At 37.1% G+C, this 1,153,433-nt stretch overlaps 3 protein-coding genes, 1 non-coding gene and 1 pseudogene across 4 annotated transcripts; all 5 read right to left on the bottom strand.

The window, feature by feature from the left end:
- Window positions 1-57,086: 57,086 nt before the first annotated feature.
- LOC128070553 (zinc finger BED domain-containing protein 2-like) lies at window positions 57,087-57,740 on the bottom strand. Its single transcript, XM_052663844.1, is given in 1 exon segment — window positions 57,087-57,740. A coding segment is annotated over 1 exon segment (654 nt).
- Window positions 57,741-62,013: 4,273 nt separating this feature from the next.
- LOC128070423 (splicing factor U2AF 35 kDa subunit-like) lies at window positions 62,014-62,558 on the bottom strand (annotated as a pseudogene).
- A 129,168-nt stretch (window positions 62,559-191,726) lies between these two features.
- PCDH11X (protocadherin 11 X-linked) lies at window positions 191,727-1,116,205 on the bottom strand. The gene is made up of 7 exons (XM_052663288.1): window positions 1,115,666-1,116,205; window positions 1,072,565-1,075,051; window positions 749,770-749,850; window positions 676,525-676,554; window positions 507,512-507,710; window positions 390,967-390,990; window positions 191,727-192,403 (listed from the first exon to the last, which is right to left on the bottom strand). Exons 1-7 carry the CDS (start codon window positions 1,116,203-1,116,205, stop codon window positions 191,727-191,729), a joined length of 4,038 nt encoding a protein of 1,345 aa, XP_052519248.1.
- Window positions 592,274-592,345, bottom strand: TRNAS-GGA (transfer RNA serine (anticodon GGA)). The gene has a single exon. It is a non-coding gene; the product is annotated as a tRNA-Ser (tRNA).
- Window positions 974,360-975,259, bottom strand: LOC128069994 (developmental pluripotency-associated protein 4-like). The gene has a single exon (XM_052663289.1). The coding sequence runs from the start codon at window positions 975,257-975,259 to the stop codon at window positions 974,360-974,362; it is 900 nt and encodes a 299-aa protein (XP_052519249.1).
- Window positions 1,116,206-1,153,433: the final 37,228 nt, after the last annotated feature.

Below are 1,153,433 nucleotides of genomic sequence, written 5' to 3'. Positions count from 1 at the left end.
GGTGTTTCACTTTGGATTAATCCTGTTTGGGACTCTCTGGGTTTCTTGAACTTGGGTGGCTATTTCCTTCCCCATGTTAAGGAAGTTTTCAAATATTATCTCCTCAAGTATTTTCTCATGTTTTTTTTGTTTTGTCTTCTTCTTCTGGGACTCCTATGATTTGAATGTTGGGGCATTTAATATTGTGCTGGAGGTCTCTGAGATTGTCCTCATTTCTTTTAATTTGTTTTTTCCTCTCTGCTTCATTTATTTCCACCATTCTATCTTCTGCTTCACTTATCTTATCTTCTGCCTCAGTTATTCTACTGTTGGTTCCCTCCAGAGTGCTTTGATCGCAGTTATTGCATTATTCATTGTTGATTGACTCTTTTATATTTCTTCTAGGTCTTTGCTAAACATTTCTTGCATCTTCTCAATCTTGTATCCAGACTATTTAACTGTAGCTCCATTTTAATTTCAAGATCTTGCATCATTTTTACTATCATTATTCTGAATTCTTTTTCAGGTAGACTCCCTATCTCCTCTGCTTTTGTTTGGTTTGGTGGGCATTTATCATGTGTTTTACCTGCTGAATATTTCTCTGCCTTTTCATCTTGTTTAGATTGCTGTGTTTGCGGTGGCCTTTCTGTAGGCTGTAAGTTTGTGGTTCCTTTTTATTGTAGAGGTCCCTCCCTGTGGGTGGGGTTGAACGACTGGCTTTGCAAGGTTTCCTGGCTAGGGAAGCTTGTGTCGGTGTTCTGGTGGGTGGAGCTGGATCTCCTCTCTCTGGAGTGCAATGAAGTGTCCAGTAGTGAGTTTTGAGGTGTCTGTGGGTTTGGTGTGACTTTTGGCTGCCTGTATTTTAGTGCTCAGGGTTGTGTTCCCTCATTGTTGGAGAATTAGTTTGGTATGTCTTGCTCTCAATCCTGTTGGCTCTTGGGCGGAGCTTGCTTTCAGTGTAGGTTATGGAGGCTTTTGGATGAGTTCTTGTTAATTAATATTCACTGGAGTAAGTTCTCTGGTGTTCTCAAGTTTTGGATTTAAACCTCCTGCCTGTGGCTTTCAGTCTTATTCTTACAGTAGTCTCAATACTTCTCCATCCATACAGCACCGATGATAAAACATCTAGATTAATGGAGAAAAGATGCTCCACAGAGAGATACACCCAGAGAGGTTCACAGAGTTACATGGAGAAGAGAAGAGGGAGGAGGGATATAGACGCGACCAGGAGGAGAAGATGGGGAATCAAAAGTGGAGAGAGCAATCTAGCCAGTAATCAATTTTCTATGTCTTCTCCATATCGTGGAACACTCAGAGACTTTCACAGAGTTCCATAGAGAAGATAAGAGAGAGGAACCAGATAGAGGTGGCCAGGAGGAGAAGAAGGGGGTTCCAAAGGTGAGAGACAGATCTAGCCAGGAATCAATTCCTTATTGTTCTCCAGAGCCCAGAACATCCTAAATGATTTACAGTGCTGTGTAGAGAAGAGGGAGGGAGGAGATAGAGGTGCCCTGGGGGAGAAAAAGGAGACTCAAAAGGGGGAGGGGAGCAATCAAGCTAGTAATCACTATCCTAAGTAAAAATGGGTACTGAAGATTGGATTTAAAGGTACAAAATTGATAACAAAAAACAAAAAGCAAAGATTAAAAATCTAGAGTAGAGATTAGACTCTCAAAAATACAATATTTAAAAAAAACTCACAAAATTATAATTATATATATATATATATACATGAAATTTGCTTTAAAAATAAGGTCTTTTTTTGCAAGCAAATAGTAGGTTATAAGAGTGAAAATTAAAGGAGTGATAATGAACTTAAAAATAAAAAAATAAAAATTGCAAAATGATTATAGTAAAATATATCTAGAAATTTCTCTGGAGCTGTTGAGTGAGTGCAGTGTGGGGTCAGTTCAGTTTCAGATAGTTTCTTGTTCCAGCTTATACTTTTTCTCAAGGTCTATAGGCCCCTTCCAATGTAGTCAGTGCTAACTATGGGATGTTAATCTTTTGCACTTGCCACTTCCAGAGCAGTTTCCTCTTCTTTGTTTATTTTGGCTTCCTCTGTTTACAAGTCTCTTCAGTGTCTAACTTCCGCCCTGAGGCAAGGGGGTGAAAGTGGTCACTTATTTAGGCTAACTTCTTCTGTTGTGCTGTGGCGAGGGAGGAGCACTGCAAACAAATATCACTGGCATGTGTGGGGAGTGCTCGCAGTGTCAGGACCACACTGGGTTTGCCCCTGCTCACAGCATGTGTGCTTTCCCAGTCTACATTGCTCAGGCTCCAGGTTGCTCTGCAGGGGAAAAGTTTAAAGTGGGCCCTGGGTTTCACGTGCATTTCCCAGGACTAAGCCACTCAGGTTCAGGTTCTGGAGTACTCCGCAAAGGCACAGACTCAGTTGGGCCTGCGTTTTGTGCCCTTCCCAGGTCCCAGCAGCTCAGGCGACCACGTGCCTGGTGAGCACACTCTCTCAGCTGGGCGGTGCATCTTATCACCTCCTCAGTCCCAGCCCCTTGGTTTCCTGGGTGTGCCACAAGAGTGCTGTCTCAGGTATGCAGTGTGTCTCCTCTGGGGAGCTGATCTCTGACTGTGACCCTCCTGGCAGATGTCAACTGTCCAGGATCCCAGGAAAACTTTGCTAGTAACTGGGAGTCTGCTCACAGTTTGGTGGAAGGTGCCATCTCTGGGACCGAGATTGCCCCTAGTCTTCCTGCTCTGACTGTTGCCCGACTGCCTCTCTGCCCCCAGCAGGGTGAGGGACCTGTCCGCAACTAGCTAGCTCTCCTCTGTATTCACTCAATCTTTTGTTATGTGAGCAGGCGAGTCTGTGCATCACAGCTTTATGCAGGAAAGTTTTCTCTCTCTCTTTCTTTTGTCTCTCTAGATATCCCACACTTTGGGTTGCTATCTCATGTTAGCTCCCTCAGATTGTCCTCAGGGCATTCATGTCCAGTCCCCACCCCATGCATGCAGCCCTCACCTCCCTGTTCAGCTCCCGTTTGCTGGTGGCAGATGTGAGGGTCTGGGCTACCTCTCCACTGGGAGTCATGGCTAGACGCATAATCTGTATGTTTTTTTTTTTTTTTTTCCTTCAGATTATGTTGCCCTTCAAGATTCCAAACTGCACAGACCCACCGATGAGAGGATTTCCTTGTGTTTGGAAACCTCTCCTTCATGACTTCCTCCCCAGGATGGGTGTCCATCCCTAACTCTTTTGTCTCTCTTTTCATCTTTTATATTTTGCCCTATCTCCTTTTAAAGAGAATGGGCTGCCTTTCTGGTTGCCTGGTGTCCTCTGCCTGTGTTCAGAAGTTGTTTTGTGGACTTTGCTTAGCGTTCAAATGATCTTTCAATGAATTCATGGGGGAGAAAGTGGTCTCCCCATCCTATTCCTCCACCATCTTATGTTTCTCTAAGAGAAAACATCTATGTTTCTCTAAGAGATAAATTCATATTTTAAACTGCAATCATTGCTTATATGTGTCTACCCAAATTTCCCTCAGCAATAGCATATGTACTCATGTTCTGTATATACTGTTAAACATTTGGCCCTGAATAATTTACTAAGATAGATATTTACACTCACTCACCATATTTCATATTATCCTTCTGAATAGTTTGTCTTCTTGGTGGAATACTCTTTCCAAATATGCTTTCAAAGAGAATATTAATGTAAACATTCCAAGGCTGTGGATTTCTGAAACTATATTTTATTTATATGTTAACATTTAAATAATAATACACCTGGATGTAAAGTCCTAAAGTTAAAGTTTCTTTCCATCAGAACTTTTTAGTGTTCTTATATCATTGTTTCTATCAAGAACAAAAAGAACGTTAGTATGTGATCTCCTCTTTCTATGCAAATGCTCCCCACATTTCCCTTTGATGTTCTTAAATTTCACTAATAAATTATTCACGCAGATTTTTAAAAACTATTATGTTTGGTCTCTATTAACCTGTTAAGCTAATGACTTTATATCTGCCTATAACTTGGGAAAATTCTCAGGCATGATTTTTTAAGAACTTCATTGTTCCATTTATTTATCCTCTTCTAAGGTTAATACACATATGTTGATACTTGTACTCTTATTATTTTATTTCATATATCCTACATTTTCTTTTATATACATTTTTACTTTCCTGTTTCCTGGGAGAGTTCTTAAACTTTATTTTTAGTTCACTAATTCCTTTTTTGAGGATATCTTTGGTCAGTCAGCCAATTTCTTCAATACTGTTTTTTAAATTATTTTAACTTCATTTCCTATAACCTCCTTTATATTGCTGAGTATTTGTACTATATTTACAAATTATTTTTATAATGATCTATTATCCATATGTTTTGCTTACTCTGGAATAGTTTGTTTAGTTTCTTTCATTTCTTTGATTATGTTTTGATTTCTCAGATATCTTATTGTTTTTCTTGTTAGCACATATATTCTTGTACATATAAGGTGCATTGCCTGGTGATATGTATCTGAGAGATGAAGGAAATCCTTGACCCTGATTTTGACCATTTTTTTGCAATGCACTCAATATATTTTCCTCAGGAATATTGTCCCTAAGGAAGCAGCACCATGCCTTGACATCAACCACTGCTTTTTCTAAGGGCTACTTTCCTTGTTTGTTGCCATCTAACTTAAAGCTCAGTGAATAGAATGCTCAGAGGCCTAGTTGGCCTGAAATTAGTAGTAGTCGCCCTCATTCCAGCTGGGATCTAGCATTGCCCTGATAATATGCAGCCACTTTTGGTTGCTGCTGTGATGACACTGCTGTTTTTTTTTCCTCATGTTGGTGACAAGAAAGGCAATGATCCATCCACGTAAATGTAAACAAGAAAAAGTGTAAAAATGAAATGTTTTGGGTGATTTGTCCATCCAAATTCATATATTAAATTCTAATACCCAAAATAATGGTATTAGGAGGTAAGGGCTGTGGGACATGATTAGATCATGAAGACTGAGTCTTCATGAATAGCACTAATGCTTCTAATGGGACTTGTGTTCTTATAGAAGAGACTCTAATGAGCTCCCTCACCCTTCTGCCCAGTGAGGATACAATGAGAAGACTACCACCTATTAACCAGGAAGTGGGGTCTCAAACTAAATCTGCCATCACCTTGATCTTAGGCTTTCCAGGTTCCAGAACTATGAAAAATTAATTTCTGTTGTTTTTAAGCCACCCAGGGTATGTCATTCTCTTATAGCAGCCTGAATGAAAAAAAAAAAAAAAGAAAGAAAAAAAAGACTAGTACATGTCAGTCGCTCAGTCATATTCAACTCTTTGTGACACCGAGGACTGTAGCCTGCTAGGCTCCTCTGCCCATGGAATTCTCCTGGCAAGGATACTGGAGTGGGTTGCCAATCCCTTCTCCAGAGGATCTTCCTGACACAGGGATCAAACCCAAGTTTCCTGCATTTCAAGCAGATTCTTTACCATCTGAGTCACCAGGGAAGCTCTGAATGGACTGAGACAAACAAGAAGCTTTTTCTGACTTATCCCCTGACCATAGGGTTTGGCCTTCTTTGGAAACAGTTTATTTCTCCTCTCACATTTGGTCCCAACCAGATTTTGAATCTCCACGTGTTTCTTATTTTTATATTTGATCCTGGGATCCATCAAATTCTCTCTCATTTTTGTCACATCAACATGAATTTGGGTTCAATGGAGTGAGTTATTAGCTTCTGTTAGTTCATTCTCATAAACAAGGCAGTCGCAATATTTTTTTTTTTCATTTGTTAGTTGAAAAGATATAATTCTTTCAAGGTTTTTTGAATTAATTTACAGAGAAATGTCATACAATCCAATACATCTTTTAAAAAGAAAAAATGTATGCTGCCACTGCTAAGTTGCTTCAGTTGTGTCCAACTCTGTGCCACCCCATAGATGTCAGCCCACCAGGCTTCCTCCTCCCTGGGATTCTCTAGGCAAGAATAGATCAATGGAAAAATAAATCATGCAGAAACATATCTGCTTTAAGTTATAAAAAAAGAATATGTTAATCATCATATTAATTAGAAAAAGGCTGTGAAAATGGATACTTATAAATTGGAATAAGTAAAGTGTTCACTTTATTCCATTTCCTTCCCTCATGGCTCAGTTGGTAAAGAATCTGCCTGCAATGCAGGAGACCCAGGGTTGATTCCTGGGTTGGAAAGATTACTCTGGAGGAGGAAATGGAAACCAACTCCAGTATTCTTGTCTGAAGAATCCTATGGACAGAGGAGCCTGACAGGCTACAGTCCATGGGGTCACAAGAGTCAGACATTACTTAGTGACTAAACGACCACCACCACTGTAAAGAACAGTGTACAAATAGACTAAGTAGCTTAGTTCAAATTTTAGACTCATCATACTCATGGAAAAAGACAAGGATATCTCATCTTATTTTCTTTATTTATCCATTTCAGAGCCTAACTTTAGTATTACTGTGAAAGTGTATGTGTATGCATTTTGGCTTTTTCCAACAGAAAATTATAGTGACATTTCATAGTTTGCATGTCTGAAATTCCTTGCTTATATTACTTTGCTCTGTCAGTGAAAAGCATTATAAGAAATATCATAAATAAATAGGTGATATATGTATATATTACCATTTAGATTTGTTTTATAAATTAAAAATAAAATATTTAAAGGGGCTATTTAAAGCTGAGTATCATTAGATACAGTGAACACACCAAAAGTCAGTTCTTATATGTTTTAAATGTATATGGAATCCATACTCCTTTTCTGTTCCTATTTTATTGAGCCCCTGAAGGTTTCATGGTAAGAAAAATTCATGGTTGGGGGGAATATAAGCATAATCGTGCCAGTTTAATTCCACATAGCTTGGAAACTCTGAGTATTAATAAAAATGTCTCCCTGGGACCTACAATATTGATTTAAATCAATCACACTATATTATACTTCAGTTGTTGCAACACTTGGAAGTCTGGATCTAGTAGTAATATAAATCTCCCTTTTCCAGATATTTGTGATAATTGTATGAAAACTGTGCACTGAAGGCTAAAATATAAGAAATAAAATTTTATCATAGACATCTTTCAACAGAATTTTCAAAATGCAAGTTTTTAGAGCTAGAAAATTATTTTCTTAAAGTGAATTAATAATGATATTTTAACTGATTTATCTATGAAGGGGGATTATTAGTAACCATATAGTTTAGAATTTGCTTTACTTTATTGACTTCTTTCTAATTTCAGTGTAACTAGGTTGAAGATTTATTAATGAAATAGAGCCTATTTCATATAGATGTTTTATGAATAGAAAATAGGAAGTGTTTCAGGATGAATGTCCATTGTAAATATTACTTTAACAACTGCTGTCTTTTAAAATAATACATCCCCAGCTTCTAGTTCAAGATGGTGAAGTAGAAGGATGTGTGCTCATCTCCTCGTGCAAGAGCACCAAAATTGCAACTTGCTGTTGAACAACAATCAACAGGAGGATGCTGCAATCCACCAAAAAAGATACTCCATATCCTAAGGCAAAGAAGAAGCTGCAGCGAGACAATAGGAAGGACACAATCACGAAAATATCAAATTCCATACCCACTGGGTGGGGGACCCACAAACTGGAGAACGATAATACCAAAAATGTTATCTTACTGTTATGAAGGTTCTGAACCCCACGTCAGGCTTCCCAGCCTGGGGATCCAACAAAGGGACTGGGAATCCCCAGGGAATATTGCTTTGAAGGCCAGCAAGATTTTATTACAAGACTTCCACAGGGCTAGGAGAAACAGAGACATCAGTCTTGGAGGGCACAAACAAAATCTTGGTACACCAATACCAATAAAAGACTGGGTCAAAACTACCTGTTAGTGTTGAAGAACCTCCTGTGGAGGAGTGGGTCAGCGGGGGCTCACAGAGGGATGTGGGCACTGGCAACAGCATTCTGGGAATGTCCCCTTTGGTATAAATCTTCTTGGAGCTGGCTGTTAATCCAACTATAGAGCCCATAGACCCAAGTGCTAGGTCACCTGATGACAAAAACCTACCAGGGAGGATTCACAATCCCACCCACCAGCAACAATCAGAGAAAAGCTTTACTGAGCAAGGCCCTGCCAACCAGAGCAAGACCCAGGTTTTCCCACTGTCAGTCCTTCCCATCAGGAACCTTGAACAAACCTTTTAGACTCTCCCATCAGAGGACAGACAGAAGAAGCAAGAACCACAGTCCCACAGCAGCTAAAAGAAAAAAAAAAAAACAAAACACATTACAGAAAGTTAATCAGTATGAAAAAGCAGAAAGTTATTTTTCAGATGAAGGGACAAGACAAAACCCCAGAAAAACAACTAAATGAAGTGGTGATAGGCAAATTTCCAGAAAAAGAACTTTGAATAATGATAGTGAAGATGATCCCAGATCTTGGGAAAACAATGGAGAAGATGCAAGAAATGTTTCCCAAACACCTAACAGAGCTAAAGAACAAACAGAGATAATACATTAGAAGTAATCAATAGCTGAATAACTGAGGCAGAAGAATGGACAAATGACCTGGAGGACACAATTATGGAAATCATTGCCGCAGAACAGAATATAAAATACAAACAAACAAACAAGGAAAAGAGACCTCTGGGACAATATTAAATGCATTAACATTTGCATTATAGGGGTCCCAGAAGGAGAAGAGAGAGAGAAAGGACATGAGAAAATATTTGAAAAGATAATAGCTGAAAACTTCTGTAACATGGGAAAGGAAATAGTCAACCAAGTACAGGAAGCACAAAGAGTACCAGGCAAGATAAACCGAAGGAGCAACACATGATAATCACACTGACAAAAATTAAAGACAGAGATAAAATATTAAAAGCAACAAAGGAAAAATAAAAAATAACATACAAGGGAACTCTCCAGGCTATCAGCTGATTTCTCAACAGAAACTGTACAAGTCAGAAGCGAATGGCATGATATATTTAAAGGGATGAAAGGGAAGATCTTAAAACTAAGAATACTCAACCCAGCAAGACTCTCCTTCAGATTTGATGAAGAAATCTAAAGCTTTCTAGACAAGCAAAAGTTAAGAGAATTTAGCACCACCAAGTCATCTTTATAAGAGATTCTAAAGGAACTTCTCTAGGCAGGAAATATAAGAGAAGAAAAAGACTTACAGAAAATAAATCCCAAACAATGAAGAAAACAGCAATAGGATCATACATATTGATAATTAGCTTAAATGTAAATGGATTAAATGCACCAACCAAAAGACAGACCGGATGGCTAGATGAAAAGATGTGCATGCATGCACTTTCACTTACCACATCACTCTGCTTGACCTCCCCCAAAATATATGTATTTATTTTATATCATCAGGTTAATCATGTTCCCATTATGGCTTGCAATTTTAATTATCTTTTTGTGTGGCTATTGATTGTCAAAACTGATAAACATCTTCTATTGTTGTGATTGGTAGTAGTGATTTAGTCGCTAAGTTGTGTCTGATTCTTGTGATCCCATGGAGTGTAGCCTGCCAGGCTCCTCTGTCTGTGGGAATCGCCAGGCAAGAATACTGGAATTGGTTGCCATTTCTCTCTCCAAAGGATCTTCCAGGATCTTCCAGGAATAAAACTCAGGTCTCCAAAGAACTGCAGGCAGATTCTTTACCATCTGAGCTATGAGGGAAGCTATTGTGATTATGTAACTATTATTCACTTAATATTGTTGTATCATGATTGGTCAACAGAAAAATGATAGAATTCTATATCACCAAAGCTATGGTTGAATAGAAAAACCTGTAATCACTTTTCAAAATCCAGATGCATATCAGAATTATCTTGAATTTTTTTGAAAAAAAAACAAATGCCTAGGTATTGCTTTTTTCTCCTCCAGAGCTCCAGATATGTTTCTAATGAGCTGTCATATTTACAAACAACTGGATTATATGACGATCTTTTACTTTTATCTAGTTTTTTTTTTTTACTTTTTTTTTTTACTTCATATTCAGTGCTCCCATTTCATTCAGCTTATGTGTTCTAATTTCTCCATCTCTTCTTTATCTTTATTGATGTTCTTTTTTTTTTTTTTATTGGAGCTTCAGCTTCAGCATCAGTCCTTCCTAATGAATATTCAGGACTGTTTTTCTTTATTTTTATTTTTTAATTTTTTGAATGCTGGTGCTCTTTATTTTTATTTTTATTTTTATTTTTTTTTAGTTTTTTAATTTTAAAATCTTTAATTCTTACATGCGTTCCCAAACATGAACCCCCCTCCCACCTCCCTCCCCATAACTTTTTTTTTTTGATGTTCTTTCTCAAGCTTTTATCAAACATAGTAGAAAAGCTTTTGTATATATACATATATAAGAAAATTCATGAATTTTTGCCTTAATAAAAGATGTATGGCATTTTGATTCCACTAGTTTGACTTAGTATGAATAAAAATGCTTGATTTTTAATTTAAAAAATAGATATGCAAAAAGCAACAAAGTTTTCCTGTATAAAGCAGGGAACTATAGCCAATATTTTGTAATAAAATATTTGCAAAAAAAATTTCCAAAATAATGTATGTGTATGTGTATAACTAAATCACCTTGCTATGGACCTGAAACATTGTAAGTCAACTATACTTCAAAAAAATATAAATATTAAGAACAAAATATGCATCCCCAAATCTTGTCATAAAGCAACAAAAATAGACCATTTTAAAATGAGAAACATCCTGTAAAATAATTGACTTAGATTCTTCAAAAATATTATCATGAAAGACTTAAAAATAAGAGGCAGAATAACTAACTATATTGGTTATAAACAGACATAATTAAGTGTATTGTCAAATTATTTTTGATTCTTAAATTAAAAATAAAATAAAAAGGGAAACCTCATACACTTTTAGTGGGAATGTAAGTCAGTGAAGCCACTGTGCAAATAAGCATGTAGGTTTCTTGAAAAACTAAAAATAAAACTACCATATGACCCAGCAATTCCAATATCAAAAAAATATATATATTAATTTGAAACGATACATGCACCCCCATGTTCATAGCAGCATTATTTACAATTGCCAAGAAATGGAAGCAACATTAAGTATCCATCAACACATGAATGGATAAAGATGTGGTGTGTACACACACACATACACACACAAATTGGACTATTACTCAGCTCTAAAAAGAAAGGAAATTTTGCCATTTGAAACTACATGTATGGGTTTTAAAAGTATTTTCAACATTTTAATTGTAATAAAATATACAAATATAGTTATATATATTTAAAGTATACAACACAATAAGTTAATATACATATGCATTGTGGAATGGCTGCCATGATCAAGATAAATAAGATATTCATCACTTCATGTAGTTCAATTTTTAAGGAAATAAGGATGCTTAAGAGGAACTGTCAAAAAATTTCAAGTATACAATATTATATTATTTAACTACATTCATCATGTTTTACGGGCTTCCCTGGTGGCACAGAGGGTAAAGAAACCACCTGCAATGCAGGAGACCTGGGTTCAATCCCTGGGTTGGGAAGATCCTCTGGAGGAGGGCATGGTGACCCACTCCAGTATTCTTGCTTGGAGAATCCCCATGGACAGAAGAGCCTGCCAGGCTACAGTCCATGGGGTCACAGAGAGTCAGACATGACTGAGTGACTAATCACAGCACCATGTTGCACATTAGATCTTCAGAACTTACTTAACTGTAACTGTATCCTCAGACATATATAGAGCCATTTCCCCCTCTCCTCAGTCCCTAGCAACTACCATTCTATTCTTTTTTTACAGTCTTCATTCTTAATAAAATTTTTAAATAATTTATTTATTTTTAGTTGAAGGATAATTGCTTTACAGAATTTTGTTGTTTTCTGTCAAACCTCAACATGAATCAGCCATAGGTATACATATATCGCCTACCTTTTGAACCTCCCTCCCATCTCCCTCCCCGTTCCACTCTTCTAGGCTGATACACAACCCCTGTTTCAGTTTCCTGAGTCATGCAGCAAATTCCTGTTGACTATCTACTTTACATATGGATGTGAGAGTTGGACTGGGAAGAAGGCTGAGAGCTGAAGAATTGATGCGTTTGAAGTGTGGTGTTGGAGAAGACTCTTGAGAGTCCCTTGGACTGCAAGGAGATCCAACCAGTCCATTCTGAAGGAGATCAGCCCTGGGATTTCTTTGGAAGGAATGATGCTAAAGCTGAAACTCCAGTACTTTGGCCACCTCATGCGAAGAGTTGACTCATTGAAAAAGAGTCTGATGCTGGGAGGGATTGGAGGCAAGAGGAGAAGGGGACGACAGAATGAGACGGCTGGATGACATCACTGATTTGATGACCATGAGTCTGAGTGAACTCCGGGAGTTGGTGATGGACAGGGAGGCCTGGTGTGCTGCGATTCATGGGGTCGCAAAGAGTCAGACACGACTAAGCGACTGAAGTGAAGTGAAGTGAAATGAAGTGAAGTGAATGTAAGTTTGCATGTTACTCTTTCCATAAATATCACCCTCTCCTCCCCCTCCCCATGTTCATAGGTCTAGTTTCTATATCTGTTTCTCCACTACTGCCCTATAAATAAATTATTCCATATCATTTTTCTAGATTCTGTATATGTGTTAGAATACAATATTTATCTTTCTCTTTCTGACTTACTTCACTCTGTAAAGCATCTGCCTGCAATGCAAGAGTCCCGGGTTCAATCCCTGGGTTGGGAAGATCCCCTGGAGAAGGAAAAGGCAATCTACTCCAGTACTTTTGCCTGAAAAATCCCATGGATGGAGGAGCCTGGTAGGCTACAGTCCATGGGGTTGCAAAGAGTCAGAAATGACAAAGTGAGTTCATTTTCACTTTCAACCTGTATAATAGGCTCTAGGTTCATCCATCTCATTAGAACTGATTTAAATGTGTTCATTTTAATGGCTTAGTACTATTTCATTGTATATATGTACCACAAATTCTGTATCCATTCATCTGTGGATGGACATCTGAGTTGCTTCCATGTTCCAGCTATTGTAAATAGTGCTGCAATAAACAATGGGATACATGTGTCTTTTTCAATTTTGGTTTCCTTGGGGTATATACCTAGGGGTGAATTATAAGAGACTATTATGAACAACTATATGGCAACAAAATGGATAACCTGGAAGAAATGGACAGATTCTTAGAAAAGTTCAATCTTTCAAGAATAAAACAGAAAGAAATAGAAATTATGAACAACCCAATTGCAAGCACTGAAATTGAGACTGTGATAAAAAATCTCCTAAAAAAAAAAAAAAAAAAAAAAAAAAAAAAAGCCCAGGACCATATGGCTTCACAGGAGAATTCAATCAAATATTTCTATCTAACAGTGGCTCAGATGGTAAAGCATTTGCCTGCAATGCGGGAGACCAGGGTTCAATCCCTGGATTGGGAAGATCCCGTGGAGAAGGAAATGGCAATCCACTCCAGTACTCTTGCCTGGAAAATCACATGGATGGAGGAGCCCGGTAGGCTACAGTCCATGGGGTTGCCAAGAGTCAGACATGACTAAGCGAGTTCACTTTAATGCCTATCCTTCTAAAAGTCTTTCAAAGCAATTGCAGAGTAAGGAACACTTCCAAACTCATTCTATGAGTCTACCATTACCCTGTTACTAAAACCAGACAAAGACAATACACAAAAAAAGAAAACTACAGGCCAATATCACTGATGAACATAGATGCAAAAATCCTCAACAAAGTTTTACCAAACAGAATTTAGCAACACACCAAAAAGCTCATACACCATGATCAAGTTGGGTTTATTCCAGGGATGCAAGCATTCTTCAATATATGCAAATCAATAATTTTGATACACCATATTAACAAATTTAAATGTAAAAACCATATGATCATCTTAATAGATACAGAAAAAGCTTTTGATAAAATTCAGCACCCATTTATGATTAAAACTCTTCAAAAAAATGGGCATAGAAGGAATCTACCTCAACATAGTAAAGGCCATATATGATAAGCCTACAGAAACATTATTCTTGATGGTGAAAAACTGAAAGCATTCTCTCTAAGATCAGTAACAAAACAAGGGCGTTCACTTCCATCATTAGTATTCAACATAGTTTTGAAAGTCCTAGCTACAGCAATCAGAGAAGAAAAAAATAAAAATGAAAGGAATCCAGATCAGAAAAAAAAAGTAAACTCTCACTGCCGATGACATGATACTGTACATAGAAAACCCTAAAGATAGTATCAGAAAATTACTAGATCTAATCAGTGAACTTAGCAAAGTTGCAGGATACAAAATCAATACACAGAAATCACTTGAATTTCTATATACTAGCAATGAAAAATCAGAGAGAGAAATTAAGCAATCAATCCCATTCACCATTGCAACAAAAAAGAATAAAATATCTAGAAATATTCTATTCCTATGAATTGGTCTCTTTAAAAAAATTCAGATTTAAGTGATACCATACTGTACTTATATATGTCTGTGTGAATTTTTACTTAGCATGATGCCCTCCAGATTCATTCATGATTTTTCAAATGGCAGAATTTTTAAGCTAAATAACATTTCACTCTGTGTGCATGTGTGTGTATAATATATAAACAATGAACTATTATTTAGCCAAATAATGCATATATTTTACTTATCCATTCCTATATTGAAGGATGTCTAGGTTGTTTCCAAGTTTTTATAATTTTGAATATTGCTAAAATATCTCACATTTTCACAATGAATGTGAGACTCCAGATACATCTTGGAGGTACTGTACATGGATGAACTTGGAGAATATTTAGCAAGTGAAATATGTCAGACAGAGAAAGACATACTATATTTTATCACTTATATGTGGAATCTAAAATTAGAACAAACTAGTGAACATATTAAAAAGGAAACATATTCATAGAGAACAAACTAGCACTTACTAGTAGAGACAGGGAAGGGGGAGGGGCATAAGTAGGAGATTAAGAGGTACAAACTACTATGTTTATAAGCTTCATACATATATTGTACAACACAGAGAATATAACCAATATTTTATAATAACCAGTGGTATAGTATAACCTTTAAAAATTGTGAATTACTATGTTGTATAGTTGTAGGATATAATATAGTAAATTCCCTATATACAAACTTATAATTTGCAAACTTTCAAAGATACAACTGTGCATTCCACCAGCCTCAGGCGGGAGTGAAATTGCAGCTTTCCTTCCATCTTCTATTGCTGAAAATCCTTCAGCTCTACCATCTCCCAGCTCCTCTCCCTCCTCGAGTCAGTAACTCTTCTTGCTTACTCACTCCATGCCAACCTCTATATGCCAGCTATTGTGATGTAATACTGTACTTTTCAAGGTACTGTACTATAAGATTAAAAATGTTTTAATATTTTGTGTTTGTTTTTTAAATATTTTTTGTGTGAAATGTATTATAAACCTATTGCAGGACAGTACTATATAGCTGACTGTGTTAGTTGGGTAGCTAGGCTACCATTGTTGGACTTATGAACAAACTGGTCTTATGAACGTGCTCATGGAATGGAACTTGTTCATATGTAGGAAACTTTATTGTGTGTCAACTATATCAATTGTTAAAAGGCTGTATATCTGTCAAATCCACCTTACCTGGCCTCCAAACCACCAAAGTTATGAGTGAAGAGGGAGTCCTTGAACTCTCTTTGCTCCTGGTAACTTTGATCCCTCCCCCAGTTCCATCATGAGGAGGCACTAGCTCTAGGAACTCTTGACAAGATTTCTCTTCAATCCTTCCACATTCACACTATCATTGAAAGCCAGGCCAATCCCTATGTTATGGAGGATACAACAGAAGTATGTATGTCATATTTATATAAAGAAAATTTGCAGATGAGCTAACAAAAGGTTAAAAAAATAATATTTTCTCTCCTACCTTGAAGACTATACCTTTATATTGATAAAATCAAAACATTTTAACTATGGTTTTATATGCTGAAAACTGCTAAAAAGGCAAAAAAAAACCCACAAATAATTATTTTACATATATGACTTTCTGTTTAGTTTGGTGGTATTTGTATGAGTAATAAAATAAATAAATAATTCATAAGTTTTCTAGGCAAGAGTACTGGAGTGGGTTGCCATTACCTTCCCCAGGGAATCTTCCTGACCCAGGGATTGAACCCAGGTGTGTAGACGGACACTTTACCATCTGATCCACCAGGGATTATGTAATAAAATAAATACAGAATTCATAAATTAGTATATATTTGTTCCATTAACTTGATTTTTCTTGCTTTCATTGCAAAAATTTTAACTATTAGATTACTAGAATCAATATTTTCATACCCATAGAAAACTAGTCAAACTAATCACACTAGGATCACAGCGTTGTCTAACTCAATGAAACCAAGTCATAACCGTGGGGCAACCCAAGACAGGCAGGTCATGGTGGAGAGGTCTGACAAAATGTGGTCCACTGGAGAAGGGAATGGCAAACCACTTCAGTATTCTTGCCTTGAGAACACCATGAACAGTAGGAAAAGGCAAAATGATAGGATACTAAAAGAACTCCTCAGGTCAGTAGTGCCCAATATGCTACTGAAGACAGTGGAGAAATAACTTCAGAAAGAAGGAAGAGATGGAGCCAAAGCAAAAACAATACCCAGGTGTGGCTGTGACTGATGATAGAAGCAAGGTCTGATGTGGTAAAGAGCAATATTGCATAGGAACCTGGAATGTCAGGTCCATGAATCAAGGCAAATTGGAAATGGTCAAACAAGAGATGGCAAGAGTGAACATCGACATTCTCAGAATCAGCGAACTAAAATGGACTGGAATGGGTGAATTTAACTCAGATGACCATTACATCTACTACTGTGGGCAAGAATCCCTCAGAAGAAATGGAGTAGCCATCATGGTCAACAAAAGAGTCCAAAATGTAGTACTTGGATGCAATCTCAAAAACAACAGAATTATCTGGATTCATCTCCAAGGTAACCATTCAATATCACAGTTATCGAAGACTATACCCCAACCAGTAATGCTGAAGAAGCTGAAGTTGAACGGTTTTATGAAGACCTACAAGATCTTTTAAAACTAACACCCAAAAAAGATGTCCTTTTCATTATAGGGGACTGGAATGGAAAAGGAGAAAGTCAAGAAACAACTGGAGTAACAGGCAAATTTGGCCTTGGAAGGCGGAATGAAGCAGGGCAAAGACTAATAGAGTTTTGCCAAGAAAATGCACTGGTCATAGCAAACACCCTCTTCCAACAACACAAGAGAAGACTCTACACATGGATATCACCAGATAGCCAACACTGAAATCAGATTGACTATATTCTTTTCAGCCAAAGATGGAGAAGCTCTATACAGTCAACAAAAACAGGACCAGGAGCTAACTGTGGCTCAGATCATGAACTCTTTATGACCAAATTCAGACTCAAATTGAAGAAAGTAGGGAAAACCGCTAGACCATTCAGGTATGACCTAAATAAAATCCCTTATGATTATACAGTGGAAGTGAGAAATAGATTCAAGGGACTAGATCTGATAGAGTGCCTGATGAACCATGGAATGAGGTTCATGACATTGTCCAGGAGACAGGGATCAAGACCATCCCCATGGAAAAGCAATGCGAAAAAGCAAAATGGCTGTCTGGGGAGGCCTTAAAAATAGCTGTGAAAAGAGAGGCAAAAAGCAAAGGAGAAAAGGAAAGATATAAGCATCTGAATGCAGAGTTCCAAAGAATAGCAAGAAGAGAAGAAAGCCTTCTTCAGTAATCAATGCAAAGAAATAGAGGAAAAAAAACAGAATGGGAAAGAATAGAGATCTCTTCAAGAAAATTAGAGATACCAAGGGAATATTTCATGCAAAGATGGGCTCGATAAAGGACAGAAATGGTCTGGACCTAACAGAGGCAGAAGATATTAAAAAGAGGTGGCAAGAATACACGGAAGAACTGTACAAAAAAGATCTTGACGACCCAGATAATCACGATGGTGTGATCACTCATCTAGAGCCAGACATCCTGGAATGTGAAGTCAATTGGGCCTTAGAAAGCATCACTATGAACAAAGCTAGTGGAGGTGATGGAATTCCAGTTGAGCTGTTTCAAATCCTGAAAGATGATGCTGTGAAAGTGCTGCACTCAATATGCTAGCAAATTTGGAAAACTCAGCAGTGGTCACAGGACTGGAAAATATCAGTTTTCATTGCAATCCCAAAGAAAAGCAATGCCAAAGAATGCTCAGACTATCACACAATTGCACTCATCTCACATGCTAGTAAAGTAATGCTCCAAATTCTCCAAGCCAGGCTTCAGCAATACATGAACCATGAACTTCCAGATGTTCAAGCTTTTTTTAGAAAAGGCAGAGGAACCAGAGATCAAGTTGCCAGCATCCACTGGGTCATGGAAAAAGCAGGAGAGTTCCAGAAAATCATCTTCTTCTGATTTATTGACTATGTCAAAGCCTTTGACTGTGTGGATCACAATAAACTGTGAAAAATTCTGAAAGAGATGGGAATATCAGACCACCTGACCTGCCTGTTGAGAAATCTGTATGAAGGTCAGGAAGCAACAGTTAGAACTGGACATGGAACAACAGACTGGTTCCAAATAGGAAAAGGAGTATGTCAAGGCTGTATATTGTCACCCTGCTTATTTAACTTATATGCAGAGTACATCATGAGAAACGCTGGACTGGAAGAAACACAAGCTGGGATCAAGATTGCCGGGAGAAATATCAACAACCTCAGATATGCAGATGACACCACCCTTATGGCAGAAAGTGAAGAGGAGCCAAAAAGCCTGTTGATGAAAGTGAAAGAGGAGAGTGAAAAAGTTGGCTTAAAGCTCAACATTCAGAAAACGAAGATCATGGCATCCGGTCCCATCACTTCATGGGAAATAGATGAGGAAATAGTGGAAACAGTGTCAGACTGTATTTTCTGGGCTCCAAAATCACTGCAGATGTTAACTGCAGCAATATCATGGTGGTTTTTGCCATAAATAGACATGAATCAATCATAGACGCACATGTGTCCCCCCACATCCTGAACCCTCCCTCCCACCTCCCTCCCACTCCACCCCTCTGGGTTGTCCCAGAGCACCAGCTTTGAGTGCCCTGACTCATGCGTGGAACTGCACTGATTGTCTATTTTACATATGGCAGTATACATATTTCAATGCTATTCTCACAAATCATCCCATCCTTGCCTTCTCCCATTGAGTCCAAAAGTCTGCCCTTTACATCTGTGTCTCCTTTGCTGCCCTGCATGTAGGATTGTATTTTGTATTTTTTTTTTTTAAAGAAGCTTTGTCGAAGTATAATCTGCACACGAAAAAGCTCACTCATTTTAAGTGTGCAAGTGAACTTAGAGTTGTGCAGCTATCACTGCATTTCAGCTTTATAATGTTTCCATCACCACAATGAGATGGAAACCTATAAAATTTAATGACATCTATTATCTAGTGAGTCTCCAAGCTATGTCTCTGTACTTGATGTGCTGAATATGGTCTATTTTCTCCTCCCTCTAGGTTCTCCATTCTTTCCCACTTTACTCTCTGTCCTAAGGGTGTAATATATATGAGTTATGCCAACAAATAGGCTTACATTCACCCTAGCTTTCATTTACGTTGAGCCAATGGGAAAACACATCCAGAGATTGGATAAAAGAAGGAATGTAGAATTAGAGTTCTGGATTTCTTATCTGTGGAGTCCCATCTTTTTTTATGTGCTCCTCCACACTAGATCTGGGTACTTTCAAGGTGTTTTACCTTACTAGACTCTCTCCTTTCAGCTTCTGGCAGCCATTCCCTGCTTTTGTACCTTCAGTCCAAGGAACAGTGACAATTTCACTGTTGCTACCCTTTGTTCCAGCACAATCCCTGTTAATTCTATTTATCTCCCTCACATCTTTGTAATTTTTCTAGCATTAATATGACATTGATTTCTTTTTGGGACCCAGAAGATATGCTTAACTCTCCATACCCTCCTCAACCCAAACACAGACCAATATTCTAATTCGGGGGCATGTCAATTTCAAGAAGAGAGAGCAGTGGTGTTGGGCTCTAGCTCAGGTTCTTGTGATATAAAGTTCTTTATCATTGAGATAAAAAAAAAAAAAAAAAAAACCAGCACTGCTCTTTGTTCATGCTGACTGGTCTTTGCTACAATTTGATGAAGCTTAAAGAGATTTTCTTTTCACAATTTACTTTATTCAGCATTAGTGCTTTCTTTGTAGTTTTATTTTCCCACTGGTTTTCTCCTTTGGGCATTTTATTTCTGAATATTTTAGAAGTAAGTTTCTCTTATGTAAGCACTCAAAAGAGAAACATGAAAATTTTCATTTTATCCTAGGGTAGGCCTTTCTCTCAGTTGGATACTCATTTAACATTCTGCCTCCTGAAGTGTTAACACATTTTGACAATTGCTTTTGTTCCAATTTGTTGATAGGAAACAGCATTTTAGTATGACTGACAACAAAGGATTGTGGCTTTCATTTCCAAAGTGTAAGCGAATCTTTACAATGTACTTCACTTACATAAAAATGAGATTTTTGCTCATAAGCAGGGAAGTTTGTGTTTAGGATGTGCTTTGTATTCAAGCGGACTGCTTCAGTCAAGGAGACAATGGGAGTGAGGGTGGAGGGTCAGGAAATACCACTACTGGAACTATTACCAAAGACTGCTCTGACTGCAGCAGGAAGGCATTTGATTCACTGACTACAAGAGAGAGTTCAATGAATAATGAAGCTTCAGAGAGGATCACTTTTAACAGCAGCTATTGAATAATGGTTAATGAAGGACATAACTAGAAACTGAGAAATCTCAAGTATATTTAAGAGGCTTAATCATATATTAGGCTATGACATTCAAACAAGGTATAACATGTAAAAATAATATGCGACTTTTAAACTGATATTTGAACAGAACCAATATAATAATTAACTATGTAATCTGAATAATACAAAACAAGCAACATTGATTAATGTTGATTGGAAAGCAGTTTTCATTCAAGCCATTAGTGCATAGCTATTATACTCAATTTTTCAAAATCAACAAATATCATTGCACTCCTGAGTTTGAGGCACGTGAAACCTCATGAGTGTATCTTGTTGTTGCTGTTACTGTCACTAAGTCGTGTTTGATTCTCTGTGACCCCACAGACTGCAGCATGCCAGGCTTCCCTCTCCTTCACTATCTCCCAGAGTTTGCTAAAATTCATGTCCTTTGAATTTGTTATACTATCTAAAAATCTCATCCTGTGCCTCTTTCTTCTCTTCCTGACCTCAATCTTTCCCAGCACTTGTGTCTTTTCCAATGAATCAGCTTTTCACATCAAGTGGCCAGAGTATTGCAGCTTCAGCATCAGTTCTTCCAGTGAATATCCAAGGTTCTTTTCCTTTTGGCTTTTTCGATCACCTTGGAGTCCAAAGGACTCTCAAGAGTCTTTTGCAGCACCACAGTGTGAAAGCATCAATTCTTCGGCTTCCGTGCTTTTTTATGGTCCAATTCTCACATCTACATATAACTATTGGAAAAATCATAACTTTGACCTTTGTCAGCAAAGTGATGTCTCTGCTTTGTAATATGCTGTCTAGGTTTGTCATAGATTTCCTTCCAAGGAGCAAGAGTCTTTTAATTTCATGGCTGCAATCACCATCTTCAGTGATTTTGGAGCCCAGGAAAATAAAATCTGTCACTGCTTACAATTTTTCCCTTTCTATTTGCCAGGAAGTGATGGGACTAGATACCATGAACTTAGTTTTGTTGTTGTTGTTGTTGTTGTTAAATGTTGAGTTTTAAGCCAGCTTTTTCACTCTCCTCTTTCAATAGGCTCTTCAGTTCCTCTTCACTTTCTGCCATTAGAATAGTATCCTCTGAATATCTGATACTGTTGATATTTCTCCTGGAAATCATGAATCCAGCTTGTGATTCATCCAGCCTGGCATTTCACATGATGTACTCTGCGTATAAGTTAAATGAGCAGGGTGACAATATACAGCCTAGTGTACCCCTTTCCCAATTTTGAACAAGTCTATTGTTGTTCCATGTTTGGTTCTAACTGTTGCTTCTTGACCTGGGTTTCTCAGGAGACAGGTAAGGTGGTCTGATATTCCCATCTCTTTAAGAATTTTCCACTTTGTTGTGATCCACACAATTACTCTATGTTTAGCGCTCTTTTGCTTTAAAAGTTCATTTTTATCTAGAAATGCATATTTCCACAATGGATTTTTTAAAATTCATGCTTAAGTTTACCCATCCTTCCATTTAAAAATGTATTTGTTTTTACTATAGCAATGGATTTGAGTTTCATGTCTTGAAAAATTAAACTATAGGAAGTATTTTCTGTTTGTTTTTAGTTGTCAATTTATCTTTCTATTGAGAAAATTGTGTAGCACAGTAAGGTCTTTCTTGAGTTATAAAAATCAAAATAATATACACTTCTTTTTGCTGTAAGCTATGCTATAAATTTCACCAAGGAGCAAACCAGTAACCAGTTTAACCTATTAAACTGTCAGTTTTAAATAAGTTTTAAAAAGACGTCAAAGAATACTCAAAGGTTATAGTACAACCTTCATACAAAAACTAATTTAAAATACCATGAAACTGTTTGCTTTTTCATTATCACTTGGCCATTATTCCTTGGAATATATAATTTGGTGAAACTTTACCAGCCACTCTGGCTTGTGTGATAGTGGTCTGCCACATTTTCTGTGCAAGTGATGTGAACTGATTTGACCAGAAATGTATTTTTAATCTTATTCAGTAAAATGTCTCAAGTTTGAAGAATATATTTTTGATTATTAACAGCAGCTATCAATGGGAGGTAAGATTATAGGTAAATTTAGTTTTCTTCCTTACATTCATATATATTCTCCAGATTTTCTATCAGGACATGCATCACATAAGATATTCTTTTAAATGCACCCAATTGCAATAAATGTGTGTTGTTTTTTTTTTTTAAAGTCAAGCCCTCTAATGTAATCTGAAACTTACTTTCTCACTCAGCAGCAAATAACTCAGACAACTTTGCTATCCAAATGAGGATCTAATTATCTAGGTACCTGTTTTGTGTACCCCACCACTCTCTGCCTTGGAATATATTTCTGCAATAGCTGAAGCATTTGATGGAGATATTACTTCTACACTGGAAGAATAAAATATCACTTGGTGAAAGGTTCCTATGTGCCAGGCAAGCTGTTACCCAGATGTGTATGCAAGTTTACCTCCAATTTCATATCTAAAAGAATTTGCCAGTTAATGTTACCAAATGTCCTATTGAATAGATATATGCTATCTGTTGATGAAGCAATCTACTTTGATTTATTTGCTGGTTCAGAGCTTGCTTTGTAAAACTAGCTTTTAAAAGATGCAGTGACCCAATGATTTACAAGAAATTGTACAGTACATTAAATCAATCAATCCTATCAGCCCTTAATATTCATTGAAAGTACTGATGCTGAAGCTGAAGCTCCAATACTTTGGCCACCTGATGCAAAGAGCCAACTCATTAGAAAAGACCTTGATGCCGGAAAAGACTGAGGGTAGAAGAAGAAGGGGGAGACAGAAGGTGAGATGCATGGATGGCATCATTGACTCAATGGACATGAGTTTGATCAAACTCTGGGAGATAGTGAAGGACCAGGAAGTGTGGCATGCTACAGTCCATGGGTCAAAAAGAATCAGACATGACTGAGAGACTGAACTACAAAAACATGGCTGAATCCCTTTGTTGTTCACCTAAAACTATCACAACCTTGTTTGTTAATATCCAATACAAAATAAAAAGTTTTAAAAAATAGCTTACTGGTAACTCTTCAAAATTATAACTTGGTTTCTTTTCTCCAAATCATTTACCACAATCCTGTCTATTTATGTGATTGTTTATTTTTGTTCCTTCCACTCCTAGAATACAACTCCATGGAAATGATGAAATTAATTTCCTGTTTATTGATGTATTAATAATACTTATCACATATCTGGCACACCATAATTATTACCATGAACCTCTATATTTTAGAACTGTACTAATATATTTTTCTAATGAATAAATAGTGAGACAATTATATTTCTTCTCAATACCAAGGCATTCATTCTTTCAACTGCTAAGAATGCTGGCCATTGATGGTTTATATTGAATTTTTCCCCAGTAATTGCTCTCTGATAAGGGAAGTGAGAAATAGACTTAAGGGACTAGATCTGACAGACAGAGTGCCTGATGAACTATGGATGGAGGTTCATGACATTGTACAGGAGACAGGGATCAAGACCATCCCCATGGAAAAGAAATGTAAAAAAGCAAAATAGCTGTCTGAGGAGGCCTTACAAATAGCTGTGAAAAGAACAGTAGTACATTTGAATGAAGAGTTCCAAAGAATAGCAAGGAGAGAAAAGAAAGCCTTCCTCAGTTATCAGTGCAAAGAAATAGAGGAAAGTAATAGAATGGGAAAGAGTAGAGATCTCTTCAAGATAATCAGAGATACCACCGTAACATTTCAAGCAATGATGGGCTCAATAAAGGACAGAAATGTTATGAACCTAACAGAAGAAAGAGATATTAAGAAGAGGTGGCAAGAACATACAGAAGAACTGTACAAAAAAGATCTTCATGACCCAGATAATCATGATAGTCTGACCACTCACCTAGAGCCAGACATTCTGAAATGTGAAGTCAAGTGGGCCTTAGGAAGAATCACTACGAACAAAGCTAGTGGAGCTGATGGAATTCCAGTTGAGCTATTTCAAATCGTAAAAGATAGAGCTGTGAAAGTGCCGAACTGAATAGGCTAGTAAATTTGGAAAACTCAGCAGTGGCCACAGGACTGAAAAAGGTGAGTTTTCATTCCAATCTCAAAGAAAGGCAATGCCAAGAATGCTCAACTACCGCGCAATTGCATTCATCTCACACACTAGCAAAGTAATGCTCAAAATTCTCCAAGCCAGGCTTCAGCAATATGTGAACTGTGAACTCCCAGATGTTAAAGCTGCTTTTAGAAAAGGCAGAGGAACTAAAGATCAAATTGTCAACATGCAGTGGATCATCAATAAAGCAAGAGAGTTTTAGAAAAACAACTATTTTTGCTTTATTGACTATGCCAAAGCCTTTGACTGTGTGGATCACAATAAACTGTGGAAAATTCTGAAAGAGACGGGAATACCAGACCACCTGACCTGCCTCTTGAGAAATCTGTATGCAGGTCAGGAAGCAACAGTTAGAACTGGACATGGAACAACAGACTGGTTCCAAAAAGGAAAAGGAGGACATCAAGGCTATATATTGTCACCCAGCTTATTTAGCGTCTATGCAGAGTACATCATGAGAAACGCTGGGCTGGAAGAAGCACAGCTGGAATCAAGATTGTCAGGAGAAATATCAATAACCTCAGATATGCAGATGACACCACCCTTATGGCAGAAAGTGAGGAGGAACTAAAGAGCCTCTTGATGAAAGTGAAAGAGGAGAGTGAAAAAGTTGACTTAAAGCTCAATATTCGGAACCCTAAGATCATGGAATATGGTCCCAGCATCTTTCCCAGCATCAGGGTCTTTTCAAATGAGTCAGTTCTTTGCATCAGGTGGCCAAAGTATTGAAGTTTCAGCTTCTACATCAGTCCTTCCAATGAACACCCAGCACTGATCTCCGACTAGATCTCCTTGCAGTCCAAGGGACTATTCATGGCAAATAGATGGGGAAAGAGTAGAAACAGTGGTTGAGTTTATTTTGGGCGGCTCCAAAATCACTGCAGATGGTGACTGCAGCCATGAAATTAAACAACGCTTCACTCCTTGGAAGGAAAGTTATGACCAACCTAGACAGCATATTAAAAAGCAGAGACATTATTTTGCTACAAAGATCCATCCAGTCAAGGCTATGTTTTTTCCGGTACCCATGTATGGATGTGAGAGTTGGACTATAAAGAAAGCTGAGTGCTGAAGAATTGATGCTTTTGAATTGTGGTGTTGGAGAAGACTTTCGAGAGTCCCTTGGACTGCAAGGAAATCCAGTCAGTCCATCCTAAAGGAGATCAGTCCTGGGTGTTCATTGGGGGGATTGATGTTGAAGCTGAAACTCCAGTACTTTGGCCACCTCATGTGAAGAGCTGACTCATTTGAAAAAACCTTGAATATGAGAAAGACTGAAGGCGGGAGGAGAAGGGGACGACAGAGGATGAGATGTTTGAATGGCATCACCGACTCAATGGACATGAGTTTGGGCGGACTCTGGGAGTTGGTGATGGACAGCGACCCCTGGTGTGCTGCAGTCGCAGAGAGCTGGACAGGAGTGAGTGACTAATCTGAACTGAACTGAAGGGAAATGGACTCACCAAGGTCATGTCTCTTCCCTAACCATAGCCTGCATCTTCTCATGGGTCAATGGAGGATGAAAAAGACTGGGTCCCTTTACCTCCTAGCACATTTCTGAAAGGTCATACCAAGCTCAACATTCTTGCCAAGATTGGATGGGGCCTCTGTTGCTACTGTATTATGGTTTTATTCCTCCTTCTACTCAGTCTTGCTTCTTTCATTCTGTTAGAAGGTTATTTCCAAAAGCATTTCCAAATTAATCTCCTAAATACAATTCTCTGTCTCAGAGTCTTTTCATAGGGCACTTGACAGAAGACAGTTACTTCAGAAATAATTTTTTAAATCGTGCTTCTCCATCTCAACTTGCATCTAGTCTCAGCTTTATTACTTCACACTTGGCTAATTTCAACAAACTGTTCTTTTGTCCTATCTACCTTCTCTCCACCACTTTTAGAATTTTAGTTATGAACCTCTAACATAGTCCTTCTTAAACTTTATTGGGTCATGGAACTCTGTGTAAATATGATAATGTTTTTGTCTGGTCCTCTATCATGCCTCATCAAATAAATGTAACTTTGCATCTCTATATAAATTATTGCATACGATTTTCTTGGGCTAGTATCTCCTATATTTTATCTATAGAATTTAGGAACTTCTGTTCAAAAGGCTTAGTTAGAATAACTGAGTAAGCAAAATATGCAATTATTTAAACATCCATTTCTAAGAAAAATAAAACAGTAAAATTCTTCTGTATCTCTTTATTACTTTTTTTTTCTTGTTTATCTTTGGCTAGCGGAAAAATATCAGTGATGTTCTTTGGCTAAACAAACAAACACAATCACCTAGAAAAATATTTATTTTTTTAAAATTGATGTAGTTGACATATAATGTTATAATAGTTTCAGGTGTAAAACATAATCATTTGATATATGTATACATTGGAAAATGATCACCCCAAAAAGTTTAGTTACCATCCATCACCACAAATAATTATCTTTCTTGTGATGAGAAATTTTAAGATCTACTCTCAGTAATTTTCAAATATACAATGCAGTATTATAACTATAGTCATCATACTGTGTACATTACATCATCAGGACTTATTTTATAACTGGAAGTTTGTTCTCTTTGACTACTTTCACCCATTTTGCTCCCCCTGCAATAAACAATCTTTTCTCTATATCTATGAGTTAAGGTTTTTGCTTCTGTTTCTATTTTAAAGGTTCCATTATAAGTGAAGTTATTAAGTATTTGATATTTGTCTTTCTCTGTCTGACATATTTCATTACTGTAATATCTTGAAAATGCAACCATGCTGTCATATGGATTTAGTCTTACAACCCTTCCAGGCTTTTAAAAGAGGCTTTTCTGTCTGAAGGAGATTGGTGTTACAGTAGTAACCCTAATCTTTCTAAATCAGTAAATAATTTGTCTTCAATCAGTTATATATAGTGTAAAATCATGAGAACTCTGTGAATGCAGATGGGTTAATAAAGCACCATTATAAATGGTTAATCAAATTAGTTAAAATCAAAATAGTTACAGTAAACAAGCAGGCCAGGTTTGCTTAGCAAGAATGAGAAGGCAGAACAACTTACTTATTAAAGTTAACACAGTGATATATAAAGAACTGAAGTATGTGTCTGACTGATAGTCACTGACTCAAAATCAGTGAAAATCTTCAAATTATTGTATAATGATATTTAGGCCCCACTTTTTTCATTTTGAAGATGAACTGATTTGATTTCCTTGCTGTCCATGGGACTCTCAAGAGTCTTCTCCAGCACCACAATACAAGCTAACCACTGCTTTTAAATTGAAAACATTTCAAAACTTGGCGGCAGCTTTAAAAATAATTTATTTGTTCACAATTCTGTGGATCAGAGGTTTGGATTAGGCTCAGCCATGATAGCTCATCTCTGCTCTATGAGGTGTTGAGTGAGTGAGCTGCTTTCTCAGTCATGTCTGACTGTTTGCAACCCATGGACTGTAGCCTGCCAGGATCCTCTGTCCATGGGATTCTCCAGGCAAGACTACTGGAATGGGTGGGCACTTAATTCTCCAGGGAATCTTCCTGACACAGGGATAGAATGCACATCTCCTGTGTCTCCTACATAGACATGAAGATTCTTTACCACGAAGCCACCTGGTTTTAGAAAAGGCAGAGGAACCAGAGATCAAATTGCCAACATCCGCTGGATCATGCAAAAAGCAAGAGAGTTCCAGAAAAACATCTATTTCTGCTTTACTGACTATGCCAAAGCCTTTGACTGTGTGGATCACAATAAACTGTTGAAAATTCTGAAAAAGATGGGAATACCAGACCACCTGACCTGCCTCTTGAGAAATCTGTATGCAGGTCAGGAAGTAACTGTTAGAACTGGACATGGAACAACAGACTGGTTCCAAATAGGAAAAGGAATGCATCAAAGCTGTATATTGTCACCCTGCTTATATAACTTATATGCAGAGTACATCATGAGAAACGCTGGACTGGAAGAAACACAAGGTGGAATCAAGATTGCCGGGAGAAATATCAATAACCTCAGATATGCAGATGACACCACCCTTATGGCAGAAAGTGAAGAGGAGCTAAAAAGCCTCTTGATGAAAGTGAAAGAGGAGAGTGAAAAAGTTGGCTTAAAGCTCAAAATTCAGAAAACGAAGATCATGGCATCTGGTCCCATCACTTCATGGGAAATAGATGGGAAACAATGGAAACAGTGTCAGACTTTATTTTTTGGGGCTCCAAAATCTCTGCAGATGGTGATTGCAGCCATGAAATTAAAACACGCTTACTCCTTGGAAGGAAAGTTATGACCAACCTAGATAGTATATTCAAAAGCAGAGACATTACTTTGCCGACTAAGGTCCCTCTAGTCAAGGCTATGGTTTTTCCTGTGGTCATGTATGGATGTGAGAGTTGGACTGTGAAGAAGGCTGAGTGCCAAAGAATTGATGCTTTTGAACTGTGGTGTTGGAGAAGACTCTTGAGAGTTCCTTGGACTGCAAGGAGATCCAACCAGTCCATTCTGAAGGAGATCAACCCTGGGATTTTTTTGGAAGAATTAATGCTAAAGCTGAAGCTCCAGTACTTTGGCCACCTCATGCGAAGAGTTGACTCATTAGAAAAGACTCTGATGCTGGGAGGGATTGGGGGCAGGAGGAGAAGGGGACGACCCAGGATGAGATGGCTGGATGGCATCACGGACTTGATGGACGTGAGTCTGAGTGAGCTCTGGGAGATGGTGATGGACAGGGAGGCCTGGCGTGCTGTGATTCATGGGGTCACAAAGAGTCGGACACGACTGAGCAACTGAACTGAACTGAAGTGAAGCCACCTGGGAAGCCCCTATGAGGTGTTGAACACATTATTAAGTGTAGGACCACAGGTGGCATAATTGGAATATCTGATTTTACTGGCTCTCTCTTCCCAAATCATCTCTCATCTTCCAACAGACTAGCCTGGCCTTGTTCAAATGGAAATGGCATTCCTACTGCGAGAGAATGGCAGCTCTAAGGCCTTCTGAGGCCTAAGCTTAGAATGTGTACCACATCATTTCTGTTTCATTTGATTAATCAAAGCAAGTCATAAAGTCAAGAAAGATCCACAGGGTTTAGAACTAGATTCCCTTTTTTGATAGAAGGAGATGAACCTAATTTGTGATCATTTGTGATTTAATAATGTCCCATTAGTAGTAACAGTGAAAGCTTATTGAATAATGATTACTTGTAATTCACTGCAGTAATAAAAATAAAGATTCTTGAAATGATCAGGATGAAAAATATCTAAGAAATACTATTATTGGCAAGTTAATATGATAGACAGAAATGTAATTATTTTGCTCCAGAGAAGAAATAGAAGTTTATTTAGAATACACTGTCTAGCAGAGTACCTTTTTAATTTTAAAATCATATTTTTGAAGCAACTTACGAAAATACATCTTTTATGACTAGTTTCTAATATTTGAGAAAAAAGTCATAGGATTTCAAATTTATCACTGCTTTCTGAGAGAGATATAAATTATTTAAGAATTCTTTACCTTTGAAATACCCAATTGAATAAACTGAGGGTATACATTCAGGGAACATACGCAAAAAGTTTCAGCAACTGATGCAATTATCTTGCCAAGTTAGAGAAAAGCATAACTTTCTCTAAACACCTTAACCCTAGGAGATCCATTGCAGTAGGTCAAAAAAAGGTAGCTGAAAAAAAAAATCAGTGTTAAAAGAAATATAACTCATTTTCTTCACAGAATGTATGAAATGGTTAAAATGTTAATGTAGGGATATTATAAGTCTTTATTACCCTTTTAGAAATAGTTTTCTACTAAAAGAGATGAAAACATTTGGTGCTAACTAATTTAGCAGTTGTCAAGCCAATATTGCTTTGTTTTCTTTCCAGTAATTAAAACTAGGCATTCTGATGATTTCTATTAGAATTTTTCTTCTTAATGTTAAAAAAGAACCTTGTTTATAAGGTCAAATACTGAGCTTTCTTTTCAACCTGAATACTGACTTCCTTCCTCTGTTTAACAGAGAATAGTAATTTCTATATCACTGGAAAAATACCAAGCATAGGATAATCAAACTAATAAACTGCTATACTTTTTCTTTTCTTATTGACTATCAGAGTCTAGTGAAGATTCAATTAAAGCCCAAAATAAAAGAAGAGAAAAAAATAGCAATAGGTCAACAAATACACAAAACTTCTTGTGGAATCTAAATAAAGAGATTTGGCTGTGATATCTTGTGATTATCCATTTGTGAAAAATATATAGACTACCTTCTCACTGTACGTAATGAACAGGTTTACTGTGTAGAATGATTATATCTTAAACTCAATTAATGTTGGTAATTTCCAACTAAAATCATCCATGCCCATAATGCATGTCCTTTCTGGTGGCAAACACACTGGTTACTTACTTTGGATTTTGTTATCTAGAATAATCAGCACCAAGAACATAGAAAAACTAGTTGTACATTCTTGGTCAAAATTTTTATTTAATTTTTTTAAGAAACGTAGTTTACCAAAATCCATCTGACATTTTGAAAATTTAGCCTGCATAACAATCACATAGTAAGAATGACAAAATCAATACTTTTAGAACACCGGGCCCTATATTGGGAACTGAGAGCTGGGGGAAATATAACTATATCTATCTATATGTGTATATTATATAAGGGCTTCCCTCATAGCTCAGTTGTAAAGAATCCATCTGCAATGCTGGAGACTCTGGTTTGATTCCTGGGTCTGGAAGATCTGCTGGAGAATGAATAGGCTACCTACCCCAGTATTCTTGGGCTTCCCTTGTGGCTCAGGTGGTAAAGAATCCTCCTGCAATGAGGAAGACATGGGCTCGGTCCCTGGGTTGGGAAGATCCCCTGAAGAAAGGGAAAGTCTACCCACTTCGGTATTCTGGCCTGGAGAATTCTAGAGACCCTATAGTCCATGGGTTTGCAAAGAGTCAGACACAACTGAGAAAATTTTACTTTCTTTTACTTTCATATATATATAAATAATAACATTTCATTTTAATTTTCACAATCTTCTGTCATAGAAATTACTATTTCTATTCCCCAAGTAAGACAACTGGGTTCTGAAAATTCAGTAAGTTATGGTGCTAAGATTTAATTTATCTTTCAAAACTTAGAGTTTCTATGTGGCAAATTAGATGAAAGTCTAAAGGATCAGGATTCACATGGGGGCTTTATCCATGAAAAAGTTCATAAAGCATGCTATGGCTCTATGCATGTTTACTTAACACTTAAAAAAAGTAAGAAAAATCTGGACTCCATGCCCCACTGATTTCTCAAAACTGACCAGCACACCCTCTAATCTTTGAACATACATCCATATATATGTGTCATTGTGTGCATGTGTTGATCTTTTCTTAGGGAACAAAATAACTCATTAACTATGAGTGAAGCATTCATAGAGAAATGAAGTGATTGTGATAAGAGACAAATGCTACATCTAAAATTTTAATTTAATTAAAGATGTCATATCTTTATATTACTCAGATTCAATTCATGTATTGAATTCAAACAGTTGATGTGTGGCAAAACCAATACAATATTGTAAAGTACCATCTCTCTGGGTTGTCCCAGTGTACCAGCCCCAAGCATCCAGTATCATGTTTATAAATATATATATAGATATATAGATATATAGATATATATAGTAAAGTAATTAGCCTCCAATTAAAATAAAATTTATATTTTTAAAAGATGCTCAATATCACTCATTATCAGAGAAATGCAAATCAAAACCACAATGAGGTACCATTTCACGCTAGTCAGAATGTCTGCGATCCAAAAGTCTACAAGCAATAAATGCTGGAGAGGGTATGGAGAAAAGGGAACCCTCTTACACTGTTGGTGGGAATGCAAACTCGTACAGCCACTATGGAGAACACTGTGGAGATTCCTTAAAAAACTGAAAATAGAACTGCCTTATGACCCAACAGTCCCACTGCTGGGCATACACACTGAGGAAACCAGAATTGAAAGAGACACATGTACCCTAATGTTCATTGCAGCAATGTTTATAATAACCAGGACATGGAAGCAACCTAGATGTTCATCAGCAGATGAATGGATAAGAAAGCTGTGGTACATATGCACAATGAAATATTACTCAGCCATTAAAAAGAACACATTTGAATCAGTTCTAATGAGGTGGATGAAACTGGAGCCTATTATAGAGTGAAGTAAGCCAGAAAGTAAAACACCAATACAGTATACTAATGCATATATATGGAATTTAGAAAGACAGTAACAATAACCCTGTATGCGAGAGAGCAAAAGAGACACAGATATATAGAACAGTCTTTTAGACTCTGTGGAAGAGGGAGAGGGTGGGATGATTTGGGAGAATGGCATTGAAACATGTATAATATCATACATGAAACGAATCGCCAGTCCAAGTTCAATGCATGATACTGGATGCTTGGGGCTGGTGCACTGAGATGACCCAGAGTGATTGTAGGGGGAGGGAGAAGGGAGGGGTTTCAGGATGGGGAACATGTGTATACCTGTGGTGGATTCATGTTGATGTATGGCAAAACCAATACAATATTGCAAAGTAATTAACCTCCAATTAAAATAAATAAATTTATATTTAAAAAAAATAATTGAAAAATAAAATAAATAAATTTTTATTTTTAAAAAAATTTAAAAAAGAAGAAAAAAGGTATTTCCTTAAATATACATATAATAAAGTGGTAAAGGTCTTTTAAAAATTGTGATTAATTAAATAACTTTCTTTGTTCACTGTTATTTACACACATTAGAGCAAATTGTATTTTACCATATAATTCTACTTATAAATTATTTGTTTTATGGCTTTTCTCAAAGCACATATAATTCCAAATGCTAAGTATACATATTTAACCTGCTACAGTAGCACTTACACTTTGGTATTTTAAATGTCAGCAGACCATTTTTGATGAGCAGCTTAACAATTCTAAAACAGTGTGTACACTTATTTAAAAGAAAGGAAAAATCAGTATGCAAATTCATGTCAATATTTCATTTTACTGCATACAAAGTGGCTATTATTAAAAATGTTAAGTTGGAAAATGCTAGCCAGTTTCTTTCTAAACCTGTAATGTCCTAGTATATTTAACTATAATATATTTAAGCTACTGAAGACTCACTTATGCCCAAACATAAAAAAAAATATTAATGTTAGCACTAAAATGTTTAATATGAGCATCAGAATGATGCTCTTTTCCTGTAGACATTATATCATATGAACAGATGGCTCACATTTTGCAAAAGAGATTTTCTATTACCACATAAAATACTCATGGTATAACTGAAAATACATAGGATTGGGAGTGAGAAGGCCTGAGTTGTAGTTTAAGCTTTTTCATCATTCTATATGTGTGATCTGTGGTAAGTCAACATAGGAAACTGAAGAAATGTGGGACTATGGATAGTGCCACATTAAATGAATTAAATGGATCATAACATTTTTGAAGACATACATATGAATACAGCAAAGCAGAAAATATGTAAATGTCTCATGCATAATCAGTATACATACTGTGTGAAAATGCTATTTCAGTTATATAAATGTCTTTTGGCCTGCCAGAGTGTATGATCAATCTTTATCTAGGAAAAAAAAATGGTTCAAATGTTGAAACTCCAAGAGGATATGTGACAAGGCTTAATATTCACATAGAGAGGCTTTCCGGAGAAAGCAATGGCACCCCACTCCAGTACTCTTGCCTGGAAAATCCCATGGATGGGGAGCCTGGTAGGCTGCAGTTCATGGGGTCGTTAAGTCAGACATGACTGAGCGACTTCACTTTCACTTTTCACTTTTCACTTTCATGCATTGGGGAAGGAAATGGCAACCCACTCCAGTGTTCTTGCCTGGAGAATCCCAGGGATGGGGGAGCCTGGTGGGCTGCCATCTCTGGGGTCGCACAGAGTCGGACACGACCAAAGTGACTTAGCAGCAGCAGCAGCAGCAGCAGAGAGGCTTTCTGTGAAAAGTAGAGTGGGTACCCATGTGGACCAAATGGCTTGAGTGAAGGGAGGGGCAAGTAGCTTTGTTTCTTATTGTGATTTGCGGATGGGGCTAGAATGAGAGAAGTCTACACTTCTTTCCCGCACCAAAGGAGAGAATGTGCATGATTTTTTTATCCACCTTCTCAAGTTTGGTGAAAGAAAAATAGTGAGTGGTTGGGCTTTAAAGTTCTCACAGTCAAACATCAAAATGGTCAGAATCTTTACTGCATATGTATGTGTATACCTGGTCACTTCTTACTGAGAAGTAGTATAAAAAACATGTATATATAACTTCTATTTTTGAGCAGTTTTCACCATATTATATTTAGAACAGTGAACTCTGGAAGGGATATTGTGAGGATGGATTTCTAATGTCTGAGATTCCCACATACATCTTTTATCCCAGTGAAAGGGAACTTCTCCAAGTGGGAAGAGGCGCTCTGTACTAGTAGGCCTTGCTTACACAAAATGTATGGTGTGTCTTGGCCATTGCTTATATTAAATTATTAAAATTATTCTTCAGGAATAATTGTGTAGGCATGTGATTCCCTCTCAGCCATATGTTACTGAAATGTAGGAGTATCATGCCTCCAAATATCACAGGACCTCTGGGGGGGGCAGAAATTTATATATATATATATATATATATATATATATATATATATATATATATAATCAGGCAATATATCAAAACTTTCAGCCAGGGATGACACTCCCTTTAAGAAGTCATACTGTTAATCCTGATTGACATCATTTTCAGAAAATTCTTCGTAATTTGGAGCAGCTTCAATTGATTGTTCCAGATGTCCTTGCACATATACCTTGGAAAATTGGTATTTTGTGGCCTCTTCCTCCTTCAGTTCAGTCCAGTTCAGTAGCTCAGTCATTTCTGACTGTTTGTGACCTCTTGGATTGTATTATTCCAGGCCTCTCTGTCCATCACTAACTCCAAGGGTTTACTCAGACTCATGTTCATTGAGTCAGTGATGCCATCCAATAATCTCATCCACTGTCATCCCCTTCTCCTTCTGCATTCAATCTTTCCCAACATCACGATCTTTTCAAATGAGTCAGTTCTTCAGATTAGGGGGCCAAAGTATTGGAGTTTCAGCTTCAGCATCAGTCCTTCCAATGAATACCCAGGACTGATTGTCCCTGCCATTTCTGTCCTTTATTGAGCCCATCTTTGCTTGAAATGTTCCAGTGCTATCTCTAATTTTCTTCAAGAGATCTCTAGTCTTTCCCATTCTATTGTTTTCATCTATTTCTTTGCAGTGATCACTGAGGAAGGCTTTCTTATCTCTCCTTGCTATTCTTTGGAACTCTGCATTCAAAAGGGTATATCTTTCCTTTTCTCATTTGCCTTTCATTTCTCTTCTTTTCACAGTTATTTATAAGGCCTGCTCAGACAGCCATTTTACTTTTTTGCATTTCTTTTTCTTGGGGATGATCTTGATCCCTGTCCCCTGTACAGTGTCACGAACCTCCATCCATAGTTCATCAGGCACTCTGTCTGTCAGATCTAGTCCCTTAAGTCTATTTCTCACTTCTACTGTATAATTATAAAGGATTTCATTTAGGTCATATCTAAATGGTCTAGAGGTTTTCCTTACTTTCTTCAATTTCAGTCTGAATTTGGCAATAAGGTGTTCATGACCTGTGCTACAGTCAGCTCCCAGTCTTGTTTTTGCTGACCGTATAGAGCTTCTCCATCTTTGGCTGCAAAGAATATAATCAATCTGATTTCAGTGTTAGCAATCTGGTGAAGTCCATGTGTAGAGTCTTCTCATGTGCTATTGGAAGAGGGTGTTTGCTATGACCAGTGCGTTCTCCTGGCAAAACTGCATTAGCTTTTGCTCTGCTTCATTCTGTACTCCAAGGCCAGATTTGCCTATTACTCCAGGTGTTTCTTGACTAGCTACTTTTGCATTCCAGTCCCTTATAATGAAAAAGACATCTTTTTGGGTGTTAGTTCTAGAAGGCCTTGTAGGTCTTTCTCGTTAATATCCCTCAAAATAAGTGCCTGTTGGTACCAGATACATATAACATTTTAAATCATCTCCTTAAAATTCACAATAGCACTAATAAAAACAATCAATATCTCAGATTTTCAGAGTCATTGTTTAATATACCTTACTGTAAACATTTTAATTTTACTGATAAAATGATAATCTGCTCCTTTAAATCTATTTAATGAAAGGTATGAAAAATTCTTCCAAATATATATATATATTTTATATAATTCTTCCAAATATATATATATATATTAGTCTATTTTTAACTGAGGGATAATTGCTTTACAGTATTGTGCTGGTTTCTACCAAACATCAACATGAATCAGAGATTCATGGGTTGTTACCTAGAGGTTTTAGGTTGTTACAGAGGCCCGGATTGTGTTCCCTGAGTCATTGAGTAACTTCCTTTTAGCTATCTGTTTTACACATGGTAATATTTGTTTCCATACATCCTACCCTCTCCTTCCTCCTCCCTGGCCCCATGTCCATAAGTCTGTTCTCTATGTCTGTGTCTCCATTGCTGCCCTATGAATAATTTCATAAGTACCATCTTTCTAGATTCGATACACACACACACACACACACACACACATATATATATAAGTATATGATATTTGTTTTTCTTTTCTGACTTATTTCACTCTGTATAATATGCTCTAGGTTCATCCACTTCATTAGAACTGACTCAAATCCATTCCTTTTTATGACTGAGTAATATTCAATTGTATGTATGTATCACAGCTTCTTTATCCATTCATCTGTCAATGGATAGCTAGGTTGCTTCCATGACCTAACTATTGCAAACAGTGCTGCAATGAACACTGGGGTACATGTGCCTTTTTCTATTTCAGTTTCCATAATGTATGTGCCTAGTGGGCTTCCCTGGTGCCACAGATGGTAAACAACCTGCCTGTAATCTCTGGTTTAGAAAGATCCTGGGATTGCTGAGTCATATATTCTTATACCCTAACCAACTGTTACCCAAATATTGACTAAGTTCTCATTGTCCAGTAACAGCTAATTAGAACTGAATCCCTATCTACATCTTATGAAAGCCCAAAACTATCTCAGAGTTCAATTGAATTCCTAGAGGATCTAGGGTTCAAGAGCTACTATTAGCTCCATGATTCTACTTCTGCTGAAATACTTCCATTTATAAATTATCTCTTAAAGTGATATTCTTTCTATGTCTATTATGCATTGCTTTATATAGATACAGAAAAAACCCTTGTGAGAATAGTGAGTTTCAGTAATGGTTTTATGGAAAATTGTTTCTTGTGGTGGATTGCAATGTTTCAAATAACTTTTAATATTTATTAAACTTCATATTTTATTCTTATTCCTTTGAAATATTTTTTAATTTAGTCATTCTTATGTTAGGGTCCTATCCTGTACCACCTTTATTTATGTAGTTTTCATGTCTACTTAGACTCCTCTGGGCTGTGATAATTTTTAAAACTTTTCTTTTCTTTTTTTTTTTTTTTTGACAGTTTTGAGGAGTACTGACAGAATGTGGTCCACGGGAGAAGAGAATGGCAAACCACTTCAGAATTCTTGCCTTGAGAACCCCATGAACAGTATGAAAAGGCAGAATGATAGGATACTGAAAGAGGAACTCCCCAGGGCAGTAGAGACCCAATATGCTACTGGAGATCAGTGGAGAACTAACTCCAGAAAGAATGAAGGGATGGAGCCAAAGCAAAAACAATACCCAGGTGTGGATGTGACTGGTGATAGAAGCAAGGTCTGATGCTGTAAAGAGCAATATTTCACAGGAACCTGGAATGTCAGGTCCATGAATCAAGGTAAATTGGAAGTGGTCAAACAAAAGATGGCAAGAGTGAACGTCGACATTCCAGGAATCAGCGAACTAAAATGGACTGGAATGGGTGAATTTAACTCAGATGACCATTATATCTACTACTGCGGGGAAGAATCCCTCAGAAGAAATGGAGTAGCCATCATGGTCAACAAAAGACTCCAAAATGCAGTACCTGGATGCAATCTCAAAAACGACAGAATGATCTCTGTTCGTTTCCAAGGCAAACCATTCAGTATCACAGTTATCCAAGTCTATGCCCAACCAGTAATGTTGAAGAAGCTGAAGTTGAACGGATTTATGAAGACCTACAAGAACTTTTAGAACTAACACCCAAAAAAGATGTCCTATTCATTATAGGGGACGGGAATGCAAAAGGAGGAATTCAAGAAACACCTGAACTAACAGGCACATTTGGCCTTGGAATGCAGAATGAAGCAGGGCAAAGACTAATAGAGTTTTGCCAAGAAAATGCACTGGTCATAGCAAACACCCTCTTCCAACAACACAAGAGAAGACTCTACACATGGACATCACCAGATGGTCAACACTAAAATCAGATTGATTTTATTCTTTGCAGCCAAAGAAGGAGAAGCTCTATAGAATCAACAAAAGCAAGACCAGGAGCTGACTGTGGCTCAGATCATGAACTCCTTATTGCCAAATTCAGACTTAAATTGAAGAAAGTAGGGAAAACCGCTAGACCATTCAGGTAGGACCTAAATCAAATCCCTTATGATTATACAGTGGAAGTGAGAAATAGATTTAAGGGCCTAGATCTGATAGATAGAGTGCCTGATGAACTATGGAATGAGGTTCGTGACATTGTGCAGGAGACAGGGATCAAGACCATCCCGATGGAAAAGAAATGCAAAAAAGCAGAATGGCTGTCTGGAAAGGCCTTACAGATAGCTGTGCAAAGAAGAGAGGTGAAAAGCAAAGGAGAAAAGGAGAGCTATAAGCATCTGAATGCAGAGTTCCAAAGAATAGCAAGAAGAGATAAGAAAGCCTTCTTCAGTGATCAATGCAAAGAAATAGAGGAAAACAACAGAATGGGAAAGACTGGAGATCTCTTCAAGAAAATTAGAGATACCAAGGGAACATTTCATGCAAAGATGGTCTCGATAAAGGACAGAAATGGTCTGGACCTAACAGAAGCAGCAGATATTAAGAGGTGGCAATAATACACAGAAGAACTGTACAAAAAAGATCTTGATGACCCAGATAATCACGATGGTGTGATCACTCATCTAGAGCCAGACATCCTGGAATGTGAAGTCAAGTGGGCCTTAGGAAGCATCACTACGAACAAAGCTTGTGGAGGTGATGGAATTCCAGTAGAACTATTTCAAATCCTGAAAGATGATGCTGTGAAAGTGCTGCAGTCAATATGCCAGCAAATTTGGAAAGCTCAGCAGTGGCCACAGGACTGGAAAAGGTCAGTTTCCATTGCAATCCTAAAGAAAGGCAATGCCAAAGAATGCACAAACTACCACACAATTGCACTCATCTCACATGCTAGTAAAGTAATGCTCAAAATTCTCCAAGCCAAGCTTCAGCAATTCGTGAACCGTGAAATTTCTGATGTTCAAGCTGGTTTTAGAAAAGACAGAGGAACCAGAGATCAAATTGCCAACATCCGCTGGATCATGGAAAAAGCAAGAGAGTTCCAGAAAAACATCTATTTCTGCTTTGTTGACTATGCCAAAGCCTTTGACTGTGTGGATCACAATAATCTGTGGACAATTCCGAAAGAGATGGGAATACCAGACCACCTGACCTGCCTCTTGAGAAACCTGTATGCAGGTCAGGAAGCAACAGTTAGAACTGGACATGAAACAACAGACTGGTTCCAAATAGGAAAAGGAGTACGTCAAGGCTATATATTGCCACCCTGCTTACTTAACTTATATGCAGAGTACATCATGAGAAACGCTGGACTGGAAGAAACACAAGCTGGAATCAAGATTGCTGGGAGAAATATCAATAACTTCACATATGCAGATGACAACACCCTTATGGCAGAAAGTGAAGAGGAACTACAGAGACTCTTGATGTAAGTGAAAGAGGAGAGTGAAAAAGTTGGTTTAAAGCTCAACATTCAGAAAACAAAGATCATGGCATCGGGTCCCATAGCTTCATGGGAAATAGATGGGGAAACAGTGGAAACAGTGTCAGGCTTTATTTTTTGGGGTCTCCAAAATCTCTGCAGATGGTGTTGCAGCCATGAAATTAAAAGACACTTACTCCTTGGAAGAAAAGTTATGACCAACCTAGATAGCATATCCAAAAGCAGAGACATTCCTTTGCCGACTAAGGTCCATCTAGTCAAGGCTATGGTTTTTCCTTTGGTCATGTATGGAGGTGAGAGTTGGACTGTGAAGAAGGCTGCGTGCGGAAGAACTGATGCTCTTGAACTGTGGTGTTGGAGAAGACTCTTGAGAGTTCCTTGGACTGCAAGGAGATCCAACCAGTCCATTCTGAAGGAGATCAGCCCTGGGATTTCTTTGGAAGGAAGGATGCTAAAGCTGAAACTCCAGTACTTTGCCCACCTCATGTGAAGAGTTGACTCATTGGAAAAGACTCTGATGCTGGGAGGTATTGGGGGCAGGAGGAGAAGGGTACAACAGAGAATGAGATGGCTGGATGGCATCACTGACTCGATGGACATGAGTCTGAATGAACTCCGGGAGTTGGTGATGGACAGGAAGGCCTGGCGTGCTGTGATTCATGTGGTTGCAAAGAGTTGGACACGACTGAGTGACTGAACTGAAGTGATCAAATATTTTATAGAATACTCCTTAATTGGGACATATCAATTGTTTTCTTATGGTTAGACTGAGGTTATGGGATTTGGGAGGTAAACTGCCAGTCTTTTTTTTTTTTTTTTTTTTTAATTTAACCTATTTATCTTCCACCTATATTTATTTTTTTTTGAATTTTTATTTTTACTTTATTTTACTTTACAATACTGCCACTTTTAACACATTAATTTAAAATTACATGTTATCAAAATGACACCAATAATGGCTTCTAAGGTGGCTCTAGCAGTAAAGTACCTGCCTGCCAATGCAGGAAATGTAAGAGACAAGAGCTTAATCCCTGGGTCGGGAAGATTCCCTGGAAAGGGCATGACAACTCACTCCAGTATTCTTGCCTGGATAATCCCATGGACAGCGTAGCCTTATAAGCTAGAGTCCATGGGGTCACAGAGAGTTGAACACAACTGAAGTAATTTATCACGCACATAATGGTACTAACCTGGCTGGAGTCGATTTTGCCACTCTATTTTTGCTTCTCTTTCTTTCATTTTCCAATTAGAAAGCCGTGCCCACATTTTAAAGCTGAGAAGGAGGTCTGCTTCACCTTATTGAGGTGGCAGCATCTATATATGTTACCAAACTGAGGTTAGGTTCCTTCCCCACTCAAAAAGACAATAATCAAGGGGCAAGTGTCAGCAGAAAGGAAAGATATTTATTCAGCAAACTGAAATCTAGAGGGAAGGTGTACTCATGTCCCAAGACCAACTCCAAAGTTTCTGCTCAGCCATGAGAGTTTTTAAAGGGAAAAAGAGAAAGCAATCTCAGTTCTTCATAAGGTGGGAGATTCTTCATCCATCACTTTTCCATTGTTTGCAGAGCTTCTGACTGCTATTAATCTTCCTTTGGATGTTATCCTGAAAATTTGCTAAGAGGAAAGCTAGACATAGAGAGTCTGTTATTCTCTAACTGCTTAGTTCTTCATTCTCAGGTTTTCCAATCCAGGAAAGGAATAAACAGTTTAGGCAAGACATTGTGTGCATTCAGTAGAGCAAAAGTCAGGAGTTAGGTTAAAAGCTACCTAGTGATCTCATTTTTAATTAAGGTTTAAGGGGAAGAGAGATAGACAAACAGGAAAGGGCCAAAAGATTTGCTCACAAATCCCCACTTCTCAGACATTATTTCATTTCTGCGATATTAGGTACAAAGGTTCATCTTCTATAACTTCTTCATGCTGACACAGGGTGCTATATTCTCAGAGTGGGAGATGTCAACATGGGTCTGACAATTTGAATTGCTTGTTTATGTAAAGAGGCAGAGTAAGCTACAATTATTTTGATGCACACACACAAAAGATAGATTACTATGGACAATAATGTTAATCTCATTCTCTTGAGGTCAGTTTTTGAAATTGCACTAGCCATAGACTTAGTGTTGCTCAAGGTGGAACATGCAAGGACTTTCTTGTGGCTCAGACAGTAAAGAATCTGCCCACAATGCGGGAAGCATAGATTTGATCACTGTGTTGAGAAGATCCCCTGAAGAAGGGTATGGCAATCCATTCCAGTATCTTTCCCTGGAAAGTTCCATGGACAGAGGAGCTTGGTGGACACAAGCAAAGAGTAGGACACAACTGAGCAACTAACACAAGATGGAGCAACTATGTCATGGATATAGTCTGGTTATCAAATCAGTTGATCGTTTTTCTAAGCAAATACAGATCATGTCAGTTGTATATGTGCCTAGGTTTTGCTTACTAGATTGCATGATGACTATGCTTAGCTTTGTGAAAATTTCCCAGCTGTCTTCTAAAGTAGCTGTACTATTTTGCATTCATACCAGAAATGAGTAAGAGATCCTATTGCTCCACATCCTTGCCAACAATTGGTATTTTCAGATATTTTGTATTAAATGATTTTAATACGTGTGTATCAGTATCTACTTGCTTTATATTTTCCTAATGGAAAATGATGTTGAGCAACTTTTCATGTGTTTAATTGTCATCTATATATCTTCTTTTGTGAGCTGTTCAGGTATCTCACCATTTTGAACTGGGCTATTTGCTTTTTATTTTTACGTTCTAAGAGTTGTTTATATATTTTGCATATAAATTCATTATCAGACCTACGTTTTATAATTCACTTTTCTCAGGCTGTGGCTTTTCATTCTATAACAGATTCTTTCTAAAAGCAGAATTTTTAATTTTAGTAAAGTCTAATTTATTATTTTTTTCTTTTACATGTCATACTTGTGCTGTTATATGTAACCACTCATCACTAAATTCAAGGTCATGCAGATTTTCTCATATATTTTCATCTAGAAGCTCTATGGGTTTGCATTTTACATTTAGATCTATGAGAACTGCATGCTGCATGGTATTTCAACACTGCATAGATCTTTTTCATTAACTATTTAAAAAGTCTAAATATTTGACCAATCTATTACAAAGACTATTGTCTGCATACTTCACTCTGCATATATCATAACCTTGAACAATCTACCTACCTTCTGTCTCTCCTTTTCATGTTCATTTATAACATTTTATCATGTGACATTTGCCAATGTAAGCACTTTCCAGGTAACTCTTTTGATTCTTACCAATATCTATGAGTTAATTGCTATTGTTCTCACTTTTCAGAAATAGAAACTGAAGCACAAACTGTGTAAGCAGCTTTGTAATGGCCATATATCAAGTTAATGGCAGAGTTAGAATTGAAACCCTATTCCTTTTCTTAACTTCTTCAATATAGTAAAAAATTATACTACAATAATATAATAAAATAATATTTTAATATGGCTAATATAAAATAAGTATATAACTATTTAAAATATAATAATAAAATATATTTTTTTCAGTTAATGTGTCAACTATTAAATATATTTTTGCTGATTATACACAACATTTATACTAATTAACTATATTCCAAATCATAAAGCAAGTTTCAATAATTTTTAAAGATTCAAATATTATAGGAATGTTTCTGGACCATAATAAATTTAAGCTATAAATCTAAAACAAGAAGCTAAATGCAAAATTTCCATATGATTGGAAGGTAAATACTATATTCTAGATGGCCTTTATCACCAAAGTAATATCTTTGCTTTTTAATATACTGTCTATGTCGATCATTCAGTTTTCATTCCAATCCCAAAGTAAAGGATTGCCAAAGAATGCTCAAACAATTGCACTCATATCACAAGCTGGCAAATTAATGCTCAAAATTCTCCAAGCCAGACTTCAGCAATACATGAACCATGAACTTCCAGATGTTCAAACTGGATTTAGAAAAGGCAGAGGAACCAGAGATCAAATTACCAACATCTGCTGGATCATCAAAAAAGCAAGAGAATTCCATAACAACATTTATTTCTGCTTTATTGACTATGCCAAATCCTTTGACTGCATGGATCACAATAAACTGTGAAAAATTATGAAAGAGATGGGAATACAAGACCACTTAATCTGCCTCTTGAGAAACCTGTAAGCAGGTCAGGAAGCAACAGTTAGAAATGGGCATGGAACAGACTGGTATCAAATAGGAAAAGGAGTATGTCAAGGCTGTATATTGTCGCCTTGCTTATTTAATTTATATGCAGAGCACATCATGAGAAACACTGGGCTGGATGAAGCACGAGCTGGAATTAGGATTGCCAGGAGAAATATCAATAACCTCAGATATGCAAATGATACCACCCTTATGACAGAAAATGAAGAAGGACTAAAGAGCCTCTTGATGAAAGTAAAAGAAGTAAGTGGAAAAGTTAGCTTAAAGCTCAACATTCAGAAAACTAAGATCGTGGCATCTGGTCCCATCACTTCATGGAAAATAGATGGGAAAACAATGGAAACAGTGAGATACTGTTTTTTCTGGCTCCAAAATCGCTGCAGATGGTGACTACAGCCATGAAATTAAGAGACGCTTACTCCTTGGAAGGAAAGTTATGACCAACTTAGACAGCATATGAAAAAGCAGAGGCATTACTTTGCTGATAAAGGTCCATCTAGTCAAAACAATGGTTTTTCCAGAGGTCATGTATGGATGGAAGATTTGGACTATAAAGAAAGCTGAACTCCTAAGAATTGATGCTTTTGAACTGTGGTGTTGGAGGAGACTCTTGAGAGTCCCTTGGACTACAAGAAGAACCAACCGGTCAATCCTAAAGCAAATCAGTCCTGAATATTCATTCAAAGGACTGATGCTGAAGCTAAAATTCCAATACTTTGGCCACTTGATGTGAAGAATTGGCTCATTGGCAAAGACTCTGGTACTGCAAAAGTTTGAAGGCAGGAGGAGAAGGGGATGACGGAGGATGAGATGGTTGGATGGCATCACCGACTTGATGGACATGAGTTTGAGCAAGCTTCAGGAGCTGGTGATGGACGGGGAAACCTGGCTTGCTGCAGTCCATGGAGCCACAAATAGCAGGACACTACTGAGTGACTGAGCTGAATTGAGCTTATAGGTCATAAGAGAAATATCAATGCAAATTAGAAACATATATTGAATAAATATAAAAAAAAAATCCTGATGGAATGCAACTAATGCAGCATGTAAAAGAGTTAGTGTCTTCACATTTTTAGATTAAAAAAAGAAATAAAATTTGAAAATTAATGACTTAATCATCTGACTCAAGAAGTTAGAAATAGGACAATTGAGTAAACCTACAAAAATGGAAGAAAAAGAATATAATACAAGGGAATAAATTCACAAAACAAAACAATAAAATTATTGTCCCCAGACCCAAATAAGTGATTCAAATTTGAATTCCATACTACACATTTTTGATGTTTAGTCTCTAAGTCATATTCAACTCTTTTTGTGACTCCTTGAACTGTAGCCTACCAGACTTCTCTGTCCATAAGACTTTCCAGGCAGGAATACAGAGTGGGTTGCCATTTCCTTCTCCAGGGGATCTTCCTGATCCAGAGACTGAACCCACATCTCCTGCATTGGCAGGTAGGTTTTTTACCAATGAGCACCGAGAAGCCCATACTACATTTTATGATACAAAATTTAAAATGTCAGGATTTTAACTTGAAATAAAATAAAAATAACACCACACACAAAAATAAATTCAAAATGGATTAAAGATCTAAATGTAAGGCCAGAAACTATAAAACTCCTAGAGGAGAACATAGGCAAAACACTCTCAGACATAAATCACAGCAGGATCCTCTATGATCCACCTCCCAGAATTCTGGAAATAAAAGCAAAAATAAACAAATGGGATCTAATTAAAATTAAAAGCTTCTGCACAACAAAGGAAAATATCAGCAAGGTGAAAAGACAGCCTTCTGAATGGGAGAAAATAATAGCAAATGAAGCAACTGACAAACAACTAATCTCAAAAATATACAAGCAACTTATGCAGCTCAATTCCAGAAAAATAAACGACCCAATCAAAAAATGGGCCAAAGAACTAAATAGACATTTCTCCAAAGAAGACATACGGATGGCTAACAAACACATGAAAAGATGCTCAACATCACTCATTATCAGAGAAATGCAAATCAAAACCACAATGAGGTACCACTTCACACCAGTCAGAATGGCTGTGATCCAAAAATCTGCAAGCAATAAATGCTGGAGAGGGTGTGGAGAAAAGGGAACCCTCCTACACTGTTGGTGGGAATGCAAACTAGTACAGCCACTATGGAGAACAGTGTGGAGATTCCTTAAAAAATTGCAAATAGAACTCCCTTATGACCCAGCAATCCCACTGCTGGGCATATACACCGAGGAAACCAGAATTGAAAGAGACACATGTACCCCAATGTTCATCGCAGCACTGATTATAATAGCCAGGACATGGAAACAACCTAGATGTCCATCAGCAGATGAATGGATAAGAAAGCTGTGGTACATATACACAATGGAGTATTACTCAGCCATTAAAAAGAATTCATTTGAATCAGTTCTGATGAGATGGACGAAACTGGAGCCGATTATACAGAGTGAAGTAAGCCAGAAAGAAAAACACCAATACAGTATACTAACACATATATATGGAATTTAGAAAGATGGCAATGATGACCCTGTATGCAAGACAGGAAAAAAGACGCAGCTGTCTATAACGGACTTTTGGACTCAGAGGGAGAGGGAGAGGGTGGGATGATATGGGAGAATGGCATTCTATCATGTATACTATCATGTAAGAATTGAATCGCTAGTCTATGTCTGACGCAGGATACAGCATGCTTGGGGCTGGTGCATGGGGATGACCCACAGAGATGTTATGGGGAGGGAGGTGGGAGGGGGGTTCATGTTTGGGAACACATGTAAGAATTAAAGATTTTAAAATTAAAAAAATAAAAAAAAAATTCAAAAAAAAAAAATTAAATGTATTATGGGAAACACCAAAAAAAAAAATAAATAAAAAAATAAAAAAAATAAAAATTAGTTAATATTCTCACTTAAAGATGAATATGTCTTTAAACTTTTTAATCTTCAATATCAAACATGTTTGCGTTATTGAAATGGGAATTTGAATTCTCGTATATGGAGCTGAAGAATGAATTTCAAGAACACTCTTGGTAGCATATGAATGACTTTTACTATAAATAAGGAAAGTAGAAAGCTCTGAGGGGGTAAGTTAAGTTTAGTCGCTCAGTCGTGTCAGACTCTTTGCGACCCCATGGACTGTAGCTCACCAAGCTCCTCTGTCCATGGGATTCTCCAGGCAAGAATACTGGAGTGGGTTGCCATTTCCTATTCCAGGAGATCTTCCTGACCCAGGGATTGAACCCAGGTCTCCCGTATTAGAGGCAGACGCTTTAACTTCTGAGCCACCAGAGAAGCCCCTGAGGGGGTAAAGAGTGCCCCAAAGGCAGGACTCAATCCTTACCAGTATTAATCTGTATATTTTTGGTTGGCTCCTCTCCTTAAACTATGTCATTCCTAACCAATCCAGTTTAAAGGTCAAAATGTTTAATTTAACATCTTTATGGCTTCTCTTGATCCTTGGATTAAGTTGCCACCCTTTTTCATACTGCCTGGCCATTTCACAATGGACGACATGTATGGGTTTAAGATTAATAATCACCAGTTGTTTTTCGCTCAGGCATGTGGAACAGAAGTTAATTACTGTCCTTGCCTGGATTTGAGTACTGATAATTTATCAGACCAAGGACACATTCCAGGAATTCAGGACAAAGGATATAGTTTTAGGTTAATGGATCAATACGTTTATTGAAAACAAGACTGGGGTCTCAGAGTCCTACAGTTACTGCCTAGCAATTTCTATCTCATTATGATACCTGGTTAAGAAAGTTTCTGGCAGTTGATTAAAAAAGAAAATCTATCGCAGTTAGTGTATTTGTGAAACTTTTATTCTCTTTTCATTTAGAGTTTGAAATCATGAAAGCCCCTTTAGATTCAGTTCTTGGGCAAGTGAGATTTAAAGCGATTGATTTCAAATATAAAAGAAACTTGACTCTACTTTTTACTGTAGGAGTGTAAACAGAATCATATTGATCTGTTTTCTTACAATAATATTATATGAAAACAGATCTTCATATTCTCCAAATTCTGGAATAGACACTAAAAACAAAGAAAAAGCACCAAAACATACATTAAGGAAACATAATGTACATATGCACAGTATATTTACTTTAGATTGGGGCCTTTAAAGCACACCCTGAAATGCCAGATTATTTTCTTTTTTTTTCCTAAAGATTTCATGTGCAGGCTACCTTTAAGGTAGTGAGGTAAGCAGGATAAGGAAAGAAATGAGCTAAACGAAGATATCCTTTTAAATGAAGTTTAAGTCTGATGTGATGGGGTGATCTGGAATGAAATTTCACCTCAGTCATGCCACCCCTGCTTGACTCAAGGGAGTGAAGCTTTTGCAGGCCTGTGCTGTTAATTAAGGGCTGACCTGGGTGGAGAGTATAGACTCCTGTAGCTGATTCCAATCTTTCAAGGGCAATCTTCTGGTTAAGGTTTTAGGTTAGAGCTGTTAGCTCAGGCAACAGATGGTAATAGAGATTCCCAGACCATCAACAAAATCTGCTAAAAAAGCTAAAGATAATTCAATAAAGGGAAAATATACTAAAGTATGTTAAACTGTACAACAAAAGAGAAAAAAAAGGAATTGAAATGATAATGCAGTATCTCTTCTTTTTACCAATTATATTATCATACATTTAAAAAAGATGATTTGCATTATTGAAATGTGGCAAAGCAGGTGCAATCATGTATTACTGACATTATCATAAATTATTAGCAACATTTTAGAACAATATATATTGAGAACCTTAAAAATTTTAAACTTTCATCCTCATAATTTCACTTTTGGTATTATTGGTCTTAATCAATAATCTAAAATATAGAAAAGACAATGTGCATGTGATTGTTTATCACAGTATTGCTTATATATTCTAAAATGAAAAGCAGTTTGTTTTCAACCACAGCAGAATCACTAGATAAATGTTTTGTACATTTTCTGTGCAGACTGTTTTCAACCATTGAATAATGTAGTTGTGTAGATTAGATTGCAAAATGGGATGATGCTTATTGCTCAAAGTGAAGTGAAAAACATCAGCATATAAAATTACAAGTACACTCTGTTTTCCAGATATTGGTGGCTATGTGTATGTGAGTTATTATGAGTATTCTTCTCTTGTTTCTCAAATTCCTTTTAATGAAATTTTATTTCTATTACTCAGATATGTTTCTTTTAAATCAAAACAAGGAATTACCTTTTAAAAATAGAAAACAATTCTTAGATGTTAAATTCCCTGCATCATTCAGAGATAGATTCAATATTTGTTGTAAAACCTTCTCAAAATTTGTTATTTAAACCAGTTCTTTTGTAGGCATTGTGCTCAGTGATAATGAAGAGCAAGGTCCCTTCTAGGTCCAACCTAGCACTTAGGGAGTTCTCAATCTTCTGAATGCTCCCATTACTCTTTCAAAGTACTTTTATTCATTTAACCTTTCAAAAACACTTCTGCGTTTCTACTATGTGCAACATTTTATGATCACTGTTAGGAATATGAAGAAAAGTAAGAGGGATTTTGCCAGTGAGAAACTCATAGATCAGTGGAGGAGAAACAACTAAAATGAGTTGAATGCCAGAATAGAAATAGGACTAAGTATTACTGGAAAAAAAGGAAAAAGAGCAAGGATACTCACATAGCATGTTTCTGAATACATGTGATTCTGTTATTTAGTGTGTCTGTCATTGCATGTTTCTGGCAGAGAAATTATTTGGAATGTCTCTCATCTTAACAGTTCTGTGAGTGTATGAATCAATAAATGTGTTTTGTAACCTGAGATGATTCAAATTCACTTCATAATTTTCAAATTGAATTAATTCCTTGTTCTCCAATATTCTGTAACTACTATAGATGAATCTGACTCTCTATTTGGATTTATTAAAAATATTTATTTTCTTTCCACTAATATTTCCCATGAAATGGCACAAAGATACTGTTATACTAATACCAACCGAAAAACAGACACACAAAAAAAGACACTTTTATATCAAGTAAGAGATTTTTAAAAGTAACTCAATTGAGTTTATAAGAAACTCAATACAAAATGACTTAAAAAAGTAAATGATATATATGGGCCTGTTGTCAAATTCAAGTTCATGTGCCTGAAGTTCAACGAGGCTAAACAAATCAGAACGTTGGAATTTGGAGTAGAGAAAGATTTATTGAAGAACCATGCACAAAGAATGGGTGGCTTGAGGCCAAAAGAGAAGAACTCCCTGATGGGTTTCAAGGAAGAAGTTATTATAGGCAAAATTTGGGGGAAGAGTTGCAGGGTTTGTAACCCTCTTCTGATTTGTTGGTGGTGAAGTAACAAGGTGGATTTCCAGGAATCTGCATCATCAGCCTTCTGGTTCTAATCAGTCTGGGGTCAACTTACTTGTGTCAGCCTGAAGTTACTATCCTCCATCTGGATGGGGACTTTAGTGTTTTTTTAGAACTAAGATATGTATCATATTGTTATGCACATTTCCAAGGAGGAACTAGACCCAGGCCCCTTGATACACTACTGTTTCTTTCTGCATTCCCTTCCTTCCTGATTTAGAAACTGTTTGAATCTACCCTTTGGAACTCAGGTAAAGTCTCCAAGACTGAATTTTTTTTTTTCCTACAAACAAGAAATGGTGGGGTGGAGGGAGGGTGGGGGGAAGGGAACATGGAAAGGCTTTTGTGCCCAGGAGGGCCCAACAGGGCCCTGATTGCTTTCAGGTTTAGAGAGGGTGGATTGCATGGTTGGTTAGATTTAGAGATTTATGATACTGAAGCTTCCCAGGTGGCACTAGTGGCATCCCTGGGTTAATCCCTGGAAAGATCCCCTGGAGGAGGAAATGGCAACCCACTCCAGTATTTTTGTCTGGAGTATCCTATGGAATGAGGAGCTTGGCGTGCTACAGTCCATATGGTCGCAAAGAGTGAAACACAGCTGAGTAACTAACATTGTATTGGATGATGCTGAGGCAGGAAGCAGATAGGATTCTCCGGGAAAAGCAACTGTAGTTCATTCCCTATAGACAGAAAGCCCCAAAATATCAATAGAAGGACAACTGAGAGAGGAGAATGGGTCCTGCCCAAATGAAAAATAAGATACCATATATTTTTCATTCAAGAAGTCAAGAAAACCTTCCTGATAGAAAGCTTCTTGGAGACCAAAAAGGGAAGAGGTACCACCTCATAGTGGGCTTACCAGGTGGTGCAGTGGTTAAGAACTCTCCTGCCAATACAGGAGACACAAGAGATGTGAATTTAATCCCTGGGTCGAGAATAATCCCCTGGAGACGCAATGGCTATCCACTCCAGTAACATTGCCTGGAAAATTCTGTGACAGAGAAGCCTGGCAGGATACAGCCTATGCGGTTGCAAAGAGTCAGATAGGACTGAGCGACTTTACACACACACACACACATACCACCTTATAGTAAGTGATGTCAGCCTACCCATAAGCCTCTTCTCTGGAATACATCTTGGCGAAAAGATGCTTGTGCACACATGGGAGGATCCTGAAATATACTAAACATGGACTCAGAAAAAGGCAAATCAAAATTATTGACTAAATGAAACCTGGAATAGATGCCCCGAATAAGTGATTTAAACTACCATGAGGGTGTGAATTTCTCTTTCAGTCTGCTTGTGTGACTATCCACAAGTAATGTACTCTTTTTCTCCTAATAAAGACTTTATTGTTTCTCTTTCTGTCTTTGTGGGAATTCTTTTCCAGAAGGCCAGAGTCAGGGCCTTTGTCCCTGACTACTGGTCTAGTGACTAGGATTTGGTGCTATCATCACAATTCGCCAACCTCAATCTCTGCTTGGGAACCCAAGTCACACTTCAAGCCATTGCAGCCCAAGGCCACCTGAGATCAATGCCTGCAGATTGTAGTTGTGTTTTGCTAAAATTATCTTGGCTCTTCCCTTTTCACATGTTGGCTTTATTTTGGGGCTGACTACTCTCATAGCTGGATGGCTGACAGCAGTTCCCAGATTTACATACTTCCTTATTCTCATCAAGGGGAAAGAAAGGAGCATGTTTCTTCAAAATATTTAACAAAAGTCCTAGACTTCCCCCTGCTGAGACTTTCTCTGCCATGTACCAACATTGATCAAATATAGCAACTACTGCTGCTAAGTTGCTTCAGTCGTGTCCGACTCTGTGCGACCCCATAGACGGCAGCCCACCAGGCTCCCCCGTCACTGGGATTCTCCAGGCAAGAATGCTGGAGTGGGTTGCCATTTCCTTCTTGAATGCATTAAAGTGAAAAGTGAAAGTGAATTCGCTCAGTCGTGTCTGACTCTTAGCGACCCCATGGACTGTAGCCCACCAGGCTCCTCCATCCATGGGATTTTCCAGGCAAGAGTACTGGAGAGGGGTGCCATTGCCTTCTCTGAGGAGTAGTGTTAATCCTACCTAAATCAAAAAGTTGTGGCAGCTAACAAGCACATGAAAAGATGCTCAACATCACTTTATTAGAGAAATGCACATGAAAACTACAATGAAATATCACCTCAAACCAGTCAGAATGGCCATCATTAAAAAAAAAAAAAAAAAAAAAAAACAAAGAATAAATGTCAGAGAGGGTGTGGAAAAAAAATGAGCCCTCTTGCATTGTTGGTGGGAATGTAAATTCATACAGTCACTATGGAAGAGGTATGGAGATTCCTTAAAAAAAAAAAATGGGAATAAAACCATAAGCAATGACCCAGCAGTCCCACCAGTAGGCATATACCTTGAGGAAACCAAACATGAAAAAGACACATGTACCCCAATGGTTTATTGCAGCACTATTTACAATAGATACAACATGGAAGCAAACTAGATGTCCATCAATAGATGAATGGATAAAGAAGTTGTGGTATATATATACAACAAAATAAAAAAGAACATATTTGAGTCAGTTCTAATGACGTGGACAAACCTAGAGCCTATTATAGAGTGAAGTAAGTCAGAAAGACAAAGATAAATAAGATATACTAACACATATATATGGAATCTAGAAAGATTAATTTATTAGCAGGGCAGCAATGGAGAAACAGACATAGAGAACAGACTTATGGACATGGCTGAGAGGGGAGGAAGGAGAAGGTGAGAGGTATGGAGAAAGTAACAATACATATATAACTTACAATACCATATATAAAATAGATAGCCAATGGAAATTTTCTGTATGACTCAGGGAACTCAAACAGGGGCTCTGTAACAATCTAGGGGGTGGGATGGGGAGGGAGATGGGAGGGAGGTTCAACAGGGAAGGGACATATGTATATCTATGGCTGATTCATGTTGATCCTTGACAGAAAGCAAGAAAATTCTGTAAAGCAATTATCCTTCAAAAAAGAAAAAAAGCTGTGACAAGATGAAAAGGGATAAAATCATGCTAAAGTGGTAACCAATCTGCTTAATACAAAGTGACATAGTATCTGATACATACTATGATAGTATTAGTCACTCAATCGTGTCTGACTCTTTGCAACCCCATGGACTGTAGCTCACCAGGCTCCTCCATCCATGGGATTCTCAAGGCAGTAATACTTGAATGGGTTGACATTCCCTTCTCCAGGGGATCTTCCTCACCCAGGGATTGAACTCGAATCTCCTGTATTGGCAGGTGAATTCTTTATCATTGAGCCACCAAGAAAGTATACATACTGATAGTGAAGTGAAGTGAAGTGAATTCGCTCAGTCGTGTCCAACTCTTTGCGACCCCGTGGACTGTAACCTATCAGGCTCCTCCGTCCATGGGATTATCCAGGCAAGAATGCTGGAGTGGATTGCCATTTCCTTCTCCAGGGGATCTTTCCAACCCAGGAATTGAACCCAGGTCTCCCACATTGCAGGCGGATGCTTTACCATCTGAGCTACCCAACAAATTTGTGTTACTTTATTTAATTTCCCTTACATATAAAATTATTTCAACACTAAGGAGAAAACTAAAACTCATTCATGGGTTTTCAAAGGGAATAAAATCCTTTATAACTATACAATCCTGAAAATTATCCGTTAAAATGTATGTGACTTGATTTATAAACCTAGTGTTCTCCTTGTGTTTTGATTCCAATGTATATAAAGTCTAGGAGAAAAATATTATAAAAACAGGTGGAAAAGGGAGGGTGGCATGGAATTTCCCAAATGAAACCTATTTTTAATCTCTGCTCTCCATCAGTTAAGAAAGTCTTTTTCTGAGTAGGCTTTTTTCAATGTCCTTTTCAATCTGTGCCCTTATTCAATACTTTTTCTCCTCACTACATCAAATTGAGGTTTGGCATCTCGAAAGTCCTGTGTTAAATATTTTATAATATTGAATCATGGCCAATAGAGTCAAGTGAACTCTAACACAACATACAAATGCCTGGCAACTCGATGTTATATGAGAGAATGTTTATAACACTGTATCGTTACTCAATATCCATTTCCCTGGAGTTTCCTGCTGATTTACTCTGAAATCATTAAGAAAGGAATAGTCATTAGTTAGCTTGTACTTTTATTTTCTTTATATAATTGCTTAAATGTGTCACTTATGATTTGCTTAAGGGTAAAATCAAATGAAGTATTTTTTTCCACTTTTCCTGACAATCCAAGCCTGAAAACTTCAAGTCTATGCAAATATAGTATTTATAACAAATTATTTTAGGCAAGCAACTTCTGAAGGAGATGCAATGAATTTCAGCCTTTAGGAATTTTGAGCTATTAGAAAGTCTGGTATTGCACTAATAAAATACAAACATTTATAGCCAGATCTTATTTCTGATACTGCTAAATGGGAACTTACAGCTTAACATAATAGGCAATTTAGCATATAAATGTTTCCCATAAAAGCAAGATGTTGGCAGTTCAAAACAATAAATGTTACCCTTCGGGCAGACTGTTACTGAGGTGTTAAAGGCCCCTGAAATTTTAATGAACTTGTTTATACTAAGAATTTCCTACACTAAATATCTTGCCTGAATTAATCCACTCCCAAGTTCATGCCAGACTACTGAAGGAGACTTTCAAAAAGTTAGACCTGGAGGAACTAACCTTTTAATTGATTTATTTTGGCAAAAGTTTTATTTCAATCTTTCCCCTTCAGTTTTATGTTTGCATCTGTCATCTATTCTGGTAACTCTCTAAGTGCATTCTAATGGCAATCTACTCCCAAGGACCAAGAGGAGGCATGGAATGTCTCTTAACTTGGAGAGCCATTTTCCATGCAAGTACATCACAACATGTTCTTATAATCTAAATAATGCAAGGGTAGCTTTATTTCTTTCTCATTTTTCTAAGCAAATACAGGTCATATCAGTTGCTCTTTCTAACCTGCAGTAGAGGAAAAAAAAAAAACTGTCTTCACAGTGGAATTCATTGAAAAGGGAATCCAATTTAAAATGATTGAATCAGGTCTCCAGAAGAGATTCTTGCACGTAGATAGAAACTCTTAAAACCTCCATAATATCAAGTAAAAAATGTCCAGACTCTTTGAAGCCATTCAAACTGTTGACCAATCATTTCCTGTCAAACTTTTGCCTTGTTTTTCTAAGTGTTCACCAACCTATTAGTTCTCTTACCAATCTTACTGATCTTTTCCTGTATCTTTAGCTGACTCCTCTTCCATGGTTCCCCACATCTTAAAGTGAGACATTTTCCCAATTTACCCTAGTTCCTCTTTACTTTTTTTTCTCCTTCTTTGTTTAGGTTTATTCCATTACCCCCAGAGAGTTTCAGTTATACCTATGAAATTGACCTCACAATCTGTGTATCAAGCCCTTCTTATCATTTGATTTTTTTTTTTTTGGAGATCTCAGGCCCACGTTTATTCTTTCTTCCACTGCTGGGTCCCACAGAATCAGCTTTACATCCAGTTCTTAAATCAACACCAGAATGTGTACAAACACCTCTGTCCCAGGAAGTCTGAGCTCTTTTTATTGTGGGGTCTCCAGAATGAGCTGGCCACATAGGCATATTCCAGCCACCCATCCCGTCTCAACCATCAAAACCTTCAGCTCCACCGAAACCAAGTGCTAGGCATAAAGCCCATTATTTTCACTCATTGAGGCTGACAGGCTGGTACATTCTGCCCCCAAATAACTCACAGACCCATAGTTAGTATATTTTAAAGTTTTGGTGAGTACTGTTCTAAGGAACCTAAGATAAGATAAGCATTTGGCCAATTCAGACCTGCTGAGATTAACCCATACTATTCTTTCTCTTAAAAACAAAATCCTACCAAGCTACTTTGCTGTATATGTAAGCTGGAACTAAAAGAACTTTTTTGCTATGGGTCTAAAGTCAGTGTTTTCAGAATAAATTTCTCCCAAGCCCCCGTTTAAACAAAATGAAAGGGGTGAGCTGCCCTGGGCTGATCTTTCTCTCTCTGGCAGGCCTCCTTCTCAGCCCTCACCTTCCGCCTCATCTCCAGGATGGCCCTTTCCACCTCCTCCAGGGCTCGTTCTCGCCTCTCCACAGCCCGCTCCTGCCATTCCACCACCCTTTCCCTCCTCAGAAGTTCCTTTTCTCTTTGGCTGGCCCATAAAGCCAGGGACTCCACCTGCTCCAGGAGCCTGGCCCAGTCACCCTCAATACCCGTGGGGAGCTGCGACCCCTGAGGCCTGGGGTCCTGACGCTGCCCAGCTTGACTGTGGCCGCTCCTCTCCAGCTCATCTTTGTGCATGCTTTTCAGATGCTTCCATAGGGCTGTGGTGCCCACGTTAACCCCAGGGCCCCGGCTCACCTGCCTGCCACACAGCCGGCAGGTGGCCTATTGGTTGGGGTGGTGCCCGGCACGGGCAGGGGCCAAGTGGAAATATTCCCAGGCCTCAGAAAACCGAGTCCCCTTGTTGTGGGGCATCGCGGTGGGCATGGCACCGGCAAAAGGGGCTGCCGGTTCTCGCGTCTCACTGATCTCCTCCCCCTCCTTCACTTCCAAGGGCCCTTTTGCCTTCATCCTGTTTCCGTCCTCTTCCTCCTCTTCCCGCCTCATCCTGTCTCTTCTTTACAGCTTTCCTTGAGCCAGAAGTCTCTAAAGCTAAAAGTGTACTTGGGAAGGGACTGGGCGACTCTCAGGGATTTGCAATAGTGGTCCAAGGCTGGCCACACCTGGGTGGTGTGAGGTTTCCTCCTTTCTGCTTCACTGGAGAGTCAGGATGAGTCAGAGCCAAGCAAAATGGCCTTTGAGGCTCTCCTGTACCTTCCCTCCATGACCCGGATACGTGCTGATCCCTCCTTGGCTGGGCCAGAAGACAGGATAACTCGGTGAAGCAATTATTAATACAAAGCTTTCCAGTGAGCTCGGTGATCAGTACCTCAACCAGCACCACATGTGTTTTTGAATACTGAGAATTTCAGGTATTCTCTTGATTCTTTTCCTGGCTGCTTTCACTGCTTCGGTGCTCCCGGAGACCTGTGTGATGCACTTTGGAGGCAGGAGGAGCAGCCTCAGGGTTCAGGCTGTCCAGGATGGCAGAGCGAGGGCCTCACTGGGTCTCCCTCAGTGTGGGTAGAAGCGAACAGAGACTGATGCTAATGTAGGAGAGACTTGCTGTTCCTCTGAACAGATGCAGAAGTCAGTCCAGAAGCTACAAAGCCTGCCAGGGCCTGGGAAATACAGTTCCCAGTGTAAAGTCAGCTTGCCCCTAGAGAGGTTCCTTGGGGGCTTGGATTCTAAGAACTCCAAAGAGCAGGCTTAGCTGTTTTCAGCAGGAGGAGCTGGCATACCTGGAGGAGAAAGCAGGGGAGTTCCTCTCCACAGCCTGGTTGTGTCGGGGTGACCTCAGCAAGCAGCTCACCACACTCCACCTTCCCCAGCACCATCACCTACAAAGTATGTCATAGTATAAGGCCAGCTATTGAATGTTGAAGAGGATTTGCCATGTTGTGAGTGCAAACATAACCTTAACTGGAGGTCTTCTGAGATCTGAGACTGGGCCGCGTGGGCTTTCCACTGTCCCGGTTTCCGGCACGATGGGCCTTCCCTTGCGCTGGATTTTCTTCGCGTTCTGCCTCTACCACGGGAGCTTCGCTGAGTTGGGCTCCGGCTGTGCTTGGCCTCTTCCACAGGGAGGTTGTTTCAGCCAGTTTATATCCAAGTCATGGCACCATAGATGGCACGCGAGTGTGTGTTTTTTGATTCTTTGTCTCATCACAACAAAGATTTGGAGTGACGGACGTTAAAACCCCCTCGGCGTGTCACAGCTCTCAGGTCTTGGATAGACTGTGTTATACCTCTCAGGTCTCGAATGGACCATGTTACAGCTCTTAGACAAATCAGTGTTACAGCTCAGTGTAACAGCTCTATTTTATTTAGAAGATAGCAGGAAAATCCATCTTTGAGGCATGAGGGCACATCGATCTTAAGACACGAGGAGAAGAAGCCCTTCTTATCATTTGAGTGTCAGAGGTAATTTTTACTTTCCACTGCTTCTCAATATTTGAAAGTGAAAGTGAAAGTCACTCATTTGTGTCCAACTTTTTGTGACCCCATGAACTATACAGTCCATGGAATTCTCCAGGCCAGAATACTGGAGTGGGTAGCCTATCCCTTCACCAGCAGATCTTCCCAACCAAAGAATTGAACTGGGGTCCCCTGCATTTGAGGCAGATTCTTTACCAGTTGAGCTACTAGGGAAGTCCTCTCAATACTTAGATAGATTATTAATAAACTTAAAAAATCCAGAACTTAACATATCTTTTTTTTAAAATATAGTGTTATAAGAAAACCACAGGCCTCCAATGGCATCACATGTGCTAAAGCCCATGATGCCAAAACTAGATTTAATACTTGATCTAATTGCAAATTAAATGCAATCTTAATGAGCTAGTATGGAATTTTCTGTCATGAATTAGTAAGGTCATTTGTCTTGTGTCTCTCCACCCCACAGAGGAAGAAGTATTTTGCATGGTAAATCCCTTGCTTTCCTTTCTCTCACTAAAAGATGTCTTAGCCAAAAAGTACACTTTTTTAAAATTTTTGTTAATAGCTTTTCCTTCTGCCTATAAAAATTTCCCATTTTGTTCTCAGAACTCTTTTATAGTTCCTAGAAAAGAAGCTTCTGAATGCATGAATCACTGAATAAAGCCAATTAGATCTTCAAATTTACTTAATTGAATTTTATGTTTTTTTTTTAACTAGTTCAGTTCAGTTCAGTTCAGTTCAATTGTGTATCCGACTCTTTGCGACCCCATGAACTGCAGCACGCCAGGCCTCCCTGTCCATCACCAAGAGTTCACCCAAACCCATGTCCATAGAGTTGGTGATGCCATCGAGCCATATCATCCTCTGTCGTCCCCTTCTCCTCCTGCCCCCAATCCCTCCCAGCATCAGAGTCCTTTCCAATGAGTCAACTCTTCGCATGAGGTGGCCAAAGTACTGGAGTTTCAGCTTTAGCATCATTCCTTCCAAAGAACACCCAGGATTGATCTCCTTTAGAATGGATTGGTTGGATCTCCTTGCAGTCCAAGGGACTCTCAAGAGTCTTCTCCAACACCACAGTTCAAAAGCATCAATTCTTTGGCGCTCAGCTTTCTTCACAGTCCAACGCTCACATCCATACATGACTACTGGGAAAACCATAGCCTTGACTAGACAGACCTTTGTTGGCAATGTCTCTGCTTTTGAATATGCTATCTAGGTTGGTCATAATTTTCCTTCCAAAGAGTAAGTCTCTTTTAATTTCATGGCTGCAATCACCATCTGCAGTGATTTTGGAGCCCAGAAAAATAAGTCTGACACTGTTTCCACTGTTTCTCCATCTATTTCCCATGAAGTGATGGGACCAGATGCCATGATCTTCGTTTTCTGAATGTTGAGCTTTAAGCCAACTTTTTCACTCTCCTCTTTCACTTTCATCAAGAGGCTTCTTAGTTCCTCTTAACTTTCTGCCATAAGGGTGTTGTCATCTGCATATCTGAGGTTATTGATATTTCTCCCAGCAATCTTGAGTAAATAATGATAAATTTTCAGGGATTGTTCTAAGAGCTTTCTATAAAATAAAGCATTAAATTCTGAGAACAACGTTTTGAAGTAGGTACTATTTTTAACATCATTCCCATTTTATAGATAAGTAAACTGAGGTACAGAAAGTTTCAGTGAATGCCAATGGTCATACAGCTGGTAAATAGTAGAGAAAGGATTTGAACATGAAAATCTAGCACTAGGGTCTTTGTTCTTAACTACTTTGTTTTGCTGCATGTTTTCAGTTAAAATTAATAATATATTCTATTGACTTCACCTCTATTCCTCTCACATCAACCTTTATAATCTTTTTTTTTTTTCACATTTTCTTGTTACTCCCCTTCCCCTTCCCACATCAGATCAGTTGCTGAATTAACAAGCCTTGTATTTCTACCATTTCAGGTTTGTTTTTACTTTTTGTGAGCAAGTAGATTCAATTTGCTTTCCTGACTGCAGCATCTTTCTTTACTAACTCAGGAGTGGGGAGATTAATTTTACTATAGCACAACACTAATGGAGTTTCTAACAAGTTTCTTTCTACTTACAGAGAAACAAAAACAAAACAGACTCTGCAAACTGAAATCCATGTTTCTTCACAATATATGGATCCAACATACTTTTCTAAGCTTATTTATTACATTTCTAATGCATCAGATTGATTCCTCAGTCATTTTTAACTGCTTGTTACTGTCTTTTATAATTTCCTCATGTAATTCTATCCCTAATTTCATAGTTATTCATTTTATAGTCTTCATGCACTACAAATATAAACTGTTAGTCTCTTCCTTTCCTACTTACAACTCAGCAGATAGCGCTATTCATCTCCAATATATAGGCTCAATCCTTTCCATTTCAGGGGCCAGAACCAATCTTACTGATATATTGAAAATGTTATTTTGTGGTTAAAAATATTAGCAAACAATAAATAAATAGTAAAAGAAACATAAATGTCATTAATAGAATTTCAATATTGTTTTAAACTTTAAAAATCAATATTAAAATGATAGCCAACATTATGTGAGATGGTCAGCTTCAAAACTTGTGATGAGAATTATTTATTTTTTTTACTATACCACTAAAAATTTTATTCAGAAACCCATCTTTAATGGTTTTGCTGTTGCTGTTTAAAAAATTACCATTATGAACCCGTTTGTTTAATCAACTACACTTTCTAGCAGACATAGAGTAAAAATGGTATGGCTTAGACTTTCCCACATCTTTCATGGTCTCTTCACCACCTTCTGTAGGCAGTCTAGCCCCCACACATAGACCTTGACCTCCATCTATGTTTCTTGTGATGGTGTCAGTATAATTCTCACCACAATTCTCTAGAAATGGGCTTCAAATGCATGAAGTTGCAAAAGCCTTCTCCTGCACTACACACTCCTTTTTCATACTGGTGGTAGCAGGCTTCTCTGTCCCAGGGGAAAGCTCAGTATGCATGCACTGTATGTTAAGCCAATAGTTATTCAAGTTAATCACAGCCATTTCTGTATATTCTTCTGGATGAAATTTGACATACACAGTTACAATTGGTGATCTCCAAGTTTATCACGGATATTCTTCACTTCAACTTAGTTTTAATTTTCTGTTTCTGTAAAAACCTCCTCAAAAAATTCATCATAATGTACTTACCTTTTGACACACTCATAGCACAACACAAACTGTCAGCAGGCAATGAAGAGCTTTGAAGGTTATGGTACACGTTCAAGCAGAGTGTGGTCTAGTAAATTTATTGCATGACTGAGTGCATCTCTTTCCATGAGGATGTACTTTAATTTTGAAATAAAATGAACAGTTGACTTTGTCTTTCTTGGTGCCAAAGATGGAGACCAAGTAGCCTTTCATTTCCCACCTGCCACTGCCAACACTGTTGCCTGCACAGCTGACCTTCTTTGAAGGAAATTTAAATTGGGATTACCTTTGGGGAAAGTAATTGATGAATTTAAAACAACAGTCTATAATAGAAAACAAATTAAATATTAAATATTAATAATAATAATATCTAAGTTAAATATGGAGTATCTACTCTATTGAATTATTCATATTTATTTGCACTGAGATTAGAAGGGTCTTTAAGGGATATTGCCAATTGTAAAGGAAAGGTTGCAGAATGATGAGCACTATATTTGTATAAACATATACAGATAAAGTACCTAGTACTCTGTATTGCTATGATGATATTTTGTTGTTCAGTCACCCACTCATGTCTGATTCTTTGCAACCCCATGGATTGCAGCATGCCAGGCCTCCCTGTCCCTCCTCATCTCCCAAAGTTTGCCCAAGTTCATGTCCATTACATCAGTGATGCCATCAACAATCTCATACTCTGATGCCCTCATGATTATATTTATTGTCAAATAACTATATCAAAAACCTCTGGTAATATTAAAACTTTATGTTTTAAAATGTTTATATCCTTTGTTGTGGTTTATCTTATTCTAGAAAAATGTTTTGGTAGATAATCAGAAAAAAACACAAAAATGAATACAAATTTATATTTGAATTATAATGTAATTATAATTTGAAGGTTCAATATTAGTGTAATATTAAATAAATTTTGGTATGCCAATATTGTGCTTTGAAAACCATACCTAAATATTTATAATATAATATAAATAAAGTTATAGTTTATATCTCCAATGTCAAACATGGGGCCTGATACTAACAAATCAATTTTTAAGGAATGCATGTGCATATATTATAGTATGAATTGGAAAAATAAAAGATAGCATACATGTTCAGAGCTTAGAGGTAAGTTGACTAAAACAATTATTGATGGATTATGAGCATAAGAATATTTTAAGTATAATCCATACACATATTTCTTCCACAAATGATGATTTGTTGTAGTAAAAAGAATAAGAGTCCCCCAAAAAAGCCATTCCAAACTTATTAAAAAGCAGAGAAATCACTTTGTCAACAAAGGTCCATCTAGTCAAAGCTTTGATTTTTCCAGTAGTCATGTATGGATGTGAAAGTTGGACCATAAAGAAGGCTGAGTGCCAAAGAACTGATACTTTTGAAGTGTTTGAGAAGACTTTTGAGAGTCCCTTGGACAGCAAGGAGATCAAACCAGTCAATGCTAAAGGAAATCAGTCCTGAATATTCATTGGAAGGACTGATGCAGAAGCTGAAGCTCCAATACTTTGACCACCTGATTCAAAGAGCTGACTCACTGGAAAAGATCCTGATGCTGGGAAAGATTGAGGGGACGAGGAAAAGGGGACAACAGGGTATGACATGGTAGGAAGTCATCACCAACTCAATGGACATGAATTTGAGCAAACTCCAGGAGATAGTGAAGGCAGGGAAGCCTAGTGTGCTTCAGTCCATGGGGTTGCAAAGAGTCAGACATGACTGAGGGACTGAACAACAACAAATATGTCCATGTCTTAATTCCCAGAACTTGTTAATATGCCACCTGGCTAATAAAAGGGACTATACAAGTATGATTAAGATTAAGGACATTGAGGAAAGGAGATTATTCCAGGTTATGGAGGTGGGCCCACCTTATCAAAAGAGTCTAAAAACAAAAGAATATTTCCCAGCTGTGGTCAAAGAGAGATTTGTATCAATGTGTCAGAGAAATTTGACATTAATGGTTTAAAAATGGAGGAAAGAAGACACAAGCCAAAGGATGTGGGTGATCTTTAGAAGCTGAAAGTGAATTCTGTCCTAGAACCTCCAAGAAAGGAATTTAACCTTGCTGACAGCTTGATTTTAGTTCAGTGAGACCCATGTTAGATTTGTGAATCCACAGAAGTATAAGGTAATAATTTGTGTTCTTTTAAGCCAGTACATTAGTGGCAATTTGTTATGGCTTCAATAGAAAACAAGTATATTTGTTGAATACAAGTTCAAAGTATAGACACGCACACAAAAAATCATCTTTAACCCCATATTCAGATATAACTACCATAACATTATATATACTATAGCATTTTCCTTTATACATGTAACATGTCTCAGAAAAAGGCAACTTCATTCTTCCAGTTTCTCAGGTCAAAACGCTTGGGGTCAGTATTTCCTTTTTTTTTTTTTTTTTTTTTCGTCTGTCTTATATACAACATTCCATTAATCCGCTCTATATTTGCAATAATCTAACCATTCTCACCATCTCCAAATACTACCTGGTTCAAGCCACCATTAGCTCTCACTTAAATTTTACAGGAACGTCGCTCAGTCATGTCCGACTCTTTGCGGACCCATGGACTGTAGCCTACCAGGCTCCTCTGTCCATGGGATTTTCCAGGCAATAGTACTGGAGTGGATTGCCATTTCCTTCTCCAGCGGATCTTCCTGACCCAGGGATCGAACCCGGGTCTCCCCCATTGTAGACAGAGCTTTACCGTCTGAGCCACCAGGGAAGTCCCACTTAAATTTTAATAGCCTCTAAATCTTTTCCCTGCATCCATACTTGCCCATTCACCATAAAACAGACAGAATTATCCTTTATAAATATATATCAGTCACCTTCTAAAGCTATTCTTTCTTTCAGAATAAAAGGTAATTCCTCACACTTGCTTACGAGTCCCTAGAAAGATGTGGCTTTCAGCTGCTTCTCTGATCTCATTTCCTATTGCTTTTCAGTCTCAGTCACTCCACTCCAGCCATTAACCCTGAATGCTTTTTCCTCCAATTACCAATCATGTTCAAAAAACAGGACCTTTATGCTCACTGATTTTTTTGCCTATAACGTTTTTCCCAGAGACATCTATATGGCTCAATTTCATTTCACTTAAGTTCATGCTCAAATATCATATAACCCAATGGATTTCTGTGACCTCCCTCTATCAAATAACACTATTTTGCCTATGTTCTCTATCTCTTTACTTTACTTTACTTTTCCTCATAAAACTCACCACTATCTGAAATAAATTATATGTATTTCAGATATTGTATATGAAATTGTATGTTTATATGCATTTATTTTTTATGTATTTTATAAGAATTTGTTTTTCTTATTTTTCAGGATATATAAATAACATAAATGTTTTTCGCTTATGTTTTTGGAAGCACATGTTTATGAAATGATCTCTTCCTAATTACTTTGTTAGTGTATGCCTTTGACTTTGAGGCTGTTATGCATATTGTCACTGTGAAAGCTGTTGTTGGTTTGCCTCAGTGTAGGATTTTGAGGTTTTCTTTTGGTATTTATCTTTCTTGCTGGTCTCTGAGATTTCTGTATCTGTGGTATTGTGTCTGACATTAATTTAAATTCTTAGTCATTATTTCTCAACTATTTTTCTGTTTCTCTTTTTCTCCTCCTTGTATTCCCATTATGTGTACCACAGACCTTGGATATTCTCTTCTGGTTATTTCAGTGTTTGTTCTCTTTGCTTTTCAGTTTTGAAGGTTTCTTTGAGATATTCTCAATCTCAGAGATTCTTTCCTCACTCATATTCAATATATTAATAAGCCAAGCAGAGATAATTCTTCATTTCTGTAACAGTGTTTTAATCATTAGAATTTATTTTGGTTGTTTCCTAGAATTTTCATCTTTCTGCCTGCATTACCATATGTTCTTGCATGCTGTCTGCCTTATTCATTAGAGCTGTTACCATGTTAATTATAATTGTTTTAAATACCTAGTTTGACAGTCCAACATCCCTGCCATATCTGGTTCTGATGCTTGCTCTGTCTGTTCATGTTATGTTTTTTGCCTTGTCTGCATTTATGTGTTTTAATTTTTTCTTAGTGACTGGAAATGATGAATTGGGTAAGAGGAACTGCTATAAATAGGACTTCAGAAGTGTGGCAGTAATGTGTGTGTGGTGGTTGGGGGGCTAACATACTATAGTACTATGATTAAGTAACAGTCTTTTAATGAGTTTCTGCCTGTGGACTATGAACTTCATAATCTTTCTGTGTTTTTCTCCCCACTTAGGTGGGACAGGATGGTTAGAGTGTGCTGAAATTGCAATTCATCAATTACTGTACAGTTTTTACTATTCCAACACTGGTTCCCTGATTGACATCTGCTCATGAGTCTCTTCTCTGGAAAGCTCTGACTCCTTGACACTTGACTGTTTCTTCAACTTAGGAGGAAGCAGTTTGTCCTGTGTCCTTCCTAGTCTTCTAGATCTAATAAGAGTCGTTCATTTTTCAATCTGTTCAATGTTTTACTTGTTAGTGTGGAGTGTCAACTTCCAAGTTCCTTACATGTAGGACTAGAGATTGGAAGTCTCTAGAATTTTTTTTTTTTTTAAATTCACTCCAATTGCTTTATATTCAAATATCCTCATATGTGAGTTTTTTTAATTGCTTTTCAATAAGATAAAAATGTCAAGAATATATTTTTTCACAAAGAGTACATGGGATAAACAATCTTTGTATTTTCAATAAAACATTTTGGATATCTTCACACATGAATGAAAACTTAATAGGGTATAAAATAGATGGATGACAACTTTCACTTTCTGTAAACCTTGTTTGACATATCACATACCTTTATTATATTTAAATAAGCTATTTGTCTATTTTTAAAACAATACATACCATTTTGATGATAGTGGCTTTATGGTACATTCTAATAGCTGGTGAAGTTTGTCCTCATTATTTGCATTTTTTGTTATTGTTTTAAATATTTTTGTTCAGTTGCTAAGTCATATCTGACTCACTGTGACCACATGATCTGCAGCATGCCATGCTTCCCTGTCCTTCACTATCTCTCAGAGTTTTCTGAAACTCTTATTCATTAAGTCTGTGATATCATCCAACCATCTCATCCTCTGTCGCCCCATTCTCCTCATGCCCTCAATATTTACCAGCATCAGGGTCTTTTCCAACAGCTCTTCACATCAGGTGGACAAAGTTTTGGAGCTTCAGATTCAGCAACAGTCCATCAAATGAATATTCAGGTTTTACTTCCTTTCAGCTCAGTTCAGTCACTCAGTAGTGTCCAACTCTTTGCAACCCCATGAACCACAGCACACCAGGCCTCCCTGTCCATCATCAACTCCTGGAGTTTACTCAAAGTCATGTCCATTGAGTTGGTGATGCCATCCAACCATCTCATCCTCTGTCGTCCCCTTCTCCTCCTGCCCTCAATGCCTCGCAGCATCAGAGTCTTTTCCAATGAGTCAACTCTTCACGTGAGGTGGCCAAAATATTGGAGTTTCAGCTTCAGCATCAGTCCTCCAATGAACACATAGAACTGAACTTCTTTAGGATGAACTGGTTGGATCTCCTTGCAGTCCAAGGGACTCTCAAGAGTCTTTTCCAACACCACAGTTCAAAAGCGTCAATTCTTCTGCACTCAGCTTTTTTTATAGTCCAACTCTCACATCCATACATGACTATTGGAAAAACCATAGCCTTGACTAGACGGACATTTGTTGACAAAGTAATGTTTTTACTTCCTTTAGGATCGACTGGTTTAATCTCCTTACAGTCCGAAGGACTCTCAAAAGTCTTCTTCAGTACCATAGTTCAAAATCATCAATTCTCCTTCTTTATGGTCCAGTGCTCACATCTGCATGCTTAGTCACTCAGTCATGTCCAACTCTCTGTGACCATATGCACTGTAGCACACCAGGCTCCTCTGTCCATGGGGATTCTCCAGGCAACAATATTGGAGTGGGTTGCCATGCCCTCCTCCAAGGGATCATCCCAACCTGGGATTGAACACAGGTCTCCCACATTGCAGGTGAATTCTTCACTGTCTGAGGCACAAGGGAAGCCCATGAATACCACAGTGTGTATCCTATCCCTTCTCCAGGAGATCTTCCCAGCACAGGAATCAAACCAGGGTCCTACATTGCAGGCAGATGTAGTCTGCCAGGCTCCTCTGTTCATGGAATTCTCCAGGCAAGAATACTGGAGTGGGATGCCATTTCCTTTTCCAGGGGATTTTCCTGACCCAGGGATGGAATACTGGTCTCCTTCATTGGAGGCAAATTCTTTACCATCTGAGCCATCAGGGAAGCCGAATGAGTATGTACATGACTACTGGAAAAATCTTAGCTTTGACTAAACATACCTTTGATGCTCACACATTTATTATTTTATATAATCATTTAAATTATTTTAAGTCAATTTAAAAAATTCCAGCCCCAAACATTTGCCTTCTAAGTGAAACTGCATTAAATTAATAAATTAATTTTGTCAGAATATTTTCATAGTATTTACTTCTTTTCTAAAAATATGACACTTTTTGACTTTTTCTGATATGATTTTATGTTCTTCAATTTGATGTTTTGGTAACAGTTTTATCAAGATAGAATTCACACATAACACAACTTACCCATTTAAGTGTATGATTTAATGACTTTTAGTATATTCACAGAGTTGTGCAACAATCATTACAATCAATTTTAGAATATTTTCATTATCCCTCAAAGAACACTGTAAACTTAAACTATCTTCCTACAATCATCCCCACTTACCCTAGCCTAAGGGACCCATTAATGCCCTCTGTCTCTATGGATTTGCCGATTGTAGATTCAATATGAATGGAATAATTACGTGTGGACTTTTGTGGCTGGCTTCATCCCCTTAATATAATGTTTTTAATTAAGGTTCATATGAGTTGTAGCATGTATAAGTATTCCATTGATTTTTATTGCTGAATAATATTTCATTTATGGACATCAGTTCACTTCAATCTCTGAGTCATGTCAGACTCTTTGCAACCCTATGGACTTCAGCACACCAGGCTTTCCTGTCAATCACCAACTCCCAGAGCTTTCTCATACTCATGTCCATCATGTCGGTGATGCCATCCAATCATCTCATCCTCTGTCATCCCCTTCTCATCCTGCCTTTAATCTTTCCCAGCATCAGGATCTTTTCCAATGAGTCAGTTCTTAACATCAGGTGGTCAAAGTATTGGAGCTTCAGCTTCAGCATCAGTCCTTCCAATGAATATTCAGGACTGATTTCCTTTAGGATTCACTGGTTTGAGTTCCTTGCAGTCCAAGGAACTATCAAGAGTCTTCTCCAACACCACAGTTCAAAAGCATCAATTCTTCAGTGCTCAGTATTCTTTATAGTCCAACTTTCACATCCATACATGACTCCTGGGAAAACCATAGCTTTGACTAGATGGACCTTTGTCAGTAAAGTAATGTTTCTGCTTTTTAATGTGCTGTCTAGGTTTGTCATAACTTTTCTTCCAAGAAGCAAGTGTCTTTTAATTTCATGACTGAAATCAGCATCTGCAGTGATTTTGGAGCCCAAGAAAATAAAGTCTGTCACTGTTTCCATTGTTTCCCCCTCTATTTGCCATGAAGTGATGGGACCAAATGCCATGATCTTCGTTTTTTTGAATGGTGACTTTTTTTTTTCTTTTTTTTTTTAAATTTTTTAAATTTATTTATTTATATATATATTTTTTTAATTTTAAAATCTTTAATTCTTACATGTGTTCCCAAACATGAACCCCCCTCCCACCTCCCTCCCCATAACATCTCTCTGGGTCATCCCCATGCACCAGCCCCAAGCATGCTGTATCCTGCGTCAGACATAGACTGGCGATTCAATTCTTACATGATAGTATACATGATAGAATGACATTCTCCCAAATCATCCCACCCTCTCCCTCTCCCTTTGAGTCCAAAAGTCCGTTATACACAGCTGTGTCTTTTTTCCTGTCTTGCATACAGGGTCGTCATTGCCATCTTTCTAAATTCCATATATATGTGTTAGTATACTGTATTGGTGTTTTTCTTTCTGGCTTACTTCACTCTGTATAATCGGCTCCAGTTTCATCCATCTCATCAGAACTGAATCAAATGAATTCTTTTTAACGGCTGAGTAATACTCCATTGTGTATATGTACCACAGCTTTCTTATCCATTCATCTGCTGATGGACATCTAGGTTGTTTCCATGTCCTGGCTATTATAAACAGTGCTGCGATGAGCATTGGGGTACATGTGTCTCTTTCAATTCTGGTTTCCTCAGTGTGTATGCCCAGCAGTGGGATTGCTGGGTCATAAGGTAGTTCTATTTGCAATTTTTTAAGGAATCTCCACACTGTTCTCCATAGTGGCTGTACTAGCTTGCATTCCCACCAACAGTGTAAGAGGGTTCCCTTTTCTCCACACCCTCTCCAGCATTTATTGGTTGCAGATTTTTGGATCGCAGCCATTCTGACTGGTGTGAAGTGGTACCTCATTATGGTTTTGATTTGCATTTCTCTAATAATGAGTGATGTTGAGCATCTTTTTAAGCCAGCTTTTTCACTCTCCTCTTTGACTTTCAAGGGCTTCCCTCATAGCTCAGTTAGTAAAGAATCCTCCTGCAATGCAGGAGACCCTGGCTTGTTTCCTGGGTCGGGAAGATCCCCTGGAGAAGGGATAGGCTACCCACTCCAGTTTCTTGGGCTTCCCTTATGGCTTAGACAAAGAATCTGCCTGTAATGTGGGAGACCTGGGATCGATCCCTGGATTGGGAAGATTCCCTGGAGAAGGGAAAAGCTACCCACACCAGTATTCTGGCCTGAGGAATTACATGGACTGTATAGTTCATGGGGTCTCAAAGAGTTGAACACAACTGAGTGATTTTCACTCTTTTGTAAATGAAACGTTCACTTTTTTCACTTTCATTAAGAGGTTCTTTAGTTCCTCTTCACTTTCTACCATAAGGGTGGTGCTATCTGCATATCTGAGGTTATTGATATTTCTCCCTGAAATCTTGATTCCAGCTTGTGCTTCATCCAGTCCAGCATTTCACATGATGTGCTCTGCATATAAGTTAAATAATCAGAGTGACAATATACAAACTCGACATACTTCTTTCCCAGTTTGGAACCACATTTGATTATTCATTTATTAGTTGATAGATATTTGGGTTGTTTTCATTTTTTGGCTATTATTAATATAATGAACATTCATGTACAAGTTTTCATGTGGACATATGCTTTCATCTCTCACGTATATAACTTCTAGTAGAATCGTTATTGTTGTTGAGTCTCTAAGTTGTGTCTGACTCTTTTGCAACCCCATGGACTGTAACCCACCAGGTTCTTCTCTCCTTGATATTTCCCATCAAGAGTACTGGAGTGAGTTGCCATTTGTTTCTCCAGAGGATCTCCCCCACTCATGGATTGAACCTGTGGCTCCTGCGTTGGCAGGCAGATTCTTTATCACTGAGCCCCAATATTATTGCTAGGCATATGATGAATCTATGCTTAAGCTTTTGAAAAACTGCCAAAATGTTTTCCAAAGTGTCTGCACCATTTTATATTCCCTCCAGCAGTGTGTAAAAGTTCCTATTTTTTCCACTTCATCGTCAACAATTGTTTTCTTTGTTCAGATCAGTTCAGTTCAGTTGCTCAGTCATGTCCGACTCTTTTCAACCCCATGAACCTCAGCACGCCAGGCCTCCCTGTCCATCAACAACTCCCGGAGTACACCCATAGCCATGTCTGTCGAGTCAGTGATGCCATCCAACCATCTCATCCCCTGTCGTCTCCTTCTTCTCCTGCCCTCAATATTTTCCAGCCTCAGGGTCTTTTCCAGTGAGTCAGCTCTTCCCATCAGGTGGCCAAAGTATTGGAGTTTCAGCTTCAACATCTTCTTTGTTACAGCAATTCCATTGGTTGTGAAGTGGAATCTCAATGTGGTTTTGATTTGCATTATCCAAATGATTACTGATGCTGAGCATCCTTTCTCATATCTATTGATCATTTGTATGTATTCTTTCAAGGAATGCCAACTCATATTCTTTGCCAATTTTACAATTCTATTCAGTTCAGTTCAGTCGCTCAGTCATATCTGACTCTTTGTGACCCCATGGACCCACGTCAGGCCTCCGTGTCCATCACCAACTCTCAGAGTTTACTCAAACTCCTATTATTTATCTTTTATTAGGTTATAAGAGATATGATTTGCAAATATCTTCTCCCATATTATCTCCCATTCTATGAGTTGTATTTTCACTTTCTTGATGGAATCATTTGAAGCACATTTAATTTTTTGTTTAATAGATTGTAATGAAGTCCAACCTATTTTTTCCACCTGGGCTAATTCACAGTAAATACAGAAGAGTCTCCATTAGTAAAACAGGGCATGACCCATTCTGTGAATACTTTTAAAACCTCTGCTTGTATAATATTTAATAATGTTTTATTGGCCAAAGCAATTCACATGATCAAGGTGAAACTCAAAGTTAGAAAGATATCTTTAATGGGAGGAATGGAAATTTCCCTGGTGATCCAGTTCTGAGATTCTGCACTCCCAATGCAGGGATCCTGAGTTTAGTTCTTCACCAAGGAACTAGATCCCACATGCCATAACCAAGACTTTGCATGGTGCAGCTAAAAGATCCTGAATATCGCAATGAAGACTGGAGATCCTACATGCTGCAACTAAGACCTAGCACAGCAAAGTAAATAAACAAAAATAAATATTTACTTAATGAGAGAAAATAAAAAGTAGGGTGGCTTATTTTAGAAAAATATATTACATCCTTATTTAAGTGATGCTTCAACTGTGATGTTTCATTCCACATTTAAAATAGAACTCTGAAAATTGTCTAATGTCAGTTCACAGTACTTTTTTGAACACTGATTATTTTTTCTGAGTCAACTATACAATTTTCATCTATATCTTGCTTATCCTATTATCTACTACAAAAAAAATCCAGAATGTTTTCAGACTGAGCCATCCCAGATATAACACTTTCTTATTACCATAATTTTTAAGGACACCTAACATGCTGTGGTTTACCTTGCATTTATTTATATATTTGTATTTGCTACTAGATCATAAATAACCTGGAAGGAAGGAGCATATATTACTTTTCTATCTCTGACAGTCTTGCACAAGACCCTGTGTCTCTATATTTGGAGAAACCACTGAACCAGAGCCCAAATTCTCATTGTTTTTTGATTCTTTTGTTTTGTTTGTCTGTTTGTTTAATTAGCTTGCCGCACTTCCAGGTAAAAGATTTGGCTATATAGATGGTCCATAAGTTATTCACCAAAATTACAGTTTAGATTGGTCTATGGTTGTTTTGGGGCTTCCCAAGTGGGATGCTAAAGCTGAAACTCCAGTACTTTGGCCACCTCATGCAAAGAGTTGACTCATTGGAAAAGACTCTGATGCTGGGAGGGATTGGGGGCAGGAGGAAAAGAGGATGACAGAGGATGAGATGGCTGGATGGCATCACCGACTTGATGGACGTGAGTTTGAGTGAACTCCGGAGTTGGTGATGGACAGGGAGGCCTGGCATGCTATGATTCATGAGGTCGCAAAGAGTCGGACACGACTGAGTGATTGAACTGAACTGAAGTGAAGTGGCTCAGTGGTAAAGAATTCACCTGCCAAGCAGGAGATATGAGTTAGATCCCTGAGTTGGGAGGATCCCCTGGAGAAGGAAATAGCAACCCACTCCCATATTCTTGCCTGGGAAATCCCATGAACAAAGGATTCTGGCAGGCTGCAGTCCATAGGGTTGCAAAGTTATATACAATTTGGCGAATAAACAGCAACAGCAACATGGTTGTTATAGATTTCCCATAATTATGGCAACTTCATTTAACAAAATGATACAGTAAGAACATCTGATCACTGCATCACTGAACTTTATACACTGTTGTTCTGTATATTTATCTGTAATAATCATCTCATTGTAGCTTATTCAGGTGAAGGGCATATGGAAAAGCTTTAATGAATGGGTTTCTAATCCCATTTTTCTTAAGGGAATTTCTTCATTATTGGTTGTTGACTATTCTTACTCTAATTGTTATTATCCTTTTTAATAAACAAATTATCCTAGTTTTAGCTAGCGTGAGCCCCTTCAAATTGACTTTTGTGGGGTTTTTTTTTTTATCATGATCTTAATAGTATTTTTTTTTTTTTACAGCTTACTAGCTTTCAGACATGACAAGATATTCTAAACTTATGCTGTACATTTCTTAATTTATATTGGAATTGGCTATTTCTCTAAGGATTCCTTCTTTTAGTAGAATATGGTATTTATAGACCACTCTGGATCCTAGAAATGCCCTTTGAAACTGAGTTGGCTGTTGCTCCTATTTTATTATCTGACACCTTTATACAGTATTAAATAAGAGGTCTGGAAATTTATGAACTTTATCTTGTCTCTAACTTTAATGACAATGTTTCTAAAATCATAGCATTAAGGATAAAGGCTGCTGCATATTTATAATAGGTTACTTTAATCAAATTAATGAAGTTTTCTTGTTTACATACATTGGTAGGTAACCTTTCTCAGGTTAGGTGAAGTCACTATGTTCTAAAAAAAGTTTTTTAACATGAATGTGTAGTGAAATTTAATTGAATGTTTACATCTATTATTATAATCATATAGGTTCTTCTGAAATCACTGTATATGATATATTGGATTAACATATTTTCTGGCCTAAAATGTTTTTGCTTTTTGGAAATAAACTTTAGCTGGTCATGATAAATGTGCATTTTAATATGATGGAAATTCTTTTGTATTTTTGTGTATTTTTTTTTCCCCTCTCTGGCAGTCCCGCAGTTTGGGTTGCTATCTCACATTAGTTCCCTCAGATTGTCTTAAGGGCATTCAGGCTGGGTCCTTATACAAAGGACCGATGATGCAGCCCTTACCTCCCTCTCCAGGCCCCACTCGCTGTTGGCAAATGCAAGCATCTGGGCTACTTCTCAAATGGCAGTTACAGTTTGGCGCATATTCTGTGTGTGTGTGTTTGTGTGTGTGTTTCCTTCCCAGTTATATTGCCCTCTGAGATTTAAAAACTCCCCACAGACCCTCCTGTGAGAGGGTTTCCTACTGTTTGGAAACTACTCCTTCATGACTCCCTTCCCAGAATGGGTCTCCATCCCTAACTCTTTTGTCTCTTTTTTCTTGTCTTTTATATTTTGTCCTACCTCCTACCTCCTTTTATGAGAATGGGCTGCCTTTCTGGGTGCATGGTGTTCTCCACCTATTTTGTTTTGTGGAAGTTGTTCAGCATTCAAATGATTTATGAATTTGTGGGGGACAAAGTGGTCTCCTTGTCCTATTCCTCTGCCATCTTGAGACTGACGCCTTTGTGGCATTTTTATATTTACATTCATAATTGATATTGGTCTCTAGTTGTCTTTCTTGTATTATTTTATTTCCTCTTGAATAAATTAAGGATATGTTTTTCTACCCTATGAAAAAGTTTATATTACTTTTTAGGTTAATTATTGGGATTTTTTTTTTTGTCTGTTTGGTAAAAAATAATGTGGACCTTTTATATGTGCTCTTTCAATTACTGATTAAATTTCACCGATTTTTTATTTCATTTTTGGCAAATTTTACTAATTTAGATTTTGAAGTATTTGTCTCATCTAGTTTCAAATATACCCACTCCAGTGTTCTTGCCGGGAGAATCCTTGGGGTGGTGGAGCCTAGTGGGCTGCCGTCTATGGCGTCACACAAAGTCAGACACGACTGAAGTGACTTAGCAGCAGCAGCAGCACTTTCAAATATTGAATAAATTTGTTCAGAGTAATCTTTCATGAAATTTTAATATCTGTATTATCTTGCTAATTACACTCCTATTTTGTCCTTTATTTATATATGCATATTTTTTCTAGTATTTATTTTTATGCCTCTTCAAAGAATAAGGTTTTGCTTTCTTTATTTTAAATTAATTATTTGTTTTTGTATTTATAATTTTTCCTTTTCTTTTATATTTAGGATTAGTTTCCATCTTTATGACTCTAAGTTTACTGTTTTAGTGATGCATTTTCAAAAATTCCTGAAGAAATTTGTCTATAAACTGAACTGTAAATAACAATTTAGCTACATCCCATAGATGTTTTGTAATGCTCATTAGCATTCAGATCTAAATATTGTGTAATTTCTAGTTTTAATATAATTTCCTCTTTAACTCATGATTTATTGAGGACATTTTAAAGTTTCTAAATATTTTCAATTATATTTGTATTGTGATATTTTATTTATTTGTATTTTTCTCTAAGAATGTTATTTGTATTATGTAAGTTTTGTGACTTTTGTACTTCCTTTTGACTACTATGTGTTTATTTTTATTCATATTCCCTGCATACTGTTCTTGCAATATTTATATATTCTGTATTTCAAATTTAAGTTTTATTCTATACATATATATTTATATTTATATACTCTTCAAGCCAAGCTTCAGCAGTACATGAAACAAGAACTTCCAGATATGCAATCTGAATTTAGAAAAAGCAGAGGAACAAATTAATTGCCAAATTCGTTGGATCACAGAGAAAGCAAAGGAATTCCAGAAAAATATCTACTTCTTCTTCATTGACTATACTAAAGCTTTTAACTGTGTGGATCACAACAAACTTCAAAAAAATTCCTAAAGAGATGAGAATACCAGACTACATTACCTGTCTCCTCAGAAAGCTGCATGTGAATCAAGAAGCAGCAGTTAGAACTGGACATGGAAAAATGAACTGGTTCCAAACTGGGAAAGGAGTATGACAAGGCTGTATATTATCACCCTGCTTATTTAACTTCTATTTCGAATACATCATGATAAAGGCTGAGCTGGATGAATCACCAGCTGGAATCAAGACTGCTGGGAGAAATAACCTCAGATACGCAGATGATACCACTCTAATGGCAGAAAGCGAAGAGGAGCTAAAGAGCCACTTGATGAAGGTGAAAGAGCTGCTTTAAAAATCAACATTCAAAAAAAATAAAATAAAATCATAGCAAACAATCACATCACTTCACGGCAAACAGATGGGGGAAAAGTGGAAATAGTGTCACATTTTGTTTTCGTGGGTTTCAAAATCACTGTAGACGGTGGCTGCAGACATGAAAATAAAAGACACTTTCTCCTTGGAAGGAAAGCTACGACAAACCCAGAAAGCAAATGAAAAAGCAGAGACATCACTTTTCCAACAAAGGCCCACATAGTTAAAGGTATGGATTTTCTGGTAGTCATATACAGATGTGAGAGATAGACCATAAAGAAGTCTGGGAACTAAAGAATTGAGATTTTTGAATTGTGGTGCTATAGAAGATTTTTGAGAGTCCCTTGGCCAGTAAGGAGATCAAACCAGTCAATCCTAAAGGAAATCAACCCTGAATATTCATTTTAAGGACTAATACTGAAGCTGGAGCTTCAATAAATACTTTAGCCACCTGATGCAAAGAGCCAAATCTTTGGAAAAGACTGTGATGCTGGAAAAGACTGAAGGCAAAAGAAGAAATAAGAGCCTGCTGTGCTGCAGTCCATGGGGTCGCAAAGAGTTGAATACTACTTAGACATTGAACAACAAAATACACATGTGCATATATATGTATATAAGAATCTATATACAGATATATTCATATGTGTGTATGATGTGCATGAGGCTTCTTCGGTGACTCAGTGGTATACATTCCGCCTTCAATGCAGGAGATACAGGAGACTTGAGGTCGATCCCTGGGTTAAAAATATCCCCTGGAGGAAGGCATGGCAATCTACTCCAGTATTCTTGCTTGAAAAATCCCATGGACAGAGGATACTGGCAGGCTATGGTCCATGGGATCGCAAAAAAAATTGGACATTATTGAAGGGACTGAGCATGCATATAAACATGATGTGTATGTATATGTATGTTTTAGATCAAGCTTAAGTTTTTTGTTCCAATCTTTCATATCTGTACTAATTTTGAAAGTTTGTTGTTTGACCTATCATATTAAAAGAAATTCCAGGTAGGAGTAATATTTCTGTCCCTAAAGAAAATAATACTAAAGGAGATTTACTTACTTAAGAAAAGTTCTTCAAAGATCAGGAAAGAAATAGATAATTGGTGAATATGATATACACTTCAAATTATTTTTGTCTAAAGCTTATACTAAGAATAGTTGGAGTATCAATCATTATTCTTATAACTGTTATCATAATCATTGACGTGATTACCATCATGACTATTGATATATTTTATTGAGTTTTGTTATGGTAGACATTGTACTGGAAACTTTATATACACTATTGATTCCATATGAAAGCCCTCTGAAAAAGCTACTAAGACAGCTGCCACTTGTAGATGAGGAAACTACACATAATGGGCTATATGCCATGCCGTGCTAAGTTGCTTCAGTCATGTCCAACTCTTTGTGACACTATGGACTGTAGCCCAGTAGGCTCCTCTGTCCATGGGATTCTCTAGGCAAGAATACTGGAGTGGGTTGCTGTGCCTTCCTCCACGGTATCTTCCCAACCCAGGGGTTGAACCCCCATCTCTTACATCTCCTACATTGGCAGGCAGGGTCTTTAACACTAGCGCCACCTGGGAAGCTCCAATGGGCTGGGTAACATATTCTAAATCAAATAGCTTAATGTACCAGAGCTGGTATTGTGAGCAATTGTGTCTCATTTTAAAGTCTTTGCTATTTGCTTCTATTCTTTATTAAGTGAAGTGAAGTCAAGTCACTCAGTCGTGTCTGACTCTTTGAGACCCCATGGACTGTAGCCTACCAGGTTCCTCCATCCATGGGATTTTCCAGGCAAGAGTACTGGAGTAGGTTCCCATTTCCTTTTCCAGGAGATCTTCCCAACCCAGGGATTGAACCTGGGTCTCCCGTATTATAGGCAGACACTCTATCGTCTTAGCCACTGGGGAAGTCCTCTATTCTCTACAATGTAATGCATAACAAACTTGGGTTTTCACATTTCCTCACAAAGATCATCGATCCATTTATAGCTATAGTGCTGTGTCTGTGTGTATGACTGTCTTTTCCAGCCACAGGCACCTTTCCTTTCTTCTATCCCAATACCTGAGTCTAATTCACACAAACCAGGCTAAATTGTTCAAGTTATGCTTTCCTTGTATGACTGGACACAGAGGTAAAACTGCAGAGAGTGCAGTTTTTCAAGTTCCTTCCCTCTGCCTATCTAGAAGTTTCCTTCAGGCCACAGGCACCTCATTGTTGTTTTTCAGTCCCTCAGTAATGTTCAACCCTTTGCAACCTCATGGACTGCAGCATGCCAGATTTCGCTGTCCTTCACTATCTCTAGAGATTGCTCAAACTCATGTCCATTGAGTCAGTAATGCCATGCAACCATCTCATCTTCTGTTGCCCCCTTCTCCTCCTTCCCTCAGTCTTTCTCAGCATCAGGGTCTTTTCCAATGAGTCAACTCTTTGCATCAGGTGGGCAAAGTGTTGGAATTTCAGCTTCAGCATTAGTCCTTCCAATGAATATTCAAGGTTGATTTCCTTTAGGATTGATTGATTTGATCTCCTTGCTGTCCAAGGGACTGTCAAGAGTCTTCCCCAACACCATGGTTCAAAAGCATCAATTCTTTGGCATTCAACCTTCTTTATGATCCAAGTCTCACATCCATACATGACTACTGGAAAAAAAAACAAAACATATATTTGACTATATGGACCTTTGTTGGCAAGTAATATCTCTGCTTTTTAATATGCTGTCTGGATTTTTCATAGTTTTTCTTCCAAGGAACAAGCATCTTTTAATTTAATGTCTGCAATCACTGTACAAATTGATCTTGGAACCCAAGAAAATAAAGTCTTTCACTCTTTCCATTGTTTCCCCATCTACTGGGTTCAAATGAAACTGAGGATGGTGGCCTGAAGTTACAACATACGCAGAAACACAAAGTTACAAGTAAAAAGTTTTTTTCAAAGTGTTTCTCTGTACTTCTGTAAGTAATCCCAAATAAGAAACTACTTTTCCCCCTTAGGATAGAAAAATAATTCCTCCACAATCTAGGCAAAAAGTAAGATCCCAATATATATCACTGTGGATAACCCTAAACTTAGATTGGGCCTCATCAAATAAGGGAGTAAAAAATCTTACCATAACATATCTGGATCATTAAAGCTCCATACAGTCAGCAAAAGAAGACCAAAATCTGACTGTTTCTCAGATCATGAACTCATTGAAAAATTCAGACTTAAAATTGAAGAGTGTAGGGAAAACCACTAGGCCGATCAGATATGACCTAAATCAAATCCCTCATGATTATACCTTGAAAGTGACAAATAGATTCAAGGGATTAAATCTGATATACAGAGTGCTTGAAAACCTATGGATGGATGCTTATAACATTGTACAGGAGGCAGTGATTAAAACTATCCCTAAGGAAAAGAAATGCAGAAAAGCAAAATGGTTGTCTGAGGATGCCTTAAAAACAGCTGAGAAAGGAAGAGAAGTGAATGGAAATGGAAAAAAGAAAAGATATAGCCATCTGAATGCAGAGTTCCAAAGAAAAGCAAGGAGAGGTAAAAAAAGCCTTCCTAAGTGAACAATGGAAAGAAATAGAGGAAAAGAATGGGAAAGAATAGAGATCTCCTCAAGAAAATCAGAGATACCAAGTGAACATTTCATGCAAAGATGGGCACAATAAAGGACAGAAACAGTATGGACCTAACAGAAGCATAAGATATTAAGAAGAGATGGCAAGCATACAGAGAAGAAATATACAAAAAAGACTCAATGATCCAGATAACCACAGTGGTGTGATCAGTGACCTAGAGCCAGACATCCTGGAGTGTGAAGTCAAGTGAGCCATAAGAAGCATCACTAAGAACAAAACTAGTGGAGGTGATGGAATTCCAGCTGACCTATTTCAAATCTTAAAAGATGATGCTATTAACAAAAACCCTGTATATGAGACAGCAAAAGAGACACAGATGTATAGAACAGTCTTTTGGACTCTGTGGGAGAGGGAGAGGGTGGGATGATTTGGGAGAATGGCATTGAAACATGTATAATATCATATATGAAATGAATCACCAGTCCAGGTTCGATGCAGGATACTTGATGCTTGGGGCTGGTCCACTGGGATGACCCAGAGGGATGGTACCGGGAGGGAGGAGGGAGGGGTGCTCAGGATGGGGAACCCGTGTATACCTGTGGTGGATTCATGCTGATGTATGGCAAAATTAATACAATATTGTAAAGTAATTAAGCTCCAATTAAAATAAATAAATTTATGTTTTTTAAAAAAGATGATGCTGTTAAAGTTCTGTACTCAATGTGCCAGCAAATTTGGAAAGCTCAGAAGTGGCCACAGGACTGGAAAAGTTCAATTTTCATTCCAATGTCAAAGAAGGGCAATGCCAAAGATTGTTCAAACTAAATCAAAATTGCACTCATTTCACATACTAGCAAGATAATGCTCAAAGCCCTTCAAGCAAAACTACAACAGTATGTGAGTCAAGAAATTCCAGATGTACAAGCTAGATTTAGCAAAGCCAGAAGAACCAGAGATCAAATTGCCAACATCCATTCCATCATAGAGAAAGCAAGAAAATTTCAGAAAAAATATCTTCTGCTTCATTGAATACACTAATGAGTTTGACTGTGTTGATCACAACAAACTGTTGAAAACTCTTCAAGATATGGGAGTACCAGACCACCTTAACTGTCTCCTGTGAAATCTGTATGTATGCAAGTCAAGAAGCAACTTTCAGAATCAGACACGGAACGAAGGACTGGTTTCAAATTGGGAAAGGAGTACTTCAAGGCTGCATATTGCCTCCATGATTATTTAACATATAAGCAGAGTACATCATGTGAAATGCCAGGCTGCATGAAGCACAAGCTGGAATAAAGGTTACCAGAAAAAATATCAATAACCTCAGATATGCAGATGATATCACCCTTGTGGCAGAAAGCCAAGAGGAACTAAAGAACCTCTTGATGAAGGTAAAAGAAGAGTGAAATAGCTGGCTTAAAACTCAACATTGAAAAAACTAAGATCATGGCATCCTGTCCCATCACTTCACAGCAAATAGATGGGGAAACAATGGAAACAGTGACGGAATTTAGTCTCTTGGGCTCCAAAATTATTGTGGACTGTGAGTGCAGCCATGAAATTAAAGGAAGCTTATTCCTTGGAAGAAAAGCTATGACAAACCTAGACAGCATATTAAAAAGCAGAGACATTACTTTGCCAACAAAGGCCCATCTAGTGAAAGCTATGGTTTTTCCAGTAGTCATGTATGGATGTTAGAGTTGGACCATAAAGAAGGTTGAGTGCCAAAGAATTGATACTTTTGAACCATGGTGTTGGAGACCACTCTTGAGAGTCCCTTGGACTGTAAGATCAAATAAATCAGTTCTAAAGGAAATCAGTCCTGAATATTCATTGGAAGGACTGAAGCTGAAGCTCTAGTACTTTGGCCACCTGATGTAAAGAACTGACTCGTTAGAAAAGACCCAAATGCTGGGAAAGATTGAAGGCCAGAGGAGAAGGGGACGACAGAGTATGAGATGGCTGGATGGCATTTCTGATTCAATGGGCATGCATTTGAGCAAACTCTGGGAGATTGTGAAGGACAGGGAAACCTTGTGTGTCGCAGTACATGGGGTTGCAAACAGTTGGACATGACTAAGTGACTGAATGATGACAACAAATAAGCTTTGTGTGAGAATTTTTCACACTGCATTTGACTTGTAGGTGTTTTCTTGAGTTTAAGAACCTATTTACCCATTAACATTGTACATGTTTTACCTATCACTATTATTCTTAAACAAGACCTCTGACCTTTGACAAATATGTTTTAGATTACATCTATTACACTAATATGAATATATCTATAACTTCTCAACATGTTACCAATTAAAGAATACTTGTATGGCAATAAAAATCAAAGCCCAGTATTTAGAGGAAAAATATGAAATTTCAAGCATTAGCCTCCCTATAATTATTGATCTTTTTCTTGACCCTTGAATTATATCATTCAAAGGCATCACTTACAAAGTTTCCTGGAAAGACCATCCCCTCAAAGTAGACATAGCATCTTAGGTTGCCTTTAAGTTTTGATGGTAACGATAACCCTGTATGCGAGACAGCAAAAGAGATACAGATGTATAGAACAGGCTTTTGGACTCTGTGGGAGAGGGCAAGGGTGGGATGATTTGGGAGAATGGCATTGAAACATGTATAATATCATATGTGAAACGAATCGCTAGTCCAGGTTCGATGCAGGATACAGAATGCTCAGGGCTGGCACTGGGATGACCCAGAAGGATGGTATGGGGAGTGTGGTAGGAAGGGGGTTCAGGATGGGGAACATGTGTACACCTGTGGCAGATTCATGTCAATGTAAGGCAAAATCAAGACAATACTGTAAAGTAATTAGCTTCCAATTAAAATAAATAAATGTATATTAAAAATAAATAAATAAAATTTTTCTTTCTGTACCTTGCTTATGGGCTTCCTGGGTGGCTAAGAAAATTAAGAATCTGCCTGCAGTGTAGAAGCCACGGGAGGCATGGATTTGATCCTTCTAACAGGAAGATACTCTAGGGAAGAGAATGGTTACCCACTCCAGTATTCTTGCCTAGAGAATCCCATGGACAGAGGACGCTGGTCCATCGGGTTACACAGAGTCCGACACGACTATAGTGACTAACACCACAGAAAAGACCTTGCGTATAGTGCTTCATATTTGATCACATTTGATGTTCCTTCCACTATCAGTTCCACACACAATCTCTCTCTTCTTGGAACTGTAACAAAGTAATAAACAGAAACACCAATTAAATCGAATCAGGCGCTGAAAAGGGGAGGATAGCAGAGCCCGACAGGAAGAAGAAAGACTCCTCTTCTTTCCTGACAATTCAACCAGTGAAGAACCATGGACATCTGTCTATTATAACTCTCTCTCAATTTCCTTTACCCTTATAACTTATTTTTTTAATCAAAATTCATTGGAATATAGTTGATTTATAAAGTTTTGTTAGTTTCAGGTGTACAACAAAGTGTATCCGTTATAGGTATATGTATGTATCTATTCTTTTTGAGATTCTTATCCCATATAGGTTATTACTGAATACTGAGTAGAGTTTTCTCTGTGCTATACAGTGGGCCCTTGTTGATTATCTATTTTATATATCATAGTGTGTATATATTTATCCCAATGTCCTAATTTATTACTTCCCCACATGTTTACCCTCTGATAACCTTACATTTGACTTCAAGGTCTATGAGTCTTTCTATCTTTTTTTTTTTTCACTAGATTTCACATATGCATGATATTATATGATATTTGTCTTTATCTGACTTACTTCACTTAGTATGATAATCTCTAGATCCATCTATGTTGCTCCAAATGACATTATTTCATTCTTTTTTATGGTTGAGTAGTAATATTCCATTGCCTACATCTTCTTTACCTATTTCTCTGTCAATGGACCTTTAGGTTGATAACCATTTATAGTTCTCCTCCCCTTGCTGTATGGGAACATGCACAAGACTCACCATGCTTACAGACCCTGAATTGCAATTCACAGCTAATCCCAAATAAGCCTATTTTTGTTGGAAAAATATCTGGCAGTCTATTAGTTTTAGGTCAGCAGAACTGAATAGCTTTGTTTTGGGATTAGTGGGTGAATATGTATTATACGTATTCACTATTGATGAGCCAATATTATTACTGTTTGCTCATGTAAGATGCAGAAAACTTTTGAGGAGACTTGGAATTTTAGATATAGTTTAAATTAGTGGGTACAGTCTTGGGTATTGAAATTAGATCCAGATGAAAAGTGCAAGCATATCTCAGAGGTATTGTATGTTCAGTTCCAAACTACTACTATAAAAGAAATATTGCAATAACATGAGTCTTACAATTTTTTTTGACTTTTCAGTACACACAAGATAAATGTTTACATTATACTGTAATCTAAGTGTGCAGTAACATTATATCTAAAAAATATATGGACAATAACTAAAAAATAATTTGTAGCTAAAATATGTTAATAATCACCTGAGCCTTTAGCAAACCATAATCTTTTTGCCTGTGAGGCATCTTGTCTCAGTGTTGATGGCTGTTGACTGAATAGGGAGGTGGTTGCTGAGGTTGGGGTGGCTGTGGCAATTTCTTAAAACAAAACAACACTGAAGTTTTCTGCCCTGATCAATAATTTCCTTTTGCAAATGATTTATCCATTTGTGAAATGCAATGCTGTTTGGTAAAATTTTAAATATAGTAGAACTTCTTTCAAAATTGGAGTCAATCCTCTCCAACCCTGCCACTACTTCCAACTAGGCTTATGTGATATTCTTTTTTTAAATTTAATTTATTTATTTATTTATTTTTTACTTTACAATACTGTATTGGTTTTGCCATACATTGACATGAATCCGTCACAGGTGTACATGAGTTCCCAACCCTGAACCCCCTCCCACCTCCCTCCCCGTACCATCTCTCTGGGTAATCCCAGTGCACGAGCCCCAAGCATCCTGTATCCTGTATCGAACCTAGACTGGCGATTCATTTCTTACATGATAGTATACTTGTTTCAGTGCCATTCTCCAAATCATCCCACCCTCTCCCGCTCCCACGGAGTCCAAAACTCTGTTCTATACCCTGTGTCTCTTTTGCTGTCTTGCATACAGGTTTGTCATTGCCATCTTTCTAAATTCCATATAGATGTGTTAGTATACTGTATTGGTGATTTTCTTTCTGGCTTGCTTCACTCTGTATAATAGGCTCCAGTTTCATCCACCTCATTAGAACTGACTCAAATGTATTCTTTTTACTGGCTGCATAATACTCCATTGTGTATATGTACCACAGCTTTCTTTTCCATTCATCTGCTGATGGACATCTAGGTTGCTTCCATGTCCTGGCTATTATAAACAGTGCTGCGATGAACATTGGGGTACATGTGTCTCTTTCAGTTCTGGTTTCCTCACTCTGTATGCCCAGCAGTGGGATTGCTGGGTCGTAAGGCAGTTCTATTTCCAGTTTTTAAAGGAATCTCCACACTCTTCTCCATAGTGGCTGTACTAGTTTGCATTCCCACCAACAGTGTAAGAGGGTTCCCTTTTCTCCACAGCCTCTCCAGCATTTATTGCTTGTAGACTTTTGGATCGCAGCCATTCTGACTGGTGTGAAATGGTACCTCATTATGGTCTTAATTTGCATTTCAACTAGGCTTATGTGATATTCTAAATCCTTTGCTGTCATTTCAACAATCTTCACGACAACTTCTCCAGTAGTAGATCCCATTTCCAGAAACCACTTTTTTTGCTCCATAAGAAGTATTTCCTCATCCATTAAAGTTTTATATTTACAAGAAATAAGAAAGTGAAACATTGTGAAAATTACCAAAATATGGCACATATCATGAAATGAGAAAATACTGTTGAAAAAAAAATGATGCCAATAGATTTGCTTGATGCAGGGTTGCCATAAACCTTCAATTTGTAAAAAAAAAAAAAAAAACCAATGGCCAGCATCTTTGAAGTGCAAGAAAGGGAGATACAAGAAAATGATGTCTGTCTGTATATTACTTGTCCTTAGAGGTATGATGCTCAACAAATCTTTTAACACACAATTTCACAGGAGAGCTAAATAAAATAATGTATATAAAGTGCTGGGCGAAGGACGCAGTAAGTGTTAACCAAACTAAAACAAAACAACCCCAATGGAATCTTGAGAATGCACCTGGATTTCATAGTCCTATTGGGTCATTAATCAATTGAACTTTACTTTCCATAGCTAAAAGTGTATTTATGAACTATTTAAACTTTATAAAATGAAGACTTTGGGTAACAACTACCACAACTCAGACCCTAAAGCAAAATTCCCTTAATTTTATGTATTTGAATTTTTCATATAAATTCTGTGTCAGAATTCTGCCAATGTTTAAGTCATCATGCTAGCCTTCTTGATTCAGTTTTACATTCTTGATCATCCGTTTGATAACAATTTATCTAATATCTACTCTGCCTCATGATTGCATCATTTGTGGCTAACATAAAATATTGTTAATGCTCTCAAGATAGGCACAGGTTTAGTAGATGAGGAAGATATGTAAACAGCTAATGATAACAAAGTTTGTGTGTAGCAATAACTTTTTATAGGAAGTGCAAGTGACAAATACATTAAAAAAGGTTGACCTGAATCATAGTAATATTTAGTGTGGAATAGTAAAATTGATGAACTTTATCTTATGTACAATACTAGGATCATAGAGTAAGACATAAGGAGAAGAGTACCAACTTGAACCTCTTACCTGCATTGGGACATAGCAGGGCCATAAAGTGTTTTGTCATTATAAACTGTGTGATTATGAGCCTTACTTTCCTGTTCTGTAAATTGGGGAAATAAAACTTTCATTTCAATATTTATTTTGAGGATTTGTTCTTTCACCCAACAAGTATTTATTAAATCTTTTTTCTGCCAGGCAGTGTGGTAGGTGGTAAGCAACATGAATAATGTACCTGATACATGGCAGACTGTCATTAAACACAATGATACAAGTGATAATAGTCAGCTAACAATAATAACAATGATAATTCATTGAATATATCCTATGTGATATGTATTATATATTTTATCTTTTTTTAATTAATTCAATTATTTAAATTGAAGGCTAATTACCTTACAATATTGTGGGGTTTTTTGTCATAAATTGACATGAATCAGCCACAGCTGTGAATGTGCTCTCCATCCTGAGCCCTCCTCCCATCTCCCTCCCCACCTCATCCCTCTGGGTTGTCACAGAGCACCAGCTCTGAGTGACCTACTTCATGCATTGAACTTGCACTGGTCATCTATTTTACATATGGTAACATACATGTTTCAATGTTATTCTCTCAAACTGTCCTACCCTCGCCTTGTCCCACATAGTCTAAAATTCTGTTCTTTACATCTGTGTCTCTTTTGCTGTCTTCCATGTAGGGTTATTGTTGCCATCTTTCTAAATTCCATATATATGCAAAGAACTGAACTGAACTGAACTGATGCTGTATTTGTGTTTCTCTTTCTGGCTTATTTCACTCTTTGTAATAGGCTCCAGTTTCATCCACCTGATTAGAACTGACTCTAATGTGTTCCTTTTCATAGCTGAGTAATATTCCATCATGTATGGATGTGAGAGTTGGACTGTGAAAAAAGCTGAGTGCCGAAGAATTGATGCTTTTGAACTGTGGTGTTGGAGAAGACTCTTGAGAGTCCCTTGGACTGCAAGGAGATCCAACCAGTCCATTCTGAAAAAGATCAGCCCTGGGATTTCTTTGGAGGGAATGATGCTGAAGCGGGCACTCCAGTACTTTGGCCACCTCATGCAAAGAGTTGACTCATTGGAAAAGACTCTGATGCTGGGAGGGAATGGGGGCAGGAGGAGAAGGGGACGACCCAGGATGAGATGGCTGGATGGCATCACTGACTCGATGGACGTGAGTCTGAGTGAACTCTGGGAGTTGGTGATGGACAGGGAGGCCTGGTGTGCTGCGATTCATAGGGTCACAAAGAGTCAGACACGACTGAGCAACTGAACTGAACTCAACTGACTGAATATTCCACTGTGTATATGTACCACAACTTCCTTATCCATTCATCTGCCGATAGACATATAGGTTGCTTCCATGTCCTAGTTGTACACAGTGCTGCAATGAACATCGGGGTACATGCATCTCTTCAAGTGCAGTCCTTACCCTAAGGACCAATGATGCAGTCCACATATCCCTGCCCAGCCCCCACTCACTGGTAGTGGATGCAAGAGTCTGAGTCCTTTATAGATTATTACATGACATTGAGTTTAGTTCCCTATGCTATGCAGTAGGATTTTGCTGCTTATCATTTCATATATAGCAGTTTTATCTTGGAGTAGGAAATGGGAGCCCACTCCAGTATTCTTGCCTGGAGAATCTCATGGACAGAGAAACCTGGCAGACTATAGTCCATGATTGCAAAGTCTGACATGACTGAGGTGACTTAGCACAGCACAGCTTGTATCTGCTGCTGCTGCTGCTGCTGCTGCTGCTGCTGCTGCTGCTGCTGGTAAGTCGCATCAGTCGTGTCCAACTCTGTGCTACCCAATAGGCAGCAGCCCACCAGGCTCCCCCGTCCCTGGGATTCTCCAGGCAAGAACACTGAAGTGGGTTGCCATTTCCTTCTCCAATGCATAAAAGTGAAATGTGGAAGTGAAGTCGCTCAAAAAGGGATGGACTCCTCCTTTTATACATCTGACTGCAAATATTAAGACACTAGGCAAAGGAAATTACTGGTTTCTAGCTTTCCCCAAGTCACTCTGGTCTGGAGGCAAAGAAGGTCTCTCCCCAGTAGGGGAGCAGGGCAATAAGGCATGTATAAGAAGGGGTGGATTCCTTGCCTACCTTACAATGGAGGGGCTTAGTAAAATTTCTACTTTGGGGTTTTCCATCTACCCCCATCACCATCTGGGATTCCCTGGTGGGTCAGAGGTTAAAGTGTCTGCCTCCAATGCAGGCGACCTGGGTTCAATCCCTGGGTTGGGAAGATCCCCTGGAGAAGGCAACGATAACCCACTCCTGTACTCTTGCCTGGCAAATCCCATGGACGGAGGAGCCTGGTAGGCTACAGTCCATGGGGTCGTTAAGAGTCGGGCAAGACTGACTGACTTCACTTTCACTTTTCACTTTCATGCATTGGAGAAGGAAACGGCAATCCACTCTAGTATTCTTGCCTGGAGAATCCCAGGGACAGAGGAGCCTAGTGGGCTGCCGTCTATGGGGTCGCACAGAGTCGGACACGACTGAAGCGACTTAGCAGCAGCAGCAGCAGCAGCAGCCTGTAGAGTATCATGTCATCTGCAAACAGTGACAGTTTTACTTCTTTTTTTCTATTCTGGATTCTTTTTATTTCTTTTTCTTCTCTGACTGCTGTGGCTGAAACTTCCAAAACTATGTTGAATAGTAGTGATGAGAGTGAGCACCCTTGTGTTTTTCCTGACTTTAGGGGAAATGCTTTCAATTTTTCACCGTTGAGGATAATGTTTGCTGTGGGTTTATTATATATGGCTTTTATTATGTTGAGGTAGATTCCTTCTATATCTGCTTTCTGGAGGGCTTTTATCATAGTGAATGTTGAATTTTGTCAGAGATTTTCTCTGCATCTATTGAGATAATCATATGATTTTTATCTTTCAATTTGTTAATGTGGTGTATCACATTGTTTGATTTACAAATATTGAAAAATCCTTGCATCACTGGATAAAGCCCACTTGGTCATGATGCATTATCTTTTTAATATGTTGGATTCTGTTTGTTAGAATTTTGTTAAGGATTTTTGAATCTATGTTTATTAGTGATATTGGCCTGTAGTTTTATTTTTTTGTGATATCTTTGTCTGCTTTTGGTATTAGAGTCATGTTAGCCTTATAGAATGAGTTTGGCAATTTACCTTCCTCCTCAATTTTCCAGAAGAGTTTGAGTAGGATATGTGTTAGGTCTTCTCTAAATTTTTGGAAAATTTCTGATGAGAGTTTCGATTTCTGTGCTTGTGTTGGGTCTATTAAAAGTTTCTGTTTCTTCCTGGTTCAGTTTTGGAAGGTTATACTTTTCTAAGAATTTGTCAATTTCTTCCAAGTTGTCCGTTTTATTGGCATGTAGTTGCTGATAGTAGTCTCTTATGATCCTTTGTATTTCTGTGTTGTCTGTTTTGATTTCTCCATTTTCATTTCTAATTTTGTTAATTTGATTTTTCTCCCTTTTTTCTTGATAAATCTGGATTATGGTTTGTCTATTTTATTTATCTTCTCTAAGAACCAGCTTTTAGCTTTGTTGATTTTTGCTATGGTCTCCTTTGTTTCTTTTTCATTTCTTTCTGCCCTAAGTTTTATGTTATCTTGCCTTCTACTAACCCTAGGATTCTTCATTTCCTTTTTTTCTTTTTTTTTTCCTAGCTTCTTTAGGTATAGAGTTAGGTTATTTTTTTTATTTTTCCCTTGTTTCTTGAGGTAAGTGTGTATTTCTATGAACCTTCCCCTTAGCACTGCTTTTACTGAATCCCATAGGGTTTGGGTTGTTGTGTTTTCATTTTCATTCATCTCTATGCATATTTTGATTTCTTTTTTGATTTCTTCTGTGATTTGCTGGTTATTCAGAAGCGTGTTATTTAGCCTCCATGTGTTTGCATTTTTAATAGCTCTTTTCCTCTAATTGACATCTAATCCTACCACATTGTGATCAGAAAAGAGACTTGAAATGTTTTCTTTTTTTTTTTTTTATTTACCAAGGCTAGATTTATGGCCCAGGATGTGATCTCTCCTGGAGAAGGTTCCGTGTGCACTTGAGAAAAAGGTGAATTTCATTGTTTTGGGGTGAAATGTCCTATAAATATCAGTTAGGTCTAACCAGTCCATTATATCATTTAAAGTTTCTGTTTCCTTGCTAATTTTGTTTAGTTGATCTAGCCACAAGTGTGAGTGGGGTATTAAAGTCTCCCACTATTATTGTGTTGCTGTTAATTTCCCCTTTCACACTTGTTAGCATTTGCCTTACATATTGTGGTGCTCCTATGTTGGGTGCATATATACTTATAATTGTTCTATCTTCTTCTTGCATTGACCCTTTGATCATTACATAGTGTCCTTCTTTGTCTCTTTTCAGGGCCTTTATTTCAAAGTCTATTTTGTTTGATATGAGTAATGCTACTCCTGCTTTCCTTTGGTCTCCACTTGCATGAAATATCTTTTTTAGCCCTTCACTTTCAGTCTGTACGTGTCCCTAGTATTGAGGTGGGTCTGTTTTAGATAGTATATGCAGGGGTCTTGTTTTTGTATCCATTCATCCAGTCTTTGTCTTTTGCTTAGAGCATTTAACCTATTTTCATTTAAGGCAATTATTGATACGTATGATCCCATTGCCATTTACTTTGTTGTTTTGGGTTCGAGTTTATCCACCCTTTCTGTGTTTCCTGTCTTGAGAAGATCCTTTAACATTTGTTGAAGAGCTGGTTTGGTGATGCTGAATTCTTTCAGCTTTTGCTTGTCTGTATAGCTTTTGATTTCTCCTTCATATTTGAATGAGATCCTTGCCGGGTACAGTAATCTGAGTTGTAGGCTTTTCTCTTGAATCACTTTAAGTATGCCTTGCCATTGCCTTCTGGCCTGAAGAGATTCTATTGAAAGATCAGCTGTTTTCCTTATGGGAATCCCCTTATGTGTTATTTGTTGTTTATCCCTTGCTGTTTTTAATATTTGTTCTTGTGTTTGATCTTCATTAATTTAATTAATATGTGTCTTGGGGTGTTTTGCCTTGGCTTTATCCTGTTTAGCACTTTCTCCTCAAGTATTTTCTCATGGCCTCTCTTTTTGTCTTCTTCTTCTGGGACTCCTATGATTCGAATGTTGGGGTGTTTAATATTGTCCCAGTGATCTCTGAGGTTCTGCTAATTTTTTTAAATTCTTTTTTCCTCTTTGCTTAATTTATTCCCACCATTCTATCTTCCACCTCACTAATCCTATCTTCTGCATCAGTTATTCTACTGTTACTTCCCTCCAGAGTGCTTTTTATTTCAGGTATTGCATTATTCTTTATTGATTGACTCCTTTTTGTTTCTTCTAGGTCCTTGGTAAAATTTCTTGCTTCTTCTCAATCCTTGTCTCCAGACTATTTATCTGTAACTACATTTTGTTTTAAATATTTTCGATCATTTTTACTATCACTATCCTGAATTATTTTTCAAGTAGACTCTTTATCTCCTCCTCTTTTGTTTGGTTTGGTGGACATTTATCATGTTCCTTTACGTTCTGAATATTTCTCTGCCTTCTCATCTTGTTTAGATTGCTGTGTTTGTGGTGGCCTTTCTATAGGCTGGAAGTTTCCTCTCTGTAGGTTGTGGTTGGACCAGTGACTTGTCGAGGTTCCCTGGTTAGGGAAGCCTGCATCAGTGTTCTGGTGGGTGGGGCTGCAGCTCTTCTCTCTGGAGTGCAATGAAGTGTCCAATAGTGCATTTAGAGGTGTCTATGTGTATTGTTTTTCTTTTGTCTGGCTTTATTTTAATGCTCAGTTTTATGTTCCTGCATTGTTGGAGAATTAGCTTGGTATGTCTTGCTCTGAAACTTGTTGGCCTTTGGGTGGAATTTAGTTTCAGCGTAAGGTATGGAAGCTTTTGGATGAGCTCTTGTCAATTAATGTTCCCTGGAGTCAGGAGTTTTTTGGTGTTCTCAAGTTTTGTAGTTAAGCCTCTTGCCTCTGGGTTTCAGTCTTATTCTTATAGTAGCCTCAAGACTTCTCCATCCATACAGCACTGATGATAAAGCATCTAGGTTAATGGTGAAAAGTTTCTCCACAGTGAGGGAAATCCAGAGAGGTTCACAGAGTTACATGGAGAAGAGAAGAGGGAGGAGGGAGACAGAGGTGACCAGGAGGAGAAGAGAGGGAAACAAAAGGGGAGAGAGCAATCTAGCCAGTAATCAATTCCCTATGTGCTCTCCACAGCCTGGAACACTCAAAGAGGCTCACAGAGTTACATAGAGAAGAGAATGGGAAGAAGGAGATAGAGGTGACCAGGAGGAGAAATTCAGTTCAGTTCAGTTGCTTAGTCATGTGCGACTGTTCGCCATCCCATGAACCACAGCACACGAGGCCTCTCTGTCCATTACCAACTCCCAGAGTTCACTCAGATTCACGTCCATCGAGTTGGTGATGCCATCCAGCCATCCCATCCTCTGTCATCCCCTTCTCCTCCTGCCCCCAATCCCTCCCAGCATCCGAGTCTTTTCCAATGAGTCAACTCTTCGCATGAGGTGGACAAAGTATTGGAGTTTCAGATTTAGCATCATTCCTTTCAAAGAACACCCAGGGCTGATCTCCTTTAGAATGGACTGGTTGGATCTACTTGCAGTCCCAGGGACTCTCAAGAATCTTTTCCAACACCGCAATTCAAAAGCATCAATTCTTCAGTGCTTAGCTTTCTTCACAGTCCAACTCTCACATCCATACATGACTACTGGTAAAATCATAGCCTTGACTAAATGGACCGTTGTTTGCAAAGTAATGTCTCTGCTTTTAAATGTGCTATCTAGGTTGGTCATAACTTTCCTTCCAAGGAGTGAGTGTCTTTTGATTTCTTGGCTGCAATCACCATCTGCAGTGATTTTGGAGCCCCTCAAAATAAAGTCAGACACTGTTTCCACTGTTTCCCCATATATTTCTCATGAATTGATGGGACCAGATGCCATGATCTTCATCTTCTGAATGTTGAGCTTTAAGCCAACATTTTCACTCTCCTCTTTCACTTTCATGAAGAGGCTTTTTAGTTCCTCTTCACTTTCTGCCAGAAGGATGGTGTCATCTGCATATCTGAGGTTACTGATATTTCTTCCGGTAATCTTGATTCCAGCTTGTGCTTCTTCCAGCCCAGCATTTCTCATGATGTACTCTGCATATAAGTTAAATAAGCAGGGTGACAATATACAGCCTTGATGTACTCCTTTTCCTATTTGGAACCAGTTGTTCCATTTCCAGTCTAAACGTTGCTTCCTTACCTGCATATAGGTTTCTCAAGAGTCGTGTCCTTATAGAATGAATTTAGACTAGTACTTTTGTCTGCAATATTTTGGAATAGTTTGAGAAGGATGGGTATTAGCTTTTCATTAAATGTTTAATAGCATATGCCTGTGAAGCTATCTGGTTCTGGACTTTTTTTGCTGGAAGATTTTTAGTCACAGTTTCAATTTCAGTCCTTGTGATTGGTCTTTTCATGTTTTTTTTTTTTTTTAAATTCTTCCTCTTTTAGCCTTGGACAGCTGCACCTTTCCAAAAGTTTGTCAATTTTTTCCAAGTCATCTATTTCATTGTCATATAATTGATTGTGATCAACTTATTATCCTTCATATTTCTGCAATGTCAGTTGTAAGTTCTGCTTTTTCATTTCTAATTTTACTGAGTCTTCTCCTTTTTTTTTTTTTTTTCCCTTGAGGAATCTGGCTAATGGTGTATCAATTTTGTTTATCTTCTCAAAAAGCCAACTTTTACTTTTATTGATCTTTGCTATTTCTTTCTTTGCTTTAATTTCATTTATTTCTTCTCTAATCTTTATTATTGCTTTCTTTCTACTAACTTCGCTTTTTGGTTGTTCTTTTTCTAGTTGCTTTATGTGTTAGATTAAGTTGGTTATTTGAGAATTTTCTTGTTCCTTGAGGTGAGATTGAATTGCTAAAACTTCCCTCTTAGAAATGCTTTTGCTGCATCCCATATGTTTGGGGTCATCATGTTTTCATCATCATTTGTTTTTAGGTATTTTTTAAAAATTTTCCTCTTTGATTTCTTTGGTTATCTCTTAGTTATTTAGCATCACAGTTTAGTCTCCTTTTGTTTGTGTTTTTAGTGTTTTTTTTTTCTTGGAATTGACTTCTAATCTCATAGTGTTCAAAAAAGATGCTTCATATAATTTTAATTTTCTTAAATTTTCCATGGCTTGATTTGTGACCCAAAATGTGGTGTGTTCTGGAGAATGTTCCATGCGCCCTTGAGAGGAAACTGTATTCTGATGGTAAAGAATCTGCCTGCAGTGCAGGAAACCTGGGTTCTATCCCTGGGTTGGGAAGACTCCCTGGAGAAGGGAATGGTTACCTACTCCAGTATTCTTGCCTGGAGAATTCCAGGGACAGAGGAGCCTGGCAGGCTACAGTCCATGGGATCACAAAGAGTCAGACATGACAGCAGAATAGCAAAGGGATATTAAAGCCCTTCACTAGTACTGTGTTACTGTTTAGGTACTACTATTTTGGGTACATAAATATTTATAATTTTTATATCTTCTTCTTGGATTGATCCCTTGATCATTATGTAGTGTCTTTCCTTATTGCTTGTAACCATCTTCATTTTAAAGTTTATTTTGTCTGATATGAATATTTCTACTACAGCTTTATTTTGATTTCTGTTTGCATGGATAATATCTTTTTCCATTCCCTCATTTTCAATGTGTATGTGTCCTTGGGTCTGAAGTGGGTCTTCCTTTTGTATCCATTCAGTCAGTCTGCTTTTTGATTGGGGCATTTAATCCATTTACATTTAAGGTAATGATCAATAAGTAAATTTCTATGACCATTTAAAAAATTGTTTTGGGTTTATGTTTGTGAGTTTTCTTTTGTGTTTCTTGCCTAGAGAAGTTCCTTTAGCATTTGTTGTAAGACTGTTTAGGTGATTCTCTTAGTTTTTTCCTTGCCAGTAAAGCTTTTGATTTATCTGTCTAATCTGAATGAGATCCTTTCTGAGTAGTGTAATCTTGATTATAGTTTTTTCCCTCTCATCATTGTAAATATATCCTGGCACTCCCTTCTGGCCTGAAGTGCTTCTGCTGAAAATTAAGCCTTATGGGGATTCTCTTTTATGTTATTTTTTTGCCTTTCCCTTGTTGATTTTCATATTTTTTCTCTGAATTTAATTGTTTTGGAATGCAATTCAAAAATCAGCATATTTATTATGTACTTAAGGAAAGAGAAATCAGAATTCAAAAAGTATCCAGATCATGTAAGATTTAACATGTATTTAATTTTTATTAGTTTGATTAATATATGTCTTGGTGTATTTCTCCTAGGGTTTAGCCTGTATAGGACTCTCTGCACTTTCTGGACTTGGGTGGCTATTTCCTTCACCATATTAGGGAAGTTTTTTTACTATAATCTTTTCAAATATATTCTCAGATATGTTCCTTTTATCATCTTCTTATGGGTCACTTTTATTCTAAGGTTAGTGTGTTTAGTGTCCCAGAAGTCTTTGAGACTGTCTTCAGGTTTCTTCATTCTTCTTTCTTCATTCTGCTCCTTTGCAATTATTTCCAGCATTCTCTCTTTCACCTCACTTATCCATTCTTCTGCCTTGGTTATTCTGCTATTGATTCCTTATAACATATTTTTCATTTCAGTTATTGTGTTGTTCACCTCTGTTGTTCTTCAGTTTGTCTAGGCCTTTTTTGAATATTTCTTGCATTTTCTCCATCTGTGCTTCGATTCTATTTCAGAGATTTTTGGATCATCTTTACTATCATTACACAAAATTATTTTTCAGGTTGCCTATTTCCTCTTCATTTATTTGGTATTGTAGATTTTTACCTTGCTACTTGGTCTGTAACATATTTTTCTCCTTTTTTTTTTTTTCTTTATGAGTGGAATTGTGTTTCTGTCTTTCTGATTGTTTGGCCTGAGGTATCTAACACTGGAGTTTGCAGTCAGTTGGGGAGAGCCAGATGTTGGTATTGAGATGTAAACCCCCAGGAGACCTCATTCTAATTAATATTTCCTAGGTCCTGAGGTTCTCTGTTAGTCCAGTAATTCAGACTCAGCACTCCCATCATAGGAGCGTATGCTTGATCTCTGGCCATGAACCAGGATCCTACAAGACATTGTTGTTTTTCAGTTGCTGAATCATGTCTAACTCTGTGACCTGATGGACTTCAGCACACCAGGTTTTTTTGTTCATTACCACTTCCCAGAGTTTGCTCTAACTTATGTCCATCGAGTTGATAATACCATCCAACCATCTCATCCTCTGTCGTCCCTTTATCCTCCTGCCTTCAATCTTTCCCATAATCTTGGTCTTTTCCCGTGAGTCAGATGGGCAAGTATTGGAGCTTCAGCTTCAGCATCGGTCATTCCAATGAGTATTCAGGACTGATTTCCTTTAGGATTGGCTGGTTTGATCTCCTTGCAGTCCAAGGGACTCTCAAGAGTCTTCTCCAACACCACAGTTCAAAAGCATCAATTCTTTGGTACTCTGCTTTCTTTATAGTCCAACTCTCACATCTGTACATGACTACTGGAAAAAACACAGCTTTGACTAGATGGACTTTTGTCAGCAAAGTAATGTCTCTGCTTTTGAATATGCTGTCTAGGTTGGTCATAGCTTTTCTTCCAAGCAGCAAGTGTCCTTTAATTTCATGGCTGCAGTCACCATCTGCAGTGATTTTGGAGTCCCCAAATATAATCTCTCATGGTTTCCATTATTTCCCTATCTATTTGCCATGAAGTAATGGAACTGGATGTTATGATCTTATCTTTTTGAATGTTGAATTTTAAGCCAACTTAAAGGCAACTTACAGCCAACTAAAGTTTAAGCCAACTTTAAGCCAACTTTTTCACTCTTCTCTTTCACTTTCATCAAGAGGCTTTTTTAGTTCTTCGCTTTCTTCCATAAGGGTGGTGTCATCTGTGTATCTGAAGTTATTGATATTTCTGCCTGTAATCTTGATTCCAGCTTGTCCTTCATCCAGTCTGGCATTTCACATGATGTACCCTGCATATAAGTTTAATAAGCAAGGTGACAATATACGGCGTTGATGTACTCCTTTCTCAGTTTTGAACCAGTTCATTGTTTCATGTCCAATTATACCTGTTGCTTCTTGACCTGCATACAGATTTCCCAGGAGGCAGGTCAGGTAGCCTGGTATTCCTGTCTCTTAAAGAATTTTCCAGTTTGCTATGAACCACACAGTCAAAAGTTTTAGCATAGTCAATGAAGCAGAAGTGGATGTTTTCTTGGAATTCCCTTGATTTTTCTATGATCCAACGGATGCTGGTAATTTGATCTCTGGTTCCTCTGCCTTTTCTAAATCCAAATTGTACATCTGGAGGTTCTCAATGCACTATTGAAGCCTGTTTAAACCCTGAGATTTCATATAAATCCAACTTAAAATGTTTGCAAATGTGGAATATTTATGAACTATATATGAATGTTTCTATGAATATGGAAGCAATAATTGCTTTAAAATATATTATCAATTCAGCAAAGAAGCACTGTAAGTTCCCTAAGAAGGATTGTGACTGTCTTGTTCCATACTGTATTCTCAAATGCTTTACACAATATATGTTCATTAAATATTTGTTGACTGGAGAATGATTTATTAGTGCAGGGATATTCAATTTTTTTTCAAAAGCAATACATGGCTCCAGGGTATAAGTCTTGGGAATTCAAATGGACATTAACATATTTGATAAAATGGATTAGATAAAAGGGGAGACTACTTAAATATTAGAAATATTGTAAACTATGTCATTTATTAGTTCCTTTACCAAATGGCAACATGTAATAGAATCAAGAAAAATTAAATTTAAAAAGTCAATACTTAAATCATTAGAAATCCTTGGGAACTCAGAGAGTGACTTGATACTATGGAAAGGGAATAGGTTTCAGACAGCTTTCAGTTACTTTTTTTTTTTTTTCATCATAGCATTGCCCTGAAATGATTCTCACAACCTTGACACCACAGAGCAGGAAAATATTAGCTAGGCCAATCAAAAGCTATTAAGATCCAGCCTGGGTGAGGAACAAATAACAACAAACTGAATTGGACCAACCTTCACACAAAACTTTTATCTTCCTGACCACTCATTTCCTTCCTAACACACCCTGTTTATGTAATGCTGCTGTGCTCTGCTTGGTCACTCAATCATATTTGACCCTTTGTGATTTCTTGGACTATAGCCCGCCAGACTCCTCTGTCCATGGGAATTCTCCAGACAAGAATACTGGAATGGCTTGTCATGCCCTCCTCTAGGGGATCTTCCTTACCCTGGGATCAAATGCAGGTCTCCCACATTGCAGGTGGGTTCTTTACCATCTGAGTCACCAGAGAAGCCCATGATTACTGTAGTTGGTAGCCTACCCCTTCTCCAGGGAATCTTTCCGACCCAGGAATTGAACCAGGGTCTCCTGCAATGCAAGTGGATTCTTTACCAGCTGAGCTACCAGGGAAGCCCCTCATTAGAGAATAGAGTACTGTAACCCAACAAGACAGTTTTTTTACAAGAGAATTCACCTAGTTCGTATGTAGTGGGAGATTATTTGAGGATTAATCAACAAATGAAGTATTCAGTAATCAAGCCCAGATTTTAATGACAGAGGTGTCTCATCCTGACTCTCATCCTGACTTTTGTTGACCTACACACACACACACACACACACTCACACTTACACTAAAAACATCACAATTTATGGCTTCTGCTTTCATATCTCTCTCTGGGTAAAGATATATGATAATGTTAAACATCTGAGGAATTAAAGTTCTGTAAAAAATGTAAAAGTTCAACAACACACAACCAAGCAACAGAATTAATAGACAAGTCCAAGCAATAATTTAAGCTAGCCATCGTAAATATCCTTAAAGGAATAAAGGATGATAATGGCAACTTTGAGCTGGAATAAGGCTCAGTAAAGAAAAACCAAGAAGAAAAGCTGGACATGAAAGTATAATAGTTAAAAAACATAACTCAGTGGGTGAGTTGAAGAGCAGAATAGATTCAGATAGAAGAAAAATTAGTGAGCTGGATCAAGCTGAAATATTTACCCAGGAAGTATCATGAAAAATTTCTAGAGGGAAATGAAAAAAAAAAAAGAAAGAAAAACTCTTACAAAAGAAACAAAGCCAGATAGACATGACTACTAAAGATAAATACTGCATGCAAGAAGGCAATGCAGAAAATTTTGTTTTTAAATTTCATAAAACTGAAACAATGCAAATTCAACAACAAAATTCCTTTAAAATTACCATTAAAATGACAGAGTGAAATAAAGATGTTTGCTTTTTTTGATAAATATCTCAACTATTGTAAATAATGTTGCAATGAACATGGGGGTGCATAGAACTTTTCAACTTGGTGCTTTCTTTTTCTTCAGATAAAAAACCCAGAAGTGAAGTTGCTGGATCACATGGTAACTCTACTTTTAATTTTTTGAACAACTTCTATACTGATTTTCACAGTGACTGCACCAAATTTTGCAGATGGCAATCATCCCTGTACACACAGGCTACTGAGTAAGTAGATTGTTTTCATTTTCTTTGAGTCTTGGCTGGTCCTATGATTGCTTTAACCAATAAAATACAGCAGAAAGGATATGTGGAAACAACTGAGCCTATACATAAATAGAATTGGCAGTTCCTATTTGTTTCCTTTGGCAAGTCTTGCCTTAGAGTTCCACTTAGAATCCAACCATCCTGCTATAATAAGTCCAAGCTTAATGGAGAGACCACACCAAGTAGAACAAAGGTGATCACCAGCCACAACATAGATTAGAGTCAGCAGCTACCCCCAACTACCAATCATACAAGTGAACAATCTTTAATTTTCAAGCATAGTAGAGCCTGCAAATATTTGCAACCCCATTTAATATCTGAGGGAATAGAGGAAACCCAAGCTGAGCATGGGTAACTAGTAAAATCATGAGATATAATAAAATGTTGCTTTAGGTCAGTAAGTCATGGGGTAATACATTACCCAACCATAGTTAAAACAGCTGGAAAGTTGGGCATTGGAATAATCTGGTGGTTCATTCATTCACATATCTGGAAGTCCATCCTGTCTCATATCTGAGGCCTTAGCTGAGGTTGTTCTACAGAATTACCACTTATAACTTTCCCATGTGGTGACCGGGTTCCAAAAGCAAGTGTCCTGGGAGAAAAAGAAAGAAATGGAATCAAGTGAAAGCTTTAACTTTTCTATGACCTGGTACAGAAGTCAAGTAAAATCACTTCTGCTATACTCTACTGGTTGGAGCAGTCACAAGCTCTCTAGGTTCCCAGTGGGTAGGAGAATAAATCCACCACGTTGTTGGGACTGGCAAAATTCTGGAAAATCATGCAAATCAGAACATACTCATGTGGCTATTTCTATAATGTCTACCACAAATATTTCTTAAAAGGAAATGTGTGATCACAAACTTAGTGAAACATATCAATTTTTTAAAAAAATCTTGATTCTCTATTAAAAATAAAAACAACTAAAATACCATGCCTTATGTTAAGTTGCATATTAACATTCTAAATATAAGGAGTATAGCACAAATTTAGTAAGAAAAGATTCTATATAAAAGAAATATGTTCAGTGCTTAGGTACCAGGAATATAGAAACTCATAGAAATGTTTGGCTTCAAAAACATGCATTTTATATTTTCTCTTTTGAAATTATTATTTCACTTAGAAATAAACTTATAGCATGAGTAAAATGAATTACAATTAATGGAATATTTTTTAAACAGCCTTCTGTTGACTTGCTGTATTGCTTTACAATAACTGACTAAAATGAGTAAGTAAATGTCATTTCAGAATTATTTTGGAATAATAATATGATTCAGGATAATATTAGAAAACCTATTTTAAAAGTTCAACAACGAATTTTATTAGCTTTAAAATATAATTTTGATAAGTTTCCAAAATACATTTACTTTAATCTGTACCATTCTATGAGATAGAACAGGACCATTTTGTGCTTAGAATATTTGTTTGAAATCCATTGCTTAAGACAAGACACTTTAATGTTTTGTGAAAATGCATTTTTTTACTCCATAATCTTATGATATTTACTGTCTAATCTTCTCAAGACTCCAGATGGCACTATCTTATCTCTTTATTTTGATGACAGAAAAGATGACACATTTCTGATACTATATTCTGTCTTATGTCAGATCACTTTTAAAGTCATTGGAAGAGCAAAAATATCTCAGTGACCTTGAGCTTATAAATGACTTTTTAGAAGAAACACCAAAAGCATGGTCCTTGAAATAAATAATTGATAAGAAAGACTTTATTAAACATATAATTTTTTGCTCTGCAAGTCACACTGTCAAGAAAATAAAATAAGTTACAGATGGAGAAAATGTTTGCAAAAGACATATGTGATAAAGGACTATGTGATAAAGAAATATCCAAAATATTCAAATAATACTTAAAATTCAACAATAAGAAAACAAACAACTTCATTATGAAATGAGCTAAATATCTTAATAGAAACCTCACAAAGAGGACATTCAAATGGCAAACAAGCATTATAAAATGCTCTGTATCATATGTAGTCAAAGAAATGCAAATTAAAATAATTAGATACTATTACACACTTATTAGAATGTTCAAAGTCCAGACCACTGACACCACCAAATGCAGATGACTGGTGGAAATGTGAAATGATAAGCAACTTTGGAAGAAAATTTGACAGGTTCTTACAAAAATAAGTATACTCTTACCATTTATTAATCACACTCCTTGGTATCCAACAAAGACTATGAAAACTTATCTATTCAAAATCATGCACACAGATATTTATAATAGTTTTATTTATCATTGTCAAAACTTGGAGGCAATCAAGATATACTTCAGTAAATAGATGTATAAATAAACTGTGGTAAATGCGCCACACTGATTTAATGAAAGGAACATTATCATTTTATATTTGGTAAAATTTGCCCGCCTGCCAACATTTTTTTTTTCTCTTTTCTCTTCTTCTAGGTATTCTAACTTGCTGGTTTTACCAAATGAATGCTAAACTCGAAGGTCATAAAAATGCCTAATAATGGTTTTATTGAGGCACTTTAATGAAAATAAGTCAAGGAAAATTGACATTTATGATACAGATACTTCCTATTTAAGAACACAGGACCCTACTAATTAAAAAAAAAAAAAAGGCCTAATACTAAAGCTATCAGAAATTAGCACGAAGAATATCTTTTTTTTTTTTAATTTAAACTTTGGAGCATCTATATCAGAAAGAAGACTGGAAATAACATATTTCCCTGCACTCACTTCAGATAGAACCAAGAAGGAAACTGAAAATTGAGAATATTCCAGAGTTTAGGGCCAGCACTATGGCAAATGATAGACAAAATAATAGAAGATGAACATAATCCAAGGAGGATTTTCCAACCCCAAGTCAGCTCTATCCCATTTCAGAATTTCTATGCAGCAATGACTGTTGTATGTATTTCATTAATTGCATTCTTATTCCATGGAAATATTTATTGCTATCAAAGTGTGCAACACTGTGCATTATGTCAAAAAAGCAATCAGTTCTGTTCAGTTGCTCAGTCATATCCGACTCTTTGTCACCCATAGACTTTAGCACTCCAGGCTTCCCTGTCCATCACCAACTCTTGGAGCTTGCCCAAACTCATGTGCATTGAGTCTGTGATACCATCCAACCATCTCATCCTCTGTCATCCCATTCTCCTCCTGCCTTCAACTTTTCCCATCATCAGGGTCTTTTCCATGAGTTAGTTCTTCACGTCAGGTGGCCAAAGTATTGGAGTTTCAGCTTCAGCATCAGTCCTTCCAATGAATACTCAGGACTGACTGACTTCTTTTAGGATTGACTGACTGGTTTGATCTCCTTGCAGTTCAAACAACATACATATCTTAATAAAACATTCCTTATTGCTAAAGAATGTTAGCCATCATCTGAGCCTTCAGTAAGTATAACAATAATAAAAAAAATTGAAATTGTATGGTAATTATAAAAATGTGACACAGAGATACAAAGAGAGCAAATGAGAGAGTAGCATTGAAACATATGGATTACCACGTGTAAAATTAGATGGCCAGTGGAGATTTTCTGTATGATTCAGGGAGCTCACATCTGATGCTCTGTGACCACCTAGAGGGGTGGGATGAGGTGGGAGATGAGAGGAAGGTTCAAGAGGGACGTGTGTATACCTATACCTGATTCACGTTAATATAAGGCAGAAACCAACATAACATCACAAAGCAATTATCCCCAACTAAAATTAAATAATATTTTTTTAAAAAAAGAATAATCAAAGATCATTTATCATGACAAATATAATAATAATGGAAAACTGAAATATTATGAGAATGGTCATTGGAAGGATTGATGCTGAAACTGATGCTCCAATACTTTGGCCACTCAATTCGAAGAGCCTAATCATTGAAAAAGACTCTTTTGCTGGGAAAGATTGAGAGCAAGTGGAGAAGAGGGTGACAGAAGATGAGACGGTTGGATGGCATCACCAACTCAATGCACATGATTATAAGCAAACTCCAGGAGATAGTGAAGGTAAGGGAAGACTCGAGTGCTGCAGTCCATGGGTTCACAGAGTCAGATACAATTGAGCAACTGAGCAACTTCTGAGTTACCTAGCTTCAGAAATCATCTGAAAAAATTTACATCTGAAAAACAGTTTGAGGCAACTGAATTGGGGTATTGCATTATAGCAAAGCTTTTCTAGAAGCTTTTTTTTTTTCCTAAGAGCAATAAAGAAATTGAAGTTGACAGCATGATTAAAAATGTATATATAATATTTATGCTAAGAAAATCACACACCAGACTGTCGATTACCTACAGTAATGGGGTCCAGGAAGAGCACAAAATTAAACTCCACAGATAATCATTTTAACTATGACTTTCAACCATCTAAACTATTGGGAAGTAGCCAATTTTTATTTCACCATTACTCTGGCTATCCTCCCCAGGATCATTAAAAGAGCTAGTCAATGTTACATAACAAGGGTGAGTTATTAACAACTCAATATTCAAAAACCTAAATTGATTTCCTGTACAATGTAGAATTTATCACGCCTCTCAGTTGAGAAACATGATTTATATATAGATCAAAAGAGATAAAAATTATTGAAAAGTCTTTGTTTGAGAGACAGAGAGGAACCCAAACAGAACTGGTCAGCACACTCAGTGGGCACATAGCTAAACATTTTTATAAATTTTACCCCAATGGAAGGATGCAAATTTTTATGAACACACTTGATGTATCCTTGATGTTTCTTTAGTCTATAAACACTTGAAATTATCATTGACCTCTGAGGGTTTGGAAATGAATAGATCACAAATTATGAATGGAAAGAAAATTTAAACTTTTCTTATTGTTGCAAAATGTATAATATTACTACCTCGGAAATCAGTTACTACTTGTCATACATTATTTTACACTTATTTAAGCTTCATATTGATTATTTTCCTGATAATTAGTTCACTTCCCAAATGATTTTAACTTGTCAATAGCATACTTTTACTTACTTATTCAAGGTAGTATGACAAAGGTAACTTAAAATCTTACCCTCAATAGTGGTGGATTCATGTCAATGTATGGCAAAACCAATACAGTATTGTAAAGTAAAACAAAGTAAAAATAAAATTAAAAAAAAAAAGAAATGCAAATAATTGTAAAGATTATGGTAAACTAAAGAGCACATTTCACCTTGACAATACAACATGACAACCATTCCCATTCAAACACTTAAGGCCAAGTTTGTCAGATCTCCCACTATTTCAAGAGAAGCCACTAACAGCATAATTATTTTTAATATAAATTTATTTTAATTGGAGGCTAATTACTTTCCAATATTGTATTGGTTTTGCCATATATCAACATGAATCCACCATGGGTGTACACATGTTCCCCATCCTGAACTCCCCTCCCACCTCCCTCCCCATTGGATTCTATGCATGATACAGGATGCTCGGGGCTGGTGTACTGGGATGACCCAGAGGGATGGTAACAGCACAATTATCAAGTTACACAGATTGATATTTTTATCAGTTTTGTGTTCTTTATACCTCAGGAACAAAGTTGCATAGTGTAAGGTTTCTGTCCCTTAAATTCTTAAGCAGATTTTGCATGTACCCTCATCATTTTTCATGTTATTTTATCATGTTTTATTAATTAACTGTACATTTTAGTTGCCCTTTCTTGTTGTTAATGTCATATCCTGACCACACAGACACTTGGCTACTAAGATTTTTTTAAGCACAATAATACTTTTTATCTTGCTCTGATATACAATTTCATATTGCTATGCTATACTCTCCTTTTTTCCTGGTACTCAGAAAACAAGAAACATTTAACAAAATGTGTTTCTAATTTTAAAAGGAAAATAATTAACATGCTGATATAAATCAAGGGATATAAATTATATTTCTATGGAACAACCTTAACAAACCACATCATGCTAAGAAGAGGAAATAAGCATAATATTAGTATGATCTTCGAAAAATATATCGATTCCCTCATAGCTCAGTGAGCACATATGATGACAGTTATAGCTACATGAAAAGTAGGAGTGAATTATTTGAATTGAATTTTTTGAGAATATCAAAGCATCCTTGCATCCCTGGAATAAATCCAACTTGATCATGATGCATGATCCTTTTCATGTATTACTGGATTTTGTTTGCTAACATTTTGTTGAGAATTTTTGCATCTATATTCAGCAATGTAATGATCCTGTATGTTTCTCTTTTTTGTAGTATCTTTATTTAATTTTGATATCAAAGTAATGGTGTCCTTGTAGAATGAGTTTCAGAGTGTTCCTCCTCTTCTTCTTTTTGGAGTAATTTGAAAAGGATATTTACTAGGTTGTTTTTTTTTTTTTCATTCTATGATTGGCATAATTCCTCTGTGAAGCATTGTCTTGTCCAGGACTTTTGTTTGCTAGAAGTTTTTAAATTAAAATTTCAATTTCACTATTAATAATTGGTTTTATCAAATTGCCTGTTTCTTCTTGATTCAGTCTTGGAATATTATTGTATTTTTCAAGAAATATGTTCATTTCTTCCAGGTTGTCCAATTTGTTGACATTCAGCTGTTTGTAATATTCAGATTGATCATAGTTGAGAATTATGATAAAATATGATCCACTAGAGGAGGGAATGGCAAGGCACCCCAGTATACTTGCTGTGAGAACTTCATGAACTGTATAAAAAGACACAAATATATAACACTGAAAGATGAGTCCTCCAGGTCAGAAGGGGTCCAATAATCCTACTGGGGAAGAGTGGAGGACAGTTACTAATAGTCCCAGAAAGAATGAAGCTAACTGGGCCAAAGCAGAAAAGACAATCAATTGTGGATGTGTATGGTGATGAAAGTAAAATCTGAAGCTGCACAGAAAATTATTACATTGCATAGGAACCTAGAATGCTTAGTACTCACTGAAAATGTCCCTGATGCTGGAAAAGACTGAGGGCAAAAGGAGAAGAGGGAATCAGAGGATGAGATAGCTGTGTGGCATCATTGATGCAATTGACATGAACTTGGGCAAGCTCTGAGAGATGGTGAGGGACGGGAGGCCTAGCATGCTGCAGTCCATGGGGTCGCAAAGAGTCAGACATGACTGGGTGACTTAACAATATTCTTTTATGATTTTTTTGTATCTCTGTGGTATCAGATGTTATTTCTCTTCTTTCATTTCTTATTTTGTTTATTTGAGATTTCTCTTTTCTTGATGAATCAGGCTAAATGTTTATCAACTTAGTTTCTCTTTTTCAAAGAATTAGCACTTGGTTTATAGATGTTTTCTATTGTCTTTTATCTCTATTCATTTCCTCACTGATATTTATTATTTCCTTCTCCTTGTTTACTTTGGGCTTTCTTTCTCTGTACTTCTTTTTCTAATTCCTATAGGTAAAATCCTAGAGTGTTTATTTGAGATTCATCTTGATTTTTGAAGAAGTCATATTGCTCTATATTTTTTCCATAGTACTGCTTTTGCTCTATTTTGTAGATTTTGGTTTATTTTTATTTTTCCTTTATTTTACTTTACAATACTGTATTGGTTTTGCCATACATTGACATGACTCCACCACGGGTGTACATGCGTTCCCAAACATGGAGTGTTGTTTTTCCATTGTCATTTGTCTCAAAGCATTTTCTGATTTCCTCTTTGTTTTCTGTACTGACCCATTGGATTTTTTGTAGTATGTTGTTTAGTCTCCACGTGTTTGTTGTTCTTTATTTAATGTAAATTATTTCTATTTTCATGCTCTTATGCTCAGGACAAAAATGATTGATATCTATCTAATCCTCTTAAATTTGTTGAGACTTGTTTTGTGGCCTAGTGTGTGATCTATCCTGGAGAACGTTCCATGTGTACTTGAAAAGGATGTGTATTCTGCTTCTTTGGAATATAAAGTTATGTTTAATCCCACATATTAATCCCATGCTTTGTGAAACACAAACTAGAATAAAGATTGCTCTGAGAAATATCAATAACCTCAGATATGCAGATGATACCATAATTATGGAAGAAAGCAATGAGGAACTAAAGAACATCTTGATGAAGGTGAAATAGGAGAGTGGAATAGCTGGCTTAAAGCTCAACATTTAGAAAACTAAGATCATGGTCCAATCATTTCAGGGAAAATAGATCGGGAAAAAAATGGAAGCAGTGACAGACTTCATTTTCTTGGGTTCCAAAATCACTATGGACCATGACTGCAGTCATGAAATTAAAAGATGCTTACTCCTTGGAAGAAGAGCTATGAGTAACCTATACAGCATATTAAAAAACAGAGACATCATTTTTCTGACAAGGGTCAGTATAGTCAAAGCTATGGTTGTGTACAGATGTGAGAATTGGACCATGAAGAAGGCTGAGCACAGAAGAATTAATACTTTCAAATTGCAGTGCTGGAGAAGACTCTTGCAAGTCCCTTAGACAGCAAAGAGATCAAACCAGTCAATCCTAAAGGAAATCAACTCTGAATATTCATTGGAAGGACTGATGCTGAAACTGAAACTCCAATACTTTGGCCACCTGATGTGAAGAGCTGACTCACTGGAAATGACCTGAATCTGGGGGAGATTGAGGGCATGAGGAGAAGAGGGCAACAGAGGATGAGATGCTTAGATGGTATCACCAACACAATGGATGTAAGTTTGAGCAAACTCTGGGAGATAGTGAAGGACAGGGAAGCCTGGCATGCTGAAGTCCATGGGGTCACAAAGAGTCAGAAATGACTGAGTGACCAAACAGCAAACAACAAATAAATTTTGTATTGTTTCTTTTTAATTCTTTTGTGTAATTATATTTTCTGATGTCCCTTTGGTTTCTTCTTTGATCCTTTGGTTGTTCAGGACTGTATTGTTTAATTTTGTCATACTTTTGGATTTTTCCAAGTTTCCTTCTGTTATTAATTTCTAATTTCATTCTATTTTGGCCCAAAAAAGTTCTTGCTATGCTTTTGTTATTAATATACTTATATAACAATTTTTTTTTCTGTTTTCCCTCTTTTAATCCCTTATTATGTAACTTAAGGCATATTGATTTTCTATAATAGTATTTAAGTACTTTTAATTTTACATGATAGCATTTTTGTTATAGGATATCAAGAAGAAGAATGAATATCACTCGAAGACTGTATTTCATCTTCTGGGGACAGCATTATTGCATTTTTATTATACATAGGACAGTTGTATCATGGTAGGTGGAATTATAAACTTGTTACTGTTTTCATTTGGAGATTGAACATGGTTTGAGAAGATGAATATGGGTACCAAGTTGAAAATGTATGGGCTTGTGATGGTTAATTTGATGTGTCAGCTGAACTGGGCCAAGAAGTGCCCAAATGAAACATCATTTATGGGTGTGATTGTGAGGACTTTTCCACATGAGATTAGCATTTGAATGGTGAACTGGATGAAGTAGAATGTCCTTCCATAATGTGGGTGGGCATCATTCAATTCATTGAGAGCCTGAATAAAACCAAAAGGTAAAAGAATAATTCATTCCATGTTCTTTCTGTCTGACTGCTCTAGCTAAGATACTGATTTTCTCATGTTCTTGGACTGGGATTTATACCATCAGCTCTCCTGGTTCTCAGAGCTTCAAACTCAGACTGGTATTACACCACTGGCTTTCCTGTTTCTCCAACTTGCAGACACCAGATAGTGGATCTTTTCATCCTTCATAATCATGTGACACAATTCTTAATATATATTATTGGTTCTGTTAGGCAACACTAACATAGGTGCATATATGCTAAGGGTTGTTATGTCTTCCTAGAAAATCCACCCCTTAAATAAGCTTTAATGCACTTTTTCCCTGATAACTTTCCTTGCTGTGAAATCTTCTCTGTCTGAAATTAATTTAGCTATTCCATTTTATTTTGATAGGGTTTAGTATCATATTTTTATCCATCCATTTATTAATACTTTTAATTTGTACATTTCCTTATATTTAAAGTGGATTTCTCTTATATACATGCTTACTGTTAATCTGAACTTTCTTTGTGGTTATAACTTGGGAAAGCTTTAATATAAACATTAGAATTTATGTAGGTTTCTGCCAGTAGCCAGTGGGAATCCTTTATCCTATGATATCTCAGTTACCTATAGTGGTTTTAGCTGAATGGAGAAATCCCAAACCAATAATTTGTCAGCCTGAGTAGACCATTTTATTTCCTTAAGCTCTCAAGTACAGTCAGAAATAGACATCCAACCCACAAACATTGTGTTCCTCATTCCAATAGTGTATCATAAAACCTTATGTTCTTCATTACAGTCACCAGTGAAAATTTAAGTAACTATTTGTCACTGCTTGCTATGAACTAACAGTGATACATTCTCCAATAGTAACAAGATCTGTACTACTTTTATACACAATCAGGTCAGATAACCTATCCCAGATTCCCAATCTTGAAGCTTTATTGCCTGAATTTCTTCTGGCTTCACTTTGTCAGGCCTTGATTTAGGAAATAGAAACTATTCCAAATATTTTAAGTAGAAAGGGAATTAATATAGTAAATTCAGTATTTAAAAGGTTATTGCAAGAGTTGTAGGATGAAGCTCAAGACTTTACTAGACCTCTAATACTGGCACCAGTATTAGTACTCCTCAGAACAGATATATTAAAAGTGCTAATATTTTCCATTAAAATTAGGAAGGTGGGGAATCAGAAGGTGATACTATAAGTTGTGTCCTTTAATATAAAGTCATTGCAGCCATAATCCATGGTTTAGGAAGACTGTTCAGGAAGCATGACTACTATTAAAAACACTGTGTTATTGGATGCTGAAATATGGAATCTAGAGACTAGCCATCATTTTTTTCAATACCAATAATGCTAGTAACTGGGTTCAGAAATGTTGAGCCTGGCCACTATTATTGCTGCAATTGTCACTTTCATGAAACTGGAAATTGAGCAATGATATCTCTACAGTCAATTTTTGCCATCCAGGAAACTGAAAAGCCATTTTAGAAGGCCTATGACTGACTTTTGCCTTCTAAGTCTTATGCAAGTACAACTCATTAGCAAAATTTAATTTGACTATGTAGGTTTTTTATATCACTGCATAACAAGTTATCACAAACTTAGTTCAAAACAACATCCTCTTTATCTAGTTATCTATTTCTGAAGTTTAAAGTGACACCACTGGGTTCTCTGCCCAGTATATCACAAGACCGGAAACAAAGTATCAGCCATGCTGAATTATAGTCTAGAAGGTCTAAGAAAATATCTGCTTCTAGTTCATTAAAGTTGTTTGCAAAATTTAGCTACATGGAGTTGTAGGACTGAGGTTCCCATTTCCTTAAAAGCTGTTATCCAGGGGTCATTCTTTATTCCTAGAAACCACTCTCTGTTCCTTGTACATGGTTCCTTTCGTCCTCTAAGCCAGCAACAGCAGACCCATTAAATCCTTCTTCTGCTTGAAAACTGTGACATCTCTTTCTGCCATCAGCCTCAGAAAATTTTCTGCCTTTAAAGGACTCAATTGAGTCAGTTCCACCCAGATAAATTCTGTTTATTAATATTAACTGACTTGGGACTTCAATTACATCCATAACATTCCTTCACAGAATGATATTTAATTGAATAACCAGAATGTGGGAATATTAGGGCTGAAGGGCTGAGTATGCATATGCTTGGGCTTTCCAGATGGCTCTAGTGGTAAAGAACCCACCTATCAATGCAAGAGACATAAGAAATGCATGTTCAGTCCCTGGGTCAGGAAGATCCTCTGGAGAAGGGCATGGCGATCTACTTCAGTATTCTTGCCTGGAGAATCTCATAGAAAGAGGAGCCTGGAATGCTGCAGTCCTTAGGGTCATAGAATCAGACAAAGTGACTTAGCATGCATTCATGCATATGCTTATGTATTAGTGGAATCAATGGAAGTTATGACAAAAGGAAAGTGAGAGAAAAATTAGGGTTATTTTATTATATCCTACTTGTATTACCTTGTACATACAAGTGTACATACATTACACTTGTATAAAGTGGTATAGTGTCACTTGAAAGTGGACTTAGATTAATTGTAAAGGTACATTGCAAACTTTAGGGCAATCACTATTAAAAGACAAGTAATAATAGAAGGAGTGTAGCTTATATGCTAAGAGAAGAAAGAAAATGAAATTACATAAAGTGTTCTAATGTTAATAAAACTACAAAAGACAGAAAAAAATGTAGAAGACAGAAATAAGACCAAAGAAGAAAGGAAACAATTAGAAAGGAGTAACAGAAAAGCGGATATTAATCCAATTATGTCAAAAATTATTTCAATGTCATTGATTTAATGTACCAATTAAAAACCAGATTGTCAGAGTGATAAGGAAATAAGACCCAACTATCTTAACCAGTCATGACTGATAAAACAGATTACCACTGACAGTTCAGGAAGCTGGAAAGTTTAATATCAAGATGTTGGCAGATCTTGTCTTTGCTGAAAACCTGCCTCCTGGTTTTCAGAGGGCCATATTCTCATTGTATTATCACGTGATAGGTAAGAGAGGAAGCAAGCTCTCTCAGGTCTCTTCCTTTATAATCACATTTATGAGAGCCCCATCCTCATGACTTCATCTAATCTTATTTATCTTCCAAAACATCCATTCGTAATACCATTACATTGGGGGTATGATTTCACCATGAAATTTAGGTGTACATAAGTATTCAGTCTATAACACCAACTATATGTTGTCTATAAGAAATCCTCTTTAAAATAAAAAGACATATATACATTTAAAGTAAATAGATTGAGAAAGGTATACCATGCTAATAACAATCAAAATAAAGCAGGAGTAACTACATTATATATATTTCAACATTTGGAAATCAATTAATGCCATCCATCATATCAAGAGGCTAAAGAAAAAAAAATCACATGATCACATCAGTGTATGCAGAAAAAGCTTTTGACACAATCCAATACTCATCCATGATCAAATCTTTCCGTTCACTAGGAATAGAAGGGAATCCCTCGATATGATACAGAATATTCACAAATCCTACAAATAATACAACATTTACTGGTGAGAAAATTTACAATTATTCTAAGAATAGAAGTAAGTCAGATTTCCCCTCTAAACACTGCTTTTCAATATCATACCAGAAGTTATAGGAATGTAATAAGACAAGAAAATAAAACAAAATATATACTGATAAGGAAGGAAGAAAAACATGTATTTTTTTTTTCATAAAACATGATTTTCTATGCAGAAAATCCCAAAGAATTGAGAAAATAACTCTTGGAATTAATAGTAATTATTGCAGGTTTTTAAGAAATAACATAAACACATAAAACTCAATTGCTTCACTATACACAAAAAAATGAATTATTAAAATGTAAAATTAAAAATACACATTTCCATTTTTATTAGCACCCAAGAAAAGATGAATATTTAGTATTATGAACTGAATTTATATCTGTGTAAAATTCATATCCTGAGGCCTTTAACCCCTGATAATACTATATGGAGATAGTTAAGGTTGCCTGATAGCTCAGTTGGTAAAGAATCCACCTGCAATGCAGGAGACCCTGGTTCAATTTCTGGGTCAGGAAGATCCGCTGGAGAAGGAATAGGCTACCCACTCCAGTATTCTTGGGCTTTCCTTGTGGCTCAGCTGGTAAGGAATCCGCCTGCCATGTGGGAGACCTGGGTTCGATCCCTGAGTTGGGAAGATCCCCTGGAGAAGGGAAAGGCTACCCACTCCAGTATTCTGGTCTCGAGAATTCCATGGACTGTATAGTCCACGAGGTCGCAAAGAGTTGGACTCAACTAAGCGACTTTCACTTTCTTTCACTTTCAAGGTTATATGAAGTCTTGTGAATATCATCCTCATTATGGGATTAGTGCTCTTAAGAGGAAACTAAAGAACTTTCTCTCTCTCTCTCTTTCTCTCAGCCATGTGATGGACACAGAAAAAGATGGCAATCTGCAAGCCAGACAGAAGATCCTAGCCAGAGACCAAGTCTGTGACTATTGATATTGCTGTGAAACCATTATTAAAGGTGATAATGGTGAGGACTCAGAAAGAAAAGAAAAAAGGTATAGAGAAAACATTCATCTTCTTAGAGAATACACAAATAATTACATAAAGAATAATGGAAATACAGACACTTAAGGGCATTCTAATGAAGGCTCCGATAAAAATTAGAAACGTGATTGAGCAATGAAGAAAAGGCAATTCTTATTGCAAATTAGCAAATAACTTGACTGAATCATCATCTTCATCAAAGGAAAAAACGGATAATCTTGTGCCTCCAGATTGTTGGAATGAAAAACAAATGGTTATGTTTACAGAACAGTACAAACAGCTTGAAATAAAAGAAGGCAAATTAGGATGCAAGGCTTACTCAACAGTTCATCATTTGGGATTAAAAGCAGAAGACAATGTCCACAAAAAGGAGTGGAGTGTATATTTGGTAACGCCTAATGGCACTTTCACTTTTCACTTTCATGCATTGGAGAAGGAAATGGCAACCCACTCCAGTGTTCTTGCCTGGAGAATCCCAGGGACTGGCGAGCCTAGTGGGCTGCCATCTATGCGGTCGCACAGAGTCGGACACGACTGGAGCGACTTAGCAGCAGTAGCAGCACCAGAATTGTTTCTCCTTGTGTTTTGTGGGAGGTAGAAGTTGAGAATAATTAAAATTGGATATTTAGCTGACAAGATTTATAAACAATGTGTTGAAGAAGTACCTTGGTTCTTCCTGACTGCTTATAGTAAACTATGAGAAGAAAGAAATGAAATAATTTTTAAACAAAAATGAGCTGAACTTAAAGATTTGGAAAACTGTCAGCCTATCCATATAGAAAAAAAAAATGGAAAAAGTGTTCAGAAAGAATAAGAATGGTGCTTGGCTTTTGATAAGTAGATTAATACAAGTGTGAATCATGGAGCTAAACAACCACTCAAGTAGGAACACTTTAAATTAAAGGTGATGTAAATGAGATAGAATGAAGACTTTTGAACTCAGATCACACAGGACAGGATGATAACTTTGGCTGTGAATTTGTGCTGTTCTTCAAAAACAAGAAAGGGTAGCCCCAAAGGCAATTCAGAGATCATCAAGACCATTGCCTCAATTTCAAAAGGCAATATATCATCCATTTGAAGCCATGGGAGCTGGGCTACACAGAGCCCTGGGAATGAGACTCCCAATTCTACAGAGTCTGCCTTGGCTCTCTTTGGGGACATTTTTCATACCACAGTTCTGCCATATAAAGGAGGAGATTCATTCTACCCAGGTATGGGAGTGACATTGACACCCCAGTGGGACTGGAAGGTAAAACATCGAAATAACAAGGTTTACTCACTTCTTAAGATCTAATGGAATTTGTCCTGCTCAGTTTCGAATTTTCAATCTTCTGTCTATTCTACCATTGTATTCTAGAAGCATGTAACTTGTTTTCTTTCAGAGGCTCACTGCTGTAGATAAATCTCAAGTCTCATCCATATCTCATGTAATTTATATGAGACTTTGAACTTTAGACTTTAGAGCTGATGCTGGAATGAATTTACCATTTTGAGACTATTGTGATGAAATGCATGCATTTTATATATGAGAAAGAAGTACATTTGAGAGACAAAGGGAGGAGTGCTATATACTAAATATGTACTGCTGAGATTCATATGTTGAGGATCCAAGTACCAATGTGATGGTTCTTAGAGGTTGAGTTTTGAAAGGTAATTAGGTTTTGATGCAGTCATGAGTCCTCATAATGGAATTAGCATCCTTATAAAAAAGGCCAGACAGTTTGATCTCTGTCTATTCACAATCTAAGAACACAGCAAATAAGATGGCCATCTCCAAGCCAGGAAGAACACTCTCACCAGACACTCAGTCTGCCAGTGCCTTTGTCTTGGACCTCTGTGTTTTCAGAACTTTGAGAAAGAACATTTGTTATTTAGGCCACTCAATATATGATGTTCTGTTCTAACAGCTCCAACTAATACACTGAAGTATAAATCTAACAAAATATTGGCAAGATTAATTTAATCTGAAGAAAACTACAAAATTCTGAAGGAAGAAATCAAAGAACTAAATAAATATAGAGATATTCCATATTCATGAATAGTAAGATCCAGTTTAGTCTAGTTGTCAGTTATCCTAAACTTGACTTATAGATCCAATTAAATCCCACTAAAATTTCATCAAGCCATTTTATGGATATCAACAAACAATTGCTAAAATTTTTAATAAAAGACAAAATACACAGAATAACCAACACAAAAAGTAGAAGAATGAAACTGGAAGACAAACACTACCAGACTTCAAGACTTACTCTAAAGGTACAGTAATCAGGAATGTGTAATATTAGCCAAAGACAAACAGATCAATAGAAGAAAACAAAAAGCCAAGCAATAGACCCACGTAAATAGTTAACTGATTTTGACAAAGGAGTAAAAGTAATACAAAGGGGAAAAGACAGTTTTTTAAAAAAATAGTTCTGGAACATGCATGACATCCTCATGCAAAGAAATGAATCTAGACACAGACTTCACAATTTTCACAAAAATAAACTAAACATGGATAACACATATGAATGTAACATGCAAAACTATGACTAGAAAATAAATTCTAGAAAACACCATAGGAGAAAATCTGCATGACCTTGGGTTTATTGATGACATTTTAGATACAGCGCCAAAGGCACAATCTGTAAACAAAAGCAATGATAAGTTGGACTTCATTAAAATATAAAAATTTTCTTCTCTGAAAAAGACACTGTCAACAGAATGAAAAGACAAACCACATACTGGGAGAAAATATTTAGAAAAGATTTTTATGTTATTCAGTTGCTCATCAGTGTCTGACTCTCTGTCACCCCATGGACTGTAGCACACCAGGCTTCCCTGTCCTTCACTATCTCCCAGAGTTTGCTCAAATTCATGTCCATTGAGTCAGTGATGCCATCCAACAATCTCGTCTTCTGTCATCCCTTCCTTAGCCTACCTTCAATCTTTCCCAGCATCAGGGTCTTTTCCAATGAGTTGGCTCTCTGCACCAAGAAGCCAAACTACTGGGGCTTTAGTTTCAGCATCAGTCCTTCCAACAAATATTCAGAGTTGATTTCCTTTAAGATTGACTGATTTGATCTCCTTGCTGTCCAAGGGACTCTGAAGAGTCTTCTCCAGCACCACAGTTTGAAGGCATCAATTCTTTGGAGCTCAGCCATTTTTATTGTCCAGCTCTCACATCCATACGTGAGTACTGGAGAAACCATAGCTTTGACTGTAAAGACCATTGTCAGCAAAGTAATGTCTCTGCTTTTTAATACACTCTCTGTGTTTGTCAATAGCTTTTCTTCCAAGGGGTGTCTTTTAATTTCCTGGCTGCAGTCACCATCCACAGTGATTTTGGAGCCCAAGAATGTAAAGTCTGTCACTCTTTCTATTGTTTCCAGGTCCCAAGTGATGGGACCAGATGCCATGATCTTTGTTTATTGAATGTTGAGTTTTAAGCCAGCTTTTCCACTCTCCTTTTTCACCTTCATTGAGAGGGCCATTAATTCATCTTTACTTTCTGCCATTAGGTTGGTGTCATCTGCATATCTGAAGTTATGGATATTTCTCCCAGCAAACTTGATTCCAGCTTGTGCTTCATCCAACCTGGAATTTCACATGAAAAGATATATCACATAAATTGTTGTTATCCAAACTTTCAAAGAACTATTAAAACAGATTTAAAAGGGAACAACTTAACAAATGGCCCAAGGTCTTAACAGGCTCCTCACCAAAGAAGACATATAGATGATAAAGAAGCATATTAAAAGGCACTTCACTTCATTTGTCATCAGGGAAATGAAAATTAAATTACAGTAAGATACCACTACACAATTATTAGTAAGGCCAAAATCCAGAACACTGAAAAATTCAAATATTGAAGAGAACGTTAAGTAACAAGTATTTTTATTTATTGCTGATGGAAATGAAAAATGCTAACAGCCACATGGAAAACAGTTTGGCTGTTTCTTAGAAACCAACACATACTCTTACCATATGACCCAATAATCATGCTCCTTGATACTTACACAAAGGGGTTGAAAGTTTATGTCCACATAATGCGGGAGACCAGGTTCAATCCCTGGGTCAGGAAGATCTGGAGAAGGAAATGGCAACCCACTCCAGTACTCTTGCCTAGAAAACTTCATGGATGGAAGAGCCTAGTATTCTGCAGTCCATGGGGTTGCAAAGAGTTGGACACGACTGAGTGACTTCATTTTCACTTTCACACAACTATTTGTAAGGCCAAAATCCAGAACACTTAAAAATTCAAATACGGAAGAGAATGTGAAGTAGCAAGTACTCTTATTCATTGCTAACGGAAATGCAAAATGCTAACAACCTCATTGGAATACGTTTGGCTATTTCTTAGAAAACAACACATACTCTTACCATATGACCCAATAATCATGCTCCTTGATACTTACACAAAGGTGCTGAAAACTTATGTCCACAGAAAAAACTGTACAGATCTTTATAGCACCTTTAGTCATGATTGTCAAAACTTGGAATAACCAAGATGTCCTTCAGTAGGTGAATAGATAAATACACTATGGTACCTGCAGACAATGGAGCTTATTATTTCGCTCTAAAAAGACATGGAGGACACAAATGCATAAGGAAGGAGATATTCTTAAAAGGCTTTATATTCTGTAACTCCAACTATAGGACATTCTGGGCAAAAAAATGAGATAGTAAAAAAATCTGTGGTTGCCAGGAGTTAGTTGGGAGGAAGGGATGAAAAAGCAGGGCATAGAGGATTTTTAGATCAGTGAAGTTATTCTGTATGATGAATTACTCTCAGATCAATGAAAGGAAATAGAAAACCAGGAAATAGACTGACATAAATATAATCAACTGATCTTTGACAAATAAGTAAAAGTAATACAAGTGTACAATAGGACCTTGCTGTTTATTCATTCTATATATATATATATATATATGTATGTGTATGTATGTATATATATATGCATATATAATCTATTTATAATAGTATGCATTTGCTAACCCCCAAACTCCCACTCCTTCCCTCTCCCACCCCTTTCCCTTTGGTAGATTTATGTCATTATGTGTGTGTGCATGCTAAGTTACTTCAGTTGTGTCTGACTCTTTGTGACCCTACGGACTATAGCTGCCAGGCTCCTCTGTCCATGGAATTCTCCAGGCGAGAATACTGGAGGGAGTTTCCATGCCTTCCTCCAGAGGATCTTCCCAACCCAGGGATCAAAACTGCATCTCTTATATCTCCTGCATTGGCAGGCAGGTTCTTTACCACTAGCACCGCCTGGGAAGCCCATATGTCATTATAAATTTGTCCTAACTCATTCAATGTACAGCAGGAATGAACATCAATGTAAAAAGTGGACCTTGTTTGATAATGATGTGTCACTTGATCATCAGTTGTAACAAGTGTACCACTCTGATTGGGGATGTTGATAAAGGAGGAAGGTATAAGTGTGTAGGGGCAGGGGTACATGGGAAGTTTCAGTACCTTCCTCTCAATTTTGCTGGGAACCTAAAACTGCTCTAAAAATAAAATTTATTTTAAAAAATGGAGGGAGATCACCAAACATCAAAGAATAAATCAATAGAAACAGCTAAACTAGAGACAAAACAGGATATCTGCCTTAGACCACTTAGAGTTTTCAGTGTTGCTTAAACTTTAGCCCTTCCAACTGAAATGAATAATGCTGTATATGTTAATAAACTTGGCATCTCTAAAATTTATTTTTCAAATAACACAAAAAAAGACATAAATAAATCAATATATTTTTTCCTACAGAGGACACAAATGCAATGTCAGTTCAGTTCAGTCGTTCAGTTGTGTCCGACTCTTTGCGACCCCATGAATCACAGCACACCAGACCTCCCTATCCATCACCAGCTCTCACAGCTTACCCAAACACATGTTCATCGAGTCAGTGATGGCATCCAGCCACCTCATCTTTTCTCGTCCTGTTCTCCTCCTGCCCTTGATCCCTCCCAGAATCAGGGTCTTTTTCAATGAGTCAACTCTTCGCATGAGGTGGCCAAAGTATTGGAGTTTCAGCTTCAGCATCAGTCCTTCCAATGAACACCCAGGACTGATCTCCTTTAGGATGGACTGGTTGGATTTCCCTGCCATCCAAGGGACTCTCAAGACTCTTCCCCAACACCACAGTTCAAAAGCATCAATTCTTCAGCACTCAGCTTTCTTCACAGTCCAACTCTCACATCCATACATGATCACTGGAAAAACCATAGCCTTGACTAGACAGACCTTTGTTGGCAAAGTAATGTCTCTGCTTTTTAATATGCTATCTAGGTTGGTCATAACTTTCCTTCCAAAGAGTGTCTTTTAATTTCACAGCTGCAATCACCATCTGCAGTGATTTTGGAGCCCCAAAAATAAAGTCAGCCAATGTGTCCACTATTTCCCCATGTAGTTGCCATGAAGTGATTGGACCAGATGCAATGATCTTAGTTTTCTGTATGCTAAGCTTTAAGCCAACTTTTTCACTCTCCCCTTTCAGTTTCATCAAGAAGCTTTTGAGTTCCTCTTCACTTTCTGCCATAAGGGTGGTGTCATCTGCATATCTGAGGTTATTGATATTTCCTATGCAATATTGCTCTTTACAGCTTTGGACCTTGCTTCTATCACCAGTCACATGCACAGCTGAGTATTGTTTTTGCTTTCGCTCCATCCCTTCATTCTTTCTGGAGTTATTTCTCCACTGATCTCTTGTAGCGTGTTGGACACCTACTGACCTGGCGCGTTCCTGCAATTATATCTCAGTAGTCTTAGATAAATGAAAAAAATATAAGACAACAAGTTTAAAAAATTGTTTTGACTTGTTTAAATAGTAATTTTATATGTTGTAGGTCAATGAACAAAGACAATAAAGTATATATGGATATAGATACAGATATTTAGATATATATTGAATAATTTTTAAATTTTCCTTTGCAATTAATCTTCTTAATGTTATTATGTAAATATCAATCAACATTATCAAGTGATATTTGATCTCTGATATTTCTAGAAATATAATCGCCACTGCCTTTCTCTTTTGCAAAGTAAAATAAGCTATGAAAGGTACATTTTTGCGGTTTATCACAGGTTAAGAAATTATCTGAATTAAAAAAATAAACTGTAGGAAATTTTTTTTCTGTGGTATGTGCCTGTGCAATGATGAAATTGCCAAGATCATCTTTGCAATTACACATGAAAATAAACATTTATGAATATATATACCCAATAAGTTTGTGACCAAAAGAAAGAATATGAAAATGGCTCTAATATAGATATTCATTGCAACTGAGACGAGGAAACACAGGAATGAAATGACATTTAGATTGTAACAGTATCTGAAATTCTTTACAGCTTGCTACTATAAAATTTTAACGCATTTTAAGAACATTTCCTTTCTTTTTTGTAAAAAATCACTTCCCTTTAACTTGATAAAAGCACTGTGCCTTTCTTTTGAAAGATAACTTTTTCTTCACTCTTTTTAAAATTGAAGTATAGTTGATCTACAATGCTGTGTTAATTTCTGTTGTACAGTAAAATGATTCATTTATATATATATATATATATATATATATATACACACACACATTTTCTTTTTCATAATCTTTTTCATTATGGTTTTTCACAGGATATTGAATATAGTTTCCTGTGCTATACAGTAGGATCTTGTTTATTCATTCTATATGTAATAGTTTGCATCTGCTAACCCCAAACTCCCACACCATCCCTCCTCTATCTCTTCCCCCTTAGCAGTTACAAATCTGTTCTAAAGAGCATTTCTTTTTTATCCCAGGTTTTATTGTTAATACCTGAAATTATATTTTGGGATGGTATGTTTTGTTTGTTTGTTTGTTTTGAGAGAGAACTGTTGAGTTAGAGAGAACTATGTCTAAATCCCTGGTTCACCACTTTCTAAGTCATTAAGAATGTTATCTAAACATTACCAAATAATTTGGGGAATGTGATTTAAACTTTTTAAGCTTTTTTTTCCTCACTGTGATTAATAGACTATACTTTGTAGAATTGTTGTGATGATGGAATTGAGTAAATAAGTTTTATTCACATGCTTAGATGTTACACAGTCATAAAAATGTACCATCAGTTGACTTAAGTTCCTTTTGGCTGAAACTCATATAAAAGATATTGAAGGAAATAGCTTCATTTAGAGTTTTTTTTTTCTTTCAAGATAATCTACATATCCTAGATAGTTATAATACTTGATCCTTTCTCAAAGATTTTTTTTTCACAGAATATGTAACATTTGAGAGGAAATTGAGAGTTTTAAAGAGTTTTAAAGCCTGTAGTCTCCAACACACCTAGCAATCTATAATTTCCAGGTTTGCCTTCATGAAGCACATGTTATTCATAGCACTTCCCTTTGGAACCTAGAGCAATAGATATATGCCTCCTGCAATGTCAAATTTAGGCCATGTTTCAGTAGATTTCAGCTGTATGTCAATCAGTATACAGTTCGTCATTTAAACAGGCATAAGAAAAAAAAGAACACAAACCACAAGCTCCAAAAAATAAGATAATAAATAAGAAAATAGAAATTAGTCCAAATATAACAATAACAACAGAATATTCACTTCCTGTATCAAGAGAAGATTGAGGTAAGTAACAAATCTAGCAATAGAGTGGGACTGGAAGTGCCACCACTTTTATAAAAATACAAGAAGAATAAAAGACAGGTTTGTAATATATTTTTAAATACCAAGGAAAACATAGATAAAAGTTATGATGCCTAAAGAGGGCTGTAAATAAAGAAACCTCATTCAAGAGCAGTAATTTAGTGGCACAAAGGTAAAATCCATAATAATTTTTTTTTAATTTGAGTATATATTTATGAAACAATTCAAACTATATACATGGTAATTTTGATAAAACTGCATGGAGAAAACAATGGAAGCAATATTTTAATCAAATATAGTTCCGTTCAGTTCAGTTCAGTCCCTCAGTCTTGTCCGACTCTTTGCGACCCCATGAATTGCAGCATGCCAGGCCTACTCCTGGAGTTCACTCAGACTCATGTCCATTGAGTCAGTGATGCCATCCAGCCATCTCATCCTCTATCACCCCCTTCTCCTCCTGCCTCCAATCCCTCCCAGCATCAGAGTCTTTTCCAGTGAGTCAACTCTTCGCATGAGGTGGCCAAAGTACTGGAGTTTCAGCTTTAGCATCATTCCTTCCAAAGAACACCCAGGACCGATCTCCTTCACAATGGACTGGTTGGATCTCCTTGCAGTCCAAGGGACTCTCAAGAGTCGCCTCCAACATCACAGTTCAAAAGCATCAATTCTTTGGTGCTCAGCTTTCTTCACAGTCCAACTCTCACATCCATACATGACCACTGAAAAAACCATTGCCTTGACTAGATGGACCTTTGTTGGCAAAGTAATGTCTCTGCTTTTTAATATGCTATCTAGACTGGTCATAACTTTTCTTCCAAGGAGTAAGCATCTTTCAATTTCATGGCTGCAATCACAATCTGCAGTGATTTTGGAGCCACAAAAAATAAAAGTCTGACACTCTTTCCACTGTTTCCCCATCTATTTCCCTTGAAGTAATGGGACCAGATGCCATGATCTTAGTTTTTTGAATGTTGAGCTTTAAGCCAACTTTTTCACTCTCCTCTTTCACTTTCATCAAGAGGCTTTTTAGTTGCTCTTCACTTTCTGCTACAAGGGTGGTGTCATCTGCATATCTGAGGTTATTGATATTTCTCCCGGCAATCTTGATTCCAGCTTATGCTTCTTCCAGGCCAGCATTTCTCATGATGTACTCTGCATATAGTACTAATTAGCTTAAAATTTACTAAGATAAAAGTGAAGTCACTTAGTCGTATCCAACTCTTTGTGACCTTATGGACTCTAGCTTGCCAGGCTCCTCCATCCATGGGATTTTCCAAGCAAGAATACTTGGATTATTCTGAGCAAGAATACCACTTTTGTCTCCAGCAGATTTTCCATACCCAGGGATCAAACTCACGTCTCCCACATTGTAGGGAGACTTTACTATCTGAGCCACCAGGGAATCCCATTCTAAGATTCAGAGGATAACTAATAAATAGGAAACACAGATTTGAGTTGTGTACTAAATAGAAAAATAACCTATATATCCTGTAAAACATATCTATGTATTTTAGTGAAATGATGCAGCAAGCTGACATTAGAGGCTGTCATTAGGCTTTTTTATTTTTTAAATGAGAGCTTTACACATAAACTTTTTACATTGAAAATAATTAAAAAATAATCAAATTATTTAAGTATGTTGGCTTTTTAGCCTCAGAAATTAAATCCTAATACACCAAAAAAACACATTTGTAAACAGAAAACTGAAAACAGGAGTTGTTTGATTAATCTGATACACATTTATTCACCATCCAGTTACTATACTCCCAAGCTTATTTTGTTGTATCTTAGAAATAGAGCAGTAATTGGGGTCCCTCTCACATCACCTCTCCTATCTAAATCTTATTCATACTGCAACTTCTACAATTTCCTGCTTAATTTTTTTTTAAGTTGGATCAATAATTTATATGCCCTTGTGAATCAATCTGAATATGAAAACTTTAAAATTGTCATTGTCAGGTCAGTTTAATTCTGTCCCTTGGTTCCTGTCTAGTCATATAAAGATTTGGAATGACAGACTAATTATGCTCAAGCAGGCAGGATTTCTCCGCTCCTATCTCATTGTAGCAATGATTCAAAACAACAGACCGGTCATAGCTCAGCTACAGATCAAGCAGACAGAACTTTTATTCAACAGACAGCAGACAGTACATCTCTGAGACGTGGGAACAGGCCGACCATAGAATGGCCACGATCCCGCTTGGCTTCCGTTTTTATATTCCTTGTCTTCTTCTTTTGGTTCTGCCCAGTGCAAAATAAGATACACGTAAGCTCAAGGCCAATCAGGGAAGGAGGCATGCCTGGGCACATTCAAAATAGGGCTTTTACATATTCATCTAAGTGGGCATAGACTGAGAATTTTGATCGACATTTGCAAGTTACATAACAACAGGCTTAATTGCACTTGTCTTTCCCAAAATTCAGCCTGTTATAATCAGACGTATGTATGTATAGAATATTTATGAACCCTTAATAAGCTCCTAGCTGCCTAAGGTTACTTGAGGACACAGCTGTGGATCAAGAGCACACGTGCTGGAGTTGAAGAAGCCCCTGTGGTTAGTTTGTATTCAGTCTGTGCCTAGGGTGCATGTTCAGGAGTTGAAAAGCCTCTGTAGTTAATTTTGTAGCATATATGTGAGCTCTTCTGGGGTGTCTAGGGAGGGATTTAGAGATCAGCTGGCATCCTTTTCAGATAGGCCACCCGTTGTTGTTCATGCTTAACTTCCTATCTAACTTTATGACTTGTTCTCCAGTCTTTTAAGGTTAAGTGCACTTAATTATATAGCAGTTATTTTTAGCATCTCTTTAGTATTAAGTCTTACCAAAGGATTCAACCTAGTTTTTATAGAAACACTTCTTGTTTTTCACTCATATTTCCCAAATTTACATGGTATTATTTATGTATATAACTTCATTAACAAATATAGGCAGTATAAGTAAGTTTGGCAATAAACTCAACTCTCTCTATATAAATATAATTAAATTGTCAATCTGCTCACAGCCACTTCTATAACACTTTAACAGGGAGCCATAACATCTTGGTTATTTATCCTATATCACAGGAAGAGCATTTGGGATTCCATTAGGTTGCTATTAGCTCCATCTATTCATACTCTCTCTCCTCACTCACTGTCAGTGACTCACCTTTGCCAGTTAAGAATTCACTTAGCTACAAACGACAGATAGCCACACTAATTGTGCCTCAAGTAAGAAGAGACTTTCTTATGTAACAAGAAGTCTTTAATTAGGCTGTATAGGACCTTTGCAATTCACAAAAAGTGTCATCAAGAGTGTAGTCTCTCTATTTTATTTTTTGCCATCTTCAGCATGTGGTTTTTGTCCTTGTGTTTTCAATATAACTAATGTGCCTCCAAAAAGGAAGAAAGGTGAAGAGCAAAAGGCAAAATATCAATGAAACAGCTGAGAGACTGAATATACAAGTTGAGAATGACCAGACCATATATAAAAATAGGACTCTGACCCCAAATCTTCAGCAACAGGCCTGGAAAGCCAACTCAATATCTATGGTAACCACTGCAGAAAGTCAGTCCACTATTTCTACCAAAGCAACAAATTCAAATTCAGGAAGCTAAACAATAACTCTTGAAACAATAGGTCCCAAATGGTCAGGACTTAGTTAATGACTGACAACTACTCTAATTTTTGCTCCCTTTTCCAGCAGAACGAAGTTAAATAAATACCCTTAACCAATCATATAGGACTCCCCACTTTTAGTTAGCCTGATTCCCCCTTGCTAATTAGAGCATACCTGAAGCTTTCTTTTTTTACCACTATGTGGTGCTAGTGGTAAAGAATCTACCTGCCACTGCAGGAGACACAAGAGACAGGGGTTTTATCCCTGGATCCAGAAGATCCCTGGAGGAGGGCATGGCAACTCACTCCAGTATTCTTGCCTGGAGAATTCCATGGACAGAGTAGTCCAGTAGGTTACAGTCCTTGGGGTCACAGAGTTGGACACAACTAAAGCGACTGAGCAACTCAACTCTCTTTGAGCTTCTGCTAAAAGCAAATGATGTTGCCTGACTTGCTATAACAAGCTCTGAGTAAATAGCCTTTCCTTGTTCTCATTTGGGTGGTTTTTGTTTATTTTCACATAGCCATTGATTTTGTCCTTTTTAAAAGAATTCCAAGAAACATTCCTAAGTTTCTTACTTTTACCTTCTATCAGCCACAACTAGGATATATGACCATTCTTATCTGCAAAGAAGAAATTTGAGAAGGTGAATATTTTAAGTTTCTAGTCAGTAAAGTAAAGTAAATGGGAGTTCTAAACGACTTTGAATAGTCATTCTTCAGTATCTGCCACACTACTCAATATTTAGAATCTATATGGAACACAGGACTATTTTATAAGGTTTGTGTTCTCTTGGATTACAACCAAAAATATTTAATTTTCTTGGGAAAAATTTTAACTAATTAATCTGAGGTTTCTGGCCAGGATATTTTTAAATATGGAAAGATCAGAACTCTTTTAAATTATAATCACAATAACACTGGCACATATAAAAACAAATAATACAAATTACTATCCTGGCAGTCCATATTCCCCCACTGATTTGTATCTTACAGATTATTCATATAAAAAAATCAAATAATTGTTACACATTTAAATCATATTTTATATGACTTACGTTTGTCTTTTAATTTATACTTTCTTCTTTCATTATTTTTTTCAGGATTATGCATATTAACTCTCTTTAAAGCATATTAACAACCTTGCAAAGGGCTCGCCCCACAGTGATCTGCTGATTCTCAAGGAGCAGGTAACCATCAATTAAAAATGTTTCCTATAAGGCGAGTGCAGAGAAAAAGAAAGCAAGCCGGGCAGTCAGGCAAGAAAAGGAAATTTATTAGGGGGAAAAGAGAGGGTGACTGGCTCTTAAGGAAAACCAGCGTTCTTCCTTTCTGATGGACTCCTTCTTATACCCCACCAATGAAAAGTTCTCTGAAGGGATGGTCACATAGTCGGAGGTCTGGAATCCAGTGGTCTTGCAGCTTTGAGAAGATAGGCGCCAGTGAGATAACAGGATGCCATTTGGGCAATTTGGTCAGTCTCACAGATCACGGTGATTTATTCTTTGTTTGAGAAGTCGACATAATGTGTCATCTTATCAATGGGACCCCATGTGGGCCCTATCATTTCTCTAGTCAATAAGGCCACCAAATGGCAAAAGGGGTTGTATATATAGTGCGGAAATAAACTTCTAGGCCCAGGATGGAGCCACTCCTGCCCCAGGTGTCATGTCAGCAAACCAAACTTTTGTATTTCTATAAATGCTCCACTTGACTGGAAATGCAGTTGATCAGAGATGTGGTACAGTTGACCCTTGAACAAGGTGGTTTTGAACTGTATGGATTCACTTATATGTGGTTTTTTTCAATAAATATATATTATAATTCTACATGATATGAGGTTGATTGGATGTGTGGACAGTAAATTTGTACTTGGATTGTGCCCTTAACACCTGCCATGTTCAGGAGTCAACTGTATGTCCTGTCAACCAATTGCAAAATGCCAAACCAACTCTGGGGCTCATACTTACTTCCTTGTTCCTTAATCTTTCTAAGTAAGTCAGATATGCAACCGAGGAAATCATGCCCTGGTTCCATGTTGCCATTTCTAATGCTGGCAGAAAATTTTGCCCAAAATCCCTCAGGAAGAGTGCACCACTGCTTGTGAAGCTGTACTCCCAGATTCGATGGACTTTTCCCCCTAGAATAAAGACATTAAGCTTGATATTAAATTGTTTTACATTTGTCATTTGACAGTTTGTTAAGTTTTCATTTTTCTTGATGTTATGAGAGATGTGAAAATCACAGCAATTTCAGTGGAGGACTAGCAGCCTGCCTGCTTCTAAATTGCCAACCCTAGGGGATACATCTTAGAATACTTTTTCCTTCCCTTTTTGTACAAAAGCCAGAGGTTAGAATACTCCAACAACCGTATCTAAATTACAATGAGCTGAGGAGTTAAATAATTCATTTAAAGCATCTAAACTGCCAAAATGAGAGGCATCAGTGAGAGTACATGATACATTCATAAGAAAGAACTTGCTGCAGGAGATAGATGGAAGACTGAAATAGAAAAAATAATAAAGGATTCTTGAGTAGCTCCAATCATAATTTCCCAAGTAAATAATTCAGTAAACCAATATAGGATGATGACCAGTGCTGAGACTCCAAAATTGGCATAATTATTTTAAAGATTAAATCAGCATTATTGAGATATAATTTACTTTACAAAAAAATTACAATTCTTAGGATTTCAATTTTTTTTTTTTTGGCAATTGTGTATAAAGCTGTGTACCCACTATTCAAAATAGGCTACATATTATTTGTTGATGTTCAGTAGCTAAGTCATGTCCGACTCTTTGCCACCTCATGTGCTGCTGCACACCAGACATCCCTGTCCTTTACCATCACCCAGAGCTTGCTCAAACTCATATCTATTGAGTTGGTGATGTCACCCAACCATCTCATCCTCTGCCATCCACTTCTCCTCCAGCTTTCAATCTTTCCCAGCATCAGTGACTTTTCCAATTAGTTGGGACTTTGCATCAGGTGGCCAAAGTATTGTAACTTCTGCTTCAGCATCAGTCCTTCCAATGAATATTCAGGACTGATTTTCTTTAGGATGGACAGGTTTAATCTCTTTTCAGTCCAAGGGACTCTCAAGAGTCTTCTCCAACACCACATTTCAAAACCATCAGTTCTTTGGTGCTCACCTTTCTTTATGGTCCAAATCTCACATCCATCCATGACTATTGGAAAAACCATAGTTTTGACTAGACAGACTTTTGTTGACAAAGTAATGTGTCTGCTTTTTAATACACTGTCTAGGTTTGTCATAGGTTTTCTTCCAAGGAGTAAACATCTTTTAATTTCCAATTATTTCTATCTAACTTAAATGGCAACCCACTCCAGTATTCTTGCCTGGAGAATCCCATGGACGGAGGAGCCTGGTGGGCTACAGTCCATGGGGTCGCAAAGAGTCGGACATGACTGAGTGACTTAACTTAACTAATTTAACTTAAAATGTTCAGCTGTGTCCTTTGCCATCAACTTTTGGTCCTAGCAACAAGTGATCTATCTTCTTTCAGTATAGATTTATTGTTGTTGTTCAGTCACTAAGCCGAGTGTGACTCTGCTACCCCATGGACTGCAACGTGCCAGGATTCCCTGTCCTTAGTTTTGCCCATTTTTAAATTTCATATAAATAGAATCATAAGTGTAGTTCACAATTTTTTGTGTCTGGTTCCTTTTTTTGTCTGCATACTCTTTCTGAGATTCATCCATGTTATTGCATGGATGAGCATTCCTTTTAATTTTCAAGTTTATTCAATTGAACAGATGTCTTGCAATTTGTTGATCTATTTTCCTATTTATTGATTTTTTTTAACATTTTTGTTGTTTGTTCTATAAATATAGCCACTATGAAATTTTTCCTACAGCTCTTTGAGTGGATGGATTTCCCCATTTCTCTTGTGTAAATACTAAAGAATGGAAAATGCTGGGTGGTACAGCTAGCATAGTCTTAGCTTTATAAGAAACTGATAAACTGTTTTCCAAGATGTCTGTATAATTTTGTGTCACTGTAACATGAGAATTCCAGTAATTCCACAACCTAACAAACACTTGATAAAATCAGCATTATTATTGGAGATAATGAGCTTTTTTACCTTGCTTCTATCCAAAACTGAAAATGACTCTGGTGTTTTATATTGATTAAGACATTTGTTTGAGAAACACACACACACAGACACACATATATGAATTACCATGCTTTAAAAAGTGTCCATTGATATTTTTATTAAGCATGTTCATCAGTAATCAATTTTAGAACTCAAGAATTCTGTTTCCATTGACAGCTGAGAAAAATGTAACTTATGATTTCAGTTTATCCAATAAAAATATACAGTAATTAAATTAAACAATGCTGTATAGCATTGGGCAATAAACAGTGCAGGGCAGTGATTACTGGGAGAAGACAAACAAATGAGATGAGCCTTATCACTGACCCAGTTTTTATGCTGAAGCAAATTGAGAGCAGCCCTAGAGACAGCACACTGGTTTCCCTGACTTGAAGAGACAAAGTTGAGAAAACAAGAAAAGCAACCATGTAGAAATAACAAAAAAATCTACCAAGAGAGCTTCACAGAAAAGGAGTTCTAAAGAGTTGCAGAAGATCTTCTTGAGTTTGCTGTTTATCATTTATTAGTGCAAAATGAATTTCTAAATTACTAGAGGACAGAGTGAACTATCAAGTAATTAGCAAAAAGAGCAACTACTGAAACACACATAGGACTGGGAATAGTTATTGCTCCTCAGAGGAAGGAGAAACTGTTTCATACACACAACGGATAGAGTTATCCAAAGAATATTGCATCAGCAATGATGTCAAACTAGCCCTAAATACAGTTCTGGCTTCATGTAACAAAGTTTACAAGACAGACTCAAAAAGATTAAACTATCTTCAAGTAACTTAACTTCATCTCAGAACAAACTCCAAAATTATTGAAATGAATTTTTAAAAAAGCATAATCACTCAACAATATAAAATTCACAATGCTTGGCATTCAGTAACAAAATTCCCAGGCATGGAAGAAGCAAGAAAATTGGATGCAAAACTTTGAAAAAAAATCAGTAATAGAAATAGACTAAAAAAATTATGATAAAATTAATATTGGAGAAGATTTAATAAATATTATAACATATTTCATATGTTTAGGAAATTAGAGGAAATAATAAGCATGAAAATAATTATGTGGAAGATATTTAAAAATATACAGGATGAACTTCTGCAAAAAAAAAGTTAAACTGTTGAAGTTGAAAAATACACTGTTTAAGATTAAAAATAGTTTAAACAATGCAAGAGGAGAGATTATTGAAGTTTAAGACATATCAATAAAGCTATCCAAAATGAGTACAGAGGGGAAAAAAAAAGTTTGAGTAATTTGGTTTAGAAAAACACTGAAAAAATTTAAAATTCACTCATAATAAAAAGTTTTCAAGAAGTTGAAATACCTGAAAAATCATCTTTACATGATAAAGTACAGTTACAAGAATCCTACAACTAACATCATAAAGAAGTTATTTGACAAATCCAGCACCTCTTCCTGATAACAGCTTTCAGAAAAATAGTAATAGAGGGATCTTGATAAAGGATATCTACAAGGAAAATACAACTATCTTTATATTTAAAGGTTAAATACTGTATACTCTTCCCTTAACATTGGGATATCCACTCTCATTCTTCATACTACAAGGATGTCTACAAGGAAAATACAACTATCTTTATACTTAATGTTAAATACTGTATATTCTTCCCTTAAGATTGGGATATCCACTCTTATTCTGCATGCTACAATTATTTCTTGCAATAGGAAATAAAATGAAACAAAGATTATACAGTTTGGAAGGAAAGAAATAAAACTGACAGCATTTCCTGATGACATAATATATTTAGAAAATTCCAAGCAATCTACTAAAATCTCCCCAAACTTAGTCAGTTTAGCCAGGCTGCAAAAGACAAAATTTAAAATAAATTACATTTCTGTATACTAACAATGAACATTTGGAAACTAATATTAAAACCAAAATATAGGTTACCCTGGTGGCTCTTTTTTAAAGAATCTGCCTGCCAGTGTGGGAGACACTGGTACAATCCCTGATCTGGGAAGATTCCACGTGCCAAGGAACTACTAAACCTGTGCTCCACAACTATTGGGCTTATGCTCTAAAGCCTGGGAGCTGCAACTACTGAGACCATGTACTGCAAATACTGAAGCCTGAGCACCCTAGAGTGGGTGCTCTGCAACAAGCAAAGCCACTGCAATGAGAAGCTCATGCACCACAACTAGAGAGTAGCATCTGCTTGCCATGACTAGGGAAAAGCCTGTGAAATGAAGGCCCAACACAACCAAAAACAAAATAATAAATGCTTAAAGAAATAAAATTATATAAAAAATAAAATATTATTTATAATCATTCCAAAGAAATCTGATGCTTAAGTATATACTGCAAAAAACAAATATTGGTTTTGAAAATTAAAAAAAAAAAAACAACACAACTTAAAGAAAGAAATCAAAGAAGGATTAAATAAATATGAAGACAAAATATATCCATAAATTGGAAGACTCACCATAGTCAAAGTGCAAATTCTCCCCAAATGGATCTGTAGGTTTAATGCAATCCCCTTATCAAAATCAGAGCAAGGATTTTTGAAGACATAAACAAGCTTATTTTAAAATATATAGAGAAAGGCACAGGACCTAGAAACTAGAATAATTTTGAAAAGAAAGATGAAGTGGGAGGTATTTTTCACTCTATATTAAAGCCTAGTATGTAGTTATAATAACCACGACAGTGTAAAATTGAAATGGAGGGATAGATATAAGATCAGTGGGACAGAAGAATAACTCAGATATTGACCTATGCAAATATACCAAATTGATGTTTCACAAGAATGAAAAAATGATTCACTGAGGAAAAATAACCTTTTCTACAAAAGGTCATGGAGCAATTAGACATCTAAACACATAAACAAAATTTTTAAAGAATTCAAAATGGATTACAGACTTAAATGCAAAACGTAAAACTACAAAATTTTAGGAAAACTGTAGGAGAAGACCTTCATGATTTAGACCTAGGCAAAAAGGCTTTAGATTTGCCAAGAAACATGTGATCCATAAAAAGATAAGTTGATTACTTAGATGTCATTAATTTACAAAAAACATATTAAGCATAGTTTATTAAAATACTTTTCCCTTGTGAAAGCCCATGTGAAGAGGATGAAAAGACAAATCACATGTTTGAGGAAAACATTTGCAATCTATATATTCTACAAAAGACTAATACTACTACACAAGAAAATTCTTGAAACTAATATTTATAAGAACTCTATTAAAAATGAGCAAAATATATGAAGAGACATTTCACTAAAAAGGATCAGTTCAGTTCAGTCACTCAGTCGTGTCCGACTCTTTGCAATCCCATAGACTGCAACACGCCAGGTTTCTCTGTCCATCACCAACTCCCGGAGCTTACTCAAACTCATGTCCATAGAGTCGGTGATGCCATCCAATCACCTCATCTGCTTTCGTTTCCTTCTCCTCTTTCCTTCAATCTTTCCCAACATCAGGGTCTTTTTCAGTAAGTCAGTTCTTCCCATCAGGTAGATACTGGAGTTTCAACTTCAGCATCAGTCCCTCCAATGAATATCCAGGACTAATTTCCTTTAGGATGGACTGGTTGGATCTCCTTGCAGTCCAAGGGACTCTCAAGAGTCTTCTCCAACACCACAATTCACAAGCATCAATTCTTTGGAGCTCAGTTTCTTTATAATCGAACTCTCACATCCATACATGACTACTGGACACACCACAGCTTTGACTAGATGGATCTTAGTTGACAATGCAATGTCTGTTTTTTTAATATGGTGTCTAACGTTGGTCATAACGTTTCTTCTAAGGAGCAAGTGTCTTTTAATTTTATGGCTGTAGTCACCAACTGCAGAGATTTTGGAGTCCCAAAAATAAACTATCTCACTGTTTCTATTGTTTCTCCATCTATTTGCCATGAAATGATGGTACCAGATGCCATGATCTTAGTTTTCTGAATGTTGAGTTTTACGCCAACTTTTTCACTCTCCTCTGTCACTTTCATCAATAAGCTCTTTAGTTCTTCTTCACTTTCTGCCATAAAGGTGGTGTCATCTGCATATCTGAGGTTATTGATATTTCTCCCAGCAATCTTGATTCTGGCTGTGCTTCATCCAGCCCAGCATCTTGCATGATGTACTCTGCATAAAAGTAAAAAAAGCAGGATGACAATATACAGCCTTGACATACTCCTTTCCGGATTTGGAACCAGTCTGTTGTTCCTAGTCCAGTTCTAACTGTTGCTTCTTGACCTGCATGCAGATTTCCCAGGAGGCAGGTCAGGTTGTCTGGTATTCCCATCTTTTGAAGAAATTTCCATAAGTAAATGTTTTTCTGGAACTCTCTTGCTTTTTTGCTGATCCAATGGATGTTGGCAATTTGATCTCTGGTTCCTCTGCTTTTGCTAAATCCAGCTTGAACTTCTGGAAGTTCACTGTTCACATACTATTGAAGCTTGGCTTAGAGAATTTTGAGCATTATTTTGCTATTGTGTGAGATGAGTGGAATTGTGTGGTAATTTGAGCATTATTTGGCATTGCCTTTCTTTGGGATTGAAATGAAAACAGACCTTTTCCAGTCCTGTGGCCACTTCTGAGTTTTCCAGATTTGCTGGCATACTGAGTGCAACACTTTCACAGCACAATCATTTAGGATTTGAAATAGCTCAACTGGAATTCCATCACCTCCACTAGCTTTGTTTATAGTGATGCTTCCTACATCACTATGAAGTCAAGGCCCACTGACTTTGCATTCCAGGATGTCTGGGTCTATGTGAGTGTTCACACCATTGTGATTATCTCGGTCATAAAGATTTTTTGTATACTTTTTCTGTGTATTCTTACCACCTCCTCTTAATATCTTCTGCTTCTGTAAGGCCCATACTATTTCTATTGTTTATTGTCCCCATGTTTTCATGAAATGTTCCCTTGGTATCTCTAATTATCTTGAAGAGATCTGTAGTATTTCCCATTCTATTGTTTTCCCCTATGTCTTTGCATTGATCAGAAAGGAAGGCTTTCTTATCTTTCCTTGCTATTCTTTTGAACTCTGTATTCAAATGGGTATATATTTCCTTTTTTCCCTTGCTTTTTGCACCTTTTCTTTTTTCAGCTATTTCTAAGGTCTCCTCAGTTCAGTACAGTCCCTCAGTCGTGTCTGACTCTTTGCGACCCCATGATTTGCAGCACGCCAGGCCTCCCTGTCCATCACCATCTCCCGGAGTCCACTCAGACTCATGTCCATCGAGTCAGTGATGCCATCCAGCCATCTCATCGTCTGTTGTCCCCTTCTCCTCCTGCACCCAATCCCTCCCAGCATCAGAGTCTTTTCCAATGAGTCAACTCTTCGCATGAGATGGCCAAAGTACCGGAGCTTCAGCTTTAGCATCATTCCTTCCAAAGAAATCCCAGAGTTGATCTCCTTCAGAATGGACTGGTTGGATCTCCTTGCAGTCCAAGGGACTCTCAAGAGTCTTCTCCAACACCACATTTCAAAAGCATCAATTCTTCAGCGCTCAGCCTTCTTCACAGTCCAAATCTCATATCCATACATGACCACAGGAAAAACCATAGCCTTGACTAGACGGACCTTAGTCAGCAAAGGAATGTCTCTGCTTTGAATATGCTATCTAGGTAGGTCATAACTTTTCTTCCAAGGAGTAAGAGTCCTTTAATTTCATGGCTGCAGTCACCATCTGCAGTGATTTTGGAGCCTAAAAAAGTAAAGTCTGACACTGTTTCCCCATCTGTTTCCCATGAAGTGATGGGACCGGATGCCATGATCTTCATTTTCTGAATGTTGAGCTTTAAGCCAACTTTTTCACTCTCCTCTTTCACTTTCTTCAAGAGGCTCTTCAGTTCCTCTTTGCTTTCTGCTATAAGGGTGATGTCATCAGTATATCTGAGGTTATTGATATTTCTCCTGGCAATCTTGATTCTAGCTTGTGTAGGTAGCCTAAAAACACTGACAATTTTAAAACTCATATTCTGCTAGCATGCCAGATACCTTGAGACCTAACTTAACCAAAACTCTCAGCTTCTTCATTTTGTTTGAGAAACTAATGATGTGGGCCCAGCTGCATCTAAGATGTGCTCCAAGATAACGTAACATTACAACAACAGTGGCTAGACACATCAATTCAGTGTGAGAATGGATTGGATAGATATGAACTTAGAATCCTTCCTGGGTTTGAAGGTGGGAGAAAAGGGGGCAGGTAATTTAGGCACACTGTTGTCTTTCTCTGTCTAAATTACATACATTACCTTAGTTTTTTGAGTCTGGCATGCATGCTTTTTTTTTTTTTTTTTCTTTTTGGTATCTCATTTAGTTGAGTTAAAAATGACTGATTACTTCTCCCCTTGGTACTTCTAAACAATAGTAAAGCCAACCTGAATGGTCAGTAATCAACATTATGCATAACCTCTCTTAGGGCAGGAATGATTCATATATGCATATACATATATCTGTTTTGCTTGAGGAGATAAATTGTCTTTGACTAAAATGTAATGAGTTTAGTACATCTACAAAGATAAACATACTAATGAGAGGGTAACAGGCAGGAAGGCCAGGGGTCTCCAAATGGAGGAAATAGCCTGCAAGTGTCAGACAATTTTATCTCTCTTAACCGGCAGGAGGAAACAAACTAGCGATATTTTTTCCTTCTCTGTACAAGTTTAAAAGGAGGTTTCTCTTAAAATTCTGTGTTGGTGGGAATGCAAACTAGTACAGCCACTATGGAGAACAGTGTGGAGATTCCTTAAAAAATTGCAAATAGAACTGCCTTATGACCCAGCAATCCCACTGCTGGGCATACACACTGAGGAAATCACAATTGAAAGAGACACATGTACCCCAATGTTCATCACAGCACTGTTTATAATAGCCAGGACATGGAAACAACCTAGATGTCCATCAGCAGATGAATGGATAAGAAACCTGTGGTACATATACACAATGGAGTATTACTCAGCCATTAAAAAGAATACATTTGAGTCAGTTCTAATGAGATGGATGAAACTGGAGCCAATTATACAGAGTGAAGTAAGCCAGAAAGAAAAACACCAATACAGTATACTAACACATATATATGGAATTTAGAAAGATGGTAATGATGACCCTGTATGCAAGACAGCAAAAGAGACACAGATGTATAGAACGGACTTTTGGACTCTGTGGGAGAAGGAGAGGGTGGGATGATTTGGGAGAATGGCACTGAAACATGTATACTATCATGTAAGAAACAGATCGTTAGTCTAGGTTCAATACAGGATACAGGATGCTTGGGGCTGGTGCATGGGGATGATCCAGAGAGATGATATGGGGTGGGAGGTGGGAGGGGGGTTCAGGATTGGGAACACATGTGCACCCGTGGTGGATTCATGTCAATGTATGGCAAAATTAATACAGTATTGTAAAGTAAAATAAAGTAAAAATAAAATTTTTAAAAAAAATTAAAAAATAAAATAAAATTCTGTGTTGTCATAATGGTACCTGGTTTCACCTGAAGTTAACCATTGCCTTTTTCTTATGGAAATGTTTATCTTAAGCTATGCTAATATATTATGCATTTACCCCAAACTCTGTCTTCAAGTTGGTTCCACCTTTTGGGCTCAGAACCTACTTGATAAACCAGTATGTTATACTCTGATATTGTTCCTCTAATCTATGTAAATAACACTATTTGTACGGTGCTCTGCCCTTCTTCATGATTCAAGTTAATCCTTTTATGGCCCAAGATGAACCATTTGGAGCCAAGATTATCCCAAAATGCATCTTATGGGTGAGGGGCCTGGTTCCATTCTAAGTTTTGAGACATTCCTTTCTTTCATTAACAGACTGCTGGTGACTATATAACATCCAGCTAAAGACTAGCAGGGGGGTACTCTTTCTGCCCCCTTCTGATGCCTATGTCAGAAGCTTTCTCTATCTCCTTTATACTTTAATAAAACTTTATTACACAAAAGCTCTGAGCGATCAAGCCTCATCTCTGGCCCCAGATTGAATTCTTCTCCTCCAGGGGCCAAGAATCCCGGCGTCGTGATTCAACAACCTTTCACTAATATAAGGTTACTTTGAAAAAAAGAAAAAAGAAAAAAAAAAGAAAACTCAGGTTTGGATGGATCAGATAATTCAAGAGGAATTTGAAATTCACAATTGTCCTGATATTTTGTTATTAACATACACTGTGTGTATGTTAGTCACTCAGTTGTGCCTGACTCTTTGCAACCCTATGGAGTATAACTCATCAGGCTCCTCTGTCCGTGGAATTCTCAAGGCAAGAATACTTGAGTGAGTTGCAATTCTCTTCTCCAGGGAATCTTCCCAATACAGGGTTAGAACTCGGGTCTCCTGTATTGCAGGTAGATTCTTTACCCTCTGAGCCACCAGGAAAGCTATGCATTGGATAGAATTTGTTTTATCATAGCAACTAATTTAAATTTTCACACTACCAAAAATTACCAGTTTGATGTATTAAACTAAGTTGATTATTTATATAGTCTTCCTTTTTTTCTTAAGGTAAATTTTGTTTTTGTGCAACAATTAAAGAATCATTAATGCCTTTAGATTTCCCCTTTCCATTTCCCTTATTCATACCAAACCCATCCCTCCCCCAGGATAATCCCTGTGTATGTCTATAACGTTAAGTTTTGAGACTCTTTGTACAAACAGGATAATGGGTGAAGAAAACACGTGAGTGAAGTGCAGAAGTACTACAATGGTGTATGAAATGATATATTGAAGTAGAATTAAGAGGAAGGGGAGTAGATTAGAAATATAACAATATATAATAATTCTTGTGAAAGTTGGAATGGTAGTGGATATAGAGGAGCTTGGAAAATGGCATTGTGAAGAGTTAGACATTGAGAAGAGAGATGAGTAACTTTAGCACATTTAGATGTGGGTTATGCACATTTATTCCTCTGAAATTATACACCAATTATTTAAATTATTTTTCAGCATTTTGTAGTCATTGACATTTGGTTTCTGTCTAAAGCCACATAATAGAATTGACCACAGTAACTCACACAAATTTTGATTATGTGTATTTTAATTTTGTTTTATATTTTAAAGTGTGGAAGTAATACTTGCTCATTCTACTAAATGAAAATAATACAGAAATGTAGAAAATCAAATTTGAAGGAATACATATTCTCATACAATTCTGATAGGAGTTGAAAATATTAAAATTCTGTTAGTCTCTTAACATGATGAAAATGATTACATGAACTGTACTATGCAATATTAAAATGATTAAATGATGTATTCACAAATCTACAAAGCATGATAATCAACACATGTTTCAGGAAAGTTTGTCTTTTATGGTAACTGGTGGTAGGCAGCCACTGAGAACACCTCTAACAATTTCCAACTCCTGCAATCTATGCCTTTGTGTAGTCCTCTCCTCATGAGTGTGGACTGAATCTGTTTCTGATGAACAGAAAAGACTCCAGTTTGATCTTTCTCTCTCTTGCTTTCTTCATTGGTAGCTCCAATAGAAATCAGCTTCTGTGTTTTGAGCTACCCTCTTAGGAAGCCCATGTGTCAGGAAACATAGGAGGGTGTGACAGTTAATTTTACATGCTAATATGAGTAAACTAAGAGTTGCTAAGATAGTTAATAAAATATTATTTCTGGATGTATTTGTCATTGTGTTTCTGTAAGAGATTACCATTTGAATCAGTAGACTGAGTAAAGAAGAGTGCCTTTACCAACTGTGGGTGGGTATCATCTAATCCCACAGGAGAGCTATTCAAAACCCTAAAAAATAATGCTATCAAAGTGTTGCTTTCAATATGTCAGCAAATCTGGGAGACCTGGCAGTGGCCACAAGACTGGAAAAGTTCAGTCCTCATCCTAATTCACAAGAAGTGTAGTAGTAAAGAATGTTCAAGCCATCGGACAATTGCACTCACCTTCTATGCTAGTAAGGTCATGCTTAAAATCTTGCATGCTAAACTTTAGCATTATGCAAACCAAGAACTTCCAGATGTCCAAGCTGGATGTAGAAAAGGCAGAGTAACCAGAGATCAAATTCCCAAAATTCACTGTATCATGGAGAAAGCAAGGGGATTCCAGAAAAGCATCTACCTCTGTTTCATCGACTATGCTAAAGCCTTTGACAGTGTGGATCATAACAAACTTTGGAAAGTTCTTAAAGAAATGGGAATACCAGACCATTTTATCTGTCTCCTGAGAAACCTGTATGCAGGACAAGAACAACAGCTAGAATCCTGTATGGAACAACTGATTGTTTCAAGATTGAGAAAGGAATACGACAGGGCTGTCTGCTGTCACCCGTCTGTATGGCATAAATCAAATCCTTTATGATTGTACAGTGCACTCAAGGGATTAGATCTGGTAGACAGGGTGCATGAAAAATTATGGAAAGAGGTTTGTGACATTGAATAGGAGTTGGTGACCAATACCATCCCCAAGAAAAAGAAATTAAAGAAGTCAAGTGTTTGAGGAGGCTTTACAAATTGCTGAGGAAAGCAGAGAAGCAAAAAAGAGAGGAAAAGTGAAAATATACCCAACTGAAGGCAGAGTTCAAAAGAATAGCAAGGAGAGATAAGAAGGGGTTCTTAAATGAACAATGCAAAGAAAGAGTGAAAAACAATAAAATGGGAGAGACTAGAGACCTCCCCAAGAAAATGGGAGATATCACGGGAACATTTCATGTAAGGATAGGCATAATAAAGGAGAGAAATGTTAAGGACCTAATAAAAGGAGAAGAGATTAAGAAAGCAGTGAAAGAATACATAGAACTATACAAAAAAGGTCCTAATCACGCAGATAACCATGATGGTGTGATCACTCACCTAGAGCTAGATATCCTGGAGTGAGAACTCAAGTGGGCCTTAGGAAGCATCACTAAGAACAAAGCTATTGGAGGAGATGGAATTAAGGCTGAGCTACTTCAAATCCTAAAAGACAATGCTGTTAAAGTGCTGCACTCAATATGTCAGCAAATTTGGAAAAGTCAGCAGTGGACATCAGACTGGAATATGTGTTTCCATTCCAATCCCAAAGAAGGGCAATGCCAAAGAATGTTCAAACTACCACACAATTGTGTTCATTTCACATGATACCAAGGTAATACTCAAAATTGTTCAAACTAGGCTTCAGCAGTATGTGAACCAAAATCTTTCCAATGTACAAGCTGGTTTTGGATAGGCAGAGAAACTAGAAATCAAATTGACAACATTCATCAGATCATAGAAAAATCAAGGGAATTCCAGAAAAACATCTACTTCTCCTTCATTTGCTATACTAAAACCTTTGACTGTGTGAATCATAAAAAATTGTGAAAAATTCTTAAAAAGATGGGAATACCAGACCACCTTACCTGTCTCCTGAGAAACCTGTATGCAGGTCAAAAAGTATCAGTTAGAACTGGACATGGAAGAATGGACTGGTTCAATATTGGGAAAGGAATACATTAAGGTTGTATATTGTAACCCTGATTATTTAACTTCTGTACAGAATATATCATGTGAAAAGCCAGGCTAAAAGGATTGCAAGCTAGAATCAAGATTGCCAGGAGAAATATCAATAACCTCAGATATGCATATGATACCATTCTAAATGGCAGAAATTGAAGAGCAACTAAAGAACCTCTTGGTGATGGTAAAGGAGAAGAGTGCAAAGCTGGCTTAAAACTCAACTTTCCAAATACTAAGATCATGACATCCAGTCCCATCATTTCATGGAAAATGGGTAAAAATTGGAAGACATGACAAATTTTATTTTTGTGGGCTCCAAAATCACTGTGAAAAGTGCCCATAGCCATGAAATTAAAATATGTTTGTTCCTTAGAAGGAAAACTATGACAAACCTAGTCTGTGTGTACTTAGTCACTTAGTCATGTTGGATTCTTTGTGACCCTTTGACTGCAGCCCACCAAGCTCCTCTGTCCATGGGATTTTTCAGGCAAGAATACTGGAATGGGTTGCCATTTCCTTCTCCAAGTGATCCTCTCAACCCAAGGACCAAAACCACGTCACCTGTGTCTCATCTTCTGCATTGTAGGCAGATTTTTTAACCAGTGACTCAAACAGCATATTAAAAAGCAGAGAGGTCACCTTGACTACAAAAGTCTATGCAGTCAAAACTACATTTTTTAAAAAAAAATTTAATTGGAGGCTACTTACTTTACAACATTGTGATGGGTTTTGCCATACATTCACATGAATCGGCCATGGGTGTACATGTGTTCCCCCATCCTACCCTCCCTCCCACCTCCCTCCACATCCCATCCCTCAGGGTTATCCCAGTGCACCAGCCCTGAGCACCCTGCCTCATACCTCAAACCTGGACTGACAATCTATTTCACATATGATAATATACATGTTTCAATGCTATTCTTTAAAATCATCCCACTCTCGCCTTCTCCCACAGAGTCCAGCAGTCTGTTCTATACATCTGTGTCTCTTTTTCTGTCCCGCATAAATGGTCACCCTTACCATATTTCTAAATTCCATCAGTTCAGTTCAGTTCGGTCGCTCAGTCATGTCCAACTATTTGCGACCCCGTGAATCACAGCACGCCAGGCCTCCCTGTCCATCACCAACTCCCAGAGTTCACTCAGATTCATGTCCATCGAGTCAGTGATGCCATCCAACCATCTCATCCTCTGTCGTCCCCTTCTCCTCCTGCCCCCAATCCCTCCCAGCTTCAGATGCTTTTCTAATGTGTCAACTCTTTGCATGAGGTGGCCATAGTACTGGAGCTTCACCTTTAGCATCATTCCTTCCAAAGAAATCCCAGGGCTGATCTCCTTCAGAATGGACTGGTTGGATCTCCTTGCAGTCCAAGGGACTCTCAAGAGTCTTCTCCAACACCACAGTTCAAATGCATCAATTCTTCAGGGACTCTCAAGAGTCTTCTCCAACACCACAGTTCAAAAGCATCAATTCTTCAGCGCTCAGCCTTCTTCACAGTCCAACTCTCACATCCATACATGACTACTGGAAAAACCATAGCCTTGACTAGACGGACCTTAGTCGGCAAAGTAATGTCCCTGCTCTTGAATATGCTGTCTAGGTTGGTCATAACTTTTCTTCCAAGGAGTAAGTGTCTTTTAATTTCATGGCTGCAATCAATACCTGCAGTGATTTTGGAGCAAAAAAATTAATAAATAAATAAATCTGACGCTGTTTCCACTGTTTCCCCACCTATTTCCCATGAAGTGATGGGACCGGATGCCATGATCTTCATTTTCTGAATGTTGAGCTTTAAGCCAACTTTGTCACTCTCCTCTTTCACTTTCATCAAGAGGCTTTTTAGTTGCTCTTCAATTTCTGCCATAAGGGTGGTGTCATCTGCATATCTGAGGTAATTGATATTTCTCCCAGAAATCTTGATTCCAGCTTGTGTTTCTTCCAGTCCAGTGTTTCTTCCAGTCCAGTGTTTCTCATGATGTACTCTGCATGTAAGTTAAATAAGCTGGGTGACAGTATACAGCCTTGACATATTCCTTTTCATATTTGGGACCAGTCTGTTGTTCCATGTCCAGTTCTAACTGTTGCTTCCTGACCTGCATACAGATTTCTCAAGATGCAGGTCAAGTAGTCTAGTATTCCCATCTCTTTCAGAATTTTCCACAGTTTATTGTGATCCACACAGTCAAAGGCTTTGCATAGTCAATAAAGCAGAAATAGATGTTTTTCTGGAACTCTCGTGCTTTTTCCATGATCCAGCAGATGCTGACAATTTGATCTCTGGTTCCTCTGCCTTTTTTAAAACCAGCTTGAACATCAGGAAGTTCACGATTCATGTATTGCTGAAGCCTGGCTTGGAGAATTTTGAGCATTACTTTACTAGCCTGTGAGATGAGTGCAATTGTGCAGTAGTTTGAGCATTTTTGGCATTGCCTTTACTTGGGATTGGAATGAAAACTGACCTTTTCCAGTCCTGGGGCCATTGCTGAGTTTTCCAAATTTGCTGGCATATTGAGTGTAGCACTTTCATAGCATCATCTTTCAGCATTTGAAACAGCTCAACTGGAATTCCATCACCTCCACTAGCTTTGTTCGTAGTGATGCTTTCTAAGGCCCGCTTGACTTCACATTCCAGGATGTCTGGCTCTAGATGAGTGATCACACCATCGTGATTATCCAGGCCGTGATCTTTTTTGTACAGTTCTTCTGTGTATTCTTGCCATCTCTTCTTAATATCTGCTGCTTCTGTTAGGTCCATATCATTTCTGTCCTTTATCGAGCCCATCTTTGCATGAAATGTTCCCTTGGTATCTCTAATTTTCTTGAAGAGATCTCTAGTCTTTCCCATTCTGTTGTTTTCCTCTATTTTTTTGCATTGATCGCTGAAGAAGGCTTCCTTATCTCTTTTTGCTATTTTTTGGAATTCTGCAATCAGATGCTTATATCTTTCCTTTTCTCCTTTGCTTTCCACTTCTCTTCTTTTCACAGCTATTTGTAAGGGCTCCCCAGACAGCCATTTTGCTTTTTTGCATTTCTTTTCTAAATTCCATATATATGCATTAATATACTGTATTGGTGTTTTTCTTTCTGACTTACTTCACTCTGTATAATAGGCTCCAGTTTCATCCTGCTCTTTTGAACTGATTCAAATTCATTCCTTTTAATAGCTGAGTAATATTCCATTGTGTATATTTACCACAACTTTCTTATCCATTCATCTGCCAATGGGCATCTATGTTGCTTCTGTGTCCTGGTTATTGTAAACAGTGCTGCAATGAACATTGGGGTATGCACATCTCTTCCAATTCTGGTTTTGTCAGTGTGTATGCCCCACAGTGGGATTGCTGGGTTGTTTTTTAAGGAATATCCACACTGTTCTCCATAGTGGCTATACTAGTTTGCATTCCCACCAACATGGTAAGAGGATTTATTTTTCTCTGCACCCTCTCCAGCATTTATTTTTTATAGATTTTTTGATAGCAGCCATTCTGACAGGTGTGAGACGGTACCTCTTTGTGGTTTGATTTGCATTTCTCTGATAATGAGTGATGTTGAGAACTTTTTCATGTGTTTGTTAGCCATCTGTACGTCTTCTTTGGAGAAATGTCTTTTTGGTTCTTTGGCCCATTTTTTGATTTGGTCATTTATTTTTATGGAATTGAACTTCAGGAGATGCTTGTATATTCTTGAGATTAATTCATTGTCAGTTGCTTCATTTGCTATTATTTTCTCCCATTCGGAAGGCTGTCTTTTCACATTGCTTATAGTTTCCTTCATTATGCAAAAGTTTTAAAGTTTAATTAGGTCCCATTTGTTTATTTTTACTTTTATTTCCATTACTCTGGGAGTTGGGTCATAGAGGATCCTGCTATGATTTACATGAGAGAGTGTTTTGCCTATGTTTTCCTTTAAGAGTTTTATATTTTCTGACCTTACATTTGGATCTTTAATCCATTTTGAGTTTATGTTTGTGTATGGTATTAGAAAGTGTTCCAGTTTCATTGTTTTACAAGTGGTTGACCAGTTTTCCCAGAACCACTTGTTAAAGAGATTGTCTTTTCTCCATTATATATTCTTGCCTTCTTTGTCAAAGATAAGTTGTCCATAGGTGCTTGAATTTATCTCCGGGCTTTCTATTTTGTTCCATTGATCTATGTTTCTGTCTTTGTGCCATTACCATACTGTCTTGATGACTATAGCTTTGTAGTATAGCCTGAAGTCAGGCAGGTTGATTCCTCCAGTTCCATTATTCTTTCTCAAGATTACTTTTGATATTCAAGGCTTTTTGTAATTCCATACAAATCATGAAATTATTGTTCTAATTCTCTGAGAAATACCGTTGGTAGCTTAATAGGGATGGCATTGAATCTATAGATTACTTTGGGGAGTATATTCTTTTTCACTATATTATAGAGTCTTCTGATCCATGAACATGGTATATTTCTTGGTTTTGTGTGTCATCTTTGACTTCTTTCATCAGTATTTTTTTTTTTTTATATATAGATCTTTTTTTGTTTCTTTCGGTAGATTTATTCCTAAGTATTTTATTCTTTTCGTTGCAATGGTGGATGGAATTGTTTCCTTAATTTCTTTCTGTTTTCTCATTGTTTGTGTGTAGGAATGCAAGGGATTTCTGTGTGCTAATTTTATATCCTGCAACTTTACTATATTCGTTGATTAGCTCTAGTAATTTTCTGGTGGTGTATTTAGGGTTTCCTATGTAGAGGATCATGTAAGCTTCAAACAGTGAGAGTTTTATTTCTTCTTTTCCAATCTCGATTCCTTTTATGTCTTTTTATTCTCTGATTGCTGTGGCCAAAACTTCCAAAACTATGTTGAATAGCAGTGGTGAGAGTGGGCATCCTAGTCTTGTTCATGACTTTAATGGAAATGCTTTCAATTTTTCACCATTGAGGATAATGTTTGCTGTGGGTTTATCATATATGGCTTTTATTATGTTGAGGTATGTTCCTTCAATGCCTGCTTCCTGGAAGGTTTTTATTAGGGAATCTTCCCGACCCAAGGATCGAACCCAGGTCTCCCACATTGTAGACAGAGGCTTTACCATCTGAGCCACAAGGGTTAGAGATTAAATGGATGCTAGATTTTGTCAAAGGCTTTCTCTGCATCTGTTGAGAGAATCATATGGTTTTTATTTTTTAATTTGTTAATACAGTGTATCACTTGATTGATTTGCAAATATTGAAGAATATTTGCAGCCCTGGGTTAAAGCCCACTTGGTCATGATGTATGATATTTTTAATATGTTGGTGGATTCTGTTTGCTAGATTTATGTTGAGGATTTTTGCATCTACGTTCATCAATAATACTGGCCTGTAGTTTTCTTTTTTTGTGGCATTTTTGTCTGGTTTTGGTATAAGTGTGATGGTGGCCTCATAGAATGTTTACCTTCCTCCACAATTTTCTGGAAGATTTTGAGTAGGTTAGGTGTTAGCTCTTTTCTAAATTTTTGGTAGAATTCAGCTTGGATGCCATCTTGTCTTGGGCTTTTATTTGTTGGAAGAATTCTGATTACAGTTTTGATTTCTGTGCTTGTGATAGGTCTGTTAGGTTTTTCTATTTCTTCCTGGTTCACTTTTGGAAAGTTGTACTTTTCTAAGAATTTGTCCATTTCTTCCAAATTGTCCATTTTATTGGCATATAGTTGCTGATAGTAGGCTCTTATGATCCTTTGTATTTCTGTGTTGTCTGTTGTGATTTTCCATTTTCATTTCTAATTTTGTTGATTTGACTCTTCTCCCTTTGTTTCTTGGTGAGTGTGGCTAACGGTTGGTCTATTGTATTTATCTTCTTGAAGAAACAGCTTTTAGCTCTGTTGATTTTTTCTATGGCGTCTTTTGTTTCTTTTCCATTTATTTCTGCCCTAATTTTGTGATTTCTTTCCTTCTACTAACCCTGGGGTTCTTCATTTCTTCCTTTCCTAGTTGCTTTAGATGAAGAGTTGGTTAATTATTTGATTTCTCTCCTGTTTCTTGAGGTAGGCTTGTATTGCTATGAACCTTCCCCTTAGCACTGCTTTTACTGAACCCCATAGGTTTTGGGTTGTTTCCTTTTCATTTTCATTCCTTTCTATGCATAGTTTTATTTCTTCTGTGATTTGCTGTTTAATCAGAAGCGTGTTATTTAGCTTCCATATGTTTGTATTTTTAATATAAATTATTTGTTTTAATTAGAGGTTAATTACTTTACAATATTGTATTGGTTTTGCCATACATCAACAGGTATACATGCGTTCCCCATCCTGAACCCCCCTCCAATAGTTTTCTCTCTCTTTTTTTTTTCTCTGTAGTTGACATCTAATCTTACTGCATTGTGATCAGAAAAGACGCTTGAGATGATTTTTTTTTTAATTTACCAAGGCTAGATTTATGGCCAGGAAGTGATCTATCCTGGAGAAGGTTCCATGTGCGCTTGATAAAAAGGTGAAATTCATTGTTTCAGGGTGAAATGTCCTACAGATATCAATTAGGTCTAACTGATCCATTGTATCATTTAAAGTTTGTGTTTCCTTGCTATTTTTCTGCTTAGTTGATTTATCCATAGGTGCAAGTGGGGTATTAAAGTCTCCTGCTATTATTGTGTTACTATTAATTTCCCCTTTCATATTTGTTAGCATTTGCCTTACATATTGCAGTGCTCCTATATTGTGTACATATATATTTATAATTGCTATATCTTCTTCTTGGATTGATCCTTTCATCATTATGCAGTGTCCTTCTTTGTCTCTTTTCACAGCCTTTGTTTCAACGTTTATTTTATCTGATATGAGTATTGCCACTCCTGCTTTCTTTTGGTCTCCATTTGCATGAAATATCTTTTTCCAGCCCTTCACTTTCAGTCTATATGTGTCCTTAGGTTTGAGGTGGGTCTCTTGTAGACAGCATATATAAGGGTCCTGTTTTTGTATCCATTCAGCCAGTCTTTGTCTTTTGGTTGGGGCATTCAACCCATTTACATTTAAGGTAATTATTGATAAGTATGATCCTGTTGCCATTTACTTTGTTATGTCAGATTCGAGTTTATAAACTTTTTCTGTGTTTCCTGTCTAGAAAAGATCCTTTAGCATTTGTTGGAGAGCTGGCTTGCTGGTGCTGAATTCTCTCAACTTTTGCTTGTCTGTAAAGCTTTTGATTTCTCCTTCATATTTGAATGAGATCCTTGCTGGGTACAGTAATCTGGTTGTAGGTTTTTCTCTTTCATCACTTTAAGTATGTCCTGCCCTTCCCTTCTGGCCTGAAAAGTTTGTGTTGAAAGATCAGCTGTTATCCTTATGGGGTCCCCTTCTGTAGTATTTGTTATTTTTCCCTTGATGCTTTTAATCTTTGCTCTTTGTGTTTGATTTTCATTAATATGATTAATATTTGTCTTGGGGTATTTTGTCTTGAGTTTATCCTGTTTGGGACTCTCTGGGTTTCTTGGACTTGGTGGCTATTTCCTTCCTCATTTTAGGGAAGTTATCAACTATTATCTCCTCAAGTATTTTCTCATGACCTTTCTTTCTGTCTTCCTCTTCTGGGACTGCTATGATTCAAATATTTGGAAACTTAACCTTGTCCCAGAGGTCTCTGAGATTGTTCTCATTTATTTTATTTTTTTCTTTTTTCTTCTCTGCTTCATTTATTTCTACCATTCTATCTTCCACCTCACTTATCCTACCTTCTGCCTCAGTTGTTCTACTGTTGGTTCCCTCAAGAGTGTTTCTGATCTCATTGACGGCATTATTCATTATTGATTGACTCTTTTTTATTTCTTCTAGGTCTTTGTTAAACTTTACTTGCATTTTCTGAATCCTTGTAACTCCATTTGTTTTCAAAATTTTATATCATTTTTACCATCATTATTCTGAATTCTTTTTCAGATAGACTCCCTATCTCCTCCTCTTTTGTTTTGTTTGTTGGGCTTTTATCGTGTCCTTTACCTGCTGAGTATTTGTCTGCCTTTTCATCTTTTTTTATATTGCTGTGTTTGGGGTGGCCTTTCTTCATTCTGGAAGTTTGTGGTTCCTCTTTATTTTGGAGGTTCCTCACTGTGGGTAGGGTTGGACGGGTGGCTTGTTAAGGTTTCCTGGTTAGGGAAGCTTGTGTTGGTGTTCTGGTGTGTGGAACTGGATCTCTTCTCTTTGGCATGCAATGAAGTGTCCAGTAGTGAGTTTTGAGGTGTCTGTGGGTTTTGTGTGTCTTTTGGCCACCTGTATTTTTGTGTTATGTCAGGGTTATGTTATGTGTTATGTCAGGGCTATGTCAGGGTTATGTTCCTGCTTTGTTGGAGAATTAGCTTGGTATGTCTTGCTCTGAAACTTGTTTGCTCTTGGGTGGAGCTTGGTTTCAGTTTAGGAATGCAGGCTTTTGAATGCGCTTTTGGAGCTGGTGACGGACAGGGAGGCTTGGCATGCTGTGGTTCATGGGGTTGCAAAGAGTTGTACATGACTGAGTGATTGAACTGAACTGAACTTTGCTGATTAATGTTCCCTGGAGTCAAGAGTTTTCTGGTGTTTTCAAGCTTTGCATTTAGTCCTCCTGCCTCTGGCTTTCAGTCTTATTCTTATAGTAGCCTTAAGACTTCTCCATCCATACAGCACCAGTGATAAAACATCTAGGTTAATGGTGAAAAGATTCTCCACAGTGAGGGACACCCAGAGAAGTTCACAGAGTTACATGAAGAAGGAAAGAGGAAGGAGGTAAATAGAGGTGATCAGGTGGAAAAGAGGGGGAATCAAAAGGGAAGAGAGCAGTGTAGCCAGTAACCAGTTCCCTATTTGCTCTCCACAGTCTGGAACACTCACAGAGGTTCACGGAGTTTCATAAAGAAGAGAAGAGGGAGGAAAGAGATGAAGTAAACAGGAGGAGAGGAGGGGGAGTCAAAAGGAGAGGGACGAATTTAGCCTGTGATCAGTTCCCTAAGTTTTCTAGACAGCCCAGAACACCTAAAGAGATTCACAGAGTTAAGTAGAGAAGAGAAGGTGGAGGGAGGAGATAGAGATTATCTGGGGTGAAAATAAGGGAGTCAAAAGGGGAGAGAGCAATCAAGCCAGTAATCACACTCTTAATTAAAAATGGGTACTGAAGATTGGAGTTTTAATGGTACAGAATTGATAACAAATACCAAAAAGAAAAGATTAAAAATCTAGAGGATAGACTCTCAAAAATGCAATACTAATAAAACAAAAAAAAATCGCAAAAGTTATATTAAAATATGGAATATGCCTTTAAAATAGAGTATTTTTTCAAGGTAATAGTAGGTTTTAAAAATGAAAATTAAAGGAATAATAAAGAACTTTTAAAATTAAAAAAATCATTATAGAAAAATATATCTAGCAATTTCTCTGGAGCTTTTGAGGACAGTGTGGGGTCAGTTCAGTTTCAGATATTTCTTTGTTCCACCTTATATTTCTTCTCAAGGTCTATAGGCCCCATCCAATGTAGCCAGTGCTAACTACAGGGTTTTAATTTGTTGTACCTGTCACTTCCAGAGCCTCTTCTTTGTTTATTTTGGCTTTCTCTGTTTACAAGTCTCTTCAGTATCTAACTTCCACCCTGACACAAGGGGGCAAAGGTGGTCATTTATTTAGGCTCACCTGTTCAATTGTGCTGTGGTGAGGGATGAACACTGCAAACAAATATCGTGTGTGTGGAGTGCTTGCAGCATCTGGGCCACACTGGGTTTGCTCATGGTGTGTGTGCTTTCGTGGTCTACACTGCTCAGGCTACAAGTTGCTCTGCAGGCAAACTGTCTAAGGCGGGTCCTACATTTCGTGCCCTTCCCAGATCTACCCCGCTCAGGTTCAGCTTCTTGGGTACTCCACAAAGGCACAGATTCAGTTGGACCTGTGTTTTGTACCTTTCCCAGGTCCAAGCAGCTCAGGTGACCAGGTGCTTGGTAAGCACACTCTCCACAGGTACATGGCATCTTATCACCTCCCTGGTCCCAGCCACACGGTTTCCTGGGTACACTGTGTGAGCACCGTCTCAGATGTGCCATGTGTCTTCTCTGGAGAGCTGATCTCTGGCTGTGGCCCTCCTGGGGGATGTCAAATGTCTAGGATCCCAGGAAGACTTGGTTAGCAAGTGGAAACCTGTTCGCAATTTGGTAGTTGATGCCATCTCTGCGGTTGAGTTTTCCCCTTTCTGGCACTGGCTGCAGTCAACCTGCCTTCCTGCCTCCAGCAGGGGATGGGCAGGTCCACAGCTGGCTAGCTCTCCTCTGGTATTCGCTCAGTTCTTTGTTCTGTGAGCAAGCCCAGCAGTGCCTTCAGTTCAATTCAGTTGCACAGTCGTGTCCGACTCTGCGACCCCATGGATCACAGCATGCCAGGCTTCCCTGTCCATAACCAACTCCCAGAGTTCACTCAGATTCACGTCCATCGAGTCCGTGATGCCATCCAGCCATCTCATCCTCTGTCGTCCCCTTCTCCTCCTGCCCCAAATCCCTCCCAGCATCAAAGTCTTTTCCAATGAGTCAACACTTAGCATGAGGTGGCCAAAGTACTGGAGATTCAGCTTTAGCATCAGTCCTTCCAAAGAAATCCTAGCATTGGTCTCCTTCAGAAAGGACTGGTTGGATCTCCTTGTAGAGTCCAAGGGACTCTCAAGAGTCTTCTCCAACACCACAGTTCAAAAGCATCAATTCTTCAGCGCTCAGCCCTCTTCACAGTCCAACGCTCACATCCATACACGAGTACTGAAAAAAACACAGCCTTGACTAGACAGACCTTAGTCGGCAAAGTAATGTCTCTGATTTTGAATATACTATCTAGGTTGGTCATAACTTTTCTTCCAAGGAGTAAGCGTCTTTTAATTTCATGGCTGCAGTCACCATCTGCAGTGATTTTGGAGCCCCCCAAAATAAAGTCTGACACTGTTTCCACTGTTTCCCCATCTATTTCCCATGAAGTGATGGGACCGGATGCCATGATCTTCGTTTTCTGAATGTTGAGCTTTAAGCCAGCTTTTACACTCTCCTCTTTCACTTTCATCAAGAGGCTTTTTAGCTCCTCTTCACTTTCTGCCATAAGGGTGGTGTCATCTGCATATCTGAGATTATTGATATTTCTCCTGGCAATCTTGATTCCAGCTTGTGTTTCTTCCAATCCACCGTTTCTCATGATGTACTCTGCATATAAATTAAATAATCAGGGTGACAATATACAGCCTTGACATACTCCTTTCTGTATTTGGAACCAGTCTGTTGTTCCATGTCCAGTTCTAAGTGTTTCTTCCTCACCTGGATACAGATTTCTCAAGAGGCAGGTCAGGTGGTCTGGTATTCCCATCTCTCTCACAATTTTCCACAGTTTATTGTGATCCACACAGTCAAAGGCTTTGGCATAGTCAATAAAGCAGAAATAGATGTTTTTCTGGAACTCTCTTGCTTTTTCCATGATCCAGCAGATGTTGGCATTTGATCTCTGGTTCCTCTGCCTTTTCTAAAACCAGCTTCAACATCAGGAAGTTCACGATTCACGTATTGCTGAAGCCTGGCTTGGAGAATTTTGAGCATTACTTTACTAGCATGTGAGATGAGTGCAATTGTGCAGTAGTTTGAGCATTCTTTGGCATTGCCTTTCTTTGAGATTGGAATGAAAACTGACCTTTTCCAGTCCTGTGGCCACTGCTGAGTTTTCCAAACTTGCTAGCATATTGAGTGCAGCACTTTGACAGCATCATCTTTGAGGATTTGAAATAGCTCAACTGGAATTCCATTGCCTCCACTAGCTTTGTTCGTTTAAGGCCCACTTGGCTTCACATTCTGCCAGGAGCCAGCATGGGGAATCCCACCCATGGCAAATATCATGAGGAAGGGGGCCTGACAAGACGCAAAGGTGGGATCAGACCTCAGGGGTCCCCCCTGGATTTTCTCGAGCATCTACCCCTAAAATCAGAGTCTGCCTTACTATATTATGCCTTTCACCAACTCCTCTGACATTAACAGGGGGCTATCCCCCACCACATTTTTCTGGAAAAAGTTAATTTAGAGCTTTTAGATAATAAATCTTCTGGGCATAATAAGAGTGTTTCAATCCAGAAACCTCTCTGATGGCTTTCTTGCCTGCCTGACAGGTTTGTCTGGACTCTTACAGCTGCGCATGTGATTGTTTGTGGCCTCCCAACTGTGAGAGGCACAGGAAGCTTAAAACACCCTAGGAATGTAGGGGCTTCCGAGGAGTCAAAATCATTAGAATAGGACTGATTAAGGGTTTCATTGTTGAGCCAATACTTGCTGCCAAGTTTTCATATCTTTTATTTGTTGATATAGTTGGTACGTAGAAAAACAGGTAGCAGCCCTGGTATTAGCAACATTAGATCTTTGAGTTAAGTACCTTCTTTGTTATAATCCAGTGCACCTTTGTTCTACAGGGATGTAACTTTATTTAGTGCTTTGAGAGTGATGCAGATTAAAGAAAAACACTTCAGGGAAAACAAGATTAACATTCATTAAGGAAGAGAACAATAAAGTGTTAACAGGCCTCTTGGCCAGAAGATAATGTAAATGACCTGAGACCTTTTGTATATGGAAAGATATGCAGAAAGAAAGCCTGGTATCGATAAGGGTCAGGACTGCTGCCCCTGCATGACTCTGCATCTTCCATTATGTAAAACTTAGGGTATATAAGCACCTTTTGAAAATAAACTTATGGGGGTTTTGCACAAGCTTGGCCTCCCCCATGTCGACTCTCTCTCTCTCTTTCTTCCTCCCCCTCCCTCTCTTTTTCAGGCTGATCCCTTGGAGCACAGAGGCTCTCTGCGTTCACTTTTCTGCCTGGGCTTCTAAGACCCATGCAACAGGGAGCCAAAGATGGGCCACACTCCGCTATTCAAGCGGGTGCCGGTGGCCTACGTGAACAGAGCAAGTCTCTTGTCTTGAGACTTTATTAGCTTCCCATGTAAACCAAGGAATATCAGCCTCTTTTCTCCTCTATTTTTTCACTATATTATTCTTCCCTAATCTCCCTTTAAATTTTTAATTAATCCCTCTTTAATCGCCGACTCTGTCCCCGCTTCAAATTCCCTGGATCCACTGGGGTTGGACTCTGAGAACATTCCAGGATGTCTGGGTCCAGATGAGTGATCACACCATCGTGATTATCCGGGTCATGAAGATCTTTTTTGTACAGTTCTTCTGTGTATTCTTGCCACCTCTTCTTAATATCTTCTGCTTCTGTTAGGTCCATACAATTTCTGTCCTTTATTGAGCCCATTTTTACATGAAATGTTCCCTTGGTATCTCTGATTTTCTTGAAGAGATCTCTAGCCTTTCCAATTCTTTTCTTTTCCTCTATTTCTTTGCATTGATCGCTGAAGGCTTTCTTAATTCTTCTTGCTATTCTTTGGAACTCTGCATTCAGATGCTTATATCTTTCCTTTTATCCTTTGCTTTTTGCTTCTCTTTTTTTTCACAGCTATTTGTAAGGCCTCCACAGACAGCCATTTTGCTTTTTTGCATTTTTTTTTCCATGGGGATGGTCTTGATCCCTGTCTTCTGTACAATGTCATGAACCTCATTCCATAGTTCATCAGGCACTCTGTCTATCAGATCTAGGCCCTTAAATCTATTTCTCACTTCCACGGTATAATCATAAGGGATTTGATTTAGGTCATACCTGAATGGTCTAGCGGTTTTCCCTACTTTCTTCAATTTATGTCTGAATATGGCAATAAGGAGTTCATGATCTGAGCCACAGCCAGCTCCTGGTCTTGTTTTTGTTGACTGTATAGAGCTTGTCCATCTTTGGCTGCAGAGAATATAATCAGTCTGATTTCGGTGTTGACCATCTGGTGTGTCTATGTGTAGAGTCTTCTCTTATGTTGTTGCAAGAGGGTGTTTGCTATGACCAGTGCATTTTCTTGGCAAAACTCTATTAGTCTTTGGACTGCTTCATTCCGCATTGCAAGGCCAAATTTGCTTGTTACTCCAGGTGTTTCTTGACTTCCTACTTTTGCATTCCAGTCCCCTATAATGGAAAGGACATCTTTTTTGGGAGTTACTTCTAAAAGGTCTTGTAGGTCTTCATAGAACCGTTCAACTTCAGCTTCTTCAGCATTACTGGTTGGTGCATAGACTTGGATTACCATGATGCTGAATGGTTTGCCTTGGAATCAAACAGAGATCATTGTGTTGTTTTTGAGATTGCATCCAAGTACTGCATTTTGGAGTCTTTTGTTGACCATGATGGCTACTCCATTTCTTCTGACAGATTCCTGCCCACAGTAGTAGATATAATTGTCATCTGTGTTAAATTCACCCATTCCAGTCCATTTTAGTTCGCTGATTCCTAGAATGTCGACATTCACCCTAGCCATCTCTTGTTTGCCTAAGCAGTGCCTTAGGTTAGAGCTTTTTTGGGGAAAATTCTCTCTCTCTGTCTCTTTCCTCTCCCCCCACCCCCTGCTCTGGCTATCCCAAGGTTTGGGTTGTTATCCCAAGTTAGCTCCCTCAGATTGCCCTCAGGGCATTCAGGCCCCTTCTCAGTGTAGCCTGTGCCTCCCTGTTCAGCCCCCACTTGCTGGTGCCAGAGGCAAGCGTCTGGGCTATTCCTCTGCTGGAAATTTCCGTTAGGTGCATAATCTTTGAGTTTTATTTATTTTTTTCCTACTATTTATGTTGCCTTCTGAGATTCCAAAACTCCCCAGAGACCTGCAGGTAAGATGGTTTCCTGGTGTTTGAAAACTTCTCTTTTAAGACTCCCTCCCCAGGATGGGTATCCTTTCCTAACTCTTTTGTCTGTCTTTTTATCTTTTATCTTTTGTCCTACCTCCTTTTGAAGACAATGGGCTGCCTTTCTGGGTGCCTGGTATCCTCTACCAGTGTTCAGAAGTTGTTTTGTATTTGCTCAGTGTTCAAATTATCTTTCAATGAATTTGTGGGAGAGAAAGTGGTCTCCCCGTCCTATTCCTCCACCATCTTAGGACCACCCTAAGCATACAATTTTTCCAGTCATCATGTACTGATGTGAGAGTTGGACTACAAAGGAAGCTGAGTGCCAAGCAATTGATGTTTTCAAATTGTGGTGCCGTAGAAAACTTTTGAGAGTCCCTTGGACTGCATGGAAATCAACCCAGTAAATCCTAGTGGAAATCAAGCCTGAATATTTATTGTAAGGACTGTTACTCAAGCTGAAGCTCTAATACTTTGGTCACTTGATGTGGAGAATTGACTCAATGGAAAAGACCCTGATGCTGGGAGAGATTGAGGGCAGGAGGAGAAGGGGTGACAGAGGATGAGGTGGTTAGATAGCATCACTGACTCAATGGACATGAGTTTGAGCAAACTAAAGGAGAAAGTGAAGAACAGGAGAAACTGGCTGCTGTAGTACATGGGGCAGCAAAGAGTCAGACACAACTTAGCCACTGAACAACAACAGCAAAAAGTTAATTTTCATTTGTTCCTAGCATAGGGCCTTGCACATTGAATAAAGAAGGAACTTTTTTTTTTTTTTAAGCTAAATGAGCCTATTAGCTTTTTAATAAATTTATCATATTTTATTATCAGCATTTGCCTAGATTTGCATACAAATTTAGGTAGTTTCCTCTTCTGTCTGTGCACTGTTTATGCAGTGCCTATGCACAGGTTTAAATAAAATATATACTATTTTTTCTTGAAAGCTTGATAGAATTTATATTCACTTTAATCTAGCCCTACAATTCTGGTTTGGGGGAATAGGTCTTTGAAAATTTTTCAAATGTTTAATTGCTTGGGCAAAGTTCATAACCAGCTCTACTATTTATTAGCTCTGTGATCTTGGGAAAGTATTTATCCATTATCTCTAAAATACAGAGAATGATAATATCAAATTTACAGGGTTTTTTGAGGATTAAATATGTGAAAAACACTTAGCAAGTGTTTAGAAAGAAAGTAATTTCCTTTGTGATTTATACAGATGATTACTATTTAAAATTTGCCATAATCTTTGGAACACAGTGTATATTTTCAGTTTAAAAAGTACCAAATAGATAGATAGGGCTAGATAGCTTTTTCTAGGGTCAGTTTTGCAACTGAATGCATCTCTCCAACATAATTTGTGGCAATTAAAAATCCTAGAAGACTGAGAAATTATCCTTTTTATGTGGAAGTCTGCACTTGATTTTGTGTGTTTCAAAAAATACATCTGCACCTAATTTTTCAGTGTATTTCTAAAGAATTTTTTTCAAAGCTTTATGTTTTTTTTTTCTATGAGACTTCTTAATAACTTGACCTATTTGACCTGATTTGACAATTTGAATTCTCTCTTTTGAGCTACTAATATACTGATATATCCAGTGATTTTAATTCTGTATTGTTTTCCAGATCTAGAAGTCATAAACTGGGGGCTTATAGTTTTGCAGAATGAATTTACTTTCACATTCACCAGAGTCCCCATAATCATTTAATATTTTCCACTTAAAGGGCTTCACATATTTACATTTCCCATTTCCTATCTGATGAGTTTCCTATACTTGGCCTAAGTGAACAAGCACTGTTAGTGGGTATAAGTTCCTTCCAAATGTATATAACATTATTTTTCACATTTTTCCCTAAAATATATGATCACTTGGAAATAAATGGAAAGGAGCTGACTAGAGCAGGTAGAAGCTTCAAGCATATCTCCTTCAGTTAGTTGGTGATGGGAGTACATATTATTCCTTGCAAGCCTGGAGGCTTTTCTACAAACATAAATGGCTGAAGATGGCTAACTAAATAAGAGGTCAGGAGGAGTCAGTTTTCAGCAAGTATGTAATTGCTTTGGTGTGAAGTGTCACATGTCTGCTCTGGGAGGAATAAGGGTCAGAAGTGGACAGGCCTCCTCTTGCTACATGACTGGGATTAAAGTTCCTCAAATGAGACATTTTTGAGAAGTCTTATCATCCAGTTTCTGTGGCTTTCTTATTTAGAAGGCTGCTACTGCCAGCCTGAGAGATGGGACTCTTTCAATCTCTCTAAGTGACTTCTTCACATAATTATTCTGATTCATTCCCAGGATAAAGCTAAGTGTACAGAAATATTTTCACATACTTTACTGTTAGCTACAGGAGGAAAACTTTTTACAGCTTCTGTTCACAGTGAAAAGTAGACTCTGAGGCCTACAGATAAGAAACTAAATGTATTACTACAGCCTGAAAAACAAAAGTTTTGTCTATTGAGATATTAACCTTAAACCTTACAAAGCTGCAGCAAATTTGAATTTATGGTTATTCTCAATATACCCAATTCAAATTCTTAGATAAAACTCCCTGCTTATAATAAATATATTTGCTTTTATTTACCTTGTTCAGAGAATATCTCAGGCATAATGAATGTTTTCCCAGTTTTATATGTAAATAAAGACAAATGAAAAAATACATGTAGATATAGAAATAAACACCTAGGGTCACCTCTGTCAGCTTTTGTAACCTACAAAATCAGAAGTATGTTTAAATGGTTCAAAATATTTATTTGCTTAGCATTTGTTATTGTCTGTTATTGTCTACTAAACAATCTTGAAAATATGGAAGAAGTCGATGGTGAATGCTTGCTTGCTCCTTAAGCCACAGTGAATAAAATACACCAGGAAAAAAAAAATAAAATCTGTAAATGTAGCTCCAGGGTCCTCTATCCTGTTAGCTCCTGATTTCTCGCCCTTCCTTTATGCTTTATGTTGAATATTAGTGAGAACAACATTTATATGTCTTCTTTCTGAGAACAATGGAAATTAGTATTTCATTATTATTTAAGTCTTTTAGTTTTATTATAAAATGTATTTACCATATTTTGTAGTTGCCTTTAGTTTCTACTTACTTACATTTTTATTTGGGCTGGATGTTTAATTTCAGCATGTATTGATACAAACACATATTTTCACATTTAATTTATTGTTAGAGTGAATTCTGTTGATAGTTTCTAAAGGACACCAATTTTACATACATGGAGTAAAAATACTCTGCCATCATGATCTATTGTTCTCTTCATTTATTGTTTAATTTGAATGACTAAATATTTTTTAGATTTTTTTTTTTCATTTATGTATAATTGAGAGGGTAACAGGCAGGACGACCAGGGATATCCAAACAGAGGAAATAGCATGCAAGTGTCAGACATTTTTATCTCTCTTAAGCAGCAAGAGGAAACAAACTAGCGATATTTTTTCCTTCTCTATACAAATTTAAAAGGAGGTTTCTCTTAAAATACTGTGTTGCCATAATGATACCTGGTTTCACCTGAAGTTAAGTATCCTCAAACCTAGAGATAACAAATGCCTTTTTCTTATGGAAATGTTTGTCTTAAGCTATGCTAATGCACTATTCATTTACCTCAAACTCTGTCTTCAAGTGGTTCCACCTTTTGGCTCAGAACCTACTTGACAAACCAGTATGTTATACTCAGATATTGTTCCTCCAATCTATGTAAATGAAACTGTATGGTGATCTGCCCTTCTTCAAGAATCAAGTTAATCATTTTATGGCCCAGAATGAACCATTTGGTGCCAAGGTTATCCCAAAATGCACCTTATGGGTGAGGGGCCTGGTGCCATTCTGAGTTTTAAGACATTCCTTTCTTTCATTAACAGACTGCTAGTGACTATATAACATCCGGCTGAAGACTAGCAGGGGTACTCTTTCTGCCCCCTTCTGATGCCTATGTCAGAAACTTTCTCTATCTCCTTTATACTTTAATAAAACTTTATTACACAAAAGCTCTGAGTGATCAAGCTTCGTCTCTTGTCCCGGATTGAATTCTTCTCCTCCAGGGGCAAAGAATCCCGGCATCTTTGAGTGATTCAACAACAATCTTTCATAATTTAAATTTGTTTAAGGTTTTCTTTTGTGCTACTTTTGAGGTTTAATATTTAAGTAGTACATTTTTGTTGGTTTCATAAACTGAATTATGGTTGTTGTTTTTTTTAATGGGATGGTGTAGGGGAGCAATATTTTCCACCCCAAATGTGTTTCTTTGGCATGAGGATTCATTTAGGCTTATTATTTATAAGGTGAAAAAGACTCAGGAAGAAACTTCAACATTCTCCGTAACTGCTTAAAAGAATGTAGATAGAAGACTTGTTCGAGGTAGGCAACTTTACATAGAAATGGAGAAACCTAGAAAAGACTGTTTGTTAAAATTCCTCTCTGTGTCTACCCTCTCTGCTTGGCCCAGCAAACATTTGTTAACCAAGCATCTGCTTTTACATCTCCATGTGAATTGCCTTCCTCAGCTTTGAAGTATCAAGCAACTTTCTTTGAGGATGATATTTAAGGTGAGAGTTTCAACCATTTTGGTGAGTTACCTAGTTTTCCTGGGTTTCTTTCATGTATTCATGTTATTAAGATTTTGCTTGACTTTGTTTCTGTTAATCTGTCTCAAGTCAATTTAATTATTAGACCAGCCAGAAGACCCTAGAAAGATAGAGGAAATTTTCTTTCTCCCTGACAATGGAATGAGTTTGAAACACATAGGAGTTATAAACGTCTTAAAAGTTATGTGTGGTTAAACAGGAAAACAGATAAGTCTGGTCTCCTTTTAAATAGGTCAGGATTTAATTGCCCCTCTTCTGTTCTCTAGGATTACTTTTGTGTCTAGGTATTTAACCATTTTGGTGAATTTTGGTGATTATATTTGCGATGAAATAGTTTATTTCTTTCAGATTTTAAAATTATTTGAGCAGCATTCCACATTAAAACATGGCTTCCCTGGTGGCTCAGAGGATAAAGCGTCTGCCTGCAATGCAGGAGACCTGGGTTTGATCCCTGGGTTGGGAAGATTGCCTGGAGAAGAAAATGGCAACCCACTCCAGTATTCTTGCCTGGAGAATCCCATGGACAGAGGAGCCTGGCGATCTATAGTCTACAGGATCACAGAGTGGGACACGACTGAGCAACTTCACACATAGCACATTAATACACTTTAACATGCATGCTCACTCATGTCTGACTTTTTGAGACCCCATGTAATGTAGCCCTGCAAGATCCTCTGTCCATGGAATTATCTAGGCAAGAATACTGCAGTGGGCTGTCATTTTCTCATCCAGGGGATCTTCCTGACCCAGGGACCAAACTTGCATTTCTTGTGACTCATGTATTGGCAGGTGGTTTTTTTTTTTTTTTTTTTTTAACCACCAAATCACCTGGGAAGCCCATAAAATATTTTTTTATAACTTTCATATCTATGATTATACATTTTCTCATTTCTTATATGACATATTTGTAAATTATTATCATTGCTAAGTTTAGACAGAGGGTTACATACTTTATTTGTAATAAGAATTAACTTTTAGTTTTATTTACCATCTCTTCAATTTTTAAAACTAAAGTTTAGGGAAATGGATCCCTGAATAAGAGTGTGAAGGGCTTACTGCAATAAAAGAAACAGAACTTATAAAAGTTGTTGAAAGACAAAAATTAATAACCATTTTAATTATCTAGAAATTGTTCTAAGGGTATATAGTAAACTTTTTTTCAAGAAAATATAGTAAGAATAGAAAGAGTAGGTGGTATTTGAGGCAGAGCTCACTCCCTGTCTCCAGGATCATGAGAAATCTACTCATGGTGGGATCAGCTAAGAGCACAGGGTTCCCTCCCCACCACCACTCTCTAATATAGTGTTGCAATGTCTTCCAGAGATGAGAGAGCTACCAGTATATCTTACCCCTCCCAGTTCTGTGTTGCAGAAGCTCTATTACAGCCAAGATTGATTCTGGGACTCCCTGTTTCCACCCAACCCTCACTTATGGAGTACAAGCTCTGCTCTTGGTATGGTAGGCCAAGGATACTAGGATCTAGCTACCTTCACTTCAGATGACTAATAAGATGGAGTCATACTAAGGAGGCAAACTGAGAAAAACAGAAGCTACCACCCAACTTGGATGTGAAATAGGAATATCTGAGAGTAATGAACCACTATCTTGGTCACAAGGTCTGGAGCAATGGCAAAAATATTTTGAACAGTGATGGAGACAAATTGCAAGAAGAGAAGATCAGGAACACAACAAGGATGTCCACTCTCACTGCTCTTACTGAGCATAGTTTTGAAAGTCCTCATCATGGCACTCAGAGAAGAAAAATAATTAAGAGGAATACAAATTGGAAAATAAGTAAAACTGTCACTTTTTGGCAGATGACATAGAAAATCCTGATGGTTCCCCAAAAAATCTACTGGACCTAATCAATATATTTGGTGAAGTTGTATGATCCAAAATAATGAACAGAAATCTTAAATTTCTATACACTAACAACAAAAGAGCAGAAAGAGAAATTAAGGAAACAATCCCACTTATCAGCACAACAAAAAGAATAAATTATCTAGGAATAAATCTACCTAAGGAAGCAAATACCTGTACTTAGAAAACTATAAAGCACAGATGAAAGAAATAAAAGAGGACACAAACAGATGGGAAAATATACCATGTTCTTGGATTGGAATAATCAATACAGTGAAACGAATATGCAACTCAAAGCAATCTACAGATTCAATGCAATTCCTATCAAGTTATCATTGACATTCTTCACAGAATTAGAACAAAAATTTTACAGCTTGTATGGAAACACAAAAGACCCTGAATAGCTAAGGTATTCATGAGAAAGAAAAGTGGAGCAGGAGTAATCAAGTGCCATGATTTCAACAGTAATCAAAAAACAGAAATACAGACCAATGGTATACAATAGAAAGCCCAGAGATAAACCCATGCACCTACAGTCTCCTAAGATATGACAAAGGAGGCAAGAATATAAAAGGAGAAAGACAGCCTCTTCAAGAAGTGGTGCTAGAAAATCTGGACAGCTAATGTTAAAAAAAAAAAAAATAGAACACTACCCAACATCACTGTTGTTGTTGCTCAGTCACCCAGTTATGTACAACTGTTTGTGACCCCAAGGACTCCAGCATGCCTCCAGCATGTCCTTTACCATCTGCTGAAGTTTACCCAAGTTCATGCCCATTGCATCAGTGATGCCAAACAGACATCTGATCCTCTGACACCCTCTTCTCCTTCTGCCTTCAATCCTTCCGAGCATCAGGGACTTTTCCAATGAGTTGGCTGTTTGCATCAGATGATGAAAATATTGGAGTTCCAGCTTCAGCATCAGTCATTCCAACGAGGATTCAGAGTTAATTTCCCTTAAGATTGACTGGTTTGATCTCCTTGCTGTCCAAGGGACTCTCAAGAGTCTTTTCCAGCAACACAGTTCAAAGGAATCAATTCTTCAGTGCACCACCTTCTTTATGGTCCAGCTCTCAGAAGTGTATGTGACCACTGGGAAAACAATAGTCTTGACTATATGCACCTTTGTCAGCAGAGTAATATCTCTGTTTTTCAACAAGCCGTCTAGATTTGTCATAGATTTCCTGCCAAGAAGAAAATGTCTTCTGCTTTCATGGCTGCAGTCACCATCTGCAGTGATTTTAGAGTGCAAGAAGAGGAAATCTGTTACTACTTCAACTTTTTCCCCTCTATTTGCTATGAGGTAATGGGGCTGGATGCCATGATCTTAGTTTTGTTTTGTTTTGTTTTGTTTGTTTGTTTTTCTTACTATTTAGTTTTAAGCTGACTCTTTCACCCTCCTCCTTCTTCCTCAACAAAAAGGCTTTTCAGTTCCTCTTGGCTTTCTGCCCTTAGAGTGGTATCATGCACATATTTGAGCTTGTTGATGTTTCTCCCACCTATCTTGATTCCAGCTTGTAATTCCTCCAGCCCAGCATTTCTCATGATGTGCTCAGCATATAAATTAAATGAACAGGGTGACAGTAGACAGCCATATCATACTCCTTTCTCAATCTTGAACCAATCAATTGTCCCATACAGGGTTCTGAAAGTTGCTTCTTGATCCACCTACAGGTTTCTCAGGAGACAGGTAAGACATTCTAGTATTCTTATCTCTTTAAGAGCTTTCCACATTTTATTATGATGCACAAAGTCAAAGACTTTGGTGTAGTCAACAAAACAGAAGTAGACTTTGTTCTGGAATTTGCTATCTTTTTCTCTGGAGATATCAAAGGAACATTTTGCCCAAAGTTGGGCACAATAAAAGACATAAATGTAGAGACCTAGTTTATGAAGAGATCAAGAAGAGATGGAAAGACTACATGGAAGAACTGTAGAAAAAAGATCCAAATGAATTGGATTGCTACGATGGTGTAGTGAGCCACCCAGAGTCAGACATTCTGGAGAGCAAAGTCAAGTGGGCCTTAGGAAGCACTGCTGGTAATAAAGGTAGTGAGTTCGATAGAATTCCAGTGCAATTCTTCAAAACCCTAAAGGATTTTGCCATAAAGGTGTTGCATTCAATATGTCAGCAAATATAGAAAACCCATCAATGACCACAGGAGTAAAAAAGGTCAATCTTCATCCCAATTCCCAAGAAGGGTAGTACTAAAGAATGTGCCAACCATTGGACAATTGCACTTATCTCCCATGCTAGTAAAGTCATGCTTAAAAATCCTGCATGTTAGGCTTCAGCATTATGGGAACCAAGAACTTCCATATATCCAAGCTGGGTTTTGAAAAAGTAGAGGAACCAGAGATCAAATTGTCAACATTCACGGAATCACAGAGAAAGCTGGGGAATTCCAGAAAACCATCTATATGTTTCATTAACTACCTTATAGCATACACAAAATATACTCAAAATAGATTAAAAGTCTAAGTGCAAGACTGGACACTATAAACCTCTTTGAAGAAAACATAGGAAAAACATTTGACAACAATCACAGCAAGATCTTTTTTGACTCACCTCCTAAAACGATGAAAATAAAAACAAAAATTAACAATTGACACATAATTAAACATAAAAGCTTTTTTACAACAAAGGGAACCATAAACAAGATGAAAAGACAACACTTAGAATGGGAGAACATATTTGCAAATGAAGCAACAGACAGGATTAATCTCTAAAATATGCGGTTTATTGAGCTCAATAAATAAAAAGAAAAAAAAAATTGAGCTCAAATCCAATTAAAAAAAAAAAATGGGAAGAAGACCTAAATAGAAATCTCTATAAAGAAGACATACAAATGACCAAAAAAACACATGAAAAGATGGTCAACATCACTAATTATTATAGAAATGCAAATGAAAACTACAATTAGATATCGTCTCATACTGGTAAAAAGGATCATCATCAAAAAATCTACAAATGATAAATGCTAGAGAAGGTGTGAAGAAAAGGGCACCCTCTTACACTGTTGGTGGCAATGTAAATTGGTATGGTCATTGTAGAGCACAGTATGGAAGTTCTTTAAAATCTAATCATAGAACTACCATATGATCCAACAATCCCACTCCTGGGCATATACCCTGAAAAAAACCTGTAACTCAAAAAGACATATGTACCCCAGCAGTCATTGCAGCACTATTTACAATAGCCAGGACATGGAAGCAGCCAGGATGTCCATCTACAGCTTACTGGATAAAGAAGATGTGACACATATATACAATGGAATATTACTTAGACATAAAAAGGAATGGAATTGATTGAGTCAGTTGAAGTGATTTGGAAGAACGTAGAACCTGTCATACAGAGTGAAGTAAGTCAGAAAGAGAAAAACAAATATTGTGTATAATGCATATATATGGAATCTAGAAAAATGATACTGATGGACCTATTTGCAGTGCAGGAATAGAGGTGCAGAAGTAGAGAATGGATTAATGGACATGGAGGGAAGGAGAGTAGGGTAAGAATTGAGAGCACAGTGCTGGCATATATACACTAGTGGGAAGCTGTGTGAAATAGATAACTAGTGGGAAGATGCTATATGGTACAGAGAGCTCAGCTCAGTGTTCTGTGATGACCTAGAGGAGGGATGGGAGGGAGGCTCCAGAGAGAGTGGATATATGTATAGATACCCCTGATTCACAATGTTGTACAGCAGAAATGAATACAATATTGTATAGCAATTATATTCCAATTAAAACGAAGGAAAACTCTGAAGTTCACTCCAAGTTATTGGGCCATATTTAAAAGATTGAGGGAATGTTTAAGCCTAGGAAATCTGTTGAAAGTAATGCAGATTTTGGTGGTAAGCAATTAAGAAGACACTATTGCTTTATTGTTAGAACTTTGCCAAAGTCAGTTAGGAAAAGAGACAGCTAAGAAAATATCTCAGATGTTTTAACAAGAGAGAAACAAGACTATATGGTCACTGATGCAGGCAGTTGAAAATACGTAAGGGTGGTAGGACATAACTGAAGTTCTGTTTGAGTTGTTCCAATTTTTAAAATAAGAAGCAATAGTATTGGCCAAGGATGAGTGAGTTAATTATCTAGAAGAATAAGAGAAAAAAAAAAAACACTAATATGATATGGTTGTTAAGGCCACATGAAGTGAAAGAACAGTAACTTAAAGTTCTAACATTTAACAGAATCAAGCATTCATATTTTATTGATATCCTTTTCTCCTTTGACTTCTACAAAACTATACTTGCTGTTTTCTCCATCTTTATTATCTCTACCTCTCTGTCTCAATTCATCGTATTAATACATCTTTTATCATCCATATGTCATCTCACCTCAAATGTCTTCTCAAAGAGGCCTTCCCAGTTTGTTGAGAGTTTAGCTAAACCACTCTATGATATAGCAATATCAACACCCATTTTGCATAGCTAAGTAGCCTACAGGGGCCTTGAACTGACAGTAGCCTCATTCACAAGTGCACACCCTAGATAACAGCCTTTAGAGTCACAAGTAAGTGTTAAGTTCCTGATATGACTTCTCCAGCACCTCTGGCAATAAGAGAATCACTCCTGCCTCCCAATTCCTTTTCTCATGCACCCCTTAAGTAAGACGACTGTGGAACTTACCAAAACACTGTTGTTGTTGTTGTTGTTGTTTTTTTTTTGAATTGACCGGTCTAGCCTTAGTTCAGGAATCCCAAAAATATTCCACCCATGGTCCTTGATAAGGGCAAATGCTTCAGGTGCCGCTGCTTGCTCTCTGCCTGTACCCTGCCCTCCCCTTTCTGTGTGAACCCTCAAGATGCTCTCTATATCTTCCTGGGCCCTTGAGTAACAACCTTCTATATTTCATTTTCCCTTGTGATCTTCATTGAACTGATGGCCCACATTTGGCATCCCAAGGCTTTATCTAACAAATGTTAGTTTAACAAAGTTTACCACAGAACTGGTTCTAAGAAAAATCTATTCCATTTAGTTTAATTTATTTGTGTAAATTATGTGCCTTTTAACAGTGATTTTTTCATTAGGGACATGTGACCTCATTTTGGTCAATAAAATAGTCAGTTGAGAGGTTCCTGAGTAATATTTTTTTCTCCTTCTTGAAAAATGACATTCCTTCTTTCTCTAGATGTTGCTGTATCTAGATGTGTCAATGAAATTGCAGCTGCTTTTTTACTCCCAGCCTGGGGATGAAGCTCATAATAGCAGCTAAAATCAAGGGAATTAACAGAGAAGCAAAGTTAGAGCCTAGATGTGCCACATCTGAAACTTCCTTGCCTTAGGATAGATATTGTGTTAAGTCAAATAATAAAATTTTTCATTTTTAACTTATTTGAGTCAGGGTTTTCAATTAGATGAATCTAAAACCGTCTAAATACACATACCTTGTTTGATTTTTTTCTCTTATCACTACCAACATTCTCTAATGAATGTTTGATTTTTTTCTCTTATCACTACCAACATTCTCTAATGAATGTATGTGTATTCTTATGTATTGCCTATCCTGTATATCACTAGATCACCAGCTCCAGAAGAGAAGAAATCATTTTTCTTCTTATCATTGTATTTTCAGTGTCTATAGCAGTGCTTTCCACATCAGCAGTTCAGTTTAGTTATTCAGTCATGTCTGACTCTTTGGGACACCATGGACTGCAGGACACCAGGCTTCCCTGTCAATCACCAACTCCTGGAGGTTACTCAGATTCACATCCATCAATGACCTAAATCAAATCCCTTAGGGTTATACAGTGGAAGTCAGAAATAGATTTAAGGGCCTAGATCTGATAGACGGAGTGCCTGATGAACTATGGATGGAGGTTCATGACATTGTACAGGAGACAGGGATCAAGACCATCCCCAAGAAAAAGAAATGCAGAAAAGCAAAATGGCTGTCTGAGGAGGCCTTACAAACAGCTGTGAAAAGAAGAGAAGTGAAAATCAAAGGAGAAAAGGAAAGATACTCCCGTTTAAATGCAGAGTTCCAAAGAATAGCAAGGAGAGGTAAGAAAGCCTTCCTCAGTGATCAATGCAAAGAAATAGAGGAAAATAACAGAATGGGAAAGACTAGAAATCTCTTCAAGAGAATTAGAGATACCAAGGGAACATTTCATGCAAAGATGGGCTCGATAAAGGACAGAAACAGTATGGACCTAAAAGAAGCAGAAGATATTAAGAAGAGGTGACAAGAATACACAGTAGAACTGTACAAAAAGATCTTCATGACCAAGATAATCACGATGGTGTGGTCACTCACCTAGAGCCAGACATCCTGAAATGTGAAGTCAAGTGGGCCTTAGAAAGCATCACTACGAACAAAGCTAGTGGAGGTGATGGAATTCCAGTTGAGCTATCTAAGATCCTGAAAGATGATTCTGTGAAAGTGCTGCAATCAATATGCCAGCAAATTTGGAAAACTCAGCGGTGGCCAAAAGGCTGGAAAAAGCCAGTTTTCATTCCAATCTCAAAGAAAGGCAATGCCAAAGAATGCTCAAACTACCGCACAATTGCACTCATCTCACACGCTAGAAAAATAATGCTCAAAATTCTCCAAGCCAGGCTTCAGCAATACGTGAACCGTGAACTTCCAGATGTTCAAGCTGGATTTAGAAAAGGCAGAGGAACCAGAGATCAAATTGCCAACATCTCCTGGATTATCAAAAAAGCAGGAGCATTCCAGAAAAACATCAATTTCTTCTTTATTGAATATGCCAAAGCCTTTGACTGTGTGGATCATAATAAACTGTGGAAAATTCTTCAAGAGATGGGAATGCTACACCACTTGAACTGCCTCTTGAGAAATCTGTATGCAGGTTAGGAAGCAACAGTTAGATCTGGACATGGAACAACAGACTGGTTTCAAATAGGAAAAGGAGTATGTCAAGGCTGTATATTGTCACCCTGCTTATTTAACTTATATGCAGAGTACATCATGAGAAACGCTGGGCTGGAAGAAGCACAGGATGCAATCAAGATTGCTTGGAGAAATATCAATAACCTTAGATATGCAGATGACACCACCCTTATGGCGGAAAGTGAAGAGGAACTAAAAAGCCTCTCGATGAAAGTGAAAGAGGGGAGTGACAAAGTTGGCTTAAAGCTCAACATTCAGAAAACGAAGATCATGGCATCTGGTCCCATCACTTCATGGGAAATAGATGAGGAAACAGTGGAAACAGTATCAGACTTTATTTTGGGGGGCTCCAAAATCACTACAGATGGTGGCTGCTGCCATTAAATTAAAAGATGCTTACTTCTTGGAAGGAAAGTTATGACCAACCTAGATAGCATATTAACAACAGAGACATTACTTTGCCAACAAAGGTCCATCTAGTCAAGGCTATGGTTTTTCCAGTGGTCATGTATGGATGTGGGAGTTGGACTGTGAAGAAAGCTGATTGCCGAAGAACTGATGCTTTTGAATGTGGTGTTGGAGAAGACTCCTGAGAGTCCCTTGGATTGCAAGGAGATCCAACCAGTCCATCCTAAAGGAGATCAGTCCTGAGTGTTCATTGGAAGGACTGATGCTGAAGCTGAAACTCCAATACTTTGGCCACCTCATGAGAAGAGTTGACTCATTGGAAAAGGCCCTGATATTGGGAGGGATTGGGGGCAGGAGGAGAAGGGGATGACAGAAGATCAGATGGCTGGATGGCATCATCAACTCGATGGACATGAGTTAGAGTGAACTCCAGGAGTTGTTGATGGATAGGGAGGCCTGTTGTGCTGCGATTCATGGGGCTGCAAAGAGTCGAACACGACTGAGTGACTGAACTGAACTCAGCATCCATGAAGTCGGTAATGCCATCTGACCATCTCATCCTCTGTTGTCCCCTTTTCCTACTGCCTTCAATCTTTCCCAACATCAGGGTCTTTTCTAATGAGTCAGTTCTTCCCATCAGATGGCCAAAGTATTGGAGTTTCAGCTTCAGCATCATTTCTTCCAATGAATATTCAGGACTGATTTCCTTTAGGATTAACTACTTTGATTTCCTTTCATTCCAAGGGACTCTCAAGTGTCTTCTCCATAACCCAGTTCAAAAACATCAATTCTTCGGTGCTCAGATTTCTTTATAGTCCAACTTTCACATCCATACATAACTACTGGAAACACCATAGTGTTGACTAGATCGACCTTTGTTGGTAAAATAATGTCTCTGGTTTTTAATATGCTGTCTAGGTTGGTCATAATTTTTCTTCCAAGGAGCAAGTGTCTTTTAATTTCATGGCTGCAGTCACCGTCTGCAGTGATTTTGGAGCCCAAATAAAATAACGTTTGTCACTATTTTCATTTTTTCCCAATCTATTTGCCATGAAGTGATGGGACAGCATGCCATCATCTTAGTTTTTTGAACGTTGAATTTTAAGCTAGCTTTTTCATGCTTCTCTTTCACTTTCATAAAGATGCTCTTTAGTTCTTCTTCACTTTCTGCCATAACAGTGGTGTCATCTGCATGTCTGAGGTTATTGATACTTCTCCCAGCAATCTTGATTCCAGCTTGTGCTTCATCCAACCCAGTGTTTTGCATGATGTACTCTGCATTTAATTTAAATAAGCAGATTGACAATATACAACCTTGATGTACTCCATTCCCAGTCTGTTGTTCCATGTCTGGTTCTAACTGTTACCTCTTGATCTGCCTGCAGATTTCTCAAGAGGCAGGTGAGATGATCTGGTAAGGTGGCTTCCTCGTCATAAGCTCTCATAAATACCTACTGAATCATAAATTCTCTCTTTCAATTCTTTCTTATTTCCTTCCCTGCCTCACTAGTTTAAGTTATTTCCTTTTCTGCTTTCTTCCTCGCCAATAATGTCCTAAATATAAAAGTTTAGTTGCAATATAATGACCATGATCTACTTATGTGCTTGAAAATGCGTCAAGGTCAATGGAGTAAGAGGCCATTTTTTTCTTCGGGTGATTTACAACCTCATTTCATAAGGTGGTTAGATTTCAAATGTCTCAGGGCTGAGGCACCCTCTCTAAGGAGAGACTAATGTTGACTACCTCATTTCTCCGTATTTTACTTCACCATTGAGTGGAAAGAGGTAATAGCCTATTAAGGTGAATTATATATAGTTGTCATTCCAGAAGAAATTTTTTTTCACTTTTTAAAAAATAATTTAGTTGCTCCTTTCTTCATCTAAATTTCATAAATCACATATTGTCATGATTCCTTACAATATATCTATATTAACTCCATTTTACAAACAAGAAAAATGAGACTTAAAAATTACCCCTTGGAAATCTAGCTTCCAAGGGAAAGAACTGAGATTTGGGCCTAGATTTGTGTGATTTTAGAATTAAAACATATGCAATTGCTGGCGGCAGATTGAATTCTAGTTCAACCGACCTACATGTCGATAGAACATACTTCTCTCAGAAACTGAATATTGAATGGAACAGCACTTCATTGGGCCTGATCTTGTATGACAGATCTTAGTTAAGGCATTTTTTAAATTAAAGTATGTATTAATCAGGGTTCTCCAGAAAAAGCAGCATCAATAGAATACACACACACACATATCACTATGCCCAGAGTCCGAGTCCCCAAAACTGAGAGAATAAGACATCCACAGCAATGCAAAAGCATAAAGGGGTTTATTGCTAGCTCGAGTTAGGGCCCAGGTTTCATCCAGCACAGTGGAATCCGACAAGAGCCCTGATCTCTGAATCACATATACTTTTATATAGATGGTTCTTTGTTTCTGTAACAGCATAGCTGATTGGTTAAACTGTATGCATGCATGGGACTTTTTAACCTCGCATCCCTCTCTGGATTGGCTCGGGTCTGGTGCGGGCGGGGGGCTATGGGGATTTTTCTGATTGGTCTAGCTGCACTGCCTGCGGGAGTTCCCAGTGCCTCAGCTTTCCTAGAGACTAAACCTCAGGCCTAGCCTGCCCCTTAGAGCCTGTCCTGGCTTCAGTTTGGTCCTAACATTCCCCCCTGTCTTCAGCTACATAGAGGAATCTTCCTCTTTATTTTGGGGCAGGGCCTGATACTGTTGCCTCAGTACCATCAGTTGGACAGTATTGACGCTATCTTTTACAAAGGCAACAAGCTTAGTTATTATGCATGGACCAAAAGTAAGTATTAATAGTAGCACTATTAGAGGGCCCACCAGGGTGGAAATTAGCATTGTTAACCACAGGGACTGTTGGAACCAGGACTCAAATTAATTTTGAGAATTTTTTTTTTTTTTGATTTAGCCCTTTTTTTATTAATCTTGGCCAGGGACTCTCTGATTACCCCTGAGTGATTTACATAAAAACAACGTTTTTTCTCTAACACAGCACATAGGCCCCCTGAGAGACTTCATAGTCAAGATACTTTTTGGAAATTGGGCCGGAGGTCTCTTTCTTCTGTAACTTCTTCCTGCTGTGCATGGGCGTAGGCCTGCCTAATAGAGCAGAAGTCTCTCTCTACCTGATCTAAGTTGGGGTTTTTTAAATCTGAAACCAGCTTCTACCCTTGTAGTTGCAGCAATTTAGTTGGCCCCTCTCAGAGATGAAATAGACAAGGGCCAAACGGAGACCTAACAGGATGGTCATCTCTGGTCCCCGGAAACAGAAGGTAACATTTGGGGTGAGGGTTGCAGGCTTTGTGACCCCTTCTGATTGGTTGGTGGTGAGGCAACAGAGCTGTGCTCCAGGAATCTTGTGTTCAGTCTGAAGTTACCATCCTCCACCTGGGTGGGGGCTCAAAGACATTGCTATGCGTATTTTTTGAGTAGGAACCAGGACTCTGTCTGGAGGCTGTACCAACCTTTGATTGTTTCTGATTTTGTATCCCCTCCCTTCCCTGATTAGCAATTGTTTGAATCCATGCTTTGGAATTTAGGGAAGGCCAAGGAGGCTGAACAAAGTCTATATCTTACAGACAAGAAATGGAGAACACAGAACAGATCTGTACTCCAGAGCCCCACAGAGTCCCGCTCAGTTTTAATTTTAGGGAACTAGGCAACAATGACTATGATAACTTCCTGTCAAAATGGGGCATAGGACTGCCCCAGCTTGGAACAATACAAGCTCTAATCTGAAAGTACACCCATAGCATCACCTAGTTATTTTCCAGGATATCTGAACCGTAGCTACTCTATTTTGACTTTTAATTGTAAAATATTTTTTAATAGCCAAAGCAGATTTTGCCGTTAATGACAGTGTTTTTCTAGATATGAGAAGATGCAAGAATTGGGACTCATACAATCTTTTCCTGAAAAAATCTAACTATCTGATGGCCTGTTCTGCCAGTTTTTCCCAGAGCACAGAGTGCCTCATTCCTGATTTTTACCCTGAAATCTTTTCAGGGGGGTTGGAAGTCAGCAGTTGTAGCGGCCATGATTTAATCTTTGTAGATGCCCATGTTGCTGAGAGAGTCCATTCTCAGGTAAACAGGCCACTCAATGTGCTGTTACTGGACTAGGCCATAAAACAGTATCTAAAATTTTCTGGACCACCTGTCTTACTAGCTTTTTGGTCCAGGAAAATATTTTCTCTTGTTGCTTCTTGCCATATCTAGAGTTACACTGTTACCATCATCGATCTCATATGGGACTATATATTATTGTATTAGAGGCCTCACACACATAGTGTAAGAAACAGCAATTTTGTAAAACAGGTGAAATACAAATAACATAGCCAGCAGTATTAGTAAAGTCACAAGTAAGACTTATGTTAAGAACTTCTATTAGATGTAGCCCAGTATATATTCAGGTTATCTGACTTAGTCTGCCCTGTAGAATCTTTATCTTCCAGGGAAATTATATATTGGCACCATTTATAAGAAACAGCCCAGTTTTCTAGTGTCACTAGACTGATTATCTTTAGTATGATTTAATTTTTTAAGTAAATTTTTTCAGGGCCAACCATTTAGAGTCTGGTAATAGAGAAATTTACCAAGGTAACCCAGAACTAGACACAGGTTATTGGCCACAAACCCAACAATTGGATTGATTTTTAAAACTAGCATAGGATCAGGCCTATGATAGAAAAGCATTTGACTTATATGCAAAGGTCTAAGAAGTCAAGAAAACATAAATGATCATACGAATCAGGTCCCGCATCTCGGGGAAGCTCTCTACCTCTGATGTCGTCATCTTCTCATCCTGGTGTAGTGTAGTTTCTCCTGATAAAAAAGTCCTTCCATCCAGGTTGGAGACAGTCCCTTAAATTATGTCTTTTTCCAGTCCTGGTTGCAGGTCATGAGGCATCTGATCTTCATCCAAAGATAGATTACTGAGATAAGCTTCAGAAACAAACTTAGGGTGTTCTTCAAGAATTTAATTAAATTTTACATTAACATCACATAACAGCAAAGAACTATCTAAGAGATGAGACTTACTAGATGCAGACCTCCATTAACAAACTAGTATTTAACATTTTGAATTATCTTTTTCTCCTTAAAGTTACCCTTATTTTTATTAAATATTACCAAATTAAGGCTAGTTTGTTTGCAAAATAGGTCTGTTCTCACTGATTTTGGTCTGATGATTTTTATAACCATAATTTATTATAGGCTTTTTATTTTGCTGAAACATTTATAGAGTCTCAGACTGAACTTTTAAAATAAAACAGGGCTGGGAAACTCACACCAAAGGCTTATCACAGATTTTACCTAACAAATCTAGGTGAATTCTTCCCTTTTTAAGGTCTCAAAAATTTCTTGAGATTTTTGTATCCATGAGATAACCTTTCTAACTCATTTGATAAACTTACTGGAAACCTAAGAACTTCCAATTTTGGGAGGAGTCAGATAGGAAATATAATTATTTTGTTTATAACGTTTAATTTTACCAAAGTATTGTCATAATTAGTTTGAGAGGAAGATTTCCCCTACTCCCTGAAAACATAAGATTCAATCCCATAATTTTTCAGATAGAAACCATAAAAGTTATAAGCATATTTACTGGTTCATTCAATCCTTTTGCTAACTTTTGTGAAGTCATCAGGTTTTTCATTAAAATACCAGGACATATCAGAATGTTAAAAACTCCATATAATTTTTAAGATATCTGTATTAGTAATTTTACCATACATTATAACCTAAGCGGATTTATTACTCATCTGATAATCTTTTCTAAGTAATTTAACCAACCAAATAAGCACAGTTTAATATCTCTTTTGGATGTTCCAGGGGTCCTCTGAAACATCCCAAAGTTAGCTAGAGATCAAAAGAACTTCAAAAGAGTTCTATTTAGGAAGTTTTATCAAAGAGATCAATTAAAAGGGTTTAGAACATTTGGTCAGATTTTAAGTTACACCATTCTGGAGAGACTATTTTAGACGGATATTTTTAAAGAATAATTATTTTTAATAGAGTTTATATAAAAGCTTATATCTCATTTACATTTTTTAGAAGTTTTTTTTTTTACTTGAGGTAATTTTTTTGTTGACAAACTTGTAACAGATATAATATTTAACTCATATTAAACCTAGGTACAATGAAAATATTTTACTTAATGTTAAGTACTCTAAGACATGTCTATATTAAATACGTCAACAAACAAACATTAATATCAGGTATTTAACACTCAATATTTCCCAGTTCACATAAACCTGGAATTTATTGTTTAATTTAGAATTACTTGATTTGTAAGCACTTATCTTTTTTAAGCCAAATAAATAGATCTCATATACAAATTAACCTCAAAAATATTACCCAGAGACAGAGACATACCAAGACATATTTAGACAGACACAGTGCAAGATCTAGCTTCAAGTCTTTTTTTTTTTTCCTTATAAATATATTCATATCAGAGAAAACAAGGCACTTTGGGAGTGTTACGGCTCACTCTCTTACACATACATCATTTTAGACAGAAAGTAAAAACTGGTTAGTTTCTCAAATGAGTTAACTGAGTAAAGTTAATACAATAACAAAATTGCTCCCTAGCCCTTCCTGAGGCACGGGATGAGGTGCATCTCTGGGCAACACCTGGTATCCCAGGTCAGCTGGACCCCGGTAGAGCTCAAAGCCTGATGAGCCCAGGAAGCCTGACAACTCTCCTGAGCAAAAGCCCCTAGCCTTGGGGCACTGCCCTCCTCCCCAAGCAGGTGAGGGGGGGCCGAAGTGGGAGGCAGGCAGAGAGCAGAGCTGGGACACGGTGGGAATGCTTAAGCAGGGTCACCAAAGCCACAGAGACCTCAATCTGTCCGAGCTGGCACTGCAGAGCCGGAGGATCGGTGCCATAAGAAGAGATTTCACATTAGCCCTGAACACCGCCTCAGCTCTGCGGTGACATTGGCCAGCGTCGTTTCTGAGGGGCACGCGAGCTTCCATTGGAGGTGAGCTGGAGCTCAGGCCAGCTGCTCTGAGCCTCCAAGGGATCGCTGAGCCTTCCCCCTTCCCATGGCTGTTCCTTTGGAATGTACTCATCTCACAACCAAGGCAGAGCCACAAGTCACTTCTGACACTGCCGACTGGAAGCTGGGCCCCTGGGCCACAGAAATGGGGGCAGGTCCCCTGGGCTGGGCAGAACAGGGAAGGGAGGTGGCTCCTTGCCTTCAGCCCTCAGAGTCCTTAGGGGCCATTGCTCCACACCCTCACCAGCCTCAGCCCAGTTTAAATAATCACTAAACGGCATTCTACAATTACAGGATTCCAAAGACACATAATTACCTGCACAGGGTCCTATATCATCTTAAAGGGCTCTGGGTTTAAAGAAGCTTTTTTTTTTTTCCTCAGTGTCAGGAGTTAGAGATGGTCTAGATAAGTGTTTTTAAGAGCCCTGGTCTCAAGGCACAGGGAAAGAAAATCAAGTTCTAACAAATGGCAGCAGGTCTAAACCACATGGTGGCCAGACAAAGCAAAATGGCCATCAAAAATCACTACACAGATCACAGAGTTAAAACACACACATATAAACCCGGCAGTCCTCATCAAAGTGAAGGTGAAGTCACTCAGTCGTATCAGACTGTTTGCAACCTGTGGACTGTAGCCCACCAAGCCTTTCCGTAACATCAAAGATTTTAAGGGAAGAAAGGAAGCCAGGTTGAAAGAAGAAGGGGGAGGAGGCGGGAGAGGGGGCAAAAGGGGTGGCCTTACAGACGTCTCCTGCCACCTACAGATACCCAGGCGTTACGGGACTTTTCCCTGGGCTTCCAGAGAAGGGAGGACTGGAACTCGGCCCTACCAGAAATCAGAACCAGAATTTGAGTTCTCTGCCAAGAGGAGGTGATCAGTCTCCAATCCTCAGCTCAGGCTGAGGGCCCTTCGGCCAGATTTCTGTGTCCAGGACCAGGGGACTAGAAAAACAGGGAAGGATAGGAAGGGTTAAGGAGAGGAGACAGAGAGGGAAGGGGAGAGAGATCAATAAAGTCTCTTGTTTCTTACCAGTCGGGGCACTCTGGCCAGTTGTCCACGTCAGGAGGAGACCAGGGACAAAAGAGCCCCAGTTGCGGCTGCTGGGTCTGGTCCATTGGCAGGCAAGCTGGCCCCTGAGTACCCCGAGTGGTCAGGATGTCAGTCTCGGCTTTTTCACCAATAACAATAGATTTTGTGCCCGGCGGGACATCCACAGAGCCAGCGACCTCCCCAGCACAATGTTAGGCCTCGGCCTTACGCTGGACTTAACCAGAATTAACACCGGTGTTCAGAGATCTCTCCTCCTAGTGAGGAAACCCCTTCTGCCGGGACAGTGTTATTCTTCCCAGTTAAAGGGATCCCGGACGAGCCCCCAAATGTTATGCCCAGAGTCCGAGTCCCCAAAACTGAGAGAATAAGACGTCCACAGCAATGCAAAAGCATAAAGGGGTTTATTGCTAGCTCGAGTTAGGGCCCAGGTTTCATCCAGCACGGTGGAATCCAACAAGAGCCCCGAGCTCTGAATCACATATACTTTTATACAGATGGTTCTTTGTTTCTGTAACAGCATAGCTGATTGGTTAAACTGTATGCATGCATGGGACTTTTAAACCTCGCATCCCTATCTGGATTGGCTCGGGTCTGGTGCGGGCGGGGGGCTACGGGGATTTTTTTGATTGGTCTAGCTGCACTGCCTGCGGGAGTTCCCAGTGCCTCAGCTTTCCTAGAGACTACGTAGCCTGCCTCCTAGAGCCTGTCCTGGCTTCAGTTTGGTCCCAACAACATAAATATAAATATATTAAAATATATATATATGTAAGTATATATATAGAGAAAGACAGACAGAGACAGGAGCAAAGAGGTTGACTTTAAGAAATTAGCTCACACACTTCTTGAGGCTAACAAAATATGAAGGTATGCTGGCAGGCTGGAGACCCAGGGAAGCAATGATGTTAAACCTGAAGTCTGAAGGTGGTATGCTTACAGAATTCCTTCTTCCTCAGAGGGAGGTCAGGAGTTTTTCTGTTAAGGCTTTCAACTGTTTATATCAAGCCCACCCACAAAGTGGAGGATAATCTGTTTTAACAAAGTTTTCTTATTTAAAATTTAATCTCATTAAAAAAAAAAAGACCTGACAACAACATCTAGACAGCTCTTCGACCAAATATCTGGTACTGTGACCTACCCAAGTTAACACATAAAATTAAGCATCACAGAATCTCAGTACTCTGCCTTCATTACCTACCAAATCTAATTGCTGGAATCAACTTTGTTATAAAATCTAGTGCAAAATATTTTAACCAGAGACATAGACAATAAGATTTTCTAAATAAATAATCCATTTCCTAGATTTTTCCACTTGTTCAGCCGCACACTATAGGCAAGTATATTAGGATGATTGAATACTTTCTACAATTGGATGTCTGGCAAGACAAGTACTTTGTATATTTACTGTTTATATTTAAAGTTCAACTTCTTTCAATGCCATTTTTGGTAAAGAAACAGACTTGTGTGCAACAAAATCTTTCTTGATACCTTGCTAGACACAACTAGGTAAGACTAAACCTCTGAGGAGTTGATGGCTGATACTCTAAACAAATGCTCCCTTCAGGCACATAACTGAATTGCAATATGTAGGACAATGATGTTAAGTACTGGAAATGGGTAGTGTATGACTTAGGCTGTTAGTCTCATTGCATTTGACCACATGAATGCTTTCATGGAAAAATATACAGTGACATGCATTATCATTTTTGTGTTAAAAGGCACTCACATATATCATCCAAGATTTTTTTTCTTTCTATGAATAAAGAATGCAGTGGAAAAAAATTTACCTTGGGCTATTGGAGAGTTATTTGCTCTATAAATTTGAACTGTTCTTATAAAAGCATTCTAAACTGAAAGCTGCAATTTTTTTTCTTTTATTTTATGAAAAATCACTTCCTTCTCCCACACTGAGTGTACTGTTTAGTAACAAATTTTTGTAATTTCCATGTATATGGTGTCAAAGAGTCAATTCGTTTAGGTGTAAAATTAAAAAAAAAAAAAAAAAAACTTAAGAAAGAGGCCAGCAGTTTTCTCTCACTAGATAAATCTTCAGTAACATTTCTCCCTTGAGAATATCTAGTGAATATCCCATAGTAGACAAAATTGAGCTCCAAAGCACCAATTTATCAAGTAATAATAAACTTATCTACACTTCTTCACAAAGCCAAAACAAGTTAGAATCCGACAATTTTTGTTCCCAACCTCAGAAATGAGAGATATTCACCTATTGTATTGTACTTGCTCTCTGTGTGTCTAAGCACTCAATGTCTCTACTTGCCATTATAAAAGGTAAAACCTCAGTTTTCTACCTTCTTCTGTGTTTCTGTTTTCTGTATGTCTTCTTTACTGTTCACATGGAATACTTCACTTCTGGTACTTCTAGTCACAAAAGAAGGTATTTTTCTAGACCAAGCAATTCTTTATGTGAGACACCAGTTGGATATGCTACAATTCAGCTCAGTTCTGACACTAACTATCCAGGGATAGCATTAGATTTCTTAAGTCTTCAGTCTTACAAGACAATCTCCTATCCCCAAGTTTAGGCAGCAATAGTAAGCACAAGTTGTTACCTGTTCTTCTGAATGACCAGCTACAGATTGGAGGGTCTTCCTCCTCAGGCTCCAATAATTTGCTAGAGCAGCTCACAGAACTCTGTGACACACTTGCTTACCTTTACTAGTTTATTAAAGGATATGATAAAGGATCCTCTGAACATTCCATTGAAAGAGACACAAAGAACAAGATATGTGAGGAAGAGAACAAAGCTTCCATGCCCTTCCCAGGCACACCACTCTCCCAGCACTTCTGCATGTTCACCATCCTGATCACGTTTGAGTTTCTGTTGAGGCCTCATCGCATAAACATGACTGATTATTAACTCCATTTCCAATGCTTATCTTTTCTCAAGAAAATAGAGGTGGGAGTGAGGCTGAAAATTACAAGTTTCCAATCATAGCTTGGTCTTTCAGGTGACAAGATCTCACCCAAGAGCCATCCAGGAGCCCACTCAGAGTTACCTCATTAGGACGAAAGACAGTCTTACTACTCAAGAAATTAGAAGGCTTTCAGGAGCTCTGTGTCAGAAACCAAGGTCAGAGACCAAATATTGGCACAAACAAAAATATGTTTCTAGTGTTCTTATGTTTAGGAATTTGCAAGGGTTTTAGGATCTCTGTGCCAGGCTCCAGGGGTAGATTTGAATATATATATATTCAATATTCAATATATATTATATATATATATATATATATATATATATATTTCTTATTAAAAATCACAACATCACAACCATGATTCCTGAAATTTTCATCATTAGTGGAACACCACTATAACACTCACTATTTAGAAACCGTGAGAAGGGGAACGTGGTTACTTATTATTTTCTGTTAATATTTTACTCAAAATTCCCTTATTAGATGCTAAAATATTAAAATGAAATGTCATGGGGGTAATCTTGGTAAAAAGTGGGAATTTAGGAAAAAACATATCCTGAATTGTCCCATGGACTTCTAGAGCATGGAAGGAATATTGTGGGTGTATCTTGAGCCAGAGTGCACCAAACACTAGAAGAATTGTATGTCTTTGATTCAATGGTGAAGTGTAAAACCCAAGCAGAAAGTGAGATGATGCCAAACACATAGTGTACCATCATGTATAACTCATAAAATGTGATTATACAGGCACTTTGCCTCTATGACATTCCTCCCAAAAAACTATAACCTCAGTCTAATCATAAGAAAAACACCAGATAAATCTCAATTGAGGGGCACTCTATACAAAATATCACACCAGTATTCCTCAGAACTATCAAGGTCATCATTAACTAGGAGAGTCTGGGAAATTGTCAAAGTCTAGAGGAGCCTAAAGAGACATGACTACTAAATGTAATGTAGACTTTTTGATGGGATTCTGAAACAGAAAAAGAACATTAACAAAAAACTTAAGAAAACCAAATAAACTATGGGTTTTGTTGTTGTTGTTCACTTGCTCAGTCATGTCCAACTCCTTGTGAGCCCATGGACTGCAGCAAGACAGGCTTCTCCGTCCACTAACTCCTGGAGTTTGCTCAAACTCATATCCATTGAGTCGCCTTTAGTTGATAATAATGTTGGCACCAATATTGGCACATTAATTGCAACAAGTATATCATGTTAATAATAGGAGAAACTGGGGCATGAGTATTTGGGTACTGTTTTATCTCTGCAATTGTTCTGTAAATCTGAAACTCTTCAAAACTGTTTATGAAGAAAATGTACTACTAGCAGATGGCTGAGTTACGTATGCTGTTGACAGGGTTAAGCTTCCATTTATGGTTGTCTTTATTTTTTTTTACTTATGTTTTCCCCAATAAACTTTAGAATATTTTGATAGACAAGAATGGAATCAAGCATGTGTACAGGTTAAGTTTTTGTTGTGTTTATGCAGCTGTAGAATCTCAGATACTTGAAATGGCTATAGAGTTTGTAACGCAACTTACAGAAATTAAAATCTGTACCTACTTGGCCGTTTCATAGTTGTGTTTTGTTTTGGTTGAAGCCATTTCCATTACGCCATTAACAATTTATTTTGTAAATCAATGTGACTAATTCTGCCAATAAAAGCAACAAGTTCAATAGTGGTTTTAATCAAACTAAATATTAACTCACAATATTTTCATTTATTGAAATATACATTTTTAGTATTCTTTTTCCTTTAGAGCAGTTTTTCCCCCATTCACAGATTATGAATTCCCATATTCACCCTTTCAGGTTTTTAGAGTTCTTGCCAAGGTTATTATGATAATGTATATCTCTAACATGGTAATTTCTAATCTACATATTACTCACTACAGCTTGTGTTTTTTCCCCAAATGGCTGGAGTCAAGCTGAGAAATATCTCAAATTAACCTACACATATAGTATACTTCTAAAATTCCAATCTTCTTTTGCCAGAAATTAAAGTTTTACTAGAAATAAATGTTTGTTTTTAATTCCTTCATCAGCTAACCTTTAGTGCAGGTGTGCCTGCTAAGCTGCTGCAGTCCTATTTAACTCTTTGCAACCCATAAACTGTAGCCTGCCAGGCTCTTCTCTCCATGGGCTTTCCTAGTCAAGAATACTGAAGTTAAGTGCAAATAAAAACTACAGTGAGGTACCATCTAACAGTAGTCAGAACAGCTGCAATCAAAAAGTTTACAAACAAGAAATGCTAGAGAGATTGTGGAGAAAAGGGAACTCTCTTACACTGTTCGTGGGAATGCAAACTAGTATAGCCACTATGGAGAACAGTGTGGAGATTGCTTAAAAAAACTGGAAATAGAAATGCCATACCACCCAGAAATCCCACTGCTGGGCATACACACTGAGGAAACCAGAATTGAAAGAGACACATGTACACTAATATTCATCACAACACTGTTTACAATAGCTACGACATGGAAGCAACCTAGTTGTCCATCGATAGACATTTGGATAAGAAAGCTGTGGTACATATCCATAATGGAATATTACTCATTTTTTTAAAAAAATGCATTTGAATCAGTTCTAATGAGGTGGATGAAGCTGGAGCTTATTATACAGAGTGAAGTAAGTCAGAAAGAAAAACACCAATAGAGTATATTAACATATATATATGGAAATTAGGGAGAAGGCAATGGTACCCCACTCCAGCACTCTTGCCTGGAAAATCCCATAGACGGAGGAGCTTGGTGGGCTGCAGTCCATGGGGTCGCTAAGAGTCAGACACGACTGAGCAACTTCACTTTCACTTTTCGCTGTCATGCATTGGAGAAGGAAATGGCAACCCACTCCAGTGTTCTTGCCTGGAGAATCCCAGGGACAGGAGAGCCTCATGGGCTGCCATCTATGGGGTCGCACAGAGTTGGACATGACTGAAGCGACTTAGCAGCAGCAGCAGCATGGAATTTAGACAGATGGTAACGATGACGCTATATGCGAGATAGCAAAAGAAACTCTTGTTAGCCATCCGTATGTCTTCTTTGGAGAAATATCTATTTAGTTATTTGGCCCATTTTTTGATTGGGTCATTTATTTTTCTGGAATTGAGCTGCATAAGTTGCTTGTATATTTTTGAGATTAGTTGTTTGTCAGTTGCTCAACATCACTCATTATCAGAGAAATGCAAATCAAGACCACAATGAGGTTCCATTTCACACCAGTCAGAATGGCTGCAATCCAAAAGTCTACAAGCAATAAGTGTTGGAGAGGGTGTGGAGAAAAGCGAACACTCTTGCACTGTTGGTGGGAATACAAACTAGTACAGCCACTATGGAGAACACTGTGGAGATTCCTTAAAAAATTGCAAATAGAACTTCCTTAGGACCTAGCAATCCCACTGCTGGGCATACACACTGAGGAAACCAGAATTGAAAGAGACACGTGTACCCCAATGTTCAATGCAGAACTGTTTCTAATAGCCAGGACATGGAAGCAACCTAGATATCCATCAGCAGATGAATGGATACGAAAGCTGTGGTACATATACACAATGGAGTATTACTCAGCCATTAAAAAAAGTACATTCGAATCAGTTCTAATGAGGTGGATGAAACTGGAGCCTATTATACAGAGTGAAGTAAGCCAGAAAGAAAAACACTAATACAGTATACTAACACATATATATGGAATTTAGAAAGATGTTAATGATAACCCTCTGTGCGAGACAGAAAAAGAGACACAGATGTATAGAACAGACTTTTGGATTCTGTGGAAGAGGGAGAGGGTGGGATGATTTGGGAGAATGGCATTGAAACCTGTATACTATCATGTAAGAAAGGAATCACCAGTCTAGTTTCGATAAAGGATACAGGATGCTTGGGGCTGGTGCACTGGGATGACCCAGAGAGATGATATGGGGAGGGTGGTGGGAAAGGGGTTCTGGATTGGGAACCCATGTACACCGTGGTGGATTCATGTCAATGTATGGCAAAACCAATGCAGTATTGTAAAGTAAAAAAATAAAATAAATAAATAAAAGAAATTCTTGGACTCTGTGGAAGAAGGAAAGCATGGGATGATTTGAGGGAATAGCATGGAAACATGTATATTACCATATGTGAACTAGATCACCAGTCCACGTTCCATGCAAGAGACAGGGCGCTCAGGGCCAGGGTACTGGGATGATCATGAAGGATGGGATGGGGAGGGAGGTGGGAGGGGGATTCAGGATGGAGTCACGTGTACACCTGTGGCTGATTCATGTTGACATATGGTGAAAGCCACTACAATATTGTAAAGTAATAAGCCTCCAATTAAAATAAATTAATTATTAAAAAAAAAAATAAAAGAAAAAGAATACTGGAGTGGGTTGCCATTTCCTTCTCCAGGGAATCTTTCTGACCCAGAGATCAAACCCACATTTCCTGCATTGCAGGTGGAGTCTTTACCTCTAAGCCACCTAAACTTTTGTAGGAATAAGCAAATTAATATAGCAATTACAGGAAGATGGGTGAGAAAAGAAAGAAGACAAAAAGCACTAGATTATGTGATCTGTTCAAACTTAAGGACTAATAAAAATTCCAAGTGAAATCAAGTGTTTACTGATCTTGTGTAGCTTAAGAGGTTTCAAAGTACTGGGATTCTTTCCTTTTAGCCAGGTTGAAAGTAAAGCCAGGAGTGAAGTTATTTTGTTCCACAAATATTATCAGCATTCTCCAGAAGTTTCACTTGGATCCACAAGGGTCATGTACATAAATCCAGAGGTGGAATTTACATTAAATAAGACAATAGGCCTAATGAAATAAATAAATATATCTTAAGTTTGTCTTGAAAGATACAAAATAAATTTTCTAAAACACTACAATATCACTTACCAGCTTTGAAAAGTGAACGCAATGATGTTCATTTCAGAAAAACTAAATTGAAGGGACTCTCTGAGTAAAGAAAAATTAAGCTAACTCATTGAAACGTTCCACCTAAAGGTATATTTTACCCTAGATATATTTTAAGAACAGCTTAAAATACAATAAAACCTTTGGCTTTTAAATGAAAAAACACACATGATGAATATGCATTTTTATTTCTCATAGCTTTATTAATATCTATAATAATGAATAAGAAAGCATGCAATACAGAATCTGATATCGAACAATTAATACACATTTGCCACTGGACTACATACTGCCTTCCTACACCGTACAATATCCAACCTTCTCACTTCCAAAGCATGGATAGAGCTGCTTTGAGATACTCTTCACTTTCAGGTGCTGTATGATGTCACAGAGGAGGAATCTTCTCAAAATACAAACATAAATATATATTTCACAAAATTCCAAGTATTTTAAGCAGGGATAACATAAATTTCACATGTTTTATTTGAAAAAGTATCACATACAATCACTAAACAATTGCCTTCATGTTTTGTGTTTTGTTTTTTTTTTCTTTTCATTTGTGCACACACATTTTTCTGAGTGGCCTTCTCATTACTACTTCTATTGATGTCAACTTGCACTGCTTTTAAAAATCATATTTACTGAAAGAATATGGATGGTTAATGTAAGAAAGTGATTATGAGTTAATATTTTAAAGCCTCTGCATAAAATTCCTCTGGAGTGGTAATTGGCGTGTTAATGTAAAAAAGTTCCTGTTCATATATAGTTCAGCTTCTCTTGCTCCCATGCTTTCCAGGGCAATTGTGCCAGTTAGAAATAGTCGAAATAGTGTCTAATGATTGTGAGACAAGGTTATCTAAATATAACTATAATTTTGATTTGTAAACAAATGTGAAAATATGAAACCAAATAGGAAAGAACAAGAGATAATAACCATAGTGGAAAATATATATCAGAAGAGAATAAAAAGTTTAAACAAAAAGATATTCATATTTTTAGATGTGGATTAGGAGATATATGTTCATTCAGACAATATAAACAACAAAAAAATAATGTTGAAATATGCATGTGGGTAAAGCTTAATTTTCCCATGACTGAAAAGAATCTTTTTCTTGCTTGTGACAAGACTGCATTTTTAGGATTGCAGAATGTGTGATGTTTTGAGTTTATTTTTCTCCACTTCAATGAAAGTGTGTGGCAAATATTTAAGAAGGCAGAGGCTCTTCATAAACTGTCACCAATGCACAATAACACTAATCATTTTACAATGACCTTTTTCTAACCAAATTTACATTACCAAAAACAAAATGTTAAATAATTAAAGAAGACTACACAAAATGTACTCTAAATTTATCACATCATTTGTACCATATGTAAGTTTGTTTCTAATACATTGACACATTATTAGCTAAAACTTGAAGATAAGTTCAAAGAAAAAATGTGTAAGCACTTAGCATATAAGATACACGGTGTTTGAGTACATACTTACAAATGTGGTATATTAACATTATAGCTAGCAAATTAATGATCACATTGATTGTACATGGCAAAAAAAAAAAAGAACGTTTGATTGAACATATTATTGCCATCCTTGTCATTCAACTGTAAGTTCTTATAAGTAAATCAACTCTTATTTTTCAAGGGAAATATTTTTTTGATTTATAGTAAAATAAGCCTATTTGGAGTTCTGGGACTAAATTTGGTGAATTAAAAATATCTGTGAGCTTTGTCAATCTATAGCTCTGTCCATCCACCCAAAGAAAGAGTTTGCAACGTGATGAGAAATATCTCATTGAATCTGAAACCTTGGCAGTAACAGGTTGCCAAGGCCAGACCTAGTGGAAGCTTAGGAAGAGAATGCACAGGGGAGAAAAACTGAGCTCACACCCCTTGCTTCTTTGGCTGCTTTGAGCCTGCTTCCATTTAAAGTCTTTCTGGTACAAACCCAGAAGAGGGTGCCCAGTCATTTAATATTCTGAACACAATCTAAGTCTGATGGTATAATCAGAGATAGAAAGGGCAATAAAAGCATATTTGTTCATTCCTATATATCTAGGAAAGGTATCAACACTTCACAATTTTTATATGAGGATTTAAGAGCCACCCACATAACAAAGTAGATCACACTATAAGGAAAAAAACATCTGACTTTGGTTTTATTCTGATTTTCAACATAGCTAGTAACTATTCATACTACTGACATTATTTAATAGTCTCTTATTTTCTCCTTTTTAATCACTTTATTTATTTATTTGTGTGTGTAGATCTTAACTAAGAATGTAGAGAGGAAACTATAGGAATAACTAAAATAGAAGAGGAAACGCTCACGTTAACTTTACAAGTTTTTGAGACAAAAACATTCTAAAATCTGCTGGAAGCACTGATCTTGTCATAGTGGTTTTTTTCATATTCCCCAGATCTAAAATCTTCATCAACCATAACAACAATAATACCAACACATATATGTGGTCATATTTCAATAAATTTTCAAACATCATCAGTCCTTCAGGACTCACATGCTTCTAGAATACCAGAATGCTCCAAATCCCTTTGAATATTAACAAACACAAAGAAGGAAGAAAAATGAGTAATATTAATTAATTTGAAAATTCAGTATTTAAACTCTAGTAGTTAAAAGTTAAGACGTTCTACACATCAAATCAGACAAGATTTAAAGAGTTTCATAATGGGAATAATATAGTCTCAAAACGCTATATAGCCTGCTGGGCACATTAAGAGAAGCTTTCTCAACATTCACTGGAAACCTTCAACAATAAAACTATACACTTATCACAGTTTATAATACAACATTTACACACAGTTTAATCATAAATTATATCTTTAAGTTACACATTACGAAGTCTATATCTAATTTAATCAAGAAGAAATATTCACTCTCCCCATCCTAACTAAAACATCAATTGTCTCTTGATTTAGTGTAAAACTGAAACAAGACATTTTCTCAGTTTTGCTATGGAGGAAAATTAAGTTGATGGTGTTTCTGTAAATTGATGAAATGTGCACATAGAAGATCACGACCAGTTAAGAGGACAAAAAATAACATAAAGAATATACAACAAAAGGAAACTAATGTTCCCTAGGATTACTCATGTATTATTTGCTTAGAATGACATATTTTGTTTCATATATGAGATTTTGTTGGGGTTTTCTTTTGTGTGTGTGTGTGTGTGTGTGTGTGTTTGGGGCATATCTTCTCCACCCCAAGAAGCAGTCATGGACCTCTTTTCTCCCTCTGCACATCTCCCTAAACTTCTATACTGTAACACATTTGATGTACATTTGTAATTATGTCTCTTGAAAAGTTCCTTCCTGACTTTCATCTTGTTATCAGTGTTTTGCTTCAGTAGGATGAGCTAGAATGATAAAAATCCCTTAGTCTTAAAGGTTTAGTATGTGGTTTTATCTACAGTTATATTTATTTGGATTAAGTGTTCAGTACATCCACCTTCTTTGTGATTTTCTCGTCTGTTATATACAGATTTCAGAAGATAAGACCCAATTGATAATGAAATATAGGCTTAAGATGACAGATGCAACATGATTTCTGATGCACTTTACACTAAACTACAAAGATAAATTTAACAAAACAAAACAAAACAAAAAAAACATACAGGCCCTTTTTAGCAGTTAATTGCCTAATTTGGGCACAGTTATTGCACTTTAGTGTCTCGAACTCTACTAAAGAGTAGAGAAATAGGTTACTGACAGAAATCCATAGAGTTTTTATAAGTTTTTACTGAAAATGTATATAAAAAGTATATCAACAATATATTATTAAAATAAAACTAGAAAACACGAAAATAGAGACAAAAATATGAGATATTTACATTTCCTACTGTTCATTTTTGCAAAAAAATACTAGTAACAAAAAAGTGGAGACAACAACAAATATCAAGCAAAAAGGCAAAATGTTACATCTTCTAATGTTGTCTAAACAAAAGTTTAAATGGAATAAAGGTACTCTTGGAAAATCAGATATTTTCTAGTTTTCCATTGGCTATGTACTGAGTCCAGAAAAAACAGAATGGAAAACAATCAGTAATATTGAAGATGTTTGTGAAAAGAAAAATATATAGTGCATCAGAAGTAATATATGCTATCTTATTATCTGTCATGATAAGACTTTCTGTACAAAGGAATGTAACTTTTTTCAATTTTTTAAAAATACATTTTTTATTTATTTGTGCTATCTTTAATTTTTCATCAGTTTTCACTTTTCAGCATTCAGATTTTTTTATATATTCATAGTTAATAATTTCATTTTTGGAGATATTGTACATACTATTATTTTTTAATTTTGGTTTATAATTGTTCCAATTTCCAATTGGTGATATATAGAAATATAATTAATCAAATTGTAAATTTATTTTAACTTTTGACTAAGGGTCTAGCTCTAGACTTGATTCTATTATAAACTTCTATTTACATAGCTATTTACAAATCTAACAATTCAAAGTACTCACTGAAATTGGATTTCAAACTTTGATTATAAACATCTTGTTGGAAAATGTGAAATAGCTGTTTCAGCTTTATAAGGGATGTTCTTCCATAATGGGAGAATCACACCTAGAGGGTCTAGCCTGTTGGCCTGGAGTGAAGGTTGTCAAGGGAATGATTTTAATCGAATCATCACTAGGATGAAGTCTTTTAGACATGGCATAAAAATTAGATCTTGTACTACCTTGTGCTCCTTGGTCAAGAGAAAGTAGTCCTTCAGGGCCAGCACCTTGCCCCCAACCCTGCTGCAGACCCATTGGTGGTTGCGCAAGGCTGCGATGAAGGGCAGCAGGCTGTGGCAGAGGAGGACTGCAGTGGATTGCAGCAGCCTGTGCCAGGGGAGGGCTGTAGTAAAGGGCTGAGGCCTGTGCTGGTAGAGGGCTGTGGCAAAGAGCCTGTGCTAGAGGTGGGCTGTGGTGGAGAGCAGAGGTCTGTGCTGGTGGAGGGCTGTGGCATAGTGCTACAGCCTGAGCCATTGGAGGGCTGTGGCAGAGAGCAACTGTCTGTGTCACCAGAGGGTTGCGTCGGCGAAGCGTTGTCTGTGTTGGGGGAGGGCTGTGGCATATAGCAGAGGCCTGTGCCTGTGAAGGGTTGGAATGCATCAGAGAAGCTGGCATCCAGCAGGCATCAGAGTGGCCCAAGATGAGACATTCTTGAGTGCAGTTGTCAGAGGCCTCTTCCACAGTAGGTTGAATAGTTATTTCTGCAGCTGTTAAGGTGGGAAACAAATGATAAAATTTATGTTTCAAAATCATGTGTTTATTAGCTACTTAAATCATTTGCTACATGAATGCTTAATAATGTATATATAAATGCATCAGAGACTTCTAATATTTTCATAATTGGTACTCGATTTGTCACAAAGTAATTCCTATGGTAATATGAATAATCTGGAGTGGGTGGATGGCATTTCATTCTTATAAGTAGGATATTTTGGCTTAGTCTCCCAAATGTAGTTTAAATTGTGTTTATGACTGTGAATGGAAGCTGTGGTCATTGATCTATACACACAAATCCATTGAAATATGGTCCTGACTAACACAAAAGGTTGACATGAGTGAAATGGATGGAAAAACCAGTACAGAAACATGTAATGAACTAACCAATTATAGCTAACAGTTTGGCTAAGAATATAATTAATTACTCTGAGAATAGAGCTAAGAATAAATTAGGTTAATTTGGAAATAGTTTATTGAATTCTAAGATATGGCTTTCAGTTTAAGGAATGAAATATAGCTATACTTATCTCAAAGTCAATTGATTTCTGTATTCTTTATTTTCAGAAATTGTGGCAAATCAGAGTTCAGCAACATAAAGGATTACAGATCTAAAATACTTAGCTCTAAACTAAAAAACTTTTTAAAACTCCTTTATAAGCCTTCTGTAAAAATTTAAAATGCCAATAGGTATCAAATGTCAATAAGCATACTACACAAAGACTAGCAAAGGAAAGACAGAGTAGCTATATCAATATAAAAATTGACTTTAGAGCAGAGTGCTATTAGAAATAATGAAGAATATTATATTATAATTTTTTAAAAGGTCATTTATCTAAGAGATACAATCCTAAAAGTCAAAAATAGAAATTCATATTCCTGTAAATCCTCAACAGGATATAGAGCCCAGGTACTGTCATTATCCTATCATACTTAAAGCCAAGGAATAAAATACATCAGAAATGATTGTCACAGATAAGACTAATTTTCTCCATTAGATAACCATTTACTTTTCTTCACTTACAAGACACTTAAAAAATGTCCCTTTGAGATTAACATTTTTAAAAATCTATATTTTTGCACAGTTATATTTTAGAAATATTCGGGAAGGTAAAATTTTATGTATTTGGAATGATATTAAATCCTAAAAGCATGCAAGGAAATATACAAACATACACATAATTATGTTTTACTTCCTTGCCATCAGAAAAACAACTGATTTGGCAGCCTTAAGTTTTACAATAAAGGAATACATAATAGTTTCAGCATTGAGTTATTTGCTTCTTTATGATGAGGAAATAGATATCAAGTGATTTTCATTGAAATTTGTGATTTATAAAAATTCCTTTTTTAAGAGTTTTATTGAGATATAATTCATGTGTGTGCCATAAAATCCACTCATTTAAAGTGAATAATTCAATAATATTTAGTCACATAATTGTGCCACTGTCATCAAAATCAATTTTGAGACATCCTTATCACTGCAAAAAGAAACCTGGTATCCATTAGCATTCACTGGCCACTTCTCCACATACTCCACAGCCCTAAGCAACCATATCAAACTCCATAGACCTAAGCTACTATTAATCTACCTTTCTCTTCTATAGATTTTCCAATTCTAGACATGTAATATTAATGGGATCCTTTCAGTGAAGTATTTTGAGACTTGTTTGATTCATTTAGCATAATGTTTTGAAGGTTTCTCCATTTTGTAGCATGTGTCAGTACTTAATTTTTTTTTTCATTGCTCAAGATTATACTTCGTATGATTATGCCACATTTTATTTATCCATTCATCAATTGGTGTACATTTGAGTTGTTTTTGATGAGTAATGTTGTTATGAATATTGTTTAAAAGTTTTTGTGTAGACACAGTTATTCATTTCTTTTGGGAATATACCTATGTATGGAGTTGCTGGATCATATGGGGTCAATTCTATATTTAATGTGAAGAACTGCCAAATTCTTTTCCCAAATTGACTGCACAATTTTAAATTCCCACCAGAAATATATTAAGTTTCCAATTCCTCCACTCAATTTCTGCAAAAATTCTGTTTGGATTTTGCAGATTTTGATAGGATTGTATTGAATCTGAAAATCAGTTTGTGATTTTAACAATATTAAGACTTTAACAGTGTTAAATTTTCCTATCTTTGAATATTGAATGTCTTTCCACTTGTTTATATCTTTAATTTATTTCAGTATGTATGTATGCGTTAGTCGCCCAAAACTCTAAATAAAAAGTGGAAATCTAAATTGAATGTTTCAAATACTTTTACTATCCATTTGACCATATTAAACCAAACTCCTAACTGTCAATCCATTGTGCCCTGGGCTATGCTAAGTCACTCCAGTTGTATCTGACTCTTTGTGACCCTGTGGACTGTATCCCACCAGGCTCTCTGTCCATGGGATTTCCCAGGCAAGAATACTGGAGTGATTTCCAGTATACTGGAAGATTTCCTCCTCCAGGGGAATCTTCCTGACCCAGGGATTGAACCTGAGTCTCCCACACTGCAGGCAGATTCTTTAATTTCTTTCAGTAGTTATTTCAAGTTTTTCAGAGTAAAAACTTCACATTTCCTTTTTTGAATTTGCTCCTAAGTATTTTATTCCACTGTAAATGGAAGTGTTTCCTTAATTTCTTTTTTGGAATGTTTATTGCTTGAATATAGAAGTACACTTGATTTTTATATATTGCTCTTAAAGCCTGTAAACTCCCCAGCTTGATTATTAGTTTTAATAGGTTTTTAATGGATTTCTTAAGATTTTCTGTATACAAGATCTGCTCAATATTATGTGGCAGCCTGGATGGGTGGAGAGTTCAAGGGAGAATCAATACATATATATGTATAGCTGAGTCAATCTGCTGTGCACCTGAAACTATCACAACATTGTTAATAAGCTATATTCCAATATAAAATTAAAAGCTTATTTAAAAAAATACTAAAAGAACAAGGAGCAAAGTATAAATCTTCTTTCAAAAATGAAGCAAGAATACAAATGGATGCCTCTGCCCATTTGCTCTGGCATCAATCTGAGCAGTGCAAATCAGGGAACATGAGTGGAAATGAATAAATAAATACTCCATCAAGATTAAGGTAGAAGAAATAGTAATAGCTCATAAAGGGGGAAACCAAAGACTGCAGAGATTGAGTGCATTGTCCAACATCACAAAGCCAAGAAATTAGAGTTAAGATTCACCTCTGGTTCAGTTTAATTGCAAAGTCTCTCAATTCCTGCTAGTTTCAAAAATTGCTAGTTTCATTTCCCCTCCTATATTTATTTTACATACAAGGGAAACCTGATATGCTTAACAGGTGATCTTTCAGCAGAAACTCTGCAGGCCAGAAGGGAATGGCAGGAGATATATATATATATATATATATATATATATATATATATATATAAAGTATTGAAAAGGAAAAATCTACAACCAAGATTACTGTACCTGGCAAAGATCTCATTCAAAATTGAAGGAGAAATCAAAAGCTTTTCAGACAAGCAAAAGTTAAGAGAATTCAGTACCACCAAACCAGTTTTACAACGAATGTTAAAGGAACTTATATTGTCAAAAAATAAAAAAGAAGAAAAAAGATCTACAAAATCAGCCCCAAACATTTAAGAAAATGGCAAAAGTAACTATATCTATTTGTAATTACTTTAAATGCAAATGGACTAAATGCTCAACCAAAAGGCACAGACTGGCTTAATGAATACAAAAACAAGACCCATATACATGTTATCTACAAGATACCCAATTCAGCCCTAAGATATAGACTGAAAGGGCAAGGATGGAAAAATATATTCCATGAAAATGGAAAGCAAAGACAGCTTGAGTAGCAATCCTCATATCAGAAAAAATAGACCCTAAAATAAATAATATTACAAGAGATAAAGAAGGACACTAAATAATGATCAAGGGATCAATCCAAGAGGAAGACATAACAATTGTAAATACCTGGAAACCTATATTCAGGTCAGGAAACAAAAGTTAGAACTGGACATGGAAAAACAGACTGGTTCCAAATAAGAAAAGCAGTATGTCAAGGCTGTATATTGTCACGCTGCTTATTTAATTTATATGCAGAGTACATCATGAGAAGCCCTGGGCTGGAAGAAGCACAAGCTGGAATCAAGATTGCTGCAAGAAATATCAATAACCTCAGATATGCAGATGACACCACCCTTATGGCAGAAAGTGAAGAGGAACTCAAAAGCCTCTTGATGAAAGTGAAAGAGGAGAGTGAAACAGTTGGCTTAAAGCTCAACATTAAAAAAACTAAGATCATGGCATCTGGTCCAATCACTTCATGGCAAATAGATGGGGAAACAGTGGAAACAGTGTCAGACTTTATTTTTTGGGCTCCAAAATCACTGCAGATGGTGACTGCAGCCATGAAATTAAAAGACACTTACTCCTTGGAAGGAAAGTTATGACTAACCTAGATAGCATATTCAAAAGCAAAGACATTACTTGGCCAACAAAGGTCCGTCTAGTCAAGGCTATGGTTTTTCCAGTAGTCATGAATGGATGTGAGAGTTGGACTGTGAAGAAAGCTGAGCACTGAGGAATTGATGCTTTTGAACTGTGGTGTTGGAGAAGACTCTTGAGAGTCACTTGGACTGCAAGGAGTTCCAACCAGTCCATTCTGAAGGAGATCAGTCCTGGGTGTTCTTTGGAAGGAATGATGCTAAAGCTGAAACTCCAGTACTTTGGCCACCTCATGTGAAGATTTGACTCATTGGAAAAGACTCTGATGCTGGGAGGGATTGGGGGCAGGAGGAATAGGGGACGACATAGGATGAGATGGTTAGATGGCATCACCAACTCGATGGACATGGTTTTGGGTGAACTCTGGGAGTTGGTGATGGACAGGGAGGCCTTATTTGCTGCAATTCATGGGGTCACAAAGAGTCGGACATGACTGAGTGACTGAACTGATGCACTGGACATAATGGCAAACCACTGCAGTACTCTTGCCTAGAAAATCCCATGGAGAGAGGATCCGGGAGCAGGCTACTGTCCATGGGGTTGCAAAGAGTCAGACATGACTGAGCGACTTTACTTTCTTTCACTTATGCACTGGACATAGGAGCTCCTCAATACATAAGACAAACACTAACAGACATAAAAAGAGAAATTGACAGTAACACAATAATAGTAGGAGATTTTAACACCCAACTCAGAGAAATTCACAGATCATCAAAACGGAAAATTAATAAGGAACACCAGTCTTAAATGATACATTAGATGAGATAGATCTCATTGGTATCTTCAGGACACTCCATCCAAATGCAGAGGAATACACCTTCTCAGTACACATAGAGCATTCTCCAGGATAAACCACATCTTGGGTCACAAATCAAACTTCAGTGAATTTAAGAAAATTAAAATTATATCAATCATCTTCTCTGACCCCAACCCTATGGGACTAGATATCAATTATAAGAAAAAAAAATGTAAGAAACACAAACACATGTAGATTAAACAACACATTTCTAAATAACCAACAGGTTACTGAAGAAATCAAAAGGGATATCAAAAAATTTCTAGAAACAAATGACAATGAAAACACAACAACTCAAAACCTATGGGTTTTGATTCCTATTTGATTTCCATTTTAGTTCACTGATTTCTAAAATGTCGATATTCACTCTTGTTATCTCTTGTTTGACCACTTCCAATTTACCTTGATTCACGGACCTAATATTCTAAGTCCTATGCAATATTGTTCTTTACAGTATTGGACTTTACTTCCATCACCAGTCACATTCACAACTAGGTGTTGTTTTCCCTTTGGCTCAGCCTCTTCATTTCTTCTGGAGCTATTTCTCCATTTTTCTCCGTAGAATACCATATTGGGCTCCTACCGACCTGGGGAGTTCATTGTTCAGTGTCATATATTTTTGCTTTTTCATACTATTCATGGGGTTCTGAGGGCAAGAATATTAAAGTGATTTGTCATTCCCTTCTCCAGTGGATCACATTTTGTCAGAACTCTCCACCATGTTGTCTGTTTTGCGTAGCTCTACACAGCATGAACCATAGTTTCACTGAATTAGACAAGGCTGTGATTCATGTGATCAGTTTGATTTATTTTCTGTAATTGTGGCTTTCATTCTGTCTGCCTTCTGATGAATAAGGATGAAGATTGTGGAAGCTTCCTAATGGGAGCAACTGACTGTAGGGTATTCTGGGTTTTACTCTGGCCAGGGCCATGCTCACTAAATCTTTAATCCAATTTTCTGTTGATGAGTGGTGTTGTGTTCCCTCGCTGTACTTTGACCTGAGGCCAAACTATGGTAGGGGTAATGGCAGTAAAGGTGACCTCCTACAAATGGGTTTAGGCCAGCATGTCGGAACTCTCAGGACTGTAATTTTCAGTGCCCCTGACCCCATGGCAGGGCTCTGTCGACCCATGGCTCTGCCAGAGACTCCTGGACACTCACAGGCAAGTCTGGCTCAGTCTCTTGTGAGGCCACTGCTCCTTTCTCCTGGGTCCTGGTGCACACAAGGTTTTGTTTGTGCTCTCCAAGTGTCTGTTTCCCCAGTCCTGTGGAAGTTCTGTAATCATCTAATGGAGTAAATGGGTTATCATTTATAAATTACATACATATATTTTTATCACATACATTTTAAGAAATGTCATGTTTTCCTTGTATTTTCAACCATTTTGTAAGAAATATATGATTAATCTGTTGCATTAAAACAGTTTATTTATCCACATCATTAATTAAACTTTAATTTGCTGTGAAAAAAAAGTGTTGTTTCAATGAAGAATGTCTTTGTGATTATGTTTTTATAGCACATACAGTTGTCTTTGAAATCTTGTAATGAGTAATTCAAGTACAGGTTGCCTTTGATACAAACATTAAAATTATAGTTCATTAGGTTAACTTTGACTAATTGCTTGTCCATCAAATATCTGTACAAACATTCTAATGCTCCTCATTAAAAAACTTCAGGTAGTGTATTGAATCTTTAATATGCCTAATACAATGGGAGCACCAATCACTGTTCCTAAAAAAAAAAAATTGAAATAATTGTTTTTTTAATGCTAGCATGCCACAACTCCCAGGACTGTGGTATTCAGTACCCTGAATGTTACATGTCACATGTGTTCTTCATGTGACGTTTACTGTACAATTATAATGTCTACATTAATAAAAGCAAGCAATTAGGTTTATCTCTTGACCAATTAAAATGTACTTGCATTATTAGTGTAAGGTTATATAAAGGATTACTTGTTCAATAACTTATCTCTAGTGTATATGCAAATCAATATAAGCACCAGTAGAAAAGCAAGTACCACGTAATTTGTGCTTCAAAAAAGAAAAGCAACTTTTTCCTCTTGCTCAAAGGCAATCATTATTTTGATACTAGGAACATAATAAGTTTGATTAATTAAAATACAAAATACTGGGAGAAGTCCTAAGATGGTGGAGAAATAGGACAGGGATACCACTTTCTCCCCCACAAATTCATTGAAAGAACATTTGAAAGCTGAGAAAATTCCACAAAACAATTTCTGAATGCTGGCAGAGGGCATAAGGCACCCAGAAAGGCAGTCCCTAGTCTTTGAAAGGAGGTAGGACAAAATATAAAAGATAAAAAGAGAGACAAAAGAGGTAGGGACGGAGATCCTTCCTGGGAAGGGAGTCTTAAAAGAGGAGAAATTTCTAAACACCAGAAAACTCTCTCACTGGCGGGTCTGTGGGGAATCTTGGAATTTCAGAGGGCAACATAACTGGGATGAAAAATAAATAAATAAATAAATAAAATCCACAGATTACATGCCTAATGGCAACTCCCAGCACTTGCAGCTGTGACAGCAAGCGGGGGCTGAACAGGGAGGCCAGGGCTGCATTGCTTAGGGTAAGGACCAGGCCCAAATACTGTGAGGGCAATCTGAGGGAACTAAAGCAACCCAAACTGTGGAATAGCCAGAGAAAGAGAGAGAGAGACAAAAAAAAAGAGAGAGAGAGAGAACTATCCCATTAACAGCCCTAACCTGAGGCACTGCCAGGCCCGCTCACAGAACAAAGGACTGAGAGAATACCAGAGGAGAACTAGCAGGCTGTGGACTGGCCCATCCCCCTCTGGAGACAAGCAGACAGGGCTGGGTTGGGGCGGGGGGGGGGTGGCAGCCAGAGCCAGAAACGGGCAATTGCCGCCCCAGAGAGGTGCCCTCTACCAAACTGCAAGCAGGCTCCATTGCTAACCAAGAGTTCTTGGGATTCTGGATGGTTGACATCTGCCAGGAGGGTTGCAGCCAGAGATCAGCTCACCAGAAAAGACACATGGCACACCTGAGAAGGCACGCCCATTGTACACCCAGAAAATCAATGACTGGGATGGGGAAGGCAGTAAGGTACACTGCCCACCTGGAGGTGACTACACTCATAAAGCATCTGGTCATGTGAGCTGCTCAGACCTGGGAAGGGCACAGTACTCAGGCCAAATGGAGTCTTCACCTTTGTGGAGTACTCGAGAACCTGAACCTGAGAGGCTTAGACCTGGAAAGTGCATGTGACCCAGGGCCCGCCTCAGACAGTTCCTGGCAGAGCAACCTTGAGCCTGAGAAGTAGAGACCATGAAAGCACACACGCTGTTAGCGGGGGCAAACCCAGTGCGGCTGAAACACTGCGAGTATGCCCCACACGTACCAGTGATATTTGTTTGCAGTGTTCCTCCTTCTCCACATCACGACCAAACAAGTGAGCCTAAATAAGTAAACACCTTTGCCCCCTTGTGTCAGGGCAGAAATTAAACACTGAAGAGACCAGCAAACAGAAGAAGCTAAAATAAACAGAGGGAACCACTTTGGAAGTGACAGGTGCAACAGATTAAAACCCTGTAGTTAGCATCGACTACATTAGAAGGGGACTATAAATCTTGAGAAGTATAAGTCAGATTAAGGAACTATCTGAAACTTGACTGACCCCACACTGCCCTCAACAGCTCCAGAGAAATTCCTAGATATATTTTTATTATTACCATTTTTAATTTTTTATTTTTAAATCCTCTATCACTCCTTTAATTTTAATTTTTATAATCTACTGCTAAGCTAAGTCACTTCAGTCATGTCCAACACTGTGTGACCCCATAGACAGCAGCCCACCAAGCTCCCCCGTCCCTGAGATTCTTGAAGCAAGAACACCAGAGTGGGTTGCCATTTCCTTCTCCAATGCATGAAAGTGAAAAGTCAAAGTGAAGTCACTCAGTCGTGTCCGACTCTTAGCGACCCCATGGACTGCAGCCCACCAGGCTCCTCCATCCATGGGATTTTCCAGGCAAGAGTACTGGAGTGGGGCGCCATTGCCTTCTCCATTTATAATCTACTATCACCTTGCCAAAAAAAAGACCCTACTCTTAAAGCAAACCATATATGTATATTTTATAATTTTTGTGACTTTTTTTTAACATTGTATTTTTGAGAGTCTAGCCTCTACTGTAGATTTTTAATCTTTGCTTTTTGGTATTTGTTATCAATTTTGTACCTTTAAGAAACCAATCTTTAGTACCCATTTTTACTTGGGGGTGTGAATACTGGCTTGATTGCTCTCTCCCTCTTTTGACACTCCATTTTCTCCACTAGGTCGCCTCTATCTCCCTCCTCCCTCTTCTCTTCTCCATGTAACCCTGTGAACCTCTCCAGGTGTCCTTCACTGTGGATAAATTTTTCCTCATTAACCTAAATATTTTATCTTTGGTGCTGTATAGATGGAGAAGGCTTGAGGCTACTGTAAGAATAACATTGAAATCCAGAGGCAGGAGGCTTAAGTTCAAAACCTGAAAACACCAGAGAACTCCTGACTCCAGGTTACATTAATCTATAAGAGCTCATCCAAAAACCTCCATACCACAATGAAACCAAGCACCCTCCAAAGGCCAACAAGTTCCAGAGCAAGAAATACCACGCTAATTCTCCAGCAGTATAGGAACATAGCCCTGAACTTCAATATAGAGGTTTCCCAAAGTCAGACCAAACCCATTGACACGTCAAAACTCACTACTGGACATCTCATTGCATTCCAGAGAGAGGAAATCCAGCTCCACACACCAGAACACCGACACAAGCTTCCCTAACCAGGAAACCTTGGCAAGGCACACGTCCAACCCAACCCACAGTGGGGAGCCTCCACAATAAAGAGGAACCACAAACTGCCAGGATACAGAAAGGCCACACCAAACACAGCAATCTAAACAAGATGAAAAGGCAGAGAAATATGCAACAGGTAAAGGAACAAGATAAATGCCCACCAAACCAAAAAAAAAAAAAAAAAAAGATGAAGAGATAGGGAATCTATCTTAACAAGAATTCTGAAAAATGATAGTGAAAATGATCCAAAATCTTGAAAACAAAATGAAGTTACAGATAAATAGCCTGGAGACAAGGATATAGAAGATGCAAGAAATGTTTAACAAGGACCTAGAAGAAATAAAAAAAACAATCAATATATAATGAATAATGCAATAAATGAGACAAAAATCACTCTAGAGGGAACCAACCGTAGAATAATGAAGGCAGAAGATAGGATAAGTGAGGTAGAAGATAGAATAGTAGAAATAAATGAAGCAGAGAGTAAGAAAGAAAAAAGAATCAAAAGAAATGAGGACAAGCTGAGAGACCTCTGGGACAATGTTAAGCGACTCAACATTCGAATCATAGGAGTCCCAGAAGAAGAAGACAAAAAGAAAGACCATGAGAAAATACTTGAGATAATAGTTGAAAACTTCCCTAAAATGGGGAAAGAAACAGTCACCCAAGTCCAAGAAAAACAGGCAGTTCCAAACACGATAAACCCAAGGGGAAACACCACAAGACACATATTAATCATATTAACAAAGATCAAACACAAAGAACAGATATTAAAAGCAGCAAGGTAACAACAAAAAATAACACTCAAGGAGATTCCCATAATGATAACAGCTGATCTTTCAATAGAAACTCTTCAGGCCAGAAGGGAATGGCAACACATACTTAAAGTGATAAAAGAAAATAACCTGCAGCCCAGATTATTGTACCCAGCAAGGATCTCATTCAAATATGAAGGAGAAATCAAAAGCTTTACAGACAAGCCAAAGTTGAGAGAATTCAGCACCACAAAACCAGCTCTCCAACAAATGCTAAAGTATCTTTTCTAGACAGGAAACACAGAAAGGATGTATAAAGTTGAACCTAAAACAATAAAGTAAATGGCAATGGGATCATACTTATCAATAATTACCTTAAATGTAAATGGGTTGAATGCCCCAACTAAAAGACAAATATTGGCTGAATGGATACAAAAACAGGACCCCTATATATGTTCTCTACAAGAGACACACCTTGAAACAACGGACACGTATGGACTGAAAGCGAAGGGCTGGAAAAAGATATTCCACGCAAACAGAGACCAAAAGAAAGCAGGAGTAGCAATACTCATGTCAGATAAAATAGACTTTAAAACAAAGGCTGTGAAAAGAGACAAAGAAGGACACTACATAATGATCAAAGGATTAATCCAAGAAGAAGATATAACAATTATAAATATATATGCACCCAACATAGGAGCACCACAATATGTAAGACAAATGCTAACAACTATGAAAGGGGAAATTAACAATAACACAATAACATTGGGAGATTTTAATACCCCACTCAAACCTATGGACAGATCAACTAAACAGAAAATTAACAAGGAAACACAAACTTTAAATGATACAAAAGACCAGTTAGACCTAATGGATATCTATAGGACATTTCACCCTGAAACAATGAATTTCACTTTTTTCTCAAGTGCACACGGAACCTTCTCCAGAATAGATCTCATCCTGGGCCATAAATCTAGCCTTGGTAAACACAAAAAGACTGAAGTCATCTCAAGCATCTTTTCTAACCACAATGCAATAAGATTAGATGTCAATTACAGGAGAAAAACTATTAAAAATTCCAACTTATAGAGGCTGAACAACACGTTGGTGAATAACCAACAAATCACAGAAGAAATCAAAAAAGAAATCAAATATGCATAGAAATGAATGAAAAGGAAAACACAACAACCCAAACCTATGGGACACTGTAAAACCTAATGGGAAGGTTCATAGCAATACTGGCTTACCTCAAGAAACAAGAAAAAAGTCAAATAAAAAACCTAACTCTGACCTGGAGGGATGGTATGGAGAGGGAGGTGGAAGGAGGGTTAAGGATGGGGAACACGTGTACACCTGTGGTGGATTCATGTTGATGTATGGCAAAACCAATACAAATATTGCAAAGTAATTAGCCTCCAATTAAAATAAATAAATTTATATTTGAAAAAAATGACCCAACTCTACACCTAAAGCAACTAAAAAAGGAAGAAATGAAGAACCCCAGGGTGAGAAGAAGGAAGGAAATGTTAAAAATTAGGGCATAATTAAATGCAAAAGAAACAAAAGAGACCATAGCAAAAATAACAAAGCTAAAAGCTGGTTCTTTGAGAAGATAAATAAAATTAACAAACCATTAGCTAGACTCATCAATAAAAAAAGAGAAAAAAATCAAATCAACAAATTAGAAATGAAAATGGAGAAATCACAACAGACAACACAGAAATATAAAGGATCATAAGAGACTACTATCAGCAAATATATGCCAATAAAACAGACAACTTGGAAGAAATGGACAAATTCTTAGAAAAGTACAACTTTCCAAAACTGAACAAGGAATAAATAGAAAACCTTAACAGACCCATCACAAGCACAGAAACTGAAACTGTAATCACAAATCTTCCAAGAAACAATAGCCCAGGACCGCTCGGCTTCACAGCTGAATTCTACCAAAAAGTTAGAGAACAGCTAACACTTATCCTACTCAAACTCTTCCAGAACATTGCAGAGGAAGGTAAACTTCCAAACTAATTCTATAAGGCCACCATCTCTCTAATACCACAACCAGACAAAGACAACACAAAAAAGAAAACTACAGGCCAATATCACTGATGAACATAGATGCAAAGATCCTTAACAAAATTCTAGGAAAAATAATCCAACAGCATATTAAAAAGATCATATGTCATGACCAAGTGGGCTTTATCCCAGGGATTGCAAGGATTCTTCAATATCTGCAAATCATTCAATGCAATACACCACATTAACAAATTGAAAGAAAAAAAACATATGATTATCTCAATAGATGCAGAGAAAGCCTTTGAAAAAATTCAACATCCATTTATGACAAAAACCCTCCAGAAAGAAAGAATAGAGGGAACATACCTCAACATAATAAAAGTTATATATGACAAACCCACAGCAAACATCATCCTCAATGGTGAAAAACTGAAATCATTTCCCCTAAAGTCAGGAGCAAAGCAAGGGTGCCCACTCTCACCACTACTATTCAACATAGTTTTGGTCATAGCAATCAGAGCATAAAAAGAAATAAAAAGGAATCCAGATCAGAAAAGAAGAAGTAAAACTCTCACTGTTTGCAGATGACGTGATCCTCTACATAGAAAACCTTAGACTCCACCAGAAAATTACTAGAGCTAATCAATGAATATAGTAAAGTTGTAGGATATAAAATCAACATGCAGAAATCCCTTGCATTCCTATACACTAACTTGAGAAAACAAAAAGAGAAATTAAGGAAACAATTTCATTCACCATTGCAACAAAAAGAATAAAATACTTAGGAATAAATCTACCTAAAGAAACAAAAGATCTATATATAGAATACTATAAAACACTGATGAAAGAAATCAAAGTTGATACAAATAGATGGGGAAATATACCATGTTCGTGGATTGGAAGAATCAATATAGTGAAAATGAGTACACTACCCAAAGCAATCTATAGATTCAATTCAATCCCTATCAAGCTAGCAACAGTATTTTCCACAGAACTCGAACAAATAATTTCACAATTTGTACAGAAATACAAAACAAAACTCAAATAGCCCAAAGAAGCTTGAAAAAGAAGAATGGAACTGGAGGAATCAACCTACCTGACTTTGGGCTATACTATGGTCGTCAAGACAGTATGGTACTAGCACGAAGACAGAAACATAGATCAGTGGAACAAAATAGAAAGCCCAGAGATAAATCCACGCACATATGGACACCTTATCTTTGACAAAGGAGGCAAGAATATACAATGGATAAAAGACAATCTCTTTAACAAGTGGTGCTGGGAAAACTGGTCAACCACTTGTAAAAGAATGAAAGTAGAAGACTTTCTAACAACATACACAAAAATAAATTCAAAATGGACTGGTGATTCATTTCATATATGATATCATACATGTTTCAATGTCATTCTCCAAAATCATCCCACCCTCTCCCTCTCCCACAGAGTCCGAAAGACCGTTCTATACATCTGTGTCTCTTTTGCTGTCTCACATACAAGATTATCATTACCATCTTTCTAAATTCAATATATATGTGTTAGTATACTGTATTGGTGTTTTTCTTTCTGGCTTACTTCACTCTGTATAATAGGCTCCAGTTTCATCCACCTCATTAGAACTGATTCACATGTATTCTTTTTAATGCCTAAGTAATACTCCATTGTGTATATGTACCACACCTTTCTTATCCATTCCTCTGCTGATGGACATCTAGGTTGTATACCTGTGGTGGATTCATGTTGATGTATTGCAAAACCAATACAATATTATAAAGTAATTAACCTCCAATTAAAATAAATAAATGTATATATAAAAAAAGTTTGGTGGAAAAAAATGAATACAAAATGGATTAAAGATCTAAACCTAAGCTGATAAACTATAAAACTCCTACAGGAAAACATAGAGAAAACCCTCTCTGACAAAAATCACAGCAGGATTCTCTATGACCTACCTCCCAGAGTAATGGAAATACTTGTGGTGGATTCATGTTGATGTATGGCAAAACCAATACAGTATTGTAAAGTAATTCACCTCCAATTAAAGTAAATAAATTTATGTTAAAAAAGCAAAAATAAACAAATGGGACCTAATTAAACTTAAAAGCTTTTGCAAAAGGAAGGAAACTATAAGCAAGGTGAAAAGACTGCCTTCAGAATGGGAGGAAATAATAGAAAATGAAGCAACTGACAAAGAATTAATCTCAAAAATATACAAGCAACTCCTGCAGCTCAATTCCAGAAAAATAAAAGACCCAATCAAAAAATGGGCCAAAGAACTAAACAGACATTTCTCCAAAGAAGACATACAGATGGCTAACAAAGACATCAAAAGATGCTCAATATCACTCATTATCAGAGAAAAGCAACTCAAAACCACAATGAGGTACCATTTCACGCCAGTCAGAATTGCTGCTATCCAAATGTCTACAAGCGATAAATGCTGGAGAGGGTGTGGAGAAAAGGGAACCTTCTTACACTGTTGGAGGGAATGCAAACTAGTATAGCCACTATGGAAAAAATTGTGGAGATTCCTTAAAAAACTGGAAATAGAACTGCCATATGACCCAGCAATCCCAGTGCTGGGCATACTCACCAAAGAAACCAGAATTGAAAGAGACACGTGTACCCCAATGTTCATTGCAGCACTGTTTATAACAGCAGGTCATAGAAGCAACCTAGATGTCCATTGGCAGACGAATGTATAAGAAAGCTGTGGTACATATACACAATGGAATATTACTCAGCCATTAAAAAGAATACATTTGAATCAGTTCTAATGAGGTGGATGAAACTGGAGCCTAATATACAGAGTGAAGTAAGCCAGAAAGAAAAATATCAATACAGTATACTAACGCATAAAAATATCAATACAGTATACTAACGCATATATATGGAATTTAGAAAGATAATAACCATAGCTTTATATGTGAGACAGCAAATGAGATACCGATATATAGAACAGTGTTTTGAACTCTGTGGAAGAGGTCGATGGTGGGATGATTTGGGAGAATGGCATGGAAACATGTATATTATCTCCTGTGAAATGGATCACCAGTCCAGGTTTCATGCGTGAGACAGGGTGCTCGGGTCTCATGCACTGGGATGACCCAGAGGGATGGGATGGCAAGGGAGGTGGGAGGGGGCTTCAGGATGGGGAACACACGGCCGATTCATGTGAAAGTATGGCAAACCACTACAATATTTTAAAGTATTTATCCTCCAGTTAAAACGAATAAATTTATTAAAATTAAATTAATTTTTTAAAAATAAAATAAAATACAAAATACTGGATAAATGTTCACGTGCATAATGTTTGTCTGAGGTAAATCAGAATTCATTGAAAATTGTATTCAAATAACATGCAATACTTAATCCCAAATGCTTAATTTATAACTACCTATAATTTGGATAATAGTTCACAAATGTTGTAACAGGAGTAAGAATATTGCCACTAGAAGAAGTTTTCATGGTTTCTGTCACATTTGAATCAATTTATTCAAAGTTACTTTAGCATAAATGTTTTCACATTTGTTTCCTTATATACTTTGACATTTCCAAATCCTTGCCTAGAATAACCTATAAGTGATCCTAGGAGTGGGAATACCTGGTGCCACAAGTGTCCTTGCTCTTATTAGTGCCATATCATAGAGCATCATTATAGGAAGAAATCCTTTCTCTTCTTCAGGTCATAAACAGTTAGCAATGATAGAGTCATAGCTCACACTCTCCCCATTTTGTATGTTATATATACTCTCAGTAAAAAACTCAATTTTATAGAAACAATTATTTAAATGGAATGTCTAAAGTAATTCACATCTCTGAGTTTTCTTTCTAGATATAAGTTTTAAGAATGTTACATAATATTATATATGGCTGAGTTAGTATTTTTTGGTTTTTAATAAGCATGAAAGGATACTTTTTCGTATCTTTGAATATTTTGTTTGTACTTCCTACAGACACCAGTACTGTAATTGTGTTGAAAAGCATCTTTAAATAGCATATTTTAAAAGTCATCAATTACATTAAAAATATAAATTGTTCTTTACTCACTGTCATTAACTCTGTCTGTTAACACTGTCATTAACTCTTCACTTGGTCTTAGCCAAAGGCTGAGAAGCAAGAATATTAACTCTTGCTTTTGCAAAATACAGTTCTTGAATAAGTATCTAATAGTGAATTAATGCCAAATATTTCCCCAAATAATCCAAAAATATCACGAATGATTTTGTATTAATAGTGACTAGTCAGTTTTTGAAATGTGCATTAACATGTTTAACTCCAATAGCCTTTGCTTAACTAATACACTGGACAACATTTATTATTAATGATTCAATATATTTGAAAAACTCATTATTTGAAGAACCTAACACACTTGCAAGGGTATCCTAGAATTTATAACAGTGGAAGTTTATAGTGTTGAATTATAAATTTTCGAATGGATTGAGCAATTTCTATTTCTTATAAGATATATTCAAAAAATGTGTTAAAACTGAAGTGTGAAGATTTTGCCAAATGACTTCTTACACAAGGCAGCTGTGTCCCAGTTTCCCACTCTAAATAAACACAGGCTTCCTGCTTTATAGAACAGCATATTTATCACCAAATCCACTTCATTAGTACAAACAGGTCAAGATTTTAGGATGAAAGACGTTGACTACATTTATTGGTCATTAATTATTCTGTATGATCTTCATAATGTCTTTGGCATAGACCAAAAGACACTTTTTCCATCTTCCAAAAGGAGAATCTAAAAGTCTGATAGATTCTTCATTAAACTAAAGAAGTTAAAAGTCACATGAAGACAATGACCTTGCTCTGCTTTGGACTTCAGTAGATACTAAGTTCAGGCTATAAATCAAACTTTTAAGGAATAATAAAAATAGTCTCTCCTAACCCCCCAGAAGTTTTTTTCCCTTACTAATTTCAAAAGGCAAATACAAATAATGCTTTTTGAAGTATACTTTGCATCATAATACTGCTAGCATGATAATGCTTTTCACCAAAATTCTATTGCTTCTTCATCAAGTATGTATGCACTATCTCAAAAATATGATAAAACATAAAAGATTAAGTAGTTAAAAAATTGGCATTTATGTGCATCTGTCTTAGTTTCACAGAGATTTGACTGTGTAAAATATTTTACAATCACATGATGCAGAATATGTCAGAGTTTTTAAAGCAAAGACATTAAAATTAATTTTATTAAAGAATATCAGTTAATATTAACAAATAAGTTTTAATTCTTTCAAAGTATTGCTGATATACATGAAACAAAATATATTCAGTGATATGATCCATAGGATTATTTTGGGATACTGTGATAATTCCAAGGATTTTCTTCTTTTATTAGGTTTGAATTGCTCTTATCTTTCAAATACTACTTTTATTTTCATCAGATACTGCTTTTAAAGAAGAAAGAAAGACTCTTCTTAATGAGCATTGTTAACTGAACCAGTGTAATGTTGTCACCATTATTTTCCTGAGGTCCCACTAACCTGATAACATAAAAAAAACTGTTACACTTGTTGATTAATCAGAAATGCTGTAGCAATTGGAGGTCATTTCTCATTGTTTGTCGGTTGTTGGTATTGCAAGCTGTCAGCATGTATGTGCAGTGTTTTGAAATCTGAGAAATATCTGTGCAATTATAGACAGTTTCACTCTGTGAAAATTTTGCTTTAGTCATTTTAATCTAAATGCAGTCCTAGGTTGTTGATATTAAGAATTTGCTTAATTTAAAATTACTCTTTGTTAAATTTGATAACTGTTTCAATTTGCACTTTGATATATAAGAATAAAACTCTGTATACCCGTGGCGGATTCATGTTGATGTATGGCAAAACCAATACAATATTGTAAAGTAATTAGCCTCCAATTAAAATAAATAAATTTATATTAAAAATAAATAAAAATAATAAAACTATAAAAAAGAATACAACTCTTGCAAGTCTAAATTTAGATCTAATGTATGATTATGGAACTATGAATTTATCAAAGGACTTGTGTAGAGAAACAATTTATTAGTATAAAAAAGTATTGTTGTTGTTCAGTTGTCTTTGGACTTCCCTGGTGGCTCAGATGGTAAAGAGTCTGTCTATGATGCAGGAGACCCAGGTTCGATCTCTAGGTTAGGAAGATCCCCTGGAGAAGGAAATGGCAATCCACTGCAGTACTATTGCCAGGAAACTCCCATGGACAGAGGATCCTGGAAGGCTACAGTCCATGATGTCGCAGAGTTGGACACGACTGAGTGACTTCACATTCACGTTCACGTTGTTTAGTTGCTCAGTCATGTCTGACTCTTTGTGATCCCGTGGAGAGCAGCAAGCCAGGCTTCCCTGTTCTTCACTATCTCCTGGAGTTTGCTCAAACTCATGTGCACTGCGTCTGTGATGCCATCCAACCATCTCATTCTCTGTCACTCCTTTCTCCTTCTGCCTTCAATCTTTCCCAGCATCAGGGTCTTTTCCAGTGAGTCAGCTTTCTGCATCAGATGGCCAAATATTGGAGCTTCAACTTCAGCATCAGTCTTTCCAATAAATAGTCCAGGGCTAATTCCCTTTAGGATTAACTGGCTTGATCTCCTTGCTGGACAAGGGACTCTCATGATTCTTCAACACCACAGTTCGAAAATGTTAATTCTTCAGCATTTAGCCTTCTTTAGGGTTCAACTTTCATGACCATACGTGACTAGTGGAAAAACCATATACATACACACACACACACACACACACACACACACACACACACATGTATATATAAAGCATAGCTATATTTGTAGCTGTAAAGTAGCCAACTCTAGTATTTTCGCAGTAAGTCTTCCAACCCTACCAATCTCCAGATGCTTGCTTACTCATCTCATCACAAACTATTATCTTGGTGATGGTAAATTCACTCAATTTGTTCCCAACAAGTCTCAGTGGATATTAGAGAAGTGTCAGGTGAAAATAGGATCAGTTGTCTTATGATAGTTGCTTCTACTGTGTCCTTTTGGCACTCTGACTAATTCACTTCCATAAATAGATTGAAGGTGCCAATTTGTAACAGATTATTTTCAACAATATTAGTGGAACTTAAAAGCACACAAAACTCTAAATAAAAAGTGAAAATCTGAATTGAATGTTTCAAATACTTTTACTATGCGTTTGGACCGCATTAAACCAAACTCTGAACTGTCAACCCATTGTGTGTTCTGCCGTGCTAAGCCACTTCAGTTTCAGTTGTGTCCGACTCTTTGCGATCCTATGGATTGCAGCCCACCAGACTTCTCTGTCCATGGAATTATCCAAGCAATAATACTGGAGTGGGTTGCTGTGTCCTCTTCTAGGGGATCTTCCTGACCCAGGGATTGAACCCACACCTCTTGTGTCTCCTGTATTGGCAGCTGGGTTCTTCAGTACTAGTGCCACTTGGGAAGCACCATCAATCGATTAGGCATGTCATAAATTTCACATTTATTCATTGGGAAGACTAAATGATGAACTATTAAGGACAGTATTTTGTTGTTGTTGTTGTTAAAATAAATGTATTGATTACCACTTGATATTCTCCTAAAGCATGACACTGAAAATCTTCTTGGTACAATTGTGAGGCTAATGAAAGAGCAAGGAAAGCAAATTTATAACAATATTTCATCCTTTTTCATGAGAGTTCAGCTTTGAAACTAATCAAATGATTGGTATAAGAACTTTATTGTGTGCAAATTTCTATCAGAGATTAAGAGATACATTAAATGAAATGATTTGACAGGAGATATCTATATAATGAACAGTCAATTCAGTTTTTGAATAGCACTAAGGAAAATGTCTGTAAAATATGCATTTGTCTTCATATTGATAAAGCTTAGATAATAAGAAGAACCATCACTGGAGCACATTTAATCACATCTATGAAATTGTTATCTGAATTTTGAAAGGCTGGAATTTTTCCCTCTATTTCTTGAAACACATCTATCAGTCAATTAAATAATATGAGTTAGTAGATAGTTCTCAAAAGCAATTTAAAGGTCAAATAATTGTAAGCATTTAGAATGAAGGAAAATATTATCCAAGTGAATTTATTTAACCTGATAAGAGCACTTTTTTTCTCTCAGACAACACAGATGAACTGTACTCTGATAGTGATTTTAATTTCATTGTGCTAAAAATATATTTCAATATCCTGTCATTTTTCCTCACTCCTCAACCAATGCAGATGATAACAATTCTCTCATAACTGATTTCAAAAGAGAGATATTTGGTTAATCTTGTCTGCAATATATCACTTGCAGATATGTATTCTTATTACCCTGTTATAAATTCAATTTCCCCCGTATACTTCGTTCATCTGCATATAGGAAGAATTTGGGTCATCATTTAACTCATAAATTTAGGTCAAGTTGCCTTTTCAACATGATAAAATGATCAACAATATGACTACATCACATGTTCCCAAGAGAATACTACTGTAATATTCATAGAGTATTTTGTTAGTATGTGAAGATAATATATTTCCCAGGAAGGATATTTATTTGTTCAAAGTTAAATGCTATTAATGAGTTACAGAAGAACTCAGGGAATGTTAATTTAACTAATGAATTTGAACTCCACTAATACATAATGCATGTTATTTTGAAATTGCACTGAGTTAATCTGTGCCTGACTCACACTATCACTTTAGGGAAAAGTTTGCTAAGCTAATTCTATGGTGTCAATATTATTAAGGGAGAATGTATCAGTTCAGTACAGTTAAGTTCAGTTGCTCAGTTATGTCCGACTCTTTTCAACCCCATGAATCCCAGCATGCCAGGCCTCCCTGTCCCTCACCAAATCCCTGAGTTTACCCAAACTCATGGCCATCGAGTCAGTGATGACATCCAGACATTTTATCCTCTGTCATCCCCTTCTCCTCCTGCCCCAAATCCCTCTCAGCATCAGGGTCTTTTCCAATGAGTCAACTCTTTGCATGAGGCGGCCAAAGTATTGGAGTTTCAGCATCAACATCAGTCCTTCCAATGAACACTGAGGACTGATCTCTTTTAGGATGGACTGGTTGGATCTCCTTGCAGCCCAGGGGACTCTAAAGAGGCTTCTCCAACAACACAGTTCAAAAGCATCAATTCTTCAGCACTCAGCTTTCTTCACAGTCCAACTCTCACATACATACAAGACCACTGAAAAAACAATAGCCTTGACTAGATGGACATTTGTTGGCAAAGTAATGTCTCTGCTTTTCAATATGCTATCTAGGCTGGTCAGAACTTTCCTCCCAAGGAGTAGATGTCTTTTATTTTCATGGCTGCAATCACCATCTGCAGTGATTTTGGAGCCCTGAAAAATAAAGTCTGACACTGATTCCACTATTTCCCCATCTATTTCCCATGAAGTGATGGGACCAGATGCCATGTTCTTAGTTTTCTGAATGTTGAGCTTTAAGCCAACTTTTACACTCTCCTCTTTCACTTTCATCAAGAGGCTTTTTAATTCCTCTTCACTTTCTTCCATAAGGGTGGTGTAATCTGCATATCTGAGGTTACTTATATACTTCCTGGTAATCTTAATTCCAGCCTGTGCTTCTTCCAGCCCAGTGTTTCTCATGATGTACTCTGCATATAAGTTAAATAAGCAGGTGACAATATACAGCCTTGATGTACTCCTTTTCCTATTTGGAACCAGTCTGTTGTTCCATGTCCACTTCTAACCTGCGTATAGATTTCTCAAGAGGCAGGTCAGGTGGTCTGGTATTCCCATCTCTTTCAGAATTTTCCACAGTTTATTGTGATCCACACAGTCAAAGGCTTTGGCATAGTCAATAAAGCAGAAATAGATGTTTTTCTGGAACTCTCTTTCTTTTTCGATGATCCAGTGGATGCTGGCAATTTGATCTCTGGTTCCACTGCATTTTCTAAAGCCAGCTTGAACAACCGTGAAGTTCACGGTTCACGTATTGCTGAAGCCTAGCTTGGAGAATTTTGAGCATTACTTTACTAGCGTGTGAGATGAGTGCAATTGTGTGGTAGTTTGAGCATTATTTGGCATTGCCTTTCTTTGGGATTGCAATGAAAACTGACCTTTTCCAGTCCTGTGGCCACTGCTGAGTTCTCCAAATTTGCTGGCAGATTGAGTGCAGCACTTTCATAGCATCATCTTTCAGGATTTGAAATAGCTCAAGCGGAATTCCATCACATCCACTAGTTTTGTTCATAGTGATGGTTCCTAAGGTCCACTTCACTTCACATTCCAGGATGTCTGGCTCTAGGTGAGTGATCACACTTTCGTAATTATCTGGGTCATGAAGATCTTTTTTGTACAGTTCTTCTGTGTATTCTTGCCACCTCTTCTTAATATCTTCTGCTTCTGTTAGGTCCATACCATTTCTGTCCTTTATCGAGCCCATCTTTGCGTAAAATGTTCCCTTGGTATCTCTAATTTTCTTGAATCGATCTCTAGTATTTCCCATTCTCTTGTTTTCCTCTTTTTCTTTGCATTGATTGCTGAGGAAGGCTTTCTTATTTCTCCTTGCTATTCTTTGGAACTCTGCTTCAAATGCTTATATTTTCCCTTTTCTCCTCTGCTTTTCACTTCTCTTCTTATCACAGCTATTTGTAAGGCCTCCTCAGGCAGCCACTTTGCTTTTTCACATTTCTTTTCCATGGGGTTGATCTTGAGCCCTGTCTCCTGTACAATGTCACCAACCTCCGTCCATAGTTCTTCATGTACTCTGTCTATCAGATCTAGTCCCTTAAATCTATTTCTCACTTTCCCTGTATAATCATAAAGGACTTGATTTAGGTCATACATGAAAGGTTAAAAACACTATATTTAAAAGAATATCTTTTTCTTGCTTTTTTTTTGTAAATTAATTTATTTTAATTGGAGGCTAACTACTTTGCTATATTGTAGTGATTTTTGCTATACATTCACATGAATTAGCCATGGATGTACATGTGTCCCTGATCCTGAACCCCCTCCTACCTCTCTCCCCATTCTATCCCTCAGGATTGTCCCAGTACACCAGCCCTGAGCACCCTGTCTCATGCATCAAAACTGGACTGAATATTTTTAAATTATTTTTTTAATGAAGGATAATTGCTTTACAGAATTATGTTGTTTTCTGTCAAACCTCAACAAGAATCAGCCATAAGTATACATATATCCCCTTCCTTCTGAATCACTCTCCCATATCCCTCCCAATCCCACCCCCTAGGTTGATACAGTGCCTCCGTTTGAATTTCCTGACCCATACAGCAAATTCCCATTGGCTATCTATTTTACAAATGGTAATATAAGTTTTCATGTTACTCTTTCCATATATCTCACCCTCTCCTCTCTTATCCACATGTCATAAGTCTATTCTCTATGTCTGTTTCTCCATTGTTGCCTTGTAAATAAATTCTTCAGTACCATTTTTCTAGACTCCATATATATGTGATAAAAGATGATATTTATCTTTCTCTTTCGGACTTACTTCACTCTGTATAATAGGTTGTAGATTGACTCTAATGTAACTGACTCAAGAACTGACTAAAATGTATTCCTGTTATATGGCTGCCTAGAGGAGCCATCCCAGGCTGAAGGTCAGGAAGGGCAGCGGGAGGACATACCACTCATCCAAGGAAAGGAGCAGCGTCTGTGCTTTGTTGGAGCAGCCGTGAAGAGATACGTCATGCCCAAGGTAAGAGAAAACCAAGTAAAATGGTAGGTGTTGCAAGAGGGCATCAGATGGCAGACACACTGAAACCATACTCACAGAAATCTAGTCAATCTAATCACACTGGGACCACAGCCTTGTCTAACTCAATGAAACTAAGCCATGCCCGCAGGGCAACCCGAGATGGGAGAGTCATGGAGGAGAGGTCTGATAGAATGTGGTCCATTGGAGAAGGGAACGGCAAGCCACTTCAGTATTCTTGCCTTGAGAACCCCATGAACAGTATGAAAAGGCAAAATGATAGGATACTGAAAAAGGAACTCCCCAGGTCAGTAGGTGCCCGATATGCTACTGGAGGTCAGTGGAGAAATAACTCCAGAAAGAATGAAGGGATGGAGCCAAAGCAAAAACAATACCCAGTTGTGGATGTGATTGGTGATAGAAGCAAGGTCCAATGCTGTAAAGAGGAATAGGAACCTGGAATGTCAGGTCTATGAATCAAGGCAAATTGGAAGTGGTCAAACAGGAGATGGCAAGAGTGAATATCGACATTCTAGGAATCAGCGAAATAAAATGGACTGGAATGGGTGAATTTAACCCAGATGACCATTATATCTACTACTGCGGGCAGGAAACCCTCAGAAGAAATGGAGTAGCCATAATGGTTAACGGAAGAGTCTGAAATGCAGTACTTGGATGCAGTCTCAAAAATGACAGAATGATCTCTGTTCGTTTCCAAGGCAAACCATTACTATCACAGTAATCCAAGTCTATGCCCCAACCAGTAACACTGAAGAAGCTGAAGTTGAACGGTTCTATGAAGACCTACAAGACCTTTTAGAAGTAACTCCCAAAAAAGATGTCCTTTCCATTATAGGGGACTGGAATGCAAAAGTAGGAAGTCAAGAGACACCTGGAGTAACAGGCAAATTTGTCCTTGGAGTACAGAATGAAGCATGGCAAAGGCTAATAATGTTTTGCCAAGAGAACGCACCGGTAACAGCAAACACTCTCTTCTAACAACACAAGAGAAGACTCTACACATGGACGTCACCAGATGGTCAACACCGAAATCAGATTGATTATATTCTCTGCAGCCAAAGATGGAAAAGCTCTATACAGTCAACAAAAACAAGAACAGGAGCTGACTGTGGCTCAGACCATGAACTCCTTATTACCAAATTCAGACTTAAATTGAAGAAAGCAGGGAAAACCACTAGACCGTTCAGGTGTGACCTAAACCAAATCACTTATGATTATACAGTGGAAGTGAGAAATAAATTTAAGGGCCTAGATCTGATAGATAGAGTGCCTGATGAACTATGGAATGAGGTCGTGACATTGTACAGGATACAGGGATCAAGACCATCCCCATGGAAAATAAATGCAAAAAAGCAAAATGGCTATCTGGGGAAGCCTTACAAATAGCTGTAAAAAGAAGATAAGCAAGAAGCCAAGGAAAAAGGAAAGATATAAGGATCTGAATGCAAAGATCCAAAGAATAGCAAGAAGATATATGAAAGCCTTCCTCAGCGATCAATGCAAAGAAATAGAGGAAAACCACAGCATGGGAAAGACTAGAGATCTCTCCAAGAAAATTAGACATATCAAGGGTATATTTCATGCAAAGATGGGCTCGATAAAGGACAGAAATCATATGGACCTAACAGAAGCAGAAGATATTAAGAAGAGATGGCAAGAATACACAGAAGAACTGTATAAAAAGGATCTTCACGACCCAGATAATCACGATGGTGTGATCACTAATCTAGAGCCAGACATCTTGGAATGTGAAGTCAAGTGGGCCTTAAAAAACATCACTACGAACAAAGCTAGTGGAGGTGATGGAATTCCAGTAGAGCTATTTCAAATCCTGAAAGATGATGCTGTGAAAGTGCTGCACTCAATATGCCAGCAAATTTGGAAAACTCAGCAGTGGCCACAGGACTGGAAAAGGTCAGTTTTCATTGCAATCCCAAAGAAAGGCAATGCCAAATAATGCTCAAACTACCACACAATTGCACTCATCTCACACGCTAGTAAAGTAATGCTCAAAATTCTCCAAGCTAGGCTTCAGCAATACGTGAACCATGAACTTCCTGATATTCAAGCTGGTTTTAGAAAATGCAGTGGAACCAGAGATCAAATTGCCAACATCTGCTGGATCATGGAAAAAGCAAGAGAGTTCCCGAAAAACATTGATTTCTGCTTTATTGACTATGCCAAAGCCTTTGACTGTGTGGATCACAATAAACTGTGGAAAATTCTGAAAGAGATAGAAATACCAGACCACCTGTCCTGCCTCTTAAGAAATCTGTATGCAGGTCAGGAAGCAACAGTTAGAACTGGACATGGAACAACAGACTGGTTCCAAAGAGGAAAAATAGTACGTCAAGGCTGTATCTTGTCACCGTGCTTATTTAACTTATATGCAGAGTACATCATGAGAAACGCTGGACTGGAAGAAGCACAAGCTGGAATCAAGATTGCCGGGAGAAATATCAATAACCTCAGATATGCAGATGACACCACCCTTATGACAGAAAGTGAGGAGGAACTAAAAAGTCTCTTGATGAAAGTGAAAGAGGAGAGTGAAAAAGTTCGCTTGAAGCTCAACATTCAGAAAACGAAGATCATTGCATCCGGTCCCATCACTCCATGGGAAATAGATGGGGAAACAGTGGAAACAGTGTCAGACTTTATTTTTTGAAGCTCCAAAATCACTGCAGATGGTGACTGCAGCCATGAAATTTAAAGACGCTTATTCCTTGGAAGAAAATTATGACCAACCTAGATAGCATACTCAAAAGCAGAGACATTCTATTGTCGACTAAGGTCCGTCTAGTCAAGGCTATGGTTTTTCCTGTGGTCATGTATGGACGTGACAATTGGACTGTGAACAAGGCTGAGCACTGAAGAATTTATGCTTTTGAACCGTGGTGTTGGAGAAGACTCTTGAGAGTTCCTTGGACTGCAAGGAGATCCAACAAGTCCATTCTGAACTCCAGTACTTTGGCCACCTCATGCGAAGATTTAACTCATTGGAAAAGACTTTGATGCTGGGAGGGATTGGGGGCAGGAGGAGAAGGGGACGACAGAGGATGAGATGGCTGGATGGCATCACTGACTCAATGGACGCGAGTCTGAGTGAACTCCAGGAGTTGGTGATGGACAGGGAGGCCTGGCGTGCTGCGTTTCATGCGGTCGCAAAGGGTTGGACACGACTGAGCGAATGAACTGAACTGAACTGAATATTTCACTGTGTAACACTAACCACAATTTCTTTATCCATTCATCTTTCAATGGACATCTAGGTTTCTTCCATGTTCCAGCTATTGTAAATAGTGCTGTGTGAACAATGGGATACATGTGTCTTTTTCAACTTTAGTTTCCTCAATTTATATGCCTAGGAGTGGAATTGCTGCATCATATAATGGCTTTATTGCTAGTTTTTTTAAGAAATCTCCATACCATCTTCCCTGGTGGCTATATCAATTTGCATTCCCATCAACAGTGCAAGAGCGTTTCCTTTATCCATGCCTTCCCAACATTTATTGTTTGTAGACTTTTTGATGATGGCCATTCTGACTGGTGTGAGGTGATATCTCACTGCAGTTTTGATTTGCATAATTATTTGATTTCCTATGATCTGACCCTATAAGCAAGAGAGCAAAAGAGACACAGATGTAAAAAACAGAGTTTTGGACTCAGTGGGGAAAGGTGAAAGTGCAACGACTGAGAGACTAGCATTAAAACATCTATATTACCATATGTAAAGTAAGTGACCAGTTCAAGTTCGATACATGAAACAGGGGACTCAAAGCCAGAGGGATGTGGTTTGGAGGGAGGTGGGAGGAGTTTTCAGGATGAGAGGAACACATGTACTCCTGTGGCTGATTCATGTCAATATATGGAAAAAAAAAAAACCCACAATATTTTAAAGTAATTAGCCTCTAATTAAAATAAATTAATTTTTTAAAAAGGACTTTTGTGCTTAATTTATGAAGAACATTGTCTGTAGCTCTTGTATTCTTTTCTTTTTTCTTTCACAATATCTTTTTGTTTTGTTTTGTTTTAGGCATGAGACTAATGCTGGTCCCTATATGAGTTGTAACATATTCCTTATTTTTATATTTTTAATAGGTTTATATAGAATTGTTTTTAATTCTTCCTTAAATGTTTTTAAAAATTTGCCTTTGACTCCCCCTGGGCATGATGTTTTCTTCATGGGAAAATTTTCAACAGCAACCAATAAAATTAAATTTCTTTAATAGGTAGAGAACTGTTCAGATTATGTATTTTCTTCTTGAGAGAGTTTTGATAATCTGTGTCTTTCAAGGAATTTGTATATGTCTTTTAAGTTGTCCAGTTTGTTGGGAAAAAAATGTATTTTATTATTCTCTTATTGTATAGTGTCTGTATATCATTTTTTTTTTAAGTTTTCAAAGGACAAATTTTGACTTGTTAATTTTCCTAATGTTTTTTTTTTTCTATTTTATCAGATTTATTTTGTATTTATTTTCTAGCTTCTTAAGTTTTTATCTTGGGACATTAATTTTAGACTTTCCTTCTTTTCTAATATAAGCATTTAAACCTATAAGTTTTTCTCTAAGAACTCCTTTAGTTATTTGCATCTCATTTATTTTGATATACTGTATTTTCATTGCAATTCAGTTTGGAATAGTTTATTCAGCTTTTTTATTTATTTATGTATTTATCATAGAAGTATGCTGTTTAAATTCCAAATACTGTGAATTTTCCTAAGTATCTCATTGTTATTTATAGTTCAATTCCATTTAAGTTCAATAAATCCTGTGCACTTTCAGTCCTTTTAAATTTAATAAGATTTGTTTGTTTTATAGTGCAGCAAACGATCTACCTTGGTGAATTTACTTGGAAAATAACTAATTTCCTGCAGTTTTAGAATGTAGTTATCTGTATGTAACTATCAATGTGGCTGATTGTGTTGCTTTGATCCTCTATTTCTTACTGATATTTACAGTAAGAGTCTATCTGCAATGCAGGAGGCCCCAATATGATCCCTGGATTGTGAAAATCCCTTGGAGAAGAGAATGGCCACCCACTCCAGTATTCTTGCCTGGAGAATTTCATGAATAAAGAAGCCTGGCAGTCTACAGTCCATGAGGTGGCAAAGAGTCAGACATGGCTAAGTGACTAACACACTTGTTCTGTATTTGCAAAGAAGATGATAGTAAAAATACCCTACTATTTATGGGATTGCCTATTTGTCATTTTAATGCCATCATTTTTGCTTCTCATGTTTTGAAGAGACTAAATGCATAGACACTTAAAATTAATATATCTTCTTAATGAATAAGCACATTTGTAATTATGGAATAGTCTTTATTTTTGCTAACACTTTTTGTTTTGAAATCTGTTTTTCTAATATTAACATAGTCACTTGGGCTCCTTATGTTTACTATTCAATTGATACATCTTGCCCCATCCACTTATACTCAAACTATCTATATATTTTTTTATTTAAAATGCATCTATTCTAGACAGCATAAAGTTTGATTTTGCTTTTACTTTTACTTAGAGTGTTTACTTTGTTAATATTGAATGTAGCTATTGATTAGTTTAATTTGATTTCCCATTTTATTGTTAGTTTTCTGTTTGTCCTCTATTTTTTTTAAAAACATATGTTCTTTATCTGCCTCTTTTTGGATTATCTGAATTTTTTAGATTTCTGTTTTAGTTTATTGGATTTCTAGCTATATTTCTTTGCATTTTAGTGATTTCTCTAGGAATTAGAATATATTTTCTTAAATTTTCATAATCTACTTAAAATTAATGTTGTATTGTTAAAAAAAATATATTCTGACACTTGTTAAAACTCCAAGGAAGATTTTATTTAATACTCCTGACTGGTGTGAAGACGATTTCAATAAAGGAGAGAAGTGAAAGTCACTCAGCTGTGTCCGACTCTTTGCAACCTCATGGACTATATATTCTGTGGAATTTTCCAGGCCAGAATACTGGAGTGGGTAGCCTTTCTCTTCTCCAGGGGATCTCAAGGAGCACAGTGAGGGGAAGATGGTTAGGCAGATGGAAAATTACTAAGGAGACATCAAGCATAAGGGGATTCTTGATAAATGAACTCACCAGAACTCTTGCTGAAGGCAGGCCAAAATAATCAAATATTGAGGGTTTGGGATTCTTTCTAAACTAATTTGTAGGATTTGACAGTCCAGAGACAGTGTTTAAGAATAAGATATAGTCAAAAAAAGGGCTCAGAGAAGCCTATCTAAAATTTGGTGAAGGAGAGAGTCTTTGTCAATACGACTGCACATAAAATGTAATAATTTGCTGTGTTTACTATGGCATATTATTTGGATAATAAATACCAAGATAAAGAGTATTAAGCAAGAACTTTTTCACACAACAATGTTTTTCACCTACCCACTTGGTCAATCTTTTACAGACTTCTGGAAGACACTTAAAGTATATTATTTCTTTATTAAAAGAAGTAAAATTAATATTGGGGAAGAAGAAAAGTATTTAATAAAAACTGTTCTGGTAAAAATGGATAAGGAAACTCTAAAAGATATTAATTATATTTTACTTTAGATCAATTATTTAAAATGTCTGTGTTTTCTCTTTATCACTTTTCTAGACAGTCAGCCCTAAGGAAATCAATCCTGAATATTCATTGGAAAGACCATGGTCCTGAGTGTGTAAGAGCACCTAGGAGTATTTTGACTGTGATTATTCCAATTCTGACCTAGTTGGAATTTCTATTTGCTATCTTTTAAAACTTATACGTCCACCCTTGCCACCACCACAATATAGTAACAGTCTTTAGGGTTTTCTTTTCATTGATAACTATTTTTAAAATGAAAGAAATATAATTTATTGAAAATAAGGTGGTGTGCAATAGTGGACATCGTTTGCAGTCTTCATTTTCTTCTTTTACTTTAGGTTACTGTTGACTATAGAAGAGTATACTATCATAAGTTTATTATTAAAGGATGTATTACTATTCAAAAAAATGATGTCTATTATTATGTTTATGTAGAGTTGAATGAAATTAATAATAATATTGTACTTCGAGCTTAAACACAGTTTAAATTTTTACCATATTCACTCAATAACCCAACCTCCTCAACAAATTCCTAGAAATATATTTTCAGTACAGAATTAAGAAATAAGCATCCTCTGGGTGATTAATGAATATATCTCTGATAAAGAATCAAATAGCCCCCAGTTTTTAATCTTGACTCATCATTTTAACATACTGTACCTCTGTGACTACTAAGTATCATGCACTGACATACTCCAGTATTCTTGCCTGAAGAATCCCATGGACTGAAGAACCTGAAGGACTATATTCCTGGGATCACAAAGAGTCAGACATGACTGAGTGGCTAAGCGTGCATGTATGCAATGACATAAACTAATCTTTCTGGATGAAAATTTTGTAGACTGCCTGAGGAATCATACAGTAAATTTTGGCCAACTTCAGCCATTATATATGTAAGAAAAGTCTCTTTTTATGTATTGCAGAATGTCTAAAACATTTTTACCTTATGAATTTATTATTGCTATATATTTTGTTATATTTCAATGTATATTATTCACAAGTGCATGTAGTATTTTATACTCATAAGACTGAAGTTTTTATGCCCTTTATAACTGGCAAATTATTTGAGTGTTATGTAGTGACTACCTTATGAAAAGTTATTTTTATTCTTCAAAGTCTGAACATAAGGATGCAACCAACTAAAAATATACCCCAATCTACTTTGCTAATACAAAGCATTTCAGCTATTTTTCAGAAATGCTAGATGATATCCATCACTCAGAAACACACCTTTACACCATTGGATTTGATGGGAGTACAGTGAAATCTGGATTATACTATTTATTTTACACTTGAAAGAATTATCTTTATCACACAGGATCAAAATGACTAATTCAAGACACTTTTTCCTCAAATTGACGTAAAAATTGTAGTGCTCATATTATTTCTATTCGTCAGTTTGACTAGGCACTTCCCTGTGTTTGAAACACTAAATTGTTACTTCAAAGAATGTTTCACTTTATGTTTATACTTTCTGGTACAACTATCTAATAATCAAAACATGTCATTGTTTTTTACCCTTTTTATTGTATGTTATTACCATATATTTTAAAACATTTGTATCTACTTACAGTTTGGCCACCTTATGCGACAAGTTGACTCATTGGAAAAGACCCTCATGCTGGGAGGGATTGGGATTGGGGGCAGGAGGAGAAGAGGATGACAGAAGATGAGATGGCTGGATGGAATCAACAACTCAATGCATATGACTTTGGGTGAACCCCGAGAGTTGGTGATGGACAGGGAGGCCTGGCATGCTGCAATTCATGGGGTCGCAAAGAGTCAGACACGACTGAGCGACTCAACTGAACTGAACTGACTGACACCTGTTTATACCTACATTCTTGTGTAAATATATGCAATCTCCTATCACTTTAATGATTTTCACTTAATTTATATGAGAATGATCTAAATTTTCTGTGAGAAACAAAGTGCACTTGTTTTTAAATGAAAGGAAACAATTATTATATTAGATAAAATATGAAGCTACCATCTAAAATGTATATAAGAGAAACTTTTAAAAGCCCATGACAGTAAGATATTAACTACAAAATGTAAATTAATTGTGGGCACATATATGCATTATGCAAATGTACACATATAACATCTTTTCCATCATTATTTTCAATGGTATGAATGTTAGGCACTGGTGTTTTAAATGCTAATATGTTTGCTTGATATTAGTTTTGTTTATTCCAAAGGCTAACAAACACATCTGATAGTATAGAATTCATTTGCAATGCAGGAGACCTGGGTTCGATCCCTGAACTGGGAAAATCCCCTGGAGAAGGAAATGACAACCCACTCCAGTATTCTTGCTGGGATGATCTCATAAAGGAGTGTGGTGGGCTACAGTCCATGGGGTCTCAAAGAGTTGGACATGACTGAACAGCTTCACTTTCACTTTTCAGTTGTGTTTGTAGCATTTGGAACATGACTAATGGAATCTAATAAAATTTTCTAAATTATATGATATACAAAATGTACTCAGCTAAGGGACATAAAATAGATTTCAATTATATTTTACTAACTCTATTATATTATAAATAGTTGGCAAGACTGCTGGAAATAAACATAGTACTTGAGTAATGAAAACTGCATGCATTGTATTGTTCCTAGAGGTGTAATATTATTGTTAGAACAATTTATATTTTGAAAAAATATATATTTTTTGCCTAAGTAAATAACATTAATCATCACAGAGCTATAATAAAGTTTATAATATGTAATCATTAAGGTATAAAGCATATTTTCAAAAAACAGCACTATAATATTATATTGACTATGTCAATTGATATGATAAAATAGTCTAGTTTTCAAAGTAAGTTTCATTTTACAACTTATGAAATCACATAATATCATGAAATGTCTAATTAAAAAATCAATATTTCAATTATATAATGGTTGCTTTGTGAAATCAACAGATGATTAAAACCTTGGGAAAAATATATTTTTGAGCTGAAATTGCAGCACTTCAAGAAAAATAAAAAAAAAATCAACATAGTTCATACTTATTGACTTGTTTAGATGCAAATTTACTTTCAATAGTTTTGATAAAAATAAATATAGGTATATCCTATATTTAAACTTGTGTTTAAACACATGGCACAGTAGATCAAAAATCTTCCTGCACTTCATATGATAAAAATTTAACATGTGGTTTGTCTTTCTTACAAATATAGATCCTTTGTCATCAGCAGGGCCAAACAAGCGAGTGTGACTATCTCAGTATAAATCCATAACTGTCTTCAGCAAGACTCTCAAGTCTTCTCCCCTGATAACTTTGATTTAGTACAGTAATACTCATTTGCTGTTGTTGTTTAGTCACTAAATCCTGTCCAAATCTTTGCAACCCCATGGACGGCAGCATTCCAGGCTTCCCTGTCCTTCACTGTCTCCTGGAGTTTGCTCAAACTCATGTTCATTGAGTCAGTGATGCTATCCAACTATTTCATCCTCTGTAGCCCCCCCGTCTCTTCCTGCTCTGAATCTTTCCCAGTATCAGGGTCATTTCCAATGCTCTTCGCATCAGGTGGCCAAAGTATTGTAGCTTCAGATTCAGCATCAGTCCTTCTAATGAATATTTAGGGTTGATTTCCTTTAGAATGAACAGGTTTTATCTCCTTGCAGTCCAGGGAATTTTCAAGAGTGTTCTACAGCACCACAATTTGAAAGCATCTATTCTTTGGTGCTCAGCCATCGGCTCAGACGGTAGAGAGTGTGCATGCAGTGTGGGAGACTGGGGTTCAATCCCTGGGCCAGGAAGATCCCCTGGAGAAGGAAATGGCTACCCACTCCAGTATCCTTGCCTGGAAAATCCCATTAATGGAGGAGCTTGGCAGGCTACAGTTCATGGGGTCGCAAAGACTCAGACATGACTGAGCAACTTCCCTCTCACTTTTCACTTTCATAGCCGTCTTTAGAGTCCAAATCTCACATCCATATACGGCCACTGGAAAAATCGTAGCTTTGGCTATACATAACTTTGTTCACAAATTGATTTCTCTGTGTTTTAATATGATGCCTAGGTTTGTCATAGCTTTTCTTCCAAGGAGCAAGTGTCTTTTAATTTAAAGGCTGCAGTCACTGTCCACAGTAAGTTTGGAGCCCAAGAAAATAAAATCTATCACTGGTTCCACCTTTCCCCCTTCTATTTGCTATGAAGTGATGGGATCAGATACCATGATCTTAGCTTTTTGAATGTTGAGTTTTAAGCCAACTTTTTCACTCTTTGCTTTCATCTTCATCAATAGGCTTTTTGTTTCTTCTTCACTTTCTGCCATTAAGGTCTTCCTTACTTACTCAGAGGGTAAAGAATCTGCCTTCAGTGCAGGAGACTCGGATTCAATCCCTGGATTGGGAAGATCCCTTGGAGAAGTGAATAGCAACCTACTCCAGTATTCTTGCCTGGAGAATCCCATGGACAGAGGAGCTTGGACTGCTAAGTCTATGGGTTTGCAAAGAATTGGACATGACTGAGCAACTAATACTACTATTACTTCTGCATTGAAGTGTATCATTACCATATCTGAGGTTGTTGATATTTCTCCTGGTAATCTTTATTTCAACTTGCAATTCATCCAGCCTGTCATTTCACATGATGTACTCTGAACACAATTAATAAACATGGTGAAGATATACAGCCTTCCTATACTCCTTTCCCAATTTTGAACCAGTCCATTGTTCCATGTCTGCTTTAACTGTTGCTTCTTTACCTGCATACAGGTTTTTCAGGAGACAGGTAAGATAGTCTGGTATTTCCATTTCTCTAAGAATTTTCCACAGTTTTTTGTGATCCACACAGTCAAAAATGCTTAGTCAATGAAACAGAAATAGATGTTTTCCTGGAATTATGTTGCTATCTCTATGATCCAACGAATGTTGGTCATTTGATCTCTGCTCTCTCTTTCTAAATACAGCTTGTACATCTGGAAGTTCTCAGTTCAAGGACTGCTGAAACCTCATAAATGAATACTAATTTCTTAGTTAATATTAGATGACCAGAACAACTGAATGTACTTTGTTGCACCAGGAAATGAAAAGCAACAGATTTACCAAGTTTTTTTCTATATGGTCTAGCCTCCATCAATGGCAAAAATATGAGTAACAAATAAATATTAATTGCCTATATATATTTGCTAAGACAATAGAATATATTCCTTAAAAAAAGAAAGAAATTTTTGTATAATAGCAAATGAAACAACTGAAAAAGTATTAATTTCCAAAATATATAACAGCTCATACAACTCAGTACCAGAAAAACAAACAACCCAATCAAAAAGTGGGGAAAAGATCTAAACAGACATTTCTCCAAAGAAGGCATACAGATGGCTAACAAACACATGAAAAGATGATCAACATCATTCATTATTAGAGAAATGCAAATCAAAGCTATATCACCTCACTCCAATCAGAATGGCCATCATCAAAAGTCTGCAAACAATAAATGTTGTAGAGGGTGTAGACAAAAAGGAATTTTCTTGCATCACTGGTGGGAATGTAAAGTAATATAGCCACCATGGAAGACAGTATGGAGATTCCTTAAAAAACTAAGAATAAAGCCATCATATGATGGAGCAATCCTACTCCTCCACATATACTCTGAGGAAACCAAAATTGAAAAACATACATGTATCCCATTGCTCATTGCAGCACTATTTACAATAGCTAGAACATGGAAGAAACCAAATGTCCATCAACAGAAGAATGGATAAAGAAGTGGTTGTACATATACACAATGGAGTATTACTCAGCCAAAAAAAGGAACACATTTGAGTCAATTCTAATGAGGTGGATGAACCTAGAACCTATTATACGAGTGAAGTAAGTCGGAAAGAGAAAGATAAATATCATATTCTAATGCATATATACAGAATATAGAAAAATGGTACTGAAGATTTTATTTACAGGGTGGCAATGGAAAAACAGACATAGAGAATAAAATTATGAACATGGGAAAAAGAGAGGAGAGGGTGAGATATATGTAAAGAGTAACATGGAAATATGCATTACCATATGTAAAACACATAGCCAATGGGAATTTGCTGTATGGCTCAGGAAACTCAAACAGGGGCTCTATATCAACCTAGAGGAGTGGGCTGGGAACGGAGATGGGAGGGAGGTTCAAAAGGGAGAGGATATATGTATACCTACGGCTGATTTATGTTGAGGTTTGACAGAAAACAACAAAATTCTGAAAAGCAATCATCCTTCAATTAAAAAATGAATAAATTATTTTTTTTAGTGAAAGGAATTTTTCTTAGACTAGGGAGAAGAAGTGGTCCAATTCAACCAAGTTAAAACCAAAGAAGTGTAAAGACCTGGGATTTAAATTTAATATTAAGAAGGTAGTTCTTCTCTTGCCCCATAAAGTATATAGTTCAAAATGTTAGAACATGTATAAGAAATATGTCATAAGTTTACTCTTTAAAATGTTTACTTTCTATGCATGTGTGCATTTGTGTTCGTTGCTCAGAAGTGTCCAACTCTTTTGAGATCTCCATGGACTGTAACCCACAAGGGTCCTCCATCAATGGAATTCTCCAGGCAAGAATACTGGAATGTGTTGCCATTTCATTCTCCAGGGAATCTTCCCTGGCCCAGGGATTGAACCTGTGTCTCCCACATTGCAGGCATAATTTTTGCCAACTGAGCCACGAGGGAAGCCCCACGTACTATCCATATACAAAGGTTATTTAGGCTATTTTTTTAGCATGTGATTGAAAGCAAATAAATTATAATTGATGTTTTTTGTGGTTACAGTGTATTTACATGAAATTCATGGATGTATTAAAGCATCAAGTCAAGAATAAGACTGCCAGATAAAATACAAGATATCCAGATAAATTTGAATTTCAGGTAAGCAACATTTTTTTTTTTTTAGTATGCTGCTAAGTCGCTTCAGTCATGTCCGACTCTGTGCGACCCCATAGAAGGCAGCCCACCAGGCTCCCCCGTCCCTGGAATTCTCCAGGCAAGAACACCAGAGTGGGTTGCCATTTCCTTCTCCAATGCATGAAAGTGAAAAGCGAAAGTGAAGTCACTCAGTCGTGCCCGACCCTCAAAGACCCCATGGACTGCAGCCTACCAGGCTCCGCCGTCCATGGGATTTTCCAGGCAAGAGTACTGGAGTGGGGTGCCATTGCCTTCTCTGGCTTTTTTTTTAGTATAAGTACATCTAAATATTTCATGAGGCATACTTATATTAACAAATTACCTATAGTTTATATGACATTCAAATTTACTCAGCAATTAGTACTTTTATTTGTCAAATTTGGCAACACTAGTCAAGAAACACTCTTAAAATACTTTGGATTCAAAACAAAAATATGGTCTTGGAATATTATCTGTTAACTATTATATTTGTATTAACTACAATAAGATTACAGCGTCTTTCTTGTAATGTCCCTGTGGGATTTAATATTGTGATCATTACTGATATTGCTCAATCTGTCTTCTTGTTGTTCAGTTGCTCATTTGTGTCCAACTCTTTGCAGCACCATGGGCTGCAGCACGCCAGACATCCCTATCCTTTACCATCTCCAGGAGAATGCTCAAACTCATGTGCATTGAGTCAGTGATTCCATCCAATCATCTCGTCCTTTGTTGTCCCCTTCTTCTCCTGCCTTCAATATTCCCCAGCATCAGGGTCTTTTCCAATTACTTGGCTCTTTGCATCAGGTGGCCAAAGTATTGGAGCTTCAGCTTCAACACCAGACCTTTCAATGAATATTCAGGACTGATTTCTTTTAGGATTGACTTGTCTGATCTCCTTGCAGTCCAAGGGACTCTCAAGAGTGTCCTCCAGCACCTCACTTTGAAAGCATCAGTTCTTTGGTGCTCAGCCTTCTTTCTGATCCAACTCTCACGTCTGTACATGACTACTGGAAAAACCATAGCTTTGACTTTATGTACCTTTGTTGGCAAAGTAATGTTTCTGCTTTTTAATATGCTGTCTAGGTTTGTCATACCTTTTCTTTCAAGGAGCAAGCATCTTTTAATTTCATGGCTGCAGTCACCGTCCACAGGGATTTTGGAGCACAAGAACATAAAATCTGTCACTGCTTCCACTTTTTACCCTTCTATTTGATGAAACAATGGGAACAGATGCCATGATCTTGGTTTTATGAATGCTGACTTTGAAGCCAGCTTTTTTCCTTTTCTCTTTCACCCTCATCAGGAGGCTCTTTAGCTCCTCTTTCAGTTGCTCAGTCGTATCCAACTCTGCGACCCCATGGACTGCAGCATGCCAGGCCACCCTGTTTATCACCAACTCCCAGAGTTTACTCAAACTCATGTCCATTGAATCGGTGATACCATCCAGCCATCTCACCCTCTGTTGTCCCCTTCTCCTCCCACGTTCAATCTTTCCCAGCATCAGGTTCTTTTCAAATGAGTCGTTTCTTGGCACCAGGTGGCAAAAATATTGGAATTTCAGCTTCAGCATCCTCTTTACTTTCAGTCATTAGAGTGGTATCATCTGCATATATGAGGTTGTTGATATTTCTCCTGGCAATCTTAATTCCAGCTTGTGATTCATACCACCCAGCATGATGTTGCTTTGAACTTAAATAAACCAGGTGACAATATACAGCCTCAACATACTCCTTTACCAACTTTGAACCAGTCCATTGTTCCATGTCCAATTCTTACTGTTCCTTCTTGACCTGCATACAGATTTCTCAGGAGACAGGTAAGGTGTTTTGGTACTCCCATCTCTTGAAGAATTTTGCATATAGTCAAAGCCTTTAGCGTAGTCAATGAAGCAGAAGTAGATGTTTTTCTGGAAGTCTCTTGTTTTCTCCATTATTCAACAAATGTTGACAATTTGCTGTCTGGTTCTTCTGCCTCTTAGTACCCAGCTTGTAACATCTGGAAGTTCTTGGTTCACATACTGCTGAAGCTTAGCTTAAAGGATTTTGAGCATAACTTTGCTAGCGTATGAAATAAGTGCAATTGTATGTAGTGAGAACATACTTTGACATTGCTCTTCTTTGGGATTAGAATGAAAACTGATCTTTTCCAATGCTGTGACCACTGCTGAGTTTTCCAAATTTGCTAACATATTGACTGTAGCATTTTAACAACATCAACTTTTAGGATTTTAAATAGCTGGCTTGTTGCATGAGTGATAAGTCACCAGTATCTATATTCTTGATGTGAAATAAAGCAAAATTTATAACATATTGATCATTTTATATGACAATATAATAAGATTATTGAATAACTCTTAGAATTACATTTATTTTTTGGTGGTTTGTTTATTCTTCCTCTCATGTTTAGAAAATAATGAAAATGGAATATTTTGACCTTGCCCTCATGCTGAAAGAATCATTATACTAATAAAAATCACTCCTGTTCATTATTGACCCACAGTTTAAAAGAAAAGAAGTGATGAAATGTTACATAGCCCCAATACATATACTGAGTAATCACTGGGGAGGCATTGTGCTGTAATGGAAAGAGTACAAGGTTTTGATTCTTGAGCAATGTATCTTAAATTCTACTTCAGTCACTTAATTAGCTGTTTGGCCTTATACATGTATTTAACATCCTCATTTTCAGTTTCCTCATCTGTTACAATAAAAAAATTACCTACTCTATAAAGTTACAATAATAATTGAATAAAACATACAAGACAATGCATTGGCATGTAGTTGGTCTACGACAGCACACAAGTGCAGGCAGCTGCGATGGCACACAAGCACAGCTGAGAGGAGGTACCCCACGTCCTAGGTCAAGGGCAGAAGCCTGGAGGACCCCATGCCTGACAAGGGCGGCAGCTGGGAGGAGCTACCTCACGTCCGAGGTCAGGGGTGGCAGCCGAGAAGAGATACCATGCTTCCGAGCTCAGGGGCTGTGGCCGAGAGTGCCAGGCTGTGACAGCGCAAGAGTAGCTACCCCATGTCCGAGGTCAGGGGTGGTGGCTGGGAGGAACTACCTGATGCCTGAGGCCAGGGGCGCTGGCCAGGAGGAGGTACCCAACGCACGAGGTTAGGGGTGGCTGGTGAAAGGAGCAACCCCACCTCCAAGGAGTGGTGGCTTCATGGGCACAGGAGGGCCTAGAGGAGTTACTCCACATTCAAGGTTAGGAGGGGTGGTGGTGAGGAGATACCCTTCGTCCAAGGTAAGGAGCAGCGGCTGCGCTTTGCTGGAGCAGCCGTGAAGAGATACCCCATGTCCAAGATAAGAGAAACCCAAGTAAGACAGTAGATGTTGCAAGAGGGCGTCAGAGGGCAGACACACTGAAACCATACTCACAGGAAACTAGTCAATCTAATCACACTAGGACCACAGCCTTGTCTAACTCAATGAAACTAAGCCATGCCCAAGGGACAACCCAAGACAGGAGGGTCATGGTGCAGAGGTCTGACAGAATGTGGTCCACTGGAGAAGGGAATGGCAAACCACTTCAGTATTCTTGCCTTGAGAACCCCATGAACAGTATGAAAAGGCAAAATGATAGGATACTCAAAGAGGAACTCCCAGGGTCAGTAGGTGCCCAATATGCTACTGGAGATCAGTGGAGAAATAACTCCAGAAAGAATGAAGGGATGGAGCCAAAGCAAAAACAATACCCAGTTGTGGATATGACTGGTGATAGAAGCAAGGTCCAATGCTGTAAAGAGCAATATGGCATAGGAACCTGGAATGTCAGGTCCATGAATCAAGGCAAATTGGAAGTGGTCAAACAGGAGACGGCAAGAGTGAACATCAACATTCTAGGAATCAGCGAACTAAAATGGACTGGAATGGGTGAATTTAACTCAGATGACCATTATATCTACTAATGTGGGCAGGAATCTCTCAGAAGAAAGGGAGTAGCCTTTATGGTCAACAAAAGAGTCCATAATGCAATACTTGGATGCAATCTCAAAAACGACAGAATAATCTGTGTTTGTTTCCAAGACAAACCATTCAATATCACAGTAATGCAAGTCTGTGTCCCAACCACTAAGGCTGAAGAAGCTGTACTTGAATGGTTCTATAAAGACCTATAAGACCTTTTAGAAATAACACCCAAAAAAGATGTCCTTTTCATTAAAGGGTTCTGGAATGCAAAAGTAAGAAGTGAAGAAACACCTGGAGTAACAGGAAAGTTTGGCCTTGGAATGTCAAATGAAGCAGGGCAAAAGCTAATAGAGTTTTGCCAAGAAAATGCACTGGTCATAGCAAATACCCTCTTCCAACAACACAAGAGAAGACTCTACACATGGACATCACCAGATGGCAAACACCAAAATCAGACTGATAATATTCTTTGTAGCCAAAGATGGAGAAGCTCTATAGAGTCAGCAAAAACAAGACCAGGAGCTGACTGTGAGATGATGAGCTCCTTATTGCCAAATTCAGACTTAAATTGAAGAAAGTAGAGAAAACCCTAGACCATTCAGTTATGACCTAAATCAAATCCCTTATGATTATACAGTGGAAGTGAGAAATAGATTTAAGGGACTAGATCTGATAGATAGAGTGCCTGATGAACTATGGACTGAGGTTCATGCCATTGTACATGAGGCAAAGAAAGACCATCCCCCATGGAAAAGAAATGCAAAAAAAGCAAAATGGCTGTCTGTGGAGGCCTTACAAATAGCTGTGAAAAGAAGAGAAGTGAAAAACAAAGGAGCAAAGGAAAGATATAAGCATCTGAATGCAGAGTTCCAGAGAATAGCAAAAAGAGATAAGAAAGCCTTCCTCAGCAATCAATGCAAAGTAATAGAGGAAAAAAAAACAAAAACAGAATGGTAAAAACTAGAGATCTCTTCAAGAAAATTAGAGATACCATGGGAACATTTCATGCAAAGATGGGCTCGATAAAGGTCACAAATGGTATGGACCTAACAGAAGCAGAAGATATTAAGAAGAGGTAGCAAGAATACACAGAGGAACTATACAAAAAAGAGCTTCACGATCAAGATAATCACGATGATGTAATGACTCACCTAGAGCCAGACATCCTGGAATGTAAAGTCAAGTGGGCCTTAGAAAGCATCACTATGAACAAAGCTAGAGAAGCTGATGGAATTCCAATTGAGCTATTTCCGATCCTGAAAGATGATGTTGTGAAAGTGCTACACTCAATATGCCAGCAAATTTGGAAAACTCAGCAGTGGCCACAGGACTGGAAAAGGTCAGTTTTCATTCCAATCCCAAAGAAAGACAGTGCCAAAGAATGCTCAAACTACCACAGAATTGGACACATCTCACACACTAGTAAAGTAATGCTCAAAATTCTCCAAGCCAGGCTTCAGCAATACGTGAACCGTGACGTTCCTGATGTTCAAGCTGGTTTTAGAAAAGGCAGTGGAACCAGAGATCAAATTGCCAACATCCGCTGGATCATCGAAAAAGAAAGAGAGTTCCAGAAAAACATCTATTTCTGCTTTATTGACTATGCCAAAGCCTTTGACTGTATGGCTCACAATAAACTGTGGAAAATTCTTGAAGAGATGGGAATACCAGGCCACCTGACCTGCCTCTTGAGAAACCTATATGCAGGTCAGGGAGCAACAGTTAGAATTGGATATGGAACAACAGACTAGTTCCAAATAGACAAAGGAGCACTTCAAGGCTGTATACTGCCACCGTGCTTATTTAAATTATATGCAGAGTACATCATGAGAAACGCTGGGCTGGAAGAAGCACAAGATGGAATCAAGATCACTGGGAGAAATATCAATAACCTCAGATAAGCAGATGACACCATGCTTACGGCTGAAAGTGAAGAGGAAGTAAGAAGCCTCTTGATGAAAGTGAAAGAGGAGAGTGAAAAAGTTGGCTTAAAGCTCAACATTCAGAAAATGAAGATCATGCATCTGGTCCCATCACTTCATGGGAAATAGATGGGGAAATATTGGAAATAGTAGCAGACCTTTATCTTTTTGGGCTCCACAATCACTGCAGGTGGTGACTGAAGCCATGAAATTAAAAGACGCTTATTCCTTGGAAGGAAAGTTATGTCCAACTTAGATAGCATATTGAAAAGCAGAGACGATACTTTGCCAACAAAGGTCCATCTAGTCAAGACTATGGTTTTTCCAGTGGTCATGTATGTATGTGAGAGTTGGACTGTGAAGAAAGCTGAGGGCTGAAGAATTGATGCTTTTGAGCTGTGGTGTTGGAGAAGACTCTTGAGACTTCCTTGGACTTCAAGGAAATCCAACCAGTCCATTTTAAAGATCAGCCCTGGGTATTCTTTGGAAGGAATGATGCCAGGGGTGAAACTCCGTTACTTTGGCCACCTCATGCGAAGAGTTGACTCATTGGAAAATACTCTGATGCTGGGAGGGATTGGGGGCAGGAGGAAAAGGGGACGACAGAGGATGAGATGGCTGGATGGCACCACCGACTCAACGGACTTGAGTCTGAGTGAACTCCAGGAATTGGTGATGGATAGGGAGGCCTGGTGTGCTTCAATTCATCGGGTCACAAAGTTTTGGACACGACTGAGTGACTGACTGAACTGAATTGAACTGATTAATCTTTTACTGAAAATCAAACTTTAATACAGTACTATTTAAAAAAAAAGAACAAAAAATACAGGTGTATGTGCATTTAAATTGTATTTATTTTGTCTTGTATCATAAATGCTTGTAATTTTGTAGAAAATGCTGAACATATACAGAACACATTAAAACTTTAGAAATCAATGTGGTACCATCTCACACCAGTCAGAACAGCTGCTATCAAAAAATCTACAAACAAGAAATGCTGGAGAGGATGTGGAGAAGAGCAAACCCTCTTATACTGTTGGTGGGAATGAAAACATGCACAGGCACTGTGGAGTACAGTGTGGAGATTCCTTACAAAACTGAAAATAGAACTGCCATATGACCCAGCAATCCTATTGCTGGGTATACACACCGAGGAAACCAGAATTGAAAGAGACACGTGTACCCCAATGTTCATTGCATCACTGTTTGTAATAGCTACGATATGGAAGCAACCTAGATATCCATTGGCAGATGAATGGATAAGAAAGCTGTGGTATATATACACAATGGAATATTACTGAGCTATTAAAAAGAACACATTTGAATCAGTTCTAATGTGGTGGATGAAACTGGAGCCTATTATATAGAGTTAAGTAAGACTGAAAGAAAAAGACCAATACAGTATATTAGCACATACATATGGAATTTAGAAAGATGAAAATTTTGACCCCATATATGAGACAGCATAAGAGACACAGATATGAAGAACACACTTTTGGACTCTGTGGGAGAAGATGAGGGTGGGATGATTTGAGAGAATAGCATTGAAACATGTATATTACCATATGTGAGATAGATCACCAATCCAAGTTGAATGCATGTAAGTGGGCAATCAAAGCTGGTGCACTGGGACAACCCTAAGGGATGGGATAGGGAGGGAGGTGGGAGGGGAGGTTTGGATGGGGGACACATGCACGCTCTGTTGTTTTTAATTTATGCTGTTTAGATTTTACCTTAAGCAATAAAAATGTTTCTTCATTGACATTTATGTGTACATTCATATGTACATAGGTTACTAGAAAAAGTTATCATTGTCATATCTTAGAAATATATTAATTCATATTTTATGAAATGCAATTGTAAAAAGTATATCAAGAGAGAAACAGTGTATTGTCTAGTGCAAAGCATCTGACTTTGTCAGTCTATTGATTAACAACTTGTAATCGCCTTTGAATCAATTTCTGAAAAGCTATGTTGCTCCCTATAAATCAAAGAATTCCTTTGATGTGCCATTAAAAAAAAAATTGTGATTCTTCACTGTATGCAAAAGTAATTTAATGACTTTATTGATCATTGTTGTCTCACAGTAGCCAGGAGAGAGACATAAAATGTAATCAAAGTCAATTTTGGGAAATCTGTGTATCTTAACTTTATTTTTCTCCATTTTCTAATCATTCCTAACACAGAGTACTCTAACATTACGTTTTCATTCTCCAACTCAAAGAGTCCAGTTGGTGGGCCATGATAAATTATTCCCTATAAAAACCTACATCTATCTTTTCAAGTCTGACCATTTTTGATGAATATATTCTGCTAACATGAGTTTCAGTGAAAGCAGCGGGCTATAATAATTAACTATAGAATATAAATGGCATTTTCTTGGGAAACAGGTTAGAAATTAAATAAGAGAACAGAACAAATAATAGATAGGTAGATAGTTCCTACTCCTAACAAGATCTTTCTGTTTTAATTTGCATGAATTAATTGAATAGTAAAGATAATAAAGAAAATTTTGGCAGATTTTCAGAACTTACATGAATTCACTCACATTTTTCAAATTAATGGCAGAGTTAATTTCAACGTTTTATAAAACCAGAACTGACCTTTACTTTTATTCCCAGATAAAGGGTGTGAAGAAAGAGTGTGCTATATTAGCTCCTATTTACTCTCATGGCTGTTCTTTCTTGGAGGAGTTTGATTAGATGCTTTACAATTTCTGTTTATGTATTACAAGGAGAAAACTGTGGCTACTCTGTTTAGATTTATGGCCAGAATACATAAACCTAGTTATTATTCTCCATTAAATATTTAATGACTATTGAATTAATATTCTCCAGTGATTCACTGAAGAAGAGAATGGCAAACCACTTCAGTATCCTTGCCTTGAGAACCCAATGAACAGTAAGAAAAGGCAAAAAATGGGACACTGAAAGGTGAACTCCCCAGGTCAGTAAGTGCCCAATATGCTACTGGAAATCAGTGGAGAAATAATTCCAGAAAGAATGAAGGCACAGAGCCAAAGCAAAAACAACAACCAGTTGTGGATGTGACAAGTGATAGAAAAAATGTTTGATGCTGTAAAGGTCAATATTGTATAGGAACATGGAATGTTAGGTCCATGAATCAAGGCAAATTGGAAGTGGTCAAACAGGAGACGGCAAAAGTGAATGTCGACATTCTAGGAATCAGCGAACTAAAATGGACTGGAATGGGTGAATTTAACACAGATGACCATTGTATCTACTACTGTGAGCAGGAATCCCTGAGAAGAAATAGAGTAGCCATCATAGTCAACAAAAGAGTCTGAAATGGAGTACTTGGATACAATCTCAAAAACGACAGAATGATCTTTGTTTGTTTCCAAGGCAAACCACTCAATATCACTGTAATCCAAGTCTATGCTCTGGCCAGTAACACTGAAGAAGCTGAAGTTGAACAGCTCTATGAAGACCTACAAGACCTTTTAGAACTAACAACAACAACAACAACAACAAAATATCTTTTTCATTATAGGAGACTGGAATGCAAAACTGGGAAGTCAAGAGACACCTGAAGTAACAGGCAAATTTGTCCTTGGAGTACAGAATGAAGCATGGCAAAGGCTAATAATGTTTTGCCAAGAGAACGCACCGGTAACAGCAAACACTCTCTTCTAACAACACAAGAGAAGACTCCACACATGGACATCACCAGATGGCAAACACAGAAATCAGATTGATTATATTCTCTGCAGCCAAAGATGGAGAAGCTCTATAGAGTCAGGAAAAACAAAACCGGGAGCTGACTGTGGCTCAAATCATGAACTCCTTATTGCCAAATTCAGACTGAAATTGAAGAAAGTGGGGAAACCACTAACCCTTACAGGTATGATATATATAAATCAAACCCCTTATGATTATACAGTGGAAGTAACAAATAGATTGAAGGGCCTAGATCTGATAGAAAGAGTGCCTGATGAACTATGGACGGATGTTCATGACATTATACAGGAGACAGGGATCAAGACCAACCCTAAGAAAAATAAATGCAGAAAAGCAAAATGGGTGTCTGAAGAGGCCTTACAAATAGCTGTGAAAAGAAGAGAAACAGAAAGCAAAGGAGAGAAGGAAAATTATAGCCATTTGAATTCAGAGTTCCAAAGAATAGCAAGGAGAGATAAGAAAGCCTTCCTCAGTTATCAGTGCAAAGAAATAGAGGAAAACAATAGAATGGGAAAGACTAGAGATCTCTTCAAGATAATTAGAGATACCAAGCGTCATTTCATGCAAAGATGGGCTCGATAAAGGACAGAAATGGTATGGACCTAATAGCAGCAGAAGATATTAAGAAGAGGTGGCAAGAATACACAGAAGAACTGTACAAAAAAAGAGCTTCATGACCAGGATAATCATGATGGTGTGATGACTCACCTACAGCCAGACATCCTGGAATGTGAAGTTAACTGGGCCTTAGAAAGCATCACTATGAACAAAGCCAGTGGAGCTGATGGAATTCCAGTAGAGCTATTTCCAATCCTGAAAGATGATGCTATGAAAGTGCTGCACTCAATATGCCAGCAAATTTAGAAAACTCAACAGTGGCCACAGGACTGGAAAAGGTCAGTTTTCATTCCAATCCCAAAGAAAGGGAATTGCAAAGAATGCTCAAACCACCGAACAATTGCACTCATCTCACACGCTAGTAAAGTAACGCTCAAAATTCTGCAAGCCAGGCTTCAGGAATACGTGAATCAAGAACTTCCAGATGTTCAAGCTGATTTTAGAAAAGGCAGAGGAAGCAGAGATCAAATTGCCAACATCCACTGGATCATCAAAAAAGCAAGAGAGTTCCAAAACACACACACACACACACACACACACACACACACACACACACATCTATTTCTGCTTCATTGACTATTCCAAAGCCTTTGACTGTGTGGACTATAATAAACTGTGGAAAATTCTCCAAGAGATGGGAATACCAGACAACCTGACCTGCCTCTTGAGAAACCTATATGCAGGTCAGAAGCAACAGGTAGAACTGGACATGGAACAACACAGTTGTTCCAAATAGGAAAAGGAGTACGTGACAGCTGAATACTGTCACCCTGCTTATTTAACTTCTATGTGGAGTACATCATGAAAAACGCTGGGCTGGATGAAGCACCAGCGGGAATCAAGATTGCTGGGAGAAACATCAGTAACCTCAGATATGCAAATGACACCATCCTTATGGCAGAAAGTGAAGAAGACCTAAAGAGCCCCTTGATGAAAGTGAAAGAGGAGAGTGAAAAAGTTGGCTTAAAGCTCAACATTCTGAAAACAGAGATCATGGCATCTGGTCCCATCACTTCATGCAGATAGATGGGGAAACAGTGGAAACAGTGTCTCAGTTTCTTTTTGAAGGTTTCAAAATCACTGAAGATGGTGACTGCAGCCATGAAATTAAATGAGTTATTCATTGAAAGAAAAGTTATGACCAACCTAGACAGCATATAAAAACCAGAGATATTACTTTGCCAAAAAAATCTGTCTAGTCAAGGCTATGGTTTTACCAGTGGTCATGTATGGATGTGAGGGTTGCACTATAAAGAAACCTGAGCACCAAAGAATTGATTCTTTTGAACTGTGGTGTTGGAGAAGACTCTTGAGAGTCCCTGGGACTGCAAGGAGTTCCAACCAGTCCATCCTAAAGGATATCAGTCCTGAGTGTTCATTGGAGGGACTGATGTTGAAGCTGAAACTCCAATACGTTGGCCACCTGATGCGAAAAGCTGACTTATATGAAAAGACCCTGATGCTAGGAAAGATTGAGGGAGGAGGAGAAGGGGATGGCAGAAGATGAGATGGCTGGGTGGCATCACTGACTCGATAGACATGAGTTTGGGTAAACTCCATGAGCTGGTGATGGACAGGGACTCCTGGCGTGCTGTGGTCCATGAGTTTCCAGAGTAGACATGACTGAGTAACTGAACTGACTGAAATTAATATTTTAGTTAATTAAAACTGAATTCAAAATATCAAAATGAATGAAAACAAAAATAAAATGGTAATTAGCAATTTTATATTAAGTTAGTATTCAGTTCAGTTCATTTCAGTCGCTCAGTCATGTCCGACTCTGTGACCCCATGAATCGCAGCACGCCAGGCCTCCCTGTCCATCACCAACTCCTGGAGTTCACTCAGATTCATGTCCATCAAGTCAGTGATGCCATCCAGCCATCTCATCCTCGGTTGTCCCCTTCTCCTCCTGCCCCCAATCCCTCCCAGCATCAGAGTCTTTTCCAATGAGTCAACTCTTCGCATGAGGTGGCCACAGTACTGGAGTTTCAGCTTTAGCATCATTCCTTCCAAAGAAATCCCAGGGGTGATCTCCTTCAGAATGGACTGGTTGGATCTCGTTGCAGTCCAAGGGACTCTCAAGAGTCTTCTCCAACACCACAGTTCAAAAGCATCAATTCTTTGGTGCTCAGCTTTCTTCTTAGTCCAACACTCACATCCATATGTGACCACAGGAAAAACCATAGCCTTGACTAGACGGACCTTTGCTGGCAAAGTAATGTCTCTGTTTTTCAACATGCTATCTAGGTTGATCATAACTTTTCTTCCAAGGAGTAAGCGTCTTTTAATTGGAATGTTATTTAATGGAAAATTATAGAGTTGATATTTGGTATTATAATAAGATGCTGTAAAGTTGCCTATAGTCTTTTGGACTAAAACACAAAATCTTATGACAATAAAGCAATTTGTGTTCTCAATTAACTATATAGCATTATAAATATAGTTGACTTATGAAAGTCCCTAGATATAAGTATTTGCATGGTGGGTCATTGCAAGGTTATTCTAGAAGAAACCTAACACTATTTTGTATATAATCTGGTACTTTCATCTGATTTAAGCTAGGTTTTAATTGTAATCTCTACTGAGAAATTGTCTGTATTCCTTGAAGGCTTCAACTCTTATCCGCCACCACCACCACCTACTGTATCCTCTAAGTCTTTGTCTATCACTAGACTTAGCATAAAGGTAGGTGAAATGGCAAATGTGGGATTGAACTTACATTTGTAAATAGATTGTGTTAAAAAATAATTGGAAACAATGGTATCAAGCAAATTAACAATTGCAATAAAATTCTCAGTTAAGTGGTATTTGATACCATGTGAAAAAAAATTAAAATATGATAACTCTATATGCGAGACAGCCTAAGATATACAGATGTATAGAACAGTCTTTTGGACTGTGTGGGAGAAGGTGAGGATGGGATGATCTGAGAGAATAGCATTGAAACATGTATATGTGAAACAGATCGTGAGTCCAGGTTCAATGCATGAGACAGGGTGCTCAGGGCTGGTGCACTTTGATGACCCAGAGGGATGGGATGTGGAGGGAGGTGGGAGGGGGGGTTCAAGATGGGGAACACATGTAAACCAATGTCTGATTCATGTCAATGTATCGCAAAAACCACTACAATATTGTAAAAAAATTAGCCTCCAATTAAAATAAAAAATGTAAAAATAATTTTTAAAAAAGACTTCAACTTAATACTAATTATTTAAGTGCAGATATGCCATTGAGTATAAACTGGCTCTGCTTGCCACATGATAGGCCTATAAATCCAAGAGACAAGGTTTTGAGGCAAGGAATATAAGTTTATTCAGAAAGCTGGCTGACCGAGAAGGTGGCAGACTAACATCTCAAAGTAACTATCTTGTCAGGGCCTGGATGCCAGGTTCATTTATGGATCAGAGGTGGGGGGAGGTTAGGAAACAAAGTCAAAAGATAATTTAATTCTTCCAAATATCTCCTAGAATGGTAGGGAGATGTCCTGGTTTCACTTCCTTACAGCCATTTCACAGGTGGTGTGAAATGGAACATCTCCTGCCTTATCAGTAACAAAGATTTCACAGATATCTGTGATTCTGACCCTCCAAACATGAATTTCTGAGCCATGCTGACAAGTGTTGTCACTTCCCACACAAGGAACTCATGGAACTCACAATCATTCACAGGTAGGCAGGGGCAAGCTATCTTCCTGTGAGTTTAAAAAAGTCAGGCAGAGGTTGCAGGGTTCCCTGAGGCAGGCCATTACATATGCTTATAATAACAAAAGTGGCAAAACAAAAGTGAAAGCCAGAGAAAGATCCAGGATGGAGTCAAAATTAATCCTTCCCAATTACAGATAAAATTTAGAGTTGGTATGTAAATAAGTCTTTGAAATTTGACTTAAAAAGTTATCCTCAACATTCTAATGAGCTAAGTAGATCACCATTGCCATGTATTGGTAGTAGAAATGAAGCTTAAAAACTTATTCTGCTTATAGTTAAACTTCCTATTGCAAATTATATATCGGAAGTATGTTTGCCATATTCTTTTGTTTTATGAGAGTTGAGAGCAGTTCTTATTAAGCACCTGTTACATAATGAACACAGCAGCATAGAGCTATCAAATAGAACTGATAATTGGCTGATTGTGCCTTATGTTCTAAAGAGAGCAAAGAGAAAATGAAAGTGAAAGTTGCTCAGTCGTGTCTGACTCTTTGTGATCCCATGGACTGTATAGTCCATGGAATTCTCCAGGCCATAATACTAGAGTGGGTTGCCAGGCCCTCCTCCAGGGGATTTTCCCAACCCAGGAATCCGACCCAGGTCTCCTGCAGTGCAGGTGGATTCTTTACCAGCTGAGCTACAAGGGAAAACCAAAGGAGAGCAAAAGGAAGTGATAAACTGAATGACTCTCTATATTCTGATATACTCAAGACTGATATATTGAAGACTGATATACTCAAGATTGATATATTGAAGACTGATATACTCAAGACTTAACCTCAAGACTGGTTGAATTTTGTATGATTTTATCTCCAAGAAATAGGATTAATTCCTTTTTTTTTCAATGATTTATATTGCATTACTATTTGGTTTGTATCTTAGTTATACAATCTCTTATCAAAAAGTGAGAATTAAATCAACAAGGTAAAATGCAATTTTTAAAAAGGAAGTTCAAGAATTTAGAGAATGAATACACATTATTTTCCAGAGTAAGAATATAACCTGTGATGTACTTCTGAAACACTGCATTATAACACGAATCCTAATAATAATAATAATAACAATAATTCTACCTTTTAAATGTTAATTTTGAATAGAATATTGCTTTTGAATAGAATATTGCTCATTGCATGTTGAGCTCACTATATCACAAGGGCTAACAGTAATTATAAAAACAATGGGTTGGGACTAATCAGAATAAAGTTCTAGGTATGTCTCTGTCATTAACTAGCTCTGTGATTATTGGCAGTTCACTTAACTTTTCTTTGCTGTGGTTTCCTATTCCACAATTTGACTATACAATCTCTAAGGTATGTTTAATTTTTTACCAAAAAGAAAAAGAAAAAGCAATCATTTTTTTAAAGGGGATTGAGATTGGAAGGAAAGGGAATTGACCTGGAATTTGTTGAATGATCCATAGTTTTAATAACATAAAGTAATACAGAAAGAGAGTTATTATTCAGTTTCATCCCTTCTATAGGGTCTGCTAAAAATTGATATGATTATCCCAGAGCTCTGGAAGGGTATTCAATCAACATGCAATGAACCACTATCCAAATGAAAATGAACTGAAGATTTTATTCACATTTGTTAAGAAGCCAAGATATTTTCATCAAGATCCTTTAAGTAAATTCCATTACATAGATCCCACCACATGAGACATACCCATTTGATTTATAAATTTTGTCAATTCCTAGGAAATAATAACAACAAGTGTACTAAGAGAATAAGGTAAAGATATGTATGATTCTAATATAAATAAAATTAGGCAGGCTTTCCATTATTATAAATAAGTGCTTAAGAAGATAATAATAGAAAAAGTCACAAGAAAACAAATTAGTCCTCTTTTATGTAGATTATCTTTGGCAAAATTGAGTTTTCCATGTCAAAGGAAAAAGTACAATTTAATAAAGGTTCATGCAAAGTAAGGCAGTTTTTAATGTTGTTAAGTATGATTTGTGCATCTCATTTAAGACTTTGAATGTCTCTTCCTGGTATAATTATAGTATTTAGAATCCTTTCCCATACAGTAAATACAGTGCAATCCATATCAGCTTTGTAGGATAGTTGCTGCTGCTAAGTCGCTTCAGTCATGTCTGACTCTGTGCAACCCCATGGACTGCAGCCACTCAGGTTCCTCCGTCCATGGGATTTTCCAGGCAACAGTACTGGAGTGGGTTGCCATGTAGTAACTTCTAAATTATTTGCATCATAATATGAAGAGTCCAGGTAAATAGGTTTCTATTTTCTTGGGAAAGAAAACAGCACTTGTAAGTGCTAAAAGCATTCATGTCATGCCCTAAGAAGTAAATTTTCAATGCTATTAACTGTCCTGTTACGTTGAAAATGAAAATTTTTTTTCTTAAATTCAGTACTGAAAGTTTAAGTGAAATTAGTGAGTGGTGGTGATCTGAGTACTTCACTTTCAAGTTATTTTGAAGAGGAATAGTTACATTTTCTTTCAATAATGTAGAAGCTTTTCACTATGAATATTTATATGTAATTTATCAAGACCAATAAATGTGAAATGCCTTCATCATGATGTATTAACTCAGTCTGATGACACCTAAGTGCTGAGATAATTAAGGTAGGTACATAGGTTTTTATGGGGTAGGGATATGGAAATCCTTAACCAAACTTCAAATTACTCTTTTCAGATATATTCTCCTCAACTCATGAATAAAATATATAGAAGACAAGAAATTGTTAATTCATTTAATAATTAATCAATTTAATATAGTAAACCTTCCAGTTAATTTTCAATTATTGAAATTCCCTACAAGTCTTTAAATATCATCTGGTAAATTAATTGAGTTAACTGTTCTTTCTTCCCTATCAAGTGCATAGGCATGAAACAATTAGATTTACTAACCACTGAACTAATAGTTGTTTAAATTATTTCAGTGAATGTTTATACATTTACAGAAGTTTATACTTCTGACAGGGAGTCTTTTACTATTAGATGCCTGTATAGGCAGATTTGTATATTTTAAGGTTACTATAAAATTATCCAGTATTTAGTTTGATAGTTATATTCTTACCCCTTGAAAGTTTGGTGGAGCCAGCTAACATGAATATCTGCTTCAAAAGTGGAAAAATACTGTAGAAAATGTGTTCAAGCATATGGTGATGATTTTCATATAAGAGCAAAAGTCTATTTTTTTTTTGATATTTTAGATAACTTAAATATTACAGAATGCTTAAAATATAAGAAAGGTAGACAACAGTTTTTGATCAGTTCATTTTATTTAGCTTCCTGCATTATTCTATTTACAAATTATCAAACATTATATCTATCTATATTTCAAGTTGCTTAAATTTGGATATATGCATGTGAAAAATAATTTTATAAGAATTCAGTGAGATATGCTTGCATGTCAATAAATGAATGCATAACATGTAGATGTCATAACTAATTTAGTTAAGCTATCTATGCCAGTCTAATTAGTATTACAGGCTATGTATTTTTTCTATTTGTTATCTTTATTTAAAATTTATTTATTTTTAAATTTAAGGTTAATTGCTTTACAGATTTTGGCTGTTTTCTCTCAAACCACAACATGAATCAGCCATAGGTATACATATATCCCCTTCCTTTTGAACCTCCCTTCCATCTCCCTCTCCATCCCACTGCTCCAAGTTGATACAGAGCCCCTGTTTGGGTTTTCTGAGACATAGAGCAAATTCCCCTTGGCTATCTATTTTACATATGGTAATATAAGTTTCTATGTTATTCTCTCCATACATCTCACCCTCTCCCTATGTCCATAAGTCTGTTCTCTATGTCTGTTTCTCCTTTGCTGCCCTGTAAATAAATTTTTCAGTACCATTTTTTTCCTAGATTCTGTATATATGCATTAGAATACGCTATTTATCTTTCTCTTTCTGACTTACTTCACTCAGTATAACAGGCTCTAGGTTCATCTACCTCATTAGAACTGACTCAATTCTGTTCCTTTTTATGAGTAATATTTCATTGTGAGTAATATTTCATTGTGCATATGTACCACTACTTCTCTATCCATTAATTTGTCAATGGACATCTAGGTTGCCTCCGTGTTCTAGCTATTGTAAATAGTGCTTTAGTGAACAATGGGATACACGTGCATTTTTCAATTTTGGTTTCCTCAGGGCATATATCTAGGAGTGAGATTGCTGCATCATGTGGTGGTTTTATTCCTAGATTTATTTTATTTTATTTTTTTTATTTTTTTACTTTATTTTACTTTACAATACTGTATTGGTTTTGCCATACATTGACATGAACCCACCACGGGTGTACATGCGTTCCCTAACATGAACCCCCCTCCCACCTCCCTCCCCATAACATCTCTCTGGGTCATCACCGTGCACCAGCCCCAAGCATGCTGTATCTTGCGTCAGACATAGACTGGCGATTCGATTCTTACATGTTAGTATACATGTTACAATGCCATTCTCCCAAATCATCCCACCCTCTCCCTCTCCCTCTGAGTCCAAAAGTCCGTTATATACATCTGTGTCATTTTTGCTGTCTTGCATACAGGGTCATCATTGCTATCTTTCTAAATTCCATATATATGTGTTAATATACTGTATTGGTGTTTTTCTTTCTGGCTTACTTCACTCTGTATAATTGGCTCCAGTTTCATCCATCTCATCAGAACTGATTCAAATGTATTCTTTTTAATGGCTGAGTAATACTCCATTGTGTATATGTTCCACAGCTTTCTTATCCATTCATCTGCTGATGGACATCTAGGTTGTTTCCATGTCCTGGCTATTATAAACAGTGCTGCGATGAACATTATTTTTTAAGGAATCTCCATGCCATCTTCCATAGTGGCTGTATCAATTTACATTCAGACCAACAGTGCAAGCGCATTCACTTTTCTCCACACCCTCTCCAGCATTTATTGTTTGTAGACATTTTGATGATGGCCATTCTGACTGGTGTGGGGTGATATCTCATTGTAATTTTGATTTGCATTTCTCTGATAATGAGTGATGTTGAGCATCTTTTCATGTGTTTGTTAGCCATCTGTATGTCTTCTTTGGAGAAATGGCTGTTTAGGTCTTTTCCCCACTTTTTGATTAGATTGTTTGTTTGTCTGTTATTGAGTTGTATGAGCTGCTTGTATATTTTGGAAATTAATCCTTTGTCAGTTATTTCATTTACTATTATTTTCTCCCATTCTGAAGGTTGTCTTTTCACCTTGCTTATAGTTTCCTTTGCTGTGCAAAAACTTTTAAGTTTAGTCAGGTCCCACTTGTTTGCTTTTTTCTTTATTTCCATTACTGTAGGAGGTGGGTAATAGAAGACCTTGCTTTGATTTATGTCATCGAGTGTTCTGTCCATGTTTGCCTCTAAGAGTTTTATAGCATCTGGTCTTACATTTAGGCCCTTAATCCATTTTTAGTTTATCTTTGTGTATGTTGTTAGGAAGTGTTCTAATTTCATTCTCTTACATGTAGCTGTTGAGTTTTCCCAGCACCACTTATTGAAGAGGCTGTCTTTACTCCATTATATATTCTTCTCTCCTTTGTCAAAAATAAGGTGCCCATAGGTGTTGGGTTTATTTCTGGGCTTTCTAGCTTATTCCATTGGTCTGTATTTACATTTTGTGCCAGTGCCATACTGTCTTGATGACTGTCAGTTCAGTTCAGTTCAGTTCAGTCACTCAGTCGTGTCCAACCCTTTGTGACCCCATGAATCACAGCACGCCAGGCCTCCCTGTCCATCACAAACTCCTGGGGTTCTGAAGTCAGGACATTCCTCCAGCTCCATTCTTCCTTCTCAAGACTGCTTTTATTATTTGGGATCTTTTGTGTCTCCATATGAGTTGTGAAATTTTTGTTCTAGTTCTATGAAAAATACCATTGGTAATTTGATAGGGATCACATTGAATCTGAAGATTGCATTTGGTAGTATAGTCATTTTTAAAATACTAATTCTTCCTACATAGGAACATGGAATATCTATCCATCAGTTTGTGTCATCTTTGATTTCTTTCTTCAATGTCATAATTTTCTGTGTACAATATTTTGTCTCCTTAGGTAAGTTTATCCTTAGATATATTATTATTTTTATTGAAATGGTGAATGGGATTGATTTCTTAATTTCTCTTTCTGATTTTTCATTGTTAGTATATATGAATGCAAGTGATTTTTCCATATTGATTTTGTATCCTGCAACTTTGCTAAATTCACTGATTAGCTCTAGTAATTTTCTGATACTATCTTTAGGGTTTTCTATATAGAGTATCATATCATCTGCAAACAGTGAAAGCTTTGCTTCTTATTTTCCAATCTGGATTCCTTTCCTTATTTTTCTTCTCTGATTTCTGTAGCTAGGACTTCCAGAACTATGTTGAATAGTAGTGGTGAAAGTGGACTCCCTTGTCTTGTTCCTGATCTTAGGTGGAGTGCTTTTAGTTTTTTACCACTGAGAATAATGTTTGCTGTAGGCTTATCATATATGACCCTTACTATGTGTAGTAGGCTCCTTCTATGCCTATTTTTAAGAGTTTTTATCATAAATGGGGGCTGAATATCCCCAAAGGCTTTTAAGGTTTTTATCTTTCAATTTGTTAATATGGTGCATCACATTGGTTGAATTACATATATTGAAGAATCCTTGCATCCCTTGGATAAACCCCAAGTCATCATGGTGTTTGAGCTTTTTAATGTGTTGCTGAATTCTGTTTGCTAAAATTTTGTTTAGGATTTTTGCATCTATGCTCATCAGTGATATTGGCCTGTAGTTTTCTTTTTGTTGTCTTGTCTTTGTCTGATTTTGGTATCAGGTTGATCGCAGCCTTGTACAATAAGTTTGGGAGTGTTCCTTCCTCTGCAATTTTTCAAAGAATTTTAGAAGGATAGCAGTAGCTCTTCTCTAAATGTTTGACAGAATTCTCCTGTGAAGCCATCTGGTCCTGAGCTTTTGTTTTTTGGGAGATTGTTGATCACAGCTTCAATTTCGGTGCTTGTAATTGGGTTGTTTATAATTTCTATTTCTTCCTGGTTCAGTCTTAGAAGATTGCACTTTTCTAAGAATCTGGCCATTTCTTCCAGGTTAACCATTTTATTGACATATATTTGCTCATAATAGTCTCTTATCATCCTTTGTATTTCTGCATTGTCTGTTGTAACTTCTCTTTTTTAATTTCTAATTTTGTTGATTTCATTCTTCTCTATTTTTTTCTTGAATGAGTCTGGCTAAAGTTTTGTCAATTTTGTTTATCTTCTCAAAGAACCAGCTTTTAGTTTTATTAATCTTTACTATTATTTCTTTCATTTCTTTTTTTCTCTGAGCTTTATGATTTCTTTGCTTCTACTAATTTTGGGGGTTTTTGTTCTTCTTTTTTCAGTTGTTTTAGGTGTAATATTGGGTTGCCTATTCAATGGTTTCCTTGATTCTTGAAGTAGGATTGTATTGCTGTAAACTTCCCTCTTAGAACTGTTTTTGTTGTGTCCCTGGAATGGGTGAATTTAACTCAGGTGACCATTATACCTACTACTGTGGGTAGGAATCCCTCAGAAGTAATGGAGTAGCCATCATGGTCAAAAAAAAGTCCGAAATGCAGTACTTGGATGCTATCTCAAAAACAACAGAATGATCTCTGTTCATTTCCAAGGCAAACCATTCACTATCACAGTAATCCAAGTCTATGCCTCAACCAGTAACGCTGAAGAAGCAGAAGTTGAACGGATTTATGAAGACCTACAAGACCTTTAAGAACTAACACCCAAAAAAGGTGACCTTTTCATTATAGGGGACTGGAATACAAAAGTAGGAAGTCAAGAAACACCTGGAGTAACAGGCAAATTTGGCCTTGGAATGTGGAATGAAGCAGGGCAAAGACTAAGAGAGTTTTGCCAAGATAATGCACTGGTTATACCCTCTTCCAACAATACAAGAGAAGACTCTACACATGGACATCACCAGATAGTCAACACCAAAATCAGACTGATTATATTCTTTGCAGCCAAAGATGGAGAAGCTCTATACAGTCAACAAAAACAAGACCAGGAGCTGACTGTGGCTCAGACCATGAACTCCTTATTACCAAATTCAGACTTAAATTGAAGAAAGTAGGGTAAACTGCTAGACCATTAAGGTATAACCTAAATCAAATCGCTTATGATTATACAGTGGAAGTGAGAAATAGTTTTAAGGGCCTAGATCTGATAGATAGAGTGCCTGATGAACTATGGAATGAGGTTCGTGACATTATACAGAAGACAGGGATTAAGATCATCCCCATGGAAAAGAAATGCAAAAAAGCAAAATGGCTGTCAGGGGAGGTCTTACAAATAACTGTGAAAAGAAGAGAGGCAAAAAAACAAAGGAGAAATGGAAAGATATAAGCATCTGAATGCAGAGCTCCAAAGAATAGCAAGAAGAGATAAGAAAGCCTACTTCAGAGATCAATGCAAAGAAATAGAGGAAAACGACAGAATGGGAAAGACTTTAGATCTCTTCAAGAAAATTAGAGATACCAAGGGAACATTTCATGCAAAGATGGGCTCAATAAAGGACAGAAATGATATAGACCTAACAGAAGCAGCAGATATTAGAAGAGGTGGCAAGAATACACAGAACTGTACAAAAAAGATTTTCATGACCCAGATAATCACGATGGTGTGATGACTCACCTACAGCCAGACATCCTGGAATGTGAAGTCAACAGGCCTTAGAAAGCATCACTATGAACAAAGCTAGTGGACGTGATGGAATTCCAATTGAGCTATTTCCAATCCTGAGAGATGATGCTGTGAAAGTGCTGCACTCAATATGCCAGCAAATTTGGAAAACTCAGCAGTGACTACAGGACTGGAAAAGGTCAGTTTTCATTGCAATCCCAAAGAAAGGCAATACCAAAGAATGTTCAAACTACAGCACAATTGCACTCATCTCACATGCTAGTAAAGTAATGCTCAAAATTCTCCAAGCCAGGCTTCAGCAATATGTGAACCATGAACTTCCGCATGTTCAAGCTGGTTTAAGAAAAGGCAGAGAAACCAGAGATCAAATTGCCAACATCAGCTGGATCATCAAAAAAATAAAATAAAAAAGAGTTCCAGAAAAACATATATTTCTGTTTTATTGACTATGCCAAAGCCTTTGACTGTGTGGATCACAATAAACTGTGGAAAATTCTGAAAGAGATGGGAATACCAGACCACTTGACCTTCCTCTTTAGATATCTGTATGCACGTCAGGAACAACAGTTAGAACTAGACGTGGAAAAACAGACTGGTTCCAAATATGAAAATGAGTACGTCAAGGCTGTATATTGTCACCCTGCTTATTTAACTTATATGTAGAGTACATCATGAGAAACGCTGGACTGAAAGAAACACAAGCTGGAATCAAGATTGCCAGGAGAAATATAAATGACCTTAGATATGCAGATGACACCGCCTGTATGGTAGAAAGTGAAGAGGAACTAAAAACCCTCTTGATGAAAGTGAAAGTGGAGAGTGAAAAAGTTGTCTTAAAGGTCAACATTCTGAAAATGAAGATCATGGCATCCGGTTCCATCACTTCATGGGAAATAGATGGGGAAACAGTGGAAACAGTGTCAGACTTTATTTTTGGGGGCTCCAAAATCACTGCAGATGGTGACTGCAGCCATGAAATTAAAAGATGCTTACTCCTTGGAAGAAAATTATGACCAACCTAGATAGCATGTTCAAAAGCAGAGACATTACTTTGCCGACTTAGGTCCTTCTAGTCAAGGCTATGGTGTTTCAGTAGTCATGTATGGTTGTGAGAGTTGGGCTGTGAAGAAGGCTGAGCGCTGAGGAATTGATGCTTTTGAACTGTGGTGTTGGAGAAGACTCTTGAGAGTCCCTTGGACTGCAAGGAGATCCAACCAGTCCATTCTGAAGGAGATCAACCCTGGGATTTCTTTGGAAGGAATGGTGCTGAGGCTGAAACTTCAGTCCTTTGGCCACCTCATGCGAAGAGTTGACTCATTGGATAAGACTCTGATGGTGGGAGGGATTGGGGGCAGGAGGAGAAGGGGACGACCGAGGATGAGATGGCTGGATGGCATCACTGACTCCATGGACGTGAGTCTGAGTAAACTCCAGGAGTTGGTGATGGACAGGGAGGCCTGGCGTGCTGCGATTCACGGGGTCGCAAAGAGTTGGACACGATTGAGAGACTGAACTGAACTGAACTGATAGATTTTGAGCTGTTGTGTTTTCATTGTCATTTGTTTCTAGAATTTTTTTTTTTCATTTCCCTTTTGATTTCTTCAGTAACCTGTTGTTTATTTAGAAAAGTATTGTTTAGTCTCCATGTGTTTGTGTTTCTTACATTTTTTTCCTTGTAATTGATATCTAGACTCATAGTGTTGTTGTCGGAAAGATACTTGATATGATTCCAATTTTCTTAAATTTACTAAGGTTTGATTTGTGGCCCAACTTGTGGTCCATCCTAGAGAATGCCTAATGTGCACTTGAGAAGAAGGTGTATTCTTCTGCATTTGGAAAGAATGTCCTGAAGTCATCAATGAGATTCATCTCGTCTAATGTATCATTTAAGCTTTGTTTCTTTATTAACTTTCTGTTTTGATGTTCTTTCCATTTGTGTGAGCAGAGTGTTAAAATCTCCTACTATATGTTTGTTACTGTTTGTCTTATGTATTGAGGTGCTCCTATGTTGGGTGCATAGGTATTTGCAATTGTTATGTCTTCCTCTTGGATTAATCCCTGATCATTATTTAGTGTCATTCCTTATCTCTTGTAATATTCTTTATTTTAGGGTCTATTTTCTCTATTGTGAAGATTACTACTCCAGCATTATTTTGCTTTCTATTTGCATGGAATATATTTTTCCATCCTCTCACTTTCAAAATATATGTGTCTTTAGGTCTGAGTGGGTTTCTTGTAGAGAGCATATATATGGGTCTTACATTTATATCCATTCAACCAGCATGTGTCTTTTGGTTGGAGTATTTAATCCATTTACACTTAAAGTAATTATTGATATATACATTCCTATTACCATTTTCTTCATTGTTTGGGGTTTGATTTTGTGTTTCTTTTTGTTTTTCTTTTGTATTTCTTGGCTATATAAGTCCCTTTAACATTTGCTTTAAAGCTGATATGGTGGTACTGAATTCTCTAAACTTTTGCTCATCTGAAAAGCTTTTGATTTATCCATCAATTTTGAATGAGATCCTTGCTGGGTACAGTAATCTTGTTTGTAGATTTTTCCCTTTCAGTACTTTAAATGTATCCTGCCATTACCTTCTGGCCTGTAGAGTTTCTGCTGAAAGATCAGCTGTTAAATGTATGGGGTTTCCCTTGTGTGTTACTCTTTCCTTTTCCCTTGCTGCTTTTTAATATTGTTTCTTTGTGTTTATTCTTTTTTAGTTTGATTAGTGTGTGTTGGCATGTTTCTCCTTGGGTTTATCCTGTATGGGACTCTTTGTGCCTCTTGAACTTGATCGACTATTTCCTTTTCCATGTTGGGGGAATTTTCAACTATAACCTCTTCCAAAATTTTCTCATACCCTTTCTTTTTCTCTTCTTCTTCAAGGATCCCTGTAATTCGAATGTTGGTGCATTTGATATTTCCACAGAAGTCCCTGTGACTATCTTCAGTTCTTTTCATTCTTCTTACTTTATTCTGCTCTTCTAAGTTTATTTCCACCATTTTGTCTTCCAGCTCACTAATTCGTTCTTCTGCTTCAGATATTCTGCAATTGATTCCTTCTAGAGTATTTTAAATTTCAGTAATTGTGTTGTCTCTGTTTATTCTTTAATTCTTCTAGGTTTTTGTTAATTGATTCTTGCATTTTCTCCGTTCTCTTTTCAAGGTTTTTGATCATCTTTACTGTCATTATTCTGAATTCTTTTTTCAGGTAGTTTGCCTATTTCCTCTTCATTTATTTGGATTTCTCTGTTTCTAGTTTGTTCCTCCATTTATGCAGTATTCCTCTGCCTTTTCATTATTATTTTAAAACTTATTGTGTTTGACGTCTCTTTTTCCCAGTTGTCAAGGTTGAATTCCTTATTCCTCTTGGTTTCTGCCCTCCTAAGGTTGGTCCAGCGGTTTGTCTAAACTTCCTATAAGGTGAGATTTGTGCTGAGTTTTGTTTGTTTGTTTTGCTTTGCATTGCTTTCCTCTGATGGGCAAGGCTGAGTGAGGTGGTAATCCTGTCTGCTGATGATTGGTTTTGTATTTGTGTTTTGTTTGTTGTTTGGATGAGGCATCCTGCACAGAGTGCTACTGGTGATTGGGTGATGCTGGGTCTTGTATTCAAGTGGTTTCGTTTGTGTGAGTTCTCACTATTTTATTCTCCCTAGGGTAAGTTCTCTGGTATTCTAGGGTCTTGGAGTCAGTGCTCCCACTCCAAAGTCTCAGGGCTTGATCTCATATCTGAAAATGACCCAAACCTGGCAGGGATATCAAATTTATTGAAGAACAAACCTGAGATTCAAAATGTGCTGCAAAGGATTGGAATATTGGGCTCTTCCAGTGTCTTCATGGCCCAAGCAGAAGGGAACCCATGCTGAGGGTTCTGCCCTGCAGTGATGGTCATCAGGTGCTGGGGATGGGAGGAGGAGCAGGAACTGGGAGAGGAATGAGGACAAGAGGGGATGGGAGTCACAGCAGCTACGGTGGCAGCCATAGAAGGATGGGGGAGAGGAGGAGGTGGATGATGAAGAGGAGGAGGTGGAAGCTTCTGTGGCAGCTGCTTAGGATGCTCTGACAAGGGACAGGCCTGGGCACACGGGGTGTGGACTCATGTTCACCCCATGGCCTGGGGACATGCAAAGAAGGAATGGAAAGGCAAAAGTGGGTGGCAGAGGATGAGATGGTTAGATAGCTTTATAGACTCAAGGAACATGAATTTGAGCAAACTCTGAGAGATAGTGGAGGACAGAGGAACCTGGCATGCTGCAGTCCAGAGGACTGCAAATTTGGGCAGGACTTAGAGACTGAACAACCACAAACCAGCCAGCAATATATTTAAAAGACATAGGTAATTTCATTTTTTAATGTTTCTCACTTTTATTATATCAGTAAAATATTTTAAACAATTATAATGTTTTAGCTTGTATGTTCCATTCAGAATTCATAATAAAATGGTGCAGGTCATGATGAAATCTTATTTCAAGAATTTTTGTTTTTAAACTAGCTTTTAACTAGTTTCAGATATAAGTGTTAATATATCACTCATAAAAGACCCAGTTCTTCTTGAGACTGACCTATAATTTCTTATTCCTAATATATATTTTGTAGCCCTGGTGAAAATTGATTTCCAAGTCTCACTTCAGGATATCTTATTGTAATACCAGTAATTTAAAAACATCATTGGAATCTAAAACTACACAGCATTTTGAGTAACATCAAAAATCAATATTAATGGGGAATAAGAACTCAAAAAGAAAGTTGAAAACATTTTTAAGTGGTTTAAAAAAGAAACTACGTATTAATGTTAAATAGATATTAAATGCTCAATTACATTAAAATATTTACTTTAAAAATGTATGACAATGAAGCATTTTTATACAGTTGAAATGTGGCACATTATGGAAGGAGTAACTAATGTATCAGCAAGCATTAGTTTCACCACATTTCTCTGGGTAACAATGAATATTTTAAAGTGTAGAAAAATATTAATTCAGGTTATTCTTTAGAGTTTGTACTTCTAAATTTGAATTTAATTAATGCAAGTATTGGAGTTTCAGTTTCAGCATCAGTGCTTCCAATGAACACCCAGGACTGATCTCCTTTAGAATGGACTGGTTCGATCTCCTTGCAGTCCAAGAGACTCTCAAGAGTCTTCTCCAACAACACAGTTCAAAAGCATCAATTCTTCAGTGCTCAGCTTTCTTCACAATCCAATGCTCAAATCCATACATGACCACTGGAAAAACCATAGCCTTGACCAGAGGGACCTTTGTTGGCAAAGTAATGTCTCTGCCTTTCAATATGCTATCTAGGTTGGTCATAACTTTCCTTCCAAGCAGTAAGTGTCTTTTCATTTCATGGCTGCAATCACCATCTGCAGTGATTTTGGAGCCCAAAAAAATGAAGTCTGTCACTGTTTCCACTGTTTCCCCATCTATTTGCCATGAAGTGATGGGACCAGATGACATGATCTTAGTTTTCTGAATGTTGAGCTTTAAGGCAACTTTCTCACTCTCCTCTTTCACTTTCATCAAGAGTCTCTGTAGTTCCTCTTCACTTTCTGCCATAAGGGTGGTGTTATCTATATATCTGAGGTTATTGATATTTCTCCCAGCAATCTTGATTCCAGCTTGTGCTTCTTCCAGCCCAGCGTTTCTCATGATGTACTCTGCATATAAGTTAAATGAGCAGGGTGACAATATACAGCCTTGACATACTCCTTTTTCTATTTGGAACCAGTCTGTTGTTCCATGTCCAGTTCTAACTGTTGCTTCCTGACCTGCATATAAGTTTTTCAAGAGGCAGGTCAGGTGGTCTGGTATTCTTATCTCTTTCAGAATTTTCCACAGTTTATTGTGATCCACAGTCAAAGGCTTTGGTATAGTCAATAAAGCAGAAATAGATGTGTTTCTGGAACTCTCTTGCTTTTTCTGGTGGATATTGGCAATTTGATCTCTGGTTCCTGTGCCTTTTCTAAAACCAGCTTGAACATCTGGATGTTCATAGTTCTTGTATTGCTAGATCACATTATTATGTAGTATTTTAATTATTTTAATACTGCAAATAATTTTTCATAGATTTTATCACATTGCAATAAATATGAGTATAATTTTCAGACATTTAGTTGACATCTGTTTTTTTCATTCAAAACTTCTGAATTATTTGCAAATATCCAAATGTCACACATATTTCCAAATATCTGCTGATCACTTAGAATTAATGACAGATAAAATCAATTACACTCTGAGTGGAAAATTTGTCAAAGATGATACAATTTTCATTTTAGTTGTTGCCTTAAAAATTAAGTTATACATCAACATGAATCCAATACAATATTATAAAGTAATTAGCCTTCAATTAAAATAAATTTAAATTAAAAAATTGTTATAATGTGTTCACATAGCCTATATTTCTAAAAATTTAATTATATGACTCATAATTTCTCAAAAATCTAATACTGTAAATAAGCTTAAAAACCTAGTAAGGATAATTATATTTGACTGCTATTTTGCATGGCAATTAACTAAAAAGTATATGTGACTAACTAATCAAGAACTATTAGTCAAGTTGAAATACCATTAACTTCTGAAGCTATCTGTAATTCTTTAATCACTAAAACAAATATTAAAAATAAAACACAGGTCTGTAGGATGGCAAACATGTTTTGATAGGAAGGTAATACTTATCAATTCAGTTCAGTCATCCCTCAATTCAGTTCTCATCTTTTTTACATACTCTTTAAAATAGCACTTTTCTCATGAATGTCAGTATGGTTTCTGATATATAAAAAGTGATTTATCTTATCTTCTGAGTCCAATAAAGCATGTCCAAGTCACTTACAAGTTGAATACAATGGTAGATGGCATTAATCCATTTTCTTATTTCCATGCAGTATTTCAGGGCTTCCCTTGTGCCACAGGTGGTAAAGAATCCACCTGAAATGTGGGAGACCCAGGTTCGATCCCTGAGTTGGGAAGAGCTCCTGGAGAAGGAAATGGCAACCCACGACTGAGCAACTTTCACTTTCATTTTCTTTCAATGCATTACTTCAAGTACTTAAGCATTAATCTAATTTACCCTTAACTAGCCCCTTCTCCATGAACTCTATATTTCCAGATTGTTTGACAAATGCAACACATTATTTCAAATTATTGTGTTATTCATAGTATTATCTGGGCTTCCCAGGTGGCTCTAGTGGTAAAAAAACAAACAAACAAACAAACAAAACACCTCCTGATGCAGGAGACACAAGAGATGTAGGTTTAATCCCTGGGTCAGGAAGATCCCCTGGAGAAGGAAATGGTAACCCACTCCAGTATTCTTGCCTGGAGAATCTCATGGACAGTGAAGTCTGGTGGGCTACAGTTCATAGAGTCACAAGAAGCTGGATAAGACTGAAGCAACTTAGCACACACGCACTCAATAGTGTATTGACTCTTCTAAGAGCATGTGCACTTTTAAAAGATTCACTCATTCATCTCTTCATTCAGCAAGTTGATTTATTTTCTACAAAATGTCCGAGGAACAGAACACAGACCTCATAGGAAAATAGGCAGGTAAGAAAAGATAGAATGAGGATGTGATAGAAACATGCACTGAGTCGCCTGGGAAATACATACGTATTTAAGCAAAGGGACTTTTAGGAGGCTCTAATATGATAGATTATGAATTAAGACTTCTTATCAATAATTATTTTAAACATGACAGAGATAGAACTTTGCTAAAATTAACTAAAAGCTATGGCAATGCAGCAATGCAAATATTGTGCCAGAAAATGAGTAGAAGTTTTATAAGGGAAATTATGACTGGAAATACAGCAGTGCTACTTACCAAAGTATTAAGTTTTCTCCTAAGACTTCATACTTCTCCAAACCTCAAATATTTCTAAAGTGAATTTTAAAATATTCTATTGAGCTTTTTAATCTGTATAATTCATATGTTTCTGGTTTTATCAAACTCACAATACTATAACATACAAGAAAACATTAGGCATTTTTTTTCTGCTAAAATTTCAAGTCAATTGGGCAATTGGTTGTGTTAAAAATAATTTTATCATTATAAACCTAATGTTTTCATCTGCATGCCTAGATGCCATCAAGATAGATCCTTTGTAAATATCTAAAACAGATGCTAAAAGTCACATCTTAGACTTTCTACTTGAATTAAAGAATCTCTTCCATCCCAAACAAAACCCCAGACTTATAAACTTGGCCAATCCTTTCTACTGTTTGAGCCACAATTTTCTTTCTTTCTTTCTTTCTTTTTTTTTTTTTTTTTAATGTAGGGGACTTCCCTGGCGGTCCAGTGGTTGAGATTCTGCACTTCCACTACATGGGGCATGGGTTTGATCCTTGATTGGGAAATTAAGATCCCACATGCCGTGCAGCATGGCCAAAAAACAACAACAAAATTTTAAATGTAAATGTAGAACTAATCTTTAAATTCCTTTGTAATACCAATGCTATTTAACATGGTTCTCAAAAAGTTTTGAGGCTCCAATCTTGTGTCTGATTTCCCTGGTTGCTTAGAGGTAAAGAATCTGCCTTTAATGCAGAAGTGAGTTCCATCACTGGGTTGGGAAGATGCCCTGGAGTAAGAAGTGACAGCCCACTCCAGTATTCTTGCCTGGGAAATCCCATGGACAGAGGACACTGGCAGGCTACAGTCCATGGGGTTGCAAAGAGTCGGATATGACTGGACAACTAAACAGCTACAAATCTTGTGTCAGATACTGTGCTAAGCACTGCAGAAATGAAGATGAATGTCACAGGAATTCTACCATTAAGGCTCTGATATTTTAATGGAGAACACAAGTATATAAACAAATAATTACATTCAAAGGTGCTAGTTCAAGCATTGAAGTGATTTTGAGGGCTAAGGAAACAAAGGAAGGTCTAATACAGATTGGATGGTTTGGTACAAAGTGGGATGGATATTGGCAGTGAGTGGGAAGAGCTGGCCTGCTGCACAGGCATGAAAGTAAAGCTCCTTTTGTCAGAACATTCATAGTTCACAGTTGAAGGAGAAAACAGCACATAAGAAAAGACATGAAGAGATGACCAATACAATGATGGTGACAGATTATAAGAATTATACATGATTCTTATAATCTGTCACCATCAAAAAAAAAAAAAATTATACATGAAGGTATTTCAGTCATTTTTTGTAAGCATTAAGGAATTACTGAAAAATTAAAAGCAGATAAGTGATATTAAATTGAAAAATTAAAAGCAGAGAAGTGCTTTAGGATAAAGAAAGCTGATTTATCTGAAACTGAAGATTATTAAAGAGGTGATAGATGGACATATGTGTTTGAACTCTGTAATTGATACAGTCCCTTCTGATTCTAAATCTTTAGAGTTTTTTAACTAGGCTAAATTCAGATACTAGAGAGCCTTAAATTTGAGTCTTGACTGATTCGTTGAAGTACTGATTTACAATATAATCAGTATGTATTTTATATAATCAATATAATATTTACAATATGATATTAGCTTCAGGTGTACAATATGTTGATTCAATATTTTTATACATTAAAAAATGATCACCATGGTACATCTAGTTACCCTGTCTCCATGCAAAGTTATTACAATATTTTGACTCTATTTTCTCTGCTGTCCAGTATATCCCTGTAAAATTGTATCTATTTTATAAATGGAAGTTTGTAAGTCTTACTTTCCCTTACCAATTACACTCATCCTCCCCATGACCCTCCTCTCTGGTAACCACCAGTTTGTTCTCTGTATCTGTAAGTCTTTTTTTTTTTTTTTTTTAATGTTTATTTGTTTTCTGTGTCTTTTAGATTTCACATATAAGTGAAATCATATGATGTCTGTCTTTTCGGCTTAAAGTTGATTTTTTTTTAAATGTAGACAATACAATGACTTTAGCTGATTCTAATTTAGGGACAATAGCATAAATAAAATCTTACAGCATGAAAAATATTGTTTTTATTTTTCTTAATAAAAACATTGAGGACTAGAATGCAAAGTGTTCTTGAATTTCAACAATTAAAATATAATATTTAAAAGAAATATTATGCTTTGAGGAAGTCTCATATCATCAGAATGGTCCGTTCACTTTACTTTGCTGATGGGGGCCCTTTGATGGAATAAAGTGAGAAGAATCAGGATAGCTGATCAGGGTCTTCCCAGGTGGTGCAGTGGTAAAGAAATCACCTGCCCATGCAGGAGATGAAGGAAACATGGGTTCAATCAATGGGTTGGGAAGATCCACATGAGTAGGAAATAACAACCCACTTCAGTATTCTTACCTGGAAAATTATATGTACAGAAGATCTGGAGGGCTACAGTCCATGGGGTCGCAAAGTCAGTGGGGACTGAGCATGCATGCAAGATACATTCTACTTCTAAAATAGATTATTCTATGATTGCAGGACTTTCCTTGGTTGTCTAACAGTGGAGACCCAATACTCATCACACAGGGATAAAATTGATTCTGGAGGAAGAAGGAAACATTTTTAGTAATGATAGATTGAAATATTGGATTTATCAAGCTCATGCACTTTAATCTCTATCGCTACTATTACAACTCATCCATAGTCTCAGTTCTGAGAAGGTTGCTTTGGGAGTTTATCCAGAATTCCAAAAATGTATACATTTGTCAACTTATGTCTCTTTTTTTGTAACTATGTAAAACAGAAAAAAAAATTCTAGATATTCAAAAAATGTTTATTACAGGAAAAACGTTGATCTTTTATTTAATAGTACATTTAATTTGTTTAAAAATTATATGATGCCCTATTAGTAGTGTCCTTGGGTCTCTTTTCATTGATATTTCAGTACGACGATTTTGCTGTATTTATTCAAAAGCATAAAAGTTCTTTATGGCACAAATGGCATAAATGTTTCCATTATAAGAAGAATGTCAAGGAAAGATCAAATAAATCATTAAAGTTGGGTTCACAATAGATAAACCACAAAAAATGGGTGCTACTCAGTGTGAGAAATAAACTTTTTCTACAGCAGTATTTTATATAGGAACTTAAGGAATCTGAATTCAGATATCACAAGTTTGAAAATGTTCATCAATTTACATATCTTCTCATTTTATCTATCATTCTAAAACAGTTGCATACATTTAGAAATTGAGTTGAAGGGTCAAAATAAGCACTGGAGAGAAAGACTTAATTTCAGATTAAACAATATTTTATTACTTTGACACCAAATCACAATACTGCCTTGCTGCTGCTCCTGCTGCTGCTAAGTCGCTTCAGTCGTGTCTGACTCTGTGCCACCCCATAGACGGCAGCCCACCAGGCTCCCCCGTCCCCGGGATTCTCCAGGCAAGAACATTGGAGTGGGTTGCCATTTCCTTCTCCAATGCGTGAAAGTAGAAAGTGAAGTCGCTCAGTCGTCTCTGACCCTTCATGACCCCACGGACTGCAGCCTACCAGGCTCCTCTGTCCATGGGATTTTCCAGGCAAGAGTACTGGAGTGGGGGTGCCATTGCCTTCTCCCAATACTGTCTTACTAAGCAGCAAATAAACTAACATGAAAATCTACTTCATGTTCAAAATGATGTAAGTAATGTATAAGAAAGTCTTTATAAACTACAAAAGACTGCTCTAAAATAAGGTAATGTGACATGCTAACTTAAATTTTAAATTAGAAAAGCAAAGTCAAATTATAAATGTGTAATTTCTGAATTGAACATTAGTGTGAGATTTGGCAGTTACAACTTAGTATTCCTCATAATGTACTGTAGGCAAGATTTAGATCTCTTTATCACTGTATTTTGTGAGACTGTATGAGTTTTTAAATGTTTTATTGTATATTCTTCTGCTGCTGATGATGCTGCTAAGTCACTTCAGTAGTGTCCGACTCTGTGTGACCCCATAGATGGCAGCCCACCAGGCTCTGCCGTCCCTGGGATTCTCCAGGCTAGAACACTAGAGTGGGTTGCAATTTCCTCCTCCAAAGCATGAAAGTGAAAAGTGAAAGTGAAGTTGCTGAGTCCTGTCCAACTCTTCACGATCCCATGGACTGCAGCTTACCAGGCTCCTCTGTCCATGGGATTTTCCAGGCAAGAGTACCTGAGTGGGTTGCCATTGCCTACTCCAGTATATAGGTCTGTTGTGGTTTTATTGTATCTAATGCCTGTTTAAAATGTTAAGTGACAAAAAAAGGCATCCTACTTAATGGGAGAGGATATTTACAAATGATGTATCTGATAAGGGGTTAATATTAAAAATCAACAAATAACCCATACGATTCAACATCAAAAAAATCAATTAAAAATTAGTTGATAGTTTAAATACAGTTGAAAACTTCCCTGGTGGCTCAAACGGTAAAGCAGCTGCCTACAGTGTAGGAGACCCGGGTTTGATCCCTGGGTCGGGAAGATCCCCTGGAGAAGGAAATGGCAACCCACTCCAGTATTCTTGCCTGGAAAATCCCATGGATGGAGGATCTTGTTAGGCTACAGTCCACGGGGTCGCAAAGAGTCAGACACGACTGAGTGACTTCGCTTTAAGTACAGTTGGGCTTCCCTGATAACTCAATTGGTAAAGAATCTGCCTGCAATGCAGGAGGCCCCGGTTCAATTCATGAGTGAGGAAGATCCACTGGAGAAGAGATAGGCTACCCCCACTCCAGCATTCTTGGTCTTCCCTTGTGGCTCAGCTGGTAAAGAATTCGCTTGCAATGTGGGAGACCTGGGTTCGACTTGTGGGTTGGGAAGATTCCCTGGAGAAGGGAAAGGCTACCCACTCCAGTATTCTGGCCTAGAGAATTCCATGGACTGTATATAGGCCACAGGGTTGCAAAGAGTCAGACAGGACCAAGAGACTTTCCTTCACTTTCACTTTTAATCCTTTCTTGTTTTTTTCCAAAGAAAACATACAAATGGCCAGCAGACAAATGAAAGGATCTCAATATCACTAATCAGGGAAATGCAAATTAAAACCACAATGAGGTACCAAGCCACACCTATCAAAACAGTTATCATAGAAAAGACAACAAACAACACATGTTGGTCAGGATGTGGAGAAAAGGGAAGCCTCCCGTGTTGTTGGTGGGAGTGTAAATTGATGCAACCACTCAGGAAAAGAGTATGGAGGTTCTTCAAAAAATTAAAAATAGAACTACCATATGAAGAACAATTTTGTCTCTGAGTATTTGGCCAAAGAAAATGAAAACATTAATTCAGAAAGATATAGCACACCAATGTTGACTGTAGCATTTATCATGATAGCCAAGATATGAGATCAAACTCAGTATCCATCCTTAGATGAATGGATAAAGAAGATGTGATTTTATTATGTATGTGTATATAAATAAATATAAATATAAATATAAATATATATATATATATATGGACTTCCCTGGTGGCTCAGATGGTAAAGCGTCTGTCTACAATGCGAGAGATCCAGGTTCAATCCCTGGGTTGGGAAGATCCCCTGGAGAAGGAAATGGCAATCCACTCCAGTACTATTGCCTGGAAAATCCCATGGACAGAGGAGCCTGGTAGGCTACAGTCCATGGGGTCACAAAGAGTCGGACATGACTGAGCGACTTCACTCATATATATATATATATATAAAACGGAATATTGCTCAGTCATAATAAATGAAGTCTTGCTGACAGAGACAACATAGATATATATGTAGAGGGTATCATGCTAAGTGAAATAAGTCAGACAATGAAAGACAAATACTATATGATCTTACTGATAGGAATCTAAAAATCAAAACAAAGAAAAGCAAAACAGACTAATAGATACAGACAATAAATGTGTGGTTAAAAGAAGTTAGGAGTCTAGGCTGTTGAAATAAGTGAAGGGGATTAAGAGCTGCAAACCTAAATTACAAAATTCATAAGTCACGGGAATATACAGAATGTGGAATATGGTCAGTAAAACTCTAGTAACTTTGTTTGGGGACAGATGGCTACTATATTTATGGTGTTGATCATTTCATATTTTATGCAAATTCAAATCACTCTGTAGTACACTTGAAACTAATATAAAGTTGAAGATCAACTATATTTCAGTCAATCAAATATTGAGTGGTACACCTTAAACCTGATTTTAATAAATGACAATTACCCACTCCACACATTAGACATTTGAGATTTTCTGATCTTTTGGTTTATATTTTGATTTCATTTAATATTAATTTAATGACCATAGTAATGCTTGCAATATTCTCTAGTAACAGCTGAAACAGATCCCTGAAAAAATTTACTTTTTTCTGTGATGTTATGAACAAGCATTTCAAATAGACTATGGTTTTTGGAGTTAGCTCTGTCATCCTTTAAAAGGAATACTTCTGATAGCATTCTGAAAAATAAGGGAAAGATGACTGAAAGCAAAATTTGACATTGCAGTGTTAATTTTAGTTCACATTCCAGAAGACACTAGTTTTAAGATAAATTGATTTAGGGATGTTCATCATATTGTCACAGATTTGACAAGATCAGCAAGTGTCATTATTAATGCTGATGATAAGATGTCAGAAGCTAGATAAAAGAATAAAAAATAAATGAAAGTACATGAAGGAACTGAGCTCTTTTCTTTAAAGTTATTTTATAGATAGTGATGCACATTATTTCATTTAGCATAATACTCTCTAGGTTAATTGTGTTGGCAGAAGGAAACCAGATTGTTCTTTTCTGAAAAAAGGCATTTGGTTTTAATCACCATTTACATATATCGAACCTACTGGCACTAGATACAAATTAAGAGTTTTAATGTAATTTCTGTACTACCAACATGACATTTTAAAGAATGCTAAAAATCTTGCAAACAATTCACTGTATACAGTAGTGATGAAATATAATATTTTTGCAGAATGTAGTGTAATTTTTTTTCTCATTTAGAGATGGAACTGATAAAACTATGTAGCAATGAAAGAATCACTTTAATACCAAGAAAAAACTCATTTAGAATTAAAATGATCAGCTATTGTTTTTTCTAAAGGTAACTGTGTATCTTCTAAAAGCCTTGATAGGGAAAAAGGTAACACTGATATGTAAATTCTCATAATAATATATAGATAAATAACCAGAAACATCTAAATGATAAGGTGGGGAGGGGGGAAGAAATGAAGGAAAGTAGGGAGGGAGAGGGAGAGAAACAGAGAGAGGTTTGTATTCACATTTCTTGAAATTACAAATTAATCTTTGTTAGAGACCCTGAATGAGCAGTAGAATCTGTATTTAAAGTGTTTTTTTTTTTACAAACAATGAATATTGCCTTAACATTTAAAAAAAAAATATGTTACTATTTCACCATATTTTATTTTATAACCAATATGTTTTATGACTATTTTTTCACCCTTTATGTCACATTCTAAGTAGTTAATCAAAGAATTGACTGTTAAGTATAGAGACATCTACCATTAAATTTTAATGTGCTAGCCAAATCACCATGATGCTACTCTAATTCACAGACAGAAAGAGTTAACACGTCTTGATGGGAATTTATGTTGAATTTCTGGTAGCAATAGTGCTTGCTAACAGAACTATACAGAAACTAGTTTTTTTTTTTTCCCCCTAGGTTCTCCTAAAGGTACAATAAATATGTCCATCCTGAGGAGGGAAATTGTTTTCCCCCTTCAGTAGTGAGCAACATTAGTGCTCCAAGGAGGACAATAAGAAACTGTGCTTAAAAAAAAAAAAAAAAAAAAGACACTGTGCTGAGGCGCATTGTGAGGAGACAGGAAAGAGAGCAGCAGATCTACTTTTGCAATTCAGACAACATGCCCTTGTAATACAGCAGTTAAATGTTTATTAGATAAATGGGGTTTATGTGCTCCTGAAGCTGTAGATTGGATATTAAGGAAAATTAAGCTAAAGGTCACTTGTAGATATTCTTTATTTTTTAATAGAAAAGCAACATAACTTGTGTAAATGGAGGGTAGTGATAAGATAATTGTGGGACTTGAAATACTGCAAAGAAATATAAAATTCACTCAGATATCTGCACATTTTATACAGTTCATTAACTTGGCTTTTTTTGTACACGTAACTATAGGTTTTTACTGTATAATAACTTAATTTAGACTAACATAATATCTGTAATTTGGCAAAGAGGAAAATGAGGAATTGACATTACCTTACTTTTTTCCTTGAATGATATACTCTAACAATTGTTTCCTAATTGTCTGCTATCTACTGTAAAAATAAGAGTTGATAAGAAGGAAAATAAAACTAGTAGTGATTCATGTAGAATTTTTATTTAAAAAAAGGCTTTCATGCATATGTGGAGATCAGAATTTTCTAAGATTTCTCTTTCACATATATTGAGGGAAGAAAATACTTGGGCTTTAAAGCAATGCGGTCTTCTCTACTACTATATTGTTTCTCATTTTAGAGTTGTTCCAGTCAGATTCTGGTAGCCAGATATTAATTTGTTCAATAATTTTTATTTCAGGTTTTTCTTTCTTCCACAACCAAATAAATGTGTGATGTTAGGTATTTCACATCCTCAGTAGGACTCAGTTTTCTCATCTATAGAATAAGCTATGTGAACTCTTTGGTCCTCAATGATCTTTCAGAGAAAAAATTATTTTCCTTTTGTCATTTTTTAAAAAAAGGTAAGAAAGCTTTCCAATTGTTTAAGGCTCAGCCCACCACACCTTCCCAGGTGGCTCAGTGGTAAAGAATCTGCCTGTCACGCAGAAGATGCAGGAGACCCTGGTTCAATCCCTGAGTCAGGAAGATCTCCTGGAGGAGGGCATGGCAACCCATTCCAGTATTCTTGCCTGGAGAATCCCATGGACAGAGGAACCTGGTGGACTATAGTCCATGGGGTCAGATCAACAGGACTGAGCATGTATGCACACACACAACATACACATAATACCTTGACTAGATATTCAGCAGTTTGCTACTGGGTACATGCTTTTAATTTTTTTTTAATTAAATAGTTTATTTATGGGGTTCCCAGGTGGCAATAGTGGTAAAGAATCCGCTTGCCAAAGCAGGAGATGTAAGAGAATCAGGTTCAACTCCTGGGTCAGGAAGATTTCCTGGAAGAGGGTATGGTGACTCACTCCAGTATTCTTGCCTGGAGAATTCCATGAACGGAGGAACCTGGAGGGCTACAATTCATAGGAACGCAAAGAGTCAGACATGACTGAAGAGACTTAGCACACACACACACACACATTTATTTATGGCTGTGCTAGCTCTTCGTTGCTGTGCACAGGCTTTCTCTAGTTGCAACAACTGGGGGCTATTCTTTAATTGCAGTGTGCGGTGGCTTCTCTTGTTGCAGAGCATGGGCTCTAAGTCCCTGAGCTTCACTAGTTGTGGCTCCTGGCCTTCAGTAGTTGCGGCTCAAGGGGTCAGTTTTTGTGGCATGGGTTTAATTGCTTTGTTGCATATTGAATCTTCCAAGACTAGGGATAGAACCCATGTCGCCTACATTGACAGGCTGATTCTTAACCACAGGACCACCAGAGAAGTCTGGGCACATAATTTTAAAATAAAAGAGCATATCATTGTAAACAGTTCCTGAGGGTTAGTGATAATACGTCTTTTACTTCCCATCGCATCATTTTGGAGAAAGAGATTATAGAGAAATATTCTTGACTTAAAATGTCTGAGATGAGATGTCATCATACCTCTAAACTCATACTACTGATTAAAGTCAATGATTCTAAAAATTGCAATTTTACAAATCTCTTTATCTGATAGAGTAATTATCTCCTACTTGGAATGGTATTATTCATCTTTGGAACTAATTTTAAAAAGCCCCTAAATTATACATTGCTCTGGCAAAAGAAATTGAATATATGCTAAAACAGATCATCACATGCTCCCGTGGTGGTTACAATCCTCACATGCTTATCATTATGACTTTTCTCTGCACTCTATTCCGGGAAGTATATTAAAAGTTATTATGGCCTTTTTAGTCCAGCATGCTTTTGGACAATAAGATCTCTCCAATAATGTTTTTAAAAATATTATATTATGCACTATTGTTTCTGTCTACTTCTAGGAGTCATGCAATATGGGTGCAAGTATTAGGAAGAGATAGGTGCTAGTATACTTTGCCTGGATCTTGAGAAATATAAGTATGGAAAATAAATTGCAGGAGTCTGGGTTATTGGTAATACACACCATTTAAATTGATTTAAAGATTTTCATTTTACAAATTTTCCTTACTTTAAAAAAGCCCTTCCATTGTTAGTTTACACCAATACATTTTCTTCATTAAAGGAATTTCTAGAACTTGATGTTCAGGAGAGTTTTGATTAAATCAGGCCTTTAAATATGATTAGTCTAAGACAATCTAATTATTTTAGATAATGTGTCCAACTTTCTGAACTAAAATAAAATGGCATGATGGCATTAAATGTTAAGATGTTGCCAGTGGTAACTGTTCATATAAGATAAGGAACAAAGAAAGTAAGACAAAATAAAATAAAAGCAAAAAAAAGAAAGAAAAGAAAATAGCCTTGTGCCGAACTCTTAGTGTACTTCCATGGCTAACAATAGCTTCAACAGCTCTTCTAGTTCCACTATTTCAAGAAAACAAATCAAGGACAAAGTATTTTGCTGTATTCTTTGTTCAGTTCAGTTCAGTAACATCGCTCAGTCATGTCCGACTCTCTGGGACCCCATGAATTGCAGCACGCCAGGCCTCCCTGTCCATCACCAACTCCCGGAGTTCACTCAGACTCACATCCATGGAGTCGGTGATGCCATCCAGCCATCTAATCCTCTGTCGTCCCCTTCTCCTCCTGCCCTCAATCCCTCCCAGCATCAGGGTCTTTTTCAATGAGTCAACTCTTTGCATGAGGTGGCCAAAGTACTGGAGTTTCAGCTTTAGCATCACTCCTTCCAAAGAACACCCAGGACCGATCTCCTTCACAATGGACTGGTTGGATCTCCTTGCAGTCCAAGGGACTCTCAAGAGTCGCCTCCAACATCACAGTTCAAAAGCATCAATTCTTTGGTGCTCAGCTTTCTTCACAGTCCAACTCTCACATCCATACATGACCACTGAAAAAACCATTGCCTTGACTAGATGGACCTTTGTTGGCAAAGTAATGTCTCTGCTTTTGAATATGCTGTCTAGATTGGTCATAACTTTCCTTGTACTCTTTGTTAACCATAGGCAATAATCTTCTCTTTTATTTTTCAAGGGCTGTGTTCTTCATAAAGTTTATTTTGGAGGAGAAGATAGTTATATTTTCTCCAGTGGTAGCTTATGAAACCAAGAAAAAAGCTAAAATCCTAAAGTGATACATTCTTTTAAGGCATTTTGCTATCCTACTTAAATAGTATATGTGAAAATGTGAAATACACAGTGAATGTATATGTTTTCAGTTGCTCAGTAATGTCTGACACTTTGCAACCTATGGACTGCAGCCTACTAGGCTCCTCTGCCCAGGGGATTTCCCAGGTAAAAATACTGAAATGAGTTGCCACTTTCTTCTCCAGGGATTCTTCCCAAGCCAGGGATCAAATCTGCATCTCCTGCATTGGCAGATGGATTCTTTACCATTGAGCCCAATCATGCCCAATAAGAAAAATTCAAGAATGAAATTGTACCCACATAACACTGAAGTGTTTACTCCCATTATTCATGAAGTCCACAGTGAGGAAGGACTGTAACAACCGCCCTATGCTGACCCCTCAAACCCACCAGTTTTATCCAGGAGGGAAATGAAATTGATAGACACTGATATTTTTAACTTTTTCTTCCCTTATCTTATTTTCTTCTTTCTTTCTTTCATTCTATTGTCTATTCAGAATTGAATCTATGTTACTTACATTTTTTTTTAATCTTAGATATCCATGTTGTTTTTACTTTTCACATATTTGGAAAATAAGATTTGCTTTTGATGACTTTCTTAGATGACTTAAATACAGCAAAATCATCTGTTTAAGAGTATGCATATGGGCAAAACTTTTTTTTTTAATTTCCAAATAATGACCCTGATACTGATCTCATGAATTCATATGACAGCTCATAGCCTATTTGGAAAATTTTTTAAAAAGAATTCATTACTTTATCATTAGTAGGGATTATTGAGAAATTAAGGATTAAAAAAGCAGTCTATTACCATCTATATTCTTCGTATGTTTATACCCCTGGAATAGTTAGGCCAAAAATGATTTAAGTAACAATTTAATGCCGTGCTGATAACTATAAATCATCTTTATAGTATAAAAGTCATTTTTTAGTAATATTTACCTTTAACTAGAATTTTGAGAATTTGCATGTCTATAGAAAATCATGGCATGTTTAAAAATAAAGTTATTAAGGGCCAGTTTTTAAAAAAATTTCTATAATTAATATTATATGATCAAGAATTTCAGTGTCCTGATACTCAGACATTTAGAGTTCTTTAAAGAGAAACGTGACAGTGGGGAAATAAACAAGATGGCGCCAGTCAGGCTCTCTTGCCCCATGCTCTCATGACCTCTCACCCCATGTTCTGTAAACAATGACTTTCCACAGTTATGTAACAGCTGAAATCATTTATAGCACTGCACATACACTTCTCAAAGTACTTGCTTGAACATGGGCTAATTTTCTTACATAGGCTCCACCTGGAAAAGCCCTGAAGGTTGTGTGTGTGTACAGGAGCTACCACCATGAAAGCCCTGGCTGCTGCTGCATTCAGAGAAGGCAATGGCACCCCACTCCAGTACTCTTGCCTGGAAACTCCCATGGATGGAGGAGCCTGGAAGGCTGCAGTCTATGGGTACTGGGAGCCAGCACGAGGAGTCCTGCCCGTGGAAAAGGTCATGAGGTTAAGGGGCCTGACAGGCAAAGGCAAGTCAGGCCTTAAGGGAGCCTCGGTGGATCTGCTCGTGCATCTGCCCCAAAACCAGAGTCCGCCTACCTTACTGCACTATGCTTTCACCTACTCTTCTGACATTAACAGGGGCTATCCCTGACCACCTTTCTCTGGAAAATAAACTTAGAGCTCCAGATAATAGTCTCCTGCATATAAAAGAAGTGTCTCAGGTCAAACCTCTCTGCTGGCAGACTAGCTTGTGTGACCGGATTATCCACACTCTTGCTACTATGAACATGATTGTTTACAACCTCTCAACCATAAACAGCACAGAGAGTTTGGAGTATTTTGAAAGTCTTAGTTAGCATAGGGTTTTTCTAAAGATAAAAATCATGTTGGTGAAGAGTTTCATTGCTGAGTTAATGATTGCTGCCAGGCCTCCATATCCTTAGGCACCTGGGAGTATGTTAATCGATGTAATTAGAATATAGAAAAAGAAATATAGTAGTTTTGATGTTAGCAATACCAGACTTTTGAGTTAATGAATTTTCTCTTTTGTTATAGATCACTGTACTCCTCTTTCTTTGTTATAAATCATTGTGTCCTTGCTATGTAAAAATGTAACTTTATCACTATCTTAAGACTAAATAGATCTTAAGGGGAAACAAGTTTTCTGATTGATTAACCTTTATCTATAGAAAGAAATGTGGGGCCATAAAATGTTAATCGGTCTCCAGACCAGAAGATATTGTAAAACAAACGTAAGACCCTTGTAAGAACAAAGATATGCTGAGAACACATTTATCTCTATGTACAACTAAAAGTGTAAAAGTGAACCTGGAAAATAAAGAAACAGACCAGTTCCTGGAAAGACTGGTTTCCCCCATGTGGTTTTTTCTCATTCTCTTCTTTTCTGGCTGAATTCCCATCTGGAACACAGAGGCTTGCCAAGCCTACTAATTTTGCCTGGGCTTCTAAGATCTGAACAGGGGGATACTTTGTGTCCCCACTCCTTCGGGAGACTGGGAAGACGCCTGTGGCCTACGTAGGTAGTGCAAACTCCTTGTCTCGGAGTTTTATTGGTTCTTCGCATAAACCAAGTTATTCAGCCTCTTTTCTCCACTAATTTTCCTACTACACTATTCTTTCCTAATCTCTCTTTATATCTCTAATTGAATAGTTCTTTCATAAGACGCCGACTCTGTCCCTGCATCAAATTCCCTGGATCCACCGGGGCTGGACCCTGGCACATGGGGTCGCTGAGGGTCAGACACGACTGAGCAACTACACTTTCACTTTTCACTTTCATGCATTGGAGAAGGAAATGGCAACCGACTCCAGTGTTCTTGCCTGGAGAATCTCAGGGACGACAGAGCCTGGTGGGCTACCATCTATGGGGTCGCACATAGTCGGACACGACTGAAGTGACTTAGCAGCTGCTGCATTGGGGCCACGCTGGAGCAACATCATGGTTATGTTATATGAGGTTATGCTGTGGCTATGTTGTTACTACATTATGGTTATCTTATGGCTGATTCTACAGCCTCTGCATATGCCAGGAGAGAGGCTGTATTATGGCAGTTGTGCCAGCCAGGAGAGAAGAAAGGTGTCTGCAGTTCCTATGGCTCCTTGTGTCTTCTTTCAGCCTCTTAGCTCAAGTTTTGCCTACCCTGGGTTCAGCAAACAGTGTGGAGACTGTGAACAGGATCAGTGATGCAGTGATCCTTTCAAATGTTTGAAGAATCAGATACTGTCACTAGTTTCTCATATTCTAAGTGAAAAAATGGAAGTGAGTAGTTTTATGATCCAGACTTGAAGAATACTTTCTTGAAAGATGAAATAATGTACTGAGGAATTTTTAATCACATGATGAATAATCCTGTTCAGGATCATTAATAACAGAATTGCTTGAAACATTTCATTTTCTTCTGTACCATGGAGTATCTAGAAAGATGGCTCTCTAGAGAGTAAAATGATATTTTCATTACTACATTTTTAAAGAAGATAATGTATTATTTTTATTAGAACGGCATTGAATTTTGTAGATTTCTGCAACTTGAGAGGCTTTAAGTTTTACATAGAGAGTGCTAGTCATCAGAAAATAAATGATAATGTCATTTAATGATGAAAGGATTACATTTGTTGATGTTATTTTGCATATTTTCACAGAAAATATTTTATTCTTCATCTAAAAGGAGTATGTTATGCATCTCACATAAAAAAATGGCTTCAAATTATTTTTAGAAATATATGTTGAGTCACAAAATTTGGGCTCCTATTATGTACTTTAAGAAAAAAATTATTAAAATGTTATTTTATTAAAAGTTTATTAAATTAATGGAAAATTTAAAAGGTGCTAATAGTCCTTTTTTTTTTTTTTTTTTGCATTTATTTTCCTTTTCCATGGGGATGGTCATGATCCCTGTCTCCAATACAATGTCACGAACCTCATTCCATAGTTCATCAGGCACTCTATCTATCGGATCTAGGCCCTTAAATCTTTTTCTCACTTCCACTGTATAATTATAAGGGACTTGATTTAGGACATATCTAAATGGTCTAGTGGTTTTCCCTACTTTCTTCAATTAAAGTCTGAATTTGGTAATAAGGAGTTCATGATCTGAGCCACAGTCAGCTCCTGGTCTTATTTTTGTTGACTGTATAGAGCTTCTCCATCTTTGGCTGAAAAGAATATAGTCAATCTGATTTCAGTGTTGACCATCTTCTGATGTCCATGTGTAGAGTCTTCTCTTGTGTTATTGGAAGAGGGTGTTTGCTATGACCAGTGCATTTTCTTTGCAAAACTCTATTAGTCTTTGCCCTGCTTCATTCTGCATTCCAATGCCAAATTTGCCTGTTACTCCAGGTGTTTCTTGACTTCCTACTTTTGCATTCCAGTCCCCTATAATGAAAAGGACATCTTTTTTGAGTGTTACATCTAAAAGGTCTTTTAGGTCTTCATAGAACCACTCAACTTCAGCTTCTTCAACATTACTGGTTGGGGCAAAGATTTGGATTACTGTGATATTGAATGATTTGCCTTGAAAATGAAAAGGGATCATTCTGTCATTTTTGAGATTGCATTGAAGTACTGCATTTCGAACTCTTTTGTTGACCATGACGGCTATTCCATTTCTTCTGAGGGATTCCTGCTACAGTAGTAGATATAATGGTCATCTGAGTTAAATTCACCCATTCCAGTCCATTTTAGTTCACTGATTCCTAGAATGTTGACGTTCCCTCTTGCCATCTCCTGTTTGACCACTTCCAATTTGCCTTGATTCATAGACCTGACATTCCAGGTTCCTATGAAATATTGCTCTTTACAGCATTGGACCTTGCTTCTATCACCAATCACATGCACAGCTGGGATTTGTTTTTGCTTTGGTTCCATCCCTTCATTCTTTCTGGAGTTATTTCTCCACTCATCTCCAGTAGCATATTGGGTAGCTACTGACCTGGGGAGTTCCTCTTTGAGTATCCTATCATTTTGCCTTTTCCTTCTGTTCATGGGGTTCTCAAGGCAAGAATACTGAAGTGGTTTGCCATTCCCTTCTCCGGTGGACCACATTCTGTCAGACTTCTCCACCATGACCTACCCATCTTGGGTTGCCCCACGGGCATGACTTAGTTTGATTGAGTTAGAAAAGGCTGTGGCCTTGTGTGATTAGACTGACTAGTTTTCTGTGAGTATGGTTTCAGTGTGTCTGCCCTCTGATGCCCTCTTGCAACACCTACCATCTTACTTGGGTGGCTATCTGGGGAGGCCTTACAAATAGCTGTGAAAAGAAGAGAGGCGAAAAGCAAAGGAGAAAAGGAAAGATATAAGCATCTGAATGCAGAGTTCCAAAGAATAGCAAGAAGAAATAAGAAAGCCTTCTTCAGCCATCAATGCAAAGAAATGGAAGAAAACAACAGAATGGGAAAGACTAGAGATCTCTTCAAGAAAATTAGAGATACCAAGGGAACATTTCATGAAAAGATGGGCTTGATAAAGGACAGAAATGGTATGGATCTGAGAGAAGCAGAAGATATTAAGAAGAGGTGGCAAGAATACACAGAAGAACTGTACAAAAAAGATCTTCATGACCCAGATAATCACGATGGTATGGTCATTCATCTAGAGCCAGACACCTTGGAATGTGAAGTCAAGTGGGCCTTAGAAAGCATCACTACGAACAAAGCTAGTGGAAGTGTTGGAATTCCAGTTGAACTATTTCAAATCCTGAAAGATGATGCTGTGAAAGTGCTGCAGTCAATATGCCAGCAAATTTGGAAAACTCAGCAGTGGCCAGAGGACTGGAAAATGTCAGTTTTCATTCCAATCCCAAAGAAAGGCAATGCCAAAGAATGCGCAAACTACCACACAATTGCACTCATCTCACATGCTAGTAAAGTAATGCTCAAAATTCTCCAGGCCAGGGTTCAGCAATACGTGAACTGTGAACTCCCTGATGTTCAAGCTGGTTTTAGAAAAGGCAGAGGAACCAGAGATCAAATTGCAAACATCTGCTGGATCATGGAAAAAGCAAGAGAGTTCCAGAAAAACATCTATTTCTGCTTTATTGACTATGCCAAAGCCTTTGACTGTGTGGATCACAAGAAACTGTGGAAAATTCTGAAAGAGATGGGAATACCAGACGACCTGACCTGCCTCTTGAGAAATCTGTATGCAGGTCAGGAAGCAGCAGTTAGAACTGGACATGGAACAACAGACTGGTTCCAAATAGGAAAAGGAGTACGTCGAGGCTGTATATTGTCACCCTGCTTATTTAACTTATATGCAGAGTACATCATAAGAAATGCTAGACTGGAAGAAACACAAGCTGGAATCAAGATTGCCGGGAGAAATATCAATAACCTCAGATATGCAGATGACACCACCCTTATGGCAGAAAGTGAAGAGGAACTAAAAAGCCTCTTGATGAAAGTGAAAGAGGAGAGTGAAAAGTTGGCTTTAGTCTCAACATTCAGAAAACTAAGATCATGTCATCTCGTCCCATCACTTCATGGGAAATAGATGGGGAAACAGTGGAAACTGTGTCAGACTTTATTTTAGGGGGCTCCAAAATCACTGCAGATGGTGGCTGCAGCCATGAAATTAAAAGACGCTTACTCCTTGGAAGAAAAGTTATGACCAACCTAGATAGCATATTCAAAAGCAGAGACACTCCACTGTCGACTAAGTTCCGTCTAGTCAAGGCTATGGTTTTTCCTGTGGTCATGTATGGATGTGAGCGTTGGACTGTGAAGAGGGCTGAGCGCCAAAGAATTGATGCTTTTGAACTGTGGTGTTGGAGAAGACTCTTGAGAGTCCCTTGGGCTGCAAGGGGATCCAACCAGTCCATTCTGAAGGAGATCAGCCCTGGGATTTCTTTGGAAGAAATGATGAAAGCTGAAACTCCAGTACTTTGGCCACCTCATGCGAAGGGTTGACTCATTGGAAAAGACTCTGATGCTGGGAGGGATTGGGGGCAGGAGGAGAAGGGGACGACAGAGGATGAGATGGCTGGATGGCATCACTGACTTGATGGACGTGAGTCTGAGTGAACTCCGGGAGCTGGTGATGGACAGGGAGGCCTGGCGTGCTGCACTTCATGAGGTCGCAAAGAGTTGCACAGGACTGAGCGACTGAACTGTACTGAATAGTCCTTTAATTAAGCAATAAAAGGAAGAATAGACACATATCTCATTTTGCTGTATTTTATTTCATTTTTCACAAATTGCTGGTTTGTGTCAATCCTGCAGAGAGGAAGAACAAGTTTATGGGCACCGTTTTTTCAACAGTATTTGATCACGTCATGCCTTTGTATCACAGTTTGGTAATTATCCCAATAATTCAAACTTTCTCATTATTCTTATATTTGTTATGGTGATTTGTGATTAGTAATCTTTGATGTTACTGTTGTAATTGTTTTTGGGTACCATTAATCATGCTCATATAATATAACAGTTTTAATAAATGTTGGATAAATGTTACTTTTTTTTGCACTGCTCCAGGGGTCAGCTGTTCACTCACCTCCTCCTTTCTGAGCTTCCCTGTTTCCTGAGACAAAACTATATTGAAATTAGGCAATAATAAACCTGCAAAAGTCTCTTAGTGTTCAAGTGAAAAGAACAGTTACAGGTCTCTCTGTATAAATCAAAAGCTAGAAATGATTAAGCTTATGCATGTGAAAGTTTAGATAAGCCAAAAGCTAGTCCTCTTGTACAAAAAGTTTGCCATTGCAAAGGAAATGCAAAAGAAAAGTTTTTAAGGAAAGTTAAATTACTACTCTTATGAAGACACTAATGAAAAGAAAGCTAAACAGCCAAATTGCTGATATTGAGAAAGTTTTAGTTGTCTGGATAGATCAAATTAGTTACAACATCCACTTAAGCCAGAGACAAATCTAGAGCACAACCCTAACTCTTGTACATTCTATGGAGGCTTAGTGAGGTGAGAAAACTGAAGGAAAAATTTGAAGCTAACAAAGGTTGCTTCATGGGGTTAAGGCAAGAAACCATCTACGGAACATGAAAGTGTAAGGTGAAATAGCAAATCCTGATACAGAAGCTGTAGCAAGTTATCCAGAAGATCTAGCTAGTTAATTAAGGTAGATACACTAAACAATAGATTTTCAATGTAGAGAAAATAGCCTTCTACTGAAAGAAGACATTATTTAAGACTTTCATAGCTGGAAAGGAGCAGCCAATGTTTGGCTTCAAAGTTTCAGAGGACAGGCTCTCTTCTTAGAGGTTAATCCAGCTGATTACTAAGTTGAAGACAGTATTCATTTACCATTCTGAAAAACTTAGGAACTTTAATATTATGCTAAATCTATTCTGCCTGTGTTCTATAAATTGAAAAACAAAGCCTGGATGACAGCACATTTGTTTACAACATAGTTAGCTGATATTTGTGTGTGTGTGTGTGTGTGGTTTTTTTTTTGGCCAAGCCACATGGCATGTGGGATCTTAGTTCCCCAATCAGTGATAAACCCGTGCCCCCTGCAGTGGAAGCATGGTCTTAACCACTGACCGCCAGGGAAGTTTCTTTTTTAAGCCCATTGTTGAAATCTACTGCTCAGAAGAAGAAGAAGAAGAAGAAGAATTCCTTTCAAAATAATACTGCTGATTGACAATGCACATAGTCACCAAAGACTTCTGATAGAGATGAACAATGAGATTAATATTCTTTTTGATGCCTGCTAACACAATATTCATTTTGCAGCCCATGGGTAAAGGAATGATTTCAACTTCCAAGTAATTATTTAATAAATACATTTCGTAAGGCTATAGCTTCCATAAATAGTGATCCCTCTGATGGATCTGGGCAAAGTAGGTTGAAACTTTTCTGGGATGGATTTGCCATTTTAGATGCCATAAAAGAACATTCATACCTCGTGGGAAGAGGTCAAAATAATCAACATTCACAGGAGTTTGGAAGAAGGATTTTGAGTACTAAATAAATGTAGCTGACAGAGAGGAGACAGATTCTGAGAGGACTGATTCCAATTTTGAAATAAGTTATATTGTGTTCACTCAGTCATGTCTGATTCTTTGCAAATGCATGAATTGTAGCCTGCCAGTCTCTTCAGTCCACAAGATTTTCCAGGCAAGAATACTCGAGTGGGTTGCCATTTCCTTCTCCAAGTTCTACTATAGGTAAAATGTTATCAAACAACATTGCATATTTTATTTTCAATAGATTTATAAGGTTCATAAAATAATTTAGAAGTAAAAATTAAAGATCTAAATTAGATTAGATCATGTAATCACAATTGCCATTCAATTAGAAACTGAAGCAAAGATGGGAGTAAGATCCTGTATAGTATAAGTGGTAATATCCAACATAGCATCCATAAGGATATATATTTGAAAACATGACTTTATATAAAGTAATCTTAGGTTAGGTTAACAAAAATATCTTTTCATCTTTCCTGTAATATAACTGTTTTGCACAGAACTGACAAAAGCTTGTGCTTCCTCAAGGCTTCCTTGGTGGCTTAGATTGTAAAGAACCTTCCTGCAATATGGAAGACCTGAGTTTGATCCCTGGATCAGAAAGATTCTCTTAAGAAGTGAATGGCTACCCACTCCAATATTCTCACCTGGAGAATTCCGTGGGCAGAGGAGCCTGGCGGGCTACAGTCCACAGGTTCACAAAGAGTCAGACATGACTAAATGACTAACACTTTCACACACTTTGATTCTCAGAGGTATCATATTGGCTGGATGGATAAGAAACATTTTTGAGGTTCATCCTTTAAACTTGATATTCAATTATTATAAAGTGTTTTGTTTTATAGAGTTTGATATGCTGTTTCTCTAGTGAGTCTGTGTTTCCCATAATCTTTTTCATGTTAACATTTCAATCTTCCTGAAAAATCTTCATCTCTATGAATCTCACTGGTATTGAAATTAAGGTAGATGTTCCACACTTTTTAAAATATAGAAAAATAGAATATGGTGGCTTAGTACTTTCAACAAAGGACTTGTGTACCCCCATCTATTTCATCTCAATAAGAATGCTTTTTTTTAAATACATGAACAAATAAAAATATTCACATAACATTATTTAATAAAGATTCCTAATATGAATTGGTGTTAATATTAACAAATCACACTTCTCCCACAATCTATCTGGTATGTTGAAACCATGGCAACTATTATAATATAAATCGTTATCTTCGCAAAATAGCAAAGTCACCAGATTATTCACTAAAATTTCCAAATTTGTAATTATTTGACTTTGCTATACTGTATAGTAAGCAAAAGATTAATGTTTTTATCTGTGCTATAGTCTGTTGACTAAAGGTGCACAGTAGTAATTAATAAATTTCTTATACAGAAATATCTAGTTGTACTAGCTAAAATTTAATTCTTGAAATATTACTGCCTTAGAAAATACCCTCTAAGAAGCTTGTACAATTTTTATTCTTAAATTATGGAAAGTATTGCACTACATGTCTTAAGGAGTTTCTAAGAAGTTTAGGAAAGCTTAAGTATACAGAATGAATATCTTTGTTTAAAAATGGTTGTGTGTGTGTGTGTGAATGCTCAGTCGTGTCTGATTGTGTAACTGTATAGACTGTAGCCTGCCAGGCTTTTCTGTCCACGGAGTATTCCAGCCAAGAATAGTGGAGTGGGATGTTATTTCTACTCCAGGGGATCTTCCCAACCCTGGGAACTTGTGTCTCTTGCTTCTCCTGGATTCTTACCATTGTGTCACCAAAAGTTCTAAAGCCAGAGTCTGACAATTTAATATAATTTCAAAAGTCTTTTTTTTTAAATTTTTTATTTATTTATTTATTTATTTAATTTTAAAATCTTTAATTCTTACATGTGTTCCCAAACATGAACCCCCCTCCCACCTCCCTCCCCATAGCATCTCTGTGGGTCATCCCCATGCACCAGTCTTATACATGTAAGTGTAATTTTTCCTTTTCCCTATTATAGGCTATAAAAGTATTCACAGTAGATAATAAGCCTTAGGTTACATAGACTACATACATATCAAATTTATGTAATGTATTTAGTAAATATGGTCACCTGCTTCATGTCTTAAAAAATCACCTTTTAAAGATTTCTACCTAGACTCCTCCTGCTAAGTTGCTTCAGTCGTGTCTGACTCTGTGTGACCCCAGAGATGGCAGCCCACCAGGCTCCCCCGTCCCTGGGATTCTCCAGGCAAGAACACTGGAGTGGGTTGCCATTTCCTTCTCCAATGCATGAAAGTGAAAAGTGAAAGTGAAGTCGCTCAGTCGGGTCCGACTCTTAGCGACCCCATGGACTTCAGCCCACCAGGCTTCTCCGTCCATGGAATTTTCCAGGCAAGAGTACTGGAGTGGGTTGCCATAGCCTTCTCCGTCTACCTAGACAGGACTATTTAAAATATGATCTGGCCAGCTCCTAAAAATCAACTTGCAAATCTCCTACCTCTGCACTAAATTTTTCCATAGTGCTTGTCACCTTCTAACATATTACAAAATTATCCTCAGGTTGATTGTTATTTTTTCTCTTTCGCCACTAAAATATAAATTCAGAGAAGGCAGGACTTTTTTTTTCTCTGTTTTATCCTCTGATATAACAGAGCTACCTAGAACAGGACCTGTTATAGAGGATCCAATAAATATTTATTAAACAAAATTGTTTTATACATATAAAATTCTCATAACATCACAACCATTAGGGCTACATTTTAGTTATATATTTTATATATAATATAATATTATATTATATATATAAGTTTATATATAATTATATATAAATATATGTATATTTAGATATATATTTAGTTTAGAATATATTATATTCATCTTTTAAAATTTTTCTCTCTCAAAGATATATCAGTATTATCTCTTGACTCTTGTATCCTTCTCAAGGGTTCCAAACAAATGTCTTATTCTGTTCTAGTCTGCTTTTAATGTTTTAAATTTTAAAAAAGGAAACATTTCCTTACTAAATGCACTCAGTTCAGTTCAGTTCAGTCACTCAGTCATGTCTGACTCTTTGCAACCACATGAATCGCAGCAGCCAGGCCTCCCTATTCATCACCAACTTACAGAGTTCACCTAAACTCATGTGCATCAAGTCGGTGATGCCATCCAGCCATCTCATCCTCTGTCGTCCCCTTCTCCTCCTGCCCCCCCAATCCCTCCCAGAATCAGGGTCTTTTCCAATGACAACTGTTTGCATGAGGTGGCCAAAGTATTGGAAGTTCTTCCTCAGCATCAGTCCTTCAAATGAACACCCAGGACTGATCTCCTTTAGGATGGACTGGTTGGATCTCCTTTCAGTCCAAGGGACTCTCAAGAGTCTTCTCCAATACCACAGTTCAAAAGCATTACTCCTCAACTAATCCTGAGTTCTTTTTAATATATCCTTAAATCTCACTGCATCATAATGTGAACATCTTTTCAGTTTCTGTGCTGCATCTTTCTTTAATCTATATCTTTCTTTCATCCATACTATTTCCTAATTTATTCACCTCAATTTGAATAAACAAATCTTGTCTCTACTATTTACTCTTTATATGCTTAAATGCAGCATAGATTTACTTGATGATAATGATAGTACAGTATTTGTTAGTATACTTTATTTAGTAAAGAGTTTTTTTCTTTAAAAAGTGAAGGCAAGTTAGAGCTACTTCCTTTTTTTTTTTTTTTTTTTTTTTAGAAAGATGGTAACGATAACCCTGTATGCAAGATAGCAAAAGAGACACAGATATATAGAACAGTCTTTTGGACTCTGTGGAAGAGGGAGAGGGTGGGATGATTTGGGAGAATGGCATTGAAACATGTATAATATCATATAAGAAATGAATCACCAGTCTAGGTTCAATGCAGGATACAGGATGCTTGGGGCTAGAGCTATTTCTTATCTTTGAATATTAAAGGTAACATTAAGTCTACTTCTTAAGGAGAACACAAGTGCAACTGAATTTAGGTTAATTTAAACTCTGTCTGAAAAGAGTTTCTTATTGATGTCCTCACTTCTCTTTTATTGACTACTTTGGAAGAATGAACATTATATTTACCAATAGCTATTCTTTCTGGACAGTAATAATAGAAACTTGAAAGATAAAAGGACAGACCAAATACTCTCAGAATACTGTAGCATCTACCACAATTAAAATACATTTCTATTAATAAGTCTTTCTTTTGAGAAATTCCATATACTAGACCTTATTTTCTCCAGTGCCTACTTTGTCCTTGTACTAGGTTAGCATGATTATTGAGGTGCCTTTGTGGCATCACTTCTAATACATTACTGCAGCATGACAGAAAAATCTCATTTATCCTTAGGATACTGATGAAAAATAGGTATTATATTATTCACATTAATGAAATTAATGAACTCAAAGATCTTTTCATTTCCAGTCCTTCAGGAACAATAGTAGGCCATGATCATTCATGATTTTCTCTCTGAAAAATATTACTGACTTTATTATTTTGACAATATAAGACTCTTACTAAACTCAGGAAAGCTCACAGCTAAGAAAGTTTACATAAATGAGTCAATGGCTGAATATTATTACTTTTCAAGTCAAGTTCTAAGATACACCAAATATTGTCAAAATAAGATTTTTTTTCAGTTTTAGTATAAATATTTATCTGCTTGTTTTAGATATTCATAAAAAATTCAATTTTTCAAAACTGAACAAATTTCAAAAACTGAACAAATTTTCAGAGCATGGTATATAATATGTTAATAGCAAATAAGCTGGCTCAAACAAATAATGTGTAGGAACACATTTATGAATCAAACAAGTAAATTTACTAAGGGTATGCACACAGATGGTAAAGAATCTGCCTGCACTGCAGGAGACCTGAGTTCTATCTGTGGGTTGGGAAGATCCCCTGGAGAAGGAAATGGCAACCCACTCCAGTATCCTTGCCTGGAAAATCTCATGGAGAGAGGAGCCTGGTGGACTGCAGTCCATGGGGTTGCAAAGAGTCAGGCACGACTGACTGACTAACATTTACTTACTTACTTACTTACTTATGCACACAGAGTGCAGATATTCAGAAAACAACATATTTTTGTCAATGATTTATATTACAGAAAATTATATTCACTTACAGGGGAAATAACTTTGACATCTTCAGTTTAAAAATGAGAACACTGACATCCTGCTAAAGATGTAGCTTTGGCATTTTTGATAACACCTATGGATGTCTTACCCTTTGCTTTTGGTATACCAAAGATAGAGTTTTATTTACAGAGTTAATTTTAAGATACTACATTTAGTTCTAAATCCTTTAAAGAAACCTCAGAGGATTTGAATTAAGATTCCGTATGTGTCTCCACATTTTAAAATTGGCAGTTTATTCCTACTAAACTGACCTATCTCTCTATCTACAGGTATAGATTTTTTTTTTTTTTTTGGCTTAAGGAAATCTTTCCATTTTTACTGTTTTTCTCACATGTGGGAATGCCTCAGATGTGTTTCTTCCAATATAAGAGAGTTTGGGAGATAATACATTAATTTGAGAATTTAAAAAAAAAAATACATTCTACATCTACATTTGTTACCAATATATTTTAATATCAATTGAAATTGGCACCATCTATACTACTTTCCTGGAGAAGGCAATGGCACCCCATTCCAGTACTCTTGCCTGGAAAATCCCACGGACGGAGGAGCCTGGTAGGCTGCAGTCCATGGGGTCGCTCAGTCAAGCGACTTCACTTTGACTTTTCACTTTCATGCACTGGAGTAGGAAATGGCAACCCACTCCAGTATTCTTGCCTACAGAATCCCAGGGATGGGGAAGCCTGGTGGGCTGCCGTCTATGGGGTCGCACAGAGTCAGACACGACTGAAGTGACTTAGCAGCAGCAGCAGCAGCATACTACTTTCCTGGAGAAGGAAATGACAACCTACTCCAGCATTTTTGCATGGAGAATTACATAGACAGAGGAGCCTGGCCGGCTACTGTCCTTGGGGTTGCAAAGAATCGGACATGACTGAGCACTCGTACTACTTTCCATCCATGAACGGATAATTTTAAAAGCTTTACTTAGAATCTTGTGACCATCACGGTGACTATGTGACTAATACAATTGTTTCTACGGTAATCAGTTGTCAAGCAAGACCAAGAAAGAAAGAAAAGAAGGAAGAAAAAATGAGCTAAAAATTGTTGATTCAAAAATTGTTGATTCAGATAGTCATCACCTAAAAGATGAATCACATAATAGGATTCTATCTTTGGATTATTTGAGGCTGAGGCCTTCCTTGTACACCCTTTTAAAGTTTTGTAATCTTATTCTATAAACTGGGAACCACTGTGAAACATTATTGTAACTTATGTACTAAAGACCACATGCATGTGTGCTTAGTAGCTAAGTTGTGTCAGACTCTTTGGGACCCCATAGACTGAAGCCTGCCAGGCTCTGCTGTCCATGGCATTTTCCAGGCAAGAATACTGGAGTGGATTGCCATTTCCTTATCCAGGTGATCTTCCTGACTCAGGGATCGAACCCTGGGTTTCCTGTATCTTTTGCATTGGCAGGTGGATTCTTTAGCAATGAGCCACCTAGAAAGAGACCACAAGGACTTTGGAAAGGACATGCATGACAAAGTATTGGGAAAGCACCATTATCATCACCCATGTCTGGGATTTCTCCTTCTTGACAGCTATGGATTGCACTTGTTACTGGGGAAAGGCTTTATGTTCTTTTTAGTTTGTATCTTGAGGTTCTTTGATGTTCTTTGTATACCTCAACAGCAATAATGAAATTGAATTCGTTCCCCTAGCCTACTCAAGAAAGTTTGTGTTTCTACACATTTTACATAAAAGGTAAAGTCAAGCTAATTTTTCAAAATAGTCAATATTCAAATGATTTTGAATCTTATTGGGGCAACATCTACTCCACTTCCATCTCCCACAGTTCAGCTCAGTTCAATCTCTCAATCATGTCTGACTCTTTGTGACCCCATGAACTACAGCAATCCAAGCCTCTCTGTCCACCATCAACTCCTGGTGCTTGCTCAATCTCTTGTACATTGAGTCAGCGATGCCATCCAACCATCTCATGCCCTGTCATCCCCTTCCCCACCTGCCTTCAATCTTTCCAAGCATCAGAGTCTTTAGCCAGGAGTCAGTTCTTCATATCAGGTGGCCAAAATATTGGAACTTCAGCTTTAGCATTAGTCCTTTCAATGAATATTTAGGACTGATTTCCTTTAGAATGGAATAGTTTGATCTCCTTGCAGTCCAAGGGACTCTCAAGAGTCTTTGCCAACACCACAGTTCAAAAGCATCAATTCTTTGGAACTCAGCTTTCTTTATGATCCAACTCTCACATCCATACATGACTACTGGGAAAACCATAGCCTGGGTAGATGGACCTTTGTTGGCAAAGTAATGTCTCTGCTCTTTAATATGCTATCTAGGTTGGCCATAACTTCTCTTCCAAGGAACAAGTGTCTTTTAATTTCATGTCTGCAGTCAACATTTGCAGTGATTTTGGAGCCCAAGAAAATAAAATCTGTCACTGTTTCCCCATCTATTTTTCATGAAATGCTGGGACCTGATGCCATGATCTTCGTTTTTTAATGTTGACTTTCAAGCCAGCTTTTTCACTCTTCTCTTTCACTTTCATCAAGAGGCTCTTCAGTTCCTCTTCCCTTTCTGCCATAAGGGAGGTGTCATTTGCACATGTGAGATTATTGATATTTCTCCTGGTAATCTTGATTTCATCTTATGCTTCCTGCAGCCCAACATTTCGCATGATGTACTTTGCATATAAGTTAAATAAGTAGGGTGATGATATACAGCCTTGACGTACTCCTTTCCCAATTTGGAACCAGTCTGTTGGTCTATGTCCAATTCTAACTGTTCCTTCTTCACCCACATACAGATTCCTCAGGAGGCAAGTCATGTGGTCTGGTATTCCCATCTCTTTAAGAATTTTCCGGTTTGTTGGTATCCACACAGTCAAAGGCTTTGACGTAGTTAATAAAGCAGAAGTAGATGTTTTTCTGGAATTCTCTTGCTTTTTCAATGATCCAACAGATGTTGGCAATTTGTTCTCTGGTTCCTCTACTGCGGCTGCTAAGTCACTTCAGTCGTGTCCGACTCTGTGTGACCCCATAGATGGCAGCCCACCAGGCTCCCTTGTCCCTGGGATTCTCCAGGCAAGAACACTGGAGTGGGTTGCCATTTCCTTCTCCAGTGCACGAAAGTGAAAAGTGAAAGGGAAGTCGCTCAGTCGTGTCTGACTCTTTGCGACCCCATGGACCTCAGCCTACCAGCTTCCTCTGTCCATGGGATTTTCCAGGCAAGAGTACTGGAGTGGGGTGCCATTGCCTTCTCCACTTTTTCTAAATCCAAGTTGGAGGTCTGTACATTCTTGGTTCACGTTCTGTTGAAGCCTCACTTAGATAATTTGGAGAATTACCTAGCATGTGAGATTATACAGTTGTTTGAACATTCTTCGGCATTGTCTTTCTTTGGGATTGGAATGAAAACTGACCTTTTCCTTTGCTGTGGCCACTGCTAAGTTTTCTAAATTTGCTGGCATACTGAGAGCAGGATTTTAACAGCATCATCTTTTTAGGACTTGAAATAGTTCAGCTAGAATTTCATCACCTCCACTAGCTTTCTTCATAGTGATGTTTCCTGAGGCCCACCTAACTTTGGGCTCCAGGATGTCTGGTTGTAGTTGAGTGATCACACCATCACAGTTATCTGGGTCATGAAGATCTTTTTTGTATAATTCTTCAGTGTATTCTTGCCACCTATTCTTAGATGAAGACTAATTAGGAAATCTAATATGTACCTTGAATTTGAGGTTCAAAGAATAATAAGGAAAACGAAAATTTTGAACTTTTCTAAAAATATTTTTTCCTCTTTGAGGACTGCCTGCATTGAAAGCTAATTTTCAGGTTCAAAGGTTTCTTTTCCATTTTTTAAAAATTTTATTTTAGAGGTAAACATACTGTCAGAGTATTTCAAATCACTTGAAATACAATATGTCTATTACAAATATTTTATTTACAAAACCCTGTTTCACACACACACACACAAATCAGTCCTTGCTAAAATAAAGTATATTATAGAGAATTCTTTTGACTGTTTCTTCCCAATAAATCTTATATAATTTTCAATTATTATTTCTACCAAATCTAAAAGAGAGTTATCAAAAATAATGGGAAACTTTATTGGTTTGAGTTATAAGTTTTAAGTTCCAGTTTTCATTTTTTATTCACAAACAAATCACAGAACCTGTATTTATTTAGTTTTACTTTTTGAAAACATCTCTCTCTTTATTAGGATTTCATAGAACATACTTTATAAAATGCCAGTCTCTACTGGTAGGAATTTGAGTCAGCTAATTCTATTTTATTTTTCTTCAGCCACTTAAAGAAACCCAGAGAATGAATGTGTGATCTGCATTGGCTTCTCATATATAATCATTCATGATTTTACATTCATTAATTCTCTGCCTATTCATTGCCATCTCAATGCTACTCTGGACAAGAGCTTAAACTGAGAATTGCTCTTGTAGTTGCTCTTTCTCATTAGAGTACAAGGGCTCTACAACATTAATGAGATCCATGAAAACAAATAAACAACAGATAAGTAAAAATCTGGAAAGTTCTAAGAGTGGTAATGACACTAAATAATATTACATATAGATTCAGTGGACTGTGATTAACATTTATCTGAAAGGCATCAGAGCCTTTTTCTGCTGTTAGAACAACATTTGCAGCATGGAATAAATCTAAATTAACACTAGAAACCCTGACTAAAGCATTTAGTATGAATAACCCATCCAAAAACAAGCAATGGTGTTTTACTAGTTACATCAACACAAATTGCAACACTAATTACCGCCTATTCTGTAAACATCAATCCAAATGTATTCCTTACTCTTGATTTGCTTTAAAAATCATTCGTCCTATAAGCTCATAAAAAGGGAAAATTTCCAAAGTGTTAAGTATAATGCTTCAGGAAAAAAGGTGGTGTTTTAAGGAGCTCCACCCTTTAATCAAGTCAGCAATATAAATCTAACATAAGGTTGTTTATTTTTAAGGTGTATGGATCTGATTTTTATATTATTCAGTGATTCCCTCTATGACCTTTATCAATCCTGTACATAATTTCCTGTCTCACTGCTAATGTTTTTATTTCCTCACTTCAATTACATATAACTTTGTAGGTAGTGGGTAAAAGGATAAAGACCACTGACTATTCTTCCTTTGACTTTCAAAACTTTTGTACAAATATTACTTCTTCTTTTCTCAGAGATATTAACAATAATTCAAATTCTTATGAAAACATAAGTGATATAGACTTTTCAGAGATACATGAAAAGAGATAGACCTGGAAGTTCACTAAGAATTCCTGTCACAAACATTGTTGCTTTTCAATCACTCAGTCATGTCCAACTCTTTGTGCTCCCATGGACGGCAGCACGCCAGGCTTCCCTGTGCTTCACCATTTCTAGGAGGTTACTGAAACTAATGTCCATAGAGTAGGTGATGCCATCCAGCCATCTCATCCTCAGTAGTCCCCTTCTCCCCCTGCCCCCAATACCTCCCAGCATCAGAGTCTTTTCCAGTGAGTCAACTCTTGGCATGAGGTGGCCGAAGTACTGGAGCTTCAGCTTTAGCATCATTCCCTCCAAAGAAATCCCAGGGTTGATCTCCTTCAGAATGGACTGGTTGGATCTCCTTGCAGTCCAAGGGACTCTCAAGAGTCTTCGCCAACAGCACAGCTCAAAAGCATCCATTCTTCGGTGTCAGCTCTCTTTATAGTCCAACTCTCACATCCATACATGACCACTGGAAAACCATAGCTTTGACTAGCCAGACCCGTTGGCAAAGCAATGTCTCTGCTTTTTAATATGCTCTCTAGGTTTTTTCATAGCTTTCCTTCCGAGGAGTAAGTGTCTTTTAATTTCATGGCTGCAGTCACTATCTGCAGTGATTTTGAAGCCCCTCCCCCCCCCCAAAAAAAAAAGTTTGGCACTGTTTCCATTGTTTCCCCATCTGTTTGCCATGAGGTGATGGGGCCAGATACCATGATCTTCATTTTTTGAATGTTGAGTTTTAAGCCAACTTTTTCACTCCTCTCTTTCACTTTCATCAAGAGGTTCTTTAGTTCCTCTTCATTTTCTGCATATCTGAGGTTGTTATTTCTCCCACCAATCTTGATTCCAGCTTGTTCTTCATTTTGCATGACGTATTCGGCATATAAGTTACATAAGCAGGGTGACAATATACAGCTTTGATGTATTCCTTTCCCAATTTGGAAACAGTTCCTTGTTCCATGTCCAGTTCTAGCTGTCACAACCTAGAACACATTAAATACATGTGCATTGTGCATGTATGTGTATATCTGTGTCTCTCTGTGTGTAATGTTACTTGTCTTATGAGGAAATTTCTCTTTAATTTTCTTAGCTACATTACATGACTTCCTGTTCTTGGAAAAATAATCAAATCTCTTTAAACAAAGAGAGCTGGCTTTACCACTAGTTTCACAGTTACTAATCTCATTCCTCTTTTGATTAGTATTTAGAACTATGAGAACATTTAGAGGTTGTTCTCATGCTCTCCTTTCATTTTCATCTATTCATGTGGGAATGTGGAATGGTTTTCACACTCAATGAACTATCAGTAAATCTGTCAGATTATGGTCCATTTCACTCACTCATACATTCTTATATTCATTCATAATAAATCATGATTAGTTTTAAAATATGCTTAGCATTAATTGACGGAAAGAAGGGAAGCTAGTTTTATAACTGAAGTATAATTTAGACATTTGGGTTAAAAATTTACTAACGTCTTGAAGGAATGAAAGAATATGCCCTATCAAAGAAATATCAATTGTATTAGATAACTTATCTTGGACAGGATTTTTGAATAGATGAATACATTTAGGATATTTATCTTTTAAAAAGTGTTTTCTTTTTAAGGGTAGGTGCCGGGGTCCAGCCCCGGTGGATCCAGGGTGATTCGCAGGTGGGGATGAAATCAGCATCCTAGGAAAAATCTTAATTACAGATATATAGAGAGATTAGAAACGGATAGTGTAGTAGGAAAATTAGTGGAGAAAAAGAGGCTGAATAACTTGGTTTACGTGGAATAGCATCCATGCTCCAGATGGGAATTCAGCCAGAAAAACTGGGAGCAAGAAAGAAATGACATGGGGGAATCAGTCTTTCCAGAAACTGATCCTATTTCTTTATTTTTCAGGTTTGTTTATATACCTTTTTTTATACATAGGGATGAATACAGAGTCGCGCAGGGGTCAGCAGACCTGACCCTTGTCACAATCAGGTGCTTCATATAAAATTATACAAAGGTCTTATGTGTTTTGCATCATCTTCTGGCCATGAGGCCTGCTGACATTTTATGGCCCTTTCTGATACCGGTCAGTCAGCCAGAAAACTTATTTTTCCAGGGGTGATTTTTTCTTAAATCAGGTGCCACCTTCCAAATAAAGTTGCATTCCTATGGGGTGAGGGTGTAGTGAGTTATGACTAGGAAAGGAATTTACTTAGCCTAAGGTTTAACATGATTAATCTTAAAGGTTACTACTTATTTTTCCAATATGCTAGTTATATTCATTATAAGGGCAGGGAATATGGAGATTTAGCAACAAATATTGGCTCAACAAATGAAAACCCTTCACCAGTATTCCCCTTAAGATCTATTTAGTCTTAAGAGAGTGATAAAGTTACATTTTTATATAGCAAGGACACAGTGATTTATAACAAAGTACAGTGATCTATAACAAAAGAGAAAATTCATTAACTCAAAAAGTCGAGTATTGCTAACATCAAAAACTATTATATTTCCTTTTCTATATTCCAAATACATTGATTAATATATTTCCAGGTGCCTAAGGATATGGAGGCCTGGTGGCAATCACTGACTCAACAATGAGAAACCAATATAATTTCTAATCAACCCACTATACTATACTAATAATTTTCTAACTTCTCAAAAGAGTCTGTATTTAGAAAGTTTTAAAGCATCTCATGCCTCTCAAGATTGGGAGGCTGTAAACAATCACATGTGGCTGGACGAAACTGATCAGGGAAGCTAGAGGACCTCCAGAGGAATTTCTAAGTTGAAACACTCTTGTCACACCCAGGAATTTTTATTAACTGGAGCTGCAAGTTAACTCCTTCTCTGAGAGAAATGGTTATGGGGGAGAGCCCCCCGTAAAGTCAGAGGTGGAGATGAGAGCATAAAACAAACTCTGGTTTTGGGGTTGGATGCTCGGGAACAGGAGGTTTCCTGAGGCTTGATCATGCCTTTGTGTATGCCAAGCCTCCTTCCTCATGACCTTTGCCATGGGCAGAGTTCCTCACGCTGGCCCCCGGCAGGTAGGGTCTGATTTTTTTTTTTTTTTTTTAACAAATTAGCTTTAGGGATCCTTTCTTAACCTGTATTAAATAACCTGATTCTATTTGTCAAAATAGCTAGCATTTTGAAATAGGTTATAAGCTTTCTAAAAATATTGGAATCATGTGTTGTTTAGTCGCTAAGTCATGTCTGACTCTTTTTCATTCCCATGGACTATAACTGCCTAGGCTCCTCTGTCCATGAGATTCTCCAGGCAAAAATACTGAGGTGGTTAGCCATGTCCTTCTCCAGGGGATCTTACTGACCCAGGGATGGAACTCGCCTCTCTTGCATTGTCAGGCGGATTCTTTACCACTAAGCCACCAGGGAATCATAACATATGTAATTAGAAAAGAGGGAAAAAATGTGTTCAGTGATTCAAATACCCTTAATGGGAAATAATCCTATTATAACACTGTTAAATGAAGACACTGATTTCATTTTTATATATTACATTAATTAAAAAATATCTATTTATTCATGCAATCTGTTGGACATTTCTATAATTTTTGATACAAATACTTTAATCTTGTATTCTGGCTAATACGTGTTAGTTATTCAGTCATGCCTGACTCTTTGTGACCCCGCCCCCCCCCCACCCCCCCCCCCCCCGGACTGTAACCCACCAGGCTCCTCTGTCCATGGAATTCCCCAGGCAAAAATACTAGAGTGGGTTGCCATTCCCTCCTCTAGGATATCTTCCTGACCCAGAAAGTCAACTCTGGTCTCCTGCATTACAGGCAGATTCTTTACTGTCTCGGCCACCAGGGAAACCCTCTGTCTAATAAGGCAGTATATACACTTCTGTTCAAGCTTCATACTCATCAAAGACATTATATCAAATATTACACTGCTTATTTAGTTAAATATATGAAGATTTCAGTAATAATATTGTAAATATTTAAAAATTTTCATGTCAAGTTAGCCATAACTGAAAATCAAAAAAGTGCATTTCTTACAGCAGAATAGAATACATTCCTTTTACTTTGAATATAAACATACATGTGCATTAGCTATCTCTATGATTAAAATCTACTCAATATATAGTATTATTATTTTCCAGTAAAAATATCTTTCTCTTTCCAACCAATTCTATAGCATAAAAGCTTTAAATTTTAAGAAATGCAGTGTTTAGTTTAAAATGCGATACTATGTTTCTATGAAATTAAATAAAGGAGACCTAAACAACTTGCCCCATGTAAACATGAGCTATTTAATAGCTAAGCGAGCAGAGTTCATAAAAACTCAATTCATTTAGAGTTTCAGCTTCATGGAAAAATCATGAATTCCTTCTTTTCCTCGCTTGCCTCCCACCACCTTCCAGTACTCCAAAAGCTGCTAATGATCATAGACATGGAGCCATATATCAAATGTTGCAGGTGGTAAAAAAAAGAAAGGAAAGAAAGGTTAAAGTCAGTCTACAAGGACATAAACAGCCTGTGATGAATAAAGAATGACTTTTATTGCAAGGAAAGGTACTCTCTTTAAAGTTCAGATGCTGACATTATATTCAGACACCTGAGAAATATTTAGCTACAGGAAACGGAATCTGCAGCTGAAGTACCAAGGTCCATTTCTTTTTTTTTTGTATCTTAATTAATTCTTAGGTCATTTCCTACCACTTTGTTTTTTATCTTCTTGTTTAAAAAAATAAAACAAAAACTTGGAAAAGGACTTAGGTCTAATGAATGAATTCTATTCACTAGCTAAAACTGCATTATCATTGTAATATTTTTTATTTTAAATGGTTATCAGTTGAAATTTAACATATTGACTTCAAGAAAGGCTATGGTTAGGATTTTTTAGGATTTTTTTAAGGTTAGGTTGGTAGATACTATGTTAATTTTTCAATAAGCAATTGTGTATCCGATAAGCCAATGCCTGGTAAAATGATTCCATATTTAAAAAAAAATTTTTTATAATTTTATGCAGCACCGCTTTTGTTAATAGCTTAATTATTTTTATATTTTTCTTGACTCTATGACTGTGCTAAAGGACAAAGCAAGTAGTGTCTTACCAAGTTAAAGAAAACACAACTCAGGAGGAAACGTTAGTAGATATCACAAAGAGAATTTGAAGTGGATAAAAAGGATATGAAAATATTAATCACAACACCACATGGAAACTAAGTTTAAGCTTGAGTTTATGGGTTGAAGATGTAGTAGTTAGTGAAGATTCTACACAGTTTCCATTTAAGGACTCTTTTCTGGTAGTATTACTTACTAATTGAGTAAGCAAAAACTTTTCAAAGCTGTTTCTCATTGTCAGATTTACTTTTTTGGGTAGGTTGCAAGTCAGTTGTCAAAAGTCATGGAATTCCTTATAGCAGAAAAAACAAGGTCTTGGTCAAAGATATGAGCACAAACAGTGTACTAGACTTAGGTATTGCCAGTACACATTCTAAAGATGACATTCTGTTAACTATCTATCCTGCTATTAAGTTAACTTTTGTTCCATTATGAGATCTCAAGGTAATGGCAAGGCACAAAATGACGGTAGATTGAAACAAGTGTCTGTTACAGGAGCTAAATGCCAGGGTAAATTTAATCTATATATTTAGTTGTAGAAAGGAAAGGGTCAAGTTAACCCTGAAAATTACTGCTCCAATGAAAATTAAACACAGATCATTTTGTAGAGGTATAGAAGTAAGTATGAAATAACTGATAGGTGGGAATGGATATCCATATTGTCAGAAATCAGAGGATACAGCAGATGCATATCATTGCCTTAGTTTTGCTATAGTATGCATTCACAAAAGCTCCTTCTGGGACATGAATAGATAGAGAATTCAGATTTTGGATAAGAGACATAGAGCAAAAGTTGGACATCTGAGAGGTTTACGCCATTTAGGTAGTTAATCAATCTGAGTCTTCCTCTATTGACTCTACCTGATTTATGGCATGATTTGTTTGCTTCATATTATAAACTTGTTTTTTTTTTTGTTTTTTTTTTTTTTGCTACTACAGAGCAATTTAAAGAGAGAAGAAGGGAAAGATACCTTCCAAGAGGATCAGTGCTTAAACTCAATAGAGAGAAAGGTAGTATCTGGGTAGCAAGATGCCTTGGTATTAATATTTTCACTCTGTATAATACATAATAAATGAAAATAGAATTTTGATCCAACATATGCTTGCATTTGGGCTTCCCTGGTGGCTCAGATGGTAAAGAATCTACCTGCAATGCAGGACACCCAGGTTTGATCCCTGTGTCGGGAAGATACACTGAAGAAGAGAATGGCTACCCACTCTAGTATTCTCTCCTGGAGAATCTCATGGACAGAGGATCTGGTGGGCTACAGTCCATGCATTCACAAGAGTCAGACATAACTTAGCAACTAAGCCACCTACAACAACTGTTTACTACATGTGTTTTAGCCTCACTGTTGGAGTATACTGAAAAATATTTAGTTAAGTATCTGACCACCTGACCTGCCTCTTGAGAAATCTATATACAGGTCAGGAAGCAACAGTTAGAACTGGACATGGAACAAATATGGGGTTTATATATATATAAGATCTAATTTATTAAAAACACAAAGTGTTTTTAATACTTCATTTGTATGTTTAGTACTTCAGTGTGTTTCAGTCCAGTCCAAAAACATATTTGACATGTCAAATTAAGCACTCTCTTTATACAGTGTGTGCATGCTAAGTCACTTCAGTCGTGTCAGACTCTGAGATCCTGTTGACTGTAGCCCATTAGGATCCTCCATCCACGGGATTCTCCAGGCAAGAATACTGGCGTGGGTTACTGCATCCACCTCCAGGGAATCTTCCTGACCCAGAGATCGAACCCTTGTCTCTTATGTCTGCTGCATTGGCAGGCGAGTTCTTTACCACTAGCACCACCTGGGAAGCCCCTTTATACAGTAGGGTAATCCTACTGTATTGAAGCTGAAGTGTCAATACTTTGGCCACCTGATGTGAAGAGCCATCTCATTGGAAAAATCCTTGATGCTGGGAAAGACTGAGGACAGGAGGAGAAGATAGAGGATGAGATGGTTAGATGGCATCACAGACACAATGGACATGAGGTTGAGCCAACTCCGGGAGATAGTGGACAGGGAAGCCTGGGATTCTGCAATCCATGGGGCTGCAAAGAGTTAGACATGACTCAGAGGCTGAACAACAACAAGATTCTTAATGTTATATATTTGAGACTGGTATTCTGGAGTACTATACTGAATTTCCCTTGAAAGTTAGTTTACATTATTAATTTTCTTATCTTAAAGTTGCTTCCCACCCCACATGGAACATAAAGTAATTCATGTTTGAATTATCATAAAGGCTAAGGAAAGTTTATACCATTACTAGCTTTACAAAAAGGATGGTATTCTGATGCTATGAATAACTGTCAGCAGTTTTCTTAAGAGCCTGAGCCCCAAAGAGATCTCTGATGATGCTCCAATTCACTTTTGAGATCTGGCACACACATTTGTTTACACATATACACACACACTCAAAAATATTCTAACTTTAAAAAAATATATATATAAGGGCAATGGAATAAAAGTAGGGAGGAGAAAAGTTATGTGATAGAGAGTAGGAGGGTTTGAATCATTCAAATAGCTATATCGTTTCTCCAGTTTGGCCTCAGTAGGAAATATAGTTAATAGATCTTAGGTACTTTAACACATTGTTTAGTTAATTCACATCTTGGATGAATCCAGGCTTAGTCTCTCACAATCTTTCTACAAAAGGCCGTTCTCTTATTCAGCAAGAGTCATTGTCAGAAAACAAGCATTCAAGCTTAATCTGATCCTTATCTGTACTTGCTTCCCTGCTGGCTCAGAGGTTAAAGTGTCTGCCTCCAATGCAAGAGACCTGGGTTCGATCCCTGGGTTGGGAAGAACCCCTGGAGAAGGAAATGGCAACCCACTCCAGTATTCTTGCCTGGACAATCCCATGGACAGAGGAGCCTGGTGGGCTGCAGTCCACAGGGTCGCAAAGAGTCAGACAAGACTGAGTGACTTCACTTCACTATTTGTACTTAGATTGAAGAACCCATCCATTTTTTTCTCAATTTGTCCTGAAGATGGCAGATGACAAAGGTTAGAAAATTCCTATTTTCTGAAAGGAACCTTCATATTTAGACTGTCGTGTTTATGGTCCAAGTTGCTGTTGGGGAAAATACACAACTATATATATATATATATATATATAGTTGTGTATTTTCTTTTGTAATACAAAAGGAAAATGAGTGGAAAATATAAGTGCTTTTAGGACAGATGTGTTGTACTCAGTCACTCAGTCGTGCCTGAATTTTGTGGTCCTATAGACTGTAGCCTGCCAGGCTCTTCTGTCCATGGAATTTTCCAGGCAAGAATACTGGATGCGTGCCATTTCCTTCTCCAAGGAATCTGATCTTCCCAACCCAGGAATAGAATCCACATCTTTTGCATCTCCTGCATTGGCAGACAGATTCTATACCACTAGCACCACCTGGGAAGCCCTTAGGATAAATGTGCTGGGTGCTAAGTAAGACATTTCAGGTGTGTCAGACTTACTGTGACCCTATGGACCGCCAGGTTCCTCTGTCCAAGGGATTCTCCAGGCAAGAATACTGGAGTGGGTTGCTATGCCCTCCTCCATGGAATCTTCCCAACCCAGGGACTGAACCCTCATCTCTTAAGTTTCCTGCATTAGCAAGCAGGTTCTTTATCACTAATGCCACCATACTGATCCCTATTAAAATAATAGTTTCCTTAGTGGAAGTAAATTTTGACAGAGTGCAGAAGGTAATCCTTTCACACATAGATGAGAAGTGATAACTAAGTAGTTCTAACTGTCCCATGCAAGAAGTGATAACTAAGTAGTTCTAACTGTCCCATGCAAGGAGAAAGAGGGTGTCAAGGAGACAGAAACTGCTGTGTTGTGTAGGATAATATTCTTGTGATGACAAATAAAAAAGAATAAAATTGGGCAAAGACTGGAGGTAAATCCTCAGTTAATGTCTCTTAAAGGACCAATCAAGCAAATTTTAGAATAAGATCGAAAGGATACAGACAGGGAGAAAAACAAACAACAACCAGTGAGTTTCCCTGGTGGCTCAGACAGTAAAGAATCTGCCTGCAATACAGGAGACAAGTGTTCAATCCCTGTGTCAGAAAGATGCCCTGGAGAAGGGACTGCCGACCCACTCCATTATTTTTTGCCTGGAAAATTCGATAGACAGAGGCGCCCAGTGGGCTACAGTCCATGGAGTCGCAAAGAGTTGGACATGACTGACGGACTAACACTTTCACATTTTCACTTTAATAAGAAAGGTAGAAGAATATCTGTTTTTCCCCTCTTTATTATCTCTTCAATAGGGATTTGTTTTACTTAATTTTAAGTGCATAATGAAATATCTCAATAAACGTTAGTAAATAAGAAAGTTGAAAAAGTTCAGTGCAAATACATACTTTGTATAAGGAAACACTGGTAAAACTTGAAATTCTAAACTATTTGTAATAAATCTATATATAAACCATAGATTAATTACACGATTCAGTAATATCTTTCCTGTATCAGGAATTTTTTTAACCAACCTCAGCATTGTGTACAAAATTTTGTTGTTGTTGTTGTTGTTGTTAAGTTATGTGAACTATAAGAAATATGTAAACTTGCTTTTCTCCCTTAGAAGGTAAAATTTTCTCCTGCCATTCCACCTCTGTTAGTGAAATAAATAAATAATAAACCTCATAAATCAAGCTCTAATCAAGCTGAAAAAAATTCCAATTTTATTTCTTTATGTCCCCAGGGGATTCCAAGACATCTCACAGAATCATTCATTTTCTAAACGTGTGATATAAATATTTTTATTTAGTATTATTCCTGATATTTAGTACTATACCTGCAAGCAGTGCCGGCAGCTGCAACCGGCGCACTAAGCACGGCCAAGAAGCGCTACCCCACGTCCAAGGTCGGGGCAGAAGCTGGGAGGACCTCATGCTCGAAGGGCGGCAGCCAAGAGGAGTTACCCCACGTCCAAGGTCAGGGGCAGCGCCTGAGAGTGCCAGGCTGCCATGGCGCAGGAACAGCCGAGAGGAGCTACCCAAGTCCGAGGTCAGGAGCAGAGGCCAGGGGGAGCTACCCCGCATCTGAGGCCAGGGGCTGCCGGGAGGAGCCACCTCGCACCTGAGGCCAGGGGCGGTAGCCGGGAGGAGCAACCTGACATCCAAGAAGCAGTGGCTGCATGGGCACAAGAGGGCATAGAGGAGATATGCCATGTTGAAGGTCAGGAAGGGCGGCAGTAAGGAGATACCCTTAGCCAAGGTAGGGAGCAGTGGCTGCACTTTGTTGGAGCAGCCGTGAAGAGATACCCCATGGTCAAGATAAGAGAAACCCAAGTAAGATGGTAGGTGTTGCAAGAGGGCATCAGAGGGCAGACACACGGAAACCATACTCACAGAAAACTAGTCAATCTAATCATACTAGGACCAAAGCCTTGTCTAACTCAATGAAATTAAACCATGCCCAAGGGACAACCCAAGACAGGCAGGTCATGGTGGAGAGGTCTGACAGAATGTGGTCCCACTGGAGAAGGGAATGGCAAACCATTTTAATATTCTTGCCTTGAGAACCCCATGAACAGTATGAAAAGGCAAAATGATAGGATGCTGAAAGAGGAACTCCCAGGGTCAGTAGGTGCCCAATATGCTACTGGAGATCAGTGGAGAAATAACTCCAGAAAGAATGAAGGGATGGAGCCAAAGCAAAAACAATACCCAGTTGTGGATATGACTGGTGATAGAAGCAAGGTCCAATGCTGTAAAGAGCAATATTGCATAGGAACCTGGAATGTCAGGTCCATGAATCAAGGCAAATTGGAAGTGGTCAAACAGGAGACGGCAAGAGTGAACATCAACATTCTAGGAATCAGCGAACTAAAATGGACTTGAATGGGTGAGTTTAACTCAGATGACCATTATATCTACTACTGTGGGCAGGAATCCCTCAAAAGAAATGGAGTAGCAATCATGGGCAACAAAGAGTCCAAAATGCAGTACTTGGATGCAATCTCAAAAACGACAGAATGATCTCTGTTCGTTTCCAAGGCAAATCATTCAACATCACAGTAATCCAAGTCTATGCCCCAACCAGTAATGCTGAAGAAGCTGAAGTTGAATGGTTCTGTGAAGACAGACATGAAATTAAAAAATGCTTACTCTTTGGAAGAAAAGTTATGACCAACCTAGATAGCATATTCAAAAGCAGAGACATTACTTTGCCGACTAAAGTCCGTCTAGTCAAGGCTACGGTTTTTCCTGTGGCCATGTATGGATGTGAGAGTTGGACTGTGAAGAAGGCTGAGCACTGAAGAATTGATGCTTTTGAACTGTGGTGTTGGAGAAGACTCTTGAGAGTCTCTTGGACTGCAAGGAGATCCAACCAATCTATTCTGAAGGAGATCAGCCCTGGGATTTCTTTGGAAGGAATGATGCTAAAGCTGAGACTCCAGTACTTTGGCCACCTCATGCCAAGAGTTGACTCATTGGAAAAGACTCTGATGGTGGGAGGGATTGGGGGCAGGAGGAGAAGGGGACGATAGAGGATGATATGGCTGGGTGGCATCGCTGACTTGATGGACGTGAGTCTGAGTGAACACCAAGAGTTGTTGATGGACAGGGAGTCCTGGCGTGCTGCGATTCTTTGGGTCGCAGAGAGTCGGACACGACTGAGTGACTGAACTGAACTGAATGAAGACCTACAAGAACTTTTCGAACTAAGACCCATAAAAGATGTCCTTTTCGGTATAGGGGACTGCAATGCAAAAGTAGGAAACACCTGGAGTAACAGACAAATTTGGCCTTGGAATGTGGAATGAAGCAGGGCAAAGACTAATAGAGTTTTGCAAGAAAATGCACTGGTCATAGCAAACACCCTCTTCCAACAACACAAGAGAAGACTTTACACATGGACATCACCAGATGGTCAACACCAAAATCAGATTGATTATATTCTTTGCAGCCAAAGATGGACAATCTCTATACAGTCAACAAAAACAAGACCTGGAACTGACTGTGGCTCAGATCATGAACTCCTCATTACCAAATTCAGACTTAAATTGAAGAAAGTAGGGTAAACTGCTAGACCATTCAGGTATGACCTAAATCAAATCGCTTATGATTATACAGTGGAAGTGAGAAATAGATTTAAGGGCCTAGATCTAATAGATAGAGTGCCTGATAAACTATGGAATGAGGTTCATGAAATTGTGCAGGAGACAGGGATCAAGACCATCCCCATGGAAACGAAATGCAAAAAAGCAAAATGACTGTCTGGGGAGGCATTACAAATAGCTGTGAAAAGAAGAGAGGTGAAAAACAAAGGAGCAAAGGAAAGATATAAGCATCTGAATGCAGAGTTCCAAAGAATAGCAAGAAGAGATAAGAAAGCCTTCCTCAACAATCAATGCAAAGAGATAGAGGAAAAGAACAGAATGGGAAAGACTAGAGATTTCTTCAACAAAATTAGAGACACCAAGGGAACATTGCATGCAAAGATGGGCTCGATAAAGGACAGAAATAATATGGACCTAACCGAAGCAGAAAATATTAAGAAGAGGTGGCAAGAAAACACAGAAGAACTGTACAAAAAAGATCTTCATGAACCAGATAATCATGATGGTGTGATCACTCATCTAGAGCCAGACATCCTGGAATGTGAAGTCAAGTGGGCCTTAGAAAGCATCACTATGAACAAAGCTAGTGGAGGTGATGGAATTCCAGTTGAGCTGTTTCAAATCCTGAAAGATGATGCTGTGAAAGTGCTGCACTCAACATGCCAGCAAATTTGGAAAACTCAGCAGGGGCCACAGGACTGGAAAATGTCAGTTTTCATTCCAATCCCAAAGAAAGGCAATGCCAAAGAATGTTCAAACTACCGCACAATTGCACTCATCTCACACACTAGTAAAGTAACGCTCAAAATTCTCCAAGCCAGGCTTCAGCAATATGTAAACTGTGAACTTCCTGATGTTCAAGCTGGTTTTAGAAAAGGCAGAGGAACCAGAGATCAAATTGCCAACATTCATTGGATCATGGAAAAAGCAAGAGAGTCCCTGAAGAACATCTATTTCTGCTTTATTGGCTATGCCAATGCCTTTGACTGTGTGGATCACAATAAACTGTGGAAAATTCTGAAAGAGATGGGAGTACCAGACTATCTGACCTGCCTCTTGAGAAATCTGTATGCAGGTCAGGAAGCAACAGTTAGAACTGGACATGGAACAACAGACTTTTTCCTAATAGGAAAAGGAGTACGTCAAGGCTGTATATTGTCACCCTGCTTATTTAACATATGCATCATGAGAAACACTGGGCTGGAAGAAACAGAAGCTGGACAGAAGATTGCCGGGAGAAATATCAATAACCTCAGATATGCAGATGACACCACGCTTATGACAGGAAGTGAAGAGGAACTAAAAAACCTCTAAGTGAAAGTGAACGTGAGAGTGAAAAAGTTGGCTTAAAGCTCAACATTCAGAAAATGAAGATCATGGCATCTGGTCCCATCACTTCGTGGGAAATAGATAGGGAAACAGTGGAAATAGTGTCAGACTTTATTTTTGGGGACTCCAAAATCACTGCAGATGGTGATTGAAGCCATGAAATTAAAAGACGCTTACTCCTTGGAAGGAAAGTTATAACCAACCTCGACAGCATATTGAAAAACAGAGACATGACTTTGCCAACAAAGGTCCATCTAGTCAAGGCTATGGTTTTTCCAGTAGTCATGTATGGAAATGAGAGTTGGACTGTGAAGAAGGCTGAGCGCCGAAGAATTGATGCTTTTGAACTGTGGTGTTGAAGATGACTCCTGAGAGTCCCTTGAACTGCAAGGAGATTCAACCAGTCCATTCTAAAGGAAATTAGTCCTGGATGTTCTTTGGATGGAATGATGCTAAAGCTGAAATTGCAGCACTTTGGCCACCTCATGTGAAGTGTTGACTCATTGGAAAGACAGATCTGAACTGAAAGGCCTATGGGTCTCTCCTCTTTAGTAAACAAGTTATATACACATTTATTGAATGAAGATCCCTATAGCATAACAAGGAAAAAAAATTCTTTTTCTTGTGGTCTGGTGCTTTCCCAGACATATTTTCAATTGAAAAGAATTCTCCTGTAGAAAAAATCAGGCATATCACTCTTTGCTCTTTTAAGGAGATGCATATTATTTTTCTTTTTAAGTAAATGTGCAATATTTCCCTTGGCCAATGGCTTATTATTGTTATTTTACAGAAATTTGTGATGCCTTTCAATATGGTGAGCAACTTCCTCAGATAACGAGACTTCAATTTGACTACCTACCTTTTCTTTAAATTCACATTAGGGCACTGAACATTGAACTCCCAAGTTATTAATTTATGGTGGTACTAAACATCTTCATTATGAATTAGTGAGAAATACAGATTAAGCTAGTAAATAAATGAAAGATATGTTCATCGCATGTTTTCCTGAAAACAGTTGCCATAATGCCTAAATTCTCCATTAACTGATAAGATTGATTTGATAATGTCATTTGAAGATTTACTTTTTTCATATGAGATAAAATTATGACTGTATCAAAAATTGAAATCATTTTGAAGGATAAGAGTCATAAGTATCAATTTTGTTTATCACATTGAAAGTGTTAAGCTAAATGTTCTTTAATCATTATTACAAAAACTGATTTGATAGCACTAAATCTTATCTGACCTTATTCAGGCTCATTAATTGCAAAGTGCTAGGGGAAATGTTCTAGCACTTCAAAATTACTGAGGATGGTGACTTCAGCCACGAAATCAAAAGACTCTTGCTCCTTGGAAGAAAAGTTTTAACAAACCTAGACAGTGTGTTAAAAAGCAGACACATCATTTTGCAGACAAAGCTCCCTATAGTCAAAGCCATGGTTCTTCCAATAGTCATGTATGGGTGTGAGAGTTGGACCGTGGAGAAGGCTGAGTGCTGAAAATTTGATGCTTTCAAACTGTGGTGCTGGATAAGACTCTTGAGAGTCCCTTGGACAGCAAGGAGGTCAAATCACTCAACCCTAAAGGAAATCAACCCTGAATATTCATTGGAAGGACTGATGCTGAAGCTGAAGCTCCAATATTTTGCCACCTGATAGGAAGAGCCGACTCATTAGAAAAGACCCTGATGTTGGGAAAGATTGAGGGCAGAAGGAGAAGGGGATGACAAAGGATACAATGGTTGGGTGGTACATTGGCTCAATGGACATGAGTTTGATCAAACTCTGGGAGACAGTGAAGGACAAGGAAGCCTGGCATGCTGCAGTCCATGGGGTCATGAAGAGTCATACATGACTTAGTGACTGAACAACAATAACAAGGAGTTATGTAAAATGGTGCAACTGCTTAGAAAACAGTTGGGCAGTTCCTTGAAATGCTAACCAAAGAGTTACCATAGACCCAGCAATTCCACTCATAGGCATATACCCAATATAAATGAAAACATATATCTAGAAAAATGCATACATGAATGTTTATAACAGCTTGCTCATAATAGCCAAAAAGTGGAAACAACATAGGTACCTGCAACTGATCAGTGGATAAACACAAGATGGTATTTCCATACAATGGAATATTATTCAGCGATAAAATAAGTGGAGTATTGATACATGCTATAACATGGATAATCTTAAAAAACTCTATGCTAAGTGAAACAAGCCAGACCACATATTGTATGATTCCATTTATATTAAAAAAAGAAGAAGGACAATAGAGACAGAAAGTAGATCACAAAATTCAGCAGTCTGATTGCAGAACCATGGTCTTAACCACTTTATAATGCTGCCTTCCACTTTGTTAAATTTTCAAGCTCACATTTCAAAATATTCCAAAATCATTTGATTTAATAAATGCACTTAAAAAGTCACTCTTTCCATTGTGCTTTAGCACTCTGTGCACCCACTGTGAGATGATGGCTCAGTTTTATGGCCTGTAGTTACAAAGAAACTCACTGTGGCTTTAATTAAACATTCTCCTTTCTTTCATGTATCATCTTTTAAACATTCCTCTACTAATTTCATCTTAGTTAAATAACTTAGTTCTCAGGAGAAACTCATCTTAATTCCATATTTCAAAAATCTAGTCTCCCCAAGACATTTTAGTTGGTTCTTTAAAAATGTTTTAACATGAAGCATAGCATTTTGATGAATTAAATATAGTTACATGTAACCCCAAAATAGTTCCTAGTATTGTCATGATAACTACCATCTACTTATCTTGGAAGTATTGTAGTCATCAAAGGCTTTTGCACTTTCCAGTGATGTGTCTCTCTTTCTTTCATGAGAAGTCACTGATTCAACTCAGTGAAGCACAATGAAAGGCAATATTCTTTGCTTTCCAAAGCACTGGTAAATGGACAAGTATCTGCGTGAATGTGTTGATGATTCGGAGAAATAGAGAATTATGTTAGGATGGCTTCATCTAGCAGATGGTATGTGAAATCAGCTTCATAGATGATGAAAATTCTAAAGGTTCTGATTTGTAATCCATTGCTTTAACACCAAGTAATTTATACTCAGGGAAGAGGTTCCCCACAAAAAAAAATGTTATAATAATCCATATTTCAAGGGATACCCTTAAAGAGAAGGACAGACAAGCAATAGATATTACTAATGCAATGCCATAAATAAAGGCCTTATTGGATTTGTGCTAAATTTTCCATTAAGAAGCTGGACCGGTCATGGTCTTAGGCACCCCCTCATCTTTCAGGAGTGTGGAGGTTCCTTGAAAGTTTTTGACTCTACTATGTACACACTCAGAAATAAAGAACGAAATGTGGAGTTTCAGGGAATTTATTTTATGCTGCTTCAAGTTATTTCTTAGAAAATACAGGGAAATCTTATCCTGCCTCTGTAGTCTGTTACTAAGATGCTTCAAGGCAGAAATGCACTGAATTAAGACCAACTTTCAGACTCATTTCCTTCAGTTAACTTGTCTGTGCTTCGTTTTGTCCATCCATGGACTAATAATGCTACCAGCCAGCAATATCAACGACAGATAACATAAATTTGGAAAACACTATTCCAGGCACTGTGCTTAGTTGTTTGTTTAAAAACACATCTTTGCATCAAGGTAAGTATAATCACATCCATTTCACAGTTGAAATCTATTAGATTAATAACAATGAATACAATATTCAAACCAGAGCTCACTCTTCCAAAGCTGCACTTCCCTTTCCAACTTTGCATTTCCTATTTTAATGCTGCCTATTTGCCCCCCACCCCATCCCAGCTCCAGTGGTAGAGTGGTAAAGAATCCACCTGCCAATACATGAGACACAAGGACACAGGCTTGATGCCTGGGTCAGGAAGATGCCCTGGAGAAAGAAATGGCAACCCATTCCAGTATTCTTGCCTGGGAAACCCCATGGACAGACGAGCTTGGTGGGCTACAGTCCATAGGGTCTCAAAATCGAACACAACTGAGTGACTGAGCACACACACTCATTTGACCCCTTAACTTACAAAGAATGGGATTTTGAATTTTAAGAGTCTCCGTTGTCCCTTTTGATAATAGTAACTGCCAGCAACACATTCTAATGCTCTACAAATGTCTCTGCCTGGGGTCAGTATAGTTACTGGGATTCCTAGAATCACACAGTTGCCATAGGAATGCCTTTCAGGCCTGGATCACAGATGGTATCAACTTTCAGGTATGTTCATCTCTCTTGAAGAGGGTACAGGAATGTGTATTGGACACATGTAAAGACACAGCATCCATTTAGAAATTAGAATCGCTACAGGCCTGCCTTTTCTAGTGCTAAACTGCATCTGGGAAAACTGGCCTGCAGCACCTCCCAGCACATTCCGTGTTGCTGTCTGCAGTCTGAACATTCAGCAACTTTAAAAGGTATTGCTAAACGTGCACTTCTTAGAGATAAATACTTAAGACAACTGAAAGCCTAAGAATGGATTTCCATAATTTAAGAATATCTTTCATGCACAGGAATTGGAAAGCAGAGTGAATCTGATCTGTTTTGGGAAGCTGTACTTTAAAATCGAGAGATGAATTAGGACAATATGCACTGAATTTCTTAACAATATTATAAAAGCCATAAGAAGCAGAATTCTATTAAGAAATCTTGCACCTCCCAGAGCTGCCCAAGAGATAGTCTCTTAATCCAGGGAGGCATTGTTAAAAATACTTAGTCCGATTTACTGCAATCCCTAAATCACTACAAGGTGATAAGTTAGATTGCTGTCACAGCATAGTTATCTTTTCCAACCTCTTCAGGACAATTTAGTACCTTGAAAATTGGCTGCTGCTGCTGCTGCTAAATCACTTCAGCCGTGTCCCACTCTGTGCGACCCCAGAGATGGCAGCCCACCAGGCTCCCCTGTCCCTGGGATTCTTCAGGTAAGAACACTGGAGTGGGTTGCCATTTCCTTCTCCAATGCATGAAAGTGAAAAGTGAAAGTGAAGTCGCTCAGTCGTGTCGACTCTTAGCGACCCCATGGACTGCAGCTTACTAGGCTCCTCCATCCATGGGATTTTCCAGGCAAGAGTAATGGAGTGGGGTGCCATTGCAAATTGGCAGTAATGCACTAAATTCCCTCAGCTTGCATCTGCATGGTTAAGCAAAGTAGAGATTTGAGGCAATTATTCTATCAGGATAATTCAGAAAAAAATCCCTTTCCCAAAATTTATACTGAGAGTTTAATATGCTATTTAAAAGGTTCAGAAATTGTCATTTGCAAGATTCATATCTTTTTATTTAATTCTTTTAACCATGTTGATGCACCTCAAGTATTTATCTTATAGCCAAGTTTTTATTCAGGAACAGGAGAAAGCATGCTTGATTCGCTATCACTCAAAGAATGAAATAGTCAACTGAGAACATCTCTGTAGACAAGATGTTATAGCCTGGAGGTGGTTGTTATTAATTAAATATTTTAATGTTGTCCTCAATACACTGTAAATTCCAATTGCATCAACATTTAGCTTGCTTTGAAGCAAGAAATTATTTAGCCAACCCTCAAGTTCTATACTGCGTTTACTTTCACACAAGAACAATGACATTACAAATTGAAAAATCTGAAAAGAAAACCTACTGTTTCATTATTAAGTATCTTCTAATTTTTAAAGTGAGATTCTGGCTAAATCTCTGTTCACTCTTACATAGTGGGATATTTCATAGTGAGTCTCAAATAAAGGGGGAGCATTGTAAGGCTCGAATGAGAAAGTGACTTAAGAAAATTTACAGGTTTATCTCAAAGGTCAATAATTATTTTTTTTTCCTACCAGTGTTTCCATATGTTTCACAGAAAAGCTTTTATAAATTTGATATTTTTCTAGCCAAACAATTATTCACCCAGGAGTGAGGATGGAAACTAACAGCTATTAAGCATCACCTGTATTCTAGGATCTAGAATAGAAACCGGGTTATCTAACTTCCAACCCAGCCCCATGTTTTTTTCCCCATATGCCATTGTTGCCTTTTAAATGCAGAAGATATAAACAGGAAAAAATATTACTGAAGTAATATTGTTTTTATAATGAATGACTAGGAAACTGTCATAGATAGTAGGTAAACTGATCTCAAATAATTCTTGTCTAAAAGAAAAGGAGAAGGAAATGGCAACCCACGCCAGTACTCTTGCCTGGAAAATCCCATGGACAGAGGAGCGTGGTGGGCTACAGTCCACGGGGTCGCAAAGAGTCGGACACGAGTGAGCTACTTCACTTTAAAGAAAAGGAGAATCTGAAGCAGAAACTATTTTGCAGAATTATAATAAGAATATGTCTCAAAAAAGGAAAAGTAAATGTTTCTTGCCACTATTAATAGCATTTTCTTTTTATTTGACATTTTGGTCCTTAAGAATCACAATATTCGGATTCCCAAGTTATAATTTATTTGAAGAAGCTCTATGCCTAGTGTTAGACTGCCAATCACGGTAGGTCTTACATATGGGCAAATGTGATATACTCATTCTCCCCACCCCTACCCAACCCTCAATATACACAGCACAATTTCTTTCCCATCATTTCAGCTAAGAAGCAAATCTGACAATGTATTACAGCCCTCCTGCAGATAATGGTCCAATTGATGGTATGTGACAGAGGAGCTTAGCTTCAAGAGCTACTGCCACTTTCTATAACTGCTTTTACTTTCGCTTTCCTCAGCTTCACTTTAGTAAATGGTTTCCTTGCTGCTCTTTTAATTTTGATATGTCTTATTTTCCTGGGAAATTGCTCTGAAAGTAGTAAAAATAGGTGGTTGTGAAGCTTTTTTTCCAATATGTACATCAACTTTTGCTCAACATAATCATGGAAAGCAGAGCAGTGTCTAACACCAGACACATTTTTTTCTAATCAATTAGAATAAATGGGCACTGTCTCTTTTTGACAAAACTTTACTTTTTTTTGGTTTTATGATCTATTGAGTCAGAAGAAAAACACTTTAAAAGTTCATTGTTTTGATTTTTTTATTTAAATTCATTTATTTCAGTTGGAGTTTGATCTTAATGTTGAATAAAATCAGGTGTTGTTCAGTCAATTTAAAAATATGTTCTGTTTCAATTTATTTGTATATACAAAAACAATTTTTTTAAGGAACCTGTTAAAGTTCCAGCTAAATTGCTAAATTTCTGTCCCAAATGCCATTTTTAATTTTGCTATCATTTTAGTATTTTATTCTTATGTTGATTTATGATAATGAGCTTTATTCTAGTCTTAGCTTTACATCTGTTTGCAAAATATACATAAAATGTTATGCATTCTGAGAAGACTGTATGCATTGGAGGTCCTGTGATGCAATGTTAATATTCTTGTTTCTTTTGAAATGTCTCTTCCCCCTTTTGTATCTTTTGAATTGCCAGGCTTTGGAGATCATAATAACTCATAGCAGTGCTTTCCTCCAGTAAAGGCTGTTGTTGCAGCCCTGCCTCTTCTCTACTACTCCAACACCAGTAAAACATCAGTTTACACATGAAAGTTTTTCTTTTAGGTGAAAATCAAATATTTAATATCCATATGGAAACCTAGATGATTCAGAAGTTAGCATCACACATTTTGATTTCAAATGAATAAAAGGTCAATTTCTAAAGAAATTTGTCTCACTTAAAAAATCTGTATTTCTTATTGCAAGAAACTGAACTAGAGTCAGCTCTCACCAATCTGGCCCAACAGAGGACAGCAGCAAGGATAATCCATAAGGCATTTATATTTCATTTTGGAATGCATTTTTGACAAGGCATGTTTTGCAACTGAGTGTTTTCTGATTAGGAGCAGTCTATTCAAAGTGATTCAAAGACGTTATAAAAGTCCAACTCTGAAACAACTGAAAAGCTGCTCTGATTTGCACATTCAGAACTGTCCTCCATCCCACATCATATTCATAGTCTCGATTTTCTGCTGAAATCCTCCTTATATCTCTCGGGTTTCAACACTGTTACAAGTTTCTGTCACTACTTCTGACAGTTTGTAGGATCTCTTTAGCTCAGCCCTGATGGAAAACAAAGGCTTTTAGCTATTTTTCCTGAAGGGAAAATGAAGAGAAATATATTTACCCTCTCTATTATATTTTTTACCTTTACAGAGGAGGATGGAAATTGACATTGTAAAAAGGAAACCAAAAGGAAGAATAAATCACATGCTTTTTATAGATTAAGGTATTTTTTTTAAATTAAAGACTATTAATTAGAGAGATCTGCAAAAGGATTCTGATTCCTGGAATCGAAATCACTTGAATGATAAACTTGGGGGATAAGTATATAAAAAAGCAGAATGCAGCCACTTTAAGAATTTTACAACTTAGTTAGATTTTAAGTCTAATTTTCCTTCTAAATACCAGTTACAAGAAAAGTGTTTTAAGTCACAGAAATTTTCATAAATAAATAACCTCCATAAAAATTCAATAGCTGCATTAGAAATGTGTGACAAGGCAAATACAGTGAGTAGCTGGATTCACAACTGAAGAAAATTATACACGGTAAAGTGACCAGAACTACCATTATAAAAGCTAGAGGAAGATTGGAATTACTTCTTCTCTGATGGTATTTCTAAAATGCACTATTCAAAATGATAGCAGTAACTATCCACTGGTTTTCAAACACTATAGAGGGAGAGATCAGTTCAGTTCAGTTCAGTTCAGTCACTCAGTCGTGTCTGACTCTTTGCGACTCCACGAATCGCAGCACACCAGACCTCCCTGTTCATCACCATCTCCCGGAGTTCACTCAGACTCGGTCCATTGAGGCCGTGATGCCATCAGCCATCTCATCCTCGGTCGTCACCTTCTCCTCCTGCCCCCAATCCCTCCCAGCATCAGAGTCTTTTCCAGTGAGTCAACTCTTCTCATGAGGTGGCCAAAGTACTGGAGCTTCAGCTTTAGCATCGTTCCTTCCAAAGAAATCCAAGGGTTGATCTTCAGAATGGACTGGTTGGATCTCCTTGCAGTCCAAGGGACTCTCAAGAGTCTTCTCCAACACCACAGTTCAAAAGCATCAATTCTTCAGTGCTCAGCCTTCTTCACAGTCCAATTCTCACATCCATACATGACCACAGGAAAAACCATAACTTGACTAGACGGACCTTAGTTGGCAATGTAATGTCTCTGCTTTTGAATATACTATCTAGGTTGGTCATTACCTTTCTTCCAAGGAGTAAGCGTCTTTTAATTTCATGGCCGCAATCACCATCTGCAGTGATTTTGGAGCCCCCCAAAAATAAAATCTGACACTGTTTCCACCGTTTCCCCATCTAGTTCCCATTAAGGGATGGGACCAGACGCCATGATCTTCATTTTCTGAATGTTGAGCTTTTAGCCAACATTTTCACTCTCCTCATTCACTTTTATCAAGAGGCTTTTTAGTTCCTCTTCACTTTCTGCCATAAGGGTGGTGTCATCTGCATATCTGAGGTTATTGATATTTCTCCTGGCAATCTTGATTCCAGCTTGTGATTCTTCCAGTCCAGCATTTCTCATGATGTACTCTGCATATAAGTTAAATAAGCAGGGTGACAATATACAGCCTTGACGTACTCCTTTTCCTATTGGGAACCAGTCTGTTGTTCCATGTCCAGATCTAACTGTTGCTTCCTGACCTGCATACAGATTTCTCAAGAGGAAGGTCAGGTGGTCTGATATTTCTATCCCTTTCAGAATTTTCCACAGTTTATTGTGATCCACAAAGGCAAAGGCTTTGTCATAGTCAATAAGGCAGAAATAGATGTCTTTCTGGAACTCTCTTGCTTTTTCCATGATCCAGCGGATGTTGGCAATTTGATCTCTGGTTCCTCTGCCTTTTTGAAAACCAGCTTGAACATCAGGGAGTTCACGGTTCACATATTGCTGAACCCTGGCCTGGAGAATTTTGAGCATTACTTTACTAGCATGTGAGATGAGTGCAATTGTGCGGCAGCTTGAGCATTGTTTGGCATTACCTTTCTTTGGGATTGGAATGAAAACTGACCTTTTCCAGTCCTGTGGCCACTGCTGAGTTTTCCAAATTTGCTGAAATATTGAATGCAGCACTTCTGCAGCATCATCTTTCAGGATTTGAAACAGCTCAACTGGAATTCCATCACCTCCACTAGCTTTGTTCGTAGTGATGCTTTCTAAGGCCCACTTGACATCACTTTCCAAGATGTCTGGCTCTAGATTAGTGATCACATCATCATGATTATCTGGGTCGTGAAAATCTTTTTCATACAGTTCTTCCATGTATTCTTGCCACCTCTTCTTAATATCTTCTGCTTCTTTCAGGTCCATACCATTTCTGTCCTTTATCGAGCCCATCCTTGCATGAAATACTCCCTTGGTATCTCTAATTTTCTTGAAGAGATCTCTAGTCTTTCCCATTCTGTTGTTTTCCTCTATTTCTTTGAATTGATCGCTGAAGACGGCTTTCTTATCTCTTCTTGCTATTCTTTGGAACTCTGCATTCAGGCGCTTATATCTTTCCTTTTCTCCTTTGCTTTTTGCCTCTCTTCTTTTCACAGCTGTTTGTAAGGCCTCCCCAGACAGCCATACTGCTTTTTTGCATTTATTTTCCTTGGGGGTGGTCTTGATCCTTGTCTCTTGTACAATGTCACGAACCTCATTCCATAGTTCATCAGGCACTCTATCTATCAGATCTAGGCCCTTAAATCTATTTCTCACTTCCACTGTATAATCATAAGGGATTTGATTTAGGTCATACCTGAATGGTCTAGCGGTTTTCCCTACTTTCTTCAATTTAAGTCTGAATTTCTTAATAAGGAGTTCATGGTCTGAGCCACAGTCAGCTCCTAGTCTTGTTTTTGTTGACTGTATAGAGCTTCTCTATCTTTGGCTGCATAGAATATAATCAATCTGATTTTGGTGTTTACCATCTGGTGATGTCCATATGTAGAGTCTTCTCTTGTGTTGTTGGAAGAGGGTGTTTGCTATAACCAGTGTATTTTCTTGGCAAAACTCTATTAGTCTTTGGACTGCTTCATTCCACATTCCAAGGCCAAATTTGCCTGTTACTCCAGGTGTTTCTTGACTTCCTACTTTTTCATTCCAGTCCCCTATAATGAAAAGGATATCTTTTTTGTATATCTATCCCACGTTGAAGGTCAGGAATGGCGGCGGTAAGGAGATACCCCTCGTCCAAGGTAAGGAGCAGCAGCTGTGCTTTGCTGGAGCAGCCGTGAAGAGATACACCACGCCCAAGGTAAGAGAAACCCAAGTAAGATGGTAGGTGTTGCAAGAGGGCATCAGAGGGCAGACACACGGAAACCATACTCACAGAAAACTAGTCAATCTAATCACACTAGGACCACAGCCTTGTCTAACTCAATGAAACCAAGCCATGCCTGCGGGGAAATGAAAGATGGGCAGGTCATGGTGGAGAGGTCTGACAGAGTGTGGTCCACTGGAGAAGGGAATGGCAAGCCACTTCACTATTCTTGCCTCGAAAACCCCATGAACAGTATGAAAAGGCAAAATGATAGGATACCAAAAGACGAACTCCCCAGGTCATTAGGTGCCCAATATGCTACTGGAGATCAGTGGAGAAATAACTCCAGAAAGAATGAAGGGGTCGAGCCAAAGCAGAAACAATACCCAGTTGTGGATGTGACTGGTGATAGAAGCAAGATCAGATGCTGTAAGAGCAATATTGCATAGGAACCTGGAATGTCAGGTTAATGAATCAAGGCAAATTGGATTGGTCAAACAAGAGGTGGCAAGGGTGAACGTCGACATTCTAGGAATCAGCGAACTAAAATGGACTGGAATGGGTGAATTTAACTCAGATGACCATTATATCTACTACTGTGGGCAGCAATCCCTGAGACGAAATGGACTAGCCATCATGGTCAAAAAAAATGAGTCCAAAATGCAGTATTTGGATGCAGTCTCAAAAACGAGAGAATGATCTCTGTTTTTCTCCAAGGCAAACCATTCAATATCACAGTTATCCAAGTCTATGCCCCAACCATTAATGCTGAAGAAGCTGAAGTTGAACGGTTTTATGAAGATCTACAAGATCTTTTAGAATTAACACCGAAAAAAAAAAGAGGGAGAGATACATGAATTTATTTATTTTAATTAATTAATTGATTTTAATTGAAGACTAATTATTTTACAATATTGTGGTGGTTTTTGCCATACACTGACATGAATCAGCCACGGGTGCATATGTGTCCCCTGATACTGAACTTCCCTCCCACCTCCCTCCTCTCCCATTCCTCTGAGTTATCCCAGTGCAGTGGCTTTGAGTGCCCTGTTTCATCCATTTAGCTTGGACAGGTCATCTATTTCACGTATGGCAGTATACATGTTTCAATACTATTCTCTAAAATCATCCCACCCTCATTTTCTCCCGCAGAGTCCAAAAGTTTGTTCTTTATATCTGTGTCTCTTTTCCTATCTTGCACATAGGGTCATCGTTACCAACTTTCTAAATTCCATATGTATGTGTTAATATACTGTATTGGTGATTTTCTTTCTGTCTTACTTCACTCTGTATAATAGGCTCCACTTTTGTCTACCTCTTTAGAACTGACTTAAATGTGTTCTTTTAATAGCTGAGTAATAGTCCATTGTGTATATGTACCTCAACTTTCTTACCCACTTGTATGCCAATGGACATCTGATTGTCTTCCATGTCCTAGCTATTATACACAGTGCTGTGATGAATATTGGGGTACCCGTGTCTCTTTCAATTCTGGTTTCCTCAGTATGTATGCCCAACAGTGGGATTGCTGGTTCATATGATAGCTCTATTTTCAGGTTTTTAAGGAATCTCCACACTGTTCTCCATAGTGGCTGTGCTAGTTTGCATTCCCACCAACAGTGTAAGAGGGTTCCCTTTTCTCCACACCCTCTCCAGCATTTATTGTTTGTAGATTTTTTTTTTTTTTTATAACAGCCATTCTGACCCCCATAAGATGGTATGGCATTGTGGTTTTTATTTGCATTTCTCTGATAATGAGTGATGTTGAGCATCTTTTCATGTGTTTGTTAGGCATCTATATGTCTTCTTTGGAGAAATATTTCTTTATTTCTCCTTCCTCCCCCTCCTCTTGTCTACCTTCATTTATTTTATTCTTTTTCTAATCCAGAGCTTAGATCTGGGCAAAAATTACAACCAAAATTGTATAAATATAGAATCAGGTATTTGATTGCTTTATTATATTTATTTGTATACTCTAAAGAGTAATTTGCAGGTCAGGAAGCAACAGTTAGAACTGGACATGGAACAACAGACTGGTTTCAAATATGAAAAGGAGTACATCAAGGCTGTATATTGTCACCCTGCTTATTTAACTTATATGCAGAGTACATCATGAGAAACGCTGGGCTGGAAGAAGCACAAGCTGGAATCAAGTTTGCTGGGAGAAATATCAATAACCTCAGATATGCAGATGACACCACCCTTATGGCAGAAAGTGAAGAGGAACTAAAAAGCCTCTTGATGAAAGTGAAAGAGGAGAGGGAAAAAGTTGGCTTAAAGCTCAACATTCAGAAAACGAAGATCATGGCATCCGGTCCCATCACTTCATGGGAAATAGATGGGGAAACAGTGGAAACACTGTCAGACTTTGTATGGGCTCCAAAATCAGTGCAGATGGTGATTGCAGACATGAAATTAAAAGACACTCTTTGGAAGAAAAGTTATGACCAACCTAAATAACATATCAAAAAACAGAGCCATTACCTTGCTGACTAAGGTCCATCTAGTCAAGGCTATGGTTTTTCCTGTGGTCATGTATGGATCTGAAATTTGGAGTGTGAAGGTTGAGTGATGAAGAATTGATGCTTTTGAACTGTGGTGTTGGAGAAGACTCTTGAGAGTCCCTTGGACTGCAAGGAGATCCAACCAGTCCATTCTAAAGGAGATCAGTCCTGGATGTTCTTTGGAAGGAATGATGTTAAAGCTGAAACTCCAGTACTTTGGCCACCTCATGTCAAGAGTTGACTCATTGGAAAAGACTCTGATGCTGGGAGGGATTGGGGGCAGGAGGAGTAGGGGACGACAGAGGATGAGATGGCTGGATGGCATCACTGACTCGATGGACATGAGTCTGAGTGAACTCCGGGAGTTGGTGATGGACAGGGAGGCCTGGCATGCTGCGATTCATGAGGTCACAAAGAGTCGGACATGACTGAACGACTGGACTGAACTGAAAGAGCAACAAAGAGCAATAAATCTAAATTACTTGGTAATGACACTGAATAAATTTTTTCTCTATGTAAAGAACCATGAATACTGAGACAGACCTCTGTGAGAGATTCACAGAACCTCTAAATTCTGAATTTAAAAATAATTTTTCATTGTATTGGAGTGATTTAAACTTCTTGAATGGAGATAAGATATAGAAAAAGCTAGAAGGACACAGTATATATAGGGAGAATGTAGGGGACAGTAAAACAATCTAAGTGTTTGTGGACTTCTTTTCAGGAATATTAAAGAAGAATTACCCAGAAAAAATGCTGTCTTTTCCACTCCTCAAGTTACCTCTAGAATATAGCCAAGATATTTTCAATTTTGCTATAATATCTCATTTATTGCTGATGTACAATATACATGAAAGGATTACTCAGTTTTACAAAGACGCTACTTCTGTTCAAGTTAAAATCTTTGTCTTTTGCTGGGATTCACAATCACCACTTCATGTTTATATTTTTAATTTCATATTTGAAACTTGTATTTTATGTATATATGTAATATTTACTTTTATCCATTTTATGACTAAAATGCTATATATTGCATAAGTATACAATACACTTAAATTTTGCAACAGTCTCATATCACTATATTGCTTGATTGTTTTAGTACATTATAAGGCTAACTGTGTAACTAACAGGGTTGAAGTTTCATTCTTGTGTCATGGTATTTATTTTTAACAAACTGGGCAGCAGAATATTTGAGGAAGAAAACTCTATTGCAATAATGTAGCAGATTTGTTTTAAACTCTCATGTCTGTGTCTTTAGTGATAATCCACCACATTCTGTTAGTGAACCACAGGTGTCTCTAAAGAGTGGGTAATTTGTCATACCATATGTGATGCCATGCTGTCCCAATAGTATAAAATATTTGCTATAGAAACTTTGCACCTTAGCATAATGCTTTTGTTACTTTTGTAGGTGGGCTAATTTTACTCAGCTTAGAACAAACTAAGCTATCTATCTCAAAGAGCATACATTCATAAAAATAACTTTAAAAAAGAGGAGAAGAAAACTCTCAGGGCATGTCTAATTGTGGACATCTGAGATAATGGTCTAATTTATGGATGTACCATAATCCATAAAAATGCTTGGTATACTCTGTATTTTAAACCAACAAGAAATGTGTCTTTATACACTGACAAAATAATGAATTAAAAATTGAAAAAAAGACATTTTAATAACAAAACAAATTAGTCAGACTTTTGTCATCAAGTAGATATTGCTCTTAAGTGATCAATATCTGCATGGAACATCTATGTGCATAACAATATTTACAAAACATGTCAAATAAAATTTTGATAACTTGAAATATTAATATATTTTGCAAAAAAAAGACATTTGTCTAGCTCTAAGGATATATATTTATTCCTATCTATATATAGCTGTCTAATTCCAATATAAACAAGATCTTTCTCTATTATGATAAATAATGATCTGAAACTAGGCAATATCAAAAGTTTTAATGATTGATCAAATATTAATTATTTACCATTTTTATAATTACTAAATATACATGAACATTTCAATTAAAAGTTTGCGCTTTGACAGATTCATCTTTTGAGTGTTCAATCTGAGTGTCTAAATCCTAATGAATATGTGACACTAATGTATATTTTTTAAAAATGGTAGTTTAAATTTACCTGACAGGCGGGTCATGGTGGAGAGGTCTGACAGAATGTGGTCCACTGAAGAAGGGAATGGCAAACCACTTCAGTATTCTTGCCTTGAGAACCCCATGAACTGTATGAAAAGCCAAATGATAGGATACTGAAAGAGGACCTCCCCAGGTCAGTAGGTGCCCAATATGCTACTGGAGATCAGTGGAGAAATAACTCCAGAAAGAATGAAGGGATGGAGCCAAAGCAAAAACAATACCCACCTGTGGATGTGACTGGTGATAGAAGCAAGGTCCAATGCTGTAAAGAGCAATATTGAATAGGAACCTGGAATGTCAGGTCCATGAATCAAGGTAAATTGGAAGTGGTCAAACAAGAGATCGCAAGGGTGAACATCGACATTTAAGAATCAGCGAACTAAAATGGACTGGAATGGATGAATTTAACTAAGATGACCATTATATCTACTACTGTGGCAGGAATCCCTTAGAAGAAATGGAGTAGCCATCATGGTCAACAAAAGAGTCCAAAATGCAATACTTGACTGCAATTTCAAAAACAACCGAATTATCTCTGTGCATTTTGAAGGCAAACCGTTCAATATCACAGTAAGCTAATTATATGCCCCAACCAGTAACACTGAAGAAGCTGACGTGGAACGGTTCTATAAAGACCTACAAGAACTTTTAGAACTAACACCCAAAAAAGATACCCTTTTCATTATAGGGACTGGAATGCAAAAGTGGGAAGTCAAGAAACACCTGGAGTAACAGGCAAATGTGGCCTTGGAATAAGGAATGAAGCAGGACAAAGACGAATAGAGTTTTGCTAAGAAAGTGCACTGGTCATAGCAAACACCCTCTTCCAACAACACAAGAGAAGACTCTACACACGGACATCTCCAGATGGTCAACACCAAAATCAGATTGATGATATTCTTTGCAGCCAAAGATGGAAAAGCTTTATACAGTCAAAAAAAAAAAAAAAAAAAACCACAAACAAAACCAGGAGCTGACTGGGGCTCAGATCATTAACTCCTTGTGACCAAATTCAGACTCAAATTGAAGAAAGTAGGGAAAACCGCTAGACCATCGAGGTATGACCTAAATCAAATCCCTTATGATTATACAGTGTAGGTGAGAAATAGATTTAAGGGCCTAGATCTGATAGATAGAGTGCCTGATGAACTATGGAATGAGGTTCGTGACATTGTACAGGAGACAGGGATCAAGACCATCCCCATGGAAACGAAATGCAGCCTTACAAATAGCTGTGAAAAGAAGAGAGGCGAAAAGCAAAGGAGCAAAGGAAAGATATAAGCATCTGAATGCAGAGTTCCAAAGAAGAGCAAGAAGAGATAAGAAAGCCTTCTTCAGTGATCAATGCAAAGAAAGAGAGGGAAACAACAGAATGGAAAAGACTAGAGATCTCTTCAAGAAAATTAGAGATACCAAGGGAACATTTCATGCAACGATGGGCTCGATAAAGGACAGAAATGGTATGGATCTGAAAGAAGCAGAAGATATTAAGAAGAGGTGGCAAGAATACACAGAAGAACTGTACAAAAAAGATCTTCACGACACAGATAACCACGATGGTGTGATCACTCATCTAGAGCCAGACATCCTGGAATGTGAAGTCAAGTGGGCCTTAGAAAGCAATGCTATGAACAAAGCTAGTGGAGGTGATGGAATTCCAGTTGAGCTATTTCAGTACCTGAAAGATGATGCTGTGAAAGTGCTGCACTCAATATGCCAGCAAATTTGGAAAACCCAGCAGTGGCCACAGGACTGGAAAAGGTCAGTTTTCATTCCAATTCCAAAGAAAGGCAATGCCAAAGAAAGCTAAAACTACTGCACAATTGCACTCATCTCACATGCTAGTAAAGTAATGCTCAAAATTCTCCAAGCCAGGCTTCAGCAATATGTGAACTGTGAACTTCCTGATGCTTAAGCTGGTTTTCAAAAAGGCAGAGGAACCAGAGATCAAATTACCAACATCCGCTGGATCATGGAAAAAGCAAGAGATTTCCAGAAAACATCTATTTCTGCTTTATTGACTATGCCAAAGCCTTTGCCTGTGTGGATCACAATAAACTGTGGAAAATTCTGAAAGAGATGGGAATACCAGACCACTTGACCTGCCTCTTGAGAAATCTGTATGCAAGTCAGGAAGCAGCAGTTAGAACTGAACATGGAGCAACAGACTGGTTCCACATAGGAAAAGGAATACGTCAAGGCTGTATATTGTCACTCTGCTTATTTAACTTATATGCAGAGTACATCATGAGAAACGCTGGACTGGAAGAAACACAAGCTGGAATCAAGATTGCCGGGAGAAATATCAATAACCTCAGATATGTAGATGACACCACCCTTATGGTAGAAAGTGAAGAGGAACTAAAAAGCCTCTTGATGAAAGTGAAAGATAAGAGTGAAAAAGTCGGCTTAAAGCTCAACATTCAGAAAATGAAGATCATGGCATCTGGTCCCATCACTTCATGGGAAATAGATGGGGAAACAATGGAAACAGTGTTCAACTTTATTTTTTTGGGCTCCAAAATCACTGCAGATGGTGACTGAAGCCATGAAATTAAAAGATGCTTACTCCTTGGTAGAAAATTTATAAGCAACCTAGATAGTATATTCAAAAGCAGAGACTTAACTTTGCCGACTAAGGTCCATCTAGCCAAGGCTATGGTTTTTCCTGTGGTCATGTATGGATGTGAGATTTGGAAGTGAGGAAAGCTGAACACCGACAAATCGATGCATTTGAACTGTGGTGTTGGAGAAGACTCTTGAGAGTCCCTTGGACTGCAAGAAGATCCAACCAGTCCATTCTGAAGGAGATCAACCCTGGGATTTCTTTGGAAGGAATGATGCTAAAGCTGAAACTCCAGTACTTTGGCCACCTCATGCGAAGAGTTGACTCATTGGAGAAGACTCTGATGCTGGGAGTGATTGGGCGCAGGAGGAGAAGGGGACAACAGAGAATGAGATGGCTTGATTGCATCACTGACTAGATGGGTTTAGTCTGAGTGAACTCCAGGAGATGGTGATGGACAAGGAAGCCTGGCATGCTGCAATTCATGAGGTCACAAAAAGTTGGACACGACTGACCGACTGAACTGAATGGAACTGAACTATGCTCTGTACTTGAAAAGTTAGTATCAATTCAAGAAGCACTTTTTGATTGGCTACTACTCATGCAAAGCATTGGTCTATTTGTGAAGAATAAAACGTTAAATGCAGAATGATCCCTTTCTTTTGAAGCTTCCAGTCTAGTTAAGGATATGCAACAGTTTTAAAAAATGATATTTCAGTTGAGTGTGATAAATATTGTAATAGTAACAAAGACTCTCCTTAACCCAACTTTAGCCAGTTTCCTATAAACCCTTTTCTTAATTTGTCCTGATCCTTTGTGCTTTGTCCTCAGGTTTGCATAACTAAACTTTAGCAAGAATTTTCCAACCTCTAACCTGATCACCCTAATCCTTCTTCAGCAAGGAAGACAAACAATTCCTTCAAAATTAGAAAAACAGGCAAATACAGTGAATAGCAACTTATCAAAGCAGAAACTCACAAGCAAAAACACTTTGCCAACAAAAGTCCATCTAGTCAAAGGTTTTTCCAGTAGTCATGTATGGATGTGAGAGTTGGACCATAAAGAAAGCTGAGCGCTGGAGAATTGATGCTTTGAACTGTGCTGTTGGAGAAGACTCTTGAGGGTCCCTTGGACTGCAAGGAGATCCAACCAGTTAATCCTAAAGGAAATCCATTCTGAATATTCATTGAAAGGACTGATGCTGAAGCTGAAACTCCAATACTTTGGCCACCTCATGCAAAGATTTGACTCATTGGAAAAGACCTTGATGCTGGGAAAGTTTGAAGATGGGAGGAGAAGGGGATGACAGAGAATGAGATGGTTGGATAGTATCACTGACTTCATGGACATGAGTTTGAGTAAGCTCCAGGAGTTGGTGATGGACAGGGAAGCCTGGCATGCTGCCATACATGGGGTTGCAGAGTCAGACATGACTGAGTGACTGAACTGACTGACTGACTGACTGAAAGACTCTAATGAAGAAATTAGAGACAGCTTTCAAGAACAATGTAAGGAAAAAGACAGAAGGAATGAAAAAGAAACGCTAGAAATCAAAAACAATGAAACAGCAATAAAGAATGCTTTGAATGGGCTTGATAGTTGACTAGACATAGCTTAGGAAATAATATCTGAGTTTATTTTATCTGCTGTGAAAGGAGTCCATAGAGGGTATAGTGAGGTCACAGAGGAGAGAGTGTTTAATTTTATTGTGGAAGGGTCATGGAAAGCATTGTAAAAAGAATTGACTCTTGAGTTGTGGGTGGAAAAATAGGAAGTGTTTTGAACTGGACATCCCAACAAGGTTTATAAACCAATAAGAAAGCCAGATGAATTGTTTATTTAACTTTAAAATTATTTGGATTGTGTAAAGCATTGGGATTGAGGGTTAAGTGGAGAAATGAGCATGGAAAAATAGATAAGATTCATATCCTAGAAAAAGTGTTAGACTAAGCAATTTGTGCTAGTTGATTAAACAGAATAGTAACCAGAAAAAAGAGCTGCATTAATATATAAAATTTTTATACAAATATTACAAGAAGTGAAGTGTTAGTTGCTCAGTCATGTCTGACTCTTTTTGATCCCATGGACTGTAGCCCATCACGCTCCTCTCTCTGTGCAATTTTCCAGGCAAGAATACTGGAGTGGGTAGTCATTCCTTTCTTCAAGGGATATTCCCAGGGATCAAACCCAGATCTCCTGCATTGTAGGCAGATTCTTTGCCATCTGAGCCACCAGGGAAGGCAAAATATTACAAGAACCTCACTATTAAAATACAGTGTGATATAATAAGAAAAATACTAGGATAGAGTATGACAGATCAGAGTTTAAATATCAATCCTTCTATTTAATAACTATGTGACCACAGGTGAGTTATTTAACATCTTTGAATCTCAGTTTACACATGAACAACTTAAATTGCTTAAATCTTGTGAACATAACACCAGTGCAATGGTATTTTTGTATTTGGCAGAGTCATCAACTGTAGAATAACACCTTGTAGTTTATATATACAATTGTAAAATGAGAGCCCAGCAAGACAAATGATTATGTTCATTTTAATGACAATACAGGTGAACCATGCCCAAGTCTGATGCATTGACTGGTGCTTCAAGTTAGAGAAAAAAAGGTCCCACTATTATTCAGGGCCTGAGTATTCTTCCAAAAAGAGGGTATAGCTGTAGACTATCGTGTTTTCTTCAATATATTATGTAAATTCAGTCTTATCAATGAGAATGGACAGATTATGTGGTGCTGGCCTATAAAATTCACTAGAGAAAACAAGGCGAGTTAAAAAAAAATGTCAACCTCTCTTTACAGAAATGAAGTGAAAGGTGAACTGTTTATACATACGGCATGACAGTCACACTAACATATACTTCACGTTTCATGGGATAAACTGACAGTGACACTTAATACTCCTAACAGAGGATAGATGTTCTAATCTGTGAAACTGCTTGGCAGTTCATGTTGGCACTGATATCCTATTGAAAGGCCAGTACAAAATAACATCTCTTGAATCACAAATGACATGCAAAGGATTTAGAAGGACTATATTTACATGATCTTCAGGTTATTTTATGATAACAGGTTCTGGACAATTTGTAACTTTTTACTATTTCTTGTCCAATACTTTGACCCTCATTTTCTTTAAGGAAATTTTTGGGTTGTGTGAGTTTAAGGTGTGGTTTTCCAACTCCCTTTAGACTATATGAATGGGTAAAATAGCAAAAGGGATATTTTTATAGGATTGTGTTTCTTTTAAGCATGTTTCTCATTTTTTTTCCATTATATTTCTTACCTTTGTGAAAGGAAAGAAAATAATCTTTTTGTAAAATGTTATCAAACAGTGCTATAAAAATCTAGGGACAAACTTTATGTAGGTTTTATTGCTTTAGTTCACTAGGTGCTATGCAGAATCAAAGTACTGAATAGAAGTTTCTCATCTTTTTTTGTTGTAAAAATGGATTTTGTAAGGGACATGAACATACTACTGCCTTACTGACTTCTAATGAGACCAAAATAGACAGAAGTGTGAACTGCCCTATTTATTACCTTGGAATTTTAATGTTAACATTTATTTATGACAGTTTTGAAGTTCTTGCTGAAATAAGATTTTAGAGGTTTTTGTTTTTAAAGTAACCTTGCAATCAAAAATAGAATATCTCACTTAACTGTATTATACTGTATTTTACTCACATCACAATATATTTTATATAAATGCTTAGAAATGTATGTTTGTGTCACATGATTCTGATTTTAAAAGTAGAGAATATTGTAAATCAATTATTAGCTAATATTTAGAGGAATCACCCTATTTAATATCAAATGTTGGTCTATCATGTGTTTTGTAAAGATGTTTGAAAATTCTAGAACTTTTACTCAGCTCTAAATTATCACTTGGTAATGTGGTATATAAGTTAAAAAAAATACTAGTAACCTTTTGAGGAAGTAAAAGAAGAGAATATTATAAGAAACAGAAACAGAAAGATTAATAATTATTTTCTGATCCTATCTGGAAGATTAATTTCCATAATACTTGCCTCAAAAATTCAACTTATCATCAAGTATCTGCACTTTCAGAATTTTGACATGTACAGTTTAACAAATGACATACACATTGATAAACACATCTTCTATGACTCATACCCAAAAGCATATTACTGTCAGTGCCTTAACTGATGACATTCAATAGCCTCATATTCCAGATTAATCTCAGTAAGGTTAGGGACCTAACAGAAGAACACACAGGCATATTCTAGTGCCTGTGATTTAATATTTAAATGATTTGTCTAACTTACTAAGCCATGGTGGCTTCGTGGGAAACAACTCCTGGAAATGTATTAGTAGTTGTAAAGGGCCTCAAGGCTGATGTATGCAGATGATTTTCAGAGGGCATAGCTATATTATAAGAAAGTTAAAACATAGCCCTGTGGTTGGTCACTGTGTAAAAATAGCCTAAAAATCCCAAAACCTGAAGAGTTAGAAGAAGTCTGACTAATCTCACAACTGAGTCATTAAAAAATACAGCCTACTATGTTCATAGCACTTTCAACTTTGATAATGAGTCTTCTATCTCCCATCTGAGTCTCATGACAAGCCAAGCAGTAAAGGCAAGGGTTACCGATTCTTCCCATCTGACACTAGAACAGCTGAACTGTATACAATGGGCATGGTTTTTCTCAAAATAAATGGCAGAAAATGAGTTAGGACTAGAATGCAGATCTCTAGGCTTCCAGCTCTAGGCACATTGAAGTTTCTAAAAGCTGATGTTTTTGTTAAGGTTAAAAGAATAAATCAGCTTAAATTATATAACATATTTCCAATCATCAAAACGTATCTGTTTATGTTTGGCCAAACTTCAAAATGGGTGTTAAACAAAAACGAAGCTCACAGTAGCACTGAAGGACTGATTAATTAATCTGGTCTTATGTGTTTTCTGTGGGAAGGATGTAAAAGAAAGTGTGACATATCCATAATACTGTTAGCTTGTATACTTTACATGCATGATTTGAACAAAATGTTTTTTATGGGCAGATTTAGATCTGAAATACCCTTTTCCTCCAATTGTGTACAGATTTGGGGGAAATTTTTGCTACCTGAATTTCTAATCAAAGACACAACTCTAATCTAAGAGTTTGGATTCAGCTCACCAATACACAGAAAAAGCAGCTTATCTAAAGCAAATATATTTCACTCTGAAAAATCATGAGAGAGAGAGAGAGAGAAGTACTAAAATAATTAACTGAAGTGAAGAAATATCTGTAGAGTTATTTGTATATTTGGTACCTGTCTATTCTGTAGTGCAGATAATATCACAATAAAATGTTGCTATGATTGCAAAAGCAAATTCAAACTAAATGAATTGAAGCAACTTATTTGTGTAAACCACAATTTAGAAATGCTATTTTCTAATGATATAGATTACCTTAAAGTCTAAGTGGGCTATTATTTTATTGTAGAAGTAAGTATAAGTAGTATCTAATCCATTAAGTTGTAACCAGAAGCTCAGAAACAATTACCGGAAAAGTTAATAAATGCAAACAAATTTAAAAGTTAACATGTCACAGCTAATCTTAATTTTTACAACAGCAAAAATAAAGTAGGTTTGAGGATAAAGCCTAAGCTTAAAAAGAACATGGCTTGTGACCATTAAAGACTAAAATTTTTCCAATTAGTGCATATTTTGCTATACTAAATTCAAAGCTGAGGAGTTTCCTGCCATTTGGATATAGATATTGCCAACACATGCCACACGAATCATACTATTAATAGAGATTGAATATAAGACTTTGATAACTAAGTCTCTTGTGTTCAACCACTTGGAGTGTACAACTCAGTCCTGGAAATGCAACACTTGGAAGAATGCCCTTTTTTTTTTTTTATTTCATTTGTTGCTTATATTAAACTAGAGGAATTTTGGAATTTTTGAAGTGTAATTTATTATATATTTTGCATTCTCCCCCCCCCCCCTTCCTGTTTCCCTATTAAACTGTTTTTAATGAAATCTGAGTTAGGATTTTGGCAGTAACTTTATGTTATAATTTAAAATAAATTTGAGTAAAAAATGTATACTCAGTCATTGCTCAACTCTCTCTTATTTTTCAAACACCTGTTTCACTACCTACTAAAATAGATCACAGGAAGGGCGGTCCTAAGATGGTGGAGGAATAGGATGCGGAGACCACTTTCTCCCCCACAAATTCCTCAAAAGAACATTTGAATGCAGAATGAATTGTCGCCTGTGGAGAGTGTGCTCACCAAGCACCTGGTCCCCTGAGCTGCTCAGACTGGGGAAGAGCACTAAACGCAGGCCCAACCGCAGCTGCACCTTTGTGGGGTACCTGAGAACCTGAACCTGAGTGGCTTAGACCTGGGAAGTGCACACAACTCAGGGCCCACTCCCTGAAAAACAACCTGGAGCCTGAGCAGTGTAGACTGGGAAAGCACACACATTGTGAGTTGGGGCAAAACCAGTATGGCCAAGACACTGCAAGTGATATTTGTTTGCAGTGTTCCTCCCTCCCCACAGCACGACTGAACAAGTGAGTGTAAACAAGAGAATACCTTCGCCCCATTGTGTCAGGGTAGAAATTAGACACTGAAGAGACCTGCAAACAGAAGAATCCAAATAAACAGAGGGAACCACTTTGGAAGTGATAAGTGCAAATGATTAAAATCCCTATAGTTAACACTGACAACATTGGAAGGGGCCTATAGGCCTTGAGAAGTATAAGCTGGAACAAGGAACTATCTGAAACTGAACTGACCCCTCACTGCCTGCAACAACTCCAGAGAAATTCCTAGATATATTTTAACTATTATCATTTTTTAATGTTTTTTTCTTTTTTTTTTTTTAATCCTGTATTATTCCTTTAGTATTCATTTTTATAACCAACTATTGTCTTGGGGAAAAAAAACTTTTTTTAAAGAAAACTTCATATATATTTCTTATACTTTCTGTGATTTTTTTTAATATTGTTTTTTTTTAGAGTGTAACCTCTATTCTAGGTTTTTAATCTTTTCTTTATGATATTTGTTATTAATTTTGTACATTTAGGAATCCAATCTTCAGTACCCATTTTTAAAAAACAGTGGGATTACTGGCTTGGTTATTGTCTCTCCCTTTTGACTCTCCTTTTTCTCCCCCAGGTCTCCTCAATCTCCTCCCTCTCCTTTCTCTTCTTTACCCAACTCTGTGAATACCTCTGTGTGTTCTGGGCTGTGGAGAAAACTTAGGGAACAGAGTACTGTCTAGATCTATCTCTATCCTTTTGGCTCCCCCTTTTCTCCTCCTGCTCACCTCTATCTCCTTCCTCCCTATTCTCTTCTCTTCTCTATGTAACTCCCTGAAATTCTCTGAGGGTTCCAGACTCTGGAGAGCACAAAGGGAATTGTGTATTGGCTAGATTGTTCTCTCTTCTTTTGATTCCCCCTCTTCTGCTCCTGGTCACCTCTATCATCCTCCTCCCTGTTCTCTTCTCCATGTAACTCTGTGAACCTCTCTAGGTGTCCCTCACTGTGGAGAATCTTTTCACCATTAACCTAGAAGTTTTATTATTGGTGCTGTATGGATGGATAAGTCTTGAGGTTACTGAAATCCAGAGGCAGGAGGCTTAAGCCCAAAACCTGAGAACACCAAAGAACTCCTGACACCAGGGAACATTAATTGAGAGCTCATCCAAAAGCTTCCCTACCTACATTGAGACCAAGCACCACCCAAGAGCCAACAAGATCCAGAGTAAGACATACCAAGCAAAGTATCCAGCAACACAGGAACATAGCCCTGAGCTTCAATATATAGGCTGCCCAAAGTCACATCAAACCCATAGACATCTCAAAACTCACTACTGGACACTTCATTGCACTCCAGAGGGAAGCTATCCAGCCCCACCCACCAGAACATCAACACAAGCTTCCCTAACCAGGAAACCTTGAAAAGCCATTCGTCCAACCCCACTCACAGGGAGGAACCACCACAATTAAGAGTAACCACAAACTGCCAGAATACAGAAAGGCCACCTGAAACACAGCAACCTAAACCAGATGAAAAGACAGAGAAATATTCAGTAGGTAAAGGAACATGATAAAAGCCCACCAAACCAAACCAAGATAAGGAGACAAGGAGTCTACCTGAAAAATAATTCAGAATAATGATAGTAAAAATGATCCAAAACCTTGAAAACAAAATGGAGTTACAGATAGTCTGGAGCCAAGGATTGAGAAGTGCAAGAAATGTTTAACAAGGACCTAGAAGAAATACAAAAGAGTCAATCAATAATGAATAATGCAATAAATGAGAACAAAAACACTGTGGAGAGAACCAATAGTAGAATAACAGAGGATGAAGATAGGATAAGTAAAGTAGAAGACAGAATGGTAGAAATAAATGAAGCAGAGAGGACAAAATAAAAAAGAATTAAAAGAAATGAGGACAACTTCAGGGAACTCTGGGACAATGTGAAATGCCACAACATTTGAATCATAGGGGTCACAGAAGAAGAAGACAGAAAGGCCATGAGAAAATACTTGAGATAATACTTTAAAATTTCCCTAAAATGAGGAAGGAAATATAGTCACCCAAGTCCAAGAAACCCAGAGAACCCCAAACAGCATAAATCCAAGGTGAAACACCCCAAGACACATATAAATCTAATTAACAAAGATCAAACACAAAGAACAAATATTAAAACCAAAAAAGGAAAAACAAAATATAGCACACAATTGGATACCCATAAGGATAACAGCTGATCTTTCAATAGAAATTCTTCATGCCAGAAGAGAATGGCAGGACATCCTTAAAGTGAAGACAGAGAAAAACCTACAACCCAGATTAATGTACCCAGCAAGGATCTCATTCAAATATGAAGGAGAAATCAAAAGCTTTACAGAGAAACAAAAGCTGGGAAAATTCAGCACCACCAAACCAGCTCTTCAACAAATGCTAAAGGATCTTCTCTAGACAGGAAACACAGGAAGGGTGTATAAACTCAAACCCCAAACAGCAAAGTAAATGGCAACAAGACCATACTTATCAATAATTACCTTAAATGTAAATACATTGAATACCCTAACCAAAAGACAAAGAGTGGCTGAATGGATACAAAAATAAGACCTCTGTATATGTTGTCTACAAGAGACACACCTTGAAACAAGGGACACAAACAGACTGAAAGTGAAAGGCTGGAAAAAGATATTTCATGCAAATGGAGACCAAAAAAAAAAAAAAAAAAAAGCAGGAGTAACAATACTCATATCAGACAAAATAGACTTTAAATTAAAGGCTGTGAAAAGAGACAAAGAAGGTCAACACATAAAGATCACCACATAATGATCAAATGATCAATCCAAGAAGAAGATATAACAATTATAAATATATATTCACCCAACACAGGAGCAACACAATATGTAAGGCAAATGCTAACAAGTATGAAAGTGGAAATTAACAATAACACGATAACAGTGGGAGACCTTAATACCCCACTCACACCTATAAATAGAACAACTAAACAGAAAATTAACAAGGAAACACAAACTCTAAAGGACACAATGGACCAGTTAGACCTAATTGATATCTATAGGACATTTCACCCCAAAACAATGAATATCACCTTTTTCTCAAGTGCACATGGAACCTTCTCCAAGATACATCACATCCTGGGGCATAAATCTATCCTTGGTAAATTCAAAAAATTGAAATAATTTCAATCATCTTTTTCTGAAAACAATGCAGTAAGATTAGATGTCAATTACAAGAAAAAAAACTATTAAAAATTCCAACGTATGGAGGCTAAACAACACACTGATGAATAACCAGCAAATCACAGAAGAAATTAAAAAAGAAATAAAAAATGAATGAAAATGAAAATGCAACAACCCAAAACCTATTGGAAAGTGTAAAAGCAGTGCTAAGGGGAAGGTTCATAGCAATACAGGCTTACCTCAAGAAACAAGGAAAAAGTCAAATAAAAAACCTAACTCTACACCTATAAAAAAAAATTAGAAAAGGAAGAAATGAAGAACCACAGGGTTAGCAGAAGGAAATAAATCTTAAAAATTAGGGCAGAATTAAATGCAAATGAAACAAAAGAGACCTTAGCAAAAATCAACAAAGCTAAAAGCTGGTTCTTTGAGAAGATAAATAAAATCGACAAACCATTAGCCAGACCCATCAAGAAACAAAGGGAGAAGAATCAAATCAACAAAGTTAGAAATGAAAATGGAGAAATTACAACAGACAACACAGAAATTCAAAGGATCATATGAGACTACTATCAGCAACTATAAGCCAAAAAATGGACAACTTGGAAGAAATGGACAAATTCTTAAAAAAGTATAACTTTCCAAAACTGAACTGGGAAGAAACAGAAAATAGTAACAGACCCATCACAAGCACAGAAACTGAAACTGTAATCAGAAATCTTCCTGCAAACAAAAGCCCAGGACCAGGCGGCTTCACAGTTGAATTCTACCAAAAATTTAGAGAAGAGCTAACACCTATCCTACTCTAACTTTTTCAGGAAATTGCAGAGAAAGGTAAACTTTCAAACTAATTCTATGAAGCCACCATCACCATAATACCAAAACCAGATAAAGATGCCACAAATAAAGAAAAAATACAGGCCAATATCACTGATGAACATAGATGAAAATATCTTTAACAAAGTTCTAGCAAACAGAATCCAACAAAATTTTAAAAAGATCATGCATCATGACCAAGTGGACTTTATCCCAGGAATGCAAGGATTCTTTAATATCCACAAATCAAACAATGTAATACACCACATTAAAAAATCAAAAGATAAAACCAAACGATTACCTCAATAGACACAGAGAAAGCCTTTGACAAAATTCAACATCCATTTATGATTAAAACCCTCCAGAAAGCAGGCATAGAAGGAACATATGTCAACATAATAAAAGCTATAAATGAGAAAACCATAGCAAACATTATCTTCAATGGTGAAAAATTGAAAGCATTTCCCCTAAAGTCAGGAACAAGACAAGGATGCCCAATCTTACTACTACTACTATTCAACATAGTTTTGGAAGTTTTAGCCACAACAATCAAAGCATAAAAAGAAATAAAAGGAATCCAGATTGGAAAAGAAGTAAAACTTTCACTGTTTGCAGATGACATGATTCTCTTCATAGAAAACCCTAAAGACTCCACCAGAAATTTACTAGAGCTAATCAATGAATATATTAAAGTTGCAGGATATGGAATTAGCACACAGAAATCCCTTGCATTCCTATATATTATCAATGAGAAAACAGAAAGAGAAATTAAAGAAACAATTCCACTCACCATTGCAACAACAAAAAAATAAAATATTTAGGAGTAAATCTACCTAAAGAAACAAAAGACCTATATATTGAAAACTATAAAACATTGATGAAAGAAATCAAAGATGACACAAATAGATGGAAAAATATACCATGTTCATGGATCAGAAGAATCAGTATAGTGAAAATGAGTATACTACCCAAAGCAATCTATAGATTCAATGCAATCCCTATCTAGCTACCAACTTTATTTTTCACAGAACCAGAGCAAATAATGTCACAGTTTTTATGGAAATACAGAAAAATCTCGAATAGCCAAGGCAATCTTGAGAAAGAAGAATGGAACTGGAGGAATAAACCTGCCTTACTTCAGGCTATACTACAAAGCTATAGTCATCAAGACAGTATGGTACTGGCACAAAGACAGAAGCATAGATCAATAGAACAAAATAGAAAGCACAGAGATAAATCCACACACCTAGGGACACCTTATCTTCGACAAAGGAGGCAAGAATATACAATGGAGAAAAGACAATCTCTTTAACAAGTGGTGCTGGGAAATCTGGTCAACCACTTGTAAAAGAATGAAACTAGAACACTTTCTAATACCATACACAAACATAAACTCAAAATGGATTACAGATCCAAATGTAAGGCCAGAAACTATAAAACTCCTAGAGGAAAACATAGGCAAAACAGTCTCTGACGTAAATCACAGCAGGATCCTCTATGACCCACCTCCCAGAGTAATGGAAATAAAAGCAAAAATAAACAAATGGGACCTAATTAAACTTGAAAGCTTTTTCACAACGAAGGAAACTATAAACAAGGTGAAAAGACAGCCTTTAGAATGGGAGAAAATAATAGCAAAGGAAGCAAGTGACAAAGAATTAATCTCAAAAACATACAACCAGCTCATGAAGCTCAATTCCAGAAAAATAAGTGACCCAACCAAAAAATGGGCCAGAGAACGAAACAGGCATTTCTCCAAAGAAGACATACAGATGGCTAACAAATACGTGAAAAGAAGCTCAACATCACTCAATATCAGAGAAATGAAAATCAAAACCAGAATGAGGTACCATCTCACGCCAGTCAGAATGGCTGCTATCAAAATGTCTACAAAAAAATAACTGCGGGAGAGGATTATGGAGAAAAAGGAATCCTCTTACGCTGTTGGTGGGAATGTAAACTAGTATAGCCACTATGGAGAACAGTGTGAAGATTCCTTAAAAAACTGGAAATAGCACTGCCATATGACCCAGCAATCCCACTGCTGGGCATACACACCAAGGAAACCAGAATTGAAAGAGACACGTGTACCCAATGTTCATCACAGCAGTGTTTACAATAGCCAGGACATGGAATAAACCTCTATGTCCTTTGGCAGACAAATAGATAAGAAAGCTGTGGTACATATCCGCAATGGAATATTACTCAGCTACTAAAAAGAATGCATTTGAATCAGGTTTAATGAGGTGGATCAAACTGGAGCCTATTATACAGAGTGAAATAAGTCAGAAAGAAAAATACCATTACAGTATATTAACTCATATAAAAGGAATTTAGAAAGATGGTAATGATGACCCTATATGAGTAACAGCAAAAGAGACACAGATGTAAAGAACAGACTGTTGGACTCTGTGGGAGAAGGCAAGGATGGGATGATTTGAGAGAATAGCATTGAAACATGTATATTGTCATATGTGAAATAGATCACCAGTCCAGGTTCAATGCATGAGACAGGGTGCTCAAGGTTGGTGCACTAGGATGACCCTGAGGGATGCGATGGGGAGAATTGGGAGGGAGGTTCAGGATGGGGAACACATGTACACCCATGGCTGATTCATGTGAATGAATGTTAAAAAAAACTACAATATTGTAAAGTAATTAGCCTCCAATTAAAATAATTTTTTAAATTAAAAAAAAAAGAAAACCTATATATTAGTCATGTCACTGAAGTTTTCCTAAGCAAAGGTCTTTATTCACAATCATATGAAGTTTTGAAGCTTCACAATATAATACTTCAATTTAAAACTTATCATAGGATTATATGACAGTTGGAAAACTGCATTACAGTATCTCTAAGAGGTAATACTAAAATCCTTTTGGCAGTATGATAATATTACTACTGCTTAAAAGCACATGCTAAAAATGTTGTTCTCAATTTGTGTGCATAGTTATGTGAGCAATGACAAAGATTCAGAAATATTTTATAAGTTTATTTGCTCTATCAATATATCTGCAGAAGGAAATTAGTTCCCATGAAAAATTAAATGGGTAAGGCAGAGAAAATAAATGAATTATGAGAATGATGGTTTGGAGCATACTAGTTAAAATTAGTATATTTTCTTCTAAAGTATAATTTGAATGTAGGGATATACAGATATTTAAACTAACTTGGGATACATGAAATTCATTTTAGTTTTTAATAGTTTTGTGTTCTATGCCTATGAGTTTAGCTTCTATGAATCTGTATATGTATACTACAAGAAGTAATAACATTAACTGAACATTTATGACATGACAGGTGTTTTGCAGATGCTAGTTTCAGCATAGTATTGTCCCACATTTTCTGATGAAGATATCAAAGATATTAGAGATTCAAACTATAAAGATTAAAGAGGTAAAATTCATAAATTTCCTGCTATCATTTAATACATCTATGAAGTGAAAGTGAAGGAGTTAGTCTCTCGATCATGTCTGACTCTTTGTGATCCCGTGGACTGCGTAGCCTGTCAGCCTCCTCTGTCCATAGACTACTACAGGCAAGAATACTGGAGTGGGTAGCCATTTCCTTCTCCAGGGGATCTTCCTGACCCAGGTATTGAAGCTGGGTCTCCCGCATTGCGGGCAGATTCTTTATGGTCTGAGTCACCAGGGAAGCCCATCATTTTCACAAAATTCTTGAAGACTAGAGAAACTTATAAATACCAATTAATAAATTCTCAATGCTTGCTATGTTAAATGTAGTGCCTTCTGTATCAATTTAATCTTTGAATCTTGCTCACCTCTACAACCTAGCTAACAGGTAAAATAGCTAATTTATATTTTCTTATACTCTGAGCATTTGGGGGAATTAATGTCATGGACCACAGCCTTGTCTAACTCAGTGAAACTAAGCCATGCCATGTGGGGCCACCCAAGACAGGCAGGTCATGGTGGAGAGGTCTGACAGAATGTGGTCCACTTGAGAAGGGAATGGCAAACCATTTCAGTATTCTTGCCTTGAGAACCCCATGAACAGTATGAAAAGGCAAAATGATAGGATACTGAAAGAGGAACGATGGACAGGGAGGCCTGGTGTGCTGCGATTCATGGGGTTGCAAAGAGTTGGACATGACTGAGCAACTGATCTGAACTGAACTGAATGTCACTTTACTTAATAACAATTAGAACACATCGTTCTTCTTGCCATTAAACTGGGGACAATGCATCTTGATAGTAAACACTTGCTCGCATGCTTTGCTCTGCATTCTGAAACAGCACTTTTCAACCTAGTAATCTAGTACAAGGAAAAAGTCCCAGAAGGCAAGCTTTGACATTATTTTCTACTATATAAAGAATTAGCACTCAGCTTCTTTATCCAAACCAGTTTTGATAAAGCTGCCCAGATTCTCTTTGGGTGACTCTTTGCCAGGATGGTATCCATCAAAATAATTCTGTACTTGTTAATTCAATATGTAGCCTGAAAATGCTTTCAGCTCTATATTTAGTGGGAAAAATAAGGCTTTATCCATATTTTCAATTTTTGCTCTGTTGAGAGAAAAAAAAATGAGATTCTAGAACCCCAACAAGACTTTCTTCTCTCATAAGCATTTCTTCTAAGTTTAACATTACTGACTATTTCATCAATGTTTCTATTCTTATGCAAGTTTACATCTTATGTGAATATATTAACTTTATGATCACAACTAACTGAATCTTTATTATTAAAAATAATCAACTACTTGCAGGACTTCAAACAGCTTTATAATGTATTACCTTTATAGAAAAAGACTACATTATAATATACTAATTGTGTCATTTGGTTACATCATGGATGCTTTTCTTATTATTAAACATGGAATTATTATCCATTATAAATGTGCTTCTTATGGTATGTGAAAAAAACAGATGCATGCTTGACATAACAAGTGAAGACTTTGGGATATGTTCCTATATCATTATCATTAATCACAAAGTGCTCTAAATACAGTATTTATTATTTTTACTATTGTAATAATTATACAAAAATGTAAAAAAAATTATTTGATAAATCTGTCTTAATTTTACACATAAATATCTATTAGCCATTTTTAAGTTGAAAATTCATACTTTACTTTGGTGTAAATCAGGCAGTTTTAATAAAATTCAAATGTACTCATCTAACATAAGTCTTAAATTACACACCTTGATTATACAAAATCACCTCCATTTTATATGGAAATCTCTTTTTAAAGTACTAATCTATGAAAACTTATGGAATTTCTGCCACATATTATTTTTATTTGTATCAATATAACACACTCAAAGTTTCAATCTTTATTAATCTTAGAAATTTGGTTGTCCAAAATTATGCAATAGCATTGTTATTAAATTACTCTTTGAACTTGACTGTGACTACCAAGATATGAGAAAGCCAACTCCAGTTGGCTTAACTGGAGTTACTGACCTTATCACCTTATCTCCAGTTACTGATGGTTCAGTTCAGTTCAGTCGCTCAGCCGTGTCTGACTCTTTGCGACCCCTGAATTGCAGCACGCCAGGCCTCCCCGTCCATCACCGTCTCCTGGAGTTCACTCAGACTCACGTCCATCGAGTCAGTGATGCCATCCAGCCATCTCATCCTCGGTCGTCCCCTTCTCCTCCTGCCCCCAATCCCTCCCACCATCAGAGTCTTTTCCAATGAGTCAACTCTTCGCATGAGGTGGCCAAAGTACTGGAGCTTCAGCTTTAGCATCGTTCCTTCCAAAGAAATCCCAGGGTTGATCTCCTTCAGAATGGACTGGTTGGATCTCCTTGCAGTCCAAGAGACTCTCAAGAGTCTTCTCCAACACCACAGTACAAAAGCATCAATTCTTCGGCACTCAGCCTTCTTCACAGTCCAACTCTCACATCCATACATGACCACAGGAAAAACCATAGCCTTGACTAGATGGACCTTAGTCGGCAAAGTAATGTCTTTGCTTTTGAATATGCTATCTAGGTTGGTCATAACTTTTCTTCCAAGGAGTAAGCATCTTTTAATTTCGTGGTTGCAGTCACCATCTGCAGTGATTTTGGAGCCCAAAAGAATAAAGCCTGACACTGTTTCCACTGTTTCTCCATCTATTTCCCATGAAGTGATGGGACCAGATGCCATGATCTTCGTTTTCTGAATGTTGAACTTTAAGCCAACTTTTTCACTCTTCTCTTTCACTTTCATCAAGAGGTTTTTTAGTTCCTCTTCACTTTCTACCATAAGGGTGGTGTCATCTGCATATCTGAGGTTATTGATATTTCTCCTGGCAATCTTGTTTCTGGCTTGTGTTTCTTCCAGCCCAGCGTTTCTCATGATGTACTCTGCATATAAGTTAAATAAGTAGGGGGACAACATACAGCCTTGACATACTCCTTTTCCTATTTGGAACCAGTCTGTTGTTCCATGTCCAGTTCTAACTGTTGCTTCCTGACCTGCATACAGATTTCTCAAGAGGCAGGTTAGGTCGTCTGGTATTCCCATCTCTTTTAGAATTTTTCAGTTTATTGTGATCCACACAGTCAAAGGCTTTGGCATAGTCAATAAAGCAGAAATAGATGTTTTTCGGGAACTCTCTTGCTTTTTCCATGATCCAGCAGATGTTGGAAATTTGATATCTAAGTTCACAGTTCACGTATTGCTGAAGCCTGGCTTGGAGAATTTTGAGCATTACTTTCCTAGCATGTGAGATGAGTGCAATTTATACTGATGGTATAAAATAGTAATATAACATCATGTATTTTTCAAAAAATTTCAAGATAATGCCCAGATTTTTTTTTTTTCCTCCAGAGTTCCAAATATGTTTCTAATGAGAAGTCATGTTTAAGAAAACCTGGACTATATGATAATCTTTTACTTTTGTCCTGATTGTTTCACTTTTTCTGTTTCATATTCTATGCTTTCATTTCATTTAATTTATATTTTCCAATTTCTCCATCTCTTTTTTTTTTACGTTCTTTCTCAAGCCTCTATCAAGCATAGTAGAAAGTCTTTTGCATACATATATAAATAATATATATATAGTATATATTTTAGAAAACATGAATTTTTGCCTAAGAAATTTATATTTTGATTCCACTAGTTTTACTTAGTATGAATAGAATGCCAGATTTCTAAATTTATTTTTTTAATATAAATTTACTTATTTTAATTGGAGGTTAATTACTTTACAATATTTTATTGGTTTTGCCATACATCAACATGAATCTGCCACAGATATACAGGTGTTCCCCATCCTGAACTCCCCTCCCTCCTCCCTCCTCGTATCATCACTCTGGGTCATCTCAGTGCACCATCCCCAAGCATCCAGAATCATGCATCGAACCTGGACTGGCAATTTATTTCACATATGATATTATACATGTTTCAATGCCATTCTCCCAAATCATCCCACCCTTGCCCTCTCCCACAGAGTCCAAAAGACTGTTCTATACATCTGTATCTCTTTTGCTGTCTCACATACAGGGTTATCATTAGATTTCTAATTTAAAAAAATTGATATGCAACAAGCAACAAAAGTTTATTATATAGTACAGGGAATGATAGTCAATACCTTAGAGTAACCTATAATGGAAAATAATTTCAAAACTATGTGTGTATACATATAACTGAATCAACTTGCTGTGCACCTGAAACATTGTAAGTCAGCTATACTTCAATAAAATATATATTTTAAAAAAATATCATGTAGACAGAGCCTACATATGAATGAAGATAAAGTTCCCCAACATAGGCCATTTCCAAAGACCCAGTATTTCTCATCTTAAGTAAATTGATTATCACCATGCAGAGCATAGGGAAAAAAACAAAAACAAACAAAACAGAAATTAATATCAAGATACTCTTTGGTACCTGGGTACAATAGAAACTCGTCTAAAACATGGCTAATACTTTTAAATCAACCATCCTTAAATGTTTACATTTTAAAGGTGCTTTGTGGCTTCACATTACTTTTTACAATTAGAAAAACCAGTTCATCATTCATCACTTGAATGATAGTTCAAGTGCTTTCTTAATTTTGTGCATAGCTATGATCTCTGAACCCCACTCCAGTACACTTGCCTGGAAAATCCCATGGATGGAGGAGCCTAGTATGCTTCAGTCCATGGAGTCGCTAAGATTCAGACACGACTGAACAACTTCACTTTCACTTTTCACTTTCATGCATTGGAGAAGGAAATGGCAACCCACTCCAGTGTTCTTGCCTGGAGAATCCCACCAAAGGAGCCTGGTCGGCTACAGTCCAAAATTGCTGAAGAGGGTGTGGAGAAAAGGGAACCCTCCTACACTGTTGGTGGGAATGCAAACTAGTACAGCCACTATGGAGAACAGTGTGGAGATTCCTTAAAAAATTGCAAATAGAACTCCCTTATGACCCAGCAATCCCACTGCTGGGCATACACACTGAGGAAATCACAATTGAAAGAGACACATGTACCCCAATGCTCATTGCAGCACTGTTTATAATAGCCAGGACATGGAAACAACCTAGATGTCCATCAGCAGATGAATGGATAAGAAAGCTGTGGTACATATGCACAATGGAGTATTACTCAGCCGTTAAAAAGAATTCATTTGAATCAGTTCTGATGAGGTGGATGAAACTGGAGCCGATTATACAGAGTGAAGTAAGCCAGAAAGAAAAACACCAATACAGTATACTAACACATATATATGGAATTTAGAAAGATGGCAATGACGACCCTGTATGCAAGACAGGAAAAAAGACACAGCTGTGTATAACGGACTTTTGGACTCAGAGGGAGAGGGAGAGGGAGGGATGATTTGGGAGAATGGCATTCTATCATGTATACTGTCATGTAAGAATTGAATCGCCAGTCTATGTCTGACGCAGGATACAGCATGCTTGGGGCTGGTGCATGGGGATGACTCACAGAGATGTTATGGGGAGGGAGGTGGGAGGGGGGTTCATGTTTGGGAACACATGTAAGAATTAAAGATTTTAAAATTAAAAAAATAAAAAACTATACAAAAAAAAAGAATAAAAAAAAAAACCAAAGAGTTGCAAAGAATCAGACACAACTGAAGCAATTTAGCATGCACACATGATCTCTGAAATCTACTTTAGTGTTCTTTCTACTGAAGCGTGCTTCTTCCCTAAGTTAAGCAGTAGTGCTAAGAGAGGTAGTTACATATTGCACTGATGTGTCACTACTTTAGTAGCTCACATTCTCTGGCAGAACTGATATGAAATCAGGAAAAACCTCACTCTGGAATAGACTTTGATTTCTAGGCAATAAGTCAAATACAAAATATTGCTTAGTGTTTAATTAAGTATCTATAAAGAAGCTATTTCTCTTATAGAGTGGATTGTAAAAGAATAAAATAAAAGATAAGCTTGTTCCTTTTGAGGTTAGAGATTTAAACTTAACTGGTGCTTATATGCACATAAGGCCAAGAGTGTTAAGGGAGGAGTTTGAATTTCCAATCAATTAAATGTTTCCTTATAATCATATCTACTGACTTTTTATAAGCAAAAACAAATGAAGACAAAGCAATCAAGACCAATTTCATGAAAATAGCTAAATGTCAGTTTTCCTTACAGATCATACATATAAATGGAATGATTTCTAAATTGATTGTGACATATACCTGACTATAACTGAAAAGAGACATTATTAAGGACTGGTCATGTACATACTCAGCAGACTTTTAGCAATAGATTATTTTCCCAATAAGCAAAGATAAACTATAGATTGTTAGGCTCATTCATCCACTCTAAATGGCATTCTAAGACTTCATTTTACTCTGAAAAAGTAAAATAAGTAACAGTTAAATGATGAACAAAACCTACCTTTCTTCTAAACACTATATGAAATTAACATTATATAGAATGAAAATCTCTTAAGCTAAAAGCTCTGTTTCTCCATGTAAGTCAAATTTCAAAATAAATATTGAGTTTCAAAGGACAGTGTTTAAGATTTTTGTTACTGAGGGAAAACATAATGAAATGAATAAATGTATGTGTACAAATATGTATCAAATCATAGTTTGATAAAATAGTTGGGAAGAATCTAAATATTTTGTGATAAATTCTTGTGTGAAATATGCCATTATAAAATGTGAATAGCATTTAACATAAACAATTCTTAATTTTTATCTTCTAAATCATCTATCGATAGATGAGATTGTCATGTAATCACTAATATATTCATTTCTAAAACCATTAAATGCAAATTTTAATGTTAGGAATAACTTCTGAAGACCCCCCCCAAAAAAATAATTCTAACTATAACAGTTTTCTAACCATATGTCTTCACACCTTCCCTTCTCTCTACCAATTGCAGTTCCTGAAAGATACTTGTTTCAGATAATCTCATTATGTGGCCAAAGAACTGTAGTGCTACTTTAAGCTCAAAACATAGTCCAAGTGTGCAGTCATCTAAACTACCCTTCCAACTCTGACTCAGAATTTCCATAGATATGTGGCATATGAGTTTAAATTAAACTATAAAATAGAAACAGTAGAAATAGCTCAGTCTGTTGTTCCTTAAGCTATAGACAATCATAAAATACCAATATGAAACATATTTGGAACATTGAATGTTAATTACTATCTATTCAAAAGTACTTCTTATCCTGCATGATATGAAATGTAAATCAGAATGTCTTAATTTAAAAACAATTAAAATTATGTGAATTATTTTAAAACCATGCATCCATTTTGCTTTATTTCAGAAAACGGGATTACACATTTTTACATTATTTACATTCTATCATTTCTTGTGTCTTTTGGAGAGGGTTTAGTAGAATGGGGAGGGGATTCATAATAATGTTAACTGGGTTTAAACTGTGAGACTGCTACTTAAAGTCTGGAGGTATAGAGAAATTAAGCGACTTGTCCAAATGATAAACAGTAAGATTTGTAACATTTTTACTATTAAAATATGATTGATACAGTGAAAATTAATAGATAATATTACCAAGTTCTCTGCTAAATACTCTGTTTCTATTACTTTCAGTTCAGTTCAGTTCAGTGCAGTTCAGTCGCTCAGTCGTGTCTGACTCTTTGCGACTGCATGAATCACAGCACGCCAGGCCTCCCTGTCCTTCACCAACTCGTGGAGTTCACTCAGACTCACATCCATCGAGTCAGTGATGCCATCCAGCCGTCTCATCCTCAGTCGTCCCCTTCTCCTCCTGTCCCCAATCCCTCTCAGCACTTTCTGCCATAAGGGTGGTGTCTTCTGCGTATCTGAGGTTATTGATATTTCTCCCAGCAATCTTGATTCCAGCTTGTGTTTCTTCCAGTCCAGCGTTTCTCATGATGTACTCTGCATATAAGTTAAGTAAGCAGGGTGACAATATACAGCCTTGATGTACTCCTTTTCCTATTTGGAACCAGTGTGTTGTTCCATGTCCAGTTCCAACTGTTACTTCCTGACCTGCATACAGATTTCTCAAGAGGCAGGTCAGGCAATCTGGTATTCCCATCTCTTTTAGAATTTTCCACAGTTTATTGTGATCCATGTCAAGGGCTCTGGCATAGTCAACAAAGCAGAAATAGATGTTTTTCTGGAACTCTCTTGCTTTTTCCATGATCCAGCGGATGTTGGAAATTTGATCTCTGGTTCCTCTGCCTTTTCTAAAACCAACTTGAACATCAGGAAGTTCACGGTTCATGCATTTACTTTTTTAAAATATTATATTCATTCATTCAGAACATGCAATTATGCAAACCATAGAGCAAAGTCCCTGAAGACAGAAGCAGTTTATACATGTTAGTTATTGTAGTTCTGCACGGAAACTGGGAATATGTTACAGAGTTCTAGTTAAAAATGAAGCACAGAGCAAAAGGAAATGAATACAATTCCTGATTTTGAACATGGTTAGGCTGTGGGTTGTATTTCATTTCTCTTAGTGTCACTACAGATTACCAGATGAATATCTTACTGAAAATCACTGCGTCCTCTCCTTCATAATAGCACAGAGAACCAGATAGGATAATTGTTCAGTCTTGATCGCTTTTAGAGCAAGGCCTCCTCTTATTCACGTCTATATTTTTACATCTTTTTCCAACTCACTTGTCCTTCAAGTCCAGTATTGTAAGCTTCCAAACTGTACCAATGACCAATAACAAAAGTTGTAATAGAATTCAGGAAATATTAGAGGGATTTAATCTATTAATCTATTTTAAAGTATAGCGGTACTGTCATACAATTCAATGAGGGAAAGAAAAGCATTTTTTAAAAGTTATTTTCTGTATCTACATGGAAAGGATGCAAATGGACCCCTACCTGGAGCTATGTATTGATACAAAATTAACTCTAAGTACCTTATAGGCTTAACTATAAAATCTAAATGTATGTATCTCTTAGAAAAAAACAATGCAGCAAATTACAGTCTTGGGTTTGGCAATGGTTTTTTAGTTATGCCACCAAAATTACAAGCAACAACAACAAAATTACAAACAACAAGATTTCATCAAATTAAAAACCTTGGTCTTTCATAAAAGCTCTATTAAAAGTATGAAAAAGTAGGCTAAATAGTGAGACAAAATATTTGCAAATCACATATTTGATAGGCAAATGTATTTGAACACATAGATCAACTCTTACAGCTCAACAATAAGAAGCAAACACCCAATTAAAAATAGGCAAAGTATTTGAATAGACATTTATACAGAGAAAATATACAAGTGGTCAATGAGCACAAAAAAGACACTTAACATTAGCTATTAGGAAAATTCAAATCAAAATCAAGAGATATCATGCTGTACCCATTAAGATGGCTATAATAAAAAAGACAGAAAATAGGATGGGCTGGAGAAGATGTGGAGCAACTAGAAACTTCATGCAGTGCTGATGAGAATGTAAAATAATGCTTTAGAAAACAATTTGTAATTCCTCAAAAAGACAAGCATAGAGTTATCATATAACCCAGTAATTCCAACTATAGGTATGTACCAAAGAAAATTAAAAACATGTCCTCACAGATATGTATACACAATTGGTGATAGCAGCATTATTCATAATAGTCAAAAAGTGGGGAAAAAACACAAATATCCATCAAGTGATAACTGGCTAAACAATATGTAGAATATCCAAACTATGAGATATTATTCACCAACAAAAACATTACTGAACTGTACATTTTAAAATGCTTAAGATGGTATATTTTATGTCATGTGTTTTTATAGTACAATTAAACAAACAAACAGGAATTGAAGTACTAATATACATGCTACCAAAGGGATGAAACTTGAAAATAATTATGCTGTATGAAAGAAGAGAGACCTCAAAAAACTTATCATTTATGTTAAGTGTCCAGCAAAGGCAAATCAATAGGGACAGAAGGTAGATTAATGGTTGCTCTCTGGTGGCTCAGATGGTAAAGAACTTGCCTGCAATGCAGAAGACTTGGTTCAATCCCTGGGTTGGGAAGATCTTCTGGAGAAGGGAATGGCTACCCACTCCAGTATTCTTGTTGGGAAAATTGAACGGACAGAGGAGCCTAGTGGGCTACACTTCATGGAGTCTGGTGTCACAAAGAGTTCAACAGTACTGAGCAACTAAACAAGTAACTGGTAATTAGGGTTTCTTTCTGGGGTGACAGTCTAATCTAAGGTTAGATTGTGATGACGATTGCACAACTCTGATTAGATTTAAAACACATTGAATTGCATATTTTAAATTGGCAAATTTTATGGTATGTAAATCATATCCTGGTTTCCCAGGTGGCTCAGTGTTAAAGACTCTGACTGCAACACAGGAGACACAGGAAATGAGGGTTCGATTCCTGGGTTGGGAAGATCCTCTGGAGAAAGAAATGGCAACCCACACTAGTATTCTTGCCTGGGGAATCCTATGGACAGAGAAGGCTAGTGGGCCACAGTCCATGGGGTCACAAAGAGTTTGACATGACTGAGTGACAGAGCACATAGCACCTAAAGGAACTTAATGTCTAAGACATGGGGTCACAAAGAGTCATACACAACTTAGCAACTAAACAATGACAATAAATTATATCCCAATGGAGCTGCTAATATCTGTCATCTCTCTATCTTCTGTCAGACTTCAGTACTTACTTCTGAGGAATGGAGCATGGAAAGGAAAAAATAAAAATAAAAAGAACAAATTTACAGTGAAGAAGCCTGGCATATAATCACCTTAAACAAGTGTTCAGAGAAACAATTACCAGTGATTCCACAAGGATATTATATACTCCCAATATAAAGTGATGTGAAAGACGTTTCATTCCTCTGCTATTCTCCCTCAAATCCATAACCCCACTCTAATCATGAAACATACATCAGATAAATCCAAACTAAAGGACATTCTAGAAGATCAATACTCTTCAATAGTGTCAAGTTAAAGAGAAATTGTCACAGATCAGGTAAAAAAAAAAATAAAACATGAAGAATAAATGCATTATGGCATCCTTGATTGGATCACAGAATCAAGATAGAACATTATTTGAAACACCGGTTTAATCTGAATAAAGACTATAGTTGTATTTTAACAATGCTGATTTCTTCAGTTCAGTTCAGTTCAGTTGCTCAGTTGTGTCTGACTCTTTGCGACTCCATGAATCGCAGCACGCCAGGCCTCCCTGTCCATCACCGTCTCCCGGAGTTCACTCAGACTCATGTCCATTGAGTCAGTGATGCCATCCAGTCATCTCATCCTCTGTCATCCCCCTCTCCTCCTGCTCCCAATCCCTCCCAGCACCAGAGTCTTTTTCAATGAGTCAACTCTTCTCATGAGGTGGCCAATGTACTGGAGTTTCAGCTTTAGCATCATTCCTTCCAAAGAAATCCCAGGGTTGATCTCCTTCAGAATGGAAGGGTTGGATCTCCTTGCAGTCCAAGGGACCCTCAAGAGTCTTCTCCAATACCACAGTTCAAAAGCATCAATTCTTCAGTGCTCAGCCTTCTTCACAGTCCAACTCTCACATCCGTACATGACTACTGGAAAAACCATAGCCTTGACTAGATGGACCTTAGTCAGCAATGTAAATATACCACGATTATTTAAGATATTAACAACAGGGTAATCTGTGTTACAGACTTCCCAGGTGGCACTAATGGTTAAGATCTTCTCTGCCAATGCAGGAGACATAAGAGACACAAGTTCAATACCTGGGTTGGGAAGATCCCCTGTAGGAAATGGCAATCCACTCCAGTAATCTTTCTGGGATAGTCCCATGGACAGAGGAGCCTGGAGGGCCACAGTCCATGGGGTTACAAAGAACTGCACACGAGTGAAGTGACTACATGCACCATGCACCTGTGCAACAGCTCTAAGGGAACTCTCTGCATTATCTTTATATATATTCTTTAAATAAATTATTCCAAATTAATAAAATCCTCCTCCAGGGAATTTTCCTGACCCAGGGATTGAGCCTGCATCTCATATCTCCTACACTGGCAGGCCAACTATTAAACTTCCAATTTATGAACAATTTAATTAAACAAAACCAAATATAAAATGGTTATTTAGTGGCAAACATAAATAGCAGAATATGACTTTTGATATTAAAATGTATCTACAACAAAAACATTTCCTTATATTCTTCTCTTTCTGCAATAAAACATATTCATGCTAAATTAGTGATATCATTAATGTACAAAATCTAAACAAAAAGATATTATCACTTGTGTTAGATTTAGAGGTAACGAATTTTAGCTATATGATGAATAAAACATGTACAATATACAACACTGAAATAAATAATTATGTAAATTAAATGGAAGATTATATAATTGAAGATCATAGGACTTATTCAGCATGTGTTATTAACGTCTCTGAGTTTTGAGTCTTCATAGATCTACATATTATGGTCTTGATGAAAAACTCTTCTATTTATGTACTCTCATTCCTTCTTAAATGAAAAACAGTTTATATTCATCTGATCATTAAAAAGCAATATATGCATCACATGCAAAAAAATGAGACAAAAATATCTGGAGAAAACCATAATTTGAAAAGACACACACCCCGAAGTTCACTGCAATTTACAATAGCCAAGAAAAGGAAGCAACCTCAATGTCCATTAACCAACGATCAGATAAGGAAGATGCAGCACATACATACAATGGAATATTACTTAGCCATAAAAAAGAAAAAATGCCATTTGCAGTAACATGGATGGACCTAGAGATTTTCATACTGAGTGAAGTAAGACAAGGACATATATCAAATGACATTGTTTACATGTGGAACCTAAAAAAACTGCTACAAATTAACTTATTAAAAAATAAAGTATCAGATATAGGAAAAAAATCACAATTATCAGCAGGGAGAAGATGGGAGAGATACATTGGGAGACTGGGATTTACATATTGGCTCAGAGGTTAAAACGTTTGCCTGCAATGCAGGAGACCTGGGTTCGATCCCTGGGTGGGGAAGATGCCCTGGAGAAGGAAATGGCAACCCACTCCAGTATTCTTGCCTGGAGAATCCCATGGACGGAGGAGCATGGTGGGCTACAGTCCATGGGGTCGCAGAGTCGGACACGATTGAGCGACTTCACTTCACTACTATATATAAAATAGATAACTGATAAGGACCTACTGTATAGCCCAGGAAACTCTACTCAATTATCTATAATGACTTATATGGGAAAACAATCTGAAAAAGAGTGGATATATGTATATGTATAACTGATTCATTTTGCTGTACACTTGAAGCTAACATTGCAAATTATACTCTGATAAAATTTTTTATGATGAAGTTTAAAAATAGAGATAAGTGCCTTTGTAAATACATTGCAAATCTCTTACTACAATCCATAAATGGTTAAGAATAAAATATTAGAAATCATTCAACAGCATATGTAATTTTCTCTTGTTGTTCAGTTGTCCAGTAATGTCCGACTCATTACCACCCCATGGACTGCAACATGACAGGCCTCCCTGTCCCTCACCATCGCCCAGAGTTTGTCCAAGTTCATGTTCATTGCATTGGTAATGCTATCCAGCCATCTGACCCTCTGACACCCTCGTTTCCTTCGACCCTCAATCTTTCCCAGCATCAGGAATTTTTCTAATGAGGCATCTGTTCACACTAAATGAGCAAAATACTGGAACTTCAGCTTCATCATTAGTCCTTCCAGTGAATATTCAGGGTTCATCTCCCTCAAAATTGGCTAGTTTGATCTCCTTGCTGGTCAAGGGACTTTCAGGAGTCTTCTCCAGCACCACAGTTTGAAGGCATCAAATCTTTGGCATTCCATCTTCTTTAAAGTCCTGCTCTCACTACTGTACATGACCACTGGGAAGACCATGGCCTGACTCTACAGACCTTTGTCAGTAGAGTAATGTCTCTGGCTGTCAACACACTGTCTAAGTTTATCATTGTTTTCCTGCAAAGAAGCAACTGTCATCCCATTTCATGGCTTCAGTCACCATCCACAGTGATTTTAGAGCCAAAAAAGAGGAAATTTGTCACTACTTCCACCTTTCCCCTTCTACTTGCCATGAAGAAATGGGGCCAGATGCCATGATTTTAGTTTTCTTTTCTTTTCCTTTTTTAATATAGTCTTAAGTCAGTTCTTTCACTCTCCTCTTTCACCCTCATCAAGAGGCTCTTTAGTTCCACTTTGCTTTCTGCCATTAGTGTGGTATTGACAGGGTAACAGACAGGAAGGCTAGGGATCTCCAAATGAAGGAAATAGGCTGCAAGGGTCAGACTTTTTCTTTAATCTCTCTCTTAAGAGGCAGGAGGAAACAAACTAAACATGTCAGACTTTTTTTCCCTTCTCTATATAAAAGTAAAAGGAAATTTCTTTGAAAATTCTGTGTGGCCATGACCACCTAAACTTAACTTTTCTTGAACCTTGAGCTAACCAATGCATTTTTCTTATGAAAATGTTTTTCTTAAGCTATGTTAGTGACCTACATATTTACCTTAGGCTCTGTCATTATTCAAGTTGCTTCCTTCTAAGACTCAGAACTAATAATGGCTGAACAAACCATTATGTTTTACACATGGAAATGTTCTCTTAAACTATGTTAATGAGACTATGTATTTGCTTGAAAATTCACCTTTCTTCAAGATTCATGTCAATTGTTAGATGGCTTGGGATGACTCACCTTGTACCAATGTTATCTCAAAATGTGTGTTGTGGGTGAAAGGCCTGGTGCCCACTGTCTGAGTTTTGAGACATTTCCTTTCTCTAATTAGCTGACTGCTAATAGGTATATTAGAGGCAGTGGCACCCCACTACAGTACTCTTGCCTGGAAAAATCCCATGGACGGAGGAGCTTGGTAGGCTGCAGTCCATGGGGTCGCTGAGAGCTGGACACGATTGAGCGACTTCACTTTCATTTTCACTTTAATGCATTGGAGAAGGAAATGGCAACCCACTCCAGTGTTCTTGCCTGGAGAATCCCAGGGACGGGGGAGCCTGGTGGGCTGCCATCTATGGGGTCGCACAGAGTCGGACACGACTGAAGCAGCTTAGCAGCAATAGGTATAGAACTTCTTTTTAAAAACTAGCAAGGCGGCACTCTTTCTGTCCCTTTCTGATGTCTATGTCAAAAGCTTTCTCTATCTCTTTTATATTTTAACAAAACTTTATTACACAAATGCTCTGGGCAAATCAAGCCTTGTCACTGACCCCGGATCGAATTCCTCTCCTCCGGAGGCCAAGAATCTGGTGTCTTTCGCTGCTCATAGTGATAACCTTTCAGTATCATCCACATACCTCAGGTTGTTGAAGTTTCTCCCACCTATCTTGATTCCAACTTGTAACTCATCCAGCCCAGCATTTCTCATGATGTGATCAACATGTAGGTTAGACAAACAGGGTGACAGTAGACAGCCCTGTTGTTCGCCTTTCTCAAACTTGAACCAATCAGTTGTTTCATACAGGATTCTAACTGTTGCTTCTTGACCCAGACACAGGTTTCTCAGGAGATAGGTAAGAAGATCAGGTATTCCTATCACTCTAATACCTTTCCACAGTTTGTCATGATTTAAACAGTCAAAGACTTTAGCATAGTCCATGAAAGAGAGGTAGATGTTTTACTGAAATTCCCTTGCCTTTTTCAGTTCATTCATTCACTCAGTCATTTCTGACTCTTTGTGACCCCATGGACTGCAGCACCCAATGTTTCCCTGTTCATCAGTAACTCCTAGAGCTTGCTCAAACTTATGTCCATCGAGTCGGTGATACCATCCAACCATCTCATTCTCTGCCATCCCCTTCTCCTCCTGCCTTCAATCTTTCCCAGCAGAAGTATCTTCTCCAATGAATCAGTTTTTTGCACGAGTTGGCCAAATTATTGGAGTTTCAGCTTCAACATCAGTCCTTCCAATGAATATTCAGGACTGATTTCCTTTAGGATTGACTACTTGGATCTCTTTGCAGTCCAAGGGACTCTCAAGAGTCTTCTCCAACATCACAGTTCAAAAGCATTGATTCTTTGGTGCTCAGCTTTCTTTATAGTCCAACTCTCACATCCATACATGACTACTGGAGAAACCATAGCTTTGACTAGAAATACTTTTGTTGGCAAAGTAATGTCTCTACTTTTTAATATGCTGTCTAGGTTTTCTTCCAAGGAACAAGTGTTGTTGTTGTTGTTGTTGTTGTTGTTGTTTAATTTCTTGGCTGCAATCACCATCTGCAGTGATTTTGGAGCCCTCAAAAATAAAGTTGCTCACTGTTTCCATTGTTTCCCCAAATATTTGCCATGAAATGATGGGACCATATGCCATAATCTTAGTTTTCTGAATGTTGAGCTTTAAGCCAACTTTTCCACTCTCCTCTTTCACTTTCATCAAGAGGCTCTTTAGTTCTTCTTCACTTTCTGCCATAAGGGTGGTGTCATCTGCATAGCTGGGGTTATTAATATTTCTCTTGAAAATCTTGATACCAGCCTGTGCATCATCCAGCCCAGTGTTTCTCATTATGTACTCTGCATATAAGTTAAACAAGCAGGGTGACAATATGCAGCCTTGACATACTCCTTTCCCGACTTGGAACCAGTCTGTTGTTCCATGTCCAGTTCTAACTGTTACTTCTTGACTTGCATACAGATTTCTCATGAGGCAGGTCAGGTGGTCTGGTATTTCCATCTCTTGAAGAATTTCCCATAGTTTGTTGTGATCCACACATCCAAAGGCCTTGGCATAGTCAATAAAGTAAAAGTAGATGTATTTTTGAAATTCTTGTGCTTTTTCAATGATCCAACAGATGTTGGCAATTTGATCTCTGTTTCCTCTGCATTTTGTAAATCCTGGTTGAACATCTGGAACTTCATAGTTCATATACTATTTAAGCTTGGCTTGGAGAATTTTGAACATCTCTTTACTAGTGTATGAGATGAGTGCAATTGTGTGGTAGTTTGATGTTCTTTCTTATTGCCTTTCTTTGGGATTGGAATGAAAAGTGACCACTTCCAGTACTGTGGCCACTGATTTTTACAAAGTTGTTGGAATATTGAATGCAGCACTTTCACAGCATCATCTTCTAGGATTTGAAGTAGCTCAACTGGAATTCTATGGCCTCGACTAGCTTTTTTAATAGTGATGTTTCCTAAGACCCATTTGACATTGCATTGCAGGATGTCTGGCTCTGGTGAGTGATCACACTGTTGTGGTTATCTGGGTCAATAAGATACTTTTTTTCAATAATTCTTCTGTGTATTCTTGCCACCTCGTCTTAATATCTTCTGCTTCTGTTAGGTCCATACCATTTCTATCCCTTACTGTGCCCATCTTTGCATGTAATTTTGCCTTGGTATCTCCAATTTTCCTGAAGAGATCTTTATTTTTTAAAATATAAATTTATTTATTTTAATTGGAGGTTAATTACTTTACAATATTGTATTGGTTTTGCCATACATCAACATGAATCTGTTTCCCACCTATTGTTTTCCTCTGTTTCTTTGCACTGATCACTGGGGAAGGTTTTCTTAAGCCTCCTTGCTATTCTTTGGAATTCTGCATTCAGATGCATTTATCTTTCCTTTTCTCCTTTGCTTTTAGCTTCTCTTCTTTTCTCAGCTTCAGCTCCCAGTCTTGTTTTTGCTGACTGTATAGAGCTTCTCCATCTTTGCCTGCAAAGAATACAATCAATCTCATTTTGGTATATACCATCTTGTGATGCCCATGTGTAGAGTCTTCTCTTGTACTATTGGAAAAGGGTGTTTGCTATGACCAGTGCGTTCTCTTGATAAAACTGTTAGCCTTTCACCTGCTTTATTTTGTACTCCAAGGCCAAATTTTCCTGTTACTCCAGGTATCACTTGACTTCCTACATTTACATTCCAGTCCCCTATAATAAAAAGAATATATTTGGGGGGTGTTAGTTTGAGAATGTCTTGTAGGTCTTCATAAACCTTTCAACTTCAGCTTCCTCGGAATTACTAGTCGTGGCATAGACTTGGATTACTGTAATATTGATTGGTTTGCTTTGGAAATGAACAGAGATCATTCTATCAGAAAACAGAAAACTAATCAAATTGATCACTTGGACCACAGCCTTGTCCAACTCAGTGAAACGACAAGCCATGCCATGTGGCACCTCCCAAGATGGATGGGTCATGGTGGAAAGTTCTGACAAAAGGTGGTGCACTGGAGAAGGGAATGGAAAGCCACCTCAGTATTCTTGTCTTAAGAGTATGAAAAGGCAAAATGATAGGACACTGAAAGATGAACTCCCTAGGTCGGTATGTGCCCAATATGCTACTGGAGATCAGAGGAGAAATAATTCCAGAAAGAATGAAGAGATGGAGCCAAGGCAAAAACAACACCCAGTTGTGAATGTGACTGTTGATGGAAGTAAAGTCTGATGCTGTAAAGAACAATATTGCATAGGAACCTGGAATGTTAGGTGCATGAATCAAGGCAAATTTGAAGTGGTCAAACAGTAGATGGCAAGAGTGAACATCAACATTCTAAGAATCAGTGAACTAAGATGGACTGGAATGGGTGAATTTAACTCAGATGACCACTATATCTACTGTCTTTCTCCAGCAAATATTCGAAATTTTATCTCTAGTTTATTTTCCTTTTCTAAGCCCAGCTTGGAAATCTGTAAGTTCTTGGTTTAGATAATGGTGAACCCTAGCATGCAAAATTTAAGCATGACCTTACTAGCATGAGAAAGAAAGTGAAGCTGCTCAATCGTGTCCAATTCTTTGTGATCCCATGGACTGTAGCCTACCAGGTTCCTCCGTCCATGGGATTTTCCAGGCAAGAATACTGGAGTGGGTTGCCATTTCTTTCTCCAGGAGATCTTCCCAATCCAGGGATTGAACCCAGGTCTTCCACATTGTAGGCAGACACTTTACCGTCTGAAACACCAGGGAAGTCCACTAGCATGAGAGATGAGTGTAATTGTCCTATGTTTAATGCATTCTTTGGTATTACCCCTCTTGGGAATTGGGGTGAAGACTGACCTTTTCCAGTTCTGTGGCCACTGCTGGGTCTTCTAGATTTGCTGAGATAATGAATGCACAATCTTGCTGGCATCATCCTTTATGGATCTGAATAGTTCTGCTGGAATTTCATAGCATCCCTAGCTTTATTACCAGCAGTGCTTCTTAAGGCCTACTTGACTTTACACTCTAGAATGTCTGGCTCTGGGTGACTAGCCACATCATCATAGTAATCCGGTTCATTAAGATCATTTTCACACAGTTCTTCCACATATTCTTTCCATCTTTTGTTGATCTCTTCAGTATCTACTAGGTATTTACCATTTTTATCTTTTATTGTGCCCATTTTTGGGTGGAATGCTCCCTTGATGTTTCCAGTATTCGTGAAGAGATCTCTAGTTTTTCCTCTTTTGTTGTTTTCTTCTATTATTAAGCAGTGTTCATTGAAGGCCTTCTTGTCTCTCCCAGCTATTCTTTGCAACTCTGTGTTTATTTTATTTTCTTTTATTTTATTTTCCCTATCCTGAACCCCCCTTCCATCTCCCTCTCCACTCCATCTCTCCAGGTTATCCCAGTGCACCAGCCCTGAGCACCCTGTCTCATGCATCGAACCTGGGCTGACGATCTGTTCACATATGATAATATACATGTTTCCATGATACTCTGTTAGATCATCCCACCCTCACCTTCTCCCACAGAGTCCAAAAGACTGTTCTATACATGTGTCTCTTTTGCTGTCTCATATATAGGGTTATCATTACCATCTGTCTAAATTCCATATATATGTGCTAGTATACTATATTGGTGTTTTCCTTCCTGGCTTACTTCACTCTGTGTAATTAATTGGATGTATCTTTCCCTCTTTCCTTTGCTTTTCAATTCTATTCATTCTTCCAGTATTTGTAAAGCTTCCCCAGATAACCACTTTGCCTGCTTGCTTTTCTTTTTCACTGGAATTGTTCTCTATTACAGACCTCTCTCCATAGTTCTTCAGGCACACTGTTAACTAGATCTAGTCCCTTGAATCTATCCATTACTTCTACTGTGAATTCATATGGGATTTGATTTAACTCATACCTGACTGATCTAGTGTTATTCCTGGTTTTCTTTAGTTTAAGCCTGAAAGAGTTGGCTTAAAACTCAGTAGTCAGAAAACTAAGATCATGGAATTTGGTCTCATCATTTTATGGAAAATAGATGGCGAAACAATGGAAACAGTGACAGGCTTTATTTTGGGGGGCTCTAAAATCACAGCAGATGGTGACTGCTGCCATGAAATTAAAAGACGCTTGCTCCTTGAAAGATAAGTTATGAGCAACCTAGATAACATATTAAAAAAAAAAAAAAAAAAAACAGAGACATTACTTGGCCAACAAATGCCCATCTAGTCAAAGCTTTGGTTTTTCCAGTAATCATGTATGGATGTGAAAGTTGTACTATAAAGAAAGCTAAGTGCTGAAGAGTTAATGCTTTTCAACTGTGGTGTTGGAGAAGACTCTTGAGAGTCCCTTGGACAGCAAGGAGATTCAACCAGTCAATCCTAGAGGAAATCAGTCCTGAATACTCATTGAAAGGACTGATGCTGAAGCTGAAACTCCAATACTTTGATCACCTGATGTGAAGTGCTGACTCATTGGAAAAGACCTTGATGCTGGGAATGATTGAAGGTAGGAGGAGAAGGGGATAACAGAGGATGAGATGGTTGAATGGCATCGCCGACTCAATGGACATGAGTTTTAGTAAGCTCCAGGAGTTGGTGTTGGACAGGGAAGCCTGGTGTAATGCAGTCCATGGGGTCACAAAGTGTCGGACATGACTGAGTGATTGAACTGAAATGAACTTGCTATGAGAAGCTGATTGTCTCAGCTACAGTCATCTCCAGGTCTTGTTTTTGCTGTTGACCGATTCTCCATCTTTGGTTACAAAAAAAAATTTAAATAATTTGATTTCGATATTGACGATTTGGTGATGTCCACGTATAAAGTCATCTCTTGTGTTGTTGCAAAAGTGTATTCACTGTGACTAGTGTATTCTCTTCGCAGAAAACAGTCAGTCTGAATTCAGTATTTTTCTCTAAGCTTAGTGACATTCTTCACTGCAGGAACTGTACCTTTGAGGACTAATTTTAACTACAAAGGATTGAGAAAATTCCATTTTCTCAGCAATCCTTCACTACTTCTGACAATCAAGTGAAGTTCAAGTGAACTTTGCTCAGTCGTGTCTGAGTCTTTGTAAGCCCATGCACTGTATATACAGTCCATGAATTTATCCAGGCTGGAATACTGGAGTGGGTAGACTTTCTTTTCTCCAGGGGATCTTCCCAACCCAAGGATCAAACCCAGGTTTCCCGAATTGCAGGCGGATTATTTACCACTTGAGTGACAAGGGAAGCCCTCTGACAATAGTCTGTGTAAAAGGCAATAAATATTTAGTTGCAAGAAATGTTAAACAAGCCATGTGGTGCAGTTTAACAATCCTCTGTCTTCTTAAAATTATGTGAATTCATGTGTCTGTGTTAGTCTGTAAATTCACTTCTGTTCTATTTTTAAAAAATAGAACCTGGATTATTATTATTATACATAAAATCTATAAGAGGCAGATAATTTAGTTTGAGTTTAGCTGTGTACCATCTGACTTTAGGGAATTTAAAAAATATCCTCAGTATTATTGAAGGGTAAAAAAGGACAATTAATTTACATGTATCACATCTTTCCTTGAAACACCTCATACAGTAAAAGGTATCAAGGGATGAGATAAGAGAGGAAATGCTGCTTAATATTTACTGTCAGGTTATTCATTCAGGCACAATATAGAATTACCATGGATGTTAAAATGCAAATATTGCTGCTTGTTTCTTAAAAAGATATTTCTATTTATAACTAACAATCAAGTTGAGACTATTTATAAGGAGTTTACACACAAAAGTTAAGACTAAGAAAAGCAAGTAAAGGAAGTGAGAGAGTCATTTCCTAGGCAGGTTGATAAGAAGTCTGCTGCTGCTAAGTCTCTTCAATCGTGTCCGACTCTGTGCGACCCCATAGATGGCAGCCCACCAGGCTCTGCTGTCCCTGGGATTCTCCAGGCAAGAACACTGGAGTGGGTTGCCATTTCCTTCTCCAATGCATGAAAGTGAAACCTGAAAGTGAAGTCACTGAGTCGTGTCCAACTCTCAGCGACCCCATGGACTTCAGCCCACTAGGCTCCTTCGTCCATGGGATTTTCCAGGCAAGAGTACTGGAGTGGGGTGCCATTGCGGTCCCTAAGGAGAGAGGGGTCTGGAATTCTCAAGGAGGAAGAAAGGACAAACATTTTTTCCCTCTACATTCCTTAGGATTATATAACAATAATGTATCCTTCCTGAGGACCGTCCCTGGATTAAACCTTCTGGCTAATTCTGTTATCTTAAAATGTAAATTATGGGAGTAGGTCTGGTGAGGTCTTTACAACCTCCAGACAGTCTTTGGATTCATTGGAGCGTATATAACTCCATTGCTAACACTAGCAAGTGGGTACTCTTTCTACTCCCTTCTGATGTCAGTGTCAGAAGCTTTCTCTATCCCCTTTATACTTTAATAAAACTTTATTACACAAAAGCTCTGAGCGATCAAGCCTCATCTCTGGCCCCATATTGAATTCTTCTCCTCCAGAAGCCAAGAATCCCAGCATCTTTGCGTGGTTCAGCAACAACCTTTCTTCTTGGGGGCTCGTCCAGGATTCTTCAGGACAAGGTAAGGATGCTTGGAGCTCTAGTTCTTTGTTCTCCTAGCGAATACATTTTCTGCTGTACATTACTAACTCTATGCTGTGCTTGCATGAATGAATGAAATGGCCTGCATGAAGCTGGTGAGGAGCCCTGCTCTGCGGTTCTTCGGTGACCTCATACAGCTTATGGCAGAAACCTGTCAGGGGTTTATACCGACATGCCAAAGCCAAGAAACACCCAACGTCTCCTTCGGGAACTGACCACAAATGGGCAAAGCATATGAACTGAACTTTCCTTTCTTGGTCAAACTTTTTGGTCTCTTTAACCATTTCATAACTCCTTGGAAATTAGAAGTACTAACCTAATCTATTGCATCATAGACTTTCAAGGGACTTGTGACCTATGCTGTTATTGTGTACTATGACTTAGGTCCCAATCTTGGATTGGTAGTCAAGAAGCACCTAGCCTCGCTAGGAATCAAAAGTTCGGATGCTAGATGGAACTCTAGCTACAAGAGCATCTCTGAGGTTAAAGGTTACTCGGATTGGAACTGCAATGGTTTTTTTTTTTTTCCTTTGGTAGCACTGGCTCTTAGGGGACCAGAGTAGACTTTTATGCTGCTGTGGTGATGCTTGGAAGGAACATCTCAGTTTTATGTTCATATCGGCCTTATTGTGGTCAGGAATAGACTCAGGGTCATGCAGTGGCACTCAGGTGATGAACATTGCCCCAAGCGGTCTTAGCCTGGGAGGCATTCCAGAAGGTTACTCTGATTGCACCTCGGGTGGCATCAGAGGTAATGGTGAAGAGCTGGACGTCAGTTAGGGATGCCATCAGGTCTACCCCTGGTGCATCCCCACCCCGTCTTCCTGATAGAACTGGGAGGGACGAGTACAGCGCCTGCATCGGTAAGGGACAGATTAAGTCCAACCAGGAAAGAAAAGCTTTGGTGTAAACTCTGTCTACACCCTCGTCTAAAGCAGGGAGGGACGCCTCTGGTAGAAAGAGGGTACTGGTCACTTTTCTTCTCTCTTACAGATGGGAGCTAACAATGCCAGCCTCACTCCTTTGAACTGTATCCTGAAAAACTGGAATAGATTTGATCCCCAGGGCTCAAAGAAGACACACCTGGTCTTCCTATATGATACTGCATGGCCATGGTATCCATTGGAGGATGGTGAATGGTGGCCGGTTGGAGGGTCTCTTAAGTATAATACTGTTTTATAATTAGACCGGTTCTGTAGAAAACAAGGGAAATGGGTAGAAGTAGAATATGTGTTGCCCTTTTTCTCTCTGTGAAATATGCCAGACTTGTGTCCTAAAGGTATATATTTGGGTGTGACTCCTTCAGCTCCCTCCAGTCCTCCTACATTGCTAAATGAGATTGAGGACAGGGGACCTGAAACAAAGAAAAGCAGGTTTCTCCAATCTATCCCTGGGATCATATGTGCAGAGCAGCCAGAGAAACTGAGGAACAGCCACACAAGCTGTTGCCTCTTCATGAAGCACCCACCAGGAGAAATAATCAGTCTAAGAGAGTTAACAAGCCTTTTTCTTATCTAGAAATACAAAGAATCAAGGAGGATCTGGGAGACAATTTAGAGAACCCAGAAAAATATATTAGAGCTTATAAAGGTGTTACGCTGCTTTATGACCTTACTTGGAAGGATGTGATGTATATCTTGGGACAAATGTTGACTCCCAAATTAAAAACTCAAAAATTTCTGGAAAAGCGGTTGCTTATGGAGATGAATGGTTTGGTAATGAATCAGTAGGGAAGAGAGAGGCCAAGATAACCACCCTCCCCACTGGGAATCAGTTCAATTCAGTTCAGTTTAGTGGCTCAGTGGTGTCCGACTCTTTGAGACCCCATGAATTGCAGCACTTCAAGCCACCCTGTCCATCACCAACTCCCGGAGTTCACTCAAACTCATGTCCATAGAGTCGGTGATGCCATCCAGCTGTCTCATCCTCGGTCATCCCCTTCTCCACCTGCCCCCAATCCCTCCCAGCATCAGAGTATTTTCCAATGAGTCAACTCTTCTCATGAGGGGCCAAAGTACTGGAGCTTCAGCTTTAGCATCATTCCTTCCAAAGAAATCCCAGGGTTGATCTCCTTCAGAATGGACTGGTTGGATCTCCTTGCAGTCCAAGGGACTCTCAAGAGTCTCCTCCAACACCACAGTTCAAAAGCATCAATTCTTTGGCACTCAACTGTCTTCACAGTCCAACTCTCACATCCATACATGACCACAGGAAAAACCATAGCCTTGACTAGACGGACCTTAGTTGGCAAAGTAATGTCTCTGCTTTTGAATATACTATCTAGGTTGGTCATAACTTTTCTTCCAAGGAGTAAGCGTCTTTTAATTTCATGGCTGCAGTCACCATCTGCAGTGATTTTGGAGCCCAAAAAAATAAATTCTGACACTGTCTCTACTGTTTCCCCATCTATTTCCCATGAAGTGATGGGACCAGATGCCATGATCTTCGTTTTCTGAATGTTGAACTTTAAGCCAACTTTTTCACTCTCCTCTTTCACTTTCATCAAGAGGCTTTTTAGCTCCTCTTCACTTTCTGCCATAAGGGTGGTGTCATCTGCATATCTGAGGTTATTGATATTTCTCCCGGCAATCTTGATTCCAGCTTTTGTTTCTTCCAGTCCAGCGTTTCTCATGATGTACTCTGCATATAAGTTAAATAAGCAGGGTGACAATATACAGCCTTGACATACTCCTTTTCAATAAGTGTAATCATACATAAAATTGATTCAAGAACTGGTGTCAGTTAACACTGTGGAGTAAGAAATTCTCAGAATCCTCTTTTCCATGAAAGCAATGAAAACACTGGTCAAAATATCAGAATCAATTTTTTTCAGAACTCTTAAAGCTAACCAAAGTTTAAGCAATCCAGTGAAGGTTTATTCAAGGAAAAACACACACTCACATATACACAACTGAATCCCTAAGAGAACAGCAAGGTTTGTGTTGTTTTAACCTACACTAGACTCATTCTCAACCTTTTCACTTGAAAAATAGCAGCCCAGATTCAGAATGGAATTGAGGTTGTTCGAAAAGCTTCATTCCCAAAGTGTTGCCTTTGTATTACCTAGTTTTAGTCTGATATAGAGCTCACCCCGTGCTAAAAGTCTTCTCCCAGAGAGCTGTTGTTGAAAACAATTACAGGCAAGTGTTTTCACATTTCAGCTTCCTGAGGTGATAAATAACAGTTGGAGTAAACAATAAACTTACATAAACCTTAAAAGAAAATGTGGGGGATGAAATTTCAACAGGGCCTTGACAAGCCACAATATATTCTTGGGTAATTACAAACACACACAAGTGGGCTTGATTACATTTTCAGAAAAAAATCTGAAAAAGCCTTCAACTTTTGCCTCTGACTGATATTGACACTTGGAAAGAGTAGAAGTAAAGATTAAGGGCAGAGACATGAAGTATTTGGCTGAGTATTGAAGGCATGAATGCCAAGAGAGTTCGATGGTTAAGGAATTCTTTCCAACAAATGCTGCTAGAACAATTTGATTTCCACATACAAAACAAACAAACAAAAAAACAAAACGTGAATTTGGATTCTTACCTCACACTATGTACAAACATTAACTCAAAATTAATCAAAAGCCTAAATGTACGAGCTAAAACTGTATTTTTTTTTTTTTAGAAGAGAACAAGCGTGCAAATCTTGAAGACCTCGTGTAACACATTGGTTTCTTAATGCAATAACCTAAAGCATCAACAATCAAATAAAAAATAGATGAATGAGACTGTCACAATAACTTTTATACTTCAAAGAACACTATCAAGAAATTCAAAAGACAACTTACAGGATGAGAGGAATTATTTGCAGATATATGGGCTTCCCTGGTGCCTCAGATGGTAAAAAATCTGTCCACAAAGCAGGAGACCCTGGTTTGATCCCTGGGTTGGGAAGATCCCTTGGAGAAGGGAATGGCTACCCACTCAAGTATTCTTGCCTGGAGAATTCCATGGACAGAGGAGCTACAGTCCATGGGGTTGCAAAGAGACGGACATGACTGAGCAACTAACACATATATGTAAATAACATCCAGAGCATAAAAGAACTGTTACAATTCAGTAATTTTAAAAAAAAAATCCAAAAGAAAAATGAAAAGTATTCAAATAAACTTTTCTCCAAAGAAGACATACAAATGGCTAATAAACCCTTGTAAAGTTTCTTAGCATCATTAATCATTAGTGAAATGTAAATCAATGCCAAAAGTGAACTGTGTTTACTATTACAAAGACAGATATTGACAAGTGGTGGTAAGGATCTGGAGAAATTGAAACCCGCATAAGTGCTGATGAGATGTTAAATGCTATATTCACTTTGGAAAACATTTGACACTTCCTTAAAATAGCAAACAAAATATTACCACATGCCCCCCCTCCCCGCAGTTCTATTCTTTTAAATATACACTGAAACGACCTGAAAACATGACCCCACAAAAAGTTCTATACAAATATTCATAGCCACATTATTCAGAATAAACAAAAGACTATTTGGCTTATACCTCTGCCTCTGAATATTTTGAGAAAATGTTGGAAAATTTTACATAGTTTTATTTCTAACAACTCCATTTGAAATTTATTTTTATATTATCCTAAACCTTTATATTCTTCTAATATATTATCTTTATATTATCCTAAAGCAAGATCACAGTATATCAAGTCTTCATACAAAAATACCAAGAACACTAATATTAAAATCTTAATTTCATCTATTTATGAATAAACTACTCTACCTCTTCCGTCTTTCTAGGGCTTCCCAGATGCCCAGATGGCATTAGTGGTAAAGAACCTGTTTGCCAATGCAGGAGACATAAGAGATCCCTGGTTCCTGAAGATCCTCTGGAGAAGGAAATGGCCACCCATTCCAGTATTTTTGCCTGGAGAATCCCATGAACAGAGGAGCCTGGCGGGCTATGGTCCACAGGGTCACAAAGAATCAGACACGACTGAAGCAACTTAAGATGCACTTCCTCTAACTTCCATCTATAACTATAACTACACTACTACTTTTATCCCAGGTCATCCTTTTCCTATTGGAGAGACATTAGAGGATGAAAGAAGGGAATTAGTGTAGGGCCTGGCATGTACCAAGTACTCAGCAAAGATTGTTGAATAAAAGGAAGCAAAGGAAAAGAGCTGTCAAGAGGCCTGTGAAAGGCAGTGTTGGAAAAAAAAGCAGGCCTGCTTTGAAGAAACTCTTTACCCTCAAGGTACATTAGCAAGAATGGAACAGTAAGGCTACTATTGTTTTAAAATAACCCTTTGTTTGAAAGTGACATACTTCATCTGTTGCTGCTTTGAAATGTGAACAGTGAGTAATGTTTTACATCTGCTCATTAAAATTTGATGATTATTATTATCATTATCATCTAAATCAATATTTTAAGAAATAGAATCAATTCAGTTCAGTTCAGTTCAGTCACAGAGTCATGTCTGACTCTTTTTGACCCTACAGACTGCAGCATGCCAGGCTTCCCTGTCCATCACCAACTCCCAGAGCTTGCTCAAACTCACCTCCATAGAGTCGGTGATGCCATCCAACATCTCACCCTCTGTCATCCCCTTCTCCTCCTGCCTTCAGTCTTTCCCAGCATCAGAGTCTATCCTAAAGAGTCAGTTCTTTGCATCAGGTGGTCAAAATATTGGGGCTTCAGCTTCAACATCAGTCCTTCCAATGAATATTCAGGACTGATTTCCTTTAGGATTGACTGGTTGGATCTCCTTGCAGTCCAAGGGACTCTCAAGAGTCTTCTCCAACACCACAGTTCAAAAGCATCAATTCTTTGGCCCTCAGCTTTCTCTATGGTCTCTCTAACTCTCATATCCATACGTGACGACTGGAATAGAATAGCTATTACTTTAATGCCATATATTCTGCAATCATCCTTTCTTTCAAGAACTATGTCTAAATTAATGCCAACAAAATAACTCTAGAATTGAAGCTTTAGGTAAAGCTAACAAGAAGTAACTATAATTTCCATAGTGCACCATGAGAAACAATATTAGCATTTCAACTCAAGTAAATGTTTCTATCAGAAATGTTTGGAACTAGTTTTGCCACAAATTATACGAAAGGCCTATTGCTTTGATTAGTTAATATTCACATACTTTCTTCTGAAATGTATGGCTCCAGGTTTACAGTTATATCTTTGACCTATTTTAGTTTTCTTGGATCTGTATTTTAGTGTGATGATTTTTGTCCAAATATTTTGCTAAATTTTCCAGCACAATCTGATAATTCACACCTTTATCTATGGTTTTATTTTAAAGTCAAATATTAAATTCAGGTATACCTTATGGTCAGTTTATTTTTTTTATTTTACCACACTGATCTATCAGTTTTTATACATCTACCTTCTTGTTTTTGTTAAAGATTTATATATTCTGACAATTTGCTGATAAAAATCGTTCCTCTAACTTTTTAGTTTTTGCATTATTCTTTGCATTTTAAACACATTAGAAAAATCTTAAGGCTAGAGTCCATATATTTGGAGAAAATTTAATATGAGTTTTCTAAATTTCCCTATTTCTTTCCTTTTATGTTTTAAGATATTATTATATTTGGAGAACAGCAACAAATATAGACAGCAAAGGAAATACAATTTTTGTTAATCTGGTGTAAATTCAAACTGTGTAAAGCCTTCAAGACTCAATTTCCCCAAAACATAAACTGTTAAAATTTTATAAATCTCACTTGAATTCTAAATAATAGGTAAATATTGCAATCCATATATTTACCAATAAGCAAATATATAATTAGATACAATTATAGTTAAGAATATAAAACATTTATTGATTTACTTGAATGTTGTCTTACTAAAAGAGCATTGAATTTCATAATTTTATAAGGTGTTTTTTTTTTTTTTTAATTTTGGTTTGGTGATATTTTGGACCAATGATAAGTGATTATCAAGTAAAGAAATTAATGCTTTAAATTGTCTCTGACAAAAAGCACTATTTAGAATCATTTTTATATCTGGTGAGTTTAAGAAATACACTCTGTGAGCATGAGCACTATGAAAACCACATGCAGGCATCTATTATATAAATATTTTAGATTTAAGAGATTACAGGTAGAATGCCAGAGAATTGATGTTTTCAAACAGTGGTCCTGGAGAATACTCCTGAACGTCCCTTGGCCAGCAAGGAGGTCAAACCAGTCAATCTTAAGGGAGGTGAACCCTGAATATTTACTGGAAGGACTAATGCTGAAGCTGAAGCTCCAATATTTTGGTCATCTGATGAAAACAGATTACTCATTGTAAAAGTCCCTGATGCTGGGAAAGATTGAGGGCAGAAGGAGAAGAGGGCATCAGAAGATGAGATGGCCGGATGGCATCACCGATGCAATGAACATGAACTTGGACAAACTCTGGGAGATGGTGAGGGACAGGGTGGCCTATCATGCCACAGTCCATGGGGTTGCAAAGAATTGGACATGAATGGGTGACTGAACAAAAGCAACAAAATTTCTTATTTAATATTCTTAGAAATGAACATTAACACAGTAAATCATATCACTAATCTTTTAAAATTGAAGTGCCACATTTTATATGAACTGGAAGACAGAAACTTTCAGGCTTCTGGCTCCAGTTTTGGTAGTGATACATACTGATCATTATAAAACCCTATGCAATACATATTTTAAAGTCATCCTGCCTTTGGGGACTTCCCTGGCGATCCAGTGGTTAAGACTCAATGCTTCCCATGCAGGGGGCTCAGCTTCCATCCTTGGTCTGGGAACTAAGATACCGCAGCAGCACATAAAGTGGGGAAAAAAAAAAGAGACGAAGCTGCCTTGGCTCTGGGCCGGGGGTGCTACTGTTCCAGAGACTGAGCTTCCTCCCCCTGGCACTGCTGCCCATGCAGCCCTTGGTTATCCTCCCCTAGTGCTGCACTGCCAAGCCACATCCAGTAGGTGAAAAAAAAAAAAAAAAAAGCAGCATTTTGCTTTCAGCAACCTTCTAATTCCCGTGCATGTGCCAAGAAATGACAGAGCTAAACAGAAGCCATCTGGCAAGGAGCCTGAGAGATGAAGACTGCAGGCTGTAAGCCCCTGGCAGGACAGGAAGGAAGCTGGCTGGAAGGGCTGCATGAAGCTGCAAACCTGCAAGATTAACAAGGGCCAATCAGTGTTCTCTACCGAGGACTTCTCTTGTAAACTACTCAAGAATTTCAAAGAGAGCAAATTGCAATGAACTATGGTTCTTAAGAGCCTCGAACATATGGCACAAAGTCTACAACGGGAAGTAGTGACTTTGGTCTATGCAGTCCTTCACTGTTTCACATTCAACATTTTTTTCATCCCCATGGCATAAAAAAATCAACTAGAGTACCTTTCCCAAATGTTATCAGGTTTTTTTTTTTTTAACTTTGGCCAGACACAGGGAAAATGTTCTCAGATGAGCAAGCATAAATTCAAGGGTTTCAAGAGTGTCTTTGTTTGTTTTTGTTCTAGGTATAATATAAAACCAATGTATAACAAAGCCCATTTTTTTCTTTGCAGACCAATCCCGAATCCTTAGCCTCTGAAAGAGATCTAAAGCTCTTTTGATATAGTATCCATTAGCCACACACACCTACTGAGCACATAAAATGTGGCTAGTTAGAATTGAGATGTGCTGTACATGTAAAATGCATGTCAGATTTCAAGACTTACTGTGAAAAGAAATGTAAAGTATCTCATTGAAAATATTTTATTGATTACTTGTTGGAATAATGATAGCTTACATATATTAGGTTAGATAAAATGCATTGTTAAAATAAATTTCAGGGGGTGATCCTAAGATGGAGGAGGAATAGGACAGGGAGACCAATTTCTCTCCCACAAATTCCTCAAAATAACATTTGAACGCTGGCAGAGGACACCAGGAACCCAGAAAAGCAGTTCATTGTCTTTGCAGTTATGACAAAATGTAGAAGATAAAAAAAAGAGACAAAAGAATTAGGGAAGGAGATCCATCCCGGGGAGGGAGTCATGAAAGAGGAGAAATTTCCAAACACCAGGAAAGCCTCTCACCAGCGTGTCTGTGAGGAGGTTTCGATTCTCAGAGGGCAACATAACTGGGAGGAAAAATAAATAAATAAATAAATAAAACCCACAGATTACATGCCTAACAGCAATTCCCAGTGGAAAAATAGCCCAGACGCTTGCATCTGCCACTAGTAAAAGGGGAATGAACAGGGAGGCGCGGGCTGCATTGCTTAGGGTAAGGACCAGGCCTGAATGCCCAGAGGGCAATCTGAGGGAGCTAACGTGAGAGAGCAACACAAACTGTGGGATAGCCAGAGAGACAGAGAGAAAAAGAGAGAGAGAGAGAGAGAGAGAACTTTTTCGCAAAAAACCCTAACCTAAGGCACTGCTGGACCTGCTCACAGAACAAAGAACTGAACAAATGCCAGAGGAGAGCTAGCTGGCTGCGGAAGGCCCATCCCACACTGGAGGCAGGGAGGCAGGCAGGCAGCAGCCAGAGCTGGAAAGGGACAAACTCAGGCCCAGAGATGGCATTTTCCACCAAATTGTGAGCAGGCTCCCAGTCACCAACCAAGCCTTCTTGGGATCCTGGACAGATGACATCCACCGGGAACATTGCAGCCAGATATCAGCTCCTCAGAAGAGACACATGGCACACCTGAAATGGTACACCTGCAAAACCAAGCGGCTGGGACGAGGGAGGGGATAAGATGGACCATACCTAAGCCGAGTGTGCGCACCAAGCACCTGGTCACCTGAGCTGCTCAGAACTGGGAAGGGCAAAAATCACCTCCCTAACCAAGTCTGCACCTTTGTGGAGTACCCAAGAACCTGAAACTGAGTGGCTTAGACCTAGGAAGTTCATGGAACCCAAGGGCATTTTAGACAGTTTCCGTGCAGAGCAACCTGGAGCCTGAGCAGTACAGACTGGGAAAGCATACACAACGTGACCGGGGGCAAACTCAGTGTGCCCCAGGCGCTGTGAGCACTCCCCATACACACTAGTGATATTTGTTTGCAATGTTCCTCCCTCCCCACAGCACAACTGAAAAAGTGAGCCTAAACAAGTGACCACCTTTGCCCCTTGTGTCAGGGTGGAAATTAGACACTGAAGAGACTTGCAATCAGAAGAAGTCAAAATAAACAGAGGGAACCACTTTGGAAGTGACAGGTGCACAGATTAAAATCGTGTAGTTAACACAGATTACATTGGAAGGGGTCTATAGATCTTGAGAAGTATAAGCTGGAACAAGGCACTATCTGAAAATGAACTGACCCCACATTGCCTGCAACAACACCAGTGAAATTCCTATATATATATTTTACTGCTGCTGCTGCTAAGATGCTTCATTCCTGTCCGACTCTGTGCGACCCCATATGGCAGCCCACCAGGTTCCCCGTCCCTGGTATTCTCCAGGCAAGAACACTGGAGTGGGTTGCCATTTCCATCTTCAATGCATGAAAGTGAAAAGTGAGAGTGAAGTCCCTCAGTCGTGTCCAACTCTTCAGGACCCCATGAACTGCAGCCTACCAGGCTCTCCCATCCATGGGATTTTCCAGGCAAGAGTACTGGAGTGGGGTGCAATTGCCATTTTTTAATTTTTAATTAAAAAATATTTAAGTCCTCTATTACTCCTTTAAATTTCATTTTTATAATAAAATATTACCCCTCAAAAAAGACCCTTTTTTAAAAGAAAACTTCATATATATATATATTTTTTATAATTTTTGTGATTTTTTTTTCTTTTATATATTGTATTTTTGGGAGTCTAGCCTCTAATCTAGATTTTTAATCTTTGCTTTTTGATATTTGTTAACAATTTTGTACCTTTAAGAATCCAATCTTTAGTACCCATTTTTACTTATGAGTGTGATTACTGGCTTGATTACTCTCTCCAAATTTTGACTCTCCTCTTTCTCCCACAGGTCACCTCTATCTCCTCCTGCTCCCTTATCGTCTCTCCCCAATACTGTAAATCTCTATGTGTATTCCCAGCTGTGCAGAACACTTAGGGAACTGATTACCACCTAGATTTGTCTGTCTCCTTTTGATACCCCCTTTAGCTATCCCATGTTGAAGGTCAGGAAGGGCAGTGGTGAGGAGATACCCTTTGTTCAAGGTATGGAGGTGGGGCTGCGCTTTGGGGGAGTAGCCATGAAGAGATGCCTCACGCCCAAGGTAAGAGAAACCCAAGTAAGATAGTAGATGTTTCAAGAGAGCATCAGAGGGCAGATACACTGAAAGAATACTCACAGAAAACTAGTCAATCTAATCACACTAGGACCACAGCCTTGTCTAACTCAATGAAACTAAGCCATGCACGTGGGGCAACCCAAGATGGGCGGGTCATGGTGGAGAGCTCTGATAGAATGTGGTCCACTGGAGAAGGGGATGGCAAAACAATTCAGTATTCTTGCCTTGAGAACCCCATGAACAGTATGAAAAGGCAAAATGATAGGATACTGAAAGAGGAACTCCCCAGGTCATTAGGTGTCCAATATGCTACTGGAGGTCAGTGGAGAAATAACTCCAGAAAGAATGAAGGGATGGAGCCAAAGCAAAAACAATACCCAGCTGTGGATGTGACTGGTGATAGAAGCAAGGTCCAATGCTATAAAGAGCAATATTGCATAGGAAGCTAGAATGTTAGGTCCACGAATCAAGGCAAATTGGAAGTGGTCAAACAGAACATGGCAAGAGTGAACATCAATATTCTAGGAATCAGTGAACTAAAATGGACTGGAATGGGTGAATTTAATTCAGATGACCATTATATCTACTACTACAGGGAGGAATCCCTCGGAAGAAATGGACTTGCCATGATGGTCAACAAAAGAGTCTGTAATGGAGTATTGGATGCAATCTCAAAAACGGCAGAATGATCTCTGTTCGTCTCCAAGGCAAACCATTCAATATCACAGTAACACAAGTCTATGCCCTAACCACTAACACTGAAGAAGCTGAAGTTGAACGGTTCTATGAAGACCTACAAAGCCTTTTAGAACTAACACCCCCAAAAGATGTCCTTTTTATTATAGGTGACTGGAATGCAAAAGTAGGAAGTCAAGAAACAGCTGGAGGAACAGGCAAATTTGGCCTTAGTATACGGAAAGAAGCAGGGAAAAGACTAATAGGGTTTTGCCAAGAAAATGCACTGGTCATAATAAATACCCTCTTCCAACAACACAAGAGAAGACTCTACGCATGGACATCACCAGATGGTCAACACCAAAATCAGATTGATGATATTTGTTGCAGCCAAAGATGGAGAAGCTCTATACAGTCGACAAAAACAAGACAAGGAGCTGACTGTGGCTCAGATCATGAACAACTTATTGCCAAATTCACACTCAAATTGAAGAAAGTAGGGAAAACTGCTTGACCATTCAGGTATGACCTAAATCAAATCCCTTATGTTTATACAGTGGAAGTGAGAAATAGATTTAAGGGCCTAGATCTGATAGATAGAGTGCCTGATGAACTATGGAATGAGGTTCATGACATTGTACAGGAGACAGGGATCAAGACCATCTCCATGGAAAAGAAATGCAAAAATGAAAAAAAAAAAAAAAAGGTTGTCTGGGGAGGCCTTACAAACAGCTGTGAAAAGAAAAGAGGTGAAAAACGAAGGAGAAAAGGAAAGATATAAGCATCTGAATGCAGAGTTCCAAAGAATAGCAAGAAGAGATAAGAAAACCTTCTTCAGTGATCAATGCAAAGAAATAGAGGAAAAGAACAGAATGGGAAAGACTACAGATCTCTTTAAGAAAATTAGAGATACCAAGGGGACATTTCATGCAAAGATGGGCTCGATAAAGGATAGAAATGGTATGGACCAAACAGAAGCAGAAGATATTAAGAAGAGGTGGCAAGAATACACAGAACTGTACAAAAAAGATCTTCAGGACCAAGATAACCACGATGGTGTGATCACTCATCTAGAGCCAGACATCCTGGAATGTGAAGTCAAGTGGGCCTTAGAAAGCATCACTACGAACAAAGCTAGTGGAAGTGATGGAATTCAAGTTGAGCTATTTCCAATTCTGAAAGATGATGCTGTGAAAGTGCTGCACTCAATCTGCCAGCAAATTTGGAAAACTCAGCAGTGGCCAGAGGACTGGAAAAGGTCAGTTTTCTTTCCAATCCCAAAGAAATACAATGCCAAAGAATGCTGAAACTACTGCACAATTGCACTCATCTCACATGCTAGTAAAGTAATGCTCAAAATTCTCCAAGCCAGGCTTCAGCAATACATGAAAGGTGAACTTCCTGATGATCAAGCTGGTTTTAGAAAAGGCAGAGGAACCAGAGATCAAATTGCCAACATCCACTGGATCATGGAAAAAGCAAGAGAGTTCCAGAAAAACATCTCTTTCTGCTTTATTGACTATGCCAAAGCCTTTGACTGTGTGGATCACAATAAACTGTGGAAAATTCTGAAAGAAATGGGAGTACCAGACCACCTGACCTGCCTCTTGAGAAATCTGTATGTAGGTCAGGAAGCTACAGTTAGAACTGGACATGGGACAACAGACTGGTTCCACATAGGAAAAGGAGTGCATCAAGGCTGTATATTGTCCCCCTGCTTATTTAACTTATATGCAGAGTACGTCATGAGAAGCACTGGACTGGAAGAAACACAAGCTGGAATCAAGATTGCCGGGAGAAATATCAAGAACCTCAGATACGCAGATGACACCACCGTTATGCCAGAAAGGGAAGAGGAGCTAAAAAGCCTCTTGATGAAAGTGAAAATGGAGAGTAAAAAGTTGGCTTAAAGCTCAACATTCAGAAACAAAGATTATGGCATCCAGTCCTATCACTTCATGGGAAATAGATGGGCAATCAGTGGAAACAGTGTCAGACTTTATTTTTGGGGGCTCCAAAATCACTGCAGATGGTGAATGCATCCATGAAATTAAAAGATGCTTACTCCTTGGAAGAAAAGTTATGACCAACCTATATAGCATATTCAAAAGCAGAAACCTTTGCCGACTAAGTTTCATCTACTCAAGGCTATGGTTTTTCCTGTGGTCATGTATGGATGTGAGAGTTGGACTGTGAAGGAGGCTGAGTGCCAAAGAATTGATGCTTTTAAACTGGTGTTGGAAAAGACTCTTGAGAGTCCCTTGGACTGCAAGGAGATCCAACCAGTCCATTGTGAAGGAGATCAGCCTTGGGATTTCTTTGGAAGGATTGACGCTAAAGCTGAAACTCCAATGCTTTGGCCACCTCAAGCGAAGTGTTGACTCATTGGAAAAGACTCTGATGCTGGGAGGGATTGGGGGCAGGAGGAGAAGGGGACGACCAAGGATGAGATGAATGGATGGCATCACGGACTCAATGGATGTGAGTCTGAGTGAACTCTGGGAGTTGGTGATGGACAGGGAGGCCTGGTGTGCTGTGATTCATGGGGTCGCAAAGAGTTGAACACGACTGAGTGACTGAACTGAACTGAACTTTCTCCTCCTGTTCACCTCTATCTCCTTCCTCACTCTTCTCTTCTCTATGTAACTCCATGAATCTCTCTGATGGTTCTAGACTTTGGAGAGCACATAGGGAATTGATTAATGTCTAGATTGTTCTCTCCCCTTTGAATTCTCCCTCTTCTCCTCCTGGTCACCTCCATCTTCCTCCTCCCTCTTCTCCATGTAACTCTATGAACATCTCTGGATGTCCCTCACTGTGGACAATCTTTTCACCATTAAACAAGATGTTTTGTCATCGGTGTTGTATGGGTGGAGAAGTCTTGAGGCTAATGAAAGAATAAGACTGAAAACCAGTGGCAGGAGGCTTAAGCCCAAAACCTGAGAACACCAGAGAACTCCTGACTCCAGGGAACTTTAATCAATGAAAGCTCATCCAAATGCCTCCATACTTACACTGAAACCAAGCACCACCCGAGAGCCAACAAGTTCCAAAGCAAGACATACCATGCAAATTCTCCAGTAACACAGGGATATAGCCTGAAGCATCAATATACAGGCTGCCCAAAGTCACACCAAACCCATATACATCTCAAAACTCACTCCTGGACACTTCATTGCACTCCAGTGAGAAGAAATCCAACTCCAAACACTAGAAAACCAATGCAAGCTTCCCTAACCAGGAAACCTGGAAAAGCCACTCATGTAACTCCACTCAAAGGGAGAAACCTCCACAATAAACAGGAACCACAAACTGCCAGAATACAGGAAGACCACACAAACAAAGTAATCTAAACAAGAGGAAAAGGCAGAGAAATACTCAGCAGGTAAAGGAACATGTTAAATGCCCAACAAACCAAACAAAAGAGAAAGAGATAGGGGGTCTACCTGAAAAAGAATTCAGAATAATGATAGTAAAAATGATCCAAAATCTTGAACACAAAAATGGAGTTACAGATAAATAGCCTGGAGCCAAGGACTGAGAAGAGGCAAGAAATGTTTAACAAGGACATAGAAGAAATAAAAAAGAGTCAATCAATAATGAATAATGCAATAAAGGAAATAAAAAACACTCTGGAGGGAACCAACAGTAGAATAATGGAGGCAGAAGATAAGATAAGTGAGGTAGAAGAAAAAATGGCAGAAATAAGTGAAGCAGAGAGGAAAAAATAATTAAAAAAATGAGAACAACTTCAGGGACCTCTGGGGCAATGTGAAACGCTGCAACATTCGAATCATAGGAATCGCAGAAGAAGAAGAAAAAAAGAAAAGCAATGAAAAAATACTTGAGGAGATAATAGTTGAAAACTTCCCTAAAATGTGGAAGGAAATAGTCACCCAAGTCCAAGAAACCCAGAGAGTCCCAAACAGGATGAATCCAAGGCAAAATAACCCACGAAACATATTAATCAAATTAACAAAGATCGAAAACAAAGAAAAAATATTAAAAGAAGCAAGGGAAAAACAACAAATAACACACAAGAGGAGTCCCTTAAGGATAACAGCTGATCTTTCAATAGAAACTCTTCAGGCCAGAAGGGAATGGCAGGACATATTGAAAGTGATGAAAGAGAAAAACCTACAACCCAGATTACTGTATCCAGCAAGGAGCTCATTCAGATATGAAAGAGAAATCAAAAGCTTAACAGACAAGCAAAAGCTGAGAGAATTCAGCACCACCAAACCAGCTCTCCAACACATGCTAAAGGATCTTCTCTAGACAGGAAACACAGAAAGAGTGTATAAACTCGAACCCAAAACAATAAAGTAAATGGCAATGGGATCATATTTATCAATAATTACCTTAAATGTAAATGGATTGAATGCCTCAACCAAAAGACAAAGACTGGCTGAATGGATACAAAAACAAGGCCTCTATATATACTGTCTAAAAGAGACCAACCTCAGAGCAAAGGACATATACTGAAAGGACATATACCTTGAAACTGAAGGGCTGGAAAATGATATTTCAAGCAAATGGAGATCAAAAGAAAGCAGGAGTGGCAATATAAATATCATATAAAATTGACTTTAAAATAAAGGCTGTGAAAAGAGACAAAGAAAGACACTACATAGTGATCTAAGGATCAATCCAATAAGAAGATAATACAATTATAAATATAAACACACCCAACATAGGACCACCACAATATGTAAGGCATATGCTAACAAGTATGAAAGTGAAAATTAACAATAACACAATAATAGTGGGAGACTTTAATAACACACTCCCACCTATGTATAGATCAACTAACAGAGAATTAAGAACGAAACACAAACTTTATATGATACAATGGACCACTTAGACCTAGTTGAGGTCTATATACATTTCACCACAAAACAATGAATTTCATCTTTTTCTCAAGTGCACATGGAATATTCCCCAGGATAGATCACATTCTGGGCTATAAATCTAGCCTTGGTAAATTCAAAAAAAATTGAAATCATCCCAAGCATCTTTTCTAAAAACAATGCAGTAAGATTAGATGTCAATCACAGGAAAAAAGAAAAATCCAACATATGGAGGCTAAACAACACACTTCTGAATAACCAACAAATCACAGAAGAAATCAAAAAAGAAATCAAAATATGCATAGAAATGAATGAAAATTAAAACACAACAACCCGAAACCTGTTGGACACTATAAAAGCAGTGCGAAGGGGAAGGTTGACAGCATACAAGCTTACCACAAGAAGCAAGAAAAAAGTCAAATAAATAACCTAACTCTAGAGCTAAAGCAATTAGAAAAGGAAGAAATGAAGAACCCCAGGATTACTAGAAGGAAAGAAATCTTAAAAATTAGGACAAAAATAAATGCAAAAGAAATAAAAGAGACCAAAGCAAAAATCAACAAAACTAAAAGCTGGTTCTTTGAGAAGATAAATAAAATTGACAAACCATTAGCCAGACTCATCAAGAAAGAAAGGGAGAAGAATCAAATCCACAAAATTAGAAATGAAAATGGAGAAATCACAACAGACAACACAGAAATACAAAGGATCATAAAAGACTACTATTAGCAACTGTATGTCAATAAAATGGACAACTTGGAAGTAATGGACAAATTCTTAGAAAAGTACAACATTCCAAAACTGAACAAGAAAGAAATAGAAAATTTTAACAGACCCATCACAAGCACAGAAATTGAGACTGTAATCAGAAATCTTCCAGCAAACGAAAGTCCAGGACCAGATATCTTCATAGCTGAATTCTATCAAAAATTTAGAGAAGAGCTAACACCTATCTTACTCAAACTCTTGCAGAAAATTACAGAGGAAGGTAAACTTCCAAACACATTCTATGAGGCCACCACCACCTTAATATCAAATCCAAACAAAGATGACACAAATAAAGAAATGTATGGGCCAATATCCAGAGAAGGCAATGGCACCCACTCCAGTAGTCTTGCCTGGAAAATCCTATGGACGGAGGAGCCTGGAAGGCTGCAGTCCATGGGGTCGCTGAGGGTCAGACACGACTGAGCGACTTCACTTTCACTTTTCACTTTCCTGCATTGGAGAAGGAAATGGCAACCCACTCCAGTGTTCCTTCCTGGAGAATCCCAGGGACAGGGGAGCCTTCTAGGCTGCCGTCTATGGGGTTGCACAGAGTCAGACACGACTGAAGTGACTTAGCAACACGGGCCAATATCACTAATGAATGTAGGTGCAAAAATCCTTAACAAAATTCTAGTAAACACAATAAAACAACATATCAAAAAGGTCATTCATCATGACCAAGTGAGCATTATCCCAGAGATGCAAGGATTCTTTAATATCCACAAATCAATTAAATAAACCATTTTAACAAACTGAAAGATAAAAACCATATGATTATCTTAGAAAATATAGAGAAAATTTTTGACAAAATTCAACATCCATTTATGATAAAAAAAAAAAAAACCTTCCAGAAAGCAGGAATAAAAGGAACGTACCTCAACGTAATAAAAGCCATACAAGAAAAAGCCACAGGAAACATTATCCTCAATGGTGAAAAATTGAAAGCATTTCCCCTATAGTCAGGAACAATACAAGTGTGCCCACTTTCACCATTACTATTCAACATAGTTTTGGAAGTTTTAGCCACAGCAATCAGAGCAGAAAAAGAAATTGAAGGAATTCAGGTTGGAAAAGAAGAAGTAAAACTCTCACTGTTTGCAGATGACATAGAAAACACTGAAGACTCCACCAAAAAATTACTAGAACTAATAAATGAATACAGTAAATTTGCAGGATATAAAATTAACCTACAGAAACCCCCTGCATTCCTATACACTAACAGTGAGAAAACAGAAAGAGAAATTAAGGAAACAATTCCATTCACCATTGCAACAAAAGGAATAAAATACTTTGGAATGTATCTACCTGCTGGGAGCCAGCGTGAGGAATCCCACCCATGGCAAAGGTCATGAGGAAGGAAGCCTGGCAAAATGCAAAGGCATAATCTGGCTTCAGGGGTTCCCCCTGAATTTTCCTGAGCATCTACCCCCAAAACCAGAGTCTGTCTGCTTTATTGTACCGTGCTTTCCACTCTTCTGACATAACAGGGGACCATCAGAGGGATTTTATCACCTTCCTCTAAAAGGAATTAACTTAGGGCTCCAGTTAACAGTCTCCTGCAAAGGAAAGGAGTGTTTCAGCTCAAATCCCTCTGATGGCCCTCTAACTTGCCTTATCCGGACTTCTACAACTACGCATGTGATAATTTACAGCCCCCCAACTGTGAGAGGGACGGGAAGCCTAAAATATAAAGCCTTTCAAAGAGTTAAAAGTTATTAGAGTAGCGCTGGTGTAAGATTTCACTGTTGAGCCAATGCTTGTTGCTGAGTTCCCATATCTCTTATCCACTGTGCACCTGAGAGCACATTCCTTAACATAGTTAGAATGTAAGAAAAAACAAGTGTAGCCTTGAAACTGACCACATCGGACTTTTGAGCTAATTGGTTCTTTCTTTGCTGTAACTTACTGCACCTTTGCTTCCTGAAAATGTAACTCTGTTTGATACTTTCTGAGGCTGACATAGATTAGAAATATAAAGAAAAAACAGTTCAAGGGAAAATACGTTTTCTGGTTGAGCAGCCTTTATCAAAAGAGGGTCTTAAAATGTTTCACAGGCCTCCAAGGCCAGAAGATAATGTACACAACATCATTTATGGGAAAGGTATAAAAGTCCTTTTAAAAAATAAAGTTATTGGGGCCTCACTCACCAAAGCAGCTTGGTCTCTCCGTGTCTTCTTTATTTTCTGGCTGAATTCCCATCTGGGACGTGGAGGTTCGCCATGTCTACTTACTTGACATGGCTTCTAAGACCCACGCGAAAGGGAGCCCAAGGCAGGGCACCCTCCACTATTCAAACGGGCACTGGTGGCCTAACGTAGATGGTGCAAACCTCTTGTCTTGAGGTTTTATTAGTTCTCCACGTAAACCAAGTTATTCAGCCTCTTTTCCCCACTAATTTACCTACTACACTATTCTTTCCTAATCTAATCTTATATTTCTAATTAAATAAATCTCTCTTCGCCGACTCCATCCACCCTTCGAATTCCCTGGATCCACCGGGGCTGGACCCCAGCATCTACCTAAAGAAACAAAAGATCTATGTATGGAAAACCATAAAACACTGATGAGAAACAAAGAGGACAGCAATAGATGGAGAAATATACCATGGTCATGGATCAGAAGAGCTAATATAGTGAAAATGAGTATACTACCAAAAGCAATCTATAGATTCAATGCACTCCCTCTCAATCTACCAATGGTATTTTTCAGGGTACTAGAAAAAATAATTTCAAACTTTGTATGAAAATACAAAAAAACTCAAATAGCCAAAACAAACTTCAGAAAGAAAAATGGAACTGAGGGAATCAACTTGCCTGACTTCAGGCTCTACTACAAAGCCACCGTCATCAAGACAGTTTGGTACTGGCACAAAGACAGAAATATAGATGAATGGAACAAAATAGAAAGCCCAGAGATAAATCCATGCACCTATGGACACCTTATCTTCGACAAAGGAGGCAAGAATATACAATGGAGAAAAGACAATCTCTTTAACAAGTGGTGCTGGGAAACTGGTCAACCACTTGTAAAAGAATGAAACTAGAACACTTTGTAACACCTAACACAAAAATATAATCAGAATGGATTACAGATCTAAACATAAGACAGAAAATATAAAACTCTTAGATGAAAATATAGGCAAAACACTCTCTGACATAAATCACAGCAGGATCCTCTATGACCCACCTTGCATAATATTGGAAATAAAAGCAAAAATAAACAACTGAGACCTAATTAAACTTGAAAGCTTTTGCACAATGAATGGAACTATAAGCAAGGTGAAAAGACAGCCTTCAGAATGGGAGAAAATAATAGCAAATGAAGCAACTGACAAAGAATTAACCTCAAAAAATATACAAACAACTCCTGAAGCTCAATTCCAGGAAAATAACCCAATCAAAAAATGGGACAAAGAACTAAGCAGAAATTTCTCCAAAAGAGACATACAGATGGCTAACAAACACATGAAAAAATGCTCAACATCACTCATTATCAGAGAAATGGAACCAAAATGAGATACCATCTCACTGTGGTCAGAATGGCTGTTATCCAAAAATCTACAAACAATAAATGCTGGAGAAGGTGTGGAGAAAAGGAAACGCTCTTACACTGTTGGTGGGAATGCAAATTACTTTAGCCACTATGGAGAACAGTGTGGAGATTCCTTAAAAAACTGGAAATAAAACTGCCATAAGACCCAGCAATCCCACTGCTGCACATACACACCAAGGAAACCAGAACTGAAAGAGACAAGTGTACCCCAATGTTCATCGCAGCACTGTTTATAATTATAATAGCAAGGACATGGAAGCAACCTAGACGTCCATCAGCAGATGAAGGGATAAGAAAGCCATGGTACATATCCACAATGGAATATTACTCAGCCATTAAAAGGAATACATTTGAATCAGTTCTAATGAGGTGGATGTCACTGGAACCTATTATTAAAAGTGAAGTAAGTCAGAAAGGAAAACCTCAATACAGTATCAGTTCATTTCAGTCACTCAGTCGTGTCTGACTCTTTGCAACCCCATGAATCGCAGCACGCCAGGCTCTCTGTCCATCACCAACTCCCAGAGTTCACTCAGACTTGCGTCCATCAAGTCAGTGATGCCACCCAGCCATCTCATCCTCTATCATCCCCTTCTCCTGCCCTCATTCACTCCCAGCATCAGAGTCTTTTTCGATGAGTCAATGCTTCGCATGAGGTGGCGAAAGTATTGGAGTTTCACCTTTGGCATCATTCCTACCAAAGAAATCCCAAGGCTGATCTCCTTCAGAAGGGACTGGTTGGATCTCCTTGCAGTCCAAGAAACTCTCAAGAGTCTTCTCCAACAACACAGTTCAAAAGCATCATTTCTTCGGCTCTCAGCCTTCTTCACAGTCCAACTTTCACATCCATACATGACCACAGGAAAAACCATAGCCTTGACTAGACAGACCTTATTCGGCAAAGTAATGTCTCGGCTTTGGAATATACTATCTAGGTTGCTCATAAATTTTCTTCCAAGGAATAAGCGTCTTTTAATTTCATGGCTGGAAAAACCATCTGCAGTGATTCAGGAGCCCCCAAAAATAAATCTGACACTGTTTCCACTGTTTCCCCATCTATTTCCCATGAAGTGATGGGACCAGATGCCATGATCTTCGTTTTCTGAATGTTGAGCTTTAGGCCAACATTTTCACTCTCAACATTCACTTTCATCAAGAGGCTTCAATCTGAATCCCAGCTTGTGTTTCTTCCAGTCCAGCTTTTCTCATAATGTACTTTGCATATAAGTTAAATAAGCAGGATGACAATATACAGCCTTGACGTACTACTTTTCCTATGTGGAACCAGTCTGTTGTTCCATGTCCAGTTCTAACTGTTGCTTCCTGACCTGCATACAGATTTCTCAAGAGGCAGGTCAGGTGGTCTGGTATTCTTGTCTCTTTCCGAATTTTCCACAGTTTCTTGTGATCCACACAGTCAAAGGCTTTGGCATAGTCAATAAAGCAGAAATAGATGTTTTTCTGGAACTCTCTTGCTTTTTCCATGATTCAGCAGATGTTGGCAATTTGATCTCTGCTTCCTCTGCCTTTTCGAAAATCAGCTTGATCATCAGGAAGTTCATGTTTCACGTATTGCTGAAGCCTGGCTTGGAGAATTTTGAGCATTACTTTACTAGCATGTGAGATGAGTGCAATTGTGCGGCAGCTTGAGCATTCTTTGGCATTGCCTTTCTTTGGAATTGGAATGAAATCTGACCTCTTCCAGTCCTGTGGCCACTGCTGAGTTTTCCAAATTTGCTGACATATTGAGTGCAGCACTTTCACAGCATCATCTTTCAGGATTTGAAACAGCTTAAATGGAATTCCATCACCTCCACTAGCTTTGTTCGTAGCGATGCTTTTCAAGGCCCACTTGACTTCACATTCCAGGATATCTGGCTCTATTAGTGATCACATCATCATGATTATCTGGGTCGTGAAGATCTTTTTTGTACAGTTCTTCTGTGTTTTCTTACCACCTTTTCTTAATATCTTCTGCTTCTCTTAGGTCCATACCATTTCTGTCCTTTATCAAGCCCATCTTTGCATGAAATATTCCCTCGGTATCTGTAATTTTCTTGAAGAGATCTCTAGTCTTTCCCATTCTGTTCTTTTCCTCTATATCTTTGCATTGATCACTGAAGAAGGCTTTCTTATTTCTTCTTGCTATTCTCTGGAACTCTGCATTCAGATGCTTATATATTTCTTTTTCTCCTTGGCTTTTTGCCTCTCTTCTTTTCACAGCTATTTGTAAGGCCTCCCCAGACAGCCATTTTGCTTTTTTGCATTACTTTTCCATGGGGATGGTCTTGATCCCTGTCTCCTGCACAATTTCACGAACTTCATTCCATAGTTCATCAGGCACTCTATCTATCAGATCTAGGCCCTTAAATCTATTTCTCACCTACACTGTATAATCATAAGGGATTTGATTTAGGTCATACCTCGATGGTCTAGCGGTTTTCCCTACTTTCTTCAATTTGAGTCTGAATTTGGTAATAAGGAGTTCATGATCTGAGCCCCAGTCAGCTCCTGATTTTGTTTGTGGTTTTTTTTTTTTTTTTTTGACTGTATAAAGCTTTTCCATCTTTGGCTGCAAAGAATATCATCAATCTGATTTTGGTGTTGACCATCTGGTGATGTCCATGTGTAGAGTCTTCTCTTGTGTTGTTGGAGGAGGGTGTTTGCTATGGCCAGTGCATTTTCTTGGCAAAACTCTATTAGTCTTTGCCCTGCTTCATTCCACATTCCAAGGCCAAATTTGTCTGTTACTTCAGGTGTTTCTTGACTTCCTACTTTTGCATTCCATACCCCCATAATGAAAAGGACATCTTTTGGGGGTGTTAGTTCTAAAAGGTCTTGTAGGTCTTCATAGAGCCGTTCAACTTTAGCTTCTTCAACATTGCTGGTTGGGGCATAGACTTGGATAACTGTGATATTGAATGGTTTGCCTTGAAGACGAACAGAGATCATTCTGGGTTTTTTTGAGATTGCATCCAAGTACTGCATTTCGGACTCTTTTGTTGACCATGATGGCTACTCCATTTATTCTGAAGGATTCCTGCCCGCAGCAGTAGATATAATGGTCATATGAGTTAAATTCACCCATTCCAGTCCATTTGTTTGCTGATTCCTAGAATGTCGACGTTCCCTCTTGCTGTCTCCTGTTTGACCACTTCCAATTTGCCTTGATTCATGGACCTGACATTCCAGGTTACTGTGCAATATTGCTCTTTACAGCATCTGACTTTGCTTCTATCACCAGTCACATCCACAGCTGCATTTTGTTTTTGCTTTGGCTTCATCCCTTCATTCTTTCTGGAGTTATTTCTCCACTGATTTCCAGTAGCATATTGGGCACCTACTGACCTGGAGAGTTCCTCTTTCGGTATCCTATCATTTTGCCTTTTCATACTGTTCATGGGTTCTCAAGGCAAGAATACTGAAGTGGTTTGCCATTCCCTTCTCCAGTGGACCACATTCTGTCAGACCTCTCCACTCTGACCCGCCCGTCTTTGGGTTGCCCTGCGAGCATGGCTTAGTTTCATTGAGTTAGACAAGGATAACGCATATATATGGAATTTGGAAAGATGGTAATGATAACCCTATATGAGAGACAGCAAAAGAGACACAGATGTATAGCACAGTCTTTTCGACTCTGTGCAAGAAGGCCAGGGTGAGATGATCTGAGACAATAGCATTGAAACATGTACATTTTGATATGTGAAACAGATCAGCAGTCCAGGTTTGATGCATGAGACAGGGTGCTCAGTGTTGGTGCACTGGAATGACACAGGGATTGGATGCCTCGGGAGGTAGGATGGGGGTTCAGAATGGGGTACACATGTAAAACCATAGTTTATTCAAGTCAATGTATGGCAAAAACCACTACAATATTGTAAAGTAATTAGTCTCCAACTAAAATAAATATTTTTTAAAAGAATTTGCCTAATGAGAAATTTGGCTTTTCACCAATCTATTGTTGTGTATTTCAATAAAAATATTCTACCTTATAATATACCCAGTTTTTGATATAGCATCTGCAAAAGAAAGTAATATAATATTTCATCATTTTACTGTGTCAGTTCACTTCAGTTCAGTTCAGTGTATCAGTTGTGTCGACTCTTTGCGACCCCATGAATCGCAGCACGCCAGGCCTCCCTGTCCACCACCAACTCCCGGAGTTCACTCAGACTCGCGTCCATCGATTCAGTGATGCCATCCAGCCATCTCATCCTCTGTCGTCCCCTTCTCCTCCTGTCCCCAATCCCTCCCAGCATCAGAGGCAATTCCAATGAGTCAACTCTTTGCATGAGGTGGCCAAAGTACTGGAGTTTCAGCTTTAGCATCATTCCTTCCAAAGAAATCCCAGGGCTGATCTCCTTCAGAATGGACTGGTTGGATCTCCTTGCAGTCCAAGGGACTCTCAAGAGTCTTCTCCAACACCACAGCTCAAAAGCATCAATTCTTCGGCACTCAACCTTCTTCTCAGCCCAACTCTCACATCCATACATGACCACTGGAAAAACCATAGCCTTGACTAGGCGGACCTTTTTTGGCAAAGTATTGTCTCTGCTTTTCAACATGCTATCTAGGTTGGTCATAACTTTTCTTCCAAGGAGTAAGCGTCTTTTAATTTCATGGCTGCAGTCACCATCTGCAGTGATTTTGGAGCCCAAAAAAATAAAGTCTGACACTGTTTCCACTGTTTCTCCATCTATTTCCCATGGAGTAATGGGACCAGATGCCATGATCTTCATTTTCTGAATGTTGAGCTTTAAGCCAACTTTTTCACTCTTCTCTTTCACTTTCATCAATAGGCTCTTTAGTTCTTCTTCACTTTCTTGGTCATGAAGCTCTTTTTTGTCCAATTCTTCTGTGTATCTTGCCACCTCTTCTTAATATCTTCTGCTTCTGTTAGGCCCATACCATTTTTGTCCTTTATCAAGCCCATCTTTGCATGAAATGTTCCCTCGGTATCTGTAATTTTCTTGAAGAGATCTCTAGTCATTCTATTGTTTTCCTCTATTTCTTTGCACTGGTTGCTGAGGAATGCTTTCTTATCTCTCCTTGCCATTCTTTAGAACTCTGCTTTCAAATGGGTATATCTTTCCTTTTCTCCTTTGCTTTTTGCTTCCCTTTTCTCACAGCTATTTGTAAGGCCTCCCCAGACAGCCATTTTGCTTTTTTCCATTCTTTTTCTTTGGGATGGTCTTGTTTCCTATCTCCTGTACAATGTCACGAACCTCCGTCCATAATTCATCAGGCACTCTATCAGATCTAGTCCTTTAAATCTATTTCTCACTTCCACCGTATAGTCATAAGGGATTTGATTTTGGTCATACCTGAATGGTCTAGTGGTTTTCTCCACTTTTTTCATTTTCAGTCTGAATTTGGCAATAAGGAGCTCATGATCTCAGCCACAGTCGGGCCCAGCTTGTTTTTGTTGACTGTTTAGAGCCTCTCCTTCTTTGGCTACAAAGAATATAATCAATCTGATTTTGGTGTTGACCATCTGGTGATGTCCATGTATTGAGTCTTATCTTGTGTTTTTGGAAGAGGGTGTTTACTATCACCAGTGCAATCTCTTGGCAGAACTCTATTAGTCTTTGCCCTGCTTCATTCTATACTCCAAGGCCAAATCTGCCTGACAAATCTAGAAATCCCATTACAAAGAAGAAACATTAGTTTGCCGACAAAGGTCCATATAGTCAAAACTATGGTTTTGCCATTAGTCGTGTACAGAGAAAAGAGTTGGAACATAAAGAAGACTGAGCATCGAAGAATGGATGCTTTAGAACTGTGGTCTTTGAGAAGACTCTTGATAATTCCTTGGAATACTAGGAGATCTATCAATTCTAAAGAAAATCAACCCTGAATATTCAGTGGAAGGTCTGATGCTGAAGCTGGAGTTCTAATATTTTGGCTACCTGATGTGAAGAGCCAACTCATTGGAAAAGACCCTGATGCTGGGAAAGATGGAAGTCAAAAGGAGAAGGGGTTGGCAGAAAATGAGATGGTTAGATGGGATCACCAACTCAATGGACATGAATTTGATAAATTCCAGGGGATAGTGGAGGACAGAGGAGCCTGGTGTGCTGCAGTCCATTGGATTGCAATGAGTCAGACATGACTTAACTAAACAACCACAATAACAACAATGGTGGAGTTGGCTTGTTATACATGATCTAGAGAAGGCAATTTTAGATGGTAAAATATGCAAGTGTTTCTTTAATCTTAATTTTTTTCAAGAATATTGCTCTATGACATTCTAGAATCTACTATTAGTAATCTAAAACAAAACTAATGAAACTGCATGTTGATTTATCCTTTCATCTGAGAATTTAGGGAGATACCAAATTAACATGAGGTGCTTAATATTATGACCTGTGGCATAAATTTTTCATTTGGAAACTTACATGTGCATTTTCATTAACTCCTGGCCATGAAAAAAAGATACCTTATGAAAAGACATCAATGTTCTTAATAATTGACAGATGAAAAACTCCATAACTATCATGCATAAGGATGAATGATATGTTATGTTCACAGACTCTTATTAACTAAGTAGTTGGATAAATATAAGTGAGGTGATTCATTTGGCCAAGAGACAATTCGTTTTCTTAGTCTCTCTTATAAGTGTCCACCTCAAACCAGGTTTCCCACATGCACTCTCATCCCTAAATAGTTTCTCCTGAATCAAATCCAACATTCTAAGTCTAAAGTAATGAACTCCTAAATTACAGCTGACCCTTGGGTACTAACAATAAATATGGAAACCCAGATCAGGAAAGGATCCCTGAGAGTTATCTGAGGGTCAGAAGGTTAAAAGTAATGTAATAAAACACCAAAAAATATTCCAACAATCAGCTTGGATAACTGAACAAATGACTTCAGGGAGACAAATCAGTTGACACACTATTAATTAAACCCTAGTCCTCAGTGAAAACAGAAAATATAATTGATATAGCTGAAAGTCTCACTCTTACTTTAAGACATGTCCCTAAAGACAGAAAGTACACGTGTCTGCTAATTCAATTAAAGGTATTAATTTATATATTTATTAATGTTGCCTTTTCTCAGAAGTAGGTACAAAAGAATTTGCTCTCAATGGATTAATTAGTATATATTTGCAGTTTCTTCTTTGGGAACAAGTAAAGAACACCAGGGGCTTCCCTGGTGGCTCAGAGGTTGAAGCGTCTGCCTCCAATGCAGGAGACCTGAGTTTAATCCCTGGGTTGGGAAGATCCCTTGGAGAAGGAAATGGTAACCCACTCCAGTATTGTTGCCTGGAGAATCCCAAGGACGGAGAAGCCTAGTAGGCTACAGTCCAAACACCAGGAAGAAGTCAATGGCAACCCACTCCAGTACTCTTGCCTGGAAAACACCATGGACAGAGGAGCCTGGTAGGCTGCAGTCAATGGGGTCACTAGGAGTTGGACACGACTTCACTTTCACTTTCACTTTTCACTTTCATGAATTGGAGAAGGAAATGGCAACCCACTCTAGTGTTCTTGCCTGGAGAATCCCAGGGACGGGGGAGCCTGGTGGGCTGCTGTCTCTGGGGTCGCACAGAGTCGGACATGACTGAAGCGACTTAGCAACAGCAACAGCAGCAAAGAACACCAGATATCAATGTAATTCTCTTACTACTAAGAATCTGCATATATATATATATATATATATATATATATAATTTACTATGAGGTAAAAAGCTTATATATTTTTGTATTTAAGAAAAAAAAATCTCAGTGTTATCCCTGGTAATCAGTCAGCCTTCAATAGAAAAGTTAACTGAATGAAATAATCTTAGTTTTAGAAATTTATAATTAGAGTCACAGACGGCTATATTCTCATATGCTATTATAACATTTAATTACATATGCCAATAAATTTCATTATGTGAGTGAAATAATAGCAAGTTTACTCAAATGAGCTGATGATGGAAAGTGGACATACAAAATATGGTATGAAAATTATCATAAAACATAAGTGCAAAAGGCACTATAGTTTTTCGGTGTAGATTGTTGGCGGAGCCAATTTGCATTAAGAATATACCAAATAAATATCAGTCAATTAGAGCACAATTTAAAATATGAGTTTAATTGTAATGATAATTACTCTTTAGTGTATTGATGAAGATTTAACCATTTAAGTAATAGTAGTGTTTTATACAGGTAGAGTGCTTTTTAAAAATATCAAATGAATTTCCATATTATTTAACCTTTCTTTGTTCCAGTTTCTACCTCTGAAAAAAATTGATAAAATGATAGAACTTACACATTGAAGTGGTGTATTAAGATAGAAATTTTTGTAAATTATTAGGGACAATGTACAGAACTGTACACACTCAAATATTGTTTTATAAATTTATTATTATTATGTTTTTTGCTGTCATGTTTCAGCAGCATGACTTTTCATAAGGCTTAAGGATAATTATGATTACTACATTTTTTTTTTTTAATGAGGGAAAGAGGAAAATGAAGACTCTGAGTTTAAATTACTTGGCCGAGTGTATGCATCGAGTCAGGTACAGAACTATCATTAGAACTCAAGATGTACTGTCTCACATTCAAATGGTCTTTCTGCTATGCCTCTGTATAGTTATGGTCAAAACACCTTGACTTTACATCAGAACCACAAATGCATTTCCACGACTATTATATAGATGTAGATGCTAAAAAGTATATATCATAGGATATCTAGAAACTAATGAGACAGGATGAGAAAAAAAATGAAAAGTACATGCAATGCATCCACTTTCACTTGAATAACACATGTAAACGCTGAATACTCAAGACTTCCATGGGGAATAAAATATCTAGAATGAAATTATTCAAGCTAGATGATAGTCAAAAATGTATCATGGATATTAAAACTAATTATATATGGTTGGACAAAATGTTCATTTGAGTTTTTCTGTAATGTCATATGGAAAAGCCTAAATGAACTTTTTGGCAATCCAACATAAGTTCATGAGAACTACGCCAAAGTAACATTGAAAAAAAAAAAAAAAAACATTTAAAATACCAAAAAAATAATAACACACGCTGTTAATATTGATGATATTTGTTAAAATTAAAGAATAAGAGGGAAGCTCTTTACATTATAATTTGAATTTTTACAATGAATTTTAGAAAAATTTATTCTCTGAGTACTATTTCCACTTGGTCAAAATATCAATGGACTATAAACTATAATTTAAAATAAAAGTGCATGAAGTGAAATGAATTATCATCTTAAACAGTAAAATGAAACAATGTAATATACCCATCCTGAATTGTGAAGTACATAAAGAAATGAGTGCATATACACAGACAAAGCAAATATATTTGGACCATACAAAATACCTTTCAGCATTTAAAAATTTTATCAATATTGTATTGTAAAGTAATTAACCCCCAATTAAAATAAATAAATTTATATTTTTTAAAAAATCATCAGCATAATAAAATTATATATATTTTAACTGATTGCTTAAACTCCATATTTAAAGATATTTGTTTTCTGTTGACCATAGCTTAAAGCAGCATAAATTTGTGTGTTTAATTTGACAAAGAAAATGCATATTATTTACAAGCTCACAAAGACTCTTATCTTGGATTATTTTGTTAGGCATGTATATGGTATATATGGTTTACAGATCTTTTTAAATGAAAATATAGAAAAGTGGAATTATATGGTTAATATATCCTCAGACAACATCCTGAATATGCTTACATTGTTAGAGGAGAAAAATGAATAATTAAATTCATAGTTAATTTGAAAGTAACTACTTTAAGTCAAATAAATGTCTATAGGGTCACATTAATATCTAAAGGTTAATTATACACAACTTGGAAAAAGTATTCAGTGATATAAGACATACAACTGATTGAATACCTTTCCTAGATATCGTTTCACTTAAAAATACTAAAAATATGTTTGAAGCAAACAGTTGAAATTGCAATGTTTTATGAAAAATGAAAAAGCAGAAGTTCTTAAAATAAATTTGTTTTAAAATGAAACATGCACCATGGTTATGATTTGTCTTGATTTTTACTGTACCTTTCTTTAGTCCAGGAATGAAAGCTAAAAAGAGAGTTTAGCAAAGTTATATACAAATAAATATATTATTTTATTCCCAATACATTATATTAACTAAATATAAAATTGTAATATATTGCAATATATTTTCAGCTTCATTTTGCAGAGAATGTGATGACTGAAATATATAAGGGGGAATACTGTTAAATCATAAAGTATCTGTCTCCTGTAGTATGTTCTAAAATCTGACCAAGTATGTTTCTAAAATCTGACAAAGCCTATGCTATATGCTGGCCTCTTAGGAATTAATGACTGATTCTTCCCCTAGAGGCAATGTATTGTTGAACTTAACATTTTGCAAGAACTCAGTAGATTTTCTAGCTTCTTTGCCTATGATAACAAAGTATAGCCCTTTATTTAAATTTCATTTTTTTCTCATGGAAATTCCTACAGGAAAAGTATTGACTTTTTAAGGAAAACATTGACTTCACAGGTTGCTTTTCCTCCAAATCTGATGTGGAAAATATGACGAAAAAAAAAAAAAAATCAACAGACACTACCATTAGATGACCTGACAGAAGTATTTTTCTTGGTTAAGACACATTTTCTATAATATAGCTATTTTCTCTACTAAAATTTTATTTATTTCTCACAACTAGAAATGTGGAATTCAATATCATTTTATCAACACTTGTTATCCAGATAAATTCTAATTGTATTTTTAAGTGACTTCCTTCAAAACACTGTGAGATCATGCTTGATCAAGAACAAATAGCATAGTCTATTTTTAAACAAACTAATTATATATTTATAAATTCTTTGATATGTGTTGATTTGAACAAATAAATCTGATTTATTCTTTGTAAAATTTTAAAGATAATAGTAAAAATGATTTTCTAATGCATTCAATAACATGAATCTAAAACAAAATATTTAAACATTTTGAACTTGTTTAAAATTAAATTTTGAATAAAATTTGAATATTATAAAATAAAAGATATATGAAATAGAGAGAAGGAATATGTCAGAGACAGAAAAGTAGAAGTGAAAATAATGTTTCTATGTAATAATAGGGATTAGAGAGAATTGCACAACATTTTAAGTGTCATTGACATATATATGGCACATTTATTTTTCATCAGAAGTTATTTTATTTGTAAGCAATGTAATTTAATGGTGGTACAAAGTGAAACAGAAAAGAAAAAAATATAGCAGTGCTTTCACAGACACTTTAGGTAGGATTGATCTTCAAAATAATATCCCCCAACCCTGCACCATTCAAATAATAGTTCTAGTTCAATCATAAGTCTCTCTCTCTCCCTCTCTCTCTCACACACACAAAATATTTTCATTTATTATCCGAATTAATAATCAATTCCTGTAATATATATTTTTAATCCCTTTAATATTTAAATGTAAGGTTTTAAATGTACTGGAGAGATAAAGAAAGGCTGCCTTAAGTAGAGAAGTAATAATGTGCTTGTTTTCATTTTTAAGACTGCAACCAGAACTTAGCTATTAAAATCCGTTCCAATTTGGTAACTGAAAAGATCAGAAAAAAGTTAATGTGATGGGTCTAGACTTAGAATTTCTAAGGATAAGGAAGTACAAATAAAAGAAGCAAACAAGTGACATGACAACAATGAAAAAGAAAACAAACACATTTTTAAAACCTATGCCAGGAGACATTTAGCTCCCAAGCTGTGTGGATCACAATAAACTGTGGAAAACTCTGAAAGAGATGGGAATACCAAACCACCTACCCTGCCTCTTGAGGAATCTGTATGCAGGTCAGGAAGCAACAGTTAGAACTGGACATGGAACAACAGACTGGTTCCAAATAGGAAAAGGAGGACGTCAAGGCTGTACATTGCCCCCCTGCTTATTTAACTTATATGCAGAGTACATCATGAGAAACACTGGACTGGAAGAAGCACAAGCTGGAATCAAGATTGCCGGGAGAAATAGCAATAACCTCAGGTATGTAGATGACACCACCCTTATGGCAGAAAGTGAAGAGGAGCTAAAAAGCCTCTTGATGAAAGTGAAAGAGGAGAGCAAAAAAGTTGGCTTAAACCTCAACATTCAGAAAACAAAGATCATGTCATCTGGTCCCATCACTTCATGGGAAATAGATGGGGAAACAGTGGAAACAGTGTCAGACTTTATTTTTGTGTGCTCCAAAATCACTGCAGATGGTACTGCAGCCATAAAATTAAAAGACGCTTACTCCTTGGAAGAAAAGTTATGAGCAACCTAGATAGTATATTCAAAAGCAGAGACATTACTTTGCCGACTAAGGTCTGTCTAGTCAAGGCTATGGTTTTTCCAGTGGTCCTGTATGGATGTGAGAGTTGGACTGTGAAGAAGGCTGAGTGCTGAAGAGTTGATGCTTTTGAGCTGTGGTGTTGGAGAAGACTCTTGAGAGTCCCTTGGACTGCAAGGAGATCCAACCAGTCCATTCTGAAGGAGATCAGTCCTGGGATTTCTTTGGAGGGAATGATGCTGAAGCTGAAGCTCCAGTACTTTGGCCACCTCATGCGAAGAATTGACTCATTGGAAAAGACTCTGATGCTGGGAGGGATTGGGGGCAGGAGGAGAAGGGGGCGACAGAGGATGAGATGGCTGGATGGCATCACTGACTCGATGGATGCGAGTCTGAGTGAACTCCGGGAGTTGGTGATGGACAGGGAGGCCTGGTGTGCTGCGATTCATGGGGTCCAAAGAGTCGGACACGACTGAGCAACTTAACTGAACTGAACTGAACTGAAAAGTGAAAATTGATTTATAAACCTGGAAAATCAAATATAGATCAACTTTCCTTTAAATTCAGGACAATAAGCAGTTTCTGAATAAAATTTTCAGGACCAACTCTGAAGAGAGACTTTAATTCATCACACAAAACATAGTCATAAAAGGAAACACTTTCTCCCTCTAAAGCAATATAAGTACTCAGATGCTAACACAGAAATTAATAGATACATACATTATAATTCTGAAGATTCTTACAGAGAATAAAGTCCAACTCCAAATGTATCTTTAAAGTGCAATTACTTCTAAATGTTTAAAGGTTTATCATTGATATTTTTGAAGTATTCACATTAATTGAGATTTTTGAAAAATCGAAATATAAGCATCAGTTCAGTTCAGTCGCTCAGTCGTGTCCAACTCTTTGCGACCCCATGAATCGCAGCACGCCAGGCCTCCCTGTCCATCACCATCTCCCGGAGTTCATTCAGACTCACATCCATCAAGTCCGTGATGCCATCCAGCCATCTAATTTGAGACACTAGACTCAATGTGAATCACTATGACTGGAACAAATATTTTTGTTAATCCAACCAAAGTTATATTATGAATGTTTCTATCATTTGTATGTCACTTAAATTTTACTAATAAATAAAGTGAATGTATCTAACAAGCTAAATTTGCTTTCATCAAGAAAATTATTTTAGATTATGAAATATTCAGCAATGTATTTAATAAGTGAATCAATGTATTAATAAATGCATTAATTAGTCTGAATACATTTTAGGTATCATTATTTTTACTTACACAAATGCAATAATCACATAAAAATTTAAGGTTCTATATGTGCTTACTTTGAAATATAATTAAGTTTTAAATATATTTTTAAAATTATTACTAGAAGAAATATCATAATTAGTAAATAACATAAATAATTAATAAAAATATGAATTGCTAGGATTCTTGTACTACAAGGTTTAAATTAAGGAAACATGCAGTATATAGTAAAAATTGTAGCTCCTACTTGTCGCATAAAAATTACAAAAACGTATCATGAAAACAATACTAAAACATGTTCTTTACTCTATACAATCATATTCTATTAGTTCCTTCAAAATATAAACATAAATGCTTAAATACCCAATATGCACTAGACACGTCTAGCTAAATTTGAAAAAATTATTGATAAATAAATACTGCTTGAATAGCTTAAATGTCAACAGAGCTCACCACAAAATTGATGGTGTTGGTTTAATGTTTGTTGATCAAGTATCAAGCACCAATCTATAACTTTTATTTACTTCAACAAAGGAGTAGTACTTAGAGTTGTTTTATCATGTATAATTTTTTTAAAGTGACAAAATAAAGCTACTTTATTGAAATCTTAAAAGTTCATCATTTTGGATGTAAATAAGGTTTGAAAACTTGTTTAAAGACATTCATTTGGAGGTAATCAGATATCTTTGCAACTATAGTCAACTGAAGTATACTGTTTTCAATAAGTATCCAATATTGATACATCACTATCTCTCAGTACATCACAGTGTTTCTGAAAGAGATGGGAATACCACACCACCTGACCTGTTCCTTGAGAAACCCATATGCAGGTCAGGAAGCAACAGTGAGAACTGGACATGGAACAACAGACTGGTTCCAAATAGGAAAAGGAGTATGTCAAGGCTGTATATTGTCACCCTGTTTATTTAACTTTTATGCAGAGTACATCATGAGAAACGCTGGACTGGAAGAAGCAGAATCTGGAATCAAGATTGCCGGGAGAAATATCAATAACCTCAAATATGCAGATGACACCACCCTTATGGCAGAAAATGAAGAAGAACTAAAGAGCCTCTTGATGAAAGTGAAAGAGGAGAGTGAAAAAGTTGGCTTAAAGCTCAACATTCAGAAAACAAAGATCATGGCATCTGGTCCCATCACTTCATGGGAAATAGATGGGCAAACAGTGGAAACAGTGTCAGACTTTATTTTGGGTGACTCCAAAATCACTGTAGATGGTGATTGCAGCCATGAAATTAAAAGACTCTTACTCCTTGGAAGGAAACTTATGACCAACCTAGATAACATATTGAAACGTGTATACCTGTGGCCAATTATTGGTATGGCAAAACCAATACAATATTGTAAAGTAATTAACCTCCAATTAAAATAAATAAATTTATATTAAAAAAATAAAGCAGAGATATTACTTTGCCAACAAAGTTCTGTCTAGTCAAATCTATGGTTTTTCCAGTAGTCATGTATGGATGTGAGAGTTGGACTGTGAAGAAGGCTGAGCACCAAAGAATTGATGCTTTTGAACTGTGGTGTTGGAGAAGACTCTTGAGAGTCACATGGACTGCAAGGAGATCCAACCAGTCCATCTTAAAAGAGACCAGTCCTGGGTGTTCATTGGAAAGACTGATGCTGAGGCTGAAACGCCAATACTTTGGCCACCTCAAGCGAAAATTGACTCATTTAAAAAGACCCTGATGCTGGGAGCAATTGGGGGCAGGAGGAGAAAGGGATGACAGAGGATGAGATTGCTGGATGGCATCACCGACTTGATGAACATGAGTTTGGGTGAACTCTAGGAGTTGATGATGGATAGGAAGGCCTGGTGTGCTGCGATTCATGGGGTCACAAACAGTCGGACAAAACTGAGTGCCTGAATTGAACTGAATATAGAGAAAAATCTGATATATCAAGATTCAACTCACCTAAAACCTAATATATAATAGATATTCTAATGCCAAAGAATGCTCAAACTACCGCACAATTGCACTCATCTCACATGCTAGTAAAGTAATGCTCAAATTTCTCCAAGCCAGGCTTCAGCAATATATGAACCATGAACTCCCTGATGTTCAAGCTGGTTTTAGAAAAGGCAGAGGAACCAGAGATCAAATTGCCAACATCCACTGGATCATGGAAAAAGCAAGAGAGTTCCAGAAAATATCTCTTTCTGCTTTATTGACTATGCCAAAGCCTTTGACTGTGTGGATCACAAGAAACTGTGGAAAACTCTGAAAGAGATGGGAATACCAGACCACCTGACCTGCCTCTTGAGAAATCTGTATGTAGGTCAGGAAGCAACAGTTAGAACTGGACATGTAACAGACTGGTTCCAAATAGGAAAAGGAGTGCATCAAGGCTGTATATTGTCACTCTGCTGATTTAACTTATATGCAGAGTACATCATGAGAAACACTGGACTGCAAGAAGCACAAGCTGGAATCAAGATTGCCAGGAGAAATATCAGTAACCTCAGATATGTAGATGACACCACCCTTATGGCAGAAAGTGAAGAGGAGCTAAAAAGTCTCTTGATGAAAGTGAAAGAGTAGAGTGAAACAGTTGGCTTAAAGTTCAACATTCAGAAAACAAAGATCATGGCATCCGGTCCCATCACTTCATGGGAAATAGATGGGGAAACAGTGGAAACTGTCAGATTTATTTTTGGGGGCTCCTGAATCACTGAAGATGGTGACTGCAGCCATGAAATTCAAAGAAGCTTACTCCTTGGAAGAAAAGTTATGAGCAACCTAGGTAGTATATTCAAAAGCAGAGACATTACTTTGCCGACTAAGGTCCGTCTAGTCAAGGCTATGGTTTTCCCAGTGGTCATGTATGGATGTGAGAGTTGGACTGTGAAGAAGGCTGAATGCTGAAGAATTGATGCTTTTGAACTGTGTTGTTGGAGAAGACTCTTGAGAGTCCCTTGGACTGCAAGGAGATCCAACCAGTCCATTCTGAAGGACATCAGCCCTGGGATTTCTTTGGAAGGAACGATGCCAAAGCTGAAACTCCAGTACTTTGGCCACCTCATGTGAATAGTTTACTCATTGGAAAAGACTCTGATGCTGGGAGGGATTGGGGGCAGGAGGAGAAGGGGACAACAGAGGATGAGATGGCTGGATGGCATCACGGACTCGATGGACGTGAGTCTGAGTGAACTCTGGGAGATGGTGATGGACAGGGAGGCCTGGCCTGCTGCGATTCATGGGGTCACAAAGAGTTGGACACGACTGAGCGACTCATCTGAACTGAACTGAAGTTATTATGGACTAACTTTTGAGAACACGTTCCTCATATATTTTCTTATGCCAAGCCACACGTTCATGGAATATAGTGGAATCAGTATATATAGTGTACTTAAAGATTTTAATGCCACATTAATGGGCCAATATCTAGTTTTATTTGAATAATGTTAATTTTAAAGCATTCTACAAGATGTGCCAAAAAATTCCAATTCTTCTTGATGTATAATTCAAATCACCTCAGTGCATCTCCTCTTGATTGCAAAACTAATAATAAGCTACAGCATTATTGTACTTTTGTAGATTGCATAAATTCTGAACCACAAAATAGAACCTCAAGTCACATTTTCTGTTCATATCATGTGAAACATTAAGGCTACAGATACAAAAGCTTCAGGGTAATTAGTATAATGTGTATCTTACTTACAACAAAAGCACTGTTTCCAATATGCATTTCTCATCTCTGTATATTAAAATTTCTACCCATGTATCTTTTGGGCAAAGAAAAAAATTCATTGTAAATTTAAAAAAAAAAAATTGTACAATCTACTCCCAACCTCAAAAACATAAACAGACAAAACTCTCAAGAAAACTGAAACATGAAGAACTCTGAACTTTTCAAGAGATAAAAAGTGGAAATATAAATGATTTCATAGTTCATTGAAAGGTCCTATCAAGCCCCTAGTTACATTACTTTGAGAAAGGTATGAAGCAGTCTTGAAAATAATGCAAATGTAAATGATCTTGAGAAATTCCGAAAACAAAAGCCTGGGGCTGGATACATTATTTTTTCATCCAGCAAAGAAAATACAAAAAAATAAATATCTCTGAAATATGTCTCTAAGCTCTCCAAAATGTTTGAGACAATTGCAACTCTCAAACATTTCACACTTTTTAACACTCAATCCAGAGAACGCAATGGCACCCCATTCCAGTACACTTATCTGGAAAATCCCATGGACGGAGGAGCCTGATAGGCTGTGGTCAATGGGGTCGCTAAGAGTCAGACACGACTGAGTGACTTCACTTTCACTTTTCACTTTCATGCATTGGAGAAGGAAATGACAACCCACTCCAGTGTTCTTGCCTGGAGAATCCCAGGGATGGGGGAGCCTGGTGGGCTGCTGTCTCTGGGTTTGCACAGAGTCGGGCACGACTGAAGTGACTTAGCAGCAGCAGCAGCAACACTCAATCTGTTCTTGAGTGAAAGAATTCTAAATTAAGACCATTTTAAAATAAGACTTGATGGTGTATCTGGGTTTGGGGTCCATAGAGAAATTAATTTTTAAAGCATGTCCCTTTGCTTGATTTAATGCATACAAAATATATGCATCCAAGTTATAATAGTATAAAATTTGTACACTACTAGAGGATTTAATTTTTTAATCTTTTTTTTGTAAAATTTAATATGATTTGCTTTTAATCAGTTTATCCAATTTTAGAAGCTTTATGTGGCCTGTCAACAACCTATATGAGTTGCACACAGAAAAATAAGAGATAAACCTTAATTACATCTAGAGACATGTACTATAATATAATAAAATGTTTCTTTATAAAGAATTTACTTTTTTGATTAAAAAAACTTTTGAAACTTTTCTTTCATATTTTCACCAACTTATTTGTTTGATAACAAAGTAATTAAAAATTTGCTGTAGTAGGAAGAAAATAGTAGGTAATTAAAATCTCTATATAGCATAAGTGGACAAGATATCAGGGTTGCTAAAACACTTGAAGTTAATATTTCATTAGTGGAAATCAATTTTGTGAATTCTACAGAGTACTTTGTCATGGCATATATACATATATGCATTGCTAAAAATATTAGGCTCTGCATATCATTTAAGGTACAGGTTAAAGACAAAAATATTTCATGGAGAAATTTTTAAACTATATGAACATCTCTATTTATATTATAAATATATTATGGATATTTCTTATTACATATGCATATATATATATTTAATATATGAAATAGAAAACCAGAAAAGGGCATAGTTAATAAAGTAACTATTTCAAAAATATCTGCTTTAATTCTATTTTGGGCAGAAGTTGGTACAATTTTCATACACAGAAGCATGTTTTTTAAAAATCCATAAGAAATATGAACTAATTTCTATAAAATTCTACCTTTCACTATTAATAAATATTGTATAGTTGTCTAAAGCAATGTTCTATTAATTTCACTTTAAAATTCTCTGCAAAATGAGAAAGACAGTGAACATTATTAATTGATGGTATTATTTTTCCCAGTGCATCAATTTAAAGAGATGTATCTAGATGTACTACTTAGAAAATGTGAAATAAACTGGTTACTTTATAATGTATCTCAATATTTACATATCACATATTTTGCGACTCCCACGGACTGTAGCCCACCAGACTCTTCTGTCCACGGGATTCTTTAGACAGGAATACTGGAGTGGTTTTTCATTACCTTCTCCAGATCATATATTTAAGGCAAAAATGAAAGAAAAATATGGTATTCAAAGTGCCATCCGACTTGATGATTCTCTTTATGAATATGTTTTCATCTTCTCATATGCTATGTCAGCACTTAGGAAGTTGTGATTTGTTGTAATCACTGTGAATTAATATCAGTTTAATCATAGTATCAAGTTGATATTTTTTTAAATAATTGGAAACTTTTTGTTTATTTTCTATTTCTTTCTTTCTAATATATTATTTTACTGAGACTTCTGTGATGATAGTACAGAACACAAGCTTTGGCAGAAACTTTCATTCTTGGAAGTAACTGGCTATTAACATGTTGAATATTAATGTTTGCAGAAAGGAGTTAACCTTGAAACAATCGTCATTTCTGAAAAAAAATGCTTGGGGCTGGTGCACTGGGATGACCCAGAGAGATAGTATGGGGAGGGTGGTGGGAAGGGCGTTCAGGATTGGGAACTCATGTACACCCATGGCGGATTCATGATGATGTATGGCAAAACCAATACAGTGTTATAAAGTAAAATTTAAAAAAAAAAAAAAAAGGAGAAGAAGAAGAGGTCTGGATGTCAGAATCTACTGTGGTCTATTTGAAGAAAAAAGCCTTAACAAATGTTGTATATATTAACTATATTGCTTGGGGGTAGAATCTATGTCTTTGATTAACTGTGTTGGTCATGTTATTAAAGGACAGAAACAAATGAATAAATAATCTCATGGTAGTTTTATTTTTTAACTATTTGTGACATTATATTGAAAAAAAATGGAAAGTAAATGTATTATGTTGTGCTCAGTCATTCAGTTGTGTCCACCTGTTTGTGACCCCATGGACTGTAGCCCTCCAGGTTCCTCTGTCCAAGGGATTATTCTAGCAGGAATACATACTAGAGTGAGTTGCCATTTCCTTCTTCAGAGGATCTTCCTGACTCAGGGATCAAACTTGTATCTCCTGCATTGGCAGGAGAAATCTTTATCACTGAGACGCCTGGGAAGCCGTAAATGTATTGGAAGTCTTATATTTCCATTAGGACAGTTAAAAAAAGGAAATAAAATCCAAATTCATATTTGTTTAATATTAAAAGAAACATTTTAAAAATCCAAATCCTTTTAAAATTAAGTGTTTAATGGCAATATCCACACATAATTAATATCCATAAGTTTATTTAGTTTTATATTTCAAATGTCAAAGGATAAACCTGACATATGGAAATCTGGCTATAGATTTTAGGAGTAAGCAAGATATTTTCCATGTGATGAAACCCTGGGTAACTATTGTGGAGAACCAATCTTTTTTGATGATACAAATATTTTATGGCAACAAAGAACAAAAAGTAAAAGACAGTGCCACAAACATGAAAAGGAAATAATAAGTAGAAGTAAGTAATTTCAAACTGAATTTAATAAAAGTTTACATGCACAGGAAGAGGAGTATGAAGGATTTATGTTACCAGTCTGACAGATTAATTGACTGCATAAGACATGCTAAAATATTTTTTGAATAAACCAAATGTTATCTGCTTTAGAAATCATCTGCACTTCATGATTAGAAGGCACAGATTCAAAGTAATGACTTTTTGAATACTCAAATATGAATATTATGTTTTGGTATTTTCAAAATAAAAGCATGTCACCTAAGATTAAAATATTGCCTAAGATCTACTTTTTACATAATAAGAAAGGAAACATAAATCTTTCATATAGATATACATTTGATTCTGTATTTGCATGAGATACTAAGAATTAATCTCTCCCTTTACTTAGTTAAGTTTCTTCAGACATAAAATGATAATGTTTCTGCTAGTTAGAGTAGGGAACCAACATACAAATTGTGTCAAATACGTAAATTAGCATTACTAAGAAGCTGACTGAAATTTGGTCTAAAAGAAACTAAAGCATGACTAACCAAGCCATTTACTTAAAATGTATGCCAATCCTATAATCCTTTAATGCTCATTACACTCAGATGAACCATTATGACACAGAATGTGTAAGAAGGGACATTCTACAATATTCTTTCTAGCCCCTGATCCCTAAGTAGCAGTATTTTCCTGTTCTGTCTCTATGCTTGTACTGGATCATGCAGAGAAGTAACCAGTGTTCACTCATTTTGCACAGTTAAAACTCACTGAAAAAAAGTCTAAAAGTGATTCTACAGTATTTTCTTAAATAAAATAAAATTTGTATTTATATTTCTTTAAATTACATTCAGGTTTTACAAGTACTTTTGTTGGTAAAAATTAAAGGGAAATTTTGTAATTAAATTAAATATCCAAACCACAATGTATGTGTCTAATAACAGAACAATCTGATCTTTTCCCTGTAATTTGAAACATTATGCCTGAATTTCAAATGTGAAGAGAAAGATAAACATACTCATATTTTAAATAATAAATACTACTTGATCTAAATAAGGTCTAAGAGTAGAGTACTTTTCCTACTAAAAGTTGTTTTGTTTTTTTACAATACAGATTTTTCCTTCAGGTTAACTAAATGAAACAAGAATTTGATATGTGGTTTTGAACCAAATATGCATGCATTTCTATTTTTTTAACTTTATTTCCTATAAATAAAGCTAATGCATCATTCAGAGACCCAGGTTTGATCTTTTGGTGGGGAATATCCCCAGAGAAGGGAATGGCAACCCACTCCAGTATTCTTGCTTGGAGAATTCCATGGACAGAGGAACCTGGCAGGGCTACGGTCCATGGGGTCACACAGAGTTGGACACACTGAGCAACTCTCACACACACACCCACACATAGTTTCAACATTACACCATATATGGTTATCAATAAACTCCAAAAACCCATTATAAAACTCTTTTATTTTGAAAATTGGCACTTCCAAAAATGAACACAGGACATCCCCAGCTATCATTTCACTCTTTAGTTCAAATAATTTGAGATACATTAGAAAGAAGATATAATTCAAAATTAACTATATAATCTAAATCAATAACTTTAGGAGTCATAAACATATAATATAATGCAGCCCTAACACTAATAAATAAACAAGTGAAGTGAAGTCGCTCAGTCGCGTCCGACTCTTTGTGACCCCACGGACTGTAGCCCACCTGGCTCTTCCATGGAATTTTCTAGCCAAGAGTACTGGAGTGGGTTGCCATTTCCTTCTCCAGGGGATCTTCCAAACCCAGGGATTGAACCCGCGTCTCCTGCATTGCAGACAAACGCTTTACCATCTGAGCCACCAGGGAATCCCAAATAAATAAACATGGTGACATTAAACTTAAAATATTAATAATAAATATATATAAATTCTTGACCAAAAAAGTCTCAAAGAACAAATATTTTACATAAGTGAAACGATTTTCACGCCATGCCTAATCAAAATCCAAACATTCTGGGGTGAAAAATATACATTTATAAACATGTAGTAATTTATTAGTAAATTGTCTCACAATACTTTTGGTCAAAATTTTTTGTTTGTTTGTTTAAGGCTAACATGCAATGGTATATTTAGGAGAGGCTTACACAGAGAGTAACCTAAAATAGTGTCTGGCACGGTTAAATATTTGACAAATATTTGTCGAGTGAATGAAAACTTGTTGAAACATTTGAATGTCAGTATGCCACAATCACCCTGTGATGCTAAATCTAGCTAAGTGAAAATTAACAAAACAAAATCTAAGGATGAAAGATAAAATTCTGTAATATATGCTTGTATCTAACCCATTTCTCACATTTTTATGACAAATTTTCTAAATTGCTTTTTTATCAGACTTCTGTATAACGTATTCCTGTTGTAATGAACATCCTTCTGCATCACTGCTTTGGTTTAAAAAATCATGGGCACTTCTCCAATTAAAGCTTCTGGAACCTTACATCCTCTATGATTTTTAATCTTTAAGATTAAAGAAGAAAGAACACTTTTTTTCTGACTCTGTTTAGGCTGAATTCTCAAATCTAAAATACCAAATAAAACATCTCTGATATTCATTAGACCAAAAAGATGTATCATTTATTATGTTTCAGGTCTTGCTATGTGTTGAGAAAACTTTTGTTAAAAAAAAAAAAAAAAAAAAAAAAAGAAAGGAAAGAAATGTTCCCAGATCACCTGACACTTATATTCTATTGAAAAATATGTATGTAATGGAAGGCATGCTAATGTACAGGCCTCTATTTGGCACTGTTGAGCGTTTTATCCTTCTAGCATTGATTTGCTGTCTAAATGGCCTAACCACAGTGAGTTGCTTTAAAATGACCAAGCTAGGTGTCACTTTACTAAAGGTGATTGATGCAAATTATCTCTACAGATTATAGAAAATCAGCTCAGTGGAACTATTATTGGTACTTTAAATTTTAGAATATGATAAAACACCTAACTTGTTGTCTCCATACATATATCTATATCTATATAGCAAATAGGTTGTAATCATTTAAAATACTGATATTACAAAGGTCAAAAAATTAGAGTCCATGTAAATTTCACCTGAATTACTATACCTGAAATCACTTTACAAATCTTAAATTTTAGACTGTAAATATTTTAAATACTATTTCAAAAAAGAAATGCTTTCTTTGGTTTTCAAAGGACATCTAAACTCTAGATTGTATCAGAAATAATTTATGAGACAATAGGGAAATGTCTAAAAGATGCTATATGTAGTACCACAAAATAGAAAAAGAATTTCATTCTGTCAACTAAAAAGTTGGGATGATTCCATTTTATGATTTTTGAATTTGATGGCATTTTTAAAGTATCTAAATTTGACAACTGAGTAGAAAGATCATGGACTTAGTTTTCAAATATCTATAACAACACTCTATATAACCTCTATTGACAAAGTATTTTGTAAGGTCAATACATATTTATACTTTAAAAAACTGAGACAAGACTTCACCATCTTATATTTTCTTAAAGTAATGTTAATTAGGACCAAATTCAGAATAGACTTCATAGCTATATTTTCTATCACTTCTGTATACTGCATCTTTATGGCATGCAGGAGTACAAATCAAATGTTTATTACAAAGCAGGAAAATTAAGTCATTTCTCTAGTTTCCATTAACTTAGCAATCAAGGAAGTCACTTGGTCTTTATCATTAATGTATAATGTCCATTTTAATATTTAATACTGAATAAGATGTATCATTACCGGTCACATTTTTAAGATAGATCTAAAAGAGGAACTTTGTACCTCAAATACAGTTATAAATATTGACATCTCTATAAATATTCAACAATTATAATTCTATATGGGTCATTCCCTAAGTATGTCAAGGAACTTATAAAAGCAGGACAGAGATAATAACAAAAACAAGGATACAGAAGTAAAAGAAGGAAGACATATAAATGCCCAAAGTAATATATCATAATATTATCTGTATTTTGCTTTGCTTTTAGGTCATCTCAGTTTTGAACCATAGTGTTCAAATAGCATTTCTATACACTCTGTCAGGATGAATTCATCTTTGTTCCCACAGGAAGTTTCTACTGTGCATGTTAAAGAACTCACAAAATGAGTGGTTAAATCTACCCAAGCTTACAAAACTGCTAATTTCTGGACTCAGACAATCTGATCCTGATATTTATGTTCTTTGTTTTGTAAAATGTTTTGTTTAGCTAAATGTGTCTATACATGAATCAGACTGTAGTCCCCTAGGCTTCTCTGTCCATGAAATTTCTCAGGCAAGAATATTGGAGTGAGTTGCCATTTCCTTTTCCAGGGGATCTTCCTGATTCCGGGATCTAACTCACATCTCTTGCACTGGCAGAGATATTCTTTACCACTGAGCCACCAGGGAAGCCCATACATATAATACACAGATAATATTAACATATAATATAATTCACATATCCATGTGTGATAAAAATAATTTTACCTGTTCAGCTTTCATATCATTTCTATGAACGCTCTCAGATTCATAAAAATGTTACAATATAATTAGCAGATGAAACTTTAATACCCATTTAAATAAATGCTGATTGCCTCCCTGTTTCCTTTATTTTGAGAATTTTAAAATAATTGAATTTAGCCCAAGAATTTGACATGATTAAAAGGAAAATTTTGCTTTTCATCTGTCTTGTAGTTTGTGATCCTCAAAGAAATAATGTTAAATAAATGACCATAAACAAATCGGAAAGGCTACCCACTCCAGTATTCTGGCCTGAAGAATTCTATTGACTGTATAATCTGTGGGATCACAAAGAGTCTTACACAACTGAGTGACTCTCACTTTCACTTCACTTTCAAACAAATTACAATGCCAGAAATTTTTGGCTCTTAATCAAATTACTATTAATCAAGCTTCTTTGCTTTTCTTATCATGAAGGCTTTTCTGTTATATTTAGCTTAACAATGTTTTGAGAATGTGCCTCCTTAGTAAATACATTTTCTTACCTCATGACAAAACTGATGGAAACAAGATAAAAACTTTAGCTTCATTCTTGTGTGTGTGTGTATGTATGTGTGTGTGTTAGTTGCTTAGTTGTGTCTATTTGTGATCTCATGGACTGTAGCTCACCAGGATCCTCTGTCCATGGAATTCTCCAAGCAGGAATAATGGAGGAGGTAACCATGCTCTTCTCCAGGGGATTTTCTCGACCCAGGCATCTAACCTCGGTCTATTGTATTGCAGGCAGAATATTTTTTACAGCCGGTGCCACTAGGGAAGCATCTCCTTCACTCTTCAGTCTGTTTAGTTGCCCAGTCGTGTCCAACTATTTGCAACCCCATGGACTGCACCATCCAGTCCCTGTCTTTACCAATTCCCTGTCTTTTACTAACTCCTGGGTCTTGCTCAAACTCATGTCCATTGAGTTTGTGATGCCACCCCAAATCTCATTCTCTGTAGTACACTTCTCTCCTGCTTTCCGTCTTTCCCAGCATCAGGGTCTCTTCTAATAAGTCAGTTCTTCACATTATGTGGCCAAATTATTGGAGGTTCAGCTTCCCCATCAGTCTTTCAAATGACTATTCAGGACTGATTTCCTTTAGGATTGGCTGGTTTGACCTACTTGCAGTCCAAAGGAGTGTCGAGAGTCTTTTTCAACACCACAGTTCAAAGGCATCAATTCTTTGGCACTCAGCTTTTTTATGGTCAAACTCTCACATGCATACTTGGCTACTTGAAAAACTATAGCTTTGACTATATGGACATTCGTCGGGAAATTTAATGTCTCTGCTTTTTAATATGCTGTCTAGGTTGGCCTTAACTTTTCTTCCAAGGAGTAAGGGTCTTTTAGTTTCATGACCAGAGTCACCATCTGCAATAATTTTGCAGCCCAAGAAAATAAAGTGTGTCAATGTTTCCATTGTTTCCCCATCTATTTGCCATGAAGTGATGGGAACAGATGCCATGATCTTCGTTTTCTGAATGTTGAGTTTTAAGCCAGCTTTTACACTCTCCTCTTTCACTTTCATCAAGAGGCTTTTTAGTTCTTTGCTTTCTGCCATAAGGGTGGTGTCATCTGTATATCTGAGGTTACTGATATTTCTCCCAGAAATCTTGATTCCAGCTTGTGCTTCATCCAGCCTGGAATTTCACATGATGCATACTGCATATAAGTTAAATAAGCAGGGTGACAATATACAGCCTTGAAGTACTCCTTATCCAATTTGGAACCAGTCCCTTATTCCATGTTCTAACTATTGCTTCTTGACCTGCATACAGATTTCTCAGGAGGCAGGTAAAGTGCCTGGGTAACTTGAAGAATTTTCCACGGTTTGTTGTGATCTAAACAGTCAAAGGCTTTGGCATAGTCAATAAAGAAGTAGTTAATGTTTTTCTGGAATTTTTTTGCCTTTTCTATGATGCAACAGATGTTGGAAATTTAATCTCTGCTTCCTCTACATTCTCTAAAACCAGCTTGAATATCTGGAAGTTCTTGGTTCATGTACTATTGAAGCCTATCTTGGAGAATTTTGAGCATCACATTGTTAGCATGTGAGATGAGTGCAATTGCACAGTTGTTTGAACATTCTTTGGTGTTGCCTTTCTTTGGGATTGGAATGAAAACTGACCTTTTTCAGTCCCGTGGCCACTGTTGAGTTTTCCAAATTTGTTGGCATGTTGAGAGCAGCACTTTAATAGCATCATTTTTTAAGGCTTGGAATAGCTCAACTGGAATTCCATGATCTCCACTAGCTTTCTTCATAGCGATGCTACCTGAGGCCCACTTGACTTCACACTCCAGGATGCCTGTCTCTAGGTGAGTAATCACACCATCATGGTTATTTGAGTCATTATGATCTTTTTTGCATAGTTCTTCTGTGTATTCTTGCCACCTCTTCTTAACATCTTCTGCTTCTGTTAGGTCTATATCGTTTCTGTTTTTTATTGTGTTCTTCTATGAAGGAAAGTTATGACCAACCTAGACAGCATATTAAAATGCAGAAACATTACTTTGTCAACAAAGGTCTGTCTAGTCAAGGCTATGGTTTTTCCAGTAGTCATATATGGATGTGAGAGTTGGATTATAAAGAAAGGTCAGCGCTGAAGAATTGATGCTTTTGAACTGTGTTGTTGGAGAAGACTCTTGAGAGTCCCTTGGACTGCAAGGAGATCCAACCAGTCCATCCTGGAGGAGATCAGTCCTGGGTGTTCATTGGAGGGACTGATGTTGAAGCTGAAAATCCAATACTTTGGCCACCTGTTGCAGAGAGGTGACTCACTTGAAAAGACCCTGATGTTGGGAAAGATTGAGGGCAGGAGGATAAGGGGATGGCAGAGGATGAGATGGTTGGATGGCATCACTGACACAATGGACATGGGTTTGGGTGGACTCTGGGAGTTGGCGCTGGACAGGGAGGCCTGGCATGCTGCAGCTCATGGGCTTGCAAACAGTCAGATACAACTGAGCGACTGAACTGAACTGAACTGATGTATGAAATATTCCCTTAGTATCTTTAATTTTCTTGAAGTGATCACTAGTCTTTCCTGTTCTGCTGTTTTCCTCTATTTCTTAGCATTGATCATTGAGGAATGCTTTCTTATCTCTTCTCGCTATTCTTTGTAACACTGCATTCATATGGGTGTATCTTTCCTTTTCTCCTTTGCCTTTCATTTCTCTTCTTTTCTCAGCTATTTTTAAGGCCTTCTCAGACACCACTTTTGCCTTTTTGCATTTCTTTTTATTGGGGATGGTTTTGATCATCATCTCCTGTACAATGTCAGGAAGCTCTGTCCATAGTTCTTCAGGCACTCTGTCTGTGAGATCTAATCCCTTGAATCTCTTTGTCACTTCCATTGCATAGTCAATCTTAAGGAGATTTGATTGAGGTCACACCTGAATGGTCTAGTAGGTTTCCCTCCTTTCTTCAATTTAAGTCTGAATTTGGCGATAAGGAGTTCATGATCTGAATTACAGTCAAGTCCCAGTCTTAATTTTTCAGACTGTTTAGAGCTTCTCCATCTTTGGTTGCAAAGAATATAATCAGTCTGATTTCAGTATTAACCATCTGGTGATGTCCATGTGTAGAATTATCACTTGTATTGTTGGAAGAGGGTGTTTTCTATAACCAATGTGTTCTCTTGGCAAAACTCTGTTAGCCTTTACCCTGTTTCATTTTGTTCTCCAAGGTCAAACTTACCTGTTATTCCAGGTATCTCTTGACTTCCTACTTTTCTATTCCAGCCCCTTATGATGTAAAGAACCTCTTTATCTGGTGTTAGAAGGTCTTGTAGGTCTTGATAGAACCATTCAACCTAAGCTTCTTCAGCATTAGTGATTGGGGCATAGACCTGGGTTACTATGATATTGAATGTTTTGCCTTGGAAATGAACAGAAATCATTCTGTTGTTTTTGAGACTGCACCCCAAGTACTATATTTCAGACACTTATGTTGACTATGAGGGCTAATCCATTTCTTCTAAGGAATTCTTCAGTTCAGTTCAGTTGCTCAGTCATGTCCAACTCGTTGCGACCCCACGAATTGCAGCACACCAGGCCTCCCTCTCCATCACCAACTCCCAGAATTCACTCAAATGCATGTCCATCGAGGTAGTGATGCCATCCAGCCATCTCATCCTCTGCCATGCCTTTCTCCTTCTGCCTCCAATCCCTCCCAGAATCAGGGTCTTTTCCAATGAGTCAACTCTTCACATGAGGTGGCCAAAGTATTGGAGTTTCAGCTTCAGCATCAGTCCTTCCAATGAACACCCAGGACTGCTCTACTTTAGGATGGACTGGTTGGATCTCCTTGCAGTCCAAGGGACTCTAAAGAGTTTTCTCCAACACCACAGTTCAAAACCATCAATTCTTTGGCACTCAGCTTTCTTCACAGTCCAACTCTCACATCCAGACATGACCACTGGAAAAACCATAGCCTTGACTAGACAGAGCTTTTTTGGCAAAGTAATATCTCTGCTTTCCAATATACTATCTAGGTTGGTCATAACTTTGTTTCCAAGAAGTAAGTGTCTTTTAATTTCATGGCTGCAATCATCACCTGCAGTGATTTTGGAGCCAAAAAAATAAATAAATAAAATAAAGTCTGACACTGTTTCCACTGTTTCCCCATCTATCTGCCATGAAGTGATGGGACCAGATGCCATGATCTTCGTTTTCTGAATGCTGAGTTTTAAGACAACTTTTTCACTCTCCTCTTTCACTTTCATCAACAGGCTCTTTAGCTCCTCTTCACTTTCTGTCATAAGGGTGCTGTCATCTGCGTATCTGACGTTATTGATATTTCTCCCACCAATTTTGATTCCATCTTGTATTTCTTCCAGTCTAATGTTTCTCATGATGTACTCTGGATAGAAGTTAAATAAGCAGGGTGACAATATACAGCCTTGACATACTCCTTTTCCTATTTAGAAAACCAATCTATTGTTCCATGTCTAGTTCCAACTGTTGCTTCCTGACGTGCATATAGGTTTCACAAGAGGCAGGTCAGGTGGTCTGGTATTCCCATCTCTTTCAGAATTTTCCACACTTTATTGTGATCCACACAGTCAAAGGCTTTGACATAGTCAATAAAGCAGAAATAGATGTTTTTCTGGAACTCTCTTGGAATCCAAATGGTAAATGATTGGAAGGCATTTTTTAAGTTTTTCTGTTTAAATCCTACTTCTCCAATTAACCTACACATTTAATCCACTGGATAATATAGCAAAAATACCATTTTCAGGCTCTATTCCAAGAGTAAATGATAACATTGGCCTGGAGTGGTACCTGGTGTCAATATAATTTTTTGCCTTTTTTTTTTTTTAACTTTGGTGACATATATATATATGTGTGTGTGTGTGTTTGTGTGTGTGTGTGTATATATAAAATATGAAAATTTACTGAAAAAGAATCTCCATTAGTAACATCCCACAGGTGATCCATCTGCACATGAAAATTTGAGATGCATTCATTTTAACTACTCTAAAAATCATTCATATGTACTTTTTTTCATTTAAAGCCTTGTATCTATGATTAAAGTTTGGTGTAGCTGTTAGATAGCAGTCAAGTAGTTATGGTGGATATACACAAACTGCAAACAAACTTCTTTAGACATTAAAATGATGAAATGTATTGTAATGACTTTTCATCAAAATTTCAGTTTAGATATGTAAATATGGGGTTAAATTTGATTGATATTTGCCATAATCAGATGTCCTACTTTGATATAGCATGTATGCTAACATTAATAAATTAAACTCTTTTGACAGATCTCTGCTTAACCAGTTCATTGGTCAAACAAAGTTCATTTTTTGTTTCTGTTGAATAAAACATTGACTTTTGACCTCTGTAAGCTGTATCTACCTAATTAGGATGTTGCTACTTCCATTTACTTTTTGCTGCCAAAATGAGTTTTATGCTTAGGAAAAGTTAGATATGTGTTCAAAGACATGCTAATATCACTACACTTGCTTTTAAATTTATTTCATTTAATTAAAATCTTATGCTAACTAATACAATGTGAATATAAAGTAATTGCTTCAAAGAAGATCAAATTGAACTTTTCAGAATTATAAAGATCAACTGTCACTAAAATTCATCAGAGAATTATGTCTAAGTAACATAAGAGCAGAAGATTCAGAAAATGTACTATAAAATTTCATATTCATAAAGCTTTTCAAAGCTGCTAAATACACATTATATTTCATAGGATTCAAAACTGGAAGTTTCAGACTATGTATTATGGGTGTAGTTTGTGTAATAAAGATGATGCATGACTCTAACCAGTGTATGACTAACCAGAAAACATATATCTAAATAAAAGTCAAAAGCCCTACATCAAATAATGGAAGGTAAATGTGCACTTCTTTGTTTCAACTATTTATGCATCACGTATATTTAAGGTAGGGCTTCCCAGGTGGCACCATTGGTAAAGAATCTGTCGACCAATGCAGGAGATGCAAGAGACATGGGTTCGATTCTTGGGTCAGAAAAATCCCCTGGAGGAGGAAATAGCAACTCACTCCCTTATTCTTGCCTGGAGAATCCCATGGACAGACGAGCTTGAGGGCTACAGTTCATAGAACTGCAAAGAGTCATACACAACTGAAGCCACTTAAGCATGTACACACACACACACACACACACACACACACACACACACACACATTCTTATTAAAAAAAAACTTTTAAACAAAATTTGTTAATCTTATCAATAAAATTTAGCTCTAATTTCAGGTCTTTGTGGTTTAGTTCTCGGTGTGTACATGAATGTACATGTATGTGGGGAAAATTTTCCCAATGATCCGAGATGGACACCAATAAATTTATCTTCACCATTTCTGAAACTCAATAAGAAGTTATTTATTTCTATATTTACCTTTTAATCAATTTAATTATTTTAATTGGAAGGTAATTTCTTTATAATATTGTGATGGTTTTTGCCATATATTGACATGAATTACCCACGGGTGCACATATGTCTACCCATCCTAAACTGCCTTCCATCTCCCTCCCCAACCTCTCCCTCTAGGTTGTCCCAGAGCACAGGCTTTGAGTCCCCTGCTTCATGCATCAAATTTGCACTGGTCATTTATTTTACATATGGTAATATACATGTTTCAATGCTATTCTCTCAAATCATCCCACCCTCCCCTTCTCCCACAGAGTCCAAAAGTTGGTTCTTTCCATTTGTGTTTCTTTTGCTGCCTTGCATATAGGATCGTCATTACCATCATTCTAAATTCCATATATATGTGTTAATATACTGTATTGACGTTTCTCTTTCATGACTTACTTCACACTGCATGATAGTCTCCAGTTTCGTCCACCTCATTACAACTGACTCAAATGTGTTCTTTTTTTTATAGCTGAGTAATATAGACCAGTCTCTAACACCATAGGCAAAAAAACTCAAAATGGGTTAAAGATCTAAATGTAAGACCACATAAATTATTTATCCAATGTAAAATGAAGTAGTATTTTTTATTAAATTACACAACTATACATTTCCAATTAAAGAAACAACTACAATGCACTGTTGTTTGTTGCACGTATGTGAGAAGAAGGTTTTTCTTGCAGTCATTGTATTTCTTCAACAAATATCTAAGTTTGTAAGTATTATTTCATTCCTATTTAATAGATAAGAAAACTGACATTCAGATAAGATGGTAAGGAACAGATCTGAGATTCAAACAAAGAAAGTTTCTGATTCTTAGGATCTTTTAGGGCTTAATCACTGCATGTCAATATTCTTCCAGAATGTTCCCTGAAAGAATGGGCAGAACAAAAGGCAAGCTCTCATGCAAGATTCAGTTTTGAGACTGGTTTTTAGCCTAAGTGCACATTTGTATAACTTTGGGCAAATAACCTTTCTTTCAGCCTAAACTCCAGATCTGTGGAGTGCAGTGATTTGTATATTATTTTAAATATTAAATTTATAATTGAAAGATTTTTTATATTCTCATATCAGGGACAAATTGTTGAATTAGTCGGTTGATCAGAGACCCATTTTCTCCTTATTTTCTTGGCTGTTATCTCATCTTATTCTTCTAACTTACATGAGAATAACCCTCTAATAATGGTATGAAATCAAACAAAAACTTCAGTTGAACAGTTAATTGAAATTTGTGGTAGAAATGATTGAAGTTATTATATTAGAAGTTAATCATAAGTGTTTATGATTTTCAAATTTGCTCTGTCCTGGTTCTGTTTAGTTGACTATGCTTCTTGACTGTTTATACTCTCTGTACCTGAAATGTCTAAGTATGATACCTGGGCTACTTGCTAAGATTTTTCTTTAAAAGTAAAATTCTACAGCTTACTTGTAGAGTAATGATTGCAGTTCACCATGAATGAGCAAAACATTCAGAGTATGGCTATCCTGATCTTTCTGTTCTGAACCAATTTAGTTACCAGATGAAATGTCAAACATTTATTTGTTAAACTTGGCAAAAACAAGTAATGCATGTTTCATTTGAAGAGGAATTTAGAAACATCCTATATGCTATATCAGGAGAAGGAACTGGCAGCCCACTCCAGTATTCTTGCCTGGAAAACTCCATGGGCAGAGGAGCCTGGAAGGCTAGAGTCCATGGGTTCGCAAAGAGTAGGATATGACTGAGTGACTGGCACACATATTCTATATCAAGGTGCCTATATGAAGACTGTCAAAGGCAGATTTACTTATGTGACTCACTTCAAAATGATATGAGAATCAGTTGCTGTATTTTTTTATGTGCTCATATAGGCCTTGAATTTTTTTAAATTAATTTCTTTATTTGAATTGGAGGTTAATTACTTTACAATATTGTAGTGGTTTTTGCCAACATCAACATGAATCAGCCATGGACACACATGTGTTCCCAATCCAGAACACCCCTCCCACCTCCCTCCACATCCCATCCCCCAGGGTCATATCAGTGCACCAGGTGTGAGCACCCTGTCTCATGCATCAAACCTGGACCAGCGATCTGCTTCACATATGATAATAGATATATATCAATGCTACCCTCTCAAATCATCCCACCCTCGCCTTCTCCCACAGAGTCCAAAAGACTATTCTTTATATCTGTGTCTCTTTCTCTGTCTAGCATATAGGGTCACCGTTACCACCTTTCTAAATTCCATATATATGCGTTAGTATATTATACTGCTGCTTTTATTTCTAACTTACTTCACTCTGTATAATAGGCTCTGCTTTCATCCACCTCATTAGAACTGATTCAAATGCATTCTTTTTAATAGATGATTAATAATCCATTGTGTATATGTACCACAGCTTTCTTATCCATTTGTCTGGCAATGGATATCTAGGTTGCTTCTATATCCTAGCTATTGTGAATAGTGCTACAATGATCATTGAGGTACACGTGTCTCTTTCACTTCTGGTTTCCTCGGTGTGTATGCCCAGAAGTGGGATTGCAGGGTCATATGGCAGTTCTATTTCTGTTTTTTAAAGGAATCTCCACACTGTTCTCCATAGTAGCTGTATTAGTTTGAGTTGCCACCAACATTGTAGGAGGGTTCCTTTTTCTCCGTACCCTTTCCAGCATTTATTGTTTGTAGACTTTCAGATAGCAACCATTCTGACTGGCATGAGATGGTACCTCATTGTGGTTTTGATTGGCATTTCTCTGATAATAAGTGATGTTGAGCATTTTTTCATATGTTTCTTAGCCATCTGTATGTCTTCTTGGGGAAATGTCTGTTTAGGTCTTTGGCCCATTTTTTGATTTGGTCGCTTATTTTTCTGGAATTGAGCTGCAGTATTTGCTTGCATATTTTTGAGATTAATTCTTTGTCAGTTGCTTCATCTGCTACTATTTTCTCCCATTCTGAAGGCTGTCTTTTAAACTTGCTTATAGTTTCCTTCGTTGTGCAAAAGCTTTCAAGTTTAATTAGGTCCCATTTGTTTATTTTTGCTTTAATTTCCACTAATCTGGGAGGTGGGTCATAGAGGATCCTGCTGTGATTTATGTTGGTGACTGTTTTGCCTACGTTTTCCTCTCCGAGTTTTAAAGTTTCTGCTCTTATGGTTAGATCTTTAATCCATTTTGAGTTTATGTTTGTGTATGGTTTTAGAAAGTGTTCTAGTTTCATTCTTTTACAAGTGGTTGACCAGTTTTCCCAGCACCACTTGTTAAAGAGCTTGTCCCTTCACCATTGTGTATTCTTGCCTCCTTTGTCAAAGATAAGGTGTCCACAGATATGTGGATTAATCTCTGGGCTTTCTATTTTGTTCCATTGATCTATATTTATGTCTTTGTACCAGTACCATACTGTCTTGATGAATGTGGCTTTGTAGTATATTTTGGAATCAGACAGATCCTTCCAGTTCCATTCTTCTTTCTTAAGAATGCTTTTGGCTATTAGAGGTTTTTTGTATTTTCATAAAAATTGTGAAATTATTTGTTCTAGTTCTCTGAAAAATACCATTGGTAGCTTGATAGAGATTGCATTTAAGTTATAGATTTCTTTGGGTAGTATAATCATTTTCATAGATTTTATTCATGTCATCTTTGATATCTTTCATCAGTTTTTCATAGTTTTCTATATATAGGTCTTTTGTTTCATTAGGTAGATCTATTCCTAAGTATTTTATTCTTTTCACTGCAATGATGAGTGGAATTGTTTCCTTAATTTCTCCTTCTTTTTTCTCATTGTTAATATATAGGAATGCAAGGGATTTCTTGTGTTAATTTTATATCCTGCAACTTTACTATATTCATTGATTAGCTCTAGTAAATTTCTGGTGGAGTCTTTAGGGTTTTCTATGTAGAGAATCATGTCATCTGCAAACAGTGAGAGTTTTACTTCTTTTTTCCAATCTGGATTATTTTATTTCTTTTTCTTCTCTCATTGCTGTGGCTAAAACTTTCAAAACTATGTTGAATAGTAGTGGTGAAAGTGGGCACCCTTGTCTTGCTCCTGACTTTAGGGGAAATGCTTTCAATTTTTCACCATTGAGAATAATGTTTGATATGGGTTTATCATATATGGCTTTTATTATGTTGACATATGTTCCTTCTATTCCTGCTTTCTGGAGAGTTTTTATCATAAATGGATGTTGAATTTTTTCAAAAGCATTCTCTGCATCTATTGAGATTATCATATGGTTTTTATCTTTCAATTTGTTAATGTGGTGTACCACATTGATTGATTTGCAGATATTGAAGAATCCTTCTATCCCTGGGATTAAGCCCACTTGGTCATGATGTATGATCTTTTTAATATATTCTTGGATTCTGTTTGCTAGAATTTTGTTAAGGATTTTTGCATCTATGTTCACCAGTGATATTTGCCTGTAGTTTTCTTTTTTGTGGCATCATTGTCTGGTTTGGGTATTAGAGTGATGGCAGCCTCATAAATTAGTTTGGAAGTTCACCTTCCTCTTCAATTTTCTGGAAGAATTTGAGTAGGATCGCTGTAAGCTCTTCTCTGAATTTTTGGTACAATTCAGCTGTGAAGCAATCTGGTTCTGGACTATTTTTTGCTGGAATATCTGATTATAATTTCAATTTTCATGTTTGTGATGGATCTTAAGATTTTCTATTTCTTCCTGGTTCAGTTTTGGAAAGTTATACTTTTGTAAGAATTTGTCCATTTCTTCCAAGTTGTCCATCTTATTGAAGTATAGTTGCTGATAGTAGTCTCTTATGATCCTTTGTATTTCTGTGTTTTCTGTCCTGATATCCCCATTATCATTTGTAATTTTGTTGATTTGATTCTTCTCCCTTTTTTCTTGACGAGTCTGGCTAATGGTTTGTCTATTTTATTTATCTTCTCAAAAAACCAGCTTTTAAAATAGCCAGGACATGGAAACAACGTAGATGTCCATCAGCAGATGAATGGATAAGAAAGCTGTGGTACATAAACACAATGGAGTATTACTCAGCCGTGAAAAAGAATACATTTGAATCAGTTCTAATGAGATGGATGAAACTGGAGCAGATTATACAGAGTGAAGTAAGCCAGAAAGAAAAACACCAATACAGCATACTAACACATATATATAGAATTTAGAAAGATGGTAATGATGATCCTGTATGCAAGACAGCAAAAGAGACACAGACGTGTAGAGTGGACTTTTGGACTCTGAGGGAGAGGAAGAGGGTGGGGTGATTTGGCAGAATGGCATTGAAACATGTATACTATCATGTAAGAAATGAATCGCTAGTCTATGTTTGATGCAGGATACAGGATGCTTGGGGCTGGTGCACGGGGATGATCAGAGAGATGATATGGGCTGGGAGGTGGGAGGAGGGTTCATGTTTGGGAACTCATGTACACCCGTGGTGGATTCATGTCAATGTGTGGCAAAACCAATACAGTATTGTAAAGTAAAATAAAGTAAAAATAAAAATTAAAAAAAAGAGAGAGGATAAACAAAAGAAAAAAAAAACAGTTTTTAGCTTTGTTGACTTTTCCTATGGCCTCCTTTGTTTTTTTGCATTTATTTCTCCCTTAATTTTTATGATTTCTTTCCTTCTACCCTTGTGTTCCTCATTTGTTCCTTTACTAGTTGCTTTAGGTGTAGAGTTAGGTTATCTGATTTTTCTCTTGTTTCTTTAAGTAAGATTGTATTGTTATGAACTTTCTCCTTAGCACTGCATTTACTGAGTCCCATAGGTTTGGATTGTTGTGTTTTCATTTTCATTAGTTTCTATGTATATTTTGATTTCTTTTTTTATTTCATGTGTGATTTGTTGGTTATTCAGAGCGTGTTGTTTAGCCTCCATATGTTTGTATTTTTAATAGTTTTGCCCTGTAGTTGGCATCTAATCTTATTGCATTGTGATCAGAAAAGATACTTGGAATGATTTCAATTTTTTTTTTTGTTTTAATTTACCAAGACTAGGCTGTCAAACTGCTGCACTCAATACGTCAGGAAATTTGGAAAACTCAGCAGTGGCCACAGGACGGGGAAAGGTCAGTTTTCATTCCAATCCCAAAGAAAGGCAATGCCAAAGAATGCTCAAACTACTGCACAATTGCACTCATCTCACATGCTAGTAAAGTAATGCTCAAAATTCTCCAAATCAGGCTTCAACAGTATGAACCATGATCTTCCAGATGCTGAAGCTTGTTTTAGAAAAGACAGAGATCAAATTGCCAACATCCACTGGATGACCAAAAAAGCAAGAGAGTTCCAGAAAAACATATATTTCTGCTTTATTGACTCTGCCAAAGCATTTGACTGTGTGGATCACAATAAACTGTGGAAAATTCTGAAGTAGATGGGGATACCAGACCACCTGACCTGCCTCTTGAGAAACCTGTATGCAGGTCAGGAAGAAACAGTTAGAATTTGACATGAAACAACCAGACTGGTTCCAAATAGGACTAGGAGTATGTCAAGGCTGTATATTGTCACCCTGCTTGTTTAACTTATATTCAGAGTACGTTATGAGAAATGCTGGGCTGGAGGAAGCACAAGCTGGAATCAAGATTCTTGGGAGAAATATTAATAACCTCAGATATGCATATGACACCACCCTTATGGCAGAAAGTGAAGAAGAACTAAACAGCCTCTTGATGACAGTGAAATAGGAGAGTGAAAAAGTTGGCTTATAGCTCAACATTCAGAAAACTAAGATCATAGATATTGTCTCATTATTTCATAGCAAATAGATGGACAAAGAGTGGAAAGTGTGGCTGACTTTACTTTTCTGGGCTCCAAAATCACTGCAGATGGTGATTGCAGCCATGAAATTAAAAGACGCTTACTCCTTGGATGGAAAGTTTTGACCAACCTAGACAGCATATTAAAAAGCAGAGACATTACTTTGTCAACAAATGTCCTTCTAGTGAAGCCTATGGTTTTCCCAGTGGTCACATATGAATGTGATAGTTGAACTATAAAGAAAGCTCAGTGGTGAAGAATTGATGCTTTTGAACTGTGGTGTTGGAGAAGACTCTTGAGAGTCCCTTGGCCTGCAAGGAGATCCAACCAGTTCATCCTAAACGAGATCAGTCCTGGGTGTTCATTGGAAAAGCTGATGTTGAAGCTGAAACACCAATACTTTGGCCACCTGATGTGAAGAGCTGACTCATTTGAGAAGACCCTGATGCTGGGAAACATTGAGGGCTGGGGGAGAAGGGGATGACAGTGGACGAAATGGTTGGATGGCATCACTGACTCAATGCACATGGGTTTGGGTAGACCCAGCAGTTGGTGATGAATAGGGAGGCCTGGCATGCTGTGGTTCATGGGGTCAGAAAGAGTCCACATTTCTAGGCAACTGAACTGAACTGAACTGAACTGAAGGTGAGATTTATGGCTCAGGTTGTGAACTATCCTGGAGAAAGTTCTTTGTACACTTGAGAAAAAGGGGAAATTCATTGTTTTGGGGTGAAATGTCCTATAGAGATCTATTAGGTCTAACTGGTCCATTGTATCATTTAAAGTTTGTGCTTCCTTGCTATTTTTCTGCCTAGTTTATCTAACCAAAGATGTGAGTTGGGATATTAAAGTCTCCCAATATTATTATGTTATTGTTAATTTCCCCTTTCATACTTCTTAGCATTTTCCTTATATATTGTGGTGCTCCTATGTTGGGTGCATATGTATTTATAATTGTTACATCTTCTTGGATTGACCCTTTGATCATCATGTAATGTTCTGTTTGTCTCTTTTCACAGCCTTTATTTCAATGTCTATTACCTAATATGAGTATTGTCACTCTAGGTTTCTTTTGGTCTCAATTTACATAGAATATCTTTTTCCTGCCCTCACTTTCAGTCTGTATGTGACCCTTGTTTTGAGGTGGGTCTCTTGTAGACAGCATATTTGCTACTGCTGCTAAGTCACGTCAGTCGTGTCCGACTCTGTGTGACCCCATAGACAGCAGCCCACCAGGCTCCTCCATCCCTGGGATTCTACAGGCAAGAATACTGGAGTGGGGTGCCATTGCCTTCTCTGAGACAGCATATTTAGGGGTCTTTTTTTTGTATCTAGTCAGCCAGTCTTTGTCTTTTGGTTGGGGCATTCAACCCATTTATATTTAAGGTAATTCTTGATAAGTATGATCCTGTTGCCATTTACTTTGTTCTTTTTGGTTCATGTTTATACACCTTTTCTGTGTTTCCTGTCTAGAAAAAAAAAAATCCTTTAGCATTTGTTGGAGAGCTGGTTTGGTGGTGCTGAATTCTCTCAGCTTTTGCTTGTCTGTTAAGTTTTTGATTTCTCCTTCATATTTGAATGAGATCCTTGCTGGGTACATTAATCGGGTTGTAGGTTTTTCTTTTTCATTCTTTAAGTATGTCCTGCCATTCCCCTCTGGCCTGAAGAGTTTCTATTGAAAGATCAGCTGTTATCCTTAAGGGATTCCCTTTGTGTGTTATTTGTTGCTTTTCCCTTGCTGGTTTAATATTTATTCTTTGAGTTTGATCTTTGTTAATTTGATTAATATGTGACTTGAGGTGTTTCACTTTGGGTTCATCCTGTTTGGCACTCTCTGGGTTTCTTAGCTATTTCTGCCCCATTTTAGGGAAGTTTTCAACTATCATCTCCTCAAGCATTTCCTCATGGCCTTTCTTTTTGTCTTCTTCTTCTGTGACTCCTATGATTTGAATATTGTGGCATTTGACATTGTCCCAAAGGTCTCTGAGGTTGTCCTCATTTCTTTACAGTTAATTTTTTTTTTCTTTTTTCCTCTCTGCTTCATTTATTTCCATCATTCTATCTTCCACCTCACTTACTGCATCTTCTGCCTTATTTATTCTACTATATTGCATTATTCGATATTGATTGATTCCTTTTCATGTCTTCTAGGTCCTTGTTAAACATTTCTTGCATCTTCTCAATCCTTGGCTCCAGACTATTTATCTGTAACTTCACTTTGTTTCCAAGATTTTGGATCATTTTTACTATCATTATTCTCAATTCTATTTCAGGTAGACTCCATATCTCCTCCTCTTTGGTTTGCTGGGCATTTATCATGTTCCTTTATCTCCTGAGTATTTCTCAGTCTTTTCCTCTTGTTTAGGTTGCTGTGTTTGGGGTGGCATTTCTGTAGTTGGAAGTTTGTGGTTCCTCTTTATTGTGGAGGTTCCTCTCTATGGGTGGCGTTGGACAAGTGACTTGCCGAGGTTTCCTGATTAGGGAAGTTTGCATTGGTCTTCTGGTGGGTGGAGCTGGATCTCTTCTCTCTGGAGTTCAATGAAGTGTCCAGTAATGAGTTTTAGGTGTCTATGGGTTTGGTGTGACTTTGGCCAGCGTGTGTATTAATGCTCAGGGTTATGTTCTTGTGTTGCTGGAGAATTAGTGTGGTATAGAACTTGTTGGCTATTGAGTGGAGCTTGGTTTCAGTGTAGGTATGGAGACTTTTGGATGAGCTGTTGCCGATTAATCATCCCTGGAGTCGCGAGTTTTCTGCTGTTCTCAAGTTTTGGATTTAAGCCTCCTGCCTCTGGTTTTCAGTCTTATACTTATAGTAGCCTCAAGACTTCTCCATCCATACTGTACCAATGATAAAACATCTAGCTTCATGGTGAAAAGACTCTCCACAGTGAGAGACACCCAGAGAGGTTTGCAGAGTTACATGGAGAAGAGAAGTGGGAGGAGAGAGATAGAGGTTACCAGGAGTAGAAGAGGGGGAATAAAAAAGGGAGAGAGCAATCTAGCCAGTAATCAATTCCCTATGTGCTCTCTACAGCCTGGAACACACAGAGAGGTTCACAAAGTTACATAGAGAGGAGAAGAGGAAGGAAGGAGATAGAGGTGACCAGCAGGAGAAGAGGGAGAGTCAAAAAGAGAGAGAGAGATCTAGGCAGTAATCAGTTCCCTAAGTGTTCACCACAGCCCGGTATACACAGAGATTCACAGAGTTGGGTAGAGAAGAGAAGAGGGCAGGAGGAGACAGAGGTGACCTGGGGGAGAAAAAAGAGTGTCAAAATGGGGAGAGGGCAATCAAACCAGTAATCACACCCCTATGTAAAAATGGGTACGGAAGATTGGATTCTTAAAGGTACAAAATTGATAACAAATACCAAAAAGCAAAGATTAGAAATCTAGACTAGAAGTTAGACTCTCAAAAATACAATATGAAAAAAACAAAACAAAATCACAAAAATTATTTTTAAAATATATGAAATTTACTTTAATAATAGGGTCTTTTTTCCCCCAAGGTAATAGTAGGTTTTAAAATTGATAATTAAAGAAGTACTAAAGGACTTAAAATATAATTTTTTTTAATTTAAAGATTGATAATAGTAAAATATATCTAGGAATTTCTCTGGATCTGTTGAGGGCAGTGTGAAGTCAGTTCAGTTTCAGATAGTTTCTTGTTCCAGCTTGTACTTCTTCATGAGTCCTATAGGCCCCTTCCAATGTATTTGGTGCTAACTACAGGGTTTTGTACCTGTCACTTCCTGGCTTGGAGAATTTTTAGCATTACTTTACTAGTATGTGAGATGACTGCAATTGTGCGGCAGTTTGAGCATTCTTTTGCATTTCCTTTCTTTGGAATTGGAGTGAAAACAGACCTTTTCAAGACTTGTGGCCACTGCTGAGTTTTCCAAATTTGCTGGCATATTGAGTGTAGCACTTTCACAGCATCATCTTTCAGGATTTGAAACAGCTCAACTGGAATTCCATCACCTCCACTAGCTTTGTTCGTAGTGATGCTTTCTAAGGCCCACTTGACTTCACATTCCAAGATGTCTGGCTCTAGATTAGTGATCACATCATCATGATTATCTGGGTCGTGAATATCTTTTTTGTACAGATCTTCTGTGTATTCTTGCCACCTCTTCTTAATATCTTCTGCTTCTGGTAGGTCTATACCATTTCTGTCTTTTATCGAGCCCATCTTTGCATGAAATGTTCCCTTGGTGTCTCTAATTTTCTTGAAGAGATCTCTAGTCTTTCCCATTCTGTTCTTTTCCTCTATTTCTTTGCATTGATCACTTAAGAAGGCTTTCTTATCTCTTGCTATTCTTTGTAACTCTGCATTCAGGCGTTTATATCTTTCCTTTTCTCCTTTGCTTTTTGCCTCTCTTCTTTTCACAGCTATTTGTAAGGACTCCCCAGACAGCCATTTTGCTTTTTTACATTTCTTTTCCGTGGGGATGGTCTTCATCCCTGTCTCCTGTACAATGTCACGAACCTCATTGCATAGTTCAACAGGCACTCTATCTATCAGATCTGGGCCCTTAAATCTATTTCTCACTTTCACTGTATAATCATAAGGGATTTGATTTAGGTCATACTTCCACTGTATAATCATAAGGGATTTGATTTAGGTCATACCTGAATGGTCTAGTGGTTTTCCCTACTTTCTTCAATTTGAGTATGAATTTGGTAATAAGGAGTTAATGATCTGAGCCACAATCAGTTCCTGGTCTTGTTTTTGCTGACTGTATAGAGCTTTTCCATTTTTGTCTGCAAAGAATATAATCAATCTGATTTCGGTCTTGACCATCTGGTGATGTCCATGTGTAGAGTTTTCTCTTGTGTTGTTGGAAGAGAGTGTTTGCTATGACCAGTGCATTTTCTTGGCAAAACTCTTATAGTCTTTGCCCTGCTTCACTCCGCATTTCAAGGTCATCTCACATGCTAGTAATGTTCAAAATTCTCCAAGCTGGGCTTCAGCAATACGTGAACTGTGAACTTCCTGATGTTCAAGCTGGTTTTAGAAAATGCAGAGGAACAAGAGATCAAATTGGCAACATCCGCTGGATCATGGAAAAAGGAAGAGAGTTCCTGAAAAACATCTATTTCTGCTTTATTGACTATGCCAAAGCCTTTGACTGTGTGGATCACAATACACTGTGGAAAATTCTGAAAGAGATGGGAATACCAGACCACGTAACCTGCTTCTTGAGAAATTTGTATGCAGGTCAGGAATCAACAGTTAGAACTGGACATGGAACAACAGACTGGTTCCAAATAGGAAAAGGAGTACATCAAGGCTGTATATTGTCACCCTGCTTATTTAACTTATATGCAGAGTACATCATTAGAAACGCTAGACTGGAAGAAACACAATCTGGAATCAAGATTGCCATGAGAAATATCAATAACCTCAGATATGCAGATGACACCACCCTTATGGCAGAGAGTGAAGAGGAGCTAAAAAGCCTCTTGATGAAAGTGAAAGAGGAGAGCGAAAAAGTTGGCTTAAAGCTCAACATTCAGAAAACGAAGATCATGGCATCTGGTCCCATCACTTCATGGGAAATAGATGAGGAAACATTAGAAAGAGTGTCAGACTTTATTTTTTGGCGTTCCAAAATCACTGCAGATGGTGATTGCAGCCATGAAATTAAAAGACGCTTACTCCTTGGAAGAAAAGTTATGGCCAACCTAGATAGTATATTCAAAAGCAGAGACATTACTTTGCCAACTAAGGTCTGTCTAGTCGAGGCTATGGTTTTTCCTGTGGTCATGTATGGATGTGAGAGTTGGACTGTGAGGCAGGCTGAGAGCTGAAGAATTGATGCTTTTGAACTGTGTTGTTGGAGAAGACTCCTGAGAGCCCCTTGGACTGCAAGGAGATCCAACCAGTCCATTGTGAAGGAGATCAACCCTGGGATTTCTTTGGAAGGAATGATGCTAAAGCTGAAGCTCCAGTACTTTGGCCATCTCATGTGAAGAGTTGACTGATTGGAAAAGACTCTGATGCTGGGATGGATTTGGGGCAGGAAGAGAAGCGGACGACCGAGGATGTGATGGCTGGATGGCATCATGGACTCGATGGACGTGGGTCTGAGTAAACTCTGGGGGATGGTGATGGATAGGGAGGCCTGGCATGCTGCAATTCATGGGTTCGCAGAGAGTCGGACACGACTGAGCGACTGAACTGAACTGACCTGTTACTTCCAAATCAGTTCCTTCTCTTTATTTTTCCTTCTTCTGTGTGCAAGTCTCTTCAGTGTCTAATTTCCACCCTGCCTGACACAAGGGTCGGAGGTGGTCACTTATTTAGGTTCATTTGTGCTGTGGAGAGGGTGGGGCTCTACAAAAAATAGCACTGGTGTGTGTGGGGAGTGCTCACAGTGTCTGGGCCACATGGGTTTTCCCCTGCTCACGGCGTGTGTGTTTTCCCAGTCTACACTACTCAGGCTCCAGGTTGCTCTGCAGGAGAACTCTCTAAAGTGGGCCCTGGGTTGCATGAATTTCCCAGATCTAAGCCTCTCAGGTTCAGGTTCTCGGGGACTCCACAAAGACACAGACTCAGTTGGGCTTGCTTTTATTGCCCTTCCCAGGTCCGAGCAGCTCAGGTTACCAGGTGCTTGGCGAACACACTGTCCCCAGATTGAGTGGTACATCTTATCACCTCCCCCATCCCAGCTGCTAGGTTTCCTTGGTGTGCAGCAGGAATGCCGTCTCAGGTGTGTGGTGTGTCTCCTCTGGGGAGCTGATCCCTGGCTGCGACCCTCCTGGTGGATGTCAGGATGCCAGGAAGACTTGGTTAGCAACTGGGGGTCTGCTCACAGTTTGGTAGAGGGCGCTGTCTTTGGGGACAAGATTGTCCCTCTCCCTCGAGCTCTGGCTATTGCCCCCCTGCCTTTGCCTCCAGTGGGTTGTGGGCTGGTCTACAGCCAGCTAGTTCTCCTCTGGTATTGGCTCAGTAGTTTGTTTTGTGAATGGGACCGGCAGTGCATTAGGTTAGAGTTTTTCACGGGAAAGCTCTCTCTCTCTCTCTCTCTCTCTCTCTCTCTCTCTCTCTCTCTCTCTCTTTTTTTTCTCACTGGCTATCCCACAGTTTGTGTTGCTCTCTCATGTTAGCTCCCTCAGATTGTCTCAGGGCATTCAGGCCCGGTACTTACCCTAAGCAATGCAGCCCACGCCTCCTTGTTCAGCCCCCAGTTGCTGGTAGTAGACACGGGCATCTGGGCTACTTCCCTGCTGGGAGTTGCAGTTAGTGGATTTCATTTATTTATTTATTTTTCCTTCCAGTTATGTTACCCTCTGAGATTCTAAAACTTCCCACAGATCCGCTGGTGCGAAGGTTTCCTGCTGTTTGGAAACTTCTCTTCTTTCACGACTCCCTCCCTGGGATGGGTCTCCATCCCTAACTCTTTTGTCTCTCTTTTAATCTTTTATATTTTGTCCTACCTCCTTTTGAAGACAGTGGGCTGCCTTTCTGGGTGCCTGGTGTCCTCTACCAGCGTTCAGAATTTGTTCTGTGGAATTTTTTCAGTGTTCAAATGATCTTTCGATGAATTTTTGGGAGAGAAAGTGGTCTCCCCGTCCTATTCCTCTGCCATCTTAGGACTGCGCCCCCCCCCCCCCATTGCTATATGTTTTAAAATGTAATGCTTTTGCCAGTTAATGAACAATAAAATTCAGGCTATAAGAAATTACTGAAAATGAATTAACTATGTCATTACTTATATAAACTGTGCACAGAATTTTCCTTTCAAAATTCTTAAATGTGGAATGGTCAAACCCTGCTCCCTACCCCACATGCTTTTTCCCCTATGGGTTCATTCTCTTCAGTTCTCATTTTAAAACATAGTGGAAATTACATATGATCAATTCAGGACAATTTTATGTAATATTCTATTTTGCAGTGCTCTCTTTTGTGTTTCTTTAAATTGGAAAAAATACATTATTTGTACACTACATAGGAAAACAGAGGCTAAAAGTGATCTAGAATCAAATACGAGGTCACATTCAGGAACTAAAAAATATTCTTGTTTTTTTCTTTTGTTAATTCTGTTTCATGACCCATAGAAAATGACTTTCTAAGATTAAAAATTTAGGTGCTGTTAGATGCTGAAGGTGAAACTCCAGTACTTTGGCCACCTCATGCGAAGAGTTGACTCATTGGAAATGTCTCTGATGAAAAAAAAAAAAAAGAAAGAAAGAAATGTCTCTGATGTTGGGAGGGATTGGGGGCAGGAGGAGAAGGGGACGACAGAGGATGAGATGGCTGGATGGCATCACTGACTCTATGGACGTGAGTCTGAGTGAACTCTGGGAGTTGGTGATGGACAAGGAGGCCTGGCATGCTGTGATTAATGGGGTCGCAAAGAGTCGGACACGACTGAGCAACTGAACTGAACTGAACTGAACTGATGCGACAGGATGCCATGATCTGAACTGAAATAAGTATACAAAATTTAAAATCTGATCAGGCTTAGCTAAATGTTGAGCCATGACAAAAACAAATAGTATGAGGTTAAATTAAGAAACCTCATTGAAGTTGAAGGCATTTCATAGCATGTTTTAATCCTTTGGGATTATCAAGAAATCAAAGAGTAGGGACAAAATGATAATTTTCTTAATCCAGTCTGCTACCTCATTCCAACTAATTTTAGTTATCTGTGCTACTGTTAATTCTTCTCAAGAGAGATGACTCCACAATTTCTCAGAGACTATATACAATGGCTATCTTACTCTGAAGAAACAATTCCTCAGGGCTAGCACAATCTCTAAATTTAGTTCAAAATCCTTTTCCATACTTAATGAAAAAAAAGAAAAAAAAAGAACTCTCAATCTTCAAATACTCTTCTTTCATTACTTAAAATATATGAAAACAACTTTAAAATTACTTTTCAACCTTTCCTGCTCCCAATTTTTTTTTTTTGCTCTACTCTGAATACTTTTGTTGTTTTCAAACAAGCCTCATAGTTCTTGGTGCCCAAAACCTAACAGTCTCTCAGTGGTAAAGGAATTATATAAAAGTTATTTTGTTTCAGGTAGACTGTTACTTATAAGATTTATATTTTTCTAACTTGACCCAAATACGTGATCCTACTTTGTTGAAAATTTAACTTTAGGCATCATTAAAATCTGTGCTGTAATTTGATGATATTTAAATTATTTTACCTAAAAAATTGTTCATTTTATCACATAATAAATAAAAATAGATAAATAACTCATGACTAGTGAATCAGAAAATTACCTTAGCTTCTATACCTCATGCTGTGCACAAAAATCTAAACAAATAAAAATTACCCTTAATCCTATTAACTTCAATTTTTTTCTTCAGTTATCTAAGTTTTCCTGAATAGTCTTTAGATTAAGGTTAACCTAAATGATAAACACTTTGAGTAACTATAACCAAGATATCTGAATATGGCACCTTTCATCTTCAAATTCTCTAACATGCTAGTTAATGAATTTACCACTATAACATTGATTTCTTTAGGATGTATGTTATCCACTGTACAAAGTGACTTTCGAACAATTCTTTCGTTGATACATCTTAAAACTAAATCTCAATCTTATTTGGTATGAACTGTTGATATCTATGTTGCCATTAATTTGTATCTGTAGAATTTTTAAGTAATCTGTGATATTTAAAAATATGTAATCTCACAAATTATAAAACCATTGGAAGCATAGCTTATAAAAATATTAACATTTAACATTACTTAATTTTAAAATTGAGATTGTACTTGAGAATCTGAAGGAAAAATTACCACATTGTAATAAAAGTGGACAAAATTAAATTTAAAAACTAGCCTTCACAGCTTTAAAATAAGTATAATTATCAGTTAGAAATAATTTTAAGAGTACTATTTTATATTTTATACCCCATACTTTTAAATACTAAAATTTACAATACTTTTCTGCTTGTTGATATAAGAAGTCTTTAGTCTTCCAAAGGTTGTGAGTATAGTGATCTCTTTGAAATCATTTTGTTTTAAGTATTTCTAATGCATAAACTAAAGGCAAAGGAGAAAGGGAAGGTATACCCATTTGAATACAGAGTTCCAAAGAATAGCAAGGAGAGATAAGAAAGCCTTCCTCCGTGACCAATGCAAAGAAATAGAAGAAAACAATAGAATGGGAAAGACTAGAGATCTCTTCAAGAAAATTAGAGATACCAAGGGAACGTTTCATGCAAAGATGGGCACAGTAAAGGTTAGAAATGATATGGACCTAACAGAAGCAGAAGATATTAAGAAGAGGTGGCAAGAATACACAGAACTATACATAAAATATCTTAATGAACCAAATAACCACTATGGTGTGATCAGTCACATAGAGCCAGACAACCTGGAGTGCAAAGTCAAATGGGCCTTAGGAAGCATCATCAAGAACAAAGCTAGCAGAAGCAATGGAATTCCAGCTGAGCTATTTTAAATCCTAAAAGACGATGCTGTGAAAGTGCTGCACTCAATATGCCAGAAAATTTGGAAAACTCAGCAGTGGCCACAGGACTGGAAAACATCAGTTTCATTGCAATCCTAAAGAAAGACAATGAGAAAGATCTTCAAACTACTGCACTATTGCACTCATATTAACCATTAGCAAACTAATGGGCAAAATTCTCCAAGCCAGGCTTCAACAGTACACGAACTGAGAACATCCATATGTTTAAGCTGGACTTAGAAAAACCAGAGGAACCAGATAACAAATTTCCAAAATCCATTGGATCATCAAAAAAGCAAGAGAGTTTCAGAAAAAAAGAAAATCTACTTCTGATTTATTGACTATGCAAAAGTCTTTGGCTGTGTGGATCACAAAAAACAGTGGAAAAGTCTTCAAGAAATGGGAATACCAGACCACCTTACCTGTCTCCTGAGAAATCTGTATGCATGTCAAGAAGCAACAATTAGAATGGAATATGGAACAACAGACTAGTTTTAAATCAGGAACGGAGTACATCAAGGCTGTATATTGTCACCCTGCTTATTTAACCTATATGTAGTGTACCACATGTGAAATGCAAGGCTGGATGAAGCAAAAGCTGGAATCAAGACTGCCAGGAAAAAGTATCAATAACCATAGATATGCAGATGACACCACCTCTATGGCAGAAAGAGAAGAAGAACTAAAGAGCCTCTTGATGAAAGTGATGGGAGAGACTCTCCCATCAAGAAGCTTCCATAAGCCTCTTATCCTTACTGGACAGAGGCCAGACAGAATGAAAACCACAATCACAGAAAACTAATCAAACTGATCATGTGGAACAGTGCCCTGTCTAACTCAATGAAACTATGAGCCAAGCCGTGTAGGGTCACCCAGGATGGATAGGTCATGGTGGAGAGTTCTGAGAAAATGTGGTCCACTAGAGAAGGGAATGGCAAACCACTTCAGTATTCTTGTCTTGAGAATCTCATGAACAGTATGAAAAGGCAAAAAGATATGACTCTGAGAGATGAACTCAGAGAGATCGGTAGGTGCCCAATATGCTACTGGAGAAGAGTGGGGAAATAACTCCAGAAAGAATGAAAAGACAGAGGCAAAGCAAAAGCAATGCCCAGTTGTGGATGTAACTGTTGATAGAAGCAAGGTCCAATGCTTTAAAGAGCAATATTGTAAAGGAATCTGGAATATTAGGTCCATGAATCAAGGTAAATTGAAAGTGGTCAAACAAGAGAAGGCAAGAGTAAGCACTGAATTTTAGGAATCAGTGAACTAAAATGGACTGGAATGGGTGATTTTAACTCAGATGACTATTATATATACTATTGTGGGCAAGAAGCCCTGAGAAGATTTGGAGTTGCCCTCATAGTCAATGAAAGAGTCTGAAATGCAGTTGTGTACAATCTCAAAAACGACAGAAAGATCTCTCTCTGTTCATCTCCAAGGCAAACCATTCAATATCACAGTAATCCAAGTCTATGCACCAACCAGTAATGCTGAAGAAGCTGAAGTTAAATGGTTCTATGAAGACCTAGAAGACCTTCTAGAAGGAACACCCCAAAAGATGCCCTTTTCATCATAGGGGTTCAATTCAGTTCAGTCGCTCAGTCTTGTTCGACTCTTTGCAACCCCATGAACAGGCCTGCACATCACACCTCTGTGTCCATCACCACCTCCTGGAGATTACACTTCCATGTCCATTGAGTTGGTGATGCCATCCAACCATCTCATTCTCTGTCATCCCCTTCTCCTCCAGCCCTCAATCTTCCCCAGAATCAGAGTCTTTTAAAATGAGTCAGCACTTCGCATCAAGTGGCCAAAGAATTGGAGTTTCAGCTTCAACATCAGTCCTTCCAATGAACACCCAGGACCGATCTTTTTTAGGATAGACTGGTTGGATATCCTTGCAGTTCAAGGGACTCTCAAGAGACTTCTCCAACACCACAGTTCAAAAGGATCAATTCTTTGGTGCTTAGCTTTCTTTATAGTCCAACTCTCACATCAATACATGACTACTGGAAAAACCATACCCTTGATTAGACGGACCTTTGTTGGAAAGTTAATGCCTCTGCTTTTTAATATGCTGTTTAGGTTGCTCATAACTTTCCTTCCAAGGAGTAAGCATCTTTTAATTTCATGGCTGCAGTCAATCTGCAGTGATTTTGGAGCCCCTAAAGTAAAGTCTGCCCGTGTTTCCCCATCTATTTGCCATGAAGTGATGGGACCAGATTTCATGATCTTAGTTTTCTGAATGTTGAGCTTTAAGCTAACTTTTTCACTCTCCTCTTTCACTTTCATCAAGAGCCTCTGTAGTTCCTATTCACTTTCTGCCATAAGGGTGGTATCATCTGCATATCTGATTTACTGATATTTCTCCCAGCAATCTTGATTCCAGCTTGTGCCTCATCCAGCCCAGCATTTCTCATGATGTACTCTGCATATAAATTAAATAAGCAGGGTGACAATATACAGCTTTGACGTACTCTTTTCCCGGATTGGAACCAGTCTGTTATTCCATGCCCAGTTCTAGCTGTTGCTTCCTGACCTGCATACAGACTTCTCAAGAGGCAGATCAGGTGGTCAGGTATCCCCAATTCTTTCAGATTTTTCCAGTTTTTTTTTTTTTTTTTTTTTTTTTGTGATCCACACAGTCAAAGGCTTTGGCATAGTCAATAAGGCAGGAATAGATATTTTTTTCTGGAATTCTCGTGATTTTTCTATGATCCAGCAGATGTTGGCAATTTGACCTTTGTTTCCTCCACCTTCTCTAAAACCAGCTTGAACATCTGGAAGTTCGCGTTTCATGTATTGCTGAACTCTGGCTTGGAGAATTTTGAGCATTACTCTACTAGCATGTGAGATGAGTGCAATTGTGCGGTAGTTTGAGCATTCTTTGGCATTGCCTTTCTTTGGGACTGGAATGAAAACTGACATTTTCCAGTCCTTTGGCCACTGCCGAGTTTTCCAAATTTGCTGGCATATTGAATGCAGCACTTTCACAGTATCATCTTTCAGGATTTGAAATAGCTCAACTGGACTTCCATCACCTCTATTAACTGGATTCCATCACCCCCACTAGTCATAGAGGACTGAAATGCAAAAATAGGAAATCAAGAGATACCTGGAGTAAAAGGCAAATTTGGCCTTGGAGTACAAAATGAAGCAGGGCAAAGGCTAACAGATTTTGGCAAGAGAACACACTGGTCATAGAAACACCCTTTTCCTACAACACAAGAGAAGACTCTTCACATGGGCATCACCAGATGGCCAATACTGAAATCAGATTGATTATATTCTTTGCAGCCAAATATGGAGAAGCTCTATACAGTCAGCAAAAACAAGACTGGGAGGGGACTGTGGCTCAGATCATGAACTGCTTATTGCCAAATTAAGACTTAAATTGAAGAAAGGAGAGAAATCACTAGACCATCCAGGTATATCCTAAATCAAATCACTTATGATTCTATAGTGGAAGTTACAAACAGATTCAATGGATTAGATCTGATAGAGTGCCTGAAGAACTATGGACGGAGGTTCATGACATCATAAATGAGGAAGTGATCAAGATCATCCCCCAGTAAAAGAAATGCAAAAAGGCAAAATGGTTGTCTGAGGAGCTCTATAAATAGCTGAGCAAAGAAGAGAAGCTAAAGACAAAGGAGAAAAAGAAAGTTATACCCATTTGAATGCAGAGTTCAAATGAATAGCAAGGAGAGATAAAAAGAAACCTTCCTCAGTGTCAATGCAAAGAAATAGAGGAAAACAAATACAATGGGAAAAACTGGAGATCTCTTCAAGAAAATTAGAGATACCAAGGGAATATTTCATGCAAAGATGAGCACAGTGAAAGGTGAAAGGTGAAGTCGCTCAGTCGTGTCCAACTCTTTGCGACCCCGTGGACTATAGCCTACCAGGCAGGACAGAAATTGTATGGACCTAACAGAAACAGAAGATATTAAAAAGAAGTGGCAAGAATACACAGAAGAACAATAAAAAAAAAAAAAAGATATCAATGACCCAGATAACCATGATGATGTGATCACTGAACTAGAGCCAGGCATCTTGGAGTCCAAAGTCAGGTGGGCCTTAGGAAGCATCACTATGAACAAAGCTAATGGAGATCATGGAATCCAGCTGAACTATTTCAACTCTTAAATTATGATACTGTGAAAGTGCTGCACTCAATATGCCAATAAATTTGGAAAACTCAGCAGTGGCCACATGACTGCAAAAGTTCAGTTTTCATTCCAATACCAAAGAAAGGCAATGTCAAAGTATGTTCAAACTACCACATAACTGCACTCATCTCTCGTGCTAGCAAAGTAATGCTAAATATTCTACAAGCCAGACTGCAACAGTACATGCACCAAGAACTTCCACATGTTCAAGCTGGATATAGAAAAGACAGAGGAACCAGAAATCAAATTGCCAACATCTTTTGGATCATCAAAAGAGCAAGAATTCCAGAAAAACATCTACTTCTGCTTTATTGACTACGTTTAAACCTTTGACCTTATGGATTACAACAAATTGGAAAATTCTTCATGAGATGGAAATACCAGAGCACCTTACCTTCCTCCTGAGAAATCTGTATGCAGGTCAAGAAACAACAGTTAGAACTGAACTTGGAACAACAGAAAGGTTCCAAATTGGGAAAGGGGTACCTCAAGGCTGTATATTGCCATCCTGCTAATTTAACTTATATGCAGAGTACATCATGTGAAATGCTGGGCTGGATGAGGCACAAGCTGGAATCAAAATTTATGGGAGAAATATCAATAACCTCAGATATGCAGATGACACCACCCTTATGGCAGAAAGTAAAGAAGAAATTAAGAGCCTCTATTGAAAGTGAAAGAGAAGAGTGAAAATGTTGGCTTACAACTCCACATTCAGAAAACTAAGAGATGACATCTGGACCTATCACTTCATGGCAAATAGATGTGGAAATAATCAGAGATTTTAATTTTGGGGGTTCCAGAATCACTGCAGATGGTGAATGCAACCATGAAATTAAAAGATGCTTGCTCCTTTTAAGAAAAGCTATTACCAACCTGTCATATTAAAAAGCAGAGACGTTACTTTGCCAACAAATGTCTGTCTAGTCAAAGCTATGGTTTTTCCAGTAGTCATGTATAGAAATAAGAGTTGGACTATAAAGAAAGCTGAGTGCTGAAGAATTGATGCTCTTGAACTGTGGTGTTGGAGAAGTCTCTTGAGAGTCCCTTGGACTGCAAGGAGATCCAACTAGACAATTCTAAAGAAATCAGTCCTGAATATTCATTGGAAGGACTGATACTGAAGCTGAAACTCCAATACTTTGGCCACCTGATGTGAAGAACCGACTTACTGAAAAAGACTGTGATGCTGGGAAAAGCTGAAGGCAGGAGAAGGGGCTCAAAGGGTGAGAAGGTTTTATAGCATCACCGACTCAATGTACATGAGTTTGAGCAAGCTCTGGGAGTTGGTGATGGACACAGAAACCTGGCATGCCACAGTCCATGGGATCACAATGAGACAGACACGACTGAGTGACAGAACTGAACTGAACTGAATGCATAAGTATATGCAAAGAAGGAGTAAGAAAGGGTAGAAGGAAAGGGAAGAGAAATATGAAATTTTTATGCTGATATATTTTTACACACCTAAACTTACACTTTCAAGAAGTTTACAAAATGTCTGTTTAAAATGTTTCCAGCAATGATTACTTAAGTGGCATGTGTCTTTAAATGTAGATAGAAGACTCTTTTAGCAAGCTTTTCATCCTTAAATACATCCTCTTGTGAATATTAATATATCCTTCTAAATGATAATGTTTTTAGCACTAGGTGATTTGATCAACAGTCAATCAAAAAGGACTCTGTGGGAGAGGGAGAGGGTGGGGTGATTTGGGAGAATGACATTGAAACATGTATAATATCATATATGAAACGAGTCGCCAGCCCAGGTTCTATGGATGATACTGGATGCTTGGGGCTGGTGCACTGGGACAACCCAGAGGGATGGTACAGGGAGGGAGGAGGGAGGGGTGTACAGGATGGGGAACACGTGTATACCTGTGGCAGATACATATTGATGTATGGCAAAACCAATACAATATTGTAAAGTAATTAACCTCCAATTAAAATAAATAAATTTATTTTTTAAAAAGCTGCATTTTTAAAATATCATGTAGAGGAAGATCCTGTGGCTCTGATTCAGTTGTAGTCTGTCTATATTCTTCCAGATTTAAGTCACATATTGTCCTTTTAAGCTCTGTTCTCATTTCAATATGCTATAAAGTGTCACAATCCAAGGTGATTTCTAGCAGAACACAAGAGCTAAATTATTTTTATTATTGAAGCCCACTCAGTGCTATTACTAACTTCAGAGATGTGATCCTAGAGACACTCTTCTTTCCTTTTTCATTTTTATGACAGTATATAACCTCAGATTAATTGTGTAAATGCCATTAATCCACAATGACACCTAATTAGTCCAAATCGAATCTGAGTTATATATTTATGCACATTCTGATATTCATTGAAAGACCAGGTTTCTCCTGTGTGTTTTGTTAACAAAAAATACAAAATTAAAAAATTCCACATATTTCTACTTTCCACATCATGGCATATATGCTGAAGTACATCAGATTTCCCTCAATGAACGTTTGATCCATAAATTACTTTTTTAAATTAAATATGATAAAATATTGCACTGAGTAAACTCAACAGCACACAGGTAGCTTATTATTATTATTATTATTATATGTGTCATGTTTCCTAAAGGATGTACACATACAATTTTTAACACAATGTAAGGAATCCTTCAGGTTATGAATTGACTAGTGGAAAGGATGCTATGTGGAATAAGTTGTTTGAATAATGAGAAATAATATATGATGTCTAAATTTCCTTATAGGACTAAATTATTATAGATTTTAAAATATCTCTGTTTGCTTATGTCTATCTTACTACCTATCAGATTATGTTCAAACCATGCATTTTAGGTGGAACTCAACTTTCTGTTCAATCTTATCTCCCATTAATAATCAATGCTTCCCTTATTGTTTCCAGTACTCCTAATCATATTCCCATTCAACCTGTTCAGTTCAGTTCAGTCACTCAGTCATGGCTGACTCTTTGTGACCCCATGGACTGCTGCAGGCCAGGCTTCCCTGTCCATCATCAACTCTCGGAGCTTACTCAAACTCATGTCCATCAATCAGTGATGCCATCCAACCATTTCATCCTCTGTCGTCCCCTTATCCTCTGGCCTTCAATGTTTCCAGCAGCAGAGTCTTTTCAAATGAGTCAGTTCTTCACATTAGGTGGCCAAATATTGGAATTTCAGCTTCAGCTTCAGTCCTTCCAATGAATATTCAGGACTGAGTTCCTTTAGGATGGACTAGTTGGATCTCCTCACAGTCCAAAAGACCCTCAAGAGTCTTCTCTAACACCACAGTTCAAAAGCATTAATTCCTCAGTGCTCGGCTTTCTTTATAGTCCAACTCTCACATCTATACGTGACTACTGGAAAAACCATGACTTTTTTTTTTCCTTTTTTATGTATTTATTTTAATTGGAGGCTAATTACTTTATATTGTTGTGGTGGTATTTGCCATACATTCACATGAATCAGCCATGAGTGTACATGTGTTCCCCATCCTGAACCCTCCTCCCACCTCCCTCTCCATCCCATCTCTCAGGGTCATCCCAGTGCACCAGCCCTGAGCACCCTGCCTCATCCATCAATCGTAGACTGGCAATCTATTTCACATATGATAATATACATGTTTCAATGCTATTCTCTCAAATCATCCCACCCTCGCCTTCTCCCACAGAGTCCAACAATCTGTTCTTAACATCTGTGTCTCTCTTGCTGTCTTGCATATAGAGTCATCATTATCATCTTTCTAAATTGCATATATATGCATTAATATACTGTATTGGTGTTTTCTTTCTGACTTACTTCATTCTGTATAATAGGCTCCAGTTTCATCCACCTCATTAGAACTGATACAAATGCATTCTTTTTAATGGCTGAGTAATACTCCATTGTGTATATGTACCACTACTTTCTTATCTATTCATCTGCTGATGGACATCTAGGTTGCTTCCATGTCCTGGCTATTATAAACAGTGCTGCAATGAACATTGGGGTACTCATGTTTGTTTCAATTCTAGTTTCCTCAGTGTGTATGCCCAGCAGTGGGATTGCTGGGTCATAAGGCAATTTTATTTCCAGGTTTTTAAGGAATCTCCACACTCTTCTCCATAGTGGCTTTATTAGTTTGCATTCCTACCAACAGAGTAAGAGGGTTCCCTTTCTCCACACCCTCTCCAGCATTTATTGTTTATAGACTTTTTGATTGCAGCCATTCTGATTGGCATGAGATGGTACCTCATTGTGGTTTTGATTTGCATTTCTCTGATAATGACAGATATTGAGCATCTTTTCATGTGTTTGTTAGCCATCTGTATGTCTTCTGTGGAGAAATGTCTGTTTAGGTCTTTGGCCCATTTTCTGATTGTGTCATTTATTTTTCTGAAATTGAGCTGCATGAGCTGCTTGTATGTTTTTGAGATTAATTATTTGTCAGTTGCTTCCTTTGTTACTATTTTCTGCCATTCTGAAGGCTGTCTTTTCACCTTGCTTATAGTTTCCTTTGTTGTGCAGAAGCTTTTAAGTTTCATTAGGTCCCATTTGTTTATTTTTGCTTTTATTTCCACTACTCTGGAAGGTGGGTCATAGAGGATACTGCTGTGATTTATGTCAGAGTGTTTTGCCTATATTTTCCTTAGGAGCTTTTTTTCTTTTAAATTTTCTGGTCTTACATTTAGATCTTTAATCCATTTGGAGTTTATTTTTATGTATGGTATTATAAAGTGTTATAGTTTCATTCTTTTACACATAGTTGACCAGTATTCCCAGCACCACTTGTTAAAGAGATTGTCTTTTCTCCATTGTATATTTTTGCCTCCTTTGTCAAAGATAAGGTGTCCATAGGTGTGTGGGCTTTCTATTTTGTTCTATTGATCTATGTTTCTGTCTTTGTACCAGTACCATACCGTTTTGATGACTGTAGCCTTGTAGTATAGCTTGAATACATTTGATTAGATGGACTTTGTTGGCAAAGTAATGTCTCTGCTTTTTAATATGATGTCAAGATTGCTCATAAGTTTTCTTCCAAGGAGCAAGCATCTTTTAATATCATGCCTGCAGTCACCATCTGCAGTGATTTTGTAGCCCCCCAAAATAAAGTCTGTCACTGTTTCCATTGTTTCCCCATCTATTTGGCATTAAGTGATGGGACCAGATGCCATGATCTTAGTTTTCTGAATGTTGAGTTTTAAGCCATTTTTTGGCCCTCCTCTTTCACTTTCAATAAGAGGCTCTTTATTTCTTCTTCACATTCTGCCATAAGGGTGGTGTCATCTGCATATCTGAGGTTATTGATATTTCTCCTGGCAATCTTGATTCCAGCTTGTGCTTCATCCAGCCTGGCATTTCACATGATGTACTCTGCATATAAGTTAAATAAGCAGAGTGACAATATACAGTCTTGATACACTCCTTTCCTGATTAGAAACCAGTCTGTTGTTCCATGTCCAGTTCTAACTGTTCCTTCTTGACCTTCATACAAATTTCTCAGGAGACGGTTCAGGTAGTCAGGTATCCCCATCTCTTCACGAATTTTCCACAGTTTGTTGTGATCCACACAGTCAAAGGCTTTGATGAAGTCAGTCAAGCAGAAGTAGATATTTTTCTGGAAATCTCTTGCTTTTTCAATGATCCAATGCATGTTGGCAATTTGATCTTTAGTTCCTCTGCCTTTTTAAAATCCAATTTGAACATCTGGAAGTTCACAATTCAGGTACTATTGAAGCCTGGTTTGGAGAATATTGAACATTACTTTGCTAGTGTGTGAGATGAATGCAATTGTGCAGTAGTTTGAACATTCTTTGTCATTGCCTGTCTTTGAGATTAGAATGAAAACTGACCTTTTCCAGTCCTGTGGCCATTGCTGAGTTTTCCAAATTTGTTAGCATATTGAGTACATCACTTCAACAGCATCATCTTTTAGGATTTGAAATAGCTCAACTGGAATTCTATCATCTTCACTAGCTTTGTTCTTAGTGATGCTTACTAAGGCCCACTTCACTTTGCATTCCAGGATGTCTGGCTCTAGGTGGGTGATCACACCATCGTGGTTACTTGGGTCATGAAGATATTTTTTGTATAGTTATTCTGTGTACTCTTGCCACCTCTTCTTAATATCTTCTGTTTCTGTTAAGTCTGTTCCATTTCTGTCCTTTATTGTGCCCATCTTTGCATCAAATGTTCCCTTGGTATCAACCTATTACCTATAATTTTATTTACCTTCCCATCCATCTTTCTGCAAGCTGTATTTTAAAAGGCTCATGTCAGCATCATTTTCAACCTTTGAGTTCTTTCAGACTAATTCTAGGTTTCTTATAGGAACATTGCATGTGTACCAAATTATCTGTATTATATACTACCTAAAAAAAATTGTGCACCTGTTGCCGGATTTCTGTTTCCATTTAAAACTGTGGACCATTCCATGTGAGAAATCTCTTCTGCTTCTTTAAAAGCCTCAAAGGCAATAGTAGCACATTGTCAGAGCAAATGATATAATTAGCAAAGACAGTGAAGTTAATTAATGACCAGATGTTAAGTTTAAAGAGAAAATGGATGGCACACATGGTCAATCAGCAAAATATTTATATCCATAGTTATATCTCTGCTTTTTAAAGTCAGTTATGTATTTAAGTAAGGTGATTTACCCTTCTTTATCAGTATTTGACTTTCCAAACTTATATTTACCTTTCGAATTTATTGATTTTCTGGGTATTCACCCAAGAGATTCACTACAAAATTTCACCAACACTTGTATAAAAAATATGGAATTTTACCAAAATGATTATGTGATTATTCATGCTTGTATTCATATTTGTTAAGTGGTGCATTTCTAGGCCAATCAAATGTTAATACATTTTTTCAGAACATTTTTAATTTATATTAAAATATGTAAAATAAATCCAATTAATTACTAGGGTAATGCAATTTAATTGAAGAGTTAGAAGTAGTATTTCCTTTATAGTGTTTCTTTAAAGGAAAAACATTTTTCTTAATTATTTAGGATTGTAACCTTTTATAATTTTCAGAAGAGTGAAAACAGATGGATTCCTAAACATAACCTAATTAATTTTTATAAAGGTGATACAGAGTGAGATAATTAACTCATAAGCAACATGCAACTTCCCAAGTGACCAGCCTGAATCTATATTGTAAGTTGGTGATTTTCAGGCTGAAACAGATATAGGCAGACAGGATTTATTCTCACACAACTTCAAGACAATGTGATTAAGATTGCTGAGGCTTGAATTAATAAATACAGCACACATGATAGATAATAATAGCTTGATAATAATGCTTCCTGCTTATTATCCCTCACCTCCTAAAATATATGTCTTTAAGTTCTGTGGGTTTACAAATACTTTGGTTATTTGTAACTAGGTTTTTCCCCTTACCGTTTAAAGGTGTCAGTAAGCTTGCCAAAAATGGAGAATGAGTTCTGTCATAAGTCTTTCATTTGATGAAATTCTGCCAAATCCTAAATGTTTCCCTCTTATCATAGTGCTATTTCAATGATGGTATTGTCATCGAGGGGCAAAAATGTCCCTTTAAAATACAATTATCTAAAGGTTAGATCTCTTTGGTGGAAAGTACCTGTGTACAAACAAATTTTAGAAATGCACTATTTCTATCACACAAAACATCAACAAAGCATTTTCTTCACAAGTGTGGAGACTTAGAAGTATAGGTATGAGTGAAAAAATGGGGAAAAGTTAGTTTTCAGTTACTCAGGTGGAGTATTAAAAATCCTATAGTTTTCATTTTATTTCCAAAAAAAACAATATTCTTATATAATATAAGATGATGCCAGATATTTTACATCTTTATCTTTGAAAAATAAAAGAGCATCTTCTGCAGGTTAACCTATATTCTGTAAAATTAATAGAAGTCTAAGGACAATGGAATTCACTTTATTTTATTATTTTATTTTTTTTTAATTGGAGGCTAATTACTTTACAATATTGTATTGGTTTTGCCACACATCAACATGAATCCACCACAGGTGTACACGTGCTCCCAATCCTGAACACCACCCCCCCACCTCCCTCCCCATACCATCCCTCTGGGTCATCCCAGTGCACCAGCCCCAAGCATCCTGTATCCTGCATCAAACCTAGACTGGCGATTTGTTTCTTATATGATATTCTACATGTTTCAATGCAATTCGCCCCAATCATCCCACCCTCTCCCTCTCCCACAGAGTCCATGAGACTGTTCTATACATGTGTCTCTTTTGCTGTCTTGCATACAGGGTTATCATTACCATCTTTCTAAATTCCATATATATGCATTAATATACTGTATTGATGTTTTTCTTTCTGGCTTACTTCACTCTGCATAATCGGCTCCAGTTTCATCCACCTCATTAGAACTGATTCAAATGTATTTTTTTTAATGTATTCTTTTTAATGGCTGAGTAATACTCCATTGTTTATATGTACCACAGCTTTCTTATCCATTCGTCTGCTGATGGACAACTAGGTTGCTTCCATGTCCTGGCTATTATAAACTGTGCTGTGATGAACATTGGGGTACACTTGTCTCTTTCAATTTTGCTTTCCTTGGTGTGTATGCCCAGCAGGGGGAATTCACTATAGCTTTTAATTCCTAAGCATTAATTTATCATTGAAGAAATTTCAAAGTTGAGGTTTTGAGAATACAAAGATATATTATCTTAATAGTCAGTACTATAAAACACATCCTATCATGCATTACAGATGGATGCAAGCAGAGTTGTAAACCTGACTTATTTTATTTTATGTACTATGTATAGTGCTGCCTTTTACTAATGACAATTAACAACATATGACAAACTACAATTACAATAGGTTGTCCTTTCAGACTGTTTCTAACAAATATTTTAAACCAGTCTTCCACAACAAAAATAACACAATTTATTTCCTCTGATTTTTAGATATATTTTCTAACTTAATTAATGAATATGGATTTAAGATTGATGGCAATGGAGGTTGCAAATTGTTTTTAGAGCAGATATGTTGGAAATTTAACCACATAGCCAAGACAAAACAGCCACTGAGAGGACCACACTCCATGAAATTAAGCTAGTCTATGAGCAGGTTACTTCTTCCTTGGACAAATAATAAAAAATAAATAAAATAAAAGTCACTTGGTCTTGCCTGACTCTTCATAATCCCATAGACTGTAGCCTTCCAGGCTCCTCTTTCCATGGAGATTATCTAGGCAAGAATACTGTCGTGGGTAGCCGTTCCCTTCTCCAGGGCATCTTGCCAACCTAGGGATCAAACTCAGGTCTCCTGCATTTCAGGCAGATTCTTTACTCTGATCCACCAGGAAAGCCCCTCCTTAAACATAATTAGTTAAAAAAGGTTGAAATTATTATCACAAAAAATGAACACTCTAAAGTAAAATGGACAAACTCCTTAATTGATAGTGGAAATAAAAAGTTTAGTCAAACAACTGTACCAAACTACTGACTAAACATGCAATCGATTGCCATGGGAAATTAATTCTTAGCAGCTATTTTTCTCATTTAATATTTTTATTCTGAATCTTATTTAGCCTTATTTCCAATCTAAAATAAAAAATATAACACAGAAGTTCAAAATGGAAAAGTATGCATTTTAAGATGAAATGTCACAAATTGTGAACTTCCACAAGAAGCTCTAATATGTGGTAAGATGTCACATAGAGAATATTTTCACAATGGATAAAATTCTAAATATGGTCACAGTACACTGAGCTCAAGTCTATTAATTTTAACCCTGGAAAGAAATCACTGATAACTATTCTCTGAAGACATTAAGGCAGATGATAAGTCTCATATTCTCAGTTCAGTTCAGTTCATTTCAGTCGCTCAGTCGTGTCCGACTTTTTGTGACCCCATGAATCGCAGCACACCAGGCCTTCCTGTCCATCACCATCTCCAGGAGTTCACTCAGAATCACATCCATCGAGTGGGTAATGCCATCCAGCCATCTCATCCTCTGTCATCCCCTTTTACTCCTGTCCTCAAGCCCTCCCAACATCAGAGTCTTTTCTAATGAGTCAACTCTTCCTATGAGGTGGCCAAAGGACTGGAGTTTCAGCTTTATCATCATTCCTTCCAAAGAACACCCAGGGCTGATCTCCTTCAGAATGGATTGGTTGGATCTCCATGCAGTTCAAGGGACTCTCAAGAGTCTTCTCCAACACCACAGTTCAAAAGAATCAATTATTCGATGCTCAGCTTTCTTCACAGTCCAACTCTCGAATCCATACATGACCACAGGAAAAACCATAGCCTTGACTAGACGGACCGTTGTTGGCAAAGTAATGTCTCTGCTTTTGAATATGCTGTCTAGGTTGGTCAAAACTTTTCTTCCAAGGAGTAAGCGTCTTTTAATTTCATGGCTGCAGTCACCATCTGCAGTGATTTGGGAGCCCAAAAAGAGAAAGTCTGACACTGTTTCCACTGTTTCCCCGTCTATTTCCCATGAAGAGATGGGACCAGGTGCCATGATCTTCGTTTTCTGAATGTTGAGCTTTAAGCCAACTTTTTCACTCTCCTCTTTCGCCTTCATCAAGGGGCTTTTTAGCTCCTCTTCCCTTTCTGCCATAAGGGTGGTGTCATCTGCATATCTGAGGTTATTGATATTTCTCCCACCAATCTTGATTCCAGCTTGTGCTTCATCCAGCCCAGTGCTTCAAATGATGTAACTTCTCATATAAGTTAAATAAGCAGGGTGACAATATACAGCCCTGACGTACTCCTTTTCCTATTCAGAACCAGTCTGTTGTTCCATGTCCAGCTCTAACTGTTGCTTCCTGACCTGCATATAGGTTTCTCAAGAGGCAGGTCAGGTGGTCTGGTATTCCCATCACTTTCAGAATTTTCCACAGTTTATTGTGATCCACATAGTCAAAGGCTTTGGCATAGTCGATAAAGCAGAAATAGATGTTTTTATGGAACTCTCTTGATGATCCAGTGGATGTTGCCAATTTGACCTCTGGTTCCTCTGCCTTTTCTAAAACCAGCTTGAACATCAGGAAGTTCATGGTTCACATATCGCTGAAGCCTGGCTTGGAGAATTTGAGCATTACTTTACTAGTGTGTGAGATGAGTGCAATTGTGTCGTAGTTTGAGCATTCTTTGGCATTGCCTTTCCTTGGGATTGGAATGAAAACTGACCTTTTCCAGTCCTGTGGCCACTGCTGAATTTTCCAAGTTTGCTGGCATATCGAGTACACTTTCACAGCATCATCTTTCAGGATTTGAAATAGCTCACTTGGAATTCCATCACCTCCACTCGCTTTGTTCATAGTCATGCTTTCTTAAACCCAGTTGACTTCACATTCCAGGATGTCTTGGTCTAGGTGAGTAATCACACCATCGTGATTGTCTTGGTCATGAAGCTTTTTTTTAATACAGTTCTTCTGTGTATTCTTGCCACCTCTTCTTAATATCTTCTGCTTCTGTTAGTTCCATAACATTTCTTACCTTTATTGAGCCCATCTTTCTTTGAAATGTTCCCTTGGCATCTCTAATTTTCTTGAAGAAATCTCTAGTCTTTCCCATTCTGCTGTTTTGCTCTGTTTCTTTGCATCGATTGCTGAGGAAGAATTTCTTATCTCTTTTTGGTATTCTTTGGAACTCTGTATTCAGATGCTCATATCTTTCCTTTTCTCCTTTGCTTTTCACTTTTCTTCTTCTTACAGCTATTTGTAAGGACTCCCCACACAGCCATTTTGCTTTTTTTGCATTTATATTCCATGGGGATGGTCTTGATCCCTGTCTCCTGTACAATGTCATGAACCTCAGTCCATAGTTCATCAGTCACTCTTTCTAACAGATCTAGACCCTTAAATCTATTTCTCACTTTCACTGTATAATCATAAGGGATATGATTAGGTCATACCTGACTGGTCTAGTGGTTTTCTCCACTTTCTTCCATTAAGTCTGAATTTGGCAATAAGGAGCTCATGATCTGAGCCACAGTCAGCTCCCAGTCTTGTTTTTGCTGACTGTAAAGAGCTTCTCCATCTTTGGCTGCAAAGAATATAATCAATCTGATTTTGGTGTTGACCATCTGGTGAACCATAATTCGTGCCTCTGTACAGATAAAGATTACTAAAACTGAAAGATCCTTTCTCTTGCTTAACAATGTATTGGAAGTTTTTATTTATTTTATTTTTAATATAAATTTATTTATTTTAATTGTATTTGATTTGCCATATATCAACATGAATCTGCCACAGGTATACACGTTTTTAAGAAAACTTTATTATGGAAGAAGAAAAGCCATCACTTACCTTTCTTCTACATTGACACACTTGAGTGTCATATTATGTGTCAGTGAAGCTCACCAGGCAGTCACTCTCACAAGGATATGTCCCTCTAGGAGCCTTATCTAGTGGCTCAGTTGTAAAGAATCCACCTGCAATGCAGGAGCCACAGGAGAGGTGGGTTTGATCCCTGGGTTGGGAAAAGCCCTGAAGGAGGGAATAGCAACCCATTCCAGTATTCATGCTTGGAGAATCCCACGGACAGAGGAGCCTGGTGGGCTATAGTCCATAGGGTTGCAAAAAGTGGAACACGACTAACGTGACTGGCACACACACCTCTAGGATGTTCAGAGAATCTGGGTAGTGAGGAAGTGTAATTTGAAAAAGCCCATCGGTTATCATGATCTATGTCCCCTAGAGGTGTATTATCACTCACTCATGCTTTCTGAGGTTTTCCCTAGAGCTCAAACAGTGAAGAATCTTCCCAGAATGCAAGAGACCTGGGTTCGATCCCTGTGTGGGGGAAGATCCTCTGGAAAAGGGAATGGCAACCCACTCCAGTATTCTTTCCTGGAGAATCCCATGGACAGAGGAGCCTGGCATTCCTACAGTTCATGGGATTGCAAAGAGTCAGACACAACTTTGTGACTAGCATTACATGCTCTCTGAAAATCATAGATATCTCTTCCCCCACGAGGTACAGAATACTACAAACAAGGGCTTGTATATAAAAGCATCTAAAACTCAATCTATCTCAGTTTTTCCTTAACTAAGTGTGGATTATTCTTTTAAATTTTCACTAACTCCCTGACATTGGCTTTCCATGGCCTATTTAACTTCTGAAGGTGTGCATGGCAGATAATATTAACAGACAACAGAGTTATCTATGACTTTCATCATCAGGCTGCTAGCTGCCACCTGTGCTTTCTGGGCAGGATGATTCTGTAGGAGGGTCTCTATGCCTTCCTGGGATTGAGAAACTTCTTGAGCTGTTTCTTTTTTATATTCCAATTATCACTTTCAGGATTTATTTTGCTTCTTATGTCCCTGGGAGTTTATTTTCAGATACTATTGTATTTTCCATTGGTCAAGGTAATTGTCACATAGGTGAAAAGGGAAAGCCATTTAGCATTCTGTGCTATCTTCTGAATAAATGCAAAAGGCTAGTTCAAGTCATTGGCTACTAAGAAGAAAATTATCTGCTATTTTCTGTAGAAGCTAAGCTTTTTTATTTTAAAATTCAGCACCAAAAAGCTCAGCATTGTGACATCTAGAATGTATTCATCTGGACACAGGCACTGTCTGGTGCAGGATATAATCAATTCAGTACCTTTGATAGATTTGTGACTGGGCTTTATGCAGTGTTATCCCCTCTTGCCTTATTAAAAACCAGATTATATGAGCCCATCTGCTCCAGATTCACCCTGCCGTATGTGTTATGAAAGCTCTCCCGCCTCAGAAGAGAGGGTGAAACTATAAATACCCAGGTGCCTTGACAGCTGTGGCACAAGCTGGATTTATTTAGTTCATGTTAATTATGCCATCAAAGAAGCTAAAAGGCTAAATTTTCAGATGGCACAACAGTACCAGCATGATCACTGAACAGATAAATAAGTAAATGTATGAGAGCTGGCAACACTAAAAAAAAAAAAAAAAAAAGACAAGGCATTTTTATAAATATAGATGAATAAAGGCCATGATGTGTGAAGCATTCAATCACCTGTTCTATTTGGGTAGGTGGGAGAGGCTGTATCATGATATGTTATAGAGGGCTTTACTTAAAATATCAAAGGTAGAAAAGAAAATCAAGAGGGACACCAGAAAAGGGAGCCTATGACAACCAATACATTTGCTTACACATGCTCCTGCCTTCCTCCATTATCTCTAGATAATAAAGCCAAGAAGGGAAAACGTCAGTCTCACCTGGGTGGGCTGGATGAAAAAAACAAACAGCGAGGCAAACAGAAGTGAAAGCACAGGAATATGTACAAAGCAATCCAACATCACTTTATTCAGCCCATTATGAACACAGATGCACAATTCAGTTCATGCTAATAAGGGCCATCATTTCCCAGAGAAAAATCATTGTCTTTTCCTTTATGGTGCACACACATGTTCTGCAAGAGTTTTATTACAACATGGAAGGAAGCACTGCAAGATATGTTGCTGTACCATTTGTATACTTGTATAAAAAATTACAAAAACATCAGTAATTGATCATCTGAAGCTCACAAATAAAATTCTCCAGATCACTCTCAAACCCATTCAATAGAACAAACACTCTAATAACAAGTTCGATTTGATTATAATTATTAAAAGAATTGGATTTCTTAGGATGGTATATAGAAACATGCCAAACTCTTAAAGCAAACATAATACTTCTTTAGATTATGTATTTTTTTATGCCTCCACTTATTTATGATGTCACTAATTGAATTTTAAGTAGACCAACTCCATAATAGTTCACAGGTTCTACTATGTCTCTTCTTTGAAACAGTGACTATGAATGAGTTCATGAGTTTTCAGAAAGGCACTTCCTATTTGAGGAGAGCTGTTTATGATAATTATATTGATAATAATAAAAAATAACACATGAGTACTTATACTGCATCATGCATTACTTTTAAAACTAGCAATGGCATTATAAACTAAACATAATTATCCTTATTTTCTAGATTAACAAACTGAGGATCTGAGATAGTAAATCATTTGCAAATTTCAAAAGAAATAACTATGAAAAGTGAAATTCAATACTATGAGTATCTGCACACTTAAACCAGTAAATTTTAGGTATATTTGTCAATAGTCCCGAGAAAAGAGAAACCTTGAAACATGATTTATTTGAAGTTCATGAAATAAATCTCTAGGGTTACTGTTAGCTCTTTCTATCCCAGGATAGATGGGCTAGTTTTTTTCTCAGAAAGAGTAGAGATTATTATTTTTTTTTAACTACAAAGAATTAAGAACATTCGAGTTCTTTATATCTTCCAAATAGCTTTAGGTGTGTGTTTGTATGTGTAAGGAAAGAATTATAGGGGAAAATACTAGGATAATTCTTCTCTTTTAACCTTTTCCCATTTCATTAACATGTAAGTCTTCCTTTCTTAAAGGAGAAGAAGAAGCAAAAAGTTAAAAGGGAGTAGGGAGAAAAGAAAAAGAAAAAGTCAGGTAGTGAAGAGAAAGAAATGAAGAAAAGACATTTTCTTAATATGTTTAATTTTCTTCTCTAATATGATTCTGAAAAATAAAGTGGCAAGAGTACTGAAAATCATCAGATAGCAAACTTTTTTAAAATTAGTTCTATTACTTTGGGTGAGTCATTATATACACTGTATTTAAATTTCTACATTTATAAATACATAAACTTGGACCATATCATCTAAAGGGTCCCTTCCAAATAAAATTACATTATTCTGTCTAATATTTTCACCTTAACTTATAAGATAAAATACTATTTTAAAAGACTATACTAAAGATAAGCAATAAACTGTTTTCATTATTTCAACATTTTCAACTTCAAAAATATAGACATATGATGGTTAATAATTTCCTAAAATAACATAACTTATGTAACAATATGTAAGCATTGATATTATGCATGATATTATCAAAATTGAGCCTTTATATTATTCCTTCTAATAGTTTTCTGTGTACTTTCACAATATAGTTTGCTGTAAATTTTTCATTATTTTGAAGTATATGTCAGTCCTAAATATGTAATCACAAAATAATGTGGGCCAAACTGTTAATACAATATTCACAAAACTGATGAGAATACACTTCTTACTCATTTTACATTGCTCTCTTTCTCTAACTTGCATCACCCTTTGAAGACAGGACACTAATGTTCCAAATTGCTTACAGCAATGCCTGAAGTCTAGAACTATTGAAATGCCCTTCTAGCTCTATAAATATTATTTATGCTCTATTTACTAGGAGTAGAATTTTTTGGTTAGTTCCATTATACTTTGTGGTCAATAGATATCTATTGATTATTTAATAACTTAATGCTAACAACAGAAAAATATATACGACAGCTGAAAAAAGCAGCATATTAATAAAACCATAATCTTTTGTCAAAATACACTCAGTCTACTTTGTTGACTTCTTCTCAGCTTTTCCACCTCTAAAGGTTGGAATGTCCATGGAACAAGTTCTCAGAACTTTTCTCTTCTTCATCTACACTTACTCCCTAGGTGATGTCATCTATCTTCATGGCTTTAAATTCTGTCTATATACTCTAAAAATTCCAAGCCAAGACAAATTGCCTAAAATCCAGCCTGGTGTATCTAAGAACCTACTTAATATCTTAATCTAAATGTGAAAGAAGCCAATATGCCCCTCCCTCCCTTGGAAATTTCTTTTAACACCAAACTTACTTCTTCCACACTCTTTACCATTTCAATTGAAAAAACATAAACTTAGGTTTGTATTTCCTTAGATCAAAAAATTAGACTGCCATTGATTCCTCCATTTTTTTTAAAATTTCATATCTCACATTTTAGGAAATTTTGTTGGCTTTATCTTTAAATTACACCTACAATCTGATCACTATCCTCCACATATACTGCTACTATCCTTGTATAAATATTAGTTCACCTGAATTATTGTAATGTTTTATAACTAATCTGTTTGTTTTTGCTCTAATACCATTCAGTCTGATCTCCAAAGAGTAATCAGTGATCATCCTAAATCAAACATGAGATCATGCCACTTATTTGCTCAATATCCTCCTTTAGGAACTATCCTAGCCTATATTCATGCTGATAAAGACAGTTTGTCCTAGGAGCCACTGCTGAAACCAGCTTGCAGTTCTGTCAACACTTAAAGAAGCAATCAACTCACACCACCTTCTCTCTGATGCCTGTACCAGTTGGTCAGCATCACCGTCTCAAAGGTCGAAGTCTCAAGTCAAAAACCTCCTTCTGTGCTCATAGAAATAAGCACCAAGTGAAATTCACCAATAACCTAAGAGATCACTGATCACAGATCATCATTAAAAATATCATAATAATGAAAATGTTTAAAATATTACAAAACAAAAAACGTGACATAGAGATACAAAGTGAGCAAATGATATTGAAAAAAATAATGCCAGTGGACTTGCTTGAGGCAGGGTTGCCACAAACCATCAATTTATGCTAAAAAAAAAAAAAATCAGTATCTGAAACAAAATAAAGTAAAGCACAATAAAAAGAAGTACCTCTGCAAACTACAACCTAAGCCTCAACTAACTCTCGAGGCATACTGTACCGGATTAACCAAAGCATCTTAACAAAGCCGTTCAAAATTGTGATTTCTTTCTTTCTTTCTTTCTTTTTTTTTTAACAAACTAACATTCAATATCTTTCTGCTAAATAAACAAATGAAAAATCAACATTATTCAGACAATTGAAATAAGAGCCAAAATCTCTACCACATAAAACTGACATTAAAAAGACTTCAGAAAATATGGCCAATTCTAAAGATTTAGGGGATAAGAGGGGAGATCCCAATACTGAGATGAGGTAGGCACTGGAATTATCAAAGATTTAAAGCAGTTAATGCAACTATATACTAGTTTCATGACATAAATGAAAAGCTAGAGTTTCTATTTCTTTCGTAGAAGTAGAAACTAAAAAAAATATATATCCAAATGAAAATTATAGGACAGAAATGAAATATCTAAAATAAACAACAAACAATTCATTTAATGTGATCAATGATAGAATTGAGATGACAGAAGAGTCAATAGACTTGAAGATAAATCAATGGAAATCATCCATTCTTAAGAACAGAGAGAAAAATAATTATAAAAAGGATAAATAAAATCTCAGGCAACAATGGGACAGTCTCAAAGGTTATAAAATATATGCCATTGGAGTCTAAAAAGAAGATGATAAAAAGATAAATGCAGAAAAAATATTTTAAAAAATGAGGGCCAAAAACTTCCACATTTGATGAAGGACATAAAATTATAAATTCAAGGAGCTCTGCAGAACTTTAATCAAAATAAATTGAAAGACAACAATGCCCAAGCACATCATAATCAAAATACTAAAACAACAGACTAAACACTTGAAAACAACGAGAGTAAAACAATGCATTACAATCGGGGGAAAAATTATTCAAATTACCATTGATTTTTGACTGAAAGTCATGGAAACCAGAAGATAATAGGGCAGCATCTTAAAGGGATGAAAAAAAAATAACCATTAATTCAAAATTTTAAGTAACACGGAAAATCTCTTTCAGGATAAAGGATAAGCAAAGATATTATCAGAAAAAGGAAAATCCAGAGAAGCCGTTGCTGGTAGATCTGCTCTTTAAAAATGCTAAAATAAGACTTTCAGCTAAAAGAAAATGATATAAACTTTCTTGAATTTATTAAATCTATTGGAAGGATAGTTGTGTTTTTTTTAGTTTTTTTAAAATATTTATTTATTTTTAATTGTAATTGAAGGCTAATTACTTTACAATATTGTGGTGGTTTTGCCATACATGCACATGAATCAGCCATGGGTGTACATGTGTTTCTCATCCTGACCCTACCTCCCACCCCCCTCCCTATCCCATCTCTCAGGGTCATCCCAGTGCACCAGATTTTTAAATATTATGTTTCATTATAATTAAAGGCTTGTCTGAAGGCCAGTAGAGAGTATTTTCAGGAATGAAGGAAGAGCAAGAAAAATAGTGAATATACAGGTAAATAAAAAATTCTATTTTCTCTTATGCATGTTTACTGAAATCAACTTATATGGATTTAACCCATATGACAACTGTAATGAAAAGTTTAATGGCAGAGAATAAAAGGAACTTGTATGGTTGTAAAGCTACATTTTTAATGAAGTGGTAAAATATAACTGAGTATACTGTGAAAGTTTAGGTATGTATAATATAAAGCCTAGAGCAAACACTAAGAAATAATACAAAAGATATGGGCAAAAGTTAATAGGCAATTAAACTAGAATATGAGAAAAATACTGAAAGAATCCAAAGAAGGCAAAAAGGGGGAAAGAGGAACACAAAAGAGAAAGAAAAACTGAAATTAAGTAATATAATGGTAGAATAAAATACAACTCTATCAATACATCAAATGATGTATCAATAAATACATCAAAATAAATAGCTGTGACAGATTTATTAAGAAATTGTCAGGTTGGATAAAAAAAAAAAAGACTCACCTATATTCTGTCAACAAGAAACCTACTTTTACCATAAGGATATAGATAAGTTAAAAGTTGAAGGACAAGAAAATGATATGCCATGCAAACAACAATCAAGAGGAAATTGGAACAACCACATTAATATCAGAAAAGGCAGACTTTAGAACTAGGAATACAACCATTGATGAAGAGAGAAATTATATAATGATAAAAGGATCAGTTCACCAAGCAAACTGAACAAGCTCACAAGTATATGCTTCATGTTACAGAACTTTGAAGTACATGAAACAGAAAGAAATAGAACTGCAGAGATAAATTAAAAAGAAAAAAAAAAAAACACTTCTAAACAATACATGGGTCAAAAAGGAAGTTTCAAGGGAAATTAGAAAAATATCTGTTGAATGAAAATAAAACTACAACATGCTTCAATTTGTAAGATGTAGCTAAAGCAATGGTTATAGAAGATTACATTGAAGTGAAGTGAAGTGAAGTGAAGTGAAGTGAAGTGAAGTCGCTCAGTCGTGTCCAACTCTTTGCGACCCTGTGAAGTGAAGCACATTGGGCTCCTCTGTCCTTGGGATTCTCCAGGCAAGAATACGGGAGTGGGTTGCCATTTCCTTCTCCAGGGGAACTTCCCAACCCCGGGTTCGAACCCAGGTCTCCCGCATTTCAGGCAGACACTTTAACCTCTGAGCCACCAGGGAAGTTGATTACATTAAATGCCTCAATTTAGAAACTAAGACAGGTCTCAGAGATGACAAGATGGTGGAGTAATAGGTGGATATGGAGTACTTCTCTCTCCACAGATGCATCAGGAATACATCTTCAGATGAAGAGGATCTCACAGAGCACTAGCTGAGAGCTGGCAAGAGTCCTTGACCAGTGGAAAGGAATTTATGGATACATGCAAAACTTGGTAGGATGAAGGATGGAAAAGAAAAAAAGGAGGAGAGTGAGTGGGACTGGACCTGTACCTAGGGTATGGAGGAACTGAAGCAACTTTCCACATCAGAGCAATAGTATGGGACAGAGGAGAGGCATTTGAGGCTGTTGGAGAATAAAGCAGCTGATCTATGATGGTCTGAATGAAATGAGAACCACACAGACATTTCATACTTTGGCCCTATGTACTTAATACAGAAACATGAGTCCTCTGGTATGCATGGTAGCCAGAGACTGGAGAATAGGGATTGGAGAGAAATCTCAGGGCAAGGACTGCTGTTGACTGAGGGAGAAGCTCACAGCAGGGAATGTCCTTGGAGAAAGCCAGGTAGCCATGGAGGCAGTGATACTGCTGAGTCATGCACAAGGTGTGGAACCATTACTGTAGCCTCTCTCTTTCCCCACACACTGAGGATGGGCAGCTGACCAATAGGGAAAAACTCCAGAGATGGTGGCCCTCTGCATGACTGACAGGCTGAGCAATAGAGAAGGACCCCAGTCAGGGGGCCCTTTGAGTGCCTGTTGTGCCAAGCTGCAAAGAAGGAACAGACAGCGAAGCCTTTTGAATGTCAGCTACAAGAGGATAGAAAAAGACTAATAGCATCTTATCTCTTGTGCCCATGGCCAAAGGTTTCCCTATACACCTGGTGCCAGCAGGTTCCCCACAATCCAAACAGCCATGCCCCCTCAATCCCTGGTCCTCACTGAGGCAGACCTGCCAGAGGCTATTAGTAACAATATTTTAACTATATTTTAGTATAACTATATTTTCTGTGCCTGTGGCTGCTGGGTCCCCTGCGTACGTGGTGCTGCAAGGGTCCCCGTAATCCAAGCAGCTGTGCCACTTCCATATCTGGCCGTCACTGGGGCAGACCCAAGTCCTCCAAGGCAGCCTCAGGAGCAAACTTTTGTGGATAACCCAGATGCAGAGAGGGAATAAAACCACAATGGAGCTCCAGGGGCAAAGTGGCTAAGGAAGAGAATCAAAATCTTTCCATGAGCTGTACAATATGCAGATTAAATCCTCAAGATACACTAGGTTGGCTCTGTGTCTAGGGGATATATAAAAGGACAATGAGTGTTTACACAAAAGAAAAAGCCCTAGCTCTGGCACCCGTGGATGTTGCAGGCAAGTACATGCCAGAGTAGAGCCAGATTACAGTCTGAGCTCCCTGCAGCAGGTTCAGAGAATAGTTCAATATCAGAGGGCCTCCTAGGGAGGCAGAAGTGGAACCACCACTCTATATACCTTTTTTTCTCCTGTTGTTTCTTTTTTTTTTTTTTTTTAATCATTTTCCCCTTTTTTTCTGTTTTTCTTTTTTTTCCATATTGCTCTCATATCCTCAGTATGGGCATCATCAGAAAATCTACAAACAATAAATGAGTGTGTGGAGAAAAGGGAATCATCTTGCACTGTTGGTGGGAATGCAAATTGATAGAGTCACTACGGAGAACAGTATGGAGATTTCTTTAAAAACAAGAAATAAAATTATCATATGCCCCAACAATTCCACGACTGGGCATATACACTAAAAATATTATAATTTAAAAAGACACATGCACCCTAATATTCATCACAGGACTATTTATAATGGATAGAATATAGAAGCAAACTAGATGTTCATCAATAGATGAATGGATAAAGAAGTTGTAGTACATATACACAGTGGAATATTACTCAGCCATTAAAAGGAACACATTTGACTCAGTTCTAATAAGGTGGATGAATCTAGAGCCTATCATAGAAAGTGAAGTGAGACAGAAAGAGAAAGACAAATAGTGTATAGCAATGCATATATGTGGAATCTAGAAAGATGATACTGATGAACAAATCTGCAGGGCAGAAATGGACATGTAGACATAGAGAAGAGACTTGTGTACCTAGGAAGGGAAGGAGAGGGAGGGACAAAGTGGGACAGTAGCACTAAAATATATATATTCAGTTAGTTCAGTCACTCAGATGTGTCCGACATTTTGTGACCCCATGAATTGCAACACATCAGGCCTCCCTGTCCCACACCAAATCCCAGAGTTCACTCAAACTCATGTCCACCGAATTGGTAATGCAATCCAGCCATCTCATCCTCTGTCGTCCCCTTCTCCTCCTGCCCCCAATCACTCCCAGCATAAGAGTCCTTTCCAATGAGTCAATGCTTCCCATGAGGTGGCCAAAGTACTGGAGTTTCAGCTTTAGCATCATTCCTTCCAAAGAAATCCCAGGGCTGATCTCCTTCAGAATGGACTGGTTGGATCTCCATGCCGTCCAAGGGACTCTCAAGAGTCTTCTCCAACACCACGGTTCAAAAGCATCAATTCTTCGGTGCTCAGCTTTCTTCACAGTCCAACTTTCCATCCATATATGACCACGGGGAAAACCATAGCCTTGACTAGACAGAACATTGTTGGCAAAGTAATGTTTCTGCTTTTCAACATTCTATCTAGGTTGGTTATAAATTTTCTTCCAAGGAGTAAGCATCTTTTAATTTCATGGCTGCAGTCACCATCTGCAGTGATTTTGGAGCCCCCAAAAATAAAGTCTGACACCGTTTCCACTCTTTCCCCATCTATTTCCCATGAAGTGATGGGACCGGATGCCATGATCCTAGTTTTCTGAATGTAGAGCTTCCAGCCAACTTTTTCACTCTCATCTCACATGCTAGTAAACTAATGCTCAAAATTCTCCAAGCCAGACTTCAGCGATAAGTGAACCATGAACTTCCTGAGGTTCAAGCTGGTTTTCAAAAAGGAAGAGGAACCAGAGATCAAAATGCCAACATCCGCTGGATCATGGAAAAAACAAGAGAGTTCCAGAAAAGACATCTATTTCTGCTTTATTGACTATGCCAAAGCCTTTGACTGTGTGGATCACAATAAACTGTGGAAAATTCTGAAAGACATGGGAATACCAGACCACTTGACCTGCCTCTTGAGAAACCTGTATGCAGGCCAGGAAGCAACAGTTAGAACTGGACATGGAACAACAGTCTGGTTCCAAATAGAAAAAGGAGCACGTCAAGGCTGTATATTGTCACCCTGATTATTTAACTTACATGCAGAGTATATCATGAGAAACGCTGGGATGGAAGAAACACAAACTTGAAACAAGATTGCTGAGAGAAATATCAATAACCTCAGATATGCAGATGACACCACCCTTATGGCAGAACGTGACGAGGAACTACAAAGCCTCTTGATGAAAGTGAAAGAAGAGAGTGAAAAGTTGGCTTAAAGCTCAACATTCAGAAAACAAAGATCATGGCATCTGCTCAAATCACTCCATGGGAAATAGATGGGGAAACAGTAGAAACAGTGTCAGACTTTATTTTTTTGGGCTCCAAAATCACTGCAGATGGTGATTGCAGCCATGAAACTAAAAGACACCTACTCCTTGGAAGAAAAGTTATGATCAACCTAGATAGCATATTCAAAAGCAGAGACATTACTTTGCCGACTAAGGTCCGATTAGTCAAGACTATGGTTTTTCCTCTAGTCATGTATGGATGTGAGAGTTGGTCTGTAAAGAAGGCTGAGTGCCGCAGAATTGATGGTTTTGGACTGTGGTGTTGGAGAAGACTCTCGAGAGTCCCTTGGAATGCAAGGAGATCCAACCAGTCCATTCTGAAGGAGGTCAACCCTGGGATTTCTTTGGAAGGAATGATGCTGTAGCTGAAGCTCCATTATTTTGGCCACCTCATGCGAAGAGTTGACTCATTGGAAAGGACTCTGACGCTGGGAGGGATTGGGAGCAGGAGGAGAAGGGGACGACCGAGGATGAGTTGGCTGGATGGCATCTCTGACTCGATGGACGCAAGTCTGGATGAACTCCGGGAGTTGGTGATGAACAGGGAGGCCTGGTGTGCTTCGATTCATGGGGTCGCAAAGAGTCGGACACGACTGAGCGACTGAACTGAACTGAACTTTCACTTTTATCAAGAGGCTTTTTAGTTGCTCTTCACTGTCTGCCACAAGGGTGGTCCATATGTAAAATTAGATAGCCAGTGAAAATTTACTATATGTTGCAAGGAGCTCAAATCCAGTTATCTGTGATAACCTTAGGCATGGGATGGGATGCGAAGTGGGGGGGGGGGGGGCATATGTATACTTATGGCTGATTCATGTAGATATATGGCAAAAACCAACACAATAGTGTAAAGCAGTTCAGATCAGTTCAATCGCTCAGTCGTGTCCGACTCTGCGACCCCATGAATGGCAGCACGCCAGGCCTCCCGGTCCATCACCAATTCACGGAGTTCACTCAGACTCACATCCATCGAGTCAATGATGCTATCCAGCCATCTCATCCTCTGTCGTCCCCTTCTCCTCCTGCCCCCAATCCCTCCCAGCATCAGTCTTTTCCAATGAGTCAACTTTTCACATGAGGTGGCCAAAGTACTGGAGTTCCAGCTTTAGCATCATTCCTTCCAAAGTACACCCAGGGCTGATCTCCTTCAGAATGGCCTGGTTGGATCTCCTTGCAGTCCAAGGGACTCTCAAGAGTCTTCTCCAACACCACAGTTCAAAAGCGTCAATTCTTCAGCACTCAGCCTTCTTCACAATCCAACTCCCACATCCATACATGACCACAGGAAAAACCATAGCCTTGACTAGACGAACCTTAGTCATCACAGTAATGTCTCTGCTTTTGAATATACTATCTAGGTTGGTCATAACTTTTCTTCCAAGGAGTAAGCGTCTTTTAATTTCATGGCTGCAGTCACCATCTGCAGTGATTTTGGAGCCCAAAAAAATAAAGTCTGACACTCTTTCCACTGTTTCCCCATCTATTTCCCATGAAGGAATGGGATCTAATGCCATGATCTTCATTTTCTGAATGTTGAGCTTTAAGCCAGCTTTTTCACTCTCCACTTTCACTTTCATCAAGAGGCTTTTTAGTTCCTCTTCACTTTCTACCATAAGGGTAGTGTCATCTGCATATCTGAGGTTATTGATATTTCTCCTGGCAATCTTGATTTCAGCTTGAGTTTCTTCCAGTCCAGCGATTCTCATGATATATGTAAGTTAAATAGGCAGGGTGACAATATACAGCCTTGACATACTCCTTTTCCTATTTGGAACCAGTCTGTTGTTCCAGTTCTAAGGTTGCTTCCTGACCTGCATACAGATTTATCAAGAGGCATGTCAAGTGGTCTGGTATTCCCATCTCTTTCAGAATTTTCAACAATTTATTGTGATCCACATAGTCAAAGGCTTTGGCATAGTCAATAAAGCAGAAATAGATGTTTTTCTGAAAATCTTTTGCTTTTTCCATGATCCAGCAGATGTTGGCAATTTGGTCTCAGGCTCCTCTGCCTTTTCTAAAACCAGCTTGAGCATCAGGGAGTTCACGATTTACGTATTACTGAAGCATGGCTTGGAGAATTTTGAGCATTACTTTACTAGCATGTGAGATGAGTGCAACTGTGGGATAGTTTAAGCATTCTTTGGCATTGCATTCTTTGGAATTGGAATGAAAACTGACCTTTTCCAGTCCTGTGGCCACTGCTGAGTTTTCCAAACTTGCTGGCATATTGAGTGCAGCACTTTCACAGCATCATCTTTCAGGATTTGAAACAGCTCGACTGGAATTCCATCACCTCCACTAGCTTCGTTCATAGTGATGCTTTCTAAGGCCCACTTGACTTCACTTTCCAAGATGTCTGGCTCTAGATTAGTGATCACATCATCATGATTATCTGGGTCATAAAGATCTTTTTTGTACAGTTCTTCTGTGTATTTTTCCGCCTCTTCTTAATATCTTCTGCTTCTGTTAGATCCATACAATTTCTGTCCTTTATCAAGCCCATCTTTGCATGAAATGTTCCCTTGGTATCTCTAATTTTCTTGAAGAGATCTCTAGTCTTTCCCATTCTGTTCTTTTCCTCTATTTCTTTGCATTGATCACTGAAGAAGGCTTTCTTGTCTCTTCTTGCTATTCTTTGGAACTCTGCATTCAGAATCTTATATCTTTCCTTTGCTCCTTTGCTTTTCACCTCTCTTCTTTTCTCAGCTATTTGTAAGGACTCCCCAGACAGCCATTTTGCTCTTCACATTTCTTTTCCATGGGGATGATCTTGATCCCTGTCTCCTGTACAATGTCACGAACCTCATTGCATAGTTCATCAGGCACTCTGTCTATCAGATCTAGGCCCTTAAATCTATTTCTCACTTCCTCTGTATAATCATAAGGGATTTGATTTAGATCATACCTGAATGGTCTAGCAGTTTTCCCTACTTTCTGCAATTTGAGTCTGAATTTGGTAATAAGAAGTTCATGATCTTAGCCACAGTCAGCTCCTAGTCTTGTTTTTGTTGACTGTATAGAGCTTCTCCGTCTTTGGCTGCAAAGAATATAACAAATCTGATTTTGGTGATGACCATCTGGTGATGTCCATGTGTAGAGTCTTCTCTTGTGTTGTTGCAAGATGGTATTTGCTATGACCAGTGCGTTTTCTTGGCGAAACTCTATTAGTCTTTGCCCTGCTTCATTCTGCATTCAAAGGCCAAATTTGCCTGTTACTCCAGGTGTTTCTTGACTTCCACCTTTTGCATTCCAGTCCCCTATAATGAAAAAGACATCTTTTTTCAGTGTTAATTCTAAAAGGTCTTGTAGGTCTTCATAGAACCGTTCAACTTCAGCTTCTTTTGTGTTTCTGGTTGGGGCATAGACTTGGATGACTCTGATATTGAATGGTTTGCCTTGGAGACGAACAGATATCATTCTGTCGTTTTTGAGACTGCATCCAAGTACTGCATTTTGGAGTCTTTTGTTGACCATGATGGCTACTCCATTTCTTCTGAGGTATTCCTGCCCACAGTAGTAGATGTAATGGTCATCTGAGTTATATTCACCCATCCCAGTCCATTTTAGTTTTCTGATTCCTTAAATGTCGACTCTCACCCTTGCCATCTCTTGTTTGACCATTTCCAATTTGCCTTGATTCATGGACCTGACATTCCAGGTTCCTATGCAATATTGCTCATTACAGCATTGGATCATGCTTCTATCACCAGTCACATCCACTACTGGGTATTGTTTTTGCTTTGGCTTCATTCCTTCATTCTTTCTGGAGTTATTTCTCCACTGACCTCCAGTAGCATATTGGTCACCTAATGACCTGGGGAGTTCCTCTTTTTTATCCTATCATTTTGCCTTTTCATACTGTTCATGGGGTTCTCAAGGCAAGAATACTGAAGTGGCTTGCCATTCCCTTCTCCAGTGGACCACATTCTGTCAGACCTCTCCAGCATGACCCACCCATCTTGGGTTGGCTTGGTTTCATTGAGTGTAAAGCAATAATGCTCCAATTAAAATCAAATTTAAAAGAACAGTTCTCAGTTCCATGTTCTAATTTTCCACCTTAAGAAATGAGATCAAGTCACACCTGAAACAAACAAAAAGAAAGAAATAACAAAGAAAAGAACAAATAAACCAAAAGCTGATTATTTGCAAGGTCCAAAGCTAGTGGGGAGGGGGGGAAGCAATACACAGGATATAGTAAATGTTACATTATCTTGTAGGGATATTTCTGCTTCTGGTGAAGTAAATCTATGGAGAAGATGATCAAAATTTGAGCTATATTCAGTTTTCACCTGGATAGTTTGATTTCAGTCCATTCTGTTTCTGTAGAAATTATGAAAATCATTATATGCTTATATAAGTCAAGTGATAGATGAGGCATCATCATGGAAACTATTGGTTTTCAAAACTTTATGTCCTAGCACTATATAGAAGATAATTAGAAACAAAATTTGAAAACTATAGGATCTCATTTCATAAAATTTTTTTAAAAATATGTTAAACCATATTTGGTTAGGAAAATAAGTATTAGTATTGATTTCCTAATATGAAGATGGAGTTCTCAGAGGCCTAATATGAGCTCGTTGAAAAATTCAGATTGTGTTAAGGATAGAACTACACAGTCTACAAGTCTATATATACTACAGTCAGATGATATTTTTGATCTTCACTTTTTTCTAAATAATAGGGTAATATGTATATAATATTCACAAATGAATTATAGATCTGAAACTGTCAAAAATATCTGGAAAGTCATTGTAAATAATTATAATTTAAGATCGAATAAAGAGATGATAGCTGTGAAAGCCTTCATCATACATGGTTTGGTGACTTAAATGATGATTAAACTGTCTTGCTGCAACCATAATAGAATTATTTCACAAAAAGTCTCAAAAGTTAATGGGATAAAAGAATAATGTCATATATATTTCATCAGGGAAAAAATTTTATTTATTTAGAATATTTCGTTTGTTTTGTTCTTCTCAGCATTGCACTCTCTTTTCAATATGAACTTTCATCTAAAAATTGAATTAACTCTGGATAAGTCTGTAAATATTTACACTGCAATAATAGAACCCTTATTAAATTTATCAGGCTTTGTAGAAAGTTGGATGTTTGTAATGATTAGAATCAGGCTTGTTGCTCTAGGAACCACATCTATGAAAAGATATTTGTCTGCCAATTTTCCCCCTGGTAAACGAATTATTAAGTGAATTATGACAGTAAGTGAATGTAGAGAAACAATAGTGGGAATGCAAGTGGAAATCTATGAAACCCTCACTAAACAGATCATAAAATATTGTCCTCTGGTGCAATTTTCTCACTATTCGAAATATGTCACATTGTACTAAATAAATTAAATTTACATAGCTATCATTTCTGTTGAAGTCCCTTATGCTATGCTGACAGTACAAGGTAATTTGATGCCATTCTAGGTGGATAATATGAATAATTTATGATCAATCTCATGGGGACTAATCTTGTCTTATTCAAGGTTAAGAATTCTTTTCTCCCTTTCTTCCAGGTTTATTGGCTTGATTATCTAAAGAACCTTTTGATCTTACTGACTACTACAAAAATAGCAACATCTATCGTTATTTCAGAAATTGCTATTAAAAATATCAACAAAAGCCAGATCTTGTAAACATTCTATCACTTGAATACAAGTTGTATACTAGAAGAATTATTTCCTTTTCTGACAACACAGGTTTGTATTATGTTCTGAAAATGTGAATACAAGTTGTATACTAGAAGAATTATTTTCTTTTCTGACAACACTGGTTTGTATTATGTTCTGAAAATGCAAACAAGAAGTGAGGATAAAGTATTTTAGAATGCCTTAAATGTGCAAGAATGCTTGACAAATTCTTAAACGTTGCCTTACTTTACTAATTTTTTATTTCTAAATGAATAATTCATCATTATCAAAGGATAGGAGACAACTAAAGTTTGTTATTAAAGCCCCAAGATATGGATTACCTAACATTTATGTATCACAGCAAACCTCTAAAATAAAACATTGATTTAAAAAATCAGTATATTATATGTACCTTCACCTCTAGGGGAAAAAAATCATATAATACATTTGTAATGCATATACACTTCTGTGATTTTCTGTCCATTTTTACTTTATGAGTATCTGTCTTTATGGATAATCAAGAGTTTGCTCTATTTTGATACATTTGTCTTAGCAGGCAACACAATTTACTAGTAATTATTCCACACTTCTAAACTAGTTGAAAGTGCTAGCACTATCAAATGTGTTAAATCAGAATAACTAAAAAGAGAAAAAACAATGAAAAACTGGTAGGTAGGGAAGAGATCTGGCTTTGGATGATAGAATAATGTTGGAAGTGGTGGGAAGTTGTTCAGGTATATGCAAATATACCTCAGCAGAAGGATAGTTGAATTTTATTCAACATTATATTCAAAACATGAAAATTAATATTTAACTAGGTCAAAAGTTTATTATATTAAAAATGAGTAAACAGAACACATTTCACGTAGTAAACCAGTCTGTCAAAAGTGGGTTGTTCAAACCTTAGTTTTCTGGTATGAGAAAAAAGAACAAGCCTTTCATAAGAGGGGAAAGAAACCAAAACAAATAACAGAAGAAAAGAAGAAAGGAAAAGCATGTGACCAGGGACGTAAGTCAAAGTGATTTGGTGGTTTTTCAATACTAATTACGAAGAAGGCAATGGCACCCCACTCCAGTACTCTTGCCTGGAAAATCCCATGGACAGAGGAGCCTGGTAGGCTGCAGTCCATGGGGTCGCTAAGAGTCGGACACGACTGAGCAACTTCACTTTCACTTTTCACTTTCATGCATTGGAGAAGGAAATGGCAACCCACTCAAGTGTTCTTGCCTGGAGAATCCCAGAGATGGCAGAGCCTGGTGAGCTGACGTCTATGGGGTCACACAGTCGGACACGACTGAAGTGACTTAGCAGCAGCAGCAGCAGCAGCAGCAGCAATGATAATTAAACACATTAGGCAACGAGTTAAACCACTACAATATTCATAGCCTATAATAGTTTCATAGTCTCCTTAACCAGTCATTATTGTCTTTAAATTTAGTATGAGCAAGGAGCAGAAAAAAAGTTTAACAAAAATTACATGTATAGATTAGAATTCCCTAAACAATGAAATATATTTTCAAATTCATATTGAGTATTCCCTATATATCTTTCCTGAATGAAAGTTAGATGAACATTCTATTTCAATATGGTAAGGCAATTAATAAAAGGTCTGTTTGAAAGCTAGTATAGAAAATCCATAATTCAATACCGACACGTTTGGGAGCCAAGTCAACTGTGACCAATTTTTTGCTCTAACGCTGACTACATTTCTAAAAATCTAAAAGAATAATGTCAATTTGGCACCTATGTGCCTGGTATGACATTAGCAAGATAATAGAAAAAAAACAAACATACATAAAATGATTCAGTTCAGTTCAGTTCAGCCGCTCAGTCATGTCCGACTCTTTGCCATCCCATGAATGGCAGCGTGCCAGACCTCCCTGTCCATCACCATCTCCCAGGGTTCACTCAGACTCACATCCATCCAGTCAGTGATGCCATCCAGCCATCTCATCCTCGGTCGTCCCCTTCTCCTCCTGCCCCCAATCCCTTCCAGCATCGGAGTCTTTAACAATGAGTCAACACTTTGCATGAGGTGGCCAAAGTACTGGAGTTTCAGCTTTAGCATCATTCCTTCCAAAGTACACCCAGGGCTGATCTCCTTCAGAATGGCCTGGTTGGATCTCCTTGCAATCCAAGGGACTCTCAAGAGTCTTCTCCAACACCACAGTTCAAAAGCATCAATTCTTTGGCGCTCAGCCTTCTTTACAGTCCAACTCTCACATCCATACATGACCACAGGAAAAACCATAGCCTTGACTAGACGGACCTTAGTCGGCAAAGTAATGTCTCTGCTTTTGAATATACTATCTAGGTTGGTCAAAACTTTTCTGCCAAGGAGTAAGCGTCTTTTAATCTCATGGCTGCAGTCACCATCTGCAGTGATTTTGGAGCCTAAAAAAATAAAGTCTGACACTGTTTCTACTGTTTCCCCATCCATTTCCCATGAAGTGATGGGACCAGATGCCATGATCTTCGTTTTCTGAATGTTGAGCTTTAAGCCAACTTTTTCACGCTCCACTTTCACTTACATCAAGAGGCTTTTTAGTTCCTCTTCACTTTCTGCCATAAGGGTGGTGTCATCTGCATATCTGAGGTTATTGATATTTCTCCTGGCAATCTTGATTCCAGCTGTGCTTCCTCCAGCTCAGCGTTTCTCATCATGTACTCTGCATATAAGTTAAATAAGCAGGGTGACAATATACAGCCTTGATGTACTCCTTTTCCTATTTTGGAAACCGTCTGTTGTTCCATGTCCAATTCTGTTGCTTCCTGACCTGCATACAGATTTCTCAGGAGGCAGGTCAGGTGGTCTGGTATTCCCATCTCTTTCAGAATTTTCCACAGTTTATTGTGATCCACACAGTCAAAGGCTTTGGCATAGTCAATAAAGCAGAAATAGATGTGTTTCTGGAACTCTTTTGCTTTTTCCATGATCCAGTGGATATTGGCAATATGAGCTCTGGTTCCTCTGCCTTTTCTAAAACCAGCTTGAACATCAGGAAGTTCACGGTTCATGTATTGCTGAAGCCTGGCTTGGAGAATTTTGAGCATTACTTTAATAGCATGTGAGATGAGTGCAATTGTGCGGTAGTTTGAGCATTGTTTGGCATTGCCTTTCTTTGGGATTACCATGAAAACTGACCTTTTCTAGTCCTGTGGCCACTGCTGAGTTTTCCAAATTTGCTGGCATATTGAGTGCAGCACTTTCACAGCGTCATCTTTCAGGATTTGAAATAGCTCAACTGGAATTCCATCACCTCCACTAGCTTTGTTTGTAGTGATGCTTTTTAAGGCCCAACTGACTTCACATTCCAAGATATCTGGCTCTAGATTAGTGATCACACCATCATGATTATCTGAGTCATGAAGATCTTTTTTTTATAGTTCTTCCGTGTAGTCTTGCCACCTCTTCTTAATATCTTCTGCTTCTGTTAGGTCCATACCATTTCCGTCCTTTATCGAGCCCATCTTTGCATGAAATTATTAATACTTCAGAAATACTAACTTATACAAAATACAAAAACTAATATTTATTTACTTTTTACAATTCAACTAACCGTACTTTTTAAATTCTACTAGGAGATTGTTTATTGATACCTTTTTTCAACAAATTATTAATTTGTCTACAGATGTCATTTATCTCATGCATAATGGACAATACACCATTACTCAGAAAAACGCTATAACAGATAAAAACAAAATACCTCTGACTAACAGCCACCCATCTCTATCATTGCTAAAATCAATGAGATGCATTTATGTGAAGTGAAGCAATAGTCCAGTATACTAAAGCTGTAATTGTGAGATGATGGTAAATCTACACACACACACACAGACACACACACACACACACAAAAAGGCACTAAAGTGGTTTGGAGCCTGAAAACACAATAAATTATGTACAACATTTATTTATATTTAACAAATATTCAGTTACCAGAATAAATAGAGGCACCAGGCTTAATGTTCTCAAAGACAAATATGCACTTAAAAAAAAAAAAAGCGGAATCAACTTTCTACTTTCTATTCTCAATTAAGCCCAAATCTTTTTACACATATGCCTTCTTTTTCTTTTTAGTTGAATATACAGGAGTTTTATACATTAAATATTGATAAGTTTACTTGAGAAAACACAAACACAACAACAGCCTACCAGTGGCTTTTAATTGGTTAGAAAACATGAGATATATTTTCAATTCAAGTCACTTAGAAGCTTCATTATACATACACTCAATATAGCATAGTAAGAAATAAAAACTAAGACAATGTTTACTTTCCTATGAGCACATATTAAAGCAATTATTCCAATCACACAGAGTGAAAAATAACTATCAATACTTAGCCTTCCCTAATAATATAGAGCTTTGGAAATCTACTAGTAAGTAAATTGTAGAATATCAATAATTAATTGTGGAATTTAGAGTTTATGCCATTTCACCTACTAGTTAAAACACATATTCAGCATAAATTTTGTCCTATATTTCACATTTGCAAGATTTCTATTCAGTGAAGTGTTTAAATAAGCCAAACATACCTCTCATTGTATTCATAACACATTCTTTCTCTTTTCTAAAATTCCAGAAAATTCAGCTTTAAAGTCACTAAAATAGTTTCTATTGGAAATGTTTTCAAATTGTTTCCACTATATTTTCTTGATTATTTTAGTGCAAATAAATGTTGATTTATATTTTAGAATATCTCAAAAAAATGTCATGTTTTTTTAGTCAATAAAATATAATTCTTTCTTTTCATAAAATATATTTAATATTCAGATAAGAAAACTGATGCACTCGTATTTTTCATTCATGGACTAGTAGTCATATATATATATATTCATATATATATATAGTATATATATATACTATATAGTCATATATATATATACATAAAGAAGTAGAAATTCAGTTCTGCTAGTCAATGACATGTCTTTGTTGTTGTTTGGTATCTCACTCATGTCTAACTCATTAAACCCCTTTGATTGCAGCATGCCAGGCTTCCCTGTCCTTCACCGTCTCCCAGATTTTGCCCAAACTCATGTCCATTGAGTTGGTGATGCCATCAAACCATCTTGTCCTCTATCATCCCCTTCTCCTGCTTTCAATCTTTCCAAGCATCCAGATCTTTTCCAGTGAGTCAGATCTTTTCCAACAAGTGGCCAGAGTAAAGGAGCTTGAACTTCTGCATCAGTCCCTTCCAATGAAGATTCAGGATTGATTTCCTTTATGATTGAGTGATTTGACTTCCTTGCAGCCCAAGGGACTCTCAAGAGTCTTCGACAACACCACAGTTCAAAAGCATTAATTCTTTGGCATTCAGCCTTCTTTGTGGTCTGATTCTCACATTCATACATGACTTCAGGAAAAAAACCATGACATTGACTATACGGACCTTTGTTGGCAAAGTAATGTCTATGCTTTTTAACTTGCCGTCTAGGTTTGTCATAGTATGACTGCAGTCACCATTCACAGTGATTTTGGACCCAAGAAAACAAAGTCTGTAACTGTTTGCACTTTTTCCCCATCTATTTGCCATGAAGTGATGGGACTGGATGCCATAATCTTAGTTTTTGAATGTTAAGTTTTAAGCCAGCTTTTTCACTCTCCTCTTTCACTTTCATCAAGAGGCTCTTTAGTTACTCTTTGCTTTCTGCCATAAGCGTGGTGTCATCTGCATATCTGAGATTGTTGATATTTCTCCCAGCAATCTTGACTCCAGCTTGTGCTTCATCCACCCAGCATTTTGCATGATGTACTCCACATGTAAATTAAATAAGCAGTGTGACAAGATACAGCCTTGATGTTCTCCTTTCCCAATTTTGAAACAGTAGGTTGTTCCATGGCCGGTTCTAACTGTTGCTTCTGGACCTGCATACAGATTTCTCTGAAGAGAAACAGGTAAGATAGTCTAGTATTCCCAACTGAGTAGTCAGTGAAGCAGAAGTAGATGCTTTTTCTAGAATTTTCATGTTTTCCCTATGATTCAATGGGTGATGGCAATTTGATCTCTGGTTCCTCTGATATTTCTAAATGCAGCCTGCACCTCTGAAAGTTCCTGGTTCACGTATTGTTGAAGATTAGCTTGTAGGAGTTCGAGCATTACTTGACAAGCATGTGAGATAAGTGCAATTGTGCAGTAGTTGGAACAATCTTTGGCATCGCCTTTCCTTGTGATTGGAATGAAAACTGACTATTTCCAGTCCTGTGCCACTGATGAGCTTTCAAAACTTGCTGGTATATTGAGTGCAGCACTTTCACAGCATCATCTTTTAGCATTTGAAATAGCTTAACTGGAATTTTATCACCTCCACTAGCTTTGTTTGTAGTGATGCTTCCTAAGGCCCACTTTATTTCACACTCCAGGTTATCTGTCTTTAGGTGAGTGATCACACCATCGTGGTTATGAAGGTCTAAAATATTTTTTCAACACTGTAAAACACTAATCTGTGTACTCTTACCACGTCTTCTGAATATTTTCTGCATCTGTTCATTCTCTACCACTTTTGTCCTTTATTGTGCCCATCAATTCATGAAATGTCTCCTTGGTATCTCTGATTATTTTGAAGAGATCTCTCAGTCAGTCAGTTCAGTCGCTCGGTCCTGTCCCTCTATGCGACCCCATGAATCGCAGCACGCCAGGCCTCCCTGTCTATCACCAACTCCCGGAGTTCACTCAGACTCACGTCCATTGAGTCCGTGATGGCATCCAGCCATCTCATCCTCGGTCGTCCCCTTCTCCTCCTGCCCCCAACCCCTCCCAGCATCAAAGTATTTTCAAATGAGTCAACTCTTCGCATGAGGTGGCCAAAGGACTGGAGTTTCAGCTTTAGCAGCATTCCTTCCAAAGAAATCCCAGGGTTAATCTCCTTCAGAATGGACTGGTTGGATCTCCTTGCAGTCCAAGGGACCCTCAAGAGTCTTCTCCAACACCACAGTTCAAACTCATCAATTCTTCGGCACTCAGTCTTCTTCACAGTCCAACTCTAACATCCATACATGGCCACAGAAAAAACCATAGCCTTGACTAGACGGACCTTAGTCAGCACAGTAATGTCTCTGGTTTTGAATATACTATCTAGGTTGCTCATAACTTTTCTTCCAAGGAGTAAGCGTCTTTTAATTTCATGGCTGCAGTCACCATCTACAGTGATTTTGGAGCCCCCCAAAATAAAGTCTGACACTCTTTCTACTGTTTCCCCGTCTATTTCCCGTGGAGTGATGAGACCAGATGCCATGATCTTCGTTTTGTGAATGTTGAGCTTCAAGCCAACTTTTTCACTCTCCTCTTTCACTTTCATCAAGAGACTTTGTAGTTCCTCTTCACTTTCTGCCATAAGGGTGGTGTCATCTGCATATCTGAGGTTATTCATATGTCTCCCGGCAATCTTGATTCCAGCTTGTGTTTCTTCCAGTCTAGCGTTTCTCATGATGTACTCTGCATGTAAGTTAAATAAGCAGGGTGACAATATACAGTCTTGACATACTCCTATTCCTATTTGGATCCAGTCTGTTGTTCCATGTCTAGTTCTAACTGTTGCTTCCTGACCTGCATACAGATTTCTCAAGAGGCAGGTCAGGTGGTCTGGTATTCCCACCTCTTTCAGAATTTTCCACTGTTTATTGTGATCCACACCGTCAAAGGATTTGGCATAGTCAATAAAGCAGAAATAGATGTGTTTCTGGAGCTCTCTTGCTTTTTCCATGATCCAGCGGATATTGGCAATTTGATCTCTGGTTCCTCTGCCTTTTCTAAAACCAGCTTGAACATCAGGAAGTTCACAGTTCACGTATTGCTGAAGCCTGGCTTGGAGAATTTTGAGCATTACTTTAATAGCATGTGAGATGAGTGCAATTGTGTGGTAGTTTGAGCATTTTTTGGCATTGCCTTTCTTTGGGATTGCCATGAAAACTGACCTTTTCCAGTTCTGTGGCCACTGTTGAGTTTTCCAAACTTGCTGGCATATTGAGTGCAGCACTTTCACAGCATCATATTTCAGGATTTGAAACAGCTCAATTGGAATTCCATCACCTACACTAGCTTTGTTCGTAGTGATGCTTTCTAAGGCCCACTTGACTTCACATTCCAAGGTGTCTGGCTCTAGATTAGTAATCACATTATCATGATTTTCTGGCTCGTGAAGATCGTTTTTGTACAGTTCTTCCGTGTATTCTTGGCACCTCTTCTTAATATCTTCTGCTTCTGGTAGGTCCAGACCGTTTCAGTCCTTTATTGAGCCCATCTTTGCATGAAATGTTCCCTTGGTATCTCTAATTCTCTTGAAGAGATCTCTAGTCTTTCCCATTCTGTTCTTTTCCTCTATTTCTTTGCATTGATTGCTGAAGAAAGCTTTCTTATCTCTTCTTGCTATTCTTTGGAACTCTGCATTCAGATGCTTATATCTTTCTTTTTCTCCTTTGCTTTTCACCTCTTTTCTTTTTACAGCTATTTGTAAGGCCTCCCCAGACAGCCATTTTACTTTTTTGCATTTATTTTCCATGGGGATGGTCTTCATCCCTGTCTCCTGTGCAATGTCACGAACCTCATTCCATTGTTCATCAGGCACTCTATCTATCAGATCTAGACCCTTAAATCTATTTCTCACTTCCACTGTATAATCATAAGGGATTTGATTGAGGTCATACCTGAATGGTCTAGTGGTTTTCCCTAATTTCTTCAATTTAAGTCTGAATTTGGCAATAAGGAGCTCATGATCTGAGCCACAGTCAGCTCTTGGTCTTGTTTTTGTTGACTGTATAGAGCTTCTCCGTCTTTGGCTGCAAAGAATATCATCAATCTGATTTTGGTGTTGACCATCTGGTGATGTCCATGTGTAGAGTCTTCTCTTGTGTTGTTGGAAGAGGGTGTTTGCTATGACCAGTGCATTTTCTTTTTTCTTTTTTTTTTTTTTTTTACCAGTGCATTTTCTTGGCAAAACTCTATTAGCCTTTGCCCTGCTTCATTCTGCATTCCAAGGCCAAATTTGCCTGTTACTCCAGGTGTTTCTTGACTTCCTACTTTTGCATTCCAGTCCCCTTTAATGAAAAGGACAACTTTTTTGGGTGTTAGTTCTAAAACATCTTGTAGGTCTTCATAAAACCATTCAACTTCAGTTTCTTTAGTGTTACTGGTTGGGGCATAGACTTGGATAACTATGATACTGAATGGTTTGCCTTGGAGACGAACGGAGATCATTCTGTCGTTTTTGAGATTGCATCCAAGTACTGCAGTTCGGACTTCTTTGTTGACCATGATGGCTAGTCCATTTCTTCTGAGGGATTTCTGCCTGCAGTCGTAGATGTAAATATCATTTGAGTTAAATTCACCCATTCCAGTCCATTTTAGTTTGCTGATTCCTAGAGTGTCAACGTTCACCCTTGCCATCTCTTGTGAGATCTCTGGTCTTTCCTATTTTACTGTTCTCCTCTATTTCCTTACATTGCTCTCTCAGGAAGTTTTTCTTATCTCTCTTTGCAATTCTTTGTAACTCTGCATTCAGATGGTTATATCTTTCCTTTTTTTTCTTTGCCTTTGTTTCTCTTCTTTACTTATCTCTTTGTAAGTTCTCCTCAGACAATCATTTTGCCTTGTTGCATTTCTTTTTCTTGGGGATGGTTTTGATCACTGTCTCCTGTAAATTATGAAGCTCCATCCATAGTTCACCAGGCACTCTATCTATCTGATCTAATCCCTTGAATCTATTTTTCACTTCCACTGTATAATCATAAGGGATTTGATTGAGGTCATACCTGAATGGTCTAGTGGTTTTCCCTACTTTCTTCAATTTAAGTCTGAATTTTGCAATAAGGAGTTCATGATCTGAGCCACAGTCAGTTGTGGATTTTTTTTTTATTTTATTGACTGTATAGAGCTTTTCCATCTTTGGCTGCAAATAATATAATCAATTTTATTTCAGTATTGAGCATCTGGTTATGTCCATATGTAGAGTCATTTCTCTTGTTGGAAGAGGGTGTTTGCTATGACCAGTGTGTTCTCTTGGCAAAACTCTATTGACATACAAGTATATTAATGTAATGAAGTGAAGTCCATGTTCTCTTGGAAATTATTTAAAAAGGCAAAATGATAGACATATATATGTCCCCTCATATGTGGTAAATCATATCTTCTAGAAAGTTAAGTGGTCCTCCTGAAAGCAGTGTAGAGCACTCTCCTCTAATGAAGAAGCAGTGTGAATGGGTAGTTATTAGTGAGTTTCAGAACTTTCACTCAATGCCATCTGCTTCAGAGAACCATACAAAAGTAAAAATAATATAGCAAAGTTCTGAAGAGTATTAGATTTCATTTCAAAGCCCCATGCTTTGAATAAAATCTTTCCTCTTTAATCTAGCATTATTGATCAGAATTAAGAATTGATGCTAAAATAAATGATAATAAATTATACACTGTATTCAAAGATAAATGCTGAGAAATATAATATAATAGCTTTCTGGAAATCAGTTTTTCAATTTAGATGCCAATGGATTTGGCTGAGAATAAAAATTCCAGTATGATCTCTTATGTTATTCTTTGGAATAGTATTTCATGCTAGGACTTGGGACATGAGGAGACACTGGTGAAGCCATGTGACCCTTGTTGGTTAATAGTGGTTGATTGTCTTAGAAAGTGTAAACTTTTCAAATAATAAAATAATAATAATGATTCTGCAAAATAGTTGGCGATATCTTCTTGCTCAATTCATAATCAATGTTTATGTGAAGATATCATGAATCTATAAACAAGCGTTTGTGTCAGGTCCACTTAATAGTTAATGACAAAGATATGAAATCAAATGTATTACTGGTCCCTTCATATTGTAATGGTATAAACTGGCAACCTGTTTAACTTAGTTTTTAAATTTGAGATATAAACTTTATCCCATATGTTTGATTCTGAGAATAAAGTCTTAGTGCCTTGAACTCAGTAAACACATGATAAAAAGCATTGACATTAGTAATTAGTAGCAATATTTAAACAGTTTGTCATATTTCTAAATTTTCCACTGTTATTACCTCTTGATTCATTCTATAATGGTATAGTAGGAGAATATGAATTGAGAGACCATAAATAACAAAGCCCACCAGACTTATTTTGTAGTAAAACTTTCTTGGAAAAATATGTGCATCAGTGTTTGTTTTTTTCAAAGAGATAGCAATAGAATTTCTTTTGTTCTTGAGAAATGATAGATATATATAGATCCAAAGGTTACCAAGTTCTTCTTAATAGGTTCTGGGTTGTTTATGCTGTAGAAAATAATCAAAGACTATTTATTCTAACTTTTATGAATTTCTTTCTGAAACAATAATAAACTAACATGGGGACCTGAATAAGGAAAAATAAAATTTTATTCCAACACTAACAAAGCACCAATCCAGGGGTAAAAAGAATGATCAAATCGAATATATGATTACTTACAACTGGCAGTTTATATTGAACACCTCTTAACTAGGTCATCTATAAATAAGAAGGACAAATGAAAATGACATTGTTTGGTTAAACTCTTGTAGGCACAAAGACTATTTTTTAAAACATTGAAATTTAGATATAGATTTTTGGTCAATAACCCTAAATCTGTTTTAAGCTTTTCTCATCATATCTATTCCAAACAAAAAAACAATGATTTATTAAATGAGAAAAAGTAACTATATTGAATACGCAGTCATAGCTTAATTAAAAATTCATTTTAAAATATTGGTCTTTGGAATTTTTATAGGAGAGAAACTATTGTCCAAAATATGCTTTAAATTATTGTTGTTTGCAGGACAAACTGACTGACCAAAATCTGGAGAGATACACAAAATTAGTCACGGGTGACCCCTGCATATCTAGAACAGAAGCCTCTAGAGTCATAAACAAGTATCAATGCTTAAATTGTAACTCTGATGAAATACAGGAGGCTATGGACTATGCTGAGGGAAAAAAAAAAAAAAAAACTCTTGAAGACCCTCATTTCTGGAAAGGATCCTACAATTTCATGAGATTTACCACCATGAAGACTACCAGGTTCTCATGGTAAAGATCTAGGAAGATCTGGCTCTGGCTGGGGATAAAAGGAGTTACTTAACATTGTGAAATACATCAGATTCTTCTCCAGAACAAAGGTTTATTCTCAAAAGGAAAAGACTACCAAAGTCTTATTTTTGATGGAGGAAAAACATTTCTTCCACTCTAATCCCCTCTACAACCTTTCTGTTTTACTCAGGAGGTTAATGGAGAAGCTATATCACTTGAGAAACATTTGTGAAGTCACAGCCCTGAGATGCACACTCTCTAAGAGACTAAAATATAAACATAAGATTATGAAATGCTTCTACTCCCCCTTATCTTACCACTGCAACCAATAGTATTGGAAGTGTTCCAGTAAAATTGTATTGGATTATAGCCAAAGGAATTGCAAGATAGACTTTCTGAGGAGGAGTACTTCTGCAAGCCCAGTATCAAGAGGGTAGATAAAACCAAGGACAAAAATGAAATTAAAAACCTCTGAAGCCTACAGATGCAATGATATTAAACACAGTACAAAACTAGGCAGATTAATATAAATCCTTATGAAAGAGGCCTGTCGACATCACTTCCTATTACCCAATATAATATGTCCAACTTTAAGCAAAAAGTAAAAAGGCAAGCAAAAACAATCTGCAGAGACAAGAAAATCACCAGAACTAGACTCAGATATGATACAGATATTAAAATTATCAGGGAATTTAAAGTAACTATGGATAATATTTTAAGGAATCTTATAGGGAAAAAGTAGACAATATGCAAAAACAAATGGGTATATAAAACACGGAGATGCAAATTCAAAGAAAAATCAAAAGGGACTGACAGAAACCAAAAGCACTGTAACAGAAAAGAAGTATGTCTTTGATGGATTGATGAGTAACCTGATGTGGCTGAGGAAACTACTGGCAAAGATTTATCAGTGGAAACATCCATAACTTCAAAACACAAAGAAAAATACAGATTCTTGGAGCCTCTTTAGTGTCACAAAGAAATTTGTGGCTCAAAATAACAATGATAAATGTGTTGTAAAAAGGATGCAAAAGCATCCTGAATGAACTCCCAATACCCAAAGTTGGAATAATTTGAGCAGCAAAATAAAAGTTGTATTTATTTATAACCCAAAGTATAAAATAAATATCCATGGGTTCATACTGCTGTTAGTAAAGGATTCAATATAAATAAATAGAGGTGAATGAAAGAAATCTCTCATATAGAATTGCAAATAATTTATATAAACACTCTTGCCCTCAAGGAAGTAAAGTGTTAACTCCCCAAGCCTGAAGTGTGGGCTGTGCAGAGCATGGAAAGGGAGGAAAAAAAGGAGAAACTATGGTGGATAAACCTAAGGAACACTACCTCAGTCAAGTGATCAACATTAACGTTCTCAGTGATGTGTCATGTATAATGTATAATCTTGATAATGATGTGATGACAATGGTACTTCACCTCTGTTTATCTGATTAACCCTCTCTGAAATATCATGCTTGATTTTCCTTTCCTGTTAACTCTTAACTGTCTTGAAAAATAAGTGCAACCACATAATTTTGCCAATTTGTTCAACCTGAAGGTAAATATATGTCTAATGTGTCTTCATAGCTTTGAATTACTCAAACATTTTCTGGCAAAAAAAAATTCTTGCAATGTATTGGATTTTAAAATCTTTCTGCCTCATATTTTTATTAGTTTTTAAAACTTAGTGATACAAAACAGCCAGGAATAAAGAAAACACTGAGGCTATTTGAACTGTAGTCTGCTGATTTTATCACTTTCACAGATAATAATGAAATGTAAATGGTTTTCTTGAATTGTCTTTTTCTTCCTGACACCACATAGAACTACATTGCTTTTTAGAGTGTTTGCAGATACCTCTTTGTTACTCTCAAGGCATAGATTTCTTAACAGAAGACTAGCATCCTTACTCCTGGCTGGAGAATCCCATGGATGGAAGAGCCTGGTAGGCTACAGTCCATGGGGTTGCAAAGAGTCAGGCATGACTGAGCGACTTCACTTATCCTTTGATGTTATCAAATACTAGCTGACCCTTCTGAAGTCCCTCAAGAAAGTCACCCTTACCACTTATTCAGATTCCTTATCTTATTTCCATTGTCCCTTGTAATTTTTTGGCATTGCTGAGCCAAATATGACTTCTAAAATCTTAATATGCCCTACTATTTTTACAATAATGTATATTATGCTAGGGCTTCTGGATATACAGGCTATATTAAGTATTTTAAGCCAAACTGGTAAAAGTTAATGATAATCACGATATATTTTCCTTTATATCTTGAAGGAATCAACTATCTCTCTTCAAAGCTATCTTTTTGTCACCCTCTTTCTTATTCTCCTTTCCATTCAGGTGTAGCATTAAAATTCTCTTGGTACTGCAGGGGCAATTCTGCATGAAGGATACTACTCAAGTACGAATTTCACCTTGAAAATAAAAGAACATATGTTGCTGTGCAACCAATTATCAATATTGACAGTACATTGCCAAGCAAGTCACTCACCATATGTACCAAGAAAATGACTCACTCTATCTCTAGCTAAACACCTGGAGGGAGGCCTACCGGCAAGCAATGGGAGGAGAAGAGAAAATCATGCTTGGCAATTCCTAAGTGTGATTTTCCTTCCTTAATTACATTCCTTCGTACCAATTTTCCCAATCACAAAGATGTAGGGTGAGGGCAACCATGAAATGCATAAAGGATGGTTTCTTTAAAAATAAATTATATTGAGGTCACTGGAGGGAGGGAAGTCTTTATTCCCACATGGATACATCCTTCTGAATTCCTCGCAAAGTAATTAAACCTATTATTATGATCACATTTCTAGTTTAAATTCTTCTTCCACCAGTCCAATGTGTAAATGTTTGTTTATTTTAAAATGTTAAAAAGATAGGCCTTTAAAGTGCTGGGGAAAGATAAACATTTCGAACTTCAAGGCATAAGTCTTGAATAAGCAATTTCATGGCATTTATTTTCAGTAAATACAAATGTTGAGTCCACTAACTGAAATAGAATAAGCACAACCAACTGAGGTAGAGTAAACTAAGAGTAATGTGAATCAAAAATACTTAAGGACCAAATCTTCACTTGAGTTTAGCCATTGTTACTTTTTAACCCAATTTTTAACAAAGCATAATTTCAATATAACACTATTTTGTGATCACAGAGTTTGATTTTTTTTTTCTATTTCAGAGCTAGGGGAGAAAAACACTGCCTAGCTCTATCATTTCAGCCAAATAGAATTCTCTCTCATCACCATCTACTTGCTACTTGCTATATCTACATTATACTTTCACTAATATACATAATTTGGATGACATTCATCAATGTAGAATTTATTCATAGAATGAATTAGTCATAGCAACAAGAGAGTACTATATAATTTGTATACCTCTTGAACTCAAAACAATCAAGAGCAGGGCAAGTTTACCATTTTGATATGTTCTTTAAAAGAATGTCAAATCAAGCTCTAGCTTTTAAGTATTATGTGGTATGCTTGTATCTGTATGATAGCTACTATTTCAAATTGTCCTCTACTGAACTATGACAGCATTGGGAGTATTACTGGATGACACACTATTTAATTCTAAAATCGAATTTGGCATTGTAAAGAGCATCTCAAATTGGTCCTGCATGGTTAAAATAAGTATAATCACTTATAATCAAAGAAAGTCATGCTAGCAAAATAAATTCTACCAACGTACTTTAAAACATTTCAAATTAGCAAATGATGTTTTCTTCCCTAGCCCTCGGGAAGTATATAACATACAATATGTCAGTGTATTGTTGACATTTCCCAACTTAAATTGTATCACTTTAAGTATAATTAGCCAGGTAACTTTAAAAAAATATATTTTAACTTAAATTGTATCAATTTAACTATAATTAGCCAGGTAACTTAAAAATAATATTTTAATGCTAAACATGCTTTTATATAGATAGAATCTACATAAACTTATGTAATGCACAATCCTTTAAAGAATAGTGACAAAAAGGCATTTCTCATAATTACATGTATTCTAGTAAACTACAGCAAACACTGACATTCTGGGTGTTTCGAAGGCAATGGCAACCCACTCCAGTGTTCTTGCCTGGAGAATCCCAGGGACAGGGGAGCCTGGTGGGCTGCCATCTATGGGGTCACACAGAATCAGACACGACTGAAGCGACTTAGTAGTAGCATCTGCCTTCTGTATGAGTTAAACAATGCATATTAAGTTCTATGCATACAGCTTTTGTAACTGAGAAATTCGAGAATTTACTTTCAAAAAACTGCAGTAATTGACGAAAGTCCAATATGTTGCAAAGCAATAATGATAAATGGAAATTTTTATAGCTGGAATTAATATTCTGGTGAACACGTGCTCAAACATGCTAAGATGTTCTGTCTCACCCATAAGTATAGAAAATTATATACACACATCAACCAGACACATTTTTCATATATCATTTTGGCAAAATTCTAACAATATTCAGTGTCTGTAAGAGTGTAGGTGATAAGGAAAGAATAAGTTATACAGGTAGTTGTAGAAGTCCCAATAAGGGAGTATAGATAGAGAGGGAAAGATAAGGAATGATACCTCAAGAAAACTACCTGAATGTCATGGAACAAAGCAGGTTTGCTTAATTACAAAGCTACAAGTAAAAAGCATGAGATATGTCCCAGGCCACTGAGTAGAAGAAAAAAATGTTACCACCCTTTTGCTGATTTGAATAAGTGCTATGACAGTCCTGGTTTGGCCTCATAGAATCAGACACTCTCCAGCCTGATACAAAGAAAGAGCTAGTGATGTAAGCCTGATGTTTAGTAGAAGAATGAGAAAGAAGGTGGTGTTTTCCCCCTCCCCCACTTTCCTTTGATTATAAAATTGTAGCACACTTAATCCTTGGGGCAGAGCCCCCTCACTTGCTTGTGACTCTTACAAGTGTCCTATGTTAATAAAGCTACTACTTCTTTACCTCTTTGCCTCTCACTGAATTCCTCCTGCGCTAAGATGCAAAGAACCTGATCCTCAGTAAGTCCAGACACCAGGTGAATGATTCTAATTAAAAGACTGTAGGTTCAAGTCCCAATCAGAGTTTAGGTATGGTTAAAGTCTTGGCACGTGGATTCAAGTCCCAATCTGAGTTATATGGTTAACAGGGAAAAAGCGAACTCAAGCACATTTAGTTTGTAAATGTTTCCCACAGCTTATGTCATTTGATCCTGAAAACAATCCAGTAGGGTAGGTGTTAATATTATCCACATTAACACTAGCCATTATCCCCCCTTTCCATACAAAAGAGATAACTTGATGGAGAATAACCAAGTAACTTCCTCAAAGTCACAAGCAAACACCATCCAATAACGTGCACCTTTATTCTTCATAATAAGTGTTCGGGAAATAACAGAACATAGCATGCATGGAGAGTTCCTCTAACAAGCAAGTAATTTGTGTCCTTTTCAGTTCAGTTCAGTCACTCAGTCATGTCCAACTTTTTGCAACCCCATGGACTGCAGCACACCAGGCTTCCTTGTCCATCACCAACTCCTAGAGCTTCCTCAAACTCATGTCCTTTGAGTCAGTGATGCCATCCAACCATCTAATCCTATGTCATCCCCATCTCCTCCTGCCTTCAATATTGCCCAGAATCAGGGTCTTTTCTAATGAGTCAGGTCTTCACATCAGGTGGCCAAAGTATTGGATTTCAACTACAGCATCATTCCTTCCAATGAATATTCAGGACTGATTTCCATTAAGATTGGGTGGTTTGATCTCCTTGCAGTCCAAGGGATTCTCAAAAGTTTTCTGCAAGATCACATTCAAAAACATCATCTCTTCAGCACTCAGCTTTCTTTATAGCCCAACCCTCACATCCATACATGACTACTGGAAAAGCCATAGTTTTGACTAGATGAACCTTTGTCAGCAAAGTAATGTCTCTGCTTTTTAATATGCCATCTAGGTTGGTCATAGTTTTCCTTCCAAGGAGCAAATGTCTTTTAACTACATGGCTACAGCCACCATCTGCAGTTATTTTGAGGCTAAAGAAATAAAATTTGTAACTGTTTTCAGTGTTTCCACATCTATTTGCCATGAAGTGATGGGACCAGAAGCCATGGTCTTAATTTTTTTAATGTTGAGTTTCAAGCCTGCTTTTGCACTCTCCTCTTTCACTTTCATCAAGAGGTTTTTTAGTTTTTCTTTGTGTTCTGTCATAAGGGTGGTGTCATCTGTGTATCTGAGGTTATTGATATTTCTCCTAGCAATCTTGATTACAGCTTATGCTTCATCCAACCTGCCATTTCCCACAATGTACTCGGCATAAAACTTAAAAAAGCAGGGTGACAATATACAGACTTGATGTAATCCTTTTCCTAGTTGCAACCAGTCTGTTGTTCCAGTTCTAACTGTTGCTTCCTGACCTGCATACAGATTTCTCAAGAGGCAGGTCAGGTGGTCTGGTATTCCCATCTCTTTCAGAATTTTCCACAGTTTGTTGTGATTTGCACAGCCAAAGGCTTTGGTGTAATCCATAAAGCAGAAGTAGTTGTTTTTTTGGTATTCTCTTGATTTTTCAATCATCCAACACATGTTGGCATTTTGATCTCTGGCTCCTCTGCCTTTTCTAAATCCAGCTTGAACATCAGGAAGTTCACAGTTCACTTACTGTTGAAGTCTGGCTTGGAGAATTTTGAGCATTCCTTTGCTAGCATGTGAGATGAGTGCAATTGTGCAGTAGTTTGAACATTCTTTGCCATTATCTTTCTTTGGGATTGGGATGAAAACTGACCTTTTCCAGTCCTGTGGCCACTACTGAGTTTTCCAAATTTGCTGGCACATTGAGTGCAGCACTTTCACAACATCATCTTTTAGGACTGAAATAGCTCAACTGGAATTCCATCACTTCCATTAGCTTTGTTGGTAGTGATGCTTCCTAAAGCCCACATGACTTCGCATTTCCTAATTCTTCCATTTTGTGCTTGCTTAGACAAAATGACAGAGGCCAGATCTGGCTACATTATATGTAATTAAGTCCATTCTCCAATATCTACCTACCTCACCCATACACTGGATGGAGTGGTGGAATATAGTGATTAATCTTAAAGATCCACCTATGGCCTAGCCACTAACCATTCTACTTAAACTCTGGTAAAGAAATTTTTCCAAAGAAATGTAAGCAGGAAGATCAGAAGCTGTAATCCATTTGTAGCTCTGCCATTTATTTTTTCCCTTTTCTGTTTAGAAAAGATTAACGTTATGCCTATACCAAGCGCAAGGGGCTGCGAACCTGCTCACTAAGCGTGGGCAGCTGTGACCCGGCACACTAAGCGTGGCCTGGAGGAGTTACCCCACGTCCGAGGTCAGGGGCAGCAGCCGAGAGTGCCAGGCTGTGACGGCGCAGAAATGGCCGAGAGGAGCTACCCAAATCTGAGGTCAGGGGCAGCAGCCGAAAGGAGCTACCCCACGTCTGAGGTCGGGGCGGCGGCCGAGAGGAGCTACCTCGGGTCCGAGGCCAGGGGAGGCAGCCAGAAGAAGCCACCTTGTGCCTGAGGCCAGGGACAGAGGCCCTGAGGAGCAACCCTGCACCCAAGGCCAGGGGCAGCAGCCGGGAGGAGCACCCCACGCTGGAGGCCAGGGGCAGCGGCCGGGAGGAGCAACCCGAGGAGCTGTGGCTGCGCAGGCACAAGAGGGCATAGAGGAGCCATCCCATGTTGAAGTTCAGGAGGGGCAGGGGTAAGGAGATACCCCTAATCCAAGCAGCAGCTGTGCTTTGCTGGAGCAGCCGTGAAGAGATACCCCATACCCAAGGTAAGAGAAACCCAAGTAAGATGGTAGGTGTTGCAAGAGGGCATAAGAGGGCAGACACACTGAAACCATACCCACAGAAAACTAGTCAATCTAATCATACTAGGACCACAGCCTTGTCTAACTCAATGAAACTAAGCCATGCCATGTGGGGCCACCCAAGACGGGCCGGTCATGGTGGAGAGGTCTGACAGAATGTGGTCCACTGGAGAAGGGAAAGAAATAGAGGAAAACAACAGAATGGGAAAGACTAGAGATCTCTTCAAGAAAATTAGAGATATCAAGGGAATATTTCATGCAAAGATGGGCTCAATAAAGGACAGAAATGGTATGGGGCCAACACAAGCAGAAGATATTAAGAAGAGGTGGCAAGAATACATGGAAGAACTGTACAAAAAAGATCTTCACGACCCAGATAATCATGATGATGTGACCACTAATCTAGAGCCAGACATTTTGGAAAGTGAAGTCAAGTGGGCCTTAGAAAGCATCACTATGAACAAAGCTAGTGGAGGTGATGGAATTCCAGTCGAGCTGTTTCAAATCCTGAAAGATGATGCTGTGAAAGTGCTGCACTCAATATGCCAGGAAATTTGGGAAACTCAGCAGTGGCCACAGGACTGGAAAAGGTCAGTTTTCATTCCAATTCCAAAGAAAGGCAATGCCAAAGAATACTCAAACTATCACACAATTGCACTCATCTCACATGCTAGTAAAGTAATGCTCAAAATTCTCCAAGCTAGGCTTCAGCAATACTTGAACCGTGAACTTCCTGATGCTCAAGCTGGTTTTAGAAAAGCCAGAGGAACCAGAGATCAAATTGCCAATATCTGCTGGATCATGGAAAAAGCAAGAGAGTTCCAGAAAAACATCTATTTCTGCTTTATTGACTATGCCAAAGCCTTTGACTGTGTGGATCACAATAAACTGTGGAAAATTCTGAAAGAGATGGGAATATCAGACCACCTGACCTGCCTCCTGAGAAATCTGTATGCAGGTCAGGAATCAACAGTTAGAACTGGACATGGAACAACAGCCTGGTTCCAAATAGGAAAAGGAGTATGTCAAGGCTGTATATTGTCACCCTGCTTATTTAAAGTATATGCAGAGTACATCATGAGAAACACTGGACTGGAAGAAACACAAGCTGGAATCAAGATTGCCAGGAGAAATATCAATAACCTCAGATATGCAGATGACACCACCCTTATGGCAGAAAGTGAAGGGGAACTAAAAAGCCTCTTGATGAAAGTGAAAGAGGAGAGCGAAAAAGTTGGCTTAAAGCTCAACATTCAGAAAACGAAGATCATGGCATCTGGTCCCATCACTCCATGGGAAATAGATGGGGAAACAGTAGAACCAGTGTCAGACTTTATTTTTGGGGGCTCCAAAATCACTGCAAATGGTGACTGCAGCCATGAGATTAAAAGATGCTTACTCCTTGGATGAAAATTTATGACCAATCTAGATAGTATATTCAAAAGCAGAGACATTACTTTGCCGACTAAGGTCCGTCTAGTCAAGGCTATGGTTTTTCCTGTGGTCATGTATGGATGTGAGAGTTGGACTGTGAAGAAGGTTGAGCACTGAAGAATTGATGCTTTTGAACTGTGGTGTTGGTGAAGACTCTTGAGAGTCCCTTGGACTGCAAGGAGATCCAACCAGTCCATTCTGAAGGAGATCAGCCCTGGGATTTCTTTGGAAGGACTGATGCTAAAGCTGAAACTCCAGTCCTTTGGCCACCTCATGCGAAGAGTTGACTCATTGTTAAAGACTCTGATGCTGGAAGGGATTGGGGGCAGGAGGAGAAGGGTACCACAGAGGATGAGATGGTTGGATGGTATTCTGGACTCGATGGACTTGAGTCTAGTGAACTCCGGGAGATGGTGATGGACAGGGAGGCCTGGCGTGCTGCCGTTCATGGGGTCGCAAAGTGTCGGACACGACTGAGTGACTGAACTAAACTGATAATTATAAGATTAAAATGGTATTGTATTTTTACTATAGATTAGGTTTAGTAAGCCTAAATTTCATACATATATATGTTTATATTAGCTGTATATAGATTATATATGTATATATTAATTAGCTAGGAGAATGTATACAATTGACATTTTCATTCTACATTTCCACGTGATCTAGCTAAAGAGAAATTTTCTATATAGGTAATTTGAACATAAATGAGGGTAGTTTGAAAATCAATTCATTCACTCATTTATTTCTGAGGATAGATAGTAAAATATGTGTTTTAAAATCTGGTTCAATTTTCTTTCATAGCTTTGATTCCTCTGAGGTTAAAAATATAGGTTTGATAGGATTTTAATATAAGTAATAGTAAATTAGATCAGTTAGAAAGTGTAATATCATATGGCATTTGTAATTTTTTTATCAAAAAGAATATGCTTTTAATATTAAACTGTGAAACTTATTGAAACTTTCTTAGTTAAATTCTTCCAGTCTTTCTACTGTGAAGAATTAATTACTATCATCATGTTAAAGCTAAGCTTGTGATTGAAATCAAATGAATTATTCAGTACTATTTACCTTTTTTTAGAATTATGGCTCCAACCAGGAAAATTAAATCCTACAAAAGAGACGTGAAAATGTGTGTCCCTTTGTTTTTTGTTTTGAAGATTTTTATCTAAGAGATAAAGCTTTGCTTATCATCAAGTCTTCTATTTTCCTGATTGCAATCTCATTTCACTTGCCCTTGATAAAACATGTGTTCAGTGACCTCCAGCTTGTTAAATATTCAGCAGAAAGTTTATGGGCTTTCCCATAACCTTGATTAAAAGCCTCGGATTCATGTTGATGTGTGGCAGAACCACTATAATATTGTAAAGTAATTAACCTACAGTTAAAATAAATAAATTTAAATTTTAAAAAAGCCTTTTGGTAAAATAAATGCTGAAACAAGAACTTTATTTGAAAAACAACTGGAGTGCTCCATAGTGATTTTACTTTCCCTAATAGTACTTATAATCAGCAGTCACTGGCATACGATGAGGCCAGAGTTAAAATATGGAACAGAAACCTTTCTCTCCTTATGGGTTACTATAGTAGAAGACTAAATGAGGTATTTACAACTTGATTTAGCAAGCAGAAGACATTTATTTTTAAACTCAAGGGAAGAATGCATGAAGTGACTTACAAATTTACATTCTACAAAATAAATAGCAAGCATATATCCCACCCATATCTCTGAATGCACGTATAACAGGTACTCAGGTAGGTACTCAAATACACACAACTCATGATGCTTTAAACTAAAATAAATAGGAGGTCTGGAGATTTTAAATGTGAAGATCTAGATGTAGATTAATAATTCAGACTAATTTGAGTTTGTATGAAACCCAGGGAAATTTCTAAGGTATGAGGAATCATCATTATCTCAAGAGAGTAATCCTCTGCCTAAATATCTAAATCATCTTTATCTTAAATTGGATAAAAATGGACTTGTAATAATTTATTAGTGATTTATGGTTTATCATTTCTTCAATGTATTACTTTGCTTTTGAATCTATTATCAGTAACTCAAAGGCACTGCAGTAAGATGTCCTGGATTTAAATGCACTATTCACCTTTAATTATAATCTGCAAAAATCTAGTACATTTAGTTTTCAACCTGCTATTTTGTTTTGCTATTATATGTATAAAATAAAATCATTCACTATCATTATGTCACTGCCTTCAATAAATGCTTAAATTGGAAAAAAGAATCTAGAAACTCAGAAGGAAAATAGATTTTATACAATGTTCAAAAAATAGAAGTCAATACCATAGTTGTTTTTTTTTTTGTTTTTTGTTTTTTTTTTTGGTTATACCATGGGGCATGCAGGCTCTTAGTTACTAGACCGGGTATCAAACCCATGTGCCCTACAGTGGATGTACGGAGTCTTAACCACTGGCTCACCAGGGAAGTTCCTTGATCTGATTAAGGAGTATTTTAGCCATGATTTGTCTTTCCTTTATTTATCCTTCCATTTAAAAAGAATCTTCCTACCCAAGGTATCTATTGCTTACATTATTAATGAGTGATTTTTGTCAGGTAGGTTTTAATGCAAAATCTGCTGATAGTTTTTGATTGAGTCATTAAATAAACAGAAGAGAAATGAAATTTACAGACAATGACATTTAAGGCATTATTAATATTTTTTGAAAGTCATATGAAGCATCACTTAGTGATCATCCCTACGAATAATGATGACATTGGAAGTAAGCCATAATCTCAGAGAAAAAGTGACTTTCTTGTTTAATATTGAGTTATCAAGTGGCACTAGTGGTAAAGAACCGCCTGGAACACAGGAGACACAAGAGACTTGGGTTCGATCCCTGGGTCAGAAAGATCCTCTGGAGGAGAGTATGGCAACCCACTCCAGTATTCTTGCCTTGAGAATCCTATGGACAGAGGTGCCTCTCAGGCTACAGTCCATGGGGGTGCTAAGAGCTGAACCCAACTGAAGTGACTGAGCACTCACAATGATAGTCCAGCTATCATTCTTCAATGCAAATTTTAAAATGGACAATATAATATCAAACTAAAATTCCTTCACAGATTTAAAGAACCTACCATTGTTTCTATAGACAATTTCAGAGTGCCTTGTGTTTTAAACATGACAAATAGCTTAACTTGGATTAAAGTTCCAAGATTTCTAAGTACATAATTTACACATAATCCATAAAACCATAGTGACAACAATAGAGTATTAGTCTTAAGATGATAATTATTTTCGGAAATTGTGTTTAAAACTTTATCAAGAATTCACCATATCTTCATCATATTAATGGTCTGAGAACAAAACACAAGTACTTTGGAACATATTACATGTGTTACTTTTCTTAGAAATTGCATTTTGATGATTTTTAAGATATTTTAAAGTGATTTGGCTTCAGGGTTATATCAGATATATAAAACAAGTCTTTAATATAATATTTCCATGGGCTCTTAAGAACTTAATGAACTGATCTAAAAATAACACAAAATATACAACATAATTGAATATATGTGTGTATATGGCTTGCCCGATAGCTCAGTTGGTAAAGAATCTGCCTGCAATGAGGGAGACCTGGGTTTGATCCCTGGGTTGGGAAGATCTCCTGGAGAAGAAAAAAGCTACACACTCCAGTATTCTGGCCTGGAGAACTCCATGGTATGTATAGCCCATGGGGTTGTAAAGAGTCAGACAAAACTGAGCAACTTTCACCTTCACTTTCATATATGTATGTGTGTGTGTGTGTGTGTGTGTGTGTGTGTGTGTATTTGTAAAATTAGCTAATTGCTCCCAGTGAGAGACCATGTTCACATAAGGGTATTCTTTACTTTCTCTTACTTGTACTATATCCTCCAACAAAAATGTAATCATTAAACATTATTACTAGGCCTGTGCCTAATGAAGCAAGTCTTTTCATAGTATATTAAAAAAGAAAGCAGTGTGTAATTAACTTTGTCTTTAACTACATACATCCTCCCTTCCCACTCAAATGAAATAATAATCTCTATTCACCAACCCACAGGTGGGAGGTAAGGCTTATCATTAATCTATAAAAAGCATAAGCCCTCAGAAGGTTTACCTACTTTTCCATACAAATGAGTATTTCTCTTAAAAGTCATTTCTCTATTTGCTTAAGGATGTAGATTCAAAAAAGAGGAGAAAGAATATAAATGAGGCATCATCATTTGATCTACAGTAATTTGTCAAAACTGCAAATCATTGCTTCAAGAACTCTCATACATGCCTAACACTGTATTTATTAGATAATTACTTATTATAAATCAGCACAGACTGAAGTCTGATAGGGCATTCAGCATTCCAGATACATAGCAGTTTCTTTACTTATATCAAGATAAAATACTTTAAAAGAAATTTTATTATTTAATTAAAAGCATATTTTGTGTTCACCTATGACTTTTTTTTTAAGAAATAGCTTTTTATCATGTGTTTATTTGCAATAAATCACCTTAAATTATTCCAATAAAATGGTTTGGTCTTATATATAATAATATAGGCAATGTACAGAGCGTTTAAGAAATATAATTTATGCGAGACAGCAAAAGAGGCACCGATGTATAGAACAGTCTATTGGACTCTGTGGGACAAGGAGAGGGTGGGATGACTTGAGAGAATGGCATTGAAACATGTATAATATCATATATGAAACGAATCACCAGTCCAGGTCTGATGCATGATGCTGGATGTTTGGGGCTGGTGCACTGGGATGACTCAGAAGGATGGTATGGGGAGGGAGGAGAGAGGGGGCTTCAGGATGGAGAACACGTGTATACCTGTGGCGGATTTATGAGAGTTGGACTGTGAAGAAGGCTGAGCGCCAAAGAATTGATGCTTTTGAACTGTGGTGTTGGAGAAGACTCTTGAGAGTCCCTTGTACTGCAAGGAGATCCAACCAGTCCATTCTGAAGGAGATCAGCCCTGGGATTTCTTTGGAAGGAATGATGCTAGTACTCCAGTACTTTGGCCACCTCATGCGAAGAGTTGACTCATTGGAAAAGACTGATGCCGGGAAGGATTGGGGGCAGGAGGAGAAGGGGACGACAGAGGATGAGTTGGCTGGATGGCATCACTGACTCGATGGACGTGAGTCTGAGTGAACTCCGGGAGTTGGTGATGGACAGGGAAGCCTGGCGTGCTGCAATTCACGGGGTCACAAAGAGTCGGACACGACTGAGTGACTAAACTGAACTGACTGATGGCAAAACCAATACAATATTGTAAAGTACTTAACCTCCAATTAAAATAAATAAATTTATGTTAAAAATATAATTTACAATGAAATGTTTTTGTAATGCAACAAAAATATGGGGTTGCAATCCCATGAACTGCAGCGTGCCAAGCTTCCCTCTTCTTCACTATCTCGCAGAGTTTGCTCAAACTTGTATCCATTGAGTCAGTGATGCCATCCAACAATCTCATCCTATGTGGTGATTTCGGAGATTAAGAAAGTGAGATCTGACACTGTTTCTACATTTTCCCCATCTATTTGCCCTGAAGTGATAAAGCTGGATACCATGATTTTAGTTTTTTAAATGCTGAGTTTTAAGCCAGCTTTTTCACTCTCCTCTTTCACCTTCATCAAGAGGCTCTTTAGTTCCTCCTCACTTTCTGCCATTAAAGTGGTATCATCTGCATATCTGAGGTTGTTGATATGTCTCCTGTCAATCTTGATTCCCAGCTTGTGCTGCATCCAGTCTGGCATTTCTCTTGATGAACTCTGCATATAAGTAAAATAAACAGAGTGACAGTATACAGCCTTTATATACTCCTTTCTCAATTTTGAACCAGTCCGTTGTTCTAACTGTTGCTTCTTTGCCTGCATACAGGTTTCTCAGGAGGCAGATAATGTGGCCGGGTATTCCCATTTCTTTAAGAATTTTCAGTTGAAGGCTTTAGCATATTCAATGAAGCAGAAGTAGATTTTGGGCGGGGAATTGTTGGCAATTTGATCTCTGGTTCCTCTGCCTTATTAAAATCAGCTTGTACATCTGGAAGTTCTTGGTTCACTTACTGCTAAAGTCTAGTTTGAAGGATTTTGAGCTTAATTTTGCTGGTATGTGAAGTGAGTGCAATTGGGGCATTGCTTTTCTTTGGGATTGGAATGAAAACTGACTTTTCCAGCCCTATGGAGACTGCTGAGTTTTCCAAATTTGCTGACATAGTGAATGCAGCACTTTAACAGCATCATCTTTTAGGAATTGAAATAGCTTAGCTGGAATTCCATCACCTCCACTAGCTTAGTTCATAGTAATGCTTTCTATGGCTCACTTGACTTCAGAGTCCAGGATATGTTGCTCTAGGTGAGTGACCACACCATCATGATTTTCTGGGTCTTTCAGAGCTTTTTTGTTCAGTCTTCTGTGTATTCTTGCCACCTTTTCTCAATCTCTTCTGCTTATTTTAGGTCCTTGCCATTTTTCTCCAATATTGTGCCTATCTTTGGATGAACTGTTCCTTTGGTACCTCTAATTTTCTTAAAGAGAACTTTACTAGTCACAATGTGGTTCCCAGATTAGCATGATCACCATCACATGAGGGCTTGTTAGAAATGCAAAAGCTTAGTTTCCCACACCAGACTACTGTGTCTACATTTTAGCAAGATTTCTAGGTGGTGTGTGTACTCATGAACCTTGGAAAGTACTGTACGAGAAAATGCATTATCACAGGAAATAATCTTGTAAAATGTTTTAACTGTATATGTATATATACTCAGATACATGTACACACACTCTTTTAATGCAACAATACTGTGAGACAGCTGTTATCATTGCCATTTTAATGATGAGGGAAAATGAGGCATGGGGATCTTAAATGTCTTGCGGATGTTCTATCACTAGTGAGTGCAGGACTGAGAGTCTAACTAAGCAGTCTGGTCCCCTCCCATTAGAATGGTTCTCTTCATAATTTATTATTTAATCTTACATATTAGAACAGCAACTAGGCTCACTTATAGACATGAGACTAAAACAGAAATGGGAGAAGATAAAACATATCTGCACTTTATCTTAATGTATTTTTTAATGTTCTGAGAGTTAAAATTCTTCAATTTTGGAAAAAAAAAAACTAAACCTATTTGGGAGTGGGCAAACAAAGAAAATCAATGTCTTTTAAAATCAAGGTCTCTTAAGGTCTTAGCTTGAATATGCTCCAATATTTCTTTCTTTTTGCAAAAATAGTATTGCTGAAATGGCTCCGAAAATTCAGCTTAAAATGTATAATTAGTTTCACCTAAGCATTGGTCTTTCACACTCTGTTCTAAAAGCAATCTGCTCTTTTTCCTATATTGAGTGACATATTTACTTCATACTATTAGGTATTACAGAATCTTTCTAGATGAAAGTTTTATTTATTTATTTATTTTGTGTGTGTGTGTCTGTATGTGTTTTACTTAGTCACAGTTTATATCCTTTGAAACCCTGAGGGGATATTTTAAAGATTTACATAAGTATTGAATTGGGTTCACTGTGTTTAAGATCTTTCCTCAGATGAAAAGACAGCCTTCTGAATGGAAGAAAATAATAGCAAATGAAGCAACTTACAAACAACTAATCTCAAAAATATACAAGCAAATCCTGCAGCTAAATTCCAGAAAAATAAACGACCCAATCAAAAAATGGGCCAAAGAACTAAATAGACATTTCTCCAAATAAGACCTACGGATGGCTAACAAACACATGAAAAGATGCTCAACATCACTCATTATCAGAGAAATGCAAATCAAGACCACAATGAGGTACCATTTCAAACCAGTCAGAATGGCTGCCATCCAAAAGTCTGTAAGCAATACATGCTGGAGAGGGTGTGGAGAAATGGGAACCCTCTTACACTGTTGGTGGGAATGCAAACTAGTACAGCCACTATGGAGAACAGTGTGGAGATTCCTTAAAAAATTGCAAATAGAACTGCCTTGTGACCCAACTGCTGGGCATACACACTGAGGAAACCACAATTGAAAGAGACACATGTACCCCAATGTTCATTGCAGCACTGTTTATAATAGCCAGCACATGGAAACAACCTAGATGTCCATCAGCAGATGAATGGATAAGAAAGCTGTGGTACATATATACAATGGAGTGTTACTCAGCCATTAAAAAGAATACATTTGAATCAGTTCTAATGAGGTGGATGAAAATGGAGCCAACAGCAAAAAGAGATTGTCTTTACTCCGTTGTACATTCTTGCTTCCTTTGTCGAAGATAAGGTGTCCATAGGTGTGTGGATTTATCTCTGGGCTTTCTATTTTTTTTCCATTGATCTATATTTCTGTCTTTGTGCCAGTACTATACTGTCTTGATGACTGTGGCTTTGTAGTAGAGCCTGAAGTCAGAGTGAAGTAAGCCAGAAAGAAAAATACCAATACAGTATACTAACACATATATATGGAATTTAGAAAGATGGTAATGATGACCCTGTATGCGAGACAGCAAAAGAGATACAGATGTGTAGAACGGACTTTTGGATTCTGAGGGAGATGGAGAGGGTGGGATGATTTGGAAAAATGGCATTGAAACATGTATACTATCATGTAAAAAACTAATCGCCAGTGTAAGTTCGATACAGGATACAGGATGCTTGGGGCTGGTGCACGGGGATGATCCAGAGAGATGATATGGGGTGGGAGGTGGGAGGGGGGTTCAGGATTGGGAACTCATATACACCTGTGGTGGATTCATGTCAATGTATGACAAAACCAATACAGTATTGTAAAGTAAAATAAAGTAAAAATTAAAATTAAATAAAAAGTATTTATGCATTATGATGATACATATTTTGCTGAGATAAGTAGGGTGTAGTTAAATAGAGCTATCAATTAGGAAAGAATTGTTTAATTCAGTTCTGAATTAATTTATATACATAGATCTATAAGAAAGTCAATCTAATCTGATCTGACCCCAATCTTAGGAAATTAGGCCATTAAAACAAAAATGATAGTGTGCCTATGAGCCTTATACTACATCACTAATGAGCCAATATGCTACTGGAGATAAGTGGAGAAATAACCCCAGAAAGAATGAAGGGATGGAGCCAAAGCAAAAACAATACCCAGCTGTGGATGTGACTGGTGATAGAAGCAAGATCCGATGCTGTAAAGAGCAATATTGCATAGGAACCTGGAATGTCAGGTCCATGAATCAAGGCAAGCTGGAAATGGTCAAACAAGAGATGGCAAGAATGAACATCGACATTCTCAGAATCAGCGAACTAAAATGGACTGGAATGGGTGAATTTAACTCAGATGACCATTATATCTACTACTGTGGGCAGGAATCCCTCAGAAGAAATGGACTAGCCATCATGGTCAAAAAAGAGTCTGAAATGCAGTACTTGGATGCAGTCTCAAAAACGACAGATTGATCTCTGTTCATCTCCAAGGCAAACTATTCAATATCATGGTGATCCAAGTCTATGCCCCAACCAGTAACACTGAAGAAGCTGAAGCTGAATGGTTCTATGAAGACTTACAAGGCCTTTTAGAACTAACACCCAAAAACAGATGTCATTTTCATTATAGGGGACTGGAATGCAAAAGTAGGAAGTTAAGTAACACCTGGAGTAACAGGCAAATTTGGCCTTCAAATGCAGAATGAAGTAGGGCAAAGACTAATAGAGTTTTGCCAAGAAAATGCACTGGTCATAGCAAACACCCACTTCCAACAACACAAGAGAAGACTCTACACATGGACATCACCAGACGGTCAATACCAAAATCAAATTGATTATATTCTTTGCAGTCAAAGATGGAGAAGCTCTCTACAGTCAACAAAAACAAGACCAGGAGCTGACTGTGGCTCAGATCATGAACTCCTTATTACCAAATTCAGACTTAAATTCAAGAAAGTGGGGAAACCGCTAGACCATTCAGGTATGACCTAAATCAAATCACTTATGATTATACAGTGGAAGTGAGAAATAGATTTAAGGGCCTAGATCTGATAGAGTGCCTGATGAACTATGGAATGAGGTTCGTTACGTTGTACAGGAGACAGGGATCAAGACCATCTCCATGGAAAAGAAATGCAAAAAAGCAAAATGGCTGTCTGGGGAGGCCTTACAAATAGCTGTGAAAAGAAAAGAGGTGAAAAGCAAAGGAGAATAGGAAATATATAAGCATCTGAATGCAGAGTTCCAGAGAATAGCAAGAAGAGGTAACAAAACCTTCTTCAGGACGCAATGTAAAGAAATAGAGGAAAAGAACAGAATGGGAAAGACTAGAGATCTCTTCAAGAAAATTAGAGATACCAAGGGAACATCTCATGCAAAGATGGGCTCCATAAAGAACAGAAATGGTATGGACCTAACAGAAGCAGAAGATATTAAGAAGAGGTGCCAAGAATACACAGAAGAACTGTACAAAAAAGATCTTCATGACCCAGATAATCACAATGATGTGATCACTCATCTAGAGCCAGACATCCTGGAATGTGAAGTCAAGTGGGCCTTAGAAAGCATCACTATGAACGAAGCTTGCGGAAGTGATGCAATTCCAGTTGAGCTGTTTCAAATCCTGAAAGATGATGCTGTGAAAGTGCTGCACTCAATATGCCAGCAAGTTTGGAAAACTCAGCAGTGGCCACAGGACTGGAAAAGGTCAGTTTTCATTCCACTCCCAAAGAAAGGCAATGCCAAAGAATTCTCAACTGCCGCACAATTACACTCATCTCACATACTAGTAAAGAAATGCTCAAAATTCTCCAAGCCAGGCTTGAGCAATACATGAACCATGAACTTCCTGATGTTCAAGCTGGTTTTTGAAAAGGCAGAGGAACCAGGGATAAAATTGCCAACATTCGCTGGATCATGGAAAAAGCAAGAGAGTTCCAGAAACACATCTATTTCTGCTTTATTGACTATGCCAAAGCCTTTGACTGTGTGGATCACAAGAAACTGTGGAAAATTCTGAAAGAGATGGGAATACCAGACCACCTGACCTGCCTCTTGAGAAATCTGTATGCAGGTCAGGAAGCAACAGTTAGAACTGGACATGGAACAACAGACTGGTTCCAAATAGGAAAAGGAGTACGTCAGGGCTGTATATTGTCACCCTGCTTATTTAACTTATATGCAGAGTACATCATGAGAAACGCTGGGATTGGAAGAAGCACAAGTTGGAATCAAGACTGATGGGAGAAATATTAATAACCTCAGATATGCAGATGATACCACCCTTATGGCAGAAAGTGAAGAGGAACTACAAAGCCTCTTGATGAAAGTGAAAGAGGAGAGTGAAAAAGTTGGCTTAAAGCTCAACATTCAGGAAATGAAGATCATGGTATCCATTCCCAACACTTCATGGGAAATAGATCGGAAAACAGTGGACAGAGTGTCAGACTTTATTTTTTCGGTCCCCAAAATCACTGCAGATGGTGACTGCAGCCGTGAAATTAAAAGACGCTTACTCCTTGGAAGAAAAGTGATGACCAACCTAGATAGCATATTGAAAAGTAGAGACATTACTTTGCTGACTAAGGTTCATCTAGTCGACGCTATGGTTTTTCCTGTGGTCATGTATAGATGTGAGAGTTGGACAGTGAAGAAGGCAGAGCGCCAAAGAATTGATGCTTTTGAACTGTGGTGTTGGAGAAGACTCTTGAGAGTCCCTTGGACTGCAAGGAGATCCAACCAGTCCATTCTGAAGGAGATCAGCCCTGGGATTTCTTTGGAAGGAATGATGCTGAAGCTGAAGCTCCAGTACCTTGGCCACCTCATGCGAAGAGTTGACTCATTGGAAAACACTCTGATGCTGGGAGAGATTGGGGGCAGGAGGAGAAGGGGACGACAGAGGATGAGATGGCTGGATGGCATCATGGACTCGATGGGCATGAGTCTGAGTGAACTCCGGGAGTTGGTGAGGGACAGGGAGGCCTGGCGTGCTGGGATTAATGGGGTTGCAAGGAGTCGGACAGGACTGAGCGACTGAACTGACCTGAACTGAACAAGCGAAAGAATATAAGTAGAATCTTCAAAAAAAAACAAGTTAAATATTAGTTGTTTGTTTGTTTGTTTGTTTGTACATGCTTAGATAACTGCGGAGAAGGCAATGGCACCCCACTCCAGTATTCTTGCCTGGAAAGTCACATGGACAGAGGAGCCTGGTGGGCTGCAGTCCGTAGGGTCGCTAAGAGTCTGGCACGACTGAGCAACTTCATTTTCACTTTTCACTTTCATGCGTTGGAGAAGGAAATGGCAACCCACTCCATTGTTCTTTCCTGTAGAGTTCCAGGGACAGGGGAGCCTAGTTGTCTGACCTCTCTGAGGTCGCACAGAGTCGAACACGACTGAAGCAACTTAGCAGCAGCAGCAGCAGCAGCAAACACTCAGCTATGAAAACACTGCTATTTGTGAGACTAAAATGTATTTTTCTCAAAAAAAAATTTTTTTTTTAAATTTCAACATGACTTTCTCAATCCTGAGATTTAACTTCTATGTCATCAACCTGGTATAAACAAAAACAAAAACATTTCCTAGGTAAGACAAACTCCTTCACACAATTAAAAAGTTTGAGCAAAGTGCAGTTTTTTTTTACTTCCTAAAAGTTATTCTGCTTTATCTCTAGTTCAAGTTATCACCCATAAAAGACTTGTGATTTCTCCAAACATTTTTACTACATGGCACACTACTAACTCAACGGACTTGATTCTATCAAAATCACTTCCCTGTTAATTATAACTTCAGCATTCTGCTAGAAAATTGAAGTTCGATAGAATATCAGGAATTTCAGAATAGAGAAAGATTTGCTTCCAGCAGAAAGGAAGAATATGTTCTATATTCATCCTGTATTTTAATCCCTTGAGGTTCCTTTTATGTACTTTTCACTGTGTTCAGAGGAAATTAACCTTTAAAAATTCATTTTAATACAAACTTTCCCTATAAGCAGTACACACACATACACACATGCACACAATCAAAAATGTATGTATATTAGATATTCATAGTAAAGATTAGATAGCTTTTATTATACAGTAGTCATTAACATTCAGCATATTTACAATTTCCCCTTTGAAACTTTCACTGGTTAGCATCAATAGTACTTTTGGAAATTATCTATCTATATTGCTCAGTTGCCTTTAAGTTGTATAAAATGCTAAATGGGAACCTTTTAAAATTTTTAATACAGGGCCTTGTCACATATATAAAAAAAATTCCATATGGATATATTAAAACATTCCCCTTGATGAATGGTAAATATTTAAATTTTATACTTGTCTATTCTCAAAAAATTGCTTCATTTAAATTACAATGTAGCTGCTTACCAACATAAGGGACTCTTCTAGTTTAGAATTTGATAAACCTTAAATCTTGGTTTAGAACATTAAGCTATTGATCAAAAGGTTCAAATCTCAGTTCTCTCATTTGCATAATGAGGGAGTTGGACTAAATGGTCTTAAGGTCCCTTAGAGCTCTGAAATTCAAAGACTATATAAATGGCAACATCTGAACATGTACATTTTGAAGTTTTAATAGATACAAAATTATGACCCTAGAAGAGGCATTAAAGATCAGTATAATCCTCTGATTTTATAGCTAAAGAAAAAAAGACACAATAAGGTTAAAAAGCCTGTCCAAGGCCACATTGATAGTTAATTGCAGTGCCTGAGTTAGAACCCTGTAGTATGCAAAATGATGGCATAAATGAGATTATCTGCTGTGGTCTGTTGTAAAAGTATTTCATTATTAGTAATTACAAAATTAAGTATTATAATAGGACTATTAGTCAACACCCAAATTTTTAAAAAGTATGATTTATATAGAATACCTCAAGGTAATATTTCAAATCATCTCTTTTCTCATTGCGTCTGAGAGCTATACCCATAATAGGAGAAGTTTCTAAGAAAAAAAGAAACTTACAAAGGCTAATTTCATATATATTACTTAGAAGAACTTTTGAATGTGACCTATAAATTTTTCCAATGTAAGAAAGATAAAAATAAGCTGTCTGATGATCATGTGCTTTATTTTTATTTTAGTGGGACTGAGACAATAATTACTATGATTATTGATTAAAATAGGGAAAAAAAACTGATTCAGCAAACACTGTCACTTCTATTCTATCCTCTATTTGGAATCTTCAGTATTCAATAAAGATGCAAATTAACAAACTGCAGAAATCATGATAAGACAGATTGTCTATAATTATTCATTATTTACTGATTTCCTTGATATACTCGCTAGTTGTTGAGTGTTCTATTGACGCAATCAGTTATGAATGATAGTTGCAATTTACTGTACAATTTAAAAGTGTCATGGGGCAAAATATACTGCTATAATGCTTCTCATTTATTAAAATGTATAAATTAGTTTAAGACAAGATATTGGATTGTGCCTAAATTTAAATAGTTCGGGTCCCCTAAGAGTTTCATCCTGCATGACTGATTGTACTATTTTTCAAAAAAACTACAAAAAATACCAAATGGCATACATTCTTCTCTTACAGGCTAAGAAAAGTGAGAAGCGAGAGGTAAAGTAAGTAAAAGAAAGACAGAAGAAGGTCATGAAACGTACTGCCTCATGGCTCATAAATAGTAGAAATATAAATGTCAAATTAACTTTATTATATAGTATAGGTAGGCTAATAAAAATTTAGATGCAGAGGAAGGCTTATTGTGAAGAGAAGACCACCTATTCTCTGTCACTAAAGGCGGTTTTTCAAGCTTACTGACATTCCAGACCTTACAGCATTGGCTTTCAAATGGCAACTTGTGCCAAGCTCCTAGTGCTTGCCATTTTCAAACAGAAAAGACATGATAAGCAATTGCTTTACTTAGAATGGCCTGCTATTGATTGATAAACCTCCATCTAATCCATATTAGGTTTAAGATACTAACGATATACTCATCTTAGAGGCTGTTAGGCAAATGGAATCCTGTAAATGTCTTCAAGTTTCCAACTTTAGGATTTACTTTTCATTTTGATCCATGACGTGATTTTTTTTTTATTTTTGGATTATCTCTAGTATAAATCCTTCACTGCCATTATAAAGCCTAGATACTTCGATTGGTTTGTAAGGTGGTTGCATTTCCTGCATAGGAAAGTTGGGTATGATAGGAAGGTATAGTAAGATTTGTTTCACCCCCTTTCTTATTATGATATACATTTTAACTTTCCTAAGTTTGAATTAAAAAAAAAAATAATTGGCTTTTCAAAAGCATGTCAGTTTGAGTGATAAAAATTAATACAAATTACAGAGCATCTGCCACTAGATCATTGTTTATATCTGCCTAAACTCATTTAGTGTACAAACTGCTAGCAAGTAAACCTTATTCCTTCCCAAGCAATGGCAGATAGCTGAACTCTTGGGTGGAACCATTCTTTCTAATCTATTTCTATACACTGTTATTTATATAACACACAAGGGGCTAAAATAAGCTGGAAGATACAAAGAGTATTCATGACTGCAATCACTTTCTTGTAAGAATGCATAAAAGTGACTTTGATATTATCGTTAGCCTATAAAATTGTATTCTATATGAAGAATTTTTTTTAATAGATAGATAAAGCTAAAACTGTTGTCGATTGGCAACACAATGAAAATTATCAGGCATTTGTCTTTCTTATACTTTCAGAATCCAGGAGCATGGAGTTTTGTCCCTTTCTTCAAGTGGGACAAAACTAACAGAATTGATATTTGATAATGTACTCCTCAGAAACACTGATTGATTTACCTTTCAAAATCTGTAACTTCAGATTTGTTGAGCTAATTTGAATTATTTATTTATTATACTCTTCCCTCCCTGGACAGACACTACTATACAGGCTAAGAATGAACAGAGTTTTAGGAAACTCTTCATATACATAGCCAGCTGAGATAGAAATCGCCTAGGTGGATAATTAACCTTTAAAAAGAGCGTAACTTTGCTTTCTTAGTTTGAATGCATTTCCTATTTGTTCACATTACAATATTAACAAAATTTTTTCATTCACTTTTATTCTTGTTATGACATGGAAATTAATGCATGACTTTGTTCAAAAATGCATTTGAAAATATTGGAGACTTATGAAGTCAAATTTCCTGGGTATTTGGAAACAAGAAAAAGTACCTAATTAAAATTTATATGAGTAATATCTGCTAAATTGTAGATTTAGATGATTTTTTCTGACATCTTCTGGAAAAGTAATGGCTACTGTCCCCTTAAATATAAAAACCAGTTATTGTTCTTCTTTCTATTTATAACAAATTGAATTTTTCAGATGAGTAATTAACACAGTGCTAGTATATCAAATTTGCCTGAAAGAATATATGGATACTTTTATTTTCCCTTTAGCTGTCTGACTCCTAATGTTCTTAATTATGAAGGGCTCAGTTTTAATGATCCATTATTAAGTGAGCTTTTTAAAGTTACCATTTTTTTTTTACCAATTTCTACATTTAGAATTAGATATTCAACTAATCAAACATTCAGGTAATAATTACTGTGGTGTTATTCATGTCAACAGTCTCTTCAGAACAAGGCAAAATTTTGCATTCCTCTGAGTAGTATTCTATTCAATCAAATTCTTCTGTATCAATTAATTATATCACTTGTAGAGGATCAATCAAAATGTGTTCCAGGGAATGACTAATTACTTCAGTTTTTTGTGAACGAACTATTACCATGTTAAGAGTGCTAAGTAAACCTGATCTAGTGAAAGAAAAATGAAAGTCAGAGAGATGTGTCAACCTGAGATAAATATACTCTAGTAGGGAGATTTATCATTTTTTTTAATTAATGAAAAAATATATTCTTCTTTATTTTAATGTAGAATTTCTTTAGACCTAAATGTTCTTGGAATTATATATATTTTTTTTCTTTTGCATAACAGAAAGGAGAAAGGAGAGCAGTACAAACCACTTTCTTTTAACTGATGAAATTTTACACATATTTTGGTACTTTAAATCCAGATTTTTGACAATAGACCAAAATTTTCAGGTAGAGAGACTTCATGTGTGAAATGACCACCTAAAATAAGGCTTCAAACAATGCAGATGACATAACTTTGGCAATTGAAAATCATAAAAATGTGGAAATCTTTTTTCCCCTTTATTTAGGAGGATTTTTTTTTTTCTGAAAATGAACTGTTACAACTGGTAAACTGAAGACTGATGAATATCTTTAGTAAGATTTTTTTCACTATTTCTTCCAAAGAAACATGGATGTTTTCTCTGATCAGTTAAACTATAACATACTAGCAGATCATTAGAAATTTGGAAGTATTAATTGTTAATCTTTTCATTCTAGCTCACCCATAGTGAGAGAGTAGCAAAGCATCCTCTATTTAAGGGGAAAACACACACACACACACACACACACACACACACGTTGGCTACATGTGTATGAACTAATCAGAAATCTCTAAAGTTTAACGTGGTAGACCTTCACTAATATTTCCATGTGTCTCAGAACTCAGTCTGAATTATAATATCAAAACAATGTTTTACAAAAGAATGTCATAAAGTATTTTTAAGTCTTCTCTTCATAAATTATATTTTACCTGCTGCTGCTGCTGCTGCTGCTAAATCGCCTCAGTCGTGTCGAACTCTGCAACCCCATAGACAGCAGCCCACCAGGCTCCCCCATCCCTGGGATTCTCCAGGCAAGAATACTGCAGTGGGTTGCCATTTCCTTCTCCAATGCATGAAAGTGAAAAGGCAAAGTGAAGTCGCTCAGTCGTGTCCGACTCTTAGCGACCTCATGGACTGCAGCCTACCAGGATCATCCGTCCATGGGATTTTCCAGGCAAGAGTACTGCAGTGGGGTGCCATTGCCTTCTCCTACCTGATGCTACTTGCAAATAAATATATATTCAATATATGAACATAAAGTGACAATGAAAGTGTTACTTGCTCAGTCGTGTCTGGCTCTTTGTGACCACATAGACTGTAGCACAACAGGCTCCTCTGTCCATAGAATTTTCCAGGCAAGGATACTGGAGTGGTTAGTCATTTACTTCTCCAGGAGATCTTCCTGACCAAGGGATCAAATCCAGGTTTCCTGCATTGCAGGCAGATTCTCTACCATCTGAGCCACCAAGGAAACCATATGAAATAATGAAGTGAAAGTCGCTCCGTCATGTCCGACATTTTGCAACCCCATGGACTATACAGTCTATGGAATTCTCCAGGCCAGAATACTGGATTGGGTAGCCTTTCCCTTCTCCAGAGGATCTTCCCAACCCAGGGATTGAAGCCAGGTCTCCCACATTGCAGGCAGATTTTTTACCAGCTGAGCCACAAGGGAAGCCCTATGAACATAGGGCCATATGTAATCTAGTGTGTTTAGAGTAGTCCCAAGAAGATCACACTGTCCTCAAGTTTCTTAATGCTATATCTTGACATATACAATTCTCAGCAATATAGTCATATTCTGTTGTCTATTATGGCCATGGTCTTGTAAGCCTCCACAAGATTCTTTGAAAATGAAAAGATATAATCTGTTACAGCATTCACAGTAACCCAGAAGCAACTAATAATACTTTATATAGGCTGGATTTTTCTTTGCTTATATTTTTACTAATTTGCTAACTTCAAAGAGTAGGGTCTATTTGAAATGATACACATAATTTGATGGGGTTATGATGGGAGAAAAGTTCTGTGACATTGGCTGTCAGCCAAAGAAGAAAAACTTCATAGAGTGGCATTAAGCAACCCTAATACCAAAAGCTAAAGTCGGGAAATAGTAATTGTGAAATTTAAAAATTAAAAAACCTTCAAGTGGAATGAGACAGTGTTTTATTAAACTTGTCTCCTGAAAAAGAAATGATTGGACTGAGTCTTCTTGTTTTTTCTTTATCTTAAAAAGGGAAGTTAAGGGGGCAGTCTTAAGATGGCCGGCAAATAGGATGGGGAGACCACTTTCTCCACCACAAATTCACCAAAAGATCATTTGAATGCTGAGCAACTTCCACAAAACAACTTCTGAAAGCTGGTGGAGGATACTAGGCACCCAGAAAGGCAGCCCATTGTCTTTGAAAGGAGGTAGGACAAAATATAAAAGACGAAAAGAGAAACAAAGGAGTTAGGGATGGAGACCCGTCCGGGGCAGGGAGTCATGAAGGAGGAGAAGCTTCCAAACACCAGGAAACCCTCTCACCGGCGGGTCTGTGGGGAGTTTCGGAATCTCAGAGGGCAACATAACCAGGAGGGAAAAATAACACACACACACACACACACACACACACACACACACACACACACACACACACAGAATTCGTACCTAAGAGCAACTCCCAACAGAGAAATAGCCCAGACACTATTATGCACTATTTCAGAGCTATAGAGCTTCTTTTTGAAAGTACCTTGTCATCTGTATTAGCCTAAAGAGACGATTTTGCTATGACAAATTTTATCATCAGCTATTTTTTTTTTCCTTAAATCAAAGCAAAACATACATGTATATGCTAAAAATCTCACTAGTATGTTGGTGGCTGAGAGGTTAAAGCGTCTGCCTCCAATGTGGGAGACCTGGGTTCGATCCCTGGGTCAGGAAGATCCCCTGGAGAAGGAAATGGCAGTCCACTCCAGTATTCTTGCCTGGAGAATCCCATGGACGGAGAAGCCTAGTCGGTTACAGTCCATGGGGTCGCGGAGAGTCGGACACGACTGAGCGACTTCACCACCACGACCATGCCGTATTAAGATAATAGAGTTCATTTAAAGTGAAATATGCTTCTGCGCTTATATTATGGTCTTTTATTTTCCAAAATGGACAACATTCTCTTAGAACATGATTTAGAGGGAAGTTTCTGTTTCATTGGTAGACTAGGTAGCTAATATGACTCATAGTAAAAATAGATTTTAAACATTAAACCATAAATATTTTCACACTTATACAAAAAAGAGTATTCATTTTTAATTATCTATACCCATTACATAGTTTATTAAAATAATAAGTAGCAAAAATATATTTGTAGTATCATTCTTATTGCCTATAGCCATTGCAATTTTAAAATAAAGCATAATAAAGTACTTCCCTGACTTGAAATTTTCCATTGCTTCATCCTGTAGAGTAATTGTGAACAAAATATTTCGTAGTCAAAATTATTAGTGTCAATATGATCAAAGAAGAGAAATGTTTAATCCCTGGTAGAAACAAGATTTAAAAATAAAGCTCTCAAGTATGTCAGTTCATAAATTTTTACTAACACTTACACTCTTTTTTTTTTTTTTTAAGTATGGTTGAATTACAATATCATATATCAGTGTCAGGTATATACTTGTACTCTACTAATAAAATCAATCCCTGCGAAGAAGTCTTCATTGAAATGTTTTTAAACAACTGCCTATTAATATGTATAATTGAGATAAATAAAGCTGTGCTTAATTTTAAATGTCTTATAAAAAATTCTAACCCGTACCAATGTGGTATGCTCGCTTAACTTCAATAATATAACATCTTAGTCTTATTCAGCTTGAAAATATTTTTCAGAGTTAAGTCCACACTGTGGATGCTTCCTCTGAGCGTACTCTTTAATGATTGCTATACAGTTTTCTAAGAAAAAGTTTTAGTGATGTGTGTAATATGCAAAAGAATCAGTTCTACTTTATAAAAATGATGCTTATTTTGTCTATATACTTTTGTTACAAGGTAGTGGTAGGTCTACAGTTAAAACCACAGTCTACGAAGTAGTAAAGAACAGCATTTGCTTAATGCATATTCGTTACTTATGACTATATTCTTACTAGAAATTGACTCCGAGTTCATTATAGCAGAAGATACAGTCACAGCCATGTATTTCCTCCAGAAGTCATTATGTCATGTTACACATAAGTAAATGAAAGGTAGATTGGCATTGTATATTACAGAAGAATTTTTCATCCTTAGAATGAATGGTGATAAATTGTTTTAAGCATAAAGTTGAATATAGAGATAGATGTTTAGTACTTTCTGAATTTTGTGTCTAAAAAGTCTCTAAAATATGCATATTAAAAACATCTTTTATAGCCAGTGTCTACTTTTGTTGGAGCTTCCTTGGTGGCCCATACAGTAAAGAGTAAGCCTGCAATGCAGGAAACCAGGATTTAATCCCTGGGTCTGGAAGATCCCCTTGAGAAGGAAATGGCAACCCACTCAAGTATTCTTTCCTGGAAAATTCCATGGATGGAGGAGCCTGGTGAGCTACAGTCTACTTTTGTAGTGCAAAAAAGTTTGTTATGCTGTCACTGGTTCTTAGTATGTATGTTTAGTCTTAGATTATATCGTGATGTTTAACCAATAATTTCCTTTTTTTTTTTTTTAGTTTAGAAAATACAGATTAAAACACAATGATGGGGAGACCATTTTGTTCTCAAAACTAGAGGTTTACTTAAATTATATATCCATACAATCCATAATGTTCAAAATTGTAGGAGACAGGAAGAATAAAAGAAAAGCAGGCCCCAGCAAAGACAGCAAAAGAGATTTATAATTATGGATAAACTGGATGCTATAAGGTATGAGACGCTTGGAACAAGTCCAGAGGGAACAGTTCATAGTCTTGAAAACAAAATATGATCCTGGGGTCAGGAAACCGACACCAGACTGTTTCTCAACTGGAGTCTCAGAGTCACATGTTTTACGTATCTGGTGGAAATTCTATAGATAAAGAATATTAGTCTGAGTTACTGATTTGTTATTGATTACTGTTTCTTAGTTGCTCAATGGTTAATGATCACTTTGTTCTTTGGTCCTGAAGACCACATGAGTTATATCTTAACTCCCCTCATATTATTTTATTCATGGCTGAACGTATAATAAAGCTGGCTTGGATTCAGTTTTGGCACCTTCACCTTGGCGCGGTGTTGGTCCACTGATCCTCTCTTTTCACTGAATTCTTGTGTCTTGTTTCTCATTCTCTCGCCATATCATGCCTTTGGAAACCCTGCTTGTTGAGCGGGTCTCGAAAAAAAATATCCTTCAAAATTTTTATTTAATATTTATTTATCTTATATGTTACTTGGTCTCTTTTTTCTTCTTTCTCCATCACATATATGGTATACCTTTTTGGACCTATACAGCTTTATGTATATAAAACATGCTGAGGCAAATTATAATTCTTCAAATACAAGAATCTCCTGAGATATGTATAATCTTATAAAATTTTGTATTTCCCAAAATTGTGAAAACATAGGGATTTTCAAGATACATGTTCAAGATAATTTAATGAACTTCATGATCCTTTTTAAGAGTTCAACATTTCTGAACTGTGCAAAATGTAGCTTTTAATGCCTTCAATCTGAAGACCATATCTGAACATCTTTCTAAACAGTAACATGGCATAAGGCATGTGGTTTCAATACACTATTGAAAACCTCACACCAGTTTTTCTACCTTGGAGTCAGGATCACTCATTTCTCAAAAGAATTAATTGTCTATGATTATTATCATTATTAAAAATTAAATTTAGAAAATACTTTATGTGAATTATAAAATTATTTCTGTACACAAATAAATAAAAATAAACTGGTTGCTTATATATATATATATAAATATATATATACAGATATATGCATAAGTAAATAGAAAATTTTATCTATGCCTAGACAATATGACTATTAGATTTCATAGCAAATTTCAAAGTAGGTATGATCACATATTTCTAAAATTATAAACGGCTGCATATATTCTTTCCACCAAAGTTTGTATTGCTAGCTTTTAAAAATGTGTTACTAACACATTTAAATTGGCCAATGTTATTATGGTTACAATTGTTTTACTTGCAAACACAATAAGCCTTTTAACATCAGGACTCGGGAGGTATCAACTTACTGGATTCAGGATCAGAGTTGCCATCCCCTTCAGTGCGGTTGTTGTTTGCAGCATGGTCAAAGTACTCCTCCTGAGGATAGCCCAGGGGCAGGGCATGGGATGCGCTGGGAAGGCTGCCTGCATCATGGTCTCCCAGTCCACCATCACTGCTGCTTTCTTGAGAGCCTTCTGGTAGGTGAAATGTGACACGCCGCTGGGACTGAAAAGAAGACAGAAAATTACAGGGTTTCAGCTATGATCTGAATAATTCCTTAATGCATCCAATTTAGAAAATGTATTATTTTAGCTGTCTAGTGAAGTCACATTAACATTATATTGAGTTGTGAACAATTTCAGGCTTTTGTAAACAGTTCGCTCTGTGTTCAAACCTTTTTTACCTGGCAGCAGAATTGCTTTTATTCTATTTTTAAACAGGCACATCCAATTACAGGATGAAAGTCAACTTGTTCTAAAGTTAGAGGCTGTCACCCATGTAGACACTCAAGCACATTGGAAATTTTGATCATCATTTGAACATGGATTTATCTAGTTATAATTTGACAAGATTTTATTTTTTGATCTATAAGCCTAAATAAATATAACAAAATTTTATTGCTATTTCTGTAAGATTCTGTCTGGCTGAAACAGTAAATAATAATACAAATTTATTCAATCATGTAGACTTACAAATTAAAATTACAAACCATCTTTTCGAAGAGTCTTAGGGGAAATATTTTGATTTGGAATTTATTTAAATTGATTCTACACTCTAAAAATAAAAATAATTACATGGTATGGATAACAGGTGATAATTATAGAAGCAAACTCCAGGTGTCATTTCTGATGGTAAATATAGCAGAACATTAAAAACATACACATGCCAACATATAAAGATGAAGCATTTGGTTCATGACATCCAGTAGTGTGATAACTTCACCAGATGTAGCATTGATTTTGTTTGCAGCATTGCTATATGTAGTAGTTACACTCCAAAGATACCCCTGACAATAAACCTCACCTTTTAGCATTCAAATCCTTATGGAGTCCTCTACCACAATGAATATGGATAAGTCCTGTGTAACCAAACTTTGTAGCTTCTGCCTTACTCTCTCAGAATACTCATTCAGGAAAATCAGCTGAATTGAAAGAAGTCTGACTAATGGGAGACTGCCATACCATGAGGAAGTTCAAGCTGCCCATGTGGAAAGAAAGTTAGCAAATACAATACCCAGAGAGACAAAGCTGCTCCAGCCACTCAAGTTCAGGTGCCAAATATATATATGAAGAATCCATTCTGGACTTTTAGTTTATGGCTTCATTTGATCCATCCAACCCAGCCATCTCCAGATATTTCAGCCACATGTTTGAGATACCAGTCACTGTGAAGCAGAGATAGCAATCTCTGCTGTGTACCACCTAAATTCCTGACCTAAAAAATGTCAAGTGCAACTGGTTTTTGTTTTATGCTCCAAAGATCATGGACAATTTGTTATGTAACAATAGGTTAACCAAAACATTTAATTACTAGTAGCATGAAAGATGCAATTTAGAGATAATTATTTAAGAAATTTATGCATCTCAAAGGGTACATGTAATCAGGTACTAGGAATTTCCATAAAATAATGCATATACTTTCACAAGTTCAGGCTTGATAGTCAACCATTTCTTCAGATGCTGATATTGCTATAGACTATAGGCTCATGCCCTCTCAAAAGTCATATGTTAAAAACTAATTCCCAGCATAATGGCATCTGGAGGTGGGATCTTTGCAAAGTGATTAGGTTACGAGGATGAAGCCCTAATTAATGGGATTAGTGTACTTATAAAACCAGCCCTAGATACCTCCCTCTCCCCTTCTTCCATGTGAGAATACAGTGAGGTAATTTTGTCAGTCCAGCAAAGCTGCATTTGACTATTCTCTAAGAAGCCATAAGCTCATTTAGTTATAGATTAAACTTCATTTAATTCCAAAAATTATTTATAGTTGTTAACATATTTCAGTTACTTCAAGTAAAATATAAATATTTATGCTCATAAACTTTTTTTTAAAAGGCAAGACCTGGAAAAACAGGATTTTAAAAAGCTTGCAACTTTATATTGTAGACATTTATCTACAATTAGTTATTGTATATAATTGAATGTCAAAAAATAATACTTCAGTTCAGTTCAGTCGATCAGTCGTGTCCGACTCTTTGCAAGCCCATGAATCGCAGCATGCCAGGCCTCCCTGTCCATCATCAACTCCCAGAGTTCACTCAGATTCACATCCATCGAGTCAGTGATGCCATCCAGCCATCTCATCCTCTGTCGTCCCCTTCTCCTCCTGCCCCCAATCTCTCCCAGCATCAAAGTCTTTTCCAATGAGTCAACTCTTCTCATGAGGTGGCCAAAGGACTGGAGTTTCAGCTTTAGCATCATTCCTTCCAAAGAAATCCCAAGGTTGATCTCCTTCAGAATGGACTGGTTGGATCTCCTTACAGTCCAAGAGACTCTTAAGAGTCTTCTCCAACACCACAGTTCAAAAGCATCAATTCTTCGGTGCTCAGCCTTCTTCACAGTCCAACTCTCACATCCATACATGACCACAGGAAAAACCATAGCCTTGACTAGACGGACCTTTGTTGGCAAAGTAATGTCTCTGCTTTTGAATATACTATCTAGGTTGGTCATAACTTTTCTTCCAAGGAGTAAGCGTCTTTTAATTTCATGGCCACAGTCACCATCTGCAGTGATTCTGGAGCCCAAAAAAATAAAGTCTGACACTGTTTCCACTGTTTCTCCATCTATTTCCCATGAAGTGATGGGACCAGATGCCATGATCTTCATTTTCTGAATGTTGAGCTTTAAGCCTACTTTTTCACTCTCCTCTTTCACTTTCATCAAGAGGCTTTTTAGTTCTTCTTCACTTTCTGCCATAAGGGTGGTGTCATCTGCATATCTGAGGTTATTGATATTTCTCCCAGCAATCTTGATTCCAGCTTGTGCTTCCTCTAGCCCATCATTTCTCATGATGTACTCTGCATATAAGTTAAATAAGCAGGGTGACGATATAGAGCCTTTAAATACTTCTTTTCCTATTTGGAACCAATCTGTTGTTCTATGTCCAGTTCTAACTGTTGCTTCCTGGCCTGCATACAGATTTCTCAAGAGACAGGTTGGGTGGTCTGGTATTCCCATCTCTCTGAATTTTCCACAGTGTATTGTGATCCACACAGTCAAAGGCTTTGGCATAGTCAATAATAATTAAGACATAAATTAAAAAGTCACTGTATATAAAATAAGCCAGTTTAGCATGAGACTAATTTACAGCTTAGCAGTGCTAGTGACAAAGAACCCACCTCCCAATGCAGGAGATGAAAGAGACGTGGGTTCGATCTCTGGGTCAGGAACATCCCCTGGAAGAAGGCATGGCAACCCATTCCAGTGCTCTTGCCTGGAGAATCCAATGGACTGAGGAGTTTGGTGATGATTACAGTCCATAGGGTCTCAAAGAATCAGACACAACTGAATCAGTTAACATGCATACACCACCATTATTCATAATTGTTAAGAGATATTTCAATCTTCTATTAAGACTGAGCCATATATTTCAAGTATGTCTTATATTTCAAGTTTTTCAAAGCATTGGACCTATATAATAGAATCTATAAAGGAAAATAATTGCTGCTGACAAGAGTAAATGAATCAATGGAGTATTACTCAGCCATTAAAAAGAATACATTTGAATCCGTTCTAATGAGGTGAATGAAACTGGAGCGGATTATACAGAGTGAAGTAAGCCAGAAAGAAAAACACCAATACAGTATACTAATGCATATATATGGAATTTAGAAATATGGTAACGATAACTCTGTATGCAAGACAGCAAAAGAGACACAGATGTATAAAACAGTTTTTTGGACTCTGTGGGAGAGGGAGAGGGTTGGATGATTTGAGAGAATGACAGTGAAACATGTATAATATCATATAAGAAACGAATCACCAGTCTAGGTTCAATGCAGGGTGCAGGATGCTTGGGGCTGGTGCACTGGGATGACCCGGAGGGATGGTGTGGGGTGGGGGGAGGTGGGTGGGGTTTCAGGATTGGGAACATGCATACACCCGTGGCAGATTCATGTTGATGTATGGCAAAATCAATACAATATTGTATAGTAAAATAATAATAATAATAATAAATTTAAAAACAAAACAAACCAAAAAAACTAGAGTTTTAACACGTGCTAGTTAAGCATGGAGTCATATTGTTTAGTCACTAAGTCGTGTTCAACTCTTGTGAAACCAGTACTGTAGCCCACCAGATTTCTCTGGCCATGGAATTTACCAAGCAAGAATGGGTTGCCATTTCCTTCTCCAGGAGATCTTTCTGACCCAGGGAATGAACTCAAGTCTCCTTCATTGGTAGGTGGATTATTTGCCACTGAACCACCAGGGAAGCCCATGGAGTCATATATCCTAACATAATTAAAAATGTGTCAGCTACAAATTGGCACTTCCCTGTCAACTACAAATTGGCCCTTGTCAAGAGCATTTGTCAGAAAATAAACAACCACCACAAGGGCATTTGCCATCTACCTCTGTGGAGATTGAACCTGTGCTGCTTCAGCTGTGGATCTTCGAGGTGTAGAGTGAGGCACTCTGTGCTCCAGGGAATCTGGTGGAACAGGTCTTTAGGTAGTTAGATATTTTCAGGAATTGATTTTTTATGATTGGAATCCTTGTTGTTGTTGAGTCGTTCAGTCATGGCTGACTCTTTATAACCGCATGGACTCTAGCACGCCAGGGTTCCCTGTCCTTCAACATGTCCTGAAGCTTTCTCAAACTCATATCCATTGAGTTGGTGATGTCATCCAACCATGTCTTCCTCTGTCGTCCCTGTCTCCTCTGCCTTCAATCTTTGCCAGTATCAGGGTCTTTTCTAATGACTTAGCTCTTCTCATCAGATGGCCAAAGTATTGGAGCTTCATCTCAGCATCAGTCCTTCCATTGAATATTCATGACTGATTTCCTTTAGAATTGACTGATTTGATCTCTTTGCAGTCCAAGGGACTCTCAAGAGTCTCCTCCAACACCACAGTGCAAAAACATCAATTCTTCACTGCTCAGTCTTCTTAACGGTCCAACTCTCACATCCATACATGACTACTGGAAAAACCATAGCTTTGATTAGATGGACCTTTGTCCATAATATAATATGTCTGCTTTTTACTATGCTGTCTAGGTTTGTCATAGCTTTCCTTCCAAGGAGCAAGTATCTTCTAACTTCATGGCTGCAGTCACCATCTGCAGTGATTTTGGAGCCCAAGAAAATAAAGCCTGTCACTGTTTCTATTGTTTCCACATCTATTTGGCATGAAGTAATGGGATCAAATGCCACGATCTTCATTTGTTGAATGTTGAGATTTAAGCCAGCTTTTTCATTCTCCTGTTTCACCTTCATCAAGAGGATCTTTAGTTCCTCTTCACTTTCTACCATAAGGATGGTGCCATCTGCATATCTGAGGTTATTGATATTTCTCCCAGCAATCTTGATTCCAGCTTGTGCTTTGTCAAGCCCACCAGTTCTTATGATATACTCGGCATACAAGTTAAATAAGCAGAGTCACAATATACAACCTTGACGTAGCTTTGAACAAGTAGGTTGTTCCATGTCCGGTTCTAAGTGTTGCTTCTTGACCTGCATACAGGTTTCACAGTAGGCAGGTAAGGTGGTCTGGTTTTCCCATCACTATAAGAATTTTCCAGTTTGTTGTGATCCACATTGCGAGGTCAAGAAGCAACATATGCAGATGAAGAAGCAACAGTTAGAACTGGACATGGAATAACAGATTGATTCCAAATCGGGAAAGGAGTACATCAATGCTGCATATTGTCACCCTGCTTGTTTAACTTATATGCAGAGGACATCATGTGAAGTGCCAGACTGGATGAAGCACTATCTGGAATCAAAATTGCTGGGAGAAATATCAACAACCTCAGATATGCAGATGATACCACCCTTATGGCAGAAAGTGAAGAGGAACTAAAGAGCTTCTTGATGAATGTGAAAGAGGAGAATGAAAAAGCTGGCTTTAATCTCAACATTCAACAAATAAAATTCATGGCATCTGGTCCCATCACTTCATGGCAAATAGATAAGGAAACAATGGAAACAGTAACAGACTACTTTGGAGGGCTCCAAAATCACTGCAGATGGTGACTGCAGCCATGAAATTAAAAGATGCTTGCTCCTTGGATGGAAAGCTATGACAAACCTAGACAGCATATTCAAAAGCAGAGACATTACTTTGCCAACAAAGGTCCATCTAGTCAAAGCTATGGTTTTTCCAGTAGTCATGTATGGATGTGAGGGTTAGACTATAAAAAAAACTGAGCACTGAAGAATTGATGCTTTTTGCACTGTGGTATTGGAGAAGACTCTTGAGAGTTCCTTGGCCTGCAAGGAGATCCAAAGAGTCAATCCTAAAGGAAATCAGTCCTGATATTAATTGGAAGGTCTGATGCTGAAGCTGAAACTCCAATATTTTGGCAACTTGATGTGAATAACTGACTTACTAGAAAAGACCCTGGATGCTGGAAAAGATTGAAGGCAGGAGGAGAAGGGAAGGACAGAGGATAAGATTATTGGATGGCATCACTGACTCAATGGACGTGAGTTTGAGTATGCTTCAGGAGTTGGTGATGGACAGGGAAGCCTGGGTTGCTGCAGTCCATGGGGTCTCAAAGAGTCAGACATGACTGAGTGACAGAACTCCAACTCCAACATAGTAAAAAGATTTAGAGTAGTCAATGAAGCAGAAGTAGTTTTTTTTTTTTTTCCCCCAATCCTTGTATCTCTTCAGATCTAAAAATATCAGTAAATCCCTTCATGATGACATCAGCTCCTGGTGACTGCAGGAAAGCTTTTGTAAAGTAAGTGCTTGATTTCACTGAACCTCCCCTTCACCAAAATATTATATATTGACCTTCTCCTTCTCCCACTACCTCTTTGGAGCAGTCTCTCAGAGCTGTGAGGTGCTGTCTCCTGGGCTTCAGTACTCATTTGACCCAAATAAAACTTAATTCATAGTTCTCAGATTATGCGTCATCTTTTAGTCAAAATTGCCAGTGAGTAGAAGATAAATTTCTATCAAATGATAAAAGTAGAGTCTATATATTACCTCCTGATGTAAGAGAAATATAATTTTGTTTTCTCTTGCTTATCTACACACACACACACACACACACACCAAAAAAAAAAAAAAAAATTAAGTCAAAAAGATACCTCATCCTATGACACCTATAACCAATCACAACTAAAATCCCTCACAAAGGAATGCTCTAGAGTAAATCTGTAATTACCCGTGTCACATATTGATCTCTAATGCTCTTGATGCTCATAAATTGAATCCCTCTAAGGCTACAGTCCATAGGGTAGCAACGAGTCAGACACAACCGAACATCTGAGGACTGGAAAGGTAAATATAGGGGACTAAATGGGTTGGTATGGACTCCCTTTAGTGGATGCAACTGTTTTTTGCCCCTTCTTGAATGCTCATAAAATGCAAACAGTAGCATCCTGAAATGCAGTTTTTATATGTTACATTATTACACATACACCTTTGATATTTCAAACAATTATGTAAATAAACTCCCTTGTCTATATTAATTTTAACAAATATTGGAATGCCTCAAGTGGAGACCAAGGTATGCTGTTTTGTTCATTAATGGTACCATGTTATTTTAATAATAAATAGCTTTGATTAAATGTGCTAGTCTATTTCTTTATTTAGTAAATTCACAAGAGGCTCTTTATTGGCACATGTGTGATTAAGTTTTCCATCTTTGTATTAAATTTTCATGAAATATTTCCTTAAATGAAATTGTTAGAATTTAACTTTTAAGGAATTGTTTTCAAAAAGCTTCTGAAAATTTAGCTTTTAATGGGAAAAGAACAGTTACGTACTTTTTTTCTAGGGTTACTTTAATGATTTCTACCTAAGCTTGCATTTTGCAATTTGTGACACTTCTAGATAGAACTGAACATAAAATAATTATATAAATTTAGGACTTCCTTGTAGCTCAAATGGTAAAGAATCTACCTCTGATGCAGCAGACCAAGGTTCGATCCCTGGGTCAGGAAGATCCTCTGGGAAGGGAATGGCAATCCACCCCAGTATTCTTGCTTGGAGAATTCCATGGACAGAGAAGCCTGGTGGGCTACAGTTCATGGGGTCGCAAAGAGTCGGACACGACTGAGCAACTAACACACATGAAGAGCAATTTATGAACCCTTTGTAGTAAATTGTGGGAACTGGATTTAGCTCATTTGCCCTTTACTTTTTAATGGATGGATCCTTAATCTCTGATGGCACTTTTCTACTTAGATTTGTAATATAGATGTGTTTAAAATACAGAAGCATTTTTTTTCTTATTCAATGTATTTAGAAATATTAACTATTTCATGAAAATCATCCCTTAGGTCTGTCAAAGAAAAGAATAAATAATTCCCCTTTTTCAAGTGTTGATAATGATTGCTATGCAGTATAGAAGAGCTATTACATTAATGACCATGTCATAATTTGTCTCTCTGCCACCCTTCTAGGGAGCTGTGGCATTCAAATTAACACAATCTATTGACTGCAATCATGATTTTATGGGATGGAAATAAATCTTGCATTATTCACAAATAAATGTCTATAATGAAAGGCTAATTATTTTTCTGCCAGTAAGAGAAAAATCCAGAGTGACTCTCCATCTAATTTATAATCTACATGCCTTGATTTTAGCTCCAATCAATCAAAATTCCAGAATGTATGAAATAATACTGGTGTCACCTAGGTGAATCATTTACAGGCAAACTATCAAATTCCCAACATTCTTGTGCCCATTATACTTCACGAAGGCATAATTCCATATGAAACATCAGGTGAACATTGTTACATCTCCATAACATGATGTAAATGGCATTTTAGGAAAGTTAATCTGGCAGCAGAGAGACTGCATACAGATAGGCCACCTTGTGACTCTATCGTGTTCTAGAGGGCTCATTAGAATTACCTGTCAAAGTTTTCAAACTAATCATGCAACCTTGCATTCCCCCTGACTCCAATTCTAATATACCATGACCCACTCTACCTTAGATTTACTGCCATCACCAGAACTCTGATTAGAAAGGGTAATCATAGATAAGGTTATTATTTTTTAAGGATTACCATATGTAGGGGTGGTTTTGATTCACTTATAAAACATTCTTGATATCAAACTATTTAACATATTTTAAGCTTCGCGTTCCCATCTTCTATAATATTCCACAGGTTAATTCTGGATATCAGAGGTTGTCTGCATTTTCCCATGGGTCTTGTCTCTTTGCAAAAGAATTTATAATTACTCAATACATTATAAATTTAAATCTGAAAATGTTTTAGTTAGAAATTCAACTTGGAATTTTCATCAACATTACATGGTCAGCACACATATTCCACTTGTAGCTCAAAATTCTCAGTGTGAAAACCCCCAGAAGATGTAATTTATAGTAGACCCTTACTATTTGACCCTATAATTGTAGTCATAAACCTCCTACTTTTCCAACTCAAGTTGTCTTGCAGGATAGATCAGTTCATCTGATTGTATTTACACTGTTCCATTTCATAAAATTTGAAATGTCAGTCTCACTTCTAATCTTCTTTTTCATATTGTTTTCCTGAAATTATTACAAGACTTTTTTTTTTTTTCAATACCATAACGTTACTAGCATATAAAGAAAGTTCATGGTCTTTTCCAGAATCAGATCTTCTCTTAGCTCCGTTTTGTCATTTTTTATGACATTTTCTTTTTTTAATTTATTTTACTTATTTAATTTTTTGGTGAATTGGTCAGACATTCATTTGATGGTAAGAAGAAATCATGAGGGCATCTGTCCTTGAGTCATGATTCATTTCAGCTCAATCAAAATGGAAATGATCCATTTGTAGATAGATACCATGAAAAACTGTTAAATTGGCAATTGGCAGAGTTTTGTGAGTTTAAATTTACAAATGTTTCATAACTACAATTGTGTGGCTAACAATGAAAATATCGATGGAACACAACTGAAACCTAACATGCTTTGAAACTGTCATGTGTTTAAAAATTAAAACCAGATATTAAAGTTGAAATCTGATCACTGCAATGGTGTGCAATATCTCTAATTTATTTTTGGAGCTAACCTCATGTAGATTTAGCAACTTACACTTAAATATATAAATCAGTATAGAACATTCATTATCCAAAAGCTGCTCTCTGGTAACCTCAAACTATTCAAAAACCAGTCATGCCAGGAAGTAAGAAAGAAAACGAAAAGCATGTGCTAAAACATTTATCAATAAGTTACTGCTCAGAATCATATTTACTTTACTCTGTTTTCATATTTAACTTTAACATCTTTGACTATTTGATTCTTCAGCTCAGAATGTAATAGAATTCTTGGTAGTTGCCAGAAATAAAAATATTGACAAAAGGAGAAATTCCCAACAATTACTATATCTGTCTTCTGTACATATACAGAATAAGTGTGATTCATGTACATGACAAACCTTCCAGTGTTCTAAATATAGCTAAGCATCATGTACTAATATTCCTATTCCTGCTGCTAAGTCACTTCAGTCGTGTCCGACTCCGTGCAACCCCATAGATGGCAGCCCACCAGGCTCCCCCGTCCCTGGGATTCTCCAGGCAAGAACACTGGGGTGGGTTGCCATTTCCTTCTCCAATGCATGAAAGTGAAAAGGCAAAGTGAAGTCGTTCAGTCGTGTCCGACTCTTAGCGACCCCATGGACTGCAGCCTACCAGGCTCCACCGTCCATGGGATTTTCCAGGCAAGAGTACTGGAGTGGGGTTCCATTGCCTTCTCCATTGATATCTATAGAGAAGCAGAATTTATCTCCTTGGCAAACTAATTATTTTCAGCTGATCATTTTCTAAGAAACAGAAGACATGGGAAAAACTCTGAAAACGAAGTAGCAGTTACCCTTTTATAGGAAATATTTACATTTGTAGGGAAAACATCCGTTTGTAAGGGCATCTCCCTCCTGCACCTGGAAAAGAAAGATAACTAAATCTTTAGAAACTCTTACTAATGCAGGGTTCAAAGACTGAATGAGATGGGAACACAAGACCACCTTACTTCCCTCCAAGAAACCTGTATGCAGGTCAAGAAGCAAGAGCTGGAGAATCAGACACAGATAAACGGACTGATTCAAAATTGGGAAAGGGAAAAAAATTGGGAAAGGAGTATATCAGGTTGTATATTGTCACCTTGCTTATTTAACTTACATGCAGAGAGCGTCATTCGAAATGCCAGGCTGGATGAAGCACAAGGTGGAATCAAGATTGCCAGGAGAAACATCAATAACCTCAGATATGCAGATGATACAACTTTAATGGCAGAAAGCAAAGAGGAACTAAAAGAGCCCCTTGATGAGAGTGAAAGAGAAGAGTGAAAAAGCTGGCTTACACCTCAGCATTAAAAATCAAAGGTCATGGCATCTGGTTTCATCACTTCATGAAAAATAGATGAGGAAAAAGTAGAAACAGTGACAGATTTAATTTTCTTGGGCTCCAAAATCAATGTGGATGGTGACTTAGCCATGAAATTAAAAGACACTCACTTATTGGAAGAAAAACTGTGACAAATCTAGACAGAATATTAAAAAGCAGAGACATCACTTTACTGACAAATGTCCATATAGACAAAGCTATATTTAGAAACTTTCTTTTTTAAATCTCTTTTTACAAATTTTGTGATGCCGTGATTTTATTAAGAAATCACGTCTAACTTTTTTCCCAATGGTTTAATACTAACAGCAACAAAAACTATTATAATTACAAGATGGTTACTGATAATTTATTTTGATAGCCCTTTGGAAAATAGTGCTGCTGCTGCTGCTGCTAAGTCACTTCAGTCGTGTCCGACTCTGTGCGACCCCATAGATGGCAGCTCACAAGGCTCCCCTGTCCCTGGGATTCTCCAGGCAAGAATGCTAGAGTGGGTTGCCATTTACTTCTCCAATGCATGAAAGTGAAAAGTGAGAGTGAAGTTGCTCAGTCATGTACAACTCTTAGAGATTCCGTGAACTGCAGCCTACCAGTTTCCTCCATCCATGGGATTTTCCAGGCAAAAGTACTGGAGTGGGTTGCCATTAAATATGGATAAATAAGATCTGAATCACTGTGTATACATAGTGATATGAAGTATCATTGTAAACATCCCATTTAATTAAATTCCAAAAGCATTTGTTAAACGTCAACAATGTACTACATGCTGTGCTAAGTGCAAGGGACAGAAACATGAATAAAATATAGTTTCTAATCATCAAAGCTTTGTAGAAGTCCACACTTCATGGCAAAGTTGCTCAGAAACAGTTATTATATATGAAAAAAACTCATGTCCAGATGATAAATCATTGAACTTTCTCTTAGCTCAAATAAACCTGCAAAATGCTAATTTTCCCAGAAAATTATTCTTCAAAAAGTTAAATGAATTATCAAATAGGAAAGATAATGTAACATGAATTTTGCACACCTAATAGACATTGCTTAAAGTGGAAGAAAAAAAAACTTCTCACTTATACTCTAAAGTATTAGTTAGTTCAGTTCAGTTCAGTTTAGTCTCTCAGTCATGTCCCAATCTTTGTGACCCCATGAATCGCAACACGCCAGGCCTCCCTGTCTATCACCAAATCCCAGAGTTCACTGACTCATGTCCATCGACTCAGTGATGCCATCCAGCCATCTCATCCTCTGTCATTCCCTTCTCCTCCGGCCCCCAATCCCTCCCAGCATCAGAGTCTTTATCAATGAGTCAACTCAAGGTGGCCAAAGTACTGGAGTTTCAGCTTTAGCATCATTCCTTCCAAAGAAATCCCAGGGTTGATCTCCTTCAGAATGGACTGGTTGGATCTCCTTGCAGTCCAAGGGACTCTCAAGAGTCTTCTCCAACACCACAGTTCAAGAGCATCAATTCTTCAGTGCTCAGCCTTCTTCACAGTCCAACTCTCACATCCATACATGACCACAGGAAAAACCATAGCCTTGACTAGGCAGACCTTTGTTAGCAAAGTAATGTCTCTGCTTTGGAATATGCTAGGTTGAATATCTAGGTTGGTCATAACTTTTCTTCCAAGGAATAAGCGTCTTTTAATTTAATGGCTGCAGTCACCATCTGCAGTGATTTTGGAACCCAGAAAAATAAAGTCTGACACTGTTTCCACTGTTTCCCCATCTATTTCCCATGAAGTGATGGGACCGGATGCCATGATCTTCATTTTCTGAATGTTAAGCTTTAAGACAACATTTTCACTCTCCTCTTTCACTTTCATCAAGAGGCCTTTTAGTTCCTCTTCACTTTCTGCCATAAGGGTGGTGTCATCTGCATATCTGAGGTTATTGATATTTCTCCTGGCAATCTTGATTCCAGCTTGTGTTTCTTCCAGCCCAGAGTTTCTCATGATGTATTCTGCATAGAAGTTAAATAAGCAGGGTGACAACATACACCCTTTACGTACTTCTTTTCCTATTTGGAACCATTCTTTTGTCCATGTCCAGTTCTAACTGTTGCTTCCTGATCTGCATACAAATTTCTCAAGAGGCAAGTCAGGTGGTCTGGTATTCCCATTTCTTTCAGAATTTTCCACAGTTTATTATGATCCACACAGTCAAAGGCTTTGGCATAGTCAATAAAGCAGAAATAGATGTTTTCCTGGAACTCTCTTGCTTTTTCCATGATCCAGCGGATGTTGGCAATTTGATCTCTGGTTCCTCTGCCTTTTCTAAAACCAGCTTGAACATCAGGAAGTTCACAGTTCACAGATTGCTGAAGCCTGCCTTGGAGAATTTTGAGCATTTCTTTACTAGCATGTGAGATGAGTGCAATTGTGTGGTAGTTTGAGCATTCTTTGGCATTGCCTTTCTTTGGGATTGGAATGAAAACTGACCTTTTCCAGTCCTGTGGCCACTGCTGTTTTCCACATTTGCTGGCATATTGAGTGCAGCACTTTCACAGCATCATGTTTCAGGATTTGAAATAGCTCAACTGGAACTCCATCACCTCCACTAGCTTTGTTCATAGTGATGCTTTCTAAGGCCCACTTGACTTCACATTCCAGGATGTCTGGCTCTAGGTGAGTGATCACACCATCGTGATTATCTGGGTCATGAAGCTCTTTTTTATACAGTTCTTCTGTGTATTCTTGTCACCTCTTCTTAATATCTTCTGCTTCTGTTAGGTCCATACCATTTCTTTCCTTTATCGAGCCAATCTTTGCATGAAATGTGGTATTAGTATTAGTTAATGTCTTTCTAATTGTTAAAATGTTAGAATTAAATATCCAGACATAGTGAATGCTCTATGGGAGAAAAGGGATAAACAATCTTTGGACAAAAGAGAAAGATTAAGGTAAATATCCTGTGCTATGGAAATCTGATGCAGTAAATCTCAGGGTTTGTTTGGAGTAGGGGAAATGGATAATATATGACTTAGAAATAAATTGGTTGGTAATAATATTCATAAATCTAGAATTTGGTACATGTATTTTTTAATATAAATTTATTTATTTTACTTGGAGGTTAATTACTTTACAACATTGTATTGGTTAACAATTGAATTTATTGGATTTTTAAAATTTATACAATAAAAAGAGTGAAGAAAATGTACAGTCTGTTGAGGAAGAAATTGTTAGGCAGTCAGTGTAGGACTCTGAGACCTCGGTATTGTCTTCAATAAACATCTAACCCCATCAACCTAAAACTCTACCTTTTATCCCGAATTCCTGGAATGTGTCCTTGGTCTGATAAACTATCAGTGTTCAAATCCAGGAAAGGGCAGCAATTCGCTTCTTTTTCATATGCATGAGGGAAATACAAATGGTGAACATTAATCTTTAGCCCACACATTTGGTCTATTTTAAAATGACCAGGGTACGTGAAAAATTGTGGGGACTTAATCCGAGGATCAAGAGAAGCCATAAAATATTAAGTTAAACACTGTGACCTTTAGACTGATTGGTTAAAAATAATTAAGGACAGGATTCAACCAAAAATTTACAGATCAATACTAGTAAGGATATACACTGCTGTAAGTCCCACCATTTGGGGAACTCTCTACCCTCTCTCGGAGAAGGCAATGGCACCCCACTGCAGAACTCTTGCTTGGAAAATCCCATGGACTGAGGAGCCTGGTAGGCTGCAGTCCATGGCGCCTCTAAGAGTTGGACACGACTGAGCGACTTCACTTTCACTTTTCACTTTCATGCATTGGAGAAGGAAATGGCAACCCACTCCAGTGTTATTGCTTGGAGAATCCCAGGGGTGGGGGAACCTGGTGGGCTGCCATCTCTGGGGTCGCACAGAGTCAGACATGACTGAAGCAACTTAGCAGCAGCAGCAGCAGCAGCTACCCTCTCTCAGTGTCTATGCTGAGAGCTTTGTACTTTTCTTTCCTCTAAAATAAATCCCATTTGCTTGCTACCATAAGTATTTGCATGTTCGCGAAATCCATTCTTCGGATCTCCAAACAAGAACTCATATTCTCATTTCCTGTGATACATTTCCAAAGAAAAATATGCAAATATAAAATTGAGGCTTTGAAAATCCAATCGATGCAATAAATTTTCACATATTGAGGTATGGGGAACACATTCTGGCTTATTCATAACTTGAATTTTATGCTAACTAAAACTGCCTTCTTGTGGCCTATTACAAGTACATGACACATCTGCTTTAATCTTTAAAGAAAAGAATGCATTTAAAAATCATTATATGAATAAATTCAAACTGAGTCCCCCTCACCATAGTAGAATGAAGTTTGTGTAATTTAAATCAATATTTCTCTATACTTGGTCTAGGAATAGTGGCAAGGTAGTAGTGCTGGTGGTGAGTGACAAGATCATATAAATATTCAGAATCAATCTAAAGTGTCATGGTCTAGAAATGTGCCTTTTTACTTGAACCCTTCATGACTCTTTTGTTTACTAAATTTTGAGTGTCACTGGCTATGGATAAATTATTAAAAGTTATATTATTTTCAGCTAGTTGAAAAAAATATAAGGGAGAAAATGTCCCACATTTAGATGTGATTACAATGTTTAAACTTATATCATAACTAAATATTCATTAACTAGATGAATCAAAACAGTTATTGAATACTTAAACTTTATTTTGGTCACATTGAAAACGTATAATATAAATATATCAAGAAACATAAGTCCATACAAGCTAGAAGAATCAGAAGTCCATACAGTTGTATCTAATTCCCCCAATAATCTAGTCTCTTAAGATTAATTCAAATATCTCCTAGTGTATCTCACTTCTAAAGTAGTTGTGCCCTCTGAAACTTCTGACTTCATGAGATAGACACAAGATGCGCATTAGGGTAAACTGAAGAACAAATCTATATGTAATGTGCTTCTATTATATTAACAATAAGTGTAAATCATGATACCAGTAAGGTTCTACACCATTTCAAGAGTAGTTTCTTTTTTTTAAATATATATTTATTTTAATTGGAGGCTAATTACTTTACAATATCGTATTGGTTGTGCCATACATCAACATGAATCCTCCACCGGTGTACACGTCTTCCCCATCCTGAACCCCCCTCCCACCTCCTTCCCCATACCATCCCTCTGGGTCATCCCAGTGCACCAGGCCCTAGCATCCTTCTTCAAAACCCTTTCTATACTTATAGACTGTATATTGATTATTTATGTTGAAAGTTTAACCGGATAGATAAATATTACCTTGGTAAAGCTGATAGCAGGTAGAATTTATTTTTATAAATAAATGCAAGCAGCAACTGCTTCACCAAAAGGAAAAAAACTTTTATTTCAATGCACATACACACACATGTATGCACACATCATTAGGATTTGTATGTTTTATATAGATTTTTTTAGATTATCTTGCATCATAATAGAAACTAATGAAAATCCATTATCAAGTAACTGTTTGATTAATACTATGATATATGGTTTCTTTAAAAAGATTATCATGTTGAGAATTAAATTGAGATTCATGTTAATGTATGGCAGAAATCAGCACAATTTGTGAAGCAAGTATATTGATATAATTTTTTTAAAAATTTCCTTAACTACCCTAAACAGATATTCATAACATTCCTAGGATTTCAGAACACCAAAACAAAATCCAATAAACATTTGGGGTCCATACTTTTTCTTAAAGATTCTTAATTATCCATGGCCTTAATTATTAGTAATAATTGAATTTTACTCAGCCTTTAAAAAGAATACACTTGAATCAGTTCTAATGAGGTGGATGAAACTGGAGCCTATTATACAGAGTGAAGTAAGCCAGAAAGAAAAACACCAATACAGTATACTAATGCATATATATGGAATTTAGAAAGATGATAATGATAACCCTGTATGTGAGAGAGCAAAAGAAACACAGATGTATAGAACAGTCTTTTGAACTCTGTAGGAGAGGGAGCGGGTGGGATGATTTGGGAGAATGGCATTGAAACATGTAGAATATCATATAAGAAATGAATCGCCAGTTCAGGTTCGATGCAGGATACCAGATGCTTGGGGCTGGTGCATTGGGATGACCCAGAGGGATGGTACGGGGAGGGAGGTGTGAGTGGGTTTCAGAATGGGGAACACGTGTACACCCGTGGTGGATTCATGTTGACCCCTCGTCCAAGGTAAGGAGCAGCGGACGTGCCTTGCTGCAACAGCTGTGAAGAGATACCCCATGCCCAAGGTAAGAGAAACCCAAGTAAGATGATAGGTGTTGTAAGAGGGCATCAGAGGGCAGACACACTGAAACCATACTCAGAGAAAACTAGTCAATCTAATCACACTAGGACACAGCCTTGTCTATCTCAATGAAACCAAGCCATGCTTGCAGGGCAACCAAAGACTAGCGGGTCATGGTGGAGAGGCCTGACAGAATGTGGCCCATTGGAGAAGGGAATGGCAAGCCACTTCAGTATTCTTGCCTTGAGAACCCCATGAACAGTATGAAAAGGCAAAATGATAGGATACCAAAAGAGGAACTCCCCAGGTCATTAGGTGCCCAATATGCTACTGGAGATCAGTGGAGAAATAACTTCAGAAAGAATGAAGGGATGGAGCCAAAGCAAAAACAATACCCACTTGTGGATGTGACTGGTGAATGAAGCAAGATCCAATGCTATAAAGACCAATATTGCATAGGAACCTGGAATGTCAGGTCCATGAATCAAGGCAAATTGGAAGTGGTTAAACAAGAGATGGCAAGGGTGAACATCGGTATTCTAGGAATCAGCAAACTAACATGGACTGGAATGGGTGAATTTAACTCAGATGACCATTATATCTACTACTGCAGGGAGGAATCCCTCAGAAGAAATGGAGTAGCCATCATGGTCAACAAAAGAGTCCGAAATGCACTACTTGGATGCAATCTCAAAAACGACAGAATGATCTCTGTTCGTCTCCAAGGCAAACCATTCAATATCACAGATATCCAAGTCTATGCCCCAACCAGTAATGCTGAAGAAACTGAAGTTGAAAGGTTTTATGAAGACCTACAAGACCTTGTAGAACTAATATCCCAAAAAGATGTCCTTTTCATTATAGGGGACTGGAATGCAACAGTAGGAAGTCAACAAACACCTGGAGTAACAGGCAAATGTGGCCTTGGAATGTGGAATGAAGTAGGGCAAAGACTGATAGAGTTTTGCCAAGAAAATGCACAGGTCATAGCAAACACCCTCTTCCAACAACACAAGAGAAGACTCTACACTTGGACATCACCAGATGGTCAACACCGAAATCAGATTGATTATATTCTTTGCAGCCAAAGATGGAGAAGCTCTATACAGTCAACAAAAACAAGATCAGGAGCTGATTAACTCCTTATTGCCAAATTCAGACTTAAATTGAAGAAAGTAGGGAAAACCACTAGAACATTCAGGTATGACCTAAATCAAATCCCTTATGATTATACAGTGGATGTGAGAAATAGATTTAAGGACCTAGATCTGATAGATAGAGTGCCTGATGAACTATGGAATGAGGTTTGTGACATTGTACTGCAGACAGGGATCAAGACTATCCCCAAGAAAAAGAAATGCAGAAAAGCAAAATGGCTGTCTGGGGAGGCCTTACAAATAGCTGTGAAAAGAAGAGAGATGAAAAGCAAAGGAGAAAAGGAAAGATATAAGCATCTGAATGCAGAGTTCCAGAGAATTGCAAGAAGAGATAAGAAAGCCTTCTTCAGTGATCAGTGTAAAGAAATAGAGGAAAAGAACAGAATGGGAAAGACTAGAGATCTCTTCAAGAAAATTAGAGTTACCAAGGGAATATTTCATGCAAAGATGGGATTGATAAAGCACAGAAATGTTCTGGACGTAACAGAAGCAGAAGATATTAAGTAGAGGTGGCAAAAATACACAGAAGAACTATACAAAATAGAGCTTCACAACCAAGATAATCACGATGGTGTGATCACTCACCTAGAGCCAGACATCCTGGAATGTGAAGTTAAGTGGGCCTTAGAAAGCCTCACTACGAACAAAGCTAGTAGAACTGATGGAATTCCAGTTGACCAATTTCAAATTCTGAAAGATGATGCTGTAAAAGTGCTGCACTCAATATGCCAGCAAATTTGGAAAACTCAGCAGTGGCCACAGGACTGGAAAAGGTCCGTTTTCATTCCAATCCCAAAGAAAGGCAATGCCAAAGAATGCTCAAGCTACCACACAATTGCACTCATCTCACATGCTAGTAAAGAAATGCTCAAAATTCTCCAAGCCAGGCTTGAGCAATACATGAACTGTGAACTCCCAGATGTTCAAGCTGGTTTTAGAAAAGGCAGAGGAACCAGACATTAAATTGCCAACATCCGCTGGATCATGGAAAAAGCAAGAGAGTTCCAGAAAAAAAGATCTATTTCTGCTTTATTGACTATGCCAAAGCCTTTGACATTGTGGATCATAATAAACTGTGGAAAATTCTGAAAGGAAAAATTCAATGATATTCTGAAATGTAGAGGAGAAAACCTAAGTTAAATTATCTTAATCTCCTAAACAAGATAGCAACTGAGATAATATCTGGCAAACTGTTAAGTTGCATTGGATGGGGCTAAGGGTTGGAAAAGACTAAAAAAAATTGAATCAACTTCTGAGGATAATGTGATAAGAAACAATTCAGTTCAGTTCAGTTCAGTCGCTCAGTCATGTCTGACTCTTTGCAACCCCATGAACTGCAGCACGCTAGACCTCCCTGTCCATCACCAACTCCCGGAGTTCACCCACACTCACGTCCATCGAGTCAGTGATGCCATCCAGCCATCTCATCCTCGGTCGTCCCCTTCTCCGCCTGCCCCCAATCCCTTCCAGCATCAGAGTCTTTTCCAATGAGTCAACTCTTGTCATGAGGTGGCCAAAGTACTGGAGCTTCAGCTTCAGCATCATTCCTTCCGGAGAAATCCCAGGGCTGATCTCCTTCAGAATGGACTGGTTGGATCTCCTTGCAGTCCAAGGGACTCTCAAGAGTCTTCTCCAACACCACAGTTTAAAAGCATCAATTCTTCGGTGCTCAGCTTTCTTCACAGTTCAACTCTCGCATCCATACATGACTACTGGAGAAACCATAGCCTTGACTAGACGGACCTTTGTTGGCAAAGTAATGTCTCTGCTTTTGAATATGCTATCTAGGTTGCTCATAACTTTCCTTCCAAGGAGTAAGCGTCTTATAAATTCATGGCTGCAAACACCATCAGCAGTGAATTTGAGCCCCCCAAAATAAAGTCTGACACTGTTTCCACTGTTTTCCCACCTATTTCCCATGGAGGACTAATAAAAATACTGCCCAGAGGTGCCCGGAGCCCTGACTGAATAATGGTCCAAATTCTTTTTAAATATGTATGACATAGAAGACAAGAACAACAACAACAAAAACGAACAAAAAAAGCTAAACTAAGGCAGTTTTGCTTTTTTTTTTTTAAACTATGAGATGAAGTGGAAAAATTTAAACTTTAGTTTAGACCAGAAATACTGAAACAGCATTTTGATCTGAATGATGTCCAGTTTTCTTTTTTTTTTCTCAGCTATATTTAAAGTAACTTCTCCATCTTAGAGTTGCTTACCTGATTTATGGACATCATATTTAGATAAGCTCAATTCCAGAAAAGACTATTCTATTCATACATCTTAAGTGTAATATGAATAAATCCAAAATATTTTGAGTATTAAAATGTTCCAGTCTTTCAAACATTGTAGAAATACAAATGAAATTATGTTATTGCCCTAAAATTGTTTTTCAGTGTGAGAAGTAGCATCAGAAAAGAAAGGGATAAAGCTATGTTTCCCAAACTATTATAAGTAGTGTACAAGCACTTCAAAAAAGGGAGCAACTAGAACATATAGTTTTATTTGTACCATTGAACTTATTTACAAAACAGAAATAGAGTCACAGATGTAGAAAACAAACTTATGGTTATCAGGGGGGAAGTCAAGTGGGAGAGGAATAAATTGGCACACTGGGATTGACATATACAGATTACTATATATAATATAGGAGGAGATCACAGCAACCCACTCCAGTATTCTTGCCTGGAGAATCCCTTTGGACAGAGGAGTCTGGTTGGCTACAGTCTACGGGGTAACAAAAAGTCCGACACGACTAAGGAGACTTAGCATGCATGCATATATAAAATAGATAACTGATAAGGATCTATTGTATAGCAGACGGAACTCTTCCCAGTTCTCCTTCATGACCTATATGGAGAAAAGAATCTAAAAAGAGTAGGTATATGTATAAATGAAGTGCTTTGCTGTACAGCAGAAGCTAATGTAATATTGTAAATCAACTTTAATAAAAAATTTAATAATAAACTATATACACAAACTATAAAAAAAAAACTTTTGTATAGTTCTAAAATGAGGTAGACTTTAAGTTTTATAAAATTTGGAATTCAGATCTTTTGAATTCAGGTAATTTGTAAAAAAAAAAGATTCCCTGAGGAGTGAGAAAATGTGGACCCTAGCAATGAAATTTGATTCAAGGTTTTTTTTTTGTTTTTTTTTTTAATGCTTAGACAAATGGGTAGTTTGCTCTTACAGAAAACTCATTTATAAAGACATATTAAGTATGTGCTGGGTGCAAAACACTGAGGAGGCACAGAATGGCTTTTTTTTTTTAATGGAGCAATATTGTGTTTTAAGACTTGTATAAAATTAACAGATGATTTAAATAATTCTATGATAGAATATCCTGTATATAGTATTTATCTACAATAGAATAATCCCATTTATGATGCTATCAGGTAACACTTTTGTTTACTTGTTCCAATAAGATCTAGTTACCATACACATAGGCCAGAATATATTTCTTATACTTTCAGACACCAAATTATACATATTTTAGTTCATTTGCTGGCTCTGAATATCTTAAATGGCAGAGTCAGTCAAATCTCTTGTGTCATAAAAAGAATTCAATGTTAAGTCAGCTGGAAACATTTGGTTTTCTATCCACTTACTTTCATCATCTAGACATGAATTTTTCCTTAAGCTAAAGTTTAACTTCAATTACTTTGCTTTTATTGTACTGTAAAAGTAATTGAATACAACAAACTGTTTATTGTGTATATGTTCCAAGGAATATATTAACCCTTAATTGTTGTGAGAGATCTATTTAGATGTTTTAAGCTAATGTAGTAGCCTTTAGACTTTTAATTGCAGTTTATTCACAATGGTCCTTTCTCTTTCCTGGTGATCAGCAACTTAAAATAATGAGTTCTCAAATTTGGCTTTATATTAGTGGTGATTATAAATAATCAATCCCTTCTGAACAAACCAAAAGGTAGAGATAATCCATTCACACAAAATGTATGTTCATCCTCCTCCATTCCCAAGGTAATCATATGAATATATACTTTTTCTAACAAAGGGCAGTTAGTATCAAAGTACACAAAAGAGATGAGATGAAAAATAGCCATTCCTACCTCAGGCATGAGGCACCACCACTGAACAATATGCGACAATCAATTTCCAGGGAAAATGTACACTTCAGCTACTGCTTTCAGATGACAGCTTTTCATGGAAATCAGATTATAAGGCTGAAGAACTACAGGCTAGTGAGAATAGATGAAACCATGAATGCACTTGCTTTACTAAGACTCTACAGAATGAAGTATAAACTACCTGTAAGACTAACAGTGAGTCCCTTATGAGCAGAATTTGTAATAAATGAACAAAAGAAATTATAGATCTCAGATTCTAGATGTTAAAAGAAAAATAAGAGGAACTAATGGAGGGTAGTGGCTTCCCTGGTGGCTCGTCAGTAAAGAGTCAAGTAAAATGATATTCTGTTAGCCAAGATCACACTTTCATCTCTATCTATGAGCATGATAGATAGAGTATTTTCTCATGTCTGTGGGTCCTCAGACTGTGTTGCTTGTAACTTTACAGCTAGGAGAAATTCTGAGATTCTTTAAGTCACAGTATAAACTATGGGTGATTATGGAGAGATAAAGATCCAAATAATTAAATTCCTGTGTTAGAACAAAGTTCAGGGAAGCAAACAACCAAAAGTGTATTACAGAATATATGTATATATGTGTGTGTACATATTATACACAATTATAAGTATTACTACAATACTTATAAAAACACTTTCATAAAAGACTGAAAAATACAGATCTAGTGCCATAAAGAATCTGGCAATGGTCCAAAATATAGATCCTACTTTAAATTAATTCATACTTTCAGCATCATTGTGTTTTCCATAACATGAGTGTTATATCTCTCATCATTTTTGGGGTGGTACATAATCAACAGTCAAAATTGTTTGTTGAATACATGAATGAATTTGTATGTTGAGGCTCTAGAATCTTTCTAGATTTCACAATTTCAATTATTGCCTCTCTCCAATGACTTTCAAATATTTGCCTTCAGCATAGATAGATGTTACTTTTGAGATTTAAAAAAAAACATTGTTTTCCAACTACATACAGGAGGTATCCAACTGATTGCTTCTAGACATTTCAAAATAAACATATCCAAAAATATAATCTATATTGCCTTTGTCCCAGTCTTCTCTTTGTACTTCATGTTTTCTATTACTTGTGGTTTCTTAACCTTGGCCCCTTAATGCTGCTGCTGCTGCTAAGTCACTTTAGTCGTGTCCGACTCTGTGGGACCCCATAGACAGCAGCCCACCAGGCTCTGCCATCCCTGGGATTCTCCAAGCAAGAACACTGGAGTGGGTTCTCATTTCCTTCTCCAGTGCATGAAAGTGAAAAGTGAAAGTGAAGTCGATCAGTCGTGTCCGACTCTTAGAGACGCCACGGACTGCAGCCTACCAGGCTCTTCTATCCATGGGATTTTCCAGACAAGAGTACTGGAGTGGGGTGCCATTGCCTTCTCTGTGGCCCCTTAATAACACATCACAAATTCTTGTCCTTACTGCACTCTCTGTGCTGCTCTGGTTAGTTGCTCAGTTGTGTCTGGCTCTCTGAGATCCCATGAACTGCGGCCTACCAGACTCCTCTGTCCATGAGATTCTTCAGGCAGGAATTCTGGAGTGGGTTGCCATGCCCTCCTCCACGGGATCTTCCCAACGCAGGGCTCAAACTCAGGTCTCCTGCACTGCAGGTGGATTCTTTACCATCTGAACCACCAGCGAAATCCTACTACACTCTTTTTATGCCCCACATATCTCTCTTCACTTAACCCCTAAACCTCTTGCCTTGTTCCTACAGTTACTGCCTGTGACTAAAATTCTAATCTGCAAGTATAAATAAAATAAAAACAACATACATTCTTGAAAAGTAACTTTCAGGAAGTGAAAGTTGAAGAAAGTGAAGAAAACCAATGGACCATTCAGGTATGACCTAAATCAAATGCACTTTAAATATACAGTGGAAGTGAGAAATAGATTTAAGGGACTAGATCTGATACACAGAGTGCCTGATGAACTATGAACGGAGGTTCCTGACATTGTACAGGAGACAGGAATCAAGAAAAAGAAATGCAAAAAGCAAAATGGCTGTCTGAGGAGGCCTGACAAATAGCTGTGAAAAGAAGGGAAGTGAAAAGCAAAGGGGAAAAGGAAAGATATACCCATTTAAATGCAGAGTTCCAAAAAATAGCAAGGAGAGATAAGAAAGCCTTCCTCAGTGATCAGTGCAAAGAAATAGAGGAAAACAATAGAATAGGGAAGACTAGAGTTCTCTTCAACAAAATTAGAGATATCAAGGGAATATTTCATGCAAAGGTGGGCTCAATAAAGGACAGAAATGGCAGGGACTTAACAGAAGCAGAAGATATGAAGAAGAGGTGGCAAGAATACATGGAAGAACTGTACAAAAAAGATCTTCATAACCCAGATAATCACGATGGTGTGATCACTCACCTAGAGCCAGACATCATGGAATGTGAAGTCAGGTGGGCCTTAGGAAGCATCACTACTAACAAAGCTAGTGGAGGTGATGGAATTCCAGTTGAGCTATTTCAAATCCTGAAAGATGATGCTGTGAAAGTGCTGCACTCAATATGCCAGCAAAATTGGAAAACTCAGCAGTGGTCACAGGACTGGAAAAGGTCCGTTTTCATTCCAATCCCAAAGAAAGGCAATGCCAAAGAATGCTCAAACTGCCACACAATTGCACTCATCTCACATGCTAGTAAAATAATGCTCAAAATTCTCCAAGTCAGGCTTCAGCAACACATGAACCATGAACTCCCAGATGTTTAAGCTGGTTTTAGAAAAGGTAGAGGAACCAGAGATCAAATTGCCAACATCTGCTGGATCATGGAAAAAGCAAGAGCGTTCCAGAAAAAACATCTATTTCTGCTTTATTGACTATGCCAAAGCCTTTGACTGTGTGGATCACAATCAACTGTGGAAAATTCTGAAAGAGGTAGGAATACCAGACCACCTGACCTGCCTCTTGAGAAACCTATATGCAGGTCTGGAAGCAACAGTTAGAACTGGACATGTAACAACAGTCTGGTTCCAAATAGGAAAAGGAGTACATCAAGGCTGTATATTGTCACCCTGCTTATTTAAAGTATATGCAGGGTACATCATGAGAAACGCTGGACTGGAAGAAACACAAGCTGGAATCAAGATTGCCAGGAGAAATATCAATAACCTCAGATATGCAGATGACACCACCTTTATGGCAGAAAGTGAAGAACTAAAGAGCCTCTTGATGAAAGTGAAAGAGTAGAGTGAAAAAGTTGGCTTAAAGCTCAACATTCAGAAAACTAAGATCATATCATCCCATCCCATCACTTCATGTCAAATAGATGGGGAAACAGTGAACACAGTGGCTGACTTTATTTTTCTGGGCTCCAAAATCACTGCAGATGGTGATTGAAGCCATGAAATTAAAAGATGCTTACCCCTTGGCAGGGAAGTTATGATCAACCTCGATAGCATATTGAAAAGCAGAGACATTACTTTGTCAATAAAGTCCTTCTAGTCAAGACTATGGTTTTTCCTGTGGTCATGTATGAATGTGAGAGTTGGAATGTGAAGAAAGCTGAGCACTGAAGAACTGATGCTTTTCAACTGTGGTGTTGGAGAAGACTCTTGAGAGTCCCTTGGACTGCAAGGAAATCCAACCAGTCTATTCTAAAGGAGATCAGTCCTGGTTATTCATTGGAAGGATTGATGTTGAAGCTGAAATTCCAATACTTTGGCCACCTGATGCGAAGTGCTGATTCACTGGAAAAGACCCTGATGCTTGGCAAGATTGAGGGCACGTGTGAAGGGGATGACAGAGGATGAGATGGTTTGATGGCATCACTGACTCAATGGACATGGGTTTGGGTGGACTCCAGGAGTTGGTGATGGACAGGGAGGCCTGGCGTGCTGCGGTTCATGGTGTTGCATAGAGTCAGACACGACTGAGCGACTGAACTGAACTGAATCGAACTTTCAGCATCCTCAAGACTCAAGTTTAAAAACCAGCAGAAGACTGAAAAACTACAGATCAAAGAAAAGCATATGTATCATTAAGGAGATTAACATAGATAGTACATAGTAACATAAACACTGGATTAATTTTTTTTTTTTCAGGTTGGGTACCTGAGGTAAATTACATCCTCATTTATAAGAGGACATGTTAGGACATGAACATTCTTGCTTTTTAGATTCCTCTAGATCATAAGTTTTGGTAATCACGTTGGAATGTATATTTAGAATGAAGCAGAGGAACCACCAGGACTTCTAATTAATGGCCTACATTTTCTGTTTTCAGAGAAATCTAACCAATAACGCTTTTGATGATTGATTCAGGAAAACGTTGACTACTCTCTCTTGAGGTCCTTTGATGGACCAGAACCTGGTGGTCCGGAGTCGACTGATAAGAAAGCAAACGAGAGAGAAAGAGGCTGATATTCCTTGGTTTATGCAGAAAACCAATAAAGCCCCTGCACGGGGCGTGCTCTGTTCACGGAGGACTCAGGCGCCCTATCGATGGGGTGAAGGCACAGAGTGCCTTCTCAAGAGGGTCTTAGAAGCCCGGGCAGGAAAGTAAACACAGAGGACCTCTGTGCTCCAAAGAAATAGCCTGAGAGAGAGAGAGAGAGAGAGAGAGAGAAAGCAAGACAGGGGTACCAAAGCTCTGATGGAGCAAAGGTGTTGTAATCAACATGGTGTGGGCATATATACTGTAGTTATTCTCAGCAAAGATAAAGATTAAAATTCCAGACTTACAAAATATAGGCGATCCATATTAAAGAGAAAGAGTTATAAATAATCACTTTTACCATATGGTTCATAAAAAGGAAGAGGGTACTTATCACCATATAGAAAAACTAATGAAGGAAATGCCTGGATTCCTCAGCCCCCAGGAGAGGCTTGCCTCTCCTCTTAATTCCTGAATATTCAGAAATTAATAAGGAACAGAGAATTCCTGACAGATCCAAAACAGCACACAGGAAGCCTCTTGTTAAATGCTTCCTGACAATTCCACCTATTTTATTATATTTGTAAAAAAAAAAAAAAAAAAAAGTCCTGATCAAATGAGTTTGGTTAGTATTAACCAACCTTATAGAAAGGTGACGGTAAACAACAAATATAATTATCAAGACAATCACCAAAGTTGCAGTTTCAGACCTGATACTGTGGGTAATACTTTGAAACCATCCTCATGGGTCTAGCCTGGATAATTTGTTCAGCTAAAGTTTCCAAATTAGGGGAAGAGGGCAGATTTTTAGAACAAGTTTTAAACATTTCCTTTTGCAGTAAATTTACATTCAGAGAGGCATTATCATGTATATTTTGTAAATGAAATTTGTTTTGTTCCCAGTTGTAGGCACTATGATTGAATTGAACAGAAGTAACACAAAATTGAGTAGCTTAAAGAAACGGAGGAGTTAAGACAAGTATGTAGTTTGCAATTAATACAAGCAACAGAACATAAAGTCTTATTAAATTCTAAATTTCCTACGGCTATAACAAAAGGAAGTGGGACACAGGCCTGTATAAAATATGACTGATTATAGCAAAAGAAATAGTTACTACGACCACGACAAGTCTCTGTGAAATGTCCGGTCCAAGTTCCAAATTTTTTGTTCGCAGCAAGTTTCCAAATGTCCCATTGTTCAGGCCCAGTTTGTTTATGGAGGACAATTTGAGGAGGAGGGAGGGGTGCCATTCCACTGTCAAGCCAGCCAAGAAGTCCTTTGTCATGGTAATGTTCCATCAGAGTGTCAGTGACCTTCCATATCACACACAGTGTTGTTAATATCATCTGAGCAGTCAGATAACCACCTACCATGGGGTCCCCAATCAACAATTACATGATTAGCCACAAACATTAATTTTCTTGATTTGGTTTGACATTTGTCCCACCAAACAGGAGTATATGTAATGTTTTTATAAGTAAACCCTTTGCATAATGTTCTTTGTACTTTCCCTGATTCTTTCCCTAACTCTTTCCCTAAAGTTTCAGAAGTATAAACGTGGTTCACAGACAAAGAAAGGACAGTAAACAGTCCGAAAATCCTCTTTTGGAGGCAGGGTGAAAGCCCAAGTTTGTTGGCTGAAGTTTATTCTACGCACAAGGGAAGGACTTCACAGCCTAAAGAAATGTTAGGTTTTCTTCCTCCCCAGGGTGTGATGGCTCCTTCACGTTCTAGTGAGCGGGCATATGTATAGTCATTAGTTGAAACGATTGGTCCTCTCTATGTCCATTCGACCACCTGTAATAGAGGGGGGTTGGGTATTAGTCGAGCTCAAGCGGAGGAAGGTACGGGCCAAAAGACTGAGCATTGCCAGGAGAATGTATTCAGGACTCCGAGGCAATCCTTGTTGAGAGACCAAATTTTCAGCTCAGTTAGTAAGAGTTTTTATTTGTCCCCAAGTGGGGAGATCATAGGGATGAGGCCGCCAAGGGCGGTGCTTTCTGGAGATCTTTAGAGCGGATATAGCCCATATTGGAATTTCTTCTTCCTGGGGTTCTTGTTGTTTTATCTCCATTTTGAATGCTGGGGGCACCCTTGGGTTGAATCTTCTAAAGAGGTTAAAAAAAATTTAAACAAATAAAACTGTATTAACAATAGTTATAGGTTTAGAAAATATCTTATGTTGGAATCGAGTAAAGTCTGCTTTAGATAAGGAAGACAGTAGTGTACCTGTGTATACCCACTTTTTAATTTTTTTTTTTTTTACTATTCTATTATTTGTAACATTAGTGTGTGATGTGTTTGTTTGACTATGTCTTGTGCCTGTGGATTATAAGGAATACCTGTAATATGTTTAATAGAAAAAGATTGTAAAAATTGTTTAAAGTGTCTAGAAATATAGGTAGGGTATAACATGTTGTGTAGCTTCACCACAAAGAGGTGTGGCCCAGATAAAAGAGGAATTTGTGTCTATACAGACGTGTAGGAAAGAAAATGGAGAAAGTTCAGGGCAATGAGTTACATCCATTTGCCATAGTTCATTAGGTTGCAAATCAGAGGATTAATACCTTGTGTGATGGGTCGAAGATGTAGGGGTCTACAAGTAGGGCAATTACTAATAATTTCTTTAGCCTGGTAGTATGGGATTTTCCATAGCTGGTGTAGGGAGCCAGCATTGTTATGCAACAGAGCATGCTGTTCCTCTGGAGTAGAAAAGGAAACTGGTTTATCAGCTTCTTCATTATCATAAGACATCCAGCCCGGAAGACAAGAATGTGTTTGAATATGTGTAATATAAATGGAAGAATTGCAGTTTTTAACAACAGATTGTAGTTCGAAAAATAGTTGTTGAATAATAGGTTGATTGGAGTTTATGATGGAGGTTTTTATATTTTTTAACACAAAAACAGAATATATAGAGTCAGAGATATATTAATGGGGTAAGGATGTAGGCAAACAACTTAAATAAGAACATATAATTCATTTTGTTGAGCAGAATGAAATTTAGTATAAAATACTTTATATTCCTTAAGAAACCAGAGTGAAGCTTTGGCGTTTTTAGTCCCATCTATATAAAAAACCGGAGAAGGCAATGGCACCCCACTCCAGTACTCTTGCCTGGAAAATCCCATGGATGGAAGAGCCTCGTAGGCTGCAGTCCATGGCGTCTCTAAGAGTCGGACACAACTGAGCGACTTCACTTTCACTTTTCACTTTCATGCATTGGAGAAGGAAATGAGAACCCACTCCAGTGTTCTTGCCTGGAGAATCCCAGGGATCGAGGAGCCTGGTGGGCTGCCATCTATGGGGTCACACAGAGTCGGACACGACTGAAGTGACTTAGCATGTAAAAAACCTCAGCCTGTGGTATAGGCTGTGAGCTGATAATGTGAGAAATAACAAATTCAGTATTTTTGAAGAAATTCCACAGCTTACCGGAAGGATAATGAAATGAAACTTCTCCAAAATATTCCAGATATACCAATATTGAGGAATAGTGGTAGGTGATGGGATTCCTGGTTGTAATGTACCCATAGGTTTCATAGATGTATTAACTTTTCTAAGGTCTGTTAGGGGACGCCATTTGTTAGATTTCTTTGTTATAACAAAAATAGCAGAGTTCCAAGGACAACAAGATTTTTCAATATGCTTTAATTTTAGTTGTGTATCTATAAGTTTCTTAGCCTCCTGTAATTTCTCTTTTGTGAGGGGTCACTGCTCTGTCCAAATAGGCTCGTCACTCTTCCAGATTATTTTAACAATTGTATTGTTTGTTAAATGAGCAGTGGCCTCTAGGAAAAATGTGAAATGTATATCTGAGTTTGCAATATCTTATATCTTTTTATTAAAAGCATGTATCTTATTTTCCCTTAGCAATTATGAAGTGTCTTGCATATTAGCATTTTATAGATTGGTTAATATATTTATTATATCATATTATAATATATATTCATTATATATAAATACATATATTTATATTTTATATAAAATATATATTATATAATATATATATTAATAGTTTAAAATCTCTTCAGTTTTTCTGTAAGAAAAACTTTTTGCAAGAGGAAGTTAATGTTTAGTAATTAATGTTTTAAAATCTTATTTTATTTGGAAATGACCTAGTTATTTAATAAACTTTTATTATTTCGTTTAGTACAACTCTAGAAATTTAAGTTATCCGAACCCTGAGATTATTTTAGATTATAAAAATAGATTATAATAATAGATTATTCTATTAAAAATATAACTATTTTTAATAGAGTTCATCTAAAAGTTTTTTATCTCATTTATATATAAGTGTATATATATAAATGTATATATATAAATGAGATATATTTATATCTCACATATATATTTTACATATAAAATATATATAATATATATAATACATATATTTATCTCATATATATATAAAGAGTAACCTTTTTGTTGACAAATTTAGTTTACCTTAAACCTAGGCATAATAAAAGTATTATATAATGTTGATGACTTAAGGCATGTCTTAATCAGATTAGCAAACAGTTATATTTATATTTAAATAAACATTATATTTAATATAGTTTTTTTTTTAGTTCACCTGAGTTTGAATTTAAATAGAGCTCATTAACTTCATATTATCTAAAAACAAAGCTGGTATATTGAAGGCAGCACTGCCAGATGTTGAGGGTTTGAGAGAAAAGATAGAATTTGCCTCTGGTTTTTGTTGAAGGGGGCCTGGGGGGTCCCCTGCTTGGAGTTTCCTGGAATAGGTTTTCTTTCAATGTCAATTTTTGACTTACAATCTTTGGCCCAATGCATTCCTCTACAGTAGCGAGGGCAGATTTTTGGAGGTTTTTTATTTTATTTTTTTAATTTATTTTTAATTTTATTTTTTTTAGCTTTCTTAGGGTAGTCCCTTTTTAAATGGTTCTTATTTCCACATGTGAAGAATCCTTCATTTACCTTTCTTAAGGCAGCAACCATTGTTTCGACTAGTATTTGCATCTTTTGAGTTTTTAATCTTAAATTGCAACCGTTCAAATAATCAACAATAGTCCCTGTCTCATGAATTGGAGCTATAGCTTTTTGACATTCCTGATTTCCATTTTCATAAGCAAGTGATTTCTCTAGTTGCCCTTTGGCTTTTTCTCCAATTACAGTACGGGAAATAGCAGTTTCTAATCTAGCTAAAAAATCAACATACGTTTCTTAAAGTCCCTGAACTTTAAATAAGTGATGAAGTAAAGTAGAAAAGTGATGGGGCTTTCCAGCCATTTTACCCATGTCTTAGTACTTACAAGCCTCAATAGGCCCTGAGGTCACTCTGTCTGAATTTGCCTACGTGTACCAAGCTCCTGTTCTGGTCGCCACTTGTTGAGGTCCTTTAATGGACTGGAACCTGGTGGTCTGGAGTTGACCGATAAGAAAGTAAAGAAGAGAGAAAGAGGCTGATATTCCTTGGTTTAGGCAGAAAGCCAATAAAGCCCCTGCACGGGGCTTGCTTTGTTCAAGGAGGCCTCAGGCACCCTCTCAATGGGGTGAAGGCACAGAGTGCCTTCTTGAAAAGGTCCTAGAAGCCCGAGCAGGAAAGTGAACACAGAGGACCTCTGTGCTCCAAAGAAATAGCCTGAGAGAGAGAGAGAGAGAAAGAAAGCAAGACATGCGGACCAAAGCTCTGATGGAGCAAAGGTGTTTTAATCAACATGGTGTGGGCATATATACTGTAGTTATTCTCAGCAAAGATAAAGATTAAAATTCCAGACTTACAAAACATAGGTGATCCATATTAAAGAGAGAGAGAGAGAGTTGTAAATAATCACTTTTATCATATGGTTCATAAAAAGGAAGAGGGTACTTTTACCATATAGAAAAACTAACGAAGGAAATGCCTGGATTGCTCAGCCCCCGGGAGAGGCTTGCCTCTACTCTTATTATTAATTCCTGAATATTCAGGAATTAATAAGGAACGGAGAATTCCTGACAGATCCAAAACAGCACACAGGAAGCCTCCTGTTAAATGCTTCCTGACAACTCTCCAGTGAGAATCGAAATGAGTTTTTCCAACTTGGCCACATGCTGAGTCACCTGCATTAGATATTCAGTACCACCTGACTTGCTTCTTGAGAAACCTATATGCAGGTCAGGAAGCAACAATTACAACTAGACATGGAACAACAGACTGGTAACAAATAGGAAAAGGAGTACATCAAGGCTGTATATTGTCACCCTGCTTATTTAACTTCTATGTGGAGTACATTATGAGAAACACTGGGCTGGAAGAAGCACAAGCTGGAATCAAGACTGCCGGGAGGAATATCAATAACCTCAGATATGCAGATAACACCACCCTTATGGCAGAAAGTGAAGAGGAACTAAAAAGCCTCTTGATGAAAGTGAAAGAGGAGAGTGAAAAAGTTGGCTTAAAGCTCAACATTCAGAAAATGAAGATCATGGAATCTGGTCCCATCACTTCACGGGAAATATATGAGGAAACAGTGGAAACAGTGTCAGACTTTATTTTTGGGGGCTCCAAAATCACTGCAGATGGTGACTGCAGCCATGAAATTCAAAGAAGCTTACTCCTTGGAAGAAAAGTTATGACCAACCTAGATAGCATATTCAAAAGCAGAGACATTACATTACCAACAAAGGTCCATCTAGTCAAGGTTATGGTTTTTCCCGTGGTCATGTATGGATATGAGAGTTGAACTGTGAAGAAAGCTGAGCGCCGAAGAATTGATGCTTCTGAACTGTGGTGTTGGAGAAGACTCTTGAGAGTCCCTTGGACTGCAAGGAGATCAAACCAGTCCATTCTGAAGGATATCAGCCCTGGGTTTCTGTGGAAAGAATGATGCTAAAGCTGAAACTTTAGTACTTTGGCCACCTCATGTGAAGTGTTGACTCATTGGAAAAGACTCTGATGCTGGGAGGGATTAGAGGCAGAGGAGAAGGGGACAACAGAGGATGAGATGGCTGGATGGCATCACTGACTCGATGGACGTGAGTCTGAGTGAACTCCAGGAGTTGGTGATGGACAGGGAGGCCTGGTGTGCTGCGATTCATGGTGTCACAAAGAGTAGGACACGACTGAGCGACTGAACTGAACTGAACTTACTGCATTTGCACTATTCCATAGAAGCCACATTCCCTGCAAAAAGAAGCATTTCCTGCTATCTTTAACAATAATTATTGCCATTATGGTCTCTGAATCATCCATAGTGGGCATCTTTATGTAGACCAACTTTGGATAATAGTAATCACTATGTAAGTGACATTCACTTTAACTGGATAACTAGGGAAACTGAATAGCCAAAACCATACACTAAAGACTACAGAAATTCCCCAGTAAGATATCTTGTGGCATATTTGTTAACAGTTTTGCTTTATTTACTCTATTAGGCTTGAAAGATACATCATTTAAGTCATTTTATATTCTTGCTCAGTGATTATAGAAATAATACCGAAATGGTAATACAACAAAAAAATGTCATTATCTCCTGTATATCAGGCACTACCCAGATCAAACTTGCTCTCTACTTTCACTTAAGCTGTTGTATTCTTGCTGTATTTGTTGTTTCTTGTACCAAGAGGAGAGTACATTGATTTTAAATTTCATTATGACAATGTAATTCTACTTTAAACTATGTTGTAACTATAGGGAATATATTTTGAAGAGTGAATCACTTAATAATTGTAAGCTTAGGATAAATAGTTAACTTAATGGAATTTATATGACATATAGCCAAGCATATTAGTGCTAAGTTTGGTATTTTTGCTTCCTTAAATAATTCAGTATTAGGTTTTTTAGAGACATGAAACATTTTAGTGTTGTTAATGGATCCTTTTTATAAAGCAATATAAATTGTAGTTTCTCTGCTGGCATGGTAAAGCCCATCTATGAATACAGTAAATATATTCCTAGTGGATCAAAGAAGAAGAGAAAATGTTACAACTTTTAGTTTGCTCTCCAAATTATCTCCTAGGGTTCCCCCCAAGGAATAAAAGTTGAAGCATTTATCAGGAGCACTGACATCGAAGGAGCTCCTGGTTGACTAATCAGAAAATATGAACTATTCTTTCATTCTATATATGAATTGCTCAGCTGCCCAGCTGAAATACGAGGTACAGAAATAGCAACATTTGGGTGTCTACAGGGATTATATGGATATCTGTGATATTATATATTTGCACAGTCCCAAGATCACGTAGCACATTTCTTTGATGGCAGTGATCAGTTAACAATGGTCAAAAAATATTGGAATATGAATCTATATTATCTTCCTGTATCCTTCTAAATGGATCCTTAGACTGTTAACGCTTGGTCAGGACCAAACTAGATATATATGAGCCAGATATAGAACACAAAATATCTCTATTAGATCATATGGTATTTGCAAAAATTCCAAGGACTCTCAGAATTTTGCAAAGACAGTTTAAACTACAGTAAATACATGAAGAAACCATTCACGATGTCATGTTTCAATAATATATCATGGTTATAAAACTCAAAACTGCATCTTTTATTTGTTACCTTCAGATAGTAAAGTATTTTTTCATTATATTATTTCTTTTGATTTTGCATTATTTTAACATAGGATATTCTTCTTCAACAACTATTTTATTTTTCCTGCAAAATAATCAACCTAGATTTTATTGGATTCCAAGGGAGATAAAGATTACAAGAATAGCAGTTCCTTTTAGAAAGTGAAATCAATAAAAATTACTAAATAATTAGAACTTTAATTACAGACTAGCATAAATAAGGAAAATTTATTTCAATGATGCTGTTATGGTTCAGAACATCATGCTCTTTCCCTTTCAGATTGATCTTCAGTGCTAAATTATAAGCCACAAAACATCACTTTTATTATTTTACTGACTGACTCCACATTTATCAAGGTTTTAAAACTCTACCACACTGAACTTTTTTTTTTTTTTTTCTAGAGTGCCTATTTTTTTTTCTGATGCTTTTCCTTGGTGCCTTTATTATTAATTCAACCAATTTCAAGCATTTTATTTTCTCTTTGACTATGTATGTAAATGTCGATGTTACTATTGCCATGTCCTATTAGACCACTGAGTGAACATCAAGATTTTAGGAATCAGTAAACTAAAATGGACTGGAATGGGTGACTTTAACTCAGATGACCATTATATTTACAACTGTGGCAAGAATACCTTAGAAGAAATGGAGTAGCCAACATAATCAACAAAAGAGTCCAAAATGCAGTACTTGGATGCAATTTCTAAAATGACAGAAAGATCTCTGTTCATTTCCAAGGCAAACCATTCAATATTACAGCAATACAAGTCTATGACCCAAACAGTAACGCTGAAGAAGCTGAAGTTGAATGGTTCTATGAAGACCTACAAGACCTTCTAGAACTAACACCCAAAAAAGATATCCTTCATCTTCAGGCTTCAACAGTACATGAACCGTGAACTTCCAGATGGATTCAGAAAAGTCAGAGGAACCAGAGATCAAATTGCCAACATCTGCTGGATCATCGAAAAAGCAAGAGAGTTCCAGAAAAACATCTACTTCTGCTTTATTGACTATACCAAAGCCTTTGACTGTGTGGACCACAATAAACTGTGGAAAATTCTGAAAGAGATGGGAATATCAGACAACCTAACCTGCCTCTTGAGAAATCTGTATGCAGGTCGGGAAGCAACAGTTAGAACTGAACAACAGACTGGTTCCAACTAGGTAAAGGATTACATAAAATCTGTATATTGTCACCCTGCTTTTTTAAGTTATATGCCGAGTACATCATGAGAAATGCCAAGCTGTATGAAGCACAAGCTGGAATCAAGATTGCCGGGATAAATATCAATAACCACAGATATGCAGACAACACCATCCTTACGGCAGAAAGTAAAAAAGAATCAAAGAGCTTCTTGATGAAAGTGAAAGACGAGAGTGAAAAAGTTGGTTTAGAATCAACATTCAGTAAACAAAGATCGTGGTATCTTGTCCAAGCACTTCATGGCGAATAGATGGGGAAACAAGGGAAACAGTAAGAGACTTTTTTTTTTTTTTTGGCTTCAACATCATTGCAGATGGTGACTAAGTAAGGAAAGTGAAGTCGCTCAGTCCTGTCTGACTCATTGCGACCCCATGGACTGTAGCCTACCAGGCTCTTCTGTCCATTGTATTTTCCAGGCAAGAATACTGGAGTGGGTTGTCATTTCCTTCTCCTGGCAATCTTCCCAACCCAAGGATTGAACCCGGGTCTCCCACATTTTAGGCAGATACTTAACCGTCTGAGCCACCCCATGAAATTAAAAGATGCTTGCTCTTTGGAAGGAAAGCTGTGACCAACCTAGACAGCATATTAAAAAGCAGAGACATTGCTTTGCCAACAATGGTCCATTTAGGCAAAGCTATGGTTTTTGCAGTAGTCATGTATGGATGTGAGAGTTGGAATATAAAGAAAGCTGAACGCCAAAGAATTGATGCTTTTGAATTGTGGCGTTAGAGGAGACTCTTGAGAGTCCCTTGGCCTGCAAGGAGATCGAACCAGTCTATCCTAAGGGAAATTAGTCCTGAATATTCATTGGAAGGCCTGATGCTGAAGCTGAAACTCTAATACTTTGGCCACTTGATATGAAGAACTGACTCACTAGAAAAGACCCTGTTGCTGGGAAAGATTGGGAGAGGGAGAAGAAGGGGATGACAGAGTATGATATGGTTGGATGGCATCACTGACTCGATGGACATGAGTTTGAGTAAGCTCCGGGAGCTGGTGATGGACAGGGAAGCCTGGGGTGCTCTAGTCCATGGGATCGCAAAGGGTCAGACACGACTGAGTGACTGAAATGAACTGATATATGTCAATACTAACTCTTACTTTAGTGAGGAAAATAAACTCTTACAAAATAAAAGATCCAACATCTTTCATTTCTAATAAAATACGCAAGACATAGTCAATAAAAAGGAGAGTTTAATGGAGTAGAAAGAGCCCTAGGTTGTAAATTGAGAGAACAACATTTCAGTCCCAATTCTAGTTCATGTAAATCTGGGCAAATCAAAATACACCTGCCATCAGTTTTCTCTTCTGCCAAATGAGGGTTAGATCAGTCTCTAATTTTTAAAATCTCTTTCCTCTCTTAAATTTTATGGCTTTTGTAGAAATTGGTTAATTCTAGGCATGAGTTCTAATTAATTTAAAATGTAACGTCTACAGATGAGTATGAGAATAGCATATCACATCTTCAAAATTAGTATTTTTATTGTATAAAGTATAAAATCCTTATGATAATAATGAAAATTACTCTGTCCAATTTAAGGCAATTGGAAATAATTGACGGAGTGATCATCTTTCCTCTCCTCAGTTTCCCACTGTCTGAAAATAGAGATTTCTATACAAACACTTCACAGCTCTTCTACATAATCTATGTAATGCTTTATAGGCAACGTTCAGGTGTGGAATGATGATCTTAAGGAAACAAAATATTAGCAAAACAACAGTTGATGTGTCAGTAATTCAGGGTGAATGAACCTCTCTTAACCCCAACACCATGAAAGTTCCACTTTAGTCAGATGGGCCCATTTTAAGGGAGAAACCACAAAATCACAGTGGATAATTTTCAAGGCAGTTGAAGAAAAATGCATTTCATCTCAGATAACTGAATCAAATGATACTTGCAGGGACTGAGCATGCCGTGTTTGATCACAGTGTTAGAAATTTTGACATAAGCCCAGTGTGCACTATACAAATGCAGAAGTAATATCATTAGTATTACAGTACAAATAACATTGACAATTCTTAAGATGAAATTGTGTATAGCATAGTTGCAGGTCTTGGAAAATTACTCGAATTCTAATCATGCCTGAAAAAATAGAAGAAACACATACTATTAAATGCTCATTACACAGTTAGGTAAAACAAAATAAGTTTCAATAAAATTAAATATCATTAGTTTGCATGAAGTTAAATTAGATCACCATTAAGTTGACCTAAAAATGACCAGTTGACCTAAGAATGACCAGTCTGAGTCATTCTTGGACAGCTTATACTGAAGGCAAAGAAACTTGAAATTATTTACTTGTAAACCAATACAAAAGAGCTTCATGGGGGTAGAACTCAATTGAAAGGATGGTTCAAAGAAAGTGAGTCTTGTAAAATAGAGGTAATTTTAGTTCTTGAAACAGATGTACCTGATTAGGGATTGTCTCGTAGGACTGAAGAAAAATGGAACTGTGATCACGGTAAGTAAACATCTTGCCACACAAAGGTTAATCAGAAGTTTAAAATCAACTCACAAGTTCTTTCTTCCCCTTTGAATTGCAAAGTAGTCTATATAAGTTCAAAAGCTGCGAGCAGTGAAATGAAAAACCTAGAGAAACATGGCAATTTTCATTGTCTATCAGTGGACAACTATTTCCAGGCAAAAAAAGAGAATAATGCATGATATGGGTAAGACAGATATATTTTGAAGTATAGCAGTATGAAAATAAATGTAATACAGAATAACTGGCCAGATTTACAATTTTTACACACATACTGATAAACTATCCCACTTTATTTGTATTCAAGTTATAAATTTAGATCGATTGGAATTTTATCTGTGGTTCAGTTCAGTTCAGTCGCTCAGTTGTGTCCGACTCTTTGTGACCCCATGAACTGCAGCACGCCAGGCCTCCCTGTCCATCACCAACTCCCGGAGTTCACTCAGACTCACGTCCATCGAGTCAGTGATACCATCCAGCCATCTAATCCTCTGTCGTCCCCTTCTCCTCTTGCCCCCAATCCCTCCCAGCATCAGAGTCTTTTCCAATGAGTCAACTCTTCGCATGAGGTGGCCAAAGTTTCTGAGATTAAAAAAGAGCTAATGTTTTTAGCCATTAAGAACATCATTACATAGACACAAATGAAATTTCTTAGGAAGGGTAGAACATGGTTCTAGAGCCAGACATCCTGGAATGTGAAGTCAAGTGGGCCTTAGAAAGCATCACTACGAACAAAGCTAGTGGAGGTGATGGAATTCCAGTTGAGCTGTTTCAAATCCTGAAAGATGATGCTGTGAAAGTGCTGCACTCAATATGCCAGCAAATTTGGAAAACTCAGCAGTGGCCACAGAACTGGAAAAGGTCAGTTTTCATTCCAATCCCAAAGAAAAGCAATGCCAAAGAATGCTCAAACTACCACACAATTGCACTTATCTCACATGCTAGTAAAGTAATGCTCAAAATTCTCCAAGGCAGGCTTCAGCAATACGTGAACCATGAGCTTCTAGATTTTCAAGCTGATTTTAGAAAAGGCAGAGGAACCAGAGATCAAATTACCAAGATCCGCTGGATCATCATAAAAGCAAGAGAGTTCCATAAAAACATCTATTTCTGCTTTATTGATTATGCCAAAGCCTTTGACTGTGTGGATCATAATAAACTGTGGAAAATTCTGAAAGAGATGGGAATACCAGACCACCTGACCTGCCTCTTGAGAAATTTGTATGCAGATCAGGAAGCAACACTTAGAACTGGACATGGAACAATAGACTGGTTCCAAATAGGAAAAGGAGTACATCAAGGCTGTATATTGTCACCCTGCTTATTTAACTTATATGCAGAGTACATCATGAGAAACGCTGGCTTGGAAGAAGCACAAGCTGGAATCAAGATTGCCAGGAGAAATATCAATAACCTCAGATATGCAGATGACACTACCCTTATGGCAGAAAGTGAAGAGGAACTAAAAAGCCTCTTGATGAAAGTGAAAGAGGAGAGTGAAAAAGTTGGCTTAAAGCTCAACATTCAGAAAACGAAGATCATGGCATCTGGTCCCATCACTTCATGGTAAATAGATGGGGAAGCAGTGGAAACAGTGTCAGACTTTATTTTTTGGGCTCCAAAATCACTGCAGATGGTGACTGCAGCCATGAAATTCAAAGAAGCTTACTCCTTGGAAGAAAAGTTATGACCAACCTAGATAGTATATTCAAAAGCAGAGACATTACTTTGCCAACTAAGGTCCGGCTAGTCAAGGCTATGGTTTTTCCTGTGGTCATATATGGATGTGAGAGTTGGACTGTGAAGAAGGCTGAGCACCGAAGAATTGATGCTTTTCAGCTGTGGTGTTGGAGAAGACACTTGAGAGTCCCTTGGACTGCAAGGAGATCCAACCAGTCCATTTTGATGGAGATCAGCCCTGGAATTTCTTCGGAAGGAATGATTTTAAAGATGAAACTCCAGTACTTTGACCCCCTTATGCGAAGAGTTGACTTCTTGGAAAAGACTCTGATGCTGGGAGGGTTTGGGGGCAGGAGGAGAAGGGGACGACAGAGGGTGAGATGGCTGGATGGCATCACGGACTCGATGGATGTGAGTCTGAGTGAACTCTGGGATTTGGTGATAGACAGGGAGGCCTGGCGTGCTGCATTCATGGGGTTGCAAAGAGTCAGACACCTCTGAGCGACTGAACCAAGAACATGGTTCCAATTATTATACAATCTACTTTTGAATCAATTTTCAAATTTCTTTATATAATTAACTTAATTTTCAGCTAAAATCCATAAAGATTATCTCATCTTCAGTCAACAACTATTTATTCATCTACTATCTGCTAGAAACTGTTGTATGAAGTAAAGATACATCAATTAAAGCAAAACAAGAATCTTGGTCTCACAGAACTAATATTCTAATGTGGGCACCCAAATAAAGAATATTTAGCAATTATATGGGCCTCCTTGGAGAAGATGCGGGTTCGATCCCTGGGTCGGGAAGATGCCCTGGAGAAAGGAATGGTTACCCATTTCAGTATTCTTCCTTGGAGAATTTCATGGACAGAGGAGCCTGGCAGACTGCAGTCCATGGGGTTGCAAAAAGTCAGACACAACTGAGAAAATTTCATTTTTTTTCACTTTAGAACATTATATAGCATAAACAATCACAATTTTTGTTTGTATATTTACAGTTTAAAAACGGAAAAAATCTAATAGATATATAGAAGGGAATCTTCCCAACCCAGGGATCAAACCCAAGTCTCCTGCATTGCAGGCAAATTCTTTACCAGCTGAGCCACAAGGGAAGCTCATATTTATGTGTATAGAATGCCTTTAATCATCTAAATATATGTGTTAATGTACATTTCACAAAGATCTAAGCAGAAAGTTACCATGTTTAAGATCTTAGGGGCTCTACCAGCTGCAGGCACATGCACTAAGCTGCAATTATACACTAATCACCATATACTTAAGATGCTTAGAGTTCTTATTAGAATGAATGCTTCTCTTTAGGAGAGCATCTATGCATTAAATTTTGACTACTATCAAGAAGCCAGTGGTACTGACTATGATCAGTTTCCCATACTTTATTTGTCCCATATCGACAGTTGGATTTGATTTCCATGAATTAAAATATCTCATAGATGAATGGTCTTAATCCCTGAACTCTGATTTTTGAAGCCTACTGGGGCTTCCCTGGTGGCTCAGAGGTTAAAGCCTCTGCCTGGAATGTGGGAGACCCGGGTTCAATCCTTGGGTCAGGAAGATCCCCTGGAGAAGGAAATGGCAACCCACTCCAGTACTCTTGCCTGGAGAATCCTATGGAAGGAGGAGTCTGGTACGCCACAGTCCATAGGGTCACAAAGAGTCAGACACGACTGAGGGATTTCACTTTTACTTTCTTTCAAAGAGAATTGAAGATAATGGTGACCTCCCTCAGAAGATCCCATGCATGTACTGCTACACTCTGCCCACAATCCTGAAGCAGGCCACCACTGACCCACACCTCCACCAGAGATTCCTGGACACCCACAGGCAAGTCTGGGACAGTCTCCTGTGGTGTCACTGTTCCTTTCTCCTGGGTCCTGGTGCACAAGGTTCTGTTGTGCCCTCGAAGAGACTATTTCCCAGGTCCTGTGTAAGTTCTGGCAGCTCTATGGTGGAGTTAATGGTGACCTACTCCAAGAGGGCTTATGCCATACCCAAGTCTGCTGCACCCAGAGCCCTTGTCCCTGCACCAGACCACGGCCAACCCATACCTCCACAGGAGACACTCAAACACAGGTCTCTCTCAGTCTCTGTGGGGTCCCTGGGTTCTGGTGTGCACAAGGTTTGTTTGAGCCCTTTGAGCATCTCTGGCAGGAATGAAGTTTGATTCTAAATGTGAATTTGCCACTTCTACCATCTTGCTGGGGCTTCCCTTTGCTGTTGGATGTGAGATCTCTCCTCACAGCCACTCCAGCACCTACCGTCTTACTGGGGTTTCTCTGACCTTGGACGTGGGGTATTTCCTCTCAGCCATTCAATGCTGCAGTTCAGTGCTGCAGCCCCATGCAGCCACCGCTCGCTGCTCACCCATTAGAACAAGATGCAGTTTTCCCCTCACTCAGTCTATCCCATCAGGAAGCTTCCATAAACTTCTTATCATTAACCATCAAAGGGCAGAATGAAAACCACAATGATAGAAATTAACAAATCTAATCAGATGGAGCACAGCATTGTCTAACTCAATGAAACTATGAGCCATGCTGTGTAGGGCCATCCAAGACAGATGGGGCATGGTGGAGAGTTCTGACAAAATGTGGTCCACTGGAGAAGGGAATGGCAAACCACTTCAGTATTCTTGCCTTTAGAACCCAATGAACAGTATGAAAAGGCAAAAGATAAGACACTAAAAGATGAACTCTCCAGGTCAGTAGATGCCCAATATGCTACTGGATATGAGTGGAGAACAAAATCCAGAAAGAATGAAGAGACAGAGCCAAAGCAAAAACAACACTGAGTTGTGGATTTGACTGGTAATGGAAGCAAGGCCCAATGCTGTAAAGAGAAATATTGCATAGGAAACTGGAAAGTTAGGTCTATGGATCAAGGCAAATTGAAAGTGGTCAAACAGAAGATGGTAAGAGTGAATGTCAGCATTTTAGGAATCAGTGAACTAAAATGGACTGGAATGGGTGAATTTAACTCAGATGACAATTATATCTACTACTGTGGGCAAGAATCCCTTAGAAGAAATGGAATAGCCATCATACGCAACAAAAGAGTTCAAAATGCAGTACTTGGATGCAATCTCAAGAATGACAGAATGATCTCTGCTCATTTCCAAGTCAAACCATTCAATATCACAGTAATCGAAGTCTATGTCTCAACCAGTAATGCTGAAGAAGCTGAAATTGAATGGTTCTAGGAAGACCTACAAGACCTTCTAGAACTAACACCCCCCAAAATGCCTTTTTCGTTATAGGGGACTGGAATGCAAAAGTAGGAAGTCAAGAAACACCTGGAGTAACAGGCAAATTTGGGCTTGGAATGCGGAATGAAGAAGGGCAAAGACTAATAGAGTTTTGTCAAGAGAACACACTGGTCACACCCTCTTCCAAACACAAGAGAAGACTCTGCACATGGACATCACCAGATGGTCAACACTGAAATCAGATTGATTATATTCTTTGCAGCCAAAGATGGAGAAGCTCTCTCTCTATATATAGTGTGTGTGTGTATATATATATATATATATATATATATGTATATATCGTCAGTAAAAAAAAAGACTGGGAGCTGACTGTGGCCCAGATCATGAACTCGTTATTGCCGAATTCAAACTTAAATGAAGAAAGTAGGGAAAACCACTAGATCATTCAGGTATGACCTAAATCAAATCCCCTATGCTTATACAGTGGAAGTGACAAATAGATTCAAGGGACTAGACCTGATAGTCAGAGTGCCTGATGAACTATGGACAGAGGTTTGTGACACTGTACAGGAGATAGAGATTGAGACCATCCCCAAGAAAAAGAAATGCAAAAAAAAATAAACAGAATGACTGTCTGAGGAGACCTTACAAATAGCTGTGAAAAGAAGAGAAGTGAAAAAAAAAAAAAAAGGAGAAAAGGAAAGATATTTGCATGAAGAGTTCCAAAGTATAGCAAGGAGCGATAAGAAAACCTTCCTCAGTGATCCCTGCTAAGAAATAGAGGAAAACAATAGAATGGAAATGACTAGAGATCTCAAGAAAATTAGAGATACCAAGGGAACATTTAATGCAAATGTGGGCTCAATAAAAGACAAAAATGGTATAGACCTAACAGAAGCAGAAGATATTAAGAAGAGGTGGCAATAATACACAGAAGAACTGTACAAAAATGATCTTCATGACCGAGATAATTATGATGGTGTGCTCATCTAGAGCCAGACATCCTGGAATGAGAAGTCCAGTGGCCCTTAGGAAGAATCACTATAAACAAAGCTAATGGAGGTGATGGAATTCCAGTTGAGCTATTTCAAATCCTAAAACATGATGCTGTGAAAGTGCTGCACTCAATATGCCAGCAAATTTGGAAAACTCAGCGGTGGCCACAGGACTCGAAATGATCAGTTTTCATTCCAATCCTAAAGAAGGCAATGTCAAAGTATGCTCAAACTACTGCACAATTGCACTCATCTCACACGCTAGTAAAGTAATGTTCAAGATTCTCCAAGCCAGGCTTCAACAATACATGAACTGTGAAATTCCAGATGTTTCAGCTGGATTTAGAAAAGGCAGAGGAACCAGAGATCAAATTGTCAACATCCACTGGATCTTTAAAATACAAGAGAATTCCAGGAAAACATATATATCTGCTTTATTGACTAGCCAAACTTTTGACTGTGTGGATCACAATAAACTGTGGAAAATTGTGAAAGAGATGGGTATACCAGACCACCTGACCTGCCTCTTGAGAAATCTGTATGCAGGTCAGGATGCGTCAGTTAGAACTGGACATAGAAAAACAGACTGGTTCAAATCAGGAAAGGAGTATGTCAAGGCTGTATATTGTCACCCTACTTATTTAACTTATATGCAGTGCATCATGAAAAATGCTGGACTGGATGAAGCACAAGCTGGATTCAAGGTTGCCTGGGGAAATATTAATAACCGCAGATATGCAGATGATACCACTCTTGTGGCAGAAAATGAAGAAGAACTAAAGAGCCTCTTGATGAAAGTGAAAGAGGAGAGTGAAAAGTTGGCTTAAAGCTCAACATTCAGAAAACTAAGATCATGGCTTCCTGTCTCATAACTTCATAGCAAATAGATGGAGAAACAATGGAATCAGTGGCAAACTTTATTTTGGGGGGCGCCAAAATCAGTGTAGATGCCGATTTCAGGCATGAAATTAAAAGATGCTTACTCCTTGGAAGGAAAGTTATGACCAACCTAGACAGCATATTAAAAATCAGAGACATTACTTTGTTAGCAAAGATCCACCTAGTCAAGGCTATTGTTTTTCTAGTGGTCATATATGGATGTTAGAGTGGACTATAAAGAAAGCTGAGCATGAAAGAATTGATGCTTTTCAGCTGTGGTGTTGGAGAAGACTCTTGAGAGTCCCTTGGACTGCAAGGAGATACAACCAGCCCATCCTAAATGAGATTAGTCCTGGATATTCATTGGAAGGACTGATGTTGAAGCTGAAACTCCAATACTTAGGCCTCCTGATACGAAGGGCTGAGTCATTTGAAAAGACCCAGATTCTGGGCAAGATTGAGTGCAGGAGGAGAAAGGGACAGCAGAGGATGAGATGGTTGGATGGCATCACCAACTCAATGGACATGAGTTTGAGTGAACTGTGGGAGTTGGTGATTGACAGGGTGGCCTGCTATCCTGTGGTTCATGGGGTCACAAAGAGTCAGGAAGGACTAGCGACTGAACTGAACTGAGAGTTAGGAGCTTTACTTTGCATACAGATATACTGGGAAGAGGCTTGCCAGTTGGCTCATTGTTAAAGAATCTGACTACCAATGCAGGAGATACAGGAGACATGGGTTCCATCCCTGGGTTGGGAAGATCCCCTGGAGAATAAAATGGCAACCCACTCCAATATTCTTGCCTGGAGAATTCCATGGACAGAGGGGCCTGACAGGCTATGGTCTGTAGGGTCACACAGAGTTGGATATGACTGAGCACACACACAAAGAAAGAAAAATAATTACAAAATCCAATTGTATCCAAAAGCCTCTCAGATTTTAGACTATGATTTCAAGTGCCCTTTATTTTTTCCAGACTATTTTATTCTTTGATTTCTAACTGCCAGATTTTTTGTTGCATTAATTCAGTTCAGTTCAATCATTCAGTCGTGTCTGACTGTTTGCGACCCCATGAATCACAGCACGCCAGGACTCCCTGTCCATCACCATCTCCCGGAGTTCACTCAGACTCACGTCCATTGAGTCAGTGATGCCATCCAGCCATCTTATCCTCTGTTGGCCCCTTCTCCTCCTGCCCCCAATCCCTCCCAGCATCAGAGTCTTTTCCAATGAGTCAACTCTTCACATGAGGTGGCCAAAGTACTGGAGCTTCAGCTTTAGCATCATTCCCTCCAAAGAAATCCCAGGGTTGATCTTCAGAATGGCCTGGTTGGATCTCCTTGTAGTCCAAGGGACTCTCAAGAGTCTTCTCCAACACCACAGTTCAAAAGCATCAATTCTTTGGCGCTCAGCCTTCTTCACAGTCCAACTCTCACATCCATACATGACTACTGGAAAACCATAGCCTTGACTAGACGGACCTTAGTAGGCAAAGTAATGTCTCTGCTTTTGAATATGCTATCTAGGTTGGTCATAAGTTTTCTTCCAAGGAGTAAGCATCTTTTAATTTCATGGCTGCAGTCACCATTCAGTTCAGTTCAGGTCAGTCGCTCAGTGATGTCTGACTCTTTGCAACCCCATGAATCGCAGCACGCCAGGCCTCCCTGTCCATCATCAACTCCCGGAGTTCACTCAGACTCACATCCATCGAGTCAGTGATGCCATCCAGCCATCTCATCCTCTGTCATCCCCTTCTCCTCCTGCCCCCAATCCCTCCCAGCATCAGTCTTTTCCAATGAGTCAACTCTTTGCATCAGGTGGCCAAAGTGCTGAGTTTCATTAGAAGCCTGTAAAAACATCTGAAGGTAAAAAGCCAAAAATCTCTTTGTTAACTATTAATGTCATGTTTAACATCAAACATTTCATTGCATGACACTATGTGAATGCCCAATAACATCTAATTTTCTACAATTTATTAAATTACTTATGATTACTTATCTATCAATAAGTTGTTTATATGTTGTTGATTAATCTGACATTTATCATTAGCAATAACATGGTTTAAGGGTGAGCTTGGCCATGCATATTTAAATATGAACACATTGCAAATAACTAAAAAAGTCTGTTTTATAAAGCAAGGTACAGCTGTAATTCAATATATACTTAAGGATGTAAAAGTGAATTTTAAGTCTATCTAAAAATAGAAATGATTATTTTAGTACAAAAGACATAAGTATATACTTCAAATGAATAATGTGAAGCTGATTTAATCAAACCTAGTTCTTTTAACCTACACTGACATAAAATTAATCATCTCTGTTCAACTTCAAGGCAAACCATTCTTTATCACAGTAATCCAAGTCTATGTCCCCACCACTAATGCCAAAGAAGCTGAAGTTGACAGGTTCTATGAAGACCTATAAGACCTCCTCAAGCTAACTTCAATCAAGATGACCTTCACATCATAGAGGACTGGAGTGAAAAAGTAGGAAATCAAGAGATACCTGGAGTAACAAGCAAGTTTGACCTTGGAGTGCAAAATGAAGCAGGGCAAAGGCTAATAGAGTTCTGCCAAGAGAATGCACTTGTCATAGCAAACACCCTCTTCCAATGACACAAATAATGAATGACTACACATGGACATCACCATGGACATTCACATGGACATGACTCTACCTATGGGCATACACATGGACATGACTATTCAGATGTTCAATACTGAAATCAGACTGATTATATTCTTTTCCACTGAAGATAGAGAAGCTCTATGCAGTCAGCTAAAACAAAACTGAGAACTGACTGTGGCTCAGATAATGAACTCCTTATTGCCAAATTCAGATTTAAATTGAAGAAAGTAGGAAAAACCACTAGGCCATTCGTGTATGACCTAAGTCAAATCCCTTACAGTTATACAGTGGAAGTGACAAATAGATTTGAGGGACTAGATCTGATAGAGTTCCAGATTAACTATGGTTCATGACATTGTACAGAAGACAGTGATCAAGACCATCCCCAAGAAAAAGAAATGCACAAAGGCAAAATGGTTGTCTGAGGAGACTTTACAAATAGGAAGAAAAGAAGAGAAGCCAAAGGTAAGGGAAAAATGGAAAGATAACCCAACTGAATGCAGAGTTCCAAAGAGAAGCAAGGAGAGATAGCAAAGCCTTTCTAGTGAACAGTGCAAAGAAATAGAGGAAAACAATATAATGGGAAAGACTGGATATCTCTTAAAGAAGATAGAGATACCAACGGGACATTTCATGCAAAGATGGACACATTAAAGGACAGAAACAGTATGGACCTAACAGAAGCAGAAGATATGAAGATGTAGCAAGAATACACAGAAAGAACTGTACAGAAAAGGCCCTAATGACCTTGATAATCATGATGGTGTGATCACTCATTTAGAGCCAGATATCCTGGAAAGTGATTTCTAGTGGGCTTTAGGAAGCATCACCATGAACAAAACTAATGAGGTGATGGAATTCCAGTTGAGCTATTTCAAATCTTGAAAGATAATGCTGTGAAAGTGTTGAACTCAATATGCCAGCAATTTTGGAAAACTAAGCAGTGGCCATGGGATTGCAAAAGATCAGTTTTCATTCCAATCCCAAAAAGAAGGGCAATGCCAAAGAATGCTCAAACTATCACACAACTGCACTCATTTCACATGCTAGCAAAGTATGCTCAAAATTCTCCAAGTGAGGCTTCAACAGTATGTGAACAGTGAACTTCCAGATGTTCAAACTGGATTTAGAAAAAGTAGAGGAACCAAATTGTCAACATCAGCAGGATCATCAAAAAGGGAAGAGAGTTCCAGGAAAACATCTTCTTCTGCATTATTGACTATGCCAAAGCCTTTGACTGTGTGGATCACAGCAAACTGGAAAATTCTTCAAGAATGGGAATACCTGAAGACCCTACCTGTTTCCTTAGAAACCTCTATGCAGGTCAAGAAGCAACAGTGAGAGAGTCATTCCTAGGCAGGTTGATAAGAAGTCTAGGGGTCCCCAAGGAGAGAAGGGTCTGGAATTCTCAAAGAGGAAGAAAGGACAAACGTTTTTTTTTCCTTCTCTACATTCCTTAGGATTATATAACAACAATGTATTCTGCCTGAGGACAGTCTCTGGATTAAACTTCTGGCTAATTCTGTTATCTTAAAATGTAAATTATGGAAGTAGGTTTGGTGAGGTCTTTACAACCTCCAGACATTCTTTGGATTCATTGGAGAGTATATAACTTCATTGCTAATACTAACAAGCGGGTACTCTTTCTGCCCCCTTCTGATGCCTATGTCAGAAGCTTTCTCTATCTCCTTTATACTTTAATAAAACTTTATTACACAAAAGCTCTGAGCGATCAAGCCTCATCTCTGGCCCCTGATTGAATTCTTCTCCTTTGGGGGCCAAGAATCCCGGCATCATGATTCAACAACAACATTTCAACAGTTAGAACTAGACATGAAACAATTGACTTTTTTTTCAAATTGGGTAAGAAGTATGTGAAGGCTGTACATTGTTACCCTGCTTATTTAAATTCTGTGCAGAGTACATTATAAGAAATGCCAGGCTGGATGAAGTACAAGGTGGAATCAAGATTGCCAGGAGAAATACCAATAACCTCAGGTATGCAGATGACACCACCCTCATTACAGAAAGTGAAGAGGAACTAAAGAGGCTCTCGATGAATGTGAAAGAGAAGAGTGAACCTGGCTTAAATCTCAACGTTCAAATAACTAAGATCATAGCATCTGGTCCCATCACTTCATGGCAAATAGATGGGGAAATAATGGACACAGTGACAGACTTTATCTTCTTGTGTTCCAGAATCACTGTATATGGTGACTGCAGCCATAGAATTAAAAGACACTTGGTCCTTGGAAGAAAAGCCTTATAACAATCCTAGACAGCATATTAAAAAGCAGAGACATTACTTTCCTGACAAAACTCAATCTAGTCAAAGCTATGGATTTTCCAGTAGTCATGTATGGATGTGAGAGCTGGATCGTAAAGAAAGCTGAGAGCCAAAGAATTGATGTTTTTGAACTGTGGTGTTGGTGAAGACTCTTGAGAGTCCCTTCAACTGTGAGGAGATCATACCAGTCTATCCTAATGGAAATCAATCCTGAATATCCATTGGAAAGTCTGATGCTGAAACTGAAGGTCCAACACTTTGGCTGCCTGATACGAAGGGCTGACTCATTAGAAAAGACCCTTATGCTTCGAAAGATTGAAGGTGAGTGGAAAAGGGGACAGCAAAGGACGAGATGGTTGGATGGCATTACTGACTCAATGGACGTGAGTTTGAGCAAACTCTGGGAGATAGTGAAAGACAGGGAAGCCCTTGGGATCACAGAGTCAGATAGGCTTGAGTGACTGAATAACAAAAACATAAAGTACAAAGTCAATTAGAAAAAAAAATTATATCTTAGCGGGTGCTACACAAAACATTTTCTGTGGGAAAAATATACTCTAGGTCACATTCTTTAAGTTTTGAATCCATGTATAAAGATACCTGTTAAATCTGTGGTATAAAAGTGAATTAAATCATTATCTAGTGATGGTTATAACTACATGTCTATGGCTGCCATCATAAGTATGGACTAAGATAAGCCCCTTGACTAGAATGAATTATTGAACATCAAGAAAACAAACCTAATAGAATTTGGATGGAATATGTAAATGTTCTGCAGGAAATCAGCATACACAAGCATTTATATTTTAAATATATTAGTCAATTATAGATGCCTATATTTTCACTTGAACATACAATTCTATGCATCACAAGTAAATTTTTAAATACCAATTCTTACTTTCTCAGAAGATAGTCTGATAAACCTATTGGTTTTTTTACCTGTACAGATTTTATTGATGTTATGAGAGAAGGAGATTTGGAAGGTGGAAATAACTTCTCTCACACAGAGGATCCATCTAGTGATTGAGTATTCCATTATTGCAAAGTTTAAATAATTATAAGCCTTGGAGTGTAAAATGAGGTAAAGATACTTTGCTCCAACAAATAATCCATGAACCCCATTTGAGTTGTTCACTGACATTAAACAGACATTTCTATTTTACTGGACAATATGACTGACTGATAAGAATTCTGTGACATTTCCTTTTCCTCTTTCTTTCCTGCACAACTGCTGGGGGCCAGCATGAGGAACTCTGCCCATGGCAAAGGTCATGAGGAAGGAGGCTTGGCATATGCAAAGGCGTGATCAAGCCTCAGGAAACCCCCTGTTCCCGAGCATCTAACCCCAAAACCAGAGTCTGTTTTATGCTCTCACCTACACCTCTGACTTTACGGGGGGCTCTCCCCCATAACCGTTTCTCTCTGAGAAGGAGTTAACTTGCAGCTCTAAGGCAATAAAAATTCCTGGGTGTGACAAGAGTGTTTCAGCTTACGGACTCCTCTGAAGGTTATCTAGCCCACCTGTATAGGTTCCTCCGGCCACATGTGATTGTTTACAGCCTCCCAACCTGAGAGGCATGAGATGTTTTAGACTTACTAAAGGCAAATTCTTTTGGGGAGTTGGAAATTATTAGTATAGTGGGTTGGTTAGGAATTATATTGGTGAAGGGTTTTTCATTTGTTGTGTCAATAATTGCTGCTAATTCCCTGCTCTGGGTGGGACAAGGATGTCTCAGGTCAAACCTCTCTGCTGACAGACTAGCTTGTGTGACAGGATTATCCATACTGCTGCCACTAGCACATGGTTGTTTACTACCTCTCAACCATAAACAGCACAGAGAGTTTTGGAGTATTTTGAGAGTCTTAATTAGCATAGGGCTTTTTCTTCTTGTTGAGTCAATGATTGTCACCAGGCCTCCATATCCTTAGGCACCTGGGAATATATTAATCAATGTATTTGGAATATAGAAAAGGAAATATAGTAGTTTTTAAGGTTAGCAATACTAGACTTTTTGAGTTAATGAATTTTCTCTTTTGTAATAGATCACTGTACTTTGTTATCAATCAGTGTGTTCTTGCTATGTAAAAATGTAACTATCACTATCTTAAGACTAAATAGATCTTAAGGGGAGCATTGGTGAAAGGATTTTCATTTGTTGGGCTGATGTTTGCTGCTAAATCTCCATGTTCCCTGCCCTTATAATGAATATAACTAACATATAGGAGAAATAAGCATTAACCTTTAAGCATATAGGAGAAATAAGTATTAACCTTTAAGATTAATCATGTTAACCTTGGGTTAAATAAATTCCTTTCTTGATTGTAACTCACTACACCCTCACCCTATAGGAATGCAACTTTATTTGGAGGGTGGTGCCTGGTTTAAGAAAAAACACCCTTGGAAAAAATAAGTTTTTTGGTTATCAGAAAGAAAGGATCATAAAATCCCTAAGACCTTTTTTTGTAAACCACCTGATTTTGATAAAGGTCAGGACTGCTGACCCCCATGTGACTCTGTATTCATCCCTATATGTAACAAAAGGTGTATAAGCAAACCCAAAAATAAAGAAATCGGATCAGTTTCCGGAAAGACTGATTCCCCCATGTCGCTTCTTTCTTGCTCTCGTTTCTCTACCTGAATTCCCATCTGGATTCAGCCTCCTTTTCTCCACCACACTATCTCCTACTACACTATGCGTTTCTAATCTCTCTATATATCTGTAAATAAATATGTATTTTTCCAAAGACACCGACGCCGTCCCCACCTTCGAATTCCCTGGATCCACCGGGGCTGGACCCCGGCACACAACAAAAATGTTCTATATAAAAATGTCATGGAAGGTATAAGAACTTGATCTTGAATCTGTCATATGAGTTGATAGACTCATTGCCAATATAATATTGACAGTTTTTACTGTACATCTAAGAATTGTGTTAGTATCTGTTGCTTCAGTTAAATAAGGAAAAAAACTCTAGCATAGTTAGAAATACAAAAGAACATTTTTTAAAGATGGAGTTCTATGCATTTGCTCCTTAATATTTTAGGATTCTTTTGAAATAGTATTCACACGTTAGAAACTATTCATTTTATCAGAAAAGTTATGGATACTAACCCGTGATACTATTCTAATATATGTTCAGGAGTGACTAATCAGTTCTCAATACCACATCCACTGTGTTCATTTATTTTGGAAGATAATGAGTGAGTTTATTTTGATGAGTTGTACAGTAATTCCAAGGCAAAATGCAGATATCAGGAACAACTTTTTGAATTTGTACAATGTAAGAAAGATAATAAATAATTTTTTAAGACTATGACCTTAATTTATGAAGTATTTTGAGATTTCTCTTGCAATTATTATACTTCTTGAAATTAATATTTTAAAGGTCATAAATGAAAAGCTTTCTGAATTAAAAATAATTATTTTAAGCATTTGTTAAAAGATTTTTAAGACTTCTAATATTCTGATATTAAGTATTTGTGAATGTTTGCATTGTATACTTGAGGGTAGTGGGAAAAAAGGTATAAAGTTTCATATCCTAAATGAGTTTTCTCTATGGTTTTCTCCTTGTAATTCTTCCAATTTTTTTTTTTCGTTTCAAGCTAATAGAATATATTATGTGAAAGTACTGCACAACCACTTTACCTGCATCCAACTCAAAGTGACTTTTGATGATTTGTCTGTTTATAAGTCACAGCTGCCCACGCTTAGTGAGCCAGTCGCAGATGCCTGCACTTACTGCTGTGCGGGCGCAGGAGGGCCTAGAGGAGCTATCCGACGTTGAAGGTCAGGAAGGGTGGCAGTGAGGAGATAGCCTTCATCCAAGGTAAGGAGCAGGGGCTGTGCTTTGCTATAGCAGCCGTGAAGAGATACCCCACGCCCAAGGTAAAAGAAACCCAAGTAGGAAGAAACCCAAGTAGGTGTTGCAAGAGGGCATCAGAGGGCAGACACACTGAAACCAAACTCACAGAAAACTAGTCAATCTAATCATACTAAGACCACAGCCTTGTCTAACTCAATGAAACTAAGCCATGCCCACAGGGCAACCCAAGACGGGTGGGTCATGGTGGAGAGGTCTGACAGAATGTGGTCCACTGGAGAAGGGAATGGCAAACCACTTCAGTATTCTTGCCTTGAGAACCCCATGAAAAGTATGAAAAGGCAAAATGATAGGATACTGAAAGAGGAACTCCCCAGGTCAGTAGGTGACCAACACGCTACTAGAGATCAGTGGAGAAATAACACCAAAAAGAATGTTTTGCCACAGCAAAAACAATACCCAGCTGTGGGTGTGACTGGTGATAGAGCAAGATCTGATGCTGTAAAGAGCAATATTGCATAGGAACCTGGAATGTCAGGTCCATGAATGAAGGCACATTGGAAGTGGTCAAACAAGAGACAGCAAGAGTGAACGTCGACATTCTAGGAATCAGTGAACTAAAATGGACTGGAATGGGTGAATTTAACTCAGATGACCGTTATATCTACTACTGTGGGCAGGAATCCCTCAGAAGAAATGGAGTAGCCATCATGGTCAACAAAAGACTCCGAAATGCAGTACTTGGATGCAATCTCAAAAACGACAGAATGATCTCTGTTCGTCTCCAAGGCAAACCATTCAATATCACAGTTATCCAACTCTATGCCCCAACCAGTAATGATGAAGAAACTGAAACTGAACGGTTTTATGCAGACCTACAAGACCTTTTAGAACTAACACCCAAAAAAGATGTCCTCTTCATTATAGGGGACTGGAATGCAAAAGCAGGAAGTCAAGAAATATCTGGAGTAACAGGCAAATTTGGCCTTGGAATATGGAATGAAGCAGGGCAAAGACTAATAGAGTTTTGCCAAGAAAATACACTGGTCACAGCAAACACCCTCTTCCAACAACACAAGAGAAGACTCTACACATGGACATCACCAGATGGTCAACACCAAAATCATATTGATTATATTCTTTGCAGCCAAAGAGGGAGAAGTTCTATATAGTCAACAAAAACAAGACCAGGAGCTAACTGGGGCTCAGATCATGAACTCCTTATAATTAAATTCAGACTCAAATTGAAGAAAGTAGGGATAACCGCCAGACCATTCAGGTATGACCTAAAACAAATCCCTTCTGATTATACAGTGGAAGTGAGAAATAGATTTAAGGGCCCAAATCTGATAGATAAAGTGCCTGATGAACTATGGAATGAGGTTCGTGACATTGTACAGGAGACAGGGATCAAGATCATTCCCATAGAAAAGAAATGCAAAACAGCAAAATGGCTGTCTGGGGAGACTTTACAAATAGCTGTGAAAAGAAGAGAGGTGAAAAGCAAAGGAGAAAAGGAAATATATGAGCATCTGAATGCAGAGTTCCAAAGAATAGCAAGAAGAGATAAGAAAGCCTTCCTCAGTGATCAATGCAAAGAAATAGAGGAAAAGAACAGAATGGGAAAAACTAGAGATCTCTTCAAGAAAATTAGAGACACCAAGGGAACATTGCATGCAAAGATGGGCTCGTTAAAGGACAGAAATGGTATAGACCTAACAGAAGTAGAAGATGTTAAGAGGTGGCAAAAATACACAGAAGAGCTGTATAAAAAAGAGCTTCCTGACCAAGATAATCACGATGGTATGATCACTCACCTAGAGCCAGATCTCATGGAATGTGAAGTCAAGTGGGCTTTAGAAAGCATCACTATGAACAAAGCTAGTGGAGGTGATGGAATTCCAATTGAGCTGTTTCAAATCCTGAAAGATGATGCTGTAGTGCTGCACTCAATATGCCAGGAAATTTGGGAAACTCAGCAGTGGCCACAGGACTGGAAAAGGTCAGTTTTCATTCCAATCCCAAAGAAAGGCAATGCCAAAGAATGCTCAAACTACCCCACAATTGCACTCATCTCACATGCTAGTAAGGTAATGTTCAAAATTCTCCAAGCCAGGCCTCAGCAGTACATGAACCATGAACTTCCTGATGTTCAAGCTGGTTTTCGTAAAGGCCGAGGAACCGAAGATCAAATTGCCAACATCCGCTGGATCTTTGAAAATACAAGAGAGTTCCATAAAAACATCTATTTCTGCTTTATTGACTATGCCAAAGCCTTTGACTGTGTGGATCACAATAAACTGTGGAAAATTCTGAAAGAGATGGGACTACCAGACAACCTGACCTGCCTCTTGAGAAATCTGTATGCAAGTCAGGAAGCAACAATTACAACTGGACATGGAACGACAGACTGGTTCCAAATAGGAAAAGGAGTACTTCAAGGCTGTATATTGTCATCCTGCTTATTTAACTTATATGCAGAGTACATCATGAGAAACGCTGGCCTGGAAGAAGCACAAGCTGGAATCAAGATTGCTGGGAGAAATATCAATAACCTCAGATATGCAGATGACACCACCCTTATGGCAGAAAGTGAAGAAGAACTAAAAAGCCTCTTGATGAAAGTGAAAGTGAAGAGTGGAAAAGTTGGCTTAAAGCTCAACATTCAGAAAACGAAGATCATGTCATCTTGTCCCATCACTTCATGGAAAATAGATAAGGTAACAGTGGAAACAGTGTAAAAATTTTTTTTTTGGGGGGGGGCTCCAAAATCACTCCAGATGGTGATTGCAGCCATGAAATTAAAAAACGCTTACTCCTTGGAAGAAAACTTATGAGCAACTTAGATAGCATATTCAAAAGTAGAGACATTACTTGGCCAACAAAGGTCCATCTAGTAAAGGCTATGGTTTTTCCTGTGGTCATGTATGGATGTGAGAGTTGGACTGTGAAGAAAGCTGAGCACTGAAGAATTGATGCTTTTGAACTGTGGCATTGGAGAAGACTCTTGAGAGTCCCTTGGAGTGCAAGGCAATCCAACCAGTCCATTCTGAAGGAGATCAGCCCTGGGATTTCTTCGGAAGGAATGATGTTAATGCTGAAGCTCCAGTACCCTGGACACCTCATGCGAAGAGTTGACTGATTGGAAAAGACTGTGATGCTGGGAGGGATTGGGGGCAGGAGGAGAAGGGGACGACTGAGGATGAGATGGCTGGATGGCATCACTGACTTGATGGACGCGAGTCTGAGTGAACTCCGAGGGTTGGTGATGGACAGGGAGGCCTGGCGTGCTGTGATTCATGGGGTCGCAAAGAGTCAGACACGACTGAGCGACTGAACTGCACTGAACTGAAGGAATAGTAGTCGTTGTTGAATTCAGTCATGTTAGGAAAAAGCAGTAACTAAATGCAACAGAAAAATCAAGCACCAAACTGAACAGATCTGTTTATTTCTATTTTTTTCTCTCTTCCCAATAAATGTATGCTATTTGCTTATTTGTATCCTCTATTATTTGGTTAATAAGATTTAAAAATTGACTGTTGTCTTTCAAAGAGCTCAAAAATTGAACCAAGTGGAAAAGTGGAGTGACTAAACTTAGAAAGAAATATGGAAAAATCAAAGGAAAGAAATTGGAGAAGGAAATATAACAACAACAACAAAAAGGGAAAAATAAGGGGCAAGCATTTCTACCTTTCAATTGTATAAAATTAAGAACAATTTGTGGGAGGTATTTGTCTTACCCCTGTTTCTTGAAGAGATAGTAGACAGCATTCTGTTATGTTCCTGGATTATCTTCCCAGACTTACAAACATTGTTTTATTTTTAATTTCTATTTAACATTATTAATTCCAATTTATTTTTTGTTATTACTTCTACCATTTGCCCCTTTTCTCATTCCTGATTCAAAATTCAGCTTATTGTATAAATTAAATGTTGAGAGAGAATATAAGTGTAGCTTGCAATAAAAATGTTCTTGACAAATCTGTTTTATTTCCTTATCAAATGTCATTAGTTTTATTTGCCTTGGTGATATATTTATAAAATCCATGGACGTTATTATGATCAATAGTATTTCTAAAATAAAATTCTATAGTACAATTATGGAAAAATATAAGAATAAGATTTTCTTTTTATAAGTATTAAACATGTCATATAAATTTCTTTTAATATTTAAGATGACGGCAGCTTATTGTAAGGGAGACTTGAGACTAAGAATGAACATACAAATTATGTTTCTCTCTCTACTTTGACTTGCTACATGACTTTGATAAAATAAGTTAATAGCCATAAGGTTAATCAGTTTTCTCTTTATTCTTGCTGCCTCATCATTAATAATATGTTTAATTTCCCTCTAAGACATGAAGAAGAGACCAGATGGACACAATCCCCAGATATCATCATTCATTAGCTTCATGTTCTGTATATCATAAATTATTAATTTCTTGATTCTCTACTATGTACAGAAAATTGTGATAAAACTTCAGGAGCTAATGAACTTGTTGATCAGGAGCAAAACAGACAAAAAGCCCCAAATAGTCATGTAATCCATCATCAAGGAATTTGCAATCTGATGTAGAGGTGCATGCATGTGTGCTCATTCACTTTAATTGTGTCCAACTCTTTATGACCCTATGGACTATATTCCACCAGGCTCCACTGTCCATGGGATACTCCAGGCAAAAATACTGGAGTGGGTTGCCGTGCTCTCATTCAGGGGAATCTTCTGATCCAGCATATTCTTTAACCACTGAGCCACCTGGGATGCTAGATGTAGACATAGAATACACAAAGCTCCTGGATAACCATGATGGTGTGGGTATGAACCTAGAGCCAGACATCCTGGATTGTGAAGTCAACTGGGCCTTAGGAAGCATAACTACCAACTAAGCTAGTGGAGGTGATGGAATTCCAGCTGAGCTATTTCAAATCCTAAAAGATGATGCTGTTAAAGTGCTGTACTCAATATGCCAGCAAATTTGGAAAACTCAGCTGGGGCCGCAGGACTGAAAAAAGGCAGTTTTCATCCCAATCCCAAAGAAAGGTAATGCCAAAAAATGTTCAAACTACCATGCAATTGTGCTCATTTCCCATGCTAGCAAGGTAATGCTCAAGATCCTTCAAGCTTGGCTTCAACAGCATGTGAACCAAGAACTTCAGATGTACAAGCTGGGTTTAGAAAAAGCAGAGGATCTAGAGGTCAAATGGCCAACATTCACTGGATCATAGAGAAAGCAAGGTAATTCTAGAAAAGAATCTACTGCTATTTCATTGACTGAGCTAAAGCCTTTGACAGTGTGGGTCACAACAAACTGAAAAATTCTTAAAGAAATGGAAGTACCAGACCATCTTACCTATCTCCTGAGGAACCTGTATGCAGACCAAGAAGCAACACTTAGAACCGGATATGGAACAACGGACTGGTTCCTAATTGGGAAAGGAGTATGACAAGGCTGTATATTGTCACCTTGCTTATTTAACTTATATGCAGAATACATCATGAGAAACGCCACACTGGATGAGCTACAAGCTGGAATCAAGATTGCCAGGAGAAATATCAACAACCTCAGATGTGCAGATGATACCACTCTAATGGCAGAAAGTGAAGAGAAATTAAAGAGCCTCTTAATGAGGGTGAAAGAGGAGAGTGAAAAAGTTGGCTTAAAACTCAACATTCAAAAACCTACATCATGGCATCTGGTCCCATCACTTCATGCCAAACAGATGTGAAAAAGGTGGAAACAGTGACAGATTTTCTCTTTTTGATCTCTAAAATCACTGTGGACTGTGACTGCAGCCATGAAATTAAAAAATGCTTGCTCCTTGGAAGAAAAGTTATGACAAGCCTAGACAGCATATTAAAAAGCAGAGACATCATTTTGCTGAAAGGTCTTTTTAGTCAAAGCTACGGTCTTTCCAGTAATCATGTACAGTGTGAGAGTAGGACCATAAAGAAGACTGAGGCTGGAAGAATTGGTGCTTTAGAACTGTGTTGCTGGAGAATACGCTTGAGAGTCCCTTGGCCAGCAAGATTAAACCAGTCAATTCTAAAGGAAATCAGTCCTGAATATTCGTTGTAAGGACTGATACTGAAGCTGAAACGCCAATGTTTTGGCCACCTGATATGAAGAGCTAACTCACTGGAAAAGGCCCTAATGATAGGAATGATTGAAGGCAGGAGGAAAAGGGGGTGACAGAGGATGAGATGCTTGAATGGCATTACCAACTCAATGAATATGAGATTGAGCAAACTCCAGGAGATAGTGAAGCCAGGCAGGCTGCAGTTCATGGAGTCACAAAGAGTTGGACACTGCTTAGAGTGTGAAGAACAACAAAATTTTCTCATGTAGCTAAATTCTTAAACATTCAATTGTATTCTCATTTTCCAGACTCAACATGAATCAATTTAGTTTACATATAATGTGTGCTGCTGCTGCTAAGTCTCTTCAGTCGTGTCCAACTCTGTGCGACCCCATAGACGGCAGCCCACCAGGCTCCACCTTCCTTGGGATTCTCCAGGCAAGAACACTGGAATGGGTTACCATTTCCTTCTCCAATGGATGAAAGTCAAAAGTGAAAGGGAAGTTGCTCAGTCGTGTCTGACTCTTTGCGACCCCATGGACTGCAGGACACCAGGCTCCTCCGTCCATGGGACTTTCCAGGCAAGAGTACTGGAGTGGGGTGCCATTGCCTTCTCTGACACATAATGTATAATTGAATGTCAAAAAATAATATTGAATGTCATTGAGTTAGGTACAAAATTTGGTACCATTATTTTCCCAATTTTCTTGATTAAAACCATTTTAAAAAATCATGTTTAAAAAAAAATCACAAACTGTATTTTTAAAGCTATAGAGAAGATCCTTCAGATAATTCAAAACTAGTTTGATTACACTAAAAATATTGTCTAATGTGATATTTTTCCTCTAAAGATGAAGTCTTTTACATGAGAAATTATAAACCTGGAGATAGAGCCTTAGATAAAATATTTTGTGTATGTTTCCTTATTCAATATGAGTGACTCTGAAATAAAATTTAAGGTTTACAGTTTAAGGTCATTACAGTTTTAAGATTTACTGTTTCCTTTCCCCACCCTTCAGTGTAATCTGACCTATCTTATTGAAGTGTGAGGTGAAAACACATTCTGAAAATGAGTCTCAATATCTAAGTGCTTTTGGTTGATTTCTAAAATCATAGAAACATATAGGTTTATATCATTAATACTCAACTGATTTCTGCTAAATTCTATGCTATCTTTTATGCAAGAAGACAGAATTTCCAAAATGAATCCAGTCTTAAATGTTGGTCTTCAAACGGCTTTGATGCACAGCATCTTGAAAATTGATTTTGTCTGAACTCTGTCTACTACACATTTACAATGTCATTTGAATTACTTGAGTTGCAAAAAAAGATATTTAGCACCAAGCCAACTTAAGCAAATAATGATTCTGATTATACAAAATACTCAATTTCATTAGAAATATTCTTAATTAGCTGGTTGCTTGCTTGGAAAATGTTTCAGATTAGCTACTAAAGAGTATGAAATAGACATAATCCAATAATCAGAAAAGTTAAACAGAAGAATATAATTATCTTCAAATATTCTTATTGTTCATTTTGAACTTCTAAACAAGGTAAATAAATTTAAATCTGAGCTTTGATCAACCACTAGTAATTATGAATGGAGAAAAAACAAACCAAATACTTCAAAATCAGTCTTAATACCTGAGCTTCAAGATATCAACCAACATGGCCCAGCCAGTTATTGTAGAGGAATCAGTAGCAATACTGATTAACAATTTGATCTAATTGACTATGGGTTATTTATAGGCAGTTAACATGCTTGTTGTTTTTCTATATTTCTAAACCACTTGAAGACCTCTATAATGGAGTCTAAACCTAACAAATACGGCAGGAAAACAGTATAATATGTTAGAATGCTTCCAATATTTGGTAAAGAATTAATTTTATATATGTGTAATCTTACGAATTTGATTATAGGAGAGAAAATTAACTACAGGTTTTCTATTTAAATGTACTTATAGTTGTTTTACAATATATACACTTTTTTATGTTTCCATTTTCAAATTCAGTTAGTTCACTTCAGTCACTCAGTCACGTCCAACTCTTTGCAATCCCATGAACCGCAGCATGCCAGGCCTCCCTGTCCATCACCAACTCACGGAGTCCACCCAAACCCATGTCCATCGAGTCAGTGATGCCATCAAATCATCTCATCCTCTGCCGTCCCCTTCTCCTCCTGCCCCCAATCTTGCCCAGCATCAGGGTCTTTTCAAATGAGTCAGCTCTTCACATCAGGTGGCCAAAGTCCTGGAGTTTCAGCTGCAACATCAGTCCTTCCAATGAACACCCAGGACTGATCTCCTTTAGGATGGACTGGTTGGATCTCCAACACCGCAGTTCAAAAGCATCAATTCTTCGGCCCTGAGCTTTATTTAAGGTCCAACTCTCACATCCATACATGACTACTGGTAAAATCATAGCGTTGACTAGATGGAGCTTTGTTGGCAAAGTAAAGCCTCTGATTTTTAATATGCTGTCTAGGTTGGTCATAACTTTCCTTCCAAGGAGTAAGTGTCTTTCAATTTCATCGGTGCAATCACCATCTGCAATGATTTTGGAGCCCAGAAAAATAAAGTCAGCCACTGTGTTCACTGTTTCCCCATCTATTTGCCATGAAATGATGGGACTGGATGCCATGATCTTAGTTTATTGAATGTTGAGCTTTAAGCCAACTTTTTTACTCTCCTCTTTCACTTTCATCAAGAGGCTCTTTAGTTCTTCTTCACTTTCTGCCATAAGGGTGGTGTCATCTGCATATCTGTGGTTATTGATATTTCACCCAGCAATCTTGATTCCAGCTTGTGCTTCCTCCAGCCCAAGGTTTCTCATGATATACTCTGCATGTAAGTTAAATAAGCAGGGTGACAATATACAGCCTTGACGTACTCCTTTTCCTATTTGGAATCACTCTGTTGTTCCATGTCCAGTTCTAACTGTTCCTTCCTGACCTGCATACAGGTTTCTCAAGAGGTAGGTCAGGTGGTATGGTATGCCCATCTCTTTCAGAATTTTCCACAGTTTATTGTGATCCACACAATTAAAGGCTTTGGCATAGCCAATAAACCAGAAATAGATGTTTTTTTTCTGGAGCTCTCTTGCTTTATTGATGATAAAGCAGATGTTGGCAATTTGATCTCTGATTCCTCTGCCTTTTCTAAAACCAGCTTGAACATCTGGAACTTAACAGTACATGTATTGCTGGCGCCTTGCCTGGAGAATTTTGAGCATTAATTTACTAGCATGTGAGATGAGTGCAATTGTGGGGTAGTCTGAGCATTCTTTGACATTGCCTTTCTTTGGGGTTGCAATGAAAAATGACATTTTCCAGTCCTGTGGCCACTGCTGAGTTTTCCAAACTTGCTGGCATATTGAGTTCAGCGCTTTCACAGCATCATCTTTCAGGACTTGAAATAGCTCACCTGGAATTCAATCACCTCCACTAGCTTTGTCTGTAGTGATGCTTCCTAATGCCCACTTGAATTCACATTCCACGAGAGGTGAGTGATCACACCATCGTGATTATCTGAGTCATGAAGATCTTTTTTGTATGGTTATTCTGTGTATTCTTGCCACCTCTTCTTAATATCTTCTACTTCTGTTAGGTCCCTAACATTTCTGTTCTTTATGGAGCCCGTCTTTTCATGAAATCTTCCCTTGGTATCTCTAATTTTCTTGAAGACATCTCTAGTCTTTTCCATTCTATTGTTTTCCTCTATTTCTTTGTATTGTACACTGAGGAAGGCTCTCTCATCTCTCCTTGTTATTCTCTGGAACTCTGCATTCAAATGGGTATGTCTTTCCTTTTCTCCTTTGCTTTTCGTTTCCCTTCTTTACACAGCCATTTGTCAGGCTTCCTCAGACAGCCATTTTGCTTTTTTGCATTTCTTTTTCTTGGGTATGGTCTTGATTCCTGTCTCCTGTACATTGTCAGGAACCTCCGTCCATAGTTCATCAGGCACTCTGTCTATCAGATTTAGTCCATTAAATCTATTTCTCACATCCACTGTATAGTCACAAAGGATTTGATTTAGGTCACACATGAATGGTCTAGTGGTTTTCTCCACTTCTTTAATTTCATTCTGAATTTGGTAAAAAGTAGTTCGTGATCCGAGCCACAGTCATCTCCCAGTCTTGTTTTTGCTGACTGTATAGAGTTTCTCCACCTTTTGCTGCAATGAATATAATCAATCTGATTTTGGTGTTGACCATCTGGTGATGTCCATGTGTAGAGTCTTCTCTTGTGTTGTTGAAAGAGGGTGTTTGCTATGACCAGTGCTTTCTCTTGGCAGAACTCTGTTAGTCTTTGCCCTGCTTCATTCTGTACTCCAAGGCCAAATTTGCCTGTTACTCCTGGTGTTTCTTGACTTCCTACTTTTGCATTCCAGTCCCCTGTAAAGAAAAGGACATTTTTGGGGGGGTGTTAATTCCAAAAGATCTTTTAGGTCTTCATAGACCTTCAGCTTCAGCTTCTTCAGTGTTACTGGTTGGAGCATAGACTTGGATTACCGTAATGTTGAATGGTTTGCCTTGGAAATGAACAGAGATCATTCTGTCGTTTTTGAGATTGCATCCAAGTATTACATCTTTGTAATATGTGTAAATGATTTTTTTAAGGTGTAAAAGATTTCACATTGTATTCCATCTTTAAATTTCCAGGTCTCTTGAATGATTATGAACTTGACTCTAGCTGGAAATTTGCCTTATTCAACTCTATATCTCCAGGGCCAAGAACAATTAATGGATTGAGGACATTCATTGGTTGAATGAAAGACCTATGGATGTTAGCCTTTTTCCCAGAGATGTTACTGAGGATAATGTGTTTTCTTTATCTGAAAAACTAATGATTGAAACCATAAGGAGTCTGTTAACTTTCCAAAGAGAATGAGAATTCATAGTATTATCTACCATAAGCAAGGCACCAGGACAGAGTCTTCATAGAGAACTTACGGAATTCAACAATATGCCAGAAGTAGTGTAAGGCATCTTGGAGAGCAAGGTGAGAGCTTCCCAGTTAACAAATGTAAATTTCCTACCTTAAAAGATAAAGCACAGAAAATACATCACCCTACTCACAGATGAAACTTCAGTGTTCCAACTGTTTCCATTTGTCAGCCTTATGAAAAAGATCATAAATGATTCTACTATGAACTGCCAAACATTCATAGGTTAAATAGGATCAAACTCATTATTTGTGCATTGTCTGAAGAATACCTTCATACTGCCATTTAATTTTGGAGAAACCCTCTGTCACATAGAGTGAGATGTCAAGTATTTTTAGTCTATCATCCCCTTCTTACATAAATATAAAGCCCAGAGAACATTGTGAGGAGCTGAATCCAAAAGACTGTTTTACGAATTGTTTGGTAAAGTTGAGTTAATGAGATCTCAGCCTCTCTGAACTCTTTTCTTAAAACAACTTTGTTGAACAGATTGACCCAAAATCTTACTAGAAGAGACTCAGCTGCAAAGAAATAAATATGCTAATGAAGTTGTCCATGCATTGTATGTCTCATAAAAATGATGTTTGTAAATTTTGAGAAGTTTGAGTGAATTTGAAGTAAAGTAATTTTGTAGCATACAGTTTTCCCTACAGCACACATGGTGAAAGTCAAAGAATTGCTTAACCAAAAAGGAAAAAAAGAAAAGAATCCTTATGAAAATATATTGGAAATATACTGTTGACCTAAAAGAAAAATTTTTTGTATGTTGTCAGAAACTAGCTTTTGACATTTTCAAGTTCAAGATAATGTAGACAATCAACAATTAATTAAACATTATGAATACACTTGCCATATGTCTAAAATAAGCATTTCTACATATTTATTTTCAGAATTATGGAGTACCTATGGTTTTTTGTAGAAAATGCTAATGACTTCAGGATTGCAACTGAGTCTTTCAACTATCTCAAAATGTAATCTGATTTTGACCTTGAAGTCATCTTTGTTTTGAAATAAATTTGTGTGTACAAGTTCTTCACAGATTTACCTGGAAAAGAAGACTTTCCTGCATGATAGAAATAATCAAAGAATAAATTAGATGACTTTTAATGATAATCATCATTATATAATTGTAACATATTTAGATGACAGTTTCCTTGTAACTATAATGTAATGACCACAAACAAATCACTAAAGTTATATCTGTAATTGTTACCTTGTAGTTTGTGTCATTTATAAGCATTAAAACACAGCCCACTAGTTAATTTCCAAATCATAACACAGCTTTGCTAAATGACTAATACTGGCCTAATGAAAATGAAGATTCTAGTCTTATTTTTGTCACCCACTGTACAAAGTTAGGTCAATAAAAACAAAATGTAATGCTATTAAATAGTAAGAGAGATCAGATAATAACTCTCAAATAGTAATCACTATCATGTTTTACAAACACACTCCTACACTCAGTGTCTATCTATCTATATATATATACAAACATTTATATAATACTGGATGGAAATAAGTTATTTCATTATAGTGATGTTTCAGGCTAACCAGCAAAATACATTTAAAGAATCTTTTCTGTACAACATTCCTTGTAGATGCTTTCTGTTACTCATTTTAAGTGTGATTTTCACACAGTTTGGAAAACTCAAGAGTGTTAGCCTGCTCCATTAACAGATGGAGTGTTATTGATCTGATACTTGCAGATTAGAGTGGAGCTCATCTTCTCTCTTAAAATTTGTTATCATTTGGACATATCATTCTAGTCCAGCAATGTTTGAAAAACATGCCCATGCATGCAGAGCCCGTTTGAGATGAATCCATTTTGATTTCCTACAAATGCCTTGATTTTCACTTATTTTCAGGAATTAGAGCCTGGAGCACATTACTTTTAGATTTCTGATTATAGATGCAAGTATTATTTAAACATAAGAAGCTACTTACAAGTAAACCAAATAGAAAAGCAATCTCTCTTGTTGGATCAAGATTTACTTGAGATCTAAAGCTATGGACTTTTGTGTTCATCTGGAATTGAAAGTAGTTATTTTTATGCCTTGGGATTTTGAAAAATAATGATTTTTCATAAAATCAAAGTAGCTACATCCGTCCAATATTGGGGAAATAATTTATCTTTAAATTGGAAAAAGGAGGGAGATATAGCATATCAGGAACAGACAGTGAATATTGTTTTATCCTTAATGGAACTGATTGACCCTAAGCCCCCTAACTCTGAGAGACAGAACAAAATAGTCTGAAAACAAATGCTATATTCAGAGCCTAGAGTATAAACAGACACTTTCTGATATAGTTGAATTGCAAAAGCATTAAAATAGATTCCAGGTCCAATTTTCAACACTGATGATAATTTACAGGTTATTTTAAAGGTAAAAGATTGTAAGATGTTTTGGTCACTAAAGATGCTAATAAATATATCTTGCTTAATTGAACTTTCTAGAACTATCAAAGGTAATTTTTAATGTCAATTTAATATCAAAAGATTAAATGGAACAGAAAGTGTTTAGATCAAATAGGGAAAATTGCCAAGCTAAACTAGACAAGTGATCTATCCTATTAAACCTCTATTCAGTACATGAGACTTGTTCAATGCCCACCTTAGAAAGGTCTCAAAGTGAGTTCTTTCAATATCTTTATTCACATGGCTACATATGCACTTCAAGTGACTTTCTGAATAGTGAAAAAATATTTCCAAATCAATCTTCCAGAAATTGAATGCTTGATAAAATATTAGCTCTTCAGTGCAAAAGGTTTTCTCAAACAAGTAAGAATGATTTAATCACTTCATAACTCATATACAAACATTGATCATCTACTGTATAACATAAGCCACAAAAAAGGGGGCAAAAAGTAGTTTCAAGCAAAATTTTAGGATTTAAATATCTTAGAATTCAGACCCTTCATATATATTATTTTATCCTCACAAAATGCTATTGATCAGGTACTATAATCATCGTCCTCATTTTGCACTTATGGATTTATAACACAGAGGTTTAAAATAACAAGTTTTTATCACTAATTCATGGCGAAGCCGGGCTTGAAAACTTTAGCAACTTCAAACAAAATCAAGGGCACTAAACTAATAATCTATGCTGCCTCCTGTGTACATGTTGCATAGAATTTCTACATTTCACTGTTTCTTTCTTACTCTAGGACTTAGTATTCAATATCATAGCATTTTTTATTGGCTAAGACTCCCTTGAACGCATAGTCATAAACCTAAGTTGTTAAGTTTCACTTGGTCTAACCCAGTATTTACCTTTAACATGCAGCAGAATAAACTACAGCTTATTAAAACATCCAATTTTGGGGTCCGCCTCTGGAGTTTTTGATTCAGTCAGTCTGATGTGGGGCTTGAGAATGTGCATTTAGAATCAGTTCCCAAATGCTGCTGTTGGTCCAGGAACTACAGTTTGAGAACCATTGGTCTACTAACTCAATCCATTGGTTATTAATAAGCACAATATTTTGTGAAAGTATGTGATAAAGGTAAATCATGACATTTAGATCCAGAGCTTCTCAGGACATATTTGTAAATCAAAGCCAATAATTTTCATTACTGATTTCCATTTCTTCACTGAGGGACAGGTTCTACTGGGAAAGAGTGGTGATACTTCAAGAAACACATAGGAACTCAAAGTACCACCGATCTTATATCTTATGCTCTTATTATAACATTTGTAACCTTTACATACTAGAAACCTACAAACACATACACATGCACACACACAAAAACACACACACCAAAAATATAGGAAAATAAGACAAAGCCCAACCTGAATGTTCTTATTAAGAGTGAAGTTGCCCTGTGATATGAGTAAATAAATGCCTGTGTCAAAAGAAAAGAAATACTCATTTAAAAACTATTTGCTTGCTCTCTTAATTTCTCTTGTTTTTATGTCTCAATGTGTTGAATATTAGATGCTTCCCAGGTGGCACTAGTGGTAAAGAGCCCACCTGCCAGAGCAGGAGATGCAGGAGATATGGGTTTGATCCCTGGGTCAGGAATATCCCCTAGAGGAGGGCATGGCAACCCACTCCAGTATTCTTGCCTGGAGAATCCCATGGACAGAGGAGCCTGATGGGCTAACATCCAAAGAGTCAGTCACGAAGAGTCAGACACAACTGAAGCAAATTAGTACACATGCACACATGTTCCAAGAAATTTAGGTGACCCCAATTCTTAAATGTTTAGCAGATAGTTAGCAAATGGTAGTGATTTTATTTTTAAAAAACGGCCTATAATTGCAAGCTAGCACTCCAATAATTTGGCCACCTGATGCAAAGAGCTGACTCATTGGGAAAGACACTAGTGCTGGGAAAGATTGAAGAAAAAAGAGAAGGGAGATGCAGAGGATGAGATGGTTAGATAGCATCAACAACTCAATAGACATGAATTTTGGCAAACTCTGGGAGATAGTGAAGGACAGAGGAGCCTGATGTGCTGCAGCCCATGGGGTCACAAAGAGTCAGACACAGCTTAGCAAATGAACAATAACAACAAAAACTGTAAACTTCAAATTGGAAATAACAAAACCCTAGCTATGGTACATGTTATAATTAATAGTTACCTGATAATGCTACTAATCTGGATGCCACTTATTCATGGAATGCTGAAATTAACAAGGAGGCATACAAAAGAAATGAAAAATAAGGTTCCTCAATCACAATTGATTTAAGTTGGGCTTCTCTGGTGGCTCAGCTGGTAAAGAATCCACCTGTAAAGCCGGAAACCTGTATTCCATCCCTGGGTTGGGAAGATCCCCTGGAGAAGGGAATAGCTACCCACTCCAATATTCTGGCCTGGAGAATTCCATGGACTGTATAGTCCATGGGTCACAAAGAGTGGACACGATTGAGTGACTTTCACTTTCACTTTAAAGATGTAAATTGTAAACAAGCAGATTAACTTAGAAAAGCTGAGTTTAACAAGCTTGAGAGGATGTGTATTAAAGTGTGTGAATGAGTGAGAAGAGATTAAAGAAGTGTTTTTGAAATCAGGTTTTAAAGAAAGGCATAACCTGGTCAAGAAGGAAAAGGATCATTTAAATAAAATATGTGGTAACCCAACTTCATATATAAAATTTCCCCAGGTGTGTATATATATATATATATATATATATATGTAAATTTCCCAGGATGTGTGCAGACTTGTGCTAATTGACTGTACTAGCTATGAACTACATAAGTAGTACATAGAAAGAGAGAGTTTCATATCTAAAGGAAATGACTAAGGGTAGAAAGACTGGCTCATATAATGGAAATATGTTTAACTCTTTAATAAACTCAAACTGTTTTCCAACACATTTCTTCAATTTACATCCCCATCAACAATATATGATAGTTCCATATGCTTCACTTCATAAGAATTTTTAGTTTCAAATATTCAAATGTTGTTTTATTTTGCATTTCACTTATGAAAAGGGATGTGAATATTTTAAGGAAATATTTGTCACCCCTATATAATATTTACTTGAAGTGTCTGTTCACATTGTTATGATCATTTTTAATTTGATTGTTCTCTCACTACTGAGTTCTGAGGATTTCTAAAAGCATATGTCTGGATACAAGTCCTTTATCAAATATGAGATTTACAAATATATCTTCTTTTGTGGATTCTTTTCATTCCTTTTCTTTTCATTCTCTTAAGAATGTCTCCACAAATAACATAAGGCAAATAAAAATTTAACGTTCTTGGTGCATACATACACAGAAGAATATCTCTTTAAAAGTTGATATTTTTAATTTTGATGTGGTACAGTTAATATTTTTTTTGTATTCTATATTAGGAATTATGCTAAATTATTGTGTAACTCAAGGTCAGGAAGATCCCACATATTTTCTTCTTGAAAGCATTTTTACATTTAAGTTGATTCATTTTGAGTTAATTTTTGTTTACTAATATATGGTGTGATATATGAACCGAAATCCATCTTTTCACACATGGATAACCAAATATTGTAGCACCTTGAATTGGCAAGAACATAATTCCTCCACTCAATTTTTTAATGCCTTTTGGAATAAATCAGTTGTTCATATATGTGTGAATCTATTAGCGGACTCTCCATTCCATTACTTTGATCTATTTGTCTTTGACCCCCAAACCACACTGCGCTGATTACTTACTGTAGCATTAACAAGTCAGACAATGTAAGTCTTTCAACATTGTTCTTCTAAGTTTATTACACTGTTCTAGTTTTTTAACATTCCCACACGAATCTTAGCCTATAGAATTTTGATTGAGACATGGGAGAAACTATAAATCATTTGGAAGAAAAGCTATGACAAAACTAGACAGTGTATTAAGAAACAGAAACATTACTTTGCTGACAAATGTCCATATGGTTAAAGCTATGGTTTTTCTGGCAGTAGTGTATGGATGTGAGAGTTGGGGCATGAAGGCTGAACACCGAAGAATTGATGCTTTTGAACAGTGATGTTGGAGAAAACTCTTGAGAGTCCCTTGGCCTGCAAGGAGATCAAACCAGACCATCCTAAAGGAAATCAATCCTGAATAATTACTGGAAGAACTGATGCTGAAGTTCCAGTACTTTGGCCACCTGATGCAAAGAGTTGACTCATTAGAAAAGACCCTGATGCTGGGAAAGATTGAAGGCAGGAGGAGAAGGGGATGACAGAGGATGTGGTGGTTGCATGCCACCACTGATTCAATGGATATGAGTTTGAGCATACTCCGGGAGATTGTGAAGGACAGGAAAGCCTGGCATGCTGCAGTCCATGAGGCTGCAAAGAGTTGGACACAAATGAGCGACTGAACATCAATAAATCGTTTGGGGAAAATTAACATCTTAAGGAAAGTCCGCAGGGTCATAAAGAGTTGGACACGACTGAGAGACCAAACTGAACATCTGAACAATATTGAGATTTTCCATCCATAACTGATATTTTGCTTATTCTTTGTTAGTATGTAGAAATGCAATTAACATTTGTATATTGATCTTGTATCCTACAGCCTTGATGAAGTCACTTGTTAATTCTAGTAGTTTTTGTGTAACATTTTTTGACATCTTTGAAGAAAGTTTTACTTCATTTCCAATATTATTTCTTTTTCTTAAGCATTGCAAGTTAAATAGAAGTGGTGACAACAGATGTTCTTGCCCTGTTCTTGATCCTATATAGATATTATTTAGCATTTCATCATTCTGTATGTGGAGAAGGCAATGGCAACCCACTCCAGTACTCTTGCCTGGCAAATCCCATGGATGGAGGAGCCTGGCAGGCTGTAGTCCATGGGGTCGCTAAGAGTTGGACACGACTGAATGACTTCACTTTCACTCTTTACTTTCATGCATTGGAGAAGGAAATGACAACCCACTCCAGTGTTCTTGCCTGGAGACTCCTGGGATGGGGGAGCCTGGTGGGCTGCCATCTATGGCGTCTCACAGAGTTGGACATGACTGAAGCGATTTAGCAGCAGCATTCTGTATGATGTTAACCATATGTTTTCATAAATATCCATTATCAAGCTGAAACACTTCTCTTCTAGTTAGTCCTAGTCTATTGAAAATATTTTTATACTAGATCAATACTGGATTTTGTTGTATTATTTTTTATATTGATTGAGATGCTCATTTCGTTTTCCTTTCTCAATCTGTTAGTAATGTGAATTATACTACTTGATTCTGAGTGTTTAAGCCAATCTTGCATACCAGGGATAAGTCCCCCTTGTTCATGACATAGTATCTTTTACTACATTGTTGTATTTAATTCATTAAACTTTTGTTAAGAATTTCTGCACCTGTGTTCATGAAGGAACATATGTTCATCAAGGCTTCCCTGGTGGCTCAGATAGTGAAGAATCTGCCTGCAATGCAGGGAACCTTTTTCAATCCCTGGGTCTGGAAGATCTCATGGAGAAGGGAAGTGCAATCCACTCTAGTGTTCTTACCTGGAGAATTATATGACTAGAGAAGCCTGGCAGGCTACAGCTCATGGGGTCACAAAGAGTCAGATATGACTGAGAAACTAATACTACTGAAGGATATTGGTGTGCAAGTTTTCTTGTTGTCTAATATTTGTTTCTGGTATTGAGATAAGAGTAATTTCAGCCTCAAAGAATGATTTGGTATATGCTTTCTCCTCTTCAATTATCTCAGTATTTGTACAGAATTGAAATTTTATAGTTTAAAAATATTGGTAAAATTCCCTAGTGAAGCCATCCAAGCTTGGAAAATCCTTTCTCCAAAGAATATTTTCAACTACAAATTCAACTTATTTAATTGACACAGAGCTATTCAGGTTTTCTATTTCTTCCTGAGTGGGGTTTTGTATTTTTCCAAATATTTGCTATATTTCATCAAAGTTGCAAAATGTAGAGGTATAAATGTTCATATTTCCCCTTTATACTTGAAGTATCTAGAGAATCTGTAGTGATGTCATCTTTCAGAATCCTGATATTAGGAAGCTTTGTCTTCTGTGGGTTTTTTTTGTTTGTTTATTTTGTTTGTTTATTTGTTTTTATGATTAGTCTGGCTAAAGTTTTACCAATTTAATTTAACTTCCTTAAAGAAAAATTTTTTGCTCTTATTGATGTTTCCATTATTTTTCTTTTTAGAAATTTTTATTTTATATTGGAGTATAGTTGATTTATAATGTTGAATTAAAGTTTCAAGGTATATAGCAAAGTGTTTTACCTATACATACATATATATCTATTCTTTTTTCAGATTATTTTCCCATTTAGGTTATTATAGAATATTGAGTAGTATTCCCTTTGCTATGAAGTACTTCCTTGTTGATTATATATTTTATATATAGTAGTATGTGCATGTTAATCCCAAACTCCTAGTTTATCCCTCCATTACATTTTTCCCCTTTGGTAACCATAAATATTTTTTCTAAGTGTGACTGACTTGGTGTTTTTGCTGTGGCTTCCTTCCACTGCTACTACCAAGGTGAGGAGAAGGCCTATTTTTCTGTTTTTATTTCATTGATTTGCTAATTTTCAGTATCTCGTTTCTTCTCTTCTTCTCAATTCGTTTTTATTCTTGCTTTTCATTTGCTAATTTCTTAGTGTGGAGGCTTAGATAGTTAAGACCACCTTTCTTTTTTGATATATAATTATACACTATATATTTTCCACTTAACACTACTCTAGGAATCTAGCCACCTTGGCTTCCTTTCACTTAAAATTCCAGAAAAGTCAGCTTCAAGAGTCCACTGTGCTCTCCTGTGTTTCCTCTCCCTGTGTTTCAGCATAAAATGTTATCTGGGCAGTAAGCTAAAGCAATAGCAGAAATCACCTTATTTGTTTTCAATCTCTTAGTATCACTATCCTAGTAATTTATGTATAATATCTTGAGAATCATTGTTACGGGGTGCATGGTGGAGGATAAACCCTCTTTCTGTTACTCAATATTGGCCAGAGGCAGAAGCCAGAAAATATTTTATTCCTTGTTTTTATTTAAATAAAATTATTGCCTTAAGTATCTGTGTGTAAGTGCTAAATCGATTAAGTTGTGTCTGACTCTTTGTGACTCTATGGACTGTAGCCTGCCAAATTCCTCTGTCCATAGGATTCTCCAGACAAGAATACTGAAGTGGGATGCCATGCCCTTCTCCAGGTGATCTGCCTGATCTAGGGATTAAACCCATGTCTCATGTCTCCTGCATTGGCAGGAGGGTTCTTTACCACTAGCACCACTGGGAAGCCCCTAAGCATCTGGTTTTCTAAAAAATAAAAATAAAGTTAAAATAGGGCACTTTTAGTAATATATTACATGATTCAGAATCATTTGAGTTATGTCTCAGAGATTTTATATTTCTGAGGAAGAAATGTTTACAGGCTTGATCTTATTTACACCTTAAAAAAAGTTTTATTTTAATTAGAGGCTAATTACTTTACAACATTTTAGTGGATTTTGCCATAAATTCACATGAATCAGCCATGGGTGTACCTGCGTCACCCATCCTGAAGCCCCCTCCCACCTCCCTCCCCATCCCATCCCTCAAGGTTGTCCCAGTGCACTGCCCCTGAGTGCTCTGTCTCATGCATCAAACCTGGACTGGCAATCTATTTCACATATGGTAATATACATGTTTCAATGCTATTCTTTCAAATCATCCCACCCTCACCTCCTCCCACAGAGTCCAAAAGTCTGTTCTTTACATCTGTGTCTCTTCTGCTGTCTCACATGTAGGGTCATCGTTAACATCTTTCTATATTTCATATATATGCATTAATATACTGTATTGGTGTTTTTCTTTCTGACTTACTTCATTCTGTATAATAGGCTCCAGTTTCATCCACCTCATTAGAACTGATTCAAACACATTCTTTTTAATAGCTGAGCAATATTCTATTGTGTATATGTACCACAGCTTTCTTATCCATTCATCTGCTGATGGACATCTAGGTTGCTTCCTATTGTAAACAGTGCTGCGATGAACATTGGGGTACACATGTCTCTTTTAATTACCAATATCTTAGTTGCTCAAAAGAAATCTTTCTGTTGCAGAAATGTTCCTCAAGGAGGATCAAAATATACTTTGATGATGTATCCTAATTGAATAGAAACTTCAACATGTGTACTAATGTCAGGTGCATACTATATTAGCAATTTGAGATGATTTCAATAATTAATTTCTGTCAAAGCATGATCAAAAACTGTTAGGACTCAAAGTAAAATGATGAAATTAATTATTTCTTTTCAGAATGGCAATGATTAACTCTCAAACAATGGATGTTATTTTCTCAAGTAACAAAAAGTACATGGGAGCCTTGCAGGTAGTCTAAAGGAAACCTTTTATGTGTTCTTTCTAATAAACCCCAATAAAGCTTCAGAAAACAGCTTGATATACAGTTACCTGGACTGGAAGAAACACAAGCTGGAATCAAGATTGCCAGGAGAAATATCAATAACCTCAGATATGCAGATGACACCACCCTTATGGCAGAAAGTGAAGAAGAACTAAAAAGCCTATTGATGAAAATAAAAGAGGAGAGTGAAAAAATTGGCTTAAAGCTTCAACATTCAGGAAACGAAGATCATGGCATCTGGTCCCATCACTCCATGGGAAATAGATGGAGAAACGGTGGAAACAATGTCAGACTTTATTTTTTTGGGCTCCAAAATCGCTGCAGATGGTGACTGCAGCCATGAAATTCAAAGACGCTTACTCCTTGGAAGAAAAGTGATGACCAATCTAGGTAGCATATTAAAAAGCAGAGAGATTACTTTGCTGACTAAGGTCCGTCTAGTCAAGGCTATGGTTTTTCCAGTAGTCATGTATGGATGTGAGAGTTGGACTGTGAAGAAGGCTGAGCACCAAAGAATTGATGCTTTTGAACTGTGGTGTTGGAGAAGACTCTTGAGAGTCCCTTAGACTCCAAGGAGATGCAACCACTCCATACTGAAGGAGATCAGCCCTGGGATTTCTTTGGAAGGAATGATGCTACAGCTGAAACTCCAGTACTTTGGCCACCTCATGCAAAGAGTTGACTCACTGGGAAAGACTCTGATGCTGGGAGGGATTGGGGGCAGGAGGAGAAGGGGACGACCAAGGATGAGATGGCTGGATGGCATGACGGACTCGATGAACGTGAGTCTGAGTGAAGTCCGGGAGTTGGTGATGGACTGGGAGGCCTGGCATGCTGTGATTCATGGGGTCGCAAAGAGTCTAACACGACTAAGCGACTGAACTGAACTGAACTGAGACTGCCCAAGTGTAGGTGACAAATGAGAAATTTTGAGGGCAATTTCGCACTGCAAAACCTCACAATGGATTGACATAAGGTTATTTATTACAGTTGCTTTTGAAATGATATAATTCAAACATTCAAAGTGTTCAAGGGTTTCCAAGTTCATTATTTGACCCTCTAATGTAGGATTTTCAGGTCCAATGCTAATGTCTATTTCTACACTATAATGATTTCCTTCAGATATGGCCTTTGAATATATGTAGTTATGGGCTGAAGATATATGGGATATGTATGCTCTAGTCTTTCAGACCATTAAAACAAATATCTAAGAAGACTGATGAAAAACTTCAGATTAAAATATTTTATCATTCTTTACTGTATTGCATTTTCAAATTGTAAGGTGAAGGTTTGGTAATTATAATTTCCTTTTTTTTTTTTTTTTCAAGGAGAATGTGACTTTTCAAATACCAATATAGGTTAAAATACCTTCGTTAAATATGCAAAAGGTAAGTAAGAGTTTAAAAGTTTTGGGGTAGTCTTCCTTAGGGAAACATATAAAAAGAAAATAAAAATTCCTAAGTAGCATTCAATCAATTCTCCTATCATTTTCTTTTCCATTATATATTGATAAACATTTTTCAAAAATAAATATGTCATATTGTAGAATAAATATAATGAAGTCCACAAAATGTCCATATTACTCATTTTGGCAGATTATTGTCTTCCAAAGATGTCTACAAAACTATCTCCTATCCTATAATTTCCTCTAGAACCTTGCCACTCCACCATCAAATAGTGGAGTCTGTATTTCCTCTTCTTGAATCAGAGTGGGCCTTCATGACTACCTCCACTTACAGAGTGGAGCATAAATGATGCTATTTAACTCCAATGGTAGGACATAAAATGTAGTGTACTTTCACCTTTATCGCTGTTGGATCCATCATTCCCCCTGTAAGCAATCTGATTTCCCTGAGGCTGCCATACTGCAAGGGAGTCTGAACTACTACATGAGGAGAAACCTGGGATCTATCTGAAGAAAGAGCTGCCCACCAGTCTCCAACTCTTCCAGTCATCTGTTCCAGATCTATCCAACTTCTGACTGCAGCTATATGAGAGACCCCAAACCAGAACCACCCATTCCATCCCCTCCTGAATTCCTAACCTATAGATACTGTGAGACATAAAAACATATTTGATGTTGTTTTGAGCCACTGAATTTAGCAATGATTAGCTATGTAGAAATAGATAATAAAAAATCTCATTCCTTTGATTTATTTTAAAATATTGATTTTTTGCTGTCATCAATTATTAATACTGTGATGTTATTCTTTTCTGAACATCAGTTGACTATAAAGGGAAGTAATGGGGGAAGGCTAGCTTTGATATGAATGTGGAGCTCAGGAAAATTCCGGAGAAATTTATGAAAGTAATATAAGATGACTTTATGACATCCAGGGTACAACATGAGGACAAGTAATAGATTAAGGGATGTGTTGGAGGCAGAGATAAGCTTTGTCTCCTGAATTAAGGTGTTATTAAAGTTTATGTCAGGGTTCTACTGAATGACATTTGCCACAACTGTAAGGCTACCAGGGCACAGTTACGATTTGCTTTCTCTATAGCATGGGAAGAAACTGGAATAATGTAAGATAATTATGATTTTCCTCTCATTTAAGTGAAAAATATCATTTAAAATCAATTTTGTTCTTTAAATGGGAACTATGAATTTTATCAGTTAATTATTTTCTTGATGTTAGAATTATGTATGCAGAGACTATCTTAATGTAATTTTAGTTGCATTCATAGTTGCTGTTTTTTGAAATTGGGAAATTTTACATAATTTGGTGAGAAAAGTAAGAGTTGTTGGCTACTATCGCCTCTTTTCTTTTTTCATTTATTTGATTTAAGATCACAGAATATGTGGTCTGACCTGGTGAGTCATTTATTTCTCAAATTCTTAGCCATACAATGTTGCCAAGTTTGAGAGTAAACAATAACATCCCTAAAGATTTCTGTTGCTCAATTTCTATCCTTCACAACCAGATATAACATTGTCCCAAGGAGTTGTAGTGTGTTAATAACAGCACTCAAGGTGATAGTGATAAATAATAATATCATATACTACACTGTTATCATTTTTATACTAGAAGCTTAACTCACCTATAAATTGTATATAAACGTTACTCAAGATAGTCTATCTTCCTGTTTCCTCTTTCCAGTGAAAGAAAAATAGGAGAATGCCCCTGAGTTATTTCAATACTTCTTCAGAGTGCTGAGAAATTTTCAAGTTATAAATGAAGGTTATCTGACCTATGAAGTCAGATTGTTCACTCCATTGACACTGAAGAAAGGGATTGAAAAGTTGATTTATAAGTACTAGAGATACCACTTGGAGAAAGCAATGGCACCCCACTTCTGTACTCTTGCCTGGAAAATCGCATGGGCAGAGGAGCCTGGTAGTCTGCAGTCCATGGGGTGGCTAAGAGTTGGATATGACTGAGTGACTTCACTTTCACTTTCATGCATTGGAGAAGGAAATGGCAACCCACTCCAGTGTCCTTGCCTGGAGAATCTCAAGGACAGGGGAGCCTGGTGGGCTGCCGTCCATGGGGTCGTACAAAGTCGGACATGACTGAAGTGACTAGGCAGCATCAGGGATACCACAATATTAACTCTATATCTTCAAGCAACAGGTTGTCAGTTCAGTTCAGTCACTCAGTCATGTCCGACCTTTTGTGACCCCATGAATCGCAGCACGCCAGGCCTCCCTGTCCAACTCCCAGAGTTCACTCAGACTCACATCCATCGAGTCCGTGATGCCATCCAGCCATCTCATCCTGGGTCATCACCTTCTCCTCTTGCCCCCAACTCCTCCCAGCATCAGAGTCTTTTCCAATGAGTCAACTCTTCGCATGAGGTGGCCACAGTACTGGAGTTTCAGCTTTAGCATCAATCCTTCCAAAGAAATCCCAGGGTTGATCTCCATCAGAATGGACTGGTTGGATCTCTTTGCAGTCCAAGGGACTCTCAAGAGTCTTCTCCAACACCACAGTTCAAAAGCATCAACTTTTTGGCACTCAGCCTTCTTCACAGTCCAACTCTCACATCCATACATGACCACAGGAAAAACCATAGCCTTGACTAGACAGACCTTAGTCGGCAAAGTAATGTCTCTGCTTTTGAATATACTATCTAGGTTGGTCATCACTTTTCTTCCAAGGAGTAAGCGTCTTTAAATTTCATGGCTGCAGTCACCATCTGCAGTGATTTTGGAGCCCCCCAAAAAAAGTCTGACACTGTTTCTACTGTTTCCCCATCTGTTTCCCATGAGTAATGGGACTGGATGCCATGATCTTAGTTTTCTGAATGTTGAGCTTTAAGCCAACTTTTTTGCTCTCCTCTTTCACTTTCATCAAGAGGCTTTTTAGCTCCTCTTCACTTTCTGCCATAAGAGTGGTGTCATCTGCATATCTGAGGTTATTGATATTTCTCCTGGCAATCTTGGTTCCAGCTAGTGTTTCTTCCAGTCCAGAGTTTCTCATGATGTACTCTGCATAGAAGTTAAATAAGCAGGGTGACAATATATAGCCTTGACGTACTCCTTTTCCTATTTGGAATCACTCTGTTGTTCCATGTCCAGTTCTAACTGTTGCTTCCTGACCTGCATATAGGTTTCTCAAGAGGCAGGTCAGGTGGTCTGGTATTCCCATCTCTTTCAGAATTTTCTGCAGTTTATTGTGATCCACACAGTCAAAGGTTTTGGCATAGTCAGTAAAGCAGAAATAGATGTTTTTTGTGAACTCTCTTACTTTCTCCATGATCCAGCGGATGTCGGCGATTTGATCTCTGGTTCCTCTACCTTTTCTAAAACCAGCTTCAACATCAGTGAGTTCACAGTTCACGTATTGCTGAAGCTTGGCTTGGAGAATTTTGAGCATTACTTTACAAGCATGTGAGATGAGTGCAATTGTGTGGTAGTTTGAGCATTCTTTGGCATTGCCTTTCTTTGGAATTGGAATGAAAACTGACATTTTCCAGTCCTGTGACCACTGCTGAGTTTTCCATATTTGTTGGCACATTGAGTGCGGCACTTTCACAGCATCATCTTTCAGGATTTGAAACAGCTCAACTGGAATTCCATCACCTCCACTAGCTTTGTTCGTAGTGATGCTTTCTAAGGCCCACTTGACTTCACATTCCAAGATGTCTGACTCTAGATTAGTGATCACATCATCATGATTATCTGGGTCGTGAAGATCTTTTTTGTACAGTTCTTCTGTGTATTTTTCCACCTCTACTTAATTTCTTCTGCTTCTGTTAGATCCATACCATTTCTGTTCTTTATCAAGCCCATCTTTGCATGAAATGTTCCCTTGGTATCTCTAATTTTCTTGAAGAGATCTCTAGTCTTTCCCATTCTGTTGTTTTCCTCTATTTCTTTGCATTGATCACTGAAGAAGGCTTTCTTATCTCTTCTTGCTATTCTTTGGAACTCTGCATTCAGATGCTTATATCTTTCCTTTTCTCCTTTGCTTTTTGCCTCTCCTCTTTTCACAGCTATTTATAAGGCCTCCCCAGACAGCCATTTTGCTTTTTTGCATTTCTTTTCTTTGGGGATGGTCTTGATCCTTGTGTCCTGTGCAATGTCACGAACCTCATTCCATAGTTCATCAGGCACTCTATCAGATCTAGGCCCTTAAATCTATTTCTCACTTCCACTGTATAATCATAAGGGATTTGATTTAGGTCATACCTGAATGGTCTAGCCGTTTTCCATACTTTCTTCAATTTGAGTCTGAATTTGGTAATAAGGAGTTCATGATCTGAGCCACAGTCAGCTCCTGGTCTTGTTTTTGTTGACTGTATAGAGCTTCTCAAGGTTGTCAGGTTTACCCAAACACCCTGTGCACTAGGGTGGCCTCATGAGTGACCTGAGGGCTTTGGCTGACAGGACAGAGCAGGTGTGAGCGACTTTAACACATCTTGTTAAAAACCTAACTACTAGAAATATCACAGTCCTGTACATTTAAAAAAAAAAAAAGTGTATTAGCATTTCTTTTACTTTTGTACTTTTTATAAGCCATTTATTGTAACTTTTATAAAGGGGTAATAAGTTTGTACCTTTTCCCTCTCTATATTCAGTTCAGTTCAGTTCAGTCGCTCAGTCGTGTCCAACTCTTTGCGACCCCATGAATCACTGCACGCCAGGTCTCCCTGTCCATCACCATCTCCCGGAATTCACTCCGACTCACGTCCATCGAGTCGGTGATGCCATCCAGCCATCTCCTCCTCTGTCATCCCTTTTTCCTCCGGCCCCCAATCCCTCCCATCATCAGAGTCTTTTCCAATGAGTCAACTCTTCGCATGAGGTGGCCAAAGTACTGGAGTTTCAGCTTTAGCATCATTCCTTCCAAAGAACACCCAGGGCTGATCTCCTTTAGAATGGACTGGTTGGATCTCCTTGCAGTCCCACCCTAAACCACCAGCTTAAGCAGAAACACAGTAATCACTGTTATCAAGATAATTTTAAGTCAGACAGAGAAAAGCACATATCATATGATATTATATGTGAAATCTAAAACAATGATACAAATGCATTTACTTACAAAACAGATTCACAGTCATAGAAACCAAACTTATGACTATCAAGGGGGATGGGTGATGGAGCTATGTTAGGAGTGTGGAATTAATATATATACACTACTGTATAGCACAGGGAACTATACCCATTATCTTGTAATAGTCTATAAAGAAAAAAAAACTAAAAAAGTATATAGATATAAAACTTAATCATTTTACTATACACTTAAAACTAACACAACACTGTAAATTTACTATATTTCAATTAAAAAAGGATAATTTTCATAAAGAAATAAAAAATGTATGAACTAGAGTAGATTATGATCTAAAACTACTCTCTGGAATATTGATTGAATCTTATTTTAATGTAGCTAATTTTCCTGAAATGGCCTTAAGTATGTTATTAAGAGGTTTCCCAAGTGATGCTAGTGGTAAAGAACCTGCCCATCAATGCAGAAGATGTAAGAGTTGCAGGTTCGGTCCTGGGTCAGGAAGATTCCCTGGAGGAGGGTATGGCAGCCCACTCCAGGATTCTTGCCTGAAGAATCCCATGGACAGAGGAGCCTGGTGGGCTACCATCCATAGGGTCATGCAGAGTCAGACACAACTGAAGCAGCTTAGCACACATGCATGTTATGAAAGTCTGTAAAAATTGAAAAAGGTATAAAATAATCTCGTTTCACTGAAATGAGATGAAAATAAAGAGAAATTCACATATTTTAAAGAAATGGATTTGGCACTTTTAGAAGTGAGATGAATCTAATCAGAGAATGTTAGGGTGTGATAATGAACCTCCCTTCCCCAGAGGCACACATCTGTGTTTCTGAGAATATCACCATCTGAAAGTTGAGAAGAATGGGCTATTCTAAGATAAGCACAGAACATTCTCCCATACAGGGCTTACCAAGCCACTAGTAAAGATACATGTATGAAAGCCAGGTTTCAAGAATGAATCTGTGAATGTATTGCTTCTTTATTCATCTAATGGTGAGAGGTAAATGAGAAACCCTACAATTACTTCTTTTTCTGTTCCTGCAACAATTCGAATACCAGCCTATCTAAATAGTGTAACAGCAAGTGGAAAGAAATCATAGCCCAATAGCTTTTTAAATTAGTTTCTATGATGTATCATAGTTTTAATTGAAACTCTATGAGAAATGCCTTATTTCCCTTTTAAAACAAAAGTTTTAATATATTCTGTTCACATAAGCATGTGAAGTCACTCAGTCGTGCCCGACTCTTTGCAACCCCATGGACTGTAGCCTACCAGGCTCCTCCCTCCATGGGATTCTCCAAGCAAGAGTACTGGAGTGGGTTGCCATTTCTTTCTTCCTCCATGGGATTCTCCAGGCAAGAGTACTGGAGTGGGTTGCCATTTCCTTATCCAGGGGATCTTCCCAACCCAGGGATCGAACCCAGGTCTCCTGCATTCCAGGCAGACGCTTTAACCTCTGAGCCACCAGGGAAGCATAGTGATAGCATTAAATATAGAAATAGGCTTTTTCCCCTATGAAGCCTTTATGAAGTATTTGTTTATTGTAATGCACTTGCTTGTTAATTGTTTAGTTTCTTGCTTAAGCTAGCAAATAACCTAGAAAGGATAGTGTCATTACTCAGCCACTAAACGAAGTAGCTGTAAAGGTCAATTTCAAGTTAACAATCTTTCCCAGTGGTTCCAGTGAAAGAACAGTATGGAACTGAGAGAGGAAACAAACTATACAACATATCTGAAGGACACAACATCACTGAAAGATAGCTGAAATAAAATGGTGTTAATAGGCATGCTCTCCATTTCAGTTCTACTATAGTTCTTTGATTTCAAGCTGTTTTCCCCATCTCTGTCATTTTTTTGTCCTTAAAATGACAATATTTCCCTTGCAATAGGTTTTATTAGTGTTGTTACTATATTGGTATTACTAGCAATGTGGTAGCTATTGAAATAGTATTGTTAAGAAATGACTCCTGTAAATAAAAATTTTTTGGTCAAGAACTATTTTTAGAATTACCTATTTATATGACTGTCATACAGTTGGAACTCTGACCTGTGAGTTCTTGATTCATTAATTCAACCAACCATGAATAGATAATGGTTGAAAAAGAAATTCTAGAAAGTTCTAAAAAGCAAACTTAAATTTGTCTTAGGTAGCAAGTATTTACATAGCATTTACATTGTATCTACAACTATTTACACGGCATTTACATTGTATTTATAACTATTTGCATTGTATTAGGTAGTATAAGTAATCTAGAGATGATTTAGAGTATACAGAGGCTGTGTGTAGGTTATATGCAGATACTAAGGCATTTTATACAGGGCACTTGAGCATTTTTGGAACTTGATATATGTAAGGGCCCAGGAACCAAACCCCCATGGATACAGAGAGACTACTACATATATTCATGTTTGTACTTAGATGAGTGGAAACATGATAAGATTAAAACAAGACAAAGACTTCATACAGCTCTAAGTTCATACTCCTGTCTTCAAGATTACGCTCACTTTTTTCATTTATTTTTTGTATTGTACTTAACCCCATTCAGCCTCAGTTTTTCCACCTGTAAAATATTGATTAAAAATATCTTTCTTCTTCAGTTACTTTGAGTTATATATTGAGCAGAAAGTACATAGTAAATATGGACTAAATGTTTATTTTTGTTGTCATTCTTGTTAGTGTTCTTTCTCATGCATATTTGATTCAGCCACCTATGCATTTGGAGAATATTGCATATAATTTTGGAAAATGTCAGTAGGAATTACCTAGGGCCAAGTGGATTATATCTAAGGTAATACTGAATATTTAGTCCTTGTTTTCAGTTTGATTCAGTTCGGTCGCTCAATCGTGTCCAACTCTTTGTGACTCCATGGACTGCAGTATGCCAGGCTCCCCTGTCCATCACCAATTCCTCAGGCTCATGTCCATAAAATCAGAGATGCCATCCCACCATCTTATCCTCTGTCGGACCCTTCTCTTCCTGCTTTCAATCTTTCTAGGCATCAGGGTCTTTCCCAATGAGTCAGTTCTTTACATTAGGTGGCCAAAGTATTAGAGTTTCAGCTTTAACATCAGTCCCTCCAATGAATATTCAGTACTGATTTCCTTTAGGATTGACTTGTTTGATCTCTTTGCAATCCAAAGGACTTCAAGAGACTTCTCCAACCACAGTTCAAAAGCATCAACTCTTCCTTGCTCAGCTTTCTTTATAGTCCAACTCTCACATTCATACATGACTACTGGAAAAACCATAGCTTTGACTAGATGGACCTTTGTCAGAAAAGTAATGTCTCTGATTTTAAATATGCTGTCTAGGTTGGTCATAGCTTTTCTTCCAAGGAGCAAACATCTTTTAATTTCATGGCTGCAGTAACCATCTACAGTGATTTTGGGGCCCCCCAAAATAAAGTCTGTCACTGTTTCCAGTGTTTCCCCATCAATTTGCCAAGAAGTGATGAGACTGGATGCTATGATCTTAGTTTTTTCAATGTTGAGTTTTAAGCCAGCTTTTTCACTCTCCTCTTTCACTTTCTTCAAGAGACTCTAGCTCTTTTTCTCTTTCTGCCATAAGAGTGGTGTCATCTGCATATCTGAGGTTATTGATATATCTGCTGGCAATCTTGAATCCAGCTTGTGCTTCATCCACCTGGGCATTTCACATGATGTACTCTGCATATAAGTTAAATAAGCAGGGTGACAATATACAGCCTTGACGTACTCCTTTCCTTATTAGGAACCATTCTGTTGTTCCATGTCCAGTTCTAACTGTTGTTTCTTGACCTGCATACAGATTTCTCAAGAGGTAGGTCAGGTGGTCTGGTATTCCCATCTCTTTCAGAAGTTTCCCACAGTTTGTTGTGATCCACACAGTCAAAGGGTTTGGCATAGTCAATAAAGCAGAAATAGATGTTTTCCTGGAACTCTCTTGCTTTTTCTATGATCCTGCTGATGTTGATAATTTGATGTTTGGTTCCTCTGCCTTTTCTAAATCCAGCTTGAACATCTGGAAGTTCACTGTTCGCATACTGTTGAAGCCTGGCTTCGAGAATTTTGAGCATTACTTTACTAGTGTGTGAGATGAGTGCAATTGAGTGGTAGTTTAAACATTCTTTGGGATTGGAATGAATCCCAATTCCCTTCTTTTCACCTTCTGATAAATACTTGTATATGCACATAATTATTTAAGATCAAATTTCTGTAATATATAATTGACTAAATCCTCCTATCAACAAAGTTTATGTTACTGCTACAAAAGTTTAAAAATAGAAAACATTGTGTATGCCATGTGTGCAATTATGTGGAAGCTACATGTGAATATAGTAAAAAGCTGGAACATAAATAATCGTTGATATTTGAGTAATGGAGATAACAAGATTGAAATCAATTTCTCTTTTCATCCTAATACCTTCATATATTGCTAGAATTAACTATGTACAATTAATATAACAATGAGTTTAAAACCTATAACACCCTTTACTTGCTAGTGATATGAGCAAGCCTAGCGATTTATTCATCATATATTCTTTGTATTGTTGATTTGGTTGAACAAAATGTGTGTGTGTGAGAGAGAGAGAGACAGATCTTTGTCTTTGTTAGATTTGCCCACCTTCTCTTTCCATTGTAAGTTCTATAATAGGAGAAGTGGACAAGCAGAGCAACTTTCAGAAGGAGTATATAGTATATATATATAATATATATACTCAAAGGAGTATGAAAGATAACTTTTGTCTACCATGGTGATTGTTCTTCATATTTTATTTTTTTCACTAGCTAATTGCCATACACACATGTAGCATTTGTGTTACCATTCATAAAATTGAGCAATATGAGAAAGTAAAATGAAACCTGTTTGCTTGCTTAGATACATATAGAATGTCATATCACATAGTTTTTGGTACCAACCAAAACCCATTAACTGTGGTAACAATTCTGGGTACCGCATATTGGCTTTAACTAAATTGCTGAACATACATGAATATTGATTTGAATTACACCATGATGCTTACTTAGCAAAGTAAGAAAAAAAAAGGTGCCATATTTTAAGAAAGCACAGGGAAGGTTAGCAATAAATGGCAGCATTTCAAAATGTATTCTGTATTCACTAGACACAAATCAGAAAGTCTTGTTCTACTAATCAGTATTATTTTGCATTTATAAATTTTAATTTATCATTGATAATAACTAATCTATACAGCATGCATGATATGACAGGCCTGTGTTAAGGACTTTACATGTAAAACCTCATTTCGTTTTCTTGATAACCCTATCTGAGGTACATAAACATGGTTATCTGCCCTTAACATAGAAAATAACTGAGCTAAATAAATCTTAGCTCTGTGACCATGATCTCATTCTTAATACATAGAAAACCTGGATCTTAAAATGTAATCCAACTTATTTAATTCTATATTTCATAACCTATCGAATTTTTAAAGCCTCACAAAGTCCTCATGCACTATATATAATCTTGAACAATCAAAACTTAAGCTGACAGTTTTGCAGGATGATTTTAGGATATATATTGTAGACAGGCATATATGATAAATAACCAACTGACAGAGAAACATGGACTTACTCAAGATAAGTGGACACTCTCAAGATAACCAGGAGCCCCATGTAAAAGCTCTATAATATCAAGCATGGAGATAATAAGGGAAAATTCAAGTGGTTATCAAAGTTATCTAAACATTTCCACAAAGCACTTTTATGGTTAATAAAATCTTTTAGTTTAGCTTACATACAGCTCAGTGCAAAGAGCAATGAGACTGCTTTCAAAATGTGTGTAAAATGAGGCATTTTTAGAGAGAATTTGCATTCTTCTAACAAAGTGTTCTCTCTTAGACAGTGCCTACTTTATTCTGCAAGGAAAAATTGTTTAAAAAAATAATGATAGTTTCATTGACTAGGACTTTTCATGGTATAGAGTCTGTGAAGTCTTTATTTTATTTTATTTTTTTTAGGTTTGTGAAGTTTTTAAATGGCAATGAATTTCTTGGTCTTCAAAGATGTTAATAGTTTGTTTAACCTCTCACTGATCATTAAAGCTGATAAAAACATTTGACTATTACGGAATTTTTGCCTTTACCTTAGATGGTATTCTTTCCAATATTTTCTAAAGGAGTCTATTTTCCTCTAATTAGAAAAATAATGAAAGACTTACTGAAATTTTAGGTTATCATATATTAAATCAAACGTTTTAATGCCTAGGCATTTTGAAATAATAAAGATACTGACCTATACCCATAAAGAGGATGTTAAACATTAATCTCACACAAGTGCAAGAGTAAAAACTATCCACCAGGAAAAGCAAAAAGATTTATGCAAATAAACCTCAACTACCTAATCTTTGCATTTCAAAAGACAACTTTTGCTTCTACTGACTATTCTTATTTTCATCTTTGCATTTGCATGTGGTTTTTGATTGCTGGATTATCACAGGCAGGAAATTTCTGGTTGACAACTGTCACAAAGCATGGCAGAATCAAGTTTAGCTACAATATATAGAATTCCCAGTAATGTGGCAAATTTCAAGTCAAGGGACAGAAACATCAGTTTTGAAATGCAGATAGGTGATAAAAACATGAGGAAGATATTTTCATCTAGATGGTATATTCAGATAGAACAATTTTATTCAAAATGGGCATTGTGCTGCAAAATTGATTGCCCTAAATTTTTCTTAAGGCCAAATAAATAAGGTATCAGAAAGGTGATTTCACATTATGGGTTTTAGCATGAAATAAGCTAGAAAATGTCAAAAATAAGTTAATGGTAATCACATTTTCAGAGAAATTGTACTTCCATCGCTACTATTACTAATGTCACTATTTCTACTGAAACTACTACTACTAAGAATAACATTTAATTAGAAGTATTGTGTGTTGAGACTTTTTTATGTCTATTGATATATTTAATGCTAGCAGTAGTCAGAGCAGGTAGTTACCATTACCAGTTGGGTAAATTGAGTTTCAAAGAAGCTATGCAACTTGTTAATTTCAAATAGCTAGTAAATAGGGCATCCAGGATCTAACCTCATATATTTCTAAGCTAAATGTGTAAGCCTTTCTCCAATACTCTCATACACTTAAGTATGAGAAGAAAAAAAGATCTGATTGAACTGCTTAGGTTTGCTATGGATTATAAATCTTGTTTCAAAATAGTCTACAGAAGTTTACTCACTGTTTTTTTACCCAGACAATATTACAACTGGGGGAAATAATTAAGATATTTTACAAAACACTGAAAAATATTCTCAATAGTTACTTGCTGGGATCCAGCTCTGGTGGATCCAGGGAATTTGAAGCGGGGACGGTGTGGGTGAGGAAAAACTTATTTATCTATTAATATAAGATTAGTTTAGGAAGAAATACTGTAGTAGGAAAATTTAGTGGAGAAAAGAGTCTGAATAACTTGGTTTATGTGGAAAGCCAATAAAGTTCCAGACAAGGAGCTTGCATCATCTACGTTAGGCCACCAACGTCCTCTTGAATAACGGGGGGTGCCCCACCTTGGGTTCCCTCTCGCATGGATCTTAAAAGCCAGGGCAAGTAAGTATACATGGTGAGCTTCCACGCCCCAGATGGGAATTCAGCCAGAAATAAGAGTAAGAAAAGAAGACACGGGGGAAACCAGTCCAGCAACTGGCCCAGCCTCTATTGTCTAGAAAGGCCTTTTATACCTTTGTGATTGTACATAGAGATCAATGGGTAATATAAAGTTATGCAGTGTCAGCAGCCCTGACTCTTATCAAAACCAGGCTTTCTCTCTGCATACCTAATTGTATACACAAGTCTTAGGTGATTTACATCATCTTCTAGCCAGAGGGCCAATTAACATTTTACAGCCTTTTTTCTGATAAGGGTTTGTCAACCAGAAGACTTATTTGTGTTGTTCTTCCCAAAGTCTGGTGCCACTCTCAGAAAGCACTAAATAAAATTACATTCTTACATAGCAAAGATGCAACAATTTATAACAAGTAAAAGGAGTACAGTGATTTATAACAAAAAAAGTAATTAACTCAAAAGTCTAGTGTTGCTAACATCAAAAATACTATATTCATTTTTCTATATCCCAATTACATTGATTAATATCCTTCAGATGTTAAAAGATAAAGAATATGGAGGCCTGACAACAGTCATTGAGTCAACAGTGAAAACCCATCACCAATATGATTTTTAGCTCTTAGAAAAGGCTCTAAAAAAAAAAAAAAAGAAAAGGCTCTGTATCTTAAGATGCTTTAAGCTTTGTGCCTCTTGTGGTTGGGGAGCTGTAAACAATCCACAAATTGTAAAAGTCTATAATTGTCAGGCAAGTTAGAGAGCCATCAGAGGGGTTTGAACTGATGCAGGAGACTGAAGCCCTGAATTAACTTTTTCCAGAGAAAAGTGGTGGTGTGCAGGCAGACTCTGGTTTTTTGGGGGTAGATGTTCAGGAAAACTCAAGGGGAACCCCTGAAGCTAGATCACGTCTTTGCGTTTTGTCTGGCTTCCTTCCTCATGACCATTGCCATGGGTGGTATTCCTCACGCTGGCTCCCGGCAGTTACTGTCAGTTTATAACCATACTTGGTATATTGTGAACTGAAGGGCAGTATTAGAGAGAGAGACAAAGAGAGAGATGGAATTTTTAAAAAAGAACTATCCTTTTAACAAACAGAATTTTTCATATTTGTACAACCTAAAGTTTGGGACTCTTCAGACAAACTGGTAGAATGGTGAAGAAATCTGAGCCAAAAATGTAGAGATATACTTTATAGGCTAAAAAAGGATAAACAAGGAACATCTACATATCATATTATTTTTGTCTATCAGTATGTCCTCAATTAAGTGTTACTCCTGGAGCAACCTGTTCAGGGATAACTCCAAAACAAGTGATAACAGCATGTTCTTTCCAATTAACACTTCTTCACTCTTGTTCCTATTATATTTCCACTCTCTAATTCTAATATTTGGAATCTAAGTTTTACTGATGACTTTCTCCTTTTCCATCCTTGACTGCAATTGTTTCTTATAGTATGTATTTTCCTGTCTTTCAGACATAAACATTTTATTGTGTTTGTGGTACTGAAGAAACAAAATTGAACTTTTCAATGTAGAAGGACACAATGCCTATCAGAAATTGGTTCTTTAAGTAAATACAGGGACTTCATGAGATTAAAATTTCAGAAAAGCAGTTACTTGGTTTAGCAGACCTGGAAAGAGAGTTTCCAAAATCTACCAACTTTAAATTCTTTAAAACTTAAAATACAAAGTAATTTTATTTTTCTCACAGTTCTTTTTGATATTGGTCTCTGAACAGTTCTGACTGTATAGTAAACTACTTGTAAAGAGTCTCAAATGAAAGAAGCTAGTAATATTATGTCAATAACAGAAAAAACAAACAAATCTGACATCACTGTTTTCATAATTTCACAATGGTATCTTTCACAATGGCACTAAAAATCCCCAATAATGTCTAATTAAATTTTTAAACTGAATGAATTATTGGGTGCATAATCACAGACAATGTTGTTTTATGAAAAGAAGTTTCACATTTTAAGAAAAGAAAAACATTACATCATATTTTAAATTGCCTTGAATATAAAGAAGAAGCTAATTTGGGAACTCCTTTCGAAAAATAAATTTTTACTAACTGATTAACCAATCAAATCCAGCATTTACTGTTCCATTTAGAGAAACCTGTACATTTCTCTGCATCTTAAGCAATTTCCTGTTGGGATTATGGAAGCCAGTTTCTTTTCAATGTGTCAGCAGAGATAAAGGATGATAGATAATAACCATGTGTTTGATTTCTATGATGTTCCTTTAAAACAAAATCAGAGGACATTGATGGAAGTGAGGTAAGTCTTTAAAAATAAAGCCTAAGTCCACAAGTTCAAATTCAATTTCTACAAAGGAAGCTAGGTAGTGTAATTATTCAAAAGTAATTCAAATGATCATTCCTTAACTAAGAGTTTTTACATTCATGTATGTATGTGTGTATCACAATAAACTGTGGAAAATTCTGAAAGAGATGGGAATACCAGACCACCTGACCTGCCTCTTGAGAAACCTATATGCAGGTCAGGAAGCAACAGTTAGAACTGGACATGGAACAACAGACTGGTTCCAAATAGGAAAAGGAGTACGTCAAGGCTGTATATTGTCACCCTGCTTATTTAACTTATATGCAGAGTACATCATGAGAAACGCTGGGCTGGAAGAATCACAAGCTGGAATCAAGATTGCCGGGAGAAATATCAATAACCTCAGATATGTAGATGACACCACCCTTATGGCAGAACGTGAAGAGGAACTAAAAAGCCTCTTGAGCATCAGTTGAGGTCAGTTGCCTCTTGAAAGTGAAAGTGGAGAGTGAAAAGTTGGCTTAAAGCTCAACATTCAGAAAATGAAGATCATGGCATCTGGTCCCATCACTTCATGGGAAATAGATGGGGAAACAGTGGAAACAGTGTCAGACTTTATTTTTGGGGGGCTCCAAAATCACTGCAGATGGTGACTGCAGCCATGAAATTAAAAGACGCTTACTCCTTGGAAGAAAAGTTATGACTAACCTAGAGTGCATATTCAAAAGCAGAGACATTACTTTGCAAACAAAGGTCCGTCTAGTCAAGGCTATGGTTTTTCCAATGGTCATGTATGGATGTGAGAGTTGGACTGTGAAGAAAGCTGAGCACCAAATAATTGATGCTTTTGAACTGTGGTGTTGGAGAAGACTCTTGAGAGTCCCTTGGACTGCAAGGAGATCCAACCAGTCCATTCTGAATGAGATCAGCCCTGGGATTTCTTTGGAGGGAATGATACTGAAGCTGAAATTCCAGTCCTTTGGCCACCTCATGCAAAGAGTTGACTCATTGGAAAAGACTGTGATGCTGGGAGGGATTGAGGGCTGGAGGAGAAGGGGACGACAGAGGATGAGATTGCTGGATGGCATCACTGACTCGATGTACATGAGTTTGGGTGAACTCCGGGAGTTGGTGATGGACAGGGAGGCCTGGCATGCTGTGATTCATGGGGTTGCAAAGAGTCAGACACGACTGTGACTGAACTGAATAGAACTGATGTATGTATATGATATATGTGTGTGTGTAGAGAGAGAGAGAGAATGTGTGTCAGAGAGAGAGAAATTTTCCCTATCAACTGTTCCTACTCTCTAAATACATATCTACCAAATGAGCAAATCAAACCAAACACATTAATGCTTATTTGGCAAGAAAAAAAAAAAAGCTCTTAAGGAGCTTTTAGCACAACTATTCATCACCACCACTTTTTCACCCTCTATCAATTGATAGTATAATCCACTAGAGTAAAATCAAAGGGTATTATATACTTTTATCCTTATTATACTTTCTTTTCTTTTTCCTTATTATACTTTCTTCTGTCTATAATATCTGTATTTTTATGTACCCTGATTTCATCCCAGTGGTGTCTCAAAGAAAGGATATTACTCTGTTTCACATTTCCCTCATAATCCCTCATGTACATGAGTATATGACCTCAACTGATGCTAAAACAAAATTCTATTAAATCCCTATCATTTTTTTGTGTGTCTTCCTATTACTTCTGCCTATAATGCTGTCTTTTCTGCTTCTCTTCCTAGAAAAAGCTTAATCATTCTCCAAATTCAATTCAAATACATATCCTTCTATAATTTTCTTATATAGTCATTCTCACAGTATTCTTTGCCTAGCATTTGGTAATGCTTTTGGAGAAAATGTTAAATATATTGTTTTACAATTTATGGTTTCTTTTTTTTATTTTATTTTACTTTACAGTACTGTATTGGTTTATCTTCCTCTGATACGATCATGAGTTTGTCTAAAGGAAGCACTATGTTTAAAATCTTCAGATTTTAGCACAGTTCTAGGCACAAAATTTCCCTAGAAAATTTGATGATTAAATCATATGGGGTTCGGTACTTCCTCTGATATTAATAGGGCACCAATAATTTGTTCTGTTAATGAAGGTAACATTTACATTGCATTCACTTGCCAAGTCCATCCAGGTTAAAAAATAAATAAAAATAAAGTACAGTTTTGTTCTAGTTGTTACACTTTCATTGATTACCTAACTTGTTTTCTCAACTTTCCACTTGATTTTGGTTAAGAAAGTATAGCAACAATAAGTGAAAAGTAGTGTCCCTAAGTTAAAGGATTCTATTAATTCTAACAGGAATATTATGGTTCAAGGTCACTTCTCTGAAGCGAGTTCTGCATAACTGAAATTATTCAGATGATTCCAGTCGATAATTAAATAAGCAATCTAGCTAGCAAACAAAACAAAAAATGCAGTTGTTAAGTAAAAGGAGTTTGAAATATCTAAATTGCTCCTTGTTGATTAATATTTATCAAACAGATGCCAATATTTCTATACACTTTATGCTACATAGGTCTGACATGAGTAAGTTGTACATGTTAGAGAATATTTTAGTATGGCATAGAGTGTACAGTTAATATCTCTGTGCATCCATGTGCATCTATAAAAGATGTGCAGCAATTCAACTTGCTTCGAGCTCTCTGGGAGGTATACATATTGCTTGCACTCATCCTGTGGCATGTACTTCCCAAGAGCGTGGACAGAGATTCACAAAATTCACATTGATACTTGAAAGAAAAAGAAACTAAATGGGAACACAAGTCATGGTATATTATAAAGCATCCAAATTTAAATGTATTGAAATCTGCACCTATGGAGATTTTCATAGAAATACTGATTTATCCTGGTCTCCAAACATTGCCATTTTCATTCTTCATAGACTGAAAAAAATGGTCTACTATCCCTTAGTTTTTAATCTGATGCCCTATTTATATGATTGAGAATCTAAATATTTTAGCTATCATAAAAAGCACTCCAGTGTTCTTTGTTGGTTTATTTAATAATATTATGCAAAGAACTGTTTGAGGCTAGTATTAGTATCATTTAAATAAACTTATACAAGCATAATATGTTCAAGAAAACATTACATAGCAGATATTCTAATGTAAGGACAATTATAAATGAATCATATCTTTCCTTAGTACAATGGCAGTGTGTAATGATGGAAAGATTATAGCTTTTGCCCAGATAGATGTAGGTTTGTCTTCTCAGAACATCATTCACCAAATATATGATCTTGCCTGAGTCCCTCAGCCTAAGATTCTGTTTTCCATCTGCAAAGAGAGCTAAAAGCACCTACCTTTGTGTAAAGTGTTTTGTAATGTTCCTGTCACATCAGTTCAGTTAAGTCACTCAGTCGTGTCCAATTGTTTGTGACAAAATGGACTGCAGCATGCCAGGCCTCCCTGTTCATCACCAACTCCTGGAGTTAAATCAAACTCAAGTCCATTGAGTTGGTGATGCCATCCAACCATCTCATCCTCTGTCATCCCCCTCTCCTCCCACCTTCAATCTTTCCCATCATTGGGGTCTTTTCAAATGAGTCACCCCTTTGCATCAGATGCCACAGTATTGGAGTTTCAGCTTCAACATCAGTGCTTCCATGAATATTCAAGATTGATCTCTTTTAGGATAAACTGGTTGGACCTCCTTGCAGTACAAGGTACCTCAAGTCTTTTCCAACACCACAGTACAAAAGTATCAATTCTTTGGTACTCAGCCTTCTTTATAGTCCAACTCTCACATCCATACATGACTACGGGAAAAAAAAAAACAGAGCTTGACTAGATGGGCCTTTGTTGGCAAAGTAATGTCTCTGATTTTTAATATGCTGGCTAGTTTGGTCATAACTTTTCTTGCAAGGAGTAAGTGTCTTTTAATTTCATGGCTGCAGTCACCATCTGCACTGATTTTGAAGCGCCTAAAATAAAGTCAGCCACTGTTTCCCCATCTATTTGCCATGAAGTAATGGGACCAAATGCCATGATTTTAGTTTTCTGAATGAGGAGTTTTAAGACAACTTTTTCACTCTCCTCTTTCACTTTCATCAAGAGACTCTTTATTTCTTCTTCACCTTCTGCCATAAGGGTGGTGTCATCTCCATATTTGAAGCTATTGATATTTCTCCAGGCAATCTAGATTGCAAATTGTGCTTCATCTATTCTGGCGCTTCTCATGTTTTATTCTGCATAAACTTAAATAAGCAAGGTGATGATATACAACCTTGACGTACTCCTATTCCTATTTGGAACCAGTCTGTTTTTCCATATTCAGTTCTAACTGTTGCTTCCTGACCTGCATACAGATTTCTCAAGGGGCAGGTCAGGTGGTCTGGTATTCCCATCTCTTTCAGAATATTCCACAGTTTATTGTGGTCCACAAAGTCAAAGGCTTTGGCATAGTCAATAAAGCAGAAATAGATGTTTTTTTCCTGGAGCTCTCTTGTTTTTTTGATGATCCAGTGGATGTCAGCAATTTGATCTCTGGTTCCTCTGCCTTTTCTAAAACCAGCTTGAACATCTGGAAGTTCATGGTTCACATATTGCTGAAGCCTGGCTTGGAGAATTTTGAGCATTACTTTACTAGTGTGTGAGATGAGTGCATTTGTGGGGTAGTTTGAGCATTCTTTGGCATTGCCTTTCTTTGGAATTGGAATGAAAACTGACCTTTTCCAGTCCTGTGGCCACTGCTGAGTTTTCCAAATTTGCTGGCATATTGAGTGCAGCACTTTCACAGCATCATCTTTCAGGATTTGAAATAGCTCAACTGGAATTCCATCACCTCCACTAGCTTTGTTCGTAGTGATGCTTTCTAAGGCCTACTTGACTTCACATTCAAGGATGTCTGTCTCCAGGTGAGTGATCACACCATCGTGATTATCTGAGTCGTGAAGATCTTTTTTGTACAGTTCTTCTGTGTATTCTTGCCACTTCTTGGTATCTTCTGCTTCTATTAGGTCCATACCATTTCTGTCCTTTATCGAGCCCATCTTTGCATGAAATATTCCCTTGGCATCCCTAGTTTTCTTGAAGAGATCTCTAGTCTTTCCCATTCTATTGTTTTCCTCTATTTCTTTGCATTGGTCACTGAGGAAGGCTTTCTTATCTCTCCTTGCTACTCTTTGGAAATCTGCATTCAAATGGGTACATCTTTCATTTTCTCCTTTACTTTTTGCTGTTTTCATTCCACAGCTATTTGTAAGGCCTCCTCAGGCAGCCATTTTGCTCTTTTACATTTATTTTCTTGGGGATGGTCTTGATTCCTGTCTCCTGTACAATGTCATGAACTTCCATCCATAGTTCATCAGGCACTCTGTCTATCAGATCTAGTCCCTTGAATCTATTTGTCACTTCCACCGGATAATCGTAAGGGATTTGATTTACATCATACCCTCATGGTCTAGCGGTTTTCCCTACTTTCTTCAGTTTAAGTCTGAATTTGGCAATAAGGAGTTCATGGTCTGAGACAGTCATCTCCTGATCTTGTTTTTGCTGACTCTATATAGTTTCTCTATCTTTTGCTGCAAGTATAATCAATATGATTTTGGTGTTGACCCTCTGGTAATGTCCATGTGCAGAGTCTTCTCTTGTTTTGTTGGAAGAGGGTGTTTGCTATCACCAGTGCGTTCACTTGGCAAAACTCTATTAGCCTTTGACCAGCTTCATCTGTACTCCAAAGCCACATTTGCCTGTTACTTCAGGTGTTTCTTGACTTCTTACTTTTGCATTCCAGTCCCCTATAATTTGAACATCTTCTTTGGGTGTTAGTTCTAGAAGGTCTTGTAGGTCTTCATAGAACCATTTAACTTCAGCTTCTTCAGCATTACTGGTTGGGGCATAGACTTGGGTTACCATGATATTGAATGGTTTGCCTTGGGAACGAAGAGAGTTCATTCTGTCATTTTTGAGATTGCATCCAAATACTGCAATTCAGACTCTTTTGTTGACTACAGCTACTCCATTTCTTCTAAGGGATTCTTGCCCACAGTAGTAGATATAATGGTCATCTGAGGTATATCCACCCATTGTGGTCCATTTTAGTTAATAGTATGTAGTAAATAAATGTTAGTTCCCATCCTTCTTATCAAAGGAACCAAAAACAAAAGAAACAAACAAACAACAAAAAAAAAACCCTCATTCTGTGCAATTATAGACCACAAAAGGGCCGTCTTTGTCTCTCCTTTGCTACTGGTCACTGAAGTGCCTTCCCCTGAGTACTAATGAATAACTGTCATTGGGAAAACATGCACAATGATCAATAGTACAACAACCCAGCCATTAAGAAGAAACCACGATGTAGGGAAGAGTAACAGGAGGAAAATCAAGTAATCATCAGACTGACAGCTTTAGATATTTGATTAAAGAAGTCCAAGTCCCAGAAACTCACTGGAGGAAACCTCTATTACTGAACAAGTACTAGAAATTTCTGACCTTAGAGGTATCCTTGTTAATTCCTCTCATTTAGGATACATATTATATTTAGATATACACATAACTTGTGCTAGTAGGAAAATGATATAAAATGAAAGAGCAAGTTCAAACAGTGGAAAATGTTTTTCAAATGCTAAATAAAATCTACTTGTATATAAATGTTTAATGGTTATGATTATTTGTGGCATTGTCATTCTAATTTCTAAGGTTAGAAAGTGCTTATCATTCCTGCAAATAGGAAACTAAATGAGGCCAGAATCTGTCTTTTTTTTTTTTTTTTTAGTGTTTTTGTGTAGTAATTTATTTAAAAATAGTACATTTATGTCAGCTATGCTATTAACTGGGATTGTGGATTAGTTAAAACCTTTTCCCAGGGGACCTAATCTCTAGCTTTATCATATAAACTAAAATAAACATAGGATTCAATTTCAACAACTTTCATTTAAAGGAAACTTTCAGTGGAATAAAACTATTTTATTAAATATAAAACATCTATGCTAATGACTTTTTTCATACTATATACAAAATCCTCTTTGAAATTACTTGACAGTGATATTAGGTGTCACAATTTTCTTATTTTTCTCTGCAACTTTTCTACAGGGTACAATGATTTCATACCAAACATTCCTATATATCATAAAAGAAGGTAAACGACTATGTTTTGTGGGAGGCAAATAAAATAGAAAACTTAGCTTATCATGTAACAGTTTCATGACCACTAGCAGAAAAAGTCAGTGCATAGGTAAATCTGACCTTTTATCTCAAAGGACATCAAGCTATGCTTTTGCACTGCAAAGATGCCAAATTTATTAATAGATAATGTGAAGTAATTTAAAACCAACCATTTACTTGACAAAGCTTAGATTGTCTAATCTACTCAGTGAAGATGGGCTTCCCTGATAGCTCAGTTGGTAAAGAATCTGCCTGCAACACAGGAGATCCCGGCTCAATTCCTGGGTCAGAAGATCCCTTGGACAAGGGATAGGCTACCTACTCCAGTATTCTTGGGCTTTCCTTGTGGCTCAGCTGGTAAAGAATCTTCCCTGCAATGCAGGAGACCTGGGTTCGATCCCTGGGTTGGAAAGATCCACTGGAGAAGGGAAAGGATACCCACTCCAGTATTCTGGCCTGGAGAATTCCGTGGACTATATAGTCCATGGGGTTGCAAAGAATCTGATATCATTGAGCAATATTCACTTTCAATGTAGATACTTAATTCTCAAAAAAATGACCTTTTGCTGACTTATTTTCTCAATAATAGTAACTATTTTTTGTTCTACGCCATAAAGAAAATAATCTTGTCTTATGGAAAAACTGTTAATATTATCCCCCTATGTCTTAATCATAGAGTTCATATATCTTATCTATAGGTCATATACAATGAGGTAACAAGTACAATATCTTTTCTTTTCATTAAAAAAATAGTAAGTAGAGGACAGTCTTAAGATGGTGGAGGAATAGGATGGGGAGACCACTTTCTCCCCCACAAATTCATCAAAAGATCATTTGAATGCTGAGCAACTGCCACAAAACAACTTCTGAACACTGGCAGAGGACACCAGGCAGCCAGAAAGGCAACCCATTCTCTTCAAAAGGAAGTAGGACAAAATATAAAAGACAAAAAGAGAGACAAGAGTTAGGGATCGAGACCCGTCCCAGAGAGGTAGTCATGAAGGACGAGAAGTTTCCAAACACCAGTAAACCCTCTCACCAGCGGGTCTGTGGGGAGTTTTGGAATCTCAGAGGGCAACAAAACCGGGAGGGGAAAAAAAAAAATTTAAAAAAAACAGAATATATGCCTTAACCACAACTCCCAGCAGAGAAATAGCCCAGATGCTCGCATATGCCACCAGCGAGCGGGGAGGCACAGGTGTCATGCTTAGGGTAAGGATCAGGCCTGAATGCCCTGAGGACAATCTGAAGGAGCTACCAAACTGTTGGATAGCCAGGGAGACAAATAAAAAGAGAGAGGAAGAACTTTCCAGTGAAAAGCTCTATCCTAAGGCACAGCCTGGAGGGCTCACAGAACAAAGGAGAAAGCTAACTAGCTGCAGACTGGCCCATCCCCCCACCAGAGACAGAGAGGCAGGCGTAAGACAGCCAGAGCCAGAAGGCAAGAGGCAATCTTGGCCCCAGAGATGGCAACCTCCTGGCATCCTGCACCAAACTGTGAGAAACCGAGCAGCTGGTACTGGGGCAGTGATAAGAAGCACCGCACACGTGGGATGGTGCACTTGCCAAGCAGCTGGTCGCCTGAGCTCCTCAGACCTGGGAAGGGCACAAAACGCAGGCCCAACTGAGTCTGTGCCTTTGTGGAGTACCCAAGAACCTGAACATTAGCAGCTTAGACCTGGGAAGTGCATGCAATTCAGGGCCCACTTGGGATAGTTCCTGTTCAGAGCAACCTGAAGCCTGAGCATTGTAGACTGGGAAAGCACAGGCACCATGAGGGGGGACAAATCCAGTGTGGTCCATACCGTGCAAACACACTCCACACACACCAGTGATATTTGTTTTCAGTGTTCCTCCCTCCCCACAGCACAACTGATCAAGTGACCAAGTGAGCCTAAATAAATGACCCCCTCTGCTCCCTTGTGTCAGGGTGGAAATTAGACACTTAAGAGACTTGCACAGAGAGGAATCCAAAATAAACAAAGAAGAGGGAGCCACTCTGGAAGTGCAACAGAATAAAGCCCTGTAGTTAGCACTGACTAAGCATCGGAAGGACCCTATAGACTTTGAGAAGATGTATAAGTTGAAACAAGGAACTATCTGAAACTGAACTGATCCCGCACTACCCTCAACAGCTTCAGAGAAATTCCTAGATATATTTTTACTCTTATCATTTTTTAATTTTTAAGTTTCTTATTAATCCTTTAACGTTCATTTTTATAACCTACCATAACCTAGATAGCATATTCAAAAGCAGAGACATTACTTTGCCAACAAAAGTCCGTCTAGTCAAGGCTATGGTTTTTCCAGTAGTCATGTATGTATGTGACAGTTGGACTGTGAAGAAGGCTGAGAGCCGAAGAATTGATGCTTTTGAACTGTGTTGTTGGAGAAGACTCTTGAGAGTCCCTTGGACTGCAAGGAGATCCAACCAGTCCATTCTAAAGGAGATCATTCCTGGGTGTTCTTTGGAAGGAATGATGCTAAAACTGAAACTCCAGTACTTTGGCCACCTCATGCAAAGAGTTGACTCATTGGAAAAGACTCTGATGCTGCGAGGGATTGGGGGCAGGAGGAGAAGTGGATGACAGAGGGTGAGATGGCTGGATGGCATCACGGACTAGATGGACGTGAGTCTGAGTGAACTCCGGGAGTTGGTGATGGACAGGGAGGCCTGGCGTGCTGCGATTCATGGGGTCGCAAAGAGTCGGACACGACTGAGAGACTGAACTGAGCTGAAAATGAACAATATTCTTCCGTATAAACAATGTATCAAATATATAACAAAGTAAAGTAGAAATTATTTTGATATGAACCAAAATGGAGACATAATAAACTGAAACTTTAAGATTCTAAATAATACTTTTAGAAAGAAATTTACAGCTATGATTTTTATGTTAAAATTTAGAATTTTTTTTTAAATTAACGAACTGACATTGAATTTTAAGGAAATAGAAAAAAAGACTAAGCCAAACTAAGCAAAGGGAATGAAATAATAAAGAGATTGCTGCTGCTGCTGCTGCTAAGTCACTTCAGTCATGTCCAACTCTGTGTGACCCCATAGATGGCAGCCCACCAGGTTCCCCAGCCCATGGGATTCTCCAGGCAAGAACACTGGAGTGGGTTGCCATTTCCTTCTCCAATGCATGAAAGTGAAAAGTTAAAGTGAAGTCGCTCAGTTGTTTCCGACTCCTAGTGACCCCATGGACTGCAGCCCACTAGGCCCCTCCGTCCATGGAATTTTTCAGGCAAGAGTACTGGAGTGGGTTTCCATTGCCTTCTCCGAATAAAGACATTAGAATGGAAATAAATAATTAAGGATGAAACATGAGACATGAATAACAACCTTAGAGAAATTAAAAGGATTATAAGGGACTACTATGATCAGCACTATGTAAACAGATTATGATATTTAGAGGAAATAAATTCTCAGGAGCCACAAACTATGGAAAATGACAAAAAATAAAGAAAATTTGAATAGATCTATATTAAAATAAGAAGTTCCATTAGTAGTAGTAATAGTGCAGTGTTAGTTGCTCAATCGTGTCCAACTCTTTGTGACCCCATGGACTGTAGCCTGGTATGCTCTTCTGCTCATGTAATTCTCCCAGAAAGGATACTGGAGTGACTTGCCATTCCTTTCTTCAAGGGATTTTCCCGACCCAGGGATTGAATTCAGGTCTCCTGTGTTGCTGGCAGATTCTTTACTATCTAAACCACCAGGGAAGTCCAAGAAATTCCATTAGTAATTTTAAAACACTCCCCACAATTAATAAACAATGCCCAGATAGTTTCACTGATAAATTCTTCCAAACATTGAAATGGTAATTAATTCCATTTTGTTCATAAATTCTTCCAAAAAAATAGGGTGGTAGAAAACACTCTCCATCTCTTTCTACAGGGTCAATATTACCCTGATATCAAAATCAAATAAAAGATAAACAAGAAAAGGGAATTACAAGCTAGTGTATTTAATGAATACAGTTATAAGAAATCTCTATGAAATACTGCTAAATAAATCAAATCCAGCAACATATAAAGAGATAAAACAGTATGACCAAGTTATTTAGCCAAGAAGAAAGATTAATTTAACATTATAAAAAGTCAATGAGGGGGAGGTCCTAAGATGGCAGAGGAATAGGACGGGTAGACCACTTTCTCCCCCACAAATATATCAAAAGAACATTTGAAGGCTGAGAAAATTCCACAAAACAACTTCTGAATGCCAGCAGAGGACATCAAGAACCCAGAAAAACAGCCCATTGTCTTCAAAAGGAGGTAGGAAAAAATATAAAAGACAAAAAGAGAGACAAAAGAGGTAGGGACGGAGCTCCATCCCGGGAAGGGAGTCTTAAAAAAGAAAGAAGTTTCCAAATACCAGGAAACACTCTCACTGCTAAGTCTGTGGAGAGCCTTGGAACCACAGAAGGCAACATAACCCGGAGGAAAAATAAATAAAAAATTAAAATCCACAGATTATGTGCCCAACGGTAACTCCCCCAGCAGAGTAGCAGCGCAGACACCAGCATTCCACTAGCAAGCGGGGGCTGGGAAGGGAGGTGTGGGCTGCATTGCTTAGAGTAAGGACCAAGCCTGAATGCCCTGAGGGCAATCTGAGGGAACTAACTTGGGATAGCAAACCAGACTGTGGGGTAGCTACTACTTGAAAAGCCATAACCTAAGACACCATCAGGCCTGCTCACAGAACAAAGGACTGACGAGAGCTACATGAAAAGCCCTAACCTAAGACACCATTAGGCCCGCTCCGGCTGCAGACTGGCCCATCCCCTTCTGGAGACAGGCAGGCAAGGACAGCCAGAGCCAGAAGGGGCAATCGCGGCCCCAGAGAGGCATTATCTACCAAACTGCAAGCAGGCTTCTTTGCTAACCAAGACTTCTTGGGATTCTTGATGGTCAACATCTGCCTGAGAAGGTGCGCTGGTTGTACACCCAGAAAACCAATGGGCAGGGACAGGGAGGTGATAAATTGCAGCAACTGTGCTCATCAAACACCTGGTCACCTGAGCTGCTCGGATCTGGGAAGGGCACAAAATGCAGACCCAACTGAGTCTGTGCCTCTGAGGAGTACCCAAGTACCTGAACATGAGCAGCTTAGACCTGGGAGGTGCATACAACCCAGGGCCAGCCTCAGACAGTTCCCAGCAAAGGAACCTAGAGCTAAGCAGTATAGACAGGGAAAGCACACATGCCGTGAGTGGGGGCAAACCCAGTGTGGCCAAGACATTGAGAACACACGCCAGTGTTATTTGTTTGCAGTGTCCCTTCCTCCCCACAGCATGACTGAACAAGCGAGCCTAAAAAAGTGTCCACCACCGCCCCTTTGTGCCAGGGTGGAAATTAGACACTAAAGAGACCAGCAAACAGAAGAAGCTAAACCAGAGGGACCCTCCTTGGAAGTGACAGGTGCAATAGACTAAAATCCTGTAGTTAGTACCGACTACATAGGAAGGGGCCTATAGATCTTGAGAAATATAAGCTGGATCAAGGAATTGTCTGAAAATGACTGACCCCACAAAGCCCACAACACCACCAGAGAAAGTCCTTGATATATATTTGCTATTTTTACTATCTTTTTTTTTTATTTTTAAGTCCTCTATTACTCCTTTAATTTTCATTTTTATAACCTACTATTACTTTGCAAAAAAAAAGAGAGACCACATTTTTTAAAGCAAACTTGATATATATATATATATATATATATATATATATATATAATTTTTGTGATTTTTTTCTGTTAATATTGTATTTTTGAAAATCCAACTTCTACTTTAGACTTTTAATCTTTGCTTTGTGATATTTATTATCAATTTTGTACCTTTAAGAACCCAATCTTCAGCACCCATTTTTACTTGGGAGTGAGATTACTGGCTTGACTGCTCTCTCCCCCTTTGGACTCTCCTTTTTTTCCACCAGGTCGCCTCTATCTCCTCCCTCCTCCTTCTCTTCTCTACCCAACTCTGTGAATCTCTTTGTGTGTTCCAGATGCTGGGGAACACTTAAGGAACTGATTACTGGCTGGATCTGTCTCTCTCCTCTTCATTCCCCTCTTTATCTTCCTGGCCACCTCTGTTTCCTTCCTCCCTCTTCTCTTCTTTGTATAACTCTGTCATCATATCTGAGCAGTGCAGACTGTGGAACATACATAAGGAAGTGATTACTGGCTAGCTTGCTCTCTCCACTTTTGATTCCACCTCATCTCATCCTGGTCACCTCTATCTCCCTCCTCCCTCTCCTCTTCTCTCTGTAACTCCATGAACCTCTTTGGGTGTCCCTCACTTTGGAGAAACTTTTCATCCTTAACCTAGATGTTTTATCAATGGTGCTGTATAGATGGAGAAGTCTTGAGGCTACTGCAAAAATAAGACTGAAAACCAGAAGCAGGAGGCTTAAGTCCAAATCCTGAGAACACCAGAGAACTCCCGACTCCAGGGAACATTCATCAACAGGAGCTCGTCAAAGGCCTCCATACATATACTGAAACCAAGCACCACCCAAGGACCAAAAGTCCACAGCAAGACATACCACACAAATTATCCAGCAACACAGGAACACAGCCCTGAGCTTCAATATACAGGCTGCCCAAAGTCACTCCAAATCCATTGACATCTCATAACTCATTACTGGACAATTCATTGCACTCCAGAGAGAAAAAAACCAGCTCCACCCACCAGAACATCGCCACAAGCTTCCCTAACCAGGAAACCTTGACAAGCCACCAGTACAACACCATCCACAGTGAGGAAAATCCACAATAAAGAGAACTCAAAAAACTGCCAGAATACACAAAGGCTACCCCAAACACAGCAATATAAACAAGATGAAGAGACAGAGGAATACCCAGCAGGTAAAGGAACAAGAAAAACGCCCATCAAACCAAACAAAAGAAGGATAGGAATCTACCTGATAAAGAATTCTAAATAATGATAGTGAAAATGATCAAAAATCTTGAAATCAAAATGGAATCACAGATAAATAGCCTGGAGACTAGGATTCAGAAGACACAAGAAAGGTTTAACAAGGACCTGGAAGAAATAAAAAAGAGTCAATACATAATGAATAATGCAACAAATGAGATCAAAATCACTCTGGAGGGAACAAATAGTAGAATAATGGAGGGAGAAGATAGGATTAGTGAGGTAGAAGATAGAATGGTAGAAATAAATGAATCAGAGAGGAAAAAAGAAAAATGAATTAAAAGAAATTGGGACAATTTCAGAGACCTCTGGGACATATTAAATGCCCCAACATTCGAATCATAGGAGTCTCAGAAGAAGAAGACAAAAAGAAAGAACATGAGAAAATACTTGAGGAGATAATAGTTGAAAATTTCCCTAAAATGGGGAAGGAAATTATCACCCAAGTCCAAGGAACCCAGAGAGTCTGAAATAAGATCAACCCAAGGTGAAACACCCCAAGACACACAGTAATCAAACTAACAAAGATCAAACACAAAGAACAAATATTAAAAGCAGCAAGGGGGGAAAAAATAATAACACACAAGGGGATTCCCATAAGGATAACAGCTGATCTTTCAATCAAAACCCTTCAGAGCAAGAGGGAATGGCAGGACATACTTAAAGTGATGAAAGAAAATAACCTACAGCCAGCCCAGATTACTGTACCCAGCAAAATGAGTTGAATGCCCCAACCAAAAGACAAAGACTGGCTGAATGGATAAAAAACAAGACCCCTATATATGTTGTCTACAAGAGACCCACCTTGAAACAAGGGACACATACAGGCTGAAAGTGAAGGGCTGGAAAAAGATACTCCATGCAAATAGAGACCAAAAGGAAGCAGGAGTAGCAATACTCATATGAGATAGACTTTAAAACAAAGGCTGTGAAAAAAGACAAAGATGGACACTACATAATGATCAATGGATCAATCCAAGAAGAACATATAACAATCATAATTATATATGCACCCAACATGGGAGCACAGCAATATGTAAGACAAATCCTAACAAATATGAAAGAGGAAATTTACAATAATACAATAATAGTGGGAAACTTTAATACCCCACTCACACCTATGGATAGATCAACTAAACAGAAAATTAACAAGGAAAAACAAACTTTAAATGATACAATAGACCAGTTAGACCTAATTGATACCTATAGGGCATTTCACCCCCAAACAATCAACTTCACCTTTTTCTCAAGCACACATGGAACCTTCTCCAGGATAGATCACATCCTGGGCCATAAATCTAGCCTTGGTAAATTCAAAAATATTGAAATCATTCAAAGCATATTTTCTGACCAAAATGCAATAAGATTAGACCTCAATTCCAGGAGAAAAACTATTAAAAATTCCAACATATGGAGGTTGAACTACACGCTGCTGAATAACCAACGAATCACAGAAGAAATCAAAAAAGAAATCAAAATATGCATAGAAACAAATGAAAATGAAAACACAACAACCCAAAACCTGTGGGACACTGCAAAAGCAGTGCTAAGGTGAAGGTTCGTAGCAATACAGTCATACCTCAAAAAGAAAAAAGGGTCAACTAAATAACCCAACTCTACACCTAAAGCAACTAGAAAAGCAAGAAATGAAGAAGCCCAGGATTAGTAAAAGGAAAGAAATCTTAAAAATTAGGGCAGAAATAAATGCAAAAGAAACAAACGAAACCATGGCATAAATCAACAAAAGCAAAAGCTGATTCCTTGAGAAGACAAATAAAATTGACAAAACATTAGCCAGTCTCTTCAAGAAACAAAGGGAGAAAACTCAAATCAATGAAATTAGAAATGAAAATGGAGAGATCACAACAGACGACACAGAAATACAAAAGATCATAAGAGACTACTATCAGCAAGTATATGCCAATTTAATGGACAACTTGAAAGAAATGGACAAATTCTTAGAAAAGCACAACTTTCCAAAACTGAACCAGGAAGAAATCGAAAATCTTAACAGACCCATCACAAGCACAAAAATTGAAAAGGTAATCAGAAATCTTCCAGTAAACAATTTTCAGGACCAGACAGCTTAACAGCTGAATTATGCCAAAAATTTAGAGAAGAGCTAACACCTATCCTACTCAAACTCTTACAGAAAATTGCAGAGGAAGATAAACTTCCAAACTCATTCTATGAGGCCAACATCACCCTAATAGCAAAACCTGACAAAGATGCCACACAAAAAGAAAACTACAGGCCAATATCACTGATGAACATTGATGAAAAAATCGTTAACAAAATTCTAGGAATCAGAATCCAACAACATATTAAAACAGGTCATACATTATGACCATGAGGGCTTTATCCCAGGGATGCAAGGATTCTTCAATATCCGCAAATCAATCAATCTAATACACCACATCAACAAATTGAAAAATAAAAACCATATGATTATCTCAATAAATGCAGAGAAAGCCTTTGAAAAAATTCAATATCTATTTATGATTAAAAAAAAAAAAACTCCAAAAAGCAGGAATAGAAGGAATATACTTCAACATAATAAAAGCTATATATGACAAACCCACAGCAAACATTATGCTCAATGGTGAAAAAATTGAAAGCATTTTCCATAAAGTCAGGAACAAGACAAGCATGCCCACACTCATCACTACTATTCAACATAGTTTTGGAAGTTTTAGCCACAGCAATCAGAGCAAAAAGAGAAATAAAAGGAACCCAAATTTGAAAAGAAGAAGTAAAACTCTCAATGTTTGCAGATGACATGATTCTCTACATAGAAAACCCTAAAGACTCCACTAGAACATTACTAGAGCTAGTCAATAAATATAGTAAAGTTGCAGGATATAAAATTAACACACAGAAAGCCCTTGCATTCCTATACAACAATAATGAGAAAATAGAAAGAGAAATTAAGGAAACAATTTCATTCACAATTGCAACGAAAAGAAGAAAATACTTTGAAATATATCTACCTAAAGAAACTAAAGACCTATATATAGAAAAATATAAAACACTGGTGAAAGAAATGAAAGATGACACCAATAGATGGAGAAATATACCATGTTCAAGGATCAGAAGAATCAATATAGTGAAAATGAATACACTACCCAAAGCATTATATAGATTCAATGGAATATCTATCAAGATACCAATGGCATTTTTCACAGAGCTAGAACAAATAATTTCACAATTTGTATGGAAATACAAAAAACCTCGAATAGCCAAAGCAATCTTGAGAAAGAAGAATGGAACTGGAAGAATCAACTTGCCTGACTTCAGGCTCTACTACAAAGCCACAGTCATAAAGACAGTATGGTTCTGGCACAAAGACAGAAATATAGATCAATGGAACAAAAAAGAAAGTCCAGAGATAAATCCATGCACCTATGGACACCTTATCTTTGAAAAGTGAGGCAAGAATATACAATGGAGAAAAGACAATCTCTTTAACAAGTGGTGCCGGGAAAACTGGTCAACCACTTGTAAAAGAATGGAACTAGAACACTTTCTAACATCATACACAAAAATAAACTCAAAATGGATTAAGATCTAAACTTAAGACCAGAAACTATAAAGCTCTTAGAGGAGAACATAGGCAAAACACTCTCCAATATAAATCACAGCAAGAGTCTCTATGACCCACCTACCAGAATATTGGAAATAAAAGCAAAAATAAACAAATGGGACCTAATTAAATCTTCTTCACAACAAATAAAACTATAAACAAAGTGAAGAGACAGCCTTTAGAATGGGAGAAAATAATAGCAAACGAAGCAACTGACAAAGAATTCATCATAAAAATATACAAGCAATTCCTGCAGCTCAATCCCAGAAAGACAAACGACTCAATCAAAAAATGGGTCAAAGAACTAAACAGACATTTCTCCAAAGAAGACATACAGATGGCTAACAAACATAGGAAAAGATGCTCCACACCACTCATTATCAGAGAAATGCAAATCAGAATGATCTCACGCCAGTTAGAATTGTCAAAAAGTCTACAAACAATAAATGCTGGAGACGGTGTGGAGAAAAGGGAACCCTCTTACACTGTTGGTGGGAATGCAAACTAGTGTAGCCACTATGGAGAACAGCATGGAGATTCCTTACAAAACTGGAAATAGTCCTGCCATATAACCCAGCAATCCCACTGCTAAACATACACACTGAGGAAACCAGAATTGAAAGAGACATGTGTATCCCAATGTTCAGCACAGCACTGTTTACAATAGGTAGGACAGGGAAGGAATCTAGATGTCCACTGACACACCAATGGATAAGAAATCTGTAGTATATATATACAATGGCATATTACTTAGCCATTAAAAAGAATGCATTTGAGTCCATTTTAAAGAGGTGGATGATACTGGAGCCTATTATACAGAGTGAAGCAAGTCAGAAAGAAAAACACCAATACAGTATATTAATGCATATATTTGGAATTTAGAAAGATGGTAATGATAACCCTATATGCAAGATAGCAAAAGAAACACAGATGTAAAGAACAGACTTTTGGACTCTGTGGGAGAGGGTGAGGGTGGGATGATTTGAGAGAATAGCATTGAAATGTGTATATTACCATATGTGAAATAGATCACCAGTTCAAGTTTGATGCATGAAGCAGGGCACTCAGGGCCTGTGCACTGGGATGACCCTGATGGATGGATGGGGAGGGATGTGGGAAGGGGTTCAGGATGGGGGACACATGTACACCCATGGTTGATTCATGTCAATGTATGGCAAAAGCCACTGCAATATTGCAAAGTAATTAGCTTCTAATTAAATTACTTAAAAATTAGTAGTTAGAAACCTGCAATTCCCAATTTAAATTATAAAACTGAATGTTAGGGACAAAAATGTGTCCAGGCCACTATAAATGCTTCCTTTCTTGAATGCATGAAGCCAACACTAGTAGTGATGGGCTTGAGGCCTGAGAGCTTTTCTGAAAAAATTTGATTTTATTGCTTTTCTAAGGACTTCATTTTCAATTGCCAACTGTGGCAGCTCCATATTTTAACTGAACAATGTCAATATTTAAGTAATAAGGATTTGTTTTAATTTTTTCTTCTAATTTAAGAACTATGCATTTAAACAATAATTCCCCTGGCAGATAGCACATCAGATAAGATTACAAAATAATCAGAAAAAGAAAGACAAGAAGGAATAAATGCAAGCATTAGCCTCTACCTAGAAAACTAACAATTAGCTAATGTAGAACACTACTATTTTTAGAAGTTTGACTCTACCTTGGAATGGATTCAAGGTGAAAAATAGAACTAATTTGAAAGCAGAAAACAGCCTAGTGTAACCGAATGTTTACTAGGTTTCATGTAGGTTTTATGCATTATTTTATTTTAGCAAACGTTGAGAGATTGGCATCATCCCTATTTTACATTTCCTGTTTTCTTCGTTGTTTGACATATCTAAGTTTATTCTCCATCTACTACTCTTCTAATAGAAATTCGTCAAACTGGAAATTTGGTTGAGATAAAAGTCACTATAGATAAAATCATTTGGGTTTCAGAAAGAAAAAGAGATTTCAAATATAGTATACTAACGCATATATATGGAATTTAGAAAGATGGTAATGATAACCCTGTATGCGAGACAGCAAAAGAGACACAGATGTATAGAACAGTCTTTTGGACTCTGTAGGAGAGGGAGAGGGTGGGATGATTTGGGAGAATGGCATTGAAACATGTATAATATCATATATGAAAAGAGTCGACAGTGCGGGTTTGATGCATGATACTGGTTGCTTGGGGCTGGTGCCCTGAGACGACCCAGAGGGATGGTACAGGGAGGGAGAAGGGAGAGGGGTTCAGGATGGGGAACACGTGTATACCTGTGGCGGATTTCTGTTGATGTATGGCAAAACCAATACAATATTGTAAAGTAATTAACCTCCAATTAAAATAAATAAATTTATATTAAAAAAATTAAAAGCTCCGGTTTTCAAATTTAATTGAGTATAGCGTTCCCAATCCAACCTTCTTATTGTGCCATGTTTCAACCTCAACAGAAGAGCAAAACATGAGAGAATATTTAATATCAGAGAAAAGTATGCAAAGTTAGGTCATAAGGGAGAGTTGAATAGTTTATAGGGAACAGGGAGCACAAAAAAGAAAAGTTACTATAGTTACTTGCATGTTGAAAAACAGGGCAAGGATCCTTCATTTTCTTTGTGGAGAGAAAGCCCTATTTTGTTTCAGACAGGGTAGGAGTTACAGGTGTGCATTTGGTTTTGTTTTGTTTTAAATTTTTTTATCGTGATAAAATATGAATAACATAACATTTACCATTTTAAGTGTACAATTCAGTGGCATTAAGTACATTTGCATTGTTGTACAACCATCACAATAATTCATATCTAGAAATTTTTCATCTTCCCAAACCAGAACCCCATGCCAATCAAAAAATAACTTCTCATTCTTCTCCCTCCCCTCCACATGGTTCTTGGCAAACACCATTCCCCTTTCATCTCTATTAATTTCATTATTCTAGGTACCTCATGTAAGTAGAAGTGCTTTTATGAATTTGTTCTTTTATGAATGGCTTACTTCACTTAGCTAATATTTTCAAAATACCTCCATGTTGTACCATGTGTCAAAATTCCCTTCGTTTTTAAGGATGAAAATGCCAAACTGGATGAAGCACAAGCTGAAATCAAGATTGCTGGGAGAAATATCAATAACTTCACATATGCAGATGACACCACCCTTAAGGCAGAAAGTGAAGAGGAACTAAAGAGCCTGTTGATCAAAGTGAAAGAGGAGAGTGAAAAAGTTGGCTTAAAACTCAGCATTCAAAAAATGAAGATCATGGTATCCAGTCCATCACTTCATGGTAAATAGATGGGGAAACAATGGAAACAGTGACAGACTTTATTTTCTTGGGCTCCAAAATTACTAAAGATGGTGACTGCAGCCATGAATTAAAAGATACTTGCTCCTTGGAAGAAAATCTATGACTAACCTAGAGAGCATATTAAAAAGCAGAGACATTACTTTACTGACAAAGGTCAGTCTAGTAAAGCTATGGTTTTTCCAGTAGTCATGTATGGATGTGAGAGTTGGACCATAAAGAAAGCTGAACACAGAAGAGTTGATGCTTTTGAACTGCGGTGTTGGAGAAGACTCTTGAGTGTCCCTTGGACAGATAGGAGATCAAACCAGTCAATCCTAAAGGAAATCAGTACTGAATAGTCATTGGAGGGACTGATGTTGAAACTGATGCTCCAATACTTCGGCCACCTGATGCAAAGAGCTGAGTCATTCATTGGAAAAGGTCTGATGCTGGGAAAGATCGAAGGCAGGAGGAGAAGGAGACAACAGAGGATGATACTGTTGGATGGCATCACTGACTTGATGGACAAGAGTTTGTGCAAGCTCCTGGAGTTGGTGATGGACAGGGAAGCCTGGCATGCTACAGTCCATGGGGTGGCAAGGAGTCAGACACGACTGAGCCACTGAACTTACTGAACTGAATATTCCACTATATGCATATATCACATTTTGTTTCTCCATTCATCCACTGAAAGACAGGTGGGTTTCTTCCACCTTTGGACTATTATAAAAGTGCCACTATAAGCATAAACATGAGTGTACAAGTATGTATTCAGTCCTTGCTTTCAAATATATTGATTATATACCCAGAAGTGAAATTCATGGGTCATTAAGCAATTATGCTTTAATTTTTCCAGCCCTGAAATTTTCTCTGTTGAGAGGTTTATGATTATTGAATCAATTTCCTTATTAGCTGTAGAAGTATAAAAATTTTCTGTTTCTTTATGATACAGTTTGGAAGTCAGTGTATTTCTAGGCATTTGTCCGTTTTATTTAGGTTGTCCAATACATTAGTGTGATCAATTGTTAATGCTATTCTCTTATAATCCTTTTTAAAAATATCATTAATAATGTTCCATCTTTCACTTTTGATTTTAATTATTAGAAACTGTTTTTTTCCTAGTCAAACTGCCAAAGGTTTGTCAATTTTGTTGATATTTTTTAAAAACCAACTTTTGGTTTCATGGATATTCTCTGTTGTTTTTCTATTCTCTGTCTTATCTCTTCTCTGATCTTTATTGTATCCTTTATTTTAGTTTGTTCTCCTTTTTCTTCTTCTTGAAGGAGAAAGGTAGATTACTAACATGAGATTATTTTTCTCTTTTAATGCAAGTATTAATAGGCATAAATTTACTTTTTATACTGTTTGCACTGCATCCCATAAGTTTTGGTACATAATGTTTTCATTTCCATTTATCTCCATTTATATCAAGATTTCTTCTTTGACCCATTGGTTGTTTTAGAATTTTCTCTATATTGCAAATTTCCCTTCTGCTGTTGATTTGAGTTTCATTTCACTGTGATTGAAAAAGTTGCTTTGCATTATTTTAATCTTTTTTTTTTTTTAATAAGACTTGTCTTGTGCCCTGACATATCATCTTTCCTGGGAAATGTTACCTATGCTCCTGAGAAAATGTTTTCCACTTTTGTTGGGTGGAGTGTTCTGTACATTTCTCTTAGGTTCAGTTTTCTGTAGTGTTGTTCAAGTTCTCTGTTTCTATATTGGTCTGGTCATTTCAGGTTTGTGTTTATTTTTTAATTTCTTGCTCATATTAGCTAGTTTGTTAAGGTATATTTTTATATATCTTAACCCAGGGATACAGAGCATTACTAACAAAGTATTCACACCTTTAAAATGATCAATTTTCATTATTAGTTGTGCAGTTCTGAATTATCATCTAGTGTTAGTTTTCTATATTTATACAGTTTTCTCTTTAATAACATATTCAACCTAACCAGTACACTGTACATTGAACAAAATGCCACATTTGGTTTCTATATTGTCTCTCTCTCTGTCCAGAAAAGCTTCCTTCCAAACAGCAATAAAAGCTCTGCTTCTGCATCACTCAGACAACTCGATGCCTATGATCTTAGAAACTAGAATGCAAGCTTTCTTAATAATAGATGAGCTTATTGCTTTGTATTTAAATGAAATTGGTGTTCAAAGACAACATTTTACTGTTGTTTTCAAAGAGGGTTTTGGTATCAGGGTGTAGAAATATGTCTTTTCCCAACTGGGAGCACCTTTCATTCTACTGTGATCCAAATGATTGCTACATACAGAGCTTATGAAATATCGACAAAAAGTCAAAACTTATTTATATTAATTTTAGAAATTATTTTAAAGAGAAAACGACTACCATTGCTATCAACTTTCTTTTGGTTCATAATTTTTTTGAAAAAAGAAATTATTATTCATTTATGCTGGTTAAATGTTATCCTGGCTAAGTGCATCTAAAAAGCAAGAAATGTTTAGTGTGGTGTCTAGTTTGAAAGTACTATGTCATTCAATGGCTTTTCACTGTATTAGTAACCTGCAAGTATGGGTCAGCTCTTCCTCTAGGTAGGTTCCACTTTAAAAGTTTTTGAGTAGCAAAGGTGTGATAATAAGGTGAAAGAAAGTTAATATGTTTAAGAGGAGTTATGGAGTGGACTGTATCCCCTCAAAGTTCATGTATTGGAGCTATAACCCCTAACATGAGTGTATTTGCAGATTTATGAGATCATAAGGGTAAGGTCTTATTTCAATAGGACTTTTGTCCTATAAGAAGAGGAAGAGACACCAGAGATCTTTCTCTCCATGTATGCACAGAAAAGAGTATGTGAGGCTACAACAAGAAGACTGTCATCTACATATATCGTATATTACTTCTATGTAAAATATAAAAATTGGTAAAAATGAACTTAAGTAAGTTCATATAAAAGCAGAAATATAGTTACAGACATAGAAAAGAAACATGATTATCATGGCGAGAGTGGGGGAGGGATAAATTGAGAGGTTGGTATTGACATATACATACCACCATATATAAAATAGATAACTAATAAAGATCTACTGTGGGGCTTCCTAGGTGGCTCAGTGGGTAAAGAATCCACCTGAAATGCAGGAGACACAGGAAATGTGGGTTTGATCCCTGAGTCAGGAAGATCTCCTGGAGGAGGGCATGGCACTGCACTCCAGTTTTCTTGCTTGGAAAATCCCACAGACAGAGTAGCTTAGAAGGCTACAGTCCATAGGGTCTTAGTTGGACATGACTGAAGTGAATGAGCACAAGGACTTAGTGTAGGGGAGAGGGAAATCTATTTGATACTCTATTATGATCTATATGGAAAAAGAATCTTAAAAAGGGTAGATATATGTATATGTGTAACTGATTCACTTTGCTGTACAGAAAGTAGCATAATATAGTAAATCAACTATACTTCAATCATTTTTTTAATTAAAAATAAAAATAATACTCAGGGTTGTCATCTATGATCCAGAAAGAGATTTGTTGCCAGAAACCAACCCTGGGAAGTACCTTGATCTTGAACTTCTATCCTCCAGAACATTGAAAAAATAAATTCTTATTGTTTAAGCCACTTAGTCTGTGGTATTTTGTTGTGGCAACCCTAGCAGCAGGCTTTCTGCTGGCTATGTGTGGCACCATTATCAATAATTTGGGGATTTATTGAGGATTTTTTCCTGAGTATTTATGTAATCTGCTGTTCCTAACCCTAACCCTACCCGTACCCTTATTAAAATTACCAAATCAACAACAACAAAATAATATTATTCAGTTGGCTGACAATGGGCAGATGTGACTATAATAGATTACTTTCAAATGTTCCCATTTTCAGTATCATCTCTGGGGAAACATAAAAAAAAATAGTCTCACTGGATTATATTCATTGAAATCATGGGTAACTTAAGAGGGCTGAGAAACTGTCATTTTCCTAAGTTTATCTCAATTCTACATCATCTTATTTTCATCTCAAATTCACTAGAATGATTAGTCAATGTAACATTTTCATTTTATTGCTCTTTGATCAAAGATTATTATGACTTGTAGCATAAGGGCTATTCTAGTAAAGTGGAAGAAGATAGGGCAGATAGAGGTCATAACATAAGGATGGTTGTCCTGATCCTGACAGTAAGATGTTTTGTGAGCCAGGGAATATCATTTAATATTCCTAAACCTCATTTCATCATCTGAAAAATGGGGATTGATGAGTAAACAAGATAATCCCTAAGGATTTCCCCAGTTCTGACAATATTTTATCTGAAGATTAATATTTTTCTTACATAATATGCTCTCTTTATTTTGTCTGAAGTGAATTACAGCACTCATAAACACATCTAACATAGATATAGACATTGTAACATGTTTCTGCATTAGATGGTTTTTCTCTAGTATCATAAATGCATATCAATTGAAACAAATCATATATCTAATCAGCATTTGTCAACTTAATAAACTCCAGTGAATTTGAGTCAGTTTCTGTTTCTGCCTAATACTTTGGACTTAAAAGCTTTCAATGATAATAAGATTATCATTTTCATAGATTATTTTATAGATCACATTCTCTAAATGAATACAATGAAACCCTTCAGTAAACACAAGTTTTACTTAATTGTTTTAGTCAACATTGAGTCCAGAGTTAAGCTGGGAAACATAAAGAATCTTGCAAAATATCTGATTAATATTATCAGTTTAACTAGCCAACCAGCATGAATGATCCTGGGTTGATATAGTTTTGATAAAATACTGTTTTTGTGATTTGCCTTTAAACATTGTCCCTGTTTGTTTTCCTTAAACATCATTGCTGAGAAAATTTCTCATTCCACTGGGAATTGAGAGTTCTCATGCTCTTAACATAAAATATCTCTGTCTTTTAAAACTCATGTTGTATTGTAATAAATATCTGAATGCTTTTAAGCACTGTTTATCTTGTAAGGCATTATTTTAAAACAACACTAATTTTAATGGCAGTACAAGGGACCATCTTGGGTTGTAATTACAAACTTTAGTGTCAGTTGTTTTCATGGGAGGGCAAAGCAGGTTCTCCATATAATACTATGCAAAAATAATCTTCAAAAAATGAGAATGAAATTTTACTCTTTAAAAGGTTTGAAAGATCTCAGTTCTTAAACATTTGAGGGGCCTGAGAAACATTTAAACACATGTTTATAAGTGCCAAACCAATGCAAATATGTCCATAGTTAGAGGCAGAAAGTAGGACCTGTACACTAGACATACAGTCAATAACCACAGCATTTGCCAGATAGTGTTTCTTTAAATGAAATGGACATATATACTGTCAAGATTGTTCCTTTTGTTCAGATTTATATCACTTTAGGGTTCTATAGGATACTATATAAATGATCAACTTAGAAGAGGAGTTATAAAAATCCACTGAATTTTAGAATACTATATAGAAATGCTGAAATTCTATATAGATTTCCCCTTCCTGAAGTTATTGTCAAGCATTTGCTTTGCAACACTAATATCTTCCTCTGTTCCATTCTGTTAATCTATTATCTATTAGTGAAATTTGGGGGTTCATTTTCATCCATTGAAATTCATTGAAATTATGTTGTGCATAATTGTTATCTTCTTTATGTTTTCTTGGGTAATATCATCTATTCAAATGACACATCTCTACATCCAAGGTCCAATTCTCCCAGAACTCAAGACCACTATTTTAGTTGCCTTCAGAATATCTTCATTGTGAGGTCCTGCAGCTCCAACAGTTTAATGTCTCCGAAACCATACCCATCACCTCTGTCTCAATTTTTTTTTCTTCCCTCTATATATCTTACTTGTGTTGAAATCAGAATCTAGTTAGAAACTATCATTCCGTCATTAAATTTTTATTTGTCTTATATTCAATGTCCATATTCAATCAATTTTTCAACTTTATATCTCTTATATTTCTTTTAAATTTATTATCTCCCTGCTTTTATATTAGAGTTGTGGTATAGGCTCTTAAGAACGTTAATATGTAGATCTGTGCTTAGCTTACACCAATACTTGTCCATATGGAGGCTAAAATGGTTTTCTTTCTTTTTTTTTTTTTTAACCAAATCTGATCATATCACTCAGGATCTTAGAGGGTGCCAAAGTGCTACATTGCCAAAAGGATAATTTTTAATTCTGTGTGCCATACAAAGCCCCTCACCATCTATCTTATCATATCTTAAAGCTCTATCCTATGTAAAACAAAACAAAAAGTGTTCTTTCTAATAAACTCTGACTTTATCTTAAAATTATAGAGTGAAAAGAGACTTCTAACAGGACATCTGAGGAACTCCACAGAGTTGCTTCCCACGAAAACTGGTAAAAATTGTATAAGAATAGCCATTTAAAGTCTTTGGAAATAGACCTAAGTCATGCAAACAAGTTAAGAAATACTTATTCAAGAATATCTACTAAAATTCAGTCAAAAACAGCAAGGATCTATAGTATCTGAATAAAAACATATGTATATCCTTTCTCTCTCTCTTCCAAGTGATTTCAGCAGAGGGATATGGGCTCCCTGCTTCTATCTGGCATATGGGATGGAGGCTGAACTTGGGGCTAGACTCCTCGGAGAATATTGCTCAGTCACTTTAGTCCTGTCTGACCCCATGGACTGTAGTCTGCTAGGTTCCTCTGTTCATGGGATTCTCCAGGCAAGAATACTGGAATGGGTTGCCATAACCTTCTCCAGAAGATCTTCCCAACCCAGGGATCACACCTGCATTTCTTAAATCTCCTGCATTGGCAGGCCGGTTCTTTACTGCTAGCGCCACCTGGGGTCCAAATCTAACCTACCGTGGCTTGTGAAGTAATAAGTCTTCCATGCCCAGAGAGAAAGGCTGAGAAGATTCGAAACTACTGTGACTGTCCGTCTCTTCCTTTACCAAGCCCTCAGCAACTAAACCAAGAGTATCACTCAGAGAGAAGTACACCAATCCAGAATCAGATGACTTCACTGTTTAATTCTACTGAACATTTAAAAGAGGATCAGCATTAATTCTTCACAAATACGTCCTCCCAAAATGGAAGAACCAGTGAACACTCCTTAACTCTCTAACTCCCTAATCAGAGGGCAATATTTCTCTGATGCTCAAACTAGGTGAAAAATATCACTAGAAAACTACAGGCTTGTATTTCTTATGACTATGGACATGAAAATTCTAATATATATATATACTAGAAAATACAAAAATTCAGAAAAAATGCTAGACAATCTTATGTAATCCACTGAAAAATAATCAGATTCATAAAATTCAGAAGGTTTCAGGGTACAAGATCAATATGTAGAAATCAGTTGCATTCATCATTTATTTTATTTTTTGGTTTTAGATATGACAGATGTAAACAACACCATACATATATTTAACTTTTGGACTGATTATCATTTTTATTCTTTCTCAGTTCTATAATTGCTTGCAGTTCAGTGTTTATTTTACAATTTTACTCATAAAAATATTTTAATTTGTCCCTTGCAAAATCTAAGATATTATTCATGTTGATTTTCTCTATATTTTTGGTATCACTACAAGTTTTCTTAATCATTCATGAAATAGCAGTTGTCTATTTATTCCAATTAATTCATAAAACAAGAGATGACTTCCTTTTAGGTAGTTACCATTCTGGCTTGTAGAGACTAGTTTATGTTGATGTATGGCAAAACCAACACAATATTGTAAAGTAAAATAATAATAATAATAATAAAATAAAAAAGAGACTAGTTTAAAATAGCTGAATGAGAAATAGAAAACTTAAAACTTCTGTGACTCAATAAGCTTTTACAATGTGAGATGTTTCATCCTACACAACTCAAGACCAAAATAGCATTGTGCTTACTGAAAATGGCAGGCATATGTTTCTCTAGGGCTGTGAAATCTATCTTTATGTATTGTCACACAGTAGTTCTCTGACAGGATGCTCTTGTTCTACAACTGAAAACACCAAGGTATTCTGATGAGAACTAGCACATAACACTTGTAGAAAATTAGTTGATGAAAAATTTCTTGCAGTCATTGTGGGGCTTCAACAGTATGTAAACTGTGAAATTCCAGATGTTCAAGCTGGATGTAGAAAAAAACAGAGGAACCAGAGATCTAAATGTCAACATTCGTTGGGTCATTGAAAAAGCAAGAGAGTTCCAGAAAATATCTACTTCTGCTTTATTGACTATGCCAAGCCTTTGACTGTGCGGATCACAACAAACATGTGGAACATTCTTCAAGAGATGGAAATGCCAGACCACCTTACCTGCCTCCTGAGAAATCTGTATGCAGGTCAAGAAGCAACAGTTAGAACCAGACATGGAACAACAGACTGGTTCCAAATTGGGAAAGGAGTATGTCAAGGCTGTATATTGTTACCTTACTTATTTAGCTTGTATGCAGAATACATCACACAAAATGCCAAGTTGGATGAAGCACAAGCTGGAGTCAACATTGCTGGGAGATATATTAATAACCTCAGATATGCAGATGACACCACCCTTATGGCAGAAAGCCAAGAATAACTAAAGAGCCTCTTGATGAACGTGAGAGAGGAGAGCGAAAAAGTCAGCTTAAAATCCAACGTGGAAAAAACTAAGATCATAGAATCTGGTCCCATCACTTCATGGCAAATTGATGGGGAATCAATGGAAACAATGAGAAACTTTATTTTCTTGGGCTCCAAAATCACTGTAGATGGTGACTGCAGCCATGAAATTAAAAGATGCTTGCTTTTTGGAAGAAAATCTATGACCAACCTAGACAGCATATTAAAAATCAGAGACATTACTTTCCCAACAAAGGTCCATCTAGTCAAAGCTATGGTTTTTCCAGTATTCATGTATGGATGTGAGAGTTCAACCATATAGAAGGCTGAGGACTGAAGAATTGATGCTTTTGAACTGTGGTGTTGGAGAAGACTCTTGAAAGTCCCTTGGACTGCAAGGAGATCAAACCAGTCAATCCTAAAGGAAATAAGTTTTGAATATTCATTGGAAGAACTGATGCTGAAGCTGAAACTCCAATACTTTGGCCACCTGTTGCAAAGAACTGCCATGGGAAAAGACCCTGATGCTGGGAAAGACTGAAAGCAGGAAGAGAAGCGGCTGACAGAGGATGAGATGGTTGTATGATATCACCGACACAATGGACATGAGTTTTCACAAGCTCCGGGTGTTGGTGATGGACAGGGAAGCCTGGCATGCTGCAGTCCATGCAGTTGCAAAGATAAGACACGACTGGAACTGACTGACTGAATGAACCAATACACTATTATTAACTAAGCTATGCTTTACTTGAATTTACTTAGTTTTTACCTGATGTCTTTTTCTTTCCCAAGATCTCCTCCAGGATTTTGTACTGCATTTGGTCATCGTGTTTCCTTAGACTTCCCCTGCTATAACATTTTGTCAGACTTTGTTTTTGATGATGTTGATAATTTTGAGGATTACTGGTTAGGTATTTTGTAGAATGTCCTTCAATTTGGCAAAAACTTAGTGCTTTAAATTCATATTTCATAACAGAAGACACATAATGTGCTTCTACATGCCAGCATAGCCTTTGAGAACATGTTTTAGTTTTAAGTTCAAAGGAAACTAGATAAGTGATATAAAACTTCAATTTCCAATTTTAGTCCTAGATATGTCAACATTAACTGAATAGACACAGGTTCCTAAAGAAGTAAACCCTGGGCCTTTTATTTTTTAATTATATTTGATTTGCATGAGACTGCCATATCAAGTATCTTCTCATTAGGAGGTTGCATTCATTTCTTCTTTATCTGCTTTTTATTTGTCCCTTTTACAACATGTTTGAAAAATTGTTTTCTTGGCATAAAGGTATTAGAACTACATAAGAAAGTGAAAAATTCTGACCAAAATTCCCAACTTCTTAGAACTTATTTTCATACCCTTGACATTTTAAGAAAAATAGACAAATCACAATGAGAATAAACAAAAGCACTGATTTAGTCCCCAAATGACTTTCAAGTTATGTTCTTTAATCATAGTTGATTCATCTCAGTATCCTATACTTTGTATATGTAATCTACCACAGTGTACCCTGTTTTGTTTGGCCATGTTAACTCTGATACCAATACTATTTTAACATATTTAATAGCACTATTTTAATTCACTTACAATAAATATATATTATATTATATTCAATATATTTATAATGATTTTTAATGACTTAGCCTAATGCATCAACAAATGTAGTAGATGTTTATTTTTGTTTATTTTATGCAAGCATTTTTGTTGCTAAGTTGAATAATTCCAGTATTACTGATTTAGGCTTATTATATATAAAATGGTAGCCGGGGAATTGAGGTTAACCCCTTTTCATTCAATAATTGATTCAAAATATAAATATTCTAGAGCAAGTATGACCAAGGATGTTATCAATTAATTAAGAAGATGGAATTCTAAACATAGAAAAAAATGAGTTACTTTATTGTATTTTTATTTCAACATTTCCAAAATAAGCATCATATCTTCCTTTGTATATCTAGTAAAGGGAGTAAGAACAGGTGAATTGGAGGGTCTGAAATCTTTAGAACAAATGCATACTTAATACATATATATATAATGGAAACAAACTATTTATTGTATTACTTACTGTAACTAGAATATAAATAGAGTCGTTTACAAAGGTGATTGCATCCATTATTATTCCAAAGTGACTAATTAAGTTTTATTCAGTGTTGCATTAAAGTTTACTTTTAGTTACACTGAAATATTTTATTTAAATGAAAAAATGTGTTGTATGCCACTCATCACACACAGCTTTTCTTAAGTTCATTTCAGTTCAGTCACTCAGTTGTGTCCGACTCTTTGCGACCTTGTGAATCACAGCACACCAGGCCTCCCTGTCCATCACCAACTCCCGAAGTTCACTCAAACTCACATCCATCTAGTCAGTGATGCCATCCAGCCATCTCATCCTCGGTCGTCCTCTTCTCCTCCTGCCCCCAATCCCTCCCAGCATCACAGTCTTTTCCAAAGAGTCAACTCTTCGCATGAGGTGGCCAAAGTACTGGAGTTTCAGCTGTAGCATCATTCCTTCCAAAGAAATGCCAGGGCTGATCTCCTTCAGAATGGACTGGTTGGATCTCCTTGCAGTCCAAGGGGCCCTCAAGAGTCTTCAACACCACAGTTCAAACGCATCAATTCTTCAGTGTTCAGCCTTCTTCACAGTCCAACTCTCACATCCATACAAGACCACAGGAAAAACCATAGCCTTGACTAGATGGACCTTAGTCGGCACAGTAATGTCTCTGCTTTTGAATATACTATCTAGATTGGTCATAACTTTCCTTCCAAGGAGTAAGTGTCTTTTAATTTCATGGCTGCAGTCACCATCTGTAGTGATTTTGGAACCCCAAAAGATAAAGCCTGACACTGTTTCCACTGTTTCCCCATCTATTTCCCATGAAGTGATGGGACCAGATGCCATGATCTTTGTTTTCTGAATGTTGAGCTTTAAGCCAGCTTTTTCACTCTCCTCTTTCACTTTCATCAAGAGGCTTTTTAGTTCCTCTTCACTTTCTGCCATAAAGGTGGTGTTATCTGCATATCTGAGGTTATTGATATTTTTCCCGGCAATCTTGATTTCAGCTTGTGTTTCTTCCAGTCCAGGGTTTCTCATGGTGTACTCTGCATATAAGTTAAATAAGCAGGGTGACAATATACAGCCTTGATGTACTCCTTTTCCTATTTGGAACCAGTCTGTTGTTCCATGTCCAGTTCTAACTTTTGCTTCCTGACCTGCATATAGGTTTCTCAAGAGGCAGGTCAGGTGGTCTAGTATTCCTATCTCTTTCAGAATTTTCCACAGTTTATTGTGATTCACACAGTCAAAGGCTTTGGCATAGTCGATAAAGCAGAAATAGAGCTTTTCTTAAACTTGGCATCAAAAATGGCATTGTGATATCACTGAGATCTGCCTACCACTTTATCATTCTCTTCACTTTATTTTCCATAGAAAAAACTTTCATGTAATGAAATCTCAGCTGGTGTACTCTCATGGTTGATTACAGCTTGTGTGTGTGTCTGTGTGTTAGTCACTTAGTCATGCCTGATTCAATTACAGCTAGAGTCATTTTTAACCCACTTAAGAACACTGAGAAATCCAAAAAATGCTTTGAGAAATTCATAGACATATAGTACATATTTAATTTTTTTCTCCTGTCAGCTCAACTTTTCCTAGGCACAAAGACATGTAATTTTGTTCCTTCTTGAGAATTTTCAGCCATGAAACATGATAACCATGACAGGAAATCCTACAATTGTTCGCAGAACCTTAAAGGAAATGAACATTTTAATTTGATTAGCTTTCAAAGATTGTTTGGTAGTGGTTAATGAAGACACAGCAGAGAAATGCACTGGCTATAACTGTAGTATCAGACAGTTTAACCAATAAAGTCTCACATTCATCAACATTTAGCAGGCATTTTCTCTTTACTTTCAAGGGATACATTTAAAAATCTCTGCACAGATGCCCACATGTACACATGACAACTGTCTTTGGCAAAAGGCTCTTTGTTTTGCTGAATGGTTCCATTATTATTTTCTTTTTCTGGCTGTAGTTGATTCCTGAAATGAATATGATTCTTTCTTGGTATTAACAGGCAAACCTTTCCTTGTTAATTACTCTTAGTTCAAATAAGTTTGCATTTCATCGAGATCAACAAATTGAAGAAATTAAATAAATAATTCATGTTGGACTCTTAACAGTAGCTTTCTTTCCTTTACTTTGCAGTTCTTTGAATATTAATAAATACTAAAATGGTTTTCTTCCTTGCCTATTGTTCTCAATAGTGACTGTGCATAGTTATGTGTGTTGAGAGGGAGTGTGGTTTGGTGGTGCAGTACACCAATGTAAAGTGTTCATAGCAAGAGATAAGAAGACAACTTCTTTGAACATTTTTTTTTTTTTACTTTTCTTGCTTTCCTTCTCAGAAGATTGTAGCTCTATTAGGTTTTATTTGAATAGCTACAGATGTATTAAAAAAACAATACAAAACAAAACACGCACACATCCTTTATGTGCCAAACTCTAAGAGGTCTCCTGAACTGTTCTCAATTCAAATAGAATAAGAGGCAATCTGACTTAGAAAATAGTGCATAGAAATGACTTCCATGAAAAGATAGCACAAGGAGAAATACAATGAGAGTGAAAGCATTTAAAGGACAGTGTTCAAGTAAAGTGCTGAAGCAACATACAAATCCATTAAGGATCTTTCTAATTTGTAAAGTTTTCATTGTTTTCAGTAAAAACTTGTCTGTTGACTATTATGGCACATAAATATTTTTTCTAAAGGGAAATTATTTTGTCTGCAGCAGAATCTGAGAATTGTTGAACCATTGATCAAATAAGATCAGCCACTTCATTAGTTCTAAGATGCAAGTGACTATTTGCATCCATAATCCACAGATATAAGATTAAACTCTATGCTTTCTACATCTACTATCTTATTGTCAGGGAACATTTATCAGTAGGATTCCTGTGTGCTGTTTTCTGTCTCTCATGAGCCCTCTGTTCCTTATCAGTTCCTGGTAACAGGAATGAGTGGAGCAGCCTGCTGATCCCAGGACTGAGGTCATGGGAAGGAATGCATGCATGGATTTCCTTCATTAGTTTTTCCATACAGTGAAAGTGATTATTTACGACCTTCTTTATTTTGATATGATTGTCTTCTGGCTTTATGACCTCTATTACTCCTTGTTTCCTTGGTAACTTGTAAATCTGGTCTTTTGATCTTTATTTTTGCTGATAAAGCTACCTTGTAAAATAGTATATATAATCATACAAAGTTCAATAAAGCACCCTTTTTCCACTAGAGACTTGGGTCCGTGTATCATTTTCTTTCTCTCTCTCTCTCTCCCTCTGGCTAATTCTCTGGAGTGTGGAAACCTGCTGAGCTCACTTTCCTGCCCAGGCTTTCAAGACCTCCTTGAGAGGACGCCCTGTGCCTCTGTGAGTGATACAAACCCTGTTCTAGGGCTTTATTGGTTCTCTGCATAAACCAGGGAATATTAGCCCCTTTCTCTCTCTTGCTTTCTTATCCTCTACTCCAGACCACCAGGTCCCAGTCCATTAAAGGCCTACGACATGTTATAAATATTAAATATAAAGTCCAGTATTATATATAATTAGAGAAGGCAATGGCAACCCTCTCCAGTACTCTTGCTTGTAAAATCCCATGGGAGGAGGAGCCTGGTAGGCTGCAGTCCATGGGGTCATGAAGAGTAGGACACGGCTGAGCAACTCCACTTTCATTCATTGGAGAAGGAAATGGCAACCCACTCCAGTGTTCTTTCCTTGAGAATCCCAGGGATGGGGGAGCCTCGTGGGCTGTCGTCTATGGGGTCACACAGAGTCAGACTCGACTGAAGCAACTTAGCAGCAGCAGCAGCAGCAGCAGCAGCAGCAGCAGCAGCAGCATTATATATAATGACCACCTTTCCTTAGAATGTATATGCCCATCTACTAATATTTAACCAAATAATTATACTTGACTTTACATTCTTTCTATTCAGAGCTGATTTTCCAGAAAGTTTACAGGGTGGATAGTTAAAGAAAATGAATTATTCTTGTTTTCACTGGCGTTCATGTTCTCTATAATAATAATAAGTACAATGCCTGCATCAGTTCTTTTTGTTTGTTTGTTTTAAATGGAGAGGCAATGCCATTCTTCCCTCAAATGTAATTTCTCTTGAACTTGCAGGCCAAAGAGCTTGACTACATGAATACCTGGTTAAAATGAACTTGATTGGCAGTTCTAAAAACAAATTAGCCTTATAACCCTTAATATAATCACCAATATACTAACACTATCTTTTATGAATCTAAATCAGTTAATGCATTTTCCAATGAACTCACTCTTGAAGATGAGTATTTTAGACAAAATTGGAAAACAGACTCACAGGACAATTTTCAAATCTATTTTATAGTAGATACAAGCTCATATTTTCCTATGTACCCCCAATATCAATACATATCTAACAATCAGAAATATTCAAGACCGATAATAAGAGAACTTTCTATTTCTTAGGACTGAAGCAATGTAGTCCTAGAAATATATACCATATTTTCACCTATAAAACTCTCCAGATATGCAATTTTACTCAATTTCATTTGATTTTTTTTCTCTTGAACAACATCATCTTCATATTTCTGAGCACTTGATAAGTAAATATCAATAGCATTTATCACTTCCTTGTAACCACAGATAAATTGGATAAGAAGGATTAATGCTTTCAGACCTTCATTTGTGGCCTAGTTCTGCTGTTAACAAATCAGCTAATGATACTTTCTGTCCAGTTCCAATCACTAATGGACATGTCAGAAAGATATCCTCTACTTTCCTGATTTCCTTCTTTTATTCAAATGTTTTTCATAACCTTTCAGTAATTTCCCTTAGAAAAATCATCCTATGGCTAACAAACCCATGAAAAGATGCTCAACATCACTCATTATCAGAGAAATGCAAATCAAAACCACAATGAGGTACCATTTCACGCCAGTCAGAATGGCTGCAATCCAAAAGTCTACAAGCAATAAATGCTGGAGAGGGTGTGGAGAAAAGGGAGCCCTCTTACACTGTTGGTGGGAATGCAAACTAGTACAGCCACTATGGAGAACAGTGTGGAGATTCCTTAAAAAACTGGGAACAGAACTGCCTTATGACCCAGCAATCGCACTGCTGGGCATACTCACTGAGGAAACCTGAATTGAAAGAGACACGTGTATCCCAATGTTCATCGCAGCACTGTTTATAATAGCCAGGTAATGGAAGCAAACTAGATGTCCATCAGCAGATGAATGGATAAGAAAGCTGTGGTACATATACACAATGGAGTATTACTCAGCTATTAATTAAAAAGAATACATTTGAATCAATTCTAATGAGGTGGATGAAACTGGAGCCTATTATACAAGCCAGAAAGAAAAACACCAATACAGTATACTGATGCATATATATGGAATTTAGAAAGATGGTAAAGATAACCCTGTATGCAAGACAGCAAAAGAGACACAGATGTATAGAACAGTCTTTTGGACACTGTGGGAGAGGGAGAGGGTGGGATGATTTGGGATAATGGCTTTGAAACGTGTATAATATATAAAAAATGAATCACCAGTCCAGGTTTGATGCAGGATACAGGATGCTTGGGGCTGGTGCACTGGAATGACCCAGAGGATGGTACAGGGATGGAGGTGGGAGGGGGGTTCAGGATGGGGAACACGTGTATACCCGTGGCAGATTTATGTTGACATACAGCAAAACCAATACAATATTGTAAAGTTAAAAAAAAAAGAAAGAAAGAAAGAAAAAGAAAAACCATCGTAAGAATTCAAAGATGAGGTTGAAGGCATACTCTATGTTACTTGATGCCTGCTGTCAGGCAGTCTTAGTCACTTCTCTGAGCATAATGAGAATAAAATTTTTAATCAAAATTGGAAACTTCAATCAAGTGTCTGTTCAATATTCAGAGCTAGTTTATAGAAGGCAGTGGCTACGAACGTCATATACTGGAGGAAGGCAGGGGAAAAAGCCAACTTGTTAAATAATACCATTTCCATTTCATACCCACAGTGTCCCATGGCAATAACTAACTATAGTTATTATGACTAGTGATAGTTATTCCTTCTCTTCAGCCAGTGTGTTTAGTGTCTTCTTGAAGGAAATGCATTTTCACCTGAAGGGGGAAAAATTAAGCCAAAATACAAGGCATGGGATTATAAGAAAGAAAGCTTAAATGGTAGAATTCCATGAAATGCAGGGCATATGAGTGAGATAAAGTCCATAATAAAAAGAGGAGCTAGAGCAGAACTAAGACAAACTGGGTCTATTTCCAACTTTGTATCTTCCTGAGAGGAAATGCCATTGAGCTGCCAAGCAATAAATTTTGGTTCTAATCTTACCTATGATATAAATCAGTTGTTACCTCCTCTTTCTAAATTTTAAGTTCCTCATGTGTGAAATGGTATTGATGCAGCAGGTGATCTCTAAATTATCCACTAGCTTTAAGGTTTCAGACAAGACACCTCAAAAAACCTCTCTACTACATAATTGGGCTAAATATGTTTCACAGGAGATGAACACTCCTAAAAGCGAATAGGATTTGTCACAATTTATAATCTGCTTTTGTAACTATAGCTCTGTCTCTGCTGATGTTCAACACAGCAGGGAGATGAATTACATCAGATGTGCAATTGTCTACAATGACATATCATCCTTTTCTATAACAAGTGCTCCATGAAATACTCAAACAAAAGTGTTTTTTTTTTCTCCTTTTCCTTTGTGAAGAAAGGAAAATAGAAAGCTATTTTTAATTTGTCATTCTGATATTACTTACACTTTCCCCTTTGAGCTTTAAGACTTAATTACACTGGTAAACACGGTAGAGTAAAGGGATGTAGAACGAAGGATTGACTTTGAAGAAAAGTGCTAAATTTTTGGCTATGTAGTTAGTCCTCCATTGAAGACTGAGAAGATTACATATTTTTTCCTAAATTTAACTAACAAGTATAGTATATGGAATGTACTCAATATCTTATAATGGAATAGAACATAAATTACACACACATACACACACACACGCACACACAAACACACACGCACATATACATATATATATGTAAAAAACTGTATGGTCTGTCACGTCCAACTCTTTGCAACCCCAGGGACTGTAGCCCTCCAGGCTTCTCTATCCACGATATTTTTCAGGGAAGAATACTGGAGTGGAGTGCCATTTCCCCCTCCAGAGGATCTTCCTGATCCAGGATCAAATCCGCATCTCCTGTGTCTCCTGCAATGCATGTAGGTTCTATACCCACTAGCCATCAGAGATGTTGTATAAAACTGAGTGTGTATATATGTGTGTCTGTGTGCATGTGTGTATATATATAATTATTGAAATGTAATAGATTTTTTAAACTGTGTTAGCTTCAGATGTACAATAAAGTGATTCAGTTATATATATGTATATATACATATATATGCATGTATACATGTATACATATATATATGTATGTATGTATATGTAAGTATACATATACATACACATGTATACATATATATATGATTCAGTTATATATATATAACTGAATCACTTTGTTGTACATCTGAAGCTAACACAGTATAAAAAATCAATTATATTTCAATAAAAATTTTCTTAGAAAACATAAATTTTAATATTAGGTGCCATTTTTTAAAGTGCCTTTTTCTCTTGGGTAAATAATGTTAATCAAAGTATGTGGGAATTTTGTACTTTCCCTTTAAGAAATACATATAGACAGTCAATGAGAAATAATCTATTTCAAAATATTTATGACAGGGCTTGAAAGTTTATTGAAATGTGATTTGATCTCCTGTAGCTTTGGCTGCAACAAGCAGGCCACTCTTGATTACTTCTGCATGCCAATTAGAATTACAGCAATCATATTCTCATGTCTAAATTGCTGAAAATTGGTCATCTGTCTCCAGAAGCAGTCAGGGAAATGTACTGTATGTCTACCAACATGTAATCAAAGTTTTAGTTTAGAACTAAGAGTGACAACAGAGATAAAAATGGGATCAAATTCAATTTGTAGAAAGATAGGGGAGTGTATCTATCAAATTATTGACAAATTGAGAAATAACCAATTAGCAGAAATTTGTGTAGCAAAGACACACATTTTCTGAGATTTTTAAGGATCCATTTGTGAGGAAACAATTTGCCGTGACACTATAAGTACAATTTAAGGATATTCTTCCCTGATTGCTAATGTGTAAAGAATCTTCTTACCAATGCAGGAGATGAGAGTTCAATCCCTGGGTCAGGAAGATCCCCTGGAGAAGGAAATGGCAACTCACTCCAGTGTTCTTGCTTGGAAAACTCCATGAATAGAGGAGCCTGGCAGTCTACAGTCCATGGAGTCCAAAGAGTCAGACATGACTTAGCATCTCAACAACACCAGCAACAGACTAAATAGAGAGGTATTGCAAAACTTACTTGCTGTCATCTCTCTAGCTTGGCTTCAATTCCTAAAGTATCAGTCGCATATTTAATATTGATATCCCTAAATAGTATCATAAAGATTGCCAAGAGGTCAATATGCTGCGTGTTGCTAAATATTAAGGTAAGAAGACTCCATTTTTTTAACATTTTATTATAATTATCCGTTGTTCAGAGTAGAGAACTAGGACTGAGGATGGAGTACAGACAGGACAATGCTGATAAGAAGATGAGATCACAAAGAGACATGCCGTGGGTCCTGCCTGGCATAAGAAGGGATGATTCAAATCCACTTGGCATGGGTTGCATGAAAGCATGAGGCAGATTGAAGGGAGGCTACAGTAGAGACAAAAAGCCTACTGTGTTGAATTTTTCCCACATTGGGCCATAACCCATTGAGGGTACCAACAAACTGTTATTGTAAGTTTATTTTATGCACATTTCTAACTCATTATTGCGTGCAGTATAACAGTTTATTGGCTTTCCTGGTGGCTCAGTGAAAAAGAATCTGCCTGCCAGTGCAGAAGACACAGGTAGGATCTCTGAGTCAGGAAGATCTCCAGGAGAAGGAAGTGGCAACCCACTTCAGTATTCTTGCCTGGGAAATCCCATGAACAGAGGAGCCTTGCAGGCTACAGTGCATGGAGTTGCAAAGCAGTTGGACAGGACTTAGTGACTGAACAACAACAAATGAGTGTTCATAGTACTTAAGCAGCAAGTATAAAATTTCAGGTAGACTTTCAGCAACTTATTCTAAAGCTTTAAACTTCTTCTAAGATTTTCCTTTAACTCTTTGAAAAGTTACTACTGATTCTTGGATAGGAAGTGGTTCCCATAGTTTTTCTACTATTCCTAGAGTACAATTCCTTTTCTGTTCTCTTCCTTATTTTTTGTGTCTGTTAAGTCTTAGTCACTCAGTCATGTCAGAGTCTTTGCAATCCCATGGACTGTAGCCCACTAGGCTCCTCTGTCGATGGAATTCTCCAGGCAAAAATACTGGAGTGAGAAGCCACTCTCTTCTCCAGGGAATTTTCCAGACACAGGGATCAAAACTGGGTCTCCTGCGTTGCAGGCAGATTCTTTACCACTGTCTAAGTCCCACTAGATAATCATTACTTTTCTTCACAACCAATCCAGTATCTATTAATACAAAAGAAATTTAGGAAAAAATAAATTAGTAATGTGAATATTTATTTTCTTTTCTTGAGGCAAAAAGAGAGAAAAGAAGGGCAAATAAAGAAAGTATTGATACCTTTGAAGGGAAACCAGAAAAAGAAAGAAAAGGAACACAATTCAGGGAAAGAAGAAAATGAAAGAGAGGATAGGGTGTCAAACTGTTGTAGGCCCATTCCCACCCTGCATTTTATCTCACAATACTAAAAAAAAAAAAATTCCAGTTTATTCTGGCTGATCAGCTCACTACCTTTTGTCTCATTTGCAGTCCAAATCCAAACTTACAGTAGCTCTAGCAAAGAAACTGTGATTAAAAGAGATTTGCAGCAGGCAGAATTATAGGCAAATAGTATTTACTATGAATTTTTATACAGAAGTGCTGGCAAATGTCTCTTCCTTTGTTCCCTTTTTCAGTTCTAAAGGAGGAACCAGCAGCAAAACTTCATTATGGTAACTTAGGAGTCAGATAAAGGGCAGAGGTAGAAACTATCCATCTTTCCTTACGATTCTTTGAATCCAAAGAAGACGTTCAGTCGTGTCCGACTCTTTGAGACCCTATAGACTGTAGCCTACTAGGCTCCTCTGTCCGTGGGATTTTCCAGGCAATAGTACTGGAGTGGATTGTCATTTCCTTCTCCAGGGGATCTTCCCAACCCAGGGCTCGAATCTGGGTCTCCTGCATTTTAGACAGACGATTTACTGTCTGAGCCACCATAGAAGTCCAAAGAAGACATTACATTTACTTAATTGAAAAGATAACTTCTTTGTGAAAGAAAAATCTCTTCTTTCTCTTTCCGTTTTCATCTATCCATTCAACCCCATTCCTGCTACCCCTCTTTTCTAATGCCTTCCCTAGATTTCAAGTAGGGAAAGTGAGGAAAAAAAAAAAACTTTCCACCTTAGGGCTTTATATGACTCTAAAATGCTACTATCATTTCCCATGATAAAGTGTTGCTATGTTCTTTTCCCTCAGAACTAAGAAAAAATAGGTCTTGGGTAGAGACATTTGCCAACACTTCTAGAGGAAATTTATAATAAACACTGCTTGCCTATAATTCTCTCTATGACAAGTCTCTATTAACCAGAATTTATCCATTTTACTAGTAGAGGGATGATGGGCATTCATGATTCCTCTCAATTGGTGAAATTCACATGGACCTTCTGAATTATTAGGAAATAGTGTCAACTACTCTATATTGTATTGTAATGCTTTTAAAAATGATCATCAAATGATGAGATATACAACTATTAAATTCAACCAAGCAGAACTCCTTTCTTCCTGACTCTGATTTAAAAACTGTAACTTTACTGTACAATATCCTCACTCCCTAATGTAAGGAGTCAGTCTAAAACAGCAGGGGCGAAAAGCAGACAACCGCAACCATATCTTTCAAGAGCTGAGGGATAGCTCAATTGAATGCATGACTTTAGGTCTTTCTATTTTTCAAACTCTGCCCTATTCACAGAAATAAATGGTGCAGTGTAACTGTACTTTCAAAGAGTTGAATATGGATTCAGGAAAGGAGACTAAATTCATGTGAGTTCCACACTGCTTTTTACTTAGAAAGCTATCTTTTGTTGCTTCAAATAAAGTGTTGTTAATATCCTGCAAAGTCTCATATATACTATCTTCAGCAATTTACATTTTCATAATGCCACACAGTATACTAAGTTATGATTTAGAAGCATTTGCAAAATCATAAATCATGTCTCTGATGCTTTGATCCAAGATAGGATATTTCCACCTCTGAGCATTTAGGTACAAAAAGTACTATTTGATTTATTTCCAAAGATGAAAAAAATGAAGCATATGATTTTAATAATAGTCTATGGAATTTTTTCTAAAGGTGGAAACTCACAACAAAATTAATTATCTTTCTTATATTTTAAGGAACAGAGAGTAATTAGATAGTTCATTTGATAATTTAAGATCCCATAACCATTTTTATCCTATATTGGTTGGATACATAGGCTTTAAAAGGTTGAAATTGCGTTAGAGCAAATATGTGTTCTATTTTACTGAAAAATAAAAGTTACAAATGTGGTGTATCCATCTGCAAGTTCTCTCTATATTAAAAGATGGCGAATCTTCTGTGATTTCAAAAAAAGGAGAATTCCATTTCTTTTCTGAAATTATTTTTAATTATTTAAAACTACCAGACATGCATCTTGGACAAAGGATATATATCTTCACCCTAAACACACATACACAGAATTATTAATGACTTTATAAGCAAAAGTGTTTGGAAAAACAATGTTATATCAGTATCTTTAAACAAATGAAAATTTCTTTCTCAGTTCATCTTTCATCCACTAATTACATCCTTCATGTAAATTACTTTGGGATTCTAAAAACATAAATCATATAAATAATAAATACATGGCGGTACATGGTTATTATTACTATGTTAATGTAACTGCTATATAATAACTTTGCATACTGAAATAATGTGACTGATAAAATGAGTTCAATGGGGGTCTTCCCTGGTGGTTAAGACTTTGCCTTCCAATGCAGGGGATGCATGTTCAATTCCTGGTTGGGAAGCATTCCCACATGTCTTGTGGCCAAAAACCCCAAACATAAAACAGAAGCAGTATTCTAACAGGTGCAACAAAGACTATAAAAAAAAATGAGTTCAATGACTTCAATCAGATTTATTTCTTTGGAAAATATTTTCACACTTCTGCCACTGGTTAGACATCACAAAATATTAAACTTATTTCAGACAAACATGTCAATATAGGAGGACAATTTCCTTAAAACACTTTTCTGCATTTACAAAGAACAGTTTGAATCTCTCCACAGGTCAAAGAACAGTTTGAATCTCTCCACAGGTCAAATCTTTCTATATGTTTTCTATATAAGCATTGAAAGTATCTTTAATATTACTAAAGTAATCAGATGTGGGATCTGAATTAAGGTTAAAACACATGTTTGCAGAGCCAGATGTTAGAAGCCAACTATTCCTCATTGGTAATTTCATTGCATAGGTTTGACAATGCATTTTAACCACCCAGTGAATTTGTAGAAGTGGTATACTAACTATAACATCTTTCCAATCATTGTGGAAGAAATAACCACTGCTTTGTAATGCTTGTAAAAATTAGTATATTTTATATCTAATCATCTCCAATATACATATTGCAAATTGAAGGTAAATAAAATATGAAAGTGCAATTAACACTCACAAATTGGATTTATTAATGATTTTAGTAGATGTCAAACAAATGAGTACATTTACAGTGATCATAATCAAATAATTGTTAAAGAAAAGTAATCAAACTTCAGCTATACTTAATGACAATTTTAAATGTTATCTCTCATTGCTCTTACTACTCTTGTATCAAAGAAGTGTTTTAGACTAATGTCTTTCAGATTCATGACTATGACTCAATTCATTTAAAAATATGTTAGAACAAACTATGACTTAAGAAAGATTAAAAATTGATAAACTTCCCTAGGGAATCTTTATTAGATAAGATGATAGTTCAAAGAAATTTTCATATAAATTATTATAATATATATTGATTAGTTAAAAGAAAAAATATATTGGCTTCTGTGTATTAAATTATGATCTTTCACTAGATTGCTGCTCCAATTTCTGAGTCTACACATTGTAAAACATAACTGCATTTTTCAGCTGAATCTATCTGACCTCTTCATAACAATTTGTTATTTATATTTATGTGAACATCTTCACAAATTTACTTTTCTTCTCACTCAAGTACTCATCTCTTAATTTGCTAAAATCTATTAAAATAGTATTTACCATTTCCATTTTAAGTACATTTGTTTATATTCATCAGGACATAAGTACTTATTTACAAGTGAAAGCTGAAACAAATTAAACAGTACTTTAAAACATTAAAATACAATCGTTTAACTTCCAAATGATTCAGTAGTTATGTTTCAGCTTTTGTTATACTAAGCTGGAAAAACAGAGTCTGATTTCCAACAACATTAATAAGCATTTTTAAACAAATTTAATTGTGTCACATACTGCATTCATTGAGAAGACAACAAATATATGATTCAACTTGTGATTTTAAGTATATAGACTGAAATTCAGATTAAAAACTTCACTCTAATCATTAAAAATATAGTGAAAGTGAAAGTCGCTCAGTCGCCGTATCTGACTCCTAATTTTCCAGGACAGAATACTGGAGTGGGTAGCGTTTTCCTTCTCCAGGAGATCTTCCCAACCCAGGGATCAAAACCAGGTCTCCCTCATTGCAGGTGGATTCTTTACCAGCTGAGCCACAAGGGAAAAATATAGATGTAATAGTAACAATTTACATTTGAATACAAATTTTAATTACAGAAATTAAAAGCCAGTGGCTGATGGCAGGGGAGGAGCTGGGGTCCTTTGCCATGTTGAAGGGAAAACAACCAAAACAAGAAAAAAAAAAAAAAACGGATAATACATTTTGAAGGAACTTCAATAAATAGATTTGAGTTACAACTATAAAAATTGAACCAAGCTAAGATTAAGTGGTAACTGTTTTTTTCAGTACTAAATTTCCTAAAACAAAAAAATACATGCAGTCTAAATTAAAGGAAATATTATCATTATTTTAGTTGATGATTTACAGTTCTTAAATAAATAGAAATTATAGAGGAATCAAATGCAGAGGGATTATCTTTCAATATGTATCAATCAATTTCTCTTTTACATTATAGAAGCATTGTTCAACTAATAGCTTATAAAACTAAGAAAATATGCTTGCATTCATGATAGTTCTCTATAAAACATTTTGAAATACATGAATTCTGGAATTCTTTTCTTGGATAACATGAAACCTGGTACACGCTTTTGAAAAAAATAACATTAAGATTAAAAAGAATCAACTCAAAAAACAAGCCAAAGATTTATTTAGCATATTATTTATGATTCAATTTTCCACCCTGATGATAAAAGGCAGGGGAACCAGAGATCAAATTGCCAACATCCGCTGGATCATGGAAAAAGCAAGTAAATTGCAGGAAAAAAAAATTTATTTCTGCTTTATTGACTACGCCAAAGCCTTTGACTGTGTGGTTCACAATAAACTGTGGAAAATTCTGAAAGAGATAGGAAAACCAGACCACCTGACCTGCTTCTTGAGAAACCTGTATGCAGATCAGGAAGCAACAGTTAGAACTGGACATGGAACAACAGACTGGTTCCAAAGAGGAAAAGGTGTACATCAAGGCTGTATATTGTCACCCTGCTTATTTAACTTATATGCAGAGTACATCATGAGAGATGCCAGGATGGATGAAGCACAAGCTGGAATCAAGATTGCCGGGAGAAATATCAATAACCTCAGATATGCAGATGATACCACCCTTGTCGCAGAAAGTGAAGAAGAACTAAACAGCCTCTTGATGAAAGTGAAAGACAAGAGTGAAAAAGTTGGCTTAAAACTCAACATTCAGAAAACTAAGATCATGGCATCCTGTCCCATCACTTCACAGCAAATAGATGGAGAAACAATGGAATCAGTGGCAAACTTTATTTTGGGGGGGGGTCCCAAAATCACTGCAGATGGTGATTGCAGCCATGAAATTAAAAGACGATTACTCCTTGGAAGGAAAGTTATGACCAACCTAGACAACCAATACAATATTGTAAAGTAATTAACCTCCAATTAAAATGAATTTATATTAAAAAAATTAAAAAGCAGAGACATTACTTTGTCAAAATAGGTCTGTCTAGTCAAGTCTATGATTTTTCCAGTGGTCATGTATGGATGTGAGAGTTGGACTATGAAGAAGGCTGAGCACCAAAGAATTGATGCTTTTGAACTGTGGTGATGGAGAAGACTCTTGAGAGTCCCTTGGACTGCAAGGAGATCCAACCAGTCCATCCAAAAGGAGATCAGTCCTGGGTGTTCATTGGAAGGACTGCTACTGAAACTGAAACTCCAATACTTTGGCCACCTCATGCAAAGAGTTGACTGATTGGAAAAAAACCCTGATGCTGGGAGAGAATGGGGGCAGGAGGAGAAGGGGACAACAGAGCATGAGATGACTGGATGGCATCACCGACTCAATGGACATGAGTTTTGGTAAACTCCGAAGCTGGCGATGGACAGGGAGGCCTGGCGCGCTGTGGTTCATGGGGTCACAAAGAGTCGGACATGACTGAGCGACTGAAATGAACTGAAGTGAACTGATGATAAAATTTAACCAGTTTTAATGTCATAGTTTGTGTAAAGAAATGATAGCCTTCCTTGACTAATGGTAAAATAAGTAAATACTTAAGGCTAGATTTTATCTATACAGCTTTAGAGAAATAACTAACCCCAAATTTCTAGTATCTCACTAGCAGTGCCTGAACACATCCTTTCAGAATGTAGTATAAAAGCCCACTGACTACTATCCTAGACCTCTCACGACAGAGCTAAAATTCCTGTGTGTGTGTGTGTGATAAATAGCCATTGATTTTGACTTTAGAATCTCTTTGTAAAGGGAAAGTGCAATTCTAAGAGTGTGTGCTCAACCACTCAGTCATGTCCTAATCTTTGCCACCATGTGGACTGTAGCCTGTCAGGCTCCTCTGTCCATGGGATTTTCCAGGCAAGAGTACTAGAGTGAGTTGCCATTTCCTGCTCCTGGAGATTTTCCTGACCCAGGGATTGAACCTGTGTATTTTGTGTCTCTTGCTTTGGAGGCAGAGTCTTTACCACTGAGCCAACTGAGAAACCCAATTCTAAGAGTAGTAATGCCTTAAATCCAACAGCACTGATTTAATTTAGTAGAAATCGCTAGCTATCTGTTTGTTGTGTAGATAATAAAACCTGAAGAAAAAAAGATATTGGTAAGAACATGTTGATATAGGAAAATTAAAGGAAGAGGGTGGGTGGGGAGAACAATTCTACAATCTAGGACATTTTCTAAATAGTGTTAGGTCATTTGGGACATACAACACAAGTATCCTTGCTTCTGGTTTATTGAATGGAGACACTAGAGAGACAGAGAATCCAGATGGTAAAAACTGAAAGGGATATATGTTGGGACACGTAGGACAGAATCAGTATCTTAACATTCTGTTTCTTTTTACTGATAGTCAATTACAAAAACAAGCTGCTAGTTCGGTATCCATTGTTTTAAAGTCATGTAAATACAGTGCATTTAATCATGCTAACATTACCAATAATAATAAGGATACTGGCTAAATATTGCACAGCACTTCCATATGCCAGGCATTTGTTAAGATTAATTTTACATACATGAAGTTATTTAATAGACACTTATTTAATCCTTACAACAACTCACAGAAGTAAGGATAATTATTATCTTCATTTTACTACCATAAAAAAAGACCTTATTCAGTCACTTAAAATGAGTTCATGTTTGTAGATCTTTTAAAGGGATTTTATAAGATCTTTTGAAGACATATTATATCTGTCGATTATAACTCACTTTTTGCGATATTTTCCAATTTTCAGTCTTTGCTGTTCTTTCTTTTAAAATTCTTTAACTACCACTACAAAGTAAACTAAATTCTCTAATAGAGAATCTCAAGAATTGGAAACTAGTAAGATCACTTCAGCATTTTAAAAAGCAGAGACATTACTTTGCCAACAAGGGTCTGTGTAGTCAAGGCTACGTTTTTTTCCAGTAGTCGTATATGGACATGAGAATTGGAGTATAAAGAAAGCTGAGTGACAAACGATTGATGCTTTTGAACAGTGGTGTTAGAGAAGACTCTTGAGAGTCCCTTGGACTGCAAGGAGATCCAACCAGTCCATCCTAAAGGAGATCAGTCCTGAGTGTTCATTGGAAAGACTGATGTTGAAGTTGAAACTCCAATACTTTGGCCACCTGATGCAAAGAGTTGACTCATTTGAAAGACCCTGATTCTGGGAAAGTTTAAAGGCAAGAGGAGAAGGGGACGACAGAGGATGAGATAGTTAAATGGCATCACCGACTCAATAGGTATGAGTTAGGGTAAACTCTGGGAGTTGACAATGGACAGGGAGGCCTGGAGTGCTGCAGTCTATGGAGTTGCAAAGAGTTACGTGCTACTGTGCGACTGAACTGAACTGAACTGAAGATCATTTAGGAGAACAGACCTTTGTGTAAGCGTCAATTTGAAAGTTAAGAAGCACATTTAATTTAGAATAAGATAAATGGCTTCTTTTAAGGAGTTTATCCTCATGATATCCACTTGCTTTTCCTTTATTATTTATACTTTTGGCATTAAAGCAAATGTTTTTGGGTTAAAGCATTAAGAGGAACAATGCCTACTATTCCACTCTATTTTTCAAAATGTCAAGTGGTGTTTTGGCTAACCATCAGTATCCTCAATTCAGGGCTAATTCTGAATCTGCTGTGAATGCTGGAATATTTTATGGATCAACAATAAAGAATTTTTTCTAGGCTCATTAATAAAGCAAACCAGAAATCACCTACGTGTAACAAAGCAGTGTTGAAAACATTTTTTTTTCCTAATAAATATTCCATATATGTGAATAAGAAAATAGACAATTATGGTCAATATATTTCCTTGTTTTCAATTTTAGTTCTCTGACAAATCTCAAACTTAAAGCTTAAAGATACATTATTACATATATAGATTGACCTATTACTTTTATTAAAATATGCTACAGTCTGTCAGAAAATCCATGCTCTATAATAACATGTGACCATTACCATAGATTTAGCTAACATATCTGCATTATGTTGAGTTCTGATACCCTAATAATGATAATAAAACAACTAGGCACTGAATAATGTCATTTTTTATCAAAGTACAAAATATCTGTGCTTGTGTTTCCTTGCAATATCAGTATAGGTTGCTTGTATGCAAACTGCAGTTATTTTGAGTGAGACAGCAGAGGGAAAAGAGCAAATAAAAGTGATTTTTTTGTGTATGGGCCTCCAGATACCACATTTCACTAGCTACACAAATTGTTTTCAGGTGTTTTGACATATCTCTCAAGTCCTTCAGATTAAATTTGAACTGCAGTCCCAGATGTGAAAAGATAATATTTTGCACACTAGACCCCAGAGTTTCAGCTTGTTTTTACACAAATTTCTGCAAAAAGCCATTGAGACTTGACACCAGATTATCACCCCCCCAAAAAAATCTCTATATTGCATTAGAATATATCCTGCTCAAACATAAAAATAAATTGTATTTATTTTTTAGACAATAGAAGTATCCTTGTGCACAATTTCATCTTCCTTAAAACCATCTGAAACAAGTGGCCCTATCTCTCAGAAAATTGTTCTTATCCTGTGTTTGCTGGCAGCTCATTAAGTGTACCTATCAAGAAAAGAGTCAGTAATATCACTTTCTCCCATGCTTAGAATCAATCCTAAATCATGGACATTTGTGGTGGGTGAAGATATTTTTATTTGATGTCTTTTATTCTGGGGAGGTGTAAGAGAATAAACTGCAGTAAGTATCAGCATAAATTTTTAATTTTTGTGTTAAATTATAATCGTTTCAAGAGCACATAGTAATTTGCAATGTGTAACAGCTTGATTCAGTCTTACACATGTTCTGTTACATACATGGAGTTTTGTTTTTTTTCTTTCTAAAAATACAATTAAGAAGCACAACCTTAGACTTAGCAGGAATAAATATGAACCATTCTAATGTTTATCACTAATCTGACTTTCATCCAAATATAGTAAAAGATAAAATAATATTTTATATTGGCCACTAAAATTACATATTGACTTAATAAAATTGATTGACTTAAATAAAATTACTTATATAAGATGAAGATGTACAACTATTGAGAGGTGAATTAATAGAATAAATATGCTTAGAAACACTGGCTATATTACTTGGTAGATATAGCATTTTGTATAGGTGTATGCCAAATAGTTCATCAGATCATGGAAAGTGCCAAATTCTTTGCTTTAGAAATGAAGTTGATTTGTGGAAATAGAAGTGGAATCATGGAGAAGAATATTAGGCTTTAGAAACCTAAACATAGCTGTAAAAAGCAAAAGCAAAATGAAATAAAATCATATTAAATTGTTGTTTCATCAATGTTAGTCATGACATGAAAACTAGACTAAAAGAAAATATTCAATTCTGACCAGGAAAAGGTATTAATATGAAGTTCAGTGCATTTTGCTTTACTTAATCTAATTAAAATAATTAATCTGAAGTTTATTTCATACATGCTGCAGCAGTGTACTCTCATGATTAGGGGATGAAAATAATAATAATACATGTTTTGTGAAGCATACTCAATCGTGTCCAACTCTGCAAACCAATCAATTGTAGTCCATCAGGCTCCTCTGTACATGGGATTTTCCAAGCAAGAATACAGTAATGGATAGTCACTTTCTCCTCCAGGGGATCATCCCAAACCAGGGATCTAACCCACGTCTCCTGGATCTCCTGCATTGGCAGGTGGATTCTTTACCACTGAGCCATCTAGAAAGCCCAATAATAAAGGTAGATAATTTCAATAAAAATTATAATGAAATTCTTGGTTACACATTTTTTCTTGTCATTAGCAAGTCCAGGGATTTCCAAGTGGTTTTAGTGGTAAAGAACCCGCCTGCCAATGCTAGGGAGTGACGTAGGTTTGATCCCTGGGTTGGGAAGATCCCCTAGAGAAGGGCATGGCAACCCACTCCAGTATTCTTGCCTGGAGAATCTCATGCACAGAGAACAGGGACAAGAAAACTAGCAATCTCCTGATCAGATGATAAGAATCCGCCAGCAATGCAGGCAACCTAGGTTTGATTCCTGGGTTGGGAATATCCCCTGGAGGAGGGCATGGCGACCCACTTCAGTATTCTTGCCTTGAGAATCTCCATGGACAGAGGAGTCTGGCGGGCCCCAGTCCATGGAGTCACAAAGAGTCGGATACTACTGAGTGACTAAGCACAGCACACATACCTCCAAATGCAGCATCACTTGGTTAATCTATTCCGTTTTAAATATCTGCTTTTATATAGTGATAACTATTGATGGAAAAAGCAAGAGAGTTCCAGAAAAACATCTATTTCTGCATTATTGACTATGCCAAAGGCTTTGACTGTGTGAATCACAATAAACTGTGGAAAATTCTGAGAGAGATGGGAATACCAGACCACCTGACCTGCCTCTTGAGAAACCTATATGCAGGTCAGGAAGCAACAGTTAGAACTGGACATGGAACAACAGACTGGTTCCAAATAGGAAAAGGAGTACGTCAAGACTGGATACTGTCACCCTGCTTATTTAACTTCTATGCAGAGTACATCATGAGAAACGCTGGACTGGTAGAAACACAAGCTGGAATCAAGACTGCCGGGAGAAATATCAATAATCTCAGATATGCAGGTGACACTACCCTTATGGCAGAAAGTGAAGAGGAACTAAAAAGCCTCTTGATGAAAGTGAAAGAGGAGAGTCTTAAAGCTCAACATTCAGAAAACGAAGATCATAGCATCCCGTCCCATCACTTCATGGGAAGTAGATGGGGAAACAGTGGAAACAGTGTCAGACTTTATTTTGGGGGGCTCCAAAATCACTGCAGATGGTGATTGCAGCCATGAAATTACACTTACTCCTTGGAAGAAAAGTTATGACCAACCTAGATAACATATTCAAAAGCAGAGACATTACTGTGCCGACTAAGGTCCATCTGGTCAAGGCTATGGTTTTTTCAGTGATCACGTATGGATGTGAGAGTTGGACTGTGAAGAAGGCTGAGTGCCGAAGAATTGATGTTTTTGAACTGTGGTGTTGGAGAAGACTCTTGTGAGTCCCTTGGACTGCAAGGAGATCCAACCAGTCCATTCTGAAGGAGATCAGCCCTGGAATTTCTTTGGAAGGAATGATGCTGAAGCTGAAACTCCAGTACTTTGGCCACCTCATGCGAAGAGTTGACTCATTGGAAAGACTGTGATGCTGGGAGGGATTGGGGGCAGGAGGAGAAAGGGACGACCGAGGATGAGATGGCTGGATGGCATCACTGACTCGATGGACGTGAGTCTGAGTGAATTTCAGGAGATGGTGATGGACAGGGAGGCCTGGCGTGTTGCAATTCATGGGGTCGCAAAGAGTTGGACACGACTGAGCAACTGAACTAAACTGAAGTATTGCCATAAATGTTGCTAAAACAATTAATCTCAATTGGAATTGTCATGTAGTCCAGCTGGGAATGTTGTTGTTCTGTCCCTAAGTCATGTTGGAGTCTTTGAGGATATATGGTTGGCCAAAAAGTTCCTTTGGCTTTTAAGTACATATAAAGGACACATTTTTCATTTTCACCAAGAACTTTATTGAACAGTGTACCCACAATTTTGTTCCACTGCATTCTGCCATTTTTTTCAGGCAACTTCAAAATTTCATCTTCCCAAAACTTTTTTGGGGAGAGGCAAAGAACTGTTCCAGGGGCCTTTTATAACCTTCTAGGGAATTGGCTTTTTTTTTTTTTTTTTTTCCATTAAGAGAATTTTGTAAAGACTGAAATAAATGGACATCCAAAAGTGCAATGTCTGGTGAATATCGCAGATGAATCAAAACTTCCCAGCCAAACTGTAACAGTTTTTGCCTGGTCATCAAAAAAACATGTGGTCTTGTGTTATCCTAATGGAAGATTATGCATTTTCTGCTAATTTCAGATGCTTTTTGTTGAGTGTTACTTTCAGTTGGTCTAACTGAGAGAAGTACTTGTTGCAATCAATTGGTTTTCTTGAAGGAGCTTATAAAAGAGGACTCTCTTTCAATTCCACCACATACCCATCACCTTCTTTGGATGAAGGTCAGCTTTTGGTGTGGTTAGCTGTGGTTCCTTTAGCTTGTTCCATGGTTTCTTCCTTGCCATTTTATTATACAGTATCCACTTTTTATCACCCTCCACAATTTGTCTTAAAAATGGAATGTTTTCATGAAGTTTAAGTAAAGAATCATATGTGAAAATATGGTCAAGGTTTTTTTTTCACTTATGTAGAACCCAACATGAAAATGATGGAAATAACCAAGCTGGTGCAGATGATTTTCAGCACTTGATTTGGATATTTTGAGTATGCTGGCTATCTCCTGCATAGTATAACATTAATTGTTCTCAGTATCTCATTTTAACCACTATCAACTTCAACTGGTCTACCTGACTGTGGAGTGTTGTCCAGGAAGAAGTCTTTAGCAAGAAACTTGGCAATCACTTTTGACAAGTGTTTGATTACCTTCTCCATACACTGCACAAAACTTTGTATTTCAACTGCAAATATATCTGAATGTAAATGTTCCAATCTAACAACTAGCTCAGTTCCTGCCATATAGTTGGACTTCCATAAATTTTTGTTAACTGAATGAATGAATTTGAGTCCCCATAGCACACATGATAATGTGTATTTTAGATATAGCAGTCTCATTCATATCTACTACTGGCTAGGTTTAAGAAGAATATCAGGCTATGATACAGGGTCTAGATGAGTTGAAAATATGGGATAATTATTAGGTCAATATCTATAATTCAAATGTTCTTAATTTTGACTCTTGCTGTTTGAAGGAAAAGTCACGTTACAAGGGACTCAGAAAACCCAATCAACAGAGATTATAATTCTATGCCTCATAACTGTGGGCTTTCAGAGTAATTGATGTTCATTTTTCCTATAAATTGTGTATCACTCAATTCAGTTCAGTTCAGTTTAGTCGCTCAGTCGTGTCCAACTCTTTGCGACCCCATGAATCACAGCACGCCACGGCTCCCTGTCCATCACCAACTCCCAGAGTTCACTCAGACTCACATCCATCGAGTCCGTGATGCCATCCAGCCATCTCATCCTCTGTCGTCCCCTTCTCCTCCTGCCCCCAATCCCTCCCAGCATCAGAGTCTTTTCCAATGAGTCAAGTCTTCTTATGAGGTGGCCAAAGAACTGGAGCTTCAGCTTTAGCATCATTCCTTCCAAAGAAATCCAAGGGTTGATCTCCTTCAGAATGGACTGGTTGGATCTCCTTGCAGTCCAAGGGGCCCTCAAGAGTCTTCTCCAACACCACAGTTCAAAAGCATCAATTCTTTGGCTCTCAGGCTTCTTCACAGTCCAGCTCTCACATCCATACATGACCACAGGAAAAACCATAGCCTTGATAGACAGACTTTAGTTGGCACAGTAATGTCTCTGCTTTCAAATATGTTATCTAGGTTGGTCATAACTTTTCTTCCAAGGAGTAAGGGTCTTTTAATTTCATGGCTGCAGTCACCATCTGCAGTGATTCTGGAGCCCAGAAAAATAAAGTCTGACACTGTTTCCACTTTTTCCCCATCTATTTCCCATGAAGTGATGGGACCGGATGCCATGATCTTCGTTTTCTGAATGTTGAGCTTTAAGCCAACTTTTGCACTCTCCTCCTTCACTTTCATCAAGAGGCTTTTTAGTTCCTCTTCACTTTCTGCCATAAGGGTGGTGTCATTTACATATCTGAGGTTATTGAAATTTCTCCCGGCAATCTTGATTCCAGTTTGTGTTTCTTCCAGTCTAGTGTTTCTCATGATGTACTCTGCATATAAGCTAAATAAGCAGGGTGACAATATACAGCCTTGACATACTCCTTTTCCTATTTGGAACCAGTCTCTTGTTCCATGTTCAGTTCTAACTGTTGCTTCCTGACCTGCATACAGATTTCTCAAGAGGCAGGTCAGGTGGTCTGGTATTCCCATCTCTTTCAGAATTTTCCACAGTTTATTGTGATCCACACAGTCAAAGGCTTTGGCATAGTCAATAAAGCAGAAATAGATGTTTTTCTGGAACTTTCTTGCTTTTTCCATGATCCAGCAGATGTTGGCAATTTGATCTCTGGTTCCTCTGCCTTTTCGAAAACCAGCTTGAACATCAGGAAGTTCATGGTTCATGTATTGCTGAAGCCTGCCTTGGAGAATTTTGAGCTTTACTTTACTAGCATGTGAGATGAGTGCAATTGTGCGGTAGTTTGAGCATTCCTTGGCATTGCCTTTCTTTGGAATTGGAATGAAAACTGACCTTTTCCAGTACTGTGGCCACTGCTGAGTTTTCCAAATTTGCTGGCATATTGAGTACAGCACTTTCACAGCATCATCTTTCAGGTTTTGAAACATCTCAACTGGAATTTATTTTTATTAATCATCTTTCCAGATGGTTTTGCAACTTTTACTGTCAACTGCCTAAGTATGACGATTTTTTAACCACCAATTTTTTCCCCACAATGTGTATATACAAACACATGTAAAGTTGGATAGATTGAAATAGATACTTGACCATATGTAAGCAATCCTTGCTTCAGAAATATATGTAAAAGATCCAAATGCTTGACTTTATGTAAGTAATCCTTGATTCAGAAATGGAAAGCAGGTTCAGATGAGCAGTGGTATGGTCAATAGAAAAATCCAGTGAGACACTGAGAAGCAAGATTTGATGGTGCATCATCTTCTAGTTAGTTTAGACCAATGAGCTCAGTACACAAATGGCCTTTATCCATCACCACCACTGACACTTAAAATTCAGCTAATTAAAAAACAGATGCTCATATTTACAATGCTATAGAGGGAACTCATTCTGAACCTAAACATACATTTTGTCAATTCTTTGATTCGTTTGCTGAAAACAATTTTTATACTTCCCATCTGGTGGCTCAGATGGTAAAGTGTCTGCCTACAATGTGGAAGATCCGTGTTCAATCCCTGGGTCAGGAAGATCTCCTGGAGAAGGAAATGACAACTCACTCCAGTATTTTTATCTGGAAAATCCCACGCATGAGGGAGCCTGGTATGCTACTGTCCATGGGATATCAAAGAGTTGGACATGACTGAGTGACTTCACTTTCTTATATATTTATTTTTTGCAATAATATTAGAAAAGATCTCAAGTTTTTCCCACATTTGATACTACACCCAATAAATAAAGAGCTACTTTCCACTATAATGTCAGTATTTTTAAAAATCTATTAGGTTAAATAGCTTTATCTCTCAAAGGATTGTTTGTTCATAGTATATATATTCCTTAAAAAACTAAAACATAGAGCTATCATATGACTCTACAATCCCACTCCTGGGAATACATCCAGAGAACATGGCCCGAAAAATACTGGCACTCCAATGTTCACTGCAGCAATGTTTATAGTAGACAAGATATGGAGACAACCTAAATGTCCATCAACAGAAGATACTTCTAATTAAGAAGGAAAAAGTAAAAATGACTTGTATTTACATGATATTAAATGTGTGGAAGAAAAGTGAACTGATCAATTATTGAACAAAGTTTTTCCATATAGCCTCGATATTGAAATGTTTCTAAAGTTAACATCACAATTACTGGATAATTTTTCCAGAAAAAAAATATTTTGATATGATATAAGCATAGCCTTAAGGAAAAAGAATGAAAAGATGATAAGAGAGTGCATTAAGAAAAGTTGAAGCCTAATGAAAATCATCAGAGGCAAAAAGAGAAAATTAAAGTGACTGAATAACTGAAAAATTATTTCAGTTAATTCAGTTTAAGATAAGGTTAAATAGGAAATTATCAAATAACTAACAGTTGCTGGATTTTCTGATTTCCAAACTGGGCTATTCACAATATGTGTTGCTCACATAAACAATAAAAATGGTCAAACTACCTATGAATATAGATATGGCCATAGACCAAAAACTGAGATGTATTGTGTATTTAAAATTGTATTGAAATGTATTTACTATAATATGTAAACTGATATTACTTTCAATGATTGCAAATGTATCTTTTTCAGTCAGTTAAATTGTCTTTCAAAAATGTTAAAATTGCATTCAACTCATGTCTTAGTTTAGGTATTTCTAGCCAACAAACTTGCAAACCTAGGCTATTGTTAGTCTTAAAACTAGTATGAATATATATCTGTAGCTAACATCTAAAGTTACATTTGACCATAGTAAGTCATCTAAATGTGGGAATTTGGTATATGCTTTTAGAATTTTTTTAATTTAATTACTCTAAATCACTTTGGTGTCTTTTATCTCCACATTATTTGAAATGAAATAACTTATAAAAGACAATATATTCCAAAAGGTAAAAAGCTAAAAATCCAATATATTGAACTTAAAAAGGAAATTTTTAAAATTGATTTATTTTGATTGGAGACTAATTACTTTACAATATTGTGGTGGTTTTTGCATATATATCAACATGAAACAGCTACCAGTGTACATATGTCCCCCCATACTGGACCCCCTTCCCACCTCCATCCCCACCCCATCCCTCTGGGTTGTTTTAGAGTGCCAGCTTTGAGTGCCCTGCTTCATGTATCGAACTTGCACTGATCATAAGAAGAGAAGCGAAAAGCAAAGGAGAAAAGGAAATATATAAGCATCTGAATGCAGAGTTCCAAAGAATAGCAAGACGAGATAAGAAAGACTTCTTCAGCCATCAGTGCAAAGAAATAGAGGAAAAGAACAGAATGAGAAAGACTAGAAATCCCTTCAAGAAAATTAAAAATCCCAAGGGAACATTTCATGCAAAGACTGGCTCGATAAAGGACAGAAATGGTATGGACCTAAAAGAAGCAGAAAATATTAAGAAGAGGTGGCAAGAATACACAGAAGAAGTGTACAAAAAAGATCTTCACGACCCAGATAATCATGATGATATGATCACTCACCTAGAGCCTGACATCCTGGAATGTGAAGTCAAGTGGGCCTTAGAAAGCATCACTACGAATGAAGCTAGTGGAAGTGATGGCATTCCAGTTGAGCTAATTCAAATCCTGAAAGATGATGCTGTGAAAGTGCTGCACTCAATATGCCAGCAAATTTGGAAAACTCAGCAGTGGCCACAGGACTGGAAAAGGTCAGTTTTCATTCCAATTCCAAAGAAAGGCAATGCCAAAGAATGCTCAAACTACCGCACAATTGCACTCATCTCACATGCTAGTAAAGTAAAGCCCAAAATTCTCCAAGGCAGGCTTCAGCAATACATGAACCATGAACTTCCTGATGTTCAAGCTGGTTTTCGAAAAGGCAGAGGAACCAGAGATCAAATTGCCAAGATCCGCTTCATCATCGTAAAAGCAAGAGAGTTCCAGAAAAACATCTATTTCTGCTTTATTGACTATGCCAAAGCCTTTGACTGTGTGGATCACAACAAACTGTGGAATATTCTGAAAGAAATGGGAATAGCAGAACACCTGACCTGCCTCTTGAGAAATCTGTATGCAGGTCAGGAAGCAACAGTTAGAACTGGACATAGAACCAGACTGGTTTGAAATAGGAAAAGGAATATGTCAAGACTGTATATTGTCACCCTGCTTATTTAACTTATATGCAGAATACATCATGAGAAATGATGGGCTTGAAGGAGGACAAGCTGTAATCTAGATTGCCAGGAGAAATATCAATAACCTCAGATATGCAGATGACACCACCATTATGACAGAAAATTAAGAGGAACTAAAAAGCCTCTTAAAGTGAAAAAGGAGAGTGCAAAAGTTGGCTTAAAGCTCAACATTCAGAAAACTAAGATCATGGTATCTGGTCCCATCACTTCATGGGAAATAGATGGGGAAACAGTGGAAACTGTCAGACTTTATTTTGGGGGGCTCTAAAATCTCTGCAGATGATGATTGCAGCCATGAAATTAAAAGATACTCACTCTTTGGAAGGAAAGTTATGACCAACCTTCATAGCATATTCAAAAGCAGAGACATTAGTTTGTTAACAAAGGTCCATCTAGTCAAGGCTATGTTTTTTCCAGTAGTCATGTATGGATGTGAGAATTGGACTGTGAAGAAAGCTGAGGGCTGAAGAATTGATGCATTTGAACTGTGGTGTTGGAGAAGACTCTTGAGGGCCCCTTGGACTGCAAGGAGATCCAACCAGTCCATTCTGAAGGAGATCAACCCTGGAATTTCTTTGGAAGGAATGATGCTAAAGCTGAAGCTCCAGTACTTTGGCCACCTCATGCGAAGAGTTGACTCATTGGAAAAGACTCTGATGCTGGTAGGGATTGGGGGCAGGAGCAGAAGGGGAAGACAGAGGATGAGATGGCTGGTTGGCATCAGTAACTTGATGGACATGAGTTTGAGTGAACTCCAGGAGCTGGTGATAGACAGGGAGGCCTGGCGAGCTGCAATTTATGGGGTCACATAGAGTCGGACACGACTGAGAGACTGAACTGAACTGAATATACATATTTCAACGCTATTCTCTCATATCGTCCCACCATCACCTTCTCCCACATAGTCTATTCTTTACATCTGTCTCTTTTGCTACCTTGTATAAAAGGCCATCATTACCGTCTTTCTAAATTCCATATGCTGCTGCTAAGTCGCTTCAGTCGTGTCTGACTCTGTGAGATCCCTTCGACGGCAGCCCACCACACTCTTCCATCCCTGGGATTCTCCAGGCAAGAACACTGGAGTGGGTTGCCATTTCCTTCTCCAATGTATGAAAGCGAAAAGTGAAAGTGAAGTTGTTCAGTTGTGTCCAACTCTTAGTGACCCCATGGACTGCAGCCCACCAGACTCCTTCATCTATGGGATTTTCCAGGCAAGAATACTGGAGTGGGTTGCCATTGCCTTCTCCAAAATTACATATATGTGTGTGTGTGTGTGTGTGTGTTAATATACTTAAACAGGAAATTTTGTGTGTTATATAAGCTGAATTTTCTACTTAGGGAAAAAGACTTCTTAGGAAGAGAACTACATTTGCTTTAATAGATTAAAACATAACAAGGCAAAAACATTAAGATGGTGCATTCCCAGTGGATGAATAATTCCTGACTAATAAATTATTATATATCATATGAGTTTCCTTCCTTTTGAGTAGAAGAAGTATAGATTAATTTTTGTCCTGAAAGGTGTTCAATGAGCAAAGTTGTAATAGTTTTTCAATGGCCAATGTCTGAATTGTGATTTTGATGTAAGAAAACATTGAAAGTACTCTTGAGCCCTTTCTCAATATAGTTAAGATCTCCACTTGAAAAGTTGCAACGTCTGTGTCAAGTTACACACCTCCAAAGGAAAAAGTTAAAGTTGAAGCTGAATAACATTCAGATCTCAATAATAATATTCTTTCTTTCCAAATTTCTAATCTCCTAAGCCACAACTCCTCAAATTTCAGTGAAAGCTTAGTTTAAAAGCATATATTTTCTTTCTTTTATGATTTTGGCTGTGCTGGGTCTTCCTTGCGGTGCTCGGGCTTTCTCTCATCGCAGTACACAGGGACTTCTCTCTGGTTGCAGCGCTAGGGCTTCTCTAGTTGTAGAGCATGAGCTCTGGAGCACATGGGCTCAGTAGTTGTGACCCTCTGGCTTCTCAAATAGTGATGTGTGGGCCCAGGGCATGTGGGATCTTAGTTCCTCGATAAGGGATCAAAGCTACATCCCCGGCCTTGCAAGGCAGATTCTTAACAACTAGACCACCAGGGAAGTGTCGAGCATTTATTTTCTTAACAAAAGTTGCCACATATCTTAAACACAACATGCTGAAGTAATTCCAAGCAGTGACGGTAACAGAATGGAATGAGAAAGCAATGATAAGATGTTATTCCTATGACATTATAGATTCCCTCTATTGAGAATATTCTTATCTCTACTGAAAGCATATGGCGAAATAAACTTAACCAAAAGCACATAGAATATAAAAGAAAATGACATTGCTTGTTTTCTCTTGATAGTGCTGATGATAAAGATTTGCACTAAATATTAAGTATGGTTAATGCTTGGTATAAAGTGTTCCAGTGAGGATGAATTTCTGTTTTATATTAAAATATCAATAGGGATGCTGAAATAGCAATAATATTCTCTGCTACAAAAAGTATTAATAATAGAGTGTTGTAACACCTCAAAGCACAGTGAATATATCTCTCAGAAATATTATTATGTGTCGTGCAAACAAGTTTTATATATTGAATAGTATGTGCCAGGCAGGTAATGACACTTATTTTAAGAGGTTCTATATCTAAGAAATTTCTTTAATCCTACAAAACACTGCCAAGAATACATCAAGGATTTGTGGGGTGCCATTCATATTTAAACAGATGTCTTGATAACAGCCACTTGAATAATGAGTGCAGAGAGAGAGATCAAGGATTCACAGTTCACACTCTTGAGTAAAAGCAATATAATCTTGAGATTTTTTGCACATTTTGTAAATAGGTCAAAGAGTACTCTATATATCGTCAGTTTCCAGAGTTTATTTCATGAGCATCCAGTGTTTTCTTGCCATTCAGTTCTTATGCACTTCTCTCACTACCATTGTCTTTAATTCATCCTCAGGATTCATTTGAACTCCGCCTTTAGCTGGCTAACTCCTACTCTAATCATTTTCCAGCAATCTTTTCTGTTTGACAAAACTTTTACTTATCCAGTGGTGCTACGATATAATCACAGGAAAAATGGAAACGTTATTCAACTATTTTATGTTTATAGATTTCTAATGAGTACATTTAAGTCACTCAGTCATGTCTGACTCTCTGCGACCCCATGGACTGTAGCCTACAGGGCTCCTCTGTCCATTGATTTTCCCGGCAAGGGTACTGGAATGGAAAAGTCAGACACGACTGAGTGACTTCACTTTCACTTTTCATTTTCATGCATTGGAGAAGGAAATGTCAACCCACTCCAGTGTTCTTGCCTGAATCCCAGGGACAGGGGAGCCTGGTGGGCTGTGGTCTCTGGGATCGCACAGGGTCGGACATAACTGAAGCGACTTAACAGCAGCAGCAGCATATGGTTAACAATCACACGTGCATATATTTACTAGGCTTGATTAACCTCATTGACAAACATGTTATTGGTCATTGCTTGCCCTTTCTGTGATTACTGGTCCTACTTTGGCATGCAACCTATATTTTATGTCAATAAAATTAGGGCACTATTTTCATAACATTCATGAAAGGACCAATCAGTCCAATTTTTCCTCAAACTTAAGATTTTATATGGAGGCTTTGCCACAGAAACAAATAAAATTTGATAAATCTAATTTAAAGACAGTAAGAATTGAATAAAGTAGTTCTCAAAGTTGTCTTATATTTGAAAAATCTAGGGAGCTTAAGAGACTACCCATGCTTGGGTCCCACTCTAGAGATACTGATGTGCTTGCTTGGGATGCAAACTGGGCATTGCCAGGTTTCAAATTGTTCCTAGGTGAGTCTAACATACAGTCAGAGTTGAGAAGCACTACAAAAACTACCTCCCCACCTGAGAATCACTGTGCAGTGAGCCATGTTAGCTGACAATCGTAATAAGATTGGGAGAAGCAACTGGACTAATTGAGCGTTTGCTACCTACTTGCTTCACAAAACCCAACAAAAGCTAAAAGCTTTACCTACTAAGAACTTTTGTTTACTAAGTTTATTACTTTGGTTTCTGCTATGAAGTGTGATTTTTTTTTTTTCCTGCGACAGGTGCCTTCTTTCCTCAGTTGTTTAACAGGATTTCCTGTTTTGCAATAGTCACTGAAGTTTTTATGGCTAATCCAAAGCATAACGTTTTCAATCAGTTTAACACCCAGACAACTTTACATAGGCATTACAGAGATAGTATCTTCTCATCAATAAAAATGATACTTAACCTGTTCTGAGTTACACAGAAAATAATTCTCAACAATCACCTTTATTACAGAATATGAAACGGATCCCAGAGACAGTTCGTTTAATGCTAGAGATTTACAGCATTGCATTCACAACTGCTTACTATGAAAAACAACAACAACAACAACAACTAAAGGTCAGTATTTGAGATTTGCTCCGCTACACATCTTGTTTTAATGAAAATAAGGAGGAAAATCTGTCATGTTAGAAATGAGATGCACTGTTTGAAGCATTATGCACTTCAAGGAGAAAACTCAATTCATTCGACAATCAGTGTTTAAAGTATATTTGGATAACAGTAGCTCTCACTCATAAATATTAAAACAAGCTGTTAAAGGGTATCTGATAAATACTGTAGGCCAGGAGGAGTTAAATATAATAGGAAAGGGTATGCTAGTTGAACAGAATAAAAATGCAATGGTTTATGTGACTGATATAAGCTAAAAAGAGACCAAAATGTAGGTACTCAAAAACACAAACAAGAAGATATTGTATGTTAAAGAAAGGTTATGGAATATACGGAAGCTCTTACCTCTCAATGAGTAACCCTGATAGAAAACTTAAGTAAACATGAGTGGAATTTATCTTTATTCAAGAATAATAATATATATATTTATAATAATAGATTATTATAATAGTTAAATAAGATTGTTAAATAAGATTGAATTTTTAGTTTACATATATATTTTCCTTACTACACAAGGGGGTCCTTGAGGTCAAAGAAACTATCTGAACCCTTAGATATTTTCATCACAAAGCACAGTCTGACACACAGAAGCCATTCTGTTTATGCTTGTTAAATAAATGACAAATTTTCCTTAAATATTTATAAGGTTTCAAGTAGCATGATAGCCATAAACTAAGAAAGTTATAAGACATCTTGAATTATTAATTCTTTATACCTCAACATTATATTGTAAAATTTATCACTTTAGTGTCTCTAAAGCATAACCCTAGAAGCATCTTTTAGGGTATAAAGAAATAATTCAAGTAAATGAGGCAGACTAGTTTCACAGGAATCCTCAATAGATGGGCTAGGAAATTAACTAACATGTTCATAGTTTTTTGGTAACATAACATCTGATGATTAATTCTCAGAGGCTTCCCTTTGAGTTCCCTATGAGTTAAGTGGGATATTTGCCCACCTTAAAAATTAAATGCATGATGAGGGGCAAATATGTGAAAAATAAAAGAATACAAGGAAGTATGTCAAAGATAATGTATCTAACCTAATGATCACAAGATACAAGACTCTAAATTTTTTGTTTTTATTTATAAATGTCTCAATATCTGATTTAGCAACACTTGCTAACTATTTCTATTGGAGAAATGTATGTTCAGAAGAAAACTCCTGAATCTTCCAATATAAATGTTGCTTGACAAAAAAGAGATGACTGGCACTATTACTCCACTTATACTGCACTCTAATGGGACTTCCCTATAGCTCAGATGGTAAAGAACCTGCCTGCAATTCAGGAGGCCCAGATTTGATCCCTGGGTCAGAAAGATCCCATGAAGAAGGAAATGACAACCTACTCCAGTATTCTTGCCTGAAGAATCCCATGGACAGAGGAGCCTGGTGGGCTAGAGTCTATAGGATCCCAAAGAGTTGGACATAACTAAGAGACTAACACACTCACACTGTACTCTTAAATCTGGATATTTTGTCATAGAAGAAGATAAAATATTTGAATCAGTACTGTCATGCATTGCCAGACTTCATCTATCTTCATGGGTCCAGTCTACTTATAACATTTGTCATTAGTGTGTGCTTGTTCTAGTCCTCAAATCATGCTGCTTAAGGGACATAACACATACAATAAATATTTAAAATATGATAATAAAGGAGTTTTTGATGATTGAAAGACTCAATGAAAATTCTACATATCTTGTTACTATAAAGTTCACAGAATTATGGATATTAGAAAAATATGAAAAGTTAGCATCACTGCAAAAGAACATGGTATAACATATGTGAACGTGACTCATATATGCAGTATAAACTGAATAAGAATCTGTCCTCTACTGGTGGCAAAAAAGCAATAGATCATGGAGTAACTAAGCCTCAGCTCAGTCATGGAGAAAAATATACGATTGAATGAAATAAACATGATTTATCTAGTATTTCAAAAGAAAGTGGTCAGCAGATATCTCTATAGCAATGATATTGGCATAGTTTATTAGAAAACATTATCCAATAAATTGCCTAAGAAAGCTTCCTCTCCTAACTACTTTCAGAAATCAAAATATATGAAATAAGAAAGAGATATGCCTAAAGTGCAAGCAATATTGTAAATCAACTATACTTCGGTTAAAACAATAAAAACAATAGGAAAGTAAACTTAAAAAAAAAAAAAAACACCAACACTTTAAATGGATGAATTATATCTCCAATAAACTTATAAACCAAAAGAAGATGAAAGCAAAATAAATCTTTTTATAAACTAAAACAAGGGGAATTTTCCATTTCAAAAGTGTCATTAATTTAGCAGTGAAAACATCCATGTCACTGTTTCTGATATGAAAATCTAAATTTAGAATAGAATTGTAATAGTTTCAATTGTTTGGTTGAGATCAGAGGCATAAATCCCAATCTGAACAGTATAGTTTAGAGTATCAGTTTCAAAGTACCAGTGGTTGAGTTATTCATAGACAGTACCAAACAAGGCATCTAAATTATGTACTGACTCAGATGGCACTGACTGAACAGAAGCAAAGACTTTCAACAGTCACTAGAGAAAAAGGAATGGAAAACTGCCCAATCTAACCCTAACCCTAACCCAATACAGGATAGGCTGAATTTGCAACTACATCTAACAGTATTGTAAAGATAAAGGCATGGGAATAGTGCATTTAATACACATAAAAGTACTATTCAAATACACCTTGAAATTGCTTTCTCCTTTTCTACTTCTTTGAATAAAATATTTTTCAAAACCTTTTAAAACTCTGACTTATTTTACTTAAGATGTCACTGTCTATTGTTTCCCATACATTCTGAAATGCATATGTATGATTTTATTTCAGACTGTCCTCAGTACTATGCCACACACAGAGTGAAAACATCTGTTTCTCAGAGATATAATGGGTGAATTTTGATTCTGCAAGGTGAGACAATGGATAGGCAAAATACTTAGAACATTTTCAAAAGAGGCTTAGAGTTTTTCAATAAGGGACAAGGAAGAGGACACGGTACAGGCACCCCCTATCCCATTCACTTTTTTTGGCATAAGAGGAAAGAAAAATAACATTTTTAAAGAAATAGCCCAAAATGGACAGTTTAGTCAACTGGGACCTTACAGAAAAATACTTGAAAAAAAAATTTAAAGCATCAGAGTTTTAAAAAGAAGACTCTTCTCAGCATTGATTTTCCTAGATACCTCCATACACAGCAAAGAACAGGTTACAACTGCCTGAATTAGGGCTAAGGAGTAGCTCACTGTTTGTGATATCAATTTCCTTGTATTTTACATGTAGTCAGAGGACCTTAAAAAGATTTATAAATCCTTATATAATCAAGCATTTGCTACTACATTAGTTGAATATTCCACATTTTATTTTGGAAAAGTAGAAGTCAGTTTCCTTTGGATTAAGTCGATTCAGTTAAGCTCATTAAAATTTAGAAATTTAAAATAAGACAAATACAGCAAATATTTATAAAAAGTAAACAAGATAGGATAGTGTGCTAGTGATAAGCTCAGGGCAGGGCATCCCAAGACATACTGCTTCAGCATATTAATTATTTTGAATGAAAGTAACAAGAAACAGCAAGTACAAGGAAACTCTGACCTTCCTTTGTCCCTCTAACAACAGGAAATGAATCTCCAATGTGAAAGATATTTTTCTTGTTCCAGGAGAAAGATAGAGATTCTCATGACCAGATTCAGAGAAGTCGGGGATGAGAGGTTACACAGAAAAACCTTGTTACCTTACTTCTTTACTAAGCTTACTACCCCAAACCCAAATCCCTGCGTATTGTTAATCCTTCACAAATGTATTGTTTCTTTATCTGAAAGGTATAAAAGTTGCCTGCTTTGGTTACTTCTTCGAGCATTATGAGCCCCCATACATATGAAATTAAATTTGGTTTTCTCCTGTTAATCTGTCTTATATCAATTTAATTATTAGACCAGCCAAAGAATCTAACATGGAAAAGTTTTCATTTTCTACACTAGGAATTGAAAGGATGCAGAAGAAATATGTACTTTATTAACATGAACTCACAATCCAGCTGTAAACACTATGTTTATGTGTAGAAATGGATGGACAGATCACAGATGGCTTTATGGAAGAAAGGTTTCCAGAAATAATGAGAGAGGGACAGTTTTTAAAATGTCAAATGTAACAGAAATTCTGGAGATATTAAGCAGAAAATCTTGGGCAAATGATGAAAGGGTTATATTTGAACTGAAAAGAAAGATTATAGCAAGAAATGTGTAGTGGGAAAATGCAGTTAAAAGAGATGATTCCTTCAATTTAGTAGTGAATTGTAGCAATGGCTAAAGAGTATTCAGTCTACTTGGAAGGGTAGCTATTTCATATTTATTTTCCTTGACAAATGATATTTATGTATATTTAAAGGAAAAATGGAAGTGGAGTGTAGAAAGAGACTAAAGAGCTAGATACTTCAGCAATTAAAAGGGAACAAATGAGATACTAGAAAGAAAATCAGAGATATATTGATGTTACAAAGATGGTTTCCATCTTAGGACGTAGGACCTAAAGTAATTCAGGGTTGGAGGTTGTAAAAGAAATTTGAAGATAGTTGAAAAGGTTTGGGACAGTCATTCAAGCCCCAGGACATAAAGTTAATGAAAAGGAGCATAGAAAGACTAAATTTTCATTCACTACCCATTGAGTTAAATAATCAGTTCCAAAGCAAAATAAGAAGCTGTTAAGACACTACCAAAGGACTCAGAGTATACCTGCAGTACAATGTCCCTGGAAGAGCCTATCTATGGAACATATGTAGGAAAAAGGTAAATAGGTTTGCTTGTAGGTGGTGATGCTAAATTAGAGCACTTAGTGTGATTTAACTTTCTCATAGCATTATTAACATTCAATTGAATGCTTTATATTAAAAAAACTGTTTAATATAGAAGAAATGGCATTCACAATTGCTGCAGATTTAGCTTCATGTATTTGCTAGTTTATCATGCTGCAAAAAGTATTATAAAAATAATCTTTCATTAAAGCCAAGGCCTGTGGATATATCTCTTCATAAACATACCCTTAGAATTAGTTTCATTTAGAGATAACCTTTAAAAAATATCTCAATATGCTGTGTTGTATTCAAATTCTTAAATTATACAGTTAGAATAATTTATGACGAAGAAACTTCCCAATATTCTTGGATTATTGAATAGGATAAGGGAAGAAGTGCCTTGGAGACACCAGTAAAATGGTTAATATATATATATTCCTTTACATTCTCATTACCTCCCTCTTCTTCATGTAGCCTTGGAGCAAATGGCTACACAAGCGCCAGAGGTCTGGAAGAGGAGAGGTCAATGACAGACAATGTCTTTTATTTGCTTTTTGACTATAGTTACTCTTTCTGATACATGCCAGCCTAGTCTGAAAGAAGCCATTTTGTAAATTCACCTCAGGCAAATATAAATAAATAAGAAATATACTTATTTGAGGATCTCATTCAGTTCTATTTCTGTCATTTTCAGTTTCCCACTTTTATGAACATACTCTTAAACAAGCATGGCCATTTGGGCAAACCCTAAGGGCAATTTGGATTTAGTTTTAGCTAAAGGGGGAGGGATCTTGAAAAAAAAAGTCTAAGTGGAAATTTTTAGGTTAGTTCTAAGGGAACCACTTTGTGTTTGAGCAAGAAATATTACTTTGTTTTAATAATAACCAGGTTCAAGCAATTGTACTTCTCTCAAGTTGAAAATAAACATTGCTAAGGGACTCTATTGGAGAAGACTCTTGAGAGTCCCTTGGACTGCAAGGAGATCCAACCAGTCCATTCTGAAGGAGATCAGCCCTGGGTGTTCTTTGGAAGCAATGATGCTGAAGCTGAAACTCCAATACTTTGGCCACCTCATGCAAACAGTTGACTTATTGGAAAAGATTCTAATGCTGGGAGGGATTGAGGGCAGGAGGAGAAGGGGACGACAGAGGATGAGATGGCTGGATGGCATCACTGACTCGATGGACGTGAGTTTGAGTGAACTCCGGGAGTTGGTGATGGACAGGGAGGCCTGGCATGCTGCAATTCATGGGGTCACTAAGAGTCGGACACGACTGAGCGGCTGAACTGAACTGAACTGAAGGGACTCACAAGAGTCTTCTCCAAAACCACAGTTCAAAAGCATCAATTCTTCGGTGCTCAGCTGTCTTCACAGTCCAACTCTCACATCCATACATGACCACTGGAAAAATCATAGCCTTGGCTAGATGGACATTTGATGGCAAAGTAATGTCTCTGCTTTTCAATATGCTGTCTAGGTTGGTCATAATTTTCCTTCCAAGGAGAAAGTGTCTTTTAATTTCATGGCTGCAATCACCATTTGCAGTGATTTTGGAGCCCCAAAAAATAAAGTTTGACACTGTTTCTACTGTTTCCCTATCTATTTCCCATGAAATGATGTGACCAAATGCCATGATCTTCGTTTTCTGAATGTTGAGCTTTAAGCCAACTTTTGCACTCTCCTTTTTCACTTTAAGAGGCTTTTTAGTTCCTCTTTACTTTCTGTCATAAGAGGGATGTCATCTGCATATCTGAGGTTATTGATTTTTCTCCCAGCAGCCTTGATTTAAGCTTGTGCTTCCTCCAGCCCAGCATTTCTCATGATGTACTCTGCATATAAGTTAAATAAGCAGGATGACAATATACAGCCTTGACATAGTCCTTTTCCTATTTGGAGCCATTCTGTTGTTCCATGTTCAGTTCTAACCATTGCTTCCTGACCTGCTTATAAGTTTCTCAAGAGGCAGGTCAGGTGGTCTGGTATTCCCATCTCTTTCAGAATTTTCCACAGTTTGTTGTGACCCACACAGTCAAAGGCTTTGGCATAGTCAATAAAGCAGAAATAGATGTTTTTCTGGAACTCTCTTGCTTTTATGATGATCCAGCGGATCTTGGTAATTTGATCTCTGGTTCCTCTGCCTTTTCGAAAACCAGCTTGAACATCTGGAAGTTCATGGTTCATGTATTGCTGAAGCCTGGCTTGGAGAATTTTGAGCATTACTTTACTAGCATGTGAGAAGAGTGCAATTGTGCGGTAGTTTGAGCATTCTTTGGCATTGCCTTTCTTTGGGATTGGAATGAAAACTGACCTTTTCCAGTCCTGTGGCCACTGCTGAGTTTTCCAAATTTGCTGGCATATTGAGTGAAGCACTTTCATGGCATTATCTTTCAGGATTTGAAATAGCTCAACTGGAATTCCATCACCTCCAGTAGCTTTCTTCATAGTGATGTTTTTTAAGGCCCACTTGACATCACATTCCAGGATGTCTGACTCTAGGTGAGTGATCACACCATCGTGATTATCTTGTTCGTGTAGATCTTTTTTTGTGCAGTTCTTCTGTGTATTCTTTCCACCTCTTCTTGAGATCCAGCCAGTCCATTCTAAAGGAGATCAGTCCTGAGTGTTCATTGGAAGGACTGATGCTAAAGCTGAAACTCCAATATTTTGGCCACCTCATGCAAAGAGTTGACTCATTGGAAAAGACTCTAATGCTGGGAGGGATTGGGGGCAGGAGGAGAAGGGGACGACAGAGGATGAGATGGCTGGATGGCATCACCAACTCGATCGACGTGAGTCTGAGTGAACTCTGGGAAATGGTGATAGACAGACATAGCGTGCTGCGATTCATGGGGTCACAAAGAGTCGGACACGACTGAGCAATTGAACTGAACTGAACTGAACAGTAATTTATTCAATCACACGTGGTTATGTGTTGAAATGTGGTTTCCCCTTAATTAATTCTTAGCCCTCCCACACTAGAATGATGGCACTATGGACTATGGCATTTGTTTTTGTTTTTTTTTTTTTTTTCTCTTTGTATGTCACTAGCTTCTCTATGAAATGTAATCTTTTAAAAGGGAGGTAGAAAAACTTGTCTATCTCTGTATTTTAAACCTCTGATTTGGAATCTAAAACTAGTCTGTTTGGTGAGGCCTCTGAAGTCATTTAAATGTAAATAGCTGGGGCAGTCATTGAGCAACTCTAGGTCCTTTGATGTTTGAGTTTCTAGATCCTTTGATGTGTGAGACTCTAAGAAAAAGCATTCATTTAGATACTTCTTTCTTGGCTAATACGGGGCCCCCTTTTTTTTATTTTAAACAAATGCAGGAACCTTATATTTTTCACTTTGAATTAAACTGATAATAAAAGTCATATTTTATCATCTAAATTTAAAAGTCTACATAGGTGAAGTTCAAGAGTTCAAGAGATTATTGAACTTTTTATGGAAACATTTGCAATAAATCCAAAGTTAATGAACATTCTGACACCATATATTTAAGGTATATAGCTTCCTGAATTTAATATCCAACATCAAATGTATATATAAATGCAATGAACCAAAAACAAAGGGCATCACAGAACAGACCTAATCTCCATAGTATATATTAACCATATTACATCAATCTAGGCATGGAGTGAAAGGGTTTGATAAGGAGTCTGTAGCATCATCAGAGTTGTCAGAGGTAAAATTTTCAAAAAATATTATTCTTCCAGAAGCATTTTAAAACATGAAGCATATTCAGGGTAATTACTAAAACACACACATACATAAAAAACAATTTTGATATGAAAGAAGTATTTGTTTTACGATTTCAGTTTTGTTTTTTTTTTTCTTTGTTAGAAGGTATTCTGGACAAATTGTCTGGATTCAAACCATATCTCTTCTACTTGTGAGCTCTATACTCTGGCAAGTCACTTAGGTTCTCTGTACCATGATTTCTTCATCTGTAAAAGAGTTTATAGGACTCATGTTAGGACTAAATTTGTAGTAGGTATAGAGACACAGATGTGGGAATAGAAGTATAGATATATGCATATATGCATTTATATGTATGCACACATACACACACACAATGCTTTGAACAGAGTAAGCACAATATTAGTGAGTTAATTTTATTGTGTTTATTTTGGTATAGAATGGTGCTGGGAAAAAATGACCAATTGCTCACAGCTGTCCCTTTTTTATCCTCTGCTTTTGAGGCAGGAGAGAAGTAGGCAGGGCACAACCATGAAAAGAATGACACAGCTGTTGAGAAAGACAGGATGCCGCAAAAACTGGATAGAACCTTCTAGGTCCAAGATGGCGGAAGATTTCACTTCCAGGGGACCTCGAGCCTCATTGTATGTTCATTGTAATGCATTAGCATATGCTAAATGACATACCTACTGGCACCATGATAGCTTGGAGGCCAACAGTGAAAGACCCAAAAGTTGGTGATATCCCAATTCTTGGAAGTCTCTGCCCCTTCCCAGAAATAGTTGGAATAATCCACTTGTTAGCCTATGAAATTACCTAGCCCACAAAAATTAGCAAACTGTATCCCCCAGGGCCCTCTCACATTATGAGATGGAACAAATTTTGAGAATGTTGGAACACCTAAAATCTGTAGAGCTTCTCTCTTTCACTTTATAAAGCTAGTAACATTTCATTACCCTTGCTTCCTTCCTTTTAATTGTAGAACTCTTCTATGACCTTTTGACATCTGGGAGGAGTTAATTCTAAAAAGGTCATCATTCCAAGGTCACAGTGATAAGATAGTTCACAAAGGCATTTGGAAATTCAGAAAGTGAAAATTTTATAATGCTGATTATCTCTCAAACACTAATGAAAATACATTTTGACATTCTACTCAGGCACCATTTTCTGGTAATTCTCACACTTGATAAACCCATCCAGGGCTAACAGAGTACCTCGAGCATAGTCTAGACCATCCTTTGGTAAGTTATTTTTCAAAGACAAAATCTAGTCTTCCAAACTATAGGAGGATATTACAAAAAAAAAAAAAAAACTTACAAAAAAAAATCACATTTAACCTAGCATATGGTTACGGCAATGTTTGGTTCATAATATAAACAGCATTTAAGGCTTACTGATTTTAATTTCCAAAATGTCTTCCATCAGAAGCTTAAGGGAAACCTATTTCTTTCAATCTCAAAACATGGTGAAGAAACCAAGGCATAAATTTTAGGAAATAAATGTCAGTGAATTATTTTTATTTTTAGTGGTGGTGCAGTCTAATCAATGAGGTAATTAAAATTTAACAATATGTGTGGCCTAGTTTATTTTTTTAATAGTAAAAAACTTCAAATTTTTCTAGAAAGCTAGACTGTTCATATATACGTGAGCAGAACTTAAAATTTTCACATTGAAGGAGGCAAAAATATACATGTAAAGTCTCTTCAAAAAAAATGTTGGGAAAACTAGACAGCTACATGTAAAGGAATCAAACTGGACTACTTTCTCACACCATATAGAAAAATAAACTCAAAATAGATTAAAGACTTTAATGTAAGACCTGAAACCAGAAAACTCCTAGAAGAGAACATTGGCAGCATGCTGTTAACAATATTTGGGGGGGGGGGGGGTCTGTTTCTCAAGGAAGGGAAACAAAAGCAAAAATTAAGCAAATGGGACTACATCAAACTCAAAAGTTTTTGCATAGCAAAGGAAATCATCAATAAAATGAGAAGGCAACCTGTTGAAGGGGAGAACATATCTGCAAATGATATAACTGGTAAATGGTTAATATCTAAAATGCACAAAGAACACTTATAACTCAACACAAGAAGACAACTTGATTAAAATGGGCAGAAGAACAGAAGAGACATTTTTTCAAAGACGTACAAATGGTCAACAGACGCCTGAGAAGATGCTTAACATCACTAACCATCAGGGAACTTCAAATCACACCTGTCAGAATGGCTATCATAACAGAAAACAAATAACAAATGTTGCTGAGGATTTATGGAAAAGGGGACCCTTTTGTGTACTGTTGGTGGGAATGTAATTGGTATAGATATCTGTGGAAAACATTATGAAGTTTGCTCAAAAAATTAAAAATAGAACTGTCATATGATACAGCACTGCTGCTGCTGAGCCGTTTCAGTCATGTCCAACTCTGTGCGACCGCACAGCACAAAAGCACTAAATCAGAAGGATATATATACACTCCAACTCGCACTGCAGCATCATTCACAACAACCAAGATATGGAGGACACTTTAGTGTCCATCAGTAGATGAATGGGCAAAGAAAATGCGGTATGTATGTATATATGTAAAGAACATTATTCAATCATTAAAAATCATGTCATTTTTGACAACATGGATGCATCTAGAAAGTATTTTGCTAAGTTAAATAAATCAGACAAGACAACAACTGCAGGATCTTATATGCAGAATCTAAAAACCAAAGCAAAACAAAAACAGACTCATAGCTATGGAGAACAAAAAAGTGGTTGGCAGAGGAGAGGGAAGTGAATGAAAAAGGTAAAGAGGATCAAGAGATAGAAACCTCCACTTTTAAAACAGGTAAGTCATATGGATGTAATATACAGCATAAAGGATATAGTTAATAACATTGTGATAACTTATATGGTTGTATGTGGTTCCTGGAGTTATCATGGTTGTGATCATTTCATAATGTAAAAAATGTCAAATCACGATGTAATATATCTGAAACTAACATAATATTGTACATCAACTACATTTCAATTAGAAAAAAAATTCACATTGAAATATGACATTTTATTTTTATTGTTTTTTTTTGAAATATGACATTTTAAAGCCCAGTTTCTCAGAGAACATCAACCTACTGATTAACCATGTTTATAGTATTTTTCTCAGTGACCTTATCCAACATCATGATGCTTCATATTTACTAACTTTTGCTGTCACTGTTAATTGTGAACTGGCACCAACATGGTCCCTTCTATTGCTAAAATTTATCATAAAATAACTGTATAACCAGAACATTCACAAAGTGATGCTGTCATCAGTATGTTGTTTTGGCACATTGGGAGAAGAAAATGTTGGTGAAAAATAAAATAAAATAAGCCTTGAAAATTGCTTCCAGGACTGTGTAAGTAATACAACATGTAGAGACAGCTCAGCTTGAAGCTCCTTAAAGGCAGAACTACAACATATGTCATCTTAAATACTTACAGTTTTAATTGCACTTAATAGCTACTGTAGCTTCAGAAATTTAAAAAAAGATAGTGCAACGAATTTTGAAGTCAATTTTCTTCGAAATTGGCATCTTACCTTTATTGTCCTTTTCCCCTCGGATTTCCGCTGATTTAGGATAAAATGTAGGCAAAGGAAGCAAAGTAAAACAAAACAAAAACAAAAAATCAGTTTCAATTTGTTATTGCAAGTACATTTAAAAAATGTCAATATTTTCAGTGCAATAATACACAATTTTGGTTTTCTAGTGAAACTATTTTTATTTGTTGCATTCTTCAGTGGTTCCAGGAAAAGTATATAACAACATTGTAAATATCATGCAACAATATGTAGAACAATATAAAACCTTCGATTGGCATCATAAATTGTTATACGCTTAGCTCACATAAGCATTAGCCAAGAAAAGACATCTTTCCTGTAAGATATTCTCTCATTATATCATTTATTTTCCATTCATTTTAAAATGGGTGAGTTTTTATCTCGAGCATGAACACATTTCTTAAAAAAAAAAATCTAAGTTGGTTGGAGATTCATGATTTAGAAGTAAACATAAATATCTATACAGTTTTGGATACTATCCCTAAATACCTAAATGTTGATTTTTGTGGGTCTTAGGAACACTTTAATTCAATTCTATTCAACTAAATCCTTTTTGCAGCCATCCTGGTAAAATCATTCTTTTCGCTTTTATTTAAGACTTCAACCTCAGGAAATGGGCAGTAAACTGATTTTGAAGACTCTGTAAGCATTTAGGCCATTTATCCCTTGAATTCATTCTCCTTTGTATGGGATGAATACATCATATGATAAAGTATCATGTATCTAACATTTCTAGCTAATTATGTTCCCCAAAGTCCTTTCTCCTAATATTTTATTACAGTTTCCTATAATAGTTACAGTTGTGTAAACGTTTCTTTGAGCATCACAGAAAATTGGGGATGAGATAGGGTTGAATTTGAAATAAGGGTATGTACAAAAAGTAGTACAATAAGTATAGTAAGAGAATGAATGGTGTTGTACAGTGCTTTGATATGATTTCATATTTACTTGTTCATGACAAATATGAAGTTTTTTTGATCTAAGAACAAAGTTTTTAAAAGTAATATTGTTTTGATAAGAGAGTTGAAGTTGTTATGTCAAAGTGTCATCATCAACATTTGCAACTGTTGATAAGTACTCAGTAGTAGTTCAGATACTAAGGGGCACTGCTGGGGTCTTATCAATTAAGAACAAATGAAGATGCAACTATGGCAAAGAGATATTAAGAGTACAAATATCCAGAGTCTATGAGAACCATCTGAGAGTGTTCAGTCCAGACAAGGTGACTCTTGCTGATCTAAATAGCTCTCTGACTTTGGAGTATTAACTCCTGCCTAGGAAAGTGGATCTCTGCTTAGCAGTGGTGAAAATCATGCAGTGGCCTGGAAGAAGGAGATTATCATGCTGGCCAGCATTAATGCCTTCATTTTCTCGTGATATGCTCTAGTAACAAGGGACTTTCATCTTTGCACTAACAACTGAACATCAGTTCTCAGTTGGCTAAGCTCTCTCTCCCAAAACCATCTCACAGAAATGTTAAGGAACTGTTGAAGGAAACCCACTGCTTTGGCCAGATGCAATGATAACCTCTTGCCTGAGTTGTCTTGAAACAGGAGGTCCTGATAAAGAATGTGATGCTGCCACTGAAAACTAACTGGGAGAATTTGGGAGGGATCAAAGACAGGGACAGAAAATGATATGTCCTGCCAATCTCCCAGAAACCCTCACACTGGAATCTATCTTGGCTGAAAGATGCAAACATCACCAAGGAGGACCCTGAGTCAGATCAAATATGAGCCAAGAAAGGTGATTAATCAGCAACAACCCAAAAGCTAAGCACATTATCATAAAACCTGAGACTGCACACCATGTGGCAGAGCAGTCCTTCTGGCTTCTCTTACCCTCCTGCCCTCCACCCAAGAGCCCATTTACAATAAAGTCTTTTGCTTTGTCAGGACATGTGTCTCCTTGGACATTTTATTTCCAAATGTTAGACAGGAGTCCACTCTCAGGCCCTGGAAAGGGCCCCCCTTCCTGCAACAGAAAGGTACACCTCAGATAAATTTGGACCTTATTCCTTTCATCGTGCCCTTCGTCTGGAAAAATAGTATAATTAACCTATCATTGGTTTGGAGTATGTTATTTATTTATTGACTTATTAAGGGACATTATCTGTATGCTATTGGCTTGTGAAGTTATAATTCCCAGAGTAGACATGTGTTAAATAAAATATTAGCAAATATAATCTCATTCTCTGAGCATAATTTGCCTTGAAATGAAACAAAGGCTCTATATTTTGTTATTCAATGACTTATTCTCAGACCAAAAAAGGTATATCTATATCTATATCTATCTATCTATATATTTTTTCTGTCATTTTAATATAACTTAAGTTTGCAAAATTGACATTTGAGGCAGATATCCTGATGTGGCCACAATTCTATTATATAAGGAAATCAAAGTGTGCTTTTTTTTTTCTTTCCTCTTTAGATAGTTATTTTTAGCCTTAAATATTCATATTGTTCTTATGTGTTGATCAAATTCAGCCATCAGTGGCTCTGTGTTAGAATTTCATTTGTGTTTGAAGGCATAGCCTGAGCATAATGCTTTGAATAATCTCTTCGAAGAAAAAGTCCTTGGATTTTAATGTATTTATACAATTGGTATTTACATCTCCCTTTATATGAGTGATAATTCTTAAATAACAGGTTACAAATGTTAACTTTCCTACAGAAATAATACTATGTACAAAAAAACACTCAAAACTTTATCCATATCTAAGAATATGACATTCATGTCAATGTATGGCAAAACCACTACAATACTGTAAAGTAGTTAGCCTCCAGTTAAGATAAATAGATTTTAAAAAATAAAAATACCATTCATTCTTTCTTTTATAGAACAACAATAGATCTTTCTATATTTGCTCCATTAGAATTTACTTTCAAGAACACAGTAGATTTTAGTTAGATGTTTTACCACTTATTACTGAGCAACTCAAAATCCTTAGCAAGACAAGTGAAAATATGAAAACATTAGTTATATCTACCTCGGTAAATTAGTAAATTATTGAAAAATTAATGAGAATATTTAAGGCTAGTCAAATATTGAGGAGAACACTTCTTTATCACTGCAGTGAAAAAAAGACAACTCCAGAGTATGTGTTTATTTAATTAAATTATACATTTTAATTAAAAGGAATAGCCTATGCTGTGATACTTTTGCCCTTGTTTGAGAATTTCTATTGAGAAAAGCTCAAAATAGATCAAGTGGGAAATATTGAAACCATAGTTTTTGCATTTTTCTTACCAAATAGACGTAACACAATCTGTCACTATAAGTGGGCCATTCTCATGACAACTAGACAAGCATTAGAAATAAAAGAAAACACAGAAATATATTGGCATGCATGTGAGTAGATTCACAAGTTGATACCAGATTTGATGATAGAAACATTTAAAAAAAATCAATTCTGGAAGGGAAAACACATGCTGAATAGCAACTTCTATTTTGATGAGGACATGGATTTTTAATCATTTTATGTTTTTTAAAATAACCCCAAGAGATGAGTATTGAATCAACAAAATCACTGTCCAAACTAAATTAAATACAGTGAAGGAGGGACAAAAGTTCACCAGTCTGAACTTTATAAGCTCAGAAATTTTATAATATGCACTAGTCAAGTAGTTTGCACACACTCTTATCAACCTCTAGGTGTGAATAAATTCTCTTACTACCAATAAATAAGCATTTCTCCTATTTTATCTAATTTTCAAGATTGATAGAGCTGATTGACCCATTAAAAAGAGGAGCAAGATATAGAGCAGAAGAGAAGCAAGTTTGTTAATATCAATGGAATGATCCAACTAGGAGATCAACCTCAAATTTTAGTTAGCTCTCTTCTGTATCACATAGAATTAGTGTAGTAGAATATGGTGGCAAATAAGCCATCACAGTGAAGAGTTATTCAAGTATACACTGAGGCTGTAACTGTATTGGTACAATCGAAAGAAATAAGATCAAATGATTTTGGTATTCCTCAATATCTATGTGCTTTTGTATTTTAGCTTTATCTGTTTTCAGCCTGTGCATTCAGAAGAAACACAGCAAGAACAAAGTATGAGGTCAATACAAGAAATGATCTCTAACCCAAAAGAATATGGCCTCCCTGCAGGTTCTCTGAGAAATTCTAATTCCTTCTTTTACCCATCTCCAGGTTTATCACTTCTCTTCCTTTGCTTATATGTGTACAGTAGTTTTTTACCTTCATTCTGCCTTCATGTATTGCTGCTGCTTGCAGAGCATATGTCCTCTTGAGTATAACTGTTAAGAATTTCTGATCACTAAGGCTAATGGTAGATGAAGTGAAGTCGCTCAGTCCTGTCTGACTCTTTGCAACCCCATGGACTGTAGCCTACCAGGCTCTTCTGTCCATGGGATTCTCCAGGCAAAAATACTGGAGTGGACAGCCACTCCCTTCTCCAAGGGATCTTCCTGATCCAGGGATCAAACTTGGGTCTCCCGCATTGCAGGCAGATACTTTACCACCTGAACCACCAGAGAAGCCCCAGTGATAGAGTAAAAGGCAGAGGAAATAAAGTCAGAAGCCAAGGACACCACATCTCTGAACACAGGTAACAGAAAGAGGAAGAAATATGTTAGAGAACAAAGACACCAGAGCTTATCCTTAATTACTACCCTGCCTGCTGATTAAGAAAGAAATAGAACAATATGTGTTCAGAGACAATGCATTTAATAAGAAGATAGATTTTAAAAGTTTATTACAATGATCATTCAATAAATCATCAACCATCATTAACTTCTTTTAAACTGAATTATAGTCGGTTTACAATATTGTGTTAGTTTCTGGTGTACAGCAAAGTGATTCAGTCATGCATTCATATATATCTATTCTTTTCTTACTCTACCCTTATAAGTTATTACAAAACATTGAGTATAGTTCCCTGTGTTATACAGTAGGTTATCTATTTTACATATAGTGTTCTGTATATGATAATCCCAAATTCCTAATTTGTCTCTCCCCTTTTTCCCCTTTGGTAACTGTACATTTGCTTTATATGTCTATGTATCTATTTCTATTTTGTATATAAATTCATGGGCTTCCCTGGTGGTTCAGTTGATAAGGAATCTTCCTGCAATGCAGAAGACCTAGGTTCGATCCATAGGTCAGGAAGAGCCCCTGGAGAAGGAAATAGCAACTCATTCCAATATTATTCCCTGGGAACTCTCATGGACAGAGGAGCCTGGTGGGCTATAGTCCATGGGGTCGCAAGAGTCAGACATGACTTAGGGACTAAACCACCACCACCATATAAGTTCATTTGTATCATTTATTATTTTTTAGATTCTATATATAAGAAATATTGTATGATATTTGTCTTTCTCTCCCTGGCTTACATCACTTGGTATGATAATCTCTATGTCCATCCAACTGTGACTCAGTTTTTGTCAGATGGATCAGGTGCAATAGCAAATTGAGATGTTCACTGTGGTCAAAAATAACAAAAAAACACTTCTGATGACACGAGCAGGGCTGTGATTGTAACTTTTCTGAATTGCATAGTCAAAATGAAAGCATTTATGACTGTATACACAGAGTAGATATAGAATAAATATTTGTCTAACAAATGGCCAAAACTGGGTGAGAAGTTTAAAAAAAATCTTTATGGTGCATGTGCGTTTATAATATAACAAATTAGAAGCCTAAGGAATCAGGTGTAATATTAATACTATACCAGGTAAGCTTACCCCTCCCCCTAATATACTTTAAAAGTATCAGAATGTGGAGTATAATTTTTACTTGGTTTAAATCTCCATGTAACTACCAGGCCTAGTTTAAATTTTTTTGGTAGGCTGGTACATGTGACATTGTATTTCAGAAATTTATTCAATTATCAACTTAGAGTGTTGTTGGGTTCAGGAGAAAGATAATGGTGAATCTAATAAAAATAATAAACTTAAATGTACTCAACATGTTTACTATTTTCTTTCTAAAATATAAATCACCATTTCAAAAGAACACATTTATGAGAATGTATCTAGGTATTTTTATTGCCTTATTCTCTTTTTTTCTAAATTTGAGAATTGATATAAAAGTTGTATACATAGTGTCAACTCATCAGTAAAGAGATTATGAAATTTGAAATCAGAGGATGATTGGGTTTCAGCCCTAAGTTCACAAGTAGCTATATGAACTTATCCAAGCAAAACTTTAGAAGGCGGTATCTTCCTCCTACACTAAAACCAGGGCATTAGCTACATTTAATGATGATCATGATGGGCTTCTCTGGTGGCTCAGATGATAAATCTGCTTGCAGTGTGGGAGATCCAGGTTAAATCCCTGTGTCAGGATGATCCCCTGGAAAAGGAAATAGCAACCCACTCCAGTATTCTTGCTTGGAAAATTCCATGGACAGAGGAGCTTGGAGGGCTATAGTCCAAGGAGCCCCAAAGAGTTGGACACAACTCAGAGGCTACACTCAATGATGATGGTGATAATGATTGTGACAATGACAGGAATAATATTACTATAACTTTCACCGCCACTGGTATCATCACCTTTCATTTATTGAGTGTGAAGCATTTCAGTAAATACTTTACAATATCATCTCACTGAATTGATATAGTGACCCTTTGATGTGAGAAAACTATCAATCCTATTTTACAAAGAGGAATATGTGAATCAAAGAGGTGAAGAAACTTATTTAGTCACTCTCCTTGTAAGGTAGAGAAGTTTTCAACTCAGCTCTTCTGGATTCTAAAGTTCTGGAATGTAAGCTCCATGGCAGCACACATTTTGTCATTTTGAGTTTTGAAATTCTGCTATGTTCTTAACGCCTAAAAGAGCGCCTGGTACTAAGAAGACCTGCAATAAATATCTATAGATTGAATTAAATAACAAGATAGTCCTCCATTTTTTAATTGCATAGATAATTAGAGTTGTGGCATAATTGACTATGACTCTTCTTGGAAAGTACAAATTTTAGAGCTTCAGTGATTGGATTCAACTGTTGCCTCGATCACTTATTACCTATGTGACCCCAGGCATGCTTCTTCTTGTCATTTTGGCTTAGTTTAATCATCTATAGAATACAGAAATATGAGTTCCTACTTTTTACAGCATTTGTTACAAGGGTTAAAGTAAACTAGGAGCATTGAACAGTAGTTGGCAGTTTTAATAGTATATATATATATGTTAATTATTGCTGGTGATTCATATTAACACATTTATTGCTATATAACTTATATAATGTAGAATTCATCCATTTAAAGGATAAATTCAGTGTTCTTTTGTATATTCACAGGTACCTACAACCATTATTATAGTCAATTTTGGAGTATTTTGTCACCTCAAAAAGAAACCCCACACCCTTTAATTGTCACCCCCAACCTTTCATTCCTCCTAAGCTTTAAGCAACCACTAATCTCCTTTCTTTTTATATTTCTCTGTTCTGGACTAATGAATAAAATCATTAAATATGCAGCCTTTTGTGGCTGGTTTCTCTCACTTATCATAACGATTTCAAGATTTGTTGCATCATGTTTCAATAAGTCATTCCTTTTTATGTCCAAGTAATAGTTCACTCTATAGATATACCACATTTTGTTAAAACACTCATCAATTAATGGGGATTTGGGTTATCTACACCTTTGGGGTATTACGAATAATGTTACTTGTAAACACATACAGAGGTTTTTGCTTGGACATATGTTTTCATTTCCCTTGGTTATACTTGTATACCTGGGAGTGAAATGGCTGAAAACTATGCTAAATCATTTGAGGAAATGCTAGAAAGTTTTCCAAACCAGCTGCACTGTTTTACACTCCTGTCAGTAGTCTACAAGTGTTCCAATTTCTCCACACCTTTCCCAACAATATAATTTTATTTTTAACTTATTAACTTTAGAATTAAAGACCATCTAAATATTAGGATTAAGTATTAGAAAATTTATAATTAAATATCTGTCTAAATATTTTTAAACTATATGCTAGAGTTCAAAATTATTTTAATTAGGTCTGTAAAGCTATGGTACATGAACTATTCTACTATTAATATATGAACTTAAGGTACTATTCCTTGTTACTAAGATATCAGTGAACAGATTGCCAAACTCATCCATTCAAAGGGTTGAAAAATTACCTATGTCTTGATATAGGTCTTCCTTTGTGGCTCAGACAGTAAAGAATCTACCTGCAATGCAGGAGATCTGGGTTTGATCCTTGGATCAAGAAGAATCCCTGGAGAGGGGAATGACTACCCCCTCCATTAGTCCGGATATGAATTTACACATGATTTGAAATACGTTAAGGAAATTCTCTCTTAATGAAACTTTTTAAAATGGTTGCCAAATTATTATTTATTCAAGTCCACCTACTATCTAGTGTGCTTGCACGCTCAGTCATGTCTGACTCTTTGCAACCCCATGGACTGCCAGGTCCCTCTGTCCATGGGATTTTCCAGGTAAGAATACTGGAGTGGGTTGCCATTTCCTCCTCCAGGGGATATTCCTGACCCAGGGATCAAACACGCATCTCCTCTGTCTCCTGCATTCCAAGGATTCTTTGCCCCTTGAGCCATCAGGGAAGCCCATGGAACAAAGACATTGCATTTGCTGAATATGGGGGAAAGGGATTGAGAGTACTTGATTAAATCCAGTTGAAATGATTTTTTATGGGTCCTGAATCTTGGAACATGCAGAGATTATATGCAGTACCAGAATGAGAGCCAAACAAAAGGGGGAAAAAAAAACAGTGCTTTATTCAGAATTGATACTAGAATTGATCTAACAAAGCTAAACAAGAGTAAAATATTCTCAAAATGACCTAGAAGCAGAATATTATGGATGATACCAAATCCACAGTTTCTTATTGAAGATAGAGTTGGGCTAGAATACTATTGCACTTGCTCTCACATAATCATTCTGACTTATTTAAAACCTTACTCTTGCCCTGATACATACTTATACTGTGACAGTAACAAAAGCAATGTGACAAACACATCTGCTTTCTGAAAATATTGCATGTCAGTTGAAACAATGTCTCAGTTTTGTTTGAATTTTGCATAAAAATACCTCTGTTTGCTGCTAAAAAATGTATGCAGTTGTCTTTATCGTCATTTTAAATTACAGATCATCTTAACATGTCCTGCTCATGAAATGTAAAACTCTGACAATGCTGCATTGTGTCTATTAAACTTGTAGATGTTACAATATAAGCATCAAAGTAATAAAGTGATTATGAGAATAAACATCAGAATACGAATGATCTTTCCTTTTTTCTAGAAGGAAAACATTTTTTAAAGTGCAGTAGCTACCAGACTGCTTACCTCTGTGAAGGCCTTTTATATGTATATATATAATAGATGAAAGTGTAACTAGATCTACGATAAAATAAAAATTTAAAAGCAACCTATGTGTCTGCCTTTATATCAAACTCTAAGATAAACAAAGACTACTTGAAAGTAGTGTTATTAGTTCATTAGCATTGTTTCAAGTGAAAGTTAAATGTTAGCCTTATATAAATACTAGTTAAACGTGACTTTCTGATTGTGACTTGAAACTAAGATACTTAATTTATCCTTTGGCTTTATTTTTAAACTAATATTACCTAGCTTAGAGAAGAGTAAGTTATTACAACTGTCTGATATCAACTGTCATTTCTGGCTTATTTTCTAGATGGGAAAAATATTCCTTTTTAAGATTATCATTCAGTTTTCTTGAGCTTTTAGCTGATAACTGATATATTCTCCCCTATTTCAAACTCCTCTAGCAGTTCTATGCTGAATTTCTACTTTTGTGCATTTTCTGTGGAATTTCAGCTTTATTTCAAATCATTAAAAAAAAAAAAAACAGAAACTCGAATCCCTTCATTTTTCCCCCAGCTGAATGAATTGCTTTTAGGTTTGCAACATTCATTAAGCTTGTCTTAATAATGTCAATTCAAATAAAGCATAATAGCTTTAGTGGATAAAATAATGTACTCCAACAACTCATCTCCACTCCAAACTCAAAATTTGATCTTATTTGTAAAAAAAAATTTTTGAGATGTCAGTTAGATAAGGATCTTCAGTTGAAACCATCCTGGATTTAGAGATGCCCTAAATCCAATAACTGGTGTCCTTTTAAGAAGAAACTTGAAAGCATTTGTTGCTCAGCCATGTCTGACTCTTTGGGACCTGTGGACTGTAGCACATCAGGCTTCTTTGTCCATGGACTTCTCCAGGCAAGAATACTGGAGAGGGTTGCCATTCCCTTCTCCAGAGGATCTTCCCAGTGCAAGGATGGAATCTGGGTCTCCTGCATCGCAGGCAGATTCTTTACCAACTGAGAGGACACACATCAAAAGAAAGAAGGTAACCAAATAATGGCAGGACAAGATTGGCGGGGTGCAGCTACAAGCTAAGGAATGAAAAAATTGTCAAGTGCCCCCAGAAGCTGGAAAGAACAAAGAAGCATTCTTTTGGGGGCTCTCAGAGGCACTGAGGATACCTTGATTTCAGAATTTGAATCTGAAGAATTGTGAGAGTATAAATTTCTGCTGTTTTACCCAATTTTTTTTTTTTTTTTTTTTTTTGTAATTTGTTCTGGTGCAAACAAATAATGAAGGGACTATGCTCCTATTCCAACAAAAAGAAAACGCGAGGATATAAAATAGATTGTTTTATTTTCTGATTATCAAACAAAAATGCATTGAAAGATTATTGAACACCAATCACTGTATTTTATATAATATGTAAATTTATGGAGGACTGGCATAATCATAAGCAAGCATATCATACAATAGAAACAGAATATCCAGTTTTGAATAAATAGATACCAGGTTCCTGTTTCAGATCATTTACTCATCTGTGAAACATTTAGCGGAAGCCTCTTTGGTACTATGTACACATATTCTAAATTATAGCAAAATGAATGGAATAAGGCCCTTGCCCAAAAGGATCTCAGAGTTTAATAGGGAAGCCAGAGGTAGTAATCAATAAATACAATATTACATATTAAGTGTTACAATGGGCAGATGAATAAAATACTGTCATACCATAAGAGAGCAAATAGCTGTTTAATGCTGAGCAAGTCCTTTGAGATCTCTGAATATGTTTATTGATCTGTAAAATGGAGATAACAGTAACAATTCATAGCCTTCCTACCTCTGAAGATTATTTTGAAGATGAAATAAAATAAAATCCTCCTCCTCTGATCCCTCCTTCCTTCTATATTTTTCTTTCCCAACTGTTTTGAAAACCTAACATTGTAAGAGACCCATGAATCAGACTCTCTCTTAGGTATTTAATATGCATTATTTGAATTACCCTTAAAATAGTTCATCATGGTAAATGAAATTGTGTTAATATTACATATTCAGAAATCAAGGTGTGAGGATTTATACTATGTGCCAAAATTGCATAAATCAGGAAGGAAATATTCTTTTCATCTAAGCCTGTTGTAAGTGTTAGGTATAAATGCATAAAAAATAAATATTATACTACTAGAAGTTAATGTTCTATGTGCCTCGATATCTAATAATAAATTAGATGATGAACAATTCCAACTAGATAAATATTGTATATTCCCTATAGTACTTTATTAGCTCAGAAAGAACATTCTTCTGTGTTTCTATGAAGTAGTCATATGCATTGATTTTAATGGTAGGCAATTATATTAGTATTTACCTACTGGATTTCTCTAAGCTAATTTTCCCTTAAAATTTACAATTACATTTATATTAATTGTAAGAATATTCAGTGCTTTTACATATACAAGCAACATGGCCAGCTGTACAATGTGGAGCCTCCAGTACTAGTTTATTTTATATAATGTAGGCAAACTACTATTTTGTTGTTGTTCAGTCACTAAGTTATGACAACTCTTTGCCATCTCATGGATTATAGCATGCCAGGCTTCCCTGTTCTTCACTATCTCCCAGACTTTGCTCAAATTCATGTCCACTGAGTCAGTGATACTATTTAACCATCTCATCCTCTGATGTCCTCTTGTCTTCTTACCTTCAATCTTTCCCAGCGTCAGGGTCTCAGTCGCTTAGTTGTGTCTGATTCTTTATGGCTCCATGGACTGTAGCCTGCCAGGTTCCCCTGTCCATGTGATTCTCCAGGAAAGAATACTGGAGTGCGTTGCCATACTCTACTCCAGGGTATCTTCTAGACCCAGGAATCAAACCCACATCTCTTGCATCTCCTGCATTAACAGGCAGATTCTTTACCACTAGCACCACTTGGGAAGACAAGACTACTATTAATAAATAGTCTAATTGGGGATTTTCCAATTTAAGCATTTTAATTCTTTGTTCAGTTTCCATCTGGTTAATTCAGATGCATCATATATGTGAAGAGAGCATCTTATTTGTGGAGAAAAGACCAAGGATTCACAATCTAGTACCCCTTTAGGGTAAGAAGGACTATTCAGTGTGGCAATGCTGGGAAAATACAAGCTAGAATGAATTCTTGCTTCTTCAATCTCCTATAGCTTCTTTATCCATTCATTCACCAGGCTAGTTATTAAGATACAGTGATCGGCAAGATAGAAGCAATCATGCTTTTGCTTACAGAGATTATAGTATATAGATAATTACAATACTTATGATCTCAAAATAGTTTGGTAGCTTTTTACTCAATAACAGAAGTATCCTTTATAATTTTATTTCCCAGAGAATAATTTCTAATCATTTAGTTACAGCTTTGTTAGTGTTAGTAGTTCAGTCTTGTCCAAATCTTTGTAACAACAGAGTTATAAAGTGAACATTAATTAATAGTACAACTAAATATTTACTGTAGGTAAACTCCAATATCTATGATGCTGCCAGATTTCTATAATATGGAAATAAAAGAACTCCTCCTGATTGAATTATCAAAGACTTGCATCAAAACTGCATAACATGGGGTCTGAGCTTTATTTAAAAAGGTATTTCACTACCCTAGAGGTTTATCTGCCTCAGGTGTCTTCCCAGTATTTAGCTCTTCATCAAGTAGTTAGCATCTTCCATCTGTTGTGGGTTTTAGTCCTACTGAAGTATCTAAAATATTTTAAGCTTGTACATTTTTTACTGCTTTGTGAATCTACCATATAGATTTTCGTATTTTTTTCACAATTTATCACATTGATGCATTTACCACATTGGCATTGTTATTTTCAGCGTCCAGCTCAACATAAAACAGTGGATGGTTTCATTTATCTCTCTGGGTGCATTTATTCTCAGCAGAGCTCTGTATATAGGACATTTTTATTTTTATGATTGGTTATTTATCCTTATTTTTAGAAGAATGAGAGAGTTGTAATTCTGGGAGCTTTAACAATAGAATTTTATCAGTCAACAAATATTTATTGAGCATCTACTATGTGACAGGCATGGTACTTAGGATCGTGGGCTCTGGAAGTAAACTGCCTAGCTTAAAACTCAACTCTACCACTTATTAACTGTGTGACCTTGGGCCAGCTGCTTAACTTCTCTATTTCCTGCTTGAGCTTGTCTATCTGTAAAACACCAAGAATAAAAATAGCAGCTCTATAATAGGGTGTTTGTGAGGGCTAATTGAGTTAATACAGTTGAGCATTTAACACTATCATACAGTGAGCTCTCAACAAACACTGTCTGTTAATGTTAATATCTATATCATAATCATTATTTTAACTATGCACTGGGAAACCTTGAGTACACTATAACAGACAAGGAAGAATCTTACAATCCACTGACCAAATTAGCTACTAAAAAATACTTAGAGATTATCAGTGAATTAAATGCTGATATATAAGAAAGTGTCTTGAGTGGTAGTAAAAGACTGTGAGAAGGAAAACTTTTGCTTTGAGCTCCCAAGTGAATCACTATCTCATAAAAATGAATTATAGAAAACTGTATAATACTGATCTAGTTTGCCTGAAGCATATAATATAAAGTCCCAGTTTAAAAAAAAAAATCAAACATTTTATTCAGCTAGTGACTATGGTCCAAAAGTAAAAAGCTAAGTTTATTAAGGGCTTTAAACATTTATAAATCTCCAGAGTCACAAGATTTAATACATGGCCCTTAATGTTAAATCAAGTAGTGAAACAGAGGTTTCTATCTTGGGCTCATGGGATCAGAATCTTGGCCCAGATGATGAGCTCTTTATCATATTCATTCTAACTGTGGCTCATCTTGAAATGATTAAATCTATTGTTAGGAAGAGACCTTGTCAGCACTAAGGATGCAGTGATTAATAGAAAATTCAGTATAATTCCTTTGGATATATGTCTAAAATCTCAATTGAGAGAGACCTGGACCACATTATTAAGTGATTAAAGAAATTGTAATTGCCACCCTTTATTCATATTCAACAACTAAGTAGGAATTAATCATTGCAAGAAAAGAATAGCAGAAAGCAAAATATTTTATAACTAATATTTTAAAGATAGATAGCAAAATATTAAAATGGGCTACAGAAACAGTGCTTGATATCATAAGCCAGAAAAAACAAATCATCAGAAATGCCCTAATAAAATCTGGTTTAATTTCAGTGAAGGTCTGAATCTGGTTTAAATTTGAAGGTCAAATTTACCCTTGGGGCCACCATTTTTTTTTTTTTCTTTCACTATTATGGCAAACTTAGCTTTATTTTGTTTGTCTTTACTCCAAAAAAAGGTAGACAGTGATTTTCAGTCAGCTCTGTCTGATAATCTCCAGAAGTTTTACCTTAATAGCATGCTGTTTGAAGGTGAGTTAACAGTCTGACATGTTTGTTCAGCACGAAGACATGTTTCCAGGTTGTAGCATATCAATATTAAAAGATCAGGACTGTCTCAGTGTTTCCCTAAATAAGGTCCTGGATAAAATAAGCAGAATTTAATATAGGTACATTTACTCGGAATGAAGATATATCAAAACAAGTGTCAAGTGAAAGAAGAAAGTTATGTTAGCTGAAAAAGTACAGTGGTATGATTAGAATTGTAGAGAATTCTGTCAAATGTTTGAGGAAGAGTTGATTCCAAGTATTTTCCAAGAAAAGTAAGAGGAGACATGAGGCGTGGATCGACAGTGGTTCAGGGGCACTGGCAGCAGCAGTACTGGTGCAAACCCTCTTGGAGGAGAGTTTATTACCCTGACCATAGAGATTATAATCTATGATAGAAATACTATGGGACTGGGTGGCCTCAGGCCAACCTACAAAGAGGGAGCATAGCATCAGCAGAAAATTGGATTAAAGATTTACTGGCCATGCCTTGCCCAATAGGGCAAGACCCAGTTTTCCCCACAGCCAGTACCTCCCATTGATTTAGGTCATACCTGAATGGTCTAGTGGTTATCCCCACTTTCTTCAACTTAAGTCTGAATTTGGCAATAACGAGTTCATGATCTGAGCCACAGTCAGCTCCCTGTTTTGTTTTGCTGACTGTATAGAGCTTCTCCATCTTTGGCTGCAAAGAATATAACCAATCTCATTTCGGTGTTGACCATCTGGTGATGTCCATGTGTAGAGCCTTCTCTTGTGTTGTTGGAAGAGGGTATTTGCTATCACCAGTGCATTCTCTTGGCAGAACTCTATTAGCCTTTGCCCTGCTTTATTCTGTATTCCAAGGCTAAATTTGCCTGTTACTCAAGGTGTTTGTTGACTTCCTACTTTTGCATTCCAGTCCTTTGTAATGAAAAAGACATCTTCTGGGGTTGTTAGTTCTAGAAGGTCTTGTAGGTCTTCCTACAACCATTCAACTTCAGCTTCTTCAGCATTACTGGGCAGGGCATAGACTTGGATTACTGTGATACTGAATGGTTTGCCTTGGAAACGAAGAGAGATCATGCTGTCGATTTTGAGATTGCATCCAAGTACTGCATTTTGGACTCTTTTGTTGACTATGATGGCTACTCCAATTCTTCTAAAGGATTCCTGCCCACAGTAGTGGATATAATGGTCATCTGAGTTAAATTCACCCATTCCAGTCCATCTTACTTCACAGATTCCTAGAATGTCGATGTTCACTCTTGCCATCTCCTGTTTGACCACTTCCAACTTGCCTTGATTCATGGACATAACATTCCAGGCTCTTATGCAATATTGCTCTTTACAGAACCGCACCTTGCTTTTATCACCAGTCCCATCCACAAACGGGTGTTATTTCTGCTTTGGCTCCTTCCCTTCGTTCTTTCTGCAGTTATTTCTCCAGTGATCTCTAGTAGCATATTGGGCACCTACCGACCTGGGGAGTTTATCTTTCAGTGGCCTAACTTTCTGCTTTTTCATAGTTTCATGGGATTCTCAAGGTAAGAAGACTGAAGTGGTTTGCCATTCCCTTCTCCAGTGGACCACATTCTGTCTCTAGACCATTCAGGTATGACCTAGATAAAATCCCTTATGACATTACAGTGGAAGTGAGAAATAGATTTAAGGGACTGATATGATAGATAGAGTGCCTGACGAATTTTGGCCGGAGGTTTGTGACATTGTACAGGAGACAGGAATCAAGACTATCCTCAAGAAAATGAAATACAAAAAAGCAAAATGGCTGTCTAAGGAGACCTTACAAATAGCTGTGAAATGAAGAGAGCAAAAAGCAAAGATGAAAAGAAAAGGTATACCCATTTGAATGCAGAGTTCCAAAGAATAGCAAGGAGATATAAGAAAGCCTTCCTCACAGATCAATGCAATGAAATAGAGGAAAACAACAGAATGGGAAAGACTAGAGATCTCTTCAAGAAAATTAGAGATACCAAGGGAAAATTTCATGCAAAGATGGGCTCAACAAAGGACAGAAATGGGATGGACCTAATAGAAGCAGAAGATATTAAGAATAGGTGGCAAGAATACACAGAAGAACTGTATGAAAAAGATCTTCATGACTGAGATAATCATAATGGTGTGCTCACCTAGAGCCAGACATCTTGTAATGAGAAGTCAAGTGAGCCTTAGGAAGAATCACTATGAACAAAGCTAGTGGAGTTGATGGAATTCCAGTTGAACTATTGCAAATCCTAAAAGATGATGTTTTCAAAGTGTTGCACTCAATATGTCAGCAAATTTGGAAAACTCAGCAGTGGCCACAGGACTGGAAAAGGTCAGTTTTCATTCCAATTGCAAAGAAAGGCAATCCCAAAGAATCCTCAAACTACCACACAATTGGACTCATCTCACACGCTAACAAAGTAATGCTCAAAAATCTTCAAGCGAGGCTTCAGAAATATGTGAACCATGAACTTCCAGATATTCAAGCTGGTTTTAGAAAAGGCAGAGGAATCAGAGATCAAATTGCCACATCCGCTGAATCATCAAAAAAGCAAGTAAATACCAGAAAAACATCTATTAATGCTTTATTGACTATGCCAAAGCCTTTGACTGTGTGCATCACAATAAACTGTGGAAAATTCTGAAAGAGATGAGAATACTAGACCACCTGACCTGCCTCTTGAGAAACCTGTATGCAGGTCAGGAAACAACAGTTAGAACTGGACATGGAACAACAGACTGGTTCCAAATAGGAAAAGGAGTACGTCAAGGCTGTATATTGTCACCCTGCTTATTTAACTTATATGAATAGTACATCATGAGAAATGCTGGGCTGGAGGAAGCACAAGCTGGAATCAAGATTTCCGGGAAAAATATCAATAACCTCAGATATGCAGATGACACCACCCTTATGGCAGAAAGTGAAGAAGAACTAAAGAGCCTCTTGATGAAAGAGAAGAGTGAACAAGTTGGCTTAAAGCTCAACATTCAGAAAACTAAGATCATGGCATCCGGTCCCATCACTTCATGGGAAATAGATGGGGAAACAAAAGAAACAGTGGCTGACTTTATTTTTTGGGGCTCCAAAATCACTGTAGATGGTGATTGCAGCCATGAAATTAAAAGACACTTACTCCTTGGAAGGAAAGTTATGATCAACCTAGACAACATATTAAAAAACAAAGACATTACTTTGTCAACAAAGGCCCGTCTAGTCAAGGCTATAGTTTTTCCAGTAGTCATGTTAAGGATGTGAGGGTTGGACTATAAAGAAAGCTGAGTGCCAAAAAATTGATGCTTTTGAATTGTGGTATTGCAGATGACTGTTGAGAATCCCTTGGACTTCAAGGAGATCTAACCAGTCCATCCTAAATGAGATTAGTTGGGTGTTCATTGGAAGGACTGATGCTGAAGCTGAAACTCCAATACTTTGGCCACCTGATGCAAAGAGCTGACTCATTTGAAAAGACCCTGATGCTGGGAAAGAATGAGGGCAGGTAGAGATGGGGACTGAAGAGGATGAGATGGTTGGATGGCATCACCAACTCAATGGACATGGGTTTGGGTGGACTCCACGAGTTAGTGATGGACAGGGAGGCCTGGCATGCTGCAGTTCATGGGGTTCCAATGATTCGGACACAACTGAGCAACTGAACTGATACTGTTCCCTCCCATTAGGAAGCTTACACATGCTTCTCAGCCTCATCCATCAGAGGGCAGACAGAATAAAAACCACAATCACAGAAAACTAACCAAAATGATCACATGGATCACAGCCTTGTCTAATTCAATGAAATTCTGAGCCATGCCATGTAGGGCCCCCCAAGACACAAAAGTCATGGTGGAGAGTTCTGACAAAATGTGGTCCATTGGAGAAGGGAATGGCAAAACAAATTGGCATTCTTGCCTTGAGGACCCTATGAACAGTATGAAAAGACAGAAAGATATGACACTGAACCATAAACCTCCCAAGTTGGCAGGTGTCCAATATGCTACTGGATAAGATCAGAGAAATAGCTCCAGAAGGAGAAAAGAGACTGAGCCAAAGCAAAAATTATGCCCAGTTGTGGATGTTTCTGGTGGTGAATGTAAAGTCTAATGCTGTAAGGAACAATCCTGCATAGAAAATGGGTGAATGAATCAAGTTAAATTGGAAGTGGTCAAACAGGAGTTGGTAAGAGTGAACATTATAACCCTGACTGAACACTAACCAAAAGCAGTGTTAATAAAACAAAGCCATAATACTAACCAATATCTTTCATGTGTGTTGGCAAATCAAATTCAACAATCTATAAAAATAATCACACACCATGATAAAGAGTATTCCAGGTATGCAGGACTTGTTCAACTTTGGAAAAATAATGTCATCCACCATCAGAACAAGCCAAAGAAGAAAATTACATGGACCTATCAACTGACACAGAAAACACATTTTGAAATCAAGTTAGACCATGTGGGTTACTGGGCACAGAAACTTTCTGTGTATCCTGTTTCTTGTTTACGGGGAATAAGCTTCAGCCTCTATGACTTTCAGGGCCTCCCTAGTGGCTCAAATGGTAAAAAAAAAATCTGTCTGCAATGCAGGAGACTTGGGTTCAATCCCTGGGTTGGGAAGATCCCCTGGAGAAGGGAATGGCAGCCCACTCTAGTATTCTTGCCTAGAGAATTCCATGTACAGAGGAGCCTGGCAGGCTACAGTCCATGGGGTCACAAAGAGTCAGACACAACTGAGTGACTAACACTTTCACTTTCTATGACCTTCCCTCAGTTCCAAGGGGCAGTTCAAACAGTTGCTAATCAGGGAAGGGAAAACATGCAGAGGCAAGGGAGGAGCAGTCAAGAAACAATACTGCAGCCTTCGGGCAGGGTTCTGGTTTTGCCTCAAGATCTTTGAGCTTCAGTAGAACTAAAACCCACAACGAAGTGTTCTTCATTCCAGAGAGAAGGTCACAGTTTGATAACCTTGAGAACCACAGAAGCTCATCAGGAGACCACCTGAGGCTAGATTAAAAGAATGCAGACCCTGCACATAACCCTAATCCTTATCAGCAACCCCACAATTGAACTATTGCTATAAAACTCCTCACTTAATACCCCTGAGTTGGGACACACAGTTTTCAGGGCACAAGCCCACTGTGTCCCCCTTTGCCTGACAAAGCAATAAAGCTTTTTTTTTTTTTCCTACAACACCCAAAACTCTGTCTCTGAGATTCAATTCAGCACCAGTGCACAGAGGCCAAGTTTCAGCATCAAACTGGCTATTTTCAAAAAGACAACAAATAACGAGTATTGCAAGGATGTGGAGAAAAAGGAATCTTCGTGCACTGTTGGTGGGAGTGTAAATTGGTGCAGCCACTATGGAAAAAATATATAGAGACTCCTCAAAAATATTAAACATTAAACTACCAAAAGCACAATTCCTAAAAGTAAAATTAATCATGTTTCATCAAAATTTAAAATGTTTATGTGAGACCCTGTGAAGAGGATGAAAATACAAGCTGTGTTTTGGGGGAATATATTTGCAATTCGTATATCTGACAAAGGGATAGTATCTACAGTATAGTAAAGAACTCTTAAGTGCAACTTATAAAAACAAAACAAAAACAAACAAACAAACAAAAAAAAACCTCGGGTAATCTATTTAGAACATGAACTAAAGATATGAACAACCGTTTCCTTAAAAAGGATATACAGATAGCAAATGAAAAGATTGTCAGCATCATTAATATCTTAGTCTTTTTGGGTTGCAATAAATAGGTAACATAAACTAGGAAACTAGACACAAAAAAATATCTCTTTCCCACAGCTCTGGAGGCTGATAAGTCTAAGATTTGCTTGATTCGATGTTTGGTGAGGGACTAATTTCTGGTCTGTAGAAGGTCTTTCTGCTGTGTTCTCACATGGTGAAAGGGCAAGGGAGCTTTCTCAGACTTTTTTTATAAGGACATTAATTCCCCTTATGCCCTGGTCTCATGACCTAATTATCATCCAAAAGCCTCACCTCCTAATACTATCACCTTGAGGGGTAGAATTTCAGCATATGTATGGGGGGTGGGACACAAATATTCACACCGTGGCAATTAGCCATCAGGGGAATGCAAGTTTAAACCATAGTGAAATAGTGTTACACATCTATCAGAATGGCTAAAGTTAAAAAAGAAAAGTAACAACGCCAAATATCAGAGAGATTTCAAAGAAAATAGACCACTCATTCACTGTTTATGGGAATAAAAATTGTACATACACTGTGGAAATCAATTTGATGATTTCTTATGAAATTAAACATGTGACCCAACAATTACACTTTTGGACATTTATGTCAGAAAAATTAAAACTTACATCCACACCAAAACTTGAACACTAATGTTCATTGCACCTTATTTCGTAATAGTCAAAAATTAGAACCAAGTCAGATGCCCATCCACAAGTGAATGGTTAGGCAAATTATGGTGTCATGGTATTAATACCATGAAATGCTGCCGCTGCTGTTGCTTCAGTCGTGTCTGACGCTGCGCGCCCCATAGACGGTAGCCTTCCAGGCTCCCCCGTCCCTGGGATTCTCCAGGCACAAACACTGGAGTGGGCTGCCATTTCCTTCTCCAATGCATGAAAGTGAAAAGTGAAAGGGAAGTCTCTCAGTCGTGTCCGACTCTTAGCAACCCCATGGACTGCAGCCCACCAGGCTCCTCCATCCATGGGATTTTCCAAGCAAGAGTACTGGAGTGGAGTGCCATTGCCTTCTCCACCATGAAATGCTACTCAGCTATATAAAGGAACAACTGAAACATACAATAACTTGGGTGAACTTCCGAGGAATTATGCTGAGTGATTTATCCCTAGGGTTATAAACTGTATGATTTGATTTATTACATTCTTAAAAATCTCAAAATTATAAAATTTGAGAATAGATTAGTAGTTGCCAGAGAGTACACATGGGAAGGAATGGTGTGAAGGAGATGAGTATGCTAATAAAAAGGCAACAAGAGGAAAATTTTGGTGATGGAACTGTTTGATTTATTGACTGTGGTGGTGGGTACATAAATATACACATGTGATAAGGCTGGAAAGAGTTCATCATGGGAAGTATTGGATTTGGACACAACTGTAGCACATCTTTCATGTGTGCTGTAAGTGACAAGATACAGTAGGAAGAATATATTGTGTTTCATGTCACTGCACACCATTTCTTTGTTGATGCTTTCATTTATTTCTTTCTAATTTTATTTTAGCATTTGTTAAAGAAAAAAATAAGATGATACATATCTCCATTCTTTTTGTTTAGAGTTATTCTCATTTGTGTCATCCTCAGTAACATCACAGTCAATGGGTCTTTTTTTTTATTATTACTTTTTGCAAGGTGAACCTATTTTATAATAACTATTTATAAAATATGATGCAATTTATTTGGACCACTATTCTCACTTATATTTAAATGCATACTATTAAAATCAGTGCAACTTTATCATTAGTATTTCAATATCAGCTCCTTGTATCATCACATGAATATATACTAAGCAACATTTTTCTTGGGCAGAGTAACCTGCATTAAAAATGTATACACAAACTATCCTCTTGTTCATAATTTCAAAATTTTTGCTGAGATTAATAAAAGCTGAAAACTCCTAGAGCAGTATTAAACTGTGATTGTCTGACATGGAGACACTTTTTTAGCCTGTTTCTAGTCTAGTCAAATGGCAAGCCTCAAGCGATTGAGAAAAGTTAACTGTTTAAAAAAATACTAATTATATAGCAACTTTTGCAAAGACATGTACAATTTTTCATTAGCAGAGTCACATATTTGACCAACAGTATAATTGGGAAAATTGACCAAATGATTATTTAAAGTGCAAAATAAAATAAAATAAAATTTTAAAATGTAGTCTTTAAAATTTTAAAGGTAAAGGTGAATTTTATTGTATATTTAATTATACTTCAATGAAAGTGTAAAAATGCTAAGGACATTCTAGGTGATCAGTTCTGCTTGACAGAATTTGAAGCTGATCTTCACCTTTCTCTAAGTCCCTGTACTTTAATCGTAGGTAGAACCTATGAGATGTCACACTTATGATTATAGTATATGACAAAAGGGGAATTGTCCTGGTTGCGTCTCTTAATCACATGAGCCTTTTAAAAGCAGAGATTTCTCCAACTCGTCAAAGAAACAGAAGTCAAAGAGATGCAGAACAGTTTTTCTGGAAGAAAAAATATAATTCCTGTTGTGAATTGCCTATGTTGAATGTCACATATCAAGGAACTGGGAGTGAATTCTTGAGTTAAACTCAGCCAACAGCTAGCAGATAAATGAGGGCTACAGTCCTACAACCACAGATGAATTTTAGCAACAACTAGTATGCTGGTAAGAGGACTTTGAGCCCCAGATGAAAATCACAAGCCTGGTCCATGTTTTAATTTCAGGCCAGTGAGTCCCTGAGCAGAGAATCCACTCACTGTGACTGGACTTCCAACCCACAGAAACTATCAGGTTAAAAAAAAAATGGTGTGTTAGCTAGCAAGAGAAAGCAAGTTGATGCTTATATAAGTATTCACTGGAACATTATTTCAACTTTGTTATATATTTAAATATTCTCTTAATTAAATGTTGAGATAAGAAGAAAAAGGCTGAACAATATCAGGGAACTAGCTTGTTAATCTTCACAATAAACTTTGGTCTCATTAAAAAAAAAAAGGGTGCTGTTTACTAATTTCAAGCATAATTCACCTGAGCCTGTGCCAGAGGGTGCAGATAAGAAATACTACAGTGTATGGTGCATGATGAAGGAGAAAAAAAAGTGTCCTAAGTTGCATTACAATGTTCAATCAGACAGTTGGGTCAGTTAATGTATGAGCTAAAGGTTGGCATATCAATCTCCTTAGCTGTCTGGAAAGAGAATATGTCTATTGTCCATGATATGGAGCTGCATGATTCAGTGAAGATCATTTAAAATGTCTCATAGACAAATATATATATATATATATATATATCATTTCAATTGCAGTTCCTCTGTATTAGTACTTTTAAGTTAATTTTCATGATTAGGTATATTAAAGTTTATTGAAAGTAAAATTTACCATGCATATTATATTGCAAAACATAATGCTTTCCATTTGAAATCAGTTTATTTCTCTGCAGATGGATTTTAAACTTGGCATCTGCATAGCACTAATCATCTATGCTACTGCTAAATCTATGCCTGGTGGACTCCAAAACCACAAGCTATATGTGAAGTAACTAAACAAGAAAAAGAAATGGCCAAATATCAGTCCAGTGCTTCACAGAATGCTTTTCGATAGCAGATTTCAGAGTAAATGCAAAATACTGATTTCATATCCTTGCTTCTTGAATCAATATTTAAGGAGTGACCCATTCATTTCATAAACTCTTATTCCAAAACCCAATATATGGGACGTGGAACACGAATGAATGAGGAATGAATGGTGGCTGGAAATAAAGACAGATGATATCTGGTGAAATGAAGTAAAAGGACTATAAGCAAATTAAATAAAGCACGTATTTCAAAGACTTGCAGAGAGTTAACAAGTATATAACAATGGATAGAAAGGAATTATAAAAAGCAAACCAACTAATGAATTTTTCTAAAATAAATAAATGAATGTTTTGTCATAAGCATCTATGAGCCACCAGTCACAGACTGAACATATAAGTTTCTATTAAGAGCTTCTGAAAATTGTGGGTATGTAAGTATATGCAATATTTATAATTTTTAAAGTACAGTTTATTGACCACTTACTATTTACGAAGCACTGCACTTTACATGTATTTTATTTGCACTATTAATGTAATGGTAAGAGTTAGATATAACTGTTTTCACAGTCTAGCCTACTTAATCATATAGATGGAAAACACTGAGAACAATTATAAACAATAACAAAAGCTAGAATTTATGAGTACTTATTGAGAGTCAGATATTATTATGAGCCCTTGTGTTATTATTATCTGTATTATCTCATTTAATCTGTGCAATAACTCAAAGAGACGGTTATTTTGTTTTTAAACTTCCACTATATAGATGAAGAAAGTGTAGCTCCAAGTTGTTATATAACTCACCCCAAATTAGTCAGTGTATATCTGCTTGAATTTTATCATCATGCATATGCTAGTCTGCCTAGTGAGTATATTGTCCACAAGTAACTATATTATATAATATGATCATTGACAGTTAGATATCTATATAAAATACTCACAGTACACACATTAAAAGTATTTCAAAGCAAGATAAAAAGTCAACATTTTTCAAAATAATGAGGTATTGTTTTAAAATGTCTGTTTTCAAAAATTTCTAAAAATTGTGAGAACATCCTAATATGCTCAAAACATACAATTTGGGCTGAGGTTTGTTTTATTCCAAAGACATGCAAGTTTATCTTGTAAATAAGGCACTTGTTTAAGTCTATGAGCTTTCTGTGGATAAAATACTGGAATACACTTACTTTCATCATGACAGACAGGAACATGAAAACATGTAGATAGACTGCTCAACCACAGACTAATTTAATGCCCTCAATAGGTAAACTCATTACTGTTCTGAAGCTGCAAACAATTAGCCTTCTGTAATTCTGTACTAAGTTGCTGATTTGTTTTAACCATGCCTCAGTATAAATGATTTCATAGATGATGGACTTGTTTCACCATCTGTAATTAAGTATGGGCCCAGAAACCAAAGGAAAAAACAATAAATATGGAACTGAAAACTGAAAAAAGTCTTTGCTTTAGAACATAGAGCAAGATTAAGGAGGTACTCATTATAACTACTTACTGGGTATTGAAAAAGGAATTTATATATTCTTTTGAATTTGTATCCTGGTACTGACAGATGGATTACAACAATCATAGAAATAAATTTCATTTTAAATAGTAATAACTCTTTTATTGAGGACTTACATTGTGTCAGGCATTATTCTTTAATTGTACATGCATTATCTTATTAAACTCTCCAAATACACTTTTGCATTAAGAATTGTCACTATCCCACTTTACAGATGAATTAACTGAATCATACAGAATTTAGCCGATTGTATGTGTGTGTGTGTTAGTCACTCAGTCATGTCCAGCTCTTTGCTACCCGATGGACTGTAGCCTGTTAGGCTCCTCTGTCCATGGGACTCTCCAGGCAAGAATACTGGAGTGCATTGTCATGCCCTTCTTCAGGGGATCTTCCAGACCCAGGCTTCAAACCCAGGTCAACAGCATTGCAGGCAGATTCTTTACCATCTGAGCCACAAGGAAAAAACATATTTAACTGATTAAATGAAGTAAAAAAAAAAAAAACCTTGCTCATAATGACAAAGCTAAATTGAGCAGAGAGAGGATTCCAACACAAAACTATCTGATTCCAAAATTTGCTCTACTGACAGCATTAAAGTAATTGATAAAGTTATTGATTTTTATGGATTTCATTTTCCCAAATCTAAATCTAATTATAAATTTCAGGTAAATGGTAAAGAGTATTTCACTATTCAATTTTATAGGTGCATTTTTTTAAAAACCAAGTACCTCTTCCTACAGAAGACCATGTTTTCCTCTGTAAATGAAAAATGAAAATGAAAATGAATTCCACTTTTGAAATAAGTTTAAAGCATAAATAAATCAAGATAATACAAAATATAGGAGGAAACATTAAAAAACAAAAGGTGTATTTAATCTGGAAAAAAAGAAAAATGAGGAATGAACTATTACAATTTTTAAAAACAATGAATTCCTTACAGAATACCTCATTATTACATAGATGTAAGATAAAATGGGTGATTTAAACATAAATAGCACTCGTGTTTAAATTAAAATTTCATTAAATATCTACTAAAACATATGATTGCCTATAAAAGAGTTCTAACCTTGAAATTTACAATACTCATTTTGAGTGAATTTATTCCCAGTGTCAAATTAGAACAGTATGCTCTTTGTGAAAGTCACCATGTCACAACTGATAGAAGTGAAAAGGAACAATGGAATACTAGTTGATCTCTATATATAAAATTCAGATTTTAGGAATGACTTAAAAATGAAATTAGTCTCTTTTCACACAGATTACAACCTAATAGGTATATCCTGGGGGATGTCTTTTTATTTTTGTTCTTTGACAACTTTTAAGGATTTGAATGCACAGTTTCTAAGTTGGATCTAAAATTGTCATTTATTTAGCAAATGATTTTGCCATCCAAAATTATCTTTATTAGAGAAGAAAAAAACAAATTAATAGATCTCTTTATTGATAATGCCAGTGAGTATCAAGCTCCCTAAAACAGTATTTCACTTGGATATTGTGGACAGTACCTAATAAGGCCACTTAATAGAAATTTATTTTCTCTTTGTGAGCCTATTAAAAAGTACCAATATATTAACCAGATAAAAGATTTTACCTTAGCTATGATATTTCTGTAATAAAGTAAACACTCTTTTCTAGACTTTGTTGTGCATAGTAAAAAAGGCCAGTGTAGCTAGCATCACCCTATCAGGTTTCTCTTTTTACTGGCTTGATTCTTATTAACAATTTTGGGAAATTATTTTAGCTTTAAAACAATTATATCTTCTTTATCTTGTATACATTTTCCCAATCAATAACCCTTTGTTTGATTATTCTAGTGGGGTATTACAGCAGTCAGGTGAAATTTTAGAAACTCAGAAATGTCAGTGAGTCATGAGAGGAACTGGTTAGGAAAGTAACACAAGGACTACGGCTACTATTACAAATTTAAAAAAAAAAAAATTGTTAAAAATATATATAAAATAATTGATTTCACTTTTTGTTGCCCATTCATCGTCTAAAATGCAAATTAATATAGATCACTTCCAAAATTATGTTTCATTAAAAAAAGACCCCACTTTCCCATCTCTAAGTTTTAAATCCCATTCATCAACAATACTACTTAGTCAAGACTACAGTAGGGGATCTGGAATTATTCTCAGATCTCAGTTGACTGGGCCTTAACTTGATTAATCACCACAATATATGAGTTCTTTAATCTTCACATGTTTAAAATAGTTAATGTACTTAAATCTACTTAACATGTACTTAACAGAGCAAAAGTCTTAGATTTATTTGTTAACATTGTGAGAAATAGAATATACTTAATAGGAAGTTTTAGCTTCTTAGCATCTAAAAGGTAAAGAACTTTTTATTATGGAAATATCAGGATAAGGTAAAACAATAGAGGTTGGTTATGCCATCTAAGCTGATAGTATCTATTTTTCTTAGGAATACATCAATTGAAACTTGAGTTGACAAGTTTTTCAAGAAGAAAAACCAAAATCCTGCACATAGATGTACATAAGGGACAACAGCAAGTTCTGGGGTGCATTGCAAGCTATTGTTTGATCAACAATCTCTCAAAAACTTTGAGAGATTACACTAGCTACAAAAGCAAAATTAGAACTGCACTTGCAGTTCAAGCAAGTGCAAAGATGAATTCCTTTCAACATGATCCCACTATATGGGTTTCCAAACTGGCTCTTTAATAAGTTGACCACTTTTTCCTTTTTCTTTCCCTTATGGGAGAAGGAATATAAAGGCAGCTTTGAATGGTGGAGGGCTGCTCTGCTGGCTTTATCAAAGCTCTAGAGATATAAACCAACACTATAAGTTTCTAGTCATGATAATGAAATAACAAAGTCCATTTGCAGAAAACTTTGAGAGATTACACTAGCTACAAAAGCAAAATTAGAACTCTTGTATTACAAGGGAGAAAATACTTTCAAGTTGATTTTATTTATATTCTGTTTCATGTTATCATTTACACTGTACCACCCTTATCAGAAAACATGTTTATTAGGGTAAGGATCCTTATTTGTCAAAATTTTTACATAATTGGTCAAGAACTAACAATGTCACTGTGACAATATTACAATGTTACTGAAATCATAACCCGAACCTGACAGCTGGAATTCAGTGCAACACAAACATGCAAAGCCTCCGGGAGTCTCAGGATTATTTTTGAAAATCCAAGAATACAAACAAGAATCATCTATGTCAGCAAACTACTGCATTCCTAGACTGTAAGATAACTATAAAAAAAGAGAAAAGAATACATTTTGTGCTTGTATTTATTTTTATTTCTTATTGTATCAATGAGTATTTTCAATTAAAAAAAATCATGCTTCTGAGGTTTTGTTTCCTACTATGTTAATAGTTTGAAGGTATATAATTTATAAAGAATATATATATTATCCTTTGCAATACCTAGCTGAAGGAATTCTTTTTATTACCTTTTAATGCACCAATTCTTAAGGAAGACATGTTTAACCAATGATAAAAATTCTTCTTTCTGAGAACTTGAGTAAAATATATTGGCTCCTCCATGGTCCACTTACTAAAGTGACAGCTTTCCCCAGATGTAAATGCTCACAATAGGAAAAAGAAAAAGTGCTTTTGAAGCTATAAAAAGAATGATAATCCTTACATTATTCATTGTTCCATTTAGAACAAACAATGTGATATTCTACGTATTCTGTGAACTTTGTCATAAAATGGTACAATTCATACTCATCATGTATATGCACAAGTTCCTTGAGAAAGAAGGCTTAAAAATGAACAACTATGATGAGTTTGCTGAATGCCAATATGAAGATGCATGCTAAAACTACCTTATACATTAGATTTGATATTTTCTGGTTTTGAGTACTTTGTTTGAACTATCTGCATTGAGTACATGCTGTCATGCCTTAATAATGATAACTCTGCAGAGAATATTGTCCCCTGAATCTCCTCTGGTATGGTTAAGCAAGGCCCTTCTTTCTCCATTTTGGCAGCTGCTGTGGCAGATCAGCTTGTCAAATCTATGTAGTTATCACTTTCTCTGCATGCTCTGACTAGCCAGTCTTCCGTTTGTAGGTAACTTTTAACTCAGTACAACTATTGACACACCATTCATTTGTCTGTTTGTTCAGTTGCTCAGTTGTGTCCAACTCTTTGCAACCCCATGAACTGCAGCATGCCAGGCTTCCCTGTCCTTCACTATCTCCAGGAGTTTTCTCAAACTCATGTCCATGGAGTTGGTCATGCCACCCAACCATCTCATCCTCTGTCGTCCCCTTCTCCTCCTGCATTCAACCTTTCCCAGCATCAGGGTCTTTTCTGGGTCAGCTCTTTTTTATCAGGTGGCCAAAGTATTGCAGCTTCAGCTTCAGCATCAGTCCTTACAATGAATATTGAGGGTTGATTTCCTTTAGTATTGACTGGTTTGATCTCCTTGTAGTCCAAGGGGCTCTCAAGAGTCTTCTCCAGCACCACAGTTCAAAAGCACCAATTCTTCTGGCTTCAGCCTTGTTTATGGTCCAATTCTCACATCCGTACATGACTACTGGAAAAACCATAGCTTTGACTAGACGGACCTTTGTTGGCAAAGTAATGTCTCTGCTTTTTAATATGCTCTCTGGGATTTTCATGGCTTTTCTTCCATGGAGCAAGTGGTTTTAATTTCATGTCTCAGTCTCAGTCCACAGTGGTTTTGGAGCCCAAGAAATATAGACTGTGCTATTTAATGCTGTAGAGTTTATGCCAATCAAAAGCAAATGATGCATTTAAAAAGAACATATTTTTCCTAGAAAAGAAGTAAGTATATCTCCCATTTTAGACACTAATTATAACAATATTATTGAATTATCTGATTGTCTTGGCTCCTTGACCTCCTAGAACATGAGGTCTAAAAATATTGTATTATTCTATGAAAGTCAAGCTGTTAAACCAAGTGAGTACTGACATAGGAAATTGAAACCACTATGTTTTCATATAGTCATAAACTTGGAATTTCCTTTCATTTGGGAGCATGCCTTTCAATGAGTACTGCAAAAAGCATGAGGTATGTTGTAAAGAATGTAAAAAGGTATAATTGAAACAGCACTGCTCTTGCATCAATGACTCAGAGTAGTCTTTACTAGTTAAGACTCAAACACACTTGAAATATCTGTGGATAGTAGAGCTACTCTATAGAGTCAAAAGTACCCATAGTTTTAATGTATATTCTTCATTACATTGGTTTCAATTAAAAATATATATATATGTATATATCCAAAAATTTAGAAGTGAAAATAATTTCTCTTTGAGCTAAAGCACATACATAGATGACTAGCTCCAACAATGATTTGAATTAGCCTTATACCATAAAGCATAGGATAAAATAGAGAAACCATTAGCAAAAATGGAAAAATTATAATGTCAGGACATGAGAAATACATACTACCATAGCTCATAGGTGTTTTAATTTTATAGTCAATCAATGAAATTTGCTCTGACCTTGCATGACAAAGAAAGCACAAAAAATCATAAGTTACTATCAAGGCCTATGGCATGCAGTTCTAGGAACATATGAGTTGCATATTAAATTATGTAAAATGTTGTATAATAATTTCTATCTTATTAAACAAATGAGAAAATACTATGTGCTAATAGGTACTAAGTATGACAATAAAAAAAGAAATAAACATAATCAAAGAGGTCATAGGTTATTATGATAGTATACTACCAAATATAAGGAAGCAATCCACAGTGTGAGCTGTTTCTTAAGAAAGTGCATTTGTGTGAGGCTCTAGAAGGCATTAAGTGGGGCTTAGGGTGCAAAGAATTGGAAGAAGCAATGGATAAAAATAGGCAAGGAGTTCGGATGAAGTCAAATTTTACTGCTGACCTATATTTAGGCCATGCCTGAATGTCAGCATGAACAAGCTTTCTCTTTGTTGCGAGTCTCTAAATTACATTGTCAACCTTGCTTGTGTGCAACCTTGCTTGTCAACCTTGCTTGCAACTCTTTGTGACCCCATAAACTGTAGCCTGCCAGGCTCCTCTGTCCATGGGATTCTCCAGGCAAGAATACTAGAGTGGGTTGCCATGCCCTCCTCAAGGGGATCTTCCTGACCCAGGGCTCAAATCCATGTCTCTTACATTTCGTGCATTGGCAGGTGGGTTCTCTACTGCTAGTACCACCTGAGAAACTCCTTGTCAACCTTGGACTCATTGTATATAACTCTATGTCCTGGAAAAAAATAAAATAAGTGAATATATGCACTTACACATGGCCATGTGTAATTCCCCTATGGGCAACAAAATCATATTAATTGGCAAGTAGAGTTGTATGCACTAGCCTTTAGAGAGTTACAAGTAAAACAGATATTCCAATTTCTAAGAATTTCAGAAGGAATTCAAATATTTTATATGCACAGGGCATTTGGGGTATCTTTTAAAATTTTGGAGATGTAGCAAATGGCACCCCACTCCAGTATTTTTGCCTGGAAAATCCCATGGACAGAGGAGCCTGGTAGGCTGCAGTCCATGGGGTCGCTAAGAGTCAGACACGACTGAGAGACTTCCGTTTCACTTTTCACTTTCATGCATTGGAGAAGGAAATGGCAACCCACTCCAGCGTTCTTGCCTGGAGAATCCCAGGGACGGGGGAGCCTGGTGGGCTGCTGTCTATGGGGTCTGACAGAGTCGGATATGACTAAAGCGACTTAGCAGCAACAGCAGCAGCAAAGTTGCAGAGTGCACCATCTAGTGGTTCAGTGTAGCACATGACAATATTTTCTAGTGTTCGACTGCACCGAGTTCTTGTTTTGCAGTTGTTTCACAGCTGTGTTATCCCTTCTGTTTGCCTTTATTGCCATTCGCCATAGTGCTCCATTCTTTTGAAGAGAAATGAACACAGCTAGCATAGCGTTTATACTATCCCCTTCCATAAATCTGTTCTGTCATTGTTCATCTTAAACTATAGAAACTTCATCAGGGACACTGATTCATGCAATAATAATAGCTGTGATATAGATCATGGTCAAAGAATGGGTGAGTCCCAAATACAATCATCCATCTTCCCTCACAAAACTAATGTTACGTTTGGAGCAGTATATGGACATTTGCCTTCCTCATAGTTTCTCAAATCAACTGTCAAGCCTACATTGGAATTTTGTCTTCATAGTCACATTTGACTTGAAATATTTCTTTGTTTACTCAGCCCAAAGATGTACTCAAGAGTTTCATGATGGCTCCATGAGGCTTTGCAGAATAATATAGGATTATGAATTGGGACTTCCCATGACCAATTACATCCTGGGAGAGAAGTGTATCTTACTAGCCCATGTTCATAGAACTTAAAATTGACATGTGTCTAGTTATTTCTTATTTTGCATGCATTTTCACATGCCAGATGATGCTTTTCACAAATCTTAAGATTCACATTCAACTCCTGTTAATGTCTAAAGAACAGAAAACTGCATATTTAGCTGTAGAAGTATATAACTATATCTCTACACAGCTACAAAGAGCAAATATAAACATATTAAAGGCCTTGCAGGCCTCATACAAACAATAAGGCTCCTAGCACTTGGTTACCTTAATCCAGAATAGAATTTCCCCAGTTTACCAACTTAAACTCTGACTGATATTTTTATTGCTATTATTAGAACTGTTTGAAATAATGGGGGAAAAAGAGAAAGAGATTTTCAGGGATATTCATTCTTCAAGATAATTTGGATTTTTTTTCTTAGACCTTCAGCTATAGAATATGAAACATTACACAGAAGAGCTATAAATTATTTTAAATAAATAAAAAGTTTCCTCTATAGCATACTTTTTCAGTTAGTAAAAAATTAAATAGCTTATATCTAATTCTCTTCTAAAGAAATGGCAACCCACTCCAGTATCTTTGCTTGGAAAAATCTCATGAACAAAGGAGCCTGGTGGGCTGCAGTCCATGGGGTTGCAAAGAGTCGGGCACGACTGAGCGACTAATACTTATTTACTTACCTCAAAATGGGTATATTTGGGAAAACAAAAAGAAAAAAATAAAATGCTCTTCTCTACTAAGACAGAGTTAATGAAGAAAATTAGAATCCTCTTTCTATTTTTACTTTGGTCGAAGTTACCTGCTATACATAGACAGATTCTCTATTAGAAATGAAGCGTTTATTGAAAAATGTCTAAAGCTGCTATCTGTTCTCCATATTCTCAGATTTCAGTGAAGAACTGCAGTGATTTCACTGCTTATTCCCTGTTGCTACATTCTGTACTTTCAGACTCTATTCTATACTTGTGGCAGACTGAAAATAAGAAATCCCTGAAACAGTGACAAATGTACTTCATCGCCTTTCTGCACAGCCATTTTCTCTTGTGGTAAGACTAGCAACAGAGAATCAAATTGGAATGTCTTGCAGTGTATGATTTCTCCGGAATATTTGCTGACAGTGGCAGAATATTTGTCAACAGTTCTGCAAGTTGTATAGCAACTTCCTCCTGTTGTCTCTTTGTCACTGAAAAGTGAAGGAACAAGATCCCTGGACATCAACTCTATTGGTCACTCTAGCAACATTCATATTCACCAAATCAAGATAACTTTGGGTAGAGAAATGCCCCTGCCTTCCAACATGAGAGATATATTAATTCATATGCATAGACAGAAATGCTTTAGAATAAAATTGGGATATAAAAAAAAAAAAGACAATGGGAGAGCAATGTAAGGACCAAGGCATGCTCTGAGTATGCCTGTTCAAGTTATCTTAAGGTTATGTTTTACCTTATCTGGTGTCCAAATTGCAAAAAAATAAAAAAGCTAATTCTTTTTGTACATGGATATTGTTCTCATACAATTTTCCTTATACTTAAAATAGTTCTCAAATATTTTTATCATAAGTATACTTTCAGAATATGAATAAGATTTTTGCTTTACAAAGATGGGATATTTTCACTTTCAGATTATCCAAATTTTCTGTGATTGCCCTCCAATGACTTTAATTACCTAATGTGATCAATAGGACATTAGTTAAAGAAAAGTCATCAACAGTTCTGAGTTCTTCTACTTGAAAACAATGTTAATACTCTTTTATCGGTATTGTGAACCATGCCTAACTAGGCATTTTTTTTAGAAATCTTTTTAGGGTGGCCAGAAACTATTTTTCAATAAAGTAAGACTGTAAAACAAAAATCATATAACTTCGCTCACTGACTATTCCAGAGCCTAGGCTGCATAGCAACTGAGGTCATTCTCTAATAAATCAATATGTTAAATTACAACTTCTTTATTTTATTTCAATTTACCCAAAATAAACATTAAAATCTGATTTTTGACTTGTCAGTGGCCTGAATGGTTAATGAGTTATTATAAAATTGGAAATGCTAAGATATAATTATACCCAGAAAAAATTTATGTCAATGCTGCCACTTTTCTGATATTAGCTAACTATTTATTTCAGGTGCTGTCATGAAAGTTTAAAGTCTAGACTTTTTCTCCACTCTGGGCTGTTAGTGCATCTTGACAGTATTAATGGCTCCTTAATGGAATTGCACACTCAGCTGAAAGTACAGCTCTTTAAGCGTTAGCATTTATATTTCAGAATCACTTAGCAGGGAAGAAAACAAGTTTAAAATTCTTCTGTGCCAAGCAATCCTACCACTCAGTTATCTTCGGGAATTGTCTGGGAAGAAAAATGAGATGTTCGCAAAATGAGGAGGGCCCTAATGGCTACTGCATGTTGTCCTTATGATCTGATTGCTACTCTTACCACCACAGATGCCATTTTTGTTTCTCCTACTACAACTTTACTCATGCTGTTGACAATTTTCTCACTTTAGATCTCACTAGAATATTCTCCTTTTCTTTTTTCCTATCCAAATCTATTCATCTCCGAACTCCCAGCTCTAATCTCACCTGTTCTAAGAAGCTTTACTGGATACTATAGCAACTATCAGTGACATCAGTCTGTAACTCCTACACTACTTTGCCTCGGCAATGCAAAATTTTAGCACTTAATTAAAGCAGATTTGTGGCTTTTAATGTGATTTTTCTCCCTGTAACCTAGCAGGACCCTATGGGAACTTCCCAGGACAGACATCTTCCCCCATATCCTCATCTATAGCTCGTCTCTGAAGTATTCAGATAATAGTATCTCATGTATATTTCTGGAGTTTCCCAGATGCTAAAAACCACCACCAAAGGGAAGAAATTAACTACTTGATGGTCATGAACATTTAGTTCCCAGACTTTTTGGTGCCTAAGGATCAATTGCCATGAATGAATCAGAATTGTTCATGAGGTGATCACATACGCTGGGATGCCTCTCCCTCACATGGCCTTTAAAACTGCTCTGCTGAAATTCTTCGGGGAGTTCTGATTGTTGGAGAACAAGCCACTCATTCTTGCATGGCCCTGCAGGAAACTTTCTTTGCTCTGAAACTCTAGCTTTCTGGTTTCTTTGACCTCATTGTGCATTCAGGCACACAAACTTTTGCTTGGTAACACTGGGGCTTCCCAGGTGGCACGATGGTAAAGAATCTGCCTGCCAATGCAGGAGACACAAAACATGCAGGTTCAACCCCTGGATAGGGAAGATCCCCTGGGGGAGGAAATGACAACCTGCTCCAGCATTCTTGCCTGGAAAATTCCATGGACAGGGAAACCTGCTGGGCTACAGTGCATGAGGTCATAAAGAGTTGAACACAATTGACAAAGAGAGAGAGATCCCCATTCAAGGCATAGGTTTCTTGTAAGAAAGAATTAATTTTTGAACATCTGTATATCCCTTAGCCTATACAATGCACATCTGAAAATCTGATGAATTGCTTTGAGTGAGATGTTTATAGGAATTGATAAGGTCTCACATAGTGAAAGAGTTAATCATCATTTTTCAGGAAGGGGAAAAGGTCCATTACTTGTCCTTGGAGGTAAATAGAGCAAGCAGCCAGATAATATCCCTTTTTAATGTTGAATAAAAAGATTTAAGGAACAATAACAGCTGCAGTTTTAAGAGCTTTGGCTGTGTCCTATCACTGGCCCAATTGTTTGACATGTATTGTTAAATTTAATCCTTCCAACAGCCCTCTGCAGCAAGTATGGTATTACTATCTCCATTTTGCTGATGAGAAAACTGAGACTTAGGGAAATTAACTAGTTTGTCCATTGTTGTATAGTTAATAAACACCGAATTAAGATTCAAACTTCAGTTTCCCGATTTACAAAGCTCAAAGTTCTTAAGTATCAAGCATGTTCTGTTGCCTCCCCCAAATGAAATTGAATTCAATGGCTACTGCTGCTGCTGCTAAGGCGCTTCAGTAGTGGCTGACTCTGTGTAACCCCATAGACAGCAGCCCACCAGGCTCCTCTGTGCCTGGGATTCTCCAGGCAAGAATACTGGAGTGAGTTGCCATTTCCTTCTCTGTGAATTCAATGGAGAGGGAGTAAATGCAGAATTCCTGCTTTCAAATTTGAATGTAAATAGAATCAAAGGGGCAGACCTTAGAGATACCCTGAAGTCTCCCTGCCTGGATCTATTTTCTTTTGGCAGTTCAAAAGCAGTTTCTGAATTTCCCATTTGATTGTGACTTAAACAATTACCTTCTCATTTTGACACATTTATTAAAGGAGGAAAGAGAAACTGAGGGAAGTCCTCTCTGCTAAATCCTTGTTTCTTATTTAATCTTCAAAATTACTTGATCTGACTTATAAATTAACTGATTGTATGTACCAAAGCTGCTGAACTGAAGCCCCAAAGAAAAAAACAGGTTCTCAGATTTCTTAGGCATTGTGTAAGATGTCAGATGTTTGAATAGCAGTGCCAGTTATGGGTGTTTCCAAACATGGTCTAGACATAAAAGGAATTTGAACTCCTGTAGAATTTTTAAGATTCTGTGTCTGCTTCTATCACTTTTATATCATTGCCTTAAGTTCTATGCCTCAAGCAGAAAAGTGTAAGTTTATTCTTTTTATCTATTAAATAGCTTAATCATAATTAAAAAAAAAATAAAGGTAAGAGAGATCCACTAAAATAAGTCTATTCTTAGTCCGTCCTTTTGGGGCAATATAAATTATTCCTTCAATTAGTGTTCTGTTCTGAATACATCATTTATTTAGTTTATTACTGAGCCCATTTGGTACTATATGCTAGCCTCTCCTTTAAAAAGCAGTTCAACCTAAAGATTTTTAGATTGACTACAGGTTATGTAAATTCTCTTTACACAAGTTTGTACAAATTGTAGTATCTCTACAGTAAATTTCCTTAAATTCAGTATCTATTCACTCAACAAACTACTTTTACCTCTTCTGTAGCATGAATCACAGGAATTTATCAATATGTGAAAGAAGTATCAAAGGTGACAAAACATGTTTGTTGCCTATAACATGCCCCTATATTATTATAAAACTAGTACCAATAGTTCTTATACTATTTAATTATATGCTGTTAATAATACTTAAATTACTTGATGAAACAGTACTTCAAATAACTAATGAGCATTTCATCTTCTTGTTTACTATGTGAACCCCAAAATTTAAGCACCCATTTTCTCTCTCTTGCCAGCATTTTAAGCATTTTCTAAGTATCTGTTAGAGAACATGAAAAACATTGAGTGAGGAAACAAACAGAACAAGGTCCATCTTGAAAGCAGGGCTCCATCTTGAAAGCAGGACTCCATCTTGGGCCGGACTGTGGACTTTGAGCTATATGACCAGTATCTATGGAAACGACATACCAACTGGAAAACCAGACGCCTCGGATGGATGGAAGAGCCTCAGGGCTCGTACCTAGACTCTCCATCGCCTAAAAGAATACCTTAATTATCTCTATAACTGGATAGAATCATAAATTCTATTATGCTTATTGGGGTGTGATCACAAGCCTATTGATAATTGACCACTGTTTACTACCTAGGCTTAAGGCATAAGAATCATGGGTTAACTCTGAATGTATCTTTCTTTTCCTTTGTCCAGAGTAGTTTCAGAGAATTTGGGAAGGTGGGTTTGAACACATACACCTGGGGTACATAAGGTTTTTACAAAAACTGTTCGGGGTCCTTGGCTAAGAGGAAACTCTGCCTTGGGGCCACTGGTGTAATAAACTGCACTCCACTATCTGCATTGTCTTTCTGAATGAGTTTGTTTCTCGGAATGCGTGGCTACAACATTTGGTGCACTGGCCCAGAAACTCCTCACTTTGAGGAGATAAGTCCCATTTGGGACTACTCTGAGGCCTTGCAGCTTGAATCTTCTAGTGGGGAAAGGCACCTTGCCCTTCTGGAAGGATTCTGCTTCTCGATGCCCAGACTTTTCACGTTAGCAGGTAGTGGACAGAAGGAGGGGAACTGAGCACTCAGGTGAGGAGGAACCCACTCTGCAGGATGGAAGACGGGGCCTGATCACCCCCCTGGGAGGGACTAGAAGGGGCGTAGACCCAGAGGAGCCTGGAATAGGCAGGTGGCAGTGATTGCATAGTACACGGGTTGACAAGTGTGTTAGAGCTTAGGAAGGAAATTTGTGAAGGTCATTTAGGAGGTAGTGTCCATGCCATCTTAGGGGAAATTAATACCGAGCAATCGTCAGGGAATTGTTAGGAGAAGAAACTTGGTCTTTGTGTGCTTATATTCTGCCCTTCCCAAGGTGGTATCCAATCTGCTGTGAAATTCTTGAGGCTCTCAGAATCGTCAGGCTAGAAGGAGGAGGATACATAAGTGAGTACGAAATGGCTTTTCCAGAGATGGCTTGGGATGTGGGATATTTAATCCATCTGTGTTTTCATCCACACCCGATCAAGCCCACCAAGCCAGAGTGGACTTTAAAAGTTAAGGGAGAAACAGTCTTGGACCACGTGGTGTTCTGGTTAGGCCACGCTGACCGGCCGGTGAAGACACGCCGATCCCCCTCTCCCTCTGGGATCTGGCGGGTAAGGCTTTTCTCACCCCAATTAGGAAAGAGGCGGAATGGCAATTTAAGTTTCATTGAGTGGAAATATCAGAAGTACACAGGGTACGGAGAACTTCATAGACAGAACGAAAAGCAAAAGTAGAAGAAGGTTCGAGAAGGTAAGCAAGATGGGGGGAAGTGAATCTAAGGCAACTGTATTGGAGTGCATGATTAAAATTTTAAAGAAGGGATTTGGAGGAGATTATGGGGTGAAGATGACGCCTAACCACTTCCACATACTCTGTGAGGTCGAATGGTCCCCTATGGGAGTAGGATGGCCACCAAAGAACACCATGCACTTAAAAATATGCAAGCAGTCTATACAGTAGTCACAGGAAAGCCAGGACACCCAGATCAATATCCATTTATTGACTCATGGCTAGGGTTACCTCAAGACCCTCCTGCTTGGACAAGGTTCTGTATCCAGAAGGGAAAGGGAAAAATACTAATGGCGCAAAAATTGACTGATGATAAAAATGGAAATTCTACAGGATTTGGATGGGGATGGCCTGACCCCTCCACCATACTGGAGAATGACACACCTGCCTCCCAGTGTTCCATCAGGACCAGAGCCCGCCTTAATGCCTGATCCAGGGCCAGGCGAAGTTCATGCAGCAGCCGCTAATCTTCTACCAACTCTCCCAGATATCATAGAGCCATTTCGGCAGGCTCGATCCCAGCAATGGAGAACTCTGGTCAATGCCCCCAGAATTCCCTCAGCCGGATTGCCTAGATTGTATCCACCTCTCCCAGTGAGTACTGATGGAATGGGGGAAGAAAACACAGGAATTAGACAGATGCTACCCTCCGCCAAGCAACAGGGGGAATGAACCCCACTACAGATGCCCCTCAGAGAACTACAACATCCTCCGATTCAGGATGCATGTGGGCACTACCATCAGCCCCCTGTAGCTTATTATTACCAGCCATTTTCCTCTATGGATATATTAAACTAGCAGAGACACACTCCACCATACTCAGGAGAGCCGCAAGCCATGATTAGGCTAACGGAGGCTATTTTTCAAACCCACCGCCCTCCATGGGATGACATAATCCAACTACTAGTCTCCCTTTCCAGCACTGAGGAAAGACATAGGATCCTAACTGAGGACAGAAAATGGTTAAGAGAAATGGCACCTGAGGGTACTGCAAACCCCCAGCAGTGGGCAGAACTAGCCACCCTGGATGAAAGGCCCAACTGGGACTGTAACACAGAGGAAGGGAGGGGCCACCTGGAGAGATATCAGGTAGCTACTTTACAAGGCCTCAAGAGGGGGGCCCGAAAACCTATGAGTATGGCAAAACCCTCTGAAGTGATTCAAATGGAAAGTGAATTGCCCTCTGAGTTCTATGATACCTGTGGCAGATTCATGTTGATGTATGGCAAAACCAATACAATATTGTAAAGTAATTAACCTCCAATTAAAATAAATAAATTTATTAAAAAAAAAAAAAAAAAAGACTGTGCGAAGCCTGTAGACTTTATACACCAATAGATCCAGAGGCTGCTGGGTCTCAGATGGTGCTAAGTGCAACCTTATGTCTCAATCCTACCCTGAAAATGTCAGATGGGGGACACAACATGATTCATGAATTTTTATACATCCCTGAATTCCCAATACCTTTGTTGGGAAAAGACTCACTGTCTAAATTGGGGGCACAAGTGACCTTCCCCCCACCATGAAAGGTGCACTCTTTGAGTGTGCTCAACCACCCATTTACTCTTCCTCTCAGTAACCCCTCAAGTTGAATGGAGGTTGCACGATTTCCTAGAATGGCTAAACATTCGAGAGAGAGAAAGTTTACTCAACAATTCCCTGTGGTCTGGATGGAAGACAACCCCCTCCCCCAGGCTTGCAAAACAAGTCCCACTGGTAATAGAACTCAAACTCAATACAATTACGTCAGCACCCGCCTTGATCCTGCCAGTCCTTGTTAAGCTGTTTACTCTTTACATGAGTGAAAAGGACAAGGTGGCTATGGGAATGTTGTCCCAGACTATGGGGACATGGGACAGACCTGTGGCTTATCTCCCGAAACGACTGGACAGTGTTGTCACTGGCTGGCTAGGGATGCTTATGGGTAGTTGCTGCAGTTGCCTTACTTGTCTAGGAGGCAACCAAGCTGACTTTGGGCAAAGATTTGATCATAAAAGTCCTTCATGAGGTCAATTCTCTTCTGCGAGGGGATCCCCATAAATGGCTGACATCATCCCAGATTACTCAATATCAGGGACTGTTATGTGAGAACCCCCATGTTACTATTGAGCCGTGTCAGGCCCTGAGTCCAGCCACTCTCCTTCCTGTGGGAAAAGGTGGGCCCTCACATGATTGCAAGGAAATATGCCAGCAGACTTGACTTGAGAGACCAGCCAATCCTGGACCCAGATTTGGTCCTGTACACCAATGGCGCCAGCCTGGTGAAGCAAGGACAACGACTCGGGATATGCAGTAGTCATGGAAGAAACCACCGTTGAGGCTAGCTCTCTGCCATCACACTGGTCCACTCAATGGGCCAAACTATATGCTCTAATCAGGGCCCTCCAGCTGTCAAAAGGTAAGAAGACAAACATTTACACAGAGTTCAGGTATGCTTTTGCCACACTACATGTACACTGGGCTCTGTATAAGGAGAGAGGCCTTTTGACAGCTAGTGAAAAAGATATTAAAAATAAGGAAGAAATTAAGACCCTAATAGATGGTGCCTGGGAGCCAGAAAGGGTTGCAGTCATACACTGCGGAGGACATCAAAAAGAGGATAACCCCCGAGCTCGGGGAAACAGACTGGCAGATAAGACCGCCAAACAAGCAGCTGAGGGCTTGGGGGTGACAAGTGAAGCCCCTATTAAAGCTTTTATATTTGCAGAGCTATCTGAGCTAACACTGGACTCTCCAAAATGCAGTGAAGCCCAAAACCAACTAGCCAAAGTGTAAGGGGCCATCCAGACTGAAAAGGGACAGTGGGAATTGCCAAGTCGCAAATTATTCATACCAGAGGATCTGGCACCCACTCTGGTAAGACAAACACACCAAGCGACCCACCTAGGCCATGATAAACTGGAAGAGATAATTCAAAAATATTTCTTGGTCCCTCCCCCTCCCACCTTCCCTATGCAGGACAGAATCTCAGAACTGCACGGCATGCTCACCAGTCAAGGCTGCCTCTCAGCACAGAGAGAAACCTCTGGGGATTCAGCTAAAAGATACGTTGGCCTTTGACCACCTGAAAGTGGATTTCACTGAAATGAAGCCTCACTGATACTACTGTTATCTGCTGGTCATTGTATGTACGTTCTCGGGATGGGCAGGAGCTTTTCCTACCCAGACTGAAAGAGCATCAGAAGTAGTCTGGTACCTGCTTAGGGAGATAGTTCCTAGATTTGGATTTCCTGCCAGCATTGGATCAGACAATGGCCCAGCTTTCATAGCTAATTTAGTACAAAAAGTAAGCAAAACTTTAAAAATGAAATGGAAATTACATACAGCATATAGGCCGCAGAGTTCTGGGATGGTGGAAGGAAACAACCGGATACTTAAAGAGACACACTCCAAGTGGATCATAGAGACTGTGCTCCTGGGTGGACTTGTCTCCAACGACTCTTCTCAGACTCAGGATGACCCCATGGCCCCATGGCTATTCTCTGTATGAAATTGTGTATGGGAGGCCCCCCTCCCATAATAAAACAGATGTCAACAAATTTGCCTCATGTAAGGGAAGATGAGAGTTCACAGCAGAAGGAACAACTGGGTAAGGTAATAAATCAGGTAACTACCACATGCCCAAGGTCAGGGCGGCGGCCGTGAGGAGCTACCCCACACCTGATGTCAGGGGAGGCGGCTGAGAGGAGCAACCCCATGTCCAAGGAGTGGTGGCTGCGTGGGCAAAGGAGGGCCGAGAGGAGCTACTCCATGTTCAAGGTCAGGAGGGGCAGCTGTGAGGAGATACCCTTCGTCCAAGGTTAGAGAAAGCCAAGTAAGATGGTAGGTGTTGTGAAAGGGCATCAAAAGGCAGACACACTGAAATCATAATCACAGAAAACTAGCTAGTCTTATCATATGGACCATAGCCTTGTCTAACTCAATGAAACTAAGCCATGCCTGGTGGGGCCACCCGAGATGGGAGGGTCATGGTGGAGAGGTCTGACAGAATGTGGTCCACTGGAGTAGGGAATGGCAAAACACTTCAGTATTCTTGCCTTGAGAACCCCATGAACAGTATGAAAAGGCAAAATGACAGGATACTGAAAGGGGAACTCTCCGGGTCAGTAGGTGCCCAATATGCTACTGGAGAATAGTGGAGAAATAACTCCAGAAAGAATGAAAGGAAGGAGCCAAAGCAAAAACAATACCCAGTTGTGGATGTGACTGGTCTGATGTGGAAGCTTCCAAAGTGTCCAATGCCTCTGATGTGGAAGCAAGGCCTGATGCTGTAAAGAGCAATATTGTATAGGAAACTGGAATGTCAGGTCCATGAATCAAGGCAAATTGGAAGTGGTCAAAGAGGAGATGGCAAGAGTGAACATCAACATTCTAGGAATCAGCGAACTAAAATGGACTGGAATCAGTTCAGTTCAGTTTAGTTCAATCGCTCAGTCATGTCAGACTCTTTGCGACCCCATGAATTGCAGAATGCCAGGCCTCCCTGTCCATCACCAACTCCTGGAGTTCACTCAGATTCACATCCATCGAGTCAGTGATGCCATCCAGCCATCTCATCCTCGGTCATCCACTTCTCCTCCTGCCCCCAATCCCTCTGAGCATCAAAGTCTTTTCCAATGAGTCAACTTTTTGCATGAAGTGGCCAAAGTACTGGAGTTTCAGCTTTAGCATCATTCCTTCCAAAGAAATCCCAGGGCTGATCTCCTTTAGGATGGACTGGTTAAATCTCCTTGCAGTCCAAGGGACTCTCAAGAATCTCCTCCAACACCACAGTTCGAAAGCATCCATTCTTCGGTGCTCAGCTTTCTTCACAGTCTAACTCTCACATCAATACATGACCACTGGAAAAACCATAGCCTTGACTAGACGGACCTCTGTTGGCAAAGTAACGTCTCTGCTTTTGAATATGCTATCTAGGTTGGCCATAACTTTTCTTCTAAGAAGTAAGCGTCTTTTAATTTCATGGCTGCACTCACCATCTGCAGTGATTTTGGAGCCCAAAAAGATAAAGTCTGACACTGTTTCCACTGTTTCCCCATCTATTTCCCATGAAGTAATGGGACCGGATGCCATGATCTTCGTTTTCTGAATGTTGAGGTTTAAGACAACTTTTTCACTCTCCTCTTTCACTTTCATCAAGAGGCTTTTTAGTTCCTCTTCACTTTCTGCCATAACGGTGGTGTTATCTGCGTATCTGAGGTTATTGATATTTCTCCTGGCAATCTTGATTCCAGCTTGTGCTTCTTCCAGTCCAGCGTTTCTCATGATGTACTCTGCATAGAAGTTAAGTAAACAGGGTGACAATATACAGTCTTGACGTACTCCTTTTCCTATTTGGAACCAGTCTGTTGTTCCATATCCAGTTCTAACTGTTGCTTCCTGACCTGCATATAGGTTTCTCAAGAAGCAGGTCAGGTGGTCTGGTATTCCCATCTCTTTCAGAATTTTCCACAGTGTATTGTGATCCACACAGTCAAAGGCTTGGGTGAATTTAAGCTAGATGACCATTACATGTAAGACTGTGGACAGGAATCCCTTAGAAGAAATGGAGTAGCCATCATGTTAAAAAAAAAAAAAAAGAGTCCAAAATGCAGTACTTGGATGCAATCTCAAAAACGACAGAATGATCTCTGTTCCTCTTCAAGGCAAATCATTCAGTATTACAGTAATCAAAGCCTATGCCTCAACCAGTAATCCTGAAGAGGATGAAGTTGAACGGTTTTATGAAGACCTACAAGACCTTTTAGAACTAACACCCCCAAATAGATGTTCTTTTCATTATAGGGGATGGGAATGCAAAAATAGGAAGTCAAGAAACACCTAGAATAACAGGGAAATTTGGCCTTTGGAGCACAGAATGAAGCAGGGCAAAGGCTGATAGAGTTTTGCCAAGAGAACACACTGGTCATGGAAAACACCCTCTTCCAACAACACAAGAGAAGACTCTACAAATGGACATCACCAGATGGTCAACACCGACATCAGATTGATTATATTCTTTGCAGCCAGAGATGGAGAAGCTGTATACAGTCAACAAAAACAAGACCAGGAGCTGACTGTGGCTCAGATCATGAACACCTTATTGCCAAATTCAGGCTTAAATTGAAGAAAGTGGGGAAAACCACTAGACCATTCAGGTATGACCTAAATCAAATCCCTTATGATTATACAGTGGAAGTGAAAAATAGATTTAAGGGACTAGATCTGATAGATAGAGTGCCTGATGAACTATGGACGGAGGTTCGAGACATTGTACAGGAGACAGGGATGAAGACCATCCCCATGGAAAAGAAATGCAAAAAAGCAAAATGGCTGTCTGAGGAGGCCTTACAAATAGCTTGGAAAGAAGAGAAGTGAAAAGCCTAGAAGAAAAGGAAAGCTATAAGCATCTGAATGTAGCGTTCCAAAGAATAGCAGGGAGAGAAAAGAAAGCCTTCTTCACCAATCAATGCAAAGAAATAGAGGAAAACAACAGAATGGAAAGTACTAGAGATCTCTTTATGAAAATTAGAGATATCAAGGGAACATTTCATGGAAAGATGGACTCGATAAAGGACAGAAATGGTATGGACCTAACAGAAGCAGAAGATATTAAGAATAGGTGGGAATAAATTAGAAGATGGTGGAGGAATAGGACAGGGAGACCACTTTCTTCCCCACAAATTCAACAAAAGAACGTTTAAACGCTGAGTAAATTCCACAAAACAACTTCTGAATGCTGGCAGAGGATATCTGGCAACCAGAACAGCAGCCCATTGTCTTTGAAAGGCGGTAGGAAAAAATATAAAAGACAAAATAAGGAGACAAAGAGGTAGAGACGGAGCTCCGTCCTGGGAAGGGAGTCTTAAAAAGAGAGAAGTTTCTAAACACAGGGAAAAACTCTCACTGCTGAGTCTGTGGTGAGCCTTGGAAGCATGGAGGGCAACAGAACAGGGAGGAAAAATAAATAAATAATTAAACCCCACAGATTACGAGCCCAGTGGTAACTCCCCCAGCGGAGAAACAGCAGAGATGCCTGCACCCACCACTAGCAAGCGGGGGCTGGGCAGGGAGGCGTGGGCTGCATTGCTTAGAGTAAGGATCTGGCCTGAATGCCCTGAGCACCATCAGAGCGAACTAACTTGGGCTAGCACACCAGACTGTGGGATAACTAACATGCGAAAAGGCAGCCCTAACCTAGGACACTGCCAGGCCTGCGCACAGAACAAAGGACTGAACAGAGATAGCTGGCTGCTGACCATCCCCCTCCAGTGACAGGCAGCCAGAGCTGGAAGGGGGCGATCACAGCCCCAGAGAGACATTATCTATAAAACTGTAAGCAGGCTTCTTTGCTAACTAAGACTTCTTGGTGTTCTGGAAAGTCAACATCCGCCTGAGAAGGTGCGCCGGTTGTACACCCAGAAAACCGAGAGGCAGGGACAGGGGAGGCGATAAGTTGCAGCAACTGTGCTCGCCAAGCACCTCATCACCTGAGCTGCTTGGACCTGGGAAGGGCAAAAAACGCAGGCCCAACCGAGTCTGTGCCTCTGAGGACTACCCGAGTGCCTGAAACTGAGTGGCTTAGACCTGGGAGGTGCATGCAGCCCAGGGCCAGCCTCGGACTGTTCCCGGACTGTTCTAGGAGCAACCTAGAGCCTGAGCAGTGTGGGCAGGGAGGGTACACGCACTGTGAGTGGGGGCAGGCCCATTGTGGCTGAGGCACTGCGAGCACACACCAGTGTTATTTGTTTGGAGCGTCCCTCACTCTACACAGTGTGACTGAACAAGTGAGCCAAAAAAAAAGTGTCCACCACTGCCCCCTTTGTATCAGGGCATAAATCAGACACTGAAGAGACCAGCAAACAGAAGAAGCTAAAACAGAGGGAACTGCCTTGGAAGTGACAGGTGCAATAGATTAAAACCCTGTCATTAGTACTGACTACATAGGAAGGGGCCTGTAGATCTTGAGAAATATAAGCCGGATCAAGGAACTATCTGAAAACGAACTGACCCCATGATACCCACAACAACACTAGATAAAGTTCTAGATATATTTTTACTATTTTTACTATCATTCTTTTTTTTAATTTTTTTTAAAAAAATTTTAAGTCCCCTCTGACTCCATTAATTTTCACTTTTTTTTTAATTTTCACTTTTATAACTTACTATTACTTTGCAAAAAAAAAAGACCCTATTTTTTAAAAGCAAATTTCATATATATATATACATATAATAATTTTTGTGACTTTTATCTCTCTTTCTTTTTTTTCTTCTTTTCTTTAATATTGCATTTTTGAAATTCCAAACTCTACTCTAGATTTTTAATCTTTGCTTTTTGGTATTTGCTATCAATTTTGTACCTTTAAGAACCCAATCTTCAGTACCCATTTTGACTTGAGAGTGAGATCACTGGCTTGACTGCTCTCTCCCCCTTTATTTTGACTTGAGAGTGAGATCACTGGCTTGACTGCTCTCTCCCCCTTTGGACTCTCCTTTTTCTCCACCAGGTCGCCTGTGTCTCCTCCCTACCACTTCTCTTCTCTACCCAACTCTGTGAATTTCTGTGTGTTCCATAAGGTGGAGAACACTTAGGGAACTGATTACTGGCTGGATCTGTCTCTCTCCTTTTGATTCCCCCCTTTTATCCTCCTGGCCACCTCTGTCTCCTTCCTCCCTCTTCTCTTCTCTATATAACTCCATGAACACCTCTGAGCGGTCCAGTTGTGGACTTCTCATAAGGAAGTAATTACTGGCTAGCTTGCTCTCTCCTCTTTTGATTCCGCCTCATCTCATTCGGGTAACCTCTAACTCCCTCCTCCCTATTCTCTTCTCCATGTAACTCTGTGAAACTCTCTGGGTGTCCCTCACTGTGGAAAAACTTTTCATCTTTAACCTAGATATTTTATCAATGGTGCTGTGTAGAAGGAGAAGTCTTGAGACTACTGTAAAAATAAGACTGAAAACCAGAAGCAGGAGGCTTAAGTGCAAACCTTGAGAACACCAGAGAACTCCTGACTCCAGGAAATATTAACTGACAGGAGCTCATCAAATGCCTCCATACCTACATTGAAACCAAGCACCACCCAAGGGCCAACAAGTTCCAGAGCAAGACATACCATGCAAATTTTCCAGCAACACAGTAACACAGCCCTGAGCTCCAATATACAGGCTGCCCAGTTACTCCAAAACCATTGACATCTCATAACTCATTACTGGACACTTCATTGCACTCCAGAGAGAAGAAATACAGCTCCACCCATCAGAACACCGACACAAGCTTCCCTAACCAAGAAAATTTGACAAGCCACTGGTACAACCCCACCCATAGTGAGGAAACTCCACAATAAACAGAACTCCACAAACTGCCAGAATACAGAAAGGCCACCCCAAACTCAGCAATATAAATGAGATGAAGAGACAGAGGAATACCCAGCAGGTAAAGGCACAGGATAAATGCCCACAAAACCAAACAAAAGAGGAAGAGATAGGGAATCTACCTGATAAAGAATTCTGAATAATGATAGTGAAAATGATCCAAAATCTTGAAATCAAAATGGAATCACAGATAAATAGCCTGGAGACAAGGATTGAGAAGATGCAAGAAAGGTTTAACAAGGACCTAGAAGAAATAAAAAAAAGAGTCAATATATAATGTATAATGAAATAAATGAGATCAGAAACACTCTGGAGGCAACAAATAGTAGAATAACAGAGGCAGAAGATAGGATTAGTGAAGTAGAAGAGAGAATGGTAGAAATAAATGAATCAGAGAGGAAAAAAGAAAAACGAATTAAAAGAAATGAGGACAATCTCAGAGATCTCCAGGACAATATGAAGCGCTCCAACAGTCTAGTTATAGGAGTCCCAGAAGAAGAAGACAAAAAGAAAGACCATGAGAAAATACTTGAGGAGATAATAGTTGAAAACTTCCCTAAAATGGGGAAGGAAATAATCACCCAAGTCCAAGAAACCCAGAGAGTCCCAAACAGGATAAACCCAAGGCGAAACACTCCAAGACACATATTAATCAAATTAACAAAGATCAAACACAAAGAACAAATATTAAAAGCAGCAAGGGAAAAACAACAAACAACACACAAGGGGATTCCCATAAAGATGACAGCTGATCTTTCAATAGAAACTCTTCAGGCCAGGAGGGAATGGCAAGACATACTTAAATTGATGAAAGAAAATAACCTACAGCCCAGATTACTGTACCCAGCAAGGATCTCATTCAAATATGAAGGAGAGTTCATTAGCTTTACAGACATGCAAAAGCTGAGAGAATTCAGCACCACCAAACCAGCTCTCCAACAAATGCAAAAGGATCTTCTCTAGACAGGAAACACAGAAAGAGTGTATAAACTCGAACCCAAAACAATAAAGTAAATGGCAATGGGATTATACTTATCAACAATTACTTTAAACATAAATGGGTTGAATGCCCCAACCAAAGGACAAAGAGTGGCTGAATGGATACAAAAACAAGACCCCTATATATATTGTCTACAAGAGACCCACCTCAAAATATGGGACACATGCAGACTGAAAGTGAAGGGCTGGAAAAAGATTTTCCATGCAAATAGAGACCAAAAGAAACAGGAGTAGCAATACTCATATCCAATAAAATAGACTTTAAAACAAAGGATGTGAAAAGAGACAAAGAAGGCCACTACATAATGATCAAAGGATCAATTCAAGAAGAAGATATAACAATTACAAATATATATGCACCCAACATAGAAGCACCACAATATGTAAGGCAAATGCTAACAAGTATGAAAGGGGAAGTTAACAATAACACAATAATAGTGGGAGACTTTAATACCCCACTCACACCTATGGATAGATCAACTAAACAGAAAATTAACAAGGAAACACAAACTTTAAATGATATGATAGACCAGTTAGACCTAATTGATATGTATAGGACATTTCACCCCAAAACAATGGATTTCACCTTTTCTCAAGTGCACACGGAACCTTCTCCAGGATAGATCACATCCTGGGCCATAAATCTAGCCTTGGTAACTTCAGAAAACTTGAAATCATTCCAAGCAACTTTTCTGACCACAATGTGGTAAGATTAGATCTCAATTACAGGAGAAAAACTATTAAAAATTCCAACACATGGAGGCTGAACAACACACTGCTGAATAATCAGCAAATCACAGAAGAAATCAAAAAAGAAATCAAAATATACATAGAAACGAATGAAAATGAAAACACAACAACCCAAAACCTGTAGGACACTGTAAAAGTAGTGCTAAGGGGAAAGTTCATAGCAATACAGGCATACCTCAAGAAACAAGAAAAAAGTCAAATAAATAACCTAACTCTACACCTAAAGTAATTAGAAAAGGAAGAAATGGAGAACCCCAGGGTTAGTAGAAGGAAAGAAATCTTAAAAATTAGGGCAGAAATACATGCAAAAGAAACAAAAGAGACCATATCAAAAATCAACAAAGCCAAAAGCTGGTTCTTTGAAAGGATAAATAAAACTGACAAACCATTAGCCAGACTCATCAAGAAACAAAGGGAGAAAAGTCAAATCAATAAAATTAGAAATGAAAATGGAGAGATCACAACAGACAATACAGAAATACAAAGGGTCATAAGAGACTACTATCAGCAATTATATGCAAATAAAATGGACAACATGGAAGAAATGGACAAATTCTTAGAAAAGTACAACTTTCCAAAACTGAACCAGGAAGAAATAGAAAATCTTAACAAGCGGATCACAAGCACAGAAATTGAAACTGTAATCAGAAATCTTTCAGCATACAAAAGCCCAGGTCCAGATGGCTTCACAGCTGAATTCTACCAAAAAATTTTGAGAAGAGCTAACACCTATTCTACTCAAAACCTTCCAGAAAATTGCAGAGGAAGGTTAAATTCCAAACTCATTCTATGAGGCCACCATCATCCTAATACCAAAACCTGACAAAGATGCCACAAAAAAATAAAATTACAGGCCAATATCACTGATGAACATAGATGCAAAAATCCTTTTAACAAAATTCTAGCAATCAGAATCCAACAACACATTGAAAAAGTCATACACCATGACCAAGTGGGCTTTATCCCAGGGATGCAAGGATTCTTCAATATCCACAAATCAATCAATGTAATACACCACATTAACAAATTGAAAAATAAAAGCCATATGATTATCTCAATAGATGCAGAGAAAGCCTTTGACACAATTCAACATCCATTTATAATAAAAACTCTCCAGAAAGCTGGAACAGAAAGAACATACCTCAACATAATAAAAGCTATATATGACAAACCCACAACAAACATTATCCTCAATGGCGAAATATTGAAAGCATTTCCCCTAAAGTCAGGAACAAGAAAAGGAAGCCAACTTTCACCATTACTATTCAACATAGTTTGGAAGTTATGGCCACAGCAATCAGAGCAGAAAAAGAAATAAAGGGAATCCAGATAAGAAAAGAAGAAGTAAAACTGTTACTGTTTGCAGATGACATGATCCTCTACATAGAAAACCCTAAAGACTCCACAGAAAATTACTAGAGCTAATCAATGACTAAGTAAAGTTGCAGGGTATAAAATCAACACACAGAAATCCCTTGCAATCCTATAAACTAATACTGAGAAAATAGAGAAATTAAGGAAACAATTCCATTCACCATTGCAACGAAAAGAATAAAATATTTTGGAATATATACACCTAAAGAAACTAAAGACATATATATAGAAAACTATAAAACACTGGTGAAAGAAATCAAAGAGGACACTAATACATGGAGAAACATACTACGTTCATGGATTGGAAGAATCAATAAAGTGAAAATGAGTATACTATCCAAAGCAATGTATAGATTCAATGCAATCCCTATCAGGTTACAAACGGTATTTTTCACAGAGCTAGAACAAATAATTTCACAATTTTCAGTACAGTTCAGTCTCTCAGTCGTGCCCGACTCCTTGTGACCCCATGAATCAGCACGCCAGGCCTCCCTGTCCATGACCAACTCCCGGAGTTCACTCAGATTCACGTCCATCAAGTCAGTGATGCCATCCAGCCATCTCATCCTCTGTCGTCCCCTTCTCCTCCTGCCCCCAATCCCTCCCAGCATCAGAGTCTTTTCCAATGAGTCAACTCTTCTCATGAGGTGGCCAAAGTATTGGAGTTCCAGCTTTAGCATCATTCCTTCCAAAGACCACCAAGGGCTGATCTCCTTCAGAATGGACTGGTTGGATCTCCTTGCAGTCCAAGGGACTCTCAAGAGTCTTCTCCAACACCACACTTCAAAAGCATCAATTCTTCAGCACTCAGTCTTCTTCACAGTCCAATTCTCACATACATACATGACTACTGGAAAAACCATAGCCTGGACTAGACGGAACTTAGTTGACAAACTAATGTCTCTGCTTTTGAATATGCTATCTAGGTTTATCATAGCTTTCCATCCAAGGAGTAAGCGTCTTAATTTCATGGCTGCATGCACCATCAGCAGTGATATTGGAGCCCAAAAAAATAAAGCCTGACACTGTTTCCACTGTTTCCCCATCTATTTCCCATGAAGTGATGGGACAGGATGCCATGATCTTCGTTTTCTGAATGTTGAGCTTTGAGCCAACTTTTTCACTCTCCACTTTCACTTTCATCAAGAGGCTGTTTAGTTCCTCTTCACTTTCTGCCATAAGGGTGGTGTCATCTGCATATCTGAGGTTATTGATATTTCTCCCAGCAATCTTGATTCCAGCTTGTGCTTCTTCCAGTCCAGCGTTTCTCATGATGTACTCTGCATATAAGTTAAATAAGCTGGGTGACAATATACAGCCTTGATGTATTTCTTTTCCTATCTGGAACCAGTCTGTTGTTCCATGTCCAGTTCTAACTTCTGCTTCCTGATCTGCATACAGATTTCTCAAGAGGCAGGGTAGGTGGTCTGGTATTCCCATCTCTTTCAGAATTTTCCACAGTTTATTATGATCTATACAGTCAAAGGTTTTGGCATAGTCAATAAAGCAGAAATAGATGTGTTTCTGGAACTCTCTTGCTTTTTCCATGATCCAGCAGATGTTGGCAATTTGATCTCTGGTTCCTCTGCCTTTTCGAAAACCAGCTTGAACATCAGGAAGTTCATGGTTCACGTATTGCTGAAGCCTGGCTTGGAGAATTTTGAGCATTACTTTACTAGCATGTGAGATGACTGCAATTGTGCGGTAGTTTGAGCATTCTTTGGCATTGCCTTTCTTTGGGATTGGAATGAAAACTGACCTTTTCCAGTCCTGTGGCCACTGCTGAGTTTTCCAAACTTGCTGGCATATTGAGTGCAGCACTTTCACAGCATCAGCTTTCAGGATTTGAAATAGCTCAACTGGAATGCCATCACCTCCACTAGCTTTGTTCCTAGTGATGCTTTCTAAGGCCCACTTGACTTCACATTCCAGGATGTCTGGCTCTAGGTGAGTGATCACACTGTCATGATTATCCAGGTCGTGAAGATCTTTTTTGTACAGTTCTTCCGTGTATTCTTGCCACCTCTTCTTAATATCTTCTGCTTCTGTTAGATCTATACCATTTCTGTCCTTTATCGAGCCCATCTTTGCATGAAATGTTCCCTTGGTATCTCTAAATTTCTTGAAGAAATCTCTAGTCTTTCCCATTCTGTTGTTTTCCGCTATTTCTTTACATTGATCACTGAAGAAAGCTTTCTTATCTCTTCCTGCTATTCTTTGGAACTCTGCATTCAGATGCTTATAGCTTTCCTTTTCTCCTTTGCTTTTCACCTCTCTTCTTTCCACAGCTATTTGTAAGGCCTCCCCAGACAGCCATTTTGCTTTTCTGCATTTCTTTTCCATGGGGATGGTCTTCATCCCTGTCTCCTGTACAATGTCATGAACCTCATTCCATAGCTCATCAGGCACTCTATCTATCAGATCTAGACCCTTAAATCTATTTCTCACTTCCACTGTATAATCATAAGGGATTTGATTTAGGTCATACCTGAATGGTCTAGTGGCTTTCCCTACTTTCTTCAATTTAAGTCTGAATTTGGCAATAAGGTGTTCATGATCTGAGCCACAGTCAGCTCCTGGTCTTGATTTTGTTGACTGTATAGAGCTTCTCCATCTTTAGCTGCAAAGAATATAATCAATCTGATGTCGGTGTTGACCATCTGGTGATGTCCATGTGTAGAGTCTTCTCTTGTGTTGTTGGAAGAGGGTGTTTGCTGTGACCAGTGCATTTTCTTGGAAAAACTCTTAGTCTTTGCCCTGCTTCATTCCTCATTCCAAGGCCAAATTTGCCTGTTACTCCAGGTGTTTGTTGACTTCCTACTTTTGCATTCCAGTCCCCTATAATGAAAAGGATGACTTTTTTGGGTGTTAGTTCTAAAAGGTCTTGTAGGTCTTCATAGTAAGCGTTCAACTTCAGCTTCTTCAGCGTTACTGGTTGGGGCATAGACTTGGATTATTGTGATACTGAATGGTTTGCTTGGAAATGAACAGAAATCATACTGTCATTTTTGAGATTGCATCCAAGTACTGCATTTCAGACTCTTTTGTTGACCATGATGGCTACTCCATTTCTTCTGAGGGATTCCTGCCCGCAGTAGTAGATATAATGGTCATCTGAGTTAAATTCACCCATTCCAGTCCATTTTAGTTCACTGATTCCTAGAATGTCGACGTTCACTCTTGCCATCTCTTGTTTGACCACTTCCAATTTGCCTTGATTCACGGACCTGACATTCCAGATTCCTATGCAATATTGCTCTTTACAGCATCGAACCTTGCTTCTATCACCAGTCACATCCACAACTGGGTATTGTTTTTGCTTTGGCTCCATCCCTTCATTCTTTCTGGAGTTATTTCTCCACTGATCTCCAGTAGCATATTGGGCCTCTACTGCCCTGGGGAGTTCCTCTTTCAGTATCGTATCATTTTGCCTTTTCATACAGTTCATGGGGTTCCCAAGGCAAGAATACTGAAGTTGCTTGACATTCCCTTCTCCAGTGGACCACATTGTCAGACTTCTCCACCATGACCTGCCCATCTTGGGTTGCCCCATGGGCATGGCTTAGTTTCATTGAGTTAGACAAGTCTGTTGTCCTAGTGTGATTAGATTGACTAGTTTTCTGTTAGTATGGTTTCAGTGTGTCTGCCCTCTGATGCCCTCTTGCAACACCTACCGTCTTACTTGGGTTTCTCTTACCTTGGGTGTGGGGTATCTCTTCACAGCTGCTCCAGCAAAGCGCAGCCACTGCTCCTTACCTTGGATGAGGGGTATCTCCTCACTGCTGCCCTTCCTGACATTCAATGTGGGATGGCTCTTCTAGGCCCTCCTGAGCCCACACAGCCACCGCTCCTTGGACGTGAGGTTGCTCCTCCCGGTTGCTGCCCCTGGCCTCAGGCAGAGGGTTGCTCCTCTCGGCCTCTGCCCCTGGCCTCGGGCGCTGCCCCTGGCCTCGGACTCGGGGTGGCTCCTTTTGGCCGCCGTTCCTGACCTCAGATGCCAGGTAGCTCCTCTCGGCCATCGCCCCTGACCTCGGACATCAGGTAACTCCTCCCAGCCTCCGTCCCTGGCCTCAGACTTGGGGTAACTCCTCTCAGACGTTCCTACACCATCGCAGTCTGGCACTCTAAGCCACTGCCCCTGATCTCGGACTTGGGGTAACTCCTCTCAGCCACACTTAGTGCGCTGGCCGCAGCTGCCTGCACTTAGTGCGCTGGCTGCAGCCACCTGGAAATACAAAAAAACCTCGAATAGCCAAAGCAATTTTGAGAGAGAAGAATGAAACTGGAGGAATCAACCTGCCTGACTTTAGGCTCTACTACAAAGGCACAGTCATCAAGACAGTATGGTACTGGCACAAAGACAGAAATATAGATCAATGGAACAAAATAGAAAGCCCAGAGATAAATTCATGCACCTATGGACACCTTATCTTTGACAAAGGAGGCAAGAATATACAATGTGTTAAAGACAATCTCTTTAACAAGTGGTGCTGGGAAAACTGGTCAACCACTTGCAAAAGAATGAGTCTAGAACACTACCTAATACCATATACAAAAATAAACTCAAAATGGATTAAGATCTAAATGTAAGACCAGAAACTATAAAACTCCTAGAGGAGAACATAGGCAAAACACTCTCTGACATACATCACAGCAGGATCCTCTATGACCCACCTCCGAGAATATTGGAAATAAAAGCAAAAATAAACAAATGGGACCTAATTAAACTCAAAAGCTTCTGCAAAACAAAGGAAACTATAAGCAAGGTAAAAAGAAGACAGCCTTCAGATATCCCCATCTGAATGCAGAGTTCCAAAGAATAGCAAGGAGAGATAAGAAAGGCTTCTTCGGTGATCAGTGCAAAGAAATAGCGGAAAACAACAGAATGGGAAAGACTAGAGATCTCTTCAAGAAAATTAGAGATACCGAGGGAATATTTCATGCAAAGATGGGCTCGATAAAGGACAGAAATGTTATGGACTTAACAGAAGCAGAAGATATTAAGAAGACATGGCAAGAATACACAGAAGAATTGTACAAAAAAGACCCTCATGACCCAGATAATCACGATGGTGTGATCACTCACCTAGAGCCAGACATCCTGGAATGTGAAGTCAAGTGGGCCTTAGAAAGCATCACTACGAACAAAGCTAGTGGAGGTGATGAAATTCCAGTTGAGATATTTCAAATCCTGAAAGCTGATGCTGTGAAAGTGCTGCACTCAATATGCCAGCAAATTTGGAAAACTCAGCAGTGGCCACAGGACTGGAAAAGGTCAGTTTTCATTCCAGTTTCAAAGAAAGGCAATGCCAAAAAATGTTCAAACTACTGCACAATTGTACTCATCTCACACGCTAGTAAAGTAATGCTTAAAATTCTGCAATCCAGGCTTCAGCATTACATCAATCGTGAAATTCCAGATGTTCAAGCTGGTTTTAGAAAAGGCAGAGGAACCAGAGTTCAAATTGCCAACATCTGCTGGATCATGGAAAAAGCAAGAGAGTTCCAGAAAAACATCTATTTCTGCTTTATTGACTATGCCAAAGTCTTTGACTGTGTGGACCACAATAAACTGTGGAAAATTCTGAAAGAGATGGGAATACCAGAGCATCTGACCTGCCTCTTGAAAAACCTATCTGCAGGTCAGGAAGCAACAGTTAGAACTGGACATGGAACAACAGACTGGTTCCAAATAGGAAAAGGAGTACCTCAAGGCTGTATATTGTCACCCTCCTTATTCAAATATTTAGCACTTTTTTATTGTTATTTTATAATTAGTGGTTAGCATACCTTTTTCTTGCTAAGCTATAGACTACTGGAAGACAAGGGTTGCATTTTGTTGTTGTTGTTATCATTATTATATTACAAGTATTTGCCTCAGGAGTTCTCACAAACTAAACACTCAATAAATGCTGTTTTTGATTTATTATTGTGGGACATACTGCACATATTATTTATTTACCTTAATTTAGAGCAAAATGCATTTTTTACAAGTGTAAATTATATTGCCTCAGAAGAGGTAATTATCAAAGGTGTTTTTTATTAGAATATTAAAAAAATTGCATTTGATATGTTGTAAAACTCCTTTTCAAACTAACAACAAAGCTTTTAAGAGTTGTTGTAATGGAAAAAATATCAACAGAAGCTCAATATGTTTCCATGCTACATATTAACAATAATGCCTGACACTCAGAGGTGAGGCAAGGGAGAAGAGGAAAGGCAATTATATTGGTGGAGAACACCCACAGAATTCCCAAAGCACACCTGATTAGCCAAGACAAACATTTTAGGCAGAGCTAAGGTAAATGATACCTAAGGCATGTGTTCCATGATTAAGTGCCACTCTTAAGGAGTTGCTGGAGTTTTTCGTTTAATTATTTTCTTGTTGAAGTGCATGCATTAAATGCCTTCAAGGATCCAAAAAGTCTGCAATGTTTTTGTATCATCCTTTCCGTATAAACATTCTTTACTACCATCTCTTTAGGGCATCAGGGAGGAGACATGCTATGCTGGTTAAGTGACCTCAGTGTTGCCTTCAAGTATCAGAAGTCTTAGTAAGCACCACTGCCTCAAAAGAGTCAGCACAGATGTGTGACTGATTATTCATCTTGCTTGAACTCTCAACATACTTTGATTAGATACTTGTTCAGGTTTCCTTTGGTCAATGGGGAAGGGAGGCTGGAGGCTGGGATGCAGAGGTGTTGCCATTCTTATTCCTTGCATCAGAACACTTGAGACACTCCCTTACAACAGCTCATTTTCTCTATGCACGAAGCACACCTTAAATTTACACACAGTTACATGTCATTTGAGTTCAGTCGCTCAGTCCTGCCCAACTCTTTGCGACCCCATGGACTGTAGCCCACCAGGCTCCTCTTTCCATGGGATTCTCCAGGCAAGAATACTGGAGTGGGTTGCCATGTCCTCCTTCAGGGGATCTTCCTGACCCACAGATAGAACCCACATCTCTTGCATCTCCTGCAGGCAGATTCTTTACGGCTAGTGTCACTTGGGAAGACCACATGTCAGTTACATATATCTCAATAAAACTGAAAAACAATGGTCCAAGAGTCCCACAGTTATCTTTCATGGTCCAAATACATGCGTATTAAAGAGACAAGGCAGATCACTAAATCCACTATTTGTGTACCTTCAGTATTTATGCCCAGGAAGCAGGTTCCCATTTCTGTAAATCCACAGAGTACAAGAGTAGCTCACATATAAACAGATACTTTAGAAAGAATTCACCCTCAAAATGATTTTATGGAGTATATTAAGAGATCACTCGATAGCACTGAGCAAATTACTTATAGTTGATTTTTCAAATGTAGCTTTAATTAGGATGTCAATTATTGAAGCCGCCAAGCATCAGAGTTCATTTGATCCTGTTTCAGATTTAGCCTCACTACCAGGAACACTGATGGAATTTTCAAGAGCAGCAGTGATGATGAATAGAAAGTGAAAGACAGATTTGCTTCTTGGGTCTCTTGTTCTATTATGTCCTACTATTTGACCTCTTGCCAAAGAAGGGCAGAGTTTAATGAATTAGTTATTTTAGAGACTAGGTAAACATGTGAGAGTTGGACTGTGAAGAAAGCTGAGCACTGAAGAATTGATGCTTTTGAACTGTGGTGTTGGAGAAGACTCTTGAGAGTCCCTTGGACTGCAAGGAGATCCAATCAGTCCATTCTAAAGGAGGTCAGCCCTGGGTGTTCTTTGGAAGGAATGATGCTAAAGCTGAAACTCCAGTACTTTGGCCACCTCATGAGAAGAGTTGACTCTTTGGAAAAGACTCTGATGCTGGGAGGGATTGGGGGCAGGAGGAGAAGGGGACGACAGAGGATGAGATGGCTGGATGGCATCACTGACTCAATGGACATGAGTTTGAGTGAACTCTGGGAGTTGGTGATGGACAAGGTGGCCTGGTGTGCTGTGATTCATGGGGTCGTGAAGAGTCAGACAAGAATGAGTGACTGAACTGAACTGAACTGAACTGAATCTTCCACTTTGGAGACTTTGAAAGAAAAATGGAAACCACGTTGTGAGACAAAATAAGTTGAAAGACAGAGTAACATGGACTTCTTGAGAATAAATGGATTAAGAAATAAACAATGTTGCATTAAATCAGAAAACACTGATCTGTGGCCTGGAGTTCAAACAGTCAAACTGTGTACACACACACAAAGTCACACACATGTTCATATATAAAATTAACTTTTATTGAATATTTACAGTATGTCAGACATTGTACTAAGTAATTTGCATAGGTTATGCCTATAATTTACACCAATTTCTGATAAAAGAAATGTATTAGTATTGCCATGATAAACAATGAAAATAAAACTCAGAGCTATTAAACAGTTTGGCAAATATTACATAACTAGTCTGTGGCAATGCTGATATTCAAACCCAGACTTTTCTGACTCCAACGTGCAAACTCTAATCCAATATGATATATGACCTCATCTCCTTCATTAGCAGGTGGTTGTTTACCACTAGCGCCACTTAGGAAGCCTCTTCAAGAAAAGTGTAGGTGAATACCAGTCCTTAAGTGGGGGAGAATATTTTGCCTCTCATTGGAGAACTCTTACGGAATTCAAGTTACAGTACTAGATATGGAGTCATGAGTTGAAATCCATCCTTGCTCTCAAAGAGCTAACATTAAAGAGGGAGAATAAATGCGGGCACAAATATTTGAAATGTAAGCCTGTGTGTCATAAAAACCTTGATAGGTACATACACAGTGCTCTGGGAGCTCAGAAAAAGGAGAGGTAATAGTCAGCTGGGTAGACTGAAAAGCACTTCACATGGTACCTTAAAAGATGAATACTATGCCAGTGGTTCAGCACAGGAGGAGATAAGTGAGAAACATTGTTTGGAAGTGGAGAAATAGATACAAACAAATAAGTAGGGGGGGATAAGAAAACTGAAGGAAGAATAAAGAGTCTAGTTTGATTGGAACATATGGTAGGCATTGACCAATGAGCCAGAAAGAAAAGTGTAGAAAGACCAGAAAGAAAGTTTGGGTCAAAACATGGAAATATGGTTTCAATGTTATTCTCTCAAATCATTCCACCCTCGTCTTCTCCCATGGAGTCCAAAAATTTGTTCTTTATATCTGTGTCTCTTTTGCTGTCTGTATATAGGGTCCTCATAACCATCTTTCTAAATTCCATATATATGCATTAATATACTGTATTGGTGTTTTTCTTTCTGACTTACTTCACTCTATAGGGGAGAGGAGTGGGAGTTTTACAGCAGTATTCCAGGTGTGCTTTTGCAGCTTTATCAGAAAGAACATATAGATGAAATATATTTGGAAACTCACCTTAATAAATTCTAAGGTACATCAAATCTGACCAAAGATCTTTGGTAGAAACCTGGTGAGATTTTCAATATGAGTATAAAGCCCTCTGTTGCCATACTCATTTTTCAATAACTTTAGTTAACAAAAAAAGAGCTCTATATCACAGAGAAGGGCTGACAACTGCAGAGGGATCAAGATGCTCTACAATGTTTGCTAATAGGAATTAGCAGCTGGAAATAGGAGAAGGGGAGAAGGACTAGCTACTGCAAAGTCAAAGAAAACAGAAAACAAAAGAAAAAAGGAAAATCTTTACTGTCAGGGGCATGTAAACTGCTAAATTGCTCTAGTATTGCTTCTCTGACATTTGGGCACTAACATAGAATGGAGCGATTTGACATTGTTGCATGTGAAACAGAATATATTTTAAACAAATAAGGCTTGGAATGACAGATTTACTACTTAGATTTTCTGTCAAATTCATGAGGTGAAGTACTTTCACATCACATTAAGGAATGTGATGTTCTATATGTTTTATAGATTATAAACATTATATGTTCTATGTATGTATGTGTGTATGTGTATGTGTAAGCATGTGCATTAGTCACTTCATTCATGTTCAACTCTTTGTGACCCTATGGACTGTAGCCTGCCAGGCTCCTCTGTCTATTGGATTCACCAGGCAAGAATACTGGAATGGGTTCCCATGCCCTTCTCCAGAGGATCTTCCCCATCCAGGGATCGAACCTGCAGCTCTCAAATCTCCTGCATTAGCAGGTGAGTTTTTACCACTAGCACCGTCTGGAAAGCTCACATATATACCCAGGGATCGAACCTGGGTCTCCCGCACTGCAGGCAGATTCTTTACCATCTGAGCCACCAAGGAAGTGTGTGTGTGTGTGTGTGTGTGTGTGTGTGTGTGTGTGTGTGTGTGTAGCATAAGTGTGGCATAAACTGTTTCCAGTTTTTTTTCCACATTTATGGTAGAAATCAACAATTGGTCTAATGACTAGGTAATAAAATAGACCTAGAGATGAGATTTTGAAAAGTTTTTTTTTTAATTTTTTATTTTGTATTGGTGTATAGCCAATTGACAATGTTGTGATCATTTCAGACAAACAACGAAGAGACTCAGCCATACATATATGTGTATCCTTTATTTTTACTAATTTTTAACTTAGCTCTAGGTTATATCAGCAGGTGGATCAAAATAACTTAGAGACCATATGCACTTGTTACTATGAACCTGTGCAAACTCAGCAGTGCTTCTTCTAATAAGATTTCTTTAATTTGCTTATGATAGTTTTAGGTTAGCTAAAAGGAAATCTCTTAAGCATATAATCTCGTGCTAATCTGAGAAAATAATATATAAACTTGAATTAACTGGAATTTTTCCTTCAGTATATCAGCTATGAAAATAAAGAAGAATGAAAGTATGATGTCTCTGGCAATAATCTAGTTTTCCGTTATAAATACTTCTGAAGGTTGTTAGCCCACTGAACTGTAGGAGATGAAAACCAACTCTACATTGGCCCTGAAATTATCTGTGTCGTATGTGGGAGTATTTTAAGATGCTCAGTCATCTTACTACCTAAGGGCAGAGTGTTACATACTAGGGCAGGCCATGGGAACCTGAGTGTCCATGTTTGCTATTGCCAGTTTCACTCAGTCAACTCATATACCTGGAATTATCACTAACTTCTTGCTTTACTTTCCAATTTGTAGATGGCATTGTAGAAAAATGAAAAGGAATTGAATAGCTGGCTATTGAACATCTATTGTGTGCCTGCTTTAGAATCTACTGTGTTAACACTTATAGCAATTCTATAAGAATGATATAAACATCCTCATATTACAGGTGTGAAAACAAATTTAGATGCTTTATCACCGACCCCAAACTTCACATGTAGTAATGGAAGAGCCATTGGCTGGAGTCTTACAATAAAGAGAACCCAATTATATGGTTGCCTAACGATGAATTACCAGCATTGCTTAAATAATTTTTCTACAGAATCCTTCCCACTAGTTCAGGACACCTGGCTTCTGAAAGTTAGTCCAAGTTTATCATATTCTCCCTTGGGCATTCTAACTTGCTTGCTGACAGTTCACTTTTAAGGATCATACCTTCACCCTGAATGGTGTCCCCAACTCTACCCCACCTAATTTGATGTTTATTCCTTTCTTGTACAGTCAACATTTAATTCCCAACATACTTTATTCATGACCTCACATGATAGAGTGCACCAAGTGATGAGCTTTTAACACTGTGATCTCAGTGTCATCAAAAAGTTTCATCTGTGATTATAAATACAATTTATTTTGCTTGAGAGGTAGACATTGCTAGGGGACTCATGTGCAAGCTAAGTCATAATCCAGATTCTGTGTAAAGAAATGATTAATATGATAAAAAGTATATTCATCCTTGATTTCTTTCTTATATTTTGAAAATTGAGACTTTTTAATTCATAAAAATTACTATTACACCAAATGGTATTTTTGGTCCATATTCATATTCTACTTTAAAACTTCATAGCCAGTGGATATTAACATCATAGTTATCAATTTTTCAAAACTGGTTGTCAATATTTTGTAGTTTAAGAGTTCCAGAAGAATGGTTCCCATCTGTTGCAGTGTGTATTTATCTGCAATGGGTGTTTACAAGCCTTTTATCTGTGGACATGGCACAAATCTGCTATGCTGCTGAGATTCACTAATATGCCATGGGAATGAGTGGGATGTTAGGTCACATATGGGATGCATGTTTCACTGAAGAGACGTTCTCTATGAATATAAGAATGGGAGGCAGTGTATGGTTGGGGGAAAATCATGAACTTTAGAATCAGAACATTAGAGTCTGAATCCCTCTAACACTCAACCTGTGTAGCCTTACACACATTATTCAATCTCTCTGAGCCCCAGTTTCCTCATTAAGAAAAGCAGATATTATAGCTATACCTCAACAAAGCTGCTGTAGGGACTGAAGAAAAAGAAAAAAATTGCTGTGGAGCACCTAGCATGATGACTCTAGTAGTCACTTAAAAATAAAATCATTAATGATTAAAAGTAAAGTACTCACACCACTAAAGATCAAGGACAAAGGCTAAACTCCTAGGACTCTGGTCATAGAACAAAGCTGAATATTTTCCATATGTGTGAAAATAAGGCCTTATATATAATGTCACATCAAGGCATGTTGATTTCTTTTTTCTTTATTTTTTACCAAGCTTTTTATCATGTCAAGACTTAAATCAGAAGTTGGCTTGGCATTTTAAGGCTTTCCACAAAATAACCCTTGAGGATGAAAATAAACTTCAAAAGTTCCCAGATTAAGCTTTGGGAAAATTTTGATCTCAGATACTTGTATGATCATAATTAGCTTACATTCCAATAGGACATATACTTTACAACATAAAGGAATCATAACCAAAACAACAAAGAACATCCTGAATTTCGAGCCAAAAGATAAGTGCTTTGGGCTTTGAGGAAAATATGAATTATGAAGTGTGTGGTTCAAAAAAATTTTTTTAATTAGTGTACATCTTAAAAGCATCAAAAACATCATCTGATATGAAACCAAGGTTGGCAATTAAAGGAAATTAGTGGTATGTACACTTTGGAAATCGTTCTGAGGTTTCATGACCCCAGTGAATTTTTTTCAAGATACTTCTGCTGCTAATGAAGAAACATAAGTGGCCCCACTGAGTAGACACATATTGAAATCAATACAAAATGCTGCCTGAGTGTATTCTAACATTTCAGAATTCAATTATACACAGTCTAAGAAGGAAGTTTTCTTGAATATTTATTTATTTATTTTCCTTGCAAGGGAAGCAAAGACATCAGTATTGACCTGAGCACCTAAACTTTCCTTTGGTGTAATTTTATTTCAAAACAAAACAAAAAAAATCAGTATCATAAGCCATTTAAAATATGAAGGAATTGTAAGAGTTTATTTTGCTTTATGAAAACTGATTCATCAAAGCCCTGTGGATTTCCTAACCATGCTGTGGTAAAATATGAGATTAGTGTAGCAATTCCTCCATCAAATGGATTTACTTTTAACATATCGACTTAGTGATCCTGTTAGCCACTATTTCAAGATTACAAGGTAATTCTTTAAAACCATGGGAATTCTCACTTTCTATCATTGTTATTTAGCCTTTCTCTTCGTGAAGAAAGAATTTCATTAAAGATTATCATTGTAGATTTAATATTTCTAAAAATTGTCTTTTTCTGATTATTTTTAAAACCTCATATTCTTTACAATCCACGTCTTATTGTTCTTTTATTTTCATTCTAGCATCATAAAGGGGTCATCCTACTTTATCATATGCAAATACATGCAGGTGTTCTAGCTGAATAGAAAACTATGCTAGTTTAACACTAGAAAGAGACTCCTTTTAAAATATCTCTGGCCCTAGGGACTGCCTTCCATTATCACTGTTCATTCCTGGTGAGAAATTATTAAGCAGATGTTACAAAGATGAGCTTTAGAGCCAGACCCAGGATATCTGCAATCTGTCTTTGGTACTTTCCAGCATCTCAGTGCTGCAACTTCCTCATCTACAAAATAGAGTTAATGATAATAGGCTTCAGTTCAGTTCAATCGCTCAGTCGTGTCCGACTCTTTGTGACCCCATGAATCGCAGCACGCCAGGCCTCCCTGTCCATCACCAGCTCCCAGAGCTCACTCAGACTCACGTCCGTCCATTGAGTCACTGATGCCATCCAGCCATCTCATCCTCGGTCGTCTGCTGGAAGCCAGTGTGGGGAATCCTGCCCGTGACAAGGTCATGAGGAAGGAAGCTGACATACGCAAGGCGTGCTCAGACTTCAGGGGCCCCTCTGGAAATTCCTAAGCATGTACCCCAACAAAAAATCTGCTGGTTTTTGTGCTCTGCTTTTCCACTTTTCTGATATTCTCTGGAAAAAAAGTCAATTCAGGGCTTTAGCCTTCTGCATTTGAAAGGGATGTTTCAGTTAAACCCCCTCTGATAGCTCTCTAGCTTGCCTAACAGGTTCCCCAGACTTCTTACAGCCTGTGAATTGTTTACAGCCCCCCAACCTTGAGAAGCACAAAGCATGAAAGCATCTTAAAGATACAGAGCCTTTTCTAAAGAGTTAAAAATCATATTGGTGACGGGTTTTCACTGTTGACTCAAGGATTGCTGCCAGACCTCCATATTCTTTATCTTTTAGGCACCTGGAAGGATGTTACTCAATGTAACCAGGATGTAGAAAAAGATACATAGTAGTTTTGATGTTAGCAACACTAGACTTTTGAGTTAATTGCTTCGCTTTTGCTGTAAATCACTGTACTCCCTCTACTTGTTATAAGTTGCTGTATCTTTGCTGTGTAAGAATGCAACTTTATTTAGTGCTTTCTGAGAGTGGCACTAGACCTTGGGAAGATCAACACAAAAAAGTCTTCTGGTTGACAAACCCTTATCAGAAAAAAGACTGTAAAATGTTAATTGGCCCTTTTGGCTGGAAGATGCTGTAAATTACCTAAGACTTGTGTATACAATTAGGTATGCAGAGAGAAAAGCCTGGTTTCGATAAGAGTCTGGACTGCTAATGCTGCATAACTTTGTGTTACCCATTGATCTCCATGTTTTATCAAAAGTATAAAAGGCCTTCTGAACAATAGAGGACGGAGCTAGTTGCTGGACTGGTTTCCCCCGTGTCTCTCTCTCTTTCCTCTCCTCTTCACTCTAATTTCAGGCTGAATTCCCATCTGGGGCACGGAGGCTCGCCAAGTCTACTTACTTGCCCTGGCTGTTAAGACCCGCGTGAAAGGGAGCCTAAGGTGAGGCACCCTTAGATATTCAAGCGAGCGCCGGAGGCCCAACATAGATGGTGCAAATTCCTTGTCTGGAATTTTATTGGTCTTCCACGTAATCCAAGTTATTCAGCCCTCTTCCTCCACTTAATTTTCCTACTACACTATTGTTTCTTAATCGAATCTTGCATCAATCAATAAATTTTTCTCACGACAATGCCGTCCACCCTTCGAATTCCCTGGATCCACCGGGGCTGGACCCTGGCAGTCGTCCCCTTCTCCTCCTGCCCCCAATCCCTCCCAGCATCAGAGTCTTTTCCAATGAGTCAACTCTTCGCATGAGGTGTCCACGTACTGGAGTTTCAGCTTTAGCATCATTCCTTCCAAAGAAATCCCAGGGTTGATCTCCTTCAGAATGGACTGGTTGGATCTCCTTGCAGTCCAAGGGACTCTCAAGAGTCTTCTCCAACACCACAGTTCAAAAGCATCAATTCTTCAGTGCTCAGCCTTCTTCACAGTCCAACTCTCACATCCATACATGACTACTGGAAAAACCGTAGCCCTGACTAGATGGACTTTAGTCGGCAAAGTAATGTCTCTGTTTTTCAATATACTATCTAGGTTGGTCATAATTTTCTTCCAAGGAGTAAGCGTCTTTCAATTTCATGGCTGCAGTCACCATCTGCAGTGATTTTGAAGCCCAAAAAAATAAAGTCTGACACTGTTTCTACTGTTTCCCCATCTAGTTCCCATGAAGTGACGGGACCAGATGCCATGATCTTCGTTTTCTGAATGTTGAGCTTTAAGCCAACTTTTTCACTCTCCTCTTTCACTTTCATCAAGAGCCTTCTTAGCTCCTCTTCACTTACTGCCATAAGGGTGGTGTCATTTGCATATCTGAGGTTCTTGATATTTCTCCCAGCAATCTTGATTCCAGCTTGTGTTTCTTCCAGTCCAGCGTTTCTCATGATGTACTCTGCATAGAAGTTAATTAAGCAGGGTGGCAATATACAGCCTTGACGTACTCCTTTTCCTATTTGGAACCAGTCTGTTGTTCCATGTCCAGTTCTAACTGTTGTTTCCTGGCCTGCATACAGATTTCTCAAGAGGCAGGTTAGGTGGTCTGGTATTCCCATCTCTTTCAGAATTTTCCACAGTTTATTGTGATCCTACAGTCAAAGACTTTGGCATAGTCAATAAAGCAGAAATAGATGTTTTTCTGGAACTCTCTTGCTTTTTCCATGATCCAGCAGATGTTGGCAATTTGATCTCTGGTTCCTCTGCCTTTTCTAAAACCAGCTTGAACATCAGGGAGTTCACAGTTCACGTATTGCTGAAGTCTGGCATGGAGAATTTTGAGCATTACTTTACTAGCATGTGAGATGACTGCAATTGTGTGGTAGTTTGAGCATTCTTTGGCATTGCCTTTCTTTGGGATTGGAATGAAAACTGACCTTTTCCAGTCCTGTGGCCACTGCTGAGTTTTCCAAATTTGCTGGCTTATTGAGTGCAGCACTTTCACAGCATCATCTTTCAGAATTTGAAACAACTCAACTCGAATTCCATCACCTCCACTAGCTTTCTTCATAGTGATGCTTTCTAAGGCCCACTTGACTTCACATTCCAAGATGTCTGGCTCTAGATGAGTGATCACATCATTGTTATCTGGGTCGTGGCGATCTTTTTTGTACAATTCTTCCGTGTATTCTTGCCACCTCTTCTTAATATCTTCTGCTTCTGTTAGGTCCAGACCATTTCTGTCCTTTATCGAGCCCATCTTTGCATGAAATGTTTCCTTGGTATCTCTAATTTTCTTGAAGAGATCTCTAGTCTTTCTCATTCTGTTGTTTTCCTCTATTTGTTTGCATTGATCGCTGAAGAAAGCTTTCTTATCTCTTCTTGCTATTCTTTGGAACTCTCCATTCAGATGCTTATATCTTTCCTTTTCTCCTTTGCTTTTTGCCTCTCTTTTCCCAGCTATTTGTAAGGCCTCCCCAGACAGCCATTTTGATCTTTTGCATTTCTTTTCCATGGGGATGGTCTTGATCCCTAACACCAAAAAAGATATCCTTTTCATTATAGGGACTGGAATGCAAAAGTAGGAAGTCAAGAAACACCTGGCGTAACAGGCAAATTTGGCCTTGGAATGAGGAATGAAGCAGGGCAAAGATTAATAGAGTTTTGCCAAGAAAATGTGCTGGTCAGAGCAAACACCCTCTTCCAACAACACAAGAGAAAACTTTACACATGGACATCACCAGATGGTCAACACGAAAATCAGATTGATTATATTCTTTGCAGCCAAAGATGGAGAAGTTCTATACAGTCAACAAAAACAAGACCGGGAGCTGACTGTGGCTCAGATCATGAACTCCTTATTGCCAAATTCAGACTTAAATTGCAGAAAGTACGAAAAACCGCTAGACCATTCAGGTATGACCTAAATCAAATCCCTTATGATTATACAGTGGAAGTGAGAAATAGATTTAAGGGTCAAGATCTGGTAGATAATAGGCTTAGTAATAGCTATAAGTTTGTAATGAGAATTAAATGAGTCAATGTTGTAACTGCTTAAAATGCTACCTGCTATGGGGTAACTTTTATATAGATTTTGTGAAATAAAATAAACATATTCCATTGCTACATATGACTTTCTTCATTTTTCCCAAGGTAAAATGGGTACATAAGATGTTATGGAAAAACTCGAATGAACTTTTTGGCCATCCCAACACTTTTTCCTATTCCCCTGTACCACTTTACAGAGTTTGCACTATTTTATTTACTTTCTGTGTCAGAGGTCAGTTGTGTTCTTTGTGGGAGACTTGAGTCACTAGCTGTGGGTGTGAAGGTTTGGGGAGTTAATGGCAAGTAACTGCAAGGAGATCCAACTAGTCAGGAAATCAGTCCTGAATATTCATTGGAAGGACTGATGCTGAAGCTGAAACTCCAGTACCTTGGCCACATGATGTGAAGAACTGAATCATTGGAAAAGACCCTGATGCTGGGAAAGATTGAAAGCAGGAAGAAAAGGGGACAACAGAGGATGAGATGGTTGGATGGTATCACTGACTGGATGAATATGAGTTTGAGCAAAGTCTGGGAGTTGGTGATGGACAGGGAAGCCTGGCATGCTGCAGTCCATGGGGTCACAAAGAGTCAGACATGACTGAGTGACTGAACTGAACTGAACTGAATGGGTCCATTCCTCATTCACATATTCTATAGCAGTTACTTAATACTACTGATTTATTAATGAATATAAGTCATGATCACAATACATCTGGATTTAATGAAGTACAGTAGCAACCAAGTTAATGTCTATATCCATACTCAGACTATCCTTAGAATTTTTTCACAAGCAAGGCCATTGTTATTGAAAGTTATAGAAAACCATAAAAAGATTCCTCCCACATATACTAGTTTTCTTTTGTTTTAAGTTTTTGACAGAATATTATTCAGTTTTAGACTTGCTTCATGCTGAGCATTGTAATTACTAAGAATCAGGGGGCAGAAAAGGTGGTTAAGCTGGGAGAATTTATTATCCAAGGGGAAAAGATCAAGTTATTATAAAGTGCTGCATTACCAAAAATTAAGAATTCCACATGAACTGACATATGTAAACAGCTTGTGCAAAACTGGAAAATGACCATTTCTGAGTAGCTTTCTATTTCCCCCAGTACTACACAGATGCTAGGATGTTAGCTGCAGTGAATATTTATGATCCCATAGTTGTCCCCTACACACTAAAAAGCTACTGTAAATGATTTGCTTTATTTTTCAATATTTTTTAAAAATAATGTTAATTTTTAAAAATCCAACTTGGAACTTCAAGACTTGCACCCCAGTTGTATTAATAATTTTCTAAAGATTGTAATAAAAATCTAAAAATTTACTTATAAGGCTTTTTCTTATAAGGAAATGGACACTTATGTTTTGATTTTCATTATTAAAGAATAAGCTGAACTACTTCATGTTTCACAAGTTACTTTAATTAGTTGAGCTTTACAGATAAGAACAATTCTGCTTAATGGGACACCATTGCAGCATTTGCCCATTTAAAAGAAATAAACCCTCCAAGTCACTATCTGTATAATGAGTCTTAATTAATTGTCATCTGAATGGCAGAAGGAAGCATTATCAAAGAGTTTACAGATTTCAGTGGAGGAATAAACATAATTCAATTTTAAGGTTATGCTCTATTTCAGTAGTTTCTGTTTTCAGATCGTTGCTTTTAAAATCCCACAAATGAGTAGTGAATATCTTACTAAGTATAAGGAATTATAAAACTTATTTATAAAACACATATTTTCTTTAAACTTTTCAGAGGCAAGCACAGTGTTTACCAAAAACAAGGTTGGAAAGTCCCTATCTGTATCATATTCATAATAATAGTATGCAATGCAATCCACCACTCTTTGACACATCTTAAATTTCAATTGAAATCTCAGGCAGTAAGGACACTCAAAGCTGTCAGATACCTACAAGATTTACCTAATAAAAGAGTCTCTAGTAAAACGTAATGTATAAGAAACAATTGTGTGTCTAACAAGATTTAAACAGGAGAATCAGTAATCAGCAAGAAATTAGTACCGTTAATTATGTTGCACTCAATTTAGTAGAATACAATCAGGAGTAACTGGCTGAAAAAAGTATTGCTGATAGAGCAATGTCTTATTCATAGAGGAAGAGTCTTACTTAACAATGTCTAATTTCACTTGACATCTATTTACCATATCCCACTTCATGTTAGACTAGTATTTCAAATCTTTGGACCTTAAAGTACAGATTTTAAAATTGTGTACTTTTCCTCAAAACTGCTATTCGGAAGACTACATAGGTTCTTAATTAAGTATATAGATGTGGATTATATCACCATGTATTCTACATTCTCATCAGTTTTATTGAGACTGAATCAGAAGTACAAGAGTAGAAAGTCGGTTTGAAATTTGGCAGAACTTCATGAATTTGGATTCAAGTAATTTTGGACAGTTCCTGGGTTGCAATGAACTTTAATTAATCATTTCTACCCACAGTGCATGCATTAATTTTGCAACTCTTCCTAAAGAGGATAAATTAACTCTGTAAAATATTTTAGGATATTATTATTATAGAACACATAACTTCCATGAGTTTCAGAAGCACTCATCAAATAATAAACAATGTGATCCTCTCCTCACTCCTTTTGGGTTGTTTTTCTAATACTCTAGATATACATTTATGTATCTACCTTTTAAAAATTTACTTCCTTAGTAACATGTAAAAGACATTTGAAAATATCTGGGTAGAGGATAATTTATGGTTATTAATTTGGCACCCAAGGGGTCAGATGCAGGACCTCTCTGTTATTAGCAACATTAGGTAAACCAGCTACATAATAACAAATTGCAAACAAACGTTTAGATTGATCTCATTTCATTTTTAAAATCCCTTAAGGCCTCTACGAAGAAAACAAATGTGCTTGGCTTTGTCAGTCTCATTCTGAGCTGTCCTGATGGAGATGAGTAAAAGTGGATTCTTTAAAAATAACTTATAGCTTAATTTCTTTTTAAATTCACACTGGTTTGTTTCAAGGAGGTCATATTAAAATTTGCCAAATTAACATAAAATCAAATTGTTTTATACCTTAAATTTCCCAGGTTTCTCAGTGGTAAAGAATTCACCTGCCAACACAGAAGATGAAGGAGACCCAGATTCAATCCCTGGGTCTGGAAGATTCCCCTATAGGAGAAAATGGCAACCCACTCCAGTATTCTTGCCTGGAGAATCCCATGGACAGAGGAGACTGGCAAGTTACAGCTCATAGGGTCACAGAGTCTAACACAACTGAACATGCATGCATATATACCTTGAAGTTAAGTCATACTACAAAACAGTTGTTCTCAATTTCTGTTATTGTTGTTCTTCCACTACTTTGTGACTAGACTTAAACATCAGTGAAACAATCATTTAGAAGATACTTTTTGGGTGATGCTTGCATCTTATCTAACAAGTTAACTACCTCCACTATTATTATCCAACCACACTAGAAAGAAATAGGTATTTACAGTCATATTTTCACATGAGTCGAGGGCAAAGTCACCTAAAGAAATTTCAAAGAACATATATTGAGAAATATAACAAGATTTTTTTTATACATTCATAAAAATCAGTTAAAGGGAAACACTGTGTTTCCTTTCAAACCTGTGGTTGGGGATGAGTCCAGATCTCCACAGTAGTTGTTTCTTTCATGGGTGTTTGAGGTCGTACAACTTCCTTCATTGGCTTTAAAGACGGAAAAAACAGAAGTATTTGTTAAATGATTCGTTAAAAGTGAAAAACATAGTACATTGCACATGAGCATCAAACACAGGTAAGTAAAAGAGTGCCTGAGTAAATATCTCTTTCCAGATATTGCAGTTATTGAGGATTTACAATGTAACAGGCACAGTTCTAGGTAAAGGAATAAACAAGAGAAAAAAGAATTATTTTTCTCATAAAGCTTATATATCAGTGTTACATTTAAGAGTTCCACTAAACATATGAAAAGGATTGTGAAGGGCGATTTTTAAATATTTAAAGGGATGAAATTTAAGCTGCAGATACTTTCAATCCAATGCTTTTACAACTCAATGGCTTCAATAACTTGTGTTTGCAAATTTACAGTGTCTGAAATTAAAGTCTATCCTGGGAGTGCCACCACATCACAAATTTGCTATTTATCATAGGAAGATATTTAATAGTTGTCATAAATGCCAAGAAATTTATGAATTGGTACACAGATACTAGCATACCAACCCAGAATAATTATCACAATCTTGAAAAGACATTTTATATACATTTTATATTTCTCAAGACAGACCATATTCTCTGTTTTAATAATGATGAATATATTTAGAAAAGGCGGAGGAACCAGAGATCAAATTGCCAACATCCGCTGGATCATTGAAAAAGTGAGATGGTTCCAGAAAAACATCTACTTTTGCTTAATTGACTACGACAAAGCCTTTGACTGTATGGATGACAACAAACTGTGGAAAATTCTTAGAGAGGTGGGAATACCAAACCACCTGCCCTGCCGCCTGATAAATCTGTATGCCGGTCAAGAAGCAACAGTTAGAACTGGACATGGATCAACACACTGGTTCCAAATAGGGAAAGGAGTATGTCAAGGTTTAATATTGTCACCCTGTTTATTTGACTTATATGCAGAGCACATCATGAGAAATGCCTGGCAGGACAAGTCAGAATCAAGATTGCTGGGAGAAATATCAAGTAACCTCAGATATGCAGATGACACCACACTTATAGCAGAAAGCAAAGAACTAAAGAGCCTCTTGATGAAAGTGAAAGAGGAGAGTGAAAAATCTGGCTTATAACTCAACATTCAGAAAACTAAGATCATTGCATCTGTTCCCATCACTTCGTGGCAAATAGATGGGGAAACAATGGAAACAGTGAGAGTTTATTTTTGTAGGCTCCAAAATCCCTGCAGATGGTGACTGCAGCCATGAAATGAAAAGACACTTGCTCCTAGGAAGAAAAGCTGCGACCAACCTAGAGAGCATATTAAAAAGCAGAGGTATTACTTTGCCAGCAAAAGTCCATCTAGTCAAAGTTAGGGTTTTAACATGTATGGATGTAAGAGCTGGACTGCAAGCAATCCCACTGCTGGGCATACACACCAAGGAAACCAGAATTGAAGGAGACACGTGTACCTCAATGTTCATCGCAGCACTGTTTATAATAGCCAGGACATGGAAGCAACCTAGATGTCCATCAGCAGATGAATGGATAAGAAAGCAATGGTACATATACACAATGGAGTATTACTCAGCCATTAAAAAGAATACATTTGAATCAGTTCTAATGAGGTGGATGAAACTGGAGCCTATTATACAGAGTGAAGTAAGCCAGAAAGAAAAACACCAATACAGTATACTAACACATATATATGGAATTTAGAAAGATGATAACAATAACCCTGTGTGTGAGACAGCAAAAGAGACACAGATGTATAGAACAGTCTTTTGGACTCTGTGGGAGAGGGCAAGGGTGGGATGATTTGGGAGAATGGCATTGAAACATGTATAATACCATATATGAAATGAATTGTCAGTCCAGGTTTGATGCATGATACTGTATGTTTGGGGCTGGTGCACTGGGATGATCCAGAGGGATGGTACGGGGAGAGAGGAGCAAGGGTGGTTCAGGATGGGGAACACGTGTATACCTGTGGCAGATTCTTGTTGATATATGGCAAAACCAATACAATATTGTAATTCACCTCCAAATAAAATAAATAAATTTATATTTTTAAAAAAGAAAACTGAACATGATGCTTTTGAACTGTGGTGTTGGAGAAGACTCTTGACAGTCTCTTGGACTGCAAGGAGATCCAACCAGTCTCCTAAAGGAAATCAGTCCTGAAAATTCATTGGAAGGACTGTTGCTGAAGCTGAAACTCCAATACTTTGGCCACCTGATGTGAAGAACTAACTCATTTGAAAATAACCTGATGCTGGGAAATACTGAAGCTGGAGGAGAAGGGGAAGACAGAGGATAAGATGGTTGAATGTGCATTACCGACGTGGTGGAAATGAGTTTGAGTAGGCTCTGGAAGTTGGTGATGGATAGGGAAGCCTGGCCTGCTGCAGTCCACGGGGTCACAAAGATTCAGACACGATTGAGTGACGACTGAGTGACTGAACTGACTGACTGCCAGGAGCCAGCATGAGGAATCCCACCCGTGACAAGGTCATGTGGCAGAGGCCTTGATGGGCAAGGCGAATCAGGCCTCAGGTTTTCCCCCTGGTATTTCCTGAGCATGTACCCCCCCAAAATAAGAATCTGCCTGCCTTATTTTATTTTTCTACTTTTCTGACACTCTCTAGAAAAAGTTAATTCAGGGCTTCAGTCTCCTGCAAAAGAATGTCTCGGCTTAAAACCCCCTCTGATAACTCTCTGACTTGCCTAACAGGTTCCCCCAGACCTCTTACAGCTTGTGAATTGCTTGCAGCCCCCCAACCGTGAGAGGCACAAAGCTTAAAAACATCTTAAAGATACAGAGCCTTTTCTAAAGAGCCAAAAATCATATTGGTGACGGGTTTCACTGTTGACTCAATGATTGCTGCCAGATCTCCATATTCTTTATCTTTTAGGCACCTGGGAGGATGTTAATCAATGTAAACGGGATATGGTAAAAGATATATAATAGTTCTGATGTTAGCAACACTAGACTTTTGAGTTAATTACTTTCCTTTGTTATAAATCACTGTACTCCTTTTACTTGTTATAAATTGCTGTATCTTTGCTATGTAAGAATGTAACTTTATTTAGTGCTTTCTGAGAGTGGTACCAGACTTTGAGAAGAACAACACAAATAAGTCTTCTGGTTGACAAACCCTTATCAGAAAAAAGGCTGTAAAATGTTAATTGGCCCTTTGGGCCGGAAGATGATGTAAATTACCTAAGACTGGTATATACAATTAGGTATGCAGAGAGAAAAGCCTGGTTTTGATAAGAGTCTGGGCTGCTAACGCTGCATAATTTTGTATTACCCATTGATCTCTATGTACAATCTAAAAGGTATAAAAGGCCTTTCTAGACAATAGAGGCCAGGCTAGTCACTGGAAGGACTGGTTTCCCCCATGTCTTCTCTTTACTCTATTTTCTGGCTGAATTCCCATCTGGGGCGTGGAGGCTCGCCATGTCTACTTACTTGCCCTGGCTTCTAAGATCCACGAGAGGGGGAGCCCAAGGTGGGGCACCCCCCCCCCCCCCCCCCCGCTATTCAAGAGGATGCTGGTGGCCTAACATAGATGGTGCAAACTCCTTGTCTGGAACTTTATTGGCTTTGCACGTAAACCAAGTTATTCAGCATCTTTTTCTCCACTTAATTTTCCTACTACACTATTTCTTCCTAATCTAATCTTATATTTCTAATTAATTAAATAAATAAGTTTTCCTTGCCTATCCGTCTCCCCTTCGAATCACCCTGGATCCACCGGGGCTGGACCCCAGCAACTGACTATATTTTCTATATGTGTGAACTTAGTATGTGGGATAAAGGGTTCGGAAAATCCCGTTTTTAAGGTTCGGTTGAACAAAAATTATTATGCTTTCATTTAAATGCAAATTATGTTTATTCTGCAATGACACTATAGCTGTGACAAAAAGAATTCAATACGCACTGAGATTACCAGGCTAAGCACTCATCACAACATTCCAATTCACAGAAAAGCAACAGAAGAACTAGGAAATTAAAATGAAACATATCATCTTAGAATTTCATCACAAAAATAAATAAAAATGAGTGACAAAAGTCAGTTTCAGAAAGTTTCATTTATTAGCCAATCAGAGAGAACCACTTACTGATGTGAATTATTAAATCACGCTCGCTTAGATAACCAAAGAAACGGGTCTAGATAACATAAACTTAAGACTATTAGCATTTCACCACATTGAGAGTAACATCAATGGTGATTTTTTTTTTTTTTAAGGCAAATGATATTGGGTAATTTTCTTTGTCTTCTTCATGAGTTAACAGATGCTACCAACAACTTTTAATTATTGATACTTACTTGAGGAAGCAATAACAAGTTTGAAGTGACTGAAGAATGAATTGTGCTGAACAGAATAGACAAGAATATTTTCAAAGAATTTGACAAAACCTGATCTGGAATCTGCTAAGGTGTCTTACAATTAATGGTGGATAACATAAATGTGACACAGAAAATAAGTTTAACTGGACAAATATACAAGACTTGGGAAAATGTAAGGTGTTCAAAGCCTATGTTTATTGTACATCAGCAGATATTTTCTGCAAAATATTTGAGTGTATCATGTGTTATTGAACTAGGAGTGTCAAAAGTGAACTTTATTCACTACTGATAATGGAACCATATTCATTCTGTGAACTTTCATCTAAACAGCAAGCTGAATATTCTGACTTGCCCTACTGTATGAGTAGTTAGAATATAAATTGTCTTGTAAGTGGCAAAGGTTTATTTTTGAGCTCAAAGCCAAGACTGGAATTTTGCTGAATTGGAAGTTCCCTTGACCGCTATTATTGAATACTGACTCACTCTGGCTGTTAGTTTTTACTGCAAACTTGATAATGTCTCAATAAATCGGTCTAAAATTATAAGGTTAATGAGTGCTTATATGCAAAACTTACATTACAGTAAAGTCATTTTCACTCCAGTCCTCTAGAAGTTCAAATAAGCAAAATCTCCATCTGTGCACACACACAAATTTGCAATGTATTGCAGTAAATATGGAATTAAGGAGCCTTTACCTAACTGTCAATTATAAATGTTTAATCTTTGGGACTTCCCTTGTGGTCTAATGGTTGAGAATCCACCTTCCAGTGCAGGGGACTCAGGTTCAATCCCTGGTCGGTAAACTAGGATCGCATATGCCATGGAGCAACTAAGCCTGTGCACTGCAACTACTGCACTTGTGCACCACAACTAGAGACCTCATGTGCCACAACATAAGATCCTTTGTGGTGTAACTAAGACATAACACAGACAAATAAATAAATATTTTAAAAAAAGAAATGATTAATCTTCAATATAATCACACTAAGTGGCTGCTGCTGCTGCTGCTAAGTCGCTTCAATCGAGTCGGACTAAATGGCAGATATGAAGGACAAATCTAATAGAATTTTTCACATGTCTTCTAAGGACAGATATGTTGAGTTAAAACTATATGCTTCTGAACTGATATCAGTATTTGGCAGTACCTATCTGTGTGAAAAGACATTTTCCAAGATCAGATACAGAAGTCCATTAACTAGTAGTTCTCTGCTACATGAAACTTTGTACTCATTATTATTACACTTGACGATGTAAATATCATCAGTTGAAATTTTATGGAAATTTGGTTTCTCTTTTGTTATATATAAAACTTTCTGAAACTTGTGGGGCCTTGTGGGGCTCCTGGACACAAAAGACTTTCTATTTCCCCTGTTTCTTATTTGTAGGACATAGGCTTCACCCAGGCTCCATGACCATCCCTAGTTCCAAAGGGCATGTTCAAACAGTTGCTAATCAGGGAAAGGAAGGGATAGGAGAAAAAGGAGGAGAAACAATAATGCAACCTTGGGGCAGGGTCCTGGTTCCTCCTCAAGGGATATATATAACAATATTTTTGAATTCTTCTACTGGAACTAAGATCCCAACCAAATGGAAGATGTTAACTATTTGATGAAATATTCTTCATTCCAGAGAAAAAGTCAGAGTTTGATAACCTTGAGAACCACAGAATCCCCTCATAAGAACACACGATGCCAGGTGAGCTGTTTATTGAAGGAATGCAGGCCCTGCGTGCACCCTGATCCTTTTCAGCATCCTTGCTCCTTGAACCACTACTAAAAAACTCATCACAAGCTCCCTTGGAATGGGACACACAGTTTTGATGTCATTAGCCCACTGTGGCCTCCTTTGCCTGCAATGGCTTCCTTTGCCTGGCAAAGCAGTAAAGCTATTCTTCTCTACTTCACCCTTTACAGGAAAACTTTGCTGACCTCTGATCTAGAGGAAAAGAAAAGAAACACTAGTAACTATAATTGATGGACAAGTCTATGAAATAAATTTAGCACCTAGAAACAGAGGGTGAAGAGGAGAGTTTTTCTGGCAATTTAGTCTAAGTTAGGGAAATCCAAGATGTGTTTTATATGATGGAAGATGTAACTGAATGATGGGACAAATACATGAGAAAGTGAATTAAGCACATACTCCTGATGGACTTGTAAAGTCAACTGGTGATTTTATAGGGGCTTCCCTAGTGGCCCAGATGTAAACAATCTGTCTGCAATGCAGGAGACCTAAGGTTTGATCCCTGGGTTGGTCAGATCCCCCGGTGAAGGGAATGGCTACTCACTCTAGTATTCTTGCCTGGAGAATTCCATGGACAGAGGAGCCTGGTGGGTTACAGTCCATGGGGTTGCAAAGAATCAGACACAACCAAGTGACTTTCACTTTCATGTTTTCATTATACACTAAAAAAAGCAGAAATACTCAAATGTATTTGAGCAAAGTGTCCTGTGCCATAGGAGTTTCTAGGCAGATTTGTGTTCAGGTCTCAGATTAAGCTTTATTATTAAACCAAGTCTACTAGTGTTACATTTCCCATGCACATTTTAACCATTTGTTTTTAACATTTTCTGTCAATTGTAAGCAGTTTTATGTCTGTCTGTGGAGCTATCTGTTAAATGTATCATGCCACATTGTAGACGAGCAAAATGCCACCCTAACATATATTTTTTTGACATGAGGATTAATTTAGGCTGATTATTTTTAAGAAACAGAGGGCTCAGGAAGTTTTTCCTTTTCCTTCCCCCTTAAATTCCTAAAAGAACTTAGATAAAGGGCCTATTCCCAGAACAGAGCTATCACTAGAGATATTTGCAAAGAATATAAGCATGATGAGATGGGGGAAACTAAGCAGGGCCTCTGTGTCCCACCCTCTCTGAAGGGTCCAGGAAACATTTATTTACCAAAGATTTGCTTTTCCATCTCCATGTGAATTGCCTTCCTCAGCTTCGGAGTTTCAAATCACTACCCCTAAGATCCTTCTCTGTGTAGAGCTGAAGATGGTATTTAAGGTGAGACTGTCAGCCATTTTGGTGAGTTATTCAGTTTCCCTCAGTTCAGTTCAGTCACTCAGTCATGTCCAACTCTTTGCGACCCCATGAATCGCACCAACTCCCGGAGTTCACTCAAACTCACGTCCATCAAGTCGGTGATGCCATCCAGCCGTCTCATCCTCTGTCGTCCCCTTCTCCTCCTGCCCCCAATCCCTCCCAGCATCAGAGTCTTTTCCAATGAGTCAACTCTTCGCATGAGGTGGCCAAAGTATTGGAGTTTCAGCTTTAGCATCATTCCTTCCAAAGAACACCCAGGGCTGATCTCCTTCAGAATGGACTGGTTGGATCTCCTTGCAGTCCAAGGGACCCTTAAGAGTCTTCTAGGTCTCTCCTATGTATGCATGTTATTCAATTTTTGTTTAATTTTTGCCTGTTAATTTGTCTCATGTCAATTTAATTCTTAGACTAGCCAGAAGAACTTAGAAAGATAGAGTAAAATTTTTTCCTCTCTGTTCTGTGCTTAGTCGCTCAGTCATGTCCGACTCTTTGCAACTCCATGGACTGTAGCCCACCAGGCTCCTCTGTCCATGGGGATTCTTCAGGCAAGAATACTAGAGTGAGTTGTCATGCCCTCCTCCAGGGCATCTTCCCAACCCAGGGATTGAACCCAGGTCTCCAGTGTTGCAGGCAGATTCTTTACCATTTGACCCAACAGGGAAGTCCATTTCCTCTCTGACAACATTCAAATGTTCACTGAACTATATAAGAATGATATTTTAGGTGGTCAAATACTTAAAGCTATGTGAATGTATCTTTTCCACTTAAATCTGGCAATTACACATCTCTATTGTAAACTATGCTTCAATATTCAAACATTAAGAAAAATCTATTGAAATTTGTTTTGTACAAAAATAACAAATTAAAGTTAAAATAATACTCCCCCCAAAAAAATGTTCTTCCATTACCCCTTCCCCTTCTACCAAGCCCCACAGTTTTAATGCTAATAACTAGGAAATAGTCCAATAAAGTAGCTCTAACACACAGAACTGCTGAGCGTTAACTACAATGAAAGTAAGAGAAATGACAGTTCTAGGAATATTAGTGATGAAAAATATGTATTTTACTTTTTTAAAAAAATGAAATATGGTTCATCATTGACATCTGAAAATTAATATGCTGATCTACATTTCTGTCCCCTTACATGTACCACATACTGAACCAAACTGCATTTTCCCTTTTATGGAATCAGATGTCAAGTAAAGGGTAAGTGCTTTATAATAATCAGTATCTTTAAAGATTTAAGCCTCATTTTAATCCAGTTCATATTAAGACAGTGCTCAATAGTAAAAAGTGAGAAGTATGTCTTACTATTGAGCATAAAGAGTTTTGAGAAGTGTCACTGGCATTATTGCTAAAAGTAAAAAAATAATACTTTCAAGAGAATGATGGATAGATATTGGATCTCCTTATCATTCTTGAGTCAGATATTACTAGTTCATAGCTTAGACATTGGAAAGGAATTCAATGTTATTTTAAAATATATTAAATCCTTAAACACTAATATTTCACCCGTGATGTTCTGTTGGTCTAATAAAATAGTCATATGTGAAAGAAAAAAAAAAAGTTCATTTATCTTATTTCACCTTTCAGAATCCAGAAATTTTATAGCTTAAAAATGGGTCTATAGTCTGGTTGAATGATTTTACCTACAAATGTGGGAAGAGTCCAGCTAATAAAAAGTATTGATTCAGTGTAAATGACCAAAACTCTATTAAATCTCCCCCAATTTGGGGGGAGGGGGGCAGGTCTGAGGCAAGAAGTAAGGAAATTTCAGCCAAATTTCTATTCACAGAAATGTGAATTATAGCTCAAAATACATACAATGATATAGTTTCTGTGATTGTCAGGAACGTATTTTCAGTTGCCACAGGATTTAGTCTTTCAAAAAGTAATGGGAGACTGTTACAGGTGACCTACAAGAGTAAAATTCACTTCCCCAACTGAAGGGGACAACAGAGGTTGAGATGCTTGGATGGCATCACTGACTCGATGGACATCAGTTTAAGCAAGCCCTGGGAGTTGGTGATGGCCAGGGAGGCCTGGCGTGCTGCAGTCCATGGGGTCACAAAGAGTCAGACACAACTGAGAGACTGAACTGAACTCAACTTAACCTAAGTGCCTTGCCAAAAAAAGGCTTATGAAGCAACACGATTTGATTGAACCCTCTAAATACAGCAAGACCTTCTAACTCTTCTCAAATATTTTCCTGACAGTGTCACACAGAAGCTGAGCTTCAGGGGCTTAACACATTGACTGCATACCTTCCCCTGACTAATCCCCAAATTACTGGGCCAGGCAAACCCAGACTGATTTTGTGATCATTTTAAGGTAAAATGTGGAATGCATCCCTTATTCTCCCTGTTGAAAAATTTTATTGCCACTTAAATCTAATTGTTAGGGGAAGCACACTGATTGAAACCGCCCACCCTGGCCAGGCATCATAGTAACTATTTGCATGAGTTGTTTTATGACAGGAGATCCTGATAAGGAATACGGAACTAATAAGCCACCACCAAACGGAAGAGTTCGGGAAAGGTCGAAAGGAGACACCGTGTGTCCGTCCACTTCCCAGAATCCCTCTCACTAGCATCCATCTTGGCTGAGCGATGCGTGCACCACCAGGAAAGACTCTGAATTAGAATGATTGGCCAAAGACCACCCAGAAACTAATCCCATCACCATAAAACCTGAGACTGTGAGCCATGAGGCAGAGCAGTTCTCCTGGGTTCCCTTACCCTACTGCTCTCCACCTGGGTGCCCTTTCCCAATAAAATCTCTCGCTTTGTCAGCACATGTGTCTCCTCAGAAAATTCATTTCTGAGGGTTAGATAAAAGCCCAGTTCCGGGCCCTGGAAGGGGTCCCCCTTCTTGCAACATAAGATAAGAAAATCATAGTTAAAATAAGATCATGATATCTGTGACTAGAGTCTCAACATTATATCATTGTTTCAAAATCTAACAAAAAGAGAATCCAGAGGAGCTTCAATGATTCAGCAATTGCATTTCTTTCTCAAATATAGCTGGTTTCCCATTAGAAATGCAAGGATGTTTCCATTTTCTTGGTAATCATATGCACTCCAGGAATCTCAAATTTTGCAGAAATGTGACATTCTAAATTGTCAAAACCATCCCTTTATTTAACTACCAAAGACTACAAGTGAATTTAACTCATAGATTATTGCTATTTTATTGCCGTATATTTGACATATTGACAGATTAGGGGAAAAAAGTCTCCTCAAACTAGCATATGAGACAATTTTAAGAGAGTCTTATGTAATATCTACCACAAAGATATATACCTAAAGAAATGTACGTATGCAGGTGATGTTTCTAGAGATAATATTTACAAAAATTTTCCCTCATTCTCATTTACTTCTTTAAAAGAAATAATTTTCAATGATAGAGAATACACCCCAGAAAGTTCCTGAAATAGGAAAAATTCCTGAGTTAATTCCTACTTTCTTTAAAGTTTCTTATAAGGTCTTTCTGTGTGTTTTCCTGTCTCACAATTAGCAAAGTGGTTGGCAATGGGTAAGAAGGAAAAGATAGGTATTAAATATTTAAAAGGAATTAACATCTACTCAGCAACACAGTGTTATAATAGAAAATGCAGGGCTATTGGAATCTGCTTCTGGCTCTACCTCCTACTAGTTTTATGAACTCTGTCAAATTAAAGATGATTCTCAGTTCCATTATCTGTGAAATGAGTATAATATGAGCCCCTGAGTGCCTGACAATTTACAAGTATCCTATTCACTTGAACTTATGGATATATCTTCCTTAATCATATGAAGTGGAAACCATCTAAAGCCATCCATCATGTGGTTCTCTCTCTCCGCCTCCTTCTTCTCTCTTTTTAACTTCAACGTTTTTGAAACTACTAATTTCAATTACTTACAAAAGGTTCTTGCATATTTGAAAAATTATAAACCACTACAATAAATAGCACAGTAATCTGATGATTGAAGATAAAGGGCACAAGAAAGGCAGACATTATTCTCTACTTCTTCAAATTATTGCATAGCCTCTAATTGGGAGAAACTTGTTTTGATTATCCTCTTCAGTTCAGTTCAGACGCTCAGTCGTATCCGACTCTTTGCTACCCCATGAATCACAGCACGCCAGGCCTCCGTCTCCATCACCATCTCCCGGAGTTCACTCAGACTCACGTCCATCGAGTCCGTGATGCCATCCAGCCATCTCATCTTCGGTCGTCCCCTTCTTCTGCACCCAATCCCTCCCAGCATCAGAGTCTTTTCCAATGAGTCAACTCTTCGCACGAGGTGGCCAAAGTACTGGAGTTTCAGCTTTAGCATCATTCCTTCCAAAGAAATCCCAGGGTTGATCTCCTTCAGAATGGCCTGGTTGGATCTCCTTGCAGTCCAAGGGACTCTCAAGAATCTCCTCCAACACCACAGTTCGAAAGCATCAATTCTTTGGCACTCAGCCTTCCTCGCAGTCCAACTCTCACATCCATACATGACCACAGGAAAAACCATAGCCTTGACTAGACGGACCTTAGTCGGCAAAGTAATGTCTCTGCTTTTGAATATACTATCTAGGTTGATCATAACTTTTCTTCCAAGGAGTAAGCGTCTTTGAATTTCATGGCTGCACTCACCATCTGCAGTGATTTTGGAGCCCGGAAAAATAAAGTCTGACACTGTTTCCACTGTTTCCCCATCTATTTCCCATGAAGTGATGGGACCGGATGCCATGATCTTCATTTTCTGAATGTTGAGCTTTAAGCCAACTTTTTCACTCTCCTCTTTCACTTTCATCAAGAGGGTTTTTAGTTCCTCTTCACTTTCTGCCATAAGGGTGGTGTCATCTGCATATCTGAGGTTCTTGATATTTCTCCCAGCAATCTTGATTCCAGCTTGTGCTTCTTCCAGTCCAGCGTTTCTCATGATGTACTCTGCATGTAAGTTAAATAAGCAGGGTGACAATATACAGCCTTGACGTACTCCTTTTCCTATTTGGAACCAGTCTGTTGTTCCATGTCCAGTCTAACTGTTGCTTCCTGGCCTGCATACAGATTTCTAAAGAGGCAGGGTAGGTGGTCTGGTATTCCCATCTCTTTCAGAATTTTCCACAGTTTATTGTGATCCACACAGTCAAAGGCTTTGGCATAGTCAATAAAGCAGAAATAGATGTTTTTCTGGAACTCTCTTGCTTTTTCCATGATCCAACGGATGTTGGCAATTTGATCTCTGGTTCCTCTGCCTTTTCTAAAACCAGCTTCAACATCAGAAAGTTCCTCTTAGCAACATACAAATAAATTATTTGTGAATTTTGTTGGTGTTTCCAAAAATGTTGGTTTATAGAGCCCGAGATTTTGTGAAATCTTCAGAGTCTGAGAGACATTAATCATGTTTATGAATGTCTAAAGATAAATAAAGCCAAATTGACCATTTAAAATTTTTCAATAAATTGACTAATTAAAATGTTACAGAACGTGTGTAAATTTGCTGAAATTTCAATGAAAAAAATTTTTTTGGATTGAGGCACAAAAGATAGAGTTTAGATTCAAATTTAAAGATAGAGTTTGATACTTGGTATTCATTAAAATTTTTCAAGTTTCCTTAAAATATTGTCCCCAAAAGTACTGTATCAATTATACACTTGAAGAAATATGACAAATTTAATTTTAACTAATAAATTATACAGAGTAAAGCATTCCCATATAAACTCACAGACTAAATTTATACCACATTTTTGGGCAAGGAAGTAAGGCCATAAAATACACAATTTACTATGTTTCCTTTCTACATGGTAATTGGGACTCATTTGTCCTAGTTAAAAAGTTATGAAAACCTATGTTTATCCACATTCTGGTATACATAGCACACTGTGGTTCTGGAACACGTTATGCCCTATGATTAACTCTTCTTTATTGTTTGGATTTTTTTTTTTTTTTTTCCTCTCTTTTTCACTTGCAAGCTGGTGTTAAGAGTCATTGGTTTCTCAAAGAAAAGTGCACATTTGTTAGTGGTAGATGGAATGGTGTAGAAAGATTTACCATGTTCAGTTCATTTCAGTTCAGTCACTCAGTTGTGTATGACTCTTTGAGACCCCATGGACTGCAACACATCAGGCTTCCCTGTCCATCACCAACTCCCAGAGCTTGCTCAAACTCATGTTCATTGAGTTGGTGATGCCATCCAGCCATCTTATCCTCTGTCATCCCCTTCTCCTTCTGTCTTCAATCTGTCCCAGCATCAGGGTCTTTTCCAATGAGTCAGTTCTTCACATCAGGTGGCCAAAGTATTGGAGTTTCAGCTTCAGCATCAGTCCTTCCAATGAATATTCAGGACTGATTTCCTTTAGGATGGACTGGTTGGATCTCCTTGCAGTCCAAGGGGCTCTCAAGAGTCTTCTCCAACACCACAGTTCAATAACATCAATTCTTCTGCGCTCAGCTTTATTTAAGGTCCAACTCTCACATCAATGCTTGATTACTGGAAAAACCATAGCTTTTACTAGTGGGACATTTGTTGGCAAGGTAAAGTCTCTGATTTTTAATATGCTGTTTAGGTTGGTCACCTCTTTTCCTCCAAAGAGCAAGTGTCTTTTCATTTCATGGCTGCAGTCACCATCTGCAGTGATTTTGGAGCCCCAGAAAATAAAGTCTCACTGTTCCCATTGTTTCCCCATCTATTTGCCATGGAGTGATGGGAGTGGATGCCATTATCTTAGTTTTCTGAATGTTGAGTTTTAAGCCAACTTTTTCACTCTCCTCTTTCACTTTGCTATGGTGTTTCCAGTGGTCATATATGGATGTGATAGTTGAAATATAAAGAAAGCTGAGCACCGAATAATTGATGCTTTTAAACTGCTGTTTTGGAGAAGACCCTTGAGAGTCCCTTGGACTGCAAGGAGATCCAACCAGTCCATCCTAAAGGAGATCAGTCCTGGGTGTTCACTGAAAGGACTAATGTTGAAGCTAAAACTCCAATAGTTTGGCCACCTGATGTGAAGAGTTAACTCACTGGAAAAGACCCTGATGCTAAGTAAGATAGAGTGCAGGAGGAGAAGGGGACGACAGAGGATGAGATGGTTGGTTGGCATCACCAACTTGATGGACATGGGTTAGCATGGACTCCAGGAGTTGGTGATGGACAGGGAGGCCTGGCGTGCTGTGGTTCATGAGGTCACAAGGAATCAGACATGACTGAGCAACTGAACTGAACTGAACTTTCATCAAGAGACTTTTTAGTTCTTCTTCTCTTTCTGCCATAAGGGTGATGTCATATATGTATCTGAGGTAATTGGTAGTTCTCTTGGTAATCTTGATTCCAGTCTGTGCTTCATCCAGCCCAGCATTTCGCAAGATGTATTCTGCATATAAGTTAAATAAGCAGGGTGACAATATACAGCCTTGACATACTCCTTTCCCAATTTGGAACCAATCTGTTGTTTCATGTCCAGTTCTAACTATTGCTTCTTGACCTGCATACAGATTTCTCAGGATGCAGGTAAGGTGGTCTGGTATTCCCACCTCTAAGAATTTTCCACAGTTTGTTGTGATCCACACAGTCAAAGGCTTTGGTATAGTCAATAAGGCAGATGTTTGTTTGTTTGTTTGTTTGTTTTCAACTCTCTTGCTTTTTTGATGATCCAATGAATGCCGGCAATTTGTTCTCTGATTCTTCTGCCTTTTCTAAACGCATCACTATGAACAAAGCTAGTGGAGTTGATGGAATTTTAGTTGAGCTACTGCAAATCTTAAAAGCTGATGCTATGAAAGTGCTGCACTTAATATTCCAGCAAGTTGGGAGTGCTCAACAGTGGCCACAGGACTGGAAAAAGTCAGTTTTCATTCCAGTCCCAAAGAAAGGCGATGCCAGAGAACACCAGATTAATATAAACTTATTTCTTTTAAAGAATATATAGTTTTTCTATGATAACTGCTATCATCAAAGCTTAAAGGATGAAGACTTAGGGAAAACACTGTAGAATTATTCATTAGGCATATCCAGTGTTTTCCAGACTGGTCTGAGTCCCTCAGATGTATTTTGGCATTTCAAGAATATTCTGACCCTCCTTCTGGTTTTAGTTAGGCCTAAGAAAAATGTGACAAAAAGAAAGGAGTAGGCTTTGAGGAATATATTCACTGATCCATGAAGATACCAATGGTTCTGCCAAAAGCAAACAACTATTTTGAAATTGCCTTCAAGGGTAACAGATCACCAGGTGGAAAAATCAACAAGCTTGGAGCACTTAATTAGATCTTTTTTCTTAATCATCAATAAGTCAAGTGCATCCTGTATGTTTAGGGAAGGGGGGAAGTGTTATAGAAGGGGGATGAAGTAACACTTAGAAAGCTCAAAGGTTTAACAAAACCTGACATGAGATTTGCCAGATGGTTTTGGTACTGGATTGTAAAACTTGAAACTAATCATCATTTAATAGTTTTAATGATTGTATATCTTTTATGAAGCCTCTTGCTCTTCTGCTATGGTGATTCTGCAAAATTATAGATCAGCCTTTAAAGAACAGGTTCTATGAACAGAGTTTCCTTAAATTTCAGCTAAACTGAGCAAGAAGATTACATGTTATTATGAGGTAGCACAGCAGGATTTTTCCCCCAGCAAACATAATGATGTGAAAATGGATAAAGCTATCACTCTATGAAAAGAGGTCATCCATTGAAAAACAATGATTTTCACACAGATTATATGCACATGTTGAAATATTCACATTGCAAAATCTTTTTCTTAATGTTTCTTTGAAGAACTCTGATCCAGAGAAGCAATCAGATCTAGATAACAAGACCCAGTGACCTTATCACTAGGAGGTGGCTTGCCCCAGGGCACTTGAAAGACATTGTGTCTGTCACAGACATTTACTAGAAAAAAATAAAGTATAATATTTATTTACCAGGTAGTTTATATTTAGTCCCAGCTTACTGAATTTATTTGAAGGAGAAGACATTTTTTCTCAGTTTTACATAATTTAAGTTTACTGCACATTAAAAATACATATTCTTATTAGCACACAAAAGACCAAAAAGGTAATACACAGAACTATAATCCTGTATGTATTTTCGTATGATTAAGGTATGTGCCATAATAATGAACTTCAAATATGCAGTAGAAGAGTTATGCCATCATCAGGTTATTTAACACCAGATTGTTTAAACTTTCTTCTTTTAAATATCAACAGTTACAGAAAATGAAAATGAGTACTAAATGAAATATATAATGTATTCCATAATGTATGCCAATACATTATGTTTAACACCTTTAAAATATAATTGGTGGAGAGCCGGCGCACTAGGCTCAGAAGAAATGGAGTAGCCATCATGGTCAACAAAAGAGTCCAAAATGCAGTACTTGGATGCAATCTCAAAAATGACAGAATGATCTCTGTTCATCTCCAAGGCAAATCATTCAATATCATAGTTATCCAAGTCTATCCACCAACCAGTAACACTGAAGAAGCTGAAGTTGAACTGTTTTATGAAGACCTACAAGACCTTTTACAACTAACACCCCAAAAAGATGTCCTTTTCATTATAGGGGACAGGAATGCAAAAGTAGGAAGTCAAGAAACACCTGAAGTAACAGGCAAATTTGGCCTTGGAATATGGAATGAAGCAGGGCAAAGATTAATAGAGTTATGCCAAGAAAATGCACTGGTCATAGCAAACATTCTCTTCCAACAAAAGAGAAGACTCTACACATGGACAGAACCAGATGGTCAACACCGAAATCAGATTGATGATATTCTTTGCAGCCAAATATGGAGAAGCTCTATACAGTCAACAAAAACAAGACCAGGAACTGACTGTGTCTCAGATCATGAACTCCTTATTACCAAATTCAGACTTAAATTGAAGAAAGTAGGGAAAACCACTAGACCATTCAGGTATGACCTAAATCAAACACCTTATGATTATACAGTGGAAGTGAGAAATAGATTTAAGGGCCTAGATCTGATAGATAGAGTGCCTGATGAACTATGGAATGAGGTTCGTGACATTGTACAGGAGACAGGGATCAAGGCCATCCCCATGGAAAAGAAATGCAGAAAAGCAAAATGGCTGTCTGGGGATGCCTTACAAATAGCTATGAAAAGAAGAGAGGTGAAAAGCAAAGGAGAAAAGGAAAGCTATAAGCATCTGAATGCAGAGTTCCAAAGAAGAGAAAGAAGAGATAAGAAAGCCTTCTTCAGTGATCAATGCAGAGAAATAGCGGAAAACAACAGAATGGGAAAAACTAGAGATCTCTTCAAGAAAATTAGAGATACCAAGGGAACATTTCATGCAAAGATGGGCTCAATAAAAGACAGAAATGGTCTGGACCTAACAGAAGCAGAATATATTAAGAAGAGGTGGCAAGAATACACAGAAAGAACTGTACGAAAAAGATCTTCACGACCCAGATAATCATGATGATGTGATCACTAATCTAGAGCAAGACATCTTGGAATGTGAAGTCAAGTGGGCCTTAGAAAGCATCACTACAAACAAAGCTAGTGGAGGTGATGGAATTCCAGTTGAGCTATTTCAAATCCTGAAAGCTGATGCTGTGAAAGTGCTGCACTCAATATGCCAGCAAGCTTGGAAAACTCAGCAGTGGCCACAGGACTGGAAAAGGTCAGTTTTCATTCCAATCCCAAAGAAAGGCAATGCCAAAATATGCTCAAACTACCGCACAATTGCCAAAATATGCTCAAACTACCACACAATTGCACTCATCTCACATGCTAGTAAAGTAATGCTCAAAATTCTCCAAGCCAGGCTTTAGCAATATGTGAACTGTGAACTCCCTGCTGTTCAAGCTGGTTTTAGAAAAGGCAGAGGAACCAGAGATCAAATTGCCAACATCTGCTGGATCATGGAAAAAGCAAGAGAGTTCCAGAAAAACATCTATTTCTGCTTTATTGACTATGCCAAAGCCTTTGACTGTGTGGATCACAATAAACTGTTGAAAATTCTGAAAGAGATGGGAATACCAGACCACCTACCCTGCCTCTTGAGGAATCTGTATGCAGGTCAGGAAGCAAAAGTTAGAACTGGATATGGAACAACAGACTGGTTCCAGATAGGAAAAGGAGTACGTCAAGGCTGTATATTGTCACCCTGCTTATTTAACTTCTATGCAGAGTACATCATAAGAAACGCTGGACTGGAAGAAACACAAGCTGGAATCAAGATTGCCGGGAGAAATATCAATAACGTCAGATATGCAGATGACACCACCCTTATGGCAGAAAATGAAGAGGAGCTAAAAAGCCTCTTGATGAAACTGAAATGTGAGTGAAAAAGTTGGCTTAAAGCTCAACATTCAGAAAACGAAGATCATGGCATCTGGTCCCATCACTTCATGGGAAATAGATGGGGAAACAGTGGAAACAGTGTCAGACTTTATTTTTGGGGGCTCCAAAATCACTGCCGATATTGAGTGCAGCCATGAAATTCAAAGATGCTTACTCCTTTGAAAGAAAGTTATGACCAACCTAGATAGCATATTCAAAAGCAGAGACATTACTTTGCCGACTAAGGTCCATCTAGTCAAGGCTATGGTGTTTCAGTAGTCATGTATGGTTATGAGAGTTGGGCTGTGAAGAAGGCTGAGCGCTGAGGAATTGATGCTTTTGAACTGTGGTGTTCGAGAAGACTCTTGAGAGTCCCTTGGACTGCAAGGAGATCCAACCAGTCCATTCTGAAGGAGATCAGCCCTGGGATTTCTTTGGAAGGAATGATGCTAAAGCTGAAGCTGCAGTACTTTGGCCACCTCGTGCAAAGAGTTGACTCATTGGAAAAGACTCTGATGCTGGGAGGGATTGGGGGCAGGAGGAGAAGGGGACGACCGAGGATGAGATGGCTGGATGGCATCACAGACTCGATGGACATGAGTCTGAGTGAACTCTGGGAGATGGTGATGAACAGGGGGGCCTGGCGTGCTGCGATTCTTGGGGTCGCAAAGAGGTGGACACGACTGAGCAACTGAACTGAACTGAGGTTAATTCTTGCTTTCAACTCTCTGATAATGACTGGAAATTACTCCTCAAAGTAGACATGGATATTTCAAACAAATCATTGCTAACTTTTTTGCAAGAACTAGACCCAAATAAGACACAAGTATGTACATGCGTGGGTTTCCCAGGTTGTCAGTGGTACAAGAATCAGCCTGCCAATGCAGAGGACACAGGAGATTCAAATTCGATCCTTGGGTGGGTAAGACCCCTTGAGAAGGAAATGGAAACCCACTCCAGTATTCTGGCTGAGGAATTCCATGGACAAAGGAGCTTGGCTACACTCCATAGCGTCTCAAAGAGTCATACATGATTGAGCAAATGTACATGCACAAGCATACACATGCACACACACACACACGCACACACACACACACAATTATAAAATTCATTTAGTAATCATTTTCAAAGTAATTATTGTCATTGCAGTTACCATAAATTCCAGGAATACACCATGTAAGAAGAATCTGGGTTAATCTCTTAAATGATTTCAAATTCTTTAAAAGTGGCTATGAAAGCATTAAAAATATTCTAAGCTTACAATTCAGAAATAACAATTATACATTTTCAAAGATTTTATAAATTGTTAGGTAAAGGATGGGATTGGTAGTAAACCTTTGCTCTAAAATACTTCTTCTAATAGGAATTGAAAGAGCTCTAAAGAGTGAGATTAACTGATTATTTTGCAGCTTAATGTAGGGTAATTTTTATATAAACATTAATTTTTATAATTTTTCTAAGACATGTAGGAGCAGAAATAATTCATGCATTTATCGCACATTTTAAAACATGTGTCTTTCACTTGGAAACATTCCCCTACATAAATCTCTTTAATGGAGAAATATATGATAATTTAATACATGTTATAACAATGTTTCAGTTTAAATATAAATATTATTCTGCAATTGGAAAGAAAAATACAGCAAGTTTGGCCAAATGTATGCTAAAATACTAAATTTGATTGCAATTTATCAAGAACTGTAGTATTCCTATTATTCACAGAAATAAACACTGTATGCTGCTGCTGCTAAGTTATATCAGTCGTGTCTGACTCTGTGCGACCCCATAGACTGCAGCCCACCAGGCTCCTCTGTCCTTGGGATTCTCCAGGCAAGAACACTGGAGTGGGTTGTCATTTCCTTCTCCAATGCATGAAAGTGAAAAGTGAAAGTGAAGTCTCTCAGTCATGTCCAACTCTTAGCAATCCCATGGACTGCAACCTACCAGGCTCCTCCTTCCATGGGAGTTTCCAGGCAAGAGTACTGGAGTGGGTTGCCAGTGCCTTCTCTGAAACACAGTATGCTGCTAAATCACTTCAGTCATGTCCGACTCTGTGCAACCCCATAGATGGCAGCCCACCAGGCTCCCCTGTCCCTGGGATTCTCCAGGCACGAATACTGGAGTGGGTTGCCATTTCCTTCTCCAATGCATGAAAGTGAAAAGTGAAAGTGAAGATGCTCAGTCGTGTCCATCTCCAAGCAACCCCATGGACTGCAGCCCACGAGGCTCCTTAGTCCATGGGATTTTCCAGGCAAGAGTCCTGGAGTGGGTTGCCACTGCCTTCTCCAAAACACAGTATAGATGAAGCTAAACTCTTAAAGATTTAACTCTTTCCTACAATGAAAAACATGACACAATAAAAATTGTTTAAGTTATTGGCATCTTTTTTGTCTCCAATAAAGGAACTAGATCAGTATATAAACTAGATGCCATCATGAAGAGGATATGATGTATATCAGAAATACTAATATCCACATCCCCTGACAATCTCTGGTAAAGATAAATTAACCTTTCTTAAGAACACACACATAAAACAATGTCTTTATCACTACCACCAGTCTTTGTAATCTTGCTTACAGTAAGTTTTCCTAATGATTATGTCAAATGCAAAATCTCTCTTTCAGTTACATACTAAAATCTGAATTGGTAATTCCTGAATGTTAAACACGTTTGCCCTTAACTATAAGTGAATTATATTTGTATCATCTGTATCTATTCTAACTGGCCATCATTCAGACATGAAAATGATGACACCAGTTATTTAAATAGAGAATGAAATTGTGGACTTCTAATTTTTTCTTCTAATGTTTCCCCCATGAACACAAAATCTATGGGAAAAGGGCTGTTGGACAGCTGGTGGTCGCAGCAATTATGAATTAGCTTTCTTCTCCAAAAATCAAATTGCAAGTCAAAAATTACAAATTATATGCTTTTTTGTCTCCTAATATCAGGACATTAGATTCAAGTGTGGGACAGAGAGAGCAAATTGTCCTATTTCATTATGGAAATCATGATTTCCCTCAGGATTTGTATCATAAGGCATAAAAAGAGACTTCTTCCCAACCATGAAAATTTAGTGAAGGTATATTAAGAATTTAGAAAATATGTTTTCATTCCAAATAAAGAAACAAAGTCTTACTAGATTTCTTGTCCAAAAGAAAACTATCTCATGAGATTGCTGTCATGAAAGTCTTCTGAGTTTTTCAAAGGTGCTACTTATATTGAATTTTTTGGCAACATGTGTGTGTGCTTAGTCTCTTGGTCACGTTCAGCTCTTTGCAACCCCATGGCACGATCAAATAGGGATCCTCATTGCCACTATGAGAACTTGGCTTTGTAAGTATAAACTCAATATTAAAGAATTAAAGCAATCCATGTAGACCCTATTTAAGCTACTAATTAAAATTAGCTTTCAAGATTAGAAAACTTACTAATTAGCTACTTTAAAAGCATTCATCAGTATTGCTTGCTAAACATACATATCTCCAATTCCTAGGTTGATATTAATAAATCAGTAATGAAATAAGGTGATTTCTACAGTTAAAAAGTATGCTAGACTAAGGTATTGTTAAATCTAATCTCCTCTTGTAAGAACCTGCAGAATATTATATTAATATGATTATACTAAAGTCCTTCATAAAATAATGACATTTCTAACTCCTCAAGAGATCTTTCTGGAAATCTCAAGTGATATGCTAAGCAAATGTTTTGACCTGAATTTGTCTACAACCTACATCAATCAGCTAAAAACCGGAAACAAAGAGTAAATAAAGGAATGGAGAATAATACAAATAAATAAGAATGGAAAAATAATAAATATAATTAGTGAAGAAAGAAGTTAGCTGTCTTCAATATGACAGGAAATGCTGTAGGTGAAATAGAGACATAACCTATATAATTGGGCCCCTATCCTAAGCGATTACTGAATTTAGATGGATAGTAAGGCAAAGGGGAAATATCCCAATGTCAACAACAAAAGCTAAATAGAGTCCATATTAGCTTAATTAGAGCAAATTTACCTTGACCAAAACAAAAGGAATAACAAACAAATGTGAAAATGGAATGTTAAAATTGGAATTAATTTACAAAGAGTAGAAAGTTAGCACTGGTTATTTTTATATTAGGACTTTAGGGAAAATTTGCATATTATGAAATTATAATAAAAGTAATAAAAGCATTAGCAAAGTAACAACATCACAATTATGTCTCTTTATAAGAAATTTTCTAAACCTATGTTAGATTAAAATCTCAAGTTTATTTCACAGTAGATTTTATAGAAAGTGGTCTTTAAGGACTAGCTAAAAAGAGGGAAAACGTAAAAATAAATAATCTATATTTCTGAGAAAGCAAACATTTCATATATCAAGACATGTATGATCATGTATTATTATTATTATTTTCCCATCGAATGTATTGAGGAAACATCTATTTACTAGACTCATTGGAATCTTAAGAGAAATGAGCACTCATTATGTACATACATGGGAACAATATTTAGACTGATAAAGACAGGACTGTTGAAATCCTTTTGAAGTCAAGGGAAAATGCAATAGTTTGGCAGTGTTTAGTGGGTAAAGTGATTGCAGATATACACTAAATTAATAGCAAAGATCTTGAACTATTATTTTTTAAGATGCCTACTTTAACTCTAGCCTAACCTGATTAAATAATATACCAAATAGGGGTTTTCAAAGAAGATATGAACGTAATGATTCTTCTAGCTCAAGACCTATGTGGTGCATGCTTAGCTGCTCAGTTGTGTCTGACTGTGACATGGACTGTAGCTCACCAGGCTCCTCAGTTTATGGGGATTCTCCAGGCAAGAATACTGGAATGGGTTGCCATGCCCTCCTCCAGGGGATCTTCCCCACTCAGAGATTGAACTCATGTCTCCTGCATTGCAAAGGGAGACTTTACCATCTGAGCCACCAAGGAAAGCATATTATGTTTTAAATTTCAAGTATCTAATCAATTTGGCTATGGTGCAACAAAATATTTTGTATAAAAATAGTTTGAATTGATAGGTAAAAATAACAGAGTTTCAGAACACAGGGTTTAGAATCACACAGACCTGAACCAAATGACTTTTGTGCATGTTAACATATTCTAAAGACTTGTACAAGTTAGTTAATTTATTTGAATCTCTATTTCCTCATCTTTAAAAATGACTGGAATAAGGATTAAACAGATATATGTGCACAGCAATTAGAATAGTGTCTGGCATATATCATTAGTATTCAATAGATGCTGCCATCTATTTCATGTTAGTCCAAAGCAAATGTAATCACCTTGATCCATAATCAATGTTTGGGCATAAGAGGTCTACTTTAGTTTCTTATAGACTCCGAGAAGGAAGAAAATGATAGTCCAATACAGCACTTCAGTCATAACATATCACCTCTTTGAGAATGACTCTGTAACAATTTACATTTCATTCCACATAATATCACTTACAAGACATCCTATGAAACAGCCTTAGACTACATTACTAATTATATTTCTCTCTGCCTTCCTCATACTGGCCCACACTGTCTTCCTTGTTTCCCTTTTACTATATAACTATTTTCGGGCTCCTTGTTCTTGTGCATTTGGAAATGTCTTCCTCTAGATTTCCATATGTCTCAATCCCTGGAGAAGGAAATGGCAACCCACGCCAGTATTCTTGCCTGGAAAATCTCATGAAAGGAGGCTCCTGGCAGGCTATAGTCCAGCGGCCTGCAAAGAGTCAGACACAACTGAGTGGTTTCATTTCACTTCACTTACTGCTTTCAGATCTTTGATGACATAGGAAAGAAAGCTATGTCAAACCTAGACAGCGTTTTAAAAAGTAGAGACATCATTTTGCTGACAAAGGTCTGCAAAGTTAAAGCTATTGAGCTTCCCTGGTTGCTCAGATGGTAAAGAGTCTGCCTGTAATGCAAAAAACCCAAGTTTCATCCCTGGGTCAGGAAGATCTCCTGAAGAAGGAAATGGCAACCTGCTCAAGTATTCTTGCCTGGAGAATCCCATGGGCAGGAGAGCCTGGAGAGCAACAGTCCATGGGGTCACAAAGAGTCGAGCACGACTGGGAGACTAACACTTCACTTCACTTCATGGTTTTATTAGTAGTCATGTATGGATGTGAGAGTTGGGGCATAAAGAAGGCTGAGCACTGAAGAACTGATGCTTTTGAACAGTGGTGCTGGAGAAGACTCTTGGGAGTCCTTTGGAAAACAAGGAGATCAAACGAGTCAATCCTAAAGGAAATCAACTCTGAATATTCATTGGAAGGACTGATGCTGAAGCTGAAACTACAATATTTTGGCCACGTGACATAAAGAGCCAATGGACTGGAAAAGACCCTGATGCTGAGAAAGATTGAGGACAGGAGGAGAGGGGGGTGACACAGGATGAGATGGTTAGATGGCATCACTGACTCAATGGACATTAGTTTGACTCAACGCTGGGAGATAATGAAGGCCAGGGAAGTCTGGCCTGCTGCAGTTTCAGTTCCGTTCAGTTCAGTCGCTCAGTTGTGTCCGACTCTTCGCGACCCCATGAATCGCAGCACGCCAGGCCTCCCTGTCCATCACCAACTCCCGGAGTTCACTCAAAATCTGGTCCATCAAGTCGGTGATGCCATCCAGCCATCTCATCCTCTGTCATCCCCTTTTCTTCTTGCCCCCAATCCCTCCCAGCATCACAGTCTTTCCAATGAGTCAACTTTTCGCATGAGGTGGCCAAAGGACTGGAGTTTCAGCTTTAGCATCATTCCTTCCAAAGAAATCCCAGAGCTGATCTCCTTTAGAATGAACTGGTTGGATCTCCTTGCAGTCCAAGGGACTCTCAAGAGTCTTCTCCAATACCACAGTTCAAAAGCATCAATTCTTCGGCACTCAGCCTTCTTCATAGTCCAACTCTTGCGTCCATACATGACCACTGGAAAAACCATAGACTTGACTAGACGGACCTTAGTCGGCAAAGTAATGTCTCTGCTTTTGAATATGCTATCTAGGTTGGTCATAACTTTCCTTCAAAGGGGTAAGTGTCTTTTAATTTCATGGCTGCAGTCACCATCTGCAGTGATTTTGGAGCCCAAAACGATAAAATCTGACACTGTTTCCACTGTTTCCCCATCTATTTCCCATGAAGTGATGGGACCAGATGCCATGATCTTCATTTTCTGAATGTTAAGCTTTAAGCCAACTTTTTCACGCTTCCCTTTCACTTTCATCAAGAGGCTTTTTAGTTCCTCTTCACTTTCTGCCATAAGGGTGGTGTCATCTGCATATCTGAGGTTATTGATGTTTCTCCTGGCAATCTTGATTCCAGCTTGTGCTTCTTCTAGCCCAGCATTTCTCATGATGTACTCTGCACGTAAGTTAAATAAGCAGGGTGACAATATACAGCCTTGAAGTACTCCTTTTCCTATTTGGAACCAGTCTGTTCCATGTCCAGTTCTAACTGTTGCTTCCTGACCTGCATACAGATTTCTCAAGAGGCAGGTCAGGTGGTCTGGTATTCCAATCTCTTTCAGAATTTTCCACAGTCTATTGTGATCCACACAGTCACAGTTTAAGTGCTGCAGTTTATGGGGACACAAAGAGTCGGACATGACCTAGTGACTGAACAATAACACATATTTAAATTTGCAGTTTGTCAGTATGTTCTCACAATCTCTAACTTCCTTCTCTATTTTATTCAATAGTACTTAATATGTTGACTGTCTTCATTTTCTAAAGCTGCTATAACAAATTACCACAATCCTGACTGCTTGAAACAACCGAACGTAATTTCACAGTTTGGGAGGTCATAAGTCCAAAATTTTGGTGCTAGCATATTTGATCCCCTCTGGAGGCTCTGAGGGGAAATTTGTACCATGCCTTCTCTCTCCTGGCCTCTGGTGGCTACTGGTAACCTTTGGCATTCCTTACCTTAGGGCTGTATAACTCCTATCTCTGCCTCCTTCATATGGCCTTTTTTCTGTGTCTCTGTGTCTTCCCCTCTTCTTTTAAAGGACCTGTCAGTGAATCTAACTCACTCCCCACCCACAATACATGAGATTCTTAATTATATCTGCAAAGACTCTTTTTCCAAATAAGGTCATATTTATAGGTACTGGGGATTGGGACTTGGACATGTTTTTTGGAAGGATACATATTAATCCACTAGATTAATTTAGTGTAAATGTGTTTATCTATATTTATTTATTCATCTATTTTTTCATTCTCAGTGTCCCCCTACTAGAATGTTGTCCATGACAAAGGTTAAATTTTTTGTTGTTGTTTATATTTGTGCCTTGACCAATTTCTGGCACACACAGGAGCTTAATAAGTATGTGTTAAATAAATGAAAAAGAAGATGTGTATGAGACACAGAGGTTATCAAGATAATTGAAGCCAAAAATAGAAAGAAAGAAAAAAAAAAACAGGAAAAGAGAATTTGAAAATAAGGTCAGACTGTGTGAAGAAATACAGAAAAGAGTAAAGCCTTTGAAGCCAAAAGTATAGACATGTGAAAGAAAAGAAAGGAAAAAAAAATCATAGTCACTTCATTTCCTGGAGTAGTAAGTACTTTGAATAATTTATTTGTTACAAATGAGCAAGCTGATGTTAAGGCTATGGGTTAAGGAGAAATAGGATCATTTCCTTTAATTATTCAATCAACATTAACTGAGAAGCCACTATATGCCAAACAGAGTTGTAGGGTGTAGTCAAAGAACATAGCTGTCTGAGATTGTGTCATCACTACTATACAATGTTTGATGTGTTCCCGTTCAGTGTCATTGCCTCAAAGATTTAGAGACATCCGAAAAACTAACCTTTCTCCTCTATTTTCATTAAGATATTATTTTACAGATACTCCCAACACACTGTCAAGAATAAGAGCTGAATATTAATGTCTTAGCTTGATTACACTAAAATGCATATGATTACACTAAAAAGCATGCCAGATATAAAAACATCATATAAAATGTTAAATGAAATTATAAAATGATATACTAAGAAGAAAGCAAAATAATATGCTTAGCAGTATATGCTTTAAAATATGCTTGATATAAAAAATAACGTTGCATCTCTAAGAAATATTTTCTAGACCAAGAGGATGATCAACAGAGATTTGCTACAGTGCCAATATGCAAACTTTTAAAGAAAATTTCTGCAATGTGAATGCACACTATGTAATAGGCTGACAAAAATTTAACCATTGATAGTTTAGTATCTGTATAATGCTTGAGCAATAATAATTGCAAATCTATTGTTAAATTTAAACTTTAAATGTCCTTGCTTCCCATTATCATTCCTATAGAAACTTAAGATAGATCATATATATATTCAAAGTGCTAAAATAATTCAATATATAAAAACTACTTTTCAGACTGAGAATCTCAGTCATATTGCTATATTAAAATCACTTATATTTGGATTTCTGCTAACCAAACTTGACCATGAGAAATTATATTCCAGGTATGTATAGTCATGGTGAAAATCACACAGATATGTGATTATACTGAAAACATATTTTACCACAATGAAAGATTTTCCATTATTCAAGTTCTTCCCTTGTAAATGTCATAAAATCAATACCTTTGGCATCATCTTTGAGATCACTTTTGTATATAAACTTGTTAAATGTGGGTGTTGAAAAAGTAGAGACAAAGATGTTCATTTAATTTCCCTACTTAAGACCTTTGAGATTCTCCAGAGTACATTTCAGTCTCATTTCATCCATCATCTCTCATGGCCAAATATGAAAATATGAATAAAAAAAGAAAATATTAATGAAATAATAATAAAAATTAATAGGCAATGTCTTCCTCCCATGCAATATTCTCTAGCTATTTGCAATGATGCCAGTTTTTTCTAATCATAACAAAAAAGGTTTGAGTAGCTGCCCTAGGATTCCCTTTTTTATAAACCCCATTTAGACTTGTTTTCCCTCAGCAAGTATAAATTTCCTTTCTCTATTTTTCCGTCAGATAGATTTTAGAGTTTTGTTTTCTCAGAACCATCTGTAGTCAATCACAGGCTAATTTGATAAATATATCCTAAAGTATTCATCTCTTATTATGCTAATTCTTATTAGGCTGAATTCGTAGAGACCTAAAGTCTTAATCCAACTGAATAACTATAACAATGAGCTATGTAGAGGCTGGAAATGCCAATGAGGGAAGAACCTAGAGAGAAAAACAGAGAAGCAGGAAATTAGGGAGATAGGACCCCCCAGTTTTATCTCATCATTTTCCCAATCACGCCATTCATGATATCTAGTCACAGCTTTCTCATCCTCTGCCACATAGATTATAGGAATTCCTAACTCTCCTCATGGATATATATGAATATAAAACCCACCCATGGAATGAGGTGACAATTGTTTCAATCAGTTGTTTAGTATCCTGGACTTTTCAAGAACTTTATGTAATCAGTTTTCAAATATAAGTTTCACTCTCCTTGTATACTTCATCTAAGTCATCACCTTTTGCTTCTTATTTTCACTGACTGTAAAAGTCCATATAGGGGATTTTCACAACTTTGATAACACAGAGAAGAATAAGTACCCTCATGTTTATATCCAAGATTAGCCATGGGGATCCACGGGGTGTGGGTTTGATCCCTGGTTAGGAAACAAAGATCCTGTATGCAGTGCAGTCAAGAAAAAAAAAAAACACACACACACACACACACACAAGATTAACCATAGTTTAGAGCAAACAAAAATCACTTGAGCCTTCATCCCTCACTGGAAACAAATTATTCATGTTATTTAATAAAGATATGATAACATTTTAAATCACATATTCAGAAGTGTCTGCAATTTTTTTCTTTACTGAAATAAAAACCTAAACTCGCAGATTACTTCACAGGATCTATTCTTTCAACAGTACTGGCAGAATTATAAACAGCATAAAAATTCTACTTTTATAACTAATTTCTTAAAATATTAAGATATGCATTTTATCTTAGGAAAGATTTAATTATTTGCTTAGACGTTGGCAGTGTTTCCCATCACCACTTCAAATTAATTCCATTAAAAGTTCAACATTTTATAGGAGGTAGAATAATGACTCTGTCCTAACCTGTCCATATCCTAAACACTGAATTTGTAAAATGTTAACTTGCAGATTGGATTAAATTTAGGTACCTGCAGTTGGAGAGATTATCCTGGATTATCTAGGTGGATGCAATATAATCACAAGTGTCCTTAGGAAGGAAAAGAAGAAGGAGAGTCAGAGAAAAAGATGTGAAGAGAGAAGTAGAGGGCAAATTGATGCAGCCTCGGGCCAAGGAATGCAAGCAGTCTTTAGAAGCTGGAAAAGACAAGAAAACAGATTCACCCCAAGAGCCTCTGGAAGGAATATAGGCCTGTTGACACCTTGATTTCAGATGGTAATGATAACCGTGTATGCGAGACAGCAAAAGAGACACAGATGTATAGAACAGACTTTTGGACTCTGTGGGAGAGGGCGAGGGTGGGATGATTTGGGAGAATGGTGAAACATGTATAATATCATGTAAGAAACGAATCACCAGTCTACGTTCAATGCAGGATACAGGATGCTTGGGCCTGGTGCACTGGGATGACCCAGAGAAGATGGTATGGGGAGGGAGGTGGGAGAGGGGTTCAGGATTGAGAACTCATGTACACCCGTGGCAGATTCATGTTGATGTGTGGCAAAATCAATACAGTATTGTAAAGTAAAATAAAGTAAAAGAAAAAAAAAAAAACAAACATTTGGTATTTTTGATGTCCAGAAGTGTAAATTAATAATATTTTTTGTCTTAAGGCACTAGTTTTGTGGTATATGTTATAGTAACAATAGGAAGCCAATACACCTACCACATGGTGAGTTTAAACTATAGATATTCTGAAATATGTAAATATATAGGTTAGATACAAAACATTTTAAATGGCAACGACAGCCTTGAAAATCCTGACTAGTGCTGATTTGTTGGGATGTAAGGAAATTCAGTGGGTTTGGCAGCACAGTATCTACATTTCCACTAAAGCTCATAATAAAAAAAATCTCATGAATACAGGTCACCATGAACTGTGCAGGACACTTAAGGATCCTTCACATGAACATTCATTAACTCATTTATTCAGTATATATTTAATAAGCACCTAACAAGTACTATACACTGCTCCACATATGGACAGTTGTTAATAAGACCATCAAAATCTCTGCCTCATGGAGCTTATATTCTGTAGCGAGTGTGAAAGAAATAAAATCAACAAAATGCATAGTCTGTGTGCTTTTAGCAAGGAGATTAAAAAAAAAGCATTCCTAAGTGAACAATGCAAAGAAAAAGAGGTAAACAATAGAATGGGAAAGACTACAGATCTCTTCAAGAAAATTAGAGATACCAAGGGAACATTTTATGCAAAGATGGGCACAATAAAGGACAGAAAAGGTATGGATCTAAGAGAAGCAGAAGATACTAAGAAGAGGTGGCAAGAATACACAGAAGAACTATAGAAAAAAATACCCCAATTACACAGATAACCATGATGGTGTGATCACTCACCTAGAGCCAGACATCCTAGAGAGCGAAGTCAAGCGGGCCTTAGGAATCATCACTATAAACAAACCTAGTGGAGGTGATATAATTAAATGTTAAAAGATGATGTTGTTAAAGTGCTGCACTCAATATGCCAGTAAATTTGGAAAACTCAGCAGTGGCCATAGGGCTGGAAAAGTTCAGTTTTCATTCCAATCCCAAGGAAAGGCAATGCCAAAGGACGTTCAAACTACCACCAATTGCACTCATCTCACATACTTGCAAAGTAATGCTCAAAATTCTCCAAATTAGGCTTCAAGAGTAAGTGAACTGAGAATGTCCATATGTTCAAGTTGGATTTAGAAAAGCCAGAGGAACCAGAGATCAAATTGCCAACATCTGTTGGATTATTGAGAAAGTAAGAGAGTTCCATAAAAACATCTACTTCTGCCTTATTAACTATGCCAAAGCCTTTGACTGTGTTCAGTTCAGTTCAGTCGCTCAGTCGTGTCTGACTGTTTGCGACCCCATGAATCGCAGCAAGCCAGGCCTCCCTGTCCATCACCAACTCACGGATCACAGCAAACTGTGGAAAATTCTTCAAGAGATGGGAATACCAAACCACCTGACCTGCTGCCGGAGAAATCTGTATGCAGGTCAAGAAGCAACATTTAGAACTGGACATGCAGCAGTGGACTGGTTCCAAATAAGGAAAGTAGTACATCAAGGCTGCATGTTGTCACTCTGCTTATTTAACTTTATGCAGAATACATCATGTGAAATGCCCAGGTGGATGAAGCACAAGCTGGATTTAAGATTACCAGGAGAAATGTCAGTAACCTCAGATATGCAGATGAAACCACTCTTGTTTCAGAAAGTGAAGAGGAACTAAAGAGCCTCTTGATGAAAGTAAAAGAGGAGAGTGGAAAAGCTGGTTTAAAATTCATCATTCAAAAGACTAAGATCATGGCATCCAGTCCCATCACTTCATAGCAAACAGAGAAACAATAGAAACAGTGATAGACCTTATTTTCTTGGGCTGCAAAATCACTGCAGATGGTGACTACAGCCATGAAATTAAGACATTTGCTCCTTGGAAGAAAAGCTATCACCAACCTAGACAGCCTATTAAAGGCAGAGACATTACACTGCCGACAAAGGTCCGACAAAAGTCAAATCTATGGCTTTTCCAGTAGTCATATATGGATGTGAGAGTTGAACCACAAAGAAAGTTGAGAGCCGCAAAATTGATGCTGCTTAACTGTGGTGTTGGAGAAGATTCTGAGAGTCCCTGGGACTGCAAGGAGATCCAACCAGTCCATCCTAAAAGAAATCAGTCCTGACTATTCACTGGAAAGACTGAGGCTGAAGCTGAAACTCCAATACTTTGGCCACCTGATGCAAAACCCGACTCTTTAGACAAGACCCTTATGCTGGGCAAGATTGAAGGTGGGAGGAGAAGGGGATGACAGAGGATGAGATGGTTGGATGACATCAGCAACTCAATGGACATGAGTTTGAGGAAACTCCAGCAGTTGCTGCAGTCCATTGGTTCACAAAAAGTTGGGCACAACTGAGATGACTGAACTGAACTGACCAGCACTGAATGCTGTGGGACAAAATTTAATGCAAATCAGAGGGACAGAAATTTCTAGAGAGTATGGTTGCTATTCTACATAGAAAGATTAAGGAAAGTCTTATTGAAGATCTGATTTTTGAGAGACCTAAAGGAGCTTTTGTTGTTGTTGTTGTTGTTGTTGTTGTTGTTGTTGTTGTTTAAGCAAGCTATAGGGATATCTGGGTAAAGGGAATCCTAAGCAAATATAGCAGCAAGAATAATATTCCTAACACAAAAGAATAATATGCTAGATGTGTCTAATGAACAGTAAGGGAGCCCGTGTATATAGAGTATAATGATTAAGGAGGACAGAAATATATGAGGTTAGAGAAGAGACACAAGGCCTATAAAATCATGTAGTCTTTCAGACCATTGAGTACACTGACATTCTTTCTGAGTGAGTGATAAGGAAATGGAACATTTTGAACACAGGAGAGACATAATCTGACTTGAGTTCTGAAAGGATTTCTCTACATGCATGTAAATAGATTGGAAGGCAACAGGAAATGTAGGGACACCTGTTAGAAAACCATTTTGATAATCCAAGAGGGACATGATGATGGTTTGGACAAAGGGGTTATCAATAAGGTAGTCAAAACCAGTTGGCTTCTATATACCTTAAAGACAGAGCCCGCTGCTGCTGCTGCTAAGTCACTTCACTTGTGTCCGACTCTGTGCGACCCCAGAGACGGCAGCCCACCATGCTCCCCCATCCCTGGGATTCTCCAGGCAAGAACACTGGAGTGGTTGCCATTTCCTTCTCCAATGTATGAAAGTGAAAAGTGAAAGTGAAGTCGCTCAGTCTTGTCCGACTCTTAGTGATCCCATGGGCCACAGCCCACCAGGCTCCTCCATGCATGGGATTTTCCAGGCAAGAGTACTGGAGTGGGGTGCCATTGCCTTTTCCGGACAGAGCCCTCAGGAGTTGTTAAATGATTGGATATGTGATGCTACAGAAACAGAGGAGTAAAGATGGATCCCAAAGTTTCTACAGGACCAACTGAGACGGCAAAATCTCAGGAAGAGCAGATTTGGAGAGAGGAAATCAGGCATTGAATCTTGGGTGTATTGTTAGAAAAGCCTGAAACACATTCAGGTACAAACTTTGGAGTTTAGGGGAGACGGACAACTGGGGGATATACATTTGGAAATCATCAGTATGCAGATGTTATTTAAGCCATGAGGCAGTGTAAGCCCACTAAGAGAGGGAGAATTGATAGGAAAGAGAAGTTCAAGCCCGTTCCACTGCAATGGAGAGAGGCTGAGAAGATGACGATTCAGCAACAGACACCTGAGAATGAATGGCTTTGGGGTTAGAACAGTAAGGGACAGTAAGGTCCAGGAAACCAACGGAAGAAAGTCACTCAAGTAGGAGTGAGTGACCAATCTAACCAAATGCAAAAAACAGATCAAGTAAGATGGGAATTTTGAACTGTTCACTATATATAGCCACAGAGAGATAAGTATTGATCTTGCTATAGCTACTTCAGCCGAGTAGTAGGGGAAACTCCTGATTGGAAGTGATATAAGATGTCTTTCAGGCTATCCAAACATTTTTTCCGATTTTTACAACCGTATTATTTCTAACTGCTTTCCGAATAAGTTAAAAAAAAAAAAGATAACATGATACAAGCATGGAATTCACTTTTAATACTGCCTATTCAATTATGTCTCTAATTTTTTCCAACTGCCTCATTTTTAGGAGAGGAAGAAAACATGACCAACGATTATGATAAGAAATCACTAAATAACAAAACAGGTAGCAAGATCTTTCCAGGAATTTAACTAGTCAAAGTCATCTATCATTAAAAAGCAAGGAAATACCTATAACCATTTTCTATGATAAGAATTTTGTTTTCATCCTAAGGCAACATAGGAAATTAGTAGTTACAAAGAACATGAATAAAAAGCAGATTTTGGAAAATGAGATTCGATTTTGACTCTTTCAAGAACACAATTCCCTGAAATTAAATATCATTAGATGTCTTATAAAATAGACACCATATATTTTACTGAAATAAATTATTACTGTATTTCCATTTTCTACTGAAATATAAATAAATATTTCTCTTCATGATTCTATGGCTGAGTCTCTAGATTCCTTATTTTCTGATCTAGACTTAAAATTATTCATCTGCAGTGTTATTCAGTGTTTATTTTAAAACTTCAGAGAAGCTTCATTTTTAGCCATATAACTTCCAGTTTTTATAGTTTTTGGAGAATCCTTTTAATAAATGTTTTAATGTTTAATATGGCACTTCATATTGAGTGAGTAAAAAGAAACAAAAATTAGCAGGTAAAACTACAGTATACAATTGAGGTTAAGATGTTTCAGCAAAAAGAAATGGAGGTGCAGGTTTAAATGACAGGAAAGTGATCATTTTAATGTTCATAATAAGGAGAGTTGCCAACATGATAATGAATAGAGTCATCAATTTACAACCATTGGTGACATTTCCTGTTGTCATTCACCAAACTAATTGCCTCCTTTGTCAGATGAATTTCTTACAACGGAAATGTTGCAAGAAATTCCGTTTGGGCAAAAGTTCTGATATATAAAAATTTCTGCTTAGGCAATTTTTTTAATATATATAAGTAGTGTTCAGATGATTAAGGTGGCATTTATCAGCAAGAGCTCCATGTGAATTGTTATACAAAATATAGAATTGTGAAGTTTGTGGAAACCCATACTTTAAATAAAGAGTTTATAAAATTAGAAATTATTTTCTTTTATTAAAAAGCAGTCATATCTACTGAAAATAATTATGGATCAGAAGTAACATCAAATTAAAAGTAGAACATCATTTTGTAAAAATAAGATTGATATAAAAATTACATTAACTATATACAGTACAGTGTGTGCATTGTCTGAACACTTGATCTCATAAGTACTAATATATACCAATGATAGCTTTTTTTCCCCTTAAAGTATTGAAAATATATTTCATTATTATATAATGAAATAAAACAATGCAGTGGTTAGCTTCCGAGCTTTAATAAGAGAAACACATAGTATATAAAGGAATACTTGGAAATTCAATTTATATTTAAATATTAATATTACTGTATACTATATTTAGCTATACATTGTTTTTACACATATTTTCATAAGTTTACAGAACAGAAGTAATGTCATTCACACATACTATCCCCACTGTAACTAAAAGAATCAGGTAAACGTCCTTGAGCTAGTGTTGGGCATTCAAGTCTTTTTGCAATGCAAATGATATAACTTTATTAGTTTGTCTTTTTTGGCCAAATTCCCTTTGCAAATTCTGTGTGTCTAGTGATAGTCACATAATCCTTTTAGGAATTTCATGAAAATTATTTCCTGCTATTTAAGATGCATTTATAACAGGAAGTACTAGAAATGCAAAAGTGCAAACAATGATTCTTCATTAGCTGGAAAGCCATCCTTAAGCATTTAAATATAACACCAGACACATTACCAAAGAAATTACAAGGCACCTAACTACTCAAATCTGAGCATGGACCAGTTCTAAATTGCTTTAAAATCAATAATATACATCACTGGTCATAGTTATGGAACATCAGCGGCAATGTAGAGTTGTCTATAATTATGGTACCTCCATGGCACTTTACAACAAAGCCAATAGCCCCTTGGACTAAATCTCTTTCACTTGTGCTGCCTAATTCTGTTTAAGTCGGGCATTTCATACGTAATAGAGCAAGAAAAAAAGATAGTTGTTATGACAAATACCCTGTATAGACATCAAAATCCCATAGGCAAGATGACTTGAGAATACATTAAGGGTAGTACAGAGGCTGCTTTATTTGAGGAAGTCCATGTTCATTGTTAACAATATCAACCAAATACAATCTCAACTCATTTTCATCTTTCAAAATATGCATAAAGATTGGTGCTTATCAGAGCATATTTAAATTACAGAGATTTTACACTGGGTCTGCAATGCAACTCTTTTTGTGTTCTTATATATTTGGAACTCTTTATTACATCTAGTCATGACATTTTAAAATTATTTTTTCAAATCAATGACTCAATCTTAAAATGCTATAATGAGGATAGTTTCTCATACATCATACTATAAATCGAGTTCTTGCATCAAGAATGCTGTGTTTTTTAACTCAAGAATTCGTGGTCAGATGGATGTGTTAATATTTATTTGAAGCAACTGACTTTGTTGTTAGTCTTATTCACATTTTCATTGCTTTTTTATGTATGTTCATAGTTCACTTCAAAGCTTCCACTCAAATATATTCATAAATACGTCATTCACTCCTGGCATATCTCAGACTATTTCTAATGAGACAATACACAGCAAAATTTAACTACTTATAATTAGTAAGAAAAATAAAGAGAAATAATTATGGTACACTCCTCTCTAAAAATTTTTTTACTTTGTCCTCTTTATATGGGCTAAATGTTACTTTTCTAACATTCTGACTCAATAATAAGTCCTTCTAGTTAGTAAACCAAAATAAAACAAAACTAGAAAAAAAAAAGCAATGTAATGTAATGGATATATGTATATGTATGACTGAATCACTTCACTGTACACCTGAAACAGCACTACTTTGTGCAAATCAATTATGTGTTAAGTCACTTCAGTCATGTCCAACTCTTTGTGACCATATAGACTGTCTCCCACCAGGCTGGCCTGTCCATGGGGCTCTCCAGGCAAGAGTACTGCTTGTGTGGCAGTTTCCTCCTCCTGGGTATCTTGCTGCCCCAGGGATCAAACCGCAGTCACTTAGGTCTCCAGCATTGGCAGGCAGATTCTTTACCATTAGCAACACCGGGAAAGCCAGGTGGAACTAGTGGTATACTCTAATATAAAATAAAACTTAAAGTTAAAAAGCCCAGCAATCATACTTTTTATTTCAGTAACTGGAAGGTGGTGCTATAAATATTATTTCTAAGTTTCTGCAAGGTTCAGGATCCTTGAAAACTAGATAATAATACTAATTAAAAACTATTTTCCTCATAAAATTATTGATTTAAAATTGGAAAACAGGACTTATTACCTAATTTAAGAGGACTGTAAAGATAGTGGCCTCTCTCCCGTTCCCTCTCTCTTTCCTCTCCTTAATCCATCCTATCCTTCCCTGTTTTTCTAGTCCCCTGGTCCTGGACGCAGGAATCTGGTCGAAGGGCCCTCAGCCTGAGCTGAGGATTGGAGACTGATCACCTCCTCTTGGCAGAGAACTCGAATTCTGTTTCTGGTCTGGTCTGATTTCTGGTAGGGCCGAGTTCCAGTCCTCCCTTCTCTGGAGGCCCAGGGAAAAGTCCCATAATGCCTGGGCATCTGTAGGTGGCAGGAGATGTCTGTAAGGCCACCCCTTTTGCCCCTCTCCCTCTCCCGCCTCCTCCCCCTTCTTCTTTCAACATGGGTTCCTTTCCTCCCTTGAAATCTGTGATGTTAGTACTTGGATTTGAAGTTCTGTGTCTCTATAGGAGGTTTTCTGAGAGACTGTATTCTTGTATTTAAGGGCTTCCCTGGTGATGCAGAGGTTAAAGCGTCTGCCTGCAATGTGAGAGAACTGGGTTCGATCCCTGGGTCGGGAGGATCTCCTGGTGAATGAAATGGCAACCCACTCCAGTATTCTTGCCTGGAGAATCCCATGGATGGAGGAGATTGGTGGGCTACAGTCCACGGGTCGCAAAGAGTCAGACACGACTGAGCAACTTCACTTTCACTAAAGACAGTGGAGGTGACGGAATTCCAGTTGAGATATTTCAAATCCTGAAAGATGATGCTGTGAAAGTGCTGCACTCAATATGCAAGGAAATTTGGAAAACTCAGCAGTGGCCGCAGGACTGGAAAAGGTCAGTTTTCATTCCAATCTCAAAGAAAGGCAATGCCAAAGAATTCTCAAACTACTGCACAATTGCACTCATCTCACACGCTAGTAAAGTAATGCTCAAAATTCTCCAAGTCAGGCTTCAGCAGTATGTGAACCATGAACTTCCAGATGTTTAAGCTGGTTTTAGAAAAGGCAGAGGAACCAGAGATCAAATTGCCAACATCTGCTGGATCATAGAAAAAGCAAGAAAGTTCCAGAAAAAAACATCTGTTTCTGCTTTATTGACTATGCCAAAGCCTTTGACTGTGGATCACAATAAACTGTGGAAAATTCTGAGAGAGATGGGAATACCAGACCACCTACCCTGCCTCTTGAGAAATCTGTATGCAGGTCAAGAAGCAACAGTTAGAACTGGACATGGAACAACAGACTAGTTCCAAATAGGAAAAGGAGTACGTTAAGGCTGTATATTGTCACCCTGCTTATTTAACTTATATGCAGAGTACATCATGAGAAACGCTGGACTGGAAGAAGCACAGGCTGGAATGAAGATTGCTGGGAGAAATATCAATAATCTCAGATACGCAGATGACACCACCCTTATGGCAGAAAGTGAAGAGGAACAAAAAAGGCTCTTGATGAAAGTGAAAGAGGAGAGTGAAAAACTTAGCTTAAAGCTCAACATTCAGAAAACTAAGATCATGGCATCTGGTCCCAACATTTCACGGCAAATAGATAGGGAAACAGTGGAAACAGTGTCAGACTTTATTTTGGGGGGCTCCAAAATCACTGCAGATGGTGAGTGCAGCCATGAAATTAAAAGACACTTACTCCTTGGAAGGAAAGTTATGACCAACCTAGATAGCATATTGAAAAGCAGAGACATTACTTTGCCAACAAAAGTCCATCTAGTCAAGGCTATGGTTTTTCCAGTGGTAATGTATGGAAGTGCGAGTGGGACTGTGAAGGAAGCTGAGTGCCGAAGAATTGATGCTTTTGAACTGTGGTGTTGGAGAAGACTCTTGAGGGTCCCTTGGACTGCAAAGAGATCCAACCAGTCTATCCTAAAGGAGATCAGTCCTGGGTGTTCATTGGAAGGAGTGATGCTGAAGCTGAAACTCCATTACTTTGGCCACCTCATGGGAAGAGATGACTCATTGGAAAAGACTCTGATGCTGGGAGGGATTGGGGGCAGGAGGAGAAGGGAGGATGAGATGGCTGTGTGGCATCACCGACTTGATGGACATGAGTTTGAGTGAACTCTTGGGGTTGGTGCTGGACATGGAAGCCTGGTGTGCTGCGATTCATGGGGTCAGAAAGAGTTGGACACGACTGAGCAACTGAACTGAATGGATGAGTTAGTTAAATAAAGCACCTGTCTTATTTAACTTAGGTGAAGGTGAAGTCCCTCAGTTGTGTCCAACTCTTTGAGACCCCGTGGACTGTAACCTACTAGGCTTCTCCGTCCATGGGATTCTCCAGGCAAGAACACTGGAGTGGATTGCCATTTCCTTCTCCAGGGGATCTTCCCGACCCAGGGATCAAACCCGGGTCTCCTGCATTGGAGGCAGACGCTTTAACCTCTGAGCCACCAGGAGACCCTTTTTGAAACAAAGGAGCTTTTAAAGCATACACAAGTGAAATTTGCTCAGTCGTGTCTGACAGACTCATGGACTATACAATCCATGGAATTCTCTAGGTCAGAGTACTGGAGTGGGTAGCCTATCAATTCTCCAGGGGATCTTCCCAACCCAGGGATCAAACCCAGGTCTCCCACATTGCAGGTGGATTCTTACAGCTGAGCCACAAGTGAAGCCCAAGAATACTGGAGTGGGTAGCCTATCCCTTCTCCAGCAGGTCTTCTCAACCCAGGAATCAAACTGGGTCTCCTGCATTGCAGGTGGATTCTTTACGAGCTGAGCTATCAGGGAAGCACCTACTTCACCAAAAGTATTTTCAAAATCTGTTGTGCATGTCATGTAAAACCCATTCAAGAAGAAGTTAAATTCAAGTACCATTGCTATCTTTTGATTTCTTATGCAACAGGAAGTCAGGACATTAATTTCATGAGTGTGAACTTATTCTTTGTGTATGATTTTGAAGCAGTAAAGTTCACCTATGTACAAAGAAACAGAGTAACTTCTCAAGCCAAAGTTTTTGACTTGAGCAACTGAAAAGACAGTATTGACATTTGCTGATTACAAGATAACTGAAAGACCAGGTTTTATTTTAAAATGCTAACTTGGATTCACTTTAGAAATATTTTTCCTTGATTTAGCCTAGAGTTACAGCTTGAAATGGTAGACCTTTGTCTATGATGCATGGTGCTTCACTGAAATATTTTGTTCTGAGAAATTAATATATAAAGAGAACATATGATTGATCATTAAACCAGTAAACTCTTAAAAGTGAAAGGCAATGTAAATATATTATACTGCAGCAACAGACGTAAACTTCACCATCCCAGAAAAAGAAGCAAAAGTAGATTAAGACAAAGACTAACTACTTGGAATTTAATTTGTCATGTAGTAAATCGAATCCTTCTTCATGACATAGAAGAGATTTTGTATAGGAACTCCTTAAATATCTTTTCCTGAAGTATCTCCTGTAGTATCTTAAATCATTTAAACTATTGTAATACCATTATATAACAGAGTTAATCAATAATGGAACGAAACTTGAGAAAACTGGTGGTCAGATTTCCTACTTCCCAGTCAATAGATAAGCAGATGAATTTCCATCTACAAATACATGTCTAGTCACAGCAAATTTCATTCATTAAATCTGAATAACAAATTTATGGTATAGATCTTACATGTTTCTTTTTAACCTAAATATGCTGACGCTTTATTTGTAGTGATGCTGCTCATTTATGTCTTACTTTTTAAAAAATTTCCACAGCCATTAATTTTTGGTATTTTCCTCATTGTATAACTACCTTTCTTGTTTATTTTCATGGGGCTTTTATCCTCTTTTGTTATTGGTTTCATCAACAACAATAAATAAATCTGTAATAAATCAGGTTTATTTACAGACAAGAACATTTTGTTCTTATTACTTCTGTTATGTCTGCTGATTCTTGTAAAATTAGCGTTGATATTAAAAGTATATAGTCCTTATAAAAATCTTAGATTTATTTAGTGATAGAATTCTTTATAGTCCCTGCCATATTCACCACCCCGATACCTATGCGTCTTTTGTAAGCCTCTCACTTATAGTGAATGGGAAAAATCCTTTAACTAATAAAAAGTAATACAAATTTTAAATATATGTATAAACTGCCTACAAAAGAAGTGTCTGGAATTTCAATATACCCCTAATTGTTCTTAAATTTGCTCTTACATTATCCAAATTGTCAACCTGATCAAAATAAGCCACAACAAATCACTGGGAAAAAAAAAAAAAAAAGATTGTTTTCAAACTGCATACAAAGTCTAATGAGGCTCTGTTTCATAGGATTATGTTCTTTGTATAGGCACCATATAAGATGGCATCACAGTCTAAGATAGGAATGACATTTTATTCCAATTGGATTTGCTTCATAAAAATGAAAGAGAAAACTCCATATAAGGGAACTGTACAGATGCATCTTATTGTGTGTCAAATATCAGACTTTGTGATATAGATTTTAATGTGTCCCCCAAGTACACCTTCTGGCAGAAAATTGTATTTTCAAAAGATTTTCACTGTATCTCATTAGTAATAGTAATATGACTATTATCAAAAGGGATGAGGTGAATCTTTACATGTTTTTAGACTTTTGTTCACGAAGTTTGAAGAAAGCTTTGCTGTTCTGAGGTGGACTTCATAAAATTATCCATCACTGTTTTGTGGCTGTGTATATAGATAAACATATAAAAACATTCATCTATTTTAAATAAGCAAAGACTCTTGAAATAAAAGTTTAAAGTACAATTCTAAAGCACATTTTCTTTACGACTTCCTTTCCACCATTCTAAACATTTTAGTGTTCCAAGTACTCATAAAGTATTCGTGAAGTGTAACTGAAACTAAACAAGCGAATTCCAGTCTTCCAGTATATAAGCTTTTGGGAGTGTCCTATGTTGAATTACAACTGAAAAGGACATAAAATTAAAGTATTTTTACTAGATTATTTGACTAATGTTAAAAACAAACCAAAAAATAACTGATATCTTAAGCAGTTTCTGCTGTAATGTGATTTTGTATTGGATAGAACTATTCAAATATAAAAATGTGTTCACTGATGTTTGTAAAAGCAGCTCGACACTGCAGTGAAGTACTCTTAATCATCAGCACAAATTCTTTCCAGTTTTAAGCACATTCTGTTTCATTTACAGGTCTAAACAATTAACATATCTGTTAGCATGACATGATGCCATCCAAAAGTTGTAATGTCAAAGTGAAAATATGTAGGTGCAAAACCAACGTAGGTGAGGTGTTAAACCACATCTACCTCTGTTTTCGTCACCTTGTGCTTTTCTTACTAATTGTAATGCGTTTGTGGTATCTTACCTTATATGTTTATGCAATTTTTCTCCTGAAATTTTAGATCTAGAATGTTTAAACCACATAGCCATATGTAAACTGTCTCAAGTTTTCAGATATAGAGTTCTACAGAAATGAATTGGATTGATATAATATCTATTAATATTCATATATAAATGAACTCTATAAGATTGTCTCATAAAAGTGAAAAACCTTTTCACTAGTCATGTCTACAATTATGGTGAAATAAAACTAAATGTAATAATAATAAATAATAACTCTTCAGTTCATTTCAATCACTCAGTCGTGTCCAACTCCTTGTAACCCCATGAACTGCAGCACTCCAGGCCTCCCTGTCCCTCACCAATTCCCAGAGTCCACCCAAATCCATGTCCATTGAGTTGGTGATGCCATCCAGCCATCTCATCCTCTGTTGTCCCCTTCTCCTCCTGCCCTCAATCTTTCCCAGCAGATACTAAAATGAAGCTTTGTTCAGATTTTATCTCCAAAACAGAAGCAAAAGATTACAAATCAATAACTTGTTTCACAACCAAATTACACTAAAAAATAAATATAATATACCATGTTAACAAAATAAAGACTATTATTTCAGTAAATGCAGAAAAAGCATTTTAAAAATTCAAGATCCAATCACATTAATATTTGCATATATGTCAAATTATGCAAATTGAATTCCTGAAATTATTCTTGTAGATGACCTTATAAAAGAAAAAGTGTTTTAAGTGGCTGAAGAACATGTTTTTGAAATAAAATAATTTCCTAATGTATATTTTATGTAAATCTAGATGTGCTTGCAATAAGTGTGCTAAGTAAGTGGTTGTATTGTAGTCTATCATAAATGTTATTCCTGTACCCTAAGAAGAATTTCAGTAAGTGAGGCATATAGCTAAATAGAAGGAAAAAAGAAGAAAATTTTTAGATTTCTGTTAGGGCAACATATACCATTTTTGAAATAAATTTTGTAAGTAATTTTTGAACACAAACAATAACATACCATAGTCTATTCTGTACTAATGAAAAACTATGGTCTATTCTAAAGAGAATTAAATAGGTAAAGCTCCCAAACAAGTTGCTGTCTTCTGAAGCTAAAGAGAAAACAAGAGCATAAAATCTTGTTTATTTAATACATAAAGGAGTAAAAATAGGGTAAAGGTATAGTTTAAAATGTCAAATTCAAATTACATAATACTGTACATTTTATTACAATTTGGGTACTTAGGTGATCTTGTTGAACAGCTGTTAGATTTAAGATTGTATAATTTTAAGGTTAATTGAATTTCTTAGATTTATATTTCTAAAATTGCTTCTACATAAGTAACCTTCATGAGATGAATATTTTGTTCTGTCAGTAAGGATTGCCACCACCTCCAAGCTATTATCTGCTTCCTTTTTTGCTTGCTTATTTTCATTACCTCTTCCCTTCTCCTTGGACCTTGCCTGTGACTATTACGTTTCTAATTAACAAAGTACAAAAGAAGCTTCCCATACTCAAGATTGTCCTACTAACCTTCCCTTCATTAGAAGTTTTTCCACCTTAGAAAAGTAACTTTGCTTCTACCTTTTGACTAACGTTATTCAATGGAAATATAATGCAAATCTCAAATGAAAGAAATGTATTCAATTTTAAACTTTTTATTAGCCACGCTATAAAAAGTAAAAAGAAATGGGTGAAATTAATTTTTACAATATAGTTTATTGAACCAAGACACAAAAAATGATTTTAAAGTACCATCAATATGAAAATTATTCATGAGATTGTTTTTCACACTAAATCCTTACTATCTGATATATCTCAATTCAGACCATTGTCATTTCAAATCCTCAATAATCATATGTGGCTAGAAGTTTCAGTACTGCCAAGATTTCAAAGATTTTAGACAGTTTCCCTGGCCTAAAGACTGAGAGGGTAACAGGCAGGAAGGCCTGGGGTCTCCAAATGGAGGAAATAGCCTGCAAGTGTCAGACATTGTTATCTCTCTTAAGCAGCAGGAGGAAACAAAGTAGCGATATTTTTTCCTTCTCTATACAAATTTAAAAGGAGGTTTCTCTTAAAATTCTGTGTTGCCATGACACCTGGTTTCACCTGAAGTTAACCAATGTCTTTTTCTTATGGAAATGTTTATCTTAAGCTATGCTAATGTACTATGCATTTACCCCAAACTCTGTCTTCAAGTCAGTTCCGCCTTTTGGCTCAGTATGTTATACTCCGATATCTTCTTCTAATCTATGTAAACGACACTATTTGTATGGGGCTCTGCCCTTCTTCAAGATTCAAGCTAATCCTTTTATGGCCCAAGATGAACCATTTGGAGCCAAGATTATCCCAAAATACATCCTATGGGTGAGGGGCCTGGTGCCATTCTAAGTTTTGAGACATTCCTTTCTTTCATTAACAGACTGCTGGTGACTATATAACATCCAGCTAAAGACCAGCAGAGGGGTACTCTTTCTGCCCCCTTCTGATGCCTATGTCAGAAGCTTTCTCTATCTCCTTTATACTTTAATAAAACTTTGGTACACAAAAGCTCTGAGCGATCAAGCCTCGTCTCTGGCCCCGGATTGAATTCTTCTCCTCTGGGGACCAAGAATCCTGGCGTCGTAATTCAACAACAACCTTTCATCTTGGGGGCTCGTCCGGGATCCTTCAGGACACGGTAAGGATGCTTGGAGCTCTAGTTCTTTGTTCTCTTAGAGAACACATTCTCTGCTGTGCTTTACTAACTCTACGGTGTGCTTGTGTGAATGAATGACATGCCCTGTGTGAGGCAAGTGAGGAGCCCTGCTCTGCGGTTCCACGGTGATCTCATACGGCTTATGGCAGAAACCTGTCGGGGGTTTATACCGACCTGCCAAGGCCAAGAGGCACCCAATGACTCCTTTGGGAACCGACCAGAAATGGGCAAAGCGTGTGGACCGAACTCTCCTTTCTCGGTCAAACTTTTCGGTCTCTTTGACCATTTCATAACTCCTTGGGAATTAGAAGTACTAACATAATCTATCGGATCATAGACTTTCCAGGGACTTGTGATCTATACTGTTCCTGTGTACTGTGGCAAACTTGAATTGGTAGTCAAGAAAGCGCCTAGCCTCGCTAGGAATCGCAAGTTCAGAAGCTAGATGGAGCTCTGGCCCCAAGAACATTTCTGAGGTTAAAGGTTACTCAGATTGGGACTGCAATGGGGTTTCTTCCTTTGGTAACGCTGGCTCTTAGTGGACCAGAGGAGGCTCTCATACTGGTGTGGTGATGCTTGAAAAGAACATCCCAGCTTTATGTTCATATCGGTCTTATTGTGGTCAGGAGTATACTCAGGGTCGTGCACAGGCACTCAGGGGACGAATGTTTCCCCCAGTGGTCTTAGCTTGGGAGGCATTCCGGAAGGTTACTCTGATTGCACCCCGGGTGGCATCAGAGGCAAACAAGGTTAAAGGTGAAGAGCTGGACATCAGGTAGAGATGCTATGAGGTCTCCCCCTGGTACATCCCCACCCCGTCTCGGTGGTAGAACCGAGAGGGTCAAGACGGCACTGCATCGGTAAGGGACAGACTAAGTCTGACCAGGAAGGAAAAGCTTTTGGTGTAAAGTCTGTCTACACCCCCATCTAGAGCAGGGAGGGACGCCTCCAGTAGAAAAATGGCGCTGGTTGCTTTTTTCTCTCTTCCAGATGGGAGCTAACAATTCCAGCCTCACTCCTTTGAACTGTATCCTGAAAAACTGGGATAGATTCGATCCCCAGGCCTTAAAGAAGACACACCTGGTCTTCCTATGCGATACTGCATGGCCATGGTATTCATCGGAGGACGGTGAACGGTGGCCGGTTGGAGGGTCTCTTAAGTATAATGCTGTTTTACAATTAGACCGGTTCTGTAAGGAACAAAGGAAAAGTGATCTTAAAAGATAGATTTCTCACTCAGTTGGCTCCAGATCCGCCGTAAGCTACAAAAATGGGCGAATGGACCAAATCAGTCTTTAGATACTCTGTTACAACTGGCTTAGAGGGTCTATTACGGTAGGGAATATGAGGAAAAGAAAGAAAGGCAAAGAAAGGGCGGAAGCCTTCGCAATGGCTAGGAAAAACGCTCTTAAGCAGCTGGAGAAAAATGCCCAGAGGGACCCAGGTGAAAAGAGATGGGCTTGCTATTACTGTGGAAAGGAGGGGCACCTCAAGCGCGATTGCCCTCAGGCATCTAAGCCGGCCCCGGCTCCAAGTCCGGTCTGCAAAGGACCACACTGGAAGAGAGACTGCCCTCAGAGGTGTAGGTCTCCGGGGTCGGACTCTCAAGACAATCAGGACTGAAGGTGCCCCGGGGTCCCCACACAAGCTCCCGTCCTAATTACACCTGAGGAACCCTGGGTATTAATAATTGTGGGGGGCCAATCCGTCGATTTCCTTTTAGATACTGGGGCAACTTACTCTGTGCTTACTGAAGCCCCTGGCCCACTTTCTTCCCGATCCGCTTCCATAATGGGACTGTCTGGATGAGCCAAAAGGTATTATTTCAGTTATTCTTTATCTTGCAACTGGGATTCTGTGCTATTTTCACACAAGTTTCTGATAGTGCCAGAATCTCCCTCACCCCTTTTGGGGAGGGATATACTGAGCAAGGTCCATGCCTCTGTTTTTATGAATATGGAGCCCTCCCTTTCTCTCCCTCTAGTTGAACAAAATGTAAATCCTAGAGTGTGGGCTGATGGAAAATCTGTGGGTCGAGCACAAAATGCTATTCCTGTAGTTGTCAAGCTCAAAGACCCCCACTTATTTCCACATAAGAAGCAGTATCCTCTGAAACCTGAAGTTAAGGAAGGGTTAAAACCCATCATTGAAAATATAAAGGAACAGGGACTATTAATTCCCTGTAACAGTCCTTGCAACACTCCTATTTTGGGTATAAAGAAATCAAATGGTAAATGGAGACGAGTTCAAGATTTACGGATAAAAAATGAGGCTGGAGTTCCTTTACAGCCTGTGGTGCCTAATCCTCATACTCTATTGTCAGAAATTCCTGAACGAGCCAAATATTTCTCAGTAATTGATTTAAAAGATGTCTTCTATTCAGTGCCTTTGGCAGAGAAAAGTCAATTTCTATTTGCCTTTGAAGACCCTACGCAGCCAGCTTCTCAGTTAACCTGGACAGTTTTGCCCAGGGATTTCGTGACAGTCCTCACTTATTTGGACAAAGTTTGTCACGGGATCTACAAAACTTTAATAGCTCTGAAGCGGTGGTGTTACAATATGTAGATGATATTTTGCTCTGTGCTGAGACAGAGGAAGCTTATTCGCGAGCCTCAGAAGATTTCTTAAACTTTCTGGCAGGCTGTGGTTACAAGGCATCAAGGGAAAAGGCTCAGCTTTGTCAACAATCAGTTAGATATCTGGGCCTAATCATATCAGAAGGGACTAGGGCCATAGGCCCTGAGAGAATTAAGCCTATACTAAATCATCCCCTACCTATGACTTTAAGACAATTGAGAGGATTTTGGGGAATCACAGGTTACTGTCACATTTGGATTCCGGGTTGTGGGAAAGTTGCCCGGCCTTTATATAAACTTATAGCTGAAACTCAGCAGGCCCAAACTGACAAACTGGTTTGGTCACCAGAAATTCAAAAGGCTTTTAAGATTCTTCAGACTGCTCTCCTGCAAGCTCCTGCTCTGAGCTTGCCCACAGGGTCAGAACTTAATTTGTCACTGAAAAAAAAGGTGTGGCCTTGGGAGTTTTGACACAACCCCGAGGGCCTCACCAGCAACCTATTGCTTATCTAAGCAGAGAATTAGATGTAATTTCACCTGGGTGGCCCGACTGCCTAAGAGTAATTGGGGCAGCGGCTTTATTAGCACCTGAAGCTTTAAAAATAATTATTGGGTGAAACCTTACTGTACTGACCTCTCATGATGTGAGTAGAATCTTAAATTCTAAGGTTAATATTTGGATGACAGACAGTAGGCTTCTTAAATATCAGTCATTGTTGTTAAAAGGACCAGTAACTAAGCTTAAAGTTTGTGGAAATTTAAATCCAGCCACTTTCCTTCCTGAGAAGGAAAATAAAACACCTGATCACGATTGTTCTCAATTCCTAACTTTAAACTATGCAGCTCGGGAAGATCTAATGGATACCCCATTAGACAATCCTGACCTGGAAATATTTACAGGTGGCAGTTCTTTTGTTCAAGATGGAAAGTGTAAAGCAGGTTATGCCGTGGTGACTGCTGAACAGGTTTTGGAAGCAAAATCTCTCCCCCAGGGAACCAGTGCTCAGTTAGCAGAGCTTGTGGCTCTGACCCGAGCTCTAGAGTTAAGCAAAGGGCAGCGGGTAAATATCTACACAGATTCTAAATATGCTTATTTGACTTTACATGCTCATGCTGCAATATGAAAAGAAAGACAGTTTAAAACAGCAACAGGTGAACCTATTAAGCATTTCAGAGAGATCGATGCTATATATTGTCCTAAAGAAGTAGCTGTTATGCATTGCAAAGGGCACAGCAGGGATGGGAGTCAAGTAGCCAAAGGTAATCAGCTGGCTGACTCAAGCCAGAAAAGCGGCACTTTACGAAACCCCTTCACTGCAGATGCCTTTGATCAGGACAGGTCCTGTGGAACAGGAAAAATCACAATATACTGAGGAAGAATTAGAAAGATATGAAAAAAAGAGGAGCACAGATTACTGATAAAGGATGGTTACAGTCTGAGGATGGACGATTAATAATTCCTGAAAATGCTCAATGGAAAATTCTTAAGGGTTTACATCAGAGTTTTCATTTGGGTGCAGAGTACTTACCAAATGGCTTCTCGTTTGTTTGAAGGTAAAAATGTAATGAAAACTTTAAAGAATATAATCAAAAGGTGTGAGGTTTGTCAGAAAAATAACCCAAAGACTGAAAAGCTAGCAAAATCTGGATTACAAAGAAGTGGGAAGTATCCTGGAGAGGACTGGGAAATTGATTTTACTCATATGCCAAAAGCTAATGGATATTCTTGCTTATAAGTTTGGGTAGATACGTTTACTGGATGGATTGAAGCTTTTGCCTGTTGCAGTGAACAGGCTAAGGAGGTTATAAAGATCTTAATCCATGAAATTATCCCCAGGTTTGGGCTGCCACGGAGCCTTCAGAGTGACAATGGCTCTGCCTTTAAAGCTGCTGTAACTCAGGGGGTATCTAAAGCTCTAGGAATAGAATATCACTTACACTGTTCCTGGAGACCCCAATCCTCAGGAAAGGTTGAAAAAGCAAATGATACTATCAAAAGACATCTGCGCAAATTAACTCAAGAGACGCAGGACAGTTGGATTAAAGTCCTACCCATAGCTTTAATGAGGGCTCGAACTGCTCCCAGAAAGGAGGGACTGTCCCCCTTTGAATGTATTTATGGAAGGACTTTCTTACACACAGACATTGTTATAGACCCTGAAGCCTTGGAATTAACTAGTTAGGTAACTCAGCTCTCAGCTTTTCAACAGGCATTAACAGAACTCCTGGAGACAACTCCTGACCCCACCTCTGAGTCAAGCAAGCCTCTATTTGAGCCAGGAACTGAGGTCCTCATAAAAACATTGGGATCTAGGGGCCCATCCCTCTAGCCCCTCTGGGAAGGCCCTTACCAGGTTATTCTTTCTTCTCCCACAGCTGTCAAAGTGCCAGGAATTGATTCGTGGGTACATCACACTCGAGTAAAGAGGTGGCACCCTGACCAGAACTAAGTGACATCTTTTTATGTCTTTACTTTCTATGCTCTGACTTTGTACTTTTCAGATGGGCCTGATAACCTATGTGAGCTTACTTCTGCTGACTCCAAATATCCTGAGTCTGCCGTTTGATCCTCCAGACAATGCCTTCCTGTCCTGGGCTCACTCCTACGCTGCATTCCACAATCGGTCTAACTGCTGGGTCTGTGGAACACTCCCCTCTTCATCAGTGGAAGGCTTCCCGTGGTGGACATCTCCACTTCAAGGAAAAGACTTTCACCAAGTGTGTAAATACCTTCGACAACAATTACATGCGATGCCTCTTCTTCATCTGATGACATCTACCAATCCTAAAATGGACTGGTGCAGCACTTTGTACTTTAACTATGGACATAATGTGACTTTTAATTTTGATTATATATTGTCTCGGTTCAATGACTATTTTGCTACACATAAGGCAAATAGGTCTAGATCTAATGGTTTTTTACCTGACGTTTATCAAATATGGGATGAGGTTATGTGGCTAACTCCTGAAAAAGGATGTTTAATATCTACTGCCCCTATATGCTGGGAACAAACAGAGCCATCCCCAAAAGTTAGCCAACTACTTAATTACAATGATTGGAAACAATTGGGATTTTTGCCTCAGGACAGATGCAATGTAATCATTCCCATGTTTTCCGACCCCAGTTCAGGTTCTCTCTTTGTCTGGCCAGGCACTGATTGGGACTGGATATCTCAGTCATGCTGGCTTGCTCCAAATGGGACTTATAGGATATGTGGCTCTTACCTATGGGCATGGCTTCCCCCTGGTTGGATAGGGAGATGCACCCTGGGTCTAGCCTTTACTCTCGGCTTTATATTTTCAGAGCTCCCAGAAAAGCCTGCTAATTTACCCCACCTTAAAACTCGGTGGGCAAGGTCTGTATTTCACTGGTATGATTATTTGGCTGCAGTCTTTGTTCCCTCTTTGGGAACTACAGATGTTATGCTACAAGTGGATGCTTTGACTAATTTTACTCAACCGGCATTACAAGATTCTCAAAAGGCTATTTCAGCTCTTAATGCTAAATAAACACAAATTAAAAAGGTGGTTTTACAAAACATATTGGCTATAGATATTCTGACAGCTGTGCAAGGAGGAACGTGTGCTATTATTCATACCCAATGCTGTCCATATATACCTGATATGAGCACAAATGTTACTCATTTTACTAAACACATGAACAAGATGATTGAGGCCATGGATACTCCTGAAGCCTCAATTGCCTCACTTTGGGAGACATTAAGTAGTTCCCCATGGTGGACAACTATCTTAATTACAATAATTCTGATTGTTTTGTTTTTATTGTTTGCTCTCTGCATCTGTAACTGTATAACTGGATTTGTTTCTAGCCGCATGAAAGCTTTCAAGTTACAAATGGTTGCTCAAACTCCTGCTACTGTTGCAGCTCCCTCCAGCTACTATTTGGGGCCCCTGGATCAGATATCTTCAATATAAGGATTAGGAGAATATGTTGCCTCCCCAATTTAGGGACAACGCCCCTTCTCAGCTCCGAAGCAGTTATGGAACGAAAACGACGCCCATTTTCCCTAGGCAACATAATTCTCCTAAAAGAAAAGGGGGGAATGAGAGGGTAACAGGCAGGAAGGCCAGGGGTCTCCAAATGGAGGAAATAGCCTGCAAGTGTCAGACTTTTTTATCTCTCTTAAGCGGCAGGAGGAAACAAAGTAGCGATATTTTTTCCTTCTCTATACAAATTTAAAAGGAGGTTTCTCTTAAAATTCTGTGTTGCCATGACACCTGGTTTCACCTGAAGTTAACCAATGCCTTTTTCTTATGGAAATGTTTATCTTAAGCTATGCTAATATACTATGCATTTACCCCAAACTCTGTCTTCAAGTTGGTTCCGCCTTTTGGCTCAGTATGTTATACTCCGATATCATTCCTCTAATCTATGTAAACGACACTATTTGTATGGGGCTCTGCCCTTCTTCAAGATTCAAGCTAATCCTTTTATGGCCCAAGATGAACCATTTGGAGCCAAGATTATCCCAAAATACATCCTATGGGTGAGGGGCCTGGTGCCATTCTAAGTTTTGAGACATTCCTTTCTTTCATTAACAGACTGCTGGTGACTATATAACATCCAGCTAAAGACCAGCAGAGGGGTACTCTTTCTGCCCCCTTCTGATGCCTATGTCAGAAGCTTTCTCTATCTCCTTTATACTTTAATAAAACTTTGGTACACAAAAGCTCTGAGCGATCAAGCCTCGTCTCTGGCCCCGGATTGAATTCTCCTCCGGGGACCGAGAATCCTGGCGTCGTAATTCAACAACAACCTTTCAAGACCCTGAAATATATTAGAGCACTAACTATGTACAAGTATAGACAGAGTCTAAAATTTAATAGAAAATATTACAGAACTATATTATTCTACCACTAATTTATAAATACTTGTACTTGCTTGTATTTATCTCAAATCTATGCTGCACTGAATACAATGAAAATTTTAAAATTCAGTTATTTGTCCTGACAATAAGAATAGAAAATGAGTTACTGTCTTTTATCACAGCTCTGATACTTCTTCAGTGTTTTGCTCCAAAGTTGTCAACTTGTCTGGCAATTTTGGTAATTTCCCTCTTGATACATAGGTGTGTAGTAAATTAAGAAATTCAATTAACCTTAAGTAAATGTTTTATCACTAAAAGAAGTCAAAGTGTCATCAAGTTCTCTGTTGGATTTTAGAAAAACCTGTGAACATCTTGCCAATAGGTTAAACAAGCAAGCAAGATTTACAAGGGATGTTCTTCCTTTTTCCCCCACCCCTTAATTATTTGTCATTGTACAACCAAGCTTTGTTGGCCCAAAACCCAATCAATACCCACAGTCTTCTTTTCTAATACACATTAAAGTAGAATCTAAAAAGAAGTCCCCCAGAAATTAAATTTGAAAAGGTTTCCAAAATATCTGAAGATATAAAGTTATCCAGAAAACGTTGCAATTAGGGACTATGATCAAATAAGAGGATTAAATTTATCAGGTTTTATTGTCATTTAAAAAGATAATTCTTTTAGACCTAAAGTAGTTAAATAGTCCCATTCACACTTTTATTTCTGCTGATGATTTTAAAAAAATGTATCATCTCAAACTCCAATTTCTTTCTCCTCAAAATAATAGGCCCTCAAATAATAGTTATCTCTTTCCCATTTAAGAGAAATCAATATATACCCCTATATCATACACCCTTACAACTATTAGCTACATTCTATGAGTATATATTACTAAAGCTATAGTTTAACCTCCAAATTATCCACACTGCAAATTCTATGTGGCATTTATGCTATATTAACAGGTCTTCTACAATTTTAAGAGTGTACTTAGACTAAGAATTACCAGAAGAATTCTCCAATGTGGGCTTGCTCATCGATACCTCAAAAGTCCACCCCAAAATGCTTAATGAAGAGAAAGAAAAAAAAAAAGAAATAAGCATTTTGAGATAATAAAGATCTTAATTAATGGTGAAAAAGCCAGCATTGTCTATTGTTCCTTTCTGTGATGCATTTGGATTTTTAGCTACAACACAAACTGCTCATATATAAGGGCTCTACATTGTCCCTGCCATCTCCAAAAAGCAAGCAGTTGTACACAGCAACATTTTCCAGTTTAATAGACTCCCAGAGTGAAAGAAATATTGTTGTACCTTACTGGAATGTCTTTGGGGATTCTCAGTTGTCAAAATTAAATTTCAAAATAATAGTTCAGTTTTTATTGGCTTATTCTTCATCATAGGAAGGAAGAAAAGAAGAGTATACTAAAACAGCCACTAAATGTGATGTTTATGAAAAAACCTAGGTCTTAGGATTTTGATGATGAAAAAATATATATTCAGGAGTTGTCTGTTATGTGCAAAGCACATTTGCGAGGCACTAGACCAGAGGCAGTGGAATATTTTAATGCTTTTGCATTCTCCAAATAGATACATTATACATTTTTTAAAAAAGCAAAAACTTTGGAACAGTTTGACATTTTTATTTGAAAAATAGTTACTAAGCATGTGGAACTGAACCTTGGAAAAGAAGTAAAACTCTCACTGTTTGCAGATGACATGATCCTCTATATAGAAAACTCTAAAGACGCCACCAGAAAATTACTAGAGCTAATCAATGAATATAGTAAAGTTGCAGGATATAAAATCAACACAGTGCATTCTTATACACTAATAATGAGAAAATAGAGAAATTAAGGAAACAATTCCATTCACCATTGCAATGAAAAGAATAAAATACTTTGGAAAATATCTACCTAAAGAAACTAGTGGGAATGCAAACTAGTACAGCCACTATGGAGAACAGTGTGGAGATTCCTTAAAAACTGGAAATAGAACTGCCTTATGACCCAGCAATCCCACTGCTGGGCATACACATGGAGACAACCAGAACTGAAAGAGACACATGGACCCCAATGTTCATCGCAGCACTGTCTACCATAGCCAGGACATGGAAGCAACCTAGTTGTCCATCAGCAGATGAATGGATAAGAAAGCAGTGGTACATATACACAATGGAGTATTACTCAGCCATTAAAAAGAACACATTTGAATCAGTTCTAATGAGGTGGATGAAACTGGAGCCGATTATACAGAGTGAAGTAAGCCAGAAAGAAAAACACCAATACAGTATACTAACGCATATATATGTAATTTAGAAAGATGGTAACGATAACCCTGTATGCGAGACAGCAGAAGAGACACAGATGTATAGAACAGTCTTTTGGACTCTGTGGGAGAGGGAGAGAATGGGATGGTTTGGAAGAATGGCATTGAAACATGTAAAATATCATATATGAAATGAATCGCCAGTCCAGGTTCAATGCATGATACTGGATGCTTGGGGCTGGTGCACTGAGATGACCCAGAGGGATGGTACGGGGAGGGAGGAAGGAGGGGGGTTCAGGATGGGGAACACGTGTATACATGTGGTGGATTCATGTTGATGTATGGCAAAACCAATACAATATTGTGAAGTAATTAACCTCCAATCAAAATAAATAAATTTATATTTAAAAAATAAATAAATAAAAGTGAAATTATTCCAAAAATGAGAGATTGTAAAACTGCTAAAAAAAAAAGAAATATTAAGTCATCATGGAATGTATTCAAAAATCCAGTGGGGTAGGGGAATTCTGGAGCTATACAAAATTAAATCTGACTTTCAAGTCTCTATTTCCAAGGAAATTAGCAAAGTTTTATAATTATAGTTTAGTGTATAAGACCATTTCATTCATCTATTTATTCACAAATTTCAAGTACCTGCCTGTGTCAGGCACTGATAGAAGCTTGGTTCTGTGTTTTGGTTTTGTTTTAACTGAAAATATTGAATAGGAGTTCCAGTCTGCTACCTCTAATTAACATGCAGAATTTAAAAAAAATCTAGCCACAATTATTTATCTTTAAAATAAAATAACGGGCATTTTCTACATGTGCCATTTATAGAGCAAAAATACCTTATTTGATACAAAAGTCTTTTGCTAATATAGTTTTAAGTCTCTGGGAAATGTAGACTTTACTTGCAAAGTCAGATGATTTCCATAAAGTCTAAATTCTGTTCTACAGTTTCCTGCAAAATAGTTTCCTGTTTCTACAGTTTCATCACAAAAATCAAGATAAATTTTAAAAAATAAAACAAATAACAGCTGCAGATATTTGGATTAATAAATATTCATCAAGTGACTATAGCAACACTTCTCCAAAAGTTCCAATTCTTTTTCATCTGTTCAAGGGTTGTCTTCACACTTTCCTGATTCCCTTTGTTTATATTTAATGAATATAAAATTGGAGCCATTGCATATGTATTTGAATTAAATATAAGCAGTCATTTACTTTGCACAATCATCTCACTGTCAACAGGTTATGTTTATGTGAAAGCCAAGCTTATTGCCCAAACTGACACTATGGTGATTATGCAATGATTTTAAATAGATAAAGCAATCAAAATAGCCGAATAAGTGTGCGGTAGGATGGTAGCACTGTTTGGCAGTTCCTCAAAGATGTTATATATAATCAGTGGCATGATGTCACTTAGATTTTCTATATGCAGCAAGCAATACTGTAGCTCCAGTTCAAAGTTTAGAAGTTTAAATCAACTGGCCAAAATCAAGGTAGAAAATTATCAATACATATTTTTAACACATCAGTGGTATCATGTCATTCCTCTCCACTGATTTCACGAAAAATAAAGAAAAATTCAGAAGTAAAGACTGAAGTTCCATGAAAGCCTAGTAATACTGACATTAGGATGGCTGGTTATCCAGGATTATACAATAAGAGGAGAACAAAGCTGAAGGTGTTTGGGTGATACTGTCTGAAATTGTCAAAGTACAAAACTGCCAAATAACCAAGAGAAAACAGCCAAAGTTAACTAAATTTGTAATGGTATTTTAAAATATAGTATTTATTTACATGTAGAACTAATAGAACAACAGCATTTCTTGAGCTTTGTAAAGTGCATATTCCATCCTCCCCCCCCCCCCCCCCTTCAATTAACTGGACTTATTTGAATATGACTTACTCTCTATTACTCTCTCCGTGACTGGCTGAAAGTGAAAGTGAAAGTCGCTCAGTCGAGTCTGACTCTTTGCTACCCCATGGACTATACAGTCCTTGGCATTCTCCAGGCCAGAATACCAGAGTGGGTAACCTTTCCCTTCTCCAGGGGATCTTCCTGACCCAGGAATTGAACCAGTCTCCTGCATTGAAGGCAGATTCTTTACCAACTGAGCTATCAGGGAAACCCTACGACTGGCTGAAATAACCATGACTTTCAGGACTTTAGCATCCTTGACCATGAGAAACAGAACACTAATGCATGAGTTCTGTGTTGTCACATCAAAATGATGCTCAGGTTATGTTCTGGGAAAAAAAAAAAAGTTTCCTAAGTAGATTCAAATTTTATTATCTTGTGATAGAGAATGATAATTCTAGGAAATTTGTTTCTATCTCCTCTTATAGAAAGAAAGGGGCTTCCCTGGGGGTTCAGACGATAAAAGAATCTGCCTACAATGCAAGAGACGCAGGTTCAATTCCTGGGTCGGGAAGATCCCCTGGAGAAGGGAATGGCTACCTACTCCAGCATTCTTAGTTTCTTGGATGGTAAAAAGCAGAACAGAAACCTATGAGTTATGTGTTATCACATCAAAATGATGTTCAGGTTATGTTCTGGAAAATAAAAAATAAATGTTTTTGAAATAGATTTAAAATATTTTGTCTTCTGAAAGACAATGAAGATCCTAGGGAATTGGTTTCCATCTCCTACTATAGAAAAGAAAAAATTGACAATGGAAATGACCTCTCTGGAGTTTGCTCATGAATCTACAGGTATCACTGTTAAAACACTTACACCAGAGTAGAAATTTACTAACATAATAAGAATATTCAGGGCATTCACTCATTTGCATTTTCAGTATATATTTAGCATCTTGAGATCAGTGTGGAATCCACGCACACAGCAATCCTCTTTCTTGATTTTAAAATTTCTACAATACCAATGAAAACAATTTCTCCTTTGACCAGAATAATATCTTTTTAAAATTCTTATAATATTGAAAGGCATTTTTTGGATGAGGTTTTTAAAGAGATAAGTGACCTGGGCAGTCCTAAGATGTCAGAAGAATAGGACAGGGAGACCACTTTCTCCCCCACAAATTCATCGAAAGAACGTTTGAACGCTGAGCAAATTCCACAAAACAACTTCTGAGTGCTAGGAGAGGACATCAGGCTTCCAGAAAGGCAGCCCATTGTCTTCAAAAAGAGGTAGGACAAAATATAAAAGATAAAAAGAGAGACAAAAGAGGTAGGGATGGAGATCCATCCCGGGAAGGGAGTCTTGAAAAAGAGAGAAGTTTCCAAACACCAGGAAACACTCTCACCAACAGGTCTGTGGTGAGCCTTGGAATCTCAGAGGGCAACATAACTGGGAGGAAAAATAAATAATTAAAACCCACAGATTACGTGCCCAATGGCAACTCCCAGCGGAGAAGCAGCATAGAAGCTCGCCCGGCCAGTAGCAAGCAGGGATGGACAGGAAGGCATGGGCTGCATTGTTTAGGGTAAGGACCAGGTCTGAATGCCCTGAGGGCAATCTGAGAGAACTGCCTTGAGATAGCAACCCAGACTGTGCGGTAGCTATCCTGCGAAAACCCTAACCTAAGACACCCCCAGGCCCGCTCACAGAACAAAGGACTGAACAGAGCTAGGTGACTGCAGACCAGCCCATCTTCCAAAGGAGACAGGCAGGCAAGGGCAGCCAGAGCCAGAAGGGGGCAATCACAGCCCCAGGGAGGCATCCTCTACAAAACTGTAAGCAGGCTTTGTTGCTAACCAAGACTTCTAGGGATTCTGGACGATTGACATCTGCCAGGAGGGTTGCAGCCAGAGATCAGCTCCCCAGAAGAGACACACGGCACACTTAAGAAGGCATGACCATTATACACCCAGAAAACCTAGCTACTGGGATGGGAGAGGTGATAAGACGCAGCCTCGAACTGGGGGCAAATGTGCTCGCCAAGCACTTGGTAACCTGAGCTGCTTGGACCTGGGAAGGGCACAAAACGCAGGCCCAACCAAGTCTGTGCCTTTGTGGAGTACACAAGAACCTGAACCTGAGTGGCTTAGACTTGGGAAGTGTACACAACCCAGGGCCTGCCTCAGACAGTTCCCCTGCAGAACAACCTAGAGCCTGAGCAGTATAGACTGGGAAAGCACACATGCCGTGAGCAGGGGCAAACCCAGTGTAGATGAAACTCTGCGAGCACTCCCCACACACGCCACTGATGTTTGTTTGCAGTATTCCTCCCCAAAGCACGACTGAACGAATGAGCCTTAAAAAAGTGACCACCACCGACCCCTTGTGTCAGGGCGGGAATTCAACACTGAAGAGACCAGCAAACAGAAGAAGCTTTTAGCTTTTAGAAGAAGCTAAAATAAACAGAGGGAACCGCTTTGGAAGTGACATGTGCAATAGATTAAAACCCTGTAGTTAGCACCAACTACATAGGAAGGTGCCTATAGATCTTGAGAAGTATAAGCCAGATCAAGGAACTATCTGAAAATGAACTGACCCCACACTGTCCACAACAACATCAGAGAAAGTCCTAGATATATTTTTACTATTATCTTTTTTTAAGTCCTCTATTACTCCTTTAATTTTCATTTTTATAACCTACTATTACCTTGCAAAAAAGACCCTATTTTTAAAGCAAACTTCATATAAATAGATTTTATAATTTTTGTGACTTTGTTTTTTTTTTAATATTGTATTTTTGAGAATCCAACCTCACTCTAGATTTTTAATCTTTGCTTTTTGGTATTTGTTATCAATTTTGTACCTTTAAGAACCCAATCGTCAGTACCCATTTTTACTTGGGAGTGAGATTACTGGCTTGACTGCTCTCTCCCCCTTTTAACTCTTTTTCTCCACCAGGTCGCATCTCCTCCCTCCCCTTTCTCTTCTCTACCCAACACTGTGAATCTCCTTGTGTGTTCCAGGCTGTGGAGAACACTTAAGGAACTGACTACTGGCTGGATCTGTCTCTCTCCTTTTGATTCTCCCTTTTCTCCTCCTGGCCACCTCTGTCTCCTTCCTCCCTGTTCTCTTCTCTGTGTAACTCTGTGAACATCTCTGAGGGATCCAGACTGTGGAGAACACATAGGGAAGTGATTACTGGCTGGCTTGCTCTCTCCCCTCTTGATTCCCCCTCTTCTTCTCCTGGTCACCTCTATCTCCCCCCTACCTCTTCTCTTCTCCATGTAACTCTGTGTACCTCTCTGGGTGTCCCTCACTGTGGAGAAACCTTTCATCATTAACCTTGATGTTTTGTCATTGGTGTTGTAAAGATGAAGAAGCTTGAGGCTACTGTAAGAGTAAGACTAAAAACCAGAGGCAGGAGGTTTAAGTCCAAATTCTGAGAACACCAGAAAACTCCTGACTCCAGGAAACATTAGTCAACAGGTGTTCATTAAAAGCCTCCATACCTATACTGAAACCAAGCACCACCCAAGGGCCAACAAGTTCCAGACCAAGACATATCATGCAAATTCTCCAGCAACACAGGAACATAGACCTGAACGTCAATATACTGGCTGCCCAAAGTCATGCCAAACCCACTGACATCTCAAAACTCACTACTGGAGACCTCATTGCACTCCAAAGAGAATAAATCCAGTTCCAGCCACCAGAACTCCAAAACAACCTTCCCTAACGAGAAAACCTTACCAAGCCACCTGTCCAAACCCACCCACAGCGAGGAACCTCCATAATAAAGAGGAACCATAAACTGCCAGAATATGGAAAGGCCACCCCAAACACAGCAATATAAACAAGATGAAAAGGCAGAGAGATACTCAGCAGGTAAAGGAAAAGGATAAATTCCCACCAAACCAAACAAAAGAGGAAGAGATAGGGAATCTACCTGATAAAGAATTCCAAATAATGATAGTGAAATTGATCCAAAATCTTGAAAACAAAATGGAATTACAGATAAATAGCCTGGAGACAAGAATTGAAAAGATGCAAGAAATATTTAACAAGGACCTAGAAGAAATAAAAAAGAGTCAGTATATAATGAATAATGCAATAAATGAGATTTAAAAAAAAAAAAAACCTCTGGAGGGAACCAACAGTAGAATAATGGAGGCAGAAGGTAGGGTAAGTGGATAGAAGATAGAATGGTAGAAATAAATGAAGCAGAGAGGAAAAAAGAAAAAAAAAAAGAATTAAAAGAAATGAGGACAACCTGAGAGACCTCTGGAACAATGTGAAATGCCCCTACATTCGAATCATAGGAGTCCCAGAAGAAAAAGGCAAAAAGAAAGACCATGAGAAAATACTTGAGGAGATAATAGTTGAAAACTTCCCTAAAATGGGGAAGGAAATAGTCACCCAAGTTCAAGAAATGCAGAGAGTCCCAAACAGGATAAACCCAAGGTGAAACACCCCAAGACTCATATTAATCAAATTAACAAAGATCAAACACACACACACAAAAACAAGTATTAAAAGCAGCAAGGGAAAAGCAACAAATAACACACAAAGGGATTCCCATAAGGATAACAGCTGATCTTTCAATAGAAACTCTTCAGACCAGAAGGGAATGGCAGGACATACTTAAAATGATGAAAAAGAAAAAACTACAGCCCAGATTACTGTACCCACCAAGAATCTCATTCAAATATGAAGGAGAAATCAAAAGCTTTACAGACAAGCAAAAGCTGAGAGAATTCACATCACCAAACCAGCTCTCCAACAAATGCTAAAGGATCTTCTCTAGACAGGAAACACAGAAAGGGTGTATAAACTCAAACCCAAAACGACAAAGTAAATGGCAACAGGATCAAACTTATCAATAATTACCTTAAATGTAACTGTGTTGAATGTCCCAACCAAAAGAAAGTCTGGCTGAATGGATACAAAAGCAGGATCCCTATATATGTTGTCTGCAAGAGACCCACCTCAAAACAAGGGACATATACAGACTGAAAGTGAAGGGCTGGAAAAAGATATTCCACGCAAAAAGAGACCAAAAGAAAGCAGGAGTACCAATACTCTTATCAGATAAACTAGACTTTAAAGCAAAGGCTGTGAAAAGAGACAAAGAAGGCCACTGCATAATGATCAAAGGATCAATCCAAGAAGAAGATATAACAATTATAAATATATATGCACCCACCATAAGAGCTTCCCTGGTGGCTCAGAGGTTAAAGCGCCTGCCTGCAATGCAGGAGACATGGGTTCAATCCCTGGGTCGGGAAGATCCCCTGGAGAAGGAAATGGCAACCCACTCCAGTACTCTTGCCTGGAGAATCCCATGGACAGAGGAGCTTGGTGGGCTACAGTCCACAGGGTCACAAAGAGTCGGACACGACTGAGCAACTTCACTTTCACTTTCAACATAAGAGCACCACAATATGTAAGACAAATGCTAAAAAGTATGAAAGGGGAAATTAACAATAACACAATAATAGTGGGAGATTTTAATACCCCACTCACACCTATGGATAGATCAACTAAATAGAAAATTAACAAGGAAACACAAACTTTAGATGATACAATAGACTAGTTAGACCTAATTGATATCTATAGGACATTTCATCCCAAAACAATCAATTTCAACTTTTTCTCAAGTGCACATGGAACCTTCTCCAGGATAGATCACATCCTGGGCCATAAATCTAGCCTTGGTAAATTCAAAAAACTTGAAATCATTCCAAGCATCTTTTCTGACCACAATGCAGTAAGAATAGATCTCAATTACAGGAGAATAACTTAAAAATTTCAACATATGGAGGCTGCACAACACGCTGCTAAATAACCAACAAATCACTGAAGAAATCAAAATATGCATAGAAACGAATGAAAATGAAAACACAACCCAAAACTTATGGGACACTATAAAAGCAGTGCTAAGGGGAACATTTATAGCAATACAGACATACCTCAAGAAACAAGAAAAAAGTCAGATAAATAACCTAACTCTACACCTAAAGTAACTAGAAAAGGAAGAAATGAAGAACCCCAGGGTTAGCAGGAGGAAAGAAATCTTAAAAATCAAGGCAGAAATAAATGCAAAAGAAACAAAAGAGACTATAGCAAAAATCAACAAAGCCAAAAGCTAGTTCTTTGAGAGGATAAATAAAATTGACAAACCATTAGCCAGACTCATCAAGAAACAAAGGGAGAAGGATCACATGAACAAAATTAGAAATGAAAATGGAGAGGTCACAACAGGCAGCACAGAAATACAAAGGGTCATAAGTAACTACTATAAGCAACTATATGTCAACAAATGGACAACTTGGAAGAAATGGACCAATTCTTAGAAAAGTATAACTTTCCAAAACTGAACCAGGAAGAAATAGAAGATCTTAACAGACCCATCACAAGCATGGAAATCGAAACTGTAATCAGAAATCTTCCAACAAACAAAAACCCAGTACCAGACGGCTTCACAGCTGAATTCTACCAAAAATTTAGAGAAGAGCTAACAGCTATCTTACTCAAACTCTTCTAGAAAATTGTAGAGGAAAGTAAATTGCCAAACTCATTCTATGAGGCCACCACCCTAATACCAAAAATAATACCAGAGTGAAGTATGCCAGAAAGAAAAATACCAATACAGTGTACAAACGCCTATATGTGGAATTTAGAAAGATGGTAACGATAACCCTATATGTGAGGCAGCAAAAGAGACACAGATATATATAACAGTCTTTTGGTGTCTGTGGGAGAAGGTGAAGGTGCAATGATCTTAGAGAATAGGATTGAAACATGTATATTATCATATGTGAAACAGATTGCCAGTCCAGGTTCGATGCATGAGAGGTGTTCAGGGCTGGTGCACTGGGATGACCCAGAGGGATGGGATGGGGAGGGATGTGGGAGGGGCTTTCAGGATGGGGAGCACATGTAAACCCATGGTTAATTCATATCAATGTATGGCAAATCCATTAGAATATTGTAAAGTAATTAGCCTCTAATTAAAATAAACAAATTTATATTTATAAAAATAAATAAAAAGATAAGTGACTTCGCACATGTGAATAAAACAGAGACAACATATATCAATATAATTCTGAAACATCCTACGAAATACTAATGATCTTAATCTAAACTATAAAATTAATATAAAATGTATATTTAATAATTTATAAAAATATGTCATATTTTCTCAAACTTTTAAAATATGTCAAATGAAGGAAGAAAAAAATGGAAATTAGGAAAAGTAGAGTGGAGAAAGTAAGTTGCACAGAATTTTAAATTCATATATGTGTATGTATATGAAAAAGTTTAGGGAAACTTTTGAAATAAAGATTGGAAGCGTCCTATACAAGGCTGTCAAGATTTAAAAATTAAAGGACAGTAAGTAAGGATGTCACATGATCTAGTAAATTCACTGCAAAAAAAAATACAAGTTATTTGGCAAATGGATTAAGTATTTTAAATGTGTTGTATGTGGGCATGCCTTGTGTATCTGTGTGTGGGTGTGAAATTCACAGAACTTTTGCCCAGGTTCTTCAGTTAAATGCTAAAACTATGAAATACTTTAGTTGTCAGATTGTGCTCTAGTTATTTCAGTCATTATAATAGACTCATTTACTCCCTATCTCTGCACTTGACCTACAAAGAACTGAGCCACTTGATTTTCAGAAGCACTTTTATACATGGCCATAGTAAGACAGTGATGTTTTAGAGTTATCTGATGAGTTTGAGACAATCTCTAAAAAGTATTCAGCTAAATTTATACATTTAGTTATTATCATAACATTTTATAAACCATGTACATTTACCTTGTCTGATAAGATGTGCCCAAACAAGTCCACATATAGAACAACATTAGGCAATGATGCAGAACTTTATGTAGTGAATAGTCACATCTTAAAACTTACCCATAGTATTAGGACATGTGGAATATTCAAATTATAGGTGACTAGAAACATATTCTTAAATATATAGCTATTTTTCAATATTAACTTTGTTGAGTTTTGTTTGAATACCTATCTCTACTCTAACTTGGTTTCCCAGAATACTACTTAATCAATGCATTGTATCAATAAAATATTACAGTCAAAGTTATTTTTTTAAATGCTAATAGGTTTAACTAAAGCACATGGATTCATTTAAACTATAAAATGGTAATGCAATTGATGTGAGGAAGAAAATGGTATTTGAAAGCCAACATTGGACTTAAACGATCTTTTTGTTGCATCAACTATCTTACAAACAATATGAAATTTAAAATGTGAAGGGAAAAATTTCATTGTTAATATAGGCTATATCCTTATTTTTTTTAAATCAAAACTCTGTCTTTGCCTGGCTTAAATTAAGATGTGATCATCTCTTAACAGCATTCCCTTGTTTTGCTTTTATGTTTTCAATAAACTAAGTAATTTGTCACGTTCCACTTTATACCTACTGATCCAGCAATCCATCAAGATATGGTCCCATATTAACATGGCTTGCTAATTTGCAATGTTAACACTCTGGTAAATGGCATAAACAATGAAAAATTGAATCTCAAGTTAAAAATTCTATGCAGTATTCAATACCATTGTTTACCAGTAATATGCCCTGCCATTCATATCAAATTTCAATTAATTTAATTCACTCATGTGAGAAAAATGCTAAGGAAAAAAGTTAAATCAAGTTAAGGTATTTTTCTACTCTCCACCTGTTTCCCTTCCTTTAATAATAACTATAAGCATTCTATAGATGCATGGCATCTTATCCAGAAACAAATGAAACAGAATGATGATGTTTGATTTCTGCCCCCTCGAAAAAGGAAGACAGAGTGATAATGAATAAAACCTATATTACATACATGAGCTGTTCTTATTAGAGAAGGAAATGGCAACCCACTCCAATACTCTTGCCTGGGAAATACCATGGAGCCTGGTGGGTTACAGTCCTTAGGGTTGCAAAGAGTCAGACACAGTTAGCAACTGAGCACAGAAGCATAGGCGATTCTTACAGTTCTGTTTACATACTCACCTATCTTTTCTCTGTAACTATAGAAGAAAAATACACATTTAATAGCATATCTTCATTTTGAAACGCTGCTGCCATGAGCTGTGAACGACGCCTGAATTCTTGGAATTGGGAGGAGAGGAATTTGATCCGGGGCCAGTGATGGGGCTTGATTGCTCAGAGCTTGTGTGTAATAAACTTTTATTAAAGTATCAAAGAGATAGAGAAAGCTTCTGACATAGACATCAGAAGGAAACAGAAACAGTGCCCTGTTGCTAGTGTTTAGAAAAAAGTTATATGCCTATTCTGTTCAGCTCAGTCACTCAGTCATGTCCAACTCTTAGTGGACAATGGACTGCAGCACGCCAGGCCTCCCTGTCCATCACCAACTCCCGGAGTTTATTCAAACTCATGTCCATTGAGTCAGTGATGCCATCCAATCATCTCATCCTCTGTTGTCCCCTTCTCCTGGCACCTTCAATCTTTCCCAGTATTGGGGTCTTTTTCAAATGAGTCAGTTCTTCTCATGAGGTGGCCAAAGTATTGGAGTTTCACCTTCAACATCAGTCCATCCATGAATATTCAGGACTAATTTCCTTTAAGATGAACTGGTTGGATCTCCTTGCAGTCCAAGGGACTCTCAAGAGTCTTCTCCAATACTACAGTTCAAAAGCATCAATTCTTTGGTGTTCAGCTTTCTTTATAGTTCAACTCTCACATATATACATGACTACTGGAAAAACCAAAGCTTTGAATAGGTGGACCTTTGTTGGCAAAATAATGACTCTGCTTTTTAATATGCTATCTAGGTTGGTCATAGCTTCCCTTACAATGAGCAAGCGTTTTTTAATTTCGTAACTGCAATCACCATCTGCAGTGATTTTAGAGCCCACAAAAATAAAGCCCCTCACTGTTTCCACTGTTTCCCCATCTATTTGCCATGAAGTGATGGGACCAGATGCCATGATCTTCGTTTTCTGAATGTTCAGCTTTAAGCCAGCTTTTTCACTCTCCACTTTCACTTTTATCAAGAGGCTCTTTAGCTCTTCTTCACTTTATGTCATAAGGGTGGTGCCATCTGCATATCTGAGGTCATTGATATTTCTATCCCAGCAATCTTGATTCCAGCTTGTGCTTCATCCAGCCTCACATTTCACATGATATAATCTGCATGTAAGTTAAATAAGCAGGGTGACAATATGCATCATTGATGTACTCCATTTCCTATTTGAAACCAGCTCCATGTCCAGTTCTAACTGTTGCCTCCTGATCTGCATACAGATTTCAAAAGACTTAAGTCAGGTGGTCTGGTATTTCCATCTTCTTCAGAATTTTCCACAGTTTACTGTGATCCACACAGTCAAAGGCTTTGGCATATTCAATAAAGCAGAAGTAGATGTTTTTTTGGAACTCTCTTGCTTTTTCAATGATCCAACAGATATTGGCAATTTGATCTCTGGTTCATCTGACTTTTCTAAATCCATCATGAATATCTGGAAGTTCACAGTTGGCCTGGAGAATTTTGAGTGTTATTTTATTAGCATGTGAGATGAGTGCATTTGTGCAGTAGCTTGAGCATTCTTTGGCATTGCCCTTCTTTGGGATTGGAATGAAAACTGACCTCTTCCAGTCCTGTGGCCACTGCTAAGTTTTCCAAATTTGCTGGCATATTGAGTGCAGCACTTTCACAGCATCATCTATTAGGATTTGAAATAGCTCAACTGGAATTCCATCACCTCTACTAGCTTTGTTTGTAATGTTACTTCCTATGGCCCACTTGACTTCACATTCCAGGATGTCTGGCTCTAGGTGAGTGATCACACCGTCATGATTATCTGGTCATGAAGAGCTTTTTTGTACAGTTCTGTGTATTCTTGCCACCTCTTCTTAATATCTTTTGCTTCTGTTAGGTCCATACCACTTCTGTCCTTTATTCTGCCCATCTTTGCATGAAATGTTCCCTTGGTATCTCTAATTTTCTTGAAATGATCTCTAGTCTTTCCCATTCTATTGTTTTCCTCTATTTCTTTGCGCTGATCACTGAGGAAGGCTTTCTTATCTCTCCTTGCTATTTTTTGGAACTCTGCATTCAAATGGATATACCTTTCCTTTCTTCCTTTACCTTTTGCTTCTCTTCTATTCACAGTTAATTGTTAAGTCCTCCTCAGACAACCATTTTGCCTTTTTGCATTTCTTTTTCTTGGGGATGCTCTTGATCACTGCCTCAGGTACAATGTCATAAACCTCTGTCCATAGTTTTTCAGGTACTCTGTCTATCAGATCTAATCCCTTGAATCTATTTGTCAATTCCACTGTATAATCGTAAGGTATTTGATTTAGATCATACCTGAAAGGTCTAGTGGTTTTTCCTAGTTTCTTCAATTTAACTCTATATTTGGCAATAAAGAGTGCATGATATGAGCCACAGTCAGCTCCTGGTCTTGTTTTTGCTGACTATATAGAGCTTTTCCATCTTTGGCTGCAGAGAATATAATCAATCTGACTTCAGTATTGACCATCTTGTGATGTCCATGTGTAGAGTCTTCTCTTGTGCTATTGGAAGAGGATATTTGCTATGACCAGTGTGCTCTCTTGTTAAAACTCTATTAGCCTTTGCCCTGCTTCATTCCATACTCCAAGGCCAAATTTGCCTGTTACTCCAGATGTTTCTTGACTTCCTACTTTTGCATTCCAGTCCCCCATACTGAAGAGGACATCTTTTTTGGGTGTTAGTACTAAAAGGTCTTGTACATCTTCAAGAACCATTCAACTTCAGCTACTTCAGCATTACTGGTTGGGGCATAGACTTCATTACTATTGAATGGTTTGTCCTGTAAAGGAACAGAGATCATTCTGTCGTTTTTGAGATTGCATCCAAGTACTGCATTTCAGACTTTTTTTTTTATTATTAATATTAATAGTGTGCTGCTATTTAGAGAAAGGAAATATCTCAAAACTCAGAGAGTGACACCAGGCCCCTCACCCACAGCAGGCATTTTGAGATATCATTGGCACAAACTGAGTAATCCAGGGCCATAAAACAGCTGACATGAATCTTGAAGAAAGGCAGATTTCCAAGTAAATGCATAGTTCATTAATATAGCTTAAAAAAACATTTCCATAAGAAAAATGCATTGGTTATCTCAAGGTTTGAGAAAAGTTAAGTTTAGGTGGAGTCAGGTGTTGTCATGCCAACACAGAATTTTAGAAGAAATCTCCTTTTAATTTTGTATAGAGAAGGGGAAAAATAAAATTTAACAAAGTCTGACACTTTTGGTTTATTTCCTCCTGCCAATTAAGAGAGAGAGGGGAAAAAAAAAAGAAAAACAAAACTGATACTTGCAGCCTATTTCCTCTGCTTGGGGACCCCTAAAGTACCAATTGGGGACCCTGTGTTACAGGACCCCTGCCTGTTACCCTCTCAATTTCTTGTAAAATTTCTCGTGTACCTCTTTGATTGAATGCTAAGAGAGGAGATGAAACACAAGCTACGTATATATTAAAACTAATACTAAGCAAACATTTTTGGACAACCAGATGTTACAACACAGAGCTGATTGTGTTTATAAACTTTGTTCATGGGGGTTGAGGGGAGTATATATTCACAGGAAAACTAATTTGGGGGAAAAAAGGCCATTTGTTTTGTAAATTTAGTGTTAAGCTTTCTTTTATTTCTCAAGATGTTTGATTTTTCTTGACTGGGTGTTTCTTACACAAGAAAAAAGTTGTAAAAGGACCTTCACTTCAAGATTAGAAAAAAGTGTGGTAAAAGCAATCATTATTTTTGTTTTTATGTACTGTTTTATTTCATTTGCTGTTTTTGGGTGAACTATACAAGAGCTCAGAAAAACATATATTTTTTAGTGGGCTCCTCCTCAATAAAATCCATAACTAGTAAAGTCTCTTAGATATAACTTCAATTAAAAGTTGAAGACATGCTCAGTCGTGTCTGACTCTTTGCAGTCCCATGAAATGTAGCATGCCCAGCTTCCCTGTCTATCACCAACTCTCAGAACTTGCTCAGACTTCTGTAAATTGAGGCGGTGATGCCATCCAACCTACTCATCCTCTGTTGTTCCCTTGTCCTCCTGCCTTCAGTGGTTCCCAGCATCAGGGTCTTTTCCAATGGGTCCGCTCTTCACATCACGTAGCCAAAGTATTGGAGCTTCAGCTTCAGCTTCAGCATCAGTCCTTCCAATGAATATTCAGAACTGATCTCTGTTAGGATGGACTGGTTGGATTTTCTTGCAGTCCAAGGGACTCATAAGTCTTCTCCAGCACCATGGTTTGAAAGCATCGATTCTTTGACCTTCAGCCGTCTTTATGGCTCAACACTCACATCTGTACATGACTACTAGAAAAGCCATAGTTTTGACTATATGGACCTTTGTTGGCAAAGTGATGTCTCTGCTTTTTAGTATGCTGTCTATGTTGGTCATAAGTTTTCTTCCAAGGAGCAAGCGTCTTTTCATTTCATGGCTGCTGTCACCATCTGCAGTGATTTGGGAACCCAAGAAAATAAAATCTGTTACTGAAAAGTGAAAACACTTTTTCCCCTTCTATTTCCCATGAAATGATGGGACTGAATGCCAGGATCTTCGTTTTTTGAATGTTGAATTTTAAGCCAACTTTTTCACTTTTGTCTTTCATCTTCATCAAGCTGCTCCTCTTCACTTTCTGCCATTATAGTGGTATCATCTGCATATTTGAGGTTGTTGATATTTCTCCCAGAAATTTTTACTCCAGCTTGTAGTCTTCCAGCCTGGCATTTCACATGATGTACTCTGCATAAATGTTAAATAAGCAGGGTGACAGTATACAGCCTTGACATACTCCTTTTCCAATTTTGAACCAGTTCATTGTTCCATGTATGATTCTAACTGTTGCTTCTGCATAGAGGTTTCTTAAGAGACAGGTAAGGTGATCTGGCATTCCCATCTTTAAGAATTTTCCAGTTTGTTATGATTCACACAGTCAAAGGCTTTGACATAGTCAATGAAGTAGAAATTTTTTTAGAATTCTCTTGCTTTTCTTATGATCCAGTGGATGCTGACAATTTGAACTCTGGTTCCTGTATTTTCTAAATCCAGCTTGTAAATCTGAAAGTTCTCAGATCACATACTGCTGAAGTCAAACTTGAAGGATTTTGAATAAAATCTTGCTAGCATCTGTTTGAACATTCTTTGACATTGCCTTTCTTTGGGACTGGAATGAAAACTGACCTTTTCCAGTCTTGTGGTCACTGTTGAGTTTTCCAAATTTGTTGGCTTATTGAGTGCAACAATTTAACTGCATCATGTTTTAGAATTTGAAATAGCTCAACTGGAATTCCATCACCTCCCTTAGCTTTGTTTGTAGTGTCAGTCGAGTGTATACTCCTCGGTTCTGTCTTGTCACAACAAAGATTTGGAGTGATGGTAGCAATGCTTCCTAAGGCCCACTTGACTTCACACTATAGGATGTCTGGCTCTAAGTGAGTGACAACACCATTGTGGCTTTTTGGGTCATTAAGACCTTTTCTGTATAATTCTGTGTATTCTAGCCACCTTCTCTTAATCTCTTCTGCTTCTGTTAAGTTCTTGTCATTTCTGTCCTTTATTGTGCATATCTCTGCATGAAATGTTCCTTGGTATCACTTAAAGGTGAGCAAACTCTAACCATATGATATAGTGGTGGTAGTTTAGTTGCTAAGTCATATCTGACTCTTGCAACCCCATAGTGTATAGCCCACCAGGCTTCTCTGTCTATGAGATTTCCCAGGCAAAAATACTGGAGTAAGTTGCCATTTCCTTCTCCAGGGGATATTCCCAACCCAGGGATGGAACCTGCGTCTCCTGGCAGATTCTTTTACTGTTGAGCCACCAGGGAAGTTCAACATTATCTGTAGATAATCTTAATGTCAGGAGTTTTAAAAAGGGAAGAAAATGAGCTTAATTTTCATGAAAAATCATGATATTAATTCACATCTACATTACCAATCAAAGAGGCAAAGTGTAAATACATTTTCTCTGTGTAAATACTTTTTCAAGGACATGTGCCCTGCTACTGCTATTAACAATTAGCCAAACATTAGCATCCAAATTGAACGTTCTCCTTTGTCCAATCAAATTCAAATGTGTTGTGCATGTGTGAAAATCCTACAAAGAATGTTGGTGAAAAAATAAAGTTGATGGTTGTCCTCACCTTAAGATTTCTTGTTGCACACAATCAAAATTTGAATCTTGGTTGATTATTTTTGTATGTGAGTGATGTTTAATACATTATGCAATGATTGGAGAAACTAATTAAATAGATTAACATTAGACTAAATATTTGGATCTGAGTAAAATACAACAAATCATCAGCCATTGCATATTGCAATTACATTGTATTCCTTTAATTTCATGGTTCTGATACAATAGAGACTTCTTTAAGTCAAGTCTAGTATAAAAACTAGCAATTACAAATTGACAATCTAGGCTACTTCAAAATTCAGAGAGTATACTACATACCACATTTGATGCTGTATTTCCAATGCACATATTAAACGGTATTTCTGCCAAGTGCCTATGCTGCAACAATTTTATGAAGTTGAAAATAAATTCTGAGGCTAGAGTAAAACTGAAGGGGAGCAAGCCAGTTTTTATTATAGGACATGCCATTAAAAAAGTTTCACAAAATATTATGCTAAATGTAATAAGCTAGAGACAGAAGACCATGTATTGTCTGATTACATTTATATGCAGCACTCAGAACAAGTAAATCTATAGAGACAGAAATCAAATTAGTGGTGGTCCAAAGCTAGATGGCAGAGGGAGGGATGATTGCTAATAGGTGATTCTAAAGTTAATTGTGATGATGTTTGCACAACTGTGCAAATATAATAAAACATTGAATTGTACACCAAATCTGTAAATTGTATACCATGCGATTTATATCTCAACAAATATGTTACCAAAAAAAGGACTTCATATACCTAAGCACTTAGAGAAACATCTTATGAGATGTCTGTATACTTCATTGCCTGCTGGAACTAAGGGCAATATAATTTACAACCATTAAAGAAAATGAAGATCATGGCATCCAGTCCCATCACTTCATGACAAATAGATGGGGAAACAGTGGAAACGGTGTCAGACTTTATTGTTTGGGGCTCCAGAATCACTGCAGATGGTGACTGCAGCCATGAAATTAAAAGACGCTTACTCCTTGGAAGAAAAGTTATGACCAACCTAGATAGTATATTCAAAAGCAGAGACATTACTTTGCCGACTAAGGTCCGTCTAGTCAAGGTATGGTTTTTCCAGTGGTCATGTATGGATGGGAGAGTTGGACTGTGAAGAAGGCTGAGCGCCAAAGAACTGATGCTTTTGAACTGTGGTGTTGGAGAAGACTCTTGAGAGTCCCCTGGACTGCAAGGAGATCCAACCAGTCCATTCTGAAGGAGATCAGCCCTGGGTGTTCTTTGGAAGGAGTGATGCTAAAGCTGAAACTCCAGTCCTTTGGCCACCTCATGCGAAGAGTTGACTCATTGGAAAAGACTCTGATGCTGGGAGGGATTGGGGGCAGGAGGAGAAGGGGACAACCGAGGATGAGATGGCTGGATGGCATCACTGACTTCATGGACATGAGTCTGAGTGAACTCCGGGAGATGGTGATGGACAGGGAGGCCTGGCGTGCTGCGATTCATGGGGTCGCAGAGTCAGACACGACTGAGTGACTGAACTGAACTGAACTGAACTGAAAGTCACTTGAAGTTGAATCTTTGCTACTGTAGACGTTTTTCAGCTTGAATTGCAAGCTTGCCAAGGTGACGTTTTTAAAGGACAAATGAAAAGGCTTCCTTCATTCTACAGTTTAACAAAAATCAGTTTTTTCAATATACTTCATATTCATACACATATAAAAATATTGGTACACATATGTGTGTATACATAGCTGTCTGTGTATATATTTGCATATGGTATAAGAAGAATGTCTGGGAAATCCCATGGACAGAGAAGCCTGTCGAGCTACCATACATGGGGTCGCAAAAGAGTCAGACGTGATCTAGTGACAGAACAATGACAAGTATGTAAAATGACCAGCAGAGGGAAAGTTAGACCTATTACAAGATTTGTTTTCTTATTAGGAAGATAAACATGTTTAGGAAGAAAGAAAATAAAAACTACTCACCCTAGGCCTCCCACCAAGTTAGTAATACAGCAGATAACAAAGGGATCCTGATTTTATTTTTTTATTTTATTTTTTATCTTTTTAGGGATCCTGATTTTAAAAGGAGATAAGCTGATATCATTCCTCACTCAAAAACCACTGAAGTTTCTCATCTCATTCTTACTAAAACTCAAGGTCTTTAAAAATGGCCTGCAAGGCTCTACAATAGGGGTTTCAGTATGCAAACAGTTTTGTGAAGGGAAAGGTAGAAAATATTTCAGACTCTGACTCTACAGGGTGCTAAGCTGGTTTTAGAAAAGGTAAAGGAATCAGAGATCAAATTGTCACATCCCCTGGATCATCGAAAAAGCAAGAGAGTTCCAAGAAAACATCTATTTCTGCTTTATTGACTATGCCAGAGCCTTTGACTGTGTGGATCACAATAAACTGTGGAAAATTCTGAAAGAGTTGGGGATACCAGACCACCTGACCTACCACTTGAGGAACCTATATTCAGGTCAGGAAGCAACAGTTAGAACTGGACATAGAACAACAGACTGGTTCCAGATAGGAAAAGGAGTACATCAGGGCTGTATATTGTCACCCTGCTTATTTAACTTCTATCCAGAGTACATCATGAGAATCGCTGGACTGGAAGAAACACAAGCTGGAATCAAGATTGCCAGGAGAAATATAAACAACCTCAGATATGCAGATGACGCCACCGTTATGGCAGAAAGTGAAGAGGAACTAAAAAGTCTCTTGATGAAACTGAAAGAGGAGAGTGAAAAAGTTGACTTAAAGCTCCACATTCAGAAAACTAAGATCATGGCATCTGGTCCCATCACTTCATGGGAAATAGATGGGGAAACAGTGTCAGACTTTATTTTTTTAGGCTCCAAAATCACTGCAGATGGTGCTTGCAGCCATGAAATTAAAAGATGCTTACTCCTTGGAAGGAAAGTTATGACCATCCTAGACAGCATATTCAAAAGCAGAGACATTACTTTGCCAACAAAGGTCCCTCTAGTCAAGGCTATGATTTTTCCAGTGACCATGTATGGATGTGAGAGTTGGACTGTGAAGAAAGCTGAGCACTGAAGAATTGATGCTTTTGAACTGTGGGGTTGGAGAAGACTCTTGAGAGTCCCTTGGACTGGAAGGAGATCCAACCAGTCCATCCTAAAGGAAATCATCCCTGGGTGTTCGTTGGAAGGACTGATGCCGAAACTGAATGAAACTCAATACTTTGGCCACCTCATGCAAAGAGTTGACTCATTGGAAAAGACCCTGATGCTGACAGGGAATGAGAACAGGAGGAGAAGGGGATGACAGAGGATGAGATGACTGGATGGCATCACTGACTCGAAGGACATGAGTCTGAGTGAACTCCGGGAGTTGGTGTGGGACATGACTGAGCCTTTGAACTGAACTGAACTGAAGGTGCATTTTGCAACTGCTTATTTCTGCTATTGTGGGATGAAAGCAGCCATAGGCAGCACATAAAATAATGAGCATGACTGTTTCTCAATAAAACTTTATTTATGAAATTGAAATTTGAATTTCATACAATTTTTGCCTGGGAAGTAATATTATTTTTCTCGGATACTTTTTACCTTTTAAAAACGTAAAAATCATTCTAAACTCATAGGCTGTCCAAAACCAGGCATAGTTTGCTGACTCTTGCTGTCTCTCCTGCCCTGTCTCCACTTCCTCTTCTCCTAGCTAGTTCTGCTTCAGAGAAGCTGATCTTCTTTCATCTACCTCATGCCTTTGTGATTTTGTTCCTTCTGCAAGGAACCAGCTCACCCCAGACCGTCACATGGTTTACTCCCTCATCTCTTTCAAATCTTCGCTCAGTTGCAACATACAATATCCACAAGAAGTTTGACTCTTGTTTCTTTGCTTTGCTAATCAGTAGTTGTTAAAAGCTAATGTGGGACTATTTAGCACTCTAGTGTCTTAATTTGAACACATAAGAAGACTTCTTTGCCATGTGCTTGTAATTTGTAAATGAAAACCAATTACTGACTGAATAATAACAATGAGCAACCTATCACCCCCTCCCAAATATTTTTGTTTACAGCTAATGACATTTTTGCTACTGTCATCTTCAAATTACAGTATGTGTGTTCTTGGCTCTATTATTTCTTTCTCATTACCAAAGACTGAAAGCTCAGATTTTCTTCACCGAAATTATAATTTTCATTCCAATTACTGTACTCAGAAGGGAAATTCTCCAATTGATTTCATGCATTCCACCACACTGACACACACACACAAACGTGCGCGCATGCTCATACACGTATACACATCATAATCACAGAACTACAATCTGAGTTACTTGCAAAAAAAATTAAGGCTTTTCACACAGGACCTTTTACTGAACAAAAGCATCATTGCCCATTTAGTAAAAAGCACTGGGCTTCTCTGGTGGCTCAGAGGGTAAAGCATCTGCCTGCAATGTGGGAGACCCGGGTTCGATCCCTGGGTCGGGAAGATCCCCAGAGAAGCCAATGGCACCCCACTCCAGTACTCTTGCCTGGAGAATCCCATGGATGGAGGAGCCTGTTAGGCTACAGTCCACGGGGTCTCAAAGAGTTGGACATGACTGAGAGACTTCACTTTCAATTTCACTGTTATTATACTTGAAGAAATTTTTCATTCTTGGATAGGATATTCATTGAATGGAAATATCACACTTAATTTAAGCTATCATTGTGACAAATTGGATGTGATGAGACAATGATTGATTCTAATCTCCCTTTTAGTTAAGCTACATTGACGTGAGGGACAGACACAGGATAATAATAAACTCTGGACTCAGAGAAGACCAATAATAAAATTGCATTATAAAATACATTAAATATGCTGTCTTGTTAGTTCATAATAAAATGAAGAACAAAAATCCAAATAGACAACCATCTTTTGAAAGTATGGAAACACTCTCACATATCTTAGTTTTATTTTCAGATATTTGTTACTTTGTAACATTTCTTTGTAACATCTAAAACAAAGATATGTTTCTGAGAAAACATTTTTTTTTTTTGAGGGCTGTTTTTCTGAAACATAATGTCATAGCAATCAGTTTTATTATGAAGGATGTATAACCTGTTCCAGAATGTGTATTCTAATCCCCTCTGAAAGAGTCTGTCCATCTATCTGTATAGGTCATATACACTGTCCTTATATTCTAATGTATATGATTTTTAATAAAACTGTATTTATCAAAATAAACAGCCAAAAATATTACATCTTCCTATAATACAAGGTATCCATGAAACTTTCAAAATAAATTTTCAAAAGTATCTGAACTTTATTAAGATTAATGTGAACAAAACTTTTGGACGTGATAGTTGCAAAATACAATCATTCACAAACTGTAGAGAAAGTTGTAACTAGTCAATGTAATAGTATTAGACAACCTTGTAAGCTAATTACTATGATTTTAAAAATAAAAACATCTACTTAGTATGATTATATTCTCTTTATATATAAATTAGTGTACAGTGTCATTAATTGGGGGATAATTTTACATGGAAATGAAAAAAAGCAAAGTGCTTTCCTTTTAAGAAATCCTCAAAAAAACATAAATCAGGAACATTGAATTTGTATTGTTTTGCTTCTAAATATGAACTTGATGACATTTTTAAGTGTTAAGAAATGTCAGATTTTTAAATTATTAATTGAAAAACATGAATTCTTAATTCAAATGGTTTACTTTTCCTATTAATACTTTAGATTAGATCAAACTGTGAATAAAGTTGCACATGAAAAAAAATTAAAATTATTTCATGTCACAGTAGGTTTTTTCTCATCAGACTGAAGAGGAAGTTTCTAACTTTTGCTGTGTCTCATGTAAGTAAATCCCCTTAATCTTTATTTATTTATTTTTTTGTCTAGATTTAACATTCAAATCCATAAAAATTTTAGTCTGACCTTAAGACTTTGAAAGGTAAAATGAACACTGTACATATTTCTAAACCCAATATATATTAATCACAACTTAACACAATAGAATAAAACTATCCACTTTCCAAATGATGTGATATAAGACATCAGAAAATTATCTTGTCCAGACAATAACTCAGTAAGATCAAGTCAAGTGATTCATACATGTATTGTTTTCAGTATAATATTCTGCTAATTCATAATATATTTTGCACTCATAACTGAAATTTTCTCCAAGGATATTCATAAAAGCATAGAAAATATTTGAACTTGATATGAAAACACTATATTTTTATTGTTTTAGCTTTAAAAATCTAAGAATGACCTCAATTTCTTCAGCTCAGAAATTACTCCTAGGTTCATATATGCACAAATATAATGGAGGTGATAGAATCCCAGGTTAGCTATTTCATATCTTAAAAGATGATGCTGTTAAAGTGCTGCACTCAATATGACAGCAAATTTGGAAAACTCAGCAGTGGCCACAGGACTGGAAAAGGTCAGTTTTCATTTCAATCCCAAAGAAGAGCAATGCCAAAGAATATTCAAACTACCTCACAATTGCACTTATTTCACACGCTAGTAAAGTAATGCTCAAAAGTCTCCAAGCTAGGATTCAAAGATACATGAACTGTGAACTTCCAGATGTTCAAGCTGGTTTTAGAAAAGGCAGAGGAACCAGAGATCAAATTGCCAACATCTGCTGGATCATAGAAAAAGCAAGAGAGTTCCAGGAAAACATCTATTTCTGCTTTATTGACTATGCCAAAGCCTTTGACTATGTGGACGACAACAAACTCTGGAAAATTCTGAAAGAGATGGGAATACCAGACCACCTGACCTGCCTCTTGAGAAATCTGTATTCAGGTCAAGAAGCAACAGTTAGAGCTGGACATGGAAAAACAGTCTGGTTCCAGATAGGAAAAGGAGTACGTTAAGGTTGTATATTGTCACCCTGCTTATTTAACTTATATGCAGAGTATATCATGAGAAACACTGGGCTGAATGAAACACAAGCTGGAATCAAGATTGCCAGGAGAAATATCAATAACCTCAGATATGCAGATGACACCACCCTTCTGGCAGAAAGTGAAGAAGAGCTAAAGACCTTCTTGATGAAAATAAAGGAGGAGAGTGAAAAACTTAGCTTAAAGCTCAACATTCAGAAAACTAAGATCATGGCATCCTGTCCTATCACTTCTTGTTAAGTAGATGGGGAAACAATGGAAACAGTGAGAGGCTTTATTTTTGGGGGCTCCAAAATCACTGCAGATGGTGACTTCAGCCATGAAATGAAAAGACAGTTACTTTTTGGAAGGAAAGTTATGGCCAACCTACACAGCATATTAGAAAGCAGAGACATTACTTTGCCAATAAAGATCCATCTAGTCACGGCTATGGTTTTTCCAGTAGTCATGTATGGATGTGAGAATTGGACTATAAAGAAAGCTGAGCATCAAAGAATTGATGCTTTTGAAGTGTGGTGTTGGAGAAGACTCTTGACATTCCCTTGGACTGCAAGGAGATCCAACCAATCCATTCTGAAGATCAGTCCTGAGTATTCATTGGAAGGACTGATTGTTGAAGCTGAAACTCCAATAACTTGGCCACCTGACGTGAATAACTCACTCATTTGAAAATACCCTAATGCTGGGCAAGATTGAAGGTGGGAGGAGAAGGGGATGACAGAGGATGAGGTGGTTGGATGGCATCATCTACTCAATGGACATGAGTTTGGGTAAACTCCGGGTGTTGCCGGTAGACAGGGAGGCCTGGCAAGCTCCAGTCCATGGGGTTACAAAGAGTTGGACATGACTGAGCGACTGAACTGAACTGATATATGCAACATAAGATATTTTTGAAGCAATTATTTATTTCCCCAAACCTTCATGGAAACAATACGATCACTCGTTTTTGTTCAGCAAATCTTTAGTAATACCTATCACATACCAGGTATTCTGTTTGTTCCTAGAGATTTACAAGTAAACTAAGTAGATATTGTTACAGTCTTCATGAACTTTTTTAAAAGCAAGAATGTCTATTCACATTAGGGTAGAAGAAAGCATTCTAACTTTCAGTCCAAATAAACAGATGCATGTGTTTCTTCTATATGTTTCCTCAGATAATTATATTCTACAAGCTGTAGAAGGGCATCTGTGCACTAAATGAGTTAACATTATTTTTTCTAGGTCATTCTAGCTACTGAACTACAAAGAGAGTATTGAATATATCAAAGAGTAATGATGTAATATAGGTTTCATCAAAATAAAAATACATATTCTGATCACAAATAATCAGAAATATGAATCATAATTAATGTGAAACATATATAAAAGCTAAGTGAAAGAAAATTTCAATGTCTATTTTTTCTATAATAATAATAAAACTGAGTTAATAATAAAAGTTTCTTAAAGGAGATAGACTAATGTCATTTAGTCTACTGATATAGTAGGAAGACACTAAAATGTGGCTCAGCCTAGATGATTATCCAAAGGAGTCTTTTAAGATATAGGAACACAGGAATAAATATGTGAAACTGTTTGCAACAATAATACAGAGAAGAACTTTGCCAATATGTGCAACACTAATAGATTACCAATCTTCAAAAATTTTTATTGATTTTCCTAGTATTCTATAATGTGCATATTACATATGATATATATCCTGCTGCTGTTGCTGGTGGTGCTGCTAAGTCGCTTCAGTTGTGTCCAACTCTGTGCGACCCCATAGACGGCGACCCACTAGGCTCTTCTGTCCCTGGGATTCTCCAGGCAAGAATACTGGAGTAGGTTGCCATTTCCTTCTCCAATGCATGAAAGTGAAAAGTGAAAGGGAAGTCGCTCAGTCGTGCCCGACTATTAGCGACCCCATTGACTGGAGCCTACCAGGCTCCTCCGTCCATGGGATATTCCAGGCAAGATATTGTATTTGTTTTGCCATACATCCTCCTTTTTTATGTTAATCTCTATATAATAATTGGATAAAAATAAGAAAAATTCATTATTTTTATTAACTTATTTTCTGGATATATAGGGCAATATTAATTCCAACAATGAAAACTAGAATAGCTATTAATGTAATGTTTGGACTTTTAGGTGTGTTTGTTTGAACATTATGTTCTCTTATTACTGATGATATCATCTGTAAAGATATGTTTTTTTAATAGCAATCATTGTCTTAGAAAATGAATTTTGATGAATAATCTCTCCTCTCTTCAATTATTCAGTTAATTTGTGAAAAATATTTTCTGATGACTCAGGAATCATCTTAAAGAACTAATACTGAGAAATTTCAGATAAAAATTTTTTTTTAATTTATCTAGGTCTTCCTTCCCTGTCCAAGGCACACATAATTCCCAGAACACTATTTCTTCACCCAAGTATGTTGCTAACTGACTGAAATCCCAGGAGAATGAGTCCAGAGATGTCAGATCAATGATTTCTTTTATCTTTCTGTAAATACTGCTGAGCTCAGACTCCCACCAGAATGTTTTACATTCATATAGCATTTACTATTTTCTCAAGTTGCTTCCACATGCATTGTAATTAACTGCAATACCTTACTTGGAAACCCATTGGTGCTGGAGTCTGAAGAGTAGTATTTTGAGAAGCTACTTACAAATCTTCACATACAGCATAGAGAATGAGCCTAATTTGAATCAAAATATTCTCTACTGAGACCATGTAACTCTCTTGGCCATTTATTCTTTTCTAATAACCAGCTCCCCTCTTCTACTTTAATCTGATTCAATAATCACAATAGCAGTAACATATAACTAATAGCTCTGCATGGACAATATTTTACACTTGGATTGAGGTATACAATTTTTTAATATAAATTTATATTAATTGGAGGCTAATTACTTTATAATATTGTATTGGTTTTGCCATACATCAACATGAATCCACCATGGGTGTACACGTGTTCCCCATCCTGAACCACCCTCCCACCTCACTCCCCATACCATCCTTCTGGGTCATCCCAGTATATATGGAATTTAGAAGGATTGAGGTATACAGTTAAATGTGAAAAAAAAAAAAGTGAAGTGTAAGCATGTGGCTGCTCCTGATGCAATATTTAAATCCTTTTAAAGGACTTAAGACTAATATTTCAATTATCAAAATAAAATTTTAGCATAATTATAATCAAATACAATAAAGATAATTAGTCTAATTTAACAGTGGAGGAAAGAAATGAATCCAGCAATAGATATCAACTTCTATATTGAAGGAAAATGAGAACACTAATAAATTTTGCAAAACATTTTCATAAAATATTATAGATATTTATTAATATTTATAACAATTTAACAATAAATAGATTTAGTGGTTTGGCAATGAATACATCAAATAAAATATATGCACTTCCCAGAAACAGTAATTAATTAAGCTTACATAATTTATCATATTATACCGAAAAAGCTTTCATTCATCATGTGGAATCAGTTTTCAGACAATTATGAGCATTCTGTATCAGATATGCCCATAAGAAAGTTTAAAACGAAAAAGAAAAGACTTATCTAGGATTAGGACTGAATCAAACGTTGTACGTAATCAAAATCTTGCTACTTGACAACAAAATTCAGCTTTCCTGATTGAAATATTGACATCATTAGCAGTGAAACTTTTTGTGTACATAGTTCAAAAAAAACAAAAGGAGCATATTCCTCCTAAAACATATTTTTTAGAATATTAAAAATATGTGTGCGTTCTCTAACATTTTAAAGTTCTTTCCTTTAAAATCTAACATAAAAGATATACACATACACACACACAGATCTTCATTCTGGTGAAACTATTCCAAATCAAAAAAAAGGAATATTTACATTTTCAGCATTTAATTAAAAATTTGTGATTACCATGATATGTTCAATGAAATGTAAGGGTTCTGCTTAAACAATAGCAGAATAAAAATGCAGATGTGCTTAGGAAACAGCTTGTCCTCTTTTGTTTTTCAGTTATGATATCAACGTATTTTTAAAATCATTTTATGGAGGTATGACTGGCATATATATTATTCATTTTTAATTATTAAGAATTAGTTTGGTGCCTTCTTGAACTGATTCATAAAGGTCAGATTATAACTAAGCTTACATTTGGAAAAAATGAGCAAATGTCCTATAACTATTATTTTACTATAACATCTTTTGGGAAGATCAAACACTTATCATTAGGTTAGTAATAGTTTTGTTCATTAAAAAGATTTAATTTAAGATGTTTGCAATAACCACTGTTGCCTACTGCTTTATGCTATGTCTATAAAGCAATGAGATGGAATTTAATGAGGCATGAAAATCAATGCCATTACTTGCAGTTACACTTATGTAGCAGTGCTAAACAGGACTTTCCTTTGTGTTTGAATACAGAACAGTATGCTTGTGGCAATGTCACTTTTGAGATTTTTATACGAATATAAAACACATACAACCAACATAAATAACTTGCTTAGATGCATATACCATTGTAATTTTACTAACTCTACTGTTTTGACTGAAAGAACATGATGTTGCTATGTAGAAGATATAATTATGAGCATTAGCCTGTTAACATAACTTCATATATGATTGGGACAATTTATAGTGGATCATGAAGCTAAATGTTATCTGACTCTACTGTATTGTTTTTTTCAAAAAATTTAATACTAAATTATACTTTTATTCATGCACTCTGAAGAGTGCATGATTAAACAGTATGTACATAAAATTCAAATATGTACATCCATTCATGAAATAAATATTTACTGAGTTCACATTATGTGCCGGATACCTGTTAGGCACTGGAGATGCAGTTATGAGTAAGACAAACACATTTCCTAATGCACACTGAGTACATAATCTAGCAGGTAAGACAAACAACAAACAGGAAAACAAGTGGATGAATGAATTGAAGGTTACAAACCTAAGGCCCAGGGCCAGATATGGGCCACAGACATGTTTCATTTGGTCTATACATTGTTCCAAAAATATTGTTTTACCACATTAAAAAATATGGAACATTTATACAAACATTTAGAGTCCATTGTTTATTGAAGATCTTACACTATTTCAAACATTACAGTCCTGTTTACAAGTGGCCTGATACCAAATATTTCTTGCCCAATTTAGACCCAGAATGTCATATCCAATTGGCCAGAATCGTTGCCAAACTTCATAGAGCTTTATAAGCAGAGCTATTTAACCCATTTATTTTACTTGACTGGCTCCTGTGGCACTGGAGTTTATAATCTCTGAAGTACATCTTAATTACAATTTTGACACAGACAGTAAAAGAAAAAAAAAAAGAATGATGTATTAAGGTGAGGTCTACTTAATAGAATAGTAGGGCTCTGGACAATTTTTTTGAGGCTGTTGTAACCTGAATTTTGAGAAGAATGGAAGGTGCAGCAGTATCCTAGGAAAAAAACATAGCAAGGGCAAAGACACTGAAGCAGGACAAAGTTTTCCTTATTTCATAAAAATAAAGAAAGGAAGTCAGTGTGCCTGGAATACATTTTGAGCAAAGAGGAAAAGGGAATGAAATGACAAGAGTCAGTCAAATCATGTTGGTTGTTGTGTGTGTGTGTGTGTGTGTGTGTGTGTGTGTGTCTTCAGTTGCTCAGTCGTGTCTCACTTTTTGCAACCCCATGGACTATAGCCCACCAAACTCCTCTCTCCATGGAGTTTCCCAGGTAGGAATACTGAAGTGGGTAGCCATCCCCTTCTCCAGAGTCTTCCCAACCCAGGGATCAAACCCACATCTCCTGCATTGCAGGTGGATTCCTTACCAGCTGAGCTACCAGGGAAATCCATGCAGAGTGTTGTCGATCATAGTAAAGATCTGTTGCTTATTCTAAATGCATTGGAAAATCATGCTAATCTGAATTATATTTTTCACCATCACTCTAGCTGTTTTGAAAAGAAACGAGTTGTGAAGAGATGTGAGAATTTTAGTTGGGGATATTTTTAGTTGGGGATATTTTAGGAAACTAATACAATAGTGTGTACCAGATGGACAAAGGCCTGGCAGAAGCAGTGCAGATAATTAGAAGTTGATGAAAGACAGAATTTTGAGGCAGAATTAATAGGTTTTAGTGATGCACTGAATGGAGGCTGAGTAGTGGAAATAGAGATAAACTTAGCTGATATTTGTACTCTTTATTGAGAAAGGTGTAATGAAGGAGGAGCTAAGTTTGTACAGCAGAGAGGCAGTTAAGATGTAAAGTACCTGTGACTTATACCAGTGTGGATATAAAGTAGGCAGTTAATACATATCTTGAGAGATGAGAACCATCAGCATATAGATAGTACTTAATGCCTTAGAAAATAACACCAAGACAGATCACAGAGGAAAAGTAGATGGTGCCGCAGCACCAAGATCTGAGGAACAACAGTATTTACAGGTTGAGTAGATGCTGTGACTATGGTTCTTCCTCACCAAGAGATTACAGTCTAATTATACACACACACACACACACACACACACACACACACACACAGATATAAAATCATTGGATTATGATAGACTGGGGAACAGTAACAGTATAGTGTGGTAGATAAGAGAGAAGGGAAAAAATATTCGTCTAGGAGGGGGAAACCAAAGAAAAATTCTTGGTAGAGAAAGTCGATGTGGTATTAGAGAAAAAAGTCATGCAGGTCAACATGTAGAGGTGATGGCAACAAAAGGAAAGGATATGAGGTCAGGATAAATTTTCCCACAAAATAAGGATGCAGCACAAATGAGCTCACATTGCAGGAACCATAGGTCACCTAACTGGTGAAAGCATAGGGTGAATGAAGGGTGATACTTTGAGGTTATAGTTTTCTTAGATATAAACTTTAAGTACTCAAAGAGTATTGCTTGATCTTCATTCTCACTATACCACCACTTAGTGTGATATTTGTTGATTCCTTTTATCTCTTTTATTAGTTGAGTAATTTCTAGCCAGGTTTATAAATATAGTACCCATGGTAAATATAAAAGAAACAGCGAAGATTATGAACTAGAGGTTTCTTATCATAGAAATCACTTTGAAACTAGTTACATGTAGACCAAGCAAACAAGTAGTTCAAAATTCAGTACTTTCAAAAATTGTTTCTGAAATAGTCCCATTATGCTAATTTCAGATGTAGAAATAATAATGTGGTTGAAATTCTAATTGAATTTGGTTTTTCAAGAGGTAGCTGCTTCTTTATATTCATTTGTCCTTTGCAGATTGATGTCATAGATTGCCTTTCTACCTCCATTTTAAATTATTCATTTGTCTATTCACTTGGCATCGTTTTTTAATTTTTTTAAATTGCTTTATTTTATGGGGGAGAGTTAATGGATTACAAAAGTATATTCCACTGTAGAATTACCTTTTATATTTAAAAGTTAAAAGTATATCTATACTAATTATTTGGATAAAAAAATATATTGTTTCCTACTAATCATATAACCTCCACCCAAACCCAAAACTTACTATTTAACTTTCTTTAATTTCTAAATATTTAAAGATTGAATATTTAAATATTCAATCTTTAAATATATTTAAAGATTACATATTTAATTTCTAATTATTCAAATATGAGTGAAAAAGTAAAACCACTTAAAAAAGAAAAAAAAAATGCTATCTTTGTTTGAATAAAGGAATTATATTTTGTCCCAACTGTAAATTGTTCCTAAAGCACTCTAAGAGGTAAGAGAAGCATTGCTAGGAGCCAGCGTGAGGAACTCCACCCGTGGCAATGATCATGAGGAAGGAGGTGTGGCATACGCAAAGGCTGGATCGAGCCTCAGGAGACCCCCTGTTCCCGAGCATCTACCCCCAAAACCAGAGTCTGCCTACTTTACTGCTTTATGTTCTCACCTATACCTCTGACTTTACGGGGGGCTGTCCCCCACCACCTCTCTCGGAGAAGGAGTTAACCTACAGCTCCAGTTAATAAAAATTCCTGTGCGTGACAAGAGTGTTTCAACTTACAAACTCCTCTGAAGGTTATCTAGCCTACCTGAACAGGTTTGTCCAGAAACATGTGATTGTTCACAGCCTCCCAACAGTGAGAGGCATGAGATGTTTCAAACTTTCCAAAGACAGATTCTTTTGGGAAATTAGAAATTGTTAGTATAGTGGGTTAACTAGGGATTATATTGGTGGAGGGTTTTTCATTTATTGGGCCAATGTTTGCTACTAAATCCCTTGCCCTTATACACGTTAATGAATATATAACTAGCATATAGGAGAAATAAGTATTAACCTTTAAGATTAATCATGTTAAACCTTAGGCTAAGTAAATCCCTTTCTTAATTGTAACCCACTACACCTTCACCCTATAGGAATGCAACTTTATCTGGTACCTTCAGAGGGTGGCACCTGGTTTAAGAAAAATCACTCCTGGAAAATAAGTTTTCTGGTTGACTGACCATTATCAGAAAGAAAGGATTATAAAGTGTTAGCAGGCCCCCTGGCCAGAAGATGATGTAAAACCCCGAAGACCTTTTGTACACATTTATATGAAGCATCTGATTTTGATAAAGGTCAGGACTGCTGACCCTCGCGTGACTTTAAAATTTCCATTTGTCTCTATGTGTAACAAAAGATATATAAGCAAACCTGAAAATAAAGAAACCGGACCAGTTCCTGGAAAGAGTGGTTTCCCCCATGTGGTCTTTTCTCGTTCTCTTCTTTTCTGGCTGAATTCTCATCTGGAGCGTGGAGGCTCGCCATGTCTACTTACTTGCCCTGGCTTCTAAGACCCACGCGAGAGGGAGCCCAAGGCAGGGCACCCTCTGCTATTCAAGTGGGCACCAGTGGCCTACGTAGATGGTGCAAATTCCTTGTCTTGGAGTTTTATTGGTCTTCCACATAAACCAAGTTATTTGGCATATTTTTCTCCACTAAAATTTCCTACTACACTATTTTTTCCTAATCTCTCTTTTCTAATTAAATAGTTCTTTCTTAGGATGCTGACTCTGTCCCTGCTTCGAATTACCCTGGATCCACTGGGGCTGGACCCCGGCAAAGCATTGTGTAACAGATGACACACAGATTAGGAAAGACATGTATTGAGAGTACAGACACCCTAGTGACTTAACATAATGTTTATAAAGACCTAAATTATTTAGTTGAGTGTCAGAGTTATTTTCTTAAAAAATTAGAAGTATTCTCTGAAAGTAAGTATCATGTAACACGTAGAAGCTAATTATTACAAAATATTATCTAAGGTTGCTTATTGGACAATGTTCATAGTATCAATACAGTGAATATGATCAGAGAATTTCATAAATGACTGAAGTGAAAAAATACATGCATGTGTACTAGATCTCTGAAATACATTTTTTTTTTACATAAAGGCCACATGATTAAAAGGTGTCACAATCCAGTGTATATACTACAAATATTGAATGCTTATGGAGAATCCTATTTTTTTTATTTTGCTCAGACAAAACACTTATGTTTGAGAGAAGAAAGTTAAGTTCAAATAAATTTTATTTTCACCAATCATAGTCATGTTATAATTGTCACTTAATGAAAGACAAGTCATTTTCTGCAACAAGACTTTAGCTTCCAAATTCATATGGCCTATTTTCATTTATGGGTCTTAAAGGCATTACTCTTACAATGCAATATCACTAAACATATAATGCTTAAGTTCAAAGAGTATAAAATATGAATTTGGCAATTAGCATCTAAAATCACTTAATCAGAAATGAAATCCTATTTATTGTTAATCTCCATTTTAACTATACTTACTTTTTCACTTACCTGAACATCTAAGGAAAACTTAGAAAATGGTGCCATTCTACATGTGATTATTTTTACCTGAAAAAATATATTGTGGATCCCATAGGGATAACTTTGCATTATTAGAAAAATATCATAACATACTTTTCTGCCCCTTTTCATCTTACTCTATTCTGATGGTGTATTTTGAAGCAGTTTTATGATATATCATATTGATGTCCTTGACAATCAAGAACACATAATTATTTCTTCCCTCCAAAAATACAAGAAGACAAAAAGATCTTTATTGTATAAAAACCTCTAGTTCACTTTCGCAAAAAAATTAAAAATGTGTCTTCCCTCATAGATAAATGAAGAAATACATAAAATATTAAAATGCATACATATACTTTAGGTATTGACATACATTTAAGAGCACACAGAATTTGTTAAGCAAGGTGCTACCCATTCAGGCTAGCTTAAATGCATGTATTCTGCAAAGAATTTTATTTGGAAAGAATAGAAATATGGAAATAATAATGAAAAATAATGGGATCTACTATTAATAAGTTAACTTCAGTTTAGGAGATTATTGAATTTCTTTGGGCCTTCCACAATTCCTCCATTTTTTCTAATTTTCTATTTATTCTAATGAAGTGCTTTTGGTTTATGTGGAATATCTATACCAAATAGTATATTCCAAAAAGTTATGCCACATAAGATTTTGCTGCTGGTAAGGTCTGATTCTATCACATCACTTTGATTTTTTAAAAATTATTTATCAGCTTTTCTCAATACTGCTTACAACCAAACTAAAAACTGTGCAGGCCTAGTTTGCATATAAAATTTAATAAATTTTGAAATGTGATGAAACTGAAAGAATATGCTTCTAGAACTATTGATTTTTAAAGATATATTTTTAATTCATACTGTAAAGCACATGTGGAGGAAGGCTGTGAGACTGAAGGCTTATCAGGCAAGACTTCCCAGAAATGGAGATAGCAGCTAAGAAGTTGATATCATTGTTTTCTGGTTTTGAGGTCTTTTAAGCATGCTTAGAAATGAATGAATACGTGTGTATATTCCACCCTCTCCCTTTCTTGTGGGTGGGATTGGAGTTTTTAAATCACAGGCTGCTAGTAAACCAGAAAACCATATTGAAATTTCAACATTTACAGTCTTATTTAGGAAATGGCAACCCACTCCAGTGTTCTTGCCTGGAGAATCCCAGGGACGGGGCAGCCTGGTGGGCTGCTGTCAATGGCGTAGCACAGAGTTGGACACAACTGAAGAGACTTAGCAGCAGCATACTGGGCACCTACCAACCTGGGGCTTTCATCTTTCAGTGTCCTATCTTTTTGCCTTTTCATACTGTTCATGGAGAGGGAAATGGCAACCCACTCCAGTACTATTGCCTGGAGAATTCCATGGATGGGGGAGCTTGCTGGGCTGCGGTCTATGGGGTTGCAGGGAGTTGGACATGACTGAGTGATTTCACTTTCACTTTAGTTACATGTTAGCCAGATGTTTGTTTTTTTTTTTTTTCTGACATCTTGGCTTCTCCCCTTTAAATGAAAGATTTTTATGAAACATTAGGATAATGTACATTATTATAACAGGAAAACCCCAATTGCCTTGTTTATAAAAGGTATTTTTTTTTTCATAAAGCTGTTGGTGGTAGATCTGTGTTGTAGGTTGGAAATCTATAGTAAAAATAATCTGTGGCTCAAGAAATAAGTTAGGTGCCAAGTACCTGCATGTAAATGGGACATTTATGGCTGTTAAGAGACTACTGTTCTAAAACAGCAGCATTGCATGACCATAAATCCATTAGACATTTATATAGCCCAACTCTAATCTCAATGTTCCCTGCATGTGGAGCAGCAAGATCTATAAATGTTATTACACATTGCTCATTAATATGCAAAGTGAACCTGTATACTCATAAACTGCATATTGCCTTGACTTGTTAATGAGCATTTCATGGGCTGTGTAGCTGCTGAACTACATTTTGATAGAAACACTGAGTTCTTTCTTCAGGCCTAATGTTTCAGCATGCTTGTTCTCACTTTGATGTATAAATTAGAGCACTACATTGAAGGGACCCAAGGGTTATTGCTACTGCTAAGTCACTTCAGTCGTGTCCAGCTCTGAAACCCTATAGCCTGTAGCCCACCAGGCTCCTCTGTCCATGGGATTCTCCAGGCAAGAATACTGGAGTGAGTTGCCATTTCCTTCTCTGATAAATGGTACTGGAATTCAATGAATAGAGAGGTCACTTCCAGCTATTATAATTTAGAAGACTTCATGGGAGAAGTTTAACTTCAATAAAACATTGGAAGGGCAGATGACATTTGGATAGAAGTGTAGAGATTGGAGAGTAGTAAAGTAGAGCTTTCAAGAAGGAGTTTTGCAAATAGATTCAAAAGCAGAGAGCAAAATAACCCCACAAGGCATGTTTAGACAATGTCTAGGAAATAAGCTTAGATGAGACAAAGCGTTTGCATAGAGGAAGAAGTAGAAAAAGTAATGAGAATGTGGAGAATCTTGAATAACTTTGATCTTCATCCATTAGGCAAAGGGTTTTCAAAAATTGAAAAATTTAAACTTTGTAAAAGGTCTTCCCACGTTTTTAAAAAGAAACTTTGCAGAATCGAAGTCACAATATAGAAAATAGATAAAAGTGCCACTATTGTGTTGATGTAGAAGTAGTCCCTGCTCCCCTGTACCTACCCCACATAAACTCACTAACCTCCCTGAAATATTTAGGATGTGCAAATATTTTTTAAATGTCCATTTAAGCTAAAAAGTGTCATTATAGGTTCTTGTGCAGAAAAAATAAATATTTTTTATTGACCAATAAAATAAATGTCTCAGATGAAAGCAATCTACCTCCAGTGTTAATCCCTCACACTAAAAATGCAAAATATAAATTAATGTCTTTTTTGAAATTAAAAAAAAACTGCAGTGAAACAACTTGAGTATTTCTTCAAGAAATCTCCAAATGATCAGCTTCAAAAATTAATAAAACTCAAATGTCTTGACCCAATACTCCTCCCTAAAAAGGAGAAAAATGGCTGAACAAATTAATAGCAAAAATTTTCTTAACTCATGGTTAAAAGTTTAATAATAGTGAATTAATTGCCTAAATGAAGTATCCTGGTAGGATAAAAAAGAGAAGCAAATAATTTTTAGAGTAATATAAGGAAACAACATGATGATATAACAATGACATATGAAAACATCATAATGAATCTCTTTAAGTAGAAAATGAACATGCTTATTCAAATAATCCACACAAATGACAATAAGTAGCAATTATATCATCAAAATCATTAATGTTTTAATTCAGTTGTCTTTTTCATTGGGAGAAAAAGCAAAATACTAAATATTTCTTAAACTTTGAGGAAATTACTTATTTAAAAAATTTAAAACAATATGATATGATATGATAATTACTATAAAGTAATATTTCTCACCACAGTCTCATCTTACTCCCAGATACTACCCATTTGTCAAGCCTCCTGCAATACTACAAACCCACCATAATGTATATTATCTGGCTTCTGGACAAATAAAACATAGATTTCCTGTCCTGATCATTTGCAGTTTTTGTCTAATATATATTACTATCTCTCCTACTAAAGAATAAGTTTCATAAGATCAAAGATTATAACATATCATTTTTTGGTTTTGCATTTTTTACAATGATTAGTTGATTGACAGTCAGTGCAGTTTAGGGAAATGAGCATTTGGTTGAGGGCTGCAAGATAAAGGTTGGCCCCAGATCTGTCACTAAGTATGTGACTTGGAAAAATTATTTTCTCTTTCAGGATTTCAATTTTATCTTTTATAAAATGATGGCATTGAACTACATATTCTAGGGCTCTTTCAACTTAGTGACTGTGTGATTAAAGAAAACAATGAATATCTGATGATTATTTTCTTTCTTATGCATTTCCTCCTGAAATGCTATCTTATAGCTAAATAACTATATAGAATATTGATTATTATTTGAGGAAATTTACTTTCATCAAATGACATTATATTTTGGTTTGAGACTATTAGATAAAGTCTTTTTTAATATAAATGTATTTATTTTAATTGGAAGCTAATTACTTTACAATATTGTATTAGTTTTCCCATACATTGATATGAATCCACCACGGGTGTACATGTGTTCCCCATCCTGAACCCCCTCCCACCTCCCTCCCCATACCATCCCTCTGGGTCATCCCAGTGCACCAACTCCAAGCATCCTGTATCATGCATCAAACCTGGACTGGTGATTGGTTTCACATATGATAATATACATGTTTCAAAGCCATTCTCCCAAATCATCCCACCCTCGCCTTCTCCCACAGAGTCCAAAAGACTGTTCTATACATCTGTGTCTCTTTTGCTGTCTCACATACAGGGTTATCATATCATCTTTCTGAGACTATTAAATAAAGTCTTTTTGAACTGGTTTGTAATAGAGAGACAACCATATTTTCATGAAAAACTTTCTTACTGATAGCTAGGAGCATTCAGGTAAGATATGAAATTTTTAGGTAGATGCTTTTTAATTTTTTTTTTTTTTTTTTACTCTGAGTGTTCAACTGTTTTGGGAAAAGACATACTAACTTCCTAAGTAGTTAAAAAAAGGAGAAAAAAAATTATTTAATCTTAAGTGATTCAAATCCAGCTCAGAATGTTTAAGGCTAATACAGATTAACTTTTCATAGCCTCCAAACCTTTAGAGAGACTGTTAACATTAAAATACCACTGATGCAGATTAAACTAAATCAGACACATAGTAATCTTTCTTTTGCCAAGAAGTCTAAGGATAGAGACATTCTTTTCAGGTGAGAATATTTTTTTTGTGGAGTCACCAAACTTCCAGAAAACCCCAAATGCTCACTGGATTTATAGAATAACCTGCCTTAAGAAAGCTTATCTGTGGGCCCTGGTTTCACTAAGAAAATGAAGCAAAAACTGACAGAGATACTGACAGCTGTCAAATATATGATGTCTTCTGAAATTCAAAATTTTTTATTTGATATTTTAGATGTGTAATTTATAATGGCATTCATATTGTGAATTCTTGATCTTGAATTTTATCTTTCTCTTTCTTTGAAAAATCCAAGATTTCTTCTTCCACTTAAATTACTTAAACCACATGGACAACTCTCTTCATTTTTAAGAAGCTGGAATTTCTAATTAGTTTTATCTATAGGCATAAGTTTAAAATTAAAACCCTTTTAAACATATAATTGATTTATATTTAGGGACTAAACAAAGTGAATAAGAAGAGTGAAAAAGTTGGCTTCAAGCTCAACATTCAGAAAATGAAGATCATGGCATCCGGTCCCATCACTTCATGACAAATAGATGGGGAAACAGTGGAAACAGTGTCAGACTTTATTTATTTGGGCTCCAAAATCACTGCAGATGGTAACTGCAGCCATGAAATTAAAAGACGGTTACTCTTTGTAGGAAAGTTACGATCAACCTAGATAGCATATTGAAAAGCAGAGACATTACTTTGCCAACAAAGGTCCATCTAGTCAAGGCTATGGTTTTTCCAGTAGTCATGTATGGATGTGAGAGCTGGACTATAAAGAAAGTTGAGTGCCGAAGGATTGATGCTTTTGAACTGTGGTGTTGGAGAAGACTCTTGAGAGTCCCTTGGACTGCAAGGAGATCCAACCAGTCCATTCTGAAGGAGATCAACCCTGGGATTTCTTTGGAAGGAATGATGCTAAAGCTGACACTCCAGTACTTTGGCCACCTCATGCGAAGAGTTGACACATTGGAAAAGACTCTGATGCTGAGAGGGATTGGGGGCAGGAAGAGAAGGGGACGACAGAGGATGAGATGGCTGGATGGCATCACCGACTCAATGGACGTGAGTTTGGGTGAACTCTGGGAGTTGGTGATGGACAGGGAGGCCTGGTGTGCTGCAATTCATGGAATCGCAAAGATTCGGATACGACTGAGTGACTGAACTGAACTGAACTGAAGCAATTTGTTTAAAAATGGCCATTTGAATTACGAAGTAACTTTTTTTCGTGTTTTGAATTTTTATTAGAAGTGTAATTTTTTACCATGTCACAGAACAGACGTATGACTTCAATTTCACAACTTATAGAGTTGGTTTTACATACTTTTGACAGTCAATTCATATTTCTGACATTATCATTTCTTTTTCCATTGAGAAGTTGTATGTAGTTAGGTTATGTACTCTTTCCAAGATAAGTCATTGTAATCTTACCCTTCTGCAGGACAATTTTTTCTTGTTTCATTTTTTTAAATATATATTTTTAAATTTTAATTGGAGGTTAATTACTTTATTAACCTTTATTACTTTATTAACCAATATTGTATTGGTGTTGCCATACATCAACATGAATCCACCAGAGGTATACACAAGTTCCCCATCCTGAAACCCCCTCTCACTTCCTTCTCCATACCATCACTCTGGGAAGTCCCAGTGCATCAGCTCCAATCATCCAGTATCATGCATTGAACCTGGACTGATGATTTATTTCATATATGATATTATACGTGTTTCAATGCCATTCTCCCAAATCATCCCACCCTCTCCCTCAGCCACAGAGTCCAAAAGACTGTTCTATACTTCTGTGTCTCTTTTGCTGTCTCGCATACATGGTTATCATTGCCATCTTTCTAAATTTCATATATATGTGTTAGTATACTGTATTGCTGTTTTTCTTTCTGGCTTTTTCACTCTGTATAATCGGCTCCAGTTTCATCCACCTCATTGAACTGATTCAAATGTATTCTTTTTAATGGCTGAGTAATACTCCATTGTGTATATGTACCACTGCTTTCTTATCCATTCATCTGCTGATGGACATCTAGGTTGCTTCCATGTCCTGGCTATTATAAACAGTGCTGCGATGAACATTGGGGTACATGTGTCTCTTTCAGTTCTGGTTTCCTCGGTGTGTATGCCCAGCAGTGGGATTGCTGGGTCATAAGGCAGTTCTATTTGCAATTTTTTAAGGAATCTCCACACTGTTCTCCATAGTGGCTGTACTAGTTTGCATTCCCACCAACAGTGTAGGAGGGTTCCCTTTTCTCCACACCCTCTCCAGCATTTATTGCTTGTAGACTTTTGGATCGCAGCCATTCTGACTGGTGTGAAATGGTACCTCATTGTGGTTTTGATTTGCATTTCTCTGAGAATGAGTGATGTTGAGCATCTTCTCATGGGTTTGTTAGCCATCTGTATGTCTTCTTTGGAGAAATGTCTATTTAGTTCTTTGGCCCATTTTTTGATTGGGTCCTTTATTTTTCTGGAATTGAGCTGCAGAAGCTGCTTGTATATTTTTGAGATTAGTTGTTTGTCAGTTGCTTCATTTGCTATTATTTTCTCCCATTCTGAAGTCTGTCTTTTCACCTTGCTTAAAGCTTCCTTTCTTGTGCAGAAGCTTTTAATATTAATTAAGTCCCATTTGTTTATTTTTGCTTTTATTTCCAGTGTTCTGGGAGGCGGGTCATAGGGGATCCTGCTGTGATTTATGTCAGAGAGTGTTTTGCCTATGTTCTCCTCTAGGAACTTTATAGTTTCTGGTCTTATATTTAGATCTTTAACCATTTTGAGTTTATTTTTGTGTATGGTGTTAGAAAGTGTTCTAGTTTCATTCATTTACAAGTGGTTGACCAGTTTTCCCAGAATCACTTGTTAAAGAGATTGTTTTTTCTCCATTGTATATTTTTGTCTCCTTTGTCAAAGATAAGGTGTCCATAGGTGCGTGGATTTGTCTCTGGGCTTTCCATTTTGTTCCACTGATCTATATTTCTGTCTTTGTGCCAGTACCATACTGTCTTGATGACTGTATTTGTAGTAGAGCCTGAAGTCAGGCAAGTTGATTCCTCCAGTTCCATTCTTCTTTCTCACGATTGGTTTGGCTATTTGAGTTTTTTTGTATTTCCACGCAAATTGTGAAACTATTTGTTCTAGCTCTGTGAAAAATACCGTTGGTAGCTTGATAGGGATTGGATTGAATCTATAGATTGCTTTGGGTAGTATACTCATTTTAACTATACTGATTCTTCCGATTCATGAACATGGTATATTTCTCCATCTATGTGTGTCCTCTGATTTCTTTCACCAGTATTTTATAGTTTTCTATATATAGGTCTTTTGTTTCTTTAGGTAGAAAGATTTCTAAGCATTTTTATTCTTTTCATTGCAATGGTGAATGGAATTGTTTCCTTAATTTCTCTTTTTATTTTCTCATTATTAGTGTATAGGAATACAAGGGATTTCTGTGTGTTGATTTTATATCCTGCAACTTTACTATATTGATTGATTAGCTCTAGTAATTTTCTGGTGGAGTCTTTAGGGTTTTCTATGTAGAGGATCATGTCATCTGCAAACAGTGAGAGTTTTACTTCTTCTTTTCCAATTTGGATTCCTTTTATTTCTTTTTCTGCTCTGATAGCTGTGGCCAAAACTTCCAGAACTATGTTGAATAGTAGTGGTGAAAGTGGGCACCCTTGTCTTGTTCCTGACTTTAGGGGAAACGCTTTCAATTTTTCGCCATTGAGGATAATGTTTGCTGTGGTTTTGTCATATATAGCTTTTATTATGTTGAGGTATGTTCCTTCTATTCCTGCTTTCTGGAGAGTTTTTTTTTTATCGTAAATGGATGTTGAATTTTGTCAAAGGCTTTCTCTGCATCTATTGAGATAATCATATAGCTTTTATTTTTCAATTTGTTAATATGGTGTATTATGTTGATTGATTTGAGGATATTGAAGAATCCTTGCATCCCTGGGATAAAGCCCACTTGGTCAAACTGTATGATCTTTTTAATGTGTTGTTGGATTCTGATTGCTATAATTTTGTTAAGGATTTTTGCATCTATGTTCATCAGTGATATTGGCCTGTAGTTTTATTTTTTTGTGGCATCTTTGTCAGGTTTTGGTATTAGGGTGATGGTGGCCTCATAGAATGAGTTTGGAAGTTTACCTTCCTCTGCAATATTCTGGAAGTGTTTGAGTAGGATAGGTGTTAGCTCTTCTCTAAGATTTGGTAGAATTCAGCTGTGAAGCCATCTGGACTTGGGCTTTTGTTTGCTGGAAGATTTCTGATTACAGTTTCAATTACCATGCTTGTGATGGGTCTGTTAAGATTCTCTATTTCTTCCTGGTTCAGTTTTGGAAGGTTGTAATTTTCTAAGAATTTGTCCATTTCTTCCACTTTGTCCGTTTTATTGGCATATAATTTCTGATAGTAGTCTCCTGTGACCCTTTGTATTTCTGGGTTGTCTGTTGTGATCTCTTCATTTTCATTTCTAATTTTATTGATTTGATCCTTCTCCTTTTGTTTCTTGATGAGTGTGGCTAATGCTTTGTCAATTTTATTTATCCTTGCAAATAACCAGCTTTTGGCTTTGTTGATTTTTGCTATGGTCTCTTTTGTTTCTTTTGTATGTATTTCTGCCCTAATTTTTAAGATTTCTTTCCTTCTACTAACCCTGGGCTTCTTCATTTCTCCCTTTTCTAGTTGCTTTAGGTGTAGAGTTAGGTTATTCATTTGACTTTTTTCTTGTTTCTTGAGGTATGCCTGTATTGCTATGAACTTTTCCCTTAGCACTGCTTTTACAGTGTCTTACAGGTTTTGGGTTGTTGTGTTTTCATTTTCATTAGTTTCTATGCATATTTTGATTTCTTTTTTGATTTCTTCTGTGATTTGTTGATTATTCAGCAGCGTGTTGTTCAGCTTCCATGTGTTGGAATTTTTAATAGTTTTTCTCCTGTAATTGAGATCCAATCTTACTGCATTGTGGTCAGAAAAGATGCTTGGAATGATTTCAAGTTTTATGAAGTTACCAAGGCTAGATTTATAACCCAGGATGTGATCTATCCTGGAGAAGGTTCCACGTGAGATTGAGAAAAAAGGTGAAATTCATTGTTTTGGGGTGTAATGTCCTATAGATATCAATTAGGTTTAACTGGTCTATTTTATCATTTAAAATTTGTGTTTCCTTCTTAATTTTCTGTTAAGTTGATCTATCCATAGGTGTGAGTTGGGTATTAAAGTCTCCCACTATTATTGTGTTATTGTTAATTTCCCCTTTCATACTTGTTAGCACTCGTCTTACATATTGTGGTGCTCCTATGTTGGGTGCATATATATTTGTAATTGTTATATCTTCTTCTTGAATTGATCCTTTGATCATTATGTAGTGTCCTTCTTTGTCTCTTTTTACAGCCTTTGTTTTAAAGTCTAATATATTTGATATGAGTATTGCTACTCCTGCTTTCTTTTCGTCTCTATTTGCATGGAAAATCTTTTTCCAGCCCTTCACTTTCAGTCTGTATGTGTCCCCTTTTTTGAGGTGGGTCTCTTGCAGACAACATATATAGGGGTCTTGTTTTTGTATCCATTCAGCCAGTCTTTGTCTTTTGGTTGGGGCATTCAACCCATTTACATTTAAGATAATTATTGATAAGTATGATCCCATTGACATTTACTTTGTTTTGGGTTCGAGTTTATATACCATTTTTGTGTTTCCTGTCTAGAGAAGATCCTTTAGCATTTGTTGGAGAGCTGGTTTGGTGGTGATGAATTCTCTCAGCTTTTGCTTGTCTGTAAAGCTTTTGAATTCTCCTTCATATTTGAATGAGATCCTTGCTGGGTACAGTAATCTGGGCTGTAGGTTATTTTCTTTCATCACTGTAAGTATGTGTTGCCATTCCCTCCTGGCCTGAAGAGTTTCTATTGAAATATCAGCTGTTATCCTTATGGGAATCCCTTTGTGTGTTATTTGTTGTTTTTCCCTTGCTGCTTTTAATATTTGTTCTTTGTGTTTGATCTTTGTTACTTTGATTAATATGTGTCTTGGGGTATTTTGCCTTGGGTTTATCCTGTTTGGGACTCTCTGGGTTTCCTGGACTTGGGTGATGATTTCCTTCCCCATTTTAGGGAAGTTTTCAACTATTATCTCCTCAAGTATTTTCTCATGGTCTTTCTTTTTGTCTTCTTCTTCTGGGACTCCTATGATTTGAATGTTGGTGCATTTAACCCTGTCCTGGAGGTCTCTGAGATTGTCCTCATTTCCTTTAATTCGTTTTTTTTTTTCTCTCTGATTCATTTATTTCTACCATTCTATCTTCTACTTAACTAATCCTATCTTCTGCCTCTGTTATTTAACACTTTGTTGCCTCCAGAGTGTTTTTGATCTTATTCATTGCATTATTCATTACATACTGACTCTTTTTTATTTCCTCTAGATCCTTGTTAAACCTTTCTTGCATCTTCTCAATCCTTGTCTCCAGGTTATTTATCTGTGATTCCATTTTGATTTCAAGATTTTGGATCATTTTCACTATCATTATTCAGAATTCTTTCTCAGGTAGATTCCCTATCTCTTTCTCTTTGGTTTGGTTTGGTCGGCATTAATCTTGTTCTTTTACCTGCTGGGTATTTTTCTGTCTCTTCATCTTGTTTATATTGCTGAGTTTGGGGTGGCCTTTCTGTATTCTGGCAGTTTGTGGATTTCTCTTTATTGTGGAGTTTCCTTGCTGTGGGTGGGGTTGTACAGGTGGCTTGTCAAGGTTTCTTGGTTAGGGAAGCTTGTGTTGGTGTGCTGGTAGGTGGAGCTGTATTTCTTCTCTCTTGAATGCACTGAAGTGTCCAGTAATGAGTTATGAGATGTCAATGGTTTTGGAGTAACTTTGGGCAGCTTGTATATTGGAGCTCAGGGCTGTGTTCCCGTGTTGCTGGAGAATTTGTGTGGTATGTCTTGCTCTGGGACTTGTTGGCCCTTGGGTGGTGCTTGGTCTCAGTGTAGATATGGAGGAGTTTGAGGAGCTCCTGTCAATTAATGTTCCCTAGAGTCAGGAGTTCTCTGGTGTTCTCAAGGTTTGGACTTAAGCCTCCTGCTTCTGGTTTTCAGTCTTATTTTCACAGTAGTCTCCAGACTTCTCCTTCTACATAGCACTGTTGATAAAACATCTAGATTAAAGATGAAAAGTTTCTCCACAGTGAGGGACACCCAGAGAGGTTCATAGGGTTACATGGAGAAGAGAAAAGGGAGGGAGTTAGAGGTGACCCAATTGAGATGAGGTGGAATCAATAAAGGAGTGATTAATGGCTAGCTTGCTCTCTCCTTTATTGAAGTAACTTTTGGAAAAGAGAAACTGCTAAGAAGAATTGCAGCTCAATTGGCCAATAGCTGAATTATATAATGTCTTCTTCAAAAAAATGGGCCATCAAAGAAAAACCGAAAGTTGCTCATCTGTGTCTGACTCTTTGCAAACCTATGGACTACACAATCCATGAAATTCTCCAGGCCAGAAAACTGGAGTGGGTAGCTGTTCCCTTCTCAAGGGGATCTTCCCAACCCAGGGATCGAACCTAGGTCTCCCACATTGCAGGTGGATTTTTCACCAGCTGAGCCACAAGGGAAGCCCAAGAATACTGGAGTTGGAAGCCTATCCATTCTCCAGAGGATCTTCCTGATCCAGGAACTGAACTGAGGTCTCCTGAATTGCAGGCAGTTTCTTAACCAACTGAGCTATCAGGGAAGACCAATAAAGAAAAATTTAATCCTATTTTACAATTTGTAATGGCAATAAAATATTTTACATAACATTATTTAATGCTTAGAAATACACATTTTAGACAATATTTGATGATTCTAACCATAATCACCTTTGCATTTTAATTCTATGTCCTTACTCCTTACAGCTTATTCAAAACCTAAAGAAATAACATTTTTTATAGCAAGGTTAACATTTAGTAGTTCAAAGGATAGAGGTTATGTTTACAAATGCACTACTGAAATTCTATTTTTAAATATTTCCTCTCATAGTTTCAAAAGAAAAAAGAAAAAGAGTTTGGTTATAAATGTCAGAATGGGAAAAAGAACACTCTACATTTTTTCATACCACAGTGGTGAAACTTTATATTGATAGATTGCCAGACACTTCAGTTGTGTCCAACTCTGTGTGACCCCATAGATGGCAGCCCACCAAGCTCCCCCATCCCTGGGATTCTCCAAGCAAGAACACTGGAGTGGGTTTCCATTTCCTTCTCCAATGCATGAAAGTGAAAAGTGAAAGGGAAGTCGCCCAGTTGTGTCTGACTCTTAGCCACCCCATGGACTGCAGCATACCAGGCTCCCCCATCCATGGGATTTTCCAGGCAAGAATTGATAGATTGAGGGAAAGTTTTTTTAATCATATTGAAATGTGGAAAGTAAGACTCAATGCAGCAGAAAACTAACCACAGGATAATAGTGTTTTGCATTTTTCTAAGCCTCTGCTGAATATTTGCTTCAGTTCCTTTCTTAATATTCAAAATTGATGCATGCTGATTGAAAATACAGTGTTTTCCCAAGGCAGTCAGACTTGAAAATACTAAATTCCATTTCTTATCATATTGTTAAATTCTTCTGAGTGAATTCCAAGTCCAGCTTGATTGAATACACTCTCCAGTCTACTGTCATTGCAGCACTTTAATTAAAAAAAAAAGGAAAAACTAGAGAACTAAATTGTAATATATGTCCTTTCATACTTATGCAGACATTTTGAGAAAATCTGTGCTTTGTATCTGGTGTCTTTTCAGAGACACATCTTGGACTGTATGATGCTGACAAGGTTAAGCAACAGCCAAGACTTTATTATTAAATAATTTTTACTCATTTGACTTGTCAAAGAACTCTGCTTCCGAGTAATCACAATTATATTTTCTCTTTATCAGTTCATATTATTCACACACAAAAACACTTTGCAAACTATCAAATAATCTTGATAAATTAATCCAATTAGTGATTTTCTATGTATATTGTAAAGGTTACTATCTCAAAGAAGTTAAACTTTTAAAATCTGGTGATACAATATTCTATCTAAATATTACACTTGAGGTATTCCATATCTTAATTAAGCTTTGCCTTCATAGCTCTTCTTTGGGCTGCCATTCCTCACCCTTCTCCTAAAATGTTATACTAAAACTACCTGGCTTCCAATTTTTTTTGTGGAAAGCAGTTTGTTATGACCAACAACAAAAAATAGCTAAAATTGTAGTTTATCATATGAAACCACACACTTTAAAAAAATATTTTTAAATTTTGCAATACTATTCTAGAAACTGGGGTGAGCTTGAGTCATTATACAGCAGGAGCTGAGAAAGAAATAAAAGAAAGTGACCAGTTAAGCTCAGCAGATACAAGGATAGCCAGGCTAGCATGTGGGCTAGGTAGTTGAGATCAAGTAATGCTACTACCTGAAAAATTCTTGTGCTAGTTTTCTGCTTCACGTTTTTACTTCTGACTTAGTCTCTACCTACATCCAACAGCAGTGCAGTTCAAATAGCCACCTTTTCTTACAGTATTGTGAATTACTTGGTCTCAGTAATTTACTGTCCTTCTGTTAAAACAAAGATAAAATTATTTATTCTCTATTTAAAGGTGTTAGACTTAACAAGTTAGCAGTGATGAAAAGTGCTTAATATTGCTATTATGTATACACATATATGAAATGAAGTGAATAAAGACATCCATTAAAAATGCAGCAGCTATGACATTACTGCCTCAGAGACATGTTATATTTCCAAGCTGCTCATGGAGATTTAGGCACTGGATCCCATTAACTGGGTGTCACACAGCTAAATCCTAGTGAACAACTTGGAAAGTGTAAATGATGTTAACTATAGAATTAATTCATTATTTGAATCTATTTAAAGAGACAAATCACTAAACAATAATAAGGCTTTTTTTATTTTCTCCAATTTGAAAAGTTTTATGATAATATATTAATCAGCAAGTATTTGAAGAATTCCCAGGCCTTTACCACGGTAGCATAAACTTAGCAAGAGAAATAATTGTTCATTAAATATTAATGCATATAAAGTATTTGGATTAGCACATATTTGATAAAAATTATACTGTGTGCTACTACCAATTTTGCTCAATTATCCTTATATTTTTTACATTCACAGAAATTATTTTTCTAAGACTGCAAGGACATTTACAGTGCATGCATGCATGGTAAGTCACTTCAGTCGTGTTCAACTCTTTGCAACCCTATGGACTGTAACCTGCCAAGCTTCTATATTCATGGGACTCTACAGGCTAGAATACTGGAGTGGGTTGCTATGCCCTCCTCCAGGGGATCTTCCCCACCCAGGGATTAAACTTACATCTCTTATGTCTCCTGCATTGGCAGGCAGGTTCTTTATCACTAGAGCCACTTGGGACTCCCATTTACAGTAGGAACATATAAATACAACTGGAATTGTTTAGTGGTAATAAGAAAAAAACTTTAAAATACTTCAGTACAAAACTTTAAAATGGAACAAGGGAAAATACATGGCTGTAATCTTGTAAGAAGGCTCAAAATCATAAAGCTGATTATTCTCCTTATATTATTCCCCAAAACAATAGTAACACTTTTCTAGAACTAGATAAGTTGATTTTTAAACTTCACTTGACCCAATGATCTCACTTCTGGAAATATGTATGAATGATGTCTGTGCAATGTTATTTATTACCTCACTCTTTACCATTTAAAGATTGTAGTTAAATCCTTGTATCCATCTATTAGGGGCTGTATATAACAAATAGGATAGATACTATGAAACTGCTTATATCTACATAAAGAAACTTTGAAACACAAATAAGAAAACAAAGTGATTGCTTAGAGAGATAAGGATAAGCAGAATAAATGGGGACTGTTAATGGAAGTAAGGTTTTTAGGTGTGTACCTTGTTATATGGTTTTGATTTTTTGAACCATTCAAATACACTATTTATTTAAACACCAAGAAACTAAATTTTAAGACATTAAAAACCTGAAAAAAGAGAAAGTTGCAGAATATATAATCTACTAAATGCTATAAATGGTAGTCCTGACAATATGGTAGAAATGTTTCAAAAACATATTTGATTTAAACATAATTTGAATTAATCTGTTGAGTTCAGTCTTTCATTCTGTTGTTTTCCTCTATTTCTTTGCATTGATAGCTGAAGAAGGCTTTCTTATCTCTTCTTGCTATTCTTTGGAACTCTGCATTCAGATGCTTATATCTTTCCTTTTCTCCTTTGCTTTTCACCTCTCTTCTTTTCACAGCTATTTGTAAGGCCTCCCCAGACAGCCATTTTGCTTTTTTGCATTTCTTTTCCATGGGAATGGTCTTGATCCCTGTCTCCTGTACAATGTCACAAATCTCATTCCATAGTTCATCAGGCACTCTATCTATCAGATCTAGACCCTTAAATCTATTTCTCACTTCCACTGTATAATCATAAGGGATTTGATTTAGATCATACCTGAATGATCTAGTGGTTTTCCCTACTTTCTTCAATTTGAGTCTGAATTTGGTAATAAGGAGTTCATGATCTGAGCCACAGTCAGCTCCTGGTCTTGTGTTTGTTGACTGTATAGAGCTTCTCCATCTTTGGATGCAAAGAATATAATCAATCTGATTTCGAAGTTGACCATCTGGTGATGTCCATGTGTAGAGTCTTCTCTTCTGTTGTTGGAAGAGGGTGTTTGCTATGACCAGAGTATTTTCTTGGCAAAACTCTATTAGTCTTTGCCCTGCTTCATTCTGCATTCCAAGGCCAAATTTGCCTGTTACTCCAGGTGTTCTTGACTTCCTACTTTCGTGTTCCAGACGCCTATAATGAAAAGGACATCTTTTTTGGGTGTTACTTCTAAAAGATCTTGTAGGTCTTCATAAAACCGTTCAACTTCAGTTTCTTCAGCGTTACTGGTTGGGACAAAGACTTGGGTAACTTGGATAAAGAAATAGAGGAAAACAACAGAATGGGAAAGACTAGAGATCTCTTCAAGAAAATTAGAGATACCAAGGGAACATTTCATGCAAAGATGGGCTCGATAAAGGACAGAAATGGTCTGGACCTAACAGAAGCAGAAGATATTAAGAAGAGGTGCCAAGAATACATGGAAGAACTGTACAAAAAAGATCTTCATAACCCAGATAATCATGATGATGTGATCACTAATCTAGAGACAGACATCCTGGAATGTGAAGTCAAGTGGGCCTTAGAAAGCATCACTACGAACAAAGCTAGTGGAGGTGATGGAATTCCAGTTGAGCTGTTTCAAATTCTGAAAGATGATGCTATGAAAGTGCTGCACTCAATATGCCAGTAAATTTGGAAAACTCAGCAGTGGCCACAGGACTGGAAAAGGTCAGTTTTCATTCCAATCCCAAAGAAAGGCAATGCCAAAGAATGCTCAAACTCCTGCACAATTGCACTCATCTCACACACTAGTAAAGTAATGGTCAAAATTCTCCAAGCCAGGCTTCAGCAATACGTGAATCATGAACTCCCTGATGTTCAAGCTGGTTTTAGAAAAGGTAGAGGAACCAGAGATCAAATTGCCAACACCTGCTGGATCATGGTTCCAAATAGGAAAAGGAGTATGTCAAGGCTGTATATTGTCACCCTGCTTATTTAACTTAAATGCAGAGTACATCATGAGAAACGCTGGACTGGAAGAAACACAAGCTGGAATCAAGATTGCAGGGAGAAATATCAAGAACCTCAGATATGCAGATGACACCACCCTTATGGCAGAAAGTGAAGAGGAGCTAAAAAGCCTCTTGATGAAAGTGAAAGAGGAGAGTGAAAAAGTTGGCTTAAAGCTCAACATTCAGAAAACGAAGATCATGGCATCCGGTTCCATCACGTCATGGGAAATAGATGGGGAAACAGTTGAGACAGTGTTAGACTTTATTTTGGGGGGCTCCAAAATCACTGCAGATGGTGACTGCAGCCATGAAATTAAAAGACGCTTACTCCTTGGAAGAAAAGTTATGAGCAACTTAGACAGTATATTCAAAAGCAGAGACATTACTTTGCCAACTAAGTTCCGTCTAGTCAAGGCTAATGGTTTTCCCAGTGGTCACGTATGGATGTGAGCATTGGACTGTGAAGAAGGCTGAACACCAAAGAACTGATGCGTTTGAACGTGTGGTGTTGGAGAAGACACCTGAGGGTCCCTTGGACTGCAAGGAGATCCAACCAGTCCATTCTGAAGGAGATCAACCCTGGGATTTCTTTTGAAGGAATGATGCTAAAGCTGAAACTCCAGTCCTTTGGCCACCTCATGTGAAGAGTTGACTCATTGGAAAAGACTTTGATGCTGGGAGAGATTGAGGGCAGGAGGAGAAGGGGACGACCCAGGATGAGATGGCTGGATGGCATCACAGACTCGATGGACGTGTGTCTGAGTGAACTCCGGGAGATGGTGATGGACAAGGAGACCTGGTGTGCTGTGATTCATGGGGTCACAAAGAGTCGGACACAGCTGAGCAACTGCACTGAACTGAACTGTTGAGTTCGGTCATCATTCATTTTTGCTCCTTATATCTTGATTCTGGTTTTCAGAGAAATTACAGAGAAGACCTCTTCTTTCCACCTAAACAGCATACAATACCATAGTGCATATTGCAATTGGTTTTGATGACTATCAAAGATAATACAAAATGATGGAAAAATTTTTAGCATGTAGATATAAGCAGATCTTTACTGAGTGACAGTAAGAGACATAGCAATAGATTAAATGATCGAGTTTTGTATAAAAATGTCACTCTGGCTCCTATTCGCAAGGTGCTAACAGTCTCAATTTACTCAAAACACATATTGCCTTTCTTCTATAGGAAAAAAAAAAAAGCAACAACTTCCTTTTTTTTTTTCCTATGGTTATTGCAGGCTGAAAGTGTAACAGAATTCAGAAGGGAGAGAATAAAGAATTTAGCAACCATAGCTTTACTTATGTTAAGGTTACTCAATTTGTGGGAATTGTATTCAAAAGATTAAAATGATTAATCTAGCTCAGTATATGGCCTGCAGTTGAAGACACCTGGCTCACAGCTTGCTATAAGTTTGATACATGAGGTTCTTTGGCATTTACTGCCACAAAGTTTGAAGGGAACAGACTCAAAAGAAGACACAGCAATAAACTTTAGGCAATAATTTCTCTCACATTTTCTGCCAAGCTGGAAAGATATGTCATTCATATTTCTTAATTGGATTCATTTCCAAACAAATACAGACTTTCTGTAAAAGTTTCTAAACAGCTGTACACATGGAATTAATAACAATACAAAGTACTTATTGAACCAAGTTGTGAATGAACAACTCAAACAGAAATGAGAAAGAAATCCAAGAACAAAAAAGTGATTAAAGTATGAGAGCAGTTTTTAGATATGTTTCTCTAAAATAGATATGAATTACAAGGTAGTAGTTTCCTTGATGTGGCCAATATGGCTTGGTGTTAAGCTTTTAGGAGCACGCAGATCCTTATGTATTTGCAATGATTAAATACAAGAGGGCATTTGGAGCTTAATTGGACAAACACAGCCTGCTCAGTTGAATTTGGCATTCCTAAGAACATTTGCAGAATTGTGCTTGTGCTTTTAACATGGATAAGGTTCTAGCTAGTGCCCCAAAGGAAGAAAAATATGATGAGCAAATTCAAACATGATGTTTCAGCTTTGCTTTTTGGTTTAAATGGCCAACTACATGTTTATTTAAATAAGGGGTTTTAATATTTACTAAAAGCAAAATCAAAATAAAGATGCATGATATCACAATCATTTATCTTATTAGTTCTATGTGTCATACCTTAGAAACACACTTACTAAGAACTTAATTATATTTAGAATTAAGTCTAAATCCACCTAAATTTGTTCCTGTGCTCAATTTCGGATCACATAACTTCATAGCATAAAACGTAATTTTTCACTAGTTTCATTAGTATCACTCAGAAAATGCTAGTTCAACAAGGAAAAATAAATAAATCCTTAGGATCAATGAGACAGCATAAGTTTTATTAATTTTTTCTTAAACATCTGTGTTTTAGGACTGATATAATTGACTATAAATAAAACGTATTTAACTATGAATATATAATATAAAATATATGTTTAAATATGCATTCATATGCAAATATAAAACACATATATATAAAGAAAGAAGGAGAGCACAAGCAAAATAAAGATTCATGTCTAAAAATTCTGTGTAGTTCTACTTAACACTCTTTTAGCTAATAGAATCTTAATCTATAACTTGTATATTAACAGTGTCAATTCTGCTTAATAATAAATTTTTCTCACGAATATACACTATCATTATAGAATTAAAAAGCTTAGGAAGAAGTAAAAAGAAAATTTGTTAGTGTTGGGGGAACTGTTTAGTGAAATGTATTTCTTTACTTTTTCCCTGAGGACTTTTTAAATTTTGCTTTCTAATCTGAGAGGAGAAAATAAATAAAATTAAAGGCAGATTGAAATAACATTATCAATATTTTACACCTTCTTATTAATTAAAATATTATCACAAGATGAACATCCCTGTCTAATAGTGATTGGTTTGTGTTTGACAGATCTATTAAGTTTAATTCCCATGTTAATTCCAACTTCACTCAAATTTTCATCTAGACTACACACACACAGAGACACTGCCCTGGGCCCTCTCAACTATATGTAAGCGTAGTTGCTCATTCAATCTTCTCAGATAGTCTCTGTGAGATCAAGGAGATGTAATATCTTCAAAGTGCCTTGTTATCTTAGCTCAAAACAGTGAAAGCTTTCATATATATATATATATTATATATATTATTATATATATATATTATATATATTATTATATATATATATTATAATATATATATAATTCAGAATGGATCTCTACTTCTTCCATATGTGAATCAGGTAACGTTCCCCTGGTTATATTAAACTTGGATAAAGATTGATCTAGCAAGTGACCTCTATTGTTGAACATATGAAAAATTTAAATTCACCTTGTATATATAAGGAAAATTCCTTGTTCTTGATGCCCACTGTGATCAAGCAGTGACTTGTTGGTGACTATTTCTGTTATTTGTAAATTTATAAGTTTTAATTGTTGCATTGCTTTCAAGAATTTGCCAACAATGTAAAACACGTGAGCTTTTTTTTTTTTTCCCAACAAAAATATGCTTAATGGTTGCGTAAAATCATTCAATGATCCTCTTTGTCCAGGAAATTGAATAGTCAAAAGCAAATCTGAGTCAACACTGTTGCCATTTGAAGAAAATTTCCAAGATTTTCTAGGGAACAGGGAGATTTCCCAATGTAGAAATATCTGGCTTGTCAATATCCAAAAGCAATTTCACAATGTGTACAAATTTAATTACTAGGAAGCACAAAGTGACTACTGTTGAAGTGCAGGGCACAAGTTTTAAATGGCACAACTTTTAATATTATGGATCTTTTAATTTTCAAACTTCAATATGAGGAACTGACAAGTAATAACTCGATTAGGATTTCTCATGGTTTTAAACTTTGAATTGGACTTAATTTGACTCCCCTGGTGGCTCAGACAGTAAAGCATCTGCCTACAATGCGGGAGACCCGGGTTCAATCCCTGGGTTGGGAAGATCCCCTGGAGAAGGAAATGGCAATCCACTCCAGGACTATTGCCTGGAAAATCCCATGGACAGAGGAGCCTGGTAGGCTAGAGTCCATGGGGTCGCAAAGACTCAGACACGACTGAGCGACTTCACTTCAGGTCACTTCATAGAGACCACTACATGAAAAAGAAGTTACTTCTAGATGAGAAATACTGCAAACACTGCCACACTATTCCCAGAATGAAATCTTTTTTTTTTTTTTTTTAATCAAATACAAAGTAAAAGCATAACTTTAGGGGGGATATATACTTCTAGACAACAATCTAAAATATTCTGAAATAAATAAATTGTTATTGGAGAATAAAAGCATATCATGTATTAAGAACTGAATTCTGAAGACATAGTAAAACACTTCATAAAAGTAACCAGAGAACAAAAAGTCAATCAAAGAAGCAAAGATATAAAATACAGAGAAAACCTGACAAGTAGTGGATATTGGGGGAGCAAATGCATTAGCTTTTAACAAAACACTAATGGCAACCTAGGTATTTCTGTGGCAAAAATGCCATGGGGGTATGAGGATTGAAAAGATATCAATTGAATGACTTTCAAGTACAGAAATTTAGGATTTGACCTTGCATTTTCTTTAGAATGAGATCTCCCACAGAATTCTGTTGTTAATCTATGTTCACTAGGTGAAACAAAATGTTACCATATACATTGTAATGAAAATGTTTTCTTCTTGAAAAAAGTACTTTTAATGTATTTGTGTTGATAATAATGTATACGTGTTTTTGTGTGTATGTCATTGCAAGCAATCAAAACAAAGGAATTTTTAATTTTTAATCTCTTGATTTTAACAATTATTGTGATACTCTCTCCAGGCATATTTTTAAAAGCAGTAATTGCTTTTTTTTTTTTTCTTTCTAAAGTGAGGAAGTACTCATGAAGGCACAGCACATTGTCTTGATGAATTCTGTTGGCAAAATCAAACTGGTCTGAATTAGTGTAATGCTGAATTACTAGCGGCTAAGAAAATTGGAAAGTATGATCATCCAGTTTGCAGACAGCTGAGTAATGGAGATGATAGAGCAGTTGGAAGTTAGGCGTCTCAAATTGTCTCTGGGTATAAAATGAGAAAGACATAAGACTTATCTCTGGAGCAGGAGATAGATGGGCACCAGATTAGACACTTACAGCCAGCCTCCTCTTTACACCTCCTGATAGAAATAACAGCTCAGTTCAGTTCAGTTCAGTTCAGTCGCTCAGTCGTGTCCGACTCTTTGTGACCCCATGAATCGCAGCACACCAGGCCTCCCTGTTCATCACCAACTCCCGGAGTTCACTCAGACTCGCGTCCATCAAGTCCGTGATGCCATCCAGCCATCTCATCCTCGGTCGTCCCCTTCTCCTCCTGCCCCCAATCCCTCCCAGCATCAGAGTCTTTTCCAATGAGTCAACTCTTCACCTGAGGTGGCCAAAGGACTGGAGTTTCAGCTTCAGCATCAGTCCTTCCATAGAATGCCCAGGACTGATCTCTTTTAGAACAGACTGGTTGGAACTGCTTATAGTCCAAGGGACACTCAAGAGTCTTCACCAACACCACAGTTCAAAAGCATCAATTCTTCGGTGCTCAGATTTCTTCACAGTCCAACTCTCACATCCATACATGACCACAGGAAAAACCATAGCCTTGACTAGACAGACGTTAGTCGGCAAAGTAATGTCTCTGCTTTTGAACATGCTATCTAGGTTGGTCATAACTTTTCTTCCAAGGAATAAGTGTCTTTGAATTTCATGGCTGCAATCACCATCTGCAGTGATTTTGGAGCCCCCAAAAATAAAGTCTGACACTGTTTCTACTGTTTCCCCATCTATTTCCCATGAAGTGATGGACCCCATCTATTTCCCATGAAGTGATGGAACCGGATGCCATGATCTTCATTTTCTGAATGTTGAGCTTTAAGCCAACTTTTTCACTCTCCTCTTTCACTTTCATCAAGAGGCTTTTTAGTTCCTCTTCACTTTCTGCCATAAGGGTGGTGTCGTCTGCATATCTGAGAGGTTATTGATATTTCTCCCGGCAATCTTGATTCCAGCTTGTGTTTCTTCCAGTCCAGCGTTTCTCATGATATACTCTGCGTATAAGTTAAATAAGCAGGGTGACAATATACAGCCTTGACATACTCCTTTTCCTATTTGGAACCAGTCTGTTGTTCCATGTCCAGTTCTAACTGTTGCTTCCTGATCTGCATACAGGTTTCTCAAGTGGCAGGTCAGGTGGTCTGGTATTCCCATCTTTTTCAGAATCTTCCACAGTTTATTGTGATCCACACAGTCAAAGGCTTTGGCATAGTCAATAAAGCAGAAATAGATGTTTTTTTGGAACTCTCTTGCTTTTTTCATGATCCAGTGGATGTTGGCAATTTGATCTCTGGTTTCTCTGCCTTTTCTAAAACCAGCTTGAACATCTGGAAGTTCACGGTTCACGTATTGCTGAAGCCTGGCTTGGAGAATTTTGACCATTACTTTACTAGTGTGTGAGATGAGTGCAATTGTGCAGTAGTTTGAGCATTCTTTGGCATTGCCTTTCTTCGGGATTGGAATGAAAGCTGACCTTTTCCAGTCCTGTGGCCACTGCTGAGTTTTCCAAATTTACTGGCATATTGAGTGCAGCACTTTCACAGCTTCATCTCTCAGGATTTGAAATAGCTCAACCAGAATTCCATCACCTCCACTAGCTGTGTTTGTAGTGATGCTATCTAAGGCCCACTTGACTTCACATTCCAAGATGTCTGGCTCTAGATGAGTGATCACACCATTGTGATTATCCGGGTTGTGAAGATCTTTTTTGTACAGTTCTTCTGTATATTCTTACCATCTCTTCTTAATATCTTCTGCTTCTGTTAGGTCCAGACCATTTCTGTCCTTTCTCAAGCCCATCTTTGTATGAAATGTTCCCTTGGTGTCTCTAATTTTCTTGAAGAGATCTCTAGTCTTTCTCATTCTGTTCTTTTCGTCTATTTCTTTGCATTGATCACTGAAGAAGGCTTTCTTATCTCTTCTTGCTATTCTTTGGAACTCTACTTTCAGATGCTTATATATTTCCTTTTCTCTTTGGCTTTTTGCTTCTCTTCTTTTCACAGCTATTTGTAAGACTTCCCCAGACAGCCATTTTGCTTTTTTGCATTTCTTTTCCATGGGTAAAGAAATAACAAGAAGAAGCTAAATAGTTAGCCTTTGCCTCTGGTGGACACTTTAAGATAAGATAACAGCAATGGCAAAGGCCAAGAGAAGAGCTGAGCCCTGGGCAAATAAAGGATAAAGAGGCCACATATTTCTCATTCTCAAGGTCAAGGAGACCTTCCCAACTACACATGTGCAAAAAGGTCAAAAAGGGAGGGGGCTCCATTGCATAGAAGGTGATGTCGACCTACCCATAAGCCTCTTCACTAGACTCTATCTGGCTAAAAATTGCCCTTGCACACTGGGGAGGACCCTGAATAAAGCCAAATACAGACTCAGAGAAGGGAAAACAAAATGATTGGCCAGAGGAAACCAGAGGAAATTGTGCAATATAAATGCTTCAGACTACCATGAGCGTGTGACTCTGTGTGGTTGGGTCTGCTTGTGTCTATTCACATGTACTCTTTTTCTTTTTAATAAACACTTTACTTGTTTCACTATTTTCTGTCTCTGTAAAAATTCATTTCTACAAAGCTGATGGGCCAGGGCCTTGTCACTAGCCACTCCGTGGCTTGACTTCAGTCTCTGACCAGGGAACCAAAATTTTGTTTCAACCTCCTGCAGGCTGAGGCCATCTGAAATCACTTCCACAGTCTGAAAGTCTATTGCTTTAGAAGGAAAAGAGAAAAAAGGGAGCTACTATTCAAATGTACCTTGATACCCTCAAAGTTACATATAAGCAATTAAATTGAGTTACACATGCATATCATAGGGCCTCAGAAGATTTTTTAAACAAGGGATGATGGTTCAAATTGAAATTTTTATTTTAAATACCTACTTCCAATAGATTCAATAATGATTGCTAAATTTATCCCTGTTTATGTATTTATTACAAATATTTTTCAAACAAAAGGTTTGACAAAAAGTTTTTGTCCATTTTTTCAGTTATTTAAACCAGTATATGTGGGATGTTAACCAAAACACTACGATGAATATTTTGAAGAGCAAAATCTAAATAAGTGGAAAAGAATAAAGCTTCATGAATAAAAATTTCAAACGTAATTTATGTTTAACCAAAACAAGGATATTTAGGACAAAAATAAGGCATGAGTGTAAGCAAATGTGTATTAAATGACTTACCAATAATAGCCTAACTAAATGAGGAATGTGAACATTTTGATGTTTTGGACCAAAATGAGTTTTAAAATTTTTAGAGTTAATCACTTTTGTATCACCATATATTTGTCCTACAAATGCTGATGGACTTCCCAGGTACCTGAAATGGTAAAGAATCTGCCTGCAATGCAGGAGACCTGGGTTCACTCCCTGGGTATGGAAGGTTCCCTGGAGAAGGGCATGGCAACCCACTCCAGTATTCTTGCCTGTAGAATTCCATGGACAGAGGAGCCTGGTGGGCTACAGTCCATGGGGTTCACAAAGAGTCAGATACAGCTGAGCAACTCACACACACACACACACACACACACACACACGAATGCTGATACACTGGAAAATTGAGTTGCTTTCTCTGATAAATCGGAGGATATCCTATGCCTCCTTTTGGCATCACTAGACACAGCATGCTTGCTGGCAATCTGCAACTAATTTTCCAAGGCTACTGCTTTTCATACAGAAGTATCCCTAAAGATTTTACAGTTGAAGGGCTGGGTACACATTAATGAGCTTCTAGAAGGGACAGTGGTTAGGCACAAAATCATATGAAATGCCTGTGCCTATTTACTTTTCACAGTGGTGGGATGTCTTTGTCCCAAGCATACGTGCAGTTTCACTGAGGAAATTCTTACTACCACTGTGGGACCCATTTGTCTGAGTCTTAAATGATCTATTCAAACATGGCCCAATTCGTATTGATATGGTAATAACTTTCTTCTTTAGTTCAAACAGTATATAGCATCTCATAACTAAAATGTTTTCTTTTTGCTAAAATAGTTACCTGGTTTAAAATGTGCAAATTATGCTGAAAAAGAAAAACAGTGAAATGATACCTAGTCATTAAAGCACAATTTCAAATAGATTCTTCTTCTCACTCTTCAAAATGTGAAGATGAATACCTAGGCACTTGGCACACAAGAGTCGCATTTCTCCATATCTATAGAGATCACTACTATCTCCATTTGTACTCCTTAGAAAAAGACTGTGGAGAAGGCAATGGCACCCCACTCCAGTACTCTTGTCTGGAAAATCCCATGGATGGAGGAACCTGATGGGCTACAGTCCATGGAGTCGCTAAGAGTTGGACACAACTGAGCGACTTCCCTTTCACTTTTCACTTTCATGCATTGGAGAAGGAAATGGCAACCCACTATAGCATTCTTGCCTTGAGAATCCCAGGGATGGGGAAACTGGTGAGCTGTCGTCTATGGGGTCACACAGAGTTGGACACGACTGAAGCGACTTAGCAGTAGCAGCAGCAGCAGAGAAAGACCGATGTTTTCAGTGCATTACCTTGTCAGGTCCTGAAGGATATAAATTACATTTCCTTGCCTGCTGTCATATTGGGCAATTACATAACCACATCAACCTACCTAAATTCGGGAATAATCATGTATAGAGCTGAAAAATGCAAAGATAGACATATCTGACAACAGAGAAGACAAGAAGTCTGAGAACAAATCTATACCGGCAACCTAATCTGGGAGTTTAAATGAAATATGCAAACAGTTGTAGGGATGTACTTCACATGCTTCTGCTATCATTGCTGGATTCATAACTCTGCAGCATTCTAAACTGAATTCCTGTTTTAAGAACTAGAAATCCCTTAACCACTTAATCGACTGTAGAAAATAAAAAGCAAAAGCCTCACTAAAGCATTACAACTTGCATTATTATGATAGCAACTCAATTTATTCAAGTGCTGATCAAAGCTAAACAATCAGAGAGATTCATGAATTATGTACTTCAAAAAAACCTAGAGCTTTTTAGTGGAATGTCACAAGGTTAACCAACTGGTAGACATGGATTCCCTTGGGCACAATTTCACATGCAGTGCTTACTACTCCAGTCGATGGAAGAACAATAGCAAAATAGAGCTTTGTTTGAAATACATAATTAACTGCTCTCATAAACCTCAAACTTCAAAAATCATTATACATGAGAGTTTGATACTGTAGACAATTACCAGATCTCCATTTGTCTGAGAGTATCATCTCTTGTTGCTTTGTCTATTCCTTAACGATGTCTCAGTAATTATTGATAGCACAATTGTCACAGATTGCCCTGTTAATACACAGGCATTAGCAATTAAAACAACTTGTTATGTACTTCCTATTTCAGCGGTCTCTAGTTTATCTCAAGTATGTCTCCATTTCTCAGTAATGCTTACTTTTGAAAAACATGAAGGCCTAGACTCCACTTTCTTATGTCTGAGTCACTCATGCAACTATTTCCCCACTTTTTGCTTTTATTTGTATTCACATCAGTAAAGCTTTACTCTACCATTTTAAAATCAGGACAATTACCTTTGAAGCTAAAGTTAGAATATCAGTATCAGAACTGGCATTTTCTAGGTGTTTGTAAAGGCTACCAATTGATATGGTTGGAAATTTAAGTAATCTATTAGCTCTTAAGATTATTTGGAACCCATTCTTGCAAGAAGTTCCTTTCATGCCGCTCTTATTATTGGAAAATTTACCATTATTCAAAATTCTGAAAAATTGCAATGTCATGTCATGCTCTCAATAAAATGGTGGCAATGTATCTAAATCGTATCTGAAAGTGTTCATTTCTCTGTATAGCTCTTCATACACTCAATGGTAAATCTTGACATTTCTAATGTCTGCCACTCTTAGCCATGTGAAGTGAAGTGAAGTTGCTCAGTTGTGTCCGACTCTTTGTGACCCCATGGACTGCAGCCCACCAGGCTCCTCTGTCCATGGGATTTTCTAGGCAAGAGTACTGGAGTGGGTTGCCATTTCCTTCTCCAGGGGATCTTCCCGACACAGGGATCAAACCCAGGTCTCCCGCATTGTAGCCAGATGCTTTTACCATCTGAGCCACCAGGAAGTATAGCAATGCCATTCAATTAGTCTATTCTTTCCAAATGTTGTTCAAAATAGAGACTGTATAAAAAACGAGTGAAGTAGCTATGTGACTTCACCAACATTATAATGGAGATGCTGATCTTGAAGAAAACTGGGAGTAAATTGCAAAAGATTTATTGCAATAACAATAAGATGCTGAATCAGTCTCTGAGCAGTCTGTCAGTTCATTTAATCAAACTGCAAATCTCCTGCTGTCACATGTTTATGCTATATCCCCTTCTAAACAAGCAGGAAAAGGTTTCAAAAGACAAATTATTTATGATAGGTATGGCCCCACTAACCCCACAGGAATGTAGAATATAGGCTTTTATTTTATTTTAGATGTTCCTAATAAGCTAGGTTCAAGAGACCATGAAACATTAAAAAATGAAATGACTAATACCATATAGTTATACATAATCATATGATGCAAAAATAATTTAGCATCTACCCATATTAGACTATTCAGAAATCAAATGAGCATATAGAATTTAAATTGATAATTATTTAGGAAGAGTAAATGTTCTTCAGTTTAATGAATGTATACCATAATTCTATCTGCATTAAAGCATGTTATTACCTCCTATATTATATGCATAGTTATATCAAAGCTTGTATGTGCCTTGCAAATACTTTATATTCAAGGTATAGAATTGGAAAACCAGTATGTTTATGCTTGTTATGAACATTGCTTATAACATTTGTATGTATCTGAAAGGGTTGCTGCACATTGCCTAGTAACAAGAAATTGTCTTCAGATGCTCAGATGAGATGTCTCCTCATTCCAAAGGTTTCATTATCCACTTTTCTCTTTAGTAGAACAATCTGTCGTAAGTTTATTTTGTTTTAGTAATTTCTTCTTTTCTGGTATCTGAGCATAACAATGTGAAAATATTTGGGGGACACTAATATGTTGATATTTCTCCTGGCAAACTTGATTCCAGCTTGTGCTTCTTCAGGCCAGTGTTTCTCATGATATGCAGAGTACATCATGAGAAATGCTGGGCTGGAAGAAGTACAAGCTGGAATTAAGAATGCCGGGAGAAATATCAATAACCTCAGATATGCAGATGACACCACCCTTATGGCAGAAAGTGAAGAGGAACTAAAAAGCCTCTTGATGAAAGTGAAAGAGGAGAGGCAAAAAGTTGGCTTAAAGCTCAACATGCAGAAAATCAAGATCATGGCACCTGGTCCCATCACTTCATGGGAAATAGATGGGGAAACAGTGGAAACAGTGTCAGACTTTATTTTTGGGGCTCCAAAATCACTGCAGATGATGACTGCAGCCATGAAATTAAAAGACGTTCACTCCTTGGAAGAAAAGTTGTGACCAACCTAGATAGCATATTGAAAAGCAGAGACATTACTTTGCTGACTAAGGTCCATCTAGTCAAGGCTATGGTTTTTCCAGTGGTCATGTATGGATGTGAGAGTTGGACTGTGAAAAAAGCTGAGCACCGAAGAATTGATGCTTTTGAACTGTGGTGTTGGAGAAGACTCTTGAGAGTCCCTTGGACTGCAAGGAGATCCAACCAGTCCACCCTAAAGGAGATCAGTCCTGGGTGTTCATTGGAAAGACTGATGTTGAAGCTGAAACTCCAATACTTTGGCCACCTCATGCAAAGAGTTGACTCATTGGAAAAGACCCTGAAGCTGGGAAAGATTGGGGGCAGGAGGAGAAATGGATGACAGAGGATGAGATGCCTGGATGACATCACTGACTCAACGGACATGAGTTTGAGTGAACTCCAGGAGCTGGTGATGGACAGAAAGGCCTGGCATGCTGCAATTCATGGGGTCGCAAAGAGTCGGACACGACTGAGTGACTGGACTGAACTGAACTTAACTGAATATATGAAAACCTTTAAGATGGTGATATTTTGTGGGACACTACCTTTGGTGAATATGCCAAAAATAAATAAACCTAAAGATGTAATGGGAAGAAATCCCAATTCTGATAGAACTGGGGAAATAAAATAATATAAAAAGTTATTGGAGCTTTTCCCACTCAACTTGCAGAAAGAAACACACTTTGCACTAGGGAAATCCAGTTAGTTACTATCTCTGTTTTCTGGCATTTTGATTTGAATCTATATGATATTTCCCAGATGTACACTGGCTCCTGCAATCACATACTAGCTAATAAATTGAAAGTGTCTTTAAGCTTTAGAGCATAATTTTGGGGAATTGTAATAAGCAAAAGTAATTTCTCTTCTTATAGCCCATTTCTTACTTATTTAAAATGAGAATTGTCAGATAATTGTTGGACTAACCAAATGAGCAGACGTGCAGATGAGTTAACGATTTCCCAGGATTCGATCAAAATATCAAAAGATAATAATAATTCCTTAGAAGGAGGAATATTTAATACTTAATCTAAAATAATGACATAATCGTTATCATAGTTTTTTTTTAAAGTAATAACAAAAAAGGAAAAAAAACTGCTGCAACTATTAAGGCAATTGAAAATATTCAAAGGAAAAGATGTGTTCCTTAGAATTATATGGTCTACTGGTTCTATAACCATGAAAATTTATTAAATCCATTTAATCTCTTACTTTTAAAGCAGTTTTTATAATGATATATATATATGTAAAAATATATATATTATACATATATTTATAAGCATATCTCAATTTAGTCTTGCTATATTTCAAATGCTTAACAGTCACACATGACTACTAGCTACCATACTGACCACTACAGATGGAAAAGATCCTCTGCAACAGTATCTTACTTTGATTGCTATAAGTGAATTAAGCCTCTGAAGTTCTATCTCTGTGATATTTTTGTTTTGATTTCTTGCATTCGTGCTATTTGGAAAAAAAAGAAAGATGGTCTGACCATAACTTAGGATTCCTTCTTTAGTTTTCAATGTCTCAGTATGCCAGACAGTTGAAATTCTCTGGACTTTTTTTTTTTTTTTTTTTTGGTTTTTTGCTTTTGCTTCTACAATATGCGGGTGGGGGTTGTAAAAGATTTAACAAAGCTGAGCAGATACTGTTCAGTAATGGTAGAATTCCAGGGTAAAAGAACACAGGGAGCCATGGCATGTGGGTGGCTTTTTTTTTTTTTTTTTTTTTGCAACCAAGTTAAGAAGAGAATTTTAACAATAAATTTCTATCACAAGAGGAGTCAGATTGGAGGTGGTGGGGGAGACAGTTTTAACTTGAAGTTTCACAACCTAATGAAAGGTTAATTGTAATTCCAAACAAGTTATTTAGTTCAGTTCAGTTCAGTTGCTCAGTCGTGTCTGACTCTCAGCAACCCCATGGATTGCAGCACGCCAGGCCTTCCTGGCCATTGCGTACTCCTGGAGTTTACTCAAACTCATTTCCATTGAGTTGGTAATGCCATCCTATCATCTCATCCTCTGTTGCTTCCTTCTCCTGCCTTCAATCTTTCCCAGCATCGGGGTCTTTTCCAATGAGTAAGTTCTTTGCATCAGGTAGCCAAAGTATTGGAGTTTCAGCTTCACCATCAGTCCTTCCAATGAATATTCAGGACTGATTTCCTTTAGGATTGACTGGTTGGATCTTGTAGTCCGAGGAACTCTCAAGAGTCTTCTCCAACACCACAGTTCAAAAGCATCAGTTCTTCGGTGCTCAGCTTTCTTTTTAGTCCACCTCTCACATCCATACATGACTACTAGAAAAACCATAGTCTTCACTAGATGAGCCTTTGTTGGCAAAATAATGTCTCTGCTTTTAATATGCCGTCTAGGTTGGTAAATAATATTTAAGATATCAATTTAAAACTTATGGATAAATGAGTAATTGATTCAGATGGTGTTAATGAAAGTAAGCTAACTTCATTTATAATCAGAACTACAGCTTCAAGTAATCATGTAACTATATCCACCAATGTGCCATTATGTATTGGCTCTTTTAAAAACAATCTTATCTAAAAGAACCTCTTGGTGAAAGTGAAAGAGGAGCGTGAAAAGACTGGTTTAAAACTCAACATTCAGAAAACTAAAATCATTTCATTCAGTCCCATCACTTCATGGCAGATAGATGGTAAAACAATGAAAATATTGAGAGACTTTATTTTGGGGGCTCAGAATAACTGCAGATGATGACTGCAGCCATGAAATTAAAAGATGCTTACTCCTTGGAAGAAAAGCTATGACCAACCTAGACAGCATACTAAAAAGCAGAGACATTACTTTGTTGACAAAGGTCCGACTAGTCAAAGCTATGGTTTTATCAGTAGTCATGCGTGGATTTGAGAGTTGGACCATAAAGAAAGCCGAATCAAAGGATTGATGCTTTTGAACTGTAGTGTTGGAAAGACTCTTTAAAAAAAATGCATTTACTTATTTTAATTGGAGGCTAATTACTTCACAATATTGTATTGGTTTTGCCATACATTGACATGAATCCGCCATGGGTGTACATGTGTTCCCCATCCTCAACCCCCTTCCAACCTCCCTCCCCATCCCATCCTTTGGGGTCATCCCAGTGCACCAGCCCCAAGCATCCTGTATCATGCATCAAACATGGACTGGCGATTCATTTCACATATGATAATATACATGTTTCAATGCCATTCTCCCAGATCATCCCACCCTCGCCCTCTCCCACAGAGTCCAAAAGACTGTTCTATACATCTGTGTCTCTTTTGCTGCCTTGCATATAGGGTTATTGTTACCATCTTTCTAACTGAGGGTCCCTTGGACTGCAGTGAGATGCAGCCAGTCACTCCTAAAGGAAATCGGTCCTGAACACTCATTGGAAAGACTGATATTGTAGCTGAAGCTCCAATAATTTGTCCACCTGATGTGAAGAACTGACTCATTGGAAAAGACCCTGATACTGGGAAAGATTGAAGGCAGGAGGAGAGGCGATGACAGAGAATGACATGATTGAATGGCATCATCGACTCAATGGACATGAGTTTGAGTAAACTCCGGGGGTCGGTGATAGACAGGGAGACCCGGCGTGCTGCAGTCCATGGGGTCACAAAGAGTCGGACACAACTGAGTGACTGAATTGAATTGAATAAGTTATGATGAGTTCCAACTCTGGTAGTCCAATCAAGTGCCTGTAATTCTCAAGAGGTGCAATTACTGCATGCTACCTACATACACCCCTGAATTTTCTTATTAGTATAATCAAATCTTTTTAAATTTTATACATATAAATTATTAGTCAAAATTTTTTTATCTCTTGTTAATATTAGACTATTGCAGAGAAGCAAGATGTTCAGAAGTTAATTCAGTCATATTAACTGAACTCTTCTAAGTTCTCAAAAACACTAGACCACTTTGATTTAGAACGGGTGACCACAAAAAATATTCCAGTAAATAATATAAAGTAAGCTACTCAATATGGTTTTACTAAATGCTTCTTCCCTCTGTAAAATGCCTTTTGTAAAGTAGTGGTTATTACATATTCACATCTTCAAATCAAGTAAAATAAATTTAATTTGGGGTTCAGAAGTAGGCCTTATTTGTTTAAAAGTGAAAGTCTCTTAACAGTGTGTGACTCTTTGTGACCCCATGGAGCCCATGGAACTCTCTAGGCCAGAATACTGGAGTGGATAATCTATCCCTTCTCTAGGGGATCTTCTCAACCAAGGGATCAAACCCAGGTCTCTTGAATTGCAGGTGTGATCTTTACCAGCTGAGCCACAAGGGAAGCCCAATAATATTGGAGTGGGTAGCTTATCCCTTCTCCAGGGGATCTTCCTGACCCAGGAATGGAACCAGGTTCTCCTGCATTGCAGACGGATTCTTTACCAACTGAGCAACCAGGGAAGCCCACACACAACCCAAAATAATGGTTAGATAAACTTTTAGAGTTCTTTGACATTTGTTAATGTGGATATAAGAAATAGTGCTATGCAAGGGGAATGTATGCTTAAAATTTCTACATTTCCTAGTTTACAGTTTACATGACTATGTATTTAAAAATTCATCTTGTATTTAAAATAGACAGTTTTATATTTTTTTCTGGAGTCTAAAACTATGCAGAGTAAGTGTGATTTAGTTTAATTTTCAAAGTCAAATATTCCTTGTGGTTGGAATTTTGTAAGTCTGTTTCAGTTTATTTCTTGGGTTTATTCTATACTCTTCTTAAATGGGCACAAAGCTTAAATTAGGTGCAGTTTCAAGGCTGAAATACACTTTTCTTAACCAGTAGCTTAAGCCAAGATCTCATTACAGTAAGGTTTTCATGAGACACAGCGTCAGCACTTAGCACAATTTAAAAATAAATAATAGTAAATTAAAAATTGCATACTTCACAAAAAATTCTGGTGGCTCCTACCAGTTCTAACACAGTTCCATCTGACTATATATTTCCTAGATAAATGCATCATACATAACAAGATACCCATTTCAAATATTACAGTATTAGTATTAACTGTGATCATTCATAGTGTTAATATTATCCAGGCCTGCAACCATAACAGTGATCTTGTCATTTAAGCACTGTTGTGGTCCTGAAATATTTTAAATCTATATTCCACTAAAATTATTTTGTAATAAGAAGTGTTGTCATATAATAGCATCTAAAGATCCAATATTTTGAATTGCTAAACAATGTCACGTATTTTTCCTCATTAATCTTGAAATTATTAATTTGTAATTTCTATTAACATTAATAGAAAGGAAAGTATGATCTTTACCAACACAGAAGAAATAAATGTGTCCAATTTTACTTTTCAAATATAGCCAACTGAGTTTTATCTTTTTCTTGAGAATGTGGAATGCTTGACATAAGCCAATATCAACAAAATCAAAGGATCTTAGAATTTTAGGGCACGATATACCCTGGATAAAAATCTAATCAATCACCTCATTTGAAAGATGAAGAAATGAAGCTAGTAGACTTAAGAAGTTCATTTTCCAGGGTCATGCTAGGTAGAAGCTGTGCTGATATTAGGTGACAAGTGTTCTAATGCTGAAATTAAAACACAATACTGGTTGTTTAGATTATTCTAAAATTAGCATTAGTCTAATTTGTTTCAATTAGAAACAACACTTCCAACAACACAAGAGAAGACTCTACACATGGACATAATCAGATGGTCAACATCAAAATCAGGTTGATTATATTCTTTGCATCCAAAGATGGAGAAGCTCTATACAGTCAACAAAAACAAGACCAGGAGCTGACTGTGGCTCAGATCATGAACTCATTGCCAAATTGAGACTTAAACTGAAGAAAGTAGGGAAAATCACTAGACCATTTAGTTATGACCTAAATCAAATCCCTTATGATTATATAATTCAGTTCAGTTCAGTTCAGTTCAGTCACTCAGTCGTGTCCAACTCTTTGTGACCCCATGAATCGCAGAACGCCAGGCCTCCCTGTCCATCACCAGCTCCCAGAGTTCACTCAGACTCATGTCCATCGAGTCAGTGATGCCATCCAGCCATCTCATCCTCGGTCGTCCCCTTCTCCTCCTGCCCTCAATCCCTCCCAGCATCACAGTCTTTTCCAATGAGTCAGCTCTTCACATGAGGTGGCCAAAGTACTGGAGTTTCAGCTTTGGCATCATTTCTTCCAGAGAAATTCCAAGGCTGATCTCCTTTAGAATGGCCTGGTTGGATCTCCTTGCAGTCCAAGAGACTCTCGAGAGTCTTTTCCAACACCACAGTTCAAAAGCGTTAATTCTTCAGCACTCAGCTTTCTTCACAGTCCAACTCTCACATCCATACATGACCACAGGAAAAACCATGGCCTTGACTAGATGGACCTTAGTCGGCAAAGTAATGTCTCTGCTTTTGAATAAGCTCTCTAGGTTGCTCATAAGTTTTCTTCCAAGGAGTAATCATCTTTTAATTTCATGGTTGCAATCACCATCTGCAGTGATTTTGGAGCCCAAAAAAATAAAGTCTGGCACTGTTTCCACTCTTTCCTCATCTATTTCCCATGAAGTGATGGGACCGGATGCCATGATCTTTGTTTTCTGAATGTTGAGCTTTAAGCCAACTTTTTCACTCTCCTCTTTCACTTTCATCAAGAGGCTTTTTAGTTCCTCTTCACTTTCTGCCATAAGGGTGGTGTCATCTGCATATCTGAGGTTATTGATATTTCTCCCAGCAATCTTGATTCCAGCTTGTGTTTCTTCCAGTCCAGCGTTTCTCATGATGTACTCTGCATAGAAGTTAAATAAGCAGGGTGACAATATACAGCCTAGACCTACTTCTTTCCCAATTTTGAACCAGTCTGTTGTTCCATGTCCAGTTCTAACTGTTGCTTCTTGACGTGCATTCAGATTTCTGAGGAGGCAGTTAAGGTTGCCTGGTATTAATTTTCCACAGTTTATTGTGATCCACACAGTCAAAGGCTTTGGTATAGTCAATAAAGCAGAACCATATTTTTGTTTGGAACTCTCTTGCTTTTTTGATGATCCAGTGGATGTCGGCAATCTGATCTCTGGCTCCTCTGCCTTTTCTAAATTCAACTTGAACATCTGGAATTTCACAGTTCACATACTGTTGAAGCCTGGCTTGGAGAATTTTGAGCATTACTTTGCTAGTGTGTTAGATGAATGCAATTGTGCAGTACTGTGAACATTATTTGGCATTGCCTTTCTTTGAGATTGGAATGAAAACTGACCGTTTCAAGTCCAGTGGCCACTACTGAGTCTTCCAAATTTGCTGGCATATTGAGTGCAGCACTTTCACAGCATCATATATTAGGTTTGAAATAGCTCAACTGGAATTCCATCACCTTCACCAGCTTTGTTCGTAGTAATGCTTCCTAAGGCCCACATGATTTGGCATTTCAGGATGTCTGGCTGTAGGTGAGTAATCACGCCACGGTGGTTATCTGGGTCATGAAGATCTTTTTTGTACAGTGCTTCCGTGTATTCTTGGCACCTCTTCTTAATATCTTCTGCTTCTCTTAGGTCCATGCCATTTCTGTCCTTTATTGTGTCCATCTTTGCATGAAATGTTCCCTTGGTATCCCTAGTTTTCTTAAGGAGATTTCTAGTCTTTCCCATTCAATTGTTTTCCTCTATTTCTTTGCAAAGATCACTGAGGAAAGCTTTTTTATCTCTCTTTGCTATTCTTTGGAAATCTGCATTTAAATGGGTATATCTTTTTTTTTCCTTTAGATTCTCTTCTCAGCTGTTTGTAAGGCTTCCTCAAACAATAATTTTGCCTTTTTGCATTTCTTTTTTTTAGGGATGGTTTTGATCCCTGCCTCCTGTACAATGTCAGGAACCTCTGTCCATAGTTCTTCAGGCGCTCTGTCTATCAGATCTAGTCCCTTGAATCTATTTGTCATTTCCACTGTATAATCATATTGGATTTGATTTAGGTCATATCTGAGTGGTCTACTGGTTTTCCCTACTTTCTTCAATTTAAGTCTGAATTTTACCTTCATGGTTCATATCAAATACCTTACTAAACATAGTAACTGTACTTGTTTAATTTTAGTAATAAATATAGTGACTTAACAATAAGGACTTGTTTTTCCCAAATATCTTCCCATTGCAGGGAAATACATAATGAAAATTAACAGCAAGTTTCTTTTTTCATTTACACATAGCATTAGTGCTCTAAAAGATGAATGCAAACTCTTATATCCAATATACTTCATGCTTTTATGTATTTGATGAGATCTAATCCTTCACATATCAAACTTTACATATTCATAGTTTAAGTACATTACCATATTTATTGCATCTTCTTTAAATTCTGCAATAATTGTGCTATTGATATCTGCATATTTGTGAAGGTAATAGTTTTTTTCTGTTTGTTTGTTTAAGACAGTGAAGAAAAAGTTGGAAAGCCTAGAAAAGCTGCTAGTTATCAAAATACATTTTTCTTCCACTTCTCAACCTGAGATTAATAGTATATTCCATCATTTGTTAATGTCTCTATAATTATTGACAAACAATAAAATTTTGTACATTTTCTGAAGCACTTCATATTTAATCTTTAATAATTGGTATTTTTATAGGCTATTAGTCATGTACTAGCTTTCATATGCAGTGAAATTTCTCTAATTCAAGTCATCTACCCACTTGCTTTAAGGAACATTAATTGACATTTCTTTACTTCTTGAAAAAGCAATATCCCTAAGGACACTCATCTTTTTAATATGACTTATAAAGTTTTCAATTTAATCTCACTGTCCTATAATTTCATGTATTCCAAATTATTCACATACTCCATATTATCCTTGTGACAACAGTAAAGCTTATCACACCATTAACTTTATTTATATGACATTCAGACAAATGATGTTTTTTTTGTTTGTTTTTTAAATTAATTTATTTTAATTGGAGGCTAATTACTTTACAATATTGTAGCAGTTTTTGCCATATATTGACATGAATCAGCCATGGGTGTACATGTGTTCCCTATCCTGAACCCCCCTCTCCTCTCCCTCCCCATCCCATCTCTCAGGGTCATCCCAGTGCACGGTGAGCCCTGAGCACCCTGTCTCATGCATCACACCTGGACTGGCAATCTATTTCACATATGATAATATACAGGGTTCAATGCTATTCTCTCAAATCATCCCACCATCGCCTTCTCCCACAGAGACAAATGATTTTAGATGTTAATGTGTACTTCTGCAATTTACATAGTTATGTCAAAGAAATATAGAAGCCTCCTGGGTATTGCTAGATTAATCTATTGAAGAAATAATAATTCCTCAAAGGTTAGGTGTTCATACATGCAAAAATATGCCTTACTTGAAAGTATGCTTACCTACAAACTGAATGAAGGCTTTATTAAGTGTTTGAAACCTACCCAAACTTATTTCCTCTCTATATCCCAACTCCTCAAGTGTGTGAGAGTAGAATAATATCAGGGTGTCAGACAGACCTGAGTTTCAGCCCTGGCTATGTCACATAATAGATCCATGACCCTGAGAAAACTGTTAAAATAGTCTTGGTCTTGTTTCTCCATCAAGGAAACAGATAGTAAATAGTACCCACCCCAGAGGATTGTAACAAAGATACAATTAAATAAATAATGTAAGGAGCTCAGCCTGTCAGATATCTTGGCTTTTTCTAAAGCAAGCCATTCCTTATGGTATTGTTTTTCATCTATTGTTCTATTATTTGAATGGCTGCTGCAAATTAAATAGACATCACATCATAGTCATCTCTTAAGTCAAAGTCTGCATCTTACCTCTTCTATGATGCCAATATCCAATTCTGTGTGTGTGTGTGTGTGCTTTTGGTTAAGCTAAAGCTGAATCTTACTATGTTATTCTCTAATTTTCAGTTTCTTACATATTACTGCTTAATTATGTATTAGATCATACTAATGATGATATGTCTGTGTGCATTTTATCTTCCCAGTTAGACTGTAAGTTATTAGTGAAATTGGAGTGAGTCATAGATCTCTTTTGTGGCCACAATGATTAGCCACATAGTAAGTACTTAATTGATCAATACTAGATGAATTATGTATTTGGTTCCAGTTCCCCATCTCTATCTCACTCCTCATATATCATTGTCATATGAATCCTTCACAATAGAAAATTAATTTTGAGAGGAAAACATGCACAAGTGTACATGAGGCACAGGTGTTTCATTTTGCTGACATAGTTTTGGTCAGAGTCGATCCCCCACCCCTCTCTATATATATATATTTCCCAATCAGGTATTCAAGCAGGTTTGCATCCAGGTTTGGGGGGCCCTGAAAATTATGTGAGAGACACTTTCTAGTGTTTTAGTAATATTACTTTAATTATATTATATTTGTAATTTTGCAAAAATGTATGATCCATATCACACATTGATAGTAGAGCAACCTCCTCTGCGACTTGAAATGAGAGGTGTGTTTTTATTGGTGTCAGGGTAAATCATTATCTGTATCCAATAATTACTCCTGGTAAAGTTCCCAACTTGTGCTATCATCTTCAAACTTCTCTACTCCATGATAACAAATAATATTGAAAGTGAAATTGTTTTCAGCTAAAAGGTTCTTCTCATTTGACTCTTTTAATGCCAGTTAATTTTATCATTTTGACAAAAATGACATCAAAAAAGCCAAAAAAAAAAAAAAACTTATTATTTGAAGACATTTGTATTTATTGTGTTAGATAGTTAGAATAGGAAAAAGAAGTCCAAAATGGTGGTGGCTAAAAGACAAAGAAGGGAAAAAGCCCGTGAAAATAGAACAAAGGAAGGTCCAGAGACTGGAGTGAGAACCTGAGGTGAGGCAAACAGCCCTCCTGGCTAGCCCAATTTATATAGGGCAGGCTCAGGGGGGAGGAGAAAAAAAGATATTAAAAAAAAAAAAAAAAAGGAGACACAATTGAGCTGGAGGCTTCTCTTCTCTTCACATTTTTTGAGTTGGCATGCCTTCATGCCTCGAGGATGTATTTTCCCTTGCTTGTCAAATAAAATTGAGCTATAACATGGAGCTGTAACATTGGCCAGTCCATCCCTTCAAAGTTTTGATGTGGTGAGACAGAACTGAGGAAATTATAAACTTCCCTGACAATTTCCTATTACTATTGTAAATAATTTACTACAGACTTAACTGGAGAAGGCAATGGCAACCCACTCCAGTACTTACTTAGAAAATCCCATGGACGAAGGAGCCTGGTAGGCTGCAGTCCATGGGGTCACTAAGAGTCGGGCACGACTGAGCGACTTGACTTTCGCTTTTCACTTTCATGTATTGCAGAATGAAATGGCAACCCACTCCAGTGTTCTTGCCTGGAGAATCCCAGGGACAGGGGACCCTTGTGGGCTGCCGTCTATGGGGTCGCACAGAGTCAGACACGACTGAAGCCACTTAGCAGCAGCAGCAGTAATTTCATAGTCAGCAGGGTTAGGCTGAGTCTTTATCACACTGCCATCTTTTGTTCTCATTCTTCTGCCTCCTCTTCTACGTTTAATGATCCTTGTGATTACATTGGGTGCACCAAGATAATCCAAAATAACCTCCCCCCCCCCCTTTTTTTTTTTGGCCTCAGTGCACGACATGCAGGATCTTAATTCTCTGACTAAAGATTGTTTCCTTACACCTGCAATGCAAGCACAGAGTCTTAACACTGGAGTGCCAGGAAAGTTTCTAAACTTCCTATTTAAAGTCAGCTCAAGAGTAAGTTTAACTACATCTGCAACCATAAACCTCTTTTGCCATGTATCCTGACATATTCACATTTACCAGAGATTAAGATGGGGACATCCTTGGGAGGCCATTATTCTGCCTACCACAAGGTTCTTTGGAAAATCACTGAGCTATAATTAGAGCTCACTCATGTAAACTGATCATTAAATAAATAATATGAATTACAGTTTCTGGGTCAGTGATTCATTCCTTCATTCAGCGATTACAATTGTTTCTATTTGCAATAGTTCTATAAAGTTGCTGTGAACACTGAAATAGGCAGTATGAAGTGAAGTTGCTCGGTCATGTCCAACTCTTTGTTACCCCGTGGAGTATAGCTCACCAGGCTGTTTTGTCCACGGGATTTTCCAGGCAAGAATACTGGAGTGGGTTGCCATTTCCTTCTCCAGGGGATCTTCCCAACCCAGGGATCGAACCTAGGTCTCTTGCATTGCAGGCAGATGCTTTAACCTCTGAGCCACCAGGGAAGCCAAAATAGGGAATACTGAATCATACCTAGGGAAGATTCTGTGTGAGTGTGTGTGTGGGGGGGGGGGGGGGGGCGGGGAAAGATTGAAGGCAGAGGAGAAGAGGGTGTCAGAGGATGGGATGGCTGGATGGCATCATCAATTCACTGGACATGAACTTGGGCAAACTCTGGGAGATGGTGAGGGACAGAGAAGCCTGGTGTGCTGCAGTTCATGGGATTGCAAAGATTTGGACATGACTTGTGACTGAACAACAACAGGCCTGAAATTCCCTGTAGATTCTATTTATTTGACAAAAGAGAAAAGGACTTTCATACACATTAAATGATTTGCTTCAGGAGAACCATTAACAGGTACCACAGTTGAGATTAAATTCCATTCAACTGGCCCCAGTCAGTGCTTGTGTTACACTGCAGTGCCCCTCCACCACCCCCATCTTCTGGTCATTTCTTAGAGCTGAGACAAGGCAGAAAGGCATCTGGTGAATCTCAGCTGAGTGCACACACTAGCAACTCAAACATTTCCACTCTGCAGGTCCACAAATGATTGTGAAAATGCCACAATTGTTGCTTTGAGGAGTACAAATTAATTTTAATGAAGTATATTTGCAAATGTGGACTGCAAATAATGAAGATCAGCTCTATTTTCTAAGCACTTACTGTGCAGCAAGCATTGTTCTATGTTCTAGAGAGAGAGAGAGAGAAACAGATTTGATCTTACAACACAGAGGATAAGTTAAAGAATAAGAAAATAGGTAGATAGAGACATCCATGGAATTTCTATGTGGGTGGCACTAGTGGTAAAGAACCCACCTACCAATGAAGGAGATGCCTGAGACTTGGGTTCGATCCCTGGGTCAGAAAGATCCCCTGGAGGAGGGCATGGCAATCCACTCCAGTATTCGTGCCTGGGAAATTCATTGGACAGAGGAGCCGAGCTGGCTACACTCCATAGAATCACAAAAAACCAGACACAGCTGAGGCAAGATCATGGAAGAGCTGGACGGATATCTCCAGAAATGTAAATATGCAAGAATACACTGAATGACAATGCCAATGAAACAGCCATGTAATCTCATTTTCTCTAACCTTGAATAATTTAATTTTCTTTTGCTATTCCCAGAAAGTAGGCTTGGGGGGAAAAAAAATGAGTGAGGCTTAACACAACTCCGAAGAATTAGCATAGTCAGCTGCTCAGCTGAGCAAAAGATTTAATGTAAAGTACCATTAATCGGGAGAGTGGTACCATGATATACAGACAGTGTTGCTGTTCCTTTTTATAACTGTCCTCATTCTGCCAAAAATTCTAAGAATCACTCATTAGCAGCCTTTAAACAACTTGAAGCTGATACTCCTTGCAAATATTACAAGCAAATCTCAAGAAAACTTACTTAAAAACAACACTTGTAAACACATCTCTAACGCTGAATTTTAAAAAGTAAAGCAAATAGTGCCTAAAATGAGTATACTATCTATACAAGTGAAAAAGGAAAAGAGAAAGAATGGCTTTAAGCTTTCTATACTATTGAGATTCAGCTAAAACATTTTATAAATACTTTGCAATGTGAGCAAATCTTTGCAATGCTTAAACTAAAATATTGTAGGGATGCCAAATTTTCCAGCATCTCCATTTTAAAAGAAAAGTTCAATTTTCAGTAAGAGACAAATTTATTCATAACTATTATTATTACAAAAATTAAAATAAAAATGAAGCCTTAGCAATATATGTATTTCTGCTCAAAGTGTAGGTGAGAATATTAACTTTTTGAAAACATATAGGAAATAGTGAAAATAGTTTTGATAATCTGTTGAGTCCACAGGGAAATACTTCTCTACTTTATTTCCAGGAACAAGCCCAGTGCTAATGAGAACAGTAATATTAATAGCTATAAGGCAGTCATTTTCCTTACTGAGGCACTCAAAATATGACAGTTTAAATATGATTATAAATAAGAATTTAACCTTTTTATTACTATAATGAAAAATTGTGAAAATGTTTGATTAAGGTTTTGGAGGTCCAAAGTCTTAACAGAAATAAAGCTATTCCTGATTTTGCCTAATTGGAAATATCTAGCTCCAAGCTTTAGTTTAAATTCCTTTAAAAAAAATTAACAGTTATATCTTTCTGTGTTTCTTACTTTTTTGGAGTTTATGAACTATATTGGAGAAGGCAATGGCACCCCCACTCCAGTACTCTTGCCTGGGAAATCCCATGGACGGAGGAGCCTGGAGGGCTGCAGTCCATGGGGTCGCTAAGAGTCGGACACGACTGAGCGACTTCCCTTTCACTTTTCACTTTCATGCATTGGAGAAGGAAATGGCAACCCACTCCAGTGTTCTTGCCTGGAGAATCCCGGGATTCTCCATGGGATCGTCCACATGGGGTTGACATGACTGAAACAAGTTAGCGGAAGCAGCAGCATGAACTATATGCTAAGGTGGGATTTATGTGACCAGTTTGTTTACACTTGTTTCTTTACCCTTCTTTCCTTCTACCCTTCCTTCCTCATTGCTCTCGTCTTTTTGTTTTTGAAGTATTTATTATGTGGTCAATAAGGAAGAGAACTGCTGTGGAAACAACGAGAAATACTTTCTTTCAAATGACATTCTCAGTATTACATCATTCTATATTGGTGAAGGTGCTGCTGCTGCTAAGTCGCTTCAGTCATGTCCCCAGAGATGCGACCGCATAGACGGCAGCCCACCAGGCTCCCCCATCCCTGGGATCCTCCAGGCAAGAACACTGGAGTGGGTTGCCATTTTCTTCTCCAATGCATGAAAGTGAAAAGTGAAAGGGAAGTCGCTCAGTCGTGTCCGACTCTTAGCGACCCCATGGACTGCAGCCCACCAGGGTCCTCCGGCCATTGCCTTCTCCGATTGGTGAAGCTAGAAGGAAATAAATCCCATGAAGTTCACTCTCCTGATTTTACAGTTAAAGAAGTCGAAGACCATGAAGTGGAAACAATTTCACAAATATCACATGGCAATTCAGTAGTAGAATTAAAGCTAGAATGAGTATCTCCTTATTTCTACTCAGGTGTTCCTCCAATTGCATAACTGCATTATGCTGTCTTCTATTCACGCAACAAGGATGCTCTGACTGCTTACTAAGGTCCAAGAATCACGTGAAAGCTATGGAAAAAAATGCATGGATTTTCTACAAAATTTACTGTGATCTTGGGGCTGACTCATGTCAGTACTCAAAGTTTTGAGATTAAGGTTTTAAATGACAGTAATTAGTATTTAATTTTACACATGTGAAACAACTGCTAATGACTTAAGACATGTATAAACTCACCAAAGAAAGATGCATACTAGGGTAATTATTTTCTGACCGTAATACCAGCTATATGTTGTTGGTGTTCAGTCACTAAGTCATGTCTGACTCTTTGGGACCCCATGGACTGCAGCACATCAGTCACCAGCTATATGTGAGTAGCTTTTGTCACAACATGTACCATCAAGAAAAAGATGAGAGCAGTTAATGGCTGTGGAGAGTCCTGAAAAGCTGTCTGGGATACCTATGAGGAACTCTATGAGGGCTAGTTAACAATTTTGTCTTGCTCACCTTTATTTCCTTGTACAATTCTCAACCCATGGTAGTTCCTAAAGAGTTTTGTTGTTTGAATGATGTGTAAGAAAAGATTTACTAGCAAGATAAATGAAAGACAATGAGCCCGTTTCATTGAACATTACTGCTTTAGAAGATAGAGGGAGTTTATGAAATTATTTGTAATATTCCAAGTGAAAAGAGCTTTCTTTACCAAGTAAGTCTATTCCTCCCAAAAGATTTTCAGCCCATACCTCTAAAACACTAGATCTAACTTTGCATCTAGGAGATCACTGGAATGCACAGAGGAAGGTTTTTCTGTATTTTTAATGCCAGAAAATAAAAACTGAGGATCTAGAAATTTTGAGTAAATCCAGATGGGCAGATGTCAGTTTCATCATATTTATGAAATGGCAACCCACTCCAGTACTTGTGCTTGGAAAATCCCATGGACCAAGGGGCCTGGTAGGTTACAGTCCATGGAGTCACAAACACTCAGACATGAGTGAGTGACTTCACTTTCACTATGTATTCAGATAAGAATATTGTGTTAGCTGGCAGGAAACAAAATCACCAAATGCCAATAAAAATAAATGATTCATATTGGGTTTTACTGAAATAATGCCATTTGAAGATTTTACATGTTTGATAAGGGAAACTTCAGTCCCACAAACGCTATGGGGCTCCTGTTATATTTCCCTTTTGGTATAATTCTGATTTTATGATGCTGATCCTTTTCCAACACTTTTAATATGTCTGTTCCACATTGTGAGCATCAAAGTATGATCTCAGTAAAATCCAAAAGAGGAGCCACTTCACTGATCACAGACCTTACTGGAAAAATTCCTGAACAAATTATAACTGGGTCCTTTGCTTCCTTTTCTGGGTGATAAACATTGGCTTCTCACTACATTGCACTAGGAATGATTTCTAAGTTTGGCTCATCTTCATTTGATGATGACAATCATGAACAGTTGCTGTAGTCTTTCACTGGTTTTCTCTTGGAGACAGGCTAAATGTTAGAAAAAGGATTCAAGTAAAATGATGCATAACCGTTTTAGATACCATAAACCTGCTGCCATTGGAACCATATTTGAGCTAGAGGTAAACATATTTCCTTCCACAGACTTCCTTTCTCTTCATCTTTTACTAGCAAGTTTCTCTAATACCTCCTTGGTTCATTCAGAGAGATAGTTGTAGTTATAAGGATGGTGCCCCAAGTCTTCCAGCTGTATTGATTTCACTGAAGTCTTACTATTACTTCATTTCCACGATAAAGAATGGAATACCAGAAAGAGGGCACTCATACTTTCCAACAGCTTCTAATGTACTATCCACTATGTCTTTGTACACAGTGCTTAATACAGTGGAAAGAGTCATGGTCTACAGTGGATATACCTGAAACATGGACTTCTTTTTACTAAATGTTTGGCTTGGGAAAATTGATAATACTGAAGTTCTATTTACCCTTTTGTAAAATGAGAAGGTTGATAGTTACTCATGAATTTTTGTGAGGATTAAATCAGATTTTTAAAATTTCATTGAAATTTGTTCAATTCTTCCAAGTTTGTGTCATGGTTCTGTTTGAATTTGTTTCGAAGAACCAGAATGACCTTGGAATACATACTTTATTTAAGTTGGAGAAATTTAAAATATGCTTGAAGAAAGTAAGGTTTACTCAAAGGGGAAATAAAGAAATCTCTAAAACAATATATAGACTGAGTCAATTTCTGAAAGTTGCTTTTCTTCAAGACATTTTTTTTTCACACTATAGCATTGAGGTGCCATAGAGGGAGTATTATTTCTTTATTCAAATAGAAATCCCATACCAAATATTTGCCCAGGATCTTGCTTCTCAGAGATGAGTCCAAGAACCATCTGTTGTCAGGGATGCTGAGGTACCTTTTTACAATGCAGCTTTTTGTGTATGACCTCTGACCACCAAATCTATGTGTTATCAAGATTCTCAGGTGATTTTTCTGAACTCTAAAACTTTGAGACTACATATTCTAAGAAAATAAAATGGCTAGTTATTATATCATTTCAGTTTAGGCCTCTATGATGAGATTTAGGTAAAAAAAAAAAAAAAAAAAAAAAGCATTTCAAGGATCTTTGAATTTGGAGTCCAGCATTGGATGAGGGAGAAAATAATCCCACCTTATAGTTACTATAAGAATGAAAGTACATTTGAATCAGTTCTGATGAGGTGGATGAACCTGGAGCCTATTATTCAGAGTGAAGTAAGCCAGAAAGAAAAACACCAATACAGTATACTAATGCATATATATGGAATTTAGAAAGATGGTAACAATAACCCTGTATACGAGACAGCAAAAGAGACACAGATGTATAGAACAGACTTTTGGACTCTGTGGGAGGAGAGAGTGGGAGGATTTGGGAGAATGGCATTGAAACATGTAGAATATCATATATAAAACAAATCGCCAGTCCAGGTTCAATGCATGATACTGGATGCTTGGGGCTGGTGCACTGAGACGACCCAGAGAGATGGCAAGGGGAAGGAGGAGGGAGGGGGGTTCAGGATGAGGAACACATGTACACCCATGATGGATTCATGTCAATGTATGGCAAAATTAATACAATATTATAAAATAATTAACCTTCAATTAAAATAAATAAATCTATATTATAAAAAAAGAATGAAAGTATTCCCATGCATATATCATGCAATTTGGCTTTACCACATTTTTGGTATTGCTTTTTAACTTATAAGATCTATGTCCTTTGAGTACATAGATACAGAGACAGAATTGGGAAAGGCTGTTAACATGAACTAATTCAGTGGCTGTGATGTCACATTACACAATACCTTTTAACTTCAGAGTAAACTCCGGAAGTCATGTATGAATATGAGAGTAGGACCATAAAGAAGGCTGTTCAGTTCAGTTCAGTTCAGTCACTCAGTTGTGTCCAACTCTTTGCGACCCCGTGAATTTCAGCACGCCAGGCCTCCCTGTCCATCACCAACTCCCGGAGTTCACTCAAACTCATGTCCATTGAGTCGGTGATACCATCCAGCCATCTCATCCTTCGTTGTTCCCTTCTCCTCCAGCCCCCAATAAGGCTGAGTGCCAAAGAACTGATGCTTTTGAACTATGGTGTTGGAGAAGACTCTTGAGAGTCCCTTGGACTGAAAGGAGACCAAACCAGTCCATCCTAAAAGAAATCAATCTTGAATATTCATTAGAAGGACTGATGTTGAAGCTGAAGCTTCAATACTTTGGCCACCTGATGCAAATGGCTGACTCTTTAGAAAAGCCCCTGATGTTGGGAAAGATTGAAGGCAGGAGGAGAAGGGGATGATAGAGGACGAGATGATTGGATAGTATCCCTGACTCAATGGACATCAGTTTGAGCAAGCTCTGGGAGATGGCGAAGGACAGGGAAGCCTGACATGCCACAGTCCATGGGGTTGTAAAGAGTCAGACATGACTGAACAACAACAACAAACAGTAAATAGAATTAAGAATATTGCAATACTATTATGAAAGAAAACTAAAAAGGGGGAAATAAAAGCAATTTTTCTAAATACAGAAAATAAAACAATGATTTTAGTTGGAATTAACACCCTTCAAATAAATATATGAATTATTACTTGTGAAATGAATTATTGGGTAGAAAAAAATCTCAGAAGAGCATTATATGGAAGCACTATTGACTATTTAGCAATGGAATAGATGCTCTATCGCATTGTTTCCATCCCTGGTTTATGTCTCTATAACATCAGTTGCAAAAAGAGAGATGTTTTCCAATAAGCTAAACTGAGTGGACAATAGGTAAATAAGTAGAACGATTTCTACACAAAGACCTACAGGTAGTGGAAAATGAGGATTAAAACACACCAAGAAAGATAATTCTATTATAAGATACACTAATATATTTAAAAGTTTTTTTTTAACAAATCATTATGTACAGTAGGAAACATGGATTTTTGTTTTACTTCTTCAGTTTTAGACATATATAAGTTCAGTTAAATTTCCTAAAAATAGCAAAACTTTCCTAGCACAAGCTTTTCTTTATATCTGAAACTGAGCTATGTCTCTTCATTTGGCCTCATTATAACTTTATTGTATTGAAATACAGAATAACTCATCATTTCTGTATTTTTCCAATGTCTCAGTTTGGTTTTAAAATATCTTACATTACAAAAGTTTCACAATCAATTGCTAACAAGAGAAAAATTTTGATACAGAATAGCACTATGGCAGAAAGAAATCAAAGAGATAGACGTTTATTCTTGTGGATCCAGCAACCACCTGAATCAAAATTATGCTTTTATCATGTTCCCCAGAGAATTCTTCTTCAGATTTTTACAGATCATGCTTTGAGAAACATATCTAATGGAAATAAAGCTGCTTTCAATGAGCAAATCAGAATGACATCATAATAAATAAATGAACCTAGTGAGCATCAAGTTGTATTCTATTACATATGTAATGCACTTGGAAATAGCACCATAACATACACGTTTATAACTTTTGCTTCAGCTGGATTGATCTATGTTACTCTCACCTTCTACAGTTCCAAAATAGGTGCACTCTTCCAGTACTTTAGTCATCCAGCTGTTTTCCTATACAAAGCAAACAACTCCCACCATTCTTGAAACATCTTGATTAACACTCCCATCACCAGTGAGTCTACGTACCTCATCTGGGCTCATACTGTATCTAAAAGAAATGACCTTCCAGAAAATAACCAACAGATACTTACTGATCTCACAATCTGTCTTGCATTTGTTTACACAGACAAGTTTATTCCCCTCCATCACCTCAGGGTTCCTCTATGACTGCTCTGCAGACACTTGGAAAATAAAAAGTGGCTAAGGTAGATGAAACATGGTTATAATAGCCTACCTTATTATTACACTTTTGTCAGTTGGCTTTCTGTGTTCCACTCAATATTAGATAGGAAATGATCAATGTCTGCCTCATTTTCAGCATTGGTTTAAAGTAAAAGAATTAGGGTACACATTTTTCTTTATGAAGTACATTGCCACTTTTCCTGGTCACAATGGGCAGTGTATCTGGTCCTGTTTTACCACTCCTGTATGGCTTAAATTTTATTTCTGAAAAATTTCTGATAATTTGTTTTATATGAATGGCTATATTTTGAAGAGTCAATGCATATTTGAGCCCTGAAAATTTATAATAACTGGACTTTGCAAGTTTGATAAACTATTATTCATAGGCATGCCTGGCATATTATAAGACAATTCTTCACAACACTCTAACATCTCTAGATTGAATTTTCGTAGACACTATAAACTTATTTTTTAAACTATATGCATAAGAAATTGATTTTAGAGTAAGTATGGAGATTTAAATATCTGTCATCTTAATGTGCCTTTAGGGGCTTCATGACTGAACAGATAAATGGTGGTTAAAGTAACCAAAACTTTTGTAATGCTAAGAAAAGAAAACAAGTTTTATTCATAGCAGTGGCAGGTTTGTAGTAGCAACTGTATCAATTATCATCAGAAAAACAGCTCCTCTTCCATGGGGTAATGACTGATATAGATAATCACAGGGATAATGTTAAATGATATCGAGTCTAGCTTCCCCTGATGTCTCAGTGGTAAGGAATCACCTGCAATGAGGGAGGTGCAGGAGATATAGGTTTGGTCCATGGGCTGGGAAGATTCTCTGGAGGAGGACATGGCAACCAACTCCAGTATTCTTGCTTGGAGGATCTCATCGACAGAGGAGCTTGACGGGCTACAGTCCATAGAGTACAAAGAGTTGGAAATGACTGAGGTGACTTAAAGTGAGGAGGAACTAAAAAGCCTATAGATGATAGTGAAAGAAGAGAGTAAAAAAGCTGGCTTAAAACTCAACATTCAAAAAACTAAGATCGTGACACCTGGTCCCATCACTTCATGGTAAATAGATGGGAACAATGGAAACAGTGAAACACACTTGATTTTGGGGGGCTCCAAGTCACCGCAGATGGTGACTGCAGCCACGAAATTAAAAGATGCTTGCTCCTTGGAAGAAAAGCTATGACCAAACTTGACAGCATATTAAAAAACAAAGACATTCTTGCCAACAAAGGTCCATCTAGTCAAAGCTATGGTTTCTCCAGTAATCATGTATGGATGAGAGAGTTGGACCATAAAGAAGGCTGAGTGCCAAAGAATTGATGTTTTTGAACCGTGGTGATGGAGAAGACTCTTGAGAGTCCCTTTGACAGCAAGATCAAACCAGTCAATTCTAAAGGAAATCAGTCCTGAATATTCATTGGAAGGACTGATGCTGAACATGAAGCTCTAATACTTTGGCCACCTGATGTGAAGAACTTATTGATTGGAAAAGATCCTGATGCTGGGAAAGATTGAAGGCACGAGGAGAAGGAGACCACAGACGATGAGATGGTTGGATGTCATCAGTTTGAGTGGGCTCTGGGAGTTGGTGATGGACAGGAAAGCCTGGCTTGCTGCAATCCATGGGGTCAAACAGTTGGACACAACTGAGTGACTGAACTGACTGACTTTTTGTTCAAAAATAAAATTTTAAATTTACTGTCAATAGATGCTTCTTAAATTGGTCTTTTTCTAACAGACATAGTAATAAAATGGTCCTGCAATGAGTATACAAATATGTGTTAAGTGATAGTGTAAATCAAAGTTAAATAAAGAACCTAGCTCAAATTTTATTCAGGCATATTTATTCATTGCCAATATATCCCAGTAGGTCTATTTCCTCATTATAGAGATTCTCCTCTAGGAAAAGTTAAAGTTATGAGACTACTTTAAAACTTCCGTTTTACCTTTTCTGTAATAGGAAATGCAAGGCTTTGGGATACCAGTTAAGAGCTCTTGATATCTACATAATGGGTATTTTCTATCTTTACAATGCAAATTCTCTTATACTTTTACATTTTGAATTTCTCTTGAGCAACTCCTTTCCTTTAAACATTTTGTTTTGCTTTTCATTTCAAAGGCAAATAAATCACATTGAGCTTACTTTTTAATCCCAAGTTCTTTTCCCTTGAACTGGAGGAGTAACAATGACCACATTAAACTAAGGTAGAAATTTCTTACTGATGAGGCTTTGAATGATGAAGTAAAAATTTTCATAAGAAATATTTCACTGGAGTCCCACAAAATCCCGTGAGTTGGGCATATGCCATCCCCATAGGCCATTTTAACAGATGAATTGACTTTAAAAAGTTTGCACAGCCAGGATATGACAAGAACACTGATATTGTCCATTCCTTATAAAGTGCACTGTTTTACTTCTGGGTCCAAAATAAATATAAATAGATAAAGTTAAGCCAAATTTACAACTTGTAAATGATTTAGGAACTAATGAGGCATTTATATAAGCTCTTGACACACTTCAAATTATCCTCATAGTAATGTTAAGTGTTGAAAGGTTAGACATTTTTAATTAAGGAGCAAGTGTTTAGGTTCTACGAAGTATGAGTTCCATGACCTTGGCCAAGTTTCATACTATTTCTGAGCCTTCATTTTCTCATTTCGAAAATGGGAATAGCAGCATCAACCTCAACTATTCTGAAAATCTAAATGACGATTACTTAGTAAGCACAGATGAAAATGCTTAGCATGAAACTTAAAAGGTATCAAACTCTCATTTCAATGTTAGCTGGGCCTTCTGCCACCTATCTGAAAAATTATTGCCACAAAATGCGAGTTATTCAATCCTCTTAGGGTTTTGTCATTTTCAGAACATCCCTGATAATGCCATATTATGAAATTTTTAATAATTATAGAAGAATAGGTCACTAATTATGAATCACCATTAAGAAAAATACAAAATGCTATGAATCTGATATGAAGCCAATTTTATAGCTATTTTTATAAATAATAGGTTGACTCCTGGGGTTTATTATCATACCATTGCCTGTTGAGTTAACATAGTTCATGGCCCTATGCCTCCTCATGCACTTAAAGCATGTATTCAATATGCCAATAAAACATAAATTGTCTTCTGTTAACCTAATCAATTACACACTCAGAAGTTTTGAGAAACACCTGAAATGTATTAAAGCTGTTTCTAATAACTTTCAAAATTCAAATTACAACTCAAACATGATTGGTATTGTAATTAACATTAGCACACATGAAATAAAAAATTCTGTGAATAAAAATAGATTTACCACTCGATGAACATATATTAATAAAATGAATATTCACAGATCTTTCTTTTCACAGTAGAACAATATTTCTGCTTCTAACTTCAGCAGGAAAAATAAAATATATATTTTTTATTTTTTGACTTTAATTCAAAAACTTCATAGTAAATAAGAAAAAATTCTTACTTCATAAAGCTTTGACAGAGAGTACACTAGAGAGCTTAAACAGAGAGGAGAAAGCTAGAATTCCTTGGGAAATAATACTTTTAAAGAATCAAAATTATAGATATAATGGAGTTCAAATACATCACAGGTAGATATAATCTGCAAATTTATTTTTTAACATAGTGTTCGTGATGGTTTAGAAAGAAAAAACTAAACTCAGTAAAATATAGAAAAATCTATACTTATTAGGTTGACTGAAATTTTGAGGAATGTGTTTGGGAGTTTAATTTCTACTCTATTTCAGTAGCCTTAGTATAATTCTAGAACTGAATTGAGAGAGAGAATGAGAGAGAGAGAATGAATGATTCATAACTGGGCTATACATATAATACTCTTTTCTGCACAGTTCTTTTTCCCCTCAAAATTTAATATCTTCACCCATGATTTTTATTCTTCTGTGATTTATAGTATATTAAAGAAGGAAAATTAATCAATGAAGAGTTGAAAATCAGCACAAATTTATATATTTTTTATAAAACAAATCATTTTCATGACTAGTATTCCTCATTTTAACAAAACTCACATATAATTTAATAAACAGTCCCTTGTAAGAATATTTCCCATTTTTACTGCAATAATCACCAATTTTCAAAAATATTGTGACTACCAGTTATTATAATTATATGGAATCTAAATTCGAAATCATGAGTCAATCCATACTATCTAAACAAGCAGGTTTACCAAGGCAGGAGAAATGAGAGATGGGATATTCATTCTAAATGCTTTGTGCTACTTAGGGATTTAAAAATGATGTGAGGGACAAATTGGGAAGAATGAGAATAGGATTTTACTACTTTGTTACTTCTCAGTGTGTCAATGTTGGTTTTCACTGGAGCCAGAGGCAGAGACTAATGTAGAGTGCTTTATATGATAGCTGAATTGAAAGTGTTCAGATTACAGTTTATATTTTTTAAAGTGTTTGTATGAGTATCGTAACAGATTTATTGAGATATAATAAAAAGGCCATAAAGTTCACACTTTTATGTGTACAATTTGTTTGTTTTTTTTTTAATTTCAGCACTATCAAACATGGTCTTTTGGTTACTCTTTTGAAGGCTCAGTTATTAACCCAGACTCTAACTTCTCATCATGTTTTAATATCCTTTAGCTTTAAAAACTACCACCCTAACATCTACATGATGCTTTGGGGATTGATGAGACAAACAACAACAACAACAACAAAAACATTGTACACTCTTAAGAATGAAATCCCATACATCCTCACAGCTTCCATCAGTTCAGTTCAGTTCAGTTCAGTCGCTCAGTCGTGTCCGACTCTTTGCGACCCCATGAATCGCAGCACGCCAGGCCTCCCAGTCCATCACCAACTCCCGGAGTTCACTCAGACTCACATCCATCAAGTCAGTGATGCCATCCAGCCATCTCGTCCTCTGTCGTCCCCTTCTCCTCCTGCCCCCAATCCCTGCCAGCATCAGAGTCTTTCCCAGTGAGTCAACACTTCGCATGAGGTGGCCAAAGTACTGGAGTTTCAGCTGTAGCATCATTCCTTCCAAAGAAATCCCAGGGCTGATCTCCTTCAGTATGGAGTGGTTGGATCTCCTTGCAGTCCAAGGGACTCTCAAGAGTCTTCTCCAACACCACAGCTCAAAAGCATCAATTCTTCGGCGTTCAACCTTCTTCACAGTCCAACTCTCACATCCATACATGACCACAGGAAAAACCACACCTTGACTAGACAGACCTTAGTCGGCAAAGTAATGTCTCTGCTTTTCAATATGCTATCTAGGTTGATCATAACTTTTCTTCCAAGGAGTAAGCATCTTTTAATTTCATGGTTGCAATCACCATCTGCAGTGATTTTGGAGCCCCCAAAAATAAAGTCTGACACTGTTTCCACTGTTTCCCCATCTATTTCCCATGAAGTGATGGGACTGGATGCCATGGTCTTCGTTATCTGAATGTTGATCTTTAAGCCAACTTTTTCCCTCTCCTCTTTCATTTTCATCAAGAGGCTTTTTAGTTCCTCTTCACTTTCTGCCATAAGGGTGGTGTCATCTGCATATCTGAGGTTATTGATATTTCTCCCAGCAATCTTGATTCCAGCTTGTGTTTCTTCCAGTCCAGGGTTTCTCATGATGTACTCTGCATATAAGTTCAATAAGCAGGGTGACAATATACAGCCTTGACGTCCTCCTTTTCCTATTTGGAACCAGTCTGTTGTTCCATGTCCAGTTCTAACTGTTGCTTCCTGACCTCCATACAGATTTCTCAAGAGGCAGGTCAGGTGGTCTGGTAGTCCCATCTCTCTCAGAATTTCCACAGTCTATTGTGATCCACACAGTCAACGGCTTTGGCATAGTCAATAAAGCAGAAATAGATGTGTTTTTTTTTTTTCTGGAACTCTCTTGCTTTTTCTATGATCCAGCGGATGTTGGCAATTTGATCTCTAGTTCCTCTGCCTTTTCTAAAACCAGCTTGAACATCAGGAAGTTCAATAGATTTAAGGATCTAGATGTGATAGATAGAGTGCCTGATGAACTATGGACAGAGGTTCGTGACATTGTACAGGAGACAGGGATCAAGACCATCCCCAAGAAAAAGAAATGCAAAAAAGCAAAATGGCTGTCTGGGGAGGACTTAGAAATAGCTGTGAAAAGAAGAGAGGTGGAAAAACAAAGGAGAAAAGGAAAGATATAAACATCTGAATGCAGAGTATCAAAGAATAGCAAAACGAGATAAGAAAGCCTTCTTCAGTGATCAATGCAAAGAAATAGACGAAAATAACAGAACGGGAAAGACTAGAGATCTCTTCAAGAAAATCAGAGATACCAAGGGAACATTTCATGCAAAGATGGACTCAATAAAGGACAGAAATGGTCTGGACCTAACAGAAGCAGAAGATATTAAGAAGAGGTGCCAAGAATACACGGAAGCACTGTACAAAAAAGATCTTCATGACCCAGATAATCACGATGGTGTGATCACTCATTTAGAGCCAGACATCTTGGAATGTGAAGTCAAGTGGGCCTTAGAAAGCATCACTACGAACAAAGCTAGTGGAGCTGATGGAATTCCAGTTGAGCTATTTCAAATCCTGAAAGATGATGCTGTGGAAGTGCTGCACTCAATGTGCCAGCTAATTTGGAAAACTCAGCAGTGGCCACAGGACTGGAAAAGGTCAGTTTTCATTCCAATCCCAAAGAAAGGTAATGCCAAAGAATGTCCAAACTATCGCACAATTGCACTCATCTCACAGCTTCCATATTGTTAGAAAAAATAATGCATATTTTCATATTTTCATTGTATTGTTAATGACAATAGAAAAAAAGAATATCAACTACATGTATTCATGTGTCTCAACAATTGATATTTTGTTCCTAACCATATATCATAAACAATTGATTAACATATAGTGCATTTTCATCAGCTTGGAATTTAGAACATATTATGTTGGAAATCCTTTCTGGGTCATTTATCATAATATAATCATAAAAAATCATAACCAGAGAATGTGCTAACCATTGGACAATTGCACTCATCTTCCATGCTAAGTAAAAGTGAAAGTGAAGTTGTTCAGTTGTGTCCAACTCTTTGGACCCATGAACTGTACAGTCCATGGAACTCTCCAGACCAGAACATTGGAGTGGGTAGCCATTCCCTTCTTCAGGGGATCTTTCCAACCCAGGGATCAAACTCATATCTCTCATGTTGCAGGCAGATTCTTTACCAAGCGATCCACTAGGGAAGCTCAAGTATACTGAAGTGGGTAGCCTATCCCTTCCCCAGGGGATCGTCCCACCCGGGAATCATACCAGGGTCTCCTGCATTGCAGGTGGATTCTTTACCAGCTGAGTCACAAGGGAAGCCCTCCGTCTGACCTACTGTGACCCGATGCTAGTAAGGTCGTGCTTAAAATCTTGCATGCTAGGCTTCAACATTATACGAAAAAAGAGCTTCCAAATCTCCAAGCTGGATTTAGAAAAGGAAGAAGAACTAGAGATCAAATTGACAACATTCACTGGATTATAGAGAAAGCAAGGGAATTTCAGAAAAAATATCTGCCTCTGATTTATTAACTACACTAAAGTCTTTGTGTGGATCATGACAAACTGTGGAAAGCTCTTAGAGAGATGAGAACACCGGTCCATCTTACCTGTCTCCTGAGAAACCTGTATGCGGGTCAAGAAGCAACAGTTAGATGTATGGCAAAACCAATACAATATTGTAAAGTAATTAATCTCCAATTAAAATAAATTTATATTTAAAAAAAAAGAACCCAGTATGGAACAACCGATTGGTTCAAAATCGAGAAAGGAGTACCACAAGGCTGTCTGCTGTCACCCTATTTGTTTAATCTCTACACTGAACACGTCATGAGAAATGCCAGGCTGGGTGAGTTACAGGCTGGAATCAAGATAGGCAGGAGAAACAACAACCACAGATTTGCAGATGATATCACTCTAATGGCAGAAAATGAAGAGGAACTAAAGAACTTCTTGATTATGGTGAAGGAGGAGAGTGAAAGAGCTGACTTAGGATTAAGTATTTTAAAAAAAGAAAGAAAGAAAAACTAGATCAATGCTTCCAACCCCAATACTGCATGGCAAATAGAGGGGGAAAAGGTGTCAATAGTGACAGACTTCCTTTTCTTGGGCTCCAAAATCACTACGGAAGGTGACTGCAGCCACGAACTCAGATGATAATTTTTTGGCAGGAAAGTGATGACAAACCTAGACAGTGTGTTTAAAAGTAATTCTATATTTTGCATTTGGTTGTATGTCCTTGCATCCAACCATTTATCCCTCAATCCATCTATCCTTCAGCCTATGATTTGGTTCTATTGAATTGTGGAATACTAATTTCCATGTTATAGAAATTAGTATGAATAAATTTTTGAACATTTGTTGTGTAAAAAAGAAAAAGAATATCATCTAATGGTGTTGATACAAACAGAGGAAAGGGGTTCATCATGTTATGAAGTTCTTTAAAAAATATTTCTTGCATTGGATTAGAATGTAAACCAGCAAATGTGGTACAATATGGTGTTACATTGGGTTCCAGTGCAATTTGAGCCACAAATTACAAAGAAATTATAAGTAATTTCCAATATGCAATGGGACATTTATTTTCATTCAAAATATTTATTATTTGTTTATCATACTTAGTAGGTATGCTCCTAGGTACTGTATATATAAAGACAGTTATGTAAAAGCCTTACACTTGCAGGATCTATAACCTACTTTTCTGGTATTTAGGTTAAATACTCTTTTATGGAAAGCAAAGTACTATTATTAAAAACTCCATTTAAAAACATGAGGAAACTGATGCTCAGAACTGTCCATTGACTTGTCCCAGGTCACACAACTAGAAAGCCTCAAGGAGCAAGAATTCAGACTCAAACAGTCTAGCTCCAGAGTCCATACTTTTACAAAACTGGGCTCTGTACATAAAGTGTTTTCTATAGTGAATACTTAATAAGTAAAGAAAGCATTAGAACATAACTCCAGTAGACTATGGAATTTTATGCCTGGAAATCATTCAACCGTGTTTCGTATTTATGTCAATAAAATGATAAGCAGTATAAAAAAAGACAAAACTTCCATTCACATCAGTATCTTGCTATATGCTATGAAAATATATATTTTTGAAGTATGAATTCCAGCTTTCCTACAAAGTAAAAATAATTGCATTTCTCATAGCTATAAGACTTAATGGTGTCCGTGCATGTGTGTTTAGTTGTTCAGTTGTGTCTGATGCTTTGTGACTCCATGGACTGTAGCCTGTCAGGCTCCTTTGTCCATGGAATTTTGCAGGCAAGAATACTAGAGTAAATTGCCATTTCTTACTCAAGTAACTAAAAAAGAACAAATGAGTGAACTTGTCTTTCAGGTCATTGAAACTTTGGCATGTAAGTATCAATAAGAGCTCTAATTTGATGCCAAATATTTGTTAATTTTGAAATTTAAGTCATACCAATAATCATTAAGGTTAAACTTAATATAATGAACAAAATGTTTTTCAGTGTGCTGAAATCATTAATTTTATTTAATAAATTATGGAAAATACTATAATAAATATGAAAGGGAGCAATCATTTTAACAAATATAAAATGTTGGTGATATATTTATTTTTAATAAAAAATGCATTTTTCTCTACAGATGTCAGTCTTTTCCATATATAAATGCAATTCATATCTTTCAAAGGCTCAGTTCACTATTGCTATAAGAAGAATTTTAATTTTCTGAATCCCCTTAAATACCCTAGGAGATCCCTTAAAAATGCATTCAACATGAAAATATAACAGCTAATGCTATAAATTAATTTATTTTCTAATAGATATTTTCAGATGGTATTTTAACAAAAAAGTGTGATCTTTAACCAAAAAGTCAGAAACAAAAAGTGGCAGCCAAAAGTTGCCACATTTAGCTTCTCTGGGTAAGAAAATATGCAAAAAGTAAGTACATTCCATTTTAGTACTTACTAAAACAAAGCATTGAATTTTCTGGTAATAAATATGTGACACATAAATGTTCACTTCCGTTCAGTCACTCAGTCATGCCCGACTCTTTGCAACCCCATGGACTGCAGCACGCCAGGCCTCCCTGTCCATCACCAACTCCTGGAGTTTACTCAAACTCATGTCCATCGCGTCGGTGATGCCACCCAATCATCTCATCCTCTGTCATCCCCTTCTCCTCCTGCCTTCAATCTTGCCTAGCATCAGGGTCTTTTCCAGTGAGTCAGTTCTTTGCATCAGGGGCCCAACGGTTGGAGTTTCGGCTTCAACATTAGTCCTTCCAATGAATATTCAGGACTGATTTCCTTTAGGATGGACTGGTTGGATCTCCTTGCAGTCCAAGGGACTCTGAAAAGTCTTCTCCAACACCACAGTTCAAAAGCATCAATTCTTTGTCACTCAGCTTTCTTTATAGTCCAACTCTCACATCCATACATGACTACTGGAAAACACATAGCCTTGACTAGACGGACCTTTGTTGACAAAGTAATGTCTCTGCATTTTAATAAGCTGTCTAGGTTGGTCATAGCTTTTCTTCCAAGGAACAAGCATCTTTTAATTTCACGGCTGCAGTCACCATCTGCAGTGATTTTGAAGCCTCCGAAAAATAAAGTCTCTCACTGTTTCCACTGTCTCCCGTCTATTTGCCATGAAGTAATGGGACTGGATGCCATGATCTAAGTTTTCTGAATTTTGAGTTTTAAGTCAATTTTTCACTTTTTAAACCTGTTTCACTTTCATCAAGAGGTTGTTTAGTTTCTCTTTGCTTCTGCCATAAGGGTGATGTCATCTGCATATCTGAGGTTATTGATATTTCTCCTGACAATCTTGATTCCAGTTTGTGCTTCATCCAGCCCCACATTTCGCATGATGTAATATGCATGTAAGTTAAATAGGCAGAGTGACATTATACAGCCTTGACGTATTCCTTTTCCAGTTTAAAACCATTCTGTTATTCTATGTCCAGTTCTAACTGTTGCTTCTTGACCTGCATAAAGATTTCTCAAGCAGGTCAGGCGGTCTAGTTTTCCCATCTCTTTAAGAATTTTCCAGTTTGTTGTGATCCATACAGTCAAAGGCTTTGGCATAGTCAATAAAGCAGAAGTAGATGTTTTTCCGGAATTCTCCTGCTCTTTCAATGATCTAGCAAATGTTGGCAATTTGATCTCTGGTTCCTCTGCCTTTTTAAAAAAAAATTATTTATTTATTTTGAGTATCTTTCATTTCATTTTATTTTACTTTATAATATTTTATTGGTTTTGCCACACATCAACATGAATCCACCACGGGTATACACATGTTCCCAATCCCGAATCCCCCTCTCACCTCCACCCCCCCGCCCCGACACCATCCCTTCGGGTCATCCCAGTGAACCAGCCCCAAACATCCTGCACCCTGCATTGAACCTAGATTGGCAATTTGTTTCTTATATGATATTATACATGTTTCAATGCCATTTTCCCAAATCATCCCACCCTCTCCCTCTCCCACAGAGTCCAAAAGACTGTTCTATACATCTGTGTCTCTTTTGCTGTTTCACATACAGGGTTACCATTGCCATCTTTCTAAATTCCATATATATGCATTAGTATACTGTATTGGTGTTTTTCTTAAATTCAGCCTGAACATCTGGAAATTCACAGTTCATTTGCTGTTGAAGCCTGGATTGGAGAATTTTGAGCATTACTTTGCTAGTGTGTGAGATGAATGGAATTGTGCCATAGTTTGAGCATTCTTTGGCATTGCCTTTCTTTGTTATTGGAATGGAAACTGACCTTTTCCAGTCCTGTGGCCACTGCTGAGCTTTCCAGATTAAATGTTAAGTACTTTGAATTCACTCATTAAAACTGCATAGCTTGGTCACCAAGAGAGAGTTTTTGTTTGTTTGTTTGTTTCATTTATTTTGAGTTGTATCATATAAACTGGAAGTTCTGTAGTCTCAAAACTTTAAAAGAAATGAGTTTTTGAGAGAAAGAACATTTTTAACATGACCAAAGTGAGAAAGTAGCTGTAGAAGAGGAGATAAAATGTATTTTCTTGAAAACAAAAGTTTCACATCACTTTGTAAGCAATAATTAATAGTATTTTGGAAGGATATATTTTCAGATGGTCATACGACATCTCCAAACCTCAGTAAATTAGACTATCCATCATTTCTCCTGAAATATGGAAGTCCTGAACCTGAAGACATTCACAAGTTGGTATATAATTAACTAAGATTCAACATCTGATATTGAGATTAATATTACTTTAATCTGAAAAAAGTAGTCAGCAAATTCATCTTTCATTTAAGGTGCATCCACAAAAGGAGGACTGTGTAGCCCAAAGTGGCTCCTGTGCATATATCTGCTTTGATTTTGACAATTCATTGAGCTGGATAACGTCTGCTTTTTTCAAGGCTGTTAAAACCTTCTTTTCTAGCTGCTTGAAAATGCATTGTGTGAATGTTTCTAAATTTAACTTCCAAAAACCTGTCTCTGTATTCTTACCACCATGGGTTTCAAATTTCTCTCTTGAAGACTGATACGGGAAACTATTTACTACGACTTCTTAGAAACAACAACAACAACAAAAGAGAAAATATTATTCACCTTTCTATATGTTACCTGGGAATGCAAGCCATAAATATACCCTGTTTATGTTACCGTATGCCACATATCAGCTTTTAATATATAGTATGATCACACATGGGGATTTCCCAGGTGGTGCTAGTGGTAAAGATCCTGCCTGCCAATGCAGGAGATAGAAGAGACTTGGATTTCATCCCTGGGTAGAGAAGATTCCCTGTAGGAAGGCATGGCTACTCACTCCAATATTCTTGCCTAGAGAATCCCATGGACAGAGGAAACCAATGAGCTACAGTCCACAGGGTCACAAAGAGTCAGAAATGACTGAAGTAACTTAGCACACATGCATTGATCACACCACATCCCAGAACAAGTGAAAATACAACTAAGCAAAGGGACAATGCTAAAGTACATAAAAAACAGAATCATCTTGAATGTACTGATGATCAAAGAAGCTGGAAGCTAGATTGATCCAGAGGCCCAGTAGTGACTCAATCTATGTGTATAGAACAAGACTAAATAAGACAAAAAGAGAATGGCTGAAGTGGAATCCCAGCGTTTCCCAGGAAAACCTGAAACACAAATATATGATTTTAATGACCCTAAGGAATGCAGTGGTGTGGCTCGAGCTGACTAGTACCTGCTTGTGAGAGTAACAAGATATCTTTATAATGATATCTTATATTTTAATGTTTTTTGAAATGTTATCTTCTTTGCTTGATATATCATCTGTTACAATATGCAGTATAAGGCTATATAAAATATGCTACAGTGATTTCAGTAATGATAATACTACAATTTATATTTGGAAATGTAAGATTGTTATTGGTTCTTTCAAGATTTAATTTAAGTTTTTCTTTATTGGTTATTGCTAAATATGATGCCTAGGTATCCCTTCTGTAATTCAGTGAAAGATGAAATGGGCATGAGAGGGCTGAGAACATGTGACCATATAGATGCGGTTATATACCACACACATTATTTGATGCAAATAAAGGAGTCCCCAAATAACTCATTTTCCTGTCTAATGCTTTGACTCTTAGCACCATTATACTTAACATTAATCAGAAAACATTGTAGTGGTAACTGCACTAAATCACAGGACATTTCTTGAAACAACAAGAATTCACTCATTTGGTCCTGACCATAGGTTGATAAGAAACACACCAAATGCTTATGTATTATCCTCACAGCTACTGGCTATGAGCAGGTAGATAACCTACATGCAGAGAATAACAACCACCACAACAAATACAATAAACATCTGTGTAATCAAAAGTATAAGGTGGGAAAAAGCAAACTCAAAGTCAGATGCTAAAATTGTACAGATTTTTAACTGCCACATATTTACACTTTAAAAGTCTATGTTTATTTAGCATTATAATAAAGCCATGGAAACTGTCTTCCTCTTCTTACTTATATTATTAGTTATGTATTTACAAATTCAGGAATCCCTTTCTAAACTTTTTTTAAACTATATATATCCATTAAATATACAGATATATGATCACACTTTATCTAGAAAGGGAGGAGTTGGCAACATTATAAAGCATTTGCAACTAAATTTCTTTTTGGAAAATAAATCAAAACAAAAACAAATCCTCTGTACAACAATATACATATATTCATCTCAATTTGGCCTTCAGCTCCTGTCAGTGAAAACGTTAATAGACAACATAGTCATCAGAATTACTTTGTCACAGTTCTGCAGAGATTTTGTTGATTCTTTTCAAGTCTATTTCATTAGTTGGAAAAAATAAATATTTTGAAAAATTAAATCCTGATTTATAAGTGGGGGACTTGAATAAATTACATCCTTCCCATATTCAACGAACTTTAAAAGAATTTCACTACAACCCATTGCCAGATGAACTAGGCTCTATCCTTAGGAATATCAACAACATACTTATATTAAATTGACAAATTGAATAAATACTTTACCTAGTATTTCAGCCTTGTAAGATTTTAAATAAGTGGAATTTTTCTCATTAACTCTATCAATCATCTATACATACAAGATTATACATACCTAATACATTGATGTTGCTATTTTAGACCTCCAGAAAGTTATATCTATTATAGTATGGTTGTCAGTAAAGCTCAACCACTTAAAGGCAAATTAAATTTTTATATTGGATTTGTATATGACTGAACTTTTGTGAGGATTATATGTCATTTTGACTGATAAATTGACAACTTGCTATTTCTGTGAAGTTTTTTTTTTTTTTCCATAGTGAACATTTGCTTATAAATTATAGCAGCCAAGGGATTTTCATTCTGTGTGTATTAATTTTTTTTTTCTAACTCTAGGTTTTAGATTTATCACTGTGGGCCAATTGCCCATGAAAGCTTGAGAAGGAAAGATAATTTAGTGCTCTGATGAAGGACTCAGAGAATATCAGTATTTCTATTTTGGAAAAATGTTAATTCCTAAACACAATGTTTGAAATAGCTTCAAAATTATGGGCCTTATGGGAGAGCATGCCTAACAGTCTCCTAAAGATATTTTAGGCCCTCTGCTGTGCATACATTCAATGATTTACACTCCAGTCCTCTACATTTTATAAACCATTGCACAGGTGCACTGACAAGGAAACAAATAGAGCAATAACCACTAATTGCACTAATTGCAATGAAACTTTACTAAAAAAAAGTCAATAGAAGTAAAATGTGTTAAAGAAATTGTATATTTAAGCACTTTTGTTCTTAGTGTGCTAACATACCAGAGACAATAATTAATTTCTTAAAAAATAATATACTCTATTACTTTTTAACTACACATGTATCAACATTAATATACGAGGATCATCCCTTTCAAGAAGAAAGCTAGGGCATTTTTATTAAATAACAGCATGAAAGTATCTATCATCTGAAAAATGCATAATTATATGTAAGTCACCTACAATGGTACAATAAACTGAAAATCACTGAAAAGTGTTATTTAAAAAATTAACAATGGTACTGCTTCCTGAATTACAGGGTTTTTGGGTTTTTTTCAGAATTATTTGCATTTGGAAATAGCTACTCACTAGCAAAATGTAGTTCACTGATAGAAAATCATTGTATAGTATATATGTTACTATAAAAACTCATGTTAGATGTTCATTAGAAGAAAAAAAACAGATATATTTTCATCTGAGTCATGTATTTTACATAAAGAACTCTTGAGAAAGATACATTTAATAAAGATTAATTTTCCACTAACATCTATATATATGTTTTTTAAAAGTAAGCATAGATCATATTTATTCAAGACAAAATTCTGATCATTCAGTAAAGAACATGACAGCACCCCACTCCACAGTATATACTAATTTAGTAAGTGATTATTTTAAGATATTATAGGCTTTTTATAGACACTATTTCCTAATATTGAACATTAAACTTTAATGAATGCATGGGAATACATGGGAAATATTCAAGCTCATGTTCTTATCACATATATATTTTTGGCCAGTTTTAATATAAATTTATTTATTTTAATTGGAGGTTAATTACTTTACAATACTGGGAGAATGGTATCACATTTTTTTTTAATTTTTATTTTTACTTTATTTTACTTTAAAATACTGTATTGGTTTTGCTATACATTGACATGAATCCACCACGGGTGTACATGAGTTCCCAATCCTGAACCCCCCCTCCCACTTCCCACCCCCTATCATCTCTCTGGATCATCCCCATGCACCAGACGCAAGCATCCAAACATAGCCTGGCGATTTGTTTCTTACATGATAGTATACATGTTTCAATGCCATTCTCCCAAATCATCCCACCCTCTCCCTCTCCCTCAAAGTCAAAAAGTCCGCTCTACATATCTGTGTCTCTTTTGCTGTCTCGCATACAGGGTCATCATTACCATCTTTCTAAATTCCATATATATGTGTTAGTATACTGTATTGGTGTTTTTCTTTCTGGCTTGCTTCACTCTGTATAATCGGCTCCAGTTTCATCTATCTCATTAGAACTGATTCAAATGTAGTCTTTTTAATGGCTGAGTAATACTTCGTTGTGTATATGTACCACAGCTTTCTTATCCATTCATCTGCTGATGGATATCTAGGTTGCTTCCATGTCCTGGCTATTATAAACACTGCTGTGATGAACATTGGGGTACACATGTCTCTTTCAATTCTGGTTTCCTCGGTGTGTATGCCCTTCAGCGGTATTGCTGGGTCATAAGGCAGTTCTATTCGCAATTTTTTAAGGAATCTCCACACTGTTCTCCATAGTGGCTGTACTAGTTTGCATTCCCACCAACAGTGTAAGAGGGTCCCCTTTTCTCCATACCCTCTCCAGCATGTATTGCTTGCAGACTTTTGGATCGCAGCCATTCTGACTGGTGTGAAGTGGTACCTCATTGTGGTCTTGATTTGCATTTCTCTAATAATGAGTGATGTTGAACATCTTTTCATGTGTTTGTTAGCCATCCGCATGTCTTCTTTGGAGAAATGTCTATCTAGTTCTTTGGCCCATTTTTTGATTGGGTCGTTTATTTTTCTGGAATTGAGCTGCATAAATTGCTTGTATATTTTTGAGATTAGTTGTTTGTCAGTTGCTTCATTTGCTATTATTTTCTCCCATTCAGAAGGCTGAATTTACTATATTATTATTATATTATAATCTCAAAATCATGAACTATAATGCCAAAGTTTTGAAACTACTGAAAAAAGAATTGTTTTACTCCATTGTGTAGGTGGGAGGGGGGTTCAGGATTAGGAACACATGTACTCCTGTGGAGGATTCATGTTGATGTATGGCAAAACCAATACAGCATTGTAAAGTAAAATAAAGTAAAAACAAACAAACAAACAAACAAAAAAGAATTGTTTTTTATCATTTTCAAAATGCATTAATCTTTAGTGCAATCTTTGCTCCACCAGAAAATGTAAAAATGTAAAACATCTCAATTACTATTTAGAAATACAAAACCTTAAAATTTACTTATTGTAGCTTTTTATGTTTTTTGACATAATTTTTCAATATTAATCAATACCTCATTATAAAATGAGCAAACAAATCAGATAAGATTTCTTTTTGTGTAATAAGTGATAAAATAAGGTTTTACCATGAAAATTTATGAATTAAATATTTGATAACATTTTTGAAATTCAAAAGTTTTCTCTTGATTTTCAGAAACACTTAAAGCTACCTAACAGTTTCAAAATGCACTCCTTCTTCCTGATTTCTTTGCAAAGAAGATTCCTGAAATAGCATATGTTACAATAAGTCTAAAAAATAACTCTACTAATATCAGATTGAATTGGTAAACTAAACAAACTAGATGTGGTAATCCCAGAAATATGATGGATCTGGGAACATTATGACAAAAGAATCTAAATGATATGGCAGTCCCATAATCTCATATCCACTATAAATGCCTCATCTCCTCCAATTTCTGATGATGTCACATATTTTAGATTTTAACTACATAGAGGGAGAAATTTCATCCTCACTTGACTGACCAAAATGAGGCGGATATGAGTAGTAATACAGTGAACTGAGATGAAAAGGCAGTTAAAAAGGAATGTGGGGAGGATTTGTGCATTTAAGTATTACTGATTATGTTCACTTAATTACCTGTGGGAGGGATGATAAAAGGCACATTGGACTTTGAGTATAATCTTTAAGCACTTCATAATCAGTAAACTTGCTTTGCTAGTGCTCTCCTAAGGAGCAAAGTCACTGAAGTCTCCTTTAATCAGTAGTCATCCCTATCCTTTCTTGTAGAAGATGTGCATTTTACCAACAAACTAAGCCAGATTTTCCAGATACATAAGCTACTCCTGGGGAGTATAATAATCATTTCTGGAAACTACATTAATTCTTTCAGGCACTGAAGCAGTAATTTTCAATGGTATCCTCTGGCCCACCAAAAAGGAAAGAAAATGTCAAAATCAACAGTGTATGTAGGTTGCTCAAAATGGCTCATTGAGTCTCCATTCCAATCTGGCATAATTTGTAGTTTAAGCAAAAAATCTCAAAAGGAGAGAACAGACAACATGTTGTTGCTCTGCCTGCGTTTGGGGCCTCCTTTGTACAATTGTTTATACCTATTGAATCTTAAGGAAACTATTCAGAAGACCACAAAGCAGAAAGTAATTCGTGACTATTTCAGCTTCATGAGGTTCAAAACAAGGAAATATGCAAAAGAACTCATACACAATAATTCATAGAGAAGAGAACAGAGCCTAATTTGAATGAGGAAAAGGTAGAAGGAGATGAAGTTAAATAGAAATGACTCATACTGGTAATTTGAAGGAAGATGGTATAGGGCTAGTCTAGACTATTGTAAAGACCTTAGGTTTTGGTTTAAATGAGGAGAGTTATTAGAGATATCAACAGAAGGATTAGCTGCTTTCTTTTTGAGAGTCTTTCTATGGAGGTTCTTTTGAGAATAGAGTGTGGAAAGCAAGTGGGAAAATACAGAGATGATTATGAAACTGTTGAAATAATTCAGGTGAGAGATAGTAGTGGCTCAGGTTAGCCTACAAATAGTAAAAGTCCTACAAATAGTAAAAGTGATGAGAAATTGGTTGCTTAATAAATTCTAGGTCTGACTTAAAGTCACAAGTAGGAAGCTTTAAAATAAATCAGATTGTTAAGCTGGCCCTAATTTTTGCTATCACTGTCTAAAAGAATATGAAATATGTAATGGAACTCACAGAGAAGCTTTGGGGAAGTTTCAGCCAATGTTCAGAGACTTACTTAACTGTGATCTTAAAATAAATTTTAACATTTACTTTTGTTTATCTTAGTTAGTTAATAAGATTTTGATGGCACTTTCTGTGCAGGAAGCTTTACACTAGACACTTAGATAATTAAATAATAATATTTAGAAAACTCTGTACTCAGACTGGAAAGGGAAGGCTAGTTGATAGTAAAGCTGCCAGAAGAACTATTTTTTTTACACATATTTATTTATTTATTTAATTTATTTATTTTAATTGGAGCTTAATTACTTTACAATATTGTATTGGTTTTGCCATACATCAACTATTAAGGAATTTAATGAGAAAGAGACAGATCAGTCAGGATTTATCTATGACAAACTGTAAGAAAGAAAATGAAATTAAATGGTAAAGGCCTATAATTTTTAGCAAAAAACATTAACATTAAAATGCATAACTCAGATGGTAAGAAAATTATATAGCATATTTTCTTGCAATTCAGTGTCATTGAAATGGACACATACACATATAACAATAACTGAAGTTTCATATCCTAGCCGAAACATTGAATGTTAACTCACTTCTCTCTGGAATATTATAGTTTGGTTTATATAAGTGAGTGTGAGATACTTAACTATAGTTTGCAGCTATACTATAGGATTACATGGATTTTCTAATGCCTCTTTCATGCATGGACTAATCATTAAGCATAATTGATAAATCTAATATTCATGGATGAATGAAAAGAAAAGTGATATGGTATCACCTTCATGCTTCTTTTGCTATAACAGATACAAGATATAATAAACCTAATTTATGACTCACACTTCTGTCTTTCTTGGTGATAATACACACAGTCCCTAGGGCTATTTGGGGCTTCCCTGGTGGCTCAGAGGTTAAAGCGTCTGCCTTCAACGTGGGAGACCTGGGTTCAATCCCTGGGTCGGGAAGATCCCCTGGAGAAGGAAATGGCAACCCACTCCAGTATTCTTGCCTGGAGAATCCCATGGACGGAGGAGCCTGGTAGGCTACAGTCCATGGGGTCACAAAGAGTCGGACATGACTGAGCGACTTCACCTTCAGCTATTTAACTTGTTCTGCATATTTCCTATCCTTCAACTAAGAAGCAATCAATGAAAATTTATTTGGCTCCCCGTGCTCTATATTACTTGGCTTCTATACAGCTAGTAGATGGAAATTTAGCTACTGTGAGGGCATTTAGATACCAATTAGGAGTTTCGTTATACAGATCAACAAGACTCTTGGCTCTTGTATTCCAGTGAAATAAGAAAGCTAAATTTTATTAGATCATACCAATAATCACCATGTTGTTATGACAAGGATAGAATCATTGGGACACATACATGCATAAATATAATATCCAAATAATCCACATTATGTATATGAATACATTTATGTGTGTGCTGTGGGTATGCATGAATACACATGAATACACTCACACACACAGATTTTAGCACAAGATAGAAGTTAGAACATATTCCTCAAAAAAGATTAGACATGGTCACAAAAATGGCAGTAAATAATGCTGATGATTGTGAGAAATAAATATTAATCACAATCATATTTCCATGAAATAAAAGGCGAAGTGCCGGGAGCCAGCGTGAGGAATCCCGCCCATGGCAAAGGTCATGAGGAAGGAGGCCTGACATACGCAAAGGTGGGATCAGGCCTCAGGGTTACCCCTGGACATTCTTGAGCATCTACCCCCAAAACCAGAGTCTGCCTGCCTTACTACACTGCTGACATTACGGGGGGCTATCCTCCACCACCTCTCTCTAAAAAGGAGCTAACTAAGAGCTCCAGTTAATAAATATCCTGGATGTGACAAGAGTGTTTCAGTCCACAAGCTCCTCTGATGGCTGTCTAGACTGCCTGACAGATTTATCCGGCCACATGTGATTGTTCACAGCCTCCCAACTGTAAGAGGCATGTGTGTGTGTGTTAGTCGCTCAGTTGTGCCTGACTCTTTGCGACCCCATGGACTGCAATCCACCAGGTTCCTCTGTCCGTGAGATTTTCCAGGCAAGGATACTGGAGTGGGTTGCCATTTCCTTCTCCAGGGGATCTTCCCAACCCAGGGATCGAACCCGGGTCTCCTGCACTGCAGGCAAATTCTTTACCAACATAAACTTTCTAAATACAGATTCTTTGAGAAGTTAGAAAATTATTAGTATAGTATTAGTGAGTTAGTTATAAATTATACTGGTGGAGGGTTTCATTGTTGAGCCAATACTTGCTGCTAAGCCTCCATATCCCTTGCCCCTTATATACACTAATTGATATAACTAGCATATAGGAGAAATAAGTATTAACCCTGATATTAATCACGTTAGACCTTAGGCTAAGTAAATTCTTTTCTTGATTATAGCCCACTGCACCTTTGCCCTGTAGGAAAGCAACTTTATCTGGTGCCTTCGGAGGGTGGTTCCGGACTTAAGAAAAATCACCTTTGGAGAAAATAAGTTTCCTGGTTGACTAATCATCATCAGAAAGGGTCATAAAATGTTAGCAGGCCTCTTGGCCAGAAGACAATGTAAATCACCTGAGAACTTGGTATATCGGAAGGAATGCAGAAAGAAAGCGTGGTTTCAATAAGGGTCAGGAATGCTGACCCCGTGTGACTTTGTATTTTCCATTTATCTCTATGTATGACTTAAAGTATAAAAGTGGCCCTGGAATATAAAGAAACGGACCAGTTACCGGAAAGACTGGTTTCCCCGTGTCGTTGTTTCTCACTGTCCTTTTCTGGCTGAATTCCCATATGGAGCGTGGAGGCTCGCCGGGCCTACTAATTTTGCCTGGGCTTCTAAGATCTGAATGGGGAGGCGTTTTGTGTCTCTGCTCCTCCGGGAGACCGGGAAACACCCGTGGCCTACATAGGCGGTGCAAACCCCTTGTCTCGGGGTTTTATTGGTTTTCTACATAAACCAAGTTATTCAGCCTCTTTTCTCCACTAATTTTCCTACTACACTATTCTAATCTCTCTCCATATCTTTAATTAAACAATTTTCCTCTAGACACCAACACCATCCCCGCTTTGAATTACCCTGGATCCACTGGGGCTGGACCCCAGCAGCAGAGGTTCATCAAACAGGCTTAAGTGCAAGCAGATACAATTCTCCCCTTTGAGTCTAGAAGAATTTCTTTGCAGCTTCAGAGCAGCTACTTGCCTCCCAGTACCTGCATTCCAGTCAAGCAATAGGACCCCCAGGTAATAATAACCAAACTCATCTTGAAGCACATACAGCTTCTACCCTCATACATAGGAAGACGAAGAAATCAGAAAATAGGGTAGAATCACAAGCAGTCTTTTCGTCCTTCTACCCACACCTTACCCTATTTGATATAAGAACCACAGTACTCAGAAACACACAGTCATAGTGGTTTAATGCCTAAAATTGGGAAAGTATTTTTCCTTCAAGTCCCAAGGGAAATGCATGAAGTTACTACATTGTTTCATTCATCAGTTCAGTTCAGTCGCTCAGTCGTGTCCGACTCTTTGCAACCTCACGAATCACAGCATGCCAGGCCTCCCTGTCCATCACCAACTCCTGGAGTTCACTCAAACTCATGTCCAGCGAATCAGTGATGCCATCCAGCCATCTCATCCTCTGTCATCCCCTTCTCCTCCTGCCCCCAACCTTCCCAGCATCAGGGTCTTTTCCAGTGAGTCAACTCTTCCCATGAGGTGGCCAAAGTATTGGAGTTTCAGCTTTAGCATCAGTCCTTTCAATGAACACCCAGGACTGATCTCCTTTAGAATGGACTGGTTGGATCTCCTTGCAGTCCAAGGCACTCTCAAGAGTCTTCTCCAACACCACAGTTCAAAAGCTTCAATTCCTTGGTGCTCAGCTTTCTTCACAGTCCAGCTCTCACATTCATACATGACAACTGGAAAAACCATAGCCTTAACTAGACAGTCCTTTGTTGGCAAAGTAATGTCTCTGCTTTTCAATATGCTGTCTAGGTTGGTCATAATTTCCTTCCAAGCAGTAAGCGTTTTTTAATTTCATGGCTGCAGTCACCATCTGCGGTGATTTTAGAGCCCCCAAAAATAAAGTCTGACACTGTTTCTACTGTTTCCCCATCTATTTCCCATGAAGTGATGGAACCAGATGCCATGATCTTCGTTTTCTGAATGTTGAGCTTTAAGCCAACTTTTTCCCTCTCCTCTTTCACTTTCATCAAGAGATTTTTTAGTTCCTCTTCACTTTCTGCCATAAGGGTGATGTCATCTGCATATCTGAGGTTATTGATATTTCTCCTGGCAATCTTGATTCCAGCTTGTGATTCTTCCAGTACAGAGTTTCTCATGATGTACTCTGCATACAAGTTAAATAAGCAGGGTGACAATATACAGCCTTGACGTACTCCTTTTCCTATTTGGAACCAGACTGTTGTTCCATGTCCAGTTCTAACTGTTGCTTCCTGACCTGCATATAGGTTTCTCAAGAGTCAGGTCGGGTGGTCTGTAATTCCCATCCATCTCTTTCAGAATCTTCCACAGTGTATTGTGATCCACACAGTCAAAGGCTTTGGCATAGTCACTAAAGCAGAAATAGATGTTTTTCTGGAACTCTCGCTTTTTCAATGATCCAGTGGACGTCGGCAATTTGATCTCTGATTCCTCTGCCTTTTCTAAAACCAGCTTGAACATCTGGAAGTTCACGGTTCACGTATTGCTGAAGCCTGGATTGGAGAATTTTGAGCGTTACTTTCCTGCTATGTCAGATGAGTGCAATTTTGCAGTAGTTTGAGCATTCTTTGGCATTGCTTTTCTTTGGGATTGAAATGAAAACTGACCTTTTCCAGTCCTGTGGCCACTGCTGAGCTTTCCAAATTTACTGGCATATTGAGTGCAGCACTTTCACAGCATCATCTTTCAGGATTTGAAATAGCTCTACTGGAATTCCATCACCTCCACTAGCTTTGTTCATAGCAATGCTTTCTATGGCCCACTTGACTTCACATTCCAGGATGTCTGGCTCTAGGTGAGTGATCACACCACCGTGATTATCTGGGTCATGAAGATCTTTTTTGTATAGTTCTTCTGTGTATTCTTGCCACTTCTTTTTAATATCTTCTGCTTCTGTTAGGTCCATATCATTTCTGTGCTTTATCGAGCCCATCTTTGCATGAAATGTTCCTTTCATATCTCTAATTTTCTTGAAGAGATCTCTAGTCTTTCCCATTCTGTTGTTTTCCTGTATTTCTTTGCATTGATCACTGAGGAAGGCTTTCTTATCTCTCCTTGCTATTCTTTGGAACTCTGCATTCAGATGCTTGTATCTTCCTTTTCTCCTTTGCTTTTTGCTTCTCTTCTTTTCACAGCTCTTTGTAAGGCCTCCCCAGACAGCCATTTTGCTTTTTTGCATTTATTTTCCATGACAATGCTCTTGATCCCTGTCTCCTGTACAGTGTCATGAACCTCAGTCCATAGTTCATCAGGCACTCTGTCTATCAGATCTAGTCCCTTAAATCTATTTCTCACTCCCACTGTATAATCATAAGGGATTTGTTTTAGGTCATACCTGAATGGTCTAGTGGTTTTCCCTACTTTCTTCAGTGTATTCTGAATTTGGCAATAAGGAGTTCATGATCTGAGCCACAGTCAGCTCCTGGTCTTGTTTTTGCTGACTCTATAGTGCTTCTCCAACTTTGGCAGCAAATATAATCAATCTGATTTTGCTGTTGACCATCTGGTGATGTCCACGTGTAGAGTCTTCTCTTGTGTTGTTCGAAGAGAGTGTTTACTATATATCACTTGTTAAATCCATACAATTTTATCTCAAGCCTGGATATTAAGTGTTCCTTAAGTCTAGGGGAAAATATATTGCTTGTTACACTCACTTTATCTTTTTACTTCAGTGGATGACTTAAAAACTTGATAAGTATTCAGTAATGTTTTTTTTTTTTTTCTGTAAAGGAATAGATGATAAATAATTTATGCTTTGTAGACCATATTTTTGTTGCAACTACTCTAGTCTGGCATAGTATTGTGAAAGCAGCATGGACGACATATAAACAAATATGACTGTGTTCCAATAATACTTTACTTATAGACACTGAAATTTGAATTTCATATAACTTTAACAAATCACAAAGCATCTTCCTTCTTTTGAATTTTTTTCAACATTTTTAAAATGTAGAAACAATTCTTAAATGACAGGGAAACTGGATATAGCTCAGGAATCATAGTTTGCCAATGTTATATTTACCATCTGAGGTCCTCTCTCGCACATGTAAGATTCTGACTAAAAGCAGAGTGGGACTGGAAGACAGGCAATGAGGTGTATGCATACTTCTGCACAAACAATACTGTTAGATACTAAATGAGACATGGCTTTATGTTAATACAACTGGTGGTTAACAAACTTACCAGAACATTTGTATTTGAATAAATGCCATTTCCAAGTGATTATCCTGAGAAGTTGTAGTCATTACTCACAAGGAGGCTTCCATTGCTCACACCATTTTTGGAATGTTTAATTTGAGATTGTATTTCAAAGTAACTGCTATGAACCAATGGCATTTCAGACTCTGTACATTCTGGTATATTTGTTTAAACGCTATTAGAATTACCTTTATATAATTTCTTACTTGATAATGAAAGTGAAAGTGAAAAATTATCAGTCTCAGTCGTGTCCAGCTCTTCGCTACTCCATGGGCTGTAGCCCACTAGACTACTCCATGTAATTCTCCAGGCAAGAATACTGGAGTGGGTAGTCATTCCCTTCTGCAGGGTATCTTCCAGACCCAGGAACTGAACTCAGGTCTCTGCACTGAAGGCAGCTTCTCTGGTGGCTCAGATGGTAAAGCATCTGCCTGCAATGTGAGAGACCTGGGTCCGATCCCTGCATCAGGAAGATCCCCTGGAGAAGGAAATGGCAACCCATGCCAGTACTCTTGCCTGGAAAATTCCATGGATGGATGAGCCTCCTAGGCTACAATCCTTGGGATCACAAAGGCATGATTAAGCAATTTCACTGGTTCACCTACCATCTGTGCCAGATACATAACATTGTATTTCCATTTATAATTCCATCAAATGTAAACATTTATTTTTTCATTCTTTTAGCTAAATTCTGAATTATCATTAAAACTAAAAAAGATGTACACAATTTTATTGACATTTATTTAATATATACATAAAACAAACTTTAATATAATTTAAGGTTGAAACTCAACTGATAATGCATAAAGACTTCAGATAATCTTTCTCCAGTCATTTCTGTGGTAAATCCCTTTAAATATTCCCCATCAGCTCTGGCAGCAAACATTAATAGTAAAAATGAGACAAACAAATGCCAAGTACCTACTAAAGCCTCTAGGTAGTTGCCTCCGTTTAACCATTTGGCTAATTTTACGGTTGTTTGTATCCATACATTTCATAACCTGGTAAAGTAAATGTCTCCTATTTTGTATAAAATGTAAATATCTATTTACTATTAAGATGAGACAATGTAACATTTCTGTTAAATCTAGGGGATTTTTCCCAATGAGACTATGGACCCACACCAGGCTTAGCATTTTAAGCCCACAAGCAATTTTAAGCAGGAATTTTATGAAGTAAGACACACATTAATTTAATTACTCACCGTAAGATTGATTGTACCTAGCTCTATTCAAATACTGGTATACATTTATGCTTTCAAGAAGACCACACTTGCGAAAGTTGTTTTTAAAACCTTCCTTCAAATTATTTAAACACTTTTGGTACAAATTCAATTTTCTGTATTTTATTTTCAAGAAAAAAAAAAAGCTTCCTATTGAAGCCAAGAGAATATGGTTCCTAAAGTAGTATAGATGTGCAGAACAATTTTACATATGGGTTGACTTCTCTTTGCCCATTTAAGGAAGTATCATATATTCACAGCTGGAATTTATTTAGTAAGAGGTCTTCTAGGGTAAAACCAGCTGCCATTTTATTGTCTCCCAAGACAAGCCACTCAGCAGCACATCAAAACATTACAACTTTAAACACAAATAACATATGGTCTTCATGAACACACAGCTGTTCGATGCATTCACTACCAATTCATTATTTTCATGCAAAGCAAAGAATCAAGTTGTGTCTGAATTTTTTAGATTAAAAAAGATATATACTAGATGTACCTATTAGGTTGTAATAGCCATGAACATCAAAGTTACCTTTTTTAAGCTATCATAAAAATCAAGAATTAAATTTTAGATATTAGAAGATTCACTAAGGTGACTTTAAAATATATCAGAAATAGTGCTTATGGAAAAGACTTGACCAAGAGTTGAAAGAAAGGTCTAGATTCTAAAACTGACTCTACTTCTAACAAGATTTGGACTTTGGGTAAGCCACTGTTGTTCTTTGGGTTTTAGAGGCTTCATCTCTAAGAGGTATTGTTTTCTCTGTTTTTATCAATCAAATTTTCTCTATCACTTATGTAACAAAATTTTTTCTTTCTTTGTATCTATCATCTATCTATCTTTCTAATTTCCTGTGCTGTGCTTAGTCCTTCAGTTATGTCTGACTCTTTGTGACTCCATGCCCTCCAGGCTCCTCTGTCCATGGAGTCTCCAGGAAAGAATACTGGAGTGGGTTGTCATGCCCTCCTCCAGGGGATCTTCCTAATCCAGGGATCCAACCCAGGTCTCCCATACTTCAGGCGAATTCTTTACCATCTGAGACACAAGGGAAGCTCAGCTTATGCATTGTACAGTCACTCCAAGGGATATGAAAATAGGGAATGGCATCATCTAAATCTTTTCTCAGAAAAATTATTTTGAAGTGTAAAATTTACAGTTTCCTCAGTTTGTCAAATCCTTCAAGGCCATAAACTTTATTTTCTATATACTATTGTACACTTTGTGTATTGGATTGGTCTCTTAAGTAAGAAGGTTGGTCACACAAAGTAAATTAGAATTTTTTTTCAGAAATATTTGCCTTTTCCAGATGAACTCCAATTTATACTGTTAGTTAAATGATATACTATGATACAAGGCCCTGGATGAAAAAGTAACTGTTACTTTTTCACTAGCTTCTGACTTTTCAGTATTCATCTAAAAAAGAAGTAAGACCTGTATATACCAATCTTGTAGGATTTTTTAAAAATATTTGAACACATGGAACCAAACTTTTTCATACCCGTGGGGAAGAAAAAAATGGGAGGATTATTAACTAATGAGGTAATGAAACAATTCTTTGGGATAGTAAAGCAGTACTGATATACCAATCATTGTAATGAATTGATAACATATGTAGGGGTGAACCAGAAGGGAAGCCCGCCTTATACATTAAACAGTCATTCTAGGGGACATGAAAACAGGGAATGGTATCATCTAAATCTTTTGTCAGAAAAATTCTTTTGAAGTGTAAAATTTACACTTTCCTCAGTTTGTAATTTGGAAAACTCAGCAGTGGCCAAGGGACTGGAAAAAGTCACTTTTTATTCCAATCCCAAAGAAAGGAAATGCCAAAGAATGCTCAAACTACTGGACAATTGCATTCATCTCAACACTAGCAAAGTAATGCTCAAAATTCTCCAAGCCATCAGCAATACGTGAACCAAAAACTTGCAGATGTTCAAGCTGGATTTAGAAAACCAGAGATCAAATTGCCAACATCCACTGAATCATGGAAAAAGCAAGAGAGTTCCAGAAAGACATCTATTTCAGCTGTATTGACTATGCCAAAGCATTTGACTGTGTGGATCACAATAAACTGTGGAAAATTCTGAAAGAGATGGGAATACCAGACCACCCGACCTGCCTCTTGAGAAATCTATATGCAGGTCAGGAAGCAACAGTTAGAACTGGACATGGAACAACAGACTGGTTCCAAATAGGAAAAGGAGTACGTTAAGGCTGTATATTGTCACCCTGCTTATTTAACTTGTATGCAGAGTACATCATGAGAAACTCTGGGCAGGAAGAAGCACAAGCTGGAATCAAGATTGCCAGGAGAAATATCAATAACCTCAGATATGCAGATGACACTACCTTTATGGCAGAAAGCAAGAAGAGCTAAAGAGCCTTTAGATGAAAGTGAAAGAGGAGAGTGAAAAAGTTGGCTTTAAGCTCAACATTCAGAAAACTAAGATCATGGCATCCGGTCCCATCACTTCATGGGAAATAGATGGAGAGACAGTGGAAACAGTGTCAGACTTTATTTTTGGGAGCTCCAAAATCACTGCAGATGATGACTGTAGCTATGAAATTAAAAGACGCTTGCTCCTTGGAAGAAAAGTTATGACCAACCTAGACAGCATGTTAAAAAGCAGAGACATTGTCAACAAAGGTCTGTCTAGTCAAGGCTATGGTTTTTCCTTTGGTCATGTGTGGATGTGAGAGTTGGACTGTGAAGAAAGCTGAGTGCCGAAGAATTGATGCTTTTGAACTGTGGTGATGGAGAAGACTCTTGAGTGTCCCTTGGACTGCAAGGAGCTCCAATCAGTCAATCCTAAAGGAAATCAGTCTTGAATATTCATTGGAAAGACTGATGTTGAAGCTGAGACTCCAATACTTTGGCCACCTGATGCATAGAGCTGACTCATTTGAAAAGACCCTGACACTGGGAAAGATTGAAGGTGGGAGAAGAAGGGGATGACAGAAGATGAGATCTTTGGAAGGCATCATTGACTCAACGGGCATGAGTTTGAGTAAACTCAGAGAGTTGGTGATGGACAGGGAGGCCTGGTATGCTGCAGTCCATGGGGTCGCAAAGAATCAGACATGACTGAGTGACTGAACTGAATTGAACTGAACTGTAGGGGTGAGAGAATGTCATGTTATTGGATATGTCTGTAAGCACAGAATAAGCAAAACGAGAAATAGGAGATATAATCACTTTAGAAATTTTAATAATCACCAAAGATGGCATATTTGGGAGATAATCTCTGTAAATTGGTTCCAGTGTTAAAAATCTGAAGGCCAATTCATATTAGGAGAATAATGCAACTTATATTTTTTCCATTTTAAGTGAAAGTTGATAATTTGGGAAAGTACTTTTGCTCCACACAGTATTTTGTATTTATTATGATGAAGGAAATCATTATTTTTTCATTAGTTTAAAAACACACATTCCTATTTGAGTATTTTTTTGTGAGAAATTCCAAGGTAATGTTACATTTAAAATATTGAAATATTTGTAATTATGTTACAATTCTATTTTATTTCATAAAAGATCAATGGAAAAAATTCTAATAATTTAGTGTAATATAATCCCATCACAAAGTACAGTTTGTTCCATTTTAAGTATATATTGAAAAAAATTAATCTGAATACTATTGAATGGTATTAACATTTTTGGTAAAATTATAGCTTTCAGTAATTATTTATCTGTAAAAATGCTCCATAATATTACTTTCAAGAGAAAATAACTTGTTAAATAAGAAATTTCTTAATCTAAAATATATAATTAGTGTGGAGGGAGGTGGGAGGGGGGTTCATGTTTGGGAACGCATGTACACCCGTGGTGGATTCATGTCAATGTATGGCAAAACCAATACAGTATTGTAAAGTAAAATAACGTAAAAATAAAAATTAAAAAAAAATCCAGATGCTAAAAAAATATATATATATATAATTAATCATAAAAAGAATATAATCTAACTTTTGGGATAAACGTTTAAGTTTGTAGTAACTATATCAAAACTACATGAAAACAGAAGCAGAATAATTAGAACATATTGAGGCAAAGATAAATCAATGATAAAAAGTCTTCCATTTTATTTTTAATGTGATAATGACATTGCCTCAGTGTATGTAAAAAGACATATACTTTTAATTATTTCACAACTTCCTTAACAGTGGTTTTATTCTAAGCCATTTTGTTGCTTTTTATTGATAGTATATTTGAGCTTTAGGAGAGAATACCTTGCTAAAAAATTAAAGTCCAAAGTCATAAAATTATGATCTTAATTATTTTAGAACTGGATCATAAAATATCCTGCATAATTTTTCCAAACAGCAATTGTGTTTTAATATTTCCATTATTCTTACCTGGAAGCTAGGAGAATAGCACTAAAATACCTCTTTTTTCTTTTATACTTCTTTTGAAGGGAAATCCAATCATAACCATGTCCAATCTTAATCATGGGAATAAACTTAGAATTTTTAATATAGTTAGTAACAAGGAGATAGAGAATTTACTCCTTATCTACAAACACAGTTGTGTTTAGTGTATTCATATTTGGCTAAAATTATTATTTGTGTGAAATAAATTATTGATGGAAATACTCTATTTGAGAGTGTTTGTTCTCTTTATCAGTGCCTAAGCATCAGAGGCATACCCATAAAATCAACTAGTCAGAATTTTGCTCACATTCACCTGTTATCTAAAGATGATAAGTTGGTGTTGATTTATTTTTAAATATACTTTACTTTTGATCTGTACAACAATCTGTGCCATTCATGTTATAATGAATACTTAATCTGCTGAGAAATGTACAGAAAGGAAACCTGTTAATTAAAAAACAAGATACCTAGTTAAATATAACTTTAAATATGATAGAAATTGAATATGTAAAATATCATTTTACTTCATTGTTTGTGATAATACCTTAGTTACCTGGAACCCATTTCTCACAGATTTTTTTCAAGCTGCCGGTGGACTGAGTTCTAGATAACTAAAATATTCACATTAATTAAGGAGTGTAGCTTCAGAGTAGCCTGTATATAATGTTGCCCTCATCATACATAATGATTACTTTTTCACCTGGGAAGAATAGAATCTGTTTGCCTGCCAATTGTCTCATGTTTTTCAGTCATAATTTTAAGCTTTGTTCTCTAGAAAAGAGAACTAGGGCCAATACTAGAGTTGTTGTTTTGTTTTGCTTTTAGATTTGTATTTCAATGCTGTCATGTTCAATCTGCTTACTATGACTAATGGGAGCAAGCCAGCTACTCCTATAGCCTTAATCCAAGACTATGCAACTTTGGCAAGTTTGAAAAAAGCAAAAAAAAAAAAAAAAAAAAGAAAGAAATAATAAGAAAGAAAGATATGCCCTGCTATATTATTTTAAATCAACACCAGTAATTAAATCAGTTATCATAAATGGGTCACTCTTCTACCCATCTGATTCCATGAATACCTCCTAATCTCTCCATCCTCAAGCATGACTAGTGCTAACTTTATATTCTTCAAGTAAAAAATTTGAAGCTGTCATTTTTTCCCTGAAGATCCATTATCTCTGCTCTTCTAAGCCATGTGAATTTTGGAGGAAATATTTTACTTTTTTCTTCTAATTTCTTGCTATTTATGTATCATTTTTAGTAACAAAGTTGAGTATTTTTATATAGACTATTTCTAAGCATATTTCTCTGACTGAAGTTTTATGAGAAACATAGTTGTCTCCCCCCCCCCAAAAAAAGATAATTAAGAGTGCAAGCAAATATCAATACACAGATTTTAGTGTTTTGGTGGTTGATCCCAGTATTCTATTTGGGGGATAACCTATCTTAAATAAGTGTACTGCATCAAATGATGAAAATTATTAAATAAAAAACTAATATATCAAAATACCATAGTCACCAACATGCCAGTTAAGTGAAGTGTTGTTGTATTATTCTTTTATGAAAATGTGCTATTAATCAGGCAATAGACTTACTGATACCTAGTAAATGTTCATTACTGTATTAGACATGACGATAGAACAGAAAAAACTGAACTTATAAATCCTAACCTTCAAGAAGCTTATAATTTGGTTGGAGAGAAAATAATCATGTCAAAGGATGTGTGTGTGTGTATAGTTAAAAGAGGTTGTTCTTATTATTTAGTTGCTAAGTCATGTTTGACTCTTTGTGACCCCGTTGACTGTAGCCCATCAGGCTCGTCTGTCCATGGGATTTCTAGAGCAAGAATATTGGAGTGGGTTGCCATTTCCATCTCCAGAGGATTTTCCCAACTCAGGGATCAAATTTGGGTCTCCTGCATTGCATTCAAATTCTTTACCACTGAGACACCAGGGAATCCCCAGTCAAAGGATACACAAATAAAAATACACAGATATGCACAAGCACTCACACACACACACTCAAAATGTTTTGATACATACTGTAAAGAAAGGATTAGTCTGAATGGACCAAAACTACAGAGTATATAGTAAAATTATGTGAGATTAATATAAGCGAATTCTACAATAGCAATACAGAAACAATAATAGAGATGATAAAATACTCACAAAATCATTTAAATCATACATTATTCTTCAATTAAAGAAAGATTGGAATGCAATATGTCAATGACCTTTGCTCCTGATGAGCTTCCATTCTAAAGCAGGACAGTATACACAGTAAGTCTACAATATTCATATTGTGTATTTTCATTTTCTGGGAATACACATGACATAAAATTACCATTATAAAGTACACAATTCAGTGACAGTCAATACATTCGCAATGTTGTGCAGCCATCACCATTATCTAGCTTCAGAACTTTTTCCTCAACCTGAAAAGAAATCCCATATCTATTAAACAGTCACTCCCCATTCCTTCATCTCCCAAGCCCCTGGCAGCCACTAATCTGCTTCTCTTCTCCATGGATTTGACTATACTGAATGTTTCATTAAATGGTTTATAGATCCTTGTCATTGGTTTCATTCACTTAGCATAATGTTTTCATGGTTCATCCATTTTGTAGCATGTAAAATTACTTCATTTCTTTTTTATGACTGAATAAAATTCCATTGTATAGATAAATCACATTTTGCCTATCCATTCATCAGTTGAATGTGTGTTTTTAACTTTTGGCTACTGTTAGTAGAATATGTGATCAATGTATTGGATGTATATGATAAACAAAATCATACACACCAACATATATACATATATAATATATCACACCAACATATATACATACATATATATGTATATATCAGGCAAGAATACTCGAGTGGGTAGCCATTTTCTTCTCCAGAGGATCTTCCCAATCCAGGAATCGAAACCCAGTGTCCTGCATTGTAGGCATATTCTTTACTGACTGAGCTAAGAGGGAAGACTACGTAAACATAAGTATTCTATTTTTTCTGCTTATATTGTTAGTCTTTTATTTAGGCAACCCTGATGAAAAGGTAATGAGAAAGCTATGAAATGTTCTGGGAACAGCAACAGTGGCATGGGTTTAAATGGACAGTCTGAAGGCATATTAATTCAGTCTATCTGCTCACAATATAAACATTAAATTTAGATAAGACATCATCTCCTACATCAAGATATACCTACGGTATAAATATAGATCTTTATGCAAAATCTTTTTCTCCTACATTCTCCCCTTGTAGACATTACTTTTTTAATTATAGCATTTCAAATGCTTATCTGTTTGTAATTTTAATTTACTTCATATAAACTTGCAAGATACTCTGGGGATTTCGACAGCCTTAGTTCTTATTTTTCTATGTTTTATAAGGGTTAATATGCTTTTCCAGTAGTAAAAGAATAATTTTAAACTTCTTATATCCTAAATCAATTATAGACATTGAATACTATATTTACCTTCTGTTAGCCTCACTAATGGAGAAGGCAGTGGCACCCCACTCCAGTACTCTTGCTTGGAAAATCCCATGGATGGAGGAGCCTGGTGGACTACAGTCCATGGGGACTCGCCAAGAGTCGGCCACGACTGAGTGACTTCACTTTAAATTTTCACTTTCATGCATTGGAGAAGGGAAATGGCAACCCATTCCAGTGTTCTTGCCTGGAGAATCCCAGGGACGGGGGAGCCTGGTGGGCTGCCGTCTATGGGGTCACACAGAGTTGGACACGACTGAAGTGACTTAGCAGCAGCAGCAGCCTCACTAATAAAAACTAAAGCACTGTACAATAATTGGCCAAATGTTGCAGAAAACCAGTACACACTGAATAGGCACAGTAACAGAAAATTGTATTCTTGACATTAATAATAAATATAAGTATAAATGAAGTCAGATTAATTACCAGAAAGGAACATTACTCCTACAACCAAGGAGAAGAGAAGATGACCCCAACAGGCCTATTTCTTTATATTTCCCTGAAAGCAGCCTTGTTAAAACAGTTTTGTCAGCCATCCTGCAGATTTTCAGGTCCTGAGGAAAATTAGTTTTTTTCTAGTTCTGTCAGCTGTACATTTGTTACTTCACAGGAACACAACTTTAATACACTGGCACACCCCAACTCCACTCCTTTTTATTAAAGAAGGGGAGAGAAAAGCCAAGATTTTAATCTGAATTTTAACAGAATCCATCGCATAAAGTTTTTTAAAATATGTATATTATTCATTTAACCTGCAGCTTTCCATCTGTAAAAGGATAATTCAGAACAGCGGTAGTCATAGCAACTTTTCTTTAATCTTTGAAATAAATCACAGTCCTTATAGGTGAGGAAAAGTTAACAGAAGATACACTGTTCCAATTTCTGTTTGGCTGCTAAAAGCTTTAGGTAGTATTTGTTCAAAATTACTTTTCATACAATATAAGCCATTCTACTGTTAACATATCACATTGTGAAACTAATTAACAAGAACAGTCTTGGCAAACTTGATAATTCGAAAAGACTCTAAACTTCAACAAAATTCACCTGGGTGTACTCAGTATGTTCATCTTTGCAAGTAGATCTAAGCTGGTTTGCAAAACGTTTAGTTATTCCTGCAAATGAACATTGGTACAAATTTTATGTGGCCGATGTCATCTTTGATTTAATGGTATCTATTGCCTCTCTTGCTGCGATTCATGGGGTCGCAAAGAGTCGGACACGACTGAGTGACTAAACTGAACTGATTGCCTCTTGTTAACAAGGGCTCTGGCACTATTTTTCACTTTTACATTTCCAGGGCCAAGCCCAATATCTAGCATATGATGTATTCATTACATGTTTGATGTATGCATAAATTAACTGATGAGAAACATAAGTTATTGCTCCCAAGTTCTACCCACACTAGGTTGCGATTTACAGTAGTAGATAAGTAGTCTCTATTAAATTAAAAGCATGGGACTTCATGCTGACCTGGCCTGAGACAAGTCATTGCTCCACCATTTATTAGCTGTATGGTTTAAATCACTCAACCTCAATTACTTCATCTAAAATATGACGTGATAATAATACTTGCCCCATAAAGTTATTATGAAGCCAAAGCAAGAAAATATTTCTCCCCCGGTGAGCCCAGAGTAAGTATAATAGAGGATGAGTATGGGAAGATGGTGGTAGTTTTTGAAACTTCCAGAATCTGCATAGAAAAACAGACAGAGCACCTAGTTTGCAAAACCAAAAAATGGGAAAATATTTACAAGTGCATTAGGTGACAAAATATTCACATGATTCTCAAAATAAAAGTGAATGAGGAAAAAACACCAAAAATTATAAGGTCAGCATGTTATTACGGAAAAAGCAGAAGTGAAGGATGGCTGATGGACCTGAGAACAAAGTAATCCTGAAATAGTAAAGAAGCATTCACTGGTAAGGACAGTGAATAAAGTTGAGAGAGCAGCTGAAGTTGATAAGGGTTTAGCCCACTCCCAACATGAGTGAGTGTGAGAGGCCATCATTTGTAGCATAAGGGACTATAGCAGTGACCCCTGACTCACTTTTGAAAAATGACCAATCAAGGATCCCTTTCAGGACAAGACCCTACACTGAGACAAAACCTCTGGGTGTGGAATCAAAATTGAGCAGGATAGGGACAATAATGATGAAGGCAAGAGAAGATTCAGATAAAGTAGGGGAGAGAAAGAATATCATATTATCTCAGAAAGGAAGCCATCATTTTTCTTTTTTTAATTTACAATACTGTATTGGTTTTGCCATACATCAACAAGAATCCACCACGGGTGTACATAAGTTCCCACTCCTGAACCCCCCTCCCACCTCCCTCCCCATACCATCCTTCTGGGTCATCCCAGTGCACCAGCCCCAAGCATCCTGTATCCTGCATCAAACCTAGACTGGCGATTCATTTCTTATATGATATTATACATGTTTCAATGCCACTCTCCCAAATCATCCCACCCTCTCCCTCTCCCACAGAATCCAAAAGACTGTTCTATACATTTGTGTCTCTTTTGCTGTCTCGCATACAGGGTTATCGTTACTATCTTTCTAAATTCCATATGTATGTGTTATGTGTTAGTACACTGTATTTGTGTTTTTCTTTCTGGCTTACTTCACTCTGTTTAATCGGCTCCAGTTTCATCCACCTCATTAGAACGGATTCAAATGTATTCTTTTTGATGGCTGAGTAATACTCCATTGTGTATATGTACCACTGCTTTCTTATCCATTCATCTGCTGATGGACATCTAGGTTGCTTCCATGTCCTGGCTATTATAAACAGTGCTGCGATGAACATTGGGGTACATGTGTCTCTTTCAGTTCTGGTTTCCTCGGTGTGTATGCCCAGCAGTGGGACTGCTGGGTCATAAGGCAGTTCTATTTGCAGTTTTTTAAGGAATCTCCACACTGTTCTCCATAGTGGCTGTACTAGTTTGCATTCCCACCAACAGTGTAAGAGGGTTTCCTTTTCTCCACACCCTCTCCAGCATTTATTGCTCGTAGACTTTTGGATCGCAACCATTCTGACTGGCGTGAAATGGTACCTCACTGTGGTTTTGATTTGCATTTCCCTGATAATAAGTGATGTTGAGCATCTTTTCATGTGTTTGTTAGCCATCTGTATGTCTTCTTTGGAGAAATGTCTATTTAGCTCTTTGGCCCATTTTTTGATTGGGTCATTTATTTTTCTGGAATTGAGCTGCATAAGTTGCTTGTATATTTTTGAGATTAGTTGTTTGTCAGTTGCTTCATTTGCTATTATTCTCTCCCATTCTCAAGGCTGTCTTTTCACCTTGCTTATATTTTCCTTTGTTGTGCAGAAGCTTTTAATTTTAATTAGGTCCTATTTATTTATTTTTGCTTTGATTTCCAATATTCTGGAAGGTGGGTCATAGAGGATCATGCTGTGATTTATGTTGGAGAGTGTTTTGCCTATGTTCTCCTCTAGGAGTTTTATAGTTTCTGGTCTTACATTTAGATCTTTAATCCATTTTGAGTTTATTTTTGTGTATGGCGTTAGAAAGTGTTCTAGTTTCATTCTTTTACAAGTGGTTAACCAGTTTTCCCAGCACCATTTGTTAAAGAGACTGTCTTTAATCCATTGTATATTCTTGCCTCCTTTGTTGAAGATAAGGGAAAGCATTTCCCCTAAAGTCAGGAACAAGACAAGGGTGCCTACTTTCACCACTACTATTCAACATAGTTTTGGAAGTTTTGGCCACAGCAATCAGAGCAGAAAAAGAAATAAAAGGAATCCAAATTGGAAAAGAAGAAGTAAAACTCTCACTGTTTGCAGATGACATGATCCTCTACATAGAAAACCCTAAAGACTCCACCAGAAAATTACTTGAGCTAAGCAATGAATATAGTAAAGTTGCAGAATATAAAATCAACACACAGAAATCCCTTGCATTCCTATACACTAATAATGAAAAAGTGGAAGCCATCATTTTTAACACAATGATGAGAAAATGAGCTCTCTGAAGTAGGTAGCACCCATGAACTACCCTGTATACTGCTTCATCTAAAAGTTCAAAAAAAAATAATTTTACATAAGAACAGTAAAATATTATTGAGGTAAACTTATACAAAGTTATTATAAGACAAAAGAAAATAAGGAGAATAGTATTCTTACAGTTCATAAAAATGTACTAAAACTATATAACTTACTATTTTAAAATGAACTAAAAGACATTAAGAAAATTACACAAGGCATGAAAGAACAATATAAAACAGACTTATAAGTTGTTAAAAAAACATAAGGAGACAGAATTCAGGAAAAAATAGAAACAAATTAATCTCAAAATGTTCCTTTTAAACGTTAAAAAATAAATTGCAGTAAGTTAGAGAAAGAAAATATGATATTGTTTATATGTGAAATCTAAAAAACAAGAGTATAAATGAACCTATCTACAAAACAGAAATAGAGTCACAGATGTAGAAAACAAACTTATGGTTACTAAGGGATAAGCGGTAAGGGTGGGGAGACAGATAAACTGGGAGATTGGAAATGAAATATACACACTGCTGCTGCTGCTAAGTCGCTTCAGTCGTGTCCGACTCTGTGCGACCCCATAGACGGCAACCCTCCAGGCTCCCTTGTCCCTGGGATTCACCAAGCAAGAACAGTGAAGTGGGTTGCCATTTCCTTCTCCAGTGCATGAAGGTGAAAAGTGAAAGTGAAGTCACTCAGTCGTGTCTGACTCTTTGCGACCCCACGGACTGCAGCCTACCAGGATCCTCCGTCCATGGGATTTTCCAGGCAAGAATACTGGAGTGGGGTGCCATTGTCTTCTCCGATATACACACTACTATATATAAAAATAGATAACTGATAAGGACCTATTGTATAGCACAAGGAACATTACTCAACAGTCTGTAATGAGCTATATGAGAAAAGAATCTGAAAAAGAGTGGAGAATGTGTGTGTATATATATATATATATATATACATTAAGTGATATATATATATATACAGATAAGTGATTCACTTTGTTGCACACTTGAAGCTAACACAACATTATAAATCGACTATACTCTAATAAAATTTTATTTAGAAAAGAGATAAAGGTTAAATTGAAGAAAACTTTAGACACAATAAACAAATTTAAAGAAATGATAATGGTTTAATAGAAAGTGTCTGTTATTGAAAATAGGTAAAGAAGATTCAGTACACAAACAATAGGACTCATTGAAGAAGAAAGTCCAACCAAAGGAACAGAACAAATACAAACTGAATAAAAAAATTGAAACTACATATTGAAAGAAAATACCATGACACTATGGGCCTGAAAATATTAACCTAGAATGACCTACACCATTATATTTTCTTTAAAAAGTACCAGAATTAACAAAAGAAAAAGAGAAAAAACTCAGAACACCTAAGAGAGTGAATTAAAACATAATTTTTTAAAACATACCATCATAAGACTTTTCAGTAGGAATTATGACAGAAGGACATGGAGTATATAGTAATTTTATATCTAGTAAAACTGACTTACAGTTATAAAAATCATAAACTATGTTTATCAATATGAAAGAACTCAGGAACATTGTTTCCACAAGTAATCCAAGATTCCATTAGAGAATAAGCTTTAGACTGGAGAGGCTTAAAAATAGACACCAGTATTCAATACTAAGCATTAAACATATAGCTATTGTAGAAAGAAGAGTAAATTAAGACTAAAACAAAGAGAATGTAGCAAGTATATTTCTGTGCTATATAAACATAGATATACTAAAACTATTTTTAAAATAGTGCTCAGTGAGGGACTATAGACAAAAATATTTTAACTATTTTAATGATTATATTAGTCATGTTAGTATATGTATTATTATTCTGAAATAATTGAAGGTGCATGCAATATGGGATGAAGCAAATGATAATTAGAGACAATTGATTTTTTTCATAACTTATGTCCTTGAGAAATAGGATAATAGATCTGAAAGAAGGCATGGATAGAATACGGAAGATATTATATTAAAACAACAACAACAAAAAAACATATTGTAGTCTTGAATTTGAAGTATCAGTGTAAATCTGTGAAGTGTTTTCTGTTATATATATCAGTTCAGTTCAGTCGCTCAGTCGTGTCCGACTCTTTGCGACCCCATGAATCGCAGCACGCCAGGCCTCCCTGTCCATCACCATCTCCTGGAGTTCACTCAGACTCACGTCCATCGAGTCAGTGATGCCATCCAGCCATCTCATCCTCCGTCGTCCCCTTCTCCTCCTGCCCCCAATCCCTCCCAGCATCACAATCTTTTCCAGTGAGTCAACTCTTTGCATGAGGTGGCCAAAGTACTGGAGCTTCAGCTTTAGCATCATTCCTTCCAAAGAAATCCCAGGGTTGATCTCCTTCAGAATGAACTGGTTGGATCTCCTTGCAGTCCAAGGGACTCTCCAGAGTCTTCTCCAACACCACAGTTCAAAAGCATCAATTCTTTGGCACTCAGCCTTCTTCACAGTCCAACTCTCACATCCATACATGACCACAGGAAAAACCATAGCCTTGACTAGACGGACCTTAGATGGCAAAGCAATGTCTCTCGTTTTGAATATACTATCTAGGTTGGTCATAACTTTTCTTCCAAGGAGTAAGCGTCTTTTAATTTCATGGTTGCAGTCACCATCTGCAGTGATTTTGGAGCCCCCCAAAAATAAAGTCTGACACTGTTTCCACTGTTTCCCTATCTATTTCCCATGAAGTGATGGGACCGGATGCCATGATCTTCGTTTTCTGAATGCTGAGCTTTAAGCCAACTTTTTCGCTCTCCTCTTTCACTTTCACATATATTATACACATACACATTTTCATATCTCTGTCCAAGCAAAGACCTATAAGAATGACCCAAATAGTATCAATGAAGATCCCTAGTACCTAGAACTATGGTTTCAAAATACTACCCTCTAAAAGAAAAGAAGCCCTCTTGGAATACTGGCATATTTAAGATCTAAAGCAGGAAACATACAACTCTCTCAGCTGTGTCCAACTCTTTGCGATCCCATGGACTGTATAGTCCAGGCCATATTACTGGAGTGGGTAACCTTTCCCTTATCTAGGGCATCTTCCAAACCCAGGGATCAAACCCAGGTCTCCCGCATTGCAGGAGAATTCTTTACCAGCTGACCCACAAGGGAAGTCCAGGAATACTAGAGTGGGTAGCCTATCCCTTCTCCAGCAGATCTTTCCAACCCAAGAATCAATCCAGAGTGATCTCAGAGTGGTCTCCTGAATAACAGGCAGATTCTTTACCAACGGAACTATCAGGGAAGCCCAAATAAAGGAGAAGTAGCTCAGTCAGTAAAAGAATCTGCCTGCAGTGCAGGAGACCTGGGTTCGATCCCTGGGGTGGGAAGATTCCCTGGAGAAGGAAATGGCAACCCACTCCAGTATCCTTGCCTGGAAAATCTCATGGACAGAGGAGCCTGGTGGGCTGCAGTCCATGGGGTTGCAAAGAGTTGGGCATGACTGAGCAGCTAACACTAACACTAACACTAAAGTAAATTAAAGTGGAAGTTGCTCAGTCATGTTTGACTCTTTGCAACCCCATGGACTGTAGCCCATCAGGCTCCTCTGTCTATGGAATTCTCCAGGCAAGAATACTGGAGTGGCTTGCCATGCCCTTCTCCAAGGGATCTTTAGACCCATGGATTGAACCCTGGGTCTCTCGCATTGCAAGAAGATTCCTTACCATCTGAGCCACTGGGGAAGCCCATTCCACGAGTAAATGAGTAGCATTTCTTTTATAAAAGTGTTGCAGGAAATGAATTAAAAGAAATATAGAATAGTAATATCATCATTTAGCAACCACAGTGTATTAATGGATTTGGGGACTGAACATTTCTTACATCACAGCAAATATATAATCAAAAGATGAAAATATCAGTAGACATGTTTTTCTGTTCTTTTTGCTAACTACAGCCCCAATTACTGAACATGATATATAAAACTAACATAAGGAGTGTCTGAAAGTTGGAGAGAGGTCAGTCCAGGAACCTCAGAACCCAAAGAAAGACATGGTGGCGAAGCCCTGGGTTTTCTTTTTGCCTTGTGTATCCAGACTTTATACTGGATATGTCAGTAACCTGGAAACACCAACAGACATAGACCAGAAGTATCTCATCAAATGCCTGCTCTCAGTAACAAAAGTTTCTGGAAAGGGACAGCTGAGCAAAAAAGAAATTGTTAAACAGCAGCCTCTTGACTCAGTCCTACACCACAGAAAAGTATGTGTCTGCACCCCTAGTTTTCCACCTTTGGCAGACTGTTCTTAAACTCTTATGCCTCTCACCATTCTTCTTTACTATTACTATTATTCTTCCAGAGTGATCTCAGGGAAGACAATGTGGGGGCAGTAATGAGTCACTCCCACCCATCCTAGCCAGGGAGGGATCAGCAGATTAGAGGAGAGGGCAAAACTCCCACGCATCCTAGCAGTAATAAGGAATCACCCTTAGCAGCTCACTGCTCAAGGCAGAGTGGAAAACATAGACTTATTCCCTCCACACCAGGCAGTAACAAAATACCCCTCTCCCTCCCCATGGGGTAGATGGTGTCAGAGAAGACCTAGTGAAAAGCCTGGTCTCTCAGCACTGCACAACACTAAGGAGGCCGGCTTCCCTCAGCTTAGTGAGAGCCCCTTAGGGAGTATTAGTAAGGCAACTCTGCCTCTCTCAACCAGGGTGGTATTAGGAGAGGCCTCTTAGGGAAAAGGGACTTCTAACCCCACCTTATAACAAGCCCCAGCCCCCACAGTGTATCAGTGAAATTAGTGGGGAGCTGAGACTTCCATACAAGACCTTCTAGAACTAACACCCCAAAAAAGATGTCCTTTTCATTATAGGGGACTGGAATGCAAAAGTAGGGAGTCAGGAAATACCTGGAATAAGAGGCAAATTTGGCTTTGGACTACAGAATGAAGCAGGGCAAAGGCTAATAGCCTTTTGCCAAAAGAACACACTGGTCATAGCAAACAGTCTCTTGCAACAATGCAAGAGAAGACTCTACACATTGGACACCACCAGATGGTCAATACTGAAATCAGATTGACTATATTCTTTGCAGCCAAAGATGGAGAAGTTCTATATAGTCAGCAAAAATAAGACCAGGGGCTGACTGTGGCACAGAACCCAAACTCCTTATTGCCAAATTCAGACTTAAATTGAAGAAAGAAGGGAAAGTCACTAGACCATTCAGGTATGACCTAAATCAAATCCCTTATGATTATACAGTGGAAGTGACAAATAGATTCAAGGGATTAGATCTGATAGATAGAGTGCCTGAAGAACTATGGATGGACGTTCATAACATTGTACAGGAGACAGGGATCAAGACTATTCCCAAGGAAAAGAAATGCGAAAAGGCAAAATGGTTGTCTGAGGAGGCTTTACAAATAGCTGTGAATAGAAGAGAAGTGAAAAGCAAAGGAGAAAAAGAAAGGTATACCCATGTGAATGCAGAGTTTCAAAGGATAGCAAGGAGAGATAAGAAAAAGCCTTCCTCAGTGATCAGTGCAAAGAAATAGAGTAAAACAATGGAATGAGAAAGACTAGATATCTCTTCAAGAAAATTAGAGATACCAAGAAAACATGTAATGCAAAGATGGGCACAATAAAGGACAGAAATGGCATGGATCTAGCAGAAGCAGAAGATATTAAGAATAGGTGGCAAGTGAACACAGAAGAACTGTACAAGAAATATCTTCACAACCCAGATAATCGCGATGGTGTGATCACCAGCCTAGAGCCAGACATCCTGGAATGCAAAATCAAGTGGGCCTTAGGAAGCATCATTATGAACAAAGCTAGTGGAGGTGATGGAATTCCAGTTGAGCTATTTCAAATCCTAAAAGATGATGCTGTGAAAGTGCTGCACTCCATATGCCAGCAAACTTGGAAAACTCAGCAGTGGCCACAGGGCTGGAAAAGGCCAGTTTTCATTCTTATCCCAAAGGAAGGCAATACCAAAGAATGCTCAGACTACAGCATAATTGCACTCATCTCACACACTAGGAAAGTAATGCTCAAAATTCTCCAAGCCAGGCTTCAACAGTATGTGAACTGTGATCTTCCAGATGTTCAAGCTGGATTTAGAAAAGGCAGAGGATTCAGAGATCAAATTGACAACATCCTTTGGATCATAGTAAAAGCAACAGAGTTCCAGAAATATATATATTTTTGCTTTATTGGTTACTCCAAAGCCTTTGACTCTGTGGATCACAATAAAATGTGGAAAATTCTTAAAGAGATGGGAAGAGCAGACCGCCTTACCTGTCTCCTGAGAAATATGTATGCAGGTCAAGAAGCAATGGTTAGAACTGGGCATGGAACAATAGACTGGTTCCAAATCTGGAAAGGAGTACGACAAGGCTGTATATAGTCACCCTTCTTATTTAACTTATATGCAGAATACATCATTGAAATGGCAGGCTGGATGAAGCACAAGCTGGAATCAAGATTGCAGGGAGAAATATCAATAATCTCAGATATGCAGATTACACCACCTTTATGGCAGAAAGCAAAGAAGAGCTAAAGAGCCTCTTGATGAAAGTGAAAGAGGAGAGTAAAAATGCTGGCTTAAAGCTCAACATTCAAAACATGAAGATCACGGCATATGGCCCCATCATTTCACGGCAGATAAACAGGGGAAAAAATGGAAATATTGAGAGATTTTATTTTCTTGGACTCCAAAATCACTGCAGATGGTGACTGCAGCCATGAAATTAAAAGATACTTGCTTCTTGGAAGAAAAGCTATGACCAAACTAGATAGCATACTAAAAAGCAGAAACATTACATTGCTGACAGAGATCCTTCTAGTCAAAGCTATGGTTTTTCTGGTAGTTGTGTATGGATGTAAGAGTTGGACCGTAAAGAAAGCTGAGCGCTGAAGATTGATGCTTTTGAATTGTGGTGTTGGAGAAAACTCTTGAGAGTCCCTTGACCTGCAAGGAGATTCAACCAGTCCATCCTAAAGGAAATAAGTCCTGAGGATTCATTGGAAGGACTGATGCTGAAGCTGAAACTCCAATATGTTGGCAACCTGATAGGAAGAACTGACTCATTGGAAAAGACCCTGATGCTGGAAAGATTGAAGACGGGAGAAGAAGGGGATGACAGAGGATGAGATGGTTGGATGGCATCACCGACTTGATGGACATGAGTTTGAGTAAGCTCTGGGAGTTGGTGATGAACAGGAAAGCCTGGTGTATTGCAGTCCATGGGATCGCAAAGAGTCAGACACGACTGAGCCCTTAACTGACTTACTGACTGAATCCATCAAGTTTACCTCTTCTTACTCATTCTTGAATATGTTGTTGTATTTTACTTTAAAAATTAAAACCTACTCAAAGTATTATTTATTACTTTTAATTGTGTGACATTTTAATATTTCATTCTACTACTTCAAATCTAATGTATCAATGTTTCTATACCCCAAGATGCTGACAGATTTTTTTCCTAATGAATTCCTCTTATGCCTTCAGTACTTATTAAAGTGGTTTAAAAGACTATGGCAATGTGCTTAATTTTTAAAAAAGAATAAGTGAAAAAGTTATACAGACCGTTTTACTGAAATTAATATATTTCACATTTTTATTCTCTAATATTTGACATAGAGATATTAGGAGGTATGTGAACAATCAATATCAGATTAATTCTCTCAATAAATGAAAACAGAGCTGCAAGTACAAAATGATCATGATTTTAAATTTTAGATTTGTTATAAGTACCTTCTATTTTTCATATTAAAAGTAATTGCAAAATCTCCAAGCAGTTCATTTAATCAAATGCTGCCTAATCTCTGATCACTTGAACACATAATCAGCTTCACACTTTTGCCCACTTGAGAATTGTTGATTCTTCCTATTAAAACAAATACAGATTCAGGTGATACATATTATAATTATCACAGCTAATGTTATTACTGCATGCAAATTGATTACTATAATTAGGATATGGTTATCTGTATGAGAGAGAGAGAAGTAAAATTTTTATAAGGGTTTTGGAGAAAAGAAAGATTAAGACAATATAACCCTCAGCAACCAAATAAAGGGAAAAATAAGTTAGTGGTATATGTCACTATTACTTATGCTTGTTTTAATATGTATTAGCTAACTGTTTTTAGATAGCAAGGTTTTGAATGACTTCAGTATAAGAAGAGGGGAAGACTGTATGTAGGGAAAAGGGAGGAAGAAGAAATAAAGGAAGCCAAGAGATAAATGGGGAAATAAATGGAAAGTAAAGAAGAAAAATAAGTCAAAAGGAAGGAAATTAAAGGGAGGAAAAGGAAGATGAGAGAAAAGGGAAGAGAAAATAAATACAAGTTTCCATACAAAATATTATCTGTTGTGATAATCACGCTATCTATTGCAACATTGCTATTAAAAAGAAATGTGCTAATAAGTGGAATTCTATTCCAAGATTTCTTTCTCTGTGTTTTAAACTTTTAACTTGTAAAAACAATAGCTTTGATATATTCACAGCTCATAGATTAAATAACAACAAAATCATCACACCATGAGAGACACAAAGATGAATACTACTTGGTTTCACTCCAAAGGAATTTACTTTTCCATTGTGAGAGTTTTATTATAGACCACAGTGTGTTTCAAAATGTTTCAATTCTTAACCCTCAGTGAAATGCAAGCTACTTAATTCTTAAATGGTTTATTGTATAATGAACTTCACACAGAAGAAAAGCAAAAGGAATTGTTGACTAAGTACTATATTTTATTTCAGTATGTAATGTCTGGTTCTGAATAAAGAATGATTTACTAGATTAAGACAAAAATTGACTTTCATCACAAATTCTATGCATTTTTGAAATGCAAATAAAAGCCACTTTATGGTAATATTTGGGCTTCCCTGGTAGCTCAGTGGTAAAGAATCTGCCTGCCAATGCTAGTGATCTAGGTTGGGAAGATACCCTGGAGTAAGAAATGGCAACCCACTCCAGTATCCTTGCCCGGGAAATCCCATGAACAGAGGAGCCTGGTAGGCTACAGTTCATGGAATCACAAAAGAGTTGGACACAACTTAGCAACTAAACCACAACAACGTAATAAGGGAGAATGATGGTACCCAAAGGTGCTCATGCCCCATTCACAGAACCTAGGACTATGTTACCTCACATGGCAAAAGAACTTTGTAGATGTGATTAAATTCCTTGAAATGGAAGATTATTCTAGATAATGAAAATGGGTCTTATCTAATTACATAAGTTCTTGGAAGATGGAAACATCTGTATTTTCTTGGATACAGTCAAAGGGAGCTATCAGAAGAAGAGTGGGAGAGGACTCCCCTGGTAGTCCAGTTGTTAAGACTTCATCTTTCAATGCAGGTTCAGTCCCTGGTCAGAGAGTTAAGATCCCATATACCTTGCAGCCAAAAATAAGCACCAAAACATAAAACAGAAGCTATATTGTAACAAATTCAATAAAGACTTTAAAAATGGTTCACGTCAGAAAAAAAAAAAAAAGATTGAGAAAGATGCAAAGTTGTGGCTTTGAAAATGGAGAAGGGACCATGAGGCAAATGAGCCAAGAAATGTGAGCCAACTGTAAAAGCCAGTAAAACAAGGAAACAAATTTACCCATAGAACTTCCAGAAAGGAAAGTGGCCTCACTGCCATCCTTTTAGCCCACTGAGATCTGTGTTGGGCTTCTAATCTTCAAGAATGTAAGATAATATATGTCAGTTGTTTTGATCCACTAAATTTGTGATAATTTATTATGGCAGCAGTAGAAACTTAAAACATATACACATATTATTCAGTTCCTGCATACTGACATTGACATAGGATTAATGACATGTGTCCAACTTTTTCGGCCCATGAACTGTAGGCCTACCAGGCTACCCCATCCATGGCATTTTCCAGGCAAAGGTACTGGAGTGGGTTGTCATTTCCTTCTCCAGGGGATCTTCCCAATCCAGGGATCGAACCCAGGTCTACCCGCATTGTGGGCAGATGCTTTACTGTCTGAGCCATTAGGGAAACCTAGATAACATATTTCAGTTGTTTAAATCCACTAAATTTGTGATAATTTATTATGGCAGCAGTAGAAACTTAAAACACATACACATATTATTCAGTTCCTGCATACTGACATTGACATAGGATTAATGACATACACAGAGAATGTGTTATAAAATGGTTGATACATACATAATTTAACTTAGACTTAGAAAATTTATGATTCAATAATTTAAATCCATAATAACAATTTTCCTGAGAATTTGAGTTCTTTAGGGTTTTGTGGGTATAACTTAAAATGGTACCTCCAAAAAGATAGCAGTTGGAGCTGCCAGCATTTTTAGATGATCTTGTCTATTTCTTCCTTACCTTATTTCATAAAATCCACTTTCAAGAAAAAGCTGAAGTTTACTGTGCTGAAATAACTTATTTGAGCTAACCACTGAAAGAAATAGATTCCTGAGGAATGGAGCCAGATAAGTAAGTGGGAGAAGAGGCATCTGTTGCCCTCACCATGGTGGGATATATCCCTGTGGGAGGCTGAAAAACATCTGTGCTTCATGAAACCATTTCATGAAAGAATTATGCTTCTCCACCAGACATTTCAAGCTCTTAAAATGATACATTTTAAAAAGACTGTTTTTCATACCAGCATTTAACTTAGCATTTGGCTTATTTTTATTCTGGATTAATTTAAATGTTCCTATAAAATAGATTTCAAGTTAGACATGGCTTTTTTCTAGTTTTACGAAGACTACCCTTTCCTTCTGAAATGGTAGCTCTGTGAACTTAGAAAACAAGAAAGACAAGATTAGTGTATTTAAAAGTTAAGCCCAAATGTAAGGAAAACAAATAAAAAATCTCCATGAAATCCCCAAGTTCATGATTGAACATGGCAATTAGCTTCCAATTAAAATAAATAAATTGATATTAAAAATAATAAAAAAAGAAAGCATACACTACAAGGAAAATAGAGATTTTGAGTATTTTTCCCTGTATATCATAAATTAAACTTTTGAGTATGTAAACCTACTATGCTTCCATTTCTGATGTTATGGCAGAATGAGTTCAGTTAGTTGCTCAGTCATGTCTGACTCCTTAAGATCCCATGGACTGCAGCATGTCAGGCTTCCCTGTCCATCACCAACTCCCAGAGCTTGCTCAAACTCATGTCCATTGAATCGGTGATGCCATACAACCATCTCATCCTCTGTCATCCCCTTCTCTTTCTGCCTTCAATCTTTCCCAGCATCAGGGTCTTTTCCAATGAGTCAGTTTGTCACATCAGGTGGCCAAAGTTATTGGAGCTTCAGATTTAGCATCAGTCCTTCCAATGAATATTCAAGACTGATTTCCTTTAGGATGGACTGGTTGGATCTCCTTGCAGGTCAAGGAACTCTCAAGAGTCTTCTCCAGTACCACAGTTCAAAAGCATCAGTTCTTTGATGCTCAGCTTTCTCTATTGCCCAACTCTCACATTCATATACGACTACTGGAAACACCATAGATTTGACTAGATGGACAAAGTAACATCTCTGCTATTGTTACTTCCAAGGAATAAGCATCTTTTAGTTTCATGGCTGCAGTCACCATTCACAGTGATTTGGGGGCCCAAAAAATAGTCTGTCACTTTGTCCATTGTCTCCACATCTATTTACTGTAAAGTGATGGGACGGGAGGCCATGACCTTAGTTAGTTTCTTGAATGTTGTGTTTTAGGCCAACTTTTTCACTCTCCTCTTTCACTTTCAAGAGGCTCTTTAGTTCCTCTTCGCTTTCTGCATAAGGGTGGTGTCATCTGCATATCTGAGGTTATTGATATTTCTCCCTGCAAACTTGATTCCAGCCTTTGCTTCATTCAGTCTGGCATTTCACATGATGTACTCCGCATATATAAGTTAAATAAGCAAGGTGATAATATACAGCCTTGATGTACTCCTTTTCCAATTTGGAACTGTCTGTTGTTCCATGTCCAGGTCTAAATGTTGCTTCTTGACCTACATACAGATCCAGAGGCAGGTAAGATGGTCTGGTATTCCCATCTTTTGAAGAATTTCCCACATTTTCTTGTGATCCATAGTCAATGAAGCAGAAGTAGACATTTTTCTGGAATTCTCTTGCTTTTGCTATGGTCCAACAGATGTTGGCAATTTGATCTCTGGTTCCACTACATTTTCTAAATCCAGTTTGAACATCTGGAATTTCTCAGTTCTCTAATAGATCATCTGAAAATTCTCCTGTTAACAGAACTCACAGAATTATAACACTGAGAACACAAGAAAAAAGGAAAGCAATCCTCCAGGAGGGAAATAATAATAATAAAATAAAAAGAAGACTGGGACTTTCCTGGTGATCGTGTTGGAGGAGGAGGGATTTCCGCTGGTTGGGTCAGCCAGTGCACATGCAAGAACCGGCACAAAGGCCCAGGCTAGCAGTTCCAGGGGCAAGGGAAACAAAAGGGTTTGCAATTCCATTACAAAACCTTGCCTTAGTTTCATATGAGGTGAGACCTCTAAAGTGAAGTGAGTGGAAGTCACTCAGTTTTGTCCGACTCTTTGTGACCCCATGGAATTCTCCAGGCCAGAATACTGGAGTGGGTAGCCTTTCCCTTCTCCAGAGGATCTTCCCAACCCAGGGATCAAACCCAGGTCTCCCACATTGCAGGCAGATTTTTTACCAGCTGAGCTACAAGAGATCCCTTAATAAACCCAGGATCTTTAAGACCTATACATTGGGAATTTCCTGGTGGTCCAATGGTTAGCAATCTGTGCTTCCAATACAGGGGGCATGGATTTGATCCTTGGTTGGGAAACTAGGATCTTGCCTGCCTGCATGATATGGCAAAAAAAAAAAAAAAAAAAAAAAAAAAAAAAGTTAATTAAAGAACTATCCACAGGTTGGGTTTTTTGGTTTTTTTTTTTTTTTTTTTTTTTTTTTAGTTACTCATCACAAGAGTGAGATTCTAAGAATCCAAAATTTTCCTGGTTTGACCTCTGGGCGGGAAAAGGTCTCTTTTTAGAATTTATAAATACAGAACTGTATTTTAAGAAGTTGTAATCTAAATTTATATTACTCAAATAGTGTATGGATGCCCAAAGTGAAAAGTTAAACAGTGGTCCCAAATACATAATACTCCTGGGTTGCCTGGCAGTAGTAAACTCTAAACTTGTCTGGAAGGATGCATATTCAATCCAGGCAAAATATAATTCATGCAGACAAATCATCTATCTTTAAAGATTATTTCCAAGTTCAAAATTTACCATAGAGAAGAGTCAATAGCCACACAAATAGCCCTATTGTTGCCCCAAGGAATTTTGAGAATCATTAGATAGATGAAAATAATTATCTTTAATTAAATAAATAAAATAATTTTAAAAACAAAGAATAACGCTTTATCACAAAACACACATATTTCAAAAGAAATTAAACTAGCAAAAAGAATAAATATATAGCTACTAAAATCAAAATCTAGCAGAATATTTATTCAAAAAGGGAAAATCTCCAGAGTAATATGATTTTAAAGAGTAAAAATCAATTTAGAACATTTTTAATCAGGTAATGTAGTAAAGTTAAGACAATCATGCTACATGGAGTTCACCTTGTTTCAGATTTTATTCTGATTTTAAAATAATATAACAATCCCAAGATTAAAGGGCATCACTGATGTATAGGAAGTCTAGATGTATAATTGTAGTTCCAGAAAAAAAGAGAAAGAAAAGCAATTTTCCATATAAAGTATATAGTAATAAATTTGGATGATTTTCAGTATTCACTCAAATTAAGGACTTCAAATGAAACTCTAAATGTAAATAGAGCACGGTAAGAGCTGAATATTTTCCATAAATATATATTATGAGCAATTATTATGATACTCTTGTTTGCAGTTTATAACATATAGCATGTATCTTCCACATGCAAACGCATTTTTCATCTTATTAAATTGGGTTCATTGATGCTATAAATGGTTAAGTGGTAGATCATGAATACCTATAATTTTTGACTTGTATTTTTTTCTAATTAATTCCTCTTTCATACAACAACAACAGGCAGTGGAGGGCTCATCAGGTACCCACTCATGCTTTTCATCGGATCTTGCGTTGTTGTAGACTGTCAGACCACTTAGCAAACCACAACTATAAATCCCTATGAGTCATGTTTCTGTTGGATTAAAAAAAAAAGTTTTATCTGGGATAGTGATCAGTTTGAAGGAACTCAGTTCATTTTTTTTTCCTTATTCATCATTCAATGATTGAATGGTGAGGGAGGTATTACTAAAAAAAAAAAATAAAACAAGCAAACAAAAATACTGTCAGTTATAGTACTGTATAGTCCACTATTAAACATTTTTTTTAATTGTAAGATGTTTGCTGTACTATGAGCATCTTGGAGACATGGAGCAAATCTTCCCTACTATTTATATCCAGAGCCTAGCAGAAAATTTCAAAAATAGTAGCCACTCCATGATATTTACTGAATTAATAAAATAATTTCAGCTCTCCTTCCTTTCTGATATAAAATAAGTGGTAATGCACCTTCATCATTTTTACACATACCCTTCATTAAGGCGACACAAAATGCTCTATAAAATCTCTCATTCTTTGTAATTATGACTTGTTAAAATTGCTTTTTGTCCTTTTATACACTTTGGAAGGACTGGTGCTGAAACTGAACTCCAGTATTTTGGTCATCTGCTGCAAACAGACAACTCATTGGGAAAGTGCCTGATGCTGGGAAAGATTGAGGGCAGAAGGAAAAGAGGGCATCAGAGGATGAGATGACTGGATGGCATCACTGATGCAATGGACATAAACTTGGGCAAACTTTGGGGGATGGTGAGAGAGGCCTGAAGAGCTGCAGTCCATGAGGTCGCGAAGAGTTGGGCAGAATGTTGGACACTGAACAATAATAACAACAAAAATTGCTTTCCTAAGCTGTCCATCAAAAGATATCATTAAAGAGCTAGAGGAAACTTTGAGTGCTATTGAGAAACCATTCAAAAGGGATGTGGCTGGTCAAGGGTCGCCTTGACTCTGCTTTGGAAGAAATGTGGTATGTCATTGGTGGAGATGTATGTGGAGTGAAGTTCAGAAAAGAAGGAATGGCTTAATCCAGGATCCCAGAGCTATTATTAAAAGATTAATACTTCTAGTTCAGGTTAGAGTCGTCAGCTTCTTAAACATTTAATTTTCTACTCCACGTCTTGCTTTCATTCACTTCAATTTTGTCCTAGAGTAAACAACCACAGCTGTCTTTAGTTATTAGAAATTAGAGACCGAGCATATTCTTGCTAATTTTAAACCAGGGTAAGATATTAATATATCATTCTGTAAACTCCTCCATGCCTCCTCAGTTTCTGATGTACCCCTCTAACCATTGATTATTGAGAATTTCAATTCTTATTTGATGAATCAGAACTTGGAAAATTGTATTCACCTGAAATCATTGCTTTCAAAAAATGTTTGCTTTCAGGTAGGACATTTGACAATAGCTGCCATATGACTCTTTTGCTATTTAGTAATTGCCATTTGGTTATACTTCCATTGGTTATGAAGATAAGGCATTTCCAAAATTTTGTATTTCAATTTGTAGGAACAAGTATGATGACTATAGTTCCATGCAACTTATAATCGCTTTATAGAGAAATAAAAGCATCTTTCCTAAAATTTCACACACTCTGGGGAAAAAAATGTCAAATGAAGGGGAACAGCATGGAATAGTGTAAAGATTCCCAATGTAGGAGTAAAGAGACTTGGATTTTAGTCCAAGCCCTGTTATTAGCTACTTGTATGTCTTTGAGCAAGTCATTTAGATTCCCTGAGTTTCTGTTTCTTTATCTATAAAATTATGTGCTCTATTTTCATGGTAAAAATAATCTAATACAAATGTTGATAGGAAGAAAAACAGAAATGCATTAAAGAAGACAATATAAAAAGTAATAGCCTGTCATTATTCTTTCTTGTCTTGCACTGACACTTTAGCAAAAGTATTAAGGTGCGTTTAATAGGTTTAAGCAATACAAATTATACATTAATCTCAACCCTAGAAGATTAACTTTTCTCTATTCATATTCTATATGTTGCTAGAAAGCAGACTTGATGTTTTAGAATTTGTGTAATCTCACTGTCAAGAATAAATCTACTGATTTTACTGTGGTTATTTATTCAAAATTGATACCCTATTCATGTTTGTTACAGATATATAAACAAGATATCATTCGTACACTATGTTTTCAACCTAAATTTTATATGAATGCTGTTCAAACAGTTTCAAAATGCATTCAGATATATAGAAAATTCAATATCTTTGATTTGTTGTTAAATTTTTTTCTTTCTTTTTTTTTAATTTTTATTTTTACTTTATTTTACTTTATATTACTGTATTGATTTTGCCATACATTGACATGAATCCACCACGGTGTACATGCGATCCCAAACATGAATCCCCCTCCCACCTCCCTCCCCACAACATCCCTCTGGGTCATCCCTGTGCACCAGCCCCAAGCATGATGTATCCTGCATCGGACATAGACTGGTGATTCGATTCTTATATGATAGTATACATGTTTCAATGCCATTCTCCCAAATCATCCCACCCTCTCCCTCTCCCTCTGAGTCCAAAAGTCCGCTATACACATCTGTGTCTTTTTTGCTGTCTTGCATACAGGGTCGTCATTGCCATCTTTCTAAATTCCATATATATGTGTTAGTATACGGGATTTATATTTTTCTTTCTGGCTTACTTCACTCTGTATAATCGGCTCCAGTTTCATCCATCTCATCAGAACTGATTCAAATGTATTCTTTTTAACGGCTGAGTAATACTCCATCGTGTATATGTACCACTGCTTTCTTATCCATTCATCTGCTGATGGACATCTAGGTTGTTTCCATGTCCTGGTGATTATAAACAGTGCTGCGATGAACACTGGGGTACATGTGTCTCTTCCAATTCTGGTTTCCTCAGTGTGTATGCCCAGCAGTGGGATTGCTGGGTCATATGGCAGTTCTATTTGCAATTTTTTAAGGAATCTCCACACTGTTCTCCATAGTGGTTGTACTAGTTTGCATTCCCACCAACAGTGTGATAGGGTTCCCTTTTCTCCACACCCTCTCCAGCATTTATTGCTTACAGATTTTTGGATCACAGACATTCTGACTGGTGTGAAGTGGTACCTCATTGTGGTTTTGATTTGCATTTCTCTAATAATGAGTGATGTTGAGCATCTTTTCATGTGTTTGTTAGCCATCCATATGACTTCTTTGGAGAAATGTCTATTTAGTTCTTTGGCCCATTTTTTGATTGGGTCGTTTATTTTTCTGGAATTGAGCTGCATAAGTTGCTTGTATACTTTTGAGATTAGTTGTTTGTCAGTTGCTTCATTTGCTATTATTTTCTCCCATGCAGAAGGCTGTCTTTTCACCTTGCTTATATTTTCCTTTGTTGTGCAGAAGCTTTTACTTTTAATTAGATCACATTTGTTTATTTTTTCTTTTATTTCCAGTATTCTGGGAGGTGGATCATAGAGGATCCTGCAGTGATTTATGTTGGAGAGTGTTTTGCCTATGTTTTCCTCTAGGAGTTTTATAGTTTCTGGTCTTAGGTTTAGATCTTTAATCCATTTTGAGTTTATTTTTGTGTGTGGTGTTAGAAAGTGATTTAGTTTCATTCTTTTACAAGTGGGTGACCAGTTTTCCCAGCACCACTTGTTAAAGAGATTGTGTTTACTCCATTGCATATTCTTGCCTCCTTTGTCAAAGATAAGGTGTCCACATGTGTGTGGATTTATCTCTGGGCTTTCTATTTTGTTCCATTGATCTATATTTCTGTCTTTGTGCCAGTACCATACTGTCTTGATGACTGTGGCTTTGTAGTAGAGCCTGAAGTCAGGCAAGTTGATTCCTTCAATTCCATTCTTCTTTCTGAAGATTGCTTTGGCTATTCGAGGTGTTTCATATTTCCATACAACTCTTGAAATTATTTGTTCTAGTTCTGTGAAAAATATAGCTGGTAGCTTGATAGGGATTGCATTGAATTTGTAAATTGCTTTGGGTAGTGTACTCATTTTCACTATTTTGATTCTTCTGATCCATGAACATGGTATATTTCTCCATCTATTAGTGTCCTCTTTGATTTCTTTCACCAGTGTTTTATAGTTTTCGATATATAGGTCTTTAGTTTCTTTAGGTAGATATATTCCTAAGTATTTAATTCTTTTCATTGCAATGGTGAATGGAATTGTTTCCTTAATTTCTTTTTCTACTTTCTCATTATTAGTATATAGGAATGCAAGGGATTTCTGTGTGTTGATTTTATATTCTGCAACTTTACTATATTGATTGATTAGCTCTAGTAATTTTCTGGTGGAGTCTTTAGGGTTTTCTATGTAGAGGATCATGTCATCTGCAAACAGTGAGAGTTTTACTTCTTCTTTTCCAATTTGGATTCCTTTTATTTCTTTTTCTGCTCTGATTGCTGTGGCCAAAACTTCCAGAACTATGTTGAACAGTAGTGGTGAAAGTGGGCACCCTTGTCTTGTTCCTGACTTTAGGGGAAATGCTTTCAATTTTTCACCATTGAGGATAATGTTCGCTGTGGGTTTGTCATATATAGCTTTTATTATGTTGAGGTATGTTCCTTCTATTCCTGCTTTCTGGAGAGTTTTTATCGTAAATGGATGTTGAATTTTGTCAAAGGCCTTCTCTGCATCTATTGAGATAATCATATGGCTTTTATTTTTCAATTTGTTCCAAAACTGAACCAGGAAGAAATAGAAAATCTTAATAGACCCATCACAAGCACGGAAATTGAAACTGTTATCAGAAATCTTCCAGCAAACAAAAGCCCACGTCCAGACGGCTTCACAGCTGAATTCTACCAAAAATTTCGAGAAGAGCTAACACCTATCCTAGTCAAACTCTTCCAGAAAGTTGCAGAGGAAGGTAAACTTCCAAACTCATTCTATGAGGCCACCATCACCCTAATACCAAAACCTGACAAAGATACTACAAAAAAAGGAAACTACAGGCCAATATTTCACTGATGAACATAGATGCAAAAATCCTCAATAAAATTCTAGCAATCAGAATCCAACAACACATTAAAAAGATCATACACCATGATCAAGTGGGCTTTATCCCAGGGATGCAAGGATTCTTCAATATCCACAAATCAATCAATGTAATTCACCACATTAACAAATTGTTGTTAAATTTTAAACTGACAAAACTGCCCCTTTAAGACATATTGTGTAATAAATGCAGACATGAAATACTAAACTACACATACCATAAGCTTCAAATCATCAGAGATATCACTAGAATTTTACTATGCCCTAAGATATTGGACGGAAAAGGCAATGGCACCCCACTCCAGTACTCTTGCCTGGAAAATCCTATGGACGGAGGAGCCTGGAAGGCTGCAGTCCATGGGGTTGCTGAGGGTTGGACAGGACTGAGTGACTTCACTTCCACTTTTCACTTTTATGCATTGGAGGAGGAAATGGCAACGCACTCCAGTGTTCTTGCCTGGAGAATCCCAGGGACGGGGGAGCCTGGTGGGCTGCCGTCTTTGGGGTCGCTCAGAGTCAGACATGACTGAAGCAACTTAGCAGCAGCAGCAGCAAGATATTGGAAGAAGTCCTAGAAATTGAGAAAAAATGATGGCAGCTGCTGTCACTGATGCTGGAGCTAAACCAAACTGCAATTTCCACATGTAATCAATCACAGTGCCCTGGGCCTTGTCTTTATCACCATCTCCCAAACCAGAGGCCATGGGTATAAGATGAATAAGCATGATGTCATGAGGAAGTCTGAGCAGTGATGAGAGGGAAATATTGAGAATCAGGCAAAGAAGCAGTGGGATAGCAGCTGTCTGCAGAATATAAGTAGGGGTAAAACAGGAGATCACTATTTCACCTATTCAAGAATCAAGCCTTATGTACTTATTATGTACCAGACACTACTGGGTGCTAGTGATACAAAAATGAATTATACCCAACCTTGCTTATCAGAGAGTTCCTTGTATAGGAAGTGAAGCATAGACACATAAATATTAAATCACATTTAGTGGTGATAGGTGCTACAAAAAAAGCTATGTGCAAAATGCAATTGGTAGTCCAAAACAAGAATCAACTGCCCAGAAGACTCAGGAAACTGTCTGCATGGGACTAGGGGATCATCCGACGATTTGGTGTTTAGGAGGAAAATAGGAATTTTCCACTTGAAGGAGAGAGTCAAAAGGAGTATAGGCAGAAAAAAGCACAGGTGAAAGAAAGGGACATGAAAAAGTACTCAGGCTAAAGGGACTAGGTTTAGCATGCTCAGCTGGAGGTCTTGCTGTCTGTTGTGGAGACAGGAGGTTAAGAAAAAGTAGAAGTGAAGAGAATAGAATAGCAGACTGGAACTAGATGATGAAACATCTCATCCACCATGTTAGAGAGTCTTGATCTTACCCTACATTCAACAGGGAAGTCAACAGGATTTATAAATAAGTGCTTTTTAGAATGGTATATCTGAGGAAAGTGTAGAGGGGTAATTTGATAGGGAGGACTACAGGAATGAAGGGTGAAATATTAATTGGGAGACTGGGTTACAATAGTATAAACAAAGATTATAAATCCAAATGCTTTCAAGTGATAGTCTCTCAGTCGTGTCTGACTATTTGCAACCCATGGACTGCAGTTTGCCAGGCTCCTCTGTCCATGGGATTTTCCAGGCAAGAATACTGGAGTGAGAAGTTGTTCCCTTCTCCAGGGGATCTTCTTGACCTAGGTGTCGAACCTGTGTCTCCTGCATTACAGGCAGATTCTTTACTGTCTGAGCCACCAGGGAAGACCAAATGCTTTCAAAGGCCTGGCAAATAATGCAAATGTAAAGCTGTTTCCTGCCCCTGCCCCTAACCTCAGACATTAAATTAAAATAATTAAATAAATAAATATCTAGGCCAAATATCACTTAGGATAAAATTTGTTTTAGGGATGCCAGTTTTTTGTTTTTTTTTTTTTTTACCTAGGAAAAAGGAGGATAACATTTTAAATTATGTAATGAAGAAATTAGGAATACAAAAGAGATGGTGAATTCCAGATCTATTTGAGTGGTACATAGAACTGTTCCAGCTACTTCTGAATCCCTAGGAAATCAGTTATTGTTCAGTCAATAAGTCATGTCCAACTCTTTGCCACCCCCTGAACTGCAGCATGCCAAGCTTCCTTATCCTTCACTCATGCCCATTGAATTGGCGATGCCATCCAACCACCTCATTTTCTGTCACCCCACTTCTCCTCTTGCCCTCAGTCTTTCCCCACATTAAGTTCTTTTCTAACGAGTCAGCTCTTTGCATCGGGTAGCCAATATACACTGAAAATTCCATGTGTGCTGACCGACTCCATCCAATAACAGCTAAGGAGAAAGTAAGAGAGAAAACCCTGCTTCTCATGCACTGCCAGTGGGAAAGAACTCTGCAGATACTTAATTGCTAAATCATTTCAGTCGTGTCCGACTCTGTGGCGTTATGGACTGTAGCCTGCCAGGTTCCTCTATTCTTGGGGATTCTCCAGGCAAAAATACTGGAGTGGGTTGCCATTTCTTCCTCCAGGGTATCTTCCCAACCCATGGATTGAACCGGAGTCTCATGTCTCCTGCATTGGCTGGTTCTTTACCATTAGTGCCACCTGGGAAGCTCAGATACTAAATATATAAGTCAATGCCATTTAAAAAAGAATATTGAAATCGTAACTTGGCCTTAGCAATACAGAAAATTGACTAGCCTTAGTCAGAAGCTGTTTTATTTTTTATATTATGTATTTGTTTTAAGGTGGACAGTAACTAGATTAAACAACTGGGCAAAAACAAATGAACAAAAACTATGCTAAAGTAGTGAAAAAACCCAAAATGACTATACCATTAAAAGTTATTTTCAGTTGCAATTCTGCTGTAACTTTATACAAATAATCCTTTTACTCCTTCAATCTATATCTAAATATATATCTAAATATTATCTACAACCATGGTATGGCAGGAAAGATTGCAGACAGAGTCCATCTAGACTTGAAGTGAGAGAAACATAATTGAGGAAGTACAGAAACTTAATTCTAAGGGTTGAATAATTTCTGGACAAAAGGGCAATTCTAATGGATAATAAGAAGAACAGATTGAATACAGGTGGTTATCTCAAAATCAATATAGAATGTTAAAATGATTTCCCCCACTTAAACTAACCTGATCATAAATTATTACTGAGGTAATATGGATAAATATTATTTTAAAAACTACTATATGTGATTGTAAAAAGCAGCATATGCAATTCTGATACATTTAAGCATATAATTTAAAGGCATTTCCTGCTTTCAAAAATGACTGCAATTTACATTTCATTTACATAAATATAGTAAGTCTCATATATGTCAGGTGGTTAATGAATAGGTTAAGTGAACAGTGGTTAGTTAGCATAATAGAATGGCAAACTTTAATGTCAGAAGATTGATATGATATGCTTAAAAAATTTAAGAGCTCAATGAGAATTTAGGGCCTTGATCATATCACAGCTGGTTGCTGTGCAACCTTAAATAAGACACTTAATCTCTGTGTTCAAATTCTTTTGTGAAGAAGGATAATGGAAGGCCAAATTGCAAAGCAAGAGTTCCTTTTAACAAGCAGTCTAACATTCAGTGCCATTGTAAAATGAGAGAATATCTAGCTTTGAAATAAATTTGGATGAAAAATTTACTTACCCCAAACTAAAAATCAAGATATTTTATCTGTAAGAATGGAATAACTGTGCCTTCAAAATTACATCAATTAATTTCACTGCATGAAAGCAAAAGTACACTTAATATCTAGGGGTTACAAATTCAAAGCTTCCACGAGCCAAGCAAAAGTCGTAAAATACAAAATACAAAATAATATGAGATGATGGGTTCTATGAGCAATGGGAGAAAGCATATCTTACAATAACTGTCACATTCAGTTTTGTTTCTTTTTTCCCTAAACATTGCCTGTAAAAGCCCATCTTTTGCCAGATTCAGACAGTGTGCCATAAGATTGTGACCTCCAAACCTTACCATCTATTATTAGGCCCTAAACTGTCCCTTTTCACTTGGGAAGTCATACTGCTTCTTACAAGTCAGTAAACTATCTTATCAATGGCCAGTTTTTTCTTCATTTTATCTGATGCCATCAACACCATTTAACCTATTGGATCACCTCCTTCTCTTAGATAACTTCATTCATCTGGCTGCCCAGACACCATATACTCAGGTTTGCTTCTGAGCCAGTCCTCAGTCTCCTAGTTATTCTCCTAGATCTATAAATGTTGGATGACTCTAAGGTTTATTCCCCTGTTTCTACACATTCACTCCTTTTGTGAATTCCAGTCTCTCATCTTTAAATAACAGCAATATGCTGTCAATCACTAAATGTATATTTGCAGCCCAGAGTTTTCTCCGAAACTCCAGATTCCTATGACCCAGAGGGATGTTGTGGGGAGGGATGTTGTGGGGAGGGAGGTGGGAGGGGGGTTCATGTTTGGGATCGTATGTACACCCGTGGTGGATTCATGTCAATGTATGGCAAAACCAATACAGTATTGTAAAGTAAAATAAAGTAAAAATAAAAATTAAAAAACTATATTTCGATATGGATGTCTGACATTTCAAATTTAAGATGTCTCAAACTGAAATCCTGTTCTCTTCCAAAAATGTGCCTCATTTACATTCTTTCCAATCTCAGTTTATAGCAACTCTATTATTTCAGTTACTCAAGCCAAAAACATTGGTGTTATTTTGACATCTCTGTTTTTCTCACACCTTACATCTTAGTCTGTTGGGGCGTCATCCTAATTTTACTTTCAAATAAATATAGAATCTGGCTACTTTTCAGCACCTTCGCTGTTTACATCCTGTTTCAAAGCACTGTTCTCTCTCTCCTGGGAATCACCAAAGTTTCTACTTGCTCCATTAAGGCATAGACACTATTCTCAGCACAGCCGCCAAAGTGATCCTTTCAAAATTAAAGTAAAATTATTTCACTCTTTTGGATAACAGCCTGCCACAGCTCTCTGTTCTACTCTGAGTTAACCAATTACCCTCACAGTGGCTTCTTCAGTTCAGTTCAGTTCAGTTGCTCAGTCGTGTCTGACTCTTTGCGACCCCATGAATCACAGCACGCCAGGCCTCCCTGTCCATCACCAACTCCCGGAGTTCACTCAGACTCACGTCCATCGAATCAGTGATGCTATCCAGCCATCTCATCCTCTGTCATCCCCTTCTCCTCCTCTGTCATCCCCTTCTCCTCCTGCCCCCAATCCCTCCCAGCATCAGAGTCTTTTTCAATGAGTCAACTCTTCGCATGAGGTGGCCAAAGGACTGGAGTTTCAGCTTTAGCATCATTCCTTCCAAAGAAATCCCAGGGTTGATCTCCTTCAGAATGGACTGGCTGGATCTTCAATTCATCAGGGAATTTAAATTCAGTTTTTAGAGTCTGGGTGTTAGTTTTATGATTATCAATAAAAGGAACTAAAATAAATGATGTGTTAAGTGCCTACAATGAATTAGTCACTGTGCTAAGATATTTACATATATTATCCCATTTTATTCTCATGACAACCACGTCAAAATGGCATAATGTGTCCTGTTTTCCAATAACAAAGTCATATAACTTGTAAGTTACATAGTCAAGCTTTGCACCTATGGTTACTTAACACAAAATCTATGACACTCAAAAATAAGTTGTATGATGTATATTAAGATAATTAATACACAACTGTGAAATAAACCCTGGAAATGTAAGGATAACTGTCCATGAGATTGATGTACAATTAACCAAAGTCATCCATTTACAATTTAACATTTCTGTTAACGGTTTGCTCATATTATAGGAAAAGAATTTAGATTTGTAAAAAGCCTTCTACCACTGTAAAATTGAGAATAGAGAATTGATACAAGTGGGAAATACCCCCAAATATAGAAGCTTCACAAAATATCTGGTAATTTTATTTATTTATTTGTTTTAAACACAGATGTATAGAACAGGCTTTTGGACTCTGTGGGAGAGGAAGAGGGTGGGATGATTTGGGAGAATGGCATTGAAACATGTATAATACCATGAAGTGAAGTGAAGTGAAGTCACTCAGTCGTGTCTGACTCTGTGCAACCCCATGGACTGTAGCCTACCAGGCTTCTTCCTCCATGGGATTCTCCAGGCAAGAGTACTGGAATGGGTCGCCATTTCCTTCTCCAGGGGATCTTCCCGACCCAGGGATTGAACCCAGGTCTCCCACATTGCTGGCAGACGCTTTAACCTCTGCGCCACCACGGAAGCCCGTATAATATCATATATGCAATAAATAACCAGTCCAGGTTCGATGCATGACACTGGATGCTTGGGGCTGGTGCACTGGGACAGCCCAGAGGGATGGTATGGGTAAGAAGGAGGGAGAGGGGTTCAGAATGGGGAACACGTGTATACCTGTGGCAGATTCATGTTGATGTATGGCAAAACCAATACAATATTGTAAAGTAACTAACCTCCAATTAATATAAATAAATTTATATTTTAAAAAACTAAAAAAAAATTTTTTTTAAGTATAGCTTACATGTAGCTAACGTTGTTTAGGGTGATATTTTAAAAGTATGTAAAAAATTATACTAGATACAGTAAAACGGGTTTTCTTCCAGGTTCAGTTAAGCTTTCAATGCTTAGAATTGAACAGATCAGCTACTTGAAGAAATATCAAGGGCTTGTCTGAGAGCTTCTGTTCACTGTCAGAATTCTGCCAACTGGTTTCCAGAACAGGCCAAAAAATGTGTCACTTAGAAGGCTAATGCATTGTCTATAAGACAAATTGTTCACTAAGGATGAAGTAACTGTTTTCAAGAAGAAAGAGCTGTGTTATCATTAGAAGTAAAGCTCTCATGATCATACGGTCACTTATATCAGAAATTCAGCCACCTTAACTGCAATGTACAATTTTTCTTCCTGACTGGATTCATTGTCTATGTACCTGACAAAACTCCCTGGTTTAGAGCCTATTCACATGATGGAAATTAAGTAGTATGTTTGTACAGATATAAATTACTCTAAAGCCTTCCTTAAAAGCAGAAGTCAATGTCCTTTCCAACCTTGCTAAAACACCAAAACACACTAAATAAGCTTAATTGAATTCTTTTCTTTTACCAAAGTATGCAAAAGTGAAGTGAAGTGAAGTCACTCAGTCATGTCCGACTCTCTGAGACCCCATGGACTGTAGCCTACCAGGTTCCTCCGTCCCTGGGATTCTCCAGGCAGGAATACTGGAGTGGGTTGCCACTCCTTTTTATAACTGTGACCTCAGGCTCTCATAAATGAATTTGCTGCTCCCTTTTAAGAAAAAGATCAAGAAAAATTTCCCAAGTGCAAAATCAAAAAGAAAAGAAAGCTTTCTTTGCTTACTTGAATTATACATCTTGTCTTACTGTTACTTTAATGTTTTCTTAAGTAGTGAAAATTAGTACAGAACAGATAGCTATGCTTTTCTTCCTTACCCATTCTTCTAAAGAAACATATTTATGAAAATTTCTGTGATTTTTAAATTATGATAAGTACCTTTTGCATGACATGTGTGGATCACAATAAAATGTGGAAAATTCTGAGAGAGATGGGAATACCAGACCACCTGACCTGCCTCTTGAGAAATCTGTATGCAGGTCAGGAAGCAACAGTTAGAACTGGACATGGAAGAACATACTGGTTCCAAATAGGAAAAGGAGTATGTAAAGGCTGTATATTGTCACCCTGCTTATTTAACTTATATGCAGAGTACATCATGAAAAACGCTGGACTGGAAGAAACACAAACTGGAATCAAGATTGCCAGGAGAAATATCAATAACTTCAGATATGCAGATGACACCACCCTTATGGAAGAAAGTGAAGAGGAACTAAAAAGCCTCTTGATGAAAGTGAAAGAGGAGAGTGAAAAAGTTGGCTTAAAGCTCAACATTCAGAAACTGAAGATCGTGGCATCCGGTCCCATCACATCATGGGAAATAGATGGGGAAACAGTGGAAACAATGTCAGACTTTATTTTTCTGGGCTCCAAAATCACTGCAGATGGTGATTGCAGCCATGAAAATGAAAAGACGCTTACTCCTTGGAAGAAAAGTTATGACCAACCTAGATAGCATATTCAAAACTGAACTGAATACTGCAGTTTACAATGTGTTGCACCTTCACTATCATTTGGACTTCACAGTCCATTCAAAATTTGCAATTAACTAACAATGACAGACAACTGTCTTGGGCTCCAAAACCACTGTGGATGGTCACTGCAGCCATGAAATTAAAGAAGGTTTGCTCCTTTGGTTCAGTTCAGTTCAGTCGCTCCGTCATGTCCGAATCTTTGTGACCCCATGAATCTCAGCACGGCAGGCCTCCCTGTCCATCACCAACTCCCGGAGTCCACACAAACTCATGTCCATCGAGTCAGTGATGCCATCTAGCCATCTCATCCTCTGTCGTCCCCTTCTCCTCCTGCCCCCAATCCCTCCCAGCATCAGAGTCTTTTCCAGTGAGTCAAGTCTTCACATGAGGTGGCCAAAGGACTGGAGTTTCAGCTTCAGCTTCATTCCTTCCAAAGAAATCCCAGGGTTGATTTCCTTCACAATGGACTGGTTGGATCTCCTTGCAGTCCAAGGGACTCTCAAGAGTCGTCTCCAACACCACAGTTCTAAAGCATCAATTCTTCGGTGCTCAGCCTTCTTCACAGTCCAACCCTCACATCCATACATGACCACGGGAAAAACCATAGCCTTGACTAGACGGACCTTAGTCGGGAAAGTAATGTCTCTGCTTTTGAATATGCTATCTAGGTTGGTCATAACTTTTCTTCCAAGGAGTAAGCATCTTTTAGTTTCATGGCTGCAATCACCATCTGCAGTGATTTTGGAGCCCAGAAAAATAAAGTCTGACACTGTTTCCACTGTTTCCCCATCTGCTTCCCATGAAGTGATGGGACCGGATGCCATGATCTTCCTTTTCTGAATGTTGAGCTTTAAGCCAACTTTTTCACTCTCCTTTCACTTTCATTAAGAGGCTTTTTAGTTTCTCTTCACTTTCTGCCATAAGGGTGGTGTCATCTGCATATCTGAGGTTATTGATATTTCTCTCAGCAATCTTGATTACATCTTGTGTTTCTTCCAGTCCAGCGTTTCTCATGATGTACTCTGCATATAAGTTAAATAAACAGGGTGACAATATACAGCCTTGACGTACTCCTTTTCCTATTTGGAAACAGTGTTTTGTTCCATGTCCATTTCTCACTGTTGATTCTTGACCTGCATACAGATTTCTCAAGAGGCAGGTCAGGTGGTCTGGTATTCCCATCTCTTTCAGAATAAGGTTTACTCCTTAGAAAAAAGTAATGACAAACCTAGGCAGCATATTTGAAAACAGAGACATTACTTTGCCAACAAAGGTCCATACAGTCAAAGTTATGGTTTTTCCATTAGTCATGTATTAATGTGAGAGCTGGACAATAGAAAAGGCTGAGCGCTGAAGAACTGATGCCTTCAAACTGTGGTGCTGGAGAAGACTCTTGAGAGTCTCTTGGACTGAAAGAAGATCAAACCAGTCAGTCCTAAAGGAACTCAAACCTGAATATTCATTGGAAGGACTGATGCTGAAGCTGAAGCTCCAATATTTTGGCCACCTCATGCAAATAGCTGACTCTTTGGAAAAGACCCTGATGCTGGGAAAGATTGAATGCAGAAGAAGGGGATGACAGAGGATTAGCTGGTTAGATGGCATTACCGGCTCAATGAAGTTGAGTTTGAGAAAATCCCAGGAGATGGTGAAGGACAGAGAAGCCTGGTGTGGTGCAGTCCATGGGGTCACAAAGAGTCGGACACAATGGAGTGACTGAATAAAAACAGTCACTGAAAGTTTATGAGGCTAAACCCTGTATAATGTATACTTGCTGTATCATAGCATTTTACTCTCAATGAAATAGGTATCTTTATAGCCCAATTTTGAGATGCAGAAATTGAGTCACATAAAATCAAGGAAATCACATGTGAACACACAACTCATAAAACAAAGTAGAATTCATGCTGTCATAGGTCTATGACACTATTAAAAATTATTCTCAATTGCATTTATAAATTAGACACTCTCTCCCATTTTGTTGACCTATAATCCAAACCATTGTGGTGGGTTTTTGTTTGTTTGTTTGTTTTGTTTTGTTTTTTAAGCATCATGTTAAAAAAAAAAAAAAACTGTAAGAATCAGAACTGCCCTTATTGAGTGTCTGCTAAGTATTCACTATGAAATTTGCCTTACTGCTAACTTTGACTAGAACCATGCAAGATAGGTATTATTGTATTTATTTTATGAATGAGAAAACTGAGGCTCAATGCATTTAATTAAAATATCCCAGGTCACATAACAAGAACTGGAAGAATCAGGATTCCAGGTCATTGACTTTCCATTGACCATACGGCCAAAAGGATGACAGTCCTTTGACCATCCTTACTACTTGGTTGCTCAGTGAATTCTAAGCAATGTGTCTTTAACTTCCTAAGAGGACAGTATGTTTTAAAACAATCACAACTATTGTCTATATATTAAAAAAAAAAAAACCCTTTATTTTCTGTCTAACAAAACACTATTTTCTAAGACATTGCATGCAAAATGAACAAAGTCTTATTTGGATACTAATTTTATAGTGTAAATTGGTCAGGGAAAGCTGCTTCAACATGTGGATATATTTGTAAATGTTGCCTTTGGGCTTGCAAAGTATTCTTCTCTGGAGTCAACAAAATGCAAATATAATTAAGCTACCCTTTCTGAGGTGACCACTTTTTAACCAACTATATTTTTTTAATATCACCTGCATTCCTTTGGGTAATAATGGGATAGTTGGAATTATGCAATTATACTGTATAGTATTTTAATTAAAAGATGTATCACTGAATAATTAAACATTCTGTGTCTGCTAGAACCTACAATAATTATGCAAATGTGAGAGAGCAGGGGAAGAAAATACACATCTTTTCTGTTTATATTTCAATTAAATTGTGAAAATTCAATGCTGAAACTGAAAATTTCACATTTTCTAACAGATACAAAAAGTTCAGAAATGCTGTTTTTTAGTTCTAAGCTACATCAAATTCTACCAATATTAATTAAAATTTAGCAAATTAATATTTTATATGTATATGTTATAAATGAACCCACAAAGTACAACTGAACTAGGTGATTCATTTTTAGATTTATAACAATATAGGGTCAGAAATCATAGTGTTTTATTGTAATATTTCAATGTGGCATGGTGAACTAGATTCTTCTAAATTGATAAGTTCTTCTGGAGTTGAAAATAACACTTTTAAAACAATTTTTTCAGGTCATCAGTTTATTTCATAATAACATGGAGTGGTAAATTGTTAAGCATGGCTGAAGCACATTATGTTAAAGTCCTGTCAGCCTCAGAACTATTAAGCTAAGACTGAATAAGAGGAGATGTACAAGAGAAGTAAAAATATACTTTTGCTGTCAAAAGGGCTCTGGTCTAGAATCAGGAACATGAGTTTGGGAGATTTGTGCTGAACACAAACTAGCTGTGAAATCTTATGTACCATTCTTTACTCGCTCAGAACTCGGTTGCTTTAACTGTTAAATGGAAAAGAAAGGGAATGGGGATAGGAAAGGAAAGAGAAAAGTAGATGCATTTGTAGTATGAGAAGGGGAATACTATTGTGCATACAAATCTAAGGTATTTCTATTTTTATTTTACTGTTCATACTGAAGATAGATTGACTATTAATAGTTAATGGCATGGCCCTATTGGGAAAATATTAACATGGCTCAGAAAGGACTATAAAGAAAAGTGAACTCCCTATCCAAAATCCATTCTTCAGAAATCATCACTGCTAGCAATTTCTTCTCTTATCAGATTTAAAAACTCTCTGAGGGAGAGGGAGAGGGTGGGATGATTTGGGAGAAAGGCATTGAAACATGTATACTATCATGTAAGAAATGAATCGCCAGTCTATGTTCAATACAGGATACAGGATGCTTGGGGCTGGTGCATGGGGATGACCCAGAGAAATGATATGGGGAGGGAGGTGGAAGGGGGTTCAGGATTGGGAACTCATGTACACCCGTGGCTGATTCATGTCAATGTATGGCAAAACCAATACAGTATTGTAAAGCAAAATAAAGTAAAAATAAAAATTAAAAAAAAAATGCTAAGGCTTTCTATTTGAGTGAAAAGTTGTTTTTAAATCAGTTTATATTTGAAGACTTCCTTTTCCAACCCACTACACAGCTCTGATTTATTTTGTAGTACAGATGTGTGTGTGTATGTGTGTATGTAATGAGGGTGGAAGCAAATAGGCTGTAGTCAGAAGACCTTGTTCAAGTCCCAGCATTGTATCTTATAGCTGGGTTGCTGGGTAAAAAGTGAAAACTCTAAGTATACATTTCTTATCAGTAAAATCAGAATAGTAATATTCCCTCTCAGAGCTATTAATGAAATAAGAATATGAACATGCTTTTGAAACAAGCGAAATATTAAGTTGTCATTATGAGTATAGTTTTTAGAAAGCACAAATATTGATCTGTCTAGTAGGAACAATGGGATAAAGCACTCCCAAATTCAAGATGCCTACTCATATCATATTGTTAAGGTGTTCTGCCCTTGTTCTACTTTGTCAGCTCTCTGGGAATGTTGAAAGCTGACTATGAAATAAAGAAACATTTCTGCTTATCTCCTTTTCACACAGCAGTCTCACCTACAGAGATTGCGCACAACCTTCCAATAAGTATATACAGGTAACTGAAAAAACAAAGGAAGAGCAAGGAAAGAAAGTGACATAAAATCAGTTCCCTCCAACATCTCTCCCATAAATTTAATTTTCTTTCACCCAACAAACTGTCAAAAGCAATAGGAAAAAATATAGGATAAAATCTTCAGGTAAAAAACATTTTCTGTATATTCTAGGAAATAGTGTTCCAAATAAGTCAATTTACCTCGGAAAGCATCAAATATTCATGTGTTCAGCTCACAGAATTTTGCCTTCTGAAAAAGCTTAGAGAACCAAAAGTACCATTCATTCCTTTATAGGTCAATGTGTTTGACTTCAGAGCATGTAACTAACAGTCACTTAAAGAACTGTCTTAATTGAAGCTGGACTTATATTAAGAGATAGCTATAAAGAAACAGAGAATGGAAAACCAGTTCTTTCTAAACTGAAATAAGGAAATCAGGTTCCATGATTTGTGGAACTGACTTTGTGTTCTTTGTCAAGTCCCTTAATTGTTTGGTCCCTTTCTTACTCAACTATAAATTAAGTTTAACTCACAAGTGTCTCTAGAAGGCACTGAACTTAATGCCTGCTGTCAATAAAGACAAAGTTGAGAATTGCACACTTGACATACATGGACTTTAATTCTTCTTTTAGCCATGAATGCAGGGGAAAGAAGAGTATCAAAAACTGGGGCTGCAAGGGCCCATCACCATGCTTCACATATAAGAATGATAAATTGTGTTTGTGTGAATGACCTCTATTTCTACTCTTCTGTGCCCTCAAATGTAACTTAAGAATAGAATGCAATAAAGAACAACCTTCCTAGCCACTATAATTTTACTTATCATTCCATATTCTTCTCTCCCACTCACTGTCTTTCATTTTATGTATTTTCTACTCATTATAATTCATTAAATTAGAGGAATATCATAACTTTGTATCCTTGTTCATTCCTTCTCTTTGTGATAACTTTAAATGCATCCTCTGTTTTTCCTTTAAAAAGCAGAATGCACTTTCCACCACTGAAAACAAAAGTGAACAGTCTATTTTCCATTTTCATGCATCTTTAAAATGCTGACAACTTCAAATTCAGTATCTTTCATCGTTATGTAAAAAACATCTGCAAGAAAGATAGAAACTCAGTGACCCACAAATTGTAGCTAGATTTGGCACCATTTAAATTAAATGTAAGCAGTTTCCTTCAGCTCAGGCCTTATCTCTTTCTCCTGTTTTTCAAGAGCTATCTACTGTTGCTGAAGACCTAAGGGTCTAAGCTTGTACTCTCCTCATTACAGGCCATCTCACATTGCGCGTTGCTAGGCCACAGAGGCACAGATACGAGATGGCACATGACCTAGCACAATCTGTTAGTTCTCTAAACGAAATATACGTTAAGTGCTGCTGATAGAGGAAAGTCCAGAAGAGAAAACCACACTTTGGCAAGACCATTTTCAAATAGAAAAAAGGATGTAGAAACATTATTTAAGTTCAACGGGTATAAAACTTTATAGTATAACCATTAAAATTCTCTTTTAAGTGGCCTTCATGTAGCCACAGTAGCTAAGTTTTCAAACAAAAATGCTATTGTTTATTAATATAACATGGTTTAATCATATTAGCCTTGGCTTTTATTTCTTTCTAGCTAAAAATCTGGATGTAGCCTGCAATATAAAGTTTTAAGCAAGATTCAATGACTTTATAGTCAGGCAACTAATAAAAAGCATATAGTGTGAAAATTTTGCATTTTTAACAAAAATTAAGTTCAAATTCTCTGAATCACTTCAGGGAGAAAAAAATAAGCCTTATAAATTTGTTACTACTGCAATAGATGCTATCAATAAGATACTAATAAAAATATTATCTGTCTAGTGGGAACAGTGCCAATTTGTCTTGAGGGTCATCTTATTAGCATTTTGTCCAACATTATTAATTAATAACATCAATTCATATCTCAAAATTGAGACTTATACTAATGTTCCTAATATCACGAACTTTTCTATAATGCTGCTATTCATATGTATAATAAACATAAATCTTATATTCTTATAGATGTTAACATGATCATGTTATCAAACTACATAGTAAAACTTTATAAGAATCTGACTTCCAGACCCGACTCCCAAATAATAGTGATAGAGCAGATATATCTTCTCTGGTTCTCAGTCTAATTATAGACTATTAAGTAATATACTAAGATACATTGATACTTTGGTCCTAGGGTTTATAGAAAAAGGAAAACTATTGCTAAGATACTAACATGCATGTACGAACAAGATGCAAATTTGAAGGAGACAAAGCATTTTGTATTTGTGGCTAGACCTCTAATGAAAAATGAATAGCGGATGCTGACTTTCTGATTTTTTCCCTCCTGTGCCAACTTTCTCTGAAATTAAAATGGCAGAGCTATAACTAACACAGACACCCTGGTAATTATTTAGTGAACCAGATGTGTCAATTCATTTTACTTTTGTTACATTAGCCAATCTGATAGCTCTTCAAGGTCCTTCTGCATCACTTTGTTTAGATTGTGATTAGACTCTCTACTGGTTGATATGTCCCAAAGCAAATGTTGTTTTTTTTTTTTCCTTGCAATATAGTTACACAAACAAAATATCAAAAAAGCTGTTGCATCCTAGCTTTATTTGTCTATCTATCTGTCTATTTATTGGCAATTTTATCATTTTTCAAAGTTGAAAAGTGGTAACTTCTCAGCAAAAATGAGAAATCATTAAACTGATCAAAGAAAAATGATAAATAGAAAACTATTACTAGGTGCTGAACTTAGGTAGTCAAGAAAATGTCGTAAAATGTTTTTGTTCAATCTATTTCAAACTTTATGTGCCAAAACAGAACTCAAGTGTTAATATGTTTACATTAAAACAGAGGTTACTGATTAATAACTCATCCACTGTCAAATCAATTCTCATTTGCAACAAATTTACCTAATTCATCTGTTATGTGTATTCTTAAATGTAATTGTCATTCTAAAGTAATTTCAGTAAGTAGAATCTTTCGTATTGGGTAGATCTTCTAGAAAGTTTGCTATAAAATGAATTTCCGTGAAATCTATTTTCCAATAGAGAGGCATGGCAGAGAGGTAAGGAATGTTGTTGGGATACTTAAGGGAGTTTTGTTTTTGGCATCCAGCTCTGATAACTAACAACACTTTTTAGAGGTATTTTAGAAAGAACAAGGCATTAAGAGTTACAACACTCATGATAATGACATAATAGCTGCCATCCCAACCAGCAGGTCTAGGATTTGCTGCTAGCACTTCTACTGCAACTTTAGCAGGCAAGGGACCCTCAAAGAGCAATGGGAAGCGTTCCTTCCCACCGGTGCTGAGGGATAATCCTTCATCTATAATAATGAAAACGCCATAAATTTCCAAACCCTTAGCTGAGAATTAACAGAAAATGCAATTTTCTCCATGGCCTTATTAATTTGATGAGAGGAAAAGTCATGCATGTTGATTTGCTGTTTATCATGCGATTGTTGGATTGGGACAATTGTGAAAAACAAATATGAAGACGTCAGAAGTCACAGTAATATTTCCGAAAATTTTGTGTTGTTAAAAATTCATGTCAGTGTATTGCAAAAACCACTACAATATTGTAAAGTAATTAGCCTCAAATTAAAATAAATTAATTTACAAAATACACAGAATGTCAAAATTTAATAGTCTTCAATGATTCTAATTTGTGTCCTAAAAATATCTGCCCTGTTCTTAATATTGATAATAATGCAAATAATTTATAAATCTCTTATGTTTAAATATTAGGGTTATGACTTTAGAAATCACATAGTAAAATAGAAAGGCTATTCTTCAAGTCTGCAGAAAAATGAAGTCCACACAAATGCTGTACTATGAGTACATCTACTGTCGTGCTGTTTTAAATCGTTTCAAATAATATACTCACATAGTGTTCCATAGCAAACAGCAGTTGCAGTTGTACTGACTTTCAAATGGCTTTCACTCCAGTGACAGAGGCTGTTTTATAGTCCAGGTACACTCACATTTAATACAGTGCCCCAAGAGTAAAATAACAAACCATGGTTGACTATTTATCATTTCTACTTGAAAAATGAAGATCCATTATTTACTGATACTTAGGATGTAGTCATAAACGCCTTCAGCTGAAATACTATAAAAAGGTCTAGACCTCTTTTTTAAAAAGTAATAAGGCTTCTCATAGTAATTGTAACTTCCTTATATCTCTCTAAACATGGGAGTGATTTCACAAGACTCCTTTAAGGTACAATATCCCATTTTTCAAGATGTGAAAACGAATTCTGATTTTTTGAAAGCAAACTTTAACCTAGGTAAAATGTATATTATGCTAGGCACTATTCTAAATGTTATGAATAAAGAAGGAGCAAAGCTGACAATAGTCACATGGAGCTTACGCACGAATGGAGAGAGCAAAATACTCTACCCATAACTGTGTATTTTAAAATATTTTAGGTTTTGAAGTATATTTTGAAAGGTAGAAATATATTTTGGTCTTGTAATATGTTCTATGAAAACTTAATATGCTAGGATAAATTGCTAAGTCATGCAATTCTGTCTGATGTGTCATTTTCAACTCTCAGCTCCTATGAGGCTGTTCTCTTTAGTGGCTAACTTACAATCAACTGCCCTTCCTGTCAAATATGCCCTTACTTTTCCTCATCATTTACTTACTAGTACTGGCTTTTTGTTCTTCTTTTTCTCATTGCCTACAAAATTCCTGCCCAGCTTTTTAAGCAACCATGATGTATAAAGTTTAAATTCTACCTCATTTGTAATATCCTTCCAATCATTTCAGTCTTTATTTCCTCCTTCTCTGAACTTTTATAGTTCCAATTAATTAATTATTGTCCTTTTCTGATCAATTTTGCAAAGACTAAACTGTTACAATATATCTGGAATGGATTTTAAAGATCTTCAAATCTAATCTCATTTTATAGCAGAGAAAACTGGGTCTTAGGAGCTGAGTAATTTACTCAGTCATCCAGGTTACAAATGCAGAAGTAGGTTTGAAGCCTTAGCACTTGATTCCCAGTGAAGATTTTTCCACTCCACCAAACCTGTTTATACACAACTATTTTGCCTTTTTTTTTTCTTTTGGTCACTAATCTGTATTTTATAATAATAAAATCCAATCAAATTCCAAACTCTTTAGCCTACGATAATATCTCTCAGGTTAGTTCATTTATTTAGAAACAGAAGTACTTTCTATTGTATATATTTCTTCTTACATAGGCCTCTCTGAAAAATCCTTGGAAATTTTTATCTGAGTAACTAAAAAAGGACCGTTTAAGTCATTTCCTGTGCTTGTTTGGTTCCTATTGTTTCAACTCATTTTTGTAAGAATGTTCCTTGAGGTAATCAATTCCCAAAGATCATACATACCTTTTTACTGCCCCTTCCATGCAACTTAACCTTCAAGTGAGAGACCCACCACATTATTGCCAACTCCATGTTGTCCATGTAGTGGGTAAAACTTCAACTATCATTTAAATACAGCTTTTTCCTTTTGCTTGCTTTGCTTGCTGATTTATTGTGTCTTTATTTTACTAGTATTTCTTTTTAAAGGAGATAATATTGGGTTTGGGTGGGTTCCCTAGTGGCTTAGATGGTAAAATATCTGCCTGCAGTCCAGGAGAGACCTGGGTTCAATCCCTGGGTCAGGAAGATCCCCTGAAGAAGGGAATATCAAGCCACTCCAGTATTCTTGCCTGGAGAGTTCCATGAACAGAGGAGCCTGGCGGGCTACTGTCCATGGAGTCGCAAAGAGTCAAACATGACGGAGTGACTAACACAATACAATATTGGGTTTAAGCGTCCCTTCATAGGAAAATTAAAGATTTCATTTAAAAATAACTATTCTAATAGCAATTAAAAACTCTCAGTTAAAGCACAGCACTGGAAGCTTGAAATCCAAGAAGAGTAAGACTGTTTACATGTGAATAAAATATATGAATAGTGGAAGCATCTTAGGTTTGTTTCTAGGAAATTCTAAAAAGAAGATTGTCATATTGCAAAATTCAAAACATTTCAGGGGCTTCAGGCACCTAGATTAGAAAGGTGAAATGGATTGAGTGGAACAACTCAACAGAATGCCTTGAAGGCACTTCTATCTTAGTGGTTGGGTCTGATCTTAGAACTAGAAAGAGAATTTGCCCTCTGATTTTCAGAAATTTGAGTAATTGCTACCTGCTACCAGCAGGTTGTTCAAGTTACTGAATGTGTATATCTAGAGAGATTATAATTTAAGGTGGCCATATCCCACATACCAATCAGAGAACTGGAAACGACTAGATTCACTAATTTTGGTACAGTTTCCATGGAGAGGCCTAAGGCAAAATCACTCTATATGTTACCAGAAGAGTGGTAGAAAAAAAAAATTGCTAACACAGAACCCTGCTCTATAGCACTTTTGAGAAAAATCTTTGTAGGCATTTTTCCTCCCTAAAATTTCTTTTTCACCTTTTATACAGTTCATGAGGTTCTCATGGCAAGTATACTGGGATGTTTCGCCATTCCTTCCTCTAGTGGGTCATGTTTTGTCAGAACTTTCTGCTGTGACCTGTCCATCTTGGGTGGCCCTTAACAGCATGGCTCATAGCTTCATTGAGTTACACATACCCCTTCTCCACAAGGCAGTGATCCACCAAGTTAGGAGAGAAAAATATCAACAACTTCAAATATGCAGATGATACCACTCTAATGGAAGAAAGAGGCACTAAAGAGCCTCTTGAAGAGGGTGACGGAAGAGAGTGAAAGAGCCAGCATAAGACTAAATATTAAAAAAAAAAAAAAAAACTAAGATCATGGCATCTGATCCCATTACTATATGGCAAATAGAAGGGGAAAAGGTGAAAATAGTGACAGATTTCCTCTTCTTGGGCTCCAAAATCACTTCAGACAGTGACTGCAGCCATGAAATCAGATGATTGCTTCTTGGCAGGAAAGCAATGACAAACCTAGACAGTGTGTTGAAAAGCAGAGACATTACTCTGCCAACAAAAGGTCCATATAGTCAAAGCTATGGTCCTCCCAGTGGTTATGTATGGTTATGAGAGCTGGACCATAAAGAAGGTGAGCATTGAAGGATTGATGCCTTCAAATTATGGCGCTGGAGAAGACTCCTGAAAGCCCCTTGGCTAGCAAGGAAATCAAACCAGTCAATCTTAAGGGAGAGCAGTTCTGAATATTCACTGAAAGGACTGATGCTGAAGCTGAAGCTCCAGTACTTTGGTCATCTGAAGTGAACAAACGACTCATTGGAAAAGTCCCTGATGCTGGCAGAATTGAGGACAGGAGAAGAGGGCGTCAGAGGATGTGATGGCTGGATGGTATCACCAATGCAATGACATGAACTTGGGCAAACTCCGGGAGATGGTGAGGGACAGGAAGGTCTGTCGTGTTGCAGTCCATAGGGTCACAAATAGTAGGACATGACCGGGTGACTGAACAACAACAACAAAGATTCCTTTAAAGCCTCTAATGGCAAAATTATATTTAAATCTCTAACAAACTTATAGCCTAAATCTGTATCTCAAAAATTAGATCAATATCTAGTATCACATGAGTTTCAAACATAAATTTCCCTCCAGCTACTGTGTCAAAAAATAATAAATTTTTTTGTAGAAAGTATTTATGTAAAATATATCATGCAAGTGCACATATGTTCCCTAAGTGTGAAGAGACAGAAATGGATGACTCCTGTCCTCCCTATTCTTAAATTGCTTCTTACCTGTGAAATGGAGCAGGACTGTATGGCATCATTCCAGGTACAAATCCCCGGTTTCCTGTTTGTAGGTTTATTCAGCCTCCTTGAAGTTCTTTGAATTCCAAAGGACAAATTCAAACAGTTGCTAATCAGGGAAGGAAACAACTACAGAAACTAACGAGGAGCAGTCAAGAGGCACTAGTGCAGCCTTGGGACAGGGTCCTTGTTCCTCCTCAGTTCAGATCACTTCAAGAGCTCAGTCATGTCCGACTTTTTGAGATCCCATGTATTGCATCATGGCAGGCTTCCCTGTCCATCACTGACTCCTGGTGCTGGCTCAAACTCATGTCCATTGAGTCACTGATGCCATGTAACCATCTCATCTCTGTCATCCCCTTCTCCTCCTGTATTTCCCAGTATCAGGACCTTTTCAAATGAGTCAGTTCTTTGCATCAAGTGGCCAAAGTATTGGAATTTCAGCTTCAACATCAGTCCTTCCAATGAATATTCAGGACTGATTTCCTTTAGGATGGACTTGTTGGATCTCCTTGCTGTCCAAAGGACTCTCAAGAGTCTTCTCCAACATCACAGTTCAAAAGCATCCATTCTTCTGCACTCAGCCTTCTTTATGGTCCAACTCTCACATCCATACATGACTACTGGAAAAACCACGGCCTTGACTAGGCAGACCTTTGTCGACAAAGTAATGTCTCTGCTTTTTAATATGCTGTTGGTCATAGCTTTTCCTCAAAGCAAGAAGTAAGTGTCTTTTCATTTCATCACCATCTGCAGTGATTTTAGAGCCCAGGAAAATAAAGTCTGTCACTGTTTCCATTGTTTCCCCATCTATTTGCCATGAAGTGATGGAGTGGTACATAACAAAACACCTTTGAGTTCTTCTGCTGGAACTAAGGCCCACAGCCAGATGGAGAATGGTACCTTTAGGCTAAACACAACATTCCTGCAGCACTGCCCTGTCACTTCACCAAACACCAATCAGAAAAAGTCACACACCCTGCAACCCTGACTCCAAGTTTGGCTGTAAAATCCTCTTTGCAGAAACCATTGGGGAGTTCTGGGTTTTGAACACAAGTCACAAATTCTCTTTGCTCAGCCCAGAAATAAACATTTCTCTGATCCAAACTCTAATGTTTTGGTTTGTTTGGCCTCACGTTCATGGGGTACACAAACTTGTATTTGGTAACACCTACAGTCTCTTTGGGTTTCCTTGGTGGCTCAGATGGTAAAGAATCTGCTTGTAATGCAAGAGACCTGGGTTCAATCCCTAGGTCAGAAAGGTCTCCTGGAGAAGGGAATGGCAACCCATTCCAGTATTCTTGCCTGGAGAATCCCATGGACAGAGGAGCCTGCCAGGCTCAAGTCCATGGGGACCTGAGAGTTGGACATGACTGAGCTATCACAGTTTCTGTTATCTTATTAATATCAAGACTTTCACCTGGGTGAAGTTAAAACAACTGTTTCTGGAACCCCAATATCAAGGTGTTTCAGTCTGCTATACCCTGCTCCCAAAACACACATATTCCCCTAGTTTGCAAGCACAAGTGTACACTTTTAATGTCAAAATTTTTGTCACAGGTCTCAGAAGGAAAGTAAAATTCTTCCTGGGGAATAATTTGATAGCATGGTTTTTATGGTAAATGCACCCCTTGTTGACCACTACCCAAAATCTGCTCTGTGCATATAGGCACTTGGAATTAATTTTCATCATCTATAGATACAGTTGTATTAGGCACTTCAGAATTAAATTACATGCTCCCCAGCCCAAAAACTGATGTGTGTATTCAGGTAGAAAACATATGCAGAGTAAATAAAATGAAGATTGTATTAAGGTCCAACTTCAGTGATTTTAACTCAGCCTGCTTTATAAAACACCTAGAAGTATTGAACTATCTCTATAAATATGGATGAACTTTGAATAACTATAGTGGGTAGAAAAAAAGGAAAAAGTGGGAATTAGAGAGAGGTTCAGAGAATGAAATCTAGAATTAATGAAATGCAAATTATTGCTATATGTTTAAAATGTACGTTGCTTCAAACTGTGCTTTGCATAGTTTTGACAAGCTTTTCCTAATTGAATATTTTAAATACAAAAAAAGAAAAATAGAACAAGGAGATAGATTTGAATCCAAATACAAACTCCAGACATCAAGCATGGAAGACAGAAACACAGTTCCCTTATAATTTTTATGTTCATTCACAGTGTTGCTGTTGTTCAGTTGCCCAGTCATGTTCAACTCTATGCAATCACATGGAGTGCAGCTTCCCTGTCCCTCATCATCTCCCAAGTTCATGTCCATTACATCGATGAGGCCATCCAGCCATTCTCATCCTCTGATGCCCTCTTCTGCCTTCTATCCTTCCCAGCATCAGGGACTTTTCCAATCAGTCAGCTGTTTGCATCAGATGACCAAAATACTAGAGCTTCAGCTGCAGCATCAGTTCTTCCAATGAATATTCAGGGTTGATTTCCCTTAAGATTGACTGGTTTGTCTCCTTGCTGCCCAAGGGACTCTCAGGAGTCATCTCCAGCACCAAAGTTCAAAGGCATCAATTCTTTGGTACTCTGCCTTCTTCATGGTCCAGCTTTCATAACCCTATGTGACCACTGGGAAGACAATAGCCTTGACTAGGAGGACCTTTGTTGGCAAAGTGATGTTTCTGCTTTTCTACACACTGTCTAAATTTGTCATAGCTTTCCTGCCAAGAAGCAATCATCTTCTGGTTTCTTGGCTGCAGTCATCATCTGCAGTGATTTTAAAGCCCAAGAAAAGAAAATCTGTCACTGCTTCTACTGTTTCCCCTTCCATTTGTCATGAAGCAATGGGGCCAGATGCTATGATGATTCCTGGGTCAGGAAGATCCCCCAGAGAAGGATTAGGCTACCTGCTCCAGTATTCTTGGGCTTCCCTGGTGACTCAGATGGTAAGGAATCCACCTGCAATGTAGACCTGGTTTCGACCTCTGGGTAGGAGGAGGGCATGGCAACCTACTCCAGTATTCTTGCCTGGTAAATCCCATGGACAGAGGGGCCTGGCAGGTTACAGGCCATATGGTGGCACAGAGCTGGACATGACTGAAGTGACTTAGCACAGCACAAACAGCCATGATCTTAGTTCTTTTTTAATATTTAGTTTTAGCTGTTTTTTCCCTGCCCTCCTTCACCCTAATAAAGAAGTTCTTTAGTTCCTTTTCACTTTCTGCAGTGAGAGCAGTATCATCTACATATCTGAGGTTGTTGATGTTTCTCCTGCCTATCTTTCTTCCAGCGTGTACCTCATTCAACCCAGCGTTTCTCATGATGTGCTTAGCATATAATTTAAATTAAGAGGGTGACAGCAGACAATCCTCTTGTACTCATTTCTCAAGTTTGAACCAATCTCTTGTTCCATACAGTGTTCTAACTTATAATGTAGAAAGCTTCTTCAACATTTATACATTAATTGTATAATGTTTAAAGTATAAATTATAATATCCCCACAATAAGAGTATGAAGAAAAAATAAAATTTAATGTCTAGTTGAAGCAAAATAATGTGGATGGGCACTTCAAGAATGCTTCCTCTATATTTGATTCTGGGACTGTAACATAATCTATGTATTCTTTGTTTTTTATCAAATGAAGATAAAAATAACGCCTATAGCCGAAGGTGTATTGCAGGGATTGTGAATACTACAATCAATATAAAATACTCAAACACACTAGTGCACTAAATAAAATAGCTCAGAGTTGCAAGAAGGAGATTATTTTTTCATATGTGTGTATATGTGTGCACACATGTGCATGCAAAATATTCCTCATCCACTGTATTTTGTGTGTGCCTCATTTAAAATTATTATATAGGTACAACATCTACATACTAAAAATTGTTTTGCTACTACTGGAATAATTGATCATACAAAAAATGTATTACCACCTAAGTTATGAGGGAAGCTATTTTGAACACACTGCATTTTCAGAACACCAAAAGACATGCTTTCTTATTCATAAAATTTTCAGATTTATTATAAAGCACTTGTGTTCTGATTTTAAAAGATGTTTAAAATAATAGAGATTACATTTTTCAAGGTTAGTACGAGGACATTGTGCATCTAGCTCATCATGAACAACAAAACTGGTCTTTTGTTATTTTAGGGATTAAAGAGGCCTTTGAAAATTAGGAATTTCATTTAGGGTATGTTTCACTTTACTTGTAAAGGCCGGAGTTATTTATATTTCCTTCTAACCACCATGAAATCTTAGTGTTTCAGTTTTGACTGCTAGCATATGACAACAAAACAAATTTATGTGTCACTCTAGTATTGGAAGATTTACTTGTATATTTTAGGAGTGGGGTTTAAAGATTTACTTCTGAGCGATTATAAAGTAGAAATAAAATTAGTGACTTCATACAGAGTTTTTCACTTTATCATCTGAATGTAATTTCACTTTAATATAAACTTGACATTAGCTTTCCACAGGAACACTGTGTTTTTAAAAACCTGATAATTTCCAATATACATGAAAACACTGACATCATCTTGACATTATAAAAGATATACATAAGTTCTATGAAGACAGAGAAAAATAAGTGAAGCAGTTGCATTTATTATAAAGACTTTCAGCGAATAGAGATTTTAAGTATGACTTTATAGTCCTGTGTGCTAGGTGGTGTGTTTTTTTTTTTTTTTTCATCATTGAATAAACATTTATTGAGCACCGACTACGTGTTCGGCTATTCTAGGAGGTTGTTGTGATAGTCACACGCACAAATAAATTGACAAATATTTTTATACTGTTGGGGAAGACAAACAAATTCTAAATTAGAGGAGATAAGTATTATGGAAAAGGCGGCATGGGGTATAAGGCACTTTAGGAAGGCCTTGAAAGTCATTACAAGGATTTTGGTTTTCCCTCTGAATCAACAGGATCCAAGAGAGGGTTTTGAGCATTGTCATAATCCAACATATTTCAGAAGGATCATTTCACATACACAATGGAGTATTTTATTTTTCAGTGTCTATAATCAACTTTATTTTAATATAATCTAAACACATATCATTTAGAAAGTACCAAGAAAAATTTATGTACAAGTGTTGATGCTATTGCATTTGAAAAAAGCTGGCAAGTTCCTGCTACGAGCATATCCCGGGAGATACCACTGAGGACACCTGGTATATTGGCGTAGATGGTGTGGCATTTGGCCCAGTCTGACAGCCCTCAGGGTTAACCTGAAGTTGTCAGTGTTCGACACTAGATGTAGAACATCTCGTAAAACCACTCCATTGATTTGCAACAAAATCAAAACCGTGCAGTCATTAAGACTTCTTATACACACCTAAACTTTTAAGCAGACTGTCATATTTTAAGTCCAAGTTTCCCGGAATAGTCTGCAGTGCTAATCTTGCAAACAAAATATCAATCTCTATCCCATCAAACAGTTTGATAACGGGTACAAAGAAATGCCTCTTTAACAGTTCTTAAATGTTTTACTTCTCCCTGTAATTTCAACTTATCATAGAATGAGGTGAAAAAGTCACTTCAATCAACATGTCTTGCTGCAACACACAACGCATCAATATTGGCAGTTTTTTGTATATACTCCTAATCTGTAAGATCCAGGTGTAAACATTTTCCCATCAGCATGTTCAATTACAGATTGTGGAAGATTCTTGCTTTCACTGATTTCTCATATCCAGTCTTTCACCAGGTTAATTTTCCCAAAATTAAAATCCTGCACTGAAGTTCCTCTTTCTCTTCAAAAACCCCAAAGGGCTTCAGAGTCTCCACTAGTTTCTATGTAAGCAGGCAGTTAGTCTCCTTGGGGGCTGCTAAGCGGAAGGGAGAGGTAATGCCATAGTGCTTCTGCGGCGGGTGTGTTTGCTGCGATCCCTGCTTTGTACTGGAAACAGCTTTGTCTCGGCCCAGTCATACTCCGCCCCCTTCGCCTGCAACAGCAGCCAGCCATACTCTGGGCAGGATCCGCTGATATGGGAAGGAGGGGCCTTGGCTGCCTCAGCCCTGGTCCAACCTCACTCCTGCTCTGGCCTAGAGAATTTTATTTTAAAATAAAAGTTTTAAGTTTAAAATTTTCTAGCTGCCTTTTTACTAGAGGCACTATAATGTATCATTTAATCCGGAACACTTAAAAGATTACACATAAAATACACATAAAATATAGACATCTTAAGTGCATAGGTTGTGAATATTTACATATGGATGGGTGCATCTAAGTAACTGACACCCAGATGAAGGTAAGCTCACCTAATTACGCTGAGACAAGAGGCATAATCAGGACTGATTGCTTCCCTGTGAATAGATTCTTTGGGGCAAGAATATTGTCGGTGATACATTGTATCACCTCAGGAAACACATTTCTGCTTGTACCGTGCCTGGTGATGGTAAGGTGGAGCATCTGGTTAAGGTGTACATGACCAAATTTCAACTGTTGCCCATAAGATCCACCTTGTCCAATGTAGAGATTTACTTGAGGCATTTTCAAAGCAAATTAATTCCATTCAGTGACTTAGTATTTTTAAAATGTCCCAGTCTCATTTGTCCTCTGCTCCCTTAGGGCTGGGCATCTTTGGACAGACAGTCACTTCTGCTTCTGTTTCCCATCAGTTCACAGGCTTTCTTTTTTCATGTAACCTCGTAAGCAGGCTGTGCACCCTGGAAGCAGGAAGCATGGAGAGAGTGGAGCGGCCCAGAGTTCAGCTGTCTAGTCACCGTGGAGTTGACTGTAGTCACTTCTCTATCATTAATTATAATCAGAGCTGTACCCTTTTACTGGTATTATGATCTCACTGCAGGCTTTTTGTTAATACTTTATTCCTGTGTACACACTCAGGGCACAGCATCTTGTCCTCCAGGTGTGGGGGTGGAAAATCACCAGAAGGTATCAGGAAGAATGGGGACACCTTCCTTCCTTTTCCAGGCACCCATGCCTGCGCAGCATGAAACTGTAAACGAACCCAGCCTTCTGTGTCAGCTGGGAGACTTCTCCCGTGGACCACGCACCAGCGGACCTCACAGGTCTCTTGCGATCCTACTGACTCCGACTTCAAGGCCCTGGCTGTCATTCTGCTCCAGGAGGCAAACACAGCTTCTGAGTCGGGGGCAGAAGTTGATACAACTGCCTCAAGAGGCAGAGGAGCTCCCTCAAGGGCAGGTGGCCCCCGTGCAAGAGGAGCGGCCCCATCAGAAGATGTTTTCTCAACAGAGCATTCCAGTGGTAGTTCCCCCTTTTCTATCTTTATCCTTTTCGATAGTGACAGGATCCTGGCCTCCTGTGTTGTGGCAGGAATGTTTTTTTGATGAGGGTAAGCATATTCACAGAGTCGTTTATATCCATCTAGTTTCGGGCCTTTGGTGCTCAGTTTTAACTGCTGGCGCCAAGCACGAATGACATCCCTGTGGACCAGGTTGACAGGCGGCAGGACTTCAGGTAGAGGGGGGATGGGGATTCGCGTCGGCATCTTCGGAGGTTTCACACCGGCACAGCATTGTGATGTGTCTCCTGGGCCGCAAGCTGTGCTATTTTTTGTATCTCTTTTTCTTTTGGTCCCCTGTGCTGAGTTTTTTGCTTTCTCTGCTTCACCAGAAGTTCCCTGTCCCTCTTCAGCTTCTACTGATGTAAGTTTGCAACTCGTATGTTCTTCAGATTTCTCTTTGGAGTTGTTCTCCTTGTTTGTGCTCTCCATGCTCAGAAAGGTCAAGGTTGATAACATGAAGACGCTCCTGACTTCTCTAGGTGGTGGTTTTGACCTAATTATTCATGTGATTACTTAATAGATTGATGCATTTGATATGTGTTTTAAAGATTATTCATTTTAATAGTTTTAAATGTCCTTTTAATAGTTCTACAAAAGGATTATTTTCTGTCAACTAATGATATTAAAAACATTACACTAAATAATAAACACCTTAGTTTTATATTACATGGGTTGCTTAAATGTGTAAGTCCATTTCAAAAGTAAACACATACATAATTCTTTCACTATTACTGAGGGATTTTGAGGGATCAACTAAAATAAACTATTTCAATTTGCATTCTGTTAGAACATTTTCCTTCCAAGCTATTTTCCACAGATAGAGTTAGTGTATAAATATTCAAGAAAAATGAGGATTTGTTAAAGGATTTGATGTTATAAAATGCACTGCACAATTCATTTAAAAAATCATTTCATATATTTTAATATTTAAAAATTAGTATTGTATAGACTTTGAGGGTGAGTATTCCTATTGCCTGATCTGAAATACAAAAATGTTAGCAATTTTTGAGATGCTGTAGACCACTGCTTTTCACCACAGCAGTTTCAATATAGCTATGGTTCTCCTATTAGAATTTCATACTAAACTATTTCTGTGAGTACTTCATACCAATTTTACTCATTTCAACATTAGTTTCAATTTCCTCTTTTGTGTGTGGAATAGTTAACCCTAATTTTATCATGATGTGATCAAGGAAGTCCAACTGTTGTTCAGTCACTCAGTTGTGTTCAACTCTGAAACCCAGTTGACTGCAGCATGCTAGGCTTCCCTGTCCTTCACTGTCTCCCGGAGTTTGCTCAAACTCATGTGTACTGAATCAGTGATGCCATCCAACCATCTCATCCTCTGTCGTTCCCTTCTCTCCCTGCTTTCAATCTTCCCCAATTGTGTATTGAAAGTGGAAAGAGACCTCGTTGTAGGTCTGTTTATAGCATTGAAAAATAACAGCAAAAACAAAAATCCAGGAAGACATTTCATTTTGGACCAAGCAGTTCTAAAAGGAGAAAAACAGTTAATCAAGCTAAGGTGAAATCACAGATGGTTCTCACCATATATATCAACTATTTTAAAGATTATATCAAAAGCTGGAAATAAACCTTTAAGCTGTTACGGTTGCTTACATTCTAGTCCGAAATAGAGAACATCATGTTTAACATAGTTTATGTGCTCTCTTTTAAGTTTGTCAAATTTTTTTTCTGTTTTCAAATGTCAAATGTGATGTCCTGATCGATTAAAAATTACTTTGTTACCTTCTTAGTACTCTACCTGCAAAAATAATTTTAAGCAACTGTTTATGATTTATGTATGCATCAGATACAATTTTGACTCCAAAGGATAGAAATCTAAACTTGTTTTAACAATAGTTTCAAGTCATGAAACAAATGGAGGAAGGGAAATATGATAAAGAAAAATACGTTAAAAGCATCTAATAAAAATTGCTTCCTTAGTATGTTTTATGTTTCTTGGTATTAAAATTGTTAATGTATTGATTTTGGAAATATCCACATTTTCTGAACTCAAATATAAGCATTTTTAACAATTCCTGAGGTACTAGAGACCATTACGTTTTGCATTAGTTTCAATGTAGCTGTGCTTTTGAAACTATTGGAATTTCCATCTAAACTGCTTTTGTAAGTACTTCTTCAGTCAGTTCAGTCACTCAGTTGTGTCCAACTCTTTGTGACCCCATGAATCACAGCACACCAGGCCTCCCTGTTCATCACCAACTCCCGGAGTTCACTCAAACTCATGTCCATTAGTTGGAGATGCCATCCAGCCATCTCATCCTCAGTCATTCCCTTCTCTTCCTGCCCCCAATCCCTCCCAGCATCAGGGTCTTTTCCAATGAGTCAACTCTTCTCATCAGGTGGCTGAAATATTGGAGTTTCAGCTTCAGCATCAGTCCTTCCAATGAACACCCAAGACTGATCTCATTTAGGATGGACTGGTTGGCTCTCCTTGCAGTCTAAGGGACTCTCAAGAGTCTTCTCCAACACCACGGTTCAAAAGTGTCAATTCTTCGGCACTCAGCTTTCTTCACAGTCCAACTCTCACATCCATACATGACCACTGAAAAAACCATAGCCTTGACTAGACGGACCTTTGTTGGCAAAGTAATATCTCTGTTTTTCAATATGCTATCTAGGGTGGTCATAACTTTCCTTCCAAGGAGTAAGCGTCTTTTAATTTCATGGCTGCACTCACCATCTGCAGTAGTTTTGGAGCCCAAAAAATAAAGTCTGACACTGTTTCCACTGTTTCCCCATCTATCTGCCATGAAGTGATGGGACCAGATGCCATGATCTTAGTTTTCTGAATGTTGAGCTTTAAGCCAACTTTTTCACTCTCCTCTTACCAATAAATAAATAACATGACTTTTTAAAAGTTAAGTTTTTGGTTGTCTAACTTAAATATTTAATAGTATGATTTTGGTGAGCTGATTTAAATCGAATTTCTAAAATATGTTCAGTTCAGTCACTCAGCCATGTCCGACTCTTTGTGACCCCAGCAGGCCAGGCCTCGCTGTCCATCACCAACTCCTGGAGTTCACTCAAGCTCACATCCATTGAGTTGGTGATGCCATCCAGCTATCTCATAAAATATGTAACTGCAACAAATTTATTGAGATATAATTGTTATATAATAAATCATATACAAAGTGAACAATTTGGTCAGATTTGAAATATGTATATGCAGAGCATACCATGAGAAATGCTGGATTGGATGAAGCACAAGCTCGAATCAAGATTGCAGGGAGAAATATCAATAACCTCAGATGTATGCAGATGACACCACCCTTATGGCAGAAAGCAAAGAAGAACCAAAGAGCCTCTTGATGAAAGTGAAAGGGGAGAGTGAAAAAGTTGGCTTAAAACTCAACATTCAAAAAACTAATGTCATGGCATTGGGTCCCATCACTTCATGGGAAATAGATAGGGAAACAGTGGAAACAGTGACAGACCTTATTTTGGGGGGCTCCAAAATCACTGCAGATGGTGACTGCAGCCATGAAATTAAGACACTTTCTCCTTGGAAGAAAAGTTATGACCAACCTAGACAGCATATTAAAAATCAGACACATTACTTTGCCAACAAAGGTTTGTCTAGTCAAAGCTATGGTTTTTCCAGTAGTCATATATGGATATGAAAGTTGGACTATAAAGAAAGCTGAGCGCCGAAGAATTGATGCTTTTGAACTGTGGGGTTGGAGAGGACTATTGAGAGTCCCTTGGACAGCAAAGAGATCCGAACTGTCCATCTTTAATGAAATCATTCATGAATACTCATTGGAAGGACTGATGCTGAAACTGAAACTCCAATCCTTTGGTCACCTGATGGGAAGAACTGACTCATTCGAAAAAGCCCTGATGCTGGGAAAGATTGAGGGCGGGAGGAGAAGTGGACAACAGAGGATGAGATGGTTTGATGGCATCACTGTCTCAATGGACATGAGCCTGAGTAAACTCCGGGTGTTGGTGATGGACAGGGAGGCCTGGAATGCTGCACTCGCAAAGAGTTGGACACGACTGAGCAACTGAACTGAACTAAAGTGAACTGATATTCTTGAAACCGAGAGCACAAAATAATGAAAAATTTTATCAACCCAAACATCCCTGCTACTTCCCACTCTGCAGGTAATCACTGTTTTATGCTTTTTTATCATTATATATGTTTTCATTTTCTACAATTTTATGTAAATTGAATCAAACAGTATGTGCTATTTTTAAATCTAGACTCTTTCACTCAGCATAATTGAGATTTATCCATATTGTACATGTACCATTAATTCATTTTTTTTAATGCCAAGTAGTATTCTGTTGTATTGATATATCAATGTGTGTTTATCCATTCACTTATTGATAGATATTTTTGAGTTGTTTACCATTTTTGATTCGAAACAATAAAGTAGCTAGAAACATTGCTATACAAATATTTATAGAAACCTAAAGTTTCGTTTATTTGGGGTAATCATGAGTGGAATGCCTAGAACACATGACAGGTGTGCACTTATCATTTTAATTAACTTCCAAACTGTTTACCTAAGTGGTTGCACCATTTACAATTAGACTAGCAGTTAGATTTCCAGTTCCTCCACACCCTCATCAAACCTTGGTCAATAATTGGTCACTATGGTCTATTTTTCACATTTTAGCAGTTTTAACTGGTGTGTAACTGACTATCCTGGTGGCTCAGACGGTAAAAGCATCTGCCTACAATGGAGGAGGACCCAGGTTCGATCCCTGGATCAGGAAGATACCCTGGAGAAGAAAATGGCAACCCACTCCAGTACTCTTGCCTGGAAAATCTCATGGACGGAAGAGCCTGGTAGGCTACAGATCATGGGGTTACAAAAAGTCGGACACAACTGAGCGACTTCATTTTCACTTTAATGACTAATTATGGAGAAGGCAATGGCACCCCACTCCAGTACTCTTCCCTGGAAAATCCATGGACTGAGGAGCCTGGCAAGCTGCAGTCCATGGGATCGCTAAGAGTAGGACACGACTGAGCCACTTAACTTTCACATTTTTACTTTCATGCATTGGAGAAGGAAATGGCAATCCACTCTGGTATTCTTGCTGGAGAATCCCAGGGACAGGGAAGCCTGGTGGGCTGCCGTCTATGGGGTCACACAGAGTTGGACACGACTGAAAGGACTTAACAGCAGCAGCAATAACTAATGATACTAAGCATCTTCTCATGTCTTTCTTTGCCATCTACATACCATTTTTGGTGCATTGTTCAAATTTTTTGCCTATATTTTAATTTCATCCTTATTTTTGAGTTTTGAACGTTCTATAAATTCTGAATCTACAACCTTTATCAGTATATATGATTTGTAAATTTATTTATTAATCATTTGCTTTCATTTTCATCCTCATAAGTGTCCCTTGAAGAAATTTAAAATTTTGAAGTTAAATTGATCAATTTGTTCTTTTACAGATCATGATTTTTGATGTCATATTTAATAACACTACATGATGCAAATTCATAAATATATCCTTTTTTCCCCTAAAATTTTCATAGTATTAAATCTATGACCTATTTTGGGTTAATTTCTGTATATATTAAATTTATGAATTGATATTCATATTTTGCACCTTGATATCTAATTTTTTCAGCATAATTTAGTGAAAATACTATGCTTACTCCTTTACGTGACCTTTATACTTTTGTCAAAATTCAGCGGTTCATAAACAGGTAGATTTGTTTATGTAATCTCTTTTCTATACCACTGATCTATGTGCCTACTCTTCTATCAATACTACCTGTTCTGATGAGGTGGATGAAACTGGAGCCTATTATACAGAGTGAAGTAAGCCAGAGAGAAAAACACCAATACAGTATACTAACGCATACATATGGAATTTAGAAAGATGGTAACGATAACCCTGTATGCAAGACAGCAAAAGAGACACAGATGTATAGAACAGGCTTTTGGACTCTGTGGGAGAGAGAGAGGGTGGGATGATTTGGGAGAATGGCATTGAAACATGTATAATATCATATATGAAATGAATCGCCAGTCCAGGTTCGATGCATGATACTGGATGCTCGGGGCTGGTGCACTGGGATGACCGAGAGGGATGGTACGGGGAGGGAGGAGGGAGGGGGGTTCAGGATGGGGAACACGTGTATACCTGTGGTGGATTCATGTTGATGTATGGCAAAACCAATACAATATTGCAAAGTAATTAACCTCCAATTAAAATAAATAAATTTATATTAAAAAATACTACCTGCATTTCTTAACTATAACTTTACAAGTCTTGAAATTTGGATTGTTGTCAAATTTTGTTCTTCTTTTTCAATGTTGTTTGGGATGTTGTAGTTCTTGTTCATTTTCACAACAGTTTTAGAGTCAGCTCAATTTCAAAACAAATCTACAATTTTGAAAGAGGTTGTGTTAATCTATAGATAAACTTGTAAGATAATTAATATCTTAATAGCAATGGCTTTTACCCATGAACAAAGTATATTTCTATTTATTATATCTTCTTTGACTTCTGTTGGTAATATCTTGCATGTTTCTGTCAATTTTATCCCTACTTAGTATTTTTATTCTATAGTAAATTGCATTGTTTTATTTTTATTAATTTTGATTGAAGTATAATTTATGATTCTATATTAGTTTCTGCTCTGCAGCAGAGTGATAAGATATACATATTTCATTTTCCATTATAGATTATTACAGGATATTGAATATAGTTCCCTATACTCTACGGTAAGAACTTACTGTTTATCTATTTTATATATAGTAGTTTTTGTATCTGTTAATCCCAAATTCCTAATTTATCCCTCCATCGGTATAAAGAAAAACAATCAGTTTTGTAAATTAATCTTGTTTTTTGCAAAAGTACTAAATTCATTTGCCAAATAGTTCTTAGGTAGATTTAACTAGATTTTCTACATAGGCAACATGTTGTCCACAGGCAACAGGATTCATTTCCAATCTGAATAACTTTTATTACTTTCTGTTGCCTAAATGCACTGGCTAGAACCACTAGAGTCATGTTTGAATTACTACTGAGATATTTTTGTCCTTTTTAAAATTTTTTTAATATAAATTTGTTTATTTTAATTGGAGGTTAATTACTTTGCAATATTGTATTGGTTTTGCCATACATCAACATGAATTTGCCACAGGTATACACATGTTCCCCATCCTGAAGCCCCTCCCTCCTCCCTCCCTGTACCATCCCTCTGGGTCGTCTCAGTGCACCAGCCCCAAGCATCCAGTATCATGCATTGAACCTGGACTGGAGATACGTTTCATATATGATATTATACATGTTTCAATGCCTTCTCCCTTTTTTAAAAATATATTTTCAGGATTAAAGCAGAGAAGGCAATGGCACCCAACTCCAGTACTATTGCCTGGAAAATCCCATGGATGGAGGAGCCTGGTAGACTGTGGTCCATAGGTTCGCTAATAGTCGGACACGACTGAGGGACTTCATTTTCATGCATTGGAGAAGGAAATGGCAAGCCACTCCAGTGTTCTTGCCTAGAGAATCCCAGGGACAGGGGAGCCTGATGGGCTACCGTCTATGGGGTCGCACAGAGCTGGACACGAGTGAAGCGACTTAGCAACAGCAGCAGCAGCAGCAGCAGGATTAAAGCATTAAGTTTTTTACCATTATTGTGATGTTAGCTTTAAGTTTTTCATAGATGCTCTGTATCAGGTTGTAAAAGTTCCTTTCTATTCCTATCTTGCTTAGAATTTTTATGAGGATCAGATGATAAATTTTGTTAAATATCTTTTCAACAACGGTTATGATGACCATGTTTTATTTTCCTCCTTAAGTTTTTAATATGGTAAAATGCATTGATTAATTTTTAAGAGTTAAATCTATCTTCTATTCTGGGATAAATCCCACTTGATGATGATGTATGTTACATTGAGTTTGATATCATTTATATAATTTTGTTTATAATTGTGTGCCTATATTCATTAAGGTGTATGGCCTTTAGTTTTCTTTTGTTGCTTATATTTAATTTGATATAGGATGGTCTTGGCTTGATACAATGAAGTGGGAAATACTCTCTCTTCAGTTTTCTGGAATATTTTTTTGTGCAATTAGCATTATGTCTTTCTAAAACACTTGGTAGAAATCACAAGTGAAGAAATTTCATGTTGTTTCTTGTGTGTGAAGGCTTGAAACCATAATTATTTATCTTTAACAGATAGAGGACTTTTCCGTTTACCTATCCTTCAGTAAATATTAAAAATTAACTTTTGGTTTGATTGGTTCTTTGTTTGTTTGTTTGTTTTTCTAATTTCATTGGTTCTGACTTGGGTATTTATTATATTTTTTCTCTGATTACTTTGAGTTTAATTCTTTTTTTGTTGTTGTTGTTGTTGTTATTGTTGTTCCAGTTTCTCATAGTAGAGATTGAAGTTTCTGATTTTACACTTTGCTTCTTTACTACTAAAGACATTATAAATGTTCTCCTATTTCCTGGTTTAGCAGCATCCCACAAATCTGATAAATTGATGTTTTCAGTTTTATTCAGTTCAAAACATTTTCTTATTGGAAACATGATTTATTTATGTATGTTATTTAGTTTTCTCAATTATTTGGATACATTTTCTAGATGTCTTTCAATTATCAATGTATACTTTTGTGGTAACTGAACCTATTTTGTATGCCCTGAATTCTTTAAAATTATTGGAAAAAAAGAAAAGTATTATAGTGCAGAGTCTTAGTAAATTCTCTGGCAGTGCTTGAATAGAATGTATTCTGTTGAGTGGAATGCTGAATAAATGTCTTTTTTAATATAAATTTATTTATTTTAATTGGAGGTTAATTACCTTACAATATTGTATTGGTTTTGCCATACATCAGCATGAATCCGCCACAGGTACGTGTGACAGATTCATGTTGATGTATGAATAAATGTCTTAAGGTCAAGTTGTTTGATAGTGATGTTCATATATACTGCATCCTTCTTGATTCTCGTTATAATTGTTATATCAAATAATGAGAGAGGACTATTGAAATCTCTTATTAGAATTGTTGATTTGTCTTTTTTGGCAGTTCTATGCTTCATGTATTTTGTAATTAAATTATTGGATGCATAAACATATAGAATTACTATGTCTTTTGGATGAACTGACGTCTTTATTGTTATGAGATATCTTTCTTTGAGATAGTGAAGTACAGAGAAGGCTGGTGTGCTGTAGTCCATGGAGTTGCAAAGAATCAGACATGACTTAGCAACTGAACAACAACAACAAATACCTGTTAGCATTCTTTATTCTCATATCTGTTCTTCTAGTATAAATATGAAAATGAAACTCACTCAGTCATGTCTGACTCTTTGTGACCTCCTGGACTATACAGTCCATGGGATTCTCCAGGCCAGAATTCTGGAGTGGGTAGCCATTTCCTTCTCCAAGGGATCTTCCTGACTCAGGGATTGAACCCAGGTCTCCCGCATTTCAGGCAGATTCTTTACCAACTGAACCACCAGGGAAGATCTGGTGGTGTAAATATAGCCATTCTATGTTTTTGGCTATTTTTTGCATAGTAAATAATTTTCTATCATTTTAATTATTTGTATCTTTATATTTAAAATGTATTTTTTGTTAGCAGCATTATAGTAGTCGTGTTTTTTTTAATCAAATCTGACAGTTTCTTCATTTTAATTGTTTAGACCTATTCAGTTTAATTGGATTATTGATATATTTATATCTGTTAACAATTTTGCTATTTGTTTTCTGCTTGTTCTTTGTTCAAGTTTTCCTTTCACTGCCTTCTTTTAAATTGAACCTTTATGATTCAGTTTTGGGCTTCCCAGATGGTGCTAGTGGTAAAGAACCCTCCTGTCAATGCAGGAGATGTAAGAGACACAGGATTGATCCCTGGGTCTGGAAGATCCCTGGAGGAGGGGGGTTTGCTTTAGAATTAGAATTGCTTTAGAATTATTCTGTATGTCTTTTAACTTTTCACAAATTTGTTCAATTGGTATTATACTAATTCTTATGCAATATAAAATATTTACTATTGTATACTTCCATTTTTCCTCTCTCATTAGCCATTATTGAAATATACTTTACTTTTTACTTGTATGTGTTATAAACTCCACATTATATTCTTTTATTTTGTGTAGTCAAGTTACCTTAAAAGAGAGTTAAATAATATGGAAATATCTTATATAATTAACCTGTTGTTATTTCTAGTTCTCTACATTCCTTCATATATACCCACATTTTTATCTTAGGTTTTATCCTTCTTTGCTTCAAGAACTTCCTTTTACATTTCTTGTAATGTTTGTCTGCTGGTAATAAATTCTTTCAGCTTTTGTGTGTCAAGGATATCTTTATTTTTGCCTTCAGTTTTAAAAGATATCTTCAATGGCTATATGTATAATTTTTTCTTTTAGCACTTTAACAATCCTCCTTTTTTCATATTTTATTTTCAATAGTTTGTATCGTGATTTCTTCATATTAACCGATCTTTTATTCTTCCATGTCTAATCAGATGTTTATCCCATTCTGTGCATTTTTCCATCACAAAGATTGTAGCTTTTATCTCTAGAAGTTTGATTTGAGCCTCTTTAATATCTTTCATGGGGCTTTCCTGGTGGCTCAGACAGTAAACAATCTGCCTGGAATGCGGGAAACCCAGGTTCAATCCCTGGGTTGGGAAGATGCTCTAGAGAAGGGAATGGCATTCCAGTATTCTTACCTGGAGAATCTCTTGGACAGAGGAGCCTGGTGGGCTACAGTCCATGTGGCTGCAAAGAGTTGGGCACTAATATCTTTCATATCTAAACTTCAGTGTTGAACATACAGAATATGATTCTAATACATTTTAAAATGTCATTTTATGCTAATTCTCACATCTGTTTCAGTTCTGGGTCAATTTCTATTCATTCATTATTCACCTCATTATAATTTGTTTTCCTGCTTTTGTGTATACCTGGTCATCTTTATTTGGACGCCATCATTTTACATTCACATTTTTGGCTGTTGGATATTCCCATTTTATCTGAGATACATTTAACTTATTTAGAAATTGTGTGATCCTTTCAAGTCTCCCTTTTGTTATTTGTTAGACAAATTCAAAGTAATACTCCATCTAGGGCTATAGTCCCCACTGCTAAGCAAGATCTTCCTGAGTCTTTTACTCAATACCCCAGAAGTGTGAATTCTTTCAGTCTTACTAGTGGGAACAAGTACTATTCCCAGCTTTATGTAAGCAACTGACAGCATTTTCTAATACTACCGGCTGGCTTTTCACTGGCCTCGGATGGTTTCCTCGCACATACACTGATGAGTAAGCTGAAGAATACATGAAGGAGATCCTCTACTCATCCCCAGGGCTTTCTTTCTGTGTAGCCCTCTACTCTCCAACACTGTGTCCTGGAAACTCTAGCTATCTTGGTCTCTTTGGATTCCCATCTTTGTCTCCTCAACTCAGGGAGTTTTCAGGCTCCATCTAGATTGTCTCTCACTGTGTTTTGCCCTGGAAACTCCCTCAAGACTGTACAGTGTGGTAATCTTAGACTAAGTTTACCTCATCCCACTCCTGTCTCTAAGGGATCACTATCCTTCATTGCCTCAAATTCACAGTTTTGTTTTCTACATTATTTCTCTCCTTCTTTGCATTGTTTCAGATAGTATGGTAAAGTTGATCTCATTTACTCCATTTTGGGCTGAGGCAGAGTTTTTATGTAGTTTTAAAAGCCACAAGTGTGCTTCTGAGGATGTACTTTATGGAAACAGGTTTCAATTCAGAAATTCCAGGCTGGTTTGACTTCTCCAACCTTTGACTATAAAGGGAACTTGTCGTAATTTTGATTCAAGGCAATATTTATTTATGCATAGTATTATTCTTTTGAAAATTTGACCTGAAGACATATACATAATCAAAGCTAATGCATTTTTTGAAGGGATTGACACAGTTTCATTATGTCATGTCCTATTGTTAGTTTTATAAATATGGGAAGAATTGCATAACATTTAATGGCCAATTTAAAATTAATGGTGGCTTTATTGGCCTAACTAGACAAATAGACATATATAATGAATTTAATTCAATTACATGAGATATAAAGGTCTTATTTGCATGTGGAAATTGAGCTTAATTTTTTAAATTGATGAAGAAAAGAAAAATGGCATAAATTATATCATACATTAAAATTGCACTATGGATGAAAGAAAATTATGTACAGGCACTGAAGGCAAAGAGTAACATTGTAATGCTTTAAACTAATGAGAATAACTAATAAATGTAATCACTATTCTACACTTATAGTAAAAGCTATGTATATCAGAGTCAAAATTTTAAATCAGAAGATTATTGAAAGTAACACAGGACTATCAGATATATTTCCTCATATTATTTTTTAGATTCATGAAAATGTGGATAAAATAAAATGGAAAAACTGATAGCAGTAATTTCGCAAGCAGACAATATAAAAATCTCCTAAATGCTACTGCATTCATTTGAACTAAATGATATCTCACTTCCTTCATGAGGCATAAATTTTGGACTTTTAATATTTTTTCCTATGTATGATGCACTGAAACATTATTCTGACTTAAATCACCAGGCATGTTCATTTTACAAATTGCAGAAAATAATTGGACAGACAGTAGTTAAGAGGAAGGCAAAGAATTTCATATATTAAATAAGAAAAAACTTTCAATTGCACTATGCTTCTGAAAATATAACAGCACACTATTTGTGCATATTATTGTTTAAAAGGAAAAATAGTCATGTAAACTGAGTTATAGACATACAGAAGATGCCCATTCATTTGTTTTCCTTCTTATTCTGTATATGGATAAGTGAGTGAAAAAAGTCAGTGAGTTTAAACCCATCCTCTTTTATAAAATCAATATATAGTTTTAGGAATATGGATCATATTAAGTGGAATTTATATAATCAGTTATATAGCATTTCAATCTAGTCTCTTAAAAGCTATTATTTAACAAAAATATTTTTTGGCAAGTTGTGATTTTGAATTAAAGTATTTAGGTCATTATCTAAATAATTAAAATAACATATAACATATTTGCATACATGCATGCTAAGTCGCTTTAGTTATATCTAACTCTGTGCAACCCTATGGACTGTAACCTGCCAGACTCCTCTGTCTGTGGGACTCTCCAGGCAAGAATTCAGGATTGGGAACACATGTACACCTGTGGCGGATTCATGTTGATGTATGGCAAAACCAATACAATATTGTAAAGTAAAAAAATAAATAAATAATAAAAGAAAAAAAAGAGAAAAAAAAAGAATACTGGAGTGGGCTGTCATGCCCTCCTATAGGGGTTCTTCCTGTCTCATGCATCCAACACGCATTTCTTATATCTCCTGCATTGGCACAAGTGCTCTTTACCACCCAGGGCCACCTGGAAAGCCCATAACTATTGAAATAATAGTTAATACTAACAGTGAGAAATTAATAAGCATCCTCATTGAATATCTAAAAAAGAGATAAAATATTAAGTCCATTCAATTATCATTTTCTTAACAATACTTTGATACAGACAAGCAATGAACTTTACTCATTCAAGCCTTAATGCTATGATAATACAAAAACTTCACTTAAATCTGAACTTAAATCATAAATCAATCATAAATCTTTCTTTTCAAGATTCTCAAAGACCAAAACGAAGCAAATAACATAAAATCTTGCCTCCAAGTTAACAGCAAATGGCAAAAATCATAAGCAAGGAATCATTTCCAATATTATTAAAATTATACTCTCTACAGGGCAGGCTATATATTTCAAAGGGAATTTTAATTTCAAAATGATAAACAAGTCAGTAATTAAAATACAGTTGTAATTTGTAGGAGTTTGAGATAAGAGATAAAATATGTTCCTATATGAGTATGAACCAAGTAAGTGTGAAGAAAGTTCGCATTATTCAGGAAAATCTAATTTTCATCTTGGAAAGACTACCAAAAACTATTTATCTTCAATTTTTCCCAAATTTTTTAAACCCTGTTGATTTCAGAGTACTGAGGAGAAATATTACTCCAGTAGATCCCAATCAACTGAAACAACTCACCCACTCCTGGATCTTATATAACTTGATTGAAAAACATAAAGCTCCTGGATAGAACAAAGAAATTCATGCTTATCCCCAAAAGGAACAGTAATACACAAAAAAGTGACAGAGTCTGGTAGATATTTTCAGTACTAGGTCACTCTGTGTGTGTGTGTGTGTGTGTGTTAGTCGCTCAGTTGTGTCCAACTCTTTGTGATCCCATGGACTGTAGCCCACCAGGCTCCTATGTCAGTGGGATTCTCCAGGCAAGAATGCTGGAGCGGGCTGCCATTCACTTCTCCAGGGGATCTTTCCAACCCAAAGATCGAACCCATGTCTCCCACAACCCAGGAAAATTCTTTACCTGCTGAGCCAAAAGGAAAGACACTAGGTCACTCTGAAGGTTTAATTCTCTATCATTAAAATACTGAAACACTGATAATATAAAATAGAATATAAATTTAGGAATGAAGGATGCTTACAGAAAATATCTTTAGAATAAGTGACAACAGAGTGGGGAAATTTCAGTGTAAAGAATAGAAAATAGCTATTTGTGAAAACTGAAATATTTTCTTTTATCTGTTACTTATTTCATGGTATTCCTTTCACTATCCTTTTAGGAACTTTCCTTCACATCAGTTCAGTTCAGTTCAGTCGCTCTGTTGTGTTCGACTCTTTGAGACCCCATGAATCGCAGCACCCCAGGCCTCCCTGTCCATCCCCAACTCCCAGAGTCCACACAAACTCATGTCCATCGAGTCGGTGATGCCATCCAGCCATCTCATCCTCTGTCGTCTCCTTCTCCTCCTGCCCCCAATCCCTCTCAGCATCAGGGTCTTTTCAAATGAGACAAGTCTTCTCATGAGATGGCCAAAGTATTGGAGTTTTAGCCTCAACATCAGTCCTTCCAATGAACACTCAGGACAGGTCTCCTTTAGGATGAACTGGTTGGATCTCCTTGTAGTCTAAGGGATTCCTAAGAGTCTTCTCCAACACCACAGTTCAAAAGCATCAATTCTTCAGTGTTCAGCTTTCTTCACAGCCCAACTCTCACATCCATACACGATCACTGGAAAAAACATTGCCTTGAATAGACAAACCTTTGTTAGCAAAATAATGTCTCTGCTTTTGAATATGCTATCTAGGGTGGTCATAACTTTTCTTCCAAGGAGTAAGCGTCGTTTAATTTCATAGCTGAAATCACCATCTACTGTGATTTTGGGGGCCCAAAAAATTAAAGTCTGAAACTGTTTCCACTGTTTCCCCATCTATCTGCCATGAAGTGATGGTACCAGATGCCATGATCTTAGTTTTCTGAATGTTGAGCTTTAAGCCAACATTTTCACTCTCCTCTTTCACTTTCACCAAGAGGCTTTCTAGTTCTTCTTCACTTTCTGCCTTAAGGGTGGTGTCATCTGCATATCTGAGGTTCTTGATATTTCTCCCGGCAATCTTAATTCCAGCTTGTGCTTCTTCCAGCTCAGCGTTTCTCATGATGTACTCTGCATATAAGTTAAATAAGCAGTGAGACAATATACACCCTTGACATACTCCTTTTCCTATTTGGAACCAGTCTGTTGTTCCATGTCAAGTTCTAACTGTTGCTTTCTTTTTTTTTAATATAAATTTATTTATTTTAATTGGAGGTGAGTTACTTTACAGTATTGTATTGTTTTTGCCATACACCAACATGAATTGGCCACAGGTGTACACGTGTTCCCCATCCTGAACCCCCCTCCCATGTCCTTCCCCATACAATCCTGTTGCTTCCTAACCTGCATATAGGTTTCTCAAGAGGCAGGTCAGGTGGTCTTTGATTTCATCTCTTTCAGAAGTTTCCACAGTTTATTATGATCCACACAGTCAAAGGCTTTGGCATAGTCAATAAAGCAGAAATAGATGTTTTTCTGGAACTCTCTTGCTTTTTCCATGATCCAGCTGATGTTGGCCGTTTGATCTCTGGTTTCTCTGTCTTTCCTAAAACCAGCTTGAACATCTGGAAGTTCACAGTTCACATATGGCTGAAGGCTGACTTGGAGAATTTTAAGCATTACTTTCCCGACATGTGAGATGAGTGCAATTGTGCGGTAGTTTGAGCATTCTTTGGCAATGCCTTTCTTTGGGATTGGAATGAAAACTGACCTTTTCTAGTCCTGTGGCCACTGCTGAGTTTTCCAAACTTGCTGGCATATTGAGTGCAGCACTTTCACAGCATCATCTTTCAGGATTTGAAACAGCTCAACTGGAATTCCATCACTCCCACTAGCTTTGTTCGTTGTGATGCTTTCTAAGGCCCACTTGACTTCACATTCCAGGATGTCTGGCACCAGATTAGTGATCACACCATCGTGATTATCTGGGTCGTGAAGATCTTTTTTGTACAGTTCTTCTGTGTATTCTTGCCACCTCTTCTTAATATCTTCTGCTTCTGTTAGGTCCATACCATTTCTGTCCTTTATTGAGCTCATCTTTGCATGAAATGTTCCCTTGGTATCTCTAATTTTCTTGAAGAGATCTCTAGTCTTTCCCATTCCATTGTTTTCCTCTTTTTTTTTTTTTTTTTGTATTGATTTCCGAGGAAGGCTTTCTTATCTCTCCTTGCTATTCTTTGGAACTCTGCATCCAAATGGGAATATCTTTCCTTTTCTCCTTTGCTTTTCACTTCTCTTCTTTTTGCATCTATTTGAAGGCCTCCTTAGACAGCCATTTTTCTTTTTTACATTTCTTTTCCATGGCGATGTTCTTGATCCCTCTCTCCTGTACAATGTCACGAGCCTCCATCCATAGTTCATCAGGTTCTCTGTCTATCAGATCTAGTGGGCGAGAAGAGCAACCCCACGTCTAAGGATTGGCAGCTGGCCAGACACAGTAGGGCTGAGAGGAGCTACTCCACGTTCAATGTCAGGAGGGGTGACCTCATCCAAGGTAAAAAGCAGCAGAGATATGCCACGTTGAAGGTCAGGAAGGGCGGCAGTGAGGAGATACCCTTAGTCCAAGGCAAGGATCAGTGGCTGCGCTTTACTTGAGCAGCCGTGAAGAGATACCCCACGTCCAAGGTAAGAGAAATCCAAATGAGACAGTAGGTGTTGCCAGAGGGCATCAGAGGGCAGACACACTGAAACCATAATCACATAAAACTAGCCCATTTGATCACACGGACCACAGCCTTGTCTAACTCAATGAAACTAAGCCATGCCATGTGGGGCCACCCAAGACAGACAGGTCATGGTGGAGAGGTCTGACAGAAGACCACTGGAGAAGGGAATGGCAAACCACTTCAGTATTCTTGCCTTGAGAACCCCATGAACAGTATGAAAGAGCAAAATGATAGGATACTGAAAGAGGAACTCCGCATGTCGGTAGGTGCCCAATATGCTACAGGAGATCAATAGAGAAAAAACTCCAGAAAGAATGAAGGGAAGGAGCCAAAGCAAAAACAATACCCAGTTGTGGATGTGACTGGTGATAGAAGCAAAGTCCAATGCTGTAAAGAGCAATATTGCATAGGAACGTGGAATGTTAAGTCCATGAATCAAGGCAAATTGGAAGTGGTCAAACAGGAGATGGGAATTGTGAATGTCAGCATTCTAGGAATCAGCAAACTAAAATGGACTGGAATGGGTGAATTTAACTCAGATGACCATTATATCTACTACTGTGTGCAGGAATTCCTTAGAAGAAATGGAGTAGCCATTATGGTCAACAAAAGAGTCCGAAATGCAGTACTTGGATGCAATCTCAAAAACGACAGAATGATCTTTGTTCATTTCCAAGGCAAACCATTCAATATCACAGTAATCCAAGCCTATGTCCCAACCAGTAACACTGAAGAAGCTGAAGTTTAATGGTTCTATGAAGACGTACAAGACCTTCTAGAACTAACACCCCCCAAAAAGATGTCCCTTTCATTATAGGAGACTTTAATGCAAAAGTAGGAAGTCAAGAAACACCTGGAGTAACAGACAAAGTTGGCCTTGGAGTACAGAATGAAGCAGGGCAAAGGCTAATAGACTTTTGCCAAGAGAATGTACTGGTCATAGCAAACACCCTCTTCCAACAACACAAGAGAATACTCTACACATGAACATCACCAGATGGTCAATAGTGAAATCAGATTGATTATATTCTTTGCAGCCAAAGATGGAGAAGCTCTATATAGTCAGCAAAAACAAGACTGGGAGTTGACTGTGGCTCAGATCATGAACTCCTTATTGCCAAATTCAGACTTAAAATGAAGAAAGTAGGTAAAACCACTAGGCCATTCAGGTATGACCTAAATCAAATCCTTCACCTAATAACCCTTAAAACTTTTAGTAGTAGATCTCTAGTAACATGATATCTATAGCCATGATAAATTGAAAATGCATTCCAATATCTTTCTCATAAGCATAGTCTATGTTTTTATACAATGGCTCTTTTAAAATTTCCTTGATTTGATAAATAATTGCAATAACACAACTTGCTGAGATATTTTCTACCTGAATTAGCGAATATTGAAATATATTTGTTTCTCTTTCAAATTTCTTATCTTCATTAAGCTGTGTCTGTTAATTTCCTTGCTTTTTTTACTTTCTGAGTTGCATCTTATAAAATTAACTGTTCTCCCAACAGCCCAATAACTCTGTTCATTTTCCAACTTTAAGATAATTTGTTTTAGACACAGTGTTATTTCAGTTTAATTATACTAACAGATAGACAGTGAGATTTCAATATATCTTCATTTGTTTCTCTAAGACTCTCAGGTGGGAAAAAGCAAAACTCAAATTTCCTTTAATTCGTTAAAGGACAACCAGAACAAAAGTCCTCTATTGAAAAAAAATAAAAATAAATAGATGACCTCAGTGGGTTTGTGACATATCAGGCATATGAACACCCACAATTTGATGGACAGAACAAAGTTACCAGGACTTTGTGTAAAAGATTAATTGAATTAGTGTACTCCAAAGTGAGATTTTAAGATCATATATTGACCTAACATTTAACATAAACTGTTTTTAAAACGTTCTGAAGAACTGGATAGGATCTCCCCCAGCCTATTTTAGCATATCCCAGAGAGATACATAGACCATGTCCTAGAATTAATGTGTATGAACCTTATATCCATCAGAAATAATCTAGCTAATAGAGGAGTATTGTTCCAAGAATTTCCAATTTGAACAAGAAACAAAGGGTGACCTCTAAATCTCAGGGAACATAAAGCCATGCTCTCAGAAAGAGTAGATTATCTTTTTAAAATGTTAAAACTAGAGGCATAATAGCAGTTGACAGACATCTTTAATTATGGGTCTTAGTCTAACTCAAGCCTGGAGGAACTAAGTATTCCCCTGGTGTCAGTAAAATTTGAATGCCATTAATCAATGATTATCACTTGGACTGTGCAGCTCTACAGTAACATTCCAATGGTCAAGGACAACTAACAAAGGGAAGAGCAAAGAGTAAGATGAAGAAAAAGCCCATCTTAAAAGAAATAAAAATTAAATAGCCCAGAGAGACGCTATGGGGAGGGAGGTGGGTGGGGGGTTCATGTTTGGGAACGCATGTACACCCGTGGTTGATTCATGTCAATGTATGGCAAAACCAATACAGTATTGTAAATTAAAATAAAGGAAAAAAAAATTATTACAAAAAAAATTAAATAGCTAAGGTGAAATATTTAGCTATCTCAAGAAAAGAATAGTGTGCCTGCGATTTTAGGCCTGTTGTCCTAATTAACAGACTGAGAATATTTTCTTTCGGTGGAGACATGTCCTTAACCCCAACTTTGCTATCACTCTTTCTCAAAAGCACCCTTATCAAAAGGGCCATTAAAAATGTTTCTACTCAAAAAGCTGATTTTTTCATGTGATTTGTGTTTATTGCTCACATATTATGGTTGCTACTACTTTCTCACTAGAAATTTTTTAAGGGGAGAATTTAACACTGATTTCAAGCAATTTGCTTAAGCTTGTCTGACACCTAAAACATTCACTTATTCACACCAACTATCCCATTCAGCAATTCTTATTCACTGACAAATTTAGAAATAAGTGCTTACTACCTAAGCAGTTCATAAATATTCATTGATTTTATCAACAAACTAGGAAACTAGAATATATTTTAATAAAAAAATGCATCTAAACATATCAAAATTACCAGCTCACATTAATGTTGTCTTTCCTATATAGGCTGGATTCTTTTTTCCTAGATATATTTGTTTTAAAATAATCAAGGGTGGAATTATCTTCAAATATTTGCATAGAGAACTGTGCTTAATTGTGTTTGAAGGTTGAAATAATGTATTGTATGTATTTGAACTGACTCTATTGTAATAAAAATCCACTAACTGAAATAATATCATACATATGAAAAAGTGAAAGTGTGAAAATGTTAGTCATCCAGTTGTGTCCGACTCTTTGTGATCCCATGGACTGTGGAATTCTCCAGGCAAGAATTCTGGAGTGGCAAGAAGAAGGAATCTTCAAGCAAGAAGATTCCCTTCTCCAGGGAACTCTCCAACCTAGGTATCAAATCCCAGTTTTCCTGTATTGCAGGCAGATTCTTTACCATCTGAGTCACCCGGGAAGCCTTATTATACAACTAAATAATAATTTTAATGATAATTTTTTTCACAACATCTACAGAAAATGCATTGTTTCAATAATGATCACTAAAGGAGGATTTTCCACCAAAACATAAAGGAATCAAGGTTCAAAACAGGTGTGTAATTCCAGGAGTGTAATTCCAGGAGCCCTATACTTCTGTAAGAGTTGAGGAGAGAAAGTATTTTTGAGTGGATAATTTTTTTTTACTTTTCTTTTTTTTCATTTAAATTTATTTATTTTAAAATTTGACTTATTTCTAGGATTCAATTGCATTCATCAAAGATGGAAAAGTATTATTTTAGATATTATTTACTGAACTCAACCCTTGACAAAAGTCTGGTTAATGCATGTCTAAAATGCTTTATTTCTTTTGCAGTTAGGAATTATTAAATAAGTCATAAAATTCTAAAAACACAGTTAGGAGTAGCCTTAGAATTAATGCAGCACACACTATTATGAACTTCTTCAACAGAATCCTTTGTAAGTGGCCATCTATCCTTTGCTGTTTAAATTCCAGTATTGAGAATCTCACCACCTCATTAGATAGCTCATTCCATTTTATTAGAAAACCATGCCTTCTAATGAAATAAAATCTGCCTGTGTAAACTCCACTCATAGGTTAATACTAATTACTCCTATACATTAGTAGGCTGTTTCAACATAATTAATTTTGCCTTTCATAAGTTTTTCTGGCAGCTCAACATGCACATAATTTTACTACATCTTATTATATAAAAGTTAATTGGAACAAACTGAAAAAGTTTCCAAAAGGTTTTCTTTCCTGCAAATTTATGCTGACAGTTAATTTAAATTTAATGATCACACACACACACGTGCACACACACACACAAACACACACACCTTTGTGGGAAAGGGAAAAAAAAGTGAAAATATTTCCTATAATGAACCCGAAAGACTAAGTTCACCTAAGTTCTCTTTCCAGAACACTGTTTCTGAATATTTCTTCTAGAATTTCTTCAACTTTCAAATATTAAATATTTAGAGTCCTAAGTCTACTTAAGACTAACCATAGAATGGCCACACAGAAGTTGTCCATGTGCATATAAATTTTATGCTTAGATTTTGTGTCTGAACACCATAACCACAGTGATATTTACACTAACCATAGAATGGCCACACAGAAGTTGTCCATGTGCATATAAATTTTATGCTTAGATTTTGTGTCTGAACACCATAACCACAGTGATATTTACACTATAATGACTGACACTGGGAAGACATTAGGCCAGTTTCAGAGCTTACCCACCATGCCCTGTAGTGCCAGCATCAAGGGCCAAGTCATGGCATCAAACCAAGTTCCAAGTCAAAATGAATACTTCTCACTGTGTTGGGAATTTTGTAAAAAACTAAGCTCTAAATGGGCTGGAGGTTGTGAGAAGGACACCAGCTCTGTTGTATCTGGTATTTAAAGGCTACTGACTCCACTTTTCACTTTCAAGTTGTACCCCAAAGTTTCCTTCTCTTCTGATCAAGAAATAAAAAATGTCTCTCTGAATGCTACTGTTAAGTCACTTCAGTCGTGTCCGACTCTGTGCGACCCCACAGACGGCAGCCCACCAGGCTCCCCCATCCCTGGGATTCTCCAGGCAAGAACACTGGAGTGGGTTGACATTTCCTTCTCCAATGCATGAAAGTGAAAAGTGGAAGTGAAGTCGCTCAGTCGTGTCCGACCCTTAGCGACCCCATGGACTGCAGCCTTCCAGGCTCTTCTGTCCATGGGATTTTCCAGGCAAGAGTACTGGAGTGGGGTGCCATTGCCTTCTCCGGTCTCTCTGAATAGTCTCTGTCTGAATAGTCTCCTCTTTTTCCCAAATATTTTCCCTTTGTGCATTGTTTAATCTGTTATTGTTATAGAATTACATGACTGTATTTTCCCACAGGTCCTTAGGAGAAATTCTTTTCTTTTATTCTCTTACTAATCTCTCTCTCTCTCTCTCTCACACACACACATAAACACACACACACAAACACACAGTCACCACTACTATCAGATAAGCTTTGAAATTTGGTCTTTTTTTATATTTAAATGAGTTTATACCCATCTCTAACAAGTTTTTCCTATCATTTTAATGCACTAAATATCCTATATTTCAGAGCTATCTATAGGCTTTGGACTTATATAACATCTTTAAGAGTGTTTTGCCTTAAAAACTCCTCTTATTGGGTCTATTTTCTTCTATTTTCTTTCTAATTCCTGGATTTATTCTGAGATATTATTTATATGCATTAATAATAATCAGTTTTCCTACTATTGCATGAATTGCAACTTGCCTTCTGTCATTTCTAACATCTTCTTTTTAAATAGATCATCCACTCTTTTCCTCAATGGAAATTATTTGTAACTTGCCAAGTGTCTGAAGAACATCTAATCACCAACATATCATGAATTTGCATAACACTAATGGAAGAACAGCAGTGGTAAAACTAACAAATTTTCTGGGAATCAAAATTTACAGAGTCAACTAAATCTTTATCATGTATCTTTCAATATAGACTCCTGGAATCTGTTTAAATGACTGAAATTAGTAAATGTACTAATTTCTATTTCACTTCCTTTTCACTTTCTCTACTATAAAGTTTAATTTCATTAATTGTTCCAGATTTCTAGTTTTAAGAGCAAGTCTGAACGCTTTACAAGTGTACAGGTAAAAATGTTATGTGCTTTGGGGACCAATTAAACCAAGATAATCAATAAAGATCCCCTTCATGGATCACAGTTCTGTTGTATCAAAGGGCCTTGCAGTTATGAAGGTATGAGCCATGCTGAGCAGGGCCGCCCAAGATGACGGGTCATATGGAAGAGTTCTGACAAAATGTGGTCCACTGGAGGAGGAAATGGCAGTCCACTCCTGGATTTTTGCCTGGAGAACCCCATGGACACAATCAAAAGACAAAAATATATGACACAGGAAATAAGACTCCCAGATTGGAAGGTGTTCAATATGCTACTATGAAAAAGTGATGGGATGATTTGGGAGAATGGCATTGAAACATGTATACTATCATGTAAGAATTGAATCGCCAGTCTATGTCCGATGCAGGATACAGCATGCTTGGGGCTGGTGCACGGGGATGACCCAGAGGGATGTTGTGGGGAGGGAGGTGGGAGGGGGGTTCATGTTTGGGATCACATGTACACCCGTGGTGGATTCATGTCAACGTATGGCAAAACCAATACAGTATTGTAAAGTAAAAATAAAAATTAAAAAAAAAGTGGAGGGAAAATACTAATTGATGCAGAAAAAATGAAGTGGCCGGGTTAAAGCAGAATGACAGTCAGTTGTGGATGTATCTGGTGATGAAAGTAAAGCCCAATGCTGTAAAGAATAATATTGCATAGGAACTTGGGATGTTAATCCATGAACCAGGGTAAATTGAAAGTGGTCAAACAGGAGATGGCAAGAGTGAACAGCAACATTTTAGGAATCAGTGAACTAAAATGGATGGGAATGGATGAATTTAAATCAAATGACCATTATATCTACCAGTGTGGGCAAGAATCCCTTAGAAAAAAATGGAGTAGCCCTCATAGTCAAAAATGAGTATAAAATACAGTACTTGGTTGCAACCTCAAAAATGACAGAATGATCTTGTTTCATTTCCAGGCAAACCATTCAACGTAAAAGTAACCCAAGTCTATGCCCCAACCACTGATGCTGAAGAAAGTGAAGCTGACCAGGTCTATGAAATCTTACAAGACCTTCTAGAACTAACACACACACACACACACACACACACACACACACACACACACACACATATATATATATATGCTTTTCATCATAAAGGATTGGGATGCAAAAATAGGAAATTAAGAGATACCAGGAATAACAGGCAAGTTTGTCCTTGGAGTACAAAACAAAGCAGGGCAAAATCTAATGTATTTTTGTCAAAAAAACACACTGGTCATAGCAAACACTCTTTTCCAAATATTCAAGAGATGACTTTAACCATGGACATCACCAGATGGTCAATATCGAATTCAGATTGATTATGTTCTTTGTGGCTGAAATGGAGAAACTCTATAGAGTTAGCATAAACAAGACCTGGAGCTGATTGTGGCTCAGATCATGAGCTCCTTATTGAAAAATTCAGGCTTAAATTGAAAAAAGTAGAGGAAATAACTAGGCCATTCAGGTACGACCTAAATTAAATCTCTTTCGATTATACAGTGGAGGTGACAAATAGATCCAAGGGATTAGATATGATTGACAGAGTGCCTTAAGAGATGTGGACAGAGGCTCATAACACTGTACAGGAGACAGTGACCAAAACCATCACAAAGAAAAAGAAATGCAAGAAGGCAACATGGTTGTCTGAGGAGGCTTTACAAATAGCTGAGGAAAGAAGAGAAGCAAAAGGCAAGATAGAAAAGGAAACATATATCCAACTGAGTGCAGAGTTCCAGAGAATAGCAAGGAGAGATAAGAAGAACTTCTTAAAGGAATCATGCAAAGAAATACAGGAAAACAATAAAATGGGAAAGACTAGAGATTTCTTCAAGAAAATAGGAGGTATCAAGTGAACATTTTATGCAAGAATGAACATGATAAAGGATAGAAACGCTAAGGCCCTAAAAGAAGTATAAGAGATTAAGAAGAGGTGGCAAGAATACACAGCAGAACTATGCAAAAAAAAGATCTAAATGACCCAGTTAACCATGATGGTGTGATCACTCACCTAGAGCTGAACATCCTGGAGTGTGAGGTCAAATGAGCCTTTAGAAGCATTACTACAAACAAAGCTAGTGGTGGTAACAAAACTGCAGTTGAGTGATTTAAAATCCTAAAACATGATGCTGTTAAAGTGCTGCACTCAATATGCCAGCAAATTTGGAAAACCTAGCAGTGGCCACAGGACTGGAAAAGTTTGGTTTTTATTCCAACCTCAAAGAAGGGTGATGCCAAAGAATGTTCAAACTACCACACAATTATACACATTTCATATGCTATCAAGGTAATGTTCAAAATCCTTTAAGCTAGGCATCAGCAGTACATTAACTGCTGAAAACTCCAGGTGTACAACCTGGATTTAGAAAAGGCAGAGGAACCAGAGATCAAACTGACAACATTCATTGAATCATGGAGAAAGCAAGGGAGTTACAGAAAAACATCTACTTTTGCTTCATCGACTAGGCTAACGACTTTGACTTTGTGAATCACAACAAATTGTGGAAAATTCTTCAAGAGATAGGATTACCAGACCACCTTACCTGTCTCCTGAGAAACCTGTGTGCAGGTCAAGAAGCAACAGGTAAAAACGAACGTGGAAAAACTGACTGGTTCAAAACTGGGAAAAGAATAAGAAAAGATTGTATATTGCCACCCTGCTTATTTAACTTATATGCAAGCATCGTGTGAAATACCAGGCTGGATGAATCACAAGCTGGGATCAAGACAGTTAAGTTAAATATAAACAACCTCAGATATGCAAATAATACCACTCTAATAGCAGAAAATGAAGGGGAACTAAAGAGGCTCTTCATGAGGGTGAAAGAGAGTGAAAAAGCTCGCTTGAAGCTGAACATTAAAAAAAAAAAAAAAAACTAAGATCTAAGATCATGGCATCCTGTCCCATCACTTCATGGCGAATAGATTGGGAAAAAGAGGAAATAGTGCCAGCTTTTATTTTCTTAGGCTCCAAAATCACTGCAGATAGTAACTGCAGCCATGAAATACAAAGATGTTTGCTCCTTGGAAGGAAAGCTATGACAAACCTAGACAGTATATTAAAAAGTAAACACTTCACTTTGCAGACAAAGATCCATATAGTTAAAGCTATGGTTTTTCCAGTGGTCATTTACCGATGTGAGAGTTGGACCTTAAATAAGGCTGAACACTGAAGTATGATGCTTTTGAATTGTGGAACTGGAAAAGACTCTTGAGAGTCACCTGGATGGTGAGGAGATCAAATGAGTCAATTCTAAGCGAAAGCAACCCCGAACATTCATTGGAAGGACTGATGCTGAAGCTGAAACATTGGAAAAGATCCTGATGCTTAGAAAGATTGAAGGCAGGAGGAAAAGGGGCAACAGAGGATGAGATAGTTGGATGACATCACTGATTCAAACATGAATCTGAGCAAACTCTGGGAGATGGTAACAGGGAAGCCTGGTGTGCTGCAGTCCATGGGGTTGCAAAGAGTTGGCCAGGACTTAACGACTGAACAGCAACAACAATCAATAAAGAGAGTTAAAACTGAATTTCTCTAGTCAGACTTCTTGGGCTTGAATGCCAGCTCCATTACTTCCTAGGCTGGTGATCTGGAGCAATTTACCTGGTGTTTTGGGGCTTCAGTTTGTTTGTTTGTTTGTTTGTTTTTTTAATCCAGAAAGATAGGATTTACAGAAATGTATTTCATAGGGCTCTTATGTTACACACATTCAAGTGCTTAGATTAGTACTCGGTATATAGTAAGAACTTAATAAACCTTCTTATTACTCTTTTTACACCCTCTAAGTGTTTGACCATTAGATGGATTAAAGTGTAATACAGTAACTAAAATAAAATATAACCAAATAATTCACACCAACAATCATTCTCAAAATGATTATAATGATTTTATGAAATACATGAAAAACAGGTAATTTCAGTTTTCAGAAAAAAATGACTAAACAGAATTAATTGATTGTCAGAATTTGAATTTATTAATTCATCTTTACTAATTCAAAATTACTAAACAGTGTAGAAAATATAACATTCATTACCATTTAAACTAGGCACCACTTAATCAGATTAAAATATTTATGCATATATACTATACTTAAATATTTGATTCATTTGCTCCTATTTAACTTTTGTTCACAAGCTTATACAATTCATTCATTCCCTTAATCTACCATGGCATTTGATCAATTCCATAACATTCTAGAGCAGTGAATTCTGTAGGTTGAAATATAATATTTAATGCCAATTTCAAGGATATTGTATCAGATCACAATACTTGAAAAGTCAACAGCATTTTGTATCATTTTTGGAGCATGTATCATTCATTATGAACTCTTACACATGTTATTTACATTCTCAACTAGGATATGCCAGTCATTCAATTCCCGCTATAAAGACATTTCCACACACATCAAACAACTAATTGTTAAACTGCTATTTGAGAGTTTGAGAGTGTCTTAAAGTGTACTGTCTAGGCAAAGTCCTGTTAAATTTAAACTTCAGCGAGACAGCAAAAGAGACACAGATGTATAGAACAGTCTTTTGGACTCTGTGGGAGAGGGAGAAGGTGGGATGATTTGGGAGAATGGCATTGAAACATGTACAATATCATATAAGAAGAAAATCGCCATTCCAGGTTCGATGCAGGATACAGGATGCCAGGGGCTGATACACTGGGATGACCCAGAGGAATGGTATGGAGAGGGAGGAGGGAGGGGGGTTCAGGATGGGGAACATGTGTGTACCTGTGGCGGATTCATGTTGATGTATGGCAAAACCAATACAATATTGTACAGTAATTAGCCTCCAATTAAAATAAATAAATTTAACTTAAAAATATAAACTTCAGTAAGTGTAACAAAATCCTTATTTTCTTCCTCTCAGCCTAATATTTGCATTCGACTTAGGCTACAGTTTTGTTTTTTTTTTCTTGATTTACAGTAACTATATACTCCATCAAGTCTGATGAAATTAATCATAGTCCTTTTGGCATCTTCTCTATTCAAAGCAATCACTTCTTATATAATATATATGAATAAATGATGCTCCTTTGCATAATATAAGGCTATGTTTTTACTATAGGTGCCTGCAAAGAATTCAAACCACAAGAGTCAAGTTTCATTACGTTTTTCATTTTGTAAAACACCAGGGTAAATAGTGCAGTCTTTTATGTGCATAATGAGAGAAGTGTTACTCAGTGCAACAGTCAAGAACATATTCACAGCCTACTGTCAGTAGTGAGTACAGATAAGGGGAATCACTAAAATAAATCTTGAAACTTAATTTCCAGTCTAGGTGTCTATTTATCTCAACTTTTTTTATTTTTAACTGAAAAATAAGTGCAGAGAAATGTACGTACTTTTATCTGGCCATTTATTTTGACTATAAATTAGACTAAGTTTAACTTTTGATGGTGGACAAATTATTAATACTCTCCTAGTAAATATGGGCCCTTAATAAAATACTTCCCCCTTCAAAATCTTGTGAATTATGAAGCCTACTCAAGTCTAAGCCAATGCCTAATTAAGTAGTAGATCAGAACCTGAAAACAGATTCTGTAGGTGTTACACTGCCTCTCTCTGTATTCTCAGTATTTTTTTTTTCCCTCCATCTTCCCCATCAGCAATGAGGGAAATTCTCAGAAAGGTTATGACAGATATCAAAGATATGCTGCATGAGCTTCAGTTCAGTTCAGTTCAGTAGCTCAGTCGTATTCTACTCTTTGTGACCTCATGAACTACAGCACGCCAGGCCTCCCTGCCAATCACCAACTCCCGGAGTTTACCCAAACTCATGTCCACTGAGTCAATGATGCCACCCAACCATCTCATCCTCTGTTGTCCCCTTCTCCTCCTGCCCTCAGTCTTTCCCAGTATCAGGGTCTTTTCAAATGAGTCAGCTCTCCACATCAGGTGGCCAAAGTACTGGAGTTTCAGCTTCAACATCAGTCCTTCCAATGAACACCCAGGGCTGATCTCCTTTAGGATGGACTGGTTGGATCTCCTTGCAGTCCAAGGGACTCTCAAGAGTCTTCTCCAACACCGCAATTCAAAAGCATCAATTCTTTGGTGCTCAGCTTTCTTCACAGTCCAACTCTCACATCCACACATGACCACTGGAAAAACCATAGCCTTGACTAGATAGACCTTTGTTGACAAAGTAATGTCTCTGCTTTTGAATATGCTGTCTAGATTGATTATAGCTTTTCTTCCAAGGAGCAAGTGTTTTTAATTTCATGGCTGCAGTCACCATCTGCAGTGATTTTGGAGCCCCAAAACATAAAGTCAGCCACTGTTTCCACTGTTTCCTCATCTATTTCCCATGAAGTGATGGGAGCGGATGCCATGATCTTAGTTTTCTGAATGTTGAGCTGTAAGCCAACTTTTTCACTCTCCTCTTTCACTTTCATCAAGAGGCTCTTTAGTTCTTCACTTTCTGCCATAAGGGTGGTGTCATCTGCATATCTGAGGTTATTTGTATTCTCCCAGCAATCTTGATTCCAGCTTGTGCTTCTTCCAGCCCAACGTTTCTCATGATGTACTCTTCACATAAGCCAGTGCAGGAACAGTGGCTGTGTGGCGCAAGAGCGACAGAGAGGATCTACCCCATGTCCAAGGTCAGGAGCGGCGGCCGAGAGTAGATACCCTGTGTCCAAGATCAGGAGCCGCGGCCATGAGGAGATAACCCACGTCCAAGGTAAGGAGCAGTGGCTGTGCTTTGCTGGAGCAGCCGTGAAGAGATACCCCATGTCCAAGGTAAGAGAAACCCAAGTAAGGAGGTAGGCGCTGAGAAAGGACATCAGAGGGCCGACAGACTGAAACCACAAGCACAGACAACTAGCCAATCTGATCACATGGACCACAGCCTTGTCTAACTCAATAAAACTAAGCCATGCCATGCGGAGCCACCAAGACAGACAGGTCATGGTGGAGAGGTCTGACAGAATGGGGTCCACTGGAGAAGGGAATGGCAAACCACTTCAGTATTCTTGCCTGAGGTCAGAATGCCCAACTTCCCATCACCATGATCTCCTGATCTGTCCTTCTCTTCCACATTTAATTCCACTTTTGATTACATGGAATTCACCTGGATAATTCAGGCTACTATGCCTATCTTAATATCATCTGTTTAGCAACCTTTATTCCATCTGCAAATTTAATTAGCTTTTGTTACCTAAAGTTTCACATTCACTGATTCCAAGGATTACAACATGAATGTCTTTGGGAGGACATTATTCATCATAGCACAGCATTTATTTTTTACATTGAAGCCCACAAAATATGAGTTAGTTTTTTCATTTTTATTAATTCAAGAACATGTTTCTTTTGACTTAGAATTTCCAGGAAGTGTTCCTTCTTAGAGTCTATGTGAAATTGCAGATCCTCTGAATCTGGTTTAAGAATTAGTAAGACATAACCATTGCTTGCTTTTCCTAAATGTTATATGTAACAAGTGTTTTTAAGCTCTGAAAGATATTTGCAATAAAGATCTAAGGTTCTATCATCCAGAATATCTTAAGACTTTCTACTATAGTCTCAAAGTTAAGAGCATGGATTCTAGAGATAACTGACTGTGTTTACATCTGAGATTTATCACTTACTAATTGCTTTATCTTCACCTAACTATGCTATGCCTCAGTTTCCTAATCTGTAAAACAGAATTCAAAATATTTCATAAATAATATATGTTAATAGAACAGAGTCTGACACTCAGTTAAGTGGTATATACATGTTTACTATTATTACCAAGTTATAATGAATGTTGAAGTTATTTAAAATAAATTAGTAAAATAATAGTAATAGATCTTGACTGATTTTACAAGTACTAATTTAAGATCATGGCATCCGCTTCCATCACTTCTTGCAAATAGATGGGGAAACAGTGGAAACAGTGGCTGACTTTATTTTTCTGGGTTCAAAAATCACTACAGATGGTGACTGCAGCCATGAAATTAAAAGACACTTGCTCCTTGGAAGAAAAGCTATGATCAACCTAGACAGTATATTAAAAAGCAGAGACATTATTTTGTCAACAAAAGTCCATCTAGTCAAGGCTATGGTTTTTCCAGTGGTCATGTGTGGATGTGAGAGTTGGACTAAAAGGAAAGCTTAGTGCCGAAGAACTGATGCTTTTGAATTGCGGTGTTGGAGAAGACTCTTGAGAGTTCCTTGGACTGCAAGGAGATCCAACCAGTCCATCCTAAAGGTGATCAGTCCTGGGTGTTCATTGAAAGGACTGATGCTGAAGCGGAAACTCCAATACTTTGGCCACCTGACATGAAGAGCTGACTCACTTGAAAAGACCCTGACACAGGGAAAGACTGAGGGCAGGAGGAGAAGGGGACAACAGAGGATGAGATGGTTGAATGGCATCACTAACTCAATGGACATGAGTGGGTGGACTCCGGGAGTTGGTGATTGGCAGGGAGACCTGGTGTGCTGCGGTTCATGGGGTTGCAAAGAGTTGAACACAACTGAGTGACTGAACTGAACTAAATTATATTATAGAACACAGGCTCATTTAAAAATGTAAATTTTATATGTCCATGTGTAATGGAGAATATGGACTAAAATAAAGGCCACTTCTGTATGATAGAAAACATTGAGTCATAAAATGGTTGAGATATTATCTGCTGCCATATTCAAATGAAAGAGGATCAAATATTTCTAAGGAGAGAGATGTTCTCTTTTTTTTTTTTTTTTTTTGAGAGATCTTCTGACAGCAAGTTTGTAAATGAAAAATTTACCCACAGACCAATCATCACTGAAGGGGCTCTGTGGCAAATTTTATTAGTAACTTTCTGGGTGATATTTTGAGTCTGTCTGGAAATCTACATAGTTAAAGGCATTTGTAGATCCAAAATTTTTCAAGTGTGTGCTATTGGCAAACACCCATATTATTAAATTACAAATTAGGGTAACTGGCTACTTAAGTCTCAGTTGAGATTTACCTAAAATTGAAGGTCTGCTAATGAGCAGGTGAAAGAGAATTTACATGATCCCATGATTCCTGACATAATTTTTCAAATTATGTGCATTGTAACAATAAAATTATAGTTAATGGGAGAAAAAAAAACCCCTAAAAGATAAATACATTTTTCTCATTACTCTATTATGTTCATTCAAAAATGTAAATAATAAATATAGACTAAAATATCTCAATTGTCAAGAAAGAATCAGAAAGCAAATTTTAATAAGCATAAATGCCTACATATTTTTCATGTTGCCTGTTATTTCTGTTAATCTTACTCTTAGCAATTCAGTAGGCAATTTGGGATCATTTTACATATTGACTTTCCTTTTAAATTTAAAGACTTATACTGACTGAGCAAAATTCTTTTTAAAATTTCATTGCCTTTTCTTTGCAATTGTTTACTGAATACAAAATATACTTCTGAATTATTTAGCATAGAAGGGACTTACTGAGGGCTCTAGAGAAAATGCTTCTGGCACAATATAGTGCAACCCTATTTTATCCACCATTGCACAGAACATCTATAAATGGCCCCAGTGCTTGCCCAGTGCTATAGGGCTCATTACCATTATCCCTGAGCTGTGGTTTCTTCAAATGCTCTGCTAATCGTTCTGTGCTCTAACATGCTCTGGGGGAAAATCTAAATGTTCCCATAAAGTCAAAGAGGAGTCCTGCTAATGAAATTAAGTGAAAGGAATAAAATGTGTTTTTGTCAATGTAGACCCCTTAAGCTAAACTTTGGAAGGTAATGCACATGGATTATTCAGTAGAAAAGCTTTTAATTAGTGCTACTTTACACTTACTCCATAAAGGGCAAAAAGAATCAAAACAAGCCATCAGGCTTGTTGAATGTGTAACTAAGCAAATTTTCAACAAGCTGAGTTCACATTAGTTATCTGCTTGAAAAGTACCTAATTTAAAACAAATCACAAAGAGTGTCTAATCAAGTTATTTCAGAGGAAACATAATTTGTTCCTTTAATATTAATAATAATAAAAGTTATTTTTAACCAAAGTTAATTCTAGTTATTTCTATTGTTAATTTCTTGCTCTTCCTGAGTAGATTCTCTTTTTCTCATTACCTCACTCTTTAGTTCTGGTGGTGGAGTGTAAAGTGCATTGAAAACACTGATTTCTTAAAGATTCGGTAACGACATAGTGACAGAGAAAAAAATATGCAAATACTCAGCCTCTGCCTCAATTTTGATTTCTAACCAACCCAAAGTGTTAATACAATTGCTTTAATGGACAATTGTCTACAGCTTGTAAATCTGAATCAACCCATATCACTCTTAGAGTGCAGTGCCCCCAAAATTATTGATTCAAATATTGTCTCTAAAAATAAAGATAATCCTTTTTTGAGACTTCAAATTTAATTTAAAGACTGTATGTAAGTGACACTAGGTCAGTGCTGCCATCAGCTGAATGCCAACTGACCTTGACAGCTCTGACATTTAAACAGGCAGTTGGTAGTGATTGACTCACCAGAGAACAGCTCATTACTTATAGTGCTATCTCTTACTGAACTGAGTTGATTCTGACCTAAGTAGTTTTCATCTGCACCTGAGCAGTGTAGAATTACAGACCCTTATTGAATTGAAAAGTAATCTGTTCCTTTGTATTCTCTAATTTTAGGCTTTCATTTTTTTTCAGTCTCCCTGAAGGATTTATATCCTCTCCTAAGGGTGATATTCTATCAACAGTGTCCCAGGGGAAGTATCACTGGTTTGTGCACGTCTCTTAAGTTTGTATTGTCCTGAGTTTTATTCTGTGAATTAGACATTATCTTAATATTTCAGGAGAGAGAATCAGAATACCAGTCCTTTTTGGATGAAGTCATTTATCATGTTCAGTTCAGTTCAGTTGCTCAGTCGTGTCCGACTCTTTGCAACCCCATGAACTGCAGCACGCCAGGCCTCCCTGTCCATCACCAACTCCCGAAGTCCACCCAAACTCATGTCCATTGAGTTGGTGATGCCATCCAACCATCTTATCCTCTGTTGTCCCCTTCTCCTCCTGCCCTCAGTCTTTCCCAGCATTAGGGTCTTTTCAAGTGAGGCAGCTCTTCCGGTTAGTTGGCCAAAGCATTGGAGTTTCAGCTTCAAAATCAGTCCTTCCAATGAATGCCCAAGGCTGATCTCCTTTAGGATGGACTGGTTGGATCTCCTTGCAGTCCAAGGGACTCTCAAGAGTCTCCTCCAACACCACAGTTCAAAAGCATCAGTTCTTCAGCACTCAGCTTTCTTCATAGTCCAACTCTCACATCCATACATGACTACTGGAAAAACCATAGCCTTGACTAGACGGACCTTTGTTGGCAAAGTACTGTCTCTGCTTTCTAATGTGCTGTCTAGGTTGGTTATAAGTTTCCTTCCAAGTAGTAAACATCTTTAAATTACATGGCTGTAGTCACCATCTGCAGTGATTTTGGAGCCCAATAAAATAAAGTCAGCCACTGTTTCCCCATCTATCTGCCACAAAATGATGGGGTAGCCATGGTAAATTAAAAAAAAATCCCATACCTAAATCCATAAAACTCAGGTTTATTTTCCATGCAGTTTAATAAAGCAAAAATTCCATGAAGTAATTGAGCACTTTCCTTGATTAAAAGTGGAAAATCCGCCACTAGTACAAAATGTGAAAAAACATTTTTGCAGTAAATATCTCCATAGCAATATTCCCTGAACACATTTCAGACCTGGTAGAATGCCTCTTGATCAACTAAAGCTTGATTCACATCAAGCTCACAATTACCTACCATTATTAGATATCTTTTTCCTCTTATTTGCCAATGTTTAGATATCAAGTAAAGTTATATTCCTCTGATTAACATATATTTCTGTACTGGAAAAATTATGCTTAAAATAAGTATTTGAAATGAAATTTCAATAATAATATGACTCATTCCATTTGTGCTTTGTTGTTTTTGTTTGGTTGCCAAGTCTTGTCTGACTCTTCATGGAATTCTCCATGGAATTCTTACCCAGAAAATGTGAAATACCTTTATATGTGGTCTCAAGAAAAAAAAAAAAAAAATATATATATATATATATATATATATATATATATTGCCAAGAAAGGGTTTAAGAGACTGAAAGCAACAAAATTCACAGTGATATTAGTGGTAGAGTCACAACTAACTTCAATGCCATTTTTGTGTACAACCCACCAATGTAAGGGTAAGTATGGTGTCCTATCATTATAAGAATAGTAATTACAACACTTAACTCTCCTACCCCATCCCTCAGGCACATGCACACACAAACATATACACAGCATTGTAAGGAGACTTAAGATTGACTATTTACTAAGCAATAATTTTCTTGGAAGGCTTTCCTGGTGGCACAGTCAGCAGAGAAAATTCGCCTGCAGTGCAGGAGCCTGGGTTGGATCCCTGGCTCAGGAAGATCCCCTGGAGAAGGAAATGGCAACCCACTCCAATATTCTTGCCTAGGAAATCCCATGGACAGAAGAGACTGGTGGGCTATAGTCCATGATGTTGCAAGAGTTGGGCATTACTTAGCAACTAAACCACCGCCAGCACCAATTTCCTTGATGGAAAGACTAAAAAGCTGACTTAAATGAGATAATAATATAACACAATAAAAGAAATCAAGTAGGGACTTCCTTGGTGATTTAGTGGTTAAAACTCTGTACTTCCAACTGGGGAGGGGCATGAGTTTGATACTTGGTCAGGAAACTAAGATTCCACATGCTAAGTGGCATGGCCAAAAGATTAAATGAAATAATAATAAAAAAGAGGAGAAATTATTTTAAAAAGCAATCAGGTTATAAGGTAAGTGACAAGTAAATACTAAGAAAGAAATCTGAGCAGAGATTAAATGTTGATTAAATACAGCTATGAATGAATCAACAAATTTAGGTTCAAATGTGTTTAAGAATTAATTAATCAAATATCTCAAGTCACATTCTGTCTCTCTTCAAAGTACTTAATTCCATATATTAAAGGTAATACTCATTTTATTGGAAGGCCAATTCTGTAGGGCAAGGTTCTATGCTCAATAATAGTTCCTAGATACTCCTTTTCCCTACAAGATAAGTTTAGGGATAAACACTGTATTTTAATCTTTATGTTCCTTCACTTGCTAATATATCAAAGCATAATGAATGAAAAAATTAACAATAAAAGTAGGATATCAAGGCAAACAATTTTAATTCAATACCCTACTAACAAAAAGGAGCTTATAGTTAGGACTTCATTTTACTAGAATTTTCTGGATGGGAACCTGAGTTCTCCATGTGATTTACATTAAGAAACTAGCAAAAGTTTGTATGTTTGCTAACAGAAATATATTAACTTTAAGATTTTTAGAAAATATATTGGATGTCATACATAGAATATTCTCTTACTAATTATACACTACTTTTCAAAATTAATATGATTCTAATTTAATGTCTTATAAAATTACAGTGTAATGTATGTATTAAAATATACATACTACATAAGATTCTCATAAGTTTAAGTTAAATAATTTAGCTCCTTCATTGTACAGTGTATCAAAATTTTATGAATACAGAGTGCTATTACAAATGTGTTGCTTGCAATTATTTTATCATAAAGTTTAAAGATACCCTATGAATTTCTTAATATTTCTTCAGTTCAATCTATTATTGCAATCCTATAATCAAAATCTAAAACCTGTAACTTCTTTAGGATAAAACTCTGATAAATGATTTAATTATCTTTAGATAAACATAGTCTACAGATTGCATCTGTTACAGTTTGATAGTATTTATAAAAGGTGATTTGAGAAATAAATTGTGAATTTTAAGTTAGAGCCAGATCACAGATCTTAAACTCAAGACGGGGAAGTTTTAACACTCTTTATTAAGTGAGAAGTTTGAAGTAGAGGTTGACATTAGCAGAAAGTGACTATAGGAACTGTTAGTCATTCAGTAGTGCCCGACTCTTTATGACCCCATGGACTGCAGCCCACCAGGCTCCTCTGTCTATGGGATTTTCCAGGCAAGGATACTGGGGTGGGTTGCCACTTCCTTCTCCAGGGGATCTTCCTGACTCAAGGGTCGAACCCTGGTGTTCTGTACTGCAGGCAGGTTCTTTACTGACTGAGCTAAGACGGAAGGCTCTGACTATAGGAAAATGATTCTCATACCAATTGGTTCAATGGGCTGCAGAGGACACAGCTTGAAACCAGAAAATCATTTATAAAATAATCTTAATATTTAAGATGAAAGATAGTAAAACGTATGCTTTACTTCAATACAAAAAAAAAAAAATTACCAAAAAATAAGAAAATAAGATCTTAAATTTAGATGGTCACATTGTTAACAGAAACATATGAACTATTTCAGACTTGAAATGAAGAGAACTTGGAATCAGATAGATATGAAGGTGATAAAGAAAGATGTTTATCATCATAGCTTTGTTATTTTTGTATTACTTCAAAGTCTCAGAAACCTATTATTTGTGATTAATGTCCTATAAATGATGTAAAATTAAAGACATGAAAAACTCATCAAAAGTTATGCATAAATAGACATCCCAAATAAACTTTCTATATTTATACAACTGAATATATCTTAGCTGTATGACTGCTATGCTTTTGGACTCCTACATGTAAATAATTCAGATAATTTTAAAGGCTTGAATTAAAAACTATAGATGGCTTCTTATATTTAATTCAATGATGTTATAATTCAATGCTAATGTCAGAAATTTATGTTGCCATTTATTTTACTCAAAAGCAACTTCAATAATAACTGAAAGATAAAACAAGTTGAAGCAAACCAAAGTTAAAGGAATCTTATTACCTGATTATGTATATTTGATGATTTTATAGGAATCCATCATGTCAACAATCAGTGGTGAAGAAATTCTCTTTAGAGAACAAAGAAGATGGATGACTGCAGTTTGAGTTCAGATAATCATTTGCATAAGTTTATTTGCTTATACTATGTTTGGAGAGAAATATTTGAATATATTTGATACTTTACCAGTTGAAAATAAATCTCCTTAAAGGTCTATACACACACACACACAATGTTGTATTAGTTTTAGAAAAGTCTCAGGAAGAAAAACATACGAAAGGAAAGAGGATAGATTCACTTTTTTTAAAAAAAGAAATCAGTGATTATTCTCTTTCTTTTATGAGTTTGGTAAAGTTTGTGTTAGAAACAGAGGCCAAACTAAAAGTCTTGTGTTCCTTACAAACTTCAGGATCTTTCGATTTTATTTTATTTTTTGTTTTTGAATCCATTTTACTTGTATCTGTAATTTTAATGTTAGTCTCTAAAAGGAAGAAAGAGTGAATAAACACTCTATATGTTTAACTATTTCTAATGAGGTGGATGAAACTGGAGCCTATTATACATAGTGAAGTAAGTCAGAAAGAAAAACACCAGTATAGTATATTAATGTATATATATATATGAAATTTAGAAAGATGGTAATGGTGTCCCTATACGCAACACAGCAAAAGAGACACAGATATAAAAAACAGACTTTTGGACTCAGTGGGAGAAGGTGAAGATTGGGTGATTTGAGAGAATAACATTGAAACATACTTATTACCATAGGTGAAAAGGATCACCAGTCGAAGTTCAAAGCATGAAACAGGGCACTCAAAGCCAGGGACAACCCTGAAGGATGGGATGGGGAGGGAGGTTGGAGGGGTGTTCAGGATGGTGGACACATATACACCCATGGTCGATTCAATGTATAGCAAAAACCACTATAATATTGTAAAGCAATGAGCCTCCATTTAAAATAAATGAATTAATATTTTTTAAAAAACTGCTGCTTTGTTTACACAATTCCAAAAAGAGGACAATGATCTTAAAATATATACATATGAACTGAAGAGCCTCTTGATGAAAGTGAAAGAAGCAAGTGAAAAAGCTGGCTTAGTACTCAGCATTCAAAAAACAACAGTCATAGCATCCAGTCCCGTCATTACATGGCAAATAGATGGGCTTCCCTGTAGCTCAGTTGGTAAAGAATCTTCCTGCAACACAGGAGACCTGGGTTAGACCCCTGGGTCAGGAAGATCCCCTGGAGAAGGAAATGGCAACACACTCCAGTATTCTTGCCCAGAGAATCTCATGGACAGAGGAGCCTTGCAGGTTGCTGTCCCTGGGGTCGCAAGAGTTGGACATGACTAAGCAACTAAAACCAAAAACCAGATGGTAAACAATGGAGACAGTGATAACTTTACATTCTTGGGCTCCAAAATCACTGCAGATAGTGATTACAGCCATAAAATTAAGAGAATCTTACTGCTTGGAAGAAAAAATATGACCAACCTAGACAGCATATTAAAAAAAAAAACAAAAACAAAGATGTTACTTTGCCAACAAAGGTACGTATAGTCAAAGCTATGGTTTTTCCAGTAGTCATGTATGGATGTGAGAGTTGGACCATAAAGAAAGTTGAATGCCGAAGAATTGATGCTTTTGAATTGTGGTGTTGGAGAAGACTCTTGAGAGTTACTTGGACTTCAAGGAGATCAAACCAGTCAATTCTAAAATAAATCAATCCTGAATATTCACTGGAAGGACTGATGCTGAAGCTGAAGCTCCAATACTTTGGCCACCTGAGGTGAAGAACTGACTAATTGGAAAATACCCTGATGCTGGGAAAGATTGAAGGCAGGAGGAGAAGGGAACGACAGAGGATGAGATGGTTGGATGGCATCACTGACTCAATGGACAGTAGTTTGGGCAAACTCCAGGAGTTGGTGATAGACAGGGAGGCCTGGCGTGCTGCCATCCATGGGGTCGCAAAGAGTCAGAATCCACTGAGCAACTGAACTGAACTGAACTGAATACATATGTATGGACTCCCTAGTGGCTCAGATGGTAAAGAATCCACATGCAGTTCAGGAGACCCAGGTTCAAGCCCTGGATCGGAAAGATCCCTTGGAAAAGAGAATGGTTACCCACTCCAGTATTCTTGCCTGGAGAATTCCATGGACAGAGGAACATGACATGCTGCAGTTCATGGGGTCGCAAAGAGCTGAACATGTTTGAGTTACTAAAACACATATATGTATATCACACACACATATTAGAATGCCAAAATTCTAATATCTAATTATTTAACCTTAAATGAGTTTATTTTTACTTAATATTTCCTTAAAGTATTAATTTGCATTACTTGATTATAATTCTAGCATATATCAATTGCATTTACAGAGTTTTCATAGAATGTCTTCTATCAGTCTTTTGATTCAAAATTTTGAAATTCTAACCTATGGCATGGTTTTAGAGCTATATTCATAACAGTTGTGACCGCCAATCATTCTTGCTCTTTCTTTATGCACTCAAAATCAGCTAGACAGATTTTCAAAATAATTAGCCTCCTTAGATGAATATTAAAAGCTATCAAAATCTTTAAAGTTGCTATATATAAAAGGAGAAAGCCACAAAGCTAATTGATTTTGCAACTTATGATCGCTTATTGGACTGTCAACTCTTCTAGTGGGGACCACAATGCATATATATCTATGCATTACAACATTGTACCTGGTACAAAACAGACCCTCAGCACATACCTTTATTGTTTTTGACTCATTACAATCCAAGTAATTTTCAATCCAACAAAATATATATCATCAGACAGAAAATTTACTCTACTGTTTCTGTGGAGGTAGATTTATCTTTAGGAATTTACCAAACAATAGAGATATGGAAATTGTAAAGTGCCATAAATATCTTGTGGTTATTTTGAGAAGATTGACTTTAAACATTGAAAATTTCTAAATGATTTATTCGGAAGACTTAAAAGTCTGGTTACATGCTAAGTGAAATAATTCAAAAAATATATTGCATCATCCAAATCATTCTTCACATGAAGTAATTAGTCATGCGTGAGATGGCTCACAGAACTGGAACACATACCCAAAAAGTCATGATTCACAAGTCACTCTATGTTAAGTATAACCCCTTCTTTAAAATTACTGCTTTAGAACATTTAATTTCATTACTTAATTCATTATTTAATTTCATCACCTTAATTTATTTTTTCTTGGTAGGTTAACAAGTTTTATAAATATAGACGCTAAAATGATAAAAGTCTAAAGTATGTAAAATCAATTTCTGATAGTACTGTAATTTCCTTTTACTTATTCCATCATACTTAAATGTAACAAATTAAAAGATGTGAAGATTTATCAAAAACATTACAGTTAAGTGTTTCAATGGAAAAACGCATTAAATAGATTTTCTAACAGTAATGTCTTATAGCATTCCAGTTTCATAAATTGATATAAATATTACAAAGTTTGTGATAAAATCTGTTCATCTAAAACAGCTTAACGTAATTTATACTAAATAATGTAACCAGAAAAAGTCATAATTCCGTGTTACCAAGTATTTAAGAAAGTAGGGAAAACCACTAGACCATTCAGGTATAACCTAAGTCAAATCCCTTATGATTATACAGTGGAAGTGAGAAATAGATTCAAGATATTAGATCTGATAGACAGTGCATGAAGAACTATGGATGGAGGTTCATGACATTGTACAGGAGGCAGGGATCAAGACCATCCCCATGGAAAAGAAATGCAAAAAGACAAAATGGTTGTCTGAGGAGGCCTTACAAATAGCTGCGAATAGAAGAGAAGCTAAAGGCAAAGGAGAAAAGGAAAGATATATCTATTGAATGCAGAGTTCTAAAGAATGGCAAGGAGAGATAAGAAAGCATTCTTCAGTGATCAATGCAAAGAAATAGAGGAAAACAACGGAATGGGAATGACTAGAGATCTCTTCAAGAAAATTAGAGATACCAAGGGAACTTTTCATGCAAAGATGAACACAATAAAGGACAGAAATGGGATGGACCTAACAGAAGCAGAAGATATTAAGAAGAGATGGCAGCAACACAGAGAAGAAATATAAAAAAAAAATAATCTTCACAACCCATATAATCATGATGGTGTGATCACCAACCTAGAGCCAGACATGCTGGAATGTGAAGTCAAGTAGGCCTTAGGAAGCATCACTGTGAACAAAGCTAGTGGAAGTGATGGAATTCCAGTTGAGCTATTTCAAATCCTAAAAGATGATGCTGTGAAAGTGCTGCACTCAATATGCCAGCAAATTTGGAAAGCTCAGCAGTGCCACAGGACTGGAAAAGGTCAGTTTTCATTCTGAACCCTAAAAAAGGCAGTGCCAAAGAATGCTCAAACTACCACACAATTGCACTCATCTCACACGCTAGCAAAGTGGTGCTCAAAATTCTCCAAGCCAGGCTTCAACAGTACGTGAACCTTGAACTTCCAGATGTTCAAGCTGGATTTAGAAAAGGCAGAGGAACCACAGATCAAATTGCCAACATCCGTTGGATCATTGAAAAAGCAAGACAGTTCCGAAAATAACGTCTATTTCTGCTTTATTGACTATACCAAAGCCTTTGACTGTGTGGACCACAACAAACTCTGGAAAATTCTTAAAGAGATGGGAATAACAGACCACCTGACCTGCCTCTTGAGAAATCTGTATGCAGATCAGGAAGCAACAGTTAGAACTGGACATGGAACAACAGACTGGTTCCAAATAGGGAAAGGAGTATGTCAAGGCTGCATATTGTCACTATGCTTATTTAACATGGATACAGAATATATCATAAGAAACGCTGGGCTGGAAGAAGCACAAGCTGGAATCAAGATTGCCAAGAGAATGTCAGTAACCTCAGATATGCAGATGACACCAACCTTATGGCAGAAAATGGAGAGTTAAAGAGCCTCTTGATGAAAGTGAAAGTGGAGAGTGAAAAAGCTGGCTTAAAACTAAACTTTCAGAAAATGAGGATCACGGCATCCAGTCCCATCACTTCATGGCAAATAGATGGAGAAACAGTGGAAATAGGGACAGACTTTATTTTCGGCCCTCAAAAATTACTGCTGATGGTGACTGCAGCCATGAAATTAAAAGACGCTTACTCCTTGAAAAAAAAGTTATGACCATCCTAGACAGCATATAAAAAAGCAGAGACATTACTTTGTCAACAAAGGTCCATCTAGTTAATGCTGTGGTTTTTCCAGTAGTCATGTATGGATGTGAGAGTTGGACTATAAATAAAGCTGAGTGCCAAAGTATTGATGCTTTTGAACTGTGGTGTTGGAGAAGACTCTTGACTGTGGTTTTTCCAGTAGTCATGTATGGATGTGAGAGTTGGACTATAAAGAAAGCTGAGTACCAAAGTATTGATGCTTTTGAACTGTGGTGTTGGAGAAGACTCTTGAGAGTCCCTTGGCCTGCAACGAGATCCAACCTGTCCATCCTAAAGGAAATCAATCCTGAATGTTCATTGGAAGGACTGACGTTGAAGCTGAAACTCCAGTACTTTGGCCACCTGAGGCAAAGAACTGACTCATTGGAAAAGATCATGATGCTGGGAAAGATATAAGGTAGGAGGAGAAGGGGACAACAGAGGATGAAATAGTTGTATGGCATCACCAACTCGATGGACATGAGTTTGAGGAAACTCTGTCAGTTGACAATGGACAGGGAGGCCTGGCATGCTTCAGTCCATGGGGTGGCAAAGAGTCAGACACGAATGAACGATTGAACTGAACTAAACTGAAGTATCCCCAGTATCTCCAAAAATATTGAAATATACATGGTTCAATGCTCTGCCTAGGTAATTCTACAAAACATATTTATGTTCCCATAATATCAATAAAACCTAGATGCTTGGCATTATCAGGAAGTTTAGTATTCTACTGATAAAGCACTATTTTATTTAACTTAGATAATATATACTGAGGCTTTAGAAACATACAAGAAAAAATCAGCAGACCCCATAGTGTAGCTGACAGCATGCTTAATGCAAATAAGATGCTTCCTCTTTTCTTTCCTGAATATTTATTTTAGAGACTACATTTGTGAATAGTTAGACTTATTACCTTTTCAGTAAGACTGAAATTTCTGTTTATTAATAATGGAGGACAATACATACTGTTCCTACCTCTTCCAGACTTATCTGTTGAAGTCAATCTCACATTAATTTAGCCAGAGAATATGCAATGGTATATTTTGCTTAATCTTTCTTCACCTGAGGTAGAAGTAAAATGAAAAACCCCTGCAAAATTGATAATATGTATAATAAGTTATCCAGAGTCCACTTTACTTCCAGAGACTGGTTTGGTTAGAATAGGCGTATTTTGTGTGTGTGTGTGGGTAAATATTTTTAAAAATGTATTGTAAAAGATATTAATAGTAATGTCCTTTGGAATTTAAAATACAGTGAAAATTAAAATTCATGATAACAATAGTGCAAAAGGTCAGAGAAGAGTTAATGGAGGGTATATGTTCTATATTATTTAAAAAATATTAAAAGTAATAATATGTATTACATTTCAAAAGTCAATCATATATTTTATAATCTCTAAGATATCCATTGAAAGAACAATAAAGAATGTGTAATTAACATAAGTGTATTTAGAACTAAGTAGATCATTTTCATTCAACACCTTTGTGATAGGCAGAATACTAAAATTCCTCTCTCAAGGTGTACATCAGACTCTCTGGGACTTGGAATATGATGAGATGTCTATGATTGTGTTAAAATAATGTCAAGAGGAATTTGGCAGATGCAATTAAGGTTACTAATCAACTGGCTTAAAGTTCATAAAAAAGAAGATTAGTAGGCCTGATCTAATTATATAACCCCTTTAAAAATAGGCCATTTTCTCTAGCTTGTAGCAGAAGATGTCAGAGAGATTCGAAATGCTAGAGGGATTCAACACATGGGAGCTATTTCCTTTGTGGAGATGAAGTGGACCAAGGATTAAGGACCTAAGAGTGGCCTCTAGAAACTAAGAGTGGTCCCTGGCAGATAGTCAGCAAGAAAATGGGACCTCAGTCCAGGAACTAAAATTATCCACCACCTGAAAGAGCTTAGAAACAAATTCTTCCCCTGGGCTCCAGATAAAAAACGGCTTTGTGAGACCCTAGGCAAAGAACCCAGTCAAACTTGCCTGAACTTCTGACCTAAACAATTGTAAGATAATAAATGAGTAGTTTTAAGTTTCTAGGTGAGGAAAGACTAACGCAACATTCATTTTTTATAGATAAGAAGACTGACTCCCAGAGAAGTCTACAAATGTAAAATGATGTCCTTAATTTTCATTCTTCTTATCCAACTTACACTTGCTTTGTGTTCTTACATTGGCAACTGTCTGTGAATCCCACAAAACACAATATATAATTATTTTTAAATATTCAAATATTCATAAAATTCAAAAAGCTGATAAGGAAATAATAAATGAATTACTGAGTTATCAAATGTATTAATGTGGGAATTATTATTATATACCTCCATACTCTAATTATAACAATTTTCCTTTTTGCCTTGACAGTAGTAAACTGATTAAACTCCTTATTTTACTATGTCCAGAATATTTGGGTGTCCATAATAGCTTTTCTACATATATATTCAATTAATTATTTCAAAAAGCAACCTCTAGAGATAAGCTTAATTACTCTGATTTTGCTAGTTTCATAATTTCATAATAAATGAACATGCAAAAGTCCCTATGTGTTTGCAAATTTCAGAAATAAATATAAAATCAACTACTTTTGTGTAGACATAAATGGGCTTTAAAAATACATCATATCAAATTAATGGGGTTTCAGTAATCCTATTAAGGGAGAGAAACTGTTGATGTGACTTTGAAATCTGTCACTTGCTTGAGTTAGCATGTATTTGTTCTAAATAGCTTGTCAGCCATAAGAAAAACATCAGATTATGGCTATATTAGAGTTCTATAGAAAAATAAAAGGGACAAATTAAAGTAAGCCTTCAAAATGTGTCCAAATAGCAGTTTGACATTGTGTGTATGTGTATGTGTGTGTGTTTGTACGTGTATCTTTATGTATGCTTCTTGGCATTATTGCTGGTTAAATAAAGTTAAATGAAGTAATATGAATCGAGAAGGTAGGTTAGCGTCTTGGGAAAAAAAAAAATCAGTGAACTAAGTAGCAGTCAGGAGATTTGACTAGTCTGTCATAAATCCTGTTTCCCAGTCTTTGTTCCCTGTAAAGCCCCTTCCACTTCATGGATACAATTTATGAAGAAGTGAAGTCGCTCAGTCGTGTCTGACTCTTTGTGACCCCATGGACTGTAGCCTATAAGGTTCCTCCATTCATGGGATTTTCCAGGCAAGAGTGCTGGAGTGGATTGCCATTTCCCTCTCCAGGGGATCTTCCTGACCAGGAATCGAACCCCGGTCTCCCGCATTGTGGACAGACGCTTTACCGTCTGAGCTACCAGGGAAGATGCATAGGCTTAATTAAGCTAACTTGGGTCATATTTAAGATTTTTTTTCAGTTATATGTCCTATTTCTCCTCCAGAAATATAACTCTTATGATGATCACAGCATTATAATGCTGAAGATTACAAGAATGCACCTAGAATTTTTAATCAGTGTAACTTCAGTCTGACCTATCTTCCCTTTGGTTCTGTACTCCTTCAACACAAATTGCTTTACTTCACTCATATTATTCAGGCTCTCAGTTAATTATTAAGATTCACTTTTATGGACCATGACTCAGAGTGGCTTGATTTTTCTGGAGATAAATCATTACTTTTGAGAAAATGTTTTCTTACTGTTATGTACCTCTGTATTTTGGTACCTGGAAAACATGAAACATATTAATATGCTTTGTGCCAAGTGTACTGATGATATTAACTGAGGACAGTGATATAATATTTATTTTGTTGAGTCAAGAATGAATATTTGTTTCTGATAAGATTAAAATTAATTTTTAAGTTAAGCAACAAGATAATTTTCTACATGTTAGCTTCAACATTCCAGGGTCAGAATTACAGTGAGACAATGAGGTTTCCCTATCAGAGCACTTGAAGGGCCTTGAAAGTGAATGCCTTTTAATTTTGTGGACTAAGTGTCTCCTTCATTTCAACTTGGTCCCTGCCATGTAATATACATTAACTGGTTTATATTATTTAATTTTACATCTCTTCTTCTGTCCAGATGTTATATTCAGTCAGAATTGAAGGTATATAAAATTGCTATTTGCCTTTTTATTTTTTAATTTTTATTTTTACTTTCTTTTACTTTATGATACTGTATTGGCTTTGGCATACATTGACATGAATCTTCCACGGGTATACATGAGCTCCCAAACATGAATCCCCCTCCCCCCTCCCACCCCACATCATCCCTCTGGATCATCCCCGTGCACCAGCCCCAAGCATCCTGCATCCTGCATCGAACATAGACTGGCGATTCGTTTCTTACATGATAGTATACATGTTTCAATGCCATTCTCCCAAATCATCCCACTCTCTCCCTCTCCCACAGAGTCCAAAAGTCTGCTATACACATCTGTGTCTCTTTTTCTGTCTTGCAAACAGGGTTATCATTACTATCTTTCTAAATTGTATTGGTGTTTTTCTTTCTGGCTTACTTCACTCTGTTTAATCGGCTCCAGTTTCATCCATCTCATTAGAACTGATTCAAGTGTATTCTTTTTAATAGCTGAGTAATACTCCATTGTGTATATGTACCACTGCTTTCTTATCCATTCATCTCCTGATGGACATCTAGGTTGTTTCCATGTCCTGGCTATTATAAACAGTGCTGCGATGAACATTGGGGTACATGTGTCTCTTTCTATTCTGGTTTCCTCGGTGTGTATGCCCAGCAGTGGGATTGCTGGGTCATAAGGCAGTTCTATTTGAAATTTTAAAGAAATCTCCACACTGTTCTCCATAGTGGCGGTACTAGTTTGCATTCCCACCAACAGTGTAAGAGGGTTCCCTTTTCTCCACACCCTCTCCACCATGTATTGCTTGCAGACTTTTGGATCGCAGCCATTCTGACTAGTGTGAAGTGGTACCTCATCGTGGTCTTGATTTGCATTTCTCTGATAATGAGTGACGTTGAGCATCTTTTCATGTGTTTGTTAGCCATCCATATGTCTTCAATATCCACAGATCAATCAATGTAATTCACCACATTAACAAATTGAAAAATAAAAGTCATAAGATTATCTCAATAGATGCAGAGAAGGCCTTTGACAAAATTCAACATCCTTTTACGATAAAAAAACTCTCCAGAAAGCGGGACTAGAAGGAACATACCTCAACATAATAAAAGCTATATATGACAAACCCACAGCAAACATTATCCTCAATGGTGAAAAATTGAAAGCATTTCCCCTAAAGTCAGGAACAAGACAAGGGTGCCCACTTTCACTGCTACTATTCAACATAGTTCTGGAAGTTTTGGCCACAGCTATCAGAGCAGAAAAAGAAATAAAAGGAATCCAAATTGGAAAAGAAGAAGTAAAACTCTCACTGTTTGCAGATGACATGATCCTCTACATAGAAAACCCTAAAGACTCCACCAGAAAATTACTAGAGCTAATCAATCAATATAGTAAAGTTGCAGGATATAAAATCAACACACAGAAATCCCTTGCATGCCTATACACTAATAATGAGAAAGTAGAAAAAGAAATTAAGGAAACAATTCCATTCACCATTGCAATGAAAAGAATTAAATACTTAGGAATATATCTACCTAAAGAAACTAAAGACCTATATATCGAAAACTATAAGACACTGGTGAAAGAAATCAAAGAGGACACTAATAGATGGAGAAATATACCATGTTCATGGATCAGAAGAATCAATATAGTGAGTATGAGTATACTACCCAAAGCAATCTACAGATTCAATGCAATCCCTATCAAGCTACCAGCAGTATTTTTCACAGAACTAGAACAAATAATTTCAAGATTTGTATGGAAATACAAAAAACCTCGAATAGCCAAAGCAATCTTCAGAAAGAAGAATGGAACTGGAGGAATCATCTTGCCTGACTTCAGGCTCTACTGCAAAGCCACAGTCATCAAGACAGTATGGTATTGGCACAAAGACAGAAATATAGATCAATGGAACAGAATAGAAAGCCCAGAGATAAATCCACACACCTATGGACACCTTATCTTTGACAAAGGAGGCAAGAATATACAATGGATTAAAGACAATCTCTCTAACAAGTGGTGCTGGGAAAACTGGTCAACCACTTGTAAAAGAATGAAACTAGATCACTTTCTAGCACCACACACAAAAATAAACTCAAAATGGATTAAAGATCTAAACATAAGACCAGAAACTATAAAACTCCTAGAGAAGAACATAGGCAAAACACTCTCCGACATAAATCACAGCAGGATCCTCTATGATCCACCTCCCAGATTACTGGAAATAAAAGAAAAAATAAACAAATGGGACCTAATTAAAATTAAAAGCTTCTGCACAACAAAGGAAAATATAAGCAAGGTGAAAATACAGCCTTCTGCATGGGAGAAAATAATAGCAAATGAAGCAACTGACAAACAACTAATCTCAAAAATATACAAGCAACTTATGCAGCTCAATTCCAGAAAAATAAACGACCCAATCAAAAAATGGCCCAAAGAACTAAATAGACATTTCTCCAAAGTAGACATACAGATGGCTAATAAACACATGAAAAGATGCTATTTTCAATACTTGAGAATTAAGGACAAAAATGTGATATGTTTTACAAGTGGTGTTTAAAGGTACTAAAAAGGATGCTCACCAAATACTTTATTTCAAATGATGGGACATCTATTTGTAATATAAATTACAGGGTAACAGATTTATCCCTTGACATGAGAAGTAGACTTTGCTTAGTATAGTTATTAAAATAGTCATGCATATGTCAGTCAGTCAGTTTGGTTGCTCAGTAGGGTCCAACTCTTTGCAACCCCCTTAACTGCAGCACACCAGGCTTCCCTGTCCATCACCAACTCCCAGAGCTTGCTCAAACTCATGTCCATTGAGTCAGTGATGCCATCCCACCATCTCACACTCTGTCACCCCCTTCTCCTCCTACCTTCAATCTTTCCTAGCATCAGGGTGTTTTCCAATGAGTCAGTTCTCCACATCAGGTGGCTAAAGTATTGGAGTTTCAGCTTCAGCATCAGTCCTTCCAAAGAACACCCAGGACTGATCTCCTTTAGAATGGACTGGTTTGATATCCTTGTAGTTCAAGGGACTCTCAAGTCTTCTCCATCACCACAGTTAAAAAGCATCAATTCTTCAGTCCTCAGCTTTCTTTATGGTCCAACTTTCACATCCATACATGACTACTGGAAAAACCATAGCTTTGACTAGATGGATCTTTGTCAGCAAGGTAATATCTCTGATTTTTAATATGCTATCTATTTTGATCATAGTTTTACCTCCAAGGAGCAAGCATCTTTTAATTTCATGGCTGCAGTCACCATCTGCAGTGATTTTGGAGCCCAAGAAGATAAATCTGTTATGGTTTCTATTGTTTCCCCATCTATTTGCCATGAAGTGATGGGACCAGATACCATGATCTTAGTTTTTTGAATATTGAGTTTTAAGCCAGCATTTTCACTCTCTTCTTTGCATATGTAGTAACAATAAAGAAAGAGCTAATACTTACCAAATTAGATTAGCTGTATAGTTGTTTTCCAATTGATAAGTTGTTTCTGACTCTTTGGGACCCCATGGACTGCAGCACGCCAAGCTCCTTTGTCCTCCACTGTCTCTCGGAATTTGCTTAAATTCATATCCACTGAGTTGGTGATGCTATCGAACCATCTCATCCGCAGTCACCCTCTTCTCCTTTTGCTTTCAATCTTTCCTAGCATCAGGGTCTTTTCCAATGAGTCAGTTCTTCACATTAGGTGGCCAAAGCATTGGAGCTTCAGTTTCAGCATCAGTCTTTCCAATGAGTGAGTATTCAGGATTGATTTCCTTTAGGATTGACTGGTTTGATCTCCGTGCAGTCCAAGGGGCTCTCAAGAGTTTTTCCAACACCACACTTTGAAAGCATCATTTTTAGGTGCTTAGCTTTCTTTATGGTCCAACTCCCACATCCTTACATGACTAATATAAAAATCATAGCTTTGAATATACAGACCTTTGTTGGTAAAATGATGTCTCTGCTTTTTAATTCACTGTCTAAGTTTGTAATAGCTTTTCTTCCAAGGAGCAAGTGTTTTTAAATTTTATGGCTGCAGTCAGCATCCACAATGATTTTCGAGCCCAAGAAAATAAAACCTGCCACTGCTTTCATTTTTTTCCCCATCTATTTTCCATGAGGCGATAGGACTGGATGTCATGATCTTTGCTTTTTCCTTTGATTTTTAAAAATTTATTTTTAATAGGAAGATAACTGTTTTACAATATTGTTTTCATTTCTGCCATTGAGCAATGTGAATCAGCCATAAGCGTACATGTCCCCTCCCTTTTGAACCTTCCCCCTCAACCCTCCACCCCATTCACCCTTCTAGGTTGTCACAGATTACCACATTTAGCTCCTTGTGTTATATAACTTCTTATTAGCTATCTCATTTACATATGGTAATGTATATGTTTCAGTGCTACTCTCTCAGTACATCCCACTCTCTCCTTTCCCTGATATGTCCAAAGTCTGTTCCCTATGTCTGTATCTCTATTCCTGCCTTGCAAATAGGTTCATTAGTACTATTTTTCTAGATTCCATATATATGCATTAATATATGACACTTGCTTTTCTTTCTGACTAACTTCAGTCTGTTTAGCGGGCTCTAGGTTCATCCACCTCACTAGAACTGCCTCAAATTTGTTCCTTTTTATGGCTGAGGAGTATTGCCTTGTATATATGTACCACAACTTCTTTATCTATTAATCTGCTGATGTATATCTAGGTTGCTTCCATGGTCATCTATCGTAAATAAGTTTCAATGTTGAATTTCAAGACAGCTTTTTCACTCTCTTTCACTTTCATAAAGAGGCTCTTTACTTCCTCTTCACTTTCACTACCTTTTGCATTTTGTGATTTTACTTTCAAATAAATATCTTTAGAGGTTATAAAAGCTGTGTTTGAAATTCAGATAATAAACATTAAATTAGAAGTGATAGTTGTATGAGATTCATATTGAACTATTTTGATAGGGTTTATGAATTTTATCTCATGATATATTGTATATCTTAACTGAACCAAATAATTATGATTTAGGGAATAAGGTGAGAGTGATATTTTGAATAAAGGTCAGACACTTTCATAGAAAACAAAATATGCATTTGACATTGCTGAACTTTGCAAACTAGACAATGATACTGGTAAATGTGATCTGATATAAGAATATTTCCAATCTTTTCTTCTTGGATGTTTTTGCATTCTTGCAGATCATCATGTATGTCTTCTGTGAGGATTGCAAATGTCAGTATTAGGATATATCTTATTTAAGAAAGTCAAATGTTGTTTATCTAAAAGTTATTGAGAATGGTCTTTTTTGTTTGTTTTGATGAGTGTTTGTATGAACACTTAAGAACTTGCTTAAATCTGTGGCTGAATGTTTCTACAAAAGTCACCTAGAGCTCTCTTATGGTAACATTTCATTGTTTATGCAAATCACCAAGTTGCCAAAACAAGGTGTTTCAGCTAGGCGTATGAAAAGAATATATATCATAGTTGAATATTAGTATCAACCTTTTCCAACTTCTAATTTCATCTCTTCCTACCTTAGGTAGTACTTACTGGAAACTAATAAGACTCAACATGGGAAACATTAGCATTGTTATTTTCATTGCTTCACATAAAGTGAAACCTTATCACGGTGATATCCATAGACAAGCCAGAGATAGAAAGGCGAATTTGCTCATCAGCAGTCTTTTCAGATTAGTTTTAACATTTTGTTTCACTGACAGATGCTATAAATATATATATTTCAGAGATCAAAGCTTAATGAAACTGGCTTCATTGGCTAGGCACTATTGGGCAGTGACTCTCTCCAAGCCAAAAACAGGAAGTGTTATAAAGCAGATATTACTGAAGAGTGAAATTACCTTAAAACTGGAAATCTAATCATATAATGTGCCTTTTCAGACAAATTAAAAAATGGATGTGACATACCAGTTTCCAGGATCTCTCCTGAACTGGTTTTCTACTATTTATTAGGCAACACCAATTTAGATCTGAATCTAGTGAGGTATCAAAAAGATTACTAAATTTGATTTTTTTTTCTAGCTTGAATTAACTCCTTTGAAGTTAGCAAGCCATAATAAGTGCCTGCACTTTCTTTAATTATATCAATGAGCTTTTTTAAACCAGCAAAACACTGTAAGACTTTCAAAGGAATATATATGTTTAATGCATTTTCTTTTGGGTGCATTGTGTTTCTTATGACTGAATGTTTAGAAGGTGGGGTGTACTAACAACATATGAGCTATCCTATGTGACAGAAGCAGAGGATCAGAAAGATCAATATTTTTACAAAGTAGTTGTGAATAACAACATCAAAATAGTTGCTCAGAAAAGTTTTAATTTTTTCTTTAAATTTATCATTTTAAACGTACTCTTTCTAAAAATGTACTTCAGGTAATTGAGAGCAGCAAATTTCCATCAGCTTTAACTTCGATAAAAATCTTGAAGTAACTCATTTGGAATAGTTTGTTTTGAATAAGCTGTGTAAAACTGCCTCTTCTCAAATAAATATTTTTATAACATAATATTTTCAACTTCATTTTGAATGTTTTATACACTTATAGAATTACAGAGTTACGTATGATTATGTTTGAACCATTAGCAAAGAAATAACTAAAGTAATAAAGTTGTCATTTACATTGGCGATATATCAACTTTGATTTTTAAAAATAAAACTGAAAAACATTTGTACTAGTTGAGACCATACCAGATTGCAAATTTGATTAAATAAATGTATATCAATGTGTGTCTGGGCTGAGAGTGGTGTGCACTTGTATGTGTATCTGGGTACTAATGATTGCTCTTTGGAGAAGTAATAGAAATAGAGAACTTCAGAAGTCACTGAACAAATAAAAAATAAGAACACAATTCATCTTTATTTCAGTTCAGTTGCTCAGTCGGGTCCAACACTTTGTGACCCCATGAAGTGCAGCACGCCAGGCCTCCCTGTCCATCACCAACTCCCAGAGTCAACACAAACTCATGTCCATCGAGTTGGTGATGCCATCCAACCATTTCATCCTTTGTCGTCCCCTTCTCCTGTCCCAAGTCACTTTCAGCATCTGGATCTTTTCCAATGAGTCAACTCTTCACATGAGGTGGCCAAAGTATTGGAGTTTCAGCTTCAGCATCAGTCCTTCCAATGAACACCCGGGACTGATCTCCTTTAGGATGGAGTTGTTGGATCTCCTTGCAGTCCAAGGGAATCTGAAGAGTCTTCTCCAACACCACAGTTCAAAAGCATCAATTCTTCGGCGCTCAGCCTTCTTCACAGTCCAACTCTCACATCCATACATGACCACTGGAAAAACCATAGCCTTGAATAGATGGACCTTTGTTGGCAAAGTAATGTCTCTGCTTTTGAATATGCTATCTAGGGTGGTCATAACTTTCCTTCCAAGGAGTAAACATCTTTTAATTTCATGGCTACAGTCACCATCTGCGGTGATTTTGGCGCCCAAAAAAATAAAGTCTGACATTATTTCCATTGTTTCCCCATCTATTTCCCATGAACTGGTGGGACCAGATGCCATGATCTTCGTTTTCTGAATACTGAGCTTAAAGCCAACTTTTTCACTCTCTTCTTTCACTATCATCAAGAGGCTTTTTAGTTCCTCTTCACTTTCTACCAAAAGGGTGGTGTCATCTGCATATCTGAAGTTATTGATATTTCTCCCGGCAATCTTAATTCCAGCTTGTGTTTCTTCCAGTCCAGCGTTTCTCATGATGTACTCTGCGTATAAGTTAAATAAGCAGGGTGACAATATACAGCCTTGACGTACTCCTTTTCCTATTTGGAACCAGTCTGTTGTTCCATGTCCAGTTCTAACTGTTGCTTCCTGACCTGCATATAGGTTTCTCAAGAGGCAGGTCAGGTGGTCTGGTATTCCCATCTCTTTCAGAATTTTCCACAGTTTATTGTGATCCACACAGTCAAAGCCTTTGGTATAGTCAATAAAGCAGAAATAGCTGTTTTTCTGGAACTCTCTTGCTTTTTTGATGATCCAGCAGATGTTGCCAATTTGATCTCTGGTTCCTCTGCCTTTCCTAAACCCAGCATGATCATCTGGAAGTTCATGGTTCACCTATTGCTGAAGCCTGGCTGGAGAATTTTGAGCATTACTTTCCTAGCATGTGAGATGAGTGCAATTATGCAGTAGTTTGAGCATTCTTTTACATTGCCTTTCTTTGGAATTGGAATGAAAACTGACCTTTTCCAGTCCTGTGGCCACCGCTGAGCTTTCCAAATTTGCTGGCATATTGAGTGCAGCACTTTCACAGCATCATCTTTCAGGATTTGAAATAGCTCAACTGGAATTCCATCACTTCCACTAACTTTGTTCGTGGTGATGCTTCGTAAGGCCCACTTGACTTCACATTCCATGATGTCTGGCTCTAGGTGAGTGATAACACCATTGTGATTATCTGGGTTGTGAAGATCTTTTTTTTGTACAGATTTTCTGTGTATTCTTGCCACCACTTCTTAATATCTTCTGCTTCTGTTAGGTCCCTACCATTTCTGTTCTTTATCGAGCCTATCTTTGCATGAAATTCACCTTACCTGTATCTAGAGATCAGTTATTTACAAAACCACCAAAGTCAGTTTAATATGTGCTAATATTTAAAAATCTTACTAGTGAAAATAATTTCATAGTACACATGATTTTTATATTTACTTTCCATACGATTTTAATTAATTTTAAAGATAGAATTACACACTGTACATTGTCTGCATGTGATTAGAATAGCTCCCTAAAATTTATTTTTTAGTAATTATACAGTGTGTTCAATTAGCATCATAATGGTGAAATGTATTTTTAGACAAATTATTCTTGTTTCCTCAAGGAGGCTTATCTTTCTTAGCAAAAAGAACAATAAAAGAGCAATGACAATATTTGTTCCAAAAGTATTAATAATTTTGTGTTTTATTTTTAAATACTGATTTCATAAACATTTTATTTGTCACTTCCTATTGCTTGGAGAAATAACAATAACCTCAGATATGCAGATGACACCACCCTTATGGCAGAAAGTGAAGAGGAACTAAAAAGCCTCTTGATGAAAGTGAAAGAGGAGAGTGAAAAAGTTGGATTAAAGCTCCACATTCAAAAAATGAAGATCATGGCATCTGGTCCCATCACTTCATAGGAAATAGATGTGGAAACAGTGTCAGACTTTATTTTGAGGGGGCTCCAAAATCACTGCAGATGATGACTGCAGCCATGACATTAAAAGATGCTTACTCCTTGGAAGGAAAGTCATGAGCAACCTCGATAGCACATTAAAAACAGAGACATTACTTTGACAACAAAGGTCCGTCTAGTCAAGGCTATGGTTTTTCCAGTGGTCATGTGTGGATGTGAAATTTGGACCGTGAAGAAGGGTGAGCACTGAACGATTGATGCTTTTCAACTGTGATGTAGAAGACTCTTGAGAGTCCCTTGGACTGCAAGGAGATCCAACCAGTCCATTCTGAAGGAGATCAGTCCTGGGTGTTCTTTGGAAGGACTAATGCTGAAGCTGAAACTCCAATACTTTGGCCACCTCATGCGAAGAGTTGACTCATTGGAAAAGACCCTGATGCTGGGAGGGATTGGGGTCAGGAGGAGAAGGGGACGACAGAGGATGCGGTGGCTGAATAGCATCACTGACTTGATGGACATGAGTTTGTGTGGACTCTGGGAGTTGGTGATGGACAGGCAGGCCTGGCATGCTGCAATTCATGGGGTCACAAAGAGTTGGACACGACTGAGAGACTGAACTGAACTGATCCATCTAACCTGTGTCATGATTCTTCATTGATTTAATGATCTCTATTACTACTTTAAATAGACAAACACACAGTCAAAAGCATTTCCTAAGTGCCTATGTGATTAAAACTGCTCTGGTTACTGTGGGTAGAAATCTAATAAAGACATTATACCTGCCACTGAAAAGATCAGTCTAGTGACTAAGCTTATTAATGAGCAAAGTGTCAAACACATGGATGAGGATTCATTTAATGGAGGTATGTTTGTATTCAATGTTCATCATCTCTGTTTGCACATCCAAATCACCTGGTAAGCTAATAAAAAACAAAGATTGCTGGGTCAATTCAGATCTACTCTATCAGAATCTCACAGGAGAGATTCTGACCTCTAAATGCAATTTCAACACATAGCCAGTGTTGTGAATCACTGGTCTAGACAATGATCAAATGAAAGGTCATCTTTATCAAAATGGTTAATATAATGTGTCAGTCAGTGATGATTCAGCTTGTTTGTCTCATTCTGATAATAGGGGAGAATGAAGTTTGTTTTACTCTTAAGTAAAAACAAATTGAGAAAATTCTAAAGAATATTCAATATATTGTTGCTTATTAGGTATTTTAACCCTCTATGGCCAACACAAAAAACAAAGCCTTCAATATCCTGAATTTTATTAAAATAAGAATTAAAACTTATTTCTACTTATCTGTACATTATAGTGATGCAAATGTCAGCTTCTAGAGCTATTTGGAAGCTAAAAATGTCTTCTTTATTATGATATTAAATATATAGCATTGTACTTTTTTCTAGTGTGGAATATGCTAATTTTTATTTTAAATATGACCCAACAATTAAAAGATATTATGTGTACACTGAAAAACCACATCCTGAATTGTACTTTTTCTAAGTGAATGCTCTGAAGTGCAAGTTTTGAGTATAAGAGTAACAAGTGGTTGGTTTTATATATAAAAGATTAAGAATTAATGGGTTGACATGATCTTGGATAGGAAAAACTAATACTGTTGAAATGGCCACAGTACTCAAAGCAATCCACAGGTTTAATGTGGCCCCAATCAAACTACCCATTACATTTTCCACAAAATTAGAATAAGTAATACTAAATTTTGTACTGAACCACTAAAGACCTAGAATTTCCAAAGCAATCCTAAGGGAAAAGAATAAATCTGGAGGCATAACACTCCCAGACTTCAGATAATACTACAAAGCCACAGTAAGCTAAGCAGTATTGTGTCACAAAAACAAATATATAGATAAATGAAACAGAATAGAGTCCAGAATTAAAACCTGTAAAACTATGGTCAATTAATATTTGATAATAAAAGACAAAATGTACAATGGAGAAAATACAGTCTCCTCAGCAGGTGGTAATGGGAAAGCTGACAGCCTCATGTAAATCAATGAAACTAGAACATTTCCTCACACCATATACAAAAATAAACTTAAAAGGGTTTAAAAATCTAAATAAACTTCCAAAAGAACATAGGCAAAACATTTTCTGACATAAATTGTGGCAATGTTTTCTTAGATCAGTCTCCCAAAACAAAGAAATAAAAGCAAAAATAAAGAAATGAGACTAATAAAATTTCAGAGGTTTTGCACAGCAAAGGAAACCATCAATAAAACAAAAACACAATACTGAATGAGAGAAAGTATTTGCAAATAATCTGATTGATAAGGGGTTAATTTCCAAAATACACAAACAACTTATATAACTCAATATAAAAAAAGCAATCAAAAAAACAGAAAATCTAAATATATATTTTTCTAAAGCAGACATAAAGATAGACTCCTCTGTCCATGGAATTATCTAGGCAAGAATACTGGAGTGGTTACCTATTCCCTTCTCTAGGTGATCTTCCTGACACAGGGATGGAACCTGGGTCTCTTGCATTGGCAAGCAGATTCTCTACCTTGTGAATCACCAAAGAAGCCCAGATAACAAAGAAACACATGAAATGATGCTCAACATTGCTAATTATTAGAGAAGTGCACATCAAAACCATGATGAGGTGTCACTTCACACCAGTGAGACAGTCATCATCAAAAGCAAACATCCTCTTCCAACAACACAAGAGACGACTCTACACATGGACATCACCAGATGGTCAATACCGACATCAGATTGATTATACTCTTTGCAGCCGAAGATAGAGAAGCTCTACACTGTCAGCAAAAACAAGACTGAGAGTTGACTGTCTCAGATAATGAACTCCTTATTGTAAAATTCAGACTTAAGTTCAACTTCATTGACTATGCCAAAGTCTTTGACTGTGTGGATCACAACAAACTGTGGAACATTCTTAAAGAGATGGGAATATCAGACCACCTTACCTTCCTCCTGAGAAATCTGTATGCAGGTCAAGAAGCAACAGGTAGAACCAGACATGGAAAAATGGACTGGCTTCAAATTGGAAAAGAAGTACGTCAAAGCTGTATATTGTAACCCTATTTATTTAACTTACATGCAGAGTACATTAGGTGAAATGCTGGGCTGGATGAAGATTGCCAGGAGAAATATCAATAGCCACAGATATGCAGATGACACCACCCTTATGGAAGAAAGCAAAGAGGAACTGAAGAGCCTCTTGATGAAAGTGAAAGAAGAGAGTGAAAAAGCTGGCTTGAAACTCAACATTCAGGAAACTAAGATCATGGCATCTGGTCCCATCACTTCATGGCAAATAGATGGGGAAACAATGGAAACAGTGACAGACTTTATTTTCTTAGGCTCCAAAAGCACTGCACATGGTAATTGCAGCCATTATATTAAAAGACCCTTTCTCTTTTGAAGAAAAGTTATGACCAACATAGACAACAGAGACTATTAAAAAGCAAAGGCTTTACTTTGCTAACAAATGTCCATCTAGTCAAAGCTATGGTTTTTCCAATAGTCGTGTATGGATTTGAGAGTTGCACCATAAAGAAAGCTGAGTGCCAAAGAATTGATACTTTCGAACTGTGGTGTTGGAGAAGACTCTTGAGAGTCCCCTGGACGGAAAGGAGATCCAACCAGTCCATTCTAAAGGAGATCAGTCTTGGATGTTCTCTGGAAGGACTGATGCTGAAGCTGAAACTCCAATACTTTGGCCAGCTGATGTGGAGAACTGACTCATTGGAAAAGACCCTGATACTGGGAAAGATTGAAGGCAGGAGGAGAAGGGGGTGACAGAGGATGAGATGGTTGGATGGCATCACTGACTCAATGGACATGAGTTTGAGCAAGTTCTGGGAGTTGGTGATGGACAGGGAAGCCTGGTGTGCTGTAGTCCATGGGGTCACAAAGAGTCAGACGTGACTGAGTGACTGAACTGAAACTGTCAATAATAAAAGCTGGAGAAGTTGTGGAGAAAAGAGAATCCTTGTAAATTCTTGGTAAAAATGTAAGTTTGTGCAGTCTTTATGGAAAACTGTGGAGTTTTATAGTTTCTGGTCTTATGTTTAGATCTTTAATCCATTTTGAGTTTATTTTTGTGTGTGGTGTTAGAAAGTGATCTAGTTTCATTCTTTTACAAGTGGTTGACCAGTTTTCCCAGCACCACTTGTTAGAGAGATTGTCTTTAATCCATTGTATATTCTTGCCTCCTTTGTCAAAGATAAGGTGTCCATAGGTGTGTGGATTTATCTCTGGGCTTTCTATTTTGTTCCATTGATCTATATTTCTGTCTTTGTGCCAATACCATACTGTCTTGATGACTGTGGCTTTGTAGTAGAGCCTGTAGTCAGGGAAGTTGCTTCCTCCAGTTCCATTCTTCTTTCTGAAGATTGCTTTGGCTATTCGAGGTTTTTTGTATTTCCATACAAATCTTGAAATTATTTGTTCTAGCTCTGTGAAAAATACCACTGATATCTTGATAGGGATTGCATTGAATCTGTAGATTGCTTTGGGTAGTATACTCATACTCACTATATTGATTCTTCCGATCCATGAACATGGTATATTTCTCCATCTATTAGTGTCCTCTTTGATTTCTTTCACCAGTGTCTTATAGTTTTCGATATATAGGTCTTTAGTTTCTTTAGGTAGATATATTCCTAAGTATTTAATTCTTTTCATTGCAATGGTGAATGGAATTGTTTCCTTAATTTCTTTTTCTACTTTCTCATTATTAGTGTATAGGCATGCAAGGGATTTCTGTGTGTTGATTTTATATCCTGCAACTTTACTATATTGATTGATTAGCTCTAGTAATTTTCTGGTGGAGTCTTTAGGGTTTTCTATGTAGAGGATCATGTCATCTGCAAACAGTGAGAGTTTTACTTCTTCTTTTCCAATTTGGATTCCTTTTATTTCTTTTTCTGCTCTGATTGCTGTGGCCAAAACTTCCAGAACTATGTTGAATAGTAGCAGTGAAAGTGGGCACCCTTGTCTTGTTCCTGACTTTAGGGGAAATGCTTTCAATTTTTCACCATTGAGGATAATGTTTGCTGTGGGTTTGTCATATATAGCTTTTATTATGTTGAGGTATGTTCCTTCTATTCCTGCTTTCTGGAGAGTTTTTATCGTAAATGGATGTTGAATTTTGTCAAAGGCCTTCTCTGCATCTATTGAGATAATCTTATGACTTTTATTTTTCAATTTGTTAATGTGTTGTATTACATTGATTGATCTGCGGATATTGAAGAATCCTTACATCCCTGGGATAAAGCCCACTTGATCATGGTGTATGATCTTTTTAATGTGTTGTTGAATTCTCACTGCTAAAGTTTTGTTGAGGATTTTTGCATCTATGTTCATCAGTGATATTGGCCTGTAGTTTTCTTTTTGTGTGGCATCTTTGTCAGGTTTTGGTATTAGGGTGATGGTGGCCTCATAGAATGAGTTTGGAAGTTTACCTTCCTCTGCAATTTTCTGGAAGAGTTTGAGTAGGATAGGTGTTGGCTCTTCTCGAAATTTTTGGTAGAATTCAACTGTGAAGCCGTCTGGATCTGGGCTTTTGTTTGCTGGAAGATTTCTGATTACAGTTTCAATTTCCGTGCTTGTGATGGGTGTGTTAAAATTTTCTATTTCTTCCTGGTTCAGTTTTGGAAGGTTGTAATTTTCTAAGAATTTGTCTATTTCTTCCACGTTGTCCATTTTATTGGCATATAATTGCTGATAGTAGTCTCTTATGACCCTTTGTATTTCTGTGTTGTCTGTTGTGATCTCTCCATTTTCATTTCTAATTTTATTGATTTGATTTTTCTCTCTTGAGAACATAGGCAAAACACTCTCCGACTTACATCACAGCAGGATCCTCTATGATCCACCTCCAAGAATACTGGAAATAAAAGCAATAATAAACAAATGGGATCTAATTAAAATTAAAAGCTTCTGCACAACAAAGGAAGCTATAAGCAAGGTGAAAAGACAGCCTTCTGAATGGGAGAAAATAATAGCATATGAAGCAACTGACAAACAACTAATCTCGAAAATACACAAGCAACTCCTGCAGCTCAATTTCAGAAAAATAAATGACCCAATCAAAAAATGGGCCAAAGACCTAAATAGACACTTCTCCAAAGAAGACATTCGGATGGCTAACAAACACATGAAAAGATGCTCAATATCACTCATTATCAGAGAAATGCAAATCAAGACCACAATGAGGTACCATTTCACACCAGTCAGAATGGCTGTGATCCAAAATTCTGCAAGCAATAAATGCTGGAGAGGGTGTGGAGAAAAGGGAACCCTCTTACACTGTTGATGGGAATGCAACCTAGTACAGCCACTATGGAGAACAGTGTGGAGATTCCTTAAAAACTGGAAATAGAACTGCCTTATGACCCAGCAATCCCACTGCCGGGCATACACACCGAGGAAACCAGAATAGAGACACATGCACCCCAATGTTCATCACAGCACTGTTTATAATAGCCAGGACATGGAAACAACCTAGATGTCCATCAGGAGATGAATGGATAAGAAAGCAGTGGTACATATACACAATGGAGTATTACTCAGCCATTAAAAAGAATACATTTGAATCAGTTCTAATGAGATGGATGAAACTGGAGCCAATTATACAGAGTGAAGTAAGCCAGAAAAAAAAAAAAACAACACCAATACAGTATAATAACACATATATATGGAATTTAGAAAGATAGTAATGATGACCCTGTATGCAATACAGCAAAAGAGACACAGATGTATAGAACGGACTTTTGGACTCTGAGGGAGAGGTTGAGGGGGGTGATGATTTGGGAGAATGGCATTGAAACATGTATACTATCATGTAAGAAATGAGTCACCAGTCTATGTTCGATACAGGATACAGGATGCTTGGGGCTGGTGCACGGGGATGATCCGGAGGGATGATGTGGGGTGGGAGGGGGGAGGGGGATTCATGTTTGGGAGCTCATGTACACCCGTGGCGGATTCATGTCAATGTATGGCAAAACCAATACAGTATTGTAAAGTAAAATACAGTAAAAATAAAATTAAAAATAAATAAATAAAATGGTATTGGACAAAGAAATGATAAAACTTGAAAAAAAAAAAAACGGTGTGGAAGTTCCAAAATAAATTTATATTAAAAAACAAAAAATAGAGTTATCATATGGTTCTGCAATCTCACCCTTGGACATATACCTAGAGAAAACTCTAATTCAAAAAGGTACATGCACCCCAATGTTCATAGCACCACTCTTTATAATAGCCAACAATGGAAGTGACTTAAATGTCTATCAACAAATAAGTGGATAAAGATGTGTGATATATATACAATGGAATATTACTCAGCCATAAAAAATAATGACATTTGCCACAACATAGATGAACCTAGAGAAAGATGAACCTAGAGAAAGTCAGACAGAGAAAGACAACTATTATATAAGACAGATAATATACTAAATATTATATCATGTTTTCAACCATTAAATGAAAAATATGTACAATGGGTATAAAGGGGGAAAGATAACAAAAAAGAAAATGGAAATACCACTCACTCTCCAAAAATTGACTTTTTATTAATTATATAGTGTTTTGCAATTGGAAGTAAAAATATAATTTAACGGAAAAAAATTCCGTTAAATGAAACTTTGCAACATTTCTCTTTAAAAATTACTTTCTGTACAAATATCAGCTATTGTATATGAAACAAAAAAGTATCTAATAATGTATCTATTAGAGTAATTGATAATTGAGAGGATGAAATATAAAGATGTTTTAAAATTTAGTCACCTTAAATTTTTTTTTCATATTTATGCTTACAATAAATTTCTAAAACTGTAATTTCAGACTTTTGGCAAGCATTACCAAATTTACTTCTAAAAGCTGCTGCTTACATACTACCACAGTGTCTCTTGGCATGTCTCAGTAGATTATGACTATATACTAAAAGCATTGAATTTCATTTTAAGTATCGATTATTTCCCCAATAGAATTATTTTGAATAAAATATCTGGAACAATTTTAAACAAGTAATGGTTTAGTCACTAAGTCGTTTCCGACTCTTGCGACCCCATGGACTGTAGCCCACCAGGCTCCTCTGTACATGGGATTTTAGAGGCAAGAATACTGGAGTGGATTGCCATTTCCTTCTCCAGGGGGTCTTCCCAACCCAGGAATCAAATCCAGGTCTCCTGCATTGCAAGCAGATTCTTTACCGACTGAGCTATGAGGGAAGCCATATTATTACTCATTGCTTATTACAAACTTATTACTGATCTTAATGGAATATTCACTGGTATTTCTCTGTGAATTGTAACGTTGACTGTTGGATAAGTGCACAGGGTGATTTATGTTCAATAAGGTTCATTATAAGCTTGTTTACAATAGCATATAATTTAAGCATCTAACAATATATTAGATAATTTATGTATTATGGAATATCTATATAATACAATAGTATATGGTGATGGTGAAGTCGCTCAGTCGTGTCCAGCTCTTAGCGACCCCATGGACTGTAGCCCACCAGGCTCCTCCGTCCATGGGATTCTCCAGGCAAGCATACTGGAGTGGGTTGCCATTTCCTTCTCCAGGGAATCTTCTCGACCCAGGGATTGAATCCCAGGTCTCCCGCATTGGAGGCAGATGCTTTAACCTCTGAGCCACCCATCAAAAATTTTATTTTAGAAGAATATTTAATAAAATAATAAAATACCCCAATTTAGTAAAAAAAAGAAATCATTGGAGTATATACACAGAAAAAAACTGGAAAATACACACTAAAATAGCACACTGTTTTTGAGCTGGTGGGTTTGCAGGTAACTTATCTTTTCTTTATTTATCCATCTTATTTTTCAAACTTTCTACAATTATTACATGCTATTTTATAGTCCAAAAATTGTCAATTACTGACAAGTACAAGTTATTTTGGGAAAACTTAATGTCCAAACTTGATGGTAGTTGAAGAACTCTTTGCTCATTAATCAGTTAATCATTGTTGGATTATTTCCACTAAACTATATAATAAAGAAATATAAACACATAGTTGTACTAACTTGAATATATTCTCATCATGTAAAACTATGCTAAATATATTCATATGGGCCATATTCATTTTAAAATATTTAATCCCTGAACTCATCTTCTCGCCCTCCCCCCCCATGAATTAAAGAAATTAGAGCATCCCCAGCTTTACCTAGAAAACACAACACATTTTTTTCTCCATCTCCTCAACTTCCAATTCTTTACAGAACTTGCACTTCTAATTACCTTAGTTCAAAGTCTAAATACTAATCTCCAACTAAGTGCCTTAAATTTGGGAATTATGTTAGAAATGTTATTCACCGATCTCCCCATTTAATTTGTCAAGCCTGATTTTCAATTCTTACCTCTATCACACTAGTCCTAGCCTTTATCACTTATTTTATCTCAACATAACATTCTCCTAGCTAATTTCCCTACTTTAAACTTGTCTTCTGTCTTCTGATATGATCTTTAATTAGCTATCTCAGAAATAGTTTCCACCATAATATTTTCCCACTCGTTATATACGTTGCATACATTGTATATGTATTATATCTTAGAAATGTGCTTATGCTGGAAATGCAGGAATTATCTCAAACAACTAAAAGTCTAGTGGATTGCAAAAGATTTTATGTGACTGTGGTAAGAAAGAGGGCTTCCTGGCTAGCTCAGCTTGTAAAGAATCCGCTTGCAATGCAGGAGACCCCAGTTTGATTCCTGAGTCAGCCAGAAAGTTCCCCTGGAGAAGGGATAGACTACCCACTCCAGTATTCTTGGGCTTTCCTGGTATCTCAGACGGTAATCTGTCTGCAATGTGGGAGATCTGGGTTCGATCCCTGGGTTGGGAAGATCCCCTGGAGGAAGGCACGACAATCCACTCCAGTATTCTTGCCTGGAGAATTCCCATGGACAGAGGAGCCTTGCACAATGCAGTCCATGGGGTCACAAAGTGTCGGACGCGACTGAGCAACTAAGCACAACACACGCGCACACACACACACACACACACAGAGGTAAGAAAGAAGTTGGTTAGGGAAGGCTTCATAAAGATGCCTGATCTGAGTCATAAGGAATTCATGGAAGTTAATCACCGGAAAAAGAGGAGGCCTCCACTAGGAAAAACGGAAATGAATTTGCAGAGACTAAGAGCAGCATGTTGTTTAATAGAAAACGGAAAGCAATTTGACTTTCTTGAAGCATATATTATGACCCAGGGAAGGATGGGTGAAACCTAAGGCTGAAAAGTAAGCAGAGAGCTTTGTATGCTATGCTAGAAAGCTAGAGTACTTATCATGAAAATTATCAGAAGCCAGTTAAGGATTTCAAACACAGAAGTGGAATGATAAAATGTACAATTGAAATAGAGCATCCAGTTCTTTTTTTTTTTTTTTTCTTTTGGCCTCACTAAGTAGCTTTCAGAATCTTACTTCCCTGACCAGGGATCAAACCTGGGCCCTTGGCAGTGAAAGCATTGACTTAACCACTGGACTGCCAGGGAATTCACATCTCTTCAGAATAGTTATCATGATCTCAAGGCTTGTTTCAAAATTTGCAAATATCAAGTGTCAATCAAAACTGAAGATGAAACACTAATGAGTGTTGAATTCTTATGCTTTAGGTGTACTTCCTTTTTAGATTTTTTAATTTTCTTCTATTTTTGGTGTATTGTTTTATTTAAATTTCTTACATGCTAACTTTGTGTGACTAAAGAAAAAGCACAATATATACAAAAAATATTAATTGTTTGTGTAGAGACTGATTTCAGTGGAAAAAGTCTAGATAGAAAATGAATGGCATTCAAGCAGCTATTGCATTTGTTCATGTGAAAGATGAAGAGAATCTAAAACAGGACAATGTACTAGAGACAGAAAGCAACACAGGCTACCATTCTGAGTGTGGAATATGAAATTAAAATATTTGGAGTTTAAAGATCAGATTTACTGACTGTTACTGTGTAACATGTGGTAAATCACTCAACTTCCCTAAGCCCCATTTTCCCCATAAGTGAAAAATAAAAAATGATAACTGTACCATTTTTAAATGTAAATGAGATGTTCTTAAAGTTCTTGGCACATGCCTGGCCTGTAGTCAACTTTCAAAATACATTGTTAGTTATTATTTTCATTATTTTCATAATATTTCAAAGGTAAGATTAGAAAAAGTTGTTGAATTATTGCAATGGGGAGGGATCAGGAGAGAAGGAAGCATAGGATATTACCTAAGTTTTCTACTTCAGTGATTTGTGTGAATGTTGACTCTCTTAGTTGATAGTGGTAATGAGCCAGATTTGGGAAAAGGAATTCAGAGGGAATTGATCCCATTTGGAAAATGCTGAGTTTGAGGATCCATGGACCATTGATGGGAAGATGTCCATAGCAAAGTTTAACACATCTGCCAGAATTGCAGGGAGTGGGCAGAGCTATACATGGGGAATTAGAACTTGTCAGGATATAGGATGAATATGAAAAACAGGGGGAGTATAAAGTGATGAGAACAATAGATGCAAGATACAATTCTAAGAAAAATGAACACTGGTGCCACGGACAAATGATGAAGTACTGACACACATACAGAAAACAAAATTGTCAGAAAAATCAGAAAACAATATCATCATGGAAGCCAAGAAAGCAGAACTATAAAAGGAGGGAATGAATGAGACAAAGTGTCAAATGAAGGAGAAATGTACTCACATGAAAAGATGTCCTTTAAGTTTAGCAAACAGGAGGCCAGTGCTAAGAAGATGAGAGATGTGAATAGTGAGCAGATGTTGAAAAAGACTACATCACAATGTTTTGAGGAGTAAGTGGGAATTAAGGAAATATAGACAGTAAATATAATTTTCCTATTTGAGGATATACAAGAAACATCAAAATTCTTTTAGTCGGGTATCATTGCCTTCTCAAAGTTATCCAAAATATAGCCCTAAAACAGCTTCTTAAATGTATCTCAAAGATAGCTGAAAACTGTTCTAAAAATATATGTGCTTTAGCTCATTTAATTGCTACCAACATTGACTTCTTCATTCTCTCCATTTTCCCAAATCCTACCTTAAAAACTAAATTATGGTTCATTCTCTCCTCCATGAGCTTCTCTCATTCTACCCCAGCTCACAGTGACTTCCCTTTTCAAACTCGAAATGAAAATGATTCCTGTACTGCCCTGTATTTTAGAAATTTATTTTCAAGGTTGTGCAATGTATGTGCTGTACTTAGTCTCTCAGTCGTGTCCAACTTTTTGTGACCCCACGGACTGTAGCCCAACACGCTCCTCTGTTCTTGGGATTTTTCAGGCAAGAATACTGGAGTGGGTTGCCATTTCCTCCTCCAGGGGATCTTCTTGATCCAGGAATCAAACCTGCATCTCCTGTTTCTCCTGCATTGCGGGCAGATTCTTTACCCTCTGTGCCATCAAGGAAGCCCATACAATGTATAGGTCTAGATAATGCATTTTCAATTTTGAAACCAAACTTTGAATTACTCAGTTGTTAAATGAAGAAGTTTGCAGTCATGTATAAAGGCACAGTATGGTTAGAATTCTATCATTTTAAATAACATACATGTTTTAAATATACAAGCTTATGCTTAGAAAAAATTAGAAATTCATTTATCAAAATGCTAAAAAGGGTTAATTTTGAATAGGAGGAATATAAAGTGATTCCTATTTCCATCACTGTATTTTTCCTTATTTTCTATCAGAAAATTTTAAAATCAGAAAAATTAACTATAGTAGAAAGAAAATAATTATGCTACTGAGATGAAAATCTATAAATCCTCTATTTAAAATTTTATGCATGTGTAATTTGCTTTGCTAAACCAATATAAACAACTTAGCATTCCAGGTATGATGGAAATAGAAAACTTTAATTAAAAATTATTTAACAGATCTTAGATAATATATGATATAAGTTAAAGTTTCAAACAATTTTTATGCAATTTGATTTCCATACTGTATGGAATCTAATTATGCTGAATCTAGGCTCTATTAAAATTTTTGTCCTAATGTTTTATTTCTAGATACCTATTTTAATTAGAAATATCCTTTGGAAGATAGCCATTCATGTATACATAGATAATAGAGTAAAATGGCCATTAAAACCACATATGAAGTCAGATTCTTATCATTATATTATAAACTGTTCTCTCTTAAGTCATTTATTCACAGTTGAGAAAATAGTCTTATTCATATCTCCATATGCCTAAGGAAAATGAATGTGAAAAAGATAATTAAATACATGTTTAAGGTCATGCATAACAACTTGAGTTTTCTGAGTTTGCAAACTACTTCTGAACAAAGACATTTTGGATTTTATGCTAAAGACTCAACAGTGGACAAGAAATGGGCTTTGGACAGGAAAAGGACAGTGAACTTAAAACTGAGTTAGGCCAATCTTTGTAAAATTTCAGACAGGCTAATTACCAGTTGCTAGCTTGAGTAAATAACTGAATTCTTTGAGACTCCCAATTAGTTTGAATTAAATTGAGTCCCTCAATTTAGTTTGTAATGTGAGAATGACACTAATAATATCTTGTTCACCGGGTAACAGAGTGGATTAGTTGAAACAATTGATGAAGGGTGTTAGCACTTATTAAATGCCTGTTATTTGCCAGTCACCTTTTATAGGTTATCTCATTTCATTGTCAAAACAACCCTATAAGTTTGAAATTATTGTTAGATATTTTTATGGATGACTCTCCTAAGACTCAGAAATATCGGCAAGTTTTATGGAAGACCCAACAGTTAAAGTTCACAAAGTCAAGTTTAGAACCCAGACTGCCTGATTTGGAAGCCAATCACCTTCCTGCTGCTCCAGTGTGCCTATCACAGAGAAGGTAGACAGAAACAGTTTTCTCCTGCTTGTCTTTTTTTTTTTTTTCTGAGATGACTCACTATAGCTCTATCATTTCTAAAATGGCTCTTACTTGCCACTGAAAGCGGTCTCAGCTTCCTTAATTTAATGGCATGAAAACCCCATGGTTTTAAGGAATTTGATTCCATGTGCTTTCAACCTAGTCTAAGAAATACTTGACATAATTTAGTTAAAGAATAAGGAGTATATTTCAGAAACACAAGAGTCTCCCCATATAATCACAAGCTGGTCATATTTGTAACTTGCATGAAATATTAATAAGATATTTGTAATCAAGAACACATCAATTTCAGTATCCTGTGAGGGAAGAAATGTGATTGTAGAACAATTTTAAAGGCATTTTAGTTATAGTATATTGGTAATAATTATCATTTATGTAGATCTATCATTTTTCAAATGCTTTTTGCAAACTCATCTCATTTGAGGTTCTGCCCATCCTCTTCATTTTGCACATGAAGAGATTGAGTCTCAGAGAGGATAAGTGCCCTTTCAAGATCACAACAGATTTATAGAAAAGCTTTAACTTCAACTATGGTCTAATTCTTACAACAGTCTTATTTTTGTTAGTGTCAATTTTTTCATTATATTAATACTATTCAATACTACTTTATACTGTTGTTATTCAGGGCACAAAGTTCTCACAAAATAAATAGGTTGTATATTTAGTGGTAAGAATCCTTAACTGGAAGTCAGGAGACTAACACTCATCACTTGATTCTTTTAAAATTGAACTGTATGACATTGGGTAAACCACTTTCACATTCTGAATCTTATCTTCTTCTACTAACATTTTATGATTCTGACACTACGTTAAGCTTGTCAATAGTTTACACAATCCTTAGAATGCAAACTTTATTTCCACCAGCTATGTTTAAAAATTCATTCACCTACAACTGAAAGGATTTTAAAGTTAACATTATTGCCTTAAGCAATACTCATTACTTCTCCTCAAGCTACTGTAAAGAATACACAGGATAAGGTTCAAGAAGTAGGGCTGTTTTGTAGCTCGGCTTTAGTTAAGCAGTTAGTAAAAAATTATGTTTGCCTGCCATGCTAAGTCGTTTCAGTAGTGTCCAACTCTGTGTGACAGCATGGACTGTAGCCCACCAGGCTCCTCTGTCCATGGGATTCTCCAGGAAAGAATCCTGGAGTGGGTTGCCATTTCTTCCTCCAGGAGATCTTCCCAACCCAGGCGTCAAACCCACATCTCTTACATCTCCTGCATTGGCAGGCGAGTTCTTTACCACTTGCGCCACCTGGGAAGCTATCATTGCCTAGATTCTTGATTAGAAACAGTGATGTTTAGGGGAAAGAGTATTTAAATTGGTTAAATTGGGTTTGGGCAAAAATTTTGGAAGCCCGCAAGAATCCAGTTTGTCAGTTTGTTTGTTTTTAATCTATAAAATCAGTACAATATCAATAATTTCTAGCTTGTTGTATTGTTCAGATTAGATTAATTGATCAGTGTGGAACAGGACTTATTATCTACTTTATGCCAAACACTGTACAATGAACATTTTTATACACAATCTCTTTGAATCCTCACTTAAAATCGTGTTAGTTGGACATCTTGATATCACAAATGAAGATCCTGAGGTTCAAAAAGATTACAAGTATACAGCTAGTATCTAAAAATCCAGAGTTGAAAAAATAAAAATAAAAAATAAAAATCCAGATTTGGAAATCAAGTCTGACTCTAAAGTCTAATCATGTCACACTACATTTTCCTTTTCAGTGTGCCTAGCACTACTCCTGGTGCCTAGTAGGCACTCCCAAATTTTTTATTCTTGAACTATCATTTTATATTTTCCTTCTTTCTTTTCCTATCCTTATTTTCAGAACCTAATGTATCATGGGAATCTGATATATCCATTCCCTAAGTGGTCTTAAGGAGTTAATGAAGTAAGTGTTGGACCTTTCCCACTTGAAAAAATTATGTAATATTTTTTGTTATATATTGAACACCAAACTCTGGGAGATGGTGAAGGACAGGGAAGCATGGCATGCTGCAGTCCATGGGGTCTCTAAGAGTCAGACATGATTTAGCAACTGTACAACAACAAAAATTAATATTCCCTGATGGCTCAGATGATAAAGAATACACCTGCAATGCAGGAGATGTGAGTTTGATCCCTGGATTAGGAAGATCCCTTGGAGAACGGCATGGCAACCCACTCCAGTATTCTTTTCTGGAAAATTCAATGGACAGAGGAGTCTGGCAGGCTACAGATCATAGCGTTGCAAAGAGTCAGACATGACTAAGTGACTAATCAGCAGCACCAGCAGTGTAGCTATATATAAATTGGTTAAACTAGGAAGTATAATCAAGAAACAAAATATTTTTCAAATTCTCCATGTAATACAAAGTTAATTAACTGTACATGACTAAAGTAAAAATTCATATTGTACTTGAATTCATATTTTTAATACTTTTTATAGCTATTTGGTGGTCCATATTTGATATATATTTCTGTTTATCTCTAATATATCTCATCAGGTTAATTAGAAATTCATAATTACACTGAATGCATTATGTTCATTTTTATTATAAATTAATATAGAAATTAACTTATATTTGGTAACATACATTTATACCCTTCTCTTTCAAACTCATCTTGTAGCTTACCAAACTGCAGGACATTAGAATCATACTGTTTTAAAAACTGCAAAGGCAAAATAGAAAACGAACTATCTGTAGAAAGTTCAATTTGATTAAATACTTTTTGAATAGCCACTGTTTTCAAAGTTTATTTGGTGTTCATATACTGAGAGTGGAAGTAGATGAAAGAGAGGCTTCTTTGTCTATGCTGTTTGCATTTTCCAACTGACTGGTTCACAAAGGATTATACACCATAGTTTTCAGAATGAACATGGTACCTGCCAACCTAATGAAATCTAGCAACAAGAATCATCTAAAAGATCATCTATTTAAGCTTAATACATGAGCATGAGTCCAGAAAAGGGCAAAGAGAATTGGGAAAATCTACATTGGTTTACTGGGTGTTGACTGGGACAGCAGAGGAGAAATTTGATAAGAAGGCGATAAAAGTGAAGGAACTCTGAGCTTCAGATCAAGAGCTGTGGGGGCCATGGATATGCAAGATGTGATGAAGTAGAGAGCAAGGAAAACTTGAGAGTTAATCAGATCTAACCATAGATCCTATCTTGGCCACTTATTCTGAGATAATGAACTATCATATGTAAGGTGTCTAGTTCCTTGGAAAGAAAGTTATGACCAACCTAGACAGCATATTAAAAAGCAGAGACATTACTTTGCCAACGAAAGTCCATCTAGTCAAGGCTATGGTTTTTCCAGTGGTCATGTATGGATGTGAGAGTTGGACTATAAAGAAAGCTGAGCACCAAAGAATTGATGCTTTTGAGCTGTGGTGTTGGAGAAGACTCTTGAGAATCCCTTGGACTGCAAGGAGATCCAACCAGCCCATTCTAAAGGAGATCAGCCCTGGGTGTTCATTGGAGGGACTGATGTTGAAGCTGAAACTCCTGAAACTCCAACACTTTGGCCACCTGATGTGAAGAGCTGATTCACTTGAAAAGACCCTGATCCTGGGAAGGATTGAGGGCAGGAGGAGAAGGGGACAACAGAGGATGAGACAGTTGGATGGCATCACCGAGTTGATGGACATGGGTTTGGGTGAACTCCGGGAGTTGGTGATGGACAGGGAGGCCTGGCATGCTGCAGTTCATGGGGTTGCAAAAAGTTGGAAATGACTGAGCAACTGAACTGAACTGAACAGAGCACACTGCCTGACATAAAATAGGTGCTCAGTAAGTTCTCTCTCTGGCCCTTGGTTCCACCATCTTTCAAATAATAGAGGCAGACTTTAGGAAACTTTAGGAATGATCATTTCTAAAAGGATATTGTAGAATTGTATTGTAGCATATCACATTATATCTAAGATTCATTCTTTCTGAAATAGAAGCATATCTCAGATGTAACAATACAGCTCATAAAGGTTATAGGAAATACTACAGATCTGGGAATTAGATTGGTTGCTGCTGCTGCTGCCAAGTCGCTTCAGTTGTGTCCGACTCTGTGTGACCCCATAGACGGCTGCCCACCAGGCTCCCCCGTCCCTGGGATTCTCCAGGCAAGAACAGTGGAGTGGGCTGCCATTTCCTTCTCCAATGCGTGAAAGTGAAAAGTGAAAATGAAGTTGCTCAGTCGTGCCCAACTCTTAGCTATTAGCAGAATATAAAAAGAAGAGCAAGAAAGCATTTTCAATAATTCAAGTAAAATATTTATCCAAGTTCAAAACAAACATTTTATCATTAGAAGAAAATCTTTGTCTTCTTAGTTTTCCTTTTTAAATTAAGATTTAAATTTAAGTTATATTAACTCTATAACATTAGTGTTATATAGATCTATATCTCTCTGGAAATTGAACCCATATGGAGATCTTTCTGGACTATTAGATTCCTTTCGGCAAAAGGAAACTTTGGAAGAGAAAATGACTATTTGATGTTTCTGCCAAAGAAGAGAGAAAGAGTAAAAGCTTGGGGGGTGAATAGATGAAACTATAGAAATGATCATTTGTAGAAGGGCCAATTTTAGGCATATCAGAGAGAGGCAAATTAATGAATATATAAGTTGATGACATTGAAGAAATCTTAGCATGAAAGCCATAATTTTTTTTTTTTTTGTATCTATGGTCTACTTTGTTTAAATTGGGAAAGCATTTGGAAATGTAAAAAGAAAATAAAAACTAAGAAGCCAAATGGTGCCGGGAGCCAGCAAGGGAGATCCCACCCATGACAAGGTCATGTGGAGAGACCTGGCAGGCAAGGCGAGTCAGGTCTCAAGGGGTCCTCTGCCTGAGCATCTACCCCGAAACCAAAATCTGTCTGTTTACTGTCTGCTATACTACACTCTTCTGACACTAACAGGGGGCTATCCCCGACCGCCTTTCTCTGGAAAAAGTTAACTTAGAGCTCCAGTTAACAGTCTCCTGCATATAAAAGGAGTGTCTCAGCTCAAACCCCTCTGATGGCTCCCTAACTTGCCTGTCAGGTTTCCCTGGACTTTTACAGCTACACATGTGATTGTTTACAGCCTTCCAACCATGAGAGGCACGAGAAGCTTAAAACATCTTAAAGATATAGAGCCTTTTAAAGAGCTAAGAATTATATTGGTGAAGGGTTGCATTGTTGAGTCAATGATTGCCACCAGGCCTCCATATCCTCAGGCACCTGGGGGGATATTAATCAATGTAATTGGGATGCAGAAATAGGAATATAGTAGTTTTGATGTTAGCAATACTAGACTTTTGAGTTAATGAATTTTCTCTTTGTTATAAATCACTGTACTCCTCTTTCTTTGTCATAAATCATTGTATTCTTGCTATGTAAGAATGTAATTTTACTTAGTGCTTTCTGAGAGTGGCACCAGACTTTGGAAAGAACAACCCTTTTAGGGCAAATAAGTTTTCTGGTTGATGGACCCTTATCAGAAAAGGGCCATAAAATGCTAATAGGCCTCCTGGCCAGAAGATGATGTAAATCACCTAAGACCTGTATCTACAGATAGGTATGCAGAGAGAAAGCATGGTCTTGATAATGGTCAGGGCTGCTGACCCTGCATGACTTTGTATTTTCCATTATTCTCTATGTACAGCTTAAGGTATGTAAGCTCCCTGGAAAAAATAAAGTTTGGGGCCTTGTCTCATCATTGCTTGGCTCCCCATGTCAATTCTCTTTTTCTTTCTTTCTCTTTCTTACTCTCTTTTTCAGGCTGATCCCATGGAGCGCAGGAGCTCACTATGTTCACTTCTCTGCACGGGCTTCTAAGACCTACGCGAGAGGGAGCTCAAGGCGGGCCACCCTCCGCTATTCAAGCGGGCACCTGTGGCCTACGTGAATGGTATAAGTCCCTTGTCTTGGGACTTTACTGGCTTTCTCCATAAACCAAGGAATATCATCCTCTTTCTCTCTTCTATTTTCTTAACTGTTTTCTTATCTCTATACATATCTCTAAGTCTATAAATCTATATCTATATACCTCTCTCACCTCGCCGTCCATGCTTCAGATACCCTGGATCCAACCAGGGCTGGTTCCCGGTAAAATGGCACTAACCCATAATTTAAAAATGCTCAATTATCTATATAACTCAATACTTACTTCATATTGACAAGAACCAAATATCAAAATTTCAGATCTTACCAATAAAACAAATGGATAAAAAGAGAAAGTTTAAAAATCCATAAAAGTACTTTCTTCCGGAATGTGTTTGATGAAGAAATTTCTCATGATTAAATTAACCAGTTAGATTTAATTAGAGAAGTAGCTGTATCTATGGAGAAGGCAATGGCACCCCACTCCAGTACTCTTGCCTGGAAAATCCCATGGATCGAGGAGCCTGATAGGCTGCAGTCCATGGGGTCACTAACAGTCAGACACGACTGAAGAACTTCACTTTCACTTTCAAGCATTGGAGGAGGAAATGGCAACCCACTCGAGTGTTCTTGCTTGGAGAATCCCAGGGACGGGGGAGCCTGGTGGGCTGCCGTCTATGGGGCCGCACAGAGTTGGACACGACTGACGTGACTTAGCAGCAGCTGTATCTATACCTCAATCAATACTGAAAATACCAGTTAACACAAAGCTTACTGATATAAGAGTTATTTTGCTGAAAAAAAAAATCAGAAGTACTTTTAAAATTTATTACCACGTATAAGAGTACTGGTTTTGTGGTCCACTCGGTAACATGTCATTTGCATACATATCTTCTATTATTGGACTACTTTCCTTAGGGCTAAATACAGGCATTACCTATCCATGTAGTAAGGAGTTATGAAAAGTGTGTACTCAATAACTATCTAATGGCTGAATGAATGAGAGTGATCATTCATCCTCATTCTTGAAAGCCATGGTTTTAAGTTTTAACCCTCTCACTACAAGTGCCTCTTTTTCTTTTCCTGTTAGGCTTTTAGTTTTTTCAGCACTAGCACCCTCTCCTTGTGTCTCAATATCTGTTTAACAAGACTCAGGTACCTCATTGCTTTAGCTATGAAAACTATACTTCTTTCAGTGTGAAAAATGTAATTTTAAAACTGTAACTTGTGTGGGTAAATGAACTTCACTCTGTATACAGTGCATATTTACCTTACAACAATAAATGCAGTGATCACTGCTCAGGGAATAAGAGAGTTCAGGTGATTTGATTGAAGTACATCACAGAGTGGTTTTACTAAGTGTTATGAAGAGTATTATAAGGATAGGATGGTCAAAGACTTATTTTCCAGTGTAGAAAGGACCAACTAGTCCAGAATTTGTCTAAGCAACTGAGGCTTTTTCTCTTATTGGATTGACAGAGATAGATACGAGACAAGACACATGTTCTTATCTGAATATGGAGCCAGAAAATGGAGAGGATTGACCTATGGCATACTTCCAATGTATGTTAAAAAGACAAGTCTCTGTCAGCAAGTCAAACATCCCCCATGCTCATACATGATTGTCAACTTGGGGTTTCTTTTTTTTTTTTTGGATTTTTTTCTTTTTTCTTTTCTTTTCTTTTCTTTTTTTTCTAAAATTGGATGCTAATTACTTTACAATATTGTATTGGTTTTGCCATACATCAACATGATTCCACCACGGGTGTACATGTGTTTCCCATTCTGAACTCCCCTTCCACCTTCCTCCTCATACCATCCCTCTGGGTCATCCCAGGGCACCAGTGCAGAGCATCCTATATCATGCATTGAACATGGACTGGTGATTCATTTCACATATGATATTATACATATTTCAATGTCATTCTCTCAAATCATCCCACCCTCGCCCTCTCCCACAGAGTCAAAAGACTGTTCTATAAATCTCTGTCTCTTTTGCTGTCTCGCATGCAGGGTTATCACTACTATCTTTCTAAATTCCATATATATGTGTTAGTATACTGTATTGGTGTTTTTCTTTCTAGCTTACTTCATTCTGTATAATAGGCTCCAGTTTCATCCACCTCATTAGAACTGATTCAAAGGTATTCTTTTTAATAGCTGAGTAATACTCCATTGTGTATATGTACCACTGCTTTCTTATCCATTCATCTGCTGATGGACATCTGGGTTAATTCCATGTCCTGGCTATTATAAACAGTGCTGCAATGAACACGGGTACACATGTCTCTTTCAATTCTCATTTCCTCAGTGTGTATGCCCAGCAGTGGGATTTCTGGGTCATAAGGCAGATCTATTTCCAGTTTTTTAAGGAATGTCCACACTGTTCTCCATTGTGGCTGTACTAGTTTGCATCCCCACCAACAGTGTAAGAGGGTTCCCTTTTCTCCACACCTTCTCCAGCATTTATTGCTTGTAGACTTTTGGATCACAGCCATTCTGGCATGAAATGATACCTCATTGTGGTTTTGATTTGCGTTTCTCTGATAATGATTGATGTTGAGCAACTTTTCATGTGTTTGTTAGCCATGTGTATGTCTTCTTTGGAGAAATGTCTATTTAGTTCTTTGGCCCATTTTTTGATTGGGTCATTTATTTTTCTGGAATTCAGCTGCAGGAGTTGCTTGTATATGTTTGAGATTAATTTTTTTTGTCAATTGCTTCATTTGCTATTATTTTTTCCCATTCAGAAGGCTGTCTTTTCACCTTGCTTATAGTTTCCTTTGTTGTGCAGAAGCTTTTAATTTTAATTAGGTCCCATTTGTTTATTTTTTGCTTTTATTTCCAATATTCTGGGAGGCGGGTCATAGAGGATCCTGCTGTGATGTATGTCGGAGAGTTTTTTGCCTATGTTCTCCTCTAGGAGTTTTATAGTTTCTGGTCTTAGGTTTAGATCTTTAATCCATTTTGAGTTTATTTTTGTGTATGGTGTTAGAAAGTGTTCTAGTTTCATTCTCTTACAAGTGGTTAACTAGTTTTCCCAGCACCACTTGTTAAAGAGATTGTCTTTTCTCCATTGTATATTGTTGCCTCTTTTGTCAAAGATAAGGTGTCCATAGGTGTGTGGATTTATCTCTAGGCTTTCCATTTTGTTCCATTGATCTATATTTCTGTCTTTGTGCCAGTACCATACTGTTTTGATGACTGTGGCTTTGTAGTAGAGCCTGAAGTCAGGCAGGTTGATTCCTCCAGTTCCATTCTTCTTTCTCAAGATTGCTTTGGCTATTCAAGGTTTTTTGTTTTTCCATACAAATTGTGAAATTATTTGTTCTAGCTCTTTGAAAAATACCGTTGGTAGCTTGATAGGAATTGCATTGAATCCATAGATTGCTTTGGGTAGTATACTCATTTTCACTATATTGATTCTTCCAATCCATGAACACAGTATATTTCTCTATCTATTATTGTCCTCTTTGATTTCTTTCACCAGTGTTTTATAGTTTGGTGTGTATATATATATATATATATATATATATATATATATATATATATATAGGTCTTCTGTTTCTTTAGGTAGACATGTTCTTAAGTATTTAATTCTTTTCGTTGCAATGGTGAATGGAATTGTTTCCTTAATTTCTTTCTATATTATCTCATTATTAGTGTAGAAGAATGCAAGGGATTTCTGTGTATTCATTTTATATCCTGAAAATTCACTGTATTCATTGGTTAGCTCTAGTAATTTTCTGGTGGAGTCTTTAGGGTTTTCTATGTAGAGGATCATGTTATCTGCAAACAATGAGAGTTTTACTTCTTCTTTTCCAATTTTGATTCCTTTTATTTCTTTTCTGCTCTGATAGCTGCAGCCAAACTTCCAAAACTATGTTGAATAATAGTGGTGAAAGTGGGCACCTTTGTTTTGTTCCTGACTTTAGGGGAAATGCTTTCAATTTTTCACCATTGAGGATAATGTTTGCTGTGGGTTTGTCATATATAGCTTTCATTATGTTGAGGTATGTTCCTTTTATTCCTGCTTTCTGAAGTGTTTTTATCATAAATGGATGTTGAATTTTGTCAAAGGCTTTCTCTGCATCTATTCAGATAATCATATGGTTTTTATTTTTCAATTTGTTAATGTGGTGTATTACATTGATTGATTTGCAAATATTGAAGCATACTTGCATCCCTGGGATAAAGCCCACCTGGTCATGATGTATGATCTTTTTAATGTGTTGTTGGATTCTGATTGCTAGAATTTGGTTAAGGATATTTGCATCTATGTTCATCAGTGATATTGGCCTGTAGTTTATTTTGTGGCATCTTTGTCAGGTTTTGTTATTAGGGTGATTGTGGCCTCATAAAATCAGTTTGGAAGTTTACCTTCCTCTGCAATTTTCTGGAAGAGTTTGAGTAGGATAGATCTTCAGTTCAGTTCAGTTCAGTCGCTCAGTCGTGTCCGACTCTTTGCAACCCCAATGAATAGCAGCACACCAGGCCTCCCTGTCCATCACCAACTCCTGGAGTTCACTCAGACTCACGTCCATTGAGGATAGGTGTTAGCTCTTCTCTAAATTTTTGGTAGAATTCAGCTGTGAAGCCATCTGGTCCTGTGCTTTTGTTTGCTGGACGATTTCTGATTACAGTTTCAATTTCCGTGCTTGTGATGGGTCTGTTAAGATTTTCTGTTTCTTCCTGGTTCAGTTTTGGAAAGTTGTACTTTTCTAAGAATTTGTCCATTTCATCCAAATTGTCCATTTTATTGGAATATAATTACTGATAGTAGTCTCTTATGATCCTTTGTATTTCTGGGTTGTCTGTTATGATCTCTCCATTTTCATTTGCTATTTTATTGATTTGATTTTTCCCTTTGTTTCTTGATGAGTCTGGCTAATGGTTTGTCAGTTTTATTTATCCTCTCAAAGAACCAGCTTTTGGCTTTTCAACTTGGGGTTTCTAACATATTTTATAAGCTAGACCAATCTGAAGAAGAAAGAGAATTTTGACAACTCTATTAACAGGGTTAGGTTTTCATATGAGAGGGGATATGGTATTTCTCCATGAAAAGCAAAATGCACCATGAAATTTACAATTTCACACAAAGACACTGCCCAGTGGCAGTTGTGGTAGGATTATAGTTAAGGCAGATTTGGCATATAGCTGAGAGGGATTGGGGGCAGGAGGAAAAGGGGACGATAGAGGATGAGATGGCTGGATGGCATCACCATCTTGATGGACGTGAGTTTGAGTGAACTCCGGGAGTTGGTGATGGACTGGGAGGCCTGGCTTGTTGCAATTCATGGAGTTGCAAAGAGTCGGACATGACTGAGTGACTGAACTTAACTGAACTGATGGTAATTTTTGAGTTAGATTGATTTTAGATATGATTGTTCCCCCAAAATAAATCAGAGTATCAAATACATTTTGACTTTAGCAGATGAAAAAAGAGTAAGTGAGGGTGTATTTTATGAATGATAATGATTATCTTCCCAGGGCCATGTCATATTGAGAAGCTCCTTTTGGTAAAATACCTAAAAACAGTATGTGGTTCTCTGGTATATGGACCACATTAAGATCAACTTCAAAAATATGATGTTAAAAACCATACAAATATGAAGGAGAAGTTTGTTCACTAGAAATGTGGCAATGTATTACTCTTTCAACCTTTTCCTGTTATTGAGCCCTTAGCCTTATTTTTATATCCAATCTTCCACTTTACTACCCTATCCTATTATTGGCTCTACAGTCCCAAGGTGCATGTTCTGAAGAAAATAGCCACTGACTTTAAGATTGTTAGTGATTGTTTTTTGTTTTATCTGGAATAGCTGGAAAACGCTCAATAATTATAAATGAGCTGCTGCTGCTGCTACTGCTGCAACTGCTGCTAAGTCACATCAGTCGTGTCCAACTCTGTGTGACCCCATAGATGTAAGCCCACCAGGCTTTCCCATCCCTGGGATTCTCCAGGAAAGAACACTGTAACAAAACATTATTTCTCTACTCATGGTGATGTTCATTTCCTTTACACAAAAAGGTAAAATAATTAATGATTTTTTGTTAACAATCACCAACTAGTATGGAAATGTTTTATAGTAATTTTGGCATTCCAGCATCCTGACATAAGGCTGCTTAGCAACGATATGAAAGAAAACTAACCAAAACAAAACCGCAGTCTCCAAGGATGCTTCCTGCATGCAACTTAGATTTTTTTTTTCTGTCATAATAAGAACCAAAGAAAAAACATACCTATTCAAGAACTATCTGATTTATTTTCATCTATTTCTAGGAAGTAGGTGGTATATTTGCTTTCAGTGTGTGTGTCAAGAAGTGCATTCCTTAAAGACGTGTATGTGTTTATGTGTGTGCATGCTTGTGTAATACACTCTCAATTTTGGGAAGGGATATACAGTTTCTGAGTTTTCAGCATAGCTCTACCACATTATAATTTCGATGTTAGCTACATTTGATATCCCACAGCTTTCTCCATCTGTCCTCTTTTCACAATTTGATAGCTTTGACTTTTAGTATTGAGGAGAAAGTGATAAAATGAGTTCTATCTGTGATGACCATTTCATCTCAATACTTTGGTGACAGTTTTTATGAATATACAAGCACATTTTAAATAGAGTTCTCAATATCTGTTTGCTACAATTCACTATGGAAAACGTTTTTCTATTGAGGACAAGAATACATTTTTTTAAAAATCGTATTTATAAGAAATGTCACATTGAGATTCTCCTTTTGCTAAAATACCTAAAAGCAGAATGTGGTTCTCTGGTATATGGACACCATTAAGATCAATGGCTTAAAATTTCCCATTTATAATTTTAAGTGCAACTCATGGATGGAAAATGTAACAAGAATCAAAGTAACTGAGCTAAATACTCTAAATCTTTCTAAGTTTAATGAATAAAAATGATATAATATCATTTTTTTTGGAAATAGTTTCCAGAAGCTACTATTTGAAAGGTTATATGATCTAGTCATTTATTGAGACGTTGCATTTTACAAGGATTATGCTAGTTTAATATTAAGAAACAGGAAAGATATTGAAGAAAAGGGTACCATCTAGGCTTCTTTCATTTTTAATAAAATCACAGGTAACATTATTTCATTTTATCATATTCTCTCTGCTACTAAAAGTATGTTTTCTAACATTATCTCCACAATTACACTTCTACTTCACTGACAATGGGTTAATTACTTTTGTTGTTCTCACAGAAGTGTCTTAGCCAAAGGAAGTGCTCAATGTAACTCTGGTAAGTCGTTCAGTTTTATGGAAGTACCAAAGTGCAACATACAGTCAAGGAACAAGAAGTAGTAGGTATGACAAAAATGTGGGCTGCATGGAGTAGTAGGAGATAAGTATATCTGATTAAACATGTAAAATCTTTTAAAAATAGAGTAATTAAGCTTTTATCTGATATACATCTGCTTTATTGACTATGCCAAAGCCTTTGACTGTGTGGACTACAACAAACTCTGGAAAATTCTTAAGGAGGTAGGAATACCTGACCACCTGACCTGCCTCGAGATATCTGTATGCAGGCCAGGAAGCAACAGTTAAAACTGGACATGAAACAACAGATTGGTTCTAAATAGGAAAAGGAGTATGTCAAGGCTGTATATTGTCACCCTATTTATTTAACTTATATGCAGAATACATCATGAGAAATGCTGGGCTGGATGAAGCCCAAGCTGGAATTAAGATTGCTGGGAGAAATATCAATAACCTCAGATATGCAGATGACACCACCTTTATGGCAGAAAGTGAAGAAGAACTAAAGAGCCTTTTGATGAAAGTGAAAGAGGAGAGTGAAAAAGTTGGCTTAAAACTCAACATTCAGAAAACTAAGATCATGGCATTTGGTCCCATCACTTCATGTCAAATAGACTGGGAAACAGTGGAAAAGGGGCAGACCTTATGTTTTTGGGCTCCAAAATCACTGCAGATGGTGACTTCAGCCATGAAATTAAAAGATGGTTGCTTCTTGGAAGACAAATTATGACCAACCTAGACAGCATATTAAAAAGCAGAGACATTACTTTGCCAACAAAGGTCCGTCTAGTCAAGGGTGTGGTTTTTCCAGTAGTCATGTATGGATGTGAGAGTTGGACTATAAAGAAAACTGAGTGCCGAAGAACGGATGCTTTTGAAATGTGGTGTTGGAGACGACCCTTGAGAGTCGCTTGGACAGCAAGGAGATCCAACCAGTCCATCCTAAAGGAAATCAGTCCTGAATATTCACTGGAAGAACTGATGCTGAAGGTGAAGCTCCAATACTTTGGCCACCTGATGCGAAGAACTGACTCATTAGAAAAGACCCTGATGCTGGGAAAGATTGAAGGCAGGAGAAGAAGGGGAGGACAGAGGATGAGATTGTTGGATGGCATCACTGACTCAGTGGACATTAGTTTGAGTAAACTGCGGGTGTTGACGATGGACAGGGAGGCCTGGTGTGTTACAGTCTTTGGGGTCACAAAGGTTTGGACACGACTGAACGACTGAACTAAACTGAAAGGGGACTTTTTTCACTTCACTTGATCAAATCCGTGTTTTAGGAAAGTGTTTTGGGTACAGGGTAAAAAATAACTTGGACCAATGAAACTAGGAAGCAGGCCAAACTATTAGCAGTGGAACCAGTAACTCCTGATGAAAACCTGAATAAGTAAGTGGAAAGGTTTTAAAAATGTCCAAGGTATTTTAGAGGCAAGATCAACAGTATTTGGTTGCTATTGGGTGTGAATCTGAAAAGTGTTGATGGTTTTAAGATTCTTCCTGAAATGGGTTAAGTAAATATGCTTGCTCACTTCCAATTTCAAGGAATTTAGAATGAACAACTAATACATGTGAGATACTCTACTAGTGATACACACACACACACACACACACACACACACACACACACACACACACCCTTCTGATTATTACAATAAAACCTTTTAATTTTTTTTTCTTTTTAAAAGTCCTGTATATTCAGGGATTTTCTGCACCAGTAAAACTGAAAGTTTTTTTTTTTAATTTTTTTACTTTTTAAACATACTTTCCATTAAACTTGCTGGGTAAGAGACTTTTTACACTAATAAAAAACAAGAGATAACCTTGATTGTTCCACATATCTACCCCTTAAAACCCCATCCCTCACCCTAACAACTATCATTCTCTACATTTCTTTGCTCATAGTAGAAGCTTGAGAAATATCTAATTAATCTCATTTGAACTCATTTTAAATTCCATTATGTATAGCATGTTCTAAGAAAAACAGTAGTTAGTAAGTGGTACCATATTAACAATGTTCAAAAATTTGAGTAGAATAAAATGCACAAAACTAAAACTTCAGTTGAATATGAGTCACTTCAATCTACTTCATTGCTTTGGATCAGTTATCTCACAATATTAGTGACCAGGGATGTCAATATATAAAGTTCTAGTTAACACAACACAGTTATATAATCAAACTGCAAGATATTAATGTGCTAAAAATTATTTTAGGATCCCTGATGATGTTAATGAAATTGGTAGACCCTGCTGACAATAAGCACTTCAAAAAATATTAAAAGATATGTTATTGCAATGCAGAAACAACTTTATTTATAGGTATTTCACTTATACAGATTTACACATACTTTATGCACTGAAAAATACATCAAATACAACCAGTGTTAGTAATTACATGTATTCCAGTTTAAAGATGCTCTATAATAGTCATTCCAACATATTTACACAAAAACCTGTTTATTCCTTTTTGAAAACTTCAGCTACAAATAACAAAGCAAAAACAAAATTGTAAGAATGACTGTTTATGATGGCTCTTGTATTTTTAATCTTCACAATTTTAATGTTACTTTAAACAGCTTGTCTATAATGATAGTTCTTAATACTGCTGCTGCTGCTAAGTCACTTCAGTCATGTCTGACTCTGTGCGACCCCATAGACGGCAGCCCACCAGGCTCCCCTGTCCCTGGGATTCTCCAGGCAAGAACACTGGAGTGGGTTGCCATTTCCTCCTCCAATGCATGAAAGTGAAAAGCGAAAGTGAAAGTGAAGTCGCCACCCCATGGACTGCAGCCCACTAGGATCCTCTGTCCACGGGATTTTCCAGGCAAGAGTACTGGAGCGGGGTGCCATTGCCTTCTCCAGTTCTTGATACTAACTCCATTCAAAAGCAGAAATTATAATTATACACATTACCCAGCTTAAAAACTGAACCTATTCTCACAAATATTTCTAAAATTTATGTCAATTAATAGTCTGCACTGAGCTGTTTATAAAGTATATGTGTGTATACACATTCATAAATAATTATGTATGCATTTATATGATTATGGCAAATCCATATCTTAGCCTTTGATGGAAATATAAACCCATAAAGTGGAAGATTTATGAAACTGAAAATCTGACATTGTATAGAGCACTAAGAGTTACTTATGTCTTATTTTTTTGTCTCAGAGATATTAAAAGTAAATAAGGTATTAATTCAAATAAATGTCATTATTTTAATTAATTGTTTGGTATATATTTTAGTTATGCCAACCAAATAAAAGTTGACCATTACTGAAGGCAAATTTATCTTAGCTTTTTTTGTGTGCAAAAGATGTAGTATCTGCACAGGTACTGAGGAAAAAATTTAATTTTTCATGTATAATTTAATGTTACTGGATCTGTGATCCTTCAGAAAACAAGGAAACTTTATGAAGAGATGCACCACAGTTACATTAGAGGCAAAGCAATTTAGAAGTTAAAAAAACACACACACACACACATAAGCATGTATTTAAAATGCACTGGATATGACAGGAGTTTTGTTAAATAAAAGGTGCTGTGTAGGATGATATAAGGGATAAAGGATAATTAAAGTTTGGAAGTGAGACATGAGTTTAAAAGAAGAGAGAATAACATTGTCAATATAGATGCATGATCTTTGAACAAGTTGTCTTTATGCTTATATTACTTTTTTTCTGCTAAAAATTTGACAAACACATAAATGCAAACATGTGTGTACTTATTATACATACTGTAATCCATTTTATTCCCACTGTATTAGAATTACATAAACGTCAAAATAAAATGAACTTTCCTCTAGACTTACAATTAGGTCTCTCAATTTTAAGAGTTCGATATGACTGTCTTTCAAGTTCAAAACCTAAAAAGACTTCATTGTATGTACCTCATTATTTCTACAATTTCCATGCGTTTTGAAATAAATGTGTGTATAGTCTTGCAACCAACTAAAATTTATGTATGTAAAACAGAATTGTAGCACCATGTAGAATTTTGTTGTTAAATGTTATCAATTGCTCTAGATTTGGATAATGATAACTTCATATAGCATGTTAATTTTTGTCCTGTTTAAAATGAAAAAAAGTAATATTATTTTGTAGCACTAGATAAAGTCTGGATCTTATAGAGTCAAACAGTTTTATCAGATAGACAAAATATACCCGTGTTCAATGAAAAACTGCATTTTGGTTCCAGATATTTTGGCAACACATAGATAAAGCTATGATACCTATATGGAAGAGAAATCAGCACCTTCTCTTGAATAACTATATTTATGTGAAAAAAAAGGTAATTATTCAATCTGCACATCATAAATAATGTGTATAATTATCTACAAGAAAGGCACCCAATACATAGTTCTGAATGAGTGATCAAATAAAATTAATAAGAAGATAAATTAAAAAAAACAGTAAGATATAATCTCTCATTTAAAAGTTCATAAATCAGTTTTCCAGAATCCATGCAATTTCATTTTTGTGTGTTTTTTCTCAGCTTGAATATGAGACTAGGTCTGTGTTTACATATCAAATGAGCTGATCAAATTTGTTCGTGTGTGTGTGTGTGTGTGAGGTTGTGTTAAATTACTTTGAGGCTGTGATACTGAACAACTGTTTGAGCTGTATATTTGTACTACTAGAAACATTTTTGTTAAAGGTGATAGCATTTATGAGCAATTCTGTTTAGTTTTAAAGTATTATTGTAATAGAGATTTGCATTGGTTTTGAAACTGAGGTTAGAACTGACATGTAATAAGACAAGTAAATACATTTTAATGCTTATTATTGGATTTCTGAAGAAGTTTTTCACCAGTATTGTATATTCATTTACTTCTAACAACAACCAAATAGAGTAAAAGTGGTATCATTCAAATATTCTCTAAGTATCTAATGAAACCATTATTTTGCTGTCTAATGTGTTTTATCAAGTATTAAAAAAATGAAAATGCTTTGAAAGTGTATTTCAAACAGAACAACATTTTATGAAATAAATCAATGAATAATTAATATAAGGCTCCAGGACAAGGGAGAAAAGTGCAAATATTTCTAGAATATCCAGTGAAATACTTCATTTTCATTATTATGTCAATTTGACTATTTGAAACCAAATAGAATGTGACTTTTTTTTTACTTCACAAAAACACTTACTCCTAATTGGATAGTATAGTGTATGTGTAGATAATTAAATATAATTAATCACTTATAAAGGGACAGTTAATTTTAATTGAGAATATCTATAATATGAAAAAGGCAAGAGTTTGTTATGAGACTTTTTGGAAATAATTAAATAACTTGGTTGTTCATTCTAAGGGAACTTACGGCAGGTAATTAGATGGTATTCCTTTTATTGAAAAAGCTTTTTCATCGACTTGATATTCTCACTGAGGGGAGATTAGTCTCACAGTGGAGATATACAGCATGCCTCTTTATTATATCTTCAACTAGTCAGACTCTGCTATTTAATAAATAAGTCTAATCATAATAAAAAATATGCATAATAATTGAGTCAATTACCACTATGTATAAAAAATCCTGCATGTATAGTTTATCATAAAAAAAGGAGAGGATATTTCTTTAATTTTAAAGTGCACCACTTTTAAAGGTTAAACAGAATTACCAAGTGAATTATAAAGAAAAATTTACTGGAACAGCTTGAAATAAAAACAAATAGTTTAAAAATTCTTCATGCAAAATCTATCTAAGATTTACTAAATTTTTCTACATCAAATGTGTATTACATGTCCAATAAAAATAAAGGCATATGACTATGCTACAATTTTAAAAGTCTGCTCCTAATCAAATACCACATAAGGCCACAGGTGTTATAATATGAACATCCATGATGCATGAAAAAAACACATTGCACAGTAGTTCTTTTGAAAAATAATTATATACAACACATACAGCTTCATAATATCATAAGACCTTTGAGTATGCTAGAAATCTAAATATTTAAAGTAGACAAAACTAAGGAAAATCTAAGAAAAGTGTCTGTCACACAAAAGCACCTACAGGAAGCATTTACAGAGTACTGCCCAAGTTCATATAAGATTACTTAAGATCTGCTTGTCTTATAGCACTTCGGTTGAGATGAGGTTTCATATCACACCTAGCTAGAAGCACAATTACAAAATCTAATTAATTGTGACTAATGCAGGTGGTAAAATTGTAAAATGAGGCAGTATTATTTTGTGTTAAAATTAGATTAGCTAATATTTTACAAAATAATGATTGATTGAATCTAATTTCAACTGAAAAAATTATTCTAAACTGTACATTTTCTCATTGACAATGTCAACAGGATGTTCAGCAGAGAAAACAAAGTATACATAACAGATTAACTAATGGATAGAATGAAAATTGTTTGATAAGATTTTCAATTTAAGTCATCGAAAATAAAAGTAACTTAAGAAATGTAATGGCAAAACTATTCTACTTGTAAAAATAAACTTTTATATTTAATGCAAAATAAGGAAATACATTTAGCAATTTTATTTTTTGGTTTATGTACTGTGGATTTTAATCAAAAGAAAGTAATAGTCCTTTGAGTGCTTCCAGGGGTGAAATCATACAGCATATTCTAGTTAATCAATTAGATAGTCCCTAAAAGTTTATTTGATGACTAGTCTTAAGATTTGCTTTCCTTCTGTTTTCTCTATTCACTGGCTAGAGTATGAACCAAAGCAACCATCAAGGACACTTCATTGAGAATATTCTAGGAGTCCATTAATGGCAACACAAGAGATGGGAAAATATCTGAGATCTTGTAATAACACCAATGATTAAATTAAAAGTGTCAGCAAAGCAACTGACAAAGAAGGAATCAACTAGAAAAATGCATATTTTTGTTCTCTCTGGCTCTTGTGAAGAATGAGATTCAATGCTGTCCATACTGTGCTCAAAGGGTAATATTATTTCTTCAAGCATAATCAAAGGACAGATCAAGGGTAGTTAATAATCAAAAGCAGGATCCATTTTCATCAATGGCCGAATTTTAAATACTGTTAAATCTTGATCATTATTAGTTTATATGGGTAAATATTTAGCCTCAAAGAGCAGGAAAGAAATCAGTTCAGAAGTTCCTTTCTCACAGAAATAGTATTCTGTGAGATGGGATCACTAGCAGCTTTAAAAATAGTTTCTATTTTCATCTTTTACAAAGATGATACCCAAACAAATATTGAGGAATTTTTTAAGGGATTCTGAATAACTGTTTCAAGACTTTTTCATCTTCATATATACAAAGAAGTAATTAGGAGTTTTCCTTATTACAGTCATAAAGGAAAGGGTCACAGAAGTAGAAGAAAAAATGAAGTGTTCTCTAGTTCACAGAATGTGTCATGAAACAAATATTTAAAATGCTCTCATGCTGGGAGCCAGCGTGAGGAACTCCGCCCGTGGCAAAGGTCATGAGGAAGGAGGCTTGGCATTTCGCAAAGGCGGGATCAAGCCTCAGGAGACCCCCTGTTCCCAAGCATCTACCCCCAAAACCAGAGTCTGCCTACTTTACTGTTTTATGCTCTCACCTACACCTCTGACTTTATGGGGGGCTGTCCCCCACCACCTCTCTCGGTGAAGGAGTTAACTTGCAGCTCCAGTCAATAAAAATTCCTGGGCATGACAAGAGTGTTTCAACTTACAAACTCCTCTGAAGGTTCTCTAGCCTGCCTGAACAGGTTCATCCAGCCACATGTGATTGTTAACAGCCTCCCAACTGTGAGAGGCATGAGATGCTTTAAACTTTCTCTTTTGAGAAGTTAGAAAATTATTAGTATAGTATAGTGGGTTGATTAGGAATTATATTAGTGAAGGGTTTTTCATTTGTTGAGCCAATATTTGCCACTAAATCTCCATATTCCCTGCCCTTATAATGAATATAACTAGCATATAGGATACATAAGTATTAACCTATGATATGAATCATGTTAAACCTTAGGCTAAGTAAATTCCTTTTCTTGATTATAACCCCCTGCACCCTCACCCTATAGGAATGAAACTTTATCTGGTACCTTTGGAGGGTGGCGCCTAGTTTAAGAAAAAACCACCCCTGGAAAAAATAAGTTTTCTGGTTGACTGACCGTTATCAGAAAGGGCCATAAAATGTCAGCAGGCCTCATGGCCAGAAGATGATGTAAAACCCCTAAGACCTTTGTATACTTTTATATGAAGCACCTCATTTTGACAAGGGTCAGGTCTGCTGACCCCGCATGACTCTGTATTCTATCTCTATGTGTAACAAAAAGTATATAAGCAAACATGAAAATAAAGAAACGGATCAGTTTCTGGAAAGACTGATTCCCCCATGTTGTTCTTTCTTTCCCCTTTTGGCTGAATTCCCATCTGGAGTGTGGATGCTCACCAAGCCTGCTAATTTTGCCCTGGCTTCTAAGACCCACGTGAGAGGGAGCCCAAGGAGGGGCACCCTCCGCTATTCAAGTGGCCTATGTAGGTGGTGCAAACCTCTTGTCTAGAGGTTTTATTGGTACTCCATGTAAACCAAGTTATTAAGCCTCTTTTTCTCCACTAATTTTCCTACTACACCATTCTTTTCTAATCTCTCTTTATATTTCTAATTAAATGGCTTTTTCCTAGGACGCCAACTCCATCTCCTCTTCGAATTCCCTGGATCCACCGGGGCTGGACCCCGGCACTCTCATATAAGAATTATATGCACAAATGGTCATGAAGCCCCAGTAGTTGATCATGGGACATATGAAATATTAATTCATTTTCTTGGCCTTCATCACTTTGCTCACAATTAAACTGAGGCTATGGATTTTGGAAACTCCTACTCTTAGTACACCATCTTGGTAACTGCAAGGCATTGACTCTAAGGGTATAATGAGTTGGCTCAATTTTGACATTCCTTGAAATGATTTGAATTAAACTGAAATATTTAATTTAAGAAGTGGGAGAGGAATTATAAGGTTATTCTACATGAATAACTTTCACAAAGGTAAAATTTAATTTTAGGTATTTTTCTACAATAGTTGTTTATAAGTATTGCAATACAATATTGTAATTTATGTGACATTTTTCATTACCAGTAAAAGCTACAATCACAATCTTTATCATTAACTAAGTTATATTTAAAACACCAGATAGCAAGTATGTTCAAGGAATTTGATATTAATGGAGGTACCAGAGATTCTGTACTGAGTAAATGGAAATGCTAAATTTTAACAGAAATCTTCAAAAAATACTGCCTATATGTTAGATATACAAGAATTACACTAATTTTAAATGCTAAATAAAGCATAAACCACTTGTAAATGCCTGTACACCAATGAACACTTCAAATAATACACTAATTTAATGTACATACATAATAGACCAAATTCTATTCTCACTTTGCAAGGTAAGATGATACACAAAGAAGCATTTGAATGAGAAGCCAGGAAACATTTCTTATGTAATAATTTTAAGGGTTCTTTATACTCCCTTTTTGTCACACAAAATCATATGTTTCTTTAACTTTTATTAGTACTGTTAGTAAGTCATAAGCAGCTTAAAAATACAATATAAAATTGAGACACATCATTCCTTCCTCAATATATATGTACACCCAGTTTGAGGCATTCAGTCATTTGTATAGGAAATTGATTGATCAACATATTGTAGAGAATAAGTTAAAGGACAAATTACTCAAAGCAATGGAATGTATTCAGAAAATTAATGCCAGAGAAATAATGTAGATCTATTTAGCTGTGACTATAGTGTTGTATATTTTCCTTTGTAGTTTCAAAATTAAGATAAAATCTTTCAAAATATCCTATTTAAATCCTTGTCTCTACTCTCATATGACTGGAATTATGTTTCATTACATAAGAAATGTCAACATGTTTTTTCCAAAATGTCAGGGAGTATAAAGAACTGACATTCTTGAGAGGTAAAAATAGAAAAAAAAAAAAAAAACACCTTATTTTTCAGTATTTATAGAAAAAAGAAACATAATTACAGCAAAAATAAATTTTTAATGATTAAAGTAGTGAAACAACATGATTATAGTCAACATAAAAACCTATTAAAATTTGTTTATATTAATCTAACTTTAAAGCAGAGTGATGGATATTTATACTTATTTTCTCAACAACACTGTATTAGTGAATATTTTTCAAAAAATCAACTAGAGTGTTTGTGGTTGTTGCTGTTTGGAATATTAAAGAAAATCTCTTTCCCTGGATACCTTTCAGAGGGTAGCTTGGATAATTCAGTTTCACTTCCAAACTCCTGGAGATGATGTTTAAAATCTTCAGCAATTGAACAAGGCAAGTAATTCCATGTTTCATGATTGATATATTAATCATCAGTTTGTACATCAAGACATATTATAGTACATCACAATTGTTGACCTTCAGAGCAAGCAAATGGAGAAACAGCATGATAAAACTTTTTTTTAAATCACACTACACTATTTCTTCCACAAATTTAAAATTGTGATTGCAAATTACAGCCAAAGTAACATGAGGTTCAGTGGGACATAATTTTTAATGTGGTTTTTGTTTTGCTTGCCTTTATAGTGGGAAATCCAGACTACAAGATTAATGATCTTAGTCAAATTTTGAAATCACAAATCATTGAGTTTTTTGGAAGGGGAATGGAATTATGTTGTTCCTAGAAAGTTATATCTCACTGTAGATTTCAATAGTTGATGTCCTGGAATCAATCTAGGACAAGAAAATAACATGTTATCAAAATCAGGTGGCTGGGTTCTAGGAGTCTTAATTGCCAAGCATGCTATGTGGCTAAAATTCATATTGCTAAAATACAGATACACAAGATCAAGGTTATGGAATTTAACAGTGGTGAATACCAATCCTATTCCAAGCTAATTCAGACTCCTCTTACATTTCAAATCCATTTATAATACCTACATTCATGTAACCATGAATTGTTTCTTTTTGAAATGAAGTATCTTAAATACATGGCTAAGACACTGACTTGTACACAGAAGGCTTGTACACATTTCAAGATAATAAATTCATTTTTTCCTATTTTCCAAATATATTTTCTTCACAATATTTTAATGGGAGAACTGTGTTAAGCAAGGCTTCATTTTGGCATTGTATCTCTTTTATACAAATATCAAAATTGATTCTAAAATGATTATTCTTATTGTTTTCCCAGAGTCACACCAAGCAAACACTATCTGCTTACTCTGAAAGATGGAAATAAAAAGCAAACTGTAAGATCATCTTTCAGACTTCTTGTTTTTAATTTATACTACAATATATACAGAAATGCCATCCAGAATACTTGTAAAAATTTATCAAAGAGGAGTATCTTTGCTGGGTTTATACCATTAAACCTGGGTTTATAGGTATAAATCGTTTCATGCAATAGATACACTTCTATCTAATGAATATTCCATATTTTTCAAAACACAAATGTCAGGAAAAAAAAACTATGGAAAATATTTGATTCTCTTTTTAAAACATGAATTTTTTTAAATAAATCCACTTATATCTTACTGCCTCCTAGAACCAGTTAATTTCTTCACTCTCATATTTCTATTCAGATGAACAGTGAACTAAATGTAAATATCACCCTAAAACCTCCTTTGAAAAGTGTATTTCTCACTTTGTTTAAAGACAATTGAATTTAATTCTGCCTTCTGATAACACTAATATTTTATTCCACTGTCAGAATTTCCTTAAGGAACAATGAATTTTTATTTTATTGGATGACAGTTTTCCCCATTTTGTATGATGATTTTTTGAAAAGAAGACACCTACTGTATTTGAATTTTATAAATACATGAGTTCTTTTTCAGTGCTCAGTGAATTCAGCATTCTGCAACATCAGTGAATATAAGATGACTCTTCTTGGCATTAATCAGAAAATGAAGTGTATATAGAAAGGGTGAAGAACATTGCAAATGTTGCAAAAAATACAAGAATTCAAATTATTTTTAGTATCACATTAGTCTGCCTAAGTTAACCAATTCATACCAGAAGATATTTAGTAATTTATCTGAAACATCTGTCAACCTATGACGTAAAATATATAATTTACCTATTTCTTTAGATCTGAAAAAGTATAATTTCGTCTGAGAACACATTGATTCTAAGATAGTCCTTTTAGCTAATAAAAAACAAATGATAACTAATATTTTATTCTCATTAACATCTACTTTCCTTATTTTGCCTGTCCTGTGAAATTATTATCCTATGTTTAGGAAAATATTTATTTGCTAAATAAAATAAAATGTCTGAATAAAAGTTATTAATTGTATTGACTTTCTCAGGATTAGAAAATAGTTTAAAAGAAGCAGAAGATATTTGGAAAACACTTTCAATTTTTTGCTTCATCTATGGTTTGCTTACTGTATGTTCTTGTCTTCATGTAAAATAAGTCTAGCTCTTAAACATCTCCACGCTTTTGAAAACAGTTGAAACCAGAATTTTCTCTCTTAACAAACTTCACAAGCCAATCTATTAAAAATGATGCTCTATGAAAGTAATTCACAAACCCTACTCATTGTAGGTTTTTAAGTGAATCACAAATTTACCCCTGGGAAAAGTGCTATTAGGCTACACAACACACATAAAGTGCTAGTCATAAAAAATAGTTTTTTTTGTTGAGAAATGTTTCCAAAATCAGAATGATAACAATGAGAATTAGGAAATGAGATCACAATTTTTAATGTTTAAATATAAATAAAAACTCACCATGATGAGATGTTAGGCATCTGTTATGTTTGCCACCCATTTAAGATCCACCTTGGTAGAAAACATGGGGCTCATGTGGACTGTAGAAATAACCACTACCCTGTAAACTCATTCAAATCATATAAAATACTCTACAGAGAGTAGGGTTCTATTTTACCATTTGCAATATCATAATTATGAAATTATTGTAACAAAAATGAACACACAACAAAATTAGTTTCTTAAGTTTGCTCAGTGATTGAGAAAGGCTAACATTGTATTATTTAACTATGCATTGATCCTTGAGTGACCTCGATTCTTAAGACATTTCCTAATCATAAATTATTTTCATTGCTATTCGAAATCCTGATAGACTTCTTTAATATCTCTAACTTTGGTGAAAAGAAACTTATTCTGACTTTCATATTACTACATTTTATTAAGCCTAACTGTGTTTTTAGAAGCTTTTATCAATTGAAATTGAGATGAAGACCTTCTTAAGAGTAACACAAACAAAGTCAACATATGGCAAGATTTTGAGAGAAAAAAAAATGTAGATAAATTCTATCATATAACTTTATTAAGGAAATAATCATATTTAATTTATTTAATTTAGTTGTGGATTTCTAGAAACATTTTTATTGATTTCTCCATGAAATATAGGTAAGACTGTATAAGCTCTTGTTTTCATAATTCATTGGGTTTTAAATTATTGTATGCAGATGCCTTGGATCTCAATATGCTCATATTTTCCTTCAGGCCTATTAGAGAAAGCAATCATATTTCATTTTCCAAAAGTCATTATCTCTTAAGAATGTCTCTTGAAGGGCTCAATACCTTGTATGAATATGCAAATACTCAAATGAATATGTAGAGTAGAGATCTCACATATATTTCATTCTCTTGACTGAACATGAGAGTAGCATGACTTCATTTTCCTAATTTCATTCTTGCTACATTGTGTAAATACAGATGTATAAACCAAAATAATGGTGAGTTCCTAATCTGAACATTATACTTCCTTTTCATTGTGGGGGCTTGGGAGCATGGTGAGTGGGGGAGTATATCTTGATGCTATTCAACTATTTTGGGTAGACAGATTTTACCAACTGAAGCTGGAAGTCTCAGTACCATTAAGACCTGCTTATCAGATTCCAAAAGGTATTACTGTGATATATGCAGCCTGGGCAGTTCTGGTCCTCATGCTCACAACTGTACTGAGGACAGTGTCATGACCTCTGACATGACATGACCTCCAAAAATTTTGGAGTTTTTCCAGTATATTGGAGAAGGAAATGGAAACCCACTCCAGTACTCTTGCCAGGAAAATCCCATGAACTGAGAAACCTGGTAGGCTACAGTCCATGGGGTCGCAAAGAGCCAGACACGACTGAGTGACTTCACTTCACTTCACTTCTTCTCTAGCAGGAAGTGTCATAGTGCCATCTACAGACAACACCGCCCCTATTATAATCATCATTCCTCAGCCAATGTTCCTAGAATTAGGAGTCATTTTGTCCTGATTTTCCATCAAACTTAAATGAATCCATATACCTATTCAGATAATTCTGCAAAATATGATCGTTTTGATCCCCCATTGAGTCAGTAGATTCTGTAAAGCCCTACTTCAACTGAAAATAATTTTGAAAAATAAAGTTAGAAAGGTTAGTTAGAGACTTGGATTACCTACCAGTCTGGTGTGTACAGACACAGGGGTCTTGAAAGTTGTCACTGGAAAGCTGCACTCAGAAACACTGTAGGGATCAGAACTACTGGAAGAACACTTGGAGATGGAATCACAACCCACAAAGGTGTTATCGAGAGGCAGTTCCTGGATGATGTGGTGCTTTGAATTTAGGGGAGTTTCTGGCTGGATCTGGAAAGCAGGCTGTGGAGAGGCAGATTTGTAGTGCTGGGCCAAATCAGGGCTGTCAGGCTTGAAAGTAGTAGGTGTAGCACCCCAGTTGCACTTGCCCATGGCTTGCTCTTCCAGTTCAATGGGAAGGTCTAGTGTGACGGTGTTTGTATCATTGTCAGCATTGTCTGCCTTAGCTTCTTCAATAGTGACAAAGTTAAGCAGTAAGTTCTTAGGGGTATGCTTCTTCTTCTTTTTCTTCATTATTATCATCTGCCTGTTTTCAGGGTTTGGAGTAACCCATTCAGAATTCTGCTTGTTTTTCTGAGCAGCCTTAAAGTGTGGTGATTGGCGGCATCTTACTACAGCAGTGATGAAAATAACAAGAATGACAGTTATGGTGCCAGCAACAATGGCAACCACGATCTTGACATAGTCACTTGATGGTGAGGATGTATCAGTTGTCTCAACATTTTGGGTCACTGGTGTTTCAATGTTTCTGCGCACCAATTCATAAATTAATGTAGCATTGGTCATCGACTCATTCACAAATAGATTAACATTTATGACACTGAAGAGAGAATCAGGTTGCCCTAAATCCTTGGCTTTGACTATCAGTTTGTGTAAACCAAGATCTGCAAGGACACATTTCTCCTTCAGTGTAATGTTGCCTGTTGTTTGGTCAATCATAAACAGACCTTTTGTGTTTCCTCCTACAATGTTGTAACGAAGCTCTGCATTCATTCCAGTGTCATTGTCAATAGCAACTACTGTGAAGACCACTGTGCCTGGATTAGCAGATGGTGGAACCAATTCAAAGGAGTAGTTGGAAGGAGGGACAACAAAAACTGGTTTATTGTCATTGACATCAACCACGTTTATAGTGACTTTGGCAGTTGAAGAATGTGATACCCTACCACCATCCTGAGCCTTTACATTGAAAGTATAAGATTCTTGTTTTTCTCTATCAAATGAAATATTCGGTTGGATGACACCAGTCTGTGGATCAATTGTGAAGTCATCATTTGCATCTAAAATGGAGAGAGTTACTGCAGAATTTTCTCCATAATCAGGATCAGTTACAGTGATTAGTCCTACTGTGCCATGTCTTGGAAGGTTTTCTGGGACATAGAAGTTGTACTCATTGTGAGTGAAAATTGGACTGTTGTCATTCTGATCAAGAATGGTCACTAAGACTGTGGCATTGGTTATTAAAGATGGCATCCCATTATCTTTTGCCAGAACTGTGAATGAATATTTTTCCTGTTTTTCTCTATCCAATTTCTTCACTGCAGTCAGAATGCCTGTACGATGATCCAGGTTGAATTCAGATGGAGCATCAATGCCTAGCAGGTAATGTATCTCAGCATTACGCCCAGTGTCTGCATCTGTTGCACTTATTTTTGTCAACTGGGTACCAGGAGAGTTATTCTCAGGAACAGAAAGACTTATGAAAGGCTGAGTGAAAACTGGAGCATTGTCATTTTCATCTTTTAATTTGATGAGGAGCATGGATGATTGATTCAAAGGAGGTTTGCCAGCATCTGCGGCCAGTAATTTAATGGCATATTCTCTTGTGGACTCATAGTCAAGATATGCAGCAGTCTCTAGGAGGAACTGATTACTGAACACTGGCCTTAATCTGAAAGGGACTTCATGATCTGTAAAGCATGTCACCCTACCATTATGGTCAGCATCCTTATCTGTCACAGTTATGAGAGCAATTTTGGTGTTGAGAGGAGCATTTTCTGAAAGAACCACAGTGCCATTGATTGGATTGATGATGTATCTTATGTCAATCAATGGAACATTATCATTGACATCAGTAACATTTACTAGCACCATTGCTCTTGCTGGCATCAGTCCACCATCACTTGCCAAAACCAGTAACTTGTGGTTTGGAGATTCCTCCCTATCCAGTGGTTCTTTTACTGTGATAAGTCCAGTGGTAGAGTTGAGGTGAAATAGCCTCTTGGCCATGCTGGAGACAAGATTGCTGAAATAGAAATGAATCCTGGCATTTTCACCTATATCAGCATCTGTGGCATGGAGCTGTGTTACTGAAGAACCTACAGGAGCATTTTCTGGTATACTGACTTCAATCTCATCCTCCTTAAAAACTGGATGGTTGTCATTTGTATCAGCAACACTGACTTGCAAAATAGCAGTACTGGATCTTTGAGGGAAGCCACCATCTTCAACCTTTACTTTCATTACATATGTATCTTTCTCTTCCCTATCTAACTCCTTTTGAACTATTAGTTGTGGCATCTTTTCTCCTTCTGGCGTTTCAATGATATCAAGCCCAAAAATATTTTGACCCTGAAAGACAAAGAATGAAACATTTTAGCTTATGTTATTATTTAATGAGACTGGTTTTCAGTTTCTTGAAGCCACATGACATGGGATCAACTCAGAAATAAATGCTAGAGACTTGGGTTCTAAGTCCCAGATTTGTCTATAATAGTGTCAGCACAAACAAGGTGATTAACATCTCCAAACATTTGTGAAATTTGAATTGTTCTAGAAGATGTTCTCAGGTTATAGCATTTTACAGTGATAAGTGTAGCTAATTTTTGTGAATTATTAAAGATTTTAAAAAGAAGAATAATGTATAATTTAAAAAGAATTATCACCATTTCACATGGAAAATGAAATTATAAGTGAATTAACCATGGTTACCTCAAATGAATTAAAATGTCTTGTAGATTTCAGCTGTTTAGGGCACTTTTCACTAACAAAAGAAACAATTAAGTATAAAATAACCAACATAAAAGTGGATATATCACATCTAACAAATACAGCTAAAACCTTTGGCAAAGGGAGAAAATATGCAAACTCTGATAAGAATAAAACTTTGTGTAAAGAACACAAACTTTCCCTTTTTTCCCCCTATAGAAAAAGGTGCTAAAATGAATTTTTGGGAATTCCCTGGTGATCCAGTGGTTATGACATGGCACTTTTACTGCCAGGGCCCAGGTTCAATCCATGGTCAGGGAACTAAGATTCTGCAAATATGGGGTGGCCAAAAAAAAAAAAAAAAAGCATCTTAGAGATTAACAGCACAATGTTATTTAAGTTCTTATTTTATTATTATTATTTTTTAATTATCAGGCACAATAGACTGAACCTAATGTGCCAAAATGTCAAATTGGAAACTATAGCTTGGAATAGTACTTATGTTTTATTCATGACAAAAAAGTCAGATTTTAGAAATGTTTAAAATCAGTCTCTGCTGATTCTGACTTCCCTCGAAACCCTCAAGGAGGTGATTCAAGTAATATAAAATTGCAAAATACTTAAAGTGTTTGGGCTCTCTTAACTCCTATTGTTTATTAGCACACAGAGGGTCTCATACTCTTAAAGCTTTTTGTTGCTGTTCAGTTGCTAAGTCCTGTCCAACTCTTTGCAACCCCATGGACTGCAGCATGCCAGGCTTCCCTGTCCTTCACCATCTCTTTAAGTTTGTTCAGATTCATGTCCATTGAGTTGGTGATGCTATCTAACTATATCATCTTCTGCTGTCCCCTTCTCCTTTTGCTTCTCCTTAAGTCTTTAAAATGGCAACCGACTACAGTATTCTTGCCCAGAAAATTCCATGGACAGAAGAGCCTGGCAGGCTACAGTCCATGGGGTCGCAAAGAGTCGGACACCACTGAGTGACTAACACTTTTCTTTTTTCTTTTAAGCCTTTAAAATAGTCAAATATCTTAATTTTTTTAAAGTCCAATTTATGTAATTTTTTTTTAATCCCTTCTTTGAACTACAATAAGATGAGCTCTACACAGATAAATCTTGCTAGCTGATTGAAGAATAGTGTTCACTGGCTCTCAGAGGCAGTTCTAGCCAGTGTTTACTTGTAGCATTTTGACAGAAATGAGTAAGATAAAAAGCTACTGTTAGCAGTGAAGAAAAGATCAGAAGATCTTAAGATTCTTAGTACATGGGTGATTTATAAACGCTTTCATATACACACATACAACCACACATCACAATTTTAAATCTCCAATATATTTTTTAACATAAAAGTTGCTGACATGTGAAGATCAGTTATTGAAATCTCATTTACGTGCTCTGTCCTGAAAGAACAGGATAGCATCTGAGATCTTTTTCTCATAGTTTTGCCATACTAGTGTCTAAAATGAGATTCTAAATGTTATAAACCAACGAATGATATCAAGCTTTTAGGGATCACTAGACTTTATGCTGACATTATATAGTGATACTATCTTTTTTAACTTAACAAAATCTTATAATTGTTTTACATAAAATCTAGTACAATACTCAAGTACAACCACATTTTTCCTCATGAATTGCTTGAAGATAATTTTGCATTTTTGGGATTTTTTTGTGTGTGTTTAGATTCACTTATACTCTTATTCAAATTGAGACCATAATACATCTTGATGGAAGAATTAAATGTTTATTATGAAATTAAAGTTGGCATTTCAGAAATGTTAGTTAAAATCACCAGTTTGTTTCCATATAATTTAAAAAATTTTTCATGAGCTAATCAATGTGTAATAACCTTGTTTTAGTTCATAAACTAAATGAGCAGTTTATTAATATTTTATTCACGTAAACCAATAAACAATTTGCTTTTTCTTTGCCAAGGGAAATATCTTTCATGTCATATTTACACAAGTGAGAAAATTAACAAATCTATTTTAAGAACAAACAATTTTGCAACAATGATAATAAATATAGATACAATATTTACTATTACAGTTTGATCTAAGTAAACTTAGTTATTAATGATAATTTTATTTTTGTAATGATATTTCAGAAGACTTTTAGGAAGGTTCATATCTGGAATATCTCATTTATGGGTAGAAGAAATAGTCTCTGAGTTGCAATTCACAAAAATCCATGGCAGTTAATAAAATTCTGTTAATTCTTGGCATGCTAATGGCAAGTGGCTAGAATAGACACAGCATTCATCTAGGCACTGGGGATAAGGTGGTGAGTAAACATATTTTACTAATGCAATGGAAATTAAACTTTAGCTAAGATGAGAGAAAATCAATAACAATCCAAGTATCTACTGATATTGATACTAATAGATATAGGCTAATTGAGATAACTACATTTTCATTGAGCTATAAAGGTAGATTGTAAAGTATTATTAGAGGTTATATAAGGGAGAAGTAGGATATATAACATAGCATAAAAAATAATATCTTAAATTCTTGAATTTCAAGACTCAATTATCCAATCTATGACTGTTATACACCTGAGGAAAAGAATAGTTTTAATTTTTCTAAAAAAAATGTTATGGGGATAATTTTTAAAATTTTATAGAATTTGTTACAATATTACTTGTTTTATTTTTTGTTTTTTGGCCACATGGCATGTGGGATTCCAGCTACGTGACCAGCGACCAAGCTCACAGCCCCCCTTCACTAGAAGGCAAAGTCTCGACCACTGGATCACCAGGGAAGAATTAAAATTAATTTTTTATTTTATTCACTTATGTTTATGTATTTTATGTTAGTATATTTAAAGTTTGATCTTATGTGTTTGAATTTTGAATTGACCCTTGCTTTCCCAATCAAATGATGGCAGGTTTAGGTTGGTTGAAAAATCCAAGTACAGCATGTTCATTGTCTTTTATTTTATGTGAAGTGACAGTAATGTTAAAAGATAGATTTTTTTCAAATTTTCAAGATGACAATGAGATGTACAAAGTAGAAAATGGATACTGTCTATATTACTCTTCTGTCTTCTATGACTGCTCTGTTCAATATAATAGCAATTAGTCACAAGTATTTACATTTAAATACCTGTAAATGAAGAAGTGGATGACAGGAGGAGAAGGGGACAACAGAGAATGAGATGGTTGGATGGCATCACTGACTCAATGGACATGAGTTTGAGCAAGTTCCAAGAGTTGGTGAAGGATAGGGAAGCCTGGCATGCTGCAGTCCATGGGGTCACAAAGACTCGGTAACTGAACAACTGAACTGACTGATTTACATTTAAATTATAATTAATTAAAATTAGATTTCAAATTCAGTACCTCAGTCTCACTAACACGTTTAAGTTCTCATAGCTATACGTGAGTACTGGCTACTACATTACAGCTCAGATACAGAACTTGTCCATCATTACACAAAGTTCTATTGGATTGGACTGTTCTAAGGTGTCATAATTTTCTTAATTATTTCTTTCTACTTTCAGGTCAGGTAATTGTGTGTATACCTCCCACTCAGATATTTAGAGCTCTCCAAATGATTTGCTGGTTTATATATTTAAATTTCATATTGTACAAGCAATTTGAAAAGAAATTCCACACATGTGAGATACAAATCAGTTCAGTTCAGTTGCTCAGTCATGTCCTAATCTTTGCAACCCCATGGACTGCAGCATGCCAAGCTTCCCTGTCCATCACCAACTCCCAGAGCTCCCTCAAACTCATGTCCATCGAGTCAGTGATGCCATCCAACCATCTTATCCTCTGTCATCCCCTTCTCCTCCTGCCTTCAATCTTTCCCAGCATCAGGGTCTTTTCCAATGAGTCAGTTCTTTACCTCAGGTGGCCAAATTATTGGAGCTTCATCTTCAGCATCAGTCCTTCCAATGAATATTCAGGACTGATTTCCTTTAGGATGGACTTGTTTGATCTCCTTGCAGTCCAAGGGACTCTCAAGAGTCTTCTCCAACACCACAGTTTAAAAGCATCAATTCTTCAGTGCTCAGCTTTCCTTATGGTCCAACTCTCATATCTATACATGACTACTGGAAGAACCATAGCTTTGAGCAGACAAACCTTTGTCGCTAAAGTAATGTTTCTGCTTTTTAATATGCTGTCTAGTTCTATCCCACGTCAGTTAGTGCAACTGACATTCAAACCCACATGAACAATGTAAAACAACTGAAGCTTTTTGCCATATGTTAGACTACGACATGAGAACAATGGGAAAGATGAAAGGAGAAATAAAGATATATGGCTCCTTAATTCATCACCTTGATAATTTTAGCACACACACACCCTGTATACAAAAAGAAAATTTTGGGATAATTGTATAGATAGTATCCTGAATTCCAAACTTACTTAGAATCATTTCCCTCTTGTTTATAAGGACAAACAACTTCAGAGAATTCTTTGCTCTCTCTCTCAAATGGTCGTCCTTTGGTAAGAGCACACTCACTTGTGTGTCTTTCTTGGAAATTTACTTAAGCCTCTATTACATTAATGAAGGAGAGTGTAGGATACAATGGCATCAAGCTTCACTATATCTAAGGACATAGCATCTGACATATACAAGGCATATACAAACACAATAAATAAACACTTGTTAGATGAGGAAATGCATACATTAAAATGATAATTCCTATTTTTTTTTTTTTAAAGAGAGAAGTCAGAGTTTGGTTGTTCTTGTTTCTAATTCTCAGTCTATGCCAAAATTGGAATATACTGTAATTGTTGACTTAGGGTTTTTTTTTTTGTTTGTTTGTTTGTTTCTTTTACTTTAGTTAAATTGTCCAGAAAACAATTTTAGAATTATTTCATAAAAAAATTACAATTTATGTTATGGATGTAATAATATGCAGGGTCAATCTCTGGTAAAAGTTTATAACCTAGCTGTAAACCTTTATTTTTGGAAGAAATAATAACAAGTACTTAATGTGGGTGGTCTGTGTACATATAAAATACAAAACCCTACATCTGTCAAATACACACATATACAAAGAAAAAAGGAGAAAACAAAAACTCAGAGAAGAAAACAACATATTATTTGAACTGAATGTAATACATTATAAGTTGATTTTGGATCCTAATGTCTTCAACTTGTTTTATCTCATATACATAAAAGTGCTAATTCCAGATCAGGTTAGGAAAAAATTATGGGCTTACTAATAACCTTATGTTTCAAAAGACTTAATTTACTTTGTGAGTCACATTTCTTCCTCAATTCAGAAATAAGATTTGAATTTGCAAATTCAGGATAAAAATTGTTGAAATAAGCAAGATGTTATTAAGCTCATCTGAAACGTTCTTTGTAGGGATTTGTAAAATCAAGGAAGAGAAAGTTAGTGTTGAATATAAAGTTCCCAAGAGAAGTATTTTTGCTTAAAAAAAATGAATACAGAATTAAAAGCTATTTTTTTGCTTATTGTTCTTGGAAATAATTAACTGAACCATTGTACTAAGTTTAACATTTTTGACATACTCATGTGCAAGACACCACTTCATTGCCTATTGAAAGGTAATAAATAACACAGCACTTCCAGAGCTATAAATCTAGTACAATTGCCCAGAAAATGCATATAGTGCCAGTAAGTACTAAAAATAGTTTCAAAGAGATTGAATTCTAAAACTGATTACAAAAAAGCTGTTTACTCTGAGGAATGCTGGGGTAAAGACTAAAAGTTTATTTTTGAGCTTTACCACTGTTTGATTTATCAAGCATCAACCTGATTTTTTTTTGCCCTTTACATTACTGATTCATCTTTAGGCCAGAGAAATGCAATGGTTTATCCATTTGCATAGTTTCCAATGGATAAAACCAGAGATATGGCTATTTAAGAAAACAGTAAGGAAATATATGCAATGTTCTCAATACAAATATAATGGGTACTATAATAAATGAAACTAAGCCATGCCGTGTGAGGCCACCCAAGATGGGAGGGTCATGGTGGAGATATCTGACCGAATGTGGCCCACTGGCGAAGGGAATGGCAAACCACTTCAGTTTTCTCGCCTTGAGAACCCCATGAACAGTATGAAAAGGCAAAATGGTAGGATACTGAAAGAGGAACTCCCCGGGTCGCTAGGTGCCCAAATATGCTACTGGAGATCAGTGGAGAAAAAACTCCAGAAAGAATGAAGGGATGGAGCCAAAGCAAAAACAATACCCAGTTGTGGATGTGACTGGTGACAGAAGCAAGATCCGATGCTGTAAAGAGAAATATTGCATAGGAACCTGGAATGTCAGGTCCGTGAATCCAGGCAAATTGGAAGTGGTCAAACAGGAGATGGCAAGAGTGAACATCAACATTCTAGGAATCAACTAAAATGGACTGGAATGGGTGAATTTATACAAGATGAACATTATATCTACTACGGTGGGAAGGAATCGCTTAGAAGAAATGGAGTAGCCATCATGGTCAACAAAAGAGTATGAAATGCAGTTCAGTTAAGTTCAGCTCAGTTGCTCAGTCGTGTCCGACTCTTTGCGACCCCATGTGTCACAGCACACCAGGCCTCCCTGTCCATCACCAACTCCTGGAGTTCACTCAGACTCATGTCCATTGAGTCCGTGATGCCATCCAGCCATCTCATCCTCTGTCATCCCCTCCTCCTCCTGCCCCCAATCCCTCCCAGCATCAGAGTCTTTTCCAATGAGTCAACTCTTCCCATGAGGTGGCCAAAGTACTGGAGTTTCAGCTTTAGCATCGTTCCTTCCAAAGAAATCCCAGGGCTGATTTCCTTCAGAATGGACTGTTTAGATCTCCTGCAGTCCAAGGGACTCTCAAGAGTCTTCTCCAACACCACAGTTCAAAAGCATCAATTCTTCGGTGCTCAGCCTTCTTCACAGTCCAACTCTCACATCCATACATGACTATTGCAAAAACCATAGCCTTGAGCAGACGGACCTTAGTCGGCAAAGTAATATCTCTGCTTTTGAATATGCTATCTAAGTTGGTCATAACTTTTCTTCCAAGGAGTAATCGTCTTTTAATTTCATGGCTGCATTCACCATCTGCAGTGATTTTGGAGCCCCGCCCCCCAAAAAAGTCTGACGCTGTTTCCACTGTTTCTCCATCTATTTCCCATTAAGATATGGGACCAGATGCCATGATCTTCGTTTTCTGAATGTTGAGCTTTAGGCCAACTTTTTCACTCTCCACTTTCACTTTCATCAAGAGGCTTTTTAGTTCCTCTTCACTTTCTGCCATAAGGGTGGTGTCATCTGCATATCTGAGGTTCTTGATATTTCTCCCAGCAATCTTGATGCTAGCTTGTGTTTCTTCCAGCCCAGCGTTTCATATGATGTACTCTGCATATAAGTTAAATAAGCAGGGTGACAATATACAGCCTTGACGTACTCCTTTTCCTATTTGGAATCAGTCTGTTGTTCCATGTCCAGTTCTAACTGTTGCTTCCTGACCTGAATACAGATGTCTTAAGAGTCAGGTCAGGTGGTCTGGTATTCCCGTCTCTTTCAGAATTTTCCACAGTTTATTGTGATCCACACAGTCAAAGGCTTTGGCATAGTCAATAAAGCAGAAATAGATGTTTTTCTGGAACTCTCTTGCTTTCTCCATAATGCAGAAGATATTTGCAATTTGATCTCTGGTTCCTCTGCCTTTTCTAAAACCAGCTTGAACATCAGGAAGTTCACGGATCATGTATTGCTGAAGCCTGGCTTGGAGAATTTTGAGCATTACTTTCCTAGCGTGTGAGATGAGTGCAATTGTGCGGTAGCTTGAGCATTCTTTGGCATTGCCTTTCTTTGGAATTGGAATGAAAACTGACCTTTTCCTGTCCTGTGGCCACTGCTGAGTTTTCCAAATTTGCTGGCAGATTGCGTGCAGCACTATCACAGCATTATCTTTCAGGATTTGAAATAGCTCAACTGGAATTCCATCACCTCCACTAGCTTTGTTCATAGTGATGCTTTCTAAAGCCCACTTGACTTCACATTCCAGGATGTCTGGCTCTAGGTGAGTGATCACACCATCATGATTTTCTGGGTCGTGAAGATTTTTTTGTACAGTTCTGTGTATTCTTGCCACCTCTTCTTAATATCTTCTACTTGGATGCAATCTCAAAAACGACGGAATGATCTCTGTTCGTTTCCAAGGCAAACCAGTCAATAATACGGTAATCCAAGCCTATGCCCCAACCAGTAACACTAAAGAAGCTGAAGTTGAATGGCTCTATGAAGACTTACAAGCCCTTTTAGAACTAACACCGCCAAAAAGATGTCCTTTTCTTTATAGGGGACTGGAATACAAAAGTAGGAATTCAAGAAAAACTTGGAGTAACAGGTAAATTTGGCCTTGGAGTATGGAATGAAGCAGGGCAAAGGCAAATAGAGTTTTGCCAAGAGAATGCACTAGTCATAGCAAACACTGTCTTCCAACAACACAAGGAAAGACTCTACACATGGACATCACCAGATGGTCATCACCAAAATCAGACTGATTATATTCTTTGCAGCCAAAGATGGAGAAGCTCTATAAAGTCACCTAAACAAGACTGGGAACTGACTATGGCTCAGATCATGAACTCCTTATTGCCAAATTCAAACTTAAATTGAAGAAAGTGGGGAAAACCAATAGACCATTCAGGTATGACCTAAATCAAATCCCTTACGATTATACAGTGGAAGTGAGATATAGATTTAAGGGGCTAGATCTGATAGATAGAGTGCCTGATGAACTATGGACAGAGGTTTGTGACATTGTACAGGAGACAGGGATCAAGACCATCCCCATGGAAAAGAAATGCAAAAAACCAAATAGCTGTCTGAGGAGACCTTACAAATAGCTGTAAAAAGAAGAGAAGTGAAAAGCAAAGGAGAAAAGGAAAGATATCCCTGTCTGAATGCAGAATTCCAAAGAATAGCAGGAGAGATAAGAAAGCCTTCCTCAGTGATCAATGCAAAGAAATAGCAGAAAACAACAGAATGGGAAAGACTAGAGATCTCTTCAAGAAAATTAGAGATACCAAGGGAATATTTCATACAAAGATGGGATCAATAAAGGACAGAAGTCGCAGGGACCTAACAGAAGCAGAAGATATTAAGAAGAGGTGGCAAGAATACACAGAAGAACTGTACAAAAAAGATCCTCATGATCAAGATAAGCACGATGGTGTGATCACTCACCTAGAGCCAGACATCCTGGAATGTGAAGTCAAGTGGGCCTTAGAAAGCATCACTATGAACAAAGCTAGTGGAGGTGACAGAATTCCAGTTGAGCTATTTGAAATCCTGAAAGATGATGCTGTGAAAGTGCTGCACTCAATATGCCAGCAAATTTGGAAAACTCAGCAGTGGCCACAGGGCTGGAAAAGGTCAGTTTTCATTCCAATCCCAAAGAAAGGCAATGCCAAAGAATGCTCAAACTACCACACAATTGCACTCATCTCACACGCTAGTTAAGTAATGCTGAAAATTCTCCAAGCCAGGCTTCAGCAATACGTGAACCATGAACTTCCAGATTTTGAGGTTGGTTTTAGAAAAGGCAGAGGAACCAGAGATCAAATTGCCAACATCCACTGGATCATGCAAAAAGCAAGAGAGTTCCAGAAAAACATCTGTTTCTGCTTTATTGACTATGCCAAAGCCTTTGACTGTGTGGATCACAATAAACTGTGGAAAATTCTGAAAGAGATGGGAATACCAGACCACCTGACCTGGCTCTTGAGAAACCTGTATGCAGGTCAGGAAGCAACAGTTAGAACTGGACATGGAACAACAGACTGGTTCCAAATATGAAAATGAGTACATCAAGGCTTTATATTGTCACCCTGCTTATTTAACATATATGCAGAGTACATCATGAGAAACGCTGGGCTGGAAGAAGCACAAGCTGGAAACAAGATTGCTGGGAGAAATATCAAGAACCTCAGATATGCAGATGACACCACCCTTACGGCAGAAAGTGAAGAGGAACTGAAAAACCTCTTGATGAAAGTGAAAGAGGAGAGTGAAAAGGTGGCTTAAAGCTTAACATTCAGAAAACGAAGATCATGGCATCTGGTCCCATCACTTCCTGGGAAATAGATGAGGAAACAGTGGAAACAGTGTCAGACTTTATTTTGGGAGGCTCCAAAATCACTGCAGATTGTGACTGCAGCCATGAAATTAAAAGACGCTTACTCCTTGGAAGGAAAGTTATGACCAACCTAGATAGCATATTCAAAAGCAGAGACATTACTTTGCCAACAAAGGTCTATCTAGTCAAGGCTATTTTTTTTTTTTTTTCCCAGTGGTCCTGTATGGATGTGAGGGTTGGACTGTGAAGAAAGCTGAGTGCCAAAGAACTGATGCTTTTCAACTGCGGTGTTGGAGAGGACTCTTTAGAGTCCCTTGGACTGCAAGGAAATCCAACCAGTCCATCCTAAAGGAGGTCAGTCCTGGGTGTTCCTTGGAAGGACTGATGCTGAAGCTGAAACTCCAATACTTTGGCCACCTCATGGGAAGAGTTGACTCATCAGAAAAGATTCTCATGCTGGGAGGGATTGGGGGCAGGAGGAGAAGGGGACAACAGAGGATGAGATGGCTGGATGTCATCACCGACTTTATGGACATGGGTTTTGGTGGACTCCGGGAATTGGTGATGGGCAGGGAGGCCTGGTGTGCTGTGATACATGGGGTCGCAAAGAGTTGGACACGACTGAGCGACTGAACTGAACTGAATAGAACAATGACATTCATAGCATATGGTTCTTTGGGGTTAATGTAAGTCCCAAGAAAAGTGGTACCTTCCATTGACTTATTTTTTCCCTCCATTTCTTCAGATTTCAACACTAAGAATAGTTTATTTTTTTATTTCTGATGAAAGTGTAGGTACTCTTGAAGGTCACTGAAAATGACAGTTTCTTGATACTACCTCTGTCTTTTTATTTTAATTGTAGTATAATTGCTTTACATTGCGGCGTTAAGTTTCTGCTGTAGTGAGTCAGCCATATCCCATCCCTCATTGACCTCCTTCCTACCCCCCTATTTCACTCACCTAGGTCATCACAGCACCGAGCTGGGCTTCCTATGCTCTATAGTAGGTTTCCAGTAATGATTTCACACATGGTGGTGTATATATGTCAATCTTAAGCTTCCAATTCATCTCACCCTCCCCTTCCCCCTTTGTTCACGTGTCCATTCTTGCCTTGGAAATACGTTCATCTGTACCATTTTTTTTTTCTAGATTCCACATATATCCATTAATATATGATATTTGTTTTTATCTTTTTTAAAAAAAGTTATTTGTTTTTTATTACAGTGGGTTTTAATTGCTCTGCGTGGGCTTTCTTTAGTTGTGGAGAACAGGGACTACTCTCTTGTTTGAAGCATGGTACAGGCTCATTAATTCTGGTCCATAGGCTTAGTAGCTTTGTAGCATGTGGGATATTCCCAGACTAGGGATCAAACCAGTGTCCCCTAAATTGGCAGGCAGATTCTTATTCACTATACCACCAAGTAAGTCCTGTTTTTCTCTTTCTGACTTACTTCTCTCAATGTCTATCTTAAAGTGTATTTTTCCCTTACTTCAGGATTTGTGTGTGTGTGTGTGTGTGTGTGTGTGTGTGTGTGACATAAGATACATCTACATCCTTGCTTTATTGTGGTCATGTGTCACACACTGTTCTGTGTCCTCCAACTAAAAGAACAATCAAACTATGTGATTATATTACTTGAAATAAGCATTTGGATTGAAATGTTTTAAAGTGTTCACTTAAATTCATAATGTTACAGACTGGCACAAAGGAGATTTAATTGAAGATACCAGGGTGATTATATCCATAAGAACAGATGGGAATTGAAAGAAATCCATTCATCAGGTTTCCAGTATTTTCAGTAACTAAGTTTTGAAAAACCAGATTTTGACTTTTAGAAAAAAAGGGAAAATCTTAAACAAATGACTAAATATGAGACATATATAAATGAACAGAGAACAAAGTCTGATTCACTCTAACAACATCCAAGGAGGAAACCAACATTTTTTATGAGTATGTATAATAATTCAACATTATCTTTCTTACTTGTTCCATTGCCTGCTAGCTCACTCTCTTTCTTTCTCTGCAGTTTCTAACACTTGCAAAATCTAAGCATGCCTCATAACATAAAAAAGCTCTTTAATACTAGCAAATGTTTAGAATACAAATTGGACTTGATCCCAGACATTTTAATGTTTTACGTTTTATTTGAAAATATTCTTTTAAGGACTATGTTTTCAAGCATGTGATTTTAATCACTAACTGTTTTTAATTGAAAACACGTGCAAAACCAATGAAATGTCACTCCTAATTGTTGACAATCAGCTCTTTTTAGCAACTGCTTCCCTTGTGCTCAAGTTAGATGAGCTGGTTTCATAAGAAAACAAGAATACAGTATATTGAATCCTTCAATCTCAGTACTAGAAGAAACTTCAGATATCATCTAGCCTTCTTTCTTCTTTTACACAAAGGACAATGAGATTCAGTGAGGTTGGGTGATTTGCTCATGATCACACAGCTAGTTTATTGTAGAGGCAGATTTGAGCGCCAAGTGTCTTGACTTTGAGTTCAACAGTTTTAACTATGATTGCCTCTTAAAAGGGATGCCTTACTGATGTTGGCAATAATTCTTGTACTATGGAGAGTTCTCGGGTGTGAGATAATCAGCAGGTAATCATTACTAAAAAGAATAAAACCAAAAAAACTTACTTGATCCCCATTGAGCCACTGACAGAAAGATTTCTATATGATATTTCTCTAATAGATACTTTGCAAACCTAGCTGATTGCTTATTAATATCAGAATGATAAAATTCAAGATGCTTCTGGCCGACAGTCAGAGAAAACTTTAGGTAAAGACAGTTAGTATGTAAGATAAGGTAAATCCGGGGGTCGAGGGGAAAATATTGTTAGAAAATCTAAGGTCTTATGAAGACATTTTATCTTTTAAGTCTCAGAGCTTCTAGAGTGATTATAACTCTGATTCTATACACTCTGAATTGTGGAAAGTTCTCAACCAATTTCTATTGGATGTAATCCTCAAAGCTCAGAAATCTCCTTTATTCCAAAAAAGGATTTCAGTTTCTGTATCAGATGGGTAGGTCATTTCTTCTCTGTATCAGGGTGCTGGAATATTGATTAATTGGATATCATGATAAATATGGTGGCAAATTTTCTTGAGAGAAGTTAAATAAATGACAAAGTTATCCATGGATTACATTCTCTTGAAAATGAGTAATCATTGCAAGAATAGGCCGAATCCTTTGCTCTTTAGGGAATGGAGTTTCAAATGGGCAGTGACTAATAATAGATGGCTCATTCTAATCAAGGCAATGCTGAATAATTGGAACGGCAGAAAGTGAAGAGGAACTAAAAAGCCTCTTGATGAAAGTCAAAGAGGACAATGAAAAAGTTGGCTTAAAGCTCAACATTCAGAAAACGAAGATCATGGCATCTGGTCCCATCACTTCGTGGGAAATAGATGGGGAAACAGTGTCAGACTTTATTTTTTTGGGCTCCAAAATCACTGCAGCCATGAAATTAAAAGACACTTACTCCTTGGAAGAAAAGTTATGACCAACCTAGATAGCATATTCAAAAGCAGAGACATTACTTTGCCGACTAAGGTCCGCCTAGTCAAGGCTATGGTTTTTCCTGTGTTCATGTATGGATGTGAGAGTTGGACTGTGAAGAAGTCTGAGCACCAAAGAATTGATGCTTTTGAACTGTGGTGCTGGAGAAGACTCTTGAGAGTCCCTTGGACTGCAAGGAGCTCCAACCAGTCCATTCTGAAGGAGGTCAGCCCTGGGATTTCTTTGGAAGGAATGATGCTAAAGCTGAAACTCCAGTCCTTTGGCCACCTCAAGCAAAGAGTTGACTCATTGGAAAAGACTTTGATGCTGGGAGGGATTGGGGGCTGGAGGAGAAGGGGACGACAGAGGATGAGATGGCTGGATGGCATCACTGACTCGATGGACGTGAATCTGAGTGAACTCCAGGAGTTGGTGATGGACAGGGAGGCCTTGTGTGCTGCAGTTCATGGGGTCGCAAAGAGTCGGACATGACTGTGCAACTGAACTGAACTGAACAGAAAAAAAACTATTAAAAATTCCAACATATAGAGGCTGAACAAAACGCTTCTGAATAACAAACAAGTCACAGAAAAAAATCAAAAAACAAATCAAAATATGCATAGAAACGAATGAAAATGAAAACGCAACAACCCAAAACTTATGGGATTCAGTAAAAGTCATGCTATGGGGAATGTTCATAGCAATACAAGCTTACCTGAAGAAAGAAGAAAAAAGTAAAATAAATAACCTAACTCTACACCTAAAGCAACTAGAAAAGGAAGAAATGAAGAACTACAGGGTTAGTAGAAGGAAAGCAATCATAAAAATTAGGACAGAAAAAAATTGAAAAGAAACAAAAAAGACCATAGCAAAAACCAAGAAAGGTAAAAGCTGGTTCTTTGAGAAGATAAATAAAACTGACAAACCATTAGCCAGACTCATCAACAAACAAAGGGAGAAGAATCAAATCAACAAAATTAGAAATGAAAATGGAAAAATCACAACAGACAACACAGAAATACAAAGGATCATAAGAGACTACTAACAGCAATTATATGCCAATAAAATAGGCAACATGGAAGAAATAAACAAATTCTTAGAAAGTATAACTTTCTAAAACTTAACCAGGAAGAAATAGAAAATCTTAACAGACCCATCAAAAGCACAGAAATCGAAACTGTAATCAGAAATCTTCCATCAAACATCAGCCCAGGACCAGATTGCTTCACGGCTGAATTCCACCAAAAATTGAGAGAAGAGCTGACACCTATCCTACACAAAACCTTCCAGAAAATTGCAGACGAAGTAAACATCCAAATTCATTCTATGAGGCCACCATCAACCTAATACCAAAATTAGACAAAGATGCCACAAAAAAAGAAAACTACAGTCCAATATCACTGATGAACATAGATTAAAAAAATCCTTAACAAAATCCTAGCAAACATATTAAAAAGATCATACATTATGACCAAGTGGGATTTATCCCAGGGATACAAGGATTCTTCAATATCTGCAAATCAATCAATGTAATACACCACTTTAAAAAGTTGAAAGACAAAAACCATATAATTATCTCAATAGATGCAGAGAAAGCCTTTGGCAAAATTCAACATCCATTTATGATAAAAAAAAAAAAAACAAAAACAAAACCCTCCAGAAAGCAGGAATAGAAGGAACATACATCAACATAATAAAAGCTATACATGACAAACCCACAGCAAGCATTATTCTCAATGGTGAAAAATTGAAAGCATTTCCCCTAAAGTCAGGAACAAGACAAGGGTGCCCACTCTCACCACTACTATTCAACATAGTTTGGGAAGTTTTAGCCATAGCAATCAGAGAAGAAAAAGAAATAAAAGAAATCCAGATTGTAAAAGAAGAAGTAAAACTCTCACTGTTTGCAGATGACATGATCCTCTACATAGAGAACTCTAAAGATTCCACCAGAAAATTACTAGAGCTAACCAATGAATATAGTAAAGTTGAAGAATATAAAATCAACATGCAGAAATCCCTTGTATGCTTATACACTAACAATGAGAATATAGAAAGAGAAATTAAGGAAACTGTTCCATTCACCATCACAAAGAACAGAATAAACTAGTTACAAATAAATCAACCAAAAGAAACAAAAGACCTATATATAGAAAACTGTAAAACACTGATGAAAGTAAACGCAGATGACACAAATAGATGGAGAAATATACCATGTTCATGGATTGGAAGGATCAATATAGTGAAAATGAGTATACTACCCAAAGCAATCTACAGATTCAGTGCAATCCCTATCAATCTACCAACGGTATTTTTCAGAGAACTAGAGCAAATGATTTCACAATTTGTATGGAAATATGGCAACCACTACAATAGTGTAAAGTAATTAGCCTCCAATTAAAATAAATAAATTAAAAAAAATTATCCTGCTCCAAATGTCAATACTGCCAAGATCAAGAAACCCTGGGCCAATACACTGAGAATTACAGTACTAAAAGAAAAAGACTAAATTGTATCCAAAGTTTTACTATGAAATCAGTATAACAACAATTATATTAAATTCTTATAGGAGACAGCAAACAAATAAACAAAAGAGCCTCAGAAATATACATGGAAAGGAATTAATCACATTTGTGTTAGAATCATTTGTACAAATATCACTTTTCTATGGCAGTTAGCTGACTATAAACATATTTTCGTATAGACTATCTTATCTTGTGGTTGCTGCTGCTGCTGCTGCTAAGTTGCTTCAGTCATGTCCGACTCTGTGCAATCCCATAGACGGCAGCCCACCAGGCTCCACTGCCCCTGGGATTCTCCAGGCAAGAACACTGGAGTGGGTTGCCATTTCCTTCTCCAATGCACGAAAGTGAAAAGTGAAAGTGAAGTCACTTGGTCGTGTCTAACTCTTAGCAACCCCATGGACTGCAGCCTATCGGGCTCCTCCATCTATGGGATTTTCCTGGCAAGAGTACTGGAATACAGTGCCATTGCCTTCTCCATATCTTGTGGTTAATTGTACTTTTAAAAACTCTGCAATTATCAATAAGTAATACCTAATTGTGTGTGTGTGTGTGTGTGTGTGTGTGTGTGTGTGTGTGTGTATGTTCAATCACTCAGATGTGTCCAACTCTGTGACCCCATGGACTGTAGCCCACCAGGCTGCTCTGACCATGGGATTTTCCAGGAAAGAATACTGGAGTGGATTGCCATTTCCTCCTCCATGGGATCTTCCTAATCCAGGGATTGAAGCTGGATCTCTGGTGTCTCCTACACTGGCAAGTGGATTCCTTACCAACTGTGCCACCTGGGAAGCCAATCTAATTTTCAGTTCAGTTCAGTTCAGTTTAGTCGCTCAGTCGTGTCTGACTTTTTGCAACCCCACGAATGGCAGCACCCCAGGCCTCCCTGTCCATCACCAACTCCTGGAGTTCACTCAGACTCACGCCTATGGAGTCAGTGATGCCATCCAGCCATCTCATCCTCTGTCGTCCCCTTCTCCTCATGCCCCCAATCCCTGCCAGCATCAGTCTTTTCCAATGAGTCAACACTTCACATGAGGTGGCCAAAGTACCGGAATTTTAGGCATTACTAAAACTAAAATTTTAAAATCAAGTTTTGATTCAAGATCCAAGACACATTCTTATTCAATAAGAGCTAATGTTATAGATGACAAAGAAAAACTGAACATATAGCAAACATGATGTAAACATTAAAGATATTCTATTCATTTGATATGAATATATGTACAACTTTTCATTTTATGTTTATGTTACTTTAAACCTTAGTTTCATTTTATTATTTTAAAAATAAAATTTGTGAATATATTTGATCTGTGACAATATCATATAAAAATGCAGTGGTTTAAATATCTAGGGTTTTATACATATTTTCATAATACTACAATTCTTAGTTTTATGCATTGCTTAATGATTTATTGATGTACAGTCAGTAAACATGTTTATGACAAAACATAAGAAATTTTCCACAGCTCACTACATATCTTAATTAATTTGCATTGCATTGAGGAAAAAAAACAAGAGTATAATGGCAGAATTATCACTTACGTTCAATCTACCAGAAAGCTGCTCTAGTCAGATTCCTTACTTATTACAACAATGCTTTTGCCTTATCCCACTGAAAGAGCTGTCATAAGTGTCAAAAGATATGACAATTCTTGACAGTTAAGGGTTATCAAATAAAGGTTTCAAAGTACAAAGTTAGTAGAAAGGAATTTTTAGTTTCACTCTTTGGAACTGGGACATTTGAGGGGCTTTACACACTTTTTTATTCATTAAAAGAATGATGCTGAAGCTACAATATTTTGACCACCTGTTGTGAAGACCTGACTCATTAGAAAAGACCCTGATGCTGGGAAAGGTTGAAGTCAGGAGGAGAAGAGGACAACAGAGGATGAGATGGTTGGATGGAATCACTGACTCAATGGACATGAGTTTGAGCAAACTCTGGGAGATGTTGAAGGACAGGGAAGCCTGACATGTTGCAGTCCATGGGGTCAGGACTCAGCGACTGAACAATGAACAACAACATCCTTTTTAATATCCACATTAAATAAAATATGACTATTAAGGTCATAAATGAGCAAAGGTATTCTCAGCCCATCTGAAGCTACAAGTTTTCATTTAAAAGAGTAGATTAAGGGGGATAAAAAAGATATTATTTTTAACTGTAATAGGAAAATGCTGTGCATTTGGAAAGTCACCTCTCATTAAATTTTTAGAATAAAATGTTCTCAAAATCAAGTTCTAAAATATAATGTCCATGAATACATTCTGTAGCATTAATAATTTACTTTAATTAAAGGATGATAATTGGACAATGTGGTGAAAATAAGAAAATTATTTTCTTAACTAAGAATTAATGTAAAGATCTTATATGTCAAAGCCAGTATAATATTATATTTCCCCTCTGGAAATCAAAGCAGAACTTAAAATTGTAGGTATCCACAGCCTCTGTATGTTTTCACAACCTCAGTGAGGTGATAGAAAAAAAAAATGGCTCAAGGAAACATACAAAAAAATCTTCCAAAGTTATGTAGATACACCACAGTAAATTGTTAAAAGAGGAATCTTTTTATCAAAGATGTCCAGTATTTTGAGGTTTATGATACCTACAAAGTCCAATCTGAAATTCCCTTTAAAAATCCTCCCAATTCTAAATAAGCACAATTGACTTTGATCTACCCTCTGAGAAGAGGGAAGATGCTGCTCCCTATAAAACACTCTCTATGTAATAAGAAACCAAAGACAAGGGTGCTACAACAATGAACTGAACTAAAGAGAGTAGTTTATTAATAACAGGAAAAAAATGTCTAATGGAAATGTGAATTAATCCAATCCCTTGAATAATTCTGGAATTTAAAAATGTTTTCTGGAAATCTTTTTTTAATTGAGATAAAGCAGATTTACAATATTGCTATTACAACATTGTTAGTTTCAGCTGTATAGCCTGAGAGACTTGATATACATTTGTTGAAGTGGAAAATTTCTAGGACGTATTTTTAAAATATTTTGAACATAAAATGTGATGGGAAAAGACAAAATTCACCTAAAATTGATTGTTAACTACAGAATAACAAAGTATTGACTAGAGTTTAGAATGAATAGCTCATATAGAGTTATGATCAATTACATTCATGCACATACTAGCAAGCACAAGAAGCCAGAAAAAGCAATGCTCAAAATATGTTTTATTATCTAACTCTAATTTAATGTAATCACAATTTCTCAGGAATTTGACAACACTGGGATATATATTTTTGAAGTATAGTAAAGTCCTATCAGTGACTGTTAAACATTTATTAAATAGTAGTTTTAACTTCTGAAAAAAGACAGTCTTCTCTTATCAAAATCATTTTGTGATCTGATAAACTGCCCGGAGATAGAAGAGGAACACTTACTTAATGTAAAGTTAAGAAATTAAATAATAAGCAACTTGCATTTTAAAACACCATTGCTCTAAAATTGAATATATACTATTAAACAATTGAATTATTAAAGTAACTGAACTCTATACCACATCTTGTATTTCAGTTGATTTTTATTATTGAAAGAATTATTTAGAATTGCTATTAACACTATGAACTAGGTACCTGAATCTAATCAATTATTTTTATTGAGGGCTATGCTAAAATATTCAAGATATCTCTAAGAATTAAAAGCAAGTTTCAAAATAAACATACTTGAAATGTGTTTACTAATTCATTGAATCACTTTGCTTTTCATGAAAAAGTTATATAAAAGAACAGTAATACTGATATGCACAATTGACTTTTAAAACAGAGTACTGAATCATATCTGGTTCAATGAGTCAGTGCATATAGAACATTTAGGGGGTGAAATTTAAATTTATCTTGAGAAAAATGATTAGCTCAACTAGAATAAGATTATAATTGACTTGTATTATGTATATATATATATATATATATATACATCTATGCATATATATCTTCTGAGGGTGTCTTAAGTGCCCATATTTATCTATTTTAAAAATATACATATTTAAAAATTTTTCAAAACCCTTGGTGAAATCCAGGCAAATTATGAAGAAAATCCATGCAAATTATGAAGCGTATGATATAAAAATAATTCATTACTGGTGACATGATGGTTTCTAATGTTGGTGAGTGGAGAAACAACAGAGTACAATTTGATACTGCAGCCATAGTATCATTTATTCTCAAATCAGTATAATGAAGGAAAATATGAACTGTTCCTTTTTTAATATAAATTTATTTATTTTAATTGGAGGCTAATTAAAATATTTATGAAGAATATGTCCATGCAGACAAAATCACTATTATTCTCTTATGAAAACCACTCTATGCTCTAATCTACAATCTAACTTTTAGTTCAAAAAGATTTGTAAGAGATTCTCTAACTCAAGAACTGTTTAGGCTATATTCAAAAGACCTCTAGATAAAAAGATACTCAGGGAAAACTGTGCAAGAAAGGAGGAATGGGGTAAGATTTAGCGTCCTAAAACCTTAAATGTTTAGAACCTTGGACAGAGGCTGAAAGTGAAAGTAGCTCAGTGGTGTCCGACTCTTTGCGACCCCATGGACTGTAGCCTGCCAGGCTCCTCTGTCCATGGAATTCTCCAGGGCAGAATACTGGAGTGGTTAGCCGTTTCCTTCTCCAGGGATCTTCCCAACCCCAGGATGGAACCCAGGTCTCCCACATTACAGGCAGATTCTTTACTGTCTGAGCCACCAGGGAAGCCCAGAGGCTAATCCTTTTTAATTTTTGTGAGTCAAAGTTTGGAAGCAAAAGATAGATAGCCCTATATATTTAAATAATGATTAAGAAAATCATGCATCCAAAATAAAAGAATATTTAATGAGATTACATCTGTTTTCCATGTTACTCTCTTGCCTATTTAGCTTTAGTGAATACTACATGAGATGAACAATGCTAGCTCAGAAAATGATTCACCCTATATAAATGAGATGCTTGTGGTTCAGCTGGTAAGAATCCACCTGCAATGCGGGAGACCTGGGTTGGTGTTGAGGTCCTTTAATGTACTGGAACCTGGTGGTCCGGAGTCGACCGATATGAAAGTAGAAGAGAGAGAAAGAGGCTGATATTCCTTGGTTTACGCAGAAAGCCAATAAAGCACCTGCATGGGGCTTGCTCTTTTCACGAAGGCCTCAGGTGCCCTCTCAATGGGGTGAAGGTGCAGGGCACCTTCTCGAGAGGGTCTTAGAAGCCCGGACAGGAAAGTGAACTCAGAGAGCCTCTGCACTCTAGGGGATCAGCCTGAAAAAGAGAGGGAGAGAGAGAGAGAGAGAAAAGACATGGGGACCAGAGCTCTGATGGAGCAAAGGTGTTTTAATCAACATGGTGTGGGCATATATACTGTCTTACAAGGAAAGATAAAGATTAAAATTCCAGACTTACAAAACATAGGCGATCCATATTAAAGAGAGAGAGAGCTGTAAACAATAGCTTTTACCGTATGGTTCACAAGAAGGAAGAGGGTACTTATCACTGTATAGAAATACTAATGAAGGAAATGCCTGGATTCTTCAGCCCTGGGTTAGGATTGCCTCTTCTCTTAATTCCTGGTTAATAAGGAGCAGAGAATTCCTGACAGATCCAAAACAGCACACAGGAAGCCTCATGTTAAATGTTTCCTGACAGGTTGGAAACCCTGGTATGGGAAGATCCCCTGGAGAAGGGAAAGGCTACCTGCTGGGCTGGAGGAGCACAAGCTGGAATCAAGATTGCCAGGAGAAATATCAATAACCTCAGATATGCAGATGACACCACCCTTATGGCAGAAAGTGAAGAGGAACTAAAAAGCCTCTTTTTTAAAATTTTATTTTACTTTACAATACTGTATTGGCTTTGCTATACATCAACATGAATTCACCATAGGTGTACACGTGTTCCCAATTCTGAACCCCCCTCCTTCCTCCCTCCCCATACCATCTCTCTGGGTCATCCCAGTGCACCAGCCCCAAGCATCCGGTATCCTGCATCGAACCTAGACTGGCGATTCATTTCTTATATGAAATTATACATGTTTCAATGACATTCTCCCAAATCATCCCACCTTCTCCCTCTCCCACAGAGTCCAAAAGACTGTTCTATACATCTGTGTCTCTTTTGCTGTCTCGCATACAGGGTTATTGTTACCATCTTTCTAAATTCCATATATATGTGTTAGTATTCTGTATTGGTGTTTTTTCTTTCTGGCTTACTTCACTCTGTATAATCGGCTCCAGTTTCATCCACCTCATTAGAACTGATTCAAATGTAGTCTTTTTAATGGCTGAGTAATACTCCATTGTGTATATGTACCACTGCTTTCTTATCCATTCATCTGCTGATGGACATCTAGGTTGCTTCCATGTCCTGGCTATTATAAACAGTGCTGTGATGAACATTGGGGTACACGTGTCTCTTTCAATTCTGGTTTGCTCAGTGTGTATGCCCAGCAGTGGGATTGCTGGGTCATAAGGCAGTTCTATTTCCAGTTTTTTAAGGAATCCAAGCTGTTCTCCATAGTGGCTGTACTATATTGCATTCCCACCAACAGTGTAAGAGGGTTCTTTTTTCTCCACATCCTCTCAAGCATTTATTGCTTGTAGACTTTTGGATCGCAGCCATTCTGACTGGTGTGAAATGGAATCTCATTGTGGTTTTGATTTGCATTTCTCTGATAATGAATGATGTTGAGCATCTTTCCATGTGTTTGTTAGCCATCCATATGTCTTCTTTGGAGAAATGTCTATTTAGTTCTTTGGCCCATTTTTTGACTGGGTCGTTTATTTTTCTGGAATTTAGCTGCAAGAGTTGCTTGTATATTTTTGAGATTAATTCTTTGTCAGTTGCTTCATTTGCTATTATTTTCTCCCATTCTGTTTGAGCATTCTTTTGCATTGCCTTTCTTTGGAATTGGAATGAAAACTGACCTTTTCCAGTCCTGTGACCACTGCTGAGTTTTCCAAATTTGCTGGCATATTGAGTGCAGCACTTTCACAGCATCATCTTTCAGGATTTGAAACAGCTCAACTGGAATTCCATCACCTCCATGAGCTTTGTTCATAGTGATGCTTTCTAAGGCCCACTTGACTTCACTTTCCAAGATGTCTGGCTCTAGATTAGTGATCACACCATCATGATTATCTGGGTAATGAAGATCTTTTTTGTACAGTTCTTCTGTGTATTCTTGCCACTTCTTAATATCTTCTGCTTCTGTTAGGTCCATACCATTTCTGTCCTTTATCGAGCCCATCCTTGCATGAAATGTTCCCTTGGTACCTCTAATTTTCTTGAAGAGATTTCTAGTCTTTCCTATTCGGTTGTTTTCCTCTATTTCTTTGCATTGATCGCTGAAGAAGGCTTTCTTACCTCTTCTTGCTATTCTTTGGAACTCTGCATTCAGACGCTTATATCTTTTCTTTTCTCCTTGGCTTTTCACTTCTCTTCTTTTCACAGCTATTTGTAAGGCCTCCCCAGACAGCCATTTTGCTTTTTTGCATTTCTTTTCCATGGGGATGGTCTTGATCCCTGTCTCCTGTACAATGTCACGAACCTCATTCCATAGTTCATCAGTCACTCTATCTATCAGATCTAGGCCCTTAAACCTATTTCTCACTTCCACTGTTTGGCCACCTTATGAGAAGAGTTAACTCACTGGAAAAGACTCTGATGCTGGGAGGGATTGGGGGCAGGAGGAGAAGGGGACGACTGAGGATGAGATGGCTGGATGGCATCACGGACTCAATGGATGTGAGTCTGAGTGAACTCCGGGAGATGGTAATGAACAGGGAGGCCTGGAGTGCTGCGATTCATGAGGTCGCATAGAGTCAGACACGACTGAGCGACTGAACTGAACTGAACTGAACTCTCCCATTCTGACAGCAATCAGAGCAGAAAAAGAAATAAAAGGAATCCAAATTGGAAAAGAAGAAGTAAAACTCTCACTGTTTGCAGATGACATGATCTTCTACATAGAAAACCCTAAAGACTCCACCAGAAAATTACTAGAGCTAATCAATCAATATAGTAAAGTTGCAGGATATAAAATCAACACAAAGAAATCCCTTGCATTCCTATACACTAATAATGAGATAGTAGAAAAACAAATTAAGGAAACAACTCCATTCACCATTGCAACGAAAAGAATTAAATACTTAGGAATATATCTACCTAAAGAAACTAAAGACCTATATATAGAAAACTATAAAACACTGGTGAAAGAAATCAAAGAGGACACTAATAGATGGAGAAATATACCATGTTCATGGATCAGAAGAATTAATATAGTGAAAATGAGTATACTACCCAAAGCAATCTATGGATTCAATGCAATCCCTATCAAGCTACCAACGGTATTTTTCAAAGAGCTAGAACAAATAATTTCACAATTTGTATGGAAATCCAAAAAAAAAAAAAAAAAAAAAACTCAAATAGCCAAAGCAATCTTGAGAAAGAAGAATGGAACTGGAGGAATCAACCTGCCTGACTTCAGGCTCTACTACAAAGCCACAGTCATCAAGACAGTATGGTACTGGCACAAAGACAGAAATATAGATTAATGGAACAAAATAGAAAGCCCAGAGATAAATCCACACACCAATGGACACCTTATCTTTGACAAAGGAGGCAAGAATATACAATGGATTAAAGACAATCTCTTTAACAAGTGGTGCTGGGAAAACTGGTCAACCACTTGTAAAAGAATGAAACTAGATCACTTTCTAACACCGTACACAAAAATAAACTCAAAAGGGATTAACAATCTAAACGTAAGACCAGAAACTATAAAACTCCTAGAGGAGAACATAGGCAAAACGCTGTCTGACATAAATCACAGCAGAATCCTCTATGACTCACCTCCCAGAATACTGGAAATAAATGCAAAAATAAACAAATGGGATCTAATTAAAATTAAAAGCTTCTGCACAACAAAGGAAACTATAAGCAAGGTGAAAAGACAGTCTTTCGAATGGGAGGAAATAAGAAGCCTCTTGATCAAAGTGAAAAAGGAGAGTGAAAAAGTTGGCTTAAAGCTCAACATTCAGAAACCTAATATCATGGCATCTGGTTCCATCATTTCATGGCAAATAGATGGGGAAACAGTAGAAACAGTGCCTGACTTTATTTTTCTGGGCTCCAAAATCACTTCAGATGGTGATTGTAGCCATGAAATTAAAAGATGCTTACTCCTTGGAAGGAACGTTATGACCAAACTAGACAGCATATGAAAAAGCAGAGACATTACTTTGCCAACAAAGGTCCATCTAGTCAAGGTTATGGTTTTCCAGTGGTCATGTATGGATGTGAGAGTTGGACTATAAAGAAAGCTGAGTGTCGAAGAATGATGCTTTTGAACTGTGGTGTTAGAGAAGACTCTTGAGAGTCCCTTGGACTGCAAGGAGATCCAACCAGTTCATCTTAAAGATCAGTCCTGGGTGTTCATTGGAAGGACTGATGTTGAAGCTGAAACTCCAACACTTTGGCACCTGATGCAAAGAGCTGACTCATTTGAAAATACCCTGATGCTGGGAAAGATTGAAGGCAGGAGAAGGGGACGACAGAGGATGAGATGGCTGGATGGCATCACTGACTCAGTGGACATTCGTTTGGGTGGACTCCGGGAGTTGGTGATGGACAGGGAGGCCTGGCGTGCTGCAGTTCATGGGGTCACCAAGAGCTGGACAGGACTGAGAGACTGAACTGAACTAAACCAACTCCAGTATTCTGACCTGGAGAATTCCATGAAGTGTATAGTCCATGGGGTCACAAAGAGTTGGACAAGACTGAGAGACTTTTACTTCACTTCACTTCAGCATGTCTACTGCCTAAGCAATAATCAAAATAAGCAGTTATCTTTTAAAGCAACTACTGATAACTGCAAATAGGACAGCAAATTCAGTTATTTGTGAAATAGAGATTGCTAAACATGTGGGAAAGCACAGAGTTATGCAGTCCATTATTTGTGGGGGAAAGAACAATGAAAAATCTTTCAATATCGCACTTACACAAAATACAAAAGCTGTTGTCAGTGAAAATAATTGTCAATAACTCATTGTGGAAATGTACTGCAAATATGTGTGAATCAAGTATCACTAACTCATTGGAGCAATCAAGTTTAGAAAGCTTAACAGTTGTAGCAGATGAAACAACTGTCAGTAAACTGTAGCAAAGCATGAAGATAATTTGAAATAACTCCTGAGGTTATGTAAGACAATAGTTTGCATTTACTTACAGCTGAATCTGACTAATACACCATGCTTTAAAATGAGGAAAAATGCAAAAATAATTCCTTTCCAAATCCCACAGTTGTCTGATAATATCAGGGAGCTCTTTGGTAAAATGCTGTTTTTTACATTAATCAATACCCAAATAAGTTCAGCCACTAATTTGTAGGGTACACATTAAACAGACAATTACCTCAGATAGGAGTCATTTTTTTTTTTTTTTGCTTCAAACCTTTAACAGTCTAGATTATAGAAGGCCAGACATAGTTAAATGAGATTACTATGTACAAAATATCAAATAAAACTAGTGGAGAAAAATTTTAAATTACGTTAAACTACTTAGATTTGCCATGCTGCTGCTGCAGTTGCTGCTAAGTCGCTTCAGTCGTGTCCGACTCTGTGAGACCCCATAGATGGCAGCCCACCAGGCTCCACTGCCCCTGGTATTCTCCAGGCAAGAACACTGGAGTGGGTTGCCATTTCCTTCTCCAATGCATGAAATTGAAAAGTGAAAGTAAACTCACTCAGTCGTGTCCGACTCTTCGCGACCCCATGGACTTCAGCTTACCAGGCTCCTCGGTCTAGGGGATTTTCCAGGCAAGAGTACTGGAGTGGGTTGCCATTACCTTCTCCGAGATTTGCCATAGTATGACTATATTTGTGTAGACAAATATAGCTCAGTAAGTCACGTCTATTATAATAAATAACCAACAAATCAGATTTCTGAGTTAAAGAGATTAAAATCTCATGTTATTGATCTAGCTATTCTGCATGTAAACTGGTTTTCTATGTAAGACTTCTAGCTTTATAAAAATCTGTTCATTTTACCACTTATGCATTTGATCTAAAGCATCATTTGAAAGACACAAGTAAAACTCCAGGCAGCTAAATATGCCTGAAAGCTCAAGACAAGTTTTCTGGAGAAAACATACTTCAGAGAATGTCTAGAATCCTAAAAGCTACAGATGGATAAACTACTTCAGAAGCCAGCCAACAATGTTTCAACTAAGTGCCATATATTGCCATACATATATAAACACACACACCCACACACCATCCCCAATGAGTAAATTTTCATTTTTCCAGTCTTATGAGTACTTTCAGTTAAAGGTGCATTCCCACACCATTACAGTGGCTTTCAAAGGTAAAAAGGATGGGATGGCCATCACGACTTCATTGACTTAGAGAGTTCTAGACTGGTTTTGGAATCTAGGATAATAAGGTATTTAAAGGGGTGATATGGTGTTGAAGAAAATGGTATGGCTATTTGTAGGTAATCATTTAGAATTATTTTCCTTACATAAAAATTAAAAGATTTTAATGTCTCCTGCAGTTCATAAAATCTATTCAATATTTAAGTTCTCAGAGAAAAAAGCAGTGAGATACCACTAAATGAAGTCAGAAATATAATAATCAAAATGAGAATTTTATAATTTTTGTGAATTCAACCAACCTAAGGAGCCTTCATTTCATATTTATTTGTTGAATATCTAAGTTAATTTAACAATCATTAGTTTGTAACTAAGCTTAAATATACTTTCCAGCTTTTGGATAGCTATATGTACTCTCATATTCACCCAGATAATCATTCAGTGACTTCAATAAAGCACTATGTTCAACTAAAAGTAATCTATAAAGTTCTACACTTCTTAATTTATTTATAATCCATTAAACTGTTTTTTATTTATGCATTCTTACATTGTTTAGAACATCACTTTGTTCTTCTGTTAACTATTTACTTCATTATTTTATTTACTGAGCAGCAAAGGTCTTGTTCTTAACTTCAGTTCAGTTCAGTCATTCAGTCGCATCTGACTGTTTGCGACCCCATGAATCACAGCACGCCAGGCCTCCCTGTCCATCACCAACTCCCGGAGTTCACTCAGACTCACGTCCATCGACTCAGTGATGCCATCCAGCCATCTCATCCTCTGTCGTCCCCTTCTCCTCCTGCCCACAATCCCTCCCAGCATCAGAGTCTTTTCCAGTCAGTCAACTTTTCACATAAGGTGGCCAAAGTACTGGAGTTTCAGCTTTAGCATCGTTCCTTCCAAAGAAATCCCAGGGCTGATCTCCTTCAGAATGGACTGGTTGGATCTCCTTGCAGTCCAAGTGATTCTCAAGAGTCTTCTCCAACATCACAGTTCAAAAGCATCAATTCTTCGGTGCTCAACATCTTCAGAGTCCAACACTCACATCCATACATGACCACAGGAAAAACCATAGCCTTGCCTAGACGGACCTTAGTCGGCAAAGTAATGTCTCTGCTTTTGAATATGCTATCTAAGTTGGTCATAACTTTTCTTCCAAGGAGTAAGCGTCTTTTAATTTCATGGCTGTAATCACCATCTGCAGTGATTTTGAAGCCCCACAAAATAAAGTCTGACACTGTTTCCACTGTTTCCCCATCTATTTCCCACGAAGTGATGGGACCAGATGACATGATCGTCGTTTTCTGAATGTTGAGCTTTAAGCCAACTTTTTCACTCTCCACTTTCACTTTCATCAGGAGGCTTTTTAGTTCCTCTTCACTTTCTGCCATAAGGGTGCTGTCATCTGCATATCTGAGGTTATTGATATTTCTCCCGGCAATCATGATTCTAGCTTGTGTTTCTTCCAGCCCAGCATTTCTCATGAGGTACTCTACATATATGTTAAATAAGCAGGGTGACAATATACAGCCTTGATGTACTCCTTTTTCTATTTGGAACCAGACTGTTGTTCCATGTCCAGTTCTAACCGTTGCTTCCTGACCTGCATACAGATTTCTCAAGAAGCAGGTCAGGTCGTCTGGTATTCCCACCTCTTTTAGAATTTTCTACAGTTTATTGTGATCCACACAGTCAAAGGCTTTGGCATAGTCAAAAAAGCAGAAACAGTTGTTTTTCTGGAACTCTCTTGCTTTTTCCATAATGCAGTGGATGTTGGCAATTTGATCTCTGGTTCCTCTGCCTTTTCTAAAACCAGCTTGAACATCAGGAAGTTCACGGATCATGTATTGCTGAAGCCTGGCTTGGAGAATTTTGAGCATTACTTTCCTAGCATGTGAGATGAGTGCAATTGTGAGGTAGTTTGAGCATTTTTTGGCATTGCCTTTCTTTGGGATTGGAATGAAAACTGACCTTTTCCAGTCCTGTAGCCACTGCTGAGTTTTCCACATTTGCTGGCATATTGAGTGCAGCACTTTCACAGCATCATCTTTCAGGATTTGAAACAGCTCAACTGGAATTCCATCACCTCCACTAGCTTTGTTCATAGTGATGCTTTCTAAGGCCCATTTGACTTCACATTCCAGGATGTCTGGCTCTAGATGAGTGATCACACCATCGTGGTTATCTGGGTCGTGAAGATCTTTTTTGTACAGTTCTTCTGTGTATTCTTGCCACCTCGTCTTAATATCTTCTGCATCTATTAGGTCCATACCATTTCAGTCCTTTGTCGAGCCCACCTTTGCATGAAATGTTCCTTTGGTATCTCTAATTTTCTTGAAGAGATCTCTAGTCTTTCCCATTCTGTTCTTTTCCTCTATTCCTTTGCATTGATCTCTGAAGAAGTCTTTCTTATCTCTTCTTGCTTTTCTTTGGAACTCTGCATTCAGATGCTTCTATCTTTCTTTTTCTCCTATGTCCTGCGGGCATAGCTTAGTTTCATTGAGTTAGACGAGACTGCGGTCCTAGTGTGATTAGATTGACTACTTTTCTGTGAGTATGGTTTCAGTGTGTCTGCCCTCTGATGTCTTCTTGAAACACCTACCATCTTACTTGGGTTTTCTTACTTTGGGAGTGGGGTATCTCTTCACGGCTGCTCCAGCAAAGTGCAGCCGCTGCTCCTTATCTTGGATGAAGGGTATCTCCTCACCACCACCCTTCCTGACCTTCAATGTGGGATAGCTCCTCTAGGCCCTCCTGCGCCCGCGCAGCCACCGCTCCTTGAACATGCATTTAAAGTGGCTAAGTCCTTAACTTAGCCACTTTAAATGCATGCTTCTAAGCAAACTCTTGTCCTCAGTGAATATAATGCCCCCCTCATAAACCAGGAAAACATACCAATATCCATGAAAGGCTAGTTTTAGCAAATCTTATTTGAAAACTGACATTTAAAACATTTAATTTAGAATGGCTAAAAATTAAAAATTCAAATTTTCCATCTCTCTTCTACAGAATCCACTGCAAAAGACAATTTTGACTGACTTACAAGAAAAGAAATAGGAAAATAGGAAAAGTTTTCAGTGTGGAAAAAGACAAGATAGAAAATCTTATATTTTAAAATGGCATATGAATAAGAGGTAAATAAAGCAATTCCAGATGGTAGAAACTATATATGTGAAAGTATTCACATTAGCAGCATCATAGTCATATGGAGGGCCAGGAGGAGGGAAAGACAAATGAAGGGAAGGAAACATTTGATTAAAGAGGTAAGCTAAAGAAGGTAAATTGTTGTTTTAAAATGAACTATGTCCAGAAATATATGTGGTGCCAGTGGCATTGATTAAGAAAGAGAATAATGTCACAGTTTCCTCTGTATACATACATAAAATATGTATGAAAAGATTAGGTTGTAAAATAAGCTTTTTAAATAGTATAAAGCATAATTTTAGAAAAATTGGGAAGACTATAATTAATCTTAAACTACAGAACAAAACTGATGACTGTTTATAATACAATTTTTTTTCAAGGCACTCAGCAACTTTTATGTATTTTTCTTATTTCATTAATTTTTATAATATCCCTACCTGAAAGATAAGTATAATTTTAATTTTATCCATTATAAAGAGGAATTGGAGGAATTGAAGGTCAGGAAGTGTCAACAAGTTTGAGAATTAAGATAATAGAAAGACTCATGTAATTACCACCACTAGAATAGGAACTAACATTTTCATCAAAAAGATTTTTTTTCCAATCTCAAAATTGTTTTGAAGATAAGTGTTGCGAGAAAGTATGACTGCAATAATTGCAGACCTAGTAAAAAATAAAATATCAGAAATTAATGAGAGTGCTAGGTGAAAATCTACTACAAGTAGATTGGGAAATTTTAGCTTGTCTGAAACTGTGAAGACTTAAAGATAGTTCCATTCTTAATGTCAGAATGACCAATTCAAGATAAAATGTTCTTTTAATATAGTGAATGCTTTTTCCTTACTATCACTAGTGTGAAATATACTCCCCATAATGCCTGTTACAAGCTCCTTGGGGACAGTGACTATTTTTCAAACATATTTTTATCCCTAAAAACTTTGTATACTGGGCACTCATTAAGTATATGTTAAATTTAGATGACTAGAATTGGACTAAGACATTAGGTGGTAGTCAATTATTGTTATAACTAAAATATTTAGTAGAACATCTTTCCATTCTTTAGAGTTCTACTTCATTCTACTGAAGAAACTTAAAGGAACTTAAACTTTACTTCATTCTAAACTCTTTACTTCATTCTTAAACTCTACTTCATTCTATTGAAGAAACTTAAAGAAACTTAAACTTTACTATGTGTAAAATAAGAAAAAGGATGAAAGTGTTCATGAGAATATCCTGATTCCATAAAAATAAAATCCTTGATTGAAATCTCAAGGATAAATATAAATTAGGTTAGATAACCTAAAGCATCATTTTACAATATTCCACTTTTATTTTATTTAAATATAAATTTATTTATTTTAGTTAGAGGTTAATTACTTTTCAATATTGTATTGGTTTTGCCATACATCAACATGAATCTGCCGACTCTGTGGGAGAGGGCAAGGGTGGGATGATTTGGGAGAATGGCATTGAAACATGTACAATATTCCACTTTTAAAATGCCTTGTTTTTTGAATGAAACAAAGTTTAAAAGTACTTTTTTTCAAAAAGTATTTTATTTGTATCTCCTATTATATAACTTTGTATTACTTTTTTTAGTGTACCTTAAAGTTTACAGATGTCTACATGCAGTGATTAAAATATTATGCCACTGAATATTCTTTGGGGCTTCCCAGTGGTAAATTACCACTTTGGGGCACTAGTGGTAAATTACCTATTTGCCAGTGCAGGAGACATAAGAGATTCTGGTTCACTTCTGGGTAGGAAAGATCCCATGGAGAGCATGAAACCCACTACAATATTCTTGCCTGGAGAAGCCCATGGGCAGAGGAACCTGGCGGCCTGTGGTCCATAGGGTCGCACAGAGCTGGACACGAATGAAGAGACTTAGCATGCATGCACACTTTCTGTACCATCTGAGCCACCAGGGAAGCCCTAAACATTCTTTAACTGTGCTTAAAAAAAAAAAAAAAAAAAAACCAGTGTATTTCTTATGACTGGTCATCTAAAATTACATCTTATATTTCACAGCAACTGAAAAATATATGCAAGCAAAAAACCAATCTAAAAATAATATTTCCAAAATAGTTATTTAAACTCTGTGTTTTAAAGTTAAATTGAAACTAATACTTTCTTTTCTCTGGTACATTCTACCTGCATTCAGAAACTAAAAGATACTTCAGCAAAGATATACTAAAATTTAATTTGTAGTCAAAGTGATTTATTTGAATCTATTGAATTATTCACACTTTTTATTGATTTATGAAGATAACTGAAAACTGACAAATACAAAAGGAAAATATTAATTTTATCAGCATTTTATTTTGAAATGAGAACTATATTCATATGCATTTTATATGTTTTGCTGAAGAATCACTTCTTCAAAACTGGTCCAAATTCACATAAAGCTTGGTAAAGGCATAAAGTGTGGTAAAAACATAAACCTATATAAATTAATTTCTTGATCAAATTTGGTCAAAATCAGAAATTTCCCCCAAAATGACCTCATTGCCTTTATCATCACTTTTGAACAAGAAGTTTTTACCTCAGGTGCAAACAGTTTACCAATACACGTATTTTTGGTGTAAGACTGAATGTAAGATATTTCAGTTCTCTGAGTGTTGTTACACAGTCAGTATAAAGTGGTATAAAGACAAAAAATAATAATTTATGCTCAACTAACTACACACACTGTGGAAAATTCTGAAAGAGATGGGAATACCAGACCACCTGACCTTTCTCTTGAGAAACCTATATGCAGTTCAGGAAGCAACAGTTAGAACTGGACATGGAACAACAGGCTGGTTCCAAATAGGAAAAAGAGTAGGTCAAGGATGCATATTGTCACCCTGTTTATTTAACTTATATGCTGAGTACATCATGAGAACCGCTGAGCTGGAAGAAGCACAAGCCAGAATCAAAGTTGCTGGGAGAAATATCAATAACCTTAGATATGCAGATGACACCACCCTTATGGCAGAAAGTGAAGAAGAATTAAAAAGCCTCTTGATGAAAGTGAAAGAGGAGAGTAAAAAAGTTGGCTTAAAGCTCAACATTTAGAAAAATAGGATCATGGCATCTGGTGCCATCACTTCATGGGAAATAGATGGGGAAACAGTGGAAACAGTGACAGACTTTATTTTGGGGGCTCCAAAGTCACTGCAGATGGTGATTGCAGCCATGAAATTAAAAGATGCTAACTCCTTGGAAGGAAACTTATGACCAACCTAGATAGCATATTCAAAAGCAGAGACATTACTTTGCCAACAAAGGTCCGTCTAGTCAAGGTTTTTCCTGTGGTTATGTATGGATGTGAATGTTGGACTGTGAAGAAAACTGCGTGCCAAAGAATTGATGCTTTTGAACTGTGGTGTTGGAGAAGACTCTTGAGAGTCCCTTGGACTGCAAGGAGATCCAACCAGTCCATTCTAAAGGAGATCAGTCTTGGGTGTTCTTTGGAGGGAATGATGCTAAAGCTGAAACTCCAGTACTTTGGCCACCTCATGCAAAGAGTTGACTCATTGGAAAAGTCTCTGATGCTGGAGGGATTGGGGGCAGGAGGAGAAGGGGACAACAGAGGATGAGATGGCTGGATGGTGTCACCAACTCGAAGGACATGAGTCTGAGTCAACTCCGGGAGTTGGTGATGTACAGGGAGGCCTGGTGTGCTGCGATTCATAGGGTCAAAAAGAGTCAGACATGGCTGAATGACTGAACTGACTGAACTACACACATTGGAACATTTATTATTTAGGTTACTATTATCAATCAGAATTATGGGAGCCAAACCTCATGTTTTCATTAGAGTTCTATACCAAATAATTTTGACTTGTAATTAAATACATATTTATTTAGGTTGCAAGTCATTAACTTTGGCAGGCACAAAATTAAACATCAAATTGATTTTTATTTAGATATAGTGAACAATGGAATAACAGATAAATAAACCTGTGCCATATATTAACTGATGTAAAACTTAGCAGTATTTCTTAGAGCTTATTGCTATTATCAGGTCAAATAGTAGAACGTGAGTAATTTAAGCAAAGTTGGGGACATATTTGCTCTTCAGAATCTCAATTTATAAATTCTACAATTGAGCTATCTAAAATGTCCTACATATATGGGCTTCATTTGGAACTATTGATAGCACATGTATTTAATGAAAGGCTGTAATGAACTGTACTAACCAGGACTCTGATAATAGCAATGAAGTCAAAAGTTACTTAATTCTATTAGTGTCACACTCTTATTTTAATAAGATCTGACAGCATTAATAAAGATCCATTTATGAAGAGAATGGGTTTTATGTTGCCATTTTTCCCCAATTGAGGTGCACTTTAATAATAACCTCCAGCTTTCTGGGACCTAATGGTCATTAGCATTTGATTGTCATCTCTTTTACTTTTTAACACAGATCAAAACTGTTAATCTGCACATCACAGAATTCAGAGAACATAAAATCAAGTTATTTTAAAGTGGAAAGGGTGAATTTCCAAATAAAACTTTATAGTAGAATAATGAAGAAATCACTATATTCAAACCTTTATGAACATCTTTACTTATTTATTTATTTTTTTAATGAACATCTTTAGAGGCAACTGTGTTCTAAAGCAGTTAAACACATTGTCATACCACATTATGCGTGCAATGGCATTATTGAATCTGTACTCACTCTTCCTGATACTACATACTATGTTAAGCTATGTATATATATGATAAAGAAATGTTAATTCCTTCAGAATAATAAAGTTTGCTTGCTCTTTGCCTCCACAGCATATTATCCGATGTCTCATTCTTGGCAAAGTGTATTCAAGATTACTAAATCTAATGGTAGACATAATTTTCACAATGTGGATTTTCTAATCTCAGACTTCAAAGCAAATCCAAGTCTAACCTTAGTTTCATAAATCCAAGTTCTTGATCAAGAGGGAAGATGTTGGTTCTCATTTAGTTTTAAAAGTAAAAGTCAAATGTATCTTATTTTAAACAAAATAGAAACAAGGACCCAAACCTTGATTATTTGAAGACTCTGTCCAAGATTAAATTTTTCTGGAGGTGGATGGAAAATATGAGGATGCTTTATGAGATGGGCAAAGTTGTGTGAGGGCTTTGAATGTGGTCACCAATCTGAGAAAAACTTGATCTTCACGCTCCATCAGCACAGTCAACCTTTGAAACACTGTCATGCTTGCCTCAAGGGAACTAATCAGCATGCTGTCACTGGGCTAGTATAGAAATATTACTATTGATATATGTGGGGGAAGATGAAAATCTGAAGCAGAAAATGAAGACATATGCAAGATCATTACATAAACTAATTTCCCCTGAGTTCCAACCATAGGAAGTAGATCCCTGTGCTTTATATCCATATCCTGAGTCAGATTGGGTGCTTGAAGCATATTTCTATTTGTGAATATACTATCTCCCTGATGCCAAAACTTAGAATTTGAAAAGATATTTATAAGTAACAGGCCATCGGAATAATAAAGTGGAAGTTAGAAACATACTGTAATTTCCTACTCCTGGACAACAACTCTATCAAATACTACGAGGAATCAGTGGGATATACGTAATAGATGGCACATAGATGCAGATAATTATACAGATAGTATACAGTACGTATATGTATGTATAATTTACATGTAGTGTATACTACATACCGTGCATAATATATATAGTTTAAAATATATTATTTAATAACATTTTAAAATGGTATAGTTATCATATATTAAAATGGCATACATGCCCATAAACATGTATGTGTATATAATAGATATATAGTTATAGATCTTTAGCATGCTGCTGCTGCTGCTAAGTCACTTCAGTTGTGTCTGACTCTGTGCAACCCCATAGATGGCAGCCCACTAGGCTCCTCTGTCCCTGGGGTTCTCCAGGCAAGAATACTGGAGTGGGTTGCCATTTCCTTCTCCAATGCATGAAAGTGGAAAGTGAAAGTGGTCGCTCAGTCGTGCCTGACTCTTAGCGACCCCATGGACTGCAGCCTACCAGGCTTCTCCGTACATGAGATTTTCCAGGCAAGAGTACTAGAGTGGGTTGCCATTGCATGGCTAGTCCAAATTAAAGATAATTAAATCAGAATATCATGGGAAATTCTCATTATAGCATGAGTTTACTTGAAACAGGGGAAAGAGAAGATTTCATTTCTGGATGCTTTTTTGAGTGACAATTTTCACATCAAAAACTTTTATACATGAATCTTTTTTCTTTTAGAATAATCTAATCTCTCAAAAAAGCTGAAATTTAACCTTGCTTTGGTAGTATAAGCTTTATTTTATCATAACTTTCTTTGTACTAAGCAGAATCACTTGTTAATTATGTTACTCATTCATTCCTCACTTCTTTTTTTGCCTTCTTCTTTTGTTTCTTTTCCCTCCTGTTAAACTTTCTGTGATCCCCACTCTCAAGGTTATTTCTCTGTCTGTGTTTCTGTCAGTCAAACCTAAGATTCAGAAGACCTTAGCCTGGTTTCCAACTTACTAATTGTATCAATATAAACAAAATAAATTATTACTCTGAAATGAAATTTTCATATATTTAAAATGTAAAATAATAACATTTTTTTGTTTATTTGAAAGCACACATCATATCATAAAAATGTATAAATGAAATTAAACTACATGTATGGTCTTGAAGATCAACATCATGTTTTGTCTAGACTACTTTTTATTACACACAATTTGACATTTACCAAATGACTGCATTTTCAGTTAATTATCTTGTTAATTAACATACATTTGTTAATAACAAGACCTTTCATGTGTAAATTGACCTAATTTTCTCCTATATGTTCCACTTCTCTCCCTTTGTTATCTGAACATTTAAGTACAAATCTTTTAAATTTAATTTTATTATCTATTTTTTACTTTACAATATTGTATTGGTTTTGCATACTTCCTTAGGGTAAACTGTGATTTTGCTAGTCCTATCTATTCAGCAAATATAAAACAAGTTAATATTAATTCAATTTTCAACCTATTCTGCAAAACAAGGTATCTTTTAAAATAAATTATTATGGTTGGCTTACTTTCAAATTATAACACTTTAATAAAGTTTACGGGTGAATTGTAACATGTTTATTTTCTTTCTTTGTATTTAACCTCCCTATCCCCCCAGTATACATGCCACTTTCATGACAGGACCTTTTTGTAAGTCAGAGTGCACTCAGTTAACACATGTCATGGCCTTCTGCAAGCCCAGGGGTATGTTTTGTGTTCCATTCTCATTATTTTTAACAAGCTGTCAGGACAGTATTTGCCTATGGGGCCATACAAATGCCCCAGTGCTTTAAGTAAATCATATAGTTCACTTTTGGCTTAGCACACATTCTAAAACAGAATGAAATTTTAGAGCATATCTATTTCTAAGACTCATCTCAGTACCTCTAATGAGCCTGTCTTTATGTCACTTGCTGACAGTCTTTCAAAGAAATTCAAGTGAAAAAAGACTTCAACAAACCTAAATCATCCCAGTGGGTTTATTTGTTTTATTAGAATTTGTTAAGCAGCTTTCATGACAACAGAAATTTCTTGGAAGTTCATTAAGATGCCCTGAGGGAAACATGACAAAATTATTCTTTGAGTAAAGCACTACATTTCAAAATTTTGTCAGGATGGTTGGGAGAGATCCTATTGCTAATTCTTGATTTAAATTTGGTAAAGCCTCATTTTGATTTCAATAAACTATTTTCTCTTGTTTTAGCTGTGCTCTCCAATAAGGTAGCCAGTTACCAAAGGTGGCTATTAAAATTAAGATTAAGTAAAATTAAAAATTCAGTTCCTGTGTAACACTACCACATTTCAATTACTCAATAGCCACTTGTGGCCAGTAGCTACCATATTTGATACCACAGATTACAGAACTTCCCTCATTGCTGCAGAAAGTTTTACTGGACATTGTAACTAGAGATTCTATTTAAAGTGATAAGCCTCACATTGCTATAAACAGTTAACTGTTTCAATGCATCTCCAAAAATCTTTTATGCAGGTATATCGACCCTCTACTTAGTGGTTACTCTTCCTAATTCTACTCCTGTGACATTTGTAGCACCATCCTCATATTATGATTGGAGAAACTAAAGGTCAGAAAGATTAAGCTGGAGGTGGCTTTTCTGGTTGATGGCAAGCGCAGAATTGTGATCTATATCTTTCTGACTCCTGCATATTTTTCCATTTCATCAGATAAGGGGATACCATTGCAGGGACCTTACCTAAAAATGCTCATTTGTAACATCCATCCTTTTTCAGTTTTTACTTCTTATAATTCACACACAAATTTGCATTTCACTTGAAATTACTCAAAAGATCTCTAGAGTTAGATTTCTGAATGTATTTATAAATAAATATATCTCCACAACATATCAGCATCAGCAAAAATCTTCAGATGATATACATAAAAGTATCTTATTTATATGTTCTTTTAATAATTTTAACATTGGTCATCATGATAATCATAATCTGGTAGTGAATAGTCAGAAAATGCTTATAAAACTTTGAAAATCACTTGACCATGTCTATATAATATCTGCATATTTGTTCTTTTACACATTTGCCAAAATCATTCAAGTGATTATGTATGTATTACTTGGGTATGTATTATTTCACATACCCAAATCTGAGTTTTCTGCTACTCTATATACCATATAGGTAACTAAAAGAAATCACCTATTCACTTGCTAAATGCATTCCCTCTTCACTATTTTAAAGAATATCAAATATTTCATCTATTCTTGCCTCTGCATTTCCCATCACAAGGCCCCAATGAAACCAAAAAAGGTTCTTTAGAGTAAGGAATTTTTTAGCTAAAAAAAAACTTTATAGCAAAGGAATGTTCTGTGTTTTCAAAGATTCAGAAAAAAATGAAAACATTTAACATTAACAACGTGTCTAAAATTTAATATCATTTTGCGATTCAAGAGATGCTTAAAGATCTTTCCTTGACTTGAAATCAGCATGAAATATATTTGTTATTACTATATAAGTGTAGAAATGCTGGTAATAAAAAAGTTCTATTCACCCCTAAAGTAGATTTATTTTCAAATGACAAGATAAAGCTTTCTGTCTAAAATAATCACTTAGAAAAACTGATAGGTTTTGTGGATTCTTTCTTAATGCTTAGATTTGCTTGTTTAGGCCAAGTTTGAGGCACAGTCATGACTAAACAGATTAAGAGTAAGATGTTGGGTAAGTTATTAATTTGTAAGCAGCAATGCTGAGCTCCTTGTCTGACTCCTATAATAGACAAAACAATTGCTTGAAAATGAATATACTTAAAATGATTCTTAAACCCCATGCCATTGCAAAAACTACATTGATAAATTTTCTCTGCTATGCTTTAAACTTTGAATAATTGTGGAGATGAATTATTCAAAGTATGAAGTATACTAAGATTACCTTTTTTTCCCTTTAAAAGCAGGAAACAGGATGCTTGGGGCTGGTGCACTGGGATGACCCAGAGGGATGGTACGGGGAAGGAGGTGGGAGGGGGGTTCAGGATGGGGAACATGTGTACTGTACACCCGTGGTGGATTCATGTTGAAGTATGGCAAAACCAATACAATATTGTAAAGTAAAAATAATAATAATAATAAATAAATGATAAATGGTTTAATAAATTGAGCTATCTTTAACAAAGTATTTTTAAAACGCACCTTAATTAGTTGGTAGTTTTGAACTCCGTTTATTCCTGTGTCTGGATCAATGGCCGCTGGGAGAGCATATCGAGAGTTTATAGCCGAGTTCTCTGGAATTGATATGTTGATAACCGTTGCAGGGAATAATGGTGCATTATCATTTATGTCTTCTATCAGAAAACGTATTTTCACCAATCTAAATATTTCATCCGGCAGAACAGCAACCTCCACTTCATAAAAGCAACGGGTGTCCACTATGATGCCAGCACACAATTTCTCACGATCAATGCGAGCTCCAGTAGTGAAGATCTCACCTGTGCCCTCTTCAATTCGAATCAGTGGCACATCTCCAGTCTTGTATACCAACTTGAACTGCATAGGAGTTGTTAAAGACTTGTCTGGAATTAGCGACAAGTTGAGGTCTTTCAGCAAGTCGCCTATGAGGACGTTTTCTGGCATTTCTTCCCGAATGGTGTAGTTCTTCTCCTGGGCGCCAGACTGAAACACGACACATGCTAACAGAACCGCAAATATATACGTCCCGGACAACAAGTCCATACCAGGCAGGATTGCACTAGGGTGTTTTTTGTATCCCCCACGGAGAACTGTCAAAGGGAAAAGAAAAGAAACAGGAAGAGGAAGAAGAAATTAAAGCCAAGTACTAAATGTAGTTAACTAAATGCTCAGTTTTAAATTAAAATCATTAAATGAAATAACAAGGTCCTACTGTATACCACAGGGAACTATATTCAATATCCTGTAATAAAACATAATGGAAAAGAATATGAAAGAGAATATGTATATGTATTGAATCACTTTGCTGTACAGCAGAAATTAATAAAACAACTTTGTAAATCAACTATAGTTCAATAAAATTAAAAAGTACTCAAATCACTAACTGAAAATAATAGCACAGTAGACTCTGTTAAATAAACTAATGACAGATTTGTTTTTACTCTAATATTATGCATTTTTACATTAAAATGAAAGATAAACTAAGCAAGATACCTTGAGTATATGAGACCCAGAGTATTTATAAAAGTGTTCACCATTGAGAAAATATATAAAAGATAATGTTATAACAAGATAGTTAAAAGTAATGCAGTATGGCAAAAACCACTACCATATTGTAAAGTAACTAGCCTCCAATTTTGCACTGAGACGACCCAGAGGGGTGGTACAGGGAGGGAGGAGGGAGGGGGGTTCAGGATGGGGAATACGTTTATACCAGTGGCAGATTCATGTTGATGTATGGTAAAATCAATACAATATTGTAAAGTAATTAACCTCCGATTAAAATAAATTAATTTATATTAAAAATAATTTAAATAAATTTTAAAAAATTAAAAATAAAATAAAAGTAATGCAGTATTGTAAAACAATTGTCCTTCAAATAAAAATAAACCATTTTAGGCTCCAGTTTCATCCACCTCATTAGAACTGATTCAAATGTATTCTTTTTAATGACTGCATAATTGATGGTATAGGGAGGGAAGAGGGAGCGGGGTTCAGGATGGGGAACATGTGTATACCTGTGGTGCATTCATGTTGATGTATGGCAAAACCAATACAATATTGTAAAGTAATTAACCTCCAATTAAAATAAATTTATATAAAAAATAAATAAAATCAGATAAAGCTGAATTCAAAGCAAAACAAAAAAACATTTTTTAAAAAAAGATAGTCACAAGTAATAAAAATAAAACATTTCATTCAATAGTTAAGGAAAAATAAAGGGATATTTGTCACTAACAACAAAAATATCCTCATTTACTCTTTGTTACAATGTGGCTTTCAAATGCAGTTCTTACATGTGAAATCAATGTTTTATGCAATATTCCACGTGTTCAGCTCTGGGCATCAAAATGTAAATATAGATCTAGATTAGGAAGTTTGGATTAAAGAAGAAATGTCTTTTCAGAGAGAGAGGGTTTAATATGGCAAATGTGTAAACATGGGAAGAACAATTGTGTGAAAAAGGGATTAAAGTTGTCTTTGAATGAGAGGAACAAGATCTGGTATAAAATTACAAGGAGGCAACTTTCAGATCAACATGGAGAGCTGTCTATTAATTCCAGAAAAAGAATGATTTTCAGGAAAGATTGAATTCCATATAGTTGGAGATACTGAAACAAAAGCTATATCACCAGTTTAAATTTGTATATTTATGATTTGTTAGCATCTGAACATTCAGTGAGAGAAGTGGAATACAAGACATAGCAACTCACAGAATTTGTTTATAGTTTGCATGAAGTAGTCCATGTAAAAATGGGTTTTCACATCTACAAACTGACATAATTGTTGTTGTTTTTCAGTCACTAAGTTGTGTCTGACTCTGCAACATAAAAATTACCCAACTAAAATAAACAGCTTGACTAGGGTTTAGAAATAAGAAGGGCATTTTAAAAGATTTTGTCAAGTTAAAAGAGTCCAAAAACAATATCTCTGGCTGCTTTGCCTCTCCTTGTTTATTAGTTTCATTTCCTAAAATTTGCCATTTTATTTCAGTTTAGTTCTGAAAATGTTCAAACAGGAATTTTTATTTCTTTGTAATTTGCAAATTTCTCTTCAATTTCCTGTATTAATTCTCAATTCCTATTCTCAATTTTATTCGATATAGTCTCAATTGGGTATATTAAATATGTTTTAATATCTAGTATCATGATACATCATAATATGCTTCTGGATGTTATTTGTATGTATCAATGATATGTTCTATAAACACAAAAAGAAATTTGTATTACACTGCTCTAAACCCTGTAGGACATTATATTTTTATAATTAAGTATGGATTAATATAGGTATTAATTCATTCCAAAGTTTTAAAGAATCAGATGACAGATGGTCATTTAAAAAATCTGTTAGAAATTTAAAAAAAATAAAAAATAGAGAAAACTATTAATGCACAAAGGTATCTAATTAAGGAATTCTCAGTTTTCATTGGTAGTTGATAACCAATTTAAAGTTTACAAAACCTTTTAATTATTGTTCTAAAAACATCATGAAATGATATAAATAACTTGCTATGGATATTATCATCTGATTATGCCAGACAATGTATTACATTAAATGATTTTAGAAAAATGCATGTTGACAGGCCTGAGGACAAAAGTGGGGAAAAGAAACCTTCCCATTTGCAATCAGTAACAGAATAAATGCATTTGTTGCAATCATTGAGATAGTTTGGGTCATGAACAGAACCAAGTAATGAGGTAAATAGATCTGAAGCATCTCATTTTATAAATTTTTATCACAGAATTTAAAAATTATATATTATGGGTCCAACCACTTTCCTATGTTAAAGAGCTAGTGTCATTTTTTAAAAATTAAGTATCATAGTGAGTAATGCTAACACGGAAGACATTTTCCATCCTAGTAAACAACGCAAAAAGACTATTGCCTGTGGTATTTTTAGAATAATTTGCTCAATGATGAGCACTGGGATTACATAATATGGAAACCTTTTAAACTCATTCTCTTGTGAATTATTGGCCTTACACTCCTCTATGAATGTGAGAGAATAGAAACACCCCATTTTTGCTTACTATGAGTCAATATGCATACATATACATGTGTCCTACTGTGAAGCTAGGACATCTAAAAAAATTGAGTGTCTGTGTGTGATTTTATAAATACCATGCAAACATAAGCAAAAATACAAATAGAGCAGTTACAATAAGAATTAAAACTACCACTCTATTCTTATCTTACCCTTAGGTATTACAACTGGCAGGAGAATACTACAGATCTTTTTTTTTAAGCATTGCATGCATGTTGCAATCTCTACACAAGAAAGAGGATTAAAAAAGTGACTTAATTCTAAGCAGTCCTGTTATTGCAATCCATTCGAAATATGTTCTATTCTATTTTTAATAATAGCATCAAATAAAACATTTTAAAATGTGTTTCATCACTTGAAATTCTCTCAGAGGTTTTGAAAAACAGAGAAATAAATTGGAAAAAAAAGATACTTCAATTTCTAAAATTTAGCCGAAAATATATATTGAAAACCTAGAAGGAATAGTTACTGTCCAGTTAGTAATTACTTTCATGAAGGTGTAGTCACATGTTCAACAGATATTTTTAAGGAGTTTGTATATATCAGGCACTGCTGTAGGCACTGAGAATAAATCAGTGAGCAAAACAAGCAGAATCCTCTGCCCTTACAGAAGATACTTGATAATACAAATATTCCAGACCATTTTTGAGTGTATAACAAAGTTTACTCTGCCTCTATCAGGATGTAAACGTGCATGATATAAATATGCATGAAAATTACCTCAATCTCCAGAATTTGATTCAAACCCTTGCATTTACCACTTGAAAATGTATTGTTATGTTTGAGACGACCCAGAGGGATGGTACAGGGAGGGAGGCGGGAGGGGGTTTCAGGATGGGGAACACGTGTATACCTGTGGCAGATTCATGTTGATGTATGGCAAAACCAATACAATATTGTAAAGTAATTAACCTCCAATTAAAATAAATAAATTTATATGTAAATTTTTTGAAGTTTCTTTTAAAATGCTGAGTTTAATTTTTTTAATGACCAGTACAGAAATTTAGCTAATAAATATGGATAGAGCATTGTTTAACTTTATGGAAGCATGATGAATTTAACTCAGATATTCAGGGTAAAGATTGCTATGCACATACCTTTGTTGGTGTTGTTTAGTTGCTAGTGTTGGATTCATTGGGGGTCCATAGACTGTAGCCCACCAGGCTCCTCTGTCCATGGGATTTTCCAGTCAAGGATACTGGACTTGGTTGCCATTTCCATCTCCCGGGGATCTTCCTGACCCAAGGATTGAACCTGTGTCTCCTGCACTGGCAGGAGGATTCTTTACTGCTGAGCCACTAGGGGAGCCTACACCTAACTTTTAGTTGGCTCTAATTTTCCCTCTTCCATGAACAACTATAAGATAACATTAAAGTTCTTTACCATGCTCCCACATCCACATCCTGCTATTATAGTCTACTGTTAGTTTGGAAACTGATAAGGGGGGTACAATGAAAGCAGTTACAGAGAATTAAAATTTTCTACAAGTTTCAGTAGTGCCAACATTATTTAAGTACTGTTTCTACGGGCAATATATAGTGATTAGGTAGGGAACAGTCAAAGTTGGACAGAATCATGACAATCAGAGAAAGCAAAAGTAAAAACAAATAAGCAACTCTGAAATTTTAAAATATGGAAAGCAAAAATAAAAGTTTATTTTATAGTCTCGGAGCATTTGGATTAAAAAAAAAGTAAATAGGGGAACTAAGTCTTTACTATATGCAGTTCTAGAGACTTCAAGCCATAAAAGTAGTATTCAAATAGTTTGTCAGAAGAATTCCACTGCATGATTTCCCTGACATGCTTATTACATTTTCCTTCAATGTGGTGTTGGAGCTTTCCTGGTAGTTCAGACAGTAAAGAATCTGCCTGCAATGCAGGAGACCAGGGTTCGATCCCTGGGTCTGGAAGATTCCCTGGAAAAGGAAATGGCTAACCACTCCAGTATTCTTGACTCGAGAATTCCATGGACAGAGGATCCTGGCGGGCTATTGTCCATGGGGTCACAAAGAGTCAGAAACGACTGAGCGACTAACACACACACATACACACACACATTTGAAGTAATTCTATATGAATGAGTGTCTTACATGCTACAATAACAAATTGTTAAAAAATAGTACAAATTTAAGTATTATATGAAAATAAGAAATATGTATGTTGCACGTGATCCTAACTCCACTTGGCTCTCATCACTGTAATTACTATAATGTCTCATGACATCAAAAATAGAAAATTGAACAACCATAATATATTATATAGTTGCTTCCACATTCTTGTTCTCATACACAAAGCTTCTTTCACAGACTGGGGAAACAATAATGTAGTTCTTCAGGTTGACAGGAAGCCATGTAGGACATTTCAAGAGGAGTAACCACATCTGGAGAAAGACAAATGGGAGCAACTGATAAACTCAAATACTTTCAAAGGGATTGACTACAAGTAGAGTGGGGTAAGTGCATTGGGTGTCCCATTTTACGTGACTATTTCCTATGTACTCTGAAACTTGAAATGTCAAAATGAAAGATTTAGTAAGGTAGTTTAATTCTATAAAACTGATATTTTTATTAAATTTTACTCCACAAAGGACTCATTTATGGTACATTTGTATGGGTCTAATGTCCAAGAAGGATTCCATCAGTGTTTCTTTCTTCTAAAAAAAGTTTATGTTTTATCAGGGATGTGCTTGGCAGTACAGTGGTTAAGATTACATGCTTCCACTGCAGGGCACATGGGTTTGACCCATGGTGAGGAAACTAAGATCCCCACATACATGTGGTGCTGCTAAAACTTTTTTAAATAAATAAATATACAACATGTTTATGTTCTTTTCATTCTATGGGGTCACAAACAGTCAGAAATAACTGAAAGATTAACACTAATACTCCACAACAGTTAGTGCAGTGTTCTCTAACAGGGCTTCAAATCTGTTAATAATCGGTGCTCAAAAATCACTTATAAGACAATTTGTGAAGGTTGCTCTTTTATATTAATTTTTCTGGATTTTTAAACATGATTTAGGGAGCATTTGAAAAATGACGTTACAGATTAATCAAGCAAGAGACCTATTTCATTTGGCAAAAATATAATTGTTGCTCATCATCATATATCCTTTTGTCACCTTGTTCAGTTCAGTTTAGTCTCTCAGTCATGTCCGACTCTTTGTGACCCAATGGACTGCAGCACGCCAGGCATCCCTGTCCCGTCAGTAAAGCCTGAAGCTTGCTCAAACTCATGTCCATCGAGTCACTGATGCCATCCAACCATCTCATTTTTTGTTGTCCCCTTCTCCTCCTGCCTTCAGTCTTTCCCGGAATCAGGGTCTTTTCCAATGAGACAGTCCTTTGCATCAGGTGGCCAAATACTGGAGTTTCAGCTTCAGTATCAATCCTTCCAATGAATATTCAGGACTGATTTCCTTTAGGATTGACTGGTTGGATCGCCTTGCAGTTCAAGGGACTCTCAAGAGTCTTCACCAACACCACAGTTCAAAAGCATCAATTCTTCTGTGCTCAGCTTTTTTTAAAGTCCAACTCTCACATCCATACATGACTACTGGAAAAACCATAGCTTTGACTAGACAGACCTTTGTTGGTAAAGTAATGTCTCTGCTTTTTAATATGCTGTCTAGATTGGTCATAGCTTTTCTTCCAAGGAGCAAGCGTCTTTTAATTTCATGTCTGCAGTCACCATCTGCAGTGATTTTGGAGCCCCAAAACATAAAGTCTCTCACTGTTTCCACTGTTTCCCCATCTATTAGCCACAGTGTGATGGGACCAGATGCCATAATCTTAGTTTTCTGAATGTTGAGTTTTAAGTCAACCTTTTTACTATCCTCTTTCACTTTCATCAAGAGGCTTTTTAGTTCTTCTTCACTTTCTGCCATAAGGGTGGTGTCATCTGCATATCTGAGGTTATTGACATTTCTCACAGCAATCTTGATTCCAGCTAGTGCTTCATCCAGCTTGGCGTTTCACATTATGTGCTCTGCATATAAGTTAAATAAGCAGAGTAACAATATACAGCCTTGCATACTCCTTTCCCTATTTGGAATGTATCTGTCTTTTTTATGTCTAGATCTAACTGTTGCTTCTTGACCTGCATACAAACTTCTCAGGAGGCAGGTCAAGTGGTCTGGTGATACACACAGTCAAAAGCTTTGGTGTAGTCAATAAAGCAGAAGTAGATGTTTTTCCGGAATTCTCTTGCTTTTTCAGTGATCCAAACGGATGTTGGAAATTTAATCTCTGATTCTTCTGCCTTTTCTAAAACCAGCTTGAACATCTGGGAGTTCTTTGTTCACATACTGTTGAAGTCTGGCTTGGAGAATTTTGAGCATTACTTTGCCAGTGTGCGAGATGAGTGCAATTGTGTGGTAGTTTGAGCATTCTTTGGCATTACCTTTCTTTGGGATTGGAATGAAAACAGATCTTTTCCAGTCCTGCAGCCACTGCTGAGTTTTCCAAATTTGCTGGCATATTGAGTGCAGCACTTTCACAGCATCATCTTTTAGATCTTGACATAGCTCAACTGGAATTCCATCACCTCCAATAGCTTTGTTCATAATGATGCTTCCTAAGGCCTATTTGACTTCACATTCCAAGATGTCTGGCTCTAGATGAGGGATCACACCATCGTGGTTATCTGTGTCATGAAGATCTTTTTTGTACAGTTCTTCTTTGTATTCTTACCACCTCTTCTTAATATCTTCTGCTTCTGTTAGGTCCATTCTGTCCTTTATTGAGCCCATCTTTGCATGAAAAGTTCCCTTGGTATCTCTAATTTTTTTGAAGAGATCTCTAGTCTTTCCCATTCTATTGTTTTCCGCTCTTTTTTTGCATTGACCACTGTTCTTATCTCTGTGCTATTCTTTAGAACTCTGCATTCAAGTGGGTATATCTTTCCTTTTCTCCTTTGCCTTTTGGTTCTCTTCTTTTCTCAGCTATTTGTAATGCCTCATTAGACAAACATTTTGCCTTTTGCATTTCTTTTCCTTTGGGATGGTCTTGATCCCTGTCTCCTGTACAATGTCATTAACCTCTGTCCATAGTTCTTCAGGCACTCTGTCTAACAGATCTAATCTCTTGCATCTATTTGTCACTTCCACTGTATAATCATAAGGGATTTGATTTGTCACCTTGAAGTGAATTTAACCATGATTACTTCAGTACCTAGCAATTACTTTAATATGTTTGGTCTGTAAGTAACGTGTTATCATAACAAATAATTCCTAGAATCACTGAGGATAAAAGGATAATCTCCATTTGGTGTAGTATTTTAATTTCTCTAAGTAGTTTCAAATCAGTTATTTCTTTTAATCTTTATACCAACCATATTATTTTTATGAATATGATTGATTTATGTATTAAATATTTATATTGAATAGGTGGCAATTTCACACTCTAGAGATCCTCTAAATGGTCATGTTTAAAGAAGGTAAATAAATGGGATAAATTTCTGACTTCACTGAGAATTTATTGAAGAATCTATTTTGATTTTTAGATATATAAGGCTAAGTGAATGCTTTTATTAATTCCTGTCATCAGAAACTAATAATAAATCAGTATAGGTCTAATCAGAAAAAAAAAGTGATGATTTGGTATATTTTCTATTTGTGTTAGCTTCTAATTTATTAAAATCATGATGCAATAACTTCAACAGTTAAAACCAGATGAGATATACCACCAGAATCTTGGAAATGGTTTTGGAAACAAGATTCCAATTGATAGCCTGAAAAATGAATCAAGGTAAGATATCAGTTATAGGAAAATGAATGGTAACTATCAACCTATTGTTCCAAGGAACAAAAAGATGACTTTCATCCTTAATAGCTGCATTCATTCACCCAGATAGGAAAAGAAGCTTTTCCTGGTAAGATGATTTCGGGGTGACATAAATGCTCAATCAGTGGCTGCACTTCATAGATCACTAAGCAAAAATGACACAGCAACTTTTAAAAAGTCAGTCTTGCTATTTGGTTAATCAACTACTTAATAACAAGTACCTCAGTCTAAAAATTCAGCCAAATTCCCTTCTCTTTTTAATTCTTATTCCCTTATACATATTTTAATATTCATACTGAGATTTTCATTTTGTTTCACTTTAAAACTCAAACAAATTGGATGACAAGTTTAAAATGACAACATCAATGAATCAATGGGTAGAAAAATATTTGAACCCCTAAATGAGACATACACAAGGCACACTTTGATGCATTTAATTTGGGGCAGAACAATAATCATACAGAATTCTGGCTTTAAAAATAGAATTAGCATTTATGAATTAATCACTACTTCCTGCCAGTTCTTAATTTGTACAAGAAACTTATATTGTAGGGTCAACCCCATTTTCATAAAAGAATTGTTTCTATAGCCATTTTTTTTTTAGTTTAGCTCTTTCCCTGCTTATGAAGAACATAATTAACTTTGCTTATTTATGAAGGTTTGCAAAAAGAAAAACTTAATCTTCTGGAAAATACATTTAACAGTGATTTTGGAAAAGTTTGCTAAAGAATGTACATAAAGACATAATTCTTCCTGTTAGGTATCACCTGAGGTTCAAATTATTTGTATTACTTTGTGTGTTAGTCGCTCAATCGTGCCCAACTCTGTGACCCCATGGACTGCAGTCCACCAGGTTCCTCTGTCCATGAGATTTCCCAGGTAAGGATACTGGAGTGGGTTGCCATTTCCTTCTCCAGGGGATCTTCCCAACCCAGGGATCAAACCCAGGTCTCCTGTACTGCAGGGAAATTCTTTACCGACTGAGCTACAAGGGAAGCCCTATATTTTACGCCCCCCTAAAAACAACAACAACAACAAAAAGTTTGGTTTTTAGAATTACAACTTACATTGTGATGATTTCAACTGAAATAGAGTATGAAATAGGTGAAAAATGGTCATTCTATTATTTTAGATAGCTCACAATTTCTGAACAGATGATAAATGTATAACAGTGTTCTCACATTTACTTAATAAGAAATATTCTAAGAAATATTTGAAATATTGAAAATTATTTATCCTTTGCAAAGGTATTCAATACCTTAATGGAGATGATGGAATGAGCTATCATGACGAGAAATATTTGAGACTTGTTAAACAGACACTCACTCTAGGAAATTGTGATCGCATGCTGCATTAATTCTTCTTACAAACTGACAACCCTGGAAAATGAAGGCCAGTAATATTCAAGACAAAATTGCTTTGTATCAGGATTTGATCTCATAGATGGCACAAGAATAAAACTTTAGAGAAGAAAAGATGATTAGACTCTCAAAAGTCAAAGAAGTATATTTTCCACTGTACAGTCATATTTAGACCATCAGTTCAGTTCAGTTCAGTCGCTCAGTTGTGTCTGACTCTTTGTGTCCCCATGAATCGCAGCACGCCAGGCCTCCCTATCCATCACCAACTCCCGGAGTTCACTCAGATTCATGTCCATCGAGTCAGCGATGACATCCAGCAATCTCATTTTCTGTCGTCCCCTTCTCCTTCTGCCCACAATCCCTCCCAGCATCAAAGTCTTTTCCAATGAGTCAACTCTTCACATGAGGTGGCCAAAGTACTGGAGTTTCAGCTTTAGCATCATTCCTTCCAAAGAAATCCCAGGGTTGATCTCCTTCAGAAAGGACTGGTTGGATCTCCTTGCAGTCCAAGGGACTCTCAAGAGTCTTCTCCAACACCACAGTTCAAAAGCATCAATTCTTTGGTGCTCAGCCTTCTTCACAGTCCAACTCTCACATCCATACATGACTACTGGAAAAACCATAGCGTTGACTAGATGGACCTTAGTAGGCAGAGTAATGTCTCTGTTTTTGAATATGCTATCTAGGTTGGTCATAACTTTTCTTCCTAAGCACCTGGAAATATGCAATTTAGTATAGTTACCCTGGCCATATGTATCTATAAAAATCAAATTAAAAATTCAATTGTTCAGTTGTACTAGGCATATTTCAAGTGTCTAGGGCAAATAGGCAAATGTGGCTACTATTGGACACTGCTGGTTATAAAACATTTCTACCATGACAAAAAGTTCTATTGGACAGTGCTAATTTAGAGCAAGAGGAAAATAGTCTTGAGCTATGCATGCATCCAGGAAAGTGGCAATCATGCTGGGGTATCCAATTCATAGGCATAGGACAAAAAAATGATAAACTGAGATGATGCAGTATAATTTATTATTGAATTATTTAGTAACGAATGCTGTTTTATGACATTAAATCTTGAAACTAGTAGATAGTGAATATTTTTAAGAGATTGGTAACTTGTTAATTCAAACAGAAACAGTAAAATTTCCTCTCAGTTTAAATTAAAAATCAAAATGCTTGAGATCCTCTGAGAGAAAAAAATGTGCAGATTTACAGTTATAAATAAAAATTATCTGACAATTATTTTCATAAAATATTATATGATCCCCCAACACCTATGAGAAATACTATATAAATAAACGTACTGTATCTGATACACTAAAATTATGAAGAGGTAGTATACCAATGCAACTACCCATTTTGATAGTTTTTAGGATATTGTTTAGAGTCAATAGTAGAGTGAGGTACTGACTATTTTCTCCTGATTTACCACCATCATAGTCCTTATAGAGCTATGAAGAATATAATGCATGATAAAAATAATTAATTCTTCAAAACCTCCAAACAGGAAACTGAAGGGTATAGTGCAAATATCCCACATAGACCTCTATTTAAGTTTGTCTTGCTTTAAAATACCAGAAATTCATGCATACTATAAATAGTATAATATAGAACCGGGCTTCCCTGGTGGCTCAGCTGGTAAAGAATCTGCCTGCAGTGTGGGAGACCTGGATTCGATCTCTGGGTTGGGAAGATTCCTTGGAGAAGGGAAAGGCTACTCACTCCAGTATTCTGGCCTGGAAAATTCCATGGACTATAGAGTCCATGGGGTCGCAAAGGTCTGACACGACTGAGTTACTTTCACTTCACTTAACTTCAGTAGAGAATTATGCAATGCAAGCTTGTATTGATTATTATGTTTTCTCATATTTCTATTTTTGTGCCGATTTAATCCTTGACCTCCAAGTTCTCCACAGTGCTGGATACAGTCTTAACAGATGTTGATGATTTTTAATTTTTATGTACATATATACATTATAATAAAGAAACATAATTTAATAAATAAAAGACAAAATTTTTAAACATGAAGAAAGTGATTTGGTTTAAAAACTGAGAGAAGTTGATTTAAACCACTAGTGAGAAATAAAATGGACTGGAATGAGTGAATTTAAATCAGATGACCATTATATCTACCTACTATTGTAAGCAAGAATCCCTTAGACGAAATGGAGTTGCCATCATAGTAAAAAAAAAAAAAAAAAGAGTCTGAAATGCAGTACTTGGATGCAATCTCAAAAACGACAGGATGATCTCCATTCATCTCCAACGCAAACCATTCAATATCACGGTAACTCAAACTATTCCCTGACCAGTAATGCTGAAGAAGCTGAAGTTGAATGGTTCTATGAAGATGTACAAGACCTTCTAGAACTAATACCCAAGAAAGATGTCCTTTTCATTATATGGAATGCAAAAGTAGGAAGTCAAGAAACACCTGGAGTAACAGGCAAATTTGACCTTGGAATACAGAATGAAGCAGGGCAAAGGCTAATAGAGTTTTGCTAAGAGAATGCACTGGTCATAGCAAATACCCTCTTCCAACAAAACAAGAGAATACTCTACACATGGGCATCATCAGAAGGTCAACACCAAAATAGGATTGATTATATTCTTTGTGGCCAAAGATGGAGAAGCTCTATAGCATCAGCAAAATCAAGACAGGGAGCTGACTGGTTCAGATCATGAAGTCCTTATTGCCAAATTTAGACTTAAACTGAAGAAAGCAGGGAAAACCACTAGACCATTCAGGTATGACCCAAATCAAATCCCTTACGATTATACAGTGGAAGTGAGAAATAGATTTAAGGGACTAGATCTGATAGACAGAGTGCCTGATGAACTATGGACAGAGGTTTGTGACATTGTACAGGAGACAGGTATCAAGATTATCCCCAAGGAAAAGAAATGCAAAAAGCAAAATGGCTGTCTGAGGATTCCTTACAAATATCTGTGAAAAGAAGGGAAGTGAAAAACAAAGGAGAAAAGGAAAAATATACTTCTTTGAAAGCAGAGTTCCAAAGAATAGCAAGGAAAGATAAGAAAGCCTTCCTCAGTGATCAACACAAAGAAATAGAGGAAAACAATTGAATAGGAAAGACTAGATATCTCTTCAGGAAAATTAGAGTTATCATGAGAATATTTCATGCAAAGGCAGACTCAATGAAGGACAGAAATGGGATGGACCTAACAGGGGCAGAAAATATTAAGAAGAGGTGGCAAGAATACACAGTATAACTATACAAAAAATATCTTCGCCACCAAGATAATCATGATGGTGTGATCACTCACCTAGAGCCAGACATCCTGGAATGTGAGGTCAAGTGGGCCTTAGGTAGCATCACTATGAACAAAGCTAGTGGAGGTGATGGAATTCCAACTGAGCTACTTCAAATTCTAAAAGATGATGCTGTGAAGGTGCTGCACTCACTATGCCAGTAAATTTGGAAAACTCAGCAGTGGCCACAGGACTGGAAAAGATCAGTTACCATTGCAATCCCAAAGAAAAGGAAAGGAAAGTCAATCATGTCCAACTCTTTGCGACCCCACAGACTGCAGCCTACCAGGCTCCTTCATCCATGGGATTTTCCAGGAAAGAGTACTGGAGTGGGATGCAATTTCCTTCTACAATCCCAAAGAAAAGCAATGCCAAAGAATGCTTAACTACAAAAAAATTGCACTCATCTCACACGCTAGTAAAGTAATGCTCAAAATTCTCCAAGCCAGGCTTCAACGATATGTGAAAGGTAAGATTCCAGTTTTCAAGCTGGATTTAGAAAAGGCAGAAGAACCAGAGATCAAATTGGCAACATCTGTTGGATCATGAAAAAAACAAAGGAGTTCCAGAAAAAAAAAAAAAAAAAAAACACATCTATTTCTTCTTTATTGACTATGCCAAAGCCTTTAACTGTGTGGATCATCACAAACTGGAAAATTCTGAAAGAGATGGGAATACAAAACCATCTGACCTTCCTCTTGAGAAATCTGTATGCAGGCCAGGAAGCTACAGTTAGAACTGGACATGTAACAACAAACTGGTTCCAAATAGGGAAAGGAGTACGTCAAGGCTGTATATTGTCACTCTGCTTATTTAACTTACATGCAGAGTACATCATGAGAAATGCTAGGCTGGAAGAAGCACAAGCTGGAATCCAGATTGCCACGAGAAAAAATATCAATAACCTCAGATATACAGATGACACCACCCTCAAGGCAGAAAGTGAAGAAGAACTAAAGAGCCTGATGATGAAAGTGAAAGAGGAGAGTGAAAAAGTTGGCTTAAAGTTCAACATTCAAAAAACTAAGGTCATAACATCTGATCCCATCACTTCATGGCAAATAGATGGGGAAACAGTGGAAAGAATGGCAGACTTTATTTTTGGGGGCTCCAAAATCACTGAAGATGATGACTGAAGCTTTGAAATTAAAAGATGCTTACTCCTTGGAAGGAAAGTTATGACCAATCTAGACAGTATATTAAAAAGCAGAAACATTATTTTCTGACAAAGGTCTATCTAGTCAAAGCTATGATTTTTCCAGTAATCATGTATGGATGTGAGAGTGCACTATAAAGAAAGCTGGGCACCAAAGAATTTATGTTTTTGAACTGTGGTGATGGAGAAGACTCTTGAGTGTCCCTTTGACTGCAAAGAGATCCAACCAGTCCATCCTAAAGGAAATCAGTCCTGAATATTCATTGGAAGAACTGATGCTGAAGCTGAAGCTCCAATACTTTGGCCACCTGATGCAAAGAACTGACTCATTTGAAAAGACCCTGATGCTGGGAAAGACTGAAGTCGGGAAGAGAAAGGGATGACAGCGGATGCGATGGTTGGATGGCATCACCAACCCAATGGACACTAGTTTGGGTAAACTCTGGGAGTTGTTGATGGACAGAGAGGCCTGGAGTGCTGCAGTCCATAGTGTCACAAAGAGTTGGACAGGGCTTAGAGACTCAACTGAGAAAAGCCTTTCCTGAAATGAAAATGGAATCATTCAGTTTCTCTGTACAATATTTAGTCTTGCTTCTAGTCTCTTTTTTCTCTAAAATTCTTATTTCTTTGGAGTCAGATGTTCCCAAATTTATTGTCTTTCAATTCTATTTGGAAAAAAATGATGGTACAGGGAGGAGAAGGGAGGGGGGCTCAGGATGGGGAACACATGTATACCTGGGGTGGATTCAGGTTGATGTGTGGCAAAACCAATACAGTATTGTAAAGTAATTAACCTCCAATTAAATAAATTTATTTTAAAAAATAAAGGAAAAAATGGACAAATAGATTTCATGTGTAGAGGAAGTTCAATCATTCTAATTTTAGAATTTATTATATATAAAATGGTAAACTAACATGGGCATTTTTGTGCATAAAGTATTGGATTTTACATTTTCTATATCTACTATATAATACTGCTTTGTTTTCATTTACTTATAATTATTTCCTTCCCAGCTGTCAATAAGCGAACATGTCATTATTAAAATATGCCATTTTTAAAAAGGCAAGATTTTACCCAACATTACTTTCAAAATAGCAATTGAATTCACAGACTAAAACAACCTAGAAGAAAACAGGATTTGTATTTCCGTGTTATGGGCCATATTCATGAGGAAATGTAAAATAAGTTTTTCTTAGGCATTATTAAGTGTATGCAAAAATAATTCATTGATAGCTAATTCTACCATGTTTACAAAAAGAATAGAAGTATTGTTAAAATATACTTTTGGTGTGATCTTCTTGCTTTAAGAATAAATGAAAAGTTTCCTGTAACCAGAATGAACCAAAAGACTCCATAAAGCTCCATTCTTGCTACTGTCTTAGTGACCAATATTAGTAATTTCAAACAAATCATTCAGGGATTCACACTGTAGCAAGACCACTCGTGTAGAGCTACTGTTAAGTATGTTTGATATGGAAATTGAGACAAGCATTTGTTTCCCGACTTAAAAATCAAAATCAAAATATTATATCCAAATATAAATTGCCTTGATACAATGAAATTAAGAAAAAATAGAAACAAACACTTACTTAAGAGTTTTCACCGTGAGCTATGGAGATGGATTGCATGTTTTTGAATCCATACCACTTATTAGCTGTGCAACTTTGTGCAAGTTTTTAAAAATTCTGTCTCATTAAATATATATATATATATAATAATAACAGCATCTACCCCATAGTCTTATTGTGAAGACTAAATGAATTACCATATGTAAAGCATTTACTTCCTGGGAACCACATGTGTTTGCAATCATTAATGTTGTCACTATTTAACTAAAGAAAACAAACAAATGCATTGTTTTTCCTATACTCACTGAAAGCCAAAAAGTCTAATCCCATGGGAGTAAAAAATTGGACTTGAATTCTAGTATTAACTGACTTTAAGGGCTGCCCTGGTGCCTCAGTGGTAAACATTCCACCAGCCAATGCAACTGATATGGGTTTGTTCCCTGATCTGGGAAGATCCCACATGTTGTGGAGCAACTAAGCCTGTGTGCCACAACTACTGGGCCTGTGTTGTAGAACCTGGGAGCCAAAACTACTGAAGCCCACCTGCTGCAACTACTGAAACCCACTTGCCCTAGAGCCCTGGCTCTGCAGCACTGAGAAGCCCGTGCATCGCAACTAGCGTAGCCCCTGCTCAGCTCACTGCAACTAGAGAAAAGCTCTTGCAGCAACAAAGACCCAGTAAAGACAAAAATAAATAAATAAATAAATATATTTTAATTTACCTTTAAGTATTTATGACTTTGGATGAGTCATTTAATTTTTCTGTCCCTCTCTTTCTTCATTATGGTGAGGAGAATTGGAGACCTCTAACATCATTTCTTGTTCTAACATTTTAGCTTGAAATAAGCTTTCATCATAAATCCACACTCATTTGCATAATGGATCTCAATTATGTGTAGTGCTACAGCTTAAAAAATTTTACATCACAATTCTATATGTAAATCCAAAATATCTTATTGTTATCAACTGCATATTTTATATAATTTTAATTGATTTAAAATTATGTTTATATGGGTTAAAGACTACATGCTTTGTTTGCAGGAGGTAGTGATTTTATGGATTCTAGCATGGCAACAAACACTTCTTCATATAATTTAGAAATAAAAACTTTGTTGTAAAAGAGTATTTTAATGATTATTTTCTGTTTTCAAAGTTTTATAGTAATAAAATTTCCCCTCAAAAAGGATATATTCCAATGATGTTTATCTTTAGATACTATGGTCAGTTTTCATACGTATACATTGAACAGTTTTTCCCCTTGATGAAATAGAAAATATACTAACTCATGGATGATTTTAACTGGTATTTGCATTTTTAGCAACAAATATAAGTTAGAGAAAGTGGGAGTTTATTTTCATTGGATAATTATAATATATTTTGAACCCCTGTAATACATTTTGACTATGTGGATCACAATAAACTGTGGAAAATTTTGAAAGAGATGGAAATACCAGACCACCTGACCTGCCTCTTGAGAAACCTGTATTCAGGTCAGGAAGCAACAGTTAGAACGAGACATGGAACAATAGATTGGTTCCAAATAGGAAAAGGAGTATGTCAAGGCTGCATATTGTCACCTTGCTTATTTAACTTATATGTAGAGTACATCATGAGAAACGCTGGGCTGGAAGAAGCACAAGCTGGAATCAAGATTGCCAGGAGAAATATCAAGAATCTCAGATATGCAGATGACACCACCCTTATGGCAGAAAGTGAAGAGGAACTAAAAAGCCTCTTGATGAAAGTGAAAGCGGAGAGTGAAAAAGTTGGCTTAAAGCTCGGCATTCAGAAAATGAAGATCATGGCATCCGGTCCCTTAATTTCATGGCAAATAGATGGGGAAACAGTGGAAACAGTGTCAAACTTTATTTTGGGGGGCTCCAAAATCACTGCAGATGGTGACTGCAGCCATGAAATTAAAAGACACTTACTCCTTGGAAGAAAATTTATGACCAACCTAGATAACATATTCAAAAGCAGAGACATTACTTTGCCAGCAAAAGTCCATCTAGTCAAGGCTATGGTTTTTCCTGTGGTCATGTATGGATGTGAGAGTTGGACTGTGAAGAAAGCTGAGCGCCGAAGAATTGATGCTTTTGAACTGTGGTGTTGGAGAAGACTCTTGAGAGTCCCTTGGACTGCAAGGAGATACAACCAGCCCATTCTAAAGGAGATCAGCCCTGGGTGTTCTTTGGAAGGACTGATGCTAAAGCTGAAACTCCAGTCCTTTGGCCACCTCATGTGAAGAGTCGACTCATTGGAAAAGACTCTGATGCTGGGAGGGATTGGGGGCAGGAGGAAAAGGGGACGACAGAGGGTGAGATGGCTGGATGGCATCACCGACTCAATGGACGTGAGTTTGAGTGAACTCCGGGAGTGGGTGATGGACAGGGAGGCCTGGCGTGCTGCGATTCATGGGGTTGCAAAGTGTCGGACATGACTGAGCGACTGAACTGAACTGAACTGAACACATATAAAACTCATCTTGAAATATCTGAATGAAAATCCACTTTCGCACAGTCCTCATAGTGCTCTGCAATCAGATGTGGGGTGTAGGATAAAAAGAGGGAGAGGAAGAAAGATCTCTGCCTCAAGTACAATGTAATTAATTGAAAGTTAAAACAGGTGTACTAAAATGATCGGACTTTGATAACCCTCTACTACACTAGGTAGGAGGTTCCACAGCAGGACCTGAAAGGTCCCTTTAGTTTTAAGGATGCAATGACTCTGTTATACCCTGAAGGATAAAGTGTTTTTAGCAGCAAATCATTCTGGACTCTGAAATGCAGGCACAAAATATTCTAGGAATTCACAATGAGGCAAAGACTCTTCTACCCTTATTTGCCTGCTAGAGGAAGGTCAAATAAAAATGTTGTATCCACTAAATGGGCTTTCTCCCTTGGAATTATATAACAGTTCTCTAAACCTAACACATAGATTTGGGAATCTGCAGTAGGATTATGAAACCATAGAAACCATCGGAAAGCCATATAGACTCACAATACTATATATATGTGCACTAGGTGTGATCCTAGTCCTTCAATTAACAGTATTTCTTCCCCAAAGCTGAGGTAAAAGGTCATTCTTTGAATACTAGTCACGTATTATGTCATTAAGAATTAATAGTCACCTAAATGTTAATTTAAAGTTCCTTCAATTATTAAACTGATCTAATGCTTCTTGGTATCAATTCACACTATCTTATAGGGGGATTTCTAATTCTGTAAGGAGGATAACAAAATGTTGTCTCACCCAAGCTTGTCACTTTCTTCACAAGACTATAAAGTTGAGAGCAGCTGAGGCCGGACCTCTCTGGCATGTGGATGGAATCTTCCTAACTCACAAAACAATTTTCCAAAGGTCAAACACTAGGATTTGGATTTCAAGATACCAAAAACCTAAATTCAAAAATTAGACCACACAATGGCAGAGGTCCATCATTATACATCACGATCTTCAAATTTGCTGCAATGGCTACAAATTAATAAAAAGTAAATTACCTTTGCACAATTTTAGATTTTGGAAAAGGGGAAGCAAAGCACATAAATTTGTGATTTCAATATGAACTTATGGATCTTTCTTGGATTAAAAAACAAAAAGTTCACAGCAATTTTGGAGGTAGGGTATGCTAGAAGGGTAATTAGGCTTTAGACTTGAAGAAATTTCAAAAATTTTGAAAAGCCAACCCACACTGTTGCATTCTTAATTCCAATTAAGTCAGATCTTTTAAAGGATTTAATGCAAATTTGTGTAGAAATCATGGAAATTTGCTACCTATTTCTATTATATTTTTAGTTTTATATTGGTGTTGCAAAAACATAGATTAACTGAAAATGTGACTAGAATCTTACTGGTATAAATGTTCTTCGGGGAATAACAGTTTACATTGCAAATGGCTGGAATTTATACTTTTTAATATGGGAAATGGGAATGCTATGCCTTATTATTGCATGATTATGACTTTTCTAGAATTCCAGACACATGTATTTCTCACATCCATTTCTCTATCAAAACTTTTTAGAGCAGTGCTATGCAGAACTTCCTGTGATGATACAAATAGTCTATATCTGCATGCTCCAATATGATAGTTAAAAGTTGCTATCAAACCCATGAAATGTGGCTAGTGCAACTAAGAAAATCTGTTATTAATTTTACATAATTTTAATTAACTTTGATTTAAATAGTTACATGTGCTAGTAACTACCTATTGAATATCACAGTACAGAGATACTTTGTATTCTGCATTTAATTTAAGGTATGCATGATTTGGAACAATGAACATGATTTGATCATTTGGACATGGAATAATGGACTGGTTCCAAATTGGGAAAGGAGTACGTAAAGGCTGTATATTGTCACCTTGCTTATTTAACTTATATGCAAAGTCCATCATGCGAAATGCTGGGCTGGAAGAAGCACAAGCTGGAATCAAAATTGCAGGGAGAAATATCAATAACTTCAGATATGCAAATGAAACCACTCTTATGGCAGAAAGCCAAGAGAAACTAAAGAGTCTCTTGATGAAAGTGAAGGAGGAGAGTGAAACAGCTGACTTAAAACTCAACATTCAAAAAACAAAGATCATGGCATCCAGTCTCATCATTTCAGGCAAATAATGGAAAATAATGGAAACTGTGACAGACTTTATATTCTAGGGTTGCAAAATCACTGCATATGGTGCATGCAACCATGAAATTAAGACACTTGCTCCTTGGAAGAAGTTATGACCAACCTAGACAGCATATTAAAAAGCAGAGACATTACTTTGCCAACAGAGGTCCATCTAGTCAAAGCTATGGTTCTTCCAGTAGTCATGTATGTATGTGAGAGTTGGACTATCAAGAAAGCTGAGTGCCAAAGAATTTATGCTTTTAACTGTGGTATTAGAAAAGACTCTTGAGAGTCCCTTGGACGACAAAGAAATCAAACCAGTCCATCCTAAAAGAAATCAATCCTGAATATTCATTGGAAAGAATGGTGCTGAAGCTGAATCTCCAATACTTTGGCCACATGATGCAAAGAACTCACTCATTGGAAAAGACCCCAGTGCTTGGAAAGATTGAAGGCAGGAAGAGAATGGGGACGACAGAGGATGAGGCGGTTGGTGGCATCACTGACTCGACAGACATGAGGTTGAGCAAGCTCGGGGAAGCCTGGAGTGCTTCAGTCCATGGGGTTGCAAACAGTCAGACATGACTGAGCGACTGAACTGAACTGAAACTGAATGCATGATTTGGCGTTTCTGGTGGCTCAGGTGGTAAATAATCCACTTGCAATGAGGAGACTTGGGCTTGATCCCTTGATTGGGAAGATCCCCTGGAGGAGGGCATGGCAACCAACTCCAGTATTCTCGCCTGGAGAATTCCCATGGACAGAGAAGCCTGGCGGGCTACTGTCCATGAGATCACAGAGTCAGACATGACTGAGCGACTAAGCACAACACAGCATTCATGATTTACTTACGGAAAATATGTGTTATTGGGATACTCATGTTTTTCCACCCATGCATCCATTCATCAGCCATCTAGTTGATCTTTAATTCTGAAGCACCCTCAGTATGTAAAACAACATGTTAAGTTTACATAATAAAGGAGATTTATGTTAGGTTAAGTTTAGGTGGTGCAGTGGTAAAGAATCCACTTGCCAATGCAGAAGATGCAAGAGACATAAGTTTGATGCCTGGGTCAGGAATATCCCCTGGAGTAGGAGATGGGAAACCACTTCAGTATTGCTGCCTGGAAAATTCTGTAGACAGAGGAGCCTGGCGGGTTATAATCCATTGGGGTCGCAAAGAGTCAGATATGACTGAGCATGCATGCACACATACAGTGGCGGAGATAAGCCAAGACCTGTACAGGATAAGTAATACTGTACATTGAATAGGCTAACTGACAAAGGAAAGAGTAAAATGATGCTGGAATACCAAAGAACACTTTTGAATAATGGAATTAGGAAGAGGTTCATGGAGTTCTTTAAATGTTTTAGATAAGTATGCAAGGCATATGAAGGACTGTAAGGAAAGAAGATTGCAAGATAGGAAAGTCTGAAGGCTGGCCTGAAATGTGGGGATTAGAAAGAGGGGATATTCAAAGTCTTTTTTAAATGACTGAAAAAGTTAGTGCCAAGAATAGATAAGGTAAAGTCAGGAGAATGAACATGTTTGTAGGAAAATGTTGAGGCTAAATAAGAGAACACATTTTAATCTAAGATTTTATTTATTTATTTAATTATAAATAGTTATTTCTTATAAAAGTTCATTTTAAATGAGTTAAAATTTTAGCCAAAATAAATTTATATATTAACTTTAATTGTACTATTGATAAATATGATCAACATAGAGACCACTAGTAAAGTGAAGTCTTCAGTCATCTACCTTAACTTCCATCTTGACCTCTAAAGACTAAAGATTAGGATAGCTACAATAAGGAAAGCTAAACACAAACGTGAATTTTCCTTTAATTTCTGTATAGAATTCCTATGGGGCCGTGCCGGATAACCTACAATGTATTAAATGATTTTTCATTCCCTAGGAGAGTGTCTTGAATTCCTCAGCAAGTACTGAATTACGTATTAATCTAAAAGCAAATATCAAAACACTTTGGGAAAGTAGACATCCTTACAATGTGATATAGGTAGCTAATCAAATACCACAAATATAAAAACAAACTGATGGATTTATTGATGCCCAGATCTATCACATGTTCCTTTTGAATATAAATATAAAAATGTATTAAATTTGAATAAAAGTTCACATCTATTTGCAGAGATCATTGATATATTTACTTTGCTTCTATGAAGTAATGCCCATTGTTTCAAACAAAAAATAATTTGTTCTTCCTTTGCAAGTAGAAAATTAAATATTTCCATAGTTTGAATAAATATGATTTTATTTAAACACTCAGATACTGAATTTCAATACATAATTAATTTGAGTATACTTTGAAGTGTGGGAGATAATCAGGGTTTTATCTTTGCCTTTAATAAAGACTAGACAAATAATGTTATCTTCATAGCTAAATTTTCATCTCTGGATTTATAGAACTAACAGATATGGGTGTTTTCTTCTGAGGAAATTATGATTTCAAGGAATTTGATTAACATGAGTGCTCATTTCTTCCCTTAATAAGAAATTTGAAAGTTGAGAATTTGTAGATCTTAATATTTTATTTAATATTAAACAATACTATTATTTTACTATTAATATTTATTAATTATTAATTTATTTTTATTCTTATTATTGTTATAAGTAATAATCAGTTCAGTTCAGTTCAGTCACTCAGTCATGTCCGACTCTTTGCGACCCCATGAATCGCAGCACTCCAAGCCTCCCTGTCCATCACCAACTCCTGGAGTTCACTCAGACTCATGCCCATCAAGTCAGTGATGCCATCCAGCCATCTCATCCTCTGTCGTCCCCTTCTCCTCCTGCCGACAATCCCTCCCAGCATCACAGTCTTTTCCAATGACTCAACTCTTCGCATGAGGTGGCCAAAGTACTGGAGTTTCAGCTGTAGCATCATTCCTTCCAAAGAAATCCCAGGGCTGATCTTCAGAATGGACTGGTTGGATCTCCTTGCAGTCCAAGGGACACTCAAGAGTCTTCTCCAACACCACAGTTCAAAAGCATCAATTCTTCGGCACTCAGCCTTCTTCACAGTCCAACTCTCACATCCATACATGACTACTGGAAAAACCATAGCCTTGACTAGATGGACATTAGTTGGCAAAGTAATGTCTCTGCTTTTGAATATGCTATCTAGGTATTTATATAATATTAAATTTAATATTTTATTAACTGTTCAGGTACCTTTTATGACTTAGGGGCCATGCCTATGTAGGCAATTTTCTTCCTACTGGAATGATATAAGAGGATCAAGTGGTTGTGAATATACAGTTTGCTGACACATGGATTCTTAACTCCTGAAATTTCTGCCCTCTAATAAAATGTATCTCTATTAGCTTGTCCATCCAATGGTATGTTGCTGGGTGAATTAAAATACTACTTTTCTAATCTCTCTCTCTCTCACAGACACACTCAGTCACACACTTTCTCACACACACATACCATTTTTATTTTTAATTAAGAGCATAAATGGCAAATATTTGAGGACTGAATCATATTTATCTCTTAAATTGCTTTTAGTTCTTGGTAAAGCAACATGTCAATGTGCCTAATTCACTTCAAACAAAATATTAAAGAAAGAACTGCCTATGAGAATAAGTTTAAATAGTAATTGACTTGGTTGTACATTTAGGATATGTATATTTTATGCACAGATATAGGTCCTCTGAAATTCAAGATGAATTTGAAGCCAAAATATAGCTAATTACATTTGAGCACCTCTCAGAGAATAGCTTCCTTCTTAATAACTTGTTATAATAAAACTGAAATGACCAATAATTAATTCATGCTTTGAGTTCTTCCACTTTAATCCTGCTAGCTGATGACTTACTAGTAAATTTGTATAACTGCAAACTGAAGGAAAAATTACTTAAATCTTAAGCATACTTATTGTAGGAAAATCTAGTATTGGGTGAGATACCAAATTCAGGCACATCATTAAGATGAACTACATGCCAAATGTTGAGTCTAGTAATACTAATGGTAATGTGCACTGTACAGAATAGCAAAGGATGATGCAAATTTTCAGATGTAGAACATATAGAGATTACAGTAATATTAGAGAATGTTTGCAGGTTGATAGAAAGTAGTATGCTACTTTCAGGGGCTTCCCAGGTGGTGCTGGTGGTAAAGAACTTGCCTACCAATGCAAGAGACATGGGTTCGACCCCTGGGTCAGGAAGATACCCTGGAGGAGGATATGGCATCCAACTCTAATATTCTTGCCTGGAGAATCCCATGGACAGAGGAGCCCGGTATAGTCCATAGAGTCACAAAGAGTCGAACACGACTGAAGTGACTGAGCAAGCATGTGTGCTACTTTTATTAAGTTATACTTTCTCCTGGTTGGCCAACATATTTTAACTAGTTCAGATAATGAAACTCCATGATTTTTTTCCATGAGGCTCTGAGAATGTAATAAAGAAGTCTTGGAATAAAACAAATAATAAATCTTTAAAAGAACTGTCATTGATAAGTATTTTTAGGTGTAAAAAAAATTATTCTCATGTTTTTAAGGTTAAGAGACCAGCAAGCAAACAACACATGGCTAAAGAAGGTTGAAAGATCTGGCCTAAGATTTTGCTATTAATAATATACAAGAAAATCAGATAAAGATGACTGGGGAGAGAGTAAACTAACTTATCAGCTAAAGGAAACAATAGTCTCCACTAGACAATCACCTTCACTGCTTGATTTGACCTTATGAATTTATTTATCATTTCCAGTCACTATCTGCCTTAAGTATTGATTCTCCCTGGTCACCTTTACATCAATAAGGTTTACTAAGAAGTCTTTGTTAAAATTTAAACTATTTGAACTTTTTAAAAATTTATGTTTTTATTTATTTTAATTGGAAGCTAATTACTTTACAATATTGTAGTGGTTTTGCCATGCATTGACATGAATCTGAATTAGGAGTACTTGACTCATTGCCTCTTCCTGATCATTAGATGCATAGGTCTATAAGAGACCACATCCTTAGTGTTTTTGATAGTAGAAAACATTCATCTTTATTCACATTTCACAGAAACTATGAATAAAACAATGTTTACTCTCTCTTCTTCTGCACATGTTCAGATATGGCTGCATGAATCCAGCAAGGAATATAGAAACTAGCCGCTGCCAATATCAAGAAATTTTATGAATATTTTATTGTTGTATTTTTCCTGCACTCAGTAAGTGTGGTCAAGTACTAAATTCCACATTGCCTATTATCTTTCCACCACCTTAAGTCCAAGCCTAAACTCAAATTTTAACTTGCTTATGCAAATTTAATTTACATAGAAATTTTTAGTTCCTCGGTGAGATTAAAATTCCCATTACCTCGGTGCCTTATTAGTTGGAAAGTAATAGGAAAAGACATTCTCATGGTGAGGTGACTGAAATTTACACTCCTTGTGACATCAGCTTGATAACAGTTTCTTTTGTGGTTTCAGATTTCTGCAGGCTACAATTTTTTAAACAGGCGTACTGTGGAGATTATTACAAATCTGCACATAGAGAATTTAAGATATCTAAGAGAATTGTCACAACCATGAAAAATGAGAAACATCCAATGCCCATGGTTTCCTTTTAAATCAAAGCAACTTTTTTCCAGTGGAACTCAAACCCTTTAAGTGGCTGTGTTGTAGTAAATACAAGACATTCCTTCACTTTCATTCTTTCTATTCTAGCAAGTTTGTTGTTGTTGCTGTTGTTGCATACATCGACAGGAAAAAGACATATATATTTTGTCTCAATTTTCAAAAATTAGTAAACTTTTAGAATATTTAGAAGATATTTAAATATCTCCTTATAAAGAAATCAAAACATTCAGCTATGTCATTACAAAGGCAATTAATATAAATCGTTTGAATAGTAATCTTTCTTCTCTCCTTTACTTATATAGTCCTGCTGACATCCCCATATTATAGTCCTTTATTCATATAAAATGCACTAAATTATTCAAGAAAATTGTCCTAGTCACTTCACTCATCCAATGTCACTTTCATATTACTGAATATTGTTTTCACTTGTTTTGAGAGGGGTAAGCATTCTGTCTATTTTGCCTACATCTTTTTGTTCTGATTACTTATTTTAGTGTGAAAATGCTCTAAATATAATACATGTAACCAATGGAAATTATTGTGGTAAATATAATGGTTCTATTCCAATATTAGAGCCTTAGAATATTTGAAATTCCTTTTTGAGATGTTACTACAAATACAGATTTGAAAATACATAATGTACTTGTATGTATATATGTATGTGTATATATTTAACACGTATATATGAAATACATAGTATTTAAATCAAAAGAAGCAAGTGTCCACTATAAAGAATGCCAGAAGACTGTATGAAACTAAATCTGGGAGAGAATGATAATTTTGGGGCTCAAAAATTCACCTTCTATTTGAGGAAAAGGGGGACTGAAATAACTGAATATTAAATATGTTGTTATAAGCATTTTTAAATAGATCAAGTGAGTAGGAACAGAATCAACAGAAAAAGTTAAATCTGATTATTACTTTTTATATTCACAAAAAAGTCTTTCTGAGGATAAAGTTTGGTATAGTCATCATCTTTACATCACAAAGGGAATCTGCAACTTCTAGAAGTAATGATAGTAATTGATTCTATCAGTATTTTTGTCATATTCACTTTCATAAATGAAAATTGAGTGGTTTTTGCCATTTTATATAGGTTATATTTACTAGTTTTCAACACTCTCTGACTTTATCATGTTAAAAAATGAAAGTAAATTATTATTCTTGGATCATTCTCTAGAATTGATTTAAGTTTCTCAGGAAAATTAAGAGTTTATGAGTAGAACCAAAAAATGCCTTTAACCAAATGTCTTTTATCATGACATTTTTATAGTATGTCTATTATTATCATTTTATATGAATCTTTTAAAAGCTTACATATTCAGCTTATTTGAATATCTGGTAGTTCAAAACTAACATATTTACAGATTTAATGTAAAAAAATTACACTTGAAACTATACCCTTTTGATCAAAATAATTAGTTTAGAAATAAAATGTCATTTCAGGAATAAAATAAGGAAATTCACTACCACATATATGTAGACTGAATAGTCATTTGAGAAGGATAAAGTAATACATTTATTTTAAAATAGAATTTTATCAGATAAATCAATAAATATATTATTAAAAATTTGAAGACAATAAATTTTTCTAATTAATTAATGGTATTTTAGACAGTCACATTTGTTCTTTACCCCTGTTTCATTAAAAATGATCAGAACCACTTTAACTATAATACTGCTGTTTCACATTATGTGGCATTCTTATCGATAAAATATATTTAGAATCACCACAAAAATCCAAATTAGAATGGCAATTTTAATGATATAAAAACTATTAAAACAATTTCAATGATTTTTTTAAATTGGGATTAATCTTAGAGTATGAAAAGACTTGCTTTTCTAAAAAGGGAGATCATATCACATTAACATTGCATAAACTGTCAAAAAATAATCTTTATTCCTACTGACTTCCATTGACAGCACTGGTACCAATCCAAGAAGTTTAAAATTTCTGCTATTTAGCAAAGAGCAGGCTTTATTGTAATCACACTATCAATATGTGATTGTTTTAATTCTAGGAAATTGGATAGACCTCCACTCAGGCTATTGAACTCCTTCCAAGATTATTTAAGTGCTGGTAAATTCTTGCCAGCCAAAATCTTATTAAAATAAAATAAAAAGGAAATAAACGTCTAGTTACTACAAATTATAATGGGGACAAATATCTCAATAGATTCAGAGTTAGATTCATCTTATAAGTTTAAATTCTGTAATTCAGTTCAGTCGCTCAGTGGTGTCCGACTCTGCCACCCCAGGTACTGCAGCAGGCAAGGCTTCCCTGTCCATCACCAACTCTTGGAGTTTACTCAAACTCACGTCCATCGGGTCACTGATGCCATCCAACCATCTTATCCTCTGTCATCCCCTTCTCCTCCCACCTTCAGTCTTTCCCTGCATCAGGGTCTTTTCCAGTGAGTCAGTTCTTCCCATCAGGTGGCCAAAGTATTGGAGTTTCAGCTTCAGCATCAATCCTTCCAATGAATATTCAAGACTGATTTCCTTTAGGATGGACTGGAAGGACTTTGATCTCCTTGCAGGCCAAGGTGCGCTCAAGAATCTTCTCCGACGCCACAGTTCAAAAGCATCAATTCTTCAGCAATCAGCTTTCTTTATAGTCCAACTCTCACATTCATACATGACTACTGGAAAAACAATAGCTTTGACAAGACAGATCTTTGTTGGCGACGTAATGTCTCTGCTTTTTAATATGCTGTCTAGTTTGGTCACAGCTATTCTTTCACAGAGCAAGCATCATTTAATTTCATGGCTGCAATCAACATCTGCAGTGATTTTGGACCCCCCAAAAAAGAAAAAGTCTCTCACTGTTTCCATTGTTTCCCATCTATTTGCCATGAAGTGATGGGATGGGATGTCATGATCTTAGTTTTCTGAATGTTGAGCTTTAAGCCAACTTTTTCACTCTTCTCTTTCGCCTTCATCAAGAGGCTCTTTAGTTCTTCACTTTCTGGCATAAGGGTAGTGTCATCTGCCTATCTGAGGTTACTGATATTTCTCCCAGCAATCTTGAAGCTTGTGCTTCATCCTGCCTTGTATTTCACATGATGTATTCTGCATATAAGTTTCATAAGCAAGGTGACAATATACAGCATTGATATACTCCTTTCTCAACTTGGAACCAGTTCATTGTTCCATGTCCAGTTCTAACTGTTGCTTCTTGACCTGCATACAGACTTCTCTGGAGGCAGGTAAGGTGGTCCAGTATTCCCATCTCTTGGAGAATGTTCTACAGTTTGTTGTGATCCACAGTCAAAGGCTTTGGTGTAGTCAATAAAGCAGAAGTAAGTAGAAGTTTTTCTGGAACTCTCTTGCTTTTTCTATGATCCAACGAATGCTGGCAATTTGATCTTTAGTTCCTCTGCCTTTTTTAAATCCAGCTTGAACATCTGGAATTTTCAAATTCACATACCGTTGAAGGTTCAATTAGAGAATTTTGAGCATTTCTTTGCTATCGTGTGAGATGAATGCAATTGTGCAAAAGTTTGAACATTCTTTGGGGTTGAATGAAAACTGACCTTTTTCAGTCCTGTGGTCACTGCTGAATTTTCCAAATTTGCTGGCATATTGAATGCAGCACTTAAACAGAGTTATCTTTTAGGATTTGAAATAGCTTAACTGGAATTCCATCTCTTCCACTAGTTTTGTTCATAGTGATGCTTCCTAAGGCCCACTTGACTTTACATTCCAGGATATCTGGCTCCAGGTGAGTGATCACACCATCGTGATTATCTGGGTCATGAAGATCTTTGTTTGTATAGTTCTGTGTATTTTTGCCACCTCATAATATCTTCTGCTTCTGTTAGGTCCAAACCATTTCTGTCCTTTATTGAGCCCATCTTTGCATGAAATATTCCTTTGATATCTCTACTTTTCTTGAAGAGATCTCTAGTCTTTCCCATTCTATAGTTTTCCTCTATTTGCATTTCCTCTGTTTCCTCTATTTGCATTTTCCTCCTTTGCACTGATCACTGAGGAAGGCTTTCTTATCTCTCCTTGATCTTGTTTGGAACTCTGCATTCAGATGAGTATATCTTTCCTTTTCTCCTTTGCCTTTCACTTCTCTTCTTTTCACAGCTATTTGTAAGGCCTCCTCAGACAACCATTTTGCCTTTTTACATTTCTTTTTCTTGGTGATATTCTTGATCACTGCCTCTTGTGCAATGTCCTGAACCTCCATCCATAGTTGTTCAGAAACTTTGTCTATCAAATCTAATCCCATGAATTTATTTGTCACTCCAAATATCATAATATTTAGGCCACTCCAAATGAAAACAGAATGTGACTTTCACTACTGAAAGGAAAGTTTACTTCACTCTGGAAAATCATGCTTGACTATTTCCTTTCCTTTGAAAATAATTAAGGATAAATGTACCATTTCTATGCAAATGCTTTTCAATCAGTTTATGTTGAAAATTTTTCTGTTATTCAGATTCAAAATGTAGCCCATCTAAGCTTTTGTTAACAATTTTAAAATGAAGTAACATACCACCTCTGTCTCCTGAGAAATCTGTGTGTGGGTCAAGAAGCAACAGTTAGAATTTTACATGTAACAATAGACTGTTTCCAAATTGGAAAAGGAGAGTACATCAAGGCTGTATATTGTCATCCTGCTTATTTACCTCATATGCAGAGTACATCATGTGAAATGCCTGGCTAGATGAATCACAAACTATAACCACGATTGCTGGGAAAATATCAACAACCTCAGATAGAAAGACAATACCATTCTAATGGCAGAAAGTGAAGAGGAACTAAAGAGCCTCTTAATGAGGGTGAAAAAGGAGAGTGAAAAAGCTGACTTAAAACTCAACATTCAAAAAGCAAAGATCATGGCATCCGGTTCCATCACTTCATGGCAAGTAAGAAGGGGAAAAAGTTGAAACACTGACAGATTTTACTTTCTTGAGCTCTGAAATCACTAGAGACAGTGATTGCAGCCATGAAATTATTAATAAAAGATGCTCGCTCCCTGGAAAGAAAGCTATAACAAACATAGAAAACTTATTAAAATGAAAGACATCACTTTTCCAATAAAGGTCCATATAGTCTGAGCTATGATTTTTCCAATAGTCATGTAAGGATGTGAATGTTGGACAATAACAAAAGCTGAGTGCAGAAGAACTGATGCTTTCGAACTGTAGTGTGGAGAAAACTCTTGAGAGTCTCTTGGATTGCAAAGAGATCAAACCACTCAGTCCTAAAGGAAACCAACCCTGAATATTCATTGACAGGCGAGAATTCTACCACTGAACCACCCATGCCTGAATATTCATTGGAAGGACTCATGCTGAATCTAAAGCTCCCATACTTTGGCCACCTGATGACTCACTGGATAAGACCCTGATGCTGGGAAGATTGAGGGCAGGAGGACAAGAGGCAACAGAGGATGAGATGGTTAGAGAGCATCATTGACTCAAAAGACATGAATTTGAGCAAACTCAGGGAGATTATGAAGGACAATGGTGTGTTGCAGTCCATGGAGTTGCAAAGAGTTGGACATGACTTCACAGCTGACCAACAACAAGTCCTCATTGAAACTCAAGAGTGTTTTTTATATTGACAAAGGAAGATACAAATGATTCTCTTTAAAACTGCATTATTGGCTTTAAATTCTTCTGAGCTGAATAAATAACAGCCCTACTTATTAAATCAGCTTATTTAAAACCCAGATGGGATAATGAAGTTAAAAAAAAATCATGTCTATATTAAGAAAAAAAGAATGAAAAACTTGAAATATTTAAACTAAGTATTCTTAAAAGTTAAATGTAAGCTATCAATGCCTTAAATTGTTGATGATAGACAAAATATTATGATAGGATTAGTTTGGCTTTGGTTTTGCTGTTTTCTCAGGTGTAGTGGGTAGTAGCAGAAAGTGTCTCAGTTGTTACAAGAAAGCTATGGTTGCCTCAAATCTTAGATGAGAAACAAATAGGTACATAAACATGTTACACATAATCATTTTAATTACAACAAAATTATCTATCTCATATCACCTTTGTTCAAAATGCTAGTCAAAAAAATATGCCTACATGTTCCTTTTTATTAGACAACATATAGCTATATAAATCAAAGCCTTATTCTCCTGGGCATATATTCCATTATTGCACATCTTCAGATTACTGAGGTGCTTCCCATGTGGCTCAGTGGTAAAAGAATCCACCTGCAATGCAGGAGACGTGAGTTTGATCCCTAAATGGGGAAGATCCCATGGAGAAGGAAATGGCAACCCACTCCAGTATTTTAGCCTGGGAAATCCAATGGAGAGAGAAGCCTGGCAGACTACAGTCCAAAGGGTTGTAAAACACCACCACAGACAACTGAGAGCAAGCAAGGGGCCAAATTCACAGCAGGGAGCAAATATTTGCCTTAAGGAGCCCAAGAACACATTCCTAATTGTTCATTTTGTTTTCATTTTTAGAAATAGGGATAATTTTAAAACAGGATAATAGAGGGTCCTAAGATGGTAGAAGAACAGGATGGGGATACCACTTTCTCCCCCTCAAATTCATCAACAGAACATTTAAACTCTGAGCAAATTCCACAAAACTACTTCTGAATGCCAGCAGAGGACATCAGGCACCCAGAAAAGTAGCCCATTGTCTTTGAAAGGAGGTAGGAAAAAACATAAGACAAAAAGAAAGACAAAAGAGATAGGGACGGAGCTCTGGACTGGGAAGAGAGTCTTAAAAAGAGAGAAGTTTCCAAACACCAGGAAACACTCTCACTGCCGAGTCTGTGGCAAGCCTTGGAATCACAGAGGGCAACATAACTGAGAGAAAAAAAAAAAAAATTAAACCCCACAGATTACGAGCCCAATGGTAACTCCCCCAGTGGAGAAGCAGCGCAGACACCTGCACCCGCCACTAGCAAGCGGGGCCTGGGCAGGGAGGCGCAGGCTGCATTGCTTAGAGTAAGGATCTGGCCTGAATGCCCCGAGGGCAATCTGAGGGAACTAACTTGGGCTAGCAAACCAGACTGTGGGATAGCTGTCACGCGAAAAGCCCTAACCTAAGACACCAACAGGCCCACTCACAGAACAAAGGACTAAACAGAGCTAGCCAAATGCACAGCATCTCACTCCTGTGACAGGCAGCCAGAGCCAGAAGGGGGTAATTGCAGCCCCAGAGAGGCATTATCTACCAAACTGCAAGCAGGCTTCTTTGCTAAGACTTCTTGGGGTTCTGGACGGTCAACATCCGCCTGAGAAGGTGTGCTGGTTGTACACCCAGAAAATCGAGTGGCAGGGACGGGGGAGGTGATAAGTCACAGCGACTGCGCTTGCCAAACACCTGGTCTCCTGAGCTGCTCAGACCTGGGAAAGGCACAAAAAGCAGGCCCAACCGAGTCTGCACCTCAGAGGACTTCAACTCCTCTGAGCCAGAGTACCTGAACCTGAGTGGCTTAGACCTGGGAGGTGCATGCAGCCCAGGGCCGGCCTCAGATGGTTCCCGGTGGAGCAACCTAGAGCCTGAGCAGTGTGGGCAGGGAGGGCACACACACCGTGAGTGGGGACAGGCCCAATGTGGCTGAGACACTGCGAGCACATGCCAGTGTTATTTGTTTGCAGCATCCCTCCCTCCACACAGTGCGACTGAACAAGTGAGCCTAAAAAAGTGTCCACCATCGCCCCCTTGTGTCAGGGCAAAAATCAGACATTGAAGAGACCAGCAAACAGAAGAAGCTAAAACAGAGGGAATCACCTTGGAAGTGACAGGTGCAATAGATTAAAACCCTGTAGTTAGTACCTAGGACTAACATACATAGGACTAACATAATAACAACTGCATAGGAAGGGGCCTATAGATCTTGAGAAATATAAGCCAGACCAAGGAACTATCTGGAAATGAACTGACCTCACACTGCCCACAACAACACCAGAGAAAGTCCTAGATATATTTTTACTATTTTTACTATCATTTTTTATTTTTTTAAGTCCTCTATTACTTCTTTAATTGTCATTTTTATAACCTACTATTACATTGCCAAAAAAAGAGACCTATTTTTTAAAGCAAACTTCATACATATATATTTTTTATAATTTGTGTGACTTTGTTTCTTTTTATTCTTTCATACTGTATTTTTGAAAATCCAACCTCTATTCTAGATTTTTAATCTTTGCTTTTTGGTATATGTTATCAATTTTGTCAGGGAAGGCAATGGCACCCCACTCCAGTACTCTTGCCTGGAAAATCCCATGGACGGAGGAGCCTAGTAAGCTGCAGTTGATGAGGTCGCTAAGAGTAGGACACGACTGAGCAAATTCACTTTCACTTTTCACTTTCATGCATTGGAGAAGGAAATGGCAACCCACTCCAGTGTTCTTGCCTGGAGAATGCCAGGGACAGGAGAGCCTGGTGGGCTGCTGTCTATGGAGATGCAGAGAGTTGGACATGACTGAAGTGACTTAGCAGCAGCAGCAGCAGCAGCAGCAGCAGCAGCAGCAGCAAGAACCCAATCTTCATTACCCATTTTTACTTGGGAGCTGCCGGGGTCCAGCCCCGGTGGATCCAGGGAATTCGAAGTGGGGATGGAGTCAGCATCTGGGAAAAATTTATTATTTAGAAATATAAAGAGAGATTAGGAAAGAATAGTGTAGTAGGGAAATTAGTGGAGAAAAGAGGCTGAATAACTTGGTTTACGTGGACAACTAATAAAGTTCCAAGATAAGGAACCTGCACCGTCTACATTAGGCCACTGGCGCCCACTTGAATAGCGGAGGGTGCCCCACCTTAGGCTCCCTATTGCATGGATCTTAGAAGCCAGGGCAAGTAAGTAGACTCGGAGAGGCTCCACGCCCCAGATGGGAATTCAGCCTGAAAAGGAGAAGGAGGGAAAGGGAGAAAGAGAAAAAGAGAGAGATAAGACACGGGGTGAGCCAGATTTGTAAGAAACCAGTTCGAGAAGCTGGTCTGAGAAACTGGTCCATCCTTTATTGTTCAAAAAAGCTTTTTATACTTTTTGGTTGTACATAGAGATCAATGGATAATACAAAATTATGCAGTGTCAACAGCCCTGACTCTTATCGAGACCAGGCTTTCTCTCTGCATACCTAGTCGTATACATAAGTCTTAGGTGATTTACATCATCTTCTGGCCAGAAAGCCAATTAACATTTTACAGCCCTTTTCTGATAAGGGTAATAGTGAGTGTTGTTCTTCCCAAAGTCTGGTGCCACTCTCAGAAAGCACTAAATAAAGTTACATTCTTACATAGCAAGGACACAACAATTTATAACAAGAAAGTGGAGTACAGTGATTTATAACAAAGAGAAAATTCATTAACTCAAAAGTCTAGTATTGCTAACATCAAAACTACTATATTCCTATTTCTGCATCCCATTTACAATGATTAATATCCTCCCAGGTGCCTAAAAGATAAAGGATATGGAGGCCTGGTGGCAAACATTAACTCAACAATGGAACCCTTCACCAAACTAATTCTTAGCTCTAAAAGGCTCTATATCTTTAAGGTGTTTTAAGCTTTGTGCCTTTCACAGTTGGGGGCTGTGAAAAATCCACAAGTTGTAAAGTCTGGGCAGACCAGTCAGGTAAGTTAGAAAGCCATTGAAGGGGTTTAAACTGAGACATTCTTTTTATATGCAGGAGACTGTTAACTGGAGCTCTGAATTAACTCTTTCGGGGATAGCCCCCTGTTATGTCAGAAGAGTATAGTATAGCAGACAGTAAACAGACAGATTTTGGTTTCGGGGTAGATGCTCAGAGGACCCCTTGAGACCTGATTCGGCTTCCCCGTCAGGCCTCTCCACATGACCTTGTCATCGGTGGGATCTCCCGTGCTGGCTCCTGGCAGGGAGCAAGATTACTGGCTTGATTGCTCTCTCCCGCTTTGGACTCTCCTTTTTGTCCACCAGATCGCCTCTATCTCCTCCCTCCCCCTTCTCTTCTCTACCCAAATCTGTGAATCTCTTTGTGTGTTTCAGACGGTGGAGAACACTTAGGGAACTGATTACTGGCTGGATCTGTCTCTCTCCTATTGATTCCCCCCCTTTATCCTCCTGGCCAACTCTGTCTCTTTCTTCGCTCTTCTCTGTATAACTCTGTGAACATCTCTGAGCATTCCAGACTGTGGAGCACACATAAGGAAGTGATTACTGGCTAGCTTGCCCTCCCCTCTTTTGATTCCACCTCATCTCATTCGTGTCACCTTTAACTCCCTCATCCCTCTTTTCTTCTCCATGTAACTCTGTGAACCTCTCTGGGTGTCCCTCACTGTGGAGAAACTTTTCATCTTTAACCTAGATGTTTTATCAATGATGTTTTATAGATGGAGAAGTCTTGAGGCTATTGTAAAAATAAGACAGAAAACCAGAAGCAGGAGGCTTAAGTCCAAATCCTGAGAACACCAGAGAACTCCTGACTCCAGGGAACATCAATCAACCGGTGCTCATTTAACGCCTCCATACCTACACCAAAACCAAGCACCACCCAAGGGCCAACAAGTTCCAGAGCAAGACATGCCACACAAATTCTCCAGCAACACAGGAATACAGCCCTGAGCTTCAATATACAGGCTACCCAATGTCACTCCAAATTCATTGACATCTCATAACTCATTACTGGACACTTCATTGCACTCCAGAGAGAAGAAATCCAGCTCCACCCACCAGAACACCGACACAAGCTTCCCTAACCAGGAAACTTGACAAGCCACCTGTACAACCCCTCCCACAGCTAGGAAACTCTAAAATAAAGACAACACCACAAACTGCCAGAATACAGAAAGGCCACCCCAAACACAACAATATAAAGGATGAAGAGACAGAGAAATACCCAGCAGGTAAAGTAACAGGATAAATGTCCACCAAACCAAACAAAAGAGGAAGAGATAGGGA

The sequence above is a fragment of the Budorcas taxicolor genome, chromosome X (assembly GCF_023091745.1).
Source record: "Budorcas taxicolor isolate Tak-1 chromosome X, Takin1.1, whole genome shotgun sequence".
NCBI classification, from domain to species: Eukaryota; Metazoa; Chordata; class Mammalia; order Artiodactyla; family Bovidae; genus Budorcas; species Budorcas taxicolor.
Note: the sequence above shows the minus strand (reverse complement) of the source record. Positions and strands in the feature narration are given on the sequence as shown.

Bases quoted from the DNA above. Each gene is read 5' to 3' on its own strand.
- PCDH11X (XM_052663288.1), bottom strand. From the start codon at position 1,116,205: ATGGACTTGTTGTCCGGGACGTATATATTTGCGGTTCTGTTAGCATGT. The intron at 1,075,052-1,115,665 runs GTGCGTTTTAAA...TTTGTCTTTCAG, and splicing joins AAAACTACCAACTAATTAAG to GGTCAAAATATTTTTGGGCT. The intron at 507,711-676,524 runs GTAAGATGCCAA...TCTTCTTTTCAG, and splicing joins AGGGGAAAAGGACAATAAAG to TCCCAGCGGCGTGTCACATT.
- LOC128069994 (XM_052663289.1), bottom strand. From the start codon at position 975,259: ATGGAGAGCACAAACAAGGAGAACAACTCCAAAGAGAAATCTGAAGAA.